Below are 1,153,433 nucleotides of genomic sequence, written 5' to 3' on the forward strand. Positions count from 1 at the left end.
CACAGTGGGTTCAGGAGACAACTTGGCAAGGGTGAGCCTCTAGCCCATCTCTGATCCAGGTATGGAAGTTGCAATCCTTTGAGGGTTGGTCATCTGCCATGGGTTGGGACGGTGGGCTGTGGGAAGGGGGATTGACTTCCTGGCTGGGGCGGGGACGCTGCACAGGGGCCCAGTGGCTGGTGGGAGGGGGAACCTGGCAGCTAGCAGACCACGTGCACCTCATCACAGAATGGGATCCTCAGGTGCCTGGGAGGATTCAGTGTGACCTAAAATAGGAACTGAGAGAGAGGAAGGGGAAGTGGGAGGGGAAGGAGAGGGGGAGAAAAGAGAGAGAGAGAGCAGAGGCAAGGAAATATTTTATATCTTAGGACCTTAACGGCACTCTTTTCCTGCTTTTTGAACGAGTGGCCCTGCATTTTTATTTTGCACTAGGCCTGACAAATTACGTAGCCACCCTAGCCTACAGAATATATTTTCCATAGTTACAATGAAAGGAAAGGGAGCCATGTCCACCATCTTGCCACAGACCGGCCTGGAGACGGGGGCAGCACCCGCTAGTCTACGTGTCCATAAGCGTATAAGCAGCCCCTCTCAGCCCACACTTACATATTTTGCTTCTGTTTCCTATTGGCTGTGGGACCGCATGTTGCTGCCTGCTGTAGGACCTGGGAGCAAGGATTTGGAGTTTCTCTTGTTGCTGGCCCTGATCCTAAAACTTGAAGTTCTAAATCTCGTCGTTTTGCATTTAGAACATTTTGGAGCTTGTACCAGCTCCCTCTTGCCTTCCTGCTTTCAGCGTGCATGTGCCTCGCCCGTCTTCCAAGCCAGCTGGAGCACATCGGCTAACATTCAGGCACAGGCAAAACTTTCTCGCTTTAAATGGTCTTGCCCCACAGGCGGGTGGCAGCAGAACGGAAGTGTTCACGAGACTCCCCCAAATGTTGGAGTAGCGTTTGGTGGAGGAGGAAAGGAAGGAGAAAGAGCACCACATTTGTAAAGTGATGTACAGTTGTTTTACTGTTTTGCCCCTTTAAGTGTTAAAATGGAAGTGTAGTGAGTAATCTAATAATTAACCAAGACGCACACTTCCATGGACAAGCCTGAGTGGAACCTGAAGGTGTCAGGCAGTGGGAGAAAAAAAAATACCGCCTTTCTGCTTTGAGAGAGGTAGAGGCATTTCCCATTCCAAATTAAAAAACAAAACAAAATAAAAAACTGCAAATGAACTTCAGTTTCAGGATTCATGGGTAGCTCAGGAAAGAACTGTTGGGTCGGCTGTGCTGAACGTTTTCTTCGGTTACGCCCATCAGTGGTTGAGCTCATCAATTTTGGAAGGCATCCTAGTATGTCTCATTAGGCTGTTTGAAACTATTGATGTCAGAATATAGCACTCTTATCCCTTCTCTTTTCATTGCTAATTAATGAATTAAAAGTCCACTATAAGAGTGTTAGAATCTATAGCCTAGGAAGAAGGTGGTCCTGGACTGTTGCCTAGTTGCATCTGATCACATCCAGTGCTGCCAGTGCCTGGCCATCAGTGTGTATTCTGAGACAACAAAAACCCACCGGTGAGACATCTGGAACGCTTGCTAAGTTTAGAGGCATCATTAACAGACTCTTGCTTTTAGCAAAATGGAAGTTTGTTATTTAGAAATTTTGTTTTGAATTATTAATTTATGTAGAAATAAGAAATGCTTGAATTTTCAGCCAGGTCAGCTTGGGTCCACAACATCATTCTGCCTATTTTAAGGTGAGGAAAGGCCATCTGTTTGTCCGGAAGAGAACTGACCAGCTCTTGAGTACCTTGTAAAGTAGCAAATGATGAACCATTTTAAGTGGGTTGGTTTAGTTAAGTCTACAGCCTATTCAGTATTTTAACTCTCTATTTATAGATAGGCCGTAAGGTGAAGTGAGAATAAACCCTAGTTCTGGTGACATCTGGCTGTTCATAGCTCTTGCTTAGGACCTTTAATTCTAACCATAATAGCTTCTACTTAGTGCTTACTATAACCCAGGAATCACATTCAATGCTTTCAATATGCTGGGCTTTTTGTTGTTGTTGTTTTGGTTTTTTTTTTGTTTTTTGGCCACGTTGTGCTGCTTGCAGGCTCTTAGTTTCCCAACCAGGGATTAAACCCGGGCCCTCAGCAGTGAAAGCTCTGAGTCCTAACCACTGGACCACCAGGGAATTCCCTCAATATGCTGTTTTATCTTCACAAAAATCTTAGGAGCTAAATATTATTATCCACACTTTAAAGATCAGAAAACTACCCTTTAATAGGGTTAAGAACCTGCCCAGGGTCCTACAGCCATTAAGGAACAGAGGCATGTTTGCAGACTCCTAAATCCAAGCTCTGGGGTTTGAAGAAAAAGGGAAGAGGCCATATAAAAAGTGTTGAATTCTAAACTCTCAAATGGTAAAACTTAGATGATCATCATAGGACCAGTCCTTCTGACATATTTGGAAACCTGGCAGAATCCACCTTGTTCAGGAGGAAGGACACACACACTCACACAAAGATACACTTTTATACATATGCACACACACACAACAGCCCTTGGCCATTCACACCAGGGCAATCAGCAGACACCCGTATTCTGGGATCCTTCATGCTCAGAGCCAAGTTAAAAGGCAGAACAAGTGGATAAATGCTCTGAACACCAATCTATAAGGGTAATAACATTCCCAATGGAAATTAGAAATATGGTACCATGTAACTCAGACCTCCACGTGTGACTACTTCTATAACCATCAAATTATAAATCAGTCTCGCTCGTAGAAATGAAAAAAAATTATCTTGGTGCCAGTTCCGCTCCCCCATTAAGAAAATGTTGCATTAATACTGCAAGGATATCATCAGAAGTACACCTAATTCTTAGTCTGCCTTGAGCTCCAACATATCTGGTCCAGACCTGTTTGTGCTATGGGTGGTCTACTCTACTTCTGGCACCGAAGTACCAGAGTCTCGAGCACTATGCCTAGTCTTCCATTCCGACTACACTGTTGTCTTCATCTCTCATGTGTGGTCCAATGCATGAAGTCCGGTGCTTGTTTCTGCACTTGGACTTTCCTTCTGATCCAGTACGGAATTTGGAGAACAGATCTTGGTTGCCTCGCTGGTCTTCAAGCCTCTCCCAAGTTTGACTTCACATACTAGATTTCCATTTTGGCTTGGGGTAAACTACTTTTCTCTTCTTGTTATTTGGGCAGCAGTCATGCTGCTGAGTCCATCAGCCTGGGCCTGGCCTGGCCTAGCCTTTGGCCACCTGGGGCCAGTAGCCTTCTCTTGCTTCCCAAGCATCCCAGGAATGCTCCTGGGGTGCCCCTGCTTATTGAATGTTCAATATCTGTCCTCTCCTCTGAATGTACACTCTTTATTCACCACTGTTTCCCCAGCACCTTGCATGGGGCCTGCTGTGTAGAAGGTGATAAATAAGTATTTGTTGAATAAATAAATGAATGGATGTTTATTTACTTACTTTGCAGGTACATGGCACTTACTATGTGCCTGGGAATGTTGTACACATTTTATACACATGAAACTCATTTAATTTTTTTTTTAACTTGCTGTTTACCCCACTAGACTATTTGTTTCTTGAGGACAGAATTTGTGCTGATCTCTAGTACAGTGTCTAGGACACAGTTTGTGCTGATCTCTAGTACTGGTCTCTAGTACAGTGTCTGACAATAAATATATATTAATTACATGAAGACATTTATAGTTTTAATTGTTAAAATTACATTTCTGAATCTCTTTCTACTGGAAGCAACATGAGGACTCACATATCTTTTTTTTTTTTTTTTTTTTTTTTGCGGTACGTGGGCCTCTCACTGTTGTGGCCTCTCCCGTTGCGGAGCACAGGCTCCGGACGCGCAGGCTCAGCAGCCATGGCTCACGGGCCCAGCCGCTCCACGGCATGTGGGATCTTCCCAGACTGGGGCACGAACCCGTGTCCCCTGCATCGGCAGGCGAAGTCTCAACCACTGCGCCACCAGGGAAGCCCTTGTGACCATCTTTTAAAGCTTCCACAAGGTTAGCACTGGACAGATGAATGAATGTATGTGCTGCATGGCTTGTGGGATTTTTAGTTCCCCGACCAGGATCGAACCCAGGCCCTCGGCAGTGAGAGCGTCGAGTCCTAACCACTGGACCGCCAGGGAATTCCCTGCATTTATTCTGAAATATTATTAGGTCCAAAATTAAGACTGTTTTTATCATGAGAAAGGGTCTGCTTCTACTAACTTCTGGGCATAACGTAAAAGGAAGGAAAGAAGAAAAATAAAATGAAAGTCAGAGCTGGCATCTACTCACCTGGAAGGATCTACCTCCCCAGATATCTCCTCCTTCATCTATTTCCATGCTTGAAATCCCTCCAATGAAGGCTTTTCCTTCTACTGGATCTTGAGGAATTTGTCTGTATAGAAAACACTCATTGTGATACAGACAACACTTAGAGATGAATAGCATGTTAGTCTTTTAAAAATATCACCCCTTGGGGGTTAGAGTGGGAGTGAAGTGGAAGTGGAAACTTCAGGTGGGGGAGGTAATGAAGGCGTTCGAGATTTTCCAACTGTGAAGACTGAGAACAAGAGCCTCCATACTCTGGAAGTGGAATATAAGACAGACTAGGAGTAGGAGGAGAAAAATGAATGGTGAGGTAAAAAGATTCTAAAGGTTAACCTCACATTTCAAAATGCCCAAAACTGACCCTGTATGGTAAGTTGACAGGTTGTCAAGAGAACTTATCCTGACCCACTAGGGAACGCCTAACAATACTGATCCTCCTATGTACCAGGCATATATTCACATATTAATCATTACAATAGTGCTTTACAAGAATAGTGTTGTTATATTCATCTTACAAATGAGGAGGACAGAGCCACAATGAAGAAGGAGTCTGGGCCCCTGGATAGCCATGTAGGAGGCTCTTCAAGCAGAACACTCCTGTTAGACTGTGATGAGAGTGAGAAATAAATCCACTGAGGATTCAAGGCTTATTTGTTACAAAACCATTGCTGCCTTTAATTAATACAGCCTTGGTTAATTCTGCATCTTCACTAGTCACAAAGATAACATATTCCCATTGGTAATAATACTCTAGAGGTGGGGGGAGACCTGGAGTGGAGGAGAGGTGCAGAAGAATGTCTTAGGAAAGGCGTATGTATATTTTTAAAGTCTCCCAAAATGCAATCCCCTGCCACCCCCACCCGTACTCCCCAGGTAACTTGTTTTCTACTCACCCCTAGGGTTACAAGCCATTGCATTTAAGGTTTTAGAGTAGGAACACCACGTGAGCAGAGGTGTGCAGTTAAGAAAATGAGTATGGCAGTGCGATGTTGGATGTATTGGGGTGGTGGAGTGGTGGGTGGAAGCAGAGTGACAAGTAAGGATTATCTGGGAAAAAGTTGTAGGTAGCTCTAAACTACCAGATGAGGGAAGGCCTTAAAGAGTATGGGTGCAGTAAGGATTGGGCAGTTAGAAACATACACAGGAGGACATGGATGGACTGACTGGATGGGGGGCCTAAGGAGAGAGAAGAGCTTTTGAATTTTGGGGACCGGGAAAATGGTAGTGTAATAAACAGATTACAAGAGTCAGGCTTGCTCAATATACTCATTATATCATATACGTGAATGATTTTGGACAAACATTTTACAAATCATTTGGCTAAAAAGGAAGGCAACAATCAGCCTCTACAATAGCTGAAGGAATCCGGTTAATCTCTTCCACTAAAAAGCTGGAAAAAAAAAAAAGCTCTTGGGCTTCCCTGGTGGTGCAGTGGTTGAGAGTCCGCCTGCCGATGCAGGGGACACGGGTTCGTGCCCCGGTCCGGGAAGATCCCACATGCCGCGGAGCGGCTGGGCCCATGAGCCATGGCCGCTGAGCCTGCGCGTCAGGAGCCTGTGCTCTGCAGCGGGAGAGGCCACAACAGTGAGAGGCCCGCGTACCGCAAAAAAAAAAAAAAAAAAGCTCTTTTCCCTCTAGGGGGCCCAGTAGACAGGACCCAAGATGAGCCACAAGACCCTCATCTGATCCCCGAGAGATACTCCTATATCTCTTGACAAAGTCTGGATTTTAAGCTGGTCCAACACGGTAGCCCCCTCCTTACCGGCCCCCAGAGCGGTGGACCTGCCCTTCTTGGAGGCTCTGGATGCCCGGGCCCGAGCCCTCCAGTTTGGCTTTTCATATCTCTGCAGGAAACACTTTCCAAAGCTCCCAAGCAGCCCTCCAGAAGTCTCCCTGACAAGGCTAAAAGTGAAGGAGGTTGTGGTCTTTCTGCCCTCAAAGCACAGCAAGAGTTCTCTCCAAAGAAACTTCTTCACAGATCTCCTCCCCTCTCCACACCCTGACCTCTTATGATGCCCTTGTTCTAGTTGAAGGTCCCAGAGCCTTAGAAACAAAGCTTGAACACTTCCCCTGTAGTTTCTGCTTCTGGGGTTTCGTCTCCTACTCACTTTCATATCTGATATCTGCAGTTCAGACACCTCAGCTGAAACTGCGGTGGCAAAATTCCATTCTAACCCGCTGTTATATAGATTACACTATTGTATTAAAGCTAGACAATCATTGTTTTTTTTTGAATTTTTTTTATGTAGCATGTTCTTATTATCTATTTTATACATATTAGTGTATATATGTCAATCCCAATCTCGCAATTCATCCCAATCATTGATTTTTAAAAATCATAATTCCTGCCTTCAAAAAAAAAAAAACCTCAGCCGACATTTTACAAAGTCCAATGTCATTTAAGACTCCAGCTTCTTCAACTCAGTTGTATCCATATGCCAACAGTCAGTGTAATTTTTCTCTGGTCCTCGGCAATTTCTTAGCCAGAGATCACTTTTCATCATGTAACAGTCATTTCCAAGCCATCTCTGAGATTTGTAGGGCCAAGTACAGTGACTTACATTTTTGCATTTCTTATTCCAACCAAATTAATCTAAATGGAGAAGTCCATTGGGAATCAAGTTCAGAGGAACAAGAGCAATTTCAAGTGGCCTGTCTGAATCAGCTCCAGTGCCAGTGCTACTTTGTGTAGACTCCTTTACCAGTGGAATGTTTAATATAAATTGTGGTGTGTTCATAAAAGTCATGCTTAAACAGGCATTTTAATTACAAGAAGGAAGAATGTTTATCTCGGTATTTCTTTCTTAGTGGTTTTTACATGGTCCACTTCTTTTACTTTTTGGCCGCACCGCGAGTCGTGTGGGATCTTAGTTCCCTGACCAGGGAGTGTTAACCGCTGGACCGCCAGGGAAGTCCCCTATAGTCCACTTTTTAAAAGAGACCATATCTTACTTTGATAATCAGAATATATATTTACACATGTATAGGTTTACATACAACACACAGACACATATAAAGAGAGAATGGGATAGAAAATTCAAATGGTCTTTACAGTGCTGTCCAATAGAAATATGCGAAACACATAATGTAATTTTAAGTTTTCTAGTAGCCACATTAAAAAAGTGAAAGAGGTGAGCTTAATTTCAATAATATTTTTTTAACCCAATGTATCCAAAATATTATTTTAACATGTAATCAATATAAAAATTATTAATGAGATTTTACATTTTTTTTTCATACTAAGTCTTTGAAATCTGGTGTGTATAATACACTTAGGGCACATCTCAACTTAGAGCAGCCTCATCTCAAGTGCTCAAGAGGCACGTGGGGACCTCCCTGGGGTCCTTAACAAATAACCAGTGGTTAAGACTCCGCGCTTCCACTGCAGGGGGCGTGGGTTCGATGCCTGGTCGGGGAACTAAAGAGCCACGTGTTTATATTGGCTACCAAATGGGACATCACAGCTCTATAATCTCAATGATGAGCTCCTTATCATACATGAATATTAAAGATCTTATTATGCCTTGTTGACTGAACATGGATTTGTTTTTATGTGCTTGATCAAAATTCTGGGAAAATCCAAAAATTTGCAAAAAAAAAAAAGAACTCAGTTATTTCAGTAGAACATTCTTGTATTTGTCATCCTAAGAAAGTTATATTTATGAACTGAACCTCCCATTCTCTTTAGTGATTTGGTAAATCCCAAAGCAGTGTCTAGATAAACAATAAATTGCATCTCAACCGTAAAGGAGAATGGATTCGTTCACATCATTGTCTGATGTATGGAGACCACTGCTCTCCAATATTTATTGGTACTTATCTGTTGAGGTGACAACTTCAAATCAATGGTTCTTTTCTATTTTTAATGTCCTTTTGCCATTAATCTGTTCTTATGTCCATTTTTCTTACTCAGCAAAGATTTGTGCAGAGGCTTGAGTGATTTTCTAGGTTTTTTTTTTTCCTCTGTAGGAGCAGATTGTATTTCATTTGGAGTGTGTTAAGTCAGATCAGGCATTAAAGACTGGCAGTGTACCTTCATTTTAGAAAAAAGGGAAGTAATTCTCAGGTCTGCTGTATGAAAAATAAAACTTGGGTCTTATGTCTCTTTTTATATTATTGTGGTAAAAAATACATAACATTAAGTTCACCATCTTAACTGTTTTTAAGTGTACAGTTTCAGTAGTGTTAAGTATGTTCACATTGTGATACAGCCTTTTGCATCTCTGTGTACTTTTTGTGTACATCTTGGTCAGAGAAGCAAGTAGCCTCTCACCCTCTGTAGACAGGCTGATCTGTTGTCTAAGACCTCAGACATGGTTGAATGGAGAATTTAGAATTAGGTCATGGGCCTCTAAAAAATCAGGGAGGCATTAACTCCATCTGACCCACTATGCAATGGAGGCAGACAAGCCGTCCTCTCTCGTCGTTACGAGGTTACAGGATGGGGTATTATCCTTACTACATTGCTGCTTGAGTTTCAGAGCACTCTGTACAAGGGTCAAAGTGATCACCTGTGCCCGTAATGTTTCTCCTGTGATACTCTCAGTCAGCTTGCAACCTGTAGCTTTTAGCCGTCAGTAGATTGGTGAGACTCATCTGATGGTGACAAAGTCAGAATATACACATGTAATTTCAAAAGCTCAGATCCTTCAGTTAATCCACATCTTAATACCAACTGTACAGAGGGACCCAATAAATGTATTTTTAGGTACTGATGTTCAGAAATTTGCATGTTAATAGGTTCACACGTTAAACAACGTTGGCTTTTGACTCTCCTGAAGAGTAATTTTCACTGCTAGAAATCTTACCGGCCAATGAAGTAAGAGTTGTTCCTATTTTTGACATGCCAATGATCAAATGGTAGATACGAAACTGTATGAATTTTAGATTGCAACTGGTGACCTCAATTTTGCAATATCACTACGTGATTTCTTAGTTTTCTAGAGATATTTTATTGTTATTAACTATTTCTTTTGAAAAATTTTAAACCTAATAGAAAAGTTGCTCGAATCATACAATGAATTCCTGATGGTCTGTACCTAGATCCACCAATTGTTAACATTTTGCTACATTGGTTTTTTCTCTCTCACTAGATATGTATTTTATTTATTGAGGTGAAATTTACATAACATAAAATTAACCATTTTGAAGGGAATAATTCAGTGACATTTAGTACATTCACAATGTATTAATCTCTATCTAGTTCCACCTCTATCTAGTTCTAAAACATTTTAATTACCTCAAAATAAAACCCATATCCAGTAAGCAGTTACTCCTCATTTGCCTTCCCCCCAGCCCCTGGCAACCACCAATCTGTTTTCTGTCTCTATGAATTTGCCTGTTTTGGGTATTTCATATAAATGGAGCCATATAATATGTGACCTTTTTGTGTCTGGCTTCTTAGCATAATATGCTGGAGGTTCACCCACAATGTAGCATGTAACAATACTTTCACCACAGATACTTCTCATTGAGTTGTCAATTGAGTGTGGCACAGCCTTCTGTCACCTATGTTCTCCTGGTCCCACTTCTCCCCACAAACAGACTGGATAGGATCTAGTGGTCTTGAAACTGAGCAGGATTCTTTGGGACCTTCCTGGGGACAGACCCCCCCCACACACACACACACCATGTCCTCTACCTCTTGTTTGTAAAAAATCTTTAGCCTCCCAGGCCATCCCTGCTTTCCAAAGAGCAAATTAAATCAGAGAAGTGAGAAAACGCAGAAACAAAAAAATAACAAGACAAAATAATAATGGTTTAGCCATAAAATAAAGTCAAGGACCTTTAGTTCCTCCTTAAGGGTTATAGATAATATCCGGAGCCATATCCTTGAGTTGTTTTGCAGATACTAAAACCCCACCAAGTGGAAGAACTTAACAAGCATGTAGACCCCAGACTGGTTGGAACCAGAAGGTTGATTTTTTTTTTTTTTAATGCTGTGAAGGTTGATGATGTTAACTCTGGAAATACCACCCAGTGACCTCAACCAATCAGAAGAATGTCCACGAGCTGATCATGCACCCTACAACCCTCAAACCTAATGTTGCCTGTAAAAACCCTTCCCTGAAAGCCATCAGGGAGTTCAGGTCTTTTGAGCATGAGCTGCTCATTCTCCTTGCTTGGCCCTGCAACAAATGCCGTACTTTGCTTCACCACAACCCAGTGTCAGTAGATTGAGTTTGTTGCAAGTCAGGCAAGCAGACCCAAGTTTGGTTCAGTAACAATCTCTTAAGTCCTGTAGTTCCTTTTAACTCAAGTGCCTCTTTGGGGAAAAGGTGGGTGTTTATTCAAGTATATGTGTGTCACATTCCATACACTTATTTAATAGTTTAAATGGGCATAAAGAAGAAAATACCCAAAGATAACCACACTAAATAGCTATATCACTCTGGATATGTCACTTAATCTCTCTTACCCTTAGTTTCTTCACAACCAGATCCAAGCCCTAAGAGTCATTGTAATGAAAATTGTATGATTCTATTCCCCAGACGTTCTGGCTTACCCATTCCTAAATCTGTTATTCCAGAGAGCTATTTTTCCTCTGTGGTATATCAGAGTAAAATTGGAATTGATGAACCACTGGGTGTGTGACCCTGGAGGTTACAAACTATAGCTTGGATGAGTTTACAATTCAATTGGAGCTAAGAGATAGATGAGCATGTGACAACAGGGATATTTATAATTGGAGGACAAGTCTTGTTAAGAGAGATTAAATATTCACTGTTGAACCACATACATACCCTGTAGAAAACTGGTAAAAACGACAACAAGAAATATCAGACTGCCCTTATCTTCACATGTCACTACCTCTTTGATTTGATTGGTCATCTGTGGGTCAAATGACTACAGAATGCTTCTGGAAAGCAAGTGGCATTTTAAGATTAAAGTTTACCTAGCTGGTACTCCAGACAGAACATTCTCTCTTGAGTTTTCGTGCTGGGTTTGTTTTTATTTGTTCCAAAATTTTATTATAAAACTTCAAACACACAGCAAAATTGAAAGAATTTTACAGTGAACCCCTATATACCTACCTCCTAGAGTCTACCATTAACATTTTCCTGTACTTGTTTTATGACATATTTATCCATCCTTCTATCCATTCATTGATCCATCTTATTTTTTTATTTTTTTTGTTTGCGGTACGCAGGCCTCTCACTGTTGTGGCCTCTCCCGTTGCGGAGCACATGCTCTGGACGCACAGGCTCAGCGGCCATGGCTCATGGGCCTAGCCGCTCCGCGGCATGTGGGATCTTACCGGACTGGGGCACGAACCCGTGTCCCCTGCATTGGCAGGCGGACTCTCAACCACTGTGCCACCAGGGAAGCCCGATCCTTCTTATTTTTTGAAGGATTTCAAAGTAAATTACAGACATCAGTATGCATGTCATTAATTAGAATTTTAGTATTTATCGATTTTTTCTTTTGATGTAAAATGTGTATACAATGAAATATGTAAATCTTAAAGTATACATTCATTGAGTTTTAAAAAATTAATTAATTTTTGGCTGTATTAGGTCTTCGTTGCTGCAGGTGGGCTTTCTTTAGTTGTGGCGAGCGGGGGCTACTCTTTGTTGCAGTGCACGGGCTTCTCATTGAGGTGGCTTCTCATTCTGGAGCTCGGGCTCTAGGCAAGCGGGCTTCAGTAGTTGCGCCACGCGGGCTTCAGTAGTTGCGCCACGCGGGCTCAGTAGTTGTGGCACGTGGGCTGTAGAGCACAGGCTCAGTAGTCGTGGCGCATGGACTTAGTTGCTCTGCAGCATGTGGGATCTTCGCAGACCGGGGGTCGAACCCGTATCCCCTGCATTGGCAGGAGGATTCTTAACCATTGTGCCACCAGGGAAGCCCCACATTCGTTGAGTTTTGACAAATGCACACACCTGGGTAATCCAAAATCCTATCAAGCCAAATAACGTAGCACTTATTTTTAATTTAATTTTTAATATAAATATGTTGTTTTTAAAAATATGATGGCATGACTAGTCTTAAACTGAAAGACTGCAGTCACCTGCCCCTTACTCCCAATCCCATTTTCTTCTTCTCAAAAGCAACTACTTTCAAATCTTTTACATGCTTCTTCTGGTAATTCTTTATATATTCCTGTATAGAATGTTACTACTTCTATTTCTTAAGTTTTCAAGTTTAGAATTATCTATCAGTTAGCTACTATGGAAGAATAGGATTTAGCTATCTCAGACATTTCCCTAAACATATACTTTTTCTTCCCTCCACCTCCAATATATTTATAGCATAGATTTGGTTAAGTTAATATTGAGTGTTTATATTATTTTAACTGTATAAATATTGTTCATAGTTGATAGTAGATATGATCACATTCTATATCCTATGTAACTTTGGTTTTTCCCCAGTTACTTATCACCTATTTTTTGTTTGCTTTTTATATGTCTCATCAATTCATCTCTAAACTCTCTAAGAAAACTTAAAAATTCCTTTCAGTGTGGTTTAACACATTAAATAGTGCATCAGTTCCATTTTCTCTTGGAGGCATTGCTCCAGTGTGTATTATTTGTTCCCTAGGCGCATAGCAGGGCTGCCCCCTAGGACCCTCCTTCACCTCTTCTCGCCTGTGTTGGATTCCTTATTTCTGGATCCTACATCTTCCTCATGGTTTCGTCCCTCCTCTTTTTTTTTTTTTTTAATATATATTTATTTGGCTATGCCAGGTCTTAGTTGTGGCACACGGGATCTTCGCTGCGGCACACGAACTCTTAGTTGCGGCATGTGGGATCTATTTCCCTGACTAGGGATCGAACCCAGGCCCCCTGCATTGGGTGTGCGGAGTCTTAGCCACTGGATCACCCAGAAAGTTTCCGGGTGAAGGTGATAAGGTGATTCTTATCAAGTAAGTTTGGAAAATGCTGCTTCAAGGACTGGTGGACACTGAACACCGAGCTTTTGAGCCATTTCGATGGCCTCACAGATCCATATGTAATTTTGGAGGGGAAGACGCCTTGGAGGTTGTGTGGCACAATTTCCCCCTTTTACTGATGAGAGAACAGAAGTAATTGATTTGCCAAAGTCGTGTGGTCTGCTGGAGTCAGAGCTGGAACTAGAATCCAAGTCTCCAGATGTTCTATTTTTCTTCTTTCCACTGCATTTATGTGTGTTCTTCAGACTGAATGGGTGGGAAAAAAAAAACAACGTGCAAGTGATATCTGGTGTATCTACCTCAATCCACATTTGATTTTGAGGCAATAAAAAGTACCACTTACTGAGTGCCTACTATGTACCAGGCACTGTACTGTGTGCGACTTACATGTTAAGTTTTAAACCCTCACAACGAACGTGTAAATATTATGCCCATTTTAAGGATGAGAAGGGTAGGAATATGTTCAAGTTCACAAATGGTAAGTGGCAGGGAGGGGGTTTGAAATAGGGTCTGGCTCCTAAGCCATGTCCTTCCCAGCCTGCAGTCTTCAAAGACAGAATGTCCTGCCTACACATGCTGCTGAGGCAAGGGCTGGGGGTTCTAACACTGCACCAAAACGGAGTAATGAGCTTCCACTGGCATGTGACCCAATCACTGCTGCCATGGCTCTTCCTGATGCTTGGGAGCATTTCTCCACCACAGCCCGCCTCTTCTGAAGGTTGCCAATCCCCCTCTACCCCCTGCTGTGGACATGCTCTTCTGGTTCTTACAGCCATCATAGCAAGGATGGGAAAAGTCATCCTGCCCTTTGCCTCTACCCTAGCCAAATCTCCATCCATAGCTCCAGTGTCTAAAGCTCTGCTGGTTGGACTCCCAGGTTCTCTGTTCGAACTGCAGCTGGGGAAGATTCCTCACATACAAATTTGCCATTTGTTGAATTTGGAAAGTACATCCGCTGGAGGAACATGGTGAGGTGGCCATGCCCCTGTATTTGGCTTGGCAAACATCTCGGAGACCTTTCAAGTATTTGGGGTTGGTATAATCTAGAACCTAGTCATTAGTTTGGAATTCAGTGAGTATTTTTAGGAAAATGAAATTGTCATGTTCTGATTCATATACACACACACAGCTCAGGAAAATGTGTGTGTCTGGAGGGGGTTAATGAAAGTCTTAGAATTGGTATTCTGTGTTCAGAATAAGCAAGGTTATCCTTCTTCCACTTCATAGAAGGATGGGGAGCTTAGAGCAAATACAATTTCTAACCTTGACCCACAACCGGATGTTTTATAAATGGGTAAAATCAGGTCAAAATCTATAAAAAGCGATCATGGAAATTAGCCTTATGAGAGAAAGTCAAGAACAGAATGCAGAGGGTTAAGTACCAAAAGTGGGGGCAACCACAGCTCTTTGCCTTTGGGACTGGGTAAATGGATTGACCACGGGGATAGTCTCCAGGACGGACCAGCAGCACCAGCGTCAGCATGTCTTGGGAGCTTGTTAGGAATGCACATTCTTGGGCCTCACCCCAGACCTACTGCATCAGACCCTCTGGGGTTGGAGTCTGGCAGTCTTTGATTTCACCAGTCCTCCAGGTAATTCTGATAGTGCTTTTGGACAGTAGTTCTCAACTACTGGTATATTAGCCTTGTACCATGGGGCACTTTGGGGAAAAAATGGCATTCTGATTTAATTGGTCTGGAGTGGGGCCTGGGCATGTGTGCACTTTAAAAGCTCCCCGGACATTTCTCCTGTGCAGCCATCCTCGATCCTAGGCCCAGCTCTGCCCCCACCAGCTATGTGACCTCAGACACTTCACGTATCTGCACCTCAGCTTTTTTCTCTCTCAAAAGGCACTGGGAAGCCAGTTGTTGTCATTGATCTCTAGGACATTGTCCAGCTCTAACAAGCTTGGGAGCACTAGCTGGTGGTGACCCCTAAAGCTTCCTCCTAAATCCCTGCTTAGTGCTGCTAACTGGGGAGTCATGCCCCTAATGGGTGGCATCCAGGACTGAAAGGGCTGAGGGACCGGCGGCTGAATAATGACATCCCTAAGGAGTTGATATGATCTGTCCAGCTTTCAGAAATGACCATCTAGAAAGGCCTCAGTCTCTTATCATCTGGAATGAATGATACATCAGTGGGAAGAATTTCACTTTATTTCTCTAAAATTGTTCAGAGGCCAAAGGTTTTTTCTTTTTTTTAAAATTATTATTTTGGGGGAAGGCTTTGCCTTGCTAAAGTGTACTCCATGGATGGGCAGTGTCAGCATTACCCGGAGCTTGCTAGAAATGCAGTCGCAAGCTCCACCCTAGACCTATTGAATCAAAATGTATATTTTATCAAGATCCTCAGGTCATTCGTATGCACATTGAAGTTTAAGAAGTGATACTTGGAGCAGGTAGGAGACTTTTTAGTTTGGGGCCTGTTATAGACTGAACTATGCCCCCCCCCAATTCATATGTCAATGCCCTAACCCCCAATACCTCAGAATGTGACTGCATTTGGTAATTAAGGGTAACTGAGGTCCTAAGGGTGGGCCCTAATCCAATATGACTGATATCCTTATAAGAAGAGGAAAAGACACCAAGGAAGCTAATGCACAGAGAAAGGGCCATGTGTGGACACAGCAAGAAGGTGGCTGTCTTCAAGCCAAGGAGAGAGGCCTCAGGAGAAACCAAACTGCAGGCCCCTTGATCTTGGACTTCTAACCTCCAGCACTGTGAGAAATAAATTTCTGTTGTTTAAGCCACCCAGTCTTTTGTTGTGGCAGGCCTAGCACACTAATGCAGGGCCTCTGCTAGAACATGAGCTTCAAGAGATTTTGCTCAGTGATGTATATCCCTAGTATCTGGCACATAATAGGCATTCAAAGAATATTTATTGAATATAAAATAAAATGACAAATTCCCACTCATTTGGCATAATTAATCCAGGGACATATTCATAGAGCACATCTTTGAGACGGAATGATTATAGGGTGTTCTGTTCATCTTTTCAAAGAAATAGTATAAAATGCCAAGGGATATTCTTTTTCCAGATAAGGCCTTCAAGAAATCTGGGAACTTGCACAAAATCTCCAGTACTTCTCTTCTTTTCTCTATGCTAACCTCTGCAGCACATTTTGCTGTGTGACCAGTATCTTTTTACTCTCAAAAAGGTCTCTGCATTCTCAAATTTTTTTCCAGCTTCATTGAGGTATCATTGACAAAAAAAGATTTTGTATATTTAAGGTGCACAATGTGATGACTTTATATATGTACACATTGTGAAATGATTAGCACAATCAAGCTAATTAACACATCCATCACCTCACATGGTTACAATTTTTTTGTGTCGTGAGAACACCTAAGATCTACTCTCATCAAATTTCAGGTATCTGATACAGTATTATTAACTATAGTCATGATGCTATACATTAGATCCACAGAACTTATTCATCCCATAACTGAAAATTTGTACACACTGACCAACATCTCCCATTTTCCCCACCACCCCCCAGGCCCTGGAAACCATCATTCTACTCTCTGATTGTACGAGTTTGACTTTTTTAGATTCCACATATAAGTGAGAGCGTACAGTATTTGTCTTTCTCAGTATTTGTCTGGCGTATTTCACTTAGTATAATGTCCTCCAGGTTTATCCATGTTGTCGCAAATGGCAGGATTTCCTTTTTCATAGCTGAATAATATTCCTTTGTATATGTATACCACTTTTCTTTATCCATTCATCCACCAGTAGACACTTAGGTTGTTCCCATATCTTGGTTACTGTGAATAATGCTGCAATGAACATGAGAGTGCAGATATCTCTAAAAGGTAGTGATTAAATTTGCTTTGGATGTATATGCAGATGTGAGGTTACTGGATTATATGGTAGTTCTAATTTTAATTTTTTGAGGAAACATCATATTGTTTTCCATAATGCCTGTACTAACTTACATTCCCACCAACAGAGTACAAGGGAATTGTACTCTTTTCTCTATACCCTCACCAACACTTACCTATTGTCTTTTTGATAATAGCAATCCTAGCAGATGTAAGGTGATATCTCACTGTGGTTTTGATTTGCATTTGCCTGATGATTAGTGATGTTGAGCACCTTTTCGTATACCTGAGGGCCGTTTGTATGTCTTTGCGAACATGTCTGTTCAGGTTCTATGACCATTTTAAAATCAGATTATTTGGTTTTTATGCTATTGAGTTGTATGAGTTCCTTATGTATTTTGGATATTAACCCCTTATCAGATATATGGTTTGCAAACATTTTCTCCCGTTCCATATGTTGCCTTTTCATTTTGTTTATTGCTTTCTTTGATGTAGAGAAGCTTTTTGGATTGACGTAGTCCCCACTTGTCTACTTTTCCTTCTCTTGCTTTTGCTTTTGGTGTCATATCCGAAAAAATCATTGCCAAGACCAATGTCAAGGAGTTTTCCTCTAGGAGTTTTATGGTTTCAGGTTTTATATGTAAGTCTTTAATCCATTTCAAGTTAATTTTTGTGTATGGTGTAAGATAGGGGTACAATTTCATTCTTTTGCATGTGAATGTCCAGTTTTCCCAACACCTTTTGTTGAAGAGACTATCCTTTCTCCATCGTGTATCCTTGTCTCTCTTGTCAAAGATTAGTGACTATATATGTGCAGGTTTATTTCTAACACTTCGGTGGAGTCTTTAGGGTTTTCCATATATAAGATCATGTCATCTGCTAACAGATAATTTAACTTCTTTTCTCATTTGGATGTCTTTTATTTCTTTTCCTTTCTAAATTGTTCTGACTAGGACTGCTAGCACTATTTTGAATCGTAGTAATGGAGTCAGGGCTGCTTCAGCATGCACGGACTGAGGTCAGTGGGCCTTCCTCTGAGGGCATGGACAGTCTCCCACTAGGTCCCCGAGCCAGCAGGACTGCTCCTCAACCTTGGCTGAGAGGGGTTAGGGGCTGCTTCAGGGTCCACAGCCAGGATTGAGATTGGGGGGCCTGTTATCCAAGGCATGGGCAGTATGGCTCCTTCCAGGTCCCTTAGTGGGTAGTGCTGATGGCAGGACCAAGGCCAAATAGGACTGTGGCCAAGTCCACAGGGAGATGGGGCTGTTTCTGGGTCTGTAGCTGGGGCACAGCCTGCAAGTCTGCCGTGGTGGCGTGGGCCTTCCTTCTCGAAATGGCCCTCCTCAGTCTGGGGCTCCACCAGGGTTTTGCAACCTCCTACCTGGATCCCAGAGCTGCCACGAAGGCCCTTTTGTTGGTGGATGGCTGCCAAATTATTATTGCTGTGGGGGAATATGTGTAGGGGAGATCTCCCATTCTGCCATCTTGCTGACATCACCCCCTGTTACTCAGAAATTTTTTACAAGGATGGTTAATGCCTCCCCAGGGAGAAAGGTAAGCCTTGGAACTATTTGCTCACCAAATGCTGGGTTATCTGAAATTATGGAGATAGAAAACATACACAGTACCTGGAAGCAAACAAAGACTGTTTAACTGTAGCTGAAGCCCACCCAGCTTAAATGTTCTCTTGGTGAAAGGCTGGAAAAGGAAGGAAGGTACTCCCAAACTCAAGTGTAACAAACTTGTTCAATAAATGAATCCCATTCATACAATGGAATACTACACAGCTGTGAAAAAAATTGAGGCAGCTCTAAATATCTTAGATGTTACAACTTACTAGAAATAGGAAAAAACCAAACTTTGGGGGCAAAAAGGGGACATATGAACTTATATATACTTGTATATATATAGAATATACCTAGAAGGAGAAACAGGAGTGGTTTACCTCTGAGGATAAAGTCTAGGGTTCTAAAATAGAAGGAAGAGTTACTTTTCATGACATGCCCTTGTGATCTGTCTGCACATGTTACTTTGAATTTGTATTGTTTTTAATTTAAAATTTACTTATGTGAAAAGAAATAAAAATTTGACAAGTTATTCCAGAGCTTGAAGCAAAGTACAGTTCCCAAGCCCTCCCTGGAACAGAAAGAAAAAAAAGATACTTTCTTCTACTCTGTGGCACCTGCCTTATGATACCCAATCCCCAAAGCCATAGTTAGTGCCACAATGACACCTGGCCTCTGTGTCTTGTTAGTGTTGCAGGAAGGGAGACCCCTTCCAGGGCCCACTAACATTAGTTGTACTTTTCGGTCAATCCTTTGACCAATATTTTTTAAATGTCCAATTATCCATGACTGGAATCATTAAAAAGAAATCTAAAACTAACCCTTTGTCCACCTGTATGGTCAGGCCACTCAAGATGGCTGTTCTCTTGCTCTCTGTACACCCCTGCCCGACCAGGGCCTGCTTCCCCTACACCCTGCTCACAGGACTGACCTTCCTACGTACCTGCCCCAGGCCCCAGCTAGTAATTTTTCTTATCGAAGGGGCCGTGAGGGGCGTACCCCCGGTAACTAATGAGGCCACCTGACGTCACTTCCCCTATAATTGGGAACCTCCCCTTCCCCCTGGGAGCGAAGCCTGCTGCCATGTCCTGCCCGCGTCCGCAGCACACAGTGGGGTGTCACTCTAGGACCTTGCTTCAGGCAGGTAAGCTCCCCCATCTGTTAAATCATTAATGTCTCTATTGCTTCGGTGCAGCTGAACACCACCCAAAGGCCCTCCCACCCCATCCCCACCCCTAGCTTGAGAAAATGTTATTTTTTGTTCATATTTTCCCTCTTCGTGAAATCAGTATGTTTAGGCGCTTCCTTTTCAGAAGATGCAGCTCATCCCCATGAGGGCTCTGAGGGCAGCTCCTTGGAAGCCATACCCCCTAGAACACAGGGCCCTAAACTTTGAAATAAGCAACAACTAAAAAGGCTCCAGAACACCTGAAACATCAGTTGTCACCAAACCCTATGTTAACATTCTGGACTTTGTTCCTTAAACCAGTGATTTTTAAACTTGAGTGTGTGTCAGAACCGCCTGCAGGGCTTGTTAAAGCACAAAGTGCCGGGCCCCAGCCGCAGGGTTTCTGATGCAGTAAGTCTGAGGTAGGGCCCACTTCTCATTTCTACCACGCTCCCCGGTGAGGCTGCTGGTTTTGGTCTGGGGACCACACTTAGACTCTGGAAATTGTAAGGAATTAGCCTAAGGTACTGATCTTCATTAAAATCTTTACTAACTGAAATGTATGTATACTTAACATCTTTATCATAAATATAGTACATATTCATTAGAGGAAATGTGGTTTAAAAACGAAAAGTAGAGGGCTTCCCTGGTGGCGCAGTGGTTGAGAGTCCGCCTGCCGATGCAGGGGACACGGGTTCATGCCCCGGTCCGGGAAGATCCCACATGCTGCGGAGCAGCTGGGCCCGTGAGCCATGGCCGCTGAGCCTGCGCGTCTGGAGCCTGTGCTTCGCAACGGGAGAGGCCACAACAGTGAGAGGCCCGCGTACCGCAAAAAAAAAAAAAAAAAAAAGTCCCTGGAGGAGACAGTGTCAGGCAGTAATTCCTTCCGGCTGCAGTGCATGGCAGAGGCAGGAAAGCAGCAAGAGGAGAGGCGGAAAGAGGGGCTGGGGCCTTGTTTTAGGGGGCACAGCCCTGTCCCCGCCCTGCACTCGAAGCCAGCACGCCCGCCCATGCAGCGGGAACTGAGCTGAGCTCCAGAGGGCGAGTTTCCAGGTGGGAGAGTCGGCTCTGCTGTCTCCTGGCCCGGAATCTTACAGCTCCCTCACGCTTTTGTCTCGTTGATACATGTTGCTGCTCCTGGCCCAGTCCCATCTGTGCCCTGACACTTCTCCTCCTTTAGAATTCTGGCCAAGCATGGAGAAAAGCCTCTTTCTTGGCTTCTTTTGTCAAGTAGGGGCATGCTGCCACTTTGAAGAGCTGCATGTCCCAATCCCAGGGTCCTCTGAGTTTGAGTTTCATCTCTAATCTCGGGATAATGAGTAATGACTAAATGGGTCTTGTGTATAAAGTACCTAGTACGGTACCTGGCACGTAGTAAATACTCAATACATGGTAGCAGTTATTAAGATGATTTAGGAAGATAATTCTGAGCAGCATAAGGATAGCTAGTAGGGGAAAGGGAAGCGAAAATAACACACTTATCGAGAGCTTACTGTGTGCCATGCACTGTTCTGAGGACTTTATATTTAAACTCAAATCTTACAGCAACCCTGCAAAGTAGGTACTATCATCCCATTATATAGGTGAGGAAAATTGAAGCACAGAAAGGTTAATTTTTTGAGATCACACAAGCTAGGAAGCTGTAGACGAAGAATATGAACACAGGCAATCTGGCTCCACAGCCCTTACTCCTTATTTTTTGTTGAGGTATAATTGACATATAACATTACAGTTGACTCTTTTTTAAAAAAGTTTATTTATTTTATTTATTTACTTTCGGCTGCTTTGGGTCTTCGTTGCTGCACGCGGGCTTTCTCTAGTTACAGCGAGCAGGGGCTGCTCTTCATTGCAGTTCACGGGCTTCTCATTGTGGTGGCTTCTCTTGTTGCGGAGCACGGGCTCTAGGTGCGTGGGCTTCAGTAGTTGTGGCACGAGGGTTCAGTAGTTGTGGCTTGCGGGCTCTAGAGCGCAGGCTCCGTAGTTGTGGCGCACGGGCTCAGTTGCTCTGCGGCATGTGGGATCTTCCCGGACCAGGGTTCGAACTCGTGTCCCCTGCTTTGGCAGGCGGGTTCTTAACCACTGCACCACCAGGGAGGTCCCCATTACAGTTGACTCTTGAATAGCATGAGTTTGAACTGCACGGGTCCACTTATATGCAGATTCTTTTTCAATAAATATACGCTACAGTACTACACAATCTGCAGTTGGTTGAATCCAAGGATGCAGAACCTTGGATACAGAGGGCTGACTGTAAAGTTATAGGTGATTTTCAACTGCATGGGGGTGTCGGGGCCCCTAAGCCCTGCATGGTTCAAGGGTCAACTGATTAGTTTCAGGTGTACAACATAATGATTTGATATTTGTGTATATTGCAATATGATCACCACAATAAGTCTAGTTAACATTTATCACCATAGTTACAAATTTATTTTCTTCTGATGAAGACTTTAAAGATTTACTTTCTTAGCAACTTTCAAATATGCAATACAGTATTATTAACTGTACTCACCATGCTGTACACTACATCCCCACGACTTAATTATTTCATAACTGGACGTTTGTACATTTTGACCTCCTTCACCCATTTAGCCCCTCCCCCAGCCCTTGCCCTTAATCACTAGGTGTACCACCTCTAAGCAGGGAGGCCTTTTAGAAGGGAGGATGAGGAGTTCACATGAGCCAAGAAGGAGACCTGGACTAATCTAGTGCCTAAGGGTTTGCAAAGTGGGAAACAATGAAAGACGCAATGCAGAGACTATAATCTGGCAAGCGAACTTGGTAACCAACTGCAAATAGTGAATGTTGGATGAAGAGGCAGAACTCATTTCTACCGTGTATGATTTTCACAAATCATGAAAAGATAAAAATCAGTTGTATGTTACCACGGGATTGGGGGGGGAGGGATAAATTGGGAGATTGGGACTGACATATACACCCAGTACTATATATAAAATAGATAACTGATAAGAACCTGCTGTATAGCAAAGGGAACTCTACTCAATACTCTGTAATGGCCTATGTGGGAAAAGAATCTAAAAAAAAATCAGAGTGGATATATGTATATGTATAACTGATTCACTTTGCTGTACACCTGAAACTAACACAACATTGTAAATCAACTATACTCCCAAAAAAAAAAAATCAGTTGTATGTTCTAAGAAATTACATCACGTCCTGTTAAGTTTTTAAGAGATATTTGAGAAACTTGAAACATCTTATACAGTGGATGGAGAATCAATCTGATTTTGGACTGCCATTGTTGAAATATGAGAAGACAAATGAACCTCTACTTCGTCCTTCTTCAACCTAGAGATTCTCCTTCTTCTGTGGTTATGCCAAAGCCATCCATGTCAGAAGTGTCTTCTGCGTTCAAGTCTTAAGTAAGTGAAAATTAACAATATGCACATCTGACTCCAGTATGGCATGTCTGTCTGAAAGTCAGTCACAACTCTCCACACCTTCCAAAGAATGACTCCCTCACACGCCCTCCACCAGTATCACTCACCAACAACTCTTCTCTCTTCCTTTCTTATATTATGAATTCAAAGTTATTTGCTTTAAAATTGCTATTTATTACACATAGAAACATGTTTTCACTGTCCAATTGATCTATTTTTCTATCTGCAAAAAGTTGTTTCAGTATCTCGGGTTGGGTTAGGTATATCATGATTTTTTCCATTGAAATTAATGGTAACTTTTTTTATTTAATAACTTTTCACTTAGCAGCTGGGCTTTTAGGATAAAATGAAGAATGATGTATTTTGGTCATGTAGTAGAAATTCAGTATGTGTTTGAATGAATAGAATGGGTGTATGCACCAGTGAAAGTCACAGGAGGAAGGAGTTGCAGGATGGAGAAAAGAGGGCTGCTCCTGCTCCGTGGCAAGAACACATAAATGGTACATTCTTTTCTTTCTACTCTCTTATTTCAGTCTCTTAGTAGCTATTTGCGAGACTTATTTTTTCTCATTTGGTCCTTTGAAAGCTAAGATTATGAGATCTAGAGATCAATAATCTTTGATTTTTATAAATAATCTCCTTTTGAAATGGTAAAGTTCTACTATGTTCATCTCCAGGTTCTACTAGGCTACCCTCCCTTGTGAACCAGGCCAGTCCTCAAGACTAGGGATTGTGCTGTGAAAGGCCTGTGTTACAGTGTGGACATTGCCTTGGAAAGGTAGAAAATGAATCCACTAGAAGCCATTAGTTAGTGCCCTAAGGGGTGAGCTCTCCTCTGCCACATTGTCCAGAGGTTGAAACTTGGCCCAGAGAAATGTAGATGGCTGAAAAGAGGCCCCTGAAAAAACCAGAAAGGCCGTGTGTAGGTGCTGGATTCCTGGACCTGAGAATGGGTTGATGCGGAAAGCTATAGATTGAATGTTTGTGTCCCCCCCCCAAAAAATTCATATGTTGAAATTCTAACCCCCAATGGGATGGTTTTAGGAGGTAGAGCCTTTGGGAAGTGATTAAGTCATGAGAGTTGAGCCTTCTCAAATGGGCTTAGTGCCCTTATAAGAGACATGAGAGAACTTGCTTCTTTTCTCTGCTCTCCGCTGTGTGAGGACACAGCAAGAAGGCAGCCATCTGTAAAGCAGGAAGAGGGTTCTCACTAGAACCCGACAATGCTGGCACCCTAATCTCAGACCTCCTAGCCTCCAGAACTGTGAGAAATACATTTCTGTTATAAGCCACCCAGTTTCTATGGTACTATGTTATAGCAGCCCACACTAAGATAGGAAGCCATCAAAACAGAGGACAAATATGCTAAAAATAAGCAATCAGCTTCATTAGTTTCACTAGAGTTGGCCGTACTTGTTGCATTTAATATTGTTCAGAATGTGTTATCCATTGGCTGAAGATTAGACATGTGGTCATAGAGATTTTTTCATTGCAGTGGTATTTGTTAGAGTGAGCTTTGAATTCTTTCTTTTTTTAATTTTTATTTATTTATTTTTTTGCGGTTCGCGGGCCTCTCACTGCTTTGGCCTCTCCTGCTGTGGAGCACAGGCTCCGGACGCGCAGGCTCAGTGGCCATGGCTCACGGGCCCAGCCGCTCTGTGGCACGCGGGATCCTCCTGGACCGGGGCACGAACCCGCGTCCCCTGCATCGGCAGGCGGACTCTTAACCACTGCGCCACCAGGGAAGCCCCTGAATTCTTTCTTAAAGAAAACCAAGCAGTGTCCATGTAAATTAGAAGTCCAGCCTTGGACATTGCTTGTGGCAGACACTCTTGGCTGCCTACCCAACAGCCCTGTTACCTCCTTTCTCTATAACAAATAGAACTCTGATTTTGTTCAAGCTGTGTGTTTCAAGGAAGGTCAGGACACTTCCTAGCCTCAGAGGATGAATCTTGAGTAGTCAAAGCCAATCACTGGTGATTGGTTTGGGAACAAATTTGTGACACACAATTCTGGTCAGTTGGACATAAGGGAAAGTCTTCTGGGGGTAGAGTGCAAGTCTTCTGGGAAACTCAAAGAGATACATAAGGAGAAACTGGTCTTTCTGCCTCTGTCTTTGGCTGGGTGAATAGGTGATAGTAGGTCCTGCTGCAGCCTTCTTGCAACCATTAGGGGGCAAACGTGGACTAATGCCAACATGCTGAGGATGGCAGAGGGGAAAGAAAAAACCTGGGTTCTTGATGACATCATTAAATTTCTGTATGAACTAACCCTAGAACGTCCTTCCTATGGACTTGTTGCATGAGGTAATGAAGGTTTTTTTCTGTTTAAGCCCCTGCTACTCAAGATGCAGTATGATTACCAGTAGCATCAGCATGCTTGGGAGCTTGTTAGAAATGCTCCAGACCTAGAATCAGAAGCTGCATCTTAAAAAGAGCCCCTGGTGATTCCTAGCCACATTAAAATTTGAGAAGTGCCGGTTTAAGCTGTTCCTAGTTAGATTTTCTGGTATTGGCAGGTAAAAAGCAAACTGACATGCTGTCTTACAAAGTAATAGCAAAGAGCTTGTTTTATAGCACCAAGAAGAGGATGCAAGGAAAAGACAAAAGTGTTTCTATCTATGCAAGTCTTTGAGACCTATTAGAAAAGTCCCCTTGCTCTTTAAACTGCTTTATTTCTAATATCGAGAGGAAACAACTTATCACATAGTGGTTGCACTTTTTAGCTTCAAAAGGCAGTGAAAACAGTTCTTTTTTTCCCATCTGTTTATTTTTTTAAGGGAAATTTAGTTTTTAAAAAATTTTTAAATTTATTTTATTTATTTTTGGCTGTGTTAGATCTTTGTTGCTGTGTGCAGCTTTCTCTGGTTGCAGCGAGCAGGGGCTACTCATTATTGCGGTGTGTGGGCTTCTCATTGCGGTGGCTTCTCTTGTTGCGGAGCATGGGCTCTTGGCGCACGGGCTTCAGTAGTTGTGACACGCAGGCTCAGTAGTTGTGGCTCGTGGGCTCTAGAGCGCAGGTTCAGTAGTTGTGGCGCACTGGCTTAGTTGCTCCGTGGCATGTGGGATCTTCCCGGACCAGGGCTCGAACCCGTGTCTCCTGCATTGGCAGGTGGATTCTTTTTTTTTTTTTTTTTTTTTTTTTGCGGTACGCGGGCCTCTCACTGCTGTGGCCTCTCCCGTTGCGGAACACAGGCTCTGGATGTGCAGGACCAGTGGCCATGGCTCATGGGCCCAGCCGCTCCGCGGCACGTGGGATCCTCCCAGACCGGGGCACGAACTCATGTCCCCTGTGTCGGCAGGCGGACTCTCAACCACTGTGCCACCAGGGAAGCCCTGGCAGGTGGATTCTTAACCACTGGGTCACCAGGGAAGCCCTGTTTTGTTTTCTGTTTTTTTTTTTTTTTTGAAGTATAGTTGATTTATAATGTTCTGTTAATTTCTGCTGTACAGCAAAGTGATTCAGTTATACATATATATACATTCTTTTTAATATTCTTTTCCATTATGGTTTATCACAGGATATTGACTATAGTTCCCTGTGCTATACAGTAGGACCTTGTTGTTTATCCATTCTATATATAATAGTTTGCATCTGCTAATCCCAAACTCCCAATCCATCCCTCTCCCACTGCCTGCCCCCTTGGCAACCAGAAGTCTGTTCTCTATGTCTGTGAGTCTATTTCTGTTTCGTGGATAAGTTCATTTGTGTCATATTTTAGGTTCCACATGTAAGTGATATCATATGGTATTTGTCTCATTCTGACTTACTTCACTTAATATGATAATCTCCAGGTCCATCCATTTTGCTGCAAATGACATTATTTCATTCTTTTTTTCATGGCTGAGTAGTATTCCATTCTATGTATGTACCACATCTTCTTTATCCATTCATTTGTCGATGGACATTTAGGTTGTTTCCATGTCTTGGCTCTTGTGAATAGTGCTGCTATGAACATTGGGGTGCATGTATCTTTTTGTTGTAGTTCTGTCCAGATATATGCCCAGGAGTGGGATTGCTGGATCATGTGGCAACTCTATTTTTAGTTTTTTGAGGCACTGCCATACTGTGAAAACAGTTGTTACGGTCACTAAAATTGCAGGCTGTGTGAACACCTCTTGAGTTCACATCTCCAGGTAAATGAATAGTAAAAGTGGCAAGAAATGGAAAGAGAACAAGACACCAAAAGAAAAAGAAGTTCTAAATCAATTACTGGGTTTAGATCAATAAGGCATCTCAGATTTCCTCATATATGTAGTTACTCAAGAGTAATTGCAGTGTCCATCCAGATTGCAAATATGTTAATAGCACAAAATGAAATAATTCTGAGTTGTTAAGAGAAAACAAGATATTCTCATAACATTATTATTCCTGAAAAGACTACTCAAGTTTTCTGAGGTTGTCCAAAACAGGCATTTGCACAAGTCATTCTGTGTTTATCCTGAGTTTAAACATCTGTTAAAATACAAGAGGCCACTAAATTTGATTACTTAATGGTCTATCGGTAGACTTTTAATTTCAACAACAAAATTTCAACAAACAAAAATTCTGCAGCTTTTTTTAGGGAGACTACTCTGTTGTGATTATTTTTCAACAACAAGCTATTGGGAAATCATTTAGGTTGGTGCTTATTGTGAAAACACTGTTAACAACATTATTTCATAGCCTGCATTCCTGAAATCTCATTTATTATATTTGAGAAGGAAACAGCTGAGCAAAAATTATGCTGAGGATTTAGAGGTTAAACCAATGTAATATTTAGTGATGATCTTTAAAAAATTAAGGCCCCAGGTGCACAAATTTCATTGGCATTTCACATTATAAAATCACCCTATTTATACCACAGAATCGCTGGGAGAAAAAATGGAGATGCACTATTCTACAGTGTTCCTAGAAGCTGTCTTGTGGCATGATGCAAACCAAAAGAGACTCCAAAAGAACAAGCAAGCCACTTCAAAACCTTGGTTTGATCAGTTTAAGTATCTGTGGAATATGATAGCCAAAGCCAATCAGGAATAACTTCTGAACAGGATGTTTGCACATTCCCCATTAAAGAACTGATGGAGACAACTTTTCCCCAATAAGTCACTTGGAAGTTCATGGCTCTATTTGTACTTTTGCTTCATGATCCTTTCCCTTCCGGTTGCCTGCTTTGCTTTCCTCTTGAGCATCTCCAGGGATGGAAATGTACCTGAGAAAGAAAAGGAGAAAAAGTTGAGACACATCTTTGAGTGGTTTCAAGGTTTAACTGAAAGATTTGCCTCAAGAGGAGGTGGCAAGACACGGATGGTGTTTGTGCACTGTGCATGGAGCTTACATATCTGTGTCCTCCTGGACTCTGTTCTCGTGGGAACCTGGCTCTATTTCTTCTGTCGGTTGCATTTATAATCCTCAGTATTCAGACAAGGTGAGGCTGAAGAGTTTCACGTGGAGTTATCAGATACTCGTATCTACCGTATATCTGCTGTGAGACCCTCTAGCCTGTGCGGGATGTGGGGATGCAGGTATATAGGACTTGTTTCCCTACCCTGAAAACACTTATAGTCTAGCTAAGGAATAAAAAACTAAGTCATACTGAAGTTTTCACTTTTGCTTATTTTCCTCCCAAATTTTATAGCTTAGAGGAAGGCTTTTTTTTTTTCTTTCGGTGGCCCTGGGCCCTCAGCAGTGAAAGTGCAGAGTCCTAACCAATGGACCTCCAGGGAAGTCCCTTAGAGGAAGCTTGTGGGTCATTGAGTTTAGCTGTCCCCTTACACCGATAAACTCTCTGGGCCTCAATTTCTTTTTAATGAATTAATTAATTTTGGCTGCGTTGGGTCTTCGTTGCTTCATGCGGGCTTTCTGTGGTTGCGGCAAGCGGGGACTACTCTTCGTTGCAGTGCGCAGGCTTCTCATTGCAGTGGCTTCCCTTACTGCAGAGCACGGGCTCCAGGCACATGGGCTTCAGTAGTTGTGGCACACGGGCTCAGTAGTTGTGGCTCACAGGCTCAGTAGTTGTGGCGCACGGGCTTAGTTGCTCCATGGCATGTGAGATCTTCCCGGACCAGGGCTCGAACGCGTGTCCCCAGCATTGGCAGGCGGACTCTTAACCACTGCGCCACCAGGGAAGCCCCTGGGCCTCAATTTTATTAAGAGACCTACTTAAGGTCTCATAATTGATAAATGATGGCAATAGCACCCTGGGCTTTTTGGTTCTCAGAGTTGTGCTCTCTTTCTGTCCCTCAGTGCCTTTCGGTGAATAATCTTGAAATACTTTGTTCATGAAGCTTCCAGGATGCCAGACTCTCTTGGCTTTCCTCCTACTTCACTGAGGGTTTTTTCTTGGTTACCCCTGCTGATTCCTTTTCAACTGCCCAAACTGTAAATGTTGGAAGGCTCCAGGTCTCTCTTCTTACAGCACTTCTCTGTTTACCCTCCCTCCCTTCCCCGGTGATCTCATCCAATTTATAGCTTTATATTATCTGTGTGCAGATGCATTTCTCCCTTCATTCTAGATTTACATATCCATCTGTTCCTACCTGGCATCTCTATTTGGATGTCTATGAGGCATCCTCAAACTTAATATACCCCCAAATGAACCCTTGCTCTTCCCCCAAACCTGATCTTCACAGAATCTTCCCCAATTCAATAAATGGCAACTCCGTTCTTCTCTATTCTCATTATGCTTTTATTTTTCTCCATTGCAGTTATCCCGTATGACATTATCATGTCTTACATATTTATTTGTTTATTATATTAGTTAGGGTATTGTCAAATGACTATAAGCAAGAAACCCCAGAGTACCATGGCTTGAAGAATATAGAAATGAACAGTCTACACCAGTAGAGTATCTCTGCTCCAGTCATTCAGAGATCTGGGATCCTCCCACTGTGTTGCTCTGCCACCTCCTACAGCACTTTTCTCATATGCATGACTGAAGCTGGGTTACTACCAGGTTCAGGTCCCTGCTGGCTGAAAAGGGGAAGAGAACGTGAAGGAGGCACAGCCAAAGTCTCAAAGCCCAATTTAGGAAGTAGCGTAAGTCACTGCCACTCACATTTCATCAGCGAGAACTTAGTCACATGACCACACCTAACTCTAAAGGAAACTGAGAAATATAGCTTAGCATCCCATTTTCCAAGGGATAGGTGGAAAATGGATTTTTGGTGGACAACCATCAACATATCTGTAGCCTTTCTCCTCATTAGAATAGGAGCTCAATGAAGGTGGAGATTTTTGTTGGTCTTATTCATTTCTGTATTCTGGAAACCCAGAATAGCTCCTGGCACATGAAAAGAGCTCAATAAATATTTGTTGAATAAGTGAAGGAGTTGCGGCTGTGAAGGCTTTCCTCCTGGACTTTATAGGAGAAAACATATCTCCCCTAGGACAACCTGGCATTGAATTTTTTTACTTTATCACATGAGAGCTCAGTAGAATACTTCACTCAGGGAAATGGGATCTCAGATTTCTCTTACTGCATCTCACTAGTGAAGCAGTTGCAAATTCTTCACCCACTAGTATCATACAGAAGCAGCCCCACAGACGGTCCCCCTGTGTATTGAAAGATGACCAGGGCTAAAGGAAGAGGAGTATTCTCCTTGGTTCAATAGGGAGTCCTAGAACTAAGTCCTACAGTGATTCGGGATGGCAGGAGTCAGAAGAAATTTTTGCATCAATTAAGGACTGTTGGTTGAAATCTTTGTTGCGTGTTTCCGAACTCAGTAATTTTGTATTAACAATACAGCTCCCTGCCCCTAACCATGGGTGATGTTCGTGCTGCTAATTAACCAAAATTGAAAGGATCCAAAGAGCCTGAAGAGTGGCCAGAGAAAGTCTCTGATGGTCTGTGAACTCAAGATCCTATCCCTCATACCGCCGCCCCCCTTCCCCGAGCAGACAGGACCCTTCCTCAACTCACTCCCATTCACAGACAGAGCATATTCCCGCAACACTTGTCCTTCAGATGTTCAAAATATAGCTTTTTAAAACTTACTGAGTAACCCAAAGCTCCTTACAATAACCTTTTAGGGCCAGTTGTATTTTACCAAAAGTTTCCTTGTGCAAACAGATGCCTCTGATGTAAGGGTTGGCTCTGTCGGGCTCCAACAGTGGAAGAGAGGAAATAACCATGAAGCCCAGGAACAGAAAAAAGTTTCCTTCCTTCAGGAGAAAAAAAAATCCCAACACCATTTTCAGTTTAAACTGAGTAATGCAACAAAACGTGGGACTGCAACATTTGTCTTTTTAACAGCCTTTATCTATGTTTGTACTAACATTCTCAATGGGTGTTGTTTTAGCTGTCAACTCAAACCCAAAGAATTAAGCTCTAGTGTTAAGCTGGCTAAAGTCATTTAAAACAAATAATAGTGAGGTGTTTGGGGGTGTGATTTTTGTTTTGCTCTTCACATTTCGAAATGCAAAGATTGAAACTCCAAACCCTCCAAGTGATTTTTATAAATAGAGCCAAGTTTGAGGCATCATCCCCGCCTCCTTTTCAGAGAATATGTTGCTAAGTCACAATATGTTGATGAGCTCTGGTGTGGAATCCATCTTACTAAGAAGACCAACGGCAAAGTTGTTTTTGGAAATTATTTTTCTTTTTTTGTTTGTTTGTTTTTTGCGGTACGGGCCTCTCACTGTTGTGACCTCTCCCGTTGTGGAGCACAGGCTCCGGACGCGCAGGCTCAGCGGCCATGGCTCACGGGCCCAGCCGCTCCGCGGCATGTGGGATGTTCCCGGACCGGGGCACGAACCCGTGTCCCCTGCATCGGCAGGCGGACTCTCAACAACTGCGCCACCAGGGAAGCCCTGTTTTTGGAAATTATTGAGTTATTTATCTGTGGTCCCGAAGCCTTCTTTTCTGGTCTTTTGGAAAATGGTAAATGCTTCAAAACTCTTTAAGGATACTGACAGTTTAATTTGTATGCCTCCCTTGTTGAATATTCTGGGGCACTGCACAAAAATATTAGCGAGGAAAACAGCAGTGAATGAATACAAAGATTCAAGACAGGGTTTTTTAAAGAAAGGAGAAATTAAAAGCGCACACAAGAGGGAAGAGATATGGGGATATATGTATAACTGTTTCACTTTGTTGTAAAGCAGAAACTAACACACCATTGTAAAGCAATTATACTCCAATAAAGATGTTAAAAAACAACAACAACCCACACAAGTCAGCAGACCCATTATCTGTGGTTAATGTTTGCTTCCATCCACTTCCAAATGATTTGATTATCTTTTGGTCTGTTTTTATGTTATGCTTTAATAATTTGATTATTCTTTTTAATCCATTCTTTCAAATGTTGAAAAAGATATGGTTGCATGAGAATATTGTTTCATTTGTCTTTGTGTTTGAATTCCATGAAAGTCCTGAAAAACACTACTCAATTTGGGGGAGCTGAAGGGAGAACCTGCCATGCAGACCCAGATCTACAAGAAAGAATACACTGGTTCCTTGTTTAGTTAGAAATTTGTTAGGACAATTTTGAAGGAAACAAAACCTAACAGCTTCTATTGAACATATTGTATTTCTGGAAATACAATTAGCATTACCCTTTCTGAGTTTCCTTTTCATGCTTCAGTTTAGATATTGGGTGGTAAAGGCTGTATGTTAGCCATGAAAGGAAAGTCTGTGTCCCCAATTTCCAAAGAGCACCTGAAAGTTGAACTTTAAGAAATAAAGTATCAATCATGAAATGTTCAGAATGGGCAAATCTATAGAGACAGAAAGATTAGTGGTTGCCTAGACCACGGGATGGGAGATGAAGGGAGATGGGGAGTGACCACTAATGGGTGTGTAGTTTCTTTTCTTTTTTTTTTTTTTTGTAGTTTGTTTTGGAGGAGAAGAAAATGTTCTAAAATTAGATTGTGGTGACGGTTGCACAATTCTGTGAATATACTAAAAAACATTGAACTGTACACTTTAAATGGGTGAATTGTGTGGTGTGGGAATTATATCTCAATGAAGCTGTTTTTTTTTGTTGTTTCTTTTTTTAAAAAACCATGAGCCATGATGACAGGCTTAAAGCAATGCTTTGGGCAATGCTAAACACACAGACACACATATACACCTTTCCTGCCTCCTTCCCTTACCAACTCCATCCCTGGCTCATGAAAGCAGGACAGACCTAGGCATCCACTAGGCTGGCCTGAATGGAAAGAACAGACTTTCTTCAGCAAGAGAGATTGAAAATAAAAAAAGGAAATTTGGATCATTATTGTTTCCATTTGTGAGAAAATCCATTGTTTACCTCAGTCACCACACACATTTCTTAAATGCTGAATGCAAGAGTCTGTGAGTCCCCTCAGAAACATGGGTGATAGACAAAGTCTCACCCTATACACCTTTGTTCACACCGCTGATTTAGCAAGTGACAGTGTGTCATTTACCTCCAGGGATGGACAATAAGGGATTTCAAAATGTTGGAAGTATGTTTTGAGTTTTATGAGAGAAGCTAGCATGTGAGTAGGGAGGACTTCTACAGACGCCATAGAACTACCTGGGTATGTGGAATTCCCTGGTGGTCCAGTGGTTGGGACTTCGTGCTGTCACTGCCGAGGGCACGGGTTCAATCCCTGGTCAAGGAACTAAGACCCCGTAAGCCTCACAGGGCGGCCAAAATAAATAAATAAATAAAAAGAACTACCTGGGTATGAAATGAAGAAAGTTAAGAAGGAAGCAAAAGGAATCCTCAATATTTGATCTGCCTACAGTTGGTCAGAGTTAAAGGAAGGCACAATGGCCCTGTTCCCCCCTCATCCTCTTTGCCCCCTTTGGGATCCTAATTCCAGAAATGAGGAAGGTTAGCTGCTTTGGGGTACAAGAGGGTTTGTTTGTGTGTGGGGGGTGGTGTTTATGATGGTGTGTGTGAATACATGTTAATTCTGCACTTACCACTTCTGTCACAGCCTGCCTCAGGGAGGGAATGAAAATCACAGACTGCTCAAAATGGTCAAGTTAGGATAATTTTAAAAAAAGAATTTCTTGAATATTGACTGGACATTTGATAAGGAATTAGTGTTAAACATTTTTAAGAAGTGATAATGGTATCATGATTATATTTTTGAAAGAGTCCTTGTCTTTCTGAGATATATACTGGAATATTTATGAGTAAATATTCATAAATGAAACAAATATTATAAAATATAACAATATTATATTTTGGATTTGCTTCAAAAATTTAGACGAAGAGGAAGTAGGTGGGTGTAAAGGATGAAACAAGACTGGCCAGGAACCATTAATTGTTGAAGTGAGTGCAACAAGTGAAGGGGTTCATTATAATGTTCTGTCTACTTTTATAAATGGTTGATGTTTTCCATGACAAAAAGATAAAAAATTTAGAAAAAATAGATTTTCACAAATATTCAGAACAAAAGATGCTAAAAAGGGGGCATTTAGTAGAACTGAAACACTTGCCAAAAGAATATTCTAACATTACAATAAAAGAACAGTTGCCAAACATGAATGGTAACGCTACTTTATAATCAAGTTCAAGTGGATGACAGCGTTCTAGCAGTGTCTACCTCTGTCGGCCATTTAGAAGGGAGTTGACCCAAATAGGAAGTAACCCCTCTGAGGCTAGTTGGGAGTAGCAGGCTGACGCCAGGCAGTGCAGAGAGCACTGGCCTGGCGGCCTCTTGGACTGCACATGCTGCCAATCCAAGAGGAGTTTCCCAGCTGAGAGCAGGAAGAAGGGATTTAAGAAAAGAAGAAAAACAACCTTTTTTTAGGCTGGAAATTATTCTGTTTGTTTTTTTTTTTCTTTGACAGGAAGGACAAGAATTAAGGTTAAATTCTTGCCTACCTCAACAACATGAATGTCCTCCCTCATAAAATTTTTTATTCTTTCACTTCACATTCATGCAGTTTGACCTTTCTATAGTGTGACACACATTGGGATTTCAGCTCACTTGCATGAAACTGATGAGGGCCTTGTATTAACTGGAATTTTGCTACATTTTCTGTTCAAGAGAAATTTTAGACTACTAACCAAAAAAAGGTATAGGAGGATTTGTTATTTTTCTCAAAGAAATTTTGTACATTTTTTACACCTAATTTGCGTCCACAGTTATGGTGTTTTATTTATAACTATACTGTAGATCAGGGGTCTCTTTCTATCAATAGTTTGGGCTCTGAAGGCCCAATGGTCTCAGCTGCAGCCACTCAACTCTGCCAGTATAGCAGCCTTGGACAATACGTAAACTAATGGGTATGGCTGGGTTCCAATAAAACTTGATTTACAGAAACAGGTGGCAGGCCAGATTTGACCTGCAGGCCATTATTCACTGACCCCTGATAAACTTTATCAATAATGGGCCTGTATTAGTTTCCTATCACCACTGTAACAAATTACCACAAACATAATGACTTAAAACAATACAGATTTATTATATTACAGTTCTGGAGGTCAGAAGTCTGAAATGGGTCTCTCTGGGCTAACATCGAGGTAGTAGGAGGGCTGTGTTCCTTCTGGAGTCTCTAAAGGAGTGTCCTTTTCCTTGCCTTTTCCAGTTTCTTCAGGCTGCTGGCATTCCTTGGTTCATGGCCCCTTCCTCCATCTTCAAAGCCAGCAATGGCCGTCAGTCTTTCTCACATCACGTCACTCTAAAACTTCTCTCTTCCACATTTAAGGATCCTTGTGATTACATTGAGCCCACCTGGATAATCTAAAATAATCTCATTTTAAGGTCTGCTGATTCAGCTACCTTAATTCCATCTCAATCTTAAGTCTCTTTTGCCATGTAACATAATGTATTTACAGATTCTGGGAATTCGAACATGGACATCTTTGGGGGAGTCACTATTTTCTCTATCACAGGGCCTAATAGGAAATAACCCATCGACTCATCACACTCTGGTTAGGTTTTTGCTCATTCTTGGCAGTTGGCTCACGTCATTGGCAAGGATGAGTGTACATCAGCAGAGGAAGAATAACACTTCCAGTTTTAAAAACAGGACAGCTAGTTCACTGTGATACAGAGGACTGTGTGTGCATCAGTGTGTATCAGAGCACACTGGGGAAGCAGTATGGGACACAACTGAGAGCATGGGCTCTGGGGTACAGTGATTCACAACCCTGCTCCAGCACTTATAAGACCTTGAATCAATTACTTTCCTTTTCTGTGGCATCAATTTCCCCATGGATCAAATGGGAATAACACTTACCTTGCAGGGTATTGTGCATATTAAATGAGATTAAATGGGAAGCAACCAGCACAATGCCTAGCCTATAATTTAATGCTATTTCGGCAGAACAATGGGATTCTACTTTGAGTCGAACCTTGTCCCTTTGAACACAATAAACACTTGGAGAAAGCATGCTATGGCCTAATTTCCCTGCAAGGCCAATTTTGGTTCTGCCCCCACTATAGCATTATAATTGGGTCCTAATTATGAAGTCCAAAGCAACAATCAGGACTCCCCTTGTGGCACAGTGGTTAAGAATCTGCCTGCCAATGCAGGGGATATGGGTTCAATCCCTGGTCTGGGAAGATCCCACATGCCGCGGAGCAACTAAGCCCGGGCGCCACAACTACTGAGCCTGCGCTGTAGAGCCCGTGCTCCGCAACAAAGAGAAGCCACCGCAATGAGAAGCCCATGCACTGCAACGAAGAGTAGCCCCCGCTCTCTGCAACTAGAGGAAGCCCACGTACAACAACGAAGACCCAACGCAACCAAAAATAAATAAATTTAAAAAAATAAAATAAAGCAACATTCACAGGGCCTCAAAATAGCACTATACATAAGCACCTAGTTAATTAAAACGTTCTCAGGGTGATAGTATCTCAAAATATTTGCTCTCAAATTACTCTGGCAGATCATCCGCTGGGGACACTGCTGAGGGCTTGCCAAGTACAGCATTCATCATATGTTAAAAATAGATGTCAGAAGGCCATTCAATAAATGCAGCAGCTTTTATAGTCTTATATGACATTAAATTGGTTTAGCCAGGGTATAGGATAAAGCTTGTTCAAATATAACAGCAGGATTATTCTCATTTTGAGAGTCCATCATGAGATGTTTTCAATAAACAAAGTTTCAGCTATTTTGGTGCATAATACATGGCCTCTGCCAGTAAGGTATTTGTAAAAATCTCATTGGCATCTCAATTATTTGTGTTTTAGCATTTTACAGAACCTGAAAAAAGGCAAAATTAATTGCCCAAGCCTACCAAAAAAACAAAAAAACAAACTAATGGCAAACCAGAGAAATGTTGGCTTGCAAACTGGCCCCAGACACAGAGGGCAAGGAGAGACCTAAGAGAGGCAGCCTGCTCCAGATTGGTATGTGGCAAGTTTAATAATAAGCAACGGAACTTAACCTACAAGGCTTGTCTTGGGCAGCCACAAGACAAGTAGATCTCCACAGCTGCCCACCAGAATCTTAAGTTTATAGAGGACTTAACTGGATTTAGTCACATACACAATTCAGATGGTCTCCTCACCACATGGCTATCTCAAGGCTCTATCCTTGGGGCAACTTCTGGGAGCGGGGAAGGCAAGTGGAACACACATTCCAAGGGCAGGGGAGGGAGTGAGGGACTTCCAGTTGCCCAGATCCAGCTGGAGGGTCAACCACCGGTCGCATCTTCTCAATTACTTCCCCCAGTAAGAAAGGAATCCTAAATCCCATTTTGATGCCCCGACCACTAACATACTCACTTGTAGCATTAAGTGAAAATAAATCATTCCCTCATGGAGAACTTCCATAATCTCAGGAGAAATATTGACATTGCATCTGAGTCATATTTCTGTGATCTGTCTGAATATCAAAATCTGAAGCCCTCCGAGCTGCTCCAGTTGCACACCTAGTTTGTTTTTATCCCGAACAGCAGCTGGAATGAAGAGATCATTCTCAAATGCAAACAATTTCAACATTCAGATGGTTTTCATGGCAGTTCATATAGAAAGGAATTTTTTTCCTTGAAGAAAATTATTCCAACTACTAATAGCTTTCTCCTTCCTCATCCCTAGGGCTTCCCATGTTTTTTGAATTCTCCACTTCAGAGTAAATCGTTAAACTGAAGCTGACTCATGTACCCCATGATTAACTGTAACTTCTTTTCCTTTCTTCCTTCAGATCCTTTCCACAATGTGAATATTTCCTGTGGCAGCTAGCCGAAATTCCTCAGCCAGCCAAACTAAGTGAAAGATGATGACCAATTTTTAGTAAGTGAAAGGTCTTTGAAAGTAATTTCAGGATCTCCAGTGAACTTGGAGATAGGCTACTGTCTAATTATATTTTTAAAAATCTGCTTATAATAGCACTAAAATGAGGACAGGGCACGAATGGATAAAGTGGTTGTTGATTACTTCACCTAGCTATTTAAATCAGCATCAATGGTTTTGATGATTTGTTTATCAAAATAGATTTATAAAATATAATCAAAAGCTATCTTATGTCCAAGGAATGTATGTAATTCAACCAGATTCCAAAATTTAAGCCCTTGGAAGAACTGGCCACAGGCATAAAAGGATGTCATTTCCATGCTGTGAACGTTGAATTTGTTCCTTCTTCATATTTACCACTATCATTTCATAACCATATCTTAGTCTTGTTTCTCTTAGCTGACACATGAATTTAGAAGTATGCAACTCTCAAAAGAAAAACACATTTTTTAATGATAATACCCGTTGGTAGTGAGAACACGAAATGAGCCCCAGACACTTCTGATGGAAACGAGAACAGCCTCTGCTTTTTGGCAGTCGTGTATTAAAAGCCTTAAAACTATGCATCATCTTTGATCCAGGTATTCCATTTCTTGAAATTTATTCTAATAAAACCATCAGCAAGGCATGGGAAAATGTATACTTTTGTACAAAGAGGTTCATCACAGATTGTTTATCATATCAAAAACTAAAAATAGTCCATCCCAAAACAGTTAAAGACATTATAACATGTTCATATCATGTGATACATCTACCCAATAAAAATTACATTTTAAAAGAATTTGGTAAAATGATTTAAGATATAGTATTGAGTTAAAAAATAAATTACACACAAAATGTACAGGTCCCATAACTGCAGGGAATGCGGGAGTGGGTCTTAGGCATTGGCAGAAGCCCAGTTACCAGAAACAGGACATAAAGTTGAGGCTAAACTAGCAGCCACGGTGACAGGCTGAGTCCAAGAGAGATAGGCTACATTTCCTTAAATCTCTCCTGAGGATGTCAGAATTGTTCTCATTATACTCCCGAATTCTCGTTCCATTCTTTCTTTTCCCCTCTAAACTTATTTATTTATTTATTTAGGCTGCATTGGGTCTTTGTTGCTGCACGTGGGCTTTCTCTGGTTGTGGTGAGCGGGGGCTACTCTTCGTTGCGGTGCGCAGGCTTCTCTTATTGCAGAGCGCGGGCTCTAGGTGCATGGGCTGCAGTAGTTGCAGTGCACGGGCTCAGTAGTTGTGGCTCACAGGCTCTAGAGTGCAGGCTCAGTAGTTGTGGTGCATGGGCTTAGTTGGTCCACCGCATGTGGGATCTTCCCGGACCAGGGCTCGAACGCATATCTCCTGCATTGGCAGGAGGATTCTTAACCACTGCACCATGAGGGAAGCCCTTATTCCATTCTTATGTAGGCCAATTTATCATCTCTTTAGTGCTTCCTTCCAACCTCTGGCTTCAGGGCTTCCCTGACACCTGCATAAGCTTATCAAAGGCCTTTCTCAAACAAAGACATTTCCTTCTTTTAGAGAACTTGGGTACCAGCTGGAAAACATATTTTTGCTTGCCCCACTGCACATAGATACCTTTTGTGTCAAAACCTGCTAGAAACCCCTTAGAATGGCTAAAATGAAAATGACTGACAATTCTAAGTGTTGACAAGGCTGTACAGCAATTAGAACTCTCATAAGCTGCTAGTGGGAGTATAGAATGATAAAAGTTTGGAAAACTGACAGTTTCAATAAATTTTAACACACATGTATCTTTTGACTCAGCAATTCCACTGCTAGATATTTATTCAAGAGAAATGAAAAAACATATGTTCCTGGAAAGATCTGTACAAGAATGATCATAGCAGCCTTAATCATAATGGCCAAAACTTAAAACAGCCATGTGTTTTTCAACAGGAGAATGGATAAACAAATTGAGGTACATCTATACGATAAAATACTACTCAGTATTCATAACATGGGTGAATATTACATTATGCTGAGTGGAAAATAAATGGACACAAGAGTACATATTGAACAATTCTGTTTCTATGAAATCCTAGACTAGGCAAAACTCATCTATGGTTATAGGCATAAGAAAGTGAGGTAAGATAAATTTTCTATATCTTTTGCTGGGTGGTGGCTACATGGGTGAATATAATAGGAAAAAACTCGTTTAGCTATGCACTTACAAACTATGTATTTTATTATATGTAAATTGTATCTCAATTTTTATAATCAGAAAAAGAACCACCCCAAAATGTAACCTGCTAGGACACATTTGGACCTTAAAACGAGTCTTTAACCCCCATAGGGGAAAAGGTGGGAATTAATTTTTGGGTTTTGCTGTGTACCAGGCTCTGTGTGAGACCCTTAACATAAAATAAACAGACTTCCCCCTGAAATACTAGGTAATTCCAGGAATCGAATGCAGTTCTGTGACATTTCTTATCAGGCCCTTTCAAGAGTAAGCATTTCAGGCATTTTAATGGCAGATGGAACTTTTAAGGAATTTTCATTTCTAAGTGGACTAATAGTTTTCCCAGTAGTTTATCTTGAAAATGATGGTAATACCCATCCAATTTACTACTACAGTAAAGAAAGTATTTCTACATAAATACCTGATGAATTTTATTTGTCCCAACAAGATTATATTTGTCAGTTGAAGGGTGTAAATTGGGATTGAAATGCTAAATTTACATATGACAACTGTAAGTGTTCCACCAACTTGAAAGCACACCAAACAAAATAATAAATTTTCCTTTGAACCACAACAAATCTTTTAATAAAATTTTATTTCAAGAATGTAACAATCCAGGAAAATTCCAGATGTTCATTTTAGAAAGCAAAAACGAAGAATAGAACAGGAATAATCCAGAAAACAGAAGTTGCTCTTCGGGAGACCGAAAAATGAAGTGTTCAGGCAAATAAAAATGGATTTAGGTTTTCTTAAGAGATAAACAGGGCTTCCCTGGTGGCACAGTGGATGAGAGTCCGCCTGCCGATGCAGGGGACACGGGTTCGTGCCCCGGTCCGGGAACATCCCACATGAGCCTGCACGTCTGGAGCCTGTGCTCCGCAACGGGAGAGGCCACAACAGTGAGAGGCCCGCGTACCGCAAAAAAAAAAAGATAAACAGAAGATGAAAGGCTGTTGGTGAATAGAATCTATTATCACTGTACTTGTTGACTACGCAGATATGACCCTTGGCTCTTTAAATTAGTGCAAAAAGACATTTGTGATTTCAAGGAATTTACTTTTTACTGTCATTCCATATTTATATGATATCTTTTGGAAAGAAATTAACAATTCTTTACTCTCAGCTGCCAGTACTTCTCTTTTGTCCATAAAAGGAAGTCTAAACTTTAAGCTTGCTATTTGAAGTTTTTTATAATCTGACCCAGAGTTATCTAACCTTTATCTCCTACTGCTTTTCTACGCTTGCAACCCTATTTACTTGATGACTCCAGAGTGACTTACTGATTCTCACCTCCAAATTTTGCTCATGCGATTATTCTTGGTAGGGTGGAAGCAGAAGGAGCATGAATTAAGTTATCATTCCATACTCAGTTACTAATTAGCCATGTTATCCAGTCATTAGCCATGTCTGTAATCTTGGGCAGGTCTCTCAATCTTCCCTAACATCAATTTTCTTATCTCTAATATAAGAGTACTATTATCTACCTCTATTTTGATATTTTAGTATTCTATTTTGAATATTAAATGAGATGGCTGATGTGACTGACACATCATACATAATAAACACTACTTCCCTATCAGGTTTCATCCTCACTTCTGCCTAGAATTCATCGCCATCTTGATGCTTTCCTAAATTCTATCCTTCCTTCAGAGTCCAACTGAAGTCCCACATCTGGAAAGCTTGTCAAACCACCCTTTACCACTCAATTGGCCCTTAATACCTTACTGTCCCACATTGCTGAAAACTTCCCAAATTTGATGAAATACATGAATATAAATATCCAAGAAGTTCAAGAAATTTCAAGTAAAATGAACTTAAAGAGACCCACACCAAGGCTAATTAGAACCAGACTTTTGAAAGAGAAAGGAAGAATTTTGAAAGCAGCAAGAGAGAAGTGACTTGTCACATACAAGGGATCCTCAATAAGATTATAAGCAGGTATCGCATCAGAAACTTTGGAGGCTAGAAGGCAGTAGGCCAATATATTCAAAACGCTGAAAGAAAAAACGGTCAACCAAGAATCCTATACCTGGCAAAGCTTTCCTTCAAAAGTAGGGGAGAAATTAAGACATTTCCATGTAAACAAAAGCTAAGGGAGTTTGTTACTACTAGACTTGCCCTGCAAGAAATACTCAAGGGAGTCCGGCAGGGTGAAATGAAAGGACACCGTATAGTAACTCAAAGCTGTATGAAGAAATAAAGATCTCAATAAAGAAAAATACTTGGGCGATTATAAAATCTAGTATTATTGTAACAGTGCTTTCTAACTCTACTTTTTTTTAACATGATTTAAGAGACTAATACGTTTAAGAAAAAATAACTATTGGTCTAAAAATTAGTATTATTGCACTTTGGTTTGTAACTCCAAATTTTGTTTTCTACATAATTTAAGAAAGTAATTCATTTAAAAGAATTATTAATTTATGTTTTGGGGCACACAATGTATAAAGATGTAATTTTGTGACATCAACAACAAAAAGGGGTGGAAACAGCTGTAAAGGAGCAGAGTTTTTTAATGTTATTGAAGTTAAGCTGGTATAAGTTCAAATTAGAGTGTTATAACTTTAGGATGTTACATGCTATTCCCGTAGTAAGTATGAAAAGTACCTGTAGAATATACACAAAAGAAAATGAGAAAGGAATTTCAGCATTTCACTACCCCAAAAAATCGACTAAACACAAAAGAAGACAGTAATGCAGGAAATGAGGGAGGGAAAATCTATAAGGCATATAGAAAACAAATAGCAAAATGATAGAAGTCAGTCCGTCTTTATTAGTAATTACTTAAATGTAAATAGATTAAACTCTCCAATCAAAAGATAGAGATTGGCAGAATGGATAAAAACACATGATCCAACTATACACTGTTTACAAGAGACTCACTTTAAATCCAAAACCACAACTTGAAAGTGAAAGGATGGAAAAAAATATTTCATGGAAATGGTAACCAAAGGAGAGCAAGGGTGGCTATACCAATATCAGATAAAACAGACTTTAAATCAAAGTTTACAAGAGACAAAGAAGGACATTATATATTAATAAAAGTTTCAATACAGGAAGAAGATATAATAATTATAAACACACACCTGATGACAGATCAACAAAATATATGAAGCAAAAACTGACAGAATTGAAGGGGGAAATAGACAGTTCTACAGTAATAGTTGGGGACTTCAATACCCCACTCACAATAATGGACAGAACAACCACACAGATGGTGAATAAGGGAACAGAGGACGTAAAGAACACAATAAACCAACTAGATCTAAAAGACACATACGGGGGCTTCCCTGTTGGCGCAGTGGTGAAGAATCCGCCTGCCAATGCTGGGGGCACAGGTTCTAGCCCTGGTCCGGGAAGATCCCACATGCCGCGGAGCAGCTAAGCCCGTGCACCACAACTACTGAACCTGCACTCTAGAGCCCGTGAGCCACAACTGCTGAGCCTGTGCTCTAGAGCCCGTGCGCCTAGAGCCCGTGCTCTGCAACAACAGAAGCCACTGCAATGAGAAGCCCGTGCACCACAACAAAGAGTAGCCCCCACTCGCCACGACTAGAGAAAGTCCACGTGCAGCAACGAAGACCCAATGCAGCCAAAAATAAAATAAAAATTTAAAAAAAAAGACACATATGGAACATTGTACCCAACAACAGCAGCATACACATTCTTTCCCAATGAACATGGCATATTTTCAAGGATAGACCATATGTTAGGACACAAATTACGTTTCGGACTTCCCTGGTGGTGCAGTGGTTAAGAATCTGCCTGCCAATGCAGGGGACACGGATTCGAGCCCTGGTCGGGGAAGATCCCACGTGCCGTGGAGCAACTAAGCCCGTGCACCACAGCCACTGAGCCTGCAAGCCACAACTACTGAGCCCACGTGCCGCAACTACTGAAGCCTGTGTGCCCTAGAGCCCATGCGCTGCAACAAGAGAAGCCACCGCAATGAGAAGCCTGCGCACCACAACAAAAAGCAGCCCCCGCTCATCACAACTAGAGAACACCCGCACGCAGCAACAAAGACCCAACACAGACCAAAAAAAAAAAAAACCTAAAACAACAAAAAAAACAAATTACGTTTCAATAGCTTTTTCAAAATAGATATCATATGAAGTATTTTCCCCAACTCCAATGGGATGAAGTTAGAAATCAGTTACAGAAGTAAAACTTGAAAATTCACAAGTTTGTGGATATTAAACAACACACTCTTAAACAACCAGTGGAAGACAGAAGAAATCACAAGGGAAAATAGAAAATACTTAGACAAATGAAAACAAACACACCACATACCAAAATTAATAGAATGCAGCAAAAGCACTGCTAAGGGGAAATTTAATTAGAAATGCTTACATTAAAAAGTAAGATTTTGTGCTCACTTCAGCAGCACATATACTAAAAAAATAAGAAGATATCAAATCAACAACTAGCTTTACAATTTAAAGATCTAGAAAAAGAAAAAGAACAAACTAAATCCAAAGCCAGCAGAAGGAAAGACATAATGAAGATTAGAGCAGAGAAAAATGAGATAGAGAATAGAAAAACAATAGAGAAAATCAATGAAACCAAAAGTTGGTTCTTTGTAAAGACCAACAAAATTGACAAACCTTTAGATAGACAGACTAAGAAAAAAGATTGAAATTACTGAAATTGGACATGAAAATGGGGACATGTAGTACTGATTCTACAGAAATAAAAACGATTATGATTACTGTGAACAATCAAATGCCAATACATTTGATAATGTAGAAGAAATGGATAAATTCCTAGAAACAAAAAACCTACCAAGACTAAATCACCAGGAAATAGAAAATCTCAATAGACATATAACTAGTAAGGAGATTGAATAAATAATTTAAAAATCTCCTGACAAAGAAAAGCCCTGGACCTGATGGCATCACTGGTGAATCCTACCAAACATTTAAAGAAGAACTAATACCAGTCCTTCTCAAACTTTTACAGAAAATTGAAGAGGAGCACACACTTCCTAGCTCATTCTATGAGGCGGGCATTACCCTGATACTAAAGCCAGACAAAGACACTACAGGAAAAGAAAACTATAGGCCAGTATCCCTTATGAACAGTGATGCAAAAATCCTCAACCAGGCACTAGCAAACTGAATAGAGCAGCATATTAAAAGGATTATACACCACGACCAGGTGGGATTTATTCCTGGAATGCAAGAAATGGTTTAACATACAGAAACTGATTAATGTAATACACCACGTTAATAGAATGAAGGAAGAAAACCACATGATTATTTCAATTGATGCAGAAAAAGCAATTGACAGATTTCAGCATTTTTCATGATAAACATATTCAACAAACTAGGAATAGAAGGAAACTACATAACAAAAGCCATGCATGAAAACCCCACATCAAATACCATACTCAATGATGAAAGACTCAAAGCTTTTCCTCTAAGATTAGAGACAAGACAAGGATGCCCGCTTTCACCACTTCTATTCAACATAGTACTGGAAGTTCTAGCCAGAGCAGTTAGGCGAGAAAAAGAAATCAAAGGCATCCAAGTTGGAATGGAAGAAGTAAAATTATCTCTGTTATCAGATAATATCTAATATGTAGAAAACACTAAAGATTCCACACACACACACACACACACAAACCTGTTAGAGCTAATAAATGAATTGAGCAAAGTAGCAGGATACAAAGTCAACACACAAGAATCAGTTGCATTTCTATATGACAGTTAAGGACCTGTCAACTTACTATCAGTCGAATCCACCAAGGTTTGCCGGGGGCAGGGGGAGGTGGTGAGAAGAAAAAAGAAGAGGAATAGGGCAAATTCATACCATATATTTCATGCAAAATCACATCTAATTTTAAATATAAAATTAGCTCCTGTGGTCATTATTGAAGGTTAAGGTTATGTAATCCAGAATCCTGGTATAACCCTGGACCACATGTGATTTTTCAGGACCACCATGAACTAGACCTAGCTCCACATGGGGATTTTTGTTTCCAGTCCCATTTCCCTCTCATATCCATGACAGAAATGGATGGCATGACAGATATGGCCATTCACTGCCCTGCAAGATTATTTCTATAAAGGTTTCTAGTAGGGTTAACTAACAATTGTTTTTGGAAGTCTTAGTTGGGAGATTGCTGTCACTGTGTCTACCTTGTTAGAAGGGTCAAGTACCCAGAAATGGGTCCTTTGATCCTGCAAGTAAAGGCCACAGACTCTAGCATGGTGTGTATCAGATCAGCTCAGTTCCAGTTTCTGGACCTGACAAGATCATTACTCAAGAAAATGATTTTATATCTGACTTACAGTGATCCAGTGATTGGACCAAGATGGTAGGCTGAACCCACATGCCAGTCTCCCCCCTTCCATCCTCAAAGCTGTTGAAATGACAGAAAAGATACACGCACACAGTTTTAAAAATGATTAATGCATGTCAGTGCTAGAGAATAGGACTCTCTAATCTGAAAGATTTCAAGCAAATGAGACCAAATAGAAAGCAGAACACAAGAATAAATTAGATATTTTAGAAATGAAAATTTTGGTTGTTAAAATTTTCTGCCCTGCATTTCCTGGTTACTCATAAGAAGTCTTGATAGGGGAAATAAAGGGTCCCAAGCCCTATGTTCCAAGCAACAGGTACCTCGCAGTTAAAAGCACAGAGAATAGCTCTTTATAGATGAAGATAAAGATCAAGTAGAATCATTACCAAAGTTTGGATTTGGAAACTGGCAGTTCTGAAAGAATGAGGCAGGTCTGACCAATTTGCTAGCCCAGCAGGAAACAAGATGTTACTTGTATAGTGCTTGAGTGATTAGCAAATCACACCTTCCTAGCAATGAAAAAAACATCATGAGATTCCATACAGTCCAAACAAGACTTAAATTATGACAAATGCCAAAACTATATTGGAAGCCTTGAGAGAACCACCTGACTTTTTCATACAGTTAGCAGTCCCTAGGCTTTTCAAGTCTTAGCTGGAAATACTAGAAACAGAATTTTTTCTGGTGTTTTGAAGTTTGCCTACCAAAATCACAGAGTGATTCTGGTGCTTAAAAAAAAAAAAAAAAAGTTTAAATGTGATCCTGTAAAACAAAGCAGCGTGTAATGAAATGATTTTAAATAATCTAGTAAATTCATTATCTGCCTGCAATATTTGGCATGATTACAACAAAGCTGCCTTAAAATGCAGGAGCTATAAGAGAAATATGGAATGGTCAGGATTCAGAATTATCTAATTTCTTAATGAAGAATAAAAGGGCATTTAGTTGGTTGAGAAACAACAGTTCCTTTGAATTACAAATTAACTCAATATTAGCTTATTGTGGTTTTAGTGTATTTAATATTTCATCACAGTAGGAAGTCTACCAGGCTTGAGACAGGAAATCCGAATTCTAATTTTGGATCTGTTGCTACATACCTCATGACTTTGGACAAATCAGTTAATCTCTCAGAGCCTCAGTTTCCTCATCTGTAATATGGACTGGGCTAAAATATTCTCAAAGGTTTCCACCCCTAAAATACTGTCGTCCTGTTTCTTCCCTCACCCCCAGCCCTTTTTTTTTTTTTGTGGTACGGGGGCCTCTCACTGTTGTGGCCTCTCCCGTTGCAGAGCACAGGCTCCGGACGCGCAGGCTCAGCGGCCATGGCTCACGGGCCCAGCCGCTCCGCGGCATGTGGGATCTTCCCGGACCAGGGCACGAACGCGTGTCCCCTGCATCGGCAGGCGGACTCCCAACCACTGTGCCACCAGGGAAGCCCCTACCCCAGCCCTTTTTGATCCCCATACCTCCCTCCTCTATTTCAGGCTCCCTAAGCTACTCCTGCTGCCTGTACTTTCCCAACTGCCCAGGGTTATTCTCTGTGACATCTGCCCATCCAAGACAACAGCACCTGCCCCTGGCTTCTTCCTCAGGGACACTAATCAAAAATTACTCTCATGTGTCCCAGAGCCATGCTACCTATGGATGTAAAGGAGTGAAATAATTCTGAGGATTTGAGCTACCGTGGCCAGGTCAGGGTGGGGGAAGGATCGAGCTCTGCTGCCTATTCCGCACTGCCGTAAGCCTCCTCTTTGAGAATTGAAGCTTGTGTGCTTGCTTCCAATGAGGGTCTATCTGTAAGGAGGGTCCTGGTGGTTTGAGAGACTAGGGAAGGCGGATGCTTGCCTTGCTTTGAATAAAATCAAAGGGAAAGACTTTCCCAACATGCATAAAAATCATTCTATCCAGCCGCTTCAAATTTTAATTTACATTTATGGGAATGAGACAAAGTATATGCAAATGCGTGTATGTACATAATTATCCATTATATAGAGTATTATACATAATTTATACATCTATACTTACAAAAGCAACTAAACACACAACATAAGTGGTTTCTTTTTTATTTTTGCCTATGGGGGTCTCAGCCAAAACCCTTCTGTGTTTGTCTAATTCCCTCTCTTAGCTTTCTTCTCCCCACTGGGGGCTGGGAAGGGAATTTGCTGGGCAGTGAAGACACCGAGACATTAAGAATAAAAATTACTTCATAATCCCATATATTGTCCCTCCTCCCAATTCTCATGAGTCAGTGGGCAGATTTATCCTATAACCCTGCTGCCACGACACCCACCCTGATGTGACCCTGATGCAAGGTTACAAAAGCACCACGTGTGACTTTCCCAAGCTCTCCTGAAACAAAAATCTTCTCCCTCCAAATACCGAATTACCCTGAGTATCTCTCTCCTGGCTGGATTGACATGGTGGTAGCTCTTGAAAATGTAAATGTCGGTGTGTACTTGTGCACGTGTGTGTTTATCATACAGCCTGAGTGATTGCATCTTAAATGCATTTTTTTAAAGATTTTTTTTTTTGATGTGGACCATTTTTAAAGTCTTTATTGAATTTGTTACAGTATTGCTTCTGTTTTATGTTTTGGTTTTTTGGCCGCAAGGCATGTGGGATCTTAGCTCCCCAACCAGGGATCAAACCCGCACCCCCTGCACTGAAAGGCGAAGTCTTAACCCCTGGACCGCCCGGGAGGTCCCTGCATCTTTTCTTTGAACACACTTAAGTGAGAGATGTCTCTGGCATATAGGCTAAAACTTGATTTTCCATTTTAACCAAAACCCTATCTCTCTCCTGTCAATATCTTGGCCCACGTGGTGTTCTTGCCAAGACAGAAATACTGAGTCGGAGAAAAACCAAAATCAAGGAAATTCTGCGTCGTCTCCTTTGGAACTCCGCCTCCCAACCCCCACCCCCGTGTCTAGACATTGCCGCAGGCTTCCCAGTTACCACCCTTTTTTCCCGCCACATTTCATTAATTGTACGAGTCAAACAATAGCCAATCTGGGAATTATGCACAAGTTCAAATGCTGGAACACGTTACCCTGCGTCGCCTGCCAAATCACACTAAAATTTGGATCAATGAAGGTGCTGAAAGATTTTTCAAGTTTGTCCTGCCTTTCTTCCTGCTTTTGGGGCAGACTTCTAAAAGGACCTGGAGTTAGTAGTTCTAAGAGCACGTCAACAACAGTAGCATGAAACCTGTCTCCTTGTGTCTGTTTTTCATAGCGAAACCAGAGTCTGAAACCCAGTATCTGGGGGCAGGGAAGAAAAAAGGGGAGTGAGGCACAGAGTACACACACCCCGAGATAATTGCATCAGAGTGAAAGAATGAGCACCACACCCTGGGCAGTCAGCTTTCTGGGATCATTTAATCATGCTCTGTACACCTGTGCTATGAGGGCAGCGCAGCTGCAAAGACAAACGCTGTTGGGCTGAGAGGCCAATGTTCCTGTTCCCCCCTAGATTTATCTACTTCCAAATGTCCAAGATTAGCTGCAGAATTTTTGAGGAATGAAGTAAAGCAGAAGCAGGACTGAGTCTGCTGTGTGCTCTTCCAGAGTCAGTCTCGGGGCCAAAGCTTGTCTTCCACGCTCCTCCAACCTGTGCTCGGGCTTCCAACTCCCACAGGACCTCAGCAACCCGTGGCCGTGGTGTCCTTCAGATCCTTTGTGCATTGGGTGAGCTGCATAGACAAGGGTCTCCAGTGGCCTCCAGAAGTGCCTTCAGAACTCAGATTCAGCCCCTAAAAACAGCATCAGCTCTGCCCATACCTCCTCCTCCTGGGTTTCCTTGCTTCCAGTACTCCCAGTAGATATTACTAAGAGGCGAGAACATGAACACCTGCAGGAAGCAGAACATCATTCATTTCTTCATGACTGATTTCCCTGGAAATCCTGGAGAAGAAAGAGAAAGCAAGTCGACTGAAGGATTGATTTAGGCTGAAGTCGGATTCTCATGAAAGTTCAGTCAGGGAGACCTTAGCAGACAATCTCAAAGGCCAGTTCAGACCTGAAATGCTTCAATTTCTTGTCTTCACACCTGATTGGGGTTTGGATGTGGATTGGGAGCAGGATGTAATATACCAGGGTCATGCTGGGCGCCGTATGCAGGTGATGGAGCCTGGCTGCTGAACTCCTTGGGTTCAAAGGTCATGGTTGGTTGCTCGTCTCTCCAGAGATTCGGTCTATCTCACAGCTAGAGGCAAAGGCTCAGCATTTGAGCAGGAATCCTGGGCTGGTTCTAAGATTGGCCTCGATGATCTCAAACCTACCAGAAGGACCCAGCTGTCTCTTCTCTCTAGGGCAGTTAAACAGAAGAGGGCCTGGGGCTGGCCTGGAGCCTCTGAAAGCAACTACCGGCAGTATCCCCTTCCCTCATGGGAGTCCCCTTCGATCTTCACACTCACCTGTTATATCTAATACACTCTGTCTCTTCTTTCAGTGGCTTTTTCTCTCTACAATAGGAAAAGCATGACATTAGTGGGTAAGGACACAATGAGGAAGAGAACATGAACTTTGTACCCAAAGACCTCAAAGTCCAGACAGTAACAGCCACCCTAAAGTGTGACAAGTCTATAATGGGGGTATGAACAAAGTGCTGTGGGAGCAGAGGAGGAAAATTACTGACTTGATTTGGAAAAGACATCATAGCAAGTCCCTCTCTTCCTACAAGCTCCTACTTATCCTTTGAGATTAATTCACCTGTTACCTCCTCAGTCTCTTCTCCCTTCTATCACTTTCTGAGGCTCCCTCAGCCCTATGCAGAATGAATCCAACCATGGTCCCGCAGCACACCTTTTTTTTTGAAATAATGTCTATCGAGTTATTTGAGTAGGAGGAAATTTCTGCAAGCTAGTTGAAGTGGGAGTCGGGCCCACCAGATGCCTGATGCATGCTGGCTAAGGAGCCTCCTGAGAGAGAAGCTAATCTTGGACACAAAGAACTTGAGCCAGTGGGAAACCTTGGTCCAAGAGCCAAAGGATGGGAAGCAATCCTGAGTACAACATGATGTCTGTCATTCAGATTTCCCTACCTCCAGACTCCCAGTGGAAACTCACAGCTTCAGGAGCTGGAAGGCCATAAATAGAAGCTAGAAGAGTTGCTTCAGTAAGAAGCTTTAAAGGATTCAGATATCAGCTGCATGCTTTGGAAGCCTTCTAACAGACTGAAACACAAAGGGGAGACAGGCATTCTCCCCTTCACTGGACCACAGCTCTGGAACCACAGGAGCTCTGATAAGCCTGGCTGACCAGCAGTGGCAGCTGGCAAAGACCTCAATGCCTAGAGTAGAGAGACAAGCACCCCATGAGACAAGATAGCTCCGTGGGGTAGCGTTTGCCAAATTGTGGGGCCTGATGCATTCGTGGGTCATGAAATTAATTTGGTGGGTCATGACCAGCAGTTTTTTGATAGACTAGAATAGGATGAAAAGCAGCGTAGTTCCTCACAAGTAGTAAGTTTTACCTAAGTATGTATATATGTATATGCCAGTGTGTGTGCATATGTGTATCTGCAGCTATGTCCTGGGTCATTCTGTAAAATATACCTCTTCCTGTGGGCCATGGTTTAAACCACAAGGGTTTGTCTGTAGAGCAGTAGTGGTATCTAATAGAGTAGTTATTTTCTGTTTAAGTTCTTGAAGATTCCCAGATGTAGTCAAGTAGGGCTTGCAAGGGTTCATTATGGTAGCCACTAGCACATGTGGCTATTTAAATTAATTCAAATTAAAAGTAAAAATTCTGTTCTTGAGTCATACCAGCAACATTTCAGGCACTCAGTAGATACCTGTGGCTAGTGGCTACTGTATTGGACAGTGCATATGTAGAACACTTCCAACATCTCAGAAAGTTCTCGTGGACGGCACTGGGCTTGCTCTAAACCTAGTGGATCAGAATTCTCTGGGATGGGCATGGAAACCTATATATTTTTAAAGTTCTACAGTGATTGTGAACCGCAGTCAAGGTTGATACCATTCTTGACCCCAGGCAGCAGAAAATACAAATATGGAGCTTGAGAAAGAGGTTAAGCTGGAAATTTTAGATCTGGAAGCCATCAGCCTGTCGACGGTAGTTGAAGCAAAAGGAATGGATGAGCTCACTCCTGGAGATTGGAAAGCAAGAAAAGAGGACCAAGCACAAAACCCTAAGATGGAAGGAGGAAAAACTAATGAAGGAGCCTAAGAAGTGGAGGTCAGAGAACTAAGAGGGAACATTAGGAAGCATGTTTTTAAACGCAACCAACAGAATATCCTTGCTCACATCAGCTTAAACAATAAGGAACCTAATTATGTCATGTAACAGGAACTTCGGAACTAGCATGGACTCCAAGCATAGTACATTAGGGCTCCAACTTCACTTCTCTGTAACTTGTCCAGAACAGTGTTGGCTTCCTCCTCAGGCAGGAGGGGAAAAGGCTGCAGAAGTTCTCAAAGAAAACATTCGTTGTTCAAGCGAATAGAACCACCATGATTGGCTTAGACTAATCATATTTCGGTTTGAATGAATATTGAGCTGTCCCTGTGACCGTGACAAAAGAAAAGCAATAGAAATGAGTATGAGAAAAGCCAAGGAAGAAAGTAGGGTGCCGAGTAGAGTCACAGTGCTGCCTTGAGGTCAGTGTGTACCTCGCGCGTAGTGGAACTGAATGATTTTTAATAAAGCGTATTGTTTGGTGGTTGATCATGATGAATTCACCTTATCCAAGTGGAACCAGCTCAAAATTCTAGCAGGTCACTCAAAAGCAAGAGATCAGGAAGCAAAGAGGATCATAGTAAAAGAGGACAAGGAAAAAAGAAGGGAAGGTCAACAGCAAGGAGAATCAAAAAATGCCTTGAGTTGCCGTTAACAACATAGAAGGCATCCCCCACCATAGCCAAGAAAAAAAAGTTAAAATAAGTCAGCCAGGGAACATATATTCCAAAGATACAGAATTAAGAGCAACTGTAACTTGGGACTTAACGGTAAATTTAAAGAACTTTAGTGTTTTGTTGTACTTAGTGTTGTCAAGTCAACCCCATAGCCTTGAGAACTTTGGCAAAGTGCCCCTTGGCCAACAGAGAAACCATCTCTCAGAGGCCTCAGTTGGCCGTTGCCTATTGTGCAGATCCGTTCCTTGATGCTATTCTCAGAACAAATTTTCCAGCAGATGCTAAGTCAATGAAAACACACTGAGAATTGTAAGATAATCTATTTTCTATCTCTTTTCACCTGTACTCAGTTGAGAATACCAGCTCATAGCCGAGGCAATACATTACGGAGGCCAGGGGCTCCTCCACCCGTATTTCATAAAGTACCTGTGGTGCCAGTTTTAGCATTGCAGCTGTAAATAACAAGACCCTAGAGTCATAGGAAGTGATCTCATCCTCTGACACACATCCAAAGTTTACAGAAGGCTAGTGTGTCCTTATGGATCATTATGTTACTGATGTTGCTGAGCTCACCAAAGCTCACGTGGTCCAGCTTGATTTCCTCAGGGCTCCTCTGTACATGCTCCCCGCCCTTCTCCATCTGGGAATTGCATACACTGTTTCCCAGGGACCAAAACCTGAGAACCATGCACTAGGAAATTTGGTAAGAAGAGGGGGAGCCACATCATCTCCACTGACATAATCAGGTAGTTTCGTTGTTGGGGAAATTTGACAGCAAAGCACATTGGAGGCATGAATTGAGAAAATTCTTCTTAAAATCTGTCAACAGCTTTTCATGGTCTTTGAAATAAGGATCAAATTTCTAACCTGGCTTCCAAAGCCCTCCGGGTCTGCCAGCCCTTCCAGCACATTCCATGCTGCTCCCACTTCTCACTGTCCTCTGTCCTCTGGTTCCTTTTGCCAGAAGAGGCCCAGTTCCCTCTGTTTGGAATCTTCTCTACCTCACACCCAGTCTTGTTTTTTTGTTTTGTTGTTGTCCATGCCCCACGGCAGGCGGGATCCTAGTTCCTGGACCAGGGATCCAACCCCAGCCCCTGCAGTGGAAGCGTGGAGTCTTAGCCACTGGACCGCCACGGAAGTCCCACACCCAGTCTTCATCTAGTTTATTCTTAATAATCCTCAAGGGCTTCCCTGGTGGCGCAGTGGTTGAGAGTCCGCCTGCCGATGCAGGGGACACGGGTTCGTGCCCCGGTCCAGGAGGATCCCACGTGCCGCGGAGTGGCTGGGCCCGTGGCCCATGGCCGCTGGGCCTGCGCGTCCGGAGCCTGTACTCCGCAATGGGAGAGGCCGCAGCAGTGAGAGGCCCGCGTACAGCAAAATAATAATAATAATAATCCTCAAAAGCTTAACTCAAACATCACTTCCTCAGAGTAGCCTCCCTCCCTTCCCAGATTAGACTGGGGTTCTCCACTATACCCTTTCCTACTATCTGTATTTTTCTCCTAGGGCATTTACTCAATCGTGTGATTAGTTATCTTGTGTGTTAGCGTACTCACAGTACTATGAGTGTGGTGACCATGCCTGTCTTGTTCACTATCCTCAGCTCTCAGCCCAGACCTGGTACATAGTACCTCAATAAATATCTTGCTAAGCGAATAACCGTGGGAGTGAATTGCCATTCCTTATATTGTTAGCGCTAAGGCGGGGTGATCTGTTATATATCGAAATAGAGCAAAAGTTTTTTCTTACGTTATTTTCTATCCTATTTCTCCCCTTTGTTCAAACACTTTTTTTTTTTTGCTGTACGCGGGCCTCTCACTGTTGTGGCCTCTCCCGTTGTGGAGCACAGGCTCCGGACGCGCAGGCTCAGCGGCCATGGCTCACGGGCCCAGCCGCTCCGCGGCACGTGGGATCTTCCTGGACCGGGGCACGAACCCGCGTCCCCTGCATTAGCAGGCGGACTCTCAACCACTGCGCCACCAGGGAAGCCCTGTTCAAACACTTTTAATAACAGTTTTATTGAGATACAATTCACATACCATACAATTCATCCATTTAAAGCGTACAATTCAGTGGCTTTTGGTATATTCACAGTTGTGCAACCAACACCACAATTTTAGAACATTTTCCTCACCCCAGAAGGAAACCCTGTAGCATTAGCAGTCACTCCCCATTTTCTCTCAGCCCTATGCAACCATTAATCTACTTTCTGTCTCTATAGAGTTGCCTGTTTTGGACATTTTATATAAATGAAATCCTACTACATGTGGCCTTTTGATGACTGGCTTCTTCAATTAGCATAATGTTTCAAGGTTGTAGTGCATACTGATACTTCAGTTCATTTTTATCGTCAGATAATATTCCCTTCTATGGATTTACCACACTTCATTCATCAGTTGATGGACATTTGGGTTGTTGCCACTCCTTTTTTTTTTTTCCAGTACATTTATTTATTTATTTTTGCCTGCGTTGGGTATCTGTTGCTGTTCGTGGGCTTCTCATTGCGGTGGCTTCTCTTGTTGCGGAGCATGGGCTCTAGGTTCATGGGCTTCAGTAGTTGTGGCACATGGGCTCAGTAGTTGTGGCTCACGGGATTAGTGGCTCTGTGGCATGTGGGGTCTTCCAGGACCAGGGCTCGAACCCGTGTCCCCTGCATTGGCAGGCAGATTCTTAACCACTGCGCCCCCAGGGAAGTCACAGTTGTTTCCACTCTTTAGCTATTATGAGTAATGCTCCTGTAAACATTGATATACAAGTTTCTGTGTGGACATATGTTTTTATTTCTCTTGGTGCATACGCAGGAGTAGAATTTCTGGGTCATATGGGAACACTGTGTGACCTTTTGAGGAATTGTCAAACTGATTTCTAAAGCAGCGACACCATTTTACATTCCCACCAGAAGTATATGAAAGTTCCAATTGCACCATATCCTGAAAGAACTTGTTAAGATCTGACTTTTTGGTTATAGCCATCCTCATAGGTGTGAAGTGGTATCTTATTGAGGTTTTGATTTGCATTTCCTTGAAAGATAACGATGTTGCGCATCTTTTCATGTACTTATTGGCCATTTGTGTATATTCTTTGGAGAGACGTCTGTTCAGATCCTTTACCCATTTTTTTTTTTTTTTTTTTTTTTTTTTTTCGGTACGCGGGCCTGTCACTGTTGTGGCCTCTCCCGTTGCGGAGCACAGGCTCCGGACGCGCATGCTCAGCGGCCATGGCTCACGGGCTCAGTTGCTCCGCGGCGTGTGGGATCTTCCCGGACAGGGCCACGAACCCGTGTCCCCTGCATCGGCAGGCGGACTCTAAACCACTGCACCACCAGGGAAGCCCTACCCATTTTTAATTGGGTTATTTTTTTATTGTTGAGTTGTAAGAGTTCTTTATGTATTCTAGATGCAAATCTCTTATCAGATATATGACTTGCAAAATTTTTTTCCCATTTTGTGGGTTGTCTTTTCACTGTCTTGATGCTGTTTTTTGAAAAACAAAAGTCCAACTTTGATGGGACTAAAATGATCTACCTTTCTGTTTGTTGCATGTGTCCTCACATGGTGAAAGGGACAAACTGGCTGTCTGTAGCCTGTTTTATAAGCACACTAACCCTAGGCATGAGGGCTTTGCCTTCATGACCTAATTGTCTCCCAGAAGCCCCACTTCCTAATACCATCACCTTGGGCATTAGGTTTTCAACATATGAATTTGAAGGAACACACATACTCAGACCATAGCAGCTGTCATTCTATTTAGTCCCCTCTAATACGGATCAGTTCCTCAGCATTTGTGTCTTAAGATGTTGACATTTTAAAAGAATACAGACCTTTTTCTTTTTTTTAATAGAATGTTCCTTAGATTACAGTTATACCTTCCCATCCAGGATACTATAAGTGTTGTGTCCTTCTCAGGGTATCACATCCATCTGATGTCCATCTGACCCTCATTTGTGATGTCACTTCTGATCTCATAGTTGAGGTTTTACCCAATCCTATTTAGTTACTAATATTCTAAAATTTTAACATGTATCTTTCCTCTATTCTAACTGTATATCTTCAAGATTTTTCTCTGTCAATAATTTGATATTTCATCTTGTGTCAATTCTTGTTGTTTCTAATTAATTTATTCAACTTCTAATAATATTGTTCTGGTCCTCAAATTGTTTCCTTAACTTTGACATCTCTCTTTTTAGCCACATCTGCTGTTTTAGCGTTTCATCTTGGTTTTTTGTTTTATTTTCATTTTCTCATTCTCAGTGTTGCCAGCTGTCTGGACGTTCTGTTTTCTTTGACATGTACGAGTGAATTTTTACCCTCTTCTAACTTACCTAAAAGTCATTTATCTTCCTCATATAGCTCGAGTTTGAGGTCTAAATACGGTATTCTATATACTTTTCTCTATACTGATGATAAGGTCATGGGGTAGAGGTAGATGGTTCAGCTGGAGTTAGGTGCTCCCTTTGTTGGGGGACATGAATTCTCTTTAAATAATTTCTTCTGTGTTTTGCACTAAGAGTTCAGACCTTATGCTTGGAAACATAACCAATTTTTAACATGTTGTATCCTTAGGCTTGGAATTATGCCCCCAATTTTTTAACATCTTTATTGGAGTATAATTGCTTTACAATGCTGTGTTAGTTTCTGCTGTATAACAAAGTGAATCGGCTATATATCCCCATATCCCCTCCTTCTTGCGTCTCCCTCCCACCCTCCCTATCCCACCCCTCTAGGTGGTCACAAAGCACCGAGCTGATCTCCCTGTGCAATTATGCCCCCAATTTTGTATGAATCCATAGTAAATGGCACACTCAAGATTTTGTTTTTGTTATCTCTGATGAAACACAGGTCTTTTTGTTGATTTTTCCTAGGGTTTCTTACTTTCTTCATCAATTCACTTCTGTCTAAACTGAGAGTTACTGCTGAGAGTTTGGGTTTTTGTCGATCACTGTATTCTCCCCCTGTACCACTTCAGGTGATTGTCAGTGGAGGTGGGAGTGAGGTTAAGAGCAGTGGTGTGGTGGTAAATGTTTGGCAACTGGCTATCAGAAATAAAAATCCCTGACGTATAGTGTATGCCAATTTCCATAGTATAAATACTCCCACCATAGCCAATTTCAAGCTACCAATATGACATTACTGAATGTGGAATTGGAACACATAGCATTGTATAGCATAGCACATTATACAGTATTTCCACCATATATAAAAGGTACGATAGATGCAAATACCCTCGAGCATAAGTAATAATAAAATGAAGTAAAATAATTAGGAAGTGATGTTTTTGAGTATTTGTGAACTTTGTTTTAAATATAATTTACTTAATTGTAAGTTTATATCATTATATAATTTAATTTTTTTAAAGCATTTATTTATTTATTTTTGACTGCTTTGGGTCTTCGTTGCTGCCTGTAGGCTTTCTCTAGGTGCGGCGAGTGGGTGCTACTCTTCGTTGTGGTGCGTGGGCTTCTCATTGAGGTGACTTCTCTTGTTGTGGAGCATGGGCTCTAGGCACGTGGGCTTCAGTAGTTGTGGCACATGGGTTCAGTAGTTGTGGCTCACGGGCTCTAGAGCACAGGCTCAGTAGTTATGGCACGTAGGCTTAGTTGCTCTGCAGCATGTGGAATCTTCCTGGACCAGGGCTCGAACCTGTATTCCCTGCATTAGCAGGCGGATTCTTAACCACTGTGCCACCAGGGAAGTCCCATATTATTTAATTTTTAAAATTTGCTCTGTTTAATACCTGGCTTGAAAAAAATCCCTGGAAATTGAGCTATCAGCTCTCGTAAGCCACTGTGAACTTGCTGCAATACATCACTGAGCCAGAGTAAGAGCCCCAATTATCCATTTCTTCCTCTGACCACCATTTCTTTCTTTTCCTTTTTTTTTTTCCTTTGGAAAAGAGCAGGTAATACCTCTTTTCTTCTATGATTGATTGCTGTTGGTAAATTTTTGCTATTTTGAAAAACATCCCTTTTTGTTCATATTAACGGAAAGAGATTCTATGATTGGTTTCATCCTGCCACCTTACTCTAGCTCTCTCTCACTAGAAGTTTCTTTGGGTCTTTTTAGGTTTCATGTATTATTTAGAAGAAGATAATAGCATCTTAGACAGTAGCCATAAGTCTTCCTCTAAGTACAGACACTACTAACTAGAGTTGGAAAAACAGTAAGTAAGCACTCTTTTGAGGAAAGTTAACAAAGAAACAATTGTAGAACTACACAATTTCAAATAGATAATATTTGAGGATAATAGAAATAATTCACTTTGAAGAAAGACTGATGTTCCAACACATGGCACATAGCTGGCCTCTTATGCATTCCTTTGAAAGGAGACTTCAAAGGATCAGGTTTCTTGAGAGGTGTTTCAGTGTACCGAAGAACTTAAGGGAGTTGCTCAAATATATAATGTATTTCATGTATGTGTGAGTGTGTGTGCATGTGTGTGTATATACACATATATAATTTTTTCAAAATTTCATTTCCAGGCATTAAGGGCGTTTTAAAATGATTCCTTATTAAATGATTTCTTACTGAAACAAATCGTAGAATTCTAGTCAATATTTCCAATAATGCAGTTCTTCTTAGCTCTGGCTGGACATTAAAATCACCTGGGGAGATTTTTAAAAACACAGATGCCAGGATCCTACTCCAAAAAATTCTGGTTCAGTTGGTCTAGGGTTGGGCCATGGCATTTAGTAGTTTTGAAAAGCTCCGCAGGTGATTCTAATTGGCAGCCAGGGTTGAGAATCCCTGTCATCATGTAACATTTAGTGTCATACTAATACTCTAGAGAATCTACTAAAGTAAATATATTAACCCCCTAAGATGGATGGTAATGAATAGGAAGATTTGTAAAGTTCCTGAAGATGTTTAAAGAAAAACAACTATGCAATGATTTATGGAGCAAAAGTTTATTAAATGCAATAATACCTTGAAGCTGAAGAGTAAAACATATTATGTTTTCAGTTTTTCTTTTGGGAGGTCAGGATTGTCCATGATTGGGATATCAGCATGTCCAGTTATTCGTCAGGCTGAGAAAGATATAATGAGCCTTCTATAATAAAATCCCATTGATGTGTTTTAGTTAAGATGGGAGTCATAATGTATCCTTTCTGAGGAAACTATTTCTCAGGAGCACAAATTAAAATCATAAATAAGATCTCTAAAAGATTTAAGCAAATAAACTTCCCCCAAGGGATTGGCTACAAGGGAATTAATTAGGCTTATCAGATGCCATAATTATCTAATCACTGAAACAGGGTCCCTGAGGATCTCTTCTACTTTCTAGCTTACGTTTAATTATTGCATGTATTTAAAATAATATAGATCTTGGACTACCCTGGTGGTGCAGTGGTTAAGAATCCGCCTGCCAATGCAGGGGACATGGGTTTGAGCCCTGGTCCGGGAAGATTCCCCATGCTGCAGAGCAACTAAGCCCGTGCGCCACAACTACTGGGCCTGTGCTCTAGAGCCCATGAGCCACAGCTCCTGAAGCCCATGTGCCACAACTACTGAAGCCCGCGTGCCTAGAGCTGGTGCTCTGCAGCAAGAGAAGCCACCACAATGAGAAGCCTGTGCACCGCAATGAAGAGTAGCCTCCTCTCACCACAACTAGAGAAAGCCCACGTGCAGCAACAAAGACCCAACGCAGCCAAAAATAAATAAATAAATTTATAAGAAAATAATAATATAGATCTTTTTCTCTATGAATTAGGACCTTTTCAGTTGCAAATAACAAATCCAATTAAACTAAAGTTAAGGAGAAAAGGAATTTATTGGTCAAATAACTGAAAAGTCCAGAGGCTGACTTCAGGCAGGGCGTGATTTAGGGGCTCAAACGATGTCATCAGAAATTGGCCTTGCTCTTTCCACCTCTCTCTGTTTTCCCTCTAAGTACACTCCATTCTCAAGTGACTGTCGCCTCATGGTAGCAAGATAGCTGCCAGTAGCTCTAGGCTTTCATACAACTGTTCAGCAACCCCAGCAGAACACCCCTCCATCCCAAGAACTCCAGCAAAGACCATGGAACTGAATTGTATTGGCTCAGATTGGCCAGACTTTGGTCATGTGCCTTTCCTTAAACCAGTCCCCGTATTCAATTGGGTGCATTACTCTCACTGGCCAGGCTTGTGTCACATGTCCATCCCTGGTTGGTACTGGAGTGGGGTCAGCTGTATCTGAATCACAGGGCTGAGGGTGGGGTACAGGGTGGTTACCCAAGGAGAGTCAGATTGTTATCAGAGGATTTGGGGATGGATGCTGAGCAAAGAAAAACAGGCTTGCCACAATTTAGGAAACCCATTTCAAGTTAAATTTCCCTGCCTCTCTTTCCTCCAATTTCTCATTTACCTGTAGCCAGTGAGGTTTTATGGTATCTTAGAAATTATCTCATTTTTCAAAACTCACACATATTATCGTATAGCATTTTTGTATAGTGAATAAACCATCTTCTGATAAGAGTTAGGCACTTAAGTAATAAATGCTGTAACGGTTGTGCTATTAGTAAACTTCAATATATTATTACTTTTTTTTTTTTTTTTTGCTTCAACCAGCACTATAAGTTATTTGGTATGAGAAATGCAAGTTTTTAAAGAATAAAGTGACATGGCTGAAGACACTGCTCTCTAAACACTCTGGCCACAGAGACAAAAAAGTCCTATGTCCAAGTTTCCCTTGAACCCAAAGCAGATGTCTTGAGATTATTTTCAAACTAAGAGAACCCCTTCTGAATGAAGATATGAAAATATACTCCTTCAGGAACACCATCAGCTTCCACAGTTCTGAAGTGGACTGTTAGAAGTGAGTTAGTGACCGGTATTGAAAAAGTTCAGGGTTTGTGTTTTGTTAATCCAGGTTGTCATGGCAACCAACTGGTTCTGCATAAAGCCTGAAGCCAGCGGACTTGTAATGGAATACATTCCTCCGAGTGAGTCAAAGCCTTGTTGAAAAGGAAGCAAGCACACAATTATGGAAATAAATTATAAACTCCTATGAACTGCTCAGGGTTGAAATAAGCAACTTTTTTTGGAATCACATTTCCCCCTCTTCCTACATATTTGTGATGATAAGTAACTTGGCAATGCTTCATTTCTGATGGGACTGCCCGTCACATCTTTGAGGAGAGGCATAGTAACATGTGACCTGCCTACCTCACAAGGTTTCAGTGAGGATCAGTTGAGAAAGTGTGTGTGAAGGGCTGTGAAATCTTCAATGGACTGCACTAAATGACTAGTGCAGTGGATTAAGAGTCCTTAACATTCAAAAGTGGAAGTTGCAGATATTATTTTAACCCACCCCTGAGCCGTTAGAGGTTACTTCCTATGACACACACACCAATATTTTGTTCAGTCTAAAAACCCGAATGATGAAACTTCCGCTGTTCCCCAGGCATCCTACTCCACCAGAGGGCCAGAAGTTTATGCCGATAGAATATAGTGTTTAATAGCTTGGACTTTGGAGTCAGGCAGACGTGGATTCATATCCCAGCTCTGCTGCTTTGTAGTTACGTGAACCTGGGCATTTACTTCGTCTTCGCATCTCAGATTCTCATCTACGAAATGGGGGTAATGGTATCTACTTTATAGAGCCGTGAGGAAGATTCAGTACAATAATGTTAATAAAATCCTCTAGCAATTTCTGGCCCAGAATAAGAGGTGAATAAATGTCAGATATTGTCATTAGCTTTATTCCCATTGGGGCATGACCATCTTTACTTTCTTGCTAATCCTTCGATTAGTTGCTACCATATTAAATTCATTTTCCTACTTGATCTAGTCTGTTGCTTTCAAATGCTACTTCAATACTTCCTGCTACTTTAATCCCCACCTTTTGTTATCTCTTTGATTAGGATAAACCACTGACTGGTTTATTTTCAAAAAGTAAATTCCATAATAAAGTTGTTAGCATTTGTAGATACTTATTATCCACTATTATTAGCTCTGTTGGGCCCAATTCACCACCATCTTCTTATAGGACCTCATGGGCTCAAAAGTGAGAACGTTCTTAAAGTATCAGTAGGATAGCCCGCTTCTGACGGGCTGTATAGTAGGGGTTAGCTGTGACAGCCACACCCTTCCTCGTACCCTCACCTGGCAGGGAGCTGGGCTTGGGTGGTCCACAAAGCCATGTTGCACAACTTTGGCCATGAGTTTCATCCGCTATTTATCCATCACTTGAACAACCTCGTTACATTCCTGCAGTCTGAGCCTATCTGAGCTCTTCATCATTTTAGTGTTGTCAGCCTGAGCAGACCAATTTCTGCTTCTAGGAATGTTCCTTTGAAGAGCAGAAATTTCAACATACTCTCAAGTGCTCTTCAAACTCCAGAATTGCTGAGGCCCTTGAGCTGATTCTTCTAATAGACTCAGAAGAATGGTATTTGGAGCTGCAAATTTGCATAGGTCAGTTTTTCTAAGAAACGTGGTCCTTCTTTCGGATAATTAATTTGGAGAGGTTGGCATTTCCTTCCACCTGGCCACATTTGTTTTCTCCATCTTCTTGGAGACTGACCTTAAAATAGTTTCTCTGGGGGCTACCCTGGTAGTGCAGTGGTTGAGAGTCCGCCTGCCGACGCAGGGGACACGGGTTCGTGCCCCGGTCCGGGAGGATCCCACATGCCGCGGAGCGGCTGGGCCCGTGAGCCATGGCCGCTGAGCCTGCGCATCCGGAGCCTGTGCTCCGCAAAAAAAAAAAAAAAAAAAAAAAAAAAAAAGATAGTTTCTCTGTCTCCATCCTTTCAGCATTTTTGTCTATGCTCTTCCAGCTTCTTCATTAATTTTAATACCAGGGTGATTTTTCTTTGCCATAAAAGGCTTTTAGCTTCTTTAATAGCTCTTTGACTCTTTCTGAACCTGCTTCCCCAGCACAGAGTAAGGTTTAACAAAAGGTTTTTATTTGTTTGTTTGTTTTTAAAACAAGCACACCATGTCCCTTAGTGACAAACAGTGTTAAGACACTCTTGGCCTCTTCTTTTACCAGCAAACGTCAGTAGTTGGGGGTGGCTAACAGTAGTCAATTCCCAGAACAGATTTTTTCCTCCTTACTCGAGGACACCTTGAGAACCTCATGTTCAAGCCAAAACTATTTTGGGTGGAAAGGAGATAGGACATCTGATACCTTTGTGTCTGGTAAAATCCTTCCCACCTAGCACTAGATTCTCACCTCTTCTTTGCAGTTGCTAATGGTTAAGATGCTAGTTGTACTACCCTCTCCTTGGTCTGCACTCTGAACCTCAGACCACTTTCTTTGGAGCTGGGCATCTCTTTAGTTAGAACCACAATCTGAAGAGAAAATGCTTTTGATTAGAGAAGCACTTTTAAAAAAAGACTCCATGTGCTCCAAAATGATTTTATTCCATCCGACCAACTAGCGTGGTTTCTATTTTGAAAAATGTTGGTTGTAAACATAAAAATGCAATAAACTTGCCATTTTCAAAACACCACAAACTCTAAGGCAATAATATATATATTTTAAAAATGTGATTATTTTACTATAAGCCAGGCTGCTTTTTTGTTTTGTTTTGTTTTTTAAAATTAATTAATTACTTAATTAATTTTTGGCTGTGTTGGGTCTTCCTTGCTGCGCACAGGCTTTCTCTAGTTGCAGTGAGCGGGGGCTACTCTTCATTGCTGTGCGCGGGCTTCTCATTGTGGTGGCTTCTCTTGTTGCGTAGCACGGGCTCGAGGCACACAGGCTTCAGTAGTTGTGGCACATGGGCTCAATAGTTGTGGCTCGTGGGCTCTAGAGCGCAGGTTCAGTGGTTGTGGTGCACGGGCTTAGTTGCTCTGCGGCATGTGGGATCTTCCCGGATCAGGGATTGAACCTGTGTCCCCAGCGTTGGCAGGCAGATTCTTAACCATTGCGCCACTAGGGAAGTCCCAAGGCAATAATATTTAATGAGTGGTTTATATGATATTGGTAAACTAGGGGTACCTAACTTCATTGGAGTGTGGTTTTCATTTTATTTTATTATTATTTTTTAAAATATTTACTTCTTTATTTACTTTGCTGCGCCATGTCTTAGTTGCGGCACGCGGGATCTTCAGTCTGCGTTGCGGCATGCAGGATCTTTTAGTTGTGGCATGTGGGATCTTTAGTTGCAGCATGCAGGATCTAGTTCCCTGACCAGGGATTGAACCTGAGCCTCCCGCATTGGGAGCACAGAGTCTTAGCCGCTGGACCGCCAGGGAAGTCCCTGGAGTGTGGTTTTTATTTACTTATTTAATAAATTTATTTGTCTATTTATTATATTTTTGGCTGCGTTGGGTCTTCGTTGCTGCGTGTGGGCTTTTCTCTAGTTGCGGCGAGCAGGAGCTACTCTTTGTTGTGGTGCATGGGCTTCTCATTGCAGTGGCTTCTCTTGTTGTGGAGCATGGGCTCTAGGTGCTCGGGCTTCAGTAGTTGTGGCACGTGGGCTTCAGTAGTTGTGGCTCATGGGCTCTAGAGCGCAGGCTCAGTAGTTGTGGTGCACAGGCTTAGTTGCTCCGCGGCACGTGGGATCTTCCCGGACCAGGGATCAAACCCATGTCCCCTGCATTGGCAGGTGGATTCTTAACCGCTGCGCCACCAGGGAAGTCCCTGGAGTGTGGTTTTTAAATTGCAAAGTTATGAAGATTATTTAGCGCTAATTTCCTTGCTAACAGAGCTGAAATTTTAATGCAGAGAAGGGTTTCTCAACCTTGGCACTATTGACATTTGGGGCTGGATCATTCCTTGTTGGGGAGGTTGTCCTGTGCACTGTGGGGTGTTTAGCAGTATCCCTGGTCTCTCTCCACTAGATGCCAGTAGATTCCTCACTCCAGTGGTAATAATCAAAAATGTCTTTAGACGTTGCCAAGTGTCCCCCGGGGGGGCACCGTCACCCCTGGTTGAGACCACTGATGTAGAAGACCTGGTGGAATAGTTTTTCCCTTGCTTGTTTTTCTGGACTATGAAAATCTTAGAGGCCGATGAAAGATGAGAACACATTAGGTCTTGGAATGTGCTATTTTGATTCTATTATTATAAAATCCTTAACTTTTCTCAATTGAGATTTTGAGAAAAACAATTAAATTTCCAAATATAGCTACAATATATAAACATAGGCCCCTGGCACGTCTCACCTCTCTGCTAATGGGTCAACAAGAACAACATTTTTCCTGAGGTTTTCCAAGAGTTTACAGGGCCCCTCTCTGGCCTAGTTCACTGAGGGCCCGGGTAAGACTACTCATTAGCACAGTGACTAATGCACAGGCTTATTAGTTGAAATAGTCAGCGAGGGGAAAAGGAGAGTAATGTTTCCTGTGTACTGTTTTCTTTTTTAAGGCAGAATATGCAGTAGTCTAATGAGTGGCCATATCCAAGTTGTTTTTGCAAATTAGCAAGTTGGGTCTTTGCTGTCCTGTACCTGCTTCCAGACTCATCAGGATTTCCACAGGCCCTAAAGTGAAAGGAAAATGGTGGCCTTCCAGGCATTCTCTCTGCTCTAATAACTGCTCCTCTCTTTGCTCCAGGGAAGCAAATGTGAATTAGAATCACCTGGAGAGCTCTCTACCCCACACAGACCCACAAAACATCTCACCCACTCCCCACACCAACAGGGTCCCAGCTGGAAACAGGAGGCACACTTAATTAGGAGTTGAGGAGAGTTTAAGGAAGGGACCCTTTGCAGAGATACGGTCAGGGTTTAGGGAAATCCCAAAGGAGAGCTCCATACGGCAGGGCAAGTAACAGCAGGAAGCCGGTACCACTCCTCACGCAGGAAGGGCAATGAAGAGAGCAGTAACCAGAGGTCGGCAGTGGGAGCAGCCATCTTGTGGGAGCTGTTTCTTCCACCACACAAATCAGCAAGCCAGGTTGACCTGGAGAATAAATCCCCCAACCTCACTCTCCCCCGCCCTCCAACTTCCTGCCACTACCTCCCTGTGGCTGAAGCCAACCAGAAAAGGGAGGGCGAGGGAGCCTGGTGATGTAGTCCACGCGGGCATAGAGCAGGGTCGGGGTGGATGGAGGATGGATCTGGGGAGCAGACAGAAGATATCCAGCCTGCACTGCCATCACAAGGAACATCAGAAGCCCTTAGAGTGGGCAAAGTTGTCATTTGAAAGTTCTCCCCAGTAATTCCTCTATATCCCCTGGGGTTGAGATCAGCTGCCTTAAAGCGTGATGGGCCTTTTCAAAGCTCTCTAATCTCCTCCAAAGGGTTCCATTGCTGAACCACCCGGAAGTAGACCCAACTTCTACAATCACCATTGCATTCCCTGCCTTTCCCATTGTTCTGATTTCTACACAAATCTGCAGGGAAATCATCTGCCAATCTGTTTTCTCCTCACTTTAGTGTTCGCAACCACTTAAACTCCATGTTGTAATCTTGTATAAAGCAAACATTTCATTTTGCACTGGAGGTCAAGAATAGTCCTAGGGTGCTTCCAGAACAGGATTTGGGGAGTGAGCCTTTCTGAGTGAGAAGCGGGCTGGGCAATGCTAGGAGTTGGGGCTGGGTAGACAAAGCCAAGACTAATGCTTTCACTGTCCATCTGCTTCTTAGAAAAGTGCAGGCATCATTAGCATGTGAGCAAACTTCGTGTAAGCTTCTGGGGGTTCTTTTGTTTTTGTTTTGTTTTTTTTTTTTTTTTTTTTGACAAGCACGTAAAGTCACACCGTCTTCTGGAAAAGCTGCCATTTCACATTAGTAGCACCACAAAACTGTGAAACCCTAGAGAACAGGAGAATTCCACTTCATATACCCATCTAAATTTGCAAAGTGTCTCCCAAAGCATCTTCATTATTTAGAAATATCAGTGACAATGTGGTTTCTTGCCAGCTAGTAAGACAGTTGTACGGGCCGTGATTTATTACCTAATTTAAATACATCAGTCTTTCGACATAGCAAAATAAGTAAATCTCACAGAGAAAATGGATGTGGGGAACTAGTGTTTGTATCATCAAAACACAATAGAGAAGAACCACGGGGAGGGGTGTATGAATCACCCTTTAGTTCACACTTACATTTACAAAGGTACTTACCTTGTGATGGTTATACCTAGGTGACTCGTTAGTGTCCATTCATAAGTAAAGCATTTATTTGATATGCATATTTGAACTTTACAACCATTGTATTATGTGTAAAGCAAGAAGCCAAGTTTACCCAACTTCAACACCTTCAATTTTCAAAGAATTGGAACTAACAAATATAGAGAGACCATGGAGATATTGCAGGTTCGGTTCCGGACCGCCACAGTAAAGCGAGTCACATGCAATTTTTAGTTAGTCCCAGTGCATATAAAAGTTATGTATACACTACTGTAGTCTATTAAGTGTACAATAGCATTATGTCTAAAAAAAATAATGTACATACCTTAATTAAAAACACGTAGACTAGACTCCTTCTGTTGTCCCTTCAAATGTCAGCAGATGATGACTCTTGGCCTCTGGGATCAAGTGCTATGACATTTGCAGTCATTTCAAGTTTGGGATTTTCGACATCAGCCCTAGAGACATTTTATTTCTTCTGCACCACTGCCACTGTAAGGAAACAGAAAACAGCAATGCCTGAGTTCAGAAGGTGGATTCCCTCAGGTGCAGACAATAGAAGTTGGTGGGGGTGGGGTGGGGGATCACACCCTTCAGTCAGTGGAGGATTTTCTCTAAACCTGAGTAAATCTCCAGTAATCACTATTATAAAGCTGATTATAATTTTCTTTCAATGGAAACAGCCTAAACAGCAATCAACAAGTGATTGGTGAAGTTATACATTTCTAGGCAACCATTAAATATTATTATGTTTGGACAACTTTATTGACGTGGAAAGTTGACATAATGTATCATGGAGTGAAAAAAAATGGGAGGTTACACCACAGCATGTTCGTATAGCAAAGAGTATATACACGAGTGTTGGTATTCACAAAGAAATGCCTAATTTTCTTTAAATGGAAACAGCCTAAACAACAACTAAATGCAATGCCTGACCGTAGACTGCATCCTGTGCTAGAGGGGAAAAATGCTATAAAAGACATTATTGGGTCAACTGACAAAACTGAAACGCAAATGGTAAATTAAATAAAAATATTGTATCAACATTAAATTTCCTGATGTCGATAACTGTACTATGGTTATTTAAGAGAATATTCTTTTTCTTAGGAAATATACACTGAACGTTTCTCCAAGTTTAAAATGATTTCCAAATAAAGAAAAAAAATGTAAGGCATATTTAAGAAGTTCATAGAACCTCTGTGGGGTGGGGGAACTAGGAACGTTGCCCAAACCGCCAGGGGTGTGCTGCAGCCAAGAGCGGCTACTTCTCAGATGGACCCTGCAGCTCCCACAGATGGCAGTGGGCACTGGGTGCCCCAAATTCAGCCACTGCTGCCTCCAAAGAAGGTGCCAGAAATTGGGTTCCTCATATCACCTGCTCCTACACATCACTGGCTTTCAGATCCAAGTCTTACCCAGGTGCATCTGGTCGGGGGAAAGTCACTGAACTTTGGGAAAGCAAATGTATGATTTCAATCTTTAAAGAGTCAGCATCCAGGGAGGAAGTTTTCCAAACATAAGGTGGGTGTTCAGAAGATGCCAGGTGGCCACAGATTACACAGATGTCGCCAGGAGAAAAAAGTTATCCTCTAATGAGAACGACTTTTGTGGAGTCACCTAGCCTGTGTCTGAGAAGACTTCCTTGTGCTCATCTGGTCACTTCCTTACAGAAGCAGCTGCCTAAGGCTGGCCCTGACACAGCAGCCATGACCTAGTCACTGTGCACCTCAGATCTATGCCAGAAAGGCAGAGAGAGCTCAATGAGACATCACTACATATCCACCAAAATGGCTAAAGCATAGAAGGAAGGCTGACATACTAAGTGATGCTAAAGATATGGAAGGACTCTCTCACCTCTCTCACACTGTTGGTGAGAGTGTGAACAGGTAAAACCACCATGGAAAAGCAGAATCTATGTACACTCGATGACTGAGCACTCCTAGTATCCAACCAACAGCAGTGAGTTCTTACGTCCACCAGAAGACAAGCACAAAGTATTCATGGCATCGTTATTCATAATAGCCCCAAACTGGAAACAACACAAGTGTCCATCAGTAGTAAAATGGGTAAGTATTGCAACATGTGCAAAATGGAATGCTACACAGCCATCAGGAAAAGAATGGACTACTCTTACACACAATAATATGGATGAGTCTAGCCAAGAATGTTGAGAAATAAAGGGCGGACGCGAGAAAGCCCCTCATCCATTTGCACGACGTTCAAGGACAGATAGACAAATATATGACAAGGTGTTAGAGCAGCAGCTAACGTGAGGGTGAGAGGTACTGAGAAGGGGCATGAGGGAGCCTTTCAGGGTAACAGAAGTGTTCTTTCTGTTGATCTGGGTGGAGACGTTATGGGTGTTCACCCATAAGATTCAAGCTATGGCCTAAGATCTGTGCACTTTACTGTGTGGAAGTTACATCTCAAGTTTTGAAGAAAAAAAGACTACAAAAATAGAATCACAGATTTTTAGAGCTTTAAGAGACCTTTCCTATTAAAAAAAGAGAAAGAATCATCATCTGAGGAGTATGAAGTCTGGTAAAGCTCTGACGTGACTTTGGTGTCACGCTATGATCTGTGCCGGGTTCAGCTGTCGACACCATTTTCCTGACTCTGCCTCACCCCTTTCCATCCCTTCAGGAAAGTAACTTTTTGCAATTAAGCCCTAGGAAACTAGCTGAAAATGGGTGTATGGAACAGTCCTGCATATTTGCACAGTGCTTTGCCATTCACAAAGAATAGGGAACCTCATGTGATCGTTGCAACAACCTTGGCAGGCAGGCAGGGGTGAGCGTTCATCTTCATTACCGCATGAAAGATCTGGAGCTTAGAGAGGTTGAAAGGTCATTTAGACTCAATGCTTCTGACTCCTAATCTAATGCTTTTTAGTGGTGTTCATAAGTGCTGATTACTATACGATAACTAAATACAGCAAGTCATCCTGGATTGGATCCTGGGAAGAAAAAAAATGCTATAAGGGACATTATTGAAAATTTTTTCCTGTAATTTTTATTGGCATATAGTTGATTTACAATGTTGTGTTAGTTTCAGGTGTACAGCAAAGTGAATCAGTTATACATATACATGTATCCACTCTTTTTTAGATTCTTTTCCCATATAGGTCACTACAGAGTATTGAGTAGAGTTCCCTGTGCTCTACAGTAGGTCCTTATTATCTATTTTATACATACTAGTGTGTATATGTCAATCCCCATCTCCCAATTTATCCCCCCCCCATCCCCTGGCAACCATAAGTTTGTTTTAATTTTAGTGAAATTTGAATACAGACTATATGTAGAGAATAATATTGTATCTACTACTTTTAAATTTCTTGATTTTGATAATTGTAGTTTTGTTTTGTTTTGTTTTGTTTTGTGGTACGGGGGCCTCTCACTGCTGTGGCCTCTCCCATTGCCGGACACAGGCTCCAGACGCGCAGGCTCAGCGGCCATGGCTCACGGGCCCAGCCGCTCCACGGCATGTGGGATCTTCCCGGACCGGGGCACGAACCCATGTCCCCTGCATCAGCAGGCAGACTCTCAACCACTGCGCCACCAGGGAAGCCCCTATATTGTAGTTTTATAAGAAAGTTTATAAGAAGTGCATGTGGAAGTACTCAGGGTGAAAAGTCATCAACTGGTCAACAGCATGTCTACAACTTACCCTCAGATGGTTCTTTAAAACTCGTATCTATATATCTATATCTAGAGCGAGCACAAGTGTGTCAGAGTGTTAACAAAACGTGAATATGTTATAGGGAAGAACAAAATCTGACTACATGTTGGATCTGTTTCTTTTACTTTAACCTTTGTTTCCCATTGCTTTTGTTCACTAAGAGGATACTGTCTATACATAATGGCTGCCTCAGGGAACCCTGTCCCTCTGCCTGAATGTTAAACCGAAGTGCCTTTGTTCAGGGAAGCATCCTGACCCTGTCCACCTGTGAACGGCTGCAAAAAGAAGAAATTAACACATCCCCACCCCGAGGGTGGCCATTCCAGGAGATATTGCAAGACTTATGGCCTTTTTACTTTACTTCCTCACCTCCTCCCCCTCTCTGTTCTATAAAAGAAACTGGCATCCAGTCCCTGATAAGATGGTTCTTTTGAGACACTAGTCCGCCATCTTCTCCCTCTGCCGGCTTTCTGAATAAAGTCATATTCCTTGCCTCGGCACCTCGTCTCCCGATTTATTGGCCTGTCGTGTGGCGAGCAGAGCGAGCTTGGACTCGGTAACAAATGTAGGTGAATGGTGTATAAGGATCTGTTGTACTGTTCTTGCAACTTTTCTGGAGAAATGAAAATTTTTTTCTAAATTAAAAAAATCTTTAAAAATTCAAGAAAAAATATGTCTTTCAGGTAAAATCAAGTTGTGCCTTCTGTTGTGCACACCCCATTAAACCACGGTCATCTTGGGCAGTGCAGAAGAAAATGACAAAATTGCACCCCTAACAGATTTATTCATTGCTTCATTTCATCACCACACAAGCAAAATAGCCTTTCTCTGATTAAGTTAGCATAGTCTATGGGACTTCCCTGGCGGTCCAGTGGTTAAGACTCCATGCTTCCAATATAGGGGACACGGGTTCCATCCCTGGTCCAGGAACTGGGATCCCACATGCCATGTGGTGCAGCCAAAAAAAAAAAAAAAAAGCATAGTCTAGTGAACTTAATAGAAGCACTTGCTTTGCTGGGCACAGGTGTAGTTTTCATAGAATACCTTAGAATATTCTATTATAAATCCTTGAGGGAGGGAAGAGTCTGCAGCCTCCTGATCCTTGCTGCATTTGTTGATGACTCAGGAAAATTGCAAGCCCTTGGTACACTCAGGGACACTGGATCCCAGGAACAGGGGCTCCATGACCCAAGTGTGTCTTGGCAGCTCCAGAACTGCTGAACTTGAAAGGGAGCTTGGACCCTGTCCAGTACAGGACAATGGCTGATGACCATGAAGCAACTGCACAGCCTAGAGAAGCCTCAATAATTGAGGTCGAATTTCCGTCCACCCCAGGTGTCCAAAACTGAATTTAAGTAAATAATAAAATGATGTTTTTATATTTGAATTTTTGAACTGAGAGTCATTGCGATTACATTAAGTAACATGTATTAAAATGGAAGCTATGCTAAGCACGTTATAATGACTATCTCATTTTGTCCTCACAACACCTCTATGATTTAGGTAAAATCATTCCTATTTTACAAATAGGGAAACTGAAGTTTAGAGGGGTTAATGACTACTTGCCTGAGGTTACACAGCAAGTAATCGGTGGAGCCAGCTGAACCCCCAGCAGCCTGACTCCAGGGCCTAGGCTTTTAGCCCCTCCATCATGCTTCGAGGTGGCTATTCATTACCCATAGGGCCAGTCCATTGCCGGTAGCAATTCCCACTTTTAACTCCCAGCTTGCAGAATAGGGCCTGTGATTTATTAAAGGAAGATGACACTCTGTGGTGTAACAGAAATGTAAGAAGACTATTCCAGCCCAAGAGAGCACAAGAAAATCATTAATTCCATCCCTTTCAGTAGGCAGCCCAACTCTCCACACTGCAGATGACTAAAAGAAGAGCTAATGTGCCCAGGAGGGTGAGACTCTACTGCTAAATGTCCTGGCTGGTTATGCCCTCCTCTCCTACAAAGAGTGGGGTGCTTCCAAACGACAGTGGTGTTCTCCACTTCCCCCATGGATGTGTAACTTAGGTAAGCCTGTCAAAGTCACACGTTGCACCTCATCCAGCGCCTGAAAAGAGCTGGTCCCCCACTAAAGGCAATTTGTAAAACATAATTAATTGCAGATTCCTTCTGGAGCTGCTTAAGCTCCTTGATGTCTCAGATGTGTGGTCAGGATGGAGCTCTCCTTGGCAGCGGGAGAGGAGGTCCAAAGGCAGAAACCAAGGACATCACTCAGATTGAGTTTGGCCTTCCCAAGACTTGGTGGGGTGGACTCAGATGCATGAATGGGGCTTTGGGGAGCCTACCCTTCCAGGAGACCCAAACCACACAGATCACAGCAATCCATTGAAAGTAATGTCTTCCTGTTGAGCTGACGGAGCATTAGCGATAGTCTCCATTTGACTCAATGGCACGCTGGGTGGGGAACTGATGCGAAGGGCCTTTTCTCTCAGTAAAAGGGGCAACATGATAAGCAAAGAACATGTCCAGTAACCGAATGGGAAGGTTTCCCCAAGATAACATTTGCTTTCTGTTCAGAGAATCACATAAGCTTTGATTCTGCTACTGTACTGTTTCTAATTATATTTATTATCTCTTATTATCAAATCACAAAACTAGTATGGATAACCGCTATCTATAAATTTAATTCTCCCCCAAACCCTAAGACATGGCTGTCATATATCCCATTTTGCAGATAAGTAACCAAGTTAATGTAAGCCTGAAAGGATTTTAATTTTAATCAAGGTCAAATCAAACTTAGAAGCAGAGAACATCCAACAACATGGGTGAATGTCATAGATATTGAACCGAATGAAAGAAGCCAGATAAGAAAGAACACATACTGTATGATTCCACTTATATGATGTTCAAGAACAGGCAATACTAATCTATGGTGACAGAAATCAGAACAGTGGTTACTTCTGGGAGGGTGGTATTGACCTGAAAGGAGTGTAAGGGAGCCTTCAGGGATGCTGGAAACATTCTAGATCTTGATTTCAGTGGCAGTTGTATACAAATGTACAAATTCATCTAGCTGTGCTTTTATGATTTGAGCACTTTACTATATTTAAATTATCTCCCCAGAAGCGTTCACAATTTATGACAAAGGAGTCAAGAACATACAATGGAGAAAGTATAGTCCTCCATAAACGGTGTTGGGAAACCTGGACGGCCACATGCAAAAGAATGAAACTGGACTTCTTTCTTATACCGTACACAAAAGTCAACTCACAATGGATTACAAACTTGGACGTAAGACCTGAAACCATAAAACTCCTAGAAGAGGGCTTCCCTGGTGGCGCAGTGGTTGAGAGTCCACCTGCCGATGCAGGGGACACAGGTTTGTGCCCCGGTCCGGGAAGATCCCACGTGCCACGGAGCGGCTGGGCCCATGAGCCATGGCCGCTGAGCCTGCGCGTCCGGAGCCTGTGCTCTGCAACGGGAGAGGCCACAACAGTGAGAGGCCCACGTACCACAAAAACAAAAAACTCCTAGAAGAAAACGTGGGGGGTAAGCTCCTTGACATTGGTCTTGGAAATGAGTTTTTGCATCTGACACTAAAGGCAAAGGCAATGGGCTTCCCTGGTGGTGCAGTGGTTAAGAATCCGCCTGCCAATGCAGGGGACATGGGTTCGAGCCCTGATCCGGGAAGATCCCACATGCCGTGGAGCAACTAAGCCCGTGCGCCACAGCTACTGAGCCTGCGCTCTAGAGCCCACGAGCCACAACTACTGAGCCCGAGTGCCACAACTACTGAAGCCTGCGTGCCTAGAGCCCATGCTCTGCAACAAGAGAAGCCACCCAATGAGAAGCCCACGCACCACAACGAAGAGTAGCCCCCACTCGCTGCACCTAGAGAAAGCCTGCCGGAAACAACAAAGACCCAGTGCAGGAATGGGAGAAAATATTTGCAAATCATGTATCTGATAAAGGGTTAAGCAAAGCCCTGAACTGACAATCAGCCTTTATTTAGATAGCTGCAAGCAGATAGTTTTTATACCAGTTACCATAAAAATTCAGTTAATCCATACTTGTCCTGTTTGTTGACTTCATAACATTGCCCTTAAAAAGAAAAGAACAGGGCTTCCCTGGTGGCACAGTGGTTGAGAATCTGCCTGCCGATGCAGGGGACACGGGTTCGAGCCCTGGTCTGGGAAGATCCCACATGCCGCGGAGCAACTGGGCCCATGAGCCACAATTACTGAGCCTGCGCGTGCAATGAAGAGTGGCCCCTGCTTGCCACAACTAGAGAAAGCCCTTGCACAGAAACGAAGACCCAACACAGCCATAAATAAATAAATTAATTAATTAAAAAAGAAAATTTGTATCTTAATAAATGTTAAAAAAAAAAAGAAAAGAACAACAAAATCCAAAAAGTTTTCTAAAGCCTTGAAAAGTTTGCTTTAGTGGTTCCCAAGACTGCTGACTTGTAGACTTGGAACTGTCAATGTTTATTATAGGAAGTTACATTTGTTAGAATATTTGTTCACTTAAAATTGCAGCCTCTGATTGCTATGAATGATCTTATTCAACCTCCTTTGATTACCTAGACCACCATGGCTGTGAACTAATGCTAAATAATCACTCCAAAAAAGACTGTGTATTCCATGGAATTAAGAACATAGTTAAAGGCATTTCTCCTTGAAAGGACACTTAGAAGGCAAATGAAGTGACCAAATGTATTCTCCTAAAACACACAAAAAAATCTTGAAGCTGAGGGATGAGATAATTACTCCTGGGTTGCATGATTACCAAATACAAGAAACAGGCTGGAGCTCAGGCCTTCTGGTTCCTGACCTCATCATCTTTCCATTGTCTTGTGGCTCCTTGGATTTTTTAAAAAAATTTTATTGAAATGTATTTGATTTACAGTGTTGTGTTAGTTTCAGATGTATAGCGAAGTGATTCATATATATATATATATATATATACATATATACACACACATATATATTCTTCTTTTTAATATTCTCTTCCATTATAGGTTTTTACAAGATATTGAGTTTAGTTCCCTGTGCTATACAGTAGGTCCTTGTTGATTATCTTTTTTTTATATAGTAGCATGTATATTTTAATTGCAAACTCCTAATTTATCCCTCCCCCACTTCCCCTTCAGTAACCATAAATTTGTTTTCGATGTCTGAGTGTATTTCTGTTTTTTAAATAGGTTCATTTGTATCATTTTTTTTAGATTCCACTTATCAGTGATATCATATATTTGTCTTTCTCTGTCTGGCTTACTTAGTATGATAATCTCTAGGTCTATCCATGTTGCTGCAAATGGCATTATTTCATTCTTTTTAATCGCTGAGTAATATTCCGTTGTGTATATATACCACATCTTCTTTATCCATTCATCTGTCAATGGACATTTAGGTTGCTTTTATGTCCTGGCTATTGTAAATAGTGCTGCAGTGAACGTTGGGGTGTGTGTATCTTTTCAAATTACGGTTTTCTCCCGATATATGCCCAGGAGTGGGATTGCAGGATCATAGGTTTGCTCTATTCTTAGCTTTTTAAGGAACCTCCATACTGCTCTCCATAGTGGCTGTACCAATTTACATTCCCACCAACAGTGCAAGTGGGTTCCCTTTTCTCCACACCCTCTCCAGCGTTTATTACTTGTAGACTTTTTTGATGATGGCCATTCTGACCGGTGTGAGGTGATGCCTCATTGTAGTTTCTCTAATAACTAGCAAGGTTGAGCATCTTTTCATGTGCCTTTTGGCCATCTGTATGTCTTCTTTGGAGAGATGTCTATTTAGATCTTCTGTCCATTTCTTGATTGGGTTGTTTGTTTTTTTGATATTGAGCTGCATGAGCTGCTTGTATATTTTGGAGATTAAGCCCTTGTCAATCCCATCATTTGCAAATATTTCCCCCCATTCTGTAGGTTGTCATTTCATTTTCTTTATGGTTTCCTTTGCTGTGCAAAAGCTTTTAAGTTTCATTAGGTCCCGTTTGTTTATTTTTGTTTTTATTTCCATTACTCTAGAAGATGGATGCCAAAAAACATTGCAGCGACTTCTGTCAAAGAGTGTTCTGCCTATGTTTTCCTCTAAGAGTTTTGTAGTATCTGATCTTACATTTAGGTCTTTAATCCATTTTGAGTTTGTTTTTGTGTGTGGTGGTAGAGAATGTTCTAATTTCATTCTTTTACACATAGCTGTCCAGCTTTCCCAACACCACTTGCTGAAGACAATATTTCTCTCCATTGTATACTCTTGCCTCCTTTGTCATAGATTAATTGATCGTAAGTGCGTGGGCTTATCTCTGGGCTTTCTCTCCTGTTCCTTTGATTTATATGTCTGTTTTTGTGCCAGTACCATACTGTATTGATTACTGTAGCTAAATCTATTTTATATTTAAAATGCAATTGTGCATGGAAAAAAGGTCTGCTTCAGTGTAATAAAATTAGATATTAACAGAAAAGCATGTCCCTCCCCAAAAAAGTTTCTCATGTGGAAGTTTAAAAACACATTTTTCATTATTTCTTGGGTTATCCCACTCCGCCCCTGCTCCTACCCAAGACCCCTCCTCTGCAGCTACACAGGACTGGTCTTTGAACACACCATGCTTTGTCATTCTTCAGTGTGCCTTTGCAAATGCTGGTCCCTCTTACAGGAACAGCCTTTTCACTCCTCCCTACCTGATGAATTTCTATGGCTCCTTTGATATCTAGTACAATTATCACTTCCTCAGCAAGCCTTCTCCCAAGCACCTCAGGCGGAATTCAGTCCCTCAGCTGGGTTTCCTTGTACCTCTCTGGCTAGTTATTTATTTATGCTTGTCTCTCCACTGAGCTGTGAGCAGCTTGTCAAAGGCAGGGTCTGTGTCATGTTCACTTTTCTGTCTCTAGTGTCCAGCATATTGTAAGTGATCAATAATGTTTGTTGTATGAATAAAATAACTTCTTGAGCTGCCATGTTAATGAAGGATACAATCCTAAAAACAAAACCAAAAAAACACATAATCCTAAGTATGCCCACTGTGGAGGGGCCATTATGAACTCTACACATCTGGGGGTACCAGAGCCATCTGGAGAAGCACCATCAGATCCTCAGGGTCCAAAACTCCTGCCCACTCCGTCCTGCTCTGTGATGGCAGGTTATGAAAGGAAGGCTTTCAGTTTCTTAGAGTAGAGCTTCAATGGGCCACATCAATCTTTTATTTTTCTAATATTGACCATCTCCCAAAGCCGACTTTGTATGAATTGAAATACCATGTTCCATCAAAAACTACTCTTCTTGGAGGGTGGATGATAGAAATAAGGGAGAAGGGCTAGGAGGAGAAAATCCCAGCCTTTCTTACAGAACACTTTCCCTACACCTAACATCCTTGGAGATTAACAGGCTCTCATCTGAAGGTCCTTGCTAGGTTTCTTTGGGTTTTTTTGAATAATTTTTATTGGAGTATAGTTGTTTTACAATGTTGTGTTAGTTTCTACTGTACAGCAAAGTGAATCAGTTATACATATACATATATCCCCTCTTTTTTGGATTTCTTCCCATTTATGTCACCATAGTGCATTAAGTTCCCTGAGCTATACAGTAGGTTCTCATTAGTTATATACTTTATACATAGTATCAATAGTGTATATATGTCAATCCCAATCTCCCAATTCCTTCCCACCCGCGTTGCTAGGTTTTTGAAAGTAGGAGCTACTGACATTTCACAACTGCAATTTGTCTGAAGATTTACAGTCTCCCATGCCCACCTTCCTGGCATTCAGAAAGCTCAAATGATTCCCATTCTCTGTAGCCCATAAGGCAGAGGGCGGGAAGGTGTTCTGATAGGAAACTCAATGCCAGACCCCTCTGGAGTCAGGAGCCACAATGAGGAAATCAACCCAGGTGGAGTTTTTTAAAGTTCACAAAGATGAGAAAGGGTTCAGAAAACATGACCTTCAAGAAAGGAAAAAGGAGAACCAGACAGGTGTCTTTGCATAACATCATTTCAAATGACTGTGGAAAAGCCTCTGAAATAAACAGGTGTTGAGTTAAATGTCTGAGTCTTAAATATACTAAATTATTTTATCATTCAACATCCCGGCAGAAAACAACATGCAAACTGGATAAGTCAAGACATGTTTAATAAAGGGTTTACTCATAAAGGATTGGGGACGCTGGTGGTCCAGTGGTTAAGACTCCATGCTTCCACTGCAGGGGGCATGGATTTGATCCCTGTTCTGGGAACTAAGATCCCACATGCCACGTGGTACAGCCAGAAAAAAAAAGAAGAAAAAGAAAAAAAAAAAAGATTGGGAAAGCATTACAGAATTCCACAGGGAGGAATTCCGCAGGGGGTACTTACACTGACCCCACTCAGCCCCCATCTCTTGCTAGTGTCATCCACTGGTTGGGCCCAAGAGGAAGCCAGAGAGCAAGGAGGTATATGGATGTAATGCATGCAGGTCAACCTCCTGGGCCACAGGATGGGGAAGGATGGAGAAAGCAGAGAGTGGAAACTAGATAATCAGCACCGCAATGAACACACATCTACCGGGACTCAATTCCTCATCTCCTGCCCAAACCACCTGCTCATTTCCTATACATCTTACAACCCTTTATTTGTGTTTGCTGTCCAGTCTCTGGGTGTCAGTGCCTTTCATGTGCTTTGACCATTTGATGGTACCTCCCTAAGCTTGTCGATTGTGATAACCATAGGCCAGCGTGGCTTGGATGAGGAAGTGACGTTGGAGCCGAGAGAAGAAGGTATTTGTGCAAAGATCTAGGGGAGACCGTTCTATGCAGAAGGAAACAACAAGTGCAAAGTTCAAAAGTTCTGTCCCTCTGAGACAGATGGGAGTTTGGAATGCCTGGGGGACAGAAAATGCATCCCAAGGTCCGGAGCTGAATGCTTAGTTACTTGTCAATTATTAGAATGATCAGACCCTTTATCCCGCACGTAGGCACATGGAGTCTATCATCGGATGGACCTGTTTCATTTGTGAAGTGCAAAGCTTGACTGGGATGTTTCCGGAGCTCACCTCCTACTCTAAGATGGTGTGACTCTTCACTCAGGCTAAAATTGTAACTATCACAAACTCCTTGGGGAATTTTCTTGCATTGTTGCCTCTATGTGCATATATGGAATCAGTTAATCACTAAACATTAGTGACATTAGTTTGTTTGAAAAATACTCGGTGGGCCTCTACTGTGTGTTCACTACGGGCCCAGTGTGGCTGACACTGTCAGTGCACCAACAGTAATATCTTCGGCACTCACCATCCCCTTGCACACTGACGACGGCTTTCTCCTGCAAGCGCCTGGCACTCTCCCGCAGGGGCTCTCTCCTGCCATGGGAGCACACCCAGCCTGTGTGCAAGGAAGGCCAGAGTGGCACTGAGTTGTCCCAGGAGCAGCCCCGGGCCATGATGAATGAATGAGAGTGGGAGGGTCAATTCCCCAGCTTCTTCCCCCTCAGGTGGGACAACTCTGAGGTGTGCGGCATACATTCTTCTAGAGCTTCTCAGGGGTGTGAAGGCCCAGCTGTCCACAGAGGTAGCCTACTCTTGCATTGGCTTCTCTCCATTCCCTGTCTCACCTCCTCACTGCCTGACTGGTGCTTCTCCCAAATAAATGACTTGCACTTGAATCTTATTCTCAGATCAGCTTCTGAGGCAGCCCCACCTAAGACAGCCAGTTACAGTGGGCGATACCAAGGCGTGTAAATATTTCCCCAAGCATAAAGAGCTCACCATGTAGTTACTAGTCTTTTTTTTTTTTAAACTAAGGAATTACTGGGTTTTTAAAAATAAATTTATTTATTTATGGCTGCATGAGGTCTTTGTTGCTGTGCACGGGCTTTCTTTAGTTGCGTCGAGTGAGGCCTACTCTTGGTTGTGGTGCACGGGCTTCTCATTGAGGTGGCTTCTCTTGTTGCAGAACACGGGCTCTAGGCACACGGGCTTCAACGGTTGTGACACATGGGCTCAGTAGTTGTGGCGCACGGGCTTAGTTGGTCCGCAGCATGTGGGATCTTCCCAGACCAGGGCTCAAACCTGTGTCCCCTGCATTGGCAGGCGGATTCTTAACCACTGCACCATCAGAGAAGCCCTGTAGTTACTAGTTTTTAAAAGTAGACATTGGAATTCCCTGGCGGTCCAATGGTTAGGACTCCGCCTTTCGCTGCCAGGAGCCGGGTTCCATCCCTGGCCGGGGAACTAAGATCCCAGAAGTCACGTGGCATGGCCAAAAATAAAATAAAAGTAAACGTTAAAGCCTTGAAATACAACTTTTGATCTAGCAGTCCAACTTCTAAGAATACATCTTATGAAAATTATAGTTGGACAGAAACTTGGACACCAAAATGTTCATCTCTCCTCAAAGCATTGAAAATAATAGATAAAATGAGAAGATGTAAAGGTCCTCTGGTGGGGAAGTGAATAAATAAATAATGGTATATCCATACAACACAATACTATGCAGTCATTAAAAACCACGTTGGAGGGCTTCCCTGGTGGCGCAGTGATTGAGAATCTGCCTGCCAATGCAGGGGACACGGGTTCGAGCCCTGGTCTGGGAGGATCCCCCATGCTGCGGAGCAACTAGGCCCTTGAGCCACAACTACTGAGCCTGCGCGTCTGGAGCCTGTGCTCCGCAATAAGAGAGACCGCGATAGTGAGAGGCCCGCGCACCGCGATGAAGAGTGGCCCCCGCTTGCCACAACTAGAGAAAGCCCTCGCACAGAAACGAAGACCCAACACAGCAAAAATAAATAAACAAATAAACTCCTACCCCCAACATCTTCAAAAAAAAAAAACACGTTGTAGAATAATACTTAACAACAAGGACATGGTTCATGAGGCACAATTTAAAAAGGGTTACAAAACAATATATCCAGTACATACAATTTTTATTAATATATGTGCACAGGAAACAAATCCTAGAAAGCTGAAACACCAGAGGATTAACAGTTGCCAGCAGCTTCTTGTCTCTGAGTTTATCTATATTTCCCAAAGTTTCTATAAATAACATGTGCTTTCTTACATATTCTAAGACAGCATTTTGCAGTCTCAGCACTCTTGACATTTTGGGCTGAATCACTGTTGTGGGTACTGTCCTGTGACAACCAAAAGTTATCTCCAGAAATTGCCACGTGTCTCCTGGGAGCAAAAGCGTTCCTGGTTGAGAACCACTGGTCTAAGAGAATCTCAGATCAGAAAACAATGCTAGTAGTTAATGACCACAAAGTGAAATAAGATTATTCAAAAGTTGTTTCAGATTTGCATGAGTTTTTTTTTTTCATTTTGAAGAAACCAATGTCATGTCAGCATTTAACCTAAAGTAATATTTCTTCCAGAACATGGGGCCACTTCCTCAAATGTGTAAAAGAACAGCAAATAAGAGGTTCCACGGCATCATCTGTTCAGTTTCTAAGAAGGTTAGACTCTAAAAAGTTGAAGTTTTGCCAGCCTCATGGGATGTTCGTTTCCCATCTGTCCTGACACTGGACAAAGAACGTGAGATAAACAGAGCCCCCTGAAATGTTCTGTATCAAAGACTTCCTAAGTACTATTATGTTCCGTGATTAACTGTGACTCTACGTATGGCCACAGATGCAACAATACAAGAAAGTTCCCCAAGGGGTTTATGATAGTTATGAGTTAGCCTGAGTGGAGAAGAGTCCATCAAGACATGCTCATTGAGCACCTACTGCATGCCAAGCACTGTTCTAAGGCTCTGAGGATACAGAGGGGAACACGATGCTCAAGATGCCGACCCTGGAGGGATCCCCCATTCTAGGGAGGGGGAAGATGATAAACACGGGCACACCTATGCCAACAAGCTAATTCTGGGAAGAGAACTAGATCCTGTGGAAGAGAGTCGCTGGGTGGCAGGGAGGGGAGAGGGTGCCTTTACCTGGTGCAGCCTATCTGAGCGGAGTGCAGAGGTGGTGGCATGTGTGCAGAGATCTGGGCCTAGATTGGTGAAAGCCTACCTCCAAAGCCCTGAGCTGGGAATGAGTTGGAGTATTTGAGGGACAGAAAGGGAAGCAGCTGGACCAGAGCAAACAGAAGGTGAGGGAAATGGGGGGAGTGGGAGGCCAGGTCAGGTGACTCCTTTGGAGGTCTTCACGGGAAGTTTGGGTTGCACTTTAGTTGGGAAGGTGCTGGAGGGTGGGAAGCAGGGTAGGGACAAGATCTGGTTTCTGCTTGGGGAAGATCCCCTTGAGCCCCGGCTGGGAATGAAGTGGAGCAGGACAAGACGAGCCCTGGGAGCTCTGTTGTTTGAGCTCCGCAGGAGTCCAGGTGAGCCCAACCAGGTTGGAGGGGCGGAGGTGAAGCGCTTGGATTTGGAAGTTGATTCGGGAGAAGAGTTGGCAGCCTGTGTGGGCCTGGCAGCCCCGGTGCCCTGAGCTGGCTATGGGCGAGCAGAGGCCCGAGTGTGGAGCTGGGGGCTTGGCAAAGCGCTTGGGCTGCTTGAAGCTGAAGCTCCAGGGAATGAAGCAGTGACTAATGACAGACAGCAAGCATGACAGAGCCTTGTAAACCCATTTTTATTTTCAAATAGGCTAACAGCCCGGAGGTAGGGCATTTTGTAACTTCCCTGGGACCCAGAGCCAAGTGGCTCCAGGAGCTGCTGGCTGTGGAAGCAGCACAGAGCAGAGGCCAAAACACGGCCGGCTTTGGGGGAGATCCTCATATTCTTTCTCGAAGAATCCCCATTCGACGGCTGATGCCTGAAAGTCCACCATTTGCGATGTCTTTTGGGTTTAGGTTTTTAGTTCAGGACAAAATGCAAATTCCCTTCCAAAAGGCAAAGCAGAAGGCAGTGATGGAGACTGGGCCCTAAGGAGCAGTGTGACCATGAACTTCAGCGCTGTCAGAAGTCACATGGGGGCTTCCCTGGTGGTGCAGTGGTTAAGAATCTGCCTGCCGATGCAGGGGACACGGGTTCGAGCCCTAGTCTGGGAAGATCCCACATGCCGCGGAGCAAGTGGGCCCGTGAGCCACAACTACTGAGCCTGCGCGTCTAGAGCCTGAGCTCCACAACAAGAGAGGCCGCGATAGTGAGAGGCCCACGCGCCGCGATGAAGAGTGGCCCCCGCTTGCCACAACTAAAGAAAGCCCTCACACGGATACAAAGACCCAACACAGCCAAAAATAAATAAATTTATTAAAAAAGAAAAAGAAGGGCTTCCCTGGTGGCGCAGTGGTTGAGAGTCCGCCTGCCGATGCACGGGACGCGGGTTCGTGCCCCGGTCCGGGGGGATCCCACATGCCGCGGAGCGGCTGGGCCCGTGGGCCATGGCCGCTGGGCCTGCGCGTCCGGAGCCTGTGCTCCGCAACGGGAGAGGCCGCGGCAGTAAGAGGCCCACGTACCGCAAAAAAAAAAAAAAAAAAAAAAAAAAAAAAAGAAAAAGAAGTCAGATGGGACAGAAGATTTGTTCTGGGTTAGAAATAGCCTTAGGGCTGTGGCACTGAAAGTCCTGACGGTGACGGTGACGGCTGCGTGAGCCGGTTTGGATGGGGTGAGGGGAGCTCGGAGAGGAGGAAGCCGTCATTAAGGCCTGAAAGAGTTGGCGGGAGGGCAGGAAGGCAAATATGGCCACATTTCCTGAGGCCACTCTGGATTTCTGTGTCTGATCGGCAGTTTGGAAGGCCCTTACCTCTTCCTCCCATGGCTGCTGATCCGGCACAGACTTGGGGCAAAGCAGGAAGTGCTCTCAGGAGGATGAATCCTGAGGGGACCCTAACAGGAAGCTTTCCCAAGCTCCTCTGGGTGAAAAGCGCCAACACTTAATTCAAAAACCAACTTCCAGAGCGTTTACATGACTGAAATAGTTTCGACAGCTATTGAAAACTCAATCAAAATCATTTTGATAGGCTGTTAGCCTATTTAAAAAGAAAGTTTTCTCACTGAATTTTATCCAAGTAATCTTTGCTGATTTTTCTTCTCTTTTAATTCACTAAGTTAAAAAAAACTCTCACCCTTGGAAGGCATTAAAATGAACATCATTGTCATTTCTGTCTCAATTACATTTTCTTCTACATTTCACTCTACCTGTCCAACTGCAGGATAAAGAAGCCCTGGGAATAGAGCTCAAAGAATCTAGATTTTTATTCTATTTATGTTTTCTTCCCTCCTTGTTCCCTGGCCTCTCAGTTTGATTCAGTCTTTCATTTAATAAATATTTATTGAATTCCTATTATGCACCAGCTACTGTAGGAGAGGCTGGAAAGGTAGAAAAGTTGGATATTTGGTCTCTGCCCTTGAGGACCTACTAACGGTGGGAAGAAGGTACAAACAAGTAATTAAAAAGCAAAAAACAAGCACTATAATTAAGATATGCCCAAAGCACTTGAAAAGATATGTACTAAATTTTTATTTACACTTTAATTTACTAAGTAAATAAATCCTATGTTTATTGTCACCTATGTCATAATCTTTTTTGCTTAAAAGACAAAAGAATTCCGTTCACCGGAAAGCCAATTTTATCTATTTGTTGTGTTAGAGCGCCATCGAGTGGAAAATGTCTGGAATTGCAACGCCAGCTCTTTTGCTATTTCTTATGTTAGAGTGCCATCGTGTGGAATTTTTATGTAATTGCAGAATGAATTTTTATTTTTGTGTTACAGCGCTACCCAGTGGTTTTATCATGTATTTGCAGAGGATATACTTTTCTTATTACTCAGTTAAGAGTGTCAGCACGTAGAGTTTTTATGTAATTGCACACAGATATGTTCTTCTTATTATTCTGGTTAGAATGTCACTGGGTGGAATTTTCCTGCAGTTGCAGATAAATTTTTCATATTTCTCAGGTTAGAGTGCCACCGAGTGGAATTATCGTGCAATTGCAGAACATGCTTTTCTTACTGCAGGTATCTTCCGCTTTCTGAATGTTATTCTTACACCACTTTGCTTTTATGAAAGACCTACATTAGTACATAATTTTCAGTAAGCAAAAGAAACCTGAAGAGGATTTTTGCTTTTACCCACACACACAGAAAAGGCATTACTGACTGTACTAATGTTGGTCTTTTGTTAAAGTGGCATAACTCTAACTTTTAGAAAGCGGGGATTGTCTTTGCTTTTCCCCATTTCTGCTTACAAAATGTTTCATAGGAACTTTACCTTCAGATAGCGGGGTGAACCTGTAATAGGGAAAAAAAGAAATACGTGTTCTGCACTTACATGATAATTCCACCAGGTGGCACCCCAGAACGCCATCTGGTGGAAATACCATGTAATTGCAAAACAGTGTTATTGCTGAAGTTAGGGTGCCGCCCAGTAGAATTTTCCTGCAATTGCAGAACAGATACGTTTTCAATTTCTCATGTTAAAGTGTTACCTGGAAAAAAAAGTTTTTATATTCTTGTGAAAGCGTGCCACCTAGTGGAATTTGTTCTTTGTTACAAAGTAGGGCAGTGGTCCTCCAACTTGGCATCCGAATCACCTGGAGAACTTTTTAAAACAAAAATTTCCTGTCCCCATGCTCAGAGTTTCTTATTGAGGAGGTTTGGGATAGGGTGTGGGGATTTGCATTTCTAACAAGTTTCCCAGTTTATGTTGATGCTATTTATCTGGGACTGCACTTTGAGAACCACTGAAATACCCACTCCTTAAATGTTAGTTTCACACATAACTGGGATTTTTTTTTCCTGTATAACTTCTAGAATTGTTTCCGTTCTGAAGATCTGTAGGGATTGGAAACCTTTGCTCTCCTGAGTCTTTCCAAAGAACTCAGGATACCTGTTGACTAAATCTACCAGTTGCTTTTGATACCAGTTTTTGCAAACTTATCTAAGCCACTTTACAATGTGGGATGAATTCTGTTTGTTTTCTGTATCCCCCAATCCTAATAGAATAGGCTCTCCCTACATATCTGTTGGATGAATGAATGAATTTAGGCCTTCAGCATTGCCAGGTTGTTAGGATAAATGTGGCAGCTTCCCACAAGTGAAGTAGGAAGACGGTTTGTCAATTTCCTTCTCCACAACTTCACTATTATTTTACAATGAAAGAAGCTGCAGACAGAAATGTGTCAAAATCATTTATTCATATGCAGGCACAAATCCTGCCCTACAGCCTGTTCCTAGAAGCAGGCCAGGGCCTGCTCTGGTTTTTTTTTGTTTTTTTTTTTTTTTTTTTTCTGTACGCGGGCCTCTCACTGCTGTGGCCTCTCTCATCGCGGAGCACAGGCTCTGGACGCGCAGGCTCAGTGGCCATGGCTCACGGGCCCAGCCGTTCCGCGGCATGTGGAATCCTCCCGGACCGGGGCATGAACCCGTGTCCCCTGCATTGGCAGGCGGACTCCCAACCACTGCGCCACCAGGGAAGCCCCCTGCTCTGTTTTTTAGGCACTATAACAAGCTCCTTCCTGACGTGTTGATCCATGGCAGAGCCAATGAGACAACAGAGTCTCCATAAGAGGCGAACACAAGACCGCTAGTCCAAAGGTGTTAGCCCTCTGGCTTGTCAGACGCTTATCCTCCATTCATGCAAGGGGTGGGTTCCTCATCATTTTAGCTAATCACATGTTTTGAACACCACTCATTTCACCAATTAAAAAGTATTCCTTACACTTTTTAGGTGAATTATTAAGCTCTGGTGCAGATGGAGATAGGATATTTGCAGGTCCTCTAAAACATGGAATCCTTCTCAGGGTCCTTCGAATGTTAATCACCTAACCTGCAGCGTGGCTCCCTGATTAGGGTGATTCACAGGTTAACTGACTGCCCCTCTGGTAGAGGAGACTAAAGTTAATTTACAGACACACTTATAGCACTTCATTTATGCAGAATTCTGTGAAAGTAAATTGCAGACAGTATAAATCCAGGAAACCTGAGGTTTTCTTCATGCATTTATTCACTTGCTCTTTATTAAAAGTCTAACATGTGGGATTTTAGGCTAAAAGTCAGGAATTCTGAGTTCTGGTCTCAGCTCTGCCACCAACTAGCTGTGTGATCTCAGACAATTACTTAACCTCTCTGGGCTTTAGTTTGTTCATTTGCGAACAAGAAACCTGAACTAGCCATTACTAAAGCTACCTCCAGCTCTAAAATGTCATGATTCCATTCTTTCAGAAAATGCTAGGACGCATTTGCAATTCCAGTTACCCTCCAGCCTTGCTTGGCCTCCGTGAGGATTAAACCCTGATATCCCAAAGCATCCATTGTATGTAATGAATTAACTTCTCTCTTATACTCCTAGAATAGGAGTTATGTACTCTCTCTGGCAGAATGGAGAAGATAGTCACTCCCATCATGTTCTGTGTTCTGTGGTCCAGATGAGGAACCTGGGGTGAGAATGACTTGCAAAGTCCTCTAAAGGTCATCCAGCACAGAACACCCAATGGGGTGCCACAGATGAGCTACAGGGATGCCAAGATACCAATCTGCTTGCCTTCAGTGGAGGCTGGAAGTCCCGCGGAGGCCCACGTTGGTGTAAGAGCCGCCTGGCCCATTGATTCCACCGAGCTGCATAAGCAGTACTGTTTCCTCCCTGTGGTGCGACATGAAAAGTGTGGTAATCACGCCTCTGTCGTACAGTGCTCGGAAATGTGCAGTTTAGGCCACGGGAATCATGGTCCTGACCCTTAATGATGCCCGGCGGAGATATAAAACAGAGGTTGCCAAGCTGCTGAGGGGGAGGGCGGGCAAGTCAAGGGGACCTCTCCTCGCTCACTGGGGTGCCGTGTTCCCAATCTTTTCTCACTGTAGCAGACATCCGTCCTGTTTCTGTACAAAACTTGGTGGCTCAACACAGCAAACCTTTATTACTTCCCAGTTTCTGTGGCTTAGGAATCCAGAAGCAGCTGAGCCGGGGGTTTGGGGCTCAGGGTCTCTGGTGAGACTGTGGGCTGGGCTGCAGTCATCTGAGACGGGAGGAGCCGTTCCCAGCTCCCTGGCTTGGCTGCGGGCTCCACGTGGGCCTCCCCACAGGGCTGCTCGCCTGCGGCAGCCGGCTTCTCCCAGAGCCGCTGTGACCCAACAGACGGGAAAAAGCCTAGTGCCTTTATGACCCAGTCTCAGCAGTGACAGACCACGGCTTCCACTGTGTGCTGACGGTCATACAGACCAACCCTGGGCCAGTGTGCGGGAGCAGGGCTCGAGAGTGTGGCTGCCAGGAGGCGACGCCACTGGGCCAGCCTGGGGGCCACCGCACCTGCCTCTGCAGACTCGGGTGCTGCAGCCGCCAGGGGAGCCACGTGCGCATCACGGTTGAGAAGCACGTCCTGCCCACTAGGCGTATACCATCCTCTTGCGGGGAGGGAAATCTTGTTGCCCGCTGCTTTCTCCAATTCCTCTCACTTGCCCCTCTTTCAATATTCTTCTCTCCAGAGAAGTCACCACTTTCTCCCCTTTCCAGCCAGACCTCCCAACCCAGGCGCCCCTGTCCCTCACTTCTCTCTCTTCCTTTTTTTCTTATCTTCCCTCCACTTTCTTTTTCTTTCTCTTTCTCTCTTGTTTATTCATTTTCCAGAAAGCCCAGGAGGATTTAATTTTCGAAATGATTACCAGGAACGAGCCCAAGAGAAATGATGAAAACAAAAGTACTGTGGCCCTTTGAGACTCGAGTTCTTCTCTCTGAAAATACACTCTTCTTTCAGAGCAGAGGCCTCAAAGCAGCCCAGACGCGCAAATAGCTTTTCCCAGTGAAATATTTTATTTGAGGCATGGAGGCTCATTTGAGGGAAATGCTGAGATGCGGGAAACTTGCGTCGCCGTGGCGAGTAAGCACAGCTGATTACGTTCCCCGCCCGCCTCCAGGAAAGGATTCACAGGCACCCTTCTATGAGGTAGTCCTCCACTGCGCTCTGTTGCCTTTAGAAAAGTGCAAAATTCCTTTAAATCCAGGCACTCTGGAAACTTCGCAAAGCTGAGACTGATAAATACTGCTCAGGCACAGGATTGAAAGCAGAGTTTGAGCTGCTCCCCTATCAAGCCGCATCAGCATCACCTGGAAGCTCTTGGGAGAGGCAAAGTCGGCCCGGCCCAGGAGACCCGGATGTGAAACCCGGGGGGCGGGACTACCAAGTCCATTGCAAGGAGCCCGCGAGGGAGTTTGGCGCGCGCTAAATTGGTAGGAGCACTGGTTTGAGAAAAGCATGGGACCCTGCCATTAATGGAGGGGAAAAGCGGGGAGACACCAGCAGGTAAGACATAAAAAATAATGGGATGTGACATGCTTAAATTTTCTAGGTATGAAAAGATACATGGGGCTGGTGTTCCCTTGCCTCGGACCGCCCCCCCTGCCCCCGCTTTCCGCTCCATCCCCCCTGCTCAGGCACCAGCACAGTAACGGGAACCAGTCCAGGTTGAGCCTGGGGGGTTGGGGGAGGAAGGGGTTATTTCGTTACCACATTTTGGAGCCAACAAGCTTTTAAACCAGAGAGCCACTGGCTGTGAAGCAATGCTCGAGTGCGCCACTAGGGGTCGCCAGCAAGTTGCCTATTACAGCCCAATGCCAGCTTCTTTTTTTTTTTTTAGTAGATCTTTATTGGAGTATAATTGCTTCACAATACTGTGTTTCTGTTGTACACCAAAGTGAATCAGCCATATGCATACATATGTTCCCATATCCCCTCCCTCTTGAGCCTCCCTCCCAGCCTCCCTATCCCACCCCTCTAGGTCTTCGCAAGGCACCGAGCTGATCTCCCTGTGCTATGCGGCTGCTTCCCACTGGCTATTTTACATTCCGTAGTGTATATATGTTGATGCTACTCTCACTTCGCCCCAGCTTCCCCCTTCCACCCCGTGTCCTCGAGTCCATTCTCTATGTCTGCATCTTTATTCCTGCCCTGCAACTAGGTTCATCAGTACCATTTTTTAAAATTTAGATTCCATATATATGCGTTAGCATATAGTATTTGTTTTTCTCTTTCTGACTTACTTCACTCTGTATGACAGACTCTAGGTCCATCCACCTCACTACAAATAACTCAATTTCGTTTCTTTTTATGGCTAATATTGCCTTGTATATATGTGCCACATCTTCTTTATCCATTCATCTGTTGATGGACACTTAGGTTGCTTCCGTGTCCTGACTATTGTAAATAGTGCTGCAGTGAACATTGTGGTACATGACTCTTTTTGAATTATGGTTTTCTCAGGATATATCTCAGGGGTTGCTGGGTCGTATGGTAGTTCTATTTTTAGTTTTTTAAGGAATCTCCATACTGTTCCCCATAGTGGCTGTATCAATTTACATTCCCACCAACAGTGCAAAAGGGTTCCCTTTTCTCCACACCCTCTCCAGCACTTATTGTTTGTAGATTTTTTGATGATGACCATTCTGACCGGTGTGAGGTGATGCCTCCTTGTAGTTTTGATTTGCATTTCTCTAATAATTAGTGATGCTGAGCATCTTTTCATGTGCCTCTTGGCCACCTGTACGTCTTCCTTGGTGAAATGTCTACTTAGGTCTTCCGCCCATTTTTTAACTGGATTGATTGGTTTTTTGATATTGAGCTCCGTGAGCTGTTTGTATATTTTGGAGATTAATCCTTTGTCTGTTGTTTCATTTGCAAATATTTTCTCCTATTCTGAGGGTTGTCTTTTGGTCTTGTTTATGGTTTCCTTTGCTGTGCAAAAGCAAAGGGAAGCCCTCTATGAGTTTTTTATAGTGTTTGGTCTTACATTTAAGTGTGTAATCCATTTGGAGTTTACCTTTGTGTATGATGTTAGGTAATGTTCTAATTTCATTCTTTTACAATGCCAGCTTTTTATAACAAATAGTTTTAAACACACTCTTTAAAATCCTGAAATGCAATTCATAGATAACAATAGTACCTAACTACACAAATAATTTTTAGACTTTTTAAAAGACTATAATATAACGCAGAAATAAAAGCAAAGTAATGTGTTACAAACTAAGATGTATGCTTGGACGACTACATTAGAGCCACAGTGAAGTGGTTGGATGCTTGCACCTGAACGTAGAATCACTGTGACTGTGGCAGCTGCGGGTGTAGACTGAAGTGGGGTGTTAAATCACTCACTTGAATACCAGTAGCAGCATTGCCACTGGCGATACGAGTTTTCTGTAGTTGTAAACAAGTCTTGAAAAACCTGGAACAAAACAAATTATTGACACAGTCTTTCCTCAGTTTACTTACTAAATATCTATGTATTACTGGAAGATTCATTCAAAAGCTGTTTTTTATTTCTCTGTAGAATGGAGGTAGCATCTAGGTCCAGATATTATATACAGGTTTTAGATGCAGGATTTCACCTACATAAATGTCCAGAGGAACGTTTGAAAGTCATGTGAGAAATAGAAAATGTTTCCATCGCACAGGGTGTCGGGAATCTAAGTTCAAGGGTATTCCCCCCCATCATTGTGACAACAAACCCCCAGCCGCGGAAGTGTCCATTGTAAGCCATAGGGAACAGCTCGGCTCCCATTGAGAATCACTTTGAAGGGAGGAGCAAAGGCAAGAGAGGAGAGACTAAGGAAGGCACATCTAGGCTCAGGATGGGCCAAGGACCATAGCCATGTGGCAGATGCAGCGACCTGGGGGCCCCCTTGGGCAAGGGTGCGCAGTGCTCTGTTGGCAGTGTGCCAGGGAAACGGCATTCACTTTTTGTCCAAGTCTCACTTTTTAGCCCCTCTACCACCACCCTTGGAGTCAACAAAATATTTAAACATCTGGAAATCCTTTTTAAAAATAGATATAATGTTCTCTTTGGGCCCCAGGGGGATTCCTGAAAATGGATTTAACGCTTCCTAAGGGGCAAAGAGTATTATGAATCACATCCCTGAAATGTTTGCATATTGTTGGACCCAGCAATTTCACCTCGAGAAATTTGTCCTAAAAGAAATAATAATAATTTGGATGAGGTGATAGCTACAAATATACTCAAGCATAGTTTATGATTGTAAAAATGGAAAGCCATCTAATTGTGCAACAATGACGGATTAGTGGAATAAATTATAGCTACAGTGGAGTATTAGGAATTAAACATCAGGTTGTTAAAAATATTTACTCACCCGTGGGAAGGGGTTACAAACTATTAGGTACTTTAAGAAAGAATCCCATTATAGCTATTTGGTAAAGTCCCTAATTGCCCCTCCCTTGTGTGTGGTAAATCCCGATTTTCGTTTCTTAAAGGTTGGCAAGTTTCTTAAGATTGGCAAGCTTTATCGATGGTTAAGCCAGTTGTGCAGACAGTTGGTGAGGCCTGGTGGATTTTTTTAAAATTAATTTTTATTATTGGAGTATAGTTGATTTACAATGTTGGGTTCGTTTCTGCTGTACAGCATAGTGAATCAGTTATACATATATCCACTCGTTTTTTAGATTATTTTCCCATATAGGCCATTACAGAGTATTGAGTAGTTCTGTGCTGTACAGTAGGTTCTTAATAGTTATCTATTTTATATATGGTAGCGTGTGTATGTCGATCTCAGTCTCCCAATTTATCCCCCCTTCCCCCCTTGATAACCATAAGTTTGTTTTCTACTTCTGTTTCTGTTTTGTAAATAAGTTCATTTGTACCATGGTTTTAGATTCCACATATAGGCGATATCATATGCTATTTGTCTTTCTCTGTCTGACTTACTTCACTCAGTGTGACAATCTCTAGGTCCATCCATGTGGCTGCAAATGGCATTATTTCGTTCTTTTTTTTTTTTTTTTTTGCGGTACGCAGGCCTCTCACTGCTGTGGCCTCTCCCGTTGCGGAGCACAGGCTCCAGGCGCACAGCCCCAGCGGCCATGGCTCACGGGCCCAGCCGCTCCGCAGCACGTGGGATCTTCCCGGACCGGGGCACGAACCCGTGTCCCCTGCGTCAGCAGGCGGACTCTCAACCACTGTGCCACCAGGGAAGCCTCGTGGCCTCTCCCTTTTTTATGGTTGAGAAATATTCCATTGTGTATACGTACCACATCTTCTTTATCCATTCTTCTGTCGATGGACATTTAGGTTGCTTCCGTGTCCTGGCTATTGTAAATTGTACTACAGTGAACATAGGGGTGCATGTATCTTTTCGAATTATGGTTTTCTCAGGGTATATGCCCTAGAGTGGGATTGCTGGATCATATGGTAGCGCTAGTTTTAGTTTTTTAAGGAACCTCCGTACTGTTCTCCATAGTGGCTGCACCAATTTACATTCCCACCAACAGTGTAGCAGGGTACCCTTTTCTCCACACCCTCTCCACCATTTATTGTTTGTAGATTTTTTAATGATGGCCATTCTGACCGGTGTGAGGTGATAACCTCCTTGTAGTTTTGATTTGCATTTCTCTAATAATAAGTGGTGTTGAGCATCTTTCCATGTGCCCCTTGGCCATCTGTATGTCTTCTTTGGAGAAGTGTCTATTTACATGTTCTACCCATTTTTTTTTAAAGATTTTTTTGATGAGGACCATTTTTAAAGTCTTAATTCAGTTTGTTCCAATATTGCTTCTGTTTTATGTTTTTGTTTTTTTGGCTGCAAGGCATGTGGGATCTTAGCTCCCTGACCAGGCATCAGACCCCTCACCCCCTGCATGGAAGGCGAAGTCTTAACCACTGGACCGCCAGGGAAGTCCCCCGCCCACTTTTTGTTTGGGTTGTTTGTTTTTTTTTTTAAATTTGAGGTGCATGAGCTGTTTGTATTTTGGAGATTAATCCCTTGTCAGTTGCTTCATTTGCAAATATTTTCTCCCATTCTGTGGGTTGTTTTTTCATTTTGTTTATGGTTTCCTTTGCTGTACAAAAGCTTTTAAGTTTAATTAGATCTCATTTGAGGCCTGGTGGATTTTCATGAGTGGAGAACCTGACCCAGAAAGAAGCTTTGAGCTGCAGGATGAGTTCAAAGGCCGCTGAGCACCCCGATCCCACCTGTCATTGGACATCTGCCTTTGTTTCGCCGCGTTGTTCAATTAATGACCTTTGGCTAAGTACTACACTGACAGAGGTTCTTTCTGTTTATGTAGTAGCTCTTGTTGGTGGCCCTAAACAGTAGTTAACTATTGACTATAAAGATAGCAGTCACCTCTTAAACCTGCTGAGTACCCAGCCAAATTCTAGTAATAGTGCCTGTTATGGGTCAGGCACTGTTGCGAGTGCTTGACAAATACGAATAAGCTTCATAACAGCCCAATGAGATGAATATTGTCATTCCATTCTTTTTAAAGATGAGCATGTCCAGGCACTGAGAGATTAGGCAACTTGCCCCAGGTCACACAGCTAGTAAGTGGTTGAGTCAGGATTTGAGACCAGATAGATTCCAGAGTCCAGATGCTATGCTGCCTCTCCACAAGCCTATTATTAGGTTTCCAGAGGCTGCTTCCGTTTGGAAATCAGCCACAGAAAATGACTGACAATAACTTAAGGCCACAGTAATCAGCCACGGTCTGCATGATGGGAGAACAAGGCCAGACTTAGAAGAATGTGCCCTGTGATGCAGTCTGTGGTTTAGTGAAAGCCAACCCAGGGCGACGCAACCACAGATGGAAGAAAAGGTTTGCCCTGCTCTTGTCAGGCCATGCAGAATAGATCAAAGGCAGCACCACAGTTGAACTGCAGATCTGGTGGTCCCAGCATTTCATGCTGAAATTCTCTTCACCTTGAGCACACCCACATTTCAGTAGGGAAGAGTTTAGAATCCTTTTTTTTGTTTTTAACATTTCTACATTGGCTATTAGAACGAAATGATCATACCTACCATTATTCACACATCTTACCATGTTTCAGGAAACCCATGCTTCCAAGAAAACACTCTGGCGCCTCTTTTAATGAATTTCCCTTGGGGTCCTGTCATGGGTAGGTACATCTTATCTTCCATATGTACAAAATGCAAAGCTAAAGTTAAAATCCTTCTTTGGCTTCTCACTGTTCTTAGGACAAATGTCTAAATCCTCAGTGAGCCTAAAACGAGCAGGATGATCTACTGTCAATCTTGTTTCCATTTCTCAAAAGCACCTTTGACCTGGGAGTGCGCCGGGCATGCCCTCTTCCTGCCTCAGCTCAGCTGGTTACTCAGTGCAGCTCGGTTAGCAGATCGCATCTGAAAGGCTTTTCCTCAGCCTTTCCCGATCACCCCCAGTCCTCCATAACACTCTTTATAATGCAGATGTGCACTATGTGTGTAATTTATCCATTCAATATCCATCCCCTTCTCCCCCAGACCCTAACTCCATGACAGCCATCATGTCCCTGTCACCTACAACTCCAGTGTCTGCTTTACAGGTGTTCAATATGTATTGTGAAATGAACGAGTATTCATAAATGTTTGCAATTGCCTGACATAAGCCAGCCCTTGTGTAGCTTCTATGCCCTGTAGCAAATACCAAAAGGTGAAACGTGGATTTTCTTAAAACAACTAGAGAGAATTGTTCGACATGTAATCCCTGATGTCTGGCATCTATACTGCTCTTTTTGTAAGGAGTAGAGGGAAGAGTCCAAGGAACCCCTGTTCAGGCACCACCAGGTTAAACAATTATCAGCTCATGGGCCATCTTGTTTCCGCCAGTGTGGCCACCACTGTCACTGGTTTATTTTAAAGCTACTCCCAAGCATCATATCATCTCAACTGTAAAAACTTGAGTGTGTATCTGTGACTCTTTATAAAATTACTTTAATAACATTTGCATGCCTAAGCAGTTCTTTAATATCATTACATCCAGTCAGTGTTGAAATTGTCCAAGTTGTCTGATAAACTGTTTTTTTCCAGTTGCTTTTTCTGGAATACAGCCGGGATCCACAGGTTGCATTTGGCTGATAAGTCTCTAAGTCTCGTAACATGTGACAATTCCTGCATCCACTTATTTTTTCTTTTATCTTGCCATTTAAAGACACTAGGCCATCTCTTCCGTAATACTTCTTGCCTTTTTTGATTTTACAGATTCCATCCTGTAAGCTGGTAGGAAGCCTGAAGGCTTGATGGGATTCCAGTGTGATAGGAGGCAAGAACATGCCTCAGGTGAGGAGGCACCTGAGCGTCTCTTGGGGCAGGAGCCTGGGCTCCTGGTTGACCAGATGTTCTTTTTTTTTTTTTTTTTAATTGCGGTATGCAGGCCTCTCGCTGTTGTGGCCTCTCCCCTTGAGGAGCACAGGCTCTGGACGCGCAGGCTCAGCGGCCATGGCTCACGGGCCCAGCCGCTCTGCGGCATGTGGGATCTTCCCGGATCGGGGCACGAGCCCGTGTCCCCTGCATCGGCAGGCGGACTCTCAACCACTGCGCCACCAGGGAAGCCCTGACCAGATGTTCTTAATTTGATCCTACTTTATAAAGTTCTCCAATGGCTAGATCCATCATCTCCTTGAGGGTTGCAAGATGGGGATATTAAAACTCTAGGATTCCTTGTTAATTAGTGAAAACTTTTCAATAAAGAACTTTCCGGGGGTGGGGGTGGGGGTGGGGGTGGGGAAGGATGGGGAGAAGGGATAGTCGGGGAGTTTGGGATTGACATGCACACACTGCTGTATTTAAAATGGATAACCAGTGGACCTACTATGTAGCACAGGGGACTCTGCTCAATGTTATGTGGCAGCCTGGATGGGAGGGGAGTTTGGGGGAGAATGGATACATGCATATGTATGGCCGAGTCCCTTTGCTGTGCATCTGAAACTATCACAACATTGTTAATCGGCTATACTCCAGTATAAACTAAAAAGTTAAAAAAAAAAAAACTTTCCCCTATCAGCTATTGGTTTACCTTGAAATTCAGTCTGTATAGGAGAGGGAGGATAAATCCTCAATTCTTTCCCTTTACCAGTTTTCAGAGTAATTACTATTGGGTGGCTCTTTGCTTCTAGGTCTTTCCAGTGGAGAGAGTTAGGATGTATATTCTTTAAGGGGAAAATAGTCATGAGTTTATACTGTTATTTCCAATTCAAAATCAGTACCACTAAGCTTCTTTTGCTTTCATTTTATATTTGTGTCTCTTTTGTCTCATGTTGAAAATCTTGGTTCCTAATGACGTCAACATAATTATATATTCATTTTATCTGTGTGTGTGTGTGTGTGTGTGGTCTCCAATAACAATGACACTGATAACTGAAAACAATTTAAGCCTTTTTTGGGCAGTTCTTTTTTGCTGGCTTTATTACTGTGTTGTTCAGGTCATTCCCTGGGGGGTTAGGTCCACAACTTCGTATATGGTTAAATTCATTGGTTGCATTTTCTCTCCATTTGTATTCCATTTTGTGTTATGGTTATGGAAAACATTTCTGTGGCTCGGAAGTCAGAAGAGCCCCTAGCCATAATCCTTCCAACAGGGAATTCCCTGGTGGTCTAGCGGTTAGGACTCTGCGCTTTCACTGCTGAGGGCCTGGATTCGATCCCTGTTCAGGGAACTAAGATTCCACAAGCCACGCAGCACGGTCAAAAAAATAAAAAAATAATCCTTCCCACAGCATGGAGCCTAGCACATCAAAAACACTCAAATATTCATTGACTTTTATGACCTGTATATATGATTTTTCTAAGTCATCCACTGGGGCGATGGCTCCCACCAAGAAAGCCCAAGGCATGGTAAGGACCATGGTTTGCTCTAAAGTTCAGCTTGATTGAGAGTTTTTAGGGTGCTTTGTAAAGGAAAGGTCAAAAGGCATATTTCAAGATCCCTAATCTAAATCCTCCGGCTTCACCCAGAGAAGCCGGTCATAAACTGGCCAGGCCGGAGTGCTGGAGAGAGAAGAGTCCCTCATCTCGTTTTACCCAAGCTCTGAAACCCTCCTCTCTTCTTTTCCTTCTTTTTTTTTTTTAACATTATTATAGAGACTGTCAAAGTTTATTTTCCTTTAAGAAATGAAATGGATCTTTTTTTATTGAGGTATAATTGACATACTATATTAGTTATAGGTGTACAACATAATGATTCAATATTTGTAGATATTGTGAAATTATCACAATAAGTCTAGTTAACATCCATGACTATACATAATTACACATTTTTTGTCGTGATAACAACTTTTTAAGAGATCTGTTCTCTTAGCAACTTTCACATATGCTCTATATTACATCCCCATGACATTTATTTTATAATGAGGAAAAAATTAATCAATAGTCAACCTAAGAAAGACATGGAAAATTTCATTTGAGCCAACCTGAGGATTATAATCTGGGAGACAGCCTCTCGGAGAGCTCAGAACTGTTCTGAAGAGGTTAGGGGGCAGGGAGGCCAGTTTGTCTGTGATTTTAGAGAAGGGGTACGTGCAGTCAAACACACATCTTGGTAGAAGGTTACTGATGTTCATGAGGGAAGAGAGGTCTTAGTTAATGGTTTTAGTGCTTTTCCAAGTATGGGAAGATGCAAGAAACTGGGTTCATAAAATTCTCTCCTGAAAATATCTAACTACCTGAGGGCCAGTTCTGCCAGTTTTCCCAGAGCACAAAAATGCCTCATCTTGTTCTTCACCATGAATTCCTTTTAGGGTATATTTTAGGTCAGTGACTGCAGCGGCTCACAACTTGATTCTTGTAGAACTGGATGGTGGGCAACATTCTTTATTTTACAAACCCTTCCCTTTCGGTCTTAATTTAGACCAAGGTTTGGGAGGCATTTCATGACCAATTTGGCCCACAACACTAGGAATGCTCATTCCCAGGTAAGGCCAGGATTTCATTGATAGGACTCTCCATGTGCTATTAGTGGATTAGGCCCTGTTGACAGTAGCCCAAAGCCTCTGGACCGCCTGTCTTACTGGTCTGTTATGGTTCAGGAAATGGTTCCCTCTTGTTGCTTCTTCCCATAGCTAGAGTTACGCTATTACCATCATTGATCTTAAGAGAACTATATATCAATATTTGGTGAATCATTTCAAGTCACTTAGTCATTGTTATTTTTATCACAGGCTCAGTCACACATCTGGTAATGCAAGAAACAATCATTTTGTAAAATAGGCAGGATATAAACAATATAGCTAGTGACATTAATGAGGTTATATGTAAGTATTTAAGCTAAGAACTTCCATTAGCTGTGGCCCCGTATCTCCCCAGGTCATGTGACCTGGTCTGTTCTGTACCCGTCGCTATCTTTAAGGGAAATGATACATTGGCATTGTACATAAAATTCACCAAAGATGTATGCACATCCAAGGTGAGTGGTGGGTCATCGTGATCCCTTACAGGATTGAGAAAGGAATGTTATCTTCAAAGGGGTTACATGGCTGGCGCTAGAAAAAGAACAATTCATGTTTATGGTTGAGCAGGTATTTCTGCCATTAGGGAGTTCAGGTTAATGCATAAATGCAGATGCACAATGCACACGAGAGGGGAGGCAGGAGGCCCAGACGGGCAGAGTAAAAACAGTTTGTTTAAATTTTTCTTGTCTTGCCTTAAAATATGAATTTTATTTCATCAAATCCTAGCTCACAGCAGATAGGGAAGACTTACAACTGTCACATGATCTCTAAAAGAAAAGTTAGCGGCAGAGCCATTTATAGAAACCAGGTGTTCTGTCTTTTGGCCTCCCCCAGGGATATTAATCTTCACCATCTTGTGTATTGAGCAAAGGCTTCAAAGTTGCGGCACCGGCAGGGCTGGACGCTCAGTAGGATTGGCCTTGCACGATCGTGCGTGGCTCAGCTGGGGTGCAAAATCCAAGCAGGTCCTTTTCCCGCGGGGCCTGGAGGTGTGGCCTCACTTTCCCACGCAGGCACCCTCAGGTCTCCGGCGCCTCACCTGCCGGCTGCTTGCTGACGGAAAGATCCCTCAGCCTCGCCCTCTGGCTCTGACACCCAATGGGCGGCCGCGGGCCTCAGGTGGGCGGGGCACGCCCTGGGAGCCGTTCTGGTTGGCCCGCGGCCCGGCGAGGCGCGTGACGTTTCCGTCGCGTCGTGCTGGCGTGAAGCGGTAGCGTCCGCTCCGAGAACCTGAAGGAGACTTGGAGGCACCTGGGCCGCGCTGCTTGGGCCGTTGGGAGTCGCCGCTGCCGCCACTGCCCGCACTCCATGAGGAAGATGCTCGCCGCCGTCTCCCGCGTGTTGTTGGGCGTCGCCCAGAAGCCGGTGAGGTGGCGTGAGCGACCCGGGGTGGGGCGCGAGTGGGCCCGAGGCCGGAGGACGCCAGAGGGCAGGACGAGCGGGCTGAGTGGGCCGGGCGGGCCGGGCCTTGTGGAGCCGCGGGCCTTTGTCCTGCGTCCACGTCGTGCGCTCCGCTCCTGGCCGCGAGGGGAGCGGTGGCTCGGCCGTCGGGCGCCGACTGAGGGAGGGGGAGCTTTACAAGGTCCGTGTGGAGGTCAGGCGCGGCTCCCGGTGCCGGCCTGGTCGGTGCGCTCTGGAAGGGCCCGTTCGTTTACCTCAGACAGAGAAGGGGGCTTTGGGATTCCTCGAGTCCCCAGTTGACCGCCTCTTCCCAGCCCACTCATTTTAAATCTTCCTCTTGACCGGGAACCCGGAGACAGAGTGGCTCCATTCACACTTCAGTTTCACCAGCTGCTAGCCCTGTGACCTTGAGTAAGAGGTTTTTGTTTTTTCTTCAAGATCCCCGTGCTCAGTTTCCTCATCTCTAACATGGAGATGAGAGTACTTAGCCCGTGGGGTTGTGTTTTTTTGTTTTTTTTTTTAAATGAGGATGAGGGACGGTGAGGCTTAAACGAGTGACAAATATGTAAACCTTTCCCGGTAGCGCGTGGTACATAGTAGGTGCTACCTGTGTTAAGCATGGTTATTATCATTTAGGATCTCTGTTGCCTTATTGATTCTCTGTATGGAAGTTCTGTCCATTGATGTGAGTGGGGTGTTAAAGGCTCCTACCAGTACTGTATTCCGGTCCATTTCTCCCTTTATGTCTGTTAGTATTTGTTTTATGTATTTGGGTGCTCCTATATTAGGTTCATATATGTTGACGGGTGTAAAATCATTATATAGTGTTCTTTATCTTTCTTTATGCTATTTGTTTTAAAGTCTATTTTGTCTGATATGAGTATTGCAACCCCCGCTTTCTTGTCATTTCCGTTTGCATTCCCTCACTTTCAATCTTTCTGTGTCCTTTGCCCTAAAGTGGGTGTCTTGTAGGCAGCATATTTTAGGCTCTTGGTTTTTTTTTAATCCAGTCTGCCACTCTGTGTCTTTTGATTGGAGCATTACTGACATTTAAGGTAATTATTGATACGTATGTATTCATTGCCATTTTAAACCTTGTTTTCCAGTTTATTCTATGTTTCCTCTTTGTTCCTTTCTTTTTGTGGTTTGAGGATTTCCTTTTATTTTATGCTTGTGTTTTCTTTCTGGTTTTTGTGAATCTATTGTATGTTTTTGACTTGCAGTTGCCCTGTTTTTCAAGTATGTGAACCCCTTCCTGTATCTGTTTGCTTTAGACTGGTAGTCATATAGGCTCAAATGCATTCTAAAAAAACAAATGTACATTTTGTCACTCTCCTTCCCCACATCTTATGATTTTGATGTCTTTTTTTTTTTTTTTTTTTTTTTTTGCGGTACGCGGGCCTCTCACTGCTGTGGCCTCTCCCGTTGCGGAGCACAGGCTCTGGACGCGCAGGCTCAGCGGCCATGGCCCACGGGCCCAGCCGCTCCGTGGCATGTGGGATCTTCCCGGACCGGGGCACGAACCCGTGTCCCCTGCGTCGGCAGGCGGACTCTCAACCACTGCGCCACCAGGGAAGCCCCCCCCCCTTTTTTTTTTTTTTTTTTTTGCCATACGCGGGCCTCTCACTGTTGTGGCCTCTCCCGTTGCGGAGCACAGGCTCCGGACGCGCAGGCTCAGCGGCCATGGCTCATGGGCCCAGCCGCTCCGCGGCATGTGGGATCTTCCCGGACCGGGGCACGAACCCGCGTCCCCTGCATTGGCAGGCGGACTCTCAACCACTGCGCCACCAGGGAAGCCCTTGATGTCCTTTTGATTACATCTTCATGTTTATTCTTCTGCTGTTCCTTGTGTTTATCATCACTTTCACAAATAGGTTTTTTTGTTTTTGTTTTGATCTGTATAGTGGCTAATTTAAGTGATTTACTTTCCAATTGTGACTTCCTCCTTCCTATATCTTCTTTTCTATATAGAGAAGAACTTGGAGTATTTCTTTTAGGGTAGGTTTAGTATTGCTGAATTCTTTTAGTTTTTGCGTGTCTGAGAAATTCTTTATTTCTTCTCCTATTCTAAATGATCATCTTGCTGGGTAGCGTATTCTAGGTTGCAGATGTTTCCCTTTCAAGGCTTGAATATATTTTGCCACTCCCTTCTGGCCTGCAGCATTTCTGTAGAGAAATCAGCCGATAGCCTTATGGGGATTCCCTTGTAACTAACACGTTGTTTTTCACTTGCTGCCTTTAAAATCCTCTCTTTAACTTTTGCCATTTTATTATAATAAAATGTCTTGGTGTAGGTCTGTTTGGTTCATCTTGTTGGGACCCTCTGTGCTTCCTGTATCTGGATATCTGCTTCCTTCTTTAGGCTTGGGAAGTTTTCAGTCATAATTTCTTCAAGTACATTTTCAGTCCCCTTTTCTCTTTCTTCTCCTTCTGGAATCCCTATTATGCGTAGATTGGCACACTTTATATTATCCCATAGGTCTCTTATATTGCTTTCATTTTTTTTCACTTGCCTTTCTGTCTGCTGTTTTGATTGGGTAATTTCCACTATTCTACTTTCGAGGTCACTTATTCTTTCTTCTGCATTATTCATTCTGCTATTCATTGCCTTTAGCTCAGCTTTCGTCTCAGCAAATGAAGTTTCTAATTTTTCTTGGCTCCTCTTTCTAGTTTCTAGTTTCTTCTTACAGTACTCTGCATTTCTGTCGGTAGCCTTTCTTAAGTCCTTCAGTATTTTCATTATCTCCTTTTTGAACTTGGTATCTACTAGACTGAAACCCTAGTTTCATTGTTTGTTCCTTCAGGGGAATTTTCTTGGTCTTTTAACTGAGAGTAGTTCCTCTGCTTCTTCATTTTGCTTATATTTTTTTTACTCTCTGAATTTAGGAGAAACAGTTATTTACTGTAGTCTTGGAGGGCTACTTATATGCAGGTGCCTCCCTGCGTAGTTTGTGTGGGTTGAATATTTTTTTGGCATGAGGGCTGTTTTTGGTTTGGATTCTTGCCGTCTCTTTCCTCTGCGTGTGCTGGTCGTTATCCCCTTGATAGGGGATGTGCAGGTGCGTGGCCCGCGTGTGCTCCCGGGGAGGGTGGGGGCAGTGGTGGGTGCCCAGTCACGGGACCCTTGGCAGCTGCAGTGGTCTGCATCCGCCTCTGGAGTCCGAGATGGCAGTGGCGGCTCGAGTCCGCCCCCCGGAGCTCGTGTAGGTGGTGCCCTGCTGCCTGAGAGTGCGCGCACGGAGAAAGAAGCTCCTATGGCGGTCCCACCTCTCTCTTCGTGCACCCCCCAACAATGGCCCCTTGCCTTTCTGAAGGGCCCAAGCTTCTTCCCGTATTCCCTCAGTTATAGTGCACCACACTCCAGCCCCCGCAGGCTGTCGTCTCCACGTAGCCAACTCCAGTCCTCTCCCTGGGTCTGACCTCCGAAGCCCAAACCTCAGCACCCAGCCCTTGCCCAGCCCAGTGGAGGAGCTTCTCAAGCTGGGGAGTGCAAGGTCGTGGTACCAACCGTCTGTGTAGGTCTCTCTCCGCTTTGCTTTCCGCAGACCAGTTGCTGCACGCTCCTCCGAGGTTCCGAAGGTCCACCTCTGTCCTGGGTGATATCTCCACCAGTGAGGGGACTTCTCAGGGTGTGGAAACATTTTCTTTTTCACAGCTCCCTCCCAGGGGCGCAGGTCCCGTCCTGATTGCCTTCTCTCTTTTTTTTTCTTTTTTCTTTTGTCCTGCCCAGTTATGTGGAGATTTTCTTGCCCTCTTGGGTGTCTGAGGTCTTCTGGCAGAGCTCAGTAGATGTTCTGTGAGAACCGTTCCACACGTAGATGTATTTTTGGTGTATTGATACTTGTGGGAGAAGGTGAGCTCCACGTCCTACTCCTCCACCATCTTGATCCAAATCTCCCTCACACTTCTTTTTTTTTGTTTTGTTTTATTTTTATTTATTTTATTTGTTTATTACTTTTGGCTGCGTTGGGTCTTCGTTGCTGCGCGTGGGCTTTCTCCAGTTGCGGCAAGCGGGGGCTACTCTTCGTTGTGGTGCGCGGGCTTCTCACTGCGGTGGCTTCTCTTGTTGCGGAGCACGGGCTCTAGGCGCACGGGCTTCAGTAGTTGTGGCACACGGGCTCAGTAGTTGTGGCTCGTGGGCTCTAGAGCACAGGCTCAGTAGTTGTGGCGCATGGGCTTAGTTTCTCGTGGCATGTGGGATCTTCCCGGGCCAGGGCTCGAACCCGTGTCCCCTGCACTGGCAGGCAGATTCCTAACCACTGTGCCACCGGGGAAGCCCCGAAGCTCAGGTTCTTGATGTCTCATCGCAGAAAGAAGTCAGTGAGAGACAAAGTGATAGGTAAGAAGTGGATTTATTTAGAGAGAAACAGACTCCACAGAGTGTGGGCCATCTCAGAAGGTGAGAAAGGCCCCCCCCCAACTTCTGATATGACTTTTAGCTTAACTTTCGCTTAATGTGGCTCCTTTCACCCATTGTATCAGTGAATCTTACTATTTTTGAGATTCATAGTAATGAAATGGGAGAAAGTATCTAAGTAGCTTTCTGACAGTCAAAATCTTTGACCTTACCTTCTTGCTCTTTATTATGTAGAACTGTCATTGCTTCTTGTTAGGAATTTAGGATGGAGAAAGAGAGTTTTTCCTTTTCTTGGTTACTGTTGCTTGACTGGTTTGGTCGTTAGTTTTCAGTCTCCAAAATGCAGTTTCTGTAGTTGTATCTGGAGATTTATTTTGCAAGACAAGATATATATATTTCTAGCCCCCCAAAACAATTTAACTGTCAAAAATAACATATCCATTTCATGATTGCCGAACATAACGTTTTGTTTGTCACCTCATACTTCTCAACTTTTCTTCTTCCCAAATTTCTCAATTTTTTTCACTTATTCTTAGATGTATTGGACTCTCTCAATCTCTAACTTAACTGAAGCATTTGTCTCTAACAGTTCAACTTTTTTCCTCCAGCAATGTCATGGTTTTTGTTGGCTTTATTGGATAATGGTATATTGATGGGTGAAGAGATCACTAGATAATAGCTTTCTGCCTGTTGGCTTGTACACTTAGCAGATCAACCTTACCCCTTCTCACCAAGATCAAGACCATTGCTACAGGTTGGATGGTAAGGTAACACACTGTATGAACATATCAAAAGTACTTTTTGTGGGGTCTGAAGAATGCTCTTCAAGTCTGCATGAGAAGAAGTCATATTGGTTTACGTATGCGTGGCGTGGCAGAATGTGGCTAAAGTAGTACAGTCCTCCTAACTGATTAAATGTTTGTGGTCTAACCTGGACCTTAGCCATCACACAGAGTACTATTGCTGTGAGCAGAGTGAAAAGGAAACATTTCTGGCAGCTTTTTACCCGCGCCCCTTCCCCCCACCAAACAGTGACAGCCACCTGAACATGAACAAGGGAGCACTGGGGATTTCCATGGCGGTTCAATGGTTAAGATTCTGCGCTTCCAGTGCAGGGGGCGCAGGTTTGATCCCTGGTTGGGGAACTAAGATCCCACATGCTGTGCGGCGTGGCCAAAAAAAAAAAAAAGGGAGCACTGGGATTCTTCGGCGGCCGTGCGGGTTTGAGGAGGCAGCTCGTGGGGGTGAAGTGCTTAAGGTGAGGTGACACAGACCTTGGAGCCAGATTTGCTGGGTTTGTACCCCAGCCCCAACAGTTAAGTGCTCTATGGCTTTGGGCAACTCAGGTAGCATGAATCTCATCAGCACCGAGAGAAAAGCTTCACTGAAAACTCATTGCAGGTCCCACCCCCTCAACTGAGATGGCAACAGTGCAGTCAGAGGCCTGCCCCTCTAAGCCTCAGAATAGGAATTCTGTAGCAATAGGAATTGAGGTTAAAACACAGATGCCACCAATCTGCACACCAAATGGCATGAGTCAGTGACACCAGCTCCGAGATCTGTTTTGAGCCCAAGCAATGGTCCAAGTTGCACATAGGTCACCTTGCTTGATCTAACGACAGATCAACCTCAGAGGCATTTTTATCAGAATTTCACCCACTGAAAAAACAGCTGGCTAATCTGGTTTTTTCCCAGTAATAAATGAGAAGCTTTTATTTTATTTTTTTAAAATTTTGAATTTTATTTATTTTTTTATACAGCAGGTTCTTAATTAGTCATCAGTTTTATACACATCAGTGTATACCTGTGAATCCCAATCACCCAATTCATCACACCACCATCCCCACCCCACCGCGGCTTTCCCCCCTTGGTGTCCATACGTTTGTTCTCTACATCTGTGTCTCAACTTCTGCCCTGCAAACCGGTTCATCTGTACCATTTTTCTAGGTTCCACATACATGTGTTAATATACGATACTTGTTTTTCTCTTTCTGACTTACTTCACTCTGTATGACAGTCTCTGGATCCATCCACGTCTCAACAAATGACCCAATTTCATTCCTTTTTATGGCTGAGTAATACTCCGTTGTATATATGTATCACAACTTCTTTATCCATTCGTCTGTTGATGGGCATTTAGGTTGCTTCCATGACCTGGCCATTGTAAATAGTGCTGCAATGAACACTGGGGTGCATGTGTGTTTCAGAATTATGGTTTCCTCTGGGTATACGCCCAGTACTGGGATTGCTGGATCATATGGTAATTCTATTTTGAGGTTTTTTTTTTGCGGTACGCGGGCCTCTCACTGTTGTGGCCTCTCCCGTTGCGGAGCACAGGCTCCGGACGCGCAGGCTCAGCGGCCATGGCTCACGGGCCCAGCCGCTCCGCGGCATGTGGGATCTTCCCAGACCAGGGCACGAACCTGCGTCCCCTGCATCGGCAGGCAGACGCTCAACCACTGCACCACCAGGGAAGCCCTATTTTTAGTTTTTTAAGGATCCTGCATACTGTTCTCCATAGTGGCTGTATCAATTTACATTCCCACCAACAGTGCAAGAGAGTTCCCTTTTCTCCACACCCTCTCCAGCATTTGTTGTTTGTAGATTTTCTGATGATGCCCATTCTAACTGGTGTGAGGTGATACCTCATTGTAGTTCTGATTTGCCTTTCTCTAATAATTAGTGAGGTTGAGCAGCTTTTCATGTGCTTCTTGGCCATGTGTATGTCTTCTTTGGAGAAATGTCTATTTAGGTTTTCTGTCCATTTTTGGGTTGGGTTGTTTGTTTCTTTAATGTTGAGCTGCATGAGCTTTTTATATATTTTGGAGATTAATCCTTTGTTGATTCATTTGCAAATATTTTCTCCCATTCTGCGGGTTGTCTTTTCATCTTGTTTGTGGTTTCCTTTGCTGTGCAAAAGCTTTGAAGTTTCATTAGGTCCCATTTGTTTATTTTTGTTTTTATTTCCATTACTCTAGGAGGTGGATCAAAAACGATCTTGCTGTGATTTATGTCAGAGAGTGTTCTTCCTATGTTTTCCTCTAAGAGTTTTATAGTGTCCAGTCTTACATTTAGGTCTCTAATCCATTTTGAGTTTTTTTTGTGTGTATGGTGTTAGGGAGTGTTCTGATTTCATTCTTTTACATGTAGCAGTCCAGTTTTCCCAGCACCACTTATCGAAGAGACTATCTTTTCTCCATTGTATATCCTTGCCTCCTCTGTTGTAGATTAATTGACCATAGGTGTGTGGGTTTATCTCTGGGCTTTCTATCTTGTTCCATTGATCGCTGTTTCTGTTTTTGTGCCAGTACCATATTGTCTTGATTACTGTAGCTTTGTAGTATAGTCTGAAGTCAGGGAGTCTGATTCCGCCAGCTCCGTTTTTTTCCCTCAAGACTGCTTTGGCTATTCGGGGTCTTTAGTGTCTCCATACAAATTTTAAGATTTTTTGTTCTAGCTCTTAAAAAATGCCATTGGTAATTTGATAGGGATTGCATTGAATCTGTAGATTGCTTTGGGTAGTATAGTCATTTTCACAATATTGATTCTTCCAATCCAAGAACATGGTATATCTCTCCATCTGTTGGTGTCATTTTTAATTTCTTTCATCAGTGTCTTATAATTCTCTGCATACAGGTCTTTTGTCTGCCTAGGTAGGTTTATTCTTAGGTATTTTCGTCCTTTTGTTGCAATGGTAAATGGGAGTGTTTCCTTAATTTCTCTTTCATATTTTTCATCATTAGTGTATAGGAATGCAAGAGATTGCTGTGCATTAATTTTGTATCCTGCTACTTTACCAGATTCATTGATTAGCTCTAGTAGTTTTCTGGTAGCATCTTTAGGATTCTCTATGTATAGTATCATGTCATCCGCAGACAGTGACAGTTTTACTTCTTCTTTTCCAATTTGTATTTGTTTTCTTTCTTTTTCTTTTCTGATTGCTGTGGCTAGGACTTCCAAAACTTTGTTGAATAATGGTGGTGAGAGTGGACATCCTTGTCTTGTTCCTGATCTTAGAGGAAATGCTTTCAGTTTTTCACCACTGAGAATGATGTTTGCTGTGGGTTTGTCATATATGGCCTTTATTATGTTGAGGTAGGTTCCCTCTATGCCTACTTTCTGGAGAGTTTTTTTTTTTTTTTTTTTGTTGCTGTGTATGATCCTTTTAATGTGTTGTTGGATCCTATTTGCTAGTATTTTGTTGAGGATCTTTGCATCTATATTCATCAGTGATATTGGTCAGTAATTTTCTTTTTTTGTAGTATCCCTGTCTGGTTTTGGTATCAGGGTGATGGTGGCCTCATAGAATGAGTTTGGGAGTGTTCCTTCCTCGGCAATGTTTTCGAAGAGTTTGAGAAGGATGGGTGTTAGCTCTTCTCTGAATGTTTGATAGAATTCACCTGTAAAGCCATCTGGTCCTGGACTTTTGTTTGTTGGAAGATTTTTAATCACAGTTTCAATTTCATTACTTGTGATTGGTCGGTTCATATTTTCTATTCCTTCCTGGTTCAGTCTTGGAAGGTTATACCTTTCTAAGAATTTGTCCATTTCTTCCAGGTTGTCCATTTTATTGGCATAGAGTTGCTTGTAGTAGTCTCTTAGGATGCTTTGTATTTCTGCAGTGTCTGTTGTAACTTCTCGTTTTTCATTTCTAATTTTATTGATTTGAGTCCTCTCCCTCTTTTTCTTGATGAGTCTGGCTAATGGTTTATCAGTGTTGTTTATCGTCTCAAAGAACCAGCTTTTAGTTTTATTGATCTTTGTAATTGTTTTCTTTGTTTCTATTTTATTTATTTCTGCTCTGATCTTTATGATTTCTTTCCTTCTGCTAACTTTGGGTTTTGTTTGTTCCTCTTTCTCTAGTTCCTATAGGTGTACGGTTAGATTGTTTATTTGAGATTTTTTCTTGTTTCTTGAGGTAGGCTTGTATAGCTATAAACTTCCCTTTTAGAAATGCTTTTGCTGCATCCCATAGGTTTTGGATCACCGTGTTTTTCATTGTCATTTGTCTCTAGGTATTTTTTGATTTCCTGTTTGATTTCTTCAGTGATCTCTTGGTTTTTTAGTAACGTCTTGTTTAGCCTCCATGTGTTTGTGTTTTTTACGTTTTTTTCCCTGGAATTCATTTCTAGTCTCATAGTGTTGTGGTCAGAAAAGATGCTTGATATGATTTCAGTTTTCTTAAATCTGCTGAGGCTGGACTTGTGACCCAAGATGTGATCTGTCCTGGAGAATGTTCCGTGCGCCCTTGAGAAGAAAGTGTAATCTGCTATTTTTGGATGGAATGTCCTATAAATATCAATTAAATCTATCTGGTGTATTGTGTCATTTAAAGCTTCTGTTTCCTTATTTATTTTCATTTTGGATGATCTGTCCATTGGTGTGAGGTGTTAAAGTCCCCCACTGTTGTGTTCCTGTCGATTTCCTCTTTTATAGCTGTTAGCAGTTGCCTTATGTATTGAGGTGCTCCTATGTTGGGTGCATGTATATTTATAATTGTTATATATTTTTCTTGGATTGATCCCTTGATCATTATGTAGTGTCCTTCCTTGTCTCTTGTAATATTATTTTAAAGTCTATTTTGTCTGATATGAGAATTGCTACTCCAGCTTTCTTTTGGTTTCCATTTGCATGCAATATCTTTTTCCATCCTGTCACTTTCAGTCTGTATGTGTCCCTAGGTGTGAAGTGAGTCTCTTGTAGCCAGCATATATATGGGTCTTGTTTTTGTATCCATTCAGCAAGCCTGTGTCTCTTGGTGGGAGCATTTAATCCATTCACGTTTAAGGTAATTATCGATATGTATGTTCCTATGACCATTTTCTTAATTGTTTTGGGTTTGTTTTTGTAGGTCCTTTTCTTCCCGTGTGTTTCCCACTTAGAGAAGTTCCTTTAGCATGTGTTGTAGAGCTTGTTTGGTGGTGCTGAATTCTCTTAGCTTTTGCTTGTCTGTAAAGCTTTTGATTTCTCCACCGAATCTGAATGAGATCCTTGCCGGGTAGAGTAATCTTGCTTGTAGGTTCTTCCCTTTCATCACTTTAAATATGTCATTGCACTCCTTCTGGCTTGTAGAGCTTCTGCTGAGAAATCAGCTGTTAACCTTATGGGAGTTCCCTTGTATGTTATTTGTTGTTTTTCCCTTGCTGCTTTCAGTAATTTTTCTTTGTCTTTAATTTTTGCCAATTTGATTACTATGTGTCTCGGCGTGTTTCTCCTTGGGTTTATCCTGTATGGGACTCTCTGCGATTCCTGGACTTGGGTGGCTATTTCCTTTCCCATGTTAGGGAAGTTTTCAACTATAATCTCTTCAAATATTTTCTCTGGTTTTTTGTCTCTCTTCTCCTTCTGGGACCCTTATAATGTGAATGTTGTCATGTCTCATGTTGTCCCAGAGGTCTCTTAGGCTGTCTTCATTTCTTTTCGTTCTTTTTTCTTTAGTCTGTTCCGCAGCCGTGAATTCCACCATTCTGTCTTCCAGGTCACTTATCTGTTCTTCTGCCTCAGTTATTCTGCTATTGATTCTTTCTAGTGTTGTCTTCATTTCAGTTATTGTATTGTTTATCTCTGTTTGTTTTTTCTGTAATACTTCTAGGTCTTTGTTAAACACTTCTTGCATCTTCTCTATGTTCGCCTGCATTCTTTTCCCGAGGTCCTGGATCATCTTCACTATCATTATTCTGAATTCTTTTTCTGGAAGGTTGCCTATCTCCACTTCATTTAGTTGTTTTTCTGGGGTTTTATGTTGTTTCTTCATCTGGTATATAGCCCTCTGCCTTTTCATCTTGTCTGTCTTTCTGTGGATGTGGTTTTTGTTCCACAGGCTGCAGGATTGTAGTTGTTCTTGCTTCTGCTGTCTGCCCTCTCGAGAAGCATTTATTATTTCAAAAAAAAAAAAAAAAAAGGAAGGGAGTTGTAGAGAACATCTTCCTTCTGGTGCTCTTCGAATCATAAAACATCCCTCAAATCTTTTGTTTTTTTTAAGTCAGGGAACGCTAAGTATCTTTTCTTTTGTGTTGTACATTTCTCACTAAGGTGTCTATCTCATGCTTTGTGTAGTTTACAATATTTTTCTTATAGAACCGTTTCATAGAGAAGTGATTTGCCTGAAATAGGAGTTGAATCATAGTTTTATTTGAAGAACTATTCTGGAAGTAAAGCATTAGCTTGCTCAACGTATGTGGTTATGACTAAGAATAGCATAAACATACCCCACAGATTATCTGGTCTCTTCGATTTGGCCATTAACTTCATTACATTTTCACTGTAATTTCTTTGAAAACAAAGTGACTATGTAGACGGGTTTCTGCAGTTTGCCTTTAGATGGGGGTACCATCATGTTTCTTTGGCCAAAGCATGGATTCCTTTTGGAGGACAAGATCCCAACACAGTGAACAGAATGGAAGATAAGCCCATGAATGTGTTAGGGCTCTTAGAGTTCTAGGACTGCATCCTGAGAACTGATTAATAAGAATAATAACTCAAAAATAACCGACAATAAAAAGCACTGATATACTTGTATATTTTGATCTTTCAAGGCAAGCAGAGTGCTGGTGGCATCCCGTAATTTTGCAAATGATGCTACATTTGAAATTAAGGTAAGAGGTGTTCTGCTTCGTGTTAAATTTTTTTCCACAGGTACACTTTGATATATAGTTTTACCTCTGCAGTACAGCATTTTGATATTCATGTTTTTCACCATTTTATTCCAAATGTTCTAGAATCGAAGATTCAGAGAAGTTAGCAAAAATTAGAATTTACTCCTTTTATGTAGCAGGTTTTTGGTAGTTTGGAGCAGGAGAGCAAGCTAAAAAGATTGAAGACCTACTCTAAGACTTGAAATGTGGTTTGGTAACATGTTTGAATAAGAAGATTCTTAGAATGCTTCTTTGAAAGTTTGTCTTTCAACCTGTAACTCAGTTGACTTCTAGGGGTTTTCAGTGAAAGTCATCTTAGAAAGACTTCCTTTCTCCAAAACCCCATCTCATTGCACAGTCAGTTTTATGAAGGAATCAGAAGCAATATGCAGCATTTCTGATGTGCTCGCCTGCTGGTTTTCAAGTTCAGTATTTGCTGGTTTTCGATTTAAATATTTCGAGTTAGATCTTAGAGTGGGTTGGCAGTGTTTACATTGTAGTGACTGAGAGATAACTGTCTGATTCCATTTCAGAAATGTGATCTTCACCGGCTGGAAGAGGGCCCTCCTGTCACTACGGTGCTCACCAGGGAGGATGGGCTCAAATACTACAGGATGATGCAGACTGTTCGTCGAATGGAGTTAAAAGCAGATCAGCTATATAAACAGAAAATTATTCGTGGTTTCTGTCACTTGTGTGATGGTCAGGTGGGTGGTAGTTTTGTAGTAAAACTGTGTTACTTAGGAATTGAAGTATGGTGTGTGTTTATTGGCTTTTACCCTGCTTTATCTGTCTGAAGGATTTGAGGCTGGTATTTTAGAATAAACATGAGAATGCTGAGACCTGCTAGGAAGCTTATGCTAAAGAATTGACTCATGTATCATATTGCTGACTTCCTGTGCCTTTATAGCATTATGATCACCTGTACTGAGTATACTTTTGGGGGACGGGTTTTTGTTTTGTTTTTTGTTTTGTAGGTTTAGGCCAAGGTTTATGAAATCAAATGCCTACCAGGGACCAGTTAGGTAGAATACATGAGTGAAGGCTGCCAGCTGTATGAAGTATCGAGAAAGGTGACAGGGACTAGTGGTGAAGTGGAACAGACGGGGCCCACCCGCAGGGGTAGTCATAACTGGCTGGTAGTCCAGCCAGTTGGTGCCATGTGGAAATACGGGGCTAATGCTTCCTGTTGCTGATGTCTTCGAGAGAAGACAGACGTCTCTATTTTCATGTGAAATTCCCCAATATTTTAATGTTCACATTTGATTCAGGATTTTTTCACATCACCATACAGGCTTAAAAGAAACGTATCTGTGCATTGCCAGTTTATGGCTCTGGCTTGGGCCTTACCCTCTACTCTGTTTCTGGTGTAAAGTAGAGGTACTTGCTGTTATTAATGAAGAGTTCTACTGGGCCAAATATTTCATAATAGTGTAGGAAACCTTTTAACTAGAAATGGCGTACTGTACTGACTCATTGCCACTTCTTCCTTGAATGCAGGAAGCTTGTTGTGTGGGCCTGGAGGCCGGCATAAACCCCACAGACCATCTGATCACAGCATATCGGGCTCACGGCTTTACGTTTACTCGTGGGCTTTCTGTCCGAGCAATTCTCGCAGAGCTTACAGGTTTGCTACTAATTTACAAAAAGGGGAAATTAAGTTTTCAGATCTCCTATTAAGATGCTAACCGTTTATAAGTTAACATTGAAACCTTTTTGAGGGTTAAAAAAAAAAAAGCTGAAACCAAAAAAACCTCTCCCTTTTGGTGCTCTGGTACCTCTATTGTGCTTTTGAGTAAACTGACCATTTTTTGAGGTTGTCTGGCCTCTCAGGTAAAGGTCAGCTCTATAAAATCAGAATAGTGTTTATCACTCAAGCATGCCAATAGAAATCTAGCAAAGAAAGTAAATTGAGTATAAGTATTTCATTGGGTAGAAATTCATTGGGTAGAATCTTCTCAACAGTCCCTTTGTCCCCCTTGACTCTTATGCGAGTGTAGGAGAAATCAGATGTTTGTAACTGGCCAAAAAAAAAAAAAAGTCTAGGGTACCACACTAACATCTGAAGAAAACTCAGTGATTAGAGAGCTGAAAACGTTGGAAAGGTCAAGGACATGGGACTGGTCTGATCTTCATTATAAAAGGGCCAGGAGACAAGGAGGACTTGTCTAGGTATTTGCATAGAGGGACAGGTGCTTATGTAGTTGAATTGGTTTCTGAGTTCTAATGGTTGAGCCTCTACGTAAATACTCAGGGTGTGTTTTTGTTTGTTTTATATATTTGGTTTTGATGTGTCATGTTTGTGTGGTGCCACTTCTAGGACGAAGAGGAGGTTGTGCTAAAGGAAAAGGAGGATCGATGCATATGTACGCCAAGAACTTCTACGGGGGCAATGGCATCGTGGGAGCTCAGGTAGTTGAGGACTAGGATTGTATGATTTTCTGGATTTGGCCCTGGCCCACATCTGTGCAATATTCTGTACCCCAGACAACTTCCCTCCGAAGTACTTCAGTACTTGGGGGGAACGGTGTGCTTTAAATGACCTCTTGCGTCATACCCTATCATTTAATAAATAGATTTGTACAGTGATTTAAAATGTTTCCTTTTAGGTACTTGTTATGTTTTATAAGTAAGCAAGAGCCTCTAGCAGTAGAACTATACCTTTGCCGTTTAATTGATATTTAATTGCTTTGTCACATCCTCTTGGCCACACCTCTCTCCCTGCTGTAGACAGTGCTGGCACTGGTACCAGACCAGGAGAAGCAGGTGGTCAGGATCTTAAGGGCCTAGTTTGAATCTAAAGCCAGCTTCTGTGGTTATGCCGTCCTCCTTGTTCTCATCAGTTAGTAAATAATGGACAAGGAACAGCAGAAGATCGTATCTAGATTGTTCGGTTTACTTTCTAATATATTAAGGTTCTAGCATCTGGGTTTTTTGGTTTGTTTTTGGTATTTTTTTTAATCCTTGGTTTCTTTTTCTTTTTTTGGCTCTTCAGGATTAGCAGTTGAATCTCTGAATGCATAAATGTTATTGCTAAATGGTTGACATAGAATACGATAGTAGTTATTCGTGTTACTTTGCTAGTTTGTTTATAATATTGGGGGTAGGGTAAGCAGAGACAGGGTTGGGGTAGGGACAGTGTCATTTCTATCTCACATTCTGGTCAGGAGTTAACATTCAGAGCATTAACTTCTTCCCTCACGGATTTCTGTGGTTCCTTTCTTGGTTGTCCTTAATATTAGGTGCCCCTGGGAGCTGGGATTGCTCTGGCCTGTAAGTATAACGGAAAAGATGAAATCTGTTTGACTTTGTATGGTGATGGCGCTGCTAATCAGGTGAGTTTGTGTCTCTTAACATGGCAATAATGATTACAGTGTTATGTCCAAAGTGTTGAATATTCATAGTTCAGTTTGTGGTGAAGTAGTATATTGCTTACTAGTTGAAATGGCCATTTATCTGGCAAGCTAAAATTTGGTTTTGTGGCCACATTAGAGATTTACATCCTGGCATTGTTTCACAAGCGCTTTATATAGGTGTACTCCTAAGAGTACGCTCACCTTTGCTCTACCTCAGTGCTCCACAGACTCTGTGGGGAAGGACTGATTTACATTTTAATCCTTGGCAAACCAGTTCTTAAACCAGTACCGTAATGTACAGACTCATTCCCCTGAATGCCAAGGTGCTGTCAGACTCCTCTCCTAGTTCCTGAGCCCTGACTCTTCTTGCTCTTCTGTCGTGGTCTGAGTAATCACCAGTCCGTGGCTGACACCCTGCCAGGCCCTGCTCTGGATGCCGATTCTCAGACACCGGTTCACTCTGGTCATCCAGAGGGTCTCATAGAATTTATAATGAAGCACACAACTAGGCAGCCGTAGTACATTCTTACATGTCCATCTTTTCCCGTTGTATTCTCCGCTGCTGCCTTGGCCCTACAGAAGCAAGTAGTAGTACTTGGTTTGTCACTTCCTTAGCGGCAAAAGAGGTGATGGGTTTGCTGCGCTGTGCCCCGCTCCCCGCCAAGCGCACACACTCCTTTGCTTCAGAAGCTTAGTTGTGGGTGAGGCGTTTCATCCTATGGAAGCTTTCTCTGCTGGGTAGAGCAGCAGCTGTTGTGGATGATGAAGTCTAGAGAAAAACAGCAAAATGAAACCACTTGAACTTTTATACATACTTCCAGGGTCAGATATTCGAAGCTTACAATATGGCGGCTTTGTGGAAATTGCCTTGTATTTTCATCTGTGAGAATAACCGCTATGGGATGGGAACATCTGTGGAGAGAGCAGCAGCCAGCACTGATTACTACAAGAGAGGCGACTTCATTCCTGGGCTGAGGGTAAGGACACCTGTTGTAGAGCTGGAGCTACACCCTCAGGGCCTGCGGGGCCCAGGCACTCTGTCAAGTGCCCTTGAAGATCTCAGAGAGATCAAAGAGTTCTGTTTTCTTAGTGGATGAACAGGTCATGTAAGGTGAAAATGGTTTTAGGCAGTTGGATTTATGCTCTGCCCCTTTCCTTTTTATTTTTAAAATGTTATTGAAGTATAGTTGATTTACAATGTTGTGTTTATTTAATCTTTCCCATTTATTAATAGGTAGATGGAATGGATATCCTGTGTGTCCGGGAGGCCACAAGGTTTGCAGCTGCCTATTGTAGATCTGGAAAGGTAAGATTTTTCTTGTAGGCCTCTAGGCTAGAGATTTCTAATGACATTTATCTGTCTTAAAGTTAAAAGAATGCCCCCTGTGTCTATTGTAGCAATGTAGGAGTAGCTGCTAATTGAGGTGTAAAAGATAGAAGCTGGGTCCAGTTAAGCGAATCGGGTCCCTTCATATAAATAACATGGTCTTGATAGCTCACGTCTTGGGAAACATTCCATGTTTGCCCCATTTGGGGTAAATCTTTCCTTGCAGTGCTCCCTCAGCATTCTGCCTCTGTCTTCATTGTGACAATCTGTTTTGCCTTTTGGTTTGGTTAATTATGTGCTTCTAACTCTTCCACCCCCCTGCCCCCTGCCATCAATCATAAGCCCCTTGAGTGAACAGACTGGGGACTCCTGCAGTGCCCTGCACAGAACTTTGCTTATGTAAAATAGGCATCCAGTATAAGTTTGTCTTTTGTAAATCAAATAATACGTTTAAATTATGTAGTCTTAGTCTTGCTGTTTCAGTCCTAAGAACCTTGACCCTTCCAGTTATAGCAGTGGAGGGAGAAGGGAACAGTGAGATTGGCCTAAAAAGAGGCTTACATGCCATCTGAGCTGGTGGAAAGATGTTCTTCTCCCTAAATCAGTGTTTCACAGCCCAGAAAGCAGGCCCCTGAGGTTTACCCTTCAGTGACTTCCCTCACGTACGTGTTTGGGCAGTAGTGCAAATAAGATTGGGCTGGCAGTGATGAAAATGGAAGAGAGGGTGAAGAGGGGAGGGAGCTGTAGAACGGTTGAACAAGAAAAAAATGAGATGACTGAGATGGCAGGTTGGTGGCAGTGGACTCACTGGTCTGTATCAGGACTCTGAGACTAGGGGTCCACGCCCTGGGTGGTGGGTATCATCATCCCCCCCCACCAGTTCCTGAAAGAATATGTGGCATCCAACAGTATGTGGAAACAGGATCAGTAGTTTGTAGTGTGTTGACTGTCTCAGCCTGACCAAAGCCTGATCTTGGAATTAGGGGAGGGTCTGGAAAAACCCCTTTATCACCATCCCCTTAGCCTAACCAGCCGTGCTTCCAAATGGCTACGGGATGATTAACAATCAATAGGTGACAGTTATTGAGAGATGATAGGTCAGGCAATGTGCTAAGCACTTAGGTATTACCTTTTTTAATCGGCGCACCTCTGAGCTGGGTTAATTACTGTTTTGTAGATGAAGAAACTGAGGTATGTAGCTACTATAGAGTACAGCCAGAACTGGAACCCAAGCACTTGGATTCCATCCCCCGCCCTCTTTTAACTACTACACCAAACTGCCCAAGGATCCTAGATCCACCCCATCCCCTCTGTTCAAAGTTGTTTTCTAAAAGGGGGCTGGTGTAGCATGAGCAAGCTACCTCGTGGTAGCCGGGCTCTCCCAGTCGCAGGATCAGCACCTGCCAACTTTCTGTTACACAGTAGCTAGATCTCTGTGAAGCAGGATTGGTTGCTGTCCCCTACGAAACACTGCATGAAGTGGGTGTGACGTAGAAAGTCACCTATCCAGCCTCTCTTCATGTGTGCTGGGAAGTGGAGAAGGACGAGAGGACTAGAGGTTTGCTTTTCATCTTACGTTGTTAAGGTTTATGTTAGTGTTTTTCTCTAGCCTTGATCAGAATGCTTATAGATGATTTCCCCTGTGACTGGGGGGGAGGGGGGTGGGCAGAAAGACTAGCATATTAACCGTGAAGATAAATGCCATCCCCGCTTTCTGATAGGCTTTTCTTAATTAAATCTATGCTGTGCTTAAAGAATTATATATCAAATGCAATTCTGGTGAAATAGAACCCATTGACATTACATAAAGAATTGTCTGCCTTTTTGATTCAAAATATGCTGCGGGGGGGGGGGTGGCTTTTATTAATAAGTTCCTGTTAAAAATAAGGAGGATGGGGCTTCCCTGGTGGCACAGTGGTTGAGAGTCCACCTGCTGGTGCAGGGGACGCAGGTTCGTGCCCCGGTCCGGGAGGATCCCACATGCCGCGGAGCAGCTGGGCCTGTGAGCCATGGCCGCTGAGCCTGTGCTCTGCAACGGGATGAGGCCACAGCAGTGAGAGGCCCGAGTACCGCAAAAAAAAAAAAAAAAAAAATGAGAATGAAACATGCAATAAATAGGTAATAGAAATGAGAATCAACTAAGAAGAAATTCTTAACTCAGATCTGATGAAGGTATTTGATCCTGAAAGGACGTACATTTGAGGCTGTGGCCATTGTTTCACCTTACCTCCACTGGGTTCTGTTTTAGGGGCCCATACTGATGGAGCTGCAGACTTACCGTTACCATGGGCACAGCATGAGTGATCCTGGAGTCAGGTATGGTCATGGGAAAACTGAGTGTGGTGTCCGAAGTGGATGGGCTTTGAATGGTGCTACTTAGATGAAAAAGCAAAGCGTTTCAGTGTGTGTTTGCTTTTGAAGCCAGACACCAGTTGGCTTCATGCATTGATTTAGTAGTTAGTCTGAGCCTGAAAGCCGTGCCTTCCAATAAATTGGTTCCAATATAGAAAGCATTCTGAAAATTCCTCTAGTGTGTACATGCTAGTTAGCATGAGCACCAATAAGAAAACAATTGCAGAGAGGAATTGTTGCATAAAACAGGACTGATGGTAGAGTAGTATACTTGGGGGCATTTACCTTTTGTAGGCATTACCCCAGATTCTCATGGCATATTCCTCTTCTGGCTGGAATGGAGCAAGACCAAGTAGCACGTGGGATATTCCATATGTTGAAATAAATCAGTCAAAAAAAAAGGAGTTTTGTCACCTGGCAACTCTGGCATGTAATGCTGCAGTCCCGGAGTGTGGCATAATTAAGAGTAGATTTAGTCAAAGTAAGCCGTAATAAGTCTTTGAGTATAGAATGAAGGCCTAAGGGAAAATGTTATGAAGAGCAGCTTACATGGAAGAAAGCACTTGGTGTAATTCTGTTCTTAAAAAATTGGTAGAGCCTTTCTTTGCTTTTAGTGTTATTTCAAGTGCTGTAGGACAAGGGTCAGTTGTACAATCAAGAATCGGAAAACCTCCTCTCCAAGTTCTTGCCAGCCACACTGCTCTGTGGTCTTAAGGGAGAAAAGGCAAGGCACGGCACATTTTTTTTGTGCTTAGCCTTCTGCTGCCTCAAAGGTTATAGCTATCACCACAGAAAACCATCTCCCCTGCCTCCACCACTACCTTCACGCCCGACCTCTAGATCAAGTAGCAAATAGAAACTTGGCGCCTGTTGTCAGAATGCCAGAGAAGCCAGGTGAATTGCCATTGTAGAGTTTTCTATAAAGACCGAGCAGCTCTTCCTTACAGAATATTAGGATGAGTTCTTGTATTTTGAAAGTATATAATTCTGCCCTTCTTACGGTGACGTGAGTACTGATGTGCTCCTTCGTCTCAGAAACAGACTGCTGTGTTTCCCAGACTGTCTCTGCTGTGCCGGCACTGTTCTTATCTACTTGTAACTCTGTTTCCCTCCCTCTAGTTACCGTACACGAGAAGAAATTCAGGAAGTTAGAAGTAAGAGTGACCCTATCATGCTTCTCAAGGATAGGATGGTGAACAGCAATCTGGCCAGTGTTGAAGAACTAAAGGTACAGTGACTCTTGATGGTTTAAAAGTAAGTCTGCCTTTGAAGGTTGGCTCTCCTTTTTGAGCAGTGTTTCTCTACACAAGAAGCTGCCACTCGGTAAACTAGGTAAGTACATATTGTATTCGGTTGGCCAAAAATTTTCCGAGCCATGTTGTGGGAAAACCCTGATGTAGAACTTTTTGGCGAAGGCAATATTTTTCACAGGACATTAACCTCCTCCACCATCAGTTCTTCTTTCCTAAAAATATACTGTAGATTTTTAATTCATAAATGTGCCCTCGCCAGGGTATATGTCTTAATGTTGGTATCTGTCCTCCAGAATCCCCCTTCGTGGATCGTTGTGTCATGGTTAACCTAACATTTTCAATAATAATAGGTATACTGCCAGTACTAGTAGAGAGTTAACAACTAGCAAGAGGTTCCCAGTAGAACAAGTTGGTACCTAAGCTGCTGTCTATTCAAAACATCTCTTGAACTGTAATCTGATTGATTTTTAGGAAATTGATGTTGACGTGAGAAAAGAAATTGAGGATGCTGCCCAGTTTGCTACAGCTGACCCTGAACCACCTTTGGAAGAACTCGGCTATCACATCTACTGCAGCGATCCGCCTTTTGAAGTCCGGGGTGCAAACCAGTGGATCAAGTTTAAGTCCATCAGTTAATGCAAGATGGTACCCCTTCAGTTGGGTATTCAGCAGCAACTGTAAGGAATGCTTTGGGTTCTCAACTTTGTTAAGGAGGAAAAAACCCATAGAAAGAAAGTGTAGATTTAGATAGATAGATAGGTAGTGTAATTGCATGTGGTTTGTACAGTGTTGCATTAAAAGATACAACGTCTTTTAATGTTATATCTTAAGGATAGTATGGATCTTATTATAAAGGTTATTTTAGTTATATAGGTCTAAAATAGGTAATAAGAGTTTGCTTAACCCTCCTTCAAATTACTTCTTTAAAATAGTTCTATTTGGTTTAGTTGTATACTCGTTTAACAAATACTTTTTTAGTTACTAAAAGGAGAAACAATTCCTTATATGCCTGTCCAACTCTGCCACCTTTTTGTGGGGCGATCATTGTCCTGTCCCTCCCAGTGCCCAGCAGCTTACCTGGTGTACCCTAACGTGCACACATGCCCCCATTTGTGTGCATGTCGGTGCTGAAGCCTGTTCACACTGAACCATCATTTCTCCTTAATAAAACACAGTATTTATTCTAACCAGGCAGGGGTGGAAGGACAATTCGATTTTTAAATAAGACTACTTCATTTTAAAGGCCAAATAAGTTAGTTTTCTCCATTTATACATTAAGTATAAATATGAAGCTATTTTCTTAATAGTTTTCTATTTACAGTCATATCAAACATTAAATACAAGGCATTAAATACAAGGCATATTCTTATCAATTTTATCTTTTTTGAATTTTAAGTGCAATTCCAGTTAATAGTAATGTATGGAATGTGTGATCTAAAAGAGTGATTCCCAGCCTTTTTGTTATTTTAAACACCTGTTGTTTCACCTTTCCAGCAGATATTTTTCCATTGAAGTAAATTAAAATTCATTTTTAAGGATTCCGTAATACTCTGGGATGTCAAGACCAGGTTTTACAATCACTGTTTTCACAATACATACAAGTTCTACTCACCTTGAAAACATGTTGATAAATAAAAGGTTAAAATTTTTTCCATAATTCTTTAAAACTTCAAGTTCTTAAATTGTTCATTGAACAAGCGGTGTTTTCCTTGCGTAAGTGCAGCAGAATTCGTGTGTATGTTGTCAGCTCTTTGCTCCCTGTGTCCCCTGGCTTAGCTGATTGATTAAGCCTCATCTTGGGTTGCCGGGGCCCCCTGAGCCTGTCTTCTGTACTGGGAGACTGCAGTCCAGAGCCTGCAGAGGAGACCACCACTACGAAACAAACAGGAGTCTTCTTTAGAGAGTCGTAAGAGAAGACAACTTCAAAGCAACACAGCAGAATACTTCTTTAGGAGCCCTTATGGCAAAAGCTATAGTATATCCTTCCAGACTTGTCTAGATTTGTTGTCTAGTCTTAAAAATGCAGTCCCTAACTTGAAAACTTACTTAACTAAAACAGGAATATGTTCTCTTCACATATGGAGGTGACACTTGTGCCTTAGCAGGAGTGGGACATGGCCCGAGAGGTACTGTACAGGAGTGCTGCTGCATCTGTGCAGAGCAGACTATTTAAGATGACGTGGGGATGAGAAGGCAGGGTGCAAGTTAAAGAAAGAAGGCTTTGGGTGTAGTAGCCCACTAGCATCATCTCATGTCTCGCTTCACTCCACTCCCAGCCAGGCCTGTCTCTTGACTTTTTCTACTGGGCCTTTAGCTTCTGCCCCCTCTCAGCTTTTCCCTAACTTTAACCTTGAAAAACTCCAGAGTTTGGAGTGAGGTTGGTAGTTTTTTTCCTGACTGAGCCATAGAAAAGGGAGTTAACGTTAATGAAGGGGGGAAAGTTACGTTACCAGCACTTTGTTTTCTACTGCTTTACTTAAAAGCCTAATTACAGGGGCTTCCCCGGTGGCACAGTGGTTGAGAGTCCGCCTGCCGATGCGGGGGACACGGGTTCGTGCCCCGGTCCGGGAAGATCCCACGTGCCGCGGAGCGGCTGGGTCCGTGAGCCATGGCCGCTGAGCCTGCGCGTCCGGAGCCTGTGCTCCGCAACGGGAGAGGCCACAGCAGTGAGAGGCCTGCGTACCGCAAAAAAAACCCTAATTACACCAAAAAAGTCATTTTCTGTTCCACGAAGTGTTTTGAGGCTATTCTTACCGTAGTCTAAGGTACCTTAGGTCTTCCTTAGTGATGTAATTAAGAATATCAGAAAGTGTATAACCTTCTTCAAGAATCTGAAACAAAGATCAAATACATTAAGAGCTAAGCAGCTCTGTAATGATAGCACAGGAATGGTTTGTTGGTTGTAAGTTTACCTTTTCAATTGTTTTCGTATCCGCTCCTTGCAGTTGCAACCAGTCGACAAGCTCTTTTTCTGTTCTCTGCCCATAAGACCGAGGAGGGGAGGCTGAGTTCTCTGTAATCTCTGTAAGGATTAGAAAGTTATGTTGTATACAGATGTGTAACAGCAAAATTCTTCAAGTAACAAGTTGGATCAAATAAACTGTTATTCCAGAATGTGATGTGAAAAGGAAATGGATTAAACCTGGCTCAGCTGCTCTGCTACACACTGTGCAACAGTCCATAGTCCTTGGAGTCACTTTCCAGAGATTAAAAATGTTCCTTACCTGTGATACTTCAAACTAATCATCTCCTACTTTAAATGTGTATTCCCATCTTTAAAATGCCTTTTCTAAGAAATCATATCCGTAACTGCACTGGAATTCAAATGAGGAAATAGGTTTTAATACTGAGATTTTTGGCCTCACAGCTTATCCATTCCCCACTCCATATCCATTCCCCACTCCAAGAGGCACCTGTAGCCCTTTGGGCACCAAATGCATAAGGCTGGTTGACTGAGGTATAATTTATGCCGTAAACCACCCTTTTTAGGTATGCAGTGCTAAGAACTTTGACAAGCAGAGTCATATAGCCACCACCACAATCAAGGTAGAGATATTTCTATCACGCCAGAACGTTCTCGTGGCCTTTTATCATCAATTCCACCCCCCCCCCCCACCCAGTTCTATTTTCTGTCCCTGTAGTTTTGCCTTTAATAGAATTTCCTATAAACGTTCTACATTTATGGACTCATAATACGTAGCCTTTTGAATCTGGCTTCTCTCACTTGCATAATGCATTTGCGATTCATCTGCTTTTGAATGTACTGATAGTTCCTTTTTATTATTGACCAGTATTCCGGAATCTTACTGGAGTACTTACTGGTCTGATCGAGAATAACCTCAACTGTTTCAAGGCTGACTAGAGTACTAGCCAGATTTTGAATGGTCTCACACACACATAAGTCAGAGCAAGTGGAAAATCACTCACCATTAGATTTGAATTGTAACTACAGGTGATACAATTCTTGAGTTTTCTGTTCTAGGGTTTGCCGTAGAAGATTCTGGTACACTCTCTCTTTTTGAACTAGGTGTTCCAAAAGTCTGGTTTAAAAAAAAAAAAAAAGCCATCCTCCAGAGAGAGCGTAATACCATTCAATTCAATTCAAACATTTGTTGAACAATCCCATCGGTCAGTCTAGTTTCTTCAAAGTTGTGTGATCAGGTTTCAGCCTGTACATGAGCACCTTTCTTGTGCTCCCTCCCCTTGTAAACAAAGACCAACGCTCAGGGCGTGGGTATATTTTGCCTCAGAATATGTATCATGAACCAAAAGATAACCTGATGGTGATCAGTAGAACTCAGCCAACTTGTCTCCCTAAGTCAGGTCAAGTCGCTGAAACTAGTGGTCAGGCCCTTCCCTCCTCACCGGAGAGTAAGCCAAGGAGATAGAAGCCCTGCTGCTGTTGGAACAGCTAGGGGGAAGGAGGAACTGCAGGAAAGACTCTTGCTGCTTGGAAGGTGAGAGGGACACTACTGCGAACACTTACCCAAGACTGCGCTAAACGCTTCACGGGGCTTGGTCTCACAGACACTACTCAGGACAGTTGTGTTACCCTCGTCAGCATCACTCAGGGCCAAAGGTGCCTTCCTGCTGTGCCCAACAACAGCTAAGGCATCTCCATCCTACAAGGGCAGGCGTGTCTGTAGGAGCTGTGTGTCTGTCAGCCATTCGCAGTCAGGTGCTGGCTGCTGTCTCATTACTAATTCTACTGAGATGGAAGATAACAATATTGACCCTGGAAAGGAATAACCTTTGAACCCATATATAACATTTTATGAATCTGGTGATTATAAACCTTACCAGAAACACATTTTAAAGAAGGGCTAAGTACTACTATCAACTTTCACATTTGTCATTTTTTCAAAACTTAAAAAAAAGTTTTGCCACCACTACCAGTTAATTAAAACTGGGCCTTTCTAAAAAGAAATGATTAGATCTGCCTAAAATTAAACTTCAGAGATCCCTAGGGGTGTGTACAACTTTTCTTCCGAAATAGGTATGCCTGACACTGTTTGTCCCCGTTAAATTTTAGCATTCCCAATGACCACTGGGCAACAAGGCATCATTTGGAACCAGTACCAACTAGTTTGCTAAGCCCACTGATGACGTGGTTCCCCAGCGCAAATGGGAATCTTTTTGTTCATTTAACAAATACGTTTTGAACACCTACTATGTGCCTGGAAATAAACAAAAGGGCCCAACTCTTGTGGGAACCTCACGGCAGTGCCAGGGTCCGCTGTCGGGGAAGGTGGTTCACTAATGCCTGCCTAGGGATCATGACAAAACACAAGGGAGAGATTCAAAGAGGACAGGGCAGACTTCCTTGGGGTCAGGGTTATGGGATACCTGTCCATCAACGCAGTGCTAACTGACCCCCAACTCAGCTACTTCGGCAGGGGCAGGCCGCAGATGTCCCCCCGAGTTGCTGGACCGACACACCATGTCAGGGAACCCACCTCGGTAAAGAGACAGAGAAAACTCTGAGATGCTGCTGCCTTTAGTACGGCTTGTGGCAAGGCACTCTACGTCTCTGACTCCTAGCATTAAAAAAAAAGGGGGGGCATCCTTCTAGTCCCCCAGTTGAAGCTGAGAAGATCTCCTTGCGCAGTTCCTTGGGGGGGGGGTAAAGATGCTTTTCTGAGACCTGGGTGAGGCACTTGACCACTGAGTTGACGGGCTGGTCCAGGTCATTGTCCCACCCCTGCCCACCTGTTGGTCTCCTGCCTGAGCTTGCTCAGCTGGAGGCTCAGATGCTGCTGGTGGAGCTGCTGGGGCTGGGCCTCCTGGGCAACTGCTGAAACGGGCCTGCTCCACCCACACGCCACCTGCGCCTCGCTCCCGCGTGGGTCTGCCGGGGCATAGTCCTCTTCTGCCTCATCCGTGTCCTTATCCACCCCTTTGGTCCCTGAGCCAGCCTCAAAGTGGGCTCGGAGCTCTGTGGAATCACGGAAGAAAAGGACCACGGTTCAACAAGGCCAGGGCTTGGTGTAGCTTATGTCCCGGGCCAGCAAACGTGGCTGTTCAGAGGCCGGCCAGGCCAATGCGACGCTCCATCAGGGGACTGCTGACTTTATAAAATGGAGGGGAGACTATTTCACTTAGCTCTGCAGTGAAAAGATGGTCCCCACCACTTCACAGATAAGGAAACAGACTTCAAGGTGTTTAGTTAGCCAAGGGCAGTTTTAAAAAGGGACAAGCGGGCTTCCACCCAGGCCTGTGTTTTTACTACAAACACTTTCCTGCTTGGACTGGGGAATAACGAAGTCCTGGGGTTTAACAAGCCACTCCCAGAAGCTGAGCCTGGGCAGAGTGCATTCAGGGGAGCAGGCAGAGGACAGGGAGGGAGCAAAGTAACGAGAGGAAGGGGCAGTGTTAACCGAAGCGCCACATAGCCTCCCTTCCTAGGAAGAAGGCACCGCGGAAGGAGAATCAACTTGGGTATTAAGCTGCTCTAACATTTCAAAAATAGAGCCTATAAAAAGCCAAAGATTTCTGTAGCTGCCACATGGTGATTCTGAGAGAGGAGACTGAGCCGTTAAATCGTCAACCAACTAGGAGGCGTTGCTGAGCACACAAGATGACGCACTGTAGGAGCCAGGCCGTCAGGCTCAGTGCTCCTTTGAGATCCTGAGTTTAGTCTACCTGCGGTGCGTGCTCCTCAGTTATGCCTAGGGGCATGTAAAAATACATCACCAGGAGATGTTCTCAGAATCACAGAATCTTGGCCCTAAAGGGGTCTGTGACATCATTTACTTAATTGCAGAGACGTACATAGCCAAGATGGGAAAGGGAAAGCAACAATTGGTGAGTACAGAGGACCTGTCTGACCTTTTCCATAGCCACCTGAAGTTGACCTTGACCAAAAAGAGGGCCCTTACCTGGGATGAGGATGGTGACTGCAGCCTGCACCGCTCGACGGATGATGTTGTCCATCGCAAACATCCAGTGGGGCCTAATTAAGTGGTTCCTCAAAATTTTATTTACCTACAAATCACAAAAATCCAGATTTCTGGTCCATTGTACTTTTAAGAAATAGTTCTTACTAATTCGAATTTGCTTCTACTCTGAGATAAAGGGTTAACCGTGCTGCCCTGAGTTTCTGCCTGACTTATGTTTCTTCTGGACTGAGTCTTCCTTTAAGCTGACCCCAAGTCACACGGGGGTCTAGGGGACAGGTACAGAGATCGGAGCTACTGCACGGGCCTCTTCATTGTTTATTCAACGAACATTTATGAAGCATCTATGAAACCTCAGGCTCTGTGTTGGGGACTTGAGACACAAAGCTAAGCCAGACACGACCTTGGGCCTGGAGCAACTCACACCTGTTCGGGCAGACACATAAGCTTAAACCCCACACCTACCCAGCTGGCAGATGCCACTCGTTCCCAAATCCTATACTCCTGCTCTCCGTGGCCATAATGCAATCAGACCAGTCACTTGTATACACATATTCAGTGTTTAGAAAACTGCTGACACTTGGGATTCAGGCGTAAACAGGTGAGAAGAGATGGAGACTACGGGAGATGATGGTAATCGAACTCCATGGTCTTGGCTGTGAGCCACTTCAGTGGGCTTCCTACCTTCTGGCATGTTCTCTAGGGCCAAATGGAGCACTTACAGCATCCTGAAATCCAAAGAGTACCAGATGAATCTGATTGATGGACGAGCTGTCAAAGTCCAGGTCCACCTTTAGCTTTGATATCGTGGATGCCATCACCCTGTGGTCCGGGCAGCGGATGAAGTCTCTCAGGATCGCAATTATTTGCCGACTGAGAGATGCAACTCTTCCGAGCTCTGATCACCAACCCCCCACCCAAAACAATCAGTCACTGAGTAATTCAGAGAGGGGGAGGGAAAATCCAAGAAGTACTTTGGGCAACTAGATTAACCAGACTGCCCATTTGCTAATGGAACTGGGGAGGTCCCAGGCGAGACACGGGCTCTGGTCCTGGAATTTCCTCCATATCCTTCCTGTTAGAGGGTTATGTGGCCCCCTTCTCCTCTCTGGCCCGCAAACAACAGAACTAAGCCCCTCAAGGAATGGTCTGCCATCCTGTTTAATCCCTTGTAAACCACCCTCCACCCCCAACAGGCCTTGTCACAAGGCACAGTTCATAGGGGGCAGTGGCCTCTTGCTAGAAGGACCTTTTCCCATCCAAAATGAGTTAAAACTCAAACATTTCCATCCGTAACCTTTCTTCCTAAAGCAGCTGTTCTCCCAGCTTCTGAGGGCAACTGGTGCAGCTGGGGGTTAACTGGGCTTTGTGCTGCCATTTGGCTTGTTTTCCACCAGGAGGCAGCACTGCCCCATCAGTGCCTGGTTTCACTGCAGTGTTCCGCAAATGCAAAATCAGGCTTCAATGGAGTCTTTTTTTTTTTTTTGTATTTTCTTTTGTTTTGTTGGAAAAGGGAAGGACGTTGGGAAATACTTAGGGTGGTTCTTGTAACTGTGCAAATGTTCTAGGGTAGCAGGAACACCAGTCCCGTTTGGACCTCTTCTGGGACCTGGCCTTGGGCGGAGGGCGTGGGATTGCAGCTCCCGCACTCGGCCTGTACCTGGGCCACGCACTCCTGCAGGTTGGAAGCCACCTGGTTCTGCTCCTCCCAGAGGATTCTGTAGAGGATGGCACGGCGCTCGCTGTCCTTGCGCAGCAGGAAGAGGCCCGGGTCGCTGTCCTCCCGGGACGAGGCTGCGCTCCGGTCCTCTGAGGCCGAGCTCTCATCAGGAACACTGCGGACAAACGCGGGCGACAATCCCCCGCCTCCCAGGGACACCGTGGGGGAGGGGCTGAGAGGTGGCTCTGCCGCAGCCCCACCCTCAGGAAGATGCACCAGTGTTAGGGGCGAGGGGAAAGACGGGGAAAGGAGGGAGGGGGAAGGAGGGGGTAAGAGGGAGAGAATAGGGGTGACAGGGGAGGAGGAGGAAACAGGAGGGAAGGGGAAGCGACGAGGGGGAGGGGAAGAAGAGGAGAGGGGGAGGGGAGGAAGAGGAGGGGGGAGGGGAAGGGACAGAGAGTGACCTCACTGCCCTCCTCTCTCTCACTGTCAGTGGCCGCCCCGGCTGCCCTGCTGATCGTGCAGAAAGGAAGCAAAAGCCCTTCGCGGCCATCTGGTTTACACCTGGGAGGGACTCTGTCCCCCGAGTGGGGGGTGGCCGTACCTGAGCAGGTGGCTGAGCCGATGCGTGGGCGTCTGGGACTTCTGGAAGAACACGTCGGGCTGGGCATCGGAGTGTGGGGAGACCGAGCCATGCTCACTGCTGCTGCTGCCGCCCATCAGCTCTCCCGCCAGGGGCAGGGGCAGCGTGGCGCCCCTGGGACCCTCTGTGCGGGGCAGCCGGGGATGGGGACAGTGAGCCCCAGGCAGCCCCTTGGGCCACGTGACGCACCCAGGGGCCTAAGCCCGCGCTGCTCTAACTGGGGGTGCAAGCGATCACCCAGGGATCCTGGGGAGATGGAGGTTCTGCTTCAGCAGGTCCGGGATGGGCCCGAGACTCCGCATTTCTAACCGGCCCTTCGGACACGCTGAGACAGCGAGTCGCTCTCTGGGTGCAAGATGCTGAGGCACCCTGTCCCAGCTCCCGCCCCATCCACACCGGGACCACTCGTATATCACTGCCCGGTAGGACCTACTGCCCCAGAAGGTGTTGCTTGCTTCAGTGGCCTGCAGGACAGACACCCTTTAACCAAGGTCGGGAGCAGCACAGGGTGACAGGCCAGGCTCCAAAGATGAAGCGCCAGGTTCTGCACCTGGGGAAGACACAAAACCCCAGCCAGGGTACCTCCCACCTCCCTCCCTGGCACAATCCCAAAGGAAAGGCTTTAACGGAGCATTGGGTATGTGAGGGTTCATCGCTGTCACCTATGGGGCTCCCTGTGTCTCCACGTCCCACACCTAATGCACCAGCCCCACCGCTCTTCACAAACACGGGCACCATGTGGGAAGCTCAGCGCTCGGGAGAGCCGTCACCTCTGCCATCCCAGCAGGCCTCACCTGCCGGCTTAAAAGCAATTCGGTTCTTCTGGCCCTTGTTCACCTGCCTTAAGAAACCCTCTTGGAGCAGTCCAGCAGCGGTGACACGTTTGTGGGGGTCAGGCTCAAAACAGGATAAAACGAAGGCTCTAGCTTCCGCTGAAAGGGTTTCTGGAATCTCAGGGTGAATCTTAAACACGCCCACCTGCAATGAAGGCAGAGGTGACCGATGAGACAGTGTGGTCTCGGGCAAATCCAGGTGTACATACCTTCCACACAAAGCTCCTGTATCTGCCATCCTAGGAGGGGCTGATGATGGATTCCAACAATGGCTTCCATGACTGCTATCCATGTCCTAGCCCCGGCTGGCCTCTGGGGACTTTGCTTTGCCCAGTAGATTGTGGGGGAAGTGATACTGGTGGGGGGTTCAGAGCCTAGGCCTTAAGAGGCCTTGGGGCTTCTGCTCTAGTCCTCTCGGAGCTCTGAGATCACTACGCAGGGAGGACGCCCAGGATGAAAGGCCACGTGTGAGAGGCCCTCTGAGAGCATCGCGCCCTGGCCTCTCAGTCTCTACGCCTTCACAGCCCAAACCTCCAACTTCCAGCTGTAAACCACAGGCAGAGCAAACCTGGAGGCTGGTAACTCAGGGCCCAAGCCCTCATCCCCACGGGGTGCAACTGGCTGAGGGAGGCGGCGCTGCCCTTTCCTGTTCAGGCTCCTGCTGCAATTTCTGCTTCAGCTCCACTGCTGGCCAGCTCATCATCGTCCTGCCACAGGCTCTCTGTCCCTGCGCCCTGTGGGGGAGGAGTTTGGGCTGAGTCGTCACATCTCACTGTGACACGGGAATGCTTCCACGAGTCCGGCTCATCCATCCTGCGTGACCGTTCCCATCAGGGACGGCTCTCCATTCATCTGAGGAGTTGTCATCTTTAAAGTTCACGGTCTTCTCCTCATCGTCTCCAAGCCCACCCAATGAGCCAGGAGTGGAAGCCATTCTGTCCTCCAGATGCACCCCATTCCCAGCTCCTCGGCAACCATGGGGCTGGCGCGGCCTCCCCTGCCCGCTCAGTGAGACCGGGGCGCTGCCGAGAGCAAACCGCCAGCCTCCGACTTCACAGCCTGAAGTCCCTGCACCAGGGGCGCACCAACCGCTTCTCACACGCTGCTCCTCATGGGCAGGATGGAGAGTTTGGCATTGAGGGGAGGGGGAAATGGGGCATTACTATCCACTGGGCACACATGGCACTTAAACAGATGAATAATTTCTAGCGATCTGCTGTACAGTGCTGGACCTTGACTCAAAAATACTGTTAAGAGGGTAAATCTCATGTTGTGTTCTTACCACAATAACACAACATCTTCAAAAAACGAGTTTTGGATTTTGAGAACACTAAACACTGGATAGAATTCAAACCGCAAGATGTGAAATGCAGGGCACATTCCAGCTGGCACCCCTCGCCTGAGGGGTGGGGATCTAAGGGCACTAGGGGGGTCCAGAGACAAAAACTCAGGACAAGAACTCAGAGAGGAAGGGAGTAGCTTCTCCCCAGGCTCTCAAGAAGAAAAGTGCAAACATGGGCACTACGGTTTTTTTTTTTTTTTTAAATAAATTTATTTATTTTTGGCTGTGTTGGGTCTTCGTTGCTGTGCGTGGCTTTCTCTAGTTGCAGCGAGCGGGGGCTACTCTTCGTTGCGGTGCGTGGGCTTCTCACTGCGGTGGCTTCTCTTGTTGCAGAGCATGGGTTCTAGGCACGCGGGCCTCAGTAGTTGTGGTTCGCGGGCTCTAGAGCACAGGCTCAGTAGTTGTGGCACGCGGGCTTCAGTAGTTGTGGCACGTGGGCTCTAGAGAGCAGGCTCAGTGGTTGTGGCGCACGGGCTTAGTTGCTCCGCGGCATGTGGGATCCTCCCGGACCAGGACTCGAACCCATGTCCCTTGCATTGGCAGGCAGATTCTTAACCATTGCGCCACCAGGGAAGCCCACCAGCTGCTATTTTATTCCGAGGCCTGTAACTGAAGCTGCAGGAAGATCTTTGCCAGCCCCAGGTGGCTCCATCCTGGACAGGCATGGAAAGGCTGGAAGGTCACTGCTGCCTGCCAGCCACGGTGTTCAGGGTCTTGTTGGGATTGCAGGTGCCAGGAGACACTCGTCAACTTGAGATCTTGGCTTTAGGGCTATCTCACAGCTGCTGGGAGGGTGGGAAGCTCAGAGAACCTTCTGCAGGGGCTGGGCTGAGGAGTACACCAAGGCATCAGAGCACAGGGCGTTCAGAACCCACTGAGCAGGCTGCACCCAGCTCATGGGCAGAGCCCTGTACTCGGGCCTTTGAGTTCCTTCTGCCAAAGAGACTGAGCCAGAGGGCCTGGCAAGGATGCAGGCGGGGAGGCTGTGGGGCTGACAGGCCTGGGAGGCCACCAGGCTTGGTAGAGAAGCAGGAAGAAAGGCCTCTGGAATCACGTTCCATCAGGCTGCTTCCATGTACTGTGACCTTGTCATCCGTAAGCAGTGGCCACTTAGCCTTCTGGGACCCTGCTCTCTTCCTTCTTATCTTTGGGGCAAACAAAAGTGCTCCGCGGAAGGTCAGGTAACGACCTCTGAAGGCTACAGCTGCTCTTCAACTTCTCCAAGCGTCCACGGAGCCAGAAGCCGCAGACCTGACCTCGGATACACTGGCTGTCCTCGCATCAGCTTCCCTTGGGCTCGCAAGCAACCATGTCCCTTCCCAAGGGAGCATGTCCAGTGTAAAGCCCCGTCCATAGGGCCAGTCAGTACCATGTGGGCCTCAACACACGGGTCACCCTTCCTGTCAGCTCTGGGAAGGCTTTTAGAAGGACAAAGGAGACAGCATCCGATACCCAAAGTTCCTCCTCTCCAAATCTAGACAGAAAGCTGTCCTCCAAAGACACACCCAACGCGGCCCTTGAGCCTTACCCAGTGTAAGAGCGCGTACAGATTAACTAAGAAGCTTAACTCCCTCAGTTGGAAAGAAAGAAAGAGATACCCCCCACCTTTCTTAGAGCATTCACTTTAGAAAACCAGTCATTCTAAGTTCTGTGTCTCTCTTCGAGATATATGTAAACCTTTTTAAAAGCCAAATAAGCCTCTTGCCAGAAATATCTTTCTCAAGGACCTGGGAGCCATCTCTTTGGAATGCCACCACCGAGGAAGGTAGCGCTCCGATTTCTGGGTTTCTGTGGGAAAGCAGGAGTCTAACTTCAGTGGAGCCTTTTGCTCCAGAACTACGTCCCGTCCTGAAGGTTTGAGAAGTTGATCTTTCCTTTGGGTAAAGCCAATTAGCTAACACAAGTGGTCACCCTAGTTGTCAGGGGAACCTCGGGTGAACGCCTGTGACCAGTGGTGCTGTCTAGTCCTTGCACCTGAGGACTAGTCAGCATTTCTCTTCCGAACACGGATGTAAAGGGCTGCATCTGCTTGGCTAGAGGAAAGGCTGAGTTCCGCTTTCCAGTCTCTTAGCGCTCCACTCTCTTGTGCCTGTGAGGCACATCACATTCTGTTATGCTTATTCAAAAATAAAACAGAACAAAACAACCTGTATGCTTTCTCCTCCACCTTTGTGGAGAGGTTTCTGGATTGGGAGATTTTTGATTTGAATTCTCTCTCTCCAACACCAGCAACCTAAATCATCCAACATGTCTTACTTTGAACGTGGCTGCCTGCGGTTCACCGAGCTCATGGAATGGAGGCCTGCTGGTGGCCATCTCAATGACGGAGCAGCCCAGGGCCCAGATATCAGCCGGGGCACCATACCCACGAGGTCCTCGATCAATAGTCTCGGCGCCATGTACTGCAGAGTGCCTATTGGGAAAAAATACAACAAAGATGGTGGGTACCATATTGTTTAAAAACTACGTGGACCATTAGTAAACGAGTGTGTGAACTTTAACTCTCGTATTAATGACACACGGGGGCCGGTCTCATGCGTCAATGATGTCACTGCATCTCTTCTTTGACCAGACACATGCAACATGCCTTTCTTTAACACTAGTCAACATTGACAGAGGATCACTCAGCCCCTCGAAGGATAAATGGGCCCAATCTAATTCAATCAACACATATTAGTGCATGGCAGATACAGGAGGACCAGAATGTAAGAAATGTGGTGCTTGACCTTTAGACACTGCCCAGTGGAGGAGACGTGGTGACGAGGAGGGTGGCGACAAGGAGGGTGGTGACGAGGAGGGTGGCAGTGGTGATGGTGAATGTAGGAAGTGCTCTAACAGGTATACACAGAAGGCGCTGAGAACATGGATGGAAAACTGCTTGATTCTGCCTGGTGTGAGTCAGGGGAAGCTCTAGCTGTGTCAATTTGGGTCTCTGAGAAATAATACCAAATCAGAATTAGACATACAAGAGATTTACTGGGAGAAGGGGTATGACGGATAAAGGGGGAGGGAGCAGGCTGGGCAGGGGGAGCTGTCAGACTGCAGTGCAGGTCTGACCCCTGCGAAAGGAGCGGGAAGGAAGCGTCTTGATGGCAGAGTACCTCTGAGACAGCTTTGGCCAGGCCGCCGGGGAGGCCCTGACCCAAAGCTGCCCACTGGAAGAGCGCCACACTGTTTCTAGTACCCTCACCACGCTCGGTCATTGGCCAGGAGCAGGCAGGGCAAAGCATGACCTTGCCATGAACATGGTGGCCAATCCAAACGGGTGGTGGCTGGGCCGCCAGTGAAGTAGACTCCCGCCATGAGGCTCGAAGAGGTGGACAAAGGAACAGGAGAACTTCTGGGCAAGGTGAAGAGCTCGAGCCAAAGCCCGTGGGCGTGAAGTATAGAGTGGACCCAGGAGCGCTGTGTGTTCTGAAGGCTCTGGCTTTGGACTTTCTCCTGTGGATCACGAGCCACCAGGGGCTGCCACAGGGAAGGTGGTGATCAGGGAGGGGAAGGGGTTGGAGAGATGGGGCAGGGAGGTCAATCAAGGGCGCTAAGAGTAAAATCTTTGGTTTCCCTTGAAACTAATCCTGAGGCAAGAGGCAAGGGGAATGTGGAAGCAACAGCAGCAGATGCTACGTGCTGGCAAAGAGGTTTATAATAAACAGCGAACTCAGAAATGCTATTGGCCATGGTGTGAACAGAGAACACTGAGGCACAGAGAAATTCCAGTCTCTGCCTCAAGATCACAAAACCAAAGTAGGTTTCCTGAGTCTTGATCAATGAAAATAAAGGGCTCATTGGTTAAAATAAGCTTGGAGATGCTACCTACGACATCCTCCTCCTCTTGAACATCCGATGTCTTACCAGCTTGTTTCTTTCCCATGAGCATTTTAAAGGCTCTAGGACAGCTCCGACCAATAGGATGTTCTGCAATAATGGAAATGTTCTATTCTGTGCAGTTCAGTATGGTAGCCACTGGCCACGTAGCACTGCTGGGCTCTTGAAATGTGGCCGGTGACACTGAAGAAATGAATTTAAATTAAAAAATTTTTAAATTTTATTTCATTCTTCCTAATTTAAAGTTAAATATACATTAGGTTGTGTCAGTGAGTGCAAGAAATCAGCAGGGCAAAAATGATGGCTTTGGTCTCCCGAGCTGAAAGCCTGGTGGGCAAGTGTTCAGTTGGCTGCAGGGTTGGGCGAGATGGAGGCTCGTAGCACTTGTTGCAGTGTCAGGAAATCTCAGAGCCCCAGGAAGGGAACTTTCAGTGACACCACATCCCCTACAGGCTCCTACTACAGTGAACAACAGAGAGAGAGGCCTTGGCAGGGAATGTGCCTTCTAACTAACCCATAATTCATTAACTTAGGAAAGACGTGGCGCTGTGCTGTTTATTAAGCTGTTATCTCTCAGCTCTGCTATGCTGGGTCTGGGACTGTGCAAACCACATTTCTCCCTTGTCTGCTGCTCCCTGGTGGGTTGGGCGGGGTTGGGGGGAGAGAGCATGCCTGTGCACAAGCGACAGGAAGGAGAGGTTGGTTAGCAAGCGCCACTTTGGACCCTCAGGTGGTTCCAGTAGCAGTGCTCGGCTCATTCCCAGCTGTTTTGTCCCCCCTCATACTTCCAGAACCGGCCCCCTCAGAGTTACGTGCTCCAGCCCAGTGGCATCCTCCACTGAAAGGTTTGAATCCCACCCTCCCCTTTGCTCCCTCAGGCCCTAGGGATGTAGGCTGCTTTCTGATAACTCAGTCCCAGGAAACAGTTCTTTCAACTAAATTCTCTCTGTAAAAATAACTGGGGTGATTTCAATTTTCCTGCCTGGATCCTGACTAATATAATCTCTAAAAGTTAATTCTTAAAAAAGAAAATAAACTTAGAAAGTTATGCAGCAGTAGAAAATAGCACTAAACCAAATTGCAATGGCTTACTGACCCTGACTGAATAACTGTCCTTAGTACAACTGTTTCACAATTGGAGGATTAGTCTGCTTAATGCTAAATTTGGAGATTTTCTTTATATGGAACCATAGTGAACATCACTCTTTCTAAAGGTAGGGACTTAGCAATGACATCCATATTAGTTATTTACTGCTATATAATAAATTACCCCAAAGAAAAATGGAGCTGGAGGAATCAGGCTCCCTGACTTGAGACTATACTACAAAGCTACAGTAATCAAGACAGTATGGTACTGGCACAAAAACAGAAACATAGATCAAGGGAACAGGATAGAAAGCCCAGAGATAAACCCACGCACCGACAGTCAACTAATCTATGACAAAGGAGGCGAGGAATACAATGGAGAAAAGATAGTCTCTTCAATAAGTGGTGCTGGGGAAACTGGACAGCTACATGTAAAAGAATGAAATTAGAACACTCCCTAACACCATCCACAAAAATAAACTCAAAACATATTAAAGACTTAAATGTAAGGTCAGACACAATAAAACTCTTAGAGGAAAACATAGGCAGAACACTCTTTGACATAAATCACAACAAGATCTTTTTTGACCCATATCATAATGAAAATAAAAACAAAAATAAACAAATGGGGTCTAACTAAACTTAAAAGCTTTTGCACAGCAAAGGAAACCATAAACAAAACAAAAAGACAACCCTCAGAATGGGAGAAAATATTTGCAAATGAAGCGACCAACAAGGGATTAATCTCCAAAATGTACAAACAGCTCATGCAGCTCAATATCAAAAAAACAAACAACCCAATCAAAAAATGGGCATAAGATCTAAATTGACATTTCTCCAAAGAAGACACACAAATGGCCAACAAACACATGAAAAGATGCTCAACATCACTAATCATTAGAGAAATGCAAATCAAAACTACAATGAGGTATCACCTCACACCGGTCAGAATGGCCATCATCAAGAAGTCTACAAACAATAAATGCTGGAGAGGGTGTGGAGAAAAGGGAACCCTTTTGCACTGTTGGTAGGAATGTACATTGGTATAGCCACTATAGAGAACAGTATGGAGATTCCTTAAAAAACTAAAAATAGAACTACCGTATGACCCAGCAATCCCACTCCAGGGCATATACCCAGAGAAAACCATAATTCGAAAAGATACATGCACCCCAATGTTCACTGCAGCACTATTTACAATAGTCAGGACATGGAAGTAACCTAAATGTCCATCAACAGAGGAATGGATAAAGAATATTTGGTACATATATACAATGGAATATTACTCAGCCATAAAGAAGAACAAAATAATGCCATTTGCAGCAACATGGATGGACACAGAGATTGTCATACTGAGTGAAGTTAAGTCAGACAGAGAAAGACAAATATCATATGATATTGCTTATATGCAGAGTTTAAAATAAGGGTACAAATGAACCAAAACAGAAGTAGAGTCACAGATGTAGAAAACAAACTTATGGTTGCCAGGGGATAAGGGGGAGAGGAATAAATTGGGAGATTGGGATCGACATATACATACTACTATATATAAAATGGATAACTAATAAGGACCTACTGTACAGCACAGGGAACTCTATTCAGTACTCTGTAATGGCCTATATGGGAAAAGAATCTAAAGAAAGAGTGGATATATGTATAACTGATTCACTTTGCTGTACAGGTGGAACTAACACAACATTGTAAATAAACTATACTCCAATAAAAAAAAAGTAACTTATTGCATGCTAGGAAAAAAATTAATAAATTACCCCAAACGTTAGCAGTTTAAAACAACAGTTATGATCTCACACAGTTTCTAATGATTGGAATGTAGGGCTGGTTATGTAACAGCTGGGCCGGGTAGATCTGGCCCAGGGTCTTTCATTAGACTGCAGCCAAGTTGTTGGCTGGGGCTGCAGTCATCTGAAGGCTAGACTGGGGCTGGAGGATTCACTTCCAAGCTCACAGCGGGGTTGGGAAGAGCCTTTGTTTTCTCACCACATGGGATCCTCCATAAGGCTGCTTAAAATACGGCTTCCCCCAGAGTGTGTAATCCAAGAGAAAGCAAGAGGAAAGCCACATTGCCTTTTCTGACCTAGCCTCCAGGTCACACACCACCACTCTGTCCTAATCTATTCATTAGAAGCAAGTCACTAAGTCCGGGCAGTGTTCAACAGGAAGGGAATACAAACAAGGCTGTGAATACCAGGAGGTGAGGATCACTGGGGGCCATCTTGGAGGCTTCTGGCCACAACATGTGACTTTCAATTGGCACTCAATGGCTTACCAAGCAGCTCCATGTAGCACTGTCCATCTGACTCTCACAACTCCATAAGCACGGGCAGAAGAGGTATGATGTACTGTTGCTCCCATTTTACATATGGGGAAACCAAGGCTCAGAGAAGCTAGGGAATTCATTCAAGCTAAAGCCCAGGTCTTCTGTCTTCGAAGTTGGAGCTACACACCATGACATCCCTGATCTAAGTAATGGATCCAAGAGAAGCACAACTGAAGAAAAAGCTGCCTGATTAAGAGCAGCTGATGCAAGAACTTCCAAAGCCATAATGTGACTTCCTTCCATATAACTTTCTTTCCGTATTAGGCCCAGGGCAGTAATAGCAAACTGGTGCTCCATTTTATTTACTACTGTATTCATAGGGAAACCATCCAGTCACAGCAAGCAGCCAACGATGAGAGACAGATCCCCACAACTATTTCCAAGAGTCAAGGGGCCAACCCGGGGCAGCGTGCACGTTGTGGGTGTACATCAGCTGTACCAAAGACTGGCTTCTGTGGAGAAAACCAAGTGAAGATGCCATGGAGGTGGGGGAGCAAATGAATGGAGAGATCCTGGAAATGTTGCTCGCCTTAAATCTGGCTCTCTTAGGGGTTTCCTATGGTCCCTCAGGTATCTACACGGGTGCAGTGGTGCAGAGTTCAGGACAAGGTGATCAGGAGACCCACAGGCATCAACCCAGTCCCCTTGGGACATGAAATCCATTGGGGGCTCCTGGACAATGGCCCAAGAAGGATTTTCAAATTATCAGCAAAGACAAGACATGACACGGGACGATAATTTAGGAGTTTCGACTGAGGGGCCAAGATATGATCTGGATACCAAGACAAGGGGTGAGAGAGGGACCACAGACGCATGTTTCTACGGCGGTCTCAGATAACTGGTTACACAAGCCGTGGGCCCCCAGCCCAGGGGCCTCCCACCCAGATCAAGGGTTAAAAGGGGTGAGAGAGCAGAGCCTGCGCTGGGAGGTGTACCCTCTCTCATTACAGGCGTTGGGGAGGAGCTGTCCCCAGAAGCGTGTGGGCCCATGGCGACTCAAGCAACTCAACATCCACCCAGGATAAGTGCACTTGAAAGGAGGCCACACATGTTTGCACCTTCTACAGTCCCCTTGAGACAGTGTTAGAGCCCAAAGTTTCCACATTTAATATTAATAAAGTAGCAAAAAGAGAAGTAACGTGCAGCTTTCCATGCCCCCAGGGTCACCCCAGTTGTCCTGCCCAAGGGATGGGTCTGGAGGGAGGGGCCACCACTTCCTCCCAACCCAGAGCCTGTGAGGGCTCCTCACTGGGCCCACTCAGAGCTCCATATGTATGTGTTCCCTGCAAAGAAGCTGCACAGAGGACTGGTTCCCATGGGAGCAAAAGCAGCTGACAGCAGCAGAGTGGGGACCATATGGTCTGGGAATATCACCGCACCCTCTTGACAGTGGGTAAAAAAGGGACACCAGATGCAAAACCCGTTGTAGAAATATTGCTTTAGGCTCTTGTTTGTTTTTTGGGTTTTTTTGGCCATGCGGCTTGCGGGATCTTAGTTCTCCAACCAGGGATTGAACCCGGGCCCTTGGCAGTGAAAGTGCAGAGTCCTAACCACTGGACCACCAGAGAGTTCCCCGCTTTAGGGTCAGTCTGCCTGCCTGTCTGTCTATCTATCTATTTATTTATTTTTGGCTGGGTTGGGTCTTTGTTGCTGCGTGCGGGCTTTCTCTAGTTGCGGCGAGAGGGGAATACTCTTCCTTGAGGTGTGCGGGCTTCTCACTGCGGTGGCTTCTCTTGGTGCAGAGCACAGGCTCCAGGTGCGCAGGCTTCAGTAGTTGTGGCACGCGGGCTCAGTAGTTGTGGCTCACGGGCTCTAGAGTGCAGGCTCAGTAGTTGTGGCGCACGGGCTTAGTTGCTCTGCGGCATGTAGGATCTTCCCAGACCAGGGCTCGAACCCGTGTCCCCTGCATTGGCAGGCGGATTCTTAACCACTACGCCACAGGGTCTTTTTTAAAGGGAATCCTGCCCAAAGACAGCCTTCCAGGCCTGGTTCCCTCAGTAGAAAAAGATGGAGGGGTAGTTATAATGTGCAGGGTAAGAGACCAGGGTGAGGAAGCAAGGTGTAGTCAGCCAAAGGAGAGGCCCCTGTCCCGGACACGGGAGTTATATTCAGAGGGGTCCGGCAGCAAAGAGTTAATAGCAACCATCAGCCAGACCCAGAGCACAGGAAGCCAGCTTAGAACAGTGCTAGTCAGGTGACAACTTTCTGCCCCTCTCCTCTCCTGTCCACATCTGGTGAGGAGGGAAAGAGGTGAGGGAGGGAGCAAAGACTGACACCCCGACCAGTGGGGACGGGGAGAGGAGTCCACCCTTTAAATGAGGACGAGCGTGTGGATGAGTACAGGCAGAGCCCGGAGATACTGCAGGTTCAGTTCTAGACCACCATAATAAAGCGAATATGGCAATAAAATGAGTCTGGAGTTTTCCGGTTTCCTAGTGCATGTAAAAGTTATGTTCACACTATACTGTGGTCTATTAAGTGTGCAGTAGCATTATACCTAAAAAAACAACGTACAGACCTAAATTAAATAATACTTTATTTCTAGGGACTTCCCTGGTGGCGCAGTGGATAAGCCTCTGTGTTCCCAATGCAGGGGGCCTGGGTTCGATCCCTAGTCAGGGAACTAGATCCCACGTGCATGCCGCAACTAAGAATTCACATGCCACAACTAAGGAGTCTGCGTGCCACAACGAAGGAGCTGGCAAGCCACAACTGAGCTGATGAGCTGCAACTAAGGAGCCCGTGAGCTGCAATGAGGGAGCCCGCCTGCCACAACTAAGAGCCGGTACAACTAAATAAATAATACTTTATTGCTAAAAAGATGCTCACCATCATCTAACAACGCAGGATTGCCACAAACCAATTTGTAAAAAAAAAAAAAAAAAAAAAAAATGCAGTATCTGCGAAGCACAACAAAGCAAAGCGCAATTAAACAAGGCACGCCTGTATATCTGCCGGAACCCTTTCAATGACTGGATTCAGACTTCGTTTGCTTCTCAAAGTGTCATTAAGACTTTCTCTTTGTTTCTCCAAAGACGACATACAGATGGCCAACAAACACATGAAAAGATGCTCAACATCACTAATCATTAGAGAAATGCAAATCAAAACTACAATGAGGTATCACCTCACACCGGTCAGAATGGCCATCATCAAGAAGTCTACAAACAATAAATGCTGGAGAGGGTGTGGAGAAAAGGGAACACTTTTCACTGTTGGTAGGAATGTAAATTGATACAGCCACTATGGAAAACAGTATGGAGGTTCCTTTAAAAACTAAAAATAGAACTACCATATGACCCAGCAATACCACTACTAGGCATACACCCAGAGAAAACCATAATTCAAAAGACACATGCACCCCAATGTTCACTGCAGCACTATTTACGGTAGCCAGGTCATGGAAGCAACCTAAATGTCCACTGACGGAGGAATGGATAAAGATTTGGTACATATATACAATGCAATATTACTCAGCCAGAAGAAGGAACAAAACTGTGCCATTTGCAGAGACATGGATGGAGCTAGAGACTGTCATACAGAGTGAAGTAAGTCAGAAAGAGAAAAACAAATATCGTATATTAAAGCATATATGAGGAATCTGAAAAAATTGGCATAGACGATCTTATTTACAAAGCAGAAATAGAGACACAGACATAGAGAACAAACGTAATGATACCAAGGGGGAAAGGGGCGGGGTGGGATGAATTGGGAGATTGGGATTGACATATATACACTATTGATACTATGTATAAAATAGATAACTAATGAGAATCTACTGTATAGCACAGGGGACTCTATTCAGTTCTCTGTGGTGACCTAAATGAGAAGGAAATCCAAAAAAGAGGGGATATACGTATATATATAGCTGATTCACTTTGCTGTACAGTACAAACGAATCCAACATTGTAAAGCAACTATAATCCAATAAAAATTTTAAAAAAAGAAATAGGGATTGATAAAATTAAAAAAAAATTCTCTTTGTTATCTAAGTGTGGCTGGAAGAGTCACGGGAAAGGACCATTGCCCTGAGCAGGCGTGGGAGACAAAAATAAAAATAAAAATTACACCTTTTGAGTCCGACAGGCTCAACATGTTAGTTATGCACATAAACTCGATTCTCTCAAAGGCTCCTGCCAGCTTGAATGACCAGTGCAAATTAGTATTTAGTTCACTAATGCAGACTTCAGTTGCACTTGCTATGAGCCAGGTACTGGTTAAAGCACTTCATCAATATTAACTAGTTTAATCCACATAAAAACCCTCTGAAGTGGGTATTATGAGCATCTCTGTTTTATATACTTATGAAGAAACGGAGACGCAGAGAGCTTAAGTGATATGCCCAAGGCCACACGGCTAGCAAGTGGTTGAGCCAGAATTTGAACCAAAGCTGTTCACAGCCACAGATCAGAAAAGAGTTCCTGTCCCGAGTTCCATTCCTGGGTATCTACCGGAGAGCGATGGAAACGTATCTCCACACAGAAGCTCGTATGTGAATGTTCACGGCGTCATCATCCACTATAGTCAAAAAGGGGAAACAATCCAAATGACCATTAACTGGTAGATGGATAAACAAAATGTGGTCTATCCATACAATGGAATACTATTCAGCCAGAAAAGGAATGAAGTACCGATATGCACTATATATAGCACAGGTGAACCTCGGAAAGATTATGTTAAGTGTGGGAAGCTGGATACAAGGGACCACATATTGTATCGTTCCGTTTATAAGAAATCTCCAGAGCAGGAATATCTATACAGACAGTGGGTCGGTGGTTGCCTGGGGCTGGGGGTGGGCATGGGGGTTGACTGCAAGGTGGCACCTTTTGGGGGTGACAGAAATGTTCAAAAATTGGATTGCGGCGAGAGCTGCACAACTTGGAAAATTGACCAGATACCATTGAAATGTGCACTTTAAATGGGTACATGTTACGATATGTGAGTTAAACCTCAATAAAGCTGTTGCAAAACCAAAAGCAAAGGGGGCTGACCCTGGCCGTAATGGCCCTTCCTCCTGTTCTAGCTGGTTTACACCTATGGTGAAAAGCCTTCAGAGGAACACAGGAGGGGAGGACTTCGGGCCAGGAAGTTGTCTGAAGCCTTTGTCTCTCCTTCCAGGCTCCAAAAGCCTCCGGGCATTTGCGTGGAAACGCCCCACTGTGTCCACCCGCACCCAGTCGGAGTGTGGCACCAGCAGCTGAGATTTCTTTACAGAACCGCTCTGTTTTGCAAAGAGTAATTATATGCAGGGGAATTTCCTACCCCAAATGACACCCCTTCTTTATTATCCCCCAAACACCCCTGCATTATTTTGCAATGCAAAATTCATGCCTCCTCAAGCCAATTACTTGGGAAAATGTGATACGCAATGATGAATTATACATGCGTTTTCTTTATGATTTTTTCTTCTCCTTGGGGATGGTAATTATGAGATAAATTGTTGGGGGTTTTATGTCTTGAAATAACTCCTTACCATATCAGAGCCCCTCTTGCTACATATTGCTAAGCTAATTGGTGGCTTCCAAAGAGAAGGACAGAAGTCATTTTTAATTAGGCTAGTAAAAAAATATGCCAGTCATACATACATACTCACCGATACATACATGTTGAGATATATATATTTATATCAGAAACAATGAGTGAAAATTCAATACACTCTTTGGGAGATCCCGGTGGGGTCTTTGGTGTAATAGTTCCCCATTTTGAGGTGCATGTACCTCCTTTGGTGTTACAACTGAGAAGTCATTTCTGATGCATCAAAGTTCTCTTTAGATAGAGAACGAGTCTCTACTGTGGGCGTCCAGTGGCTGACATAACAACAACTGTCTTGTTGAAGAAAAGTCTTTCAAAGCTGAGACATTATTCACCAAAAGTAAAGGCAAGTCTGTCCACTCTCTAGTTTGGTGTTATAGGGATAGAAAAAAATCATCTGTCTTTTATAACTTACATCGGAGCTATAATATGATAAGCGCTGCTTCATAATTCCATCAGGCAAGATCTTTGTGATGCTTTCATTACACCCTAGGAGGAGCACAAACCTTTACTTAATCAAAATCAGTACTTCTCTCCAAGGATCAAAGTTTCTGTTTTGCTTTTAAATGGGAATCACAAAAAGCCATAGGGGGCTTCTGAGCACCACTCTACTCGTTGGTTGTGTGCATGGAAAGCTAGCTGGCAGTTTTATTCCACTCTCTGAATCCAGTCCCTCTCAACACACAAATGATTCCATCACTGACACATGGAAGAGAAAATTCAATTGCTCAAACCCACTCAGAATACCAAACCCATCTTAGAACACCCTAAAAGAATCAGCCTCTCTTGGAAACATAATCATATTAAAGCACGAGGTACCAGAACTCCCTAAAGTAACAGGCTATTTTTATAAAAGACCAATAAAATGTTCTAATAAGTTGCCTGAGGGATACTGTTATTCAGAATTACGCACGATTCTGAATAATGTGCTACTAACTTAGAAGAGATGCTGCCACTTTGCTGACTGATTAGAAACCCTCGGAAAACCTCAAGCAGAGCACAACACCTACTCGACCTTGGAAGACAAGGAAGAAAGTAAGGCAATCTCGTTGCCACAAATAGCTAAGTGTATCATTATGACAGAGTTCAAACACTTTGAAGTTGTGGACAATACACCGTCCACTTCAACTACCAGTTGTCCAGCGTGCACACAGGTGCTTGGTGAGTAACTTCCAAAGGACTGCAGTTGCAGCAAGCCTAACCCCAGGACGGCGACCCCACGCCAAGCTCTGTCTGCTTACCGGCAAAAGTTTCTGTACATGGATTCACTCCTGCAAGACGTTTAGAGGTGCCGAAATCGGAGATTTTCACCACTCCGCTATAGGTATTCACCAGAACGTTATCACCCTTCAGAAAAGGAAGAACATCAAATGCTTAAAGAAAGATTTAAACAAATTAATGTAAAATAGACTTGGACCTTAAGAAATGGTCATGTGTCTCTAGGAAGACTAGACTCTGCTCAATCCTCTCCCCTCCGTGAGCCGGTCCACCTGCAGACACTCCAGCAGCTCATGTGATCTGAGATGCAAAGTAAAATCTCATTGGCTCAGACAAGCAAGTACCTTTATGTCTCTGTGCACAATCTGGCTTTCGCGGAGATACTTGAGGCCTTCCAGGGTTTGCTAGGTGTAGAACTTGATGGTGGGCTCCTTCATCGGCCCCCATTTTGATCGCAAAAGAGCCGAAACGCTTCCTGGAAATGGACACAGTAAAAAAAAAAAAAAAAAAAAACTCATCAGGGCGATGAAGAGTCAATTATAAGGGTTCAGGGAAATAAAGTGAAGTGACGTTTCTAACCTAATGTAAGCACTCGCGCCCACATCACTGCATCTGGGCTAAATGCAACATCCTTCCTCCCTCTCTGTTGCCTGTTTCCCAGATGCACAAGCAGCGTAGTCAGAGAAGGGACGGGGCGTGAACCAGCACATCAGCCTGACCAGAGGTGCAGGGTGGAAAGGAACCCCTTGTGACCCCCGAAACTCAGCCAGGCCACCTTCGGGCTCAGCTCTGTTCAGCTGCACAGAATCAGGAAGAGAGCGCAACAGTGCTCTCTGAACTCTGAAGGGCTGGCCTGACACTGCACGTGCTGCACAAGCGTCTCAGCCATTGGGCTTGGGTCAAAGCCACGCTTTCTACCTCACCCTGAAATCAGAGGTGGACAGGAACAGAGTGAGGGGCCCTTAAGGGAGACAGGGAGCCGAATCGGAGGAGGTTGCGGCTCTCTGTCCTCACTGTGAGAAGCTCCTAATGCCAGGTCCCAGGGTCAGGACGGTCTTAACACCCACCCCGCCCCGACCCCAATTATACTATTAAACATTGAACTTTGGGGCCAGAGAAAATCTCCCTTCACTGCCTTCTGACCCTGTGTTTCAGAGATTATTGTCCAGGCTCTCAGCATCAGCTAGTCGCCCTTACACAGGACCCTGCTATGCCTCAGTTTCCCCATCTGTAAAAGGGGAGGTGCACATCTATCTCCAGCTCCGTGGTCATCCTCAAGACCTCACGTCTGGAACACAAATCAGTATTTTCTGCTAGACTATGAGCAGTCTGAGGGAAGAAGACACTGTACGTCATCATAAATGTAACCCTCAAAATCTAGCGCACTGCCTGACTCTTAAGACATATAGTTAGGTTTTTAATGTAACGGCAGGCTCTTAGTAACTATGAGTTGAAAGAATGAATGAATACAGATTTCTAACTCAAGTTTTTATATTTGCATTCCGATTACTATTAATTTTATCATTATTTTCTTAAAATGAGCACTTACCGAGTTCTTGCTCTCTGCCTGGCACCGTTTTGAGAGCTTTACAAACATTATCTCACCCCATCCAATAAGCCACTGAGATAGTGTCATTATGACTCCAATAATTATTACTATTCCAACTATGACAGTATTTATTAATAATCTAATTTTAAAATTCATTTATTCAGTCAGAAAACTGAGGTCACACAGCTTGCAGATGGAGGGACCAGCTCAAACTAGATGGCTGGGGTCTTCCCTAGTGGCACAGTGGTTAAAGACTCTGCGCTCCCAATGCAGGGGGCCCGGGTTTGATCTCTGGTCGGGGAACTAGATCCCACATGCATGCCTCAACTAAGAGTACGCATGCCACAACTAAGGAGCCTGCCTGCCGCAACTAAGACCCAGCACAGCCAAATAAATAAATATTAAAAACAAACAAACAAACAAACAAACAAACACCAAACTAGATGGCTGGCTCCAGACCTGAGGAACTCCCACCCTCACACTCTACTGTCTGCCTTTGGGGATCTTGTGGATAAAGCACTGGTGTTCAATTTCACTGCCAACGTGTTATTTTGCAATGTCATTTAAAAACACCTCCGTTTCCTCTTCTCCAAAGCATATTTCAACTCCTAAACTGTGAAGGCCTCAAGGCCAGAGACTATGCTTTATTCATCTCTATGTCTCTAGTGCTCGGCCCAGCAGCTGGCACTCAGTAGATCCTCAATGAATATTTGATGATTGAATTACCAGACCAGGAACAGACTGTTTATGTGACACTGGAAAATCTGTATCCAACTCCTCTGGGAAACAAATAGTCTCCCACACCTCAAATGTCTGTCATTTTTTAACGGCAGGATGAATAACGATGCTCATATTATATTTTGATCAGTGATTTTCAGGGTATGAGACCAGAAGACCAGTGACTACTCACCCCCAGGCACCTGCTCCATAAATATCTTAATGTAGCCGCCCTCGAAACAGAGCCCAGCTACTGAACAATATTGCGGTGCTTGAGGTTCTTGTGCAGGGCGATCTCCTCATGCAGAGGCTGAGAGTAACTGGTGAGAAAAACAAAGCCAGTGTCACCTGCCAAATCCCTGGAGCTTGGGGTCCATATAGCGCACCTCACCAGTACCTGCCCTGCTGCTGGCCATCCCTTCTTTGTGGGAATGTTCTCTCCCCTGGCTCCCATGAGACTATTCAGCTTCCCATCTGTACAACAGGGGATAATAATACGAAGCACTCAGGGCTGCCGGGGGCCAAAGTGTGTCAAGTTTCTCAGGCACCCAGTGGCGTGCCTGGTGTGCGGCAAGTACCCAGTGAATGGCTGCTGCTGTTACTATGGTTATCGATAGGGCTTGAACTCTCCAACCATCCTTTGTCTCTCTCAACAGCCTCTCTTCCTCTGCTCCCCCATGAAGGGAGCTGTTCCAGAAGGTTCTGTCCTCAGCTGCCTTCTAGTCTCATTCCGCAGACTCATTCCAGACTACAGCAACAGCCACCTAATGGACCTCCCAGCCTCAGCCTCTGGCCTCTTCAGTCTATTCTCCTCTGGCCACCCTATTTCCCCTTCCTAAAACACACACCCCATCACATCACTTCCCATCCTAAAGTCCACATAAAGACCACATTGTTTAACATGGCACACAATGACTTTCAAACTCAGGTCAGACTACATCTTGAAAAATGTTTGCCTCATCTCAAGAGCCCCCCCCCCCCACTGCCCTACATCCTACAGTCGAGTCACAACAGACAATTTTTTCTTCTCTCAGTACACTCTGTGCTTAACAGCTCTGCTTCCCCTCAGCATAGAATGCTCTGGCCTCCTTTTCTGCCAGACGAACTCCTACTCATCCCTCAAAGGCCGGCTCAAAGATGATTTATTTTCTCAAACTTGCCACAACTCAACCAAGAAGAGCAATTCATTCCACTCCTATGCTCTACAAACACTCTGTGAACCTCTGTATTATGGCACTTGTCACTTTGCTCTACCAAACTGGGCACACCCTAACATTAGGACAGTATCCTACTCCCCTTTCAGTCTCCAGTGCCAGCCCAGAATCTGGCACAGAGAAGGTACCCAATATCCTAACTTCAGCCTGTAAATTTAGGGACTGGGACAAAACAGTCTCTAAGGTCCCTTCCAGCTCTAAAATCCCAGGAACGACCATGAGCAGTGAAGAGCTGGAACGACTAACACAACCGATTGAAGGAGGTGGTTCAAGCCAGCAATTTTCCCCCAACAAACAACTGCAACGCCTTATCCATCATGAGAATAAGACAGAATACTGGAAGGGGAATTCAAGAGGCTGGATCCCAGTCTTGTTTCTTCATGTCCTCGGAGAAGTCATTTAACCTTCTTAGCCTTGGAAGAAGTTGGATGAGTTCATTTCAGACCCTGCTTTATAACTCAAATATCATAACACACAATCCCATTAAAAATGAATAGATGAACAAGTGAACGAATGAACGAATGAATGACAAAGGGTCTTACAGCTGCTAGAAATCACTTGTAATCCATCCTTAATAATTCACTGACCACCTGGATGGAGGGCCATTTGCACACAGCCATCAGTGTCCAGCACTGAAGGCAACGCTGCAGATGTGGTCTGAGCACGCCGGTGGAGCACAGAGCTATTATTTCTTATACTGTGGCCATTACTGTATATGTAGCTTCTCTACAAAAACACTTGACAGTCAACACGTTCTTGTTTAGAATTAGGAGGGGCATGAATTCAAAAAGGAATAAACCTTTAGTTAGACTCTTAAAAAGTGTAGGAGAAATAAATTGGTAGTACTTGTGGTTTAAAAAACAATAGTCCAAAATCTATGGGTGAGGTTGAAGGGTAGGGTATTAATAAAATAGTCTGTATAGCAAAAAACTAAAATTTTTCCTTATCACATTTAATTTTCTGTAATGATACATCTGAATAAGTAATAGCCATTTCAAATTGTTACAATGTGAATTAAAACACTGAGTCATATTTTTAAATATTTGCAAACAAACACCTATGTAAAAATGTAAAACTTTATTTCCTCCTGACGGGTGGAAATAAAACTACAGTCTTCTTTTAAAACGTGACTCTGCAATCCACATGCCTCTAAGTGAAGTTGTTCCATTTTCTCCATCTATTTATAATATGCAGAGCACAAAAGCAGATCACCCTTATTAGAAGAGAATTACAAAGTTTTTTGATGACATAATGCTTTCATCATGCACCATCAGTGGCGGGCACGGGAGTTGGGGTGTGGAGGTGGCAACTGTGGAAGGTGGAAGGCCCGCCCTGACTCGCCTGCTGTCTCTCTCTGGAATTTCTTTGATGGCTCTTCGCACTTGATTGCTCAGATCTCTGCCGGCATACACGATCCCATATGTGCCCTTCCCCAGCACCACTCTCTCACCATTCGCGTCGTGGTCATACTCATACTAAGGAAAAGCAACAAGATAAAAAAGCACACAGCTTGTGGTGGAGAAACCCCATAAAAGCCCAAACATTGTCCTGCAATTTTTAAAAAATTTATGAATAACATTATTTGAGTACCAGGCAGGTCACATTTCTTGGGTTATATACTTTTCATTAAATAATTGCTTTTAAGGGGTAGAGTTGTCAGTTACTCATATATTCATAACATGATTTTATGAAATAGAATGCAAGAAATTTACAAATACGGCTCATATGTAACTTAGTGGGCTCACCTTTTGGAGAACTCCCCTCACTTTGATGCTGCAATTTAAAACTGCTTCTAAGCATGTCAAGTACCCCAACTAGGTGCCCTCTTACATGATCCCTTATCAACTCGCCAGGAAAGCAACCACCTTCTACAGCCCAGAAAAGAACTGAAGGTAAATAAAACTAAAATTGTCTTAATAGAAAGTACACATGCTGCCCCACTCCTGCTTTTAGAGGTACAGACCTAGCATTAAACACATACCGCAAAGTTCCCCCAATCTTATCATCAAAAATTGTACAGCTGCATTCCAGTTGGTTCTTCTCAATGATTAAAAGAAATGTAACTCTAGACTGAGCAATATTTATTTAAAGCAGAGGCAGCAAGGGATTCTTTCTGTTATTTTCTATGCCCCCTATACCTGCTTACAGAAGTGCACAGAACGCGTGTGCATGTGGACGTGTCCCTTCCCATCCACTTCTAGGGATGCTCACGACAATTAAGGTTACTAGTGGGTCTCATCACTGTCTGATTTAACCAGACATCCGCCTGCTTCATAACAGGCTTTTATCTCCCACCTTCAAAGTGCATCACTCAGTTCGTTTCTACAACAAACTTTGATTCTAAGCTAAGAATTCGAGTACCTGACTCAATTATTAAAATGAATCCCTTTGATATTTTCTGTAAGAAATCTCAAAGAATTAATTTCAGCCCACTTGAAAGTATAGCAAAATTTCACTAAATTACAAGGACCTGAATTAGTGGCAAGTCATAATAACTGTGCAAGATTTAAACACGTGCGTAGTGGTGTAGTCATCTGTGGACTACCACTGTGCTGTCCAAAAGAGCTTATGGTGACCCTTTCTTAATATTAAGAAATTAATATTAATTTCTTCATATTATCATATTTAATATATTAAATGCAAGTAGATATAACTAAAGTCATTTTAGGCATAAATGAAAAAGTCTGCTTCTATTTGCCCAACGCTTTCTCTTGTAGTTTCACAAACATTATTAATTAGCATAGAAAAAGCTTTTCCATCAGTTGTACACAAAAGGGAATTCTAGTCTAGTCCATGTCAAATTTTTCTTACACATTCTGGTTGATAGGATGCCAAAGTAATGAGATTTTTCTATAGAGATGCATTAAATTTAATCTCTGACAGTCATGAATAGTGATGGCTAGCTCGTTCATTAATGAGTATTTTAAAATATACACATAAAGAACTTTCACACAAAAAATGGGACATTTTCTTAAAGCATCAAAGACACAATAAATAACTTTTTCCATGTTCTAGGTCTTCTGTGACTCACCTCTAAGGTATCCCCATCGGTCTCTCCCTCCAGCTCCACTGTACTGCCCACTCCATTGGTTGTCATCTCTTTGACCAAAGAGCAAAACCTAGAACACCAAATGTCACAAAGATGCCGCTAATTATGATCACTCCTATTCCTTTCCTCTAACTTGGCCTTACTACATTAAACTGTGATTAAATAAACCAAGCTTTTACAAGTTATGGAACAATCACTCCACTCCTTGATTTGACATGGTAGTGTACTGGTTATCTAATCTAGTTCAAATACCCATATGATACTTGAATCCCCTCTATACAATATCACCACCAACTGGCTGGCTAATTGATGCGTGAACACCCCCAGTGACAGAGAACTCATTACCTCACAAGGCAGCTCATTCTTTGCCGAACTCAATGAGAAATGCTTCACTTATATTGAACTAAGACTTCTTTTATGTGGGTCTCATCCATAGACTGCTTAGAATTAGTCCCTTTCTACATAACTGTCCATTAGAAATGTACATAATTTTATTATATCCCTATAAGTCTTTCCTTCTTGTTCCCTCAATGCTTCCCCCAGGACTTGTTTGTGAGTCACTTCACTAACTTGTAATTCTTCAAAGGTGTCCCTGTATTATTCTTCAAGTCTGGTCCCGGGACCAGTGTTCCAGGGGTGATTTAATTAGTGCTAAGGATAGTGGGACCATCACCTCCCAAGTTGCCAGCACGCTAGCTCTTAGTGAGAAATAAAGTCTTGTATAAGGGGAGAGGTGAGAAGGAAATGTGTAAGACGGCCTCATCGTTCTGTTGACATAGACTAAGCTTAATATCAACTATAACCCATAAATATTTCTCACAAATGCTGCTGGGACACATCAGCCCCTCCCTAGACTTGTGTAGTTATTTATTTGCATACAAATGACTTGACTCAGATGATTTGTATTCAGTATTCTCTCTTAAGGTGGCAGGGAAGAATACTGCATACTTTAAGATAATTTCCAAAAAACACTAGGATGTTCTTTTCTCTAACCCATCCCACCTCTGCTTCTTCTAATTTTTGAAAGCTGGGACGTGCAACAGTCAAGCTTCTTAGGAGACATGTGGTATGGATGCAACAGAATAACTAAAATTTAGAAGACAGTATCAATTGTTGTTCAGAATGCGGAGCAACTGGAACTCTCATATGTTGCTGTTGGAAGTGTAAATTGATACAACTACTTTAGTATCAACCAAAGCTGAATATAAACCTATCCCACAACCTACTAACTCCATTCCTAGGTACATACAGTGCAGAAATCAATGCATACGTTCACCAAAAGGCATGCACAAGAGGGTTCATAGCAGTTTTATTCATAATGGCCCCAAACTGGAAACAATCCAAATGTTTGATACAACAGATAAATTGTCATATACATTCACACAATGGAACACTACACAGCGAAAAAAAGCATGAACTAATACAACACGGCTGAATCTCATAGATATTATTTTAAGAGAAACAAGTGAGAAATAAAAGGGTACATACTTGATGAGTCTATTTATTTGAAGTTTAAGAACAGGCAAAACTAACCACTGGTGATAGAAATCAAAATAGTTACATTAGGAGCGGGTTTAACGACTGGGAAGGAGCACAAGGCACCTTCTGGGGTGCTGATATACTTAACACACTCATCTGTATATTACACCTCAATTAAAAACTTATTTAAATGTATGGCAAGAAAAGACACTGAGGACGGAATGAGAGTCAGAAGGTAAACTCTGTAGTAAAGGGATGTTCTGCTTCATATCTGGCGGCATTTCCCAACTCTAAAATTGAAGATTGTGGCCCAACGGTGCCCTGGTCTGATATTTAGTCTGATTTCTAAATATGTTGTGATAATGATTGTCTGAGACGCACTGAATTAAACTGTTCTCAAATTACATGATACAAACTCTCTCAACAAACTACGAATAAAGGAATCTTCCTCGACCTGATAAAGGTTATCTATGAAAAACCTACCAGTAACATCATGCTTAATGGTGTAACACTAGACGCTTTCCTCCTAAGATCAGGAACAAGACAAGAATGTCTGCTCTCGCCACTTCTACTCAACATTATACTGCAGTCTAGTCAGGACAATTAGGCAAGAAAAAGAAAGACAGACATCCAGTTTGGAAAGGAAGGACTATACCTATCTCTATCTGCAGATGACATGATCTTGTATACAGAACATCCTAAGGAATTCAGTAAAACCTGTTAGAATAAATGAGTGCCAGTTTGCAGGATCAATATACAAAAATCGAGTGTATTTCTACACACCAGCAATGAACAATCTGAAAATGAAATTAAGAAAACAACTCCACTTAGAATAGCAACCAAAAGAATAAAACACATACATATTTAACAAAAAAGTATAAGACTTGTACATTGAAACTCCAAAAATTGTTGAAAGACATTAAAGAAGACCTAAACAAATACAAAGATATGTTCATGGGACGGAAGACTTAACATGGTTACGATGGCAAAGCCTCTCAAATTGATCTGCAAATACAAAGCAATCCCTGCCAAAACCCTAGCGGCCTTTTTTGAAGAAACTGACTAGCTGATCCTAAGGTTCACATGGACATGGAAGCACCTGCAATAGTCAAAACAATTATGAAAAACAAGAACCCAGTTGGAAGACTCACATTTCCTGATTTTACAGCTTAGTACAATACTACAGTTATCAAGAAAATGTGGTAATAGCATAAAGGATGGGCATATAGATCAATGGAGTAGAAGTGAAAGTCCAGAAATAAATGCTTACATTTATGGTCAACTGATTTTCTAAAAAAGTGCCAAGACCATTCAATGGGAGAAGAAATAGTCTTTTCAACAAATGGTGCTGAGACAACCACATATCCACATGCAGAAGAATGAAGTTGGACCCCCTACCTCAGACCATTAAAAAAAAAACAAAACTCAAAATGGCTCAGAGACCTAAATATAAGAGCTAAAACTATAAAACTTTGAAGAAAATAACACCAGAGAAAATCTTGGGTTAGGCAAAGCCTTCTTAGATATGACATCAAAAGCACAAGTGAGGGCTTCCCCGTTGGCGCAGTGGTTGGGAGTCCGCCTGCCGATGCAGGGGACACGGGTTCGTGCCCCGGTCTGGGAAGCTCCCACATGCCGCGGAGCGGCTGGACCCGTGAGCCATGGCCACTAAGCCTGCGCGTCTGGAGCCTGTGCTCCGCAACGGGAGAGGCCACAACAGTGAGAGGCCCGCGTACTGCAAAAAAAAAAAAAAAAAAAAAAAAAGGACGGACAGTAACAAGTATTGCGAGGACGTGGAGAAACTGGAACCCTCATACATGGCTGATGGGAATGTAAATTGGGAAAACAGTCTGGCCGTTGGCCGTTCCTCAAAGTTAAATAAAGAATTATCATAAGACCCAGTTATTAGGCTCCAAGAGAAATTAAAACATAAGTTCACACAAAAACTTGCATGTGAATGTTTACGGCAGCATTATTCACAATAGCCAGAAAGTGAAAACAAACCAAGTGCCTTTCAAATGATGGACAAATCAAATATATCCATACAATGGAATACTATTCAGCCACAAAAAGGAATGAAATTCTGATACATGTTACAACATGGATGACACTTGAAAACATTATGATAAATGGAGGAAACGAGTCACAAAAGACCATATATTGTATGATTCTATATATATGAAATGTCAAGAATAGGCAAATTCGTAAAGACAAAGTAGATTCAGTGGTTGCAGAGGACTGGGATTGGGGGGTGGGGTTAGGTTGAGAGAAAATGGGGAGTGACTGTTAACGGATACTGTGTTTCTTTTGGGAGTGACGAAAATAATCTAAAATTACATTGTGGTGATGGCTGCAAAACTGTGAATATACTAAAAACAAAAAGATTGAATTCTATACTTTAAAATGAGCAAATTGCATGGTATGTGAGTTATATCTCAATAAACCTGGAAAAATTTTCCATAAGTTAAAACTTCAGGAAACGCAGTATAGCAATTAAATATTTTTCACAACAAAGACCCTTTAAAAGTGATTCACCATAATTAGACTGAAAGTACCTGAATCAGATTAAAACTCACCTACTGCACTGGTCTTCAGTGGAAAAGTAGATTTGAAAGTCATCAGAATTATCATGGACGTAAAGAAAACAACACCGTTCATCAAACTTGGATATGCTGCAAAATTTCAAAACATAAGAATGCCTATTATATATAAATTTGGATATCAATTTAATTTTTTTGAGAAAAATCTAGGAACAGCTTTTCTTCCATCTTACAAATTTGAAAGTTTCATTAATGTTTTAACAAATACCCCCCACCCACCAAAGTGACTTCTATTTCTCTATGAAATTTAAATAGGAGGGGCATTTATCTTGCTGATGTTTGAGTTTGTATTCATCAACAGACTTTAATATGTATCAAGAACTTACTATATATTCAATGTTAAGCAAAGTGTATGGGCAGCAGGAATGGGAATAAAATATGGTTTCTGTCTTCAAGAGTTTATAAGGTCATTAAAAAGGTATTTGTGAAATAATTTATTGTGATATCAAAGGAATTTCTAGACTTGAAAAATATTAGGACACAGTATTTGTGGCCACACAAGGGAAGTGGAAATAAACATGGCATTTTAGCTCAAGAAAGGCCTTTAAATGTTATCTGATCCATCCCCACCAAAGGCCTGGATCTGACTCTACAGCTCCTTGAACAGGCAATATTCAGCTTGCCTGGAATATCCAGTGACAGAAAATCATCAGATTCCATCTCCTGATGGATTTCACTGCTACAAAGTTCTTTACCTGCACTGTGCCAAAGCCTATGCAATGGCCCTCATTTTGCCAGGTACCACTATGCAAAAGGCTAGATTCTATGATTAGCCCTTCAAACAAAGGAAGCCACTTTATCTTGCCCTTTCTAAGTCGTCTCTTCCTGAGATTACAGCTTCTTTGACCATTCCTTACATGTTATGGATTACATGACAAATTACGAGTTGAAACAGCAGAAGTACAGGGTGATTTAAAATGAATTAAAACTAGCTTATACATGAGTAACTTTTCAAAACCAATCTTTAAAGGAACTACCACAGTTAGTTGGATAGCCTTGGGAATGTTCAACACATGCTCTTCATGTCACATTGGTTCCAGGGTCTGATTCACCCCAGGCCTTTTGCACATCCCTGTTGATGGCTAAAATGGCAGCAAGAGGTACCTCTATGAGAAGGTACAAACAGAAGGTTCTTGACTACATGTTACCATACAACTTAGTTTCTGGGTAGTACATGTTTGAAAATGTTTAACACCTTTTGAATTATATTTTCTGAGCAGTATTATTCAAATATGCTACCCTGTTCTTAAATGATTTCTCTCCCTTTAAAAGTGATGTAAACATTACTCCAATTTAAACACTGATGTGTCTAGGAAAGGATCATGCTGCATCTGGGGGTAACAGGGATTCATTCATTGGCCTGTGGTCTGAGAATCAGAGAAAAGACATGGAGTTCTAGTCCAAGCCCTTAATATGATGGAAACTATGAAGATACTGAGACCTGGAGAGGTTGAATGATTTGCTCAAGGTCAAACAGCAAAAGAGGGATTAGAACTCATATCTACTCCAGAGTTCCTCCCACCCTTGGGTGTGCTGGCAGGGTCGGACTCAGAGAGCAGCCACACAATTCAGGCCCAAATGGTCAGCGCTCCTGAACCAAATAGCAAGTGGCAGACCTCTCCTGGGAATACACCACCTTACTCACCTGCCAATGCCCTTGGCTCCATTACTCTGCCCAGGAGATCCCAGCCAAGTATCATTACCAAGTAACTCCCAGCTTCAGTTCTGGGGGTCCCTGAGCACCTGAACATCATTGGCTCAAAGAAGAAACACTTTCTCTTTCTACACACATAACTTCTTGTTTTAAAAAAGTTTGACGGGGCTTCCCTGGTGGCGCAGTGGTTGAGAGTCCGCCTGCCAATGCAGGGGACACGGGTTCGTGCCCCGGTCCAGGAAGATCCCACATGCCGCGGAGCAGCTGGGCCCGTGAGCCATGGCCGCTGGGCTTGCGCGTCCGGAGCCTGTGCTCCGAAACGGGAGAGGCCACAACAGTGAGAGGCCCGCGTACAGCAAAAAAAAAAAAAAAAAAAAAAAAAAAAGTTTGAGACAAGAGAGTTTTGTCTGTTGGATACAAAAACAGCTACTCTGCTATAACAAGCCGAGAAGCCTTACTAGCAGCACATGATGAACAAGCTCGGGCAGGGCAACAAGAAAGAAAATAGTCTGTTTTGGATTCTGTTAAAAATGAGAACACCACGTATTATAAATAAGTAGAAACAAAGTGATAAAAACAACATCATTATTTGTATTAAAACAATAATTACATCTTCTCTTATGTTCTTACCTTATTCCTCTAATGGAAGAGGCTGTAAAATTCCATTCATGAATTTGTTTCTGCAGGTATCAAGGACAAAAGTCAGTGGTTTGATGTTTTCCATGCAAAGCATCATTTTTGCTTTCATTCTATGGTCAATCGCTTCTGCTATTTTTTACTTTCAATAGAATTTAGTAGTTAAAGCAAGATATTTCGCATAACTTGGAACACCAGAAACATTTTCTAACCTATTGTAAAAATTCATTTGTATCTCTTATCCAGTTTAGAACAAATGATCTAAATACGAAATAGAAACAACAGGCATACAGTACATACACAGTGAGCAGCCTTTCATCTTCTGTCAACATATCAGGAAAACTCTAAGATAAGTTTGGGAACAGCCCACCCAACTTGAATGACCCACAAAAATGTTTGGAGAGGCAAGAATGTGGCAGACACCAGTCAGTGTTCACCAATCTTCATTTCTTTTTCTCCCTGGGCACATAACTAGACTACATTTCCCAGCCTCCTGTGCAGTTAGGTGGGGTCATTTGATGGAGTTCTGACCAATGGGATGTGAACAAGAGTGATGTGCTCCACCTGTGGGCTTGGCTCATTAGAAACCTCCACAGCAATCCTCTCCTCTACATTCTCTTTCCCCATCCACTACCAGATGGAATGCGGACCCTGCCAACCTGGACATGACATGAGACATAGATGAACTTTTATCATCATAGATAAACTGATATTTGGGGGATGTTTGTTTTAGCGTCTAGCCTACCATGACTAATACAAAGACTAACTGGGATTTCAATCTGTACAAGATGCACTTAAAAAATACATATATAACTCTGTCCTCTCCCTCCACCACCATCCCTTGCCCTTAAACTATGAACAAAGCTAAGCCTCACAAGGAGTGTCTGAATTCCCAGTTTTAGAAGAGCCATAGGCTAAAATACCAATACATTACAACAACGGAGAATAATTTTAAATAAGCAAATACATTAGGTTAGCCTGAGGAATGCCATAAATGACCAGCTAAGCCTCCCAGAGAAGTGTGAGAGCCAAATAACTGAGCATATGGCTCAGAACAGCCACAAGCGATCGGGTGCCAAGTTTCCTGCCATCCTGGAGCAATGACAACAGGCACAGTTGGGAGGATCGTTCCCAATGGGAGAGGATCCATCCAGACATGTTGATGAAACACCTATTATACACTAGGCAACATACCAGCAGGGACATGACAGAGAATGACAAAACCCCTGCCCTCATGGGGCTTACAATCGAGTGAGGGAAGATAGGTAATAAATCAAATAGTAAGTGAAGAGCATGGTGGAGGGTGAAAAGTGCTATGAACACAAATAACACAGCAAAGAGCATTAAGGTGGGGCAGGAAGTCATGAGTTTTCAAGCAGAAAACTAAAGGGGGTGAGGGAGTGAGCCATGCAGATAACTGGGGGACCAGTTCCAGGCAGAGGAAACAGCAAGTGCAAAGGCCCTGAGGCAGCAGTGTGCTTTGCATGTTTGGGGACCAGCAAGGAGGGGAGTGAGATTGGAGTGCAGTGAGTGAAGGGGGAGTGGGAGAGAAGGTTAGGGAGATCATGCAGGCCTTTGGAGGCCATCATCAGGACTTTAAGCCTCCCCTCTGTGTGAGAATCACTGAGAGCTGTGAAAGATGAAAGTGGATGAAAACATGAAAGCTATCACACCAGACCCATCTTTATAGAAAGACTGAGTGTATTTCTGAGGAGGGATGTGTTCCAAGTCACTGAAAGAGGGTAGTAGTGGAGAACGGGAGTCTGCTTTGGATTCAGGTACAGAAATATCAATGAGGGCAGATTCGAGAGAGCCTGAAAGAGGCTGTATGTATATAGAAAGCTCAACCACACGAGTTTTCAAGTAGGTTTACTCTACGGTACCTTTAGGGAACTTCTCGATTTGGGAGGAAGATTTACTGGGTAAGAAGTAAACCACACGGAGGGACTTCCCTGGCAGTCCAGTGGTTAAGACACTGCACTTCCACTGCAGGGGGCACGGGTTTGATCCTTGGTCAGGGAACTAACACCCTACATGCTGTGTGGTGAGGCCAAAAAAATTAATAAAATTAAATCTAAAAAAAATTTTTAAAAAAGAAGTAAACCACACGGAGCTCCCCTCCGCTTTCCCTTTACATCATAATCAATAGGCATTGGGTGGGGGGGTTCCTGCTTCATAGGTCCTACAGATATACAAATACAGAAGTCGTGCATGGGCTTGCAAAACAGCTGGGGAGACACTTTGGAAAACGGATAAATAAGCGATAGGATGTACTTTGCACATGATGCAGACAACTGGGTAGCCAACAGACATTCAATGGAAGGACGGAAGGCGGGAAAGGGTGGTTAGAGATACCTCTGCAAAAGTTAGGACTTGGGTAATTGGAAGAACGAATTCCAGGGAGGGAGAAGGATGAGAACAGAAGTGCAGACGTGAACTCCTGCAGGGCCAGCTCAGGGGACTGTGAGATGACAGATGAAGGTCTGGCTGGGGCTGAGGGTCGGGGAGGGAGAGGAGACGGAGGGAGGAGAAGGAGGACAGGGTTATATAGGGGCTCGATACTTAATAAAACACTTTGAGTTTTACCTGCAAAGTCACAGGATCCAATAATGATTGGGGAATATCAAGAGGGCCACTACAAGTGTTTTTTAAATCATTACTAAACTTTTAAGCTGAAATACGGCATGCATTCAGAAAAGGCTACAGTGATCATCTCAGTCAATTTCCACAAAATGAAAAGCCACTGTAACCAGCATCTAAACCAAGAGACAGAACATTAGCAGCAGCCCAGAAGATTCGCTCAGATCCCCTGTTCCCAGCCACTCCTGTCGACCCAAAGGCAACTGCTATTCTGACTTGTCCCACTGTGGAGAGTGTTGCCTGTTCTGGAATATTATACAAATGGAACCGTGAAGTCTGTGCTCTCCTGTGTCTGCAAGGGGAGTTTTTCATGAGCTATCTGGTGGTGTCCGGGCGGGTCAATCAGGAAAGCTGTGACTGTTCTCCTCCTGTCCCGAGCCTCCTGGAAGGCAGCATTCTAATCTTTCCTGAGAGGGGATATTTCACCAAATCATGATGAGGAAACAGATTCAAGATTTTAGCTTTCCACAGTGCCAGAAGCCCCCAGTAACAGTGCATTGGAAGCAGAGCCGGGGTGGGCTCTGGAGAAATGGGCTGGGAAGTCAGAGGGAGGGGACTCCTTCAGGATCCCCTAGGTGCTGACTCAGCCTCTGCCCTCCTACCCCCAGGATGCAGACTTTCAGGGAGGGGGGATTTTTGTGTTAAAAACATAGACTTTTTTTTTTGGTTGTTGATAAAAGCATAGACTTTTTGTGTGAGATGTTCCAGTTGCTAATATAAGCATAAAAGGCACCTCCCAAAGAGCTTTCCAAAACCAGCAGCCCTACCCGTATGGATAGCAATGGTGGCCACAGTGCACCTGTTGGTGACTTTGGGGCCCACGAGAAGCTGAGGGAGAAACACTGCATTTGCGCCTGCTCTGTGCAGCCTCCCCGCATCGCTGTGCTGGGCGAGCTCGCACCAGCTTGGGAGGCCAGTTGTGCACATCTCTTCCTAACCCTGTGCTCGGTGACCTGATGTTGCTTGCGTGAAACTGGCCATGACGGGAGTATTTACACCACAGAAATCAGTAAACACTACATATCGGCCCGCTGCTCCCATATCCCCTGGAGAGCTGGTGGTTAAACACTGACCAGCGTACGTTTCTGAATCCCCGGCTGATGAAGCAGACCTTAATCTAATGTTACAGCGGCGCTGTCTGCAGGTGAACGTGTGCCTGTGTGATTGCTTCCCACCACCACAGCACACCGGGAAGAACTGCAAGTCTGTGCAGAGAAGTTATCATTTCACTCCAGGCTAATCTGCTTGCTTCCACAACCTGCAGAATTTTTAAAATGTAAATGAAGGCAAAAGCAAAGCCTTCCTCTCAAAGAAAAAAAGGCAATTTATATTTCTCTCAGACACTTGCTCTGACAACTACCAAGCACTGTGCAAAACATTTCCTCAGTCAAGGAAAACTAGCATTTGCTGCTTATAGAGTTCTTTCTATTTCTTATTACAGACTACATACACAAAGTAACACATTTACAACTAGTGAGATACTATATGTACCGATGGAAATTCCCATTAAAGACCTGCAACCATTATAGATTTGTAGAATTCCATGAGAACAAAACCATTTTGCTCTAAAAGTATCAAGTCACTTTAATAGGATTAGTTTTTTCCACAACTACTTGTCAAAATATGAGGTGTTCACACCAGTCAGAATGGCCATCATCAAAAAAATCTACAAACAATAAATGCTGGAGAGGGTGTGGAGAAAAGGGAACCCTCTTGCACTGTTGGTGGAATGTAAATTGATACAGCCACTATGGAGAACAGTATGGAGGTTCCTTATAAAACTAAAAACAGAACTACCATACGACCCAGGAATCCCACTACTGGGCATATACCCTGAGAAAACCATAATTCAAAAAAACACATGCACCCCAATGTTCACTGCAGCACTATTTACAATAGCCAGGACATGGAAGCAACCTAAATGTCCATCAACAGAGGAATGGATAAAGAAGATGTGGTACATATATACAATGGAATATTACTCAGCTGTAAAATGAACAAAATAATGCCATTTGCAGCAACACGGATGGACCTAGAGATTGTCATACTGAGTGAAGTAAGTCAGACACAGAAAGACAAATATATGATATCGCTTACATGTGGAATCTAAAAAAAAAAAAAGGCTACAAATGAACTTATCTACAAAACAGAAATAGAGTTACAGATGTAAAAAATAAACTTATGGTTACCGGGGGGTAAAGGGGGGAGGGATAAATTGGGAGATTGGGATTGACACATACCCACTACTATATATAAAATGGATAACTAATAAGGACCTACTATATAGCACAGGGAACTCTACTCAATACTTTATAATGGCCTATATGGGAAAAGAATCTAAAAAAGAGTGGATATATGTATAACAGATTCACTTTGCTGTACACCTGAAACTAACACAACATTGTAAATCAACTATACCCCAATAAAAATTAAAAAACGATGGGGCTTCCCTGGTGGCGCAGTGGTTGAGAGTCTGCCTGCCAATGCAGGGAACACGGGTTCGAGCCCTGGTCTGGGAGGATCCCACATGCTGCGGAGCAACTCGGCCCTTGAGCCACAACTACTGAGCCCGCGCGTCTGGAGCCTGTGCTCCGCAACAAGAGAGGCCGAGATAGTGAGAGGCCCGCGCACCGCGATGAGGAGTGGCTCCCACTCACCGCAACTAGAGAAAGCCCTCGCGCAGAAACGAAGAACCAACACAGCCAAAAAAATAAATAAATAAATTTATTAAAAAAAAAGAAATATGAAAAAATTGAGATGACATAGATCAATTTAAAAAAATTTTAAAATGAGGTGTTTTGTTACATCTATCAATGGAATAGTGAGGTTACACAATAGAATTTGGAAAATTCTCTTGCATCACAGTGGCATCAATGACACAAAAAATGTAAGCAAGGTTGGCCTCTAGTACAAGAATCCCAACACTGAGGACAGGGTGCTTCATGGCAGTGGTACCTGGAGGGGGGAACATAAGTAGGGCTTTGGGGGGTGGGGGCCTGCTAATGTTCCCTTCCCTGGGTTGCACTGGTTACTTACGTGTGTTCACTTGATAAAAAATCCATCAAACTGTACATTTATGAGTTATGCACTTTTCTGTGTGTGTTATACTTAAAAGGTTAAAAAAGAAACCAAAGAGGCAAATTTAATAGAAGATACATGCATTCTTCAAATGAGATATATCTGTATGAACACCACGTATGTATCTTATTCTAGCTTCCTCTCTTCTGCTCAAATATTTAAAGCACACAGTGCAGGAAAAATACCCCAGTACATTACGGCAGCTCATCTTCACTAATGGCTATTGACTCTCTTATCAATGAGGAGAAGGTTGCTTCGCTGTTAAATATTAGACAAGGTTATTGGCTTACATTTGTGTTATAGACTTAATGTTTGTGTCTCCACAAATTCATATGTTGGAGCCCTAACCCCCAGTGTGATGGTATTTGGAGATGGTGGCCTTTGACAGGTGATTAGGTCACCAGGGTGGAGCCCTCGTGATGGGATTAGTACCCTATGTAAGAAGAGACAGGAGAGAGTTCTCTATCTCTCTTTCCATTATGTGAGAAGAGGGCAAGAAGACCACCATCTGCAAACCAGGAAGAGGGTTCTCACCAGAACCTGACCATGCAGGCACCCTGATCCCAGACTTTCCAGCCTCCAGGACCGTGAGAAATAAATTTCTGTTGTTTGAGCCAGGGGTCCCCAAACCCTGGGCTGCAGACCAGTACCGGTCTGCGGCCTGTTAGGAATCCAGCTGCACAGCAGGAGATGAGCCGAGAGTGGGCGAGCGGGCGGGCGGGTGGGTGAGCAACCGAAGCTTCATCTGCCGCTCCCCATCGCTCACATTAACGCCTGAATCATCCCCCCCGCCCCCCAGGTCTGTGGAAAAACTGTCTTCCACAAAACCGGTCCCTGGTGCCAAAAAGGTTGGGGACCGCTGGTTTAAGCCACGCAGTCTGTGGTATTCTGTTACAGCAGCTCAAGCAGACTAAGGCAACTGGAAATATCATTCATGACTATATATTTTTCATATGTACCTTTATTGAAGTATAACTGATATAGAAAGAACTGCACCTATTTAATGTGCATAATTTGATGAGTTTGGACATATGCCAGCACTTGTGATACCATCACCACAATCAAGGTACTAGATATATCCAACACCTCCCGAAGTGTCCTTGTGTCCCTTGGGTTTTGTTTTTATTTGTGTGTGTGGTAAGAACAAATATGGTATTTACCCTCTTAACAAATGTGAAGTGCACAATCCCATATTGTTAACTATAGGCACTGTGCTGTACAGCAGCTCTCTATGACCTATTTATCTAGCATAACTGAAACTTTATACCCATTGAACAATGGAAAGTTGTTGTATCATGACTATTTCTGATAAAGATTTTCCAATATGATTCTGAGCCTCTCCTTATTCTCTGATGTTGTATTTTATTTTTGAAGATATTGCTTATTTTTACCTGATTAAGACATAATTGCTCACACCCGTTTCCAGGAGGAAAAAAATCCTTCTTTGCCAAGTTGATGGCAGAACTCTCCCCACACTCCATGAAAACACAGACATAGCAAATAGATCTAATGTACTTGTCAAAGGTGCTACCTATTTTTATTACAAAATATTTTATTAAAGAAAAAATCTGATGAAGTACTTTAGACAAATACAGATGAAAATATAGCTGTTACCACAAAACGTGCGGCCTGGCCCAGCATTTGCGTAATATCTTTAATGGGCAATGAAAATGTTTCCACTCCTATATTGCTGGTGTGAGTATAAATTAGAATGGTACGAATTTGACAGTAGCTACCGAATTTTAAACATATGTAGCCTTGAAGCCAGCAGGTCCAATTCTGGGACTCTTTGCTCCTGAAACATCTACACGCGCGTGGTATGGTGTAACCACCAGGATGTGCACTGGCGTATTTACCATCAGCTAGAATGCAAAACTGAAACCTAAATGTGCATTAGCAGGAAAGTGGTAAAATAAATGATGGCTCATCCATACCCAGAAATGCACCACCATGATATGGGAATATAGGGAACATCACATTTTAAAAATCGGGTGGATCAGTGTGTGCTATGTGAAAAACTGTCCACGATGTATGGATCGTTTAAAAAGAGTAAGTTGCAAAATAACAAATCTCACCATATGATCTCACATTAATGAAAATGCTTCTTCCCCCTATACATATGTATATTATATATACAATGGATACATGTATACACACATTATACATATATAACTGAGCTTAGAGAAAGGTATAGATGGACATCCATCAAATCACTGGTGATGGGAATACATACCAAGTTTGGGGGATTTGGAGGGACTTTCACTTTATTCCTTATCCACTTCCTTCATGGTTTAACTCATTTTTTTCCACAAGTTTATATTCATTCGTATATAAATACATATATATACACACACACACATATATATACACATATGTATATACACACATAGCTATACATATAATACAAATATATGTATTTGGAAAACCCTGCTTCCTTTCCTCCATCTGTGATTACACTCTCTCATATAGTCCTGTAACTCAGAAGTTAGGCATGGGTGCCTGTTCTTTCAAGTACTACAATATAGTTGACTCTCCTACTTCAAAACTGAATTTTTCATTAAATAATACAGAATAAAGAGAGAGCTGTTTATGATTGTTTTCTTACCATTTCCATGGGTGAGACGTGCCACAGAGAAACTGTCCTCTCCTCAGCTTCACTGTTTATAGAGACATACGAAGGCTGGAAGACATTGGTTGGTTCCATCACCAGAACCTAAAAGAACAGATTTCTGTAATGCGTGGGAACATGCCACATAGGTTATCTTGCCCAGTGAGGACGTGGGAAGCTCTGGACTCCGCAGATCCTCTACGTGTACCTACTATGCAGCAACCCTGCTCTAGGACCGGTGGATACGGTGGCCCACAATCCCTTCCCTATGGGAGGTCTATGCTCTGATGGGGCAGATAGTATAACTAACAGATAAGGATATGCAGTAAGGTAATATACAGACCTCTGAAGAAAATAAGGCAGAATAATGGTGAGGAAGGGGTGGGGGACACTTCTTTAGACAGAGGGGCCAAGAAAGGCTTGCCTGAGGACGTCACAGAGAAGAAAGAGGAAGGCTACACTTTTAGAGAGAAATTAGGAAGTAAACTTGAGGATCCACAGGTAGGTACCCAAGTCTGCAAAAAAAGCAAGAGGATGAAGAGTGAGGTGACAGTCCATCAGTCATATTTTATTTTGCTGGGGGAGAGGGAGGGAAGGAAGGAAGGAGAGAAGGACGGAGAGATGAAGAGGAACGGGGTAAAAAAGGGGGAGAGAGAGAGAGGGAGAATGAATTTCCAAAGCAAATAAAGCAACATGTTTATTGCTAAGCTGGGGTAGAGATAACATGAGGGTCTGTTCCATTATTTTTTTTTACCTTTCAGTAGGTTTGAAATATTTCATAATTCACAGAAGATTTAAAAACTTATTGCCCAGGCACAAAATCATTAGCATAATCATTTCAAACAACATAATCTTTTATTCGATGTTTCATGAAACTCTGAACACTGAATGTTCACAAAATCTTATGACATAAACACAAAACACAATTATCTGAAGTTCAGTTTCTGGGATGCTTAGATGTCTTACTCATGACTCCTTATAAGATGATCATAAAATTGAAACAAAAACTCAATGAAAAGCTAAAAGCGATTTTGCTTTTCAATGACGTTTTAAAAAGTAATTAGTGGCATTGGAGGCAAACCAAAGCTCAACGGGAAACAGCTGTGAATTCGAAAATTTTACTATTAGTGTTGCATTGTTGTGGAACCAAGTTTCTCCTCCTCAGCACTATGCACATTTTGGGCTGGATAATTTTGTGTTGGGGGCAGGAGACTGTCCTGTGCATTGTGGGAGGTTTAGTGGCATCCTTGGCCTCCACCCCACTAGATGCCAGTAGCAACAACACCCTTCCCACAGTTGTGACAACCAAAATGTCTCCAGACGTTGCCAAACAGCCTCTGGGGGACAAAAATCACTCCTAGTTGAGAACCACTATTTTAGAGGATATAGCCAGCTTTTTCTAGTGAGTTGATCTCTCACTGGCTGATTCTACGTAAGACTGATGGATCTCTTAACATTTTCAATTACTCTAAGGGTTTCTTCCTTTCAGAGTATTCAATAATTAGATAGTACCAACCCCAGTTTCTTTTTTTTAATCTTAAAAAAATGGATTTAGCATCTCTTACTGGAAATCTGAGTCCATTAGTAACTTCATTTGTTGCCTCAAAAATTATATCTAACCAGAAGTTCAGCCGTTCTTGCCTGGGTGAATGTTCAATAATGGGTTTCTTGAAGCGCTGAATTAATAACACGTTCTGAACTAATGATCGCAGGTACCTGGAAAAATCACGAGCACCAATAAATTAATTCCCAAAGAAACGGAATTCAATTCTACTTCCTTTAAAAGAAGTTTCCCAAAAGCCTTATTTCTTAAATTCATAGTGTGTAGCAAGTGCTTCTTAATAATTTGGCAGCCACATACTTAATTAAAAGAAACCCAAAGGGGGCAAAATAAGCTTGTCCAACAAACATACAACAAGGCTTTTACGAACATTGGGCTAAACCTCAGTTTTGGTACATTGTGTTCAAAGCATAGAGACTGGCAAGCATTTGCTATCTTAATTAACAAGAGCAAGTGGTTTGAAGTTCAAAGCAACTGCAAAATGAAAAAATTTCAAACTCAGTGTCTTCTTTTCTAACTACCCTTTTTATTTTTAGGTAATTATAGATTTACATAGTTATAAGAAACAATACAGAGAGATCCCACGTGCCCTTGGTTTATCGCAGTGGTAACATCGTGTAAAATTCTAGAATAATATCACAATCAGGATACTGACATTGATACAGTCAAGACAGAAAATACTTCCATCCACAAGGATCCCTCAGGTTTCCCTTCTATAGCTACACCAACTTCCTTCGCATCCCCATCCCCTCTTTGACCTCTGGCAATCACTAATATTAAACTCAATGTACTTTCTTTTTAAAAAAATTAGATCTGACCTGGTAGATTTTGAATTTATAAGGTCTTCAATCTCACCACACCTTTACTATCTTTAGGCAAACTGAACTCTTTGAAAACACAGTTGCCAGGCAGTGGTGGTCACATCCTCTCCGGTAGTGAATGGGGTTGGTGGGGAGGTGTTTCTGCTGATAGTATCAGAGTATTATTTTGCCCTTTGAGGATAAGGTCTGGAGCTATCCTGGGAAGGCAGATCAGCTAGGCTCTGACTGACTTGCTTGGGTACTGTGTAGTAAAGGATTAATTCAGCAGGACTGGGTTGTCCAAGTATACATTCCAAAGAAAGGTCTGGCCCTTGAGTGGCTTCTGAGAGATCACTTCTAAGCCCTTGGGATATCCTGCCTGATAAGAGTCTCTGTCTACCTGGGGCCTTGCGCCAGGCCAGCTAGTTTACGCTAACAGTATGATTCATGGTGGGGACCCTGGGCCATGCTGTATCAGTGTGATCTCCAGAGAGGCTGGGGACTCAGTGACTAAGGTCGGCTACATGGGTGCTTCATGCCTACATAATTGACCCCCAATAAAAACCCTGGACACCAAGGCTTGGTGAGCTTCCCTGGGTGACAATAATTTGTACATGTTGTCATATATCATTGCTGGGAGAATTAAGCACTGTCCATGACTCCACTGGGAGAGGACAACTGGAAGCTTATGCCTGGTCTCTCCTGAGTTCTGCCCTTATGTGCCTTTTGCCTTTGCTGCTTTTAATCTATATACTCTCACTACAATAAACCATAACCATGAGTAGAACAGCTTTTCTGAGTTCTGTGAGTTCTTCTAGCAAATCGTGAACCTCAGGGTGGTCTTGAACCCACAACAATAGGTACCAACACTGTAAGTCACTCCAGGTCCTGATGTAATAGGAATGTATTCAAGCCTCAGGTCTCCTCTCCAGAGTCAGCTCTGTCTGGCTCAGATGCAACAATGCACCTTAAAATTAGAATTCTGCAAACAGCAGCCACTCCAGGAGGGCTGGAAGCTCAGCCTGCCTCTGTGTTCTCTCAGCCTCAGAAAACTTTCAAGAGGTTAATAGGGTTTTGGGGTCAAATTTATGTCCTCCAGATGGGAAAGAAATACAGTCAAACTAGATAGAAACGCTGAGATTCCTACCCCTGAGAGTCCAGATTGGCCCACTGAGCTGAGAAATAGAAGGGGACAGACGAATACGGATCGTTAAAAGTAAAAAATCTTAAATTATGTAAGTAATCCAGATGCATTTTATACAAATCAGAAAATAAGAGTTAAAAAAGCAGGTTACAAACTTCTTAATCTGCTACCTCCCTGAGACAGCCACTGTCAATATGTGGGAGCAAATCCATGACTCATCATTTTCTCATTATACAAATATCTACTGAGAATCTATTATGAAACTATAGCAATCAATAATATAACCACAACTCTAATGGAGCTTAACGTCTATTGGGAAGTCAGCTATTGCCCAACCCTCCCAGACCCTCCTCTGAGTCACATATGAAACAGAGGTTTTTAATTAAAATGAGTCCATATAAAGCAGTAGCTCTCAAAGTGTGGTCCCCAGACTAAGGTCAGCTTGTAATTTCTAAATGCAAATTCTCAGGCCCCACCCTAGACCCTTTGAACCAGAAATCCGAAGGGTTAGGCCCAGCAATCTGTGTTTTAATCAACACAGGTGGTTCTGATAATGTCCAAGTCTGAGTACTGATATAGAAAAATATACCCTGCCTCTGGCTTTTCTTATTCAATGATAAACCATGAACACATTTCCATGTCTCCAAGTATTCCTTCTTGTACATTTTAATGGCTGTATAATGCGCTAACCTAGGGCCACTGCTGGGCCACCATTTTCTCGACCGTATCTATAATTGGTGTTTCAGTTCCAGTTTTCATTTGTGATGAAAATCATTTTCTTGGTGTACTTTTAGCTTTACTATCTGCTTTCTCACAAATGCACAGTATGTACTGATACCCAAGAACGTTCTGCTCTTGAGGACCTCTGTGGTCTAAAAAGATTAATAGGGCTGAGAGTTTTGTCTTGGAGACAGCATGCAGGGATACATTGTGTGTGTGGGTGTCTGTCTATCTGTCTTTCCCTCCCATCACATAAAACCAAGCAAGGCCTCAAGAGTTGCTCTTTCTGCCCTAACTTTGCTTTAATGAAGAAGTCAGAAGGAAAAACGTAGCAATTGTTATTATTTTTGGCATTCACACCTTCTCCTCCTGGGGGAAACCTTTCAGAACAAGATCAGATATTGACATGGATGATGAAAACACATAGACCTGACTCACCAGACTGGAGGTTTCAGTTTGAACAACCTCTCTGCTGCCTGGACAGCTTTCCCAACATCACTGGCCAACATGCTGACGTTGAAGAAATGACCCACATCCCAGTAATCGTTCATTTTCTCCAAGCTCCCTTTTCTTCCCAACAAACTGTTCAGCCGGACACCTTAAGAATTTGAAGTTTAGATAAAGTTATGAAAAGTCTTCCTAGTTTCCACCATATTATGGAAGCCTTTAGAGGAGAAAATGGGCATTTTATTTGGGCTACTGCCTCAGGTGTGCTATCATACAGTAACTGTTCCTTTTGAAATATAATGTTGGTCATTTGGACATAATTTTTAATGCTGAACTTGTGTTACCAAAGCATATCAACATCTGCAGTCATAAACAGCTTTACCTATTTTCCTTAGCTCCATGGAAGTTTCAAATTGCTGTCCAGCAACTATCAGCAAAACTGCAAGGTTGATTCCTGAATAAAGAGATGGCTGGAGCTCAAACCCTTTGCAATACCTGTAATTACAGAACCACCAAATTCCTATTATATCATTTTATTATGGTAGAGGGAAAAAGTGCAAATACTAGCACAAACCAACCTTCTCATGCAAAGTTTTACTACTCTAATTTATTGTTTCACAGCTCTCCTCCAGCCGCCCATGTTTACTAACAGCCACATGTAGCAGTCAGATAGCTTCTTAAAAATGTCATAATAGGGACTTCCCTGGTGGTCTAGTGGGTAAGACTCCACGCTCCCAATGCAGGGGGCCCGGGTGTGATCCCTGGTTGGGGAACTAGATCCCGCACGCTGCAACTAAGAAGCCCGCATCCCGCAACTAAAGATCTGGCATGCCGCAACGAAGATACAGCACAGCCAAAATAAATAAATACATACATAAATATTTTTTAAAATGTCATAATAGCAACACAGAAACTAACACTAGAGAGTTTTAAAATCTTTCTTCAGAGGGTTTAGAGTTTTAAAATAAAAGCCATGATCATCGTATAAAGTAAGGAAACTATATTAAAGGATACAAAAGAAATTTAAAACCTATTATAATTCTACTCCCAAAAGTAGAACACAATTTGATGTCCACACATCATTTTTAAAGTTATACTCCATTTGCGCATTGAGCATTTTTTATTTCATGGAAATCACAACAGGTATAGGCTTTTTCTCTGCAGGCAGTCTGTTTGCTTATATCATGAAATGGAATTATTTTTTTCATGTATGAAGCAGTACTGCCAAAATCCTGGATTGCAAAGAGCAGTGGCATATAAAGTGAGAGAAGGGGGCTTGCCTGGTGGCGCAATGGTTAAGAATCCACCAGCCAATACAGAGGACACAGGTTCGAGCCCTGGTCTGGGAAGATCCTACGTGCCACAAAGCAACTAAGCCCGTGCGCCACAACTACTGAGCCTGTGCTCTAGAGGCCGTGAGCCGCAACTACTGAAGCCCGTGCACCACAACTACTGAAGCCCACGTGCCTAGAACCCATTCTCTGCAACAAGAGAAGCCACCGCAATGAGAAGCCCACGCACCGCAACGAAGAGTAGCCCCCGCTTGCCACAACTAGAGAAAGCCCGTGTGCAACGAAGACCCAATGCAGCCAAAAATAAAATAAAATAAATAAGTTAAAAAAATAATAAACTGAGAGAATGGGCAGGGATCTATTACATTAGGATAAAAAACAAGATCCAAAACTGTGAATACCCTTTTTATACCAAAAGGTTAACCATGCCATTTTTAATTCTCTTATTTATTCTTTTTTCTACACATAAAAATTTTCTTTCTCTTCCATGAGTGAGTATGAACATCATGATCAGGAAAAAAAGAATTTGATCAATGAAGTAATGATGTAAAAATTTCTTTTTGTACACCAGGTCTGATTTTATCAGTCGTGTGACAATGGGAGGATCAAACACCAACAAGACATAAAATTGTGGAAGGGAGAACTTATCAGTTAAATCTGACCATAAATCATAAAATCAATTAAAATCTGATTTTATGAGCTTTGGGGCATGATACAAGTACCCTCAGAGGGACTAGAGGATATCAAGAAAGTCATTCCAACCCTAGTCAACAGAATTCCAATAAAATTGAAACCTCTCCCCCACTCCCCCGGGTATGTCTTGGGGATTTTAAATTCCATATCCTACTGTATTTGATTTTTCTTTTACTATGAAAAGGGAAGAGGGAAGAGGGCAGAGAGGGTGACTTCTTCCCCCTGGGAAGAGGGCAGAGAGGGTGACTTCTTCCCCCTGGGAAGAGGGCAGAGAGGGTGACTTCTCTGTGCTTCTTATTCACAAATGAAACAGGCCCAGCTTGGGGACAGACAAGTCTTGAACTCAGAGTCGGGACTGCAGTCCCAGGTTTGTGTCTGACCAGCCCTGCGACCTTGAACCAGCCCCTGCCTCTCTGAGCTGCATGTTGCACATCTCTGAGAGCAAGGTGACCCTCACGGTCTCACCGGAGCCATCATGCCCTGACCAGAAGACTCCGCTTTATTTGCTCCTGTATCCACTGCCACGACCTTCTCAAGTGCATGCAAAAGGCTCCTCTGACTTCCTTGAAGGAGCCACTGGCAGTAATTTCCTGACCTGGAGGTTCAATTCTTGGCCACGACGCTGGGAACACAGCTTCCTATTTTGGCTGTACCAAACTTTAATTTCCCTTCCTTTCCTTTCCCTTCAACACCCTGAGTGATTTCTCTTGAGCATACAGTGCACGGGTGCTACTGGGGATTAACTAAGAATAAAACAAGGTCCCCGCCCTCTAAGAACCTATACCATGATGGAAGTGATAATATCTACACACAATTAGTGAAAATACTAATTTTTCATGAGTGTGGTAACCTAAAACCACACAAACCCAAGTCTAGAGGGACTCACAGAAGACAGAGAGGCTTGAGATGTGGCATGAAGATGGACAGAATTGTAACAATAGTGATTTAGAAAGGGAATCCCAGGCACAGAAAATGGCAGGAGAAGACATGGGAGTTTCGGGAGCTCCTAAGGAACTTCAGTTTACTTGGACATATATCAGATAGTGGGAAACAGGGCTAGGGGCAGGTTGGAGAAAGTCTGCAAAGCGCCTAGAATGGGGATCTAAGAGTTTGAAGTTTTATTTAATAAGGAGTGGAGAGCCATTTTGGATCTTTGAGCTTTAGGAGGAGTAAGCTGTCAATCTATGAAGGACAGATTTTAGAGACACCAAGCAGAGAGCCTACTTGGGATACCGTTAGAACATTCCTGGCAAGAGACTAAAAAAAAAAAAAAAAAGAAATGGCGCCCATCTGGGGTGGTGGTGATGGGAAAGGATGGGTAGGGAGTGAGGGAAGGCTCACAGAAGGACTGGAATTGGGAACTGACTGTATGTGGAGATAAGTGAGTGAAAGTTATCAAACATTAACCAAAAGTGTATGCTTAGAAGGCTAAAGAATGGTTGTAAGAAAGCAAGACAATGGAAGCCATCCCTTGTGGAGAGGAAGAAACGACTTCAGCCTTAGACATGTTGAGTCTTAAATACCAGCACCATCTTGAGGTAGAACAGGTGGGCAAAGAGAGGGGTGATGTGGGGCCAAAGCTTAGGATAGAGGGTGGACTGGAGATCAACTAAAGGTTCCAAGGTGTGGGAGTGACTGGGATCACCAGGGGAAAGTAGAGATGGAGAGAAGAGGGAAGAGGACGAAGTCCAACGTGTATGGAAGGAAAACAAAGACGAGGCGGGAGAGGGGGAGAGGAAGCAGTTAATTAAATGAGAATTAAATGAATTAAATGCAGCAGCGATACCACGAGCTCTGGTGATGGAGAGGGATGGTGCAGGCTGTTGGCTCTACCTTTACAATATATCCAGGTTCTGACACCTCATCATTTTCATCACTACTACCCTGGTTCAAGTCCCCATCAGCTCTTCTCTGAATTTCTGCAGTAGTCTCCTAACTGTTCCCTGCTTCTGCCCTCACCCATGTGATAGATTATTTAATAACCACAAAGCCCTCCCATCCCACTATGCACACGCATTTGCCATGTCTCCCACCCACAGGTTGGAGTCTATTTCTCCACCCCTTTGAATCTGGGCTGACCATGTGATTTGCTCTGACCAAGAACATGTGGCAGAACTGACCTTGTGTGAGTTCCTGAGCCTTCAGAGGCTTTCTGGCTTCCACATCCACTCTCTGAGAATGCTGCCCACCAGGTAAGAAAGCTGGTCTACCAGGATTAGAACTACCCGTTAGAGAATGGAGGCTCACCACCAACAGCCAGCACCAGCTGTCAAGTGTGTATGAGGCCATTTTAGACCTTCCAGCCCTGCTGATTCTCCAGATGACTACAACTTTAGGAGTGAGCACAGCACTTACGGAGTGGAACCACCAGAGGAACTGCCTGGGCAATCCACAGAATCATGAGAGATCATAAATCATTGTTTTAAGCCACTAAGTTTTGGAGATGCTTGGGGTTTTTTTTTTTGGTTTGTTTTTTTTGGCCAAGCTGTGTGGCTTGCAGGATCTTAGTTACCCGACCAGGGACTGAACCCGGGGCTTCGGTAGTGAGAGTGCAGAGTCCTAACCACTGGACCGCCAGGGAATTCCCAGGAGATGCTTGTTATGCAGCAAATGATAGCTGACACACCCCCTAAAATGTATTCATAACAGTGAGAGTACTCTGGTTAAAATGCATGTCAGATCTTGTCACTCCTCTGCTCAGAATATTCCAGCACTGTATCATCTCACCCAGAGTAAAAGGGTCTTCTGCTCTCCCATTTCCTGCCACTCTCCCCCTTGCTCCTGCCTCACCATCCTTGAGCATGCTCAGCATGCTTCCTCCTCAGGGTTTTTGCCCTTGTTATCCCCTCCTTGTGGAACACAGTTATCTGCAAGGCTCCTTCCCTCATCACCTCTACATCTTTATTCACCTTCACTGACCATCCTATATAAAACTGTAGACAACTCCCAGTCCTCCTTTCCCTCGTCCCTGATTAACTTTTCCCCCTCACCATCAGCTGACATCCTATATATTTTACTGTATTTGTTTGTCTGACTTTCCTTACCAGCAATGCAAGGTCCATGAGGGCATGGATTCGTATCTCCTTTGTCTTTATCCCCACCATCTAGAAAGTTTCTGGCATGCAGTAAACCCTCAATAAACATTTGTTGAATAAATGAATGAATAAGTAATGAACGGCTCACTGAGAAGATAATGCTACGACGATGGTGGAACAAGGTTCTGGAAGGAGTAGCTGGGAAGGAGTGTGCTGAGCCTCCTCGCCCCGATAAATGAGTGAACTTGTGGAAAGAATGTCACCAGTAGAAAAGCCTGTTTCTAACGGTTTCCTTTTGGAAAAAGGAATCTGGAAATTCCCAGACCACATTTATGGCATTTTTTTCACTGCCAGCAAACAGGCAGACACACATATGTAGGGAAAAGACCTGGATCCTTAGCCTGTGCAATTCTATTCTTTGCAAAGAGGCACATGCTACTGACTAGGGCTGAGGGTTTACCACTCAATGGCGTTGTCTCGGCTGGCATCATCTTTGCAGTCCGAATCCAAGAAGATGTCCTTGTATATCCTCCCGCAGAGGCAGAACATGTCGGGGGCCGGGTGGTCACAGCTCTGCAGAACCTGGAGCATGACCTGCAGAGCCTTCTCACGATCGCCTGTGCTGTTTCTTCTGAAAGATTCATGTGATAAGATGACAAATGTCTGAATCAAGACACAGGAGTATATATGCATTCACTCTGTGAAAGGCTGGTGCTTTAGTAGGAAAAAAATCTGAATTATATTTCATTTTTCATATTTAAATGAAAGAACTGCTTAAGATCCACACCAGTAAGTCTCATTCAATCATACTCTGTCCTACCTGATCCTTCCTCTTTAAATTAGACCTAGACTGTAGATAAAAGCATATGCAGACCAATGTATTTGGAAAGACAGAAAAAAAATAATATGGCAGCCTCCTGTCATTGGATGGGAGAGTAAGGATTTCAGAAGCTAAGCCTGAATCATGAGGATGAGACAGTTTGACACAAGTTCTTTTGGAAAAGCGGCAGGTCCCCAAATTCAGAAAGACAAGATGAATTTAGAAATGTGTCCTGGCATTTCTTAACCTGAAATGCCTTGTCATCTTCAAACGGGGAAGGACTCTAGTAATTCCTGTTATACCCATCGGAATACAAAATTATTTATATATTCATAAATCACAGTCTTCTTTATTATTCCATTATATGGTAAAATTTTCATTTTATGTACAGGAAATGGATTCCTTAGACAGTTGTTAAAAGAATTTTTTGCCACAAAATAACTTGAGTTTGCGGCTATGAAATATTAAGTGTTCCTGTGAAGGTTTGGAAGCACAGGTCCATCAGAAGTGAGGACTGATTAAATCAACTATGGCTAATGATATTCATATTATAATATAAAATATTAAACATTATAAAAAGAAATGAAACAACATCTATGTAATACTGCTGTGGAGAGATCTCCAGAATATCCTGTTAAGACAAGAAAGCAAGACGTTGAAAACTGTGCACAGAATGCTACCTTTCTATTAAGAAAAGGGGGAGATGTGAATAAACATATGCATCTGCTTTCATTCTTTCAAAATGGAAGATAAAACAAAAGGTAACAAAAATGGCTACTGATAGGTGGAGGGAAAAAACATGATGAAGGGGACAGGGACAGATAGAGGTTACACTTCTTGGAATTTGAAACTATTGATACATGATATTTTTACATAATTATAAAAGAAAATGAAATAATTTTTAAAATGTTGCCTGAAGACACTGTTTGCCAATGAACATACCGTCTGAATTTGCAGCTGGGGCAAAACAAAACAAATGAACCTGTACATCCGGTTGATGGCTTTACCCACAAAAGAGAGAAATAATTTATCACATGGCTTAAAAACACAGCAATTCGACTGTATTTTCCTAAGAGGATATAACCTAAGGAAAAAAATATAAATGCAAAGAAATCTTAAAGTTTCCAGTAATCATACTGTTAGTGATAATACTAATACTGGTATTTTGAAAATGTTATATATTTACAGTATAGAATACAACAAACAATGATGTTAATTTAATATCATGAGGAACCAGATTTTTCAGCATAAGAGATACAAATACAAAATCACAGAAGTAAAAATCCTATAGTCCTCAGTTTGAATTGGGACATCAGTATGAATTCATGAGGTGGTTTCCCCAGCACTGTCTACCAAAAAGGCCCAAAGTAATGACCAACTCAGTAGCAATGACAACCTCCAAGCCCTGACTGGGGTCTGTAAACATTATCTCTCACTAAAGAAACCAGGACTCCTTGAAAGAATCATTGATTCCAGATATGTCTAAGATGATCCTGGTACATCTTAACACACAAAGAAGCAAAGAAGCTACTAAACTCATATCAAAGACTCAGGAGCCAACCGGAATCAGTTTTTGGCCAAAGACGGGAAAATTTGAGCATTAAGAAGAACAATAACTACAAAGCACTGAAACACATCAACTATCACTAAAATTATGAGTTCATAATGATCTTATAAAACCTCACTGGTCACTCTTGGAGGATGCTAACAAACGAATTCATTGTTTTTGAAAACTGATCAAGGCAAAATTAAGCATATAGCTTCCTTTTCCCATACAAACTGTACACCAGGGTAACCAAGTCACTGATGAGTGAAAATTTCTCTTTACAAAGTATTTGTGCTAATAACTCAGGAATTAATTATAAAATTCAAATATCACTATTTTACAACCCCTAATGAAATAACGGATCTAGGCAATGATCGCAAGGGCCACTAACATCACAAAAAGAGAAAAAACAGATAAAGTACACAATCAACTATTAAGTATTCTTTAAAAACAAATCAAACCAATCTAAATAGGTATTTCTCCAAAGACATATGGATGGCCAAAAAGCACAGGAAAAGATGCTCAACATCACTAATTATTAGAGAAATGCGAATCAAAACTACAACGAGGTATCACCTCACACGTGGCAGAATGGCCATCATCAAGAAGTCTACAAACAATAAATGCTGGAGAGGCTGTGGAGAAAAGGGAACCCTCTTACACTGTTGGTGGGAATGTAAATTGGTATAGCCACTATGGAGAACAGTATGGAGGTTCCTTAAAAAACTAAAAATAGAGTTATCCTATGATCCTGCAATCCCACTCCTGGGCATATATCCGGAGAAAGCCGTAATTCAAAAAGATACATGCACCCCAATGTTCATTGCAGCACTATTTACAATAGCCAAGATGTGGAAGCAACCTAAATGTCCACTGACAGAGGAATGGATAAAGAAGATGTGGTACATATATATGATGGAATATTACTCAGCCAGAAAAAGAAATAATGCCATTTGCAGCAACATGGATGGACCTAGAGATTATCATACTAAGTGAAGTAAGTCAGACAGAGAAAGACAAATATATGATATCGCTCATACGTGGAATATAATTTTAAAAAAAGATACAAACAAACTTATTTACAAAACAGAAACAGACTTACAGATCTTGAAATCAACCTTATGGTTACCAAAGGGGAAACATGGGGCAGGGAGGGATAAATAAGCATTTGGGATTAACAAACACACACTACTATATATAAGATAGATAACCAACAAGGACCTACTGTATAGCACAGGGAACTCTGCTCAATATTCTGTAGTAACCTATATGGGAAAAGAATCTGAAAAAGAATGGATATATGTATAACTGAATCACTTTGCTGTACACCTGAAACTACCACAATATTGTAAATCAACTACACTCCAATATAAGATAAAAATTAAATTAAAAAAAATCAAACCAGAATCTGAAATAAGCCTCCAGATTTAACTACCAACTTACGGGGATTGGTTGGGGGGGAGGGATTTACTAAATTACACCACAGGGATATGATCAGCAAAATTCAGAGATTTGGAAATTCTACAGGACAAATGGCTTCCCTAACAAATAAATTATAAGGAAAAGAAAAAATAAGAGAAGGAGAAAAGTTGATATGACTTAAGAGTCATATCAACCAAACGCAATGTGTAGACTTTGTCTGGATCATGTCAAACCAAGCCACTGTTAAAAAAAAAAAAAAAAGACAGACACACACACACAATTTGGAAAATTTGAACACTGATATTAAGGAATTATTGTCAATTTTTAGGTATGATAACATAATCATGATTATGTTTTTTTTTTTTTTTGCGGCACGCAGGCCTCTCACCGCTGCGGCCTCTCCCGTTGCGGAGCACAGGCTCCGGACGTGCAGGCCCAGCAGCCATGGCTCACGGGCCCAGCCGCTCCGCAGCATGTGAGATCCTCCCGGACCAGGGCACGAACCCGCGTCCCCCGCATCGGCAGGTGGACTCCCAACCACTGCGCCACCAGGGAAGCCCATGATTATGTTTTATGAAAGTCCTTAACCTTTAGGGATACATACCGAAATATCTAGAGTTGAAATGGCATGTCTTTGTTTCATAATTAACCCAGTGTTGCAGTAGAGGGAGTGGGTGCGAGTGAGCGGGAAACAAAACTGGCTTGTGATGATAATTACTGAAGTGGATATGGGATAAACGGGGGTTTGTTACATTATTCCTTACTTTTGAATGTATTTGAAATTTATATAATAAAAAAAAGGAAAAGGTACTCATCCTGACTCAACAATTCTACTTCTGGAATCTATAATATAGAAATAATTATACACACACACACACACACACACACACTCTCTCTCTCTCTCTCTCTCTCTCTAAGAATTTTTGAACAAATGTTTATCATGGCATTGTTCATAACTAAAAAACTGGAGACGATCCAAATGTCCATTAACATAAGAGTGGTAAAATATATTTTGTAACAACCGAACTATGGAATATCATGCAACCCTTGCAAAGAGGCAAATCTGTATGAAATTATATAGAAGAACGTCCATAATAGTTCATGGGAAAAATAATTGCTGAACTAAATGAAGAGCATGATCCCACTCTTTGCAGTAAACTCTATTTACATATCAGTTTATGTGCAGAGACAAAAGTCTGGAAGAATACACATTAAGTTGTTCAAAAAATCATTGTTGAGATTTGTACAAGGTGTTCTTGTGTTTATTTTACTAATAACTATTCTAATAAAGGGATTATTCTTTTTAATTTCTTGGCAATTTTACAACAGGCTCTTTTTTGCTTTCTTTCCTGAGGACCTGTACCTGAAAAGACTACTACGTCATCCAAGAAGACAGATTAGTACCTGAAACAGTCTTTCTCAACTGGGGTCCTGCTAGAGAATCAAGCCCTAGAGAAAACTGATTATTTGAGTGACTGTTTTCTCCATTCTCCCAAGGATGGTACACAGCTAGCCCCATTAAGGATGAATAGGAGAGCTCATTCAATTGATACAATGAAGGCCTTAGGGCATTAGGGCTTAATTCTCTTGCAGAACCCAACCTGGGCTGAGAAGGGCTAATCCAGACACTCGGCATCCTTCTGGAAGCCTGCAATAATTAAGCCTCTATTTCAACTCAGACTTTTTCTATTTTCTACCTTGGTCTTGTTCTAATACATTGGATCCTTCCTCTCTTTGGCCACAGAATCCAACTTTACCAGCCTACGAACAACACCTATTGATAAACAGCTCACCCATGATGTTCCTTAATTTTTAAAAGTCAACAGCTACCAACTCATCTCAAATTTACTAAAGCATTTAAATAATTTCTAGAGTCTGTGGCGAGAAAATGAAGAAGATTAAAACTTTAACGAGGTACAAAATTTCTATACCTGTTATGAGCCAACTTTTGAGGTGCGAAATATTCAGAATTCTGAAAAGATGTACTTAACTCTTTTAAATGCTTAATTATTGATCTGAGTTCAGGTTTGTTTGGTTTTCTTTAGACCAATTACATCAAGATTTCCCCTGAATTTTTTCATTAACTTGAAACTTGCCCTTGTTACTCAAAATAAAAGGTCTTTTGAGGATAAATAAAACAAAAAAAATCAAACATTTGCAGAGAGTGAAAAGCAAAGGATTTTCAGCTTAATAGCCACTTTGAGACAGGTGCTAAATAGCTAATCCCTTTAGTGGTTACTAATCAGTTTTCAGATCTGCTTATAATTTTCAGATCCCAAAGTATCCAAGAACAAGCCTATAGATAAACACTCCTGTGTGTAATTACCCCAGCCACATCCGTTTCTGATAATAAGGGCATTTCACAATTTAAGAGAGGAAGTTAACTAAGACAGTGGGGTCTCAACCTTGCCTGCATATTAGAATGACCTGGGGAGCTTTAAAAACCTTGGTGTCCAGGCTGTACCTCAGACCAATTAAATTAATCTCCGGAGATGGGATTCAGGCATCAGTGTCTAATCCTGGACATTCTGATTCAGTAGGTCTGCATCATTGCTAAAACCACTGATCAATTCTCAGCCCTTCTCTTCTCTGACCTAGCAACAGCATTCGACAGTTGAGCACTCCATCCTCCTTGGACCACCTTCTTCATTCAGCTTGCAGGATACCACACTTTCCTGGTTTTCCTTCTACTTCAGTCTAATTTCCTGGTTCCTAGTCACCCCTCTGATCATTTAACACTGGAGTGTCCCCAGACACAAGGCTTGGACTTTTCCTCTTCCTGAGAAACTACATCAGATCCCTTGGCGATATCATCCAGTATCATGATTTTTCAAACCATCTATATTCTGATGACACCCACATTTCTATCTGCAGTCTAGAGTGCTCCCCTAAACTCCAGACTTACATATCCACTGCCTTCTTGGCATCTCGCTTGCATGTCTAATACCTCGAACTTAACATGTCCAAAATGAAACTCTTGACTGTCCCGTCAAACCTATTCTTCTCACAGTCTTTTCCATCTTATTAATAATGGCCAATCCATTCTTCCTATTATTCATGCCAAAAACTTTGGAGTCATGCTTCATTCCTCTAACACCCTTTGTTCAATCAACAAAACCTGTTACCTTTTATTTTAAACCATATCCAAAACTGGCCTATTCCTCATGAAATCCACAAGGACCACCCTGGTCCAAGTCACCACCATTTTCTGCATCCACCCTTGCCCTTCTATAATCTATTTTCAACACAGCAGTCCAAGTGATCCTGCTAAACTCTAAGTCAGATCCTGTCTCTCAAAACTCTCCACACAAATCATATATCTGATAAGAGGTTAACATCCCAAATATATAAAGAACCCATACAACTCAATAGCAAGAAAAAAGAACCTCAAAATCTGATTTAAAAATGGGCGGAGGATCTAACAAACATTTTTCCAAAGAAGGCATGCAGATACCTAACAGGTACATGAAAAGATGCTCAACATCATTAGTCACCAGGGAAATGCAAAACCAATGTGATATTACCTCACACCTGTTAGAATGCCTATCATCAAAAAGACAAGAGACAACAAGTATTAATGAGGATATGGAGAAAAGGGAAATCTTGTGTACTGTTGGTGGGAATATAAATTGGTACAGTCATTATGGAAAACAGTATGGAGGTTCCCCCAAAATTAAAAATAGAACTACCCTATGATCCAACAATTCCACTTCTGGGCATTTATCCAAAGGAAACAAAAATACTAATTCAAAAAGATATCCACACCCCCATGTTCATTGCAGCATTATTTACAATAGCCAAGACATGGAAAAACCTAAATGTCCATAGATAGATAAATTGGATAAAGAAAATGCAGTGTGAGTGTGTGTGTGTGTGTGTGTGTGTGTGTGTGTGTACACACACACACACATGTTCACAATGAACTATTATTCAGCTATAAAAAAGAAAGGAATCTTGTCATTTGCAACAACATGGATGGACCTTGAGGGCATTATGCTAAGTGAAGTAAGCCGGATAGAATAGAGAAAGGAAAATACTGTATAATCTCACTTATATGTGGAAGCTAAAAACAAAAACAAAACTGAATTCACAGGTATAAAGAAAAGACTGGTGTGCCAGAGGGAGGGCGTGGGAGGTGGGCAAAATGGGTGAAGTGGGTCAAGAGTACAAACTTCCAATTATAAAATAAATAAGTCTTGGGGACGAAATGTACAGCATGATGATTATAATTAATAATACTGTATTTGTACATTTGCAAATTGTTGAGAGATCGTAAAAGTTCTCATGAGAAAAAATTTTTTCAACTATGTGAGGTGATGTATGCTAACTAGAATTACAATATATACATATACTGAATCATTATGCTGTACACCTGAAACTAATATTAAATATTATATGCCAATTACACCTCAAAAAAAAATCCCTCCAGTGGCTCCCATCTCAGAGCAAATGCCAATTCTCTTATAATGCACTACAAGGTTCAAGGTTCTATAAGATACGGTTTCCAGTTATTTCTCCAACCTCATCTCTTCTTTTTTTTTTTTTTTTTTTTTTTTTGCGGTACGTGGGCCTCTCACTGTTGTGGTCTCTCCCGTTGCGAAGCACAGGCTCCGGACGCGCAGGCTCAGCGGCCATGGCTCACGGGCCCAGCTGCTCCGCGGCGTGTGGGATCTTCCCGGACAGGGGCACGAACCCGTGTCCCCTGCATCGGCAGGCAGACCCTCAACCATTGCACCACCAGGGAAGCCCCCAACCTCATCTCTTAACATCCACCCCTCTCCCCGCACCATCAGCTACTCTGCTCCAGCTGCACAAGCCGCTCTGATGTTTCACGTGCTGATCCCTCTACCTGGAATGCTCTTCCCCCACGTTTACATGGTATGTTCCTTCATCTCTTTTTGATCTTTTCTCCAAGTTACTCTCTAGTAAGTGAGGTCATTTCTGAGCATTCAACTTATAATCGCAATCTCCCTGTCCCACTAGCCTTCCTTATCACCCTAACCCGTTTTAATAATTTTACTTATTTTTAAATTATCTCTCCGCATTTGAGAATATAAGCTCTAAGATGGAAGGATTTTGTTGTCTGGTCTGTTTTCTGCTGTGCCCCAGTGCTTAGAGCTGGATCTGCTCAAAAAAAAAAAAAAGTCTATTAAATGAATGACAAACTGAGCAGGACTAAATGTACTGACATGGAAAGATCTCCAAGCACTGACTGCTAAGTGAACAAAGAAAATAACAACACATATCCCGTATGGTCTTGTATTTGAAAAACCCTGCAGTATGACATAGTTTAATAGTATGAAAACGCATACATAATTGTCTGAAAGGACATACACCAAACTGACAAGAGAGGTTACTTCTGGAATATGAGTGGGATCAGAGATTAGAGTTACAAGGCACAACTACTTCAAATGTCTTTTTCTTCGATTTTTCACGAGAATATATAAACATATTCATATATTATTTACACAATAAAATGCACAGAGTAAAAACAGAATACTGGACTGGGAATCATATAAAGCTAGATTCTGGTTATTTTCACACAGGTACTACCCATCTGAATTTGGAGCAAGTTACTTGCCCTTTCTGTGCCCCAGTTCTTCACTTGGAAAGTATGTTTGACTTTGCTTACCTCACAAGGTTACTGTGAGCTACAGGTCTGCCAGAGCACTGATTTGTCACTAACCATCCTGTCTGCCTATCCATCTTTTCTATACTGTGTGTCTATGAGAGAAAGTTCATAGGGTGGGAGAGAGAGTTCCAAAAAAAACCTTTCTTCTAAGCCAGCCCTAAGAATTAACAAGCAAAAGGTCTCATTAGGCCAGTGTCCTTCCTAAAACAAACTGTTTCTTAGGTTGCCCATCAAAAACCTTTTAAGAGACTTCCGCTTCCAATTAGGATGAAGAAGAATGTGAAAGGCCTTCAACTCCTTTGGTAACAATAAAAATCCAGACAATACAAAAATTATACTGAATGGAAGGAAGAATTTCCTTGATTAAATGAATTCTAGAGAAAAACGAACCTTTCAGAGGTGAGCAGGGAGCCGCGATAGTTTCCATATTTGGGTGCCTTGTCTAGGTACTAATGAATGGAAGAGAGAGCCTTTCATAGAGAAACTTCACAAGGACAAGGAGAAAACCAGCCAAGCTTTGAACAGTATTATGGGTTGATGGGACGGAATGGGATCTGGAAGGGTCCTCAAGCAAACAGATCACTTAGTAGAATAATTCTCTTGCCTCACACCCACCCCCTGAATTTTTCCAAGGAAACCACAGTGAAGGAAAGGCTCAAAAGTAGAAGGATACAACACAAATCGTCACAGAACTCAGATTTGGGGCCCTGCGAAAACTGAATCTAAAGATTTCAGAAATATCAGCAAAAACCTCCTCTGCTCAAATACTGACAGGATCAAAAAGGTAGCAGAGGGGCAAGAGGTTGGGGTTTCGGCTAATCACAAGTAAACTACGTCTAACTAAAAGGAGGGCCCAGGAGGATCTTCAAGACTGCGGAGGAGTAAGACGTGGAGATCACCTTCCTCCCCACAAATACTCAGAAACACATCGACATGTGGAACAACTCCTACAGATCACCTACTGAAGGCTGGCAGAAGACCTCAGACCTCCCAAAAGGCAAGAAACTCCCCACGTACCTGGGTACGGCAAAAGAAAAACGAATAAACAGAGACAGAAGAATAGGGCCGGTACCTGCACCAGTGGGAGGGAGCTGTGAAGGAGGAAAAGTTTCCACACAGTAGGAAGCCCCTTCGCGGGCGGAGACTGCAGGTGCCGGAGGGGGGGAGCTTTGGGGCCACGGAGGAGACCGCAGCAACAGGGGTGCGGAGGGCAAAGCGGAGAGATTCCCGCACAGATGATCGGTGCTGACCAGCACTCACCAGCCCGAGAGGCTTGTCTGCTCACCCGCCGGGGCGGGCGGGGGCTGGGAGCTGAGGCTCGGGCTTCCATCAGAGCACAGGGAGAGGACTGGGGTTGGCGGCGTGAACACAGCCTGCAGGGGGTTAGTGCGCCACGGCTGGCCGGGAGGGAGTCCGGGAAAAAGTCTGGAGCTGCCGAAGAGGCAAGAGACTTTTTCTTGCCTTGTTTCCTGGTGCGTGAGGAGAGGGGATTCAGAGCGCCGCTTAAAGGAGCTCCAGAGACGGGCGCCAGCCACGGCTGCCAGCGCGGACCTCAGAGACGGGCTTGAGACGCTAAGGCTGCTGCTGCTGCCGCCACCAAGAAGCCTGTGTGCGAGCACAGGTCCTATCCACACCTCCCCTCCCGGGAGCCTGTGCAGCCCGCCACGGCCAGGGTCCCGTGATCCAGGGACAACTTCCCTGGGAGAACGCACGGCGCGCCTCAGGCTGGTGCAACGTCACGGCGGCCTGTGCCGCCGCAGACTCGCCCCGCATCCGTACCCCTCCCTCCCCCCAGCCTTAGCGAGCCAGAGCCCCCGAATCCACTGCTGCTTTAACCCCGTCCTGTCTGAGCGAAGAACAGACGCCCTCAGGCGACCTACACGCTGAGGCGGGTCCAAATCCAAAGCTGAACCCCGGGAGCTGTGCGAACAAAGACAAAGGGAAATCTCTCCCAGCAGCCTCAGGAGCAGCGGATTAAAGCTCCACAATCAACTTGATGTACCCGCATCTGTGGAATACATGAATACACAACGAATCATCCCAAACTGAGGAGGTGGACTTTGGGAGCAACGATATATATATATATTTTTCCCTTCTTCTCTTTTTGTGAGTGTGTGTGTGTATGCTTCTGTGTGTGATTTTGTCTGTATAGCTTTGCTTTTACCATCTGTCCTAGGGTTCTGTCTTTTTTTTCACTTAAAAATTTTTTTCTTAATAATTATTTTTTATTTTAATAACTTTATTTTATCTTCTTCTTTCTTCCTTTTTTTTTCTCCCTTTAATTCTGAGCCGTGTGGAGGACAGGCTCTTGGTGCTCCAGACAAGCACAAGTGTCAGGGCTGTGCCACTGAGGTGGGAGAGCCGAGTTCAGGACACTGGTCCACAAGAAACCTCCCAGCTCCATGTAATATCAAACGGTGAAAATCTCCCAGAGATTTCCATCTAAACACCAAGACCCAGCTTCACACAACGACCAGCAAGCTACAGTGCTGGACACCCTATGCCAAACAACTAGCAAGACAGGAACATAACCCCATCCATTAGCAGAGAGGCTGCCTAAAATCATAATAAGGCCACAGACACACCAAAACACACCACCAGATGTGGACGTGCCCAGCAGAAAGACAAGATCCAGCCTCATCCACCAGAACACAGGCACTAGTCCCCTCCACCAGGAAGCCTACACAACCCACTGAACCAACCTTAGCCACTGGGGACAGTCACCAAAAACAGTGGGAACTACGAACCTGCAGACTGCGAAAAGGAGACCCCAAAACACAGCAGTGAAGCAAAATGAGAAGACAGAGAAACACACAGCAGATGAAGGAGCAATGCAAAAACCCACCAGACCTAACAAATGAAGAGCAAATAGGCAGTCTACGTGAAAAAGAAATCAGAATAATGAGTGTAAAGATGATCCAAAATCTTGGAAACAGAATGGAGAAAATACAAGAAACGTTTAACAAGGATCTAGAAGAACGAAAAAGCAAACAAACAGTGATGAACAACACAATAAATGAAATTAAAAATTCTCTAGAAGGGATCAATAGCAGAATAACTGAGGCAGAAGAACGGATAAGTGACCTGGAAGATAAAATAGTGGAAATAACTACTGCAGAGCAGAATAAAGAAAAACGAATGAAACGAATTGAGGACAGTCTCAGAGACCTCTGGGACAACATTAAACGCACCAACATTCGAATTAAAGGGGTCCCAGAAGAAGAAGAGAAAAAGAAACGGACTGAGAAAATATTTGAAGAGATTATAGTTGAAAACTTCCCTAATATGGGAAAGGAAATAGTTTATCATAGTCCAGGAAGCACAGAGAGTCCCATACAGGATAAATCCAAGAAGAAACACGCCAAGACACATATTAATCAAACTATCAAAAATTAAATACAAAGAAAAAATATTAAAAGCAGCAAGGGAAAATCAACAAGTAACACGTAAGGGAATCCCCATAAGATTAACAGCTGATCTTTCAGCAGAAACTCTACAAGCCAGAAAGGAGTGGCAGGACATATTTAAAGTGATGAAGGAGAAAAACCTGCAACCAAGATTACTCTACCCAGCAAGGATCTCATTCAGATTTGATGGAGAAATTAAAACCTTTACAGACAAGCAAAAGCTGAGAGAGTTCAGCACCACCAAACCAGCTTTACAACAAATGCTAAAGGATCTTCTCTAGGCAAGAAACACAAGAGAAGGAAAAGACCTACAACAACAAACCCAAAACATTTAAGAAAATGGGAATAGGAACATACATATCAATAATTACTGTAAATGTAAATGGATTAAATGCTCCAACCAAAAGACATAGATTGGCTGAATGGATACAAAAACAAGACCCATATTTATGCTGTCTACAAGAGACCCACTTCAAACCCCAAAGTTAGCAGAAGTAAAGAAATCATAAAGATCAGATCAGAAATAAATGAAAAACAAATGAAGGAAATGATAGCAAAGATTAATAAAACTAAAAGCTGGTTCTTTGAGACGATAAACAAAATGGATAAACCATTAGCCAGACTTATTAAAAAAAAGGGAGAAGACTCAAATCAATAGAATTAGAAATGAAAAAGGAGAAGTAACAACTGACACTGCAGAAATACAAAGGATCATGAGAGATTACTACAAGCAGCTATACGCCAATAAAATGGACAACCTGGAAGAAATGGACAAATTCTTAGAAATGCGCAATGTTCCAAGACTGAACCAGGAATAAATAGAAAATATGAACAGACCAATCACAAGCACTGAAATTGAAACTGTGATTAAAAATCTTCCAACAAAGAAAAGCCCAGGACCCGACGGCTTCACAGGCGAATTCTACGAAACATTTAGAGAAGAGCTAACACCTATCCTTCTCAAACTCTTTTAAAATATAGCAGAGGGAGGAACACTCCCAAACTCATTCTACCAGGCCACCATCACTCTGATACCAAAACCAGACAAAGATGTCACAAAGAAAGAAAACTACAGGCCAATATCACTAATGAACATAGATGCAAAAATCCTCAACAAAATACTAGCAAACAGAATCCAACAGCACATTAAAAGGATCATACACTATGATCAAGTGGGGTTTATCCCAGGAATGCAAGGATTCTTCAACATATGCAAATCAAACAACGTAATACACCATATTAACAAACTGAAGGAGAAAAACCATATGATCATCTCAATAGATGCAGGGAAAGCTTTTGACAAAATTCAGCACCCATTTATGATAAAAACCCTTCAGAAAGTAGGCACAGAGGGAACTTTCCTCAACATAATAAAGGCCATATATGACAAACCCACAGCAAACATCGTCCTCAATGGTGAAAAACTGAAACCATTTCCACTAAGATCAGGAACAAGACAAGGCTACCCACTCTCACCACTATTATTCAACATAGTTTTGCAAGTTTTAGCCACAGCAATCAGAGAAGAAAAAGAAATAAAAGGAATTCAAATTGGAAAAGAAGAAGTAAAGCTGTCACTGTTTGCAGATGACACGATACTACACATAGAGAATCCTAAAAATGCTACTAGAAAACTACTAGAGCTAATCAATGAATTTGGTAAAGTAGCAGGATACAAAGTTAATGCACAGAAATCTCTGGCATTCCTACACACTAATGATGAGAAATCTGAAAGTGAAATTAAGAAAACACTCCCATTTACCACTGCAACAAAAAGAATAAAGTATCTAGGAATAAACTTACCTAAGGAGACAAAAGACCTGTATGCAGAAAATTATGACACTGATGAAAGAAATTAAAGATGATACAAATAGATGGAGAGATATACCATGTTCTTGGATTGGAAGAATCAACACTGTGAAAATGACTCTACTACCCAAAACAATCTACAGATTCAATGCAATCCCTGTCAAACTACCAATGGCATTTTTCACAGAACTAGAACAAAAAATTTCACAATTTGTATGGAAACACAAAAGACCCCGAATAGCCAAAGCAATCTTGAGAAAGAAAAAAGGAGCTGGAGGAATCAGGCTCCCTGATTTCAGGCTATACTACAGGGCTACAGTAATGAAGACAGCATGATACTGGCACAGAAACAGAAATATACATCAATGGAACAGGATAGAAAGCCCAGAGATAAACCCACGCACATATGGTCACCTTATCTTTGATAAAGGAGGCAAGAATATACAATGGAGAAAAGACAGCCTCTTCAATAAGTGGTGCTGGGAAAATTGGACAGCTACATGTAAAAGAATGAAATTAGAACACTCCCTAACACCATGCACAAAAGTAAACTCAAAATGGATTAAAGACCTAAATGTAAGGCCAGACACCATCAAACTCTTAGAGGAAAACATAGGCAGAACACTATGACATGAATCACAGCAAGATCCTTTTGACCCACCTCCTAGAGAAATGGAAATAAAAACAAAAATAAACAAATGGGTCCTAATGAAACTTGAAAGCTTTTACACAGCAAAGGAAACCATAAACAAGACCAAAAGACAACCCTCAGAACGGGAGAAAATATTTGCAAATGAAGCAACTGACAAAGGATTAATCTCCAAAATTTACAAGCAGCTCATGGAGCTCAGTATCAAAAAAACAACCCAATCCAAAAATGGGCAGAAGACCTAAACAGACATTTCTCCAAAGAAGATATACAGACTGCCTACAGACACATGAAAGAATGCTCAACATCATTAATTATTAGAGAAATGCAAATCAAAACTACAATGAGATATCCTCTCACACTGGTCAGAATGGCCATCATGAAAAAATCTACAAACAATAAATGCTGGAGAGGGTGTGGAGAAAAGGGAACCCTCTTGCACTGTTGGTGGGAATGTAAATTGATATAGTCACCATGGAGACCAGTATGGAGGTTCCTTAAGAAACTACAAATAGAACTACCATACGACCCAGCAATCCCACTACTGGGCATATACCCTGAGAAAACCATAATTCAAAAAGAGTCATGTACCACACTGTTCACTGCAGCTCTATTTACAATAGTCAGGACATGGAAGCAACCTAAATGTCCATCAACAGATGAATGGATAAAGAAGACGTGGCACATATATACAATGGAATATTACTCAGCCATAAAAAGGAATGAAACTGGGTTATTTGTAGTGAGGTGGATGGACCTAGAGTCTGTCCTACAGAGTGAAGTAAGTCAGAAAGAGAAAAACAAATACCGTATGCTAACACATATATATGGAACCTAAGGAAAAAAATGGTCATGAAGAACTTAGGGGCAAGACGGGAATAAAGATGCAGACCTACTAGAGAATGGACTTGAGCATATGGGGAGTGGGAAGGGTAAGCTGGGACAAAGTGAGAGAGTGGCATGGACATATACACGCTACCAAACGTAAAATAGCTAGCTAGTGGGAAGCAGCCGCATAGCACAGGGAGGTCAGCTTGGTGCTTTGTGACCACCTAGAGGGGTGGGATAGGGAGGGTGGGAGGGAGGGAGGCACAAGAGGGAAGAGATATGGGGACATATGATATATGTATAACTGATTCACTTTGTTATAAAGCAGAAACTAACACACCATTGTAAAGCAATTATACTCCAATAAAGATGTTTAAGAAAAAGAAAAAAGGAGGGTCCATTCCCAACCCAGCTATCCTTTAGGAGAAATATGAAAAAAATCAGTCATACATGCTCATTGCCACACCTAAGAAAGGGCTCAGATATTCAGGATAACAAACAAAACAAATTGAAATTATACTTCAGTCTCCACTGTTCTTGTAGATAAAATGTCCAGAATACAGTAAAATTTTGAGATATGCATAGAGGCAAGAAAATGTGGCCCATGATCAACATAAAACAAGCAGAAGAACCAGATTCAGAAATGACTATTACTGAATTTAGCAGACAAGAACTTTAAAACTATTGTAAATATACTGTTTCTATAAATATAATGTATGTGTATGTGTATTTTGTAAGAGAAATGGAAACTCTCAAAAAACAAATGAAGTCCTAGAACTGAAAAATTCAAAAATACAAAAAAAAAATCACTGAGTGGGCATAACATCAGATTTGGACACTACAAAAGAAAGGATCAGTGAACTGAAATACAGGACAATCGAAATTATCCAAATGGGGCTGGATGGTGAGGCAAAGTGACTAAGAAAGGGCAAAAGAGAACTTCTGGAGATAAACCATTCTATATCTTGATTGTGGTGGTGTAACTTGGGTATATCTATTTGGCCAAAGTCATAAAATTGCGCACTTCAAATGGGTGCATTTTACTGTATGCATCAATAAGTTATACCTTAATAAAGTTGACTTAAAAATACATAGAGGGGGGCTTCCCTGGTGGTGCAGTGGTTGAGAGTTCGCCTGCCAATGCAGGGGACACGGGTTCGTGCCCCGGTCCGGGAAGATCCCACAGGCCGCGGAGTGGCTGGGCCCGTGAGCCATGGCCACTGAGCCTGCGTGTCTGGAGCCTGTGCTCCGCAACGGGAGAGGCCACAGCAGTGAGAGGCCCGCGTAACGCAAAAAAAAAAAAAAAATACATAGAGGGGCTTCCCTGGTGGCACAGTGGTTGAGAGTCCACATGCCAACACAGGGGACACGGGTTCGAATACTGGGCTGGGAAGATCCCACATGCCGCGGAGCAACTAAGCCCGCATGCCACAACTACTGAGCCTGAGCTCTAGAGCCCATGAGCCACAACTACTGAAGCCCGTGTGCCTAGAGCCTGTGTTCCACAACAAGAGAAACCACTGCAATTAGAAGCCCGCAAAGTCTGCGCACTGCAGAGAAGAGTGGCCCCCCTACTCGCTGCAATTAGAGAAAGCAAAGACGCAGCAACAAAGACCCAGTGCAGCCAAAAATAAATAAATAAAATAAATTTATATAAAAAATACATAGAAACTGAGTAGTGTTTCTGAAAGTTGTGTCCTGCAGGCCAATCACTGGTCTGCTTGCCCTGAGATACACTCCTCTTTACCCTTCTCTGCTCTCCATCACAGGGGTGCTGACTCCTCTAGGCTGCTTCCCAGGCTCCCAAGTCAGCTGATTACCAGCAATGAGCAGCCAGTAGGAGGCACTGGTGGATGAGTAGCTGGAGGAGGGGAGGAAGCCGGGGCACTTTCTCCCTCTTCTTGTGTTCTGTATGGTGGCTTTAGCAACCAGCTGCATCTCTTCTTTACACCTAGCTCCCAACATGCTGACTCACAATAGTTCCAGGTGATCCTGGCCCCTGGGTTCTAGTAAAATCACCTCTCTCCTGTGTCCCTCCAGCCAAGGGACAGATGGTAGCTGCTTCCTGCTGATGCTAATTTCTGAGCCACCTCAGTTCCCTGTTTGCCTTCACAGCTCTTCCATCACTTGTGTAACCAGTTTCCTGTATTATATTTCCTCTATTTTAAATACTTAGAGTAGTTTCTGTTTCCTGATTGGATATTGACAGATACACACTTGCTGCAAGAAAGCAGATGCCCTACTCCAGCCAGATGCCTCATATTTACATAAGGAGAAGGAACAGTTAGAGGCAATCTGTGTTTTAGTGTGAGCAATGCCCAGAGCCAGAGAAACATATGAACCAGAAGGGTTGTTTTCATGCCCTACAAATAGGACCTAGTTATGTATCAGGGCAGAACCACTATTAAATCATCCCACCCTTGCTCCCACCATCCCAACCTTTCTCAGTTTCCTGGGACCACAAAATGGTATCTGTGAAGATTACTCTCCATAGTGTGGGCTGGCAGGCCCTGATGTGGAGCTGGGCATTTCTCAGGCTGGCTTTCCCATTCTCACAAAGGCAACAGGAGCCGAAGAGTGTTCCTGCCTGAACTTTGGTTCTGCTCTCTGATACGCTCCCAGGGATCTCCACACAGATGGAGCCAGTTAAACTCTATTCCTTATTTGCAAGTTGTAGTAGAGACTAGGATGTGTTCACTGAACTCCATCTACTTTTTTCCCCCCTGGGCACTCAGCCAGAGCACATTTCCCAACTTCCCTTGCAGGTAGGTTGGGCCATGAGACTGGATTTTGGTCAATGAAATGTGCTAAGGAGTAACAAACATCACTTCCTGACCAGACTCATACAAATCTCCCTGGTACAGTCAAAAAGTGGAAACAACCCAAATGTCCATCAACTGATGAATGAATAAATAAAATGTGGTCCATCGGGACAATGGAATATTAGTCAGCCATAAAAAAGGAAGAAGTACTGACACATGCTACAACATGGATGAACCTTGAAAACATTTTGCTAAGTGAAAGAAGCCAGTCACAAAAGATCACATATTATATGATTCCATTTATATGAAGTGTCCAAAATAGGCAAATTCAGAGGCAGAAAATAGACGAGTGGTTTCCTAGGGCTAGGGAGTGAGGTGGGGGAATAGGGAGCAACTGCTAATGGATTGCCAAAATAGATTAGGGGCTTTTTAGGGCTGGGGAGAGAGGTTAGTGGAAAATGGCGGGGAGGGGTGGCTGGTAATAGGTTCACGGTTTTGGGGGCAGGGATGATGGCAATGCTCTAAAATTGATTATTGTGATGCTTATACAACTTCGAGAATATATTAAAAACCACTGACTTGTACACTTTAAATGGGTGAATTGTAATGGTATGTGAATTATATCTCAATAAAGCTGTTACAAAACACACAAAACATCCCTGGCAATTCACCACGCTCTCTCTTGTCGTTTGTCTGAAAGGAGATCTCAGGAACTAAGAGAGGGAAGAACGTGAAGATGCAAAGAGACTAGATTATCAAGCAATCACCTCAAGAAGAGACTGCCCAACGAGGATACACCCACCTTGGAATGCTGCATAAGTGGAAAAAAACACAACTTTATGTTAAGTCGCTGAAACTGTGACGCCATTTGTTATAGCAGTTACCCTACCCTGACTAATACCAAGTCAACAACACTAAGAAGGCACGGGTTTCCTCAGTGAGAAAGATCAACTCCCCACTGACTCTGCATCGAAACTTGCTTGACAGACACCTGGGATCCCCCACTACGAAGACTTCCGTCACCACTGACCCTGACCTAGAGTATGCAGCCCTACAGTTTTCTGAATTCCCTGCTTTGGGCCCTGCCTTACTTCAATGGTTATCTTTGAATGGTGGTATTACCAGTAATCGTGTTTTTATATTTATCTGTATACACTGAATATGTATGATTTAGTTGTCTTTGTTTTTACGCATACAGAGAAAAAATACAGTAGATCTGCTTTCTACTACCAAACCCTTAACTGTAGCACCCAGGTACTCATTATATGGATCTCCTCCAACTATATGCCACAGCTGTGATCATTTAGCCATTTATTCTTTCATCCACTCAATAAAACTTACTGAGCACCTACTATGTGGTATGGGGTAGACAATGGCCTAGTATACCATGGCCCCTGCTCCCCTCTGGCTTACAATCTAGGGGGAGGGAATGGTAAATATTAAACATGTAAACACAGATAAGTGAGTGCTACGAAGGAACAGAGCAAGTGCTGTGAGAATGAATAATAGCATCGTTTTTAGATGTGGTATTCTTTGCAATATCAACCTCTCTCAGAAAGGGACATTTAAACTAGGCCTTGAAGTGCCATTTGGGACAACGTGGATAGACCTAGAGGGTATTATGATAAGTAAAAGAAGTCAGAGAAAGACAAATCCTGTATGATTTCACTTGTATGTGGAATCTAAGAAAACAAATCAACAAACATAACCAAACAGATAGAGACTCACAGATACAGAGAACAAACAGGTGGTTTCCAGCAGGGAGGGGATGAGTGAAATAGGTGAGGGAGATTAAGAGGTACAAACTTCCAGTTCCAAAATAAACGAGTCATGGGGATGAAATGTACAGCATGGGGAAGAGTCAATAACTCTGTAATACCTTTGTACGGTGACAGATGGTAACTAGATTTATCATGCTGACCATTTTGTAACACAGAGAAATATTGAATCACTATGTTGTGCACCTGAAACTAACAGTGTTGTAGGGTCAGTTATACTTCAATTTAAAAAACATGTAGACACTGGGTGGAAACACATCAAAATGCTAATGGAGGTTATCTCTGGGGGCTGGGGATTATGGGTGATTGCTATTCTTTATGCTTTTATGCATTTCTAGTTGTCTGCAATGCACATGTATTGCCTGTAAAATTAGAAAGAAGACAATAAATGTAAAAAATTAATAAAAGATAAAGGTCAATAAGCAAACAAACAAGACGCTGAAGAATACACAGACTCAGTTAGGTAACAATGAGCATTCCAGACCAAGGAAACAGCTTGTGCAAACACGCACAGGGAAGAACAGTGTGCTGCTCTTAAGAACGGAAGGCAGGTGAGGATGGCTCTAGGGCAGTGAACTAGGAGGTGCAGGACGGGAGGCAAGGCAGGGCCAGGCCTCCCCGTCAAGGGACTTCTACCCAGCAGAACTGAGAAGTCAGTCACTAAGTTCAACGTGTTACTCCAAACGGCTTTCCAGATCCTAGCTCTTCCCAAGAAGCCTTCCCCAAATACCATCACTGAAGATGACACAACACTGGGGGCTGGGATTCTCTGCTGGGAAATAGAAGGGAAATTAACATTTATCCAGCATCTCCTATGTCCCAGGAACTGTGATAAGTTTTTTTTTTTACTTATGATATTCTTATTTAATTCTTAAAACCATCTCATTAATTCCCATTAACCTCATTTCTTCCACAGTGGTTCAGTCCATGGTTTTGTGGGCTGTAAACAGCAGAATCGTTTTGAAATATTTCTCAAACCACTCCAAAGTTAAATGCTCTCTAGACAACCAACTCCTAGTCAGCTAAGAGCTATGGGCAACATATATACAATGGAACATTACTCAGCCAAAACAAAGAAAACAGAAACAGACTCAGATTTCGAAAACAAAATGCAGGGGGAGGGATAAATTAGGAGTTTGTGATTAACACACACACACTACTATATATAAAATAGATAACCAATAGGGGCCTACTGTATAGGACAGGGAATTCTACTCAATATTCTGTGATAACCTATATAAGAATCTGAAAAAGAATGAATATATGTATATGTATAACTGAATCACTTTGCTATACACCTGAAACTAATATGACATCGTAAATCAACTATACTCCAATACCACTTTGAAAAAAGAGCTATGGGCAACTTTTTGGCTAAATTATGAGTAGTTTTTCTTATTTACTTTAAATAGCCATAATTTCTACAGACTAAGCCAGTAAGTCACCTCACATTTGCTATGTTGACTCCTCTGCAATCTTCCCCCACTCCAGGAGTTATGATGTGATGATCTGATATATGTATGCATTGTGAAATGATTACCACAAGTTATTTAACACATCCATCATCTCACATGGTTACTTTTTTGTGTGGTGGGAACACTTAAGATCTACTCTCTTAGCAAATTTCAAGTATACAATACAGTATTACCAACTGTATAGTCACCATGCTGTACATTACTTTCCCAGAACTCATTCATCTTATAACTAAAGTTTGTACCCTTTGACCAACATCTCCCCATTTTTCCCTATCCACCAGCCCCTGGCAATCCCCATTCTACAATCTGGTTCTATAAGCTTGAAAATTTTAGATTCTGCATATAAATGAGATCATACAATATTTGTCTTCCTTTGTCTGGCTTATTTTACTTGGCATAATGTCCTCCAGGTACATCCATGTTTTTGCAAATGGCAGGATTTCCTTCTTTTTTACAGCTTAATAATATTTCATTGCGCACACACACATACACACCCCACATTTTCTTTAGCCATCTGTTGACCGACACTTTGGTTGTCTCCATACCTTGGCTATTGTGAATAATGCTGCAATGAACAGGGGAGTGCAGATATCTCTTCGAGATACTGATTTCATTTCCTTTGGATATATACCCAGAAGTGGGGTTGCTGGACCATATGGTAGTTCTATTTTTAATTTTTTGAAAAACCTCCACACTGTTTTTCATAATGGCTGAACCAATTTACATTCCCACCAACAGTGTACAAGTGTTCCCCTTTCTCCACACTCTCACCAACACTTACCTGTGAGTTCTTTATATATTTTGAATATGAACTGCTTATCAGGTACCTGATTTGCAAATATTTTCTCCCACTCAGTAGGTTCCTTTTCATTTTGTTGATGGTTCTTTTGCTGTACAGAAGCATTTGAATCTGATGTAGTCCCAACTGTTTATTTTGCTTTTATTGTTTATGTTGCTTTTGTTGCCTCTGCTTTTGATGTCACAGCCAAAAAAAATCAGTGTTGAGGACAATGTCAATGAGTTTTTCCCTATGTTTTCTTCTAGAAGTTTTATGGTTTGACGTCTTAGATATAAATCTATAATCTATTTCAAGTTAATTTTTGCATATGGTATAAGATAGGATCCAATTTTATTCTTTTGCATGTGAATATACAGTTTTGCCAACACCATTTATTGAAAAGACTATCTTTTCTCCGTTATGTATTCCTGGTGCCCTGTCAAAGATTAGTTGACTGTGTGTGTGTGGACTTATCTCTGGGCTCTCTATTCTTTCCACTGGTCTATGTGTCTGTATCATTTTGCCAGTATCATATCGTTTTGATTACTATAGCTTTGTAATACATATAGTTTGAAATCAGGAAGTATGATACAGCTTTGTTCTTCTTTCTCAAGATTACTTTGGCTCTTTGGGGGTCTTGTGAGGTTCTACACAAATTTTAGGATTTTTTTTCTATTTCTGTGGAAAATGCACAGAATTTTGATAGACATTCTGTAATCTTTTTATATCACACTAGGTAACCTCCCCATTTGAATTAAGAAGTAAAAGGAGGGGATAAATGAAGAAGGAACCAAACTTTTATTAACAGCCATCTAGCTGCCAGGGGCTGTGCAGGCCACCTGCATGTGGTGTATCTCATTTAATCCATACCATAGGGATCTCCAACCTGGTTTACAGATGAGCAAACTCAGGCTTAAGGAGTTTAATTACCTTGTCAACATCATATTGCTGGTAAGTGATTCAAACATCAAAGCATATGCTCTTTTCACAACCAGAATGACTCCCTATAAAGCAGTGCTCTCACGCAAGGCTGATTTTGTCCCTAGGGGACACCTGGCAATGTCTGTAGACACTTCTGGTTGTCACAGCTTGGGGGTCGGGTTGCTACTGGCACCTAGGGCAGAAAGACTGGGAGGTTGCTAAACTTCCTACAATACATATGATGGCCTCCCAAACAGAGAATTACGCAGCTCTAGTTGGCACTAGTGCAAAGTTGAAAAACCTGTTATAATTAACTCTGAATTTTACTAAACACTATTCTTTTTTCTACAAATATTGTTTCTACTCAAACAAACCCTGTCTCACTCAAAATCATCACCTCAGAGGACCATTACTCATCCCAGCGATGTTCTCATACTAACAGCACTTTTATCAACATTGCTTTATGAAACTTCTTCCTGTAAACTATCTTCCTTGGCGGCACATCTCTGTATTTTCCTAGTAGTTTTGATATGTGGAAATGGTCAAAAGTTTTCTCTTAAACTTGGTAAAAATACGGGTAACCAAGCTACACAGTAATAGTCACAGCCTCAGCCACAGCCAAACACCTGCTTCCTGCCAGGATTACTCCCTGGAAAGCTTACTGCAAGGTAGATGTTAGTATCCCATTTCACGTATGAGGAAGGTATGGCTTCAGGAGATTTAGTGGCTTGACCATGGCCAGAAGACTTAAGTATAGGAGCTGGAATTCAAACCCAAGTCTGTTTGCCTTCAAAGCCCACAGTAATGATACTGATTTCCTATATACCGTGTTAGCTGACTCTTAAAGCAATCCTGAAAGGAAAAAATCCCTCCCAATGATACAATGATATTCTGAATAATGGCAGCATTGTCCAAGGCAGAGCACTGCAGCATGATTAATATGAAGAGAACAAGTTCACCTGTCTGTATAACTTCAAGTATGTAATACATACACACGTGATTACATTTTGAAATCACACGGTAACTTGAGTCACCCCTAACGAGCTCTCTCCTTTAGCACAAAGCCCTTCCACTGACACACAACTAAGTCAGTAAATGAAGGAAGGACAAAAGAAAGGGAACTGAAGCAGGAATTTGACAGAAAAGGTAGATAACATAGGCTCAAAGAGGCCAGCGGGGAGGAAGGAGGACAGATGGAAGTGGTAAGTTCTTTGGATAAATATGTTTCAAAAGGAAAATATGTATTATTGGCCAGGCCACTGCTCAGAAGATAAGATGGTCCACTTCTCAAAAAAAAAGCAACTGTTCTTTTGGTATAAAAAGTGTTTATTATGAAAGTGGCTTCAATATTCAGCTTCTGTCTGATGCTCTCAACACACATGAAAAAGTAGGACATACAACAGTATGGCCCTACAATTCCAAGAGGCCCATGGCGTATTTTAGTTGCCCATCGGGCAAACAAAATATAAGCTAAAGCTTTCTGGGAAGAGTTTCACTGATTATGCCATGATATGATTAAATTAGTGTTTAAATTGGGGAGCTCTGGTCCCAGAGCTCTTATTGACCAGCTATTTTATTTTGGGCCTTTGCCTTTCTTTCTTGCCCCTCTCTAAAATAAAGGATTTAGACTACATCAGGGGTCCCCAACCCCCAGGCCGTGGACCAGTACCGGTCCTTGGCCTGGTAGGAACCGGGCCACACAGGAGGTGAGCGGTGGACGAGTGAGTGGAGCTTCATCTGCCGCTCCCCACCGCTCACATTACCGCCTGAACCGTCACCCTTCCCCACCGCCTCCCTGGTTCATTGAAAAACTGTCTTCCATGAAACCAGTCCCTGGTGCCAAAAAGAGTGGGGACCGCTGGACTACATGATTCCTTGTAAATTCACAGATTTTGTGCTTCTCCTCACTGCCAGGAAAACAATCACCACAAATATGTATCCTTCTTTTGCAACATGGTTTTAGGTAGCTGAAGGCAAATAAACTATAAAAGTAGGGCTATGTAAACCAGACAAAGTATCACATTATACTGCTTCTATGTGGAATCTAAAAAAATGATACAAATCAACTTATTTACAAAACACAAATAGACCCACAGACACAGAAAACAAATTTATGGTTACCACAGGGAAAAGGTGGGGAGGGATAAATTAGGAGTTTGGGATTAACAGATACACAGTACTATATATAAAATAGATAAACAACAAGGACCTACTGAATAGCACAGGGAACTATACTCAATATTTTATAATAACCCATAATGGAAAAGAATCTGAAAAAGAATATATATATGGATATACATATACATATATACGTGTATATATATATATATATACACGTATATATGTGTGTGTATATATACATATATATATATATATGTAAAATCACTTTGCTGTACACCTGAAACTGACACAACATTGTAAACCAACTATACTTCAATTAAAAAAATAGAAAAAAAGTAGGGTGATGTCATCATTTTCCTACTCTTTACAAACATGTAATAAAAAATGGCTATTTAGATAAATATATGGCGAGATCACACAGTGAATATAAACAAAAGAAACCAAAAAAAAGGAGGCTGGTGGCTACTGCAGAGACAACAAGCTCTCACCGTCCCTCCACCTGAGCAATGACCTGGCTGGGCACCCCAGAGGCCAAGGATGAGCTGACTGCTGTAGGTTCTGTAACAAGCCTGAAGACCCTTTGGTGTGGGCTGGATTCAGTAACTTTCATCTAATATTCCCCCCACACACACATTTCTAGGGCCCACAGAGTATCTTCCTCTCTCCATCACTCCCCTTAACTCACTTACAGAGAGACACATCATATTCCAATAAATGTGTCACACATTCAGTTTCCCTTCCATTGCTGAGTAATTCAATGAGTTCAATTTTGCCAGGGCTGGCAGTCTGGACCCAAAGATGCAGGGAGTAGAATATGAGTACACTCCTGCTTTGAGACAGGCGAGTTTTGTTATTTTTAAACCCAGGACTTTGATTCTGTTATTCTTCTTCCAGGCCATGCCTCTGCCTGCTGCCTGGATCCCTGGTCAGGATCTTCTGGCTGCATTAGCATATCTAATAAAATCCTGTCTGTAAAAGTAACAGCAACTAAAAACTGTTCATAAAGGTTCCATGCCATTGGGAGGCAAGCAATTTAACAGCTCAGTGGAAACTTGAAGTAGCTTTGAATGGGCTTCTAAGGCAGTGAAAGGGAACCTATCAGGAAAAGATGCCGACTCAAGGCAGCTTTCCTAATACAGGGAGCCCTTGCCTAATACAGGAAGGGTCAAATCATTCATCACTGTCAACTTTTAGTAACACTGATGGCCATCATTTGTTCCACTTCCTAAGAGTTAATGGTCAACTGTAATGCAGGAAAATTCATTATTTGCCCATCACTATATTCCCCTTTACAGAAACACGGTATCTCTATAAACTTTCTCAAAACTGCACCTAATGTGAAATCCTGTGACTCTGCTGACAGCTGGCCAAATTATACCTAAAGCAAAGATGTGAAATTCAGGATCAGATTCCATGTATAAATGAAGTAAATATTTCAATTCTACTGAAAATCCCTCGTTGGTTGGAGAAAATGAGGTTCTTGGCACTGAGGAGGCCAACTTCAATATACATATTTGTGGTGACTGTTCTCCTGGCAGTGAAGAGAAGGACTGTCTAATAGGGAGCCAGCAGACTAGAAGGAAAACACCCATCATCAGAAAGGTGTCTATCTGGCAAGCAATCCCAGCCATTCTGCTTCCAAATGGGAAACATGTACCCTCTAGGAATCACTTCATCCTGCCACACCCGGTTCTCTTAGATACTGATTTTCCATTTCAAAATATGTTTTATTCTTTCATTACTTTGAGTGGATGGTAATCAGATAATTTCGTTCTGCTTGACAACCATTATCTCTGCTTGGTCCGGGAAAAGACTTGGTGATGAGCACTTTAAAAAGCCCTCTTAGTTTTAATTTAATGAACCATTTTTTAAAATAGCACTTAAAGTGTGCCAGGCATTCTTCCAGAAACTTCACCACTGATAAGTCATTAATCCTTCTTAAGTCAAGGACCGACCAAGTATAACTCAAGTATAAATAAAAGCAGAACCCACTACTCTGGGGGAAGAGAGTTACAAAACTTTTTTTTTCAGGCTTAAGGAAGATGCCCTTCCCAATGTTCCCTGCCTTGAGATGTTGAGTTTAAAGACTGCTGGGGAGGGCTTCCCTGGTGGCGCAGTGGTTGAGAGTCCGCCTGCCGATGCGGGGGACGCGGGTTCGTGCCCCGGTCCGGGAGGATCCCACATGCCGCGCCATGGCCGCTGGGCCTGCGCTCCGCAGCGGGAGGGGCCGCAGCAGTGAGAGGCCCGCGTACCGCAAAAAAAAAAAAAAAAAAAAAAAAGACTGCTGGGGAGAGAGAAAGCACATTTTCATAGAGACCATGAACCCCTCCGCCAAAAAGAATCCAAATCCCGACTACCACTATTTGCCAGTATCTAGTACTGCAGGACACAAGCACGTGCTACGTACCCAACAGAAATGTGTCCGTATGTGTGCAAAAATCATGCACAAGAATGCTCACAGCAGGACTGTGCTTAGTATCCCCAAACTGGAAACAACCTAAAGGTCTATCAGCAGTAAAATGGATAAATCATTTGTGGCATATCCACACAATGAAATATTCCACAGCAAGGAGAAAGAATGAACTAGTGACACATCCAACAGCATGGACGAATCTCACAAACACAACACTGAGTGAAGGAAGCCAGACACAAAACAGTACGTACTGTGTGATTCCATTTATACAAAGTTGAAGGACAGGAAAAACTCATCTATGGAGACAGAGGTTACAATATATGAATAACGGCTGCCTATGGAGGGGTGGGGACTACCTGCAGAGGGGCACAAAGGTACTTTCTGGGGGGGTTGGAAATGTTGTATATTTTGATAGGGGTGTTGTTTACATGTGTAGATCTATTAAAACTCATCAATTTGTATAAAGATCTACGCATTTCACTGTCTGTGCATTTTACACACTTCAATATAAAAGAGAGATGTAGCCTCATATGCATTACAAGAAACCCGAAGCCATGGGCTTCTGTGTTGCTGCTGTCGGGCACGTGCTGCCAGTGGCAGGTCCACAATCTATAGCTTAACCCAGCTGCTGAAGCAAAGAAAAGCCTCTGAGAAATCAGACCCAAAAGTCCTCTAACTCGGGTTACCATCGACCCTCACTATATTCATTCCCTGAGGAAGATGTTGGCCATGGAAGGTTGATAAGAAGGTGCCGGAACTCTTTGGTTCTCAAACCATGTTTGAATATCCTCCCAGAGTTTTTTGCCATGTGATTCAAATATGACCAATTCCTAGCCCCAGCAGAGGACAGGCCCAGTGGGAAGTGTATTTGGGCGTGGTTCTCACCATGTTCCCCTAATGCCACCCCTCCTCCTGTATCTTACTGGGGAGAAAGAGTGACTGTAGGACTAAGACATTTAGGCAGCTCAGATTTTGTGAAATTGGATGTGTCAGACTCCTAGTTATCCTCCAAATCCATAGTAGCCGAGTTTGAACGGGCACATGGCCACCCAGCTAGCGACTACATTTCCCAGCTTCCCTTACAGCTAGATAGGGATCATGTGACTATGTTCTCACCAACAGAAAGTCAGTGGAAGTGGCATGTGCCAATTCTACTTGCTTTAAAGGAAACTGCTTGCCCTGGGCTTCTACTCTTTACTCCTTTCATTAGGCTGGAACACAGAGTAGCAGTGACCTAGCTTCAACTAGAAGAGGACAACACTTCTGGGAATGAAAGAGCTACAAAATGGTCAGAAGCTAGGTCCCTGAACAACTCCTGGGGCAGTACTATGCCACTAGCCTGGCCCACTCACCTCTAGACTGTTATGTAAAAGAGAAATTTCGATCTGATTTAAATCACTGCATTTGGGGGCTCTTTACTACAGCATCTTAGCTGACACCCCTAGCAATAAGCTTTTGAGGTTCATGGTCTCCAGGCAGGAATTTCCAAGTCTCACATACTCTACCTGGCCCAGTAATTTGTACTCCAAAGTTCAGATTATACTAGTACATAAAGACAGCACCCTCTTTCCCCATCATACAACGTTAATCCTGTTGTTAAACCTGCCCCCACCCACCCAGCCTACAAGCCACTCTCAGCTCCTTACTTGTGTACACAAGGTCCTTTCAAGACACGGTCCCACCCTCCACACCCTGCTCACTGCAGACATTTACTTCACCTACATCTCATGTTCTGGATGTTCCCAGAAGGCAAAATGCACATGAAGAACTATCTGCTCACACTTCTGGCCAAGTGGAATGGCCTTTTCACCACTCCCATCCCACATTCTATCCCGCCCATGAGGCAATTTTTTACTAAATCATAAAAACCCAGCCCCAGGGCTCCCCTGGTGGCACAGTGGTTAAGAGTCCTCCTGCCTATGCAGGGGACACGGGTTCGATCCCTGGCCCAGGAAGATCCCACATGCCATGGAGCAACTAAGCTCGTGCGCCACAACTACTGAGCCTGCGCGCTTAGAGCCCGCAAGCCACAACTACTGAAGCCTGTGTGCCCAGAGCCTGTGCTCTGCAACAGGAGAAGCCACCGCAATAAGAAGCCCATGCACCACAATGAAGAGTGGCCCCCGTTCACCACAACGAGAGAAGGCCCACACACAGCAACGAAGAGCCAGTACAGCCAAAAATTTTAAAAACCAAATAAATTAATTAATTAAAAAAAAAACCAACCCAGCCCCACCCAGGTGTCTGCTCCTCTGATGAGATGGGGCTGGGAGATGCTCTCCTCAGCTCCTTGCCTGGGTGGGCAAGTCAGGCTCTAGGGCCAACAGAAATCCTCGTTTGAGGGTCCCACCGAGTTCCATGGTCAGAGTGCGGCAGCTGAGCAGAGCGGCTGCTTGGGACTACTGCTCAGGCGCTGCAGAAAGCCTTCTTGGAATGTGACATGTTATCACTTTGGGACCGTTAGCTAGCTGCTCCTGACGTGGCCACAGGAAGGCTCAGACTGTCCTAGTCCCTGAACTGAAGAGAACCAACACTGTTAGCATATCTCTCATCACCATGAATGCAAGGTATTTCAATGAAGAGTATCAGGAGGACATCTACAAATCCCAGACCAGCATGTGCAAGCTCTGAGGAATGCTGGAATAACCCAATGTATGTGGGTGACCGTTGGAGACAGCTGAGACAGAGCTACAAAAGGGCAGTGGCTGACACCCAACTCATAGCCCACGTTCTCCAGCCGTGTGGCTGACAGGGTCTTGGTGCTCCGGCCGGCTGTCAGGCCTGAGCTTCTGAGGTGGGAGAGCCGAATTCAGGACATTGGTCCACCAGAGACCTCCCGGCCCCATGTAATATCAATCGGCAAGAGCTCTCACCAATTTCCCCGTCTCAACCCTAAGAACCAGCTCCACTCAATGACCAGGGAGCTACAGTGCTGGACAGCCCATGCCAAACAACTAGCAAGACAGGAACACAACCCCACTGATTAGCAGAGAGGCTGCCTAAAATCATAGTAAGTTCACAGACACCCCAAAACACACCACCGGACGTGGTCCTGCCCATCAGAAAGACAAGATCCAACCTCATCCACCAGAACACAGGCACCAGTCCCCTCCACCAGGAAGCCTACACAACCCACTGAACCAACCTTACGCACTGGGGGCAGACATCAAAAACAAGGGTAACTACGAACCTGCAGCCTGCAAAACGGAGACCCCAAACACAGTAAGTTAAGCAAAACGAGAAGACAGAGAAATACACAGCAGATGAAGGAGCAAGGCAAAAACCCACCAGACCAAACAAATGAAGAGGAAATAGGCAGTCTACCTGAAAAAGAATTCAGAATAATGATAGTAAAGATGATCCAAAATCTTGGAAATAGAATAGACAAAATGCAAGAAACGTTTAACAAGGATCTAGAAGAACTAAAGAGCAAACAAACAGTGATGAACAACACAATAAATGAAATTAAAAATTCTCTAGAAGGAATCAACAGCAGAATAAGTGAGGCAGAAGAATGGATAAGTGACCTGCAAGATAAAACAGTAGAAAAAACAACTGCAGAGCAGAATAAAGAGAAAAGAATGAAAAGAATTGAGGACAGTCTCAGAGACCTCTGGGACAACATGAAACTCACCAACATTCGAATTATAGGGGTCCCAGAAGAAGAAAAGAAAAAGAAAGGGTCTGAGAAAATATTTGAGGAGATTATACTTGAATACTTCCCTAATATGGGAAAGGACACAGTCAATCAAGTCCAGGAAGCACAGAGTCCCATACAGGATAAATCCAAGGAGAAACTCGCCAAGACACATTAATCAACTATCAAAAATTAAATACAGGACTTCCCTGGTGGTGCAGTGGTTAAGAATCTGCCTGCCAATGCAGGGGACACGGGTTCGAGCCCTGGTCCGGGAAGATCCCACATGCCGCAGAGCAACTAACCCCCACGTGCCACAACTACTGAGCCTGTGCTCTAGACCCTGCAAGCTACAACTACTGAGCCAGTGTGCTGCAACTACTGAAGCCCGCGTGCCTAGAGCCCATGCTCCACAACAATGAGAAGCCCGCGCACAGCAACGAAGTGTAGCCCCCGCTTGGCGCAAATAGAGAAAGCCTGCATGCAGCAATGAAGACCCAACGCAGCCAAAAATAAATTTTAAATAATAATAATTAAATAAAAAGAAAAAATATTAAAAAAGCAACGAAAAGCAACAAATAACATACAGGGGAATCCCCATAATGTTAACAGCTGATCTTTCAACAGAAACTCTGCAAGCCAGAAGGGAGTGACAGAACATTCTTAAAGTGATGAAAGGGAAAAACCTACAACCAAGATAACTCTACCCAGCAAGGATCTCATTCAGATTTGACAGAGAAATTAAAACCCTTACAGACAAGCAATAGTTTGGAGAATTCATCACCACTAAACCAGCTTTACAACAAATGCTAAAGGAACTTCTCTAGGCAGGAAACACAAGAGAAGGAAAAGACCTACAATAACAAACCCAAAACAATTAAGAAAATGGTCATAGGAACATATCGACAATTCCCTTAAATGTAAATGGATTAAATGCTCTAACCAAAAGACACAGACTGGCTGAATGGATACAAAAACAAGACCCGTATATGTGCTGTCTACAAGAGACCCATTTCAGACCTAGGGACACATACAGACTGAAAGTGAGGGGATGGAAAAAGATATTCCATTCAAATGGAAATCAAAAGAAAGCTGGAGTAGCAATTCTCATATCAGACAAAACAGACTTTAAAGACTATTACAAGAGACAAAGAAGGACACTACATAATGATCAAGGGATCGATCCAAGAAGAAGATATAACAATTGTAAATATTGATGCACCCAACATAGGAGAACCTCAATACATAAGGCAAATGCTAACAGCCATAAAAATGGAAATCGACAGGAACACAGTAATAGTAGGGGACTCTAAAACCCCACTTTCACCAATGGACAGATCATCCAAAATGAAAATAAATAAGGAAACACAAGCTTTAAATGATACATTAAACAAGATGGACTTAATTGATATTTATAGGACATTCCATCCAAAAACAACAGAATACACTTTCTTCTCAACTACTCATGGAACATTCTCCAGGACAGACCATATCCTGGGTCACAAATCAAGCCTTGGTAAATTTAAGAAAACTGAAATCATATCAAGTATCTTTTCCGACCACAATGCTATAAGACTAGATATCAATTACAGGAAAAAAAGTGTAAAAAACACAAACATATGGAGGCTAAAAAATATGCTATTAAATGAACAAGAGATCACTGAATAAATCAAAAAGGAAGTCAAAAAATGCCTAGAAACAAATGACAATGAAAACACGATGACCCAAAACCTATGGGAGGCAGCAAAAGCAGTTCTAAGAGGGAAGTTTATAGCTATACAAGCCTACCTTAAGAAACAAGAAACATCTCAAATAAACAAGTAACCTTACACCTAAAGAAATCAGAGAAAGAAGAACAAAAGAAACCCAAAGTTAGCAGAAGGAAAGAAATCATAAAGATCAGATCAGAAATAAATGGAAAACAAATGAAGGAAACGATGGCAAAGATCAATAAAATTAAAAGCTGGTTCTTTGAGAAGATAAACAAAATTGATAAACCATTAGCCAGACTCATCAAGAAAAAAAGGGGGAAGACTCAAATCAATAGAATTAGAAATGAAAAAGGAAAAGTAACAACTGACACTGCAGAAATACAAAGGATCATGAGAGATTACTACAAGCAACTCTATGCCAATATAATGGACAACCTGGAAGAAATGGACAAACTCTTAGAAAAGCACAACCTTCCGAGACTGAACCAGGAAGAATCAGAAAATATGAACAGACCAATCAGAAGCATTGAAATTGAAACTGTGATTAAAAACCTTCCAACAAACAAAACCCCAGGACCCGATGGCTTCACAGGCGAATTCTATGAAACATTTAGAGAAGAGGTAACACCTATCCTTCTCAAACTCTTCCAAAATATAGCAGAGGGAGGAACACTGCCAAACTCATTCTATGAGGCTACCATCACCCTCATACCAAAACCAGACAATGATGTCACAAAAAATGAAAACTACAGGCCAATATCACTGATGAACATAGATGCAAATACCCTCAACAAAATACTAGCGAACAGAATCCAACAGCACATTAAAAGGATCATACACCATGATCAAGTGGGTTTTACCCCAGGAATGCAAGGATTCTTCAATAAACGCAAATCCATCAATGTGATAAACCATGTTAACAAACTGGAGTAGAAAAACCATATGATCATCTCAATAGATGCAGGAAAAGCTTTTGACAAAATTCAACACCCACATATGATAAAACCCTCCAGAAAGTAGGCATAGAGGGAACTTACCTCAACATAATAAAGGCCATATATGACAAACCCACAGCCAACATCGTTCTCAATGGTGAAAAACTGAAAACATTTCCACTGAGATCAGGAACAAGACAAGGTTGCCCACTCTCACCACTATTATTCAGCATAGTTTTGGAAGTTTTGGCTACAGCAATCAGAGAAGAAAAAGAAATAAAAGGAATCCAAATTGGAAAAGAAGAAGTAAAACTGTCACTGTTTGCAGATGATCTGATATGATACACAGAGAATCCTAAAGATGCTACCAGAAAACGACTAGAGCTAATCAATGAATTTGGTAGACTAGCAGGATAAAAAATTAATGCACAGAAATCTCTTGCATTCTATACACTAATGATGAAAAATCTGAAAGAGAAATTAAGGCAACACTCCCATTTACCATTGCAAAAAATAAAATACCTAGGAATAAACCTACCTAAGGAGACAAAAGACCTGTGGGGAGAAAATTATAAGACACTGATGAAAGAAATTAAAGATGATACAAATAGATGGAGAGATATACCATGTTCTTGGATTGGAATTACCAACATTGTGAAAATGACTTTACTACCCAAAGCAATCTACAGATTTAATGCAATCCCTATCAAACTACCAATGGCATTTTTCACAGAACTAGAACAAAAAATTTCACAATTTGTATGGAAACACAAAAGATCCCGAATAGTCAAAGCAATCTTGAGAAGGAAAAATGGAGCTGGAGGAATCAGGCTCCTGGACTTCAGACTATACTACAAAGCTACAGTAATCAAGACAGTATGATACTGGCACAAAAACAGAAATACAGATCCATGGAACAGGACAGAAAGCCCAGAGATAAACCCACGCACATATGGTCACCTTATCTTTGACAAAGGAGGCAAGAATATACAAAGGAGAAAAGACAGCCTCTTAAATAAGTGGTGTTGGGAAAACTGGACAGCTACATGTAAAAGAATGAAATTAGAACACTTACTAACACCATCCACAAAAATAAACTCAAAACGGATTAAAGGCCTAAATGTAAGACCGGACACTATAAAACTCTTAGAGGAAAACATAGGCAGAACACTCTATGACATAAATCACAGCAAGATCCTTTTTGACCCACCTCCTAGAGAAAGGGAAATAAAAACAAAAATAAACACATGGGACCTAATGAAACTTCAAAGCTTTCTGCACAGCAAAGGAAACCATAAACAAGACGAAAAGACAACCCTCAGAATGGAAGAAAATATTTGCAAATGAAGCAACTGACAAAGGATTAATCTCCAAAATATACAAGCAGCTCATGCAGCTCAATATCAAAAAAATAAACCACCCAATCCCAAAATGGGCAGAAGACCTAAATAGACATTTCTCCAGAGAAGATATACAGATTGCCAACAAACACATGAAAGGATGCTCAACATCATTAATCATTAGAGAAATGCAAATCAAAACTACAATGAGGTATCACCTCACACGGGTCAGAATGGCCATCATCAAAAAATCTACAAACAAGAAATGCTGGAGAGAGTGTGGAGAAAAGGCAACCCTCTTGCACTGTTGGTGGGATGTAAACTGATACAGCCACTATGGAGAACAGTATGGAGGTTCGTTAAAAAACTAAAGATAGAACTACCATATGACCCAGCAATCCCACTACTGGGCCTTTACCCTGAGAAAACCATAATTCAAAAAGAGTCATGTACCACTATGTTCATTGCAGCACTATTTACAATAGGCAGGACATGGAAGCAACCTAAGTGTCCACTGACTGATGAATGGATAAAGAAGATGTGGCACATATATACAATGGAATATTACTCAGCCATAAAAGGAAACGAAATTGAGTTATTTGTAGTGAGGTGGATGGACCTAGAGTCTGTCCTACAGAGTGAAGTAAGTCAGAAAGAGAAAAACAAATACCCTATGCTAACACATATATATGGAATCTAAAAAAAATGGTTCTGAAGAACCTAGGAGCAGGACACGAATAATGACGCAGATGTGGAGACTGGACTTGAGGACACGGGGAGGGGGAAGGGTAAGCTGGGACAAGGTGAGAGAGAGGCATGAACTTATATACACTACCAAATGTAGAATGCATGGCTGGTGGGAAGCAGCTGCATAGCACAGGGAGATCAGCTAGGTGCTTTGTGACCACCTAGAGGGATGGGATAGGGTGGGTGGGAGGGAGACGCAAGAGGGAGGGGATATGGGGATATGTGTGTAACTATGGCTGATTCACTTTGTTATACAGCAGAAGCTAACGCACCACTGTAGAGCAATTATACTCCAATAAAGATGTTGGGGGAAAAAAAACCCAGCCCCAAAGACCCCAGAGAAGCTTCTTTAAAACCCCAAAGCAAAATGCCTTCCTCCCTCTATTATGCTTTGATATTCATTAAGATATTTATCATTCTGAGCTGTATGTATTTAGTTACATGTCTGATCTCAGAGCTAGAATATATGTTCCAAAGACAAAGTCCCTGAAGGTTAAGATCATGCCTTGTCCATTTTCTTAACTTTAGCATTCAGCTCATGATCTGGCTCATACTCAACGAGGGCTGAATGAAAGAAGGAGACAATTTAACAGCTGGCATATTTCAAAACTCTATACGCACATTATCACTCTTACCTATTCAGTGCAAATGCATAGTGGAACTTCATGTTATGCTGGTCAGCCAAATCACACGTTGGCAGCATTTCCAGTGTTTCTACCAGCTTCACCATTACATCATAGTCCTGTTGGCAAGAGGTCTCAAGGTGAGAAAGGCAGGAAACACAGCTCTTTGCAGGTTTTTCTGAACAGTTACGAACATGAGACCGCCTCAGCATTTAAATACAAGCCTTTCCCTACAGGCAACATTTAGTGACGTTAAAGCCCTTAAAAGAATAGCAGTGAGATTAAAAACAACAAGGTGGATGAGAGAGAAGACAGAGAAAGAATCCCTGCTATCAGAGGTCACAAAAGGACCGAGGAAAGGAAGTTAGATTCAAAGACGATAAAACAAAACAAATGAGCCCAGCAGCCAGGAAAAGCTACCACGTTTTGAGTGGAGGAGAGTTAACACCAGCAGGGCTATGGGTTAAAATGAACGGGACATAAACATGTACGAAATCTTACAGTTATTTGCCACGTAAAGGGGGGGGGAACACCCCAATCCTTCCTATTTTGTCAGAAACAATCACATTCATCTAAACCAGAATTTCTCAACCTTGGCACTACTGACATTTGGGGGCTGGGTCATTCTTTATGGTGGGGGCTCTGCTGTGTATCGTGGGATGTTAAGTGGCATCTGTGGCCTTGACCCACTAGATGCCAGGAGCACTTCCCCCTCCCTCCTCGAGTTGTGACAACCAAGAATGTCTCCAGATACTGCCACATGTCCCCCGCTTGAGAACCACAGCTCTAAACTGCAATAATTACCCAGGGAGAAATTGCTACTGTGTTTGTCTGAGCTGTGTTCCCTCCGAGCAGTGCCATCTGCTACCATTTCAGCTGGGCTCACAATCGTTCCGGGCCAACTCGCTGACAGCCAGCCACAGTTAGCAGATGAGGACTTCCCACTGAAATCTCACGTCTGTTTTGTGGCTTTACACCTCAATGCTGCTACCCAGGGATAGGGAAGGCAGAGTATTGCAAGAAGCTTCTGGCTCACCCTTGAGCCCAAGAGTCCCACCAACGGAAGGTTATAAAGAGGAGAGATGCATGAAAGCAAGGGCAGAAGGAAGCCAGCAACTCAACAGAAGAAAAACTTCAAAAAAGGTCATTCCCATTCTCTTGTTCCATGGGGCATAATTTAATCATCATAATTCCTAATAGCATCTGCTATTAAAATCAATTAGATGCATCTGTTTATCACCAGGGGCATGAGTTCCTTAAGTGGTTGACTCTGTTCTTGGTTCAGGTTGTAAACGGAAGCCTCCCTCGTTCAGATTTGAAGACCCATGGCCAACAACCTCCAATATGGCTTTGTAGAGTTCTGCAGATTATGTACATCGCGCTGTGTTCCTCCAAAGGAAAGGAAGGCAAGACATCCTTAGAAATGGCTCCACAGCATTAAACTTGGAGGGAGGAAATGACTGATTTCCTCCATGGTACCATATTCTACAAACCCTGTCTCAAGAACTCTCCAGAAGCCTCTGTCACCGTCTTAGAAAAAACCCCGGCATTCCCTGGGTCCTGGACTTGCCTCTGCTACTCCTGCTGTCCCTTCCACTAATAGGTAGTGGTAAACAAAGAATGAAGTGACAAAGGCCTAAAGGAAGTAGCAGAGGAGTTAAGAGCAAAGAGGACAGAGCCGGTTGCCTCAGTTTGAATCTTGACTTTGCCAACTGCTGTGTGACCTTAGGCAAGTTACTTAACTTCTCTGTACCTCATGTTCCTCATTTGTAAAATGGAGATAATCCAAGTGTACACCCCATAGGCTTATGAAGAGAATTAAGTGCATTAGGACTTGCAAAGGGCTTGGAACAACGCCTAACACAAAGTGCATATAAACTGTTCAGTTCTAATTCCTTTTATTAAGCAGTACTGTTTCTGAGATCTTGCTGGAGTGGCCTTCTGATATGACAAAACCTTCTTCAATATTTCCACCACAACAGATATGCGAGGTGACCTATGACCTAGCCACATCCCTATTTTGTCTGTAAAACAGTTACCTAACCATACACCTAGTGTAAGAGTACTTCATATGAGAAATTCCTCATGTCAAGGAAGAAGTGTGATAGCCTCAGACAAGCATATTTCATACCTGGATATCACAAGAGGACAGCAGTAAATTAATGACGATGTCTGAGGTCAGAACCTCGGTATTGTCCGTGCGGAGCCTGATGCGAGCCAGCTCCTTCGCCAGTGCGTCACCCCGGTATTTCTCTCTGGCTCTCCGGATGTCATTTAACAAGGTTTCTTTGTAATAAGCACTGGAGAGGAAAACAAGAAAACCTCCAGTCACATCGATGTGCATCCAGGACTGTGTTGCCCTTAGCAGCTCAAACAAACTTGGTTCTCATTGACAGGACTTAGGCTAACACATGGGGGTCTCGCCCAGACCTCAGACTCCCTGCATCCCCAAACAGGAGACACGTCCTACTTGTGAGTGACATTCTGCAAAAACTCACCACTAAACAGTAACAAAGAAATATCAGTTCATTATGACCTTGAAAATATTTTCCAACTTGACCCCATATGTATCTGGATGACCCACAGGACTTGCTACCCACCCCAGCCCATCCCCCTCTCTCTGGTATTTTCAAACACAAAGAAGACAAGAAAGTACCTTACTTGAATAGTAAGTTCCCCCACGATTAAGAGATTTTTCACAAAGCTGAACAAAACTCCAAAGCCACGAAACAGAGTAAAATGAGAACTTCTTTAAAATGTATCTATCAGGTGTCCCCAGCTAGTAATCACAAAGCTTTCTGCAGCTGGTCGAGAGCCAGAACCTGGATGTGTCCACGAGCAATCCAAGAAGCCGTGCCTGGACGCTTACGAGCAACCTCGGCCTTTTACCCCCTACTCCCCTTGTCATTTTTGACAGCCAGAGTCTTTTCTGTAAGCAAATATAAGATGTAAAACTTCCTTCATGTGGGTGTCTAGATAATAATAGGGATGTATGACAACATTTCGAGCAGTTTAATTCCACACTGGAATGTCTCACCATAGCCCCTCAAAGAACCAATGCTAGTATCTGGTATTTGGTTTAAAATCTTTAAAAATGACCGAATTTGGTATACAGAGGCCAACTTACAATGACCAGAGATTGACTTAAATATGTTGTCTACACTCCAAGTAATTTTTTTTTATGGAGACTGGGCATTGCCAAGCTGTAATACTGTCAACCCATTAAGCAGCTGAAATGTTTTAACTGGAGACAGTAAAATTAGGCTGTTTATTAAAAAGAATAGGTTCAGTAAGTAACACTCTTCAGAGAATGAAAAACAACACCTAACAAATGTCACTTTTAATAGTTATAAAACTATGTCAAAAAAAGTGTTCACCGTACACAGCCTGGTCCAATGCTTATAATAAGATCTCAATGAACATTTCAGGAATTAAGTGATGTCCCACAGAAAGTGCTCTGATAAAATTATCAGTGCATTGCTTTAATTTTTATTTCCTTATTTGTCTATTGCTTGTTACCCCAATGATGAGCAAATTAGCAGATTCTACTAATGTTTAAAATTCTATGATTAATCAAATCAGTCAGTAAGTTGGGTGACAGCCATTGTCCATTTGCTGGACTATAAAGGCATCAAAGCTGTTAAAGTATTATTAGTTCAGCCTGACAAGTAAAAATTTATACTTTAGTTTAGACTTGTTTTCAAGGGTAATTCTGAAAAATAGTTTTAATAAACTAAGAAACCTAATAAGAATGGTAACTTGTAAGTAAATGAACAAAACACTGAATTAAGTATGGCTTGGAGACATCATATATGTAATGAATTTGCAGCCATTTCTACCTCTGGTAACCAGGGAAGATGCTGCTAATCAATGTGGACTTAGAAATGGCTTCAGGGACTTCCCTGGTGGTGCAGTGGTTAATAATCCGCCTGCCAATGCAGGGGACACGGGTTCGAGCCCTGGTCTTGGAAGATCCCACATGCCGCGGATCAACTAAGCCTGCCCACCACAACTACTGAGCCCTCACACCACAACTACTGAAGCCCGCGTGCCTAGAGCCCATGCTCCACAACAAGAGAAGCCACTGCAATGAGAAGTCCGCACACTGCAATGAAAAGTAGCCCCTGCTCGCCGCGACAAGAGAAAGCCCGTGCACAGCAACAAAGACCCAATGCAGCCAAAAATAAATAACTAAATTAATTAATTTTTAAAAAGATTAAAAAAAAAGAAATAGCTTCAAACCCCTTTTCCTCACAGGGCTCTGGGTAGCCTTCATCAATCTATCAAAGTTGGCATTTGAGCTGAAAATTTATCTGCCATCCCTGCTACAGATGTTTTAAACCATAAACACCATTTACCCTCTCACTAACCCTTGCCAGGTATCTGGTAGTTCAAGGAGTGGAATCAACTAAAAGGTATTTCAAGTTCTCTGAAATTAAACCAAATCAAAAGAGTTGTTTTCCTCCTGAAACATACATGAAGTGAATGAGAAACAAACTTGAATAGACTTCTTGCAAAGACCTTGCTCATCTAGGAGACTCAAGCTAGCCTACTTCCTTGTCAGACTTGAAAAGATGATACTGAGAGAGTTCTCTCCCTGAGCTTCACTAAAATGTTCACTGTGCAGTAAGACAATAGTTACCAAGGGGGGACTGAAAGAGGCTTTCCAGGGATGTGCTGCAAAAGGTCTCCCATTTGCTTTCTATGTTGGCATGTGGTCACATATGTCTGGGTTTCCAGTCTTCTTTTCCCGTTACAATCTGTAGCAGAAACTCTGTGTCCAGAGGAGAGGTGACAGGATAGAAAAAGAGAACAGACTGTTAACAAGTGTGCACCTCACACCAACCCTACAGTAGTAACGCTCCACAGTTTGGGGAGCCACAGGGACGTGTGGTCCCTTACATTTCAAGTCAGTCCTGCCAGTGCTTCGGATTTTCATTTGTTTTGGAAGGACAAATCCTTCTTGAGACGTAACTTTCAGGAATAAATCCTTTAAATTGGCCACAGGCAAGAAAAAAAACCCCAAAAACTGGATCCTTTGGTTAAGTAGAAGAATTTTTCTGCCTTCAAGTTTTAGAACAGGGATGTTTTAAGGACTGGTTTCTTGAGCACTGAGGCTCAAAGAGGTGAGCTAACTGTTCCAAGGCTACACTGTGAAGAATCCTAGCCTGGGCTAGGATTCAAACCCAAACCCAATCCTGTCAACTCTTGAATCACTACTCCACACTTTCTCCGACATAAATCTACCAAGAACACGTCACAGGACACGCTGAGGTCAGGATGGCTTCAGCTTGACTCAGTACATCCCCACTTTTACAGCACAAGGACTTATGGTTGGAATGACGTTGCTGACGCATTTTAACAACCTTAACAGCTGATTGGTAGTAGGGAGGAAATCACGTTCAGAAATGACCTTGAAACACAGAATCTCAGAGTTGAAAGAGCATGAAAGAAAATCAGTGACTTAAGTTCCTTATTTTCTAGATGAGAAAACAGCTACAGAAAAGTTGTTTGTCAAGGTCACACCGGGAGTTGGAGCCAAACACAAGCTCAACCCTGACCTCATCTCCAGTTTTATTCTCTTTCGGTTACACCTCAACGGCCCAACTCAGTGAGATAGTAAGGAACACTGGATTCAGGGATGACTTCAAAATAATTGGTCGGGGTTCCCCACTCTCTGGGCACTAAGGTCTCTTGAAGTTACGTCACCTCCATGGACGTGAAAGGAAAATTTTGGCAAAGCTCCCAGCGTTTTGACAGTTGATGGGAATTACCATGAGGTCACATGGATGTCCTTGAGGAGGCTAGTAAACCTGTCCACCAGGGGCACACACAGCGGACCCAGGATGGTGTCCCAGTTGGGCTGCATGTACTCCGAGGCACGTCTCTGGGCGTCACTCTCGCAGCAAAAATAATCAGCACATGGTGTCATGATGTACGGGATGAAATAATAATTTCCACTAGATGCCTGGGAAAAAGAAACAAAAATGTTTCACAAAATAATTGATGCAGAAGCACAGCTGTGGACTTGGGCAGGTGGAACCTTGGTGGGACAGGAAAGGAGAAAATGTCTGACGATGAACGACTTGCACAATATGACTATGAATCTATCATACGCAAAACAGGAAACCACTCAATTTCACAAGCTCTAACACGTGGACATACGACAAAAATTTGGTTTCAAATGCTGAACTGATCTGTATATGTTTCTGAACTTCATCAGCAAAGATTTTAGGGTTTTAAGTCTCAGAAATTACATCATTTCATTACATCTCCCCCCCAAATCAGAGGGAACTTCAGCCCAATGATAACCAAGGATTACAATGTAAAGGCTTATTTTCTTTCTTTCAGCATAGGTGGAAAAGCCTTGTTATTTGATAATTTAACCACAGGTGAACTATTTATAAACTTTGTTGAGTAAAAACTGTTTTGCTGGAAGCAGATATTACTAAATATGATTAGTCTCAGAGATGTTTTGAAAAAAGAGGATCTGTTTAAAAATTTTTATATTGTCAAACAATACTCAAGTAAAACAGTATGTTTTTTCTATGGAATAATCATGCTTCATAGTCAAATTGTAATCCTTTGTAAAGCATAAACACCACCTTTAAATAGCATTAAGCCCATGCTCAGTTTTTAGCAGATTTGGAGGACTAAAATATGTTTTTATATGACATTCTTCTATCATAGTCAATCTTTTGTCTATACTTTCATAAAAAGCAACTAGGTTAAAATTTCAGACTCTCTAATTCCTTTATCTTCACTAAGTTTTAAAGAACTTACACGGTGCCAGAAATAATTCATCTGACTTCTTCCCTTTAATTTTTTCAACTAAGGGAGTTATCTAGGAATTTTGGCATAATGCAGACATAACCTTGGGAAGTACACTTTCACCAAGAATGAAAGTCAAAGAAGCAACACAGTTTCATCTAAATTAAAAAGAAATTCATTCATCACAGAGACAACTGTCAGAATGCTACAATCTCAGATCAAACAGAAGTCTTGGGAAAACTTACCACATTGGGGAACTAGCTTGGAACAAATATGTGACAGACATTTTAAAATTTTCCTTTTGAATAAGATTTGCTTACACAAGGACAGGTGGCATTCTTATTTCTATCTAAATTCAAAATACAAATAATTGTCCTGCAATTATCTCCCTCTTTTGTACCTTCTAGAGCATCTGTAGTCCTGTCACGACATGTCTTTAGGCCCTAAAATAATTCGTTAAGCAAAAATGACTAGTGATGCCCCACTCAACCATATTTGAGACGGTCAGCAAACTTTTTCTGTTAAAGGCCAGATGGTAAATATTTCTGGTTTTGTGGGCCATATAATTTCTACTGCAACTACTCGACTCTGCTGTTACAGCATGAAAGCAGCTGCAGACAACATGTAAACACGAGCATGGCTGTGTCCCAATAAAACTTTTATTTATGGGCACAAATTTGAATTTCATATTTTCATATGTCCTGAAGTATTCATCTTCTGATTTTTTCCAAGCACTTAAAACTGTAAAAGCCAATGTGAGCTCACAGGTCATCCCAAAACAGGTGGTGGGCCAACCCTTGTCTAACACTAAGCTTCCTGATGTTTCATGATTCCTGATAATAGGTTTGATGAGAGTACTTACCCTGCTACAAAACAGCAGCTGGATGCTGTCCCCGTGGACACTAGATATTGGGGTTAAACACCTCAAACTACAAATGTCAGTCTGTTACAAAGAGAAGTAGCAAAATTTTTGGTGTGTTGGTGATAACTGGGGAATGGGAGGAACAAAGACCCTTCCCCCTCTAGTAATATCTTCAAATTCTCAAAGACAGGTTCAAATTGCCCAGCAAAGTAAGGTTTTGGTAGGTTAGAGACGAATTTCTCCATCATCTATAACAAGAAAGCCATGTTGCTAAAGTTAATTAAATTAAATGCCATTTATACACTCAGAAGTTAAACTGCTTGTTCTTCTACCTGAAATTGGTCGAGTTACGGTAAAAGATTTCCTAGTTCAGACTAAGAGGGAGAAAAGAGCTGTGTGAATCAGTGAAGTCCAGAAGGTAAAAAAAAAAAAAAAAATCCTTGAAGAAATAGAGTTTGCTATTTTCAAAAAGTTAGAGCTAGGGGGCTTCCCTGGTGGCGCAGTGGTTGGGAGTCCGCCTGCTGATGCAGGGGACACGGGTTCGTGCCCCAGTCCGGGAGGATCCCACATACCGCGGAGCAGCTGGGCCCGTGGGCCATGGCCGCTGGGCCTGCGCGTCCGGAGCCTGTGCTCCGTTATGGGAGAGGCCACAGCAGTGAGAGGCCCGTGCACCGCAAAAAAAAAAAAAAAAAAAAAAAAAAAGATAAAAAAACTTAGAGCTAGCCTCAGGTGTGTTGAGCTCCTCAGATCCCCTCCCCAGAAAAACAAACATAACTGGTAACACATATTTTTAAAAAACCATTTAAAGTCTCTATAAGTTGTCTTAAGAACATACAGCAAATGGAGAAACGTTTACTCGAGAAAATCGAGTAAATCTTGATAAGAAGACTGAGACTCTAGTATTTGAGCTATAACCTGCTCTTCCCCTACCCTCGAGCCCAGAGTGACAATTCTACTCTGGATGGGTATAGCCAAGAAGATGGGACCCCCTCCGACCCTCAGCTTCAAGTCTCGGGTGGCAGTTTCTCCCTGGGAAGGCTAGGCCACCAGCATCCTCATTCACCACAGCACTGTCCTGTAGAAGCTCTATCCCAGGCAAGCATGGCCAAGAGGACCAGGGCTCCATTCCTCCACCGCGTTCCCACTTGTATGGCAGAAGCTCTGTCTTAGGTGAAATAGGCCAAGAATGCTGGGCCCTGATCATCTATGTCCCAGCTCACATAGGGTAAAGGTTCCATGCCAAGAGAGGCAAGCTGAGAAGATCAGGGACTGCTACCCTTGCCCAGCACCCCACTCATAGCAGGGTATCACTCTGAGAGGGGCAGGCTGCTACTCCCCGCTCCCCAGCTCTGGAGCAGTGGTGCAGAGGCTCTGCCTAGGGTAGAGGCATGCTGTAAGAACAGAGAGCTTTGTAGCTCTCCCTAAGGGGACTGACTTTATGTGAAACATAGCATGGAGAAGTTCAAACCTACAGGCACTGTCAAAGACAATGGAGATTTTTATGGCAAGAAATTAAGAGGAGGCTGGTAGCTCCATGATAGCAATGGGTGAAAGGTAGACAAGCTAGAAGTTTAACAAAGAGAAACAGGGGAAGAGAGAGTTATGAAAGGCTTCCTGCGGTCAGAGTGAATCTTAAAGACCAGCTTTAAAAACTACCCCTGCAAAGAAGCCCAACGTTAATGATATTAGACTGTGGAACATTTATGTCTCCGGTGATTGGCAAAAACAATAAAGCAATCAGCTAACAATTAGGGGAGACTAACAACTGGATGTAATATCAATAGAGGAAGATCAGTCAGAAACTTAACAGGGAAACTGGGGAAAGATATAGTCAAAGAGAGCCCAGCTATAACCACTGTCATCCCCAGGTGGGGATAGGAGGGTGAGGGTAGCTGTATTCATGTTCAAGGCTGCACCTCCTGAGGAGTGACATCAGAGGCTGCACACTGGAGGAAATAGGCTTCACTGAACTAGTCCAGCAAAGTCACTGAACAAATAAACCAGCAAACAGGAACAAGTTCCAGAGGCAGGAGGGAGAAAAGTCAGTATCCAGAGTTGCTACATTATCTAAAATGTCTAGTTTTCAGCAACAAGAAATACAAAACATGCAAAGAAACAGGACAGTGTGATCTGTATACAGGAGAAACAGCAGGCACCAAGTAACTGCCTTTGAAAGGACCCCTGGGTCCTTTTGGACTTTGGAGACAAAGACTTGAAAACTGCTACTATAGATATGTTCAAAGAACTAAGGGAAACCATACTTAACAAATTAAAGGTATAACTACCATGCATCATCAAATACAGAATATCAATGAAGAATCAGGAATTACCAAAGAAGAAGCAAATGGAAATTCTGGACTTAAAAAGCATAATAACCAAAATTAAAAATCCACTGAAGGGGCCCCCAACAGGAAATTTAAGTGGAAGAAAGAATCAGTAAATTTGTACACAGATCAATAGGGATTATGCAAACTGAAGAACAGAGAGAAAAAAGAATGAAGAAAAGTGAACAGAGCCTCAAAGAAATGTGGGACACCATCAAGTGCACCAACAAACACAACTCACAATGGGAGTCCTGAAAGGAGAGGAAAGAAGCAGAAAAATACTGAAGGAAATCATTGCTGAAAACTTCACAAATTTGATTAAATGAATCTACATATCCAAGAAGTTAAATAAATTCCAAGTAGGATAAACTCAAAGAGATCCACACCCAGATACACTGTAGTCAAAATTGTGAAAGACAAAGTCTTGAAAACAGCAAGAGAAACAAGTGTCTTACCGTGTACAAGGGCAACCCAATAAAAAACATCTGACTTTTCATCAGAAACAGTGAACGCCAGAAGGCAGTAGGACAACATATTCAAAGTGATGAGAGAAAAAAAAGTGAACCAAAAATCTTATATCTAGCAAAACTATCTCTTAAAAATGAAGACGAGGGACTTGCCTGGCGGTCCAGTGGTTAAGACTCCGCACTCCCACTGCAAGGGGCATGGGTTTGATCCCTGGTTGGGGAAATAAGATCCTGCACGCCGTGTGGTGCACCCTTAAAAAAAAAAAATCAATCTAAAAATAAAGGTGAATCTAATGTCACTCTAAGTATACAAAGTCTCTAGAGAAAATTTCAACACCCTAATAAAGGATGTGAAAGAAAATCTGCGGGGAAATAAAGACATTTTCAGGTAAACAAAAACTGAGATAATTTGTTCCTAGCAGACCTGTCTTACAAAAAATATTAAAGGAAGCTATTCAGGCTGAAAGCAAGTGACACCAGACAGTAATTTTAATTCACATGATAAAAACAAAGTATGCAGTATAGTTATACAGGTAATTGTAAGAGACAACATAGTTGCTAATTTCTTCTTTCTTAACTGGTTTGAAAGACAATTGCATAAGATGATGTATATAATCATATGTTGGGGCCTGTAACATATAGATATGTAATATATTTGACACTAGAAGTACAAAAGATGCAAGTGGAAACAAAGCTGTATTGGAATAAGGAAACAGCACCATTTGGTAACTTGAATCCACAGAAACGAATGAAAAGAATCAGAAATGGTAAACAAACAGGTTAGTGTAACTCTATAAGTACTTATTTTCCTTTCTTCTCTCAGCTTTGTTAAAAGATAATATTATACAGAGTAATAATTCTAACAAAAATACATACAAAGATTACAACTAAATAAACCTGAGTATCCATAAGAGGTAGGTAAGTTGAAGGTGCAGGAATCCAACCTATTTGGATAGAATTGTTACAGGTTTTAAAACTATTTCCAAAACAAATATTTCTGCTGAAATCTTGACAGTCTTCCTTTAGCAAACCTATTCTACCCAAATAGCACAAAAGTTAACTTTGCCCCAGTCCTGCTCTAATCCTCAATAATGAGGTGTGAAAAAATAAGATTTTGACAAATATATGCTCTGTGCTGTCACAGGTTATGGCTCAAGTGGGCAGAGCAGCAGTGGTGGAGGCTGGTGAAAGCCTGCCCACAGCTGGAGCGGATCTGATCCTCTGAGCAAACATTTAGTCTCAGTTTGAGAAAATAAGGAGAAAGAAAGGGAACGCATGAACTCTGAAAACAACTGAACAAGTTTAACAAACAGGACTGAGGAGACAGCAGGTATCTGGAGCCTTGGGAAAGTAAAAATACTTGCTTTGAGAAAATCTTTCATAAAGTGTATATAGAAGTTTAAGAAATTTTACAGAAGGAAATTGGGGCTCACGACTACATTTTAAAAAGCAATTCAAATGAAAGCACAGGCTCTTGAGTGCAGTACTTCTGTTCTTACAAAGAATAGGCCCAAACATCTTCAAATGATGGAACACATTCAGACTTTTGTTGGTGGGGGAGATGCAAAATTAAAAAGAAAAACACTGATTAGCATAACACATGCTCAATAGCAAACCAGGCTTGGATATTTGTAATTGTTACATTTATAAATGGAAACATCTAAGAATCCAGCTCATTAAAACAAATTTAACAAAGGCAGCTTAGTTTCCTACATAAAGGGGCATTAGAACCAGTATGCTAGGCACATAACTATGTAAACCCTTATTCCAAACACCCTTCAAGTATTTCCAAAAGGATGATTCTGATACAGTAAGCGAAGTCAGAGAGCAGAGTAAAAGCCACTGGTCTCTGACACTATGAGGGTAGGGAGTAGAGGAACCTGTCCTCTGAAGGTTTTAGTTCTAAACTTAGCAACTGAGATTTCCCAAACTACTACCATCTACAAATATCACCACAATGAACAGTTCATCCCGTAGCATCACTAGGTTAAATAATAGGTATCTTTAAAAAAGCTCTCATTACAAAAGTGTGGTTATAAAAATGCCATAATTTTTAATGCCTGCCTAATACACCAACTGGTGAATATATATAACGTACTTCATCATTCTATCATTTAACTTTGTTTTGAAATTTTTCTTACTATACACTGAGATGAACACCTTTGCATATGGCATAGATGCATATTTACACTGTGGTCTTTTCCTAAGAATAGCTTCCCAGGAGTGAGACTACTAGAGCAAGTTTAAGGTTCCTGATATGTGTGGCCAAGTTGCTGCCAAAAAGGATGGAGCAGGTTATACTCCCACTGGTACTATACGAAGGCACTTCAATTTCACCACTGTCTCAGGAGAGCTGGGTAGTGTTTTTTTTTTTTTTTTTCACATTTGCTAAGTTAGGTAAAAAAGAAATAACTTATGATTATTGAAATAGGAAGTCAGTATCATATCAGCTCAAGCGTAGCAAGATAGTGGACAATTTGTATAGCCAAAGATTGAATCCCAGTTCTGCTCCATACTAGATGATGACCTTGGAAAATGTACTTATCCACCTAAACCTCAGTTTTCTCATGTTTAAAATGAAAACAATAATACTGTCAATTTCTTTAAGTGATAGAGGCTTAAAGACAGTCATGGCACATAGTGGACATCCAATAAAAGTATTGGCTATGTTAGATAGTTCTAGACCAGACCAGACCGGGAATTCTGAACCCGGAGCCCATTAATTCTTGGGGGTCTGTGAACTTGAATGAGAAAAAATAATTCCACCTCTGTCATCATTTGCCTTTAATTGAAACGCAACACAGCCTTCGATCAGGAATGTAGGTAACCCATTCTTGTTTTAGCAGGACGTGGGACTTTGTCACTAATAGAAATCACAGAATTTTTCATGTCATATTACAGTTCCTGCAGAGATCTCAAAATAACTTTTATACTTATCACTACTCCAAAATTATGACAGTTTTTAGACTTGCTGCTTCATTTTATTATTTGAGACGTTAGTAAAGGAGGACATAGATTACAATATACAGCTTTAAAAATATTTTTGGTAACTATATTTCAGTATAAATATAGTCATACTGAAATATAGTTGGTCTCCTTTGTAATCCTTTGTATTTATTTAAGCACTTTAAGATACATTCTGAGAAGGGGTCCATAGGCTCCTCCAGACTGACAAAGGGGTCCCAGGCCCCCAAAATGTAAGAAACCCTGCTCTGGACTCCAAGCACACGTTTCACATAGAACAGCCTACCTGAAGCCCTAAAACATCAGAGATTCTTCAGTGGGCTTCATATATGAACATTTCCATGATAATAGTGTGAGTCCCATCCATGAACAACTGTCTGGATTCTCCAGGACAGCCCAGGAGAGCAGAGCATGTTGGGGTCTCAACCTAATTGCCCATCAGGTTCAACCATGGCCACTACACAAGAACACGTGGGATGCACCCCCCAGCAGGCTCCTCTGCAGGCACCCTGTGCAGGAAGGCCAGCGGCCCAGGAAGGCCAGCACACAAACACAAGTGAAGGGGCCTCATTACACCAGCACTTAAGTTTTGTTTATGGCTAGCAGCAGCTCACATAGTTGGTCAAAAACAGCACAAGTTTTATAAATTAATTCTTTAGAGCAAATAAAATGTGTAAGAATTTATCCCAACCAACTCATGATGAGACTTTCAGCTTGACCTTCCAGGGAACATTTTAAAAGTAATGATACAAACATTTAATCAGTCAACAAATGGCCTACTCAAAAGAAGGGGGGAAAATCTAAGGCAGATGGAAGGTGGTTTAATACTACCCATGAGGTAAGCCGATTTCTGAGCACTTATGGAAGAATGCATACCTTGATTGCTGGCAGATTCAAGCTTTGGAGCTTAAATCTTGTAATACAAATGGACTGCAAATCCTTAGTGAAAACTAGAATTTAAACAGCATAGAAAATTGTTCCCAAGAAAACTCAGGGAGCAAATGCGCAAACCTAAGACAATTAAAAAATTATTTAACGTAACCATGTCTGACAAAGTCAATTTATTAAGGAAGAAAATCTAGGTCAGGTATCACTCTAAAACAAAATGATTACAAGGTACAATTCTTTGTCTAGTCAGTTAAAGGAGAATTTTTAAAAATCAGCATGCTTGCATATCAGGGAAATGCATTTTTTTTAAGATCAATGCAAATAGCATTCTACATTGCTATCTTTCTATACTGGCCTGGTCATAAGAGGAACAAATGCATATACAGAAGCTGAGTAACAATTTCAATTGGATAATCAGACTACTGTGCCACTGAAAGGTGAATGAAGATACCCCTGCTGGAAACATGCCATGTAGCACCAACTGAGCTATTCCAAGAGTCCATCTGCTTTGTTCAAATAACAGAATAGCTATCATAAAGTCAGAGAATTATTTCAGAGCTGGCACAAATCACAGTAATCACCTTATTAATAATCATCTCATTTTATAAGGGAGGAAACCGATTCCCAGCAAGGTTAACCAACTGGCCCACAGATGACCCCAGAGCCAGGCAAATCTCATGTCCTGCCCCTCCCTTCCTAGACTTCTTGTCACTGTCATTCCAGCTTAATTCTGAAATATCCTTAAATAGACACGGACATGACATACAAAACAAAATGCCCAACACCAACAGATGAGTGAATGGAGAAGTTTATGGTATATGAATTACGTCTTAAAGAAAATAAATGGGTATCATGGGACACTAAAGACTTATTCAGTTAGTAGGCAGAATTAAATATTTCTATCTCAGTTCTGACATTGGCCCTGTGAAATGTGACATTACTCCTGTGATATTCAAGAGGTACAGAGAAAGTTTTATGGTTCACACCTCCAGAGTACTCCAACTTATTTATTCAGAGTACTCCAATTTAAAAGAGAACACAGACCACAGGCATGAAGGGGAAAAAAAGACAAAAAAAGACTTGAACAGAGAACTTAAGATGAGGTAGAAATAAAAAATAGCTATACAAATGAAATAAATATTCAAAGGGCAGGAATTTTTACATAAATCACATTCAGTGCGTAAAATAAAATTCTCCATCTACTATGAGAGCTAGACTTGTTTGAAATTGAGTTTTCACAATAAAAGTGGTAGAAATTCTGATTCTGAATTCAGAAAACCCAAAGGATATGAAAAGTAGAAAAGAAATTTAATTGCCTTTTTACCAAAGTGTCCCTAAGCAATCGACATCATCCTTGGTAATTCTGGATCCCAAGCCAAAAAAACCTGAAGAACTGAGGAAGGCAAGAGGGAAGGACCAGGAGAAATTCTGTTATTCTAAACTTGAGGCCTCAGTGTGCTTGTAAGCCAGGTAAAAGACTTCCAGTATTGTAGACAATACCCCCAATACTGCCAATGTCTGTTTCTCAAAGAATTTTCACTTCACTGGGATCATAGAGGTAACTATTTTTATGGGAACAATGAGCTTCTTTCAAATCTCACTGGCTTTCCAGAGGAAAAAATAATCACCTAGTCCAGAGGTCAAGAACCAGATTAGTTTTTTAATAAGGTGTTTTTTAGTAACATGATCCTAGCTTGGAAATTTAACTCTGCTTTTAAAAAAACATCTCTGATCTCTAGCTTTAGGACATGACAAATGAAAGTAAGGTCTAGTTTACTTTGAACAATTTCTTCTAGAAGTATTGGGTGGAAAACCTCATCTTCTGCTAGTAATTTTCCTGGGGAACAAGGAAGGTTTATGTCCCCATGCTTCTTCTCTGGTGAGGCTACGCACAGCTTCCAAATAATTTCCCACCAATTCAAAGGAAAAAATTATTTCTGTGCATCTCAGCTTTCGAGGTACATGCTTAGTCTTGGGGTATATATGATTTACATATTTCTCAAGTAAAATGGTTATAAGCTGGTGGACACTCAGGCATACACCCACATCCCCCCTTCAAGGAAGGACGTGCTGCCCCAGCTACCAGGAGCATTGCAGCTCTCACCCCTGCTGTCAGCCCCTTCTGGAACTGCCTCAGCTGCAGAGAGCACTTCACTCAATGTCACTCTCCTTCCAGTGAGGGATGGATACAGGAGAATAAAGTCCTGGCCATCCCATCCCAACTCAGAACTACTCCAAAAGGTCATTCCAGCTCAGAGCTCCCTAGGGGGGATCGGCCAAGGCTGCCACTGAGCCTGCATCCCAGTTGGATTTCTCTCTCTTCCCAGTCCTGCTTCCTGCTCTCCTCTCCCTCAGAGGTGATCCCAAGGGCACTCCTCAATAAATCTGTTCACTAAACTAAGTCTCAGAGTCTACTTCCTGGAGGGAATCAACCTGCAAAATATAACGTAACTTTGAAAGTATGGTTATATTTACAAAGGAAAATTAAAACAAAGAATACCTGTGGACTATGTACAATAATAACAAACTACCAGGCAGTTCCAAGGTTTAATAGATAAAGTAGTCTCTTGGGGTTGGCTACATTTTCACTCGTTTTCATAAAGGCTATATTTTCACTCTTGTTTTTGATTGTTCATCATATAAATATGTCTTCTGAAGTGATAAAATGCTGATAGGGTCTATCTTTGTTATCTCTAAAACAGTAGAAGATAGCCTAAGAATGAAAATGGATGAAAATAATATATGAAGTCATTTTTATGGATCTCTGATCAAAAACTGAATTACATTTTAACTCAAATACTGAATTACGAAGCAAAATATGATGTGTTAAAGATTTCTGTGAAAGGTATTTCTTTTTAAAGTTTTTTAAAAAATATTTACTTATTAATTTATTTATTTTGGTTGTGCTGGTCTTAGTTGCAGCAGGTGGGCTCCTTTAGTTGCAACACATGGACTCCTTAGTTGCGGTATGTGAACTCTTAGTTGCAGCATGCATGTGGGATCTAGTTCCCTGACCAGGGATCGAACCTGGGTCCCCTGAATTGGGAGCGTGGAATCTTAACCACTGCGCCACGAGGGAAGTCCCGAAAGGTATTTTTTAAAAACAAATCTTGAAAAGGAAATTAAGAAAACAGTTTCATTTACAAGAATATCCAAAAGAATAAAATATCCAGGAATAAATTTAACTGAGAAGGTAAAAGACTTGTACACAGAAAGCTATAAACATTGCTGAAAGAAAGTAAAGGGGACCTAAATAAATGGAAAGACACCCTGTGTTTTTGGATTGGAAGACTTAATATTGTTAAGTCTTAAAGTGATAAACAGATACAACGCAATCCCTATCAAAATTCCAATGGCCTGTTTTGTAGAAATGGAAAAGTTGATTCTCAAATTCATATGGAACTGCAAGTGGCCCCAGATGGCCAAAACTGTGTTGAAAAAGAAGAACAAAGTTGGGGGAAACAGATTTCCTAATTTCAAAATGTACTATAAAGGTACAGTAGTCAAAACAGCGTGGTACTGGCATAAAGGTAAACATACAAGTCAATGGAATAGAATTTCAAGTCCAGAAACAAACCCTTACATTTATGATCAGTTGGTTCTGACAAAGGTGCCAAGAAAATTCAATGGGGAAGGAATAGTCTTTTTTGTGTGTGTGTGTGTGTGTGGTATGCGGGCCTCTCACTGCTGTGGCCTCTCCCGTTGCGGAGCACAGGCTCTGGACGCGCAGGTTCAGCGGCCATGGCTCGCGGGCCCAGCCGCTCTGCGGCATGTGGGATCTTCCCAGACCGGGGCACGAATCCATGTCCCCTGCATCGGCAGGCAGACTCTCAACCACTGCACCACCAGGGAAGCCCAGGAATAGTCTTTTTAAGAAATGGTGCTGGGGCATCTGGATAGCCACATGCAAAAGAAAGAAGCTAGACCCCTACCTCACACCAGACACAAAAATTACCTCAAAATGGGTCAGAGAAATAAATGTAAGAGCCAAAACTATAAAACTTTAAAAGGAAACATAAGAGTAAATTCTTCATGACCTTGGGTTAGGCTAAGAGTTCTTAGATACAACACCAAAAGCATGAGCCATAAAAGAAGTAATTGATAAAGTCTCTTGTAAGAGCCTTGCTTCCAGAATACACAAAGAACTCTACAGCTCCACAATAAGACTAAAAAATCCAACTAAAAATAAGCAAAAGACTTGAATAGACATTTCACCAAAAAAAGACTAAGAATGGCTAATACGCACATGAGAAGATGCTCAACATCATTACCCACTAGGGAAATACAAAACGACAATAGGATACCACTCCATACTCACTAAAATTGATATAATAAAAAGACAGACAATACCAAGTATTGATGATGATGTGAAGAAGCCAGACCTCTCATTGCTGATGGAAATGTAAAACGGTACAGCCACCTTGAACATTATTTTCATAGTTTCTTACAAAGTCAAACATATATTTACTATATGATCCAGCAATTCCATTCCTAGGTATCTACCCAAGAGGAATGAAGACATATTTGCAACACAAAGACTTGTACTTGAATGTTTATAGCAACATTATGAATAATAACCGAAAAGTGGAGACAATCCAAATGTCCATCAACTGGGGAATATATAAATACAACGTGTAATATCCATACACTAGAGTACTTTTCAGCAATAAAAAAGAACTACTGATACTTGCTACATCATGGGTGAACCTCACAAACATCATGCTAAGTGAAAGAAACTAGATGCAAAAGACCACATTATTGTATCCTTCCATTTCTATGAAAAGTCCTGAAAAGGTAAATCTATAACACATAAAGCAAATTAGTGGTTTCTTGGGGCTGGGATGGGAACAGGCATTGTCTGGAAACAAGTATATTTTGGGGTGATGAAAATGCTCTAAAACTGGGTTGTAGTGATGGCTGCACAACTCTTAAAAATCACTGAATTGTGTGTACACAGGTGCATTTTACGGTATGTCAATTATACCTAAATAAAGAGTTTAAAAAACCCCCCTGGAACACGAGGCTATGAGCATCAGCTGAAAAAGAGGTGAGCACAAAAGGTGATACTGTGTTGCCGAAGAACAGAAGGGCCGAGAAGGGCTGCAGGTCTGGTCCAGCCCAAAGCCTAGAGATTGGCTTCCCATACTTTACATCCCCGCAAAGCAACTGCTCCTAGAAATGGCAGCCAATGTAGCCATCTGTGATGGCTACTTTTGTGTGTCAACTTGACCGGCCACAGGGTGCCCAGATTAAACATTATTTCTGGGTGTGTCTGTGAGGGTGCCTCTGAATGAGATTAGCATCTGGGTCAGTGGGCTCAGTCAAGTAGACCGCCCTCCCCACTGCGGGTGGGCACCATCCAATCCACCGAGGCCTGACCAGGACACAAGGCAGAAAAGGAGGAATTTGCCCTCTTTCTCTTGCCTAAGTGCTTGATCTGGGACACCTCATCTCATCTTCTCTCATCTACACCATCGGCTCCCCTGGTTCTCAGGCCTTTGGACTTAAACCGAATTACACCACTGGCTTTCCTGGGTCTGCAGCCTGCGGATGGTAGACTGTTGGGCTTCTCAGCCTCCATAATTACATGAGGTAATTCCTCATGATAAATATCTCTTATCTCCCTCTTTCTATATCTCCAATTGGCTCTGTTTCTCTAGAGCAGGGGTCCCCAACCCCTGGGCCGCGGACCGGTACCAGTCCATGGCCTGTTAGGAACCAGGCAGCCACGCAGGTGAGCGGCAGGCAAGCGAGTGAAGCTTCGTCTGCCGCTCCCCACTTCTCCCCACCGCTCCCCATCGCTCGCATTACCGCCTGAACCACCACCCCTGCCCTGGTCTGTGGAAAAACTGTCTTCCACGAAACTGGTCCCTGGTGCCAAAAAGGTTGGGGAACTGCTACTCTATAGAACCCTGGCTAATACACTATCCCTCTACCAAATGAAGCCGAGTTCCATTCATTTTACTGCCGAGGGCACTGAGGATTGGGGTGGGGGATGGAATGACTGCCTGAAGTTACTAAGAGACAGAGCCAGGACTACACCCTGTGCCTCCCAGCCTCAGGCCCAATCTCCTTTGACTGGATTCCTGTCTCCAAGAAGGAGGTAATTTAAGAAATCAAGATCTAGAAAGAACAGGAAAGAGCCCATAAGTGGGCAGTATTAGCATGTAAATGGGACAAAATGAAGCGACAAATCTTCCCATTTCTTTTCCCAAGAAAACCACCTTGATGCCTTATTTTCAGGTCAGCTTATTAAACCCACACTCCAGTGGTAATGACATAAACTGTATTTGTTTTCTTCCTAGAATTTCATCCTCGGGCTTGAGGGAGGAGAGTCAAGGCTTCCACCTCCGGCAGGGAGCCCTGCCTGGGTCCTGGGGAAGCCTGGACCCCCGCGGCTGCAGGGTGGGACCTTCTGTGGAGGGGGGGCGTCACGCCACGCTCCGGCTCCCCTGCGGAGGGCGCTTTCGGGAGACCTCTACCTCCTGGGCCCTTTTCTCCCTCTCCCTCTGGGAACTCCAACTGGAAAGAGGCAAGAGGCTCTGCCCTTCTAGAAGGGTCAGTGGCTGAGGGCCAAAGGAAAGGGAAGAAAGAACTGTCCTTAGTCTAGGTCACAATTTCTCGGAGGATGGGCAGTTTTTTTTGGGGGGGGGGGCATTCAAAGGTACAGGATAACCGTGGCACTATTTCCAAGGACATGATCTTATTTGAATGTTTTTAGGGTGGGGGAGGGTTTCATGATACAAGTCAAACCAAAACGGTGTTATCACTATGTCACTGCAGGAACTTTTAAGTCAAATCAGGAGACTCAAGAACATAAATGGAAAGAAGTGGAATTCCATCCGCTTCTTTTCAGCTCGTGGCAGGGAACTCTGGGCTAGGCTCCAAACTTAACTCCGGTATCAGTTCATGTCTCTCTGTTGTGAGGGAAACTTTGGTGGGAAGTATGGAGGCACTGGCTCCAGCAGAAAGAACCCTGGTGGTCCATAGGAACACCGACCCAGCTCAGAAGACAGCCGGGTGGTTGCAGGCTCAGAGTCCTAGTGTGTAACGAAGAAAAAGTACACCTGCCTGACCTTGCCCTCTGCCCCGCACCCTGGGCAGCTGAGTGGGGCTGATCCAGCTGGCAGCTTGAGGGGTAGGGGTTTCTAGGTGCCCCCCCTTAGAAACACAACCAACAGGTACAATTAGACATCACTTGGCTACCTGTGGGATTTTCAGGCAAGCATTTTATATGTTTACATTCACAAAGTTAAAAATCTGAAAATACAATACTTACTGTGTGTTTTTGAGTTACTATATCCTGAAAAGAAAAGATAGGATCAATATAGCTTTTTTCCAAAACAGTTAATTTCCGTAAGCACTAGTAAGCACTCTGTCCCCATGCCATCAACTGGCACCCATTTTAGAGCAAGAGTTAATCACTGGAAACCTCCCCCTGTAAAAAGCTTCAAAAAGAATGGGTCTCTAAGAAATGTAAAATTCATGTTCTAAGGAAAATTTATCATGATTGGTTAGCTTTGGAATTCCTGGGGGACATATATGGTTATAAGGATTTTCCCATAGCAATGGCAATGCTTCTGTCCAAAGATATTTTGAGATTCAAGTTCAGGGCTCTGAATGCCCTGCACCTCGCCTTCTCAGTGACAGCAGTGAAGCGCATGGGCAGCCCATGGTAACGTTGGGCCTGGAGCCATTTCTTGAGTCATCAGTGTGAAGGCTGCAGGCCACACCCCGCCCAAGTCAGTCTTCCTACAGAAGGGGTGTTGCTGATAGGATTCCTGACACCTCACTATAGGTATTATATTTATATATATTCACTATAGGAATTTTCAAACTCAAACTCAATGACAACAATTTTAGTCGGTTAACATAGCATAATGGTTATGCAGCGCTTGACTGTATCATTTATGCGCTGCAAGCCACTTGCTGAAAAAAGAAAACATAATTAAACAGCTGTCCCCGTAAAATGTGTTTTACGTGTTCTGAGATTTCTATTTTCTGACAAGTGCAGATCGCTTCTTCTGGTGTCAGATATAACTGAGTACCCGTTTCTGTTTTAGGAAGTATTCTTCCATATCATTAAAAATTAAAACTTATCTAGGTCATGGGACTTTCCAGAGGAGTTCACTAACGCACAAACGAGAAAAAAAATTTATTGAATTGGGAAAAAATACATTCTAGTTTCATGTTTCTCATCAAAATACAGCTTAATCATCTACCCTTTCACATCTTCTAATTCTAAATATTTCTAAGCATAACCACTTTAGTGAATATCAGTAAAAGAAAAAAATCTAAATATCTAAAGTAATTTAGATTGGTTTATAGCCTTTTGGGAAACTATTTTACAACGTAAAGTATAATAGCAAAACAGTTTATTCTTCCACTGTCACACGAATGACTCTTAAAATACAGCACTGTGCTAGGATGAGAGAGGACACACCTATATAAGGTGTATGTGATATATTAACACATAAAGGTTACACATCTGAGGTAGGTAGCATTTCTACCAGGAAATAATCCCCAATTGTTACAGAACCCAGAAACATCTGGTTAATATCAGACCTTAAGAAACACAAACAAAAACGTCCAACATGCCATCACAAAATTGTGTCATTTATATACTAGTGACTTTTAATGCTAAGGCAGCTGAACATTTAGAAATGACGTCCATGAAAGCTAACTCTGAACCACTGGTTCTCACCTCTGGCTGCACATTTGGGAGGTTAAAAAAAAATCCCCTAGAGATTGTGACATAATTGATCTTGGTGTGGCCTGGGTACTGGGATATTTACAAACCCCCCAAATGATTCTAAAGTGCAGTCAAGGTTGAGTAACACTGCTGTAAACAAACTAATCTTTTATTCCTGAAATGATTTAACATAGACCAGGATTTCCTGACTAATGTTAAGATATTAAGCAATATTAATATTAGCTAAATTTTGTAACAACTCACATCTGACCTTCACATTTTACAAACATGAGCATTTTAAAAAGTACTGTTATCCAAAAAAGCTTGTATCAAATTTGCAAAATACATTTAAAAATTCTCAATAATTACTGAGCTGTGTATGAACACACAAGTTTTCAGTTTTGCTTGGCTTTAAACTGGGGAGAAAAAATGACAGATTAAATACTGATTACATTTGTGCTAAACGTTTCTACCCATTTTGGTAACTGTTAAGCATCTTCCTATTATTATCCAAGTTGAGATTTTTTTTTTTAATGTGCAGGTTTGGATCAAATTGCCCAATAGAGGATTCAAAGTGCTGTGTTTGCTTCAACAGAAACTAACAGGAGTTTGTGCCTTCACCTCCCCACTGAGCTTAGAAATATTCAAGTTGCCTGCAAACGCACATCTCTAGCACATACGCTCACACAGAAGCCGGGAAGTCACCTGTGTGAGCTAGAACCTGGGGGTGGGAAGGAAGGAACTGCACGAGCAAATCTTTCTTGTTTTTCTCCAACCTCCTCTGCTACAGGTACATTTCAAATGAACACACAATACTGCTTTCCCAAAACAAAGTATTCAGGAGAAGGTGAACAATACTCTTTACCTTCAATGAAAGAGCAGTGTCAGCATCGGTGTCGTGGTACAGGATCACATTATTGGCCATGTCAAAGCTTTCACGGACTCCAAGATGGTAGAAGAGGGAAGGCTGTCTGGAGACATTGCTCATGTCCACCACGGCAACATCTGAGATGAACAAGGAGGGGACAAGGTCGGGGGAGAGAGAGGTCATCTACTTAATCTACTTTGTGATGATCGCCAACGGGGAGCTGCTGCAATTTGTATTTCTATCATCAGCCTTTCAGGTAAAGCAGAAATAAGGAATGATTTGATTAAAATTACCCCCATGAACTGCAGAAGAAAAGCTGAACAGGAATAAAAACTAAAAACCAAAAAACTCTTCCTTCTTCAAAGTGCTGAGAACATAGTCTCACTTAAAAATTGCTGGTGGATTTATTTTAAATGTTATTTTTATTAGGAAATTTATCTTACCCAAAAAATGTATTTAGCTTATATATAAAGTATTAAGTATAATGAAATAAAAGACCATGCACCCACCATGCAGCCCAAGACACAAAGCGCTATCTGTACTGTCACAGCTCCATATACCTCCTCCTAATCACATCTCTCCCTCCTGCCCAGAGAACGCCTCCATCCTGATCTCTGCATTTATCAGTTCCCTGCATATATCTGTATATGCGTATTATATATTATTATAATTATGAATTCATAAACAGCATATTGTTTAGTTTTGTATGTCTTTGAACTTTATATAAATAGTATCATACTGTATATATTCTCTGACTTGCTGGTTTTTGGTGTGAAACAACCAACTTGTATGTCTAGCTCTAAGTTCATGCATTTTCACTTCAGCACATGATTTCTTCTTTTCCTATTTCAAACTGTTGTAATGAACATTCCCGCACCACGCTCCTGGTTCATATGTCACCATCAACTGGACGGCACAGATCACATGCCCGTGGAGTTGTGTCCTAGACAGACTTTAATCAAAGAGGGGTGGGATAGGGAGGGTGGGAGGGAGGGAGACGCAAGAGGGAAGAGATATGCGAACATACGGATATGTATAACTGAGTCACTTTGTTATAAAGCAGAAACTAACACACCATTGTAAAGCAATTATACTCCAATGAAGATGTAAAAAACAAAACAAAACAGAGGGGCAACACAGAGCATCAATAAAGAACAAACTTAAATTTGCCTAGTAGCATTGGACACCATTTCAAGTCTAGTTATTTTCAAGAGAGTATCAGAGCTCCAAGTATGACTGGACTTTGTCCACGATGTACAGCAGAAATTTGGGGAAATAGTGCCCAAACTTATGCTTGTGCTGCTCTGACCTCACAGGAAGTTACTGAAAATCCCAATGAAACAGAGCAGAGGCGAGGTGAATAGGGACGTGAAGACACAAAAAGGCAGAGAGATGCTACATCAGCACCAGGCACCACTGGGAGACCTGAGACCGAGCCCTGGCAAGTCCTGGGTGGGCCTTTTTACTCCCTACTTTATGGGTTGTCTGCTCCATGCCAGGCACTGTGCTTGGTGCCAGGGACAGAAGTGTGAACAAGGCATAATCCCTTTCCTCAAAACCATGCTTGATACAACGGAGGCGACGGGAAGGAAGCAGTGGTTAGAAGGAAGGCTAAGATGAGGGGAACAGTGACAGAGGCACCCCTGGGGGGGGGCACTGAACCCACACTCGGCTGGAGGGCAGTCAGGGAAGGCTGAAAGCATGTGACCTGTCTGGAGCCTGAGGGTCCATGTGAGGCAGGAAAACTGGGGAGAGGATGGGCAGATGGAAAGGGAGGGAAAAAGCATTGTAGGAAGAGAAGGCAGCAGGTGCAAGCCAGCGGTCGGGGCGTGTACATGTTGGGGCCACTGCAAATCATTTCACAGGACCAGGACACCTAAGAAGATGAACCTGGAAGGGTTAGTAGGTGCCAGACAGGTGAAGGCGTCTGAAGGCCATGTTAGGGGGGCTGGACACTAGCTTGAGACAATGGGAAACCTATGGAAGGGTGTGGGGTTTCTTTTGGTTGTTTTATTTTCATTATGGAAAATTACAAACATATATGTAAAAGTAAACAGAATAGTATAATGGAACCCCTGTAGCCTCCACTTCCCTCAACAATTATCAACTCAGCCAGCCTTGTTTCATCTCTACTGCCAACCACACCATCCCCTTCCATATAATTTTGAGACAAATCCCCGGTATCCTATAATTTCATCTCCAAATACTTCAGTATGTTTCGTTAAAAGAACTCAAAGAAGAAAAACAACAACAAATAACCATAGCATCAATGTCTCATCATTATTTAACAAAAAATAATCATGAAGGGCTTAAACAGCAGACTATCATATCCAAATTCACCCTTTAGAGGTTATTGCTCAAGAAAGGACAAATGTATATACTGAGGAAACGCTTTTTACAACCCAGCCTGGTTAATTTATCTCAAATGGATACCTGGTCCCCAGAGACATCTGCTCAGCTTCCAAACCACACTGCAGCCGAATAAATGAGACGTTCTGCCCACATGAGTTTTCCCTGGACTCTATTACCTTCTCAAATGAAAAAGAATGTGTTTCCTACTGATGTTATTAGGAAATGGCAACACAGATGCTAATTCCAAGGCCGTGGGGACTTCTATAATTAGTTAACAAAGGACAGGAAGCAAATGGAGGAAGACAAAGGAGAGTGGTGGGAAGGGGCAGAGCAGGGATGAAGGACCGCAGCCCCCAATCATACAGACCATTTTCACAGGAAACCTGCAACTTGGTGGAGTAGCTTGTAGCCAAGTAGATTAAATTTTAATCTGGTGACATGAGTTCCTGCTTTCCTCTGCCCTCGCAATGTTCTGTGCTGAGACCTGTACGCTCGCCTCACCACGTCCGCTAAGGAGCCCCTCCGTGGCTCCACCAAGAATTGGGCTGGAGATTTTTCTTGGTGCCTCACTAAAACAGGACAGACTGAAGCAAGATGGCTACTGAGTGCCTCAGGGGGGAAATGCTGGACGCGTGCTGGATTCCAGCCCTGAGGAGGACAGCACGGGACTTTATCACGCTACCTCAGAAAGGAAATCCTATTCAAAAGGCATGGTTGGGCAAAGCTTTGGCACAGTGACCTGCTAAGGAAAAAAGGGCAGAAACAAAGACATGTTTGCTGGAAAATGGGCAAGATAGTTTCACGTCATCTTACTTAATCTTTGCAACGACACTCTGAGTACTCCCCAATCCCGGGAGCACGCAAGGGCCGCTGTGCCTGCACGCCCATACCAGGGGGATGATGGCCAGCACACGCTGAGGGAAGAGGCAGCAAGCATCCAAGCTAGTAACAGCCACTCAGTTCCGGAAAGAGGGTGGAGGAGCCCGACTTGAGCTCGTCTTCTCTCACAACAACACCAAAACCACAAGTAACTGCTGAACAACCATTGACAAAAAAGACTGGAAGCTACCAAAAAAGACTTTTTACACTCAAAGACAAAAAAGAAGCCACAGTGAGATGGTAGGAAGGGCACTTTCGGAACATAATCAAATCCCATACCCACCAGATGGACAACCCACAAACTGGAAGATAATTATATCGCAGAGGTCCTCCCATAAGAGTGAGAGTCCTGAGCCTCTGAGGTCTCAGAGACCTCTGGGACAACACTAAATGCACCAACATTTGCATCATAGGTGTCCCAGAAGGAATAGAGAGAAAGGGCCTGAGAAAATATATGAAGAGATTATAGCCGAAAACTTCCCTAACATGAGAAAGAAAACATTCAACTTAAGTCCAGGAAGTGGAGAGAGTCCCATACAAGATAAACCAAGGAGGAACACACCGACACACATATTAATCAAACTGACAAAAATTAAAGACAAAGAAAAAATATTAAAATCAAGAAGGGAAAAGTGGGCTTCCCTGGTGGCACAGTGGTTGAGAGTCCGCCTGCCAATGCAGGGGACATAGGTTCGTGCCCCGGTCTGGGAAGATCCCACATGCCATGGAGCGGCTAGGCCCATGAGCCATGGCCGCTGAGCCTGCGCGTCCGGAGCCTGTGCTCCGCAACGGGAGAGGCCACAACAGTGAGAGGCCCGCGTACAGCAAAAAAAAAAAAAAAAAAAAAAAAAAAAAAGAAGGAAAAAGTGACAAGTAACATACAAGGGAATCCCCATAAGGGTATCAGCTGATTTTTCAGCAGAAACTCTGCAGGCCAGAAGGGAGTGGCACGATATATTTAAAGTGATGAAAGGGAAAAACCTACAACCAAGAATATTCTACCCAGCAAGGCTCTCATTCAGATTCAACAGAGAAATCAAAAGTTTTACAGACAAGCAAAAGTTAAGAGAATTCAGCACCACCAAACCAGCTTTACAACAAATCCTAAAGGAACTTCTCTAGGTGGAAAAAAAAAGGCCAAAACGAGAATCAAGAAAATTACAAATGGGGCTTCCCTGGTGGCGCAGTGGTTGAGAGTTCGCCTGCTGATGCAGGGGACGCGGGTTCATGCCCTGGTCTGGGAGGATCCCGCGTGCAGCGGAGCGGCTGGGCCCATGAGCCATGGCCGCTGGGCCTGTGACTCCGGAGCCTGTGCTCCGCAACGGGAGAGGCCACGACAGTGAGAGGCCTGCATACCGCAAAAAAAAAAAAAAAAAAAAAAAAAGAAAATTACAAATGGTAAAGCTCACCAATAAAGGCAAACATAAAGTAAAGGTAGGAAATCATCCCCACACAAATATGATATCAAAACCAGCAATCATAAGGAGAGGAGAGTACAAATGCAGGATATTGGAAGTGCACTTGAAATTAAGAGACCAGCAACTTAAAACGATCTTGTACATATACACACTGCTATATCAAAACCTCACGGTAGGGACTCCCTGGTGGTCCAGTTGGTAAGACTCCGCACTCCCAATGCAGGGGGCCAGGCCTCAATCCCTGGTCGGGGAACTAGATCCCACAGGCATGATGCAACGAAGAGTCCACATACCGCAACTAAAGACCCTGCATGACACAAATAAGACCTGGTGCAGCCTAAATAAATAAATAAATATTTAAAAAAAATAAACCTCGTGGGAACCACAAACCAAAAATCTACAACAGGTACACATACAAAAAAGAAAAAGCAATCTAAACACAACACTAAAGACAGACATCAAATCACAAGAGAACAAAAGACGAAGGGAAGAAAAAAAAGACCTTGAAAAACAAATCCAAAACAATGAACAAAATGGCAGTAAGAACATTCCTATTGATAATTACCTTAACCGTAAATGGATTAAATGCTCCAACCAAAAGACACAGACTGGCTGAATAGATACAAAAACAAGACCCGTATATATGCTGTCTACAAGAGACCCACTTCAGATCTAGGGACACATACAGACTGAAATTGAGGGGATGGAAAAAGGTATTCCATGCAAATGGAAATCAAAAGAAAGCTGGAGTAGCAATACTCATATCAGATGAAAGAGACTTTAAAATAAAGAACGCTACAAGAGACAAAGAAAGACACTAAACAATGATCAAGGGGTCAATCCAGGAAGATAACAACTGTAAATATATATGCACCCAACACAGGAGTACCTCAATATGTAAGGCAAATGCTAACAGCCATAAAGGAGAAACCAACAGTAACACAATGGTGGGGGACTTTAACACCTCACTTTCATCAATGGACAGATCATCCAGACAGAAAATCAACAAGGAAACACAGGCCTTAAATGATATGTTAGACCAGATGGATTTAATTGATATTTATAGAGCATTCCATCCAAAAGCAGGAGTATACACTTTTTTCTCAAGTACACATGGTATATTCTCCAGGACAGATCACATGCTGGGCCACAAATCAAGCCTCAGTAAATTTAAGGAAACAGAAATCATATCAAGTATCTTTTCCGAGCACAATGCTTTGAAATTAGAAATCAATTACAGGACAAAAACTGTAAAAATACAACACATGGAGGCTAAACAATATGCCACTAAACAACCAAAGGATCACTGAACAAAGAGGAATTCGAAAACTACCTAGAGACAAATGACAACGAGAACACAACAGTCCAAAACCTATGGGATGCAGCAAAAGCAGTTCTAAGAGGGAAGTTTACAGCAATACAAGCCTACCTTAGGAAACAAGAAAAATCTCAAATAAACGACCTAACCTTACACATAAAGCAACTAAAGAAAGAAGAAAAAACAAAACCCAAAGTTAGTAGAAGGAAAGAAATCATAAAGATCAGAGCAGAAATAAATGAAATAGAGATGAAGAAAACAATAGAAAAGATCAATGAAACTAAAATCTGGTTCTTTGAGAAGACAAACAAAATTGACAAACCTTTAGCCAGACTCATCAAGAAAAAAAGAGAACTCAAATCAATAAAATTAGAAATGAAAAAGGAGAAGTTACAACTGACACCACAGAAATACAAAGGATCATAAGAGACTACTACAAACAACTATATGCCAATAAAATGGGTAACCTAGAAGAAACTGACAAATTCCTAGAAAGATACAACCTTCCAAGACTGAACCAGGAAGAAATAGAAAATATGAACAGACCAATCACAAGTACTGAAATTTAAACAGTGATTTAAAAGCTTCCAAAAGGGACTTCCCTGGTGGTCCAGTGGTATAGAATCCTCCTTCCAATGCAGGGCACGGGGATTTGATCCCTGGTCGGGGAACTAAGATCCCACATGCCGCAGGGCTACTAAGCCTGGGCACCACAACTACTGAGCTAGCGCGCCTCAACAACACACCCCACGTGCTGCAAACTACAACAGCCCACGCGCCCTGCAGCCCGCGTGCTGCAACTAGAGAGAGAAAACCTGCACTCCACAACTAGAGAGAAGCCCGCACGCCACAATGAAGAGCACACGCCACAACGAAAGATCCCGTACACCTCAACTAAGACCCGATGCAGCCAAAAATAATAATAATAAAGAAAATAAAACAAACAAAAAAAATAAAAGCTTCCAACAAACAAAAGTCCAAGACCAGATGGCATCACAGGTGAATTCTATCAAACATTTAGAGAAGAGTTAACAGCTATCCTTGCGAAACTCTTCCAAAAAACCGCAGAGAAAGGAACTCTGCTCATTCTATAAGGCAACCATCACCTGGATACCAAAACCAGATAAAGATACCACAAGAAAAAAAAATTACAGGCCAATATCACTGATGAACACAGATGCAGAAATACTCAACAAAATACCACCAAACCGAATCCAACAATAGATTAAAAGGATCATACACTATGACCAAGTGGGATTAATCCCAGGGATGCAAGGATTCCTCAATATCCTCAAATCAATCAGTGTGATACATCACATTAACAAACTGAAGAATATACGGCTTCAAGATGGCAAAAGAGTAAGACGCAGAGATCACTGTCCTCCCCACAAATACATCAGAAATACATCTACATGTGGAACAACTCCTACAGAACACCTACTGAACGCTGGCAGAAGACCTCAGACCTCCCAAAAGGCAAGAAACTCCCCACGTACCTGGGTAGGGAAAAAGAAAAAAGAAAAAACAGAGAAAAAAGAATAGGGATGGGACCTGCACCAGTGGGAGGCAGCTGTGAAGGAGGAAAGGTTTCCACACACTAGGAAGGCCCTTCGAGGGCGGTAACTGTGGGTGGCGGAGGGGGAAGCTTTGGAGCCACGGAGGAGAGCACAGCAACAGGGGTGCGGAGGGCAAAACAGGGAGATTCCCGCACAGAGGATCGGTGCCGACCGGCACTCACCAGCCCTGCTCACCCGCTGGGGAGGGCAGGGAGCTGAGCCTCGGGCTTCAGAGGTCGGATCCCAGGGAGAGGACTGGGGTTGGCGGCGTGAACACAGCCTGAAGGGGCTAGTGCGCCACGGCTGGCCGGGAGGGAGTCCGGGAAAAAGTCTGGAGCTGCCGAAGAGGCAAAAGACTTTTTCTTGCCTCTTTGTTTCCTGGTGCGCGAGGAGAGGGGATTCAGAGCGCCGCTTAAAGAAGCTCCAGAGACGGGCGCGAGCTGCGGCTATGAGCACCGACCCCAGAGACGGGCATGAGACGCTAAGGCTGCTACTGCAGCCACCAAGAAGCCTGTGTGTGAGCACAGGTCACTCTCTACACCTCCCCTCCTGGGAGCCTGTGCAGCCCGCCACTGCCAGGGTCCCGTGATCCAGGGACAACTCCCCCGGGAGAACGCACAACGCGCCTCAGGCTGGTGCAACGTCACGCCGGCCTCTGCCGCCGCAGGCTCGCCCCACACTCCGTGCCCCTCCCTCCAACCGGCCTGAGTGAGCCAGAGCCCCCGAAGCAGCTGCCCCGTTAACCCCATCCTGTCTGAACAAAGAACAGATGCCCTCAGGTGACCTACATGCAGAGGCGGGGCCAAACCCAAAGCTGAACCCTGGGAGCTGTGCGAACAAAGAAGAGAAAGGGAAACCTCTCCCAGCAGCCTCAGGAGCAGCGGATTAAAGCTCCACAATCAACTTGATGTACCTGCATCTGTGGAATACATGAATAGACTACGATTCATCCCAAATTGAGGAGGTGGACTTTGGGAACAACGATATATATATATTTTTCCCTTTTTCTCTTTTTGTGAGTGTGTATGTGTATGCTTCTGTGTGTGATTTTGTCTGTATAGCTTTGCTTTTACCATTTGTCCTAGGGTTCTGTCTGTCCGTTTTGTTTTGTTTTTTTCTTTTTTTTAGTACAGTTTTTAGCACTTGTTATCATTGGTGGATTTGTTTTTTGGTTTGGTTGCTCTCTTCTTTCTTTTTTTAATTACCTAAAAATTTTTTTTTTACTAATTATTTTTTATTTTAATAACTTTATTTTATTTTACTTTATTTTATTTTACTTTATTTTATTTTACTTTATTTTATTTTACATTATTTTATTTTACTTTATTTTATTTTACTTTATCTTCTTCTTTCGGTCTTTCATTTTTTTCCTCCCTTTTATTCTGAGCTGTGTGGAGAACAGGCTCTTGGTGCTCCAGCAAGGTGCCAAGGGCTGTGCCTCTGAGGTGGGAGAGCCAAGTTCAGGACACTGGTCCACAAAAGACCTCCCAGCTCTACGTAATATCAAATGGTGAAAATCTCTGAGAGATCTCCATCTCAACGCCAACACCCAGCTTCACTCAACGAACAGCAAGCTACAGTGCTGGACACCCTATGCCAAACAACTAGCAAGACAGGAACACAGCCCCATCCATTAGCAGAGAGGCTGCCTAAAATCATAATAAGGCCACAGGCACCCCAAAACACAACACCAGACGTGGACCTGCCCAGCAGAAAGACAAGATCCAGCCTCATCCACCAGAACACAGGCACTAGTCCCCTCCACCAGAAAGCCTACACAACCCACTGAACCAACCTTAGCCACTGGGGGAAGACACCAAAAACAACGGGAACTACGAACCTGCAGCCTGCGAAAAGGAGACCCCAAACACAGTAAGATAAAAAAATGAGAAGACAGAAACACACAGCAGATGAAGGAGCAATGCAAAAACCCACCAGACCTAACAAATGAAGAGGAAGTAGGCAGTCTACCTGAAGAAGAATTCAGAATAATGACCGTAAAGATGATCCAAAATCTTGGAAATAGAATGGAGAAAATACAAGAAACGTTTAACAAGGACCTAGAAGAACTAAACAGCAAACAAACAGTGATGAACAACACAATAAATGAAATGAAAAATACTCTAGATGGGATCAATAGCAGAATAACTGAGGCAGAAGAACGGATAAGTGACCTGGAAGATAAAATAGTGGAAATAACTACTGCAGAGAAGAATAAAGAAAAAAGAATGAAAAGAATTGAGGACAGTCTCAGAGACATCTGGGACAACATTAAACACACCAAAATTCGAATTATAGGGGTCCCAGAAGAAGAGAAAAAGAAAGGGACTGAGAAAATATTTGAAGAGATCATAGTTGAAAACTTCCCTAATATGGGAAAGGAAATAGTTTATCATAGTCCAGGAAGCACAGAGAGTCCCATACAGGATAAATCCAAGAAGAAACACGCCAAGACACATATTAATCAAACTATCAAAAATTTAAATACAAAGAAAAAATATTAAAAGCAGCAAGGGAAAAACAACAAATAACACACGAGGGAATCCCCATAAGATTAACAGCTGATCTTTCAGCAGAAACTCTGCAAGCCTGAAGGGAGTGGCAGGACATATTTAAAGTGATGAAGAAGAAAAACTACAACCAAGATTACTCTACCCAGCAAGGATCTCATTCACATTTGACCTTTACAGACAAGCAAAAGCTAAGAGAATTCAGCACCACCAAACCGGCTTTACAACAAATGCTAAAGGAACATCTCTAGGCAGGAAACACAAGAGAAGGAAAAGACCTACAATAACAAACCCAAAACAATTAAGAAAATGGGAATAGGAACATACATATCAATAATTACCTTAAATGTAAATGGATTAAATGCTCCAACCAAAAGACACAGATTGGCTGAATGGATACAAAAACAAGACCCATGTATATGCTATCTACAAGAGACCCACTTCAGACCTAGGGACACATACAGACTGAAAGTGAGGGGATGGAAAAAGATATTCCATGCAAATGGAAATCAAAAGAAAGCTGGAGTAGCAATTCTCATATCAGACAAAATAGACTTTAAAACAGACTATTACAAGAGACAAGGATGGACATTACATAATGATTAAGGGATCAATCCAAGAAGAAGATATAACAATTGTAAATTTTGATGCACCCAACATAGGAGCACCTCAATACATAAGGCAAATGCTAACAGCCATAAAAGGGGATACTGACAGGAACACAAACAGAGTAATGGACTTTAACACCCCACTTTCACCAACGGACAGACCATCCAAAATGGAAATAAATAAGGAAACACAAGCTTTAAATGATACATTAAACAAGATGGACTTAATTGATATTTATAGGACATTCCATCCAAAAACAACAGAATACACAGTCTTCAAAAGTGCTCATGAGACAGTCTCCACGACAGATCATATTGTGGGTCAGAAAATCAAGCCTTGGTAAATTTAAGAAAATTGAAATTGTATCAGGTATGTTTTCAGACCACAACGCTATGAGACTAGATATCAATTACAGGAAAACATCTGTAAAATATACAAACACATGGAGGCTAAACAATACACTACTTAATAACCAAGAGATCACTGAAGAAATCAAAGAGCGAATCAAAAAATACCTAGAAATGACAATGAAAACACAACGACCCAAAACCTATGGGATGCAGCAAAAGCAGTTCTAAGAGGGAAGTTTATAGCAATACAATCCTACCTTAAGAAACAAGAAACATCTCAAATAAACAACCTAACCTTACACCTAAAGCAATTAGAGAAAGAAGAAGAAAAAACCCCCAAAGTTAGCAGAAGGAAAGAAATCATAAAGATCAGATCAGAAATAAATGAAAAAGGAATGAAGGAAACGATAGCAAAGATCAGTAAAACTAAAAGCTGGTTCTTTGAGAAGATAAACAAAATTGATAAACCATTAGCTAGACTCAGCAAGAAAAAGGGAGAAGACTCACATCAATAGAATTAGAAATGAAAAAGGAGAAGTAACAACTGACACTGCGGAAATACAAAGGATCATGAGCGATTACGACAAGCAACTGTATGCCAATGAAATGGACAACATGGAAGAAATGGACAAATTCTTAGAAATGAACAAACTTCCGAGACTGAACCAGGAAGAAATAGAAAATATGAACAGATCAAACACAACCACTGAAATTGAAACTGTGATTAAAAATCTTCCAACAAACAAAAGCCTAGGACCAGATGGCTTCGCAGGCGAATTCTATCAAACATTTATAGAAGAGCTAACACCTATCCTTCTCAAACTCTTCCAAAATGTAGCAGAGGGAGGAACACGCCCAGACTCCTTCTATGAGGCCACCATCACCCTCATACCAAAACCAAAGATGTCACAAAGAAAGAAAACTACAGGCCAGTATCACCGATGAACATAGATGCAAAAATCCTCCACAAAATACTAGCAAACAGAATCCAACAGCACATTAAAAGGATCAGACACCATGATCAAGTGGGGTTTATTCCAGGAATGCAGGGATTCTTCAATATACACAAATCAATCAACGTGACACACCATATTAACAAATGGAAGGAGAAAAACCATATGATCATCTCAGAAGGTGCAGAGAAAGCTTTTGACAAAATTCAACACCCATTTATGATAAAAACCCTCCAGAAAGTAGGCATAGAGGGAACTTACCTCAATATAATAAAGGCCATATATGACAAACCCACAGCCAACATCGTCCTCAATGGTGAAAAACTGAAACCATTTCAACTACGATCAGGAACAAGACAAGGTTGCCCACTCTCACCACTATTATTCAACATAGTTTTCCAGCCACAGCAATCAGAGAAGAAGAAGAAATAAAAGGAATCCAAATCGGAAAAGAAGAAGTAAAGCTGTCACTGCAGATGACATGATACTATACATAGAGAATCCTAAAGATGCTACCAGAAAACTACTAGAGCTAATCAATGAATTTGGTAAAGTAGCAGGATACAAAATTAATGCACAGAAATCTCTGGCATTCCTATACACTAATGATGAAAAATCTGAAAGTGAAATCAAGAAAACACTCCCATTTACCACTGCAACAAAAAGAATAAAATATCTAGGTATAAACCTACCTAAGGAGACAAAAGACCTGTATGCAGAAAATTATAAGACACTGATGAAAGAAATTAAAGATGATACAAATAGATGGAGAGATATACCATGTTCTTGGATTGGAAGAATCAACATTGTGAAAATGACTCTACTACCCAAAGCAATCTACAGATTCAATGCAATCCTTAACAAACTACCAATGGCATTTTTCACAGAACTAGAACAAAAAGTTTCACAATTTGTATGGAAACACAAAAGACCTCAAATAGCCAAAGCAATCTTGAGAAAGAAAAACGGAGCTGGAGGAATCATGCTCCCTGACTTCTGACTATGAAGCTACATTTATCAAGACAGTATGGTACTGGCACAAAAACAGAAAGATAGATCAATGGAACAGGATAGAAAGCCCAGAGATAAACCCACGCACCTATGGTTAACTAATGTATGACAAACGAGGCAGGAACATACAATGGAGAAAAGACAATCTCTTCAATAAGTGGTGCTGGGAAAACTGGACAGCTACATGTAAAGGCATGAAATTAGAACATACTCTCACACCATACACAAAAATAAACAAAATGGATCAAAGACCTAAATGTACGGCTGGACACAATAAAACTCTTAGAAGAAAACAGAGGCAGAACACTCTCTGACATAAATCTAAGCAATATGTTTTTTGAACCGCCTCCTAGAGTACTGAAAATAAAAACAAAAATAAACAAATGGGACTGAATTAAACTTAAAGGCTTCTGTACAGCAAAGGAAACAATATTCAAAATGAAAAGACAACCCACAGAATGGGAGAAAATATCTGCAAACAAAGCGACAGACAAGGGATTAATCTCCACAATATACAAACAGCTCATGCAGCTCTATGTCAAAAAAAAAACCAATCAGAAAATGGGCAGAAGATCTAAAGAGACATTTCTCCAAAGAAGATATACAGATGGCCAAAAACCACGTGAAAAGATGCTCAACATCACTAATTTTCAGAGAAATGCAAATCAAAACTACAATGAGATATATCACCTCAGACTGGTCAGAGTGGCCATCATCAAAAGGTCTACAAACAAATGCTGGAGAGGGTGTGGAGAAAAGGGAACCCTCCTACATTGTTGGTAGGAATGTAAACTGGTAAAACCACTATGGAGAAGAGTATGGAGATTCCTTAAAAACCTAAAAATAGAACTACCATATGACCCAGCAATCCCACTCCTGGGCATATATCCGGAGAAAACCATAATTCAAAAAGATACACACACCCCAATGTTCACTGCAGCACTATTTACAATGGTCAAGACATGGAAGCAACCTAAATGTCCACTGACAGACGAATGGATAAAGAAGATGTGGTAGTGGGCTCCCCTGGTGGCACAATGGTTAAGAATCCACCTGCCAATGCAGGGGACACAGGTTTGAGCCTTGGTCCTGGAAGATCCCACATGCCGCAAAGCAACTAAGCCCGTGCACCACAACTACTGAGCCTGCACTCTAGAGCCCATGTGCCACAACTACTGAAGCCCTCGTGCCTAGAGTCCGTGCTCCTCAACAAGAGAAGCCACCACAATGAGAAGCCCGCGCACCTCAACAAAGAGTAGGCCCTGCTCATTGCAACTAGAGAAAGCCCTTGCACAGCAACGAAGACCCAATGCAGCCAAAAATTAAAAAGATGTGGTACATATATACAATGGAATGTTACCGCGCCATGAAAAATAATGAAATAATGCCATTTGCAGCAACATGGATGGGCCTAGAGATCATCATACTAAGTGAGGAAAGAGAAAGGCAAACAGCATATGGTATCACTCATATGTGGAATCTAATTTTTAAAAATGATACAAATGAACTTTTTTACAAAACAGAAACAGACTCACAGATCTTGAAATCAAACTTATGGTTACAAAAGGGGAAACATGGGGGAAATGATTAATTAAGAGATTGGGATTAACATATACACGCTACTATATCTATAAAACAGATAACCAACAAGGACCTACTGTATAGCACAGGAAACTCTACTCAATATTCTGTGATAACTGATGTGAGAAAAGAATCTGAAAAAGAATTGATATATGTATATGTATAACTGAATCACTTTGCTGTACACCTAAAATTAACACAACATTGTAAATCAACTATACTTCAATAAAATTTTTTAAAAAACAGGACAGATTGATATTGCCACTCAAAAAAAAATTCCAAGTAACTCATGTTCAATTGTAAAAACACCTCAAACCCAAAGTTGACCTTTTTGCCCGACATTTGTCACTCGGGCCAACTGACTGAGTTTGCTTGCAGAATTTCTACCACAACATTTGACCAGCTTACTTTTAGAACTTTTAAGACACTAAGTTAGTAGATTATAAATGATAAATATGATAAAATGCCAGATTGGAATTTTTATTATATATGCAGAATTGAGGTTTTTTTTCCCCAAAGGGACTATAAATTTCCTAAAAGCTTTAATCATCACAGCAGTCACTTGCTCTGCCATTTACAAAACACTTCCATAGACATCTTGGTTGAATTTTAGAACCACCCTGTGAGGCAGGCAGCATTGGCAACTGGCTCTACTTTGCAGGTGGGGAAATGAAGCAGAGAGAGAGTAACAGATTCGCCCAAGGTCACACAGCTAGGGCATGGCGGAGTCCTGTGCTGCCCAGGGCCCAGATGACGCTTACTGCTTATTGGACTCACTTTCTGAAATTGAGCCACCAAGGGGAGGGAGGGGCAAAACAGTTTATTTATCAATCTTAGGCAAACAGATCACAGAAAAAAAGGAAGAGGTCAAATTCAGATTTTCATTGACAAATGCACCCTGTGCTCTAATTACCTTCTAGTTCCCTCTGACGTAGGCCAGTCTCAGGGGAAAAGCCTGCGTAAACTAAACCATCCTCCTTGACCGTGGACCCCACATACACCCTCTACCTATCTTGGCTGAACAAACCTTAAGAAGCGATACGCCATCAGGGACTGCAAAAAGCCAAGGTTCAAATCTATTCTTAGCAGGAAAGTATCTGAATTTAAAAGCAAAGTGCCCTTCAAACAAACAATTTAAGAATAAATTATAATGATCTCACTACATGCTTATATAAAACAAGAAAGACGGATGATGTATAGGATTTTAGTTCATTAAAAACTTTTGAACATTATTTTATTGAAATGTCTTAAAAGGAGTAAGTAAAACTTACTAAGTTTTACTTAGTTAGTAAAGTAAACTTTTACTTAGTAAGTAAGTAAACTTTCTACTGTGGTTTAAAAGTATCTGATTTCCGGGCTTCCCTGGTGGCGCAGTGGTTGAGAGTCCGCCTGCCGATGCAGGGGACATGGGTTCATGCCCCGGTCCGGGAAGATCCCATGTGCCGCGGAGCAGCTGGGCCCGTGAGCCATGGCCGCTGAGCTTGCGCGTCCGGAGCCTGTGCTCCGCAAAGGGAGAGGCCACAGCAGTGAGAGGCCCGCGTACCGCAAAAAAAAAAAAAAAAAAAAGAAAAAAAAAAAAAAGTATCTGATTTCCAAAGCAAAGCATTCGTCAGTGAAATGATATGATGGCAAGTGACTTACCATACAGTAATCCTGAGACTGTACTGGCTCAGGCCGGTCCTTAAATATATTCCAGGTTATCTGTAAGCCTATCTTGCTCCCAGCGGAAAATAAGAAATAATGAATGTAAGTAAGGTTGGCTGTGCCTAAATGAAAACAACTAGATTTTAGAACAATTTTCCTGCTACAGACATTGTAAAAAAAAAAAAAAATCTGATTGGATTTATGGCAACACTGGCCATCTAAAAGCCACCTAAAAACAACAGAGCCCAGATTTACTGGACAGGAGGCACCTCTAGTGACTCCTACCAGAATTTAGACCTTACTTCATCCACTGCTGCTCAATTCCAACATACTTGAGGGCAGGTCAATGGAACGAATCTGTGAAGTGGAGGAGACAGCCTACGAATTCAGTGTCAGGAAGTCAACAAATCCTTACCAAGTGCCACGTGGGATGGGTACTAGTTGCTTGGAGTATTAAGTTTCAACTGGGAGTGGGGTTGGGGGAGAGTGGGGACATCAGTAAACTATATCCTGTCCCCCATATTTTGCTTTCTAGTATCTTTTTTTGGTAAGAATGACCTAAAAATAAATCATTTTTATACTTTATAAGTACGATTGAGATATGTCCATTTACCAGTTTTTTCAAAAGAAAGATGCCATATATAAGCAAACTATGTTTACTCACAGAGGTGAATGGATTCACTGGGCTTAATTTCAGACCACTCACAGTGAAATATCTGTGATATAAAGTATAGCATAATTTAAGTCACGTATATGTTGCTCTTCCAACTAACAAGAGAAAAAAAATGTGTAGCATTATACTGCAAACTAGGGTGCATTCATCACTTCAAATGGTAACAATATCGTCATCATCATCCGTGATGTCACACTTCACAGTTTCGCCTCCGGGTTCCCTGGGAGCCTCTGACTATACTACCTCATACTTTCACCTTCGGCAGCTTCCTTCAACTCTTTTATAAAGGGAGCTGCTTTGACATGACTCTCTTTGGCAAACTTTTTGCGACATATTTCTTAAAGGCTTTTCTAAGCAGCAGGTAATGACCTCCTCTTCCAAAAGTTCTGTGTCATACATCACCTTCAAGATGTGGGCAGCTTTAGAGAAGGAGAACTTGATGTACTGCTACAGCACACTGTGATGAGGGTAATGCTGAGCTTTCCTGTTTATACTGGCAAAATTGTAGGAAATTTCTTAATTTGTTCTCTTAATCGTCTCATTAAAATGACCACCAGTCAACACAAGAGGACCCTTGGCTTTTACATCTACTTCAACGATACCCTCTTTCTTTTTAACAAAATCAACTGCTCCTTCAAGGTCATCACTAGGCGCCGGGCCTTTTGCTGAGTTTTCACCCATTCTGCGCTCTAAGCTTCCCAAGTGGTGTGCATCCCCACAGCCTGTGGAGGGCAACTGAGTTCATTTGGTGGTGGTGATGGTGGTGACTCGTTGCTAGATATGGGGCCATTTTTCTTTCTCTTTAAGCCTTCTAATTTCCTTTTCCCCCCCCCATGTACTCGTTTCCTTTTTCTTAGGTGGTTCTTTGAGAATGAATATGCAGACCTTATGATCTGCATCAAGCATGCCTCACTAGCCACAGGCTTTACAAAAATTACTTAGCAAGAACAAGTATTTTGGATGCAAGGTTTTCATTCTCAGGACAGAGAACATGTTTTTTAATGAACCCACCCACCAAGTCTTGAAACTTTAGCCTTGTGAGATCCAACGACAATCCAATGGTCATTCTAAACATCAAAATGGTCTTTGCTCCCAGCTCACAACCAATTGTGAGGGATACACTGGAGGCCAATCAAGCACCTTTATCATGTCAACCATCTCCTTTTGTTCCATTTATTCTATTTCTTTTGCCCCCCAACCTTAACAGTCACACAGAGTATCAGGTATGGACAGAACTGGTCTGATACAATGCAGCTGGCATTGAGGCTATTTTTGCTTACTGGTAAGCTTGGTAAGATGCAGAGATATGTTATTATATTCTGGTTACTACTGCTGCGTGAAAAAATCACCTCAAAATTTAATGGTACAAGTTCGAGTTCTGGTTCCAAGTTAAGATGGAATAAATACATCCCACCCTGTCTTCTCCATGAATGCAGCTATAAAAACTAGACAGAGTGGATGGAATAGCTATTTTAGGAGTGTGAAAAGTAAGTGGTAGCAAGCAGCCTGGAGAAGACGACTAGATTTCAGAGAACCACCAAATCGACAGCCAGTTCCACATTTTCCCCCAGTCTCCCCCAGCCTGGCCTAAAGGCAGCCTGAAACCCAGAACTGGGCGTTAGGTGCGGACACAGAGAGCATCAGGAGAAACCCTCTAGAAAAAGGCAGGAGAGGGGCCTCCTAATGCTCAGAGAGAGTGAGGGAATTCTCTACGTCTTCCTCTTCCTTGTCCTCTTGTACCCCCAGGCCCCCTGCAATCCCGCAGTGGTGACAGTAGAGACAGTCAGTGGCAGAGCGGGCCCACAGGTGCCTGGAACTCCGAGAGGGGAATCTTTTGCTCTAGTTGAAGGAGCTGTGGTCCCAAGGGTGGTGGCGGTGAATCTCCATTGCTTTTTTTTCTCCTTCTGAATGCCTGGCCTCAGACATGGGCCCAGTTGTGGGAAGTGTGAGGCCGAATGGAATAACTGGCCACAGGACTGAAAAGGCAGCCCCAGTTAACCAGAGAAATCACAAAGCTGAACAGCACTAAAAGGGCTTTGAAGTCAGAACTGACACCACAACTGAAACGGACCTTGGCAACTTGAAAGAACTAGGCCGACTGCCTGCTAAAGCAAAAATATCAACAGACTCCATAGGATATAAACAAGGGCCAGAATCTCATAAAATAATATTCAAAATGCTCAGGATAGGCTCCTCAATTACTTGGCATTCAAAGACGCAGGAAAATGTCAACTCACATGAGAAAAGACAATGGACAGACTCCAATGACAAGATGACCCAGACATGAGAATTATCTGACAATGACTTTAAAGCAGTTATTATAAAAAGTCTCCAAGAAGTGAGGGTAAACACTCCTGAAAAGAATGGAAAAAATAGAAAGTCTTAACAACTAAAGAGCCAAATGAAACTTTTAGGAACGAAAATTTTAATAAGCAAAAGAAAAAACTCACTAGAGGGGCTCACAAGAAGAATGGAGATGATAGAGGGTCAGTGAAATTAAAGACGGTTCAATGGAAATGATCCAGTCTGAACAACAGAAAAAAGACAAAGGGTTTAGGCCCAAATGCAGAAAGATCTCCTAGGGACTTCCCTGGTGGCACAGTGGTTAGGAATCCGCCTGCCAATGCAGGGGACACGGGTTTGAGCCCAGGTCCGGGAAGATCCCACATGCCGCAGAGCAACTAAGCCCGTGCACCACAACTACTGAGCCTGTGCTCTAGAGCCCGTGCTCCGCAAATGAGAGAAGCCACCGCAATAAGAGGCCCATGTACTGCAACGAAGGGTAGCCCCCGCTCGCCGCAACTAGAGAAAGCCGGCACACAGCAATGAATACCCAATGCAGCCAAAAATAAATAAATAAATTTATTTAAATAAAAAAGAAAGATCTCCTAGAAATCAAGACCCTCTCCCAAAGACCCATAAACCAATAGGAAAAAAGGGGGGAGGGTTATAGATAGATAGCGCTCAGAAAAAAAGGGAAATATGCTCAACTTTGCTCAGAGTAAGAGAAATACAAACTAAAACTAATTGAGATATCATCCCTCAACCATCAGGTTAACAAGAGTCTAAAATATTGGCAACCTATTTTATTACTGAGGCTGTAAAGAAAGATAATGGTATAACCCACAGATAGGAATCTGACACTGTTTACCAAAATTACAGGTGCATTTATTCTTTAATTCACAAATACCACTTTGGGCTACCTAGTCACAAATACACCCATACATGTATTAAATGGCCCATGTATGAAGTTATTCATCGCAGCTTAGTAGCAAAAAACTATACATCCAGGTGTCCCGTAAAAAAGGTATTGGTAGAATAAACAATGATACATCCACCCAATGAAGTACTATTCAGCTATAAAGAAGAATAAGGAAGATTCCCATATTCTGATTTGGAAAGGTGTCCTGGCTAAACTGTATTTGGTCTGGTACCTTTTAAGTAAGAAAGGGAGAATAAGAATGCCAGACAGTACATATTTTCGGCTCTGTGGGCCACACAGTCTCCACCATTGTAGCCCCAAAGTGGCCACAGGAGAATGGATGCGTTCCAATAAAACTTTAGTTACAAAATAAAGGCAGCCAGCTTGCAGGTTGTAGATTGCTGACAACGGACATAAAGAAACACTGAAAGGATAAATAAGAAACTAAAAAAACTTAGAGGAAACAGCACAGATGGGATAAAAACAGATAAATTGGACTTCAAAATTAAAAACTCATGCGTTAAAGAACAGCATCAAGAAAGTTAAAAGATAAATCACTGAACGGGAGAAATATTTGCAAATCGTATATCTGACAAGGGATTATGTCTCCAGATTATATAAAGGATTCTTACAGCTCAACAAGATGTCAAATAGCCCAACTGAAAAAAAGGACAAAGGATTTGAATAGACATTTCTGCAAAGATATACAAATGGTCAATAAACACATGAAAAGACATTCAACATCCTTAGTCATCAAGGAAATTCAAGTCAAAACCAAAATGAGATAGCACTTCAAACCTACTAGGATGGCTATAATTTAAAAAAGAAAGACAGAAAATAAGTGTTGGTGAGGATGTGGTGAAATTGGAACGCTCACACATTGCTGATGGGAATGTAAAATGGTGCAGCTGCTTTGGAAAATTTTTCTGGAAAGGAGTTCCTCAAAAGGTTAAATATAAGGTGGATGCAACCCAAGTGTCCATCAATGGATGAATGGATAAACAAAATGTGGTCTATCCATACAGCAGAATATTATTCAGCCTTAAAAAGGAAGGAAATTCTGACACATGCTACAACATGGATGAACTTTGAGGACATTATGCTAAATGAAAAAAGCCAGCCACACACACACCCAGAACACTGTACGATTCCACTTACAAAACGTACCTAGAGTAGTCCAACTCAGAGACAAAGTAGAATGGTAGTTACTGGTAGCTGGGGGAAGGGCAGAGTGGGGAATCGCGGTTTAATGGGTACAGAGTTCTCGTTTTGTAAGATGAAAGAGTTCTGGAGACTGGTTACACAACAATATGAATGTACCACACTACTGAAAGGCACACTTAGAAACAGTTAAGATGGTAAATTTTATGATGTGTTTCTTTATCACAATAAAAAACTTTTAAGAGAACATTAGAGTTACCATATGACCCAGAAATCCCACTGCTAGGTGTATACCCAAGAGAAATGCAAACACAAGTCCACACAAAAACTTGTAGCATTATTCACAACAGCCCAAACTGAAAATAAGCCCATCAACGGAAGGATGGAAAAATACAATGTGGTGTATCCATACAACAAAATACTATTCAGCAATAAAATGTAATGAAGTACCGATACACACCACAACATGGATGAATCTTGAAAACACATTAAGTGAAAGAAGACAGTCACAACGAACCAGCATTACACGATTCCATTTATATTGAATAAACAAATCTCTAGAGACAGATAGTTGTTACTCCTGGCCAGGCTGGCAAACAGAAGCGATCATACTCTGAGGTGCTGTCGGCATTCACTTGTCTTTTTTGATCCACGTGCTGGGTTACATGGTGTGTACAGTTTGTGAAAAGTCACAGAGCCGCACACAAGGCTGTACCCTTTCCTGTATATATGCTATACCTCAATTAGAAGGAAAAATCAAGAGCTCATCACAAAGCGGGGTTTTGTGCCTTCTCACCTCCTTTCTGCAGCACAGGACCAGGAATGGAGTTGGCATGGATCTCCAACCTCAAAACTTAGGGGAAACAAATTTTTTTTAACCAACTGCAGAACTATAACACGACCCTACAACAGGATGATCGTCCAAAGGATGTGAGCCCCCAGTCTTTACTATTTCACAGAGCACATTTCCTTCCATACTGACGTTCTGGTGTGCTTATTGCTGGGAGCAAAAGGAAGGCAAAGACATGGGGGACTGACATTTACTGAGCACTTACTAAGTTCAGGGCACTTGCTTGAATCTCTACCTAGAGGTTTGTTAAATGGGGGTCAGAGATGTTAAGTAAGTTATCCAGGGTCACACAGCCTATAAATGACAGGGCAGAAATTAAAACCTGATCCGTAAAACCAATGTCCTTTCCCCTCTGCCACTCGTATTGCTGGGCGCAGTGGGATACAATGATGGAACACATGTTGGTAAAGTTTCATCACGGATCTGTTTTGTCAGTTTTTACTCCAGAAGGCAGAAAGGCAATTTGCCTAAAGGACAACCTGCATTTCATACACGTTCCTGGATGGTGAGATGAAAGAGAGGCAGCCATGGTCCTGCCAGCTAGACTCCAAGTCCTGGGAGTACTCATCCAGGGGCAAGACCCATCTCCCGGATGTTTAAAGCAAGGTGTCAGGCTTGGTTTATCCAAAGTCACCTGTGTCAAACTGAATTTGAGATGAATCACAGCCCTCAATGTAAAAGCTAAAACTATAAAGCTTTCAGAAGAACACGTAGAAGAGGAGCCTCAAAACCACAACCCGGACGTAGGCAAAGATTTCTTAGACAGGACACAGAAGGCAAACTTAACAGGAAAAGAGCCTAAATTAGATTTAATCAAAGTTAAAATTTTCTGCTCATCAAATGTCACAAGTAGATGAATAAGCAAGCCACAGTCTGGGAGCAAATGTTCACAAAATATACTTCCGACAAAGCACTTGAATCCGGAATACATAAAGAACTCTTCTAATTCAATAATAAGATGACAACCCAACTAAACGGGTAAATGGCTTGAACAGACATCTCACAAAGGAAGGTGTCTGCATGGCTAAACAGCACATGAAAAGGTGCTCAACATCACTGATCATCAGGGAAAGGTGACTTAAAACCATAATGAGAAACCACCACACCCCCCAACTAGCAGGGCCAAAATAGAAAAGCTCAGTAATACAAAGTGCTGGTGAGGGTAAGAAGCCACGGGAACTCTTGGTGCACCGGTGCTAGGAATATAAAATGGTACCACTTTGAAAAAAAGTTTGGAAGTTTCTTTAATAGTTTAACATACACCTACCCTTTGATCCAGCCATTCCACTCCGAGGTATTTACCCGAGAGGAATAAAAAACATTTGCCATTAAAAAGACCTACATACAAATGTTCACAGTAGCTTGATTTATAATAGCCCCAAACTGGGAACAACCCAACCGTCCTTCAACAGGAGAATGGCTAAACCAACTGTGATATATTCACGCAATGGAATAGTACTTGGCATTAAAAAGGAACAAGCTACTGGTAACAGCAACAGTACGGATGAATCTCAAAAAAGTCACACTGAGTGAAGGAAGCCCGACACTGAAGAGTACACACTGCCTGAGTCCATTTACACAAAACTCTAGAAAAGGCAAATCTAATCTAAGCATAAGAGTCATCGCCCGGGGCCAGGAATGGGAGTGGAAAGGGGAATGAGTGGGAGGGGACATAAGGCAACTTTCTGGGCAGATGGAAACTATATTATGATAGGATTTGTTTACCTAGGTTTAGCCGTTTCTCAAGGTTGTACAACTAAGATTTGTGCGTTTCAATGTATATACATTTTTACACTAACAATGTTAAAACGTATAATCAAGTACGGGGTGGGGAGTGGGGAGAGGTCAAGAAGAAATAAAGATGGCAGAATATTAATAATTGTTGAAGCTGCGTAATGCACATGCTTGAAATTTTCCATAATAAAAAAATTGAAGAAAAAAAATCATTTACATCGAATGCTCCCGCTCTCCCCCTGCCCCTCCGTGTCCAGTTCTGCCTGGCCGCTGGGCTGCCCTCCCGCAGCCCCAGCTCCTGAGTGAACTCTGCTTCCTGCCAAGGTCTGCCGCTTGACTCCTTTCTTCTCTACAACTCCCCACCGCCAACCAAGCCCCTATAACCGCCAGGCATTTTTGGCAAGCCCTGTCACACCCAATAGCTCAAAACCTGTTCAAGGGACTGGGAAACAACAAGCTTTCCAGCTTGCTTTTCAAGAGTTCAGTCCTCTCCCGCCTACACTGTCTGACCGGGATTTAAACAGCACCTATCTCAAAGCCTGATACTTAGAAGGCTTTAAAAGATAGTTTATGGCTTGTATTCCAAAAATACGTCTGTAAGTTGACAACTGGGAACTGAACATGCATTTTCCCGCATAACAAATAATATACAGCCAGTAATGCAGTGGTCCAGTCCACAAATATCTATCTACCCACTGTATGCACTCAAGGCTCCAACAGCAATGCCTCAATTCAATGCTACAGGTGCAATGCTTCTCTCATCAGTCAGTTCACATGACTAAAAGTTGAGGAAAGTTCCAGGCTCAATGCTGAGTCAGTAGCAGTAAAAGTGGTTCAAAAGGAAGGAGGCTCAGGGAAGGGCCTCTCTGAGCAAGCCAGAAGCCACGTGCAGCAGAGGACAGCTGAGGTCCGGCCAGGGGCTCGTGTGCACGGGTCCCTGGGTGTACAGTCATTGTTGCCTGAGCTGGCTGGTGGGGAGAGAGGAAAAGTGGGAGAAGGCTTCTGACTTACAGCCCCATCTTTAATCTCCTACTGCACTTGCTTGAAATAAAATCACATTTATATTATAGAAAATAAACATTATAGAACATGTGGACAAACAACAAGAACCAGTCTGCCCAGCACACAATCCAAACCACTGTTTCCATTCCAGTGTGGCCGGTGTGAGCTCTTCTAGTCTCTTCTATTAGATATGTACCACCCAGAAATGTGTCGTTAGGATGTATCTTATTTTTTAATAAAATCACAATCGCACTATGCCTGGCCACCATTTTCACCTTGGTTTCTATAGGAAACCACATTCTGATTTCCTTTTGAGGGTGCCCAACAAATTTTGCTTCATCTCGACAGGAGAAACCAAGTGTCATCTGTGTCCACTGAGAGTTATTCTAAAAAGGAGCTGGATACATATTCCTAGGAAACACTCAAAGTGTAGCAAAGAAAAGTGCATCTGGTTCCCTACCATTGAAGAGTTCACTGTCTGGCAGAAGATCAACCATTAAATCAATAATTATTTAATCACAATTGTGTTACTTGCTAGGAAAGAAAACCACAGTGTGTGTACAACTGACGGGGGGCGGGAGAAGTTCGTGAAGGCTTCTGTGAAGACCTGAGATGTGAAGGCTGAAGGAGCTTTGGGCAGAGGAGGACTGCCAGGTGGTGGAGGGTGCCAGGATACGGTGGCTTCTAAGCAGATGACATGGACTGGAATGCACCGAGATTGGCCCAACCTTGAAAGACCAGTTACAAAGCTGCTGACAGTAAGCTGGGTGAGAGAAGCCAAGGCTTGGACCAAGATGGTGGCAGGCATTTCTAGCAGAATGCACGGCATGCTATATTAGTCAGGATGAGCTAGGCTGTGCTGACACATCAGACAAATCCCCCAAATTTCAGGGGCTTCACTGCCATCTTGAACACACAACCTTCAAGTTTGCCATGACAGAGGCAAAGTTCCCTGGTAGAGAGAAGGGAAGCAGGTTTGAAAACCATTTGGAAGCAACAGGCTGTATTTGGCCATGAGGGACAGGGTGGAGTCAAGAATGACTCCTAGGTTTCTGACTTGAACTGCTAAATCCATGATTTCACTCATCAAAGTTTAGTTACATAAGGGAAGGCAATGTCTAATATTGCCCTTACATTCTGCTGGAAATATTGATAGATTTGGCCAGTCTCCTGACCATGTATAGGTGGCACACCAAACGTGCATTCTACGACCACCACAGCCATGTGTCCACAGGGCTGTCTTCCTTGGAACTTCGTGCATTTTCCAGAATGGTGAGGAAAGGGTATGCACCAAATTATTAGAAGTCTTAAGACACCTTTAAGTCGCTCTCGCTCTCTCTTTTCTTTTCTAATATTTATTTATTTATTTATTGGGCTGTGCCGGGTCTTAGCTGCAGCATGCAGGACCTTTTCAGTTGCAGCATGCGGGATCTAGTTCCCTGACCAGGGACTGAACCCGGTCCCCCTGCATCGGGGGTGTGGATTCTTAGCCACCGGACCACCGGGGAAGACCCTAAGTCTCTTTCTTAAGCAGGAGCCAATGCACCTGTGGATTAAGCCCATTAAAGTCAGCTGAGAGATACCTTCAGGCATTTCTAGCAGAACGCACAGCAAGCTATATTAGTCAGGATGAGCTACGCGATGCTGCCACATCAGACAAATCCCCCAAATTCCAGGGGCTTAACTGCCATCTTGAACACACAACCTTCAAGTTTGCCATGACAGAGGCAAAGAGAGATGGAGGCGGCGTATCATCTGACTCTCAGTCGCTTTCAAAGTGACACTTGTTGATGCTGCTCACATTTCATTGGCCAGCACTCATCAAAAGAACCCCAGCTAACTGCAAAGGAGATTAGGCAATGTGGAAGACTCTACGGAAGCCTGGTGGGCACGCTCTATGCCACACAGCGCATCAAGCGAACGAACAATCCATGAGTAACATCATAGAAGGTGAAGCGAGACACAACCCACATGAAGGGCAGAGAATGGAACTAGAGCTGGCCTTATGTTAAACCATTATATATCCTTTTTTGTTACAAAAATCCCAATCTTACTGTTGGATAAAAACTAACAGAATCACTCCAGGGTCATTTAATACAAAAGGAAAAAATTACCTAGCCTCCAAAACCAGTGAAACCAGGGAAGAAGCTAGAATGTCTCCTCCCATGGCTGGTATGAACCTGATGGCCCAAGCATTTCCATTCCATTTTCTTGGCCCACAGCAGCATAGTGAGGGGCCCCACGATTGGCGTATATTTTTACCAGTGACAGTCCATTACATGAGATGACACATGACCTGACTTCCTCTTGGAAAGGCATGCCCTAGGAGACAACTTTCTAGCAGTTGGGCTATATTTTCATAACCCAAGTTGCACTCTCTTACCACTATAAAAACCACCCCCAGGGCTTCCCTGGTGGTGCAGTGGTTGAGAGTCCGCCTGCCGATGCAGGGGACACAGGTTGTGCCCCGGTCCGGGAAGATCCCACATGCCGTGGAGCGGCTGGGCCCGTGAGCCATGGCCGCTGAGCCTGCGCGTCCGGAGCCTGTGCTCCGCAACGGGAGAGGCCACAACAGCGAGAGGCCCGCGTAACGCAAAAAAGAAAAAAAAAAAAAAAACCACCCCCAAGTCTTAGGAGCCTGACTAAATAAAAGCTTCTCTCTTGCTTCTGCAAAATCCAAAGTGGATGATCCTGTACTACAGCTATCCTCAAAAGAGTGGTTCAGGCATCCAGGTACCTTCCATCATGTGCTACTGCCATCTTCTACAGCCAGCCTCCAAGGGCCCCAAGGAGACCACAGAAAGGGATGAGAGAGTACGAGAAGATCTACAGATATGCCAACGCCTTGGCCCAAAGTGATAGACATGACTAATACTCACAGTTCATTGGCCAGAACTAGTTATATGGCCCACATAGACTCAAAGGGTGCTGGAAAATGTAGTCCCTGCTTCCCAGCAACAAGTAGGAGAATCAACCTCCTGACCACCTAGCTACCTCTGCCACACTTTGTATCCTCCAAATGACTCTTCCCAGAAAAGGGGAATCATCAGGACACAGCAAAGTCAAGTAACTAACCTGGAGACTGATGTCTTGGTCTTTTAATCAATGTTCAGGAAATGCAAGGATTTCCTGTTGCAGGTGGCAATACCTCCCAACGTTTAAAATCACTGTGAACACAGCTGAAGAAAAAAATCAGCAGCAGGGCCCCCGAGTCAGGAAAGTAGCAGGTATGTGAGGCTCAGAGAGGAGGGAGGGCAGGCAGAGTCAGGCACATCAGGTATGGGAAGCTCACCTGAGTCCCAGGTCCTGATCAAAGGGGCCGTTCTTGTCACTGGAGCAGTTAATAGCTAACTCAATAACCACAATAAATGTATTCAACTACAGCATCCTGGGAGAACAGTTTCTGTGGTCAAGATGTTTGGGAAAGCATGAGACAGAGTTACCCAGGTTTCCTTCCTGTAGGATGTCCGAGCTTTCCATACATTCACAAGCACTGAGAACCTCCAGGAGGGAGACACAGCACCCGAGGAAGCAGAGGAGGCTGCTCTGTGCAAACACACCCAACACACACAGTACATTAGCTAAAGTCGTGACTATGAATTCTGAATTCTGTTCAAGTAGAGAAATGGGCACCTCAACAAAAGGCGCCAAGGCATATTCAGAAAAGGCGGTTTCTTCTAAAAAAACAAAAAAAGAGAGACATGTTTTGTTCTCCAAATCCTAGAAGTAACCGAGTGATTGACCCTCACTTGCTGAATGTGATAGCTTTACTGAATTTGAGACTCTCATCTTTGAGGATGGATGCTGGATGTTAAAAACAAACAAACAAACAAAAAACCCAAAAGAAACAAACAAAAAACCAGGTCCTTCTATGGGCCAAAGGCACACAGAGATGAGCACCACCTCTGCTAAAAGTAAAAAGAACGTCCCTCAAAAAATTAAACATAGAATTACCGTTTGACACAGTAATTCCACGTCCCGGTATACACCCAAAAATGTGAAAGCAGAGACTTGAACAGAAATTTATCCACCATGGTCATTACAGCATTATTCACCATAGCCTAAGACATCACGCTAAGTGAAATAAGTCAGTCACAGAAAGACAAATACTGTATGATTCCACTCATATGAGGCATCTAGAGTAGTCAAACTCACAGAGACAGAGGGTAGGACAGTGGGTAGCAGGGGCTGGGGGAGCGAGGAGTGGCAAGTTATTAAGGAGTACAGAGTTTCTGTTTGGGATGATGAAAAAGTTCTGGAAATGGATAGTGGGGATGACTGCACAGCAGTGCGACTGTACTTAATGACTCTGAAATCCACACTCAAAAATGCTTTCAACGGCAAATTTTATATTACGTACACTTTACCATAATTTTTTTTTTTTAAAAAAAGCCAATGAGCTGCTCCTCAGCCCTCATGGCTTACCGCGGTTTTCTTTCACAACAGCGCCCACGTGCCCCCTTGCATGGGTTGATAGCTCTCCTGCAGCCCATCAAATCACCCAGGCACTGGTGACACATAACCTCCCATTCAGACCCACAAAGGACCATATAAAACTGCACAAGGAGATGGAAAACACGATCCAACCCAGCCTTGACTCATTATGACAACAGGAGATGGGAAGTGCTTAAATTTCACATCTACGATCTTCCCCCCCCCCCCACCCGCCCGAAACACACCTGGGACAGTTCAACAGTTCTTGGAGAGCAAGGTTGTAGAACTTCTACAAAAAAGCCAAAGTGACAGATTTATATCTTTTTGGTGGAGACACCAAAAAGCTGTGAATGGCAGAGATCAGGAAGCCGGGGTGGGGGCGTGGTGTCTGTTTAAATCCGTGAACCGACTTCTTGGAGTTTCGTATATTGTTTGTCAAACCTATGAAAAGAACTTACTGGTTATGATGATGTACTGAAAAACGATTTATTCAAGACCAGGCCAAGGTCAACCAAAGGAGGTACATACTGCAGCTGAAAATTCTAGGCAATGAGGACCCAGAACGAAGGCTTGTTTTACACACACACACACACACACACACACACACACACTCACACACAAGCAAAGCCACTGCACGCCAACTTTCAGAGTCGGCACCAGCAGGCAGGAGGCTACAGCTGTGCCTAATGGCCAAATGGACATTTAACCATTCAGAGAAGAGTCTGTTCAAACTCCATTTTCAGCAGAGAATGAACAGAAGTCGAGAAAACCGAGTGTTTCCAGGTGAAATGGGCTCCTGAACAACTTTTCTAAAAAAGATGTTGCGCTGAAGAGTCTACTCTGAGTGGTCAGAAACATCCAGGGAGTGTTTTCAAAGGCCCACCAGCCACTTGTTTAAACAAGCTTGTTAAACAGCTTCCAGCTGGGGAGGATTTGCTCTGCAGAAAACAGATCCCGGCAAAGAATGGATGATAATAAAGCTAGCTTACCATCTCATCAGCACGGTGTGGCCGCCGCCATTTACCTTCTCACAAGCTTTTGGGGTTAGGGCAGGCATGTTACTCCTGTTTGACCAGTGGAGAAACCAAGGCACAGGGTCTCCCAGGTGAACTACTGTCCCACAATGCTTGTGAATATCACCCAAGTGCCAGAGGCTTGTCACATAGCTTCCAAAGGTTCGGTAAGGAAAACAGCCAAGCAACAATCAGTTCCACACCTGGAGGAACTCGTGCCAATCAAAAGTACTGATTTAAGGCTGGGTTCTTCTGGCACACTTATTACAGTGAGCTGAGTGTCCCGTTCCGGCAACGGAGGAGGTCCTGAAGCCGGGAATGTTTGTGCACTACAGGATAAAATATATCTGTCACACTGGTAGTAGAGCACAGCCCCACTGTCAATCTGTGTTAAGTGTGCAAAAGAACACCGGGGCATTTCTAAGAGACGCCCCCTCCCCCCGTCCCCCATTGTAATAGACCATTACCCACCCTTGACTGCAAAATGGAATCATGTGGGAAGCATTCGACAATCCTGAGGCCTCAGATTCTGATGTCATTGGTCTGGGATACAGTCTGGGCATTACGAGTTTGAAAAGCTCCCACAGGTGATTCTAACGTGTAGCCAGGGTTGGGACCCACAGGAGTGAGAAACTAACAGATGAATAACTAGTGGAGGGCGGGGAACTCAGCCTCGACTGGGTTACAGGCTGTTTCTTGGATCATCTGATGTTTAAGAAAACTGAAGAATAAAGAACTATGAATGCCAAGGGCCTCTGTTTTCTTACCTGTAAAGGGTACAAGGCTACCTACTCTGCCCTCCCCAAAAGGTGGGGCGGTCCTGTCGAAAAGAGTCAGCTGGTGCTAGGATGGGGAGGAAGAGATGGTGCTTCGGTGGCGTGGGCGAAGATAAGGAAAACTGGGAGGAATGGGGTGGGGGCGAAAGGGGACACCGCCTCACCTGCGTCGTAGAAGGCGTCGAGCACGGCTGTCTCCCCAAAGTCGAGCTCCCCGAAGGGCACGAAGGTGAGGTGGGCGCCCTCGGCCTCGCAGGCCCGCAGCAAGCACCGCCGCGCCCCCGCCTCGGGGCCGCCGGCCGCGCCACCCTGGGGGCTCTCGCTGCGCACGTACACGGCCCGCAGAGCCCGCCGCGGCCCGCCCCCGCCCTCGGCCGCCCCCTCGGGCTCCAGCGGCCACGCCGGCCCCGCCGCGCCCTCGTCCCCCGGCGGCAGCGGGCACTGTGCGGACTCGGCCGCCACCCCGAGCTCCCCAGCCGGAGGAGCCCCGCCGCCGCTCTCCATGTGGCGTCCCTGCGCGCCCTTCCTTGTCCCACCTCCGCGCGAGTGGCCGGCGGCTGTGGCACCTGCTCCTGCGACGCGGGAAGAGAGCTGGGGAAGCCAGCGCCCGCCGGTGGCCCCGGGACGGGCAGGCGACGGCGGGGCCCCTCGGCTACACGCAGAAGCTCCAGCCCCGCAGCCCCCGAGCGCCCTTTGAAGGCTCGGGAGGGAGGGGCGGGGTCTTCGGACGTCAGGGCGAGCGGAGGGCGGGGGGAGGTCCGGGAAGGGCGGCGGGGCAGGAGCCCGCCGGGCGCCCCCTGCCGCCTCCCCCGGGCAGCGCCCTAAGAAGGGCGGATTCACGAATTTCAGGGTTTTGCTGTTGTTGCCGTCCCTCCAGCCTTAGGAGTCCCATTTTTTTCCCTCAAAACAATTTGAGGCTTTTCAAGCAGAGTAAAAGCTCTTTCAAAGCGCCAGCTGGATGTAAATCTTCAATTCCAAACTAAACACAGATGTAGTGTTAACCCAGAATCGAGATAAGATGCTTATTTAAAATACCTCTGAGTTTGTACTCCTTGTCCCCAGTTGCCAAGAGCATGGCCCTCCTGAGCTCATGCCCTGGAGACCCGCTTGTCCTGACTTTCATTGTGACCTTGACAAAAGCACCGTGATGCACCAGCATCAAATTTTGTTGGCCTGGAAAATACACTCCAAGTAGCCTGCCTGCCAGATCTAAGAAATGCTGTGAACCCAAAGGGCTCTTTACTCTGGATCTTACCCACCTCACGATTTTAGGCCCAAGTATTAAAAAGTAGTATTACCACTGCAGGTAGTACTTGTATTTATTTAAAAGGTAGGATGCACTGGACGTTGTCACAAGGTTTTGGGGTTTTGGTGGTTTTTTTTTTTTTTTTTTTTGCGGTACGCGGGCCTCTCACTGTTGTGGCCTCTCCCGTTGCGGAGCACAGGCTCCGGACGCGCAGGCTGAGCGGCCACGGCTCACGGGCCCAGCTGCTCCGCGGCATGTGGGACCTCCCCGGACCGTGGCACGAACCCGTGTCCCCTGCTTAGGCAGGCGGACTCTCAACCACTGCGCCGCCAAAGAAGCCCGTTTTCATTTTTAATGATAGTTTTATTGAGATATAACTCACAAACCATCCAATTAACCCATTTAAATAGTTGTTAGTTTATCCGTGGAGTTGAGCAGCCATCATCATACTGTTTTAGAACATTTTCATCACCCCCCAGAAAACCCCAGTACCCATCAACAACAGTCTCTCTCCACCTCCCACAACACCCCTCAGCCCCAGGCAACCACCAATCTACTTACTGTCTCTATAGATTTGGCTGTTCTGGACATTTCCTATAAATGGAATCATACAATGTGTGGATAGAGGTTTTCATTTGTTCTGGGTGTATACCTAGGAATGGGATTTCTGGGTCATGTGGCAACTTTATGTTTAAGCTTTGGAGAAGCTACCACTGCTTTCCAATGTAGCTCCACCATTTTATATTTCCACCAGCAGTGTACAAGCATGCCAGCTTCTCCACACTCTCACCAACACTTGTTATTGTCTTTTTGATTATAGCCATCCTAGTGGGAGTGAAGTGATAGCTCACTGGGATTTTGATTTGCGTTTCTCTTAAAGACTAATGATGTCGAGCATTTTGTCGTGCGCTTATCTTCTATTTGCATAATTTCTTTGGAGAAAAGTCCATTCAGACCCTTTACCCTTTTAAAAACAGGGTATTTGTCTTTTTATTATTGAATTGCAAAAGCTCTTTATATATTACAGATACAAGGCCCTTATCAGATATGTGATTTGCAAATACTTTCTCCTCTTCTGTGGGCTGTCTTTTTACTTTCTTGATGGTGTCCTTTGCAGCATATCACAAGCCATTTTGACACAAGCAGGATAGGACTTACCTTATAAAACAACAATTTGCCTTCTCTTCATGTTTCAGCAATAATATAGTCCATCCCTCTACCTCACCCCCAAAAGAAAGCAGAAACCACCAGCATAAATCTTTGGAGAAATTCTAATTCCTGTCCTGGTAGAAATTAGCAATTTCACAAGTGATATCAATGTGCAACCTCTTTTGTAGCCAATGAATGGAAAATGGGCTCTGAGGAAATCTGAAAAAACACACAGGCCAGAATTAGGAAGAGGGAATCTAGAGAAAACTTCCAACACTTCTAAGATTTTTTTTAAACGTACGATGCTATAAAAGGACACATTTTCTTTGTAACCTTGTAATGCATAATAATAGTAATTTTCCTAATATGGCTGTTCATCTGAGATTATTTCAATGACTGGCACAGCCTTCAGAAGGGCAGAGATGCCCACTTCACAATTGCTTGCCAATGTCTTGCTGTTGCCCGCACTTCAATCTTCCTATGTTTCTTCCAGCTCTCACTAGGCCCTGCTGACTAAGTGAGACTCATAGGAGGTGTGAATTCTGGCTTGAATAGTATCTTTCTTTCAACACAACCCCTGCCGAGTAAAGAACCTGGCTAGCAGGTGCCTTCCTCGCAGTTGGCATGCACAGCCTACCTTCTCATTGTTTCTAGTAATTCGCACACCTGAAACATGTCCCAGTCCCTTCTCCCAATGTCCTTCCTACCTCCCCTGCCCCAGCCCCACTGATGAGAAAATTGCAAAATGCTGGATTCGTCTTTTCCTTTTAGTTGAACAATTGTTTGTTCTTACCTCCGCCTTGCCCCTTACTAAGTGCACATCCTGGAAAACACTTTGCCCCAGTGCAGAGATGTCATTTGGACTGGCACATGGAATTGAAGAATAGAGTAGAGGCACTGTAGCTAAAGGGTAAGATTAAATCTAGGTGTTCTTCTCATTTCCTCCATTTTATTTTAGGTTGGTTATTCATACCAGTTGTGGTCCCGCTAGTTAGTTCTTTGACTCACACTGTAAACACTGTAAATATTTTAGTTACCACTTGAGTGGCAATTTCATTACTTTTTTCCTAAGAAAATACAGTGTACCCAAGGGCCAAGCAAATAGTGACAAAAGGGAAACAACCAGGTTGCACAATAGTATATGTATTTGGAAAAACTCTAACATATGTCGTAATTCAACAAGGATTTCTTGAGCATCTATTGTGTGTCAGGCACTGTCCTTGGTGCAGAGGTTATCATAGTGAACAAGACAGCCAAAGTCCCTGCCATTATGTTATAAGTAGATAGACCGATATGTCTATAGACAGATATACCTGTGTACAGATGCTATAAATATTGTATGGACATAGATTATTATAATCTGCCATAAAGTACAAGAAAAACAAACAGGGTAGATGAAACTCATAAGAAGCATTAAGCATAGATTATAGGTAAAATACTAGTTTATGAAATATAGGTGAAACTCATAGCATGTTTTTTTAAAAAAATTATTTATTTTTGGCTGCATTGGGTCTTCGTTGCCGCACGCGGGCTTTCTCTAGTTGCGTTGAGTGGGGGCTACTCTTTGTTGTGGTGCGTGGGCTTCTCAATGTGATGGCTTCTCTTGTTGCAGAGCACGGGCTCTAGGTGCGTGGGCTTCAGTAGTTGTGGTGCACGGGTTCAGCAGTTGTGGCTTGCGGGCTCTAGAGCGCAGGCTCAGTAGTTGTGGCGCACAGGCTTAGTTGCTCCGCGGCATGTGGATCTTCCCAGACCAGGGCTCAAGCCCGTGTCCCCTGCATTGGCAGGCGGATTCTTAACCACTGCGCCACCAGGGAAGTCCCCATAGCATGTTTTAATTATACACCAAGAGTGAGCAAGTAGATTGTGAGAAAAAGGTGGACTTCATAAGATTTAGTTAAAACAGTAAGTTATTTCCCTCTACGACATGTTGCAGATGGAATATATGATGGAACAAACAAGACTGTCACTTACAAATAGATAGGAATGGAAAGACCAAGTCATTAGGTATGAGCATGCAATCTCTGAACTCACAGTTATGTCACCCCTAAATCAACCACCCATTCTGGTCTCACATTTGCCCTCTATCTTCTTGAAGGTATAGAATAGAGTTACCATAACTGTTTTAATATCCTTGTTTATGAATACTATTATCTGTTTTATTACTGGATCTTTTCCTATTGGTTGATTTTTCTCCTCATTGTGGGTCATTTTTTTCCTGCTTCTTTGCATGCCTGGTAATTTTTTATTAGATGCCACACATTGTGAATTTTACCTTAATGAGTGCTGTGTATTTTTGTGTTCCTGTAAATATTCTTGAGCTTTGTTCTGGGACACAGTTATTTGGCAATAGTTTGATCCTTCTGAGGCCTCCTTTTAAGCTTTGTTTTAAATGGGATCAGAGCAGCCTTTAAGCTAGGGGTAATTAATTCCTACTACTGAGGCAATGCCTCTCTGAATATTCTACCCAATGTCTTGGGGTTTATGAAGTTTTTCCATTCTGGCCAGTGGAAACAGAAACTATCTGGGCCCTGTGGGACCTCCAAGGATTGTTCCCTCTAATCCGTTCAGGTAGTTCTTTCCCCAGCCTTGAGTATTTTCTTTACACACAGGTGCTGGTCCGTACTCTACTGAAGATTCCCGATCTACACACCTCTGGAACTCTGTGCAGCCTTCTCCTCCCCAGTACTCAAACCGTGGCCTTGTTGGCATTCCAGCTCCATAAGCTCAACTTCGAATGATAAATGGGCTCCCCTCGGCTTCTCTTTCTCTGTTCTATGGCCTGGAAACTCTCTCAGGCCCGTAAACTGGGAAATTGCAGGGCTCTATTTGTTTCTGCTTTCTCTGAGATCTCTGTCCTGTGTTGCGCTCCTTATATGATTTTTGCAACTTTTTCTGGAAAAGTCTAAAATTCTTTTAAGATGAGAAGACTTAAAAGTTTCAACATTAAAAAGAAAAGCATTTCTCCCTTCTCCACTCTAGGCCCGCTCCAGGCTGCCCACTTGCAGCAGGAAAAGGAGGAGCGGTGTTGGCTTCTCCCCTCTTCCGCCATGCCGGCCACCTCTCCAAGATGCGGGTGTGTAGGGAGAGGAGCTAAGGCAACCCCACTTATGGGCTGCTCATGCTGGGACCATACCCGGTCCAGGGGAAATGCATACCCTTCACCGCACACTTGTCTTCCATGTCCTGACAACTTCTTGGGAACATACGTAGCAGGCCATCTTTGAGTCCTTTCCCTAGGCTCATGGTGAATAGTAGGCAACTCTCCAACACCTCCATTGGCAGAGAGGAACTCACCAGCACACCAATCTCTCTCCAAAACACTCTTCTAATTTCCAACTCTCTTTTCTGGGAATGCCCAGCCTCACTGTGAAAAGGAGTATTTTGTTTCTGGTACGAGACCTTCCAGAGTGCTCTTTTCTATCTGCCATCAACTTTCTGCTGCCAGTAACATTCCAGATGATACCTGCTTCATCAGCCTAGGGCCTGGAGTGAAGATGATGATAACATGAACCAAAGCCCCCACTTGACTTAAAATGGACATTGAAGAAGAACTTGAAAGAGATTAAGGGTGTTAGCCATGCAGATATGTACAGGAAGAGCATTGCAGGCAGAGGCAAGGGCCAGTTCAAAGGCCCTAAGGCATCCTAGCATGCTCAAGCAACAGCAAGGCCAGAATCTCTAGATATTTAGAATCCCATCATCTCATTTTTTAAACATAGTTTCTAGAAAGTTCTTCCATATATTTAAATGAAATCTTCTCTTATAACTACCACCCATTTATTCTTTTTTTAAAATTTTTATTTATTTAATTAATTAATTTTATTTTTGGCTGATTTGTGTCTTCGTTGCTGCACATGGGCTTTCTCTAGTTGTGGCGAGCGGGGGCTACTCTTCGTTGTGGTGTGCAGGCTTCTCATTGCGGTGGCTTCTCTTGTTGTGGAGCACAGGCTCTAGGTGCGCGGGCTTCAGCAGTTGTGGCACGTGGGCTCAGTAGTTGTGGCTCGCAGGCTCTAGAGCGCAGGCTCAGTAGTTGTGGCGCACGGGCCTGGCCGCTCAGTGACATGTGGGATCTTCCCGGACCAGGGCTCAAACCCGTGTCCCCTGCATTGGTAGGCGGATTCTTAACCATTGCATCACCAGGCAAGCCCCCACCCATTTATTCTAATTTAATTCTCCTTCCACATGGCAGCTTTCCAAGTAGTGCCCTCAGGTTTCTCCCACCTCCCACACCCTTCGATCATTTCTCCATGACACAATATCCAGGCTACTCACCACCTTGATGATTCTCCTCAGGAAGAGTCCCTATTTGTCTCTATTGCTGTTCTGTGCGTACAAAAGACTTTTTTAAAATTAAACTTTATTTTGAGATGATTGTAGAAATCATACAGAGATCTGGTGTACCCTTTAATCAGTTTGCCCCAATGGTAACATCTTGCCAAACTGTAGTACGCTATCAAGGATACTGATATCAAGATATCAGGATGTTGACATTAAGACAGTCAACATACAGAACAGTTTCATCACCACAAGGATCCCTCCTGCTGCCCTTTGACTGCCACACCCATCTCCCTTCTCACCCCTCATCCCTAACTGCTGGCAACCACTAATCTGATCTCCATTTCTATAATTTTGTCATTTCAAGAATGTTATATAAATGGAACCATAGAATATGTAACCTTTAAGGATTGTCTTTTTTCACCCAGCACAGTTCCCCTGGGATTCATCCAAACTGTTGCATCAGTAATGCTTTCCAGTCATTGCTGAGCACTATTCCATGGCGTAGATGCACGGCAGCTTCTTTAATCATGCACCCATTGAAGGACACCTGGGTTGTTTCCAGTCCTGGGTTATTATGAATAAAGCTGCGATGAACATTCATGTACAGGTTTCTCTGTGAACGTAAGTTTTCATTTCTCTGGGATAAATGCCCAGGAGTGCAAATTCTAGGTCATATGGTAGTTGCCTGTTTAATTTTTTAAGAAACTGCCACATTGTTTTCCAGAGTGGCTGCACCGTTTTACACTCCCACCAGCAATGTACAAGTGATCCAGTTTCTCCACATCCTTACTAGTATTTGGTGTTGTCACTGTAAAAAATTTTCGCCATTTTGATAAGTGCGTAGTAATATCTCACTGTGGTTTTAATTTGCATTTTTCCAACGGATAATGATGTTTAACATCTTTCCATGTGCTTTTCTGCCATTTGTTTATCTTCTTTGGTGAACATTTGTTCATACCTTGTGCCCATTTTCTAACTGGAATGTTTGGTTTTTTACTGTTGAGTTTTGAGTGTTTTCTATATATTCTAGATAGCAATTCTTTGTCAAATATGGGGGTTGCAAATATTTCTCTCCCAGTGTGTAGCTTGTCTTGTTATCCTCTTTGATAGACAGAGCAAAAGCTTTTAATCTTTTTAAAAAATTCTTTTCCATTATGTTTTATTACAGGATACTGAGTATAATTCCCTGTGCTATACAATAGGACCTTGTTGTTTATCCACACTATATATAATAGTTTGGATCTGCTAGTCCCAAACTCCCAATCCAATCCTCTCTCTCCCCACCTCCCCCTTGGCAACCACAAGCCTGTTCTCTATGTCTGTGAGTCTGTTTCTGTTTCGTAGATAAAAGCTTTTAATCTTGATGAGGCCCAATTTATCAGTTTTTCCATTTATGGATGGTGCTTTTTTTTTTTTTTTTTTTTTGCGGTACGCGGGCCTCTCACTGTTGTGGCCTCTCCCGTCGCGGAGCACAGGCTCCGGACGCGCAGGCTCAGCGGCCATGGCTCACGGGCCCAGCCGCTCCGCGGCACGCGGGATCTTCCCGGACCAGGGCACGAACCCGCGTCCCCTGCATCGGCAGGCGGACTCTCAACCACTGCACCACCAGGGAAGCCCATGGATGGGGCTTTTGATTTCAAGTTAAAGAACTCTTCCCTAGACCTAGGGCTCAAAGATTGTCTCCTCTTTTTTTCTAAAAGTTTCATAGTTTTACATTTAAAATCCATTTTGACTCCCTCACCCTGCGTTCTTCTAAAAGGTGCTCGTCCTTCCTGTGTTTACGCCTCTCCAAACCAGACTCCCTAGAGCCCTCAAGCACTCTCCATATGACTAGGCTTCAAATTACTTATGCACAACATCCAACTCGGCGTGTATCAAGAATGATTCATCATAGCCCTGTTAAGTAGGTTGCCCCAAACCTGATCTGTATCTGCAGGTTGAATCAGACTGGAAGCAAGAATACCTTGGCATTCCCACTTGAATCACTAGAAAATATTAGAGACTGGGACTTATACCATTGGCACTCCTGAGGCCTTTGGACTCAGACTGGAACGACACCACTGGCTTCCTGAGTCTCCAGCTCCCAGGCCACAGATTGTTGGACTTCTCAGTATCCATAATCAGCCGTGTGGCTGACAGGGTCTTGGTGCTCCGGCCTGCTGTCAGGCCTGAGCCGCTGAGGTGGGAGAGCTGAGTTCAGGACACTGGACCACCAGAGACCTCCCGGCCTCACGTAATAGCAGTCAGCAAGAGCTCTCCCAGAGATCTCCGTCTCAACGCTAAGACCCAGCTCCACTCAACGGCCAGCAAGCTCCAGTGCTGGACGCCGCATGCCAAACAATTAGACAGGAACACAACCCCACCCATTAGCAAAGAGGCGGCCTAAAATCATACTAAGTTCACAGAAACCCCAAAACACACCACCGGACACGGCCCTGCCCACCAGAAAGACAAGATCCAGCCCCACCACCCATCAGAACACAGGCACCAGTGCCCTCCACCAGGAAACCTACACAAGCCACTGAACCAACCTCACCCACTGGGGGCAGACACCAAAAACAACGGGAACTACGAACCTGTAGCCTGCGAAAGGGAGACCTCAAACACAGTAAGTTAAATTAAAAAAAATGAGAAGACACAGAAATACACAGCAGATGAAGGAGCAAGGTAAAAACCCACCAGGCCAAACAAATGAAGAGGAAATAGGCAGTCTACCAGAGAAAGAATTCAGAGCAATGATAGTAAAGATGATCGAAAATCTTGGAAATAGAATGGAGAAAATACAAGAAACGTTTAACAAGGAAATAGAAGAACTAAAGACTAAGCAAACAATGATGAACAACACAATAAATGAAATGAAAAATTCTCTAGAAGGGATCAATAGCAGAACAACTGAGGCAGAAGGATGGATAAGTGACCTGGAAGATAAAATAGTGGAAATAACTACTGCAGAGCAGAATAAACAAAAAAGAATGAAAAGAACTGAGGACAGTCTCAGAGACCTCAGGGACAACATTAAATGCACCAACATTCGAATTATAGGGGTCCCAGAAGAAGAAGACAAAAAGAAAGGGTCTGAGAAAATATTTGAAGAGACAATAGTCGAAAATTTCCCTAACACGGGAAAGGAAACAGTCAATCAAGTCCAGGAAGCACAGAGAGTCCCATACCGGATAAATCCAAGGAGAAACACGCCAAAACACATACTATATAAAACTATCAATAATTAAATACAAAGAAAAAATATTAAAAGCAGAAAGGGAAAAGCAACAAATGACATACAAGGGAATCTCCATAAGGTTAAAAGCTGATCTTTCGGTGGAAACTGTGCAAGCCAGAAGGGAGTGGCAGGACATTTAAAGTGATGAAAAGGAAAAACCTACAACCAAGATTACTCTACCCAGCAAGGATGTCATTCAGATTCGATGGAGAAATTAAAACCTTTACAGACAGGAAAGTTAAGAGAATTCAGCACCACCAAACCAGCTTTACAACAAATGCTAAAGGAACTTCTCTAGGCAGGAACTACAAGAGAAGGAAAAGACCTACAGTAACAAACCCAAAACAATTAAGAAAATGGGAAGAGGAACATACATATCGACAACTACCTTAAATGTAAATGGATTAAATGCTCTAACCAAAAGACACAGACTGGCTGAATGGATACAAAAACAAGACCCGTATATATGCTGTCTACAAGAGACCCACTTCAGACCTAGGGACACATACAGACTGAAAGTGAGGGGATGGAAAAAGATATTCCATGCAAATGGCAATCAAAAGAAAGCTGGAGCAGCATTTCTCATATCAGACAAAATAGACTTTAAAACAAAGACTATTACAAGAGACAAAGAAGGACACTACATAATGATCAAGGGATCAATCCAAGAAGAAGATATAAGAATTGTAAATATTGATGCACCCAACATAGGAGCACCTCAATACATAAGGTAAATGCTAACAGCCATAAAAGGGGAAATCAACAGTAACACAATAATAGTAGGGGACTTTAAAACCCCACTTTCACCAATGGACAGATCACCCAAAAGGAAAATAAATAAGGAAACACAAGCTTTAAATCACACATTAAACAAGATGGACTTTAACTGATATTTATAGGACATTCCATCCAAAAACAACAGAATACACTTTCTTCTCAAGTGCTCATGGAACATTCTCCAGGATAGACCATATCTTGGGTCACAAATCAAGCCGTGGTAAATTTAAGAAAACTGAAATTGTATGAAGTATCTTTTCCGACCACAGTGCTATGAGACTAGATATCAGTTACGGGGAAAAAAACTGTAAAAGATACAAACACATGGAGGCTAAACAATATGCTACTAAATAACCAAGAGATCACTGAAGGAGTCAAAGAGGAAACCAAAAAATGCTTAGAAACAAATGACAATGAAAACACGATGACCCAAAACCTATGGGAGTCAGCAAAAGCAGTTCTAAGAGGGAAGTTTATAGCAATACAATCCTACCACAAGATACTAGAAACATCTCAAATAAACAACCTAAACTTACACCTAAAGCAAATAGAGAAAGAAGAACAAAATAACCCGAAAGTTAGCAGAAGGAAAGAAATCATAAAAATCAGAACAGAAATAAATGAAAAAGAAATGAAGGAAACGATAGCAAGGATCAATAAAACTAAAAGCTGGTTCTTTGAGAAGATAAACAAAGTTGATAAACCATTAGCCAGACTCATGAAGAAAAAAAGGGAGAAGACTCAAATCAACAGAATTAGAAATGAAAAAGGAGAAGTAACAACTGACACTGCAGAAATACAAAGGATCATGAGAGACTACTACAAGCAACTATATGCCAATAAAATGGACTACCTGGAAGAATAGGACAAATTCGTAGAAAAGCACAACCTTCGGAGACTGAACCAGGAAGAAATAGAAAAATATAAACAGACCAATCACAAGCACTGAAATTGAAACTGGGATTTAAAATCTTCCAACACACAAGAGCCCAGGACCCGATGGCTTCACAGGCGAATTCTATGAATCATTTACAGAAAAGCTAACACCTATCCTTCTCAAACTCTTTCAGAATATAGCAGAGGGAGGAACACTTCCAAACTCATTCTACGAGGCCACCATCACCCTGATACCAAAACCAGACAAAGATGTCACAAAGAAAGAAAACTACAGGCCAATATCACTGATGAACATAGATGCAAAAATCCTCAGCAAAATACTAGCAAACAGAATCCAAGAGCACATTAAAAGGATCACACACCATGATCAAGTGGGGTTTATCCCAGGAATGCAAGGATTCTTCAATATACGCAAATCAATCAACGTGATACACCATATTAACAAATCGAAGGAGAAAAACCATATGATCATCTGAATAGATGCAGAAAAAGCTTTTGAGAAAATTCAACACCCATTTATGAAAAACACCCTCCAGAAAGTAGGCATAGAGGGAACTTACCTCAACATAATAAAGGCCATATATGACAAATCCACAGCCAACATCATCCTCAATGGTGAAAAACTGAAACCATTTCCACTAAGATCAGGAACAAGACAAGGTTGCCCACTCTCACCACTACTATTCAACATAGTTTTGGAAGTTTTGGCCACAGCAATCAGAGAAGAAGAAGAAATAAAAGGAATCCAAATTGGAAAAGAATTAAAACTGTCACTATTTGCCGATGACATGATACTATACATAGAGAATCCTAAAGATGCTACCAGAAAACTACTAGAGCTAATCAATGAATTTGGTAATGTAGCAGGATACAAAATTAATGCACAGAAATCTCTTGCATTCCTATACATTAATGATGAAAAATATGAAAGAGAAATTAAGGAAACACTCCCCTTTATCACCGCAACAAAAAGAATAAAATATCTAGGAATAAACCTACCTAAGGAGACAAAAGACCTGTATGCAGAAAACCATAAGACACTGATGAAAGAAATTAAAGATGATACAAACAGATGGAGATATATACCATGTTCTTGGATTGGAAGAATCAACATTGTGAAAATGACTATACTACCCAAAGCAATCTACAGATTCAATGGAATCCCTATCAAACTACCAATGGCATTTTTCACAGAACTAGAACAAAAAATATCACAATTTGTATGGAAACACAAAGGACCCCAAATAGCCAAAGCAATCTTGAGAAAGGAAAAAGGAGCTGGAGGAATCAGGCTCCCTGACTTCAGGCTATACTACAAAACTACGGTAATCAAGACAGTATGGTACTGGCACAAAGACAGAAATATAGATCAATGGAATGGGATAGAAAGCCCTGAGATAAACCCACGCACATATGGTCACCTTATCTTTGATAAAGGAGGCAAGAATATACAATGGAGAAAAGACAGCCTTTTCAATAAGTGGTGCTGGGAAAACTGGACAGCTACATGTAAAAGAACGAAATTAGAACACTTCCTAACACCATCCACAAAAGTAAACTCAAAATGGATTAAAGACTTAAATGTAAGGCCAAACACCATCAAACTCTTAGAGGAAAACATAGGCAGAACACTCTATGACATAAATCACAGCAAGATCCTTTTTGACCCACCTCCTAGAGAAATGGAAATAAAAACGAAAATAAACAAATGGGACCTAATGAAACTTCAAAGCTTTTGCGCAGCAAAGGAAACCATAAACAAGATGAAAAGACAACCCTCAGAATGGGAGAAAATAGTTGCAAACGAATCAACTGACAAAGGATTAACCTGCAAAATATACAAGCAGCTCATGCAGCTCAATATCAAAAAAACAAACAGCCCAATCCAAAAATGGGCAGAAGACCTAAATAGACATTTCTCCAAAAAAGACATACAGATGGCGAAGAAGCACATGAAAAGCTGCTCAACATCACTAATTATTAGAGAAATGCAAATCAAAACTACAATGAGCTATCACCTCACACCAGTTAGATTGGGCATCATCAGAAAATCTACAAACAACAACTGCTGGAGAGCGTGTGGAGAAAGGGGAACCCTCTTGCACTGTTGGTGGGAATGTACATTGATACAGCCATTATGGAGACCAGTATGGAGGTTCCTTAAAAAAGTAAAAATAGAACTACCATACGACCCAGCAATCCCACCTCTGGGCATATACCCTGAGAAAACCATAATTCAAAAAGAGTCAAGTACCGCAATGTTCACTGCAGCACTATTTACCATAGCCAGGACATGGAAGCAACCTAAGTGTCCATCAACACATGATTGGATAAAGAAGATGTGGCACATATATACAATGGAATACTACTCAGCCATAAAAAGAAACGAAATTGAGTTATTTGTAGTGAGGTGGATGGACCTAGAGTCTGTCATACAGAGTGAAGTAAGTCAGAAAGAGAAAAACAAATACAGTATTCTAACACATATATATGGAATCTAAAACAAAAAAAGGTTCTGAAGAACCTATGGGCAGGACAGGAATAAAGACTCACATGTAGAGAATGGACTTGAGGACACGGGGAGGGGGAAGGGTAAGCTGGGGCAAAGTGAGAGAGTGGCATGGGCATATATACACTACCAAATGTAAAACAGCTAGCTAGTGGGAAGCAGCCGCATAGCACAGGGAGATCAGCTAGGTGCTTTGTGACCACCTAGAAGGGTGGGATAGGGAGGTTGGGAGGGAGACACAAGAGGGAGGGGATATGGGGATATCTGTATATGCATAGCTGATTCACTCTGTTATACAGCAGAAACTAACACACCATTGTAAAGCAATTATACTCCAATAAAGATGTTAAAAAAAAAAAAAAGATCCACAGGGGGGAAAAAAAAACTTTAAATATTTGATAGAATTCTCCAGTGAAACCATTTTGAACTGGAGATTTCTTTTTCAGAGCTTCAGAATTACAAGTTCATTTTTTCCAAAGGTTATAGGATTGTTACAATAGTCTATTTTATTTTGGTTGAGTTTTGTTTGTGTTTTTTGAGAAATTGGTCCATTTCTTCTAATATGTTGAATTTATGATCATAAACTTGTTCCTAGTATTCCCTTATTATCCTTTGAATGGCTACAGGATCTGTAATGATGTTCCCTGTTGCATTCTTGATTTGGTGATTTGTGCCTTCTCTGTCAGTCCTGCTATTTATTTAAGTAAATATAAATATTTAAGTCTGCTGATTAACCAAAGACATTCTTCATTTCTGTTATTGTGTTTCTGACTTCCAGCCACTTGAATCTTTCTTATAGTTTCTGTCTCTGCTGAAGTTACCTATCTGATCTTGCATGTTGTCTACTTTTTTCTTTAGAGCCTTTAACATAGTGATCATAATTATTCTAAATTCATTCTCTGATACTTCCAATAGCTGTGTCATATCTGTGTCTGGTCCCGATGATTGCTTTGTCTCTTCAGACTGAATTTTCTTGCCTTTTGGCATGTCTTGTAATTTTTTGTTGAAAGCCAGACATTTTGTATAAGGCAGCAGATACTGTGGTAGTGTTGAGGTTTGTTGTCCCTATGGACATCAGAGACACAGAATTCCTCTAGTGATCTTTTTTGGTCCCCTCTCTTGGTTTTGGGGCTTCCCTTTGTGCTGTTCCCAAGACTGTCTACCTCTTGCAGCTCTCCCTGCTGTAACCCACTGTTGTTATTCCTGGAGATTTGCTAGTGTGCCAGTGGGGCATGGTGGAGAGGTGTCTCTAATATGCTAAGCCTCAGTTTCATCAAAAGTGCTTCTGTCCCTCCTCCAGGGATAAAGTTTTCCTTCTCTTTCCCCAGATGCAGTGGGTATCCAGCGACATTCTCAACCAACAGCCTTGAGGCCCTTTTCCCTGAAGATTAAATCTTTTTAGGTGAGATGGGAATTGAGGCTGAGTGGAACTGATTCCTCCAGCTGCAACGGCATTTCACCGGTGTCCGTAGACCATGTCCACCCCCTGTAGGATAAAGCCTTTTTCTCCTTAAGGGATAAGGATCTGACTGGAATTCTCAGTGATTCCTGAGCCAGCACTTCCAGCCTGCACCATGAATTTTCTCTGGATTTTCCCTGATCCTCCCTGTAAGAGCCAGGAGGGGTTCTTAGAGGAAATGTCTGCAAAAAGGTTTAACCCCTCTCCCCAGGAGCATCATACTCTCAAGCTAGTCCACACTAAGCCTCAAGCAATTTGCTAATTCTTCTAGGTTTATATTCTTTTCCATTTCTATAGTATCTGATGGCTTCTGTCCCTGGTAGGCAAATGCTTAGGTCCTGTGTCTCAAAAAAAGTGCCCGTCTCTCTCCAGAATTTGAAATGGCTGTTTGCTCTGAAAACTCAGTTCTCTTTTACTTTCCGGTCTGTCCAGCTTTTTTCTTGTTGTAAGCACGGGAAGGACATCCTGCAGCTCTCTGTGTCTCTGAGCTGAAACTGGAAGCCCTAATCAACCATATTTGACCTACAAATGTCAATTCCATATGGTTTAACCTAACAGACCACGGCATAGTTTCTGGACAGTGCACCTTGTTTTGCTGCAGCCAAAGTCTAACTAGAGATTTCCGGAAAAGATTGCTATGGGTTATTCTACACACAATTCATCGAGAGTGAGATGATCCCCCCATGACAGTGGTCCTCAAACTTGAGCATGCATAAGAATCATCAGGAGGACTTCTTAAAACACAGATCGCTGGGTCCTTCTCCAGAGTTTCTAAATCAGAAGGTCTAGGTCAGGGCCCAAGAATTTCCATTTCTACCACTTCCCGGTTGGTGATGCTACTACTGCTCTTTTGGGGATCACACCCCAAGAACCCTATGGCATGTCTCAGAGGCTCAGGGCTCATCTACATGTCCTACTTATTCATCACTTTGAGGGCAAATGGTCAGCTCTGAGGGGCTCTCATCTGACTTCAGAGAAGTGTCAGGAGTAAAGGATCAGGAATATGCTCACCCTTGAATTCATTCCTTCTCCAGAGTGAAGCTAAGTAAAAAATAGTGTTTTACGTCTTAAAACAGAGGTAGCCACGGTTTTCTAATAGTCGATGAAAGGCTTAGAGTTAATGGTGTACAGACCATGTGAATTTGTTCTAAGATCCATGGTGATGTAAGCACACTCCTTTGGGTCCAGGTGTTGGCTAAGACTCAGGTACAAGTAAAGCGCCTCAAGGCTTTCTACATAACTGTTTTCTTATGTCATGAATCCCCAAGAATGCTACAGTTTTGTGCTTAGAGTTTTAGTAAAGGTAAAACTACACTGCTCAAATTTATAGAATAAATTCCATTTGGCATCAGTCACAATTACCAATTCATCTATTCAGTCAATAAACATGTATCAAGTGCTTAGTATGCACCTGGCAATGTTTTAGGCGCTGGGGACATAGCAGTGAAGAAAATAAAGTCACTATCTCATGGCGGCTTCATTCTAGGGAGAGGAGACAGAAAACAGACAGGTAAGTAGGTGGTGTGTGTGTGTGTGTGTGTGTGTGTGTGTGTGTGTGTGTGTGTAAGTGAATGAAACAGAATGAAACAGACTCTCCTATGGGACAGTCTGAGGGAAGATGGAGGCTAACGTTGCTCTTGTATTTAGTGGGTTAGGGATGGCCTCTGTGACGAGGTGACATTTGAGCAGTTGACTAGCCAGAAGGAAGAGACCCAGACTTGATACCCATGGAGGTTTAGGCAACTACAACTTCAGTGGCGGATGGGTGGTTAGTCACTTTTTTATACTAACGTTAATTCAATTATGTTTATCATCAGGCAAAAACTATTCTTGCTAAAAATCTCAGGTAACTCACACTCCATTTCTCGGAATTGTCTTGAGGATAAATTGGAAATGTGGACATAGATTTATGCCCAAAGATGCTCGTCATAGCTTTATAAAATCAAAAAAGTTGGAATTTACCAAGAATGCCCTTCTTTCCCTGACCTCCCCACACTCAAGGCTCCCTTGGGCACTTCTGCTCTGCAGTTCCAAAGCCCCTGGACTTCCCTCTGTGGTCATGCTTTCTTCCTGTGGAAGACTTGCCTGCTTACCTGTCTATTTTCTCCCATTTGAGCTCCCTGAGGACAGGGTCTACGCTGCATTCAGCACCCATCACGGGGTCCGGCACATCGTTAAGCACTCAATACGTGTTCCAGAAAAGACTGGTTAAATGCTCTCTGGCATATCTAGAGACAGAGTATTATGCAGCCATTACAAATCATGTTTTTGAAAAAAAAGCAATGCCAAAGAAATGATGATACCAAGTATAAAAACCAGACTATAAAACTATAGACACAGAATGACCTCCATTACGAGACTCCAAAATTATTAAAGGCTGCATCTGAATGACATTCGGACAATTACTGCCTTTCTATTTTTTTAAATTCAACGCATTTCACATCTCTTTTTATTCTCTAAATTAATCTCACTGCCCAGCCCATGCAGACATATTGGCCAGGAACTGCCCCCGCCCAACCACAAGAAGGCCAGAGGGTACAATCCTACCAGGTCCCTGTGGTGGACATGTGGAAATATTAATCTGCCTTTGTCTTTATCATTTTTATTTTCCACTTTGGGTATAATAGCTTCATAATCAGAAAAAAAGTAAGTTAGTTAAAAATACTCAAGGTGACTGACTGGGTTCTACATTTGAACCTACAGTCATCACTCTGGTCCTTTATTTAAACCTTAGAGGGTTCGTTGGTAGGATTCTTGTCAACAGGCCCCTCCTTGGCATGTGTTGTCCTCCATTACCTTGAAGCTTCTCGTGTTCCGCTTGGCCTCCCCGTTTTGTCTTCCTCATCACCCCCTGCCAGATTCTCAGCACTAGATGTGTCCCTTTAAAACTGGGGCATTTATCTTTCCGGGCCTGAAGTTCCCTCTGAGACTTCTCTGTCTCTCTTCATTCCAGATTCACTTCCTCCAAGGAGACTGCCCTGATTGAGAACAAATAAGAATGTTTCACGAGAGCCTCCTGGGGCCAAGGCAGGGGGGCAGGTGGGTATTTCATACAAGGGTCCCAGTTCATCTACCTCCTGTCAGCATTCAACAGCAGAGCTTCAGCCCCAGGCAAGTTCCTGGTCCTCTCAGATTAGGCCCCAAACTAAGAAACCCTCATGAAGCTTGAAGAGAATCCTCTCCCTTTCTCCTAAGACATCTCTGTTTTTCTCCTGGGGAATAACCTTGGAAATGCTATTGACTTCTTTGTGGTTTTTCTTTTTAGCTTTAAAAATTAGTTTGAAAACCCTTTAAAACTTTTAAAAAAATTAACAAATAATGAAGTTTTGCATTTCCAGGGCACATTCTCATCAAAGCACTCAAAGTTTGCCAACAAATCTTGGTTTCTTGGAGAACTGGTCATATTCTATAGGGGTGAGAGAGAAGGGAAGCATTCACGACTTAAATGACATTGTTTATCTGTATAATTTAATTAAACGTGTTGCCACTTAAAGAGAACTGCCCCATGAAGCTGGTTCTCCAGGAACTCAACTCTTCTTTTTTAGTCAGTTTTTTTTTCCCATCTATTTTTTCCTTAGAAAATTCTAGCTACAACCTACTAGGTTACCTTGTTCTATTGTATGGTTCAAATATTTTTATCCCCTAATGCTCCAACAAGAAAAAAAGAATAGCCCATTTTACTGTGAAACCTGGATTCACAAATACGATTAGCACACACTTTCATTTATGGAAAGAGGCTGCCCTCACAGGCACTCCAATTTGGGGTCACTTAAAAAGACATGAAATAAAACTACCTCTTAGGAATCTTCATCTGCTTCGTGGATTCTCCTTGGCTTCACGGGCTGCCTTCTGCTCCACGTGTTGGGAAACCCTAGGGACAGAACTAGGAATGACAGCAAAGGTTCATCGCCTTAAGAGACATGACCCCTCTCTGTCCTTACACCAGTGACAAACATTTATTTCTGGCCGGGAAAGTGTTTTCTCTGCCTAGGTCATTGTGTTTCCTCATTAGAGCCAGTTTTGGGAACGGCATCTTCTTCCCCTGGCTTGGGTCAAAAGCGCCAAGCCTTCCCTCTGTTGGACACTGCAATCAGCCACGCTGAGCACCTATCACCCACACACGCGTTGCTTTGTTAACAGTTTGTACAAAACCAAAGAGAAAAGCTTTTTACCAAACCCTCTTGGTGCTAAAACATCTTGACATTAATTTGTGCTAAAATAACTAGAGGACTAAAACCTAATCTACTACAAAAAAAGAGACCACGATGACCTCAGGTTACAATACAAAGACCTTTGTGGGACGTGGGGATTATTTTTATACAGACCATGGCAACTGTAAGCAGTAAATTATACTCCCTGTGGTTTTCCCGTCAAGGAGCTGGTTACGAAAGGAAAGAAAAGCCTGCCATTAGTAACCAAAGACACACATGTGATGATAGATACAGGCTGTCTTTATGGGAGAAACAAATCATGTGCTTGAGTATACTGTCTAGACGGTTGTGGATGAATAAAAATGGCTTTACACAATTATTTGGATAATAATTTAATGATCTTTACACTAAAAAAGAATTTAGACCTAACTAGAATTTTCTGCGTAAATATGAATGTAAAAGTGAACAACTTAAAAATGGAATTCACAGCTACAGATTTTACTGGATTATTTCTCTTCACTTGGGAAAGATGGGAAGGGGGGCACTATATTCCATTTCTTCTGAAGACATTAAGACATTTCTCTGAGAGTAACCGAATTGTGGAAAATGGAGGAAAGTGACTTTAATTCCAAGAGATCATTCCTCTTGGACCATGACAACTTTGGACAAAAATATTTCCACAAAACTTCATTTTAATCATCTTCTTTACAAAGCACAATACTTAAGACTTTTCTAAATACAACTTTAGAAAATGAAGCAAAAAAATAATCTCCACAGATGCTGGTCGAGTCCATGCTGAAAGCAAAAGAATTTTTTCAAAAGTGATACTTGCAAGCTGTTCAATATTCTTCACAGGCCCATTTTGTAAAGAGTGAAGATGGTGGCTGTTCGGGCAGTGGCTCATCCCGTTCCATGACTGTAGAATCCTCTTGCTGGTTAGCCCATAGGGCAGTAATGAAGCTGGATACGCCAACTTCTCCTTCTAGAATTGCTCCTCTCTCTCCTGATACAAAGAAAGCCAATGGCTCTATTTTTCAGGTCGCCAGTGCCCCACGAGGGCACTCCAACCTCTCAATTTAATTTATTCACAATCTTTCTCTGTATACACATTATATAAAACTATACCGTTAGGGATTTTCATGATGAGTGAATGAGAAATCCAAATGTCAAAGAATCCAATCCTCATTCTTATATTTGGTGGTGGGAAATCTCTAAAGGCTTCAAGTTTAACGTAGAAATGCCTAGAGCAGTCAAGGGGTATAGGAATGTTTTATGTTGCCCTTGGAAACTTGGCGCTCCTGGCCCCAAGCAAACTGAGGGCAAGGCTGCTGGAAAGGCAGTATGTCCAGATATGAGAGTGAAGGGTGTGAGGCTTCTTTCTTTACACACTCCCTTCCCTTAACTTTGCCATCATCCTGGAACCGTACCTGGAGGACCAGGATGTCCAGGGCTCTGGAAATACTCTGAGGGAAATAGCAGCCTCCGGCAACAAGGGCGAATAAGTAGGTAAGAGGAAGGCAGGGGAAGGGAGAGAGGCAGAGACATTCATTTGTAATACTTTCGATGATCAAGAACGTGTGACTTTTTTTTTGCATCACTCCTTCAGTGTTATCAATTCTCATTCTTTGTGGTTGTACAAACCTACTCATATTTAGTAGTTTCGCTCTAAAACTCAGGGAATGGACAAAGCAGCTTTTTGGAAACACATAAAACACCTTCAGGGGCCATGAAGGGACCATCCCCCCCGCCCCCCCAATCCCCAAACTATCTTGCAATACAGTATGCTCCCCTTATTTTCTGCTAAGGATGAGAAAACAGTTACATTAGTCTAAAGCTGAACGCTTCATTGGCTACAAAGATAAAGCAGACAAGCAAACACCAGTTTCCTTGGGTCGGAAAAAGCAATTCCATGAATGCAAGAGAGATCCAATGGCTACGCTTCACCAAGCGCCTCCCCCCTTTCTCTTGGACCTGAGGAAGGGGTTACAAGAGAGCAAGGCAAATGAGATCATGTGAGTACACCTTCAACAACAGCACACGTGGATAGCCTAGTGCAGGAAATAATACAACTCCCCCCCGCCTTTGTTTTCATTTGCATTTTACTTTTATTTATTTTTGCTTTAATAATGCATATTCCGTTCACTCAAAAGGTGCAAAGGACAGGAAGCAGGGGTTTAACTTGGCTGATGAAAAATCAAGCAGGGGTGACATTTCTAGTTCATGAACAACCTAAAACTAGGAGAACTTAAAAGTCACAGCTGGTACCAAAGAGCACGCCCAACTTCACAGCTGTCTCCTCTTAGGACCTTTGGTTAGGCGAGAGAAGCTTTGAAGACAGTGGCCTCTAGTAGACTTTGATAAGTGACTAAAAAAAATAAATGCGTGTGTGTGTTTTTTAAATCATGGTAGCTGCATCACAAAAGCTCCAATCAAGAGGGTGGTAAAAAGAAGGCACAGATCATTGCAAATACCAGATTTTCTCTTTCTCTTTTTGTAAATATACCATCATATATAAGCTAAAATCTATCTTAGGGTGGTGGGGTTTGCTGGCAGGAGGAGGGACAGGTTGGACCTAAAATTGCATATGTAATAGACTCCTTGAGGGGGACACAGAGCGAGGCAGCTTTCCGCCTAAAGCAAAAGAATGGGATGCTCGCTCTGGACTATGTGTAATACAAACACTGGGGGAATCTGTGGCAAAACACGATTAAAAAAATCATAAAATTATAAAGCTTGTAAACGAAGACTCTAAAATTACATTTTATTAATGGAAAATATCATCAAAATAGTACCACTATGGACTAAACTGCCTGAGTTTTCGTTTCACGTGAGATCTCATAGTAAAAAAGCCTTTAGCACAATTTTCTCTGTTTAAGTCACAACCAGTGCCAGACCCAGGACTATACCATGGGGAAGAGTCTCCTCTTGGATGGAATTTGTGTTGTGCTATCAAGACTTTTGTGCTAATCTTTCAAACAGGGACATGTTGAGGCAATTTTTCATCTTTTGGCACAAGGTTATTTTGGCTGGGGCGGAAAATTTGAGTCTTGGACTTGGGATGAATAATGCGACATTTCATTTATCAAGTATTCATTTTGATTGAAGAGCTTTCTTTATGTCATTAACTTCCATCTATAAAGGAAAAACAAGAGCCGAACAAAATCACAATGAATTGGCTGGTTGGATAAAAGCTGAAAGATAAGCAACCTGGTTGATTGAGAGCAAATAATCAACCTGACAATTTGAAAGGGGAAATGGGTGAAATGACATCTGAATGAAGAGTTGATCATGATGCCAGAAATTGACATAAACCTAAAGAACAGGCACACCAACTCGAAGTGCTAGGAAAGGGGGGATGTTTGAATTCCCAGGCTACCAGTATCCAAAATTTGTCAAAAGCAATGATACAACAGTAATTTCAGTTCCTTGGCCAGAGGGTGGAGCAGCGTGTCCTGACACACTGACCACTTGGCAGGTCTGGAAGGCAGCTGTGGTTGGGCCCAAGGGGGTGTCTATCAGCACCCGCAAAGTGATGACAAGCAGCTACCTATCCTTTAAGCACCATGGATCCCAGTCACCACCAAGGGCACCAACTGCATGAGAGCTGAAAGCCTACCATTCCCAACTCCTATACACCCTCTACCCTTTGGTAAAGGCTGAGTTAGACCAGAGGGAGGCTAGAGAGGGGGTGACACAGCTCTGATGCCCTGCAGGACTGACACGGCTGTCAGGGAGAAGTAAAGAGATAAGGAGCAAGTGCCACGTGTGGCCCGCTGTGGTCCTGGGGGTCCCAACAGCGGCATGACAGAAGCGCCAATGGGGTCTCCCTGGCACCATATGCCCTCTGGCAGTTACGACAATGAGGCCTCTGAAAACTGAGGGGAACTTTTCACAGAGGAGATGTTTCAGATAAAGTCCAAATGAGAAACCCAACTTGGGGCACGTTTGCTAATGCCTCCCTTCCCCAAGACTTCCTGGATCCCAGGAGAGGATGTGAAGGGGGGCTATGTAGTTCTAAGAAAATTCTCACAGGAAGCGCATCGAAATTGGTAGAGAAGTAACTATCATTTCTTTTCTTTTTTTTTTTTTAACATCTTTATTGGAGTATAATTGCTTTACAATGGTGTGTTAGTTTCTGCTTTAAAACAAAGTGAGTCAGCTATACATGTACATATAGCCCCATATCTCCTCCCTCAATTATTTTCAAAATAAAGCCCGGACTCTGCTCCCACCCCCAAATGAGCCTCTCACGGGGCAACAGGACCCCAAGGGACCCACCTGCAACCGAAGCCGGATTTTCTTCTCTTCATCCAACTCTGACAGTAACTGCTTAATCTCTCGTCTGGAAAGCAAATGACAAAGTTAAACAAAAGCCCAGACTTCCCCGACAAGAGATATGAAGTCTCTTATCATTACAAAATCCATCTGATCCTTTTACAAAGAGAGTGTGGACAGAACGTTACATTATATCTTCTTTGCAATGGCTATTGCTTAAAGCCTGTTGCAGATGGAAAGGCCTTTATTTCTGGGCTCCCCAAATATGTAGCCGTCAAATAGTAGGTCTGAAATGACCTTTGAAATCCCTTAGTGCAAGTTTCTCCTAAAAGAAGATGGGGAAACTGAGGCCCAGAGAGGTGGCCTGACTTGCCCAATGACGACACTCCAGGTATCCAGGCTCATATTCGGTCATCTTCCCTCTAACTAGTCCTTTATTATAGAATCACTGGTCTTTACATGGACTTACATAATAATATTCATTGCAGACATTTTTACCACTCCATATATATTTCTTTTATTTTCACAGAGTTTTACATTACTGAAAGGTTACTGGTACGTTTTCAGAGATTCTCACAAAATCGTGCAAATAGTAACACCCGAAAACTTGGAGGTAAAAGAACTGAACTAACGATATGGTAATCATGCCATAGAGAAAGCAGACACGAGTCAGAACACACAGCCCAGTGCCCTTCCCAACAGTGAACAGTGAAGTAGAACAAAACTAATCATCTTGCAAACTCAGGCTCTACACTTAGGACACTGCAACCATCCTAACTCTGGTCAGAGAGCTGTACTCCATTTTAGGGTACCAGACACTCCATTTCACGCACACGTTTTTATAAACTGGACTGGAAAATCAAAACACAAATACCGCAGAACCAGCACAAGAAACAAGGTAGATGTTATGTAGCATTTGCTCACTTCAGATGAGCACCACGATGGTCCCTGCACTTGGGTCAGTGTCCCAGCACTGCCGTCAACACGTTGGGTTCTCTGACATTAACCACCTGTGCTGCGTTCCTGCATTTATTCAAGCACACGCTATGCTCCAGCAGTCCAGGTTGGGGAGTTAGCTGGGGAGGGAGGTGCGAAGAAAGTCGCTAAGTCTTGAACTAGTAAAAAAGGGTACGTCTACGAGGAGGGAGGAAGATGGGGGAGTTGATGGAGAAGAGCCAGGACAGAAGCAGGGAGGTGAGAACTGCATGTTTGGGGATGACGGGAATCAGCACAGACTTGAGCCAAAGGCTGAAAGGAAAGTGACGTCAAGAGCTAAGGTGGGAGACTGGGGGGGACCCAGTGCTCCTGGGCGTGAGGGCCAAGCTGAGGAAGGCTGTGAAGGGCAGGCCTTGGAGAGGGGCCACTGTGATGTCTGATTCAAGAAGATGTTGGCTGGGGAAGGACAAGTGCAGCCATCCATGCCCGGGTTCACAGTGGAGAGAGGAACAAAGGGGTGGAGTGGCCCCAAGGCACTGGCGATTCTGCACTCAAGACTCAGGCACAGGCCATTTCAGAAAAGTTCCGGGCACTTTTCAGAGCGAGGGCCCCAAGGGACGAAGCCCTGGATCCAGGAGTGTCTGACCCATCTTGTTCGGAAGGCTGAGAACCAGTGCTCTGGGATGTACTGGTGCTGTCGGGTCACTGTCCAGGCAGGGGACACCTGTCGCCTGGACACGGGTGGGGCCTTTGGGTATGCAAAGCTATACTGTGCCGGGTCAGATACGAGCTGGGGACTTGGAAGAGTTAGGGGCAGCCTGGCTGGCCCCTCAAGACCCGCTCTAGTCCCATCCTGCGGTTCTGCATATTTATCTGATGAGCCCCTTCCAGGCAGGGGGTGAGTCCAAGAGGCCCCCAATTCATATGACACCTCCAGCCTGAGTGGAACAGAAGCGAATAGAGCCATAGTACTCAAATTGAGTTCCATGGAAGCCTTGTCCTAGAATGTTCTAGGGAAAACATGGACTCCGTGATTAAGTACGTTTGGGAAACACTGCATACGTTATCCTCCATCTTCCCATGCACAGTGAAGGCTCTGAGCAGTCCTTCGGAGAAGAAAGTAACTTTGTTTAACCCAATTATTCCCCAAAGTACACAAAACACTTCAGGGCCCTCCAGCTGCAGGCGTCCTCCCGAAGGTGTGACTGGGGGTCTGTGGCCCCATTGCCCGCCACTGCCCCGGGCACCTCCCGATCCGGGCGGCCAGGCACCAGGAGTGCACTGACCTGCCGGGCCGCTCCATGCGCCTGTGAACCTGCCCGTGCTGTGCCCTCTGCTGGGGTGCTCTGCTCTTGGCAATGCTAGGTCGGCTTTCGAAATCCTACTCAGGAAACACCTCGAGATGCCTCCCCCGTTCCCTCCAGAAAGAGCCAACGGATCCCTAACCTCTCTGCGCCTCCGTTTATTCAGATAAGTGCCTCCTGACTTCTAATCCTTTTACCATTATTTTTTAACTGAACACAGCATCCTGGGTGACATGCGTGTGATATTTATTTTGGCTTGCAGGTCCCTCTCCCCATCTAAGCGCCCCTTGAGGATCAGAGATGCGGACTGCGTGTGTGCAGGCACGCACAGAGGCCGCTCGAGTCTCCTGGTGAGAACATCTTGATGAGTGTCAAGCCTCAGGTTTAAAGAGTCCCTGCATCTTTTGCATACATTGTACCCCTAAATGCAAGCCAATTCCTTCATGGGGCAGCTAACTGAAGGAATTGCAATTTTTCTGGTGCTAGAAGAAAAGCTGGCTGTTGGGATTATTAAGAAGTGGTGTATGCACCACTTCCGTGGTGTCTTCTGGGGATTTGAAGATCTTTCTTTTTCGCAGCCTGCTGAGCACGTCCCTTGTAGCTGACTCCTCCCCCTATGCCCCGGCGCCAGCCCGTGTGCAGCTGGCCCAGTTTACACGTGGAGCTGAGCTCAGTGAAGCTCCTCGGGTTCACACCCCCACTCCCAGCCCTGCTGCCACCATCCCCAGGGAGGCGGCCCACCCTCAGGGACAGGCTGGGCCCCAAGGTGGCAGAACCAGGCCCTGAGCCGGTGGAAAGCAACCCCCGGAGGCAGTTACAGAAGGGGCCGCAGACACTCACTTCTGCTGGTCCTTCATGGTCTCGACGATGCCCCTCAGCTCCCGGACCTGTGTCCTCAGCTCCTCCACGGCCGCCTGGCTGCTGGCTGGAGGCTCCATCTTTGGTTTTCCTTCCGCGCCGAACAGAGACGGGGAGTTGGCTCTGTGTCCAACTGCTCCCAGAGAGGACGACAGGGGAGAGGATGCTGCTGAGGACAGAGGGGCCGGCCCGCCACTGCCCGCAGCCATGGTCCCCGGCTTGGGCGGCAGCGAGGCTTTGTTGTCGGACACCTGTGATGAGTGAGGACAGAGAGGATTCAGGCTAGGGATTCGTGTGCTGCACCTCCCCGTCCTGTTTACTAAAACCCGCTATCTACATCACCGTCCCTGCAGCCCTCCGTATACTCCACTCACTCACTCATTCCTTCATCCACAAGCCCCCAGGGCCTACTTGGTGCAGGCATCCCCTTATGAACTTTAAATTTGACCACCTTTCTGAACAGGTAGTTCCTGACTGGTTTAATGTACACATCCAGAGGCCCATGTACCCGCTAGGCTCTGCAAACCCTGAAGTGAGCGAAACATTTTCTTGGCCCTCAAGGAGCTTAGAGCCCAGTGAGGTGCAGACAGACAGACCAACCAACACACTGTAGATGAGGGGGGAGCGTGCACGCAGGGTGGGAAGCACACAGCGCCGCAGAAGTATATACAGAATATATATACAGAATATACACAAGGGACCAAGCATCCCAGAGGGAGGGCATCAGGCAGGAGCCGACAGCCTCATCCTGGAGGAGGAGGTCAGAGAAGAGTAAGTGGGGGGCGGGGGGGGGGGCGGGGGAAGTTCTAGAGGAGGGAGCGTGCTAGCAGAGGCCTGGAGACCCGAGAGTGAACTGCATTCACGGGAAGCCAGAATGTCAGGGGGGCAAGAGAGAGGTAGGGCGCACACAGGGGGCTTGCGGAAAGGGTTAAAAAGATCGCCTGCTGAGCTCAAGATCACTGTGGCTGCAGAAGGGCTGAAGGTCTGGTGGGTCTGGAGGTCTAGACAATTGCTAGGAGACTCATACGGTGAAAGCTAAAAATGGTGAGGGTTTGACTCAGGCGGCGGCCAAGAGGATAGAGAGAAGACAGCTTTGAGAGATGCGGCAATGGCAGGCTCATCCGACCAAGAGACACAGTCCCTGCCCTCCCAGAGCAGACACCCCAAGGCCAGGAGGATGTGGTCCTGGACAGGCCGTAGTGGGCGAGGAGGAAGTACGGATCAAGGGCCATGGGTGGGGATGGAGGAAGGAGGCGTTAGGGTTGACCCTTTCATGGGAGGAAGAACAGACTGAAGGCCCAAACAGTGATCTCAGTTTTGGACACACGGAATTTTAGGAGCCTGAGGGATGGCCAAGGGGGAAGGCCAATGGGTAGAGCCGATGACTGAAAAAGTGAGCTGGGCCAGAGAAATCACCAGAGGCAGTGCAAGCCATGGGGGTGGATGACGAAGAATGAGAAGAGGCACAATGATGGACCCTGCGGACGCCCCAAGTTGAAGAGGTGGAGGGAGAGGGGAGAGCCCTTGGGGACTGGGACAAAGTGCTGAGAGGGAGGGGATGGAGCCAGACCAGGAGGGGGCCTGGGGCATGGAAGTCTCCTGGAGGAGTTTCCAGAGGATGCTGAGATGAGAATTAGGGGGGAGTCCATTTGGTGGAGCCAAGGGAGACTGAAATCTGATCAAGGCAGGTGAGCGCCTGCATGGGACATGAGGGGCGTGGCCTGCAAGTTTAGAACTCTCTTTCCAAACACTCGGCTGAGGAAAGAAGATGGGAGAAAGGGAGAGGGTGTTCGTGGAGAAGCCTCAGGAGGAGGCAGGATCAAGGAAGGGTTTTGTTTGCTTTCAAAGATGGGGGAGACCCTGAGCTGGGAGGTATCTTGAGGGTAAGAGCCAAGGCTGAAGACGGAGGAGGCAGGCAGGGGAGGCCTGATGGAGAAGTGCCCTGAGGGGGCCTGGAGGGCACAGGGAACACGACGACGGTCATGGGTCGGGGGAACAGGGGCACAAAGCAGGCCTAGGGGAGGCGGCAGCTGCAAGGGAAGGTGAGATCACAGGTGGGGTGCGGTGGATGGGGGCAGGTAGTAGACGGGACATTGGGGGGTGAAGCGGGGGAGGGGAGGGAGCTGAGGCTGCCGGCGCCCAGGCCGGGAGCCAAGACGAGGCTGGGTTGGCACAGTGAGGAGGCAGAGTCTGGATTCAGGCTGTGCTACAGGGAGAAACTGGGCAGAGTCAGCCAGAAGCAGATGGGCCATCATTCCCAGCCTTGCTGCTCGCCTTTTCTCTGCCAACTTATCATTGAGGAAAATCACTTTCTGCTGCCAGGGAGAGCGATCCACCATCCTGTGCTTATTGTTAGCAGGAGTCATAGTCAGAGGGGTGAGGGACTGACATTTACGGAGCTCTGGTTATATGCCGGACGCTGGCTGGACTACTGAAATGAGGATTAGTTGGCACACAGCTTGACGGAGCAGGAAACTGAGGCTTAGGGATGTGGCTGAGAAATTCCCCAAGTCTCACAGCTCATAAGCAGCAGAACTGAGATTCAATTCCCTCCCCATCAGCTGGACCCTCAAGCCTGGTACCGTGACCGTGGCTGCCTGAGTCTGAAGATTCGTGCTCTCCTGACCTGATTTCCTTCGCTTCTTTTCTATTCCTGGGTTCATACTTTTCCCCATTTCCCACCTTGCATTATCACGCACCTCCCTCAGCCCACCGATGTCCTCACACTGACTGACTTCCAGGCACTTTTTCAATCAACGCTTCTTTTTGCATTTCCTACGTGACTCGCTCTCCCGTCCCATTTCAGCTAACAAGCACTCATTATAAGCCCTCACAGAGTATAGGCCACCAAATGCCCTGATCAAATTAGTTCAGGTGGAATTTCTAGAAGCAATAAACAAGACATGACAACTCCAGGCAAGTGAAATAGGCTAATGGGATAGAACAGTGCAACTCAGAAACGTGATGAGCCACTGCCCACCAGTAGATGTCACTATAGAGACACCCTAGGGACTTCGGAGAGGCTGCAACTATAGGCATTCCTATGGTCACCAGAAAAAAACGGATCTAAATCCAATTTCTGTAAATGGAAACCTTTTATAAAGGAAGACTGCTTCAGTTTTGTGAATAATTACAATCGATCTGTTTTATAGGATCATATTTTTGCTGACTATATCAGATTTTTAAGAAAAGCTATACATATAAATTCTTAAATCTATCAGAAGAAAATTCCACATCACCTTTGATTTCTTTGTGTTAATTCGTGCTTCGAGTGCTTTAAAAATGACTTCCATTTTCTGCTTTTAGACAGAAGGCAGCTGCTAATGTTTACAGAAAATAATTCCAACTGATTGGGTTCTCTTCGCATGAGAAAATGGAATTTTAAAATCTTACTTCACAATCATAGGACGAACAGAACTTGTACAGGGTACCCTTCAGAAGCCACATGCAGTTGCTAAACAATGTGTTCTTTGTTCCTCACAAGTCAGTAATAAAAGAGCTATACCATCCCCTGGGTGTGCAATGAAATTAATGTTTTTAAACATGTTAAACATTAAAATGACTATAAATTTATCCTAATAAACGAATCCAAATGAGCTTTTCTTTAAGAAATCCCATTAGTTATTCAAATTCATGAACTGCCAACCATAATTTGTGACACCACCAGTTTTGAACATAAAAGTCACAATCTGTGGGCAGAGGGCACAGCATTTAATATTTAATGTAGTCTTTCTAGACACCTCTAGGTTTTTAAAGTTGTTTTGGTTCTTGTGATGGTGATGGTGGTGGTGGTGTGCGAGGGCATTGTGTGTGTGTGTGTGTGTGTGTGTGTGTATGTATGGTTGATGGTATGAAGAGGAGATCAAACCACAAGAGAAAACATGGGTTTCTGCCCAGTTTTGGAGACTGTCACATTCCCTAGGGATTTCGATTACCAAAGTCACTGTCACCAAAGAATGACAAAAACTTGTGTTGCCTGTTGCAACGGACTGAATGTTTGTGTCCTTCCAAAATTCATATGAAAATCCTAACCCCCGCTGTGACGGTATTGGGAGATAGCACCTTTGGAAGGTGATTAGGTCATGAGGGTGGAGCGCTCATGAACGGGGTTAGTGCCCTTCTAAAAGGGACCCCAGAGAGCTCTCTCACTCTATTTCCTCCATGTGAGGACACAATGAGAAGTTGGCAGTCTACAACCCTGAAGAGACCCCTCATCAGAACCTGACCATGCTGGCACCCTGGTCTTGGGCGTCCAGCCACCAGAAATGTGAAAAATAAATTTCTATTGTTTATAAGTCACCCAATCTATGGCACTTTGTTTTAGCAGCCCCACGTGACTAAGACATCTGTTTATCCTTGTTTGGTTTATAACTCATCATCAGAGCATACACGTAAAGGCAGGGATTCCGTACTGTCAGGACACCCTCGCCATGGCTGGCCACTCACTTGGGATATGGTAACAGTCTTTGAAGTTTTCTTTGACGCGTCCACTCCTCTGTGTGCAAGCGAAACGTGTTCTTCTTTATCTTCTTCAGGACTTGGGGAGTCAAAGATATCAGGGCTTGAAAGGGAAGACTGGATAAAGCCAAAAGAAAATGCTCTTGTCAGAATTACACCTTAGCTGACATAGCTTTTGTTAACATAATGCAGTGTGCCTTTCAAAGCACTGACACTTCTATTTTGTTTGTCTCCTCATTATAACCATGGGGCAGAAAGTGTGCTATTATCTGTGTGCTAGAGAGAGTGGCAGAACTGAGACTAAGATTTCCTAGACCAGGGATCTTTCTTTCTATGGGATCTTTCCACTGATGCCCGTTGGTCATTTCATCCATGTGAGCATCTGTCATCCATCTTTTCCTGCTCAGAGCCTCTCTCTTTTTTTGTAAACATTTGCTGCCGTGTGCCAAGCACTCAGCTTGGTACTGAACTTAACAGTGACATGCCAGACATGGTCCCTGCTCTCACAGGGTTGACAGTCCAGTGGGGAAGGACACACAGGTGGAGAGGAAGCTGCCTCTAACCTGCCTCTCCTCCATTCCCTCCGGATCCTTTTCCAGAACCACCAGGTCTATTGCATATTGAAGTGTCTAAAAGGACTTGTCTGAGAGGAAACCATTTCCGGGGGCAAAGGATCACTGCCCCTGCGGATCGGTGACCAGCGTTTCTGCAGCCCCAGAGAACAGCCCTGCCTGCCAGCACAGCAAGCTCACGTCTAATTTGGTGCCTGCGGCTAAAACGCTGCCCTCATTGCTGTGGGCAATCATTATCCATTTTGGATTCCATCTTTGCTAAGGTGTACTTACAGAATGGCAGCATCTCTTGGTAAAAGATGGGGATAACACTCCTACTCTTTCTGCCTCGCTGTGAAGATCAAAAGCTGGATGAATGTAAACCAATTCACTGGAATCACTTGGTCAAAAATGATTACTGTACTAGAATTTCCCTATTTTAGGACAAAGCAGAGGAAAATAAGAGTTCCTGTGGCAAGGAATCTTTTTAAACGAAGAATCTTCCAGAGATATCTTTAGGTGAGTTCATATTCAGCCTTACCTCTATGCCTTCTATCCCTGTGGTGGGAAAATAATCATATTTAGAATCACTGCTTGGCACCATTATAGAAAAAAATCCCAGTTACAAATACTGTTTGTTTTCTTCTGTTTACTTACTAAGCAATACATGCAGGGAATTTTAAAGCGATGTTTTAAAATGAAAAGGTCTTGTTTGTTAATCTTCATTTAATCTGAAAATCCAATTACCTAGAATAACACCCGCCTCCAACCAAGCTTTCTTTTAATCTAAGCTTAATTACCTTACAATGCCTGTATCCTTTCATTTTGAGATTTTATTCCAAAGGCAGTTTCCTCCTACATAACCTATGATTCATGAGCTGCCAATCAAAGCTTGCTCTTTGAATTTGATAAACATAAACAGCTCAAGCTAGGTTGAGAGGCCCCAGGATGGGGAGTCATGACTAATGTATTTCCTCGATCATTCCCTCCAATGGCCTTTTAGGAATATGTCCACATCCACCAATCCCATTTTGCTATGAAAAACCTACAGGTGCTAACAGGAAGAAGAGTAAACATGAATTCAATGTACCTATCCATATAGGGATGGATAGGAATGAAGGGAAGCGAGTACAGTAATTACACTTCTTTAAAGCACAAATGTATCCTGCTGTTTTAAGTCCACGAGTAAAATTGTTCCATATCAAATGTCAAACTTTGAGCCACCATTGCCATAAGCTTCCTGTGGTCAAGAACCATGTACCTCTTATTCCCAGTTGCAGCCTTGGTACCTGGCACAGAGCTTAGCCTATAGGAGATGCCCATCAGTATTTGTTGAATGAGTGAATGAATCAATGTGTAATCTAAAAGTGCAGAGAAGATGAGATGCCTTTACCAGGTCTCCCCCAAATATATACAAACTCTCAGACATGGGATGTAGGGACCAAGGGTGGGATGGGGGGTGGTAATTCAAATTTCTCTGTATTTAATTCTGATGCCTCAAGGCCCTCTAGATCTTGAAAAGTTAGGAAGGATTTGGAGGGGAAACAAAAATGATGAAGGATCTATAGAGAAGATATGGGAGGTAGGATTAAAAATTTAAATACAGAGATACTAAGAAGCAATTAAATAGGCTGTGTGTTTATGAGGGTGTGGAGAGGTGAGAGGGAAAGGGGAAAGAAGGTGGTATTGACACAGTACTCTATATAAGAGTGAAAAAGTAAGCCACTGTTTCAAGTCTTTCTCCCCCAAAGATGGTAATACACAGATATGTCTCCTACAAAGAGGAAAAATAGGATGACTCAAACCACACTTCCAGACCCAGTGGATATGAGAGAAGACGTTCAAAGGAAGTGGCATTCTTTTTCTTCTAAATGATGACCCCTTAGGTAGAGTTAGTAAAAAGTGTCCTGGGAAACCTGAAAAAGGTTAATTCCCTGGCATCTGGGTGAAGGTCCAAAGGCCTTAGTCCTGCATTCCCAGCAAGGACAAGGCAATCTGATGTATAGAGATAAATAGATAGACAGACAGAGATATACACACACACATACACTGCTTGCAGAAGCACCAAGAGTTTTCTACAATGACATTCACTTCAGTGTTTATGATGAATGGAAACAACATAGATGTCCAGTGACGGCGCACTGGCTAGATAAACGCTCATATATTCCCAGGCTAGAACTCTATCTAGGCAGCCATTCACTGTGACGTGACGGAAGGATGTGTAATGACAGGGGAAAGGTGTACAGTGTAAGGGGGAAATGCAGCTTCTAAAGCCACGTGTTCTGTGTGATCCCATTTTTGAAGAAATAAAAGATATACAGCAAGAGGTTAACAGTTCTTAGCTTGGGGGAGCAGGATTACTTACTTCTATTACTTGCTTTTTTATGCATTTCTTGCTTCAAATGTGGTACAATAAATGTGTTACAGGTTTTCTAATAAGAAACAAAGTTGTTCAGAATGACCCAAACAAAAACTTCCATGGGTTATCCGGAGCGTTCTGACTGTTGTCTCCTGCACGACCAGGTGCCTCGTATGTTTAAAACCCAACTCCTAAAGGTCTGTGCGGGGTTCCGTGGAGGAATGCCAAGGACGGGGCTTTGGGAGAAAAAGCCTGGGCCACTGCCAAGTGCTGTAGAGCGGCAGATCCCTTTCTTTTGCTTTTTTTTTTTTTTTTTTAAGTAAAGTTCTCTTTTGTTCACAGACCAAACCAGCCTTGCTCTCCTTTCCCACCAGAAAACATGCCATTTTGTTCTTACCAATTTCATTTTGGGTTCAAACAAGAATCCGTCTGGAAGGAGAGAGAAGGAAAGTGGGACTAGGGGTTCCCCACCTCGCTGGCAGATACACAGAGAACAAAAAGAAAGAATCACTGCTTGATTCCAGAAGACTCTCAAATCACTTCTGGTCGGCAGCGGATCTCATGACCGCCCTCTCCCAGCGTGTCCTCGAATCAGCTGCTTGCAGAACAGTTCGTAGCTAGAGTCCCTGATCTTTCCTGCCTTCCAGCTGTCGGCAAGCGAGGAGGCACTTACGGACGTCAGGGACTGGGACGGAGGCCTCCTCCCCGTGGCTTTCGGTCTGCTTGTGGTTGGGTGACTGAGTTTCTCAGTAGATGACACCACGGAATCAAACCCTTCTAGGTCTAAAACAAAAGTAAAACAGATTTTTTAAAGAGCATCAACAGGAGTAAGGGAAGGTTCTTATGCCATAAGCACCCCTTTTCCTTAATAATCATCCTTTAGGTCAGGATTACGCTTCATCATTTATGAAGGCTGTTTACATCCTTTGGTTATCCCATCAACGTGATTCAAACGGAATGAAAGAAATCACCTCCTCCTCGGTCTAACAAGCTATTATGGAGGAAAGAGAAACGTGACTCTTCTTTCCCCCTTCAACAGCTATATTCATAAATCTCTAAAAGCTACAGAAAGATGAGTAAAGGAGGAATCCTCTTTCTTCCACAAATCCAAGTCCATTTTGGCAGATAAAACATTCTTGCAGTCACAATACTATAAGCAGTTATCTCAAGGTACAATATCCTTGCGCAAGTGAATGCTGGTCGTTGATTCCAGAAGACAAGAGAGGGCAGCCTCCTTCTCTGGCTGTACCGTAATACTCTGACCATCACCCTACCATTAGATTCTTAACCCCCTGGAGATGGAGAGCAAGCTTCTGTTTCTCCAGATGACTCACAGAGCCCCGGACCATTCTGTTTCCAGAAGCATTGCTCAATGGAGACAATGTCTTCTTCAGTCATCAGTCTGCTCACTCACTCACTCACTCCATTATGACTGAGCAACTACTCTGTGCCACGCACAGAGCTAGATACTAAGGCTACCCCAGTGAGCATGGCAGAAACAGGCCTGTCCTCAGAGAGCTCCCACCTCTGTGACTGACAGATGAATGGAGCATCGTTCAGCTCACTGCACCTGGCATGTGTCCAGGAGGAAGGCCTTTGTCTTCACTTCGCCACCTCCTTCAACAAACGATCAGGCCAAGGGAGTCACCTGGTCCTACAGAGTCCTGGGGATTTACAAACCAAGTGTAGATCTGTGTATGATGCACAGAGGGATGGCTGGCAGATAGGCGCAGACCCTGAGACTCATTACTGCTGGTGAATGGGGACACGCCATCTCTTCCTGACAGGGAGACTGCTTCATTCGCCATGCCAGGCACTGCCTTCCCAAACCATTCCCATTCTCCCTCCTAACAGAGCCCCGGTTTTCTTTCAGGACAATGTGCCCAGCAGAGGCACGTCTGGTCTAAGCCAATGATGGCAATCCTGTTCCTCTTTGCCTGTGACTGGTTTAGAGGTAGCCATGTAGCCCAATTTGGATCACTGAGAAGTAAAAGGAAGTCTACTGAGAGCCACTGGGAAAGAGATTTCCTCTCTGTCTAGAGAGAGGCAAGTGAGGCGAAGGTCATTTGTGTTGCTGCTTCCTCTTCCCTCCTGCTTGGGAAGCTGTTGTGTAAGAATAGGATGCCTGGAGCTGTGGATAGGTTTAGTGTCCTTATAAGAGGAGAAAGAGACTAGTGCCCCCTCACCTCCTCCACCATTGAGGACACAGTAAGAAGACAGTGCCTGTGAACCCGGAAGAGGGCCCTCAACAGACACAGCATCTGCTGGTGCCTTGAACTTGGCCTTCACAGCCTCCAGGACTGTAGGAAATACATGTCTGCTGTTTGAGTTCTCTTATGACAGAACTGGCAGACTAAGACAGGCATGAATTCTGAGCTAGGTTGTCTGGGTTCAACTCCCAGCTCCACCACTAGCCGCCACCTGTGTATCTGGCATGTTTCTAGTCTCTTCCTGTTACTTCTCGCGGCAGTAGTTTTCAGCCTCTTTCCTGCCATTGTGCGAATGACTAACACGTGAGATGGATGCTCTTGGAGATCTTGAGGATAGCCGAGCAAAACAAATGGAAAGAGCTTGGGTGACTGACCGCCCCAATGAGCCACTCACCCACCCTGAATGACCAAGTGTCCAGGCTTCTCACCGTGTGAAATGAATAGCCCCCTGTTATTTCAGCTAATTTTACTCAGATATTCTTTATTTGCAACTGAAAACATCTTAAACTGCCATAATTGCAAACATGCTGACTCAGGACAGAAAAGATAAAAATGATGTGTGTTTTTCTTCCCTCCTTATTTTGGGGAGAGCTCTTTTGTTGAGGGTTATCATAGACGGTCTGGCCGTGTGACAGCTTTATTCAATTAATGAACAGTCAGGTGTTGTCTGCAAACTACTTCCTTTAGTGGAAATATGCAAAACCAAGCACAAGTCACTGGTCAGGACAAACCATTACATTACACCTGGGATTATATTACATGACTTTATTTCCGCATCTGGTGAATGAATAATTACTCAACATGAACTCATTTTATCAGGGCAAAGCAACTGTAACCAAAGGTTAACTCTCTGAAGAGACAGCACAAGAAAAGTATCCGTGGTGCTCTGAGGCCAAGGAGCCAGTCAGCACCCAACGCCAGAGCGAGGCTCCTGAAAAGGGCCCCGTCTGGCCAGCCAGTTCAGAGAGGCTCGGGGCAGGCCTCTCTAGAGCCCGTTCACTGGCCTGACCCTCTCAGGAGCCTTCCCTTTAAGAGAATCTTATTTTCCTAAAAGATTCCCCTTGAGACCCCACCCCAGGACTCGCCTCCCCTCTACCAATTCCACCTTGTTTGAAATTGAAATTACCAATTACACACTTGGATTGATGCCAAAAGCCATTATCTGACATTAATGTCCCCCCAATTAATTTTTTTAAATCGACTTTTCTCTGATTACAAAAGTAATACGTGCACAATGCATACTTTTTAAAAGCCATAAAATGGTAACAACAAAACAAAGTCAACTATAATCTTGCCACCCCGAGGCGAGTACTATTACTGTTTTGGTATATTTCCCTTCAGGCTTTTTTCTATAAATAGATAGCCTAGTTCACATGCTATGTAGTATTTCATTCTGCTTATTTCACTAAACATTATATGCCATGACGCTAAAAATCCTTCATCAATATTTTGATTGTTGTAGAATCTTCTATTGCATTGCAATTCATGACTTAGTGAATCAATCCCCTATCGTTGGGTAAGTGTTTTCAAATCATTCCCCCTCTCTCTGTTGTTCTTTTTTTTATTTTAATTAAGGAAAAGTGCTGCACAAATATCCTTGCATGCACTCTGCAGCCGGTGAGTTTAGCGGGTTCCCCAGCGGGGCCCTGGAAGTAGGGAATAAGACCCAGGGCAGGGAGGTCTGCTGGTGGGGAGGTGGGTGTGAGGGGGGTGGAGGACACGAAGCACACGGGGCTGGGGAGGGGGTGTGCCAGTGCTGAGGGCCTTGGCTGGGCGCTGCCAGGGGCTGAGACCGACCACCTAGGTCATGGCTCCATCCTGGAAACAGAAGCCAGCTCAGGAGGCAAACAGAGCAGGCTGAAGTGATGAAAGAACAATTAAAAGCCTGCTGGCTCCGGTTCTCCACCTTGGCTGCAGAGTGGAGCCATCTGGACAATTTAAAAAAAAAAGGCTCCTGCCTGGACCCCACCCTGGGACTGACTGGATTAGTCTGGGGCGCCGTCTAAGGGCAGGGCAGGCTCTCCGTCTCCCCAGGTTTATTAGTTTGTTAGTAGCAGCCACATGCAGGAGCGCTGCTCCAGAAGAGGCTGTGGGTGGGGAGGGACAAGCCAGGACTTGATCACGCGGAGGAGAGGAGAGGGCGCTGGGGCCGAGGGCCATCGGGTGAGCGGCAGATGTCCCAGGGCCGGCCCGGTGAGGCATCGGCAGCAAGGCTCCTCACAGGGTGGGTCCCCTGCCGACCTGGTGTGTGAGCAACAGAGGCGATCAAGTGGCAACCAAAGGCTTGGGTGACCACTGGTGACGAGTCAGAAACACAGCGGCTGGAGAGAGAAGGAGGCACTCGAGGGGGCCGAGCATGCAGAGCGGGGTGGGGGAGGGGAGCGGCTGGGATGGCCGCAGGCCCCCCTTAAGATAGACTCAGCACATCCCCTGGTGTGCAGGGACAGACAAGGTCACAGCCAGGAGACTTCTGCTGGACTCCATCTGGGATCCCTCCCCACCCTCCTGGGCCCCCTGAAATAGTGAAGTCCCAGGGGGAGCTGAGGGTTTGCCAACGTGTGAGAGAGGGGTCTCTCCTAAATCACACTTTCGAAATGACTTAGAGGTGGCCTGGTGTCTGTGTGACGCACTTAGACTGTGAGCCCCAGGAGGGCAGGGACCCATCTCTGCGCTCTCATAGCCTAGCGCCTTCCTGGGGCAAACATGCTTGACATTCTGTGAATGTAGGAACAAATGAACACACCCACGAATGAACCAACTCTCAAGAAAGAACTCTGATTGCAGGCGTGCAGTTTACAGAGGTGGCTGCTAGCGGGCAGTGAGGCAGCAGCTTTGGGGTGGAAGGCAGCCTTCTATGCCAGGGCTGCAGAGGAAGCCTGGCCGGCCCAGTTCGTTTCACTGGCTGAGGTCTGCACTAAAAAGTCCTGCACATGCTGAAGCCTGGCCGCACTCAGCGAGCACACTCAGCCGGAGTCTCCACAACTGATGGCCCAGAGGACTGCCTCGTCTCTGTCACTCAAGAGTAAGAGGAGAGGGGACTTCCCTGGTGGCGCAGTGGTTGGGAATCCGCCTGCCAGTGCAGGGGACACGGGTTCGAGCCCTGGTCCGGGAGGATCCCACATGCCCGTGCGCTGCGGCTGCTGAGCCTGCGCTCTAGAGCCCGTGAGCCACAACTACTGAGCCCGCGTATCACAACTACTGAAGCCCGCGTGCCTAGAGCCCGTGCTCTGTGGCGGGAGAGGCCACTGCAGCGGGAGGCCTGCGCAAGGCAGCGAGGAGTGGACCCCCGGCTCGCTGCAACTAGAGAAAGCCCGCACGCAGCAACAAAGACCCAACACAGCCATAAATGAATGAATGAATGAATGAATAAGTATGTAAATAAATAAATAAAAGAGTAAGAAGAGGGCCGAGTCCTGCAGGGGAGCCGCACTCTTAACCTCCTCATGCAGACTCAGCTACACTGAACTTTCTACATTTGAGCTCATAAAAAACACTTTTGGGAGACAACAAACAAAACCAAAGTGCCAGAAAGAAAAAGACGCACCAAGGATGAGGTCACTTGATGAAACGGGAACCTCAGACCTTGAACTTCGACTCACTTCTGCTTTCTGACAGCGAAGGGGGAAACTCTTCAGCACTGTAACGCAAATTTTCAATGGCACAGAGCATGCTCTCATGACTGTGGTCGCAGTAGCTGAGATTAACAGAATTTCCATGACTAACCCGTTGTGGTGCAAAGAAAATGTCCCAATTTTCATGGTAGTTTTGAAATGAATCAGGCTGAAACTTGATATGAGCTTTCTCGCCTGGCTAGGAATTTTTCCCCTTAATAAAAAATGGTTTTAATGCCCATAAGCCAATCCAAAACTCTGAACTGGCAAATGCCGGGTATTTTTTAAAAGTTAGTTTCATACGGATGAGAAGCCCTTGGCTCTTCTGATACTTGGAAGATGAACCCTCTGCAGACATACAGGGATAATTCATGTTGGACACAGAGTCGGCTTGGAAAGGCCTTCGACTCTTCATGGCACACAGAGTTGCCCATTTTCCACGAATTTAAGTCACAGCCTATTTAGTTCAATTAGAAAATGTGGGCTCATTTTCCATCAATGGGAGGGATGGTACCAGTGACCACAGGTGACCTAAAACACATCCACTGAAAACCCGGACGAGAAACAGTCAAAAGTCTGAGACGGGCCAGCTGTCACCAAAGGAACTGCTTGTGAGCTCCTAAATGGCTCTGTTTATTTATTGTAGCTCGCTGCTCTGGGCTTGAGAACGAGTCCTAGAATGGAAGTTTCCTACATTTGAGGCCTGGCATTGTCGCTCCCTCCCAATATCTCTGGAAACCACCTCATCTCCTGCATGTCTCTGTCAAGGATCCTTAAGTCTGCTGGAACTTCGTGCTTGGAACCGCTGTAATGGATTTCTCAGTCCAAGTCCTGTACCACTCCACAGGCTGGCTACCACCAGAGAGAGATGTGTAAAGTGCCGATCTGAGTACGTCCCTTCACTGCTTCAAGTCCTTCCTGAGTGCCAACGAAATCCCAGTGCCTTAGCATGGCCAACACACCTCTGCCCCTTGGGTGACTTCCTCTTCTCCCCTCCCGCTCCTTTCCTCCCTTCCCCTGGAGACATCAAGGCTTGGCTTGGCAACTAAGACCTCTTCCAAGAATGCAGACTGCACCCTAAAACTGACCTGAGCACTCCCTAGACACTCACACCAATCTCCGCATTTAGCACCCTGAACTAACAGTCCTTGCCGACCTATCTGTCTCCCTTACCCGCCAGGGAAGAAGCCGTGGTTCTTATCTCTGTTTTTCCCAGGCCTAGCATCATACCTGGCTTGCAGTGAGTGTTCAAGAAATGATTATTGAATAAATGAACAAACAACCTTTCTGGGCTTCAGTTTTCCCACCAGAAAAAAAGGAGAGAGTTATCTGAGCTATCAGCTTTGCAGGGTTATTCTTTTGTAAATGAGAGATTATGTGAAAACCCTTTCAAATCACGCAGGTAGAATTTTGTTTTCAGACACCATTGATGCAGTTGTGGGATTTGGGAGCAGAGATTTAAGAGCAAGTCTAACTCTTAAAAAAAAAATAACCCGTGAACAAAATTTTTCTTTTAAGATTTAAGATGAGAAAACCCTAAACCCACAGGGCCACAGGTACCTCCTCTACAATGAGGAAGCATCTCAAGGTAGTCTGGAAAGGAGAAAATCTCACCCTGCATGTAAATCCATTGACTAGTGTGGAAAATCTGTGCAGACTACAAAGACGGGCCCATTATTAGGGGTCAGTGAACACCTGTGTTAGCTGAGTCACCAACTGAAAAATTCTCATTCGAGCAATGATTAGATTCTGCAGGAAAATAAGCCCTCCAAAATGTGTATGGATACAGCAGATTTGCTGCTGTGTTTTCATTTATCAACCAGGTGTGAAGTTTTCAAGACACAAGCTGCTGGGAGTAAACAAGTTTGGGCTACCGGTCAGCCACCCGACTCCTCCACCCTTCACACGTGCTTATTCAATCCTCACAAAAACCCAGGCCACGCAGGCTACTCTATGCCATAGAGGGAGAGATGGAAGGTCAGAGGTTAGACAACTTGAACAAGGTCACAATCAGAAAATGGCAGGGCCCACACCCAGATTCCTGCTGGTGGAATTCCTTCCACTACAGAGCACTGGACAGACAGCAGGAACATTTGACCTTCCTTCTTAGCCAACTGATAGTGAATTCTGAGAACTGTTTCTACATCAAGAACAAGAAAAGATGCCAGGAAATGTAGTGTGTGTGTGTGTGTGTGTGTGTGTGTGTGAAGAAACCACTCTATGTTCTGATAACAAGCTGCCTTTGTTCTATTTTACTAAAATGTGTTTTTAAAAGGACCAAAAAGGGGGCTGGCTTCCTTAAAGAAATCTCTGGCAAGAAATGCAAGGTGTTAGGCAAGTAAAGGAGGAATGTTTGGCGATTCAGTACAAAGCAATTTTTACATGGAAACTTGTAGCTCAAGAATAAGAGAGGGAGATGGAGTTTATTTACTCATTCACTTAATCAAACATTTATTAAATACTGTGTGCCAGGCATAGTGAAAGTTCTGAGAATAAAAGTACCATCACTTTATATCAGCACTATCCATTAAAACTTGCTGCGAAAGATCCTTTTTGACCCACTTCCTAGAGAAATGGAAATAAAAAAATAAATAAACAAATGGGACCTAATGAAACTTAAAAGCTTTTGAATAGCAAAGGAAGCCATAAACAAGACAAAAAGACAACCCTCAGAATGGGAGAAAATATTTGCAAATGAAGCAACTGACAAAGGATTAATCTCCAAAATTTACAAGCAGCTCATTCAGCTCAATATCAAAAAAAAAAACAAACAACCCAATCCAAAAATGGGCAGAAGACCTAAACAGACATTACTCCAAAGAAGATATACAGATTGCCAACAAACACATGAAAGGATGCTCAACATCACTAATCATTAGAGAAATGTAAATGAAAACTACAATGAGGTCTCACCTCACACCAGTCAGAATGGCCATCATCAAAAAATCTACAAACAATAAATGCTGGAGAGGGTGTGGAGAAAAGGGAGCCCTCTTGCACTGTTGGTGGGAATGTAAACTGATACAGCCACTATGGAGACCAGTATGGAGGTTCCTTAAAAAACTGAAAATAGAACTACCATATGACCCAGCAATCCCACTACTGGGCATATACCCTGAGAAAACCATAATTCAAAAAGAGTCAAGTACCACAATGTTCACTGCAGCACTATTTACAATAGCCAGGACATGGAAACAACCTAAGTGTCCATCAACAGATGAATGGATAAAGAAGATGTGGCACATATATACAATGGAATATTACTCAGCCATAAAAAGAGATGGAATTGAGTTATTTGTAGTGAGGTGGATGGACCTAGAGTCTGTCATACAGAGTGAAGTAAGTCAGAAAGAGAAAAACAAATACAGTACACTAACACATATATACGGAATCTAAAAAAAAAAAAAAGGTTCTGAAGAACCTAGGGGCAGGACAGGAATAAAGACACAGACGTAGAGAATGGACTTGAGGACACAGGGAGGGGAAAGGGTAAGTTGGGATGAAGTGAGAGAGTGGCATGGACATATATACACTACCAAATGTAAAATAGATAGCTAGTAGGAAGCAGCCACATAGCACAGGGAGATCAGCTCGGTGCTTTGTGACCACCTAGAGGGGTGGCATAGGGAGGGTGGGAGGGAGACGCAAAAGGGAGGAGATATGGGGATATATGTGTATGCATAGCTGATTCACTTTGTTATACAGTGAAAACTAATACAACCTTGTAAAGCAATTATACTCCAATAAAGATGTTAAAAAAAAAAACTTGCTGTGATGACGGAACCGGCTATATCTGTATTATCCAATATGGTACCACTGGCCCCATGTGGCTACTGAGCACACGGAATACAGCTAAGTGTGATGATTTCAATTAAATTAAATTTAAATAGCCACATGGGGCTAGTGGCAATGAAGATCTCTAACGTGATCCTACATCACACTATTTCTTCTCATATATGCTCAGTTGCTTCATTCAGTCCATATTTCCTAAGTGCGTCCTATGAGCCAGGCTCTGGGCTAGGCATGGAGGGGGATGCAGGGGTGAACAAAGCAGCCATGGTCCCCGCCTCACGGAGCTCAGAGCCCCCTGAGAGGGACCGAATTTTACAGACATAATTACAAATTCTGCTAGCTACTATGAGAGACAGGTAAAAGATGAAATTAGCAATGATAGCATGGTGACCTAATTTAGATCTGCGGAAGGGGTCTGGGAAGGGGCTGGGGCGCACCTTACTGAAGTCTAGCGCTGAGAAGTGAAGTTTCACGTGCATCCATAGCAAACAGTGTTAAGGGGGGAAAAGTAACATTTCACTTTTGCATTCTTTTTTTTTCTTCTGATATTGGCTACTAATTTTTTTTTACAACATCTTTATTGGAGTATAAAGGTTCTTCAGAACCTTTTTTTTTTTAGATTCCATATATATGTGTTAGCGTACGGTATTTTTCTCTTTCTGACTTAACTTCACTCTGTATGACAGACTCTAGGTCCATCCACCTCACTACAATTAACTCAATTTCATCTCTTTCTATGGCTGAGTAATATTCCATTGTATATATGTGCCACATCTTCTTTATCCATTTGTCTGTCGATGGACACTTAGGTTGCTTCCATGTCCTGGCTATTGTAAATAGTGCTGCAATGAACATTGTGGTCCACGACTTTTTGAATTATGGTTTTCTCAGGGTATATGCCCAGTAGTTGGATTGCTGGATCATATGGTAATTCTATTTTTAGTTTTTTGAGGAACCTCCCTACTGTTCTCCATAGTGGCTGTATCAGTTTACGTTCCCACCAACAGTGCAAGAGGGCTCCCTTTTCTCCACACCCTCTCCAGCATTCACTGCTCGTAGATTTTTTGATGTTGGCCATTCTGACTGGTGTGAGGTGATACCTCATTGTAGTTTTGATTTGCATTTCTCTAATGATTAGTGATGTTGAGCATCCTTTCATAAACATTGCTCACTACAGGCCCAAATTTGCTATTGAAAATGATTTAGTAAATAAATAATGTATTTATTAGAAATCAGACTTACGCTGTCATTCACAGGAATGTAAACAGGCACAGCCTTTTTTTAATGCCGTTTGGCAATATCTGTCACAAAATGTAAATGTGTACACCTTCAGATATTACGCTTTAGAAGTTAACCCACAGCAATGTTTGTGTACGTATAGAATGACATATTTATGAGGCCAGTGGTGTTCGAACTGTTTACCAGCGTACCTCCTAAAATAAATTTAAAAAACTATGTACTCCCCCCAACAGGTTAAGTTGACATCTAAAATTTTACATAAGTTTTAGTCACAAAGGATATAATTTCTGCTATATTCTAAATATTGATATTTTAAAATATAACTATTGCTGTCTTGAGTATATTCAATGTAAATTTGAATACCACAGCAATTTAATGACCGCCACCATCCACTTTTAAAAAATCATTAATAAGCTTTTCTCTAACAGTTGGAAATTCTGAATCATTCCTTTCCCTCTTTGAATTCATATTTCCATCATACTTCCACCACTGAATTTTATTCTAACGCAATGTTTTATGCTTTCGTTAATTTTGTCCATTGTTAATTTTTTCATCTTTTTCTGCTATAAGAACATGTATATAAATTGAGAATTATAACTTTTTCATTTCCTGAAATCGTAAGGCTCTAGGGGTAAAAATTACTTTTTTCTGGATTGAGTTATCCTTACAATTATTATTACTATGCAAATGATCAAAACATATGTATACACATACTACTCATTTTGATAAGGAATTTAATAGCATAACAAAGTAGAATTTTACTGGGCTTCTCCCACAATCACTTCATTTGTATCTGTATGACTCTTATCTCCAGAATGACACGGTTTGGTATCGATTCTATTCCTATTTTTCATTTTATAGATGTAAGTGCCAAGAAACTTTGTTAACACAAAAATAAGTAGATAGGAATGGAAAGAATTTTGTTATCACAATGTCACTTAATTCCGTGAAGTCCTTCCAAGTTACATACCAAAAATCAGACAGTGGTCTAGCATCATCAAGAACTATTTTTAACTATCTATCGATGGACAACTCAGTGGGTGCCTCCTTCAGTTTTGATGGAAGCAAATAATTAGAAACCAACCGACTTGTAAAAGGAGTTTTTGTCCAGTCAACAGAGTCTTTCAGTTTCTCAAGTCTAACACCAATCTCAGAATTGCCTCTGAGTTTGCACCAGGGGTTTTTATACCCCTGGAGCGGGCAAGAGATTGGCTGTGCCATGTGAGGTGGGAAAGGGGAGTAAGAAGGGAAAAGCAGCATGGCACCGGGGCTCTCAGGAGATGAGCTTGAAGAAAGAGCACATAAGAAGATGAGGCACTGTCCACGGCCTGAGAAGTCTCCATGGTCCCCCAAGGTTCATGTCGTCCTATTTGCAGATCACTGTCCTAGGGTGGTCTTTGCAGCATTGCTCCTAGTGAATTGGTTACAGTAGAGTCATGCAGTGGAATATCATGTAGCCTTTAAAAGTATAAGGTTGACCTACGTGACTTATGTGGAAAGATGCCAAACATACATTATTTAGTACAAAAGAACAAGTGTGGACTAGAACTGTATTGTATTAACATGATCACATTTTTAAAACATCCAACCATCCATCCATCCATCCATCCAGTCACAGCAAGACTTCTAAAGGTGTGTACGACAAATTAACAGTGATTACCTCAGGGAGAGGCTGGGATACCAGGGGACTTTCACTTTCTAACTTTCTGAGTTCTTTCATTTTTTGAAAGTGAGCACCTTTTCCCTTTGTAATTGGGGGGTGGGGAGCAGCTCTTTAATATAAAACGCCAACTGAGCAAATCATATGAAACGATATCCGATACAGCTGTCAAAATCTCAGCTGATTTATGTTATGTGTTCAAGAACTTTCCTATTTTCCAAGAACAGTAGTCACGGCAAGAATGTAGGTTGATACTTGGTTCTTCTCTCTATCTGAACTGCAGCTGTACCAACTACAACTCAGAAAGCGCCTGTTTTGTCTCAGCCACGTCACACCATGTCTATATTTTACAACAATCCTCTGAGGTAGGTGGGCATTAGTAACTAACCCTGTCATAAAGAAGAGGAAAAAGGAGCTGAGACTCACTCAACCTGGACTGCGGAGCTACGAATTCAATTCTGAAGCCACCCGAAGAACTGGTATGCATTCACGACAAAGTTATCCCCAATGCATACATAAAGTGCCAAGAAAAAGAAGGTCAACATTGCGAGTCTCTCAGTAGGTCAAATGTGTTCAATTTTTAAATTGGAGATTATATCCTTTCTACCAGGCGATGGCATTTGTTTTTTAAAAAGTGCTTCGTTAGTAAAATAAAAACCAGCAGGCCCTCAAATTAGGCTTTTTTGCGGGGGTGGGGATTGGGGGTAAGTGAGCCTGGGAAATTCCAAAGATCACGCACCACCCCGGGAGAAAGGACTCCCGCCTGGGGAGGCGGAGAGTGCTACCACAGGGCATCGGGAAGCTAAAGAAAGATTCTCTGGCTTGAAATCAGGCCTCCCTGTTCACTGACACCTCATCTTAGCTTGTCACCACCAGATCCAGTTCCCTTCTAATGGGGCCCCAACCTCACTCTGCAAGTGCTCAGCACTTTTCTCTTTTAATGAACCAAAGGCAGTGGGAAGCAGAGTGGGCTGAGGTTCCCAGACCATGCCCTAGCGAGAGTCCATGGCTACAAGGAGTCTGATAACTCAACTTTCCTCCTTAATAAAGGGGAGTTTGTCTACAACGCTTTTAGTATGACAAAGGGGTACTTGAGCATCGTTTTCTGGCAGGTTGTGTATCCCTCTGGATATTTACAAGTCAAAGAGAAGCCATAACAGGGCTCTGCCAATCCCTGAATCCACAGCCAGTGGGTGGAGGGGGCATCGCAGGCCAAGTAAATGCCACGTGCAACCTGAGAGCTGACTGTCACCTGTTCCCTTCTTGCTTCCACATTCATTCCCACCTCAGAGGCCTCAGTGGGGCCCACTGCGGATGTAACACGGGATACTACATACGCCTCTTTGCTGTGTATAGACTACTTTGAATCCACTAGGTGTCCCTCTGCATTTGTATTCTTAAAGCTGAAAATGGTCTCAGAGTGTAGCGAAAGCAGAGGTGTTTAAGCAGCTGGGCTGAACGAAGAATGCCACGGGCGCTGACCACAGAGAGGGAGGCGACCAAAGTACCAGGGGAGGGCACACCACCCCTGCACACAGGTGAGCTTCTGGGGCTGGCCACAAGTCCACACAGCTAGTGGGCACTGCGACCCTCTCCAAGCCAAGAGCCATCTGAAGGATGCTTGCTGCACACCCAAATGCCCCCCACCCCCAATCTCACCAGTCACTCACTCTCGCTCAGGGCAGGCTGATGGCTGGGGGTGGCTTGGGCAGGATGACACTGTTCGCTCTCTGTGTTTTAGAATAATTCACACCCCCAGATACATCACTTCCAGGAGGTTATGCAACACTTATGATCGTCACCCCCACTTGGATCTGCTTAACCTCCACCTGTGCTTGTACAGTTGGCATGAAACTTTTCTTACTGGCACTTTGAATGTTTATTGTTTTTGTGCTTATCGGATGTGATGGGGTAAAAGTAGTTTGTGGAACCCATGAAAAGTAAGCATGAACCTAATCCATGCGACAGACTGCCAAAGGCCAGGATTGCCCTGCCGGGGGCCAAGCAGGCAGAGGTGAGCACCTCAGTTTTGGTCTGGACCGATGTTTCTAACTATGTAGATGTGTCAGTGGAACCCTGACACAGCAGACTCTCGGAAGTGCTGAGAAGGACAAGGGCTTGCCATCAACCCATCTTCTCTAAGACGGTGAGGTGATTTGGAAACCAATGCCGGTGGCCAGAATGGCCTCATTTACTCAGCACAAACCTAGGCTGTGAGCCCTAAGAATCTTAGGCGAGAGGTCGGGAACCAGGGGAAGGGGCACTGGACGGGGAGGCCCAGGCGGAGAACCTCTTCTGAGCCAAGGCTAAGTCCTGAAGGGCGGGGAGGAAACCAAAACCGGTCAGAGGGACTGACTAGGTTCAAGACCCAGCAATCACAAGCTCAACCTGTTTCACTTCCTTGGTATAAAGCGTTTGACCCTAAGCACAATCTCTTTTGCCTTCTATCACCACGCTTGAGAAATGCATAGTGCTTCTCAAATCATCCTGATACAAACTGAAGTTTGGTCATGACTGGTGTCCCTGAATAGGAGCCAGAGCCCCACACATGCACACCCCACAGCCTCATGTGCAGAGTCGATGGTGACATAGCAGGGACCACATCTTCCTCTCCTCTGCACGGGTAATGCCAGCCACCTTCCTGATCCCAAAGACCATGTCTGAAGGTCACTGGTAAAGGGACACTGCCTGTAACAGTGAGCTGTGGCTCTCAAATGAAAGCTCTCACGTCAGAGCAACTAACCCCAAGAGAGCCGAGAGGTGTGGCTTGTTCACACACATGCTCAGCCAGCAGCCCTTCTGGAACACTCCAAATGTCACCCATGGTGTTCTTTAAGACAGGCAGGACACAGTATATGTTGTCCTATTAAACCCGAGAAATTGCTCAATGACCTGAAATGCTACAAGGCCCAATAACTGGCTCTCTAGTTCCAAAAGGGGAAAGTTAAAATATAAAAATGGGGACAGAAAAACCAACAGCCCAAAGCCTGGGATCTAACTCTTCCCCGAAATCTGTCCAAGAAATCCCAAGAAATGGTTTCTTATGGCATAAGGCAGAAATTTCAAATAAGTTAAAATTTTAATCACTTGTTTATAGAGGTTTGGTGTCATATTGACAAAACTTTTGTGTTACTGGTCACTATTAAATTGCTTTATACTATATACGGTCTTAAGCTTTACCACACAGATTTCTAATTTAGCACTGATTAAATTTCATGTTTGTTGTTGTCCTCTCACTTAACATCCACTTAAACACTGGGTATTAAATCTTGGCAGAGTATCTAATCCCAAACGTAACACCCTTTCTGTATGAAAATCAGATGCAAATTGTATCATTTTTTTCTAGGGCAAGGAGAAAGAGGATGAGCGTTCTCTCTCAAAGGTCGTGGCAACTTCCTTGGTCCGTGCTTAGGTGAATAACTTAAATATATTCACTTTTTTGTATATAAACTCACAAGTTTCCAAGAGCTCTGAAACCATTTTCACACTCCGTTTTATAGAGATTCTCAGGAAATTAGATGGGCCATCCCAGGACCATAAGGCTGCACTCAACTGAGGGGACACTGTCCCTATCCCAGCTCTTCCTAACTCACCACTGGATTCTTGGCACTGACTGGGCTTTCTCAACTTCGGTGCTATTGACAGTGGCATCGGATCAGTCTTTGCTGCAGGGGCTGCCCTGTGTACTGTAAAATGTTTAACAGCATTTCTGGTCTCCACCCACTAGATGTCAGTAGCATCCCCACTCCCACCTCCACCCCCAATTTGGGACAATCAAAAATGTCTCCAGGCATTGCCAAATGTCCCCTGGGGAGACTGGTTGAGAACCACTGATATAGACCAAGCTCAAATACTGGAAAATTTGGGCTCCACGGGTCAGGGGGAACTAGGTTCAAATCCAACTCTGTGATTTACCAGTTGGTTAACCTTGCCCAAATTACCTGACTTTCTTCATTCCCTGTCCAGTCCCTGTAAAACAAGAGACAGTACACCTCCCTCACAGGGGTGGTGATGATGAGAAATATATAAAATATACCAAACGTCTAGTAGGCACCCAGTGACTATTAGTTCCTTCTTTCCTTCTGCTTGCTCGCTCCCACTGCTATGATTTCACCACTATAACCTCAGGACAACAGTAGAGGGAGATGAAGAGAGAGAGCGTATGCTCTTCATTGCACTGGAGGAATGATTCTAACACTAGGAGGTAATACCCACAGTTATGTTACTCAGAAGAAACTATCACAAATTGTACCTCAAAGAGGAATCAAAGATTATAAAGGCCTGTTCTACCCCCAAATATTCTTAGAAAAGCACTCCTAAGTCTTCCAAACGCTTTGTGATTATTCTATCACCACAGCTGTGACGATACGTATCAATGCCCAGGTGGGCCCCAATTTAAGAAAACTGTGTAAAACAATACACTTATTTAACACCTCGAAGGAACTTACTTGTATTACAAAATGATTCCACTACAAGCTTTTAGAGAGCTTCCTTAACACACCTAAAACATAATCCTATTTATAAAAGGTTGGTTTATAGACAACTCAGAAACACTAACATAGTGGCTATTAAATAGATATACAAAGCTGTTTTATAAAGTGAGGCAAAGGTGTGTGTATCTTTTCTTGACATTGAGACCTCAAAGTGAATGCTCAGAAAATTTCAATTAGCTCTCTTTTCTTTTCAGTAGCTTTACTGAAGTATAATTTAGATACCATAAAGTTCATCCATTTTAAGAGTACAACTCGATAATTTTTAGTATTTACAGAGTGTGCAACCATCAGCACAGCCCAGCTTCAGAAGCTCTCCAGCACCCCAGCCACAAGCAATTACTCTTAATAGCATTCCCAGGGCACAGGCAGGGAAGTGCTTTTACATTTCCTGGTCTGAATGAACCACAGGCCAAGAGGCATTGGTGAGAGATCCGAGAACAAGTTGAAGTTTGCCTTCAAAGCTTCCAAACCAGTTCCACATCCTAAGACCATAGACTGTAAAGCTGGTAATACCTGGCCCCAAACTGACTGGCATGTGAAGTGTGGGTCTGTGGGGTCAGTTGAAAAGATAGAGGGGAAATCAGCTTCCTCAAGTGAACAGGGGTGGTGTCCATGTAAAGAGACGGAAGTGGGAAAGGTATGATGAGATTTGAATAGAATGGAAAACAAGAGTCAAAACAAAGAAGGCAAGCAACTTAGGAGGAATGAGAAGGGCTTTTTTTTGAAGTCAATTAGTTGAAACTAGATGGCTCAGTTCCCAGGCTGCTTCGCACCTGGAGGCCTGTTGCTATGTGCTTTAGTGTGAAAGGAACAGAAAATCTCCGCAGCATTGAAGTGTAACAGTAAATCCCACCATGCCATGGGAACTACAATGTGCACATAATAAAAGTAAATGTTACGGCACTTGACTCTGCGGCCTCTAATCTCCCATTCAATCGGAACAGAGGTTCTTCCGTCAGCAAGAGAAAACCAGACAATTTAATTTTCATTTCTATTCATGTGCAGGCCTGTGTTGGAGCTCATCCATGTTTCCTATTATGTTACTTGAAATATGGCCGCATAGTTTGATACAAACAGTATCTCAAACTGACATCAACAAGTTAGCTTTGGACCAACTGATTTCATTCTAAATTATCTCGGGCTGACAGATGCTGGTAGCTGCCCACACGAGATCTGAAAAAGCCATGCTCCCTAATTTAATATGATAATAATTTAAAATTATAGCTTCATTAAGAGGAAACACAGATTTATTTATAGCTAACAACGATGATTTCCAATGGCTTTCAAGGCTGTATTCTGTTATTCGCGGCGGCCCGCATTTGGACAGCTTCAATTGTCTGAAACACTAACAAGACATTCTGGTACAAATAATTTCCTTCTTGATTCAAAACAATGAACAAATGCTACAAAAGCAGATATACAAAAGCAGCCCTGAAGAGAGCCAGCCCCTTGGCAATGTCCTAATCTTGACCAACCCATCTGCAAAGAACATTTCTGCATCTGGACCTAAGACACTTTGCTTAAACTCCTCTCCTCCGTTGGCCCCTGTGATGTTGCAAGAGCCCACTTTTCCCTTAGATGAGGGCTTTGCACAAGGTTTAGTCTTCAGTTCTAGGTCCTTCTTTCTCTTTTTTCATGGTAAGGATTTTATTTATCTTCTTGACTTTATCACTTTTAAGCAAACAACAACGTTAATAATAAGCACCTCTGTCTTTTGGCAGCTCATCAACAGATTTTACGTAATTCTGGAAGGCAAGGTGAGGAAGCTTAGAGAGACGTTAGAACTCTTTATAGAGGACGAAGCTGAAGCTCAGAGAGCTGGTGTAAGTTACAGAAGGTCACCCAGCCAGGAAGCAGCAGAATCAACAGCACTCAAACCCAGGTCTGCAGACGCCAAGCTCTGCCCGCCGCTCTGGCCTCAGCCTCCACCTTCAAGTCCTCGTCCAGCACTGACATGGGACGTCCACCCAAATCTCAATGTCAACATGCTTAAATTTATCACGTTTCCCCCCAAACCAGTTCCTCCTCCGGATATGCTTATTTCTACCCAAGTCATTTCCCCCCACCGATCAGTCACCCAACCCTAAAACCTCAGAGCTAACAAATCATTCTCTCCTCCTCCCAAATCCCATCTGTTCCCGAGGACCAGCGATCGTTCTCTCGATTGCTGCTTGCGCAGCTACCCCTGGTTTCACAAGCCTCTTCTGAGCAGCTCCACTCTGGCTCCCTCTCACTACCTCTCAGGCGAACTATCAAATAACCTGGCTCCCTGACACCCACCTTCCCTTCATCTGATTGGTCCCACAAAGCTCCATCGCTTATTATCTGAATTTTTAGACCCGATCATGTCACTTCAGTGTCAACCATCAAGAGCTCCCACTGCCTGCAGAAAAAATTACAAATCCATCCCTCTCAAACTCAATCCAGCCCCGACTTCCATTTCCGGGTCAGCACCACCCCTCCACGTCAGCGCAAGCTCTCTGCCGCAGCCAGGCCAACCTACGCTCAGGTATCAGCCCTCTCCCTGTGATTTCCCTGCCTCTGCCTCTGCCTCTGCCTCTACCGAAGCGAATCCAACTTCCAGATCCAGGTAAGTCTGTCCCCCTTCAGGGAGCCTACCCTGACATCCTAGGCACCAAGGAGCAGCCCCAACTCTGATCAGTCTTACTTTCTACCACTCCGTCAGCATTTAGACAGACCGTCAGTGTTACACTTTCCATTTGCCGTCTTAGAGGCCGCAACAGACCCAAAGCCCCTGGAAAGCAGGGCCTGTGTATGAGTAGTATAACCTTGCACTTGAGCAGTAGGTACTCAAGGATTTAGTGGTTGCTTACAAGGCTGCCAATCATCATTTCTGGCAATGCAAATAATATATACATTAAATTATTAGCTTCAGGAATTATAGTCTTCTGGGATTAATGTCTTCTTGGCAAAATGAGGGTGAGCCACACCTCAGCATCTCTTTCTGGGCGCCCAGATACATACACAGTACGAAGAGCTTCCATAGGCTAAGCCTCCCCCATCAACGTCCCCAACGTTTCCCGACCAGCTTGTCAGTGTTTTCGTGACAGCCACCTCAGCCATCTCCAGACCCAAAGAAAACAAGGCTCAGAGGCCAACGCTCTTGACAAGCAAGGCACGGCCCTGTGCGTCCTGGCGGCGGGTGATACCTCCCTTCCTGTGGCGGGCCCCGTGTGACCCTCACTGTCACTTCGCCAACGCGCCAGCCTGCCTTAAAATGGGGCCCAAATGTTGAACCACAGCAGTAAAACCAGAACTTAATCAGGCTCATTCTGGCGCCTCCTTCTCATTCACGGCCAATCGCTGCTCTGCTCTCCTCTGCCCTTTAACCAAGTCCAAAGCTACAGCAGGCTAGTGTTTCTATTATTGCATCAGCCCAAGCCGTCAGAAGCTCCTGGTCACGCTTCTTGACTGCGCTTCCCAAAGGCTAAGCGAGGATGTAAAAGTTTCTGGAACCAGGGCAAACACTTTTGGTATTCACGGTCATGACATATCCTACTCCCAAGCTGTCATAAGATCAGACCAGACACTGCAGGTCAGCAGTTGCAAAGATGCAACTCTATTAGCAGGTTCAGAAGAAAACTGCACCCAAGAAAGAATAACCCCAGGTGATGAGAATGCTCACGTTGGGCGCCCTAGTGAGCATTCTCTTACAAGGCCTGCCAGCTGTCGGACGTTTGTTTCTAAATTGAGCGGCCAATGCAAATCATGCTGGAACCTTCCATGACAAATCAATCCTTGATAGTGGCTGCCAGAGGTTAGGGAAGAGGGAAGAGGAGTGGGGAGGGGCGTGTGGTTAGTGGTTATAAAACGGCAACATGATGGATCCTAGCAGTGAGGGAAATGTTCTGTATCTTGACTGTGGTGGTGGATACACAACCCTACACGTGACCAAACTGCAGAGAACTAAATACACATAAGTACCACTACAACTGAGGAGTCTGGTGGGGTGTATCAATGTCAATATCCTGCTTGTGACCTTGCACTATAGTTCATAAGATGCTACTGCTGGAAGAAACCGGGCAAAGGGTATGTGATTCTCTCTGCACTGTTTCTTACAACTGCATGTGAATCTCTAATTATTTCAAAATAAAAAAATGTAACTTATGAAAGGCCAAGTCCAAAATGTATCCCTCTCTGTCATGTAGAATATGAGAGTGCTAACTTCTGACCATGACAGGTACAAACAAAAGATGTAAAGCTGAAAGAAATGTGGTCCCTGAATCTGGATTTCTTAAAAGGGCTGTCACCCCGTCACACCAACAGAGGCCTCAACCAGCACGCACTTGACCACACTCCACCCACGCACATCCCCCCAAAGCCCTCTGCCTGTTTACCCACGGAGTCGAGCTACCTTCCCATCTGTCACATGGTGGTATCTTGACCTCAGGAAAACTCACTCACGTTCTGAACTAATTGGCAATTACCGCATCAAAGCTCATTTTTAACTCAAAGTCGAAACACTTAGTGCTGTGTCTACAGTGAATTCCGCCATGCTGCATGTCCACCCATTCACCTTTTTAGACTAAATACATAAATTGCTGGAAAATATGAATATAAAGTGCCAATCCCCACTTCTCCAAAAGGTCTGTTCATCATTTCTTTTTTTTTTTTTTTTGCGGTATGCGGGCCTCTCACTGTTGTGGCCTCTCCCATTGCGGAGCACAGGCTCCGGACGCACAGGCTCAGCAGCCATGGCTCCCGGGTCCAGCCGCTCTGCGGCATGTGGGATCTTCCCGGACCGGGGCACAAACCCGGGTCCCCTGCATCGGCAGGCGGACTCTCAACCACTGTGCCACCAGGGAAGCCCCAACATTTCTTTTCATTAGACCTTGCAAGGAATTTTTCCTAAGGCCGGGGAGAGTAAAAATCCCAGGCGTTCTGTTTTAACGTGGAAACCACCATTACTTCCCATCTTTACGAGACTGCAATATCTAAAACCAACTGAGGGTTGTTAGCCTTGCACTTAAATGGTTGTGTTCGTTCTCATCAGGCTGGTGGAAGGGGCAAATCAAGCTCTGTGGTTCTTTTAAAGTTTTGCAAAGAGAAGCGAGAATGCTCTCCTTACTCACCGATGTCATTGCTGCGGTCCGAGAGGTCCTTGTCTAGGATGCCGGAGATCGAACTGCCCGCCAAGTCGATCTTTGGACCGTCACCCCTACATTAAAGACACAAGTCCGGGCATTTAATAATTGGCGTGTGTCCTTGTCATTTCGTCAGCTTTCTCGCTGCACACAAGTTAAGGAGTACGCTGCATGGGGGATGGGTCACACTGTCGCCTCTGGGGCTGATCAGCGGGGGCTGACAAGCTGTCCAGCCACATGGGCCGTGGTGCAAACCGGCCGACAGACTGGAGGCCCTCCCCTCCCACACACACTTTCAGAGACGGCTATTTTAATAACGACTGTTCAGCAATGCACCTTCAACCACAAACCCTCCTGTTGGTCCACAGGGTGCGACGTAGGGCCCGCTCCTGCCCCATGGCCAAATAAGCACCAGCAAACGATACCCAGGAGCTTCCCTTTTAAGGAGCCAGGAATTTAGCCAATGTTGCTTGTCAAAGGTCGGCTACTTTTAACCTTGAGAAAAAGGGTTTCTGGCCTGGAGCGGAGGCACCACCCAGGCTGTTGACAGGCACGAGGTGTCAGGTTGAGATCTGGCAGCCTGAAAGCCGGCGCTGGGGCATGGGCCTGTAAAATCAGACAGCTGTTGGGTGGGTGGCCCTGTGCCCATCAGGACACGAGAGACTTCCCTCTCTATCTGGGCTAGGAGCAGCCCTTTGGGATGATGGGGACAGGCCTCCAACACGATGAGAGAAGCAGCCACTCATGCGTGGGCAGAAGGTTCCTCCAAATCCCTCCAAACGGGCAGCTCCGGGGACCCTTTCAGGCGGATGAGCCCTGAACAAGATTATCCAAGGTCTGTGATGGCAAGTGAAATAGGAAAAGATCCTTGCCCTTAAAATGAGAGGTTCTTGTCCATGAAATGAGAGGGAGAAGCCAAGTAGTTGTTCCCGGGAAAGCAACAGAAATAGTCCATCTCACAGCCCCCCGTGCTCACCAGGCAGCCGAACTACACAACGAGTAACAGATCTATTCCAGGTGCGTACTGTCAAATACCCACCACACTGGGGGTGATGAGTGGGCCAAGCCAGGTCGTACCTACTCCGGAGGGTCTCGTGGTCTAAATGGGAGACAGACAGACAGCCCCGAGCCCACATGGCACAGGCTGGGTAAGATACAGGCACATCCAGGTCTTAAGGGAATCAAGAACTGGGTCAAGACAGAGATCTGCGGGGCGCACTGGGAGCACACAGAGGAGGCGGCATCACAGTTGGGCCTTGGAGGAAAAGGGACAGAGGACGTATCAGTAAGAGGCATGACGGAGCAAGGACCCAAGGGTAGCTGGGAGTGCCCAGTGTGGCCGGGCTAAAGTCTGAGATCCTCAGAGAGCAGTGAGAGGAGAAAGGTTGGCAAAGGTCAGACGGTGCTGGGCTGAGTCCCTCGGGGTTCAGTTTGTCCTGGAGGCAATGGGGACAGAGGAAAGCAGAAGCTGGCGACCTGTAAACCTGGAGGTAAGGGGCAGACTTCTGGATTCCCCACCCAAGAAGGGGTGATGGGGGTGGCATTCAGCGAGACATGCGTATCCTTGTGACAGTGGAGAAGGCCCAGTAGACAGAGGTCAGCTTCCCTCAGCTCCCAAGTGAACAAGACTGGCTCTTAACCTCAAGCACCCGCGGCCAGAAGACAAGCAGAGGTGAGAACTCCAGGGAACCAGGGCTGGGCCGAATGGCTTAGTCTCCACCAAGAGAAAGTACAGCTCTAAGACTGTGCATGTGCCTTAGGAGATTGCCTCACCTCAACCTCCCAAGGCTGTGGGACCCCCGGGCCAAATTTCTGTAGCAGACCCCCTCTCCACCCCACCGGCTACCGAAGCTCAGGCCCCACGGGGCACACTCCCTTGGACAGACAGCGAGCCAACAGGAATGGCAGGATTAAGGATTAAGGATGTTTATTTCAAAACTTTATTGGCAGGGCCCGAGCATCTGCTAATTTGAATGTAAACTTCTGAATGAAATGTTTTAGAAATGTGGTACTATTAGTAAGAAAGCATTTTCTTTTTTTTTTTTTTTTATTCTTTAAATGTTTGGCTGCACTGGGTCTTCGTTGCTGCATGCGGGCTTTCTCTAATTGCGGCGAGCGGGGGCTACTCTTCGTTGCGATGCGAGGGCTTCTCTCATTGTGGAGCACGGGCTCTAGGCATGTGGGCTTCAGTAGTTGTGGCTCGCGGGCTCAGTAGTTGTGGCTCGCGGGCTCCAGAGCGCAGGCTCAGTAGTTGTGCCGCACGGGCTTAGTTGCTCCGCGGCATGTGGGATTATCCCGGACCAGGGCTTGAACCCGTGTCCCCTGCATTGCCAGGCAGATTCTTAACCACTGTGTCACCAGGGAAGCCCAGCATTTTCATTTTTAAAAGTTCTTGAGGGCTCTTAATCTTATTACTTGGCATCTACAGAGCCTGAAAGATTTGGTGCTGTCATCTTCCCAACTCACAGACTGAACTCAAGTTATACTCACAGCCAGACAGCTCTGTCCTTTTGGAAACACACCAAGGATTAAAATTTACGAAAACACATGTTCTGTCCAGGGAGAGAGGGCACTCAGGCAAGGAAAGTCCAGTTAATTCCACTGACCTTTTTTTTTGGCCAAAGGTGAGGATGGTTGGAGGTGACACCCTGGTGGGCAGCTGGGGAGAACGTCATGGGGGCGGGGGTTGGAGGTGTGGATGGGGAGACTTGCATGTCAGTGAACCATGTGTATCTCAGAACAACTCGGCTGCTTCTGAACATGTGGCTTATTCGTGCATTTTAGTAACTGTGGATCTTGGAGCTACCATTTCCCTCTTTGGTTTGATACCTGGAAGCTTCTAGTCCAATGTGAGCCTCTCTCTCGAGGGGGGCCGTAGAGAACTCTATGCCCATTGTGGTGCTCATCCGATCTTGGGCTGTATTACTTTTCTGCCCTTATTTCCCCTTTACTGTCACTCTTAACTATTTTATTCTTTTATATGCATTTTTGAAAGTTACCTCCGAGCCCTTGGGGAACAGGGCAGGGTAAAAAGAAGTAATTTTTAAGAACAGGGTGTATACCAATAGCATTTAAAACGTTCATCGGGTCTACGCTAAAGAGATAGTCTGAAATACCCAACTGGGTTTTGCGGATCAAGATGTTTATCATAGCATTATTTGTAATAAAGAAAAACTGAAAAGAACTGGAGTCTTTCATAAATAGGGGTACAGTTGAATAACCTATGATACATGATGGACTTTTATACAGCCATTAAAATGATACATATAAACGGTTAATGACAACAGGGACAGATGCTTATGTTACAATGTCAAGGCGACAAATACAAGTTAAAAATGACATACACCTCACTGCACATGCACCCACATGCCCTTCTGATATATTAGGAAGAGGGATTTTTTTATTTTTAGGCTAGAAGAACATGTTTTTATAGTGGTTATTCCTGGGGAGTCTGATGGGTGATTTCTAGCACCAGCCCAGCACCTGGTGCACGTCAGGAGCTCAAAAATACTTGTAGAATTAATGAACATTTGCCTTTTTTTCTGAAATGGGAATGCATTATGTATTTATAATAACTGCATTATTCCCTAAAGACATAAAGTTGTATGACATTCGGTATGATCACACCTATGTAAAATCAATGAAAAACAAACCAAAATATACATATACATAGGAAATATACATAGGGAAAAGATGGGCAAGAAACAGCCCAATGTTAATAGCAGCTGTCTCTGGGATAAGCCTATAGGTAAATTTTTCATTCCTTTTAAAGTTCACTCTTTTTTAAAAAAACTTCACTTTTTTTTTTTGTTTTTTGGCCGTACGCGGGCCTCTCACCGTTGTGGCCTCTCCCGTTGCGGAGCACAGGCTCCGGACGCGCAGGCTCAGCGGCCACGGCTCACGGGCCCAGCCGCTCCGCGGCACGTGGGATCTTCCCGGACCGGGGCACGAACCCGTGTCCCCTGCATCGGCAGGCGGACTCTCAACCACTGCGCCACCAGGGAAGCCCTAACAACTTCACTTTTAATAACAGAGATTTGTACAATTCAGGCAGCTTATGTTCGCTCTCCTTTCTCCCCAACAGTATCATCCAGGTAAAAGATGAGATTGCCTGGCCCCTACATACAAACTCTCCTTTAAGGATCTCCCCCACCACAGGTGCCTCTGTGATCCCCTGTGACCACACCTGGAACTCACCTGGGAACCATTTGTGGGGAGTGGAGTTACAAATCCTACACTGAGAGGTCCAGGTCATGAGGGATCCCCCCACCCGAAGAAATAGGAAATAGCAGCTGTGAGTGACCGCTCCCCAGATTCTAAAGCGCCAGCCATATTCTGAAAGGAAGGAGGTTGGGATCCTCCCGTCTCTCTGAATAAGTCCTGATCCCTCATGCCAAGAGCAGACACAGGCTTTCGGCTGAAATTATCTTCTACACAGGGCCAGAAACAAGCCTATTTTGAAAACACAGTAGGTGTAGTTTAAAAAAGGTTCTGATCCTTCCAAGTAGGGAAGCTGCAGCTGGTGTTTTGACAGTGTTCAGACGGTGGGTGTGGAAGCATTTTACAATGTCTATTTGTAAATGCCTTTCACTGTATTTATAGACGTTTACAACAAAGCTAATGAATGTCAGTTCCGAAAAATAGCAGAAGTTCTGAAATTCTTCAAAGCACACGTTTGGAGCGGGTGACACCCAATGAGGCTGCAGCCCTCGATGGTCCCTGTTCTCCTCCAGTCTGCCCAACACATGGGTACCATTTTGGCAAAAAGGATGTTACTAAATTCAACAAAAGAGGAAAAAGCTCATACTTTTGTAGTTTACTAGCTCCTGCGAGGGCTTTTTTTTTTTTATGGTGAGTTTCTATGCCCACAGCTGTTAAATAAAGATATTGTTAAATAAAGATATTGGAACATGGTTGTCCTCACTCACCTCTGATTGTTAAATCAAAATAATGGTATTTTCTTGTGTTTCTTCAGCAGGTTTGGTTATGGATATTTAAAACACGTGACTTGGATAGGCAACTAGCAACTAAGAGTCTCCTTGCTTCTCTGGCCAGGGACCCTGAATCGCAGGGAACAGGTTGACCAGCCCAGGGACACCCAGCAGCAATAAGTGGAAGCGACAATCCCACAGAAGTAACAGCAGCACCTACGCTTTACTGACTGCCTGCCACAAGCCAGGCACTAGGATAAGCTCCTTCCGTGTATGATTCAATCGCCCCAACTGCCCCTTGAAGTAGCTACTCTGCATGGCACCCAGAGCCCCCTTCTGTGAAGGGCTGGTCGCCCCCGCCGGTGGAAATGCTGTTGGCCCCTCCAGGGACTACCTCAGCTGCAGAGAGCCTCCTTGGCCTTTCCAGCGTGGCCCACACTTCACGGTATAAAAGTCTCAGCCATCTCAGCCCAACATAAGACCACTCGGAGGGGCCATTTTAGCCCCAAAGCCCCCATGGACTTGGCCGAGGCTCTGGGGAGCCGGCATCACAACTTTTCTCCCTCTGCCCAAAGCGGCTTCCTTCTCCCTCCCCACAGGCACTGAACCCTACACAGGTCTCGCACACTAAAATTTGCTTCCTGGAGAAGCCCACCTGTGCGGCCCTTCTTTTCATTATATAGATCAGGAAACTCAGGCTCAGTGAGATGAAGTCACTTGCTGACAAAAGGTCATAAAACTAGTTGAATGGTGGGATTCTGGATTTGAACCTACTAACTCTGCCTCCGGAGCCCAAGCTCTTGACCGCTTCTCAAAGCTGCTTCACTCAGCCTCTTGGTCCTGGAGATGGTGAGTCACCGAGGATGCCAGACAGCCTGTGTCACTGCAGCTCACTGCCAGCTGGGTAAATCGCCTTTGCTCCCCGAGTTAAAAAGTACTACTAATAAACAAAAATCCCATACCCGACCCACCCAGGGGGGCCTGCTCCTTCCACTCAGACCTGAGACGTGAGATGGGGCACGTGAACAGCCGGAAATGTGGAAGATGCGCCATGTGCATCCCTTGAGAACATGAGCTCAGCCAGTGGCATGCCCCAATTTAGCCCAAGTTGGGACAGTTAAGCCAAGACATGTGGCCTGGAAAAGATGCTGAAGTGCACAGGAAGCCGAGGCAAGCAAGCAAGTGAATAAATAAATGAACAGCAGCACTGACAGCAGCAACTAAAAACCACCAAAAAGACCCCACACGCTTCCGGAGGTGAGTGGGGGGGTGAAGGGAAAAAGAGTGGACGGATTCCTAGCAAGCAAAAGATCCCAAGTCCAGATGATGAATCTTTTCTGCAGTCTCCACTCCCTGCCCTCAGAAGGATCTATTACCATAATGTAAATGTCTGGGTTTTAAGTGCCTAAAAATTGTTATGGGCGCAAAAAAAAAAAAAAAAAAAAAAAAAAGGTTGGGAAAGAAAGGAAAGGAAAAAGAAATAGAAAAGCCCCATCCCCTGTACTCAGAAAACCACTGAGGTGCACCCTTTGCATCCTCCATTTTTCCCCAGCTTTCATCCCACCTGGGAGTTATCTACTCACAGGGACGATGACAGATGGCAGATGTGAAGTTTCTAGAGAAACGACTAGAGATACCCTCTCTTCTCTCTTGCTCCAACCCCTTGATCCTGGTCCAATCATGTGCCGAGGATGCGAGGTCAATGGAGATGAACGCTCCCTCCCTGCTTTCCTGGCTGCCCGCTCACAACATCTCAGACTTAGGCTCTGACTATTAAAACTGGGTATTTGTTTTTCTCTCTCTGACTTACTTCATTCTGTATAACAGACTCTAGGTCCACCCACCTCACTACAAATAACTCAATTTCATTTCTTTTTATGGCTGAGTAATATTCCATTGTATATATGTGCCACATCTTCTTTATCCATTCATCTGTCGATGGATACCATATGCTAACACATATATATGGAATCTAAAAAAAAAAGGTTCTGAAGAACCTAGGGGCAGGACAGGAATAATGACACAGATGTAGAGAATGGACTTGAGGACACGGGGAGGGGCAAGGGTAAGCTGGGACGAGGTGAGAGTGTGGCATGGACATATATACACTACCAAACGTAAAATAGATAGCTAGTGGGAAGCAGCCGCATAGCACAGGGAGATCAGCTCGGTGCTTGGTGACCACCTAGAGGGGTGGGATAGGGAGGGTGGGAGGGAGACGCAAGAGGGAGGGGATATGGGGATATCTGTATACATATAGCTGATTCACTTTGTGATACAGCAGCAACTAACACAACAATGTAAAGCAATTATACTCCAATAAAGATGTTAAAAAAAAACAACTGGGTAAAGATTACCTGGCTCAGGCCCCCATTTTATTACAGATGAGGGTCCTGGGCTCTAAGGCTGGGAGTTATGAGCCCAAGGCCACACAGCTAACTGGTAGCAAAGCTAAAACTGGATGGAAGCTTCTTGACGCCTAGCCCTGTATTTGCCCACCACACTTGGGGCGGTAATAATCAAAATGCACATGTTTGATGCTTCTAGAGATTTTTCTCTTGCAAATAAGCAACATTAGGAGGGCTCCGCCCATCTGCGGAGGGAGCAGAGATGAAGCCAGTCCTTCAGAAGCGTTCTGTGAGGGGCCATTACTGCCCGGGGAGGTTGAATCCTTCCTTCAGGAAAGGACAAAATTGCAGCAGCAATGAGCCCAGTTTCCTTTGCTCATCAGCGGGAGGGCAGGAGCAGCCTCGCTCCCCTTTCCCAGAAATGTGGATCCGAAGGCTCTGCTGCTCCCGTGGAGCCCCTACACACTCACCCCACAGCCTAAAATGTCCCAGGAATCACAGGCATTTTTTGACTACGAACTTCCCGTCGAAATGTGGGGCAGCCTGAGCGAGGCCAGGGGCGCAGGAAGCGGGAACCGGAGTGGCTTTCCTGGCAGCTCTCCCCTTGCACTGTGTCCTTGTTTGGATGAGCACAAGCAGGCTGGGCTATTTATAGTTGGTGAAGACACGTTGGAAGGTGATGGGGCATTGCCCACTCAGTTCCCCTCCAAATTTCTGTTCTCTATGCAGACTCTGCAAGTGTGGGTGGCAACAGGCCTCCGTCTAGAGCCCATCCAAGGGCACAAGCCCCAAGCCCTTAAGGCCGAAGGACGATGACACCCGCAGCTCCCATCGGCAAACCCACAGCTGGGCCTCTCAGAGGGGCAAGGGGCTTTAGATGCTTGGAGGAGGGGATCTCATCAGCGCACAACTCTGAGAAAAGTTTGTGGGGTGTCACCTGGAGGAAGAGTGTTCAAAAAAATAGCCCATGGGAAAAGCGTTATATGAACCAATTAGTACCTGTGCCCGTGCGGGGCGTTAATATCCCCTACTGATTCCTTGCCTGCCTCTGGCCGTCACTGGCAGGAAAATCAATGTGGCTCAGTCTGAGCTGAGGCTAAGCCCATCACTACTGTTGTTGGGTCTTGCTGCAGGGAATGAAATTTATTCTAGGTGAGGATGGAAAGACGTATGGAGAGAAAGTTATACATACAAATGAAATGAGGCCGGCAAATGAGGTAGACATTTCTACAATGTGACAAGGTATTTTCCCCTGTGGGATTCCTATGCTCCATAAACCACCCACCCTCCCTCAGTGCCCAGCCTTCCCTGACGCTCTTGCGGCTCTGCTTCCACTCCCTAGAGACCTCTCGATGTGCGGTCTGAGGGCGTCCGTGTTTCCTCGCTCCCTCGGGGCTGCTGAGCATGACCTGTTTGTCACCATGTGGCAACTCCTCTCCCTACAAGGTCACCCACTGAGCTCTCTCAAGGGAGGAAAAAAGATTGGTTGAGGGCCTCACAAGGGCCAGGAGAACTAGGTGCCCTGGGAGTGGCAACGGAAACTGAGACACAGAGAGGTGTGTACCTTGCCTGAAGCTACAGGGTAAGGAAGCAGAGGGGTGGGCTTTCCACACTGGTGGGCCTGGCTCCGAAGCCCAGTAAGCAGTGGCTGGGCAGGAGGCATGTCTTGCCTGGTTACTGTAGTTACTACCACCCAGAAGAGGGCCTAGCCAAATGGACGCACTTGATGAATTTCTGAAGTAACGAACGACACCACACACAGCACACACACAAACACGCACGCACACAGAGCACACACATACACACTGGATCCATATCTAGCACCCAATTTCCACCTTTCCCCCATAGCCGAGTTTATCACAAGACAAGTCTACACGTGCTTGGTAGCCCACCTGTTCTTTCTTCAACTCAACCCTGAGTCTCTCTCTTACCCCCAACTATTGTATAGAAACCACTTGACTGGGATCACCAAGGGCCAGCTAGTGACCAAAGCCCCTTCAGTCTCCCCAGCTATCACTTTGGTGGAGGTTCTCATAGTGGGCTTGGTTAACCAGCGGCAGCAGCAGCCCCGGGAGCTTGCTAGAAACGCAAATTCTCAGGCCTGAACCCAGACCTCCTGAATCAGAAACTTGGAGAGCAGCGATCTGTGTTTTAACAAGACCGCAGGTGATGCCAACGTTCACTCAAGCGTGAGACCCACTGGCCGGTAGCTGCTCCACCCTCCCTTCTCGTGGCTTCCACGGCCTTGCAGTCCACTCACCCTTTTCCACAGCTCCTCGTCCTTCCTCCGCCCTGTAAGTAATGGTTTTCCCCGCTGTTGCCTGTACTCTCTCCTCTTCTTCTCTGTAATCTCCTGGAGTGATTATAGCCATTCCATGAATGTAACTACCATCTGTGAGCCAATGACACCCACCTCTGTAATTTCTAGCCAAGGTCTCTCTCCTGAACTCTCCAAAGACATGTCTTGGTCCTGACTTGTAGAAAAGAAGGGAAACACTCAAACACCACATGCCACATCCCTAGGAATCTTTGAAAAGACATTTAGAATACTTGAGCAATCCAAACTCGAAATGATGGCCTGACCACCCAGGTACACATTCTATCTGCCTGCTTAGGGAACATTTGTGCGCACTCTAGCTATCTTTCTTTCCCTTTTTTTTTAAATTAAATGATTGATTAGCTTAGAGCTAATAAGAGCAAAGGTCTTTTTTAGTGCGTTCTTTGGGTGGGCATGGGGACCACACACCTCACAGAACCACCAGGACCTAGAAGTTTACTTTCTGCTAATTTGTATCCTGAGGGGCTTGAAGCAGCTGGGATGCCTATGTAAATCTAAAGAAAAATTAACTTCCGTGTGGGTAAGTTGGTCTCCAGAGAGACATCTGCCCTTCCCTAAGCACTTAGTTGATATTTGGCATATAAATGTTTACTTAATCTTTGCCTCAAGCTAAAATGTCTCAGGGCTCGTCACTAATCTCCCAGTGTTTCCCTGGTATCCAGGGCTCCCTCTTCATTACAAGGAAAACATGTGCAATTCCACTGTTGCTCTCCCTGGATCCGTGTTCCAGTTCTCTCCATATAGCCTTCAGCCTTTCATGGGAAATGTACCTGGTGTGTTTAAGATTTAAAGCAATAGGCCATCTGCAAGTGGCACAGGTCTGGGAAGCCACTAGGCCTCCTGCCCTCAGCCTGGTGTCCAAGACCCAATTGCCCACCTTCTCACTGAGATTCCTCCTCTGACACAGGCTTCCACATCTGAAGTCAGTGGACAGTGCCCTCTGCGATGCTTGAGCCACAGTAAGCAACTCCATCCATCTGGAACCTCTTGACTCAATGACCTGCTACCGCCCTGACTATTGAAACTTTCTTATCATTGACTGTCATCAACTCCCAGAACACCCCGACATCCACCTGGGAGGACACTGGCTTCGAGAACATCAGCCTCACCTCATTTCAGCTCTTGCCATCTTCCTGAGCCTATGAGAGCCATGTGGGCAATCCATCCCCTCCCTCCCCTGGTCCCTTCAGCCCTTACGACCTTCATTCATCCTCAGTCACCCACATTCAGGGCACCTCCCTCTGTGGATATGTCCATCTTCAGACCCACTCTGCCTCTGAAACTGTGGGCACCAACCTCCCCTTCCTGACCAGCATCTCCGGTACTTCTGGCCATCGACTTTCCCCACTTCCTGCTTCCACTCCATCCCTGCTCAGCTCACCTCTTACTTCTTTTAGCTTCACTTCCTTCCTCTCAGTCCCAGAGACCCTGACTATCACTCAAGCCCCGCCTCCACCAGCCCCGCCCCTATCACTCAGGCCCCGCCCCTATCACTCAGGCCCCGCCTCCACCAGCCCCACCCCTATCACTCAGGCCCCGCCTCCACCAGCCCCGCCCCTATCACTCAGGCCCCGCCTCCACCAGCCCCGCCCCTATCACTCAAGTCCCGCCTCCACCAGCCCCGCCCCATCACTCAGGCCCCACCTCCACCAGTCCCGCCCCTGACTACTACTCAAGCCCCGCCCCCACCAGCCCCGCCCTATCACCCAGGCCCTGCCCCACCAGCCCCACCCCATCACTCAAGCCCCGCCTCCACCAGCCCCGCCCATATCACTCAGGCCTCGCCTCCACCAGCCCCGCCCCTATCACTCAAGCCCCGTCTCCACCAGCCCCGCCCCTATCACTCAGGCCCCGCCTCCACCAGCCCCGCCCCTATCACAAGCCCCGCCTCCACCAGCCCCGCCCTATCACTCAAGCCCCGCCTCCACCAGCCCCGCCCCATCACTCAAGCCCCGCCTCCACCAGCCCCGCCCCTATCACTCAGGTCCCGCCTCCACCAGCCCCGCCCCTGACTACTACTCAAGCCCCGCCCTATCACTCAAGCCCCGCCTCCACCAGCCCCGCCCTATCACTCACGCCCCGCCTCCACCAGCCCCGCCCCTATCACTCAAGTCCCGCCTCCACCAGCCCCGCCCCTGACTACTACTCAAGCCCCGCCTCCACCAGCCCCGCCCTATCACTCACGCCCCGCCTCCACCAGCCCCGCCCCTATCACTCAGGCCCCGCCTCCACCAGCCCCGCCCCTATCACTCAAGCCCCGCCTCCACCAGCCCCGCCCCTGACTACTACTCAAGCCCCGCCCTATCACTCAAGCCCCGCCTCCACCAGCCCCGCCCCTGACTACTACTCAAGCCCCGCCCTATCACTCAAGCCCCGCCTCCACCAGCCCCGCCCCTATCACTCAAGCCCCGCCTCCACCAGCCCTGCCCCTATCACTCAAGCCCCGCCTCCACCAGCCCCGCCCCATCACTCAGGCCCCGCCTCCACCAGCCCCGCCCCATCACTCAGGCCCTGCCTCCACCAGCCCCGCCCCATCACTCAGGCCCCGCCTCCACCAGCCCCGCCCATCCCCGCCCTGCCAGTTGCCTGCCCCTCCACTCAGAGCGCTGGCTGCTCTGTACTGCAGCGGACAACAGGCACGGCTCCCTGGCAACTTGGGCCAAAGGTCCTGCTCCCACTTGCCCGCTCTTTGGGAAGAAAATGAGATTACTTACAACTTGGGTGTCCATGTTTGGGAAGATTAACAAACCTGTTCTGGTCTCTTCAGCCTGCTTCTACCTCTTTCCCCATCGGGTTTATTTTCTTTTGAAGGCACACACATGCTCTGCCCCTCAGGTTTCTGGCTCGCTGCCTCCAGCTGCATGCAAACGGCTAGGGCTCAGGACAGCCTGCTTCTTTCCAGCTTTTCCTTGGATTTGTTTTTTCTTTTGGACCCTTCTCCCAAGTTTCAGGGCCTCTTCTCATGGGGGTTTCTGACCCCATCTTTATTAAATCGATAATGCACATTATGAGATATATAACGTCACATGTCAGTGTGTGTGTATACAACACACACACACAAAAGCTTAGGTATATTCTGTCATTTGAAATATCTTTATGATCAAATATCAAAACAAGTGAGTAGGCGCTATACTTTTGAGACTCCACTTTCTCAAGTGTGAAGATAGAGGTAGACAGAATGCTCTTTGTACCACGACTACCTTAGTTATATGGTGGGCTGGACGAGACCAGCAGACACTGTCTTTATGCTGTGAGATAATGACTGATGCATCCCCAAAGCACAGACTTTCAAACAAAGGCACTTATGACCTAGGGGAATCTCCTATCATCATTCAATTTTTAAATCAACTCTGGTACTAAATCTTTTTGGAAAAAGTCTCTTTCTTTCTGTTAAATTTCTACCTACATTTACTATCTGGAAGTAAGTATGTTAACGGCATGCTGCTACTTGCTCAGATGGACACAAAATCGCGCAGGTGTCCTAGTTCCTTTCGACATGATTCCTGAAGACCAGAATCTATAATGGCCGAGCCCCACCGTTACTAAGATCCAGAACAGTGCCTGGTATACAGTAATCCCTCAATCCATTTCTGTTAAGTAAATGCATCTAAAAATGACTCCCCTTTTCCTAAACTTAGGTATTCCTTTTTCTAAAAGATGCTAGTCCCTGCTTAAATAGAAAGAAACTGATCTCTTCTGGAAGCCACATTTGGCAGCGAGCTTTCTGGCTGGTGAGAGGAAGCTTGAGCCCAGACATTGCAGCTGGAGTGGCAATGCCTCATGCCTCATTCCCAGTAAGAGCAGCAAACGGTGACCGTGTGTCCATGTGTTCAAACATCTGTCTATCCATCCGCCCATCTACCCATCCAGTCAGGTAAAATCCTGGCAAGGATTTGGGTTTGCACAGCAGACAATACCCCTTCTTGGAGGACTACCGACACAAAACTGTTTGACTGTTAACATTCCTACCTGAACTACCTTGGCGGAACAAAACAAGTTCATAAACCAGTATACAGGTTGGTTGTCCGATGTAACTGCTTAGCAAAAAATATGAAGTGCATGAGATACTGAGAAACAGCAAGCCCTTCTTCGATCTTCTTAAATTTTTTTATGTTGAAATCCATGGCACACTAGGTGACTTAGAACATAAGATGCACATGCTACAGAGCTTGCACAGGGGCTGGGAAGGATGACAGGAGAGCAAAAGTGAACAAAATGTAAGCACTGGCGCCTGCCCCCTTCTTAGGAACCACGGCATTCGGCAAGTGTATTAAATGAGCCACTACCATATGCTCAACCCCGTAAACCATGTGGAGGCGACAAAACACACTCTTGATCTGCTTTAAATCTGGTAAAGGAGTCCGGGGGTGTGAGCATCCCAAGTGGCTCAGCATGGGGCCCCGCACCAGGCTAAACACGGGGTGTCAGGCGTTTGGAGGAGAGAGCAATCGTGAGAGATAAGGGAAGGCTTCCAGAAGAGGGGCGTGCTAACTGGGCACTTAAGTCAGGGAGCACTAACGGATGCCTGAGAGGCAGCCAGGGAAGGAGGGTGGCACTGTCAAAAACCTGAGATTCTCACAGCGTGGATGTGGACCGGCAGCGTCGATTCCCAGACCCGCCGGATCAACGACCGTGGGGGTGGGACCCCGCAATGTGTTTGAACATGATCTCCAGGTGACACCGATGCACGCTCAAGTTTAAGAACCACCAAGTTAGAGCAGGCACCATCCTCCCTTCAACTGGCTGTGCAAGCGGGCAGAGAAGGTACCGGCTCCTCAAATGCTCCCAGCCTTGCCCGGGGCTGCCACTTCCAGGGATTGGCAGGAAGGAAGCGTGGGGCTTGCCTCTCACTCCCTCCTTTCTGCAAACCAGTGCCCTGGGAGCTTGGGAGGTCGGGGACTGCCCCCCCTCTCCCAGGCCGCTCAGATGCCACACACAATGTAAAGAACAGTTACGCTTCCCACTGCTTCCGTACAAACCCCTCTCACGCATCTTCCTCGGTGGCTCATTCTTCTGATCCACAGCTGGATCTTGGGAGGGCGGGAGGTGGGGAAGAGCTCAGCAGAGGCGGGAGGAAAATGGGGCTTCTGTGAGCCCAGAGGGTCGGAGGTTATCATTCATTCCCCGCTCCCGTGCAGGTCTAATCGATGGCTCGCAAGACCTGCACCTATCTCCCAACGAGACGTCTGAGAGCAGCCTTTAAAGGCGCAGAAGCCATTGGAACCGCACTTCGCTTCGGATCGGATCATTAGAGCAGCAGGAATATTCTGGAAATCGTTACTGACTTCATCGAAATGCCTGTGGTCCCTGGAAGACTATAAGAATTTGGCAGAGTGTGGCTTCTGCCCTCCTTTCACCCACCACAAAGCGATGCACGACCCCTGCTGCTCCCTCCTCCCTGTTTGTGGAGCTCGTGTTCTCTTTGGAAGCACTTAGGTTTACATAAACTTTTCCTTCTGAGGTGCGAGCTCTGGGCCGACCACGCTACTGAAGTGGCCCTTGCTAAGGTCACTGGGGCTGGCAAGCGGCCTCATCGTGCAGATGTCCGTCAGCAGAAGAGGACACAACACGTAGGGGCCTGACCCACTCAACAGTGGCCCTGGTCCCCTTAGTTTCCCCCGGGGCCATCACAGGGGAGCAGTTGCTTGATTGGATCTGGGGGGACACCTGCCGAATGACACAAGTGAGCCAGCCGCTCCTCCAATGGGCTCACATACCTGAGAAAATTCTGTGTTATGTGTATTTTACCACGATTTAAAATTTTTTCTAAAATGTACATGAGCTATTTTTGTTTCACTCCAGTATACCCAGTTTGATACACAATCATAAATAAGACAGTGAAAGTAAAGTTGATGTACAGGCCCGAGGCTACATACTCGGAAATTATATCCTTCCATCCTTTTACATGCATTCCATGATCATCCACAATGTACAGACAGGGAAGGTGAGGAGAGAGGCGCAGCGACCTGCTGGGGCTCCCACTCCTATTATGACGTGAGCCTGGAAGCCTGCCTGACTCTAGCGCGAGGACACTGAAGCCCCATAAGATTCTCACCATGCAAACTTAGCTCAGAAGAACAAAAATTTGGTGAGTGACTGTGTGTTGACAGGTCCATGTAAAGACCTCTAGGCCACCGACTTGCTCCAGTATATTACATCAACACGTATAATATGCATGTAATGGTAGAAAGTTCCAGCAATGAACTTGTGGAGAGAACGTGACACTTCCTTGTCCTTTGTGGTGGGCATCTCAGGTCTGGAAGGCACAATGTCCAACTCTGATTCCGTATCCCTAACCCAGGTGTCCGGCCAGCCAGTGAACAAAATTGAGTTTTGCCAGGCCCGTCTCAGAACTCGTGCCTGAACGAAGCATGCCCCTTGCCTTTGAGGGTCTCATAGTTCGTGGACATGGACACTAAGACAACATTTGCCAGACTGGGTCCTGGGTCTCACAACAGGGCTGCACAGGCAAGAGCAGAGGGAGCCTGGGAGTGTGGAGGGGGCCACCCCAGAGCAGGGAGAGGGCCAGGAGATGGAGCTGCCAGTGAGACGCACGCACCCAAGCCAGCAGGACGTTCGGAGTGAAGGCGGGCACGCCACCCGCACTTCCGGTTGGAAGGGCAGCTGGCCTTGCTCTAAGGAAGCACAGGGGGAAATCCCCACGCGTGAGCAGGGCCTAGATGCCAGGACCTGGATTCTCATCTCTAATCCTGAAACCCACGCTGCGGCCCCCAGCCTCGCACCCGCTTCTGCCTGAGCATGGGAGCAAGGACCCAAGTGGCTGGAGTCCAGCGTCCTGCGGCTGCCCTGCCCCCGCCCCCGCCCCAGCGTCAAGAGTGGAGCAGTACCTGGTATGGGTCAGGGGACCCGCTGGTCGCTCCGGCCTCCTCGGGGGCAGCGCACCTGGTCTGCTGAGAGAATTGGTCTTGGGTGGCCGCGGCTTTTTGGGTGGTATGGCAGGAACAGAAGGCTTCTGTAAATCCAGTTTTGGCTCTCTCTCTGGTCTTTCTTTAAGTCATTGTTTAAAGAAGCATAAAGAAGACAGATAGAACTAGTGTAAGTGACAGTACTGAAGACTGCTTGTTTTCTGCTTAAAAAAATCACTGACGCTGTTTGCCAAGGTCAGGATGGAAGGCGAAGAGCATCATCTATTCTTGGTCAAGTTAGAAAAAGACCTATGGGCCCTTCCGGCCATTGCCCACCCTTGGAAAACTCCTACTCATACTTCATGGGGCCTACTCACATTTAGCCTGGCTGAAATGTGACACGGTCATATTCCCGTCTCAATGGCTGGACCCACCCTCAGAGGCAGACTTTCCTACTCCCTCTCCTGAGCTGCGAAGGACAGCCCCTTATAAACGGGCTCCACTTGAGTACTCTCTGGGTGTCTGCATGCTTGCCATGGCCTGCAGGCAGTCAGCCCCCACGGGCAGGGCCCACGTCTGGCCATCTCTCTAGAACCCGCACGGTGCCTGGCACTGAGCAGGTGCTCGGTGAATGGCTGATGGGTTTGGTCAATGACCCGCGGGACCTGTTGGGTGTGCAGAGGAAAGAGGCCTGACGTCTCCCAGGTCAGCCTGTGTAAAGCACCAGGAGCCGGCAATTAGTTCTGGATTCTTCCTGTGCACAGTCTCACCTTGGAAGGTAGACTGGGACTTCACAGGTATTTGGTTTCTGAGGGTTTTGGGTGTCGGAGCTATTAGAAAGAAGTTAAAGCCAGATCTCGTGCCAAACTGGGCAGTGCTTGGCGGCAGCTTCATATTTTATGTCCCCATGTTTCTCTGTAAAGGTAGAGCTTCAGAGAGCTGCCCACTGGAGGACAGGCAGCATCCCTGTGCTCACTTGGAAGCTGGAACTGTGAACACGTTTTACTTGCAAACACAAACTCACGTCGTTTGGGTGACCAGGCAGATTGGCAAAGCTTTAAAAAGCCCATCAGGTATTGTACGGACATCACTGCTCATCCCCACAATACTTCAATAAGGGAACCTGCTCCATCCAGGAATGCTGGGAACGCTTTTACTGGTCCGCAGGGACCAGAGGAGGCACCAGAGGAGGAAGGGCTCCGCTAAAATACAAAGGAGGGGGGATTCCTCCTGCCTCCTGGGATGGACGGGAGCTCCAGCAGCCTGCAGAACGAATGGGAGAGAGGGTTCGTGCCCACCTACTGGGGAGGCCAAGCCTCAAGGTGGGGCTGGTTTGCTGTCTTCCCTGCTGCTTCTGACCAGGGCTTCTGTCTCCTGACCCACTGCGGCACAGAACAAGGCATCACGGGAGGGGAAGGAAGCAGAAGTGTGTGGCCACTTGGCCAACCAACTAGGGCGGTTGTTCACACGTAAGCCGAGTACATATGCTAGTCACCATGGAACAGAGCAGGCAGTGTCCTCATCACAGAGCCTGGCTATGAGCCCAAAACCAGCCATGTGTCTTCCGTGAGGACAGAGGCGGTGTTTGGTTATGTCACAACACGCACACTTTTATCAAAGAACTATTTGTATGGTACACACTCCATAGTTATTTTTTCACTGATCTGTGACGCAGACCTGGCCTTCACAATGAGCTTCCACAACTCAAGTTTTAACTGTTCACTGTGAAAGAAAGAGGTGTGACTTCCTAAGAACTCGCAATGTTGGCAAAACTTCTGGCAGGCTGATATAAGATATTAAATTTCACAATAAAATTTCATGAGGCCACCCAGGAGCATCTCCAAATAATTACATTCATTAATTCAGCATTTCTCTTGTGACTTACAAATAACTGCTTTTTAAAATGGAATTTGCTCTGCCTCCTGTTCATAATAATAACGTGACGCTTTCCCCGTAAAAATGTGTGATCAATCAAATCTTAGACACCTAATAAAATGAGTCCTTCCACAGCATGCAGATTTCTTTGGGAGGGACACGCAGACCATAGGAGTCAAACACATTCATAAAACTGTGTGATACAGGTTACGGTACTTCCCTGAAAATGACATTTTTGACCCCGTTAAGGGGACTGTGGGCACTGGGCTGCTTCTCCCAGTTTTGCCATGCCACCCCCTCCCTCAACATTCCTGACCGAGGACATGTGTCTGCAATATAGTAGCCAGCGTCCAAGGCCCAGCAGTGACTGACAGCTTTCATTGGTCTGGATGGGCATTTCTCTAAGCCACACCCACCCATCGGCAGTTAACGAGCACCTGGGGCACTAGGCTGGCTGGGAACCGTGGCCGGTACAGCGGGGCCCTCTAGGAACTTACAGTCGGCATGCGGGCTTCAGGATGCCGCTGGTGTGGGGAGGGCAGTGATGGCAGGAAGACTGGGATGGAAGAGCCCCAATGTGTTAAGTGGCTAGGCTGGTGGTTTTTCATTTGATGAGAAATGCCAGCCCAAAGAAGCACCACATAACCCTCTCTCCTATTTCTTTAGAAACAGGAAATTTAAAAGCAATCAAAACAAAACCATAATCACCATATTCCCAAGAAAAAGCAAATTCTGTGGGGAATAGGGACCTAGCCCTGTGACAGACAGCTCTGTCTCTTGCCGTTCTAGAAGTGCCAACGAAGACCTGATCTCATACCTTTTTCTTCTGTTCTATTTGGAAGCGTTTCTGGCCTTTCAGGAGGTATCTTTTTAATTTCATGTTTTCTTTCAGTGGTACCTGGCGGGGAAAGGATGGCAACGATTAGGAAATGTTTCCCCCATCCATTTATTAGATGCACTAGCGTTTTAAATATTTATCAGGTACAGCAAAGTCAATAGGTTTTTTTCTTTCCTAAGCTGAGTGCTGGTGTTATCTGGCAAACACAAGCTGCTTAGAAGCGGAGCAGAAGCCATTTCTGGCATATGTCATTAAGTTTGCCTGCCTATGCATCCTTCATTTACAAGAACACCACTAATATTTATTGATATTTAAATCTGACTTCCTTATGCATCAAAGTAGTCACAGGAGACCACTTGGTGTAGGTGGGGAATGTATATAAATAAATAAGCAAATCCACGGGCATAAGAAGATTGCTGTTTTATGCCACCAAATTTGGAGTGGTTTGTTACGCAGCAACAGTAACTAGAACGTGTATTTTTAAGTTTAGTTGACTTACAATATTATATTAGTTTCAGGTGTACAACACAGTGATTCAATATTTTTATACATTACACACCATACAAAGTTATTAAAATATTATTGACTATGGGCTTCCCTGGTGGCTCAGTGGTTGAGAGTCTGCCTGCCGATGCAGGGGACATGGGTTCGTGCCCCGGTCTGGGAAGATCCCACATGCCGTGGAGTGGCTGGGCCCGTGAGCCATGGCCGCTGAGCCTGCGCATCCGGAGCCTGTGCTCCGCAACGGGAGAGGCCACAACAGTGAGAGGCCCGTGTACCGCAAAAAAACAAACAAACAAAAAATTTATATTTTTATATATATATATATATATATATATATATATATATAAAATTGACTATATTCCCCATGCTGTACATTACATCCCTGTGACTTATTTATTTTATAACTGGTAGTTTGTTACCTCTTAAACACATTTTTAAGTGGAGGGATGTACAGAGAAGATACGGTGGTTCTCCCTAGGTCCTTTGCATCTGAATCCCTCAGGTATTACATTTGCCCAAATGTGCCAATTCACCCTTCCTCTTTACACGCCTGGACCACAGCTGCTTCCCGCACCAGGGAACTTCATCAGTGTCAGCGGCCTCAGGTCCGTAAGAGTACTCGGAAAATAGCTAAAGCATGAAACACATCACAAGTACTCCTCTGATTTATGGACTTGGTTGAGTGCTTGACAAACTCCTTATATGACCAACCCTATGGATGTGTGCTTGGTACTAAAATCTCAATTACACAGCATCAGAAGCCAAAAGAACTGAAAATAAAACCCACTGAACACACACTTTACCTTAACTCTTTAACGACTCACTACAAGTTAAACACTGTATCTGATTTCTATCAATTCCGTATCTGATTTTTTTGGTCAAATAACCAAACACAAGGAAAACAGGAATATCTACCTCCCCATTACAAAGCAGTTCCCAAAATTATACAGCAGGATAAACGAGCAGTAGTAGTAATCTAGGAAGATTAAATGCCATCATGCTTTGCCCCTAGAGATCCAGCACAACCTTTTCAAATTGTCTTAAAAGGATAAGAATTTGCCTACCATGCTACACTCTGGTCTCCTAACGCTAATGAAGAATTTCAGTACCATTCCTAGAGACACAGGAGGAACTGACGGTCCTACTACCATGAAGAATCCAACCCTAGTTACATTCTAGGCCACCTGAGCCTGGGACCACTCAACTCACCTCCTTGGTCTCTAACCTGTCACCAAGGCTTCTATGGAAAAGGATCTTCAGAAAAAAAGCAAATCAATAGTCTATTTTAATTTCAGCAAAATAAAATATTTATCCAGCCAGAACCACTAGGTGGCAAAATTAAACTACTCAACACAAACAAGGATGGGGGCTGAGCAGGAGATGTAATTAACATCTCATTTGAGGGCTTAATCTCTGTAATTCTCAACTATGCTGAAGGGAATGGGAAAGGAATGTGAGGTCAAGCTGATTTTTTCCCCCCAACTTGGTGGGCCAAAAGAACGGGAAAAAATCACTCCTAATAAATCTGTTGAATAAACCAATCTGGAAATGTATTCATACTTTAAATGCTACAGAAATATCATAACTATGCATGTGTAGAATTAAAAATACCCCTACTCTTCTTCAGTTTTAGTTGTTAATTTTTTAAAATGCCACTTAACTAGTTATTCACGGAGGAGTTTCTCCCTAAAATTTGTTTTAACAATGATAAAGAGGAGTTCTATTGGGAACTAGGAATGCTCATCTTTATGTACGAGACGCCAGTGTACAATGAGTTACCAAGTGTCCAAAGACATCAAGTCTTCCTATAGTATTCAACCTTAACATCTGAGCCACACAGAAAAAGTGAATTAATTGGATTCTTCTCTAGAATAGAAAAGCATCATGAGGGAGGGAAAGTATTGCTAGAAAAACATTTTTTTGTTGCTTGGGGCAAGTGAAGTAAGTACAAATTTTGGTTAACCACCCGGGACAGAAATTGAAAATTCAGCACTGCTATACATGCCCAGTGAAGCTGTGACCCACGGGAAGCAGCTCTCCCCGGGCTGACCCTCGATGGGCAGGCACAGGCAAAGCAGACAACCAGTTCCTCTCTCCACAAAAGGGGTTTATTAAGAAAATAAAAATAAAAACAAAGCAAACAAAACTGGTTTATTCCGAAACAAAGTCTTTCTGGTCATTCTCTTTGGGAGGCTGTATCAGGGATACATTTTAATGATATGTTTCTTTGTTAGGGAAAACAGTAAGAGAAAGACAGTGTGTTGACGGGAAGTGAAAGGTATATTACCTGCCCCTTGCTTGATGACGGGAGCCGATGGAGGAGGTGGCTTCTTGGGTCTCTGAAAAATTAATCAAAATGATACCACATGAGATTGTTGGCAGGCCTGGCCTCTCACATAAGGACCACAGACAGTGTTTTCTAGATGTAGTTTGGACAGTCCAGAGAAGCTCTCCAAAAAAATTGAGCAATTCTCTCTCCAGGGATGTCAGGTTTTGGCACCTTTAAACAGGCACTAAAATAAATTCAGTCTGCAAAACAAAGCTCTGATGGACAAATGAAATACCATTTCCCCCTTTCTAAATTTGTAACAGCCTTCTGGAAAAGCGCGGCTCAGCAAAAACGGCCTGAAACCAGCAAGCACAATGGTACTCCTACGCTGAAACCGCATTTGCAATTAAGATTTAATCTGCTGAATAACCAAGCGATTCAGAAAGAGTCACTGGGATGGCTCTAAATTAGATCCGCTCTGGATGTGGGACCTGCAACAAAATGCAGGCTGAGGGGCCCCTGTGGCTGGGTAGGGTTCTAAGCTTTCTTCCCCTTTTCACCCCAAGGCTGGTAGGCCATTTGTGAGGTTCCCCCACAGACCAGTCATACCCTGGAAACTGGAATGGAGTTTCTTTGCATATCAGCCACTATTTGTTTTTCTCTCACACCCTATCATTCTGGAGGGAATGAGGCAGCAATGCAATCAATGGCATCTCCTTGCTCACCCAGGATTCGCTGTAGGTGGGAGACAGGCTGGACTTGGCAAATGTCCTAGGGCCGAGAGTCCAGCCAGGGCACAGTTCTTGGGCACCATTCTTGCACAGGGGAAAAGGGGACCAGAGGCAAGGAGAGAAACATCTCATCATCAACGTCATTAAGGAAAGTTGGAAATGGGGAGGGTTTGAGCATATGATCCATGTTGCTGCCGACACCTGTCCTGACCCTCTCTGGGTATCGTATACTTGTGACTTTAAAAAAGCTCCATGGACTCTCTTCTGCATGCTGAAAAAGTACTGATGTGACCAGCAAAACACCCGACCATCCTCCGCCCGACCCACCAGTGCCTCCCGGTGCCTGATGCAGTACCAGGACACAGGAGGAAATGGTTTTAAGTAAAACCCACAGAATACGAGACTCATAGAGAACTGTCTCAGGGAGCATCACAGCACGTAGGCTCTGGACTTGACATTTCGACTCTGCTCTTTACTAGTTGGGTGATTTGGCCAAGTGACCCCAAGTAAGAGTATAATATGGTGGGCAAGAGGCGGGGCTTCAGAATGTGGCTGCCATTACACATCCTGGCTCAGTTTTTAGCCGTGGACCCTGGGCAAGTGACCTCACCTAGATGAAATTTCTCATCTGTAAAACAATAATATTACTTCCCTCTTAGGAGGAGGTGGTTTCACAGAGGGAGTCAGTAAGCACTGCCTTGCCCAATCCTCGTGACAACTCTATAAGGAGTGATATTATTATGCCCATTTTGCAGATGAAATAATTGAGGCTTCAAGAGATGAAGTCATTTCCCCAAGTCACCAGGCTAGTAAATGGGGCAGGGGGCCAAGAGTCCAGTCCAGGGCTATCTGCCCCACAGGAATGCTCTTAACCACTGTGAAGGGGCCATAAACCACACAGAGTTTACAAAAGCACAAGAAACTGTAGTATGTCAACATTAAGGGGAAAAAAAAGGGTATTGAATTGCAGCTACAGTATGAGCTCAACCATGTTACAATATATTCAGAAAGGGAAAAAGACTGGAAAGCAAGAAATTTATAGGGCTGATCTCTTGTAGAATTATGAGTGCATATGTGTTTCCTTCTTAATATTTTTCTGTACTGTCTATATGCATCCAAACTTCATTTAAAAAAAAAAAAGAAAGAAGGACGCTCCAAGGGCCACCTCCGCATGGGTACAGGCCCTCCACCCAGAGCTTACGACTCTTCCCCTGTTGCCAGCCCCTTCCAGCTGTCTACCCTGACTCCTTTTTCCTTCCTCTCTTCTCTGTCTTTGTAGAAATTAGACTGGGGGCAGATCTGTGTTTACCTAATGAAGTTGAAACTCTGCCAATTAACCTTCCTTTACCTCTGGATCAGAGTAATTTCTTATGCAGGAAACTGCCAACACCCCGTGGCCTAATTCTTCCCAGCTCAGCCCCAGCAATGCCCACCCCCTGGACGGCTTCCTCACTCTCAGTTGTTGGAACATTTTTCTAACCAATTTCACATGAGCCTCCTCTTACTGAGGCCGTTCCCCCAGCGACCTTGCCTCAAACCACAGGGCCTCAAATAAAAAAAGACAACTACAAGTCATCATATTTTCCAAGATTACTGTGCAAAGAAAGAAAAACCCTTAGTGTTGTGTCAGATTTGGCATGTAATACACGAAATGCAACAGGGCAGGGCGGAGGGGCACCGAGAGAGGGGACGGGAAGTATTGTGCTCCCCGACAGCGTGTGGAGAGCGTGGTCATGCCAAGTGCCTGCCCGGAGGGCGGAGGAAGCAGGCAGGGGTGTGAGGCTGTGTCGGGAGCCCTAGCAGCTGCGGAGGCAGGTGGGGCAGTTTGGAAAGGAAGCAGCAGTTTGTGAGCTGCCTGGCTAGCATTCACCAGGCCTGATCAACGCTGGCCAGGTGCCTGCTTTGCTTAGTAGCAGAGGAGGTTTACAAGTTGTCCTGCTTGTTTTTTTTTTTTTTTTTCCTTGACTGACTTTGGCCCTGATTCCATCAAACTTAGCCTTCCTGCCTCCTTAGATGAGAAATGATGCCACATTTTTCAAAGCAGATGTCTTTTAAGGTAATTTGGAACAAAAACCAGGGTCAGGGTTCCCTGTAGCTCTAGACCACTCCACAAACGATTAATAAAGTATTCACATGAGCTGACAATGATCTTTTTTCTTTTCTTTTTCTTTTTCATTTTTTTGGTCGTGCCTCGCAGCTCACGGGATCTTACTTCCCCAACCAGGAATCGAACCTGGGCCCCAGCAGTGAGAGCACCGAGTTCTAACCATTGCACCACCAGGGAATTCCCCTGATTTTTTTTTTTCTTTTAATGCCACAGGAAGACAGAGCAGTGAGAACTGAGAAGGCAGAGTGGGTAAATCGGTAGCAAAAATGTGGCAGTAGAAAATTCATTACGGGAGTTCATGATTCTCAAACAAAAAGACATAAGCACATCACGCAATTGATTTTCCAGGTTACGCAGTAGGTCAAGGCTTTCTCTGTTGAATTTACCAGCATTAACTAGCTCCTGCAGGTGCGCAGACAGAAACGTCCCTTCAACTCAGTCAAGTATTTTAAGTCATGAATTTGTTTTAACATCTTTATTGGACTATAATTGCTTTACAATGGTGTGTTAGTTTCTGCTTTATAACAAAGTGAATCAGCTATACGTATATATACGTATATCCCCATATCTCCTCCTTCTTGTGTCTCCCTCCCACCCTCCATATCCCACCCTTCTAGGCGGTCACAAAGCACCGAGCTGATGTCCCTGTGCTATGCGGCTGCTTCCCACTAGCTATCTACCTTACGTTTGGTAGTGTATATATGTCCATGCCGCTCTCTCACTTCATCCCAGCTCACCCTTCCCCCTCCCCGTATCCTCAAGTCCATTCTCTAGTAGGTCTGTGTCTTTATTCCCGTCTTACCCCTAGGTTCTTCATGACCTTTTTTTCTTTCTTTAGATTCTATATATATACGTTAGCATACGGTATTTGTTTTTCTCTTTCTGACTTACTTCGCTCTGTATGACAGACTCTAGGTCCATGCACCTCACTACAAATAACTCAATTTCGTTTCTTTTTATAAGTCATGAATTTTTTAGAGGCACTTGTTCTATTTATTCTCCTCCCTCCACAGTGAAAATAAAACACTCCAGCTCCAGGCCCAGGTGGCGTCATCCTGCTCAACTGGCAGGTCGGTGCTAAGAACAGAGGACGTCAGAGCTCTGAGTGATCAGAGGGTCCCCTTTAGCTGAGAAAACTGAGGCCTAGAGGGGCCATGTTAACAGCTAGGTGGGAGCTAAAATGGCCCCAGAACTCACATCGCTCAGTGTTCAGACTGGCAAAACATGAAAATGTTCTTAAGAAAGTCAATGGGCGAACGTTTTCTGATTTCTGGGAGAGCAGAATGCCTTCCATGGTCTTCACACGTGCAGGGCACACAGGCCTGGGTGCACGTGCGTGTGCATTTCCCTGCGTGTAGATCTGTTGGCTTGGACACAGAAGCAAACACCATCCTTCAAAGGATATATGGACTAGATTTCCTTTCTTACCGTTATTACCGGGAAGGAAATAGATCTGAATGTTCTGGAGTGAAGACAGCAGGAAGGCAAGTTTTGCTTCCTGCTAAAGGATTTCATAACTGATTCTGCCCTTTGTTTGGCAACTCTGGCCAGCCCCAAGCGAAGGAGCACGTCAGCTGGCTCAACTGTCCTCCCTGGCAGGAATTAGGATTTGCCACTTGGCCTCTCAAGCCAGTTTGCCTTCAGAGCTCTGGGCCCAGACATGTGACTTGTTGCAAATAACCAGAGGAGCAGACTCCTCATGGCTGGGTACCGTTCAGGGGGCTTTGTGAGAGGAACATGGTAAGGTTCTGGAAGCAATTTTCAGCTTGATTTTGAGTCTTGGGAAGCCCTCCTCCAGGCATCTAGCTAAGTTCTCTGGAGGTGTCTCTGTGTGAGGCCGGACAGGGGACGCAAACGGACAGTTCCTGACCAGGGTACCCCTCATGGCTCTAGAAACACATAGGGGCCTCCACTCTGCCCTTTTCTCTCCTGTCCCTGGTGGATTGGCAGCACGTTTGAAGAGTGCGTCTGGGGCTCTGCCCCTCTGCACCCTACAGAGTCCCCAGCACAGGAGATCACCGGGGGCTACCACAAAACCTGCTCTTGGCAGGGTCTCTCTCTCTTCCTCTCCTTGGCCTCCGGGCTGGTGGCCTACATGCATGGTCTCCCTCTTGGCTGGACCCATCTCATCTAGACTGCCGGCCTGTCGGGCGGTCACCCAGGCTTTGGTGTTCGGTTTCTCTCTAAGATGCTCTCTCAGTTCACTCCCTTGGCTTACCTCTTCATGCCATCTACCCCACCCTGAAAGTGGTGCCTCGGCTCCATGCCCAGACCTCACACGCGGATGGATGGATCTGGGCCCCCCTTTGTCTGGGAAGACAAATCTGACAAGGGACCTGGCTTCTTTCTGCCCCTCCCTCTACTCTTGCTCCACTTTCATACTATCACAGGAGCGAGCAGCTAGTAAGAGGGGAGGGACAGAGGGAAAGGAAGGTACACCTTGTCACCAAACGACGAAAGGACAAGGGATTCCTGAGTGCCAACCATATACCAAGCATGCTGCTAAGGACTGAATATTTGTCCACTGAATGGACACAAAATTCTTATGTTGAAACCTAACCCCCAATGTGGTGGTGTTTGGAGATGGGGCCTTTGGGAAGAGATTAGGTCATGAGGGTGGAGCTCTCATGAATGAGATTACTGCCCTTATAAAGTAGACCCCAGAGAGTTCCCTCACCGCGAGGACACAGCAAGAAGACAGCTATCGATGAACCAGGAAGTGAGCCCTCACTAGACGCCAAATCTTGGACTTCCTAGCCTCCAAAAGTGTGAGAAATTTCTGTGGTTTATAAGGCATCTGGTCTATGGTATTGTTATACCGGCCTGAACTAAGACACACACTGCTAGACCCTATGAAGGAGGAGCTTGGGACGCACGCAGGTCTGCCTTCAAAGAGATTACGGTTCACATGGCATGATGAGAGAGAATCACTTCAGGCAAGAGTATATTGAATGAGGTGCTCAGTTGGGAGAGTAAAGGCTGTAAGTACCAACAGAGAAGGGAGAAGGAGTGCCATCCAGGCCATGTCAGGGAAACTCAGCTGGGGCTCTGTCATTAGGCCATACTTGGGCAATATCAACACCTAGACAATCCCCAACTCTGCAGGTGAAATTACCCAGAAAATTAAATGTACAGACAAATAATGTCAAAGGTGAGTTTTATTCATAATGTTGCTTATTATAAGCACAAATTTGTTCCTTTTTAGAATACTAAAAACAGGAAAATAATTCATTGGGCATCTTCAAAAATGAAAAGAAGAGTGGTTCTCAAAAGGCTGAAGGACGTGACTAGGAATAAAGAAAATTTTGGCCGAGGACAGTGCTATAACTGGGTTGTCAGATGATGGGGACTAAGGTAAGGGGCCTCCTTAGAACTTAGTAAAGAGAATGTGGTCTGAGTTAAACCAGCAAAATTCACCTACAGTGGATTAGCCATTACGGGAATCAAGCACGCGACATCCTTTCCTAGGCAAAGAGGTAACTTACCTCAACGTAATAAAGGCCATATGTGACAAACCCAGAGCCAACATCATTCTCAATGGTGAAAAACTGAAACCATTTCCACTGAGATCAGGAACAAGACCAGGTTGCCCACTCTCACCCCTATTATTCAACATAGTTTTGGATGTCTTAGCCACAGCAATCAGAGAAGAAAAAGAAATGAAAGGAATCCAAATCGGAAAACAGGTAAAACTGTCACTGTTTGCAGATGACATGATACTATACATAGAGAATCCTAAAGATGCTACCAGAAAACTACTAGAGCTAATCAAGGAATTTGGTAATGTAGCAAGACACAAAATCAATGCACAGCAATCTCTTGCATTCCTATACATTAATGATGAAAAATCTGAAAGAGAAATTAAGGAAATACTCCCATTTACCACTGCAACAAAAAGAATAAAATACCTAGGAGTACCTACCTAAGGAGACAAAAGACCTGTATGCAGAAAACTATAAGACACAGATGAAAGAAATTAAAGATGATACAAACAGATGGAGAGATATACCATGTTCTTGGATTGGAAGAATCAACACTGTGAAAATGACTTTACTACCCAAAGCAATCTACAGATTCAGTGCAATCCCTATCAAACTACCAATAACATTTTCCACAGAACTAGAACAAAAAATATCACAATTTGTATGGAAACACAAAAGACCCCGAATAGCCAAAGCAATCTGGAGGAAGAAAAAAGGAGCTGGAGGAATCAGGCCCCCAGATTTCAGACTATACTGCAAAGCTTCAGTAATCAAGACAGTATGGTACTGGCACAAAAACAGAAATATAGATCAGTGGAATAGGATAGAAAGCCAGGAGATAAACCCACACACATATGGTCACCTTATCTTTGATAAAGGAGGCAAGAATATACAATGGAGAAAAGACAGCCTCTTCAATAACTGGTACTTGGAAAACTGGACAGCTACATGTAAAAGAATGAAATTAGAACACTCCCTAACACCATACACAAAAACAAACTCAAAGTGGATTAAAGACCTAAATGTAAGGCCAGGCACTGTAAAACTCTTAGAGGAAAACATGGGCAGAACACTCTATGACATATGTCACAGCAAGATCCTTTTTGACCCACCTCCTAGAGAAATGGAAATAAAAATAAACAAATGGGACCTAATGAAACGTAAAAGCTTTTGCATAGCGAAGGAAACCCTAAATAAGACGAAAAGACAACCCTCAGAATGGGAGGAAATATTTGCAAACGAAGCAAATGACAAAGGATTAATCTCCAAAATTTACAAGCAGCTCATGCAGCTCAATATCAAAAAAACAAACAACCCAATCCAAAAATGGGCGGAAGACCTAAACAGACATTTCTCCAAAGAAGATATACAGATTGCCAACAAACACATGAAAGGATGCTCAACATCACTAATCATTAGAGAAATGCAAATCAAAACTACAATGAGGTCTCACCTCACACCGGTCAGAATGGCCATCATCAAAAAATCTACAAACAATAAATGCTGGAGAGGGTGTGGAGAAAAGGGAGCCCTCTTGCACTGTTGGTGGGAATGTAAATTGATACAGCCACTATGGAGAACACTATGGAGGTTCCTTAAAAAACTAAAAATAGAACTACCATACAACGCAGCAATCCCACTACTGGGCATATACCCTGAGAAAACCATAATTCAAAAAGAGTCATGTACCACAATGCAGCTCTATTTACAATAGCCAGGACGTGGAAGCAACCTAAGTGTCCATCGACAGATGAATGGATAAAGAAGATGTGGCACACATATACAATGGAATATTACTCAGCCATAAAAAGAGATGGAATTGAGTTATTTGTAGTGAGGTGGATGGACCTAGAGTCTGTCATACAGAGTGAAGTAAGTCAGAAAGAGAAAAACAAATACAGTATTCTAACACATATATATGTAATGTAAAAAAAAAAAGGTTCTGAAGAGCCTAGGGGCAGGACAGGAATAAAGACTCACATATAGAGAATGGACTTGAGGACACGGGGAGGGGGAAGGGTAAGCTGGGACGAAGTGAGAGAGTGGCATGGACATATATACACTACCAAATGTAAAACAGAGAGCTAGTGGGAAGCAGCCGCATAGCACAGGGAGATCAGCTCGGTGCTTTGTGACCACCTAGAGGGGTGGGATAGGGAGGGAGGGAGGGAGACGCAAGAGGGAGGAGATATGGGGATATATGTATAATATAGCTGATTCACTTTGTGATACAGCAGAAACTAACATACCATTGTAAAGCAATTACACTCCAATAAAGATGTTAAAAAAAGCAAACATGTATTAAAAAAATAAAATAAACCATGATAAATGTCAAAAAAAAAAAGATACATCCTTTCCTATAAAAGTTTGGAACGTACAAAACTCCCGCCGAACGATCTTAAGGTTGGCACTCAACTGTAATGGAGAATGTGGGAAATCTATTTGATTGAACCGTGATATGTCTGGAGATGGACAATGGATGGCAAGGGGCTGATCAGCCATGAAAAGAGAGAAAAATGGAGAGTTGCCGAGGTCACAGGTGCGGGGCTCTTGCCAGCATCCTCTGCGCTTAGTGAACTCAAGATACAGTTCCCTTGGCTCACTCTTCCCCCTGCTGCCTGACGGGGCCTCAAGTTGGACATGCAAGACCCTTCGTGAAAATAACTAGCTCCTCTTCTTTTCATTCCTTGCTCTCCCGGAAATCACCAAGTAAATGTGGTTTCCTATAGAATCTGGCTTTTAAGGAATCAGGCTGAGAGGGAGCAAATGCCCAGGGCAGGCAGACCTATGTGCTTCCGATGGGCTGACATTTCAGTTCCTGTTGCGATTAGTAAGCTGCCAGTCTGCTCCCCGGGTAAGTCTCTGTGAGTTTGCAAATGTGAGCCTGCATCACAGTTACAGGCATCCTTAGAAGTCTTTGAGGGCAGGGTTCTGTATCCCTGAGGCCGAGAGGCAGACCCTCCACTGTAGAGCATTCACTGGGGAAACGCCTCTGGGAATCTCAGCAATGCCCTGGTTTTCAACATGGCACAAGCTCACAAGAGCCCCTCAAATCAGTGCATGCAAGAACAGTACCATTTTCTGGTGATTTGAACACTTCCTTTTAAAAGAACTGGATCCTGAGACTTTCTTAAAACACTATCTTTCAGAAACATCATCTTTCAGGATACCTGTTCCATTTTTTTTTTTTTTTTAATGACAGGAAGATGTTTCTGCAGTTCAGAGAGTCCAACTTCCCTGCTTTCCTTCAGTCCTGCCAACAGAGCACGCAGGTCGCTTCATCAGAGCTCTCAGAGTATTTAATCTTTCCATTCTCATATTCAATTTTACTGTCGAGGCTCAAAATAAGCAGGCAGCCACTGAATCTAGGTTCTCACGTAAATAGCTTATATAATCGCTCTAAAATCTGCACCAAGAGATCGACTGGTGCTCTCTGGGAATACCTTGGGGAAAAGCCCCAAAGTCTTTACTACCCCGGTGAGAGAGAATGTGCTGAGCACCCTCTGAAAGAAAGACCTCGAGGAGTTCCAAAAGGCCCCGTAGTAACCACCTGAATCTGCGCCGGAGCAGAGAATACACCTGCTTCGTCAGAATGCTTCGGTGATGCCTACTGATTCAAGAGGTCTGCCGTTGAATAATGCTGTTTGCTCCTGTCTACCCTAATCATCACACATCGTCCTCTTTTCTGGATGAATGACTGCAACCCCAGCTACTGGCAAGACAAGATGACATCTGCTGACACTGATGGCAGAATAATGTTTCAGACTCTGTCATTCACATAGTGCATTTGTGTTAATGATTCTAATCATCTTTACACAGTCAACTCAGCACACAACAGCCCTGTCTCCAGTCATGGTGTCACGAACTCACCAACACTCCAGGTGCAGTTCTAAAGGCTGGTGTAACAACCAATGCAAAGCTGGTTGGCGGGTTTTATAGGCCAGAGGGGACGAAAAGGATATAATACTTTGAATCTGCTAAAAGCTAAACGTCACATTATACAATTGCTTCTCAGCTGTAGGTATTACTTTGTCTGACAGGTATAACTACTGTTTCCCTAAAACTGAGTTTTCTGCTTCTTAGGAACAAGGTTAAAAGACCTATCAAAGAGATGGTGGTTGCTTGTCTGGGGTGGGAAAGATGCCCACGGGCCCCAAAGAGCATGCATGCCTCTGAGCAAACCAAGACGAGTCCGCTCATCACTGACAACGTCACTCTCTTAGCAGGAGTCCTCCTGTAATACCTTATGTAACAGAGCAGAGCTTCTAGAAAAGTATGCCATGGAGTCTCTCTCACTTGAGTGAATTTATTGCCCCCCTGAAATATGGCTGGGGACTAGAAGGCAGGGTGCTACAACGTAGGCAACTACAGGCTTTGCCCATTTGTGAAAAGAATTATCCAGATTTACCTCAGCCTTCAAAATCATACTACTTCCATCAGGACCAAGGAGGCGGCAAATGTCTGGCAGGAGGGCGAGCTTGTTAAGATGCCTTGGCTGAAGGGAGAGGCATCACCATGAAGGTCTTGGTATCCAAATGCTTTGGATGTGAACACCTTTTACCAGGCTCGCAAAGATGAGGGAGAAGGGTGAAGCGGGTAGTCTGGGTGGCCCCCTGCTGCCCAACACTAAGCCCACAAGGACAGCGACCATGTGTGTCCTCTTCACTTCCCATCAACCAGCACAGCAGCCAGCCCAAAGAAGGGACCCAACAGATACAAAGTGAATGAATGAATAAACATAAAACATCACTGTCAGGCAGCAGATCTTCCCCCTCCCAAATATGCAAAATGACATGAAGGTTATGCCATCCTGGACTTGCTTGTCTCTGCAAATATATATTATAAGGCACTAGATTTCTTTTTAAAGGCTATTCATCAAAGTTCTTAGATGCATCTGGATCCCCAGGGAAGCTCACCAAGGTAACTCCGTGCTGATCTGATGAACTACAGTCAGATTTCTATCATTACTGAATGTTTTAGCTGGAGCCTTCCAGCTAAAACTTGTGCTAATAGTCATTATTACAAAGACCAGAATAGTTAACACGTATGGGGCGTTTGCAAAGGACCAGGCGCTGTGCTAAGGAATTCATATGCATCATCTCAGTCAATCTTCTCAACAGTTTAACAAGGTGGGTATGATTATTCTTGCAATTTTACAGATGAGGACACAGTCGTTACTCAGTATTTGTGGGCGATTGCTTCCAGTACCCCCCGCAGACAGCAAATTCCGCAGAAGTTCAAGTCCCTCATATAAAATGGGCAAGTATTTGCATATAACCTATGCACATCCTCCCCTATACTTCAAGTCATCTCTAGATTACTTATAATATCTAATACAAGGTCAATGCTATATAAATGGTTGCAAATACAACGTAAATGCTATGTTAATAGTTGTCATTGCACAGCAAATTCAAGAAATTCAAGTTTTACTTTCAGGAACTTCCTGAAATATATTTTTTAGTATTTTTGACTCAAGGTTGATTGAATCCACAGATGCAGAACCCGCAGATACCGAGGGCTGAGTGTACCGAGGAAACATTCAATGAGTTGACCTTGAACAGAACAGCTAAGTGACAGGGCCAGGATTCAAGTCCAAGTCTATTCAATGCCGCAGGCTAGAGTCACAACCACCGCACTCCATAAATGTTTGCCAAACCTCATTCCTGTGTCTTACTGTTTTAAACATTTACTATATAGTCATTACTAAGTGCTAGCGTCTGTTTTTCTCGAGGATGAATTCTGTCAGCTGATAACCCACCACGGCAATCATTATCAACAAAAATGGGTCAAATGATTTTGCTTGGTGGAAAATGTCTTTACTGAATGGTGAGCCCTTCTCTGTTCTGTGGATTTATTCTCCTCCGAAAATATGGCTGGAAACCAGAAGGTGGGGTTGTCATCACTTAGACAGATACCTGTATCTACACTAGAGCTTCCCAAACTGTAATGTGTAAACAGATCACCTGAGGATCTTGATAAAATGCAGGTTCTGAGGCACCAGGTCTAGGGTGGGGTCAGAGCATTTCTAACAAGCTTCAGGTGATGCTGATAAAGTGTGGTCCACGGACCAGCAGTAAGTCTCAGTGATCTAGAAAACACTGGGAAGCAGAATATAGATTCTCTGAACCTCAAACTTAATTCCTAGAGAGAATAACAGATGTGGAACAGAGCATCCTTCAGCTAAACAATACAAGAAAGAAAGCTATCAAAAAGCCTAAAAGGTGTGGCCCTTGGCTTCAAACCAACCTACAGGCCATAATCTTGGTGGGAACCTACACCATCTGGCTCCTTGAACATTCATATGCATTCATCTAAGCAGTGCATACACCATCAATGCTGTTTAGTATCCTTGGCAACCAATCCACCAGTACTGTAGTTACCTTTCCCGAACCTCAGCTCCATGGGAATGGTGATGGGTCAAGGTTCATGGTCCAGTAATAGAGCCCCCATGGGCAGGAACAGAATGCAGGCTGGGAAAGGTGGGCAGAAGTCACATGAAAGCCTGACCAAAGAGCCCTGAGGTGTAGAACTGGCTGGAAAAGACCAAACTGCTGCCCCCTTAGAATGTAAAAACTGCTGCCCCCTTAGAATGTAAAAAGTTAGAATGCTTCTAACTTTTCAACATTTTTTGTTACATCGTCATCAGAGAAACAACACGCCTGGAGTGAGGCGAACAAAGATGGACTGGCTCATTTAAACCACAGCATTGTAAAATGGGTTCCCACAAAGAAAGAAAGCACAGATCAGAGGTGTGTATACATACACACACACACACACACACACACACACACACACACGGGCATGCATGTGTATTCATGTGTATTCATGTCCACATACACACACACACACACACACACACACACACACACACCACACAGAGTTAGGAAGCTTAGTAGGCCTCACCCTGTATCCTCAGCTTAACAACGTGCTTTTCAGCCACTTCCACAATATTGGCCACTTTACCCCCAAGGACATGCTATGCAGGATGCAGGCCATCCACTTACTAATGGAGCACCTAATGGTTCTTGCTGTCTATTTGGGTGCTTAGACGTTCCAGGTACTGCACCAAGTGCTTTACCCACATTACCTTGTTTAGTCACACGACAACCCTTAGAATAAGGCGCACTGATGAGGAAACTGGGGCTTGTGGAAGTTAACGGACTTGTTCACACATATCAGGTATGGAGCAGCCGAGGGCTCAGAACCCGGGTCCATCAAACTAAAATGCTGGGGTTTCCCTGGGGGTGCAGTGGTTAAGAATCCACCTGCCAAGGCAGGGGACACGGATTCGAGCCCTGGTCCGGGAAGATCCCACATGCTGTGGAGCAACTAAGCCCGTGCGCCACAACTACTGAGCCTGCGCTCTAGAGCCCACGAGCCACAACTACTGAGCCCACATGCCTAGAGCCTGAGCTCCGCAACAAGAGAAGCCACCTCAGGGAGAAGCCCGCGCACCGCAACGAAGAGTAGCCCCCGCTCACCGCAACTAGAGAAAGCCCGCGTGCAGCAACAAAGACTCAATGCAGCCAAAAATAAATAAAATAAAATAAATTGATTAAGAAAAAAAAAACAAAGAAACTAAAATGCCAGGGCTCTTCAACAATAAACTTCCCCACCCCACATCCCCAGCCCCGTCATGGAAGCCACAATTCTGACAGCAGGCAGAGCACTGAGATCCAAGCCACAGAGACTTACATTCCCCTCCTTTTCAAAGTCCGGAGGAAGTAACTTCACGAAGTTGTCGGGGAACACTCCGCGTCTGCCATTCAGCTCTCCTTCCCACCAGCCTACGTCGATGCAGTCCTAGGAAACAGGAGAGCAGAGTGAGAAATGGGGTAAGCACCCTACAGGGAGCTCTGATACCCTTTCTAGAGAGATCGAGGAGCTTTCCTTGAGGCTGCTATCAACGGTTACTAAGACTAAACCAGCACAAACCCCAAAGTCGGATGGGAGAACAAAAGCTTAAGTGCGCTAGAGCTGTCCGCTGGGATTCAAAACCCAGTGTTGCCTGTAGATGCCTTAAGGTCAATAAGATCTTCTGTCTTTCCCTTAAGGATGGGAGGATATGTATTTTCTTCATTTTAATTTTCCTGAAATAAAATTATTTCATTAACTGAAAACGTGGGTTAGAAAACATCACACGCACAAATGTTCTCTCTGATTAGCCTGTCACAAAGCTTGTCGAAATTAAGGAGGGCTTTGCGACAGGCAGGCAAGCGCAAGAAAACTCAGTGTATGCAAGCTCATTAATGTACCCTCTCCTTTCCGTGCTGATGGGGCACAGCTGTCATCATGAAGAGCCCTTCCCCCCCACCTTACAGAACTTACTGTTTGCTCACTAAATGAATGAATCAATCTCTTCATTCTTCCAGATCAAAACTGCTTCCCTTTGAATAATCCCTATTCTGTTCACTCACTTGTCAAACGTTTATTGAGCACCTACTCCGTGCCAAGTGCTAGGGAGAGAGTGAGAGCTCAGCCTTTGCAAGCTTCCATGCTGAGCCTAATGGCCTCGTGGCTCTCCCAGGCATTCACCCTCATGCCACAGAACCACCTCTATTTTTCCCCATCCCCAACTGCTTGGAAGTTTGATTTGCTCTAGTCTGATAATATATCTCGCATTTGTCCTCTGGGTCCAACTCCACTTCTCCCACCCCAATCCAAGACCCATCTGTCCTGCTGTAAACCTCCTCACTTGGGCATTTCTTCCTTCCCAGTGTATGTACAGCACACACACCACTGTCAAGTACAGGTCCTTGAGTAAAAACCCAATTCTCAGACTGTGGTCAACAATTTCCAGCTAAAGCCTGAAATGAGCGAAGGCTTTCCAAAAAATGCTAGTAACACAGAGGACTTTGAAAATAAATGCTCAGGAAAGTGAGGAATTCCTGCTCAGGGCCCACGGAGACGCACTCATGGCCCTCCACAATACCAGTGGGGCTGGGGAAGGGGTGACGAGGCCTCAAGCGGCAGATGTGCAGCTGGCCTAGGCCCTGGGGATAAGCCTCTGGAGGCCCTGGCTTACGTGACTCACTATGTGCCCTGCTAGAGCATCCATTCCAGCAAAAAGAGAAACGCATCTGGATTGTTCACCATTATACCCCCAGCCCAATGCACAATATAATAAATATTTCTGGAATCAAAGAAGACTCTTTCTAACCCTGAGCTCTGTGATCTCCCACAGCCCAAGACTAGGATTACTGCAGGACAAGGTAGCCTCCATCTACCCCAGCCTGTGAGGATTCCATGGAAGTTAACACAGGGCCACCTCAGGTGAGAAGTAAATGCTCAGCATCATCTTCTACCCCAGTGGTATCTGTTATAAGGATAGACTGACCTGAGTCCTTAATCACACTATAAATTCTCGTCGCCACCAACACCAAAAGACAAAGACACCTGCAGCATCAAGTTCAGATCTACTCAGAAGAAACCAAGGTTCAGGAGACTTACAATATGAAAGAATGCTTATCTTTCCTGGAAAGTGCCAATGAGGAGCCCAGGCAAGTATTCTGTTCCTGCCCACGTCACGCCACGCCCTAAACAATCTAGCGGTAGTCCCTAAGAAGGGACTCATGAACATGGGTGGTGGTGGCAGAATCTGATGACTTCCGACGTTCCTCCACCCCTGAGAAACTGTTACGGCATCAACGATATCAGAAAAACTTATGAAGGAGGAGGGGGTGGAATTTCTTTACTCCTAATCCTTGGAAATGAAGTCTTTCAATCCAGAGCCTCTGTTTCTGAGGAAATTCCTGGCATAATTTTTTTTCCTCTTCTTTTTCTGGACAAGTCCCTCTCATCTTCAAAGCCCAACCTGAAACTCATCTTTAGGAAAGTGACTATAATGGAAGCTTTACCTTTTCTCTGACACTCAGAACTGTGTTAATTTGCATTTCACGATATCCCATTCAACAAACAACTATTATATGTAAAGTATATTTAAATTCATTCTGTAGGCACCAAACATTAAACATGCAAAAGAACACGATCCCTAATTCCAGGGAGCTTAGAGATTTGTCTGAAACACACACACGCACACTTGCACACACATAACATACAAGGTCCTTTTTTTAATAACAGGTATCAACCATGAGATCTAGTACCAAAGAGGAGAGAATCACTACCAGCTTTGCAAATAATCTTAAATCTTTTCATGTGTGAAGGTTTGTTTATGTGAGGAGTGGACTTTTCTCCACATTCATTTCAGATCATCTGATACAGAATTATGTCCATAAAAGGCACTCAAATATTGTTTAGTGCTATATTTCTTTTGAAGGCTTTCTTTCAAACTTTCTAAATGGTTCAAGGCTACGCTTCCCATTAGCCTTACGCAATCAGTAACCCAAGAACCACTGTAATGAAGCCTCCTGCTTCATATGTGAGAAAAACAGCAAAGAAAATTTTAATAAACAAAACAAAACAAAAAAAGCATATGCAGAATAACTTCAGAACTTACGCACGCCTACAGGGGAAAACAGTGCGTGTGACATTACATTTATTATACCTCCCATCAGTGGTGAGTAGCTCGAATGGTTCATCTATGTTCTGCTTTTTAAGGAAAACATGAACAGTGCTAATCATTGTGTAATTCAAGGTAAGAGAGGGAAAGCATGAAGATAGAACACAGTATGTCTAACTGTTCTGACCGGTATAAGAACAAATACAAAGCTCACGGATGAGATAAGTATGTTGAAGAAAGAAAACTGACAGCGTGACAGAATACTAAGAAAAGTGAAAGGGAGTCTGCTGCAGGACAGAAAATGGCCACAGGGTCAAGATGCCTGGAGTGGGACAGAGATTTAGAGAACTGAGACTTCTTTTCCCCTAGCAATAGAAGCTAATTTAAGGGAAGCAGGAAGAATTCTGACAGCAAAATGCGAAATGAAAATAAGTCATCTTCAACAAACCAGACAAAAGAACTAGGCTTTTGGCGGCAGAGATGAAGAGAGAATTATTGGTATGAGGGCTCTGCTTCGAGAAGTGTGAAAGAACAGCAAATGCAATTTATTTAATGAGGACCTAAAACATGCAGGATAGGAGAGGAATTCAGGAGGAAAAAGAAAATCATCATGTCCTTATGGGGCTCCCAAGCTCAGAGCCTAATGGGAGAGGCAGACACAATGAATCAACATGGCACCGAAACACCGGCAGGAGTCCTAGGCTGGATTAACAGCAAGTGGGACCAAGAGAAACCAGGCAGCCTGAAAGGAGAGAACGAGGGCAAGAATCAAGGTAATGAGAAAGGTCAAGGGGGGGATCACCAAGTGTGAAGGAAGGGAAGAGGGAGAGTGGGAAGCTGGGGTCATAGAAGAGAACATTCAAGAACTGGCACTTAGAGTGAAGGCAATGTTTGGCTCCCAGGAGATTCCAACCAACCTCTACTGAAGAGTGATGTGAGGGGTGAGGCAAGATGGCAACCATGAGTGACGGTGGGCGGGGGGAGAATGGACAGTCAATGATTTGTGAGGCCAGAACATCATCAGGATGGAGTTAATGTCCCCAAGGAGGATGGCAGGAGGTGGGTGAAGGCAGGAGAATGAGGCAGTAGGTGACCACTAAGGAGAGACGCAGTGTTGGCAAAATACTGGAAGATTTTAGGGTGACCATATAACTTATTTCCAAACCTGGGACACTACTAATAATGATACCACAGGCACAACCCACGATGGTTATGCCAAGATCTACCCTAGTGGATTTTGAGATTCCAATAAGGATGAGGAAAGGGCAGCGTTTGCAGGTGAGGGGATGGCCTTTAAATGAGGCAGGAGTTTGCAGTGGGAAAGAGTTAAAGATCAGCATGTAGATGGAAGTTTCCAGAACAATGATGATTAGAAATAAGATCTATTCACATGTAAGCAGAGGAGAGTAGACCTCGGCCCTTATCAAGAGTCAAAGAGTACGGAAAGAATTATATTTCTGACATAGAATGTTCACTCTTCTATGATTAAGCCCTCAAAATGGTTTCTCTATGCCTCATCGCCAGGCAGATATTAGCGTAAAATATATTTTTCCTTGTAAAATACAAATAATGTTTTTCCTTTTAAGGAATGAATACACAGAGCCTTAGGTGTGCTGTACTCCAGCCTCAATGTTCTGCACTATCTTGGGTTAGCCAAGATATCTCAGAGAGAGGAGAAGGAGAGCGAACTTGGGCCATCTGATACTTAAGTGGTCCACTAGTGATAAAAACTCTGGGTCTCAGTTCCTTGATACACAGGAGATGTTTGAGGTGTAAAGAGTAACACAACTGCTGCTGGTTTGTCGCCATTACTGTGATTCTCGGGGCTGGTCCCAGAGACCCTGAGGGATAATGAGGCCAGGAAAGTGTCTTAATTAAGCACACATACATCTGTCATGCGACTCAGCACCATATTCCGGTGAAACCCCCTGGCAGCAGCTCACACACTTGGAGGGCTCAGGGGAGGGATGTGAAGCCCCCAGGGTGTGTCTGAGGAGGGAAGCCCGACCCAGACCACAGTGTCAGGCCTTAGTCTGCTCCATCCTGCCACAGGGGCCCTGGGGAACGTGGTGGAAGCACTCCACCACTGCACACAGCTCTCGCACTGGGGGTCAGCTGAGAGCCGCTCCCTGTCATCCAACCTGGCGGCAGGGAGTCACCTGTGAGCTCTGCTGTGTCTGCTCGTCTAGGCACTTTAAATCTTTAGAAAAGACAAACTTGCCACTTGCCTTGTAAATTGCAAACCCAGCTGCAACCTCATTTGGGGCTCCATTTCGTCAAGAGTGCAAAGCAACATCTTAGACCAGTGCTTCTCAAAGCTGGCTGCACATTTAGAATCACTTCTGGCTTTTTTTTTTTTTTTTTAACTGAAATCAAGATGCTCCCTTTTTAAGGTGGGGTAAATCATGTAAATTAAAGAGAAATTTAGGAAAAATTTTTAAGGAATAATAATTTCAGGTAGGCAACTGTAAGGAAGGTAACAATCATGCGTGCCAAGGCTACGTGATTCCTCCACAGGCCCCAAGGTGAGAAAGTGACGCCCTCGTTTTCCAGAAATTCTTTGCCAGTACATATTGCATAGCTATAGGTACTGTTTGTTGTTACACTGAGTCCTGGGCAGAAGTTTTGTCCCAGAAATTCATTATGCTGCAAAGCCGCAAAGCCATATCGAGGAATGCTAAAGTACTGAAGCCACGAGAGCCAAGGCACAATGGTTCTGAGATTTACCAACAGCCCTGAAAATATCATCATAAACACAAAAGAGATGGTCATGAGAAGCATTGCTATGGATACCACGCTCTGACTTGCTGCTATGGCCAGCGCCATTGAACGGGCTGAATAAGCCACCATCATCACAGTAAACATCATGATGAAGAAGGCCTCCACCTGTGGTTTCAATACTAACAGGGAGTATGTTATACTAGTAAATATAATACTTGGTAACATCCTCATGGGGAGTAAATCAGATAACAGTTTTCCAAAGAAGTAAGATGACACTCTGTAGTATCCACTGATATATTCATGTATGAAGAGCTTCTTCTCGACCACCAGGAGCTCCACGGCCGACACACTGCTGAAACACTGGTTGGTGGTCAGGAAGAAGCGCACCCCGGCTCTGTTCTGCATTCCTGTAGGATCATTTTTTAGATCGTAGAAAATGGCACCTATAACCAGTCCCAGGATGACTGTTACAATTATCTGAACTATAGAAGCCTGGAGATCACCCAGTAAGTTTTTGAATGAACGCCTGGAAATCCATCTGAGCTGATGACAGAAGGAGGTGGCATAGGTGATCTCCTTGTAGACTGAAATATCCTTCTTCTGACCCCCTGAGAGTTGATCTAACTCAACTTTTGTCTCCTTGAAGAAGGAGGAGTTGGCATAAAACTCAGTTAATTTTCCTATGAGCGGAGTATCTTTCTTGGAAGGCTCTTCAGTCTCCCTGGCTTCACCATCTGTGTCTTCTCTGTTTAACACCACAGCACAGGAGTCTCCATTAATGACGTCCAGGAAGAAGTCTGCAGGGGGATTATAGAGCTCACAGTGGTAACCAGTGGATGGAAAGTAACCCAAGGCCTCCTGAGCAGGCCCGTGGAACATTAATCTTTCTGAGGCCAACAAGGTAAGGCTGTCAAAGAACTTGAAGATGGAATAACGAGGCTGATGAATGGAGAAGATGATTGTCCGTCCTTATTTAGATATTCTCTTCAGAAGCAAAAGGACAGCATTTGCTGTGCTTGAATCTAAGCCAGTTGTGGGCTCATCCAGGAACAAGATGGATGAATCACTAATAAGCTCCATTGCAATACTAGTCCTGTTTCTTTCTCCTGCAGACACACCACGGGAGATCAGGTGAAAATGACAATTCGGATTCACTAGGTCTGGGGCTGGTCAGAGATTCAGCAGTTCTAACAGGTTCCCAGGTGATGTCAATGCTACTGGACCACACTTTGAGTAGAAAGGTTCTCAAAAATGGTAAGCTCCTTGAAAACAAAGGATCTTTTATTTATATCTCTGTATCCACCAAATACCTAGCACAGTGCCTGGAAAATACTGATTATGAATACACGTTGGCTGAATGGATGAATCGATGGATGGCCCAATCTGCCCCCACAATACTAACCTACTTCCCACAATTTCCAAACATCCGAAGTGACGTCAAGTTGAACGAGGAAGAGGCAGGTCTAGATTATCTATATAAGAAAGCTTCATCTATTCAATCAGGCTTACCGGTTGGTCTGTACCGAATATTTGTTCATAATTGTGGTAACAACTTAAAAAGTACCTTGAAAAGGTACGTCACATTTTCTAAGACATCATAAGTGCCCTGTTCGAGTTTGGACAGGAACGTATAGCTCAGAAATCGCCATAGCAAACCCCCAAATGATGGGTTCACCACCTGGTCCTCTTGAAAAAGAAAAGCACTCTGCTTGGTCACTTCCCCTGGTGGTCAGCTGTCCCCACACTCCCTAGTACCGATTTCCCAGAAATCATCCAGCATGGCTGTTTTCGCGACCTTCTCTGATGACTGAAAATATCACTAGAGGAGAAAGTGAGTGTTATTTGACCTCGGTATGGCTGTCAAGTGAGCCTCTGAGTGCCCCGAGGCGGGTCTCACACCCTCAACATCCCACGAACAGTACGAAAAGTGCTGTTTAATATTTACTAATAAACACCTTCTGCATGGAGCTTCAGGGGGACTGTTGAGAGGAAGCTCCATGGAAGCCGAAGCCCATGAGCACTCAGTTCTACCGCTGCTTGTTAACACCTCCCGAAGAGATGCAATCATTCTGCATGGCTGGGATTTCTGCTCAGAATTTCCAGCATCCCATAAGGCAGTTACTCTAGCAGGCTCGTCAACATCACAGTTTATGAGGTAACAGGAGAAAAAGAGAACCACGGTCTATCTCAGCGTCAGAACAAATGCCTGGCAGACCACGGTTAATGAGGGTAAGCCGAGGAGACCGTCCCAGGGACAAGCCCACTCAAGAAGAGGTCACATTCCAAATATCAACATCTGGGATAGGTGAGGTTTAGGCAGTCATTCACTGTTTTGTGATACTGGGAAGTCATGACCTCAAAGAGATTGTCTACTTGTAAAAAAAATCCTGACTTTTTACTGGGCAACAACTTACAGGCTTTGCTATACTGACTGCTGACTTTTTCATTTTACATATTGTATAACTGGTAACAAAAAAATTGGATGAGTAACACACAAAAAGCCGTAATCAAGCTTCCTTTTAGTTATGTCAATATTGATTAAAGCATGTCGTGATGCCTGAACACTGTATTCAGAAATGACCACATGCCTTTTACAAGCTACCCATACCATACCTCACAGTTTCCTGCTTCTTCGTACATCTGGTAACGTGTGACTGCATGTTCTCAACAGCCGTGCACTGCACGCTACATTGTTGAAGGACTGAATTTTGTTGTTTTCCTTGCAAGAGTGTGGAGTTTCCTTACGGTGGGCATGTTACTTGCAGGTCAGCTTGACCTGTCAAGGCTTGGTTTTGCGCTTCATTTAGGGTGGGTCTAGGGTAGCGCTATTCCTATGGCCAACTTTTCTGAGTTGTCAACTGGATGCCAAGTGTGTTCAACAAAGTTTTTCCATTCTGCTTGGCCAGAACTCCAACATCTCCTATCACTGGTGACCTCTGGGATATCCACTCAGCTCACAGCCCACCCACACACCCTCCTCCCCCAACTTATTTTCGGCCGGGTCTTGTGGAGCCTTGCCTTACTGATGCACAGCCTAGTACTTGGCCAAAGACTCAAGGGACCCTTATAGATAGACTTTTGGAGCTCTTTCTTTGCACAGCTCGTGCTCCTCTGCAATTCTCTGCCCTGAAAATTCCATCCACCTCGGCAGCCGTGAGTTACAGTCCCCGTTGATTCAATCCAATGAGTCTTCTGCTCTCTGTTTAGGCTCCAGTGCCCTGTGCTGCAATGTAGAAAGTGCCCCCAGGCAAAAAGCCAGGGTTGACAGGGAACTCACTTTATGCTTCCCTTCTCTCAAGGATCACATCCCTGTGCTGTGCATTGTCCAATGCCTCATAACAGCTGGTTCATGTATTTTGGCCAATTTTAAAGTTGTCTATGGCAGGAGGTTAAATCTAATGCTCTTTACTCCATCATGGCCGCAACCAGAAGTTATATTCTCACCTTAAAAGACTGTTTCTTTAATTAGAGTGAATTTATTTTATTCTCGATAGAATAGAACTTTAAGCTCTATCTTTAAAAGTCTGAGCTATTTCAAGGTCTAATTCCCAAAAGAGGTCCTAGAGAAAGAATTTCTGAAATGAAGACACATACAAGGGATTTTAATTATCCTGGAGTTTCCTTTGCTAGTCATATACACTCTTCTCTAACAAGGAAGGCGGAATGTTCCCTAAGGAAAGTAGAGTTACTGTTAAACATCTTTATATGGAAAAGTTAAATACAATGCAGTAAGGTAGTGCCACCCAACCTTTTCCAGATAATGGCACCCCTATAAAATGATAATATTTTGATGACATGCTGCTGGAGGCCTGATGTTGTTGGACATCATCAACTGGGAGGCGGTGGGGGTTCTTCCACCCACCTAAGGCCCTTCCCACCCACCCAGGAGAGCTGAGGGGATCACTGTCCTATGCTCCTAGAACCCACTCAGAGCACAGGGGTTAGGAAATGCTACAGAAGTAACGTTTGAGTCCAGATGTCACTAAGAAATGAGAAAAAAGTTGAAACCCAATCTCAGTCCCCCGAAAGAGAACAGAGCTTTCACAGGCATCTTGAGAGGCAGGCAGACAGGAATCAGGGAGGCCTGAGGGGACTTTAATAGGAGACAACCCAGAGCGGAAGCCCCAAAGGCCTCCGGGCTCATAGACTGTTTCCCTCTTAGAAAAAGATGTTTCTATCTGGAGCCTCTTCAGAGAACAGCACCCAACAGATGCTGCCATATTGGCCCAACTCCAGGGTCATCATTCACACTGGGCATGTCCTGGAGTTGTGGGACATGGCCGTACGGTTTGTCACAATGTGTATATAAGAACTGCTTACTGATTTCGTTATTTCATTTGCAGCTTATACAGTCCTAAGTCTTAGGAAATGTTTATGCTTTTAGCCTTTTTTTTTTCTAATAGTAGAATGAAAGCCTTTCTACCCCCTTAAATTCTACTTCAAAAATCAGTAATCATGTGAAAAGGAGATGTTTGCAGGGAGGGCCTTTCCTGGGTACTTATAATCTGGCTTTAAGAATGACCAGAGACATTAGGGCAGGTGGACAAGTCATACACCAAATGCAAATCATCAAGGTGGCACTTCTGCACTTTTTTGTCCATTTAAATATAATCAAGCACATGAAATTATGTAACAATATGTTTTCATAGAAACTTCTCATTTTCTACTTGTTACGTCATTTACACTGCAAGGACCACTTAATGCTAAATATTAGAAGCTGTTTCTAATGGCGCCTTCAGCTCATCCAAAGCTTATGGCTAATGGCATAATTTACCTCTCAAGGCTGTCCATCCTACAGCTGAGATTTCATTTTCATTTATGTTTAGGGAAATATATTGATTCTGCATCCAAATACATGCCTTTCTTCCATTAAAAGGATAGTAGATATAATACAAAATCATTTTGCTTCATTACAAACACAGTAGCATTGATAAAGCATCTTTCATTATGTTTTAAGAGCTGTTCTTAGCTCCTGCACCACCTCTAAGAGATACAAAGAAGGCTGTTAGGGTGAGGGCGGAGGAATCTTCATTTCCCAAATAAGCATCAGGAAGGAATAAAAAGTGAAGGGCATAGCCATGATCATTATGAAGGTCAAGAACATCCAAGCCAGCTGCAGCAGCTATTGGTGAATTCTTGCCTTCCATCTCCCTTTCTTACGAGACAAATCTACATTTCTTTTAAGTCTTTCTTTTAGGAAAGCTTATTCCTTGGCATGAAAATTTGTTTGGAGTCTTTTTCTCTATACACAGCAAATTTAGCTTCTAGGCCTGTGCAGTGAGTGAAAAAATATAATTCCCAGGTCAAATCTCAGTTCTCAGGCAGCTCATCTAAGTCCAGGCCTGACTAGTGGAATATGGCTGCACTTGTTCGCCACCCTGGGGAGAAACTGGCACAGGGGTACAGAGGTGGGGTGCAGGGGACGGCTCTGCTATGGGAGATTCATGGTCTTGTCTTACAAAGTATATTCCCAGGAAGACTCAGAAGAAAACCAAGGTCCTTGAAATTCATGCAATTACGTATCAAGCAATTATTTACTAAACACTGGGGCTCAGATGACCTTGTAAGAAAAAGAGACCAACCAACAAACAACATTCTCTCAATAGTATCTTTGCAGAGCAAAGTTTTTAATTTTGCCAGAGTCCACTGCAGCAGTTCTCTCTTTCATGGATTGTATAACAACTCTCTTCTCCTATGTTTTCATAATAACTTTTTTTTTTTTTTTTTTGCGGTACGTGGGCCTCTCACTGTTGTGGCCTCTCCCGTTGCGGAGCACCGGCTCCGGATGCGCAGGCTCAGTGGCCATGTGGGATCTTCCCGGACCGGGGCACGAACCCATGTCCCCTGTATCGGCAGGCAGACTCTCAACCACTGCGCCACCAGGGAAGCCCTGTTTTCATAAATAACTTTTTAATGTCTTATGTTCTCTATGCAGATCTGTGGTCCATTTTGAGTTAATTTTTGCATAATGTGTTAGATTAGGTTAGGGCTTTTTTTTTTTTTTGTCTAGGTATGTTCAATTGTACCAGCACCATTTCTTGAAAAGATTATCCTTTCTTTCTTAAATTTTCTTTGCACCTCTGTTGAAAATTAATTGCCTATATTTTCATGGGTCTGTTTCTAGACGTTCTATTTCAAGGGCTAGCAAACTACATCCCATGGGTTAAATCTGGCCTGCTACCTATTTTTGTACAGACCTCAAGCTAAGAACAGTTTTTACATTTTCAAATGGTTTTTAAAAATCAAAAGAATAGTATTTCAAAGAATATGAAAATTACAGGAAATTCAAATTTAAGTGTCCATAAATAAAGCTTTATTGGAACTCAGCCACACCCATTCATTTACACCTATGACTGCTTTTGTATAGTTGAGATAGATACTACATAGCCCCTAAAATATAAAATATTTTCTCTCTGACCCTTTCCAGAGAAAGTTTGTGAAGCCCTGGTCTAGGATATGAGGATCCTTATCCACGCCAAATCTCGGGGGTTCTCCGAATGCCGCTATAAAGAAAATACTGTAAGGACAGAAGCTTTAAATAGAACCTCTGAAAGCCCTGAGGAAGGCAGAAAAGGAATGCATTTAATAGCCAGCTACCCTTTCGAACTAGGACTAAAATATAAAAGCCTTAAGTAAAACTATTCTTAAAAGGATGAATTTTACTGCACCATGTAGTTAACTATAAAATGGGGAAATTTTAAGTCTAAAAGGTATTTACTTTTAATGATATTTTCTTAAATAGCTCTATGAGTCATAAACTGAGAAAAAACATTTGTAATGTGAAAGATGACAGGTTAATGTCATGAATATAAAGTATTTTTATAAAAATCAATTGGAAAATGACACATAACATTTTCAACTTGAGTAATCATTTAAAAAAATGCAAATGCCTATCAGATTAGCAGAGATTAGAAAGAATGATAATATCCGGGCATGACAAGGATAGGGAAACATTCTCATAGACTCCTGGGGGGAGACTAAATTGGCACAATCTTTCAGAACATCACTTAAATGCCTTTAAAAGGCACTGAGGCATCAATACATTTAGCAATTGATCATCAGGAAATAATAACAACTGCTAACATTTATACAGAACTTACTAGGAGCCAGGCATTCCAAGTGCTTTACCTCCTTTAACTCACTCAATCTTTACAACACCAGGAGGTAGGTACTGTTATCATCCCCATTTCACAGATGTGGAAACAAACTAAGGCACAGAGAGACTGAGCAGCCCGCCCAAGGTTACACAAGTAGCAGAAAGTGGCAGAAATAATTACGTTCATGAAGATCTACAAACAAGGTGATGACTACATGCAACATGGTGTAAAATAGGGAAAAACCAGAAACAAGCCAAATATAACAGAGGATCGTGGTACTCCATACATTGGGATGCTAAGGCACCATTTAACCGTGCTGCCAAAGATAGGCAAGATATATTGGGGGCAAAGGGGGTAAACAGAAGAGTGTATATGATATGACCTTATTTTTATTTTTAACTGTAACTGTGTGTGTGTGTCTCTGTGTGTGTATAAAGTCTGGGAGAACACAGCTCAAATATTGAGAGGTATGTGACGGTGACGCAGTCACAGGTGATTCTGACTTTCCTTCGTATTATCTGTTTTGTTCTCATTCTCTAAGTCTTACTTACTTAATTTTAAAGTATTACTTAAAAGTGCATCCCATGCCATCTCAGAAAAGTATATTTTAATAAAATGCAAATGTGAATGTAAGACCTTTGAGATACTTTAAGAAGATAGGGGCTACACAACTACTGAATATAATAAATTACTTTCATCCTAAGAAAAGTTAAAATAAATAATACAGGGGCATTTCAGGGAAACTACTGACCTTAATTTCAGGAGAGTTCAATATACCAAGAGAGAACTCCCAGTCAATGGGCATTTGTCTTTTCTTCTTCCGATCATAACTTATCACAGCAATAGCTGTAATTTTTAATTTCTAAAGCACTTTCAGCCACAACATCTCACTTAATCCTCACAACAGCCCTCTCAGAGTAATAGAAATAGAAAGAGTGGAGAGAGAAAACAGAAAGTGTTTCTCTAAATCCTTAAGACACCTGCAGAGTTTTCTGTGTGTTGCAGGAGAAAAACATCCCAGGATGCTGTAGCAAGGATTACTAATGTCCTGCCACTAAAGCACAGCACTTGGGAGAGAGATTACAATTAGGCTGAACGAACACAGGGTCCCTTTAGACAGTTTTATATAATTTGAGGAGGCATGTGAAGTTGAGAATCTGCGTCAACTGCGAACTCATCTGTCTATGAGAAATCTGCAATCATCAAAATTTCTGGGTGGCACTGTTTTGACTGTCTACTGGTAAACTAAAGCGAAGTGCTCTCCCACCGCCGAGTCCTACTTTCACCAACCTCATCTAATTTAAAAACTGTGTCTCTGTGATGGTAAACACGCTCAGGAGGAAGAGTTTGGGTTTTTTGTGTTTTTTAAAAAGATTTTTTGATGTGGACCATTTTTAAAGTCTTTACTGAATTTGTTACAATAGTGCTTCTGTTTTCTGTTTTGGTTTTTTGGCCCCGAAGGCATGTGGGATCTTAGCTCCCTGACCAGGGATGGAACCCACAACCCCTGCATTGGAAGGTGGAGTCTTAACCACTGGACCACCAGGGAAGTCCCAGGAGAAAGAGTTTTGATCAAATGTGTTTCTGGTGCCAGGAATCTTCCCATCGGTCCTGGTGTCCAGGTTACTTTAAAGAGGCAGACAAAACAGCAACAAACTGTATTCCTTGGGATTTCTAATGCTCTGAGGAGGAGATATATTGTGACTGCTGTCCCCAGTAGGGACATATGCAGTCTAACAAGACAGGCTATACTGCAAGAAATACATCCTATGACATAAATGACTCATCTGCTGAACGCTGACATTTTTCAAATGTGTGTAAACCCAGATGATCCCAGACCTACACTTAACTTCTTCATTCACTCAGAAAACATGTCCTTCTAATGGCTCTGTCAGTGTGTCATCACTTTCAGGGTGACACCTGCTAATTTACTCCTCATCCCTGAAACCACATTTAATCCTACACTTTAGCTCTGCTAAAAGCTTCAGCAGTTGAGAGAGAAAGGGTCAAGGCCAGCAATCTACATAGCTGATCGGCTCTCTTATACCAAGCTGAGAACCCTTCATGAGATTTCTAAAGCCACTTTCCTGTGGGGAGAGAAGCAAGGAAGTCTGGAAACATTTTTCTCATGAATAAATGTTTCAATTAATAAATTAATGGGAGGGAGGCAGGACGGGAAAATAAACATTAGGACAAACAAAAGAACATATCATCACAGAATGACTTAGGAAGGAGCTAGGGATGCCTTTTCTTTCTTTCTGTCCTTTCCCCCCTCCCCCTCCCCCGCCTCTCTCCCTCTCCCCACACCCCTCTTTCAATGGTGACAGCAAGCAGAAAACTAACCTGGGTCCGGAAGAACAGAGGAAAGCAAAGTAGCCTGTGGGCATGGGAAGAAAGAAGTGGGAGAGGAGGGCTTTAGGCCCAAAAAGAAGCAACGTTAGCCCTGAGCTGAGCTCGTCATGTCCTCTACACTACCAATCCATTTCTGTAGATGTGACAATGGAATCAGAAGGTCCTGCATGCTCCTGACCCTACGAGGTCAGAGACATGGACACAAAAATGTCGGAAACAGATGGATGGGGGAATGGCGTGGTAATACTGTTTTCCTAAGAAAATAATGATAATGTCATTAATTTAAAAAGAAAATTGCACAGGCACCTGCCCTAGATATACCCGGTAACAGAGCGTGAGTCAATAAGTAGACAAGAGTCACCTCGGGGAGTGACTGAGCCGCACCTACCGCAAACATCCACAGCCCCACAGGAAACAGAGCAATCCCGCCCTGCCAGCTCCCACGTTCAGGGTCAGGAGACCCTGCCCTGGCTCGGCCACTGATTACTGTGAGGCCCTTGGGAAAGTCACTTCTGCGCTCTGGGCCTCTTCCTCCTTTGCCATCTGGACAGAACACCATGGTCCCGCCTAGCTCCCAGGGCTGCTGTGAGCATGCGTGAAAAGGCGGGGTGCTGAGGGGTCCCAGACTCTTGCTGCCAGTGGCCCAGAAGGGCCCTGCGCTGGGAAGCTCTGGTCCTGCAGGAGCTATTACTATTTTTTGTTCATGATTCAGATATTTTTAAAGTTTATTTAATTTAATTTATTTATTTTTGGCTGCGTTGGGTCTTTGTTGTGGTGCGCGGGCTTCTCATTGCAGTAGCTTCTCTTGTTGCAGAGCACGGGCTCTAGGCGCGCGGGCTCAGTAGTTGTGGCTCGTGGGCTCAGTAGTTGTGGCTTGCGGGCTCTAGAGCACAGGCTCAGTAGTTGTGGCGCATGGGCTTAGTTGCTCCGCGGCATGTGGGATCTTCCGGCACCAGGGCTCGAACCCGTGTCCCCTCCACTGGCAGGCGGATTCTTAACCACTACGCCACCAGGGAAGCCCGGAGCTATTACTATTAAGTTAAATGCTCAACCACTGTCTGGGAAAGGAGGGAGGAAAACATGTTGAGGGAGAGCTGGAGGAAGTTGGTGAGTTAGAATCAGTCCTAACTCTGCCCTCACAGCAGCAGGTCTAGCTCAGACATTTGGGGTCCCTGGTTAGATACATCCCTAAGAAAAGGCGAAATTCCTAGTTGGTATTTTTTCGTAGTGGTGACCGTCTACCTTTAGCTACTCCACTGGGTTCCCTCTTTCTTGAGAGGCGCATATATCGGTTTTCTCCCCCGAACATCAATGCTGTCCCCTTCTCCTTCCTTCCGACTCCACCACACCGTGACTTCAGTCAATAACATTACCTTTCTCTGTGTTTACCTTGATGTTGTCAAATAGACTTTATAACCATGAAGAAAGGGGGTTTCTGTTTGCTTTGTAACCGGTCAAAGACACAGCCACTCAGGGGAGCCTTCTGATAAGAAATACCCGAAGATCTTTGTTTACAGAGTGGTCACGTGAGAAGCCCTTCCTCCTAGGTTACCGGGGGCTGGGAGGAAAGGGCCATTGCTCTGAGGCCAGGAGGCTGTTGGCCAAGGGCAGGGACATCGTCCCTCTGCACAGCTGGGCTCGCTCTGCCCCAAGCGGCAGTGGTCAGGGCAAGGCGCATGCTTCACAGTAGAGCCTCGCCTGACCCCTTCTCCAGGGAGCTTCTCAGGTTGGAAACGAGACCCAGAGGCTTCTGAACCCTTTCAGCCACGCTCTGAGCACAAATCAGGAAGGCAGGGATGGGGGTGGCAGGAACACAGACGAAGGAGCTATTTTTATTTTTTTAAGGAGCTATTTTTGAGTGACTGGAAATAAAAGCTAAACACAGGTGTGTTCTGCACCCGTGGACATGTTCCCAAATCCACAAGAATTCTATTTTATAAATAAACTAAAAAAGAAACCATTTGGGTTGCCACATTTCATCCTAGTTTCCAGGGACACACACAAATAGTTCGGGCCTTTGTGCATTATTTCAGGAACCGAGGAGGGCGTATAGGCACCCACTAAAGGTGTATGACTCATTTTCTAGAAAGCTATATGAAGTGACAATCTAGGGCTAAAAATGAGGGCAACGTCTGCCCTATGACTCCTGCCACAGCTCATAGAAGCAGGGCAAAGGGAAACCACCTTAAATGATTATAAAATGAAACCACCACCAGAATTTGGGGGTAAATCAAGAACGTCTACAGCAAAAGCCATCAAATTTAGAGAAGAGCTATTTCATCTCAACTCATAATACAATAAAGAGGCATATCAAAGTGCATATTAAACAAATTGTGGCGAAACTATTCACTCTGCAATAGGAAAAGCACACAGTCATCTAAATGAACTTCTGGGCGATACCTAAACTCAGAGCAAGAGTAAGACTTTTCTATAAAGCAGGGTTTGACAGACTCAGATTCCATCCTTCCCACCCTCAGCAGGCAAAATATTTATGGCATGTTTTCTTTCCAAATTCTTGCTGAAATCTCACCCATTGTGAATTCTTACCCACTGCAAATTCTTACCTATTTTAGGTATATATATTTTTTACCACTGTTACCTACTTGATATCACAGCATTCCAGCCCCAGCTATAAACTGGGCCCAGCCACAAGAGCCCCTGCATTCCCATTTCTGAGGTCAGAGAAAGAGCGGAGATGAACTGACAATTCCTAGGATTACAGGTACCAGTGATGGACCCCTCCCTGCGAGAGGCACTTATACACAGCATCTTAGTACATCCTCACGGCTGCCCTGTGAGGTCGGCTTTAGGGTCTGTGGCCAGACCACGTGGCCGGATATCTAGCCCAATCTTACAATGAAGGAGAGAAAGTTACCAAAGCCCTTCGCTGGAACAGAGAGGTTACACGAGCAGAGGCTGTTATGGGATGATAAAAGGCAGGGGCTAGGGCGACAGGGATGCAGCAGGTGGAAACTGGAGCTGGGGAAAGCAGCCCTCCATTGGTCAGCCCAGGGCTCTCCTGTGGAGCATGCTCTGTGGAAGGTGCTGGAGAAAGGAGGAGGGATGAGGCCCTGGAGGTGCAGACCAGGGCCTGGCTCTGCCAGGGACAGAAGTGGCAGGGAGGCAGGAAGGCAGGATCCTCGGGGGCTGGTGCTGCTGGGCTTGGGGGTGGGGGCAGGGTGAGACCAGGAGGAGCAGGTGCCAAGATGAGCCCCCCGGGCGCTCTGGCCTGAGCAGCACAAGGGACCAAGGGGACAGGGAGGGTGCCAAGCGCTCGCTTTGCAAGTGTAATTGTGATATCTGTAAGCTGCTTCACAGGTCCAGACTGCTTCTAAACACATTCAGCTGTGGAACTGGGGAAATCAGCTGCAACCCTCAGGACACTCCTGAAAGCAGCCTTCCACCTCCGCCCCGTTCCTTTCTCCCTACTGTGTAGATAGGACCGGGAGAGAGTCCCTCTCTGCCTAAATAAGCTCTTCAAGAAACTTCAATTCCTTTTATTGGCCTGGATGTCAGCCTGGCAGGGAGGAATGACATCATCAGAATGAACGTGTTCTCATCGTATATAATCAAATGACAAGGACTGGAATATAAGATGTTAAGGTAGAAATACATGTGTTCAGACAAGAGACCATCCGTGGTGGGCTTTTCTTTCCCCCAAACCTTAGTAAATGTTATTGTACATCCGGTTTTCAACTGAAAAGAGGGTGCTCCCCCAAACAAAAACAGGAAAATGAGCCCCCCCCATGACAAAGAGTGGCAGCTGTTTAATCCTCTGGTCACTATATCATCACGGGGAAAAGTGCTCTACCCCTTCCCCTGTGGTAGTAGAACCAAGTCTCTGTGCCAGTTATCAGAGTATTTTTATCATGCTTCACAGCCATTTCATGTATTTGGTTAAGGGTCTGATTTAAAATAGGAAATGCACCGTGCCTAGGAAAGCATCCCGGAGGAGGCCCGCCCGCAGGACAAGGGGAAGGGTGGCAAAGAAAGAACCACTTTGCATCCTCAGCTGAAAAGCACGAGAAGGGCAGCGTTTCCCCTCCTCTGATTTCCTCCGGCCACATTCAACACCTACAGAGATGTACTGAAATAAGTTCATGGGAGAATATTTTACAGGTGAGAAGATGGATGAGTTCTGGGGCCATCAGCAAAGCAGGGAATAGTGTACTAGTCCAGAAAGTCACCCTAGCATTGTCCAGCACACCACTTTCGATGGAGAGGGTGAGAGCGCCAAGCTTTCTCCCTAAAATAATCTGACCTTTGGCAATCTCCTTAACCTCTGGGGTCACGCATTCCCTGGCATCTATGGCTCAGGCTCTGAAAACACACAACCTCCATAGCCATTTCTTAAAGGTAATTGTCCTTGATTATAAGGTCATAAAGGGAAATCCTACCAATCACTTATGGACACACTCGGGGCCGGGGAATGGGGGATGGGCAACACCATGGTCCCTTGCCTCTCAGTAATGGCCAGAGACAACAGGACCCAGGGCCTGCTTCCCACCCTAAGCCCCTGTTCTCTCTCCCCTTTCCCTGCACCCTCCACCCTGTCAATGCTGTCCAGCCCCACATGAACACAGACAGCCACGTGATCCTCCAGTCACGCCCGTGCTAAGGGAATTCCACATTGCTTGCCATTTACCTGGATACAAGACTAAAAGCACCTTATACATCCTAAAGACTGCTCAGCTTTTTGTCGTAGTCAACCATCACAAAAACCCTATACTTCAGAGAAAAGGCCATATATTCCAGGAATTACTTAAACCATGGATCTTTCAACCACCCACTTGGTGAGTACCATTGCATGCAAGCATACACAGCACATGGTCCAGGCCCTGTTAAGCTGCGTCACTTCATACAGATGTAGCCTAAAATCACTGCCTGTAGTGATAATAAAATCATCCGAGCTTCTCAGCCCCAGCAAGACGGGCAAGTTTCTCTCAGGCATGCTACCTGTCTTTGATCTGTGCAGTAAACATTCTTTAAGCCTTTTCTGCCTGTGATGTACGACCTCGCCTTTTGGAAGCCCCTCCTTGGATACCTCATGGCACAGAGCTTTGCAGCCAGGGCTGCTGTGGAGGGCGGGCTCTCTGACCAAGCAGGCCGCCTTCCGCCTTCCGGGTTAGCCCCTCTGGGACAGGGCCATGCAAATCTGCAGCTGGCTCCAAGGCAAACGGAATCTACTGGAGTTCCAAGTTCATTCATTCGCCTGGCTACATTTGCCTTAGCCTGATTGAGAGGAAAGATGTAAGATTCTTCCTTGGGAATGCAGGATCATGAAAATTAACTGCTTCAAGGGTTAAAATATAAGCGCGTACTATCCAGTCAACACCTCAAAGCGGTTCATAGTTTAGAAGGCAGGAGGGAACCTTTGTTTACCTTATTGATGAGAGTGACTATATCTCCTTCTTTGATTGTCAATTCATCGTCGTTCTGTGCCTCATATGGAAATATTACTTTGCAGTAATCCTTGGCTGTAAGAAGAAAAGAAAACACAACCCTTAAAATGCTTTATCTAATGAGCTGGCCCAGGAGGAGATGTTACATTAACTTCAGAGAAAGGCACGCTTAACAGAAAGAACACAACTACTGCGTAAAGAAAGAAGGGTCACCCTCGGAAAACTACCCAAGATTGCTCATTTTTGGTTCATGCATATTTATTCTCATTTTTCCCTCAAAAATCACATGACATCATGAAAGCAAATGACTGCTTTGCTTCTCTCAGGCAGAACAGCAAAATAGGTTTCCTTGGTCTCAGAAAATAAATGTGTATTTTTGAATACTCTTTACTTTACATACCATTTTTTTAAAAGATATTTGCCATGTATTTCTTCTTTAGGTCTTTTTTTAAAAAATTAATTAATTTATTTTTATATTTATTTTTGGCTGTGTTGGGTCTTCGTTTCTGCGTGAGGGCTTTCTCTAGTTGTGGCAAGTGGGGGCCCCTCTTCATTGCGGTGCACGGGCCTCTCACTATCGCGGCCTCTCTTGTTGCGGAGCACGGGCTCAAGACGCGCAGGCTCCGTAGTTGTGGCTCATGGGCCCAGCCGCTCCGTGGCATTTACATACCATTTTATATATTCTTCAGGTGAATGCATAAGTAGACATAATCTACAAAGAGCAAAAAGCTTAAGTTTTGCCCTGTCTTCTTCCACACATCACTGAATCAGAACCAGCGTATCTGTATGTTACAAAGCTGACACGGCACTCAAAACAATGAGAAAGGCTCCATTACAGTCCATCTTAAGAGACAGATGTCAATGGAGTTGTATGTGAACATGTGTCAACCACAAATGGCCAACAAATACTGACCAAATGCTCTTCGTACGCGTGTCAGGGGGGGCGAACTTTTCAAATATGTCCCATGGTCTCTCCGTGGGAACCTGCCTACTCAGGAACCTACGACTGTTCATCATCAGCAAGGAAATGCACCAGCTTTCACCAAAGAGAGAAAAACACTAAGGCCACTCAAAATCCATTCAAATGCCCTGAATTATATGCTTTTGAAAGGCTACCTGATATTAAAACCTTCTCTATGTACACAAAAGCACCTGTTTAGAAGACACTGAAAACATTTGTAAGGTATTTGGGAAACTAAGACTTAGAGAACAGGTTTAATGACACAGGACAGAAGGTGGAAAGAAAAATTCAAGAGAATTAGTATCTACCTGGACAGGTATTTATTAGTCTGCATCAAAGTCAACAACCCTAATGGCTTTGAATGGCGTTAAATATTGCCCAACGAGTAGGCCGTTCCTGCAGACAGATTACAGCCTAGAGCTATATACATAAGTATCAATTACAGTGTTCCTAGAATAATTTTTATCACTAAAATGTGGGATTCTTTTTATTATGGTTAATGTCACATCAATCAAAGAGAGTGATATATAAAATCAATGCAATACAAAGTCTATAATACAGACACACTGTGGTCTAGCGTTGGGATATGACAGAGAATAGGGAGGGGAGGGGAGACGAAAGGGGAGAGGGAAAGAGAGGGACTTACTTTGTTTACAGATGCTTTTGCTTTCTGTCCAATGGCTTGAAGATATCAGTTACACCCCCTATCCTAGTGCTGGAAACCTTCTGTCTTAGGTACTCTGGGAAGCTGATGCCTTTTGCTCCTTAACTCATGCTAAGAGGCACTAGTTCTAAATCCCATCAATACCAATCTGCCCATATATTCCTAAGCCCACATAGTTCCATCCCTCTTAAATTCGTTACAGCAAACCTCCCAAACTCTGAATTGGCCCAAATGTTCTAAAGGGAGGGAAGAAGTTAAGCATCTTTAAATTGGATAATGACAGCTCCTTACCAATTTTCCTACTGACTGTGCTAGTGAAATATGACTACCCAACCTCAAAACGTACAGCAACACTGAAATAAATACAGTATTATTGAAGAACTGCCCTGCAGAGTCCTGGCTTTAAGAATAATTTGTTGGATCAAAATCATGGAAACGTTTTACACAGAAGATAAGACATCCATGGCCAACAAAGAAGAGGAACAAGTCATGTTTTTATTCCTTTCCATCAAAAAAAGTCAATTACATAGAGAATGGACTTGAGGACACGGGGAGGGGGAAGGGTAAGCTGGGACGAAGTCAGAGAGTGGCATGGACATATATACACTACCAAATGTAAAACCGATAGCTAGTGGGAAGCAGCCGCACAGCACAGGGAGATCAGCTCGGTGCTTTGTGACCACCTAGAGGGGTGGGATAGGGAGGGTGGGAGGGAGGGAGATGCAAGAGGGAAGAGATATGGGGACATATGTATATGTATAACTGATTCATTTTGTTATGAAGCAGAAACTAACACACCATTGTAAAGCAAAATTATACTCCAATAAAGATGTTTAAAAAAAAAGTCAATTAAGTGTGGTAGACATTGTTGGTTAACTTCCCGGCCACCATTCCCCATTCCCCTCCCAGTTCATAGAATCCTAATTTGCTCAGGCATTATACTCAGGAATAGGGAACACTCCCACAGCCCTAGGGATGAGTCAAGTACATCTAGGCAAATAATATTTTTTATAATCATTTAAAAAATTGAAGTATAGTTAATTTACAATGTTGTGGTAGTTTCAGGTAGACAGCAAAGTGATTCAGGTACACACACACACACACACACATACACACACACACACACACACACACACACCCATTCTTTTTCAGATTCTTTTCCCATATAGGTTATTACAAGATATTGAACATAGTTCCCTGTGCTATACAGTAGGCCCTTGTTGGTTATCTATGTTATATGTAGTAGGGTGTATATGTTAATCCCAAACTCCCAATTTATCTCCCCCACCCCCACCATCCCCTTTCAGAACCGTAAGTTTGTTTTCTATGTCTGTGAGTCTATTTCTGTTTTGTAAATAAGTTCATTTGTACCATTTTTTTAGATTCCACATATAAGTGATATCATATGATATTTGTCTTTGTCTCACTTACTTCACTTAATATGACAATCTCCAGGTCCATCCATGTTGCTGCAAATGGCATTATTTCATTTCTTTTATGGCTGAGTAATATACCCTTGTATGTATGTGTCACATCTTCTTTATCCACTCCTCTGTCGATGGACATTTAGGTTGCTTCCATGTCTTGGCTATTGTAAATAGTGCTGCTATGAACATTGGGGCACACGTATCTTTTCGAATTAAGAGTCTTCTTCTGATATATGCCCAAGAGTGAGATTGCAAGATCATACGGTAACTCTATTTTTAGTGTTTTAAGGAACCCCCACACTGTTTTCCATAGTGGCTGCACCAATTTACATTCCCACCAACAGTGTAGGAGGGTTCCCCTTTCTGCATACCCTCTCCAGCATTTGTTATTTGTAGGCTTTTTAATGATGGCCATTCTGACTGGTGTGAGGTGATACCTCATTGTAGTTTTGATTTGCATTTCTCTAATAATTAGTGATATTGAGCATCTTTTCACGTGCCTGTTGGCCATCTGTATGGCTTCTTTGGAGAAATGGCAAATTTACGTCTTCTTAGGCAAATAATATTAATTTCTCTCCCCTTTGTTGGTGATTGGTTGAGGCGTGAGCATGTGATCCACTTCCAGCCAATGAGACGCGAGAGGAAATGTGCGGGGGGGGGGGGGCACTTAGATTTTGTTCCCAGATAAAAAAAGATACATGAGGAAAATAGTTGCCCCTGCCTTTTTGCTTTTAACACTGTTTCATCCTTGTTGGAAGATAGTACACAGTTTGGTGCTGTTGCAGCCACATTTCACCCATGAAAGGAAAGCCAAAAAAAAATCAAAGAGGAGGTGACCCTAAGCCCTGACATTGTTGAGATGTCTGTTGAATTAACCAACTTCAGGGCACCTGTCTCTGGATCTCCTGTTATCTGACTTAATGTAACTCTATTGCTTACCATTACTTTGTGGTCAGGTAGGTATTTATCACTCAAAGCCGGCCCTGACATGAAGGTTCCCTGACATGAAGGGACTCAGTAGAAGAAAGAGGACACTTCCAGTAACCTCCTCTGAAACGCTTCACTATAATCTGCCTCCCCCACCAAATCTTCTTGCCATGTATCTTTGTCATTCCCTTTTCCCCCAACTCTTCCCTTGCTACCTTAAGACCTGGCCTCCTAGTAGGAGGTTCGTAAATGACTATGGAATTGACTTGTAACCGACATAGAAAACATTTACAAGAAAGTACTAACATGCCTTTAAAATGTTTCACAGGGCCATTTTGTTTTATGCCCACAGTTTTCCTATAAGCTAAAGGAGGGTAGGTGTCCCTCTGTCTTTTTAAAAAAACAGCTTTAATGATGTATGATTTATATACTATAAAATTCACATATTTTAGTTGTACAGTTTGAAGAGTTTTAATACATTTATATAGTTGTGTGGCCATCACCATAACCCAGTGTTAGAACACTTCCACCATGTAGCTCTGCTGTTTTATATGTGAGGCCTTAGACACAAAACTACCAATTTTAGATAAAAGGAGGAGATAAAGGTGCCAGTGGCTACCATCAACTACCTCTCTCTGCAAAGCAGGTTCCCATGCCATACCTCGCCCCTCTTTGTTTCCCCAGAACCTGACATAGCTCCCACTCAATGTTTCTTGATCATCCTCTAGCAACACCTAAAAAGTAGAGGAAAATCTGTGGGAGAGCAAAGTAGGAAGAGAAGATTCTGGGCTAGAAGTCAGGAGAGTCAAGACTGGGTTTGGTCCCCCCGATCTTTCCCAAGCACACAACCTGAGGCAATCACACCATAGCTCTGGACCTCATGTCCTCACGTGCAAAAGTGAGGCCGGCCAAGGAGCGCCAAGAGGAGAGTTTGGTTAACTTTAGCAGGACACTTTCAGCAAATTTAAACTTATTCCAGAGCTCCAGTATAAAACAACTAAAAACAGAGCTGTCTGGTTAAATTAGAGAGTGGGGCTGGTCCATCTCCCACCCAGGTCCCCAGAAACATCCCAGTGAAATGCTGGAGGCGTCAAGGAGCACACTGGGCTATACCTTCGTCCTCGCCGGCTCTGACAGTTCAGAGCTCTAGTCATGAGCACCGTAACTCAGAACACTCCTGACCAAATATGGCAACCCTTCGCCTCACATGTTAAGTTATTGTGATATATTTGAAAATAAGAATTTGTTTTTACTTCTGAGGCATTCGGGCCCTAATTCAGCAGTATTGGAAAATAAGAACATTATGTTGGTTTGGATGTTCCAATGGTTTTAAGATACTCAAAAAAAATTCAAATGCAAAAAACTTTATGAACTCTGAAAATACGATTTTAACTTTATAGTATACGGAACGAAGATGTTCCCCACTTTAATTCAAGTATTTATTGAGTCACCACCATGAAAAAGATATTGTCAGTTCCTGGGCCTGTGATATACAGGTCAGTCCAACCACGCCCTCCCACCCTCGCACGGAAGTGACAACCTAATGCCTGGAGAAAGGCGAGGGGAGAAGAACGACAGTAAGAAAAGACAAGTACACGAATAAGCATCAACTCACTATGACTGAATATTGTCATGGTGTTTCAGAGAATGGCAAGACTGCATGCAGGAGCGAGATCACAAAAGAGGAGGCATTTGATATGTCTTGAAAGAAGAGTATAATTCCAAATCCTTTTTGAACGTGCGAAGATTATAAATTTTAAATGAATAGCAGACAGAGGTAGAGAGGAAAGGACTGAAGCTAATTTTTGGAGGCAGTCATTTTCCATCTATTCATCAATTAGATGGATTTAATTAGTCCAAGATCAAACAGGAATGAATACACACAGACACATAAAGAAATAAAGGCACAATTTATCCAGTAATTAAGATGATTTTGCCTCTATTTTTTCTTTAGAAAGATTTAAAAATACTAATAAATTAGCGTAAGACTGAAACCTTAAGTCAGTTCTTAAGCTTTTTTGTCTTAGAGTCCCTTAAGAATCTGATAAAAAAGCAATGACTCTGTCTTTCCAGAAAAAGGAAAACAAAAACATAGACACGTTCAAAGGTGCAGAGAAAATGTGGTGTACAAAATCAGATTCAGAACCCTGAATCTCTTGCCCAGTTCCCAATCAAGAGACCCTTACTAAGTGATGATTGGCATTCAAATTTTAAGATACACCAAGAAGTCCAGTCATAATTCACACCACCTCCAAAAAAAAACACAAAAAACCAAAAAACCCATTATGTCAATCTCTAAATTTCTAGAAATTTACATGAGATTAAAAACAGATTGTTCACAGAATTGAAATCACATGACCACATCCGATGACACCCTTCAGCTGACTCTATAATCTACTCATACAACAAACAAACAAACTTAAGAAAATACCCTCACCTTAAAAAAAAAAAAAAGCAGGAGAAACAGAATAAACATATCAGCAAAGAGAACATATAAACACACACCAAGAAAATAACATTAAATTTAGAACAATTCTCTGGGCTCAATTTAGGACATGAAGATCAAAACCCCATGTGTCACAAAGTCTGGTAGGAAGCCTTCCAGAGCTTTCAGCAGGGATGGAAAGTACCAGGTCATGCCTGGAATTGACAATTTTCTTCTCCTTTGGGACACCAGAACAAACACATCAAGCTCAGTGGTGTCTACTTTCACCAACATCAAAATCTGAAAATTCTTTCATGAAACTGACAAATATTATCAGAGACACTACTGGTTCATAAGCCCTTATCCAGAAGCCCTGGGGACAGAATTTTTCAGATTTTAGAAAGGAAATACATTGCACATGCCATATAATATGTAACATCCCCAGCTGGAGTCTGGGGCTGCACCCAACCATCAAATACATTAAAATTTTGCAGCAAATGGATGATTCGTCACCCCGAGTGGGATAAATAAAGACTATACCTAAATGCGCATTAGTCCAGGACAAGTTTTCTCACCCAAGGAGTGATAAAACCTTTTGGTTTTCGGGAGCTTTTTGTATTTTGGAATTGCAGTAAGGGTGTTGACATCTATCATGTTCTGGGGAAAAGAGAATAAGTTAAATAAGACTAGTTATCTGGTTCCCAGGGAGCTTATAATCAAGGAGAGGAAATAAGGCATATATACACAGAGCTCTGGACAAGGCAGCAGTGAGGAGAGAATGAGAGTGATGTGTTTGCCTTAAAGCCTCAGAGATTCCGAAATGGGGAAACTACTTCCCAAAGGAGAGACTCAGGGTCCCTTCTGGGAAGAGCAAAACGGCACTGGCCCCTGCCTGGACAATGTTCTAGGACTTTGACCAGAGGAGGAAGAGGAGGGGTGTTTCTCAACCATTCCCGATGACAAGAATGATGTAGGGCACCTGTTTCTTCTATGCCTTCCCAGATCCCTTCCCTAGGGATTCTGAGGTGGGACCAGGAATCCAGCAGCTCAACCAGCACCACGTCCCCCAACCCCGGGTGATTCTCATCAGCAGGGATGCTTAAGAAACACGAGTCTAGGTTAGTGGTCCTCATGCTTGAGTGGGCATTGGCATCAGGTGGAGGACGTGTACAAACAGAAACCCCAGGGTTTCCGATTCCATAGGGCTGGAGCAGGGCCTGGGGATTTGCATCTCTAACAAGTCCCCAGGGGATGCTGACGCTGCTGGTCTGGGGACCACACTGATCTAGCCATGGGTATTAGCAAAATGTCAATGCCAGGAAGGAACAAAACAACCGTGGGGACCTGGAGGGTGGGCCAGCGTGGCTGCAGTGCCGAGGCTGTCTGTGCTGTATGAGAGATTTAAGTGAGAAATGCAGTTCTGCGTCAGTCTGAGGATCCAGGGCTCGTGGGGAGGGGTGAGATGAATACATTTGTTCAATAAATATTAACTAAGTGTCCAGTGTGCGCCCGGCAGCAGAGATATAGGAGTGCCCTCCTGGGGCGTACGACAGTCTACACCAGTGGTTCGCAGCTGCTGTGACTTGGCTTCCCAGGAGACACTGGCAATGCCTGGAGACATTTATGGTTGTCACAACCAGGGGGGAGGCAGTAATAAGTATAATTGACATCTAGTGGGTAGAGGCCAGGGAGCTGCTAAACATCCTACAATGGACACAGGACAGCACCCCAACAAAGAATGATCTGGTCCAAATGTTAACAGGGCCAATGTGGAGAAAGCCTGGTCTCTACCTAAACTCGGACAGGGAAACAAAACACAATGCATTCGTCACTACATTGTCAAGTCCGGTCTTCACGAAACGCCTTCCTCCACAAGAAAGCTGACTGTGACCCCTCTGGTCTTGGATGTTGCTGGGAATATGACTTTCAAATTACTTCACAGCTACGAGTTATGCCACTTTCTATTCTCTCACTTTAAAAAGAGAAGCCAATCTTTTTTTTAAAGAAATCAAAATCTGAGAAGCAAGGGAAGCTTTCCTGTTCTCTAGTATGGAGTAGATCATGGCTCGTCTCAATGGCACCTTCTCCTGCTCAGAGGGGGAGAAGCGCTGAGTCTTTGGAAGGAAGGAAATCCACCAGGATAGCAGAAAGGGAGCTCACTTTTTTCCTGCAAGCGGGCTGTATTTGAAATCCAGGTCATCTGCAGCATGGGTAGGCTGGGCACCCTCGCAGAAGGACCCCTCACTCTGAATCCAGACAGCAAGGTCTGTGCTGGGGGCACTCGATGAAAGGTGCATCCTAGGGACAGTGGGGACCTGAGACACCGAGCCTGGGGCTTTAGTACATAACAGGTGCGGGAGGCGCTAAAGGGCTGGGTAGGAAACATGTTTCATATTGGATGTGCCCAAATTCCCAGGTCTGAGGGTGAGTGAGCTTTGGAGAAGATAAGTGAGCAAAAAACACCTATCCTGGCAAAATAGATTAAAAGAGATCCCAGGTAAGGCTGATAAAAATCCCAACATAAGGGAGTTGACCCTTTTTTCTCCTATTCAAAATTAGCTCAGACTGAGAAAGTAAAAATCTGCAAATGCGGATACAAACGCAGATAGAGCCAGCTGCAAAATGAACCGGAAATAGCATTCCTCCCAAGCACACACACTACAGCTGGAAAGGGTCCTAACAACCCTTCTCTGAGCGACGACTGCTTTCTTACTCTCTGAGAAAGTCTGTCCTCTAAGACCACAGACTATCAGAAACTTTGCTTTTTTATACTGTATTAGTAAGAATGAAATGTTTCACCCTTGGCTGAAAGAAACCAGTCACTGTGACACAGAGAAGCCTTGAATCCCCACACAAGTGCAGGGCCTCATGTAAGGGGTTCTGGACACAGCCCTGCATGTCTATCTTAACTTGGTGGTGGTCCAGCTCACAGAGAGACCTGATGTGGCCCGACTCACACAGCCTGTTTTGCTTGGGGCCTATCAAAACACTGCTGCTTCGTTTACATTTCACTCACTTCCATTTCTCCTCCAAATCTGTAACTGCTCAGTTTTCTTTTGTTTGGTGCGATGCTCCACAGGTCCTCCTGGGCAGTCTCCTCGTTGCAATGAGCCCATAAACTTGACTTTGTCAGACTAGCCTAGTTTGTCCCTGGCGCTCTTGGGCTGACTGGCCTGGGACAGTGGCTACAAAGAACAAGGGTCTGTCAAGCCCCACAGAGCAACCACTGGCGACCCTCCAGAAATCCGAAATAAGCTCGAGGGTCAACAAATGTGTTCTTTTCTTCCCGGTGACTGTGAACTTGGGAAAGGAGACCCGTGGCTTCTACACTGCTTTTACAAGACTCTGTTAGATAGACAGCCTGGTAAATTGAAACCATTTCTAATTCTCCATCTGCCCAACCACCACTGTTGCCAGCGCCCACTGAGTCCATGGCACTTTTCCGGACTGGATGGTGGGGATGTCAGGTAGAAGACACAGCCCCCTCCACGAGGGATCAATGATAGCCACAAGGCACTATGTGTCACCATCACAGGGGACAACTCCTAAGAAGCAAGTCAAGGGACAAAGTGATCAGAAAGGTGGTACAAGTGTCTGGTGATAATGTGAGGGGAGGTTAAACAGAGAAAGTTTAGCCTTTGTCCCCCAGCCATCATTTATTCAGAAGCCTGACCTGCCTTTGTACACATTCTGTCAAGGACTATTTTTTCCCCAACCCACCTGCTCAACTGGTCCTCTGAATCTCTAAGACTGAACTGTTTGTTCAAGAAGATGCTAAATAATCATTTCTCTGGGCTATTTCTCTATCCCACCGAGGCCACAAATCATCTGCATCAACTGTAGTAAGAAAGAGGGGAACTCCAGATGTGGGGAGCTGGAAATACCTCAGAGCACTTCATTTATGAATATTTAAACAGTTTTCCTCTTGTTATGAAAATTACAGCAATCTGCTCCTCAGCCCACATTTCCGATGAATTTCAGTATCATAAAAGCTTCATTGGGGGAGGGGAGATGATGTTAGTTGTTTAAATAAATCCCGATCAGCTGAGTTTCACTTTCCCTCAGAAGATATCAATCCACATGAACATTTTTTGAATCATCATAACTTACTCATGACGTGAGCTTGTATTTGAGCGCACTAAGGAGACAGCTATGTGGGAAGGGGCTTCTCTCCTCTGTACCGCTGGGCAAGTTTCGTTACAGGGGTGACTTCCATCCAGAAGGAAGGAGGCTGTGTTGTTCCCAAGCTCCGAGTCATTTCTAAAAGTGGGTCAGCACTCTCTGTCCTTCCACCTGAACTTGGGTGTTGCATCAAAATCCAGAAGCAGCGAAAGGTTCCAAATGGAAGGGGCTTTCTAGTGAACTAGGGTGCCTCGTGGAAATCGTGGGAGAACCATTACCCCAGAATTTGCTCTTTACAATGGAAGCCAGAGAGTGTGTGAGGCGTGAGATTAAACTGCAGTAATTCTTACTCTGGGTCCACGAAAACACATCTGTCAATAAATATCTCTCAAGTCTTCACTGACAGTGATAATTCTTCCTGACCTACCACCCGCTTACACACATATTTATATCCATGGCATCTTTGCCAAATGACATCTTCTCATATTCCTAACTCAGTCGTTCGCATCTTCCTTTTGTCTCTCCCATCGGCTGTTCAATTCTTTGAATGCAGAAAGCTTTCACTCTGAATTGTAAAGCTTTCGGAATTAAATCAGAGAGTGAAGATGCTGGGAGAAACCTGAGGGCTTCACTCTAGTACAACCCTCTGACTTCACAGACAAGGCAGACCACGAAGAGCACAAGGCCAGAGAAATAAAATTATTTGCCCAAGGTCACACAGCTAGCTAATAAGAGAGCTAGTCCTGGAATCTGTGCTTCCTAACTCTGAGCCAAAACACACCACCCAGCCCTGTAAAACCACTCTTTATTAACAACTCATCCCCACTCTGTGATGCATCTAGAGATGGACGTAGTTAATAGATACTTGTAGGAGTGAAAAAGGCTTGGGCTAGACTCAGGATCCTCCCACATGCTCAAGGGAGCTGAGCATGAGGAACTGTGTTAAAATCCAGGCCCAGGAAGCCCATCTTAGATCCCAGAATTACTTTCAAACTATGCTGTCCAATATGGTGGCCCCCTAGGCACATGTGGCTATTGGGCACTCAAAATGTGGCTAGGCCAAGTTGAGATGTGGCATATGTGGAAAATACACGCTGGGTTGTGAAGACTCATATGAAAAGAGAATGAAAATATCTCATTTAATAATTTTATATGGGTTACATGTTGAAGGGATAATATTTTCGATATACTGAGTTAAATAAAATATATTTAAATTAAGTTCACCTGTTTCCTTTTTTTTTTTTTAAACCTGTTTCTTTTCTGGCTACCAGAAAGTGTAAAATCTTGTATGTGGTTCACATAGTATTTCTACTGGCCAGCTCTGCTCTAAAACACTTTCCATCCACACCACCTAATCCTGCCAAAAAAGACTTTTGAGTCTCCTGCCTGCAGACATTACAGAGGGTAAAAAAAATATATCACGGATGTGCGCTTATCCTAAGGTCAGTTCTTGAGGCCAGAGGATTGATTAGTCACCTAAGCATGCCCTGCAGACTGTCCTGTTTTGTGCCACAACCTTAAAAGTGACACTCAGGTGCCCCCTGCTCAGTCTCCCCCAAAAGCAACTCACCGGTCACCCAAGGTACTATTTACTCTGCAGAGAGAGGAACAATCTATAGGGAATTTCTCTTTCACTTCTCTTGACACTCTTTTCCATTAAAAAAATTTCTCTGTTTCTCAGATTATTATTTCCGCAAACAAGAGTGAGGTTGGTGAAGGCCACTGGTTGTCACATGTCACGAGGACAGCCTGCCCCAGGGACTCCATTCCAGTTACCTTGGAGGTTTGATGTGTCTTTCCCTTCTCCTGCCCACCCCCCACTCCACCCATCCCAGCAAACTTGCCTAATAACCTGGATCATTTATAAACCTGTCAACAGCCAGAACTACAAAATGAGTAGTTCAATGGAAGGAAGGATAGGCTACTGTCCAACAACAGGAAATGTTATCAGAAGTGGTTTAACTGTGAATTCTTGAAAAAAAAATTTCAGGCCGCTTCAAGAATCTTGAAGGTTTTACTGTCTAAAGGTAGGTTTAAGCATGCAAAACCTACAACCCCCGTGAATAACTGTGGGGCCAGTTTGGCTTTGGGAACATCTAGAAGCTCAGAACCCTTCCTGAAGGGTGGGCCCTCGACCAGGAGCACCAAAGCACCTGGGAATTTGTTAGCAAAGCAAAATTTCAGGCCCCACCCCAGACCTGCTGACTCCGAAATTCTGGAGGTGAGGCCCAGCTCCCCAGGTGATTCTGGGACACACTCGAGTTTGAGAACTGCTGGATCAGAGCCTTAGACTAGTGCGCTTCCCCCCGTTAGCCACAGTCTGACTGTACCATTAACAGACTGAAGGCATGCAAACCTCATCCGAACCTTAAACATTAAGACAGAGCTCTAGCGGCTGCATCTATAACATCCATGAACGTATTTATCTAAACCGCCATTTTGGGCTTGGCAAGTCCCATATATTCATTTTTTAATGCCTAAGGCAGTATTCCTTATTTGCTCTCAAAACTACCTGTTTTGCACTGCAAAAGGAGTTCCTGGTATATTTTTCTGCAACAAAAAGAATAAATTATGCTTGCTCTTATATTAGTCATAATTACATATGTACGATATATCTTCTCTCAATCTTTGGCTTTCCAAACTAGATTAGTAGTCTGTCCACATTATCCTCACAAGGAAATCTGAAGCTGGAAAAAAAAAGGTTAAAATCCCTAGAAGGAACTGAAGCACTTATTTATGACTAGAGCATGTTCAGAACGTTCCAATTATTGGAAGAATGACTAAAGGAATTGGAGAGTTGCCAGATTTAGCAAATACAAACACAGGATGCCCAGTTACACCTGAATTTCAGATAAACAGCCAGTATTGCATGGGACATACTAAAAACAAAAAAAAAAATTATTCATTGTTTATCTGAAATTCAAATGTAAGTGGGCATTCTGTATTATCTGGCTACTCTCGAATGGGGAATACTGACCTGTGGGAAGCTTTGGGGGAGACAACTGTCCTCAAATACTTAAAGGACTGTTAGGAGAACAATGGGCTAATATCAATATAGACCCAGAGACTAGAACCCATGGGTAAAAATTACAGGAAGAGCATATCCGGCTCAACAGAAGAAAGACATTTGTAACTATAGGAATTCAAGTAGAGATGTGCTGAGGAGAGTAGCAGGAAAGTCATCATTTGGGAGTGTCTGTTGAGTGGTTAGGCTAAAAGATAAAGCCTCTTTGATTTGAAGGCCTATGAATCCCTAAATTGCTTGAGTTGCCATCGTCTAGAATCTTCCTGCCTCGTGAACTATGCAAACTGCCCTGGGTATACACAGATAAGCCCTGGCTCTGCAACGTGGGTGAGAAACAAATGGCAAGAAAGCATCCTGGACCTCCTTGGTGGCGCAGTGGTTAAGAACCCGCCTGCCAATGTAGGAGACACGGGTTCGAGCCCTGGACCGGGAAAATCCCACATGCCATGGAGCAACGAAGCCCATGCGCCACAACTACTGAGCCTGCGCTCTAGAGCCCGTGAGCCACAACTACTGAAGCCTGTGCACACAGAGCCCGTGCTCCACAACAAGAGAAGCCACTGCAATGAGAAGCCCGTGCACCGCAATGAAGAGTAGTCCCCGCTCGCTGCAACTAAAGAAAGCCCACGCACAGCAACGCAGCCACAAATAAATAAATAAACAAACAAATAAATTTATTTTTTAAAAAAAGCATCTTGTTCCATCGAGGAACTTGTGCCCATCCTACTGGTAGAGCCTAATGAAACACATTTGTGTGCACTTTTTCCCCATGTGCTTTAAAAAAGCCATTAAGATTATGTAAGGACTTTTCAAAAGCGTTTCAATGATTATAAAATCCTTCACTGCTTTCAAACATAAAACAGATACACAAGGAAACTCACCCTTTGTCCTGCTGTCCATTTCTGTTTTTGATGAGTCTGGAGTTGCTGCAGTCGGAGGTAACTTCTTGCCAATAGTCTGAGGGGAAAAAAGATGATCTTTACTCATCAATATGATTCTCTCCATCAAGCAAAGGAATAAAAAAGATCAAGATCATGATGACGAAATGCTCCCAACTGGTCCTAAAAGCCTCATACTTAAGTTTTGGTATTGCTGTCTGTATTGGCTGCCATTCTTCCATTAGGCCTGGACCTCAGTGACAGATAGGTGGGAAAACCAAGTTAAAAAGGCTTTATCCTTGTAGGCACTCCATATCTCTTATTCCCATTCTTCCTTGGTTCTTTTTTTTTTTTTTTTTTGCAGTACGTGGGCCTCTCACCGTAGTGGCCTCTCCCGTCGCGGAGCACAGGCTCCGGACGCGCAGGCTCAGCGGCCATAGCTTACGGGCCCAGCAGCTCCGCGGCATGTGGGATCTTCCCGGACCGCGGCACGAACCCGTGTCCCCTGCATCAGCAGGCGGACTCTCAACCACTGCACCACCAGGGAAGCCCTCTTCCTTGGTTCTTATTAGAAGGCTGATTACTTTCAGCAGAGAAAACAGGGACATTTCCCCTCAGTTTATGAGAAGCTGACTCAATCTATGACCCAGAGGAGGTGTTCAAAGTGTCTGCAGCTTGGAAGGAAGGGCAGGAAGAGGGAAGGCACAAAAAGACAGAAAGAAGGAAGGGATGGAAGGATAGAAGGCCACGACAGACAGATGATGGGCAGGTTGAAGGACAGGCAGAAGTCAGAGTGTCCAGGGCAACTGTGCCTTGTCATGTCTCCTTCTAGCCATCTAAAAGCCAACTAGCTCCAAAGGTGGAACAAGCAGGGCCAGCAGCTCCCTTCCTTCCCACCAGCCTTTCAACCCTCCAGGGCTTTGAAAAAGGCCAATGCTGCAGACCCGAGGCAGCTATTTAGTAGTTAAAAACAAAAAAAGAGTCTGTTTTGAGTTCATTTTCTTCCTTTCATTCATAACTAATTCTATTATCATCCATTATTTATGAACCATCCACAGAAAAGACTGGATATTGTCTCTAACTAAAGATATTCCCCCAAACACAGGCAACTCAGCGGCTCAAAGCAACAAAAATGAAAAACGAGACGAGCAGCAAAATGATGGTTCCAAAGGTGAGGTCTGTCCCCCCTCCTGTCCTTGGACATCACGTTTGTGTGATGGTGATTAACGCCCGAGGAAAACGTCGACTGATACCAGGGAAACAGCTCTCAGAACCAAGCAGCTGCGTGAATCTCCCCAACAATGAGGAGTTTCCCCAGTGAGAATTTCGGCCACTGGGAAAACCAAACATATCTCCTCCTTGAACACATGAAGGGGAATGAACTGCATAATTGACATACTGGCACGGTGGAATTTTTCTTCAATTACGACTGATTCACCACAGTTTTTAACTTGAAAAAGTTCTTCATGCTTCAAACGTTGAAACTAACATTAAATATGAATAAATCACAGAAAGAGTGTAAGATAAATCTAATCCTCAGCCCTTAGTGAATTTTTAAAAACATTTGTGACGGAAAGCCTTTACATTTTCCACGGTGACATTTTTATTTAGTGCTGCAGGGCTTTCTATATTGGATAAAAAATGAAACCCAAGATACTATGCCGTTCCTCAACCGCCACTAAATACTCAAGCTAATAACACTGTGATTCCGAGGAAACATCAAGGAGGAAAAAAGCTTGTTGTTATTTGGCCATAAGGTCACATTTGATGAAAAACTGTTCTTAGAATCATCTTGAAAAATCAGGAATTGACAGTAAAAACAGAGGCACTCAGTGTCATTCGCATTCCTGCTCACACTTCCAACAGCATCTCCATCACTCTCTTTGTTTTCCCCTTTTGTGGACCAGAATAAACCATCGCTGCTGTTAACACATTAGGAAGAAGAAAACAAAAACGATTCATCCTTTAGTTATTGCTGACAGTAGAGAGAGGAAAATACAGCGGTAAGAACTATGTCCAATCCTGACTTTGCTTCCATTCCTGAAAAAAAAAATCAGACATCCGATGGTTTGGGCCTTAAGCCAGATGCCTTCCTTTAGAGAAACTTTCACAGGTTGTATATTGTTACGACACCCCCTTACTTGGTAACAAAAGGAAGTGTTGCCCTCCATCTCTGATGTCCTGGTTTACCAGTGCGTCCAAGCTAACAGACATCAAGAAAGGCCACCAGCTAAATATACTTACTTCTGAGCCGAAAGACATAAGAAAGCAAAGCTTACTCTATTATTTTTTTTCTTGCTATTTGAGAAAACACAGCGCACTGGTGTCTGCGTGGATCCCAGCATCGGGGGGTGGGGGTGAAGCTGATATTGCACTCTTCTTCTGGGGATGCTAGACCTTAACTCCTTCCTTCTTCCTCATGGGCCTTGAGGAAGGTCTAGAGTAAGGCCAGTTCCTCCCTTCTCAGCCTGGTCTTCCAGGCGTCCCAGAGATGAGAGCTGTTCAGGTGTCTCTCTCTTCTCTAGGACCCAGACCTAGAGAAGTATGGTTCCCAGACCTAGAGAAGTATGGTTCCCAGACCTGCGGCACTAGCCTCACCTGGGAACTTAGTTAGGAAGTCAAATTCCCAGGCCCTGCCCCAGCCTTTCTCAATCGGAAAGTCTGGGGACGGTGCCCAGCAGCTTCTGTCTGAACACACCCTCCAGGGGATTCTGGTGTACGTTCAAGTTTGAGAACCACCAACCTAGATGTAGGAGGGATTCCATTAGCATTAACCAAATCCCTTTTCTGGGATTAACAACTCGGGCGCCTATTCTCACACCTGGACAAATTATAAAACATCTTTTTCACTCTTCTTCCTCTCTTCTCTACCTCCTTCCACTAAATGCCTTCCCCCTCCTCTATTCTCACTGGCATAAGAACTTGTCATTGCTACTGAATGAGTCGCTTCAGAGAGGCAATGAAGTTTAGTAGAGCAGACAATGTGACAATATCACTGAGGGAGAAGGAGGGGGGCAGAGGTGGCCATGAGACCCTTCACCAAAGGAGTACTGAAAGGATGAATGCATGGATGGATGGACGGACAGATGGATGAATGGATGGTAAGACCGCTTTGAACCAAAAGTGGAAGGCTGTATCTAGCCTCTCTGGGCTCAGACTACCGTGAAGGCCAAGTGGGCAGATCCCCATGACAGGGTCGACCTTCAGGGACAGCCAAGCCCTGCGGCTCCTCTGTGGCGCTCCCCTTTACTGGCATTTGGGGCGGGACATTTCTTCACTGGAGAAGACTCTCACACACTAAAGGACAGTTAGCAACACTTTCTCCTGCTCACTAACAGCCTGTAGTGCTCCTTGCTCACTGCATCCACCCCAGACACCCCACCCCTTTCCAAACACCCCATTTGAGAAGCTCTATCCCTTGCCCTTCCTCTAAATATAAGAACAAAGACAAAGGTAGTGAATTACTGCGTTCTCACCAGGCTTCCAGCTTCCTGTACCTCTGAAAACATGTTTGATCCATTGGGCTAAATGTGAACAGAAACCCCAGCTTTTAAAGGGCATGCATCATGAGAGCAATGCCAAGTTCCAGTACACACACAGGTCCCACATAGCTGAAGGTCAGCCACAGTGCAGGCCTGCGTGGACGGACAAATTGGGGAATCACATCCATGCATCTCTCATCCACCTTGCAGGCAGTAAAGAAGGACGCTAGGCTTGCAGAGGCTATGGAAGAGCGTTCGGGATCTCCACTTGTGGCTTCCTTGGCAGAGCTCAGAGTTCCTGCCTTCCTGGGTGTCACAAAGAAGGTGTTATCCAGGACAAGCACGAGCCACACACTTAGGGGCTGTGTTGATCCTGCTCAGGACACAGCTCTTTCAGCTCCTAAGAGATCTGCAAACAGGCCCATTTTACCACATGCCTTCGATGGAGGGACCCTTGGGCTCTGCTCCATAGCTCAGCCCAGCATGTCCTCTTCTACTCCATGCTGTGGCTAAAGACGTCCTAGGACCCACATCCGCGATACTCTGCTCTGATTGCCCCCCAACTCAGAGGCTGCTACTTGATCTGGGAGTGCATGTACATATGGACCTGAAATGTATGAAATGTATGTATGAAATCTATGGAGCTGAAAGCTCTACAGACTATTACTATCAACCCACTTCAACACACAGTAATCACCAAGTTGGTGTCAATTTTTGTCTCTCCTGTCACACCCTAATCTCCATTTAAAACCTGATTTTTAAAAATTAATAATTCAAAAAGTTCTTCCCTTTGAATATGTAATACCAGAAGTCCCTCTGCTGTTAGCTCTCTTGACAAAAGTACTAAGTAAAGTTTTGGGGGGTTTTGTGTACAGTAGGGGCATCATATATACCCCTAGCTCTGTAAGATCTGATAACACAGCCTCAGGACAGATAACACACATATGATTTCAGTTAGTAGAGCTAGTAATTTCTTTTCTTTTCTGTGCCAAAATGAAGAAACTAATGCTTGTAGGAAAGACAATCACTGGATTGGACTCCAGTGGAATCCAGTTCCCTAATGACTAATATATCTGTTTCTCTTCGCAACTGCTGGAGTGTGAGACCAGGATCCTGCTCAAACCAAGTGCAAAATCACTCCTCTGACTTTATTCTAATTCAGATGCAAGCTCCTTTGAGTGTAAAAAAGTTTCCAGTCATAGGACAATGCTAAGGAGAACAAAGTTTACGTCCTATCTCTGAAAGTCTCTTCTCCAATAATACTACAGAAAACTCTGAAATCACAAAGGCAACCAGGTTCGCTGCGTAGGGGGAGGAGTGAGAGAGCTCCTTGCATCCTAGCAGTTGGTGAAGCCCCCCTGTTGGTAGACCAGGCTTTCTGATGCCTATTCTAGAAGAGGGTGATCTTCTGAGAAGCTATACGGAAACATCACTCGAGTGCTTACACAAAGCCAAACACAAGACATGACTTTTCAAAAAGCTGGTAAAATACAAGATAAAGGACGGCTCTTTGAAGGCACGAGGCACGACTTTGACTACATTTGGTATCTGACAGTACCTTCCTTTTCTGTTCAGTACAGCTTTGTTAAATACCCGTTCGATGTGAGACAGCGAAGCAGATGGAAAGGCAAGAGGATGCTGAACATCACTGCACACACTGAAACAGCAATTTGCTGGGTTCTCCAGAGTGGTGTTTTTTTTTTTTTTTTGCGGTACGCGGGCCTCTCACTGTGTGGCCTCTCCCGTTGCGGAGCACAGGCTCCGGACACGCAGGCTCAGCGGCCATGGCTCACGGGCCCAGCCGCTCCACGGCATGTGGGATCCTCCCAGACCGGGGTATGAACCCGTGTCCCCTACATCGGCAGGCGGACTCTCAACCACTGCACCACCAGGGAAGCCCCAGAGTGGTGTTTTGAGGGGTGCCCAGCCATTCAGCATGGTTATCCCAAATCCCAGTCAATATACAGGAAACAGAGAGATACAGGCTATGGGAGAGAGCGATGAGAAGAGAAACAAAACAGTAACTGTATATGACCATATCCACAACCTTTCAGCTTTCCTTTTCCACCACAAATCAGAGAGCTATACAAACTGCTATTAAAACTCACTGTCAACTTTTTATATTTATTCTTACATGCTCCTTTCATGAACATCTATGACTGATGGTATTAGGAGAAGTCTGCTTGGTGCTCAGCAGGGAGCGGTACGAGCAGGGAGCAGGGCAGAAGCTCCTTATGTAGCCAGCTCCTGTCTGAGCCAGAAGAGAACTAGTACAAAAGAGTGTCCATACAATGGAGTGCCTGCGCACTTCTAATGGAAGGCTTTTCTACTCGCTGGGAAATTTACATTAGCAATTGTCAATTCACCCGCCTTTGGTTGGCCCAGCCTAAACGACTTGCTATCGACAGAAAATATGTCAGAGTAAAATACTACTCCAAATTCTAAAAATCAAATGCATGGTTCAGTGAAAGAAAAAATATATTTGGAGCTCCATTCTACGGACAGAGGTATTACCTCTGCAATACCTCACATACCACTGTGTTAATTCTGACGTCTCCAAAGGGGCAGGCTTCATATAAGTAAGTCTCCTCTAAACTTGGCTATAAGAAAAGATAAAATGTAAAAAGCTGTCTTCTGATTATTAAGTTGGGCTTAAGACTTACAGTTATTCATATAATGTTTATTTCCCTGGTTGTCTTGAAATGTTAGTGATAATTCAAGTTACATTACACCTCCTTGCCCAACCAGGGTTAAAGACCTTGTCAGATTCACGGCTGCTTTAGAAGTATTTGTTAGCTGTATTCCACTTAGAAGTTTAACGGCTTTTCTCCTCCTTTCTCTTCAGAAACAGTGCACTCCTTGAGGGAAGGACCTAGATGTTAATTATTCTCTTATCTCCACAAAGTGAAGGGTTAGGAAGTGTTTGTTGAGTGGAGCCAGGAATTTGGGGGCACCATCCCTTCACCCTTTGCCCTACCATGAGCATCCTACCACATCACAACAGGTAAATGAAGGGAGCTGTCCTCCTTGACAAACCAGACTCCTCTTGGAGCCCCACTGTTTGTCACTGTCATGTATCAGCTCTTCCAGCCTGATCTCTGGTGACAGCACATTGTCCAGGATGTCTTCCTAGACCTCTATGGCCCCTGCCTTACTCCCCTGTTCTCATGCACATGACCCCGACCTCCGATTAATTATTGGTTGCCATAAAGAAGAATCCAATCTCAGCCATGTTTCTGGTGGACTTTTGTCTGCCTATGATGTCCAAATACTCTTCGTAGCCTGCTCCCTCACATTTTCTCAGGTTCCTATTATGGTCAAAGGGCCCTCACTTGGAGGGTATATTATCATCCAGGTATGTGTGTACATACACACACACACACACACACACACACACACTCCCAAGATGTTCCACCAACCGACCAACTAAATACCAAAACACCTAATGCCACAATCTGGTAAATTTGGGAAACACAGGATGCTTGGTCTAATCCTTGCATAATAGCATATTAAAGGCTCTGAGAAGTCCTGCAGTTACAGATTAATTTTATCCTTAACATTTTCTCATTGTTTTCTAAACTTATCCGCACACAGAAGTCCTACTTCTTATGATACCTATCGACACATCACGAGAACGAGCAGTCCTCAGAAGAGGTGGGTGAAGGTCACCACTTCTGCTTCCTAAATTCTCTTGGCTCGTCCTCTCTGGCTCCTAGACTCACAACGTGGAACCCACCCTTGACTACTCTCTTACTGCACCTTCCCATATCAAACCCACCACCCAGTCCCTGCTCTCAGTTTCATCCCCTCCTCTTTGACCCCAGCCTGTGGGCTTTGTAACTAACACAGGAACTATTTCCACAGTTTTCTAGACGAGGATCCTATGCTCCAATTCAAGCCACTTCATTAGCTCTCCTGTAGACTCAACTTTTAATCACCCTCCACCATCACCCCTTACCATATCTATTTCAAAACACTCAGAATATATACTGCTTCTCAATGGCTATTCATGTAATTCCCAAAGCCCTGAAGACATTCGAGGGTTTACTTCTGATAGCTGCAACTTGGCAGCTCTCTCAATGGCTGGCATCTTTCTCTTGTGCTCTTAAGATGAGTAGCCAACTTTGACTATAAGACACCTATTTCCATCTTAGATGCTTCCATTAGATCTTCTAGGGTTTACTCTTTCTATCTGTCCAATAGATACTTCAGTATCTATCATTTTACTGAACATGTATATATGAAGTCTGTTTTATATTTGTATATTAAACACACATGCACACTCTCTCTCTCTGACACGTGTGCCTCAGTAGAAAGATGTACCTAAGAATTTGAGCCAATTTCTAGAATTTACCATGCACTTTAACTTCTGCCAGGATCTGATCATTTGGTTTATTTGTTTGCTTTTTGAATACCTCAGGAGACCATGTCCTAGAAAGCTGGAAAGAACCATCCAACACATGCACTCACAGGAGGAATAGGATTTTCTCTGTCAAAGCAAAATAACTTTTTGAAGGTGTAGTAGGGGCTTCCGCTTGTGCTGGGGAAATGCAGTGCTGAAGGAGGAGTCAAAACCTACTTAAGTGCTCAATGAGGTGGAGGATGTACATTCAGACAACATTAAAATCATAGGAGGCAGCTCTCCAAACGTCTGACAGTATATGAAAATGCTGTTTCTATTTTCCCCCACTGTTCCCAAGAGAGGAGCCTGCATGCTATTTTGTTGTCGGATCATCTTATTCACAGAGGATAAACAAGCCAGAGTAAATTTCCATTTCATATAGTACTTCGGCAAAACACAGTTCGCCAGTACGCTTTCAAAAGGCTATTTTCTGCTATTACGACAGATAAAAGGAAATCTCAAGCCTTTCTTCTACCAGAGGATTAGTTTTATCTTTTGATTAATAATGCTTTCCTTTTAGATGCATTTGGAGAATTTAAGAAGAGCGTGGGCAAGGAAGAGAGAAGGATGGTATGGGAGCAGGGAATATCACGGGGCCAGTTTGAGTTCTGTTCATCCAGTGCTTTAACATGAAACTGGCTGTACATACACGGACCAAGTCCTAATTTTCTAATAAAGTAGTGGTATGAATTCAATTAACATACAAAGATCCTTTCCAGCTCTACAATATTTTGACTTACTCAGTCCCAACACAGTCCAGGCTATCCCCCTTACCTGGGATGGTACCTTCTCCTGCAGTATATTTGAATCCCGTCTCACCTTTAAGGTGCAACTAAAGTCCAGCTAGCTAAATGGTTTCTACTGACATGCAGCCCACATTTGATCATGACATTTTTCTGTGTATGAGATACTTGAGGGCAAAGCCACGTTTATTCAGTTTTCCTTTCTGCATTTAAAGTGAAGGCTTGCCTCAACCACTCTTCCTCCGTCCCTCCCTCCCTTCCTTCTTCCCTTCCCTTCCTTCCTTCCTTCCTTCCTTCCTTTCTTTCACTCACTCACTCACTCACTCATTCATTTATTCAGCATTCTTTTCTAGAACTACCATGAGCCATGATCTATGCTGGAAGCTGCATATACAAAGATGAGATGGGCGGAGTCCTGGATCTCAAATAAGTTCAAAATTTAGCTGTGGAGACAGATTAATTAACAAAGCATCACAGTCCAAGGGATAAACACTACAATAAAGTGTGCATAGAAAAGAGAAAAGGAGCCATTAACAAGTCTACATGGGGAAATAGGCCTCACAGCAATGATGCAGCTTGAGTTAAATTCTGAAGAATTAGTAGGAATTTGCCAGGTAGAAAATGGTAGAGAGAGTATTCGAGCTAAAGAAAAGCAGGAGTGAAGGTGAGAATGTAAGCAAGGAATGGGGGCTTCGTAGCACAGAACGGGGACAATGGAAGGGGGGATCCTGTAGGTGGGGTGAAAGGAGGAAGAGCTGCTCGGGCCAGGAGGCCAGCAAGGTAAATGGAAGCCAATGTTACTGTTTGTGCTTTATCTTAAACGCAACTGGTAGTTAGCAGAGGTGTGGCATGATCACATGTGACTTTAAGACCAATGATCCGGTGGCATTGGGAGGAATGAAGAAGAAAGGAAAGGGCATGTGAAAGTCAAGGAGATAATTAATTAGGAGGTTGATGCAATGATCCAACTGAGGCAGTGAAACTAAGGATGCGGAAGAGAGGCTGGAGAAACACGCAGACTGCCAACCTGTCCATATTCCACAATCACGACAGGGATAAATCAGTGACTGTGAATTGGTGTGAATATAGATGGAAAAATACCCAAACTCTGTTATGTTCTTGAGTCAACATATACGTATTCTACGGAGGTATTGACTGCCAATGGTGTACAAAGAACATTAAGTTCAGACCCTGACCAGAGAGGCAAAAGAGCTCAACAGGCTCAGGGAAGCATCGTGGAAAATCTATCCTAATGACAAGAATCACAGTGGATGTGTTTCTCAGGTCGCTGATGCTGGTGTGGTGACATTAGTGAAAAAATAGTAGGCCTGTGATAGTGTCGAACAGTTAGCTTACTGTTAAAACACTAATCAATCTACCATTTGAAAACAAAAACATTTTTTTAAAACAGAGGCACATAAGAAGCTCTGGACATGTACGAAAAAGCATCTTTCTAATCTGACAAATTTCAAGTAAACAGTTTAGTCAAATATGTCTCCAAAAATGTCTTAAGCTAGAGACAAAAATGCGAAATTTCTTTTCCCCAAAAGAAATTTCCAGAGAAGCTTTTCTCTCCTTCAGAGTAAGGAAAGGAAATGAAACAGTTTCAAACTGTTTGAAAAGAGGTGATACTTGGGGCAATGCTTTGTTGCTTGGTTTTCAAGTAAAATTGCTACTTAAAAGGCTAGGGCATACAATGGACTATTATCCAGCCTTAAAAAAGAAGGAAATTCGGACACATGGTATATAGCATGGATGAACCCTGAGGACATTACACTAAGTGAAATAAGTCAGTCACAAAAGGGCAATACTATATGACTCCTCCCATATGAGACACCCAGAGTAGTAGAAATCACAGAGACACAAAGGAGAATAGTGACTGTCAGGGGCTGGGGCAGGAGGAATGGGAAGTTGTTGGGTACAGAGTTCCCGTTTTACAAGATGAGAGGAGTTCTAGAGACAGATGGTGGTGATGGTTGCATAACAACGTGAGCGTATTTAATGTCACTGAATTGTACACTGAACAATGGTTAAAATGGTAAATTTTATGTTATGTGTATCTTACCACAATTTTTAAAAAGGCTTAGGGTATACTCCTCTTTCCCTACAAGCCTCTCTTTATGTAGGAATATTGACTAAAATGGCAAAAAATTGCTCACGAGGCTCTGATATCCTGCCATTTAATATTCAACACAAAATAATCAGGGGGTGCAGACAGCATGTAATGAGGTGAGTTAGAGAACAAACCCATCTTTGTCCAGAAACTCACCTCAGTCTTACTGGGAAACACTCCTTACACTTCTAGGAAAGATAACCTACTGATCCCATAAAGACAATCTCTAAATCTGGCTGATGCTAAAGAGCTCTGGCTTTAATCCTGTATGACTCATTCTTTACTTTCATCAACTGTTCCACAGACTCCCAAAGAATAACACTTATTCCTTTTTTGAATCATCCGGACTCCCCAGCTTTATAGAAGAACGGAAGAGAAAACAGCATCAAAGGTTAAAGACTCAATGATATTATCTTTATATTTTATTTTTATTAGAAAGAACAAGTTCACATCACGCACTTATGCAAAACAGGGACTTCCAAAGTACACTCAGAGGTCAGGTACACATTACTTACATCTTCTAGACCTCCAGAGGAATACTTAGAAAGATGACCCCAAGGTGCTCCAACAATGGAGATTCTCAAGAAGAGATCAAATTGAACTCAGGGTACTTCAATGACTAGTTACTAAGACATTTAACAATGAGGGGTGAACCCAAATTGTGTGCCTTCCATAAAAATATCCTAGATGCCAACTGCTGGAATTACCTCTCACCTCCCCACCCCCCCCACCCCCCCCCCCCACTCCGAACTTGCTTTGAATCTCGAGAACAGCACTCACCACCCTCTGCCTTGTGATTATGGCTACTTACGTATGTGTCTGTTTCACTGACGGGGACTTTAAACGCTGCAGGAGGGCAAGGGCAGTGTCTTGGTAATCTCTGTATTCTTTGATGTGCCTTGCACACTAGAGTTACTAAATATTCATAATTTACTGCAGTCAACAATAAGTTCAACATTCAACCAAAACATTTAGATTTATGGGGAACGTACTGTGTGCAATGCATTTTCTAGGCATGAGTGATATAACAATGGAACAAATCAACCTGTTTCCTCTTTCACGACAGCATCTGGTGGTAAGAGGGAATTAGTATTGAGTAGGAATTCCCCTCTAAGATCAGACTTAGCAGCTATGTGATCCTGGGCAAGTTACTTAACCTCTCTAGACCTCAGTTTCCTTGCCTGAAATGGAGATAATAGGTACCTCATAGATTTTGCTTGGAAGATTAAATGGAAAAAATGTATATAAAGTGCTTAACCATTACTACTGTTATTGAATTTTACCGAATAAAAACAATCATCATAATGCCTCTTTATGAATCTAGTTACAAAGAATGACTGTTTCATCTTTTAAAAACAAAGAATGACTGTTTCATCTTTTAAAAACAGCAGGTTAACTGTCACTCCTTTGCTTGGGGACTGGAGAGCATGAAGCAACTTTTACAAGACAGTCGCACAGCAGAGACGGGCTCAGAGGAAGGTGATAATTCCGAAAAAAGATCAAGGAAGAAAAGCAAGAGCCATCGCCATATAGTCGCTGCTCAGGAGGCAAGGCAGACAAAACAAAGTAAAGAGGAGAAACGACAAGGCCCAGAGCCGACAACCCACAGAGCTTTCAGGTCAATAAAGCTTCGGTTAAGGTGGCGCCCAACAGTGAGTGGCCGGAAGACCGTTCCAGAAGCCCCTCAAGTACGAGCCCATGCCGACTGCTTCTGGCCGCGTCCAAACTGTTATCTACTGTTAACGATGGAAAAACAACAAGGCGTGTGTCTGGGGAAAACGGCCCGTTGTCAGAGAACAGAAAGCCTTTTACTGAGCATTTTGATACTCAGGAGCAAACGCACCACCACAGAAAATCACCCCACGCCATCTCTTACAAAGCTCGGCATCCATTCAACAATGGATGAAAAAATCCTAAATTGCTCGGCCAAACAGATACTCCTCCCAGGCAGTTCAGGAATCGGGGCCAAATGAGACCATAAACTCACGTGATACAGATTTCCAAAGCCACTAGTGGAAATTACTGACAGACACTTAGACGTGAAAAGCTGGATTCACAGGCCTCTACCTGGAACGGGCCAAGACTTCCTGCCAAAGGCTGCTCTTAAAGGCTTCTTTCAACACCAGCAAGGAAGGGACAACTGGAATTCTGTTCGGATCCTATAGGTAGTACATTAACTTCAACAAACCTTGAGGAATGCTTACTGCTACACAGCCCACAAGGCGAAACGGTTTTCCCACGTTATTTTTACCTTTACGTTTTCAAGAAAGTGCTGTGTTCTCGGCTATAATATTGGAGATTTAAACGTAGTGCTGACAGGAGTCAATGCAACCACCAGATTCCAGATCTCCCAGATCCTCTAGGTATCTAGAGCCTCAAAACGGAACATTCCACAGCCTTCTAAAGAAATGTCTACTGAAAGTTTGTAATGACATGGGAAATTATATATAATGCTGAGTGGAAAAAAATACACAATTATGTGTGCGAAAAAAAATTATGCATGTGGTATGATCTCAACCGGTTAAAAATGTATGGCAAAAGGAGTGAAAGTAAATATGAAACAATGTCAACAGTGTAGGCCCCGGGGTGATTCAATTATAGTGCTTTTTACTTTCTTTTATATTTTTCAACTTTCCAGTGTTTCTACAAACCAGTGATTACTTTTACAATCTAAGTTTTAAGAAAATAGCACACACTAACATAGGTGGAAAGGATGGCCCACCTCTTCACATTATTAATGCCTTTCTTCAGGTCTGACTTGATTTGCAACACCTCCTAACTAGAAATCACATGCAGCTTCCATTAGCGTGTCATTATATTTCCTTTTCCAAGTCATTAGTAAGGATGTTAAGAACATCAGATGTAAAATGAGTCATGATGGTAACTCACAAGATACCACCCATATATATAGAGCATCCCCGGTCATTTATCATCACACTTTACTTACAGTTATTCATCAGTTCACATCCTCAGTGATTAAGTGGATGATATAAAGTCATTTTCAATTAATGTTGTTCCAAAGAAAGTATTGAGTCATTTTATCAAATGTTTTCAAAGTCAAAAATATATATTTCCTGCTCTTCTAATTAAACCCATGAATTCCTATTCATACATGTGAAGGGGACTGAAAAAAGAGTTGAATTTACTTTGTAACTGTTTTTATGTGAGCCCTCATTTCCCAGTATTTGAAGAAGTACTGGTTTAAGAGGTGTGACCTATCTGTGCAGGGTCCACAGCTTAACTGTTCTCAGTTTTCTACCAGTTCTCTAGTTCTTCACAAGCAAAAACTCGTTTAAACACAAACCAAAGGAATTTATTACAGTTTCTCAAATGTGAGAAAAACCAAGTGTGATGAGAACCAGGCCCCCCAAATTGTGAGCCCACTTAATGTGAACATACTTTCAAAAATCAAGCCTGACATTTTTTTTTCTCATCCCCTTTGTGATGTGGGTTTTTTTCCTAACATCTTATTGGAGTATAATTGCTTTGCAATGGTGTGTTAGTTTCTGCTTTATAACAAAGTGAATCAGTTATACATATACATATGTTCCCATATCTCTTCCCTCTTGCGTTTCCTTTTTTTTAAATGGGATTCAAAGGCTTCCCTGGTGGCACAGTGGTTAAGGATCCGCCTGCCAATGTAGGGGACATGGGTTTGAGCCCAGGTCCGGGAATATCCCACGTGCCGCAGAGCAACTAAGCCTGCTCTCCACAACTACTGAGCCTGCACTCTAGAGCCCACTCACCACAACTACTGAGCCCGTGTGTCACAACTACTGAAGCCCACGCACCTAGAGCCCGTGTTCTGCAACAAGAGAAGCCACCACAGTGAGAAGCCGGTGCACCGCAACGAGGAGTGGCCCTCGCTTACCGCAACTAAGAGAAAGCCCGCAACAGCAACAAAAACCCAACACAGATATAAATAAATAAATAAATAAATAAAATTAAAAAAATTTTTTTTAATGGGATTCAAGTTTGGGGTGTGGACAGATTGAATAAGTGCACTTTTAAGAGGAACCTTTTTGTAGAATAACTTCTGGTCCGTTGGAGCAAAAATTCAGTTCAGTCTGTGCTTGGCTGCCAGTTATATTCATTCATTCATTTATTCTAACTTTAGTTTCATAGCAAGTGTCTGGAGGAAAAAGAGTTCTCTTAAGGCTATAAATTCTCTTTAGGATGCCTGATGAGTTTTAGGCAAAGCACATCTTCACCATATGAACAAATGGTATGTCTTTCACTACTCACTTGGCATGGTCTCTCTTTCCTGTACTGAAATATTCCCCCATTCTCTTTGTCTTCCTCTGTAACATATACAAAGACTCCAAACCACACAAAATAGAGGGGAAGAAAACCCTCATTTAAAAAACAAAACACGGGCTTCCCTGGTGGTGCAGTGGTTGAGAGTCCGCCTGCCGATGCAGCGGACACGAGTTCGTGCCCCGGTCCGGGAAGATCCCACATGCCGCTGAGCGGCTGGGCCCGTGAGCCATGGCCACTGAGCCTGCACGTCCGGAGCCTGTGCTCTGCAACAGGGGAGGCCACAACAGTGAGAGGCCCGCGTACCACAAAAAAAACAAAACAAAACAACAACAACAAAAAGCACGAAATCACCTATTTTAATCATGTGCTTCCTTAAATGGCACTTTTTGTGGTTATATGCTGTTTTCTAAAGGCATATTTTGGTTTTTTATGGGGGCGTGGGGAAGACAATATGCACAGAAAATATCCCAATTGATGCATTTTCTGGTCTTGAGAAATTCCTTGCCCTTTTCTATTACAATGGAGAACGTTCATTTCAGTGCTCTCCACGTTTGAGTTCCTGAGAGCAGCAATTCCTCTTCGTGCCTTCCACAAAGATGCGCTATAGACTCAGCACAGGGAAAACAATACAGATTCACGGAAGATGGTAACAAAGGAGGACAGAGACCAGTGATGGTACTTCTGGAGTTTATAACCCATTCCCTACTCCTGAGTTATTATACTTAATCTATTTCAGACAGGTGGGTTTCAGATGGCCATCTACAGGGGCTTTCAGGGAAAGATTTCCACACCCTTCCCATCACAGGACAAGGAAGAATTTATCAGTGCTCACTATTGGCTACTTCTCCCTTATTCTCAGGCTGGCACCATGTCTCAAATTAAAGGGGGCTCCCCTTTTTTCAGCCATCAATGGGACCAGAGAACGGTCAGCCATCACCCCCAACATAATTCTTCATCTCCTCCTCAACTCTGTTTAGCCTTCTCTCTTTGCCACGGTGACCATCACTGTTCCACACTCCCGACCAATTACCTGAGTTCTAGTTTCTTGACCATCTTCATTCATTGCCTCTGTCATCGCCTCTTAGAGTACCCCTGCCTCTTTCTAGTCATTCAGTTTCATGACAAGACGATCAACCCATGTTAGATCTTCGTTTCACATAGAATTTCTAGACTAATGTCAGGGTTGGGCTACCCACGAACATACTGCTCTCTGGCCCCATAAAACCACTTTTAGTACTTGGAAACTGTGATGCCTTCCTGACCTGGCTATATCTCTTTTGGTTTCTCAAGACCTTTTGTCATCTCTTATCTGGACTGCTTTTCTCCTCTCCTGCCTAACGACCTATGACTGAAGGCTCTAGCCAGAAAAACCTGGAGCTGTTTGAGCTCTTGGGCAATGAATACAAAAATTACACCAAAATGTCAGAGATGCTATAACCCTTGACTGTAAGCACAGTAAGGTCACCCATCAATTACACTCTGCTCACCGCTATACTGCAAATCGACAATGTGACATGCATCGCTTAGGCAGATTACTTCCATGCATGGGCATAGAGTTACCAGCTTTGTAATGTTTCAGCCTCTTCTGAGTCAAAAATAGCAGTATCTGCATTCACGTCACTTGAAAAAACAGGATTCTAAATTATGAACAAGTCTACTTTCTCTGCTTCTAACAACACCTGAATGCAGAGGGGATACTGGGGTTTGAAGCAAAAGAAAGTAAATCTAAAATTGAGACATATAAGACAGAAAACGTGTCCAGCTCTCCCAATGCACTAACTGCTAAGCACTGTACCAAGAGGACGAATCTGGACTACTCTAGGATCTTAAAGTCTTGACATTTTACATCACTACTTCTCTTATTATCAGTTTTGTTAATTGTCAAGAAAAGGTACCCAAGAAGTTTCAGAAAAGCTGCCTCTAGTGAAGGAAAAAATGAGAAACGCAACTAAGAAATCAAAATAAAAAGAACAGACTGAGCAGATGCTACCAAAACAAATGAAGCAAAACATATTAAAATCACTGGTAGGTGAAAATGCTTAGCAAGTGAAAGAAGAAAAAGAAAATGAGGCAGTAAATCCATCTTTACCACTTCTAACTTCTTCATCTTAAATGAGCAAAACAGAGATATAGCTTCTGAATGATAGAGACTCCAAGTATCTGCCTTCAATTTTCCAAACATTGCCTATTTTATTCCTAAAAGTTCAAGGATGAGTTTAATTGGGGTGACACTCCTGAGTCACAGGCCATCTGTGAAGTGGCTTAACGATAGCCTTTTGATGAAGAAGTGGCTTGTAAGGCAATTCTGGAAAACTCTTAATTTGTAAACTGTTCATTTTATAGCCCAAGTTGAGAGAGAGAGAAATCTCTATTAGAGGTGTCGGTAGGGGTTATTGTACTTATGCTTCCAGGTGTTTCTAGAGCATTTATGGGTATACATTTATTTAGGATCTGGCCTCCAACATCAAGAGCCTGAGCTGAGAATAAGGCTGTCATGTCATAATTTTTAAATGGCCTCAGATGCCACAGAAAAATACAAAACAGGTTGCTGACTAACTGAACGATCTCTGTGATCTAAATTCTTTCAACGGAAGCAAAGACAGATCACCATGCAAAGTAAGCTGGATAGCTTGTTTTAAAGTTGCCAGCTTTCATAGAGCATTAAACTTAATCCATCCCATTGTTCTAGTTGCATAGAACATCATTTTACAACCAGTGAGAATCTCTGAGAGAAAAAGACAAGCTAGGTGCTGAAGCATGATGATTTTAACGGCCACACAGAAAATTTTAAACCCTTAAATTTCAGGAGTCAAAAGCATCTGCAAACTCTAGGATTATAAATATTTTGAAATAATTGTTAATACATGAACAAAAGAGGGCCACAATGAAATACGTACAGATACCTCAGCCCACCCCACTGAAGAACGTCAACTGAAGCAAATGAACATGTCGGCAAACAATGTACAAAAAGAAGGACTTTCATTTCCTGTCCCCAAGGAATTCCAGAGCAGAAGTGAGGAGAGCAAATCAATCATAAAACTGGCTTCCCCCACAACGTAAGATGAAACGAGTACTATCATTTAGAATTAAAATAGCGCAAAAGAGAAATTCACCTTTTCTCAAAACAATGGTTTTGAATCCGCTCTCCATAAACCTGTGAGGGGCTAAGTGAGACGCCGCAGTCCTGTCACCCTTAAACCTCTGAAGCCAAGCAACACCAAGGCTCTCCGCTCATCTTTTCTCCAGGAGCTGCAGGAACAGGGGGAACTAGTCCTTCCTTGAAACAATTTGCAATCTCTTGGGATCGTGTAACTGATCTGCTAGCTCATGGGGGTTCTCAGACAGAAGACCTCTTCCTCAACTCCTCATTCTAAGATGGGAAGAATAATATCCTTTCCTATTAGTGATAGGCAACACGAACACACGTTAAACACCAATTCCAACCACAATGAGACACCACTTCACACCCATTAGGATGGCTATTATTAAAAAAAGAAAAAAGGGACTTCCCTGGTGGCCCAGTGGCTAAGACTCCATGCTCCCAATGCAGCGGTCCCGGGTTTGATCCCTGGTCAGGGAACTAGATCCCACATGCCACAACTAAGAGTTCGCATGCCACAGCTAAAGAACCCACACACGGCAATGAAGAGCCCACGTGCCGCAACTAAGACCTGGCTCAGGCAAATAAATAAATAAATAAATAATTAAACCCCCCCCCCCCCAAAAAAAAACAGAAAATCTCAAGTGTTGGCAAGCATGTGGAGAAGTTGGAACTCTTGTGCATTGCTGGGGGGAATGTAAAATGGTGCAGCCACTGTGGAAAACAGTATGGCGGTTCCCCCCAAAATTAAAGAGAATTACCAGATGACCCAGTGATTCCACTCCTGGGGGTATACCCCAAAAAACTGAAAGCAGGTGTTGGTATGCCAGTGTTCATTGTAGCATTATTCACAGTAGTCAAAAGGTGGAAACAACCTAAATGTCTATCAATGGAGGGACGATTTTAAAAATTGTGATATACCCATACAATGGAGTGCTATTCAGCCTTTAAAAGGAAGGAAATTGTGACACATGCTACAACATGGATGAACCTTGAAGACATTATGCTAAATGAAATAAACCACAAAAGGACAGATATTTTATGACCCTACTCTCATGAGTAGTCAAATTTGGAGAGACAGAAAGTACAATGGTAATTGCTAACTGGGAGTTAGTATTTAATGAGTACAAAGTTTCAGTTTGGGAAGATGGAAAAGTTTTGGAGATGGATGGTGATGATGGCTGTATAACGATGAGAATGTATTTAATGCCACTGAACTGTACATTGAAAAAGGAATAAAATGGTATCATATTATATATATTTTACCACAATAAAAAGATTCTATATTTCTACAAGAGTAGACAGAAAGCTTTTATGGGGATTTCCACTGGGAAGTAAAGCTGAGTGTGGGACTGAGAAAGCCTTAGTTTTGTTCTGCTGGAATCTTTTATCATATACTTGGGTTAGTTTCATTAAAAACAAAACCAACCAGAATTAAGTCAGCTTATAACCTGGAAGCTCCTAATTTGAAAATTCAGCCAGAGGAAATAATCAGGGAAGGTACAATAATGTATATATAAGAATTTATTTATTTTTGCGGTACGCGGTCCTCTCACTGTCGTGACCTCTCCCGTTGCGGAGCACAGGCTCTGGACGTGCAGGCTCAGTGGCCATGGCTCACGGGCCCAGCTGCTCCGCGGCATATGGGATCTTCCCAGACCGGGGCACGAACCCGCGTCCCCTGCAACGGCAGGCGGACTCTCAACCACTGCGCCACCAGGGAAGCCCCAAGAATGTTGTTTTTAATAGTAAAATTGTGGAAGCAACATAAATAGTTACCACACAGGGATTGGTTCAATAAATGGTGGTGCATCTTGACAATGAATGATCATACACCTCTCTGACAGAAAAGGGGGACCCATAATATGTTAAGTTTTAAAAACAGGTGACATTTAACATGACCTCATTATTGTATGAAGAGTGAGGTGTGTACTGCATGCACATTCAGGCTCAGATAAAAGTCTGGAAGGATACACAGAAAATGTTGACTACGATTATTCCTGGATCAGGACAGGAATAAAGACGCAGATGCAGAGAATGGACTTGAGGACACAGGGAGGGGGAAAGGTAAGCTGGGACAAAGTGAGAGAGTGGCATGGACATATATACACCACCAAATGTAAAATAGCTAGCTAGTGGGAAGCAGCCGCATAGCACAGGGAGATCAGCTCGGTGCTTTGTGACCGCCTAGAGGGGTGGGATAGGGAGGGTGGGAGGGAGGGAGACGCAAGAGGGAGGGGATATGGGGATATATGTATACATATGGCTGATTCACTTTGTTATACAGCAGAAACTGACACACCACTGTAAAGCAATTATACTCCAATAAAGATGTTAAAAAAAGGGCAATTTCTATTTATTTCTTCATATTCTTTAACTTTGAGTTTTTATTATTATAATAAGTTTTGCAAAGAGCTCCTGTAGTCAGAAGTAACAAAGTTATTTCCACTTTGAGAAACAAACAAGCAAAGGGTTTGGGGGGCACTCAGCAGTACAACGTGTAGTTTACAGGTCACTAACTTTAAGGGTCGCAGGGGCCACCCTTCCTGCCCCATTTCCAGGCCCTAGTCTGATGGAGCCAGAGAGGCCGTTACCAAGACTCCCACGTTTCACAAGCTACACTCCATCAAGCTTTCACTCATTTCCCAAATGAAGAGTCACCATCTGAATTTTGCATATAAGTACCTAATTCTGTGTTTTACTTTTCAGAACTCAGGTCAGTGACACCCAGCAATAATAACAATCAGCAAGTTTCAGATATCTTTCAATAGGAAAATTCTCTCAAGCCACTTCAGAGGAATATATTTTTATTTTAGCCAACTGCTCCCTTCTAGGCAAGCAACAGACACCATTCAAAAAACCTTCAAGAAGTCCTCCTACTCTTAAAATCATGTGTTAAAACAATGTGTTTCCTTTCTGTCATGCTATTTTCCTTTTTTTTGAAAATTTGAAAATATTATAAGTTAAAGGCAACAGAAAAAGACATAGATATATTTTACAGATACCATCAACTCTCCCCTTAAAATTTTTTTTTGCAACAAGAAACAGGAATGTGGAAGACATATGACGCATTGTAAGCTTTACTTACCCTGTGGTTTATTTAGGGAATTTTATTTTGTGTTTGGAAAATGACAGACTTCTGCTTTTAGGTAGACAAATATGAACAACTCACAGAGAGAAAGCAGAGCACCTATTACTAGCAAGCTTTTAGAGAATCAAATAATTTAGTGTCTCTATTTTACTCTGTATATGAGCAAACGAATATAAATGTCCAGGACTGCAAAATTAGCCAAATATCTTTAACTCAATAAAAAAGCACTTCAACAGCACCCAGAAATCACTACTCACAGCTTCTCCATTCGCCAGGAAAACTCCAATGTCCATGCCCCCCAAGAGTGAAATGCCCCACAGCTGGCGCGCTCTGCATGGACGTGTTCTTCTCTCCTAAGCTAACCTGAAGAGCAAGCTGGATTTGTTTACTGCACAAACATCTGTAATTGCTAAACATCTCGGTGACATGGGGTAACAGTTACTGCTTGTGCAAACTGCCCATCCAAATTACTCTCTGCAGTATGAGCACATGAAAACCCAAGACACAGAGAAATTGGAAACATCTGTAAAAATTAATGGCCGAATTAACCGAAGTGGGGGGCTGGTTAAAACAGCTAAATAGTTCCAGCGCAACATTTGACTTGAGAAAATAATCCTCCACGTTATAGGTTGCTCCTTAGCCTATCCACAGCCCCCCTCTGTGGGGGGTCCCCGCTGGTAACCCCTTCATTGTAGCCTACCAATGCAAACCCATCACAAATCTTGTTAACAGAACAGTATAGATAAGATACAAGTTAAGAGAATTTATTCCATCTCTAAAAGAAAAAAAAAAAGAAGAAAAAAGAAAAAGAAATACCTCTTCTCCCATCATGCAGGCAGCCTCCTCTCTTCAGTTTGAAAAGGTCCCAGAACTACTCTGGAAGCCTCCCACTTCCTTCCAACAGCCAAAGGCATGGAGCCTGAAGGACCCAGCCTAACCCTGAGTCATACTTGGGACCAAATGAGCAACGGGCAGAACAAAGCTCGCATTTGTTTATGGCTCAGGAAGCCAGGGCCGATTCATGGCTTGGGTGGCTTCGAGAAAAGTCTTCCTTCCTCGCCTACGTCGCCACAGGAATCTAGGCTGCCTCCTCGGACCCACAGGTGTGACCGCTCGCACAAGGAACACACTCAAGGAGCGTTTATTTGGCAGGACCCAGCAAGCACTTCTGGTTAAAAACGTCAGAGAGAAAATAAAAAGCCCCCTATCTTTCAATAGATACTGTGATGGGAAGCAAGAGAGGTCTAAAATATGGTTTGTATACGAAAAGCCCATCGTGAAAGTGCCTGTATTTTAAAGAAATAAAATTAGCTGTACCACACAAAAATTACTCACTAAAAAGAGAAAAAAACTGAAGAAGGAAAAGCAGCCATGCCTTTATAGAAACACTTCCCCTAGGAAAAAAAAACAGCAAGATTGCTGCCAGCCATGTCATCGGTAGTAACCTAACAGATCGGAATAAAGTGTTTGAATAGCAATCTTGCTTTTCGCCCACATGAGATACCATTTTAATTACCATTGTAATGAATTCAGAGCCCAGTGGTTAAGAGTTCAAAACTCTATACGCAGGGTGTCTGAGACCAAAATCCCAGCTGGCCCACTTCCTAGTTGAGTGATCTTAAGCAACTTATTTGGACTCTGTTCACCTCAGTTTCCTTATCTAGAAAATGGGGATAATAGCACCAAGATACAGGGTTGTCTGGAAGATTAAATAAGTAATATATGTAAAGTGTTTATAAAAGTGCTTGGCACACAGGAAGCAGCCTGTGAGCTACTATTACAAATTCAGGACCACTTCACAAAGCAGGATGCCACGTCAACAGTATCCTCACCTTACCACAGTTCTCATGTACAGAGACTCTGATAACCGGTTTTAGTTATTAACTATGGTTAGCTTTTAAATTAAGCTAATTTAAAAACCATTTATTCAATATTTATTAGCCACCTGCAGCGTGTAAGGGGCTTTGAATAAGATGCTGTCCCAGTCCTCAAGAAACTTGCAATCTGCTTGGATAAATAACACATAGATCTGTTTATGTGTCACACAAGAAAACAAATGTGGGAAATGTCACTTGGCTGAAAATGGCAAGTGTGATCCAAGTGCCAGAGAATTAGCATTTTGAATTTGGAGGACAGATAAGAAATCACCTTATCAAAACCTAATTAGGATGGGAGGGATGAGACAATCATCTGTGCAGAAGAATTCCAAACAACGAACATAGATACTCTGCCCTAAAGGAGGTGAGCTTAACTCCCCACTCCTTAAGAGTGAGGCGTGTATAGTGACTTCTTCCCAAAGAGTTGATGTAGAAGAGGGGAAAAAACAGACCAGCTTTACAGTGGAGAGACCTCAGCCAGGTGACCAAGGTCAACATCAACAGTGAGAAGTCATGTTCAGACCATGTACCCTTGATCTGATGGGACGAGAACGGCACTTTACCTCAGTGGTTCCCCCCCAAACCCATCACTTCAGTCTTAATCATAAAAAAAAAACATCAGACCAATGTCAACTTAAGGACATCCTACAAAACTCCTCAAAATCGCCAAGGTTATCAAAAACATGGCAAGTCTGAGAAACTGTCACAGCCAAGAGAAGCCTAGGGAGACAGGGCGAGCAAATGTACTGTGGTCTCCTGGATGGGATCCTGGATAAGAAAAAGGACTTTAGGTTAAAACTAAGGACATCTGAGTAAAGGATGGATCTTGGTTAATAATCGTGTAGCAATATTGGCTAATTGTGACAAATGTACCATATTCATGTAAGATATTAACAACAGAGGAGACTGGCTGTGGGGTATGTGGGAACTCTGTATTATTTTCACAACTTTTCTATAAATCTAAAACTGTTCTAAAATTGAAAGTTTATTAGAAAACAAATTAGGAAGATGAGCCTGCTGAATGTATATATACATAAATAAATATATCTTATGTGATTTATAGACACACATGATGATGTTCATGAGTGTGTATAAATATATATGTATTTAACAATGCCCTCCCAGCTTAATTTTTTTAATCTCTTTATCCTTAGCCTAGCTATGAACACAGATAGTTGAATGCTGACTCCTGGCTTTTTGCTTTCCATAATACACAAAAGAGTTTTCTTTGAAAGGAAACTTGGCTCTTCTGTCAGTTCTGCTGCCAACCCAGGCTACGGCGGCCCAACTCAAAGAGTGTGCATGAGGTGGGCCCATCTGCCCCTTTCCAAGAGCTACTAGCTACAAGAGCTCCAAGCCAATTAGTCATCAACCACAGAGCCCCGGGACTGGCAACTCTCCCAGCTACTTCCTCTCCCATCTCTAGTCCACACTGCCTGGCACCTCCCCAGTTCTCTCTCTAAAGTGCCAATCTGATCATGACACTGCCCGTTGGAACCCCTCCACCAACGTGCCAGCCCACCCAGAAGTGCAGCTAGTGAGTGGGCTGGCAGAGACCTAAGGGAAGAGGGTCAGGCTCCCCTCCAACTCCCTGCCCCCAAGTCCCCTGCAGCCCAGCCAAACCCAGCCCTCGTCCATCACCACACTCTCCCCTTGCCCATGTGCATACTGCCAGTACCATGAATCCCCAGTTATCTTTTAACACTTTGCTCAAATAACACTTGCCTTGAAAAGTTCTCCCTGATACGCCATCCCCTCCTTCTAGACCCCCAGGAAAAGTGAGCAGCTCCTTCCTCCCTATCCTCCTTGATGCTTTGGACAGAGCTCTGCTGGTCCTTTCCCCCTGCATCATAATCACTTTTAATACGTACCCACTTCTCTCCCATGCAGGGACAATCTGAAGCGCTAAATGAGAGGTCTGTATGTGACAGCTGATCCAAGGTGTGATGTGGGAGTGGAGGTGTTAACTCCATTCCAATTAACTACACCAGACCCCCGCAAACAAATAACCTGCCAGGCGAAAAATGTGCACACATTATGCTAATACAGCCTCCAAACATGCTACCTAGCTAATCCCTTTCCAAATGGATTGCCATTCCTTAGCTCATTTATCTAGAAATTCCAGAGCTGCCACTGCTGGTCCATAAAACACATTCAATAAAGCTTCAGTGAATGAAGGAATGAGCCAATTAATGAACAAATGGAAGAGGAAATCTATAGCCAGACTACAAGCAGACCCCAAACAGAATGAGTCTTCCTTTATGATTGTGATTGGATTAGGACAAAACATATTTATGCATCCAGTCACAAAATATTTATTGAAGGCCAACTATAGTTTTTAATGATTTCCAAGGAACTGTAAATACAATGGTGACTAACAAAGACAAGCTCAAAAATCATGGCACTTACTTTCTTTTTTTTTCTTTAAGACTTTATTTTTAGAGCAGTCTTAGGTTCACAGAAAAAGAAAAAGAAGGTACAGAGATTTCCCAGATACCCTGTGCCTCCTTGCATGCTCAGCCTCCCCCGCTGTCAACATAAGAGTGGCACGGGGCTTCCCTGGTGGTGCAGTGGTTGAGAGTCCGCCCGCCGATGCAGGGGACACGGGTTCGTGCCCCGGTCCGGGAGGATCCCACATGCCGTGGAGCGGCTGGGCCCGTGAGCCGTGGCCGCTGAGCCTGCGCTCCGCAACGGGAGAGGCCACAGCAGTGAGAGGCCCGCGTACCGCCAAAAAAAAAAAAAAAAAAAAAAAAAAAAAGAATGGTACGTTTGCTACAGCGGATGAACCTACATTGACTCCTTATCACCCACGGTCTGTAGTTTACTTTAGGGTTCACTCTTACGTTGTACATTGTATGAGTTTGGATAAATGTATAATGATATGTATCTATCATTATGGTATCACACAGAATACACACAGAGTATTTTCACTGCCCTAAAATCCTCTGCATGGCACTTGCTCCCCAATGGCCAATACTGAAGACTTGGTGATGTCAAACAAACAGCCACCACAGACGGAGCAAAATTCATTTCTCCTTCTCTGAGTTTTAAAATTTCCATAATAAAAAGTTAAAGAAATGATCCCGGAGACTGCACTGCTATTTATAGGCACTCCTTCTGTTCTCATAACCAGAAGGGCAACAGTAATAACTACTAACGTTAATCTAGTGATTATTCTACACGAGGCACTTTTACCCATTTTTTGAGTTACTTAATCCTCCTAACAACCATATGGGCCAGGTTCTCTTGTTATTCTGATTCTACAGATGGGAAATCTAAAGCATTGAGTGCTTAAGTAATTTGTCCCAGGAAGAGGCAGAGTTGGGATGTGAACCTGGGCAGTCTATCCAGCATGCTTAATAACTATATTCCTAAAAACACAATTTTAAGGCCTCCTGGGAATGTGATTCTTGGTGACCAGCTGGCTGCAATTAAACATTTCATAGAATATACACTATGCTGCTGGGACTTCCCTGGTGGCGCAGTGGTTAAGAATCTGCCTGCCAATGCAGGGGACACGGGTTTGAGCCCTGGTCCGGGAAGATCCCACATGCCGTGGAGCAACTAAGCCCGTGTGCCATAACTACTGAGCCTGTGCCCTAGAGCCCACGAGCCACAACTACTGAGCCCGTGTGCAGCAACTACTGAAGCCCACGCACCTAGAGCCCGTGCTCTGCAACAAGAGAAGCCACCGCAGTGAGAAGCCCGCGCACCGCAACGAAGAGTAGCCCCCGCTCGCTGCAGCTAGAGGAAGCCCCCACGCAGCAACGAAGACCCAATGCAGCCAAAAATAAATAAATAAATAAATTGATTTTAAAAAGAAAAAGAAAACAGGGCTTCCCTAGTGGCGCAGTGGTTGAGAGTCTGCCTGCCGATGCAGGGGACATGGGTTCGTGCCCTGGTCCGGGAAGATCCCACATGCCGCGGAGCGGCTGGGCCCGTGAGCCATGGCCGCTGGGCCTGCGCGTCCGGAGCCAGTACTCCGCAACGGGAGAGGCCACAACAGTGAGAGGCCCGCATACCACAAAAAAAAAAAAAATAATAAAATAAAATAAAATACACTATTCTGATTGTTTTAGAAGGTATAGATCAAACATACATAAAACAGTAAACAGTACCTAATAGGTCAGACAGTAACCCTGTATACTATTTCTGGTTCCCTTTTCCTACCACCGGCCCTCTCCTCACTTCTCCTAGATAAGGAAAGATAACACATAAACCCAAGTCTGAAAATCCCAGACACTTCATTCAGCCCAGGAGACCAGTGGGCATCTCAACACCACCTGCTCTTTAAAAATCACGGGTCTTTCAACTGCTCAAGAGATGTCACAAAATCTTATCTTTCAACCACTATGAGAGACATCCAATACTATAGGTCTCAGATAATCATGTCAAGGTTCGATCCAGTTGTGTTTCATTAGTCAAAGTATGTATCATTAGCTTCTGGGATTCCCCAGAGCTTATTTCTAGTCTTCAAAGGATTAGAGACATAAATCTCTCATTTTTAAGGAACTAAGATCATCACTTTCAATGTTTACATGTTTTAATTTTACATCAGTATACAGCTTGACGAATTTTTACTAGTATGGATAAAAAGACTGCCTGAGGTACATATGAAGATATTAGAATTCCTCTTGCTGCAATTTGGCTGATTAAAAAATTGATTAGTAGCTCATTTATATATGATTTTAATTTGAATTCTCTGTTACAAGTAAAAGCTACAATGTTGATATCATAAAGGCATTAATTTGGATGACTGTGGTTCTATAACTGAGATTCAAGATGATGAGAGCTGAAAAAGCAACTGTCACAAACACAATGTCTAGTTGTGGAACATAGTAGAAAACAGAGAAAGAAAACAGAATCATTTCAAGAGACAGATCAGAAGTCACTAATGGAAATCAACTAAGACAGGAAGACCATGGAACTTCTTGAAGGATTTCTTTGTAGGGACTCCAATAGAGCAAACAACCAACCTGGAAAAATATCTTTTCCAATATGGCTGTTTGAAGAGCCCAGGCCAAAAAGACTGCTTTTCTCAATAATTAAGGGGGCCAAGATTAGCTGTGCCTAGGGCACTTAAGCACGGAATAAGCTGGCGCCCGAAAGCCAGGATTATTCTACATAAAGACATATTAGCTTAGGTAGGTCCTGGGACTCACCTGAGCATCTGGAATTTACCCACCCACGTGTAATACCTGACACTCCTTTCCCGGAGTATTTGGCCAGGAGTGACCATCTGAGTGACTCATGAAAAGGGAAGGAGTTCAGAAAAAGGGTGAGGCCAGGCTGGGATTGCAGGGAAGCAACCTGATGAGGAAGTTCTCTCTCAGGTCCACAGCTGGGAGATAAGGTATAAGCCATATTCATGAGAATAAGGTCCTGTCTGGGTTGCCTTCTTACAGTCTCCCAACCCAATCTCTAGGTGGATGATTCCAATACCTACATCTACAGTTCTCTCCGCATCACCAGACTTATTTATCCAACTGCTTGCTGGATGCCCCCACCTGATGGTTCCACAAGGACCTCAAAATCCAGCTAGTCTAAGACTGAACCCATGACCTTCCTCCCCAGATATCTTTCTCCTCCAGTGTTCTCTAACCGATAAGGACCCAAGGCATCCTCTTCAGGTCTTTCCTCTCCTTTATCTCCCACATACTATCAAACTTCTCGATTCTATCTCCAAAATATTTTCCCCAAACATTTATGATAATAATTCAAAGCTGTTAGAAAAGCTGTTTGTCTTATCTTGATATCGCCTTCCATATAAAAAAAGGGAGACCAAATGGACACTCTCTGGACACACTTGGCCTCTGGGCAGAATTGAACACTCTTGGAACTCTCTATCTCCCTATTCACTTTCTCCTGGGAGAGTGAAATGACTTCTCTGATACGTGAATTTAGGAAAAATAAACTGGGCATGCTTAGCTCAGCTCTTCTCTTTCCTCCTCTTGGAAGTTGGCCTTCTCTGCTGTTCCCCAAGGAGCTGGCCCTTCCACCTCACTTGGGTCTGCCCGAGTCCAGCATTGCTGAGACTGGGTTGGGTGAGTCTGTCTAATTCTGGAGATCAACTGCTAAGCCCATTTGGCTCTCACACTAATCTATATCTTCCAACTTCGCCTTCATCAATAACAACACTGTAATATAACATAGGTAGAGAAAGGTGTACAAATCATAAATATGTAACTTGAGAAATTTTTACAAAGTAAAATAAGACTTACATAAATAGATATACCATGCTCATAGATCGGAAAGGTGTCATTTCTCCCCCAAAAGTATCTATAGTTAACGTATTCCCATTCGAAATCCAGGAGGTTTTTTTGCGGGGGTGGGGGGAAGAAAGTAGGGATTGACAAGCTGATTCTAAAATTTATATGAAAATACAACAACGCAGGAAATCTTGAAGAAGAGGAATAAAGACTGTGGACTTACACTACCAGCTGTCAAGACCGACTACAAAGCTACAGTAATTAAGGTAGTACAGAATGACCACAGGGACAAACAAACCAACAGAACAGAGAGTCTGGAAATGGACCCACACATACACAACCACTTAAATTATGACAAAGGTGACCTTTTTGATAAACAGGTGATCTGCAGAAAGGATGATCCTTTTGATAAACAGTGCTGAGTCAACTGGATATCCATACTGAAAAAGTGAACAAAAATAATATTTTGATTCTCCATCCACTGACTTATTAACTGGTTTAGAATCTACATTGAGGAGGGGGATTTACTGGTAGAGCCAATACAAGTTTCTGTTAACTTCTCCCCTGAATTCTAGTTATCCTGTCTTCTGTAATCCACTCCTCCCACTGCAGCTAGGAATACTTTCTCTAAACCACCTATGTGATCATGTCACTCTCTCACTGAGCATTGCTCCCCATTGATGGCCCCCCATTGCCCTCAAAGTCAAGTCCAAACTCCTTAACAAGTCTCACCAGGCCCTTCCTGATGTGGGCCCTGCTTTCTTCTCCATTCTCATCTTTCCCCACTTCCTGCTGGAGCCCCGACACATGCTCTGTGCTATTTCCTTTTCCCTTCGAGGCATTTATACATGTTGCTCTTCCCACCTTGACAACTCTATGCTCCTTTGCTTGATGAATGTGTACTGGACCCATGGTTCTCAGCCTAAACATCACTTCCTGTAGGTCTAAAAACATCACTTCCTACAGGTCTAAACACCACTTCCTGTAGGAAGTAGGTACACACACATGAATACACACTCTCCAGCCTCCCTAACAACTCGCTACTTCCTGCCATGCCCAAGGGCTCCTACGGCACAGTACTGTGTTCTCAGCCTGGTCACAGCATTCCCCACACTGTATTATTATTGCTTGTTTACTTTTCTGCAGCTCCCTGAGGGGCAGTGACCTGGTCTTGTTTACCACTGTATCCTCAGTGCTGAGCATATAGTGAGTACTGAACAAATACTAGCTGAAATGAGTTACATTTACAATTTCCAAGTATTTTCAGCTATGTAGCATTTTTAAAAAGTCCTATGAGGTAGGATAGGCATAAAGAGTATTCCCATTTTACAGATGGTTCAATTGAGGCTAAGTGACTTTGTCAAGGTCAATCAGCTAGGACAATGGCACCATGCCCTTCTAAAATCTTATGATATTTAACTTGGTTCATCTTTAGCCACAACGTATTTTCCACTGTTTTGATATAGCACATACGTACCTCTGGGCTTAGTTTAAATGGTACATTTTTCTCCAAGGTTCTTTTCTTTTTTCTTTAACCTTTGTCAAGGGAAGTTTCCAACATATACAAAAATAGAGTACAGTGTACTGAACCCCATGTATGCACCACATAGTTTCAACAATTATCAACTCATGACCAACCTGGTTTCCTCTGTGCCCCACCCACTCTTCCACCTTCCAAATTACTGGAAGCAAAATCCCAGACGTTAAATCATTTCACCTATAAATCTTTCAGTTAAATGGTACATTAAACACATCAGTCACAGGCATATCAGGTTGGTAGTATTAAAAAGACTCATAAATGGGGTCCTTTCTTAGAGCTCAGTAAGAGAAGCAAGAATACTAATTATTTCCTTGTTCGTCGGGGGAGTGTTACAGATACACCAGTATCTCTCCTGGTGTATAATCATCAGCATTCAACCACTCTGAGTAGGGCGATATGGATTAAAGCACAGGGAAAGTAAGCACAAAAGTTTCAACTGACTCAGAAAAGTGGATCTCAAAACTTCGCAAACTTGAACGGAAAGTATACTAGGATGCTTGCAGCTGTTAATAACGATCACAGACCTTTTTTCCCTCATGCGAGTTATCAAACCAGTCATGTGAACAGGTCAACTGCCCCAGCCTGAGTGGAAGACCTGCTTGGGCTTCACCTAACACAGATGCCGCCACATGAGATCCAGTTTGTGCTTCTGCAAAATCGAAACAGCGAGCTCAACTCTCATAGGAAACTTCCTTCCTTAAACATAAATCTTAGACACAAAACCATCTCAAAAGCGATGAGAACCAGGTTGTACACAAGTAAAACATTATCACACTCATCAGCTCCCATGCCAGGTTGTGCAATAACATAATGGATCCATAAATCTATGTAACTATCCATGGCGCCAACAACAGGGGGTGGAGAGAGTTTTGAATCCTCTTAGATGCTATAAAAATTGTCCGCAGCCAGTAAAGCAGGCTGGGACGTTTAAGTTTTCCCCAGAGGCTTCACAATGAGAAGCAGGTTAAGGGAGCTGCCAGCACATGGTTTCATTCTGCAAACAAATCATGAATCAAGATGCATACACACGCCGGACATAAATATATTACTCTGATGAAGTTAACATTTCTTGTCTCTAAGACCAATGCAATAAATCTTCTGTTTCACAGAGGTGCAGTGAACCATACAACTACTATATTTCCAACCTATATAACTGTTATCCCACCCGGTTCCCTCATTTTATAGATGTCTGTAATCTCTAAAGTGTTATATTAATATAGTTTGAATATCATTCCTTTAACTAACACTTACTGAGCACCTACTATATGCCACACACTGTTCTAAGCACATAGCATACATCAGTGAACAAAACAAAGAATAAGCATAATAAAAAATAAACATGTTAGAAGGGGGCACATGCTAGGGCAAACAAAAAATGCAGTGCAAGTAAGCAGGATGGGCCAAGGGGGCAGGTTTCAGAATGAGCAGGCGTCAGGGAGGAGAGGCAGGCAGCCACAGCGGGCAGGTGGAAACAGAGTGTCCAGGCAGAGGACACCGCCGTGGCAAAGGCCCCCAAGTGGGAGCGTGCGTGGCATGTTTGAGGAGGAGCGAGGGGGCCAGGATGGAGCAAGCAGGGAGAGAACAGTGAGGCAGGAGGTCCAAGCGGCAATGGGAGTCAGGTCATCCCAGCTCCTGGGACTCAGGGAGGATTTTCACTTTGGTTCACAGGGAAGCCTCTACAGGTATGCGAGCGGAGGAGTGGCATGACCTGACTTCGGGTTTCAAAGGATCACCCTCCTGGCTTTGGTACTGACACTAGACCATAGGAGGAAGGGGAGAAGCAAGAAGACCAATTAGGAGGCCACTGCAGCGATGGCGAGAGCAGGGGGAGAGCAGAGGTGATGAGCCATGGCAGGTGCCGGGCACACTTAGGAGGCTGCGCTGATGGGGTTGCCTGATGGATCAGCCATGGGATGTAAGAGAAAGAGGGGAGTCAGGGACAACCCCAGGGCTTTTCTTCTGAGTCACGGGAGGGGGAGTGGTACTGCCTTCACCTGAGATGGGGAAGGCTGTGGGCAGAGTGGTTTCTGGGGGACGAGGATGAGTTCAGGTCTGGACAAGCTGCTAAGAATTTAGGACCTCCGAGTGGAGATGTTCAAGACGGCAGCTGGACACGTGGCTGTGGAGCTCAGAGGAGAAGTGTGCTGAGGTACAAACTTGGGAGTATTATATTTGTCGCTGATATTTCTATTAGTAACAACCCAATTTATTATTAGCGGTTAAGACAATTATTAATAGCAATAATGAAACTTATACACACACAACGTCCTTTTACACAGAGAAGAATAAGACTGAGAATCATAAAACGAACAAAAGGAATAAACTGTTTGCTGACTGAGTCAATGGTCATGTTCATTTCAACCACTTGAATAAAATGAAGAAAAACTGTATTCATCGTTCCTTTCTAAGATGGGAACTTGCTCTTTTGTAAACATTTATGGGAATCTGAAAGTGACCATGTGAAGCAGAAATGAACTCACAAGCTGGGACACTAACTAGATAGTTTTCAGATCCTGAGAAATAGCAAATCGACTAGAGAAGCTTCCACAAAAGAAGAGTTTAAGTGAAACAGTCCTTCCTTTTTAAGTATCTGCCCTTTCTGCCTTATTCATCTCTAAGGGTATTAAGGGTCCAAAAAGTTTCCTTTCCCGATTCTGTTTCTAATGCATGATGACACTGGGCAAGGTTGCTGGTGGATGGCGGGAGGGAGGTGGGTGGAAGTTCTACAGCTGCAGAAGATGATGCAACTTTTAAAAATTCATCTGACAGAGAAATGAAAAACATTTAAAAGCCGTCGATAAACCTGCAGTAGAGATTTTGCCCATGCCCCATCCCCCAAGCCTGCTGGCACAAACGTCAAAGCAAAAATTTCAGCACTAAATCAAATTAACAAACATTCTTTAAGCACAGCACGAGTGCAGCTTATTACAATCTGGAAAACTCCACAGTATTTATCAAATCCTAAGCAAGGCTATGATGCTTAAAAGTGTACCACAGTAGACGTCACTGACAGCCACAAGCACAATGGCTCTGGGTGTGTTGCTCTGGCAACCGTGTACTCAGCAGCAACACGCTGTCCGCCTCTCGCCAACCCAGAACCAGGGGCAGGAGAAAGCAGCCAGCTTCCTGATGGTAACAACTCAGGGATTCCCAGCGAGGGCCATCTCTGTCACTCACACACGCAGGAGACTTCCTTTCAGTAGTATGAAATCATTTCCACCAAATACCTTGAGAAAAAAAAATACACAACCCCTCTCTCTACTGCAGAACCAGTCAACACACCCAAGCACAAATCACAAGAGAAACCTACCAGGAGAGAAGAGAGGTTGAAAAGTACCAAGGTTATGTGTTTAGCTGGGTCCAGGCAGGAGTGGCTCTTCTGAGGAGGAAATACAGAAGGGTCGGTCTATTTGAAAAGTCATCCTGAGAAACGTTCCATCGAGAGATCAGTAAGAAAAGCAACAGCAAACTAGAGCATGAGCCTTTCGAGGAAAGCTGTTCCTATATAGAAGGAGAGCTGCACACGAGGACAATGAAACCTCAGAAGAGGCATAGGAAGCCGTAGACGCCAAGCCCTACAAGGTACTTTTGGATACACCACATCACGTTGAAATAAAACAGAAACTGTCGAACATACCTTTTCCACAGGCAGAAAGTCATTTTCTACTTCAATCGACCTTGGTCTTAGCTTTATTGGCTTGTCTTTGAAAATATCTCCAAAGCCCACTCCCTTAACTTTCTTCGGCTGGATTGCGGCCGTTGCGACTGTCCCGTTGGCACCCTCGGATTTGGTACTGCTCGAGTCACCCCCATCACTCTCGGAGCCTGTGGTTTCCCTTAAACCTGTCAAGAGCGGGGACGGGGAAAGAAAGAGCTCAGAAATCAGCCATAGCCGTGAAGCACTTCATAGCCAGCCAGGAACCACTGCTACAAGTGTCACTGGGTATGGGATAACTTGCACTGCGGTTTTTCGTTTAGCGTGTGAATATGTTGCATGGGGGCGGCTCTGAGTTTTGTTCCATCTCCCCACCCCCAGCTTTTTTTTTTTAACATCTTTATTGGAGTATAATTGCTTTACAATGGTGTGTTAGTTTCTGCTGTATAACAAAGTGAATCTGCTATACATATATATAGATCCCCATATCTCCTCCCTCTTGTGTCTCCCTCCCACCCTCTGTGCCCAGCTTTTAATTTTAAGAAGTGAATCAAAACTTTTCAGGAAATCTAATTTCAAAGCAGATCTCTTCGTAAATGTGACATTTCACCTCTTTTCAGCCAGAGCCTGGTTCTCAGCCAAATTTGTTTTGCTGCAGTCTGTGCAATAACAACTCTTCCCGCCCCCTCCTCGCCTCCCCACCTAGTCAGTACCACATACTGTACCTCCCATTTCTATGACTCACTGTCAGTTAGCAATTAGCAATGAAAGTAACATTTCCTAAAGGGAAACTGTAAAGCTAAAAGCCATTTAAACAAATTAGCAATTAAAGAAACCACACAAAATTATGACTGCCAAAGAATTAAATCTCTTTGGATGGCTTCACAAGGAATAAATGCACGCAGACATGTTTCTCGAGGAAAGCATTAAACCAAACTTGACATTGAAACACTTTCACTGGCAAGATGATTATATTTGTTAAAGAGGGAAAGGAAGCTGCCCTCCAGGAGGCCAGAATCCCCCAAGCCTATAGTTCTTCCTCCCTCCTCTGACACCAACGTCTCCCCAGAGCTGAACTCCTTTCCAAAGAAGAACACTGGGGACATGACACCTTTCCTTTGACCTCTGGTGGCATGAGTTGGAAGTCATCAAATAGATATCAGCAAGACAACATGGACACTTACCTCCCCAGATTCTTTTTTTCCCCAGGCTCTGCCCACAATCATGTTCCTAAAAGGAAGAGCCTGTTTCTAGTTAATTTCTGGGTGTACATTCTTACTTTGATGGTCAGTACATTAGTCATGCCATCAAAGGGCAGGATTAAAAGGATATCTTATGGAAAGTGCCATTAAGCCTGTCTCTAAAAGCCTCTAGATGTGTAGAATAGCTCCTGAACGTTGACTATGTGTCTCCTGGTGACAATGATGCCCTTGGGATGAAAGTATACCATCAAATTTTGTTCTCTATTAGCCACACTGTGCATTATCTTCCTACATGTAAGGTGGCCTCTTAGTACATAAGAATGATACATCAAATAATTGCTCACATAAAATGTCACAAAATGTTGAAGTCATTCAAATAAAGAAGTCTCAGTGCAGGAAGAAACTGTTAAATGAAAACAGAAAAATATAGAAAGGTCATTATAAATTGCTAACAAGTTTCAAAATCAAATCCTTTAAACAATGGCTGTGTTTGTCGTTGCTGCTGTTTTCAATAAAATGGTATTTGTAAGCCAAAAAGGAGGGGGTGGGGAGGAAGATCCCTGGTGTACATTTTAATTAACTAAAGAACAGCATTTATGAGCAAGAACAGAGGGCAGAACAATGAGGAACAGCCCACAACAAGGGGGTCGGCTCCAGTTTACAGGACTGGATGCGAGTGTGCAAACATGGAGAACCTCCCTGGATTAGCTATCCATTCGTGTGTTTATCTGTTCATTGTTTTTGGAAATACCCCTGCTGGAGATATAATTTTGGAGTCTAAATATTGTGTCATTTCCCCTTTAACATGTTCTCATTTTGCCGTATGGATTTTTTCTGTGTGATAAATGGCTTGTATATTCTTTTCTGGTTTGGAAAGAAGCATTTGAGGGCGGAATGAAGAAATGGTTAGTGAAGAGAAAACATCACTGCTCCCCTTTCCCGCCACCACCACCACCAGCACCACAAGCAGAAGGCAGCAGGGCAAATGGATTTGGGCAAGTCTGTTTTAGTTCTTCAAAGAGAAGAATTTGAAGGATTCTTTTATCATACCTCATTAGCTAGAAACACAGTATTTTCAACCACTGCCATCCTGATTTCACTGAGCTTCTGGTTTTAGGGATTTGCCACCTTCCGGGCTCATCTTAATAATATCATATTAATCACTGTGAGAAATACTCTTTATGTTACACAGAGAAAGGTTGCACGGTCATTCAACCACACAAGCATGGGCTGGGAAGGAAACACATGGCAGGTTTTTCTTCCGGATATTTTGGTAGGTTGCTTCTATCCCTCTTAAGTACTATGAAATTAAATGTCTGAATATCTGGGTTGACGAAATAACTCAAAATCTAGTTCCTTCCCTTCAGAGGAAAAGAAAGGTGGCTTTTCATTTTTTGGTGCTGTATCTTTTAGCCACTGGTGCTCATAACACACACTATTATGTAAACTATCCCTGTGTCATGCTCGGAATGCCAGGTGACACTCGAGGGCAGTGCAACCCAAAGTGAGGTCTGTGGACTGGAGCCAAGATCATGCAGGGCTTGTTCCCGGTACACAGAGAGACAAGCACAGAAAGTGTCCGTGTCTGGAAATGCTTATAGCAGTGTGCGCTGGTGCTACTTCCGGACGTGCGGCCAACAGACGCGTCTGGGTGAACAGGGCACAGACCAACATCTGTCTGCCTGCTCCTGCTGGGAGGGGCGGGTGGTGCAGCGCATGCGCAGTGAAGGCAAGCCAGCAGTACCCGATGTCTGTCCGCAGGGGAATGGAAATAAAAATACACTTCACTGCAGACAGTTTGAGAAGTGTGGCTCCGGTGTTCACGCGTGAACCTTCTCCTTCATCACTGTGTGTACGTCTCTATGTACACATGTGTGTACGTGCACACTAAGGTGGATGCTTTTCCTTCGCAGTGAAAAAAGAACAAAGCTTCCTCAAGTTTGCTTTGGCCGCTCATATAACTGGCCAAATTACACAAAAGTCATTGCCAGTAATTTCCTTAATATTCCAGGCCGTGAGCCATTTTTGTTTATTTTCAAGTTTACACTCACACGTGTAGTGCTTACTGTGTGGCAGGACTGTTCTACGAACTTCACGAGATTCATTCATTAACTTCATTCATCTCCTTCCCCTCAACTTTTGGCAGCTTTCTTTCACAGCACAAAAGGCTACACACTGGTCCTGCCAAAAGAAGTCTGCCGTGTGGTGATTGGCTGAATGCGCAAAGCAAAATACCATTTCTGGCACGGACTTTTCTTACCAAAATCTTACTTCTTTGAACCCCGCAATGAGGAAATGACTTATTGGTTTCCAATGACCCACTCAGTAAAAGCAATAACCACGAGAGGCTGACATCTCCACAGGAAGCCACCTTACACCACCCCAGAGGCGCAGAGATACTGGTACAAACACATATGCCATGACCAATGTTACTGATCCTTTCTCTGCACGCATGGTTCATGCACGCATGTCACACACATGACAGAGGCACAAAGCAAACAAGACAGCGCCAGGGGCTGGTGATGGGAATGCTCCCGCAGCACACACCAAGGAGACGGCACTTATCTCAGGCAAATAAGTCCATGTCCTTGGATCAGAAATTCACAGACACTTGGCAGAAGCATGAGCAGCTCAGGAAAGTGCAGCTGCATCAAAAAACACAAGAACCCAGATCTTATCTTTACAATTGCCTCCTGCTGTTAAGGTCACTCACTGTAATAGCGTCTGTGGCCCTCCGTCTTTCCCGGTGCAGCTCGGTACAGAATTGTCCCTTCAAAGGTAGTCTTTCCTGACAGTGAATGAGAGAAGAGAAGGGGAGAGAAAAACAAGAGAGAGGGAAGGGGAGCAAATGATGGCAAAAGAAGGAAGAGGGAGAGTCTTTAACTGAACTTGTCTTCAATGAATCCACTGCAAGAGCTTCATCCACAAAATTAATTAGAAACCATTAGGCAGAATTTAAGAATGTTACAGAATGAGCCCAAAGTCCCCATGCAACCATGATGGCAATGAGCACTGGCATTAGGGCTCACCTCTGCAAATGCCTGGCATGTGGGTTATGCCCAATTTAAACCTGGAAGCCACTTCAACATTACACCTCAAGAGTAGGAAAACCTCAACCAGAGGAAATCCAATCAATCGGATTCCTTAGTTAACTCATTCTTCTCTTTGGAGAGTGTGACCCGAACATACTATAGATTTTGGTCCATTATCCTTTATCTTCTACCCCTAGAGCCCAGTATGATACAAACTGATATTCATGACCCCAAGAGTCTAAACAAGGCACAAAATCCCTTTTAAAAGATTTTTCGTTCTTAGTATCTTGAAGCAAGAAAATGTGCAAGTATTCTAGAGGGGGGTTTTCACCAATGAGGTTTGAAACCAATCGTGGCTTCCGTGTCAATGTAAGGGGTTTTCTGCTTAGCAGCAAAGACACCAGAAAACCCTATTTCCTGAAACATCTTAATTGAGGTTTTGCCATATCAGTCATGAGACTGTACTTAAGCATGAGGACATAGGACTCACCCAGTGTCAAATGCAAATTATCTTCTTTTTTGTTGTTACAAGTAGAGGTTATCAATAGCATAAGACTGGACACATGGCTAAAGCCCAAATCTCTCTGGAACCACGAGTAAGTACATAGACTACACACACTCTGCCCCAGTTTGAGGGTGAACACACACACACACACACACACACACACACACACACACACACACACCCTACAGAGAGTACCATCAGCAGGTAAAATGGTTTGGTAAAGACAAGCTCAATTAATATATGCATTACTCTAAGTTATGCAAAAAATAGGTCCTATTACGGCTGCGAGCTGAGTATCGAACTGGAGGCCAGTTACATAGCTCCCTCATAATAAGTCTGAGGGATGAAAAGGTAGGCTACATTTACAGAGAGACAGAGAGTGGAACTGAGTGAGAGAGAGCAACTTGTCTAACTTTTTAGAAACATTCTTCAGGAAAATGGGAAATTCCATTAGGGACCATCGTGTAAACTTCTGGGCCATGTCACTCCTAATAACATGAAAGGGATTGTAAATGATCAGACCAACAAATTAAATGGAATCAGGTATTGCCAATTTCTGTGTCCTGCAGACATGGTGGTACACCACTGCTTTGAAATCTGCCCTTTTTGACAGATGTGCTCTGTCCAGTTAAAGCAAAAACTTAGATATTCAAATCACTGGCTACATAAGGATAATCCAAAGAAACAAGTGTTTCACATGTTCTCCTTAGACTTGTAGCTCTTGAGGACTTTGATGGCAAAGTGGAGCAAGTAACAGTGGCTAGTTTTTATTTGGGTGAATTTTTATTCTGCCTAACTTCCATCACTAAGGTAACATTACTCCCAAGGAATACAGCTGTTTTGTGAGCCAGGCCCCCCAGAACTGAATGGCAGCAGTCCTTTTCATGTCAGAAAAAAGTAAGAAAAAGGAATCAGTATTTCAGTAAAGTTCCTCCAAGTACAAGAGAACCTCCCTTTCTTCTTCCCCAGGATCAAGTCTGAGCATCACTGAGGTAGACATGGCCCTGCTGTCTCTGAAAGGCCAAGCATTTCTGCAAAATACCCACCCCCCGCCCCGTCCACTGGCAGCAAGAGGACTGGAAATGGAGCCTGGGCTGGGGGTGAGTGAGGACACACACGTTCCATCTAGAGAACAGAAGAGATGGGCAACTGGAAAGTCCATGAATATGAGTGCTGTTTATTTTTTTGGGGGGGAGGAATATTCTACTGTCACTATTAAATATTAGTACTTGAAGGCAGCAAACACTGTAAAAGGGAAGCATTTTAAAATTTCAACACAAAATCATATGCTTATGCTAGCATCTAATTTTGCCTGAAACTCTATTTCATCAATTTGCTAATTGCTTTTCACTGCCAACAGAACCTCATACACAAAACAAATAACATTTAATATTAAAAAGTATAGAGACACCAAAGCGTGCGTGGGGGGTGCCAGCCTGGCTGTAGCTCTTATAGGCAAGGGGCACAAGCAATCCATTTCTTACAGCTAATGAAATAAAATGTTTCTATATCATGGGAGTGGTTTGCCCTAAGTTTTAAAAGGCCATCTCCATCTTTGCCTTCACTTGACGAGTCACTAAAGTATCTGAACCTAAAATTCAAACATAAGGAATTAGGAAAATAAAGTCAATTCAAACTTAAATATCATGGTTATTAATGGTTATAGAAAGAAAATGCAAACCTTCTCCCTCTGAAAACTATGGGAAATAGCTTAAAATGTTTCTGCAGCTAAAAGATGTTTTTCTTTAAAACAAGAAAACAGGAATACTTTTTAGTTTTACAAGAATTATTTTATAATCTAAGAAATTAAATAATATAAAAAAGATGTTGGAAACAGGAAAGTCACATTTATATCTTAAATGTGAAGCAAAGTATGTATGAAATTGAAACTGGGCAGTAGTCATATCTGGATTTCTTTGCCTCTACATCCAAATAAATCTTACAGATCAAGATATTTTCTGATTATAATTTAATGCAATAATATCAATATAATTTGTAATTAGTTCTATTTCACACCATTTAGTCAATACGCGCATGTGCAAAACTGTAACTGAAAAAGTAATTAATTCATCATAATCTGTGATCATAAGAAGAAATAAGTTAAACTGTACTCAGATTTGAAATTTGTCAGATGCTCCGTGAAAGGGTAAACTACAAGCCGTAATGGGAGCAATACCAAAGTATGTGCAAATTATATGCAGGAAGGCCTGCATGTAATGTTGGCTTCATCACTCAGAAGCGAGGCCACACCCAGGATTTCATCTCACTGGGCTTTAGTGTTCTCATCTGACACCAGGCTAGATGAGCTCTCAATTCCTTTCCATCCCTAACATAAGATCCTGCCCGCACAATTATTGCAAACCCTTGGATGTTTTGTTTTTTAAAAACCTAATTTACTCAACATTTTTTTTCACTATTGATCTGCTACATGGGAGCCCATTTCACTCTTTTTTAAAAAAAATTCCCTGTTTGGGTACCATTTTGCAAGCCCTAATGAGTGCATAGATCTGGGTGATAATCATCAGTGGCTGCTAATATTCAAAAACAAAGATAGCCAGACATTATGAGCCTCCAGATAGACTATCCATCACCACCTGTGAAGCAGTTCTGTCCCCCCACCCCAAAAAATCTCTCTCTCAAACCTGAATTTAACCAAGGCCCTGGATCCAATTATCAATTTATAGGAATATAGAGTAAACGACACAGCAGAGATGAAATCAGCAAAAGGCAGGCTGTGGGAAACTAACGCACAAAGGACCTCAGTTTCTTCAGCAAAAAGTAGCAACGAAAAAAGGCAACATGGAAGAAGAATCTAGAGATTCAGAGAGACTTGAGACATATCAACCAATCACAGGGTATGTACCGTCTTTGGGTGCAGATTCAAACTAACAAATTGCATTAAAAAATAGAAGACTATTAGGGGAAAGTGAACACTGACCATATAGGTAATTACTTTGAGGAATTGCAATTATTATTATTATTATTATTACAATTCGGAGTGATAACAGTATTTAAGATACTCTTTTATTGACACATATTGAAATATTTATGGATGAAATTATAGGATATCTGGGGTTTGCTTCAAAATAATATAGGGGAGGATTGTGCAGTGGTATAATTACAATGAATTGGCCACAGGTTGCTAACTGCTGAAGCTGGGTAACAGGTACACAGGGGTTCATCATACTATTCTCTCGATTTGCGTACGTTAGAAAATTTCTATAATAAAAAGTTGACAAAAATCTTTTTGAAAAAGCACCTTTAAAGTTCCATAAATGCTATGAAAGGTAAAGATGCTTTCAAATTTAAATATACAGCAAAAAGTTTCTGCCACTACCTGACAATGAATTTTCTTGTTTGAGATAAAATGTCTAAATCAACATATCAACCAACAGAACTGCTGTAACTCTTTCCTTGATAGATTAGATTACCCTGAACAAAGATCTAAAGTTTAGAGATTTTCATAACCAACTACCGTATATAAAAATACATCAGGGTAAAAGAAAAGCAAGTTCAAGCAATTTATACCTTTCATTCAAAGCTAAAAATGCCTCCTCAGAGTAAGAAGGATTCAGCAAGCATTTACTGAACACCTACCATGTGTCAAGTTGTCGTGGCACACTTCCTTATAAATAAAATGCAGTGTTTCTTCAATTGCATTCATCCATTGGTTAACAAAACTCAAATGAATAAGTATCCTCAAAAACCTTCTGGAAGTAGCAATGTGAAGACTACAAATATCAAAGAAGTGTGTGCACATACAGAGGTAGGTGTGTGTGTGTATAACAAAGAGATGTATGAGGATACACTGTACACAAAGTTTTCTTCATATGTACCAGGATATGGATTTTATCTGTCTTAAAAAAAAACCTCCCCCAATGTCTACTAGCATTTAAATTGAGAGGATTTTTATATGATGTCACTAGGATCTCTAAAAATTACCAAAATGGTGTAAACATTAGGAGTTTGACTTACTCCCAGATCCATGTATTTTTTAAACATTAATTAATTAATTTAATTTATTTATTTTTGGCTGCAGCGGGTCTTCGTTGCTGCGCGTGGGCATTCTCTAGTTGCGGCGAGCAGGGACTACTCTTCGTTGTGGTGCGCGGGCTTCTCATTGCGGTGGCTTCTCTTGTTGCAGAGCACGGGCTCTAGGCACATGGGCTTCAGTAGTTGTGGCACGCGGGGTGTGTAGTTGTGGCTCGCAGGCTCTAGAGCGCAGGCTCAGTAGTTGTGGTGCACAAGCTTAGTTTCTCCACGGCATGTGGGATCAGGGCTCGAACCCGTGTCCCCTGCATTGGCAGGCGGATTCTTAACCACTGTGCCACCAAGGAAGCCCCAGAGCCATGTATTAATTAAGCACCCTCTGTGAAAACTGTAATTTATGAAGGGTATTAAGTGGGCTGGTCTAACAAAGACCTTTATTAACTATAGTTCGGCTCATACCAGAGTAAAAACCTAGATATCTTTTGTGTACTAACTACACTTGTCTTTCTCAGTTCTATGATAAAAGTAAATACGCATTTACTATAGTTATACTAGATGTTATCCCTGGGGGAAACTGCACGAAGGGTCCATGGGACCGCCCTGTACATTGTTTTTTTTTTTTTTTTTTGGTTTTGTTTTGTTTTTTGGCAACTTTCTGTGACCCTATAATTATTTCAAAACAAAAACGTGTTTCTTTTGTAAAGTAAAGTACACTGAAACTACTAACACCATTCTCTGGGGATAGGGAACGAGCAGATTCACTCTAAAACCAAAGGTTCCTCGTAGACAAATCCTAACAGTATACATAATTTCTGCATGTGATCTGATCTAATTATATATATTTTACCATCAGAGTGTAAACAGTTACTGAACAGCCTGTGAGAACACTGAGAGATGGTATTTCTCTTTCAGGGGATTATTTCAATTTAGCAAGCCCTAGGGACATTATAATCACATCTGCTTTCCTATAAAGCCCTTTGTGACCACCGCTGTCCCTACAACCCCATGGGACCGGCCTCTCTCTGCCTGTGTATCCCACTTTTCCTCAGATACCCGGCTAGCAGAGCACGTGTGGTGCTTTCCTGAACTGTCGCTGACTTGTGCACCCCCTTTCCACAGTGCGAGCTGACTGAAGACAGGGACCCTATCTGATTTGTCTCTGTATATCTCCAGTACCTTGTACAGCATCTTAGTAACAACAGGGGCCAAGTAAAAGCTGAATGAATGAAGAATAGAAAAAAGAAGGAAAGCAGGGAGGATGGATGGATATGGACAGACAGGTAGAAAGATCAATAGATGGGCCCTCTTCTCCTTAATTGCACATACAGGAAGATTACAAAAGCCATGTACTTATTTCACAAGCATCCATCCTTGTTAGGAGAACATGCCTCTCCAGAGACCTCAGAAACCCCCTTGACAAGGGACAGTTCCTGTGGTAACTAAACATGGCTGCCGGAATTACTAGGCTCTCCTAGCTCTGAAATGGCAGGTTTTAATTGAATGAGCGTTGGGGACAGCAGTCTCCATGAGAGAAACAGCCCCTTCAGAGCATGTGACAGAAGGCGAAGTGATTGGGAAGACCATTCCACTCCGCCTCCTAACCTCCTGCCCCAGGAATTCCAGCACTGTGTGCTTTGAGCTAAGGGGTCAAGCAGGGTCAAATGTCCACATTATTGACTTGGAGTAAGAGGAGACAGTTTATTTCAACAGTTCCAAAAACACAAGAGGCATGACTTCTCTGAGCTCCAGCTCTGAAAGCATACCTAACATGGCAGGATAACAAGAGGTCAAGGTTCTCCCAAAGATGTGGTCCAATACCTCTCCAGATCTCCTTTTCTGCCTGAGTACAGGAATCCCAAAGTAATTTCCAAATGCAGAGACAATGCTTCAGTGAGCACAGTACTAACCAGTGTGCAAGCAGCCTCAACCTACTAGCTGGCTGTGTCCCAAGAATTCATCATGATTAACAATGAAAGTGACCACTTAATAGAGGGTCTTCTATAGGTGAGGTGGTTTATATACATTATTGCTATTGGAACTCATAACACACTTCCACAGAAATAATGGTAAAATGACCCGATCTGGTCCTCCCTCCAAGAAAGCCCATTTAATCCACCATATCCCTAAGATATAGTATTCTTATTATGGGACCCAATTACCAGGTACAATACTACTCCAGTGTATGAAAGGAGACACTATGGCAGTTAGAATTCTAATGTGCAATTTGGAAGCCATAGAAGTCCCACTATCATGGGGTCAAGGACACCTTCTCCCCTCCCGGCCACACTCATCAGTTGGCCCATGTTAGCAGAGAACCTCCTTGCCCCATACCAGAGAAGGCAGCAGGAGCTTCAAGATGCTTCCTCTGCCCCCAAATCACCTCCTGTCTTTCCTATCACAGACCCCAGGATGGAATGAGGTTCAGGGATGGGGAGCCCCAGACTTTGGAAACCACTGAGCCAATTGGCCAGCGCCACTGAACACCAAGTGAGGGAGGTGGCCTGAGCACGACTCCAGAAATGGCTTTACCTCCAAATTGGGGATTTGCCCAATCATGCTACTGGTTAAAGAGACACAACTAACTTGAAAATACCACTCAAGTCAGATTTTTCCAAATGGAAAAGAAAGCTGTTTAAGAATTATTTTGACAGGACTGAGCTGTCTTCTTCTTGTTAGATAGGAAAGTCTGCAGCCCCAGGTAGTGCCGAACCGCTAAGACACAGTCGAGCCTCTACGACATTCACACCCATGACCTTGGCTCAAGACGGCACAAGAGATACACAGACGCCCACGTAGGAAGTTGGGTTAGCGACTGGGAGAACAAAGTTTCCCGGTCCTGACCTTTTGCTCCATGAGCTGGAAAAGGCAGCAGAGAAGCTGGAGGGAGGAGAGCTTCAGGCCCTGGAGAGAGAAAGACCTGGAGTTCGTTCTCACCATCACAGACGGACACGCATGCTCACCCGAGGTGGGGCTGGGCCCTCAGCTGGCTTGGCAGACTTTCAAGGGAGCTGGCACACACGCGTCCTGAACATTGCCTTTCTCCCCACCAATGATTTGTGTGTGGGGTGTGTGTGTGTGTGGGGGTGTGTGTGTGTGCCATTTTCTCCAAGTTCCTCAAGAGATGCTGAGAAGTATTAACAATCTCATTTGGTACATTTAAAAAATAATTATCAACTTGCAGTGAGTGACATTTTAGAAGTATATGGAACCACAGCAACATGGGCCATCCATGGGGGACTATGAAGGCCGACAGTCACCTATCCAGAGATGTTCACAGTGTGCATCTGCGCACTGGGGGGAAAGGTATGCACGTCACACCTTTACAATGATAAACCTACTAAACCACGGTGGGTTAAGGCAGCATAACCAAGAAAATATTCATGAGCTTCTGTCACAATCGCTTAGCACAGGCAGTGGAACCAAGGGGAGGCTGGAGCAGCACCCGTGGGTGCCCCCACCCCTGTCCTGCATGGTGGGAGGACTTCCTTCCTTACTTGACTTGGAGAGCTGCTCATCCTGGGAAATGCCGAGGTCGTCCGACTCCCCTGACAGCTCCTTGATGAAGTTGGAAGGAAACATTCCAGTCTTTCCATTGAGAACACCTTCCCACCATCCTTCTTCTACCTGCACAGATGTGAACAGAAGAACAGAGGCAGGGTTCAGGTTAGGTGTGGTACTTGCCAGTTTTCTCTCCCATCTGTACAGTGCCGAGTGCACAGCCCACACAGGGAGAGCTGCAGGACCCAAAGCTTACAGGTTAACAGGGAATGAGAAAGCAGACTTCACAGGGTCTCGAGATTCAGACTCAGGAAGTGGGGTTTAACCTAGGGACCATAAACGCAAGTGGAAAAGAATTAACACTTCATTTCCACTAACATCCAACTGAAATTTGGCATTTCCTTTGATTAGGAATATACGTAACACACCAGAGTAATAGAAGGACCTGTGACGTGACACCAACCAAATCGTATTTTCATATCACATCGTAGATACTGTGGGTATTTCAAGATATCGTTTGCACTCTTTGCTACTTTGAAGTGGTGGTAGTTATCACACCTGCTGGGAGACCCTGTTATTTAATGTATTAATAAGGAATTATTTATTATTTATAATAAAGAAGTACACATAGATTAGTATACCAAAATTTGTTTTTAAAATAGCTTGATAGCTACTTTAATATAAATGGTTCCTTTTGTAACCTTATGTGTTTTATTTTATGCATATAAAACCATTATTTAAAAACTGAGAATGGCTTTCCCAGATTACCAAACCTAACTTGATAGCCTAACAAAAACAGTTAAGAATCTGTGGAATAAAAACTCAACCAGAAGGTAGAAGGACTCCCTGCAGCTTTCTTGAAGGTTCTAGATTACCCTGAGATGAACTGATATGGGATGAAGGGAGGTAGGGAGGGCAGCCAGACTGCAGTCATCTGGGTGGGGGAGTTGAAGGCGGCATCTGGGGAGGGGTGAGAATGAACAAGGCAGGTGCGGATTTGAGAATCTGTGAGGGATAAGCTGGTCTTCAGCAACCAATTAGCTGAGATGAGGGAAGTGTAAAAAAAAAAAAGTCATCCCCAAATTTTGTGATGGAGCCACTAACAGAACAGCAGAAGTGAGAATAGTGAACTGGCTTCTCGGAGGAAAATAACAGGGCATTTTGAGAACAAGGAAGCACTTAGTTACCAGTATGGTGTAGTATAATAGAAAGAAACCTAGAAACTTTTTGGAATTTTTTTTGGCCATGTACATGTATTACTTCTTCAAATCAACAAATACAATTTAAAAGCTTAAATAATTAAAATGAAAAGAAAATTAGAGTCAAGAGCCCAGTTCAAATCGTATCTTGTGACTCGTCGAATGTCCTACTAACTCAACCCTGGCTTTCCCATCTGTACAGTGGGATAATTAGTACACTTGATCAGTGTTAGAAATAGATGTATTATGATTCTACACTAGGGGCTAGGGACACAGGACTGTACAGGACATACCCTTTTTTTCCCCCTCAAGAAGTGGACAATCTACCAAGGTAGAAAGGACACATGGTTTAAAGATGGTGGAGGGTGGGCATGACCAAAACCTAGCAATGCAAGGTAAATAGAAAAGAAAACACCATGCCTTAGCACAAACCAAATGTGTTACACAAAGTTGAGCTCGCCAAGATCTGGGATGCTAAGGGAAGGCTTGGAGAAAAAAAGGAATCAAAGTTAAGGTTGGCCTTGAAGAGCAGAAATGCCAGATATAAGTAGGGGAGGGCGTGTGAGAGACATTCAGGAGGTGCTGACACAGCCTCAGAATGGAGACAACCAGAATGGCATTTTAGAGCACGATTTAGGGAGCTCATGGGGGTACAGACTCACAGAGTGGCCATCATATCTGTGTGATCACAGAATCTTCGGGAAAGAATCCAGACAATGGCACCCGTGCATGACTATCCTTATTCAATACCAAATCACGGCATTTCACAACATTTCTGTTGAAATCATTCCATGTGTCTATGTCAACTCAACCGTTATGTATTATCCTTTCAAGGAGCTTTTTATAGGATTAGAATGGTTAGGAAGATTCACCATAAGCCTGAATATAAACAGTCACAGGATTTGTAGCGTGGGGTCCTTTGTGCTTGTCTTGAATAAGGAACCATAAAATGACCTTCTTTCTCCCAGAAATCACAAGTCAGGAGGGAAAGACCAAGGGCTCGCACCACAAATGAGCAGTCCCTGGCGTAATCCCTGACAGCGCAGGGCAGCTGGGCCGATTCCATTTGATTCAGTTTGACAGTATCTAAAACGCTCCTGTTCCCAGTAATGAGTGGCTCCAGCCCGAGATCCCCGAAGGAAGTGCTCCTGATGTGTGGGATCGGCAGGTTGCCTGCTGGGAAAACAGGGGTGTCTTCACCTCGCCACGTCCCCACATGCCCGCATCCCTGTCACAGCACAGTCTGAGAGGAATGGCCAACAGGGAACCAGCAGACGTCTATCCTTAGCCTCACGGGGCGCAGAGGAGCAGACAATCAAACCACTGCTCATCGCCTGGGGGGTACACTTCCCATTACAGGCACCACGGAGCGGGCGGGCGTCTGTCCCCAGTAGCAGAGAGAGCTGTTCGGTGCTATTTCTTCCTAAAGACTGCTGCTCTGGTTGCAAGATTCAGGCTGGTGATATGAGACAAATGATCCCCAGCCCCACACTATCCCTCTTCAGCGAAATTCTAGTTCAACTTCCTGCATAAAGATGATGACACTGCAGCCCATAGTGATTACATTCACTCATGAATAGATGGATGGATGAATGAATGCATGGCAGGGAAATCAATTGGGGGAAATCCTCCATAGGGGCCTATGAAGCCCTGATTCCCCCACAAAAGGAATTTTCCTTCCTGTGAGGAGCAAAAGGGACCAGGAGACCCTGACTACATTGCACACTGTTCTTAATTAGGTAACACCACACTCAGGTCTGTGTGACCCTCCCGATTCCACCAATATTTAATGAGCACATATTCCACACTGCCCTAGGACTTCGGGACAGATTCACTGGTGAACAAAACAGATAAAGACCCCATCCTTGAAAAGCTTCTACAAGAGTGGAACATACAGAGTCTGCACACTACCTGCTTAGAAATCAAGTTGCTTATGTTTATGTTTCTATATTTAAAGAGAGAAATGCATCCCTTTGTAATAAAGTGAGGATTATGGATGTTACCAAGGGCTTATGATTTCTTTCCCAAGGAAAGCATTAAAAGGGGACAGACACCTACCTTCTCCCCACCAACACATACTCATCAACAGGCTTCTGCAGGCCTTGGCTCTAGGTTGAGAACAAACCCCTGTGTTCCTCAGAGAGCAACCCAGCCAGCTCTGGAGCCCATGGCTGTGTTCCAGGAGAGAACCCCACCTTCAGCCCAGAGCTGGGAGCACGGCAGCTTTACATGGTAGTGTTTGAGAAAGAAAGATGCAGTAAAACCATTTAAACAGTTTGTGTCTGTGTGCCCTGCAATTCTTAAGTCTTCACAATCACCAGCCTCTAAGTGGTTCAGGGCCCAAGGAAGTAGTTTCTAGTTCTTAGCCCTGTTGCAAGTTGGGGAAGAGGCTGGGTGAATTTCAACATCTCCACCTCCACCCAATCTTACAAACATTATCTACATCTGTAAGACACTGAACAGGATGCCTGTGAATACAAAGATGACCTTGCTGTCTGGGGTACCTAACTACCCAGAATACAGGCACACCTATTTTATTGCACTTTGCTTCACAGTGCCTCACAGATGTTGCTTTTTTTTTTTTTTTTTTTAACAAATGGAAGGTGTGTGGCCGCCCTGCATCGATCAAGTCTATCGACGCCACTTTCCCAACAGCATTTGCTCACTTTGTGTCTCTGTGTGACATTTTGGTAATTCTCAAATATTTCAAACTTTTCCATTATTATTATATTTGTTACGCTGATCTGTGATCAATGATCTTTGATGTTTCTACAATGACTTGAAAGCTCAGATGACAGTGAGCATTTTTTAGCAATTAAGTAATTTTTAGTGAAGATATGTACATTATTTTAGACATAATGCTATTGCACACTTAATAGACTACAGGATAGTGTAAATATAGCTTTTATACACACTAGGAGACCAAAAACTTTGTGTGACTCACTTTATGGCAATATTTGCTTTATTTCAGTGGTCTAGAACCCAGCCCGCAATATCTCTGAGATATGCCTGTAGTTCCTACTTTCCACTGTTGAAGTTTTTTACCTGTCAACTGTACCAGGAAGGGGAACAAGATTCATCAAGTCTAAAGTCTAAAGGGTACAAGCAGCAAGACAGAAAAATCCATTTAAGGGTTGCTATAGCTTTTTACATCCAATTGCCCTTTGTTACCCAAACCTCAGTCAGAAGCACACTGGAGAGGCGGGTGTGAGGGAGGAGGGAACATGGGGGAGGGAGAGGCACACAGGCAAATGGAGTCAGCTTCATTGTTTCAAGAGCTGTTTTACCATTCTTTCCAAAAAGAACAATGGACAAATCAAGCTCTAAGGAGAGGCCCACACCTCAACATCACTAAAATTTTCCTCAAAATTTATTCATACTTGGTAAGTTTTATGTTTCTGGGAATGTATCCATTTATTCTAGGTTGGCCAATTTGTTGGCATATAATTGTTCATAATAGTCCCTTATGATCATCTATATTTCTGTGATATCAGTTGTAACCTCTCCTCTTTCATTTCTGATTTATTTATTTGAGTTCTCTCTCTCTTTTTTTCTGAGTGAGTCTAGCTAAAGAGTTGTCTGTTTTATTTATCTTTCCAAAAAACCAGCTCTTGGTTTCACTGATCTTTTCTATTGTCTTTTTAGTCTCTATTTCATTTATTTCTGCTGATCTTTGTTATTTCCTTCCTTCTACTAACTTTGGGCTTGGTTTATGCTTTTTCTAGTTCCTTGAAGGCATTATGCTAAGTGAAATAAGTCAGACAGAGAAAGACAAATACTGTATGATCTCACTTATATGTGAAATCTTAAAAAAAAACAAAAACAAACACATAAGACACAGACTCATAGATATAGAGAACAGATTGGTGGTTGGCAGAAGCAGGGGGTGGGGAAGGTGAGCAAAATGGGTGAAGGGGGTCAAAACAAATTTCCAGTTATAAAATAAATAAATCCAGAGGATGTAATGTAAATAATTACCAATACTATACTGTATATTTGAAAGTTGCTAGGAGAGTAGATCTTAAACATTTTCATCACAAGAAAAAAAATTGTAACTATGTGCGGTAATGGATGTTAACTAAACTCACTGTAGTGATCATTTTGCAATGTATACATATATCAAATCATTTTGTTGTACACCTAAAAGGAATACAATGTTATATGTTAATTATCTCTCAATTTGAAAAATGTATTCAGAAATAGTTAAATGAGAATTTCAATACCAGTCCTTTTTCCTACCTGTGAGAGGTAGGGGAAAGCACTTTGGAAAATGTTTTAAACTAGAAAAATATCAAGATAGTTTTTTAAAGTTTTTAAAATTGAGATATAATTCATTTAAAGGTACAGATCTTAATGGTACAAGTCGAACAGTTTTGACAAATACATACACTCGTGTAACTCATAGTTCTACCAGCATACAGAGCATTTCCATCATTCCAGAAAATTTCCTAGTGTTCCTCCCCCGTCAATCTACCTCCAAGCAACCGCTAATCTGATTTCTATCACCTATGATTGGTTTTGCCTCTTTTAGAACTTCATGTAAATGTGTTAAGACATAGTTTTACCTTTTGAATATTGCTGAAAAAAATACAATTTGTTTTCAGAAAACATCCTTTTCTACTTGTGGAATTAGTGGGAGAAAATATTTTTGAGGGAACCACCTCCTGAAGTCATAAATACCTACATTATTTTCTATTTTTATTGCTTTAAATAACCATCCCTGTTGATCTGGAGACATGGAAAGCTAGTCATGCCAACTATAGACAAGTGTTACCTTGCTTCTAAATGCCTGAGCCAATATTTTCCCCCAATTCCTATGTCCTTCATTGTCTAATTACCTCTTCCAGGCAGGGCCAGAACATTCCATACACACAGGAAGTTGATTTTTATCCCCTCCCCTTATTCTTTTGAGAATAAGCCTATTCCACATGAGGGGGGTCCCTCAAAAGAGAAATCTGTAGGGTCATCCAGAGAGAAATGACTTAAGAAAATACATATACGATTTCTATTTAGGACCTAAGCAAGCTCTGTCCAATGAGACAGAGCAACATCCGTGATTTTCCTGACAGTGGCAAGGGTTTCTGGTAGGGCTCTTACAGACATCCTTCAGCAATGCTTGAAAGTCCTGTCCTTCAATACAGCTATGGGCTAGTCTACAGGTCCCCAGATTCCTAATGACTCTAGGCTATCCTTACTACCATTCCAGCTTGAAAATATGAGCAAATAATACATCAAGCCAGAAGGATAACCTTTCTGATGAATCAAGATCCTGAAGCTTTATCCTGTAACTATTCCCTGGTGAGTGAATTGTCTATGGGGACGCGTTCACCTTAGAACAGCCACACGTAAGGAAACTTTGAAGGGGGTGTTCCTTTAAAAGTTCAGTGTGCAGACGTAGAGAATGGACTTGAGGACACGGGGAGGGGGAAGGGGAAACTGGGATGAAGTGAGAGAGTAACATTAACATATATACACGACCAAATGTAAAACAGATGCTAGTGGGAAGCTGCTGCATAGCACAGGGAGATCAGCTCAGGGCTTTGTGACCACCTAGAGGGGTGGGATAGGGAGGGTGGGATGGAGACGCAAGAGGGAGGGGATATGGGGATATATGTATATGTATAGCTGATTCACTTCGTTATACAGCAGAAACTAACACAACATTGCAAAGCAATTATACTCCAATAAAGATGTTAAAAAATAAAAGTTCAGTGTGGGCAGCAGTGTCATTTTTCCCTCCACCCCATCTGATTGCATCTGCCAGCTCCTGCTTCCTGTACTCCACACCTGCGCCCAAAGCTTCACAGGTCATCCCCAACCTCAGAGCAAAGCTGTACTAACGTCCTGCCCTCCTTCCTCGGGACTAGCCCAGCGCCTTACACAATACAGCTGTGCTTGCTGAATGAATCCAAATACTCCTCACCTTCCACATGTCCAGTTGAAATGTCACCTATTCTAGGAAGCATCTTCTTCCCTCTCACTGAGTACCTTTGTTTTCAAATTCCTCTCTCATTTGTCAACGCCATTATTTGCCACTCTAACAGTATCTCGGGTTATTAGTCACCTTCTTAGTTGAGTATATCTTACCCTCCCCGACTATACCAAGCATGTTTCAAAGCAGAGTTCTGTTCAATAAATCTTTGGATCTCTATAAGCACAGTTTCTCTTACCAAGTAAGCACTCAAATATTTGATAATTCCCATAGCTATGCCAATCTATTATAAATACATTTAAACTTGCAAAGATGTTACTTTTATGTGGTTGTCGCCTGTTTTGTATGCCAATGATTCTAATCTAATCATCGTTGCTTCTAAACGTGGCTTCCCCCTCCTTAATATGAACGTTCTACCATCTCTGTGCATTAGGGAATCAGAGATGTACACCCCAAAGTTATTTGGAAAAATAATTGTAGAGCAGCCTGGGCTCTTTAGATTATCAAATTACAATTTAAAAAAATCTTACATTAATGTTATCTTTTTTTGAAAAAGGATACAAACCCTTCTAAAGCAAAGGGTGCCTTAATGGGTAAGAATTTAGGTATGCTTTGATCACCTATTAATTAATCAGCTTTTAAAGGAACTTGACTTCCCCGTCAAGTTTTGGGCAAGCACAAAACAAAAAGGCCTCCTTTTGCACATGCGAGTTCTCAGAGTTCTTACACCAAAAATGAAATGAGGATAAATTGCCCATCCACACACACAGAGGTTGTCTGATTGAGTTAAAAGTTTTGAAGAATTTCAAGGGCCTCTTTAACTCCTGCTGAGAGAACCAAATCTCTCTCCATGGCACAAGAAGTAAGATGCCTAAGTTTCTAGGAAATGCAAGTGACCTTTCTTTGCAAACGACAAGGCCAAGTTAAGCTCTAAGTCAGAAAGTGAAGCCTTCAGTATCTAGCCAGCCTGACTGGGGACCACTGGGAAATACCTCAAAACTAACCACAAAGAACAAATAACAGCCAGAATCTCTGAACACCCCTTGGGCCACCACGAGGAGAGACTGGATGAGACCAAGCTCATCTAGCACAAGAGGAAATGCAGCGCCTTTCCCAGGCTCTAGACAACATAGATAGGAAAACGAAGAGGTTTCAAAGCACTTTAAAACAAAAACCAAACCCCAAAAATAGGCCAGCAAGCCAGTTTCAAAACTTCAGCGGCCCTCAAATGCCACTTCTCCTCGTAACCCTGTCCGTGTGCCATCTCTGTTCTTATCATTAGAACTTCGCCTGCATTGATCAATCCTCCCCACGCTGGACAAAAATGTCACAAGTGTGTATTTACAATGATTTCCTTAAAAATGCCTACTGGAGATTTAGCCTGTTAGCTTTCCTTTTGGATTGGCAGCCCAGTCCCATTAAGTGCACAGTGACTTTTTTTTTCTCCCTGCAGACCAGCCAGGAGGCAGAAGTGTGGTGAGCACTTCCTGAGCGACCTTCACTTTGCTCACCCCACTCATCCCTGGACCGCCCCACACTCTCCATTTCTCCTCTAGCCACGCTGCAGAGACCCATGCAAGCTGAGCTGTTGACTTCTGCCAGAAGGGCTGTTCACCCTACCAAGGGTCAGGGCCGTGTGCACCCAAACCTGTTTCCGTCCATTGCTCGTCCTGCTAGCACACCATTTGGTTAAAGAGTACAAAATATGTAGGTTTGAAGAGAAAAAGCTAGTGGTGAGAAGGAACAGGATAATAATTTGAAGGTTTAAAAAAAAACGGTGCCAAAACAGGTGTAGAAAAAGACAACTAAAAGAGATTAGGAGTGAGGGAGTGTAGAATTTTAGAAGAATTATTAACCCTGATTGTTTCACTTATGTTGTCCTCAATCCACTTTAAAGAAACCAGTGGGAATAGCAGAGGATGCATCACGGCTGCAGAGAGGATAGAACTCAAACCAGCAAACCCATAGTTAAGGGAGATGCCCTGGCTCTACGAGGCTGTGTTGACAAATGGCAGACAAATACACATTTTTATATTTTAAGCTAAGATTACATGTTAAGATATATGTATATCATTTTTTAGGATTCTCTACTTCATTCAACTGTTCTAAAAAACCGGTCCATACATTCAAAACCTTCCTAGGAATTGTCTCTTGGGGTGGGAGGGAGTATGGGCATTGGTGTGTATAGCTTTGGAATACTGCAGAATTAATCTATTAATTAATCAATAAAAATATATATACACACCTACACAATACAATACGTTATATTTTTATTGACCAATAGATTGATTCTATAGTATTGCAAAGCTATTACTATGGTCTTATCTCAACCTGCTCCTGTGATTTAAGGGTTTTTGTTTATTTGGGATTTTCGTTTATTTTGTTTTTAGTCTTCTGTGGAATTAGACAATAGCTACTCAATGGCATTTATATAACACCCATTATAAGAGAAAAGGGCAGATTTTATATTATACAGTGACAATGGCCCAGGATCTGCAATATGACAAGTAAATTTCAACAATAGGGAAATTAATTTTTGATGATATAATTTAAAAAATATGGATTAAAAGGTAAACCTTTATGTTTTGTTTTACACAAATAGCATAGGCTACACAGTTAATTTTCCTTTTTCCTGCTTGAAGCAAGCCCAAATGAAGCCTGGCACAGAGCTGGCAGGGATGGAAAGGAGGCGGGGACCGTAGATGGTGGTGAAGGTCTTCTCCCAGGCAAGGAGAATAACAGCCCTGCAATCATTTCTCTCCTTTAGCGACCCTCATTCGGTTTCCCTGGAGCCAACAGGCAGTTGAGAATGGGCAATATTTCCCAGAAATTTATTAATAATTTTCCTCACCTTAATTTGTATTTCTTAAAATATTATTACAACATTAAAGGAAAAATCATCTCTATGACAGAACCATTTTCAATTCTGGGTCCCTTTCCATTTTTGATCACATGCACAAAGATAGATTTTAGATGACTGTATCCTACTGTATGCAAATCTGTGGCTGATATATTCATTTATTTTGGAAAAAAAACTTTTCATACTTCCATTTATTCATTTACTTATTCAATAAGCATTTATTAAAGTATATGTTAGGTTTCAGGCACTATTCCAGGTACTATGAATATAAAGATAGATAAAAACCAGATCCCTACTGTTGAAAAGCTCTCAGGTTAGTGGAATGTAACAATTACAACGCACAGTATTGTAATAAATACAGATTTAAAGGCCTCTTTACCAGATTAATGGCTTCACGTCTTCTAGCTGGATAATATGACTTAATTCACACAACTATTCCCTTTCTTGATGACTTTTCATTATCACAAGCATTGCTGAAATTAACATGTTTCACATATTTTTTTCTGTTGACCATTTCCATGGATAAATTCCTAGGAGTAAGATTACTGAGTCAAAGGGTATTAATTCAGATTTTTATAGTTATTGATGTGCTTGTTAAGTAGCTTCATACAAGGATCATAAAGATATACAAAGTCACCAGTTCTTCTAAGCATTGCCAAGTCTTACCACTAAATCTGTTTTAGGATTTTCAAAAGGAGGTACCCATTATTGTCTTAATTTGATTAATTAATAGCAGGGCAGAACATTTTCTCATGGTTAAGATTTTTATTTCCCCTTGTGGGATGTGTGTTTATAGCAGATCTATCTATACTTTATCATTATTATAGTAGCTTTCTAAAATATTTTCATATGTTACATATATAATAACTTTTCATCTTTATTTATTGCAAATTTTTTTCCTGTTTGTTGTCCTCTTTGTTTAGCTAAACTTTCTTCAAATCATACCAAAATTTTAACTCTCTTTTATTTTTAGTCACAACTGTTTATTTTTTCCTCTGGAATTTCTTCCATGGTGTCAGTCTCATGAACTGTGCCCTTCTACCATTGGCACAAATGTTCTACTCTGCTGTGCATTCATTTTTAACTCATTCAGCTTTCAACAAATGTCTCCTATGTGCCCTGCTTGGCACCAGGAATAAAAAAATGGTGAATGAATGACATACTAATACAAATTATCCAAAGCTGGGAAATAGGCAAAAGGGGCCACTGCATGTCCTCCCAGTATCACGCTGGGAGCCCCATTAACTGATCCTCTAGGGACAGGTATCTGCTTGACACACTATTTACTATTTATGAGATAGTTTACAACTCTGTTAGTGTAGATGTTAACCGGTAGAAAACCAAAAGCAAAACAAATGAGTCTTGTCAGATAACCATGAAAATAAACTTTGACCAGCAGAGATGCAAGAGATTCATCCCCTAGAAAAGATAACCTCAGAGGTTACAGTTTCACTGCCCTGCAGGACGCTGTGTAGTTGTGCATCTAACTTAGCAATCTTAATCAAGTTTTCTTCTCTTTCAGTCATTATGAATACTTTGCTCTTTCGCCGTTCTCTTTGAGCCAGCCTTACCAAGAATCTTGCAGGTGCCCTCATTAGTGAGTTAAGTAAAGCTTTGATGCATGTTCACTTCATGTTTATATGAGAGTCAAGAAACCTGGCTGCCAGCATCAGCCCTGCCACTTCTACCCACATCATAGTTCACTTAACCCTTAACCTCCTCCTTGACTTCTGGCTTCCCTTTTTTTTGGGGGGGGGGGAATTGTGGGTTTCTGTAAGGTTGAATGGTATTCAGGAAACCAAAGCAATTGGAAAACTGTACTTCTATATACAGATACATGTGTCGAATCAGAATGAATGATCAGATGCTAAGTTCGAAGCCCAGGATCCCCCAGGCCTGAGGCAGTGGAGCCTGAAAAGCCCGTGCCAGTGTCTGGTGGGACACTTCACCAGCAGGGCTGGCTCTGAGAAGCCAGGACCACACAGGAACAAGGTTATGTAGTGCAGTGGAAAGAACAAGGGCCTCTAGCCAGGTGGACCTGGCTTCAACCCTCAGCCCTGCCTCTTCTAGGGTCTCTTGAGCCTCTTTCTTTTTCTACAAAATAAAGTGGTTACGATGAGTCAATGGGCCCATGCGTAAAGAACCTCGTCACTCCTGTCACATACTAGGTCTTCAATAAATGCCACTTCTTTTTCCTTCCCTGCTGGGTGGCAGGCCTCTCTGGAGGAATTTCCTCTGGAAGAGACTCAACCAGGTGATGTCCAAGGTCTCTTGAGTTCTAACGCCCCCCACAGCAAGGCCAACCAGCCAGGGGTGGGTTCTGACAGCCCATGTGAGCCCATCGCACCCACCCGCCTGGCACACGTACCTCTCCTACCACCTCTATGATGTCGCCAACTTTCAGCTCAAGCTCATCATCGTTCTGGGGCAGGTAGCTGAACGCCACCTGGCACCGGCGCCTCCGTCGCTCGCCTGCATGGGAAAAGCAAAATATTCAGACACAGCTCTTGTCTCAAAATTAGATTTTAAAGAGAGGCGTCCTAGGCATGCAGGCAAATTAAGCTGACTTGTTTCACATATGCTCTCTGGGACATGGCTAGAGGCATGGCAGCTCTGGTCTCTGAGAGAGGCAGGAGAAAGCAGAGCAATGCTTCTTGGTCTTTTAAAAGCTGCTGGGTCCGAAAGGCATGGATATGAGAAACCGATCCATTGTGCAGAAGGCAAAACCCCACCCCTGAAGCGCTGGGGCACAGTGTTGCCTTAAACGGTTTTCCGTGGATAGGGCTTTGTATTTGCTGCTGGTGACTTTTAATGAAAGCTGATGTGATATGGTAGAGGAAAAAGAATGGTCTGCTTCTAATGCTAGCAGGGCAGAGGAAATTTTTCCCAAACGTGCAAAGGAAAAGATAAAGTATCCTGGCCTTCTTCTTACTAATCATCACCCTTTTAACATGCTGGAACTCAGGCTGATAAGCAAGGGCTGATTTACATTTCAGCTTCCTCTTGGTACCATTTCAAATGTCCCACAGGAGTTCAGCAAATCCACTTTTGTCCTCTTCCCTCTGTCCCAGGGGATCCATTAACAGGATCGCTGGCTGCTTACACAGAACCAACCCAGGCACATCAAGATAAAAACCAGGGCCACACTTCACTTGACTGAAGGACCCTCAAGGTCACAGCATCTCACTCACCCAGTGTGGCCCAACAGGGAGGTCCTGGCTTAGAGCAGTTCAAGTACAGATGCAACTGTCCACGCCACAGACATGCACTGTGGGGGGAAAGAACACGCATATGGTGTGCGTGTGACGGGGCTCGGGGAGCGGCGGGGCAGAGACAGACAGACGGCAGTGGAGGCCCAAGCTGGGAAGAGGTGGATAAGAGAGAGGAACCGAGACGAGCGGTGCTCAGAAGTCTGTCATTCAAGGCTGACCACTTCACCTCATCCCTTCCTGCCACCGCATGGCCTTGAAAACCAAAGGGATCAGCGACTTCAAGGAAACACATTTAGAAATGCTTACATTATTTTTGGATACTGCCTACAGGGATTCTTTTCCTCTTCTAACCTTTCCCTGAGAAAGCAAGTCCCCGCAGGAGTGATCACAGGCCACACTGAGACCCCCATGCAGGGTGACATCATACAAAGGGGCAGGCCTTTGCTACCTCTGATGTGCTCACTGATCAATATTTATCAAAAGCCAGTGGCCTAGTTCTCTCTGTTCCATCTTTTTTCTGCCTGAACCTCACTAAGGAAGAACAGAGTTGAACAGAGGGAAGAGGGCAGAAGTTCAGAATCAATATCTCGTCTAATCACATCTTTGGCGACAACGTGAATACGCTCTACCTCTTTGTGCGAAATCACGAGCTGGCTGGTCTCGATGAGAACAAATGCAGAGCTCTCAGGCCAGTTCCCAGGCGCTAACTGCAGCGGGCAGAGTAGGGCAGCCCAGGGCTCTTCCAGGGACAGAGGGCTCACCCCAAATAGCTCTTCCCAGGCGGGAAGTCAGGAAGAACGGTCTCCAGGGTAAAGAACTCCACCGCTATTCCCTGGCTTCCAACACAAAGGAAGGGAAATCAAGCCCTCTGTCATAAAGGATACAGATTGCTCATTCTAGCCAAGAAAGCCTCGATGACGAGGTGATCTCCGCACCTGTCTCCTACCCCTTGTGACTCCCCTGCCCTCATACACACCTCTTAAGATGAAGCTGTATAAATCTTTAAGAGCTTTACTTGTTATATGTTACGTTCAAAACAAACTCTGCAGATACAATCTGAACACAAAACAAGTAAACATGACAAATGTCTGAAACTCGACACTCATAACCACAGAGGTCACCAAAGTCCTGACCAAAGTGACTTAAAAATAACATCTAAAGACCTACTGTTAGCTGAAGTCATAAAACTTAGTTAAATGTAAGTTCGTATCTTCACAGAACCCTCTGTAAAAAGTAGCATCTAACCCAACAGTACACAAAGGGTGAAGGAGAGGTGATATAGCCTTCGAGAAAAGACTAACCCAGCAGAGTCAGGACCTAGAACAGAATAATATTTCTCTCGAACCAAATCTTTCCATCAGAATTCTATAACGCCCTGTCTGGAATCAGAAAGAACAGCACACTTACTAATCTCTCTCTGCCAGGCTAGTCAGTATCTCCCCTTTTATTTTTTTATTATTATTATTTTCTTGCGGTACGCGGGCCTCTCACTGTTGTGGCCTCTCCCATTGCGGAGCACAGGCTCCGGACGCGCAGGCTCAGCGGCCATGGCTCACGGGCCCAGCCACTCCGCGGCACGTGGGATCTTCCCGGACCGGGGCACAAACAAGTCAGTATTTCTTAACTACCTCTAAGGTTATTCAACTGGTGGCACAAAGACCTATAAAACACACTGTCAACGTACAAGACCAAGAAAAGTGAGCCCGACAGGGAGGTATCCAGAGGTCACTGGTGGGAAAGGTCACCTGACATGACCCCAAGCTGAAACAATTATTCCCTCCGACACTGGGATAGTTTGTGATCTTTTCTGAAGCACACCTGATACCCATCACCCTAACTTATCTTGCCAACCACATGAGTTAAAAAGAAAAGAGCCAGAATGAGCAAACATTTTACAAATGAGGCAAGTAGGGCTCAGTGACTTACCCGAGGTCACCAAGCTAGTAAGTGGCAGTATGTCCTTGGCCTGAGTTCAGAGCTCTCACTCCAATGCTGGATGAACCAATTTAGTTCACACCTCATCCCAAGTTCTCTGCAATCTGTACTTAGCTGCTTCCCACAACACTGCATAACACAGCCTTAGGGCTTCTCCACGGCTTTCACATTACAGATAACTTCCAAACTCCTGCACTGCTGCTTTCCAGTCCTCGACTTCTGCAAATTACTGTTTCAATCTTGTTTGCCAGTTCCACCCAATGTAAAACCCAGTTCGGGGGGGGGATATTTGATGTTAGGAGACACTGCATTTCAGTGGCTTCTGTCCATCTTAAATTTAAGGGAATTTAAGGATGTCATTTGCCATTTTTTCCTTTCTTGGTATTTCACTGATGTTTACTAGTTGGTCTTGACCTTCCTTGAAGAGGTATGTAGACAACAATGTCATCTCCTTTCAGTAGCTGGTATAAACTGCAGGAAAAAAATGCATGACTTGTCCAAGGCTGTGGTTCAGAATCCTTTCGTTTAAGCTACCACCCTCACGCCCAGAGTCCCGTCCACGTGAACTCAAGTTTTAATACATTTCATCGGGCTTTTTTCTTTTTGCCACTGTGTGTGTTTTTTAGGCAGGACCACTTAACTCCTTACACATAACTGAAAGAAGTAACGGACACGAATTTTATGGACATACAAGCAAATGTATATGGGCACATGCACATGGCTTACCAAAAAAAAGTATGACTGAGGCAGACTTCATAAGGCATACTTGACACGTCTCTCTACTGCCATATTGTATGACGGCCACAAAATACACATGCATGAACATGCATTCATAAAGAGGAACACAGGCAAACACAGGTGACAAGGCAGGCACCCTCAACTCCCTCATTAGATCTCATAACCACCTTCCATTCATGACCAGCTTTGTTTAATAAAACAGTAACAGCTAACATTTACTGAGCACCTACTGTGTGCCAGAGACTACTAAGGACTTTATATGTATTAGTGCATTTAATTCTCACATTGAACGTCGAGGGTAGATCTTGGACCCTCCCTTTTACAGACAAGGAGACGGAGGAGGCACAAAGAGACTGAGTATTTTACCAGAGGTCTTACAGCTAGAAAGTGCTAGAAGGGTCAGGGATTTCAAGTCAGGAGATGCAACTCCAGAGACTGCCTCCCCTGTCTGACTGTTCTTAAGAAGAATCCTCGGCTATGAGTCTTGAGACTACAGAAGGGACTAGCTGGGCTAACATGGGACATGGTTAAGTTGTGAAACCAGGAAGTGACAAATCACAAATTAGGAGCGTTTCCTTACAGCTGCTGGCAACTGGGGCCCATATTTTAATGAAATAAAGCTGGTTGGATGGGGAGGAAATGTCGTATATTCACATTCTCTAAAAATGAAATAGCAGAAACTGCAAAGGATGCCATGACCCAGCCTCAGAAACAGCACACACATCTATATTTTAGAGCCTTCCGGGTCTTACAACATGTGAAAACTTTACTAGGTCAATTCATTCAATGACCACAAAAATATAACAACAAATAGTGCAGTGCTTGAGAAAAACCTTTGGGTACACTGAAAAGTTTCAACACTCATACAGACTATTTTTTTTTCATCCCACATCCTCCTTGACAGAACAAGAGTATAACTAAGAGGGTTGATATTTCCAAGAAACTCACTAAATTAATCAAATGGAGCCTCACCACATGCCTAGGAAACACAGCAGTATCCTGATGTCATTTTACAAAAGAGAAAACATTTATAAAATCAAAGAGGAACATCAGAAGAAGCCCCTAATTCTCAGGGTTACTTCTGGCATTTTCTCCAGACATGGCCTGGGGTCCACCTAGGTCAGAATGCTGACCTGCAAGGCAGACCTACGGAACTGCACTCTCTGAGGTTGAGGCCAGGGGCCTGCATTTAAACCTGACTCTGCAAGTGACACTGCCCACAAAAATCTAAACCTCAACAATGAATCAGAGCCACTAATTACAGGTGAGAACAGGAAAATACCTTGTTGGGAACAAGTGGTCTCCCTTTGGAGGACACTAACCAGTGGTTCTCAATCTTGGCTGTACCCTGAAAGCACCTGGGGAGCTTTCATAAAACTCCCCATAATGTCCGAACAGCAGCCCCTAAGGGGCTCCATAGAAAAATGGCTTCTTCCAGGGCTGGGGCAAAGAAAATACAAAGTGAGACTGGAATATGTGGTTATGACAAAATTAACGAAGCACTCTAAGGCTTGAGGGGTAATTTGTAAAGGACGAAAGGCTCAGCTTGGTAGGGCTTCCACTGGCCAAACCTGGGACAACAAGAGCATGTACTAAAGGATTTATTCATTTCAAAAAAAATTCATGAGCCCATAATGATACATTCACTAGGTAGCTAGGTTGAGAGCTAGCTAGATGGATGGATAAGATTAGATAGGTTTATGGGCCAAGACGGGAAAGCTCTTCTTTTCAAAAGAATGTCAACTAATGCATGTAGAAATGATAGAAACACATAATCACCATTTTATAAACATCATGGCAACAAGAGTTTCTGGCAAGAATCAATGGTTGCTAAAACCACTGGGTGAAATCCAGTTGGGGATTAGGATATTTAGAGAGTCTCAAAGTATCTCCCCACAGATTATTCATTGATTACAAAAGGAAATGGTCCCCTGAGTATGGAGAAACCTGGCAGACACAGCCTCAAAGTTCATGTCATCAATGATGGGACAAATTAATATCGGGTGCCTCCTTATGTGATGCACTGAGAAGGGCTTAACATCACCTACAGAATGCTCCCGCCCAAAATGTTTAACTGAAATCTGACTGTGAAGAAACATGCAAATCCAGATCACGCAAATCCAAAATGAGGGACAGTTGAGAAAAACTGACCTGGTTTAAAAAAAATCTTTTTAAAATCAATATCGCATAAGATTTTTTAAAGGTTAGGCGACTGTTCTAGATCTTAAACCAGTAAAGAGATTTAACAACTAAATATAATGCAATCCTTAACTGGATTCAGGGTTTCTTGTAAAGGTTATAAAGGACATTATTGGAAGAAATGGGGGAATTTGGATATGGACTAATACTAGATAATAGCATTATATTAATGTTACATTTCCTGAGTATGTTAATTCTATTGCAAAAAAAATTCTATTGCAGTTACATAGGAGAATGTCCTTGTTCTGAAGTATTTAGCGATGAAGTGTCTTGATATCTTTAATGTACTTTCAAGTTGTTTAAGGAAAAAACAAAAGGAATGTGTGTGTGTGTGTGTGTGTGTGTGTGTGTGTGTGTACACATACATACAGACACATATGTATACACATATACATACAGCGAGAGAAAGAGAGAGAGAGAAAGCAAATGTGGCAAAATGTTAACAACGGGTGAATCTAGATGGGTGTCCATTGTACTATTGTTACAACTTTCCTGTACATTTGAAATTTTTCTAAATAAAATATTTAGGGGGAAAAGGAAAAAAGATGCCTGGGCCCCACCCTAGATTCTCTGAAGTCACCGATCTGGGGTGCAGCCTGGGCATCTGAATTTTAGGAACTCCCCAGGTGATTCTAGCATAGAGCCAGGGTTGAGAGACATCTAGACAGGTCAGTTGCCAAAAAATAAATGGGACTCTTCCAGACCATGCTATACAGGCCCTATATTTGGCTTCTCCCCAAAGGGGGGAAAAAATCATACTTATTTGTCCGTGTTATCCTAATACATAACCCAGGTGAATGTTGCTGTGCTGGGATTTTTATTTCACAGGCCTTTGGGACAGTTGTACTAAGCAGTCTCTAGCTCTGGAAATGTGTTCCTGGGGCCGGGGGATGGAAAAGATGGTAGTCTCTGCTATCATTAATTAGCAAACACTGCCAGGGGTGCAGCAACCCCCCAAGTTACTGAGCAGCATTCCGGATTCTTGAAGAAGCTGTTTTTTGAGTCGGAAACATCAATTTATGCAAGGGGCCAGGTTTCCTATTTCAGGATGGAAAAACAATACAAAGCGAACTAAATAAAAGTGGAGAATCACCCATTTTACTCAGGATATCCAGTACATTCTGGGTGCACGGGAAGAGAAAGCTGAATCACTGACTCTGTGGACCCAGCATCATACCTTTTCCTGGAAAAATTCCCTTGCATCACCCTGTTTCCAATGTAAGGTAACTCAGACGAAGAGGAGGCCACTTCAGAGGAGCTCATGGGCTTTCCTTACAGACCTCTCTTGGCTGTGGCTGGACTGTTGCAGTGGAAATGTACAGTATTTAATTAACCAGCACTGTCTGGTCCCTGGAGACGCGCCTGCTCGATTCTCCAAGGGATGTGTATCATCAACATCTTTGCATGGCAGAAAACAGTAAATCCATTTGCCTTCTCCTTCAAAGGCAAAGTTCATCTGAAAAGAGGTTACAGCTATGCCAGTGCTCATTTGCTCCCAAGTCCCACCAGAATACAGGAGGAAAATGTAGACCCAAGAGGGAACCATTTAGTAGGGCCTCTGAGTCACAGGGGACAGGGAGGGAGGTGGGTGAAGTCAAAAGTCACATAAGGAAAATCAACTGAATCTTGGAGATGAAGGAAATGAACATTGACTAGGTGTCTGCTATGTGCCAAGAACCGTGCTAGGCATGTCGTGTGCGTCCCCTCAAGTCCTCACACCAGCACTGTGAGGTTAGGGGTGCTGGCCCCATCTTGATGGATGGGCCCAGAAAGCCTGGATAACTTGTACGAGGCCCATGAGTAAAATAAGTTGTGGTCTGCAGCCCTCTTCTTCCACCAACCCAAGATAATATCAGGAAGACAGAGCGGGAGTGTTATTTCCGGGGGACTTTGGATACCAAGCGAAGGATGAGGACTTAATTTTATGAGATCCTGCCCAGAGGAGGTTTCTGGGCAGAGAAGTGACAGGAAGATGTGAGGAGGACAGTGACCTAGGGAGAAGTGGCTGATGCGAAGGGGTATGCAGAACAGCTCGGGGGCGGGAGCCTAGAAGCAGGCAGAGGGCCCAACAGAGGACAGTGAAAGAGAAAGCCTGAAAAACATGGTGGGAGGAATGAGATATGCAGGGAAGGAAAGGCAGATACACAGTATCATCATCAGGTGATACTGGGGGCCAATGACCCTTCCTTACTTGTCTTTGATCCCAGTACCTAGCTCAGTGTCTGTTAGAGCAGACATGTGATCCATTCTTGCTAAATGGATGGATGAATGAACTAATGAGCACCTAGTCCACATTCTGTGGACTGTGAATCCCTGATTTTGTGAACACAAATTCCCAAAGGAGCACTGAAGAAGGACCAGAAGGGTGGAGGAAAAGAGTTAAAGCCTCAACTCGATGTTAAGCAGGGTGCCCATTAAAGGCCAATGCCAAAATGGTTAAGATGCTATATTTTATGTTATGTGCATTTCACCAATTTAAAAAAAAGACAATGCCACCCTGACCTATTGCAGGGATGGGAAGATGGTGGCCCCTGTAGTCTTGCCACTGTGCTGAAGGTGTCTCGTTCTCCACTAACACTGTAGCCCGATGCATCGGTGATACTAAACAGTGCCTGAGATACTCCTAACTGCTCTCTTCTTCCAAATTTATGGTCCACTGTCAATTTTACGTAACAGTAGAGCAGGGCTAGATCCCAACAAGAAATGATGTATATTTGATTTTAAATTTAGTCCTCTTTAAGACAGAAAATACTTGTTTCAAGTAGGAAGAAATATATGTGTAAGCATGTTCAGGGCAGCATTTCTTCTAATAGCAAATGCATACACAAACAGAGACCCACACAGGAAACATCCTGAAGGTCCACTGCGAAGGAATGGCTCCATTAATCATGGTTTATCCAGGCCATGGGAAACTCAGCAGCCAATGAAACCGGGCAAGCAGCTCTGTGTGTACTGATGTGTAAAAGGTGCCCATCGTACATTAAAAGACCAAATCACATAATATGTATATGATCCCCACATTGCAAACGCATGCACGCTTGCGCGTGCGCGCGCGCACGCACACACACACACACACACACACACACACACACACACACACACACACACCACCTCCCTCCCTCCTTAGCTCCCACCAGGGACTCTTTTATTTACTCCTATTATCCAGAACCTATCAAGAGTATGCATTCAACAAATGCTTATTAATGAATAAATGGATTCATTCGACATTCAAGTGATATGTTAGGACCTAATACAATTAAATGAATGAGAGAAGGAGAGTGTGTGTGCACGAACACACTTGTGTAGGCACAGAAGATGGTATGGAAGGGCACACACACACATAACACTCTCTGCCGTTGGGGCCCCTTCTCTGGGTTCCTCTAACAACCATTGCTTTTCTCTAGCACCGCCTGCATCCCACTGTATTTGAAATATCTCTGAGTGTCAGTGTATGTTTTTCTCCACTCCTTCAGCTCTGACACCTCTCAGTGCTTTCATGCACACCTTTTTCAACAAATGCAACTCATTTACCAACACCCACATGTGCCTCACGAGGGTTCTGAGGATGCCGTCTCATCACGAATGCCCACTCGCCATCAATCTGTGAGCCCAGGTGCCAGGTATCTAGAAACTGAGAGAGGGACGCAAACCCCTGATCTTCCCTCAGTCCTAGAAACTTCAGAGTCTAATGCCTTGTTTAAAGAAGCCACTGAAAGCAGTCTTAAAATCAGCCAATTAACACACGACCAAAAAAAAAAAATCAAGTTTCTATTGCAAGTGAAATACAGAAAGGGGCCATCCATTTAACAAGCCGAGTTTCTGCTAAGAGGAGCTACACATGGATATTTTCAATGTTAACGTTGTCACCTGATATTTCCATAGAAGCCACATAATATAATATGGGCGCCAGGGGCACAAAGAACTCCTTCAAACACAATGGCCTCCACCTCAAACTGACTCATAAAACTGGTGTGAATTAGCTGTCTGAAAGGAAACACGAACTCTGATTTTCCGGCTCATGGACACGTGGTTCATAACAATAGCATTAAGGCACATAAAGAGAATCCTGGGCCTCACAACACCGAAAAGACAGATAACCCAGTGGCCCCAGCACTGCGACCACACCGTGCAGCCCACTTGAGCTCTCAACCTCAGTTTTTCTCATGTATAAGATTAGAATGATGAGGGCAGACCTACTTTACAGAAGGGCTTGCTGCCACCTGACTCCTGCCCTTTTTTCCACTTGTCTTTACATGAACGAATATGCTAAAAGGCAGCCTTGTTCATTATTTATACCAGTTCAACCAATTTTCTTTTTGCCAACCTTCCCTTCCCAATAGAGTGAGGTAAAGGAATCACACTCAGTGGCACCTCTAAACATCCTCCTGGTTTTCCCCTCTCCTTAGGCTGGTCCCAGGGTTTGGTTTGCTCTTTCAGCACAGTCCTTAATCCAAATGACCAGGCCCACAGCAGACCACACTGGGGGACACTTCTCCAAAGCATCCCTGGCTCGATTCCCCCAGCCCAGGCCGCCATCTCTCTGGGGGAGGGAGTCTGCATGTTCAGAGGAGAAAATCTGATACAAAAGCACACTGCTTTTCTCTGCTCTAGCAAGGCTGATTTGGGCAAAATGCCCAAAAGAATTCAACATTATTTATAGAGTTTTGTTTGATCTCCTTTTAAATGCTCCATGCAGAGTCATTCAAGTGAAATAAGAATACAGAATTTCAAAGGCAAAACTGAAGGAAAATTCTAAATATAAGTGATTTGTTGAGCATAAACAAGATTTCTCCTTTCTGTCCAACACACTCCTTCTACCATCTCTATTTTTAAAGGCCTTCTCAAACTTTGTTGCTGACAAATGGACCTATGAGATCCCTAACTTTTACAGTGAAGCGGGAGGCAGAGGGAACAAGATGAGGGGAGAGTGAGTGATGGGTAGCACTCACGTGCACGTGCACATTAAGAACAGAAACAAAGGTCTAGGAAATCCCAGAAACCCTCATCTGGGGTCCACCTCTCTTGCCTAGAGAATTCTCAGGGGAAAATACCCACCATAAACAAATCTGGAGTATCCCAGTTCTCAAAATCAGTACCAAAAAATGGCCCTGGGAGATTTAGAGAATGACAGAAAATTCCACGTATCTTTCTCTTTCGGAAGTAGGGGAAAGATCTTTATTGCAGGTAATCAAAATGTTTGCTAAATTCTGACTCATTTTTTTTTAACATCTTTATTGGGGTATGACTCATTTTTAATATAGTTTCCTTTCTCATCCCTATCAGAATAAAGAGGGGGGAAGTGTAAGTTTTTATAAATTTTCTTGATGCAAATGGGGGTTTGCATCCCAATTCCTTCTTCTGTATCTAAAAGCAGAGATTCTTAACTGAGGTTTGTGGATAGATTTCAGTGGGTCTCAACACAGATGGGAAGAAAATTACATCTTTATTGTCACCACCCTCTATGCGAAACCTGGTCTTTCTTTCCACTCTGCATATAGACAACAAGCCACACTGGGATTAGCAGCACCTGTGGATTTCATTTATTCCCTATTATGTGGAGAGATATTTTCAGTTCACATCATGGTCATTGCAGCTACCTTGAAATATCATTTACCCTCATCCCGACTTCAAAATTATGATCGCTTCTAGACTTACTGCTGGATCTTGCTATTTAATGCATGAGTAAAGGAATATGTATTGCTTAAGTTTTTGCAATATTTTTTTTTTTTTTCCCGGTACGCAGGCGTCTCACTGTTGTGGCCTCTCCCGTTGCGGAGCACAGGCTCTGGACGCGCAGGCTCAGCGGCCATGGCTCACGGGCCCAGCCGCTCAGCGGCACGTGGGATCTTCCCGGACCGGGGCACGAACCCGTGTCCCCTGCATCGGCAGGCGGACTCTCAACCACTGCGCCACCAGGGAAGCCCGAGCTCTTGCAATATTTTGATACCTGTACTTCAGTATAACTGTATTCATTTGTAATCCTATGTATTTTATTTTATTCATTTACAAACTTTATTCTGAGAAGGGGTCCACAGGCTTCACCAGACTGGCAAACAGGTTCCCAAGCAATTTTTTAAAAAGTTAAGAACTTCTAATCCCTGCTCTCAAGATTATGGTTTGCAAGGAAACTCAAAGGTGCAAGGGGGAATTATACACACACACACACACACACACACACATAAAATAAAGCAGTAAACATGACATTTGGACCCTGTCTGCCATAATGTTTCACAGGCTTTGGAGCAGCACATCATGACAGAAGAACCACATTGGGTGGGCTTCCCTGGTGGCACAGTGGTTAAGAATCCGCCTGCCAATGCAGGGGACACAGGTTCGAGCCCTGGTCTAGGAAGATCCCACATGCCGTGGAACAGCTAAGCCCATGTGCCACAACTACTGAGCCTGAGCTCTAGAGCCCACGAGCCACAACTACTGGAGCCCACGCGCCTAGAGCCTGTGCTCCGCAACAAGAGAAGCCACCGCAATGAGAAGCCCGTGCACTGCAACGAAGAGTAGCCCCCGCTCACCGCAACTAGAGAAAGCCCGCGCGCAGCAACAAAGACCCAACGCGACCAAAAATAAAATAAATAATAAAAATAAATACATTAAAAAAAAAAGAGGAACCACATTGGGCAACTTGACAGGTCCTGATCCACGAACAGCCGTGCGGCACAGTGTTCAGGAGGCTGCTGGCCAAGTGCCCTCTTATTACCCGGGTCAGTGGCTGGCGAGAGCCCTGCTCTGTCATCTGGCACCTTGGCTCAGCTGAGCTCAACGCCCATTGCTCCCTTCCACGAAGGCCAGCACAGCTAATTTGCAGACTGCCACCTGCCACCGCCTCAATGTCCCCCCTCCAACCAAGCCCTGCGTTTCTCTCCTTTTTCAAACCAGTAAAGTTATGGAAAGCATCACAAGGTCCCCCTGCCACCCCAGGATAAAGAGGTCACTTGGGCTTCCGTGCACCCACAGAGCTCCAGATACACCTCTTCCTCCCAGCCCGAGTCAGCTGCACTGTCTTCTCTGCGTGCATGTACCCAGTGCCGGCTGGGCAGTCAGTGCACGAATGTTCCATGAAGGGAGGGAAGTTTGTGCCAATGTTTATAACTGCACAGGATTTGCTTGGATGCGTTGCCTGGCTTCCACCGAGGTCCCATCTTTGTGGTATCACTGGAGGATGAAGGACCCTAAGGTCAGCAAGTCCAACTGAGACCAGAGGCATCTGACCAGTTCTTAAAAAAAAAAAAAATTAAAATCCAGAAAAGAGCAATTCCACTTTTATAAAGCTATGCTCCAGATAACTTACATGAAATGTACAAAGATATATGCATAATGCTCAGTGCTACATTGTTCAGAAGAGTGAAAAACCAGAATCATCCTAAACGTCCTTCAATTAGGGGACTAGTTAGTTAAGTCACGGTGTATCTACAGGTGGACTATTAAACAGTGGCACTGCTCTAAACGACCGTTATGCCAAGAGTTCCAAGATTCTCTTCAACCTAACATCACGAATTGCAATACACTATAAACAGCACGATGCTATCTGTATTTTTTTTAAAACACCAATATGCCTGTATCACTATGTGCTTAGATTAGGTCGTACCATGTGAAATTGACACTTCCGTGGTCAAATCTCTGCAATTTCTTATGGTTCATCGCAAAAGACATGGGTGGAGATCTTCTGAGGAGTTGACCACGAGCCAGGTCTCCTCTGGGGAATATGAATGAGGAAAGGGATTTTAAGTTACTTTTTGACTTTTGTTACCATGACATTCCTTTACTAACTTTTCACACTGAGCATGTATTATTTTTATAATAAGTCTAACAAAGAAAACTTAGGGTGAATTTAAAATAAAATGTACAACTTAAATTTTAAGAAAAGAGCAGTGAGGTCTATACAACACTATAGCACAAAAGCTGCCTTACAGAGCAGGCAATTTTTTTTTTAACATCTTTATTGGAGTATAATTGCTTTACATTGTTGTGTTAGTTGCTGCTGTATCACAAAGTGAATCAGCTATATGTATACAGATATCCCCATATCCCCTCCCTCTTGCGTCTCCCTCCCTCCCACCCTCCCTATCCCACCCCTCTAGGTGGACACAAAGCACCGAGCTGATCTCCCTGTGCTATGTGGCTGCTTCCCACTAGCTATCTATTTTACATTTGGTAGTGTATATATGTCCATGCCACTCTCTCACTTCATCCCAGCTTACCCTTCCCACTCCCTGTGTCCTCAAGTCCATTCTCTACGTCAGAGCAGGCGATTTTGTTGCGATCAGAACAAAACCCGTTACTGTGGGCTTCCTCTAGGGGCTACAAAGAGTTTTGTTGCCAAGGACCCTCTGGAGGAGTGTCATTCAGAAAAGGATGGGTTTCTAGGCAAATGAGCAGTGCAGATAAAGGGACTGGGCTACCTGTAAGCAAAGGTTTTTAAAGATAATTTTTTCCCCTAAACAAACAGTTTACTGATACACATAGTTATCTCTTTGTTCAAGGCAAATAAAGGTTTTTCTCCTTTATTGAAGCAAGTCCTACTTTCCTTGGAAATGCGGGAGAGTAGCAAAGGTACATTTTAAAAAATGGTATCTCACACTCGGACTTTTCATTTTCCACACCGATCTGCACCTTTCCTCTCCCCCTGGAGGGAACTGAGTGTCATGAAAAGTGTAAATTTTGAAACTGTAAATCTAGAAGGTGTTAATCTAGAAATTTGGAGGCAATAAAATGAATGTAGATTCATTCGTAGAATAGAGAAAGGAAGAGCAGAGGGAGAGAAGTAGAGAGAAATAAGTGCACATGGATTCCTCCAACAACGCTGATTTTTGCCTGCACCGCTTGCCTCAGCACTTAAACATCTTTTTTTAAATAAATTTAATTATTTACTTATTTTTGGCTCTGTTGGGTCTCTGTTGCTGTGCGCGGGCTTTCTCTAGTGTGACGAGCAGGGGCTACTCTTCATTGCGGTGCGCAGGCTTCTCCTTGCGGTGGCTTCTCTTGCTGTGGAGCACGGGCTCTAGGCGCACGGGCTTCAGTAGTTGTGGCTCGCGGGCTCCAGAGCGCGGGCTCAGTAGTTGTGGCGCACGGGCTTAGTTGCTCCGCGGCATGTGGGATCTTCCTAGACCAGGGCTCGAACCCGTGTCCCCTGCATTGGCAGGCGGATTCCTAACCACTGTGCCACCAGGGAAGCCCAGCACTTAAATATCTTTACGTCAACAGGCTTCATGATCAAGTTTTCTATATACTATACCTAAGTAAGTCTCCTTTTGCAAGACGAAACTTCCTGGAGGGCAGGAATTGAGTTTTCCTATCTGTCTACAGCAGGGCTTGGCAAACTTGTTCTGTAAAGGGCCAGAGGAAATATTTTCCGCTTTGCAGGCCACACAGTCTCTGTGGCAACCAATTAACTCTGTGGCTATAGCACAAAAGCAGCCACAGACCGTATGTAAATGAAGGGGCATGGCCATGTGCCGATAAAACTTTATTTCCCAAAATAGGTAGCACCAGATGTGGCCCATGGACTGGGATTTGCCAACCTCTGGTCTACAGAAAGGCGAGGTCAGGGTCCAAATCAGGGACCAGGGATGATTTTTCTTTTAAGGAAGAGCAAGAAACATTGCTAAGTTTGCATTGTCAGCTTAGAAGCAAGCCCCTCTCAGACGCCTTCCCTGACGATCTCTGAGGCAGGGCTAAGCGCCTCCATCACCACCATCATGGGACAGCACGGCACCCAGAGCACAATGCTCTCTTCACCCTGATCCCACTGCCCCCACTGCCCCTGCTGCCCGGGACTCTTGGATTCTCAAATCCTAGACTCCTGTGAGCAGCAGCTGAGCTGGCCGCCTTGTAGATTATGAGAGGTTAGCCCAGAGCCCAGCCCTGAACAAGCCTTTAGTAATAATCTCAAAAACAAAATGAAGTGTTGATGGGAAGAACTGAAGGCTGGCATGATGCTGCCAATGAAAATACAGAAGCAAGCAGAAGTGGGAGTCTGACAGGCAGGAGAATCTGAGGCTCGGCCACGTGGGGACAGCTGGGGATTCCACGGCAGACAACCGAACCCCGGGCTAGGTCCAGCCAGGGATGGGTGCAGGGATGGGTGGGCAGTCCTAAGCCAGGGTGGCACAGTGAGAGACAGAGATGGGTCTGCCCTGGGCATCTCAAAGAAGAGAAGCCCCTGTCCTCCCCCCACTAGGTATAACCAGGGACGCCCAGTGCCCTACTTGCTGGCCACAACACGAAGCCAACTCAACGGGAAGCAGGGTGGAGGGACAAGAAACCTGGGCCCCAAGGAGTCTGCTCTGCCTCTGGACTTCCTGTTGTACAAGATAGACATTTCCTTACAATCTATGCCAGGTGAAACCAGGGTGTCTGTCACTTGCAGCCACGAGACCACTAACCAGCACAGGGTGGCTGAGAGTGGAGGTGAGGGTGAGGGAAGCAAGGAGGGAGGTCCGGCCCAGAGGTGAGGTTTGGGGGCTCATGTGCTTTGTGGCAGTGGCTGAGCCCAGGAATTAGACAGAATCGAAGATGCCGAAGACAGAACCATAAAAATAGCTTACACTTGAGGAGTTGGCAAAATATAACAGAGAAAGAGGTAGAGCAGGGGTGAGAGGGGTAAAGACAAAGAAGGCAAAACAAGTGTTTTCAGAAAGAGGCAGTAATCTAAAGTGCTGTGGAGTCAGGCAGGGCAGCATGGAGGAAGGAGTCTTAAAGACAGAGTAGATTTCCCCACCCGATGTGACTTGTTTTAGAAAGCAAAGTGAACTGGAGGTAGCAATGTGCCAGTTTGGAGCCCAGGCCTCAAGGGAACTTGCTCTGTTGCACCCCCACCACTGCCATATTAATGTGCTCAAGCTAGCCTGCTGGAGCATGCAAGACACACAGAGCAGGGCTGAGGTGCCGAAGGCCTGCAGCTGAAGCCGAACCAAACGCTAGCGGCCCTCCAGACACATGAGGAAGCCCAGTCAAAACCGTAAAGACTACCCAGCTAGCTCCCAGTTGACCCCAGATTCAGAAGCCATAAACGCTTACTGTTGTTTGCCACTGAGGTTTTATGGTTATTTGTTATGCAGAATTACTGTGGCAAGAAATAACTGATACAACAATGCCTGGCACAGAACAGGTCCTCAAAAAATGTTTAAAATGCACACACTCAGAAGCCCTCCTGCAAGGCCATGAAGATGAGCCGGCTCTGCCTCTCTGCATCCCTTCTTGTCCTCCTGGGCACCCTGGCGGCTGGCACCCAGAGGGATGAAACCAGCACCCCTGCCCAAGCCCCGCAGCCTACCTTCTGCCTGGAGCCTCCCTACATGGGTCCCTGCAAGGCCCTGTTGTTCAGGTACTTCTACAACGCCAGCTCCAGACTCTGCAAGACCTTTGCTTACGGCAGATGCAGAAGGAAGCAGAACAACTTCCTGGATAAGGAGGACTGCATCAGCACCTGCAATGGCTGCAACAGGCCCCAGGAGAGCTGGGCAACTGTGCTCCCCTGAGATGCTGAAGTCCTAGGAGGGCCCCCACAGGGCTGGGCTGTGGCTGCTTCTGAAAGATTTGAGCCTCCTCCTCTGCTCCCTTCTCAAACCTACCCTCCTCAGCAGAACCCTGCCTCTTTCCTCACTGCATCCTCACCTTCATCTCCCATGCCACCATCACTGCATTCCTCGGAGGGAGCAGGAATGGAATTTCTGACATCCAGTTCTGAGCGTCAGTGGTGGCAGAGGTCTTTTCACTAAAGAAGCCCCTTTCCCCACAGTGATGTTGCATATTATCTGTCAGTGGCTTCAACCTCTGGCCTTATATTTAATAAATTCATTTTCTAATTAAAAAAACACCACACACACACACACACACACACACACACACACACACACACACTCAGGAAAGATAAAGGCTGCAAATACACTATCATTCTTCTATCCTGGTAAGTTAAGTGTCATTTCCCTTGACTGTTTCTCCATATTCATCCAGCCCCAAAGGGTAAAAGAAGTTTCTAGAAAGATTTCTTTTTAGAAGTTTCTAGAAACACTAATTTTAAAGGCCAGGAAAAGGTCACTAATTTCCTACTTGTTTAGTATGTTTGTCTTTAGCTAACAAATGCAAGCGGAAAACAAAGCAGAAGGAAAGTTTTCCTGTCCCAGAATTCTATCACCCAAGTCATCCTTTACTCCTCAAAAAACACACAATTCAATTGAGGTAGGGTAACATATACGACATTTCAATGGTAATTATTAATTTTAAAAATTTCTTAGCTGATGGTAGGTAGAAGGGTGTTGAGTATTTGCCATATCATTCTTGATTCTTTTTTAAAACTGTGGTAAAACATACATAACATAAAATTTACCACTCTAATCACTGTTAAGGGTACAGTTCACTGGCATTCAGCACATTCACATTATTGTCCAACCATCACCACTAGTCATCTCCAGAGCTTCTTTCATCTTCCCAAACTAAAATTCCATATCCATTAAACAGAACTGCCCATCTCCCCACTCCCTCCAGCCACTGGTAACCACCACTCTACTTTCTGTCTCTATGAATTTGACTACTCTAGGGACCTCATTCAAGTGGGATCATACAGTATTTGTCCTTTTATGACTGGCTTCTTTTACTTAGCATAATGTTCTCAAGATTCATCCATGTTGTAGCACATATCAGAATTTCTTCCTTTTTAGGGCTGAATAATATTCCATTGCATGGATAGAGCACTTTTGTTTATCCATTCATCCATTGATAGACACTTGGGTTGCTCCTACCTTTTGCCTATAGTGAATAATGCTGCTACGAACATAGGTGTATAAATACCTGTTCAAGTCCCTTCTTGAGCTGATTTTACATATCTTTATTAAAACCTTATTTTGAAATATGAAACAGGCTAAAAGACCTACATCACTTAGCTAGCAGTCTTCACGCATCATCTAACCAAGTTGGGGGAATGGAATTGGTACCCACAGTTTGCAAGTTAACCCAATTTGCCATGAATGATTTTATCCCACACCTACTGATATAAAAATGGAGATAATAGGGAAAAGCCTTTTGGGGGAGGTAGGATTCTGAAACATGCTAATGTGAACGCAAAATGAATACACATCTCCCCACCCATTCAACCCTGCACAATCAAGCTGAGTAAAGAGCCCGCACTGCCGTACAGTGGGCAAGAACAAGTGGCTTACCAAAGGCAGAAACGCTGTTTTAAATTCATTACCCAATAAAACCACCATGGGGCTCTCTCAGCAAAGAACCAAAATCCTCTAAAGCTCTCCAGAAATTTCTGACAGGGCATGTGGGAACCTGATTCATCCAACAAACATTTGTTGGCCACAGGAGCTCGAATGGGCTGTGGAGAATATGTAGAATGGATCCCAATATTCCTTCCTCGGGACCCTGGATAGCGTTTGCAAAGAGAAGAGTGGGATCCTTTAGCTTTTTAACATTCCAAAGGGCTTAACAGCCAAAATGAGGGCACACAGGTTAAAATGTTTCACAGGACTATATATAAACAGTACCATGACCCTAATCTGAAGACCTAGTTATGTGCTAACACAGATAAGGAAATTTGTCATCCAAAGAGTCAAAAACTTTTATAAAGGATCCCCAGATTTAAAAAATACTGAAAACTTCTCAATCAACCTTCCAATCTGCAGAGGAAGAAACTGATGCTTCAAAGGTGAAATGACCTTCCCAAGATTGCTAATGGCTGTGAGAGCTGTGAACTATCTGAATGTCTCGTAAGTCCTCGAATGAAGGTCTCTGACTCATCCTGGGCAGAAGTATAAGGGAGAAAAAGGCACACAAATGGTTTTCCAGCCTCAGTGAACTCACAGTCAAGTTCTAAGCCCCCGAAAATGGATAGGATATTTGTCAACTGTTATCAAGTCTTGCTGGTTACCCAGGCCCCACCTGCCTCTGGCAATATGCAATCTAAAAGTTGAAAGGGAGGCCGTCCGAGAGTCGGTCTGGTTTGGTTTGGTTTCAATACAAAGCTGACACTCCTCAGCTCTAATAAATGATCACTTTCCATTTTCCACTTCAACTTGGGCTTTTGATAGAATGAGTCCATACGTCAATATGAACAGATCGATACAGTTCATAATTTATGAAGATGTAGGCAGAGGGAGAGATTGATCCTGCAGAACCACCCAACTGAGGCTTGCCTCTCTTCCTCTCTTCCTTCTTGCTGCTTAGGTTGGTGATTTTTAAATTTATTAACACCTCCACCTGAGATGATCAGCAAGGAATGAGAAAAGTGAAATAGCATCCTACATAAGCCTTTCTAATAAACTGCAAAAGGGTGTCTGCGGGTCTAACGTGGATTTCAATGATCCATGTTATTCCAGTCAAGCCTCCACAAATGTAAATAAGAGCTGGTGACACACATTTAATATACGCAGATATATGCACACCCCAGGACCTAGTTCCAGAATGAGATGGAGCTTAAAGAGTAAGACATCACAGAGGGAGGATGGAGAGGGAGCCAGGGGGACACGGAAGGAAGAAAGGAAAGAGAGAAGGTGGGAAGGAGGCTCTTAAGCACAACTGTGAATTGCACACAAATTCTGTGCAAGAAGGTCAGGGCTACAGAGCCCAAGCTTAGGAGGCAAGTGTGAAGTATGTTTTGTTTTTTTTGTTTGTTTGTTTGTTCGTTTTTTGTGGTACGCGGGCCTCTCACTGCTGTGGCCTCTCCCGTTGCGGAGCACAGGCTCCGGACGCGCAGGCTCAGCGGCCATGGCCCACGGGCCCAGCCGCTCAGCGGCATGTGGGATCTTCCCGGACCGGGGCACGAACCCGTGTCCCCGGCATCGGCAGGCGGACTCTCAACCACTGCACCACCAGGGAAGCCGGTGAAGTATGTTTTGAAGTGTACATATAAGTACAAAATAGAATCAGAATTTCCATTCCTGGCTCATCTGGGTTTGCTAGTGTCAGACACATTGGCAACTTAGTTACTTAGTAACAACTAAGTTACTTAGCAACTTAGTTACTTTTTCTCTTCCTATATAACTTCAAGTGTCTTACTTTTTATCTTAATGATTTAGACAAAAGTAAATTACAAAGGAAGCTAATTTCTTCAAAAGAAACAAACTACTCCCAATGATATTATCAAAGAGCTGCTTTAAAGCTTTTTAAAAGTTAAACTTAAAACAACTGGTATCATTTTTTTCCCTAAACAACATTTTTTTAAAAAGAGAACTATTCACAACAGTTCTTGTGTGTGTGTGTGTGTGTGTGTGCGCGTGTGTGTGTGTGTGTGTGCGCGCGCGTGCGCGTGCACTTTACTCTGTCAAATACCAGGATCTAGAAAAAAGGGTTAAAGGAAATAAGGGGAAAACTCAATAACAAAACCTTGGGAAATCTGATTTTCCTTTGCAAGCAATGACAATACTGAAGAACCCATCCAAGGGGGAGTGGGGAAGAGGGCTCCCTGCTCCAAAGTTCCGGCATCTTCAGCGAGTCAACAAGAGGTGGTTACACAGACAGATTTTACTTAAACTGAAATCTGAAAACATGATACTAATCACTGGTAATGCATAATAAATATGGGATTCCACACAAGCAAAATTAACACATAATCCAACCATCTCTTTTGATGAGTATCTTCACTTTCTCTCCCTAGCTCTGTCGATGGTGATGCTGAACACTCAAATATCAGAGAGGAAGGAGTCCAGAAAGGAGGGAAGAGTGGATACACTGTTGGACATAAAATAAACTGAACGCTATAGTCGCATTTAGAAAACCTTGGGGAAGGGTGTAAAATCAAACACAGATTAAAAGGATGACATAAAATCTAAACCTTCCCATACCCTGGATATATTTCATCTCATGTTATACTAGGAAACATGAAACATTTAGGAGCCTTCACACAAACACACTTACCCTTATAACTTAATTCTACTTTCAATCTTGTTACTCAAGATCTGGTTCAAATTTCCTACTCTGGAAATGTATTTTGCTGTCTCACTCTCTACTAATGGCCCATTATCAGGCCCAGAGCTAAATGTAGTCCTTATTCTCATAATCCACTTTCCAAACCAGATACTTAGTAAGTCTCCTCTCTCCTCAGTACTCAGTCACCAAAGACAATTTCTCTGAATCACAGAATTTCAACAGTTTCTCCCTAAATATATAACTTAATAAGCATGTTCTCCCTCTGATAGTTTTCCTTCTGGTATTTCATTTTGCAAAAAGGTTGGGGTGTTTGCGAACTACATACAGTTGACCCTTGAACGACGTGTGGGTTAATCTGAGTATAATTTATAGTCGGTCCTCTGTATCCGCGGCACCTCCACATCCACGGATTTAACCAACCATGGGCCATGTGGTACTGCAGTATTTACTGTTGAAAGATATCTGTATATTATGTGGACCGCACAGTTCAAACCCACGTTGTTCAAGGGTCAAGTGTGCTTTCATCCAATAATTAAAGTTGGTTCCAAGATGAACACAATGTGGCTTCTTCCTTCAAGGAGTTTACAATCTAGGAAAGAAAATCAAAATCTACACACACACACACACACACACACGGAAAAAGAAGACTATAAGTGTACTATAGAATGAAATGCAGTCAACAGTCACAAGTGCCCAAAAATAATCATTAAAGATCAGCCACTCACTAAGGCTTTTCTGACACTATTGCTTGTATTACTGCATATATTTCTGTGAGATGAAGGCAGCAAGAGACCTTCGGTGTCTGCCTCTGTTGGTGCCTTGGGAAAATCAGTTCTCACCTCTCCCCACCTCAGTTTCTTTATATTTAAAATGGACTGATAATGATGCTTCTCTCACCACCCTTCACAGGGTAATTCTCAGAAGTGAATGAGTCATTCAGTCTCTCTCTCTATGTAAACTGTAAAGCTCTATGAAAGCCAAGGAATTTTTAAATCAACTATACTCCAATAAAATTTTAAAAAATAAAATAAAATAAATAAAACTAATGAGAGGAAATCAAATAAATTAATCTTACTGAAAAAAAGAAGTCAAGGAATTTTTGTTTATAAAATGTCATTTCTGCGGGCTTCCCTGGTGGAGCAGTGGTTGAGAGTCCGCCTGCCGATGCAGGGGACATGGGTTTGTGCCCCGGTCCGGGAAGATCCCACATGCCGCGGAGCGGCTGGGCCCGTGAGCCATGGCCGCTGAGCCTGCGCATCTGGAGCCTGTGCTCCGCAACGGGAGAGGCCACAACAGTGACAGGCCCACGTACAGTAAAAAAAAAAAAAAAAAAAAAGTCATTTGTTCTGTCCATCGACAGACGAATGGATAAAGAAGATGTGGTACATATATGCAATGGAATATTACTCAGTCATAAAAAGGAACGAAATCAGGTCATTCGTAGAGACGGGGATGGACCTAGACTGTCATACAGAGTGAATTAAGCCAGAAAGAGAAAAACAAATATCGTATATTAACGCATATATGTGGAACCCAGAAAAATGGTACAGATGAACCAGTTCGCAAGGCAGAGATAGAGACAGGGATGTAGAGAACAAACGTATGGACACCAAGGGGGGGAAAGCGGGGGTGGTGGTGGGATAAATTGGGAGATTGGGATTGACATATATATACTAATATGTATAAAATGGATAACTAATAAGAGCCTGCTGTATAGCACTGGGAACTCCACTTCGCTGTACAGTAGAAACTAACACAACTTTGTAAAACAGCTATACCCCAATAGAAAAAAAAAAAGAAAGAGAAAAATGTCATTTGTTCAAATGTAGAATTTTTGTAATTTCTACTCACCCACCTTCTAATAAGTACTAGCAATTCTCCTATATCAAAAGGGAATATTTTTTTAATTAACAAGAGTATTCCACAAATGGCTATTATGACAGAAATATTCCAAAGTTAAATTCTTCTGTGGATTGGCAATAAGAAAAAAGTATGAAGGGGAGACGATCCTATTTACAAAAGCCAACAATAACCACAATCTATATAGGAAAAGGATTATAAGGAGTAAGCAAGGCAGCACAAATTAAACCATAACGTGATTAAACAGTAATATCCTATATGTCAGTGAATCACTAGAATCAGCTGTTTAGAATTCAGAAGTAGATATATGTTTTAATGTGGTGATATATTTGCAAGAATTGGACCCCTGTGACATTTGGGGTAAAGGGGTGAGGGGAGAAAAGAGTTTCACTTATGCACCCGTACATAAAGACAATTTATATGACACAATACAAAACTTTTAAACAAAAAAAGTCAGGAAAATGTCAGTTCTTTCTAAAGTGACATACTTTTATGCAATTCAAAACAAAATACCAATGGAATTTTTAACTTGATAACATGATTTCAGAATAAACAAGTGAGAGCAGCTAAAATATTTTTGAAAATGAAGAGTGATAACAGGAAGGACAAAAGCCATACCACAGAGAAGGAACCAAGATGGTGTAGTAGAAGGACTTGCACTCATTCCCTCTTGCGAGAACACCAGAATCACAACTAGCTGCTGGACAACCATTGACAGGAAGACACTGGAACTCACCAAAAAAGATACCCCACATCCAAAGACAAAGGAGAAGCCACAATGAGACGGTAGGAGGGGTGCTATCACAATAAAATCAAATCCCATAACTGCTGGGTGGGTGACTCACAGACTGGCGAACACTTATACCACAGAAGTCCACCTACTGGAGTGAAGGTTCTGAGCCCCACGTCAGGCTTCCCAACCTGGGGGTCCGGCAACGGGAGGAGGACTTCCTAGAGAATCAGACTTTCAAGCCTAGTGGGAATTTATTGCAGGACTTTGACAGGACTGGGGGAAACAGAGACTCCGCTCGTGGAGGGCACACACAAAGCAGTGTGCACATCGGGACCCAGAGAAAGAAGCAGTGACCCCGGGGGAGACTGAACCAGACCTACCTGCTAGTGTTGGACGGTCTCCTGCAGAGGCGGGGGGTGGCTCTATTTCACAGTGGGGACAAGGACACTGGCAGCAGAAGTTCTGGGAAGTACTCCTTGGCGTGAGCCCTCCCAGAGTCAGTCATTAGCCCCACCAAAGAGCCCAGGTAGGCTACAGGCCAAACAACCAACAGGGAGGGAACCCAGCCCCACCCATCAACAGGGAAGCAGATTAGTTTTACTGAGCTCTGCCCACCAGAGCAACAGTCAGCTCTACCCACCACCAGTCCCGCCAATAGGAAACTTACACAAGCCTCTTAGATAGCCTCATCCACCAGAGGGCAGACAGAAGAAGCAAGAAGAACTACAATCCTGCAGCCTTTGGAACAAAAACCACATTCACAGAAAGACAGACAAGATGAAAAGGCAGAGGGCTATGTACCAGATGAAGGAACAAGACAAAACCCCAGAAAAACAACTAAATGAAGTGGAGATAGGCAACCTTCCAAAAAAGAATTCAGAATAATGATAGTGAAGATGATCCAGGACCTCGGAAAAAGAATGGAGGCAAAGATCGAGAAGATGCAAGAAATGTTTAACAAAGACCTAGAAGAATTAAAGAACAAACAAACAGAGATGAACAATACAATAACTGAAATGAAAACTACACTAGAAGGAATCAATAGCAGAAAAACTGAGGCAGAAGAACAGATAAGTGACCTGGAAGACAGAATGGTGGAATTCACTGCTGCAGAACAGAATAAAGAAAAAAGAATGAAAAGAAATGAAGACAGCCTAAGAGTCCTCTGGGACAACATTAAATGCAACAACATTCGCATTATAGGGATCCCAGAAGGAGAAGAGAGAGAGAGAGGACCCGAGAAAATACTTGAAGAGATTATAGTCGAAAACTTCCCTAACATGGGAAAGGAAATAGCCACCCAAGTCCAGGAATCGCAGAGAGTCCCATACAGGATAAACCCAAGGAGAAACATGCTGAGACACATAGTAATCAAATTGGCAAAAATTAAAGACAAAGAAAAATTATTGAAAGCAGCAAGGGAAAAACGACAAATAACATACAAGGGAACTCCCGTAAGGTTAACAAGCCAGAAGGGAGTGGCATGATATACATAAGTGATGAAAGGGAAGAACCTACAACCAAGATTACTCTAGCCTGCAAGGATCTCACTCAGATTCGGTGGAGAAATCAAAAGCTTTACAGACAAGCAAAAGCTAAGAGAATTCAGCACCACCAAACCAGCTCTACAACAAATGCTAAAGGAACTTCTCTAAGTGGCAAACACAAGAGAAGAAAAGGACCTACAAAAACAAACCCAAAACAATTAAGAAAATGGTCATAGGAACATACATATCCATAATTACCTTAAACATGAATGGATTAAATGCTCCAACCAAAAGACACAAGCTTGCTGAATGGATACAAAAACAAGATCCATATATATGCTGTCTACAAGAGACCCACTTCAGACCTAGGGACACATACAGACTAAAAGTGAGGGGATGGAAAAAGACATTCCATGCAAATGGAAATCAAAAGAAAGCTGGAGTAGCAATACTCATATCAGATAAAATAGGCTTTAAAATAAAGAATGTTACAAGAGACAAGGACGGACACTACATAATGATCAAGGGATCAATCCAAGAAGAAGATATAACAATTATAAATATATATGCACCCAACATAGGGGCACCTCAATACATAAGGCAACTGCTAACAGCTATAAAAGAGGAAATCGAGAGTAACACAATGACAGTGGGGACTTTAACACCTCACTTTCACCAATGGACAGACCATCCAAAATGAAAACAAATAAGGAAACAGAAGCTTTAAGTGACACAATGCACCAGATAGATTTAATTGATATTTATAGGACATTCCATCCAAAAACAGCAGATTACATTTTCTTCTCAAGTGCGCATGGAACATTCTCCAGGATAGATCACATCTTGGGTCACAAGCCAAGCCTCAGTAAATTTAGGAAAAATCATATCAAGTATCTTTTCTGACCACAATGCTATGAGATTAGGAATCAAGTACAGGGGAAAATATGTAAAAAACACAAACACATGGAGGTGAAACAATACGTTACTAAATAACCAAGAGATCACTGAAGAAATCAAAGAGGAAATTAAAAAATACCTAGAGACAAATGACAATGAAAACACGACGATCCAAAACCTATGGGATGCAGCAAAAGCAGTTCTAAGATGGAACTTTATAGCTCTACAGGCCTACCTCACGAAACAAGAAAAATCTCAAGTAAACAATCTAACCTTACACCTAAAGGAACTAGAGAAAGAACAAACAAAACCCAAAGTTAGCAGAAGGAAAGAAATCATAAAGATCAGAGCATAAATAAATGAAATAGAAAAACAGAAAACAACAGCAAAGATCAATAAAACTAAAAGCTGGTTCTTTCAGAAGATAAACAAAATTGATAAACCATTAGCCAGACTCATCAAGAAAAAGAGGGAGAGGACTCAAATCAATAAAATTAGAAATGAAAAAGAAGTTACAACAGACACCACAGAAATACAAAGCATCCTAAGAGACTACTACAAGCAACTCTGTGCCAATAAAATGGACAACCTGGAAGAAATGGACAAATTCTTAGAAAGGTATAACCTTCCAAGACTGAACCAGGAAGAAACAGAAAATATGTACAGACCAATCAGAAGGAATTAAATGGAAACTGTGATTAAAAATCTTCCAACAGGGGCTTCCCTGGTGGCCCAGTGGTCGAGAGTCCGCCTGCCGATGCAGGGGACACGGGTTTGTGCCCCGGTCTGGGAAGATCCCACATGCCGTGGAGCGGCTGGGCCCGTGAGCCATGGCCGCTGAGCCTGCGTGTCCGGAGCCTGTGCTCCGCAACGGGAGAGGCCACAACACTGAGAGGCCCGCGTACCACAAAAAAAAAAAAAAAAAATCTTCCAACAAACAAAAGTCCAGGACCAGATGGCTTCACAGGTGAATTCTATCAAACATTTAGAGAAGAGCTAACACCTATCCTTCTCAAACTCTTCCAAAAAACTGCAGAGGAAGGAACACTCCCAAACTCATTCTATGAGGCCACCAACACCCTGATACCAAAACCAGACAAAGATACTACAAAAAAAGAAAATTACAGACCAATATCACTGATGAATATAGATGCAAAAATCCTCAATAAAATACTAGCAAACAGAATCCAACAATACATTAAAAGGATCATACACCACGATCAAGTGGGATTTATCCCAGGGATGCAAGGATTCTTCAATATACGCGAATCAATCAATGTGATACACCATATTAACAAATTGAAGGAGAAAAACCATATGATCATCTCAATAGATGCAGAAAAAGTCTGTGACAAAATTCAACACCCATTTATGATATAAACTCTCCAGAAAGTGGGCAGAGAGGAAACCTACCTCAACATAATAAAGGCCATATACGACAATCCCACAGCAAACATCATTCTCAATGGTGAAAAACTGAAAGCATTTCCTCTAAGATCAGGAACAAGACAAGGATGTCCACTCTCACCACTATTATTCAACATAGTTTTGGAAGTCCTAGCCACGGCAATCAGAGAAGGAAAAGAAATAAAAGGAATACAAATTGGAAAAGAAGAAGTAAAACAGTCACTGTCTGCAGATGACATGATACTATACATAGAGAATCCTAAAGATGCCACCAGAAAACTACTCGAGCTAAGCAATGAATTTGGTAAAGTTGCAGGATACAAAATTAATGCACAGAAATCTCTTGCATTCCTATACACTAATGATGAAAAATCTGAAAGAGAAATGATGGAAACACTCTCATTTACCATTGCAACAAACAGAATAAAATACCTAGGAATAAACCTACCTAGGGAGACAAAAGACCTGTATGCAGAAAACTGTAAGACACTGATGAAAGAAATTAAAGATGATACCAACAGATGGAGAGATATACCATGTTCTTGGATTGGAAGAATCAATATTGTGAAAATGACTATACTACCCAAAGCAATCTACAGATTCAATGCAATCCCTATCAAATTACCAATGGCATTTTTTACAGTACTAGAACAAATCATCTTAAACTTTGTATGGAGACACAAAAGACTCCAAATAGCCAAAGCAGTCTTGAGGGAAAAAAGCGGAGCTGGAGGAATCAGACTCCCTGACTTCAGACTATACTACAAAGCTACAGTAATCAAGACAATATGGTACTGGCACAAAAACAGAACCATAGATCAATGGAACAAGATAGAAAGCCCAGAGATAAACCCACGCACCTATGGTCAACTCACCTACGACAAAGGAGGCAAGGATATACAATGGAGAAAAGACAGTCTCTTCAATTAGTGGTGCTGGGAAAACTGGACAGCTACATGTAAAAGAATGAAATTAGAACACTCCCTAACACCATACACAAAAATAAACTCAAAATGGCTTAGAGACCTAAATGTAAAACCAGACACTATAAAACTCTTAGAGGAAAACATAGGAAGAACACTCTTTGACATAAATCACAGCAAGATGTTTTTTGATCCACCTCCTAGAGTAATGGAAATAAAAACAAAAATAAACAAATGGGACCTAATGAAACTTCAAAGCTTTTGCACAGCAAAGGAAACCATAAACAGGATGAAAAGACAACCCTCCGAATGGGAGAAAATATTTGCAAACGAGTCAACGGACAAAGGATTAATCTCCAAAATATATAAACAGCTCACGCAGCTCAATATTAAAGAAACAAACAACCCAATCCAAAACTGGGCAGAAGACCTAAATAGACACTTCTCCAAAGAAGACATACAGATGGCCAAGAAGCAGATGAAAGGCTGCTCAACATCACTAATTATTAGAGAAATGCAAATCAAAACTACAATGAGCTATCACCTCACACCAGTTAGAATGGGCATCATCAGAAAATCTACAAACAACAAATGCTGGAGAGGGTGTGGAGAAAAGGGAACCCTCTTGCACTGTTGGTGGGAATGTACATTGATACAGCCACTATGGAGAAAAGTATGGAGGTTCCTTAAAAAACTAAAAATAGAATTACCATATTATCCAGCAATCCCACTACTGGGCATATACCCAGAGAAAACCATAATTCAAAAAGACACATGCACCCTAATGTTCATTGCAGCACTATTTACAATAGCCAGGTCATGGAAGCAACCTAAATGCCCATTGACAGACAAATGGATAAAGAAGTTGTGGTACATATATACAATGGAATATTACTCAGCCATAAAAAGGAACGAAATTGAGTCATTTGTTGAGACATGGATGAATCTAGAGACTGTCATACAGAGTGAAGTAAGTCAGAAAGAGGAAAACAAATATGGTATATTAACGCATGTATGTGGAACCTAGAAAAATGGTACAGATGAACCGGTTTGCAGGGCAGAAGTTGAGACACAGATGTAGAGAACAAACGTATGGACACCAAGGGGGGAAAACCGTGGTGGGGTGGGGATGGTGGTGTGCTGAATTGGGTGATTGGGATTGACATGTATACACTGATGTGTATAAAACTGATGACTATTAAGAACCTGCAGTATAAAAACAAACAAACAAACAGAAAAAACAACTAATACTAAAATTTCTTTGGGTTATTTGTATGGAAATATGTTAATATAAATGTTTCAGGGGCTTCCCTGGTGGCGCAGTGGTTGGGAGTCCGCCTGCCGATGCAGGGGACACGGGTTCGTGCCCTGGTCCGGGAGGATCCCACATGCCACGGAGCGGCTGGGCCTGTGAGCCATCGCCGCTGAGCCTGCGCATCTGGAGCCTGTGCTCCGCAACGGGAGAGGCCACAACAGTGAGAGGCCTGCGTACCGCAAAAAAAAAATATGTTTCAGACATTATATGAAATTTCTAAAAATCTTATATGTTCTGGTATAATGTTATAAGTCATGATTCTAGTTATTACTTTAAAATGTATATCTCAGAAATAACTAAATTTCCTTGTCAATTGCATTATTATGAACTTTCATCAAATCTTTAACCGTGGTCATTTTTAGTCTTTTGTCATTTACAGAGAGTTCTGGGTGTACTCTGATGCTTTTGCAAAAATGTTCCTATAAAAGGGTTTCATCTTCAAGGAATTCACGGAAAAGACTCTGACAAGTACAGGTTTCTGGTAACTGACTATACTGCTGAACTGAATGAATAAGCATTTTCAGAACTCTAATGGAAAACTGATGAATTCATAAAAGTGCTAACAAAAGATCAAGATGAAAAAGAAAATTAATTACATGGTACTGAGTGAACTGATGAGGATGATTATAATTTTTGCGACTTTCTGTTTGAATAAATAAAAAAAATCCCACAAGGACTCAGAGGCAAAAAGTATACAAATCAATTTTCACTGCAAAGTAAAGGAGCTGTACAGTGGAGGATTACTGGACTGAATGTCAATATTATGACATAGTATGAATGTGTTTCGTGTCTGGTAATTGCAATCATTGTTGCTTTTGTTGTGGTCTTCCAAAAAAAAAAAAAGAACTGAAGGAGGGGAGGGAGGGTGTCTACTATTGCTCTACTCACCACTGTATCACACCACTTAACATAATGGTTAGCACAAACCGGTACTCAATAATATTTTTGAATTAATGAACAAATAAATAGATGAAGTTCGGTTATCTAAAAAAAAAGCCATACCATATATTAAAACATATTATAAAGCCACCATAGTTAACTATATTGATACAAGAATGGTTAGACAAATTAATGGTATAGAATTGAAAGTCCAAAAGAGTTTATATGATAAACGATGTATCAAAAATTAATGGGGGGCTGTATATTTAATAAATGGTCCTGGAAAAGTAGCTACTGCAAAATAAAAATCAATTTGCACACTAACCTCATACTATATATCAAAATTCCATATCAATTAAACATTGGAAGTAAAAAATGAAGCCAGTATAAAGGAGACAAAAAATTAGGTGAGAATTTATTCAGAGAAAATCTCCAAAGAAAACATCAATATATGAATCTGCATAACAATGTACTATTTCTGTACATCAAAAGCAACTGTAAATAAAATGAAAAGCCCACAAACTGGGAAGCACAATCTGCCGTGAATGACAAAGGAATAACACACTAATCAGTAAGAAAAATACCCAGACCTCAATGTAAGAGCCAAGAATACCAACGAACAACAGAGGAAAAAAAATGTTCAAGCACCCTATTAATCAAAGAAATTCCAGCTAAAAACACTAATAAGCACTCTCCCCACTTCTGGTGGTGCGGTAAGCCTTCAAGAAATCGATTTGATAACAACTTAAAGTCCCAGAAAATATATACATGCTTTTGTCCAGTGATTCCACATCTAAGAATCTTTGCTAAAGAAATCATCAGAGCTGCAGATAAAGATTTAGGAGCAAAAATGGCCAACGCAGAGTTACTGACAACGGCAAGAAAAACTGGAACCATAAATGGATTCTTTCCTTTCCAGCAAAGGCTGTCTATGAAGCACAGAACTTATAATATAAGAAGTTTGGCTTTTGATTTACAGGAAACTCTTTTTCTGTTTTTTCCTTGAGAAATGAATAACAGAATGCCACTGTCAGTTCTCTACCCTTCTCAAATTGATTACCTAATATTTAGGTCATCTCTAGCAAAACAGTGTCTTTTTGATCCTTCAGACTCACCATCTCCTAGGCAACTGATTGGATGAGGAAAAAATAAAGCTTCACTGAGAAATATATAATTTGTAGAGACTTGAATAAATGGAATGACACATCTTGTCCCTCAGCTGGGAGGGGGTAATCGCAGAGGATGGAAAAGAGAAAGAGATGGACAGACAGATAGGCACAACCAGATGCTGCATTTTAGCACTAATTTGTGCGGTAATCTTTTTTCTTTTAAACTGCTTTACTGAGATATAATTTATGTACCATAAAATTCACCCATTTTAAGTGTACAATTCAATGGTTTTTATGTTCTTACAGAATTGTACGACCACGACAACAATCTAACTTTAGAACATTTCTGTCACCCCAAAAAGAAACCTCACGCCCATTAGCAGTCACTTTCCATCCCCACACCCAGCTCTGGGCAAACATTAATCTACTTTCCATCTCTAGGGATTTGTCTATTCTGGACATTCATATAAATGGAATCATATAATATGAGATCTTTTGTATCTTCCTTCATTTAGCATAGTGTTTTCAAGGCCCGTCCATGTTGTAATATGTATCAGTACTTCATTCTTTTTTATCACCAAATAATATTCCATTGTATGGATTAAACCACATTTTGTTCATCCATTCATCAGTTGATGGGCATCTGGGTAGTTTCCATTTTTTGGCTATTAGGGATAATGTTGCTATGAACATTTGTGTGCACGTTTGTGTGTGGACATATGTTTTCATTCTTCTTGGGTGTGATATGCTGGGTCATATGGTAACTATACTTAAAACTTTGAGGAAATGCTACACTGTTTTCCAAAGCAGAGGTACCATTTTGCATTCCCACCAGCAGTGTATAAGTTATTCACAGTATTCCCTTATATTTCTTTTAATTTCTCTAAGATAAATAGTGATGTCCCTTTTTTAGTTCCTCGTATTAGTAGTTTAAGTCTTCTCTCCTTTTTTCTTGATCAGTGTAGCTAAACTTTATCAGTTTCATTGACCATTTCAAAGAGCCAATTGAAACTTCTGGTTTCAGTGATTTTTTACACTGTTTTTCTATTCTCTATTTCATTTATTTCCACGCTGATCTTTATTATTTCCTTCTTTCTGCTTGCTTTGAGTTTAGTTTGCCCTTCTTTTTTCTAATTTCTTAAGGTAAAAAGTTAGGCTATTGACAATCCCACTTCTAGTATATATCCAAAGGAAATTAAATCACTGTTTCAAAGAGATACCTGCACCCTGATGTTCACTGCAGCATTATTCACGACAGAAACAACCAAAGTGTATACTGATGGAAGAATGGATTTTAAAAATGATACAAACACACGCACGCACATGCACATACGTGCACACACACAGAGGAATAGTATTCAGCCGTAAAAAATAAGGACAACATGAATCAACCTTGAGGGCATTAGGCTAAGTGAAATAAATCACAGAAAGACAAATCTTACACGTTCTCACCACCACCACAACCAAAAAAAAAAAAAAAAGTAATGATGTGAGGTAAAGGATGTGTTAAGTAACCTTATTATGATAATCATTTCACAATATATATGTATATCAAACCATTATGTTGTACACTTTAAAATTACACAGTGTTATATGTCAATTATATCTCAATAAAGCTGGAAAAATAAGTTAGGCTATTGATCTGAGATCTGTTTTCTTTGTGAATATAGGCATTTGCAGCTATAAACGTCACTCAAAGCATTGCTTTAGCTGCATTCAATAAATTTTCATATGTTGTGTTTTCATTTTCACTCATTTCAAAGTATTTTATTTTTTTCTTTTCCTTTTTTTAAAAAGATTTACTTATTATTTATTTATTTTAGGCTGCGTCAGGTCTTAGCTGCGGCACGCAGGATCTTCGTTGAGGCATGCAGGATCTTTCACTGAGGCACGTGGGCTTCTCTCTAGTTGTGGCGTGCAGGTTTTCTCTTCTCTAGTTGTGGCGCGTGGGTTCCAGAGCGCGAGGGCTCTGTAGTTTTGCGGCACGCAGGCTCTAGCTGAGGCAGGTGAGCTCAGTAGTTGTGGCACGCGGGCTTAGCTGCCACATGGCATGTGGGATCTTAGTTCCCTCACCAGGGATTGAACCCGCGTCCCCTGCATTGTAAGGCGGATTCTTTACTACTGGACCACCAGGGAAGTCCCTCGAAGTATTTTAAAATTTCCCTTGTGGACTCTTCTTTGACCCACTGGTTATTTACGAGTATGTTGTTTAATTTCTCACAAATATATTTGTGAATTTTCCAAATGTCCTTCTGTTGTTGATTTCTAATTTCATTCCACTGTGGCCGGAGAACATACTTTGCATGATTTTAATCCTTTTAAAATTACTGAGACTTCTTTTATAGCCTAGCATATAGTCTATCCCGGAGAATGCTCCGTGCACATCTGATCACTGGTTGCTTCATGGAAACAACACTTTATTCGTTTCCAGATATCAATAATTTCTTCCCAACACTCTAGGGCCTTACTAGCAGTTTATCATCTTTAATAACAACTATTACTATATTCAGGGAGTGACTCCCCACCCTACTTCAATCTATTACCACCATCTGTCCCTAAATTTATTCTCTTTCCTAATTTTTATCCTCACAATTTCCCTAAGGAAATTAACAAGAGTAATCTCCTTATTTTACAGATTAGAAAACAGAGTATGAGAGTTGCCCAAAGTCCTACAGAAACTTCGGGGGTGTAGCAGAAGGGGGGTCTGGACTCTGCCTACAGCCATTTTTCCTGCAACAAGGCCCTGCTGCCACTGAGCTTATTCAGGTCTCCAGAGAAACACTAATGGAACAAGCAGTTTAGTCCTCTTCTAATGTGCTTCCCCCGCCACATGCACACACACAAACACACCCAGGGGAAGCTTTAAGCTGTTCTTTCTTTCCCTTTCTCGGTGGGGACAAAAGGGTGGCCCACCTAGCACTGTAACTGGGCCTGCTGTCAGCTTGACAGTGGGTTAGGAAGATGGGCCATGAAATGTCCTCATTGTTCAGGGCGTAACAGTCCCAGAGCTTCACAAGCACCAAAAGCCGCAAGTCCAAAGACTAAGCTGAGCCTGCAGGTGACATGGGGGGACCAGGCTGTGATGACAGACCAGGAGGACCAATCTGTGTAATTAAAAGAGAATAAGGAAACTTCAGAAGAAAAGGCCCCCTTTCCAGGGCTTTCTCCACAAGTGAGGACAGCTACTGTCCCAGTACAATACCTCTAATTAACTATTTTCAATTAACCTACCAGCTCTCTTCTGAGAACACTCCCCCCTCCTTGGAAAAGGAGAAGCTCATGTGGGCCTTAGCAAAGGTCAGTCCCCCAGACCAGAGGCGTGTCCTTTCAGGTCCCCTGGGCAGAGACTCCATGGGTCCCTGTATCAGGCCAAAGGCTGGGTCACTATCAGGGACCTCAGCCACATCAGGAATTCTATGATTCCAGAACTCTGAAACATCAGGCTACATGGCTTGTCCTCATAGTCCCACAGGTGGGTTCATCACCTGAACTCAAAATGGCCGCCTCTTTCATGAGGAAGGGGAGAGAATGAACAGAGCTCTTCTCCATGTCGAATCAGGCTTTAATGGTATCAGGAAAAGCTAAGATTCCCTGCATTTCTATCAAAGCAGATAGAGAAGGAAATGGGAATGTTTTGACTACGGGGGACTACCATTCTGTCATCATTATAAAATCGGCCCCTGGGTTCCCAGGTTCTGTCCTGACTCAAGTCCCAGGTGGACCTGGCCTCGCAGTTCACTGGGTCCGCCCACTCAGCCCACTTTCCTTGCCAAAGCCCAGACCAGGGGGACACTCCTAGATACAAGGACCCCAAAAACGATCAAGGTAAAAAATCTCTTTCAGCTTGTCACTTGAAAAACTACCAAAAAAGACTGGCTCTCAAGGTTTAGATTTGGGGAATATTCTCGTAGCATCATCTAACTTGTTTTTTCACGGCCATGGGCTTGAGAAGCATCATCAGTCATTTCTTGCAGTGCCAGCACCACCACCTATGCTCACTCACTCTAACATTACCTGTGCAAGGTAGACTCTGAAGATGATTTTGGACATGCTTAGACAGCTCCTTGCTCTGCATTTTAAAGCCCAGCATACCCCAAAGCAGAGTCCTAACTAGTCTTCAGTGAAACGTGGTTCGGTGGTCAAAGTGAAGCAGGTTTCCTTACATAGGACATCTGAGAGCCTGCGAGACGCTAGTTCATTTGTTAGTCTCTAAGAGGGTGCTTGTGCGTGCAGCTGTACCCAAAAGTTATTTGTCCAGACAGCCAACTTTCTCTCTCTCTTTATGTCCTTATCTCTCTCTTTCTCCCCCTTTTGTGGAATATTTTCTAGGGCTACAATTCTGCACAACATGCGCTGGGAAATACTGGCCAACATCCATTTGAGCTTGTTGCATCGTCTCCTCTCCAATAGATGGAAATATACAACAGCACCCTCTTTTATTACAACATGCCTTATACATGCAAACTTGGGCACACCAAGGTCCAACTCAGAACTTGTGAAAATAAGCACTGCGTACAATGGTGCAATGTGGCTGAACCCAGAGCTATCCTTGGAGCCTGGTGTATTGCACAGAGCTTGTACAATTCCAGCATTCTGCGTCATGTGAATCGTAAACTCCTCTACGACATGAGAAAACTTCAGTTATCCCCACTTATATGGACTCTCTGACTTTTAAAAGGTACCTAAGGCTTTATGCCAGCAATATAAAAACAAAATAAAAAATCAAGTCAGATTTACAAGTGGGTTATGCACTATGCACAGTGTTTAGAACTCCAAATCTTTTTCCCATAGAAACAAAGTCATAAGTGGTGATTACGTTCCCAGACTAACCCATAATGCAGCTAAAACAAGGCACATCTGTAATGTCATCAAGTAAAAAAAATTTTAAACAATGAAATTAAAGAAGAAACAAATTTATTTATCAAGAACACTTATGCTCGGTGGTATACCCAGAGGGGGGCAGGGGGGCAGCCCGTGCCTAAGCAGAAAGGGGCATCCTCTAGAGAAGTGACAAACGATAATGAAGCCAGCAAGGCCAGTTGGCTCTTTATTTCACCACCTGCTGACAACTGAAAACAACATCAGTAATAAAACACTGCTCCTTTGAGGAAAACTGGGTTCAACAAGAAGTGAAGAAGTAGTTAGGGGTACTTGGAGCTATTAAGGAGGAGACCATGGCTTACCAACGTGGATTTTAGTGTAATTCTTTATTGTGTCCAAATTAATATCTATAACTAGAGTCGTGCCTGTAGGAGTCTTTTTTTTTTTATGCTTATCAACAATGATCCTGGTCAGTTGGGGTAAAACAGATGGAACAAGGATGGAGAAACAGATTCCACGAGTTCAAGGAGCAAACATTAGAAGAGAAAGGAAAGGAGCTAAAGAGAACATGTGTATAATGTGAGAGGCCGTAGGTCTGAGATGGGATTGCGTGGACTGAGAACACTAAATCAGAGGAACCAAAGGCATCCTGCTCAAGATTCTCCCCGGGAGAAAGAAAAGGTGGGGAGGAGGAGGAGTTTCCTAGGAGAGCCACCAGGTGGAGCCACCATCACAAAACCACTTCAAGGATGGTCCTCTGGGTGGACTTGGGTGGAAGTCTAAATCATTATTCCACGCAACACTCATGACTCCACTGTTAATGCCTTATCACTAAGACACAGAGATTAAAAGGAGATAAATATAATAGAAGAAAAATTCTAAAAACAATTTTGTCAATGACCCACACACTAAAAATTATAGAAAAAATATGAAAGCAACATCCCTCTAGAATGGCTTCTTTCCACCCATTTCACACCCACCCCTAAGCCCAACAGGCAGTACTACTCAGATAAGAAAATGGACAAGGGCAACATACTCTAACATCAATTACTGGTCCTAACACAGGCTCCTAATAAAACAGAAATGCAGCCAAGGATCATTTACTGTACAAGATCTTTATGGCCCCTTTACTCTCAAACTTTCAAGAATGAAGGCTCATGGGTGTAAAAAAAAAAACCCCAAAAACCATAAATGCACGTACAGATACATTCACACAGGCATATATATTATTGAATGACTATATATGATATTCATCCACGTTCACTGCCAGATGGCAGGCTTTATTTTTATCTTCCCATGCGAAAGAATAGCACAGGTGATAGCCAAGAGCTTCCACAGAATAGTAATGCCTTCTCTTAACTCTTACTCTTCTATCTGTCCATAAAAGCCAGCAATCTAGGTGAAAATGACAGATGATTTGGAAACTTGAAGAAAAATCTGACCCAACACACCACATTTTCCGATTCCTAGTTAACTCGAGGTAACTCACATTTGCTTCTCCAAAAAGAAATTTGGAAGGAAAAAAGTCTTGTTTCTAGAAACAAATCCCCAGATCTCACATCTACCTTAAACAACAAAGCACTAGAAAACCAAAGTGGTTGACATTTTCCATCCTTCACAGCCTATCAAGATCCATGCCACTGTCTCTGAGCCAATACAAGAGTGCCATGGCAGCACGTGCACATTTATGGACACACGCACACACACACTCACTCACGTTCTGATGAGCAGGCCAATGGATACCTCAAGGATATTATTCCAAGTTGCTAAGTAAATGCTAAAGACAAGAAAGCTCGAACAAACGTTTCCCCTTCAGTACAGTCAAGGGAGGGAGGTCACTATGGCCGGATGTGTTTAGGGATTGAATGACAAGTGCTGAAACTATGAGAGAAAGAAAGATAAACAGTAGGTAAAATTCTTCTGACAGCTACAGGCAGCAGACCAAAATGGAGAGCCCTTCTGTGCGCAAACACTAGGCCCATATTATGTTGAGGGGCATGTATGTATCACCCATCAACACACAAAATGAATTCTGGAGAGTTTCTGCACTAACTTTTAAAGCAACAATGTGTCACCAGAGGCAGAGCAGCTGTTGGTCTCTCTGTCAAGGAAAACTTTTGAATTAAACCCGTCTGAAGGACTAAACACACGAGAAATGAGCCTCAAAGAGTCATGTTCTACAATCACAGTCATATCCACATACCAACTTAGAGAGCAACTCTCCCCCATCTCAGCTTGAATCTTATCTCGTAGCGTCAGTGCTGTACCTGTTACAAATAATATCCTTTAAGCCATCAGATCTTTCAGCACTAATCTCTGGAAGGGGCAGTAAAATGCAAATGCATAACAAACCTTAAATAAAGATGGCGAAAGCAGATTATCTTTCGGAAGGCAGATGCCAGAGTAGCAGAGCGACTTAAAAAGATGATTATAAAATACACTGTATATCAGGAGAGCATAACAACAACAACAACAATAATAATAGTAGCAAAGAATAATAAATGTGCAAAATACAATAGAGACTTACCAAACACTGAATTCATGATAAACTGGAAATAGAAACAAGGACATATAAAGCCAACCAGAAACACGCAGAGTGGCTTCACGTTCAGAATGACAGAAGTAAATAAGAGACATATCCCCACCTTGCCAGGAAAAAGATACAAGGAATGTGCAGCACTTTCTCAACATTTCCCAAGTGATACAATAGATTGGAACTGCTTAGAGGCAGGACCAGCTGGTGTTTTCTAGTTTTTCTATCTGCCCCAGCACCTAGCACAGGGCCAGGGCCATAGTAGGCACACAGTAAACATGTGTAATTGAATGTCTGTTAGTACCCACCCCAAAGTGAGTAAGGAACAATGTCCAAAATTATAGGCAGCAGGAGGGGTTCAGAGAGAGGCAGCTTCCCCATGAGGTCTGCTAACAGTGCAAAAACTGGGAAACTACAGCCCTGAAATAGAAGCTGATCCTCACACAGGCCAGCAGGGTATTGATTCCAGCCTGGACACTTAAACTATCACATGGATAAAGTTGATTGGGAAACCCTTATAAGGATGAAACCAAAAGATTTTTTTATTCCATTTTACTTCAAGTAGAAAAGAGTCCATATTCAAATGAACAAAATCCTCCTTGCTCATTTTTAAGGATATATTTATTGTATTTGCTGTTAACTGCTAAAGTACCTATTCTGTTCAATTTTGGTTTGAAACTCGAGGTATGAATATCTTTAAAAAAATTCTGCCATATAGCAAAGTTCCAATTTAGAAGGGCCCATCACTCTCTTATATGGGTTCAATGATAAAAGAAACAAAAGAATAAATCATTCTCAGAAGGAAACAGACAACCTTTTTCTTTCTGGTTCATGAGAATGACTTCTGGCTCTAAGAAAAAATTTTAGATTTTCTGGCTGCAATTTGTCAACATTCTGGAGTCTGGGATAACTTTAGGATATACAACATCCATGCTGCAAGTTTAAATTTAAAAATGACCTCTTAAGCCTTGCGGAAAGCTTGTCTTAACCAGGAAGCTCCTTCACTGTGACTTGGGTAAAGCCCAGAGAAGTGGCCATGGGTGAGAGCAGACATAACTGTCCTCAACAGTGCTAATGTCTGGAATATATAGCTGATGGCTGCCAAGCCAACTGGATGATCTTCTCCCCCCCCCCCCTTTCTCTCAATTTCAGTCACATCTTTTTTCTCAAATAAAAAGCCTGTGGAGTCATTCCAGTACCTCCCTAAATCAACTCTGTAGAGATCTGCAAAGGTTAAAGCTGAAAACTGAAACTAATCGGTCCCCAAACTAATGTTTCCATGGTCCTGGCCTTTTCTCAAGGCTATGAATAGCCTCCTTCAAATGTAGAATATCTTTTGACCTTATGCAGGTGCCTGGGGAGGGCGAGCTCATCCCACACTGTGAGCTACTACAACCCATTCACCCCTGCTGCAAAGTGAGGCACGTCTCCAATGCAAAAATCGCTGGACACAATTGGGCAAACTTCTTCAGCTCAGTGTATCTCAGGTTCAGGACACAATGAAATGGTTCAATTTCAGACTTTTCATAGAAATAGACTTCAATCTTTCTTTATTAAACCATTGCTAAGCCTGCATCAAATGATATGGCCCATATAAAGTGAACAGTCATCTCATCTTTGATAAAGATGAAGAGAAAGAACCTGTGTTAATTCTACCAAATTCACACAGGGTCCAAGGCTGAATCACAAGGTGGACTCGTATACTATAAGAAAATCCCATGTTAGTGAATCAAATTAGCCTGTTACTAAACTCTGAAAGCAACTTCCCTCCATAACAACAGCAACAGACAAAAACATCCAAGAGATTTCTAGGGACAAAGCCTGATGGAAACAAAGGGAAGGAGGAGGCTTCGGTCATTTATGATAACTCATAAAACTTGAAAAATTAGTTGGACGGAAGTGTTTACAAGTGACTAGAATCGTCCCACAGATTTAGCCTCTGATCCTTGTTTTAAGGGGGAGAAAAAGTGGTTTTTCACTGATTTGGGGTGGGAAAAAAATGTAGCTTTTGAGCTCAGCACAATGAACTATTTATGTGGCCTGACAAGGCCAATCAATCCAGCCTGCTGTTTATTATAAGGAGCAGTAGGATATTGTTAGCTCTGGTGGGTGGGGGCGGGGCCAAAGACGGCACTGGCCCTGGTACACAATTCTTCCCTTCAACTGGAAATTTATGTGTGGCCCAGGTGACCCGGGGGTCAGTATGAAGCCTGGGCCAGAATGAAGATGGTTTGTTATGTGTTTCATATTTACAGGACGCCCCCATGTGCTATGGTCTCAGAGCCACTGGCAGATTAGGACCTAAGAGTAAAAAGCTGGTCATAATCAGGCTGTAGGCCTAAGGTGGAGGCTTAGAAAGAAAACATTAAGTCAGTAAGCCGGTCCCTTTAATGCCATTTTCCGGTTACTGAAAAATTCTGTAGGGGACCTCAAAGGTCAGATTTTTCGTTGTAAAGAGACAATTATCTAAAAAGTTCGATTCCTTCATTGATTTAAAGCTCTCAGGTAATTTTGTCGAACCTACCTGGATAATCACCTTTATTCCTTAACTTAATTAATCCCTTATCTTGTTAAATTAATGAATTACCTTAATTCTCTTATTTGCTTTACAAAAACAAGGCTGGCCAGAGAGGCCTTGCCGCTGGTCTACGTGTATGCCATTCCTCGGCCCACTGACCCAAGGAGCATCAGGAGAAACGGGAGAGGCTCAGATCAGCAAGGGAACTCTAGCTCTCCAAGTCCAACGAGGGCAGGCCTCAGGAGTTCTGGAACCTATTTGCAAGAATGCAGGAGGTGCTCTGGGGGATGACTATAGTTTTAGAGCTAGGTAGGCCTAAAAAATTCTTAAAATGGGAAATCCCCTCCATTGGCAGGATGGGGTTTAAAAAAAAAAAACAAGAAAGAAAATCCTATAGCTGCTAAACAGCGTGGGCCTCCAGCCAATATTTCATCTGAATAATTCAAAAAAGGAAATGTAACCCAGGGCAGCTGGAGGGGGTAGAGGAAGAAGCAGGAAGGAAGACAGACACAAAGCTGAAGTCTCAAGCACTATGATCAATGGACAGTTTATTGGACAAATTCTTCTGCAGCCTAAATTTGATGAAAGATTAGCTGTTCTTCCCCATGGTTATGTAAACTTGCCTTTTTTTTCCTTTTAATGGAACTCTTTGCTAATACATTTCCGGCTCCTGCTTTTGAACAGCTCTATGTTTCTCTTTAAGGAAGTAATAAGCCCCTGAAAAGCCTGCAGCTGAAAGCTAATCTACCTCGGGCGTGCTCAGTGTGCACCCGGCCTGGTCCATGGGGAGGATGGGCTCGGGAGAAACTGAGGCAATCCAGTTTCCATTTCAGTATAGAATTGAGTCGGGTTGTCTCTGCCATCTTATAGAATCTCTCCTACCATTTCACACAACAATGTCACAAAGGGCAGATAGGGGAGAAAACAAAACTCCAACAAGCTGATACCTGAAAAATCTGACTTGAGGCCTCAGAAGGGGGAAACAAGATGGTGAAAGGTTTCCTGGTTAGACACATGGATGGATGAGCTATATCTCTGTAAATACTGCCTCCTAAACCGAGAGAGACAAGGCGGAGCCCAGCAGTTAGAGAGAGAAAGACCCTGCTAAAGCCTGCCCTTACATTAAAAAGAGAGCATGGCCAGACGTGCCCGGCTCAGCTGGCATCACAGTGTTCTCTGAAGTCACCCTTCAGCCAAAAAAAATAGATACGAAAGCGAAAGCTGAAGTCCTAGAAAAATCATCGTTTACAAATTTAGTCTACTTTCCCACTGTCAAGAAAATTTTTTTATTAGTTCCCTTTAGTATAGTTATTGGATCGTTACTTGCCGTGTGTGTGAGTGTGTATGCACCCCAAATTTATACAAAAATCAAAACCAAAAGGGCAAACGCCATTCAATTTTCCAGCAATGCAAAATGTGATACAGTTCACCCAGAAGTTTCCAGTTTGGGTTTGTGTGTGGGGAGGGGCTCTTTCTTCTTTGCCATACCTCTCCTGTTGGTTCTTAGAATTGTTTCAGAAGACAGCAACGCATTTCCACTGGACACTTCGTGCATGGGCTTTTCTGGAGCTTTGCTGGAGAGAGGGTCTTTCTTCATCTCTTTCTTTATTTCCTGTGAGGACAGAGAAAAGGAAAACAAGATTGTAGTTTAACATTTTAGAATGTCTCTGACTATGTTAAGCTTCAGCTTTCTGGAAATGAACTATAGTGACCTCAACTCAGCATAACATTTTATTCTATTTTATTTTATTTTAACATCTTTATTGGAGTATAATTGCTTTACAATGGTGTGTTAGTTTCTGCTGTATAACAAAGTGAATCAGCTATACCTATACATATATCCCCATATCCCCTCCTTCTTGCGTCTCCCTCCCACCCTCCCTATCCCACCCCTCTAGGTGGTCACAAAGCACTGAGCCGATCTCCCTGTCAGCAAAACGTTTTTAAAACACCATTTCCTGTATGTTGTAGTTTGTTTTCCTTACATTTATTAGACAAGCACCTGGTCCTATAAAATGTAATAATGTCCAATACAATGCAACCTTCTGTGACTATGGTCATTCCAAGGGATCAAAAAGGCCACCATACAGCTCCAAATGATAGCCTGTTCTATTTTTTGAACAATGACAATCTTTGGCCAAGCAGAATCGCCCCTCAAAGGTCTTCTGGTTTCTATTCTTCCCAACAGGGGTTTAAAGAAGTATATTCCCAAATCACCATTGTGCTCACAATTATGCTAAACCCAAAAGAAGATGATTTCAGTTCATTTACAGTTACCAAGTTCCTCTGGCTTTTTAATCCCTCAGAGAGAAAAATATAAAAGATAATAAAATAAAATAAAGACGATCATTCTAAGCCAGGGGTCGGCAAACTAAGCCCACCACATGTTTTTGTAAATAAAGTTTCATTATAACAGAATCCCCTTCATTTCGTTTAGGTATTTCCTATGGCTGCTTTGATGCTACAACGGCAGAGTTGAGTAGTTGGAACAGACATCCAAGCGAAAACTACCTGGCCCTTTACAGAAAAAGTTTACACCAGGTGGTCTCTTATCAAAGCTCCATTAAGATCTGGATTTTTAAAACCTGATGCCTGATACAATTATTTCAAATTATTGATATTCGAATAATTTACATAATTTTTTCCAAAAGCATTAATAGCCGGAAATGATAGTAACTCACAAAGTGCAGATCTGGGCAGGGTGGGTTCTGGGCTTGTCTGCATCCATGATCACACTGACTTGGGAAAAAGAGAAAGCTAAGGGGCTAGAGCCAAAGCACGGCTGGGTGGCAGGAAGGACTCAAAGATGAGAGATGTGTTCTCTAGAAAGAGCCTGGGACAAGAATTGGACATGGGTCCTTCTATGAATGAACATGAAGATGGAAAATTTGGTGGGAGGCTACAATTTGGCCTGGGCAGAGGTGGAAAAAACAGAACAAAAGCTTGTCAAAACATAGCCACCGCCTGGCAGCTTCCTACACACCCGAGCGTTAGTTACCGTATCCAATTCCCCGATTGCTGGCTCTGTTCACAACAGCCTCGCCCTCTCTCCCTCATGAGGGCCTCACCGGAAACCAGCAACTGCGGTTGGTGCTCTGCTGGGTTGAGAGTTTCAGCTGGCGGCTCAGGCCAACCCAGCACAAAGCGGTGTGCATGCGTGTGTGTGTACACGCGCTCCCACCTCAGCAGCCCCGGCACCTGCTAGAACAGCAGTTGCTGGGGGTTTCTGCAGCCTCACAGGCAGATGGCATCAGGGGACAATCTGCAAACATTGCCAGCCTGAGCCGCATGAAAGGATGCTTTCTTAGTGATGGCTGCCAGCCTGCTATGGCTCTAGAAGTAAACAAGGCACCACAGGGCCTCATTCCCCAATCGTTGCTTCTTTGGGGGTAGAGAAGTTGCTCAAACATCACTCTCCACTGTAGGGCGGGTATGACTGTGCAAACACAAATTTCCCACCTAGACACAACATAACGCAGTGATACAACATCCAATTTTGCCAAGGAGTAATTCAGAGAAATTCAGTGGGTTGCAGGTGACATGGTAAGCACTTGCTTAGCACTAACCACGATGCAGTTAGGCAGGGGTGAGGCGGTGCAGATGTTTGACAGACTACGGTAGTCACTGGAGAAGGCCTGAGAAGCTATGGTTGCCAAGAATGTTCACACCCAAGGCTTCAGAGCAGCAACCCGTGAGCTTTGAAGGACTGATCTCATCATGCAGGTGCTTAAGGGCTGAGAAATGAGCAACAGGAGAGAGGTTGCTTCCTAAGCTTCAGATTCTGTTGTCCCTCCAACGATTGTTCCCATTTGCCGGATACGTAAGCCTCATGATGACCTAATTTCTTAAGTTGCTTGTTAGATTCAAGCAGGGAGGAGAAAACTTAAAATATGCCCTGCATTTTTCCAAAGAAACCAATCAGACATGTAGGCATGGCGGTGCATCCTGGACTCTCCATCTGCCCAACACCCAGGTACACCAGGCTCAACGCAGTCCCACCCAAACCCAACATCGTCCCTCCAACCGGCCCCTTCTCTGGGAGAGACGGGAGCTATCTTGCTTGACAGCCCATCATCAACCCACTTACCCAGGCTGGAAAACTCAGCGTTAACCTTCGTATCTAACCAGCCACCCAGTTGGGCTCTATCTACTTCCTCAATCTGTTTCTCTCCTTCCTCCCAAGCTGCCTTAAAAACATGAATACCAGGCAAGGAACCTGAATAGATATTTTTTCTCCAAAGAAAATAGACAAATGGCCAGTAAGCACACGCCAAGATGCTCAAATCATAATTCACTAGGGAAATGCAAATCAAAACCGCAACGATATACCCCTTCATTCCCACTAAGATGGCTAGGTTTTTGGGGTTTTTTTTCTAAAGGAAAACAAGTGTTGATGAGGACGTGGGGAAACTGGAACCCTTGTACATTGCTGGTGGGAATGTAAAATGGTGCAGTCACTGTGGAAAACAGTATGATGGTTCCTCAAAAAGTTAAACACAGAATTACTATATGGCCCAGCAATTGCACTCCCAGGTATATACCCCAAAGAGTTGAAAGCAGGACCTAAACAGACACTTGTATGCCAACATTTACTGCAGCATTATTCACAGTAGCCAAAAAGTAGAAACAACCCAAGTGTCCATCAACAGACGAACAGATAAACAAGATGTGGTATATACATACAATAGAATATTGTTCAGCCTTAAAAAGGAATAAAATTTTGATAATGCTACAACATGAATGAACCTAGAAAACATCATGCTAAGTGAAATAAACCAGACACAAAAGGACAAATATTGTCTTATTCCACGTATATGAGGCACCTAGAATAGGCAAAATCATAGAAGCAGAAATTGACTAGAGGTTACCAGGGAGTAAGGGGATGGGGGGATGAGAGTTAATGTTTAATGGTTATGGAGTTTCTGTTTGGGGTGATGAAAAGTTTTGGAAACAGACAGTGGTGACGGTTGCACAACATTGTGAATGTAATTAATGCCACTGAACTGTACTTTTAAATGGTTAAAATGGCAAATTTTATGTTATAGATATATTTTTACCACAGTAAAAAATACACATGAATACCAGCTTACATTTGAGAGCTTGCCATGTGCCAAAGCTTCCTCTAAGAGCTGCACCTGGATTGCAACTTTTAACCTGCATAACAGCCCTATTCACAGATGCACACGCCAAATCACAGAGAGCTAAGGAAATCTGTCCGAGGTCAAACAAGTAGGTGCCAGAATTGGAACTCAACCTGTCTAGCTTCAGAGCTCATCTCTTAACCACTCTTCCCCCCAAGTCCTGCCTGCCTCCAGTCCCTCCCCTCCCCTCTCAACCTCCACACTGCCTCAAGGGACACTTTCCTAAAACAATTGTCTGCTCTTGTCACTTTCCTACTGAAACCCTCCAGTTACTTCCAAAAGACCACAGGGCAAGCTCTTTCCTTCAAAAAGTTTTCAAATTGCACAGCAAGCCACATGTCCCTGTGTACTCACTTCTGGCTCAAACTATCTGACATACATGCTGACCCCAGGGTACCAATTACCATGCAAATGCAAGGTAGGAGTGCATTTTTTGAACACCCTGATGTTCACAGACATCTGATGTCATGGACTCCTATTGGTAGGCTCCAAAAATAGGTGACGATGCCGGTAATGACACAACCTTACACTCGCAAGGCCTTATATAAATTAAAGTGCTTTAACAGATCTTTTTTCGCCTGCTCCTCACGATAACATTTTCATTTTGTTACTGAAAGAAATCCTGTTTTTTCTAGACTGATATATTTTTTCAGACAAGAATCATGAGACTCAGTCAGAGAGGATGCAAGACCATCAAAAGGCTACAAGGCTAGTAGGGGGCAGGGCAGGCCGTGGGATCCAGCTGCAGGCCTTCTAGGCAGAGCTCTCTTGCTTACACCTCACCTCCCAGGAAGAACTAGTGTCATGGCTATAGCAGGGACAGTCAAAATCACCCCACTGGTGGCTCCAGTGGAAAATTTCATTTTCCTCCACATCTAAAGAATCTGATTTATTGCTTTATCCATAAGCCCACAAGTACAAAGGCTGAAATCCTTGAAGACCCTTATCATCCACACAAAAAAGCTCTTTGCTGCAAAAGAGGGTGGACTTGGCAGTGCACTAACTCCTGCCTGCCTACAGCTGCCAGCATCCCTGTACCTGGAGCTATCCGAGGTTCTGATCCAGGTCATGGGACTCTATAGACTTCCTGGGTATGAGCATTCCTTGCCCCCAACCCTCAGTCTCAGCTTTCTAACCACAAGGCCTAGACTTTTAACCATTTGTTAAGAACATGGATCCTACTATCTCACTGGTAGAGACTACACCCTGGACCAGAGCTGTGGGCCAAGGGGGCTTACAGAAATTCATACCTGCCCACATATATAAATCAGCAATGATTCTACTTGCTTTAAAACACAACAGAATAGTCGGGGTATCAGCAAACCTCTTTAGGAGGTAAAGGAAACCCAGTTTATCTCAAAGCTAATGTCTTAACAATGGAAACTCGGCTTGTACAGTAAAACTGAGGCCATCAATAAACTATCGATGCTCCAATGACACTCAAGCTGTTGTTGCAAGGACCCCCCGAGGGAAAGGAGAGGAGAATTCACACCATTTCTGCTTCCCAAAGCAGAATGCTGATCAGAGTCTGAGATGGCTTACCCACATCTGGAGGCCAAGAAGCCCCAATAATGCCACTCTAGCAAAAATTCTCTGTGACACATTTAGCAGCCTGCAAACAGCAGCCTCACTGGGCAAAGGCATAATTTGTACACAACTGGAGCTCAACTAGCATCGTCTGTTTTCTGATAAGTGGAATTGCCTGGATGTGGCTGGTAGACAAGCCCAGTCAACTACCTCTTTGCCTCTCCCTCCCCCATCCATTACATACTATACAGGTGCTAGAGGGTTGGCTCAGTTGAACCTTAACTTCTTTCAATTAACCAAAATACTACACAGTAAAACATCAGTGAAGGTCTGGTCGGGGGGCCCCTCCCTCCTCTCATCCTTTATGTTTTCTACCAACCTTGACACAAGTTAAGACAGAGGTATCACAGTGGATGGAAAGAACGCTGCTGTGAGTCAAAAAACCAGAACCAGTCCTGGCATCATCATTTATCAGGTGGGTGACCTTGCGGGCAATAGTGAAAGCCTCTAAGCAGCTCTTTTGTCATCCCTAAAAGAAGCCTAATGCTAAATGGTTTGGCAGCATCATAGAGGTGTCTTCAGGATTAAAGAGTGAATTGGAGAGTAGTATACAAATTGATTACTTATTATCATTATTAATGTCATCATTAAATAGTAAGTGCTACAAAAAAAAAAGAGAGATCTACACCTAATAGCACAGATGAATGTTCACAGTCAGAATGCTGAGTGAAAGAAGCCACACCCAAGAGATCACATACTGTACAATTCCATTTATGTGAAGTTTAACAACAGGCAGAACTAATCAATGGTGAGCGATCTCAGAATAGCAGTTACCCTCGGGAAGGTACTGACTGGGAGGGGTACAAGACAACCTGCTGGGAGGATGGAAATGTTCTACAGTTTGGTCTGGGTGATGGTTTGCACAGGTGTACAAACACCTAAAAATTCATTGAGCTGTATTTCTAAGATCTCTGCGCTTCACTGTATGCTATTTCAATGTAAAAAGAACAACATAAATGCGTAAACCAGAAGAATACAGACTCTTTTCAATCAAAATGTGCTAATATTTCATCCTAGGAGGTCAAAAACCAGAAAAGCTAGTGCTTGGGTGTTTTAATATTCATCTCAGGGGGTGGAAAGCCTTCTGGGATCAATATTAAGGGGATAAATGGTCAGAACATGCCAGATGCACCCTACCAAGTAGGTGAACCAAGGGGCATCTCATCTAATTGACACAATCAGCTGAGTGGCTCAGCTCCCTCCAAGGCGCCCCTCCTCTCCACCTCAGCTGCTTTCCTCACATCTCACAATAATTCCTTGTCTCCTGCCACCAAGAATACAGGCACACAGAGCAGGCTGGTGCCACTAATACCAGGGGAGCTCGGTGATGCCCTGACCAGCAAGAAATGCTGGTCCCGGGCTTCCCTTGGCATTAGAGTGAGGCTGGGCAGGGTCCCCTAAAGCTCAGGGCTGATGCAGGGCAGGGAGAAGAGGCATCGTTTGTCAGCCTGCCCTCGCCTGCCCTCAAGCATGGTCTGTTTCTTTCTGAAGGGTAAGGTTTCCTTTAGAGCTAGATGTGGGTATGGGATCACTAGTACTAGTGCCCCCTACACTAGTTCATGGAAAATCTTTCTGCAAAATTACCACTGGCAGGAAATAAAAGGAAGTCACTAAAAACAAACCCTTACCCCAAATCTACTGATCAAGAGAGTTTTGAATAGATACAGAATCCTGGAAGAGCACAGCGCCAGCCCGCCCCCGTCACACACATGCATGATATCTTTCTGCCCGCTCTGCACACAAAGGGCAAGTTTAAGAAGCAGCCACCCCATGAACATTCCCTGCTCGCAGAGACTGTGCTTTCCCAGAATTTGGCTCCCTTCACAATAGGCTAGTCAGTCTCAAAACACCTGGGAAGACACGGCAAGTATCCAGAAAGTAATAGTAGACACCAAGGGAGCTTCAGCTCTACCTGTAAGACTCCATTTCTTTAAAAAAATACATCTCATTATCACAATTTTTTTTTGTGTGTGTGGTACGCGGGCCTCTCACTGTTGTGGCCTCTCCCGTTGCGGAGCACAGGCTCCGGACGCGCAGGCTCAGCAGCCATGGCTCACGGGCCCAGTCGCTCCGCGGCATGTGGGATCTTCCCGGACCGGGGCATGAACCCGTGTCCCCTGCATCGGCAAGCGGACTCTCAACCCCTGCGCCACCAGGGAAGCCCCACAATATTTTTTGAAATACCCATGCCGCTGAACCACAAAATGCGCCAAGTTCATTAGAAACAACTGCAAAGAAAATGTATATAAAATATCTGAAGTAAATATGGCAAAATATGAGGATATGATAAAGCAGAGTGGTGAGCACACTGGTATTTGTTATTCATTTTCTTTTTCCAATGCTTGAAATATTTCATAACTTCCCCTGAAAAGTACATAGTGAAACCACATTGATGTCTCATATCACAATGGCTTTCTTACATTTCCAAATTTCATTGCCACTTAGAAAAGTGCTCTGAAATATCATCATAAAGACACCTAAGATATTTTCAGCTCAAAACTAATTTTTTTAAAGTAACAGGATACCTATTGTTATGTCTCTATGTAAATCTTCAACTGCATTATCTACACTATTATATATTTGTAGTATTATCTCCCAAGAATCACCAATAGCACAAGCCCAGGCAAGAGGCTCTCGACCTGCAGGATGGGAATGAATGCTGCAAAGAGCTCAGCCAGTGCTAGATTCCGGACAAATATAAGACCGGCTACCTTCACGTTCCGAAGAGATGACATAGCTTCCTGATGTAAGACACAATTACCTGCATGACAGTCAATGCCTTTATATATGCCCATGCCCTGCTAAACAGCTAGATTACCACCATTGGATCAAAGGGTATCAATACTAACCAACTGTTTGTACATGCTTTAGTGAGCACTTAATAAATATTTGTCAAATGAATGGCCAATTTCACAGAGTGTTATGGGCAAGATAGCTATCTAGAGGCAAGGAGGAGTATTTTCAATGCAGCCCAAAGCTATGACAACATGGAAATCTGTATCATCCCTACAATGATAACAACTGGTGCTCACTGGATCACAATCAACTTCTCACCTAAGAGGATACAGATCTGGCTTAAGAGTGGTAGGAAGAAGATAGAGTAAGAAAATTCAGGGCTTCCCTGGTGGCACAGTGGTTGAGAGTCCACCTGCTAATGCAGGGGACACGGGTTCGTGCCCCGGTCCGGGAAGATCCTACATGTTGCAGGGCGGCTAGGCCTGTGAGCCATGGCCACTGAGCCTTCGCGTCCGGAGCCTGTGCTCCGCAATGGGAGAGGCCACAACAGTGAGAGTCCCGCGTACAGCAAAAAAAAAAAGAAAAGAAAAGAAAAGAAAAGAAAATTCACAGAGTGCCTCATTTATTTAAACAAGCAATACCATTTCTTTTTAGACTATGAATATTAGATATTCAAAATAAATTTACTCATTTAAAAAGTAAACCTTAATAACACTAGAAGAAAACATGAGAGAAAGATTTTTACAATCTCAGAGTGGGAAAGACTCTTTGACACTGACACAGAATCCAGAAGCCACAGAAGAAAGGGTTGATGAATTACAGAAAACTATAAATACAACACAGAAAAAAAGGTTTATCAAGAAAGACAAAAGTCAAAGCGCGAGAATATTGCCTGTTATAAAGACAGACCTCTTTCCACAAAGTATCAGCAAAGAGATCAATAACCCAACAAAAAATAGCAAAGGACAATTCATAGAAAAAAATGACTCAAACACATGAAAAGATGCTTAACCATGCTCATAAGAGAAATGCAAATTACAGTGGGATTCATCTGACCATATCTGAGAAGTACTCACTACACAGAACAACCCTGAATCCTTTTGGCTATTTTCTTAAATGAAAATTGTAGCATTTATACCTTCTGTGTTAGAATGTTTACACAGCACGTAGCACAATGCCTGGCATACAACTGGTACTCACACAGAGAATAAGTATGAGAGATACAGAGAACAGCAAGCACAAAACTCTCCAGAAGCTGACAGTCTACATAAGGAGGGATGTAAATAACTTGTTAATTACGAGATACCTTTTCTTCTTGATATTAAATATCATAAAGTTTCTCAATGGACCTCTCTGATACCCAGTGGATTTCTTAGCCCTACTGATATGCAAGATATAGTTTTTATCTGTCATATCGGCAACAATCAAAAAAATTGGTAATATAATGTTGGCAATGATGTAGAGAAAGATACCCACTTGTACTTTCCACTGAGAGTATAAACTGATGTATAAATTGGTACAACCTCTGTGGGAAGCAATGTGGCAATTATCTATCAAAATTTTAAATGCCTACACCTTTTGACTCAGTATTTCCACTTCTAGGAATTCAAACTGCAAATACACTTGCACATGTGCAAAGTGGCATATGTACAAGATTAATGGTTACAGCATTGCTTAACTTAGCAAAAGACTGAAAGAATGTAAACGTGTGTCAGTTAGAGAACTGGTTCCATGAATCCACACCATGCAACTCTCTCCAAGAATGAGGCTGGTCCATAAGTGCCAATAAGAATATACACTGAGGGCTTCCCTGGTGGCGCAGTGGTTGAGAGTCTGCCTGCCGATTCAGGGGACACGGGTTCGTGCCCTGGTCCGGGAAGATCCCACATGCAGCGGAGCGGCTGGGCCCGTGAGCCATGGCCGCTGAGCCTGCGCGTCCGGAGCCTGTGCTCCGCAACGGGAGAGGCCCCAACAGTGAGAGGCCCACGTACCGCAAAAAAACAAAAACAAAAACAAAAAAACAAACAAAAAAAAACAAACAAAAAAAGAATATACATTGAGACATGTTACTAGGTAAAAAGCTTAATAATGTATGCAAGCATTTGTGTGAGTTTGTATGCATGCCTCACTGTGTAATACAGAATAACAAACTGATAACTGAGGCCTTCAGAGGGGGAAACAGGGTGGCTGAGAGACAGGGAAAACATATTTTGTCCCTTTTAATTGGTACCATGTGCCTTTGTTAGCTAGACAAAATTTTAACTGACTTAAAAATTAATAATTAAAATGTGTTTAGTATTTCCCAATCATTAGACTATTGACTGCTACTTTTTCTGCAAACAAGAGATAAATTGACACTGCCCCCTAATATAATTTGATTATATCATTTCCACTGCTTATTTGAAAGATCCCAACATAACCAGTCACAGTGAGAGCAGTATATATGAACAGATACAAAGCTTTAAAGAAAGCTCTTCAGTCCACATATTTCATCAAGAAGGGGACACAGGAAAGTTAAGATGTGAGAGAAATCATGCCAGGCCCAATAATCAATTGTTTTTTCAATTATTTCATACAAAATTCAACATTATGGAAATATAATTATAATTAATGGCATGACAATAACCGATAAAGACAAATAAAATGCATATAAAGAGGCGATATTAAATCTTTCTTGTAGTTTTATCATGGGAAGAATACATTCTGCTTTGGTGCCCAGAGTTCAAGTTACAAGAGTTAAACAGTTTGGGATTGGTTAATTATACTCAAAAAGGTTAATTAAACAATGTCAAATTGAGCTCCCCAAGGAGTAGGCACTTTCTCCATCAATCTCTTCCAGAAAAAATTTTAAATGTTTCTGATAGCATCATACCTACTCCATGAAGCAGTACTATCTGAAACACATAAATTATTGGGTGTTTTGCTAGGTAAACAGCTCGCTCTTGAAGAAAAAAAGAAGAAGGGACATCCAAGGTCCAACAGCCATTTCTTCCATCTTTTTTTCCTGTCATCTTTTTAACAGCTTTGATGATGATTAAGAGCCTGTGCGTCTGTGGCCCTTTGCTGGATTCCCGGCCACAGCACTGACCACTGTATGAGTCCAAAAGTTTCTCTCTCAGCTACTCTGTAAGTGCCTCAGGGGTAAGAAATAGGTCTCACTCATCTTTCATCCCCAGACACTCAATAAATCTTGGCCAGCAGGCACTCAATAAATGTTAGCCATTATCATTAGCTTTATATTCTTTTAACCATTATTTGAGTACCTACTGTGTGTCAGATATAAGTGAAAACAGTACATGCATCTAGCTGAATGTTAATTTTTACAGTCACAACCACTTCTAAGACTAATAATTTAATGGAAAAATACAAGGCAATCTACCTGAGAAAGACTTCAGAGTAATATCGTAAAGATGATCAAAGAACTCGGGAGGAGAATGGATGCACAGAGCAAGAAATTAGAAGTTTTTAACAAAGAATTACAAAATATAAAGAAAAACCAAACAGAATTAAAGAATACAAAAACTAAAATGAAAAATACACTAGAAGGAATCAATAGTAGATTAAATGAGGCAGAAGAACAGATCAGTGAGCTAGAAGAAAGAGTGGTGGAAATCACTGCTGGTGAACAGGAAATAGAAAAAAAGAATGAAAAGAATGAGGACAGTTTAAGAGACCTCTGAGACAATATCAAGTGCACTAATATTCACATTATAGGGGTCCCAGAAGGATAAGAGACAGAGAAAGGGCCTGAGAAAATATTTGAAGAGATAATAGCTGAAAACGACCATAACCTGGAGAAGGAAACAGTCACCCAAGGCCAGGAAGCACAGAGTCCCATACAGGATTAACCCACCAAGGAATACACCACAACACATTGTAATCAAAATAACAAACATTAAAGATAAAGAGAGAATATTAAAAGCAACAAGGGAAAGCAACAAATAACATACAAGGTAACTCCCACAAGGCTATCAGCTGATTTTTCAGCAGAAATTCTGCAGACCAGAAGGAAGTGGCACAATATACTTAAAGTGATGAAAGAGAAAAACCTACAACCAAGAATACTCTACCCAGCAAGGCTCTCATTCAGATTCGACGGAGAAATCAAAAGCTTTACAGACAAGCAAAATCTAAAAGAATCCAGCACCACCAAACCAGCTTTACAACAAATGCTAAAGGAACTTCTCTAGGCAGAAAAGAAAAGGGTACAACTAGAAACAAGAAAATTACAAAATGGAAAAGTTCACTGGTAAAGGCAAACAAACAATAAAGGTAGGATATTATGCACACACAAAGCTAGTAGGCAGGTTAAAAGACAAAAGTAGTAAAATCATGTGTATCCACAATAAGCAGTTAAGGGATACACAGAACAATTACATGTAAAATATAACATCAAAAATAGTAATCGTGAGGGGAGGAGAGTACAAATGCAGGGTATCTAAAAGGTCTCAGAAATTAAGAGATCAACAACTTAAAACTAGTGCATAAAAATATAGACTCCTATACAAAAACCTCATGGTAACTGCAAAACAAAAATCTATAATAGATGTGCACACAAAAAAGAAAGAGGAATCCAAATATAACAGTAAAGATAGTCATCAAGTCACAAGGGAAGAGAACAAAAAAAAAAGAGGGGGGAAAAAGACCTACAAAAACAAATCCAAAACAATTAACAAAATGGCAATAGGAACATACATATCGATAATTACCTTAAAAGTAAATGGCCTAATTGCTCCAACCCAAAGACACAGACTGGCTGAATGGATACAAAAACAAGACCCATATATTTGCTGCCTACAAGAGACTCACTTCAGATCTAGAGACACATACAGACTGAAGTGACGGAATGGAAAAAGATATTGCATGCAAATAGAAGTCAAAAGAAAGCTGGAGTAGGAATACTTATATCAGACAAAACAGACTTTAAAATAAAGACTGTTACAAGAGACAAAGAAGGATGGTAGATAATGGTCCAGAGAGAAAATCAATAAGGAAACACAGGCCTTAAATGACACATTAGACCATATGGACTTAATTCATATTTATAGAGTATTTCATCCTAAAGCAGCAGAATACACCTTATTTTCAAGTGCACATGGAACATTCTCCAGGATAGATCACATGCTGGGCCACAAAGCAAGCCTTGGTAAATTTAAGAAAACTGAAATCATATCAGCAAAAAAAGCATGCTTTTATCAGCAAAACAGCACCTTTTCAGACCACAATGCTATGAGGCTAGAAATCAACTACAAGAAAAAAAACTGCAAAAAACACAAACATGTGGAGGCTAAACAGTATGCTACTAAACAACCAATGGATCACTGAAGAAATCAAAGAGGGATTCAAAAAAATACGTAGAGACAAATGAAAATGAAAACACAATGATCCAAACTCTATGGGACACAGCAAAAGCAGTTCTAAGAGGGAAGTTTATAGCAAAACAAGCTTACCTCATAAACAACAAAAATCTCCAATAAACAACCTAACCTTATACCTAAAGCAACTAGAGAAAGAAGAACGAACAAAACCCAAAGTTAGTGGAAGGAAAGAAATCATAAAGATCAGAACAGAAATAAATGAAATAGAGAGTTTAAAAACAATAGAAAAGATCAATGAAACTAAAAGCTGGTTCTCTGAAAAGATAAACAAAATTGATAACCTTTAGCCAGACTCATCAAGAAAAAAAGAGGGAAAGGGCACAAATAAATAAAATAAGAAATGAAAAAGAAATTACAACCAACGTCACAGAAATTCAAAGGATCATAAGAGACTACTTCGAGCAACTATATGCCAATAAAATGGATAACCTAGAAGAAATGGTCAAATTCTTGGAAAGGTATGATCTCCCAAGACTGAACCAGGAAGAAATAGAAAATATGAACAGACCAATTACCAGTACTGAAATTGAATCAGTAATTTTAAAACTCCCAACAAGCAAAAGTCCAGGACCAGATGGCTTCACCGGTGAATTCTACCAAACATTTAGAGAAGAGTTAAAATCTATCCTTCCTAAACTATTGCAAAAAATTGCAGAGGAAGGAACACTTCTCAACTTATTCTATGAAGCCACCATCACAGTGATACCAAAACCAGACAAAGATATCACACACACAAAAAAAGAAAATTACAGGCCAATATCACTGATGAACACAGATGCAAAAATCCTCAACAAAGTACTAGCAAACTGACTCCAACAATACACGTAAAGGATCATACACCATGATCAAGTGGGATTTATTCCAGGGATGCAAGAATTTTTCAGTATCCACAAATCAATCTATGTGATATACCACATTAACAAACTGAAGAGCAAAAACCATATCATCTCAATAGATGCAGAAAAAGCTCTTGATAAAATTCAACATCCGCTTATGATTAAAAACTCTTCAGAAAGTGGGCATAGAGGGAACATACCTCAACATAATAAAGGCCATAAATGACAAACCTACAGCTAACATCATACTCAATGGTGAAAAGCTGAAAGCATTTCCTCTAAGATCAGAAACAAGATGCCCACTCTCACCACTTTTATGCAACATGGTTTTGGAAGTCCTAGCCACAGCAATCAGAGAAAAAGAAAGAAAAGGAATCCAAATTGGAAAAGAAGTAAAACTGTCACTGTTTGCAGATAACATGATGCTGTACATAGGAAATCCTAAAGACAGTACCAGAAAACTACTAGAGCTCATCAATGAATTCAGTGAAGTTTCCTAGAGTAATGGAAATAAAAACAAAAATAAACAAACGGGACTGAATTAAACTTAAAAGCTTTTGCACAGCAAAGGAAACTATAAACAAAACGAAAAGACAACCTATGGACAGTGAGAAAATATTTGCAGACAATGTTACCGACAAGGGATTAATTTCCAACATATACAAACAGATCATACACCTTAATATCAAAAAAGTAAATAACCCAATCTAAAAATGGGCAGAAGACCTAAATAGACATTTCTCCAAAGAAGACATACAGATGATCAACAGGCACATGAAAAGATTCTCAATAGGGACTTCCCTGGTGGCACAGTGGTTAAGAATCCGCCTGCCAATGCAGGGGACATAGGTTTGAGCCCTGGTCCGGGAAGATCCCACATTCCACGGAGCAACTAAGCCCGCGCGCCACAACTACTGAGCCTGTGCTCTAGAGCCCGTGAACCACAACTACTGAAGCCCACGTGCCTAGAGCCCGTGCTCTGCAACAAGAGGAGCCACCGCAATGAGAAGCCTGCGCACCACAAGGAAGAGTAGCCCCCGCTCGCTGCAACTAGAGAAAGTCTGCACAGCAATGAAGACCCAACGCAGCCAAAAATTAATTAATTAATTTAAAAAAAGATTCTCAATATCGCTAATTATTTGAGAAATGCAGATCAAAACTACAATGAGGTATCACCTCGCACCAGTCAGAATGGTCATCAGTAAAAAGTCTACAAATAACAAATGCCTGGAGAGGGTGTGGAGAAAAAGGAATCCTCCTATGCTCTTGGCGGTAATGTAAATTGGTGCAGCCACTATGGAGAACAGTATGGAGGTTCCTTAAAAAACTAAAAATAGAGTTACCATATGATTCTGCAATCCCACTCCTGGGCATATATCCAAAGAAAACTCTAATTCAAAAAGATACATGCACCCCAATGTTCGTAGCAGCACTGTTTACAATAGCCAAGACATGGAAGCAACCTAAATGTCCATCAACAGATGAATGGGTAAAGAAGATATGGTATATACGGTGTAAGATATACACCATCTCTTCTCTACCATATCCACAATATTCCATTGTGTGTGTGTGTGTGTGTGTGTGTGTATACACACACACACACACACACAATGGAATATTACTTACTCATAAAAAAGAATGAAATAATGCCATTAGCAGCAACATGGATGGACCTAGAGATTATCATATTAGTGAAGTGAGTCTTAAACATAAGACCTGATACCATAAAACTCCTAGAAGAAAATGTAGGGAAGAAAATCATCAATACTGGTCTTGGCAATAATTTGGGTACAAACAACTAAAGAAAAAAAATGAGACTACCGCTCAAAAGTTTCTGCAATGCAAAAGGAACAATTAACAAAATCAAAAGACAATCTACATAATGGGAGAAAAATTCTGCAAACCATATATCAGATAAGGGGTTAATCTCCAAAATATATAGAGAACTCAGTCAACTCAAAAAAAGAATCTGATTTTAAAATGGACAGAAGAACTAAACAGACATATCTCCAAAGAGGACAACAAAATGGCCAACAGACACATGAAAAGATGCTTAACATAGGGGAAATGCAAATCAAAACCACAATGAGATACCACCTCACACCTGTCAAAATGGCTATCATCAAGAAGACAAGGGACAACAGGTGCTGGCGAGGATGTGGTAAAAAGGGAACTCTCATACACTGTTGGTGAGAATCTAAAGTTGGTCCAACCACTATGGAAAACAATATGGAGGTTCCTCAAAAAATTAAAAGTAGATCTACCATATGATTCAGCAATTCTACTTCTGGGCATATACCCAAAAGAAATGAAAACAGGATTTCAAGAGATATATTCACTCCCATGTTTATCACAGCATTATTCACAATAGCCAAGATTACAGACACAACCAAAACGCCCATTAGTAGATGAATGGATAAAAACTATGTGGTGCATATACACAATGGAATATTATTCTGCCACGAGAAAGGAAGCCATCCTGCCATTTGCAACAAGATGGATAGACCTTGAGCACGTGATGCTAAGCGAGATAAGTCAGACAAAGACAAATACTGTATGATATCACTTATATGTGGAATCTAAAAATTCAACAAGGTCCTAAAGCACAGGGAACTATATTCACTCTCCTGGGATAAACCATAACAGAAAAGAACATATAAAGAATGTACATATGCGTATAACTGAGTCATTTTGCTATACAGCAGGAATTAACATTATATTGTAAATTAACTATACTTCAATAAAAAATAAATTAAAAAAATAAAAAAGTTAAACTTATAAAAAACAGAGAGTAAAATGATGCTTGCCAGGGGATAGTGATAAGAGTGACAGTGTTTAAGGGTACAAATTTGTAATGAGAAGTAAATAAGCCATAGAGACCTAATCCATAGTATAATGAATACAGACAATAATACTGTACTATAATTATGTAATGTGAAAAATATCGCTACACTGGCCGCCATATTACAATACACAAATGTATCAAAGTAACATGTTGTACACCTTAAACTTACAGAATGTTACACACCAAATTTATTCAGTTTTTAAAAGGGGAAGTGCTGGGTGAGGACTGATTACCGGGCACTCCTCTAGCCAAGCCTGACAGTTACAGCACGCTCCGCCCACAAACCGTGTACATTCCTAATGCTTCCCTTCCCTTGCTCCAAAAGGTCAACTTCCATAAACTGCCATTTAAAAGAGAAGAGACAAGGAAAATGACCATAGAGTAAACTTCCAGAAGGGACTAGTGTGAGAGCCAACGATTTGAAAGCCACTCCCAAGTAAAGAAATCCTTGAATTTTTACCAACAAAAAAGCACCTGTTTACTGGTTGTTGAAAGATTGTTTACACACATTTCCATCCAGGATCACTCGATTGTCAAGAATACATTATTCCAAGCCTGTGACAAGACAATGTCATTTCTTGCTCATTTCCTGATTAAAGCTTTTAGACAGCTGGGCATTCTCATTTCTCAGAGCTGTAGGGAGCTATGCAAATTTCCATGCAGCAACTCCAAGATCATTAATCTAAGGAAAGCATGTGCCAACAGAATACCAGATTTTATGTTGTTTCAGTAAAGAGGAGGAGGGGCAGGTTAATCTAATTACCCTGTGTGTGGTCACCTGACTGTGGTTAACAAAAAGATCAAATGCTAAACTGTACAATCAGCAGAAAACTGCTAAGTAATGAGGCATTTCATATTACAAAAGGAGTGGGAAGAGGGGGGTGAAATTCTTACATTTCTTGGAAACAGATACTGTAGCAATAAAAATAATCATACCAAGCTTACAGGAATGATAGGTGGAGCATTTTAATTATCACAAGGAGTTAGAAGCATAACTATAAATCAGTCTCTCTCTCTCTCTCTCTCTCCCCCACCCCCCCCACACACGCACGCACACACGCACATGCACGCGCACATGTGCACATGGCACACACAGTCAGTAAGACTGGAAGATACTTCTAGCAAAGGATGGCTAACTAGGGCCGAAGTCATCAGCAATGAGAAACAGGCGGGCACTCATAATTAGACTCACTGTACAGCCATGACCACGCATTTGGCACTCAGGCCCCACTACTGATACTTCTCTTTCCATTAAGGAGCAGCTGGGCTTGGAAAGGTAGCGGCACTGGCTCAGGAAGCTGACACTTCAGCTCAAGTTCTGGCTCTGACACTGCCGAGGGCATACTTTTGGTGCCTCACTTCTGTTAGCTGTCAAATGGGAGATTAAAATATTCTGAAGATCAAATAAGATCTTGTGGATAAAGGCACAGCCTCTGGGTCCCAAGGCTGCAGGCTCTGATTATCAGCAGGAGAGGGAACCCCACCCACCAACCTGTACAGGGCCAGGTACTGAGGGGTGATGAGTATTAAAAGGGGAAAACTTCCTAGTATAACAACTCCTAAGTGCGGCTGGTCTGGCAGAACTCTCAAAAATGTATTTCCGGGCTTCCCTGGTGGCGCAGTGGTTGAGAGTTCGCCTGCCGATGCAGGGGACATGGGTTCGTGCCCCGGTCCGGGAAGATCCCACGTGCCGCGGAGCGGCTGGGCCCGTGAGCCATGGCCGCTGAGCCTGCGTGTCCGGAGCCTGTGCTCCGCAATGGGAGAGGCCACAACAGTGAGAGGCCCGCGTACCGGAAAAAAAAAAAAAGTATTTCCAGGACTTCCCTGGTGGCGCAGTGGTTAAGAATCTGCCTGCCAATGCAGGGGACAGCGGTTTGATTCCTGGTCCAGGAAGATCCCACATGCCACGGAGCAACTAAGCCCATGTGCCACAGCTACTAAGCCTGTGCACCACAACTACTGAGCCTGTGCCCTAGAGCCTGCACGCTGCAACTACTGAGCCCACGTGCCACAACTACTGAAGCCCGCGTGCCTAAGCCCATGCTCCTCAACAAGAGAAGCCAATGCAGTGAGAAGCCCATGCACCGCAACGAAGAGTAGCCCCCGCTGGCAGCAATTAGAGAAAAGCCCACGCACAGCAACGAAGACCCAACACAGCCAAAAATAAATAAAATTTAAAAAAATTTTTTTTAATGTACTTCCATGTGCTCTCTCTCAGAAAGCTATTAGGAAGTGTGTTCTACCAAACCAAGCAAGTAAAATGAGAGAGAGAAGGATCCAGGACCCAGGGTAGGCAGTAATGAGGGAGAGGTGATGGGGACTTCCTGGCTGACCACCAGGCAGCAGCTTCAAGAGCAAGCAGTTCAGCTGGAAGGCACTGGTACTTTTCCAGGCAGGGGAGGGGAGGAGGGGGGAGTAGAGGGATGGAGTGAGGCGGTGAGGGAGAGAGGAGAGACAGAGGGCGAGAGGGACTAAGAGGCATTTCATAGAACTGTTCCGTTCAAGGTATGAGAAGATTTGGATATCCTAGGACAACTCAACAAACAAACAAACAAAATTATTATCTCTAGGGAAAATGAAAAGTTATGTAGGGAAATTAATTACAGTATATTCATGCTTCAATAAATGTCACCATCGCTATAGTAATGAAAACATTAAATAGAGATTAAACCAAAATCTACGATATGAGCACATACAAGGAGGATGGCATATGGGGGTGGTGGTGAAAGAGCTAAATTCTTCAACTACCATCATACGTAACAGATAATGTCCTATAACTGACAAAGCAAGAGATAGCAGCACTTGCCTATAATTTAGAAGTAGAGCAGCAAATACTAGAAACAACAGCTCGAACTGAAAAGTGATTGTCTGTTAAAAGTAAGACAAGGACATGAGAAGGGACAAGGAGCTGCTGTTTACTCAAATAGGAGTTTTAAAGCATATACACACACACATACACACACACGTATATATTATACACAAAGATTATACATATACATTATATATACCATATAACTTTGATTAAAAAGTTAACAATTTTAGAGGCATACATGCTTGTCTCCCCAAAATAAATCAAACAGTAAAAGAGGGTATAAAGCAAAAGGTAAAGGTATACCCATTCCCTCGAAAAATCTCATTCCTCCTCCCCTAGTTACCATTAATGAGTAGTGTGTGTGTGTGTGTGTGTGTGTGTGTGTGTGTGTGTGTGTGTCCCCAGGTGCATCCATACTTGTTTTTAACACAAATGGACTCATACAATATGCAGTGTTTCCTTTGTTGAAGCACCACAGAATCCAACTCTAGAGTATACCAGTATCAGAGCGGACGATCTGGCTGTGAGGGAAAGGAGATTACAGAACATGGAAGTCTGACCAATCAGAAACACCCAGATTAAAGGGCGCTAAATCAGAGCTGGGAGCAAGGGGAACCTGGGGAAATGAGAGGGTGGGAAATCAGAGGGCAGACACCTCCTTGGGGACATGCGGACACTGCCTCTGCCTTCCACTCCCCCAGATGGACGCATGGGGAGCCACGTGTTTGTCACCATACCATAAACAGAAGTACACCCACTGTCACCACTGGCTCTCTGGCACACTGATGGAGAAAAAGACTTGTGGCACATCAAACTTCGGCTGTTTCTGAGGTCTGGCAGAATCTCCACTGCCACGTATGCCATGGGGACTCAGGGGGTAAGAGACTGGAGCATAAAATATACACCTCACGTCAATATATACCTCATCTGCTCCTGCCCTGAGGCCATCCCCCTTCTGCTAAGTTTCTGTATCTTTGGCTGGTTAAATGGATAACTTAGTTGAACCTGGGGCTGAAGACAGTCCTCTTTCCTCCAGGATATAACCCACATAAAACCATGCAGTTGTCTCCAGTCTTCAGCAATTACAAACAACACTACGTCAAGCATCACTGTGTCTGTAACTTTGCACACGTACACAAGTGTAATTAGGGACAAATTCCCAAAAAGTGAAAGCTCTGGGTCAAACATTTGGTGCATCCTTACTTTTAACAGATAAATTAAAACTGGCCTCCAAACAGTTTGTCTCAATTACACTCCCAACAATAGCATGAAAGAGTGCTGGTTTCTCCATATTGGGTATCTTTAAACTTCTTAATGTTTGCCAGTGTGTTAAGAGAAAATGATATTTAATTTACATTTCTTTAATTAGTAAAAATAAGGTTGATCAGCTCTTCATATGCTTACCATCCATTTGACTTTCTTTTCCTGTGATCTCCTAGATTTAACTCTATGGCATCCAGGACACAGTAACAAGAATAGAAGGGCATGCAACATCACTTTTAAATCCTTTTGCCAAGGTTATTAAGTCCCAACTATGTGCCAGGCCCTTCATCATGCAGTGGGGTTCAAGATGGCCCCTGATCTCCAGGGCCTTACCACCTAGCAAGGCTGGAACCCCAAATGGAGTGGGCATGCACACCAGCTCTTAATCACCGGGTGACCTCAAACGAGGTACTAACCTCCCTGAACTGAATAGTCCTTGTACTATTTTCTTACCAACAAAGTGAATTTATTCTCTTAAAGTTCTGGAGGTCAAAAGTCGAGAAATTGTCTCACTGGGCTAAAATCGAAGTGCTGGCAGGGCCGAGTTCCTTCTGGAAGCTCTAGGGGAGATGGTTGCCGTGCCTTTCCTTTCCCAGCTTCTAGGGGTGGCCTGCATCCCTTGCCTTATAGCCCCTTCCTCCACCTTCAAGGCCAGCAGTGTAGAACTGTCAAAGCTCTTTCTTTCTGATCTCTGCTTCCATCGTCACAGACACTGATCCTCCCACTTCCCTCTGTTTTTTGAAATTTTAGTTGTGGTCAATTACACATAACAAAATTTACCACCTTAACCATTTCTAAGCGTACAGTTCAGTAGAGCTAAGTACGTTCACATGGTGTGCAACCAGTCTCCAGAATTTTTTCATCTTGCAAAACTGAAACTCTGTACCCACTAAACAACAACTCCCCACTCTACCCTCCCCCAGCTCCTGGTAACCACTGTTCTACTTTCTGTCTTTAGGAGTTTGACTACTTTAGATACCTCATATAAATAAAATCATACAGTATTTATCTTTTTGTGACGGGTTTACTTCACTTAGCATAATGTCCTCAGGGTTCAACCACATTGTAGCACGTGTCTTCTTCTGAATAGTATTCTATTGTATGGATATACCACATTTTGTTTATTCATGTATCCATTGATGGACATTTGAGTTGCTTTCACCTTTTGGCTATTGTGAATAATGTTACTACGAACATGGGTATACAATATGTTTTTGAGACCCTGCTTTCGATAATTTTGGATGTATACCCAGAAGCAGAATTGCTGGATCATACGGTAATTCTATTTTTAATTTTTTGAGGAACCGCCATACTGTTTTCCATATTTACTGCACCATTTTACATTCCCACCGACAGTTCACAAGGGTTCCAATTTTTCCACATCCTCACTGGTTCTTGTTACTTTTTTGTATAGCAGTCATTCTAATGGGTGAGGTTTTGATATGCATTTCCCTAATGATTAGTGGTGTCAAGCATCTTTTCATATGCTTATTGACCAACTGTAAATCCTCTTTGGAAAAATGTCCATTTAGGCCCTTTGTCCATTTTTAATCAGCCTATTTGGGGGGGAGGGGGTTGCGGTTGCTGAGTTATAAGAGTTCTTTATTATTCTGGATATTAACCCCTTACCAGACATATGATTTGCAAATCTTTTCTCCCATTTCATTTTATTTTCACTCTGTTGATTGTGTTCTTTGATGCACAGATGTTTTTAATTTTTATATAGTCCAATTTATCTATTTTTATTTTTGGTGCCTTTATGCCTCCCTCTATAAGAACCCTGGTGATTTTAATCTCCCTATCTTAAGAGCCTTCACTTAATCATAGTTGCAAAGTCCCTTTCGCCACATAAGTTAACATATTCACAGGTTCTGGGGATTAGAATGTAAATGTCTTCAGGGAGCCATTATTCAGCCTATCTCATCTTTTAAATGAGAATAATGGCAGTATATAACTCAAGGGTTGTTACAACAACTAAATAAAATAATACATGAACTGAGCTTAGAACAATGCCCAGTAAATGTTAGAGGTTATTATAAAACAATACAAAGTGCTACAGGCGAGTAAGGGTAGGGTAAGAATAGAAGCTGGGGCCATTCATTCTGCCTGGGGAGAATGAAATGCCTTCCCAAAAGGGATAACATACCAATTTGGTGATAAGAAATGAGTAGGATTTGGAGGGTCTGAAAAGGGAGGCCAAAAGGGAACATTCTGAACTTTCTTCCACATTCTTACACTGGCATTAACATCTCAGAAATCTTGTTTCTTTCCCAAGAAGCCACATCTGCTTTCAGACAGGAGCTACACGGTGATGATATACATATATATGTATATATACTTTTTAATTTACTTATTTATTAGGAAACACAGCTGAATTTCTGAGTCTCTCTTTAATAAACAACTCACAAACTTTTTCCCAGCAAACTATTTTTAGAGTAGAAAGGGATTTTTTTTAAAGGATCGGCAGCAGCTCATATTTATAAAATTTGTCCTTAAAGCTTAAAAATTGATCTAAAAATTTGGTGACAGCCCTGCCCCACCCTCATCCCTCAACACCCGAAAGGCAGGCATAGCATGCTTGAGACTCTGGGTTTTTAGAGCTAGCCTCTGCTTGGCAGCTCTTCTCCCTGGAATGTTCACAGTAAATAGCAGGTGGATGCAACAATGAAGGAAAATAATCTCTATTGCAGTTATTCTCGTTTCTCCTTTCATACATGCTGGGAAGCTGCAATAATTAACTGGCTGAGGTGTTGAACAATTTCTCAACTTGCCCTTGTCCTCTCATGATCAACCTTCTCCCTGCCCCCACCACTGATAAGAGAAACTTAGCTTCGGTTCCAGCAGAGCTTCGGTATTTCTTCCGCGGAGGTTAATTTGCTCTGAACCCAGGGCACACTGGGGAGCCCGACAAATGAGCCGTGTGGATTTTGGTCACACGTAGGAGACGTGTTGATAACAATGCATCGCACTTTTATCAATTTTCCAATTGACTGCAATCAAACACGAAACACATAGACACATAAAACACACATGCCACATGGTTGCAATTTATGAGATTTTTACCCAGCCACAAACACAGATGCAGAGAACTGCAGGATTTATTATCCTCCCGAGCCATCTTGTTGTTCTCCGTCCACTTGGGCCAATCAGCTATAACCATGCCAGCTCAACAATAAAAGGCACCGCCAAAAGGTTCAATACATAAAGGGCATGCTGGTGACTCTGTTTTAAGGCTCCATGATATGTTGGAGGGGAAAAAGTGCACGGTAATACGTAGGGTTCAACCAAAATTAACAGCATCATTTTATAATTCATACCCCCACCTTATAAGTGAGAGATCTGAACTCAATACATGTTGTCCATGACCCCAGTAATCACTCAGGGTGAGGCTAAAATCCATCCAACGTAACTGACTCAGCCCCATAACCAAATAGCATGTATCATGGGCATTCCCAGACGCACGGAACAATTTTGGCTAGCATCTGTCTTAGAGCTCAGACAATATGAGCAAAGAACTGTGTTCTCCTTGAAGGCAAAGAAACATACACAGTACTTATTTGTGGTGTCTATGTTCGGAAGAAACAGAATATGCTGAATTTTCAACATGAAATAGATGTTCACAATAGGAAGATTAAAATGAAGCCAAAGTGTTCCAAGACTGATACCCAATTCTGCATTTTCTGATGAGTAATCCCATGGCCTGATTTATGAGTCAACACAGGAGTACAACATTAATTATTTCAGACACTTCCAACATCCACAAAAGCCTAGATGTGACTGCTGAAGCATTCGGGTTGAAATGTCAGAGAGAACTCAGCATTTTACATCTTGTTTTCCTGTCGGCCCAAGTTCAGTACAGAGTTTGTTAATTAGTAAGATCCATGTAAAGTTTCCTATCTCGAAAATAGATAAACCTCTTGGTAAGTAAAAAGAGGCTCTCCACTCTATTTATCATTTATTTTCATTGCAAATAATCACTGCATGTTTTTGCTCTCTTTCAAATCAATATTATTGATTTAGCATCACTTGGCAAACAAACAGAAGGAAACAAAAGTCTTAACTACTTTCTAGGCAAAAACACCCAAAGCCACGGTGCTATTTGTAAGGCTGACGTTACTCATGACATAAATGCCAAAATGCACATGGGGCACTTCATGTCTTTCTCAAGTAGAAGATGTTTAATACAGTGTATGCTTGTAATAAGTCAAAAGATTGAACTCTCACATTCCAGCGTGAGCATGGAGTAATAAAGATAAACGAAACCCCTAGGAAAGTCTCCAAACAAGGCAGCCATTGGCTTTAATCTTGTCTCTAATCGATATTATGAAGCATTTCTAAATGGCAGATAAGACATACAGTATCATATAATCAGAGATCAAAATCCAGAATGTTATCCTTTCCAAGTTCTTAGTTGAAGTCCAACTATGATAATAATCACAGCCCACAATCCTCCTCGCCCACTTAAAATGTAAACATACAGTATAGACCAAGGGTTATGACCCTGGGATTCATGGACAAACATCTAAATGTTAAAATGGGCAAAAGTTATGAGTAACAGTTCACCAGAGAAGAACTACATATGGTCAACAGACATATGAAAATATCAACTTAGTAGTAGCCAGAGATGCAAATATCAAACAATGAGATACACTGCAGGAGACACTGAATTTGTAAGGGAGATTTTAACCAGGGAATGGGGAATGGAGCCTTCTCCTATGCTACTGGTGGCAGTCCAAGTTGGCACACTTTGGTGAAGACCAGTTGGCAACAGGGATCGTATGTCTTGGGGAAAAAAACGAAGCAAAAACCACTCATGCTCTAAACCCAGTAACTCGACTTACAGGCACTCATCCAAGGGAAGTATTTGCAGATGTGCTCAAAGGTGGATTTAAAAGGATCACAATTTGCTCTTTATGAAAAAATTAGAGCAATCTAAGATATTAACAATTGGGACACAATGAGGTAGGGCTTTGTGTTTTCAAAGTCGACTACTGAGAGTAGCCGGGATGCCTAGGACCCCTCAAAGGCTATGGGGAGGGTAACCATGGACCGTGACCTTCAGAGGATCGGCCTGGGTTCCCCACCCCTGCCTCAATGGTACGGCTCTGCTTCCATCTGACTTGCCTTTGAAGAGAGGGTTCTGCAACTTCAAAAAGCTTGCAAAACATTACCAGTGTTGTAGAAAATGAAGTGATACTATGTTAAACTGAAAAATTGGTTATAGTGAAGACTTGGTATCCAGGTAAAATGACGTTATTTCTTTTAAGAGTGTATCTTTTTAGTGCACTATTTTTTATTTTTTTCCTTTGCTAAGCATTTGTTTTACTTTAGTTGTTTTATTTATTCTAAAAATATTAATAGTTTTGAAGACTTTTAAAAATTGGTTACAATTTTGTTATGTGTATTTTACCACAGTTAAAACCTTTTTAAAAAAATTGGCTACAAAACACCACCTACAGTATGATCCCATTTTTGTAGAAAAATAATACTTATCCATGTTTAAGACAAATGACTGGAAAGTGAGAAAGTGAACTCTCAACCATGGCTATCTCTAGAAGGAGGGATGAAGATTATTTTCATCTCACGTTCCTTTCTTCATTTTATAAATTTTAAATATGTACATTAAGGAAGAAAATACCTGTGTCGGTGGTAAAAAAAAAAAAATTAAAGAAATTCGAAACACTGATTAAAGTGGAAGAGAAAAAGAGGGAAAAGTAGCTCAGGAAAGTTACTCAAATTATTTTTGATGACAGTGTCCTTTTTAACACTCAAGGTTATTACCGACAATAAGAGAGTCCCTTCTGCTTCCGAGAGCGATGTGAGGAGAAATCCATTGCTAGTGGTGAACTCAAATAGCTGAAGAGCAATCGTTCAATAAAGCGAGTTCCCAGTCACCTCTAACAGCTTTGGGAAGCTTTGGCACCATCAAGGCAGAAGCAAGGGGAAGAAAATGGAAGGAGAGAGGTCAAAGGAAAGATAGCAATCAGAAAACTCAGGCCAGAACAGCTCGGGGCCAGTTTTTAAATTTTCAAGGGGAAAATTCTAGACATAATAAGGGATATTTTCTCAGCTTCCTGAGTCACCACCCACACTCCCTCATTTCCTCTCCTTTGCAACACTGAACACTGAACATGAAAATTAATGGGAGCTGTAATAATGACTCCCAGGAGGAATAGTTTCTGCACAAGAGAAAGTCAAAGAAAGCATTCAGAATTCTGGGAATATCCCATGGAGATGGGTGAGGGTGAAAGCAATGCAAAATGAGAAGTGCGGGGTGGTTTGTCAGGGAAAGGGTGGGGCAGGGGGTGTGAGCTCCAAATTACACACAATCCCAAAACTTCCAGCTCTCGCCTCCTCCTCACCTTCCCCCCACCCCCATGACAGGTGCCACGTGACCATGAGGAAACCTGCTCACCGGGTGGGGCTTTGAGGCGCACCTATTTTTGTCTGCTTGTAGCATTTTTTGCACTGGTCAGAAACCAGATATGGCTTCGACTCAGCCCAGCTCACTCTGCCTGACAAGAGTTCCTGGAGCAGCCTATTTACTCCAGGAGAGAGAGAGACCCACACACAGACACACAGAGGCACAGACATACAGACAGACACAGACGCACAGACAGTCACACACAGACATACAGAGAGATGGACACAGACACGTACAGATGGACACACACAGACACACATGGATAGACAGAGACAAACAGGCATAGACATACAGACACAGATGTGTACATAGAGAAATACAGACAGACAGACAGACAGACAGACACACACACACACACACACACACACACACACACACACACAGAGATACACAGAGAGCAGAGACACCCAGAAGAAGACATCCTTCAGGCCCCAGAGGCGATCCATCATGAAGGTAACCTTAATAGCTGTGTTTCCTTCCTCTCTCCACCTCTAGCTTACCAAGCTGTCGCTCATTCTAGGGGCTCCTTTGTCCTAGATCACAACTCGCTCCTTGGAACTCTACCTCATTTCCAATTATTCAAATTGAGCAGAAAATGTATTTTTCTTTTCTCTAACTGTAAAGCCACAGGGTCAGGTGCATATCTGAGTCATCCACATTCACTCGTCTTCTTTTGCCTGCTGCTTTCACAGATGTCAGCTCCTATCTCTGAACTCAAATGCAAATTTCACCAAGCAATTTGCAGTTCTGTGTGCGCGCACACACACATCTATGCGAACCATCATCTTCAGAACAGCTAAGTGAACATCCAGGGAGGGTCTGGACCGGCGTTTCCTCCCCAGGCCCCAGCTGATAGCACTGCCATGTGAAAGGCATGTGGCTTTGGGGAGCGGCTTATGTCCTGAGAACACCCTGTCACCCACTGCTACTCTTCTGTACAAAACAGAGTTAGCAGCTGTTCGTCAGCATTCGCAAAGGCTACACGACTTGAAGAGGCAGAATCCTCGGAAATCAGTCACTGTCGCCTAAGTCAAATGGGCCTCATGGATCAAAAAACATATGCCCATAGTCCTGACTGTAGGGTCTTTTTTTATTGTCTTTTTAACGGGTTTGACCCTGATGTTACCTTTTTCCCATTTTCTGCTATAAATAAAACTGCTTGATTTCCTAGTCTGTAGTGTGTGGTTTGGTTTTTATATCCTAACTTTTATAAACAACCATTTGAGCAAAGTGAAAAAAATTTTCAGCTTATATCCTTTTGGTAATCTTCAGAGACGCTAACTTGGTTAACTCTTAAACCTGAGGAAATTCTAGTTCATACTGTTTTCCCCAATAAACTGAGAAAATGTGTTAAAACCTCCAAAAACGAATCTTCAACTTTACATTTTAAAAGCTATCTTCTCAAATTCTAGAGAAATCCAGCAAGGTCCTGGCTAGAAAAAAGTAATAATTGCAGGGGCCATCCTACTTTGCAAAGCTAGACCTCAAAACACACCAGACCTGCCAAGAGGCCATCTGAGCGGTGCTCCAAGCCGGGCTTCTGAAGGAGGGGGCGGTGAGTAAAGCCGACAGCTGAACAGCTCTTCCCCCACTCCCCTCCCTGAAAGGCTGAAGCCAGTGCCCAGCCAGGCTCCCTCCGTTCCTGTCAGCCTTTACCTCCACGCCACTGGCAGAAGCTCCGCCGTATACCAGGAAAGGGGCAACATCACGGAACCAGAGAAGGGTTTCTTTTCCTTCACATTCGCTTGGCTTCTCAACGATTGAAATATTGGGTAGGCTTGATTTTCTTCCAATTCACTGCTTTTATTCAGCCTATAAGTCTTTTGGGGAAAGTTTCACCTCACATTTTCAACTACTGATTTAAACATCATGCCTCATTCAATGTTGCTCATGAAATATTAGCGCTGTATCTTAAACCGACATGCCTGCTTACTCGAAATCCTCATTACTGGGGGAAATTTAGTGTAATTAACTCCAAATAGAAGAATTAGCTGTATTAGTCAAGTGTTGGTTCTGGTCCATTAATAAATCACACAACAAATTAGTCCTTGGTCTGTTCAGAATACCTGGGCCCTTGATGGTGCCATTCTGTGTTTTAGGCACCTCTGCTCCACATTTATTCACCTTTTTCAGAGACTCACTCACCCCTATCTGTGCGTCTTAATGACCCAAAGGCACTGAAGATCCGGCTTAAATGGCCTTAAAGAAAATTACCTTCTCGGTTATAGCTAGGAAAGTATCTTAGCAGCTGTGTTTTCACTGAAACGGTTATAATATCAAAAGATTTGCAAGCTACCTCACATTTATTATCCCCCATCGATATTTAATAATTTCACTCTCAAGCACCGCAGCCTAATTTACCCCTTGCACACTGGCAACAGTAAGACGGTGTCCTCCTCCCACAGTGTCCTCACGGGGCTCAGCTGATATTTAGCAGCAACATGATTAACCCAAAGGATGAGACAGAGCGGGCCAAGAATTCACCCCCCCGAAAAGGACTGATTTAGCTGCTTCCATTCAGTTTAGAGAAAATGAAGACCTCAGAAGACACTTTCTTCAAAATGATCTAAAGTCAGAACTCTCAAAATACCACACACTTATAACCGGTCACACTTCCTCGGGGTGGGAGCTGGAATCCCCCTGCTGTTGGAGGGAGTCTGATACAGAAATGTTTTCTGACCTGGGCCTGCAGATCCCTGCTCAGGTGGTCTAGCAAGAAGATGCTGAGGGGCTTCCCTGGTAGCGCAGTGGTTAAGAATCCACCTGCCAATTGAGGGGACACAGGTTCGATCCCTGGCCCAGGAAGATCCCACATGCCACGGAGCAACTAAGCCTGAACATCACAACTACTGAGCCTGCGCTCTAGAGCCCGTGAGCCACAACTACTGAGCCCATGAGCCACAACTACTGAAGTCCGCGCACCTAGAGCCCGTGTTCCGCAACAAGAGAAGCCACCACAATGAGAGGCCCACACACGGCAACGAAGAGTAGCCCCAGCTCACCGCAACTAGAAAAAGCCCACGCACGGAAACGAAGACCCAACACAGCCAAAAATCTAAAAAAAATTAAAAAAAAGAAGAGGATGCTGGGGGAGTAGGGAAAACACCACCTCACAGACGCCACTCTGTGGAGCACACACTCCCAGAAAGAATAAGGGTAGGCGGGGGCGGGGGGGGGGGCGGCTGACGTGGCCACGAGGCAGTGAGGGCCCTGGGGTGACGGACAATAGAGTTAAGTGTAAATCTAGCTTAACAGCCGGGCCCTTTGAGCCAATCCCTCTATTAGTTGTCACAGGAGCCCTTGCCATCCTAACTATTTTAATGTACCCCTGATTTATACCAAACTGCCAACCACCTGCCACCCAAACCTGTACTGAAACAGCACACGGCCACCACCAAGGCTGCAAAGGCCCATCAAGAGATGACTGATGCCCTCCATCTCCCCTAAGCCAGTAATTGTCCTCAAGTCGTTTGGGGTAAATGGAAAAGCTAAGCCTTCGAGGCCCCACAGCCCATTCCCTCCCCATTTGGCTAAGGGCCGTAGCTTCCACCACCAGCGGGCTGGGGCTGTGTGGGGAAAGAGCCTGCTGCCACCGGGGCCCTTCCAGGAGAAGCCGCCCTGCCCTAGCTGAGGCGAAAATCCTATGCTGGGGAGAGGAAGTCAAGAGAAAGAGCTGGGGCTCAAAGGTTGTAATGTTCAGCTCAGCCCCGCATGAAGGGAAATGCAAGGGTCCCGCGCCTGCTGGCTTTCTGGATCAAGTTCCCTCAAGGCCCTAAGGACCTGTGGCTCCTGTTCATATACCCCGAGTGCCCTATTTCCCTAAATGACTCAGCAACCCCAGTCCAGCTACGTGAAGCAACTTGAATGAGCTGATGCTCCTTATACTCAGAAAGGCCTATCTAAAGCCTCACTCATTAGCCAAATTTCACCAACCCAGCGAGCAAGCACTCCCACAGCAAGGCGCTGCGTCTGGACGTCTGGACGTGATCCTCGGCTGCAGGAGGCTTAAAAACCCAGGTCCTCCAGCGTCTTGTTTCACCAACTTGGAAGTGATCGCCGGGGAAGGAGGGAGGCCCCAAGCAGTGGCTCTAGAAGGGGAGTTCCAAACCAGCGGCATCCCCCGGGAACCTGTCAGAAATGCAGATTCTCTGGCCTCACCCCGGACCTCCTAAATCAGAAGTCACAGGGGTGGGGCCTATAGCAGTCTACGTTCCACCAAGCCGTCCCGGAGGTGCTGACACCCACGCTGGCGTGAGAACCACTGTCCAGAGGAATAAGAAGGTTGCCCGCACCGCAAGGTTACAGGAGGTCCAAGACCCTCCGAAGTGGTGAGCTGGATCTGAACTTGCAGGAATGAGCACTTTCATAGCGTGCTCCTCTCTACTCCCTACCTGCCAGGAAAAAAACTGGTTCTTGCCAGGAAATATTATAGCCACGGAAAGCTCAAAGCACATGGCAGTACAGAAAAGGAAACGGCAAAATTCTGACTCCCCCTCTTAGAAGCATCCAATTCCTCCTCGGTCTAATGACCCTGGCAAGAGGGCAGATAAGAGGCAGATATGCGAGGCCTAATCTCCTCACTTACTTCCCAAGGACCCAGGAACGAGGGAGAGCAGTAAATATTTAAGAGACTACGATCCTTGTGACAAGTGGGAAAACTGAATTGAAAGCCTAGTACATTCTGAGGAAGAGACCGTCACTCCCATGACCATGACCTTCCATCCTGGAGGAGTAGTGAGCTATAGACTATACAGGCAGCAGGGGCTTCCAGGAGTGACATGTTGGCTCCTTGCAAGGGAAGAACTAACGAATGGAGGTTGTAAGATTACGGAGGATAGGATTCTAACAAAAGAGAAAGTTAGTACACACAGGTCCAGTTTGTTGCCACTTTCTATTTCACCGCTGCTTAGTAACAACCTGTACTTCACCTTTCGGTGACATTTTCATTCACCCATCTCATTCAACAGTGAAGCTGAATTCAAGAAGATGGAGGTGAGAGTTAGCAAGATGCTCTAACATCAGACACTGGGGTCCAGATTTCCCATTATCTGCTTGGCTTGAGGTCCAGTTTCCAGCAAAATGGTGCATTAAATGACCAACTACACCGATCAGCATTTATACACACTTTCTAAATTTTAGCAGTATATCTATAATGATTGCCTTAGGACAAATTCCGAGAAATGGAATTACTGGCACAGTGGATGTGAAACTATACACAAAGATTTACATACAAAGATGACCACCATAGTTTTATTTTCAGTGGCAAAAAAGATGGGAAACCTGATGTCTGCCCTGAAGTGGCTGGTTAAACAACTGTGGTATATTCTTACAATGGGACTAAAATGTTCTCAGAAGAGATTTAATGATTTTTGGGAAATTCTCCTAATACACTAAGGGAACAAAGGATCAATATAGTAAATACCATGTTTCAGGGCTTCTATAAATCTAAATGGCATAACAATCCCCTGGAGATCCTGTTAAAATGCAGATTCTGATTTAATAGGTCTAGGGTGGAGCCTGAGATTCTGCATTTCTAATGAGCTCCCAGGTGACGGGACTGTATTTCTCCACATTTTACAATCAGAAAAAATTGGGGCTTCCCTGGTGGCACAGTGGTTGAGAGTCCGCCTGCCGATGCAGGGGACACGGGTTCGTGCCCCGGTCCGGGAAGATCCCACATGCCGCGGAGCGGCTGGGCCCGTGAGCCATGGCCGCTGAGCCTGCGCGTCCGGAGCCAGTGCTCCGCAACGGGAGAGGCCACAGCAGTGAGAGGCCCGCGTACCGCAAAAAAAAAAAAAAAAAAAAAAAAAAAAAGTATTTTTTTAAGTTTTCAATGAAACATCCAGAAAAGGCTGATCTATAGAGACCGACAGTAGGCAGTGGGCCTGGGGGGTGGGAAAGAGCTATAAATGGGCATGAACGGTCTCGTTGGGGTGGTGAAAATATTCTAAAGCATTTTATGGTGATGGTTGTACAGCTGTGTACATTTACTAAAAATCATTGAAATGTATATTTTAAATGAGCGAATTATATATGTAAAATATGCCTCAAAAAATCATTTTTAAGTGTTGTTTTAAATGACCAGGCAGATTTTTTTAAATGATCACATAGCACTTCTAAAAAAACTGAAATTATTTATTATTTTAAAATAATAATAATTTGAGAGGAGAGTAAGTGGGGTGTTCATGTTTAATGGGTACAGAGTTTCAGTTTGGGAAGATGAAAAAGGTTTAGAGATGAATCATGGTGATGGCTGCATAACAATGTTAATATATTTAATGCTACGGAACTGTACACCTAAAGTGACTGAAATGGTAAACTTTGTATTATATACTATTTACCACAATAAAAATGATAATAATAATTAAATACCTAAACATGAACAGGAGCTGCTTTAAAGTATTGCCAAAGAAGTGTTTCTTTCTCTGCTTCCTTCTTGAGGCCCACAGTATGATTCCTGCAAGGGCCCCATCCTGGCTTGGTGCTCCCACTATAGTGGGTTGAATGGTGACTGCCCCCCAAAAGATATGTCTACATCCTCATTCCCAGAACCTGAAGATGTAAGTAAGTTAAGCATCTTGACTCACGACCCTTTTTCTCACTGCAAACCCCACTATTTTTTAAAGAATTTTTCTTTGAAAAGCATTCATTAGGATGATAGAATAACAGACCCCAGAACTCTGAACAACTCTCTGAAAATGGGGCATAAAATCAGATGAGTGTATTTTAGATGTCTATTCATATTCATTAACTCAAGTTTTGGGAAATAAATGGGCAAAAACTGTAAACTCTAAAAAAAAAAATTCTCATCTAATTTTACAAATTTTACCACTTTTAAAGCTGGACATTTGTAACTAAAATAACTATATCCATATCCTTAACTTTCTATCCCAAGTACATCATGCAATCAATTCATTGGTTCCAATTTTCCATGGGTTACTTCCAAGACATTAGAGAACTCAACTTCCAAAAAAACCCTGCTGGCATTCAAAGACCAAAAGAATTACTAAATCTTCCTACTGGAAAATCCAGGCCACTGTTCCCCCAAATGGGCTTAAAATGAACATATATCAATTATCTGACGACCATCTGGTTGCCAGCAAGAGACTTTTGGAAACCAGGCTTAAAACAAAAATGCAGAAACCAGCACATAGTTCAGAAAATCAACAAGATTCAATACTCAAATCACATCTCCCTTCGTAGTTTTTTACCAGCTTTTTTTTTTTTGGCGGTACAAGGGCCTCTCACTGTTGTGGCCTCTCCCGTCGCGGAGCACAGGCTCCGGATGCGCAGGCTCAGCGGCCATGGCTCACAGGTCCAGCCGCTCCGTGGCATGTGGGATCCTCCCGGACCGGGGCACGAACCCGTGTCCCCTGCATCGGCAGGCGGACTCTCAACCACTGCGCCACCAGGGAAGCCATTTACCAGCTTTTTGATCTCTCATTCTGGAAGCTTCATTTTCCTTAGTCGCTATTCCCTTGACTTCTTCTCATGGTAAAATTATAACTACAACTTACTCTGAGATTCTTTGAAAAGATGATGATGTGAAGAGTAGGTTTGTTTTCTATTCGTGTACGTCTAAGAAACGTGGTACACAATTAAGCTAAACTCAAAATAACTGTTTAGCTGGTGGCTTTTTGTTATTCGAAGAATGTTATCACCACACAAAGAAGAAATCTCAAATCCAAAATGTTATTTTAAGAAACACTCTATCCTGGGGTGGTTCTATTTGGAGGCGACTGCCTCTGGGGTATAATTCAAGGGGCACTGAAAACGTATCTACCCAAATATCCCTGCCCCCCATCCCCACTCTCCAGTCTTCCAGAGTCTGAAGTTTTCAGCATGAGATTTAATAATGGACTCAAACAGTGCTAGAACCAAAAGGAGCCTTAGAATTCATCTGGTTCAACTCCCTAAATACATAGATATGGTTATGTGACTTGTCCAAAGTATGGTTCATTCTGTAACAAACATTTCGTGAGCACCCAACCAGCACCAAGCACAGCGCCAGGTACCAGGCAAAGGGAGATACCTCCCCACCCTCTGTCCCGCTCTCTCTAAATTCATAAGCTAGTCTAATGAGAGACAAAATTCAATACCAGAGCTTTAAGAAAAAAAGGTGCCCTCAGTCACAAGAGCAGAAGCGAAGGATTGCTGGTCTTTGCAGGTCAAGTTTTTGGCATAAAAATTCTCAAACTGCTCAGGATTATTCTCTTAACTGGAAGATCATGGTGCTGTGGCATGAAATTATTATGAGCCACAAAACACTCTATTCTAAATGGGGGCATAAAGTAAACCCCAGAGTCCGTTGACAGATGAATGAATACACAAAAATGTGGTCTATCCCTACAATGAAATATTCTTCACTGTTAAAAACGAAGGAAATTCTGACACATGCTCCAGTACAGATCAACCCTGAGGACATTCTGCTAAGTGAAATAAGCCAGTTACAATAGTACAAATACAGCATGATTCTACTTATATGAGGTACCTAGTGTAGTTAGATTCAGAGAGACAGAAGGTAGAATGGTGGTTGCCAGGGGCTGGGGGGAGGAGGAACGGGGAGTTGTTTGTTCTTTAATGGCTAGAGTTTCAGTTCTGCCAGATGAAAGAGTTCTGGAGATCAGATGCACAGCAATGTGAATACACTTGACACTACGGAACCATACCTTTAAAAATGATTAAGATGATAACTTTTATGTTATGTGTATTTTACCATAATTTTTAAAAACTGCACCTAAGGAGATGAGCCAAATTCAGTCAAAGACAATTTTTTCCACCTCAAGCATCCAATTTTCTCTGCATGTCTGGGGCCATGGTGGGATCCATGAGGTCTGAGTCATAATTCTAAATAAAACAATGAGAAAGGTGCTGCCTTCAAAAGAATCAAGGTCGGGGTGGAGGGGGAGAGTAAGGAGGAGGGAGAACCAATGAAATGAGATTGGCCAGCCACTGGTAATTGCTGGAACTGGACGATGGGTACAAAGAGGGTCATTATACTATTCCCTCTACTCTAGTGCACATGTGAAACATTTCTAGTGATAACCCATAAAAGTGAAAACCTGGTTAAGAGAATTTCCTTGTCTGAGCAAATGCAAGAGCTTATCCCTTAGATGTCTAGTGTAGCTGGTAATCTTCATTCATTCTGTCCCAGCAAGGCAAAGCCCCCGAGACATTGCAATCAATTTCAGAGTAGCAACAGTGTGAGCTAACACTGCTGCCAGCATGCGTAGCTTTCTTTTTACCCTTTTGAATAGGATACACTTATATCATTCAAATCTCCAAAATAAAACACACACACACATACACACACACACGCACAGACACACACAATCTAGCTCCCACTACCCCAGTTACCACTACTGCTCCTAATTGTAATTAGTTTCTTGCATATCTTCCAGTTTCTTTAAGCAAATGTCATAGGTTAGTGTATGATTCATGCTCTCCCGAACCTTGCTTTTCTCACTTAACAATATATTTGGGAGGTCTTTCCATGTCAGTAAAAAGTGTTCTCATTCTTTTTTCTGGCTGTGGAGTATCCCATATAGTATGGAGATGTACTGTAATTTATTCTTCCCAAGTTGATGGGAAGCTTAGTTGTTCCCAATATTTTCCTATTATAAACCAGATCATACCTATGCTATGAACAAAATTAATCTTATTAGAACAAGGTCACTCAATATACACTGGGACTATTATATACCTCCACGGTGCATTACTATTATTCTGGACTAGTAATTTTCCTCTTCTCCTCGGATCTTTACCTGTTCCAGATGTAGCCTAAGCTTAAGCTAAGCTTGTCCACAAGGCCCTTCCTGACCCTCTGGCCCACGGTGAGCACTCTTTCCTTCTTAATTTCTACACTACACATCCTCGTTCAACTTTGCGTGGATTGTTGTTTATTTTTTGAATGTTTGATGCAAATGAATTGTGTGGCGCTGGAGGCCGTAACTATTATCTATACTACCTACTGTCTGCACAGCACCTAGCAAGGTTTTAGCAAATAGAGCATACTCAATAAACACAAACCGATTCACTGGAATCAGTAAATGCTTCCCTTACTCGTAATTTGTAGGTTTTCTAGACCTGAGAGGTCTTTCAGAGAAGGGTTCTAGCCAGTTTTGCTCTGTGAATTACTGTAAAATCATAATTAAGTTGTAATTCACTGCAAAAAAAAAATTAAAATCCAACAGATTGAGTCCTCCTGGCATGCTCTGCACACAGAACAGGAAACATCATGACATTCGGGAGGTGCCCGACATCTCAATTCACAGGCACAAAATGATACTTAAATAGCATCTGTAGTGGTGACACAGCCAAGATATACAAGAAAGCTACAAGTAACATTTATGGGGGGTAGAGAGAAGCTCCCTCACACTTTTAGGGCAAAATATCGGCATAATTCTCAGTCACATTTCAATTTTACTCCACAATCTATTTCATTCATTCAATCAATCTATACTGAGAGTAGCTGCAGAAGAGCTCTTTGAGGAGGTGACTTCTGAGCTAAAACCTGCAAGACGAATGGAAGCTGTAGACCAGGCGAGGACACTTCTCCTGGGAAGCTGCCAGCTGCAGGCAGAGGGACACAGACGGCAAATTGGGTTCCAGTATCATTGCTGCTATGGCTTGAATTGTATCCTCCAGAAGACGTTTAAGGTCCTACTCTCCAATACCTGTGAATGTGACCTTATGTGGAAATAGGGTCTTTGCAGACAATCAAGTTAAGATGAGGTCATCTGAGTGGGCCTTGATCCACATGACTGACATCTTTACAAAAAGGAGAAATTTGGAAATGGAGATGCGCACGCAGAGAGAACGCCGTGCGAGGATGAGGGCAGAGATCAAGGTGACGCATCTACAAGCCAAGGAACATCAAAGCTCACCAGCAAACCCCCCAGGAGCTAGGAGAGAGACCTGGAACAGAGTCTCCCTCAGAACTTCAGAAGAAATCAACCCTGCCCACTCCACAATCTTGGACTTCCAGGCTCCAGAACTGTGAGACAATACATTTCTGTTGTTTAAGTACCCCTAGTTGGTGGTACTTTGTGACGGCAGCCTTAGCAAACTAATACGGTGGATATTAGGTACAGGAAATATTTATACCACACCCAAAGGTGCTTTCAATTAATTTTAGCAGCAGAATCCTTGTCCTAAATAAAATTGTACCTGGAACACCAGTATGTTAGGAGATTAAAAGGATGAAAAGGATTAATCAGAAGAAAATATTTCATTGCGTGTTATAAACCCATGAAGTACCCACTTCCTCTGATCCCAGGAGTTCTTTGCAACCCTGTTTGAAAAGCACTTAAAAGGAAAGTAAAAAAAAAAAAGAAAGAAAGAAAGGAAAAAACCCCTCAAATCAGGCTGAAGCCAGAAAACCTAGGTGGGGGACAGGGCGGTGGTTTCTATCATTATACTATTAAATCACCGGCACCATTTATGAGTACCTGCTCTAAGCCAGGATTATGTCTGTCCCTCACATAGACTCTGAAAGGCAGGTGTTGTGGTCTTCTCTTTAGTGATGGGGGAAGCAAAATTGGAGGAGCTGACTTGCTAAAAGCACCTATATTAATTTGCCAGGGCTGTCATAAAAAATACCACAGACTGGGGGGCTTAAACAACAGAATTGATTTCTCACAGTTCTGGAGACTAGAAGTCCAAAATCAAGGTGTCAGCAGGTTTGGTTTCATCAGAGGCCTCTCTCCTGGCTTGCAGGCTGCCACCGTCTCACTGCGTCCTCACATGGTCTTTGCTTGGTGTACGCATCCCTGGTGTCTCTCCGTATCCTAGGCCCCTTCTCTTACAAGGACACCAGTTAGACTAGCCTCATATGAATTTGGGGGGGTGTACAATTCAGCTCATAACAGCTCCTTAAGGAAAAAGTCACAGAGCCCACATTCCATCCCAGAACCATTTGGCTCCAAAGGCCATTTTCCTTGGATCACACTGTCTGCCTCTAAAAGGTTCTCTTTATTTGCTATAAAAGAAAATCTATTACTTGAACAATAAGAAAAATAAAGTTCTCTGGCTTGTTTCTTTTTTAAGGCTCCCTGCTGAGGTGTTGGCCATGCCTCTGGAAGCTCCCCGGAGAACAGTGTCAGCAGGGCCCCGGGTGTAAGCCCCGGAGGGATGAGGAGAAGGCAGAGGAGAGCCCAAGGAGCCCCGCTGGAGGCCAAACCTAAAAAGCCGTCAGCTTCCGCCTTCAGGGCAGGGGCCCCTGCCCCGAGTTCCTAGGTCATCTCCTAGCATTAGCTACAGCACTGGACAACGGGGTGCATACCAAGAGTTGCCCCAATTTCAGGCTCACTGACAGGAAAAGTCAGTTTCCTCAGCCCTGCTTTCCTCTCTGTATCTCAGCCTCGGGGTGGCTCACCCCAGGCTGACTCAAAAAATTCTGGCCAAGACTGCAGTGAGTGAACATTTGAAGTGCCCATCAGAAAGCCCCCCGACTTCTCAGAAAATACAGGCCCCTCACTGTTATCCAGGGCTGTGGCAGCTGCTGCGCCCGCCAGGGGTCATGGAACCACCTTCAAACACTGGCCAGCCTCCGTGGCTTCAAATACAAAACCAATAAAATATGGCACCTTGCTGTGCCCTCCCTTGGGCAGGAAAGCAAGGCCCTTAAGAGTGAGGCAACAGAGACCTTAATGATCACCGTCCTGGGGCCCAAAGGGGGGCCGTCCAGGGATGGTCCTCTTTTACCAGAGACCCCATAAAATGAGGATTCTGAAGTGAGCACCCAACCCAAATACGTATATGCCAAACACTGTGCTAGGGCGATGAGGACTAGAAACCAAAGGGTGGTGAACATTTGATTAGGGAGACAAAGCTGGTCACAAATAAGATAATAAAACAACAAAAGGTCCAAAATGCAGCACTGACCGTAATTATCAGTTTTTTAAAAGGACAGTACAGGGCTTCCCTGGTGGCGCAGTGGTTGAGAGTCCACCTGCCGATGCAGGGGACACGGGTTTGTGCCCCGGTCTGGGAAGATCCCACATGCCGCGGAGCGGCTGGGCCCATGAGCCATGGCCACTGAGCCTGCGCGTCCGGAGCCTGTGCTCCGCAACGGGAGAGGCCACAACAGTGAGAGGCCCGCGTACCACACAAAAAAAGGACAGTACAAAAAATTATCAATATGGAGTAGACAAAGACGGAGAAGGGAGAAACATCAGAAAAGACTTTACAGAAAACGTAAGGGGAGTGAAAATGGTTATGAAATGACTGTATCACATTAGAGTTACATTTATTATATTGACATGTTACATTTAGTACATTGTACCAAATGCTAAATGACATGCTCTTCTATTTCAGAGACTCACTGAGAAGTAAATATTGCAACCTCTTTAGTAACAAAGGTCCATTTCTAACCACCTCAATTCTAATTGAGACACTCTGTCAAACATCACCAGAAAGTCACCTACCTGGGTATCGTCTCCCAGCTTTACACATGTACTTCTTACTCCACGGTTGACAAAAGTAAAAGCCAGTTCCAGACCAATTCCAGGAGAAAGTCAGTAAATAAATCTCCCCCTTGGTTCCCCCAAGGCCAGGAGTCAATCCCTAGAATGGTCACTAGGGAGACTGTGGGCTCCTCCTAACCAATTATGGCCCTTCCCATAGATGAGGTTCAACCACAGGGTTTATTAATCCATAGGTTATGCCAGGCAGAAAAAAAAATGCCTGCTGGAAGCAAGCCAGGATATGTATGTATGTATGTATGTATGTATGTATGTATGTATGTATGTATGTATGTGTGTGTGTGTGTGTGTGTGTGTGTGTGTATATATATATATATATATATATACGATTGGTAGAAGGGCAACTAGCAGTATCTATGAAAATTCTAAGGACAGACTCTTAACCCAACAACTCCACTGCTAGACATTTATCCTTCAGGTGCACTCACATAAATAGGGTGCTTTGTTGCTGATGAAAAAGAAAGGCCTGAAAGAACCCCAAATAGGGCACCAACTGCACAGAATAAGGTGCAGACATAGAAGGAAACTTTAACTGAAAAAAGCCATTCGGATCAGACCTTGCATACTGTCTAGTTTGTGGGGTTTAAAAAAATTTTTTGTATGTTTTTATTGTTTGTAGTTGCATTAAAAATATCTAGGGAATTAAAAAAACAAGAGGGGAGTAAAGTAGGGAATATTTAAGCTCTTCTGTACTGCTTCAATGTTTTTACCACGAGGTTTTTTTTTTCCATTTTAAACACGTATAAGAAAAATACTTGAGCAATGAGAATTCATGAGAACATAGCCCTAAATTACTCTCAGAAGTGAACAGTATTAAAGGAAGACTCACTGATTGTCAATGGGCTGTAATTCCTACTCAGGAAGTAGCCTGAGTTAAGAGTGGTTTTCATGAGCAAGGCCTGAAACCTAAATGGTTTCTCATTAATCATCATTTAATCAGAAAACCAAAGAACTTTCCACACTCCATTCTGCAAGCTGAGTGCATAAACAAAATGTTATCAATGCACTTTCCAAAATTTTAAGGGGCAAAAGTACGTAATATAATCAAAATACAATCCAGCACATTATGACCTGGATACTTGTTCATTAGATGCTAAAATGTCCTTATTTCTATAAGGAAAAAAAGCCGTGAAAGGCTTAGATGCACACCATGAATCCTCAACAGAGCTCTGCATGTAAAAGCAAAAGCAAAAGTAGATACAAAACAAATGTACACAACAGGAGGCTGAGTGAATAAATTATACTGTAGCCATACAATGAAACGCTCTGCAGCTCTATATCATAGACATAGAAATATATCTGCAGTGATTATAACAGCATTTGTGGCACAGCCCTATTTGAAAAATGATACACATATTTATACACTTGTGTTCAAAAAGGTTAGAAGGAGCGAAAGCATAATGTGAATTGTATCAATAGTTATCTCTGGGCAGTTGGATCACAGGAGATTTTGTATGTGCATATTTCAGCTGATCTCTATTCTAACTTTTCTATTACAAAACATTTTTAATTGTGTGATTTTTGACTTTAAAAAATGGTGGCTATCTTATCCTTCCTTGGGATAAGAACCCAATGTTCTTTTGTGGAAGCCAATTTCACGTGAAATGTGTTGCTTGTCCTCTTTTCTGCCCCTTTGTGGGGCTTTCAGTAGTTTTTCTGATGCTTTAGAAACTAGAGAGAGAGGGAAATGACAGGTGTAACCAGGGGCAATTGTGTTGCAGGGGACATTTGACACTGCCTGAAGACGTTTTTCACTGTCACAACTGGGGGAGGAAAGGAGGTGTGTGTATTGGCATCTAGTGGGTAGAGGTCAGAGATGCTGCTAAACATCCTAGAGTGCATGGGACAGCCCCACAATAGGCTTAAATAGCCGAAAATGTCAACAGTGTCGAGGTTGTGGAATCCTGTGTTGGGGTTAATGAATCTCCAGGTGACGTCCTAATGCTCCATAAGCAGCACCCTCGAGGTGTAAACTAGTATATGTAGGATGGATAAACAACAAGGTCCTACTGTACAGCACAGGGAACTATACTCAATATCCTGTGATAAACCATAATGGAAAAGAATATGAAAAGAAGAATGTCTATATGTGTATAAATGAGTCACTTTGCTGTACAGCAGAGATTGGCACACCATTGTAAATCAACTAAACTTCAATTTTAAAAAAATAAAATTAAAAAAACCCCACAGCACCGTCGAATAGCTGCATAAGGCATGTCTGGCAGGGTAGAAAATGCTGATGGAGGCAGAATATCTGCGTCGAATCTGGGATCAGCTCCTTTTCTGGCTGTAAAACCTCAGGCAGGTGACCACGTCGGCCTGCTGACCTTGCATCCTCCTTCCGAAAATGGAAATACCACCACCCACGCCACAGGGCCAAGAAGTTTCAACGCAATACAGTAGGAGAAAGGGTTTTGTAAATAATAAAGCACCAGGCATTTGTGAACAGTATTATCACTCCGGGCTACTCATCGTCTAGATTCAGCAATGAGCTCACACAGAGGATTTCAATGGGTCTTCGCCTAGCACATTCCTACTGCCCTTAGTCACACATCACGGCAGTGATTTTCACTAAAGACGGGGACTGGAAAACATCAAGAACGCTGTTTTAATACTACATGTTCCTTGACCTAAATTGTGAAGCAGTAGAACTTAGTGGTCAAATGACAAGACCTGAAGTTTCAGAGTGAAAGAATTTATCGGGACTTCCCCGGTGGCACAGTAGTTAAGAATCCACCTGCCAACGCAGGGGACACAGGTTCAAGCCCTGGTCCGGGAAGATCCCACATGCCGCGGAGCAACTAAGCCCGTGCGCCACAACTACTGAGCCTGCGCTCTAGAGCCCGCGAGCCACAACTACTGAGCCCGCGAGCCACAACTACTGAAGCCCGCGCACCTAGAGCCCGTGCTCCGCAACGAGAGAAGCCACCGCAATGAGAATCCCGCGCACCGCAACAAAGAGTAGCCCCTGCTCGCCTCAACTAGAGAAAGCCCGCATGCAGCAACGAAGACCCAATGCAGCCAAAAATAAATAATGTATATAAATAAAATAAATTTTTTTAAAAAGAATTTATCATCTGAACCAGGACATTTTGGAATGAAAAGGAGGTTATCGATGTCAATGCTAGGACAATAGGCAAACACCAGGACAGTCCCCTGGCAAACAGGGACATAAGCTCACTCTAAAGGTAAGGATATTCACAGTGTCTACGTCAAAGGCTTGTTCTGATGACTAGATCAGATCAAAGAGGCAAAGCACATAGTACACACTAGTAAATGCTAGCTATGATTTTTTTTTTCTTTCTCCCTCCATTCATCCAGCAAGTACTTACTGCCCTGGCATGACGCTCAGCTCCAAGAAAGGAACAGTAACTCATTCTTTTGTTTTTTTTTTAATAAATTTATTTATTTATTTATTTTTGGCTGCATTGGGTGTCCGTTGTTGTGCGCGGGCTTTCTCTAGTTGCGGCGAGCGGGGGCTACTCTTCATTGTGGTGCGCGGACTTCTCATTGTGGTGGCTTCTCTTGTTGCAGAGCACAGGCTCTAGGCACGCGGGCTTCAGTAGTTGTGGCTCGCAGGCTCAGTAGTTGTGGTGCACAGGCTTAGCTGCTCCGCGGCATGTGGGATCTTCCTGGACCAGGGCTCAATCCCGTGTCCCCTGCATTGGCAGACAGGTTCTTAACCACTGCTCCACCAGGGAAGTCCCAATACAGCCGCTCCCTATCCCCAGCGGGGTGCCTCCTCTTGGGCCACAGTGTGTGTGTGTTACAGTCCCAGGACTTTTCTTGCACAAGCACAGTCACAACACATGCAGAATTAAGCACCAACCCACAGTGAGCACCACAGGTCAAGAGCTTATCTAGTCCACAATGACTAAAGGATTTTATTATTATCCCAAAGTCCCTGATTCAAGGAAGCTGCTGCAGTTTGACAAAATTTGCTATCACTGCATTTCACCAAGGGCGTTGATTACCCAAATTTTGTAACAGCATGTAATGTTTAAAACCCCAGTAAATGCTCTCTTTCATTTCTGCGGACATCCCATTACAACGAACTATGGACAATTTGTCCACCTAGACAGCCTTGCAGACACACATATTACGAAAGGTGAGTTACTCTAGCTTGCATTTGTATTGAGATGCATTTATGTCTTTCGCCAAGAAATAAGCAGTTTGCTTCAGTGTGCTAAAACAATTTTCTCTAAAAGTCAATACCGGGGCTTCCCTGGTGGCGCAGTGGTTGAGAGTCCGCCCGCCGATGCAGGGGACACGGGTTCGTGCCCCTGTCCGGGAAGATCCCACATGCTGTGGAGCGGCTAGGCCCGTGAGCCATGGCCACTGAGCCTGCGCGTCCGGAGCCAGTGCTCCGCAACGGGAGAGGCCACAGCAGTGAGAGGCCCGCGTACCGCAAAAAAAAAAAAAAAAAAAAAAAAGTCAATACCCACCATGAGAGGTAGAAGTTCCTTATTTCACACAAAAGTTCATTGGCTTCTAGGGGCCTGGGACTCTAATCACAAGTTCCCTTCCCTCCTTCCCATTCACACCCCTCCCCCAAATTTCAGTAAAATTGGTCTCAATTACTATCACCATAAATCCTCACACTTGAATGTTTCCATATCCAACCTCGGGGCCTGGCCCTTTCCCCCTCCTCCTCGTTGTTCATATTTTGCCAGGCCCATGCTCAGCCAGCCTCCTTTTCTGCCCATTTCTGACAGCCCTTACGGAAGCCTTGTTCCATTCCTTGGGTGGTTGTTAGATCTAAAGTACCAGTCAGGCCCCATCACTGGAAACACAAAATATCGATCTAAAAAGAGAAATTCTATCAAGTAAGCTAGATGTGCATAATTCAGAACAAATCGTGGGCATATCTGTTTCTGTTGTACTCCATGCCTGCCTGTCTTGATTCAAAGAAGCTTAATTAGCGGTATGTGTTTTGATTTGATGGTTACACAGATATGTTCAGTTTGCAAAACTTCAACAAGCTTACTCTCATGTGCATTTTATATATGTATGTTATACTTCCACAGACATTTTAGAAAGTAGCTTACATCATGTAAAGCTCTATGTAAAGTAAGCATATATTACATCTCACCTACACTAGTGTTTGTCAAGCTGTTTCCAAAAGAGTTCCGGTTGCCATCAATTAGTGGGTCATGCAATCAATTTAGAAGGTCCATGTTATATTTAGTGTCATATCTCTTTAGGATACTTCTCTCTGTGATCGTTTTTCAGACCTTCCTTGTTTTTGATGACCCTGAAAGTTTTAAGGGGTAATGGTTATATATTTTGTATCACTTCCTCTTTTGGGATTTGTCTGATGTTTTCCCAGTGGTTAGATTGAGTTATGTATTTTGCGTAGAAGACTGCAGAGGTAAAGTGCCACAGTCAACACATCATGTCAAGGGTACATATTATCAACGTGGCATTGATATTGACTTCCATCACCTGACTGAGATAGTGGTTGCCAGGTTTCTCCACTATGAAGTTATTCTTGTCTCCTTTCTTCCATAATTTAAAAGGAAGTCATTATGCATAACCTAGACTTAAGGAATGGGGATTTAGGCTCTCTCTCCTTGAGGTCAAAGTATCTACTTAAATTATTTGGAATTCTTTGGCAAGGGGTATTTGTTTATGTGCCCCATTTATTTACTTATTCAATCTTCTTTACATCAATATGGACTCATGGAAATTTACTTTATACTTTAGGCTTTAATCCAATACTAATTTATTTCGTTATTCAAACTATTTCAGATTTGGCCACTGGGACCTCTTCAGGTGGCTAATTTGTCCCTTTGACATACCTCCATCAACGTAGATTTTTTAAAAATCACTTTCTGGCACTACAAGATGCTCTGTCTCATCTTGTATATTTCCTGCTTCAGCCCTGGAATCATTTTTCCAAGGAACCTTGGTTACTTTGCTAGAGAATGCTTTTAGAAACCTAAATCTGACTGCTAGGTGTGTTTTTTGCTACTGGATATTCACTTCTTCTAGGTCCTGTCAGCTGCTAGAACATGAAGCATGTTAGTACATGTGTGTACTAAGCTGTATATATACATATATCTATAAATATTTCATACAGAAATCATCTGAATCTATTTTCAGCTAAACATGAGTTCAAATTAATGCCTTCAACTATAAATCATAACCACAAGAATCATTCTAGCCTATTCACTTCTATAACCTCCCGTCCAATCAGTGAGAAACTTGGCTCTCCCATCTGCCATTCATTTACTTAACTGTTAAATTCCAGTACACATGTATAACAGTATCAGAATTTCTAACCTGTACCCCCAGGGGAAACAGCGTCATCAACTAAAGTACAGCACTTACGTGCAATTTCTTTTGCCTTTACTCTTACAGATTCTACTCATTTCCAAAGTCATTTAGGGCCACGCCTTATCCCCCATCCGCTTCACTAAGATTGTTTTATGCAATTATAAAACAACTAGACTATCTTGTCACAGTATGCATTCCTTCCTAGGATCACCCAACTACTTAAATGATTTTTAAAATTTGCATACATTAATATTTACTCTTTGTTCTGCAAACTTCTCTGGGCTTTCACAAATGCATGTCATGTATCTAGCATCCAAGTATTATACAGAATATTTTGACCACCCTAAAAATTACAGCTAGTCAACTCTCCTTCTATTCCCTAAACCCCTAGCAACCACTGATCTTTTTACTGCCTCTATAGTTTTGCCTTTTCCAGAATTTCCTATAATGTGGGGTCATACATTATTGTGTCTTTTCATACTGGCGTTTTCCACTTAGCAATATGTATGAAACATACATCCAGGCCTTTTCATAGCTCAGTAGCTAATTTCTTTTTATAGCTAAATAATATTACAATGAATGTAATATAGTTTGTTCATCTATTCACCTACTGAGGGGCATCTTGGATTTTTCCAGTTTCTGGCTATTATGAATAAAGTTACTGTACATTCATGTACATGTTTTTGTGTCAACATAAGTTTTCAAATCATTTGGGGAAATATCTAGGGGCAGAAGTGCTAAGTCATATATATTTAGCTTTGTAAGAGTATGTTAACTTTTTGGGAAGCTGCCGAACTGCCTTCCAAAGTGGCTGTACCATTTTGCACTCCCATAAGCAATGAATGAAAATTATGGTTGCTCTGTAACCTCATAAGCAGAGGTGAAGTGTTGTTCAGCTATTTTATTTTTAATTGGGATATATGTATTCTTATATCTAAGTTTTAAGTGTTCTTTTTAATATTTTAGACATGAGTCCTTTATCAATGTGTTTTTGAAAATATTTTCTCCCGGCCTGTGGCTTGTATTATGTAGAGAACAAACATACGGATACCAAGGGGGAAAGGGGGTGGGATGAATTGGGAGATTGGGATTGACATCTATACACTATTGACTCTATGTATAAAATAGAAAATTAATGAGGACCTACTGTATAGCACAGGGAACTCTACTCAGTGCTCTGTGGTGACCTAAATGGGAAGGAAATCCAAAAATGAGGGGATATATGTATATGTATGGCTGATTCACTTTGCTGTACAGTAGAAACTAACACAGTAAACTAACACAGTAAAGCAACTATACGCCAAAAAAATTTTTTAAAAAAGGAGTGAAATAAAAACAGCTGAGCTCCAAAAAAAAAATTTATAAGGTCCTCACCAGCATTCTGTGTGTGTGTGAGGGGGCGGGTAAGGACACTTCACTTGAGCCTACCTTCTTAAAACTTAAGTGCACAACACAGTACTGCTGCACAGCAGAACTTTACAGCATATTCATCTTGCATAAATGGAACTTTATACCCACTGAATGGCAACTTCCCATTTCCCTCTCCCCCCCAGCCCCTGGCAACCAAGGTATGGAAACAACATCCATCCATTGATGGATGAATGGATAAAGAAACCATGGCATATATATACAATGAAATATTATTCAGCCTTTAAAAAGAAGGGAATCCTGCTATATGCTGACCAGCATTCTTTGAAAAGAACAGAGAATGAAAGAGTGCATCACACACAGTGAAGGCAACTACTGCTTCAGGAAGTGTTTTGCAGCTACATGTATGTGTACATATATGCACATGTGTACTGTATGTGTACATGTATGCTAAGTTGCCAGATTGTTTTTTAACTGCAAGACATAGTCAAAAAAAAGGCTTGGGGCTTCCCTGGTGGCGCAGTAGTTAAGAATCCGCCTGCCGGGGCTTCCCTGATGGCGCAATGGTTGAGAGTCTGCCTGCCAATGCAGGGGACATGGGTTCGAGCCCTGGTCTGGGAAGATCCCACATGCCGCGGAGCAGCTAGGCCCGTGAGCCACAACTACTGAGCCTGCGCGTCTGGAGCCTGTGCTCCATAACAAGAGAGGCCGCGACAGTGAGAGGCCCGCGCACCGTGATGAACAGTGGCCCCCGCTCGCTGCAACTGGAGAAAGCCCTCACACAGAAACGAAGAACCAACACAGAAAAAATAAATAAATAAATTTAAAAGTCATCTTCTTAAAAAAAAAAAGAATCCGCCTGCCAATGCAGGAGACACGGGTTCGAGCCCTGGTCCAGGAAGATCCCACATGCTGCGGAGCAACTCAGCCCATGCGCCACAACTACTGAGCCTGCGCTCTAGAGCCCACAAGCCACAACTGCTGAGCCCGCGTGCCACAACTACTGAAGCCCACGCACCTAGAGCCCGTGCTCTGCAATAAGCCACCACAACGAGCAGCCCAAGCACCGCAATGAAGAGTAGCCCCAGCTCGCTGCAACTAGAGAAAAGCCCACGGCACAGCAACGAAGACCCAATGTAGCCAAAAATAAATAAATAAATTTATATTAAAAAAAAAAAAAGCCTAAGAGGGAATTCCTTGGTGGTCCAGTGGTTAGGACTCCACGCTTCCATCGTCAAGGGCCCGGGTTCAATTCCTGGCCGAGTCACTAAGATCCCGCAAGCCGCGTAGTGAGGGAAAAAAAAAAACAGCCTAAGGAACACTGAGTACACCAACAAATAATACGTGGATTTGGAAGCCAGAAAGACCTGGGTTCTGATTCTGGCTGCTTATGACCTATCTAACCTCTGTGAGCCTCCATCTCACCACCTCTAAAATGGGGGTAATACTATTTACCCCCCCAAGTTGGTGTTAAGGAATCAATGAGCTGGCAAACAGTCCACCAGAAAGCACTTAGACACCATCCCCACCCCTGCCGCCATTTACATGGTGCCCTGGGCTAGGTTCCGTACCTGTAGGAAGGACGTTTAAAGGAAATATACAAAGATGGGCAGTGTCAACGCCGAGCCCCCATCACAGGACTCCCTTCAAGCCTCTCAGGAGAACAAATCATCACCGTTTGAGAGCCGCAGGGTGGGGAAGCTATTGCCCAGCACACTGGCTGATAAATCATCCAGCTGTGGGTTGTGACCAGAGGGAAAAATCACTTTCCAAGATAAGAGTGTTTTCCCATTCTTCTTGGCAGGAGGTGGGGAAAGGCAGAAGGGGAGGAAGGCCTTGTTAAAGAAATACGCATTTGTTTTAAGCAAATCACTTTGAAGACAGGTGGTTTTCATTTTGAGAACAAAAGTGATGCTTGAAACAGTTAGAGGGTGACTCCTGATACCAGCCATGGGCTTGCCAGGAGAGGGAAACGGGGCCCTGGGGTCTGGAGTGCTCCCAAAGTGCCAGAGCAGTGACGGAGGCACATGGGGTGGGGAGGGTCTGGCATAGAAAAGAGGGAACTAACTTTATCAGCTTGCAGTCGCACACTACTTAAAAGGCATCCACTGTATCAGTCATCCAAAGCCTCTATTCGTTCAACAAATATTTGCTGAGCATCTACTATGTGTCTAGAACTGAGTTAGGCGCCGGGGATACAGTGGAATAAGACAGACAAGGCCTCTGCCCGCACCAGGGCTGAAATTCCAGTGAAGGAGACAGCAAGTGCCAAGTAAATCAATGAGGCAACAAGGGATTTACAGGCTGTGATGTAAGCGCCCTGCAAGAAATAGATGTGGTGATGTGACGGGAAGGGAGAAGGAAACTTAAGATGGAGGAAGTCCCTTTAGATAAGATGGCTCAGGAGGGCTTCTCTGAGTAACACTTGAAAGCAGAACAAGAGCCAGCCAAGCAAGAGCCAAAGAAAGGGTGCTCCCAGGAGAAAGCACCTCAAGTGCCTGGGCCCAGCAGCAGGAAGGGGCTCAGCAGGTGCTAGGGTGGCCAGGGCGGTGGTATGGTAGGAGGAAGTGGCCAAGTGGGAGGGTGACCGCGATGAGGCTGCAAAGATAGGCACGTGCCAGATCATACAAGGCACAGCCGGTGGTGGGCAAGAAGGTGGGTTCCAATGAAGAGCAACAGACAGCTACTGAAGGTTGGTACATTGTGATACATGACTTTGATGTTGGTTAAGGAAAAAAAGGCACTCTTAAATCATTGCACACAAAACAAAATGTACAGATGATACAATGTCTCCAAAATCAAGGGTAAAAATTACCATTGTGTTACAGCTCATGAGTACAGTTATTAAGGAGTCTTGCCAGCTAGAGACAAACTGTTTTAGCCTAAATATGAGATGAAATACATGGAATTCAATGGGGGCAAAGGGGTGGGAGAACTTGTAACTGACAAGGGAACACTATTATTAGCAATTAACTCACAGGCAGCAAATATAAAGCACCGGGTAAAACTAATTAACAAGACAGGCTCTAGAAAATCCCCCTGAACAAGCAAACACACCTAACGGTGGGAAGGCAATTAGGAATTGACCCATGTGCATGGAGGTTGGCTGAATCCATGAACAGGATGACTGAAACAACTGGATGTAAAGTCACGGCGAAGTAGCTCTACACCTACTTCTGAATCAGAAATCAGATAAATTGCTGAGCAGTGTTCTTCGAGGTTTATCATTCCTTTTTCTTCTCCCTTGCGCCGGCTGAACATAGGTATTGATAACTTGGAAATTCAAAGCTGAAGCAGAAATGGCTCTTCTGAATGATCACTCTCCATCTAGGGCTCTTAGCACAGCCTCCCCAGTCCCCATGATCTCTAAGACAAACAGATCTGTGAGACATGAGTGCGACACACTCACACCTTCTCCCCGAGACCTCCTTGTTCTGGGGAGTCATGTACCCATGAATAAAAGGGCAACCAGGCCAACTGGCCGACCTCAAGATAAACCTATGACACCAACCAAGGGAACTCGACGGCCACAAAGGCTGCCCGCAAACAAGCTGGGGACAGCAACATGGGTGGCATTTCAGAGCCCAGCACACTGCTTGCACTGATGGTCTAATATCCCACTGAGGAAGGAGAAGGGGTAAAGGAGGGCAAAATACATGGCTTAGGGAGTGCTGACCAAGTGCCAGGTGCTTTCACGCTCATCACTCCAAATAATACAGCAATCCCATGAAGTGCAGTGATCACAATTTTCAAGTGAGAAAAGTAAGACCAGGAGAGATTTTTGTTAGTGGCCCCAGGCTACAGTTAGCTGAGTGAGGATTTGAGCCTTGCCTGCCACCTGGGCTGGCATCGAGCAACAGGACAGTGACATGAAAAGCCCCCGATCTAACTTTCTGTCCTGCCTCCCTGTCATTCTCCTCTCCTGCCCCCTTATTCCTTCCCACCACAGGAAAGCTGGATTCCACACCTGGCTTCATCCCAGCCTCCCAACTCTGTCAGCTGCCTCAGAAATGTTACCTACTCCCAACCCTTGACAGGGACACTTCACCCGTGAAAGGGCCATCTGCAGGCGTGGGGACTCGGGGGTGGGCTTGGCTGACTGGGGTTGTCTCGTGTGCCGTGTCCCCTGGAAAAAACTCATTGACAGAGGTCAGGAGAAGGAAAGAGCCATCCCGCCAGATGACAGGCCTGTTCCAAATCTTTATAGGTGCCGCTACCAAAGGGGCTCAGCCAAAAGCCACTTCTGTCACTGAGGAGGGCTTGGGGAAAGAAATTCCCTTCCTCCGCAAACAAGAAAACTGAAACACCTGGGTCCAAATGGAAAACGGTGTTGCTCACCATCTCGGAGGGACTGAGCCAGGACCAAATTCCCTATCGTGCCTCCCTCCCGGCCTACGAAGCAGTCGGGCAACAGGCTACAAAAGATGCAGACATAATAACAATCGAAACAGATGTATGGCCTACTTACAATCTCAGACGCATCGGCAGCACTCGGGGCTTTGGCTGCCGAAAGCTCCATACCGCGGAGCATGAAATGGTGAGAGCGGGCTGACTGTGTCTGAACTCTGGGCAGGAGTGTGTTCCGTGCTCGCCGAGAACTGCAAGTCTCTGTGATTCACTTGGCAGCAGAATTATTCTAAGCATCCTGTCCCGTACCCAGCCCACCCGCCCCTCCCGCTACATATTCACACTGGGTGGGTTTTTTTTTCTCTCTCTGTGCTTATTTCTCTCACAAATCGAGTGAAATGCGTTTTTTTCAAAATGAATCCAGTCTCTGGCACTTGAGAGTGTGGAACCTTTATGACCCCGGGGAGAAAGAGGAAAAAGAGCCACCTAATTAGGAAGAAGTTGTAACTAACATCAGAGAGGAGAGCTGGAGAACCACAAAGTCTGCAGTCACAGCAAAATGGAGATTATTCGAGACAGCTGAAACACTCCACCCAGCCTCCAGGAGGGGACATGCACGGGAAACAAAGGGCATATGGTGTTTGCTTTCTTCAACATCCGTTCTCACCATTAAGAGCTGCACCAGCAAACGCTCAGTACTTACATGAGGACAAACCTCACTCCAAAATAGACTTGAAAATACAGCTCATAATCAAATAAATGACTGTGCAAAGCAGAGGCCTACCTTGATTTTTCTACTACATATAAAGCAAAGTTTAATAAAGTCCAGATAACTGGCAGAATGTCTATTTGGCTTAGTGAAGTGTGAATTACACTTGAAAGAAAGTCAATTTTTGTTAATTCCAAGTTCATATAGTAACTCGAAAACTGACATATTCAGGACAGCATTTTATTTTTTTTCCTCCAGGAGAGATTCCAACGGGCTAACTTAATAACTAGATAAGAATGATGTTCTATTATTTACTACTAGTGACATTTAAATATTTCTATCCTAAAGCAAACAGGTTTTTCTAAAGAGACTTAAATCATTAATATCCCACATAAGTTAATGTTACCACCATTCCCACTACTGCCCACACTATTACATCACCCAAAGGTAAACTTCAGAGCACTCCCTAACCAGACTGTGAGGAACTCCTGAACTGGTGAGATCTGAATTGATGACACTTTTCACAGAGACGTAAGGCTAGGGTCAGCTTCAAAAATGCTCAGTTACCATTACTCACAAGCCTACCCAGCAGAGTCCACTCTTGGTCACAGGTGCCCACCTATCCCCCATAGAGCCCATTCCCAGCTCCGGAGTGGCAGCCTAATTAATTGCAAACCAATTATTGGTTCAGGGTGGGCAACAGGAACTCAGCTCACCCAATCAGACTGCAGGAAAGGCCTCCTCCTACATACCAGCTATGAACAAGGAAGCAGAGGGCCCCGCTTCCCCGCCAAAGGATGCCATCCTACAACCAGAGAAACCAGCCCTTGGGTGAAACTACTGCCAGACTGATACCATGGTGGAGAGACAGCAAGAACACAGGTCTATGATATCACATTAAGCAGCTGATCACACTGCCCTCAGGGTCCACCCTACCTGTAGCCTCCCGATTACTGAGATAACAAATATCCATGTTTAATCCAGTCCCAGAGAGGTTTCTGTTACATGTGATCTAAAGCACCGCTAACAGGAACGGTCTGCGGAGCCAAGAGCAAGAGTTTGTAATTTGGCAAAAGAGACTCCTCTAAAGTTAATGAAACACTCACAGAAAACATTCCGCTTAATGTTAAAGAAAAGGGAGAAATTACAAAGATGAGTGGTTGCCTAGGGCTGGGCGTGGAAATGGGAGTGACTGCAAATGGGCACAAGGTTTCCTTTGGGGGTGATGGACAAGTTCAAAAATTAGATTGTGGTGATGGTTACACAACTCTGTAAATATACTAAAAATCACTGAATGGGACACTTCTAATGGGTAAATTTTACAGTATATAAATTAGATCTCAATAGAGCTGTTTAAAAAAAAAGGGGGGGGGGACTTCGCTGGTGGCGCAGTGGTTAAGAATCCGCCTGCCAACGCAGGGGACACGGGTTCGAGCCCTGGTCCGGGAAGATCCCACATGCTGCGGAGCAACTCAGCCCGTGCGCCACAACTACTGAGCCTGCGCTCTAGAGCCCACGAGCCACAACTACTGAGCCCGCGCGCCTAGAGCCCGTGCTCGGCAACAAGAGAAGCCACCGCAATGAGAGGCCCACGCACCACAACGAAGAGTGGCCCCCGCTCGCCGCAACTAGAGAGAGCCCGCGCGCAGCAAAGAAGACCCAGCGCAGCCAAAAATAAATATAATGAATAAATAAATTTATTTTAAAAAAAAGCTACATGGGAGCAGATGCTCATTCAGGAGAAGTCACAGGTTGAGGAGACTTTTCCTCCATCCACACCTGATGGCAGCACGCCCCTGCTTAAAATCCTTCCTTCAGTGCTTCCTGGTAGAATCCAAGTTCCTTACAAAGGGACGCAAGGTCCCTGTCACCTCCCGACCTCACTTTCCCCAGTTCCCATTTTACTCGCAGGCGAGGCTCACTTCCAGAAACTCATCAAATTGTTTCCCCTCTGCCTCTGCTCACACTGCACCTGCTTCCTAGCTCGCTCTAGCTGTCCTCTTCACTGATCTAGTCCTTCCTATCGTACCCCAGCTCTTAGGTCCTCTCCCTTTGGGTTCCCTGAGCAGACTGACTGCTTGTCACAATGGGTTGAAAAAGTATGTTTCTGGGTCTATCTCTCCCACCAGGCTAGACTCCAGGGCCTAGAACAGCACTCCAGACATGACAGACACTTGATGGACACCCACTGAACTGGTCTGAGCTTTCTCTTTGGGGAAGGACACCAGCTTCTCCTATAGGTCCCTTGTGTCATTGACATTGGGGGTGGGAGAGCCAGAGGTAGGTCCCGCATGTCCTGGCTCCCGCCCACACCCACTTTCTTAGAGCGACTTCAGGCTCAGCAAGGGACACAGGTGCCCACAACATGTACAAGCCACCCTGTAAGAAATCCCTGTCTCCGACCATGCTGAGCACTTCTGCTTCTTGGCTCAAACGCTCCCTGATGCAGAAGGTAATGGTGACAGTGCACAGCATCTCTCTCACTGTGTACAAGCTTTCAAGCAAAGGAAGGGCAGGGATGTCTGACTATTTTTTCTGATTATGAGGTGTCCTTATTTATTTTTAACCCTTAGACAAGGTAAGGAGCTGGGGTACCAAAAGTCACAAATGCAACAAGAATGGGAAACACTTGGTTTTAAAGCAAGACTACACATTTTAAAAGGGACCCAATAGATGCAGGAATGTTGGCAAGATCGTCTCCACCTGGTGTCTGAGCTTCCTGCAGATCTCAGGGGAAAAGATTATTAGCAAAATTTAAGAAATGTTAAAAAGCCAGTTCCTGGAGAGTCTCAGTGTTCAAAAAAAAGAAAAAGTCACTCTGTGAAAGGAACAACCTGCAGAAACCCACCGTGGAGTTGGCGCTCCATCACAACAAAGATACGGCCCAGCCCTCCTGCTTGTCCCGGCTCTCGCTCTCGGAACACCACCACAAATGAAACTCCAACACAGGAGCGAGGAAAGAGCTGAAACAACACTTCAAATATTCACAACGGTGATTTCAACTCCTACCTCATAATCATGACTCCTCTTTCCCATATTTGGGTCCCAGCTTCCCTGGACACACTCCGGGAGCCTTCACAGACATTATCTAATGCTGAGCAGGTCAGCAAACCAACCGTTAAGTACTCTCCTTTTTCTCTATGCTCCCTGATTTAAGCCAGCCTGGGCACAATCAAGAACTGGTCAATTCCCTTGGCGGGCCGGGGTGGGCGGGCTTTCTCAGGGAGTTTAGGTCAAACAGGAAGCCCTTGGGATGTCAGATAGTTTGTCTTTAAACATCTCAATCTGATTCCAACAGTGAAGTTTTCAAAGCTGTCATTATCCCCCTTCTCCCCTACCAAAAGAAAAACAAAGGTGACAGATTTATTACCAAATCACTTCAGTAGCTTTTTTTTTCTCCCTAAATACCTGCCTAGCCTCAGCCCCTGTGACTCTAATCCAATCAGTTTGGTGTGTGGACTGGGAATCCATGGTGTTCAAACTCCCCCAGGTGATTCAGGGGATCAAGACAGCCCCAAAATAGAGGGCTGGGTGAAAAGGGTCAGTTACACCCTTGTTACTAAAAGAAGCATCAATCTCGGCCTTCCCCCATTCACCCAGCCTAGACCCCCTGAATCCGAATCTGCATTTTAACAAGATGGGAAAGGACGGACCTGGAAAGCTGGAAGGCACGATAGAGCTTGAGAAGCTCGGGCTATACCATCACCTGGCTTCACAGTCTCCTAGGCTGTGTTTTATTTGTTTCCCCTTCACAAGTGAGAGACGCAGCAGTGGGAGATCACCATCAGAATTCACATCCCACAGTTTGTCAGGATCTTACTGATGAACGACAAAAGGGCCAAATCCCGCTCCCTCCCTCCCACCCTCCCAGAAACTATTAGATTAAATGTAAAGGGAGTCAAAAGACTAGACACAGCCTGTTTTTTCAATAAAAGCAATACATTTTTCCATTTGTGCTGGCAGCGTCAACACTTACATTACTGCGCATGTTTAAAGCTACCAGCCACATTCGACTCCTACATGGGCACAGCAGCAGGACCTGCAAAGTCTTTGAATATTAAAGAGCTCTACGTGGACCCAAAGCACGCCAAGGTGAATAATTCTTAGGACTCATGAGAACTATCAATTGCATCCATTCTTAAAAATCAATATACTTCAAGAAACTTTTTAAAAATTCATAAGCTTATTTCTCTTGTTCAAATAACATCATAAGGCATTCACAGGAAGTCGTGGTTCCAAGTGAATGTAGCTGCATATTAAAAAAAAAAAAAATCTCTCAGTAGCCTAACACCCAGCTCAGCAAAGATTTCTAGCAGGTTCTTAGAACCTGACAGATTATGGTACCCGGTACCCCTCATGCTAATTAAGCTCTGCATTGTTGTTGTTGTTGTTTTAAAATTTATTTATTTATTTTTGGCTGTGTTAGGTCTTCACTGCTGCGCGCGGGCTTCCTCTAGTTGTGGCGAGCGGAGGCTACTCTTCGTTGCGGTGCGTGGGCTTCTTATTGCCGTGGCTTCTCTTTGTTTCACAGCACGGGCTCGAGGCACATGGGCTTCAGTAGTTGTAGCACGCGGGCTCAGTAGTTGTGGCTCGCGGGCTCTAGAGTGCAGGCTCAGTAGTTGTGGCACACGGGCTTAGTTGCTCCGCAGCTCATGGGATCTTCCCAGACCAGGGCTTGAACGCGTGTCCCCTGCATTGGCAGGCGGATTCTTAACCACTGCGCCACCAGGGATGTCCAGTTGTTGTTGTTTTAATGTAGCCAAGGCCACCCAGACAATCCTGTACCCCTGTACCATAGTACAATCAGGAGTGAGAGAGCATGGACTCGAATTAAACCACCAACAGGTTCAAATTCAGCTCTGGCATTGAGTATTTGTTCTCCCCTGGGCAAGTTACTTAAACTCTCTGGTCCATGGGAAATGCTGTATAAGAGCAGACCTACTAGAGAAGGGACTTGAGGATATGGGGAGGGGGAAGGGTAAGCCGGGACGAAGCGAGAGTGGCATGGACATATATACACTACTAAATGTAAAAATAGATAGCTAGTGGGAAGCAGCCGCATAGCACAGGGAGATCAGCTCGGTGCTTTGTGACCACCTAGAGGGGTGGGATAGGGAGGGTGGGAGGGAGGGAGACGCAAGAGGGAAGAGATATGGGAACATATGTATAACTGTCTCACTTTGTTATAAAGCAGAAACTAACACACCATTGTAAAGCAATTATACTCTAATAAAGATGTTAAAAAAAAAAAAGAAATGTTGTATAGGAGTTTGCTGTTTTTCCCTCCCAGTATGTAGTACCATAAATGATACAGATAAGAGAACTATGTACACAGGAGGTGCTCAATTATTACTACTGGTTAGAGAACACTCCACCCAGATTGCATTTCCTTCAACGAATGTTTCATTACCCAACACGAGCAACCTTCTGGTTGTATCAAGAGAGGTGCTTGCGGGAAAGTTCTTTTTTCTTTCCTCTAATGGCAAAAAAAAAAAGAAAAGAAAAGAAAGGAAGAAATCAATGAATATGTAAAGTTCTCCCCCTCAAATCGTGTACTTAATATGGTTTATTTATATTATGACATTTATTCTCAGTGGATAAGCATTATTATAGAAAAAATTATGAAAAGTATTTGAGCAGGTGAAAAATACATTCTACAAAACAGCAGACTGGTACCAATGACATAACACTTATTGAGATCACAAATGCTGCTTTCCAGAACGTTCTGGGTAGGCAAATGCCAGACAATTGCCTTCGCAGTATTAATACTACATAGTAATATATGTAGTAGTAAGAGAGCAGAGGGAATTGGGATGTTGAAACTGTTTAAACTACCCATTTTCATCTGTTTTTAAGCACTCATAACAAATGAACAAATGATAGATCATTCAGTGTATTTATTAAATCCACTTCCCTGGGCAGTTTCACTAGCCAACACTTTAACGTAAACTGAGTTGCCCTAAGAATTAAACAGTAATGTTCCTTTATTTTTCCCCCCACCAGAGGCTCATTTTCAGAACACCCATCCTTCCAGTTAGTTCTTACGAGGCAATCATGAGAAGTCGGGCTACTGGTGTTCAGATACCAAGCCTGACCTATAATACAGCTGCAATCTCCATCAAGTCAGGTAACTGCTGTGGGCTTCAGTTTTCTGTCTGTAATACAGGAATAATCACTACCTGGGGTGGGGTTGGGGTGAGGATTAGCTGAGTTAATGCACATTCCCTACAATTAGGAGAGGAGTAAGTAATACACCGTTACTGGATAAATAATAAGGCCTCTACTCACAACAGCAAATTCACATTCCTTTTCACTCTGTGCCAGGTCCTGAAGTGGTTATAAAAAAGGTAAAATAGGCTCTCCCCGTCCCTCAAAATGGGGGGGGGGGGTGGTAGGGGAGAGGAGTAATTACTGTCTGTGTTTAAAAAAGAGAAGAAGAATGAGAGCAGGAGGGAACCCACCCACTACTTCCTCCCTGGGTTTAGCCTTGACAGTGACTCAGCTGCAAGGGTCGCTCTCATCAGCAATATCTCCCTAGCGCTGTGACCTTCTAAAGCTGAGGGGAGCCAAGATTGTTCATGCCTCAGGGCCTTTGCACTGGCTGTTCTCGACTTAGATGGCCCGAGTAATGACAGGAACCTCCTCATCACTCAGGTGTGAACTACAATGTCACCTCCCCCAAGAGGCCTTCTCTGATGACTCTGGCTGAAACAGCTCACACTCCACCGGTCAGTCACTCTATCCTTTCCCCCTCCTGTATTTCTTTGTTGCATGTTTCATGGTTTACGGTTTGTTTGAGTTTTTTTTTTTTTTTTTGCTTGTCTGCAGTTAGGCTCTCTTTCCTCTGTTACAATGTACGCTCTCTAAGGGCACAGACCTTGTGAAGCACATTCCTAAAATGGCACCTGGCACACGAAGGGCATTCAGTGTACAGAGCTAGGTAATATATGTGTTTGATAGTTTCAACAGCTGTGTCATATCTGCGTCTGGTTCCGATGATTGCTTTGTCTCTTCAGACTGCATTTTCTTGCCTTCTGGCATGGCTTGTAATTTTTTGGTTGAAAGCCAGACATTTTGTATAGAGCAGTAACTACTGAGGTCAATGAGCCCTTAGTATGGGGATTTATGTTAATCTAGTCAACAGTTCGGCTATGTTGACGTGGGTTGTTCCTATGGACATCAGAAACTTCAAATTCCTCTAGTGATCTTTTTTTTGGTCCCCCTCTTGGCTTTGGGGTTTCCCTTTGTACTGCTCCCCAGAGAGAGCCTGTCTCTAGCAGCTCTCCCTGCTATGATCCATTGTTGTTACTCCTGAAGGCTTGTTAGCATGCTGGGGGGGAGAATAGGTTCTCCTCAGTCTTTGGAGTGCACATGGGGCCGGGGCCTGTGTCTGGGAGGTGAGGGTTCCCCTTCACAACAGCTTCTGCCCCTCTTCCGGGGACAGAGCTCCGCCACCCCTTTTCCCCAGCTGCAGGGGGTGCTCTCCAGCGTTTTTAGTCCACAGCCTTGATGCCCTTCTCCATGCAGATTAAGACTTTTTTTAGGTGAGGTGGGGGGCTGGGGCTGAGTGGAATTCCTTCCCCCAGCTGCAATGGCATTTCACCAGTGCCCTCAGACCATGTCCTTCCCCCTGCAGAATAAGCCTTTTGTTCCTTAAGGGACAAGGGTCTGAGTGGATTTCTCAGTGGCTCCTGAGCCAGTACCCCCAGCCCACACCGTGAGTTTTCTCTGGATTTTCCTCAGTCTCCCCTGTGAGAGCCAGGTGGGGCTCCTGGAGGGAAAGCCTGCAAAAGGGTGGGACCCCCTTCTACCCCAGTGCTGCCTCCAGGAGCTTCACACTCAGGTTAGCCCACACTCAGCCTCCGGCAATCTGTCAAAACTTCAGCTTCATCTTTCTACCTACTGCTATGGTGTCTGGTGGCTTCTGTCTCTAGTAAACAAAAGTCTTGTGTCTCAGAAAGTGCCCCCCTCTCTCTCCAGATTTTGAACTGGCCGTCTGCTCTGCGAACTCAGTTCTCTATTAATTTCTAGTCTGTCCAGATTTTTTCTTATAAGCGTGGGAGGGACGTTTTTGAAGCTCTCTACATCTCTGAGCTGAAACCAGAAGTCTCTTCACTGGTTTTTAAAGAATCAAAAGTAAGTATGACAAAATGGTAACATTTGATAAAACTAGGTGGTGGGTAGGTAGATGTTGTTTATATTCTTGTGCCCTTCTATTATTTTAATAGTTCAGGGACATTTCAAGATCAAGGTGTGGGTGGCCACGGTGGAAAACAGCACTATTGTACAAATAGACTGAGATATGTATACAACATTTGGTTCTTGTTCAACAATATATAGAAATCACCTGAATTTTAAAAAACAACCATCATTTTTGGCAACACTTCAGAAACTGTCATGAAAATACATAAATCACCCCAATACCATTAAAATTTAGTGTTACAGAACTAAAAGAAGAAACTAAAATAGAAAAATTAATGTCCTGAAAGAGAACAATTTGTGCATGTTTATAAATCAAAGTATATGACAATATTACATGTTAATTGGTTCACTGTCCTTTAAACTGATAGCCAACCATTATTATTCATATTCATGGGAATTTGAAGTTACTAATGCATGTGCCTGTGGAGCATAGGTCATTCCGCAAGTGCTGGATCCCAGGCTGCAGTATATCAGGCAACACGTGGGAAGCTAACATCGCAAATCTCGGACTGCCACACCTCCCCTTACCTGCATTCCTAATTTAATATAACCGTTAATCGCATATGAATGAAAGCAGCAATGGCTTGGTAAGATCCATCTCATGCAAAGAACTTTCCCTTTTACTTAAATAATTCACTACCTTAGATAATAGCAAGTAAATTATACGCTATGAAAAAGAATGAACCATTAATGACTCCAAAACTTCAGATTAATCTTAAGGATTGTACATTAAATTCAATTAAACTAGATGAATATTTAACACACTTCTTCTCTATACTTACGACCATTCTAGCCACTCTGGGGGAAAAGCGGGTAGACATGAATAACCTACCAATCTCTGCCATCACAACAGACCCCATGGTGGGTTACAGGGCTGAGAGGAGCCTGCGTGACCACGCAGTCTGGGAATGGCAAATGCCTGGCACAGGCCAAGAAGGGCCCTACGGTACGTTGCATTAGCAAAGAGGTTGATTTTAATTAATTTTATGCTTTAGTATTCACTTGCACATGCCAATTAAAAGGAAAAAAAGGAAATACCATTTTAAGTAAGGTGGATGCATTTGGCTTTTATTGTAATGAATGAAGACAGGCCTAAGTTTGGCTGTAATGAGCCTTAAATGGGATGACTCCACCAATGATGAATCTATAGCTTTAATTACCATGTGTGGCTCTGTTAGATGTACCCCAGGTAGAACTGGAATCAGAGTGACCAGTTAGACAGCTAAATAACACACTTTCCCCTGCCTGAGAACCATCGCTTGTCAACTGTGCTATGTCGTTACCAGAGCTGTTTACAAAACAGCTACATCCCTGCATTGCAACAGGCTCGAAATTAAATTGCACCTCCAGCTCGAGGGCTGGGGATGATGTTAGGCTGACAGTTGGCAGCACCCCAGACTGATGGTCACCTTAAAATACCTGTTAATGGGGCTTCCCTGGTGGCACAGTGGTTAAGAATCTGCCTGCCAATGCAGGGGACACGGGTTTGAGCCCTGCTCCGGGAAGATCCCACAGGCCCCGGAGCAACTAAGCTCGTGTGAGACAACTACTGAGCCTGTGCTCTAGAGCCCGCAAGCCACAACTACTGAGCCCGAGGGCCACAACTACTGAAGCCTGCGCGCCTAGAGCCTGTGCTCCACAACAAGAGAAGCCCCCGCTCGCTGCAACTAGAGAAAAGCCCACAAGCAGCAACAAAGACCCAACGCAGCCAAAAATAAAGATAAATATTTTTTAAAAATACCTGTTAATGGAACCCATTCAAATTCAAGCTTTAATAAAGGGATGAGTTAAATTGAATTAAAAATATCAGAGGTCGGGGCTTCCCTGGTGCCGCAGAGGTTGAGAGTCCGCCTGCCGATGCAGGGGACACGGGTTCGTGCCCCGGTCAGGGAAGATCCCACATGCCTCGGAGCGGCTGGGCCCGTGAGCCACGGCCGCTGAGCCTGCGCGTCCGGAGCCTGTGCTCCGCAACGGGAGAGGCCACAACAGTGAGAGGCCACAACAGTGAGAGGCCCGCGTACAGCAAAATATATATATATATATATATATATATCAGAGGTAAGAGAAAGGTATATGGATTTTTAACCACCACTGACAGGAGAAGCTCACACTATAATTGCACAGATTATATGTACCAAAGAGATCATCTGTCATGTGACATTTTGAACCAAATAACAGAGTGTTCCCTGAAAAAAAAAATCAATAAGCACAAAGAAGCAATTTCTCAACAGTTGAAACCACACAAACCTGACATGCTCCAGTTTCAAATGTGTTTCAAAATTCATATTATGTGCCACCAGAGCCTAGTGTCATAATTATTCATTTAACACAGAATAGCCGAAGCTACTTTCATATGGCAGATGTACTTTTTTTGTAGTCAGGTTGGCAATTATTCCAGTTTCAAGATTTGGAGAGAAAAAAGTTGTGCACACACTCACGATTTTGCGACTGAGAGGAATAGTTAAAGATTGAATACAAGCCAAGCTGTGAGCAGTTACAGAACGACAGCAATAAACCTGATTCCTTTTCTATTTGTGCCCATGAAGGCCTCAATAGTACTGTGTGACTACAGGTCTAGCAGTTATAACTTGATAATGATTATGGTGTTAAACACTCATGGTGAATCTTTTGCCCATAATCTGCCAACCTATTGATTTGAATGCCGTTTCTTTACTATGAATCGTATGTGGTCAGAAAACAAATCCTGAGTAACCTAAGCCTTCAGCAGCTGGCATCATGTTGCAGACAATGAGATGCTGTCCGAACACGCACGGCCTTGCTAAGAACATATTCACGTTTTAACACATCAATGCCAATTATAGTTATTATAGTCATGACTAAAATGCACATCTATGGTAAATCTTTTAAATACAATTTGAATTTATTTTTTTCTTCCATGATGTGCAAAAACCGGTCCTTTTTCATTGTAACCTGGCCCCCCACTGTACTGAAACTAGTTATCTCAGATCTTGACCATGGCCTTGTTTTACAGCCAGGAAAATTACAGCCCTGAGAGCTTCAGCACGGCCACCAATGAGCTGTCCTGCCTCCTTCGAAGAAAGGCTGGGTGTAAGAGGAGACCGCGGTCACAGTGTCCCCACACCACCTGGGAACGGAGCGGCGTCCCAGGTCTCTCGGGGGAGCGAGGTCCACGGCTCCTCGCTCTAGGCCTCCATCTGGGACCACCTGCCTCAAGAAAGCCGGGGCAGGATGTGGTTTGGCTCGGACAACCTCCTGGCTCACAAACGCAGGCCAGCCCGCTTTGTTTTTCCACCCGGACACCCAGACACAGGATATCATCTCTTTGTCGGTTTTCTTGAGACAAACGTGGTGGTCCCAGAGGGAGGATGACAACAAATGAAACACTCCTTCCTTCATGACGAGCAAAACAGGCAGCGAAGGGCGAAAAGGGGCCAACGTCATGCACCTCATTCCACAAGGAGCTAAATACATCTGTGTGTGGCTTTCGTGTTAACGTATGCGGTGACCACATATTAAAGAGACATTCACATTTTCACCTTTACTCTCCCTGAAGCTCCCTCGAGAACTTCTTGTCTCATGTTCCTCAGTGGCAGAAAGATGATGGAATTTACCCCTGAGCCTGGGGGCAGGGGGAAACACATTATTTCAAAGCCCCTTGGGAGTTAAGAAACTAAAGTGAAATGAAACATCTCCTGGGCAGCCCTTGAGGTGTGCTGCCCCCATGCCCCTTCAGGACAGACCTCCTGTCTTCAGCATCTGCCCCAGATCCTAGGCTGCTTTCAAGCTGAGGTTGCGCTCCCCTCGGCAGCCCCTGCCAATCACTGCCCTGGGGGGCAGGCAGGGAGTGTCAGCGCCTGGCCACTTCTGCCTGTTTCCGCCCATTTCTGGTCCTCCGTTGGGCAGCCTTGGCTCAGAAGCTCCCTGCCAGGCTGACTGGGACGAAGGGCATCGCAGACTGTGGCCCTCCCTGCACAGCTCCCCCACCCTTCCATCTTCCAGGGCTGCTACTTCCCCCACCACAAAGAAAACCTGCACCCCTACCTCCAGCTCAGCACCGCCGCCCACAGCATCCAACTGACAAACACCATCTCTGTATTTTTCCAGTCTCTCAGAGTGGTTGAATACTTCTATTAATAGCTAATATTTGTTAACTGATTAATAAGTATCAAACACTCCTGTGAGTTGCCCTACACATGTGATCTCATGCATCCTTCCAAGGACACTAACAAAGAGGTATACCATTGTGGCCTTCCCATTTTTCACAGGAGGAAATAAATGGATACCTGGGCATAGGGATTAAATAGGTTCCCCAAGGTCTTGGGGCTAATAAATGCAGACTCCGGCTTCTAGATCACTGGGCACAAACTGCTCCAGGTCAAAGCCCGCTGAGTCCTGGGCACAGACCGCAGTAAGGACGTGCTGAATGTGGCTGACCTCACCAGGCTCACAGATCACAGCAGAAGAGGCTGAATGAAATGACTTAGTAGAAAGACAAGGGCACAACAACAGGCTCTCTTCCAGCACACAATGTATTGTGGGGAAGGGGGAAGATCAGCTTTTCAATATTACCCATGCTACAGACGTTTTTACATATATAAAGAAACCTTAAATGAAAATATGATTTTTAAAAGGTCATCATCGGGACTTCCCTGGTGGCGCAGTGGTTAAGAATCCGCCTGCCAATGCGGGGGACACGGGTTCAAGCCCTGGTCCAGGAAGATCCCTACATGCCGCGGAGCAACCAAGTCTGTGTGCTACAACTACTGAGCCTGTGCTCTATCTAGAGCCTGCGAGCCACAACTACTGAGCCCGCGTGCCAGAACTACTGAAGCCCGTGCGCCTAGAGCCCGTGCTCCGCAACAAGCGAAGCCACCGCAATGAGAGGCCCACACACCACAACAAAGAGTAGCCCCCACTCGCTGAAACTAGAGAAAGCCCGCGCACAGCAAAAAAGACCCAATGCAGCCAAAATAAATAAATAATTTTTTTAAAAAGGTCATCATCAAATAAAAGTCGAATGGATGAGTTGAAAATCTAAAACGGAGAAGTTTAGTTATCATGCAACTTGTTCACATATGAAAACTTTTATTCTAAAAATTACCATTTTTATTTTAAACAACTACCAATGATTCCATTTCATGTTCTTCAATAAACTTTGGAAGATGGTATACATTCCTTAAGGGCTCCTTAAATAAAGATTTTATACAATGCATCAAATTTACTTTGTGCTATAAACTTGGAATGTTCTGCTCCCTGTTTTTGGAGACGCCAACTTTTTTTTCACCTCGAAATTTATCAGCCTGAAGAATTCGTACATTTGGCGGGCATGTGAACCTAACTTTTTTTTTCAATTCTAACTCTTACAATATGGTTTCAGAGCTCCAGTACTACCGATCACATTTTTTAAAACCTTAGAGACATTCTGTACTTAAATGCATGAACATAATAGGAGAGTGTTATATTTTGCGGTTAAGCATAGTAGCAATTTTCATTTATATGCCCAAACCTGGACTCATTCTGGAAGGGTGGGGGGGAAAGCCCCTATCCTGAGCTCCCCTTATGCCAGGTGCTCATCATTATTAATAACAATATTCATAATGTGTAGCTGGACTTAACATACATTATTATTTATTCATCCTTGTGTTCCCAGAGCTCCCCAGTACCTGGCACGTGAGAAAATAACTGCAGCCCTTACAAAAACTCTACCAGGATCTGAGTACTGTCTCCTTTCACAGATGACGAAGCTGCTTCAGGAACTGCCCTGGCCGTCTAGTGGTTAAGACTCCTTGCTTCCACTGCAGGGGGCGTGGGTTCGATCCCTGGTTGGGAAACTAAGATCCTGCATGCCGTGCAGCACGGCCAAAAGAAAAATTATAAAAAAAAAGAAGCAGCAGCTGCGTCAGAGGCAGAGGAACCATCCGAGGCTGCTCCACTGCTCGCCATGGGCAGCGATCTGGGCCCAGCCACCTCCCCCCACCCAGAACCCCCCTTGCCGTTCATGCCCCACGCTGGGAGCCACCTGCGGAGAGGGCCCGGGCCCAAGTGACCACTCTCTCCCCCTGACCTGAAGCACCTTCTCCTCCTACCTTCCAGAACATTCACTTGCCTGGCTCTTCTCCTCCCCTTCTGACCACTCCCTGTCAGTCTCAATGCTGGTTTCACTTTCAACACTGGAGGACCCAAGACTCCTCTCGCCTCTGACCACACTCTCGCCCCTGGTGATCTTGTCCAGTCTGGGCTTTGAAGGACCCCAAATTCCTATCTCTAGCCTGGCCCTGCCCCTTGAAATCCAGACTCACCTCCTCAAACTGCTTGCCAGGGCTCAGTACAAAAACCTTAGGGTCACCCTTCTCTCCTCTCTCCCTCTCTCACAATACACATCCAGCCTTCTCAGCAAATCCTGGGGACTCTAACTTCAGAAGTATCCAGAATCTGACCACTTCTCCACTGGTCTCCCCTGGATTCCTGCATTGGCCTCCAAACTGCCCTCCCTGATTCCACCCTTGCCCCTTGCAGTCTGTTCTCAACACTGCAGCCAGAAGGAACCAGTGAGAGCATCCCCGGCCAAATCACTCCACTGCTGCCGTGAAAACTTCCCATCTCACTCAGAGTCCCAGGGCTTACAGTGGCCCCGTGACCTCTAAGCCCATCCCCTGCTGCTCTTCCCTGGTTGTCTCCTCTCCAGCACAGTGGTCTCTGTTGTTTCTCCAATGCACCAGGGACTTTCCCTCCTCAGGGCCTTTGCATGTGCTATTTATTGCCTCTGCCTGAAAGGCTCTCCCACAGATCCCCACAGGGCTCCCCTGCTCACTTCCTCAACTCCTGACTTAAAGGTTACCTTTTCAGTGAGGCCTTTGCTGGCCTCCCTATCACAAACTGCAATCCCATTCCCAACATTCATATTACCCCTCCCCTGCTTTTTTTCCCTCCAAATACTATATAACTTATTCATTATATGTAAGTCACACAAGAGCAAGGATTTTTGTCTGATTTGTTCAGTGTCTTCCCTGGTGCCTATAACACAGCAAACACACAATAAACATTTGATAAATGAATGAAAGAAACTCAGAAAGCTTAAATAACTTGCCCAAGGTGGGAGAGCTCAGCTCTCAGCTCTCTGACCCCAAAACCAGCGCTCTGAGTCACCATCTGTGATAGAATAAAGATGCTTTCTTTTTTTTCTTTAAGTGAACGGTCTTTTTATTGCCTGTGGAAATGTCAGGGTGGCCTTTGGTTAATCCCCCCCAATGAGGTGAATGAATAGGAGGCATGCAATGATGACACCCATGTTCTTCTCTCCAGGAGAAGGCTCTTGCCCTCCTAGGCCCTAAGGGTCAGAGGCAAGTAGGGCCAGGAGGCTCCAGAGGAACACCTGTCCAGGCCCACCATGCTGCAGAGGCCCAGGCCTGCTGCCTCCCTGACAGCACAAGGCCGGGGAAGGCAGTGTTTGCTACACTGCCCCTGTCCCAGTACCCCCAAGCTATAACATGCATAATAAGCCCCAATCCCGCTCCCCCAGAAAACACTGCTAAGGCACTCATGTAGGACTTCAAATATCAGCTGGCCCCAAGCCACAAAGCCAGAGCATTAGGGCTCCGCCCGGAAGGGGTCGCTATCCTAGGCCAGCAAGCAGCGATAGAGAAGATACAATATTAGAGTAAATATCAGAACTTGAAGCAGGTCGCTCCAAAGTGGGAGCTCGTGATCCTCGCCCAGATCAGCCTCAGGGACCCACTCTTCTGCAGCCTCAGGGGCCCACTCTTCTGGCCGGATGGCACGGCGGTCGAGCCACGAAGGAGGAGATGAAGGCGAGGACACGGCAGAGGTGGAGGAGTAGCTGGGGTAACGGGACAGGCCCAGGGAGCTTCTGGAGATGTTGGAAGCTGGGCGGTAGTGTGCGATGCTCTGGTAGGCACTGTCCCGGCCATACACGGGGCGTTCCCTATCGTTGCCCTCCTCTTCAGAAGAGAAAAGACCATCATCGCGACCCTGGTGCTGAAAGCTGTCAGCACCACGGAGCGAAGCCGAGGGCTGGCGGAAGCCCTCGGATGTGCCCGCAGACTCAGGCTCCCCGTAAGTCCTGGTGGTCAAGTAATTCTCCTCACAGTAGTCACGATTATAGCTCTTGCTCTGGTAAAGTAAGGCGTCCTCTCTCTTGGGCAGATCGTACACATCCGAGTCCACGGACGCTGAATCTAAGTCCGAGGACCGACGGGACAAAGAGGAGGACGATGAGCTAGAGGGCGAGAGCCTCCACCTCTGGGTCTCATACTCGAAGATTTTCTTTTCGTAGAACTTCCGATTGGAACCGACGACGGGCCCGTGTGGGATGTTGTACTGGCGCAGCAAGGCAGCCAGCTCGGTGTCCGACAGGGCCGCGTAGTCGTCCATGGCGGGCAGCGGGCGGCAGAGGCCTGGGGGTGGCCCGGGCCTGGTGTTACGGGCGGAGCTACGACTGCCTCAGAGCGCGACAGGAGCAGCGCGAGCGCCTCGGGAGCGGCTACGCCCGCCCGCGTCACGCCTGCGTCACAATCGCCCGCGTCACGCCTGCGTCACAATCGCGTCCAACCGCGGCCCCTGCGGGCCCCGCGCCCTGTCAGTAAAGATGCTTTATCACTGCACACTCAGATACCTACAGACCTGATAAAAACTCAAACCAAGTTACATAGCGAGGGGTCCATTAACCCAGCTCATTTGCTGCTTTCATTAACCTGATATTCTCTTGGAAGACTAGGGGGATTTAAAAAACAACAATTTAGAAAAAGTAACATACACCTGGGAGCTACCCCAACCACAAGAAGCTGAAGGATGAATGCACCTCAATCCCTGAGGAGAAGTAAACAAATCAGATCAAAATACATACTTTTCCATTTTAAATAAACTTTAAAAAATCTGAGAAATAAAGAAACCAAAACCCCTACTATTAACATTTTAGCATTTTTCCCCCTATACACACTGTTTGGTAGTTTGTGTAACATGCTACATATACAATGATGTACCCTGCATTTTCACTCACAGCATACGTATTTTCTATATTACTGCGTACATCCTTATAGCCCCCAAATTTAAGGCTATGTGGTATCTTGTCAGCAGGCAATGAACTCTAAGCTGGTAAAAAAACAAAGAACATAAGCATCAATTCAACATGGAAGCCTGAGACCGCTGCTCATCATGCCATCTTCAAATCGACTGCTAGCTCCACCACTGAACTTGACCCAGCTGCATTTCCCAGGGGCCAGGAGGATCAGTTCCTTTGGCAATCCTCGGGCCATATCGCTTCTGGAAGTCACAGCTTAAGACCACGGGTTATTTAAGTGGCCACTGCCACTACCGTGCAAAGAGTAAGGGCTAAGTTTCCAACGGTGCCAATAACCACAAGTGTGGGGAAACAAGCAACAAAGATAGTCACCCATTCAACAAATATGGAAAAGCACTGCTGTGCGCCAGGCACCGAGGACACAATGCTGCACAGAGGCCATAGGGAAGAGGGACATCGTCAAATAGCCACAAAAACAGATTTTAAATCCCAAGAGTGACAAGTGCTACTGAGGAGAGAAATATCGCACCACAAAGACTCACAGAAAACGGGTGTTTATAAGAGTCAGGAGGTTGAGGATGGTTTCCCAGGCAGAGAAGGCATTAATGGGGTGCAGGGAGGGGAGGTGGGAGACAAGGCCAGAAAGAAAGGTGGGGGTCGGCAGCCCATGGGCTGACCACGTTCAAGAGTTTAGTCTCCAGCTTAAACCAAGGGAAAGGCCAAGGAAGGATCTTTAAAGTCTGTGCAGTGCCTGGGGAAAGGAATGTGATCAGATTTGTATTTCAGGATCATCACTGGAGCCTCAATGTGAGGCAAAAGCAGGACGGCCGTCAGAGCAGCCCCAGGATGAGCCTGCCCCAGGAGACGCGCCAGGCGGCGTCCTACACCCAGGCCCTTTCATCAACACTGTCTCCGAGGCCCTCCACCTCCTCTCGCCTGCATCCACTTCTTTCCTCCTCCACTCTTCTCTCCTCCCGTTCTGCTTCTCTCATTGGCTCTGCCGCTCTCCAGGCCAACCACAGACAGGTCAAATGGTGACACCTCCCTGTACCTGCACAGTGGGCGGGGCTCCCCTAAATCCCAGCCATGCCCAACACAACACAATGCAGATGACAGAATCTGACCACGGGAGAGATGACTGGAACACCCAGGACAGGCTGGAGAACTATGGCGTAAGGAAAAGAGGATGGGAAAGTGGTTGGTTGTTTGCTTTTATTTAAAGGTTTTTTTTAATGTGGACCATTTTTAAAGTCTTTATTGAATTTGTTACAATATTGCTTCCATTTTATGTTTTTTGGTGTTTTGGCCGCGAGGCATGTGGGATCTTAGCTCCCCAACCAGGGATGGAACCCTCACCCCCTGCATAGGAAGGCGAAGCCTTAACCACTGGACCACCAGGGAAGTCCCTGTTTGTTTGTTTTTAATTTAATGGAAAACAAGAACAAGAGTTAGGAATCCTAAAACATACCAATGCTGGGACTCATGAGCAGAGATACAGGTGGGTCTGGGGTACAGCCCGGATGTCGGGATTTTATAAAGCTCCTCAGTGGATGCTTAGGTACAACCAAAGGTGAAACCCAGTGGCATTATTTTTTTAACTTTTTATTTTGAAATAATTATTTACTCACAGGAACTTACAAAAATAGTGCACAGAGTCCCATGAACCCTTCACCCAGCTTCCTCCAGTGATGGTATCTTATATGATTAGAGTACAATAGCAAAAGGAAGAAACTGACATGGGTATAATACTGATAACTACACTATGCCTCTTACTCAGCTCTCATCAGTTTTTGCATGCCCTGATGCAAAAACTGTGTGTGTGTGTGTGTGTGTGTGTGTGTGTGTAACTCTATGCAATTTGATCCAACGTATAGATTTGCGTAACCACCATCACAATCAAGATACAGAACTGTTCCATCTCCACAAAGTAACTCCCTTGTGCTACCCTTTTATAGTTCCACCAGTCCTCTCCCCGCCCTGTCACTGTCCCACAGCAACCAGTAATCTGTTCTCCAACTCTGTAATTTTGTCATTTAGAAAATGTAATATAAATGGAATCATATAGTATATAACATTTGAGATTGGCTTTATTCCCAAAGCACAATGCCCTTGTGATTCATCCAAGTTGGTGCCTGTATTCATTCCTTTTTATTGCTGAGTAGTATTCCATTGAACGGATGGACTGGAGTGTGTTTTTTGTTTTTAACATCTTTATTGGAGTATAATTGCTTTACAATGTTGTGTTAGTTTCTGCTGTATAACAATGGAGTGTGTTTAACCATTCACCCACTGAAGGACATTCAAATTGCTTCCAATTCGGGGCTATTATAAATAAAGCTGCCACGAACATTCCGGTACAGGTTTTTGTGCAGACATAAATTTTTATTTCTCTGGGATGCATGTCCAAGAATACAACTGCTGGGTCACGTGGCAAGTGCAAAGTTAGTTTTATAAGAAGCTGCTAGACTATCTTCCAGACTGGGTGAACCCTTTTACATTCCCACCAGCAGCGTCTGAGAGAACCAGTTTCTCTATACCCTTGCCAGCGTTTGGCATTACTACTATTTTTTTGTTTCAGCCATTCTAGTGCTCATTCTAATAGATATTAGAATACATAGTACTATCTCATTGTGATTTTAATTTTCATTTCTCTAATGGCTAATGATGTTGAACATCTTTCCACGTGCTTATTTGCCATCTGTATATCCTCTTCAGTGAAATGGCTGTTCACATCTTTTAACCATTTTTAATCGGATTTTTTGACTGCTTACTATTGCATTTTGAGAGTCCTTGATTCATTCTGAATACAAGTCCTTTGTCAGACATGTGGTTAGCAAATATTTTCTCTGAGTCTGTAACCTGTCTTCTCATCCTCTTCACAGGGTTTTTCACAGAAGTTTTTAATTTCTTCTGACAGAAGAAATCTGACTGATTTTTTTTTCTTTAATGTCCTTTTGGTGTGATGTCTAAGAACTCTTCACCTAGGCCTAGGTCCTAAAGATTTTCTCTTGTGTTTAATTCTCAAACTTTTATAGTTTTATGTTTTACAATTAAATCTATGATCCATTTTGAGATAATTTTTATAAGGTATAAGGTTTAGGTAGAGGTTCAGTTTTGCCTCTGGCTGTTCAACTGACCCAGTACCATTAGATGAAAAGACTCTTTGTTTTATTGGATTGCTCTTGTACCTTTGTCAAAGATCAGCTGGACCTATTTGTGTGGGTCTATTTCTGGGTTCTCTATTCTGTTCCATTGACCTCGGTGTCTATCCCTCCACCAATACCACACTGTCTTAATTACTTTAGCTATTAAAGTAAGTCATAAAATCGAATAGACGCCTTCTACTTTGTTCTTCTTTTTCAAACTTGTTTTACCTATTCTAATTCCTTTGATTTTCCATATAAATTGAAAAATAAGCTAGTCTACAAAAAAACACTTTACTGGGACTTTGACAGGAACTACAGTAAACCTATAGATTTGGGGAGAACGAACATCTTTACCTTGTTGACTTTTCCAATTCACGAACATGGTATCTGCCTATCCATTTATCTCGATCGCCTGTGAATACCTTCATCAACATTCTGTAGCTTCAGCACACACATCATGTCCATGTTTTGTTAGATTTATACCTAAGTATTTCAATTGTTTTAGGATTGATTATAAATGGTATTGTGCTTTTAATTTGTGTTTCCATGTGTTCATTTCTAGGACAGAGAAATAATTTTTGTGTGTGGACCTTGTATCCTGTGATCTTGCTGAATTTACTTATTAGTTCCAGGAGTTATTTTGTAGATTTTTGGGATTTCCTACATAGAGAATCATGTCATCTGCAAACAGGGACAGTTTTATTCTTCCTTTCCAATTCGTATGCCTTATATTTCTTTTCTCAGCATTGTGCTGACTAGGACCTCCAGTACTGTGCTGAATAAGACTAGTGAGAACAGACATCCTTGCCTTGTTCCTGTTCCGGGGGCGGGGGAAGCATTCAGTCTTTCACCACTTTTAGCATGATGTTAACTGTAGATGCTCTTTATCGAGCTGGGGAAATTCCCCTATATTCCTACTTTGCTAAGAGTTTTTATCATGAATCAGTGTTGAATTTTGTCAAATGATTTTTTTGCATCAATTGATAGGATTATGTGATTATTTTTTCCTCCTGTAGTCTGGTGATATGGTGGATTACATTCATTGATTTTCAAACAATGAAGCAGCCTTCCATACCTAGAATAAACCTCACTTGGTCATAGTACATAATTCTTCTTATATGTTGCTGGATTTGTCTTCCTAGTACTTTGCTGAGGATTTTTGTGTCTATGCTCTTGAGGGATATTGGTTTGTTGGGTTTTCATACTGTCTGTCTGGTTTTGGTATCAAGTTGTAATGGCCTCATAAAATGAACAAGAAGGCATTCTCTCCTCTTGTATTTTCTGGAAGAGATTATGTAGAATTGGTGCCTGTTCTTTAAATGTTTAGTGGAAATCTCCAAAGAAACCTTCTAGTCTTGGAGATTTCTTTTTTGGAAGCTTTTAAATTATGAATTCAATTTCTTTAACAGTTATAGGACTACTGAGATTACCTATTTCATCTTGGATGAGTTTTGGTAGTTTGTGATATTCAAGAAATTGGTCCATTTCATCTAAATTGTCAAATGTATGTGTATAGAATTCTTTGTGGTATTCTCTTACTGTCTTTTTAATAGCTGCAGGATCTGTAGTGATAACCCCTGTTTTATTCTTAATATTGCAATTTATATCTTCTTTTTTATCTTTTTCAGTCATCTTAAAGATTTAACCATTTTACTGATCTTTTTAAAGAACCAGCTTTTTCACTGATTTTCTCTGTTGATTTTCTGTGTTCAACTTCAATGATTCCTGCTCTTATCTTCATTATTTCCTTTCTTCTGCTTGCTTTGGTGGGGGCAGGGGATCTTTTCTCTTTCTAGTTTCTTGAGGTAGGAACTTAGATTACTGATTTCAGATCTTTCCTCCATGCTGACTTAAATATTTAGTGCTATAAAATTTCCTCTCAGCACTACCTTAGCTGTGTCCCATAAACTTTAATATGCTGTGTTTTCATTTTCATTCACCTTGATGTATTTTTAAAAATTTGCTTTGAGACTTCCCCTTTGACTTATGAATTATTCAGAAGTGTGTTATTTGATTTCCAAGTGTTTGGAGATCTTCCTGTTATCTTTCTGTTGTCGGCTTCTAGTTTGATTACGTTATGGTCAGAGAACATACTCTGTATTATTTCCACTCCTTTAAATAAATTGAGGTCAGTTTTATGACCCAGGGTATGGTCTAACTTGGTAAATGTTTCATGAGTACTTGAAAAAGATGTGTTTTAGGCTCTTTTTTGAGTGGAGTGTTCTATAAATATTAATTAGAACTGCTTGGTTGATAATGCTGTTCAGTTCTTCTATATCCTTGCTGATACCTTATTTAGTAGTTCTTTCAAATGCTGAGAGAGAGATGCTGAAATTCCCAACTATTATTATTGTGGATGTGTCTGTCTTTCAGGTCTATCCGTTTTTGCTTCATGTACTTTGCAGCTCTGTTGTTTGGTTCATACATATTTAGGATTGTTGTGTTTTCTTAGTGTAATGACATTTTCATCATTGTGTAATGTCCCTCTTTGTCTCAGGTAATTTTCTTTGCTCTCTAGTCTACTTCATCTGATATTATACATAGCCATTCCTGCTTTTTTTAAAATTAATTTTTACATGGTATACCTTTTTCCACCCTTTTACTTTTAATGCACCTATAGCAATATATTTAAAGTGAGTTTCTTGTAAACAGCACATGGTTAAGTCACATTTTTTATCCATTCTGTTATCTCTATCAATTGGTATATTTAGACCATTTACACTTAAAGTAATTATTGATGTTAGGGCTTAGGTGTGCCATTGTATTATTTGTTTTCTCTTTGTTTCCTGTTTATCATTCCTCTTTCCCCTTTTTCTTGCCTTCCTGTGAGTTACTTGTACATTTATCTATAGACGTTTTGAGTATATCTCATTGTATAGTTTTTTATTGGTTTTTAGTTTTTTAGTGGTTTGGGTTTTTTTTTTCGGTTATTACAATATACATATGGAACTTACCAGAGACTACTGGTATCAATGCTTTCCCATTTCAAGTGAAGTGTAGAAACCTTACTTCCATTTGGGTCTTTGTTGCTGCACGCAGGCTTTCTCTAGCTGTGGCAAGCGGGGGCTACTCTTTGTTGCGGTGCATGGGCTGCTCACCGCGGTGGCTTCTCTTGTTGCGGAGCACAGGCTCTAGGCACGTGGGCTTCAGTAGCTGCAGCAGGCAGGCTCAGTAGTTGTGGTACACGGGCTTAGTTGCTCCGCAGCATGTGGGATCTTCCCAGACCAGGGCTTGAACCCGTGTCCCCTGCATTGGCAGGTGGTTTCTTAACCACTGTGTGACCAGGGAAGTCCCTCTCTCCTCACATTTTAATATTCTTTTAAAAAAAATTTATTTATTTGGCTGCGCCAGGTCTTAATTATTTATTTGGCTGCGCCAGGCCTTAGCTGCAGCAGGCTCCCAGTTGCGCCATCTAGTTCCCTGACCAGGGATCAAACCCGGGCCCTCTGCATTGGGAGCACAGAGTCTTAACCACTGGACCACCAGGGAAGTCCCCTCTCCCCACTTTTTAAACATAATTTTCTCATATAGTATCTCTACATATATTGACATCACACCAGATATTATAACTTATGCTTCAACCATTAAACATAATTTTAAAAGCTAATGAGGATAAAAACAGCCTATTAAACGTACTTCTATTTTTACCCATCCACTGTTTTTGTTTTGTTTTGTTTTGTTTTGTTTTCTTTCTGGAGTTCCAGGCCTCCTCCTGTTATCATTTACTTTTCTGTTTAGAGAACTTTCTTTAGCCATTATTTAAGGGTGGGTCTGCTGTTGACAAATTTTCTTTGTTTTCCTTCGTCTGAGAGTGTTTTTATTTTCTCTTTATTCCTGAAGGATATTTTCACCAGATGTAGAACTCAGAGTGGAACATTCTTTTTGTTCAGCACTTGAAAATGCTGTGTGCTTCCTTCTAGACTCCATGATTTCATATTAGAAATCCACTGTCATTCAAATCATTCTGCTGCTATGGGTAAAACATTGTTTCTCACTCTCTGTTTTTTCTTTGTCTAAAGACAAAGAAGTTTTGAGAAGTTTGATTATTATGTGTCTTGGCATAGATTTCTTTGGGTTTCTCCTGTTTGGTTTTTGCTCAGCTTCTTGATTCTGATGGTTTATCCCTTTTGCCCAATTTGGAGAGTTTTCACCCATAATTTCTTCGAATACTTTTTATTTCTATAGTCTTCTCTTCTCCTTCTGGGACTCCAGTGACACAAATGTTAGACCTAATGTTATTGTACCAAAGGTCTCTGAGGCTCTGTTCATTTTTTTTTTTTAGACTAGTTTCCATCTGTTGTCTGGACAACAGATAGACAGGGTAAATTTTATTGATCTGTCTTCAACTTCATTGATTCTTTCCTCTGTCATCTCTATTATTAAGCTCATCCAGTGAACTTAATATGGTGATTTATTTTTCAGTTCTATAATTTCCATTTTTTTGATACCTCTAATTTTTGCTGAGATTTTCTAATTATTTGTTTGTTTCAATAGTGTTTGTAATTGCTCATTAAAGCATTTTTCTGATGGCTGCTTTTGTCAGACAGTTCCAACATCTGAGTCTTCCCAGTGTTGGTATCTGTTGATTGCCTTCTCATTTAAGTTCCAATTTTCCTGGTTCTTGGTATGACAGGTGATTTTTTTTTTTTACTGTATCCTGGGCATTTGAGCTATTATGTTATAAGACTCTGGATCCTATTTAAATTTAGCAGGCACTGACCCTACTTAGATTAAGCATATAGATCCTGGGCTACTTTTGTGGGCTGTGATGCCATGACAGTTTAGTTTCTAGAGCCCTTGCAAGGCTATTCTGGTCTTCTTCATTTGTGTTACCTAGAGGTCACTCTGAAAACTTGGGTGGCATTTCACACTGTAGTTTATTTTCTCAAACTTTTTGGCACATTAATTTTGGTCAGATTCATGTACGTGTTGGTCAGGATTTTGCTCAAGATTTCCTACATGGGTTTAATGAATCCCTTTCTCCAGCTCCCTCCTCCGCAACATCTTCCCCACTATCTAGTGGAGAGGATGAGGGGGGCCACTTACTACTGCTGAGCCCAGGGCAGAGGGTGAGAGTCCAGACTTCCCATTTGGTCTCCACTGACAATATGCCAGTAGGGAAGGAGCAAACTGCCCCAGATACAGTTTGCTATCTGTATTTTAAGCCACACACAACCAGGCTGGACTCTTATCTAGAGGCTTGGGAGGACAATCCACTTCCAAGCTCACTCAGGTTGTTGGCAGAATCCAATTTTTGAAGCAGGAGGTCTGAGGTCTCCATTTCCTTGCTGGCTGCTAGCCAAGGTTTGCTCTCTGCTCCAATAAAGTTGCCTGTATGCCTTCTCACATGACCACTCCATCTTCAAAGCCACAAGTCCTCCTCACAGTTTCAATCTCTCTGACTTCCTCTTCTGCCACTAGGCAGAGAAATTTCTCTTCTTTTAATGGCTCACGTGCTATGATTAAGCCCCCCTGGATATCTCTCTTTTGTAAAGTCAACTGCACCATATAACATAACACAATTACTGGAATGATAGCTCATCACATTCACAGGTTCTGGGGATTCAAGGAGTGGAATCTTGGGGACCATTGCTAGAAATTCTGCCCACCTCACTACCACTGGGTAGAAGGCAGCGTTTAGTCCAGTGTTTAGTTAATCCAGAGTATCTGCAATCAGCATGTATTAATTCTAATGGACTCACATAGAGCATTGTTTACATATTGGTACGTTGTTTTTGTATTTGTGGTACACATTTGTTTTTACAATTTCTAGCATGATTATGTTTCCTTATATATTCATAAACATAGTTTAGAAATAACATAATATTTTCAAATGTAGAACTACAGGTCACAGGCTACCAAGCCATGTGCTTGAGAAAAGATATTAAAGAGGATGACACTGCCCATCAGTCCCATTGTACAAAAGGAGTGCCCAAGCTTCATCAAGCAGCAAGTCACATGAATTTTTAAAAATATTCCAAGGCCCCTACACCAACTCCTGCCCGTACTCCAAACTTCTGACGATGCAGTGTGCCTGGAGCAGGGCCAGACTGGAGACTCACTGGTTTAGGGTCCCCTGTGGGACAGCCACACTATACAAGTTTAAGTGTCCAGTAATGATCACAGCAACATCTTACATGGTTTAGATTTTGACCTGTTAGAAAGCTGGGGGTTGAAACACATGATTCCCAAGTCCCTTTCTAAGCTCAGATTCGATAATCCGGTCACTAAGAAAATAAAACTCCATTATGCATAATCAGCAAGATCAACTCGGTCAGGGGACCACTCTCCCTGAGTCACAAGACACCCCTCCACACAGACACACACACACACACACACACACACACACACACACACACACACTTCCTGCATTGCAAGTGACAAAGCCTGAGGAATCAGCCAACTGGTGTGGCTTTTATTGGCAACACACTTGTCTTTAATTACTCCGGACCCTTCCTGGAGTACCTTTTTTTTTTTTTTTCGGTACGCAGCCCTCTCACTGCTGTGGCCTCTCCCGTTGCGGAGCACAGGCTCCAGAAGCGCAGGCTCAGCAGCCATGGCTCACCGGCCTAGCCACTCCGCGGCATGTGGGATCTTCCCAGACCGGGGCACGAACCCGTGTCCACTGCATCAGCAGGTGGACTCTCAACCACTGCGCCACCAGGGAAGCCCGAGTACCATTTTTTATAACAGCATCTAACAGGCTCCAGTTGTTAATTTTAAGATTTTGTTCCCTAAAAGAAAACTATATATTGAAAGTTTAAAGAATAATTCGAGTTGGAATTGGTTGTTTGCAAGGGCCCCATGGATGGGGAACAACTAGATAGTCACACAACTGGATTATTTACCACTCTAAGAAAAGACAACCAAGATCCTTCTGAAAAGCATACCCTAAACACCACAAAATAACAAGCCTCCTTACAAATGAGTAAAATGAAATATTTTCCCGAACTGACTTGCTTTCAGAATTCATAGGAAAAACAGCACCAGCCCATAAATCCAGGCAAAGATTGCTCTTTTGAGTTGAAATACCTGATTTCTGAAGAGAATCCTTTAAAATGCAGAAAACAAGTTCACAACCATGATTCTGAATATAGAATAGCAACCTGGAAATCTCTACTTGATGCCACTTGTAAAGTAACTTCGTAATTTTTTATTAACTCAAGACTAGCAGGGGCTTCCCTGGTGGCGCAGTAGTTAAGAATCCGCCTGCCAATGCAGGGGACACGAGTTTGAGCCCTGGTCCGGGAAGATCCTACATGCTACGGAGCAACTAAGCCCGCGTGCCACAAGTACCGAGTCTGCACTCTAGAGCTGGCGTGCTACAACTGCTGAACCCATGCTCCACAAGAGAAGCCACCGCAATGAGAAGCCTGCGCACTGCAACGAAGAGTAGCCCCCGCTCGCCGCAACTAGAGAAAGCCCGTGTGCAGTAATGAAGACCCAACGCAGCCAAAAGTAAAAGTAAATAAAAGTTAAAAAAAAAAAAAGACTAGCAGAGTAACTGAGAGACTTCTCTCCAAGTGGTACAAATGTGCAAAATATTGACAGGACACTTGGGGAAGGCAGGATGCAGCGGGTAATAATGGTGAGGGGCTTAACCCCATCAGGACAATTTGGACACCCAGATAATGCTGCCTGCTTGAGCTCAGGGTCTGGCGCCAGTCTGCTCAAGTTCCAAAGTTCTCTGCTCCTCATAACTTGTAAGTCTTTTAACCTTAAGATGCCTCAGTTATCTCTTCTAAAAAATGGGCGTGATAAAAAAAATGGTATCTATGCCATAGACGGGTGTAAAGGATTTAATGAGATAAAGCATGTGAAGGGCTTAGGCTCATTCCTGCCTGGCGTTAAGTGTTCAACAAATTTTAGTCCTTGTACACAGACAGACACGAGCAGATTATACATAATGCATACAAAGCCAGGCAGCCAGAATGTTGTCATTATTATTCCATAAAGTAACACAACAATCAGGGCCAAAAGATAACTGTAGGTTCACTTAGCGTGTTCCAACAGAGCTGCCTGATGAATCCAGTCAAAACCCTCACAAGTGGCATTTTAATCAGGACCATATTTGCAGAACAATGTCTAACATGTGCGCCCCAGAGTAAAGTGTGACCAAAGGCCAGGTCACAGGAGCTAACACTGTCCTCCTGTGGAAGAAGTTACATTCGTAATGATACCTTGTTCCTTTTCAGGCGTCTCATTTGTGCTCACAGCCTCTGGTGCCAGCACGTCGCAGCCCGGTAAACGCTCCCTGAGGAGTTCGGCTTGACCCCCACCCCCGAGCACATCACCACGAGAGTCGTGCGCAAGACGAGGCTGCGCACACTATGAAACACGCCTGGAAAACTCGCGCCGCCTTTCCAAGAGACACAAGTACCTTGAAGACAATATCCCATACACTTCACAAAATCAGTGGCCCTTGGGGTGAAAAAGCAAAGTGAAATGGGATCCAAGAGATCTACTTCAGGGTCTCTGAGTATAGAGTAGCAACTTGGAAATCTCTCTGTTATGCCACTTGCTGAAGTAAATTTGTGATTCTTTCTGAAATCAAGACAAGCAAAGTAAGCGTGAGCTTTGTCTCAGACTGGTGCAAATAGGCAAAAGCCTCACCTTCCACCTCATCGATGAAAAATATGACCATTTTCACCAGCCACTTTACACAAATACAAAAAAGGCTCTGGATACGCCAGAGAGAGATCTAAAACACCTAGCAGATGAAAGCTGAGGCAATAGGAAACAGCTGAAAACTGTTACACTCAGCAGAAGACCTGCAACTACAAGTAAACACACCTCGGCCTTCGACAAAGGGGCCTGTGGCTGCGGCGCGTGCTAGTGCTATGCGCACAGAGCGACTTAAAGATCAACAAGCACATTCTTTTAACCCCTGCTGCAGTTTCCTGCTTTCTACTCAAGAGCCTGGGTCCCGCTGCCCCTCACCAAAGGTCGCCCCCCAAAGCAGGCAGACCCGTGCATGGCGGCCCAAGCCATGGGTTCAAGGCCTCTGCCTTTTGAAATTCCTTTGTCTGTCTGTGGATACATGTCAGGAGAACTCAGGAAAAGGCTGCTAATAAATCCTTTGCTGGACTCATGGCCACTGTTGTCTGCCTCTGAGGTAAGGTTCTGAAAGGGGGACACTGGTCAGTGAATCCAACATGGGGAAAATGAACCCCTGTGAAAGAGCCCACATCTGCCTCTCATTGGTGGCTGTCCTTCTGTTCTAGGTGGTAGTTTCAGGTCTCAGGAGGGCAGCCATTTTTTTTTTAAATGAATGACTTTGAGGATTTCATCCTAGTGACTCCTACTATTATATCCCATATTATGCTCTCTTGTGGTCTATACAGAAAAAAAATACCCAAAACTTGGAAATGAAGCCAAAAATGATCATCGTGTGAACTTTTAACGTCATGCTGATCCATTTTCTAATAAGTGTGCCCCCTGCACCACGAAGGGTCATCTGATTCCCTCTGAAAACATAACCTGACTTAACCAACACTTTATTAGGACATTTTACAACTCTATAAAAGTCCGAGGATAACATGTAGAAAAACAATAAGGTACGCCATAGCCTCTTTTTCTTTTCTGGTAGAGATGATAACCCCAGAGGTTAAGACTTTACTGTCCTCTAAGACATGAACCCATTTTGATCTTCTTTGTCCTTTTTTAAAAAATTTTATTGAAGTATAGTTGAATTTACAATGTTGTTTTCATTTTGATCTTCTTTGAACATTCCTCTTACCATGGACTTTTTAATCAGTTCCTCACATCCTCACTGAATCAGTTTTGTTATTATGCTAGTTCTCTCATTAGATGAGTTCAATAAAACTTTGACACATGCTCTCTACTGGCATGTTTTTAACAATCTAAGAATGAGCCTTTGATAGTTCATGGGCCCAACAATCAAATGATCCCTGGGACATTGAGTTCTGTGCTTAAGGACCCCTCAGCGGTCATACTCAAAAGGTCAACCATGCAAAGACCAGCACATTCAGGCACAAATGAGGCCCCAGCACAGGTGGGACACCCCTCCTCCACAGAGGCCACATATTTAAACAGAGAAAAACATATATGTTGAAAGTGAGGGAGGGCAGTAATTCCACTCCTACACGTATATACACAAGAGAAATGAGTGCCTGTCTCCATAAAATACCCAAACTGGAAACAACCCAAATGTCCTTCCACAGGAGAGTGGATAAACAAATTACAGTTTATTCATAAAATGGGATACTATACAGCAAGAACAAAGTACTGCTATACACAACAACATTCTGTTATGCAAAAGTAGCCATATATAAAAGAGCACATATTGTATGATTCCATTTACATGAAGCTCCAGTACAGGCAAAACTAACCTATGATGACAGATTACCTATGAGAGGGGGAATGACTGGGAAAAGGCATGATGGAACTTTCTAGAGGGATAGAAATAAAATTGATCTGGATGATGCTTACAGAGGCACGCACTTACATTAAAAAATTATCAAGCCATACAATTATGACTTCAACATTTTACTCTATGTAAATCGCACCTGAAAATGAATAAATTTTTTAAAGGAGGAGGGATAAAGAAAAATGTATTCTAAAAGAAGTGGATGAGAGAGAGGTATAGAGAAGAAAGGGAAGAGGGATTTTAAAAGATTCTTCTTCTACATGTACAGTAAATAAATTAAATAATAACTAACTAAATAAAAGAAAAAGAGGAACAAACCCAAAAAGCCACGGGGCCTGGTTAGGTACATTTACGGATGCCAACAAATTTCAGCCCCAGAGCTGGCAAAGCCCAGGCATCTTCTTAACGATGGGATGGCCGGACTGCCTGGTATTTTTCCTTTGAGAAATTGAGACAATACAGAGTTGCGGGTGGGTACTGAATCCCCAAACTTTAGGGGATCAGGTTCATTTGGGACACTGTTTAAGGATCCGATAAATGAATCAAGAAAATGCTTAAGGTAAGCTCTCTGACAGTGGTAACACTGGCATAAAGGTACACAAATAAACAACGGGATGCCACAAGATTACCCAATTCAGTCTGGGGACAGATGATTCTTAAGCCAAATAAGGCATGTGTAAACCCACTTCCAAAACTGTGAACTTATGCCAATATGATTATTATTACCTAAAGATGTATTTTCAGCTTCTAGAACTCTCTATGGCAGTGTTCTTTATTGTTAAACTCTACGGCCTCCACCTACTGGATTTTCAATAATAGGCCTAAAACATTCCCAGTGGGTGAAGACTTGAAGATAGACTCAGCCATCCGAAAGAAGAGAAGTTTCTTTTTCTGCCAAGTCTAACAGCCACAAGTGGTACAGCCCCAGCCGGTCCTGCCACATCCTTTCTGGCCCAAGTGGAACAAGCACCTCCCAAGCATGAGACTTCCCCGCTCTGGAGGTGCTCTAGCCGAGGTGAGACAAGTGTTAGGCAAGGGCAGGGGCTTCCAGGCCAGGGGAGAGGGTCCCTTCCTTCACCACAGGGACAGCGGCACACTCGGAAGGTGGCCGGCCACATGCTAAGTGATTTCCACGCACTGTCTCCTCTAATCCTCAGACTAGCCTGATGAGGCAGTCGGGCTCGGGAGGGGGAGAAACCCAGATGGCACACTCGAGTTAGGTAATCTGAGGTGGGATTAATAAAGAGGCTTTTACAAAGTAGGTGAGGTAGAGAGACGCTCCGGGGAGGCAGCTGAGGGCTAGAGACAAGGGAGCCCCAGGCTTGCCGGGATGAGGGGAAAGGAACGTATAGAAGAAAGGGACTTGATGGGAGCAGCCACCATCTGGCAGAGGGACACAGCCAGACCCAGGTAAGCCTAGAGCGGGGAGCCGGCGGGATAACCCCTGACCTTGCTGGCCTCCCTCCCTCCCGCCATCTCCCACCAGCCTCCCCTTGAGACAAAGCGCGTGGGCCACCGTGGGGCAGGATCCGCTGCCGTGGCCCACGCTGGCCCAGCCCAAGGCCGAGCGAATGGAGCGGGCTGGATAGAGGTCCTGGCGGTGAAGCACATCACCCCGCCCTGGTCACAGTGACGAGCTCCTGTTCCCCGGTGCTCCTGGGGCTCTTCCCGCGTTGCCCTCCCTGCCCTGGCCTCCACAAACGCTTATGGTGCCCCGGCCCTGAGCAAAGGCCAACCTCGAGGTTTCAGAGGCTGTGGATTTGTGGTTTGGAATAAGCCAACAGGACACATTAAAGGCTTCCAAAGCGGGGCCCACCTTCTAAACTGGAGTTGGAGTCCCTTCTCCTTCCCACGGTCCTCCCCTCTCACTCCTTCCTCCTTCATCTTCACTGAAAGCTTTGCCTCTTTAATCCAGAAAAGTCCCCCTTCCAACCCAGAATTTGGCTGAACTTCAAGGATGGTCCTTGTCCCCAAATTGGGGATTTTGTTTGGAAGGGCAAAAGGATTCACCCTCATTTACACATCAGTAGACTCAACCCAAGGGGACCCAGATGTGAGACTTTCCTCCTCTTAAAATGGGAGAGAGAGGGCTGCCAGGTTCAACTGTAGTCCAAGAAAAAATGTCTATCCTCCCACGACTGTTCACAGAAAGCAAGGTTTATCAGCATGTAACCCACAAAACTCTCCCCAGCTTTCTGCACACCAAGAAGAAAGGACAAGGAAAAAGTTAGCAGGATCCTCTGAGGCAAGATCCTGAAGAAAGATGAAACTGGCTTTCTATTTGTTCTAGACTGGGGGCGGGGTACCGGTAGCGGGCCCAGGGGGTGAAGCCTGGAGCATATCACTGTTCTTCCTCAACAACCCCCTTCCATAAAACCCTCCCACGTAGCCCACACGGCTCTTTAAGGGGGGCACCTGCTTCTCTGGGCCCAGCGTCCCCTACACCACCTGCCCCCTATGGCCCCAGGTCTCAGGCATGGTCTGGTGCCACCGGAACTACAGCAGGGGCCCCGGGGATTCCTGCACACAGCTCTCCCCACCAAGAACAGGCCCATCTGGCCCAGCGCTGGGCAGGAAGGATACAGTCCAGGGACTTTTTAGACCCACTTGGTATTTCCCTCTGGGATCAGCCTGCAGGTGATTTCCCGCCCCCCCCCTTTTTTTTAACCTAATTCCCACTATTATTTACAACTGTGTGGTATGAAATTTCTTAACACGACTGAGTTACATTTTTTGTAATTAACCCTTCTGCAAAGAGCATAATTTTCAAAACCTTACTGAAAAAACAGATTTTACTCAATGCTTCATGGCCATGAAGGGGAAAAAGAAAATAATACTGCTCCTATCAAGAAAGCAATATGATACAAAGCTAGAAACATGGCATAATTGGAATTCTGCATTTAGTTTGACTGCTACTTGATTTAAGTGGTCAAAACTGAGTTTCACCTCCATTTTGAATGGAATGGTAAAGGGCAAGAGTCTTTGAAACTATCAAAGCATAAAAAAAGTCCACAAATAAAACAATTTGACAAGCTTGACATTTTTCCAGCATTTTCTAAGTGATACACAGTTTGGAAAGAGAACATTCCGGGCCTTAAGAAAGTGATTTCAAAACAAGTATCCCCCGATATGAAGGGCAAAGCTATACGTGCTCCTCTTGACAGCATACAAGAGGTCAAGCTCTTAAAGAGTCCCATGAAATTCCTCCTCAAGTGCCGCCACAGCTTTGGGCAGTAGAACCCACACAGGAGACAGGAAAAGGGTTTCGCTTTGTACTCACTCTTACAAAGTTGTCAGGGAACAAACCTCTCCTGCCATTGATCTGTCCCTCCCACCAGCCTCCATCCTCCTTCCTGATGTTGGTGATGATCTCACCCACGGTGATCGTCAGCTCATCGTCGTGCTGGGCCTGGTAGTCAAACTCCACTATGGCCTCCACTGGAAGGAACAGGGACCAAACAAAAACAAGAACAAAACAAAACAGCACTTTAGATCAGATGTTGGAGAAGTCCAAAGCCCAGCAGCCCTGGAAGGCCAGGAAAGTCATATTCAAGGGGCTTCCCCTCTACCAATACTTAAAATAACAGGGCCACACACGGTTGCCCGACTTCGGTTAACCTGAGGCCTGTAGCACAGAAACCACAAAGTGCTGGTCTGCGGTCAGGCACAGGCAGAGTGGCCTACAGGTCTCAGGGCCAGCAGGGGCTTCAGAGGGGAAACCACACAATGACAGAAGGCCAACAACACTTGTGCACCACCCCGCCCCCAGACGGAGTCCAGCAACATTTCCCCAAGTGCAGAGGTGGCAGATAACTACAGGTGCAGGTTCGGCTCTCAGATGCCCTCTCCTTCACCAAGACTAGGTGATACTAACCTCTCTGGGCCTCAGTTGTGCAAAATGTGGGTGATGATCATTCCCACCCTACAGAGATAATGCCCGCCTCTCAGCAACAACTCGTGTGAACACAGCCGATAACAGAGGGCCCTGCCAGCCCAACCAACAACTCAGACCGCTCACATTTGCGGGCACAACTGCCTTCACAACAGATGGCTTCTTAGGCAGCAATACCATTTTAAACTGTTCTCCCAATCCACGGTGATTTTGTGTACTTGGTAATAGGTGGAGGCAACAGATGAGGCAGACGGGTCTTCTGGTACCGATGCAAATTAGCAGAGCCAACCAATCCAGAGGCTGGTTAGTTTATCTATACATGGATTAAACAACTCATGTGTCTTTGGGCCTCGCCTCATGCCCACCTCAGTCAATCTCCTGTCCTTTTCCTTTTGTATTTGCAGCTTAATATGAATGAATGGATGGACAGACGGACGGATGGACAAAGGGAGAATGAATAAATACAAGGGTAGTGAAAATTAGGTGTAACCCCAAGCAGCGAATTAGCAACTTAGAAATTACAGTAAAAGAATGGAAGTGGAAAAGTTAAGTGAGCTCTATAAAGAACACATACGCAAAAATGAACTCAAAATGGATCATACGCCTGAATGTAAGAGCTAAACCTGCAACATTTTTGTAAGAAAGCATACGAGAAACTCTTAGTGATCTTGGGTTTGGCAAAGATTTCTCCAATGGGGCTTTGGTGGCACAGTGGTTAAGAATCTGCCTGCCAATGCAGGCGACACGGGTTTGAGCCCTGGTCTGGGAAGATCCCACATGCCACGGAGCAACTAAGCCCGTGCGCCACAACTACTGGGTCTGCACTCTAGAGCTTGCATACCACAACTACTGAGCCCACGTGCTGCAACTATTGAAGCCTGCGTGCCTAGAGCCCACGCTCCGCAACAAGAGAAGCCACCACAATGAGAAGCCCACGCACCGCAATGAAGAGTAGCCCCGGCTCGCCGCAACCAGAGAAAGCCCGCATGCAGCAACGAAGACCCAACACAGCCAAACATAAAAAATAAATAAATGTATATATAAAAAAAGATTTCTCCAACAGGAGACAAAGAAAGCACAAGTGACTTTTACAAATTCAATATATTGGGGTAGGTTTTCCAGGAAGAAGGTTGGTAGGTGAGGGGCTCCTTGTCAAATGCACTTTGCATATCCATTAGGGATACACTCTCAAAGTGTTTCCAGATCAAATGACCCCGTCCACCCAGACTGGTGTGCTCACCTTGTCCACTTACAATGTCAGCTAACCCAGACAGTTCATAAGCAACTCAAAGCAGAATTTGCTTTCCGAGATTAGTTTTGCATTCCAAAATTAGCTGGCTGACTCTGCTGTCAGAAATCTGCCCAGGCTGCAGTTGAGTTGTGAACCATTTTCATCACTTATCAACAGAAAGGAGAAGCATAAGAGCATAAACAAGGCAACCTTTTCAGATTTCTCCTGGTTCCTGACAAGTACAAAGGCAGAAACACTCCAATTTTCTTGTATCATATTCTCACCCCAGCAGGTAAAATGAGTCATCATAACAATCAGAACCAGGTCGATTAAAAAGCAGCTTTCTTCAAATTACCTAGACATGGATCTATTGAAGCTTTGCTATCAGAATGGAGATTACAGTAACCACTGTTTATGTGCCAGACACTTTTCCTGCATTATCTCACTTAATCCTCACAGTATTATGATGCCCATCTTCCCAATTAAAGAACCTGAAGCTTAGCAAAGCAGTTAAGCTTATTTTCTGAGCCAGTGCCCTCCAAACTGGGATGCACTCACTTCAGGAATTAGTGAACAAGATGAAAAAAAAAAAAAGAAAACATCTATTCATTTTGTTTTCATTTTAAAAAGAGAAACATTCAACTTCTCTAACGTTCCAGTTGCAGAATGACACCAGCTCCTTCATCCAGCCTCTAGGTCAGGCAGTCAGGGGTGCTCGGAGGGCATGGAGCGGCCTGAGGGACAGCTGTGCCCCTAGACAAGGGCGGCTGCCAGGGCCAGCTTTCAGCTCCATGGGGCACCCTGCAGTTCTGGGAGGCCTCTTGGTAGAGCCTCTTTATGACTATTACCCCTTTTAACTAAAATCACCCTCACTAAATGGATGAGAGACTTGAGAAGATTTGGGTAAAGAAAGTAGGGGTTGTAGATAATACTCAACACACGACCAAGTCAACAAGAAAATGGTGGAGCTGCCACTTCAGCCCCTGGGTGGGAACTCTTTGTCAGCCATGTTGGGGGGTGAACACGAGGACAAGCCAATCAGCACAAAACACTCTGAGTTATCAAGATAATTTGTAATATGGGTTTTCTCCCACCCTTGATATAGGTGTTTAAGTTATCTAATTATAATATGGAACTATTGGGTTTAGCAAGATATTCAAAACTATGCACCTGAGCCATGAAGACAAATGTCCATTTTTCACCAATGTCTAAAACCACATAATAGTCAATCTTATGTTTTCCATAAGTTCATTAAACCTAATAATAAATATTTAGAAGCTTCTTTTGGGTTTTCTTAATCAACTAGTACAGCAATATATTACATGATCTATAAATAAATATATGTATGGAGATAGTCATTTTTTTAAATAACAGGTATTATTATTTTTTTAACAAGAAAAGGCTTGGAATACTGACCTAGGCTCCCCAAGGCTGCTCCTATCTTAATACTTAGAGATGAAAGCTCATAGCTTTTCTGATGGGGACAGAAAATCGCCCTAAGTGGAGCTGGGGGGAAGCAGCACATGGGGCCTGCCTGAAGGAGCCGGGGGAGAAATCTGGTCAAGGGTCCATCTCGGCGCTGAACTTAAACCCTGTGTACTTTGGGGAACTCAGAACCCCATCCACTTCCAGCACACAACCTTGCTTCTCCTTTCCTCAACAGCAAGTCTCATTTTCTGCATTCTACACGTGGGCTCTATCAAGGTAAAGCTGGACGAGGGCAAAGGAATCTGCTTCAAGAAGATAGGTCCTAAGAAATAAACAGCTGCTGCCTGTTGTTGAAAACTGGAGAGAAGCACATCCTGGGTTTGCTTCCGTCTCCCTCTTATGAGGAGTCCAAGAACACAGCTTAACTGATGGCTGCTAGAAGTAAGGCTGGGGATTAGGGACTGGGGACTCAGGGATATATAAAGCATAACTGCATACTTTTCGAGTCTTCCCAATATACTATTGAGCTGGTCTTTCCTGATCTACCCTTCCTTTAAACTCCTGGACACTTCATCACATGCACGCAGCCTGGCTCCTTCCTGGCTCATCCAGCCCCCAAGCCTCCCTGGGCCCTGGTATCGAGGCAATTCCACACTGTGGTGGCTGCATGTGTGTCTCGCCCTCCCAGTGACCCTCTAAATGGCTTCTGGGTACAGATCTCCCTTAGTTCTGTCAGGGATGCCCTACGAGCATCCCTGACATACAGTAGGTACTCAACAAAGCCTTGAGAAGCTGACGGTTCAGCTTGCATTTGCATTTTATAATGGCAGATAGTTCTCTCTGCCCAACAAAGATGCTACTAAAATGCCAAGTGTCAATCACATTTTTGCAAATTGAGTCAGATCTTCAGTGCACTAAGGGAGCTTGCTATTTAAAGGATCCTGCAGTTAATTCTTCTGTAACATGAATAATCACTTCCTGCTTTACCTTTCCTGTCAAGAAGAATTTTTACATATCAGGTTTCTCTAAGAGAAGGAAACCTATGTATGGCTTTATTAAGAGCTCACAAAACATGAGACTATGTCTCTCCTACCCCTTCTAAGGGCTCTTCCTGTGTCCCTTGTAAGCCTTTGAAAGGTTTAGAACTTTGCTGTCCACTAAAGTGTCACCTGCCACACGTGGCTGTTGAATACTTGAAGTCTGGCTCGTCCAAATTGAGACATACTGTAAAATACACAGCAAGTTGCAAAGACTTATGAGGGAAACAAAAGAATGTAAAATATCTCATTAATTTTTAGATTGATTGTATGTTGAAATGATCCTATTTTAGATATGCTGGGTGAAATTCCTCAATTTCATTTCAAGCATTATTCAAATTAATTTCACTTGTTTCTTCTCCCTTTCTGAATGTGGCTACTAAAACATTTAAAATCACTTCTGCAGCCCGTATTACGTTTCTATTTTACAGAGATGCTTGAGGAGAATACTTGGCAGACAGGAGCTCTAGACCTCACACGGCACCAACACAGTCAAAATATTCACAAGGGCCCATGAGAAAGTGTGTGGCCCCAAAACCCATCTCCTTGCCTTCAGGAAGCTGCCGGTAGCTGCAGCAAGGATAAAACCCGACCTACAATTTTTTTAACAGTACCCTTTGGGAAACTACCTCTGGGCATGAGCACAAAATTAAAACATTAAGCTAAATAAAATATAACAGAGGTGTAATTAGGCCAACAGTAAACAAAATCCCATATTTAAAGACACCATAAATTACAAAACTTAAGGAAGTCTCCCTGTCAGAAAATACCACCCTCCAGCTGCCTGCCTCCACAAGTCGGCTCCAGCTACCATGGCTGCAAAAGCCAAAGCTACAGTTAACCCGAGGGCACAGAGAGATAGAGGCAGAGCCAGAGGAGATAAGAGATCTGCCTCGAAATGCAAAATGCTTCAACCTCCCCATCTCCGCCTTCAAACCTGCTGGGATGTCTCCTCCCCACAAAGATGAAATGGGTGGTTTTAACCGTGGTTGGCTAAGCCAGCTGCCAAGCAGCTTCTCACGGGGGCAAACTTCTCACAGTGGCGGTGGCGTTTCAGAGGCCCCGCTCTGTCTCTGTGACCGGCCCCTCCCCACCTCTGTGCACTGAACTTGATCTCTCCCGGGAGCTCACCACAATGCGTGAGCGTTCACTGCGGCTCATTCCAATCAGACTATGAGCTCTTGCTGGGAAAAGCCCTTCTCTTTTTCAGGATTCCACCTCCCTTGGCCAGCATCAAGTTTTATTCCAGCCCTCTGATTGAAGAGAGCAGATACAATCAAGAAGTAATTTTTCTTTTTTTCTTTCAGGGTAGATTTTTTTTTAAATTGGAGTATAGTTGCTTTACAATGTGGTGTTATTTTCTGCTGTACAGCAAAAAGTGAATCAGCTATACGGATACATGTAATTTTTCACCAAGAAAGATTTCACCAAAAAAGATCACAACTGCTGGTCATTAGAGATAGAAAGCACATGAGTTATCATCTTGTCAAACCCTTTTCTTAACTATACAGATGAGGAACTGAGGCCTGGAAGGTTCCATGACTGAGGCTCACAGAGCTAAATAATGGCAGCATCAAGACTAGGAATAAGCTCTCCCATCTTACAGTCCAGGTGAGAAAAGGGAAAATCTAAAGCAAAAAGGAAGGAAAACTGACACCATGAGGTCCAGACTTCCACACCGTTGGCCTTTTTTCCTTCTTTCTTTCACCCATAGCATAGTTTGCAGGATACCCGGAAAAAATTACACCAGTCAGGAGCCTATGTTCAAATCTACAGAAACAGAAAACAGATGAGTGGTTGCCTAGGGCTGGCGTGGGAACAGGGCCTGACTGCAAATGGCTACGAGATGTCTTTGGGGGCGACGGAAACGTTCTAAAATTAAATTCTGGTGAGAGTTTCACAATGCTAAAAATTTATTAAAATCATTGAACTGTACACTTAAAACGGGCAGAATTTTATACCTCAATATAGCTTTTAAAAATACAGAGTTTGTGTAATGCATATTTTGGAATTTATGATTGTAAAGATTCACGCATCGAGGTGGCTGCCTGTGTCTGTGTCCCAGGGAGAAACCATTCCCCACTCGGGGAGGGGAAGCCGTTTGGGGGACTTACCCCTCCCTGATGAGATACCATCTGATGGGACTGTCCATCAACATGCCCTGCCCTCTACCAGCACAGGACTCAACTATGTCGCACAGCAGCAGCTGTGACAAAGACTGGAACCGGCTGTGGCAAATCCCCCAGCAGGGCCCCCAGATGAGGCAGTGATCCCCGGGGCTGCCTGGGTGCCATCTTTCCCAGACCTGATCCTCCAGCTTTTCCTTCCACCCTGTAAACCAGCCCGTAGCCTTCCAGTAAATCCTCTTCCCTATTTTAGTTAAAGGGGAGTTGGTTTCTGTTGCTTACGGCCAGAGAACCCTAATGGATACACTCAAGCATCAACTTTTTTTTTTTTTTTTTAATTTTTTGGCCTTGCTGGCAGCATGTGGGATCTTAGTTCCCCGACCAGGGATCGAACCCAATCCCCCTGCAGTGGAAGCACGGCATCTTAACCACTGGACCACCAGCGAAGTCCAAGCATCGACTTTTTAAAAAACCAGACTCTTCCCAACACGAGTCTGCACGAAGGCCAGTTCTCACCACCTCATGCTTTCTCGGTAGTGTCAGGGCTAAGGGTTTGGGGACCTGAACTTCCCAGGTGAGGACCACAGGCGCTGCAGGGCTTTCAAGTCCAACAAAGCTGACCTTGACACCAGCCATGTTTTCCTTTGGTGTCTTCACAAACACACCACTAAGGGGCACCAGGCCGACAAGGGGTCATTCCTAAGGCCTGAAACTTAAAAACTGAGTGTTAGCTCCCCCGAGGAAGCCAGGCTCAGAACGCAGACCTCAGTGAACAAAGAGCCACTGGGCCTGAACTCTCTCCCTGGGTAGGAGGCAGCAAACCGTTGTCTATAGTGGGCCAGGAGCAGCTCCCAGAACTGGGCATCAGCAGGGAAGTGGGAAAGAGAGAAATCAAGACGAGAAAGGAGAAACCCAGCTGTGAGAGACAAACGAAGGCCCACCACCGGCTGCCACAGCCAGCACTAAGGCCACTCCTGTCACACTGCTTTCTAGAACAGCCCAAGGAACCCGGGCCTCCCAGCCCATCTCCCCCCCTCTTGTCATCTCTAAGTGTCTTTACAGAGGATGTGAGATGGAAGAGAAAGAGCACAGGCTTTGGAGCCTGGGAGGCCCGGGACTGAATTCCAGCTGAGACATTCACTAGCTGTGTGACATGAACCTGGATGCCTTGCTTGAGTTCACTTCCTTTGTGCTTAAAATTGGGAGATGATCTATCCACTGGGTAGCTGCAAGGAGAAGGGACGAGGCCTGTAACCTCCTGTACACAGAAGCTGCTCCATGAACGACAGCCACTAGTCCCACCGGCCCTTATCATGCTGTGCTGTGACGGTTTCCCTGTGCCCGTCCTCCCTGTCTGCCCCCTGGAATGGGAGCCCTTAAAGGGCATATCTGAGTGTCCCCATCCCTTGCCTGGCACAAAGTAGGTGCTCGGTAAATGTTGGTGACTGAGTACATGTCCGGAGAAAGTGTGACCCCCCAAAACAGAGCTTATCACTCAGCACAATGAAATGCAGTTGCCACTGGGAGCCTAGTTGTTTGGCTGGAAGGCTAGACAAGGTCCAAGATCGGGATGACCAGACAGCCACAGAACAAGTATGGCACACTGGGCCAAGCCTATTGAGTGCTACTGGGATCAGCCTCAACTCCATCCCCACCTCTGCCATGACCGGACCACTGCCCCTGACAGCAGAAGGGCACTGGATGAAAGCTGAGAACGGGATGCAGGGCCAGGGCTGGGCCGGGCTGCCCGGCTCCCTCAATGGGGAAGCGTTTCACAAAGCCGGGGGTTAAGTCCCTCACAGCCTGCTCTAGGAAGCCTACACTCACCAGGGCCTCACCCAAGGAGCTAAGAACAATGAGTTATTAAACACTTCCCGACTAAAATTAACCCTTGCACACCTCATGCACAGCTCTCTTAAGAGCATGCATTAGACAGACTGGATGAGGATAAGTTAGCCAGAAAAAGACTCTTCAAATGAAAAAGGAAACAGAGAAAGCGTGCAGATGGTTGTGCAGGTTAAAAAACAAAAGTGAAGGTCTTCCCTGGTGGCGCAGTGGCTGAGAGTCCGCCTGCCGATGCAGGGGACACGGGTTCGTGCCCCGGTCCGGGAAGATCCCACATGCCACGGAGTGGCTGGGCCCGTGAGCCATGGCTGCTGAGCCTGCAGTTCCGGAGCCTGTGCTCCGCAACGGGAGAGGCCACAACAGTGAGAAGCCCGCGTACCGCAAAAAAAAAAAAAAAGTGAAGACTAAAGACAATTGATTAGAGTTAGATAACCCTGTACAAAGAAGGACTCTGCATAACAGTCATGGAGGGGAAAATAAACTGCCTCTTAGAAAACCAATTTTGTAAAAAGTCAGTTAAATCAAAATGGTTTAGCCACTTAAAGAAAACAGAACCTTTTTTTAAGCAAAAGAGAGAAAGCACATGAATGTTGCTTTCTATAAATATTTAACAGTTTTAAGTAATAAAATGGCTTGTGGATAAGTAGAGATGCTATTTTTTTTCCCTGACTTTATGATGATAGCCTGGTTCTCAGACTCAAAGGATATCCAAAGATAGGTGCCTGATTCCAGAGTGATCTCCTATTTTCCCCAGTGAGAAGATCCAAAAGATTTGGGGCCAACCAAACTTTAAAAGAGAAGATGAAACAGTCAAATGTCTGCTTGTACTATGTATTAATTTAATTAGAGATTATGTAAAATATAATACTCAGAAAGTATTGCTTTTGGGACTTCCCTGGTGGCGCAGTGGTTAAGAATCTGCCTGCCAATGCAGGGGACACAGGTTCAATCCCTGGTCCGGGAAGATCCCACATGCTGCAGAGCAACTAAGCCCGTGCGCCACAACTACTGAGTCTGTGCTCTAGAGCCTGCGAGCCACAACTACTGAGCCCAAGTGCCATAACTACTGAGCCTGTGCGCTACAACTACTGAAGCCAGGGGCCCTAGAGCCCACGTGCCACAACTATTGAGACCACATGCCACAACTACTGAAGCCGGAGCACTCTAGGGCCCCTGTACTGCAACTACTGAAGCCCGCGCACCTAGAGCCCGTGCTCCGCAACAAGAGAAGCCACGACAATGAGAAACCCATGCGCCGCAACTAGAGAAAGCCCGTGCGCAGCAACAAAGACCCAATGTAGCCCCCCCCAAAAAAAACAGAAAATACTGCTTTTCCCCCAACCTCCCCTCTTTTCAGGAACCAATTTTATTCAACAGACACTACATGGATTGTTGAAACACGATTATGGATAAGGTATCTAAAAGGTTTGCTTGAACTTCTTTATTAAAAATTAATTTATATTAATTTATAGAGCCCTATAGTGCAAGATCCTTTGTAAGAACTGTAAAAGAATACATGATGGGGGCAGATGGGAAACCGGCTTCAGAGTTGGACACGTGTGAAAGAAAAAAGGCAAAAGCCTTTCCGTTGATTTCAGTGTAGCTAAGCTGAATCAGCTTTAAGAGGCAAGAATGTTTAGAAGAGTGGAGAACAAGGTCAAAAGGAGGGAAGTGAAGAGGATTCCAGAGAAAAACATGGTCAGTCTGCCCGGGGGTGGGGGGCGCGGGTTGGGGGCGAGGGCTGAGTCACCGCCTGGCCTTCTGTTAACAAGAAATGTACTGTCTGGTAAGGGAGAAAGTAGACAGAGAGGTGACAGGAAACCACAGCGAACCTTTGCTGCCGAGTTAGTGCCCCTCTTCAGGCTTCGTTTATACCCCAGGTATAATAATCCTGCTAAACTGTGAGCCCCTGGAAGGCAGAAGGGAAGTGTAAAGCTGAAGCAGTGGGTCTCCTAAAAGAAAAGTCGCACTGCCCAACATATCTTCCTCCTTCAGGTGCTGAGCTGACTGGCCCCATCACTCACTCAAGAAATGTTTGTTGTTGGGTGGGGAGAAATTTACCAGGGTATTTTGACAAGAAGCTGAGAATCCAAGAAGATGGGATCTGAGACAAAGGCACAGGGCTGAGAGCAGAACATAACGGCAAAACAGCAGCTCTTCAAAGCAGTCTAGACTTCCAAACTGTCAGAAGCATAACTACTTTGAACTCCCCAACAGCCAAGTGGGAGATAACACCTAGAGCATTTGCAACACCATAATGTGTAGGTTATTTGGGCTGGCACATTTCATGGTTTCATACATGATGTTATACAGTAATTGTGAATCTTTCCACACTATAACCACCAACAGTTTCCAAGTCTTTTTGATTGGCATGTTTAATAGTAGGACAACAATTTGAATTGAAAGTTTTCAGTCAAGTATCCACTTCAAGAACATTCGTAATCAACTAAATTATACTTTGTCACGATACCAGAAAACCACTTAGTAAGTATGCATCGTAGATTAACAAAAAATGGAAGTAAAGTTAAAACCCAACATTTTTCTTTCCTTTGAAGGTTATAATTTAAAGTTGGACAAACAGAAAAAAATACCTAAATAAACTGGACTGAGGCTTAAAACTTTGGAAACCTTTTCCAAAACTGAAACATGAGGTTAATAAAAATAAAGAAAACTAAAAGGATCAACATCCCCACATCAATAGACCTCTAGGATGATCTGAGTAGATCAATGTGTATTTTTTTCAGAAATAATTACATTGTCTCTAAATATTATTTTTCATTTTTTAAAAAAAGCCAGGTAGCCTTGGAGAAATGGCTGATTCCAGGTCTGGGCAGGAAAGGTGACAAGCCTGAAATGTTTTGGCATACAAACACCTTGTCAAAAACAAGAAACATCTTGTCAAAGCAAGGAAGCCATCAAAGACTAACAGAGTCATGTCAAAAGGATTCAGAACTGAATGAGAAAAGGCTCCCACTTGCCGCAAATGGGACAATATGACTATCAGTAAGAATAACTGCAGTGGATTGAAACACATCAAATAGGTTCCATGTCTCAAACTGATACATGTTAATGTGAATCTATGTTGCAGAGTGATTTTTTTTTTTTTTAAATCAAGGCTAGGGAATTGACTCCCTGTTCTGAAAAGTGGTAAATTCAGGGAAAGAACCAAACGTTTATCCTGCTTTTTCCATATGAATTCAGGATAAACCGAATTGTTGATGAGAAGAAACTTCTCTTTACAGGAGTATTCTGGCCAGTAAGTGAAGAACGAATGAGAGAATTAGACAATCGACATTTCACAACATCTAATGTAATCAAGGACATGGGCAATGGTCACTAACGGCTGCTAACATTACAAAAAGGGAGACAGCCAGGCTTCGAGAGCCTCATTAGGGAAGTACGCACCATTCCCATACCGCGCACTTGCCAACGAACCGAACCTAAGTCAGATCAACCTCTGGATTTACTGCCAGTTTATAGGGAGGACAGGGGTCCAGGAAGATGTTCAATGGCTCCTGAAAGTACAGTCAACCAAATCCAGACTGTAGGAGACTCCACAAGCAAACACGACTTAGTTTCTTCAACAACAACAACAACAAAATTGCAAAGGAAAAAGAAAAGAAACGGGAGAACCTAGATTAAAAGAGACTCAGAGACGAGCAACCAATTAGAAAGTTCAGACCTTCCAAATCCAGATTCAAATAAATGCCTTTTGAAATATTTTAACTATGTGTAATAATTGGACATTTGAACTGGCTGCTTGATGATAAGGAAACATTGTTAGTTGCTGTAAGTATAAAAATGATACTGTGATTCTGGTTTTGAAAAGAGTCCTTATCTTTAAGAAATACATGCTGAGGCTTCACTGGTGGTGCACTGGTTGAGATTCCGCCTGCCGATGCAGAGGACACGGGTTCATGCCCCGGTCCGGGAAGATCCCACATGCCGTGGAGCGGCTGGGTCTGTGAGCCATGGCTGCTGAGCCTGCGCATCTGGAGCCTGTGCTCCGCAACGGGAGAGGCCATAACAGTGAGAGGCCCGCGTACCGCAAAAAAAAAAAAAAAAAAAAAAAGAAATACATGCTGAAACACTTCTGCATTGTTAAAATGCTCTAAATGTGCAAGGAGAAGAATAACGTTCTACACTGAACCTAAGAGATGAAGAGAAAAATCTTAATGCTGGTGTAACCTGAGCTGGTGCAATCAGTAGTTTCACAAGTGATTCAGCTAACCATGTTATACACAGCAATGCACCTGAAAAGGAAGATGGGGTTTATAAAGGCAACAAGACATTAAAAGTGTGTGTGTGTGTGCGTGTGTGCGTGTGCGTGTACCTGAATTTGTTATTAAGGGCACTAAGTATCTACAGATATTTTTAAATAAACAAGTAACCCAAAAGTATTTTTCCTTTTTAGTGCTACAGTTTATTCTCTGTGAATAATTATAAAATATACCTCCAGTAACCAAAACTGTGATTCTCTCCCTGCAAGGCATGCTTTGTAAGAGAAATCCTGAGGCACCTGGGATGTAAACTGTTTACTTTGGAGGGTGTACAATGCTTAATCCTAATTCCTTTGTTACGATATACTTTCAACTACTTAATACAATAAGCAACAAGCACCATCAAAAGTGTGTTTTAAGACTTGTGGTTGCCAAGGGGGAGGGGGTGAGGGAGAGGGATGCACTGGGAGTTTGGGGTTGGTAGATGCAAACTATTACATTTAGCATGGATAAGCAACAAGGTCCTACTGTGTAGCACAGGAAACTATATTCAATATCTTGTGATAAACCATAATGGAAAAGAATATTAAAAAAAGAATGTATATATGTGTATAACTGAGTCACTTTGCTATACAGCAGAGATTGGTACAACACTGTAAATCAACTATACTTCAATAAAAAAAATAATAAAATAAATTTTTTTAAAAGTGTGTTCACAGAAAACTGTAAGACACTGATGAAAGAAATTAAAGATGATACAAACAGATGGAGAGATATACCATGTTCTTGGATTGGAAGAATCAATATTGTGAAAATGACTCTACTAGCCAAAGCAATCTACAGATTCAATGCAATCCCTATCAAACTACCAATGGCATTTTTCACAGAACTAGAACAAAAATTTCACAATTTGTATGGAAACACAAAAGACCCCAAATAGCCAAAGCAATCTTGAGAAAGAAAAACAGAGCTGAAGGAATCAGGCTCCCTGACTTCAGACTATACTACAAAGCTACAGTAATCAAGACAGTATGGTACTGGTCACCTTATTTTTTGATAAAGGAGGCAAGAATATACAATGGAGAATACAGTCTCTTCAATAAGTGGTGCTGGGAAAACTGGACAGCTACATGTAAGAGAATGAAATTAGAACACTCCCTAATGCCAGACACAAAAATAAACTTAAAATGGATTAAAGACCTAAATGTAAGGTCAGACACTATAAAACTCTTACAGGAAAACACAGGCAGAACACTCTATGGCATACATCACAGCAAGATCCTTTTTGACCCACCTCCTAGAGAAATGGAAATAAAAACAAAAATAAACAAATGGGACCTAATGAAACTTAAAAGCTTTTGCACAGCAAAGGAAAACATAAACAAGACGAAAAGACACCCCTCAGAATGGGAGAAAATATTTGCAAATGCAGCAACTGACAAAGGATTAATCTCCAAAATATACAGGCAGCTCATGCAGCTCAATATCAAAAAAAAAAAAAACCCAATCCAAAAATGGGCAGATCTAAATAGACATTTCTCCAAAGAAGATATAGATTGCCAACAAACATGTGAAAGAATGCTCAACATCACTAATCGTCAGAGAAATGCAAATCAAAACTACAATGAGGTATCACCTCACACCAGTCAGAATGGCCATCATCAAAAAATCTACAAACAATAAATGCTGGAGAGGGTATGGAGAAAAGGGAACCTTCCTACACTGTTGGTGGGAATGTAAATTGATACAGACACTATGGAGAACAGTATGGAGGTTCCTTAAAAATAGAACTACCATATGACCCAGCAATCCCACTACTGGGCATATACCCTGAGAAAACCATGATTCAAAAAGAATCATGTACCACAATGGTCATTGCAGCACTATTTACAATAGCTGTAAGTATTAAATAACACTATTTCCAATAGGACATGGAAGCAACCTAAGTGTCCATCGACAGATGAATGGATAAAGATGTGTCACATATATACAATGGAATATTACTCAGCCATAAAAAGAAACGAAACTGAGTTATTTGTAGTGAGGGGGATGGACCTAGAGTCTGTCCTACAGAGTGAAGTAAGTCAGAAAGAGAAAAACAAATACCGTATGCTAACACATATATATGGAATCTAAGAAAAAAAAATGGTCATGAAGAACCTAGGGGCAACATGGGAATAAAGACACAGACCTACTAGAGAATGGACTTGAGGATATGGGGAGGGGGAAGGGTAAGCTATGACAAAGTGAGAGAGTGGCATGGACATATATACACTACCAAATGTAAAATAGCTAGCTAGTGGGAAGCAGCCACATAGCACAGGGAGATCAGCTCAGTGCTTGGTGACCACCTAGTGGGGTGGGATAGGGAGGGTGGGAGGGAGGGCGACGCAAGAGGGAAGAGATATGGAAACATATGTATATGTATAACTGATTCACTTTGTTATAAAGCAGAAACTAACACACCATTGTAGAGCAATTATACTCTAATAAAGATGTTTTAAAAATAAAATAAATAAATTTTAAAAAATTTTTAATAAAATAAAATGGCTACACAAAAAGTCACAAATTTTGATGTCTTTTTTTAAATGCACGCTGACATGACAGCTGTCACATACAACCTAAAAAACTGTTTCGAATGAAGTTAAAGACAACTAAGTGCTACTAGAGCCATGTTATGGAAAAAACTGAACAAACCTTTTGGCCAGCCCAATACGTACCACATTTTCTTTACCCATTCATCCATCGATGGACATGTAAGTCGTTTCCTTGGCTATTGTGAATAATGATGCAATGAACATTGGGGTGCAAATACCTCTTTGAGATAATGATTTCATTTCTTTCTGATACCTACCCAGCAGTAGGATCGCTGGATTATATGATAATTCTATTTTTCATCTTTTGAGGAACCCCCCCCATACTGTTTTCCATAGTGGTTATACCAATTTACATTCTGATTTTGGGTTTCTTGAGTTGGTTTTGTATAAGGAAGGCTGTGGTTTTGGTTGTTTAGGTGTAAAAGTGATATCATGATTATGGTTTTTGACAGAGTCCTCATCTTTAAGAAATGTGCTGAAACATGGCAGAAATGTGGTAGGTCACCTGCCTAGCCCTCGACGACTCACTCTCTCTGCGAGCTGGCCCTCGTCTGGCGGGGGCAGGCCTCAATAGGCATCTCTGCCTGTCCCTTGCTGGTACTACCCACGCCCCTGCTGGCCCTGGCCTCACCCAGCCCTACTGAATCAGAAGCTGCAGTGTAACGAGATCCCCAGGGGACTGACACACACAGTGTCATTTGAGAAGTGCTGGTCTATACCACATGAACTCCTTACCCAGGGGTCAGAATCACCTGTGCAGCCTCCCCCACCTCTGCTCTCAGCCTGCCTGGGCCACATCAGAATTGGGCGGGGCGGGGGGAGCACATCTAGTTTGAAGATGGTCCCTCAGGTGACTCCACACCTCCACCACTCTCTTAAACCCCTTTTTAGGAAGGAGGAACATAAGTCTACATTGAATGGCAGGGTCAGGGGATGCTGGCAGACCCTGGGCCTGATGATTTCTGAGGCATCTTTCATGGCTACGAGACTACAGGTCCGCAGAAAACCAATAACAACACAGCAGCGAGCAGGATCATTAATGCCGGGCAGACCACCCTTCTTCAGCATTCATGGGGGGAAATTCACTTCATTCTCACTTCAAATGAAACAAACAAATCCAGACGCTCAACCAGTCCCTCTCCCTGAAAGAAATGGAATCCCAAGTCCTTATCACAGATCTAATCACACTGGATTGCCACCTGTGCCACCTCAGTGAAAGCTACAGGAGGGCAGAGAGCACAACTGCTGTGTTTGCCCCTACAGACCCAGTGCTGCCCTAACACCTGGCATATAGTAGGAATATAATAAATAATTGCTGAATGAAAATATATTCTTAATTTCGTGGTGCCAGTTGCCTTTATCCTCATCACATCATTTAACTATAACAACCACTCTGTGGCAGATTATATTTTCCAAGATGGCTGCAGCAGACTTTCCCATCCCTCATGCTCTTCTAGGATGTGACTCCAGCCATCAACAAGGGAAATCTCATCTCGCTCCCTGGGCCTATGAATTTGGGCAGGCTTGTGAGCACTTTGACCAGGAGAGTGCAGGGAAGTGATGCTGTGTGACTTCTGAGGCTGGGTGAAAGAAGGCTAATATGCAATTTCCAACCCACTTGCTGGAATACCCCAAAGACAGCCATGTTGTAAGAAAGCCCACTCACACTGAGGGTCTACACGTAGGCATTCACCACTGACTTGCTGAATCATCCCAGCCCAGGCCAACATGGAAGTGTCAGAGGCTTCAGATGATTCCAGCTTTCCCGCTATCAAGTCACCCCCTGTCTTCAAGTCTTTCCAGCTGAGGCCTCAGACGCTGTGGAGCTAAGACAAGCCATCCCCACCATGCCTTGTCCAAATTCTTTTTTTTTAAATTTATTTATTTTAATTTTGGCTGCGTTGGGTCTTTGTTGCTATGCGTGGGCTTTTTTCTAGTTGCAGTGAGTGGGGGCTACTCTTCGTTGCAGTGCGCGGGCTTCTCATTGCGGTGGCTTCTCTTGTTGTGGAACACGGGCTCTAGGCACGTGGGCTTCAGTAGCTGTGGCTCGCGGGCTCTAGAAGTGCAGGCTCGGTAGTTGTGGCGCACGGGCTTAGTTGCTCCGCGGCATGTGGGATCTTCCCGGACCAGGACTCAAACCCATGTCCCCTGCACTGGCAGGTGGATTCTTAACCACTGCGCCACCAGGGAAGTCCTGTCCAAATTCTTGACCCACAAAATCCATGAGCATAATAAAATGGCTGTTTGAAGGTGCTGAGTTTGGAATAATTTGTCACACAGCAGTAGTAACTGACACACACTCTATGACGTGTCTATTGTGGTTCCAAATTTATGAAGAATCTGGTTCCCAGAGAGATCAGATAACCTGTTCAAGGGTAGGGAGCTGATATCCAAGCTACAGCCAGTCTGAATTCAAAGCCTGTCTTCTTGCCCCTGTTCCTGCTCATATTTCTTGAGTCAGTGAAGATTTTCTGAGACGTAAGCTCCAGACACTGTGGCTGCACAGATAATAACATGAAGACACCAAAGGGCACACATGAATGCAGGCAGTACGCCCAAATGTGAAACCAGGCCAGATTAGGCCAGCCTGCCCACATAAATCCTTAGCCGACATTTTCCTGGACAGAACAGCTCTTTGATCCAGTACGTATTTATTGAGAGTCTGGGGGGAAAGGGGCACTGGGCTGGACAACATGAATATGAGTCAGGGACCCAACACAGGAAAGAAGTGAGGAAAGAAGGATGAAAAAAGAAGGAAGGCTATTTCCTTCTCTGACATTAGATAAAAGAGGATAAAGGGGGATACGTGTTCCAACAGCAATAATAAAGACATAAAGATGAAGGTACATGAGGGAGCTGACACCTTCCCTCACATAGGAATCAAGGTCATCTGTTGGTGACAGTCAGGTGTGAGAAGAGAATCTGAGGAGCTTGAGAAAACAGTCTGTAGAATAAGCTCAGTGCAAAATGCACATGGAATTTTCTTTTGCATAGTGTGTGTGTGTGTGTGTGTGTGTGTGTGTGTGTGTGTGTGTGTGTGTGTTAATTTACAGAAGAAAACAAAGGAGTGGACGAGAGGTCAATGGAAGCATTGGTGGGTGGCTGTGAGGACCCAGCAGAATGGGCAACAGCCCCTTGCCCCACCCCTGCCACCTCTCCAGAGCCCACGACAGGGCCAGAGACAAGCATGGCATGGGCGCCCTGGGGCTTGCCCAGGGAGGAGAGAAAGGATTCAGGGTTGAGCTTAGTGGTCTCCAGTTACTGATCTAGGGGGAGTGGGGGAGCTCGATGCCGACCAGCTGCCAAGATGGCAGGATACAGGCTGGGAGGGGGTGGTCACGGAGTAGGGGAGATGGTGGCAGCTGGAAAGGTTATGATAACCCACCAGCTGCATAGGGCTGGGGATCCAGAGGCTGAAAGCACACACCCTGTGAGGACGTGTGCAGGGAGTTTTACAGACCCAGACAAAATGGCAGACAGTACTGAAGCTCTAAAGGAAAGCAAGAGACAAGGAAGTAGCCAAGGATGGGTGCGTCCTCCTTCTTCCTTCTCCCCTCCCAACCTCTTCCATCTACACAACATTCCTTTCCAGAATTCCCGTCTCAAAAGACTCTCCAGAACATTGTCACCATGGAATGGGAGACGCCTGTCCATACAAGTCTCCTAGTGTTAGCGGCCTTTGGGGGATCTCAAGGTTAAACCTCTCTTAGAAATGACAGCTATTTCTCCAACACACCTAGAAGTAGCACTACATGAAACAAATAAGCCTCCATGAATGCTAACATCCCCTTGGGGTCAACCACATCACAGATCTGAAATCAGTATCTATTGTGTAAGTGAATGTTGTCTTTGAAAGAAAGTACACGTTTGGGGAAACTCAAAGGCCACCACCACGTGGTACAGGTGTGACGCAGACAAGCCTCCAAGCCCAACCCCAACTGGACAGTACTGCTCCCTGTCACCCCACCCACTCTTCTCCAGAGGGCATGGTGTATATTCTCACCCACGAACCTTGCTTCTTATTCCTCGCATCCCAAAGCGCCCTCCATTTTCATGGCTTGAGGTCAACTTCAAGCCCCATCTTGGGACACCCACCACTATATTCTCAGACTTACTAACTACAGCTTTAACTACCTAAATCACTTCTAACTATCAGACACTGCCTTGAACATCTTTTGAAATACTATCTTAACTGGGGGGTTGGTAAGCTTTCTCTTGAAGAGTGAGATAGTAAATATTTTAGGCTTTGTGGGCCATATATGGTGTTCCAACTACTCAGCTGTGTCATTACAGCAAGAAAGCAGCCTTGAACAACACGGAAATGAACTGGCATGGCTGTGTTCCAATAAAACCCTATTTACAAAAATAATCAGCAGGCCAGACTTCACCTGTAGGTCATAGTTTGCCGACCCCTGTCTTAGACTGTTATTTTAATTCATCTCATAAATTGTATGTCGTGCCACCCCAAAACAGATTTAAGTTCCTATAAAGGAAGGGAGCCGGTATTAAATATTTTCATTTACACTTACCCCTACCTGGCAATAGTGCTACACACAGAAGGAACAGACACATTTTCTGAAATAGCCTTTGAGTATATGTTGAATGATGGGCCACATATCACAACTGGACTCCTCATTTGGCATTTAAGTGTGTACACTGATGGCACAAGTATTCATTTCTAAGTACTAATTTAAACTGTGTGCCATAAAGTATTTTTTCTAACGGTCAGCTCTTATGCCCGATTTGTTTTTTCTAGTCGTTCCTACAGATGGCTTAATACCCTCATTCTACCAGTGACTTATCAAACTGGCACATTCCACGAGTTATTTGACATCAGAGGCAGGACTTCAGCAGGCTCTCCGCAGATGTCCACTTCGGCACTCAGAGTTTCCCCCATCATTCCATGGGAACATGGAGAGAGAAAGATTTGCACAGGTAAAAGGGAAGCTTTCAGGGAGGGGAGGAAAGGAGATGAAATCTATTGCCGCTGTTCCCCACAGAAGCAAACATGAAATAATTACGTGTAACCAAAATAAAATTAACTTCACAGTGGGTTAGTGACAGTTCCTGTCAGATGCTTCCAGCTTACTTCTAAATCAATAACTGAGAACAGAGAGAAAAGAAAGTAAACATCTTATGAAGAATTTCAAATACACAATCAACTACATTGCCCCACTCAAAAAATCCTGCTTTTGAATATGTTAAGGTAGATCCCAGAGCTAAAAAATAATTATGCTCTTTCAGAATGAAACGATAAACAGGTCCCAGAAAGCCCGAGACTTCGCTTCTTGGCGAGAGTGACTTCACACCCATACAGTCCTCACTTCCTTTTATCACCTCAAACGAAGGCCAGAGCAGCACAGGCAACGCTCATCAGCTTAGTGAAAAGTTCATCCAATAACTGACTCAACTCCAAACTCTACCTCCCTAGCCTTCACTGCCTCTTGAGAAGTCCAGGTGCATCGATGGCTGCTCGTTTCACCCTCCTTCCAAAGCCTTCTGACCTGGGGCATGGGGGTGTGTGTGTGGGGGGGGTGGAGCACGGTGAAAGTGACAGTGCTACCCACGGGGCAAGGTGGGTTCTGGCCTCGATACAAGCTCAAGAGACCGCAGGATCCGCAAGCCCAGGAAGGGACCAGAGGTTTGGGAGCAGAGGGGAGATACAACCATACACACGGGTTCTCGGAAGATACCTGTGGCAGGAGCGGGACCCACGGGCAGAGGCTGCAGGTGGCAGAGAAAGCAGTTAGACGGCCAAGCAAGAAGGGGGATGAGGACCAGAGCTGAGGCTGGGGAATCTCTACAGACACAGGGTGCTTGATTAAGAGGCATTCCTGGGATTAAAAAAAAAAAAAACTCCACAAACAAGGACCTACTGTAGAGCACAGGGAACTATACTCAATTACTCAGTATTTTATAATAACCTATAAGGGAAAAGAATCTGAAAAAGAATATGAATATACACACACACACACACACACATATGTATATATACATACATATATCTGAATCACTGTGCTGTATACCTGAAACTAACACCACATTGTAAATCAACTATACTTCATTTTTTTAAAAAAGGGAAAGGAAATGTTCATAATACTTTATTGCATTCAAGAGGAGGTTAAAAATCTATTTTAAAAAAAAGTCTACAGGGACTTCCACAGTGGCACAGTGGTTAAGAATCCGCCTGCCAATGCAGGGGACAAGGGTTCGAGCCCTGGTCCAGGAAGATCCCACATGCTGCGGAGCAACTAAGCCCGTGCGCCACAACTACTGAGCCTGTGCTCTAGAGCCCGCGAGCCACAACTACTGAAGCCCACGCACCTAGAACCCATGCTCTGCAACAAGGGAAGCCACCACAATCAGAAGCTCACACACCACAATGAAGAGTAGCCCCCGCTCACCGCAACTAGAGAAAGCCCATGTGCAGCAATGAAGACCCAACGCAGCCAAAAATAAATAAATAAATATTTTTAAAAAGTCTACAGAAACAAATGGCATTCTAAGAAATGTGAGTGAAAGTTAAAACAGTCCTATTTAAAGATAAAATGACATCTTTCCTACACACCAATACCAAACTTCCCGAATTCTACCTTTGCAACTGTAATAAATTCCTTTTAAAAAAGGGGTGGGGGAGGGAAGATGCTTCCTAGATAATCTGAAACAAAGAATCAAAGGCCAGAAAAATAAATCAGAGTCACAGAGCTAAAGGAAAATTATAAAGTTCAGACCTCGCTTCAAAAAAAAAAAGTCTCTAAAGAGGCAGACTTCACTCCAAAGCTTTTCTCATTCAAGATCAAAAGTTCTCAGTGATTTCTTAGGTATTCCATCATCACATCCTAACACATTCCACATAGGTTGTGGCAGGTCCCAAGAATTCATGCAATAAAGCAAAAATATATTGAATAATTATGATCGGAATAAATACAGTTAAAATGTGAAGAGCCAGGAAAAGTTAAGGTATCAGTAGGTATGATATATGACAACGTATAGAGACCTACCGCTTGGTCAAGCCAATTTGGCTTTGAGTTTCCTAAGAGCCAAATCAAAAAGGGAAACATGATCAATTACATGGTTTACAGTGTTCATGGGGTGGGGGTGGCAGACCCATAGAAAAAGGAAAACAAACTGGCACAAAGAACTTCACATGTGGGCCTTCATATAGCACTGTGTTTTCAAGCCAAGGGCAATCACAATAGGCTTTTTTTTTTAATGGAACAGTACTGAATCAAAAATATCAGAGTACATTTCACGTAGCAGAAGTAAATGTTTTCTGTGAGATGAGTATTTCAATCGTAACTAAGGATGAGTGTGTGCACCAGGTTGCAATGTAAAATACATTTCTTACTGGGAGACATGGTCACAAAAATCTGAAAAAGAGCAAGAGGAGATAGTAAGTGGACTTAATTTCCAGCCCGGCCCACGCCTGTTCCCTCCTGCCTGGCTCCGGGTGGTAAGGAATGAACCGCCCCTACTGCACCGCATCATGGTCCTGACCCATCCTCCACCGGTCCTTCCCCTCAGCCTTTGACTCTGTCCAGTGGTCCTGCTTGGAACCTTCTAGACCTTCCCCCAGTGGCGGCACCTTTGGGCAAGTAGGACAGTCTGGCTCCCTCTCTCCTGCTGGCCCCTCAGCCTTCTGGCATCCATCTCTGAATACCCCTCCCTCTCACTGCCCCGCCCCACCCCAATCTCTCTTTCTTCTGTGGAAGCCTTCATCCCACAGGGCATGATGGGAGAAACAGAAGAGTAACTTTTCCTGCCAGCTCCAGCCTGTATCTTTCTCAGTTTCTCCACATTCCTTTTGAAAATGTGAACCAATTACTTATACACCCATGTTTATAGCAGCAGTATTCACAACACCCAAAGGTGGAAGCAAGTGTCCATGAACAGATGAATGGATGAGCAAAATGTAGTCTCTCCACACAAAGGAATGAAGTTCTGACACGTGCTACAACATGAATGACCCTTGAGGACATTAGGTAAGTGAAAGAAGCCAATGACAAATGGACAAATACTATATGATTCCACTTATATGAGGTACCTAGAACAGGCAAAATCACAGAGACAGAAAGTAGGAGAGAGGTTATCAGGGGCTGGGGGGAGGGGTAATGGAGAATAACTGCTTAATTAGTTTGTGTTTGGGATGATGAAAAAGTTCTGGAAATAGAGAATGGTGATGGTGTCACAACATCACGGATGTACTTGATGCCACTGGAGTGTATGGTTGAAATGGTAACCATTATGTCATAGATATTTTGCCACCATAAAAAAATACATGACCTCAGTCCAATCATGAGAAAATCCAATGTGAGGGACATTCAACCAAAGTGTCAAGGTCATGAGAGACAAGGGAAGACTGAGGGACTGTCAACAGATCACAGGACACGAAGGAGAAACAACAACTGAGTGCAAGATGGGACCCTGAGTAGGATCCTAGAACCAAAAAAGGACATTAGTGGAAAACTGGTGAAATTAAATAAAATCCTTAGTAGGGAGTATTACACCAATGTTGATTTCCTGGTTCTGATACCAGTACTATGATCATGTTAAGAGGTTAACATTAGGGGAAGCTGAGTGAGGGATCTATGGAAACTCTCTATACTATTTTTGTATCTTTTCCTTAAGTCTAAAGGGAAATTAAAAGTAAAAAACAATTTTTTAAATCAATCTATCCTTTAAAAGAAATAAATAGTGTAACATACAGATGTACAGTCATTAATCCTTACCCTGGAGGTGGTCAGTTCCTATGTGAAGAACCCAAATCAGAAAAGAACACTCCAAGGATGGGGGGATGGGTGGGCAGCATTTGAAAGATTAAGCAGAGTCCATCTGCATGGGAGTTGGTCAATTAGCATAATGGAACCGAGCAATTATCTCCCTGTTCTCTGGATGGAGTGAAACATTGTGCTGGCATCTCCACCTTAGCAAGAACCACGTAGAATATTCTAAGAAGACCAGCAGTCCACCCAATTCACGGGGGAGGGGGCCAGGACTCCGTCAGGGCGCATGGTCGGCCATGAAAGGAGGGCCCTGTCCCCCCCCCAGGGGGCTGATGGAATCCTCCCACTGGAGCACCATCACATCTGCCTTGACTGTCTCTCGCTTGGCCAGAGAGCTCGAGCCTAAGGAACAGGAGGAAGGCTCTCCCCGTGCCTGCCAGTGGCTGCAAGTGGCTGCGTGAGTGGCCCAAACTGGTCTGAGACTTGCTCTCCCTGTCACATACCTCCCAGTCGTGGGACTGTGGGAAAGAACGCACAAAGCTCCCATCAACTGTTTCCCAAAATAATCTGACAATTCTTCAAACGTCAAACCAGTTTAGGTCAGTTCACAACAGATCATTTCTTAGGATTCCTGAGAACACATTTGCCGCTCTGTGAGCATGCGCCAGGCCGGGTCTACACTCTCCAAAGCGGAGCCCTCCTGGGACGGGGTCTCGAGCTGGGCTGCTGCTCCCTCCAGAGAGCACCGTTTGGGCAATGACAAGCCTCCCCTGGGCCACCAAGTGTCCACACCGAACCCCTCGGGCTTGCTGGGGCTGGAGTGTACTGGATGCCCAAAACGTGACCCAGGTCTCCAAGTTGACTCAACAGTGAAATCAATCGCAAAGCACACGACAAAAAAGCCTAAGCTTTTGTTTTCTTTGGGGCCAGATGTAATCAACCCCATCTTCTATTTTCTTCCTCCCAAGGGGCAAATTTGTCTGTCATTTCCTGTCCCCGTCCCCCTGCTTCCTCATTCCTCTCTTGCCGCTCTGCCCATGCTGTTCCTAGCCATCCCGAATCCCTGCTCTCCTTCAACGCCACCCCAGACCCCAGCAGCCCTGGGAGGGGAGCCCTCGGTGACAGACCCAGCTGGGATCATCAAAACTCCAGGAGGGGCCTACAAAGAAACAAGGTATCTGACAAACTTCACAGTCTGCCAGGCTGAGGGAAACCTTCTCAACTTCCTCAAATTCTGCAAAGATGGAAGCTGTCTCCCACGCAGACTGCCACCTAAACGACTGCCCCTTTGGCCCTACCTGACATGGAGATCAAGAAAAACAATGTCCCCAGTGTGGTCGGCAGAGCAGTGCCCACCCTCCCACAGATGCTCACATCGTTATCCCCAGAACCTGTGAATACATGGCAAAGGGACATTAAAGTTGCAGATGGAATTAAGGTTGCCAATCAGCTGACCTTAAAATAGAGTCATTAGCCTGGATTAACCAGGTAGACCTAACGTAATCCTGAAGCTCCTTAGAAATCTAAGTTGGGGGCAAAGAAAGGGTGAGAGTGATGCAGTGTGAGAGGGACAGGACCCACTGCTGCAGGCTTTGAAGATGGAGGAAGGGGGCCATGAGCCAAGGAAGACGAGCAGCCTCTAGATGCTAGAAAAGGCAAGGGAATGACATTTTCCCTAGAGTTCCCAGAAAGGAGCTGGAAACACATTGATTTTAGTCCAGGGAGAGCCACATCAGACTCCTGACCTACAGAACAGTAAGACAATAAATTTGGGTAGTTTTAAGCCAGTGATTTTGTGGAAATTTATTATGGCAGCAATAGGAAATGAAGACAACTGGTTATCAAATGTCATAATAGTAGCTTGTTTCAGACCTAATGAATATGTGATTCTTACCTAAGTAAACCTGTCTATGCAAAGTCCACAGCACTTCTAGTTGCCTCTCTTGAAGGTCTGGCTCCATGCCACTGGCTGCCATTGGCCTCCATTCTCTTAGGCCTTCCCTCCAAAGAAACCAGTGCCCGGGGACGGCAAGCACACGTGGTTTCGTGTCACAGGGCAATTCTAAATAGAACAGTTTGCCTGTGCCATTTTTATGAGGTATCTACTTGACACAGATCTTTAAAAAGAAAACCCACTCAGAGTTATTTCTGTAACTGAAGGTGGGCAAGAATGGGGATAGTAAAATGAGATTATTACTTATGAAATGAGCAATGGAAGTTAAGCCTATTCTTACCTAACTTTGAATTCATCAATTCGCAACTAAGTATAGTGATGACAATTTCCATTTGAGACCACCCCAATCCCACAGTGTGTGGGTGTGAGTCTCACTGTGGTTCTCCGATGGCCTCGAAACTGGTGCATTCCAATCTGTTCCGGTTTTGGGTTTGACCAGTGCTATAAACTGAGCCAGATTTCACTCTTTTCGACCTATTTTTCCTGCAGCAAGTACCCTAAACGCAAGCGGAATTCTCCCAAATAGAGGATGGGGGTAAAGAAGGGGAGCCACATGGCGGTCAGCCTCTATCTTTCCATGGATTTGGATCCTCTTTCCAACTGGCTGGGAATGAAGGTTCAAACTCTAACAGCATCCAACTGACTACGGTCTTGCTCAGTGATTCTTCTTCCCCAGGCTTGAAAATAATTGGGGCTAACAAAGGCTGGCCTAAAAATAAAAAGGCGTGCCTTCCAGTGCCAGAATAGTGAGGCCATTTAAGCTCTGTGTTTAGCAAGTCTCAGTTACCTGGGCAGCAGCATATGGCTCCTATAATTCTCCAAAGCATGAAAGCATTAAGAGATTAAAGTGCCTGCCCAAAGTGGGCTGGGGCCCCAATGAGTGTTCACATGCTCGACCCCATCGGCTTCCACAGGGACTGGCCACCATGCTGCCATCTCGTCCCCATTAACCACGGTTAAACGATGAAGCCAAATGACAGGCATTTCCACTACCAAATTATGATACTGGAGACTTTATGTTTTTGACAGGAGGGCATTTTCTAAGCAATTACTCCGTAGAGAGGAAGAAAAGCATCCTGAAGCAAAACGCCGGGGACTGGGGTCGGGCTAACGAAAAAGTCCAGCAAGAGGAACAGCAAAGAAAAACATCCCGCGGCTCAGGGCGCACAGGGGACTGGCGACACTTCCCTAAAACGCAGGATGAGAGCCCTGCAGAAACGAGCCCGCAGGCTCCCTTATCGCAGCTCTACTCTGCACAGCCCAGGGCACAGGCATGCGCTTCATCATGTCCCCGGGCGGAAGTGTGGCAAGCCTGAATGCGGACCACAACTGAGAAAGATCAAGGAGAAGATTTCTTCTGTGGTGGGCCCAGGGCAAGGAACCTTGGAGGAGTCGTAAAGCAAGCCAGCCTGCCAGCTGCCCTAATGACAGAGCGCGCCCCGCACCAGGAGCCACCACTGGTCTTCTCTTGACAAGTTCAGTGTGACACAAATGTCGCTCATGGCTGATCAAGAGCCACAGGAAGATTCCTGTGTGTGCAGTCGAAGGGGTCTGGGCACAAGTGCTGCTGTGCTGGCAAAATTCTACGGAGACCACGTCACGGATCATTTTGATCCATTTCTTGAGGTCTTTCAAAAGACATATGCTTTCAAACGTGAATACACCTTACAAAACGACAGGCCAATGGCAGGGAAGACTCTGAGAGGCGTTGACTCTCTCCCTGGCTCCTGCCGACGTGCAGTGTGTGCAGGAGATGTGAATAAGCGATACCATTAAAGATGAATTTCCGGCCCAGTTTGGGGAAACGAGACTCTGGCTTGAGAGTCATACATCATCCGTTGTTTATACTCATTCAACAAATATTTTTTCTTTTGCTGCTCATTCTGGCTGAGACACCAGGCCAGGTGCAGGGGTGCCAGCGTGGAGGAGACGGCCATGGTCTTTACCTTGGCGCCGAAGGAACTGCAGTCTACGGAGCATGATTTCTGGGGTCCTTGTGGTCCCTGGTGGGGCTTCCTGAGCCAGCACGTACCCTGTGCCCTCTCCTCAAGCGGTGACCCTTCTTCTCCTGCACACCCGGAAGCATTCACATCCGAGTTAGGAGTGGGGAGGGAGGGAGGAAAGGGAAGGGGGATGATGTCTGGCTACAACAAATCGGATTTCCTTGTGTCTTCCAGCAGACCAAGTAACGCGAAGATAAATAAGATGTCTCATGATCTCTCCTCAAGAATAAATTACTCATCCCCAACTGGCGGTTTCTTCCCGTTCATAACTACAAACTCTGGGAAGTGAACTTATGACGGCAGCGTGCATGAATTATTCCAGCCCAGCGTGCTCTTCCCTTCCACCTCCTAAGCAAGAACTTGTCAGCTCCAGGCTGAGAGCCATGATTTCCCAGGACAGGGCCTGGGACAACATGGACAGAAGGGACCACATAAAGACCTAGCAGAGCCCAAGGAGGGCAGGGAAGTGATGGGAAGGCGCCCAGGATGGCACTGTTGGAGCCAGCAGACTAAGTATCACGGGGCCATGAGACTTGAAGACTTCGAAGTCATCACCACAGAAAGTTTTCCCTACCTTACATACCAAAATCGGCGCACAGAAATTTGGCAAATTATCGACTTAGCACACACACCCCACCCCACCCCCCGTTATCAGAAGGAAGCAATCGATGGCAGAAAGAAAAACAAAGAAGATTCCTAAACCAAGCTGCCAGCTGAGGGGGGCTGAGCTAACACAGAAATCAGATGAGGCCCTGCTCCGCCCCCGCCCCTCCCCCCTACACCCCGACCTGCCCCCCACCTCCTCAACAAGCATGGGAACTTGCTTTCCCACAGCACTCCCCAAACTGGCCCTGGTTTTACTTCTCTATATCCCACCCTAAATGGATTGATTCAGAACTCTCCAGTCATGCTGTGCCTTTAAATATCTTTTCCTACCACAGAAGGTCCACCACCTCGGTGCTCTTGACAGGACAATCTATTTTAAAACAGCGGCTCCCAAGGCACATTCAGCCAAGAGCCAACACACACGGGTCAGCAGCCAATGCCAACAATGGTCTAAAGAAACTGCAGCAGACACTGGTGGTGTTTGGTGCTCAAATTAAATCTCAGGTGAGTGGGGAGAGCCTGGGATATTGGCAACTACTGGTATTTCTTACTCGTGGGCCAGGCACACACATGGTGGGCCCAAGGGTATCAGATGAAAACCAACATATCAACACTGCTGGGTGTGATGGGACATTCAAAGGAGAGTGACCTGGGGTCCATCATTAAAGAGCACTTCCACCTAGAGGCTCACATAGTCCTGGTGACCTGCAAATTTTCAGCAACTCCCTCTGTAAGAATGATTCAGCCCCACCAAGTAGAGACAATCTGGTTGTAATTTCACGAAAGAATTCAAACTCTTGAGGTTAGGGGTGTTTGAAGGCCCACTCAATGGTCTCCTGAGGGCACCCAAGAGGGTAAGGAGATCTGGAAACAACGGCACGAGCCTGATTATCTCTACCAACTGACTGTCAGTCCTCGCTTATGTCTGGGAGGCAAAAGGGCATGGTAGAGAACATGGCAAAGTGAACCCACATGCTCGCCATGTGAACAGAGCTGCCACCACTGCAGCCAAGCAGGAACGGCAACCCAAGCTTTCCACAAGACACGGCATTTCAGAGCAGCCAGGGATCTAAAATGTTATGTGAGGACTTCCCTGGTGGCGCAGTGGTTAAGAATCTGCCTGCCAATGCAGGGGACACAGGATCGAGCCCTGGTCCAGGAAGATCCCACATGCCGTGGAGCAGCTAAACCCATGCGCCACAACTACAGAGCCTGCGCTCTAGAGCCCGCGAGCCACAACTACTGAAGCCTGCGTACCACAACTACTGAAACCCGCGAGCCTAGAACCCATGCTCTGCAACAAGAGAAGCCACTGCAGTGAGAAGCACGCGCACCACAATGAAGAGTAGCCCCCGCTCACCGCAACTAGAGAAAGCCCGCGTGCAGCACCAAAGACCCAAGGCAGCCAAAAATAAATAAATAAATAAAATATTATGTGAAAGCTCAATCTGATTCTCAAACATGAGTGGTTCCAGATCTGTAAAACACCTCGGGCCACTTTGAGACAGCTGGTGTGGCTCTCACAGCCCCTAATGATCCTAAGATTATTTTCTACACTGAATTTCCACGACATTCCCCACAGCAAACACCCTTCCCACAACCTTGTTACTCACAAGCCCAGTGTTCTCAGCCCCCACTCTCAGTCCACACAACTGAGTCCAGCACACCATTTTTAGATGCTCTGAATTCACTGGAGAGATAAGTATTGATTTGTTTTTATGTTATTTCTACATTCTGACAGAAGAAGACTTTTATCATTTCAGATGATTCAAACTGGGCTATTTTCCGAAACTTCTGTGTATCTCTTAACAGTGATATAAAAATTTGCAGCCTTCCACCAAAGAGATAAATTCAGGGACTGGCAAATAGATCCCACCATAGTTCTCCTGGTTCCCCCTTCTCTCCATGCTGTCTTAGTCAGTTTGGGGTGCTAGAACAAGAATACCATAGACTAGGTGACTTAAACAAACATGTATTCCTTACAGTTCTGGAGGGTTACGCTTCAAGATCAGGGTGCCAGCATGTCAGGTTCTGATGAGAACCATCTTCCTGGTTCCCTCATATGGTGGGATGAGTAGGGGGAAGGAGGGGTGGGAGAGAGGTGGGTGGGGGAGGGAGAGGGAGAGAGGAAGCAAGCTCTCTCCTGTCTCTTCTTGAAAGGGCACTAATCCATTATGAGGGTTCCAGCCCCATGACCTAATAACCTTCCAAAAGCCCTGCCTCCAAATACCATCATATTTGGGATTTAGGGTTTCAACATATGAATTTTATAGGAACAAAAACATTCAACATTCAGTTCATAGCACATGCCAAGAAAATCTGTGAGTGTATGTGTGTGTATGTTTTTGTCTCTGTCTGCTTCTCTCTGTATCTCTCTCTCTCTCTCTCTCTCTCTCTCTCTCTCTCTCACACACACACACACACACACACACACACACACACAGACAGACACACACACAGAAAGCAGATGAACACACAAGATGGTGGGTCAAAAGGTACCGGGAAGGTATTTGATCAGTGCACCTACTGTGTGCATAAAATGTATGATGAGGGGGTCTTTATACATGAGGGGGTTCTGGCAGTGTGCCAGTGTGGCCTTTTGTTGTTATATATGTGTAACTCATTTGAGCCCCTACTCTGTGCCAATAAATACACTCACCATTTATTTAATCCTAGTGATGCTTCTGGCTCTGTTAGCTTCTCCGAGGAAACTACAAGCAGAACAGCACTTGGAAATGGCCTTCAGGAAAGGAATGCGGCCAACGGAAGATGCACAGAGGACACTCACTCGTGACAAAGGATGTAGGCCTCAAAAATAGTTTGCGTCGGACTTCCCTGGTGGCAGAATGGTTAAGAATCCACCTGCCAATGCAGGGGACACAGGTTTGAGCCCTGGTCCGGGAAGATCCCACATGTCGCAGAGCAACCAAGCCCGTGCGCCACAACCACTGAGCCTGTGCTCTAGAGCCCATGAGTCATAACTACTGAGCCCACATGCTGCAACTACTGAAACCCACGCACTTAGAGCTCGTGCTCCACAACAAGAGAAGCCACCGCAATGAGAAGCCCGCGCACCGCAATGAAGACCCAACAGAGCAGTAAATAAATAAATAAATGTATTTTTTTTAAAACAGTTTGCTTTTGTGATTATTTAGACATGTGAACCCCAAGAACCACAAAGTATGAGAAAACAAAGTCCCATCTTCAGCAAGTTCGCCAGCTCTGACAATTTAATACTTTTAAAATCTATCCACAGGCATGAGATGGGCAAAAACAGTCATATAATACAGCAGAGACTAATCATTATCTCCCAGTATCACCCTCCTCCTTTTAGAAATGGAACGCTTCCCTCCCTCCATGGTAGATGTAATAATGCCTCCTCCCCCCGCCCCGCAATATGCCCACATTTTAATTCCCAGAACCTGTGAGTATGTGACCTAACCTGGCAAAAGGGACTATGCAGATGCGATTAAGTTGAGGATCTTGAGATGAGGAGATTATCCTGGATTACCTGGGTGAGCCCAGTGTAATCACAAGGGTCTTTAAAAGATGGAAGAGGGAGGCTGAAGAGCCAGAAAAGGAGACATGACGACAGAGGCAGGGACACCAAATGCTGGGCAGAATGGGAGCAGCAGAAATGTTTACACTCTGGGAACACACATTGTGAAAACCAATTAGGCATTCTCTTCTAAAGCTCACATCCTCTCTCCTTCAATGAATACAGCGTTCTCTCCTTCATTCATTAGTTTATTCGTCCACTCCTTTGTTGGGAACATGCTGGTACAACCACTTTGGAAATCCAGCAACTTGCAACCCAGCAAAATCACTCCTTGTCATACACCTTTCAAAAACGTATTTCACACGGGCACCTGGAGACATTGACCAGCATGGTGATAGGAAGGACGTCCATTCATAGTAGCAAAAATGGGAAACAATGCAAAAGTCCATCACCAGGAGAAAGGAAAACGATACAATGGCACATTCAAACAACGGAAGATCAGACAGGGAAAAGAAATGAAGTACAAAATGAGAGACAGCAAGTCACAAGTCTCTGTGTGGTGTGGATGCCAGTTATATAAAACTAAAACCAAGCAAAACCAGACAATATGTTTTTAGGAGATACATATGGAAATGATCAAACTATTTCTTAAAAAGAAGGAAAAGATGATTTTTTAAAAGGCTCCTGATACTTGTGTCCTCCAGAGAAGGCAGGAGGAGAGGACGGAGCCAGAGCACATGTTGAGGGATGGGTGCCTGAGTACGTATTTTATACTGATGCTACACGCTGTCCACAGGACATGTGGTCTGTGTGTATCAAATATCCTATCAGCTTTCAAAACCGGTTCTAATGCACAGCACCCCCGTGAAAAGGTCTCAGAGAGCACTGTGTGAAGGAAGGATTCTCACATTGGTTCGAATAGAGAAGAGACGAGACAACCAAGTGAACTCAAAAGACTGCACCACAGCATGTGTGCCTTGCCGCCTCGTCAGCAACAATGGCATCACTGAAGCATGTCATTGTGTCTCTTATTAGTGTTGATTTGAGCTTTATTGGGTTAATTTATCCTTAATTTGTGAATCTGTTACAGGTTTATACTTCCAAATGAGCTAAAAGCAAAAGGAGTCTGTATCTAGTTAAGTGCCTATTTTTCAAGAAGCATCATTATTGAAAAGTTTAAGGTAATTAAAAAAGAATGAAATTCTGGCACACGCTTCAACATGAATGAACCTTGAAGACACCACGCTAGGTGAAATAAGCCAGACACAAAAGCACAAACACTGTATGAGTCCACTTAAATGAGGTCCCTGGAGTCAAGCTCATAGAGACAGAAAGGAGAATGCTGGTTGCCAAGGGCTGGGGGGGAGAGGCAAACGGGGAGTTGCTGTTTAAGGGATACGGAGTCTCTGCTTTGCCAGATGGAAAGAGTTCTGTGGATGGATGGTGGAGATGGCTGTACAACAATGTGAATGTACTTTATGCCACTGAACTGTCCACTTAAAAATGGTTAAGATGGTAAATTTTAGGTTCCATATATGTTACCACAATAAAAAAAAAAAGACTTCAGTGGTAAATTTTCTGTTATGTATATTTTACTGCAATTAAGTAAATAAATAAATAAAAGCTAATAAACATTTTTTAAAGTTCAAGGCAAAAGAGGGTTTCTTGGTAAATACTTCCCTGGTGAAGGGAACTTCAGCCTCACTCATTTGAGAAAGACTGTTCTCTTTGGTTTCTCTAGACCTGCAGTGAGGAGGGAGTTTCAGAGACACTGACTAACAACTGTTATCTCAGAGAGCTGTCTTCTAACTGGATGTGTGTTCCTCAAATGGATATCTTTCCTTCTTTGGGGAGAAACAAAACTTGTTCAAACGAACACCCTTTGGTTTAACTGCTTACTTCACCGTGTGGTTCATGAAATGATCACATCACAATCTCCCACGCGACTAGGGAAATGAAAGTTAGCGAAAATGTGTCATTGAGGGGAGCTTTAGATATCTCCAAGTCCCTCAGGTTATCGGATCTCACACCTAACAGGCGCTCAATAAAGACTTGTAGAATCTAACTGAATTCCAATATACGGCAGTACTGAATCAAGTGTCTTGTTTGTCCTGCCAGTGCAGGCCAGTTATGTTCATAATTTGAAACTGAAACAAAGGGAGAAAGGATACGGTACCCTTTAGCTACCAAGGTTTCCTAACACGTGTTATTATAAAGTTTAAAACTTTCACAGACACTTGGCCTTGAAAGGGCATCATGAATATTCAGCTCCTTTTTGGCCAGGTACACGAGCAGGCATTTGACATGCACATGGTGGTTGAGGAACGAATGCTTTACACAGTGCTGTGCATTAACAAAACTGATGCGTCAAGAAGGCAGGCTTAGAGATGGTTCTCCCAGCCTGGATCCTGGGGTTCTAGCCACCCTTATCTGATGCCCTTTGAAGCCAAAAGCCCAATTTTTTCAGGGGAGTGTATCACAATGACACAAAGCTAAGCTAGGAAATCACAGGACGGTTATCACAGCCACGACCTTTCCCTCGTCAGCATGGGAGTTGGACCCATATCCCAGCCAAACGTGAAGTCCCATTGAGGACACAGGGCCTTTGGGACGCAATTCTCCCTGTGGTTCTGGAAAACAAAATCCCTTTAAAATGCCAGTCTGGGTGTGAAGTGGAAGGAGGGAGGGAGGGAAGGGGGAAAGAAAGAGAAGAGAAGGAACCAAGTCCTTGAGGGTTTTACCTTTCACTGTGTATTCCCTATTCTCATGCCTGAGCACTGAACCAGGATTAATCATCTCAGAATGGCGTGATGAATACGAACGCATTGTGGAATAGGAAAGCCCCACCAGCAGTCTCCTTCAGCGATGTCTCCCTCTCTCCCCTCTCTCTGTGTCTCTGTCACTCACACACACACGCGCGCGCGCGCGCGCACACACACACACACACACACACACACAGCACAGAAGGGATGATAAGCCATATGAGCAGAGTTTCTTGAACTAAAACTGAAAGCAAACACAGGAATGGCAAGTACCCTGCCAATGCACATGTAATGACTCTCATGGACTTACCATCATATTCATCAGCATGGGCCATTCCAGTCATTTGGAGGCTACGGAAACAAAGAATGGATGTGGAATGTCACCCTGTGTACAACCTGATTTCCTTAAAGGATAAAAAGGAAAATAGTGTCCACGCCATCCTTACTTATAATATCAAGATTATGGAAGCAACGTAAATACTCAAATGGTAGGGAAATGGTTACATAAGTTAAGATTCAGGAACTCACCTATTCAGCTACTACAAACACTAGCTTTGGAGATGACTATGAAGTAAAAACAAACAAACAAACAAAAAAAACCAGGATGTACAATTATATATACTACATATATTAATATTATCCATATATTACATTATCTTCAAGTATATAGTAATAAGTCTAAAATAAAATGAAAGTGGTTGTACTGGGGGACTGTATGAGGGCTTGATTTAAATTCTCTTGCTTCCAGACTCCTTTGACTTTGTAGGGCTCTTAAGCATCAACATGGCCACCACCATGACCTCCCCTTAATACTCTGCCGTGTGGCTGGGACCAGAAGACATTATTTAAAGAGGATTTTACTGAGTCTAGAGGGTAACAGGAAGGGAAGAACTAGGCATACAGCAAAAAATAATAAATTTTCCCACTTCCTATTTTCTAAACTCTATTATAGAGTCACTATATATTTATAACAAAAATTTTGTTCAAGGTTAGAGAATATTGGAACTAGAATAAGACACACCCATCCTAGAATCTGCCCCTCCCCTCGGTCAGGGATGGAGCCCTCTATACCATCGTAGGAGAAGAGGTTATCCTTTAAGACAACCGCCCTCAATGGCAGGGGAGCTGGTCACCCGGCCCCTGAGGGGTGGGCAGAAGCCCTTCCCCACATCCTCATGTGGCCATCTTGACCTTAGACTGCACTGAATACACGAGCTTCACCCAGCTCCAGCAGCGCAAAGGAGGCGGTGCTATCAGCTGAAGATGCTGAGGCAGGGGCAGTACCATGTGGGCAGGGCTTAGAGGGAGAAATGGGAGGGCTGTGAGACAGGGGGGATTTCAGGAGAGAAAGGGTCTTGAGGGAGAGAGTGTAGGCAGAGGGGGGCAAGAGACCACAGAGAGGGAAGGGGGGTGTTCAAGGGAGAGAGCTGGGGGAGGGAGAGATGGGAGAGAGGAGAGAAGAGAGAGGGTTTGAGGGAAAGAAAGAGGGGGAGAGAGGGGGAGTTTGGGGACAGAGGGGGATGGGGAGGTGGAGGGGTGGGAAGACAGGGAGGAGAAAGAGGAGGAAGAGGAGGGACTTAGTAGGAGGGGGAGGAGCAAGTGGGGGGAGGAGCAAGTGGGGGGAGGAGCAAGTGGGGGGAGGAGGAGGGACTTAGTAGGAAGTGGGAAGAGCAAGCAGGGGGTGAGGAGGGGAGAAGATGTGGACAGAGGGACCTGGAAGAGAAGGGGGACAGACACGGGGATGGGAGAGGAGGGGTGGGGAGGAGGGGGGAGGGTGTGAGAAAGAGAGAGTGAAGGAGAGGGGGGAGGGGCAAAAACGGGGGGCCGAAGGGAAGTGGAGAGAGAAAGAGCAGGAGGGAGGGTCAGGCATGGGTGGGTGGGCAGTGAGGGGAGAGAGAAGGCTGGAGGGAAGAGAAAGTTGGGGAGAGATGGAAAGTGGGGGTACAGAGGTGTGGGGAGGGGTGGGGGAGGGGAGGGGACAGAGCAGAAAGAGAGAAGAGAGAAGGCGGGAGGGTGGAGAGAGGCGGACAGCGGACACAGCAGCCACAGTCCCCTGCCCCCTTCACCAACATCACCGGCTCCAGCGGTTAACTCACAGGCCAGGCGGTGGCTGTTTTTCACGTCTTCATCTTTTCCTCCATTTAAAAACCCACAGGCTCCCTAAAAGAGCCAGACAATGTCACAAATGCACCCTGCCCCCTGTCACAAATGCATCGACCCCTCCAAGTGCCCCCAAAGTCACATCCACACTTTTTTAAGTGCTGCCAACTCAAAAGGAAAAACCAAGATCAGTCACACGACTCAGGGTCTCAAAGGGTAAAAACAGCCGTGATTTGCTCGGAAGCATATCGGTGCCCAGCAAGGCCAGGAGCCGCCCCTCAGGGGAGCCTTGTGAGGGGGACTCCAAAGGTGGCCGGATCACCCTTGAAGGCACCACCTCACACCAACCGCCCCTTTGTCAAGAGAAAGCCAAGAAAAGTGGGCACAGGGCACCTTCAGGTATGCCGGCTTATGGCTTTCAAGCATCCGCATGTATAGCACCTGCCCCAGGAGTGGCCCCCAGACATCCCCATCCCCGAGGGACAGGGCTGCGTTCTGGTCAGGACTGTCCCAGCACCTAGCATTCACCTGGCACCGAGGAGGCCCTCCTTAAACACTGACACAGGACTGGAACCGGGCAGTCCCTTGCCTCACAGATGTGGGAGAACAGCAGCCGCTTGTGTGTCTCCAGGGGGCGACACCCTCCATGGGGCTCGGAGTCACCCTAATGGGAATCTGGAACTGGGATCGAATCAAGTAACTCTGAACAAGAGGTTGGAACTGTGGCACGTGCCCCGTGAGTGACTGCACAAAGAAAGGGGACAGTGGGCTTCCCTGGTGGTGCAGTGGTTGAGAGTCTGCCTGCCGATGCAGGGGACACGGGTTCGTGCCCCGGTCCGGGAAGATCCCACACGCCGTGGAGCGGCTGGGCCCGTGAGCCATGGCCGTTGAGCCTGCGCGTCCGGAGCCTGTGCTCCGCAACGGGAGAGACCACAACAGTGAGGGGCCCGTGTACCGCAAAAAAATAAAAAGAAAAAAAAAAAGAAAGGGGACAGGGGCAGGGAGGAGAGATGGCAGAAGGGCACACCGGGCAGCTGGCCCATCCCTGGTTCTGGGACTCCTTGGGGCCTTTGGGCTGCATGAGAGGCCCCTGTGGCCCCAGAATAAGCCCCTTTTTCAGGTTAGCAGGCTCTGCTTGGCTTCCTCACTTGAAGAAAGTCCTTACTACACACACGACATCAAAGTGGGAAGACATCTCCTAACTCAGTTCAGAAGTGAGGTCGAGATCGTGTAAGATCCAGGATCAAGTTTCTACCGGTTCAGCACCCAGCTCAGTTGAGATCAGGAGTGCACGGCAGAATTTCCTGGAGAACGCTTCCACAATCCACCTGTCTCCCCACCAAAGTCGGATGGGGAGAACCCAGGCACAGGGTTCCCATGCACATCCCCAGGGGAAAAGATCACCAGCTAGAAAGTCCTCCCATCGTCAATTAATCAAGAAGTGAAGTGGAGGGGGCGGGAGGATAACAGAAATACCTATCTGCTGGTATAGGCACCAAGTCTCCCTGGAAGAATTCACAGGAAATATCAACAGTATATGGGGAGAGTCACTGGATAGCCAGAGGACTGGGATGGGAAGGAGACTTTTTAGTGACCACTGTTCACCTTGTGAATTTTGAGTCATGTGGATGTATAACCTATTCTAAAAACTAACTCTAAAAAACAATTTAAACACTTCTCCGGCAAGCAGCTGCAGTGTCTCTGCCCAGCAAACATGAAACAGGGCAAACTGCAGCCCCTTTCAAATTGTTTCTTCAACTGGTGACACACCTACCTGCCTTCTCCCGTCTCGACCCCCCACCCACCCAAAGCTAATTACTTTCATTTCATTTCTTTCCCGACAAAGGTAGCAATTACGCCAAAAAAAAAAAAAAAAAAAAAAGTCACTGTCAATTAACAAACACGTTGCCCAACCTGCCTTAGGTACCACTGATGAGCTAATTGACAGACGTCTTTGGGTTTGCACCTCTGTGCTCCATCTAATATTTTATTGAGAACAAAGGGCCACTGAGAAATCACTGGTTAAATGGTGAAAACTGTCCCATTTTGTTCAAGTTGTCAAGAGGTTTTTGTGTGTGTGTGTGTGTGTGTTTTTAATGATCAAAATAGAAGAAAGGCAAAGCCCGTTTACAAAGTTATTCATGACCAGTGAATTTCGCCAAGTGAGCACGGAAACTACTCAAGCAGAAGGTAGCCAAAGGTAGCATCCAGAAGGGTCTGGCGCAGAAGATGCGGATCCACGGAGAAGCTGGCTGCGGGGCGGGGAAAAGCGAAGCCAGGGCAGACCTTCCCAGCTCTCATCCCAAACAAGGTTCAAGCACCTCCTTCTAGCCCCAGGCACAAAAATGAGAACTAGCTGGAATAATTAGAGAGGACACTAAACTAATTAAAGACTTTTCACACAGGGAGTGGGCGAGCGATGGATAAAACTGGTGCAGCCCCACAGGACCAGACCTAGAACTGGGCCCCAAGTCCTCCAAGTCCAGAAGAGTCCAGAAAAATCCGGCAAAAACACAAGGGCTGATGTTTGAACACTGACTGGTAGGAAGTTGAAGTTTAAAGAGCTGGTATTTTCAACTGTTTATACATGCTGCACTTGGGTGCTTAAGGACTTAGATTTGTTATGCAAAATGAGTAATTAATCAGTACTAAAATATTTATAGTATTTAATCCAAGACACTGAGGAAGAACCAGCAGCATGAATTGGATAGCACTTCATCTTGCCGCTCTGTCCCCTGAGTCTGGGGACAGACCAGACTCCTGCAGTGGCCCCACCACTTCCCAGGCCACTGGAAGGAAATAAGCTGAGGCCTTTACTGGGCTTTTCTTGCCAACTGAATACCATTCAGGAAGGACAAATATCCCAGGATTTTTTGTTGTTGTTGTTATCAGTGTTTTTTCCTGCTGAGCCTAACTGTAAGCATAGTTCACTAGTGAGGTAAGGTCCACGAGCTCCATTTGGCTTTGTTTAAGTGTCCCCTAATGTACAGGACTGCCTGTAAGATATTTACCCATAAAAGAATCATCAAGTTGAAAACCAAGCGCTCATCACCAACCAGTTGCCGGTGTACCTTTGCCAACTGAAGGAACAGAAGCAAAGAAACGTGGCACCCCATCAAGTCTCCACGTGTGGATTCCAGAGACCAGTTTGGCACCGCAGTCTTTTCTCCCACATTTGAAATATTCTTAATGGAGCCCAGTAACTGCCAAGGAAGTTGCCCAAGCAACTAACTCACAAGTGCTTCAGGATGTAGAAAGAAAATCAGAATTCCCCCACAGGATGAAAGGGATGGAACCAACGGAGCTGTGTGGAGGGACAGAGCAAAAATGAAGTACCGCCCCAGAGGAAACATCAGCGAAAACCATTAAAAAACAACAAAACCATACTTTCTCTTTTCCTGTATTCCTTTGAAATCTTAACTGGGATCCTTGGGCTTCTACCATGTGTTCCCCAAAATGGCTGAGTGGTCCAGGAACCCCTCCAGGGGACACGGATCCTAACCTTCCAGTTAGAAACTCACAGGGAGGGGTGATGAAAAAGTTTTTGAAATAGATAGTGGCGCTGGTTGCACAACACTGGGAATGTACGTCATGCCACTAAGCTGTGCACTTAAAAATGGTTAGAATGGAAAATTCTGTTATGTATGTTTTACCATAATTTTAAAAATGAATGTGGGGAAGATCCCACATGCAGCAGAGCAACTAAGCCCGTGCACCACAACTACTGAGCCTGCGCTCTAGAGCCCGCGAGCCACAACTGCTGAGCCCACATGCTGCAACTACTGAAGCCCGCCTAGAGCCCGTGCTCTGCAACAAAAGAAGCCACTGCAATGAGAAGCCCACACACCGCAATGAAGAGTAGCCCCCGCTCGCCACAACTAGAGAAAAGCCCGCGCGCAGCAACGAAGACCCAACGCAGCCAAAAATAAATAAATAAATATTTAAAAATAAAAATGAATGTGATATACAAAAAAAACATTGAATTGCACACTTTAGATGGGTGAACTGTATGATATCTGAGTAATATCTCAATAAAGCTGTTTAAAAAAACTTACCAGGGAAACAGGCTGCAGAAAGCACCTCACTGGGGGGAAGCGGGAGCCTGATAATTATTGAGCACCTATACAGGTGGCTGGTTCTCTCATATTGAAAGGGAGCTGGGTTCTGCAGCTGGGGGCTCATGTCACTTTACCTCTCTGAGTCTCAGTTCCATCATCTGATGGTGTGGGCCATGACTGCCAAGGGCCCTACCAGCATTTCGGTTCCAGGGACCCATGCGTGGGTGGCAAAAAGGACTCATCATCTGTCACCCAGCATATAAGCACATCCCACTAGGAAGGCAAAACATCAGGGGAACCACACATGGAAGAAGCAAGTTCAACAACTTCACGACCCAGGTATGGACAGAAGGGGGTCAAGAGCTGTATTAAGACACTTTCTACTCAAAGGACAAAACGGTGATGGTGAAGAAGTGCCAAAGAGTCCTGCTCTCCAGCGACTTCTTGGTTCATTCATAAAACAAAGGCTGTGGCCACAGGGGAAAACCTTATGTTCCAGAGCAGCTGAGGATGAAGGAAGGAAACGATGCTTTGACCATCTGTGTAACGCCCAGAGCAGGCTTCCCCAGCACTCGGGGCCGGATAACCGTGGTGGGGCTACCTGTGCCTTGCAGGACGTGGAGCAGCGTCCCTGGCCTCTGCCCACCAGCTGCCAGTAGGCTGCCCCTTCCCCACCAGCTGCCACCTCCAGACACTGCCAAATGTCCCCCTGGGAGGGGGGAGCAGAACTGCCCCTGGTTCAGAATCACTTCCAGAGAGAATTTGCTATCTTAAACTTCTAGCTCTTTGTTGAAGCCATGTGACACATGTGGCACTACCCTTCTCACCCACTGAAGTGCAGGCCACCGTGAACTGTCAGCAAACAGACCTTGTCATCACGCTCTGCCTGGGGGATTTTACAGAAGTGCACACACACTCCTGGCAGCCAATAGCCTCAGAGAATTTCAAATAGCAACTGTACTTGGGTGAAAGGGTTATTCATTTATTCATTCATTCATTAACATATGGCACTTACCGTATGCCAGGCAATGAGCCAGGGCAGTGTAGTTGGGGACACCCAATCAGAGATGAACAGACTTAATACAAGACGAAGTGTTGTACAGAAACCTTTGGAACAGGCCTCAAAAGATGAATAAGGGGTGTGGTAGGCTGAATAATACTCACCCGCAAAATGTCCACATACTAGTCCCCAGAACCTGTGAATATGCTACCCTCCATGGCAAAAGGGACCTTGCAGATGTGACTAAGGGTCTTCAGATGGGGAGGGTGTCCTGGATTATCCGGGTGGGCCCAGTATAATACAACAGTCCTTATAAAATGAAGGCAAGAGGGTCAGAGTAAGAGAGAAGGAGATGTGAGGACAGAAGCAGAGGCTAGAGTGATGAGGCCACAAGCCAAGGAACGCAGGCTGCCTTTAGAAGCTGGAAAAGGCAAGGAAATGATTTCTCCCCTGGAGCCTCCAGAAGGAAACTCATCCCTGCCAACACTTTGATACCATCCCAGTAAAACACACTTTAGATCTCTGACTCCCAGAAGTGTAAGATTATAAATTTATGTTGTTTTAAGCCACTGGGTTTGTAGTCATTTGTTAAAGCAGAAAGAGGAAACTAATACACGGACACTACAAGGCAGAGAAGAGAGTGAAATCTATTCCCCATCAAGAGAATGACATGGGAGAGGCTCAGAGGCCTGAACAAGCATGGAACAGAAGAAGGCAAGGGTGACTACTCAGCTTCATGAAACCTTTGCTAAGGCATTCAGGATGGAAAGCATCTGCAGAACAGTCAAGGCATGGGGTCAATTCCAGAAACATTTGGGACTTGACTGCCCTTTGGAAGGGGCTGAGATAGGGGCAGGGGGAAGGAAGAAGAGGCAAGGCAATGAGCAGAATACCGATGGAAATGACAGGAAAGGTGGTAATACCCGCAACGACATGGGGAATGAATGAGTCAGGATGGGTGTTATGGAGGAGAAATGCTGAGCTCAGTTTGCAGCAGGCTCTGTTTGAGATGTCTAGGACACACCTGGGGGAAGTTAGCTAGGTGGTCAAGAATAATAATGAACTCAACCAATCTTAATTTTAGGCTTACCATGAGCCAGGCACAGGGACACAATGACCAAACAAATGCAGCTCATGCCTTCCTTAAACGTGGAAGAGAGAGGCAGAAGAATCAGTATCAGAGTGATACACTGAGAGAGACGTGACTGGCCCATTGCTGGCCTGGGAGGTGGAAGGAAGCCATGAGCCAAGCAATGTGGGCAGACTCTAGAAACTGGAAAAAAAAAAAAACAGAAAAGGGGCTCTCCCCTAGGCCTCCAGAAGGAAGGCAGTCCTGCCAACATCTAGATTTTAGCCTGATGAAACCTTGCTGGACTCCGAACTCCAGAACTTCAAGATAATAAACCTGTGGTGTTTTAGGCACCAAGTTTGTGGTAATTTGTTACAGCAGCAATTGGAAGCTAATACAGGCAACCAGGTATAGAAAATCACAAACAAATATCAAAAACCCTCATAATGCTAATAATATATTTTTAATGCCCCTTGTAAAGATGACGGAGGGGAAAAAAGGGATGATGGGAAACACCTGTGTGATACTCCAAGTGACTAACACTGAGATGGGCCAGCTAGCGTCACTAATGCCCAGGTGCTGGAGGTGGTTTGGCTTGGAATGGATTCATGGATGAATCAACACTGAACTGTTCTAGTAACTCCAGGAGAGGCTTGTTCTGAACTAGGAGCACATTTTTCTCCTTCTCTGAGGTCTTATGTCACTTATAACAGCATCTTATTTTATGACCAGAGTGCCCGTGTACCTGCGCCCTCTGGACCTCAGCTTTCTCATCTGCAAGGCAATGAGGTTCTACACTTGACCTTGACCACGCATCAGAACCCTCTGGAGGGCTCATGAATACACAGATTTCTGGGCTCCACCCTCAGAGTTGCCCACTCAGTGGGTAGAATTGGGGCCAGAGAACTGGTATCTCTAACAGGATCTGGGGAGGCTGAAGCAGCTGACCAGGGGACCACATTCTGAGAACCACAGCATTAGAGACCCTCCTTCTCTCACACTGAAAGGATTCCAGTACTTTGCTGCCCTGCACCTTTCCCATTAAGGGCCGTGCTGCTTCTTGGTTCTCAGCAGCTTGTTCTGTTCCTCTGGATCTATCCCGGGTAGAGCATGTGAGTTGTCCATTCTCTGAATGCTGAACAACAGTCCCCAGACTGGAGGTGGCCGATGTTTTGGAAGTCACCCCCGAATATACCTAGATGGCCACTCTCCCCACCCTACCACCTCCTACTCGCTGCCCCCACTCATCACGTACTTGACAAGACCACTCCGTAATCATGTCAAAACACGGACAAAGCAGGAACTTGTCCAAACCACCAAAGTCACCCCAACGTCCCTGGGTCCCGGCTCCTAGAAGAGACTGCTGCTTCTTCACCAATCCCAGCCTTTGTCTGGTCTTCCCCGCTTCTCGGGTAAGAAGATTAAGACGCCTGATCAGGACTCACCCCTGCTTCCTGACAGCATCCAATCCAGAGCGACACCCGGCTTCCTTAAATGCTCCCCAAAGCACCAGACACAGGCCCCACTGCTACGTGTGGTCCTTCCTGACCCCCTCTCGCTGTGATGCCCCACGGGTCCCCATGGTACACGGCTGTTCCACTGCAGGTGCTCCTGAGGGGGGGGGGGCGGGGAGATGAGGGCAGTGATGGCTCCTAGCCAACTTGCACATTTCAACTCAAACACAGTCTCCTCAAAGACACTGTCCTTACCCCTCTGCAGCCTAAGTCAGATCCCCCCTCTCTAATCTCCTTTCAGGAGACCCACCTGGGCTTACACACATCGTTGTAAGTACTGCACTCAAGCCTACCTCTCCCACTAGACTGAGAAGCCCAAGCCGGCAGGTCTGTGTGTGCTGTGTGCCTGCCGCTGGCACAACACTGGGCACAAAGCAGGAGGTCAATAAATATTGGACGGATAGATGGATAAATGGATGAATACTGACCACTGTGTGCAACCGACTTCAAAACAATTACAGGGACTTCCCTGGTGGTGTAGTGGTTAAGAATCCGCCTGCCAATGCAGGGGACATGGGTTCGAGCCCTGGTCCAGGAAGATCCCACATGCCACGGAGCAACTAAGCCTGTGCACCACAACTACTGAGCCTGCGCTCTAGAGCCCGCAAGCCACAACTACTGAGCCCGTGTGCCACAACTACTGAAGCCCACGCGCCTAGAGCCCATGCTCTGCAACAAGAGAAGCCACCACAATGAGAAGCCTGAGCACTGCAACGAAGAGTAGCCCCCGCTCGCTGCAACTAGAGAAAGCCCGCGTGCAGCAACGAAGACCCAACGCAGCCAAAAATAAATAAATAAATATATTTTTTTAAAAAAACCAACAATTACAAATACGAAGGTTAATCAGAGAATGTCAGTAACACAAGAAGAACTGAAGCCGTCTGAGAAGAAATAAGCAAGGTCTGTGCAACCAGGAGGGTAGCAAGGCTTTGCCCCAGCCATGATGGATGGAAGGTAGTAAAGTAAAGGTCATGATTGATAAAGGTGGAGTCTTTTCTTCCATTTCTAACTGGAGCCTGTTTGTGGAGGCAAACGTTATACTCATTTTAGCTTTAGCTGATTTAGCATAAAGCAGTCTAGCACCACCAATACGATACAGTGCTAACGACAGTCCAAACTTTGTTGTTACTCTGGAATTCTTTCAATGGAAATCCTTCGCTAGGTTTGCACATCCTCCACGACTCACAAATTTCACTGGTAATAATATTTGTGCAGCTGTAATTACAAGACCCTTTCCCTGCATCTGGCACTGAAGGCATCTCCCCACAAACTCAGATGGCACATTCTGACTGGGCTTTTGTAAGAGGCCATTTCACAGCTAACTGGCTTCATTTCAGTGTTAGAGATTTGATACTTTGCAGTTGTTTTTCAGATCAAAGACTATGTAATACAGCTTTACTGTGTTATCCATCAAGGGAAAAATCCTTATCAGACCCGGTAAGAATGGAAGTATATCAAATTGATAAACTGGACAAATCTTCTGAAAACCAAAGAGATACGGGAGACTGGGGAAGGGGGGTGTGCCTGTGTGTACACACACACCTGCTTCAGAAACAGCACTGTTAGGTGTCTCCACTGGAAGACATACAGAATAAATTGTTAAATACCTGTACTTCATCACAAATACACTGCTGAAGATGCTTAAGAAAACAGCACGTGATCTTTAGCCCCCAAACTACTACCAGCATCTCAAATCCCACTCTAAACATTTTAATGAACTAAATGACGGCATCCATTTTATTCTTAGCGCCTCAAAGTATTAACACCTGAAATAAATGAAAATCACTTTCGGCGCCCCCCCCCCCCACACTTTGTAATGGTTACAGTAAAAAAAGACTTAAGCCGCGCTTCCCTGGTGGCACAGTGGTTGAGGGTCCGCCTGCCGGCGCAGGTGACGCGGGTTCGTGCCCCGGTCTGGGAGGATCCCACGTGCCGCGGAGCGGCTGGGCCCGTGAGCCATGGCCGCTGAGCCTGCGCGTCCAGAGCCTGTGCTCCGCAACGGGAGAGGCCACAACAGTGAGAGGCCCGCGTACCGCAAAAACAAAAAAAGATTAAGCCTGAAACGGCTATAAACTGCAGAAGCACTTTCTAATTTTCCTAGGAGGTTCTTGATAATGAAAACAGTTCAGACTTGAATGATAAACAGGTCTGTTTCTTCTTAAACAGAACTCCGTCCTCTCCCCCACTGAGATACAGAAAACAGAGTCCAGCCACGGGAGAAGACATTTGGATCTAACAGCTTTTTTTGTGTGCAACCCTTTAGGTGACCCACCCAAAACGAAAGGTGATCAAAACAGCATTTTTGGTTACCTCAGGAGAAACCAATCTGTTGTGAAAGTAACGGGTGATGTTTAAAGTATATACTTCGTTAATGAACTAAATCATCTTATTAGGTGCCAAAGCAAAACAAGAGCGCCAAGCTAAGTGTTCTGCCTTCCATAGAGTAGGAGGGTTTCCTACCTCCTCATTCATTCATTCACTCATTCATTCATTGAGTCAATAAATATCTATTTAGGGCCTGCTCTGTGCCAGGTACCAAAGAAAACAGTGCTGAGCAAAACAGTGCAACACAGCAATGTCCCCATGGTCATGGAGCTTACAGGAGACAGAAATGTTAAACTCAAATAAATATGTAATACTGCCAATTTTTTTTAAGGAGAAAGGGTAACAGAAAGGAACTGATTTAGACTGGGAGTGGTGCAGGGATCAGAGAAGGGCACTGAGAAAAAAGTGACATTGAAGTTGAGAGGCCGTCAGATCGTCACCACTTTGGAAAAGGAAAACGATTTATGGCAAATGACCACAAATGGGATTTGAACTTTGCCTGTCAACAACTGACAGGGTTAAACCTCCCCACTTCCAGTGCATCTGTCTTCACGAGCCTCTCAAGACTGCTGGCTGATCACTGTCTGACTCGCCTACCTAAAATCCTATGACCTGAACACAGAAAGGTCTCACTTCATTATGATTTATTATAATCTACAGTCTTCCTATGCTTGGCCTAGAAACACCCTAAAGTAATCTGCCAGAGGTATGAAAACAGATTGGCTGCCAGCAAGAATATTACCTGGGTGAGCCAAACATTAGCCCTGGCACTCTCAAGCCCATTGCCCAATAAAGTGCCAGGTCCTCTGGGCAACGTGGCTCCAATACTCCTGGGTCTATACCAGATGGGACCCAGGGGGCCTCACAGTTAGTTGCCTACTTGGAACCGATCTTCGACCAGTAAATCAAGGACTAAATCACCGTTTCCAGTTCCCCAAGCCTGCAGACTTAGAGGATGTGGAAAGTGGCCTTTGAGCATCACCGAGCGGAGAGCCTGCCAGGCTGGAGGAATGCAGGCTGGCAGAGAGAAGGTCAGGGCTGGGAGGAAGAGGGACGCTAAGGGAGGCGGGTCAGGCGCTCCGGACCCGAGGACCGCACGCCAGGCCGGGTACTGGGGCGTTTCCCGCCCCCCACCACGTCATCCCCCCGCAAAGGCACCCGGCCCCCGGCCGCCCCGAGACCCCGCGATTCCGGCTTCCCCTGCGGCGAGGCCAGGCGGACACATCAAGCCCTGCGCAGGGCCGGAGCCCACCAGCTCCTGGTACCTGCGTCCCCAACGCAGAGAAAGGCGCGCCGGGGGCGAAAAAATGGCCAAAACTCTCCCCGCCCACCCGAAAAGCCAACCACACCCCCCGCATCCCTCAGCCCCAGCCGCCCCGGGCCGGCCCCCGCGATCCTCCGCCCAAGCCCCCGCGGGGTTCCCGTCGGCGCCGCTCGGGCTCGGCAGGGACGCGGGCGCGAGTGGGAGTGAATGGGGGGTGCGCGACGCAGGCAGGGTGCCCACCGCGGTGTCACCCGCTGGGGCCCTGCTTTCGGGGCGCCCTCCTCGGCTCCGCGGTCCCGGGACAGGCGCGCCGCCCCCAGGCTGAGGTGGGCACCCGGGCGCCCCCCACTCACCCATTGGCGTCGAGCCGGGCCTGGCCGCCGAGGCAGCGTGAAAGTTAGCGGAGGCGGACGCGGGGGTCGGGGCGCCGGGACCCGGGCGCGGGAATCGGGGAACCGGGATGTGGGCGCAGGGATAGGGACGCGGCGGCGTCTGGGCCGGCTTCTTCCTTAGTAGCGGCGGCCGCGGCGGCTCAGCGCCGCCCGCTGCTGCCTCTGCTGCTGCTGCCGCTGCTGGCCCGGGGCGACTCCTGCTGCTGCTGCATCGCGGCCCGCTGCGCCCGGCTGCGCCGGGTTTCCTGCTCCCCGCCAGTGGAAATTGCGAAAAAAAAAAAAAAAAGCGCCGCCCAGCCCAGCGCCCGGCAGCCGCGGCCGCGCCGCCCGCTCTCCCCTCCTCCTCACCGCCGCCGCCGCCGCGATGCTCCTGCGGCTCCGCCTGCCGGGGACGCGCGACCGCCGGGGCGGGGGCGGGGCCTTCGGGGGGCGGGGCCCTCAAGGGGCGGGGCCTTCAAGGGCGGGGCTGGCGCCCGGGGCGTCCCTGTGACTGCTGCGCTCCGGCGCCCCCCTTGCCGCCCAGTGGGGAGGGACCCAGCTCCGCGAGGCCGCCCCCCACCCTCGGCGGCTCGTCTAACGCCCCGGGAAATGCCGCGAGACTCCTCGAGACCAGAGGAAGGGAGGGAGAGGAGCGAGGGGAGCGAGCGGGGGAGGGCGCGTCCGAGTGTAGTGGCACGTGGGAAAGGAGGTGGAAGGAGCCGACCCCGAAGGTGCGATGTGAGGTGGAGGACAGGCTGGGGGAGGAGAAACCATGGGAAGGTGAGGGGTCGAACACCTGCTGAGTGTGCTAACAGGTAACCCCGGGGTGTCGAGGCAACCCAGAAGAAGGCTTCACAGAGGGGGCTGTTGGGAAGGAGAAGGGGTTCATCCCATGGAGGGAGAGAAACGCTATTTCCCTTCAGTGCAGCGTGGGTACGGCCGGCCAGGTGCGAGTTCGGCTTGTAGGAGGTGGTGGGATGGAGATGCAGAAAGAGAAATGAAGCCGGTGGGCTGCATCGCCCCACACCGACCTTCATAGGGACCCCTAACCCTGCACCCGAATGCCTGGGTCAGGTGGGGTTCATTGCTCAGCGATGTTCCCAGGCTCTCATGTTCCGAGGAATCCACTGAGGCAGTTCCTCCCCAACAGGCATCACTGTGCCATATTGACCCCCAGACCTGGGCTGGCTACCCTTGAGTGGGCACTAAAATGAAAACGGAATTCGTGGTAATTCACGGGTAACTCACAAGCTCCTTTTGGGGTCCATTCACTACCACACTTTTCACCATACTCTGACAGCCATCACATTCATTTACCGTCTCGTTATTTCCTTTTCCCTTTCCACCATCTGGTGGTAGGAAGAGATAGTGAAATAGATGGGAGACATTCAGGAAGAGAGAAAATAAAGACAATAAAGAAATTAAATTTTTTAAAGAAATTAAATTATTCGCCCCTGAAAAATGGAGGAGGCTGAAGGTTAGTGGATCCACAAGTGACAAATAAAAGCTGACCCCTTACCCAATATACGCTGTCTCCATGCCTCACCTATAATGTTGGGGCAACTCTTGTAAATTGGTTACATCCTGGGATTTCTGCAGAAAGGTGTACTTATAATTGTTTCATTAGCTTAAAAAAATACTCAAAGTCAGGGTCTTTACCAACAAGAGATCAGTAGCATCATCTTTCTAAATACTTTGTGTGTGTGTCAGAGCAATCTAAACAAGAGACTAATCAACGGGCAGAAGACCCATCCAACACAGCTCCTGAGAAAGTGGTAGTGACATCACTGACAGACTCCTATGGAAGGGATCAAAGAACATGGAAATTAAGAATCTGAAGCGTTGAAGGCACAGATGAATACTCAGCTAGACTTGCTCCAGGCGCCATGGCACCTCGCTCATTACATGCCTTGCATATCAGGGCGATGAGACCTTGTGATATGATCTTAGAGCTGACAAACACTGAAACTCATAGAGCCTGGCTAAGGCCCACTGTTACTGGGACTTTTGTTCCTTGAACCCCACCCTAAAACAGCAAACTGGTGGCTGAACTCTGTAGGGCAAAAAAACAAAAACACATCAGTAGCGTGTCTTATGTCCTGTCTTAATCTGATTCACCTCTGTCCTACTTGGAGAAGACAATCTTCTTTACTTGTTCTCCCAGCTTCAGACCGGCAAAGACAGACGACCTGAACTTTTGTGTCTTGTTTTGGCTCTGGTCTATTTCAGAACATATGTTTTCCTTCTTGACCCAGAGTCCTGTGTCCCTACTCCTTGATCTGGGTATGCTTCCTACACGGACAAATTTGTCATTTTATCACAGAAGAAAAACTGACAGCGACAATATTTTTGAAAATTCCTGAGCTGTGCTCTCATTTTAATGCCTTAAGTAAACTAAGTTGTATCAGTTCTATCCATAACACTATAGACTTTTTTCATTTTGAATTGCTCTAAATTATAAAGATGGACATTCCTTCCCCTCCACCTCCCCCCACTTATTGTTTGGTTCTTCTGAATTATTCCTATTGTCCTTTCATTTCTCCTTCGAGAAACTTTTGCTGACTAGCACAGGAAAGTTAAAATCAAGATTCAAATCCAGCTGCTGATAAGAGTAGATGTATAATTCCTCATCCAGCCTCCCTCTTACAAAAGTATCTTTTAACAGAATAATTAGTGCACTATTTCAAATTATGTGAATTCATCTCATGAATATGACTAGAGAAACACAATCGTATTTAATACCACATCTTTGTCCCACTGAACTCCCATTTCTACCAGAGTAAATGAGGCATTTGGGGGAATGGAGAGTAGCTGAACTGTCACACTTAAAAATGCCGTCACATGAAAAGGCCCCACTGTGTCACTCAGTGGGGATAACATTTTGGGTGCAGTGGAAGGCATTGAGCCTCTGCCTGTGTAGCGCTCACAGCCTGTCACGCTCTCGCTCTTGGACTTGACATCTGTAATTTGCATGTGATGAATGATAATTTGCTTTGATAACCTTTAATATCATCTTTACATTAATATAAATTACATGCAGAGTGCTTTACAAAAGACAGTCATTATCTGGTGCTTCTGACGAGCTTTATGGAGAAATGTAGAAACCTCATGGTGCCAGAAAATAGGAAGTGATCAATAAAAATGACGGGGCAAGTCAAAAGGGCATCAAAAGAGCTCCCAAAGGCCAAAGCTGGAACAACCCAAGGAACAAAATAAATAACGATTTTATTGGATTATAACCCAAAGAATAAAAGTCCTGTCCCTATGGATATAAATAAATAATTGACTAAATAAGTAAATATGTCAGGGAGAGGGACCAAGTCTTCCTTACTGAGGAATTCCAATTAATAAATAGAAAGAAATGAGGGAAAGAGAAAATCACCATTGAGAACACCACAGTAATGTTTAATGTGGACATGACGCCCCTCAAATTCTCAAATGGGTGGGTGCAAGTTTAAGGAGAAACCCTGCAGACAGCATGTTGAGCAAGCGGTCAAGGCTCCGTGCTCACAGTTTTGAGGCAGGCTTTTCCTGCCTTCCTTTGCATCATGCATACTGGGTTAAAGGTCACCTGCCCAGATCAAGCCACAGAGATAACTTCTCGCTCTATCCGGTTGACTCCGCTTGATAACCACTCATAGAATGACCCACTCATCGCCCATTTTATCTTTTTCATTGAATCCTTCACAATACATCTAAGAAAGCTGGTTTTACCAGCTCTACGGAGATAAAAACTAATCAACTCAGAGAAGCAGATTGTTTAAAAAACTAAACTATGATTATTTTTACAAAGTTTGTAGGAAAGGCTTGCTTTGTAAAGGAAAACACAAAGGAAGTAAGTAGGAGACGAAATGTGCTCTCCCACCAGACCATAAAACAGGAATAGGTGTTCTTGTTAACAAATCCAAAGAATGCCTGAGTAACTGACTTCAAAGTTGATCAGTCAGAGGAACTTGCATCTAAAACACACAACAAGAGCCCCAGTGTACAGACTAACTTGCCAAGAACATTTTCCATCCTTTTCACAACACTGCTTTGTCTAAGAAAATAGGAAATTGGGAGAACAGTCCTAGGAGATTAACAAACAGTATGGTTTCTACTATTTTCTACCTACTCTACCTGGCCTCCTTGCCCCCAAGATTACAAGGGGTCCTGTGCAAAGAAGGGCATTTTCACAATTAAAAAGTGAATCAAGTGATATTCCCAAAAAACTTCCAAAAGCATTGGACATTAATTTAAGATCATGTGTGTGAAATATGCATTGTAATAAATATACACAACTTTAAATAGAGTAATTGGCGTTTAACATCAGAATAAACCATCCCGACAGGCCAATTTTTTAAAATAGGAGCTAATCAACAATAGGGGGCTTTATGCCATCTGCAGCAACATGCATGGACCTAGATATTGTCATACTGAGTGACGTAAGTCTGACAGAGAAAAACAAATATATGCAGATTCTAAACAACAAATGATAACAAATGAACTTATTTACAAAACAGAAACAGACTCACAGACTTACAGAACGGACTTATGGTTACCAGAGGGGAAGGGTGGGGGGCAGGGAGGGAGGGATAAACTGGGAGTTTGGGATTGACATGTACACACTGCTATATTTAAAATAGATAACCAACAAGGACCTACTGTATAGCACAGGGAACTCTGCTCAATATTATGTAACAACCTAAATGGGAAAAGAATTTGAAAAAGAATAGATACATGTATATGTATAACTGAATCACTTTGCTGTACACCTGAAGCTAACACAACATGGTTAATCAACTATACTCCAATATAAAATAAAAAGTTAAAAAAAAAACCAATAGGGAGCTTTTGATCTTACCAGTAACGAAGATTTAAAAGTAGGGATTGCTCAGAGGCCCCATCACAGACTGGTGTTCTATTGGAGCCCCGGCACTCCAGACAGAGGGAAGGACACGTGAGAATGCTCAGAGTCTGGGGAACAGATGATCTTGCAAGGCAGCTTGTGTGGAAAGGGCGGGAGTGTGGCCAAAAGTCTGATTGGAGGAGGTCTCTGCACCAGGCCCAGTGTGAACAAGACCCTGCCGGCCATGGGAGGAGCACAGGTTTCCAAGCAGACTGATTTCAGGAAGGTAACTGATCACCCCACAGAAGCGGGACTGGAGGAAGGAGAGCCTGAAAACAGGAGGCCATGGACAAGCCAGAGATATTAAAGGCAAGAAACGTGATGGCGTTGACATTGACTGCAAGGAGAGGTCACATTCTAGAGTTGTTTGTGAACCACATTTGACAGATCCGGTGAGGCAGTGGATTTGGAGAGAGGGTAGGGAACACAGATGGAGGATTTGAAAGAAAGATTTTGTAAGCTGGTTTGGAAGCTGAGTAGATGGAGAGATCAATCAAGTGGAAGAGGAAGCCATTGCGGGTGGGGAGGAGATACTGAGTTCAAATCTGAATCTTCTTAAGAGTGAATACAAAAGAGAATGAAGCAGTGATCCATGCTACAGCATGGATAATCCTTGAAAACCTGATGCTAATTGAAAGAAGCCAGATATAAAAGGACACATAATCATGTGATTCTGTTAACATGAAATGTCTAGAACAGGCAAATCTAAAGAGACAGAAAGATGATGAGGGGCTGGGGGAGACGATTGGGGGAATTGGGGAGTGACTGCTAATGGGTACAGGGTTTCCTTTGGGAGTAACAAAAACGTTTTAAAATTGATTGTGGTCATAGTTGTACAACTCTAGGAAGATACTAGAAAACTGTTAGATTATATACCTTAAAATAGGTGAATTGATAGTATGTGAACTATATCTCAACAAAGACTGTTATATATTTGAAAAGAGTGGGACCTCCCTGGCGGTCCAGTGGTTAAGACTCTGCTTCCACTGCAGGGGGCTCAGGTTTGATCCCTGGTCTGGGAACTAAGATCCCCGCATGTCACTTGGTGCGGCCTATAAGTAAATAAATAAATAAAATAAAAGAGTGATAATGGGGGCAGAGTTTCAGTTTGGGAAGATGAGAAAGTTCCAGAGATGGATGGAACAATGTGAATGTACACTACATTCACATTGTTCCACCTGAACTATGCACTTAAAGATGGTTGCAATGTTAAATTCTATGTTTATCTTACCACAATAAAAAAAAGAGAGAGTTACTGCATTTGTGGGGCCTGGTGGGGATGGTTTTCCCTGTGTTTTGCCCCCTCCATTAACAGCCCCACATTACTTCCCAAACAGGACATCAGTATTGCAATAACTGCTACCCCATCACCCTCAGTGTCACCTCTTCAGGATTCAAGAGAAACCACAGCCAGTGACCTGAGCTGAGGGTGATGAGCCACGGCCACACCCCAGCTTGTGAACACAGCCAACCCAGATGGGTCCTCAAGCCCCAGACATCACAGGACTTAATTGAAAAGCCTCTGAACCAGGCGCCCAGTTACAGGTGTACCTCGTTTTACTGCACTTTGCTTTATTGCACTTCACAGATACTGCATTTCTTACAAATTGAAGGTCTGTGGCAACCCTGCCTCGAGCAAGTCCATTTACCCCCTATTCCCAACAGCATTTGCTCACTTCATGTCTCTGTGTCATGTCTGTGTAATTCTCACAATATGTGAAACTTTTCCATTATTATTATATTTATTATGGTGATCCTTGATGTTACTAGGATTTGCTGGAGGCTGATGGTTAGCATTTTTTAGCAATAATGCGATAGCACACTTAATAGACTACAGTATAGTGTAAACGTAAGTCTTATATGCACTAGGAAACCAAAAAATGTCTGTGACTCATTTGATTGAGATATTTGCCTTATTGCTGTGGTCTGGAACCCAACCAGCAATATCTCTGAGGTCTGCCTGTAATAAGGTAGCGTGAAACCCTTTTCTGGCACAACTTCTTGTTATATAGAGCCAGTCAAATCAAGTTCCTCTCCTCAAAAATAATTACAGGCTAGCCGGAGGCAAAAGTGGGAAGTAAATCAAGTTCATCTTTGTTTGGCTTTTTGTCTGTTTGTTTGTTTCTACTTTTTTCACTTTTTTATTGAAGTATAGTTGGTTTACAATGTTGGGTTACTTTCAGGTATACAGCAAAGTGATTCAGTTATATATACATATTTTTTCAGATTATTTTCCATTATAGATTATTACAAGGTACTGAATATAGTTCTCTGTGCTATACAGTAGACCCTTGTCGTTTATCTATTTTATGTATAGTAGTTTGTATCTGTTAACCCCATACTCCTAATTTATCCCTCCCCCCCTCCCCTTCCCCTTTGGTTACCATAAGTTTGTTTTCTATATCTTTGAGTCTGTTTCTGTAAGTGGTGTTGGGAAGGCTGGACAGCCTCATGTAAATCAATGATATTAGAACACTCCCTCACACCATATACAAAAATAAACTCAAAATGGTTTAAAAACCTAAATTTAAGACATGACACCATAAAACTCCCAGAAGAGAACACAGGCAAAACATTCTCCGATGTAAATCGCAGCAATATTTTCTTAGATCAGTCTCCCAAGGCAAAAGAAATAAAAGCAAACATAAACAAATGGGACCTAATCAAACTTAAAAGCTTTCGCACAGCAAAGGAAACCATCAAGAAAACAAAAAGCCAACCAATGGAACGGGTGAAAATATTTGCAAATGATGCAAATTTCCAAAATATACAAACAGCTCACACAACTCAATATTGAAAAACACAACCCAATCAAAAAATGGGCAGAAGGGCTTCCCTGGTGGCGCAGTGGTTGAGAGTCCGCCTGCTGATGCAGGGGACACGGGTTTGTGCCCCGGTCCGGGAAGATCCCACATGCCATGGAGCGGCTGGATCTGTGAGCCATGGCCACTGAGCCTGCGCGTCCGGAGCCTGTGCTCCGCAACGGGAGAGGTCACAGCAGGGAGAGGCCCGCGTACCGCAAAAAAAAAAAAAAAAAAAAGGGCAGAAGACCTAAACAGACATTTCTCCAAAGAAGACATACAGACGGCACATGAAAAAAATAATCGCTAATTATTAGAGAAATGCAAATTAAAACCACAATGAGGTACCACCTCACATGGGTCAAATGGCCATCATCAACAAGTCCACAAATAATACATGCTGGAGAGGGTGTGGAGGGACTGCACTGTTAGTTGGAATGTAAATTGGTGCAGCCACTATGGAGAACAGCATGGAGGTTCCTCAAAACACTAAAGATAGAGCTACTGTATGATTCAGCAATCCCACTCCTGGGCATATATCCGGAAATGAAAACTCTAATTTGAAAAGACACATGCAGGACTTCCCTGGTGGCACAGTGGTTAAGAATCCGCCTGCCAATGCAGGGGACATGGGTTCGAGCCCTGATCCAGGAAGATCCCACATGCTGCAGAGCAACTAAGCCCGTGCGCCACAACTACAGAGCCTGTGCTCTAGAGCCCACGAGCCACAACTACTGAGCCCGTGTGCCACAACCACTGAAGCCTTCACACTTAGAGCCCGTGCTCCGCAACAAGAGAAGCCCCTGCTTACTGCAGCAACGAAGACCCAACGCAGCCTAAATAAATAAATAAATTTATATAAATATAAATAAATAAATTTATTTTAAAAAAAGATACATGCACCCTAATGTTCACAGCAGCACTAGTTACAATAGCCAAGACATGGAAACAACCCAAGTGCCCATCAACAGACAACTGGTTTAAGATGTGAAGAAAAAAATATATATATGTATTTATATATATATATAAATAAAATGGAATGGAATACTACTCAGCCATAAAAAATGAAATAACGCCATTTGCAGCAACATGAATGGACCTAGAAATTATCATACCAAGTGAAGTAAGTCAGACAAAGACAAATATTATATCACTTATATGTAGAATCTAAAAAATAAGACAAATGAGTCTATGTACGTGTTTGTTTGGCTTTGAGTCCCCTGTTGAAGTTTTTTTCCCTGGGCTACAGGGGTTCTTAAAGTGTGGTCCCCAGAGCAGCAGCTGCTACAGCGGCACATGGGAACTTAGCAATGCACACTGTGGACCCCTCCCCAGGCCTTTTGAATCTGGAACTCTGTGGGGGACCCAGTGATCCAAGTTTGAACCAGCCCTCTAGGGAATTATGATCCAGCTCAAGTGTGAGAACCTCGCTGGACCTCAGCTCCCTGGAGCCCAGATGACCTGTGTGGTCATCTGACAAACTGCTTGATCCTTGAAAAGGGTCTCAAGGGAGCTACCAGCGATACACACCTCTGAGCCGGGAAAACAGATTTGGTGTTTATTACCATTACAAAAGTAATAACTGTTCATTATTTTTTTAATTTTTTAAAATAAAACAAAGATATAGTGTAGAAGGTGAAAATCTTCCATAAGTTCACAATTATTGGTTATTACAGAGATAATTGATAATCACTATTAACTTCTGATGGAATATTCCTTCAGGCATTTTCTAAATGTGTAATGATACTAAGATATATGAAGATTTCCACACACTATAATTGTATTTTTTTTTTAACATCTTTATTGGGGTATAATTGCTTTACAATGGTGTGTTAGTTTCTGCTTTATAACAAAGTGAATCAGTCATACATAAACATATGTTCCCATATGTCTTCCCTCTTGCGTCTCCCTCCCTCCCACCCTCCCTATCCCACCCCTCCAGGCTGTCACAAAGCACCGAGCCAATATCCCTGTGCCATGCGGCTGCTTCCCACTAGCTATCTACCTTACTACGTTTGTTAGTGTGTATATGCCCATGACTCTCTCTCGCCCTGTCACAGCTCACCCTTCCCCCTCCCCATAACCTCAAGTCCGTTCTCTAGGAGGTCTGCGTCTTTATTCCTGCTTTACCCCTAGGTTCTTCATGACATTTTTTTTCTTAAATTCCATATATATGTGTTAGCATACGGTATTTGTCTTTTTCTTTCTGACTTACTTCACTCTGTATGACAGACTCTAGGTCTATCCACCTCATTACAAATAGCTCAATTTCGTTTCTTTTTATGGCTGAGTAATATTCCATTGTATATAGCCCGGAGATGGAAACAACCTAAGTGCCCGTCATCGGATGAATGGATAAAGAAGATGTGGCACATATAATTGTATTTTTTTTTTTTTAGTTTGTGACTCTCTTTGGTGCTCTAATGATAGAAAATGAGAACCTTGGGGAGGAAGGACTTTTGTCTTGGAGGATTCCCAAAACACCTTTTCCTTTTCTCATAAATTCGACTGTGAAATATTAAACCTGTCTGGAACAGAACTTTTTGAGAACATATTTCATAACCTTCTGGGAATAAATTAGAATTCCTGATAAAAATGCTTAAGGAATTCTCTGACGCTCTTTAATGAGGCAAAGCTCTTTTCGGGAAACTAGCTACCTCCCCAGCCGCCCACTCTCTCAGCTGACCTCAGGTCGTAAGTGTAGTGATCTTTAGCCTGACATTCTTCTCCCCCCTCACCCCCGCATGATCTAAGGACGATCATCTATCTAACCAGTCGCTTCCCAGAAAATGTCCTGAACAAAAGGGAATCTTTAAAGGAACATTGCCATGTGTTCATAATTAAATTTTTGGAGAAGTTTTATATATGCCTCAGTCTTTCCTAACTGTAAACAACACCAGTAGCCTATCAAGTAGAGACCAGACCTTTTCTCAGCGGCCAAATAAAGGAGTAAAAATGTTGAACCTTACACAAAAACACAGCGTGTTACCTATCTTTTGAAAATCTACCTTAAGATAATCACTACCGTTTATGGAGAAGCAGGGAGCTCTGATACTCTTCTATCCTCGTTTACATTCTCATGACAACAGTGTAAGATGTTACTATCCCCATTTTACAAGTGAGGAGACTCAAGTTCAGAGAAGCTAAATGCCCCATGTCCCTCAGCAGGGAGGTCTGGCAATGTAAAGACAGCTGTGTCTGATCCCATTAGAAACTACACAGTTGTCTGAAGTTGAACAAAGCAATCCAATTTTTTTTCATGGTTTAAAATTCCTATTCAGTGGCCTTAATATAAAATGTAAATGGATCCTTAAGAGTGTTTTGCTTGGTATGAAATTTGTATATATACAAAATGTTTATGACATAACACCAAGTGATAAAACACAGAATACATATCTTCACATACCCTATACTTAAAATTGCCTTTTAACTTAGAAAATACATTAAAAACTATGGCAGCAAATACTCCAAAATGTTAAAAGGCCATCTTGGAGTCACGTGGCTGTATCTGGTCATTTTTCCTTCTATTTTCTGAACCAGCAGAGGATGTGGGTGCAGCCACTGGCCTGGGAATGAACGATTCAGGCTTTACCCGGGACTAACTGGCTCACGGTCTTGGGAGCTTTCTGAACCTTTCTGTGCCTCAGGTTCCTCACCTGGAAAATCGATTGGCCTGAGGCTATAATGGACTAATGCTTGCAAAGTGCTTAGCTAGTGTCTGGCACTATTCCAGATTTTCTTTAATGAGCATCATTTTAGTAACAAAAAATGTTGTTTTTAAAGGTTGTTATACGATTTCATAGTTTTATTTATTTGAATATCTTAGAATAAATAATGACTATAATTGAACAAATAAACGTTCCAAGATTATTATTACAGGACCTTAAAGTGAGCATCTAATTTGACAATTTGTAGCAGTCTTAAGAAATACGCGCTTCTGGTTCATCCAAGCACACTGGCTACATGTGTCACCATCTTTCCCTCTCAAATCCCAGGAAAATGATGATAAAGGAATAAAAAGGGACTCCACCCACAAGGACAAGGAGAACAGGAGAGGAAACAGCACAGGACTAGACATTTCAAGGCGCTGGTGGGGTTCAAACAGCAGCCTGGGAGGGGTATCAGGCTTAGCAGGAAGCTGCCAAATAGAGGTCTTCAGCGGACCCCGGGAAGCGAGCACTTTGGATGAGCAGAATTCAGGCGAGAGTGTCGCCGTCTGCACACTGAGTGGCTGGACGCTCGGTCCTCTCCTGACCCTGCCCCGCCAGACAGTAACCCCGACAGGATTCAGTTCCTGGAACCCTAGTGACCAAGCCTGGTGCTCCTCCCTGCCACGGGTGGGGAATGGGAGGCTCCTTCTCCAGAAAACCAAGGGGGCCGAGAGGAAAGATCCCCGGATGCAGACGTGCAAGAAAATGAAACCAAACACTAGTTCCCTGGAGGTTGTGGAAACCAGACACGTGGGCGGATGGGATTCACAGCGGCTTCCCGTTAAGCTTTTGAGAACACTTTGCCACTGTAAACTGGGGCGATTGGTGGGAGAATCTTCTCAGAGATTCTTGAGAATTGCCGCAGCATGCAATTCTGGAGCTTTGGGCCAAGGCATTCAAGTGTCAGCTCTTCTGACCTTTTGGGCAGCAACTCTGACCTCTATGCTCACCACCCACTCCAGCTCTTCCAACCCCCAAGCAAGCCCCTAATACTACATTCGACTTTTTATACCTGAAACATGCAGAGTGGCTTCTGTTCTCCTGACAGACCCAGACTGATACAGGCTGTGAAGGAGGCCTTCCTCTTCCATCCTTGGTCCACCTCCAGCCCACTCTGGGCACTGGAAGTATGGATGGCTTTGTGTCAAGTTCATCCAGTGGACGGCACTGGCAGGGATGAACGGCAGGAGGAGAGAGAAGTCAGGGCATATAGTCCCTTCACGCCCTCCCTTCTGTGTCACCGACCGGCTGTGTTCTTGTGCTGAAGACCACAGCTCCTGACCCCCGCCCTTCCGTGTGGAGACCCTCAGGGAGTTCCAAACATGACTCCCTCCTTCTGCCCTTTGGGCCACAGCATACTGATCTAATCTTTGCTCTTCCCCCTGAACCCTGCCCACATCTTCATAAATGATCCCTTATTAAACCTTTCTCCATGGCCCAGTTTAAGTGCAGCATCTGTTTCCTGCCAGGCCACAACTGACACACTGCTCCATCACCCCTCACCAGAGTCCCTGCCAGCCTCACAGGATGGCCAAAAGGTTTGTAGGTGTCTTGGTGTTCAATACCAACGGTCAAAGGTCACCAGACATTTGAGAAACATTTCCATGTGAAGGAAAGCGACAAATACATACCAAAAAAAGGAACTAAGGGAAAAAAAACAAGTATACAGGGAACAAAAGAAGACTTCATCAAAAACCAAACACTAAAAGGTTGAAACAACCTAAGTGCCCATCAACAGATGAATGGATAAAGAAGATGCAGTATGTGTGTGTGTATACACACACACACACACACACACACACAAAATGGAATACTATTCAGCCAGAATAAAGAATGAAATCTTGCCATTTCTGACAACATGGATGAGACCTTGAGGGTATTATGCTAAGTGAAATAAGTCAGACAGAGAAAGACAAATACAGTATGATTTAACTGATATGTGGAATCTAAAAAAAGAAAAGAAAAACAAAATAAGTGAACTAAACCTAAACCAAAACAAACACTCAGATACAGAAAACAGAGTAGTGGTTACCAGAGTGGGAGAGGGGGAGGGTGAAATGGGTAAAGGGGGTCAACTGTATGGTGATCCATGGAGCACGTTGTAGGGTATACACGAGTCGAAATACAATGTTGTACACAGGAAACTTATATAATGTTATAAACTAATGTTACCTCAATTAAAATGTTTTTAATAAAATAAAATAAATACTATATAAGGAGGAAAAAAACACTAAAAGATTCTCAAAATGTGAAGAGACGATATTGTATCCATGAAACAAGGACAGGACACAAATAAAAAATAGAGAGACAGAGAAAGAGGGAGATAAAGAGAGAAAGGGAGGGGGGAGGAGGGGGAAGAGGAGGCAAAGTTGTTGCAATCAAGAGGATGAGAAAGATCTTGGAATACAAAATATTATAGCCAAAATTTAAAAAGCTGAATAAAAGAGTTGTTATATAAAGTCAAGGAAATCTCCCAGGAGGTAAAATAAAAGACAGTGAAATAGAAAATAGAACAGAAGGGATAGGAAATATAGAGGATCATTCCAGAAGGTCAAATATCCAACTTATATGTAGTCCAGGAAACAAGTAAATAAATGGAAGGACTGAAATTATCAAATTAATAATACAAAAAAAAGTCCCTAAATTGAAGGCCAATTGTCTCCACATGGAACGGGCCCATCAGGTGTCCAAGACAATGAATAAAAAAAGATTCACACCAGGACATAGTCTCATGAAATTCAGCATACCAGGGATAAATCCTAAAATCTTCCGGAGAGAACAAGCAAGTTGCTTAACAAAGGGATTGGGGATCAGAATAGTATGAGACGTCTCAATCAGGTCTCTAGAAGTTGGGAGATAACAGAGCAATACCTTCCACATTCTGAGAGTTAATGACCCTCAACCTAGAATTCTACACTCAACCAAACCATCAATCAAATATGAAAGTGGAAGAATGACATTTCCAGACATATGAGGACTCCAAATGCATGCCTCCCATGTACTCTTCCTTCAGAAACGTCAGAAGGATGTGCCCCAGCAGAGAAAGGAGTACACTAAGAATACGGAAGATACGAGACCCAGGAAACTAAGGGTGCCACCCAAGAGAGCAGTGACAGGACGACCCCTGGATGACGCTGTGTAGCAAGACCAGAGGGCAATCGGTTCAGCTGAAACAACATGGAGAACTCGAGGAGGGAGTTCTGATTTCATTGACTATGCGGAACATGTTATTCATTACCTTTGGCAGATCTGGTGGATGACGTGGTAGGGAGAATAATGCCCCCCGCAGCCAAAGATGCCCACATCCTAATTCCTGGAACCTGTAAATATGTTAAGTTAGATGGAAAAGAGAAATTAAGGTTGCAGATGGAATTAACGTTGCTCATCAGCCAACCTTGGGAAGGGGCGAGGAGGCTGGATTATCCAGGTGGGCCCAATGTAATCACAAAGGTCCTTAAATATGCAACAGGGAGGCAGAAAAAGAGTCAGAGTGGTGCAGCGTGAGAAAGACGGGACCAGCTGTAACCAACTTGGAAGATGGAAGGGGCCAAGGAATGCAGGCAACCTTTGAAAGCTGGAAAAACAAGGGAATGGCTTTTCCCCTAGAGCTTCCAGAAGGAATGCAGCCCTGCCAACACCTTGATTTTAGCCCAGTGAGACCCATTTTAGACTTCTGGCCTTATTATAGCAGCAATAGGAAACTAATACAGAGGATTGGAATGAGGCCTAAAAACTCAGCAAATAAGAAAGTCAAGACAGTTATTAACATCAGGAGAAACAAGTTGTAAAAAAAAAAAAAAAGGAAAACAATCTATAGTATAAACTATGTGGTTCATTTAACAAACAATATGTGGTCATAAAATGTAAAGCAATTAATATATTGATTAACCAAAAAATATGATAATAATATAGTGGGTGACTTTGGGGTGAGAAGTTGGGAAGGGTAATGGAGGTGATTCTAAGAGGAGCTCAATAGATAGTGCCTAAAATTAATGTCAAGAAATAGCGGTATAGGCATGTTATTTATTTATTTAGTTTTGGCTGCACTGGGTCTTAATTGCTGTGTGCGGGCTTTCTCTAGTTGTGAGCGGGGGCTACTCTTCATTGCGGAGCATGGGCTCTAGGTGGGCGGGCTTCAGTAGTTGTGGCACACAGGCTCAGTAGTTGTGGCTCGTGGGCTCTAGAGCACAGGCTCAGTAGTTGTGGCACACGGGCTTAGTTGCTCCGCGGCATGTGGGTTCTTCCTGGACCAGGGCTTGAACCCGTGTCCCCTGCATTGTCAGGTGGATTCTTAACCACTGTCCCACCAGGGAAGCCCAGGTTATGTTATTTAGATATAAGGAGGTAAATCCAGAAGACAGAGGTATAAGATTTGAAAGTGGATCCCCCTGGGGAATGGAACTGAGGAATACAAGGGAGGAAAGCAGGGGTCCACGCATAGCGAGAGAAGCCTTATTTAGGACAATTGTTTACAATGTGTGTAGAGTACTTTCCCGTCCCCGCTGTAACAAATTATTACGAACGGAGTGGCTTAAAGCAACACAAATTTATCTTACCATTCCAGAAGTCAGAAGTCCAAAATGGGGGTCACTGGGCTGAAATGAAGGTGTTGGCCTGGCTGAACTACCTCCAGAGGCTCTACGGGAGAACCCATTTCCTTGCCTATTCCAGTTCTAGAGACTCGAGGCTGCTGGCGTTCCGGAGTTCGTGGCCCTTTTCCCGGCAGCAATTACATCTCTCTGAACTCTGCTTCCATCATCACAGCTCCTTCTGTAACTACCTTGTCTCTCTGTTTTGCTAATAAAACCCCTTGTGATTATATTGGCCCACATGGATAATCCAGAACAATCTCCCCAGTGCAAGATCATTAACTTAATCACACCTGCAAATTTCCTTTTGCCAGGTAACATAGTCACACTTTCCAGGGATGAGGACGTGGACATCTTTGGTGGAGTGGCGTTATTATGCTTACCCCAAGGCGTCTATGTTTAATTTAATTAAAAAAAATTTTTTTTGGCCACGTGGCTGGCGGGATCTTAGTTCTCCAACCAGGGATGGAATCCGTGGCCCCTGCAGTGGAAGCGCCAAGTCCTAACCACAGGACCACCTGGGAATTCCCTAAAAATATTTTTTAAAACATGCACTCTTTGACCCAACAATTCTCCTTCTAGGAATTAATGCTAGTGAAATAATTAGTCATATGTACAGAAATTTATGTTCATGGACACTGTTCATGATGCTGAAAAATTATAAACAAATACATGTTCATGATAAAAAGGTTTAAGGTACAGCTATAAAGACTACTATGTAGCAATTAACTACCATGCTATAGAGCTTTATGATGAATAGCAAAAGATGTTCACTGTATGTTGTGAAAAAAGAAAAAGACAAAATAGTAAGTTCACTACTATCTAATTTTTATTTTTTAAAAGTGTGGGTGTATTATGTGCAGAAAAATGTGTTTTTGTTATGCACGTATGTATGTACATATGTGTGTGTGAGTTTATGTAGGGAGACAGAGACAGATACAGAGAGAGTAGGAAAATGTGAGTGTGTGTGAGTGTGTGTGTGTGCATGCACAGTGAGTGCATGTGCCAAAGGCCCACAGGACTGACACCAAACTGGTAACTCTGGTTACCACTGAGTGGTAGGAATACATACAATAAATTTTCATTTTCTTCTTTATGCCTTCTCCTACTTTCTAGGATATTGTCCCCCATCAAGCATGCGTTACTCTTATAACCAGAAAAAAAGTTATTTTCATTTTGCATAAATAAATAACTTTTAAAATGAGCATCTGAGGGCCTAGAGACTAACTATAGCAACAGCTGTGACCAAAGATTACACATGTAGCAATTAGCACAGCTAAGAAAAGATGTTAACAACCTTTATTAACACTCTCCAAACATGGTTAAGCTATCCATGCTCTAGGAGTATGTTGAAGCCATGACTATAAATCTCCATATCTTGTTCTCTTTCAAATCTTGTTCTGTGCTAAGGTCTGCTAGGCTATAACATCTTAGTGGGCACTGAGTCTCAACTGGTTTCCAGGCAGCAGTCGAAAAAACAGCTCGATTCCCTTCCTTGCCCATTAGGTGGGGCAAGAAAGCTTTAGAAGAGTCCCTACCAGCTAATACATGAACAGGAAGAGACCAAACTGAAAAAAAAAAACTGGTACAAGGGCTCAGAAGTCACCTCTGTCCATTTGGGAGGCATGTGTGCTGAAATTTTTCAAGGATGAAAACTATTTCCAGAGTTTTCTAGAGAATGCCAAGTTGGGAGTCTGTAAAATGTGTTTCAGTACCTGAAGATCATACCAGCTACCAAAACAAAACAGAAACAGACTCACAGACATAGAGAACAAACTAGTGGGGTTACCAGTGGAGAGAGGAAGTATGGAGATAGGGGTAGAGTATTAAGAGACACAAACTACTATGTATAAAATAAATAAGCAACAAGGATATATTGTACAACACAGGGAAATAGAGCCATTATTCTGTAGTAACTTTAAATGGAGTACAATCTATAAAAATGTTGAATCACCACGTTATACACCTGAAACTATTATAGTAAATCAACTGTACTTCTAATTAATTAGTTAATTAAAATACCTCTGGTTGAAATGCAAATTAAAACAACACTGAGATAGCACTTTTATGGATCAGACTGGCAAAAATTCAAAGCTTGTCAACACACTCCACTGGCCAGGCTATGGGAAATTCCAACTGGTACAACTCCTGTGGAGTAGAGCGGGCAGTATCTAAGAATATTCCGTATATAGTTTACCGTTCCATCCAACAATCTCACTTCTTGCAATTTACCCTGAAGATTCACCTCCAACAAGATGAAAATAAATATGCACAAGGTTATTGATTACAGCATTATTTGTAACTGCAAAATATCAGAGACTACCGAAATGTCTGAACATGAGTGTGGTTGAATAATGGCATAGGGACAAGTGGAGGACTGCAACTGTAAAGGAGAGGGAGGACAACCTCACTAAGTGACAGGGAGTGACTTCCAGGATTTCTTAAGTGAAAAGGGCCAAGTGCAAAAGAGGATATAAAAGATGCTTCCTTCTGCGTAAGGAAAAAGGGGAAGTAAGAAAACATACATGTATCTGCTTGTCGTTCCCCAAAACACAGGCAGGAGAAGCTGGAAGTTGGTCACCTACAAGGAGAGGGAGGGAACGTTGTTGAAGGAATACGGGACGGAGTGACACTTCTCTTAGTGTATCCTTCTGTATAGCTTTGATTTGTGGGAGTATGTTAATATTCTATATATTCAAAAAATCAAATGAACAAGGATGAAAAGGGAAAAAGCCAAAACTGAAAGCAAATTGAAAAAAAAAATCCCAACTGTATTTCAAATGATGTTCCTTGTATTATCCTTGCAACTTTTCTGTAAGTGTATTTCCAACTAAAAAAGTTTTAGATAGATGGAGAGACAACTGGTTGAAATGTGTGACAATGCCATTTCACACCTACTAGAATGGCTAAAAACACAAAATGACAGGCTGGCAAGGACGTGGAGCCACTGGAACTCTCATACTTTGCTGGCAAGAGTGTAAAATGATACAGCTACTTAGAAAAACAGTTTGGTCATTTCTTATCAAGTTAAACATATACTTACCATTTGACCCGACAATCTCACTTCTAGGCATTTACCCAATTGAAATAAAAAGATATGCTTACGTAAAGACCTGTACTTAATCTGTAATTGCCAAAAGGTAGAAGGAACAAATGCTTATCAAGTAGCGAATGGATAAGTAAATTATGGTACATCCAGACAATGTAATACTACTTAGCAATAAAAAGGAATGAATTAGTGAGATATATACAACAACAAGGATGAATCATAAAAGCATTATGTTAACTGAAATAAGTCAGACACAACAGGCCACATACTGCATGATTCCATTGATATGGCATTCCGGAAAAGGTAGAATTATAGGGATAGAAAACACATCCATGTTTGCTTGGGGTGGGAGAGGAGACTGCCCACAAAGGGGCACAGAGGAACTTCGGGTGGCAATAAAAGTATTTTATATTTTGACTGCGGTGGTGATTAAATGACTGTATACGTTTGTCAAAACTATTGAACTGTATGCCTTAAAAGGGTGAATTTTAGGGACTTCCCTGGCTGTCCAGTGGTTAAGACTCCGTGCTTCCAATGCGGGGGCGGTGGGGCGGGGGGTTGATCACTGGTTGGGGAACTAGGATCCCACATTCCATGTGGCATGGCCAAAAATTTTTTTTAAAAAAGGTGAATTTTACTGTATATAAGTCATACCTTAGTACACCTGACTTTAAGAAAGAAACTCTGTCTGGGTCTGAATCCCAGCTCTGGCACTTATTAGCTGGTGACCTTGGGCAAATTACTTACCTCCTCTCTGCCTCAGTTTCCTAATGGAGACAATAATAGTACCTACCTCATAGTCTTTCTGTGAAGATGAAATGAGTTAATACATGGAGAGTGCTAGGACATTGCTTGACACAGAATAAGTGCTTAGTACTTGGGAGCTCTTGTTTTTTGGTTGCGTTGTGTCTTCGTTGCTATGCGCAGGCTTTCTCTAGTTGCGGCGAGCGGGGGCTACTCTTTGTTGCGGTGCGTGGGCTTCTCATCGCGGTGACTTCTCTTGTTGTGGAACACGGGCTCTAGGCACGTGGGCTTCAGTAGTTGTGGCACGGGGGCTCAGCAGTTGTGGCGCACGGGCTTAGCTGTTCTGCAGCATGTGGGATCTTCCCGGACCAGGGCTCGAACCCATGTCCCCTGCATTGGCAGGCGGATTCTTAACCACTGTGCCACCAGAGAAGCCCGTGAGCTCTTATTCTTAGGGTCAGAACAGACGAGTCTGAGTCTGAAAGCTTGGCTGCCAGTTCCACCACTCAGTAACTACGTAAGCTTGGCAAAGTCGTTTAACCTCTGGTAATCTCAAAGTTGTGGCAGTGTTACCCCCCACCTGCCTTGCACACCACACTGGGTATTTACAAAGATCAGATGGGATAAAGGTGAGATCAAGTAATGCCTTGGTCATTCAAGGATAGGTTTTTTTTCCCCAAAAATTGGAGAAAGCAGCATCTGAGAGGACTGCCTGGATTCTGAGTCTCTCTGTGAATCCAGGGGCTATTAACCGAGATCATGAACAGAGGAAAAACACTTTTGGGGTTCATTTCAGTTTCAGACAGGATGAGTTTGAGATAGCTGTAGGACATTCAGGTGGAAATTTCTATGTGACAAATAGAAGTAAGTGTGTAGAGCTTGGGGAGAGAGGTCAGGGGTAGAGATAACTTTTTTAAAAAAAATTAATGAACACATGATATCAAAAGACATGCATATAAATTAAATCATCCAAGAAAAATGTGGAGGGAGAGAAGAGAGCCAGGGAATGGGCCCTCAGGATCACCAGCACAAGGGGGCAGACAGAGGGTGAGAGGCCTCAGAGGAGACAGAGAAGAGAGGTCCAAGGGAGAAGGCCAGGAAGGGAAGAGAGAAGAATTGAATTCAACAAACACCAAAACAGCTGGGGGCTCTGGAAGACAGACAAAAATGAATGAAAACAAAGCAAAGGTGATGAAAAGAGTAAACAATTGAAAAAAGAGCCCAGATAGCCAGGTGCTGCCCTGAGGGTTGGGAGGTTTGGACAGAGCTTCAGAAAATAGAGACGGTGGAAGGGGAAAATTATCATAGAATGGAAGGATCTAAGTCTCCAGGCAGAAGGGGCCCAACAGGAGCTCAGCTAAACAAAGGACCCATTCAAAAGACCCATCGTTGATAACTTTCAGAAGATCAGAGAAAAAGAGAAAGTTCTAAATCTCTCCGAGGTTAAAAAACAGTTCACATATACGGGAGTAGGAGCCAAAGCAATGGAGAAATGTTTTTAAAATAGAAAGAAAATTATTTCTAATCTATTCTAGATATTTCATATAAGTAGAATCATATAATATTTGTCCTTTTGTGACTGGCTTATTCACTTAGCATAATGTCTCCAAGGCTCATGCACGATGTAGCATATATCAGCACTTTATTACTTTTCATGGCTGAATAAGATTCCATTGTATGGAGAGACCACATTTTGTTTATCTATTCATCTGTTGATGGACACTTGGGTTGTTTCCACCTTTCGGCTTTTGTGAATAATGCTGCAACTACAAGTTTATAAGTCCCTGCTTTTAATTCTTGTGGGTATATACATACCTAAGAGTGGAATTGCTGCATCATATGGTAATTCCATGTTTAGCTTTTTGAGGAACTTCTAAGGCAACATTTTTTCACCATAGTTGTTAAGAGACCATTAAATTAGTCGCACTGTGTCCCCTACAATCCCTTGCAGAATATTGTCATCAGCAAGAACTTCACAACATTGGAGTCAATTTCTTCTTTACTAAATGTTATTTTAAATGTCATTACAAGGGATTAAAATTTGAGGTAAGAATTTACTTTACAAAATTACCTGTAAAGTTTAATCTAGTTTTTAATAGCTTAAATGATACGTACAGCAAAAACAAGCTTTCTTAACGTTAATAAGTCAGGGTTTTAGAAGACATTTTTAGGGGACTGCCCTGGTGGCACAGTGGTTAAGAATCCGCCTGCCAATGCAGGGAACATGGGTTCGAGCCCTGGTCCGGGAAGATCCCACATCCCGTGGAGCAACTAAGCCCACGAGCCACAACTACTGAGCCCGTGTGCCACAACTACTGAAGCCCACGCGCCTGGAGCCCATGCTCTGCAGCAAGAGAAGCCACTGCAATGAGAAGCCTGCACACTACAATGAAGAGTAGCCCCTGCTCGCCACAACTAGAGAAAGCCCACACGCAGCAACGAAGACCCAGTGCCGCCAAAAATAAATAAATAAATAAATAGATAGATAGAAGACATTTTTAGCTTCCTGAGAATAGGATTCTATCCCATGCCCTCTAAAATACGTAAACTTGAATGTCATACAAACTGCAAACACATTTTAAACATGTATGTGACTATCTGCAAAGGTTGAATATACATAAATAAAATATTATCTCAGCTACCAAAAAGATAAAGCTCAGAAAAAAAGACTAATAAAAAATAGCAAAAGTTAGCTGACACTAAATATATATGAGCAGTGTTATTATGAATGAATTTTTCTTACTTTTACATACTATTCTAAGTGAATTTAAATTATATGTAATTATAAATTATTAGAAATCAATAATTTTTATTAAAAAGTTAACACAACACATAAATAAGCTTATCCACATTGATGATGTGGGAGGGACACAGGCAGTAAAATCCCTCTGGACTAAGGAGAAGTAAGTAGCCCTTGGAGGTAAAGCTTGTTTACATGAATTTTTAGTAACAGATACACAATGGATAGGATATTCTTACCACTTTTTTAAAAAAATGGCTTTATTTTATAAAAATGATACAATGTTCATTATATTCAACCAGAATACAGAAAAGCACAAAGAGTCACTCATAATCCCACCACTTAAAAAACCATCTGTGTTAACAGTGGGTGGGCATATGTCCAGACCTCTCTATTCATGTACAGACACTACTGATGGTGAAAACTGATATACTTTTTATCTTTAAAAGTTTTAGTTAAATTTATTTGAATGCTACAGAAAAAAATTAGAAATGAAACTGAAGGTGCTGCTCAACTTCAGATTAATATTTTTTCATCATAAGGTCTACTGGTTCCTAAAAGACCTAAGTAAGCCAGTGATTCTCAAACTCTTGAGCGAGCATCTGAATTCCCTGGAGGGCTTGTTAAAACAGACTTCTGGGGACTTCCCTGGTGGCGCAGTAGTTAAGAATCCGCCTGCCAATGCAGGGGACATGGGTTCGAGCCCTGGTCCGGGAAGATCCCACATGCCGCAGAACAGCTAAGCCCGTGCGCTACAACTGCTGAGTCTGCGCTCTAGAGCCCGTGAGCTACAACTACGGAGCCCACATGCCACAACTACTGAAGCCCGCGTGCCTGGAGCCTGTGCTCCACAACAAGAGAAGCCACCGCAATGACAGGCCTGAGCACCACAATGAAGAGTGGCCCCCACTCACTGCAACCAGGAAAAACCCACGCACAGCAACAAAAGACCAAACACAGCCATCCATCCATCCATCCATCCATCCATCCATCCATCCATCCATACATACATACATAATATCCGTTTTTAAAAAAAACAGACTGTGCTGGGCCCCACCCCCCGAGCTTCTGATTCAGTAGGTCAGGGGTGGGGCCAAGAATCTGCATTTCTAACAAGTTCACGGGTGATGCTGATGGTTGGGGAACCATACTTTGAGAACCACTGCATTAAGGTCAAGAAAAAGACTGAAAAACTTAAGGTTGGACACTACGTTTTTTTCTATTTTATATAATACAATCTTAGACACCATAACTTGACATGACACCTGCCCATGAAAGATGAGGTGGTTAGTTCTTAGAATTCATCCCATTTTCCCCTACCCCACCTCACCCCACCTCCACCATGTCCCGACTGATTAACGTACTTCCATTTTTGTCACGATTTATAACATTTACATTCTATTCTACATCTCTGATTCCTCAGTTTTAAAACCTTAGTTGTATATTTTAACGGATTCAGAGCTAATAACCATTCCTTTTGGTGGGACTTCGTTGGGGAACCTGGTATCCTCTCTCGTCTGGGTTCCCATTAAGTGTCCAGAACTGGTGCTCACTGGACCAAAAGGTGTATCTTATCCTGTGAGCTTTGGCTTCCCCAGGCTGCTCTGCAACCCAGAGAACGCCTTGTCCTGGTGAATCTTTCCCCTTTCCCTGAAGTCCTGAGACAGAAGCAAAGCCCTCACCTTCCCAAGGATTTTCCTTGACTCTCCTCTGTATGACCTGGTCACCGCACCAGTCCCTTTGTACATACCAGGGCTCCACATCACTCCAGTTTCTTCGCTCAGTGCTACTTAAGGGGTGGAGGGGGGCTGCGAGTCACACCTCACCTTGCTGCATTGGCATCTTCTCCGTGCTTCCTTGTTCGGTTGCTGCTGGTGAATCTGTGGCTGCCGGTTACTGAGTTTGCCAGATAATGGAAAAGGAGAGTTTCTGATCCAGCTTTACTCTTCCTGCTTCCTTCCACCTGAAAGTATCCCCATCCTTTTTCTAAAAACTACTGAAAAATGTAGGATTTATTGGGTAAAAGATGGTCCACATGATGCATCTACATAAATTATTATAATGTAAATATAATAGTTTTTTCCAACAGAAAAAAATGTATCCTCCAAAATATTTATAGTAGTTTTATCTGTGATAAGATTATGGCTGATTTTTTAAAAACTGAAATTTACATTGACATAATCGTAGATTTACATGTAGCTATAAGAAATAATCCGGAGATCCCATGTATGCTTTACCCAATTTCCCCCAACCCATCAAATTTTAAAACCAGCAAAACCACCAATGGAATAGTGCCTCTTGAGGTCTGTGAAACCAATAAGAAAGAAATGTGACCAGGGGATGCTCAACCAGGAATGCCAATTTCTCTCTCAAGCTTTAGTATATTATGTTTGGTATAGCACTTCACACTATAGGTTGCAGTTCTTTGTTTCTGTGAATGTCTTCCCCAACCGTCGATTAGGTGTCTCAGAGCAGGAACTGTGTCTTATTACCTTTGTCTTCCAGGGCCAGAGGAGGGCCTACCACACAGAGGAGGAAGGTGAGAAGGCAATGATATGTGACTTATCAAAATAACTTTTCTTCTGAAGTCTTACACATTCAAGAATTCAAATTATTTCCAGTCAATAAAAAGTGCTATGGATAACCTTTTGTTCAACCTCCACACAAAAATTAGATATTTAATTCCTAATAGACATAGTCTATTTGTTACTCATTCATGCAACTAATATTTAATGAGTTCCTACCATTTGTCAAGTAGGATGCTGGCAGCTGGGAATGCTATGGTGAACAAGACAGACATGGTCCCTCTCCTTATTTTATACTTTAAATTATAAAGCAAGCCCTTCTTTTTAGCCATTAGATTTTATGCACTCAATATTTTCTAAATACATCCATGCTACAAATAGGTATTTTGCAAATAACATGCTTTTTGCATTTTGAGACAGTACCAAAAGTATATTCAAATATGCCTAAATAGGAAACCGGTTGTGGAATGATTAATATTGAATCAACCATTTTACCCTTAAGTGCTACAATAAGTAAAAATAGAGCTAGAGAGCCAACTTTGTTTAGTCAGTTACATTTTTTTTTCTTTTTTTGGCCGTGCCGCACCGTGCCGCGCCCAGCACCATGTGGGATCTTAGTTCCCTTACCAGGGATCAAACCTGCGTCCCCTGCGTTGGGAGTGCAGAGTCTTAACCACTGGACCACCAGGGAAGTCCCCAAGTTACATTTCTATGTTTAATGTCCATTTTCCCTATCAGGCTGTACGTACCATAAAGGCGGGCTCTATGTGTCTTGCTCTCTTGTTCATTGCTATAATTTTAGCACAGAATCTGTGCAATAAATATGCATTAACCTAATGATGAACTATTCGAGGTTTATAACTGTTCCTCAGAGTATGGGAATAAATGAAATAAATTATTTTAAAATTTAAGGCAGATGTTTTGGGTACTTAACACAATACAAAGTTGTCATACTGCTGTGTGCATGCATTTTTTTTCTTGCCATAAGTGGAATGTAAAAAAAAAAACCTGACCTATAGAGACAGTACACAGCATAAGACAGGCCATCCATCTAAATTTATTACCCAATTTTAATGCATCAAGCACTCTTGCCCCCTTACTGCTGACCCACTAAGGAAATGGCTACTCTATCTTTTAAAGGCATGTTTAAAAAATTAAACGTTTGCAATAAGATTTTTCATAATCCAGTCATGAAAAAGTTAAGTTCTTACCAGATTTTGATGCAGAAAGTTCTGTCTTTGTAAGTGCAAAACAGTGGTTTAAATATCAACAGTTCCTACCAAGGGCTGTAATTCTCACACGAAATTAAAATAATGTTCTCACAAACTGGCAAGTAACTGCTTCAAGCAGAAGGAGCAACAGTATTTTATTTAATTACAATTAAACATTTCACAAAAGTTTAATTGGGAATGTATATGTACTATTAAGCAGAACACAGAAAACATAAAGAAATAAGGTATTGAGACCTAAAATATCATTTAAAATCCTACCAATGTTATCTTACACATAGTAGGTACTCAATACAACTGAACTGAAAATAAACACTTTATAATATGTGCTTGCAAAATGTGTAATGCTGTAGTAGTAAAGTACAATTTCTGAATATGAGATTTTGTCTGTCAGTTTTTTTAAAAGCCTTTAAAAATATGATATGCATGAGCTTACCCTGAGGGAAAGGAAGATGGAATACAGATTATAAAATCTTTATGTATTTTCCACAATAGCATTTTGAAGTTGGAAAAGAGCAAATAGTTGTGGAAAAAAACTGAACGAACCAATTACTCAAAATTCAGTACACTCATAACTACCTGATGGAAAATTTGAAGCACCTTTTCTTATGTCTTCTTATGTCATAATATGAAATGTATGAATTATATAGACCTTGATCTTCAGAAGCTTAAGAAAACTTCAAGTTGTAAGCCAAAATGTCATCAGAAAAAGAAAAATCTGGTATAAAAATTGCTACGTAAGGCCACTGTTTAAAGTTCTTTCATGTACAGACACTATACAATTCAGGTACTTTTGTTTTTGTTTTTATTACATAAGCAAAACTTTCAACATAGAAACGTCTGGATATAACTCAGTTCTCTATGAAACCATGCTCAGAGAAAAATGCATCAACAAATAATGCCCTTTTGAGACTTTTTGCAAAAGAAGCTGTAGTTAATACAACTTTTAAATTGAATACTGTAATTTAAAAGCAATTGTTAAGGGTAAAAAAGTTGCAGCATTCCACTACGGAAAAATAAAGTTATTTTATCAAGATAGTTACAGTATTAGTGCTTTAGTGCCAATTCTAACTCTTGACAAAAAGATGCTCCCAAATATCATCCTGTAGTGTCATTTCCACTTGTAACAATTCCAGATTAGATTGCTGGGGCAATGTTTGTATATTCCTATTGAGAGAAAACAAAAGAAATACAGACTTCAAAAGAAGCATTGGTTAAAACATCTGAGCTAGAGTTTTGTTTACATTGCAATTTTCAAAATATTTTAATTAATTTATTACCGCTTGCACTCAAGATCCCCAAAAAGCTATCTGGATTCCCAAAGACACAAAGTAACAACAAAACACATCAACGCGGATATCAAATGATAAGTCAGTAGGACAAAAAATATATATGGCACTTGATAGGCTGGTATTAGGAAGCTAATGAAAACAGCATTCTGCTATTTGGGCGAGTTTCACTGGGGACATCACTGACAAAAACTCAAGACTCTTAAACCGTAGTCCCTCAAGAACAGAGCCTGATGTGACACACGCACAACCTCAAATGGGTACTTTATCTTTGTCATCATAATGTATCTAATTCTAAAACTATATGGACTCTTCTAGCATGACTGGTAACAGCAGAGAAAGCAATTGGGGGGGGGAAAGCTTTCCTGCTTTTGGATGGTTACCTACAATGTACGAAGATGTATGGCTTCAATAAACACAGGAAAAGGAATTCACAATAACAATAAGACTATGATTAAAGGATAACAAATGTGAATTCTATACTGTGATGCTATGCAAAATGTTAAATTACCAACCACAAACTGGACATAGGACCATGCAACTAATAAAAGAGCAAAAATGGTAGAATGACATGTTTTTCTGGGACATTAAAAAACTTATTAATACATATATCCTTACCTTTTACTAGGATCTTACATTATTAAAACTGAAAGAAATTTAAAAGTTGATTTATTTTTTGGCACTTATATTAGTATGGAAACGTTTAATTCCAAACAAAAACAGTACTGAAGAAAATTCTTCTATTTTGGTTAATGAAATGTTCAAAATACATGCATATATATTTTTGTCAACATCATTCCTTTAAACAGAGCCAGAATACATTGTATCCTATTTCTTTACTCATTATATAATATAAACATCATTTACATTGATCTTCAAATAAAATATCTGTTGCCTACTAACAAATGTAAAAGGAAACGCTAACTATAATAATTCTGAAAAACTTTTTCAACTGAAATATCTTGTTTATAAAAATGTGGAATTATTCTGAATCACATTCACCCTTGACATGGCTTCTTCTACACTATCTCTCGGATTGATCCCTGCATTCTTCCAATTATTTGAAAACCTATTATAAGCAGAATGCTGAACTAGACATACGAGCATCACCCTCCTCTAGGTTTTCATAACTTGACACTTGAGTCAACTGTTTCCTTGTTGATCTTCCTGCACCTCGCCTCCTCCCAGAACCTGCTCACCCAGCCATCAGCCTCAAACACCACTTTCTCCTTCTCAGTCTAGGAAGATGTCCTACTGTCACCACATCACATCCTCTATATTCTACCCAGATTTTGAGGTCCTCTATAATTTGCATACCCCTGTCTCTACCCAACTCCACATTCTACTCCCAAAAATGGATCTTTGGCTGTAGCCCATTCTAAGTCCTACTCTCCATGACTCAGCTTACAACCTACCTCTTTGGTGAAGAGAGTAGAAATCACAGTACTTAGCGTACATTCCCTGACCATTTCTAACACACTGATCCTTTCCACCTCTCTGTAGGCACTTACCATCTGTGAAAATAAGCTCTTCAAAAATATGGCTGTGCAGAAAAGAGTTAATATAGCATACCTGACCGCTATTTTTGAAAAGTCTGATTATAAGGTTGGCCCTTGGCTGGCATCTAAGAACTTAGATTTCAGGACGGTTTCCACCACTGATGAGTGCATAAATTGTGCAAACAACATGGTCCATGCTGAACATCTGCTTTCTTGCTCTGAGTCTGGAATGTGGTATGTGCCTGGCAGGGGGTGCCTATGTGACCAGTGCTGGGCGCTGAGTCTCTAACGAGCCTCCCTGGTTGGCAACATTTCACGCATGTTGTCACAGCTCGTTGCTGGGGGACTCAGGCACATCCTGTGTGACTCCACTGGGAGGGGACTCTTGGAAAGCTGCACCTGGTGTCCTCTGGACTCGCCCGTGCACCAATTCCCCATGCTGATCGTGCTGTGCGGCCTTCCGCTGGAACATCTCATCTATGAGCGCCACCACATGCTGAGGCCTCTGAATCCTCCTAGCGAATAACTGAACCCCGGGTGGTCTTGGGGACCCCTGACACAATTGCTGCTGTTCACTAACTTTTTAGAGCTATGGATGGGTGTGTGTGTGTATGTGTCCGTGTGTGTATGATTAGATTAGATTCCATTCAACAAGCATTTTTAAAGACAGACCATATGAAAGGTAATGGGGGAGACGTGACGCTAATGAGGTACCCTCTGTGAAGGAGTTGATCAACTATTTGGGGAAATAGGAAGGTAAACAGCAACAGTTAGAGACCAAATGAAACAAGAGCTAAAGAGGGGGCTTTGGTAAGGCTTTACAGTGGATCATAAAAGGAAAGCAGGGTTTAATAAGAAAAGGATGGGGATCAGGAGGCTATTTCTAGCCAAGAGAACGTCAGGAACAAAGATAGAAATACATGAAAACGGGCTTCCGTGGTGGCGCAGTGGTTAAGAATCCGCCTGCCAATGCAGGGGACACGGGTTCGAGCCCTGGTCTGGGAAGGTCCCACATGCCGTGGAGCAACTAAGCCCGTGCGCCACAACTACTGAGCCTGCGCTCTAGAACCTGCGAGCCACAGCTACTGAGACCGTGTGCCACAACTACTGAAGCCTGTGCACCTAGAGCCCGTGCTCCGCAACAAGAGAAGCCACCGCAATGAGAAGCCTGTGCACCGCAATGAAGAGTAGCCCCCGCTCACCACAACTAGAGAAAACCTGCGGGCAGCAACGGAGACCCAATGCAGCCAAAAATAAAAGAAATAAATTTTTTAAAAATACATGAAAACATATATTATGCTCCAAAAAACAGAGGGTGCATGGAAAAATGTGGTTAGAAAGGCAGCTTAGGGCTGGACCTGGCTAACAAGTCTGGTCTCTTTTTTTATAGGCAACAGATTCCTTGGAAGGTGTCTGCACAAGAGTGATATGACTCCGACTGTGTTTTGGGACAATAACTGTGTTACTAGTGAAGGGACAGAATAAGCAAATCACAGGAGGCAAGGGAGCAAGTTAGAGGCTGCTAAGATTCCCCAAGCAGACCAGGAATACCTACGAATGTAGCATACAGTAAAGGTGGCATTTTCAATCAGTGGGGAAAGGACAAATTACTCAATAAGTAAGCAGTGTTAGAAAAACTGACTATCTCCTGGGAAAAAAATCAGATCCTGCCCTTATATTGTATCGTTAAAACAAATTCTAAAAGGAACAAGTATTTATATGTTGAAAAAAGTAACCATAAAACCACTTAAAGGAAACACACTAAGGAATTTTAATAAGCACAAACATGATATGAAATCTAAAAGCCATACAGGATTAACTTGACAGGTTCATGAAAATTAACAAGTTCTGTAATGTAAAAGCCACCATAAACAGCCAACTAACATGAAATAAATAGGAGCAAAATATATGATAGGTTAATACCCTCAGTAAATCAAGAGCTCTTAAAAATCAGTAAGAAAAAGTACCAACCCTCAACAGAAACATTGGTAAAACATAGAACTAAGGAAATTGAGGGAAGAAATACAAATGACAGATAACATATAAAAAATATGTTTGCATCATTAATAACTGAAGAAAGGCAAATGTGAACTATCTCCTGCTATTAAACTGACAACAGAAAATAAAGATTAATAATGTGGAGTGCTGGCTAGGGTGCAGGTAAACAGGAACTTTCATGTACTTCTGGTAAGAACAAAAATGAGTAAAAAGGGAGCTATGGCAAGGTACCAAAATGTCAATGTGCACAGTGGTTTAAAGGAAATAATGAAAACCTGTAAACTATCCTGAAGTCATCAACAGACGCTTGGTTAAGTAAGTCAGTAATCATCAAACTGGTTTACACATACCCTTAGGAGTATATGAAGACTTTCCGGTGAGTATGTGGGTACAGACAGTTTGGAGGGAATCAATTTCCAGATCTTCAAATTCTCAATGTTTGCTTTCCTGTACAATCGGTTAAGGCTGATTCCCTACCTCCCACTTTTATACTAGGAAGATACACCTTCTCATCCTGAATCTTAGTACTTTGCATTACCTGGGGACCCCCCCAAAAGAGGGGGAAATTGGAAATACTGGTGACGGTGCCAAGAAAGTGAACCAACCTTAGCAGCTAGTAATAAATAGCATACTTCTGCAAGTCGGATGCTTTCCATTTCTTTGCTTTCGTTTAATTGTAGGAGGACAAAATCAAGCTGTCAGTAAAAGAACATTCAAAATACTTTTTGAGGATAGATCACTAAGTGATTTTTTGGCCTATAATTCAGAGTGAGTTCAAAGAACGGAGTGGCATTGCTATAATAAAAGTTCTTTCATTCCCATCTATACAATCATATAAACAAGGTTTCTCAGGACTTACATTTATAAAAAGAAAAAATGGAATTGATAATTGAACACTATTATTCTACTACTAATAAGTAATATTTATCTATGAATACCCAAACTAATTGAAAAGAGAAATGCATTTCCAATAAAACTTTTATCTGATCAATACTTAACAAAATCTGTAATACATTTACGTTATTTTGATCAACTGTAATGGTCATTCAGTCCAGAGAAATATTGAACACCTAAGAGTCACAGAAATCTATTAATATTATGTGTCAAATTTGATTTGGTGAGCAATAAAAGACTTTCAAAGATAAAAGTCTATGGGGCAAACAGAATGGAATCCAAATTCAAGGCCAAAAAAAGGAATGATGTAAAGTTTCCCACTTGTTAAAAGAGCTCGTCTGCGTACTTTAAAAAATGGATGTTACCAAATTCCTGTGGTGTGCAGGTTCACTGAAGAGATTTAAAACAATGATGTAACAGTTTTATTTAAGACTCTATTTATAATATGCCAGAAATTCTATCCTTTATAACAAGTTAAACTTATGATTAAAAAGTATTAGATACCAACCTAAAAATGTACAAGGAGGTAGATAATTTTTCATAATTTTAGGGTATGTAAGCAAAAGAGGTTTGAAAAGCACTGAAATAAATAAGACATCCATAGAGTGGAATGATATGCGGCTATTAAGATGAATGAATTGGATGGAGCAATGGATGAGTGATACAGATAAGAACACCTGGGACAATCGCAGTCAGAAGGAAAACTGGGAGGGTTAGTACGACAAGTTTCTAGCTTGCCTGGCTAGCTGTGAGAGCTACAGACCCTGAGGAGATATCAGTGGTCTGGGGAAGAGAGCAAGTGCGATTTTATTTTTAACAGCTTTACTGAGATATAACTCACATACCATACAGTTCTCCCATTTAAAGTGTACAACTCAATGGTTTTTAGTGTATTCACAGAGTTGTGCAACCATCACAATAATCACTTCTTTTGTGCGCCACCATCCTTCAGCTCGAGGGACACAGCAGCAGTATAACAGGTTCTTGCTGATTCATCTGATCTTGGTTCCTGTTCTATCTTTGTACCCCATGACTTCCATGGTTTTTTCCAACCCCAAAAGCCATGAATCCTGGTCTCTAACTTCCTTCTCACAGTGTCCTTCTGCTCTCTCCTTCCCCCCTTTCTATCCAGGGGCAGAGCTCTGGTAGGCACCGAGCTGACAGGTACCTGGGGACTACTGGAGAGTCTAGGATGCTGAGGAACTCCATGTTTTCCTGACCAAACACACAATTGCTAAAAGTTTTTCAGAGGCAATGTTCCCAGCGGGGACTTCATGAATTCTGAATAGGTTCTCCATCCTAGTCTGGTCCATAGTCAGACCCTCAAGAGTTTCTGAAAACGTTCTATGATGAGCATAGAATATTTCATGGGGGTGCTTGTGAATGACAGTGGATAAAAGACAAGCTTCTTTCCAGGGGGTAATAGACATTTCTCCCATCTCCTCATCTTCCACCCCAAGCACAGAATCCAAGAGAAAGGAAACATAATAAAATGGAATTTGGGTGCCAGAATGGGGTTAATATGACAAGTGCATGATGAATGAGGAGGAAGCATTTTAGTTCTGTACTTTACTAATACTGCTTGGGAATCTTACTACCTTGTAGGCAGCTGGGGAGCTAATTCAGTTTTAGGGAGGCCACGATTATTCTGGTAAGTGGACAATAGGACATATCAGGAGCACATCTAGGATCTCCCCAACTCTTCCCGGAACCTGTTTGGCACTGGACACAAGAAGCACATGTCTGATGGCACAGTAAACAGACTGTACTACAGAGGAACATTATAAGAAATTCAAGCCATGACTGATCAGCCCAGACATTTCAATATGGTGGGGGAGTGAGGAATCCAGACAAGACCAGTCTAAACTTTCCTGGTGGACTTTGAGGCATGTGGAAATACAAAGGTTCATATCTAATTTCAGGTTCAAGAAGTTCCAGGACACCTAGATTAATTAATTAACCATGCATCCTTAATCTAGTTGGTGGTCTAATAATGAAAACAATGAACTCCTTAGTAGGACAAAAAGCCAAAGCAGGGTACAGATGCTGCCTGGACTAAGACTTCTCTCCAGGGCAGGACCTTCAAAGTTCCCCCCCCGCCCCAATGCTAAAGCTTGGGATAAAGCAACCCTGGAAGAAACCAAAGATTCCAGGCCTTCACCTCTTTTCTTTAGGGCATGAAAGCCAAGGTAAAATGGAGTAATAGGTCTAAACTGTCAGTCTGTACATATGGAATGGGATTCCAGGGTAGCACAATACTACTAGGACAGCTCTAAGGCCAAGTAAGCCGTAAGCACCTTAGTTCACGATTTGCAGGGCAGAAATAGAGACACAGATGTAGACATCAAACGTATGGACACCAAGGGGGGAAAGTGCTGGTGGGGGGGTGGTGGGATGAATTGGGAGACTGGGATTGACATGGATACACTAATATGTATAAAATAGATAACTAATAAGAAAAAAAAAAGTACCTTAGTTCAGACCTTGGCAGAAACAGAGCAGATGTGATGCCTCATTCCTTTCCCTAAAGGTTAGGAGAGTGTGGAGCCCAACTGTTCAGAAGGGTGCTAACAGTAGGGTGCCTGATTTCACGCCATGCTCATAGAGGTGGGCCTAGTTCAAACACAAATCTATACAAAGCCTGGCTATGCCTTGCTTGCAGGTACTGACAGTAGCCAGGGTGGAAAAGCTCATGTCAAAGTAGCTACAACACGAACATCTATGAAGCAGCATCCAGAATGGTAGGCCCAAGAAAGAGTAGTAGACACTGGTTCCCTAAAAATCTAGTGTGTGGCGACGACTTCTAAAGCTCTCAGTTGGCAGCAAAAGGCAAGAGGAAGGCGAGACTGTGATCTGCCCAGGACCCTAACTGCAACTGCTACATTCTAGATGATACAAAAAGCTTAGGCCCTAGGGGCTTCCCTGGTGGCGCAGTGGTTGAGAGTCCACTTGCCGATGCAGGGGACACGGGTTCGTGCCCCGGTCCGGGAGGATCCCACATGCCGCGGAGCGGCTGGGCCTGTGAGCCATGGCCACTGAGCCTGCGCGTCCGGAGCCTGTGCTCCGCAAGGGGAGAGGCCACAGCAGTGAGAGGCCCACGTACCGCAAAAAAAAAAAAAAAAAAAAAAAAAAAAAAAAAAAGAAGCCTAGGCCCTAAAGCCTGGAGACCCATAGCAGGTTGTGGCTCTTTCTAGGACACACTTGTTATGTCCTAAGATGAAGGCTTGATGTCTGGTTTCTACTGGTTGTTAAGTGAGGCTGGCGGGCAATGTGGTCTGGAAGAACTGGGCAGCCAGCAGGAATGGGGCAAGCTGAGGAGAAGAAAAGGATGAGGAAATGGAGCAAGTTCAATGAGAATATAGAAACTGCAGGCTGAGGCAAGCACTCAGGAGCCCCCAATCATCTAAAAAACAGAGGTAAAAATGGAGCTAAATGAAACTAACAATCAGAGTTCAGCACAGAGCTAACAGAAGAAAAACACACAATAGGTACCTGAAACCCAACCTTGCAATTGAGGAAAAGGCTTGCCTCACCCTTCCTCCTCGAGTGGGGATCAATGACCAGCTTCCTTGAGAACAGCCAGGCTGTCACCTGTGACTGGGGATGAATGCCTAGAAGACCTGCTGCAAAGAAACTTGCCACATGAGACAGGAAGAGAAGCAGCACCTTGGTCCAACATAGGGAGGTGTATGAGAGGGGAAAATGACTCCAGTTACATTCATGTTTTTAAACAAGAGATAGCTTTCCTAACACCAAGAGTGATATACACAGTGAAATTAAAAACCTCTTTTAAGGCACTCAGTTAAAATTGAGGGGTGGGAGAAGTTACAGAAGATATTCTATTCAACGCTAAAACTTCAAAAAAAAATCAGTTGTCAACTCCATTCTACTGGTCCATCTTTTGAAAAATAAGTTTTACTAAAATCACCAAGTAAGCTCAGTGTAAAGTCTTCACAAGCATGAATACTTATGGGAACACTGAAGGTTAGAAAATGTATAAAACCACAATTAGATTATTTGATAGCAACACTAGATATACATCATCTACTCAGAAGAAAATATTAGCCCCAAATTATTAACAAAAATGAGTCAAACATTGACAAACATGCCTCAACAGATGTAATGCTATTGTTCTCATTTAAAATATAATTTGCAGACGTTACTTTTATATGATATTTATGCTGCATTTTCAAATACCAACATGGTGAATTTAAATAAAATCAATCCACAACTCAAAGAGTACGCAATCCAAATTATCAAGTAATGAAACTTTTTATTAATAGTTAGAGTTAGCATATAGTAGTGACGGTTGCACAGCACTATGAATGTAATTAATGCCACTGAATTGTACAGAGATGGTTAAAATGGCAAATTTTATGGTATATATATTTTATCACAATTAAAAAACATAAATGAATGGGAAAAAAAGATAAGTTAGTGTATTTTGTAATTATGTACCCTTTTTATGTACTCAGTTCAATATTTTTTGGTACCTAGAAAATTCACATTGTATCAGGCTAAAATATATCAGCTAAAAGACTTTACCTGATTTTCCATTTCAAAGATTAACCATACAACAGAAATTCTAAAGTAAAAAGTTCAAACAGCTAGCATATTCAAAGTATTTGAGGTATAATAGCTAAGGCATTCTTCAATTATCATGCAATAAGAACATTGATATCTAGGTTGTTTCTTAAGTCAAAATTACATTACAAACTGAATTTATCTATTAAACATAGATACTTTAGGAGTTCAAAAGTCAGTCAACATTTTTAAATGATCATAATCCAACTAACCTTTTTTTTCCTCAGTAATCTTTCTCTGAATTTATTAGTGATAAATCCGCTTGGACCAGCAAACCGTAAACGCTGATATTTAGCCTGAATGCACAAGCTCTTCTGTAGTAGGCCTGATTTATACTGGGGCTGAAATGTGCCACCTCTAAAGTTGGTCTGTAAAGGAAAAAAAAATTAAATGTTAAAACTATAGCTTCCAAGTCTATTTTATTAGTATAAGAAAGGGGAGGGCTTCCCTGGTGGCGAAGTGGTTGAGAGTCCGCCTGTCAATGCAGGGGACACGGGTTAGTGCCCCGGTCCGGGAAGATCCCACATGCCATGGAGCGGCTGGGCCCATGAGCCGTGGCCGCTGAGCCTGCACTCCGCAACGGGAGAGGCCACAACAGTGAGAGGCCCGCGTACCGCAAAAAAAAAAAAAAAAAAAAAAAAAAAAAAAAAAAAAAAAAAAAGAAAGGGGAAAAGGTCTGGAACGTAGAGCTTCCCTTAATTCTAGGTACTACAGATATTTAAAGGGAAAAGGTTAATGATGGTAATAAAGCATGTTTTCCTCAAACTAGCTTCCTAGTTTATTTTGTATAATAATAATTTAAAAACTATTTTATATAAATGAATTTTTAAAACTATTAAGTTAAATTTTGAAATTCTTGAAATTTATCATACTAAGAAAAAGATAACTTTAAAAACCTCAGAATTATCCTTCTGATTCATAGTGAAGTATATCAAATCCCAACTGGGTGGGGGAAGATATTAAGTATCAACATTTATTTAAGAATCAAAAACTCTCTTGGGACTTCCCTGGTGGTCCAGTGGTTAAGAATCCACCTTCCAATGCAGGGGACGAGGGTTTGATCCCTGGTTGGGGAACTAGGATCCCACATGCCGTGGGGCAACCAAGCCCACGTGCCACAACTACTGAGCCTGAACTCTACAGCCCACGCTCCACAACTAGAGAGAAGCCCGTGCACCACAATGAAGAGCCTGTGTGCTGCAATGAAAGATCCCGCATGCTGCAACTAAGACCCGACACAGCCAAATAAATTTTAAAAATTGAAAAAAAGAATCAAAAACTCTCTTAACTTTACTCTTGTTAGTACCTTTTTTTAAAAAAAAAAATTTATTTATTTGGCTGTGCCAGTTCTTAGCTGTGGCATGTAGGATCTAGTTCCCTGACCAAGGATCGAACCTGGCCCCCTGCACTGGAAGCACGGAGTCTTAGCCACTGGAACACCAGGGAAGTTCCTCTTGTCAGTACCTTTGAGTCAATCTTTCTTTACCATAAAAATCCCACTACAGCACATATTTTCAAGAAAAGAACTATACTTAACAAGACATTTCCTGACCTGCATACTGCCCAATATTACAACAGACATAGAGAACAATGAATATGTGTGTCCCATGTGGGACATGTACAAATGGTATCTTACAAAGGAGTAATTATAAAAATTAAGTAGATTCTTCTTTCCACAATGATTTAACAAATGGGTATGTTATGCATAATGATACACAAAAGTTTATTAAAAAGTATTTATGCCAGGCCTATTTTCCAATTATTTTCTTAAGGCTACAAACAATTTCAGGTAAAACAGAATTATAATGAGACACTATAATTTTGTTAAAACTATCTGCACCAACTTGATACATCAGGGCTAATCTTGAGATTTACATTGCCCATTTTTACATATCTAATAAGGTGATTACTACCTTGCTTTGAATTAATCCAATTTATGTAAAAAGTAAATTTTAATGAAAGAGCTCCCTTTCTTAGGAATGATTATTTCTTCCCCCTACTTTACTATAAAGAATTGTGAATTTCTAAACAACCATATAACATTACACAGCTTTAAATGATTGGTCAAAAGGAAAGATGAATGCACATATTTTGAAAAACATTTTTTAAGTAAGTTAATGTTAAAGACCTTTCCCTTAAGGAGAATGGGTAACAGGAAATAGATCTCATAACAGTCTTAGAAAAATTACTACAACTGACTATATCTGACCAATGAGAAGTGCAACATATAGGAAACACTTAAATCTGAATGCCCACCTACACCATCTCTAAATTATATAGATGTTACATTTTTAGTTGACTTTATGCCTCATTACTTAAGAGATTAAAAGATGGTACAAAACATGTTTTTTTAAAAAAAATATTTATTTATTTGGGTGCACCGGGTCTTAGTTGCAACACGTGGGATCTTTGTTGTGGCATGTTTTAGTTGCGGCATGTAGACTTCTTAGTTGCGGCATGCATGTGGGATCTAGTTCCCAGACCAGGGATCGAACCCGGGCCCTGTGCATTGGGAGCGCAAAGTCTTACCCACTGGACCACCAGGGAAGTCCCAAAACATGTTTATACAGCCTATGGCCCTAGCTATTTTTGAAAACCTAATGTCACACATGCTTTTAGGTACATGAACCACTGGCTAAAAATATTATCTATGCAATGGCTACAAATTGTGTTACTCCCACTGAAAAAAAAATCTTTTTTTTTTTTTGGCCCCACCGCGCAGCTTGTGGGATCTTAGTTCCCTGACCAGGGATTGAACCTGGGGCCGTCACAGTGAAAGGGTGGAGTCCTAACCACTAGACGGCCAGGGAATTCCCTGAAAAAAATCTTTTGACATCAAGAATTTTGACTCAGGAAGCCAAGGTATTAACAGAAGATCACTCAAGTACACTCCTAGTCTATGGATTGGAGATCATTTATACTACCTTTCTGCTCATACTAACTTCCTACTAATGAGCTAACCACTCTAGCCAGACTGCCTGCTACTTTCACCAAAAAAACCCTCAGGTTCTTGGGCTTCCCTGGTGGCACAATGGTTAAGAGTCCACCTGCCAATGCAGGGGACACGCGTTTGAGCCCTGATCCAGGAGGATCCCACATGCCGCGGAGCAACTAAGCCCGTGCGCCACAACTACTGAGCCTGCACTCTAGAGGCCGTGAGCCACAACTACTGAAGCCACAACTACTGAGCCTGTGCGCCTAGGGCCCGTGCTTCTCAAGAGAAGCCACCGCAGTGAGAAGCCCACACACCCTGTGCACCGCAGTGAAGGATAGCCCCCGCTCGCCGCAACCAGAGAAAGCCTGCGCGCAGCAACAAAGACCCAAGGCAGCCAAAAAAAAAAAAAATAAATAATAGTAATAAATAGAAAGGTTTAACGATAAATAAATAGTACAAAAAAAAACCCCAAACAGGTTCTTTTCTTTTCTTTTTGGGAGGAGGGGAAAGAGACACTGTAGAGTGGAAAAATATGAAAAAAGGACCTATCATAAGCACGAAATTCAGTCAAAATGGATTTAAAAAGCACCTCAATTTATGAGAGCAAGGAGAGAGGAACATAATACTTTGCACTATAATTCTTATTCCATATGTTTGGGGGATGAAGTGTTCTGGAAAAACAAACATGTTCACTGATTAAAAGTATCACTGACATCAGACATAGCTGTACAAATAATTAGAACGTGATGAAATGTGCTTTAACAAAGCATGTTGGACCAGTCTTTCTCTGATGATCCAGAAGGCCTCTGAGGGTTGTGTGTCTATGGGCAGGGTTTTTCAATCACTGAATCCTGGAGAAGGCTCTATAGCTATGCACTTACATCTTAAGAGGTAAAGAGGCAGGCTTAAAGGGAAGGTCTGGGACCTTGCCCACCTCTCCACCTAGAGCCACTCCATCTGGATCTGTTTTATGTATTTGAGTTTCCATGTAATATTTGAAACAGGATTCCACTGGTAAAAAATATATTTGAAAATCAAATCCTGAGGAAAGGGGTCATCATTAACCTGATTACAGTTAACTATAATCCAGAAATATTAATTTAAAGCTACTATTTGAAATATAACAAAAAGAGCTTTTAATTTACTAACACTTAGAACATTATGTTCAAAGCAAAAACCCAAAGCTAGAATTGGATGGAGAATAACACTCTACCTTAAAAGTTCTTCTAAAGCCTCTTGTATTTTGATGGTTTCCCTCAATTCCAAATGGTTTGTGAGTAATGACGTCTTTTCTCTGCATAGTATGATAATTCTGCATGAAAAAAGTATTAGTATGGTTAATATACTTTAAATTTTATTTTTAAAAGTTCATTTTACCATTCAAAAAATACATGTTCTTGTTTGTTCGTTTTTGGCCACACTGTGCAGCACATGGGATCTTAGTTCTCCGACCAGGGATCAAACCCACTCCCCCTACATTGGAAGCACAGAGTCTTAACCACTGGACCACCAGGGAAGTCCCACAAAAATACACGTTTTAAATGCATGGGATTAAGAACACAAAGCATGTAGCATGTAGCTTAGCTGTATGAACATACACACATCTTCCTTCATGTAACCCATGCTAGTTTGTGAGGGGTTGGTTTAATTCATGAATGTGAGAAGTGTAACAAAATACATACTCCTGTATAACACAATGGGTGACTTTTAGAAAATGGACTGTAAATCTAGCATTTATTCAGGCATCCAGAAGAGAAACAAACCCATTATTACTAGGAGTTGCTAAAGAGTTGCCACTGTCTGAGAACACAAATTCTCAATGCTATAGGAGGCAGGTGCTGCTGAATCAGGTACCTGCTTTGAGTAGATGCTCCTGCCATGACTAGGTAAGTATCAGAAGGCAGAGTATTAAGACTGTAACTACAAAGAACCTGAAACCTCTGATGGGAGCAGAAAAGATGGGGCCCATTTTTTTTTTTTTTTTTAAGAATGCCTATGGAGAACTTCCGGGAAGATGGCGGAAGAGTAAGACGCGGAGATCACCTTCCTCCCCACAGATACACCAGAAATACATCTACACGTGGAACAACTCCTACAGAACACCTACTGAACGCTGGCAGAAGACCTCAGATCACCCAAAAGGCAAGAAACCCCCACGTACCTGGGTAGGGCAAAAGAAAAGAGAATAAACAGAGACAAAACGATAGGGACAGGGCCTGCACCAGTGGGAAGGAGCTGTGAAGGAGGAAAGGTTTCCACACACTAGGAAGCCCCTTCGCGGGCGGAGACTGTGGGTGGCGGAGAGGGAAAGCTTTGGAGCTGCGGAGGAGAGCACAGCAACAGGGGTGCGGGGGGCAAAGCGGAGAGATTCCCGCACAGAGGATCGGTGCCGACCGGCACTCACCAGCCAGAGAGGCTTGTCTGCTCCCCCGCCGGGGCGGGCGGGGCAGGGAGTTGAGGCTTGGGCTTCGGTCAGAGCGCAGGGAGAGGCCTGGGGTTGGCGGCGTGAACACAGCCTGCAGGGGCTTAGTGTGCCACGGCTGGCCGGGAGGGAGGACGGGGAAAAGTCTGGAGCTGCCGAAGAGGCAAGAGACTTTTCCTTCCCTCTTTGTTTCCTGGTGCGGGAGGAGAGGGGATGAAGAACGCTGCTTAAAGGAGCTCCAGGGACGGGCGCGAGCCGCGGCTAAAAGCGCGGACCCCAGAGACGGGCATGAGACGCTAAGGCTGCTGCTGCTGCCGCCAAGAAGCCTGTGTGCGAGCCTCAGTGTCACTATCCACCCCCCCTTCTGGGGAGCCTGTGCAGCCCGTCACTGCCAGGGTCCCGGGATCCAGGGACAACTCCCCCGGGAGAACGAACGGCACGCCTCAGGCTGGTGCACCGTCCCGCCGGCCTCTGCCGCCGCAGGCTCACCCCGCACTCCGTGCCCCTCCCTCTCCCAGGCCTGAGTGAGCCAGAGCCCCCGAATCAGCTGCTCCGTTAACCCCGTCCCTTCTGAGTGAAGAACCGACGCCCTCCTGCGAACTACACGCAGAGGGGGGCCAAATCCAAAGCTGAGCACCTGGGAGCTGTGAGAACCAAGAAGAGAAAGGGAAATCTCTCCCAGCAGCCTCAGAAGCAGCGGATTAAAGCTCCACAATCAACTTGATGTACCTGCATCTGTGGAATATATGAATAGACAACGAATCATCCCAAATTAAGGAGGTGGACTTTGAGAGCAAGATTTATGATTTTTTCCCCTTTTCCTCTTTTTGTGAGTGTGTATGTGTATGCTTCTGTGTGAGATTTTGTCTGTATAGCTTTGCTTCCACCATTTGTCCTAGGGTTCTATCCATCCGTTTTTTTTTCTCTTAATAATTATTTTTTATTTTAATAACTTTATATTTTATCTTACTTTATTTTATTTTACTTTACCTTCTTTCTTTCTTCCTTCCTTCCCTCCTTCCTCCCTCCCTCCCTCTCTTTCTTTCTTTCTTTCTACTTCTACTAATTCTTTCTTTCTACTTTTTCTCCCTTTTATTCTGAGCCGTGTGGATGAAAGGCACTTGGTGCTGCAGCCAGGAGTCAGTGCTGTGCCTCTGAGGTGGGAGAGACAAGTTCAGAACACTGGTCCACAAGACACCTCCCAGCTCCACATAATATCAAACGGCGAAAATCTCCCAGAGATCTCCATCTCAACACCAGCACCCAGCTTCACTCAACGACCAGCAAGCTACAGTGCTGGACATCCTATGCCAAACAACTAACAAGACAGGAACACAACCCCACCCATTAGCAGACAGGCTGCCTAACATCATAATAAGTCCACAGACACCGCAAAACACACCACCAGAGGTGGACCTGCTTATCAGAAAGACAAGATCAGGCCTCATCCACCAGAACACAGGAACTAATCCCCTCCACCAGGAAGCCTACACAACCCACTGAACCAACCTTAGCCACTGGGGACAGACACCAAAAACAACGGGAACTACGAACCTGCAGCCTGCAAAAAGGAGACCCCAGACACAGTAAGATAAGCAAAATGAGAAGACAGAAAAACACACAGCAGATGGAAGGAGCAAGATAAAAACCCACCAGACCTAACAAATGAAGAGGAAATAGGCAGTCTACCTGAGAAAGAATTCAGAATAATGATAGTAAAGATGATCCAAAATCTTGGAAACAGAATAGACAAAATGCAAGAAACATTTAACAAGGACCTAGAAGAGCTAAAGATGAAACAAACAATGATGAACAACACAATAAATGAAATTAAAAATACTCTAGATGGGATCAATAGCAGAATAACTGAGGCAGAAGAACGGAAAAGTGACCTGGAAGATAAAATAGTGGAAATAACTACTGTAGAGCAGAATAAAGAAAAAAGAATGAAAAGAACTGAGGACAGTCTCAGAGACCTCTGGGACAACATTAAACGCACCAACATTCAAATTATAGGGGTTCCAGAAGAAGAAGAGAAAAAGAAAGGGACTGAGAAGATATGTGAAGAGATTATAGTTGAAAACGTCCCTAATATGGGAAAGGAAATAGTTAATCAAGTCCAGGAAGCACAGAGAGTCCCATACAGGATAAATCCAAGGAGAAATACACCAAGACACATATTAATCAAACTGTCAAAAATTAAATACAAAGAAAACATATTAAAAGCAGCAAGGGAAAAACAACAAATAACACACAAGGGAATCCTCATAAGGTTAACAGGTGATCTCTCAGCAGAAACTCTGCAAGGCAGAAGGGACTGGCAGGACATATTTAAAGTGATGAAGGAGAAAAACCTGCAACCAAGATTACTCTACCCAGCAAGGATCTCATTCAGATTTGATGGAGAAATTAAAACCTTTACAGACAAGCAAAAGCTGAGTGAGAGAGTTCAGCACCACCAAACAAGCTTTACTACAACTGCTAAATGAACTTCTCTAGGCAAGAAACACAAGAGAAGGAAAAGACCTACAATAATGAACCCAAAACAATTAAGAAAATGGGAATAGGAACATACATATCGAGAATTACCTTAAATGTAAATGGACTAAATGCTTCCACCAAAAGACACAGATTGGCTGAATGGATACAAAAACAAGACCCATATATTTGCTATCTACAAGAGACCCACTTCAGACCTAGAGACACATACAGACTGAAAGTAAGGGGATGGAAAAAGATATTTCATGCAAATGGAAACCAAAAGAAAGCTGGAGTAGCAATTCTCATATCAGACAAAATAGACTTTAAAATAAAGCCTATTAGAAGAGACAAAGAAGGACACTACATAATGATCAAGGGATCGATCCAAGAAGAAGATATAACAATTGTAAATATGTATGCACCCAACATAGGAGCACCTCAATACATAAGGCAAATACTAACAGCCATAAAAGGGGAAATCGACAGTAACAAATTCATAGTAGGGGACTTTAACACCCCACTTTCACCAATGGACAGATCATCTAAAATGAAAATAAACAAGGAAAAACAAGCTTTAAATGATACATTAAACAAGATGGACTTAATTGATATTTATAGGACATTCCATCCAAAAACAAGAGAATACACAGTTTTCTCAAGTGCTCATGGAACACTCTCCAGGATAGATCATATCTTGGGTCACAAATCAAGCCTTGGTAAATTTAAGAAAACTGAAATTGTATCAAGTACCTTTTCCGACCACAACGCTATGAGACTAGATATCAATTACAGGAAAAGATGTGTAAAAAATACAAACACATGGAGGCTAAACAATACACTACTTAATAACGAAGTGATCACTGAAGAAATCAAAGAGGAAATAAAGAAATACCTAGAAACAAATTACAATGGAGACACGACGACCCAAAATCTATGGGATGCAGGAAAAGCAGTTCTAAGAGGGAAGTTTATAGCAATACAATCCCACCTTAAGAAACAGGAAACATCTCGAATAAACAACCTAACCTTGCACCTAAAGCAGTTAGAGAAAGAAGAACAAAAAAACCCAAAGTTAGCAGAAGGAAAGAAATCATAAAAATCAGATCAGAAATAAATGAAAAAGAAATGAAGGAAACGATAGCAAAGATCAATAAAACTAAAAGCTGGTTCTTGGAGAAGATAAACAAAATTGATAAACCATTAGCCAGACTCATCAAGAAAAAAAACGAGAAGACTCAAAGCAATAGAATTAGAAATGAAAAAGGAGAAGTAACAACTGACACTGCAGAAATACAAAAGATCATAAGAGATTACTACAAGCAAATCTATGCCAATAAAATGGACAACCTGGAAGAAATGGACAAATTCTTAGAAATGCACAACCTGCCAAGACGCAATCGGAAGAAATAGAAAATATGAACAGACCAATCACAAGCACTGAAATTGAAACTGTGATTAAAAATCTTCCAACGAACAAAAGCCCAGGACCAGATGGCTTCACAGGCGAATTCTATCAAACATTTAGAGAAGAGCTAACACCTATCCTTCTCAAAATCTTCCAAAATATAGCAGAGGGACGAACACTCCCAAACTCATTCTACGAGGCCACCATCACCCTGATACCAAAACCAAACGAAGATTTCACAAAGAAAGAAAACTACAGGCCAATATCACTGATGAACATAGATGCAAAAATCCTCAACAAAATACTAGCAAACAGAATCCAACAGCACATTAAACGGATCATACACCATGATCAAGCGGGGTTTATTCCAGGAATGCAGGGATTCTTCAATATACGCAAATCAATCAACGTGATACACCATAGTAACAAACTGAAGGAGAAAAACCATATGATCATCTCAATAGATGCAGAGAAAGCTTTCGACAAAATTCAACACCCATTTATGATAAAAACCCTGCAGAAAGTAGGCACAGAGGGAACTTTCCTCAACATAATAAAGGCCATATGTGACAAACCCACAGCCAACATCGTCCTCAATGGTGAAAAACTGAAAGCATTTCCACGAAGATCAGGAACAAGACAAGGTTGCCCACTCTCACCACTCTTATTCAACATAGTTTTGGAAGTCTTAGCCACAGCAATCAGAGAAGAAAAGGAAATAAAAGGAATCCAAATCAGAAAAGAAGAAGTAAAGCTGTCACTGTTTTCAGATGACATGATACTATACATAGAGAATCCTAAAGATGCTACCAGAAAACTATGAGAGCTAATCAATGAATTTGGTAAAGTAGCAGGATACAAAATTAATGCACAGAAATCTCTGGCATTCCTATACACTAAGGATGAAAAATCTGAAAGTGAAATCAAGAAAACACTCCCATTTACCACTGCAATGAAAAGAATAAAATATCTAGGAATAAACCTACCTAAGGAGACAAAAGACCAGTATGCAGAAAATTATAAGACACTGATGAAAGAAATTAAAGATGATACAAATAGATGGAGAGATATACCATGTTCTTGGATTGGAAGAATCAACATTGTGAAAATGACTCTACTACCCAAAGCAATCTACAGATTCAATGCAATCCCTATCCAACTACCACTGGCATTTTTCACACAACTAGAACAAAAAATTTCACAATTTGTATGGAAACACAACAGACCCCGAATAGCCAAAGCAATCTTGAGAACGAAAAACAGAGCTGGAGGAATCAGGCTCCCTGACTTCAGACTATACTACAAAGCTACAGTAATCAAGACATTATGGTACTGGCACAAAAACAGAAAGGTAGATCAGTTGAACAGGACAGAAAGCCCAGAGATAAACCCACACACATATGGTCACCTTATCTTTGATAAAGGAGGCAGGAATGTACAGTGGAGAAGGGACAGCCTCTTCAATAAGTGGTGCTGGGGAAACTGGACAGGTACATGCAAAAGTATGAGATTAGATCACTCCCTAACACCATACACAAAAATAAGCTCAAAATGGATTAAAGACCCAAATGTAAGGCCAGAAACTATCAAACTCTTAGAGGAAAACATAGGCAGAACACTCTATGACATAAATCACAGCAAGATCCTTTCTGACCCACCTCCTAGAGATATGGAAATGAAAACAAAACTAAACAAATGGGACCTAATGAAACTGAAAAGCTTTTGCACAGCAAAGGAAACCATAAACAAGACCAAAAGACAACCCTCAGAATGGGAGAAAATATTTGCAAATGAAGCAACTGACAAAGGATTAATCTCCAAAATTTACAAGCAGCTCATGCAGCTCAATAACAAAAAAACAAACAGCCCAATCCAAAAATGGGCAGAAGACCTAAATAGACATTTCTCCAAGGAAGATATACAGACTGCCAACAAACACATGAAAGGATGCTCAACATCACTAATCATTAGAGAAATGCAAATCAAAACTACAATGAGATATCATCTCACACCAGTCAGAATGGCCATCATCAAAAAATCTAGAAACAATAAATGCTGGAGAGGGTGTGGAGAAAAGGGAACCCTCTTGCACTGTTGGTGGGAATGTAAATTGATACAGCCACTGTGGAGAACAGTATGGAGGTTCCTTAAAAAACTACAAATAGAACTACCATACGACCCAGCAATCCCACTACTGGGCATATACCCCGAGAAACCCATAATTCAAAAAGAGTCATGTACCAAAATGTTCATTGCAGCTCTATTTACAATAGCCCAGAGATGGAAACAACCTAAGTGTCCATCATCGGATGAAAGGATAAAGAAGATGTGGCACATATATACAATGGAATAGTACTCAGCCATAAAAAGAAACGAAATTGAGCTATTTGTAATGAGGTGGATAGACCTAGAGTCTGTCATACAGAGTGAAGTCAGAAAGAGAAACACAAATACCTTATGCTAACACATATATATGGAATTTAAGAAAAAAAAAGGTCATGAAGAACCTAGGGGTAAGACAGGAATAAAGACACAGACCTACTGGAGAATGGTCTTGAGGATATGCGGAAGGGGAAGGGTAAGCTGTGACAAAGCGAGAGAGAGACATGTACTTATATACACTACCAAACGTAAGGTAAATAGCTAGTGGGAAGCAGTCACATAGCACAGGGAGATCAGCTCGGTGCTTTGTGACCACCTGGAGGGGTGGAATAGGGAGGGTGGGAGGGAGGGAGACGCAAGAGGGAAGAGATATGGGAACATATATATATATATATATAACTGCTTCACTTCGTTATAAAGCAGAAACTAACACACCATTGTAAAGCAATTATACTCCAATAAAGATGTAAGAAAAAAAAACCAAAAAAAAAAAAAGGAATGCCTATGTTGCGTTGTAGCAGAACTGACTATTCTGTAAAGATTAAATGTTAGGATGCATATGATAACATTCTTGGTACAATATTTACACGTTGTGGGCATCCACGCAGGCTGATTTTCCTCCATTCAGGAAGCCATTCAATCAAATAGGAAGTATCTTTTCAGTCAGCATTAATATGGGTCACACTTCATCATCAGGTGAGGGGACGGGATCATTGGTTGTGGGCTCCTGGGGGCTGCTGTCTATTCCATTTACCAGTGCACCCCGATGGGATGTGTGCTGCTTAGTACCTAAGCTTTGTCTCAGACTCCCAACTCACACTCTATACTCGACTTGGGGTTTGGACTGGGAGTCAGTCCTTGAAGCCAGCTCCCACTTAGATCCCACCCACAGGGACACTGGAGGGAGACTAGAAGGCTGGAAGAGAGGAGGCGGGGTTGCTCCTTCCTGTATGTTTGTTGTTCTGCTTTTCATCCTGGCAGTGGTCCTTTGGTTCAGCCTCCAGTTTGTTTGTTAGTTTTTTGACACAGCCAGCTCCAGCTGGGCAGCCCCCACTCCTCGGAGGTCCACACCCAGCTCACACCGGCCTTTCTCTAAGCTTCTAGAGCTCTACGCTTTCTTCCCTAAAGGTCGTGGTTGCTTCCTTTGGTTTTTTGATTATTTTTATTTTTATTTATTTTGGGCTGCGTTGGGCATTCATTGCTGCATCCGGGCTTTCTGTAGTTGCGGCAAGCGGGGGCTACTCTTCGTTGAGGTGCGCGGGCTTCTCATTGCGGGGGCTTCTCTCGTTGCGGAGCATGGGCTCTAGGCACGTGGGCTTCAGTAGTTGTGGCACGCAGGCTCAGTAGTTGTGCCGCATGGGCTCTAGAGCGCAGGCTCAGTAGCTGTGGCGCACGGGCTTAGTTGCTCCGCGGCATGTGGGATCTTCCCGGACCAGGGCTTGAACCCGTGTACCCTGCATCAGCAGGTGGATTCTTAACCACTGCGCTGCCAGGGAAGCCCGATGGGGCCCAGTTTGAAGATGGTTTCTTTCTCCAAAATCAACAGTCTTATAACCTTCTATTTATTCCATTTGCTATGGAGTCTGTACTTCTCACAAATCTTCCTCTTTCACACCTTTCTCTCCCCAGTTAAGAAAAGTCATATAAAACCCTTTTCCTAGTAGTCATCTTGAGTTTATGCTAAGCCTATACATTTGAGTAAGTGCATAAAGACACATGTAATGAAATGAGATTTTGGGGGACCTTGAGAGGGAGGGGGTGTATTTTGCACATGAAGGGATGTCAGTCACTGGGGGCCAGTGGGAAGACTGTACCAGGCAGCTTCTGACCAGGCTCCCAATCATCCCCACCTTCCAGTAGCCAGGCCCTTATGCTATTCACTTCCCTTGAGTGTGGTCTGTATCTAGTGACTTGCTTCTTACAAATGGAGTATGGTCGAAGTATGGATGTCACTTCTGAGATTAGGTTACAAATCGACTCTGGCTTCCATCTTTCTAGCTGTCACTTGCTCGCTCTTATGGAAGCCAGCTGCCACTCTGTGAACTGCCCTATGAAAAGGCAAATCTTTAGAAACAGAAAGTAGATTAGTTGTTAGCTGCGGGTGGGAACACGGAATAAATAAATAGCCCTGAGGGTTCTAATAGGGGTCACGAAAATGTCCTAATACTGGATTATGGTGATGGTTACACATCTTGGTAAATTTACAAAAAATCATTCAATTTTACACCCTTACATGGGTGAATTTTATGGTATGTAAAATATACCTTAATAAAGTTGTTTAAAAAAAATTAAGAAAGCTAGTACTATAATAAGTGCAATAAAATCCTGATAAATCAAATGAGATGATCATTTATTTGGTCATAATAACTATAAGCCTCAACAGAATCTTAACACTGAACAACAGAATCATAACACTTACTTAATGAACCGTTACAAACGTTATGAAAAATATTGGTGATCCCTGTACCTATAGATACATGTGAGAAGGAAAATGGAACATACAAAAATAAAAAAGTTGGAACTGCAATCTTACCAAGTAAGGTTTCTGAATAAATTTTCTAAAATTTGATTTTACCAAACATGTAGATTTTTGGAATCCATCAACATGAGTATTCTTCAACCTTGTAAAACTGGAATGCTGATCACTCCTAATAAAATGAAAGAGAGAAAATAAGAATCTTTTATTAGTTTACATTTATCCGACAAATAAACAAGAGAAATCAAATTACACCCTTTGGAAACAATTAAAGCAGCGCAACAGTAAAAAAAAAAAAAATCTCAATGATCTATCACTACTAAAATTACAAATAATATTTACCAGGGCTAAAACTCTCATTTTTCAAAAAACATTATTTAGCCAAGTTGGCAGTTAGCGAGAGGGGGAAAACCATATTCCTAGGACCAGGGTTCTTAATCTGGAGTCCAAGGACAGGCTTCCTAGGGCTGTAACCCCCGAAACCATACATATGTAGAACACATGTTTCCTGAGGGAAGATAGTCACGGCTCTTGAACCTTTGGCAGCACGGGACAGCCCCCCTTGCCAAGAGACTCAGTGGTGAAAGCTCCAGGGAAGAGGCCAGTGAGTGGCTCAGGCCTGCTCACTGGCAGAGCTGGGGCCTCTGATACTGCTGGCTCCCCTCTTCTGTTGTAGTGAGGCCCAAAGGCCGCCAAGGGCTATTCCTGGCCAGCCCTACCTGGGAGGGAGCTCCTTCCTTGGACTTCTTTCTCCTCTAACCCCGGGGCCTCATTCCCACAGCCCTTGGGGGGTCCTCTCCCTGTCACATCCCACCTCTCCCACAGTGGTCCTCAGACCGTTCCTGCTCTGTGGCGAACAAACGGCTCACGGCTTCGGCCCTGCTACACTCCTCCCACAGGACCCCAGTGACATGGGGACAAAATCCACACTCCTCCTCACTGACCCCCAAGACTCTTCCGGCGCACGCCCTTGCAGCCTTGCCGGCTGCTCCATCCCAATCTCTGCAACACCCACACCGAGCTGCGGGAACATCACCTCCATGCGGCTCTCGGCACACACCACAACCTCGCCTGCCTCTACGCACTGGCCCATTGGGTGCCTTCTGCTGTAATTTCCTTCCAACTCAGATCAACCTCAAGATTTAGCCCCACTTGCACCTGTTCCAAGGCTTTCCCAGACCCCTCTGAGGTGGACTAGGTGTCCCTGCTATGTGCACATGTGGCACTTTGGGGTCTTCACAAGTGTTTGTAACTAATGGTGCACCTTCTCACCAAGCAAGGTGCGATCCCTTCACAGGAGGCACTGCGGATGGTTCGTTCTGTGGTCCCAGCTCTGACCCTAGAATCTGACATGGAATAGCCACTCGGGATTTTTTGAAATGTTAAAAAACCCCATATTCTGTCAAAATGTTCATGATATGGTAGTAAGTCAAAAGAGTAGGGGGCGAAGTCAAATACTGAGAATAATTTCACTTGTTTAAAATATACACATATAGGGCTTCCCTGGTGGCGCAGTGGTTGAGAGTCCACCTGCCGATGCAGGGGTCACGGGTTCGTGCCCCGGTCTCGGAAGATCCCACATGCCGCAGAGCGGCTGGGCCCATGAACCATGGCCGCTGAGGCTGCGCGTCCGGAGACTGTGCTCCGCAACGGGAGAGGCCACAACAGTGAGAGGCCCGCGTACCCCCGCCCAAAAAAAAAAACACAAAAAAACCCACATATATGGCCAGGAAAAAAAAATGATATGAAATGTACTAAATATTAACAGTAATCATCCCTGACTGGTGAAATTAAGAATGCCTTATATTTTTGTTTTTATACTTTACTATATTTTTCCAAATGTTCACCATTAGCATGTACTACTTCTATAAACAAAACAATAGACTCTAAAAAGTCCTCTTTGCAAAGCATATATCTGATGAACGGGTAGTACCCAGAATATATAAAGAACCCTTACACCTCAATAATAAAAATATGATAATCCAATTTAAAAATTGGCAAAGGATTTGAATAGATATTTCTCCAAAGAAGACACACAAAAAGCACATGAAAAAATGCTCAATATCATTAGTCATCAGGGAAATGCAAATCAAAACTACAAGAAACTACTTAAAACCCACTAGGATGGCTATAATCAAAAAAATGACAACACCGGTGTTCATAACAGCATTATTCATAATAGCCAAAAGATGGAAACAACCCACATGTCCACCAACACAAAAATGGATAAACGAAATGTGGTGTATCCATACAATGGAATATTATTCAGCCTTATAAAGGAATAAATTATTTTAATGAAATACTGACACATGATACAACATGGATGAAAACATTATGCCACGTGAAATAAGTCAGACTGAAAAGGACAATTATTGCATGATTCTACTTATATATGTATGAGGTATTCAGAATAGGCAAATTCATAGCGATGGAAACAATAGAGGCATCAGGGGCTGGGGGTTGGGAGTTACTGTTTAACTGGTACTGAATTTCTGTTTGAGCAGATGAAAAATTCTGGACGTGGGTAGTGGTGATGGTTGCACAACACTGTGAGTGTATTTAATGCCAATGAATTGTATGCTTAAAATGGTGCAAATTCAGTGTTCTAAGTCAGTGCTTAGAACACTGACTAGAACATAGACATTAATATATAAATATTTGTTGAATAGATGAATAAATGATCTTTATAAAGTTAACTCTAGTTCAGTAGATTACAGATTGTTACAACAGCAAAAATAAAAACTGATGTTTTCTATAACTTGCCTAGCTAAGAAGAAAATCTAGGCAGTTTGATGCCCTCTTGAAGTCTACTGATACTATTTTGAAGCTGCTTTATCCCACACATACCACGCCCGTGTAACACAGCACCTCAATGACAGTGTAGGGAACTTAGTAATGCTGGTGACAAGAGGGAGAAACAGTGTGTCAGGAGGAGACACGGAGACTTTAGGGTAAGAGGCTGGTCGGAAGTAGGAAAAAATAGAGAACAACAGGGTCTTAGAGACAAGACAGAATGCCCCGGTGTGAGACTTGCTTGGGAAAGGTTTTAAGGTATCAGGGAATAAAAAGTGATCAAGATCTAAATGCATTACAATTTCAGTATCTTCTGTCCTGTCTACACCTTTGGGAAGTCTTCATTCATTCAACAAAGATGAATTGAGCCCAAGGCAGTAGGAATACAATGGTGAGCCAACCTAGACACAGAGTCTGCATACAACTTTTAAGGGGGAAAAAAAAAAAATCACACAGAAGGGAAAGAGCTACATCCTATGATTTATAATTTCCTTGTATTTCACTTCTTCTGTATTTCTATGGAAATCTATACACTGACTTGATTTAAAAGGTTTATGCAAAAATATTAATGAGGTCAATTTTGATAAATTGAATTTTTAAGATAAAAGGATAAAATATTTTTCTTATGTTAACAAGGAAACTGAATTAGGATAAAGTGAGAGATTAAAGCTTCCATATTATTTTTTTAAAAGGATAAACAATAACAACTTCTGGTGAGGATGTGTTAAAAATGGAACCTTCATACACTGCTGGTGGGAATGTAAAATGGTGCACCCACTGTGGAAATAGCCTGGCAGCTCATCAAAAAGTTAAACATAGTTATCATATGAACCAGCAATTCCAATCCTAGGTATATACAGAAGAAAAGTGAAAAATATATCCACACAAAAAATTGCATACAAATATTCACAGCAGCATTATTCACAATAGCCAAAGAGTGGAAATAGCCCAAATATCCATCAACCGGTGAATGGATAAACAAAATGTGGTGTATCCACACAGTGGAAAGTTATTCAGCCATAAAAGGAATATTCATGCTACAACATGGGGCAACGTAAAAAACATACTACATGAAAGAAGCCCGTCACAAAAGGCCACCTGTTATATGATTGCAATTATATGTCAAGAATAGGCAAATCCATACAGACAGAAAGTAGATTAGTGGCTGTCAGGGGCTGGAAGGACGGAGAAATAGGGAGTGACAACTAATTGTACAGGGTTTCTTTTGGGGGTGATGAAAATGTTTCGAAATTAGATAGTGGTGATAGTTGCACAACTTTGTGATTATACTAAAAACTACTGAATTCGTCACTTTCAAAAGGTGAATTTTATGGTCAGTAATATCTGAATTAAAGAAAAACACTTCATGGCTCCACCATGCCACACCAGCCATCCAATACGAATAAAACAGTTCAACAGATCCAGAAAAAGACACCTTGCAGGAAGACATTTTTGCACCCTACAACGCCACCCTCAAAGCTAACATTAATAATACTTAATGCTGACCAACTTCTCTGTAGCTTACATGCATCACTTTACTTAATTTTCACCACTACCGTGAGGTAAGTATAATTCTTATCTCTATTTTACGCTGAGGAAACAGAGATTAAGTAACTTGCCCAAGGTCAGTCACATAGCTAGGTATCTACAGAGCCAGGAGTTGAACTCAGGTGTTAACTCCATTGCTCAAGCTCTTCATCACCTCAAAGGGTAAAGATATATTCTGAGGCCATACATGGTCTTTATAATTTGTTGATTATCTTAAATCTGTTTTAAAAAACCTTTTTCTTGGTACACTGAGTTTCTCACACTTGCTGAGTAGTCAAGAAAAGCATGACTGAGAGCTTGTGTCACTAAAGAGCACAGTCATGCCGTGTCATATTAGGAAACTGGAGACTCACCCACCAAGGGACAAGATTTTAACTATTTTCAATTGTTTCATATGCCTCAGCACACAGTTTTGCTATCTTTTAATTAGTCCCAAACTTATTGTCAGTATCAAGTCCAGTTTTAAACAAGCTCCACGTATCTTGACCTAGTTAGCCATAGACATGACTTATAAGTCTAGTCAAGTATTTTAATTTTTGAAACTAAGGACTATGGAAAGAGAATTAGCACTGGTCCTTTCTATTCATACATTCCCACCTTCTGGGAGATCCAAATAGTTTGAGGACCCTTGAGTGAACTGGAAATTTTTTCCCATTAAATTATATCTCATAATCATATGAGGTCCCAGAGTTGCCATGAGTTCTACATAGTTCTCAGGACTAGGGATAAACTGGGACCAATCTAGAATACTCAGAGCCCCTAAAAAGAGGTACAGCGTTGGGAAAGAAAAACAAGGATCTACTGACAATCAATTTGCCACTCATGGCATAAGTACTTCACATGTGCCAGTTCATTTAATATTTATAACCTGTCCAACATAAATTGGTTATTCTCATTTTATAGAGGAAAAGGCTCCAGAAACTAGGCAAGTTTGCCCAAGAGCAAACAGCTTGTAAACTGGCAGAAGTAGGATTCAAACTCATTTTCTACTACATTTTCTACTACATCTACTACATTCTACTGCATTTTCTACTACACCTGCCTCTGTTTCACGGACAGACATCCACAAAGAGTTCTGAAAGAGGACGGCACTGACCTCAGGAAATTTTGCAACATTCAAAGACTACCAGAATCTAAAGGGCAGAATGTGTCAGAGTTTCAATCAGCTCGAGCCAAATAGTCCATAAATTTGCTGGTCTTGGCTCCTGCTAATATTAAAAAAGCTACTACACTTCTCTCTAGATTACAAAGACGTCAAATACTCACCTACCCCATAATTTTTATTGTTTCAATGAAATAGCATATGATGACCACTGAATAACTTTGAAACATTTTAACAGATTTCACTTAAACATGTAAAATGGATTTGAGGAATTAAATTCCTACACTAAAGTGAAAATTACCATCACACACAGAAAATTGGAAAATATGCTAAAACCAAAAGCTGTCTGATAACAGGATGTTTTTCATCTACTGATTACCTCTCTGCAGCACTAGCTATGTGAAAAATGTGCTCATCTTCATTCTGTAACCGTTCTTTTCTCCTTCTTTCAATGTCATGTCGTAGGTCATTTGGATCTATTATTTTGACCAGAGTCTGAGGAATTTTGACAGAAGACAAACCATTCACATTACTGTTAGTTGCACAAAGACCATATCGAACAAGAACCTTAAGTAAAAGTCCTAAATAAGTTACCTTGTACTCATCCTGCTCATGCTAGTGTAAACTGATAAAAATATTTTGAGACACAATTGACAATACAGAGTCAGAAAAGTTCATAACACTGAACCAAGAATCCCACTTCTGGGATTCTATACCAAAGAAACGTCTATCTACCCAAGTATATTCAAAATATTATATTTTAAAAATAACCATAAAATGAAAGTAACTTAAGTGTGAAAAAAATTTAAAGGAGAAGGGAAGAATAATTTTATGGTAAATTTAAGTCATAGGAGTAATGTACAAGCATTTAAATTATGATAATGTAGACTATGTGGAAGTAACCATGGAAAAACACTTACTGAATAGTTAATTAAAACTTACAAAGCCTCAATTATAAAAAGGTCATTGGGAGTTCAGAGATTTTACATAAAAGGAATGTTACTATAGTTTAAGTAAAAAGATAAAGCATCCAAAACTACATGTACTGTGGTAGTGTATGTTAAAGCGCTAGACATAAGACTGCAAGGAAAGATGATCAAATAAGATTTTGTCTTAAGTGGTTGAATTAGGGGTGATTTTTTTAAAATCCTCAAATTTCCTATAAGTTTATTATAGTACTTTGATGAGCAGAAATTTTCTGAAAGTATCATTTATTCAATAAACTAACCTATCTCCATAAGTACAATAAAACTGTAACCATTCACAAGTGAAAATATTATTTATATATTCTATCACAAATGTATTAAAATCTCTCCTCTATAAAAACTCTTCACTCGCAATGAATAAATTAGCAGTTCTTTTAGAACTTGATATATTTCTTCTAAAACAAGAGCCAGTTTTCTTCCCCCTGGGCTAGTTAAGATAGTTTTTCTAATTAGCAAAGAAATGGCGGGGAGGGAGGTGTTATGGGTGGGAACAATTAAAAAAATTCAGGGGCTTCCCTGGTGGCGCAGTGGTTGAGAGTCCGCCTGCCAGTGCAGGGGACGCGGGTTCGTGCCCCGGTCCGGGAAGATCCCATGTGCCGCGGAGCGGCTAGGCCCGTGAGCCATGCCCGCTGAGCCTGCGTGTCCGGAGCCTGTGCTCCGCAATGGGAGAGGCCACAACAGTGAGAGGCCCGCGTAAAAATTCAGTATTATTTCCATTATTTTTCTAGTTCATATTCCATAGAATGTTTCACACAATCTTCAGTAAACAGAAGAGCAGTGTCAAATGAAACTAAGTTCCTTTGCATTCATTCTACATACAACTTAAAAATATATCCCACATGACTGCTTTGGAAAAAACAGGTATCAAACATACTTTCTGCAAGCTTTACAGTGTGAAGTTTTGGAATGAACATTAAACACTACAATTTTATGTCAATTTTACAAAGCTGTTACCCTTAGGGATTGTCTCTCTTAGGGCATATTTTTGTCTTTTGCCAGTGTTCTCTCTGCAATCTTTTGATAACTAGAGTCACTTGGAGAGCTTTGTAAATTTCAGATTCCTGGGTCTCCATCATTCTTCCTCACCCACTTTAACTACCTTTTTTACTCCCAATGACCAGTTCCGTTTCCCACTAGTATACCAACAATAAGATAATCTCTCATCAAAAATTATATTCACTTACCTGTTCTGAATCATATACCATAGTTTGTTTACTCTGAAGCTCGGCCAAAGACATATCTATTCTCCTAAAATAATAAAGGCATATTACAATTAAATAATTATGTTATACACTGAAATCTTGACTCCATTATTACAGAATGGATTTTGAAATAACGCTGGTGTGTCTTGGAGGAAGAAAAAGAAATCTGCTACCAGGTAGTTTTTCACCTATATGGCAGTCTCCCAGGACATACATATCCTGTAAACAACATCACAGTGACGCCTCAGTGGTTCTCAAATCACTAGTCTGTGTAACCTTAAACTTGGCTCCGGTGATCTACCGCATTCTAACATTGATTCGACTCAGCTCACAAGACAGGGCGCACCACCTGTTTGGACAGGTGCCAGCAGAAGAAGACATAGGTTTTCATCCGGCTGCCCTCAGAACAGCCATTTCTGACCACATGAAGCAACCCATGATTTCAATGGCTCGACAACTGTCTTTCATCTTCCAGTGATAACTTCAGTAGGCAATTACTACAGACACAGCAGAATCAAAGTTAGGTAGGTAAATATTTTCAAAGTCCTACACATTTGAACAATGCTAGTCATGGCTTCAATATAACCTAGTCTATCAAAGTGCACTGGCCCAGTACCTGCTTGGGTTAGTCCTGTTTTTAGGCAGGAAATGCAGTTCTAGAGTCTACAACAAGCCCAGGAGGCAGGCAGCACCTTCCCACAATCTGTTCTGAGGCTCATTCCCATGAGTTAAATGGGCATACAATAATCACTCATTACCTGTGAATTTCTGGATCTGAGTTCAATTTAAATTCATTTACATCTGCAGCTTGTGTAACTTGCATTTTTGAGAAACGCTCATGTAGAGTAATTCCAAGTGATGGAAAATAATCTGCTGCAAAAGGGAAAAAAAAGTTTTATCTCAATGTAAAACTGATTCCACTTAAAAGATTATATATAATAAGCACAGGAAGAAGGGACTATTAAAAAACATCCAACCTGTTTTCTCTTGAAAACATATGGGACCTAAGCTTATTCCACAGACTAATTTGTAGTGCTCACACACTTTCCCAAGCCCAAGCAACAGTAAACGGATTTATGAACCCAAAGATTCTGTTCCTATTTAACATGTCTGCTTACTTGCCAGGGGGAAAAGACAGTGGCTCTCTCAAAGAGAGGACAGGACCTTTCTTCTCCTAGGTAAGATCTTCCTACATCTGGGAAGTAAAGCTGGTATACAGCTCTACTCTTCACCTAGAGTAAAAAATAACTCCAAAAACAACCCTGAAACATCAAAACAATTCTGAACAAATGTTAAATGTTATGTTTACATATCACAGAAGGCCTCCTAATGCCATTTTACTTTAACATTAACTGAAGTTCATGAAGACATTCTGAAAGCGGCTATGCTACAAGCTTTTAACAGAATAAAGAGAAAGATAATACACTTGACCCATGAGAATGCTAAAGCAATCCTTTTCCCTAACTTACTGTTCCTGTTCCGGGACGATCTCCTGAATTTTTCTACAATACCAGCTCCCTGTCTGCCAAGAATCACACTTCTTTTGGGTAAGAGGGGCTGGAATTGAGAAGGTGAACTGTTTCAAACTGCATGCTTTAAAGTAAATATGTGCCTTAGTTTGAGGGCTGCAAAGAAAATAATTCATTTGCAAAATATGTTTTATGAAGGTAAAAAAGATTAACACAGTTATCTAGTAAGAAATATAAAATTATAAATTTTGAAATTCTCGAAAGACCCCAGTTTATAATACCCACAACTGCCTTATTTATGCAGCATCAATAAGGAAAGTTATTTTACATGACTAAATTATCCAATTAATGGAAACTGGCCAGAAGCAAAAGCAAAACACAACAGCTCAATGTAAACCTTTGAAGTATTTATTATGCAATGTCCTGATGTCATCATGTATAACAAATCAAACTGGAATCTTCTATTGATCGCTTAGCATCACCCTTGTGGCACAAAGTCCCAGTAATGCCCTCAGGGGCTTTGAGAATACGACCAAATGACCTATACTTCCAAATTTCTTGAGTTTCTTGAGTTTCATATCTGGTTTTTGTTATTTCCTCCTTCCTATTCAGTTATCAGTTATTGTTTCTTTCTGCTCTCAGTACACCTGTCTTTTGCAGTAGCCAACCTCTTCCTTTATAACTTTCAATTTGTAATCTACTATGAGTTGAAGCATCAAGTTATTGGAACTACATATAAAGAACAACTAGGCTTGAATTAATACGTGCTACTCTCTTCACCAGATTTCCTAATTAATGATCTAACTTATAATGAAATATTAATTACTACTACAATATCACAGATATTTACCTATGTCTCGTGAAAAGTCAGTACATTATTTTTGTGTTATCCCTAATGTATGTGTGAAATATACCAACCTTTAACTTGATGGATTATAGTTATGATTTCCTGAGCAAATTCTCCTGTAGGTTTGTTTTCAGTATTCTGAGTTGAGTCAAGATGTTCAAACACTGGATGAAAGTTTTCACTTTTCCTGCCAACAGCAACCAAATCATGTGACATCTGTCTCTCTGTGGAATAGCTAGAAGCAACCCTAGAATAATTTGTAAATGTTTAACTAAATTTGAGACTATTTTACTGAGAAAATAACTTTAAAAGTTAATCAAGATAGCTATAAAACTAAAAAGATGTTTATCTCTTCTTATAATTAAGGCACTAAATTGTATGCCATAAAACATGTACAATAATGAGTAGGAGAAAATAGCTATAGGTACACGGTTTTGAGCTCTCCTTTTCAAATCAGAGATCATTAAATATTTGCCACTTTAATAATAAAATCCTCAAAGTTCTAAGCTAAACAATTTTTACTTCAAAAAATACAGCAAGGCATTGAAGACACTCAATATGCAAAAAGTAATCATTATTTTCTACTCCCAAATGTCCATAAAATTGTAAAGCCAGCAAGCTTACACTATCTTGAAATACTACCATACTTTAAAAGCTGATATCAAACATAATAACGTCTCTGACTTCATAAAAGTCCTTAAAACTCCATGTCAGTAATGAGAAGCTGAGAATAGTATTTTGAAATCAAATTCTGTTGAGATTAATTTAATCACTTACAAAGTCTCACTGAACTCTCAGAAAACAGTCTTAGTTGTTATCACAGTTATGATCATTAGGAGCAATGACAGTGTTTACCCTAAATATATCCTTAAAGAAATACTACCATTTATTATGTAACCCCAACCATCTTACCATTTTAATGCTTTCTGAATCTTTACAACTTTCATTAAGAGCTTTCCTGACCTTTAAGTACCATTATAAAGCCATGATTATGACATATAACTAACAATTATTCATGCCAAACAAAGGGGCTCAGAGCTTACAAACATTATCTCATTTAATCTTTGCAATAGCTCTATGGGGAGGTGTCATGATATCGAGACAATGGATGTCTTCGTTGTTTTGCTTTTCATCCCAGAGGTTAAGCATTCCTATGAACATAATCCTTCCAAATGTCTTAGTGGGAAAGTTTACTTTATTCCAATAATGCTACTCCTGCTTAAAACTACTCATATTCTTCATCTGGAGGCAGTTTATGCGTCACAGAAGAAAATGCCTCATTATTTATATTTATTCCTCATTTTGGACCCAAAATGGCACTAACCAGCTTATACCCACCTTACTCCTCTGCATTTAACTCTGAATAGCTTTTGGCTCTTCCCGAAACACAAGTTTCAGGAGTTGACGTGTGAGCTAGGCTTTGAAGGTTGGTGTGTTTTAGACATGTGGAGATGAGATGAAAGACGTTTTACGTTTATAGGTTAACAAAGGCAGAAAACACACCTAGGAACTTTGAGCTGTGTGATCTGAGCAGTCTGGGGAAAGGTAGGAGGGCAGGAGGTGTGAAGGTAAGACGCCACACTGCCAGCCTGATGTGACAGGATTAGCTGATGGGAGAGGGTGGGAGGCTCAGTTCTGGCCGCCAGAGGACTGCCTTCTATCAGGTGTCTTGGAAGGGTGTTGCGGTTGACAAGGCCAGTTAGGGGACTTTTGTGAAAAAAGTAATGAGATGCTGAATTAAGGGAGTGTCAGTCTCCCTAATCCTTTTACCTCAACTCCAAAAATTCTACATGTGTTCTTAGGAAGACATGAGCAAACTAATGACTCGGAAAGTGCTTTGTGATAGTTATTAGCTGGAAGAAAACCGAGAAAGGAAAACTTTACATGTGTCATACAGATTTTGTTATCTATTATAAGCTTCCAGAGGGCAGGGGATTATCCATTAGTTTTGGTGGTTGGGTTTTTGTTACTGTTGTTTTGCCAAGCAGTTGGTTTTGTGGATGGATCTTAATGTGTAGAAGAGGAAATTAAGGTTTAATGTACCTTTTTAATGTTTTCTTAGTTATTATGCACAACACTCAAGTGAATGTCAGGGGAAATATCCTTAAACAGAGAAGGAAAACTGGGGTGGAGTGGTGGGAGGGAACAGAGAACCTGGAAGAGTTAATCAGACCGGAAGTAGATGTAGTATTAGAATACAGGTGTTGGCTATATTTTAATTTTTAAAACTGTCTAAAATGCATCTCAAATGAGAACATTTGATCTTTTCAGCTTAACTATTGTATTGGGGGTATTTTGTGAAATTGTTAACTTGTTGATCAGTAATGTCATGGGAAATATAAAAAGGAAAATATGAACAAAGAGGTGATTAAATTTATAAATGGAAATACCTAGAACATTTTGCATTCTAAAGTTTCTAGAAACTTTTCCTTATAGCAAAAGTATAATTATTTTTAAAAGACTAAATTTCAGGTTATACTATTTTCATGTGTATTTTCTCGAAGGATGATCACTGATATTTTTTTATTAAAAATATTGTTGTGGGGTGTCTCTAGAGCACATTTTTAAACTGATAACAAGTTTAAACACTAAAATTTCAGGAATTAAGTGTAGCTTCAGAGTATACCACAGCACTCCTATGAACTGAGAGTTGGACTTGGAGTGGGGATGAGAGGTAGGCCAGTAATAAAAAATTAGAAGTAAATTTTACTAATTATCTGGTGAAAAATTAGAAGCCTTTATCAGCTGGTTTCGTCTTGGGAGAAACTGAGACTGCAATAAAAACCATTATCAACTGATTTCCCCTTATAGATAGATCATTTTTATAGTTCCATTTAAACATCTTATTTTTCTCCTGTAAAAAAAATTTTAAAGCTGTTTTTTGGGTATGGAACACGCTTTTTGTACCATTAAACCCCTTTAAACAGAGAGCATTTGTAATTCTTTTGTTAGTGGAGGTTGTTACAGGGCCATTCTAGCTTCTAGCATTCTAGCTTCTAGACATTTCACTAAATGTCTCTTACTAGTTATTAGATACACAGTGAGAAGCTTGGAGCAAATTAGGAGGAGAGAAAGGATATGGGCCTTCTAATGAAAGTCTTTCTGATGAGTCAAGGAAACCTCATCAGTGGCATCAACCTGTGGCATAATCACTCCTCCATGTTTCTGCCTTGGCAGGGAGTCGTCTCGACAGGTCTGGTTTGAGAGCAGGGAGCGTGAAAAGTCAGATGGAAGCTTTTCCTCTGAGAAGTTAAAAATAGGCACTCAAAACCATCTTGTTAGAGGAGTTTAATTTTTTAAAGAATATCTGTAAGCCCCTCATAACCGTGGAGCAGTTTTGGATATATGGCTGTTAGTGACGTAAATAAAGAAGTAAATACATACACGTGTACACCCACACCCCAAAATGTATCCATCTGATTGATTTTTGTTATATGAAGAGGTATTATTTTTTTCTTGTGGTGCTGCTATTATTTAAGACATATCTCAGGGCTCTCTTCTGGATTTATCTTCAGAGCCTGAAACATCATCATGAAGAACCCTAGCAGCTGTAAATCTCAATTCTTTGGATGGTGGAGTCGCACACCACCTCACACATTCACTCCACTGTGCCGTGGTATTACCAACGTCATCCCATGGTCTATCAGACCAGAGGAGAAGAAACCTAATCCTATGTGGATCCATAGTCCCAGGGCACCCTAACAGATTGTCTCACAGGGTAGGTCCTCAAAAAATACCCGCTGAAGGAATACATGATAAAATGGAAAATGACTTGGACAATATGAAGTGGTGAGTTTCAGCTAAAAAGATGACAGACTTAAAATTGTGAGGCCAATTTAATTTTGTTTTTTAACTTTCTTAGCTTACTTTAAAATTTTTTACTTAGTTTAGACCAATTTAAAATTTTTCATTTTTTATAATAGAAAATCTCAAATATATACAAAATACAAAAGTTCAGAGGATCCTATGATGAACCTGTCAAGCCAGCTTCAACAGTTATCAACATATGACCAATTGAAGCAGACTCGCAGAGCCAGGAAGAACTACCGGTTAATTTGGGCCCCAAAGTCATTGCCAGGTGACCTGCCCAATGTCACAGAGCTGCTCAGTGAGCCACTGGAAGACAAAAACCTATGCATCCCAACATCAAACAGAATGTTTATCTCCCTATACTAGGACCCCTAAGAGACACTAAGAGAAGCTAGGGTGAAACATAGGAATGAAAGGGAACCTTCTTTCAATTTTTGATTTTAGAAAATGTATATGAGAAATATTAGGGGGAAAAAACCCTTAGTTTTTTTGTGATACATAACAGCAAGGTAGCAGGTATGTGTATCACAAAAATATCTCCACCCACAGCTTATTTTGCCTCCAGCCAAATGCCCATCAAAGGTAAACTTGTGTGATTAGGCTACCTTCCTTCAATGCTCGCTGTGGTTTTTCACTCTTCTGCAGCCTAGGCAGCAGCTGTTTCCTCAGAGCATGTGGGCTCCAGTGTCTTCTGGGGCTCATCACCCGCCTCATCCCCCTTTCAGTATGGGCAAAGACCGGGTCGGGGGTAGGGAGGCCCTCTCTATATCTCTTCAGTGAGAAATAAAGGATTAAATGCAAATGTGGCTGAGGCACTCAGTCTAACATCAACTTCACTAGCCAACCTTCTCATCCTAGATGCCTAGTCCCAGCACCTGAGAAGTCCAAGGAGCCTCGGTCCAGGTCCACCTGCCCCAGCTTACTCTTCTCCGGAGACTGGCAGGCTCTCCTCCTCCCTCTCACCTCCTTCCTAGCCTGACCAAGGTTCAGTCTCTCACCTACTCCACCCAACATTAAACCAAAACTCCCTTCACGTGCCCCAAGACTTCCAGATGTATACAACAGTGAGTGTTCATAACAACCTTAGTACAGATTTTCATATTGTGACTCCCTAATTTCATTCTGAAATATATAATTATGACTCTTGTGTAACTTCTACCTCTGATAACGCAGTTTCTGACAAAGTAGGTCACTAGAATATCGGCTTTGTGTCTACCTACTGCTATTCTAGATACAAATTAGAATCTAGAAAAATCACTAGGTGATAAACGTACGTTTTCAACTGCATTAATAACTGGAAGAACATATATCAATACTTGACCAAAGCTAAGAAAGTAAACAAATGCATAAAATGAACCATCTTAGTGTTTCCAAAAAAGTGCATAAACCTCTCTAGATTTTAACCAACAAATAACCTCTCTGCACTCTATGATTATTTTAATCTTGTTAAGCAGAGGAAAACCTAATTTATGTTAGCAGTTGAGAACATGGCTCTATTGAGGGTATTAACTACTTTTGTTTTATGGACACTTCATCAGTCCACATATAACTAAATCCAACCCCACAAAATTCTTCCACAACTCATTCATCAATTAATGATTATAATCAGAGAGAAAGATTTTTGTTGACTATGATGCATTGCCATACTGAAAAGGTGCATATATTTATTAAATTATTTATTCTTCAAGTCTTTGAATAGAAAGGACTTACAGTGAAGCTCTTTATTACACAAGCCGTTCTACAGGTCCTTGACAGGTAATTCAAACACGTACTGACAGGCCCCACTAATGGGTCATGAAATTCATAAAAGGACAGTTTATAAATTTATTTATTTATTTATTTATTTATTTTGTGGTACGCGGGCCTCTCACTGCTGTGGCCTCTCCCGTTGCGGAGCACAGGCTCCGGACGCGCAGGCTCAGCGGCCATGGCTCATGGGCCCAGCCGCTCCGTGGCATGTGGGATCTTCCCGGACCGGGGCACAGACCCATGTCCCCTGCATCGGCAGGCAGACTCTCAACCACTGTGCCACCAGGGAAGCCCCAGTTTATAAATTTAAAACAAAAGTTACAGCAGCCTCAATTTTAGGAAGCTCATTTTGGTGACACATGATGAAGATCAAGCTTCTATTTCTCAATATCAAATTATAAAATTAACAGTGTTTAGCATCTCTAATGAGGTCTACTAAAATAAAATCCTTCAAAATTGGTACTTCTAGCATTCTTTAAAAATGTTACAGCCAATTTATTAATTCTAAGTTAAGTATAAAACACTTTATTAAATATTGAAAAATTCAAGATTTTTAAATTTTTTTACTTTTGTTTAAAAATTCAAGATTTTTGTGATTTGATTGTATGTAATTTTACCTCAAAAGGAAAAAAACTGTAAACAAATATTAAATACTGAAATATTTAAAGGGGAATGTACTCATATCTGCATTTCACTTTGAAATGCAGCAAAAAAATAAGATGGAATGATAGATGAACAGATATGTGATTACAGAAGTAAAATGTTAACTGTAGACTCTAGGTGGTGGGTATATAGGTATTGACTGTACAATTCTTTCAACTTTTCTGTATGTTTGAACATTTTCATAATATAATGTTGGAAAGAAAAAAAGCTTAAGGTAACATCCTTAAACTTGATGCTTACAGCAGCTTTTGTGCTCTTAAGACTAAGAACTAATAGGAAATATAATAGCACAAAATGACTTAAGACATATTATATGAAATAGAATACAAAATTATTAATACAACATTATGACAACCAGGTATACATAGAAAAACAACAAAAGGAGCTGTAGGGCTTTCCTGGTGGCGCAGTGGTTGAGAGTCCGCCTGCCGATGCAGGGGACACGGGTACGTGCCCCAGTCTGGGAAGATCCCACACGCCGCGGAGCAGCTGGGCCCGTGAGCCATGGCCGCTGAGCCTGCGCGTCCGGAGACTGTGCTCCGCAACAGGAGAGGCCACAACAGTGAGAGGCCCACGTACCGCAAAAAAAAAAAGGAGCTGTACTAAAATATTAATAAAATTGTCCTAGGATAGTAGGATTATGGGTGATTTCCCCCGCCCTTCTATTTGTCCGACTTTCTGTAATATAATCATATTTATAAATTCTTTCTGTGTACATATAAATATACATATGTATATTTTAAAATATTTGTTGCAAGTACAATGAATGTAAGAAAAATATCAGGGAGGGGGACTGCCATATCTAACTTTAAGGAAAGAAGCAAAATATATTCTGTTTAAAAAAAAAGACTGTGGGTTTACCTCCCTCACCATCATATTTTGTTCCCTCTAGTTTTTGATTCAAATACAGATATGAGTCAATGGTGAACATAAATACACCAAATCAACATGGTCCTTCACTTTTTAATTCACATACTGGTAGTGTATTAAGGTAACAAAAAGACTTAGCTGACACATCCAAGTGTCAGTGCCTTATTATTCTCAGAATCCATAAAGAGGTAATATTCATAATAGAAAAAAGCATGCAATCCACTGCAGGAGAATATAACTTATTACAAAAGTAGTCATTTTTGTTAAACAATCAAGAGCTAAACCAAATGTCTTATAAATAGGCCTCTTTCTAGACTCTAGCCTAATTGCCTCTACCTAGGAGAAGCTAGTCAGTTGAGCACCACTCCTTTTGAGACGGCAGCAAGAACCACATTAAGTCATCCACCTCCTTGAGTCACAAGGGGACATGTGAATTTGAGCCCCAGGCACGGACTTAGATAAGTCACTTCATCTCTCACTGCCTCAATCTCTTCCTCTATAAAATCAGGGTCTGCTAACGTCCCTTCCAGGTCAAAAATTCTCTGAATTTCAGGCAACAGGCTCTGAGAAACTAAGCAAGGAACGGGTCTCCTTGAGCACCACCCAGCCTATCCGTGGATATAGAAAATCTGGCAGCATAAAAACATGTAAATTCATGAAGAGGAACAACTCCATAGAATGCCCTTCACCCAAAAAGCATCTTGAGATACAAACGTGGAAACGAACAGACATGACGTCACCCCATGTTACTAATCATGGGATTCATCCCCATTAGAGGGCTTTTTTGAAAAATCCAAGCAATCCCCGCCCCCCAGCTCGAACTCTAAACACATCATTAATTCTATTTTCAAAGGTTCAAATAAAGGTGGCAGAAACAGTTATAGAAAAAAACAAAGATAATACCTGGATGTTTTCTTCACATCTACTTTAACTGTAAGTGATTTCTTCCGAAGAACGGAAGATGAAGGTTTCGAGTCAGAAAGTTTTTTACTCTTATCAAGTCGGTTATGGGAAGAGTTGCTCTCTTTTCTGCCAGCCCCTTCTTTCTTTATTTTGTCCTTCCGTTTGTCATTACAGGGTCTCAAACCAACGTCGCTTTTATCTGAATGAGTGCAGGTAGTGCAGTCTTTCTTAGATGGCTTAAAAGGCTCTTTGACTTGCCCACCTTCAGTCTCTCTCCCTCTTCCAGCATTAAAGCAATCGGACTCTCTATTTACAGGGCCTTTTTGAGAACCGAATTTTCTATCTTCCTCCTTAGAGTACTTCTGAGTTCTTCCATCATAAAAGTCCTGGTCCCCATCTGAGGTCTTACGATGTTTGTGGCGATAGTCACAGGATACCTTGGCTGCTGAACTGGTCTCTGGGAATTCCCTCGGAGCATATCGAAGAGTTTGGGGTCCAAGGTTCCATTGATCTTTCTTCTCTTGGTAAGAAGGGAGAAAATGCCTGGACTTCCACTGCGGGCTCCTGGGAGGCTCTCTGTTTTCATACCTCTCCACGTCTTGAGGTCTTTTTGATGTGTGTCCATATTTTCTGAAATCACGATCCTCAGGATACCTGTGTTGACATAAAGCAGTTTACACTTGCACTAGAGAGAAGTGAGAATTTATGTGTGTGGAATGTTGGGCAACATGGCTTTAAATGCACAGCACAGTGGCAAGTTAACCTATAATCCCTGAAGCCAACTCATAGATGCACAAGGCACTTAGGAAAATAGCATCATTTTTTTTTAATATTCTAGCCATCAACATGATTCACTCTAAAAATAAACACTTCACTACTACCAGTGGACCAAAACTACATTACAATGCTTTTAATCTTTTTAGACAAAAGCTTTTCAAGGTGGTTTTCTTCAACCACAAAGTAAAGAGACTTTTTTTACTTGAGTCTTTATACCAAATTACCCAGGTTTAATGTTATCCTATACCTCGTCTGAAAAGAGCTCCTTTTCTCAAAATCTTCAGAGCCTCTTCTAAGTGACTGAGAATATTTTTCGTCTTGTATCCTCTGGTGCCTCAATTCATCTTCATGCCACTGTCCTTCGAATCTAAAAGAATCTGCTATTGACCTCAGAGGTGGTTTCCCTCCTTTTCCACTTCCTCTAACTCTGTGGTCATCAGGAAAATACCTTCCTTGCACTTTCTGGGGATAACAATTCCTCTGGTGCTCCTTGTAGAGTACACCTTCTGAGTATTTGGGCATATACTGAGATCTTCTGTTACTATCATCCCCTCTTCCTGGTAAATATACTTGGGGAGGCTTATAAGTATAAAAATTTTCTAAAGAGTTTCTTCTTATGTTTGGGGAAGATGATCTATGTTCATAAGATCGGTAATGTAGAGTTTCACGAGAAGGAATCCTTGGTTTACTCTGTCCATGTTTCTCATTGTCCATTCTCCAAGTGACAGGTCTTTTTGGATCCTTCCTATATTCATAGCCATAATGCTCAGGTCTTTGCTTGTAGTGTTCAGAATTTCTAGGTACTGGTGATAAAGACCTATGTAAACAAATACAGAAAAGTTTAGTCCATTCAAAGACAATAGACTAAGTTTGTCTTAACATGACTTACCCAAATAAAACATTTGCTTTTCCCTGCTTCTTCCACTCAAATTAAATTCATCAATTTGTGATATTTGCATTCTAAATTGTTCACTTGGGAGTCTGATTATGCTTCCGCCCGATTCAACAAGCATACTCTTTTCATCTTAACTAATGTACCCCATGTGCATATCAAAATGAGCTGAGCACACCCATCCTGTTGGAGGAGGACCAGCTTAGGTATGCAGCAGCATCTATTTTGGAAGATTGCTGACAGCAAAGTTCTGGCAAAAGGGCCAGTCAACAAAAGCTTACATCAGGTTCAATGGTCAAGTAAGAAATAAGCAGAAGGAGGGCTAGATTCACACAAGTAAATATGTAGGAGTCTCTGGAAAACTGAACATAACCTCTGAAATTAAATTAGATTCCAAGAGTTTATGATGCACAATAAATCCAAACTCACACCCAAAACTGACCCCACAGTTTCCCCAATTGATTGTCTACTCTCTCTACTAAGTTTATATCAAGAAGCAAAAACTACATCCTTAAACAGTAAGTGGAGAGGGTGGGAGGAAGAGGGCCTTTGCCAATGAAGCAACTGACAAAGGATTAATCTCCAAAATTTATAAGCAGCTCATGCAGCTCAATAACAAAAAAACAAACAACCCAATCCAAAAATGGGCAGAAGACCTAAATACACATTTCTCCAAAGAAGATATACAGACTGCCAACAAACACATGAAAGAATGCTCAACATCACTAATCATTAGAGAAATGCAAATCAAAACTACAATGAGATATCATCTCACACCAGTCAGAATGGCCATCATCAAAAAATCTAGAAACAATAAATGCTGGAGAGGGTGTGGAGAAAAGGGAACACTCTTGCACTGCTGGTGGGAATGTGAATTGGTTCAGCCACTATGGAGAACAGTATGGAGGTTCCTTAAAAAACTACAAATAGAACTACCATATGACCCAGCAATCCCACTACTGGGCATATACCCCGAGAAAACCAAAATTCAAAAAGACTCATGTACCAAAATGTTCATTGCAGCTCTATTTACAATAGCCAGGACATGGAAACAACCTAAGTGCCCATCATCAGATGAATGGATAAAGAAGATGTGGCACATGTGTACAATGGAATAGTACTCAGCCATAAAAAGAAACGAAATTGAGCTATTCGTAATGAGGTGGATAGACCTAGAGTCTGTCATACAGAGTGAAGTAAGTCAGAAAGAGAAACACAAATACCGTATGCTAACACATATATATGGAATTTAAGAAAAAAATGTCATGAAGAACCTAGGGGTAAGACAGGAATAAAGACACAGACCTACTAGAGAATGGACTTGAGGATATGGGGAGGGGGAAGGGTGAGCTGTGACAAAGCGAGAGAGAGGCATGGACATATATACACTACCAAACGTAAGGTAAATAGCTAGTGGGAAGCAGCCACATAGCACAGGGAGATCAGCTCGGTGCTTTGTGACCTGGAGGGGTGGGATAGGGAGGGTGGGAGGGAGGGAGATGCAAGAGGGAGGAGATATGGGAACATATGTATATGTATGACTGATTCACTTTGTTGTAAAGCAGAAACTAACACACCATTGTAAAGCAATTATACTCCAATAAAGATGTAAAAAAAAAAAAAAAGACATGGACCTCATGCTTAGTCCCTCCGTAAATACTACTAACATAAATAAGTTTTCTTTCCCAGACCTGTCCCCTTACATATAAAATGAAAGGTGTGCTGTTGAACCAGAGATTGTAACTTTGGTGAATGTGTGCTTTAATGCAGCTATAATGCTCTCCAGGGACAGCACATCCTTTCTGTAACTACCTTCTCCAATACCTCAGCATTGCCAACATGGAGCCTTTCATTCCAACTGAGGAGGAAGGCTCCTAGGAGTATCTGGGGAAACAGCCTGAGTTACCCAGACTTCAGGTTAAGAGAGAGGAGTGACACTATCTGGAACACAACAAAGTTCAAATTGGCACCTGGGGACCTTTCCTCCCATCTGACCTGTCCAATCTTCCAATTTCCTCCCTGAGGGTTTAATGTCTTCTAACCAATGAGGCAGCTACCCTTGCAGCTTTTGTTATCGCCCCCTCTGCAGCAGCTGCCACGGAGTTGGAGTAACCAGGAGCAAAAGCCTTTCCTTTTGGTGACATGTCTGGGTCCTTCCTACGAGAAACGAGGCTGATTTATCTTCCTCACGTACATACTGGGATTTATACACTGGACTTGCCAATATCTCCCTTTAGAGTCACCAAGCTAGATGTACTGGCAAGTGCATTATTTAGCTGAAGTAGAAACTCCGTCATCCAGCTGGCTGCACCTCTTCACAGGAAGAAGCAACTGGAGCCTCCGAGGACTTCCTGGAAGACTTCATCTCTTCCACTGCTAAGGAGAAAAGCTGGCAGCCAGAGGCTGAGGTCTTCCAGACTGATGAAAAACTCAATCTCTTACTTTAATCCTTACCTCACATGGAATAGTGCTTTGATATTATATTTCATCTCAGGGTTCTATTGTACAGAGCCCCTTTATTCTGAAGGAGATTGCTGGAATGGTGGCTATTATTTTTAGTTCTCCTAAAGAGACAAAAGAGACCCAAAGAGTCTGTTGGGAGACAATTCTCCTTGGATGTCTTGTGCTCTGCATGCCTCCTGAGCTTTTGTTCCAAGGCAAACTGCCTGGGAAGATGGGGATAGGGCTTCCCTAAGGGGCAGAGGGCCAATGTGCTTGCTGTCCAGGATAACAAGATAATGTCTCCTCCAAGGCAAAGGCTGGGCAGGGTTGCTTGCTGTCCCTAATGGGGCTCGGGTTCCTCAGCTATGTCAGCATCGCCCACCCTCAGGGGACTAGAGGTAAGGGGAGCACAGGAACATGAAGCTCAAGTCGCCTGCTGCATATGAGTAATAAAGGCCTTTGTCTCTGATCCAAAAGTGCCTTGTGACACACTGATGTGCTAGCTTGCAAGTCGGGTAAGATATCAGACCCTTTACAGTTGGTGACAAAGAGTCCTGAGAAGGCATCCAGAAATCAGGCACTAAGCTTGGCAGGGTCTTTTGCGCCCCTTCACCAGAGCCTACCAAAAAGGGTGAAACAAAATGACCTCTGTGAGGCCCTCCATGTTCAAGCCATTTGCTTCTTTGCATTCCCTTTTCTTTCTGAAGTTCCTCCCCATTACAATTTGGTCTTGTGAACTACAAAATGAAAACTGTTGAAGAAATGATTGATTAGTCATTGGAGAACCATAATGAACAAGCATCATGACCAAGCCGTATTAACATGAAAAATCTTGATCTGTCTTTTGCGTATGTAATTGTGGTCCTCTTTAAAGTTGTAAAATGTACTAGTCACTTTCACAGCTCTGCACCTTTGCTCTTGTCATCCCCTTAACTGGAATACTTTTCTTCTCTCTTTCTGCATTTAAAAATTCTACCCATCATTGAGAATTCCCTGGCAGTCCAGTGGTTAGGACTCCGCACTCTCACTGCCAAGGGCCCAGGTTCAGTTCCTGGTCGGGGAACTAAGAGTGCACAAGCTACATGATGAGGCCAAAAAAAAGAAAAAAAATTCTACCCATCCTTAAATCTCATCTCTTCTTTGAAGATTTTCTTGGTATCCCTCCTTCCCCTCCACAAAAGCAGAACTATTCCCTCCCCGTGGATCCAGAATACCTTGTCCCAGTCAGTAGTAGCACAACACTTTTCCTACAGTATCATAGTTGCCTATGGTGTCAATCTGCCCAGTCAGGCTGCGTGCTTGCTGAGGCCCTGTACACAAATTTGCCTTTGTAGCCCCAGAACCTGCCTATAGCAGGTATACAGTAAAAACTGGTTAAATTGTTCCAATCTAATTATATATACTATTGATACTACCAACAAGCAAAGAGGAGAGTTGATTTATAATTGAGTTGTTCAAAATTCTATTACTCTACCATGAAGAAGAAGACATAGGAAACTCCCAATTTCTTCAAACATATTGATTATGAAAATAATTAAACTGAATATACACTGAAGAGTTCTAAACCACTTACTGATGCAAAATATATAACACTCTCAAAGGTGTTTCTCAGTCTTCCTTTCTGTGGCCATTGCATTTCTTTTATTATGGATTAATTCTAGCTGCCAGCCATAATTAAAGAAAGCTGTCAGGTCCTAGAATCTAGAAATATAAGGTCGATCACTATAAAGCAGCTACTGTGAATAACCAAGTCCACGAGCTTATTAAAATAGGTTCTTAACAACACTGGTGAATTTGAAAGTCGAAGCACATCCCAAACCCATGCTTACGCTGCTAAACTAAGGACTGCTCACCTGTGCCTCCACCTGGGGGATCTAGAGCGTGACCGTGCCATCCTTTGACATGTGAGCCACTATCCACTTTTTACACTGCAAAGAAACACAATATTAGCAAGTTTGTAGAAATGGCCTGCAACCCGCTCTAAAAACAGTGAACGCCACTGACAAAAAGTAATTTAAGCCCTCTGTGCCTCAGTTTCCTCATAGGACCCACCTTATTGGAATCTTATAAGGATAAAATGAATTAGATCAAGGGTCAGCAAGCTTCTTCTGTAAAGGGCCAGAGAGTAACTATTTTTGGTTTTGCAGGCCATATAAGGTCTCTATCACATTATCTTCTTCTTTTTAAAAAAATGCTTAAAAAATATAAAAACCATTTGGGCCACAAAAAACAGGCCCCAAAGGGCTCCAAATGCGTTGTAGTTTCATGATCCCTGAGTTAAGGCATGAAAAGAGCTTAGAATATTGCCTGGCACACAGCAACTGATAAATAAGTGTTTCAAAAAGAGGAAAAACTTCCCCAGAATTCCTCTATCTGAGCACAACCACTACTACCCCTTCCCAACTTCCGCTGTTGGTTATGTACATATAATCGCAGTTACGTTCATATAATCACAGTCAACATCTTTAGGAATACTTGATGATATATCCTACTTTTAAAACTGTCAGATAATAAGAATTACAATGCCTAATAATCATACTCAATTGCCACCTAACTTCTATCAGATAAACATACCAAAACTTAATTAAGCATGATTAGACATTTAGTTTGCTTCTGATTTTTTGCTAAAACAAATAATGTCAAATAAGTAAATTTTAAAAGACATATAGACTTGATTTTTAAAATATTTTTCAGTCTTTAAAAGAAACTGATAGGGCTTCCCTGGTGGCGCAGTGGTTGAGAGTCTGCCTGCCGATGCAGGGGACACGGGTTCGTGCCCCGGTCCGGGAAGATCCCACATGCTGCGGAGCGGCTGGGCCCGTGAGCCATGGCCACTGAGCCTGCGCGTCCGGAGCCTGTGCTCCACAACGGGAGAGGCCACAACAGTGAGAGGCCCGCGTACTGCAAAAAAAAAAAAAAAAAAAAAAAAAAAAAAAAGAAACTGATAGGTTTAGGAGCTGAATTAAAAAAATATGATTTGGGTATAAACTTTCATACTATTATTTACATTTCAGTAGTCTTCCTCGGTTTTGATACTATAATTACATAGTGCCCAACTTACTGTCTCCAAACCCCTGATGGCTTTCAAAATTACTGCCATGGGCCCATGAATAATACATACAGCCACCATACACAGACTATAGAATGAATAAGTATATGTCTCATATATTAGAACCTCTATTTTGCAAATTTCTGAAGATACTATGGCCACTGTTAAAATATAAATGGCTTCTTGTCACTATGTAGTTTTTCCACTGACTGATACAAAAAGTACAACTATAACTATGTGGGCATTGGTTTGAAAAGGGAGTCCTCATAGTCAAACATTTGAAAACTACTATTATAATAAATTTCAGAAGGAAGTAATAGCATATAAGATCAAAGGACTTGAACTAGATCACTCACCAGAAGTACATTCAATTCAATTCATTTAGTTACACACTGCTTCTTTCCAAAAAGAGTGTGAGGCTAGGAAGAACAATTAGTTCAGATGTACTATGAAATTAAGACAGTAAAGGGGAAAGTGTTTTCTTAGTAACTAAAAATAAAAAAATGTTCATTGCAGCTCTATTTACAATAGCCAGGACATGGAAGCAACCTAAGTGTCCATCGACAGATGAATGGATAAAGAAGATGTGGCACATATATACAATGGAATATTACTCAGCAATAAAAAGGAACGAAATTGAGTTATTTGTAGTGAGGTGGATGGACCTAGAGTCTGTCCTACAGAGCGAAGCAAGTCAGAAAGAGAAAAACAAATACCGTATGTTAACACATATATATGAAATCTAAAAAAAAAAAAAAAAAAAGGTAATGAAGAACCTAGGGGCAAGACAGGAATAAAGACACAGACCTACTAGAAAATGGACTTGAGGACACGGGGAGGACACATGGACATATATGCACTACCAAATGTAAAACAGATAGCTAGTGGGAAGCATCTGCATAGCACAGGGAGATCAGCTTGGTGCTTTGTGACCAGCTAGAAGGGTGGGATAGGGAGGGTGGGAGGGAGGGAGACGCAAGAGGGAAGAGATATGGGGATATATGTATATGTATAACTGATTCACTTCATTATAAAGCAGAAACTAACACACCATTGTAAAGCAATTATACTCCAATAAAAATGTTAAAAAAAAAAAGTATTCATTTAACAAATGCTACTGAGTACCTATTATTTGCCTGGCACTGTTCTGGGGAGACAGCAGTGAAGAGAAACAGGCAAAAATTCTTGCCCTCCTGGAGCTTACATTCTACTGAGGGAACTTATAATTTAATTAAAGAAGCTTTGGGTATATACCTATTAAATTGAACAAATATAATAACCCCAAAGGTTGTGCGAGAGACACCAAATACTGTTGGTGATGATGAAAAAGTATATCTTTCCCAGAGGGTAATTTTTTTATCCATTTTATTTTTTGAAGAACACTTACTGAAATATAGTTCACATTACCGTACAACTCACCTATTTAAGTGTACAGTTCAATGTTTTTAGTATATTCACAGGGATGCATAACCATCACCACAATCTAATTTTGGAATATTTTCATCCCCACTAAAAGAAACCCCATTAGCAGTCACTCCCCATTCCTCTCCTCCTTAGATTAGCCTCTGAGAACCACTAATCTACTTTCGGTTCCTATGTATTTACCTACTCTGTACCTTTCATATAAACGGAATCATACAAATATGTGATCCTTTGTGACTGGCTTCTTTCCCTTAGCATAATGTTTTCAAGGGTTTTACCATGTATCACTAGTTCATCCTTTTTACGGCTGAATAATACTCCATTGTATGGGTACACCACATTTTGAGATTCATTGATCTCTCAATGGACATTTGGGTTGTTTCTATTTTTTTGGTTACTATGAATAATGCTGCTATGAACATTTGTGTACAAGTTTTTGTGTAGACACAGTTTTTCGTCTCTCTTGGGTATAAACCTAGGAGTAGAAATGCTGGGTCATACAATAACTCTACGTTTAACTTCTTGGGAGACTGCCAAACTTTTCCAAAGCAGCTACATCATTTTACATTCCCATCAGCAATGTATGAAGGTTCCAATTTTTCCACATCCCCAATATCATTTGTTATTGTCTGTCTCTTCAATTATAGCTATCCTAGTGGGGGTGAAGTGGTTCCTCACCACAGTTTTGATTTGCATTTCCCTAATGATAGGTAACCTTGAAATATGTAAGAAATTATGAAACTAATCATGCCTACTTTCCTTTAAACTAATAATTTCAGTTTAAATGTATTATTCTAAGGTAATAATTTAAAAGAAAAAAGCAGCTATATATACTAAGATGTTTATATAAGCTTCATTTATAATAGGAAAGAAAAAAATCCACCCAAACTAGTTATAACCCAAATGCCCAACAATCAGTAAAAGATTAAACAAATTTAAAATACATACGTCTAGTCACTCCCTACCTTTCTCCTAGCCTTACATATGTCTTTTCCTCCATATATCCTATTCGTCCACCACAGCAAACTACTTGCTTTTCCCTGATCAGGCTGTTCTGTTCATATTACATAGATGGCTTTCCCTCACTCTGCCTGACAAATCCCTATGCTTTCAGGACTGTTTGACCATAATCTCCCCTGAAATTCTTTCTTTAACTTTCTTTCTTTCCCCCTGAGTTTCTTTCTTCTTGGGAATTCTGAGTTTATTCTGCAATTATTTCAATACATTGTGATTATTTGTTTACATAATTGTATTTATTCAACAGGCAAAAGACACCAAACAGCACATTACAGAACAGAAAACTCAAATGACCTATGGACATCTGAGACGTTCAACCTCAGTAGTAATTGAGGAAATACCAATTCAGATCATAACCATGCCACACCTGTCAGAATGACAAAAAACAAACAAACCAAAAAGCCCTGAAGTTGCATATTCCAGAGTATTGGTGAGGCTGTGGAAAGATGGGAACAAGATGGGGACTCTCGTATACTGCTAAGCAGGTGAGTATACACATGTATAACCACTTTGGAAGGGGTTGGCAGTACCCGTTAAACTTGAACACGCTCATATCCTATGACCCAGCAGTTCCACTCAGGGATAGACCTTAGAGTGGTGGTTCTCCAACTTTAGTGCACGGCAGAATTACCTGAGAGGCTGGTTACAACACACAATGCTGGGTTCTCTTCTGGGGTGGCCCCACTTCTAGCAAGTTCCCAGGTGATGCGGATTCTGCTGGCCCCAGGACTATAAAACTACTGATTTAAAGAGAAAGGTGTAGGTCACTTGGGAGAAAATGTTTACAAGTGAGATTTACTGGTTATGTGAGAAAAAAAGTATTACTTAGAATATTTTCCTCTGCTAATATTAAAATTATCTTTATTAAAATTCAAACTAGTAGATAGCCTCATCAACCAGAGGGAAGACAGCAGAAGCGAGAAGAATTACAATCCTGCAGCCTGTAGAATAAAAACCACATTCGGGGCTTCCCTGGTGGCGCAGTGGTTGAGAGTCCGCCTGCTGATGCAGGGGACACGGGTTCGTGCCCTGGTCTGGGAAGATCTGACATGCCGCGGAACAGCTGGGCCTGGGAGCCATGGCTGCTGGGCCGGCGCATCCGGAGCCTGTGCTCTGCAACAGGAGAGGCCACAGCGGTGAGAGGCCCGCGTACCGCAAAGGAAAAAAGAAAAAACAACACATTCACAGAAAGGTAGACGAGATGAAAAGGCAGAGGGCTATGTACCAGATGAAGGAACAAGATAAAACCCCAGAAAAACAACTAAACGAAGTGGAGATAGGCAACCTTCCAGAAAAAGAATTCAGAATAATGATAGTGAAGATGATCCAGGACCTCGGAAAAGGAATGGAGGCAAAGATCGAGAAGACGTGAGAAATGTTTAACAAAGATCTAGAAGAATTAAAGAACAAACAGAGATGAACAATACAATAACTGAAATGAAAACTACACTAGAAGGAATCAATAGCAGAATAACTGAGGCAGAAGAATGGATAAGTGACCTGGAAGACAGAATGGTGGAATTCACTGCTGCAGAACAGAATAAAGAAAAAAGAACGAAAAGAAATGAAGACAGCCTAAGACACCTATGGGACAACATTAAACAAAACAACATTCACATTTTAGGGGTCCCAGAAAGAGAAGAGAGAGAGAAAGGACCCAAGAAAATATCTGAAGAGATTACAGTTGGAAAAATCCCTAACATGGGAAAGGAAATAGCCACCCAAGTCCAGGAAGCGCAGAGAGTCCCATACAGTATAAACCCAAGGAGAAACACGCCAAGACACATAGTAATCAAACTGACAAAAATCAAAGACAAAGAAAAATTATTGAAAGCAGCAAGGGAAAAACGACAAATAACATACAAGGGAACTCCCATAAGGTTAACAGCTGATTTCTCAGCAGAAACTCTACAAGCCAGAAGGGAGTGGCATGATATACATAAAGTGATGAAAGGGAAGAACCTACAACCAAGATTACTCTACCTGGCAAGGAACTCATTCAGATTCGATGGAGAAATCAAAAGCTTTACAGACAAGCAAAACCTAAGAGAATTCAGCACCACCAAACCAGTTCTACAACAAATGCTAAAGGAACTTCTCTAAGGAAACACAAGAAAAGAAAAACACTTACAAAAACAAACCCAAAACAATTAAGAAAATGGTCATAGGAACATACATATTGATAACTACCTTAAACGTGAATGGATTAAATGCTCCAACCAAAAGACACAGGCTTGCGGAATGGATGCAAAAACAAGACCCATATATATGCTGTCTACAAGAGACCCACTTCAGACCTAGGGACACATACAGACTGAAAGTGAGGGGATGGAAAAAGATATTCCATGCAAATGGAAATCAGAAGAAAGCTGGAGTAGCAGTACTCCTATCAGATGAAATAGACTTTAAAATAAAGAATGTTACAAGAGACAAGGAAGGACACTACGTAATGATGAAGGGATCAATCCAAGAAGATATAACAATTATAAATATATATGCACCCAACATAGGAGCGCCTCAATACATAAGGCAACTGCTAAGAATTGTAACAGAGGACATTGAAAGTAACACCATAATAGTGGGGGACTTTAACACCTCACTTACACCAATGGACAGATCATCCAAACAGAAAATCAATAAGGAAACACAAGCTTTAAATGACACAATAGACCAGATAGATTTAATTGATATTTATAGGACATTCCAACCAAAAACAGCAAATTACACTTTCTTCTCAAGTGCGCACAGAACATTCTCCAGAATAGATCACATCTTGGGTCACAAATCAAGCCTCAGTAAATTTAAGAAAATTGAAATCATATCAAGCATCTTTTCTGACCACAGCACTATGAGATTAGAAAACAACTTCAGGGAAAAAAACGTAAAAAACACAAAACACATGGAGGCTAAACACATGGAGGCTATTTATTACTAAATAACCAAGAGATCACTGAAGAAATCAAAGAGGAAATCAAAAAATACCTAGAAACAAAAGACAATGAAAACACGACGATCCAAAACCTATGGGAGGCAGCAAAAGCAGTTCTAAGAGGGAAGTTTATAGCTATACAAGTCTACCTTAAGAAACAAGAAAAATCTCAAATAAACAATCTAACCTTACACCTAAAGGAACTAGAGAAAGAAGAACAAACAAAACCCAAAGTTAGCAGAAGGAAAGAAATCATAAAGATCAGAGCAGAAAAAAATAAAATAGAAACAAAGAAAACAATAGTAAAGATCAATAAAACTAAAAGCTGGTTCTTTGAAAAGATAAACAAAATTGATAAACCATTAGCCAGACTCATCAAGAAAAAGAGGGAGAGGACTCAAATCAATAAAATTAGAAACAAAAATGGAGAAGTTACAGCAGACACCGCAGAAATACAAAGCATCCGAAGAGACTACTACAAGCAACTCTATGCCAATAGAATGGATAACCTGGAAGAAATGGACAAATTCTTAGAAAGGTATAACCTTCCAAGACTGAACCAGGAAGAAAGAGAAAATATGAACAGACCAATCACAAGTAATGAAATTGAAACTGTGATTAAAAATCTTCCAACAAACAAAAATCCAGGACCAGATGGCTTCACAGGTGAATTCTATCAAACATTTAGAGAAGAGCTAACACCCATCCTTCTCAAACTCTTCCAAAAAATTTCAGAGGAAGGAACACTCCCAAACTCATTCTATGAGGCCACCATCACCCTGATACCAAAACCAGACAAAGATACTACAAAAAAAGAAAATTACACACCAATATCACTGATGAATATAGATGCGAAAATCCTCAACAAAATACTGGCAAACAGGATCCAACAACACATTAAAAGGATCATACACCATGATCAAGTGGGATTTATCCCAGGGATGCAAGGATTCTTCAATATACGCAAATCAATGTGATACACCATATTAACAAATTGAAGGAGAAAAACCATATGATCATCTCAATAGATGCAGAAAAAGCTTTTGACAAAATTCAACACCATTTATGATAAAAACTCTCCAGAAAGTGGGCATAGAGGGAACCTACTTCAACATAATAAAGGCCACATACGCCAAACCCACAGCAAACATAATTCTCAATGGTGAAAAACTGAAAGCATTTCCTCTAAGATCAGGAACAGGACAAGGATGTCCATTCTCACCACTATTATTCAACATAGTTTTGGAAGTCCTAGCCATGTCAATCAGAGAAGAAAGAGAAATAAAAGGAATACAAATTGGAAAAGAAGAAGTAAAACTGTCACTGTTTGCAGATGACATGTTACTATACATAGAGAATCCTAAAGATGCTACCAGAAAACTACTAGAGCTAATCAATGAATTTGGTACAGTAGCAGGATACAAAATTAATGCACAGCAATCTCTTGCATTCCTATACACTAATGATGAAAAATCTGAAATAGAAATTAAGGAAACACTCCCATTTACCACTGCAACAAAAAGAATAAAATACCTAGGAAAAAACCTACCTAGGGAGACAAAAGACCTGTAGGCAGAAAACTATAAGACACCGATGAAAAAAATTAAAGATGATACCAACAGATGGAGAGATATACCATGTTCTTGGATTGGAAGACTCAATATTGTGAAAATGACTATACTACCCAAAGCCATTTACAGATTCAATGCAATCCCTATCAAATTACCAGTGGCATTTTTTTAAAGAACTACAACAAAAAATCTTAAAATTTGTATGGAGATACAAAAGATCCCGAATAGCCAAAGCAGTCTTGAGGGAAAAAAACGGAGCTGGAGGAATCAGACTCCCTGACTTCAGACTATACTACAAAGCTACAGTAATCAACACAATATGGTACTGGCACAGAAACAGAGATCAATGGAACAGGATAGAAAGCCCAGAGATAAACACACACACCTGTGGTCAACTAATCTATGACAAAGGAGGCAAGGATATACAATGGAGAAAAGACAGTCTCTTCAATAAGTGGTGCTGGGAAAACTGGACAGCTACATGTAAAAGAATGAAATTAGAACACTCCCTAACACCATACACAAAAATAAACTCAAAATGGATTAGAGACCTAAATGTAAGACCGCACACTATAAAACTCTTAGAGGAAAACATAGGAAGAACGCTCTTTGACATAAATCACAGCAAGATCTGTTTTGATACACCTCCCAGAGTAATGGAAATAAAAACAAAAATAAACAAATGGGACCTAATGAAACTTCAAAGCTTTTGCACAGCAAAGGAAACCATAAACAAGACGAATAGACAACCCTCAGAATGGGTTGTCTCCTTGCAAATGAATCAACGGACAAAGGATTAATCTCCAAAATATATAAACAGCTCACACAGCTCAATATTAAAAAAACAAACAACCCAATCCAAAAATGGGCAGAAGACCTAAATAGACATTTCTCCAAAGAAGACATACAGATGGCCAAGAAGCACATGAAAAGCTGCTCAACATCACTAATTACTAGAGAAATGCAAATCAAAACTACAATGAGGTATCACCTCACACCAGTTAGAATGGGCATCATCAGAAAATCTACAAACAACAAATGCTGGAGAGGGTGTGGAGAAAAGGGAACCCTCTTGCACCGTTGGTGGGAACGTAAATTGATACAGCCACTATGGAGAACAGTACGGAGGTTCCTTAAAGAAGTAGAAACAGAATTACTATATGACCCAGCAATCCCACTACTGGGCATATACCCAGAGAAAACCATAATTCAAAAAGACACATGCACCCCAATGTTCATTGCAGCAGTATTTATAATAGCCAGGTCATGGAAACAACCTAAATGCCCATCCACAGACGAATGGATAAAGAAGTTGTGGTACATATATACAATGGACTATTACTCAGCCATAAAAAGGAATGAAATTGGTTCATTTGTAGAGATGTGGATCCATCTAGAGACTGTCATACAGAGTGAAGTCAGAAAGAGAAAAACAAATATCATATATTAACACATATATGTGGAATCTAGAAAATGGTATAGATGAACCGGTTTGCAGAGCAGAAATTGAGACACCGAAGTAGAGAAAAAAACGAATGGACACCAAGGGTGGAAAGCGGTGGAGGGTGGGGGTTGTGGTGGGATGAACTGGGAGATTGGGATTGACATGTATACACTGATGTGCATAAAATGGATGACTAACAAGAAAAAAAAATTCAAACTATTCACTCAAAAATGGGTGCATTTTTTTGCATATAAATTACACCTCAAAGCTGTAAAAACATTACCTTTGGGGTGATGCAAGTGCTGTAAGATTAGAGCAGATATTATGGAGATGGTTGCACAACTCTGCAAACATACCAAAAATCACTGAATTGTACATTTTAAACCTGTAAAATATATCTCAATAAAGCTTTTGTTTTAAAGTTAACTTTATTTGCATTTGCTTTTTTGGGTGCATCAGCTAGTAATGAACAGTAGTAGCTCAGGGGCTTAATGCATAAGACAGGAGAGTTAATTTAAATCCTAGAGTCTGAGCTAAGATGGTTTTTACATTTTTTTTTCTTTCTTTCTTTCTTTTTTTTTTTGCGGTATGTGGGCCTCTCACTGTTGTGGCCTCTCCCATTGCGGAGCACAGGCTCCAGACGTGCAGGCTCAGCGGCCATGGCTCACGGGCCCAGCCGCTCCGAGGCATGTGGGATCCTCCCAGACCGGGGCACGAACCCGTGTCCCCTGCATCGGCAGGCGGACTCTCAACCACTGCGCCACCAGGGAAGCCCGGTTTTTACATTTTTTAAGTGTTGTTTAAAAAGAAGAATATGCAACAGAGACTGTATGTGGTCCACAAAGTCTAAAATATTTACTATCTGGTCCTTTACAAAAAAGATTGCTGATCCCTGATTTAAACTAACTTACTTGTGACTAGCAAAGTTAATCAAAGGATGCTTTAAGACAGAGAGGGCGAGAAAAAAAAAAAGAAAAGGCAGAAACACCAGCAGCGTTTGTGACTGGGGCGAAGGAGATGCCAATTACAAAAGAGAAATTCATTTATACTGCTCCTTTGGAGTGAACTGTGTAGGGGCAGTGAGTGAATTTGTGTGCCCTTGGACATGGAAAGATGAATGGACAGCAGGGGCATCCACTCCCAGGAGGATGCTGAAGGGGATGCTGGTGTCAAAAAAGGCCACCCAACCAGGACTGCACTGGACACATACGCTTACCCAGCTGAAAGCAATTCTCCTCCTCCATGACATCACTTCCCCCTCTCCATTAGGTCCCTCCCATCACCCTACTACCTCTCTCTCCATTTACAACCAAATTCCTCAAAGGGCTGACTGTTTACCACAGTCATTCTCTCCCATTCTTCTCCCCCCATTCTACTTGGCCCCTCACCAATCTAGCTTTCCACTCCACCAAACTGCTCCAGTCAAGATCACTAACGAAATCCATGTTACTAAATTCAATGGCTATTTTCCCTCCTTCTCCTGGATCTACCAGCAGCACTTGATGGTCAATCACACCTTCCTCCCAGAAACATTTTCTTCACTTGGATTCCAGAATACTACACTTTCCTGGTTTTCCTCCTACCCCTAACAATGCTTTCTGTCTCCTTTGCTGGTTTTTCCTCACCTCCCCCCTCAGCAGCCTGACCCCTAAATAGTGAACACAGTCTTCCTCTAAATAGTGACTTCAGTCTTTGACTTCTCATTGTCTACACTCTCTTCCCAGTCTGCACTTTCCTTCAGTCTCATGGCTTTAAATACTCTCTATATACTAACAACCCCCAAATTGACATCTCCAGCCCTCACCCTCTCTGTTGCACTCTTCCACATCCAAAAGCCTATTGGATGCTGTAAACATGTCCAAGAGCAAACTCCTGACCTTCCTCCAAAATCTGCTCCTCCCAAGGTCTGTTCCACCTCAATAAATGGCAACTCTATCCTTAGAGTTTTCAACAAAGAGGAAACATAACTGTCCAATAAACATACAAAAAGATATTCAACACTACCTACTAGGAAGATAAAATTAAAACAAAGAGATACCATTTCATACTCATTAGATTTGCAAAAATTTTAGTCTGATGATCCCCATGTGTTTACAAGAAAGTGGAAAAAGAGAATTTCTCAACTGAGGAAAATTCCTCCCCCCAAAAAAACATGAAGCAGAAGAAAACTCTAACTGTATACTCTAAACAGAATTAAATATATCCAAAAGCATTTAGGAATATATATTTTAAAAAACTCACCTTGAATCAGAAATTTAAAAACTAAGAACAGAAACATACCAAAAAAACATAGTGATATGACAGAAAAAAAAATAATCAAACTAAGGGGAAAGAATGGGAGAAAAAGACTAAATTTTCTCAGAAGTGAAGAATAAATTACAAGGTGCCCAGGGGAAAATAAACTCAAAAGAAATGATGCAGCCACTTTGGAAAACAGTCTGGCAGTTCCTTAAAAAATTAAACAGAGTTACCATATGACCCAGCAATTCAAATCCTAGGTATATACCCAAAAGAAATAAAAATATATGCCTGCATAAAAACTTGTACACAAATGCTCATAACAGCATTATTCACAAGAGCCAAAATGTAGAAACAACTCAAATGTTCATTGAGAGATGAATGAATAAACAAAATGTAGTATCCCTGTACAATGGAATATTATCTGGCCATAAAAAGGAATGAAGTACTGACACACAGTCAAACAGGGATGAACCTTGAAATCATTATGCTAAGGGAAAGAAGCTAGTTGCAAAAGACCACATATTGTATGACTGCTTTATATGAAACGTCCAGAATAGGCAAATCCATAGAGACAGAAAGTAGATTGGTGGTTGCCTAGGTGCGGTGGGGGGAGGGGGGCATTGGGAGGAGTGGGCACAGGGTTTCTTTTTGGTGGGATGAATATGTTCTAAAACTAGACTGTGATGATGGTTACACAACTCTGTGAATATACTAAAAAAACACTGAATTGTAGACTTTTAAATGGGTAAATTGTGTGGTATGTTAATTATATCTCAGTAAAGCTGTTACCAAAAAAAAGAAAAATCAACTGACAGAGATCCCATACTAAATGTGAGTTCAGCATTTACAAATGCAAAGAATTGCCCAGGAAAGCCCTTACAACAAAGACGCCACACTGGCAGCACAGTACGGGACCAAGTTAGAGCCCACAGAACAAGAGGGCGATCAGCAGTTCAGAGGAAGCCAGACCTCAGGAGAGCAGGGCATGGCTTATTCTCCCAGCCACAGTGGCTGGATGCTGTCACAGTTCCTCAGTAGTGAGGAGCTGGAAGTGGATACAGAACCCCACTGTTGCCTACCATTAGTCTACTTTGATTTCATGGATGAAATGTATTTCTCTCACACACAGAACAGGCTAAATAAACAGGGGAGTAAGGGCATTTTAAAAGGTGTAAGTACAAAGGTTAACCATTAGAACAAAAATAAAAACCTTCCTCTTTTTAAAATAAAAGAGCAAAAACTACACCTCATAGCAAAAAGAAATAGCAAATATAACAAAATACACATGATTATAAAATATTACGATAGACCAAATATATCAGTCCTAACAATAAATGTGGTGGGCTTATTAACTCATCTACTAAAATAAACAGGTACAATTTGGCTCACAAAACAAGGAGTTGTATAAAAAAACATATCTAAAACAAAGTGATTGTGAAAAGTTAAAAATAAAAGGATGGCCAAATTATACAAGGCAAATGGAAACAGAGAGCAGGGGTGGCAAACCTAGAATCAGGCAAAAGCACAATTCAAGCCCCAAAGCATTCATCATGCCAAAGAAAGACACTTTTTAATGCTAAAAGCCACAATCCTCGAAGAAGAGAGAACAAATAAAAATACACATATTTACATGAATATAACAGTGCAACCACCTTTATGAAGCAAAAACTACAACAGATGCAAGGAGACACAGATAGAAACACTAATAATAGGAGACTTTCATATACCACTTTCAGTGGTATATTAGACAGATTAGGTAAGCCAAAAATGAGATAGAAGATCTAAACAGCATAATCAACAGGGTAAATCTTAAGGATATTTATCAAACTCTACACTCTGATACTAGAGAATACTCTTCTGAAGTGCCCACACCACATCACCAAAAATAATCATATATTAGGTCACAAAGAAAAAAACATCAGTAACCTCCACATAATAGAACTATTACAAGCAATACTCTCTGATCATAATGCAATAAAACTAGAATCTACTAATAAAAACAAAAAAGAGAAATTCCACCTAGAAATTTTAAAACCTCTTATTAAACAACTCCTGGGTACTCTAAGGTAAATTTTTAAAGAAATAATGACAATAAAAGCACTACATATCAGATTCTATGGGATGCATTTAAAGCAGTGATCAAAGGAAAATTCATTGCACTAAACATATTTATCAATAAAAATGAAAGAATAAAAGTAAATAAATTTATTTCCAAGGTAAAAAAAAAAGAAACTAAAAAATAACAAAGCACAAGGAAGGAAACAATAAAAACAAAAGTAGAGGAAGAGAATAGAAAACTGCATCTAAGTAATAATTCAAAATTCTGTAGTTTTTGGAAAAATTAAAATGGATAAACCACTAAATAACTTATATAACTTGCCTAGGAAAAAAGAGAGAAAGCACAAGTACACAAAATAAGAAAGAGCAAAGGGGAAATAACCACTGAAATAGAAGAAAAATTTTGAATCGTAAGAGATTATATCCAATAAATTTAAAAGCCCAGATGTAAGGGATAATTTGTTAGAAAAATAGAGATTACTAAAACTGACTGCATTAAAAAGCTTAAACGGACCAACTTCCATAAAAGAAACAGAGAAAGTTATTAAGGAAATATCCCATAAAAAAGCATCAGGCCCAGATCGTTTCACAGGGGAATTCTACCAAACCTTCAAACATCAGATTGCCTCAATGCTCTATAAATTATTCCAGAGCTGGTATATCACTAGAAGGATCAAGCCTACAGAAACATCAACCTTTCAAGGAGATGAACCAGCCAAGAAGACTGAGAAAGAACATCCTCTGAGGAAGGAGGGAACCCCAGAGCATAGAAGGATGTTTCAAGAAAGGAGACTTTTGGGCTTCCCTGGTGGCGCAGTGGTTGAGAGTCCGCCTGCCGATGCAGGGGACATGGGTTCGTGCCCTGGTCCAGGAAGATCCCACATGCCGCGGAGCGGCTGGGCCCCTGAGCCATGGCCACTGAGCCTGCGCGTCCGGAGCCTGCGCTCCGCAACGGGAGAGGCCACGACAGTGAGAGGCCCGCGTACCGCAAAAAAAAAAAAAAAAAATAGAAGACTTTTATGGCAACAGCTGCATAGAGACCCAATAAAAGAAATGAAAAGTGTTAATACATGGCTTGAGGACTAAGTGGAAGGTAAGGAAACTGAGAAAGCCAATTAATACCAACGCCTTCTAACAAGTTTGTCTGGCATGGGAGGAGAGAAACTGGGTTGCAGCTGGGTGACAGGGGTCTAGGGAAGAGGTTTTGAAATGGGAGCAACTTGAGCAGGTTTAATGTTGTTAAGGAGAGACTATGTGCATGGCATTGGGGACATAATGTAGAATGACAGTCATAGTAGGAATGAGTCTAGGTCCAATTAGTTCAATGTTTCCTTTGATTCCTAATATCAACTCCAAATAATGTAGTCAACCTCTCCCAATATTCCACATTTACATATTACCTTCTTCAAAGGTCCAGACTGAATTTTTATCAGCGGTCACATTTTATGTTAATTTGGCAAACATTGCTGAGTGCCAGTGACTGCTAGAGGCAAGCCACACAAAGTTGGAAGAGTCCTAGTTTCTTCACTAGAGAAGCTCAGTCTTCACTAGCTAAGAAGGATCACATGAGTATCAGTACTTCCTAGTTCACTAAGTGTTTTGCAAACACTATCTCAAGCCTTTAATCCTCAGAAGCCTTTGAGGAAGCTGGAATTACCTCCATTTCACAGGTGAAGAGACCAATCCTCATAAAAGTTAACCAACCTGCCCCAAGAGAAAGACGTAAAATCAGCATCCAGGTTCTCAGACTCCAATACTAACACTTCCCCACCTTGCAACTCCTACCTTCATAAAGATGACTCTGAAGAGACTGCCTGGTCATTTGCGTAGATGCTCGGTCAGCAGAATTGGACTTTAGCACACTTGAGAATAGTTGACATCCTGCAACACATCTAAAATTGCCATCTAAATTTGGAAAGCAGCTTTTATGCTCCCTAGCTGCCTGGATATTCTGTAGCCTGTAGGGCACAAAGACTATGTTTTATTTATCATGATCCCAAGGATTGTGTTTTATTTAGCTTTTTATCTGTCCCCCTCAGCTTTATATATAGTGCCTTTAAATATTTTCTCCTTCAACATGTGTGGATTCATTCATTCACCTAATTTCATAGCTCTGATATCATTTTCAATATAATCTAGGGCAGCATTATAATACTTCAAATTTAAGGGGTGAAAGAGTGGGGGCAAAGGGTATCACAGAACAGCTTTTTTTGTGTGTGTGGTACGCGGGACTCTCACTGTTGTGGCCTCTCCCGTTGCGGAGCACAGGCTCCGGACGCGCAGGCTCAGCGGCCATGGCTCACGGGCCCAGCCGCTCCGCGGCACGTGGGATCTTCCCGGACCGGGGCACGAACCCGTGTCCCCTGCATCGGCAGGCGGACTCTCAACCACTGCGCCACCAGGGAAGCCCAGAACAGCTTTCTGAATTCAGAAATTTACATTAAAAAATCAAGATGCTTATGTGCTCTGAAATTTTTACAAGATGGCAATAATTAGCAATGAGACAAAGTATGTTTAAATATACTCTCCATAAATGTCTCATTTGACCCTTAAAATCACCCTGTAAGAAAGGTAAGGCAAAGGCACTATAATCTCTAATTCAGAGTTGAGGAAATAGTCCCTTAGAAAAGGTAAGTGACATGTTCAAGGTAATCAGATATACTGGAATTCAAGGAAGCCCTGACTTCAAATCTGTTCACTTTATAATGCCTTTGCCCCACTTAGATAACCCTTCTTTACTAAACTGGTAAAGGTGAAATAGAAGATGAGAAACCAAATTGCCATCAACAAATAAGAAGGAAAAAAAGAAAAAGAGGTGATAGCCAGAGAAGGATACCTGTACTTGGTTGGAGAAGAATATAAGTGGCCCCAAAGTGTTCTTATAGAAATCCTTTAAATGTTGCCTTTTGCTAGGGTGGGGAAAAGGACACTCACAGATTGTTGGTGGGAGTGCAAAATAGCACATCCTTTCCAGAGGGAAATTCACATTAAAAAACCCAACAATTCTATCATCTAGGAATGTACACTAAGGAAGTAATCACGGACGTGCAGGTTTTACAATTCACCAACAATGTGTTTAAGTAGTGAAAAACTGAGAATAAAAAAACCGACTAAATAAATTACTGCAGCCAAATAATGGCATGCTACGTAGCCAGGAAAAGAAAAACAGTTACCAAAAAGAATCCACTTTAGAAAAATTCATGCATTCGTCTCTGCATGGAAAAAGACTGGAGGAGCATCCTCAGTGTACCTATATTCACAATGGATACTTGAATGGTTAAAGAGTGCACCTTCTTCACCGTGGTTTTGCATATTTTAGAAATTTTGTATATAAATATGACTAAATGTTTCTAATCAGACATTTTAAAGGCTTCTGGGGAGGGTGTGCAAGGGCAGGGCTTTCAAATGAACATTTTAGCAGCCATTTTAAAAAATACCACATGAAAAAATAAAGCATTCTATACCGTTACCATTAAAACACCATTGAAAAATAAAGCACTCACCATGAATCCACATCAAAACCTTTTCTTTTCAAATTCCAGTCTTTCATTCGTACCAGTTCGCATACAGAAAAACGTTAAAAAGGTTGCCTGGCCAGAAGTATGAGAGACTTTCTTGATTTCTACCTGTAGTTTTTACTTTATTCCAGAAAAGAAAAGCAGTCACCTAAGAGGCAGCTCGAAAAGCACCTCGGCAGGAAAATATTTGGGAGGATAAGTTTCTCTCACGTTTCTTTCCCTCCCGACCTACCGACAGGACAGTCCTGACAGTGGCCGGCCCAGTTTCCTAATACACCCTAAAGAAGCACAGGAGATGCGCCAATTTTCAGTATACGTTTCTAAAAAGACAAGTTTTACTTTACAATGCAGGATAAAGAGCAGCCTTCACTACTCATTCTGGACGTTACCGGAGAAGATGCCGCTGAGCGGCAGGAGAACCTCCGGAGAAGGACAAAGCGGGGGCTCCTCGGCTCGGGTCCCGCAGGCGATGCGTCCGGAGCCGCCTCTGGGAAAAGGGCACCGTCCCTGGACACCGCCCCGCCCTCCCCCCCGGCTCCATGACAGACACTCCAAATCGCCGGGGACAGAAGCCTGCGGACAATGGGCGAGGATCGGGAGCCTCGGCAGCAGGTGCCCGGGTCGCCACGTCTAAAATAAGGCACCGGTCCGGTGGCCAGAGGCAGGGGCAGGGGAGCAGTCCCCCGAGATCCCGAGCTGGGCCTCCGCATCCTCCCCGCCGCCCCACCCGCCACCCAAGAACCGCCCCTCCCATGCGACGGACACGCCCTCCCCGCAGGCCGGGACCTCCTCGCGCCGCCCGCCCCCCAGGGCCGCTCACCCGACCGAGAAGTTCCCGCCGCCGCCGCCGCCGCCGCCGCCGCCGCCGCCGCCGCCGAACCCTCAGGCCTCGCCCCTCACACGGCCGCCGCCTCACACAGGAGCCGCACCACAGCTCCCGCAGCTGGGCCGCGGGACCCGGAACCACTTCCTTCCGGAACCGCCTCGCCCCGCCCCCGTCCTAGCCACGCCCACTGCCCGCTGCCCAGCGCGGAGCCCGCTTTCCCACCGACCTCTGCTCTCAACTCTTTCCCAGCGAGGGTTGCCCCGCCCGGGAGGCTCCGGCCAAGAGCGCCTGCGCCCTCTGCCGGCCGTTCCCACCTCTGCCTCTCTGTCCAGGGCGCATGCGCCGTCTGCCGCCCGCCCGCCGGGAAGGAAAGAACACACTGGGCGTACTGGTCCATGGATCCTCGGGGTTAAGGGTCAGAGATCGGAGTTCACCCCTCAGTCAGAGGCAGGAGCTTGGTGCCGTGGGCCTTCCAGCGTTGTGCAGATGAGCGGAGCAGATAAGCCACAGCCTTCCAGCCCCTGGCTTGTCCCTCAAAGCCCTTCCAGAGCCAGCCTATCTGAACCTGCAAGGCTGTGGTCTCTCTCCTGCCTACTCAATCTCTAACTATTCCCCATGGCCTCAAATCAAGCTTGTACCCAGAAAACAAAACCTCCCCTCTGTACCTCCCAAATAGGTTAATGGTACCAACATCCCTCCACCGTGCAATTCAAAATACTCATTTTTACCTGCTCTTTTGATTTCTCTCCTCCCACACTCCATCCATCACCCCAAAGGTAGCATATCCTCACTCTTGGAGCTTTCTCACTTGACACTTTGATGTTCTTTTTACCCCTTGCAAGATTTCTCTTTCAGGGTCCACCCCATCTGGTGGACCTTCTACCCTCCCTTGTCACTGTCGTCTACTGACTGCATTAGTTTTCCTCTCCATCTGAATTACTGCCATCATCCTGATGAAACCAACACCCATGACTAAGCCATGTTTCCTTAACTTCCTCGGTCCAAATGACTTTACCTCTACTTAATCCACACATTCCCAGGTACCCATTCTATAAAATCTAGACATCCATCACTTTATACTGCTTCATGGCTAAAACCTTAAGTTTACCAACCCCATTTATTTGGACTCAATCCTCATCCTCGTAGTCCTATCTCTCCCTTAGTCCCAATATACTTGTTCTTCAAAAACCACAGAGCTCTCACATCCCCTGAACCTTCTACCTTCTACCTGACTGAAGCCCATGACTTCAACCACTCTTGTAGGCAGAGCCCCTTGAATTGCCCTTTGATACGTCCCAACATCAAACCACCACCTTGAAACATTCCAGTTATCTGCATTTTCCATACCCACGTCTATGTTTCCAAGCACTACTTGGGAGGAAAAAGCCACACAACTATAATAGAATGATACCACTACAAATTTATGGAGACTCACCGCAGTGGACAGCCTTGGTGCCTCTTAGGAATCCTTTTATGTGACCACTCTCATTTCCAGTAATTGCTGTTACTAACCCTTACCACTCTCTTTAAGCCCCATACCAGTGATCATTTCCCTCTCTTCATACATGATTTTTGCTTCCTGTTTTGCAGAGAGAAATTCCCCAGCATAGTATATGAGGCCTTTGATTATCTGGTTCATACTTACCTCTCCAACTTCTCTCCTCTTTGCGCTCAATGCCCTGGCTATGCTGAAATGTTTGCTGTTTAAGATGAATACTCCATTGCACATATTATCCCTTTTGTCTGGTTAAAAGGTGTGGGACCTCTTAATCTGCTTCAGTTCAGGAAGGTTTTCTTCCATTCTACTTTCAAGAATTGTTTTTGCTCCATTTGTTCTGGTCTCTCTTTTAGGAAGAGCAATTATTTGTGGTAAACATCTGTTTTATCGTTTTCATCTGTTTACCGTTTTTCAGCATTCTGGTAGACCTCCAATCTGCTTTCAATGTTACCGATAAGATTTCCAAAAGCATTTTTCTGCCTCTGTTTTTACTCAATTTCTATTATTGATAATTTTGTTTCCTTCCGTCATTTCCTTCTCTCCCCCCCACCCCATCCTTCTCTTTCACCTCATCCTATTGACTTTCCATCTCATCGTTTCATTTCCTTATGAATTTCTGTTCTGGTTTTATAGAAAGCCTACCTTCTTGCAAAAGGATGGTAAACCGGTCATAAAATTCCTCTTTTGGATTCCGTAGTCATTCATTTTCATAAGTATGCTCTTCTTTCTCTTCCACGATTAGGTTTTATATTTCACAAATATATATATACACATACATACACACACATATATAATGAAGTATACAAAATATATATATATATATCTCTCAATACATTCTCTTGATTCATCTTTGAACAAGGTGATTTTTGTTCAGACTTATTACTGGTTAATAATAAGCACAAGGAGATGGCCCTCGCCCTACATGCTGCTTCTGTGGACAGAGAGGTTAAGTAGTTTGCATAAGGTTTCATAGCTCCTGATTATGTATATGAATAGCACACACACATACAGAGGCAGAACAAGCCTAAGAGAAATGAAATATTATCTGCCTTTCCATTTATTTTTTCTTTGATTTTCATGCAAAGCCAAACCTGCTCTAGAATGCCAAGTATGCTTAATACAAGGGCTCTATATTAGTAAGAATAAATTACGCTATGATAACAAACCCCAAATCTCAGTGGCTTATAGCAACGAATGCTTATTTTTCACTTATATTTCAAGTCCATCATGGGTCAGCTTTGGTTCTTCTGTCTGGGACCCAGGGTGAAGAAATTGATGCTATCTGAGACATTACTGGTGTCATACCAGAAGAAAAGGAGCAACAGTGGGACCATACATTGGATCTTAAAGCTTCTGCTTTAAAGCTGAATCAGAAATTCTGGGGGTGGGGCCCGGCATAGTTTCAACAAGCCCTCCAGGAGATTCTGAAGCATGCTCAAGTTTGAGAACCACTTCTCTATGGCTTGTATTTCCTGTAAACCAGAAGATGGACATAGAGACTTGATAAAATTGAGTAGTTTTTAAACTACTAATTCTTAAACCAGAAAAAAAAGTCAGATTAAAAGAGCAAGAGAGAGAGAGAATGAATATCATGCTTTGATACAGACTTAGATCAAGTGCCTATTGTCATTTTTTGGAGGGACACTGTTTTCTGGGGAAACCTGCCAGCTGCCCTGATATGTATCTCCAGCTATCCTTCTGTATAGCCTTCTTTTTTAAATGCCGATGTGAGAATAAGATAATTAGGAAGAAGTAGGACGAATAGCTTTCTCATCCCCTGACAATGCTGTTGGCCCAGATTTTTCTCATAGTTTTTCTCTAGATGGTTTGTATTGTGTTGGTCATGGCTTCAGCATCTACATTAGTGTTTATAAGTCAGGACTGACAGACCAGGTGAATTTTCTCTTTCCTTAAGTATCTGACTTTGGCTATGTTGCTTAATACTGTCAGTGAAATTTGATGTATAATGCTTAGCTGGCCCTGATTCCTCCTCTTTTTCTTCCATCCCATGATACAAGCACTTTTTTGTGGTCACTGTCCTTTCCTTACCTTTACTTTTTAAAGGGCTTTGTCAACAGTGGAGCACAGACAGAAATGATTTATATTATTTGGAAGAAAATGTTTTTAGACAGGCTTATGCTGCAGATTCCTTTTTGCTCATTCTAGTCATTGCCTTTATGTCTGTTTTCCTACGGAGACGGAGGACAAATTCCTAAGCAAGATTTGGTAGCTGCTACCAGCCCTCTGGTTCCATAAATTATTTCTGATGAACTCTTTTGTAATGCAATATGTGAAGCAGCTTGGCCCTGGTTCTGAAAGCAATACAATATTTGTGGTTTTAAAACAAGGTGTCACAAGTCAGCAATTATTTTGAAAAAAACTTTTTTTGATTGATGTGAACTACCTACATTGATGCAAGGCAAAAAAGGAATGGTGAGGTTAGGTTTAAAACTTAATCTTACTGCAAAATAAGATTAATTGTTTAAAAGTTCATTACTCACCTTATTTAAATCTTTAGTGTTCCCCCGGAAGCTCTTGCCCAGATCCTTGATGGATTCAGTTCACATATCTTTTCTACCATAAGCAGGTCTGGTTTTGTGTCCCCAGCACAACCCAGACACCAGTTCAAAAGTCACTGAGCTCTCAAACCTTTCATCTGCCTGATAAATTTGCTTTGTTTAACGCCATATTTGTTAGGTACTCCACAACTTCTTCTTAAATGTTCACACCAATTTTCACTCTCCCTTAGACTGGTAGGGAAAGAGAACATAATGGACCCTGTGGTAGATTTCATAATAATACAGTCAAAATATTTATTGCTCCTCTCTTCCCAGGCCCTCTACTTGAAAATTGAAAATGACAAATGTGGATCCCACTATATTTCCATTGGACGGCTCTGGTCTCAGCCAGTCATGGCATAGCAGAGACAACTAACTAGCCACCAAAATATTGGGTTGGCCAAAAAGTTTCTTCTGCTTTTTCCATAAGAGCTTATGGAAAAACCCAAACGAACTTTTTGGCCAACCCAGTACTGGTGCTCTCCCTTACACAGAATAGTACTATCCCTGGTAAGAAACAAAGCAGCCAGGGACTATACTTCCCAGCATCCCTTGCATCTAAGTGGGGCCACGTGACTAGTTCTTATCAATGAAATGTGAGTGGAAATGATACGTGTCCCTTAGAGGCCAAGGTGGTTGGAAAGCAGTGTGTCTTCTCCATTCTCTTTCCCTATTCTGTCAGCTTAATGCAGAAAAACATGACAAAATTGGAAGATGAGGGAGCTACAGGATGGAAGGGGCCTAGTCCCTGAATTACCACTCAAAAGAGAGTTGTAATAAAGGATATCTGGGGCTTCCCTGATGGCACAGTGGTTGTCCCCGGCCGATGCAGGGGACACGGGTACGTGCCCCGGTCCGGGAAGATCCCACGTGCCGCGGAGCGGCTGGGCCCATGAGCCATGGCCGATGAGCCTGTGCGTCCAGAGCCTGTGCTCCGCAACGGGAGAGGCCACAACAGTGAGAGACCCACGTACCGCAAAAAAAAGAATTTTTTTTTAAATAAATAAAATAAATAAAGGATATCTGTTTTGGACTTCCCAGGAGGGAGAAAAAAGTTCTATTGTATTTGGGACATTGTGCATCTTGCGGGGAGGGTGGGGTTGTTATAGAAGCCAGCATTACCTTCACTAATACGCGCGGTCATCTCCTTCCCTTCGGCCAGTGATTAGCTTAGGGGTCGATGTAAGACCTAGTACTGGCCAAAGGGAAGCAGAAATCTTCTGGGAGCTTCCGGGAAAGAGTTTCCTCCCTGATAGAAGGAGGAAGCGGTAGAAAGGGCAGCCTGCCACTAACTTTTTCACAACTTTGACACAGTGGCATTGAGGATGGGATGCTGGTGCCATAGCAGCCTTCCTAAGAGGCAAGAAACTCAAAAAAAAAAAGTGCTGCCCCAGAATCCTGATGTCATTTAGCTGTCTTTGGAGCTTCTTACATATTACGTGTGATTCCTAAATAACCTTAATATTGAAGCTACTTTGCGTCGTGTGTAGTGGAATGATCAAAACTAGTACACTTATTCTCAATTTTAAAAAATTCATTCAGCAAAGATTTATCGTGGGGCTCGTCTGTGGCAGGTGCCATTCTACGTGCTGAGGATCCAATGCAGAGACAAAAACCAGGATCCTTGAGACTGTCATCTCATGATAGAATGTGGGTCTGGCAGAAGGATATGTAGATCAGAGGCCATGGATTTGAATCCAAAACTTTTCTCAGTAACAACTGTGTTTACTCACTCACAAATATTTACTGAATACCTGTGTTAGGTAGTAGGAATATGGCAGCCCTGCTATCAGGAGGCTTACAGTGAGGGAGATAGACAAGACATTACTCCAAGAATCACACAAATAAATGTCTCATCGCAAACTGTAACAATATGAAAATGTATAACAGCAAACCTGACCTCATCACCCATCACAACTGCAAATAAGAACTTGTTAAAATTTGTCTACTGTCTCTCTTCCCTGCTAGACTATGGGCTCCAGGAAGGTGGGGACAATATCTGGTCTCGTTCTCTGCTCTATCCTCATCCTTAGCAAACTGCTTGGCACAGAGTAGGGAGTAGGTATTCACACATACGTGCTTAATAAGTGAGCATTTATGACATGGCTTTCCTCCTGGATGAGGAAAAAAAAACTATCCTACCAACTGTCCATGTTCCCAGATGGAGGGTGCAGGTATTCTGCTGGAACTGAGCAAAAGACAGACCAAATCCCCTCAGCAGAAGATGCCCAGGGATTTGCAAAATCAGCAACAACTGCTGGCGAGGGAAGCTGGTTGAGCTCAATTGGGAAACCTGCAAATATAACTAGGAGATGTGTCGACTGGCAAGAGCCTCTAGGGGATAAGCCTGTGTGATTTCCCAGGCAGGAACTTGGAAGCATGGTGGGCCAGGGCAAGCACAGGCTCCAAAGGAAACCTTGGGTTTGGAGCCCAGCTGCGTACTTCCTGGCTGTACATGACGGGACTTCACCTGTCTTGGCCCTCATGGTAAAGTGAACATGGCAACAGCAGTGCTTATCTCAGAAAGCCCTTCTGAAGGCTAAGGGAGAGAATGCGTGGAAAGCTCTTAGCACACTGCCTAGCTGGCTCGGGTCCGGTTCTCCAGGAACAGGCTCTGAGACCAGTTGCACACAGGAAGGGCATGGGGAGTGCTGGGGGAGGGGGGCAGGGGAGTGAAGGAAGCAGCAGCCAGAACTTGGGCTGCAATACGTTCTCAAGAAAGGCCTCGGGTGAACCCACAGGGAGCTCTGAAGCTGGGACAACCCTTCTGAGTTGTCCTACCTTGAGGCAAGGGTCTTTATATACCTGAGCAATCCAGTCAGGATCCAGCCTATCCATTGGCTGTCCAAGTGAGGGGATTTAACCTTGGTGAGGCAGCCTCCTTCAGTCAAGGGCAATTCTTAGAAAGGAACTCCACCAACAAACCTCAGCAAACTGTACCTCCAGCATCCGGAAGGAGACATCCAGAAAGACAAATACCTCAGTCCTAAAAGGGAGGGCCGTGTAGGTGGCACACCATGACATCCGTGACACTAGCATTCAATAGGAACCTTTAAAGCCATTAGAGCAGCTGCTTAAACTTTCCCAAAGCTTGCTGAGGACTTAAGGCATCCTCACTGTCAAAGTACAACTTCGCAAAGGTTAAAAGCATACTTGCGACGTAAATGTACAGTGAGCAGGTGGCAAAAATGTGTTGTTGAGGTTCAGAGCGAGCCTCCCCCAAATGTGCCACATTCGCATGAGGATTATTTTCAGCTAAAGGTCACTGAGACCCTGCGGATTCAAGAGAAACTACTGCCCTCCTTTGACTACCTAGAATTCAAATTGTTGCTGTTTTCTCTTGACCAGAAAAGAGTTATTAGCAGAAATAAATTTTATCTAAGTACCTCCATCTATATGGCAGGACAAACATCTAATTATTGATACCAAACAGCTGCTCTTCTTATCATTCTTTGGGCGACGCTCCTGTCCTGGGAAGCCCCCAGCCGCTATCCCACTCCTCAGCTCGGATGGCACAGGGACCTCAGTTTACCTTTCTGTCTTCAAACCTTTCATAAATGTGGGGTCTCTGACCCTCTCATGTATGTGGAGTTCCCATATAGATGAAATTAAAGTCGACTTTCTCCTGTTAGTCTGTCTCACGTCGATTTAATTCTTAGATCAGCCAGAAGAAGCTGTTAAGGGTAGAGGTAAATTTTCTTCCTCCCCGACTGTGTTTAACTCATTAACGAGCAGGATGACAAAGCCGGATCAAGGGAGGATACAGAACCGATTGTGACACACACTTGGATGTAAGTATACACACAGCAACACACACATATACTTAGTGGAGCAAAGAATGCTGGAGAAGACTGCAAAGTTAGATACAAAATTGCTTAGTGCTCTACAGGGACAAACAGGAATAACCTGTGGAGGTAGCTTTTCTATAGGACAAAAGTCATCTGCAACTTTCTGTCTACAGGTGAATAACTCTGGAGACTGGGTTCTAGGTCACAGCACACAGGCAGTCATAGGAAGTCACATCCCCTGAGACTCAGTGGCCCCTTGGGCTGCTTTGTTGAGACCATGCTGTCACAGGGCTTTGTAAGGGCACACTGTTATCTTTCGGCCTTATTTCCATGTTCTGGATAATTTCTTACCATTGGTGAACATTGAACACCTCATACCAGCCATCGGAGCTGTCACCATACAGGGGTGGCCCCTGAGAAGCTTCCAGAAGGCCAGTTCCACTGAGCAAATGGGAGTCGCTTCTTTCCTCCCAGTGATGCCAGCAAGATTCAGTTTGTTCTAAAACAACCATGAAGACCCACCGCGGGGGCTGCATTCAACCCCACAAGCTCTTCGAACATCTACTGTGCAGGACCTAGTGCCTTCCTAGCTATCACCTCTGTAGTGACAACTTTCTGATTGTCTCAAAGATAAGCCTGCAGGCGCTACTAGGAAAATGCGGTTCAAAGACAAGTACAACCAACAGAGAGCTGTGGGCTCTGATTCGAAAACAAAGTTCCTTTAAGCAAAAGTTTAATTCCTTGGGACTCTATTCCTTACATTTTGCATTTCGTGAGATGGGGAAAGCTTGCCTTAATGCTTTCTTGGAAGTCCAGAAGGCTGGCTGCTTTAGACCTTGCCCCTAGCACTCAACCATCCCTCAGGGCCAACCAGAAGAATGAAACTTGGCATTTCCTAACTACTGCACAGAAACTTCTCACTTACTTACCACGGAGCTGAAGGCGCTCACCACTCCATGTCTCTCATCGGCCTAAAAGGCCCACGTTGGGCATCTGATAGAAAGCCCATGTTTGGCATCTGATCCAGTATTTATGCACACAGAATGTGAAACAACACAAAACAGCCGGCATGGACTGAGTTAGATAAACACCACCCTAATCTGGCCTGTTGGAGACTAGGGGGAAAAGGGGAGCAACTGGTTTAGGGGATACTATTTTCAAATCCCATGGTCTTGCTTCCAGGTATGATGGGAACTTGAACCAACAGTAAAGCCAAGCTCTGCTGCTGTGAGTAGACATATGGATAATAACCCTTGCAAAAGCGAGCTCAGATGAAAAGGTTCTAGAATTAGATAGTGGTGATGGTTGCATGACTGTGAAGAAATCAAAGACAGAGTTGTATACTTTAAAAGGAAGGAATTTTTATGGTATGTGAATGATATCTCAATAGTTTTTTTAAATAAAAAGAAGCAGAACTACAATTCTCCATGGGGCTTCTGGCCCTTCTCCACTATAAGCACCTGCTCTAGCAAAACACTTCTGCTCTCAGGGGCAGGAGAGCCTGTCAGCTCCCCTGGGGGCACCAAAGCTGTGGCCCCAGGGTCAACCCCAGCTCTGCCAAGTTCCAGCTGTGTGTCCTTGGGAAAGTAACCCTCTCCTACCTACCTCACATCCTGGACAAGTCTTAGGACCACCTCGCGTACATCAGGATCTCAGGACGTGCTGACTGTTAAGGTTCATTCCTGCAGGAGAAGCTTAAACCATGGCGAGTAGAGGCCACTGCTTCCCACCTCCTGAGATCACAGCATATCCCGAGGAGGGGGAGGCATCAGTTGGAGGTCTTTGCAGGCTCGTGTCTAAATTTCCCCGACTTAAACCCTGAACCATAATTGGCACCCACACCTTGGACCCCGCTCCTGACTTTATCATTTCCTCACTAACTTCTGGGTCCTTATCCCCAGCCCATCAGAGACACTGAACTTGGCTGACCCTCAGGAGACACTAAACCACGTGCTCTCTCTCTCCAGGAACAAATGATCAACCCACCCCGGTCCCATCATGCACTAAATTCTCACCTCTCTTGGATGTGTCACTGATCTCTATTTCTATTCCAAATTCTATTTCTCTATCAGACTACACTGTTTTAGGGAGTTCCCTCGTGGCCTAGTGGTTAGGATTCCGTGCTTTCACTGCCGTGGCCTGGGTTCAATCCCTGGTCGGGGGAACTGAGATCCCACAAGCTGCAGGGCAAGGCCAAAAAAAAAACCACTATACTGTTTTAATTATGGAAGTTTTACCATACATTTGACTGTTTGTTGGGGGAAGCCTCCCTTTTAAAAAACTCACTCTAGAAGTTTCTTAGCTTTGTATTCATTTTCTTACATGAACTGTACAATTACATCTTTTTTTTTTTTTTTTTTTTTTTGGTCACGCAGCACAGCTTGTGGGATCTTAGTTCCCTGACCAGGGATCAAACTTGGGCCCTCAGCAGTGAAAGCACTGAGTCTAACCACTGGACTGCCAGGGAATTCCCTGTACAGTTATATTTTCAAGTTGCAAAACAGAAATCCCATGGAGTGGAACTTCATTTAATTTACACAAATGTGAGGGTGGGTCACCTACTCTTCTTCGGGTGTGTAGGTTTTCCCATTCAGGGGGCATGGCATGTCTTTCCATTTACATTTATTCTAACGTCCCCTGGTCAAGTTTTAGACGAAGCTCGTTCTTTCTAGGAATTTTATGAGTTTTTTAGGATCCATTTTTCATGTGTAAGAAAACTATTGTGTAAGAAAATTATTTTAATGTGTAAGAAAACTATTGATTTTCCTTCACTTAGTGGTTAGCGCCCCTGTGGAACTATTCTGAGTTCCCCAGTTGTTTCTCATGGATTCCCCACAAAAAGACTATCTGTAAAGTTTTCTCTTTTCTAATGTTCCTAAGAGCTCTCGCTCCATTTTCTTATATAATTGTGCTTCCTGAGTGATGCTCAAGAGTGGGGATGGGTATAACAACTCTAGAAACAAGCTAGTTCTTTACACTTGCTTTCCAAATGAAAAAAAATTACAAAAGCATTTGACTAATAGGAAACCCGTATATATTAAGAAAAATTTAGAATGTTCACAAAGTAGAAATTGCTCTTAGGAGTGACTAGACGTCACTACGACCCTCTGGCCAGAGCTCATGATGACAGAAGCTACTTATAATGCTGCTGTCAAAGGCCAGCACATGGAAAAAAATGAGGATGTCCACTCGTGTGCCCTCACCAGAGGCTTTGTCATCAGAGCTGGGGAGAGCTGCGTTAACTGGGCCCTCGGCTTTGGAGGTGGCAGCCCAGCAGTTACCACAAGGATCCGACATCCCCATTCCAGTCCTGGCCCTCCTGTCTCCTGGTCTTGGCTGGTATTGTCTCCCAGGCAGTAGACAAGCCATGATTTAGATACAAAAAAAAAGTTGGTGTGGGTTTCAGCTTACTGGAAAACAGGGGTCACCATTCCCATTATAATTTTGTTGAAATGCCAGATTGCTCTATGGAATGTTTTTGGAGATTACATTAAGGTTAACTGCATCTTAGCTAGCTAGCAATCCCTCGTATCAGTGGTATGAAAGTACAGCAACTTTACTATACTTACAAGTTCATCATGTCCTGGGACAGCTCATCACTGAAGCTTATTTCCACAGTTGGTTTCACTTGGAACTGGCAATAGAGGAATTTTAATGAGTTAGACAGGGAAAGGACACCCACACAGGATTTTTCATTTTTTTTTTCCAAATAGGTTTTCAAAAATCTGGTATCTGGTTTGGTTTCAGCACATTTTTTTTTATCGAGCCTACAGAAGCAAACAAAGCACTAGCACACCATCAGACGCTTCAATGAAAATGTATTTCACGGTAACACAAGGTACACATCGTGCAAATGAGGCATCACCAGGATCACAATGGTGCTGTGAGGTACAACAGATTGCAAGAAAACAGACATTTAGCAAAACAGGGCTATAAGAAAGATGGCAAGGCGTTTTTTGGAAAGTCAGACCATGCTATCATTTTCTATGTGCTTGTCATAAAAGGGATTTTCCCCCGATATTCATCAAGATCTATGGCACTGTATTATTGGAGGCATGTATTTTATTTAGTATATACACATACACAAACGTACACAGTTTCCATACCTAATACAGTCTTACACTGTAGCTGGTTTTAAGAGCACATAACAAGATTACTTTGGAGACTTTTTGTATCTCCTGGTTGCAAACCTCAGTCAGAATTATGGATCTTTCCAAACTCTTTATTGTACAAGACAAAAAAAAAGGTTTCAAAGAAGAAAAGGTTATTTTAATCTGAAAGTCACATTTCACCACAAGAAATGAAGAAAACACATTATTATATGGCACAAAACGTGTAAAGTATACATTCTACCGTCATTTGTCCCCCGCCCAGATGTTTTTATGTTCAAGCCTGTTAAAGTGACATATTAGGTCCAGTTCAGGGGCCCCTGTCTCAGAGCACTATGCTTTTCATTTGTACCTCGTTTTATTAGAGTTGAGTAAACAAACACACAAAAGCCCCAAGACCCAAGAGAAAAACAACAGCTACAACATGACAAGCAACCACCTGGGCAGGAGGTGCACGATTCATTCAGTCCAGAAGCCACTTGAGGGTCTGGAGTGACTACAGCTTGGAGGATTTCAGGTACAACATGAAAAGGTCCTTGGAGATTCAGATGCCCAAGTCTGGAGGAATATGCCTAAGGGAGCAGACGGCCTTCCACGCTGTTCAATGGCTCCCTTACTCAGCCAGACTCACTCCACTAGCCGCCCAAGGAGCAATGGGGGGCAACACATTTTGCAGGTAGCTAAGTTTAATAATAAAACACGGCTTCTTGATAGTAACTTCCAACAAGGAAACCCCAGAGATGGGGGAAATGTTCCAGAATTTCTTCTCCTTCTAAACACAGACAGGGAGATATGCAACCCAAGTTTTCAGTATATGTTTAAGTAGAGTCTGGGTAAATGTCTAGAATATTTACAAGAAAAGACATCTAAATGTTTATATGCTCCAAGTCTGGGGATAAGAATGGTTCTAAGGTGACTTTCCAAGCCGAAATCACACGGGTTATTCAGAGGATCACTATGCTAATAAGAGTACAGGAAGTGCTTTATCAGCAGCTGAAGCTCATAAATAGAAATGTAACATGGAACTCTGCTAAAGCCCGACAAGGCCAACGTCTCAAGGATCTACTGAGAGTGGCCAGCGTTTGACATACTAAGTAGGAATACAGTTACATTTTGATTTAATAGTTTGGAATCCAGCGGTTAAGGACGACAGAAGCTTCTTCAGAGGGCCGGCAGCTCAGATTTGACTACCAGCAGCTTCATGGGTTCTCCAAACGCCACCTGTGGCAATTCAAAACCAAAATCAGGTGAAACCAATGGAGAGACAGTATTCTGCAAGTTGTAGCATCTATTCTCTCTCACTGAAATGATCGCAGTGTGGGACTTTCTACCTTCTTGGTAATTGCATTTTCCTTGGCTTATAGAGTCTCTCAACGGAAGTGCTGCAGCATTTTGTGTAGGACTATTCTTTTAGCGGGTCAAATTTTCTTTCGCGGGACTGTCCTAAAACCTGCAGGACGTTTAATGTCACAAATCCCAGTGCTGCCTCCAGCCACTGTGACAGCCACCCCCAACACCTTTCCAAACACATTTCCAGCAGGGGCGTTGCCACCTCTGGCTGAGAAGAATTTGATAACTAGAATTATATGACAGATGAAAACGTACAAGCAGTATGAATACAATTATTTAACCAAGACTTTTTTGGACAAGGATTTTGCACTTCTTTTAGTTAGAAATGTAGGAAATAGATTTGAGAAGCCATGAACACTCTTCTAAGTTTTGTGGATTTTCTGGTCCTTAACTGATAGTGAGGTCAGTGAACCGAAGGGTGCAAGGTATGCTAATAACAAGAGAAATCTCTTACTAAATATTAATCCATGTAACTGTCAGGGAAAGAGAATGCTCAGGTGAATTTTTTAAAGTGTCCAAGAAGGCAGCTGCTCTTCCAAACCAGGGATATGGTTTATTCTAAAAACTGCCTGTCATGCATTCCCTCTCATGTGTGAAAGGACCACAACCGCTTCCCCAAGGGCCAAGAGAAGCAAACTCCAAAATGCACTGTCTACAGCCAACAGCTGAGGTCAGGTAGAAATAAGTATGCGAGACACTGTGACCTCAGCCGTGTGGCCTCCCCAACCTGTTTCCTCATTTAAGAAACAGAAAGGTTGGACTAAATCATATCAGTTATTGAAGTTCTGTTATAGGAGTGGAATATCATAAAAAATAAGGTGACTGAGATAATGCTGAGAATAGAAAAATTTCAGTCTAAAATGGGAGGAGCAATTGGAATTAAGTTATGAAAGTATTTGATGACACATTCTAATTATGTTTTTCATCATTCAAAAATAAGCCCCGGGCTTCCCTGGTGGCACAGTGGTTGAGAGTCCGCCTGCCGATGCAGGGGACACGGGTTCGTGCCCCGGTCCGGGAGGATCCCACATGCCGCGGAGCGGCTGGGCCCGTGAGTCATGGCCGCTGAGCCTGCACGTCCAGAGCCTGTGCTCTGCGACGGGAGAGGCCACAGCAGTGAGAGGCCCGCGTACCGCCAAAAAAAAAAAAAAAAAAGCCCCAAACTGAAGTAAATCCAATGTAAGGTGAGTATAACTAAGTACACACAAATCCAGTGTTTCTAGAAGCACTTCGGCAAGAAAAAAAGGCCAAAGGCGGGGAATGCTTCAGGGCACAAACTTCAGTTCTTTCCCCCCTTACTCCTTCAGGTATGATCCAAGAACAGAGGAGTCAACAGGACAGCAAACCATTTAGCCCAACACTCACCAATGTATGCAAGTGATTCTAGATAGGATGTGGGATGTCACTGAATAAAACCAGGGGGGAAATTCATTTTATTAACACTACTTTGCACCACTATTACAGCATTCTCTCAGTGTCTGTAAAAAGTTGCTACCTGAGACAGATGGCTGGCCAAACTTTTAGCCAGTGCTTCTACACGCACCCCACCCCCCGGCCCCGAACAGCAGGGGTGGGCATGCTGGGGTGGCGCAGAAAGCTCTCAGATGAGGATTCACTTGAAATCCATCTCAGTTCTTGTACATACCATGAGTTCACATTTGTTTGCTTTTTGTAAAAATAAAACTGACTAGGAGGCTGAGTGACGTTTATCTCATCTTCACAAACCCCAGCTGGAGAGTTACAGATTTAGACTATCATCAAAAGACTGTACCTTTCATTAAAGAGATGTTGTATTTGTCAACAGAAGGTGTTCAGAGTATTTTCTTGGCCAGGACTGTTAAATCCTTCGATCAGGTTTTTGTTACAGTCATCCAGGCTGAGATTTTCACTGGATCTCTTGGGGAAAATGGGGGGGCCAGTGAAATCTAAGAGATCTTGAAGTGCTCGGGCATTACCAGTTCCATTTTGGTCCAGAGATACCCCAGGAATCATTTCACTCACTGGTGAAAATTCTGGGATAGAGATAAGCTCTTCTTTTGAAACAGGACTGGAGGGGGAGAGGGAGAGAGGGAGGGAGAGAGAGAGATGGAGAGATAGACAAACTATTAATTCTATTTGTCATATTTTGTTATACTACTCTTCTTTTCTAGAGAAGACGGATTTAGAGCCAGAGCTTGTGTGTAACACATTATAAAAGATACAAGTTAGTTTAAGTCTGAGACACTGACAGAAGGGAAACGGATTTGAGACGGGAGGGAAGGGGGCAGGGCACAACCTTTAAAACAATGACATAGCCTTTGAGGATACAAAAACTGGTTAGAACCGATCAGACCCAAGATGGTGGAAGATTCGACTTCCCTTAGACCCTGAGCCTCATTATACCCTCATTATAATGCATTAGCATATGCTGAAGGACAACCCACAGGCGCCATGAGAGTTCCGAGGCTGACCATAAAAGGCCAAAAAGTAGGCAGTGGCCCAATTCCTGGAAATCCCCGGCCCCCTCTCCAAAAGAGTTGGAATAATCCTCACACTTGTTAGCGAATGAAATTACCCAGCCCATAAAAACCAACCACGCCATATTTCAGGGTCACTCTCGCCTTTTGAGACTGACCGTATTCTGTCTATGGAACGTGCATCTCCCAGGGCCTCTCACCTTCTGAGATGGCCTGCGCTCTGTCTCTGGAGTGTGTATCTCCCTAAATAAACTGGCTTTCCCACTTACTTCTTGGGGCAGAGCCCCCTTGTCTGCACACTTGTATCCCTCACAAGCATTCTATATTAATAAATCTACTTCTTGCCTATCACTTTGCCTCTCGCTGAATTCCTCCTGCGCTGAGACATAAAGAACCTGAGCTTCATTAAGTCCTGAGACCAGGTGTGCGATTTCAATTAAAAGACAGTGGGTTTGAGTCCCAGCCCGTGGGTTCAAGTCCCATCTGAGGTGTGTGGTTTCAGATTGAGCAGGGCTGTGAAGGCCAAGGTCACGCTGCCCATGGGAAGAACGTAAAAACCCGCAGGCACCAGCGCACTACTACAGAGAAGCCAAGCACTTCCGAAACCCTTAAAATGGGAAACGCAAACAGAGCCAATGCCAGAAGCTGAAAGTGAGCTGAACGGCGGTGGGGGGGGGGGGGGGGCGGGGGGGGGGCTGTCTAATCACCACGGGGTGCCTTGGTGCAGCCTCTCTCTAGTAGCACCGCCTCTGGGGAGCAGCTTTCCCTCCCCAGACCTCACTTTCCTCCGCTGCAAAATGCAATCAACAAGCGTTTCTCCCCCCAGGCGACCACGTGGGGAAGACTTTGCCGGAGCCACCTGGAGGCCGTGCTCAGGCCCGGAACGTCGTTAGCAAGGACCCCCCGCCACCCACCCGGCCACCTGCAGAGCCGATCTCTCCCACAGCACCCTCGCTAAAGTGAGACTTCCACTCCCCCGCCCCCCCTCCCCACCGCGGGCCTTGTCTCTCTCTCTCTCTCCTCTCCCTAGAGGTGGAAGGAGGAAGTTTCGTAGCGTGTCAACCAGAGGCCTAGCTCAGATAAGTGGTGGGCCGGGATCTGAGGTCCCCTCACCAGGAGTCTCTCTGAACAGCCAGAGTAGGGCTGCTGTCAGGTTTGTCTGTTTTTTTTTCTTCCTCCGTAAGAGCTTAGAGAAGAATCTAGAAAAACAAGTTGAACTGCAGAAGCTCAGATGATCTGTCTCCCTCACACTGAGCCTAGTTAAGGGGCAGCAGCTTACCTGACGCCACTTCTGGTGGCCCGGAGCCTGGGCAAACTGCTTCATTAGTGGGAACACCCGCCCCATCTCCGCCTTGCCCACCTCCATTCCCAGGGTTTGAACAGCTGGTCAGAGCAGGCGGAGGACAGAATGGCGCCACAAGCTTAGGCGCTGCCCCCAGGAGTCACCATTCTCCAGTGCAGAGGTGGCCACACCAAGAACGCAGTGCACACACAAAGCTCCTTCACTTCCTTGAACCATGGCCAGTGCCAGGTCTCGTCCCGCCCCCCCACCCAGAGGCAGAAAGAATAAGCACAACTGCCTCGACACGGCGGCGGGAGGTATTGTGTTATCCTTTAAGATGCCCCAGCAGTTCCCTGCCCCCCCCGGGGGCAGAGTGGCACCACTTACAGGAAGTCTGCCATGATGGTGGCGGGTGGTGGCAAGGCCTGACGAGGCCGTACTCTCAGGCTGCGCAGCACTCGCTCTCCTGGTGACAGGGCGGCTGGACCCTGGGTTTTCCCATATCTGGCTCAAGGCCAGGGTGCACGAGCTGGTATATTTACAGTCAGCGTGCCCTGGGAAAGGCTCTGCTCCCCACCTGCCTCCCCCCAGACTGAGGCTGAGTATTCACAGGCAAGGAGATAAGTGTAAGCTCCGGCAGGCTGGAGCTCTGGCAGAGCTTGTACAAAATACTGGCATTCCCTCCTGTCACAGAGAGGACCCCCAGCCCCACTGCCCTGCACTGCATTGTTCCAGCGCCTCTGCCCCAACCCCGGGCTAACTGAGCCCTCCTCTGGTCCAGGATTAAGTTGCCAGGCAATGTTATCCACAAACATATACCAGTTAAGAATTCCTTAAGTTGTTAGGATCTGAAAGCAAATTAGTTCCTTTATCAAGTTTCCAGTGACAAGTTTACTTAAACATGAGACACTGGACACAGTGAGTGTGCCCTTTTGGTGCCCCACCCAGATCCCCTTTGCCTGTGGTTGCACCCACCCCCCAGCTGCTATGGGCTCACAGCTGCTGCCCTTCCTCTGGACAACTGCCTTTGGCTGATGGGAGCATCCCCACCCTGGGTGCTCCACAGTCGATGGCTGACAAACACAGTGCCATGAAGGCCGCCTCCCTTACCGCAGTCAGAGCGCTCTCTGGTGGAAATCCATCCTCCAGAGTTCCACTGGGACCAGCTGAGACCAGATCCTTGCTTAGTGACTCCCCCTGCCCAATCCTGCTTCCCTCCCCTTCCCTTTCTCCTGAGAACTCTCTTCTGATAAATCCCATGCCCTAGAATCCCTGTCCCAGGCTCTGTTTCTAGGGAACTCAACCCAAAACATGGATATTAATTTACCACTGTTAGCTTTCCTCAATGGCAACCGTATCTACTATAGGTGTGTAGAAAGATTTGGGTGTGGAAAAGATGAAGAAATCAACTAAGAGGTGGTAGAGGTATCTGGGGAAGAGATGAGGCTCCAATGCAAAAGCAGTGGACCTACCTCACATCCATAGACTGAACTTCTTCGGTTGAATCATCCAGACTGTTTGATTTCCCATCAAGGGCGTCCAGGTGAACAAGTCCCCCAACTGGTTTAAGTCCATTAGTGAAAACATCTTGGGGGAAAGTCTCTGGGGCAGCACGTTCCACACCATTAACTTCCTGGCAGGTGTTCAAGCCATTGATTTCTGATGGAGAACACAAAGTCATTCTGTCAGTCATAAAATATCCCAAACGATGAAATAACAGGGGAAATATCTATAGAGGCAATGAATCCTCTACTTTACCAACAATGCAATATCTTTTGTAAAAAGAACCCCTTCCCACTGGGAAGAGATGACAAATGACATCATCAGTGTCTGTGCAGGGCTCATGACCCACCCGGGAGGCTTGGTGTCATATGCTGTACAGGTCCCCGGGCTCGAGCCACAAGGCTAAAGAGAAATGTGAAGAGTGACTCTGAGATGGGTATGCGTTTTCTGACTTTGGCTGCCACGAAATAGTCCAACCTGAGGAGCTTTAAGTACATGATAGAAAAGAGCTGGACTATCTAGAACTCTGGAAGGCAGAAGAAACTGCCGTAGAACAACAGAGTCAGTTCTTAATAGAACCTGACCAGCAATCAAGCTTCCCGGAAAGCAGCCCGGCCAGCAGATGGCCTGGCTCCGGCACTGGGATTATTAGAGTAACTGAGGAACCCGCCGGTTTCCAAGTGGACCTGACAGACCTGTGCTGGAGATGGAAACTCCACAAGGGAGGGGAAAGTGCACAGGCCCCTTCCACTAATAAAGCTCTTAGGACCCGTGGGTGCTAGTCTCCCACAGGAAGCGCCATGAGCCCTCACCTCCTGAAAGGAAGAACCTAAGAACCAGACCTCACGCTCACCTATTTTGTTGGGGACAACTGGTTTTGTCTTATTTTCCACACACACAGCAGGCTGAAGCTCCACTTTCGGGTCTTCTTTCTGAAAACAAACAGAGGGAAGGTTGGCTTTATGTAGAAAGGTAAGTGCTTTTGAAAAGTTATCAGAGGATATTTGGAACCATGCTGGGCCAACTGTCTGCTCCACGGTAATTCTTTGAATTTTCTGAGGTTATTACAAATCAGCTATGTTTCCCTTATCAATATGCCACCATTCTCTTTTTTGATCTGTGGACTATAATGCTTCTCCCTGCATCCCTACCCCCATTTCCCTGAGGACATCTTTTGTTATCACCCCATCTCTGAAATCCCTCTCTTAGACTCCTCTTTCCTTTCAGGGACCTACAGCCTCCTTAATCTAGCCAGGAACAAAGCAAGGAAGAGCCTATTTTTTTCTGGTTAATCCTCTCTGAGACCTACAATGTCACTGAATATATTCCACCATTCTGTTCTTCTCAGAACATGAATTATGAAAATGGTACTCTGAATGCCTACCTTCACTTCCAGAGACACATCACTCTTCCTTGTTCTCTTCATAATTTCATCTATTCTCTGGGAACCAAAAAGAAGCAGGTACATATACAAGTAAGCCGGGTCTATACGCAATTTCACATTCCTCACAAAATTTGTAAAAAAGAAACATCAGCAGAGGATAATGTGTATAGAAAGGTTTTTCCACTGATTTTGCAGACATACACCTCTGCCATACGAACACGGTCAAATGCTTAAGGAGTGAACCAGTTAGGTATCTAGAATCAACAATTTATATCCCATCTTTCTCCTTCCTCTCCTTAAGTTACCTAGAAAGCAACACATCACTACCTGCCATTCGAGAGGACCACCCTAAAGAAAGCCAAGCTGAGGTGCAGAAGGGGAGGCCACAGATTGGACACCATGAGAACGGACCTTTATAATCAGCCTCCTTAAACCCTTTACCCGTAATTAAATGGCCTAAAAACCCCAATTAAAAGACAAAAACTGTCAAACTGGATTAAAATAACAAATCCTGACCATGCCTATAAGACGCACATTTATAAGGACACATAGGTTCAAAGTGAAAAAATTTATCATGCAGGTGCTAATCACAAAAAGGCTGACAAAGTAGACTTTAAGAAATATTACTAGAGATAAAGAAGGCCGTTTCAGGGCTTCCCTGGTGGCGCAGTGGTTGAGAGTCCGCCTGCCGATGCAGGGGACATGGGTTCGTGCCCCGGTCCGGGAAGATCCCACGTGCCGCGGAGCGGCTGGGCCCGTGAGCCATGGCCGCTGAGCCTGCGCGTCCGGAGCCTGTGCTCCGCAACGGGAGAGGCCACAACAGTGAGAGGCCCGCGTACCGCAAAAAAAAAAAAAAAAAAAAAAAAAAAAGAAGGACGTTTCATAATGATAAAAGGGTAATTCAATGGGAAAATTTAATAATTTGAAATATAAATCCACCTAAGAGTAGAGCTTCAAATTATGTATATAAAAACAAAAATGTATAGAACTGGAAGGAGTAGTGGAGAAATCCATAATCACAGATGGAGCTTTCAATACCCCTCTCTCAGTAAGTGAAAGAACAAGATGACAGAAAACTAATAAAGACACAACAGTATGATCAACGAAATCAACCTAAATAACAATTCTAAGAGCACCGTACCCAACAACTGCAGAACATAACTGGACTCACTTCCTGTCCCTGCCTCACCCTAAGTACTCCTGATCCCTTAGCCCTTACCTTCTTCCTCTCCAGTCGCTCCTGTTCAATCTGCAGCATGATCTGCTCTCTTTCTAGACGCATCTGTTTAGCTGCCTCCTGGGCCTTTGCTTCTGCTGCTTCCTTCTGGTAGAAACATGTAAAAGAAGGGATAGGCTTTACTAAGCTGAAGAAAACGCTAGTTAATTCCCTGGGGTTTGCACCTATATTCCTCCACCTCATCATCTACCGAAAAGTGGGTGCCGCTCGAATATTCAATGTGGATTTACACAGCCCGCTCTACGACACAGCAGACATGGTTGGGTCTCACTCATGTGACCTCGGTCCACCATGCAAATCACCTGCAGACATTCTGCGTACAAGGTCAAGGTCTTTCTGTGTCTGAGGGTAGTCTCTGGCCATAAGTATGCATGTGGCTAGAAATTTCAGGAAGTTAATTTCCCCTCAGTGACCTGCAACCATAAGGGGCAGGACTTGGCAGACAAATAACCTAGTTTCCTCACCACTCAGGGGGATAATCCTAAGGCATGGTCCACAGTCTCTCAGAGAGTTCCATAGTGAGCAAGTCCCAGCTGCCCACAGTAACCCACTCACCAACGTGCTTTCCTCTCACTCCCCTACCAGCTTCCTGCGATCATCTCCCAATAAACTACTGGCACCCAAGTTCTCATCCAGGGTCTGCCTGCGGGGGAACCCAAACGGACATACAGCAAATACTACCAACTTCACTTCTGTTGCCCAAAGTCACTCATATTTATCAACTAGCCCAGTTAAAGAAAAACTTCAAGTAAACATTATGAGCCATCCAAATTTAACTAATTTTACCTAATACTAACTAAGGTCCTTAAGGAAAGTCTCTATAAAGATTTGCACAGCACCTGCTTTTCAATCATGGCCTTTTCCTGCTTTTCTTTTTCTTGCTTCTCCGTTTCTTGCTCTTCTTTCAACAGCAGCTCCTCCTTGGCCCTCCGCTTGGCCTCCTCTGCCGCCTTCCTTTTCTCTTCTTCCTCCTGCCGCTTCTTTTCCTCTTCCTGCTTACGGGCTGCTTCTTCTAGGCGAAGTCTTTCCCCCTCTGCCTTTCTTTGCAATTCCTCTCTCTCCAGCCTTTTGAGAACATAAATGATGTTAGAAGACAACGACGACGTGCCCACAAGGTAAACTACCAAGAGCTGTGTGCCAACAGTAGAGCATAACACTTGACACTGTCACAGACACACGCATATGAGTTAGCATCCACTTAAGAAAATGACTCACATCCTTCTCAGAAAGCCACTCCAGTCCATACCGTTACCAAAAAAAAAAATAAGCAAAGTGGACTTCAAATTCTGTGATACCCAGAGTAATAATGTATCGATTTGTGAATAGACTGTAATGAAGACACAGATGTTCCCTAGCCAATTTACAAATGACCACAGGCCCATCATTCTTTTTTTTTTTTTTTGGCTGTACGCGGGCCTCTCACTGTTGTGGCCTCCCCGTTGCGGAGCACAGGCTCCGGACGCGCAGGCTCAGTGGCCATGGCTCACGGGCCCAGCCGCCCCGCGGCATGGGGGATCCTCCCGGACCGGGTCACGAACCCGTGTCCCCTGCATCGGCAGGCGGACTCTCAACCACTGCGCCAACAGGGAAGCCCCCATCATTCTTATTGAACGAGAATTCCTTAAAAACTGAGTAGGATAAATATTTAAAACCAACTTAAATGCACTACCAAATGTAAAATAGGTAGTTAGTGGGAAGCAGCTGCATAGCACAGGGAGATCAGCTTGGTGCTTTGTGACCACCTAGAGGGGTGGGATAGGGAGGGTGGGAGGGAGGGAGACGCAAGAGGGAGGGGATAAGGGGATCTATGTATACGGTATAGCTGATTCACTTTGTTATACAGCAGAAACTAACACACCATTGTAAAACAATTATACTCCAATAAAGATGTTTAAAAAAAAAACAACTTAAGCTAGAAAAAAAAAAGAAAAAAAACCTCGAAGTGTCTCAGTGACTCTCACATCTGTGCCAGTCAGCAATTTGAGAGCAGTGACTAGGAGCTCAAAAAGTTCACTTTGGTTTTAATTAGTATGTGACTTCTGGAGCAGCAAATGGAAGAAAATGCTCAACAGAAATTTGACATTTAAGGAATTAAAGCATCTATTTTCCATTTATCTTGGCATTCTTTAAAAAAAAAATTTAGCTTTTATTCTTTGCTAAATGAAAATTAAATGGCATTTAGACATTTTTCATCCACAGATGAATGGTCAGCGATGTAACGATAAAGAGCTTAAGCAGTGAGGGAAAACTCTGTAAAGTCTAAGTGCTTGTTTTTACATTTCTAACGTTCTTCCTGCTCATGTGTGTCACTTTCCTCTTCTATGAAAAAATGTGGATAAGTATACTCATTTTGCAGTGAGTTACTGACTGGCAATGTGCCACATGGGCAAGACCAAGACTGCATTCTGATTGTGCCACTTGCTGTGTGACCCTTCCTTGGAAAGTCACTCAACATTTCTGATGCCCATTTTTAAAAAATGGGAATAGCTATATTACTGGCTCCTCAACATCACTGTGGGAATTAAATGAGATAATGGGAAGCACTTAGCACAATGCCTGGTCCTGGGCAGATTCTCAAATGCTAGTGTGTTTTACAATTTAAAATGAACACTCTCTTCAATTCCCAGTGTCCTTTTAAGCGCATCTGTAAATGTGTATGTTTTTCAGAAATTACCTTTATTGGGAAGCATGTACCACTGACTTACTGGGGCGCTGGTATATTGTTATAAATGATCAAGACTTAAAAAGAACATCCTTCCACCCTAACGGTTGGCTTTAGGAATCACGGAGGCAATTAGCCTATGTGCTACCAAAGAAATATTTTAAAAGGTAAAAAAATACACAAAGACATTAGCCTAAAACTACAATGGGACATGACAATGTATTCTATGTTCACAGAGGGTGCAGTGCCTAAAAGCTGGAACAACTGAAATCACTAACAAATATTCTGGAGAACTTTGGAGAACAGCATTATGGGGCCTAGTCAGAAAGAAACTCACCAGTTCTTAGATTCCTCAATGAAAGACTAGGATGCCCAACACAGGATTGTAAAAACCGGATGTGTCAATAACAAAACTTCTCCCAAGGTTAATCAGAGCACTGTTTTAGTATTTCTCTCTCTTTTAAGGAGCCAGTTGTGACTGTCTCAGAGAAGTTAATACACAAAGGATACGTATATAAATTAACCCACAAGCTACTTCATCCTTAGGATCTGAAAAGCCACTCGGTTTCTTCCGTTTTACCATGAGGACTTCAGAGGTGCCCGATGCATAGCTATGCAGTAACACATCCTCTTAGCCCCTAGGTCTCCATAATCCAAGTCATCAGCCACAACATAAATTCCTCCCCACAGGCCCATAAGCCCCTACAGACAAAATTCCCTCCATTTAACCACACTCTGCTTCCCCCAAAGTAGCTAAAAACTGGCTTTCCCTGTGTGAAACCAAGTCTCTCAAAATCCTCTCCAAGAATAAACATTCTTTCTCTCCCTGCTTAACGAACCAGAGAGGACATGGCAGTGTCATTTCCCCAGCACCCCTCTGCTGCAGGCAGCCCGACCCCACTGCCCTTGCCGTCATTACCGGCTCCCTCCGGAGCTCACCAGACCCACGTGTACTTCTGTCACCCCCGCCCGTCCTTGCTCCTGCCACCCACCCCAAACCTACCCCCCTTCCTCACCAGATAGAAAGTACCAGAAAACTGTGCACTGTAGTCATCATTCAGTGGATACATCCCTCATCCCCGTTCCCGGCCACCGGTGAGGGTCTTCTGTGTAACGACCCCCATCTCTCAAGCTCCAGACGCCGGCCCCCTCTCGTCCCACCCTCTCACATTTGCACCATGTCCCTGACACATGTTCAGTCTCGACTCATTCAATCTCCGGATGAGTATGTGGGTTTCACTTTCTCCCTTCCTTATGTGCTTAAAAGTTTTCATTTAAAAAAGCTTAACCTTCAATGTTCTAACCTTCCCCTTCTTTGATCTGCCCTCGCCCGTCCCTCGCCGCCTTCTCTCCTGACCGGCCCCGGGCAGCTCTGTGCCGTCCCTGCATCCGCTCCCTCTTCTCTCAGGGCGCCCAGGCTGCCCAGCCACTGAGCATCTGCGGGATGGCATGGGGGCCACTCTGGGCCCTCCTGGGCTGTCAACAGTGGTTGAAGTAAGGCCCAGACAAGGCCGACTGGTCATCTTTCCCTGGACCTCAGCCGCCACGCCAGCCATCCATCCTCATCTCCCAGACCCCCAGGGGAACAGTCCAAACCTCCACTTTTCCACCGTCTTCCACATCCTCTTTAGTCGATGGCATCATCAACCACTTTCCAGAGAAGACCGGGGCCACCTGATCTGGGCTTCCTAAACTTCACTCCTCTACAGCATTCCTGCTCAGAAAATGCCCCCTTTTTTCTGCTTAGATGCAAAGGATTATAAATGCCACCAACCACACTATTAACTCCACACACAGCCCCACACCCGAGTTCCTTCCACCGTCCCCCTCTCTTCCTTCCATCGCTTTGTCCTTCTACACGGACCTTCCCACGGCCTGCAAAACACTCAGGCCTCAGGGATCCCAAACAACTCTCCTCTGTCCCCTCTCCCCTGCATTCTGCTGATGCTCAGGGCCTCTGCCATCTCACCTCTGTCAAGCTGCTTCTGTCTCCACCCCTCTCCATGATCTCCCCCCAAACCTCCATTCGTGTCCTAAACCCCAAGACCAACGGCCTTTCCTCAGCCTCGACACGTCTCGCAGGTGCAAGCGGCATTCGACTTCCCTCCTGTGAGGGCCTGGCTCTCCCTTCCTGACTCGGTCGCCACCCCCCGCGCCAGACGGGCCCTGCCTGCCCAGCTCTTACCCCGACAGTCCACCACCCAGAGGCTCAACCGACGAGCTGCCAGGGCTGAGCGGCACCAGGACCTCTGCCGGAAGGGCCGGGCCCAGGCCAACTCTCGCACAGACACTGAGCTGCAGCCTGGCTATGTGACCCTGCTGATGGAGGGTGCCTACCTCAACTATCTTTCCACTTGGGCCCACAGCAGCTATCTTAACTTCTTAACATGACTCATTTTGGAATCCCAGTAAGATCTCTTTGCTTCTAGTTTCTGCCAGTGCCTTCCCTGGGGCGGACCCAGGGTCTAGGGTTTCTTGCTCCAAGAATCCTGATTTCTATCTTGGGCCATCCACGAGCCCAGGCACTGTGCCCTGTTCTGCATGCTTCCAGGAGAGCCCCAGGGTCACTGCTAGCGGGGACTGGACGAGCGTTTGCTCTTCTTCCGGGCCCAGCTGTCTGGGCACCTTGTCAGCCCTTCTGCTCTGAGCAGTCTCATCCCTGACTCGGATGGCGTTTTCCTCACCAGTTTGTCACAGTGATTGGCTTTCCACGGTTTGGCTCAAGTATCTTTATTTTCTCTATATTCTCTCATCTGGCAACTACATTTGTGTGGCTTCAACCACTGACTCTTAAGCACAAAACAGGAGCGAGGATGATCTTATCCCAAGAGGTGTCCGCTGTGTTCCAGGCCCTGGTTGTGTGGCACTGTACTTTCTCACCTCCCACGTGGTGCTAGCAAAGCTTCATATTCTGGCAAGAGAGAGGAAAACTGATTTTGGGTCAAGGGTATTGCTCTCATTTTTACCTAGGCCCCAGGCTTCAATTCCATTTCTAATCACCTGGATATCTTGCAGGCACCTTAAACTTAGTTTATCTACAATCAAATGGCTTGTTTTTACCCTCTAAAATCAATTCCTCCTGTCCTTCCTTTATCTGTCATTGGGTGTACCATTCTCCTATGCTTAGAATCAAACCTTGGCGTCGACTTTGAATGGGCCCATTTCTGTTGAACCCGCCTTCACTCCTCCAGCTCGAGCTCCACCACACTGCGCTGCCTTCTCTTAACCCACAATTGCAATGGCTTCTCATTTGGGCCTCTTCCTACTTCTCTACCTTTCCTGTATGTTCACTGAGCGCCAGCACCAGTGATCCAAAGACTGTACCCCGGCCAAGGTGCTTAGTTGGGGGAAGTAGGCCTGTGAACAAATGAGGAGGTTCTGTGATCAGCCGACCAGCCGGGCTGGGCGGGCGAAGAGGGGGAGAGGTCTGTTCTCTCCCAGGGGCAGGGCTGGAAAGGCTTGCAGACAGGGAGCAGTGCTTGACCCGAGTCGGACAATGGAAAATGTGTCTGCTGACAAGGAGCTCGAGGCCACGGGAGGCAGCGTGAAAGCAGATGAGGAGGTGTGGACCTGCAGGACACAGGGGTGCTCAGGCCGTGGCAGGCCTCCTGTGGGCAGGGGAGTCACCGGCTTGTTAAAGGACAGGAGCAGGACAATGACACTTATTTGAGAACAGGCACTGGGGACACAGCGTGGACAGTGGATGAGCTCCGCGAGACCTAGAGCGGGGAGCTCAGTGCGGATGCCACAGACACAGTCCAGGTCAGAGACCACAGGGGCCAGAGCTCAGGAGGGGAGAAGGGGCTGGAGGGGAAGGGAGACGAGAGAGATGCTAGAGGCGGCCGAGACAGACCTGACAGGGGACGGGACACTGACGAGGAAGGAGAGGGGAAGTTGAGAGCTGGCTTGGACACATCTGATCTGGTTGCCTGGAGACATGGAGGACTGAGCTTGTGAAAGGAAAAGCAAGTCTGCGAGAAAGACAGTAAGGTCTGCTTTGGAAATGCTCAATTTGAGATGTGTGTGGGACACACTTAAAGGAAAGCATAAAGCAGTTGGTAATACTGCCTGCAGGTTCTAAGACCAGTGCTAGCCAACAGACCTTTCTGTGATGAGGGAAACGTTCTAGAGATTTGTGTAGTCCGATATGGTAGCCACTAGCCATGTAGCTACTGAGCACTTGAAATGTGGCCATACGGCTGGGGAACTGAATTGGACTTGATCTTAGTGTATTTCCATTTCGGTGGCCACCTGGGACTAGAGGCGGTGGTACTGGACAGCACAGGCTCAGGAGGCATCAGTACCCATGTGTGATTTAATGCCTCCCTTGTACCAGAAAGTATTGAAGGTTTACAGAGCAAGATGAAATTGGCTTCAGAAATAGATGGTAAAACAAGGCAAAGAAAAGATGAGGGTAGAAAGGGAGATGAGAGCAGAGTTGGGTTAGCACCCCAAATGCTGAGCATGAGGACGCTGTGTGAAATGCGAGCCCCAAACTTTTGAAGCCAGAGGAAGCTGGCAGCGCATTGGGGGCGCGGGCCAGGCAAGAGGGCGCAGCGCTGCTCGGGAAGGGCTTGTCAGGTGAAGCTGGCCAAGGACTGAGGGCTGGGAGCCCAGGTGATGCGTGAGGGGCTGAGCGGGAGACAGAGGAGACTGAGAAGGAGAGGCAAGAGAAGCAAGGGCAAGCGCGACACGGTCAAAGCCAACCAAGAAATGGATTAGGAGTCCAGCAATTAGGAGGAATGGTGAGTGTGAGGTCTGCAGACTGAGTGTGAGTAGAGGAAATAGAGACAGGCAGTACAGTCAATTCTTTGAGGAGCTGCGCTGTGAAGGAAACGGGAGAGGGTGCTGGCTGGAAGGCAGAGAGCTGCACCTTCCTTAGCACAAGCTACAGGCACGCGACTCACCTGCTCAGGGCCCGCACATCCCAAGCCCTGTCACTGAGGTCCTGCGACTCATCCTCTCCTGGGACCTCCCTTCACACATCCTGCGGCCCACCCAACCCAGCCCAAGCACACCACTCAGTAAAAAGACCTGCTGCTGTTAACCAAAAGGTTGGAGGTGGGAAAATCATCAGAGAAGCCCAGAGTTCGAGGAAGGAACCAGCCAGACCTCCCCCCCTCCTCCTTCAAAGAAATAAATCAGCAGAAGTGTAATGACAGACCACAACAGACTTGCCAAGGTCACTTAAGGATGAAGAATATTCTATTACTGATTAAACTCAGCGCCATAGCTGAGTGAAACACGGCAACGTGGCTGGCTCCCTGTCACGTTAAATCCTCTCAACAGTACTGGACTGTACTCTGTGATTATCCTAAGAGCTTCCTTTATCAATTTAATGATAAAATCTTCCTTGCCCTTCAACATGCATTTCTCTCTGAATACTAAGACCAGAATAGGCAGAACCGTCTGTATTTTGACCAAGTGCCCCAGGGGTCAATGCAGTGGTTCTCAAAGTCTGGTGAGCTACTGAAGCGGGACACGGCCTGGGCCTGTGTATTTTCACCACAACCCCTGACTGACTCTGACACCCTCCAAAGTTTAGGGACCACTGCCATGACATCTTCTTTCGTGCTCCAGGATGGGAGTCCCCGTACCTCGTGTCTCATGGCCTATGAGGTCGGCTTCGGCCCCAGCTAGGAGCCTCTGCTCAACCCTCCTTTCTCTTACCTGGGGGTGAAAGTTAGAATACTTTGGGGGAAAAAAAACACGATTCAGGAAGCAGAATCAAGATGTCTACATCCGGAACCTCCTGTCTTTTCAGGGAGAACCTCACTCTATAAACAAAACTCAAACTCCTTTGATAGCTCTACGAGGTCTGGCTGGTCCTAGAGTGTATGCCGAGAACAGGGGCTGTCGGTAACACCGACATCCAGGAGCTGGGAGTTTCCGCGGTCTCAGAAGGCCTGAGCACCCCCATACCTGTCTTGCTCTTCCTTCTCCAGACGTTCTTGCTGCTCCTGTTCCTTCTGCAGCCGGGCCTGTCGTCTCTTTTCGGCCAGCATCTTTGTGGCCTCTCCTGCATCAGTGGTGCCCGCTGTGGGCTTCCACGAGGCTGCATTGGAGGAAAAGATCAAGGGAAATGAAACAGTGACTGCACTCACACGGCAGCTACCACTTGGGATTGAAAAATCCAACCCAGTGGGTGATGGGAAATGCTGCCAGGACCAGCACAATCGGCCACCAAGCAGAGAGGCTGCAACAGGCTGGCTGTGACCCTGGATGCATTCCACCATGGAGGGCAGTGGAGAGGCGACAAGGAGAGACAGGGCCACCAGCAAGCCCCAAGGCAGCCACCACCGCTGCGCCTATCATCTGGATGAACTCACCGCAGCTGTCACGGAAGCTTCAAGGACTAAAGGAAGACCCTCTCTGTGGGAAAGGCAGATGCTGGCTGGATGCAGCTGACCACCCCCGTGGGCTTCCACAGCTAGGAGCAGCGTCAGCCCCTCAGCCTCCTCTGCCACGAGACCCTCAGGAGAGCGAGGGGAAGGACTCGGGGCAACATGCAAGCCTGAGAAAGTGGCACGAGGGCATGGAGTTGTCTCCGGGAAAAATCCCCGTCTCTCCCCCATACCCGAGACTCCCGCGTGCATGGAGTCAGAGGGAGAACTGGCTGGGCGAGGAGGGCCTACCTCCACCGCCCTCGGCCTTCCCTGCTGCGGCCTCATGCTTCTCGGTGGTGTGCCTGTCTGCCACGTGCTTCTCTGGGGCCTCCTCCCCAGGTGGGCCGGCTGCCTGCTGAGCCAGGGACCCCTCCCTTTCCTTGTTGCTCTTCTCTTTCTCTGCTTTCTTCTTGGGTGTTTCCTGGCCGGAAAAGGCGGGGAGGCGGTACTTCACCGGAGACCCTGGGTATGGCGGCTTCACGTTCTTTGGAGACTGCGGATATGCTTTTGAAGTTGCCCTGGAAAACCAAAACCACGCCAGAAGATGATTACCGGGCCTGACCACAGAACCCTCTGTTCCAAAGACACCTGGTTCCAAAAAGTTGAACAATTTCATCCTTCAAGGCAAACAAATGTAAGGCGGAGCACACACTCAGAAGTCCCTGAAGTAGGACTTCCCTGGTGGTGCGGTGGATAAGAATCCGCCTGCCAATGCAGGGGACACAGGTTCAAGCCCCGGTCCGGGAAGATCCCACATGCTGCGGAGCAACTAAGCCCGCACGCCACAACTACTGAAGCCCACGCACCTAGAGCCCGTGCTCTGCAACAAGAGAAGCCACCGCAACGAGAAGCCCGCGCACCACAACGAAGAGTAGCCCCCGCTCGCCGCCAACTAGAAAAAGCCTGCGCGCAGCAACGAAGACCCAACACAGCCAAACATAAATAAATAAATAAATAAGAAGTCCCTGAAGTATTATCACCCTAACAGGAACATATGGTATCTAGAACATGTCCCTGGTGGAAGGGACAATGTTTTAGGAAGCCCAGCCAATGACGCCATGTCTGAATTTCACTTAAGTTTGACGACAACATAAGAATAAAGTGTTAGGCATTTTCCTACCTCCTCTTTTTAGAGGAGCACCAGGGTTGCATCTGGCTTCAGCATATGGCAACGAACGACCCTGCTCCCATTTTTTTCTATTATGGCAAAATACAAACAACATGAACTTTACCATCTTAACCACTTTGAAGTGTACAGTTCAGTGGCATTAAGTACATTCACACTGTGGTACAACCATCCCCATCGTCCATCTCCAGAACTCTGTACTCTTTAAACGCTAACTCCATACTCCCGCCTCTCCCCAGCCCCTGGCAACCACCTTTCCACTTTCTGTCTCCAGGAATTTGACAATTCCGCATACCTCACAGAAGTGGAATCATACAGTATTTGCCCTTTTGTGTCCGGCTTATTTCCCTCTGCATCTGTTGGAAGAAGGTCCATTACAGGTGTGCTGGCCTAGGCCTGGCTCCTGGTGACCACTGGCTGCTGGTGATGTAGATAACAGCCTAGCTTTAGTTGCCGAGTGCACCCAAAGTTCGCACAGGGGTGTGACATTTGTACAGAGTACTTTTAGAAGAGCATAAAGTAATCTGTTCGTGCATTACACACTGTCACTCTCAACCCTGTAGCAGGCTGAACCATATGAAAGTGCTAATGTTCAACCATTTTTGATCTATAAAAACAGCAATAAAAATGGCAACTCAACATAATATTAAAGGCCAATTTCTCACCAGAGACCTAAAGAGTTTCCTAATCAGATCCTGGTGGTAAGGAAAAAATATAATCAGATCAACATTAAACTTGGTCTTGAGCTGGAAAATAATCCTCAAGGGGTGCGTGGACTGGAAAAGATGCAGACCAGTTTTCCAATGCTCTCATGGTAAAAGCCCAGCTCCGGGTGCCAAGGAGCACCGTGTTCTCGGTTAATGCCAGGCTGAGCGCCACACAATGACCCCATGAATACGACTTGAACGCGATCTGAAGTTTTAAAATTCAGTTATTTCAGCATCAACCATTTTACTGATAATGGAATCAGTCCAGATCCCACTTCCATGGTGGTCTGTCCACCCCTCTCTGGCAGTCTGCTCCGTAGCTGGACCACTGTGACCCCAGAAAGAATCACTTCATACTCGCCACACCGACTTCCCTTGTGCCACCATTCTGTTAGGCCTGGAGCCACACAGAAGCCCCGTGACACCTCGTCCACGTGGACGGTGCCTCCTCTTTGCAGACCATTCTCCCTCTGCCCTGGGGCTCAGCCAACTCAGGCCCCACCATTCCCGAGGGACCTCTTGACAAGCAGGCATTTCTATATAACCTTGGTTTCCTACTTTTGTTCCTAGACCCGAACCACATAAAAGCCAGGCACAGAATCCTCTTGCTTCTTCAATATACGTATGCATATGTACCAGGGTTTCTCAATCCTGCCATGACATTTGGTGCTGAATCATTCCTTGCTGTGGAGCTATTCTGTGCACTGTTTCGCAGCATCCCTGGCCTCAACCCGCTAGATGCCAGTAGCAATCTCCACTCCCCGCAACCCACCCCAGGTTATGACAATCAGAAATGTCTGCAGACATTGTCAAATGTCCCTGCAGGGGCAAGATCACCCCCAGCTGAGAACCACTGAGGTGAGACATACATATAGCGCCCCCCCACGCCCCTTCTATCTGTATAAAGCAGGTAAAAGTGGTGCTGCTCTGGTTGAGGGGCAGTGTCCTAATCCCCACGCCCCCCGAGGCCCGCCTATGAGTCTCCTGAGAGCCCTGGCTTGAGAGGGAATCATCAGAGCCTTCTGTGTTCAGACAGCCAGGGTCACACCTGGATCCCTCCCCCAGTGATCTGGAGCTCACACTCCCTCTAGCACCCTCCAAAACTGTGTCCACGCTTCCTGAGGGCTGTCTGCACACCAGCCCCTGTGCTGCTAAGTGTAGTTGTGTATGTATGTGTGTATACGTGTACGTCTCTTTTAGTTGTCAAAAACTGGTATGACACAGGTACTATTATTAGGGTCACTTTATGGAGGAGGAAGCGGGCTTAGAGAGGTTAAGTAAGCCGCGGAACTGCAGTCTGTGCCCACGACTCCCTGACTCCACTTCTTCCAACTTGGCCCTACTCCCTGTGTCGCAATGGTGGCTAAGCCAGAGCCTGGGGTCACCACGATCCCCAGATGTTCATTTTAGACCTGGCACAGAGTAAGCACACAACAGATGTTAGATATCGGGTGTTAGTGAAACATATAAAATAAAAATCCGAATTATCCTCACAGACAAGAACGAACCAAAAGCAGGAGGAAGAAATAAAACGGGGGAAACCACAAGCCCTGCTACCTCATGATGACAGCGCTCCATTAAGCATCGTTTTCCAATCAGCTGCAAAAACCTGCATTTAGGTTCAAACAGCCTGTACTACCGTACAGCAGGGGATCTTCTGCTTGGCAACGCTCTCCTTCCACGCTGTCGTCTAGGGCCATACTGCTGCTATAACCACCAGGAGCGTGTCTTAAAGGACCTGGTCTAATGCGCCGAGGTGATCAAAACACGTCACTTACTCCCTAGAATGTCAAGTGCATGCTCTGTGCAGCTCCGGTCCAACCACTGTGCAGGGACAGGCAATGGCAAACAATTACTCCTGGATGTGGGATTTGGAAAGAGAGGCAATAGGAAAGACTGCTATTTCACGGCAGATGACGCAGACAGAAACACCTTCTCCTTCCGTAAGCATTCCTATCTTGACTCATTAAATAGGAACTTCTGCTATTGTAAGGACTGGCAAAAAGCCATTTGCTCTTCTTCCTTGCCCTCAACCTCCTCCCCAAGGAGTGAGACATGACTTCTCTGCTTGGTGAGACAGAGCAGAGGTGCTGGGCGCCCACCGCCCAGTCCATTTGAGTTCTCTCGGGCACCTGCCTGCAGCGAGCGCACATCTGAGCTTCCCTCAGTGGTGCCTGAGAGGTGGGTTCCCCCCGGGGTCCTGGTGCAGGCGCCTCTGCTGCGCATGGGCAGACATGCGAGGACCTCTTCTGCAGACCCCACTCCCACCAGGAGGGTCCCCGGGGCTGGACTATGGGGAGTGGGTAAGAGGCCTGCACTGGCTGCAGGCCCACTTCATTCTATAGTCTTGCCTTAGTAGCAGAATGCCAGCACCTGGATCCCAACACGAACCCAGGGTCTGGTCTAAATGGCTCACTCACGGAAGGGAATGAGCCCAATGACAGTCACACCCTCAGTCAGTGTGCCCGGAGCCTGTAAGAGGGACATGCAGGGCAGGACTACAATCCCACGGGGAAAAAGCTGGTCTGCCCTGGGTGTGAGAGGTTCTGACAGCCTCAGACCTACTCAGCCCTGCTCAGCCTTGCTTCAACTTGCTTTAAGAGAACAGTCACGCGTAGGTTCTGTTCACACCACAGACTGTAAGGTTCTGTTCTAAATAATACTGGGCCAATTATCCACGAGCACACATCTAAAAATAATTGCTACCTGATAAGTAAGGGTGAATTATTTGGGATAAAACTCAACATACTAAGGAGTCTATCTACATTCCCCTACCCCAGCTCTTGCCCAATAAACAAAATAAATGAGAACGCACACACACACACTCCTCGTACGCACAATACAAACACGACCTTCAAATTAGAGAAGTGTAGGTAAATCATTGATTTTTTTAACAGCGAATGACCAAACTACAGAATACAGTCTTAGAAGTTCCCTATTTTATCTCCAGATCCATAGAGTTTCCTGCTCAGCCCGCCTCACTACTTCCCTACGTGGATGTAGACCTTGCCCGCAAGAGCTGCTGAGCGTGGGAAGCGTGAACCGGGCAATGCTGGTCTGTCTGGCAGACCCCGAGGCTCTCTGGTCTCCTGCTCACACCACTTACTGCAAGCCAAACGAAGTCCGGCAAAGCTACTGTTTCCCCAATTTCCTAGAAATAGATATCTTGGCTGATGAAAGAAATTAAACACAAATTAATCAGGGAACTCACTGTGCTTTCATAGAGTTTTGTTTTTAAGTACCGTCTCATCTATCTAATAAGGGTCTATTTGGTCACCACAATAACCCAGTGAGGTAGGTAGGAAATTACTATTAACCATATTTTAGATAAGAAAGCCCAAATCCTAAGTGCTTAAATGACCTTTCCCAAGAGGTGTAAACAGATGAGAGAGCCACGTCACTTGATTTTTCATCTTGCTTTTTTATAGGTTTTCCACTCCAAGTTTTAAAAGTTCAATACTTCCAATGATTCGACATCTAACAAAGGGAATTCACAAATTTTGTTGGGGTGGTAGAGATAGGCCTTCCTGACGCACAAGGCAGGATTATATAACCTTTTGAGGTTCCATGACTGGTAGGAGATATGAACAAACACCTCTGTAAGTAGAGCGGCAAGAGAAACTCTCCGGAGAGGGTTGTCATGCTTCTGAACGTGAGTTTACTGCAAAGCAGATCCCCAAAGGACTTTTTTCACTCCACATCTTGCAATCTAGTTCTATTTTTTCCAAAGCCACTTGACTCCAGGCACAGTGAACACAGCCCACCCACAGGATGGGAGGGGTCTGTGGCCTCGTCAGCACAGCTTGGCCAACATTCTGAGAAGTCTATTTGTCAATGGTCCCATTTTACTATTTACTTTCCAGAGAGAAAAAGAGCAATTTTATACCACAGAGACCTGTGGATACCACCTTAACCCAGTGATCAAAGTTACCATCACCAGTAATGAAACAGCTTGACATCATGGCCTCCTGATAAGATGCGCCGAGAAGGAACCAACATCCCTTCCATGGGATTCCTGCCCCAAATGTATAACCTGAGTCTAATCATGAGGAAACAGCAGACTGACTCAAACTGAAGGACAGTCCTCAAAAAAACACAAAACAAAACAGAAAACCGGTCTGTGCTCTTTAAAAATGTCAGGGTCATAAAGAAAGGCTGAAGAACTGTTGCAAGTTAACGCAGACTAAGGAGGCAAGACAACTGATTGCAATGTGGGACGCTGGGTTGGATTCCGGACCAGGAAAAAAACTGTTCCAGAGGATCTCACTGGGACAACAGGCAGAAGTTGCACACAGTCTGTAAATTAAGTAAATTAAGTCTATAAATTAAGTAACAACATCATGTCAAATGTTAACTTTTCTGATTTTTCACACTTGTACTGTGTTATACAAAAGAATGTCTTCATTCTTAGGTATAAAGGGTCATGATGTCTGCAACTGATTCTCAAATGGTTCTTGGAAAATGTGTGTGTGTGTGTGTGTGTGTGTGTGTGTGTGTGTGTGTGTGTGTGTCTATGGAGACTATATGAGAGTGAGTAGGGGATGGGAATGATGAAGCAAGTGTGGCTAAATGCTAACAGGATGAGTCGAGTTCTAGTCTTGCAACTCTTCTGTAGGGTTGAAATGATTTCAAGATAAAAAGGTTCTTAAAAATCGGTCTAAACTCAAATTATCCTCTACTAAGACAGACAAATACAGGACAAGGACTGGGTGAGCAGCTAAGTATGGCTGTGAGGAGGGGGTATAACTTAACATTTTCAATTATCCTTTTCAAGAAAATTTTCAGGTAAGAATGTAAAAGCCTATTTGAGAAGGATGGTGGTAACACAAACAATAGTTAAATTGTCACTGCAGGGAGCCCTGATCCACCGTAGATGCTCATCTGTGGGCAGGGAATACCATGCCACCCATCTACCAGAGAAGCCTATGAGAATGGTGCTCGGCAAGGATTGATTGAATGTCCTCAACCATCAGAGAAATAGGCTGGCTCCAGGAGCCTGTGATTCTGAGAGGGAGGTGCTTATTTGGGGCCATCCATACAACTTTGCCTTCATTTTTTCCCTCATGTGGACTACCTGTTTTGTTTCTAACGCATGATAAAATGAAATTAACCTAGATTCCTGACACAAAATTGATCTCAGGTAAGCTATCTCTGAAAGTCATTATCTTTGGCAGATTATATTTTCCACAGATGGCCACAATAATATCTCCTCCCATCCCACATGATCTTCTTGAGTTTATTTTTCCATCCCATCGAATCTGAGGTGGTCCCACTGCTTTGACCAAGAAAATACAGCAGAGGAGGAACACTGTGCCAACTCGGGGCATAGTCCTTAACTGGGGTTAATGGGCCATCATCCTTAATGGGCCGTCTTGGACCTTAAGCTTAGTCGAGCCCTAGGTTGTAATTTAGCTGTAGCACCAGATGACATTGAACCGTAATTGCACGGAGGCCCCAGACGTGAGAACTTCCCAGTGAGCCCATGTCAAGCCACAGAACCACCACACAAAAGACCCTAAGAGAGACCCTTCCGGTAAGCCCAAGTCACAGAGCTGTGAGAATTAATAACAAATTGTTGTTTTATCCTAGTAAATTTTAGACAGTCTATTACAGCACCAAGGGATAATGGACACATTCCCCATCATAATGATCAAACTAACTTAGAATACATTTCTAAGAACCTGAAACCATGAGAGAACATTTCACATTGAAGAACTAGGGGTACAGGCAGCACCTACACACAGAGGGCAGAGACAGGCTGGGTAAATGCACTTGACCACACTTGATTTCCTTTCTCTAGGTTACAAGAAGAAAGATATGCTCCATCCACATCTTTGAGAGTCTAGCTGAAGCTAGTTTTTTAAAACCCATACAAGTACCGGACAATGCCAACCAACAATGAAAATAAACTTGAACATTTAAAAGAGCAAAGCCATTAATATGCACAGCCGCCTACAGTGACTTAATTGATCTGAGATCCGGGAGGGGAACAATGCGCTGTCAGAGCCATTCATCACATGGCCCGGCTGGATTTCTGGATGGGAGTTCAAAGTGGCTAGCCCCCCGCCCCAGGCCATTCAAAGCCACGTCACTTCCAGTGTGCTTTAAAGATCACAAGCTTGGTCTGCACAGAGGGAAAGTTGAAAATGCCACTTTGCTTGGGGCTTATTTTGTGTGACACCACTTTAAAAACCAAGTGTTTCTTTTTCATCTTTCTTTAATATTGAGTACACAAAAGAATTTTTATAAAATAGGAAAGGTATGAAGAATGATAAAACAAATGTTCACACATGCACCAACCAGCTCAAGGGAAAGACATACTATGCCAGGATCTCCCATGTGCCCCTCCCTGAGCCTGTCCCCAACTTCCCACTCAGAGGCCATCATCACTCTGCATTTTATGTTTTCCATTTTCTTAAAATCATTTTACCACATTTATATTCTTAAAAACACACTGGTTTTGCAACATCTAGGAACTCAGTATACATGCAATCAAACTGCTGACATTCTTCTACAACTTCCTTCTCGACACTACGTTCCTGAGATCCACCCACTGGTTGCGGGCAGCTGCAAGCCACTCTTTTTCACTGCTGTATAGTTTGGTTGGATTTTCAGAATATACTTACAGTCTACTTGACTTTTCACATTTCTCAGACCTGGCCCATACCCAGTGTGGTTCAGCCGCTAATTTTCACCCCAGGGAGAAACGAAATTTCTTTCTGAACATTTTAAAAATCAAGAAACGTTTGCTATTCCTTAGACCTGTCAACTTGGTAATTCTGATTTAGAGGTGCCTGAGCAACTTCTATTCCCAGGGCACCTCAAAAAGAGAGAAGGATTCTGGAGGTTGACAGTACACAGGCAGTCCAGCTGTGTTAGTGCTATTTTTCCTGCCTGTGTTAGAGACAACATGTATGGGGCTCTAAAAATAAAAGCCAGTCCATTAATTTCTCTTCGTTGAAAGTGGCAGGAATACCGTGCAGCACGGTACAGAAACCAGCATCCCTCATCCTCAAAAAATTCCCCAAGTGAAATATACAGCACAGAAAAGAGAATGTTTAAGAAACTGATCAGTGGGAGAATAAACTGTTGAATGTCCCGGAAGGAACGAGGAGGCAAAGGGCCTCAGTCCTCAGGTAGGTTTGGCCCCAGCATTGCCCAGACCTGCCCAGACCACTCTGCTCTCCAGGCCCGCCTTTCCCCCCTGGCTAGCGTCCCACAGACTCATGCTGCGCGCAGACTGTGCAACAATAAACTGAGTCAGCCCCCCGCCCTTGCGGCAGCCTAGCAGGAGATAATCAAGTACAATGAGGCACAGATCAATTCGGCCTGCTCCCTCACCTCATGCAGGGCGCTCTGCTCAAATGTCACCTCCTCAGAGAAGCCTTTTCTGACCACCCGATCTAGCTCCGCCCCTCCACCATCCTCCGCCATCTGACCCGGACTCATTTTTCTTCACAGCACTTATCACCACCTGATATTATATTTGTTGTTCACTGTCAGGCAAGCTCCACGAAGGCTGAGAAGAGCACTGGACACAGAGTAGGTGCTCTATGGGTGTTGGATAAACGAATGACTGACACAGCTATGTTCTGTCAGCACAGTGAAGGGGGCGAATTCAGCTTTGGCTAGCTCTGGACAGGAGGACAGCTGAGCTGAGTCCTGAGGGATGAGCAGTACAAGGTGGGCAGCTCTCTCCTTGGAGCAGGCCTGGAACTGTCCTCATCTGGGTCCACATCTCCCTCCCACCTCTCCTGGGGCCCGTCCAAGTGGAGACTATTTTCATTCGTTTGGGGATTCTCTGGAGCACCTGGCACAGTGACTTGCATTCATTCATTCCATGAATACTTATAAAACTTCTACTAGGTGCCCATTACTGTTCTAGATAGAGTAGAAATTTTAAATATTTCTCTAAATTGAACTGCATTTTTAAAAGTCTGGGATTGTGTTTGAGTATCTTTGGTCAGAGAGAGCGTTTTAAAACTCGGATGATATGTCCTTAAAAACATAAAATAGTTCTTGAATCACAACCTTCAAGATTTTCAACTTCAAAGAAATAGCACAGAGCCCACTGCAAGCTTGCTTCCAAAAACTGAATTGTCATCTCTATAGAGGGCAACAACCCTCTTGGTTCACAAAGATGAAATTTACAATGATGATGCAAGGACCATGAGTCAAGACCCAGGAAAGAGAGGGTAGAATCTGGAAAAAACCCAGGACAAATAGGCTTTTCTCTCTGCTAATGTCAACGTCCCAAACTGACAGGAGAGTACTGACATGCAAATGGAAGACTCAGAAATAAGACAAAGACAAACAGAGACCTCACAGCTCACCTAATGGATCTGGAGTTTGCGAGAAAGCAATACAATAACCAAAGACAGGCAATACAGGCACAGAAAGAATGCAATGGACTTAAGAAAAAAAAAAACCCAAGATGCTATTAATTCAGTAATGCGCTACAGAAAGATTTTCTTTATGGAAAGCACATACATCGATAACCAGTAGTAGTAGTTTATAAAAACCATAGCAATCTCTGAGCAAAACCATATTAGCGAAAAAGTCTCTGTTAGGAAGCAAAAAATCAGATATAAGTGCTTCTCTCATCTCGAAACATTTTTTAAAAATTCCCAAGTGTTAGAGGGCAGACAGCAGAAGCAAGAAGAACTACAATCCTGCAGCCTGTGGAACAAAAAACCACATTCACAGAAAGACAGACAAGATGAAAAGGCAGAGGGCTATGTACCAGATGAAGGAACAAGATAAAACCCCAGAAAAACAACTAAATGAAGTGGAGATAGGCAACCTTCCAGAAAAAGAATTCAGAATAATGATAGTGAAGATGATCCAGGACCTCGGAAAAAGAATGGAGGCAAAGATGGAGAAGATGCAAGAAATGTTTAACAAAGACCTAGAAGAATTAAAGAACAAACAAACAGAGATGAACAGTACAATAACTGAAATGAAAACTACACTAGAAGGAAGCAATAGCAGAATAACTGAGGCAGAAGAACGGATAAGTGACCTGGAAGACAGAATGGTGGAATTCACTGCCACAGAACAGAATAAAGGAAAAAGAATGAAAAGAAATGAAGACCTCTGGGACAACATTTAATGCAACAACATTCGCATTATAGGGGTCCCAGAAGGAGAAGAGAGAGAGAAAGGACCCGAGAAAATATTTGAAGAGATTATAGTCGAAAACTTCCCTAACATGGGAAAGGAAATAGCCACCCAAGTCCAGGAAGCGCAGAGAGTCCCATACAGGATAAACCCAAGGAGAAACACACCGAGACACATAGTAATCAAACTGGCAAAAATTAAAGACAAAGAAAAATTATTGAAAGCAGCAAGGGAAAAATGACAAATAACATACAAGGGAACTCCCATAAGGTTAACAGCTGATTTCTCAGCAGAAACTCTACAATCCAGAAGGGAGTGGCATGATATACTTAAAGTGATGAAAGGGAAGAACCTACAACCAAGATTACTCTGCCCGGCAAGGATCTCATTCAGAATCAATGGAGAAATCAAAAGCTTTACAGGCAAGCAAAAGCTAAGAGAATTCAGCACCACCAAACCAGCTCTACAACAAGTGCTAAAGGAACTTCTCTAAGTGGGAAACACAAGAGAAGAAAAGGACCTACAAAACAAACCTGAAACAATTAAGAAAATGGTCATAGGAACATACATATCGATAATTACCTTAAACATGAATGGATTACATGCTCCAACCAAAAGACACAGGCTTGCTGAATGGATACAAAAACAAGACCCATATATATGCTGTCTACAAGAGACCCACTTCAGACCTAGGGACACATACAGACTGAAAGTGAGGGGATGGAAAAAGATATTCCATGCAAATGGAAATCAGAAGAAAGCTGGAGTAGCAATACTCATATCACATAAAACAGACTTTAAAATAAAGAATGTTACAAGAGACAACGAAGGACACTACATAATGAGCAAGGGATCAATCCAAGAAGATATAACAATTATAAATATATATGTACCAACATAGGAGCACCTCAATACATAAGGCAACTGCTAACAGCTATAAAACAGGAAATCGACAGTAACACAGTAATAGTGGGGAACTTTTAACACCTCACTTACACCAATAGACAGATCATCCAGACAGAAAATTAATAAGGAAACACAAGCTTTAAATGACACAATAGACCAGATAAATTTCATTGTTATTTATAGGACATTCCATCCAAAAACAGAAGATTACATTTTCTTCTCAAGTGCGCATGGAATATTCTCCAGGATAGATCACATCTTGGGTCACAAGTCAAGCCTCAGTAAATTTAAGAAAATTGAAATCATATCAAGCATCTTTTCTGACCACAGCACTATGAGATTAGAAATCAATTACAGGGAAAAAAACGTAAAAAGCACAAACACATGGAGGCTAAACAATACGTTACTAAATAACCAAGAGATCACTGAAGAAATCAGAGGAAATCAAAAAATACCTAGAGACAAATGTCAATGAAAACACGACGATCCAAAACCTATGGGATGCGGAAAAGCAGTTCTAATAGGGAAGTTTATAGCTATACAAGCCTACCTCAAGAAACAAGAAGAATCTCAAATAAACAATCTAACCTTACACCTAAAGGAAGCAGAGAAAGAAGAACAAACAAAACCCAAGTTAGCAGAAGGAAAGAAATCATAAAGATCAGAGCAGAAATAAATGAAATAGAAACAAAGAAAACAATAGCAAAGATCAATAAAACTAAAAGCTGGTTCTTTGAAAAGATAAACTAAATTGATAAACCATTAGCCAGACTCATCAAGAAAAAGAGGGAGAGAACTCAAATCAATAAAATTAGAAACAAAAACGGAGAAGTTACAGCAGACACCGCAGAAATACAAAGCATCCTAAGAGACTACTACAAGCAACTCTATGCCAATAAAATGGACAACCTGGAAGAAATGGACAAATTCTTAGAAAGGTATAACCTTCCAAGACTGAACCAGGAAGAAAAGGAAAATATGAACAGACCAATCACAAGTAATGAAATTGAAACTGTGATTAAAAATCTTCCAACAAACAAAAATCCAGGACCAGATGGCTTCACAGGTGAATTCTATCAAACATTTAGAGAAGAGCTAACACCCATCCTTCTCAAACTCTTCCAAAAAATTTCAGAGGAAGGAACACTCCCAAACTCATTCTATGAGACCACCATCACCCTGATACCAAAACCAGACAAAGATACTACAAAAAAAGAAAATTACACACCAATATCACTGATGAATATAGATGCGAAAATCCTCAACAAAATACTAGCAAACAGGATCCAACAACACATTAAAAGGATCATACACCATGATCAAGTGGGATTTATCCCAGGGATGCAAGGATTCTTCAATATACGCAAATCAATGTGATACACCATATTAACAAATTGAAGGAGAAAAACCATATGATCATCTCAATAGATGCAGAAAAAGCTTTTGACAAAATTCAACACCATTTATGATAAAAACTCTCCAGAAAGTGGGCATAGAGGGAACCTACCTCAACATAATAAAGGCCACATACGCCAAACCCACAGCAAACATCATTCTCAATGGTGAAAAACTGAAAGCATTTCCACGAAGATCAGGAACAAGACAAGGATGTCCACTCTCACCACTATTATTCAACACAGTTTTGGAAGTCTTAGCCACGGCAATCAGAGAAGAAAAAGAAATAAAAGGAATACAAATTGGAAAAGAAGAAGTAAAACTGTCACTGTTTGCAGATGACATGATACTATATATAGAGAATCCTAAAGATGCCACCAAAAAACTACTAGAGCTAATCAATGAATTTGGTAAAGTAGCAGGATACACAATCAATGCACAGAAATCTCTTGCATTCCTATACACTAATGATGAAAAATCTGAAAGAGAAATTAAGGAAACGCTCCCATTTACCACTGCAACAAAAAGAATAAAATACCTAGGAATAAACCTACCTAGGGAGACAAAAGACCTGTAGGCAGAAAACTATAAGACACTGATGAAAGAAATTAAAGATGATACCAACAGATGGAGAGATATACCATGTTCTTGGACTGGAAGAATCAACATTGTGAAAATGACTATACTACCCAAAGCCATTTACAGATTCAATGCAATCCCTATCAAATTACCAGTGGCACTTTTTACGGAACTAGAACAAAAAATCTTAAAATTTATACGGAGACACAAAAGACCCCGAATAGCCAAAGCAGTCTTGAGGGAAAAAAACGGAGCTGGAGGAATCAGACTCCCTGACTTCAGACTATACTACAAAGCTACAGTAATCAACACAATATGGTACTGGCACAAAAACAGAAACAGAGATCAATGGAACAAGATAGAAAGCCCAGAGATAAACCCACGCACCTATGGTCAACTAATCTATGACAAAGGAGGCAAGGATACACAATGGAGAAAGGACAGTCTCTTCAATAAGTGGTGCTGGGAAAACTGGACAGCTACATGTAAAAGAATGAAATTAGAACACTCCCTAACACCATATACAAAAAAAACCTCAAAATGGATTAGAGACCTAAATGTAAGACCAGACACTATAAAACTCTTAGAGGAAAACATAAGAAGAACATTCTAACATAAATCACAGCAAGATCTTTTTTGATCCACCTCCTAGAGTAATGGAAATAACAACAAAAATAAACAAATGGGACCTAATGAAACGTCAAAGCTTTTTGCACAGCCAAGGAAACCATAAACAAGAAGAAAAGACAACCTTCAGAATGGGAGAAAATATTTGCAAATGAATCAACGGACAAAGGATTAATCTCCAAAATATATAAACAGCTCACACAGCTCAATATTAAAAAAAAACAAACAACCCAATCCAAAAATGGGCAGAAGACCTAAATAGACATTTCTCCAAAGAAGACATACATATGGCCAAGAAGCACATGAAAGGCTGCTCAACATCACTAATTATTAGAGAAATGCAAATCAAAACTACAATGAGGTATCACCTCACACCAGTTAGAATGGGCATCATCAGAAAATGTACAAACAGCAAATGCTGGAGAGGGTGTGGAGAAAAGGGAACCCTCTTGCACTGTTGGTGGGAATGTACATTGATACAGCCGCTATGGAGAACAATATGAAGGTTCCTTAGAAAACTAAAAATAGAATTACCATATGATCCAGCAATCCCACTACTGGGCATATACCCAGAGAAAGGCATAATTCAGAAAGACACATGCACCCCAATGTTCATTGCAGCAGTATTTACAATAGCCAGGTAATGAAAGCAACCTAAATGCCCATTGACAGACGAATGGATAAAGAAGTTGTGGTACATATATACAATGGAATATTACTCAGCCATAAAAAAAGGAACGAAATTGGGTCATTTGTTGAGACGTGGATGGATCTAGAGACTGTCATACAGAGTGAAGTAAGTCAGAAAGAGAAAAACAAATATCATATATTAATGCACATATGTGGAACCTAGAAAAATGGTACAGATGAACCACTTTGCAGGGCAAAAATAGAGACACACATGTAGAGAACAAATATATGGACACCAAGGGGGAAGGGGGGGGCGGGGAGATGAATGGGCAGTTTGGGATTGAGATATATACACTGATGTGTATAAAATTGATGACTAATAAGAACCTGCTGTATAAAAAAATAAATAAAATAAAATTCAAAAATTAAAAGAAAGGTTAAAGAAAAGAAAAAAAATTCCCAAGTGTTCATTAAATCTGTGTATTATCCTATGTTCTCTGAACCAAACTGATGCACCAAACAAGTTTTATATGATTCTCTCTATATAAAGAGTTTCCTTTTTTCCAAATTAAAATCATATTTCTCTTTCTCTCTCAGTACTACTGAACATGTTTCCATTCTACTGCTGGAATGAGTTATTTACTGAGTCATTCTTGTCAGTTACTAGCAGTAAAATGTTTTAAAGACTTAAGTCAGTGGTCACACAGTGTAAATTCGTTTTCCAGTTACACAGTTTTTCACTGGCTTCATTAGGAAAACATACAGCTGATGGTGACTGAGAAGTTATTATTGTCTCTCTGTTAAAGAGACAAAATGAGAGAGGGGGGCTTCCCTGGTGGCGCAGCGGTTGAGAGTCTGCCTGCCGAGGCGGGTTCGTGCCCCGGTCCGGGAAGATCCCGCATGCCGTGCAGCGGCTGGGCCCGTGAACCATGGCCTCTGAGCCTGCGCGTCCGGAGCCTGTGCTCCGCAACAGGAGAGGCCACAGCAGTGAGAGGCCCGCGTACCGAAAAAAAAAAAAAAAAAATGAGAGAGGGCCTGAGAGCGAGTGTGGAGCACAGGGGCTCCAGAGCCCAAGCGCAGTGCAGTCACTTCACTCCAGGTGCAGCTGAAGGAGAAAGAAGGGGAATGCCAGAAAAGTAGAATGGGACTAATGGACCTGAAGAAAACACGCCGAATGGGTTCATCTTGGTAAATCAGAATCCAGTATTTACCAGGCAGCAAAGCCCTCAAGAGCACAACATTTATCTAGAAGATACACAGCGCACCTCGGCGGGCTGGCCACACCTCGTGGGGGAGCTAGAGGCACACGGCACAGAGCCCCCCAAACTGCTTTAACCATCCGACTATGGAGAAGGGGAAAGATGCTTACTTGGGTGTCACAGGAGAAGACGACCTCTTAGAAACGCCTGCTGGAAAATCGCATCTTCTCAGAGGGGACATGAGGCCCACGCTGGGAACGGAAGTTGTTGTTTTTGGCCCCCTCTTCATCTTCTCCGTCTGTAGGGGACACAGAATAGGACGTCCATGGCCCATGACTGCCATTACTTCTACAATTTCTAAAAATACCCCAGATAGAAGCAATGCACAGCTTTCTTTCAGAAGGAACCATACGGAGCTATACTGCTTCTCACAATGGGAATCTTTGCAGAGAAGCACCAGGGGGTCATCATATTTAGGTCATTCAGTTAAAAAAAAAAAACAAAAAACCCCTCAGCCTTAAAACACAAAGACCGCCTTCTCCTTGTTATCTTACAAAAAGCTAACAATGGAACCAGATTATGGTCCCGGACATATAGAAGCTGGAACGAGTACCAAGATATACAATCACTATTAAAAAAAAAAAAAAGCTATAGGTGGGTGCAAGACAGGGAGCTGGGGACCCTAACAGTGTACGCAGTTTAACGGGGACTGCAACCCCTCCATCCCTCTATGTCTTCCCCATGGCCTGCCTCACATGGGCCTCTGTGACTGGCCCGCGGCAGGCAGTCTGCAACGGTGGTCCCCTTCTCTCCCTATTGTGATTTTCCGCAGCAAATCCTCACGCAGCCCCCATGCCTACATACATTAGCCCCTTCCACAGGAATCCACCCAGCAGTAAAACCCTAGGGTCTGAAACATTCACTTCTCCTGTGAGAACCTTGGGATCACACTGGATTAAAAAAATAAATATGGTGTTATAAAATAAATGCCCAATGGTAATGTGGTGTTTAAAATGAGTCCGGATGTCATTTGATGCTCCTTGCTTTAACAGGTGGAGCTCAGTTCCCTTCTCCTCAAGCGTGGGTTTGGTCTCTCTCTCTCTCTCTGATCTCTTGCTCTAGGGGAAGCCAGCTGCCATGTTATCTGGACACTCAAGCAGCTGTCTGGAGAGGTCCATGCAGTAAGGAACTGGGGCCTCCTGCCAACGGCCACGTGAGTGAGCTGTCCTGGAAGAGCCCCAGCCAAGCTTTCTGACGACTGCAGCCCTGGCTGCCATCCTGACCACACCCTCATGAGAGACCCTGAACCAGAAGCACTAAGCAGCTAAGCCATCCTCAATTTCTGACCCAAAGAACCAGTGAGGTAATAAACATTGGCTTTAAGCTGCTAAGGTTTGGGGTAATTTGTTACATAGCAAGTGTAACTAACGGAAGTAGTATGGCATGTATAACTTCTAAACAAATCTACACAATCGGGGGTACCTGCTCAACATCTGCCTTACTGATAGTGTTACCATGACGACAAAAATGTTTAAAGCCCACTGCTGTGGATGAAGGTTGACCTAGAACTTCAGTTCTAGTTGCCTGTAGAGGCAAGACTGGCCCAGAATCAGACATCCTTAAAGAAGCAGAGAAAGGGCACTCGGAACATTCCTTCTGACGCCCGTCCTCTGGAGGACAGGCTATAACGAGGACAAGGGCTTTAGGAATCTGTTCCAAGGCACTAAGATTTAGGAGGGTGCAAAAAGTTAAATGATTTTCAAAGGTTGGGTGCAGTTTTAAACCAAATCTGCCCCTTGAGCAGTCCCTGGAGATAGATGGAAATAGACCCCAGGTCAAGTGCAGGGAGTAATCACACTGTCAGATAAACCAGTCCTGAGGGGCGAGTGGGTATAAACCTACCGGAGAGGCCTCCGCTCCTGCAGGGGCTCCTTTCCCAGCATCTCCTACGCCAGATGTAGATGTCGTCTTCTTCTTCTCGGCATTTCGAGTGGGAGAAGACTTGTAGGAAGATTTAAGGGGGCCAGCAGGAGCTACACGAGGACAGGCATGGGATACTAGAGAGTTACAGTATAAAACCCAGAGACACAGGGAGCATAGACGGAAAAAGTAGGGGGAACAGAGGGTTGGGAAGAACACCACATTTCTGTTAAAATGTGACACGGGCAATCCACATTCTCAAAATACCACCACACTTTTTCTAGTGTACACAGAATAGACCGTATCTTAAAAGACCCCCATACGCAATGCTCAAGAGTCCAGTTCATTTCAGGAGTTCAAAGTCTGGGCTTTGGAGCCAGATGAACCTAGCACCATCACCTAATAGCTGGATCACCTTGGGTAGGTGACTTAACCTCTCTAAATGTCAATTTCCTTGTACAGGAGACAGTTAACATAGCAGACCTGACTGCTGTCCTTGGAAGGGCATGTTCACAAGGTTGACCCTTGTAAGCATCTGGAAACTTGGATTTCAGGAGGGTTCTCACCATTAACTGATGAGTAGCTCACTGCGCCTAAGCTGTCTATACAAACAACATGACTGATCTTGCTTTCTTGTTCTGAGTCTGAGTGTGGTATGTGCCTGGCAGGGGCTGCCTACGTGACCAGCTGATTGTGCTGTGCGGCCTTCCGCTGGAACATCTCAGCTACGAGCGCCACCACATGCTGAGTCCTCTGAATCCTCCTAGAGAATCACTGAACCCGGGGTGGTCTTGGGGACCCCTGACACAATTGGCGTCAGAAGCAGGAATCCTGAGAAAGACCCTGATTCCCTGATGTTTGGTAAAAGGAAGGAGAAAGGGGTGGAGGATGACGACCCACTGATGCCTGCTGGCTACGGAGCCCCCACCAGAGGAAACCGCAGCCATCTGAAGATGACCCGTGGAACTCCAAGTGCTGGCTTGCTCCATCCTCCGGCTGCTTTTGGCCATGCTGGCTTAAGTGAGGGGAAGAGTGCAGCCCAGGTGATGCCTTTAGTTTTCACTTTCTCCTCCAAGTGGAAGTGGGACACAACCTCCTTGTTTTTTTACCACCAGTGGCTTGGCTGGAATTTAAATTCTGACTAGTGGAACCAGAACAAGCCTCCATACCTGGTGATTTTTGCATAATGGAGTCTCTGGGGAAAGGGAGTTGTAAAAAGAGAGGCAATCTCCAGACAGAAACACACTTTTGAAGTTTTAAAAATCAACCCGGAACCACTGTAGATACAGAACACCCCTCCGTGGGGCCCTAACCTGAGAAAACATCACAGATGCTGGCTGGACCATCCGGGTCACAGACAAATGCACACAGGAAAGGGCTCGTTCTCTGATGGGACCATCCGACACGGAACTGCTGGTGGGCTCTCGACTTCTGATGTGGAGCCTGACTGCATTTCTAACTTGTAATTCCTGCCAGAGCTGCAAGCTGGGAAAGGGCACTCAAGGGAGTGTGACCCCTCCGTCCACCTCGACGAGCAGGCTCAACCCACTCTGGGGGATGCACCACTGCTGACGAGACAAGACGTCTGGTGTTTGACTTTCCAGATTGGCTACGGTTTGTTAACAACGGACCGAGAGCCTGACTCTACTTCCCTTGCCCTTCTCCTGCTACGCACACCTCAGAAAGGCAACTTGTTCAATGCACCTGTCCCTGAAAAGGGACCGATCTTTTCTAGGCTGCTCACTGGATAAATGAAGAGGATGGAAGAGACGGGGGGGGGTGATGCAAACCTAGTTTGAAATTTTTTGAAAGTTCAGGATTTTGTCCCAGTTTCTGAGCATGATGTGTCATTCTGCTTAAGTTGGACACATTCTTTTAAAATAAAAATGCTCTTGTCCTTCTTGCATTCAACCCTTCCAGATGAAAGGTCCATGTTAGAGGAAGACTGAGAAAATGTAAAGTTGTGATTATGGAAAGGGGCATGCTGATAACCATGGAGAAAAACAACAAAACCCAGCCCCACTGGAGTGGTGCAGGGGAGGGCCAGGGGAGGGGCATTCACAATCTTTCTCTTCCAGAACTGTTTCTGGGAACTCTCCCTTCTTGCTGAAGGAAAACCACACTGCCTTTGCAAGCTGCTGCCAGCGCTTCAGATTCACACAGATTGCAGGTGACAGCGTGACCTGAGACGGCAGGGGCAGGCCAGCTCCTGCGCAGTCCCCGCTCAACACCTCCACACACAGTCCACGCTCGGCCGGAGATGAAGCCAGTGTCGCTTGCAGAACTGTTTAGAATGGACTGCATCAGGCAGTGCCTCTGAAAGCAAGGACTGAGAGCTGGGGGCCCTGTGAGCCTGGACTGCCTGCCCAATGCACATCCTGCGTGGGGTGCCCGAACATCATAAACTCTGTTTCCAGGGGACATGTGTGCTCTCGGGGACTGTACTTGTACCATCACGACACTGCCTCAGCCCTGGATGGCTTTGGGCCAGCTTCATCTTACTGCCCAGCGCTGGCTGGGCCTGAATTGATGCCTCAGGCCAGGTAGAAGAGGTTCATATGGAAACTTACAGAGGAAGCCAGCTGGCTTTCTAAGACAGACCTTGATGGTGACTGGTCTGTGTCTTAACTGTCTAAGTCCAGCACCCCTACATGGCATAAGTGAGATCCACACGGTAGGTTGGCCTCAGCCTGCTATACGAGCTCCTATTGGTAATAATTCTGCTGTAAAGACACCGTGGCCAAGGACCAAGGGGGTGAACTGTGCAGAGAATAACAGAAAAAACACAGCAGGCCTAACTGCTTTCCCTGGAAAGGCCTGCTTACCACGCTGGCCCCGGCATCGGGGAACTTGGATTTGGGCAGAGTTCCCACCGTTAACTGGTAAGAGTGGCTCACGGTGCCTAAGCTGTTTGTACAAACAACATGACTTACGCTGAACACCTGCTTTCCTTCTGAGTTTGGAATTTGGGTACGTACCTGGCAGGGGGTGCGCACGTGACCAGCCCCCACTACAAACTCTGGGCACTGTGTCTCTAATGGGCTTCTGTGGTTGGCAACACTTCATACATGTGCTAATTCATTGCTGGGGGAACGTGTCCTGTGTGACTCCACTGGGAGAGGACGCCGGGAGCCTGTGCCCGGTCTTCTCTGGACTTTGTTCCATGTACCCTTTCCCTTCGCTGATTTTGCTCTGCAGCTTTTTGCTGTAATAAATCATAGCTCTGAGCTCTCCTGGAGAATCATCGAGCCTGGGAGAGCTCCTCCTGCCACATTTCTCATTCTCAAAATGGGGGTACTTCCTACTTGCCAGGAATTTTGTATTTGTTTGAGATAGAATTCATACACCATAAAGGTGTACAATTTAGTGGTTTTTAGCATATTTACAAGGTTGTGCAACCATAACTACAGTCTAATTCCAGAACATTTTCAACACCCCCAAAAGAAACCCTGTTCCCATTAAGCACTCACTCCTCTTCCCCCTCCCCTAGTGCCTAGTAACCACTTATTTACTGTCTCTCTGGATTTGTCTATTCCAGACATTTCATAAAAATGGAATCATAAAACTTGTGGCATTTTCTGCCTGGCTTCTTTCACTGAACGTAATGTTTTCAAGGTTCATCATGTAGCATGTATCAGTAATTCATTCCTTTTTATAGCTGAATAATATTCCACTTTATGGATAAACACATTTTGTTTATCCATTCATCTGTTGTTGGATATCTGGGCTGTTTCCACATTGTGGCTAATCTGAATAATGCTGCTGAGAATACTTGTATACTTCATTGTGTATGTTTTCAATTTCCCTGACTCTATACCAAAGAGCAGAATTGCTGGTTCATGTGGTAACTCTAACATTTTGAAAAACTTGTCAGACTGTTTTCCAAGGCAGCTGCCCATTTTACGTTCCCACCAGCAGTGTATAAAGGTTACAATTTCTCCCACATCCTCGCCAATACATATTACAGTTGACTCTTGAACAACACAGGTTTGAACCGCATGGGTCCACTTACACGCAGATTTTATTCAATAGTAAATACTACGGTACTATTTGTGGCTGGTTGAATCTGCGGATAGGGAACCAAGTATACAGAGGGCTGATTATAAAGTTAAATGCAGATTTTTGACTGAGGCGGGCTGGTACCCCCAACCCCTAAATTGTTCAAGAGTCAACTGTATTATCCTTTTTTTCTTTGAATTTTAGCCATCCTAGTAGTGGGAAGTAGTATCTCATTATGGTTTTGATTTGCGTTTCTCTAATGACTAAGGATGTTCAGCATCTTGTCATGCGCTTATTGGCCATTTGTATATATTCTCTGCAGAAACAGCACAACTACTTGGAAACAGATATAACTAGGTAGAGGACAATATGTCATCTATATGTTATCTCACTGAATACACTATATCTTGGGAACTGACACGGAGACCAGACATGCCCTAATGTGGACACGGCATTACTCCCTTGCAAAACTCACAGGGAAAACTAGTGCCCATTAATTTTTTTTTTTTTTTTGGTCCCCATTAAACTTGCCATGATGGTCTGATCTGCTTTCGTCAAGGAAGGGTTTTGACGGTGTGGCCCACTGTTTCTTGGACTTCAGTGTGTAGGTCTGGCGGGGCCTGAGAGCCCACCCTCCTACAAGCTCCCAGGTAATACCAACGCTGTTGGTCCATGGACCACCCCTTGAGTAGTGAGGCTCTAGATACCTGTTCTGTGTCCATCATTGTGCTATCTCATTTAATCCTCATGACAATTTAAAATAAGTCCACTTTAGAGATGAGGAAACTGAGGCTTAGAGAGGTTAATTAACTCACCCAAAGTGGTAAGAGCTAGTAAGTGGTAGAGCTGGTTATGGGACTTCTGAGATTGCAGTTTATAGGCTATTTTACCAAACCGTCTTTTTAAAAAAGTCTACTAACCGCCATAGCTCATGAGATGGATTTTTTTCCCCTAATCCACAGGCCCTCACTCATAAAATAATTTACTCACCTCCGTGACACTTGAGAGAAAAGAAATACAGCAACAGTAAAACAGTGGTGGGTAGGAAACGTTATTAACCACAGAAGACATTTCATGAAGCCAACAAATGTGAAGCAAGATACAACAGTTCAGGAATAACTCAAAGGCCAACCAATACCATTTGGGGCATTTTCCTCAGTGTCACCAGCTTGGCCTCTTTTACCTGAGTGACTGGCCTGCTCAGAGAGCATGAGTGCACTTCTGCTTCTGGCTAAAGAAGCCTGTGTGGGTGTCAACAGTCGCATAACAAGAAAGGTTTCCATGGGACTAAGGTGCGTGCGATGAGCTGAGGGACGGAATCAAATGAAAATTTTAAAAAGCGAAATTAAAACAAAACAAAATAAAATGCCTAAAACAACACAGTGCATGATGCAAATCAACTTTTGGGTGGCAGAACGAATGTGGAAAGAAAAAAATATTGTAGCAAAGGATGGCTTTGGAGCTTGTCATAGTAAAAGAAAACAGACGCTGTGTCATTTAGAGCTTGGGAGAGTGTGTTACTTCTCTTGGGGTGCCAGAATTCATTCAACATGCTATTACAGAATTAGCGTATCACCTGTATCACCCGAAGAGAATTAGCCCGTATTCCAAGATGTCATATGGACTCAAGAAACCATTTACTCACCAAGTAGATCTAACATTGGAAAAAAAGATTACTCCTACAAAACACTTGTTTTAGGCCCTCTGTCAGGAAATATTTCATAACACACTGATTTTGTTAATGTAGAGATATGCATCCTTTCATACTTTTCCCAAGCAAGTAAGGGCAAAAATTAAATCAGAAACATTAAAAAAAAAATAGCCAACTAATTATCAGCTTTAATGGAAGTAGCAGTATCCATAATCTAAAATTCAGTGACTGAAATGTTATTTTGATGGTTTCGGAACATATTATATGATAATGGATTAACTTTTCAATGACTTCGTCTTCTTTGGGTATCCACTAGCCAGTAAATGGCTTGGGAATTTCAAATTTTCAACTACTAATCCACAAGCAGATAATTCAGTTGCCAACAATATATAATAACATACTGATTATCTTTACACATTAATCAATGCAAATATGAATTTAACATCAACTTGTAACCATATGAATTAATGAAAACCTATGGGATATACTCACAGATGGAACAGCTATACAGAATTAAAAGCATGCAGATGTTTTCTCATTCAGCTCCTAGTTAATTCAAGGTTTCCAGCGCTTACCCATGAACTGCATCAGCGAGCTTCAACACTGACCCTTACGGGGTCTCTGACACACATGACAGACCTCTGTGCTGGAGGTGCAAGGTCAAAGCCAGTGGCAAAAGACCAGGAATGCACACTGGCCTCTTCAGAGTCACAAACATCCTCCTGCTCACCCCCGGTGATGACTCGATGTTTTAAATACTCCACTGGCACCTGACACTTCTTCAGGGATGCTTTAAGATACGCATTTAATGCATGGAGAGCTTCCCTCCCTTCCTTAACCTACAGACTCTGAAAGGTAGCAATTCAGACTTTTAGTGCCTTCTCTGAGCCTCCATTAGAACACGGCTGGTTTTATATCTATTCAGTTTCTGGAACTGGCACCCGTCCTATACATACCATCTCTCACCTCAAAACAGAGCGCCAGAAAAGGCCACCCATCCTTTTGCCCTTTTAAAGATTTCATATTAGTTCTGAACTTCTGTTTTCAAAAGAGAAACAGGCAGGCTTACAAACCACAGACAAGAGCAGAGCCCCATTTTTTTCACATATCTAAGTCTCCCACGTACCTCTGCCTCATCAATCCCGCTGTTTCTGGCTAATCAACAATATCGCACCAATAACTGGGCAGCTACTTTTTTAACAGTCACATCTGCCCACTGGTCAATTAACCCCAGGCCTGGATAACGTCTACATGCACTGTGGAAAATGGAAATCTCTTTCAGACTGGGAGCATAGCATGAACTCCTGTCCCTATTCAACAATGACCTGGTTGTGAAGAGCGCGTTGCCACTTTCCAAAGTCCCATTAGTGAGGCCCTGGGGCTCCCACACACAGATCGCAAGGCTAGGAGAATGGGGCTATTTGCAGAAGGCTCAAGAGGGGCTCTCCCAAAGACCGACGTTAACACGCTCACACTAGAAAGAAGAAAACTGGAGAGACCAGGTCTACACGTTCACTTGCCTCGGTCTGGGGAATAGGACATTGTCGCGGTGGATGAAGACAGGCGCTTACTCATGGGAGGCTCCGTCTGCTTTGGCAAATTCATGGTTGATGTTGAAAGTTTGTCACATGCTGCAGAGAAATGCATTAAAGACATTGGTATTCACACCACTCTAGACTAAGAAACACATTTCCCAAAGTGTTCTTCCTGTCCTCATCCACACGCCTCCAAAACCACTGTGGCACAGCACACTGCTTCCAGCTCCCTGCCCTCCACTTGGCACGTCTGGGAACGCCCGGGCCACAGCAGCCATCCATCTGAAGCAAGTTCTTCTCTTCTATTGCTCAACTTTGTGTTTCTCTTTGATTCCAAATGTTCAACCTCACTCAGCTGTTCAACTAAAGCCATGCTAATCCCACCAGCCAACCCTTTCCTTGTGTCCAGGGACTTTTAAGTCAATTCAGACCACACAAAAACAAAACCAACCTGGACCCAGAGACAAAGCACCACTGCAAAATGTTCTACGATCTGACTGAGACTGGGGGAGCTGAAACCGGACTTTTTCTGAGGTTATCTAGAGCTCAGGTTGCAGAGGGAAGTAATTTGTAAAGCAAGGAGCTGTATTTAAAGCAGAACAACCTTTAGCAGTTGGTTTCTTCCTTTTATCAAGAGATGGGGTCACAATGGCCCTTTCTCAAAGGCTATGACTGTTTATGGTTAGGATTTTAAAATGTGGTCCTGGGTTTGGTACTCTTAATTTCCCACCGTTATCTCAGACGGGCTTCTAAATGAAACGACTGCAGCAACCCGAGAGGTGCTGACGGTGCCAGCCAAGCCACAACCGAGCTTGAGGCAAAAGGAAGGATGTGTGGCCCCAGCTCTAAAGGCAGCAAACTCATCAACAATATTTTCAAAATCTACTCTTCTACTCACCTTGTTTTCAAATGAGAGAAGTGTCATGTTTGACAATTTCTCCTGACCAAGTGATGACCCTAAATAACTTTTAAATAACTTAGACTGAAGTAAAATTATCATACAGTCTGTTTGGGTATAAATAAAATATTTAAACTTAAAATGGTATGAGTTTTCATACACCTACTTTTCAATGTTTCAGTTTGAGTATTTTAATGTTCTGGGAAAAATAACCATTAGAAATTACATAAAACCATGTCTCTAGGGGTACACATTTCCCCCTTTGCCTCAGGCTCCGATATGGCTCAGCATGGTACTGGTCTTTGCAAATTCAATATTTTGTTCATCACAGATTGTTCTTCATTAGTTTTGATTAAAATATGCTTTTATCTTGATTACTGAGATTTCTGCCACTCCCTTAAACTAAGTGCTCCAGTCGAGTACCACACTCACCTCACCCTGTCCCAGGGCCCTGGGTACGATTCCCAAGGTGTCATTATCAACTCTACCTGCCCCTCTCTGTTGGGGGAAGGCCAGTGCCCATATGACAGTGAACGCGGCCCAGGCGGCAAAGTCTCTGCTACTCAGCAACGCCAATAAAAATTACTCTTTGTCAAAGAAATGCTGGAGACCAAGGATATTTATTCCTAATGCTATAATTTGACCCTCTGGGTGGCTGGGAAATATTGTATCCCTTTTACATCTTGTTTTTTCTTTACCAGTCAAAGATGGGTTGAATTTCTAAAGTCACTATTAAATGGGAACAAGGTTTTGCTAGTTCTATTCTTGACCTAGACCCTAAGAATTTCCCAGGCCTGTATACGAAACAGAGAGCCTATTAGAGAGAGGAAGTCAAGAACAAAGCCAATTTATCTCCTTGTTTGGATTCACAGTGTTAGTACTGGTAAACTCAAACACCTCTCCAGGAATCCATCACATTAATACCCAGAACTCCGTGTAATTATAGGTTCTGGTAACCAGAAGTGATTGAAATACCCTACTACTTAAGGCCTAAAAACCAATGATACATGAGAGCGTTGAAGATCTAAATGCACAGAAGCCAAACACTGACAAGATTTTCAAGGCAGAAGTTAGTGAGCTAAAGATGACATGTCTCCAGGGTACTAGGATGTAAGGCATGCACGCTCCACGATGACGAACAAAGAAATATGGGCATGTCATTCACTTTCTAGAAAAAAGTTCTAAGGGGTCAGACTAAGAAATCAATTGTAAAAGTGCTTGAGACAGACACAGTGATGGAGGAGGGTGACCGGGACAGTCATCACAAAATGCCATGGCACAGTGATGCTCGGATGTACCGTTGGTGGACTCAGCGGCGGCGGCAGTGGTCCCTGGGTCCGGAGGGAGGGTGCTGGCTGCTAAACCTAGAGGAGGGGGTGGGGTATTTCCTGATTCACCTACACGGCAAAAAAAAAAAATCAGAGCAAAGACAGGTAAAAGAAAAAAGTCCCAATTTCTGGTTGACTCTAGTTTCTATTAGGAAATTAGAAAAAGTAACTGAGATGGGTTGTTGACGTCTCAAAAAAAAAAGAAAAGAAAAGTATATTCACTGACAAAAGGTTAAAAGCACAATACAGCAAAGCCAAGAAACCGTACCACTCATGTAAACGCATTTGCTCTCAGAAAGAGCTGGTATACAGCTCCTGCATAACAGAATGGCAGACACAGAAAAGACACTAAAAAGAGGGCAAAAGCACCCAGGGACTAGTAACAATCCATACATTAAACATTTGAAAATTTAAAGATGAGTATGAACTGGATAATGAAATAAATCAGTCACCTTAAAACAAAACTGAAAGAGCAACAAAAATAAATAATGTGGAGGGAAGAACCCCAGCTCCTTTTAGGGGGGTTACTGCTGCTCAGCCTTTCCCCGTCATGCTGCAGCCATGACTGAGCCTACTGTCATTGACCTTCCCTGAAATTAGGTTACCTCTGGGCTTGCTAGGTGGATCCGGTTAACCAGGCTCTACATTCATTTTCTTTGTTTTTCTTTTGTTTTACCTCAAAGCCCAGTTACTGTATCAACTGCTGTTTGTGAGCAAGAATAATGAACAGATCCCCTTCGCAAGAAATGCATACACAGGAAGCTTGGCAGCTTTAAACATCACATCCGAAAAAGGTACCTGCAGATCGCTGCAAAGCATCCCCCAGATCCTGCGGGTGCCAGTCTGCCCGTGATCTCCCTCCTGCCCCAAGATCTCCCCACCGGGCCCTGCGATGCAGGGACAGCCCTTCACTCACCATCGCGTCCTCCGGGCCCCGCGGCCAGTGATGCTCCCCACGAGCACTTCTTCTTCAGCTCCAGCTGCTGTGTGCGCTCCAGGGACCTGCGCATCATCGCCTCCAGCCGCTCCTGCCCGGTTCACGCAAGAGAGAGCGAGATTAACCACCCAGCCCCGCGGCACTGCTGCACCTCCGCGCCGGGTGGGGGTGGGGGGGGTGAGTCACCAGACGGGTCTCTCTGCTCAGCATCCAAAACCCAGGCACTCGTGCTCTCCCCACCACGCCAGCGCCTTCTTAGTGGGCGGAGAGTAAACAAGGCGGCTAGTGCTGGCTCCCAGCCCCAGCACCTCTTCCCTCTCCGCAGCCAGGCCTTGATTTGTTTAAGAATAATGCCAGACAAGCATTAACTCCTTGAGGCCTGTCCCATCCAGTAGAACTGGAATTGTGCTCTAGAACCAACTGCATCCTCTCTTGTTGACAAGCATCGAGGACTATGATTTGAGTAAACCGAAATATAATTTGAATTTTAATAGCCTTAAGCATAACTTTTTGGGGGGATACACCATGACTTTGAAGTCCATTTTGCAAAGTCCCATTTTCCTCTTAGAACGTCTTAAAGGGGAATTAATTGTTTTCTACATTATAACACTTTTCTGCTACGTAGTATCTGGGGATAATACTGCATATTTCAAAATTCAAGAGAGAAAAGTAGAGAAACTTCTGTCCACAAAATCAAGCATCTATGCATTCTCAGAGCTAGACGCGGGGGGGGGGGGGGGGGGCGGGGGGGAGGGAGGAAGAACTAAACAGTTTTTAGCCAGAAGAGAAAAACCACCAGGCTTCTCTCCTAACAGAGCATTTATCAAAAGCACTCCCCTGTATTCACCAAATTGTTCTTTTCATAAAGTTGGGCCTGATGGCTGGCAAGTCTTTCCCTGGCACTGCAATGACACTGCAAATACCAAATCCGCTCCCTGCCTCCACTGGAGAAGGCCCACAGGGTAAGCGGTTACACAGACACCTTTTCACCCTCATAAAACCCCACCCTGAGGTGCTGCAGGAACTGGGCTAATCCTAGCCCAACTTCAAAACAAAAAGATGCTATTTTCTCATGGCTTAAATAAACAAGCAAGCAAAATTAATTTAGGGCAGCACCAACTGAGTGACCGTGACTTAAGGATCGGGGAAAGGCTCCTTTATTTCACTCACTAGAAACACAAAAAGGTCACTTAGGAGGTGCCTGGATCTATCCCTTTTGTCCACACCAGAGGGATGAGATGAGCATTCTCCACATCTCAGCCTCCTCTGCATAATTTTTCCTCCGAATAGCGCTTTGCTAAAAGACAGCTTCTCCAGGGACCTGTGAGCAGAAAGGGGATTTCTTTCCTCCTGTAAGTCTCAGGTTTGTATTTGCTATTAACTGCGCTCTAGTTTTTGGCTGAGACTCTACAATCATGAGTGTGCATGTCCTGGCAGAATCCTGTTCTCAAGACCCTGGCCCATTAAATTCTGACAGCCAGCCCCAGTGGTTTGTCTGAGAAAAGATGAGGGCTTGGAGGAACTAGAACTTCTTGACTATTTGAGGACTGAAGTCTGATCACTCTAGACTGGGGCTCGATAGTATTCCTTTATATGGATTTAACATCAATTATTTAACCAATGACCTGATTTTTTTTATATCTTCATTGGAGTATAATTGCTTTACAATGTTGTATTAGCTTCTGCTGTACAACAAACTGAATCAGCTATACATATACATATATCCCCATATCCCCTCCCTCCCACCAATGACCTAATTTAAGTGTTGAAATCTTTCACCTCAGAGTGAATTTAGTATTGAGTGGGTTATGGGAGATTGCCTACATGTCAGAAAGACCTCACAAGACAGTCCTTGGGCTTCCCTGGTGGCGCAGTGGTTAAGAATCCGCCTGCCAATGCGGGGGACATGGGTTCGAGCCCTGGTCCGGGAAGATCCCACATGCCACAGAGCAACTAAGCCTGTGCGCCACAACTACTGAGCCTGTGCTCTAGAGCCTGCGGGCCACAACTACTGAGCCCGCGTGTCACAGCTACTGAAGCCCGTGTGCCTAGAGCCCGTGCTCTGCATGCAACAAGAGAAGCCACTGCAATGAGAAGCCCACGCACCGCAATGAAGAGTAGCCCCGGCTCGCTGCAACTAGAGAAAGCCCGCTCACAGCAACGAAGACCCAATGCAGCCAAAAATAAATAAATAAAAAATAAATTTATTAAAAAAAAAAAAGTCCTTCATCTACTAGGAGACAATGAGAACAAAGAACACCAAGACTCACGGCCAACCGAATCACTGAATAGCTATCTAGGGGCATAGTTTTAAGGGAATGTTCATCCAAAGCCAGACCTACTCCTGAGCCTTTCGGTTACCTTTAGAAAAAATACCTCTGTCATCTACCCCTAACCCACTGAGCTGCTCCAAATTCTACCATTAGAGATTTATTCCTTTGAACTGTACGTAGACTTACGAAAATGATGCTATCCCTGAGAGAAGACACAGTCACTCTGTGTCACCCACTTTTGGAGAGATGATTAAAAATAGGCGGTAACCAAGCTCTACGGTAAGGGAACTTATAAAACCCAAGCTGTCAGAATGGGATGTTTCAAACATGTCAAAACCAAAACTGGTTCACTTCACTCTTATTAGAGGTTAGTCCCATATAGTCCCGTATTACCTAGCATGTGTGTGTATCTTTCTGTTCCTTCATGTGATGGAATGCAAAGAATCCTAGTTTGGAATCAGCAGATGTGAATTCAAATCCCACTTCTGCCTGCTACTTAGTCCCATGACCCTGAGTTAATCGTTTAATGTCATCCTTGGGCATCGGTTCCCCTGTCTATAAAATGGGTATGATATTACCTATATTATAGATCATTCAAGTCGACAAGATAACAACTAGCATAGTAAGTCCTTAACCAGTGCTAACTGAATCTAGGTTTGAAGAGGAGGATTGCTAACATGGCAGTTTAGAGCACTAGTTCTCAAATGGGAGTGAGTCTGCATCAGAATCACCTGGAGGGTTTGTTAAATCACCAGTTGCTGAGCCCCGCCCCCAAAGTTTCTGAGTCAGCGGGTCTGAGGTGAACGTGCTGACAATGCATTCCTCGTAAGTTCCCAGGAGATGCGGGTGCTGCTGGTGCTGGGATGCTGCTGAGAACCACTGGTTAGAGGAAAGGCTGAGCGTGAGAGAGCGTGTGCGAGAAAGTTCAATCACATCAGAAGAACGGTGTTAATAAATATCACAGCTGCATACTGCATACTGCAATTCCTGCCAAGTTCTGGCTCTCCTCAGGATCATCTGATGATCAACAGAGGAGGGGGAAAGGGCAACGCAGATTATTGTCCCTAGAATATCCTCTATTGGGTGGGGCTTAGTGGAAGGAAGGAATGAGGGCAACTCACCCTTGACCCCTTGAGCTCTGGCCCTAGACCTGCCTGGATGAACTTAGAGGAGATCCACGACCAAGGGCATGCACTGAGCTGGCCGAGCAGTATGAAAGGCCTCCAGCAGGGCTTGGCCTGGCCACTGTTACCCAGACAACTGTCTCAGGCAGGAGTGGAGGGCTGACTGTGCCTTTCCCACTGCCCTTACTACATGTGTTCTGGGGATGACAGCATGGGGACAAGCCCCCAAATGGTCCTAAGCAGGGCTCCGTGGAGGGCCCTTCTCCCTGCAAACAGACGTCCACATCTGGCCAGAAAGCCACGTAATCACCATGCCCCATGCCAGCCAGTGCCCTCTGAGAGCAGTCAGCTCTCGGCTTAGTGAAGGTTTCGCTTAGTTGAGTTCAGAAAGTTCTCATTTTTACACCCAGCCTGGTGGGTTTTGTTAGGTATCAAGCAAGAAGAATATGAGAAGTTGTGATGTGTTCAAGTAACTTACAGAGATGAAAGTGCTCTTTGAAAGAGGTCTTTCCTGGTCTTCTGTTTCGCGTGAGGAACATGGAGGTGGCTTCACCAAATACCATTTTCCAGGGCCCCTAGTCACGAAGCTATACTTCCCTGAGTGGAGAAGGGGTGAGCGCATTGTGCTGTCAGCCTTAACCCAGGCGGATGACAAAAGCTTGTTCCAGAAGCTTGATTCTTGGGAGCTGTGTGGCATGTGAAGATTGGAAGAACCCACCTGTAGGAGAAGGCGGGCCTCCAGCGAGAATGAGCTCAAGGTCAGAGTGTCAAGTGGACACTGGACTCCTCCTTCGCAAGGACAGGCCTGACCAGCTTCCAGCCCTCGACACCTCTGGGAGCTAGGCCAGCTGTGATGCCCACTTCTGTGTTGGTGGAGAGGAGGCCTCCAGGCCGAGTCTGGGGCTCACCCACACAGATGTGGGGCGTTACCAAGAGCGACATCATGGAAACAGTCCTAGGCACATGGAGCCAGGGCAGGGCTGGTGGGGGGTTGAGGGGTCAACACGCCTCTTATGAGCTCCTAATATCAGACCCACAGAGGCAGGAGTTTGTGGGCAATGCAAACACTTTCCAACAAGCTACAGAAGCAAAATGGAACGAACCATCTTCCTGCGGAGGCTTCTCCCTGGTTGACAGAGACAGGCCCTGACAAAAAGGACTTAAATCTGGCGCTGAGAAGAGGATGGAGAGTCTCCACAGCCATGTGCCAAGCAGGCAGCAGCCCTCCCAAAGATCTCCAGCGAACCACGGGGGCAAATGCAAAGGCTTTCCTTTGGAAAGGGCTCCCGCAGCAGAGACCTATCTGTCCTCTCCAAAGATCACCCATGAGAATGCCAATCGGACCTCTGCACTAGCAGAGCACTGATGATGAGGTGATTAACAGGCCAGCCTGCATGGCGAGAGTCCCTAAGCTCCACCTGGGTCTCCGGGGGCTCAGAGGGCAGGAGCAGGTGGTGGAGGGAGCCCACTGCTTCCTCCGGTTGCTCTACACCCATGGGAGGCCCAGCTCTCAGCCCTGCCCTGCCGTGTGTGGGGAGAAGAGGGGCGCAAGCTCGATCTGTGTTCGTGCTGACCACGGGCAGGCAGCCTGCCCCACTCCCCACCATCACCACACCAGGGGTGAAAGAGAGCACACAAAGCAAACAGGAAATTGTCCGAAGCACAGCCACTAACGAGTCAGCTGCATCAGGACTAATCACCTGGCATGACATCCCCTCATCTGTCACACGGGTCCCTCAAAGGTGGACCCGTGTGACACTGTCAGGTGTGGCAGAGGCTCAGGAAGCGTCTCCCGTGACTTCACAGCACCCCTTCCTGGAAAAGGCAGTGACACACATTCCCTGCAATCAGCAATCCCGCAGGAGGTCAGGAGTGGAAATGGAGAGAGCAGGGAGAAAAGAGAGAAGGTGTGAGTCAAGGAAGGGAGGATGGGAAGTTAAGGGGCAAGTCCAGCACTCACGACAAATACCCAGGCTGAGAAAGGAGAGATCCGCCCCGTCACTGAAACAGCCCCAACGCACTGTGGCTTCTCTCTTGGTCTCTACACTCTGTGCCGTAATCTTTCCTGGGTAGCTCTCTCTTGACCTTGCTTCAGCCAGGGTCAGCTGAAGACACTGAAGGGAAGCTAACATTTCTGAGCGACTACTCTGTGCTAGGTGCTTTGCTGGCACTTTCAGAAGTCACCTCTTTTAACTCCTATAACCACCTCTGTTTTGGGCTGAGGAGACCGAGCTAGAGGGGTCTGAGACTTGGCCCTGGCTGCCAGCTGCTTAGTGGGAGGGCTAGGATTTGCACCAGGAGCTGACAAAGGCAGACAGTGATCGGGCTGCGAGAGCAACAGCGACTGTGGCTAAGACCCTGGCTCAGGCCTCCATTCACTAAGAGGAACAAAGAAGCCGCCATTTAAGCCTGTGCTCTGTGGGCAAAGATGGGTCTAATTCTGTGTATGTGAGCATTTTTGTGTTTTTTTTCAATTAAAAAAAGACAAAAGGGTAAAGACAGTGATAACAATTCATAGATTTAAAAAATACTGAATTTATACCAACATCTCTGTATCTTATAGTGTTGGCGATTAACAAACCTCTATATTGTTCATACTAAATGATGAGTCACAGTCTGTTATACAGCAGAAACTAACACAACATTGTAAAGCAATTATACTCCAATAAAGATGTTAAAAAAAATAAAATTTAAAAATTTAGTAAGATTTTAAAAAAGAAAAAAAAATCTAAAAAAGAATGAATATATGTATACCTGAATCACTTTGTTGTATACCTGAAACTAACACAGCATTGTAAATCAACTGTACTCCAATTTTAAAAAAGAATTTAAAAATATACAGTTAAAGGGGCTTCCCTGGTGGCGCAGTGGTTGGGAGTCCGCCTGCCGATGCAGGGGACGCAGGTTCGTGCCCCGGTCCGGGAGGATCCCACGTGCCGCGGAGCGGCTGGGCCCGTGGGCCATGGCCGCTGAGCCTGCGCGTCCGGAGCCTGTGCTCCGCAATGGGAGAGGCCACAGCAGTGGGAGGCCCGTGTACCGCAAAAAAAAAAAAAAAAAAAAAAAATTAGAAAATTAAAAAAAATTAAACAAATCCTTCATTCAAGGGTAATTCATTCAAATATCTTTCCCATCTGTTATTACTTACAATAAATATTTACCTTTTTGCTTACTAATCATGTATTAAAATTTGTAATACATTTATGCTTTTACAAGTGGTAAAAAAATAAAAATAAACGACGAGTCACTATACTTTATGAATAAAAAATGATCATCACCTGATACAAGGCTATGATTACACCCTTAAAATACACTTGTTAAGAAAATCTGTACCCCAAATATGCTTTCTAAATATATTTTCAGAGTTTAGTAATAAAGGACTCTGTCGGGATAATTACATTCCATTTCTTTTTTAAAAGATAACTGGAGAGAAAGGATGATTAAAGCAAGAATATGCATTAAAATATAAACAGACTAGCATGTCTGTATCGGAAGGTAGACTATTCGATTTTCCAGCAGTGAACACAAGGTCATGTTATCCTCCACCCTCACAGCCCGTCCTCCAGCCTCGTGTCTGTCCCGGAAGCACAGACTCCCCAGCTAAGTTGAATGGATCTGTCTCTTTGTTCCTGTTCTAGCGTGAACTGCGGAGCCGGCTGGGGCCCAGCCCTCACCTCCTCCTCCCGGAGCTTCTGCTTCCTCTTCTCCTCCACGGCGGCCCTCTTCTGCGCCTCGCGCTGCCGCTGCTCTTCCAGCTTCCGCCACCTCTCCTCAATTTGCTTTTCGTACTGGAGCTTGGCTCTCTTCTGTTTCTCCAGGATCTGCTGCTCCCGGGCAGCTGGGGGAAGGAAGGCAGAAGAGAGGTGTCATTACCAGAGCACCCCACACCATTTGGATTAATACCAAAAACGCAGAAGAGTGACCCCCAAAAAAGAGCCCGGTGGGATCATAGGCTGAAGTGACTGAGATGAAGCGTTCTGGCGCTTCCGCCACTAGCTGGGTGACCCTGGACATATTAACCACGTCATCTCTCTGCCTCAGTTTCCTCCTCTGTGAAGTGGAGATGTCGCATGTGCAACATCACAGTGTTGTGGAGACCGAATGAGACAATGCACGGAAAGTGGCCACTCACTGCCCCTGCACGCGGGAGCTCTGCCTGTCATTGCCATCAAGTCAGACTCATCCCAATGGCTAGGCCACACGCAGGATTGAGAAATGAGAGCTATCAGGGTATCTTCACTCGGGACACGTTAGCTGTACACACACCACGCACCAGACGCTGAGCTGGGTGAGGGTAAACAGAAGACGATGAACAGGATCGGCCGGCCTCCTTCCTGAGACATTTACTAAGGGCCTTAACTCCACCTGGCCAGGCAGGCAAGGGTTCCCTGGAGGATGCAATGTCTGGGCCGACCAGCAGGAGGCACTCAAGGAGTAGGATTCGAAAGCTCCTCATCTGTCTCAGTGCCCTGGGGAAGCCACTCCACCTTCCTCGTGGCACCCTGTGGGGAACAGGTTGGACGAATCTGTCCATAGCCTGCAAGAGGTATGACAGCCTTTCTCAATGGGTTCCCTGTCCAAATACAGAAATGGCCTTCGGTGCCGATTTCCTCCATTTCCCCGAGCATGGCCCTTCTAGCTGCCCTGGGAAGAGGCCGCCTGAGCAGGCGGGGGCGGTGACTGTCTCGTTCTCCAGCATCCTACCCACAGCTCTAGCGCAGTGCCAGTAACAGAGGTTCAACGCATGCTCAGGGAGTAAATCAACTGTCCTGAGAATTATATAACAACTGTGAACGGGCCAGTGGCAGTGCGGGTTTGCTCCCAGTTTTCCACGTTCACCTAGCAACTGTCCCAGTTCTCTGCCCATTCAGTCACAAATTTCTAAGGGTCTTGAGAAAAGACATCATCAAATCTCCACTCCCTTAGACCTAAACAGCCAAAGTGCACAACTTACCAAGACATTTTTCTCTTTCTTCTCGTCTTTCTTTAGCTAGTCGTTGTCTCTCATCAGATTTTAAAAATCCATCCATGCCTACAAGAGAGAAAACACGATGAAAGACTTCACTCTCCCCGTCCGCTGAGTGCCAGGGACCCCCTTGGCCTGCACCCTGGGTCTGGCCGCACGCACACATCATCCAACAGCAGTGCTCCGTACCACACACACGGCCCGATCCTGAGAGCCGAGGGGCAGTGGCTCCCCCACCAAGCTGGGCTGGTAGTGGCCCAATGCCAGCCCCAGAGAACCAACCCTCTCCCTAGTCCTCCGTCCCCAGGCCTGGCCTCACAGGGGTCAGAAGGTGCAATAAGTGACAGGTCTGGCAACGTGCAGAGAGCCCACTGGGCCTCCCCCCGTCCGGCTCCCAGGGGAAGGCAGAAGCACAAAAGTAGACACGATTATTACACAGACAGTGAACATCTGACTTTCTGGAAGGAGCCAACTGCTGAGGGACATGTATGAGCTCCTCGGGTGAACACTGAGAAAATACAACACTCAAGTTTGATTTCGTTTCCGCTAAGTTTGCTCCCATATCAATCTTAGCATTTTAGAATCACAAAGAAGGAATATAACGTACTCCTGTTTACAGTAAGTCCCCTACATACGAACGAGTTCTGTTCCAAGAGCACGTTCGTAAGTCCAATTTGTTCATAAATCCAACAAAGTTAGCCTAGGTACCCAACTAACACAATCGGCTATATAGTACCATACTGTAACAGATTTATAATACTTTTCACACAAATAATACATAAAAAACAAACACAAGAAGTAAAGAAAACATTTTTAATCTTACAGTACAGTACCTTGAAAAGTACAGTAGTACAGTACAACAGCTGGCATACAGGGGCTGGCATCGAGTGAAGACGCAGGAAGAGTTACTGACTGGAGGAGGGAGAGGAGGTGGGAGGTGGTAGAGCTGAAGGATCACCAGTAATAGGAGACGGAGGGCCAGCTGCAATTTCACTCACGCCTGACATTGATGGAACGCACGTTCACAACTTTGAAAGTTCATAACTTGAAGGTTCGTATGTAGGGGACTTACTGTACTTGTTACTTAAATATCCACAGCAAATAAAATGGAACAAATGGCAACTCCCCCCAAGTCCGGGAAACATCCCAGGAGCTCCGCATCTCCACCCATCTTCTACAGGACCCTAAAGTGCTTTCTGAATCAAAGATTAAATGATCTTCATGGCAGTTTTAGGATTAAAAATAGTTTATTGCACTTGGTCACAACTGGTCATTCATGAGTATTACTTATATAATGGTCAAGGACCACATTCTGGAGAAATCGGCTTTAGTGTTACTACAACTGGATTCACCTTCCCAGCGTCTGGGCCCTCCTCCGTGGTAGTGTCACAGCTGACTTCATAGTGTGCCTCGCTGCCACAGTGAGCTGTGCCCTTGTTAGGGATGTTCCTGCCACTGCCCAGGAGAGGGACCTGGAGGCTTGGACCGCAATGCAGGCAGCAGGAATGCAGATGAGGATGCACGTGATAAACAATGGCTTGTCACAATTCTCCACGAGCATCTAATTTTGCAGCCTGGATTATGCAGCAGGTATATTAAAGCTCAAGAGAGAAGTCCTGGAAAATAAACCTGACTACAAGTGCCACTCCCCATGTTTGTTTTTAGTCAACTCTTTTTTGTTTAAACTGAAGTATAGTTAATTTACAATGTTGTGTTAGTTTCAGGTGTACAGCAAAGTGATTCAGTTTTTATATATATATATATATATATATATATATATATATATATATTCTGTTCCATATTCTTTTCCATTATAGTTATTACAAGATACTGAATATAGTTCCCTGTGCTATACAGTAGGTCCTTGTTGTTTATCTATTTTATGTATAGTAGTGTGTATCTGTTAATCCCAAACTCCTAATTTATCCCTCCCTCCATCACTTTTGGTTATCATAAGTTTGTTTTCTATGTCTGTGAGTCTATTTCTGTTTTGTAAATAAGTTCATTTGGGTTTTGTCAACTCTTAATCATTACAATGCTACCGACGACATGAACAGCATCAAGAATTTAAAGGCCCAATTTCTCAACTCATCAATGCTGGCCTCCCCAATCTGACCCCTTTTCCCCACATCCCTTGCACCTTTTTATTTTTTAAAGATAGTAAGGAAGACTTTATTCAAGGGGGCTACTACAATGAGGCTTTTTTTTATACATCTTTATTGGAGTATAATTGCTTTACAATGGTGTGTTAGTTTCTGCTTTATAACAACGTGAATCAGTTATATATATACATATGTTCCCATATCTCTTCCCTCTTGCGTCTCCCTCCCTCCCACCCTCCCTATCCCACCCCTCCAGGCAGTCACAAAGCACAGAGCTGATCTCCCTGCCTCGCACCTTTTTAAACCCCACTCACCTTCAAGACCCCACGGTTTCTGGCTGGCGGAACCCTAAGTTCATTCTGCTTGGCTGCAGAGGGCTCTCAGTCTCCCTGCAGGGAGGGAAGGGCTCCCGAACCAAGGGCGGGTGTGCATCTCTGGGTCGCCCGCTCGGGCCACACCCCACCCCCACAGGCCTCAAGGTGCGCACACAAAGCCCAAAGGCAGTCACGTGGGCAGCGGAAGGGGAGCAGGGAGACAAAACCAGGTTTCTCTTCAATGATCCTCTAAACATTTTCAAGCTCTAGTCTCTACCTTAAGCGTTTGATTAATAAGGATTTGTTCTGTGTGAAAAGCTACAAAGAGAAGCCTAGGCCACCTGGACAGATGCTGACATCAGCACCCACATCAACTCCTCGGCTCAAGCATGACCTGTCACCCTCTAGATCTAAGATACTGCCTGAGAACCACCGAAAGTGTTGTTCAAACAGAAGAAAGAAAGAAAAACTGAGGGAAAAGGGCCAAGCACATTTGAAACTGGCCATGTTGCCTTGAGGCTTTACTAACAGAAGGCTGTTTGTTCCAGGGACATGCATGATTTTAGGCTGCCCCCTTGTGGGCACTTGTAAGAGTCATACCTTCAAATCATTTCCTTTCCAGAAAATCTTCATTATCAGGCTCCTTAGTCATCACGGGCTTCGTCATAACGGGAGGCTACAATCTACGAACCAAGTCCATTGCTTGAATTTACTCGGCCCCATCACCCCATGATGACGGAGATACTATTATGATCCTCATCTTATAGGTACAGAAAGGGAGGCACAGAGGTTAACTTGTTCAAGGCCACACCATCAGAAAGTGGAGACGCCGGATTCCAACCTAACAACCTGACTCCAGGACCCACACACACTCTTAATTACTGCTTTCCCATGTGGCTCTCTGGCAAAGGAGGAAACTAACAGCTCTACCTTAGCACCCATGAATGAAACCTTCATGGCTTTCTGAGACCCAGTATTGTACGCCGGGAACAAGTCCCATCCTTGTCCCAGGAATGTGCATGCAAATTTGGAGAGAAGTGCAAGTCCAACTCATTAGAGAAGTACCAAGTAGGCACTACTGTGAGCCAGGCACTGGCCAGCTGGGCACAGATGTGCTAATTATTTGCTTCCCCTTCAAACTGATGGTTTGGAAATGTTTGGGCGCTGGGTAGGGAAAGGGGGTAGCCAGATGGCCCTGGGGGCAACAGGGCCAAGCCATTCTTTTTTAGCCCCACTGAGTGGGGTGGAGTGACCCAAACAGCCCAAGGTGGGTAACCTGGAGTCTATGCCGTCATATGGCAGCCACAAGCCATGTGTGTCTGTTTAAATTTAAGATAATCAAAATTAAATGCAATGAACAGTTCAGTTCCTCCATCACACTGGGCCCATTTCAAGCACTCACTAGCCACATGAGGCTGGTGGCTACCATACTGAACAGTACTGGACCAGGAGCCTCCAGGCTCACTCTTGTGATTCTCACCCTTCACACGTAACTGCTCTGGGACACAGATGAATAAGGAAACTCTCAGAGTCCAAACAGGGTTGAGTTTTGCTGGGTGAGTAAGGCTGGGGTAAGGCCTCCTTCCCCCACACAGCATCTGCCTCTCCTGATTAAAAGAGAACTATCAAGCAATCATTTCCAGAACATCCATTTGAAGAGAAGCCAAATAATTAACTTACATCTCCAACTTCCACCCTGTGATCCCTGATGACCCTCCAGGGACCCCTGCCAAGAGGCCCTGGGCTTATCCCGAAGGAAGAAAGGGTAGAGCACAAACCAGACATTCCCTATGTGTTAGAGGGCGTGGACCTGACCTGTTATTACCACTACAACAACACAGCCAGAGAAATCAAGGTAGACTATGATTAACAGACGCAGGGCAACTGACCTTAATACACAAATGCTAACAATACCAGGAGAGCTCCTCTAAAGACATGGTAGAGTCAAGAGTTAATGCTGAATTCGACTCACAAGGCAGTCTTTTCTGTATGGCCCGAAATCCTAGCCAGTCGTCCTTTGTCCCTTGTACCTTGTATTACATGTGCACATGTATTGTCTCTCTGTTATTAAACCAGAGATCCATTTTATCCTTGAACCCCATGAGAACAGATGGAGAAGAGATCAGTGCTTGCCAGGGGTTAGGGAAGAGGGGCAGAAGGGAAGTGGTGGCTACAAAAGGGCATCACGAAGGGGCCTTGCAGTGACGACTGTGCCGGCGTCTGCAACCCTAGCTGTGAGAGTGGACTACAGTGCTGCACGTTAGTACCACCGGGGGAAACTGGGTAAAGGGTACACGGGGTCTCTCTGCAATGACCTCAAAGTAGAAAGTTTAATGTTTAAAACTCTGGCCCAAGTGTAAAGCCCTGGGAGGGACCCAAAGACAAAGGGGGAACGGGGCACATGTTCCCAGAGGTGTCCTACCTACCAGAAGCACAAGGGGAACCCATGTCAGAGCCACCCCTGGCCCAGTCTTGACGTAGTAATGCTTCCCAGGGCAACAGCACTCAGGTAGTGTGCACCCCGGAAACGGAGGCCTTTTCCTGGGCAATTCACCGCTACAGGAAATGAGAATCAAACAGGATACCGAGCAGCCAAACAACTATTTTATGTGAACAGAACAGCATAAAATTTCATACTTCACTGAACTGCTCTGGCTTGGAGTAACTTCCCGTTATCCTTGGGCTGTGGCAACACATTTTTTAAAAACTAATTTAAAAATGAATTTTATTAGCCTGGGGTACTCTCCCACTAGAATATTAATGAGCTGATATTAGTCAATTATTCATGGTATGTAATAACCATTATCGAAATACAAGGTTTTTAGGGGAAGCCAGCTGTTTTCAACTTTTAAAAATTGATTGCATTAAATGAATTTTAAAGTAACGTCCCCAATCACAACTCACATCCATGCAACTGCAACGTCCAGACAAAAGAAAGGGAACCGGGAATGAAGAGCTCATCAAATAGGAAGTCCAATGCCTGCCAGCCCCCTCCTCTGGGGGTGCCTGTCCTTCTATGGGCCAGCAGGCAGGGATGCATTCACACCTCCACGGTGACTCGTTTGTGCTGTGATGATCTGTCTAAGGGCATGGAGACCACTGCTTCTCAACTGTGGCTCACAATGCAATCACCTGGGGAGCTTTAACAATTACAGGTGCCTGTGCCTCCCTCCCAGAGACTGGCCTTGTCGTCTCAGGTGTGGCCAGGGTGCTGGTGCTCTGAAAGCTCCCGTGTGATGCTCATGTGCAGCAGCAGGACTGAGAACGCCCCTAGCCTGATGCTCCTCCCACTGGGACGTGGGTCAGAACCACCCAGAAGGCTTGTGAACCCAGACTGCTGGACGGCACCCCCAGAGTGTTTCATGGAGCGGGCCTGGGGCCGGCCAGAGAATGTTGTCCAGGGCCCACACCTTGAGAGCCGCTGTTCTAGACTATGCTGATTCTGCAGGGCAAGGCCCTGCCTCTGGCTCCTCTCTGGATATCCAGAGCTCTGCTAAGTGTTGGCTCAAAGAGTGGGCCCCAAAACATGTCTGCAGAAGGAAAGATCGGCCACCTGCCTGCACCCCACACACACACAGCGTTTGCCATGGTTGTTACTGCTCCACATGCTACTATCTGAGCCTGTTCATCTGCTCCTTGCCCTCGAATCCTCAGCACCTTGCACAGGGTATTCAAATGTTTGCTGAATGAACGGCCATGAATATTACGTCCCATTGATGGAAACCTCCCCATTTGTGGAGCATTTAACCATGTATCAGAAGTGTCCTTAAAAACAAGGAGGACTTCCCTGGTGGCGCAGTGGTTAAGAACCCACCTGCCAATGCAGGGGACACGGGTTCGACTCCTAGTCCAGGAAGATCCCACATGCGGCAGAGTAACTAAGCCCGTGAGCCACAACTACTGAGCCTGTGCTCTAGAGCCCGCGAGCCACAACTACTGAGCCCACGAGCCACAACTACTGAGCCCGTGTGCCTAGAGCCCATGCTCTGCAACAAGAGAAGCCACCGCAATGAGAAGCCCGCACAACGCAACAAAGAGTAGCCCCTGCTCGCCGCAACTAGAGAAAGCCTGCACGCAGGATTGAAGACCCAATGCAGCCAAAAAATAAATAAATAATAAATAAATTTATTTTTAAAAAAACAAGGAATATTTTAAAACATCTTTGCAGACATTATCTTGCTGAATCTGTGCAGGAAATTGAAAGGTAAAGAAAGGAAGGCAGCTCCCCACACGCCCCGCCCCCACTGAAGCTGAAGTGAATCTTTCCTTTAAATTCCATCACTGCTCTGGGGTCCTTCCCTCTCTAGTTCATGGTCCTCAAGCACAGGAAGCTCCACCCTTATAGGCCCCCTCTCATGGCCCCCTTTCCAGTCCAATTAGGATATTAGCCTCTCGACAGCAGGGCCCATGAATGTCCCATTTCTTCTTGTAGCCCTCAAAGAGCCTAGCACATGGAAAAGAAGAAGTAAAACTGTCACTGTTTGCAGATGACGCGATACTATACATAGAGAATCCTAAAGATGCCACCAGAAAACTACTAGAGCTAATCAATGAATTTGGTAAAGTAGCAGGATGCACAATTAATGCACAGAAATCTCTTGCATTCCTATACACTAACGATGAAAAATCTGAAAGCGAAATTATGGAAACACTCCCATTTACCATTGCAACAAAAAGAAGAAAATACCTAGGAATAAACCCACCTAGGGAGACAAAAGACCTGTAGGCAGAAAACTATAAGACACTGATGAAAGAAATTAAAGATGACACAAACAGATGGAGAGATATACCATGTTCCTGGACTGGAAGAATCAATACTGTGAAAATGACTATACTACCCAAAGCAATCTACAGATTCAATGCAATCCCTATCAAATTACCAATGGCATTTTTTAAAAGTAATTAATTTATTTATGGCTGTGTTGGGTCTTCGTTTCTGTGCGAGGGCTTTCTCTAGTTGCAGCAAGCAGGGGCCACTCTTCATCGTGGTGCGCGGGCCTCTCACTATCGTGGCCTCTCTTGTTGCGGAGCACAGGCTCCAGACATGCAGGCTCAGTAATTGTGCCTCACGGGCCTAGCTGCTCCGCGGCATGTGGGATCCTCCCAGACCAGGGCCTGAACCCGTGTCCCCTGCATTGGCAGGCAGACTCTCAACCACTGTGCCACCAGGGAAGCCCACCAATGGCATTTTTTACAGAACTAGAACAAATCATCTTAAAATTTGTATGGAGACACAAAAGACCCCGAATAGTCAAAGCAGTCTTGAGGGAAAGAAACGGAGCTGGAGGAATCAGACTCCCTGACTTCAGACTATACTACAAATCTACAGTAAGCAAGACAATATGGTACTGGCACAAAAACAGGAACACAGATCAATGGAACAAGATAGAAAGTCCAGAGATAAACCCACGCACCTATGGTCAGCTAATCTATGACAAAGGAGGCAAAGATATACAATGGAGAAAAGACAGTCTCTTCAATAGTGGTGCTGGGAAAACTGGACAGCTACATGTAAAAAAATGAAATTAGAACACTCCCTAACACCATACACGAAACTAAACTCAAAATGGATTAGAGACCTAAATGTAAGACCGGACACTATAAAAGTCTTAGAGGAAAACATAGGAAGAACACTCTTTGACATAAATCACAGCAAGATCTTTTTTGATCCACCTCCTAGAGTAATGGAAATAAAAACAAAAATAAACAAATGGGACCTAATGAAACTTCAAAGTGTTTGCACAGCCAAGGAAATCATAAACAAGACGAGAAGACAACCCTCAGAATGGGATAAAATATTTGCAAACGAATCAACGGACAAAGGATTAATGTCCAAAATATATAAACAGTTCATGCAGCTCAATGTTAAAGAAACAAACAACCCAACCCAAAAATGGGCAGAAGACCTAAACAGACATTTCTCCAGAGAAGACATACAGATGGCCCAGAAGCACATGAAAAGCTACTCAATATCACTAATTATTAGAGAAATGCAAATCAAAACTACAATGAGGTATCACCTCACACCAGTTAGAATGGGCATCATCAGAAAATCTACAAACAACAAATGCTGGAGAGGGTGTGGAGAAAAGGGAACCCTCTTGCACTGTTGGTGGGAATGTAAATTGATAGAGCCACTATGGAGAACAGTATGGAGGTTCCTTAAAAAAGTAAAAATAGAATTACCGTATGACCCAGCAATCCCACTACTGAGCATATACCCAGAGAAAGCCATAATTTAAAAAGACACATGCACCCCAATGTTCATTGCAGCAATATTTACAATAGCCAGGTCATGGAAGCAACCTAAATGCCCATGGACAGACGAATGGACAAAGAAGATGTGGTACATATATACAATGGAATATTACTCAGCCATAAAAAGGAATGAAATTGAGTCATTTGTTGAGACGTGGATGGATGTAGAGACTGTCATACAGAGTGAAGTAAGTCAGAAAGAGGAAAACAAATATCGTATATTAACGCATGTATGTGGAACCTAGAAAAATGGTACAGATGAACCGGTTTGCAGGGCAGAAGTTGAGACACAGATGTAGAGAACAAACGTATGGACACTAAGGGGGGAAAACTGCGGTGGGGTGGGGATGGTGGTGTGCTGAATTGGGCGATTGGGATTGACATGTATACACTGATGTGTATAAAATTGATGACTAATAAGAACCTGCAGTATAAACAAACAAACAAACAAAAAACAACTAATACTAAACTTTCTTTGGGTTATTTGTATGGAAATACGTTAATATAAATGTTTCAGACACTACATGAAATTTCTAAAAATCTTATATGTTCTGGTATAATGTTATAAGTCATAATTCTAGTTATTACTTTAAAATGTATATCTCAGAAATAACTAAATTTCCTTGTCAATTGCATTATTATGAACTTTCATCAAAACTTTAACTGTGGTCAGTTTTAAGTCTTTTGTCATTTACAGACAGTTCTGGGTGTACTCTGACGCTTTTGCAAAAATGTTATTAGCATGAAAGGGTTTCATCCTCAAGGAATTCATGGAAAAGACTCTGACAAGTACAGGTTTCGGTAACTGACTATACTGCTGAACTGAATGAATAAGCATTTTCAGAACTCTAATGGAAAACTGATGAATTCATAAAAGTGCTAACAAAAGATCAAGATAAAAAAAATTAATTACATGGGACTGAGTGAACTGATGAGGATGATTATAATTTTTGTGACTTTCTGTTTGAATAAAAAAAAAATCCCACAAGGACTCAGAGGCAAAAAATATACAAATCAATTTTCACTGCAGAGTAAAGGAGCTGTTACAGTGGAGGATTACTGGACTGAATGTCAATATTATGACATCATGTTTCGTGTTTGGTAATTGCAATCATTGTTGCTTTTGTTGTGGTCATCCATTTACAATGCTTGGTGTCAGTTTATCTCTTGTAAAAATAAAATACAGTGTGTGTGTGTGAAAAAAAAAAGAGCTTAGCACAGTATTCTGTACACATTAAGTACTCAATAAACGTGGAGGTCACGAGCACCTACTGTGTGCCAGGCCTGAGTGTTAAGACACATATTTGCTTATTTCCCACAATCCTATGACAGCATCAGGTCAGGGACAATCACTCCCACAGCCTCTGTATCACCTGACCCACTATTTAAACTTCAGAAGCCTTGGTTTCCTACACTTCCAAGGGACACAGGACTCTAGCTTGGGGGAATCACCCTCTCGGAACACATCACCACGCTGTGAGAATGCCAAGTCCCACAGCGGGTCCTGGGGAACGGCTCCCATCAATCAGGTGCAGCAGAGTTCCAAGCCAACATCAGCATCAAGGGCCAGCCTCGGAGTGCGCACTGTGGCCCTCCAGCTGCCCTCTCAGGAGAGATCTCAGGCGAGGACCACCCAGCCAAGCCCAGGCAGCACACAGATCCCTGAGAGAGAAGGCGGCATTCGAGACCGCTGAGTGTTGGTGTGGTTAGTTACACAGCGATGGAGCCGGAAAACCAGTCCACTGATGAACCACAAGCCAACAAGCAGCACTTTCTGATCTCTCAGCATGTGGGACCCAGATGACGCCCCAGACTAGTTGGCTCAGTCTCTCCTGCTCACGACCCTGGCCCTCAGCCAGCCACCCGAGCCTCAGCCACAAGTGTCCCAGTGATGGCCTGTGTGCTTCCCTCGGTCACCACACCCCAGAGTGGCTTCCGCCACTGCCCCAACAGCAGCGGGCGACAAGGAGCGACCCCAGCACCTGGACGGTAACCAGGCCAGACCTGCAGAGGCTGCCCATCAAGGCCAGGAAACATGATCCAGAGGACAAAGGGGCGAGTCCCGAGGCGCTCGCTCTGACTGAGACAGGAAGGCGACAACAGAGGAACTGTCCGCCCTTCTCTCTGCCAGTGACATACTCCGAGCCACAGGGAGCCACGCGCCCTCTCTGGACACGGCCCGTGGGTCCGAGCACCCAACTGTGTTTGGCTGCACAGCCACAGACAGCTTGACGATGTGGCACCTTTCATTTCCCCCCGTTTCTCCCACGGCTCACCCCCTTCCCTCGCCCCAGCTCAGTGGAGGCATTCCCCTCAGGAAAGCATCGGTACACGTAGAAATGGAGGGAAACTGAACACGAACGTTCATGGCAGCATTATTCACAGTAATGACCGCAGTGTTCTGGTATTAAACAGTGGCGACAGTTACACCACATGTACTAAGACCCAACCCACTGAAGTTCACACTTCAAAATGGTGAATGTTATGCTATGCTATGTGAATTATACTGCAATAAGAAATTTTCAAAGAGAAAAAGACAAAACCACCTCAGCGTTCAGCAACAGGGTTTAAAATCCATAGCCTAGTTAATCTCATCTGTGGCCTTCTTCCAAGTCTCCCAGGTTACTGGTTTTACTTTTTCCTCTCAAATATTCAGATGATATATCTGGTTCCAAGAAAGCAGCTTTTTTCAAATAAATTTATTTCTTTATTTATTTTTTGGCTGCGTTGGGTCTTCGTTGCTGCACGCGGGCTTTCTCTAGTTGCAGTGCGCGGGGCCTACTCTTCGTCGTGGTGCGCGGGCTTCTCATTGCGGTGGCTTCTCTCGTTGTGGAGCACGGGCTCCAGGCACACGGGCTTCAGTAGTTGTGGCAAGTGGGCTCAGTAGTTGTGGCTCGCGGGCTCTAGAGCTCAGGCTCAGCAGCTGTGGTGCACGGGCTTAGCTGCTCTGCGGCATGTGGGATCTTCCGGGACCAGGGCTCGAACCCGGGTTCCCTGCATTGGCGGGCAGATTCTTTTAACCACTGCACCACCAGGAAGCCCCAGCAGTTTTAATGTAACATAAATACAAGTGGTTCATTTGACTATGTAAAAATCATCTATATCCCCATAAAGTGTCTTTGCCACACCATCTCAAGAGCTTTGTTATATTGTGTAAAACTGGGAAGCAAAAATGAATGTTGACAAGTCTGCTGTTTGTGAAGAAAAAGGGGGGGGGAGGGGATGAAAAAAATTTGTCAATAAATAATGTGTTGTGATAAACTGTTATTGTGATTACATGAAATAATGTATGTGAAGAACTTTCCATTGTAATAAATGCTCATTAAATATTCCCGGCCATTATTTTTAGGAGGGGGGTTATACTTCGAGATTAAAGAAACGGAGACTCAAAAACGTCAAGTGACCCAGTCACTGTCATATTCAGTGGGCAGATTCTCCTTATCTCTCTGACCCTTAATCTACTGTGATTTCTCCTAGACTCTGCTCTTCTCCTGGGGGAGGGGAGGCAGGATCAGATTGAGATCAACGAAGGGCAGGAAGGTAGAAACTCCAGGCAGAGGTAATGGTATATGCAAAAATATGTTAGAAAAATAAGAGGTAAAGTCTGAAATCTCATTGAAGTGCAATCCTACAAATGGGAACTGAAAATCAGTTGACAGAACCTAGAACCTTTTTCATCTTTGCATAAGGGTATATTGTTTTTGTTCAGAAAGTGTCACATATTCCTGCCTCATATTTTCCAATTAAAATCTCAAAACCAGTTACAATCCCATAGGGTCACTAAACTTTCCATTTAAATTTCTTTCACTGTGGAGCTAAATCTCCATTCCTAGTAGGTCCTGTTGGCATCCATCCGTACTTCAGGATGACTGCTGTAATGCAGTGAACTGTGATGAAAAGCCACAGCACTAACAGGTCAAGAACATTCTTATCTGGAAACGTGATTTTTCTCCAAAATGAAGTTCAAAACCATTAAAGGCACTCTCTGAGAATATTAATAAATCAATCCTCAATACTGTTAAAACCAGGGCTTAATCATACCAGTGTACGATGCTCAAAAAGCCCTAAAAAGTAAGTTTAATGCATGATTGGCACTTTCAAAATCCCAAATCATGGAATTTCGGGTGGAAGAGCTCCCAGGGGTCCAATTCAACCCTCTACTTGCTTCAAGACAGAGAGATGGGTTTGCTTTTTCTCCTCCACCGGAAAGAGAATCATCTTTATCCTCTCAGCTTCCTCCATTCTGCCATCCAACATGGTGGATCAGTTCTTGGGCTTTTGTTATACAGATGAAGAATGTAGGCAGAAAGGGTTTCAGGACTTCAAGAAGTGAATCAGCTTTGATACGTCGACATTGGAAAGGGGAGCAAAAGCTGCACGAGGGGGCAAATGAGAGAAGGAACTGAGAGATGGGGGACAAGGGAGTCTGGAGCCATGTTAGGCTGCGTCTGGGGAGAATTCTGCCTGGGAGGTGAGCACAGGAAGGGTTTCAGAGACTCTCAGAAGGGTGTGTGTGTGTGTGTGCGCGCGCGCGCGCGCATGTGCATGTGGGAATAGGCAAAGAGCTGTAGGTTAGAATTCAATCCTCTGACACTTTTCTAATCTCCCGTAAAGATCTGAATTGCTTTTGTTCTTTTTTGACTACTGACTTCTTTTTCTTTGGCTACCACATGGCGTTCTAGTATTTATTTGGGATATTTATTTTAGAAACAAATACCTAGGCAGGAACTAACCCCAAGATAATTGCAAGGTTACAGAGACCCTTCAGTGGCCATTTATTCCATTTTCTGTCTCTGATGAGAGCAGAACTAGGTGGCTTCAACTGCAACTTGTGGTTTGGGAAGATGTCATTTCTCCCAGTAGCTTACCTGAGAATTTTTGGTGGGGGGCAGAGTAGGGAGCATGAATTCAGTGATGCTCAAGCTTTAGCACATATCCAAAGAATTCCCTGGAGGGCTTATTTAAAAAAGGTTGCTGGGGGCTTCCCTGGTGGCGCAGCGGTTACGAGTCCACCTGCCGATGCAGGGGACGCGGGTTCGTGCCCCAGTCCGGGAAGATCCCACATGCCGCAGAGCGGCTGGGCCCGTGAGCCATGGCCGCTGAGCCTGCGCGTCCGGAGCCTGCGCTCCGCGACGGAAGAGGCCGCAACAGTGAGAGGCCCGCATACCGCAAAAAATAAATTAAAAAAAAAGTTGCTGGGTCCCACCCCAAGAGCTTCTGATTCAGTGGGTCTGGGTGGGGCCTGAAAATCTGTATTTCTAATAAGTTCCCAGGTGATGCTGATGCTACTTTTCCGGGGACCATCCTTTGAGAACCACTGATCTAATCCATTTCTCACCTACTATAATCTTCTGAATTGGCTTAAGTTCTCTTTTCATTGGAGAGAAAAAGTCACTATTACCCTATCACCATCAAATCCATTACTTCCAATGTGCCTCTTTCAAGGATGATGTCATAATTTATACTTCGTAAAGAGGCAGGCCTGGAACTAGCATTTATGTTCAAGAGCCATTGACTATTATACGATAAAGGTGTAGATACCCAGGTATCAAAATACATGTAAAAAAATGTATACAGGGCTTCCCTGGTGGCGCAGTGGTTGAGAATCTGCCTGCTAATGCAGGGGACATGGGTTCGAGCCCCGGTCTGGGAGGATCCCACATGCCGCGGAGCAACTAGGCCCGTGAGCCACAACTACTGAGCCTGCGCGTCTGGAGCCTGTGCTCCACAACAAGAGAGGCTGCGATAGTGAGAGGCCCACGCACTGCGATGAAGACTGGCCCCCGCTTGCCGCAACTAGAGAAAGTCCTCGCACAGAAACGAAGACCCAACACAGCAAAAATAAATAAATTAATTAATAAACTCCTACCCCCAACATCTTCTTAAAAAAAAAAATGTATACAGATACCAAAAAGTCCTTGAAAAGAAAAGTGGAGAAGTAGGGAACTACATAAGAATATACACAAATCTAAGCTGCTGTTATGTTTTTATAAAATACGCTAAATTCCTAGAAGTTTCCTTTAAAACAGCTAACTGAATTAAATTTCCCAGAAAAATGTAGATGTGATAAGAGTATTACTAAATGATTTAAATGCTTCCTGAATGATTTTCTTAAATCACAATTGCACAGCTAAGAGAATAGCCAGTTGTTTTTCTTAAAATATTTATTTATTTATTTGGTTGCATGGGGTCTTAGTTGCGGCAGGCAGGCTCCTTAGTTGCGGCTCGAGGACTCCTTAGTTGCGGCTCACTGGCTCCTTAGTTGTGGCATGCAAACTCTTAGTAGTAGCATGCATGTGGGATCTAGTTCCTGGACCAGGGGTCAAACCCAGGCGTCCTGCATTGGGAGCGCAGTCTTAACCACCGAACCACCAGGGAAGTCCCAGAGAATGGCCAGTTTTTTGTTTTTGTTTTTTAAAGTGCAGAATTGGGTGAAGTGCAAACAATCACGAAGAGTATAGCACTTTGACACTGGGTCAAACAATAATGGATCTCGGATCGCATCCTCCTCGCCCTGGAACCTGGAACCTGGCACATAATCGTCACCAATCCACACGAATTTCATAGGGTTACTGGAAGAAGGAAAGCACAACAGCGAAGTCCTATAGCAACTGCTCTAAGACTCCTCCTCTGCAGGATGGAGAAACAGTAGTGCCTTTCTTACAGTGACGATGCAATAAAAGCTCACAGGCAGGCACTGCTGAACCGTATCTAGCACACAGCAGGAGCACAGCAAATCAAGCTAGTCTAGCCTGCCTGTCCCTAGTTACTGCTCTCCCTCTTCTGCTAATGAGGTCTCCTGCACACAGGCCTGAAAACCAACCACACTACCTTTCCTAACGTGGGTGATGAGACAGAGTGCATGCAACGCCTCCAGGCTAAAACCACGGTCAGCATTCCTTTTCTATAAAAATTACACTAGAAACAGGTATACATGCCGTTGATTTCTCATCTTCTGCAAAGGTTATAAGTTACCAACCATTATTTATGTCTACACATGCAGACATGCCCCTTCCGGTAATTCAGTAGAAATGAGATCCTGTCTTTAGTAGGACAAGTAACTTCTTACTAAAAAAAGAATACAGAGATGACATTTCACAAACACTAATTGTGAAGGCGGCATATGATGACGCTGTTCTTCACCACTTCAACAGTAAACTGCCTAGTTATATTCATATACACGTAATCAGCCAACCCAGGAACTCCTGCCACAGCAACTCAAACTCCCAGAAGCAAATGAAAACACACCAAGTTATAAAATTCAAGTGCACCCAGTTTGGGGAACTGTACAAATGTTCATAGGCTAGCCTGTTTTCTTCTAAAGGTACCATTTATTAAGCACCTATCTCCTGCCTGGCATTACACTCTCCAAATGTTATTTAATGTTCACAATAATCCTAGGAGGTGAGACATACCCCCATTTTGCAGATGAAGAAAGTAAGACCCACAGAGGTTAAGACCTCTGTCCAAAGTCACAGCTGCTGAGTAGCAGTGCTTGGATTTGAGGCCAGTCTGGCTGACTCCCAAGCTGACACTCATCAACTCAATACTGAGAGGGAAGGCCACCTGAAGGAAAGAGCACTGACCTAGGGATCTAGGTGACCAGAAACTGGGAGCTGTTCTTACCGGGATGCACAAAGGAGCGTGGTAAGAAAAGGAGCTCTGCCTGGATTCTGTCAAATCCCTGCCTAGCAGGCACTTAATAGTGTGACCACTGGGGAAGCGTCCAAGCCTCAGTTTTCTCACAGATTAAATAGGGATAATAATAGTACATGTGTCATAGAGTAATGTGAAGCTTAAAGGAGAATATCTGTAAAGCTCTTCGCACATACTAAATGCCTAATAAATATTAGCTAACGGTATCACCATCGTCGTCATCATTGGTCTAGATATGGCCCTTAGGTGAAACTGTAAATACAAGTGCTTAGGGCATATTAAGCTCTCAGAAAGCATTAGTGTTCATCAGTATCATTGTCACCATCCCCCCATCCACCAGCACGGCTACTACTACAGTCCAGAACTAGCCCCGATCTCCCTGATCTTTAAATCCTGCTTTCAAATCAGCAGAGTCTGCAGCTTACCCCGATCCCTCCCAGGCAGGCTGGGCCCCTGACTGTTGGAGGACTACCGTGCTAATGAGGGGGAGCCTGGGCCAAGACAACGTATGCATTTGTTAACCTTACCTGATGGCACACCTGAAAGGTGTGCTTTTTAGTGTATGATACCTGTTTTTAACGCTACAACCATGGCAACAACACACAGAAAAGGCAAAAATTCAGTGCTGGCTGACCTGCCATATTTCATTAGTGCCCAAGGCTGCAAAGAACAACCCTGGATCTCCCAGGCAACCGCATCCTCACTGCAGCTCCGTGAAGGGGTGAGAGGACTTGGACTCCAAGGGCAGCATGGGATGGGAGACAGGAGGTACACCTCAGCAGGGCTGGCGTGGGAACGGAAGTCACCTGCAAAGGCCCAGGGACCGGCTCGAGCTGCAGGGCTCTTCGAGAGCACCTGGTGATTTCGGAGAGAAGGGGTCTAACAAGCCAGCTCCTTGGTTCTAGACCCTGCCGTGACAGCCGTTCTCTTCCAGGGTCACCTTACCTGCCGTTCTCATGCCTTTAACTGTCTCCACCCTACACCAGATCCCAGCTACCACTGTGCAAAAAGGCCTGCCTCTTTCTTCAGTCACCAGAAGAACTGTCTCCATTTGGATCACTTCCCCATTCACATGTAAAGCTCCGTCCTGGAGGCTTCTCGGAGGCTCCATCTGTGTGGCCTGTCCAATAGTGCCGCAGTCAAGGGAACTGGAGTAATCGCTTCGCATCTCAGAGCTTCGGGCTCCTCCTCTACAAATAGGAGCATCACCACCTACTTCCCAGGGTTGCGGTTGCAGCGGGCAGGGGGGCGCTGTGAAAACACTCAGCAGCGGGAGTCACAGTTGGCTCCCTTCTCCTGATGATACATGAGGACACAGACCAAACAAGCTGTGGCAGCCACGCACTGGGCCCCGGGCCCCAGGCCACGGAATCTGAAGCTCCACCCTTCAGTCTCCCCAAGAACCCCACAAAATTCCCCCAGGAACCCCCCTACAGCTTCCTAAGAGGTCCCAGTTTCCATTCTAAGACTTGCTCTGCTGGGCTGCCAATTCACTCAGAAGGTGAGGTGAACAAAGCCAAAGGCAGCTTAAAGAAGGCAACCGACAGCTAGAAAACTTCAACTCGACTGATTATCTACTGAGCACCGAGATGCAGAACTTCCCTCCCACCCTGTCTCCTCATCCGGGAAGCCGGAGTTACCGGGACTCCTGTGTTTCTACAATAAACGTAATACACATATGTATCATTTCAAAAGGACCCAATATGCACAGCACACTCTGTTCACAACATGACTTGTTAGTTAAATGAAACCTACATAATTTCTCCTCTACCCTTCTGAGTTCTTGGCTGGGACCCCCTGTAATACAGACAGAAGTTTATTAAATATATACGTCATGTACACATAGGAGATTCTCAGGAAAACAATAACACCCTGCAAGATGGCCCGAACCACCACCTTAAATACCATCTGCAGCTAAAGACAAAGGGAAGATGTGTGTGTGGGGTGGAATTCATGGAAGGTGAGAGGAGGAAGTGTTCGGTAAACACAGGTTGCCCTGCAATGCAGATAATTCTCTCAGATAGCTGTCTTCCTAGTACAGGCCCCCACTTGCTAATGCAGATTTCCTTTACAAAAACGGTAACTTTTACTGTTTTCAGAGCTTCTCTGGTGTCTGTAGTTTCTCAGAATAACCCTATGCCAAAGAGGATATTTTGGGTGGCGTATTCTGCGCCCCTTCACCAGCCAAGAGCGGGGCTCGCCGAGGTAGCTGGGTGGCTCCATGCTAAGGGCCAAACTCCCAACCTCCTCTCCTCCACCTCCAGGCTCCCCTGCTCTGTGTGCCTCTCATCATCCCAGAACCACCTGTAGCCACAGGCATGTGGACTCAACCCATCCAGTCCAGGGTGATGACCCAGAAAGAGGGAAGTGGGGACTGGCAGCGGAAAAGGGTGCGAACACGGGCAGCAGAGCAAGCGTAGAGGTTTCTCCCATGGACGGGGCACGCAGGACCAGGCGTCTGAGGTTGGCCTCAGGGTCCTTTAGAGATTGAGAAGCTCTGACACAGGGAGCTTTGGCATGAGCATCCAGAGGCTAACCTGCTCCAATCAAGGGGTAAGGCTCCAATCTGCAGATAGAATGACCTTTGAAAAGCCCTCCTATCCCCCAGCAAGTATGGAGAAGAAGCTGGGTTCAGTGCCTGAGCGAGCGTGAGTGCTCTGGAACCAGGCGGGCTCAGGTTCCACTCCCACAGACATCCTGGAGCACCATGGAGAGGGAGATGGAGGGGGAAAGGAGGGAAACGGGGGAGGAGGGAGGAGGGCGGGAGAGACAGAGACAGAGATGGAGACAGAGGGTGTGTGCGCACGCACTGCGCTCAGAACGCCGCCTGCTGTGCTCAGTAAAGGTCAGGCATCACTCTTCCTAAGCCTAACCCAGGACTGTCCTTCAGTGGTGGGCAGAGGTGGGTTCCGGGGTTGCACACCACAGGGGAAGTGGTTGTTTACATTGGGGACTCAGAAAGGCCTTGGACATCTGCAAAGAGCGCCAGACACGGGGGAAAAAAGATCACTCTTCTTATCTGCTTTTTTCAGCAACAAAGTACAAGAAACTTAAAAACTTCTCTGAAACTGTGGACTGAATCCAGCAGGTAAAAGCTGGTAAAGGGAAATTAACTAACTGTAGCATTCCCATTATTAGTACTGCCATTTGATGTTCTCTTCAGGGTGGCGTGTATGCTTAATGAAGATGAAAGTAAAACATGTGTAAAGGATCTCAAAGGGTCACTGGAGACCCTTCTGGCCAATCTTCATGCCACTCCTGGCCCAGGTGCCCATCAGATCCCGAGTCCCTACTGTGAGAAGAGCTCCGCCCTTGTGCATGAGCGAGGCAGGCCAGAAAACCCCTTATTCTGTCCTTGTTTCCAGAGTGTTTCCCACACTGATATGCGCCAGGTGTTGGGGGTCTCTCCACCCTCCCTGTTACAGGGTTGGCAGGAGTCTTCACGCCCCCCCAAGAGGACAGCATCTTGTCCCCCGGCTGCCTGCTTCTCCTCGGTCACCTCACTAGGGTCCAGACCTGAACTTTACCACTCCTGAGCAACGCAAGCATCCCAAGTGAACCCTCCTCCCGCTGCAGACCCCTCTATTCGCAGTCTCAGCTCTGGGCGGCTCAGCCCCACGTCGGAGATGGCCCCAGTTATGCCAGCACAAGGGGCCACTGACAGGGCTACCGGAACTGAACCAGAGGCATCAGTGCGGTGCTCGAGGCTGTGGCTCCGAAAAGATCCCTCAGTTTTACAACAAAATACAAAGGGGAAATAAAGAGGCTAGAAAAAAACCATCACTCTTTGTAGTGCAAACAATTTGAAGGCATATTAAGAATTTTGAAAGTTGAATTTTGAAAGGAACCTCCTGTTCCTTTTCTCCCAGAAAAGCACGCCTAGCAGGGTTGCTTGGCTCCGTCCCAACCTACAGGCCCTGCATCTGGCGTCCTTACACAAGGACCATCTTCAAGGGCACTTTGAGGCCTTGAGGCAGAAACAGCTTCCTGGCTCAACTAGATTCTTTTTAAGTCGCAAGGGCAGAGCGAAATGTGTGCCCTCACTCAATGTCGTCGTGCAGTGCAGTCTGGCATGCCTTTCTAACGGCCTTGCAGCGACTTCCAGCTTGCTAATTAAATCTACCCCACTCCACCCCATCTAAATACCTCTTCAGAAAACCAAAAGGCCCATAAATCTTAAAGTTCTACTTATTGCTGCTGGCGGACAAGTTTATTTTGAAAACAGTAAGACTGCAGATTGTGATGCTCACAAGAGAAAAGGCAAAACGTGAATCTTGCTGTTTGTTTCTGGGAATGATTTCTGCAGAGTAAAACAACAAGGCCTGCAGAGGTGAAGTCCCAAGGTTTGCGGCTATGTGCAGGCTTCTCTTTGGGTTGTTCACGGAAGAGGCCCCTGCCATTCAAGAAAACGCCCGACAAATGCCCTTTTGTGCTCTACAGCTGTGTCTGAGCGTGGCTGCCTTGCCTGCTGTGGCTGTCACTGTTTCTCTCCTTTCTCACGGCGGGAAGATAGAAACATACATGTATTTTCAAATCCTATTTAAGCATGGTAGCCCATCACAGCAACCCAGTTTTGGATTCACATTATTTTAAAGCTTTTTTAAAAAAATTATTGTATTTTATTTTTGTTTTCGGCTCTCTTGGGTCTTTGTTGCTGCGTGCGGGCTTTCTCTAGTTGCGGCGAGCGGGGGCTACTCTTCATTGCGGTGCACAGGCTTCTTCTCGTTGCGGTGGCTTCTCTTGCTGTGGAGCACAGGCTCTAGAGTGCAGGCTCAGTAGTTGTGGCGCACGGGCTGAGTTGCTCCACGGCATGTGGGATCTTCCCGGACCAGGGCACGAACCTGTGTTCCCTGCACTGGCAGGTGGATTCTTAACCACTGCGCCACCAGGAAAGCCCCTCACATTATTTAAAATTAGCCAGATTGTCACACTTTAAAGGTCACTACACACATTTCTATTACCGCTGACTCCAAACCAGTGCTTACGTGACCATTGCCTTTAAAAACAGCTTGCTATATGATCCTTACACTCTAGTACAGGGGTTCTCAACCAGGGGTGATCATGTCTTCTAGGAAACACTTGGAGATGTCCAGAGACATTCTGGGTTGTCACGAATTGGGGGGAGGCATGCTACTGGCATCTAGTACATTGAGGCCAGGGATGCTGCCCTGACATACACACTAAAGAGTTACCCAGCCCAAAATGTCAGTCGTGCCGAGTTTGAGAAACCCTGCTCTGGTAAGCTGCGCTGCCTGTAAGAAGTAGAAAAACCTCCTCTACACTGAATACAGCTTGGTTCCTGCCACATCAATATGAAAAAAACTAGAAAATGATATATACAGAATAAACATGATTCTCACTTGGGCAAGTTTGTTAAAAACCATAGCAATTTATAGTAATATCCACTGTATTTTTTAAATTCTTCTCCAAAAATAGAGCATAAATATCTTACAGGTGTTTGACAGCAGCAACAGGCACAACTTGTTCCCCTAGGTAGGCTAAAGGCATTAATAGCAGTGGTAAGGGTTTTGTAACAGTCATCATGGAACAAAGTGTCCCAGTGCCTCTCTCCCGGATGGCAGCACAGTGAAACCACGGTGCTAATCCACAAGGGAGGCAAAGGCAATATAATTACAACAAATATCCTGCCCTTATGGGGGGGATCAGGGAAGAGGGGGGGAAGAGAGATGGATGAAGCAGCTCTGATTCCTGTTAAATCCCATAAGCATTTGAAAAGTGGGTTTGCTTGATTTGATCAGCACTAAAAGGAAATCTTACGTATTTCATCAAAGTTATTTTAAAAATACAGCATTTCACTTTGGGCACTTTTTTACCATAAAGAATCAGTAAAATGTAGGTTGCCTCACGACTGCAGCCACTGTGTCCCTTTTTATAGTAACAGGAAGGACGTCTCTGTTCCCAAGGCAACCCAAGGTTTCACTCATCAATACGGCACCGAGCACTTTCATGGAGCACAGTATCAATCTTCTGACGTTTCAAAATTGGAGTTCTCTGCCTAGGACAGGGTATGAAGGTCCCCCCCACACCACAGCTGAGATAGGTACCAAACATAAGAAACAAGGTCAAAGAGCAGGTATCGGGTAAAACACTTTCTGAAGTTTTCGTCCAGGTGATCATTCAAGCTGATGACAAGGCATTCGGTCCATCTGGCTCTCAGGCCTTCACTCTTTGCAGAGAGGCGTCCACTGGGAACATGTAAAAGCTAAAGGCAGTTCAAGTACAGGGGAGCCCTGTGGTGAAGCCTGGTCCTTGGAGCCCTCTCCACACTGCCCTTTTGCCCTGACCTTCACACCGCTGAGGCCATCCCTGTACCCAGTCCTGTCCTCCCAGCCCACCCAGGTGGGTCCAGGGCCTGATGCACAGAAACCCTGTCCCCCCATGTGAGCTACACCGTGAATGAATAATCCAGATGAGGGTTCATGGGGATATGAACAGGAGCGGAACGGAAAGGGGAGAATGCGTTCTAGCCCAAAGAGGTAGATGCTACACAAACAGGCATCGGTGATAGAAATAGCAAGTGGTAAGTTTGGTCGTAAAGGAATCTGGGCAGCTTAGAAAATAGCTAAAGAGACTAACGATGGTGATGACAATGACGACGACGATGATGATAAACGACATCAGTGGTGCTAGGCCCAGTCCTAAATACGTTACATTCTAAGCTCATTTAACTTTCCCAACAAATCTATGAGGTGAGTACTATTATTGACCCAGTTTTCCAGGTGGAGTAATTGAGAGGTTAAACACCATCCTGGGGTCACACAACTGGTAAATGGCAGAGGTGAGATGCAAACTCAAGCTGTCTGACTCTAGAAGTACAGACAGGGGGCTTGATAGCTGCCTAGAGGTGAAAGGCAAGGCACTGCCTTAAAGGCACTGAACGCAGAGGAAAATATATTCCACATTCACAACAGAAACCTACAATGCGTACTCAACTCTGAGCTTCTAACTCACCTAAGGAAAGGACCTTTAGAACCTGCCTCAGACAAGAAAACCAGAAAGCTAGCCCTCTGTATTTTCAGAAATTACAATATTTCAGACACATATGACTAACCACTGCTGAGCAAAATATTTGAGGAATCTTTTCACCTCTCTGCAAACCGTCACGGTTTAACCCACAACCAGCTAGTCCAGGCTCAGACATACATAGAATACATCAACTCAAGGGTTTAAGAAGGTCAAGGTTCTTTAAACTTATGGATCCAGCAACTAATTTCTACACATTAAAGCTAGTGTACATATACGATGCATTATTATGTGACAGAAATATACTAAAAATAACGTCCCGTGTCAAAGTAGCTCTGCGTTTGGAAGCCCACTAAGAAGACACTTCTAGCCAAGTCCGAGCAACGCTGCTGCACGGCTGGTCCAACTCAAGTCTGGGACTCTTTGCAAACTGTAGGTAGCTACCAGTATTTCAAATAGCGTAGAATTGACTGTAAAGAGGCAAAAGGGAATCTTTGGGGATGATGAAAGTATTCTAAAACTTGATTGTGGAAAGAGCTGCACAACCATATAAAGGCAAACTGTTCAGTGAGAATGGGGGACGTTTACAGTACATAAATTACACCTCAAGAAAGCTATAACAGGAAGAAAGGGAGGGAGGGAGGAACAGGGCCGGAGAGGAAAGGAACAGAAAAGCAACCGCCAGGGAGGAAGAGTAAGCATTCTTTTGTAAAGACCTGTTTCAGCTACATTGACACGTACGTTGTTATATGTGTTTCTAACTGTGGAGTCATTCGTGATCTAAAAATCTGTAAAGCCCTGCTTCAGGGTAGTGACACCTGGAAAAGTGCTGTGTAACCTTGATGGGAACCCCAGGGATCTCGTTACAATGCAAGTTCTACTCAGTAGGTCTGGGACAAGGCCACAGTCCGCATCTTGAACAGGCTCCTGGGTGTTGCTGACGCTGCTTGTCTGCAGACCCCACTCTGAGTAGCAAGGAGTTGGGATACAAATTGAGGCTGTGCTGGCAGGAATACACAGACTTAAGACTGTCATCACCAGAAGGATCCTTAGAAAAATCTAATACATGTTTCCCGAATGGACATGATCATGAGAACCGTCTAGAGATTCTTTTTAAAAATACAGATTCCTGTAATCAAGACAGTGCGGTATTGGCATTGGCATAAGGACAGACACATAGATCAACAGGATACAACAGAGAGTCCATAAATAGACCAACACATACACGAACAGCTGAATAGTTGACAAAGGTGTCAAGGTAATGCAATGAGAAAAGAACAGTCTTTTCAACAAATGGTGCTGGAACCAGTGGACAACCATATGCAAAACAATGAACCTTGATCCATACCTTGCGTCATATATAAAAACTCAAAATGGACCCATAAAACTTCTAGAAGAAAACATAGGAGAAAATCTTCATGACCTTAGGGTAGGCAAAGATTTCTTAGAACACACAAAAAGCTCAACCTATAAAAGAAAAAATTGATAAATCAAACTTCATCAAAATTTAAGTCTTCTGCTCTTCAAAAGACACCATTAAGAAAATGCAAAGGCAGACCAGACAAAGAGAAAATATTCACAGTACAGATGTGTGACAAGAACTTATACCCAGAATATAATGAAAAATTATTTTTAAGAACACCCGAATTTAACATAAAAAAGAAAACTACTGACCAATCTTACTTGTGAATAAACATGTATAATTCTGAAATAAAATATAAGCAAACAAAAATTTCTTACAGCTAAATAAGCAAACAATTTTAAAAAATGGGCAAAAGATGTGAACAGACATTTCACATGCCAAGAAGCACATGAAAAGCTGCTCAATCTTCAATCAGCAGGAAAATGCAAAGTAAAACCACAGTGACAAATCACTATACAACCACTGGGATGGCAAAAAAAAAATTTAATCCAGCAAAAAATTGACCATACCAAGTGGCTGCAAGGATGCAAAGCAACTAGCCCTCTCCTACACCGTAGGTGAGAATGTCAATTGGTACAAGCACCTAGGAAACGTTTGGCAGCTCCTTTCCCAGTTAGAGCATTCATGTATCACATGGCCCAGCAAGCCCACTCCTGGGGATTTACCCAAGACAAACGCAAACATGTGTCCACAAAGCAGTCTGTACCTGAATGTTCACAGTATCTCTGTCCATAATGACCCCGAAACTGGAAACAAAACAACTGTGCGTCAGCAAGAGAATGGCTGAAGTGGCAATGCAGCAAAAACACCGGTACATTCTCAGTGAGAGAACTACTCTTCAGCAATAAAAGGAATGAATTACTTATATATACACACAACATGGACGAATCTCAAAAACATACTAAGTGTAAGAAGCCAGAGAGAAAAGAGTACACTGTACATGACTCCATTGATATGAAATGTTAAAAGCGGCAAAACGAATCTACAGTCACAGAAAGCAGATCAGAGGCTGCCTGGGGCTGAGGGTGAAGCGTGTCTGCAAGGGGCTGTGATAGTGAGAAGTGTATACATTCGTTAAAGCACAGCTATCAGTACACTTAAAACAGGTGCATTTCCTTTGTATGTCAATTATACACACAAATCTATGTATAATAAATATATATCTACTCAATAAAACTAACTTAAAACATACAGGTTCCCAAACTCCTCTTCAGACCTGGCGAACTGGCATCTCCCAGGAGGAGGCAGAGAACCTGAATTTGTAACAAGCTGCCCAGATGGTTCCTAGGGTCGGACAACAGAGGGAAATACTACTTTAGTCCGCTTCATGGGGGCAGGAAAGGGAGGCCTAGTGACATGAAGGTCCCAAATAAATAGTTAGTGAGTGCCTCTGCTCCCAGGAATGAGTATATATCAATAAAACGAAGAGGGAACAGGGCAGGACAGGGTGGGGAGGTGAGAGCAGGGGTCGACATGGCCTGCTTCCTCCAAGCAGCATTTAATGGGCCATAATAAAAAGCAGTAAGTAAATTATTTCCATTTAAGACAGTAAGAGGCCAGTTCACTTTAGTAAATCATTTAAATATCATTCCGTCTACATCTCAACCTGCTTCTCAGATGCGTCCCTGGGTCTGAGAGCTTGAACAGGACTGTTTCCCAGGTGACTCTGCCTTCCTGCCACACCGATCTCCTGGTCTCTCTCACCTCCAGGTCTTCGCACAAGCCCTGCCCCCAGCCTGGAACGCTCTCTCCCCGACCCCAGCACACACACAGTATTGTCAGATGAGTAGCTACTTCCTGCAGGAAGCCTTCCCTGATCTACCCGGGTATCCCAGGAGGGACAATTCTACATGCCTTCACAGCCCCATCCCTCTTCATCTTTGCAGCTGTGGTACTCCAGCTCCACGCACCCTTTTATTTTCTCTACCACTGTCTTCCCAGCACTCAGCCCAGAGCAGGCTCCCAGGAGGTATCTGTTGTCTGAACACCTCAGACATCATTCCATTCACACATGTGTGAGCCCCTTAAGTCTGGTGTCTTCTCCATCATCCTCTACTCAGTGAATAAAAGAATTCTTTTACTCAGGGAGAACAATAAAATACCTATATTTGTCACATTTGGTTCTGAGGGCAAAATACTTCCGGGGCTCTTCAGGGAGTAGCAGATCCGGACACTGACACCCCAGAACCAGGCAGGTCTGACTGGGCCCCACCTAGAAAAAGCATCATTGAAGCCACTGAGCCAACAGATCTGTGTCACAGCCACTGGCTGCCAGTGGAGACAAACTTGGACCTCATCATCGGGACACGGAGAACTGACTGGTAATGGCAGCCCTTCCCTTATCGACCCCGCCGGGATCAGTTTTAGGAAAGCTACAAGGGCTTAAACCAGTGGCTCTCAAACTTGAGTTGGCATCAGAATCACCTGGAGGGCGTGTAAAAACAAAAATGCTAGACCCCACACCCAGAGATCCTGATTCAGTAGGGCTGGGGTCCAGCCCAGGAATCTGCACTTCAGACAAGCCCCCAGGTGATGATGACGTCACCCTCCATGCACCACACTCTTGAGAAGCCCAGCCTTAAAACGCTTTAACCACAAAGACATTTGTGATCTCGTTTATCAAGAGGTATTTAGGAAAAGTCTTGGTCGGAAGACTTCAGTGCTTGGAATATGAAGGATCCGAGATCCTTTTGCTTTTCCATTCAGCCATCTGCAGTGTGTCTCCCCTCCTGATCACAAGATGCCGCCACGGCACCAGCATTATCTTCTCGCAGGAGACCGGGCAAGGCGGAATGGAGAGCGGAAGAATCAAAACAGAGAGGAAGAGGCTCCCTCCTCATGCTCATTTCTCTTGGATGCCAGGAAGATCTCCAGCGGTCTTCCCTTTAAGTCTCCTTGGCTGGTACTGGGTTCCATGGCTGCAAGGGAGGCCAGGAGAGTGAATACATGGCAAAGGGGAATGGAACCACCAAGAACGACTCAGGCTTGAGGTGACTCAAGGCCTGGCCCTGGGGCTGACTACCCCAACACCCCAGCTCTGAAGAAAGAAAGTATAGCTGTTGGGAAGGCAGTCAACAGCCTGGCCCGCTGTTCATCCTCCTGTGTGGATGCCCCGCCGCCAGCCAGTGGTGTCCCCAAACAAAGCCTGGACCAGCATGCTGCTGAGAGCGAACCTGGTCCCGGGCACCAGCTGCTGAATAAACTGAAATAGCTCTCGGCCTCCTTTTTCCTTGTAAATTGAGACTAGTCCTGCCTTTGCCACAGGGTGGAGGGAAGAACTACATAAAAAAATGGTCTGTCCACTTTTTTCTTTTTCAGACTGAGCTCTGGAAAACTAGGGCTGTGTCGGCTCTCTGTCACACATCACAGGCCGGCACACGTCAGGCACGCATAAATGTCTGTGGAGTGGGCCAAGAGCTGCTTTTAAGTGCTGTCCTTAGATTCTGTAAAGGCTGTTTGTAGAGATACCTTCTGGGGATTCTTACACTAAAAGAGATGCTGCTGAAATAGAAGCTAGAAGGAAACGAGGACTAACGTAGATGACAAGCAGAAAAGACTAGCTGCTATAAAAATAGAGCAAAGAGTGTTACCAGGTTGTGATTCAGCTGGGCTTGGGTTTAGACAGGACATTCAAAAGGCACTGCCATGGAGGAGGGGGGTGCAGGTCAGCAGCCTCGCCCACACGACACGCTGCAGGGGTGACAACCCGACTGTGTCTCTCCTACTGACCTTGACCGACTGGCAGCTGTCTGCCTGGAGCGTGGGATCAGGTGGTGACTTGAGTGTGGCATGGGGCAGACGGGATACAGGAGTGTCAGCATACGTGTCACACGTTTCTTCTCTCCCTGGATGAAATAACTGAGGGATGCTATTTTGGCCAAAAGAAATTGCCTGGGACCTCCCTAGTGGTCCAGTGGTTAAGACTCCATGCTTCCATTGCAGGGGGCACAGGTGTGATCCCTGCTCAGGGAGCTAAGAGCCCACATGTCACACGATACGGCCAAAAAAACAAAAACAAAAAGGAAAGAAAAAGAAATTGACTGGCCTGGTCTTTGTGGTCATTTGAAGGGGCCACAAACCAAACTCACCAGTCTTTTCCCGGCATAGAATGGCTACGCAACAGCTCTGACCCATGGAAGGCAGCGTGCTATGTGCTTCAGATGTATTTTTTTAAATATATATTTAAAAATTTTTATTCATTTATTCATTTTTTGGCTGTGTTGGGTCTTTGTTGCTGCGTGCGGGCTTTCTCTAGTTGCGGTGAGCAGGGGCTACTCTTCGTTGAGGTGCACAGGCTTCTCATCGCAGTGGCTTCTCTCGTGGAGCACGGGCTCTAGGTGCACGGGCTTCAGTCGTTGTGGCATGCAGGCTCAGTAGTTGTGGCTCACGGGCTTCAGTAGTTGTGGCACACAGGCTCAGTAGTTGTGGCTCACGGGCTGTAGAGCACAGGCTCAGTAGTTGTGGCTCACGGGCTTAGTTGCTCCAGGGCCTGTGGGACCTTCCCGGACCAGGGCTTGAACCCGTGTCCCCTGCATTGGCAGGCGGATTCTTAACCACTGCGCCACCAGGGAAGTCCCAGATGTATTTTTATAATCCTTAATACAACCCTAACAAGCAGGTGTCATTCATCCCATTTTACTGACAGGAAAGTGAGGGCCTGAAAGATTTTTTTCCAAGACAACACAAGGGGCTGAGGTTATGTGTAAAGATGCCTCTGGGAGGTGCTCTAACGCCTGGCTCCTGGCCCCTGTCCTCCTGGGGGTCTGAAGGATGAGCCTGCAGTCTCCAGCTGAGTCTGACATGTAGAGCCAGGTGAAAAGTGGTCTCCCAGGCTAAAACTGATACAAAACCTCTGCCATCAGAATGATCACCACTTTCTGTTTTAAAAACTAAGCAACCCCCCAAACAGGAGCTTATACTATTTCTCTCAACCAAAGTGCACAGGAAAGGCAGGACAGGTCTTGTTCTAAGGGTACACCACACTCTCTCTCACGTGGCTCAGAAATTCCACAGAGAGGGCCTGCTAGTACTCGCTCCGTCGCAGCAGTAGGAGATGGGACGGAACGGGAGACAGATAACAGCAAGCCTGAGGACGGACACTGCTGCTGGTACTAAGCACCAAACACCACTAGCAGATTCATTAAGTAGGACCCTGACTACCCTCTTCTGTCGAGGTTATTTGTTCTGAGCAAGACGGCTTGCCCTGACTGCCCATCTGGGCATGACTGTAACCTCAACAGGGCTCAGATTCCATTCACAAGGCTTTGGCTTATTTCTTGCAAAACCTAACCTGGTACCTTGTATACAGCAGGCACACAATACAGGATGCCCCCTTAATACCAGCTAACATTTACAGAGCTCTCACTCTCGGCCAGGCATCGTGTTAAATGCTGTGCACACATTCTCTTGTTTAAATCTCACAACAAGCTATGCAGTTGGATTTATTATTCTCCCCTTCCACAGAGGAGGAGAGGAGGCTTCCAGGAAGGTGAACGGACTTGCTCAAGGTCACCTAGGTAATAAAGGGAGCAGAACCAGGATTCAAACCCAGGGCATCTGGCTAAAAAAGCGAGCAAAAAGCTATGCTGAATGCAGACTACTTATGTCCAAGTGCAACCAATATATTCTCACCAGCAGCAACAGTGATTAGCATGTTACACACTAATACAGTTGACCCTGGACAACACGAGTTTGAACTGTGCAGATCCACTTACACACGGATTTTCTTTTTCACTATTAAATACTATGGTACTATGATACCACGTTGGTTGAATCTGCGGATGCGGAACTGCGTGTACGGAAGAACTGCCTAAAAGGAGGAACCATGTATACAGAGCGTCGACTACAAGTTATACTCGGATTTTCGACTGTGGGGAGGTGAGCGCCTCTAACCCCTGCCTTGTTCAAGGGTCAGTGGTATTTGCAGATATTGAGACTGCTCTACCATTAGTGACTATTAAATACTGTTTCTGTTAGAGAAGAAGCAAGTGACGGAATTTACACATCTAGAAACTGCGCATTTGATTTCAGTCTCAGCACTTGTTCACACAGCAAGGCCGATCCAACCCAGAGCAGCTTCTGGCCCTGTGGCTCTGACTGGCCTGGCTCTCAAGGTCCTTGCAGCCCAGCCAGAGAAAAGCAAGCCAACCTGGGAGGGGGAATTGGAGGAAGGGGGTCAAAAGGTACAAACTTCCAGTTACAAGATAAAGAAGTACGAGGGATGTAACATACAACACGATGGCTGTAGCTAACACCGCTGCACAATACACAGGAAAGTTGCTATGAGAGTAATAAGTCCTATAAGTTGTCATTACAAGGATTACATTTCTTTCCTTTTTCCCTTTTTTATTTGTTTTTATTGTATCTACATGAGAAGATGGATGTTAGATGAAACTACTGTGGTAATCATTTCATTATGTATGTACATCAAACCACCATGCTATATGCCTTAAACTTATAGAGTGATGTACGTCAACTATTTCTCAATAAAACTGGGGGAAAAAAAAGAAATCCAGCCTCACAGTGACAGAATGAAGGCAGGTGACTTAGAAGGGCATTCCAAGGCTTAACAATGGCTGTTTGTCCATCTGTCGGATGAATTCCTGTAGCTGTGCCCCATCTACCAACTCATCCACTTTGAGAGCTACTTAAGAAGGATTTACAGCTAACCTGCTAATATAAGAAGAGGAAAGGAAGGAAGGAAGCAAGGAAGGAAGGAAGGAAGGAAGGGAGGGAGGGAGGGAGGGAGGCCAAAGAAAAGCAAGGGGAGGGGGGTGGAGGGGAGGAGAAGGGAAGGGAAGGGAAGGGAAGGGAAGGGAAGGGAAGGGAGATGACAAGAATGCAACAGGGAAGGAAAGCAGAATGGGTGGCTTATACTATAATTTCAGGGGGAAAATCACTGTTAAACAAGGATCTAAGAAAGCTGGCCCCAAATCTGTAGAGACAGAGTACATTAGTGGCTTGGTTCCCTAGGGCTGGGGGTTGGAACAAAATGGGGAGTGACTGCCAATAGGTGTGCGATTTCTTTTGGGGTGATAAAACTATTCTGGAATTGATTGTGGTATATTGGTTGTACATTGCACAACTCTCTGAATACGCTAAAAAAACCCCCACTGAATTGTACACTTTGAATGGGCGAACTGTAGGGTATACGCCCCCCCCCAAAAAGAAAGAAAGCTGTCAAACTACCAGAAAATCACAATAAAACCATCCCTAAAGCATAAAATGTTAAAAACCACAAGTACACAACCAGAACGAGTGAAAATCAGAGCACCCTGGTGTGTATGAATGGTGTGTAATAACAAAAGTGCATGAGTTGTATTGTTTGCTTCAAAGCACAGCAAATCTGAAATCTAAAAATCAAACATTTAAGGCATTTATTGTAAACAATCTGTTTCATGTTTGGAAACACAAGTAGTTGCAGAATATGGGATCAGGACCAGAGAAGGAAGAGAACCAGTTCCAAGCCAGGGAAGGACATCTGACAAAGCAAACATGGGAGGTGCAACAAAGCAGCAAGAAGCCGCGTAAAAGCCTGCCTCATTCTACGCAACCAGGCTTCCAGAGCATTCCTGATGAGGGTGACCCATTTGTGAGGTTATTCAACATCCTGTTCCATAAAACGAGGCCTCATCAGTAGCTGAAAATATGTCAGGTAGCAGGGGAGCCTTTCTGAATTTCGGTCCTAAAGCCTTGCAGTGGGTAGAGTATTCTTGCTAAAGCCTGAGTGGCATTTCAAGGATTTGGTACAACGATCCTTCTTTTTTAAAGAGTCTCATACTAATCCTGAAAGCTCCCTTCCTTACTCCCAAGCCACCTTCAAGGTACTCTCTTTCCCTCTCTGGTTCCTAAGAGGTCATAAAAATCAGTGACTAGTGGGGATGATTGCACAACCTTGTGAATATTCTAAAACCCACTGAACTGTACACTTCACAAGGCTGAAATTTATGTAATATGACTAATACCTCAAAATAATTTTTAAGCTGTTTAAAAAATCAGGGCAAAACACAGAATTACCGTATGACCCAGCAATTCCACTTCTGGGTATATAGCCCAAAGAATTAAAAGCAGGGTCTCAAAAAGATACCTGTACACCCATGTTCACAGCAGTGCTATTCACAACAGCCAAACAGTGGCAGCAACCCAAGTGTCCATCAACAGATGAACAGATAAACAGAATGTGGTTTATACATACAAGGAAATATTATTCTGCCCTAAAAAGGAATGAAATTCAGATACATGTTATGACAATGGATGAACCTTGAGGACATGATGCTAAGTGAAATAAGCTAATCATGAAAGGATAAATACTGTATGATTCTACTTATGGGAGGAGGTATCTAGGATAGGCAAATGTATAGAGACAGAAAATAAAATATTGGTTACCAGGGACTAGGGGGACGGGGTAATGGGGAGTTATTATTTAATGGTTACCGAGTTTCTGTCTAAAATGATGAAAAAGTTCTAGAGATAGATAATGGCAATGGTTAGACAACATTGTAAATGCACTTAACGTCACTGAATTGTACACTTAAAAATGGTTAAAATGTCAAAGTTTATGTGATGTATATTTTACTACAATAAAAAACATAATTTTAAAAAGTCAGAGCCCTTGGGGCTTCCCTGGTGGTACAGTGGTTAAGAATCCGCCTGCCAGTGCAGGGTACACGGGTTCGATCCCTGGCCCGGGAAGATCCCACGTGCCGCAGAGCAACTAAGTCCGTGCGCCACAACTAATGAGCCTACACTCTAGAGCCCACGTGCCACAACTACTGAGCCTGCATGCCACAACTACTGAAGCCCACAGGCCTAGAGCCCGTGCTCCGCAACGAGAGAAGCCACTGCAATGAGAAGTCCGCGCGCCGCAACGAAGAGTGGCCCCCACTCGCCACAACTAGAGAAAGCCAGAAAGCCTGCGTGCAGCAACAAAGACCCAACGCAGCCAAAAAAACCCACAAAAAACAAAACACCCCACAAAAGTCAGAGCCCTCACATCTAAGAATCCATACTTGATATCTGCTTCAAGGTAATAAGGTAGTACAAAAAAGACTTCAGAAAGTGAACACCCTTTTGGGACTTCCCTGGTGGCGCAGTGGTTAAGAATCCGCCTGTCAATGCAGGGGACACGGGTCCGGGAAGATCCCACATGCCGCGGAGCAAATAAGCCCGCGCGCCACATCTAATGAGCCCGGGCACCTAAAGCCCGTGCTCCGCAACAAGAGAAGCCACCGCGATGAGAAGCACACGCACCACAATGAAGAGAAGCCTGCGCACCGCAAATGGAGAGTAGCCCCTGCTCGCCACAACTAGAGAAAAGCCTGCGCGCAGCAACAAAGACCCAATGCAGCCAAAAATTAAATAAATAAATAAATAAATTCAATATGTAAATTAAGCTCTGAGTGGGAGAAAAAGCAGCACCATTCCTGTGCAGAAGCTCGAGAGCATGGCCGAAACGGGCCCCAAGTAATTATTTGCTGAGTACCTGGCAGTGCTTTCCTGCTAACCCTGGGGCACCTAAGTGTAAGTGACCATGGTGACTCCCATGTGCACGAAGATTGTCTCCAGTCCTCCAGCCAGATTTAACTGTTTGCTCATCTATGACTTCATGGTCCATTTTCATACTTCCATTTACGGTACTTTTCAGTGTTAGACTTGGATTATAGGTAAGTTAGAAAATGCATAGCTCAGTAGGTCACTAGGTCCTTGAAAGGCAACACCAGTGTATATCAATATAAGTACATTATATACAAAAATATATTTTTATGCTCATAGTCGTCTTGTACTCAATACACAGATGATGACAGTGACGCCCCTGACCTCGTGGAGCACAGCTATGTATGTGCAAGACACCGTGCTCAGCACTTTCCATGCACTACCTCATATAGTCCTCCTGTTGACCCTGCGACGAATCTGTTACTATCCTCTTCTTATAAGAAGCTGAGACTGGAACAGACAAGAAACTAACTCACGGCTCCACAGCTAGTTAGTGGCCACACCAGTACCTGATCAGATGAAGGTCTTAAGTGGTAAATTCTTAAAAATTTTTTAAAATTTTACTTTATTGTAGTAGGAACACTTAACATGATATTTACACTCTTAAAGTTTTACATGTACAATATGGTACTGACTCTCAGTACCATGTTGTACAGCAGATATCTAGAACTTATTAATCTTGTTTAACTGAAACTTTATGCCCATTGATGAGTAACTCTCCATTTCCCCTCAGCCCCTGGCAACCACCATTACACTCTTTGATGCTATGAATCTGACTCTTTTGGGTACCCTCATGTAAGTGGAGTCATGCAGTATTTGTCTTTCTGTGGCTGGCTTATTTCACTTATCATAATGTCCTCAAGGCTCATCCATGTCACATATTGCAGAATTTCCTTGTTTTATAAGGCGGAATAATACTCCACTGCATGTGCATACCACAGTTTCTTTATCCCTTCATTTGTCCGTGGACATTTAGGTTGTTTCCACAGTTTAGCTACTGTGAAGAGTGTTAATATCTCTTTGAGATCCTGATTTCAATTCTTTTGGATAAATGCCCAAAAGTAGGACTGCTGGATCATATGATAGTTTTATTTTAGTTTTTTGAGGAACCTCCACACTGTTTTCCATAGTGGCTGCCCCATTTTGCAGTCCCATCAACAGTGCACAGAGGTTTCAATTTCTCCACATCTTCACCAGCATTTGTTGTCTTCTGTTTTTTTGATAACAGCCATCCTGACAGGTGTGAGGTGATATCTCAATGGTGAATTCTTAGCTGAAGAAAGAGGTGAAGAGGCTACTCTATGGGCGACTGGTGCAGAAAGTTAGAGAAGGGAGACACCAACACCCAGGAGTAAGCGCCAGACAAAGAGTCACATTAGGAGGGTAGATGGAACTGAGTCCCGTAGAAGGTCCCAGGTCTCTTTATGGAGACCAGGAGGTTTTGTGGAAAGGGTGCCGGGTGGGTGTTCTGCCTGTCCACAGAGGCCACAGCAAGAGGAGAGGCATTTAGAGGAGAGGTGTTTGTATGAACAGAAAGGACTTCTTGCCCGGGGGAGAGGGTGCCCCTCCAGCCTCAGAGGACATGGAGTGAAGATCCACTCTCTGTCCTGACAAAAGTTAACGCGCACCTGCTGACAGGGGCAGCTCAGCCCACGTGCTCTCTGCAGGTCCCCCCGACCTGGAGTCTGTACAGGGCAACTCCAAGAGGCCAGGCTCTCGGCCTCCTTGGTCCAGGATGACGAAGAGCCAAGAGGGATCAGGGTCCGAGTCCTAGAAGGACAGGTCTCAGCAGGAACGCAGGCACCCGAGTTTCTCCACCACCTGAGTACAGTAGGCAGAGCGGCAGACATCCAGGAAGTCACCGGCACCACAAACGCCCAGCCCCAGCCCTGCTCGGCCCATCCCAGGAGCTCCTACCCTGAGATAATATTTTTCTCAGAAGACCGACTCCTTCAGTGACACACAGGTCTTCCCACAAGGGCTGGAAAAGTCCTCTGCCATGTGGACGGCAAGGTTCCTCACACACACGCCACACCCCAGAGGGTCAAAGTAACGCCAAGCCACAGGCCCACTGCCAACAGCCCAGCACCTGGAAAGATAAGCCTGAGGCCTCGGAACGTGAGCGCCCTCCTGAAACCAGGTGCGCGCCCAGCCAAGGGGAGCAGGCACGACCTGAGCACAGGACGCGATGCTTGCGTCCGCACGCTCCCAAGGGAGCCACAACCCTGGCTGCCTTTGTCTAACACTCGCCTTGGTCTAACTGCCCTGCCTTCCAGACCCAGCCCCCGGCGCAGGACCTCTGCACCCACCCCGCCGTGTCCAGGGGCATCACAACATCGTTCCTACTCAGCCGTCGCCTTCCTCGGAAATCCCGGCCTCCAGTTTCCAAGGCGGGTTTCGGCCTACACACGCGACATTTCCTGAGATCAAGGACGCCTGACTTACCTTGGAAGGTCTTCCTTCTGCAGGCGAGAAGCTGCAGCGTGCTGCTACATGAACAGAGTCCAGGGAGAAGGAAAACCCGAGTCTGTGCGAAAGGTCCAAGTTCATACTCCCCAGAAGGCGGCCTGTGGAACTGCATTGCCCTCTCTCATTTACATACACGGTGAAGTCATTTCCAACCAACGCCCTCATGAGTTGAGGCCCACATCCCCTTCCAGGGCATTACTCACTTATAGATTAACTACCATGGGAAAGAACAGTGTGTAGAAGCTAGAAACCAGGTTCTTCGCTCTGGTCCTGTTTTCACTTGGGAGAAAACCTACCTGGAGCCTGAGATGGGACTGTAAGCACAGGCTTTCATTTACATCTTTAGCTCTGCTTTAGCTCTGCTTGCTTCTCTGCTGAAAACTGCCCTCAGCCATTTCTTTCTGTTTTTTTTTTTTTTTTAAGATTTGGTTAATTTTTTTTCTTTTTATCTTTTTGGCTGCATTGGGTCTTCGTTGCTGTGCACGGGCTTTCTCTAGTTGCAGCTAGCGGGGGCTACTCTTCGTTGCAGTGCGAGGGCTTCTCATGGTAGTGGCTTCTCTTGTTGCGGAGCACGGTCTCTAGAGGTGCGAGCTTCATTAGTTGTAGCACACAGGCTCAGTAGTTGTGGTGCATGGGCTTAGTTGCTCTGCAGCATGTGGGATCTTCCTGGACCAGGGCTCGAACCCGTGTCCCCTGTATTGGCAGGCGGATTCTTAACCACTGTGCCACCAGGGAAGCCTTGCCCTCAGCCATTTCTTACCATCCAAGGAGCACTTATTGAACCTGCTACTCTACAACTTGTCTCATGAAAAAGTGTACAGTTTGACCAAGACACAGGCATGTAAAAAAATATTTACAATACTGATAAGTTGCAATAAATCTGTATCAGAGCAAAGGAGGACACACTGCCTGGGGGTGGGAGCTGTGGATGTGCCCCCCATATCCCCTCCAGAATGACTACAATTAAAAAGACTGACAAGATCGGGTACTGACAAAGATGTGGAAGAACTGGAACTTTCATTCCTTCCTGGTGGGAATACAAAATGGTAGGCAGAGTAACAGGCCCCCAGAGATGTCCAGGTTCTAAGCCCTGGACCCGTGAAAATGTTACCTTTTATGACAAAAGGCCTTTGCAGATTAAGTTAAGGCTCTTAAGATGGGGAGATTACCCAGGATTTTTCAGGTGGCCCCCATGTAATCACAAGGGACGTAGGAAAGCTAGAGTGAGAGAGAGGAGATGTGACAATGGAAGCAGAAGTTGGACAGAAAAAGACTGGAAGATGCTATGCTGCTAGCCTTGGTGATGGAGGAAGGGGCCACGACTCAAGGGATGCGGGCAGCCTCTAGCAGCTAGAAAGGGTAAGGGAACAGATTCTCCCGTAGAGCCTCCAGTAAGGCTTTGCTGACACCTTCACTTTAGCACTTCTGATGTCCAGAATTGTAAGATAATGAATTCATGTTGCTATAAGCCATTAAATTTGCAGTAATTGGTTATAACAGCAATAGGGAACTACTTCCAACTGTTTGGAAAACAGTTTGGCACTATATGCAAAAGCTGAACATATGCCTACCTTCTGACCCAGTAATTCAACTCCTAGGTATGCACACAACAGAAATGCATGTATACAGGCACCAAGAGATGTGTGCAAGCATGTTCACAGCAGTTTTAGTCAAAAGAATAGAAAACTGAAAATAACCCAATTGTCTATCAGCAAGAGAATGGATAAACCAAACTGTAGTATGTCTAGTCACACAATGTAATACTACTCAAAAATAAAAAGAAATGAACCACTGGGATTTCCCTGGTGGTCCAGTGGGTTAAGAATCTACACTCCCAATGCAGGGGGCCTGGGTTCGATCCCTGGTCGGGGAACTAGATCCCACATGCATGCCGCAACTAAGACCTGGCATAGCCAAAATAAGTAAATAATAATTTTTTAAAAAAGAAAAGAAATGAACCACTGATGTCTGCAACATCACGGATGAATCTTACACACACAATTTGGAGTGGAAAAAACCAGACACAACAAAAGTATGTACTTGAAGAAAAAGTTCTGGAGATGGATGGTGGTGATGATTGGACAACAGTATGAATGCACTTAATGCCACTGAACTGTATGTTAAAAATGGCTAAAATGGTAAATTTTATGTTATGTATATTTTGCTACAATAAAAATGTACATACTACGAGTCTATTTTTATAAAGCTCAAAAACAAGCAAAACTAATCTCTAGTGAAAAGAGGTAAGAACAATGGTCACCTTTAGGGGATACTGTCTAGAAGGAGGCACAGGGTACTGGAAATATTTAGTTTCTTGATCTGGGTGTTGGTTACATGGGTGTATATGTAAACGTTCATCAGACTGTATGCTTAAGATCTGTGCACTTTAGTTTCCAAATGCCAACCCCAAGTTTATTTGCACATGATTTGATTTACCTGAATTCGTGTTATCAACACTGTAATGGAAATGGAAGAGAAAAGAAAAACCCACCAGAAGTGTGCGTAGTCAGGGAAGGCTTCAGGGAAGAGGGGAGATGTGAGCCAAGTACTGAAGGGTGAACATGGTAGACACAGCCAGGAAGGCATTCTGGACAGAGGGAAGAGCATGTGCATGGGCGGCGAGGTGCATGCAGAGTGTGCCAGACACTACCAGCTGGGGGTGATCACTGGCCAGAGAAGGGGGGCTGGAGGGGTAAGAGGGAGCCCCATCCCAACACACCCAACCTGGGAAACCCCAGCAGCAGTCTGGACTGTGCTTATGCCAGGCTGATGTCAGAGGAGATCAAACAAGACTGCGATGTGATGAATCCATGACAGGGAGGGGGACCTGGACAGATACCCCTAAGGCTCTTGTGATTACAGTCGGGACCTAGATGACAGGGTCTGACCCAGGCACTGGCAATGGGGACAGGGTCGTGAGAGATGGAGGCAGAGCCCCCTGCCTTGGTTGTAATGGGAGTGGGAGAGGGGAAGGCTGGGAAGTCTGCTGGTTAAGCCCACGTGGCTGGTGATCCCGCTAACCAGAGGGGAGAAGACCAGACTACCCTTTCCCCTGCCTCCTGGGCTGGCAGTGGAGGATCACAGTATGTCAGAGTTGGAAAGCATTAGTCAGATGACCTAGTGTGCCAGTGCACTCACAAGCGACCAAGTTCTTCACCCAGGCCAGCACAAGGCCACAGTGTGCGGAGCAAGCTGGACGAGAGCTAAGGCTCATCTACTTCAGTGAACAGTCCTGGAGAAGAAGGAACTGATTCCTTCAGCTGTGCTGCTCATGGCTCCCCAATGCCCTCGCCAGCCTCGCCTCGGTCTCAGTCCCTGCCAACATCCCCCTGTAAAAGTTCTCCCCACAGCCCATCCACATCCTGCATAGCTCAGGGCTTCATCTCATGATCTGATAATGCCTTATAAGTCAACCTGGTTTCTCCTCCAGCCATGCTGTGTAACCCAAACTGAGGCAGGGACGGAGAGGGCACCCCAGGGCCCCCAGGAGCCAGAGATATGTCTTGGCTAGTACGTTCTATCACGGCCCTACAGACCTGATGTGAACCACAGGAGCTAAGTACCAGTTCTGTTCTTGGTGGCCTGTGCACATCCGAGAGGGTCTGAACGACAAGTACCAAATACCAGAGCTTGTAGAGGAGAAACCAAAAATAGATGGGATAAATGAGGAGCTTGGGATGAACACACACAGACACTACTATATATAAAATAGGTAATCAACAAGGACCCACTGTATAGCACAGGGAACTCTATTCAATATTCCGTAATAACCTATATGGGAAAAGAATCTGAAAAAGAATGCATATATGTATAACTTATTCACTTTGCTGTACACTTGAAACTAACACAACACTGTAAACCAACTATACTCCAAAATAAAATAAAAATAAAAATAAATAGATGGGTATGAAGGAACTTGTTTGAGGCCCGAAACACACTACTTATTTCTTTTTTAAATAAATTTATTTATTTTACTTATTTATTATTTTTGGCTGCACTGGGTCTTCGCTGCTGCGTGCGGCCTTTCTCTAGTTGCAGCGAGCGGGGGCTACTCTTTGTTGCCGTGTGCGGGCTTCTCATTGCGGTGGCTTCTCTTGTTGTGGAGCACGGGCTCTAGGCTTGTGGGCTTCAGTAGCTGTGGCTCATCAGCTTCAGTAGTTACGGCTCGCGGGCTCTAGAACACAGGCTCAGCAGTTGTGGCGCACGGGCTTAGCTGCTCCATGGCATGTGGGATCGTCCTGGATCAGGGCTCGAACCCGTGTCCCCTGCATTGGCAGGCGGATTCTTAACCACTGCTCCACCAGGGAAGCCCAACACACTATTTCTAACCTGGCAAGGTCAGTGAACATCTAGTTAACTGCACAATCCAATTCAGGAGCCACTACCACATGTGGCTATTTAAATTATTTAAAATCAGACACAATTAAAAAGTCAGTTCCTCAGGGCTCAATCGCCACATGTGGCGAGCGGCTACCATTTGGAACAGACGTAGAACAGAAAAGAAAGTTCTATTGGACAGTGCTGCGTAGAGTATCTCCTGCTTGAATTGGCCTGATCATAAGAGGCACTCATTCTGAAGCCACCTTCACACACCTTTACATGTCATCTTTACACACCTTTAAAAAAGGGGGTAAGAATCCTTTTAATTTTTAACTAATAAAGATAAAATTATGTACCACAAAGGACAGTCTACATTCCTTAGTAGAAAGGCACCATGTCTTCTTGGGTCGTTCAGTCGAAACAGAGAGAAAGTAAAAGACAAGTAAGAGAAATGAAAGCTGAACAGGGTAGAGTGAAACAGTCCATTTCACGCCCTTGACTGTTCTGCTATAAAAAGAGTTAATCTCACCCCAGAAGATCAGGGATATGTAGAAATTAATGGACCACTAATAAGCAGCAATTATTCTTTAGAAATAATTCGTGACTGACAAAAACAAAGTCAAGTGAAGTGGAAACTTAGGTGGGTGAGGAGGGGAAAAAAGGAGAGCAGGAACATGTTTTGCAGTAAGAAAAAAATTACTTACTGTAATTGCAGTTAAGTGCAATTTCATTCCTTACACCTTTTTTTGAAAGATTTTATTTATTTATTTATTTATTTATTTTTGGCTGCGTTGGGTCTTCGTTGCTTCGCACGGGCTTTCTCTAGTTGCGGCGAGCGGGGGCTACTCTTCGTTGTGGTGCACGGGCTTCTCGTTGCGGTGGCTTCTCTTGTTGCGGAGCACGGTCTCTAGGCGTGCTGGCTTCAGTAGCTGTGGCTCGCGGGCTCTAGAGCACAGGATCAGTAGTTGTGGCACGCAGGCTTCAGTAGTTGTGGCTCACAGGCTCTAGAGCGCTTTATAATTGTGGAGAACGGGCTTAGTTGCTCCACGGCATGTGGGATCTTCCCAGACCAGAGCTCGAACTCGTGTCCCCTGCATTGGTAGGTGGATTTTTAACCACTGCACCACCAGGGAAACCCCACAATCAGTAATTTTTTAGAGGGCTTTTCATCTGAAGATGTAACTAAATCTGCTTCAATAATACTGGTTACCTAGCTGATGAAAATGAACGAAATTTTGTTCATAACACATATCTACACTGGGGGAAAATTTACCCACGTGCAAGGAAAGCTTCCACTGAAGGCTGTCATAATATTTCACCACCATTTGTCACCCCTGACTGGTGCTCAAGAGAACCGAACACACACAGTTAATAAGGTAGAGAAGAGGAAATTCTCCTAAGAGGAGACCCGGCCCCCATGCACAGGGACGTTTGCCTCTCTAGTCAGTGGAATGCTGAAAATGCATGCCTAGGTGCTAAGGGAGGAGAACATAGGGGAATCTTGTGTGTGTGTGTGTGTGGTGTGGGGTCTTTTTAAAAATAAGCACAGCAGGAGAATCCTGTTTTGCCCAGTTTATGATTCAGATGGTTATTTCAAGTTAAGGGCAAATATTAAGGTGTTGTTCTGAAACAAAGACACAGAGCACTACTTAATAAAGGACTTTTGGTGCCTGGTGAAAAATTCAAGCTGCAGGGGCATTTCCTGCTCTGTATTTATTAATTTCAGGTATTCATTTATGCACTCCTCTCTCCCTCCTTCTGCTTATATAAAATACAGCAGAAATGAATGTGAAAAGTGTGAGAAAGAGAAAAACAAGAGTGGGATAGAAAAATGGAGCTAAGAAGGAAGTTAATCCAATAGCTCGACCATAGCAATTGGGGTTGCACACTGGTTGACCTGCTAAACCAACAGTTAATTCTTTTTTTTTTTAATTTTTTTTTTTTTTTCGGTATGCGGGCCTCTCACTGTTGTGGCCTCTCCCGTTGCAGAGCACAGGCTCCGGACGCGCAGGCTCAGCGGCCATGGCTCACGGGCCCAGCCGCTCCGCAGCATGTGGGATCTCCCTGGACCGGGGCACGAACCCATGTCCCCTGCATCGGCAGGCGGACCCTCAACCACTGCGCCACCAGGGAAGCCCTTTTTTTTTTTAATTATTAAAAAAATTTATTTATTTTTATTTTTGGCTGTATTGGGTCTTCGTTGCTGTGTGCAGGCTTTCTCTAGTTGCGGCGAGAGGGGGCTACTCTTCGTGGCGGTGCGCGGGCTTCTCATGGCAGTGGCTTCTCTTGTTGCGGAGCATGGGCTCTAGGTGTGTGGGCTTCAGCAGCTGTGGCACGCGGGCTTCAGTAGTTGTGGCTCGCGGGCTCTAGAGCGCAGGCTCAGTAGTTGTGGCGCACGGGCTTAGTTGCTCCGCGGCATGTGGGATCTTCCCGGACCAGGGCTCGAACCCGTGTCCCCTGCACTGGCAGGAGGATTCTTAACCACTGCGCCACCAGGGAAGCCCCACCAACCGTTAACTCTTAAAGACTCGGTGTCAAAGGCAAAGACAGACCAACTGCTCAGGAGGGGGACAACTTGGTCTGGGCAGGGACTTGTCCTTCAGGCCCTGAAAGCGAATTCGGGTTAAGTGGCCCTGCCCAGTAAGTCCCCCTATAGCCAGTGCCAGCTCTGCCACATCATCAAACCTAGGACGCGGGAGGCGGGACAAGCCCCTGAATTCACTGGAACTGTCCAATTATGGGGTCTCCAGAGTTAGGGGGTCTGTCCTGTCAGCCAACCAGAACTTGTTGATCATAATCAGAGTGTGGCTTCTGTGAACAGGAACTAGGAAAGCACAACACTAGCCCTGGGGCGAAATGACCAGACCTGCCCTCACAGAGCCCATCCTGACCCAGCCCAGCAGACCCCATCCCACAGACGGGGTTCCCCACCAGACCCGACACTGAACCTGGGAGAGCCTGCGCTGGCTAATACCGTTCTCTTCCCACTGTTCCATCAGTATCATACCATGCTTTCCCTCCGTAACAGCCCAACATTTACCACAAAGCCGAGCCCACTCCCTTTCCACAGCCTGCCAGGTCCCCGAGACAATCCATGCCAGGGCCTCGGCACTTGCCCACCCTGGGGAAAGCAAAAGCAGCTTCTCTCCTCGAGAGCCTGAGGGTCCAGGGAGGTTTTGCCTTATTGTAGGGGAGACTGTTTTATCAAAGCATCTTTTGAGTTCCACACAAGAGCTCTAAGATAGACTGAATACCGCAGCATACATCCTGTTCTTCATGCCACACTCAATACCATGGTGCCCTATGTGACCAACAGAACTTTCTGCCATGAGGAAAATGTTCTAGATCACCGTGTCCAATATGCGAGCCACTAGCCACAGCTGGCTACTGGGCAGCTGAACTGTGACTAGTCCACGTAGAGATGTGCTGAAGCATAAAGTCTTCCACTGGTTTTGGAAGACTTGGTGCAAAGAACAGAATGTCAGATATCTCATTAATAATTCTTTACACTGATTACATGTTGAAATGACAATATTTTAGATATACTGAATTAAATAAATTGTATTATTATATTAATTTCCCGTTTCTTTTTGCTTTTTCAATGCAGTTATTAGAAAATTTAGGAGTACATATGTGACTAACATTCTATTGGTATTAGCCAGCACCAACCTATACCATTATTTAGTAGTTTTCTTTAAACTGAATTTTTTTCATTTTTTAATCATTCTGAAAATATTCGTGAAATTACAGTTTGAAAATATTCATGAAATTACGGTTTGATGTATTAGTTGTATTTTTACAACACAATTAAAGAATCCACAGGACCATTAATCTAAAATTGAGAAGATAAGTTTGTCCACGTGTAACCTAAACCCTCTTAGGTACCACACCCTTTGGGAAATGCTGGCCCAGGACAGAGCTACTCAGAGTGTGGCCTGTGGACAGATGCCAGCCTCCTTATTGTTCATTATCGTCCACAATAAGGACATAAATTGAGAGCACGTATTTAGAAACATTCATAGCAATTTGACAAAGTAATGTGATACCCATTGATATCTTGGAATCTGGTATCTAATCTGATATTTTAAAATTGGGACCTGTATTTTACATGTGCTTTATATTTTCTTTCTAGTAAGTCCTTTAAATTGTATTTAAGAGTTAGAGACACACTGGGCTAGAGTATAAGAGAATCTTCCATGGGCCTTCCAGAGTGATGACCTAAGAGCCACAGTCCTCAGTCACAGCCAATGCAGTGCTCTAAGACAGGAAAGCATACTAAGGATATCTTCCAGACCCCAACATAAAGGCTGGCACAGAGGGGATGGGGGCTTAATTCCTGGCAAATAAGAAATTCTGTTAAATGAAACTTCTCTTCCTCTAAGCATTTTTGTTGATAAAACTTTTGCTGTAATTCTAAGAAATGAAGGTCCTCATCACCTCTGTAGAGAAAAACAACTGTATACTATAAAAAAAGGTACACAAAATCCTTATAAAATGTATATCAATAGTACTGAGCTAGAGCTTGAGAGGGGTACAGAAAATGCGGGAGGCATGCCCCATGTGCAAAAGGAATTTGTTATAATCTATCTGGAATGGCACAGAGGCATGGAGATTAAAAATACTTAACTCTAGAGTCAAACACACTTACTGTGTGACCTTGACCAACTTATTGAACCTCTCTCTTTTTTTTTTTTTTTTTTTTTTGCCGTGCCACACGGCATGCAGGATCTTAGTTTCCTGACCAGGGATCAAACCTGGGCCCTGGCAGTGAAAGGGCTGAGTCAGGGAATTCCCTTACTTAACTTCTCTTAATGTCAATGTACTTAGCTGTTACAGTAGAGAATCTCCGAAAAGGGAGATTCCTCCTCTCCTAGTAGGCACTTACCATGCCTCACCTCAAGAGGTGGAGTCTATTTCCCCGCCCCTTGAATCTGGGCTGGCTTTGTGACTTGCTTTGACCACCAAATGCAGCAGAAGGGACATTCTGGGACTTTCAAGTCTGGGCCATAAGAGAACTGGCAACCTGCACTTCCTGGCTCTTGAAGAACAGCTGCCACACTGTGAGGAAGGCCAGGACAGACTCCTTGTGTAATTTGAGACACCCGGACCATGAGAGGCCATCTTGAACATTTCAACCCCACTGAGCTCCCAGCTGACAGCACAGGCAGCAGGAGAACCACTCAACTGAGCCCAACCAACCCCCTGAATGGTGAGAAATAGTAAGTTTGGAGTGTTTTGCTACACAGGAATAGAAAATTACAAATCTCTAAAATGAGAATAAAAACAGTATAAAGGATGGCTATGAGGAATAAAGTAAATAACGTATGACAAGTGCTAATAATGGTGCTTGGGACATAAGTGCTCAACAATTAGCAGCTGTTACTATTTGAGGAGCTAAAATGAACACATGTGCAATATATGACTGCAGACTACTTGGGAGGCTCCATTCAGGTTCTCAGGGCCCTGCAGGCCCCGAGCAGAGGAATGCCCAGGAGGTGAAGACAAGGCTTTGCGGTGAACGCAAGTATTGGACCTGAAGAATGCGGCGTGCAGAACGATGGTTTTTAAATCCCTGATGCATGGAGAGCCACCCGAGAACTTCCGGGCAACCACAATATGTGCGCACATCAAGGGCTGAAGCCTAGAGGTCTCCATGGAGACAGTGTAGATGGGTGGCTGCCAGGACCTGGGGAGTGGATGACGGGTGAGGGGGAATGGGGAATGACAGCTAATGGTTATGGGGTTTCTCTGCGGGGTGACGAACATGTTCTAAAATTGACTGTGGTGATAGCTGTACAATTCTGTGAATATACTGACAACCACTGAATTGGGCATTTTAAATGGCAAGAGGAAAGCTACCGCTCCCCAAGAGAGAAGCAGACCGAGGCCTACATTCAGACAGAGCTCAGAGGCGGATGAAGGGGATCCCGAGGCCCAGCGTGCCCCGGAGCCTCAGGTGCCTAGCCGGCAGACTCCTCATTGGAAAGCGGTCACCTCAGACATGAGCCGGGCGGTGAGCAATCCCTCCTGGGCCACGGCGCCCCAAGGGCAGCCACCCTGGACCACTGCCTCTTCCTTCTTCTGGTGTAATTCGTTCAAAAGAGCCTAGAGGGCAGGGCCACGGAAAGTTTTCAAATTATCAGACTGCTGCCAGAGTCAGCTCTGCCTGCGAACCCTCCCTCCCCCACCCCCCGGAACTGGGCAATACCATCATAAGCATCATCAGACTACCTGCCCCGTGAGCACCTACTATGCTGAGCCATTATGAGTTCTACCTTGTTAAATCCTCCCAACAAAGCCCACTAGACTATTGACCAGCATCCCCCAGAAAACCACATCTCTCGTCTGCCCAAAGCAACCCTGCAAATCCTACTGTGTTATAAGTCAATCAGTGTAACTACTACAGAAGGCAAGATGTTCTTTTAAAAAGTGAACCATGGCAGAAGATGGGGCATCTGAATGATAGGAAAACATCCTTTAATTGTGGAGAGGGAGAAGGGATAGAGATAGAAATGACAGAATTTGACCAGTCGGGTCACTAGGGTCAGTACATCAGAAAAGAAACAGTTGATGGTCAGACTTTCAGGAATTTGCCCTGAAGGTCCTGCCAAGTCCGAGTCCTTCAGTGCCATAACTCCACAAAGCCAGAAGCCCCAGATCAAATACAACTTTCTTTCGCTCCTGACCTTGGCCCTTCTCACTGCCGAAGGGACTTGCAACGTTAGGACACACGCACAAGCTCAAGTTGCTCCTCTTGGTCCAAACAGCTCTACGATGACAGTGGTCAATAATGGTTTTAGGGACTTCCCTGGTGGTCCAGTGGTTAGGACGCCGCGCTTTCATTGCTGAGGGCCCGGGTTCAGTCCCTGGTCGGGGAACTAAGATCCCACAAGGCGTGCAGTGTGGCAAAAAAAAAAAAAAAAAAAAGAATGGTTTTAAATGTAGCAACTTTGAGAAAGGATGAAGAACTCTAATTTCTTGGGGCCCTACTCTCAGCCTTTCCTTTTCCCTACTGTGGCCCCTGGGGGGAGGCTCTCCTGAACTTCTAGTCTGCACTCCTCCATTCTCCTGATCCAGGACGGGGGATGGAAGACAGGCAGATGGAAGGACAGCAGGGAACCTCGTCTCAACTCAAAGCAATTCCCTCCTTACCAGGGAACCATGGGCAAATGGATTGAACTCAGTAAACAGTATTTACCTGCAGAAAGCACTGGAAAGTTCAACAAGCCTCAGGAAACATGCTTTGTAATTCCACTATCTCAAGCTCCTCCACCGACACACTTCTTTAATCCAACTCACGAGTATTTCCTCAACCCAGCGGAGCTGCTCCCAGCATAATGCAATTGTCAAACATCAGTTACACACCTGTTGCGTGAAAAAACTGTGAGGAGGGGGCTTCCCTGGTGGCGCAGTGGTCGAGAGTCCGCCTGCCGATGCAGGGGACACGGGTTCGTGCCCCGGTCCGGGAAGATCCCACATGCCGCGGAGCGGCTGGGCCCGTGAGCCGTGGCCGCTGAGCCTGCGCGTCCGGAGCCTGTGCTCCACAGCGGGAGAGGCCACAACAGTGAGAGGCCCGCGTACCGCAAAAACAAAGACAAAAACCTCTGAGGGGGAGTAGGATGACCATCTAGTCACCCTCTGCACCAGGCCTTGCCCTCAAGCCAATCATCTAACAGAAGGGACAATGGCTAACCAGCTTCAGCATTTATTGTGTGTCAAGCACTGCTTTACAGATATCAATTCCTTCATCTTCAAGGCAGTGTTTCTATCCCCCCCCCCACGGTGTTCTTAAGCCCATTTTAAAGGTGAGAAAACTAAAGCTCAGCAGTGTCTCCCTGAGGTGAGACATCAGGAAGGGGAGAGGCGGCATTCACACCCAGGCAGTCTGGATCTCGATCGCCCGAGCTCCAATGACAGCAGGAGCCACCAGCACAGGGCCCTGCTCACAGTGGGCACACAATGAACACCTGCCGAGAGGAACTGGAAGGTTAATGTCGTCACACGCGCAGAAGAAGAGTGCTTTCCTGCAGGTGCTGCAGGCACAGGCAAGACGAGTTCCTTAATTCAGACTGAGAGGAGCCTAGAGGAAGTGAACGCCCGAAGGGAAAAGGGGAGAAGGGGGCATTTCAGACTGAGCGGTGCCCAGGACCTGTGTAACAGCGAGGCGGCCTGACAACGGTGACCTGGTGACTCTGCTTGCCCTCTAAAGGTATTGAGGCAGAACCAAGCAACAGGCGCTTGCCCCGCATTCCTGATACTGTGATATAACACAAGCACTAAAGAGAACAGCACATCTGGTAATTTCTCTTCTGGGAGTAACTGAAAGGAAAGAAAGCAAGCATCACTGGTGGGTAATGGGGAAAAAATGCACAGGATTTCAGTATTGGAAGAACCTGTTGCTAGAAGAAACAACCAGAGAGGTATTCCCCTGCGACCTTCTAAAACAGCTCCCAGGAAAACCACTTGCTGGCCCATATCGCCCAGCTGTGCTGCCGTGAAATTGTCCGAGAGTCTAAACACCTCAGGCCTCTTAAGTCTTTTCTGCCCCTCACAGCACTCAGCACAAGCTTAGGATCAATGGTTGACTCTCAAGAAACGCAGGTTCACTCTCATCAAGAATGGGTCCCAAATGATAAGGCCTTGGGCACCCAAGAGTAATCAGTACCAAGATGTATTATAATAAAACCTCAAAGGGCTTCCCTGGTGGTGCAGAGGTTAAGAATCCGCCTGCCAAGGCAGGGGACACAGGCTTGAGCCCAGGTCCAGGAAGATCCCACATGCTGCGGAGCAGCTGCGCCTGTGCGCCACAACTACTGAGCCTGCGCTCTAGAGCCCACGAGCCGCAACCACTGAAGCCTGTGCACCTAGAGCCCGTGCTCTGCAACAAGAGAAGCCACTGCAATGGGAAGCCCGAGCACCTCAACAAAGAGTAGCCCCCGCTCGCCGCAACTAGAGAAAGCCCGCGCGCAGCAACGAAGACCCAACGCGGACAAAAGTAAATAAATAAATAAATATTAAAAAACACAAAAAACTCAAAAATCAAGACTTCTCTGAGGATGACATTATTTTTCTAAGTACCTAGCCTCACAAAACCCACTTTGAAAGAACAAACCATGGTACTACCTGGCACCTAAATTGAACACTCCAATTATTCCACATCAACCCTTATGCACATAGAAGTTTATGAAATATATATATATGTGTGTATATACATATATGTGTGTGTATGTGTGTGTGTGTATATATATATATATATATATATATATATATATATATATATATATATACATTTTGGCCGCATCGCGCGGCTTGTGGAATCTTAGTTCCCGGACCAGGGATTGAACCCATGCCCCCTACGGTGGAAGCTCGGAGTCTTAACCACTGGACCACCAGGGAACTCCCTGAAATATTTTAAACCTTCACACAACATGTCTTTCCATATTTCTAATTTCAAATGAAGGAAAAGAGCTTTAAGCTATTTTTCTACAATAAAGTTTCCAACTAGAACTTAATAAGGATGTCCCCTTATTGAGTGCCTTCAAATAAATTAAAATATCACAGATATTTCAGGCTCAACCATACAGCTCCGCCCTGCCTCTAAAACATCGAAACGACCTAATTGTTTAAACTCGACCAAATAAAAATGTGAACTTTAACAACCTCCCTTTTCCAATGTTATATTCTACTAGGTCCCCCTCCCCCAAGGCTGGTTCTGATGGATGGGTGGGTTTTGGGTTTCTCCCTAGCACATGCAGCCGAGTTTCCCAAACAAAAAGGACGAAAACAGAAGTACATCTTTTTAGTATTTATATCACTATCCTGTGATATTTGTTAAATTCTGCCTTCAAAACAAATGCGTGATGAAAAACGCAAACTGGGAAAGATTTAAGCCACCTCCTCCTTCTCGAAATGATGCAAATGAAGGCCCAATCAGAACATACCCCTCCCCCATGAAAACCATGTTTTAAGTGACTAAAGAACATTGCCCTTGATTTCCTTCCCTTCCTTGGTACACCTTACATAAAACACGCAGATCTTCACTATGTGATAATTCTCCAAATCCTATACTTAAGATCTGTGCGCTTTTGTGGGATGCACGTTATACTGCGGTAAAACACGCCTTAAAAATACCTCACACTAACTTAAAAAAAAAAGAAAAAAAAAGGTGTTGCCAGGAAAAACATGAAATCGGTTTCCAAGTTGCTTACACACCCGCACTACCTGCAACCACTTTACAGAACGTTAGAAGATGCGAGACCAGCTTATCTAAAATTCTGCCAAATGTCCTCAAAATCTCTCCCTGCTTCGCTCGTTTCCAGGCAGCCAATCCGGGGACCATCCCTCCTTAGCTCCCAGCAGCTGCAGCCTCTAGGGCCGGGGGACTCATCCGTCGCGCTGCCACGCGAGGGAGCCGCGACCCCGCCAGACCCCTGGGCAGCGCACCCGCGGCCGCCGGGAGCGCAAGCGGGCGGCAGGGGAACCCGGCCCGGGGCTCGCAGCTGGCCACCCCTGCCAGTGGGTGACGCGCCGGTTCTGCCCCCCGGGGACGCCGCGAAGCATGAAGCTGGGCTGCCCCTCGCGCGCGACGCCCGAGACGCAGATTGGGCAGGCGCGCAGGCCCCGGCCACCCCCCGCGCCCGCTCGGTCGGCCCCAGTGCCCCCCACGCCTGCTGCTCCGCGATGCGGGGCCAGCCCCCCGGGCCCCTGGGGCATCAAGCGTGGCCCCGGTCCCCGCACGCCAAACACACCTGCCACCCACCCTAAGCCACCCCCAATCCCACCCACTCTGGCCACTCGAGAGCGTACTCTGCCACCGGCACCGTGAGGGGCGCCGGCCCCGGGATCCCGCGCCCAGGCGACCCCGGGCTGAGGAAAGGACATTAGCTCAGTTCCGCGCCCCGCCCCCCACAGCCTCGCGCTCCAGAACCTCTACCTCTTGCGGCCCGCCCGGGGGGCCTGAGGCTCCCACGCGCCCGCCGCATCCCGGGAGCCCTACCTGAAGGCCGGTGGTTGGGCGGCGAGGTCCGCACCGCGCCCGGTTCGGCCATCTTCCCGGGGAGCGGGGGGGCCCGCGTAGCCCCCTCCGTCCCGGCTGCCGCCCCGCAGTCGACGCCGTGCTCCATCGGGATGCCGGGGCCGCACAGGCGCACTGCCCCCGCCGCCGCGCCGTATCGGACCTGCGCGCGTCCGTACGCGCACGCGTCCCCCCCACGGCGTGCACGTGCGATGTGCGCACCGGTTCTCAAGCCGCGCACGAGCACCGCGTGCACACGCGAGCTGCACACGGGTCCTCAAGCAGCAGGCGCCTACCTCGTGCACTTGGCAATATGCACACCAGCCCTCACACAGCACGAGTACACGGCGTGCACGTGCAATGTGAGCACTAGTTCTCATAGCGCTCCCGCACACCGCGTGCACGTTCGATGTGCACACCAGTCCTCACAGCGCGCACGCACACACGGCATGCACACGGTTCCTCATACAGTGCGCACACGCAGCATGCACACACCGGTGTGAACACACGTCCCCACACAGTGCATACTCAGCATTATATATACATGGGATGTAGTTTCTCACACAGGGTGCACACACATCCTCACGCAGTGTGAACACACCTGCCCACCCAGCACGCACATGTTCTCACACGGCTCGCAGAAGTTCACACACACTAGGCATCCACATACGTAGAGCTGCAGCTCTGGAAACAGGTCCTCTTAGGGCCTCGGGCAGGCGCCGCTTGGGCCAGTGCCACATGTGCAGATGCCTCCCTCCAAGCACAAAGGTGCACGGGTGGCAGGCGCTAGGTCTTCCCTCACCGCAGCGAGGGGCTCCAGGAAGCCAGACTGGTGGACCTTCAAGGAAGAGGAGGGGCACGCAGTCAGCCTTCCAACCATGCCCCCACTCCCAGGCTGATTCCACCCGAGCGCTACTCAATGGCTTCTTCCTGGTGTGCAAATAATGCACTAGAGAAATCTCTGTGAGAACATCTCTGGGAAGACAAATGAGAGTGCACTGAACGTGTAGCCTTGGGAGTAGGCGTCTGGACAGGGTGTGGGGGCCTGTGGAGGTGTGTTTCCTCTGGATGTCCTTTTACCCCTGCCAGAGCACTTAACTTCTTTTCAAAAATATACATATTGAAAAAGACATCTTCGCAGAGCCAGCTCAAGCCTCCAGGTGTTTACCCAGATATAGCCTGCCGAGTGATAACCCACCCCAGGGGAGCCCCAGGCTGCACGTTTCTCTGGTGGGCAGTGACCAGCCCCCGGGTTTTAACTTCCACCCCTGGGGGAGAAAGAAATGCAAGGTTAAAAAGCCGAATAAAGCTGAATCAGGGTACAAGGTTTCTTTGGGGAGGGTGATGGTAACATTCTAGAATTACATTATAGGGATGGTTGACTCTATACTAAAAGCCACTGTACATTTTAAACGGGTGAACTTTATGGTGTGTAAATTATACAAAAAAAAAAAAAACACACAAGTTGAAACCCTCAGTAACTGACAACCAGATTCTTAGTGAAAAGCTTGGGAAGAGTCCCTTTGTTGGCACAAAAATGTGATGAACGTGTTCATGACACTCCCAAAGGTGTGCTAGGAGTAGGGCGCAGCTATGGTGAGAAAGCCAGAAGGGGAGTTTAGACACAAACGAGCAGAAAAGCAGGCAAGTTGGGGCTGGCCCCTTCTTTGTAATGAAAACTGCTTCCAACTCAATAAGATTGAGACAAGTTAATTAGGGCTTGGGAGCTGTTTTCACTTTTTCTTTTTTTCTTCTTTTAGTCTTACAGACCTTGGGTACGAGCTTATAACTCATCCACCTCCTGAGCTCAAGGCTTGCTGACTTGTCAGAATACCCCTGTCTAGTTTGATTCTATTTTTTTCTCTTTTGATTCTATTTTTTTCTGTTTATTTTCTATTCCCACTTGCATTCCTCTCTTCAATCATATACACCTCCTGTTTAATATATTTTTGTAGTTCTACTTTCAAACATATAGTGAAGATATGCGTGGTTTAAATTTATATAAATGATAAGGCACACCAGCTATCATTCTGTTTTTCCTTGCGTGGAATTGTTTTCAACATCTATCCATTGCAACTGTATACAAATCTATCAGAAACAGATTAACTGGGACTTCGCCTTCCAATGCAGGGGCTGTGGCAGCTAAGATCCCACATGCCTGGAGGCCAAAAAACCAAAAAAACATAAAACAGAATATTGTAACAAATTCAGTGAAGACTTTAAAAATGGTCCACATCAAAAGAAAGAGATTAACCATTTATTCTGGTTTACTCTTCTGTAAATTACCTGTTCAATCCGTCTATTGGGCTACTTGTCTTTCTCTTGTTGATTTCCAGGTTTTTTGTATTCTAGATAATCCTTGTGGGCTTAAATATTTCACGCTAGTCAACTAACGTTTTCTAAGATAGCAAAACGTCAATTTTTATGCCAAAATCAATCCATTTAAAAAAGCTTCTTATATGGAAATAACCACAAACTTAAGAAAAGTTGCACAAATAAGAATTTACAAATAAGTCATATGCCCTTTACTCAAACTCACCTATCATTGACATTTTACCCCATTTATCATTTGTAATCCTAGCTGTACCTCTTTTTTTTTTTTATACTTGGTTGTTTTGCTAGCAAGCTGCATACATATACACGGCCTTCCCCTTAAATACTTCAGTGCGTATTTCCTAAGGATATTGTCTTTTTATTTTTGGCTGTGTTGGGTCTTCGTTGCTTTGCGCGGGCTTTCGCCAGTTGCGGCAAGCGGGGGCTACTCTTCGTTGAGGTGCTCGGGCTTCTCATTGGGGTGGCTTCTCTTGTTGCAGAGCACGGGCTCTAGGCGCGCGGGCTTCAGTAGTTGCGGTGCACGGGCCCTAGAGCGCAGGCTCAGTAGTTGTGGCACACAGGCTTAGTTGCTCCGCAGCATGTGGGATCTTCCAGGACCAGGGCTCGAACCCGTGTCCCCTGCACTGACAGGTGGATTCTTAACCACTGCGCCACCAGGGAAGTCCTCTAAGGATAGTCTTAAACCCCCACATTAGTTATCAACTTCAGTAAATATAACATGGATACAATAATTTTACCTAATTGGCTGCCAGTTTCTCCAGTATAGAGGTGCTATTTTTCTCTTGCAACTAATCGGCAATCTGTGGGGAGCCACTTTAAGGCCAAGCAAATATTCTACTCCTTGCCAAAACTTCTTCCTAAGGTTTAACATCCATTGATAGTTCTTGATTCAATCTTTCCCATGGTTTCAAAATAAAACCTATCAATTTTCACCTTATGCTTATGGTTTGTGCTTTAAGAGGTCTTGGTTTTGTTCTGGATACAGATGTAAAAGGTCAAATTGTAGGACGTTTATTGTAGTCCCTCAACTCCGGTGGAGATGAACCTCAAGGGGGAAAGAGAACTCAAATTGTAGTTAGAAGGAATTAACGAGGGCCATAGGTCTTAATTATATACTTGCCTACTCACAATATAGTCTACATTTTCATTAGTTTACAGATTTACCTTTAAAGCAATTTATTTTCTGTATACGGTGACAGAGATCCATATTTACTTTTCTCTGTAAAATGTAGGTTTGTCCAGCACCAACTTTTAAGTACTCTATCCTTTCCCCAATGATTTTGAAACCACTTTTATCATGTATCAGATTCCCATATGTACATGGGCTTGATTCTGAGCTCTTTACTCTGATCTTTTTGTCTGTTACTGCATCTATTATTTATTACTATGGATTATGGTGTGACAGTATCTGATGAAGTTCTTTGCTCTGCTTTTAAAATTGCCTTAGAAATTCATAATTTCCATATGAACTTATTCTAGAATCAATTTTTCTATCCCCCTCAAATCCTGTTGGAATATTAATCAGAACTGGCATTTTTATGACATCATACCATCTATGAACAGTGTCTTTCTATTTAAGCCATCTGTTTAACAAAATGACATTAGTTTGCTGGGCTTTTGCCATTAGGCTAACTTCCTAAAAATCTAGTTAGAGCTGAACGACATTTTTTTTCTTTTTAGCATCACCGCGCAGCATGCAGGATCTTTGTTCCCTCGAACCCGTGCCCCCTGCAGTGGAAACACGGAGTCCTAACCACTGGATCACCAGAGAATTCCCTGAACATCTTAAAATCTGTTATACCATCTAGTTGTTAAGTCTAGTGCAGCAATTCCCAATTTTTTTGCCTCAGAGTCCCTTTACAGCAAGGGTTGGTAACCTACGGCCTGTAGGCCAAATGTAGCCCACCACCTACTTCTGTTAATGAACTTTTCCTGCAATGCAGTCTCATTCATTTGTTTACGTGTTGTCTCAGGCTATTGTGCAACACAACACTGACAGAACTGAATAGCTGTAAGAGAGATCATATGGCCTACAAAGCTTAAAATATTTACTATCTGGTCCTTCAGTAAAAGTTCACCAACTCCTATTTTACACCTAAAATTGAGACTCCCAAAGAACTTCTGTAATCTGCTAATGGCGGTGAATGTTTAGTTTTCCAAAACTCAATTTTTACTTGAAAGCGCATGTGTGATATTGCAACAAACACTCAGTTTTCCTTGAAATGACAAGTTCACCTGTGGGAGTATTGATGTGCTAGAAAATTTTTAAAAGATTTGTTACTTTAACAGTAAGCCTAAATAACATACTTTTAATGAAAAGTAACAACCCCCTCCCAATTTGAGAAGAGTGGCGTTGTTTCACATTTTTGCAAATCTCTTTACTGTCTGGCTTAAATGAAAATTGAGTCTCGGGACTTCCCTGGTGGTCCAGTGGTTAAGAATCCGCCTTCCAATGCAAGGGACTCGGGCTCGATCCCTGTTCGGGGAACTTAGATTCCACATGCTGTGGGGCAACTAAGCCCACGCACCGCAGCTAGAGAAGCCCGCATCCTGCAATGAAGATCCCGCATGCTGCAACTAAGACCCGAGGCAGCCAAATAAATAAATATTTTTAAAAAAGTAAAACTGAGCTGCATATCTGCTTTTGTATTCAGTGTGTTACAGTATGTTTTCGTTAAAGCACATGAAGAAAATCTGGCCACTATGTAGTTGGAAAAGGGAGAACTATTTTAACGGCTTTTCAGGTAACCGTGTATGCTCTTGACACTATACCCAATCCTGACAAATGGTAACTTCTTAAAGTTAGTTGCATTGTGGAATCTAATACTGAATCAGTGATCTTCTCATACTAGTACGTTAAAACCCACTCATCATTTAGAAAATACTGCTTGACTCCGCTACGATCTTCCAAATGTCAACACACTTCATTCTACAGTATTAAAAAGTCACATTCATTATTACCACCTCTGATCTCTTCACTGCGAAGCCGTCAAGCTAATGGTGGCAACATCGGTTTCCCCAAACTCTTATCACCTCCAACAAATGCTGTCAGTTGTTTTCCTTAAAGTGACAGGGTTATTTTGAGAAAACCTGACCACAAACGCACGTTTGCATAACCAGTTTGTCTGTTGTTCTTTCAAGTAAAAATGGTATTCCAAGAAAAACGATGGCCAGTTCAGTTTGCAACTCAATAATCGCACGAGTGTTTTTCCGTGAGGCAACTATGGTACTTCACAGCACGCAGATGTGTTTCATGGAGCACGTTTTAACCTTGTCACACGAACTATTAAAACATGTGTACTCAAAGGTTGAATTTAATAAGATTAATCATTTTACTGCTTGTCAGGGACATTCTTAAGTAAAATTCGCTCTTTAAAAGAAATTGTGAGTTTCTATGTTTGCTTTCGGTAGATAAACTATCAAGTTAGGAAAATCCCGATTATTCTTAGATTTACAAGATATATTTAAAAGCATAAATATGCATTGAACTTTATCAAACGTGCAAAACTCCAACTAATTCTATGCCTGACAGTCCAGTGGATCAAATCAGCAATGAGACTTTACTCAGGTTTTGTCCCCACTTTTTGATCTGCCATTATCAGATTGTGAACCGAACAAAGCCTGGATTGGAACAGAAAAGCCTGGCTTTTTAAAAGAGAGCAAGTTAAAAAAGAAAAACAAAAGTGAGCAAGTTGACCAGAGGATAAATATCTACTTCACCTATGTCTTTGCACAGTATAAAATAAGGTCCAGTGAATGGGATTCTGGAAATTTGAGATCATTCTGGACAACTGATTTACCATCAGAAAATGTCTTCAGCACAGGTTTGTAACAAATGCACTTGCCCAGAAAACGCAACCCTGTAACTGCAGTCTGACCAAACGGATTCATTCAAATCAAACAACCAAAAACACAAAAATAAAAAACAGATTAAGTATACATTTCCCTCATACATCAAAATTTTCAGAAAAGAATGATCATGAATAAAAGTTTAGTTAAAAATGTCATAAACAGTTTGAAAAGAATCAACTGCATACACTGTTGAAAGTTATTTCATATTTTATTTCTAATTGCAATAGTTTGCATCTGATTACATAATTCCAAATGATGGGAAAGGAAACCTCCAAATCAGTACCAATTAGCTGTCATGAATCTATGGTAAAAGGACTCATTAAAGACTTCAGAATGAAAGATGACCAGAGCTACCAATATTACTAATTATAAGCTTTCTCTAAAGAAATATAGAGCAAGTTGGTACTTTGCAAAATACCTTTCTTTAAGCAATTTAGAGACTTCCATCTGTTAGTCTTATGCTGAATTAAATGAGGGTGGTAGCAATTATTTTAAATATTGTGTCGACATGAATATACAAATATATATTCTACACACTCCTTTTGTTATAGGAACCAAAGACTGCAAGTAAAAGAAATGGTAAATAGAGAATAAAAAAGACGTGCATATTCTATGTTACACAGTCCTGGATATCAAGTGAATAGTGGCGGACACTGCTCTAGGTGGATCACACATACGAACACACATTATTAATCCTCCCAACATTTCTGTGATTCTGCAGGTACTCTTCTCATCATCTCCATCTTACAGGTGAGGAGCCTGAAGCTCAGACAAGCTGGAGAAGGTGCCCGTGGTCACCTGCAGGTAAAGGGCAGAGTGGGGGTTGTGGCACAGGCTGCCTGACCTCAGAGCCCATGTTCTTCACTCTCTACCACATGCCTCCTAAGCACTAGGCGGCTGTGGAAGGAAGAGAAGACACAGTCCAACACACCCTCCGAATTCCTCGCTTCACTCCATACCTGAGAGGCTAGTGTCTTATCACACTTATAGTAAGACTTAATTCAGATTTTGTTCTTTTCTAAAATAGGAAGAAAAAAGCAATGATGGTAGTTGAAGGTAAATAAAAACCACAAAGTGGTATGTAAAAGCTGTATAAATGAAACTTCCCCTTACTAAGCAGGACAGAGATCTAAACATCTCACACCAATACAAATCTTTTTAATCTTTATGACAGGTAACATAAAGAACTTACTTTCATTTCACTGCCAAGCCATAGTTAATACTGGATGTTGTTAAATCTGTACACAATACAAATGAAGTATAAATCCAGCTAGGTATTTTATTTGAAACGTGCTTTTACCTATCAGATTACTCACTTGCTCTGAAGTCAATACTGACAGCAGTTTGTATCTATTCAAGATGTTATGCAATGTCCTATAATTTAATATTTACACAAGATAGATGAGAGTAAGTTAAACTACAAGTCACCAGGAGTTCTGTAAGCAACTATACTTACAGCCATGATTCCACAGATGTGGTGAGTAAACCAATGGCCACTCCTTAATAAAATACAAGAATTTTCATCATGCATAGTTTACAGGCTCCTTAAGAGGTGGTCTCTTTGAGAGGCGGGATTTTCAAGAAAGATTCAACAGTCAAACAATTAAATCTTGGCAAGTCTTTTTTTACACAAACACTTGGTTTGGTTATTTAGCCACCTTAGTAATACAACTTATTTATATACTCTAATTGGAAGTGGAATAAACACTGCATGAAAAATGCATGCCTATCGAACTCATTAGTAATAACTATTACATTCTCTTAGCAGTAAGAATCATTATTCTTGGATTTCAAAGACTTTATTTTCTTTCAGGGCATACTTTCTAGCATTGTATTATAGGAATCAAACAGTATAACAACAAAAAAGGTTTTTTTTCTTGAGGACCACTTCCATTCCACCTTTGAAATATAATCAAATCAATGAAACTAATTTCCACACTAAAGACAAGTTAGTAAAATAATTCCTCCAAGTAGTGTTGCATATGAACTACAAGTTTACCCCAACTATTTTAATCATTATAATTTGAGATTTTCTAGGGTACAACAGCACTAGATTGGGCTGTTACTACGTAGACAAGAAAAAAAATGTCACCTGCAAACACGTGAATTGGGGTAAGAATCTTTAGACAAACCATATTATTAGAGGAGGTTAAGTAGAAAAACTAATGTTTGAGTGGCACCACCCGTACCATGAACTGTAGCACAGATGCAGAGTCAAAACATTCTTGGTAAAACAATGTGGAGGAAAGATCTGCATATACCACAAATTTACCAAAACACTTTTATGTACAGAAGCCTAAATATCTTAGGAGGTTTACATTACCGATGAAGATGATCACTCAGTCAACTCTTCAAGGCTGGTTCCTTATGAGTACTAAAAACCAGTCCATGGTCTCAGACACATTCCACCTAGGTTAAGTGTTCAGGGACTCCACAGAGTAAGAAACATCAACTGCAATTGTCCACTCTTAGTTTCTGGTTTTTGATTTAATATTTTATAGTACCTCAGATTTTTATTCCAGAGTTTGCACACTTAGGAAAGGAAATTATACTAAGCATGGGATCAAAGATGTGCTTACGAAAAAAAAAAAAAAAAAAAGATGTGCTTATTTTCTGAAGCCATGTGAAGGTTTAATCCTCTGTGTATTACTTTTCAACACTGAAGAGTTCTCTGGAGACCAGTAGAATAAAAGTTTCACAAGCTACATGAAGGATTTCTTTTACAGTTGCATACCACTTCAATGTGGCTAGTTAGGTCTAACTAGCCCTGCCCTTAATTTCATCTTACTAGAGTTGATGATGAAAAACTAACAAAGGGTAAATCTAAATTCCCAATAAAATACAAGCAAAAAACACCTGTACACACAATAAAATACATCCTAAACGCAAAGTAAGGGTATAATATACTCTGCAGCATGATACTGTCTTTATTATATTTCTCCACTGTATGTAGTTCTTCCATTCAGAAATAAGAGACCATCTTTTCATTAAGTTGTTATTCCCTCCTCTTTCCCCAGCTTAGGGATACTTTCCCAAAGGCTTAATTTGTACAAACTGTTATGAAATTAAATTTTCATTTACACATAGTTTAAGTGTTTATAAAGCACTCAAAATTGTAGCTCACAAGTATATGACTTCTGAAAATAAAACGACACTTTGAACATAATCCTTTTGTTCTGCAAAAATATTCTACATACATGCATATGTTCAAAACAATCTTTTGTTGTTTGGGAATTTTCTATGCACAGTAAGTTAAAAAAAAAAAGTTGACAACTATATCAGTATCTCCAATGTTAAGATAACTGGGTGCCACCTAGTGTTTGATTTCTGCAACTACCAACTTTACAAATTCAAAACTGCTATTAAAACTCAGGTTCTAAAAACCGCCTTTTTTGTTGATGTTTATAGTGGCAAAATAAGATCATGAAAAGAATGTATACAATATCAAAATCAGTATAAAAATAGCCACATGCTACTTAAATATGAAAAACAGACCAATCATTTTTCACTTTAAATGCAGATTTCTGCCTCCATTAAACTGTACCAAAATCTCAAGGGAAAATTCATGTAAGTAACTGGAATATACAAAAATTCATTGTACAGTAAACAGGCTAGTCAAAACTAGGGCTTAATTATGATTCATAATGCGTGTACGGGGCTTCCCTGGTGGCGCAGTGGTTGAGAGTCCGCCTACCGATGCAGGGGACACGGCTTCGTGTCCCGGTCCGGGAAGATCCCACATGCCGCGGAGCGGCTAGGCCCGTGAGCCATGGCCGCTGAGCCTGCGCTCCGCAACGGGAGAGGCTCACAGCAGTGAGAGGCCCGCGTACCACAAAAAAAAAAAAAAAGAAAAAGAAGTACATAATGCGTGTACGGCAAATGGTTTTACTCAAAACATCCATTTACTTACTGGAAGTGGTCAAAGTGGGAAAGGCAGTTAACGCATTTTTTTTCTTTTAGAAGAGCAGATGTGGTCTTTTACCCACAAGCTCCATCACATCAAAAGAACAAAGTGGGTTTAACATTTAAGAGAATTCAGCATTACTAGTTTTTAAAGAAATACCTTAGAAACAAATCAGTCTGCTTTAACAAACTGCACTCATGCTAATGAAATTTTAATCTTCTTTAATGGGTCACAGCCCAAATCCAAATTGTTGAATAATCCTCAAAGAAAGTGGAATGTGAAAGGTTGAGTTCGACTTAGATCTGGAAGGAAAAAGAACATCAGATCAACCCAAAGAAGAATTTTTATATTCCAACAGTCTACCACGTGTAAGGGACACATGCACCCCCTTAGGCTATCTGGGAAACAAATCCAGTTTGAAGAGGAAATTCTGAACACTAGGTTTTTCTCAATTCTGGTCTGCTGTCATTGAATCTTTACAGCAGCCTTCAGAATGCTATACGTTACGCAGAATATTCTCAATAAAGTTTACTATTTTACTATCTCCTTCCTTTTGTGCTACTGATTAGAAATTTATTTTGGGGGTAGGAACAGACACAGGGAGTGTTACTTCCTTGAGAAACGGAAAAGTGAGATACCAAATTCTCCTCCCAGTCAACCTGGTTATAGGAGTGAAGGCTAGAACACACAGAAACCATTTGGAGAAACACCTTAGGGAAGAAGTCGGGTTCTCAGGTGACAGACAAAGCGACCCTTACGAAATGGCCAAGATAACTCAAATTCCTTTAATAACCACTACCTTTACTATCCCTTACTGCCAGCCTCAGTTCTGAAGAAGCATTGGCACAAACTGAGAAATACTTTTCTTAGAAAAGCTTAACCCTATCTAGATCCTCACCCTATCACCTCTGTGTATGTGGCTTCATATTGAGGTATGTACTCTGACTAGGTTCTTTATTTCCTAAAAAAGGTCTTCTACCCCAGCTAAGCTGTCAAAATGTTGGGATCGCTCCTTAACCTATAACACAGTAGTAGCTCCATGTCAGGTTCTTGTCACAGAGTATCATCGATAAATCTACTGTCCAAGTGTCATTCACAGCTTAGTCACAAGAATCCTCTGGCTCAGGGGTTTCCAAAGGGAGATAACATAAAAAATAGAATGATATGGTTCATAAGAACCTAGGGGCAGGACAGGAATAAAGACGCAGATGTAGAGAACGGACTTGAGGACACGGGGAGGGGGAAGGGTAAGCTGGGACGAAGTGAGAGAGTGGTATGCACATATATACACTACCAAATGTAAAATCGGTAGCTAGTAGGAAGCAGCCACATAGCACAGGGAGATCAAGATCAGCTCGGTGCTTTGTGACCACCTAGAGGGGTGGGATAGGGAGGGTGGGAGGGAGGCGCAGGAGGGAGGAGATATGGGGATGTATGTATATGTATAGCTGATTCACTTTGTTATACAGAAGAAACACACCACTGTAAAGCAATTATATTCCAATAAAGATGTTAAAAAAAATAGAATGATGGATTTATTTCTTATCCCTTTTCATTTTTCTATTTTAGGGTATGCTCTGAAATACAGTATTGTATGTTTAAAAATTCATAAATGCAAATACACACTGGAGATATGTACTCAAATTTTCTTTAATTCATCATGTATTCTAAAATGGTTTGGAGATGCATCAAAATGTAAGATGGACTGAAGGATGAATAAAGGTATAGGCAGATATGTGATAAACCAAGTATAGAGATGTTAATTATAGAATCTCAGTGGTAGGTATCACTTAATTCAGACTTCCCCGAGACCAGCCTTTGTTTTTGTTCGGTTGGGTTTTTTGTTTTTTTGGGGTTTTTTGGCCGCGCCGTGTGGCTTGTGGGATCTTAGTTCCCTGACCAGGGATCGAACCCAGGCCCTTGGCAGTAAAAACACAGAGTCCTAACCACTGGACCGCCAGGTAATTCCCAGCCTTTGTATTTCTGAAAAGCTCCGGTAATTCTGTTGCACAAACAATCCCGGTCAGGAGCAACTACTCTAGGTATACTAAAATTTCACCTTTGAATAAAATCAAACATTACTACTATTATTTTTAGATTTATATACACAGGTGTTCCTGAACTACATTTTTATTTAAAAGGGTTTAAAGAGCCCAACCCAGATTTAAGAGTAACTTATAATACCACCCCAGTTATTAAATAGATTTATATTGCCAGAAACTAAGTTTGAATTTCATTGAAATATTTTAACAGCAGAAGGGCAATGAGGCACTTATTCTTGTGAGCATTACTGCTTTATAGTGAGAAAAAACAACGCATTTTCCTCAAAATTAACACACCAACTCCAAACCAAGAGTTTGCCAATAATGCATATCCAACAGATAAAAAAACTGGCAAAAGGCCTCAATTTTAAGAGGGCGCTTTATTTTTTTGGTGGCTGCGCAGCACAGCTTGTGGGATCTTATTTCCCTGACCAGGAATTGAACCCAGGCCACCACAGTAAAAGCGCCGAGTTCTAACCACTGGACCGTCAGGGAATTCCCTTTAACAGGGCTTTTAATGTTATGCTGTAATTCCAACACTTCATATGAAACTGGTTCAAACAAGATTATTCTTCTAACATACTAGTGTTTCAATTAAGAGAAGGCACGTTTGTATAACACAGGGAATATAGCCAATCATAGTAACTATAAATAGAGTATAACCTTTAAGAATTGTGAATCACTGTGAACTTCCATGGTGGTCCAGTGGTAAAATTCCATGCTCCAAATGCAGGGGGCCCGGGTTCGACCCCTGGTCGGGGAACTAGATCCCAGATGCATGCCACAACTAAGAAGTCCGCATGTCACAACTAAAAAAAAAAAATCCCACATGCTTCAACTAAAGATCCCATGGGCCACAACTAAGACCTGGCACAGCCAAAATAAAATAAATAAATAAATATTAAAAAAAAAATTGTGAATCACCTTACAGTACACTTGTAACTTATATAATATTGTACAACTATATCTCAATAAAAAAGGCCTGTTTCTTTGATAAAATCTTGTATTTCTCATAACTGTCTGCTAAATTTCTTAATAGCTATCTCTCTAGACACCCTTAACTTAAACAAGTTGAGATTCCAATGCCTAGCATTCATATTGCCAAAGCAAATATTGACCTTTTTAGGAAGAAATACTGAAAAAGATGATAAAATTCTCAAAGCATAAACAGTTTGACTAGCACAAACAAAAGTTGAAAAACTCAAGGTGAAAAATGCTACTTACATCATCAATGTCTTCATCATCATCTCCAATGTCATCAAACTGGATTTCATCATCATCTCCAGGACCAAATGTATCAGTTTCATTGATTTTAGCTAAAGAAACAATAACAAATATACTCATATAATATAACCAAGATGTTAGTAAAATGAATAAATTGCCCACTAAAAGAAGTGGTTGGATATCAAATGTTGCAGTATAAAAGGAGACTCTTACAAGTCAAACTTTTAAGTTTCATTACCAAAAAGACCCTCTTAACTTCTACCTAACAACCCTAGTATATAGAACAGTATTTTAAACAACAAAATCTCTAAGTCAAAATGCAAACAAGTTTCTTTTGCTCACAAAGGTATTTTTAGTGAGGCAGGCTCTAATTACACAAATTCTAAAGCTATTACACCTTCCAGCTACACTTCAAAAAACGTCTGAGCACACGCTAACAAGCCACAAATCATCAGATAAACTCATCAATCAGAAAAATTTGGTCAAATCATGCTTATCCCTAAATAACAAAAATGAACCAGGAAGTGCTAGTCCTATTCCCAGATATATTAGCATTTCCTAGATTGGAAATGCCAAGTAAATAATTTCAGCAGGGTTTTCATGCTCAAGTAAAATTATAGTTTCCTTGATAATATGCAACAGAACCAAAAAATAACTTCCAAGCAAAAAATGTAGGCTTACAAAATAGTATGTAAAGTCACTTCCCCTTTGATGAGGTCATGAGAAACTTATTTTTATTTAAGTTTTATGCGTTAAGAACGCCTAACTTTTGTACTGCAGGGGAGAAACAAAAAACGTTGATTTAACAAAATCCTATGGATACTATGACACTAGAATAAGATGAACTGAAAACTGACTTTTTAATAAAAATCGACAACAGTACCTAATTGCTATCCTTGCTTCACATTTAAAGATGAATAATGACAGTCTCTTTAGAAAGGAACTTTCAAATAAATACTATAATCAATTTATTCCGTTGACTGGCATTACACAGAAGTTGAGGGCTTATAAAGGATAATTCCTCACCAAAAGTATATTTATTAGGAACAGAATCCCAGTTACTTTTTTCTTAAGGTGTCTAGTATTATGAAGTACAGGCAGGCATACTTGGAATGAATCACGTAAACTCAAAACTAAACATGCAAAATCCACAAAATTCTACCAAAATTCCTTCATCTAAATACCACCAGGTAATAACACCATATAACAGGTTAATGTAATATCTCAGACATTACCATGTTCTGGAAGTTCGCCATATGCCTTCAGACTTCTAGCCTCATCTGCATTGTATTTTAAAATTACATCAGCTTTATTATCCTTAAAAAAGAGACAAATAAGATTTACAAATGATTATGCCAAAATATTATCCGTTATTTCATAAATTAGTTTCAAACTGGATAGAAAATTAAATTTTACTGTTGTGTTATAAACTCCTGTCCTTTTTCTAAAAATTTAAAGTTTTCTCCTACCCTCTGAAAAACATCCTTGGGTTTAACCCAGTATAAAGAAGCTTGCATGCATAAATGAATAATGATCAACAAGCTTAGGGAAGACAGTTATAGATTTCACTTCAATGCAGAACTGTATAGACCCAATCTTTTGGATTATTTATAGTTACCCTTTGATTAGAAGTCTTTTGAAGTACAAAAATTCCCTGGGACCATAATTTACAGGTGATTAAATACTCTAATTCAAAAATTGAGACCGGTATAATGACCCAAGGAAATTATTCTACCTTTCCACGTATCAGTGGTTCTTAGGGTACAAATCCATCAGAATCTCCTATGGAGCTTTTACACCTCCTAAAGACAGATAAATTAGGAGATGTGGAGTGAAGCCCATGAGTGTGTATTTGTAAAAGATATGGGTATTTCTGATGCAAGTGTCCCACTGAAAACTAATGCTTCAGAATGTTCACACTTCCCCATCCGAAAGGAATCTGACTCAGTTAAGGAAGAAAAAAAGGGTTGAAGCTGATTGTTTCAACTTCAAAAATTCTCAAAGGCAACGTAAGTGATCACTATGATCCAAGAATGGTGTGATTCACACCAGCACTTCTTAAAACGGTAATGTGTACAGAAGCCCAAGGGGATTCTAGTTAAAACGCACATTCTGATTTAGGAGGCCTGGGGTGAGGTCCAAGAATCTGCGTTTCTAACAAGTTGCCAAAAGCTAGTGATGCTACTGGTCCCTGTACCACCCTTTAAGTGGCAGGGACATAAATGAAGGATCATGGGAGATTACGAATTGGAAAACTTAATGTGGCTATCATTTTATAGTATGAATGTTACACCTTTCAGAACCTTGATTTCCTTATCTGTCAAACAGGGAACTAACTAATTGCTCCTACTTCTGGGGTTATCTTTAGGATCAAAAGAAGAAAACGGACATTAAAATGGTACGAGTTTCAAGCAGGCTATCTCAACCTCAGCACAGTTGATATATTGGACCACATAATTCATTGTTGTAGGGACTGTCCTGTGCAGACTGTCCTGTGCATTGTAGGATGTTTAGCATCACCCCGGTCTCTATCAACTAGATGACCAGCACTGACCCCTACCCCCAGGTGTGAAAACCTGAAATGTCTCCAGACACTGCCAAATGTACTCTGGAGGAAAATAATCACCCACGGTTGAGAACCATTGATTTAAGGTAAAGATTTTAATTCTTTATTCTAGAACATATATTTAAAAAAATCAAAGTACGATCAAAGTTATAAAAATAGAAACAAGATCACTCAAAATGTAAATACATGGTGATGAGTTCCAATAGGTGGAAACCAAATGGATTTCATAGCCCTAGCATGAGTAGAGTCTCCAGGTTGACATCATGAAGGACAACTACCATTTTCTTCCTAAGTGCTCCTCTAAATTTAGAGCACATACTTTTATCATGGCTTGTACTGCAATTACTTGTGTGCCTGTCTTACCCTCTCCACTACCAGGCCATAAGCATTTTGTGAGATGACAGCTTGACTCATTCAGTTGTATCCCCTAGAGTAATGGTTTCCAGATTTTGATTTCAAGACGTATAAGTTAAAAAAAAAAAAAAAAAAAAAAAAATGGAGGCAGGCAGTCCAACATAAAATTATTTTTATCTTGCCAACTAAGAACACCAACAAAACCACCACAATACAGTATCCCTCATTCCAAAAAAGGGAACTTTTTAAACATCAAAAAGGGAAAAAGGACTATTAAGCTTCATGAAAAATTCACACTGTCTGTGATTCTTCTATAGTGAAAATGCAGACTCCACAGACTGGCATTTGGGAACCATGATCCCTGGGGTACCTAGCACAATGCCTAAGACAGAACTGGCCCTTAAGAAATGTTTGTTGACACAACGGTGAATAGCATACTGGCCTGGAACTGGTCAAATATGGTTATGACTTATGTTCTAAACATTAATTGCTCATAAAATTCAAGCAAGTAAACAATGAAAATTTTATTTTTACCTGGTAATCCCGTAGACCAACCAATATAATGTCTGAGGTATTTATCCAGACCTATAAAAGTCACAGGAGGTTACATTTAAAATAAAAATAATCAATCAAGAGCAATGTTGAGTCAGTCTTCCCATAAAATACACATACTATTCACCCAACTGTGGGTAAAGTACCTGTATTTAGAATTAGGAAAAAAAACTACAGTAAGCAGCTGAGCCACTTTCAAATTTTCTATAATTTTGGAGATTAGAAAAATAACAATCTTATTTAACTACTTGACAGTTTAATAATTCCAGAGGACCAATGATTAGTTCAGAAATTAAGGGATTCTTAATACTGAACTCCTCTAAGTGGTCAGTTATCCATTACAACATATGAGAATAGTAAATTAGGAATGTGGTTTTATCTCCCTCCCTCCCACGCACCCAAATACACACAGGAAACAGAACTCCTTTAGTTTGGTAACATGAGCATTAACAAGACAAATTTTTAAAAAATCATAAAGCCAGGGATGGAGCGACTTTTAACCAACCTGATCAATAAATCTGCCTGAACACCTACCCTGATGAGAAATTAATCACTCCTTTCCAAGGCAGCCCATTCATGATCTCAGTTCAGGAAATTTAACATTAATACAACACTTATTTACTGTAATTCATATTCAAATTTTCTTAACACTCCTTACAGCTATTTCCCCCACCCTCAAACCGGAACCCAAACAAGGGCCACCTACTGCATTTAACCATTGCATCTCTTTAATCTCCTTTACATTGAAATAGCCCGCCCTGCTGTTTTTTTTCCATTCATGACATTAACATTATATATACTAGCAGTCAGGCCATTTGTTTTGCAGTGTGTCCCTCAATTTGGACTTGTTAATTGTTTCCTCATGATTTGATTCAGGTTAATCATTTTGGGGCAGGAATAAAACACAGGTGATATAAATGAGTCTTCAGACAGATACCTGTATAAAATTACCATCAAAGATCTTGCTGTTTTGACTTAGAGGTAAATCACTGTTCTACTGAAATCTTTTGGGAACTTAGAAAAATGAGGTCCTTGGCCCATAAAAACCTTAGAGCCATTTTTTCCCCTTAACCATAATTTTATATTAAAGTAAAACAAGTCTCCACACTTACCTTTTTTCTCAGTTTCCCTCTGATGTGACATAACCTCTTTACACCATCAAAACACATCGCTTCTAATCGTCCATTTCCCAACATTTTGATTACCTGAGCATACTCTGGAGGAGGGAAAAGTAAAGGGTATAGGATATTGCTGAATTTTTGATAAAAGCAACTTAAAAGTCCACATACAACTGATTAGAACATACAGGTGTGTTGGTTAGGAATAAGTATATGCAGTAAAATAAGTACAAGGGAGTGATAAAACACCAAGCTAGTTAACGGCAGAGCCAGAACCAAGACTGTGTAATGCCATTTCTATGACAAGCTGTCCCTGCTATCAGAAATATTTTAATTATCTACTCATTTTGAGTTAAGTGGACTGTCCACTGTCTTCATGACCGTATGCTCTACTTCTGGAGATCAAGGTGGCCTGGCCCAAAATGTACACTAAAATGTATCTCATCAATCTCTCACTTTGGATCCTCGCCCAATTTTCGTCTCCTTTCCCTCAGAGGGTTAGTCTTTAGAGGCTAACTGCAACACAATTTTTGGTACACTGGCAAATAAAAATCAGCTTATATGTTATTAGTGTCTGTTAAATTAGAATATCTTAGTGATTATTCTGAAGTTTTTGTAAAGCTGGAAAGATGCTCCCAGACAAAATGCCAAACTTTTAATCAAAATCTTTCCAAAAGGGTACCCAGGAAGCCACCCTACTTCACTGCCACTTGAAAAACTGAGATGATGAGCAGTGGCTTGCACACGGGTCGTCTCTTCTGTCATTAAATGACAGAAGACCGGAGGGGGGGGGGTCACTTCAGAACCTTTAGTTTACTCAAGTTGTATGCAAGACTGATTCCCAAAGAGGACATCCACCAATTTGTAAATACACTGAAACAAAACTTTCAAAGGCTCCACTGTGGTGTTGACAAGTGGAAGTGAGTTACTCAGACTACAGTGAACCTAGCACCCACCTAGGGCCTCAACACGGTTGGTCGATTTAAAGGCAGGCTCTCTTCCAAAGTGGGGGGAAAACGTGAAAAAGAAAAAGTAATGGCAGTCAAAATAAAGTCAACTGCTAAAAGAGGGCAAGAATCAAGGGTAAGAAATAAAAGGGTCTTTTAGCCAAATAACATGTTTCATCTTTAGTGGCTTATATATTCATGGCATGAACAAATCTACCAAGTTCTATAAAAAGATAATTAGAAAAAGTTCTTTGTTAAAAACTGCTGAAAATTACTGGGATAACTAGAAAAATTTAAATATGGACTATATATTAGATAAATAATATATTCACGAGTGTGATAATCCTACTGCAGTTACGTGAGAGAATATACTTGTTCTTAGGAGAAACATGATAAAGTAAGTAGTAAGGGAAAAGTATCATGATGTCTTCAACTAACTTCCAAATGGTTCAGGAAAAACACACACACGCACACAAAGATGAAGGGGTTAAAGGAATTCATGATACTTAGAGTGCAACTTTTCTGAAAGTTTGAAATTACTCAAAATAAAAACATGGGAAATGGGGATATATGTATGCGTATAGCTGATTCACTTTGTTATATGGTAGAAACTAACACACCATTGTAAAGCAATTATACTCCAATAAAGATGTTAACCACCCCCCACCCCGAAAAAAACCCCAAAAACATAACTCTCAAAAACCAAAACCAAACAAAACATGGGAAACTACTGTTATGTATCTGGCACTTAACAAAAATCTTAATCAGTTTGAAAAGGTCAATTGTTCGGTTTCATTTTATTATGTTATGAAATTACATGTAATTTACATGCCTCAGATGCATTCCTCAAATACCCATGGTCTACTGAACATACTATGTAGCACCATTCGCTATCAAAAAAAGTCTACCAAGTCATGGAATTGTTAACCATAGCTTTTGAGGCTTAATTCCCTCTGAACTGCTCAATTCATTCTCAGTTGTAACATGAGTGTTCACATAAAACAGTGAAACATACACATTTACAGAAATGCCATCAATCCTCAGCGCATGCTGAGTATACCAAGAAATAACTACCAGAAGAAAGGCTCTGGAGAAGTGTGGGGGATGAGAAACGGAGAAGAGCAAAAGGGGACATGTGGTTTTTTGCTCAGGATTATGAACAGTATCTCTTTTATGTTGAGAAATTGAAAACCTTACTTAAGAAAGAAAACTATTACTGAAAGAAACCTAACTTATGAAAATGCTTACCTTGCCCATCTTCTTTGAACACCAGCTCTCTCTTTTCAGATTCATTCTCATTCTTACCTCTGCGTCTATTTTTACCTCCTTTACCTAATGGTTTTAAAGAAAAAGACATTAATTATCTGCAAAACAGAAAAAGAAACCAAACTAGGGCTTACAGAATGTTCTTTAAAAGCCACTTAAATTATAAGAAGTACAATCTACTATGTGTAATATAAATAAGCTACATGAATATATTATACAGCACAGGGAATATGGTATTTTACAATAACTTTAAATAGAGTCTAATCTACAAAAATACTGAATCACTATGATGTACACCTGAAACTAGTATAATGTTGTAAACCATACTTCAAACAAACAACAAAAACCTGAAAAAAATGAAAAATTAAAAAATTCACCTAATTTGGTCATGTATCTCCAATCATATTAAACATATACATGTCATCACTTCCCTACCCTTCCTGGAAATCCCTTTTGGGATACTGCTGACATAAAATACAAACAAACCAAAAGGAGATATCACAAACATCACGACTACTTGGTTGAATACACTGCCCAGTGAACTCCTCCTACAGTGGCCCACAAGGACCAAGGAGGGATATATAACGGATCATGATAAATTTTATAAAATGGGGTCTCTCTTGTACCTGCTGCCCCAAATGAAAGGTCTGTGTGCAAAAAGAAGATAATTGGGCCGGGGCGGGGGGTGGGTAAAGTTTTATCAACTGGAAAGGGACACTGATTTTGTGGCAGTAGAGGGAGAGCAACAAGTCTGGCAACCCTGAGAGTTTACATTTTGTCCTGTAGCTGTAGGATACATCAAGCAAGTTAAAAAGCAAGGTACTTAAAAACAAAAGACAATGGAGACACGATGCCCCAAAACCTATGGGATGCAGCAAAATAAGTTCTAAGAGGGAAGTTTATAGCAATACAATCCTACCTTAAGAAACAGGAAGCATCTCAAATAAACAACCTAACCTTGCACCTAAAGCAATTAGAGAAAGAGGAAGGAAAAAATCCCAAAATTAGCAGAAGGAAAAAATCATAAAGATCAGATCAGAAATAAATGAAAAAGAAATGAAGGAAACGATAGCAAATATCAATAAAACTAAAAGCTGATTCTTGGAGAAGATAAACAAAATTGACAAACCATTAGCCAGACTCATCAAGAAAAAAAGGGAGAAGACTCAAATCAATAGAATTAGAAATGAAAAAGGAGAAGTAACAACTGACACTGCAGAAATATAAAAGATCATGAGAGATTACTACAAGCAACTCTATGCCAATAAAATGGACAACCTGGAAGAAATGGACAAATTCTTAGGAATGCACAACCTGCCAAGACTGAATCAGGAAGAAATAGAAAATATGAACAGACCAATCACAAGCACTGAAATTGAAACTGTGATTAAAAATCTTCCAACAAACAAAAACCCAGGACCAGATGGCTTCACAGGCGAATTCTATCAAACATTTAAAGAGATAACACCTATCCTTCTCAAACTCTTCCAAAATACAGCAGAGGGAGGAACGCTCCCAAACTCATTCTACGAGGTCACCATCATGATACCAAAACCAGACAAAGATGTCACAAAGAAAGAAAACTATAGGCCAATATCACTGATGAACATAGATGCAAAAATCCTCAACAAAACACTAGCAAACAGAATCCAAGAGCACATTAAAAGGATCATACACCATGATCCAGTGGGGTTTATTCCAGGAATGCAAGGATTCTTCAATATATGCAAATCAATCAACGTGATACACCATATTAACAAATTGAAGGAGAAAAACCATATGATCATCTCAACAGATGCAGAGAAAGCTTTTGACAAAATTCAACACCCATTTATGATAAAAACCCTGCAGAAAGCAGGCACAGAGGGAACTTTCCTCAACATAATAAAGGCCATATATGACAAACCCACAGCCAACATCGTCCTCAATGGTGAAAAACTGAAAGCATTTCCACGAAGATCAAGAACAAGGTTGCCCACTCTCACCACTCTTATTCAACATAGTTTTGGAAGTTTTAGCCACAGCAATCAGAGAAGAAAAGGAAATAAAAGGAATCCAAATCGGAAAAGAGGAAGTAAAGCTGTCACTCTTTGCAGATGACATGATACTATACATAGAGAATCCTAAAGATGCCACCAGAAAACTACTAGAGCTAATCAATGAATTTGGTAAAGTAGCAGGATACAAAATTAATGCACAGAAATCTCTGGCATTCCTATACACTAAGGATGAAAAATCTGAAAGTGAAATCAAGAAAACACTCCCATTTACCACTGCAACAAAAAGAATAAAATGTCTAGGAATAAACCTACCTAAGGAGACAAAAGACCTGTCTGCAGAAAATTATAAGACACTGATGAAAGAAATTAAAGATGATACAAATAGATGGAGAGATATACCATGTTCTTGGATTGGAAGAATCAACATTGTGAAAATGACGCTACTACCCAAAGCAATCTACGGATTCAATGCAATCCCTACCAAACTACCACTGGCATTTTTCACAGAACTAGAACAAAGAATTTCACAATGTGTATGGGAACACAAAAGACCCCGAATAGCCAAAGCAATCTGGAGAAAGAAAAACGGAGCTGGAGGAATCAGGCTCCCTGACTTCAGACTATATTACAAAGCTACAGTAATCAAGACAGTATGGTACTGGCAGAAAAACAGAAATATAGATCAATGGAACAGGATAGAAAGCCCAGAGATAAACCCATGCATGTACGGTCACCTTATCTTTGATAAAGGAGGCAAGAATATACAGTGGAGAAAAGACAGCCTCTTCAATAAGTGGTGCTGGGAAAACTGGACGGGTACATGTAAAAGTATGAAATTAGAACACTCCCTAACACCATACACAAAAAGAAACTCAAAATGGATTAAAGACCTAAATGTAAGGCCAGACACTATCAAACTCTTAGAGGAAAACATAGGCAGAACACTCTATGACATAAATCACAGCAAGATCCTTTTTGACCCACCTTCTAGAGAAATGGAAATAAAAACAAAAATAAACACATGGGACCTAATGAAACTTCAAAGCTTTTGCACAGCAAAGGAAACCATAAACAAGACCAAAAGACAACCCTCAGAGTGGGATAAAATATTTGCAACTGAAGCAACTGACAAAGGATTAATCTCCAAAATTTACAAGCAGCTCATTGCAGGTCAATAACAAAAAAACAAACAACCCAATCCAAAAATGGGCAGAAGACCTAAACAGACATTTCTGCAAAGAAGATATACAGATTGCCAACAAACACATGAAAGGCTGCTCAACATCATTAATCATTAGAGAAATACAAATCAAAACTACAATGAGATATCATCTCACACCTGTCAGAATTGCCATCATCAAAAAATCTATAAACAATAAATGCTGGAGAGGGAGTGAAGAAAAGGAACACTCTTGCACTGCTGGTGGGAATGTGAATTGGTACAGCCACTATGGAGAACAGTATGGAGGTTCCTTAAAAAACTAGAAATAGAACTACCATACAACCCAGCAATCCCACTACTGGGCATATACCCTGAGAAAACCATAATTCAAAGAGTCATGTACCAAAATGTTCATTGCAGCTCTATTTACAATAGCCAGGAGATGGAAGCAACCTAAGTGTTCATCATCGGATGAACAGATAAAGATGTGGCACATATATACAATGGAATATCACTCAGCCATAAAAAGGAACGAAACTGAGTTATTTGTAGTGAGGTGGATGGACCTAGAGACTGTCATACAGAGTGAAGTAAGTCAGAAAGAGAAAAACAAATACCGTATGCTAACATATATACATGGAGTCTAAGAAAAAAAAAAGGTCACGAGGAACCTAGGGGTAAGACGGGAAAAACGACACATACCTACTAGAGAATGGACTTGAGGATATGGGGAGGGGGACGGGTAATCTGTGACAAAGTGAGAGAGTGGCATGTACTACATACTACCAAATGTAAAATAGATAGTGGGAAGCAGCCGCATAGCACAGGGAGATCAGCTAGGTGGTTTGTGACCACCTAGAGGGGTGGGATAGGGAGGGTGGCAGGGAGGGAGACGCAGGAGGGAAGAGATATGGGAACATATGTATATGTATAACTGATTCACTTTGTTATAAAGCAGAAACTAGCACACCATTGTAAAGCAATTATACTCCAATAAAGATGTTAAAAAAAAAAAAAAGCAAGGTAGTAACTGCCTGATCTTGGAAGTAACCAAGATGTCCTTCAGTAGGTGAAAGCATAAACTGTGGTACTTGCATACAATGGAATACTATTCAGCAATAAAAGGAAATGAGCTATCAACCCCCCCAAAGCCATGGAGAAACCTTAAATGTATATTACTAAGGGAAGGAAGCCAATCTGTAAAGGCTGAATAGTATGATTCCAACCATATAACATTTTTGAAAAGGCAAAACTATAGAGAGAGTAAAAAGATCAGTAGTTGCCAGATGGGGAGCGGGGAAGGAAGGACAGGTGAATAGGTGAACAACAGGATTTTTAACACAGTATGGTACTGTAATGGTGGATACACGTCACTATATATTTGTCAAAAATCCATAAAACGTACAACACAAAGAATGAACCTTAATGTAAACTATGGACTATCTATAGTGGCTCATGTAAGATATTAATAATAGAGGAAACTGGAAGGGTGGGAGTTGGAACTCTGCAATTTCTGCTCATTTTTTTATCAACATAAAACTGCTCTAAAAGACAGTCTGGTAAAAAACAGTAAAAATCAAGGTACACTAGGGATGCAATCAGCAAAATCTAGCTGGGGGTTGGGGGATGACGGGGACGATGACAATATGGGGACGAATCCACAAGACAATCTGTTTTCTTCAACAGATACATTATGAAGAAAAAAACCCCCACAGATGGATGAAGAACCTACCAGTTAGAAAAGACTTAAAAGATATCAACCAATGACAATGTATAGCCCATATGTGGACCCTGATTTGGTGTGGACGGTGCAAGTTTAGCTGTGAATTAATGATGTCTGAGGCCAGGAGTTGAGTACATGGGGGCTCATTATACTAGTCTACTTTTGTATATGTTCAAAATTCTTCATAATGTAAGTTTAACAACAAATAGAGCAAGCTGAAGAGGAGTATAAAGCTACCATTGTGTAAAAAAGGGATATTCATACTTGCTTACATATAAAATATCTCTGGAAGGGCACGTACAAGAAAGTTAATGACTGCCTGTGAGAAGAACTCATTGGCAAGAGGACACACTTAGGAAAGACATTTCATTCTACACTTTTTGAAACCTGAATCGTGAATTTTACTATTCAAAAATCTTAAATAGGGCTTCCCTGGTGGCGCAGTGGTTGAGAGTCCGCCTGCCGATGCAGGGGACACGGGTTCGTGCCCCGGTCCGGGAGGATCCCACATGCTGCGGAGCGGCTGGGCCTATGAGCCATGGCCGCTGAGCCTGCGCGTCCGGAGCCTGTGCTCCACAACGGGAGAAGCCACAACAGTTAGAGGCCCACGTACCGCAAAACAAAACAAAAAAATCTTAAATAGTTCAACAAAAAATAGAGGTGTGACATGATCCTCTGGGTGGGAAAACTGGTAAGAAGGTCACTGTCCTTATTACACATAGAATGAAGCACACCTAGCCTGACCGTGAAGAGGAAGACACAAATAAGAGGAATATTTCTGAGATGGAAACAACATGGGAATTGTGACCATATGTGAAGGGAGGAATAAAGGATACATGGAGCTTTCACAAAACTTCTCAGGATCTCAATTCCAGCCTCTATAAAATGAGGGAGTTAGAACAGAAGATTCAAGTGCCTCTATATTCTTTCTACCATGTAGGGTTCTAGAATTCTTCTATCTACCTTAAAAATCTGTACCCTCCCTCCCATTTTCCATACTTTAAATAATGACACTGCTGATCATTTCTCAACTCTTTTTCTGACTTTTAAAGGGCCACTTGCACTATTCTTGACCTTTCATCACCCCTACCCCTTCACTATGCCTATCCCTTTTGAGCTTCATTAAGTCCAAATTCTCAGCTTCTGCTTACATACTTTCTAAGGAAAAATTTCTCTCACCTACCACTTCTATGCTAAGAATTTTACATCTCATCCTACTATTTCAACTAAGCTTTGGCCTCTTATTTCTAATGTGAGGCTCAGCACATTTCCAGTGAATGGGCTACTGTCATTCAAATTTTACTCAAAACTCAAATTACTTTCTTTTACAAAGTTGGTCCTTAATAAACATCCTTATTTCTGTTAGTGGTAACATAACTACCTTAAAGAATATAAGTCTTTCAACCTATAAGCATGACAGCAATCTACCTCTCATTACTCCTCTTCAATTTCCCTATGCTTCAATCCAAGCAGACTTCTCGCTGTCCCAGTAACTCGCCCTTAACAAGCTTATGCCTATGAGATAGGCATTATTTTGTCTTTATCTCACAAGAGAGAATGAAGTGAGAGCTGGTATTTGCATCAGGCAGTATCACCCCAGTGATTATACTCTGAACCAGTATGCAGTAATGCCACCCAATGACTTGTCACTATCACTCTATGAGATAATAAGTCATTTATGCCCAGTTTACCAGTGAGTTTACTGAAGCTCAGAGAAGCAACACTATTAGTGAGTGGGGGTGACCAGATCCAACCTAATCCTTTTTTGTTCCTGGCCCCCACATTAGGGTATCTCTCCACAGCGTTCTGTTCCCATTCTAGAACCTAAACCACATTGACAGCCATTCCAAAAGACAGAAGAAAGGTGTTAAGTGGTAGCGACACTAAGGGACTCACGGGACGAGCCTGGAAGCAGCAAAAACAGGTTCACAGCCCAAACAGAATAAAAAACGTGTACCTGGCCACTGCAAAGACAGATTCTTAACTTCTTGAGTCATGTGCACTTACTCTGTCCCAGGGGCAGTCTCACAATGCTCTGTGCTATGTTCGGCAGGCCTCTACAATGTCTGACCCACCCAGAGTCCTCAGAGCTCATTTCCTAGAAAGAGAAAAGTATCCTCTGCTTCAAGCCACCAACCATGCCAAATCTTCAAAGCAGAGTGGGCATCAGTGCAAGTATCACACCTACTTTGTTTACTGAGTCACATATTTAGTTGGAAAATTCTTTGAATCACTCACTCAAGAGTAGCCCATACATTCCTAAAGGACTGGTGATTTTAAAACTAAAAGTAGTAACGTCTTTAAAGTGTGGGAGCACCTTACCCCAACTGCTCTTCATAAGTGGGCCCAAGGCTACCTTTTTTCCCTGAGGTAATAAACTGACAGAGTCTAGAGGATTCTAGAGGAAATAAGCTGGTAAGAATCAATCCAAATCAAGTCATTCAACACACAGTTAGTGGCAACACAGTTAGTGGCAACACACAGTGACAATACATGTGTAAACATCACAAAGATTATGTTCACAGGCTCTGGCTTTTCCAATGAATAAAAACAGAAAAATAATCATGAATTTATTTCACATTAGTAAACTGCATCTCATAAAACTCGGGAGTCTTGAAAAGTACTGTTCCTCTAAGATAACAAGTAAAGATAACAGATGGGTTTTACAACTATAGGAATGCTTAAACACCAAATTCAGAATGGTGGCTACCTCCTGGAAGAGATGAAGAGAGGGAGCGGAAGGGGATTGGGGAGGGGAACACAGAGGGCTTTAACTGAATATGTGTTGTAATTCTCAAGTTCAGAGTAATGGGTTGATTCCCCAGGCATTCACTGCATTATTTATAATTTTTGTATGCCTCATGTGTTATTTATAAAAGAATGATTCATTGCTTGTCAATTTACCAGAATTAACCATACCCTGATCATCCCCTTCCCTATTTTATTGCCATGTAATGAAATGAACTTTAAAGGAGGTTTGTGAACTAGATGTGTTTTAATGTAGTTCAGTCCCTTTGGAACCAAGGGAGAGCCTATTATTCACCTAAGGGTGGAGTCAACAGAAGGGAGGTGACTTAATCCAACAATTATTTACTGAGCATCTACTAAGTGTCAAGTGCTAGCAACCCAACGTGGCGTCTCATTGCAGTGGCTTCTCTTGTTGTGGAGCATGGGCTCTAGGCACGCAGGTTTCAGCAGTTGTGGCATGTGGACCCAGTAGTTGTGGCTCGCGGGCTGAGCTGCTCCATGGCATGTGGGATCTTCCCGGACCAGGGCTCGAACCCATGTCCCCTGCATTGGCAGGCGGATTCTTAACCACTACACCACCAAGGAAGTCCGAATCGCTCGCTCACTTTAAAGTGGCTAACTTTATGTGATGTGACTTTCACCTCAATAAATTAAAAAATATAGTATACGACATTAGGTATATTATATACTTACACTCTAGACACCCTTGAGACAATAGGGGAAATTTGAAAATGGACTGGATGTTGGATGATGTTAAGAAATTACTGTTAGAAATTTAGCATTGATAATGCAACTGTAAATATGTCCCTCTGCCATTTGGGCCACTGACACCACAAAAGCCCGCCCTGAGCTGTGGGCCTCCGGGAACCCCACCCGGACAGAAGTTGAGCACCAGTGCTGGTCCTGCAGCTTTCCTCTCGGAGCTTCCCCACCCCCGCCCTTCTCCTTGGCCCGCTGCTGCCAGTTAGGCCCTGCCGCTGGGACGCTGCAGAGGGCAGGCTGGAGCAGAAAGGGGATTTGCTTCTCGGTTTTACTGGCATAAACTCAGCAGCAGTCTTCTGGCTGTAACTGCTTTCAGTGGTTGCAGATGATTCCCTTTTGCTTTGCCCCAGAACCAACCTCACAGGGTCCTCAAAGACCCTGCTATCGACAGCGCCCCCTCTTTAGAGGTCTGGGCCCCTCCTCCAAGTTTTGTCAGGTTGTTTGTTTTTCTTTAATTGGAGTATAGTTGATTTACAATACTGTGTTAGTTTCAGGTGTACAGCAAAGTGATTCAGTTATACATATATATGTATATATCTAAATTCTTTTTTTCTGATTCTTTTCCATTATGGTTTATTACCATAAATTCAAAATACTGAATATAGTTCCCTGTGCTCTGCAGTAAATCCCTGTTGTTTTTGTCAGTCTTAATAATAACAACCTCTCTCCTTTTTTCCCTCCAGTTCTAGGAGCCATAGCTGTTTCTAGCAATTGCTACCTTAGGGTGGTTCCCTTTTTGCCTTTTCAGCTCTCCAATACATGGGTTAACCAACCTTTATATTATAATGATTTTTTTTTTGATGTGGACCATTTTTAAAGTCTTTATTGAATTTGTTACAATACTGCTTGTTTTATGTTTTGGTGTTTTGGCCGTGAGGCATGTGGGATCTCAGCTCCCCAACCAAGGATCGAACCTGCACGCCCCGCATTGGAAGGCGAAGTCTTAACCACTGGACCACCAGGGAAGTCCCCTATTCTTTATATTAAATTTTGTCTGTGAAAATAACTTCTATTGCTATCTTTTGACAGGATATGACTGATGCATCAACTGCAGACAGTTATTCATTATATTTGCTTTATAGCTTATTGTAGGTCTGAAATCTTTCATTCTAATATTTTCATTTTACCATTTTAATTAGCAACCAAAAAATATAAGGTAGCTAGGAATAAACCGGACAAAAGATGCACATGAAATGTAAGGAGATATTAAACAACACCTAAATAAAGGAAAGATATACTACATTCAGGCATGGGAAGACAAATATCCCTAAAGATGCCAATCTTCTCCAAACTAGATACTACTTCTCCAATAGTAGTATCTAGTTTGTGTCTTCTCCAATAGATACAACCTTCTCCAATAGATACTACTATTGCCCTTCAGAACTTACAGTCTAGTGAGGAAATCGGAAATCTCATCGCCAGAAATAAAGGTGAAAAATAAGATATCTATTGAATGGATCCAGTTACCATCTCAGAGGGGATAAAAGATGATGTAGGTTACAAGAAAACCATGACTTTGAAAACCCTATTTTGTCACCCCGTCTTTACCAGAATAATTAGCAGTATAATACTTGCTACAAAAAGGAACGGCAAGTAAGAGGGCAGTGAGGTGGAGTGCCCTGAGGAGAGCTGCACCAAATCTCGCACAGAACTGCAACCAAATACATCAAGGAATAAAAAGAGTAGTGACAGCTACAAAGAGGAAATGAGGTAGAATTCCTGGAGCCAGCTGTGAAGTAAAAAAGAGAACAGAGTAGGCCTGGGTCAGGGCAGGGGTCTCAAAGATGACTAATCAAAGGGAACTTGTGGGTTGTGAAATACATGCCTCTCCTGTAGGAAAATACCTTTTCCCTGTTTCGACTTCCACAATTTCCTTTGAGAAATTGTAAGAATACTGAAGACAGAAACACCATTAAGTCTTAAAAAAAGAATTTCTTTAGGACTGTTCTGCTTTTACCTAGATTAGGCCTTCCATTTTGCAAATTCCAAATAAAATTATCCTCAAATCTGACAGTTTGTGAATGTTTGGCCTAAGAATGGTAGGAACTGAAAGGTCTTTACTCCCACCACAATATATACCGATCTGGAGCAAAAGTAGAAAACTTGGCTAAATATGGAACAGGTGTTCTGGGAAAAAGAAAGCCCCGTAAAAGGATGGGTAAGAGTAAGTCTCTAGAGAGGAACCTTAATGCATCAAGGTTTCGTCCACTATTTACAAAAGAGAGAGGGAGTAGTCTCAACAATACCCAACAACTGCCCATACAGAATTCCATGCAGGAGTACCTGATGGCCACTTAAAACAGGCATCACCCTTTGAAAGTTAAGAACTGCCGGGAAGGCCAAAGACGCCCATTTGCGAAGCCCAGGCGGCCACGGCGGAGGTCTCCCCACAGGTCCCTATAGTGCCGGGGTCAGTCTGGCGCGAATCTGGAGCAGAAGCACACGTCCTCCCGCAGGAGGCCCTACAAAAATGGCGTCGGCTCCACCCCAATGTGACCAAACTGGAAGACAGGAGTAACTTCCCAGCTCCTCTCCCGAGCCCAGGATCGCGTCCGGATCTCCCAGCTGCGTGCAGGCAGGGCGGAGAGGCAGGTTACTGCCGCCTAGGAGATCCGGAGGCCGCGTGCACAGCCGGGGAGACCGGGCCGAGCGGAGTCGTGGTCCCGGGGTCCAGGCGGCATTACCTTTATTCTTAGGCATGGCGGTGACGACGGCCTCGCTGCGTCTCCGACTCCTATCTGGGTGGCGGCGGCGACTCCTCCGAGGGGCGACGCGTGGGACAGCGTGACACGAAGCAGGCGGGGGAGAGCGGATCGCGCGCGCGCGCGAGAATCTAACAACCGAGCTCTTCCGAGATCCGCTTGCACCCACGCTGGGCCGCGACAAATGGCGTCGCGGCTGCTTGCGTCGCTTTTCCCCGCCTCCCAGCGCCCTCAGGGCCCGCCCCCACTCCCGGCCCTACGGCGTAGGCGGGGCCGACTGACGCCTATTGTCAGAGCGGAGGGTGACGCGGTCCCGGAGCATTTACCGCAGTTTGCCAAACCCCTTGGGGGACTGGGCCGTGAGCAGGCAGAAGGCGGAATCCGGGAGGGAGTGGGCGGGGCCCACCACAATAAAGGCGGGTTCTGGTAGCGCCCGCTGCTGGCTGCTTTGTGGCAGACTGGCGTCTCAAGGTTTGAGCTGCGGGCTCATTAACTCTAATCTCAACAGCTCAGTCTTAACTTGACCCAAAGCGTAATATTTGCATGACACTTGTTATTACTTTATAAATATCTGTGTTTCCTACCTCACTGTAAACCTTATTTGGCAGAGATCACATCTCTCGCTTACTATTACCAGCATTTAGCAGAATGTCTGGCACATAGTAAGTGCTCAACACACAGGAAGGGAGGGGAGAAGACAAACTGAGTGTTAGGGGCTGCATTGTATCCTCCCAAAATTCGTATGTTGAATTCACAACCCCCAATACCTCAGGATGTGACTTTGGAGATAGGGTCTTTAAAGAGGTAATTAAATTGAAATGAGATCATTAAGGTGGGCCCTGATCCAATATGACTGGTGTCTTTATAAGTAAGCAGAGATTAGCACACAGCACAGAGGGGAGCATCGCATGAGTAAGAAGGCGGCCATCCTAGAAGCCCAGGAGAGACCCTTAAAAGAGACTAACACTGCGGACACCTTGATCTCAGATTGGTAGCCTTCAGAACTGTGAGAAAATAAATTTTTGTTGTTTAAGCCACCCAGTCTGTGGTACTTTGTTTATGGTAACTTCAGCAAGCTAATACAGCTGACTATGCAGGATGAATAGCTTTATTTTTAAGTAAGCTTATTTTAAATAAATCACCTTTCTGAAAACATTAGCATTTCAACATTTTCTAAGGAGGTGGACATACCTAAGTGACAGAGAAATAAAGTACAATTGTCAAACAAAGTGGTTCTCTACCAGGGACATTTGACAGTGTCTGGAGACACTTCTGGTTGTCACATCTGGGGAAGGAAGGCCGTGTTGCTGGCATCTCGTGGGCAGAGGCCAGGGGTGCTGCTAAACATCCTACAGTGCACAGTACAGGCCTGTCACCCCTAAACAAAGCAGTATCCAGCCCAAAACATATTAAGAGTTGAGGATGACAAACCAGTGACAGATGCACTTCTTAGAGGAAATGGAAAGATCCGGGTTTCTCTTTCCATCTGTAGTATTTTGCAGTTTACACGATTGAGGATGAAAGGATAGCTATAAAATTTATTTAAATTTTACTTCCAGGCCAAATAATTGTGAACTTGGGCTTTGGAGTTAGAGAGACCCGGTTCAAATTCAGCTCTGCAGCAACTTATTACTATATGATCTTGGACAAGTTACTTAACCTATTTATAAGGCTCAGTTTTTTTCATCTTTAAATTGGGTGTAGGAATAGAACTTACCATTTTGGGTTGTCGTGGGAATTAAATTGATATAATGCATTCAAGTGTTCAGTAATTATGCCTAGCACGTGGCAAGTAATCAGATTCCAAATATTTTAAGTTTAAATATTTAAAAATCAAAAGTCTCTGTCAATTACCCAATATAAAACACCAAAGGAGAAAAAAAATCAGGCTTCATTTCTGTTACAGGATGGCTCCCAAACATGACTGATCATCAGAATCATTTTGAAGGAGGTGAGTCATGGGGACATCTGGGGGAAATGTGTTCTAGGCAGAGGGAACAGCAAGGACAAAGACCCTGAGTGGGAGCGTACTTGGCATATTCAAGAAACAGCAAGAAGGCCCATGTGGCTAGGGGAGCTTGGGGAGATGAGATCAGAGAGGTAGGGAGACCAGATCACTTGTTATAATCCTTAGTAGGTTTTGAACAGATCATTTTTGCTTCTGTGTTAAGAACAGACTGTAGAGGGGCAAGGGAGGAAACAGACACCATGCAGGAGGCTACCCCAAATAGTCCAAGCAAAAGACAATGGTGGCTCTGACTAGGGTACAAAGTTTCTTTATGGGATGATGAGAATGTTCTAAAATTAGATTATGATAATAGTCACACAACTCTGTAAATATACTAAAAAACTTTAAATGGGTAAACTTTATGGTATGTAAATTATATCTCAATAAAGCTGTTTAAAAAAAAGAAATGGGAAAATGGGTCTGTCCAAGGAAAAAACAAAATAATTGACAAACGATACTGAGAGCTTAGCTGAGATCGGATAACATAAATCTGCAGTGGTATCCTTTTGCATAATTGTATGGTTTCTTCCAACATAGTTACTGCTCAGTGGATGCAGTATAAAGGCAAGGATGTAAGGAAATTCAGGGTGTTCCTGAGATAGAAGTTCAGGTGATCAACCAACGAGAGGCCTCAGAAGAACACAATCTGGCCAGCACCTTGATCTTGGACTTTTAGACTCCAGAACAGTGAGAAAATAAGTTTCTGTTTTTTAAGCCACCCAGTCTGTGGTATTTTGCTGTGGCAGTCCTAACAGACTAATGCACCATCATAGTATAAAACTACTAAAAATGTCAACTGTGAAGAAAAGGGCTAGCTGCAGGCCTACAACCCATTCCCTCTCTACCAGGAATCAAGACCTCAATCAAATTTTCATTTTATTTATTTTGGCTGTGCCACGCAGCTTGCGGGGATCTTAGTTCCCTGACCAGGGATCAAAAACGGGTCCCCTGCAGTGGAAGCTTGGAGTCCTAACCACTGGACCTCCAGGGAATTCCCCAAATTTCCATTTTAAAAGTGCTAATAATATTTACTAGCGGAAAGAAAATGAAAAATTCTTCTCTCTCAAAAGCTTGTAGCAAGACGCACTTGGTCTATAGAGATGGCTTATTGTAAAACCTGGAATTTATGAATTTATGAGGCATGGTTGGCTGGAGAATGAGGCTCATCATTTAAATTGTGTAATTAATGAGGTATAAAAAGAGGACGATGCAAAACCAAATGACTCCCTTTGTTTATACAATGTCTCTGAAAACACTGCCCAGAAGGAAACTGTCCTTTAATTTGGAATTCAAAATGCACCGTAATGAGGGAGAAAAAGGGCATTGTGGAGCTAAGCGTGGTAATGTTGGACTTCTCCAAGAGAAGACTGTTTCACCTGTGCCTAGTGATCGCCCTGTATCCTTTAAATCATTAATCAAATTTGGTATTGGCTACGATCTATGACTGATGAGTCTGATTTGACAAACTCTTTGGGTTAACCAAGACTTTGCATAGAAAAATTATTTTGCACTTCTTATTAACTCAGAAACATTCCTGTTTTAAGGTCTATCAATCCAATTTGATAAATGTATACTTCAGATAGAATAATTTGATAATATGAAGGATTAACAGTCATATAATTGAAATAATCTCATAAAGGGACATACATGAATTTATTTGAAACTTTATTATATAAATTTTCATTTCTTTTAAAGATTACAAAACCTGTTCTGTGACAGGAATACAAGCAATATTGTTCCAGGATTATTCATGGATACATCTGAAAGAGCTTTGATTACACATTAACAGTATGATTTGAAAACTTCCCAGATTAGACTCTTAAGTAAAACAATTTAAAGTATTCAGTGATATTTAATCCTTTACAAGCATTTCGTAATTATGGCAGCAGGGCCAAGCATCTGATGCGATTTAACCACCAATAAAAGGTACAATACATATGAACTCATGATATGGTGCCTTGGGCTTCTGGCATGCCTTACTAGAGAGAAACTAGTATAAAGTAAAATCATATATAATAGTAGAAAAATATTTGTGATTTTTTTCTTTTTTAAAAACTGTTTAAGTAGATACCCATCCCTTTCCCACCCATGGCCAAAAATGCAAAATAATTACATCCCTTAGGTGTATACCTTCCCTTTTGCTTAGGGTAAGAGTTAAGATAAACATAATACAGGTATGTAATTTTAAGAGTTAAAAACTCATCACCCATAATCATTAAGGATGCTAAGGAATGGCAATACCTTGAAGCTTTTTTTAAAAATTAAAAAACAAAGCCTTAGATGGTAAACTACACTTAGAGAAACGCAAACCAAAACCTTTATCCTTATGCCCTTGCTTTGTATTTAAGTTCTATTTTAAGTACTTGTTTGAAAAACTCAGTATACAGTTCACTCAGTACTATAGTGATAATAGGAGTAAAGATTTTCACTTCCATTAGATATTGAACTAATCTACTCAGAGAGGACTATTATAGCGACTCTCTTCTCACATACGTTTACATACATTGTACTCAAATGGTATGTGCTCTAAAGAGGTTTTCTTGAGGTTTGCACCTCTGAACTTAGTCTCTAAATTTTCCTTTCCACTAATCTCTATTCAATGTCATATACTTTGCTAGTTGCTCTGGGAGAAGTCATGGACATTTAAACAGCTTATCATGCACTTCAAGGTTATATGGCAAAATAATGAGGAAAGTGCCTTAAGAGGTAGGAAGTAGGCTCTCATCCCAACCCTTGGTATGCCCTGGTATGAACAGTTAAAAGACTGGAATCAAAGTGGTAAATGTGAGACTGATAGTAATACAAGGCTTAAGAAAATTAAGTCGACTTAGTTACTAGAATTCTTTGCAAACAGTCACATTGGAACCAGTTACAAGTCACTCGATCACACAGAATACAGCAGTGTCAAAAATACATAAAGCGCACTGTAGATACAAATTCTTCTTGGCCATCCATATTTAGTTATTATCATTCTGTAGATTCTTCACTAGAAAAAGTGGTTAAGCGTGGCTCTGCAGAATACCACACTCCCAAGAAAGCGAGTTTCATTCCTTCATTAACTGGTCTCCACCAATGGTCACTTGGGGAGACCAGCAAAATGTAAGCAATCTGGAGGTGAAAAGAGGACTATTTTCATTAATTGAAATAAAAATGCTGAGTTAAGTCAACTTATCTGTGAATTAAATAAGGCTCAAAGTATACATCCAGTTTGTTAGTCACATGGAGTTGGACCTTTCGGAGGGACAGAACTCTAGGACTGGATTGAAACCTCCTGGTTTAAGCACCAAGGTCAGCCATGGAACCCATCATATCTGTTCGTCACAGAAAGCAGACCTTTTCTGACCATTTACATTCCTGAGATATCTGTCCTAATGCCTTCATAAATCTCAAATGCTGGATACCACCATAAGAGAGAATCCTCAATAGTAAAGAAGACTGAAAAATTTTAGGTCATTTATAAAGGCCAGGAAGTAGAGAAAATCAAAGCCATGTTGAAATGTGTATTGCTGACTTTCATGGTGATGCACATCTATACCAAGCCCCCAAATCTTGAACGCTTTTCTGCTCTCACCTGAGGCTGGACGTACCCCAGCCTCTTTCTTACCCAACCCATGCTGCCCATTCATGAAATCTTTCCTGGGCTGAGGGTACAGGGCACAGCTAACAGGCTAGCCCCACCTCCCAAGATGTCCCCTGGTCCCAACAGCAACCACTTCTTAAAAATAGTTGGGAAATGGTTGGCCCAAACCTGCTCTTTGCAGCCCACTGTGTGTGAAATGTAGAATCTCTACTGCATACACACCACACCCTCTCCAGATACTCACTAAGTGACTTTTCCCACACGTCAGTCTCCAGCCTCACAGCATCTTGATTCTGTGCCCTGTCAAAAGTATTATATTTTTGGACTTTTGGGGTTGCTTGTGAATAAATGAATCCATATCAGATCTGTTAAAGTGAAGGGTCTATTGTACTTAGAAGACATATCTATAAATTAGGAGCTGAAATGACTTACTTATACGACAGCTTAAAAGGACAAAAAACTTACCTTAATTTAGCATCATCACTTGAAAGGGAAGCTAGAAAACACATGGTAGTGTGATCCATATTTTCCAGTACGTGCTTGGTAATGTTAAGTCTACCATTCTGGATATTATTGTGGATTATAAGCTAAGAGGAGGTTTGTAAAAGTGGCCTGATAGTTTAGTTCCTTCTTTCATATTGAAATATCTTTCAGATTGAAATAAAACCTCCTGGGAGAAGCCCTGGTAACCAGCAGGACTAACTGGGAAAGGGCCTCACTACCACAACTATAGGGGCCAGGAGGAACTGGACTTGGAGAAATTAATGGAAAGGTTATCCCAGCACAAGCATTACATTTAGAGCACTTTGTTGGCCAAGTTTGTCTGCTCTGTCAAAGGCAATAGGAACACCAGAATCACAGATGAAATAAATTATACTCGTGAACTGCTTTCTAGGCAGAAAGCCTTCAGTTTTGTGAACATATAACTTGCTTTTCTCCAATAAAACTGGCAGCTGTACTAGGCAAAGAAGGCATTCATATACTAGTAGAGGACTGCCCCAGGAAATATATAGTTTTTGAACAGCTCAGTTTGTGGTCGAGTGATAATACGAGGGGAAGGCAGCACGGTGTTATGAGGGAAAAAAACTGAAAGGGAAGTTAAGGATTCTAGTCTTTGCTTTGGGTCTCAGGTTCTTTACCTGCAATATGAGAAAGTTGGACTAGATAATTTAAAAGCATTTACACATTTACTTCTGGTTCTAAAAGACGATGATGGGCAATACACCTAAGCACTTATGGAATAGTGTTAGTGTCAAAAATCTGAAAATGCTATCTTTTTTCTGCCTAGAGTTACATTAACATTTTAAAAGTGACAAAAATTTGGGATGACCATGGTTGGGAACACTTAATAGAGGAGAAAGAAAAACAAAGCTTTCTTTCCAGGCATTGGAAAGCAGCTGTTAATAGTTAGCATCCATATACTCAAGAATATTTAAAAACTTTCTCCATCTAGATCTTCTGAAATCCCTCCTCCTATACATTTTTTATTTAGAAGATAAACTTACATTTGCTTTCTATGCAATAATCATTTTGTGTCACTTGGGCAAAAGGCATGATAGATTTCCTCTTTCCCTTTAATTGCACAGAGGAGAAATTAAGGAATAATGAGCGGCTTCCAAGATATTTAGATAAACCATGCTTTCCTGGCTTTGTACTCTCAGGGGAAGATTTAAAGCTTCTGGCAGGAAAAAAAGAGTTCTGATGTAAATGACTTAGTACATGACTAGGAAAGATCTGTTCAGGCACATTCTTGATGAGATAAGTTAAATCACCTTTTCCTTGCTCATATGTTTTTCATATTACATATTGATGTATGCTAGGTAGCTTGGCAAAGATACAGGTAATAATGGATGCAGAAGTTTCTTTAATGATATTGTGGAAACTAACAAATTAGATGTAGATAATGAATACTCTAATCTAAGCAGATCCAGTGACCATTATGAAAAGTGATCATTTCTGAAGTTAAAGAAAGCATTATATGAAACTAACACAACACTGTAAATCAACTATACTCCAATAAAAATTTTAAAAAAAAGAAAAGAAAGCATTATATGGCTATAAATCATCAGGAGGAATTCAGAAAACACTCAATGCTGAACATTCACTTAGCCTACCTCAGCTATGATTGTTTGATCAAGAATGTTTTATTCCCTAGAATAAGAAAGTTTAAGTCCAATTTCATAGAGAGGCCTGTGGCCTTTATTACATTCAAATTAGTGTTTAATATAGAGCATCTTAATGGGATAGAATTATGATTTACTTTTTTTCCCCAAAAAAGCATACTTTTCCTGCAGGTATACAAGAACAGGTATCCTGTTATTCATATGCTAAATTCTGCAATTTGATCTATTTAAACATGAAATATTCAATGGGACTTCAATGACCTGTTGCTAAATTTTCCTTCACCAGTCTCTTCACCATGCCTCTTAAAGGCCTTTGATGTATATTGGGAAAAATCCCAAATTTATGTCAACTACTAAGAATGGATACTATTTAAGATTAAAAGTGCAAGGACTACTTCCTTAATAAAGGAAAAAAGACCCTAAGGAGTTGCAAAGTATATGGACTAACTTCACAGGTGTACTCTTGATGTCATACCACACACATATGATAACTTTCTTTACCATAACAGCTCTCTAGGTTAGCCTGACAGAGCACCTGACTTTAAGAAACAAACGAACGAACCAGTGAAACAGACATGGGGAAAGATATGTACATTTTGGAAGTATTACATTCAACAGCTGTTCTACAATCTGGCCATTTTTAGGGCTGTCCAACAATACCGTTAATCCAGGTGAACTATTTAACCAGAATTCATAGTCAATTGATTAATAATAGATTCCAAGTTAAACAAGGCATGTATACATTAAAGAAAGCAGTACAGAAATGTACTGTATATGAACTGTTTACAAAAACATACAAAATGTTGGATGGCACAAGGGATACAGTGCTAATATAAACGGATTGTTTAAGCTAAGTGCTTAACATAAACTGTCCATCCCTATAACTAACAAAGAATATTTAAGGGACATGAAATATCTCCTATAAAAATAATGCTATGTGGTGTAGAGTACTTTATTCAGTGTATTTTTAGGTGGTATTCATATGTTCATTATTCTTCTTGTTGATTCAGTGAATATATCTTCATCATGTTTCCATTTTCAATTCAGCCGAAGCTCCAGGAAAATCTAACCTGCTAACAATCATTTAAAGCGAGAAGAGACGAAAGCGGGAGAGCAGCAGGAGCAGCAGCATTATGGGTACCAGCTGGGACAGTGTGTGCCTGCAGGTGTCTCTCAGATATGTGCTACCTGTCGCCAGAACTTGTGCTATCAGCTTACACCATGGTACCAAATATCTCACTGAGGTCACTTCACAGGGCTGTAGAGGTGATTTTTTTAATACCTCTCCGCTGAGCAAGAGTAGAGCGGCCTACTGGTTCCAAAACTGGTGACTGATTACGGTTTAAAGCAGAGTATGTAGCTGCCATGGCACCCTGAAAACAGGAAAGAAAGGTCACAAATAATGACAATGGGTAGTCACCTGTACACAGAATATGAAATGATTTTTTCCCAGATATTTTCTTCATATGCAAATTTATATAGATTTTATTAGGCTCATAATGAAAATAACCACACAGGTCAAATCCTCTGATTTAACTAAAACTGAAGAGGCCAATGTGGGAGGTTGAAATTATCGATGAGAGAGGACACAGGTGGGCTCATAACAAGCAGTCCTTACTTTTCTCAGGACTATTAAATTTGTTTTTCCTTTGCAATCCTTTACCATGAGAGTCAGCAAGGCATGCTGTTTTAGAATTTGTATTTTGCCACTGCTGACAACCTCCAAGAGTCTGCTTTGGGTTGTGCGTAAGAAAGACAGGTACAAAGAAAAGTTAGGAAATCCATAAAGTTTATCTGATTGATAAATTCAGAAATCATTCCTAAACTGGTTTTATTATGCTATTTTGGCATGCCTTGACTTTTTCTTTTCTAAATCACCCACTGTAAGAGATTCCCACGCAAGAACTGGATGCAGGTTGAGAGGCAAAGTGAAAGGGCAAGGTGCTGTGGTACGGAGAGGGCGTCTCATAGTCTCTCCTGGAGGACATGTGGCACACAGTGCCCAAATGGGCTGCTCACCTTGACTAGATGCGGTGCGTCCTGTCTGTTTAGTTGGTATTGCGGCAGTTGGTCCCAGTGGACGATCCAAGGATGTCTGAGCACAAGGGCAGCAGTCAGTCTCTGATGAGGGTCCACATGAAGCATCTTTGACACCAGGTCCTACAATGGGAAAAAGAATAATAAAATAAACTTAAACCTTTGTTTTTCCATAGCACCTGATACTGTTGAGTATTCGTCCTTGGCTTCTATGACACTATTTTTTCCCACTAGCAGACCTTTGGGTGCAAAGCAATTTAGTCAATATGACAATTTGTTTAAAAAAAAGCAAAAACTTAGGTCTTTGTTTTCTCCTCCCTGAGTAACAGTAATTTTGGTGTATTACAAAGGGTAAATTTACCACATTTTATGTATCTTTAAGGACTTTGGCTCTTTTTTTCCCTCAGATATTCTGAGTTTTCTACATTTTTGTGGATTTATTTATAAGTAATTTTCAGCTACTTAAGACGTTTTTGTGCTATTGGTAATGCTGAAAAGCAGTACATAACTGTCCAATAACAGGAATTAACTTGAGGGCTCTAAATGCTCCCCTCAAAGATTACAGAGTTATTTTTATTTTTTTTCTACTTCCCAATTTTGTGGGTATTCACCGTATTACATTATACTTGTAATCACAGGTCTTAACTGGACAAATTAGCAAACGTTATTAGTAATCACATGGCATTCATAAGATAGGCTGTGAGTTGGATGCAATTTTTTGTGCTCTATTTGTATCTCATCCTCACCTGCCTTGCACTCAAAAAAGCATAATAAAATGCAAGTGAATGAGATCCAAATTATAAAAATTATAGAGATAACCTCGACTTGCTTTAACTTATTTAAAAAAGCAGGCAGTATGTAAACTCTGATACTTTCTACGGTAACATTACTTGATATGCTTGACAACCGATCGTGACAAAGTTTGTGGTGGACTCCAATGGATAAAAACTACTACTTCACAGAGTGACCTTGAAAAAGGAAAATCTGATCATTACAATGCTTAGTATTTTTTAACAGTTCCCCAATACTTAGAGTAAACTCCAAATCTTGAGCATGATCAACAAAGTCTTCCATAATTGGGGTTCATCGGCTACCCTCTCACGTGTACCTGGTACTAGTCATACCAAACTCCTTGCACTGCCCTGGAGGCATTCTGCCATTCCCATTCCATCAGGACCACGCATGGGCTGATCCCTCAGCCTGGGATGGACTACGTCCTTCTGCTTCCCAAAGCTGCGTGGCGAATCCCTTCATTGCTTCTGGAAAGCTTTCCCTGAAATTTTTCTGATCAAGCATCATCTGTGAACTTCTTTAGCATACAAAACAGAGCATTGTAACAGCACATGTGACACTGTACTGTATATTTTTGGCTGTCTCCCAACTAGACTGTGAGCTCTCTGAGATCAGGAATTCCATCTGAGTCACATCCTTTATCCCTGGAGCCTTCACTTATTAAGCACATTGTAGGTGCTCAATACATGAATTAAAAAGTAAACAAGGGGCTTCCCTGGTGGCGCAGTGGTTGAGAGTCCGCCTGCCGATGCAGGGGACACGGGTTCGTGTCCCGGTCCGGGAAGATCCCACATGCCGCGGAGCGGCTGGGCCCGTGAGCCATGGCGACTGAACCTGCGCATCCGGAGCCTGTGCTCCGTAACGGGAGAGGCCACAACAGTGAGAGGCCTGCGTACCGCAAAAAAAAAAAAAAGTAAACAAGTACCCAGAAAAATGAATTATCTGGTTTAAAAAATTTTATTGTTAAACAAGGGGAAAGGCTAACCTATCACTTTAAATACAGTTACAAAACTAAGTATTATCTACACAGGCATTAAGCTGGTCAACTGAGGCTTCATGTCTATGCCAAAAGTATCTATAAAAATTTCTGACATACCCTATTTACTAATGCAATCACCTCAACTCAAGCATCCACCTCTAAGCAAAATGAGCCAGCACTTTTTACCAATATGTATCTTCCTCATCTCCTCTATGTTTTCCTTATTTTGAAATGAAAAACTTTGCTCTTCTTTTTAAAAAAGAATTTTCTCTAAATAAAGTGAAACTAAAAAAAAAAAAAAAAGTGAAACTAGAGCAGGGTTAGAAAGCAAATCAGCGTTATTCAGGGGATGGCAGGTCTTCCAGCGAGAAAGGCTTTCCAAATAGATTTCAAGCAGACATATAAAACTAAATTACTGTCTACTGTGAAGAAGATTGACCCTTTTCTTCATAATATGGACCAAAAATAGAAAATGGTGTAGTTATTCTAGGGAACAAGGGCTTTGGAATCAGCTATTTATTTTTGAGCATCCACATGTGCCTGGTGTATAACTGAGGATAAGTTCACACTAAAATTCTGGGCCTTGGTTTCCTACTGTGAAATGGTGATACTACCACCTATTTTACAGGGTTGTTAAGAGGATTAAATGGGATAATTTAGGTAAAGTGCAGTGTGAGGCACAGAGGAGACACACAAATCATGAAGACCACCACCATTATTATTCATCATGTTCATCAGTAAGAAGTAGTTTGAGATATATAGATAATAAAGCCAAACCAATATATTCTGGGAAAGAAACAAAATTAGTTGTCAATTTTTGAGTTCGAGTTATTTGGTAACATCATTTCAATACAACTTTATAAACAAGTTTCTAACTGATATTATTTTTTCTCACTAGGGATTATGAAAAATTATTTTCTCAAAAGCTTTTAATAGGAAGCCATACTTACCTTTGCTGTGTCTGAAACAGAATTCCAGTAGCCACCACTGAGTGAGAATTTTCCACTTCCTATCCGTGCCAATATTTCCTCTGGTGTATCATCAGGGCCATTTGCAAATGGAGTGTAACTAATTTATAATAGAATTAAAATGCTAATGAATAAAACTTTTTTGGTTGGTAATTTTTATATTTATTTGCAGTAACCAAAAGTACTCTAAGTAGTTCATTTAATGTAATACTTTATTAAAACCTACTAAAGTAAAAAAATAACAACATGAAGCTTCATAAAGCACCAGGTCAAGATATAAGTTATGAAATATTAATTTAGATTTAATACACAATAATATAAATAAGATATGACACATATAGAATAAAATATTTAAAAGAGTATATGGGGCTTCCCTGGTGGCGCAGTGGTTGGGGGTCCGCCTGCTGATGCAGGGGACGCGGGTTCGTGCCCTGGCCCGGGAGGATCTCACATGCCACGGAGCGGCTGGGCCCGTAAGCCATGGCCGCTGAGCCTGCCTATCCGGAGCCTGTGCTCCGCAACGGGGGAGGCCACGGCAGTGAGAGGCCCGCGTACCGCAAAAAAACCCAAAAAAACAGTAGATGTTTATGACATAACTAGACTACAAAAAAGATATGGAAAAAAATCAACTTATGACCTCAAGACATTAATAACACTACACTACAGAAAACAGTAATGATATAGCTATAAATATGAGAGAGAGAGAGGGAGATAGGATTTTATTATTAAACAAGATGAGAAAATATGGAAGGAAAGATATTACAACATAGAGATTGAAAAAATAAACCTAGATAATTTAAACAAAATATTGATAAATAAATGCTTACAACATATGGTACATACTCACCCAGTGAGCATTGTATAGAGGAGGACACCAAGACTCCATATATCACAAGCCGCATCATAGCCTTGTCGTTTTAAAACCTAGAAAAAGTAAAAATTAGTATTAACACACTGCTGTTTATTATATAGATTTGGATAGGCTGTAAACTGAATTATATCTCCTAAATCAATGCACACAAGAAAAACAGAACATGATTAACAAACAAGGCAATATAGTAATCCTATTCTAGAACCTTCTACTACTAATAATTCATATATATAAATTTAAATTTTTTTTGGCATTTTAAATCTTTTTTTTAAAAGTTATTTGATTTTATTTATTTTATTTTTGGCTGCATTGGGTCTTCGTTGCTGCAAGCGGGCTTTTCTCTGGTTGCGGCGAGCGGGGGCTACTCTTTGTTGTGGTGTGCAGGCTTCTCATTGTGGTGGTTTCTCTTGTTGGGAGCACGGGCTCTAGGCGCGTGGGCTTCAGTAGTTGTGGCACACGGGCTCAGTAGTTGTGGCTCGCGGGCTCTAGAGCTCAGGCTCGGTAGTTGTGGCGCACAGGCTTAGTTGCTCCGCGGCATGTGGGATCTTCCCGGACCAGGGCTCGAACCCATGTCCCCTGCATTGGCAGGCGAATTCCTAACCATGTGCCACCAGGGAAGCCCCCGGCATTTTAAAGCTTAAAACTTTATTTCCTTCTCGGTGAACTAACAACTGCTTGGGACTCTGGCCATGGACCTATGTCAGACACGTTCATAGGTGAGAATTGTATAAATTTAAATTTTGATATTCAAATTAATTTACTGAATGCTGCTGTGGCACACAGTGGACTATAAAAGTAAATTGAAGGTAAATTTCTTATTTAAATGTATTTATATTTTGTATGGGGCTGCAGAAATGATTAACATAAAACAATTAAGAAAACATATAACTAAGTATAAATGGTATAGTGCAAAACTGTTCTTTTATATATATATATAATTTGATTTACTCAAGCATTTAATAATCACCAACTATTATCAGGCATAAACTGTGACAAATACATTGTGACCACCTAGAGGGGTGGGACAGGGAGGGTGGGAGGGAGACGCAAGAGGGAGGAGATATGGGGATATATGTATATGTATAGCTGATTCACTTTGTTATAAAGCAGAAACTAACAAACCATGGTAAAGCAATTATACTTCAATAAGGAAAAAAAACTGTGACAAATACAAAACAATGGTTTTCCTTAAGAAAATCAGAATCTGGCAAAGGAAATAAACATATACATAGTTAACAATTCAACATGATAAGTATTCTAACAAAACTATATGTGTAAAGGATATGAGTACAAAGATGAGGAAGCAATTCATTCTTGATATGGGGAGAGAGGGAAAGCTAGGAGCAGCCTGCTTGTATTGGGCCCATAAGTAAGAATTCAGGAGGCAAAGTGAAGAGATGGGGGAGGGCAGAGGACACTCAAAGGGCAGAGGCAAGAGAGCAGAGCCTGCTTAGTGCCAGGCAAGTTCATCGTGGCCAGATTTCCAGACAGGGGATACTAGAGAGACTGAAGGGCTTTTTAAATTATTTATTTATTTGGCTGCGCCACACAGCTTGCGGGATCTTAGTTCCCCGACTAGGGATCAAACCTGGGCCCCAGCAGTGAAAGTGCTGAGTCCTAACCACTGGACCGCTAGGGAGTTCACTGAAGAGCTTTTTATAAAAAACTTGTTAAGTAATCTAGATTTTTTTCCCTGTAGGCAATCAGATGTTATTGAAGCATTAAAGAGGAAAATAAAATAAGTGGATGTGTATACCAGAAAGATAACTCAAGGCATAGAGGAAATGCTGGCAAGAAGAGAGAATGGAGACAGGCCACCTCATAGGAGGCAATATGTAAGGCAGGACATGAAGGGGAAGACATAAGATAAAATGGGAAGGACTTAGTAAAGATTGGATGTATAGGGCTTCCCTGGTGGTGCAGTGGTTAAGAATCTGCCTGCCAATGCAGGGGACACGGGTTTGAGCCCTGGTCCAGGAAGATCCCACATGCCACGGAGCAACTAAGCCCATGTGCCACACCACAACTACCGAGCCTATGCTCTAGAGCCCGCGAGCCACAACTACTGAGCCCATGTGCCACAACTACTAAGCCTGCACTCTAGAGCCCATGCTCCGAAACAAGAGGAGCCACTGCAATGAGAAGCTCGTGCACCGCAACGAAGAGTAGCCCCCGCTCTCCACAACTAGAGAAAGCCCGCTTGCAGCAACGAAGGCCCAATGCAGCCAAAAATAAGTAAATAAAATAAATTTTTTTAAAAAGAAAAGCATTAAAAAATATATCTTACTGTATGTTATACGGCAAGATAAAATTTAAAAAAAAAGATTGGCTGTATGGGGTAAGGGAAAAGGGGTCTACAATATTTAGGAATCAGAATGGAAAGGATTTGGCAACAGACTAAATGTGGAGAAATAACAGAGAAGGAAGATTTCAGGAGGACTTTAAAGTTTTAACCCAGATGACTAAATGGTAAAGAGGAGACAAAGAGTTAAGAGGTCTAAGGACAGTATGATCACTGAAGACTTCCTGAAGGAGAATTTAGAGGCAGGGTCTAAAGCAAAAAACATTCCAAAAACCATTCCAGTGTGCCAAGGCATAAAAGCTACATGGTGATTTCAAGAAGCAGACTGCTTATATGAAGCAGGAAACAATCATGAGGAAAAATTAGATGGCTGGATTAGGGGGCCACGCTTGGACACCAATGTGTGTCAGAGGCTGTGGATATGTGGACAAAGAAGAAAAGAATCTGTCCCTCTTCAGTTCTAGTATCTCTGGGAGAACAGACTCAAATAATCTTTAAAAAATATTTTTCTATCTAAAAAGTAACAAAATTACAAAAAGTTTGGAAAACAGAGGGGGGATCCAACTATCTTAACATTATCAACTATTACAATTTTTGTGAAATATCTAGCACATGGTAAAAGCATAGACTTTGCAGCCAGGTTGCCTGGGCTCAGATCTAGATCTGACCACAGGCAAATGACATCACCCCCTCACTGTGCACCTGGTTTCCTATAAAATGCAAATAAAAGTACTCACCTCACATAAGTTATAATGAGAATGAATTATTATATATAAATTATATCTCTGAGGATGAAATCCGTTAATACATGTGACTGGCACATAAGCCCTATATTAGGATTAACTATTGTAGTTACAATTTTTTACACAGTGATAATCAAAAGGCAAGAAATTTTGAGGGCAAAGCAGTGGATTTTAGAGTTGCTACAGTGGGGAACTGCAATTTCTTAGGAAAAGAAGCAACCTGATCAAAGCAGTGCTTGAAGAAGACTTCAGCAGCTTTGTAGCTTCTTTGTGGACTGATCACAGAACGACAAAAGGAAGCAACGCGCACCTAGGCTGCGGCAGTCATCTGGGGGTGTGGTGAGGGAAGCAGGGGCTAGGATGGCAGTTCTGTGAACAGAAGAGCCCCGAACCGGTTGCAGGGGATAAAAGAGATGGTACCTGGTTATACAGCTAAAGACAAGAAGAGCCCATGGTGTTTTAGCCTTAGAAATACAAGGAAGATGGTGACAAAACCAGGAAATTCGAAGGGTGTTAGGAAAGGGGAAGAATAAGCTAGTTTCCATTTAACTCCATGCACTGACAAGAACGGAAGTGTCAGTGATAGTAGTTAGCTATAGATGTGTGATTATGCAGAAAGACAGAAGTCAGAGCGGGAAAAGCATTATAGGTAGTACTGGATTGATGACAGGATGAACTACCAACAGAAGAAAAAGGGCTGACATTTTATTCTAATTATTTGCTCAGTAACTAACTCTTCAATTAAACAACTATTAACTATTCTATATTAAACACAGTAAATGAGTTTTTAAATATACTGAAATATTGCAAGCAAACTCTTTCGCAATTACCTCTGGTGCAACAAAATTTGCAGTATAACAAGGAGTCATGAGAAGACCATTTTCTGCTCTTAGCTGTTTGGCAAAGCCAAAATCACAAATTCGAATAGATTCTGGATTGCCAGATTCATCCACATAAAGAATGTTGCTAGGTTTCAAGTCTCTGTGAACCACCTAATTGAAATACAAATTAAAGAGGTGCATTAACAATACATTTCCATTATGGAAAATTATTTATTCACAAACTGTCAAGCAATGCACTTAACAAGATGATGGGTACCAACCTTTACATTATCCCAACATTATAAAATGCTGACAGTGTAATATAACTGCAACACAGAACTGGGGCAAGGAGAGGAGGAAGAAAGAACAGTACTTACCTTCCCCCTCTTTGTCCAATTAAGTAAGCGGATTAAGGAAAAATGCAAATAGCAGTAATATCTGTCTCCAGGTTATTCATCGTTCAACAAATATTTATGGAATGTGTATCATGTACCAGGGTATTATACAAGGAGCTGCAGATACTTTGGTGAACAAGACCTGTAAGATCCTTGCCTTTATACGCTAGGAACTTAGTAGTAAGGGAGGCAGAGAATAAATAGGTGAGAGATGGGGCATAACTCGGGCGGGTCAGGAAGGGTCTCTAGAGGAGGTAACAACTGATCCAACATCTGAAGAACAGAATGAACAAGCCAGAAGAGTGGGGGTAGTCATTCTAAGTAGAGGGAATGGCGTGTACAAGGGATGAATACAACAAACATATACAGACAGGCTCAATGGAACAGGCATGGATTTTAGGAGTAAAAAGGAAAAAAAACTCCCAGATTTACGTAAGTACTGCCTACTTGATATCCAAGTAACAAAGTCACAAACACAAAAAGATACCATTCCTTTAGAGTTTGTATTACTTTCCCCCTTTAATCACCTACTTGAATACTTCTTTTATCATAAGCCTCTCTGACACTCCTTATTAGACTTATGTGTTTCCTCCATCACCAAATTCTGAGTCTATGTTCTAATCAATAACCTCAGTTTTAGGTCCTAACATCCGGAACACTATTTCTCCAGAACATTTTAATAACTAATTACTGCTGAGGCACTGAGAAAAGAACATAGAAGAGTTAGATGACTGCAAACTCACAAATTCTTCAGTGAAAACTGAGTTCTACCAATTTCCAATCCTAGTACTAGGCAAATCTTGAGCAGCTACAAGTCAAGAAGCTCTAGAATTAAATTAACACATTTCATTTGTTAGCTTCTAGGGGCAAAGAAAACGAGAATAACGTACTGAAAATAAACTCCTTAAGAAGAGATCTCTTATTCTTTTCTTGCTTCCCATTCCTCTTCACTCCTCTGCTGTCCTCCTTTCCTTCCGCCCCTCATCTCTCCTTTGTTCCCCTTCCCTCCCAGACTTCTCTTCTTTTAAAAATATGATTTTTTTTTTTGCCACTTACTAAAAGTCTATATGCAGGAAGAAAGGAGGAAAGCATCCACCATCCAGAAACCAGGTGGCTATTTGGCCTCGTCTGTTTGAAGGATTTCCTTTTATAAGTGAATACAACCCATGACTCTCTGGTTCACTTCTAAACTCGAAATGGGCCCAGTTCTCAAAAGTACACAGTGGCCTAGCAAAAACGGTGCTACATCTTCCAGGTCACAAAATCTCACTCACTTCTTGGGAAGCATAAAAATTTAATGTTTATAAACAAGCTAAAATTTCAAAGTAGAACTTCAAGCTCATGACATGTACACACTGCTATATTTAAAATGGATAACCAACAAGGACCTACTATATAACACAGGGAACTCTGCTCAATATTATATAACAACCTAAATGGGAAAAAAATTTGAAAAAGAACAGATACATTTATATGTATAACTGAATCACTTTGCTGTACACCTGAAACTCTCACAACATTGTTAATCAACTATACACCAATATAAAATAAAAAGTTAAAAAATTAAATTAAATTAAATTAAAAAAAGAAGGAAACAAAAAAGAATTTCAAGCTCAATGGGAGAAGTCTACATAGAGGAAGAACAGTAGGATAATTAAGCTAATATATTTTTCATTACAGGCATAAACTAACTTCTACCTTTGTAATTTCAGCTCAAACATTAAGAAAGAAAAGGTAAGAAAAAGAGTATTTGGTATTTTATACCAAATTTTATAAGATATTATACATATATGTGTGTGTGTGTGTGTGTATATATGTAAAACGTTAAAAAGACTTACCCCTTGTGCGTGAAGATATTCAACAGTTTTGGTTATAGTAAACAGGACAGCACTGGCCTCTCGTTCAGAGAAAAATTTCTGTCTAAGAATTTTATCCAGCAATTCACCCCCTTTCATAAGTTCTGTCACTACATACACATATTTTCCATCATCATATACCTGTAACATTTAACAGCAAAATGTAAAAAATTATGTGACGCTTTACATGTGCTCAGCACACAGTTTGGCATAGTAAAAGAGAAATTAAAACTCACTTTATATACAAGGAAAATTTTACTTATCACAACCAATGAAGGATATAAAATGTGCAAACAATTTTATACACATAAAGATATTAAAATAGGAATTGATGAGACTGAATGTCAGAAAAATAACCTTTAGTTTCCTTCCGTGAACCTTAACTCATGGCAATCAAAATAAGTATGGGTATGGTATCCGAAGGGGCACTGAACTTCTGCTCTTAGGGTGTGTTCCTCTTGATCTTTCTACCTACTAATGATGAGAGGGACTGGTAGAAAGACATGCTGCTGTGATTTTCCTGGAACTTCTGCAACTGCAGAACTTCTGTATTTATACATACAGTACAAAGAATTATTCTGGTTTTGATTAAATCGAAAGACAAGCTGTGGCAAGAACTAAGTAGGAAGATTAAGTAGCAAAGAGAAATTCCATTCAACCACGCAGAAGCATACCAATTTACTCCTAATGTCGAAAAAGAAAGCTCACTGTAACTTTGGATTTGTACTCTAGGCACTCCCAAACGGAAATAACCCTCTCCTTAAACTTCAGGCCCTTTTATTCCCCTCTTCTCATAGAGTTACTGCACACCTTTGCTTAGCTCCCTAACAGGTACCATGTATTAGGGCCCCAAATATGGAGAAAACAAGGTACCTGCCCTCAAAGTTTTTATTCTAGTAGGGAGAAACAGACATAGAAATAAGAGTTTAAAAAAATGTTGGAGATGCTGTAACAAAAGTGGGGATAATTTTAGAGACTTTGGAATCTGAAATGAAGGAAGGAGCAAAGATGTAAAAAATAGCAACAGCTTAGGGAGTTCCCCACGCAAGGCTGAGAGAAAGTGTTTTCTACATTTCCTTTTTAATTTACTTGGCTGGATTCTTGGAGGTTATATTAATTAAAGAGTCACTTAAGTGAAATATTTAATGAGACTAAGTTAACATTCTCCTCTAACAATGAACAGTGATAAATTATTCTGAGGAAATTAGAGTTTCAGTTAGGAAGGAGAAGGGAGGATAAACGTTGGTATTCACAGAACCTCAGAGGTGAAAGCTACCTTAGGAGTCCTCTGGCTTAGCTGGCTACATGACACTTCTGGTCTACAATACCCAGACACGGCCTTTCAGCCTATGTGGGCACCATGAGCAAGAGAGGACTTAATGCTGCCTGAGGAGTTCGCACCCTTTGCCAACACCTCTGTTATGATGAAAGCTATCAAGTAGCAGGGAAAGGAAACTTCACTTGTCTGGGGGGTGGTGATGGGCAGGGCAGGATTCCTGAAGGAAGTAACGCCTTAGCCAAGTCTTAGTTGTGTGGTAGTTAGCCAGGCAAAAAAGGGAAATGGCATTCTCAATTGAGTGAATCATAAATTCAAAGACAGAGCAGCAGAAGAAAACGAGGCATGTTAAGAAAAATTTGTACATACTTGAGCATGGCTGGAGCATAGGGTGTGTGAGGAAGTGTGAAAACTACTACAGATGGAGGAATGCAGAGACCAGAGGTGATGGGGCACATGAACTGTAGGCAGGGAAGTAACATGGTCAGATAGAAGGGACAGCTCTCTCTGGCAGTACTGTGGAAGACAGTTTGGGGAGCCTATGGAGCCTGAGACTTGTCAATCCTGAACATAATTAATACCCAAGTGTTCCAGTAAATACTGATATTAAAAGCAATAATGTAATACTTTTTTTTCTTAAAGGCAGAAAAATTAACTAAACATTTTTCTCTATAACTGGAATTATGCTATATATGTTGGCCTCTAATTTATTTTTTTTACTCACTATATCGAATTCTTTGTCTACCACATGATATGTGAAAACATTCCAAATATGAGTTAGACAACTGAGTCAAATGATCTACATTGAAGAATCTACTTACATCCTTTAGAGTAATAATGTTTGGATGTTGTCCATAACGAAGAAGAATTTCAATTTCTTCTGTAGGGTCTCTCTTGCTTTTATCAATAATCTAAAAGGCAAATATTTATCATAAAATCTCATGAACTATACAGTATAAACGTTAAGTATTTACAGCTACAGGCTTAGGTGTTATTTTGTGTAAACACTGTATTTATAAGCCATTTATCAACCATTTTTATTCAAGTACCTGGCCAGACTGTCTAATCAAAATTTGAAAGCCAGTCTTGATATAGATGGCAAGGCTGTAAAGTAAACTCTAAGCCATGAGTCACATTCAAACCAGGTCTGTCTAGTTTAAGTTTTTAGCAAGTTTAGGATTTAATAAAAACTCAAAAGCCTCAAGAAAAGGTACCAAGAACACAGTTAACATATCTTTCTTCCAGCCTTCAATGTCTTACACCTTTGGGAACGCAGTTAACTTTAAAAAAAAACAAGATTTATTTATTAGTTTATGTTTGGCTGTGTTGGGTCTTCGTTGCTGTGCGTGGGCTTTCTCTAGGTGCGGCAAGTGGGGGCTACTCTTCATTGTGGTGCGTGGGCTTCTCATTGCGGTGGCCTCTCGTTGCGGAGCACGGGCTTCAGTAGTTGTGGCACGTGGGCTTCAGTAGTTGCGGCTAACAGGATCTAGAGCGCAGGCTCAGTAGTTGTGGCACACGGGCTTAGTTGCTCTGCAGCACGTGGGATCTTCCTGGACCCGGGCTCAAACCCGTGTCCCCTGCATTGGCAGGCGGATTCTTAACCACTGCACCACCAGGGAAGCCCTCAGTTAACTTCTAACCCCTATCAATACAGATAATTAAGAGCAAGATGTATTTATAATATCACCGTTAGCATTTGTTTATTGAATTTACTTTCTTTAATAAAATGCTTCAATGGAATATCCCATCAGTTGTAAGCTACTTATAAAAAATTAATAGTTATGTAGAACAAACTTTATTTTTGAAGCTAGGCAGAAAGCTAAGCAGAATACCATACCTAGAATTCTACTTGGCTAGAATGAAGTTTAATTATTACAATAAAGCCCTTTAAAATACTAATTTAGCTTTCCAACTCTTTTATGTCACCTGCTTCTTAAAAATACTTCTCTTAACGTTTTCATCTGTTAAAGTAACATTATATTTTTAAAAAGGCAACAAGGACTTCCCTGGTGGCACAGTGGTTAAGAATCTGCCTGCCAGTGCAGGGGACACGGGTTCGATCCCTGGTCCAGGAAGATCCCACAAGCCGCAGAGCAACTAAGACCGTGCGCTACAACTACTGAGACTGCACTCTAGAGCCTGCGAGCCACAACTACTGAAGCCTGCGTGCTCTGGGGCCCATATGCCGCAACTGCTGAAGCTCGCACGCCTAGAGCCCATGCTTCGCAACAAGAGAAGCCACTGCATTGAGAAGCCCACACACCGCAACGAAGAGTAGCCCCCGCTCACTGCAACTAGAGAAAGCCTGTGCAGCAACGAAGACCCAATGCAGCCACAAAAAAAAAAAAAAAACTGAAAAGAAAAAAGAAAAGGCAACAAGTTTTCCTTTCATTTCATCCAAAATGTAGTCTGAAATAAATTTTGTGACCTTCATACTTTCAGTTTTAAAACAGCTTAGTAATTATGTATGCAATAAATACCCAAACGCTTCAGCATCCTAGGAAAGAGCTTGCAACTCTCAATATGAGCCAAATCTGCTATCTGAAATGGATTTAGTTGTGAAAACAGTTCTTTATTTGGAGAACAGGTAAGTCAAACATACAGGCGTCCACTGTGATCAACTGCAAATGATAGTGTAGAATCAGGCAAATGGATGATTAAGAAGAAAGGTCCATGGAATAGACATGCTGACTCAAGGGAGATGATTTGGGGTTAGTCTTTCGAAAACCAGAACACATTGGGAGGTTTTATTTTATTTTTAAAAATTTATTATTTACTTATTTTTTGGCTGCATCACATGGCTTGTGGGATCTTAGTTCCTGGACCAGGGATTGAACCCGTGCTCCCTGCAGTGGAAGCGTGGCATCCTAACCACTGGACCACCAGAGAATTGGGGAGGTTTTATTTTGGGCAACATTCTCTCTGATCTGCTAATCTTGAGCCCAGCTTACATTATATCCATAACTCTGCTTGTGAATCTTAGATATGTAGTAATTTCAGTAGAATCAAGTGCTGGGATTGGTTTTAGGGATCTAATTTAAGTCACAAGAATCCACATATAGCTGGAGGATGTTCTCAAGGTTTTGGTATACTGCTCCTGGTTTCTATAATTTGAAGGGGGCCTCAGGACACTTCTGCTTTTTTCTGATGTGTTTATGGAGGCAAGATACATTCTTAGATTGCCTGCCAAGTACATTATTCACATTCTCTCCTTTCATGTGTGCAGTTTGAAAATTTCTATGTACCCCACATTTCACTGAGTAGAAGAGCAAATTAAAATGTATTTCTATGGTTCATCCTTATAACTGACAGAATGCCTTACAGACACTGATGACTTTTTAGAACAATTACATCCAAGTTTAAGATAGCAGCAACCATTTTTGGGTGTGTCCTCCCAGATATTTGCTATGCATAAATAAAGCACATTTATTTTTACTTTTACACAGTAAAATCATATTAGATCTAGATAAATGGACAGACTGGTGGAAGGATAGAAGTAATAATAATTAATGCCACTTTCCCCACTAACTAAACACGAGCTACCCATAGTTATAGACTAGTTCTAAGGCTCAAATTAAGTTGAAAGCTTTAGACATTACTTGAATTGTTTGTGATGGGAGAGCAGAGGCATCCAACTCAAGAAGTGAAAAGGCAGAAACTTGAATATAGTATTTGTTCACTTATAACTAAAGGTTTGGACTCGAACTTTATTATAGAGGTATGTGCCTTGGTTTTTGGCTTAGAAAATCTTTACTGTCTTAGGATGCTTGACGAACTTAAAACAGCTAATGATAATATATTTTATGACAGTGGTTCTTATTCTTTTATTGGTTCACAGATCCTTCTAAATGTGAAAGGTGGTATGAACATTTTTGCCATAAAAATGTAAACATACAAAATTTGGCATATAATTCCGAGGAACTCCCTGACATCTTGACCATAAACGGGGGACTTCTGAGAGTACACGGGGTGCTACTAAAAACCAGGTCAGGTGTAAAGTGGTACTGCCCTCCGCAAACTGGATGTATGCTGCCTTACCTTTTGAGCTCATAGGAGGATCTATGGTTCCAGATTAAGATCCCTGAAGATCACTAGCCAGACATTTAAATCACCTTACCTTTTTATAATAAAAGGCACACTTACCAAAGAAGACTGTAATTTTTAACTGGTACTAGCATGCATGAATAAGAACTGTTAGAGGTGCATTTGAAATCTAAAAACACTTACCTTCACTGCAAACTCCATGTTTGTGGCTTTATGTATACATCTCTTGCAAACGGAGTAGGAGCCAACCCCAATATCTTCTTTTACTTCATATCCATCAGTAAACTGAATACTGTTCCTGTGTAACTGCTACAAACACAATTATAAATTGATGAAGAGCCCTGTAATGACTTTGGTACATTACATAATAGGGAAACATGTTACTCAGCATGCACTGTTGGCCTTAACTATAAATATAAATGAATTTAGTAAAAATAAAAATGAATTTTTCTGCATATATTCTTCTACAACTGTGCATTTCTGAAGTGTCTACGATACAATGCACAGCAAGAAATATGCCTTTAAAAAAAGCTTATGTTGAAAAGAAAAAACTGAATATGTACAACAAGAAACACAGAGCTACGTGATAAGGGGCCGACAGCCTTGCCAGTGGTTATGCCCCATTCTACTCCCCAAACGGCTATAGGTCTTTGAAATACCTTTGCAAACGGGGAGACATTTGAAACCTCTGGTATAGAAGAAAAGATTTAGGAGGATTCAGAATTAGAACATCTGGATTCGTCTCTCCGATGCACCGCACAGAAATCATAAACATACATTCTATAGAATTCATCACATGCTTGTCATAGTAAAAGGGACAGACTATTACAACATGAACTTTGTTCAAAAAACAGTGCTTAAATTGGTTTTCTAGAAAGTGGAAAGCAAGATAACTGACTTGTGAAAAAAACTTTAGCGCAAAAGCAACTTAATCATCAAGCAAATTCAAGCACTAAGTATACCCTAAAAACAATTCAGTGCTTCAAAAGATATATCTAGTTCCCTCTATGATTAAGAAGATGAATTAAATTTATCTTTCCATGATACTACGATGGGAAGAAATAAATCTAATGGTTTGTACTATTTGTGTTCCTCTAATAACATTTAATTTAGCAGTGCAGTCGCCTGCTACAAACACACACACTCAGAAACCTGCTTCTGTAGCTCCTTTTTCTCCCACTCTGATCAACAGATGGGATAAGGAGGGAGGTACCCTAAGGCAGTATCCATAACCATTTCTTCCTAATGACAATGGGGCTCCAAAAGAACAAGGACACAAAACTTGGAAAACTTAAAATTTAAGTTTATCTTTATTTTTTATATATTTCTATGGCAGAGGTTGGCAAACTATGGCCTGTGGGCCAAATCTGGTTCACTACCAGTTTTTGCTAAACAAAGTTTTATTGGCACACAGCCATGTTCATTCATTTTACATACAATCTGTGACTGCTTTTGTGCTACAATGGCAGAGTTGAGTAGTCGCAACAGAGATCCATATAGCCTACGAAGCCTCAAATATTTATTATCTGGTCCTTAGAGAAAAAGTCCGCTGACCCCTGTTCGAAAGTATCAGTGAACTAGGAGACCTCAGCTCACCACAGCTGATCTAACAGAGACAGAGGATGAAACAAATTAGGCCCAATAAACATTCTAAGGCACAGGAGACGAGAGACAACAAGATGGTGATACTTATCTCAACTCTCTTAGAATTCTACTTTCAAGTCAGATAGGTATCCAGGATTCTGGCGCATGCAACCTTTTCAAAGGTATATGAAAGGAGTTTCTAAGAGTAATGTCAATGATATAAAATGTATTTTAACCTGCTCACTTAAGGTCAGCAGATCAAATCTAACATAATTATCCACACGATGAACTGTATCTTACAACACTTCAAATTTAAAATTACTTAGACATTCACTCACCTGAACAATTGAGTGCACACCAACTGTCTGCATAGCTTGGCTTTCATCATCTGAGGTAATAGCAACAAAACTAAACCCCCGAAAAAGCTGATGTGCATTAGCACTAGGTGGAATGCCAGGTGAATCTGAAAAGAATAATAAATTACTAAGAAAGTAATTGCTTTGAAAGGTAATTAAGGGAAGAATTGTCAACATTATGAGCATTCTCAGTTATTCTGGAATTCCACTTCTCAGGTATCCAGTGTTTCCAGGATAACTAAGTAAGGCACTGTATCAGATCTGTCCTGATGGCTTATTGCCATCAAACTCTAACATCCTAGTCCCTCAGAGCCCAGAAAATTGCTAATTCATTTGAAGAATATACTAAATTAATGAATTACTGGGTTAATATATTCTAAATTAGCACTGTCCCAAAGAATTTCCTGCAGTGATGGAAATTTTCTTTATCTGTGCTGCCCAATACAGTAGCCCCTAGCCACATGTAGCTACTGAGAATTTGAGATGTGGTTAGTGTGACTAAGAAACAAAATTTTTAATTTTAATTAATTTAAATTTAAACAGCCACATATGGCTACTGGCTACCACATTGGACAGTGCAGCCCTAAATAATAACCTAACAATGCTATGGCTCCCGGTTAGGGGGAGATATAAGGTTGATCTGCAGATAATTTAGGAGAAAGGGATTTAGTCCAGTGGTCTCAATACATAATGTCAGAATCTAGAAATCTAAACTGAAGATAAAATTATTATACATGTAAAAGATCAAATTTATATATATATATATATATATATATACACACACTAGGACAATCACAGTACGTAGTCCTTAAAATGTTTTATGACATGACATGTATTGTTATTCAAATTATTTATGTGGAATCTACTGGAATTAACAAAAACAGAAAAATACTTTCACAATACAGTTAATGCTCACTAAAAAAGAAATAATACAAGTATAATAAATATGTTATTCATAAATATAAACATACAATTAGGCATACTAATATTTATAAACATACTATAAAGGCTAAAGGCAAGCAAAAAACAGGTAAATCTACTTAAACATCAACTCCACATAAAGTTCTCTTTTAATATCAGCTTGATATTCTCAGCAATATATATTGTTTAGTGAATTCTACATCAATGTGACAGTATTATACTGAAGACTTCTGCTAAGAGAACCTATCTGGGCAGAATATAATATAGAACTGCTCTATTCTAAGATTTTTCCTCTATCAGGACAAATTGTATTGAGAAAGCAAAGTAAAACATTACCATATATCATCAGTTCTATGCATATCACTGTCTATACATTTGATAAAATTCTGTTCATGTGTTAATCCAAATTGCTAAGGCTGCCTTACAAAAATAAACACCCATCAATGCTTAATATAGATTGTTAGACTTTTGGCTGTAAAGCTTTATAGCAAGGTTTGAATGATACACTCTATGGGAAATACACGCAAGTACATTTTCTATTTATTTGCTTGTCAATGATAAACCTGGGATCTGATACACCTAAATGAGAGAACATTAGAGTGAAAAACACCATTATGTATAATACACACACTAATGAATGAAATACAACTTACCATTTCAAAGATCACTTCTCTAATAGTCACTGTTTGTGCAATTTTAGGATAAAGCCTGATACAGGATATGAATCATTTTGAAGTTATCACACCTCACATGAAGTTTAAGTTATGTTTGGGATTTGAACTTTGTAAGTACTTCCAGAATACCATATAATATTAGAATTTTAAAGGGCACTACTTATGCTGTAGTATTTCATGTGAACATAGCTACAGGTAAATAAACGCACAACCAAATAATTTTTTCACACAAATTGTATGGAAGTTTAAGGTACAACATAATTTGCTAAAAGATTTAACAAGGATCTTAACTTCTATAAAATGCTATAAAGGATTTACTAATGATCTAGTTATTACAGCAGGGGTAGTGTATGAAGGGAAAAAATGAGGACAGTATATAGAGTTATACTAGATAAGATTTTCTGATTGAACAAGAAAAAAATATATATTGTCTTATATTTGGGTTTTCACGTTTTCTCCTTACCTTTGGGAGTTTTCGCAGTAAACTCAGGATCAAAATAGAAAGTATCTTCAGGCCTGCCAGTTGCAGGTTTAAAAGGTGGATGAATTTCTCTTCTATACAGTTTCTGGAGGAAAAATAAGAGACTTAGACATGTGTTAATTATAAAAAAAATTTCAAGCAAGTTTTCATTCTATACTTACATTCCAGTCTATTGTTGAGAAAAATGAATGTCTTTTAATTTCTTCAACTCCATCTGGTCCTGCGCCTATCAAAAATTGACTAGTTTTGATTAAATGGTAATTTTATTTCAAGGATAAATATATATATTGTTTATTCAGTCTTCACTTTTAACATTTGTCCTACTATTTCATAATCCCACAACAAACACAAATATCCATCTCCCCCCTAGAAAACAAACACCAACAAACACACAAAAGAAACAAATTAATTAAAAATTTTACCTAATCTGTTTGCAGGATTTCGTTTGAAAAGCATTCGTAAAAGACTCTGGGCTTCAGGACTCAAAAACTGTGGCATCCCAAGTTTGGCTCTAAATAATAAATCCATATATTTTATGTTTTGGAGGTATCTGTATTTTATTTTTAAAATAAACTTTTAATTTTAAGATAATTATGGATTCAAAATCAGAAATAATACAGAGAGAGCCTACGTACCCTTTACCCAGTTTCCCCCAGTGGTAACACCTTACAAAACTATAGTGTGATATCACAACCAGGATATTGACATTGACACAATCCACTGATCTCATTCAGATATCTCCAATTTTCATTGCACTTATTTGTGTGTGTGTTTAGTTCTATGCCATCTTTTAAATTGAAGTATAGTTGATTTACAGTATTACATTAGTTTCAGGTGTACAGCATAGTGATTCAGTATTTTTGCAGATTATATTCCATTTTAGGTTATTATAAGATAACGGCTATAATTCCCTGTGTTATATTGTATATCCTGTTGCTTACTGATTTTATACATAGTGGTTTGTATCTGTTAATCCCACACCCCTAATTTGTCCCTCGCCCCCCCTTCCATCTCCCCTTCGGTAACCATACGTTTGTCCTCTGTATCTGTGAATGTTTCTGTTTTGCATATACATTCATTTGCATTATTTTTTGACTCCACATGTAAATGATATCATACAGTATTTGTCTTTCTCTGTCTCAGTTATCTCACTTAGCATAATGCCCTCAAGGTCCATCCACATTGCTGTAAATGGCAGAATTTCATTCTGTTTTATGGCTGAGTAATATTCCATTTTGTGTGTGTGTGTGTGTGTGTGTGTGTGTGTGTGTGTGTGCGCGCGTGTGCGTGCGTATGCCAAATCTCCTTAATCCAATCATCTGTTAATGGGCACTTGGGGTGCTTCCATGTGCTGGCTATTGTAAATTGTGCTGCTATGAACACTGGGGTGCATGTATCTTTCTGAATTAGAGTTTTCCCATCAACAGTGTACAAGGGTTCCCCTTTCTCCACATACTCTCCAACATGTGTGCTTTTTTTTTTGGCCACACCGCGCACCTTGCGGGATCTTAGTTCCCCAACCAGGGATTGAACCTGGGCCCTCGCAGTGAAAGTACGGAGCCCTAACCACTGGACCGCCAGGGAATTCCCATCCAACATGTGTTATCTGTAGACTTTTTTTTTTAAAACATCTTTATTGGAGCATAATTGCTTTACAATGTTGTGTTAGTTTCTGCTGTATAACAAAGTAAAAATATGGAATGCTTCACGAATTTGCATGTCATCCTTGTGCAGGGGCCATGCTAATCTTCTCTGTATCATTCCAATTTTAGTATATGCGCTGCCAAAGCGACCACTATTTGTAGACTTTTTGATGATAGCCATCCTGACAGCTGTGAGATGAAGTTCTATGCCATTTTATTACATTTCTAAGTCCCTGTATCCACCACCACAGTAAAGGTACTGAACAGTTCAACACCACCAGAATCCCTCAAGTGGCTCCTTTATAACCACACCCACCTCCCTCCCTCCCCAATTCCTAACCTCTGGCAACCACTAATGTATTCTCCATTTCTATAATTTTGTCATTTTAAGAATGCCATGTAAATGGAACCATACAGTATGTAACTTTTTTCATGCAGCATAATTCCCTTGAGATTCATCCAAGTTGTTGTATTAATAGTTCATTCCATTTATTTATTTATTTATCTATCTATCTACTATATTATTTATTTGGTTGCACCGGGTCTTAATTGCAGCACGTGGGCTCCTTAGTTGCTGCTCCAGGGCTCCTTAGTTGCAGCAGGTGAGGTCCTTAGTTGCGGCTCATGGGCTCCTTAGTTGTGGCTTGCTGGCTCCTTAGTTGCAGCACATGAACTCTTAGTTGTGGCATGCATGTGAGATCTAGTTCCCTGACCAGCGACTGAACCCGGGCCCCCTAAATTGGGAGCATGGAGTCCTATCCACCGCACCACCAAGGAAGTCCCAATAGTTCATTCATGTTTATTGCTAAGTAGTATTCCATGACAAGGATATTCCACAGATTATCCATTTATCTGTTGAGGGACATTTGGATTGTGTCCAGTTTGGGGCTATTATGAATAAAACTGCTATGAGTATTTGGGTCTAGGTTTTTGTGTGAACACAGAATGTTAGCCCCAAATCTTCTAATGAACTTCTTCATTTTTCAGAATTTGGTAAAAAGCACTACTGTAAAAGTAAGATCATCTGAGTCTTAGTTCTGGGTCTGTTACTAAGAACTTTGTGACCTTGGGAAAGCCAATCCCCTTGAGCCTGTTACCGGTTCTTCATGAGCAAGGGGATTGGATGTTAGATTAATGGCTGCTGAACTGTAGACTTGGAACCCTTTCTCAATAGGAATTTAAGAAATCCAGCATTTAAAACATTTAAAAGAACATGTGCTTCACACACCTATTTTTTCCCTCCCGTTCCCTTTAATAGCCCTCCAGGGAAGGGGAGCTGGTGGGAAAGGGGTCTGTGGAACATCTAAGATGTCTGTGGCACACAGTCTGAAAACCACTGGCCTGGATGAGCTTGAAGGTCTGTTTCACTTCTAATATATAATTTTACTCTTTTTCTCAACCTACAAATCAAGGAAACCAATGATCCTGTAAGTATGAAAATAATAACAGAGCTGGAGAAAATGGCTAGCAGAGAAATTTCTATTTCAGAAATAGATCCATTTATTATTCAGTGAGTTGTTATTGAAGCTACTATGTGCTAGACACTGCTTAGGATACGGAGATAAAGACAGCCCCCCCCCCCCACAATCAGTGGGGAAGACAGATATAGATAATGCTAGTACATTAAGAGACAAATTCAGAAGGACACATGTAAAGAGTGCTAAGGGAACAGTAGGGAATATCTATTTTAACATAGGAGATTGAAAAAGGCCTTAAATGCAATTTAAAGGTTGAGAATCTATTCATTTGGCCAGTGTCCCCCAATATTTTACTAAATAATATTAATTTCCCTAGACACTTAGCAACAACAAAAAAATATTTCATGATCCAGTGAGTTTGTGGAATGCTATCTATTATACCCCTTGTTAGAGACATAAAATACGTTGCATATAAAAGGCCGATAAATTTAGAGTAATGAAATCAGTATTTTTCTAAACATTTGTTTTTAGCACCTCTTCTTCAGAGAATACCTATTAACATCTTGTAGAATTAGCATTCTGTTGAACGACAGAAACGAGGGGAAACACTGCCGTATTTGGTAACAGGAATATAGCAGAGGTCTTTAAACAGTGGACTAACGGACCAGATTTATTTTCAAGAGGGAACTCCAAGGGAAGTATAGAATGATCTGGAGTGGGAAGCGGTGGTAGGCAGTGAGCAATCTACTTAGAAGCTCGGCTCTATAGTGTGGGTAGGAGATCACCATGGGTAGGAGATCTGAGAACTGTAAGCAGTGCAATGCAGAAGGAAGGCTGGGACAGTGAAATATTTCTGAGAGTGAATTTGGTGAATACCTTTGTATGCAAGAGAGGAAGAAGTCAAGAATGATTTCTAGGTTTCTGGCTTAGGAGATAGGGTACATGGAAAAGCTGTTAATTGGGAATACAAGAAGAGGAACAGAACAGCGAACAAAGATAAATTTAGTTTAAAAATGTTAAGTCATGCAGGTGAGTAAATGGAAATAAAGGTCTGGTGCCTGGTAAATTAAGGTAAGAGTGATTTGGGAGTAATTAAAATGTTCAATAGTTATTGGAAAGACTGATGTCAGTCAGGAAAGTGAGTCCAGGCAGGGAGAAAAGCATATCAGAGATGGAACACTGGGTAACGAGAACATTTAAAATGTGGTCAGAAAAAGAACAATTTGAGCATTAAAAATAATGAATGCAATTGGCTGAATCACACTGATTATTAAATCCCATGACTTCGTTATAGTGAAAAAGGAAAAGGAAAAAGTCAAAACTAACATAAACATCCAACTCATCGGACATCACCCCCACCGGGGCTCATCTTGTTTGAGCCTTATTTCAAGGTAACTAAATAGCCCTAGTTGATGAGGAAAAGCTCATTGTTTTGGAAAGTACCAGCTAATAAGTGAAGGAATAACAGTAATAGAAAATACACAATTTAAAATCCCTAATAAAATAACTGTTTCAAGTAATGATTATCAGTGGATGAAACTATTAGATGAAAACCTGACAGGGAACTTTACAATGGAGGGATCAGCTGTAACCATGGGAATTCATCACTTAAAGTGGGGCAACATGGTGCTGTAAGCCTCCTGATGTGATGCAATAGGGTGCAAAAGCACGAGCTATGAAATAATGTTGCCAAAAAAGTTTAACCAAAAACCGGATAAAGTAACAAGTGAAAAAACATCACAAGGAGAATAAAAAAACTTCACACTCCTGGGAAAAGACTAATTATTATGTAACCATGGTAACAAGAGAGGCGCCAGAACCATTCAATTGATCAAAGACAACTTGCCTAGGTGAAGAGAGTTTTTTGTTTTTGCAAACCAACGAATCAGTAACTGCTCTTCACCTGTGAAAATTAGCCAAATAAGAATGAACTGACACCAATAACCACACCTGAGTGCCAAGAGTCCCACCCAAGTAACCATACTTACAGATGATGTCGATTCATTTTAGGCCCTGAAAACCTGCCAATTCTTGAACTCCACCCTTCCCCAAAACCCTATATAAGAACAATGGTCTACTCTGCTTGGAGAGATTCTACTGGACCAGCACCGCTTTCCCTACTATAGTAAGCAATACAATCACCTTTATGCTTTTTGTTTCAGATATTAAGAAGTGGTCTCATCTTTTAACAAGATAAATTCAGAAAGTGAAATTCTATAAAAGTGACATGGTTTCTACAAGTAAATGGCAGGGGAACAACAGGGGTACACTGTTCTAGATGAACAGAAGCTGAAGAAATACAACGAAAGGATATGTGCAGACTTGATTTGGGATACAGTTTTGGAGAAAACCTGAAAAATCTGGTTAAGGATTGGTATTAGATGACTATTACCAGTTTACATAAGAAAATATCCATACATTTTAGCAATGCAAACTGCAGTAGGTGAGAAATGACATGTCTGGAATGCTTAAACTATTTCAGTAAAGAAGAAAAAAAGAAAGGAGGAATAGACAAAGCAAATGTGGCAAAATCTTTATGACTGCTGAATGTGGGTGATTGGTATACGTATGTTCACTGTATTATTCTATTTTAGCGAATTTACCCTTGAAATTTTTCATAATTAAAAAGAGAAAAGCAGGCAGAGAAGGAATGGTCAAGCAAAAGAGACCAAAAGAGGAATGGTTAGAGAGGTGGGAGAAGCAGATGAAAGTAGGAAAAACGAAGGGGGGAGGGGGTGGCCAGCAGTGTCAAATACTCCTCAGAGAGACCTTCCTTAAATGTCTCATCTAAAATGATTCCTGCCCCTGCCCCTTCCCTCAGACTTCAAGAGTACCCTGGTTTATTATCCCCACTGCTCCTATTACTACGGGAAATTATTATATTTATTTGTTTAAATATTAATTCCTTGTCTCCCCCACTAGAATGCAAGCTCAGTGAGACCACAGAAGATCTTGTCACTCTTGTTCACATTGCATCCTAAGTACATATAGAAAGACCTCAATCATCTGTTGAATGAATTGCGTGAACAAATCATACAAAGAGTCACCTTTCTGACAATCTGCCACTAGTTTAAGCAACCAGGAAATTACTGATGACCATAGTGAGAGAATGGAGCCGCTCAATGGAGCGGTAGAAATGAACGACAAACAGGCTATAGGATAAAAGCAGCCAAAAAAAAAAAGTAAGAGAAAGCACAGACCACTCTTTAAAGAGGCTTTTTGTTGAAAGAATGCAGGAAGATGCTGCAGAAACTTGAAAGATAGGCCAAGTCAAAGAAATGGTTTGTTTTTCTCAACACTAAAGTGTGTCTATTAGCTGAAAGGAAGGGGCCAGAGTAGATGCGCGAGTGATGAAGGTTCACTGAACATTCATTTGTATAGCAAATATTTTTCAATGTTTTTTACTGTGAAGAATAACATAAAGTGCAAAAAACAAAACCAAACCTCCCAAACCCAAAACCAAAGTACACAGCTCCATGATTGACCACAAAGTGAACAGTCATCTGGCCAAGAAATATAACATTGCCAGAACCCCTCATCCAATGTAACTACTTTCCTGATTTTGCCACAGGCTTCTGCCATCTAAATAGGGACCCTAAAAACTATGCTTTAGTTTGTCTGCTTTTAAAACTTTATAAATAGGATCATCTGTGTAGTATTCATTCTTTTGTGTCTGAATTGCTTTTGCTCAACATTCTTGTGAGATTTACCCAAGTCATTGTATGTAACTGTGGTTTGTTCATTTTCTTTGCTGTATAGCACACTACACCCACGGGCAAAAGGCTTCAGCCTATTTTTGTATGGCTTTTGAGCTACAAATGGTTTTTACATTTTAAAAGTGCTAGAAGCAAATAATAAAAAATACAAATATGTGACAGAGACTGTGTGTGGCCTACAAAATCTAAAATATTTATAGTCAACCCCTGCTGTATTCCATTGTGTGAATATACCACAATTTATTAGTCCATTCTTCTGTTAACAATCTAGTTTCTACCTTTTGGCTATTATAAATAATGCTGCTATAAATATCTGGGTACTTGTTTCTTGATGTGCAAGTACCTTGATGCATAAAAACTGGGTGCATGCCTAGGAACAGGATTACTGGATGAGGTTATACGTGTATTTGACTTTAGAAGAAATGCCAAAAACTGCTTTCCAAAGAGGTTATATGAGTATTTACATTCCTTCCAGCTATGTATGAAAGCTGCCACTGCTCCACAGCCCGTCAGCACTTTGTATTGTCAGTCTTTGTACCCTTAGCTACTCTGGCGGGTATGTAGTTGTAGCTCACTGTGGTTTTAATTTGCATTTTCTGATTAATGAGGGCAAGCATCTTTTAATAAGCTTATTGGCCATAGGATATCCTCTTTTGTGAAGTCCCTACGTCTCTTCATGTTTCTACTGGGCTGTCTTTTTCTTATTGATTGACTGGAGTCCTTGACATCTTCTGGAAACAAGTCCTTTGTTGGTTATATGTTATAAATTTCTTCTATTTTTTCAATGGAATATTTTGATGAGAAGTTATTAATTTTAATGTAGTAATAATTTATCAATCTTTTCCTTTATGGCTCATGCTTTTTGTGTTGAAAGACTACTTTTTCTACACCAAGGTCATGAAGATTCCTCCTATATTCTCTTCTAGAATCTTTCTTCCCTTTTCCCATATATATGTTAAAAAAATATATATATATATATGTAATATACTTGGAAATGATTTGTGTATGGTGTGAGGTAGTTTTATCTTTTTCTGTTTGAATATCATTTTTTCCAGCATGATTTACTAAAAAAGGGTGCTATTTCCCTACTGCTCTGCAATTTCCAATGGTTGTAAATCGAGTGTCCATATATGTATAGGTCTGCTACTGGCCTCTCGAGTCCATTGCACAATTCTATTTTCTATACTTGTTTTAATGCCATATTGTCCTAATTATAGTTATAGCAAGGCTTGATACTTGGTAAAGCAAGTCCTCCTATCTTGATATTCTTCAGGAGTGTTTTAGCTATTCTTGGTCCTTTGTATTATCATATAAGAACCAGTTTATTAAGTTCCACACAAAAAAATTGTTAGGATTTAAATATGATTTGCATTGAAACTACAGTTATGCTGTCCAATATGGTAGCCACTAGTCACAAACAGCCACTGAGTACTTGAAATGTGGCTAGCTCAAACTGTAAGTGTAAAACCTGCAGTGAGTTTCAAATAAAAAAAATAATGTATCATGTCTCGATCATTTTTTAATGCTGATCACATGTTGAAATGATAATATCTTGGATATACTGGGTTAAATAAAATATATTACAGTTAATTTTAGTTGTTTCTTTTTACTTTTTTAATGTTGCTACTAGAAAATTTAAAATTATGTATGGGGTTCACATTATATATTTTTATTGGATAACACACATCCTTTATAACACTTGGGTCTGTCATAATGTGAATATTGGAAGGTACAACCTTCCAAGTTACTTTGGTCTTTTAAAATTTCCTAGCATTTTCTAAGTTCTCTGCATAAAGTTCTTGCATAACTTCTGCTAGATTTATCCCTAGGTTTGATTTATTTTTACTATTGTAAACAGTATCTTTTTAAAAAAATTCCATTTTCTGTTGCTAGTATACAGACATGAAATAGATTTTATTTATTGACCCTTTATCAAGCAACTTTGCCAAGCTCTCATTAATTCCAAGGATTTATATGAAGATTTGGATTTTCTATGGACACAATCATGTTAACTAAATAATGACAATTTTTTTTTGGCCGCGCCGTGGGGCTTGCGGGATCTTAGTTCCCTGACCAAGGATCGAACCCAGGCCCCTGGCAGTGGAAGCGTGGAGTCCTAACCACTGGACCACCAGGGAATTCCCAATAATGACAATTTTATTTCTGCTTTTTAAACCTTAAGCTGCACTTCTTTTGGATGCCTTACTTTACTTGCTAGTACCTCCAGGACAACGTAAACAGAAGTAGAATAATGGGCATCTTTTTCATATTCCAAATCTCAAAGGTAAAGCTTTTAATAGTAACAAGAAGATAATTATGAGTATTCTAGATCTATGGGGTTTGCTCATATTTAAACCACGTAATATTGATGTCATAATATCAATGAATTTCTTAGTTATTTCTTATACTATAGCTAACACTCTAAAAATCTCATTTTTTAGTTTGAAGCATTTATTTTTAAATCTCATCGAAACACATCCACTAGGGAGTACTTACTTAAGAATCATAGTCATTGTTTCTTTTCGATCTTTTCCTTGGAAAGGTAGTGTACCAGTGAGCATCTCAAACTATAAAAAGGTGAAATAATCAGAGGTATTAGTCAGTAGGTATAAAATCTGAAGGCTAGAAGATAAAAAAGCATCATCTTAATTGCAACCACATCTTCTAAAATTGCTATACAATAAAACAAGTGATTTATATTTCTACTATATTCACTAGTGAACTTCAAAAAAAAAAAAACAAACACAAAAACACCCCAAACCTTACCATTAACACACCGAAAGACCACCAGTCCGCACTCTGAGTATGACCTCGACGATTAACTACTTCTGGAGCCATGTATTCCACAGTTCCACAAAAAGAATACGCTTTCTTTTCATGGTCAATAGACTCTTTACTTAGGCCAAAATCTGCCAAAATAAATATCAAGTTCATAAATATCCTACAATAATTTGCACACGTAAAGTTTAAACTTTGAGTTCCAAAGTTTACATTAATAGTTCCAATATTTACATTAATTATTTAAAAATTCTAATTCAAGTTTTTAACACAATGTGTTACTTAATATTTATACCATGATCAACCTTAAAGGAAATTAATTATAAAGAGTAGGAGAGACTATTTTAACAAAATGAGGATTTTTACCTGTTAACTTGATGTGACCTTCTTCATCAAGAAGTATGCTGAAAGAAAACAAAGTTAGAAAATCTTTTCAAACCATTAAAGAGAGAGTTTTCGAAGCTAAAACTGAAATTACTCTGTTAAGTATCAGATCATCACATTCATTCCAAAATATTGCTTTAGACTCTGAATAAGAAGGTGAAAGTAAAGGAGGAGAAAAATTATTTTTTTGGACACACATAACGAATCCCAAAGGCAAAGCCTTATAACTTGTATTAATGAGCCAGGGACACTTGAGAACTATGAGGAAAGGAACCAAGACCTATATTCTAAGTTGCTCTTAGTGCCTTTCTGCAGAGGTGGCCTAACTAAACTCCCTAGTGCTTGCACAATAGACAGAGGTCTGGATAGTTAAGTCAAAAGTGTTAGAGCTGTCATTTTAAAGGTATCTGACTCAATCATTCTTTACTAGCTTTTTTTCTTTTTCTTTCTTTTTTTTTTGGCTGTGCTGCACAGTTTGCAGGATCTTAGTTCCCCAACCAGGGACTGAACCCAGACCCCGGCAGTGAAAGCGATGAGTCCTAACCACTGGACCGCCAGGGAATGCCTTCCTAGCTTTTTTTCTGACACAACTTACACAATCCTCTTCTCCTCAACCCACCTTCCTCATACTCCTTGTTCTTCTTTGACCCATCACTACATTGTATATATTATCCAGTGTTTTCTCTCTTTTTCAGTAAACTGAGAGCTCCTTGAGACTTTGACCTTATTCATCTTGTAGCTCACTGTTTGGTAGAGCACAGATAAAGAAGAAATGTATATTGCATGAATGGGGCCAGTCTACAAAGAGCTGATAGAGCATTCCAAAGAGTTGGGATTTCTTCTTAAGGGCAATGAAGATCATAAAAGGTTTACATGCATGGAAGGTAAAGATAATCAGATCTGCAATTTTAGAAAACAATTTAGAAGGAAAAATAAAGAATAGTGTGCTCTTAGGTATGACTTATGATAAAGAACAACTGGAGAAGACACTCAAGTTTCTGGCTTTAGCAGATACTTGAGTGGAGAGTAAGGTCGTTAATTAAGGAGCTATAGAAAGGAGTAAGTACTAAGCTGTTAAGCCAGTTACTGCATTTCTGGATGGGTATTTGAGTATACTGACTTGAAAGGTCAAGTAATAAGGTCAACTATTTCACTCATATTCAAAACTATTCCATAATATAGGCATTTCCTTACTTTTAATACATTTAATTCCTTTTAATTCCTTACTTTATTTCCTTACTTTTAATTCTTTTAATTAACTAAAAAAATGTGCAAGCCAAATTTTGTTATAATAAAATTTTACTATGTCAAAAATACTACCAACCTTCCTATATCATCAGTTCAACTATGATTACAATAACGTTTACCAGTGAGGGTAATTCAGTAGGGACACAGTGTTCAAGTCTCTTTCACTACAAAGGACTTGTTATGAAAAAAATACTGATCTTGATTATGCTTGACTAGAAAGCAGACCAACACGTTTAGGGAATATAAAGGGAATTATTAGGTATGGTGGGAATCATCCTCCCTTCTGTCTAATCAATACCTGGAAGACAGTTCTAAAAACAAAACAAAACAAACCTCAAATCATTCTTGGTAATTTTGAAAAAATTAAAAAAGAAAACATGGCTAAAAGGGAATTACTTATACTTCCTATAGCAAGTGCATTCTAAGATAACCATGCCCGTCCTTTATCTTTGAAAGAAAAAGTCAACTGTATTACTCTCAATAAGCAAAGTTCCCTTTCAATTATTAATAATTATTTTTAGCCATATTTATTGTAACAGAGTTCTAGTTTAAAAGGATCTGGAAAACCCCTTACAGTGCGTAAAACAATTGGTCTAAAAATTTAAATTTCTCCTAAGCTCTACATGATGATATCACTTGGATCATTTAACAATTAAATGTTATTTCAGTTTAATAGTGTAGTCTAGACATTTACGTGAAAAATCTCACTATAAGCAATCTTACCCACATTAGATCTTATTTGATCTTTGAGACAGGATCCATGCTTTATATATAATTTTAAAACCAACATTGATACAATGGTCTACAATAAATACATTCAATTAAATGATATAAAACACGAACACATTTTTATTATGAATGTTTAATCTTATGTTCACAGTAAATTTTTCTTCTAAGGGCTATATGCTTGAATATTCATTCTCACTAGGAATTATATTTTATGTTGTGATAGTTAGAAATTGGGAAAATGATGAGAAAAACTCAGTCATTAGCTGGGAATAAAATCAGAACCATATGAAACTTATCCGAAAACAAAATACCTGAAAAAAACCGTAAAATATGAAAGTACAACAATTTCTAAATGATCACTTAACAGGATTCCAAAGGAGTATTTCCTTTGTTTCCTATTGTAATATATAATTTAAATTTTGCATGTAACATTTTAAGGTAAGTAATATCCAAATTCTTGATAAAGATGATAGTTACACAACTCTGTGAATATACTAAAAAACATCGACTTGTTTACTTTAGTTTTAATAGCTGGATATTAATATATCATATAGGTCCAAAGATCAGGACACAAAGATTTATGTACAGTATTTATTTAATAAAGTTTAAAACAAATGAAACCTATATTGTTTAAGAATGCATACTTAGGTGGTAGAACTATTTTTTTTAATTAAAAAAAATTTTTTTAGTATAATTAAAGGTTACTTTCCATTTACAGCTCTTCCCCAATATTGGCTATATTCCCTGTGTTGTACAATACATCCTTGAGCTTAACTTACACCCAATACTTTGTACCTTACCGCTTCCCCACCTCTATATTCCTGCCCCACCCCCCAGCAGCCACTTATTTTGTTCTTTTTTATGGCTGAGAAATATTCCATTGTATATTTATAACACATCTTTATCCATTCATCTGTTGGTGGACAGCTGGGTTGCTTCCACATCTTGGCAATTGTAAATAATGCTGCTATGAACATTGGGGTATGTGGACTATATCTCAAAAAAGCTATTTTTAAAAATTCTTGATAGAACAAGGCTCTTGTTTATATCCTTAAAAAAGGAGAAAAGAAAACCTTTCTTTCTCAAAGTGGTAGATAGTAAACACTAACAAATTAAAACACAGAAGTGTGTACAATTTAAATAATATTAGCTTCTTGATAACCACTACTATAAAAGTAAAGGGAAATTTGCTTAACTCTCATTAAAAATTTGAAATCATGTGGAGAAGAAAATTTTCAATAAATGGTATTTGGAGGAAACAATTAGCTCCATGCCATCCCTCACACCAAAAAATTTCTAGATGGAGTTAAAAGTAAAAAAAAAAAAGAAAGAAACCATAAAATTAGAAGAAAAAAATCTTATCATGAGAATTGGAAAAGCCCTTCGAAGAATAAAAGTCACAGAAGAAACCACAAAAGGAAAGACTGGTAGATCTGAGGGAAAAATACTTGTGTAGGTTAAAATAACACAAAATTAAAAAATAGGGACTTCCCTGGTGGCGCAGTGGTTAAGAATCCGCCTGCCAATGCAGGGGACATGGGTTCAATCCCTGGTCCAGGAAGATCCCACATGCCGCGAAGCAACTAAGTCTGTGTGCCACAACTATTGAGCCTGCGCTGTAGAGCCTGTGAGCCACAACTACTGAGCCCGAGTGCCACAACTACTGAAGCCCACACGTCTAGAGCCTGTGCTCCACAACAAAGACAAGCCACTGCGATGAGAAGCCCGCACACCGCAACGAAGAGTAGCTCCCACTTGCCACAACTAGGGAAGGCCTGCGTGCAGCAACAAAGACCCAACACAGCCATACATATATACATACATACATACATACATACATAATAAAATAATAAAATTAAAAGATAAACTAGAAAAGTGTATTTGCAACATATGTCAAATGGTTAAATTCTTAATTTGTATAGAAAGGTCTCTTACAAAACAATGGGAAAAAAACAACACTCCAAAAGAAAAATGAGCGAAGGCCATGAACAGAAAAATCACACAAAAATACAACTGCCAATAAAGCTATGAGCATAGATTTCCACTTCATTAAAAATCAAAGAATGCAAATGAAAACAAGGGTAACGTTAACAGGTATTTTGATTAACAGATATTTAAAAGTATGAACACATAAAGAGTTAGCAGAAATGTGAAGCATAGGCATTCTAATCCAATGTTTGTGGTAGTTCTGTGAAATAATATTATTTTATATTACCCCCTAAATAATTATATTACACTGTATTCAACTTAGCAGCATGATTCCTTACTTTTCTGGTTTTAAGTCTCTATAGATTATTCCCAGGCTATGTAGATGGTCTAAAGCAAGCGCAAGTTCAGCCAAGTAGAATTTGACATCTTCTTCTGTGAACATGACCTAAAATAAAATAATAATTTTTCTGTCTTTATTTTCTTTTTGCATTTGCTATTTTTTTAAAGTTCCATCCTACAGTTTAAATATCAAAAAATTATAAATATGCTAATTACACAATTCACTTATGAAAGGAAATTTCAAAAATGACTGAGTTAGTCAACTAATGACTTACTAAATGCTAAATATGCACTGTGGGGAAAATAATTTTACATTTTGTTAAGTAACAACTATATTCAGATTGTGCCATTGTTGCTCCATCACAGTAACGTCTTAGAAATGAAAAATGATCTTTACAATGCAGGTTGAATTTCCACTACTGATTGTTTAAGGATATCTTGTTGTTATATTATTGCTTCTGAAAAAACTATAACTAAAAGAAGCAGGGCAAAAGACAGTTTATCAATTTAAAATCTACTTTCCGAATAAATTCAGGAGTTAGGAAAATAACTCTTTTTGGCTCTGATTCGTCAATGTAAGAATCTTGTGCCACTTGACAAAATACGACAAGCATAATACTGAAATATAACAAAGCTTTAGTTGAAAAAGGATGTGTATAAATAGATTTAAAACAGAGATTAATTATATACCTCTTTGGATAAGCGTGTAAACAAATCTCCTCCCCTGAGAAAGTCCAATATAAGATACAACTTCCCTTCAGTTTGAAAAGCTGAGTGAAGAAACGAAAATTTCCATTTAATTCATAGTTTAATTTGGGGGGCTTACATTTGGTCAACTCATTCACAAATGAATACTATTTTAGCAAATTAATGACTACATTATAGATCTAAACTGATTTTTATTTAGAAGTTAACCAATGATTCCTCTTAATTTCCACGCAGAAATGTTAAATGCAGTGTTTCTTATTATGGAACCACTAAAACATTTGTTAGATTTTATTCAGGCAACAGTCTCTCAGGAATACAACAGTTCTAGAACATGCGGTCAATAAGAAAAATTCCCAACAGAAAGGACTTACTTAACCATGAAACAAAATACAAAATACCATGTCACTTAACTACAAAAAAAGGTGGATTGGTTAGCTTTAATTACACAGAATAAGAACATCAGGACGTCGATATTAGGGATCTTTCTTGCTTGTAAGTTAGGCTAACACATATAGACTATAAAATACTGGTACATTATTATTATTATAATTTAAAAATGATTATTATTACCTATTCCTATGGCTATCACTCAGAAACTATAATGTTTAAAAGAAACACGAAGCTAAATGCAATAAAAGCTTCTAAAATTTATCTAAGAAGTAATGGTTTAATTTCCATGACTTTACTATATGTATCTACTAGACACACACAAATATACACAAATAAATATTTATATACATTAGTATATCTGAATGCACTCAGGGAGTGGGAGAATGAGGTAAAGGGATGAGATGGCAGGTTGTTCATAACTTACCATAATGCAACTTGACAATAAAAGGATGGTTAACTTCTACCAAGATATCACGCTCCATTTTTGTCCGAACACGGTCTCGAACTATGAAATATTACACATATGGCTATACTGTAATAGCTTCCAGAGACAATCTTTAAAACAAAATCTCTTTGGTGACTATTTTAAATAAAATTTTGCTTATATGTATAAAAACGTGAATTCACATATAAATAAAATTACTTATATGTATAAATAAAACTATTCATTACTCTTGAATTTTCAAAATTAATAACTATTTTTTTAATAAATTATGTTACCAGAAGAAATTGTATATATTTATAAAATCTGTGCTTTACATTAAAAAAGTACAGAGAACATATTAGATGTTGGCTTTAACATCAGATTTCCAAGTATTTTGATCAAAGTTATGAAAAATAGCCAAAAAAGGAGCAACTTTTTAAAAACAAGGCATTCCAATGAAATGTTAAAACACACACAAAAAATGAAATAGGTTTTAACACTTCTCCCGACCAACCTTATCAACTCAATTCAACAAACATTCATTAAGCATCTTAAATATGGGGCAGACATGGTGAAGGACAGATATACTCCAAAAGGTGTATTTTGAGGGAGGCAGGAGAGGAGAGATACTGAGAGGAAGTACTGTGGTGCAGCTGAAAGAGCAAAGGCTTTTTGGAGTTAGAAAAATCTGGATTCGGATCTGTGTCATCTTGAGCAAGTTACTTATTTAAACTCTCTGTGCCTCTATTACACCTCTCATCTATAAAATGGGGATAACACCACTGTATCTTTGGGGGCTATGTGACCATTTGAGATAAGGTTTGTACATCGAGAGCCTCACATATAAGAGATATTCAATTAAATAGTAGTTATAGCACCATGAATATGATAAAGGGATAAAATGATGTATTACCACCAATAAGCAGTACAAGAATTCAGAAGAGGGAAAGATCAGTTTTACTTGCATAGGAAGGCTAGAGCAAAGAGGTGGGGTTAGGGACTTTTAGAGTGGAATTTATATGGGCAAGAAGGATTGGACTGAGAGAAGAAAAGTCCAGGTATCGAGTACCAGTGCAAGCAAGGACATGGAGGCATGCATGATGAGCAAGAAGGAAGCTAATCAGTGTGGAAACTGGGGGGCTGGGGGTGGGTGGGGGTGGGAGGGGTGGTGAAGTAGGGAGGATCCAGATTCCTGACAATTTGGAATGCCAGGATGAATTTACATTTGACCCAGTAGGCAAAGATCTCTTTTACCAACCAAATATTTCCTGAGCAAACTCTACATGCCAGGCACTGTGAGATACAAATAAAATAATCTTCAAGAAGCTAATAATCTGGTGGGAATGACAGACAAGTAAACTGATGATTAATCATCTGATAAGTACTCTGTTGGTAGCTCAATGGATTTAAGAGGTGAGAATGATCATTCATTAAAGTTTTTTTTTCTGTTGCATAATAAGGATAAATCACACATAACTTCTATTTTTCAGGCCAGAGAGACTGAATAGTTCTGCCAAAGATTAAATAGAAAGAATGGAAAGAGCGTCTTTTTTGGCAGTGGGGGCGGGAACAGACAGAATGATGAGTTTTCTTGTCAATTTAAGGTGATCAGTGATATCTAAAACTCACAACTAAGCCCTCTGGGAAAAATAAACAAATAAACTTAAAAATTTCCTATGTTTCCCATTCTACCAGTTTTCCACTCCAACTGGGAGATTTTGGTGCCAGTGACTGAAAATAGGCAAAACAGGAAAAGGACTCAATTGCTCTTGATATCAACGCAGCTCTGTCTTTTTATTGACTTGTTTTGTGGATGTATCAAATTCAGGATCAATCTCTGATTTTGTTATCTTGTCCTATCACTACAACTCTGATGCCTTATGTCCAACAGGCCCTTTCTATTATTTGTGTGAATGAGGTTCATCACCTTGGCCTGCTGACAATTCTAGTCTAGTCTAGCCCCAAACTGCCCTTTTTTCCATCGCTACCCAGACAATCTTGGATTATGTTCCTATTACCTTAAAGCTAGATTCCAAGTTTCTACCTCTTTCAATACTTATACAAAGCTTATTTAATAAGCAGCAAAAATATCCATCAGTATATTTACTGTATATCCCTCTTCTATTATTGTACCACTATGGAAAGAACAATTACTTGGGAGTCAAGAGCTATAGTTTAGTGGCCATGCTAATAACTAGATGAGTTACCTTGGTCAAATCCTTTCATTGCTCAGGGGCTTCCTGCTTCCTTCTCTATAAAATGAGAGGCTAGAACCAGATGCTTTTCTTTCTATTATGATTACCTTGTGAGATAGTTTCCTTATATGCAACACTGATGAGACCTTGTTTAGTTCAAAACGAACAGTAAGATTCACTCACTAAAGAATTCCTTCCTTCTGTCTGAGATAGGACTGTGTAATAGTTCTAATCTGGTTTCTTTTATGTATATAAAGACCTAGTGACAAATATAAATCATCCTACAATCAGGAATTTTGATTAGGATATTAGTGGTTCAGAAGAAGGCATGCTTTACATTGGTTAAACTCTAAACCCCCAAAACTGAATTTGTTAATACTGACTCATGTTGGCAAAGCAACTACATTCCGCTGAAATAATTTTTATCACATACTAGTTATTACATTTTAAATTCTACTTGACTTGAACATGAGAGTGAATAAGAAGAAATGCTGTTTATGTTTCTAGAATTATGTATTAAGAAAATGCTTTAAGCAATAGTTTACAAAACCTTTTAGGCCCACAGACTACTTTATTAGGACAAAAGTCCCCATAAACTCAACCTAACACTTTTGACTTCTTTTTGTCCCCATTTATTATATTAATAGAAACTTTAAAATGGAAAGAGACTTCTGGTTAAACATGGATGTTTTACTTTCTACTTTCTTCTAAAACCCTATTGAAATTACAATAATGGAAAAATTATGCATAAACTCACAAGGACAAAAAAGAGAAGCAGTAGCAGAAGGTGACTAAGTGGTAACTCACACAGCAAATCAGAGAAAGCTAAAATCTAAGCTTAAAGAAAGGAGGTCAATGAGAAATAAGCAAATTCTTGCCATAGAACCCCTTCTAATCAGCTTTTTGGTACCGCACTTTTTTTCTTTAAAAAAAATTTATTTTATTGAAGTATAGTTGATTTATAATGTTGTCTTAATTTCTGCTGTACAGCAAAGTGATTCACATATATATATATATGAATATAGGTACCTCACTCTTAAATGAGGAAAAGACAGCAAAGAATTCCCAGGAATTTAAGGAAAGACTCTAAACATGAAAAATAGTTATCAAAATAAGTAGAAAAATATAGACCTTATATAGATCCCGATTCAAACAAATTACAAAAAGAAAAATGAATTATAACAATAGGGACAACTGGAAACTTGAGCACTGATCAGATATCTGTATATTAATTTTTCAGGTATAATCATAGAATTGTATTATTTCAAGAGTCTTTATCTTTTAGAGATACATACTAAAATATCTATGGAAGAAATTATACAATGTCTGGGATTTGCTTCAAAATATCAAAAGAGGGGAAGGGAGAGAACACAGATAAAAAAAGATTGATTATGAGTTGATAAATGTTGAAGGAAAAAGAAGGGTATATGGGGCTTCTCTATATTTTCTGTTTCTTTCTGTAGATGTTTGACACTTTCCATAATAAAAAGTTTTTAAAAATGTAATAATTAGGGCTTCCCTGGTGGCGCAGTGGTTGAGAGTCCGCCTGCCGATGCAGGGGACACGGGTTCGTGCCCCAGTCCGGCTGGGCCCATGAGCCATGGCTGCTGGGCCTGCGCGTCCGGAGCCTGTGCTCCGCGGCGGGAGGGGCCACAACGGTGAGAGGCCCGCGTACCGCAAAAAAAAAAAAAAAAAAAAAAAAAAAAGGAATAATTAGAGAACAAGGAAAATCTAGGAAATTAAAAATAATGGTAGAAACATGAAGTTAATAGAAGGGTTGGAAGATAGATGATAAAATTTCCTAGGAAACAGGAAAAAAAGACAAAAATGGAAAATAGGATGGAAAAAAAATAAAAATTAGGCAACGACCCAGGAGGTTCAAAATATCCAAAGAGTAGCAGTTATAAAATGGAGAAGAAATGACAAACTACTTTCCCAGAACTGAAGAAATGAGTTTCTAGATTGAAAGAGACCACCCCATATCTGGTATGATGAATTTTAAAAATCCACACTAAAGAAATACCATTATACAAATTTCAGAACACCAGGGATAAAGAGTAGCTTGATTCTAAAGACTTCCAAGGAGGAAAAGCAGCTTATACACAAAGGACTGGGAACCATAATGGTAATAAATTTCATAATTGCAACACAGGAAGCTGGAAGACAATGGAAACAATGCCTTCAAATATCTGAGGGAAAATTATTTCTGATCTAGAATTTTACATCCAGTCAAATTATAAATTAAGTGAGGGGCAGAATAAAGGCATTTTCAGACATGTAGTTACAAAAAATTTACCATCCATTCAGCCTTTCTAAAGTAGCTACTAGAAGATGTGTTTCAGCAAAACTAGAAAGTAAACTGAGAAAAAGGTAGGTACAGAATTTAGGAAAGGAGATCTAATACAGCAAAGATGTGAAGGATATGTGACTTCAGTACAGGAACAATTTGTATAAAGCATTATGAAAACATTACTAGGAGGACATGAAAAGGGAAACTGTGTGTAAGAGAACTAAATCCTAATCTCCCATGGTAGGAAGTCAAAAGATTATGTCTCCAAAATGAAAACAATCAAAGAATTACAATATAAGAATATTGAATGTGGAGGTAAAAGGCAGAAGCAGCAGCTAAAGAGACGGAAGTCATTGTCTCTGGGGGTCAAGAACTGGGATAGGGAGAAGGGTAGGAAAAGCACTGCTATTTTATAAGACTCTATACACATATTACTTTGATAAAAATAAAAATAAAATTTAAGAACACACCAGCAGTCTATAATTCCAATATGTCAAGTAGCTTCACTTTTCTATGGTCTCTTATATCGCTAACATCTATATAATTTTACATACTTGTGGTAGCCAAATTCGTTATAATGTTCACTTACAAATTTTTGTTACATTCATTTTTATGATTATATTTGAAATATTTCATTTAAATAATATTCTATTAAGTGGTATACCATACTTTTCTAAACATTCAATATTTATAAGATTTCTAAATTCTCGATATTCTAAATAATGTTGCAATGAAAATTTTCAAGTACACAAAATCCTTCTTTGAGATTATTTCCTTAGGTTACTTTAGCAGCAATAATGGTTCGTTCTACTTATTGCAAAACCGCTTTCTAACTTATGTTGCCATTATATGAAATAACTCATTATTTTATATGCATTTATCAGAAAACTGGGACATTTCCCCAAATGTTATTTATTTTATCCCCTTGCATAAAAATGTATTCTAAAACCCTTTAGGTGGAGGTTGTAAAGTTATTTCTTAGGAACTCCTAACTCAATCATTCCTTTTACATTTATTAGTTGGAATTCCATTGTAAGGAAGAGCTTTCCCTTGTTCTCCATTAATTTATGGATTAATGCATGGATTCTTTATTCAGTGGGTTGTAATCGATCACCGTCATTAATTATTGCAATGTTTAAACTGTCCTAGATTTGGCCAGTAGGAGCCTTTTAATAAATTCCTTATATATTAATATTTTGTAATATTTGAGGCAAATAATTTCCTGATTTCCTATTTATACTATTTTTCACTGTATAAAAGGCCAAAAGTTTTTGTACTGTCAATTTGTTTGTAATTTGTGCTTTGCTCAATATCTCTTCACAAGTTTCCTAGGATGTGTTAAGTTGTAAAATTCAGTTAGATTGTTTATTATGGTATATGGTTTAAGAGAAGACTCTAGTTTTTTTGCAGGTTGTTCATAAGTATTTCAAACAAAATTTAAAAAATCAGTATTTAATTTCCCATTGTTCTGGCCACCTGCTTTGTCATACAGCACAGCACTTACTCAATATTTTTGTAACAAATACATGAAACTTTAATATATAATACTTTTGTACTGTTTTGTTCCACTGGTTTATATGCCTGTATTGTTCTCCCCCAAAACACAATGAATTATTACTGCTTTTAATAAGCCTTAAACCTGATAAAACTTGTTCCTTTCTCATTCTTCTTTTTTAGAATACTCTTTGAGGCGTATGTTTTCAAGTGAAATTTTCAATATTTCAAGGAAAATGCAACAGGAATCTTGAGGATATGGAGCTAACTGGATGATTAGAGGAATACTAAGAGTCTTAACAGCCTTCTCTAAAAGGAATTGGGCATGTATTTCCTTTCCCAATATCTTTTAGGTTTCTCAGAGTTCATAGTTTCCTTTACATATACTATGCACAACACAAATCCTGTTATATACATGAAAAAAACTACTTTTGTTGCTTTTGTAAATGAACTCTCAAATAAGTTCCATCTATGCAGCTTTATAACATGGAATTCATGAGTATAAAATTATAAAAGTAGTGATGTAGAGTAGGGCACTGAGGATATAATTTAATTTCCTGGCCCTAGCAAGAATCAAGTAAGTAGTATGCCCAGGGGTGGAGACTGGATAGGAAAGAAAATACATTCAGGAAGGGAGCAAGAGAACAGAGGCAAAGGATGGTGTTTATAGAGGAAGGTGAAATTTCTTGAAACGATGATAATATCCAGTGTGAGTTACTAATTGGGAAAAATAACATCAGAAATAATAAGTGATCATCACAGATATTCCTTCCAGAATATTTCAAAACCTTTAGAAAATACAGGTACGTTGAAGAGGAAAAAAAGAGATGTCAGGAATCAACACACAAAATAATTAGAGGTTATGTGGTAAAATAACTGATACTACTTTAAAAAAGGAAGATCTAAGTATTTAAAAATCCAAGTACAATTTTTTCTAAGTGACTGTTTACCTATAAGAGCCAAATCTGACATTAGATTTTTCAAAATCAGAGGCTTAGAATAAAAACTTATTTGGAGACCAGAAGTCAAAATGATAAAGTCCTTAGAATAAAAGCTATTTTGCATCATAAATCAGTAAGTTTTCAAAACATTAAAATAATAATATGAACTGGAAGATGCATCAAACCTAGTTTTAAAATTCTAAACTTCTACTTGCCTAAAGCCCAAGAAGAATTTATAATACTTCTTTTAAAGCATGGCAACTCCCATTCTCACTAGTCATATGATTCCTAGCCTTGTAGGAAAAATCCACTAAAAGAAAGTCTAAATTTAAAGACAGTAACGGGAACAGATTCTGAATTTAAGTAACTGGCCTAGGAGTCACATGAGACCTATTCAGATTTTTCAGTTTGTTCATACTACGCGAACACTACAAATAGCAGTAGCACTTACCTTTCAATGTGGCCTTCTTCAATACTTTCATGGCGTAAAGCTGTCTAGCATCAGAGCCTGAGATTTTTTTGACTAAGAAAACCTGTATTTAAATAAGAGAAAATAAGTCTTACAAAGTATCATAAACTATACTATTGCTAAAATAAGACCCCCTACTGTAATATAGCTTATTATTAGAAAGATTCTGATACATTAACTATTTTCCTTAAAATATTACCAATTATAAATATAGTGAGTTGTAAACACTGGTTATAACTTTGGGTGTCAATATAAGTGAATACATTTTTTGTTGTTGTTTGCCAATTCCCAAAGACCATGTAACATGTAAGACAGAAACAAAAATCTTTAAACTATGAAGCAATTAGAGAAAAGTCTAACATGTTTAAAGTATAACACAGGTGGTGATTGCTCTGCTTCTAACAAAACAAAAATTCTGATTCCATAAAAACTTTAATACAGAAGTTCCCCTTGACCACAATTTTCTGTTGATTCAATTCTGTTGATAGTCTTTTCTATGTATGAAAACTCCACAATTTCTCATTGCTGGGCAGAACAATTTATTTTTATTTTTTAATTTTAGTATAGATGATTTACAATGCTGTGTTAGTTTCTGGTGTACAGCAAAGTGATTCAGTTATATATATAAATATATATATATATATATTCTTTTTCATTATGGTTTATTACAGGATACTGAATATAGTTCCCTATACAGTAGGACCTTGTTGTTTACCTATTTTATATACAGCAGTTTGTATCTGCTAATCCCAAACTCCTAATCTATCCCTCCTTTATCCTCTTTCCCCTTTCGTAACAAGTCTGTTCTCTATATCTGTGAGTCTGTTTTTGTTTCGTAGATATGTTGATTTGTGTCATATTTTAGATTCCACATACAAGTGATATAATAAGGTATTTGTCTTTCTGACTTCACTCAGTGTGACAGTCTCTAGGTCCATCCATGTTGCTGCAAATGGCATTATTTTATTCTTTTTTTTGGCTGAGTAGTATTCCATTGTATATGTGCACCACACCTTCTTTATCAATTCATCTCTTAATGGACATTTAGGTTGCTTCCATGTCTTGGCTATTGTAAATAGTGTTATGAACACTGGGGTGCATGCATCTTTTCAAATTAGAGTTTTCTCCAGATATATGCCCAGGAGTGAGATTGCTGGATCATATGGCAACTCTATTTTTAGTTTTTTAAGGAACCTCCATACTGTTTTCCATAGTGGCTACACCAATTTACATTCCCATCAATAGTGTAGGAGGGTTCCCTTTTCTGCACATCCTCTCCTGCATTTGTTATTTGTAGGCTTTTTAATGATGGCCATTCTGACTGGTGAGAGGTGATACCTCACTGTAGTTTTGATTTGGGCAAAACAATTTAAAACACTTATACTGAAGAAATTTACTCACAACTATTTAATGTAAATTAAGTCAGAACCCTGCCTCCCCATCTTTTAAAAATCAAATACACACATATACCTAAATATTAAGAATACAATTCCCAGGGGAATTCCCTGGCGGTCCAGTGATGAGACGCTATTGCACTTCCACTGCAGGAGGGGTGCGGGTTCGATCCCTGGTTGGGGAACTAAGACCCCGCAGGCCGTGTGGTGTGGCAAAAAAAAAAAAAAAAAAAAGCAAGCAATCCCCAGGTATGTTACTGAGTATCTTGATTTTCCAAATATTTTTGGCTGTTTTCAAAATATAGTGTGGGATTTATACAAAATGAATAAAGTCTGCTCTAAATAACTCACGGTCATGCTATAACTTGTCTAATACAATACCAAACTATCAATAAATCCCCTCTACTCATTTTGACCATTAGTTTCATTATCTTTTCCAGCAAACCTTTACACAGACTTGCTAAATGGACCTGAATTTCAACTTTTTTTCTCCTACCCATTCTTTCCTAGCAGTGCTACTGAGCTGCCACAGATGGTAAGAAGAGACTCAATTACAATCAAGAATTAACTCTAGGGTCAGCTCTCTATTACCTGCATTAGCACACTAGGCTATTAGCACAAAATAAAAAAATGATTCATTCAACTGATTCTAGAGCAAGGCAGAGTTCCTCACTTCGAGAAATTGTGCCAAAGACAATGGTCAGTGACCTCACGTCCAGTGAAAAGTGCCACAATGTGCACAGAAACCCTGATGCAGGGTGTGGTTTCTCTCCCCAAATTACACCCATTGTCCCCCTTCACCGTGGCCCATGGTGAAACTTCCTTTTAGCCAGTTAGCAGTGAGCCAACCTAGGGAGCGAAAAGTGTATTCTCAATCAGGGTTGTTCCTAAGATGGAATGATGTTTAAAAATTAAAGGCAATCAGAGATTATGAATATTTTTGAACTGAAATAAATTCTAACTAGGTGGGGATAATTAGGATTTACCTGATATTTATTATTCATTCATTCTTAAGATTCCCTAATCAAGCTTCTTCATACTATTCTACAAGAAAAATTCTCCTCATGGGTTCAAACTTTCTTCACCCTACTTTGAAAGCACCCTCTTGATACTTTTCAGCACATCTTAGTTTTTGCAAAGGACCTTCACAAGCATTTGTAATGCACCATCATGATAATTTTGGGAGGCAGGCCTACTAAGCAATGCCTATTTTATAGCTAGGGCTTTGAGATGTTAAATAATTAACGCAGTGTCACAGTGGAGGTATTGGGATAAGAATCGGGCCAGCCACCCAGTTCTGTGCTTCTGCTCAGGGCACTCAATCTGTTGCCTCTGGCTGGTCACCAGTCAAGTGCAGCAGGAGCAGCAGCAGTCCCAGATGCCATCAGATCTTCCCCCACCAGCACTTCTGACTTTTCGAATCCCTCATGAAGCTATTCTAGGCTGTGACAGGTCATCCCTGTTTCCTTGGCTGAGACTGGCTTTTGAGGATGAGTAAGAAAGGAGACGCCCTATTTTTAATGTTTGCTATTTATAGTAAGGTATTTAAGTTACTTTTAAAGAAATAAAGGGAGAAGCATGCTAACTCCTGGAAACTTCAATATTATGTTCCCTGAAAATATAATGTGTAGAAATAAACCCATCTATTTTGGTTTATCCATAATAAATTGCATGATAATACAATCTCATAGCAGATATTATGTGCTTGGCCTTATATCATTTAATTCTTACTACTACCCTATGAGGGCAGGACTATTATTTACTCATTAATTCTTTCCAGAACTATATGTTAGGTACCATGCTACTGGTTCCATGCTGAGACATGGTTCAAGGCATACATGGCCCCTGCACTCATGGAACATATAGTCTAGTGGGGGAGACAGCCAATAAACAAATAATTACACAAACAAAAACCTCAACTGAGGTTAGTGCTGTGAAGATGAGGTATGTAATGTTCTGAGACGGTAAAAATAGACAAATGTGACCTAGGTCAGGATGGCTGGGAAGACTTCTTTGAGATCCTAAGCTTAAGAGGAGCCAACCAGAGGAGGAAGGGATGGGGGTGGGGCAGTGTTTTTCAGGCAGAGGGAACAGCATGTGCAAAAGGCTTTTGCTTATGGATTAAAAAAGAAGGCCAATGTGGCCAGAACACAGGCAGTGAAAAGTATATAAACTGATGTTGATGAGGTAGCTAGGGGGCAGACTGAGGGGCTCCTCAGCCATCTTAAGAATTTGTCTTTCTCCTAAAAGCAAAGGGAGGCCTCTAAAGGGTTAAGTGGATGGAGTATAAGACTAGCTCTTGTTGGCTGTCATGTATTGATAAATAAAGGCTTGAGGCAAAAATAAATTTGGGAAGCCCAAGGTAGGAGCCTCCTTCAATAGGCCAGGGAGAAATGGTGGTGGCACAGACTGGAGAAGTGGCAGGGAGAAGGAGAGAACAGGCATGATTTGAGAAATCTTCACTAAATCAGCAGAACTTGTCAATGGATCAGATTGGTGGGGGTGGGGGGAGAGGGAAGGGCGGGGACTAGAAGGATATGTCAAGAATGCCTCTCAAGTTTCTGGCTTGCTTAACCAGAAGTCATTCATAGTAATAGAGAAAAATGAAATAGAGGTTTGGGGGTTAGGGGAAAATCATGAGTTTGGTCTTAGATATGTTGAGTTTAAACTGACTTTGGGGCATGCAAAGAGAAAAAAATAAATAGCTGTACATACAGTTCAGAGCTTAGAGTCACAATCTAGATTGGAGATATAAATCTGGTACATCAGCTGTATGTGGGTTTTATTAAGATAGTGGGCATAAAGAAATTAATTAGTAGGGAGTATAGAGTGAGAAGGGAGCCTAGAATGGAACCTTGAGAACTTCAATACCTAATGACTGCCTAGAAGAGGAAAATGGGGCTCCAAGAGGTTAAGTAACTTGCTCAAGTGCACATAGCAATTAAGCAGAAAAAACGAAACAAAACTAGAATCCACGTCTGGCTGACCTAGAGCTCAAACTTGCAACCATTATCTTCTTTTGGCTACTTAATCTATATCTGGATTAAAAATATCACTTTGGGCTTGAAAGAGGTTAACAGCTGTAACAGATTACCTATGTTAGCCAAGAATTGCTAAACAGTCCCGTTAAAATACACGAGAGCAAAACGGGTGTTGTTTTGAAGCTTGCAAAGCCTATCTTCAAATGCTTCCTCACAGAGAGGTGGCAAGGAAGCACTGCACTGTGAAAGCTGAATGCAATCTCAGAACGTTCCTCTTGCTGAGAAATGGACTAGATAGATCAAGTAGTAGTGATTGTAATGCTGTACTTCTCAAAATGGAGTACAGGAAGCGCTCCTGAGGTATGCAGCAGGGGGACAAGGAATACTTGAAAAATGATAAAGATGTTGCAATTTTAGTTGGTGGATTTGGGAAATAGTTGAGAAATATTTTTGGATATTAAAAACAGACACAGAGGGGCTTCCCTGGTGGTGCAGTGGTTGAGAATCTGTCTGCCAATGCAGGGGACACGGGTTCGAGCCCTGGTCTGGGAGGATCCCACACACCAGGGAGCAATTGGGCCCGTGAGCCACAACTACTGAGCCTGAGCATCTGGAGCCTGTGCTCCGCAACAAGAGAGGCCGCGACAGTGAGAGGCCCGCACACCGCGATGAAGAGTGGCCCCCGCTCGCCGCAACTAGAGAAAGTCCTCGCACAGAAACGAAGACCCAACACAGCCATAAATAAATAAATTAATTAATTTTAAAAAAACAAAAACCAGACACAGATATCACTGAATAGAATGCAGCCTTTGAGTTCATTTTAAAGACAAGCTATAAGTCCCCCAAATTTCGTACATGTAGTGGTAACCCCCCACCCTATTTCCTTGGGAGTACCTATTCGCTTTCTGCTGGTATTAGGGGTACTCTGGAGGAAAGATTGAGATGCACTGTTATAATGTATTGTAAGATCACCTTCCGATTCTACATGAAGACTCAAAAAGAGGCCCGTGTGTCACGGGAACACTTTGTGATTTTTTAATCATTCAGGAAGTGCAATTAGGGCTTCCCTGGTGGCGCAGTGGTTGAGAGTCCACCTGCCAATGCAGGGGACACGGGTTCGTGCCCCAGTCCGGGAAGATCCCACATGCCGCGGAGCGGCTGGGCCCGTGAGCCATGGCCGCTGAGCCTGCGTGTCCGGAGCCTGTGCTCCGCAACGGGAGAGGCCAAAACAGTGAGAGGCACGCGTACCGCAAAAAAAAAAAAAAAAAAAAAGAAGTGCCATTAGAGACGTCATATAGTCTTGAAGATAAAATGAATATGAAGTGAACACTGCCAAGTTATGAAAGTTCCCACTGTACTTCTGAATGACTTTATTCACTTTGTCACACTTTTTGATAGTGAGAATTGTAAAAACACAGAAAATACTGCATTGTAGGGAGATCAGTAGTATTTCATAAAATATTTCTGTTCCCCAGTTGTATGAAATATACATGAATTCCAAAAAGCAACTTTTTAAAAAGCACATATTCATGGCTTACCTTTCCAAATGATCCCTGCCCTAGTACTTTTAGAAGTTCAAACTGGGAAGGATCTGCCTTTTCATGTCCTTCCTTTACATGATGTGTGATTGCAATTTCTTTGATACTGCCTTCTTCCTGTTGATGCAAATATAAGGGGATAAAACAGAGTTAGAGCTACTTCCTCTGGCTATAAATCAAGCAATGTAAATTTACTGTATCATATTAGAAATCCTCAAATTAACATACACAAACCACCTTTACTGACCCACCAAGTAAAAAGAGAACACATGCCAAGCAAATATACTTTCAAGTTAAATGCCAGAGAAAGTATAATACCAGCCAACCACATAGGCCAGTTTAACCTCTACATAACATTAGTTCTGAATACTTTCAAGTCTTCACTCTTCCTATTGGAGATAATCAGAATGATTAGTTTCATGGGGTGAGGGCAGAGTGTGTAAAGAAGTCTGAAAACAGATCAGAGTAATCTGGTGTGCTCTGATATGTGATTGTATTAGGTAGAACCAACACTATACACAACAAAACCTGATTATTGGGGAGAGGGGTTGAAAAATATTCCAGGGTCAACGTGGAGATTTCTACCCTCAGCAAGGCCGTTTGAATTAGCCTGCTGAAGTTTACTGTGTTTGAAATATCTAAGTTACTTTCTGTTTCTAGGACTACCTGAGATCTGAGATGGGAGAAAGGAATAACTCTAAAACACAAAATCAAAAAAGATTTAACATTTGGATGGAGGATTAGACAGAAAAAAACATGTTCAGCATGATGGAAAAGTAGAAGGTCTTCGAGTTAAGAGAAGGATACTTAAAGAATGTGGATACTTTACTATACCTGAGAGAAGGTGTCAGAAGAGAAAGGTTGAAAATACATGTAAGTAAACATAGAATTTCAATTACTTTATTACCCTGAGATCAGCAGATTAAGTACACCTTATTTATTCATTAATCAAGACATGTACTTTATCAGCCCAAAACTACGACAATAAAACAAAACCCAACAAAACAAGAAACATAAGCCTGTCAAAGACTATCGTTTCTTTTCTTTGCCTATAATGTTTTTTCTAGTGCATACATACTGAGTAGAATCTAAATGTGTTATACAAACATAAATAATTCATTATTTTTATTACCATTGTATTCCATATAAATGCTTGAACTCAAATAACATTCTCTGAGACACAGAAGGCTGGCAATATAAGGAATTACAAAGATTTCTCAAAAAGATATACCAAGGATATCCTAATGTGGTAGCTTTTGAAAATGAGTAGTAAAAGGAAAAAAAGCTCCTATAAGAGAACAGAAAAGAAATCCAGGCCCACCAATTTACTCTGTAAAACAGAAGCTGTAGTTTGTAGAATGTTCTACTAAGGCAGCTTAATCATTTTGGACTTTCCTGGAACTTTGACAACAATAATAAAACAATCCCCTAATATGGTTTAGTCTTTTATTTTGTAATTCCATATGCATTATCTCATTTAATTCTCACAATGATCCTATGCAATAGGCATTAGGGTAGAATCAAACATTAGCTGACTCCTTCCTGGGCACCCCTTCTCTCCAAATGAGACCAATGTGTACAAGGTCTTGAGAGTGATAGCTGTTCCTAGGCGCATTAGGAAAGAAAGGAAGCAAATTACCAAATTCTTTAAAAAAAAAAAAATTTCAAAGAACAATGTATATGTGGGATTGATTAAGAAAGATTCAGATTAAAATCCAGCAAATATTTATTAAACACCTAACATGTATCAAGCCCGGGTTAGGTGTTTTTTCACCTTTTCTATTTATGCTTCATGCAAATCTTTGACTACATATCAGTATTAGAGAGGGCTAATGATAACACAGAGTATACCCCAAAGCAAGCAAAAACATTTCAGAACTCTCTACAGACTCCCCCATTCACCATTAGAAATTTTAAAGGTAAAATGGTCTGAATATTCTACAGTCTGAAGTTTAAAGAGATCAAGTAAAGATCACAAACTAGTAACTGGCAGACTTAGGGCCCAATTCCAGGTTTTCTGACTTCTAACAACTTCTAAAACAAGGATCTTAGCATTACACCACATTGAGACTGTCATGAGGCTCTTGGTGGTTCCCCATCCAAGATCAATGACAGGAACATACAGACTTATTCCCCTGGCCTTTGTAACTGGTCTGTATCTCTTCGGTCAGTTAGCTAAACTGATTAGTGAAGTGGTCTCTGAACTTTTGGTAGTACACCATTATTAATTAAAAAAAATAGCATATACCCAATATTTGTATACTTATTGGCTTATATATACTTTTTGTATTACTAAATTATATATATACTTATAAATTATATACTTTTTGTATTACTAAATTATATACATTATACATGGAAATGAAACTATAAAGAAGTTCTCCTCTTTCTTTTCTGTACCCTAAAGTGCTGTCACATCAAACTTTGAAGACTAATGGATAACAGACTTGAACTCATGAGGCTAAGTTCATGGGTTGGATTCCAGCATGTGCCAGTGTGCCTCCTGTGGGAAAAACGAACTGTTCAAGAGCCTAACTGAAATCTAATGGCTATTTACGCCCTTATATCATGACGCTGTGAAGAACTATACCCTGTAATGTTCTATATATTTTACCACTTTTCTTTCTTGGGTTAAGTGGCATGTAATTCATTAGGCTGCAACATTATTTCATCTTATATTTCATAGCAAATACCTACTACAATTGTCTGTCACAAATAAAGATGCAACATAGGCAAGGAAGGACTACTGAATTATAACCGTTCTGCATTTTGTCACAGGCATACAGCATCAAGCCTTACTCTCACAGTGTGAGCTACAATCAGGCCATGGATCTCAAAATAAACAGCAGTTACTATTCAAGAAAGATTTCATCTTTGATGACTATCCTTCCTTTCATGTCAAAAAATTACTAAAAAATGTAGTCTCCCTTTGATCCCTTCATTCAATAAACACACTTAAGCACCTATTATGTATCAAGCTTGGTTCTAGGAATACCTTTCATTCTATTTCCAGTAACATCGTCCTGCTGTAATCCTTCGTTACCTTTCCTGTAGGAAATTGAAACTAGCTTGGTCACTCCTAATGCCCCTTTCTGCCACTGCCACTCCAATCCATCCTCCTGACAAATTCATTTTCTGAAAGTAGACAGCTCCAGTTACATGCCCAGACTGCTCAAAAACTCCTCCAAGTTTTTCCAAATTAAATGCACTGCTTTACCTTGGCATTGGAGGCCTTCTACAATATGGTCTCAACCTGCTTTTCTGGTATTATTTCCCAACATTCCCTTACACGTAGCCTTCTGTCAACTTGGGTTATTTCCTGTTCCCTAAATTTTTTGTTTTTAAAGTCAAAGTAATATATGCACATGGGTAACAAATCAAATAGTGGTAGAATAGCTTATGGTGAAAAGCAAGTCTCTTCTCACCCCCCATACCTAAGCTTTAAAAAAATTTTAATTCTTTCTGCACTTACTTTGATCATTTCTTAGTTTATTAACTTTAAGACAATACCTATTGATTTAAAAATAAGAAAGATGAGGGACTTACTTACATTATGCCCCTTCCATCCATCACCTTCCTCCCCACTGTTTGATAATTATATTAATTTCACATAAACTTCTTGTTTTTTCTATAAGTTTTAGACAGAATCCTAATTCTTCACTTTGTAAAAGGAGGGTAATAGTGCCCATACATTCTTTCCCTCAAACTTCCCCCCACCTGCTAATAGCTTATTTTTATTAATATTTAAGGTTATTAATATTAAGAAAATTAACATTCTCTCCTGTAACCACAACCAAATCCTTCATGCTCTCACTACAGCTTGATTCTCAAAGCTGAAAGCCTATATAAGCAGCAGCATTTTCATGACAATATATTGCTCAAACGCAGGCTAGGAAGTGTATTAAATTTCCTTTCATATGGGCCCCTAACAGTGACTTGTGGGACAATCCAAGGGGACTTTAAGTCTTAGATTTTTACCACACTTTCCATTCTTCTGAGAGCCCTCTCTTACCCTCCCATCAGGATGGGTTGTTCTCTAGGCCTTGCTGCGTAGATATTATCTCGGGATATATCTTCAGTGCTTTCCTGGTTGAATCCACTATTTTCAGTTTCCCATGTCTCTCTCTTTCTTAGACTACTCCCTTGTAACTTCCAAAGAAAGGTGATGTGGAAGAAAACTTTCTGGATCTTGCACATCTGAAAATGTGTCTATTTTGTCTTCACATTTGTATAATTTGGCTTGCTACCAAATTCTAGAATAAAAATAATCTTGCTCAAGAATGTTGGCGCCATTCGTCCACTGTCTTCTAGCAGTCAGCACTGCTGATGAGCTGGATGATGCTAGCCTGATATACACTTTTTGGTACGTGACCTGGTTTTTCTTTCTGGAAACTTTAAGGATTTTCTGTCCTTGTATTTCTAAAATTCCACACTAAGTGAGATAAATATGGTCTCCTTTCCTTCAGAATGCTAGATGCTTGGTGAACCTTTATAATCTAAAGACGTGAATTCTTTACCTCTGGGGGAATTCTGACATTTCTTTGATAATTTCCTTCCATCCACTCTTCAGGGTTTCTCTTTTTGCAACAACTCTATTAGCTGGATACTGTATGCCTGGAATTTAATTTTCATCTTTTTTCCTCCTATTTTCTGTCTCTTTTCTGAGAGACATCCTTGACTTTATTTTCCCACCCCCATACTGAATTTTTTATCCTGGCAAATCTTATTTTAAAATAAATCTTCAAGTGCTTCTTTTCTCAATATTTCTTTCTTTTTTTAAATAGCACCTTCCTCCACTCCCTACCTCTTCCTCCCCAAAATGGATGCAATCATTCCAAACCTCCTTGAGGATAGTAACTAGACTTTTAAAAATGTTTTTTCTAAATTGGGATGCAGAGGATACAAAAAATGTTCTTGGGGGTGGAGAGAAAAGATCAATGCCTATGGCCCAAGTTGCAAAAACTTGCAAAAACTATCCCCAACACATTTTTCTGCTCCTTCCCAGTTGAAATTTTTACTAATCATATCAGCAAGCCATTTTCTATCTACTTTTATGTATATGTGACGTCACAGTAGCATAATAGGCACAATATCCTTGGTTGGTATCTTGACCCCCAAATTGTGCTTTATGTCACCAGTCTTTCCAAGTTATGGGACCATGAATATTTTTGAAATGAATTTGAGGTTCAATTAGGACATAATACTAATGCTTGGGCAATCTTGGACAACAGAAAGGAAAGCAACAATGTGCCCTTCTAGCTCATACCTGGAATCCAATGAGATGGATGCAGAGAGGGATATCAAATTTCTGAAGACATTGATAACCAAGGACAGACTGATATTTGCATGTGACAAACCTACCTTAGGTCACTAAATCACCTGTTACTGAAATAAATCTGTCACATGACAACACAGAACTACAGTTTGATAGTTTGTAAAGTTGTGTTTTTGACTGTAAGTATACAGTGAAGCAACTGTAATTTTATGGAAAAAGAATTTTATCAATGAAGTAGAGCAGAGATGTAAGTTATATCCATTATAATTACTCTGTGAAGCTAACATTTTTACATTTTCTGGCACAACTGTACTTGAACTGATACATGGATATCTGCCCAGTCATTACCACAAAAACTTACTTTGTGTATTTTTAAAAGTTATAAAAAATTCCATGTTTTTATTTTTACAAAGTCTACGTTTATTTGCTAGATAAAGGTCTACCTGTAGGCAAAATTGTGAAGCTGCCAGCTGGTCTACATCACAACCCTGTATCCTTCATCTACACTCCCAGCACTTTCAGACATTTGGTACTCACAGTTGCCAAACTCAGAGGTGTTCAATACTCTCAAGCTATGAATGGGAATTCATTCGTTCATCTATTTAAACATTTATTTATTGAACACCTAATACATGCCAGGCACTCTTCTAGCTGTCTGAGATATACAATAAATGAAACAGACCAAAATCTTTGCTGTTTTGGGGAGAGACCTAATAATAATAATAATAATAATAATAATAATAATAATAATAATAAGGCTCTTGTACTTTTGCTTCTTCCTGACTGCCTGGTCCTGACGGAAGTGTTTCTGATCTATGACATATTCTCTTAGGCTCTTTCCTTTTTGTTAGAAGGCAATTCAGATTATGGGCCAGGTACTGCACTAGGTATTAGCAAAACTACGATACAGAAGAGTATCTGCTCTCTAGGAATTTACCTAGGGCTTCAAAGATGTACTATTGGGAAAATACTTGTTGAGATATGACCCTGATAGATAAAACAAAGTCAGTTCAGTTAAAAAATATCTATGGGACTTCCCTGGTGGTGCAGTGATTAAGAATCTGCCTGCCAATGCAGGGGACACGGGTTCAATCCCTGCTCCGGGAAGATCCCACATGCCGCGGAGCAACTAAGCCCATGCACCACAACTACTGAGCCTGCGCTCTAGAGCCCGCGAGCCACAACTACTGAGCCCGTGTGCCACAACTACTGAAGCCCGCGCACCTAGAGCCCATGCTCTGCAACAAAAGAAGCCACCGCAATGAGAAGCCCGTGCACCGCAACGAAGAGTAGCCCCCGCTCGCCGCAACTACAGAAAGCCCGTGTGCAGCAACGAAGACCCAACATAGCCAAAAATTAAAAAACAGAAAAACAAAAAACCCCTATAATTTTAGGAATTTGTAAAGAGTATCATTTTAAACATCACAGAAAAATGGCAGAAGAAAATTCATGGACAGGTGGATCTTTTGTTGTTCCTCCAGTCACAGAGAAAGCCACCTCATTTGTTTCCCAGGACCAACAAAAGGTTGATAGGTTCCATCTTAAATGGTCTTTGAGGTTCACCCCTTACTGGGAAAAAATTAACGGGAAAAAATTAACTCAATGTTTCCTTTTCAAGTTGAAAGGGAAAATATAAAATTTTGTTCTTAAAATGTTTTTAAAAAGGATTAAAGAAAAGGGACTGAAACAGACACTGCTTACCTGAGTTATATAAAACCTAATACTGTAACATGCAAATATCAAGAAAACAAACTGGGTGACATTAACTGATTTTAAAGAATGATTCAACATTTGGCATTATGCCCTGCCTTGTATACATAATTTCCTTTTTCCTCCCCTCCCTTGAGTCAGGAAGTGTGTTCTTAAGGCATTTGTATTTTTTAAATTGTTTTTAATGTCAGAAAATATTGTTGAAGCTCAAAATAAAATATTTAAATATTCCTTAGTAAAAGCCAATAAATAAGTATTTTCTACTCATAGATACGTAACCATTTTTTGGCCTATCATAAAAAAAAGACCCGACAAATGAAATTATAAGATTTTATTTACCTCTTAAATATAATCCAAAAGTAAAATGAATAAAGCATCGCTTTCTATATAGATAATTATAGTTCAATAATATACTTTTTTTAATTTGAAAAAGATACGTTAATTTTTTTTTGATGATCAAGATACATAAAAATTATTTGGCTGTGACACAAAATTAGTCTTGTCATTCAAGCTATGGTGAGAAACCACATTTTAATTTATTCTAGATTACAATTTGACCAAATCCGATTTACTTGATTTGCTAATGAATAATACATTCAGAATTTTTCATTTAGCCAAATTCTTTAAGAGAGTATTCTAGGCCAGCTTCTTGAATCTGTGTTTGAGAAAACAGCATTGCTGGTTCTCCAGACTAATATTTTCAATAACTGCTGGAAAGAGCACTGAGTTTTCTCCCAATTGGGCATCCCGATCAACAAATTTAATTCTCTTTAAAGAGCAGCAGGATAGCACAATTCTCATGGCAAAATATCAAGTTGATTTTGGCAGGATTTTAGATTAAATACAATACAAATTATCATTCACTAAGCACATTTTAACAAAGTTATGCTTTGAAAAGTGTGCCTACTGTTAAGATAAAATTACTTGCTTAAAGCTAAATATAATTGATTAAAACCGTCAAAGTTTTTAAAGAACCAATTCCAACAAAAATCTGTTTTTAAGTTCTTGACTGTTTAAAATAACACATTCTCCTACTCATCAAAATGTTACTTACATTATTATTACATAGTAATCTCCTAAATATTAGCAGGTTCACAATTTTGTTCACGCCTAGTTCAATACTGAGAGTTACAGTCATCTGTTTTATTATACAAAATTACAAACACTAACAAGATTAAAAATTACTTTAGCACTAAAAAGGCAATGTAAAATAAGTTTACAAAATATACAGAGTTGAAATATATAATACAAATAGCTGGCTTAATTTTAGTAAATAGAAATATTATTCTTTAAATGTTCTATAAGAACTGGTTTTGAATTTTGAAAAGCTTCTTAAAAGAACATTAAAGTGAAATAATTGTTTAATTAGTATAATTATACTTAGCTCTAACCGAAACATTTTAGTCTCTAAAGAAGTTGAACAAAGCTTACCTGTATAGAGCGAACACGAAAAGACAGAAATTTAAACATGGCTATGAAACCATGATGGTGATAAAGAATTTCTAACGGTAAAACTTAAGTTAGAAAGGGAAGGCCAAGCCCCTGCAAAGTTTTCCCCTACCAGCTGTTCCGGCAATTAGAAAATTTCCTGTCAGGCGGGTCCTGAAATGCTAGAGAAAGAGGCCTGACAATTTTCCTGTGGTAAAAGAAAGGAGAAACGTAATGGCGAGGGCACTAATGTAGCTGATAGGTAGAGAGGCCAGAACAGGAAACCAAAACAGATTTGCTGATAGCAAAATCCTGTTGAAATGTTCGTACTCCTGGTTCCCAGAAATCCAGACAATTTTCACAACCCGTGAAACGAACATTATTTTATTTCAGAATCCTGAGATATGCTGGTATTTCTTAACTATACGACACTTTAAAAGCAACTGAAACTAGTCAGCACAATTAAAATAACAAGTCATCAATTCTCATGTGAAATTTTACCCTTCGTAATGTTTATACACACACTCCAAAGGACAGTTTCAAGACTATTTTAAGGTTATATATAGACATGTCATGGGTGTTCCCTGTCAATGAGGAAGAGTTTCCGAACTATGGGAAGAAAATGACTACAAGAAGCTTTTTGATTGTGATGTAAGGACAAATTCTTCCTGTCTTCAATGAAAGTGAATTACATATAAATTCACAATGGTTATAAACATCAATTATCAACCAGGTTAAAGACGTCAAGGCCCACAGTTAAAACTCACATTCCTAGCTAATAAAATCTAAATTAAAAAAAAAGTCCACTCCCTGGGCTATTAGTGAGCAAAAGGAACATTTACTGAAGAAGTCAACCTGGAAAAGAAGGAGGGGTCAAGCTACCAGACAATCCCTTACTCCATTTCATCCTCTAATAGCTTCCAGAAGTTATTCTAAGGTATTTTTGCTTTGGGAAATATTTTTGAAAGTATGCCAGTATTCAGAACATGATCACCGAGATAGCGGCATTTAAACAAAACCAAAGGACAGAAGCATCGAGAGCTGTGGGAAAATACTTTACTTAATGTACACAATCTATGTGGAACCAATAAAAACCTCAAATGTTAATCTACATACCCTATACAAATTTAATAAAATCACTGAATTTTCAAAACCTGAAGATCCTCTAAAAATCACCAAGCTTGCCGCAAGCTTGAAGGAACTATGATCAAGGCAGGGACATATTTGATGACAGAGCTATCTATCATGGAAGCTCAGTGCTGCTGTCCTGTATTGAGCAAACATTAGAGGGTCCATTAGGTGCTACAGGTACCATGTGAAAGGCTAGGGCTCTTCCTCCTAGATCAAATTTTTATGGCAATGTTCTATAAATGACCTAATGCAAGTTGAAGAATAAAAAAAAAAAACCTGCTTGGGACTTCCCTGGTGGCACAGTGGTTAAGAATCCACTTGCCAATGCAGGGGACACAGGTTTGACCCCTGGGCCGGGAAGATCACACATGCCGTGGAGCAACTAAGCCCATGCACCACAACTACTGAGCCTACACTCTAGAGCCCGTGAGCCACAAATGCTGAGCCGATGTGCCACAACTATGGAAGCCCGTGCGCCTACAGCCCATGCTCCGCAACAAGGGAAGCCACCGCAATGAGAAGCCCGCACACCGCCAGGAAGAGTAGCCCCCGCTCGCCGCAACTAGTGAAAGCCTGCACACAGCTACGAAGACCCAATGCAGCCAATAAATAAATAAATAAACAAATAAATAAATTTATTTAAAAAAAAGACTGTCAAGAAGAGGCAAACATCATGGTTACTATAGAACCAATTAAGGGGTACAAAATAAAACAGGAGTGTCTCTGTACAGAGCAGTCATCAATTTTACTCAAGTAATACTTAAGAACAGAAGCAACTAAATAACCTTTTCTGAATTTGAAGGATCAGTCTAAATTGGCTTTAATGACTAGTGATGCTCAGGTTAACAATTCACATTTTGCTGTGAGTTATGCTTTTTAATACTACCCCTAAAAAATGAAGCAATATTTCAGATAGCAAAATCTGAACTAAGTCTCCCTCAGTTGAAATGATACCTTAATTAAAACAGCATGGTACTGCTGTATAAAAGCAGAGTGACAGAAAAGAATGTGACACTTTACATCTGAGGGAGATGTTAGGATATTTGGCTACCTGTTTAGAAAATGCAAGCCATAAAGGAAAACATTGATATAGATTTGATTATAAAATTCAAAAACTCCTCTATGTCAAAAAGCACCATAAAGTTAAAAGACTAGCTCACACGATTAGAATCCCTTATATACAAGATATCACTGAGCAACTGCTTTACTTGGGCGTTAGCTGTCTCCGAACCAGAACGAACCCATATCTCATTATAAGCAGTTGAAACACTGAAAAATGCCTCAGTGCTCCTTTTGTGTGTGCTCAAATATCCATACCATGTCTAAGTATCAGAGGTATTCCAGGAGTCTTGTCAGGCTTAGAAATATTTTGGCAGTAAACCCCAGTGTCTACGAGAAATGTTTGGATATTTTGTCAATTTTGTATGAGTACAGAAGGGACACTGCTTATGGCATTTATTAGTATTTAAGCACAACCCATTGTCCCTATCAGATTAAGCTTCAGAACAGGCAAACAGCACATAGGAGGAACTCAAATAATGGCTGCCCAATTAAGTATCATACACTGAAATCTGAAATGGACACTACTTGTGTGGTTGTGCACATGAAACCAGATATTATTGTTGATATTTTCCTGCCTCTAACTTTAACTATCTTGAAATTTCTCGTATTAAATTTTCAGCTAGTTTTTCATTTTTGTGTTTTATTGGTTTTATCATTTGCCTTACTACTTGAAAAGTAATTTTATTATAAAAACTATGCATGTCCAGTATAGAAAACTTAAATAATAAAAAGAAGAAAAACAAAAGAGGGAAAAAATCCTCTATGTTGGTGCTTTCTAGTCTCTGTCTGTATATACGCACATATACACATGGACCACAGTCCACATATTATCACTTTTTTTTTCTGTAGAGGGCCAGAAAGTAAATGTTTTTGACTTTGCAGGACATATTGGTCTCTGTCAACACTGCCACTGCAACGTGAAGAGGAATGGGTGAGGTTGTGTTCTAATAAAACTTCATTTACAAAAATAGGGGGCAGGTCTCAGGTATAGTTTGCTGACCCCTATTTTCTATTATTAAATCATCCTCAATGCATTATTTATTTTTATTTTTATTTTTTGCAATACGCGGGCCTCTCACTGCTGCGGCCCCTCCTGCCGCGGAGCACAGGCCCCGGACGCGCAGGCCCAGTGGCCACGGCTCACGGGCCCAGCCGCTCTGCGGCATGTGGGACCCTCCCGGACCGGGACACGAACCCGCGTCCCCTGCATCGGCAGGCGGACCCCCAACCACTGCGCCACCAGGGAAGCCCCATCCTCAATGCATTATTAATGACTGCAGAGCATTCTACTATATAAATCCCCTATTGTTGGGTATTTGATCTTCTATATCACTGGGATGTCCCCATCTTTTGTGCACATTCACAATTTATTAGAAATAATTTCTGGAAGTGGCACTGTATTTCTAGAGGTAGAGTATGCAGCATTTTAAAGTTTCTTGATCGTAACATATTTGCCAAGTTGTCCTCTGGGAAGAACCTAAAAAACAATGAGAGAACCACACCAAGACCTCAGGCAGGGGTAAACTACAACCAGGCAGGGCCAGTCAAGGGCTAAATCTGGTCATGCCCATGTCTATTTACATAAGCGCTCCTGCTGTTTTTTTCCCTACATAATGGCTACAGCTGACTTGAGTAGTTGCCACAGAGCCTAAAATATTTACTACCCAGCCCTTTATAAACAAAGTTCGCTGACTCATGGTCTTGAGTCCTCCAACAGAATGAGCAGCAAATGCGAACGCCCTGAGATTAGGAATCGGCTTAATGAATTCAAAGCACAAAGGAAAGACCTTGGTGGCTAGAATGTGGTGAACACCAAGGAAAGAGAAGGAAATGGGGAAGTAGGTTCGGGCCACATTAAGCAGGGCCTTACAGACTATCAAGAAGTTTGGATTTGGATTTGAAGCTAACCTTACTCGTTTTAGGCAGCGGCATCAATACCAATCTCCCAAACCTGTAAGTCCTTTTGGGCTTTTTCCTTTCTAATCTAACTTCCTTCCCTTCATATTTAATCCATCAATAAATTCTACTGATTTTATCTCTGAAATAAATCTCAAATCTGTCTATTTCTATTTTCTCTGACACTGTCAGTACAAACCATTATCATCTAGTGCCATCTAACTGGTTTTCCTCCTTCCAAATATTTCCTGTGCAATCCTTTCTCTTCATGGCAGCCAGAATAATTTTAAAACAGAAATCAGGCTTGGTCGTACACCCACCTCACATTCTTCAATGGCTTCCCATCCCAGAATAAAACTCAAATTTCTCACAGTCTATGGAACATAAAGCAAACACTAATAAATGCTACCTTGATTCTGACTTGGGAATATATTCAGTAAGTTATTCAAATATGATATCAATATTTGGTTTTAGACATATTTTAATCATGTTAATATCAGACTATTTCCTCTTTACTAAAAGAAGAATGAATATTCAATTTAAAAAAATGTCTTTTTATTATCTATTAATACACTTAGTTTCTCTCCTTTGACCTACTGATTTGATAACTCATATCAACAGATGTCCTAATATGCCTGTATTCCTAGGAAAATTCCATTGTTTTAATATAAGTCTGTATTTGATTTGTAAATTTTTAAAAGGATTTTTCTGTCTGTATTCATAAAGTGTGACAGTTTCCTTTTCTGCGTTAACTTTCATTTTCAGGGCTATGCTAACTTTATAAAACGGACTAGAAGGTGATACAATTTTTTCCTATGCTTTAGGACAATCTATTTCTTGAAAGTTTCCAAGATTTCTCCTACTGGAGCCTGGGGCCTGGCACTGTAGTGGTGGGGGGACCACTGTAGTGGTGGGGGGACCACTGTAGTGGTGGGATGTGTGTGGCGGTACGCATTCTTTAATAACTTAAATTTCTCCCTTGCTATTGGTAAAGTCATAGTTTTTCTATTCCTTCCTAAATATCGTTTAGATTTTCTTAGAAAACCACATATTTCAGCAAGACTTCCATATCAGTACAGAGATATATTGAGTATACTATTATGTTTTTTAAATAAAATTTAAGGAAAATTTCAAGTGTATCTAAAAGTAGACTGAATAGTATAACAAACCCTCATGAACCCACCACTCAACTATAACAATTATCAACTCATGGCCAATCTTGCTTCATATACTCACTTCCCCCCACTCTCACAATTATTTTGAAGCAAATCCTAGACATTATATCATTTCATCTGTGAATATTTCAGTTATTATGATGTTTTAATCTCCTTCCTATCTGTGGTTATATACTGTTTTGCTTTCCTAATGTTGTGCATTTGCTTTTTTTTATTTTTCCTGTTTTCTAATTCACTGATTTTGGAATTTAAATTTAAATCCTTTCTCTTGCTTTTTTTGTTTGTTTTTTTTTTTTTTTGCGGTACACGGGCCTCTCACTGCTGTGGCCTCTCCCGTTGCGGAGCACAGGCTCCGGACGCGCAGGCTCAGCGGCCATGGCTCACGGGCCCAGCCACCTCCGCGGCATGTGGGATCTTCCCGGACCGGGGCACGAACCCGTGTCCCCTGCATCGGCAGGCGGACTCTCAACCACTGCGCCACCAGGGAAGCCCTCTCTTGCTTTTTATGGGTTTACTTTGTAGTTCTTTTTCTAGCTTCTTTCACTGAATCCTTAGTTCCTTTATTTGAATTCTCATTTATTAATAATTTTTTCTTTCAAGTATAATTCTGACAATATCATATAAGGTACTACTATATGCTAAGAACCATGCTTTACATGAAATTACTTCAGTTAACTCTCACCACAATGAGATAAGTAAATACTATTATCTACACTACAGATGAAGAAACTAAGGCTTAGAGAGAAGTTAAGGAACCTGCTGCCCAAGTTCCCACAGTTTGGAAGTGGAAATGGCTGTGATGTTGGTGGGAGCATAGATAGGCAATTCTATCTGGGGAAGGAGCATGTATATGTATGGTCAGTGGCTGACTTAGGTCAGAAGCCAGGAGGTGCTAAACCTTTTGATAAGACCCTGAAGGAAGACAGCTCGATAGAGGGTCCATAGCAGAGTTTCTGAACACTTTTTCTACACCATACGTTATATTTGTCTGGCGAAACCCAAACCTTGGTCAAACCCAATTATCAACCATCTTCATGACTCCATGATGGCTGAACCCTGCTGGAGAAAAATAAACTGCTATAATAAAAGCTTAAAATTAACATGTTCTTAACCAATTCCTTCAGATACAGTTTTTTTGTATGAATCAATTTTTCAGATACTAAAGGATTTAATATCTAAGGATTTCCATTTAAGTACAGGAGAATTATTCTGTAGCACACATCCATCAGTAGATAATGTTATAAAGTGCTATGGTTCTAAGGTTTTAAATCAGAGATGGGAAATAAGTTTTATGATCATCAACCTGAACCAAATGGTAGTGGCTTCCTAGAGCGCTGAGAGGGGTTGCTTCTAAGGCCCTGTGTCAATGGAAAGCATGCTATATTCCACTCACAATATCTCCCCTGAGCATGACGAGAGGGCGAGGGGGCAGCACCACCGATGTCCCAGCTGGAATCTTGCAGTAAGCAGCAATACACCCTAGGTGGTATTGCTGGTCACTGTATTCACGCATTTTTTTTCCTGCTTAGCCTGAACTTTTTTTTTAATAATTTTTTTTCTCTCTTTCTATTTATTTATATTTTTGGTTGTCCTGGGTCTTCGTTGCTGCATGCAGGCTTTCTCTGGTTGCAGCGAGTGGGGGCTACTCTTCATTACAGTGTCTGGACTTCTCATTGTGGTGGCATCTCTTGTTGCGGACCATGGGCTCTAGGCACGCAGGCTTCAGTAGTTGTGGCACGTGGGCTTCAGTAGTTGTGGCTCATGGGCTCTAGAGTGCAGGCTCAGTAGTTGTGGCGCATGGGCTTAGTTGCTCCGCAGCATGTGGGATCTTCCCGGCCCAGGGCTCGAACCCGTGTCCCCTGCACTGGTAGGTAGATTCTTAACCACTGCGCCACCAGGGAAGCCCTGGAGTTCTTTTTACTTAGTCATTTTTGTCTAAGATGGTTAAATTAAGAGACTCATTTAAGTACAGGAGTTACAACGTTCAATACACCAGTATTTCAGGTTGACTCAATAAACCATTCATACTTCAAGAGAACTTACATGAATTTTCTTTCTTTCCAATTATGGTTTAGATCAGTCAAATTGAACAAATGGGTATTGTGATAAGTAGACTACAGCAGAGGAGAAGCAAATTTGGATCAGAGGGATCATATGAGTTAGGCAAGCCACGATTTTTTTAAAAAAGGGGGTATTTTTTTTTTAAAGCTCTTAGGGGTGGAGAAAAGGGACACTAGAAATAAAAAATAGCCCTGAAAGAGGGCCAAAAATGTAGTAAAGGAAAACTTACATGCTTGGAAATTTTGCCTATTATACACACACTCTATTTAATGTGACCATGCAGTGCTAATTATAATGCTATTTATTCTCGGAAATATTTTCCTAAGTGGTATATACTTAAATCTACTAGAGCATATCTTCTCTAGTAGATTTAAGTATATGCTCTAAGTGCTAAAATATACTCTCAGCTAATGAGAGTTAGATAAACAGACAATACTCTAAACAATTAGTCAGTGTCATTAATGTAACACTCCACAAATGTTCCCTGCCAACGAGCAAGCACTCTACCGTACTTTACTGTTTTGAGTGGGTTCTTCGCTGTCTATTGTCTACTCCTCTAGGGTTTCTCTTTTTTAAAAAAATTTATTTATTAATTTTATTTATTTTTGGCTGCCTTGGGTCTTTGCTGCTGCACACGGGCTTTCTCTAGTTGTGGCGAGCGGGGGCTACTCTTCGTTGTGGTGAGCGGGCTTCTCGTTGCGGTGGCTTCTCTTGTTGTGGAGCACAGGCTGTAGGTGCGCGGGCTTCAGTAGTTGGAGCACACAGGCTCAGTAGTTGTGGCACACAGGCCTTAGAGCATGCGGGCTTCAGGAGTTGCAGCGCGTGGGCTCAGTAGTTGCAGCACGCGGGCTCTAGAGCGCAGGCTCAGTAGTTGTGACGCACGGGCTTAGCTGCTCCACGGCATGTGGGATCTTCCCAGACCAGGGATCGAACCCATGCCCCCTGCATTGGCAGGCGGATTCTTAACCAGTGTGCTACCAGGGAAGTCCAGGGCTTCTCTTTCTGTAGTTTATTTTGTGTTTAACCCATGATGACTGAAAGAGTTATGCAAGTGTATGCTGGACTCACAGCTATGAGTATCATTTTGGATGTTCAAATGCAAGTTTTAAGGGAGCTTGAGGGAACCTTCAAAGAAATGGAGGAAACCAGCAGAGAACAGGGAACTGGTGAAATTCCCTGGATACTGTGAAGGCCGTCATACAAATCACTGCTGCCTTAGGGTTACTATATGAACAGTAGCTACGGCATGCATAGAAGTTGGAAGAAACTACCGCTAAAGGCCCATGAGGAGATTTGAAAAGAATGGGGCACTGCTGGTGTACTCCTGCCTGTGACCTTTACAGGGGTGCTGCTCTTTAACTTGGCATCCAAAGTCATCTACAGTCATCTCCATTTTATCTTTTTAAACCATTTTTACCACTACTACTTTTAACACGCTTTCTCCAATTCTTTTTTTTAATTAATTAATTTATTGTTTATTTTTTGGCTGCACTGTGTCTTTGTTGCTGCGTGCAGCTGTCTCTAGTTGCAGCGAGCAGGGGCTACTCTTTATTGCGGTGCGCGGGCTTCTCATTGTGGTGGCTTCTCTTGTTGCGGAGCTCAGGCTCTAGGCGCGTGGGCTTCACTAGTTGTGGCTCACGGGCTCTAGAGCACAGGCTCAGTAGTTGTGGTGCACGGGCTTAGTTGCTCCGTGGCATGTGGGATCTTCCCGGACCAGGGCTTGAACCCGTGTCCCCTGCATTGGCAGGTGGATTCTAAACCACTGTGCCACCAGGGAAGCCCATGTTTTCTCCAATTCTTAACAATCATGCATGTGACTCTGATATAAGAGCTACAAAGACTGCGTTGATAAATATAGTGTTTAGGACTGTAGTAATATAATATTCACAAAGTTAATGTTATGAGTGATTAATGTATGCATGGTTATTAGAAATAAACAATAAGGGGAACAGAAGGGTCAAAGGACCAAATTAAGAGAAAGTCAGTTCACAGTTTTGTCTGAGGCCAGGCCTACTGTCAGCCAGAAAATTACTGGATACCACCCTAGTTCCTAAGAGGAACTAGGTGAATAGTCTGAGAGAGCAAGATCAGCATCTGGGAGGAAGAGGACAGGAAAATTAACACTTACTGGGCTCTTCCTTTGTGCTAGGTACTTATTTATCTCCTTTAATTCTCAAGCCTCAGAAGAACCTTTGCCTGCTACTGTAAGAACCATTAAGAGAATTATTTCCCCACTAAGCAAGAAACTGCTTTAATGATTCTTGGATGATTATGGAGACCTAAACAGCCCAGACTCCCTATTTCCTCTGCATGGATCATCAGAGCATGGAGTCCTCTGGCCAGCTGAGAAAGGATAGAAAATTCTGGAGTCCAGGAAGGTATCTTGGCTTAAGGGGCTATACAGCACCCTACCTTCTGCTATGAAGGCAGTCTCTCTCCCAGCCCTACTGGAATAACGGATAAAAATAATCAAGTCTCTCCAGCAGGGAAGGGAGAAAACAAAATACACTGGCTGGAGCAAGTTAACTGGTGAGAAATTCAACTAACTGTACATAAATATGAATTAACACGCAACCATTCCTGGGGAGGGAGATGGTGGAAGGTGATGACTACCTGTTATATTCTGGTATGGATCAATTTAATTAGATAAATTTCGTATACTTCATGAGTGGAAGAAATAAAAATTTTACTTCAGGTGCATAAAGACAAGAAAGGATTGAGCCATCAGAAAGCCACAAGAAAGGAAAACAGCATTAAATTCTAGAAGATGAAAGAAAAGTAGATCTAGGATATAGGAAGGAGGCAGATCGGAGGGCAAAGAACAAAGGGAAGAGAGGAAAACATGAGGTGTGAAGAAGGGAGAAAAATCCAGACAGAATGAAATGGCTCTACCACAAATAGAAACCAGGAGACATGCTCAAGAGAAATCACAGGGGCAGCTCCATATGTCAAGAAGGTCTGAGTGAAGATTAAAGGGTCAAGTAATGATGCAAGGCTTGTATAACAAAAAAGTAGCAGTACCCAGTGTTCTCGATACCCTTTCAGCTCTATTCATTGTTCCCTCTGGTATTTATATGATAGCTAATAACCTTATACTATTTTCTCCTGACTCAACAATTTCAGATATTACCTTTAGACATCCTATTACAGCTGACGTGACACTCATATCACACATTTTGGTTAAATCAATATTGAGTCTTTACAAATATTATGACTATGTAAACACTGTTCACTGCTTGAAGTAATATACTCTAGTTACATTTCTTGTATGCAACGTTTCTATTTTTGTTAAATTTATAGTTGCTTTGTTTTAAAACTTGCTTTCTTTTCTTTGCACCTATCTCAAATTCTTCTCACTTTGCCTCTCAAGTGGATTTTCAATACTCAAACCTACTGGACAATTCATAACTTCTTTTTTTCCCCTGAAGACAGCCCTCCTGGAAACATCTGTCTGCTTCAATCTGGACTGAGTACTCTCTAAGCCTACTGAATGAACTAGTCTTCTGAAGCATCCTTTATTCATCATAACGGGAAGGAACTTTCTTCACTGTGCTTGTACATGTTGGGTCTTTTGCTGCCTGAATCTCATGTCTTTCCTTTAGTTAATAACCTTCTACTGTTGGCAGAAGAAGGTATTCTTCTTCCAAAGAATAGGTACATGTCTGAAAATACCTTCATTGAAAATCATTTTCACTAAGCATTTCAAAGGCACTGCTCCTTGACTTTTAACTTTCAATGTTGAAATATCGTATATTATTCTTATACCCAGGCCATTATTTTATAAATTTCTTTATTTTTCATTTTTGGCTGCGTTGGGTTTTTGTTGCTGTGCTTGGGCTCTCTAGTTGCGGTGAGTGGGGGCTACTCTTTGTTGCAGTGCACGGGCTTCTCACTGCGGTGGCTTCTCTTGATGCGGAGCATAGGCTCTAGGCACGTGGGCTTCAGTAGTTGTGGTACAAGGGCTCAGTAGTTGCAGCGCGTGGGCTCTAGAGCGCAGGCTCGGTAGTTGGGGCGCACGGGCTTAGTTGCTCCGTGGCATATGGTATCTTCCCGGACCAGGGATCAAACCTGTGTGCCCTGCATTGGCAGGCGGAGTCTTAACCACTGCGCCACCAGGGAAGTCCCCCAGGCCTTTATATATGGTATGAAAAAAATTTCTAAAAGCTTGTCTTAGTCTGTTTGGGCTGCTATAACAGAATACCATAGACTGAGTTGCTTACAACAAACAGAAATTTATTTCTCACAATTCTATAGCCTGGGAAGTGCAAGTCCAAGTCGCCAGCAGATTCTGTGTCTGGCGAGGATCTGTTTCCTTGTTCGTAGATAGCCATCTTCTTGCTGTGTCTTCACAGGGCAGAAGGGGTGAGGGAGCTCTCTGGGGTCCATTTTATAAGGGCACTAATCCCATTTATGAGGGCTCTGCCCTTCTGACCCAACCACCTCCCAAAGGCCCCACTTTTAAACTTCATCACATTGGAGCTTGGGCTTCAACATACAAATTTTGAGGGAACACATCCAGCCCACAGCAAAACTTTTAGGATCTTCTCTTTATCCCTGGTGTTTTGATATTTCATAATAACGATCCTTCTTGAGTAGGGTGGTTCTTCTTCTTTTTATTTTATTTTATTTTTTTGGTCATTATTAACAGGCTTTCAGTAGGCTGTTTTAATCCGGAGACTCGTGGTCCTCATGTTGGGGGAAAAAAATTTTTTTTTTTGGCATTTTAGTATTCTGCCTAATCGAAGAGCACGATTAGCACTGTACCATTAAGAAAGAGAAAGTGCTGCCAATTAAAATGTGTCACACCTTTGATTATAACAAACATTCTGATTTCAGAGATATTAAGATGTTGGGGGGGAAAACATGTATCTTATGGTATTTCTTTCCTAATTTCTTCCCCTCCATTTCCCCACTGTCTCTTTCTGGAATTCCTATTAGGTAAATGTTAAATTGCTTCTCTTTCTTTTTCTCTCCTACTTTCTATTTGTCTTGTTCTATTTTGGGGAAAGTTTCCTCCATTTTAGCTTCTAAATATTCTACTAAAATATAAAATATTACTATCACATTTTTAATTTCTAACAGTTTCTTCTTTTTCTGTTTTTAAAAAAATAGCATACTCGGCTTCCCTGGTGGCACAGAGGTTAAGAATCCGCCTGCCAATTCAGGGGATACGGGTTCGGGCCCTGGTCCGGGAAGATCCCATGTGCCGCGGAGCAACTAAGCCCATGCGCCACAACTACTGAGCCTGCGCTCTAGAGCCCGCGAGTCACAACAGCTGAGCCCACGTGCCACAACTACTGAAGCCTGCATGCCTAGGGCCCGTGCTCCACAACAAGAGAAGCCATCGCAATGAGAAGCCCGTGCACTGCAACAAGGAGTAGCCCCTGCTTGCCGCAACTAGAGAAAGCCTGCACGCATCAATGAAGACCCAATGCAGCCAAAAATAAATAAATAAATAAAAGTAGATTTAAAAAATAGCATTCTACTCTTGTTTTAGGAAATCAATTTCACCTCTTAGCACTCAAAGGATATTAATTTATTTTTTCTTTTTCCTTTTTCCTGCATTGTCCGTTTCCCCCAAGATCTTATTCTTTCATGTTGGAATCCTTTCTCAAGTGTCTGGTGATATTTGGCTTTTAACTCATTTTAAGAGTGATGCACTAAGAAGTGGACCAGATGTTCTGGAGCTTGTCAACTGGTAGGCTTTCTTGTAGGTTAAATGGTCAAGTAGCCAGCCTTTACACTGAAGATCTCCCAAATGTCAGTATCTGAAGGTCTTTTATCAGGTATCATTCAGTTTCTTCAGGAAAGACGACTCTACTCTCCTGTCTGGAGGATATGGTCTCGGTTGGTGAAATGGGGAGGGGAAGGGGATCATAACACCATTGAGGAGTAGGCTTTCCCTTGATCTCCCTGTTTCCAGCCCAGTGTCTCACCCCACTTCCTACTATGCCTGGGGTTCCCCATGTATGGAGCCTCTCTGGTTCATTTTTCTCTATAAAATACTTTGTCCCTTCCAGGGGTAGGAGAGGGGTTAGAGTAAAGGCTTTTTATATCGACATTCAACCAATCTCTATTTTCAGCCTGGGCCATACCTCCACTTTCCACAATACTTAGTGACCTCATTCTTGAGCTCTTCTGGGGCTTTGGGGCCCTGAATAAGGCTTGCTTCTTGATGATATACTCCTCACCAGCACTTAGGTCCTATAACTTCATCTTGTTATGACTCTTTTATCTGCTTTTCATATTTATATATTGTGGTTCAAATAACAGAAGTGTTCTAATTACAAAGACCCTGTTTCCGTTTCTTATTGTCCTTGTTGTTTTCGGTGATAATTTCCCAGAGGACAAGAGGACAAAAACAGCTTTATTTTGCCATTTTAAAACTGCAAGTTTCCCTTATGTGTTTCTGTGTCATTAACTACTTCGTTAATGAATGATTAGATGTAGTCAGAGTACAGACTAAGCTGCTCTAACAAAAAGGCCCCAAAATGCAAAGTCTCGAGCAAGGTAAGTGCCTATTTTTCTCTCTTGGAGCAGTCCATAGGCACGAGGCTAGGTTAGAGTGAAGAGGTGTCGCTAGATCCTTAGGTCACTAAGGATCCAGGTTTCTTCTCTCTTGTTATTCTCTATCTGCCCTATAGTCTTGTTGAGGCCAAAACTGGCTAATCATCACACTCTGCATTCTAGCCCATAGAAAAGGAGTCAATCAACCTACAAGAAAGCCTACCAGTCGACGACCTCCATACATACAGTTAGCATCTCACAGTTCCTATGGGCCAGGAATCTGGGCCAACAAACATGTGAGCTTGGAAGCAGATCCTTCTCCAGTCAAGGTACAGATGAGACTCTAGCCCTGGCAAACTCCTTGACTGTAGTCTGTGAGAGACTCTGAACCAAAGAAAGCCGTGCCCAGATTCCTGGCCCACAGAACCGGTGAGATAATAAATGTATGTTGTTTTAAGCTACTAAGCTTGGGGTAATTTGTTATGCATAAAATAACTACTGTGACATCTCAACTTTCACTATTTAAATGATCAGTAATTGACAAAAACTTTTAACTGTACATTAGAGGCAAATACAATTTAAAAGTATAAGGCTAATACATATTTGACCATCTTTTGGATTTAATACCATTAAAGAAATATTAGGTTTTCATCTTATACTCAATTCCTATAATGTGGAATGATCTCAACAACTTTACCCACGTAGTATCTTAGTCCTGCACCTTTTCAACCTACCTCTAGAATGCAGTTCACTTCCAGATGTAAATGTTGCTAATGCTGTGAGTACTCAGAGGCAAAGTATGAGCCATGTACGCAGAATACCACAATGGAAAATTATTTGATTTTAGACTTCAGAGAATAAAAAATTTAGAGGTTTTCCTTCCAAAGGAATTGTTGCAAAAATAAAAAAGGTGGCTGATGGCAAAAAAAATCAATATTAATACTTACTGATTGTTTTTACATTTGCTTAAATGCTAATAAACATATACTATAGACCAATGAAGTAAAATAACCCAAATGGTTTGGGAGATGCAGAAATCTAGACCAAATCTGAAGGCAGCCTTGGGCACTGGGCCCCATGACAGCCAAGACTTAATTCACATGTTCCTTTAATTAACAAGCACTGATGGAATACCTACTGGGTACTGGGAGCCCGATACGTGGGTGTAAAAACAAGGAGTAAGTCAGACATGGTCACTGCCTCATGTAGCTCACAGTTTAGTAGGAAATACAGACAAGTAAATAAGCAATGGAATCTAGTGTGGTGTTGTCATGTAGCGTACACATAGGCTGCTAGGGCAGCACAAAGGAAAAATACTCAATTCAAGGTGGAAATGAAAGTGGTAGCTGTGTCAGGAAGACACCTCAGTTGAAGTGATAGCAAAACTTGGACCTAAAGGATGACCAGGACTTCATTGGAGGGGAGTGGTAATGGAAAATAATTCTGGGAGAGGGACTATCACCTATGAAGGCTCAGGAGTAAAAGAGAACCGGAAACATACGACTGATTAGACTTTCAGTAGAGGGTAGAAGTGTGCAAAGGTTTTATTACGCAGGGTCTGTCACACTGCATGCAGAGTTTGGACTTTATTTAAAGGAAGCATAAAACTTATGAAGGGTTTTGAGAAGAAGAGTACAATGATCCCACTCTTTCATAACTGATGTTAAAAAGCACATAGAGGGCTTCCCTGGTGGCACAGTGGTTGAGAGTCTGCCTGCCGATGCAGGGGACACGGGTTCGTGCCCTGGTCTGGGAAGATCCCACATGCCACGGAGCAGCTGGGCCCGTGAGCCATGGCCGCTGAGCCTGCGCGTCAGGAGCCTGTGCTCCGCAACGGGAGAGGCCACAGCAGTGAGAGGCCCGCGTACCACAAAAAAAAAAAAAAAAAAGCACATAGAAACATCTAATTTTTTTTACATACTAGCAATAACTAAATGGAAGACACAACAGAAAAGAATTCCCACTTACAATAGAACAAAAACTATAAAATGTCTATGAATTATCTTAATAAGAAATGTACAAAACCATATTAAGAAACCATAAAATTTTGATAAAGGATATAAAAGAATATCAGAATAAATGAATGTTCTTGGAAGTGAAGACCCAATTTTTATTAAAATAATTTTCCTCATGTTAATTTATAAATTTAATGCTATTTGCATAAAAGTCTCAATAAAATTTTCAGGAGTGTTTGATAAACTGATTCTAAAGTTCATCTAGTAGATGTATAAGACTACAATTTTGAAAGGTAAAAAAGACAGGAAGGCTTGCCTTGCCACATATAAAAAACATATAATAAAAGTACAGTAATTGAAAAGGTACGTAAAGTCAAAACATTCATGGATGTTGTGGGTTGAACTGTGCCCTCCAAAAAGGTATGTTCAAGTTCTAATCCCCGGTACCTGTGAATGTGATCTTACTTGAAAATAGGGTCTTTGCAGGTGTGATAAGGTTAAGATGAAGCCATACTGGAATAAGGTGGGCCCTAATCCAATGACTGGTGTCCTTATAAGAAGAGGGAAATTTGGACACAGACCCACAGGGAGAATGCCATGTGACAATGGAGGCAGAGATTGGAGTGATGTCTACAAGCCAAGGAATGCCAAGGACTGCCAGCAGACAACAGAAGCTGGAACAGGCAAGGAAGGATCCTCCCCCAGAACTTTCAGAGAGAACATGGATCTGTCGACACCTTGATTTCAAACTTCTAGTCTTACAAACTGAGAGAATAAATTTCTGTTATTTAAGCCACCCACTTGTGGTACTTCATTAGGGCAGTCCTAGGAAACTAATACTAGGGGTATATGGCTAATTTACATCTGGTAAAAGAGGGATCTCAAATGAGTGGGAATGAATGGGTTTTATTTATTCAGTAAGTAGAGATTAGGACAACCCATTTGGAAAGAAAAGTTATATTTCTGCATCGTAACAGGTACTAAAATTCCAAGTAGACCACAAATCTAAATGCAAAAAACAAAACCATAAAAGTGGTAGATGAAAATGTGAGAGGATATTTTTATAAACTTGATTCAGGGAAGGATTTTCTAACTAAAACATGAAACCCAGAAGCCAGAACTGACCATTTAAAAATGAAAACTTCTGTACACATACAGTGAAAGACGACATAATCACTGTTAAAAAAAAGTAGGGGGAAAACATTTGCAAGATATATTATAGACATGGAGTTAACATCCAGAATATATACAGAGATCATATAGACCATAATGAGACAGTAAGTAACCCAAAAGAAAATTGGGCAAATACAAAGGCCAATAATGCATGGACACTTCACTAATAATCAAATGAGATGCAAACTGAAAAGAGAAAGTATGATTTATTTAGTGTGGCTCAAATTAAAAATAATTTCTGATAATATCTAGTGTTGAATAGGGTATGGTCAAACAAACACTCACATATAGTGAAGTTTTTACAACTTTTTGGCTTGGAGGGCAATCTGGCAATGCTTATTGAGATTTAAATGTTCATATCCTTTGTTCCAGCACATCCTTTTCTAAGACTATGTCCTACTGAAATACAAGTTCACAAAAATAAATGGGGGAAAATTACATTAAGTACAGGACATGCACAAAACAGAATACTATGAAACCATTTAAAATAAGGCAGATCTACATGTATTGGCATAAAAAGATGTTCAAGACATATTAAGTGAAAAAAGCAAGTGGCAGAGTATATATATTTTGTAAATATCAATAATAATTGTCTTATATACAGAAGAAAATGATGATAATAACTGAGCTGCTAACAATGGTTTTCTTGCAAGAGGAGACAATTTATTAATTCATTTATTTAATATTTAATGAGTGTCTATTACGTGCCAGGCACTGGTCTAGGTGCTGGGGATTCAGGACTGAACCAAAAACACAAGATGAGGAAATGGTGAACAATCATTTTCAACATTAAGTATCTCCAAAAAATAATGACCTTTATACTTATTTCACTAATAAATCTATGGTTAGTTTGCTTTTTTTTTTAAGTTTTTTTTTTAAATGAAAAACCTTCAACAATGTAAAGTAGTTTGTCTTGTCCTTCTCTTAAAATCAGTCTCATCAAACAGTTTTTAAAAATGTCACTGGCACATTCAAGAATGTATTTTGGTAAAATTAATGTGAAAGCATCAACAAGTTTCTAACACTGTAAAATCATTACTTTGTTCAGTTTAAAAATAAGAATACTTAAATTTTATGGTATCTGATTTATCTGTATCCCTTATGATACAATATTTTACTTACAGTTTGTGGATTAATCTCCTCCTCTCCCATAGGTTCATCCATAATTTGCTGTCCATTCTGTGAAAAGTATAGCAAGTAGAAAGTTACCAAAACAGATCTCACATCAGTTTAAGTCAAATGAAGACAGGTAAAACAAAACCGTATAGGAATATTTTCACCCCTAAAGGGTTCTAATGAAGTACAGAACCACCATTTAAGTATGCAGTTGCCAATTTGCAACAGGTTGTGCTTCAAAAGTTAATGTGTAAATTGATTATTTAAAACTATAAAAATATTTTTTCCATGGAAATGATATAATAAATGATGGTTACCTTTCCAGGTAAGCTCTTGAGTTTAATAGTTAAATGCACTACAGTGGTCTTATTTAAACCTCACCAAACATTGTTTACAATACATTCTGTGTCAAAACACATTCTAAATTCCAACTCCATTGAAAATCAGGGCAAATGATTAATTATTTGGGGGAAAATTAAGCTAGGTCTCTACATCAAAGAGGTTCCAGATGGATTAAACGTTTAAATGTCAAAAAGTAAAATTATACAAGTATTAGAAGAAAATATAGGTGAGTGCTACTTATGAGGTAAGGAGGCAGAAATCATAAAGGAAAAAAAAATGACATTTGAATCCATAAAAGTTTAAAACGTCTTCTGCCGGACATTAAAAAGATAAAGACAAATTGATTACAAAAAAATAAAAGCAACATATGACAAAGGGTTGGTATCCTCAATACATAAAGCACTTCATTTTACAAACCTGTAAGAAAAAACAATGAACCTCAACAGAAATGAGCAATAAGGGAAAAAAAGAGTTCAGCCTTAATACTAATCAAAGAAATGCATTTAACCAAAAGATACCTTTGCCTTTCAAATTGCTAACGATTTACAGAAAAAATAATACCCAGTGCTAATACGGATATGGGGAAAAGAGCACTCTGGATATACTGCTGGAGAAAGTGTAAATCAGCACAACCCTTCAAGAAGGCAATCTAAGTCTGTATTTAAAAAACAAAAAGAGACACATAAAACTTTGAAATGTCCCATCATTTCAACTTTAAAAAAAAAAAAGACAAGTGTGCAAAGATGTACATATAAGAATGCTCACCATAACTTTTTCCAAAAAGAACTCCAAATTGTAAACCTAAATTCCTAACAATAGAGAACTAGTTAAATATATCATGGTACATCCATATAATGGAATACTATGCAGTCACTAAAAATGATGATAAAGATGTAAATTTACTGACATGGAAAGACAGTCACATGTAATAAGTGAAAAAAGCAGTTTACAAAACAATATGAATTGTAATGATCCCATTTTAAATAAATATATACATGTTTTAATGTATATATTTGTATGGGAAAAACTCTGGAAGGATATACACCAAAATGTTAACAGTGGCTATCTCTGAGTGGTAGAATTTTAGACAATTTAAATTGTTTGTTTTGCTTATTTGGATTTTCTAATGTGTCTACAATGTCTATGATGAATATGTATTATTTGTGTAATTAAAAACAAAACAAAACCAAAAGTCAGGTATACGTAATGTCTTCTCTAGTTCCCTCACTGGGAAAAGGAGTAAATGCCCCTGACCACTTGTTAATTCAACAAATGTACAAGGATCTAAGCTAACCATCTTTGGAGAATCATCAACTGGGAAATAAAAGGTAGCCCACCCATTACCCCACATCGCACATGAGACAGCTGCTCTGAACTTGAACTCCTCTCTCTACTCTCCCTATCTCTATTTATTCACCCAACCATTCATCCATCCATTTCATTTCATTCATGCTATGTTCTAGGCACCAAGCTGGAGATGAAAGGTTAATGAAACATGCCCCTATCCTAAAGATCCATCTTACAGGACCTCACAGGTCTACTGACCCTTAAAAAGGGTAACTTTCATTTTCAAACACTCAGAGTATGTTCCTAGGTTAGGGAATGCCCACACAATATTACAAAGCACAGAAATGGTGCCAAAATGCAGAAAAGGGGGAGGCAGGTATAAAATCTTTATTTTCCAAAGACACTTTCAGAGGCTATGTATTGCCCACTTCTTTGGTAAGGACTCAAATAACTCCAGGATACATCCTCTTAAAAGCCACAACCATTTATTCAACTGAACACTGATGATTTTTATCCAAACATTCCAGACAAACCTTAAACTAGCTCTTAAGAACATTGGTTTTGGAGTCAGACACCTAGATTCAAATTTCTGCTCTTACACTAATTATGAAGCCTTGAACAAGTTATTTAAACTATCTAAGCTCTACTTTCTTCATATGGAAAGTGGAGATTGAAAAGTCTTCAGAGAGTTGTGAAGACTAAATGAGATAATGACATAAGACCTGTCACATAGTAAACAATCAAAGTTAGCTATTTTAATTATAGCCAAAATTCAATCACTCCCTCTGTGGCCCACCAATCTGCTACTTCTCCTGCATTTGCTCTTAGTAAATGGTATCATCATTAATCTAGTAGCCCAAAGTAGATTTTCTCATTAATTATACACAGTGTTCTCTTCCGACTGACACAGATCTACTCAATGGCTCCCCATTATTTGGCTTTTAGAACCCTTGGTTTAACTTGAGCTACATTTATATTTTCCATGGGAATATAATTTGAGAATCATCTGCTCCTTGTAATTTTCAATGCAAAGTAACAATCACAGCTTATAACTTACTTTGTGGTGTGGTAGAAACAGCACTAAAATCAGAATTGGTAGACCAGGGGTAGAGTCCTAGGTCTGCCACTTAAAAGCTTTATGATTTGGGGCAATTCAGACTTTCTCCTAACCTATTACTTGATCTGTTCAAAATGGGGATACCTGCCCTGTCTACTCAAAGGGTTGCTGTTAAGCTCAAAACTGAGATAACTCATAAGAAAATACATTATAAACTGTAAGAAGCTGTACCAACGCAAATTACTATTATTAAGGTAAGGTAGCTTCATGAGGATAAAATAATACTGCATAAAGACCTTTTGATCTTAGAATCAGAAAAAGTTTAGAATTGGTAAGGGATCCTGAAAGTTTTCTGTTCCAAATATACTCATATCATATGCTTAAGTTCTTTCTATCCCATTCTCACCTATATTTGAACACTATCAGGACAAGAAAGAAGTATCTCACCAGGCAGCTTACTATACTAACTCAGAAAAAGCACTGGCTGCTCGATAATGCTCTTCTTCATACAGTAACTTTCCTCAAATGCAAATTTCCTTTAAGAGGATTACTAATACATGATGACTAACTTGCCTGTACTCTATCTACAAAGTCACAGAAGTAAATCTACAGCTATGACTATAAACTACCCCAAGTCTGTTCTTTCCTAGATAACTCGAGGTCCTTCAAACACTCCTTTTAGAAGATGAGACCACTTTCTTCTCTGAGCATGCATCCAATTCATCTGAAAGGGTAGTAAAGAGAATTGTGTGCAATTAACATTGCAACCTTGATATGACCAATGCAGAGTAAAGTAAAGGGCATATCACCTCCCTTGCCCTACATAATAAACTTATATTAATGCAGTTCACATATGCATTATTTTTGGAAGGTCCACAACACATTGCTCGGTCATATTTTTTTCCCTGTTTTCTGTCTGTTACTTCCTTGTTTTCTTCACTTACACTGCAACTAAGCCTTCTATCCTCTATTCCGTACTTAGTCTCATGAATAAAGCCTTACTTTAAATTTTTGATTCATCTTTTTCCAGTTCTGATTCATTGCTACAACCTCTACAGATTAGATTCCAAATCTGCCAATCAGCTACTTCACTATTTTCAGCTTCATGTAATCCATAAATTGTACAACGTATTTTCTTTTCTGAACTTTTCACCCAGCTAATTAATAGCGATATACTAACAAAACAATCTAAGAAAAAAATTAAGTGAAACATCTAAAGGTATTTTATGCTCTACTTTTTGCAAAAACAACTACTTCCTTTCTGAGTTTACCAAAGATTTAAAATTTTGAACAATTTAATTTTTAAAGCAGGAAAATATAAAAGCTAATGTTATCCTACATACCAGTGAAGCTTTACCAAAACCGACCCAAGAAAGCACCTTTATTTCAACAAACCTTTTGTATCACTTTGCCAAAACAAGGATTCAAATGCTATCTAATAGAAATGAGTATAAAGTTACCTATGCAGCTAAGAATTTTCACTTTTGAAAAAGGACTCTCGACTTCACTAGAGATTAGGTTACATGGACCACCAGTCTGACTCAATATTGTAATACTTATAGTTCCAAAAGTTCAAGGAATAATACCAATTAAACAAGAAAATTTATTTCTCTAATTTTAAGAAACAAATAGAAAAAAACATGTGGTCTGAATCTGGCTAGTACCAGGTTTAAACCCCAGTTCTGTCACTTACTGCTGTAGTTACCTGACCTTGGGTAAGTTACTTAACAATTTGAGCCTCAGTTTCTTCATTTGTAAGATGCATATAATATCTACTTCACAGGGATGCTGTAATTAAAAGGACCCACCAAGGGACAGTAGATGCTCAGTAAATGCTACCTCCTGTCCCCTCTTTGGCCTCAATTGACTGTGTAACATTTACATTTCTACAGTTAGCTTCCAAAGTGTAATGCAATAAAGAAGTACAAGAGAGTGTTGAGATACCTGTTTCACCACTTACTACAGCCAATTTCCTGTCAAGCAGGGTAGAAGAGATCATTCATATGTGTGATATATTTTTATACAATGTGGCTATAGAGTACAAATGCAAAAGAATAGTTTAAACGTGAGGCAAATGTATTTATCCTCTCTCATCCCACCATAATGCCTTCCAGCCAAAAAATCGCAGATCTTGGCAGACTGTACATATGCAAATATTATGTGAAATACTAGAAAAGGTTAGGAAATGCTAATCAAGCTTTACTCTGGTAGCCTGAAATGTGTAAAAGTCAAAAATTAGAATAACGTACAATATGGGCCTTATCAGAACAAATCAGAAAAAGGAGACTGTTAGCTTGAGTTTCAGCAGGTATTGTTTTCAACATTAACTTCTAATGTTGTGGTATAAAATTATCACTTAAGATAATTTTCCTGCTCTTAAGGCAATAAACAATTCAAGTCAGTAATTCTGAACGAACGTTTCAGGACTTCTAGAATATCCCAAAGTATTTTAAGGAAAATTTTGAAGTGTTAAAAATAAGAGTATTTTTCTAATTAAAAAAAATTTATTTTAAGCAACCCTATTAAACAGATTGTTTTGCTGTAATGGCATGTTACAACCACACACATTTCCAGGCCGTCTGGCTGTTTGATACCTCTGAAAAAATGCACTGAGTCCAGCAGGAGATCATCTTGTATAAGTACACTAGGACTAAAAAAATGATCTGTGATTCAAAAATGCTACCTTGAACTTAGTAGGACATATCATCTACTGACATCCTACTACCTGGAAATGAAATGTATATATGAACACTAGGAGAAAAGAATTCCTCACAGAAAACAGCCTAAAGTAACAGGAAGGGAGGAGGAAAAGAATGGGGCCAGAGCCCTAGTGTACTAATTTGGAGACCCAGGTTGTAGATATGAGCAAGAATCATGCCTTTTTTTTTTTCTTTACTGTCCTCAAGTTTCCACAAGTGTATCTGCCTTCCGAACTCCCTGATATCAGCAGTGGTTTTCCTGTCCAAAGCGTATGCCATAGGACTTCCGTGAAGGTGCTGAGGATGAGGCATGAGAAACCTCTCTGAAACTTCAGTTAAGATACCATCAAATTGTTCAGAATCCAAAGAATCTTCTATGCAATCACATTGAAACAATAAGAAACAAGCATTTTATATTCTTAATAAGGAATGTATATAATCCTTACCAATGTGACAGGATTAAGAATCAGCTCCTCATTTATCCTAAGGAAATATCAGAGATGTGCATAAAGACTTATGTACAGTGATATTCATCATACTCATTATACTGAAAAATAGAAAACAATCTAAATGACCAACAGGGGACTGGTTAAATAAATCATAATACATCTATTCATATGTAGGAATACTATGCAATGGTTAAAATCAGGGCCTCAAAGAAAAATTAATGATGCAAAAATATGATTGCAATATATTAAGTTAAAAAGGATACAAAACTAAATAGTATGATCCCAATTTTGCATACCCCCCCTCCCAACATGTGTGCATGTAACTGGCAAAACATATATAAAATCTTATCAGTAGTTACCTGGGTCATAGGATTTTCTTCTTTGTACTGTATTTTCAAAATTATATGCATTTATTATATATTTTTTATAAAGAGAAAAACAATCAATGTAACTAGAAAAATCCATTTATTTCTAGTTAAGGTGCCCTTACATGTGCTTTGCTATTCCTCTAGCAACTAAAGGTCTGCTAGTACTCAAGACTATTCTATTTTCTAGACTAGGGTAGGAATGACCACTGGTTATATTTACATTATTAAGTTTTAGAGGAAACTTTCAGAAGCTTTTTTTTTTTCCTCTCTGATGGTTTCCTGTGGTTGTGGCCTCAGAAAATAGATACGGCTTTAGGCCTGAATCCATCTCACTTTTTTGGAGTGTACCCCTAAGGGGAATTCTGCTTATGAAACAAGAGTATGTTGAGGTAAGAATAAAGAAACGAAAACACGGTAGCCAAAATTAAATCTGCATTGTGAATAGCAAGTATTGGAACTGACACTGCAGAAAACAGAATCCATGCCAAGGAGGACAAACTTGAGTAAATGAAAAAAAAATGAAAGAAAAGATTAAAAAACGATGGAGGACAGACGTAGAAATAATCTATGAATAACAGATGCTCCTAAAGAAAAAACCCCAGCAGTTTAATCAATCAAAAGTATAAGAAAACTTTCCAGTTCCGGAAAAAAATACCTGAGACTGGAGACTGAGAAGGTTCAACAGAGATCATCAACACCAAGACATGTCCTGGCAAATGTTTTTAAATTTCAAGGATAAAGATATAATCCTACAAGCATACAAGCAGAAAAAAATAGGTTATTTTCAAAGAAACTAAAATCAGATTGACCTCAGATTTCTCCTCTGCAACAATAAAATGCCAGAAGACAATGAAGTAATGACTTACAGAGAGTTAAAAGGGAAAAGTTATGATCTAAGAATTTTATACCTTGTCCTACTTGTTCATGTACAAAGATCACAGGAAATTCTTCTTAGTTCTGCAGTCTTATAAAATTTCACCATCCTGGTAGTACCTTTTTTCATAAACTGTTCAAAGGTATGTCTTAGACCATTGAAAGAGAAACAAAATAAGAACTCAAGAATACTGAGGTAGGAAAGAATTGGTGAAGTATATTGATACCAACTTAATATCTAGAAATAACTGAATAAAATAATTAACCCCAATAAAGGAGAAAGGGTCAATAATGAAGAATAAATAACTGATATAAGTATATAAACAATATAAACCTTTAGAAAGTTAAAGGTAAGATTTGTAACCTCAGGATAAATTAATGTGGACTCAAATTAAAAGAGGTAGTGGAAGAAGGGAGAAACTAAGATTCTAAATTCTCTGTCTTTCCTAAAAAGATATTTTAAAACCACTACTTTTAGTAACTACCAAATAAATATAAATTTTGGCATGCTTTGAAAAAGCATACAACAACCGAGAATTATACTTATTCATTGCAGTCCAAATCAGTGGAGAATATAATAACTGGCAAAGACTGTGAATAGTACTTTATGCAGGCATCACATTCAACCCCAAGCACGGAGGTAGGTATAATTACCCCTATTTTACAGATGAGGAAACCAAGGCTCAGCAAAGTTAATTTGTGAATGGCAGAAGCAAGGTTCAAAGCCAAGTCTTTCTAGCTCCATAATTCTTTCTTCAATATTTCATAACCTCTTCAAACAAACAAATCCATAAGGCAGAAGAAAAAAAACAAACCATAAGGAAAAGAATAAAAAACTTAAAACAGGATGACAGAAATAATTCCAAAAGTAATAATGTAAGAAATGTAAAGTATCTAATTAAAGCAAAGTGTCTTACTGGATATTGGATGCTATTACAGAATTATTGATGTTTTTATGAGTGATGATGGTATGTTTGATGTTTATAAAAGTCTTTATCTTTTAAGAAATATAAACGTAAATATTTATGTCTGAATTGATGTATCTAGGAGTAGCTTCAAAATAATCCACTGGAGCCAGGGAGGGGAAGAGAGAAAGTAGTGTGTATGATGGGGAGTACAGATGAAACAAGACTGGCCATGAGTTGATAATCTTTGAGGCTGGGCTATGGAAATATGGTGGTTCATTATACTATTCTCTCTACTCTGGTATGTGTTTGAAATGCTTGATAATAAAAATTTTAATAGTCTTAGGTTATATTTTTAAGAAGCTTAAAAAATCCACACCAGTATTTACCGCTTTAAAGAGAAAGCCAAGCAAAAACAGATAAGCATAGAAAAGCATAAAGAAAAAGAAGAAAGCAAGTGTATGTATTATTAAGGCCAAAAATAAAATGTGACGCAAAAACCTTAAGCTGATTAAATACAAAGGTGATTTGATTTGGACTAAAAATATAATTAGTACTTAATACATACAGTAATAATAATTGTTATCATTTACTGAGCAATTACCGCACACCAGGCAAGTACATCTTTGATGCTTCTAAGAACTCTGTGAGGCATTATCACTAATTTACAAATGAGGACATTAAGCTAAGATGGGTATGTCAATCTTTTAAAGCGCTGTATCCTCAGCCCCTAGCAAAATGCCTGGCTGGCATACAATAAGTGCTCAATAAATATTTGTTGAATAAATGAAAAAGTCTAATATCCTGCCTAAAGCAAATAAGTAGAGCTTAAATTCAAACCTAACTCTGATTCTAAAACCCCTACACTTAATCACATTTAAATCTTTTCATAATATTTCATAGTAAGAGTGAAGATGTTTATTTCCTTCTGTGTATGTTTCTGTTTGTCAGATTTTCTATAATCAGCCTGTGTAACTTTTTTCAGACGAGTCATTAAAAATAATAAATGCAAAATAGTACTGAACACTTAATCACCGACTAACCTAACCACAAAACACAAAAGGAGATGTTCTGGGGACTATAACATGAAATAAATGGACACAAGTGGAAGGGGAAATTTTAGCACACTAACATCAACTAGCATAATGAATAAAACAGGACAAAGCATTTGATGTAACTTACATTAGAATAGGTAGATATTGAATTTTATAATGTAAAAAGAATATGGGTTCAAGTTATCTATGAAAAGTTATAAAAGACTGACCATGTTCTAGGCCATGAAGTAAGTCCAAAATTCTTAAAAGCAGGAACTCTACAGATATTTTCTGATTATGACAAAAAACTGAATAAGGAAATAAAGCACTCATTCAGAAATCAATATTATTCTAAATAACTACTGGCTCAAGGAAATAAATAATAACAGCTATCATTTATGCAATGCTTATTTTGTTCAAAGTACAGTGTTGGCTATGTTGCATATATTCTCTCATTTAATCCCAATTAATCATTAATCAACTATGAGGGATGTTATTATATAGAGAAGAAAAAACTTAGGTTGAGAATTAGTAACTTGTCCAAGATCACAGGGGTATTAAGTTTGCGGATAAGACAACTGAACCCAAGTCTGAAGCCAAAGCTCACACTACTACACAGAAATGATGTCATATTACTGTTAGAATTCAAGTATAGGCATCTAGCTGTGCTCATTTTTCTCTATTTATAAAATAAAATTTTGTAATAAAAAGTGGAGAAAACTACAACTCTTAACACATGTTCTGAAAATGTCCGTTTGTTAAACACACTACACTAAGAAGGTAATGGTTCGTTTTTCTAACGTATCATTGATCCGACGTAATATTTAAAATTGCATAATCTCCTAAAAGAGACTCCTTTGAATATATTCATATTCTCGAGAGGGCAATTAAAAAGGAAGAAACCATAAAATCAGATAAAGTAGGGAATATAAGGTAAACATGATTGTCACTAAATTTATTTCTAAAAAGTCACTATTTTCTGGTACTTATCTGCAATCCATAAGAGTTCAATGGAATCTTAGCCAGCATGGATTTGAATCCACCACTAACTGTGGGCAAGCCCTTAAAGCCTCTCTGATTTGTGGTTTCTTCATGCATAAAATATGTGGATATCTAAGGGCTTTTCCAGCTTGAAAATGTTATAATCCTGTGACTTTAAGGATTAAAAGTATTTAAAATTTTGTGGGGTTTTTACACCTGAGGAAATTACTAATTCTGTATTTAAAGCTGTTTTGTACGTTATTTCTAACTGTAATTCCTTCTTTCTTTTCTGCATCTAAAATACAGTTTTATCTATATCCTTCATTGGTACCTTTGTATCCAAGTGTAAACAAGGATAATACCAAAGAATGGATTGTAACAAATGCTGTCACCTGAAAGAGAAGTACTAACAAAGAGAAAATAAATGAAACATTGTTTTTCTGTGCAGATTAAGGAACCTAAAGCAATTTTATAATTTCCACAATCCAATCTTACCAGTCTTATTTTACTAGTAAAGTGTCAACTTATTTTTTAAGCTACTCTGTGTACGCCCACTGCTATTTATGCCTTCCTAACACCTTCAAACTCCACCTCTTAGTACCACATGGAGTTGGCAGTGTTTCCCAAACCTGTGTGATGATCAGAATCACCTAAGATTCCTGTTAATAATACACTACCTGGCCTTACCTCAAACTGAAACTGAATCAGAAGTTCCAGAAGCCCCGTGGCTCGGTATTTCATTTTTTAAACAGGCACCTTAGATGACTCCTGTGATTAGGTTAAGTCTGGGAAATCACAGTGTAGAGAAAAGATCATGGGCTTTGGAGCCTGACATACCAAGTTTCAGAACCTGGCTTTGTCCTTTATTATAGGTGTGACTTTGGGCAAGCTACTTAACATGAGTCTCAGTTTTCTAATCTACAAGATTTGAATACCAGTTATGCCGGAGGTTGTAATAAAGTTTAGTACGCTTAGCCATGCTGGGTGCCCAGTAAGTGTTAGCTTCTCTTTCCTCCTGCTCATCTTGCCAGAGGAATTGACAAATGCAAATACTTGAGGGTATTCTGGTGAGTCCCTTACCCTAATGGGTCCACTTCCATTTCTAGGGCTAAAAGTCTGAGTACTAGATAATTCATTAATGCATTACTTGGTTTGGCTAATTTAAGTCTTAGGAAAAAGTCTAATAATTTCTTCTGGTTTCCAGAGGCTTAGTGAAGTCCTTCTATCTAAAACAGATACACCATGATGCCGAGCCGAGCTTCAAAGCCCAAGCTTTATTTGTTATGTGACTGTGGCAAAATTACCTGAACCTGTTTCCTCATCGGCAAAACAAGTGGTGCTTAAATGTTTGATGAACTGAACCCAACATGTGTTACTGATAACATAACTGTTAACTAAAAGTCACTTTAATTAAACTTACACACAGTCTTACAAACATTCTTATGAACAAAACGACAGCAATAATAGCTTGCCAGTAAGTGAAACAAGACAGAATAGGACTTGCTCAAATACACAATAAAAAAGAGCTTAACAGCCAAGCAATATCAACTGTACCTTAACACAAAGTGTATTAGACAAGTTTGGAACTGAACTTACTTAGGAAAAAACAATCCAAAGTACTCACTCATTAAATATATATACATATATATATATTTAAAAGTACCATAGGTATAAACACAACCAGGCAGCAAGGTTTATTTTTGGAAAAATGAGAAATATAGTTTATAATTACAGCTCCATAATGAATTCTAGCTGTATATGTATTAAGCATAAACACTGTTAATAAGAGGACTCTACTAAAAATTGTTAGTATTAACTGTCCAGATAAGCTACAAAATAAAAGAAACCTAAAGAAATAAGAAAAAAACTAAAAATCTGGGAACATTCATTCAAGACAGAGGAAAAATTTTTAAAAAAATAAACAAGAAAATAACAAACCTCAAATCCTACTGAAAGTAATTTAAAGAACCATAGCTTTTCTCTCAACTTATTTATTCTTTAATACAACTATTTTCTTTCATTTAGTTCCTGCCCTTTGCTTATGTTTATTTCCAGACATTTAATATTTTTACTGCTATTTTGAATGAGCTCTTTTTTCCCATTATCATTTCTAACAAGGAAAACTATTTATTAATTTTTAAATATATATTCTGTTTAATACCACCTTATTAGACCATCATTAGTTTTCACAAAGCTTTTTAGTGGTCTCCATAGATTACCTAAGAAGATGATTATATCATCTATGAATAGTTACCTTTTATCCTTCTTTTGAATACCTTTTGATTTTCTTGTCTAACTTCATTAGCAAACTCTTGTAGAATGTGAAATAGAGGTGAAAACAGCAGGCACAATTTTAATGAGATTGCCCATAATATGTCTCCATCAAGCATGATGCTGGCTACTGGTCTGAGACTATTTTTTAATAATGTTAAGGACACACCCTCTTATTCCTATTTTACTGTTTTTTTTTTTGCGGTACACGGGCCTCTCACTGTTGTGGCCTCTCCCACTGCGGAGCACAGGCTCCGGACACGCAGGCTCAGCGGCCATGGCTCAGGGGCCCAGCCGCTCCGCGGCATGTGGGATCTTCCCAGACCGGGGCACGAACCCATGTCCCCTGCATCGGCAGGCAGACTCTCAACCACCGCGCCACCAGAGAAGCCCTATTTTACTGTTTTTAATTGAGAATAGACACTGAATTTTATCTAATGCTTTCTCAACTTTTTTCCTAACTTTTAAATTAGAAATGATTATATATTCACAGGAAATTGCAAAAATAATAGAGAGGTCCCATATACCTTTAACCCAGTGGTTACATCTTACACAACTTCCTGTCAAGACCAGGAAAATTATACTGGTACAATGCCCAGACCTTACTCAGATATCACTGGTTTTACAGGTTCTCGCGTGTGTGTGCGTGTGCGTGCTCATTATTACACATTTTATCACATGTATAGGCTCCTGTATCTACCACCAGAGTAAAGATACCAGTTCTTCGCCATCAGGATCCTGCGTGTTGCCCCTTTACATCCACCTCTCTCCCACCCTTCTTCCTAACCCTGGCAACCACTAATCTAGTCTCCAATTTTGTCATTTCAAGAATGTTATATAAACGGAATCATATGGTATGTAACTTTTTTCCACTCAGCACGAATTCCCTGAAGATTCGTCCAAGTTGTTGTATCAATAACTCATTCCTTTTAGTTTAGTAGTATTCCAGTATTCCATGGTGTGAACATACCACAGCTTGTTTAACTATTCACCCATTGAAGGACATTTGGTGTCTAACTTTTGGATATTACAAATAAAGCTGCTATGAACATTTGTGAACAGACTTCTATGTGGACATACATTTTCATTTCTCTGGGATAAATGCCCAGGAGTGCAACTGCTGGGTTATATAATAAGTGTATGTTTAGTTTTTAAAGAGATGACCAAACTATTTTCCAGAAAGGCTGTATAATTTCACTTTCCCATCAGCAATGTATGAAAGATCCAGTTTGTCCATATCCTCACCAACACTAGGTACTGTCACTATTTTTCATTTTGGGTATCCTAAAAGGTATGTAGAGATATCTCTTTGTGGTTTTAATTTTCATTTTCATTTCTCTGATAGCTAACCATGTTGACGTCTTCTCATATGCTTATGTGCTATCCATATATCCCCTTTGATGAAATGTCTGTTTATCTCTTTTGTCCAATTTCTAACTGGACTATTTGCCTTTGTTACTGTTAAGTTTTGAGAGTTCTTTATATATATTCTAGATACAAGTCCTGTCTCAGATACAGGTGTGCAAATACTTTCACCCAATCTGTGGCTTGTCTTTTCATCCCCTTAACAGGATCTTTTTCACAGAGCGAACATTTTGAATTTTGATCAAGTCCAATTTATTATGTTTTTCTTTTATGGATTGTGCTTTTGGTGTCTGGTCTATGAACCCTTCACTTAGCCCACAGGCCCAAAGATTTTCTCTTATATCTAAGTTCTAAATGTTTTAGTTTCCACGATCCATTTTGGATTAATTTTTGTATAAGGTGTGAGGTTTAGGTTGAGGTTCACTGTTTTACCTATGGGTGTGTAATTGCTCCAAGCACCACTGTTGAAAATGCTATCTATTTTTCCTTCATTGAATTGCATTTGCATCTTTGAAAAAAATCAGTTGGCCGTACTTGTTTGGGTCTATTTCTGGGCTCTCCATTCTGTTCCACTGATCTATGTATTTATCCCTTCACCAATACCACAGGATTTTGATTACTGAAACTATTTAGTAAGTCTAGAAGTTGGGTAAAGTGATTCCTCCCACTTTATTTTTATCCTGTTTTGGATATTTTAGTTCCTCTACCGTTGCATATAACTTTTAGAATACGGTTGTGTTAAACCTATAGAAGAATTTGGGGAGAACTGGCATCTTTACTATGTTGTGTCTTCTAATGTATGAACATGGTAGACCTCTCCATTTATTTAGACCTTTGATTTCATTTAACATTTTTTAGATTTCAGCACACAAGCCCTATACATGTTTTGTTAGATTTATACCTGAGATTTTTTTTAAGCAATTACAAATGGAACTATGTTTTTCCTTTTGGTTTCCACACATTCATTGCTAGTATATAGAAACACTATTTTTGTATGCTGATCTTGTATCTTACAACTTTGCTGAACTCACTTATTGGTTCTAGATTTACGTAGATTCCTTGGGATTTCCATTGGAGACCTCATGTCACTTGCAAATAGAGACATTTTTATTTCTTCCTTTCCAATCTGTATGTCTTTAATCATGTGTTTTGCACATTATTAATATTTTTATTCAACTTTAATATGGTGGACTACATCAATTGATTTTTTGAATACTGAACCAGTCTTACACCCCTGGAATACAACCCACTTGGTCATGCTGTATACTTCTTTTTATATGTTGCTGGATTTGTTTTGCTAATATTTTGTTGAGCATTCTGTGTCTATATTCTTAAGGGATACTGATGTGGAGTTTTCTTTTCTGTACTGTCTTTAGGTTTTGGTATCAGGGTGATACTGGCCTCAAAAAATGAGTAGTGATATGCTTCCTCTTCTATTTTCTGGAAGAGAATGTGTAGAATTCATGTTATCCTTGATGTTCCAGATCCTTCTTTTATCATTTCCTTTCTGCTTGAAGAACGACCTGTAGTCATTCCTTCACGGTCTGTTACAGACACATTCTCTTAGCTTCCCTTCACCAGAGACTGCTTTGATTGCACCTTCACGCTAGAAGGATATTTTCACTGGGTATAGAATTCTGGGTTGCAGATCTTTTCTTTCAGCACTTAAAAGACAGTGTGCCATTTCCCTCTGGCTTCGATGGTTTTTAATGTGGGATCTACTGTCATTTGAATTATTATTCCCCTATAGGTAATAGTTCAGTTCTAACTGCTTTTAAGATTTTTTGTCTTTTACTTTGATTTAGAAACAAATTTTAACTGTGGTAAGATACACCTAGCATGAAATTTACTGTCTTAACTGTTTTTTAGTATGAAGTTCAGTATGTTAAGTATATTCACATTGGGTTTCCCTGGTGGCGCAGTGGTTGAGAGTCCGCCTGCCGATGCAGGGGACACGGGTTCGTGCCCTGGTCCAGGAAGATCCCGCATGCCGCGGAGCGGCTGGGCCCGTGAACCATGGCCTCTGAGCCTTCGCGTCCGGAGCCTGCGCATCCGGAGCCTGTGCTCCGCAACGGGAGAGGCCACAACAGTGAGAGGGCCGCATACAGAAAAAAAAAAAAAAAAGTATATTCACATTCTTGTGCAACCAATCTCCAGAATTTTTCATCTTGCAAAATTGAAATTCTATACCCATTAAACAATTTCACATTTCCGAAGGTTTGATTTTGATGTGCCTAGGTGTGGATTACTTTAGTTTACCTTATTTGGAGTTCAATCAGCTTCTTGAATCTGTAGGCTTACATCTTTTGCCAAACTGGGGAAATTTCAGGCATTATTTCTTCAAGTCCACCTTTTTTCTCTGCTTCTGAAACTGTGGTGACATGAATATTAAATCTTCTGTTAATGTTCCCAGGCCCCTGAGACACTCCATTTGTTTTTCAGTTTATTTTTACTCTGCTATTCAGATTGAGTAATTTCTATTGCTCTATCTTCAATTTTATTGACTCTTTCCAGTCACCTCCATTTTTTTTTTTTTTTTTTTTTTTTGGCTGCACCACATGTGGGATCTTAGTTCCCTGACCAGGGATCGAACTCGCACCCCCTGCAGTGGAAGCACAGAGTCTTAACCACTGGACTGCCAGGGAAGTCCCTCCATTCTTCTATTGAGCCCATGTAGTAAGTTTATTTCAGTTATTGCATTTTTCGGTTCTAAAGTGTCCATTTTCTACTTTATTTCTTTTCTGAGACTAATTTTTCATTTGTTTCAAATGTGTTTGTGGTTGCTCACTGAAGTATTTTTATGATGGCTGTTTTAAAATCCTTGTCAGACAATTCCAATATATGAAGCATCTCCGTGCTGGTATCTGGTGCCTTTTTTCTCATTCATGATGCAATTTTCTTGGGTCTTAGTGTAAGTGAACTTCAGCTGTATAATGGACATTTTGGAGATTTTAAGACTCTGGATCCTATTTAATCTTTTTTAGCAGGCAGTCTACCAGTTGAGGTGTAGTGTGAGGGCAGGGTGAGTGTGTATGTTCAGCTTCCTGCTGGGCTCCGCCAACACCACCCTGGCAAAAGTGGAGCAATGACTCACATTGCTTTTTTGCAGATGGGTGGGATGGAAGTTCAGCTTCACTCTTGTTCCCAGTGAAAGTGGGGCACCAACCCATACCACCTCATTGCCTCTGAGCAGGGGTGCAAGCTCAGCTCCCTGACAGACCCTACTGACAATAGGAAGAGGGGAAGTGGAGGGCTGACTCACACTGCTTCATTGCTGCAGGGTAGAGTGGAGTTCAGCAGAGTTCAGCGGAGTTCAAGGTAGACTTCAGCTCCCTGAAAGGCCCAGCTGACAACAGGAGAGGGGAGAGGGAGAAGTGGGGTGCCAATCAGCCCTGCCATCTACCACTCTGTTCCACCTTGTAGATGCCAGATGGAGGTGGCATCTGGGCCCTACTGCATCAGCAGAGGGGGGAAGCAGCGTTGACCAGGCCACCTCCAACCATCTTGTTCTGCCTTGTTGATGCTGGGTGAGGGTGGACCTCACTGACACAGGGCGGGGGGGAGGCTTAGTGGGGACTAGTCCTATCTCACACCACCTTGTTATGCCTCATTGCTTCCAGGTTGGAGTGGAGGCTCAACTGGCTGCTGGACCCCACTGACACTACCCTAGTGAGAACACCACCTCCTTCTGTAGGGAGTGGGACAGGGGTGGTGGTGAGGGAATATCAGGTCCCTGCACAACCTGCCAAAGCCACCGAGCAGGGGGAATCAAAGTGCTGTTTGTTTTTGCTAGGCAGCGAAGGGGAGAAGGGGCGATTAGGTCCCTGATCTGCCCAGCCACAAGCACTGCCACTTGCTTCTTAGAAGCAGGGTGGGGTTTTTCTGTTGGTGTTTGGTTACAGTAGGGTGGGTATTGTCAAAAAGGTTTACTGTTGTTAGCCCACCCTTTCTTTAGTCATCTGGCTAAAGAGAACAGGCTTTTCTTGGAACCCTTTTTGTCTGCGCCTGTTGGTGGTTCCAGGTTGGAGGCTTTTAAAACACCCTGTCCAGGATATATGGGAGGCAATAAGAACACCCAGGGAACTCACTACTTGTGTCATTCCTTTAATCCCAAAGTCTGTAGGCAGTCTGCTTTCTAATTTCCACCTTTCAGAGTGTTCCTGTACTTGTTTGCTGTGATGTCTTAGGTGTTTTAGTTGTAAAGGAAGACCTAGGAGGAAAAGGACTCCTCCACCTTGGCAGAACCAGAAGTCTCCACCAAGTGATTAATTTTTATGTTGAAAATAACATTTTCTGTGTGTGTGTGTGTGTGTGTGTGTGTGTGTGTGTGTGTGTGTGTTAAAAGAAACTTTACTGGGTGTTTGGGGTAATGACATTTATTTTCTAGGTTTCCACATTATGGTTAAAAATGCACTATGGAAAACTGCTATATAACATCATAGATCAGAACTTTCCCCTAAAGTTCCGATTATGTTTATATCATTCCTGGCTAATTTAGCTTGCTTCATGTTATTCAACTGCCTGTCCACCTCAGTACTTTCACACTATAATATTCCAAAGGAAAGAATTCTACCTCATTCATTATCACCTAGTACTATACCACACAAATTCAGAATAGCCAGGGGGAAAAGATCCCTTTAAAACTCATTTTGAGCTCCTCTTTTTAATAATCCAAGGCAAATCTTATTTTTAACTTGCCTGTGACATTTCTCTCTTTAAGTAACCCCCCTTACTGCTATCAACATCCATTGTGATAGTTACTTTTCTTGAATTATACCAAGAGCCAGGAGGAACTTGAAGGAAAGAAGGCCAACAGGGGTTTTGCTTTGCATTTTCACTACTTTAAATGAAACGTCTGTATATCTCACTTTAAGAGATGGATCCTTGAAAATTCATTTATTTGTTGACTTATATTTAATTTCAGAGATTCTAGACTTTTTGTTTTGACTGACCTTCAATTAATTCCTGTACTCTTGCTTTAAATAAGAAACTATAGAATAGTATAACAAGACTGAGGAGACTGTAAGGAAAAATATCACTGCCTCAATTTTTGCTTTCTTTGTATAATTTGTTTTATAATTAATCTTTTAACTCTTTGTTGTGTTCCTCTAGAAACTCTGTTCTGGCTGGGAGAAGGTGTGGCCCAGGTGAAGCAGGGCTCTATTCACCCAACTGGAAAGCCATTGTTCTAGAAAAAGCTTTTTATTTATCACATCTAAAAATAAAGGAAATCTTTTAAAAGTGCAAACTGAAACTAAGTTTTCTGAGAACTATGTATATAACATGACACAGATAAGGATCTTCTATATCAGCATTAGAGCGAAACTCCATTTAAGTCCCTAAATCAGCAGCAAAATAAGCACGAGAACTATGGATACAAGTAGACAATAAGCACATGAAAACATCCTTCACATTCCCAGTCATTAGAGAAATGTAAATCAAAACCACAATGAGATACCACTTTCAAACACACTAGGGTGGTTATAATGAAAAAAACAATAACAAGTGTTGGTGAGGATGTGGAGAAACTGAAACCCTCGTGCATTGCTGGTGCGAATGTAAAATGATACAAACAAGTTGGAAAACTATTTGGCAGTTCCTCAAAATATTAAATATAGACTTACCATATGACACAGCAATTCCACTCCTAGGCAAACACCCAAGAGAACTGAAAACATGTTCACATAAAAGCTTGTATACAAATGTTCATAGCAGCATTATTTATAATACCCCCAAAATGGAAACAATCCAAATGTCCACCAACAGATACACTGATAAACAAAACTGCTATAACCACACAATAGATTACTCAGCCATAAAAATGAAGCACTGACACATGCTACAACACTGATGAACCCTGAAAACATTATGTTAAGTGCATGATGTCGACACAAAGGCCACATATCATATGATTCCATTAACATGAAATGTCCAGAATAGGCTAATCTACAGAGACAGAAATTAGATTATTAGTTGCCAGGGGCTGGGGGAAGGAGGGAATAGGGAGTGACTGCTAATGAGTATGGGATTTTGGAGGTCATGAAAATCTTCTGGCACTAGATAGTGGCGATGGTTGCACAACTTTGTGAATACACTAAAGACCACTGAATTGTATACTTTACAAGGGTACAATTTTGTGGTATATAAATCATATCTCAATTTTTAAAAAGATTAACTAGGGCTATTTAACCTAAGAATTAAAAAACCCAAAGGGGGGGAAAGTCACCAATGATCAACGTTTCTTTAAATTTCCTTTTCTTTTACTGTAGCAAGATAATTGGCAACTTTTTCAGGTTGTGCCACATCCTGTTTTCTGGCACTCTGAGGGAAAGTCAAATACATTTTTCTGAAAAGAAGATGCAAATATAAAGAGGTAATGATTTAATAAGCTGCAATTAAAAAACAGAGCACAGTTACTCAAGCACACACCTAGGGGCTTCTGTATGGAGAGGTGTTAAGTTACATCTGGACAAACCCCCTTTTTCAAGTACAGTAGTTTTTGTTTCAAATTCTCACTTGTAAGATAGTTGTTTAGAAATCTCAAAAAAGTTTCCCATACGATGTCACATACGATGCTGTTTCTCAGGCCAGCTCACAAAAGCTTATTTTACCCATGCTGTATTTGGAGAGTAATATCAATTTCGCTTTTCTAAGTCTCCCTGTACGTTCCCATGAAAACATCTGCTCAATACAAACCACCTGGACCCTTTTGCCCTTAGGAGGAGATGTCATCTAGACCGAGTCACTCACCTCTACGCTGTTTTCAACCAAAGCAGGGCAGTCTAGTGGAAAATCAGTGGGATTGCAATCTGCGAGACCTGGTGTTTGAACCCTGCCTCCTCCACTTAATAGCTATGCAACCATGAACAAGTTACTTAACCTCTCTAGGCTTCAGTTTCCTCACCTGTAAGTTGAGGTTAATTACATCTACCTTATTCAAGTTGATATACACAAAGCGTCTAGTCAGAGAGGGCATTCAGTATATGTTAATCTCCAAGATGAACCAATCTACTTTCCCAGTATTAATTAGCATAGTATAGTGAACAAAATGCACCAATTCTGATAGCTAAATTTCCCCAATGCTTCGATGTTATCACTTGAATGAGAAATGTCACTGTAAAGTTAGTAAAGTTGTAGAAAGTGCAGAATGGTTATTTGAGGGGCATGTACCACTTAGGAGGGCTTATCAAAATCTTCAGGGTAGAAGAGAGACAAGACGAAGCTGATTAAACATAATTTGAAACAGCATATTAAATATATTTTTCATTTAGAAAAAGCTTTAGCCTATTAATTTCAAACTACAAGTAAGAAAAGGTAGAGTTGAAAAACACTGGTGTAGAAAAAAGGGTTCAGTTTGTGCTAATTCTATAATCTAGAACTGTGCTGTTCAATGTGGTAGCCAATAGCCACAGATGACTATTAAAATTTAAATTAATTAAAGTTAACTTAAAAATTCAGTTTCTCAGCCATACTGGCCACATTTCAAGTGCTCAGTAGCCACACATGTGGCTGGCTAGTGGCTACTGAATGGTACCCATCTAGAAGCTGGGTTTTTTTTTAAGTGAATCTTTCCTATTATTTTATATTCTTTTCAGGTAGACTCCTCTGCTCCTAAATGTGAAAAAGTGAAATAACATCCTGGGTAACTGAGGTTTTTAGTAGAGATTCTACAAGATTTCTGGAGTGAAGATTTCTCCCGAAACATTGCACTTGAGGTGCACTTCAATCTATTAATGTCAAAATGAACTTTTGTTTCAGGCTATCATTTGCCATCTGCTTCTAACACATATCAAATGGCTGAACCAAGTTTCCTATAACAAGTTTTGTGGGCCAAAGGATTAGACGCAAGCTCACAGAAATCTAGATGACCAGGTCAGACATGAAGATGAGATCATCATCATATGTAAGATTATAAAAATCAATTAACATGGTGGATAAAACAATTAATTTTTAAGGTATGTAAGAAACCATGGATAGAGTATTAGTTAAGATGGGAAAATCTGATTTAAGTTATGCTACTGCTGTAATTCTATTTATACTAATAGAGGGGAAGACTGATAGGAAGTATAAAAGTGTTTTTGGATTTACACATAAATGTAGGATTATCTAATATTCAGGCAACTAGCACTATTTCATGAAAAAACAAAACAAAACACAAAAATACCCTCCAAAAGACAATGTGGATATATATGGAATTTAAGAAAAAAAATGTCATGAAGAACCTAGGGGTAAAGCAGGAATAAAGATGCAGACCTCCTAGAGAACGGACTTGAGGTTATGGGAAGGGGGAAGGGTGAGCTGTGACAGAGCGAGAGAGAGTCATGGGCATATACACACTAACAAACGTAGTAAGGTAGATAGCTAGTGGGAAGCAGCCGCATGGCACAGGGATATTGGCTCGGTGCTTTGTGACAGCCTGGAGGGGTGGGATAGGGAGGGTGGGAGGGAGGGAGACGCAACAGGGAAGACATATGGGAACATATGTTTATGTATGACTGATTCACTTTGTTATAAAGCAGAAACTAACACACCATTGTAAAGCAATTATACCCCAATAAAGATGTTAAAAAAAAAAAAAAAAAGACAATGTGGAGAGCTGACTCCAGGTGGGGCAGTAGGCTAGCCTCCTGATCTTTCGTTCATTCACATTCCTTTCTAGCTGATACCTTCAAGAGAAAAAGGTACATATTCAGAGTAGGTAATGCCAGTAATTGAGCTATTCCGTTATGGTACGCTGAAGCATAAAATCACTGTTTGTTAGTAGGTAATACGCCCCTCGAATACCCCTGACTCCAGAGGTATGTGTAAATAATGGGCAGAGATCAGAAAAAGGGTGAGGAAGTCATTTTACATCATTGGTAAGCTGTAAGTAAACTTTTTTTTAAAGATGAAGTAACAATGTTCCCAAGTTAAAAACAGCTGCATCAAAATGTCATTAATCCTAGCTGTTTTCTAGTAACTTCAAGTTTGAAGCAATTAATTAAAAAAGAATGGGAGAAGTAGACAGATTGACAGCAGCATAAAATAGCAAATGATAAGAGTTTTTAAAAACTATGAATATTAAAAGTAAATTACAGAGTAAGTCCATGAGGGAGCCATTTACTAGGGGCAATTAGCTTGATATTAAGGTAGAATATGACCATTACCTTTCAAAACACTGAATTTTAAAAGTTTAAATTATTTCAAACTTTTATTTAAACTACTGCATTTAAATTTTTAGTCCACTATTAAGATGGAAAATTGTTACACAAATTAATTTAGAAAGACTCCAATTCAAAATGAAACAAAAACTCGTTTGACAGTTACAGAGAAAAAGATTTGATACAGTCAATTAAACATTAACAGCTTGTTTCCAGGCAATACTGGATCATGTTACTGTAGTTATCAGACTTTCCAAAACTGTGTTCTGCAAAGCACTTGTGTCCTCTGAGACTTCAATAGATGGTTCATGAAAAAGGGGTGCTGACATCAAGTCTCAAATGCTGTGAGCTATTTCCTTTTTGCAGATTCAGCATGTACATTATCATCTTAAAAGTTCTAAGATGTTATGCAGTAAAGACATTGGTCAGATCTCATTTAATTCCACAATCCCCAAATTTATTTGATTATGTCACGCTCCTTTGGTTTTTCTGGAGGGAGAAGATGGTTGTTGGGGCACAGACACACTTTGAAAATTTTCAGAGACTTCTCAGTTGAAAATACCATGTGGACTATTGAAAGTTCCTTAAGTACCAGTATCACATAACAGAACAAAAACCAAAGGATTGTATTTCTAGACAGGAAAAGCCAGTCACTCATGGCATATTCAAATAACCAAAATAAATGTGTTTATAGTAATGGGGAGGGAAGTGTGCCATATTAATTTCTGTCCCTAAAAAATGAAATTAACAGAACTGATCCTAAAATATAAAAAGGTATGCACATTTTGTTTTGGTACTTTTTAGAAAGTAAGTTAAAATTCTACCTATTGATGCTATATATTGACTTTATTTCTTCAGAGACACACTTCCTTCAAGAGGTTGACATATAGGGTATACCATATTTCAACAATTATAAGACACCATCGTGTGTGAGATATACTATTATCTTATATATCACTAAGAGAAAAAAGCCACTGCTGATTAAACAATGACATGCCGTGGACTGTGAGAGGGCTTCCAATTTGAGCAACGTTGAAATATGAACATACTTTCTTTTCTTCCTTCTTCCGCACATATTCTTCAAAATGTTTTTTATGTGTTTCCCCCCTCTAAAGACAATATTGAAGAGGGGAACAATATAAAAAAGGATAAGATTCAAGAGATTTCTGTTCACCTTACCCTTACAGTTATATTCAGATATTATAAAGGTTCCCTTTAAACAGATCAATCAAACAAACCATTTTGTTTGTTTGTTTTTCTTTTTGTTTTTTTTTGTTTTGTTTTGTTTTGCGGTATGCGGGCCTCTCCCGTTGCGGAGCGCAGGCTCCTGACGCGCAGGCTCACAGGCCCAGCCGCTCCGCGGCATGTGGGATCTTCCCGGACCGGGGCACGAACCCCATGTCCCCTGCATCGGCAGGCGGACTCTCAACCACTGCGCCACCAGGGAAGCCCCAAACAAACCATTTTTAATTGTTCTGTTTGATTCTGGAAAAATTACCCCAGAGGAAAAACACAGAACTTCCTAAGACAGTGCTGTTTGAGAGATGATTCATTATAACTATTATTTATTAAATACAAACCATGTACTGACCCAAGTGCTTTACATATATTATCATTCGATTCTCACCACAACCCCATGAGGTAGATATTATTTTCATGCCTATTTTACAGATTAGGACGTTGAAGCATAGAGACATTAAATAACTTGCATAAGATTACAAAGATATTAAGTGGCAGAGACAGGGCTCAAACCCAGGTCTTCATGGCTCCAAAATTTATGTACTTTAACACTTTGCCATACATCCAAATTATCCCACAAAGTAGAATAAGTAAAATTGAAATATTTAATTGCTAGTAACTAATGTATTTGCTTAAAATAGCCAAATGTATTAAATGATAGTTATGTTCTACACAGATACATTTTATCCTGTTTTATACAACGAATATAGTATATTTGTGTTTGTTTTGTTAACTTGACACATTTTACTTAACAATTAAAATTTACAGTTGTTTTATCTTTGCTTCTATGCTATTTGGTATTAAATTGAAAAACCAGAGTATCTGAGATTTGGTAACTGTCCCAGATTAACGAAAGGCACAGGAAACTGTATCAACTCCTAAAGATGTGGGGGGGGGAGTGCGATAAATCTAATGCCAAGTATTAAAATGCAACTGCTTGCTTTTTCTTTCTATTACATGAAATGGGGAACGGGATGTGTAAAATATACATTTGCTCGATTGCATTCCAATGCTTTAAAACTTGTCATTCACCAAAACACATAAACAACTGAGCACTATCACACTCATGCATTACCAAGAGACCACCAAGATGTCACTGTTGTACACTGTAATCTGAACCACTGGGTCTAAAGCATCCAGTCTGCACTGGACAAACTGGGCCACTTGACGTCATCCATCATTCACAGCCTGGAAGATCACATGTCCCTGAACACGGAACTCTAGAGCAAATCTTCTCAACGATCACAATGGTATAAATTTTTTAGTGGATGATAAATTAAAAAAAATCTTTAGAACAACTCTTCTGCAATTCAGACTTCTGAGAAATGATCTGCTATTTATTTATTTATTTATTTATTTATTTATTTTATTTTTTTGCGGTACGCGGGCCTCTCACTATTGTGGCCTCTCCCGTTGCGGAGCACAGGCTCCGGACGCGCAGGCTCAGCGGCCATGGCTCACAGGCCCAGCCGCTCTGCGGCATGTGGGATCTTCCCGGACCAGGGCACGAACCCGTGTCCCCTGCATCGGCAGGCGGACTCTCAACCACTGCGCCACCAGGGAAGCCCGATCTGCTATATTTTTGATCATTCTATAATTTACTGAATGTCATGTCCTTGGTCAAGAGTGCACATCCCAATTATGCCACTCTTCTTATATAAAAATAAGACATACTCATTGTGATTTCCAGAAACATACTAATGAAAAGGCAAAGTCTGCCTATACTTGTTTCTTTAATTGGATAAGTTTCCGTCTTTATCTTAAAATTTAAATGTATCAAAGAAGTTTCTCGTTTTGGATTAACCCCATCAGTATAGGATCAAGCTTCCAAAATAACGCAAACCTTCCTAAATTCTAGTTTAACAAAAACTGATATTATAATCACTGAAAACAACAAAGTGTTCAATAATGTGTCACAGTTACTCGACAGTTGACATGTAACAATACCTGTCCTCTCCTCAGATCTTCACTTGGGGGAAAGAAAAAAACCTGAAAGATGGTAAAAATGAAACAGGAAAAGGAAAAGAAACTTAATAAAACATTATTTTTTCAAAATCAAAGATCACACTTTAATAGAATGTTTTTCCCTACAGATGAAACATAAGAAACCTAATATTGATACAGTGGAAATATTACAGAATCCAATAAAATCTTTGAGGTTAAAAATGGTTGCACACCCACTGAAGATGGTTTCCAAAACAAGGGTCTCATTTTTTATAAATAAAATATTTATACAGTTAATATTTTTCAATGCACTATGGAACTTGTCATTTAAAGGAATTCGAGGTAACTATTTTTACATAACACATTTCTATAAAGCAAAAAGAACCTCCTTAATTTTATTATTTTTGAAAATTGTTCATATTTACATTTACTATAATATATCTTTACTAAAAATGAGAAAAAGGTGTCACTTTAGGTCAGGTTTATGATCCAGTAAATGTCCCTAATAGCAGTGGCAAGAGTTTGTAGAAAAGAATAGCCACAATCCCTGGATATCCATCTCCTAAAGTCAAATATTCAAAAACACACTAGCGTCTTTAACTCATTAAAGAGTTCTGAATTCACCTGGACTATTTAGGAAGCTATTTTGTTTTTAATCTTGTACCAACCTTGACTTTGCTCACATAGTACTTCCTTTATTATTCTAAATTTGCTTCTTTAAACATTTGGCATAGTTCTAGCCTATCATGTTTTGACCCATGTTTGAGTTCAACCACAAGGGTTTTTTTGTTTTGAGCACCATGAGACCCATGTGAGGTCAAGAAGACATGTAAAGGAATGAAGAAACTGCCTGTACTTTTAGTGAGGTACTCAGTTCTTTTAAGATTGCTCATATTTCAATGTAAGATTAAAATGATAAGAACAGAGATAAAATTGATAATTACCCTATTCCTGACCTTCATAATTAATTCGTCGGTCATCTAGGGGGCCTATACTATGTATGCGCCAGGCACTGTGTTAAGAGCTGAGGATACAGAGGAAAAAAAGAAGTCTCAGCTTTGAAGAATTCACAGTCTCCTAGGGAAGAGACCATAAATGTAAATTTCTATAGAGATCAACCCTGAAATCTTTTAGCCTGAAGAGAAACAATCTGGTGTTTTTACTCAAATGACTATTTTTTAAAAATCGTAAAATACAACTATTCACTGATAAGAACTTACTGAGGAGGAGATGGCATAATGCTAAGCATAATACTAAGTTCAATATCAGACTTCCAAATGAAAATTTTCAACCTTTTCCTTACTGGTTTCAGTATTTCCAAATTTGCATCAGAAGTAATTTACTTGAAACAGCTGAACAACCAAAGGCAATAAATATCTAAAGGCAATTTGTTAAAATCTAATTTTAATAAATCTAGGCAACACTGGCTCTGACTGACATACCTTATGCCAGAATATCAAGAAAATTACTTGAAAATGGCAAATTGTGGGAACCTATCTGCCAGGTTCTGGAAACCATGACAGTAACTGAAATAACCAGGCTTTAACAAATGAGATATCTTATAATACCATAATTGTTTTTGAAAAATACTTGACCTCTAACTACCGGTTTACTTATTTATACTGATTTTTTTCCACAAAAGATTTGAAACAGCTACCCTAGCATAAAGCAAAGCACATGAATTATATCCATCTGGCTCTGAATTATGGCTCTGCCATTTACTATTTATAATCTTTGTGCCCTTAACTTTTGAGATCAGTTTCTTAATCTGTAACAATGGGGACCATAATCCTACTCTGTTGGGTCATAGGAAGGATAAAATGAAATAGCATGAGCACAGTATCTGGCATATAGTAAGTGCTAAATAAACATTAGCTTTGTGCTTTCTTTATCCAATTGTATGCTATATAGAAAAAGGATCAGGTGGAATTTTAAATGACTTTTTTTTTTAACACACTGATGCGTGCCAAGCAGAAGTGTGGACTGATTACGAGTTGCAAATGTTAACGTTTGCATTTAAAAATCAGGCTCAAAGCAAATTCAATTTCTTTCCACAAGGTCGGCACTCTGAGAACACATTTTAGCTATATTACTTAATATAACCTTTTAGCTATATTACTTAATGCAACAATTTTTCTGAAGGAAAAAAATGAATGAAAAGAGCCCCGGGAGCACTATGTTTCAGACTATCCAATTCCAAAGATGATTAAACATTCTAAATTTGATTTTCTTACAAAAAATTCACAGTATTAGACTGGCTAACAATTTTAAATGAAATTCTCGTAGATTTCCTTTAAAAAATTTTTTTTCAGGAAACATCTATTAATGTGTTTTCTATTGAAGAGCAGCGTTTCGTTTAGGTTTTAAAAATATGATCCAAGTCGCAAAATACTAAGCACCAACCGTAAGCACTATTACAATTCTGCATGCGATAAAGAGAGAGCAAGTAAACATTTTATACAGCAGCGGAGGTGACTAGGGAAAAAGTGCAAAGTGATTTGAACTGATCCCCGTCCGCCTCCCCCTCCATTCTACCCGAGAATGCAAGTGTCCCGCATCTCAGATCAAACTGAGCCTCGGTCTTACTGACGTAACCAGTAACCCTATCCACCTCTCACACTGCGGAGGCCGGCAGGGCAGCGGCTGCCGCCAAGTACACCACTCATCAGAGCCTGCCCCATTCCACCCCCGCGCTTCAGTCATGCTTTCCAGAAATGGGGTCACTCGCTCAGTAACTATTACACACACGCAGCCTATCATCCTGTAATCCCCCAAAGTCCGCTGTGGGGAATAGAAGACAGCAAAAAGTCAAGAAGGAAGAATCACAGACGCGCCACCATCAGGAATTGATTTTCCGCTCCGGAGAGGAGCGCTGATGCCCTGGAATGGGTCTTGTCTGGATTATTTTCGCAGACCCCGAGTTGGTTCTGGGACAGGGGCGGCTGCGAAGAGTCGGGCGAATTCTGTTTTGCCCTGTTTAGGTATAGTGTTTGGGTCACTCGGGTGGGTATCTCAGGGACGGTCACCAGATCGCGGACAAGGAAAACCAGAAACCCCTTTACTGCGGCCGCTGATCTCCTTGAATACCACCCTCTCACCTCCATGGACAGGAAACTCAAGTTAAACTCGCAGGGACGGGGTCCTCGAGCTCAGGGACCTCAGAAACGGGGCGGAGGGGGGGGTGGAGGACCTCAGGCTTCCACTCTCTCCCTTACAGCAGCAGAAACCGCTGCGGCAGATGGGGGGGGCAGAAACCCTTGGCTGTCCCGCACCCCTTACCCGAAACCCTCACAGGTCGCCACCCCTGCCCTGGGCCGTTCCTGCCCCCGCGCGCCCGGCTCCCCGGGGCAACCCCCTCCCCCGGCCGGGCTCGAGAGTCCCCTCTCCCCAGCGAACCCAATCCACACCCCTCCCGCATCCCCCAAAGTCACCGGGGTCCAGGGAAGCCCCCGACCAGGCAGGGCCAAACTTCCCAACTCCTCGCCAGCCCCCGCTGCGCCTCCCGCTCCCCCCACGCAAAGTTGATGAAAATCGGCTTCTTGCAGAGCCCCGGCACCCACTCCAAACCCCACGCGCCGCCACACCACAGCCCCCCGAGGGAGGAAAGGGAGGGGAGAGTGCGGGTGGGAGGAACAGAAGGGCAAATAGATCAACCCCAACTATCCAAACCGGAATCCCGAACCAAGGGGAGACGCGAGCGGCAGAGGAAGGGGCCGAGTGGTCGGCTCCCGGGAGGGGAGCGAACTGGCGGGGGCGCGGGGAGGGGGCGCGCCGGCCCCGGCCGCCCGGCTGCACTCACCTCAGCGCTGTCGGACGGGCTCTCCACAGCCATCTTCTGCCACGGGTCCGCCAGCTGCGCCAGCGGCATCTTCCCCCCCGGCCCGCCGCCTTCACCGCCTCCTCCCTCCCCGCCCGCCCCGCGGCCGGCCCCGCTCCGTCGCCGCCCGAGCCACACGGCAGCAGTGGCGGCAGCAGCTGCAGCAGTAGCGGCGGCTGCCCGGGAGAGGGCTCGGCGCCGACACCGACCCTCGAACGCCGCGCGCCCGGCTGGAGACGCCCGCGCGCCGAGCGAGAGCCTCGCGCCGCTGCCGGGCACCGGGTCTCGCCCCTTTCTTCCTCTCCTCCTTCCGCCGCCGGGACTACAGCTCCGCCCCCCCGCCGGTTCCCGCGCCCGCTCCCAGCAGAACAGCAGCCCCCGCGCGCTCCGCTACTTCCGCTCACAACATGGCGCCTAAGCGATACCTGTCTCTCAGAGCGAGGCTCGGCCGCCGCCGCCACCGCCGCGCGCACCCGGGGGCGGGGCCTGGGAAGACACGCCCCTGGCCGCGGCGCTCCGCTAGTCCCTCCTTCCTCGCCCCAGCCACTGCTTCTGGGCCTCGCCTTCTTTCTGGAAGGGCGAGCGGGAGAGATCTGGGGGCGTCGGCTGGAGGTGGGGGAAAGAGGGAAAAGGGAAGAGGTGCGAAAGGCTGGGAGTTTCTAAGTGCCGCGAGTCCGAGCAGGTTGAAGGCTCCTCGGGGATGCAGAGGAGTGGTCCCCGCCCAGCTGGGGAGAGAGATGGGCGAGGCGCAGGGGGCGCAGTACAGTGCCGAGGACCCGGGGAGGGGGCGTCGGGTGTCTTTTCGGCGCGATTCTTCCATGGGTGCACGTGGGCGCGCCGAGTCTATGGGCACATCCCGTAGTGGCCCAGGACCCGCCCTCTCCCAGGGTCCCACGATGGGCATTCACCTGCCCCTCCACCCCCCACGACGGGGACACGGAAGGGTATGTGTCCCGGAGCCGCCTGGGGGTTCGGCTCTCGGTTTGAGTCAAGGCTCTCCAAATTGACGCTCTTGTGTTATATTTTTAATATTTGGAATTAGTTTGTCTTGCATGACTCGACCCCCCGCCCCAAGTCCGCAGAGCCCTGGGGCTTCAGGCCCGACCCTCCAAGCGCGCCCCCTCCCCGGGTCTCCGCTGCCTAAATCCCTCACGAAGGAGAAAACAAGGAGGTTCTTTAAGGCTGCCCCTCTCTGCAGAGGTTGGGGAATTATTTATAAATATCTTGTTGGCAGGAGCCCGGGGTTCCTGCTCTTCTGTTGACTTTAAATAAAAGATTAGATTAAGAATCAGGCTGGCGGTGGGTGGAGGAGGGGGGAGAGGGAGAGCTTCTAACTCCTCCCGCCCGAGATAGGGAAGCCCTAGGTTAAGGAAACCCAACCCCCAGAAGGCAACGGAGGGCCGAGGACGGGGAGAACTTGAGGAGAGAAGCCTGGGCGTCTGGAGTGGGTTGGGGGGAGGGGGCGGAGGGTTCGACCCCCTGTTCCCCGCGCCAGGTGCCGCGGCGAGCTCAGTGCGTCCGGGCAGAATTGTGTAAAAGTCCCCAGGCTGAGTGGAAAGCTACCGCAGCGATCGGCTAACCGCCCTACAAGGAGAAGGAAAAAAGTAAAGGGAAATCTCCAGGCCGGCCAGTGCCTCTATCCCCTCAGGCCTCGGCCCAGGCGTCCCGGTCCTCCCACGCCGGGCGACCACAGCGCGACCCCCGCTGCGCTCCTGGTGCACGCCTTTTAACAGCTTCCTTTCATCCTCGCGGGACCCGCACACCTGGAGAGCCCTGGCCTCCCTCCCTAACGCAGGCGTGAGGATGAGATTAGAGCCCCACACCTAGCCGGCCAGGTCTGCGCGGGCGGTGCAAGGTTTCTCTCTGGGCCGGGAGAGGCAGGTGTTAGGCTCTTTCTGCTGCCTTCGCCTGCGCGCCCCTGGGCACAGGCTCGAGGCCCGGGAGCCTCGCGGCCACCTGAACAGGCTCCATCTGTTCAGGGAGCCTGAGGAGGCGGCCGGAAATACTCGCTGCGCGCCCTCTCCCGCAGCCTTGGACTCAGGGGGACAGCTCAGGGTTGAGCAACATCTGGGCAGGCTCAGCGTGGTCTGTTGGGTGGGGGTGGGGAGGACTGAGCTCGTGATTTTGTCACCTCCCCCAACATGCTGATTCAAGTGCTGCAAATCCAATCTGGACCCAAAACTCAGCTAATTTGGCAGCCACCGTCTCTGTAACTCCTGACGGTAAAACCAGCTTGCAGAAGTTTGAAGATAAGGAGTTGTGTATTGTTTTTCATTTATGTACAAAGTGCCTAATTTATCTTTCATTTATATTGCAAAGCCACGTTACCATTCCTTACAGCGAAAAGAAGTTGGTCAATTTGGTTACTTTAAGGTAAATTAGCCCCCCAACGGTGATCAATTATTCCAATTAACATTCTTTCTTTAGTAAAAACATACATAGTTGAAAAGAGTTACTGTGTCTAACACTGTCCAGCGCTAAATACGCCGCTCAAAGGGTGAACTAACCTTTTTAAAAATAAATCAAACTGTATACTGAAACGTTGATTTCGGTATCAATTTTTATTCATTTCCTTTTACCTTGAGAACTAGAGGAATAACTTTTAAAACAGCGAATTGATCTGTAAAAGTAGTGTGAACAGTGGTCACATTGCAGGAGTTAAGCATTAAATGAACTTAATAATGGGCTAAAGTACCACTAGCACAGCTGTCTCGCACATAGGATCAACTTGTTAAGTATGTGAATTGATTCGGGAAAACACTATTCTCCTTTCTTTTGCCCAAAAAGAAAAGAAAGCAATTTTTTTTTCCTTTTGGTTAACAATAAACTTTTTTCGTTTTTTCATTTATTAAATCCAAGAGTGGTGCAACCACTCACTCAGGCTGGGAGAATTTGGGAAAATCAAATGAGGCTGGGGGATTTTTCTTGCAGGTGGCAACAAAAAGAGTTATTTGAACATAGAAGGTGATATTGCCCTGAGCAGGATTACTTTTTTTTTCCCCCGTGTTTAAGAAAGGAAAACTCTTAGGTATTCAAAGAATAGCTGCCTCTAGAGAGCACCTGTGCAGGGTAATATGGGAGCCTCTTGAGCATTTAAAATACGTTGGCTGGTCGCTACCGAGATGTGCTATAAGTGTAAAGTTCACACCAGATTTCAAAGGCTTAGTACCAAAAAAAGAATGTAAAGTATCTCATTAATAATTTTATAATGACTATGAGTTGAAATGATACTTTCAATATATTGAGTTAAATGAAATATTTTGTTAAAATTAATTTCCTGTTTCTTTTCACTTTTTTTTTAAATGTGGCTACTATAAAATGTATACTTCCATACGTGGCTTACTTGTCAAGATTGGCATTATAGTTCTACAGGACAGTGCTGCGTTAGCATTGAGCCTTTTATATATTCCTACAAGTCCTGTAATGTTAAGTGATATCCTCACATTCCACTGTCTTTTTGGGCTCCTCTGTGCAAAATCAGCAGAAAGGGTGGATTCAGTTACCTACTGATTCTATACCCCTCCCCCCAACACACACATAAGTCTCTCAGTCAGAACCAAAATATTGGAAAGTTATTACTTGAAACTACAGCAAAGGGAAACAGCAAACCTCAGTCGAAAATCTGGACTAGATTTCCAAGAAATGATTCCTGCTGTATGACAGGACAACCAGATTTAACCTCCTCTGTCCCCAACAATTTCCTGCTATAATTATAACCTTTGTATACAAGTTCAAATGGGCATTTACTTAACAAAATAACATTTGTTCAAAAAATGGAGTTACATCAGTCTGGAAAAGTTACAAGATGACTAAACTATGGCTCATGGCACAATCTCTACCTCATATTCAACCAATACTCACAGCTATAGGTTTGTCCCTATAGAAAACAAAGTGTAATCATCAGTGCCCCTCTGAAACAAGTGTTTTCCCTCTACATTATCTGAGCATTTTTACTTTTCATACAAAAAAGAAAAAGTAATCACTAGAGACTATTTAACTATTTCTTTCCAGTGAGAAAGAAAGATAAAACTTAGGCTCAAATTTTATCTTGCATAAGACAATAATTAAACAAAATACGTGGTGACATCTTTTTTCGTGTGTATGAGTTTCATCTTTTCTTTGAAATTTCCCAAGTAAAAATTATTAACAATATCTTCCTGAATGACACACATCTTAAGAGACAACAAATTCTTCTACACCTATTCGAACATGTTTTTTACGAGAATTCAAATTTTGGAAAACGTAAGATCTTCTCTAGATTCTCCTGCAGATACAAAGTTCAATGATTCTGGAGTTGCATGTGATGAAAGATGCTAATAAAATCTGTAAGGAACTAAGGGGAAGACAATCTATGATACAAATACTTGAAACGTTTAACATTCTTCAGGGTAAGGCGGTATGGGATCATGATAAGAGCAGAGCTAGGCCTATGTCCAAACTCCAGTTTCCTTTACATCTCTAAGCTTCAACTTAAAGGCCTAAAAGAGGGTCTGGTACATAATAGTTGCTCAGTAGATACTGGCAAAATCAGCTTTGTTTTCCTCATCTGAAAATAGGATAGGGACTTCCCTGGTGGTGCAGTGGTTAAGAATCCGCCTGCCAATGCAGGGGACACGGGTTCGAGCTCTGGCCCGGAAAGATCCTACAGGCCGCGGAGCAACTAAGCCCGTGCGCCACAACTACTGAGCCTGCGCTCTAGAGCCCGCGAGCCACAACCACTGAGCCCGCGTGCCACAACTACTGAAGCCAGCACACCTAGAGCCCATGCTCTGCAACAAGAGAAGCCACCGCAATGAGAAGCCCGTGCACCCCAACGAAGAGTAGTCCCCGTTCGCCGCAACTAGAGAAAGCCCGCGCACAGCAATGAAGACCCAACGCAGCCAAAAATAAGAAATAAAATTTAAAAATAAATTAAAAAAAAAGAAAATATGATAATAACACCTACCTTGTAGAATTTTGAGGAAGATTGAATGGAAATAATGTCTGGGAAGCATAAAGCACAGTGCCTGCCACATAGGAAGAGCACTCAGTAAATGGAGCTATTGTTATGAGCTTCAGAAAGGGAGTATTCCTGCATATATAATGCAGTTCAAGTACTTCACTCCTAAAAGTTATTTCTTTCCATTTGTTGTGTGAGCATTTCATTATGGTATAATCTATTTCTTTAGGGCACTCTTGTATCACACACACACACAAAAGAAACCGTGAGTAACTTCCTGTGGAATTCAAATAAAAGAGCATGTAGGGTAACGTCCTGTTCTGTTTTTCAAGCCACATATGTTGAAATGCAAATGATTACAGGTCAGTTGCCTCATAGGCTATGATCAAAACTTTGTTTACGTAATGCTCAAAGGAAACTAACTAATGTATGATTCAAAGTTAACATTACCTGACTCATACTTATGTAGGGAGGACTGGAGGAACAGGGAAGTATGGAGGAAAGGTCTGTGTCAGACATGCTTTAATGTTTTCTTTTATTGATTTCCAAAATGTTTAATCCTTAGAGGTGTCAGTTTGTTTCAGAGTTGTTAGAAGAGAAAGAATTATGGGGCTTTGAGACTTGACAAGGAACTAAGAACCCATTCTTGGAGCTTTAATAAGCTACTGTTTTCCTCCAGCTTTCATTCTACTAGAACAGAAAAGACCCACTAAATGTTCTTGTTTATAAACACTAATTCATAAGAGGGAGATAATACATTAAAATTTCATTTTCAAACTGATATTAAAAACGACTGCTTTTAACATTAACCAAAAATCGCAGTATAAAGTACTCCTTCAGAGGATAAACATTCCCATTTTATAACTATCAATTTAGTCTGGTTGGTTAGAGCAGTGGTTCTCAATTTTTTTTTCAGTCCACAAACCACTGTGAAACAAAAACCCAAGAACCACCAGTTCCTACTCACCACTATGGAAAAAAACCAAAAACCAAAAAACAAAAACCCAAACTTTATGGAACTGTTGCTTTAGAACGTGGCTGTTATTGTGGTTACGTTTCTTATTTTTAAAGTTTATATTTGTGCTTTTGAATGTAGATTTGCGTCTGCAGCTAGAAAAGATTCTTTTAAAAATATGCTAACTTTTTTAGCGACTTGCATTTAAGATCAGTCTATGACCAGACCTCAACTGGGGAAGTGACTTTGGGGAAAGCTATGGCATCACATGGAACTTGATTCCTTGACCACCGAATGAACCTCAGATCTCTATGTTTGGGAAATCTGAAGCTTTAATCACAAAGATGTGTGAAAAATTATGTGAATGGGGCAGTGTCAAATCAGGTCTGGTGCTGGAAAAACTGGTTGTGGATAATAATGCCATATTTGTAAATGAAGTACATTTTCATCAAACAACACTTCACTTATGATTTCAGTAGCTTGTTTTCAAGTCATGTTCCTGGTGACTAGTAAATAAAATAAATACTTAGGGGAGATATAAATATTAAGGAATTCCTTTATTTTAAAAAATCAAATTTAAATAACTTACAATTGCCTACTAAATAAGGAATGAATCCTATAGATTACACAAAATTTAAAGAAACCCCACCGAATGAAACTATATGCAAATGTTGAGTGTATGTGTAAGCCAATTAATAAACCAATTAGAAGTTGCATTGGCAGTTTTGGACACTTTACCATCTTATCTAATGATTGTGATCTTGACAATAATAGATAGATATTTATTTCATACATACTATGTGTCAGGCACTATTATAAGTGTTTCACGTATATTAATTTTTTTTTTTTTTTTTTGGCCGTGCCGTGTGGCACGTGGGATCTTAGTTCCCAGACCAGGGATTGAACCCATGCCCCCTGCATTGGAAGCGTGGAGTTTTAACCACTGGACCGCCAGGGAAGTCCTATATTAACCTCTTTAATCATCATTGCAATCCTAAAAATACTAAATACATATTAATAGTAGCTAACAGCTATTGGGTACTTAAAAACTAAATGGTTAAATGGTTTGCATACATTGTTTCTTTCTAACAATAGGTATTTGTTAGCAAAAGTGTTTTATTGGGATAAAGAATGAATGTTTTTCACTATAATTAATTCCTTCAAAAAATTCAGGAAAATGCTTGGGGAAAATGTACCATAAGATATAGTCAAATAAGTACTTAAAGCATCCTTATTAAATATATCTGCATGTCATGTTGCTTTCTTATTCTTTATTTCACCTTGGTGGAGACAGCAAGATTCTGTGAATATCATTTTGAAAAAAAGAAAATAAGTTTTAGTTTCTCCAAAGAATAATGTAAGGCTTTTGAAAGGATGCTAAAGGAGATAATTTTCAAATGAAAACTTTCCCTTCCATAGTTCATCATGAGTCTTTAGACCACTGTTTCAGGCTGAATTCTGCCCACCCTACACCCCACTCTCACAATGATATATTGAAGTCCTAACACCCAGTACCTCAGAGAGTGACCTTATTTGGAAACGAGGTCATTGCAGATATAATCAGTTAAGATAAGGTCATACTTGAGTAGAGTGTGCCCCTAATCCAATGTGACTGTTCACCTTATAAGAAGAAGGCCATGTAAAGGCAGAGGATTGGAATAATGCATCAACAAGCCAAAGGTTGCTGGCAAACCATCAGAATCTAGGAAGGGGCAAGGATTCTCCCACAGGTTTCAGATGGAACATGGCCCTGCTGCCACTTTTATTTTGGACTCCTAGTCCCTAGAATTGTGAGCAATAACTTTCTGTTGTTTTAAGCCACCCAGTTTGTCGTGCTTCATATGGCAGTCCTAGCAAACTGATACAACACAGAGAAGATTTTTGCTTATACACTTGCATAGCATTTTTACTTCTGAAAACACGACATCTTCTACTAAGGAATTTCTAAAATAGTAGGTGCATCTCTGTAAGTAATAGGGCAAAAAATAATGATAGAGAAGAATTTGAAATATGTTTTAAAATGGACTAGGAATAGAATTTAGAACTTAATTTCTTCAGGTTAAACACTTACTGCTAACAAAAATAATCCCTGATTCTTATTTATAGATCTCTGGAATCCAGACAACTCTATATGAGCAATCCCCCCCTCCCCGACAAGTACAGTATGCACTCGCTGTTATTTACTAAACTGAAGTGGAAAAAAAAATGCTGTAGCATCCTAAGTCTGTCCTTCTGTCTGGGAGGTCTGTATTTGAGCCATATAGTTTTTCCTTTAGAAAGTAACTTGCCTCTACTTCTCTTCCTGTATTTCTCAAGGTAGTTTTTGGCATTATCATCTACTTAGTTCACCAGATTAGAAATCAAGGGTTTATCCCGTCATCCTACCACACTTCCTCTCGCCTCCATCCCCTATGTTATTTGACAGCTAGATTTTGTTGATTCTCCTTTCTAATCTATCTGGATTCTGTCAAACTTTCCTATTCCACCACCCCAGAGTTTGCCATATCCGGCCTGTATTATGACAGCTCCCTTTAGAACCTTCCAGACTTTCACCAGTTCTCCACACTATGGCCAGCAGTTGCTTCCTAAAATGAAAATCTCATCTTATTTATCCCTTGCTTAAAACCCACAGCGGCTTTTCTTACCTCAGGATAAAATCCCAGCACCTTTGCATAGATGCAAGACACCTGCCTTTTTCTCCAGTCATTAATGACAATTAAAGAGAAATAATTAAGGATTTATCATGCCTTTTCTTGTATAAACAGTATTTCAGGCCAACCATGTAATATTAGTTGATGAAAGTTCTTTACAGAATTATATCGAAGGAATGGCAGACTTAGAAAAGTGCCATTTTGAAAACCATAATGAAGGAGCTGATTCAGGCAAAAATTGTAAATGAATGAAGCCATTAGATGAAAGGTGGATGGAGAACTTGAAATTGGAAGGATCAGGCTATCACCACCTGAACACAATGACCAATCTTAGCATCAAAAAATATGGCACAACCAAGCACTGTAAGCCTCCTCTGTCGTGCGATAGGAAGCATATAAGACCACCTATGAAGTATTCTTTCCAAAAACCTGAAATGGAATTCAATTAAGCCTCTACAGCTGTGCTGTCCAATATGGCAGCCACTTGTCACAGGTGGCCATTTAAGTTTAAATTAAATGATAAAATTTTAAAATTCAGTTTTTAAGTCCCACTAACCACATTTCAAGTGTCAATTTTCACATGTGGTTAGTGGCTATGGTATCGGTACACATTACAGAACATTTCCACTGTGGCAGAGAGTTCTATTGAACAGTACTGCTCCAGAGCTAACTTCTGTCTTTGAGAAAAAGGGGGTTAGAGAAATTAAACGACACCAGAGGCAAACAAGTAGACAAATATAAAGAATGTGATATATTCTGCAGGTTTAGTTGATTCGGTTTCTACAATAAATCAATGGAATGAATAAAAAGGGGGAGGGGGTTTCCCTGGTGGCACAGTGGTTGAGAGTCTGCCTGCCGATGCAGGGGACACGGGTTCGTGCCCCGGTCCGGGAGGATCCCACATGCCGCAGAGCGGCTGGGCCCGTGGGCCATGGCCGCTGAGCCTGCGCGTCCGGAGCCTGTGCTCTGCAATGGGAGAGGCCACAACAGTGAGAGGCCCGCGTACTGCCAAAAAAAAAAAAGGGGGAGGGAGTGATGCTTTATACTGAAAGAGACAACCAAATGTAATGTGTGGACCTTGTCTGGATCCCGATTTGAACAAACCAACTGTAAAAATATTTTTGACATAATCATCAAAATGGGATTATGGATGGAATTTGGTGATTTTAAAATTTTACTGAACTTTGGTATCCCATTCAGCTCTTGAAATGCCCATTTCCCTGACTTTAACATCTTCAGCAGCTTTAAGTGAGAAGAAGGACTCCAGGTCTGGCCACAAGACATCCTGAGTGTAATGAGTGAGGAAGCGGGGCGCAAGGCAGAAGCAGGCAAATGTGAACATCTGGAATGGCAGAAGGGTTGTCTTTTCTCTGACAGCAAAAGGACAGCAAAACAAATCCCTGAGTGCAACAGAACTTTAGAACTACTCTAAGTTTGGAGCACTCTCCTAGGGATGTGTGCTGTCTGGGAGCCAGGCAGGGCAGTGGTTCTGAGAAGGATTGGAGGCAGATTGTGTTATTAATGGGGAATAACCAATTTGAGGTGAAACCAAGAGACCAGAATTGAGGTCCAGGATCAGGAGATACGGCTGGTATGAATGAGAAAAGAAGGTGAGAGTGGGGTTGGAACTTCCACCATGCTATTCTAAGCCGGGATAATTGGAAAAATCATGCGAACTCCAGAATCCTGGAGACAAGAGGGTCAGATGAGCAGATTGGTCTCCTCTTCCCTCCACTGAGGAAAGGCTAAATTCTAAAACGCTTTCTCTGACAGTGGTCCTTATAAACAGAAGAGTAGAGAACCATTTTCAAACCCCACTTGCTAGACTGGTTTCCGTTAGTTCTGGACCGGGCAAAATTGGTTTTCTTTGGTTCTCTTTTTCCTTCTCTCCCCAAAATATGGGTTGTGTCTGAGGTCCTATCTTCTACAAAATATTTTAATTGTGATAACAAACAAATAAAATGTACTATCTTATCCATTTTACAGTGTATAGTTCAGTAGTGTTACGTATATTCACATTATTATGCAACCAACCGATCTCCAGAACTTTTTCATCTTGCAAAACTGAAACTCTGTACCTCTTAAACAACTACTCCCAATCGCCCCTCTCCTCTATGGCCACTGCCATTCTACTTTCTGCTTCTGGGAATTTCACTACTTTAGATCCTCATATAAGTGGAATCATATAATATGCCTTTTTTTGTGGCTGGCTTATTTCACGTAGCATAATGTCCTCAAGGTTCATCCATATGTAGCATGTGTAAATTTCCTTCCTTTTTAAGGCCAAATAATATTCCACTGCTTGTACATACAACAGTTTGTTTATCCATTCTTCTGTCAACGGACACTTAGGGCTGTTTCCACTTCTTGGCTATTGTGAATAATGCTACTATGCACGTGGGTGTGCAAATCCAAAGTTCTTTGATGACGTGGTAGATTGCAAAGTGGCCATAAATTATTCCCTCTTTTGTATCCATGCCCCTTTGTGATGTGACTTTGCAGTTTCTCCCATCAAAGCGCAGAGTTTATTTCCCTATTACTTGAATCTGGAACAGCCTGATGACTAGCTTTGGCCAATAGCATGAGATGGAAGCAATGTGGTACTTGTTCCAAGTCTGAGCCTTAAGAGGTCTTACACACATCTGTTTGCTCTCTTGGAACCCATGTGAACAAGCCTAGGTTAAACTATTAGAGGATGAGAGAGCATATGGAGCAGAGGTGAGCCATCTCAGATGAGGCCTGAAACACGTACATTCTATATAATGCATATGTAGCAATTATGGAGTCATACAGTTTGAATGGTGAGTTTTATCAAAATCCATTTCGACATAATTCCAACAACTGTCAGCAAAGTTGACTTGGCAGCTCTACTGGCAGATACTGAGTGAGCCCACAAGAGACCAATATAAATGTCCAGCTGAACCCAGACCAAATTGCTAGCCTGCAGAACTATGAGCTAGATAAACGGTTGTTGTCTTAAGCATTTTTGATTGGCTGTGCAGCAATAGATAACTAATAAATATTACTTCTCTTTCAACTATATTCATTCTTCCTTGGAGATCTAATCCAATTTTATAGGGACTTCAGTGATCACTTCCGTATTGAATGACTCCAACTCACTCTCCCCAGCTTTGACTCTGATCTTTTGCACAGCTCTACCTTGAATTTGGAACTCCATATTGGATACTCCATCTGGATATCAAGTTAACACTCCAAACTGAATATTTCGAAACCTGGGTTTGTCATCCAATATTCAAGCCTTATATCCTCTATTGATGTTTCTATTTCTGTTGGTGGTACTACCATTCTTTCAGTCAACCATACTTGAAACCTCAGTGCCATCTCTGATTCCTCTCACTTTTTCCCTTAGTCAGATGATAGTTTTCAGTTATTTTTTGCCATATTCCCTCACTTTATATCTGTAGAACTACGCACTCATCAAAACTTCCTCACTGTTCTCACATCTCTGGCCTCTGCACCCTCCAATTAATCTCATACAGTGATTTTAGATTCATTCTTCTAAGATACAGAATGATGAGTTCACTTCTCAGGTTTATTCATTACCAGCATATTTTCCTTATGTCTACTGATCTTAACATCTGGGTCATCTCCACTGATTCTCTCCACTGATCGTTTTTTTTTTTTTTTCTCTCTTGAGTATGGGTCATGTGTTCCTATTTCTTCCTATGTCTAATAATTTGGGATTGTATCCTGGATACTGTAAATGACATGTTTTAGAGATTTTGGATTCTGTTCTGTTCTTCCAAAGGATCTTCTGGTTTGTTTTTGCAGGCAGTTAACTTGGCGGAGCTCGAATTCCAAACTGTCTCCCCCATGGTGGGCAGCAGCTGAAATCAAAGTTCAGTTTTGTTTTTTTTTAAACCTTACCTGGGCTTCTTGGAGTCTGCCCTGTACTTGTGTACTTCCAAGATCACCCAGAGATTTAGGCAAAGTTTAAATACAGAACTTAAATTACTCCCTTTCTGTCTTTCTCCATTCGCAGATTCCTGCCTCCACCCCTCCTCACTCCAAACTGTCCTCTGGTTCTTCAATCCAATAAGAATGCAGGTTTAGCCGCCCTCCTTGGTGAAGACTGGGACTTGCCTTCACGCAAAAAGCTGTAAAATGAATATGGGAAACTCACAAATATTTGATGTTGTCCTTCAAGTGTTGACCCCTACCCCCCAATACCTTCCTGCTTGTTTGCTCTCCAGTGTCTTCAGGTAAGATTTAAAAAAAAATCTTGTCCAGCATTTAGAGTTGTTATCTAGAGAAGGGTGGTCACAAAGGAGCTACTCTCACATTATCAGGAGCAGAATCATTCCACAGATTTAAAGCCTTCCATGATTCTCCACTGAAATCTGTGGACCAAATCTAGGACTTGGTATCTATTATAGGTTCTTCTTAAATGGATCACCCGTGCTTCCCCACTCCTGCTAAGCACTTTCCTGTCTCTGAGCTTTTGTTCACTTTGTTCCTTCCTGTTAAATGCCCTTCTCATCTCCGCCTATCAAAATGTTATCCATCTTTAAAGTGCCCCAGGACTTGGTCCTAGGTCTCTGTTCTACTCGATCAACACTTTCTCCCTATTGATCTTATCTAGGTCCATGGCTTTAAATACCATCTATATGCTGATGATTCACAAATCTATAGCCTCAGCCCTTATGCCTCCACTGAGCTCCAGATCTGTGTGTGTAACTGTCTACTAGATATTTCCACTTGAATGTCCAACGGGCATCTCAGACTTAACGTGGTCAAATTAGAATTCTTGTTAATCTTCCTCCTCAGCCCCATTCCCTCTGCAGGCCTTCTCAATAAATGTCAACACTATTCATAAGCCAAAAGTCTAGGAATCATCTCTAATTGCTCTAGTCCCCTTACACTCCACGTGCAATCCATCAGGAAATCTTTTGGCTCTATCTTCACAGTAGATCTTGAATCTATCCACTTCTCTCTAGCCCTCTGGCTACCACTGAAATTTAAGACAACATGATCTCTCACCTGGACTCTTCCAGTTGCCTCCTGAGAGGCAACTGCTCCTACTCGTATCTCCTTACAATCCCTTTTCCACCTTACAGCCACAGCGAACTTTTACAAATGCAAACCAGATCACGTTACCCTCTTGCTCAACCATTTAATGCCTTCCCAAAGCACTTAAAGTCCAAAATCCTTCCTATGGCCTAAATGGTCTTACACAATTTGAACCCTATCTACCCCTTTGACTTCATCCCCTATCACTCTCCCCGTTTCTCATTACACTCTGCCTCCATTGGCCCTATTCCTATATCTTGATTTCACCACTCTCAAATCTTTATTTCCTCATTGTCTGTCTTCCCTGTTGGATTGTACCTTCTGTGAGGGCTGGGACTTTTCCAATAAAATTTTTTTGGAAGAAGGAATGAATTCAGCATCAATGCACTTTCTCCACAACTCTCACTCTCCTTGAATTTTATGTCCACATCTCTTTTAGCATGTACCACTTCCTGTCTCATGTTGTAGTCATTTGTGTATGTGTTCTATTGTCCCAAATTAACTGTGATATCAGAATGGGCAGAATCCCTGCCTGATTCATCTGAATATTCCCCACATGGCCTACTATAAGGCTTTGCACAGAGCGATGCTGATAAATGTTGAGCAAAATGAATAAATAACCATGTCATTATTTATTTCTATCGAAGGGGAGTATCATTAACACTAAAAACAGTGCCAACAGCTGTCTTTGGTTAGGCTACTGCTAAATTCCTTTGGAATTAAGAAAACATATTTCACTAACATCTATTTTATGAAATGTTTTAAGTGGTTTGTAATGTTTTAGAGCTTCATTAGAAATGGTGGAAACTACTGAAGTATTCTGCCTGAGAGACATTTGAACAAAACTGCCTGAAATGTTCATGCAACCAATATATCTAAATGTTCTAAAAACATACCAATGAGTCATGACTAATTCAGCCAGCAGAATTTCGTGGGTACATTCTATATAATGGATAGGTAGCAATTCTGGAGTCATGCTCGTAAAGTTTGAATGTGAGTTTTATCAAAATCCATTTCAACATAATTCCAGTCCCTGAAATGGAAAAGTTTTCACTTTAATTATACAAATCTCAGACCTGAACCTTAAATAGACTGCTTTTTATGATCTCATCTTTCTCCTTGGCTCCCTTTTACCTATTCTTTCTAGTTTCCCAGCCCTTGCTGCTGAACTATGCTTTTCCCGGTACTATTTCAAGCTTCTACTCAGCATCTAAACTCATTCACAAAGCTCATTAATGCCATAACAGCTTCACCTCAGAGAGAAATACTTTTTAATGTATTTTTTCATCCCATAGAATGATTCACAAGTTTTACTGCTATAGTTTGCTCGTCATTTTTAGCTCTTTTTACTTGCTTTATTAACTTTTTGTACAGTAAGACCAATGTTTTCGATTGTGGATTATTTATTTGGTGGGGGGTGACTGTTTCCTTATTTCCATTTTCTCTACTTTTGTATTCTGCATGTATTCTGTTGTATTTTGCTCAGGTTCAACAAAGAAGAGTTTTAATAAATTGAAAAGAGGAATTGAAGCAAAGCCAACATGGAAAAATATATGACTGAAAACTATGTGACCAAGGTAAATGAAATGCAAAGTTAAGATGCTGCTAATCTTGAACTGCAAAAGACATTGCTCATAAATGACACCGTGGAACAAAGTATTAAATAATTCAAGACCACTGATGTCATTGTTATCCACATAAAAACATTGTGCAGATGCTGAATAATCTTTTCTCTTTTCAAGTTACTTCGTGTAAGAGATTTTCCGTGTTCTACTCATCTTTTTATCCCAGTGGTTAAGCTTTTAGAGTAATGCACAAAAGTCTAGGTAACATGCAGTGAAGCCAAAGTATTGCTCTTTTGTATTTATACCAGGGGAGACTTATCAGTTAGGATGTTTTTTTACTGCAAAGAGCTGAAGACCTAACTAAAGGAAGCCTAAGGAATAAGGAAATTTGTTATTTTATATAAGGAGAGAACTAAGGGTAGAGTGATTGCAAGGTTAATTAATTCAGTGACTGACAATGTTATTAAAAGCCCAGGCTCCTTCCATATTTTTGCTCTGCCATTCTTAGAGAATTGGTTTGCTCCTCAGGCTTGTCCCATCGTGGCTGCAAGACGTCCACAACAGTTCCAGCTGTCATACGGAGACAACATAAATTTATGTTCTCATAGTTCTGTTGCCTAGAAGTCCAAAATCAGTTGTTGGCAGGGTTGGTTCCTTCTGAAGGTTCTGAGGGAGAATCTATTTCGTGCTTTTCTCCTAGCTTTTGCTGGATGCCAGCAATTCTTGGCGTTCCTTGGCTTACAGATGCGTCCCTCCAATATATGCTTCTGTCTTAACATGGAGTTCTCACTTGTGTGTCTATGTGTCCTTAAATGGCCTGCTTATACGGATACCGGTTATTGGATTTATGGCCTTCCTAATCCAGTATGACCTCATCTTAACTAATTACGTCTGCAAAGACCCTATTTCCAAGTAAAGTCACATTCTGAGGGTCTGGATGGACATGAATTTTGGGACACCATTCAATCCAGTACAGTGGTTAAATGCTTTCTAGACCCATATGACCCTTGACAACTTAATGGGAAAGAAAGAATTTTTCTAAGGGAAAGTCAGTAGCCTGTCTGAAGGCAAGTGATATGAAGAACATTATAATGAACTTCTTTCATTATTAAAATAATTACACTTCCATACATAAGTGTTTAACACATTCCTGTACATACAACTCCGTTAAACCTGCTATTTTATTTTTGAAGGGCTCCTTTTCTATTCTCTGAATACTTTATAGGTATTGAGCAACTCTCTGTATAATGTCCATCCCTATACATGTGTACATGTGTGAGACTACATGAATACTGTAGGTAGCAGATAGCTTGCTTTGCAGTGAATGATTAATGACAAATATATATTTGATGAGGTTTCAAAGAAATTATATTAAAAGAAAGAAAAACAGAAACAGAAAATCAGCAAACCCGGATTTGATAATATTTAACAATACAATTTCCCCAAGTATGTCCAATCAGTTGTAAAGGTCTTGATGCAATCTTCCCCAAGTCTTCTTCCCTCCATAAATATAAACTCAAGGAAACCCATTCTTAAATATCTCTGGTACTGTTATTGCTCTACCCTTAGATATTAAGATGAACACAGATTTTAGCATGCTGGACTCTCAGGGTAAAAACTGGCCAGTAATTTATTATGGTTCCGTGGAAAATTGGTGAACTCAGACCACTTCCCAGCATTGCTAGAAGGGGCAGGAAAGAAGATAGGTGAGTAAGGAACTAGTTAATGTCATAGAAAACTCCATTTTGGTCTTTGTGACAAATATGGATAATATCATGTTCTTCCCCTGTCCAGAGAGTCTTAGAGGAGTTGGTGGATAAATTGCCACAAATATAAAAGCACCCTGTTCTCTTATGCAACAGTCATCACACTTATAATTACATATTTATGATCTTCCCCATTCTAATGTAAAGCCCATGAGACTGGGGACTAAGCCTGTCTTATTTATTTTTGTGTCCCCAGAGCCTGGCACAGTGGCTGGCAAAGAGAAACAATGAAATATTTGTTGAAGTGAATTGAAATAGAAAAGGTCTTAACTCCTTATGGGTATGGATAACTTTACTACTAAATATTGAATGAGATTTCCTGGTACCCGCTGACTGTTTAGATGATGTATGGGGCTGACACTGCAAGGTATTCCCAAGTAACCATTCTTCCCATCTTTAGTTGGAAACATGGCCATCCAAAATGAAGACTATACTTGCTGGTTTCCCTTGCAACTCGCTGTGGCCAAAGGGATATTAGCAGAAATGATGTGTGGCAGTTTCCAAGGATCTTCCTTAAAAGATGGCCAGTGTGTGATCTTTGCTTCTTATCTTATTTTCCCTTTCTTTCTCTTGCTGCCTAAAGCACAGGTATGGAGCTCTAGCCACTATTTCAGACCATGGGGATGAGGGTCACATCCCAGAGTTATATGGAGCTTGGGTTCCTGAGGACTTTGTGAAGCAGGGCTGCTGTAGCAGCCCTGGATTGATTACTTCTTCTTTTTAAAAACTTTATTTATTTATTTATATTTTTGGCTGCCTTGGGTCTCTGTTGCTGTGTGCGGGCTTTTCTCTAGTTGTGGCGAGCGGGGGCTACTCTTCGTTGCAGTGCACGGGCTTCTCATTGGGTGGCTTCTCTTGTTGCAGGGCACAGGCTCTAGGCGTGCGGGCTTCAGCAGTTGTGGCACTTGGGCTCAGTAGTTGTGGCGTGCGGGCTCTAGAGCGCAGGCTCAGTCGTTGTGGCGCACGGGCTTAGCTGCTCCGTGGCATGTGGGATCTTCCCGGACCAGGGCTCAAACCCATGTCCCCTGCATTGGCAGGCGGATTCTTGACCACTGCGCCACCAGGGAAGCCCTTGGATTGACTACTTCTTAATTTTTATGTGAGAGAGAAAAAAAATTTAACCTTGTTTAAACCACAGGTATTTTGAGTCTTTGTTATTTGCTAGATAATATAAGGTAATCCTTCACAACTGGTGTACTCATATACAATATGATCTACCCTAACTTGAAAATCTTTAGACATAATTTTAGGATGATACCGAAAAAATAACCTACTTATTTTATCAAGTCCGTATGCCACATTTATCAATAAGACATACTTTTTTGTGGACGGTATTCTAAAAGCTGAACAAGGAGGTCATGATGGAGTTTCCAGAAATTATTACCTTACAAACAAGCTCAGGTTTTATGAGAAATCATTAACTATAAAATATATAAAGAGTAATCAAGAACAGAGGCATGGACTTCTCTAGCTGAGTTCTGGTTATCTGTCTGAAATAGTTCATGCCTCATTTCTTACTTACTATAAATCTTTCGACTGTCATTGTCAGGCATTAATCAAAGATCACACACATAACAATAATTCTTCTGTAACCAAAGACATGATTGGTACCTCCAATTACAGTAAACTTAATAATAATATATAACTAGAAAAACAGTCAAACATTGCCAAGAGATTGACTATGGAATCTGTCTGTCTGGCATGATAAAGTTGTTTGATTCCAATAGTTTAGACTTTGTGGGAATTTCATTGTATTTACCTTGTACAATCCTTAAGAAAGTTTAAGTAATAATGTAGTATAGAAATATTGAGGGGAGCACATATGTCTTTATCTGCCCTGATGTGGGAGAATGCTAAAGGACATAAGTTGCGCTAGGGTAGTAATTCATCAACATTTTGAGGTCAGGATCCCTTGAGAATTTGATGAAATTTATGGATCTGTCCCAAGGAAATACCTATATTCAAGGTGGCGATATATATTGGAATTATCTCCTTAGCACCTTTCTTCTGGAAACTGCCTTTCCATCTACTTGGTTATCATAGGAGCCCCAATGCTGGTACAACATAAGCTCATCCCTGGCTGCATCTTATTGGTCAATGGACGATCACGTGACCCAAATCAAGCCAATCAGAGTCTGAGCCCAGGACTTTTTAGAACAGGAAAGGAGAAAGAGGGCCAGTCTCTCTTCAGATACTCGAAAAAGTAAAATGTAAAGCTCTGAAGTAGTTATTAGCCATGTTTTCCAACACATAGAGAAAGTCAGTTCGCAGCAAAGGAGAAGAATAAAGCCAATGAGCAGAGAGAAGTATGACAGAATTCACCAAATGTATATTTTATTTTAGTAATTTCTAAGGCACAGCCAATCACATTGCTGACTTTGAATTCTGTGAGAAATCTTTATTCTACCTTCCTCTTTCTGCTTGAACAACTTTAGTTTGAGTATTTTTAACCTGCAATAGAGAGAGTACTATCTAGGACACACAGGTACATGTGAAACTGTTCCTTCAGTATCAGGGCATTAACCAGGGCTTAAGGACTCCGCGTATTAGTGTAATTACTCGGGATCAAATGGATTTTGCTAATTAGACATGAATCAGCTATTAAATGAAGTAAATTCAACATGTCTCATATTTACAATAGTCTGAGAGCAGGTTATGTTATCGTATATATGTATGAAACAAAACTTTGTTTCATTAGCAGTATCCTACAATTCACCTTTCCCCTATTTCATACTTTTCCATCCATATTTATCAAGATTTTTAAAACGTTTTAAGTGCTTTTAACATTAGCCTATTGATTTTCCTTTTGAATATAAAATGAGAGAGAAAAGAAACAACAGCATGCCAGTTTATTTCCTGCTGCTCTAGGAAGCAATCAGGTCCCAGAAAACTATAAAATAAAATTTATAGGAGTCCGTTTTGTGAACCAGAATGAAAATTTTATTAATTTAGAGAGAGGTGTCGACTTTTCTAGTGACTTGAACCACAGAGTCTTTTCTCCAAGGTACTCCCTTCCTGGTATAGCTAGAAACTATCTTATGTATCAGCAGGCCATACTGATGAGGATGGAATTACAGAGAAGAAATCAAATGATGATAAGAGATAGACTATCCAGGCTTTGCTATATCCAAATGAACTACTCTTCTCAAAAACAGAATAGTAGTCTATGGGAAAGTTCTAGATATCCTTCTCATTGCATTGAAAAGTTTTTTTCTTGCCATCTATTCTGCTGGATGGATCCCGGCTATCTTCTTGAATTTTATTAATTTTCATCCAAGACATTGCCTTCTTTCTGATTTTTGACTGATTCACTGTTCATGTAGTTCCTGGATTTCACCTCTACCTTCTGGGCCTGGAACTCTTTATTACTCGCCAGGTCCAGCAGGCTTGACCAGGAGAAGGTCCACAGAAAGCTGAATATTGAACGCAACTCCAATTCCCATAATAAGAATTTAATGAAACTAAAAGAAAAATATGGAATGACTTATGCAAATTCTAGGGTCACAGCCTGAGAATAAACTTGTAACCTAATTCTGAAAGGAGAGACTAAGCTCTTGGAGGATGGAATAATTCTCTCCAGCCAAGTCTGTTCCCATTTCATTTACACGAGGCCTCCCCTTCTATAAATAGGTAGATGTGAGAGAGTTTCCACACTAGGAGATACTGCCTTTTATTACGTTTGCAATAGAGTAGGAGCTACACATAGTAGTTCATCAAAGAGATTCTGTCAAAATCTGGAGGCCCCCATATTTTCTGCTTTAAAATATTCATGCTTCCTTTCTTACTATCCTCTTGCTTGCATAAATGCTATTGTGTTTCCAAAAGAGAGCATTTATAGGCTTTAGAAATGTACATGGGTTGTGACATTTGTAGCCAGGGTCTGACATTTAGATGGGTTCATATTCAAAACATGTCATTCAAAATTAGCACAGGAGCCAAGGAAAAATAGTCAGAGAAAAGTGACGATACACACACTTCAGGGTTTTACTTCAGGCATTAAGTAGGAATTGAATTGATTGAAATAAAAAATGCCTGCAACAGGGTTCTTGTGAGTAAACCATCTTAGAAGTAGATCTTTCAGCCCCAGTCAAGCCTTCAGATGACTGCAGCCCTGACTGATATCCTGAATGCAATCTCAAGAGAAAACAGGAGCTAGAACCTCCTACCTAAATGACTGACAAATCCCTGGCCAACAGAGACTGAGATAATAAATGTTTATTGTTGCTTTAAATTGCTAATTTTGAGGTAATTTGTTATGTAGCAACAGAAATTGATACAGCCTATAAGGTACATAATCTTGCCCAAGGCTACTTCTCTGACTGCATCTTGTACCACTGTTCCCATTGCCCACTGCCTCTAGCCACGGTGATCTTTTTAGTATTTATTGACTCATTAAGCATGTCCCCTCCTCGGAGTCTGTACTCTTACTGTTTCTTCTACCTGGAGTGCTATTTCCCCAGCTTTCTACATTATTTACTGCTTCAATTCACTCATGTACAAATAAGAAGATATATTTTAAAAATCAATAGTTTTTCCTCTTTTCTAGCAATAAGTACCTAGAACAGGAAATTGAAAAAATCTATTCCATTCATAATATTGAAAAAAACCCACATGAGATTCATAACAGAAAGCTAATAAGAAAGGTTCAGAACTACCATGAAAAGGTGAATAAATTCAAATTGAAGGTCATAAAACAAGATCTGACCAAACGGAAAGACACTTTAAATCTTGTAGGAGACAAGATAAAAAACTCGATTTTCTCCAATTAATATATTAATTCGATTAATTCTAGTTAGAATGCCAGTAGCTGAATTTTTATAAGTTTTTTAAAACTGAATAAAATATCCTTTTTCTCTTAGGTGGAAGAATAAATGTCTGAATGTCTGAGAAGAGTCAAGGCGTTTTTTTTGGAAATATCACAATACAAAGGGCAACATTTTGCCAGATGAGCGAACATATTATAAGGCCCAAGCAATACGGTAATTGAATAAGAATAAACAAATATTTCAATGGAAAAAAACAGTCCATAAAAAATTCCAAAACATGTAAGAATTTAGTAATGACAAGTAATTGTGGGAGAGAATGGAGAGTTGTGGGAGACAACAGAGAATTGTACGAGAAACATGGAATTATGTGAGAGGGAATTTTGAGGACTGAGAATTATGAGAGAGGGAATTGTGGGAGAGACAAGGAATTGTGGGAGTGAGAAAAACTGTGACAGATGTAAGGAATTTTGGAAGAGACAAAGAATTGTGGGAGAAACCAAAGAATCACGGGAGAAAATGGAAAAATGTGGGAAAGACAGGGATTTGTGGTAGAGAATGGGGAATTATAGGACAGAATGGGGAAATGTGGAAGAGATAGACTTCTGGAAGTAAATGGAAAAATGTGGGAGGAATAGGGAATTGTGGGAGAGAATGGAGAACTGAGGGAGACATTCGGAATTGTGGGAGAATTGTGGAGAGACAAAGAATTGTGGGAGACAAAAGGAATTGTGGGCGAAACCAGAGAATCCCAGGGGAAGATGGAGAAACATGGAAGAGACAGGAAATTGTGGGAGAGAGTGAAGAGTATTGGGAGATACAAGGAATTGTGGGAGAGGCAAGAAACTGTGGGAGAAATCAGAGAATTTAGGGAGAAACTAAAGAATTTGGGGAGAGACAGGAAATGTGGGAGAGAACGGAGAATTTTAAGAAGAGAAGGGTGACGTGTGGGAGAAGGATGGACTATTTAATGCATGGGGTAGGCATAACTGGCCTGTACATCTAGAAGAAAATAAAGCGAGACCTTATACACTGTACACACAAATAAATTTAAGATGTATTAAACACTTAAGTGATAAAAATAAAATAATAAACATCTTGTTAGAAAATCTAGGAAACTACACATAGCAAGTGATTTTCTTAACCAAAACTGAGGTCAGGTATATTTGACTTTATAAAATTGTAAAAATGTCCTTAACTTTAATGGACTAACAGTATATTTGGAAAAACATTAGCAACATCAGACAGACATAATAATACATTTAATAAAAAGAACTTTTAAAATCAATGTAAGAATGGGTAAAAGATTTAAAGAGGCAAGTATTTCAAAACATTCTTGAAAATAATTGACCTAAGTTCTTGAAGGAACACACCTTTTTTTTTTTTTTTTTTTTCCCATCACGCGGGCCTCTCACTGTTGTGGCCTCTCCCGTTGCGGAGCACAGGCTCCGGATGCGCAGGCTCAGCGGCCATGGCTCGCGGGCCCAGCTGCTCCGCGGCATGTGGGATCTTCCCGGACCCAGGCACGAACCCGTGTCCCCTGCACCGGCAGGTGGACTCTCAACCACTGCGCCAACGGGGAAGCCCAGAAACACACGTTTTTTATTGAACGACTGAAGAACATTTAAAAAGTCTAGGGACTTCCCTGGTGGCGCAGTGGTTAAGAATCCACCTGCCAATGCAGGGGACACGGGTTCGATCCCTGGTCCGGGAAGATCCCACATGCCGCGGAGCAACTAAGCCCATGTGCCACTCAACTACTGAGCCTGCGCTCTAGAGCCCACGAGTCACAACTACTGAGCCCGCATGCCATAATTAATGAAGCTCACGTGCCAAGAGCCCTTGCTCCGCAGTGAAGAGTAGCCCACGCTCACCGCAGCTAGAGAAAGCCTGCACGCGGTAACGAAGACCCAACGCAGCTAAAAATAAATGAATTAATTTAAAAAAATAAATAGAAAGTCTAGATCAGCTAACACTTTAGATGCTTCAACAAGGTTTTTTTGTAGAAGAGCCAATTTGAAGATAAGTATCCAAAACACTTGCAGTTATAGGTCCTAAGCTTTCTGCGTTTCTATTTTATACATATAATTTCTCTGCCTATAGAAAAAGAGGCCAAAGTGCAGATCCAGATGGTCAACATCAGATGAAAAGATACTCTTAGCAAAGGGAAATGCAAGTTAAGGTAACAATGAGACATTGCCCAAGGAACAGGTACAAAATTTTAAAGTATCTATAACTTATTGCTGGTTGGATCAGGGGAAAGGACACTCTCATTCACTGCTGGATGAAATCTGACCTGCTACAGCTTTTTGCAAGATAATCTGGCAGCATCTATCAAGACTAAAAATATCCAAGCCATTTGATCTAGTCATCCCTTTTCAGGGTATCCAGCTCTTAGGAATTAAAAGCAATAATTGTGAATACACACACACACACACACACACACACACACACACACACACACACAGCTTGTACTAGCAGAAGATTATCAAAGAAAATGCCCATCAATAGGGAATGGTTGAATAAATTATGGTATACCCACCCAATGGAATATTGTGCAGTCAGTCATTTTAAAAATGAATGAGAGGTATACCATTTTACTTGGTAATTTCCAAATGGTGTTTTTGAATGAGAAAAGCAAGATGAAGAAAAGCAGTATAATATAAATCCTTCTTTCTAAAACAATGACCAAAAAAACCCCTTAAATGTTGTATGTGCAGGTGTGTGTGTGTGTAAGATATGAACTCGGAGAAAATATGTATCGATAGAGACTAAGTTGCTATCACGGATTACTTGAAAGGGGGATATAGGTCGGGGAGGCAGGCGAGAAATGGGGAGAAGGAAGCCAAGTTGAATGGGAAAAGAAGAAGAAAAGACTGCACCAAAAATCCAAATGTGTATGATATGATCAGATTTATGCATTTTTGTAAAATTATATTTGTGAGTAGAAACATAAAAAAGCAAATTTTTTCAATGTGAATACTGGATTTAAAAAAAAAAGTAAATGTTCTAAGCTCAGGGCATTATTTGAAAACATTTTTATAAGGTGAATTCTTGCCATGAAATTCTTTTCATTTTTGTCCTTTCCTTTTCCTCTTTCACTACAAGCTGAAGGCCAGAAAAAAGTGGTAATGCAAAAGTTCTAATTGAGTTCTGGTTCTCATAAATTTTCTCTAAGGAAAGAGAATTATATTTGCCAGTGTGTCCTGAAATTTTCCACAGAGATGCCCTTTAGCAGACGACAATAAATTCATACTTTGCATTTTTTGCTTTAATATTTGCATGCTTGATAACATAAAAATATTGAAATTACTTAAGTCAAATTATTTAATGTCCTGTTTGATATCAGTTAGGGTCTTGCCTGGAAACAGATGGCACATTCAAACTGGGTAACTGAAGAGGGTGTGACAGAGGGACTATTTACAAAAGCATTGGCGGGGAAACCAGGAAGGGATAGTGCATCACCCTGCAAATAGTAATATTGAGAAGCTGTTACTACCTCTAGGTCTGGAGAAGCAAGGGGAGAGAGTGGCTGTGGGGACTCAGCTGTACGAAGTGGGCTGTCTGACAGTAGCCAGCCTTCAGCCGAGGGATGGAGCCGACCTATGGAGATCCTGTGGAGACAGAGCTGAGGGAATCGATACCCTCTAATCTTCTGCTGATGCTCCCCATTCTTCAAGCTCAATCAGAAACCAAAAGACAAAAGGGCCCATTGATACAGTCTATACAGGTCAGCCTCTAGGAGCACAGAGTTGGGTAGAGAGGGATAGAGAGTGGATGTGAAGGGGCAAAGATTTCATCACTCTTTTCCACAATCAATTTCTTCAGATAATTTGATGGTTGGTAAAGACAAATTATAATATTTAATCTATGGCTTCAATTATCCCGTGAACTTGGCCTTATACTTATGGGTATCCAGCAGTATATTTGAACAGCTTAGCGTGAAGCCATATGATACTGTCATGTGACTTAGATGCCACTCAACACACAGAAGAGAAGCTCCTGAGTTTAAGACTCAAGGCAAGTAAGCTCTGGTAGGAGTTGGGAAGGAGAAAAGGGAAAGAAAAATTTAAGTTTTCTCAAGGAGGAAGGAAAAGCTTGGGGCATAGGGCATGAGGTTCAGAAGATGTATCTCACCAATATAGCTATTTTGCCTAAAGTTGGTTATATTCAGATGTATGTATGTAGACCAAAGATTATAAGTCTAGGAGTTAGAATACCTGGGTTCTGGATCCCTGCTACTCCCTATTTCTGGCATTTTGGGTACATCATTTATTCTCTCTGAGCCTGCTTCATTCTCCATATAAGTAGAGGGTAGGACTAAAGATTGAAGCTTCCATTCGGTTCTGCAATGTGTGATACTATTATTTCACCCAAACTGACACCTTAAGATGACTTGATAAAAACCTTAAAGCTGAGTTGGAAAAGAAGTTCAGAACATTCAGAACAACAGTCTAATTAAAATTATGATTTCAAGCAACTTCTAATTTTCCCCTTAGGATACCTCACCATAGAATTCAGCAGGCCGCTAAGATACAATAAGCCTCCTTATTCAATGAGCACTAAGTTCAAAGCATTATATCCTTAGGGAACACTTTCATTAGGTAATGACAATAGAGTATTTTAGGAAGAGGCAGTCAAAAGCAGGGGATAAGGTGGTTTTACTGTATTATAGCTGAAAACCATTGAATAATCCCCATCCTACTTCTTGTAGTATCACATAGAAATCTTAAAAGAAAAATACTAGTAAGAATGAAAAAAATACAAAGATGGAACCATGTACACGATGGTCAATTGCACCCCTTCCTATTTAGCAGAGGGAGTGACTATCTCAAGGTCACCCCTAAGTTTTATGAATGGGTATAAAAACCGTAATAATATCGCAGTGGTATGCTGAGACAGTGGCAATGGAATTCGCAGTTTGACTTTTTCTTTCTTATTTTCTTACGCATTAAATGTTCTTGGAACATTTTTATCAATCCATTCTCTCTCTCTCATAACTGGAGGAAAAAACTAGTATCTACAAAGATTTTTTGGTGATGGTACTTGCTACCCAGAGCGTCTCTTAATTTTAGAGCAACATTGATTTAGGTCTACTAGATCACTTCATACCAACAATAAAAAAGGAGAGAGTCCCCCCCATATAGGGGAAAAGTAGAAGCATCTTATACTTTATGAAGATATGAAATGAATAACTTTATTTTAGAGATACAAAGCCCCGAGAGTTGGCAATAATATCTAGAATCCTAGAAAGCCAATATTCTATGACAGTTATTCAATGCTCCATGGAGGAGGATGTTCTGTGATAGAATATGGCATAGCCTGTTAGTCAATGTTATATGGGAGATTAAGAGAGGTTAGGACCTGTGATTTGGTCCATCTGCTGGGGGCAGAGAAATCGAGAAAAGAGAAATTGTTGGGAAAACAGAAATCGAGTTTAGCAGATAAAGTACAACATCCAAAGGGAGTGGTCAAATCATGTTGTAATTTCAGGCAAGCAACCAGCACTAGGAGTTTGAGGAGAGATACCTGGGAGTCCTGATGAATAGGCTGAATGCATTTAGAAGGAACCTGGGGAGGAGAGAAATGGATGAATCCAGGTAGACAGGCAGCTAAGGTAAACAGGCAGCAGGGCCACCTGCTGGAGTTTAGGAACAGGATTGTATTGGTTTGCCATGGCTACCATAACAAAGCACCACAGACTGGGTGGCTTAAACAACAGAAACTTATTGTCTCACAGCTCTGGAGTCTAGAAGTCCACAGTCAAGGTGTTGGCAGAGTTCCTTCTGAGGGCTATGGGGGAAAGGGTCTGTTCCAGGCCTCTGTCCCGGGCTTGTAGATGGATGTCATCTCCCTGTGTTTCTTTACATTATTTTCCCTGTATGCATGTCTCTGTGTCCAAATTTCTCCTTTTCATAAGGACACCAGTCATATTGGATTAGGGCCTTCCCCAATGACCTCATTTTAATTTGATTATCTCTGTAAAGACCCTATGTCCCAAATAAGGTCACATTCTGAGGTACCAAGGGTCAGGACCTCAACATGATTTTGATGGGGAGGAGGGGACACAATTTAACCCATAACAAAGACTGAAGACCATAAGATGAAGCCCTAGTGCTAGCAGGGACGGGGGATTACCAAGATAGCAATTCAGACACAGTCCAAGACAGAACTTGGATGTTAAAGCGGGGGCACATGGTAGGCAGACTCTTGGAAATGAGACAATTGTCAGAACTAGAGTCTGGTCCAAGCCTGATGCATTCTCAGGTACCTGAATTGAGGTACAAGAACTACTGAAGGGCGGGATAGGATTGGCTGTCCAAGCCTGCATGCAGTTAAGAGGAGGTCTCAACTTCTGGGAGAGGGAGGCCAGCAAAACTTGAGGTTCCATGGGGCTCCAGGAAGAACTGGGAAATTCCATGGGAAATGGAAAATCAAAGTGGAAGGCATTGACTTTTTATACTCCCTAGTGAAGCCTGTGTAGAGACGTTTTGCCAAGACTACTTGTTCCCCCTTCTTGCCCCAGTGGGTGTAGTCAGAACCTGATTATCTCTGCTCCTGATTTCCTCAAAACTGGAGTGCGCTAACCCTAGGTTCTCACAGGCATTTTATGGACAGGTACTTGAAGTCACAGGATAACTAGGGTTCATACTCCTAGAGCATCACTTTAACATGGAGATTATAATGGAATCAGATGCAAAGTTAGTGTGAATTTTTATAATAAATTATGAGATGAGAGAAATTTCATGCTTGCAGAGAGTACAGCTGACTATTTGGGTCACACCCATGTCTCCTTGACACTCATCGTTCCTGTACAAGCCAATCGGTGTCTTATGTTACTACAAACACCTGCGACTCTGCCTGCGGGCTTTCTCTTGGTCAGAGCAGCAGTTAACAAACCTGGGATCCATCCTAAGCCAATGATGAATGGGAGTTGAAATTTCAATACCTCTGCTTCCTTGACTTTGGGTGGGGGTGGGAAGGGAAACTTTGATTTACGTTCCGTACTGTTTCCCAAAGGTCCCCTGTGGGACTGAGCCCTCGGCCCACAGAGGTAACCTGCTCATTAGTGTACCCTGGATTGGCTTCCTTCCCTGTTTAGCACACTTCCGCCACTCTCCCAGTGGTGCTTCTTGGGTTTACTTCCCAAATAACCACTCAAATCCTACTCTCCAGGTCTGCTTCTGGGGCCACCTGCCCAAGATGCTGAATCTGGTTTGAACCAAGTCCCCAGACTCTAGGGTGGGTAGGGTGATGGTGAAGTTTTAAGAGTTTATATCCATCTGCCTTTAAAGGAACTTTGCTGGTAAATTAAGAAATACTGGCTTAAAAGACAATCGTATTGCACTTGAAACTGTTAAACCAGTGGTCCTCAACCTTTTTTCTTCCCCTAACTCATCCGTGAGGTTGCACATATTATCTTCAACAATTCAGGTGAACTCTGACAAAAACACTTTAGGTTATTCTCCTTTCTTTACCCTCCAAACACGGAAACATGAAAGTAGCAAGAACCCCAAAGCAACACACCAGCCCACACCGAACCCCAGTGCCCTAGGAACTCACCACGGATCATCGAGGACTTACCATCATGATTCCCCCAGAACTAGCTTCGTTCCCCCGAGTGTGATTTACCTTTTATTTGAAAGATATGTATATAAAAATGTGCTAGTGGTTTTCTGTGTTGCTAGAAATGGGTGGTTTTTTTTGGCTCTTATTTAAAAATGAGAATTACAAAAGAATCTCCCAGGACTCTTTATTGCTGCTTAATAAAACACACTTCGTAGCAGAGATGTCCCTTGCCTTGAGCTCAAACAGTACAAACTGCTAAGTGGGAATTATTCCATTATCCTTCACCCTGCTCATGCTTTATTACTTAATAACACTGCTTTACACGGCTGTAAGTGAGATTACAGTATCAGGCTAAAGAGGTGGCACATTCAGTTGCTGCTGCTGCTTCTACGAATATCGCTCCATGATCTATGCGCTTTTTATTTCCATCTCCCTTCACTATTTCTGTAAACAAATTTTGGTAGCATATAAAGGAATACAATAAATAAGTGAAACAATAAACAACCTGCTCTTGGAGTAAATTGAATGCTAGTAGAGGCATTTCTATCGATAACTTCAAATGTTTATAGTTTACATCATTCTTTATTAAAAAGTGCAGTGATATTAAACTGTACCAATTTAGTCTTCCTGCCTCTCAAAGGAGTCCTTAAGATAAACAAGCAGGTATGTTTGAAAAAAAATTTTAAATAACAGTAGTAGAATTGCTAAGAAAGACATATCCAAAGTGAACCTACTGGGATGCTGGAATGGTTCCTATTTAATTTTCTATGTTTTTACTCATATCTCTACACAAGAATGTTGAATAATAATTAAGGTACTCCTAAGGAAATGAACATAATTTTTGATTTGCAATGTTACTTATGGAGAAGCCACTAGCAAAATTCATTTATATCTAGGGTTTACTTTCGTCATGTTTGTAAAGTAACCTCATGAAATTAGTGCTATCATAAGTGGATTATTCACCTCATTTGTTTACTGAAACGCTGATTTTTTTTTGGATGAACCTGAACCTGAAGGGAATGGTAGGGCCCTTTCCTCATTTTTCATTAGGTTTAGAGAGTAATCCAGCTTTAAAGATATTTCTCCCCCTCCTCCTGCAAGAATTGAGTCTCCGGGCTCTAAGTTTTCACTTTTGGCCTTGGAAAAGGTTTATGTATATATTATGAGGTAATTTTAGTAATACATTTATTATTTATAATCTTTAAAATATAGTTGTCTTTTCATGAGGCTTTATAGTGATTTTCTCTTGGAACTTGATCCAGACTCTGGGATCATGCAAAAAAGCTCTCTGTATTCTGGGATTTAAAGAAAAGGCTGGTAAGACATTTGTAGTAAGTAGGACGCATGTGACCTTAAAACTACGGGATTCTAATTGTCCTACTGTGACACTTTGATTTGTTTAGGACGTTTATTAAAGGTCAGAGAGATGCCCACTTCTAGGTGTCAATGGAACCAGTGCTGGTTTGAAATTCAAAAGAAATTTGAATATTGTAATGACATCACACCCTCTCTTCAGTAAAATTGGCTTCCTCTCCCTCCTCCCTACCCTATCCTCACTTTTGATTGTAAAAACAGTATTATAACACCTAAGAGCATTAAGAAACAAAATTCCTAATACTACTATTATCATCTCTATTTGTTGCCTTCTACTCTTTGCCCACACACATTTATATTTTTAAACATAGTAGCAATCACAGTATATATACAGAATATCGTATTCTGCTTTTTTATCGCCAATTCTTTTTTGAAAAGAGAGCTGGAATTTCTATAAAGAGATTATAAAATAGGACTAAGGAAGCTACATCACTCTAGCAGAAAAAAAAAAAAAAAGGGAACATGTGTTGATTGCGTGAATTTCAAGCTTTTCAAAAGTGATGTAACATTTACCTTAGATTCTTTAACCATAGATTTGAACCCAACCATCTTGGGTTGGAAAAGGGTATGGAATGTAATTAAACTAAAATTTGTGAATGAAAGTAGAGCAGCATTTGCTTTCTGACAGATTGCTAATTAAATGCCACGGAAGACTTGCATATTTAATTTTAGCCATGTAAAGAATGTGCAATAGTTCGTAGGCAAGAGTTTGGGCCAGGAAAGAAACAACTATATTTTTAGATCATTTCGCTATCCTTGTTAATTTATTATCCTCTGATGTAGCTGAAGTGTAGAAATGGAAAAGTTCCTTGACTTGATCCAGAGTTAGGGTTTTGCCAGGCAAAAGGGCAAGATACTTGAGGATAACGGCAAAAGAATGGTTGAAGTGATGTGCCATGAGTTCTAGACAGATGAAAACAAAGTAGAAGATGTCAAGGGGCTGGAGGTCTCTGTAATAAGAACAGACGTAATGGTAAAAATAGAGCAAGATAACTGGAAGAACGGAGGGTTGTGTTCAGCAGGTTTATTAAAACTGAAATAAATCTGAAATGCAAGTGAGTTGGCCTATTTAAAAGTTGTTTTGGTTTTGTTTTGGTTTTGGTGTTGTAAAATATCAATGCTCGAATAGAGAATAAGGCATGGGAATTGAAATCCATTCATTAACTCACTCCTGCATTAATTCAACAAATACCTTGCTAAGACCCACCCTAGGTGCCAGGTGCTATTCTAGGGACTGTAAATATAGTAGTGAAGAAGGCAGAAAATTTTTTTTTGATGGTTTGGAATTTATACTCTAATGGAGGAGCTAGGCACTTAGCAAATAAATAAGACATCAACTTGTAACAAGAAAAAGAAATTATAGCAAGGGCATAGAGTCATGAGGGCGGGGGAGCTATTTTAAACATGATGGTCAGAACAGTCAAGCGGGCGGGGGTGGGGGGAGGAATGCGAGGAAGAACACAAAGGAAATGAGGGAAGAAGCCAAGCAGATACCTGGGGAAAGGACGTTCCAGGCATAAGAATAGCAAGCGCGCAGGCCCGGAGAGGGGAAAAAACTTGGCAGGCCTGTCCCTAACATTTGTGAAGCCCAGGGCGAGAGTGCAAATGGAGGCTCATGAAATTTATGTCTAGACATTGAAAGTTATGAAACATATCCTATCATCCAAACTTGACCAGTATACCTCCATACTGGCCAGGAAGGACAGGTCTAGATTTAGAATTCTCGGACTCCTCAGGGTTCTACACAAGCACCTGGTGGTACCCGGTGAGCCAGCCTCTGGCATCTGGTCCCAGCCAGAGGCCAATCCCCCTTTCTCTTCCCATCCCAGGATCCTCCCATCACCATGAGGGGTCTTGCACCATGTGAGTGGACATCCCTGCCTACAGGTCCAAGTTCTGTTCACATACCCCCAAACAGCTGCCCTCTGATGGCTCCTTGGAACTAGGGATGTGCACACGCATGACACAGTCTGCTCTCTGGGAAGATGAACCAGGGCAGAGGCCCATGCTGTTCCTGGAAGCCAGCTCTTGGCCATTTGGGCAGCCTATCCTGGGGTACTGGGTACCCAGAATGTGGTCTAGATGGGGCACAGCCCCTTGACCCCACTGACTCTGCCCTGTAGGGAAGGGTGTGGCTGGGGGAGGATCAGAGCAACAGCCTTGAAATCACAGAGGCCAGGGCAGTGGCCCCTTTTCCAGGACCTAAGGGTGGCGCTTTTGCTTGTCATGCTTGACGAGGAACAAAGAGACGAGTCCCTATATCCTCAGGATTTGAACTGTGATGATGGAGGAGATATGAAACTTCCGTTCTGTGGAGGGTCTATAAAAAGTAAAGGAAGGAAGAAAAGAAAATCAGAATGTATGGAGCATCTGTGCCGAGCCTGGCTGTGTGAAATACACTTTGGCTCGTGTGATCTAATGTAATCTTCCAAATAACCCTGGGAAGTAGGCTTCGTACTCTCCTGCATACAGTTAAGAAAAGAAAACAAGGGAGGTCACTTCCTTGCCCAGAGTCACACAGCCAGTGAGTCATGGAGCAGAGGCACAAACCCAGGGCTCCGACTCTTTCTAAAGCCCGTATTCTTTCCACAACAGCACGTCACCTTTGAAAGACATCCTCAGAGAGAGACTTCATTTGGAAGGAGAGTGAACAGCAGTAAACAAAGAAAATCCTATACTTTTCAGAGAGGAAAATGGCTGCAGGGGTCCCTCATCCAGGGCTGGCTCCTCTCCCAAGGTCTCTAGAGCTCCTGGGAGTCCATGAGGATAGTATGTTAGTTTATGGTCTTGAGGTATTTTTTTTAAACTGAGGTAAAATTTATATACAGTAAAATGCACAGGTCTTATATGTATAATTTGAAGAGTTTTGTTTCGCAAATGCAAACACCCGTGTAACCACCAACCCAATCAAGACATTTTCTCAATCCCAGATATTTCCTCAACATATGTCCCTCATCCCAGAAATTTCCCTGTGCCTCTTTCCAGGCACTCTCCTCCCATGATAGGCAACCACCGTTCTGATTTCTATCACTGGGGATTCGTTTTGCCTGGTTTAGAACTTCATGTAAATAGAATCATGCAGTCTGTATTCTTTTTATCTGGCTTCTTTTGCTCAGCATGTTTTTTGTTTGTTTGTTTTGTTTTTGTTTTAGATTTATCCACATTATGGGATAAAAGGAGTTCTCTCCTTTTTACTGTTAAGCATTCCATTGTATGACTATACCACCATTTGTTTATCCATTCATTTACTGATGGGCATTTGGGCTGCTTCCTATTTTGGGCCATGATGAATAAAGCTGTTGTAAATATTCCTGCACATGCCTTTTTGTGAATGTGTGTATTCATTTATCTTGGGTCTAGACACAGGAGGGGAATTGCTGGGTCACGTGGTAAGTATAGATTTCACTTTTTAAGAAACTGCCAAGCTTTTCCAAGGTGGTTACGTCAGTTTACACTCCCACCAGTAATGTATGAGTTTCCATTAATAAACTTATTTTTAATTTAATGTATTCAATTTTGAAATGTTCCAAACATAAAAAAGAATAATACTAGCTGACAGCCTTGTATCTATCATTCAGATTTAATACATTAAAATTTCCTGTATTTGCTTCCCATCTTAATAAAGGAAATATTACAGATGCACTTGAAGACTCTCTTCCCATCTCCTTCCCCTTCCTCCTCCCTGGAAATTAGCATCATCCTGAAGTTGGTGTGTATCTTCCCACATCTGTCTATTTTTAAGTATATGACAGAATATATGAACTATTTTCAATATCTCACCAAGTCTAACAAAGATGGCATATTTTCCTGTGATAAGTCTGGCCACGGTATTTGAAACAGCAGCCATCTTAATAAGCTCAATTTAATTCTTATTTCCTATTTATTGTTGTTTATCGATTCTAATATCTATAACTTAGGCTGTTTATGCCTGCAATTAATAGAAAATGGGGAATATTAATTTTATTTTAACAGGCAATTTACAAGGCAGATGGAAATCCTTCAAAGCTTGGAATCCTTGAAGGAAAAAATAATGAGGAAGTTTTTGGTGACTGCGCTGGTGGGAACTGTAGAGCTGATGTAACCCTCCCATATTACAGATAAGGAAACCGAGTCTCATACCGATCATGACTTGCTAGGTTTTTATGGCTACAGAATGCCAGTACCAGAACCAGGCCTTCAGATGTCCATTCTAGAATTCTCTTGACCACAGCATGCAGCTTCCATGTCGCTGAAGGCGATCAAAGATGGAGAAGGAAGAAAGAAGAAAATGTGATGTGCAGCGGGGAGGAAGGAAAAACTTCATAAAAACAAGACGGCAGAAATGTGGTATTTTAAGGAAGAGGTTTGCCCTTCATATGAATGATTCTTGGATTTTGGTGTATATTTTTGGTAGCAGTATGTGGTGAGTCACTAACAAAGAGCTTAAGACAGATGAGTTAACATAAATGGACCAAAATAAGCTGTGGTCTCTAGGCTGAGCAGCTGTTGGCCAAACCTGCCAACAGTTTATTTCCCAGAGACACTTGCAGCAGGTTAAAGTGAGCAGGCGGTGAGTGCCACATTAGAAAATTCCATACCGTTCAGAGCTTCCTGTGCCTGAGATGTAGCTATCCAGGGGGGAGAGGAAAACTCGCAGGTATTTATTGAAGCCCCACTTTGTGGAAGAGGGTCAGCAGGGCTGCAGGCCCCAGGGGGGTGTGTTAGTGGAGGATAAGGTGGGGCACAGGAGTCAGAACGTCCTGGGTTTTCAGCCCTGATGCGCCACTAGCTGTGTGACCGAGGAAGATTCCTTTAGCTTCTCTGTGGCTCTGTTTTTCATCTTCTGAATGAGGGGCTTTGATTGGATGACCTCCTAAGTCCCTTCCAGTTAAAACATGTATAGTTCACATTTATTGAGCGCTTACTTTGTGCCAGGCACTTCATGAAGTACTTTACCTATGGATCTTTCCCCTCCATTAAACCTTTGAGGCTGTTTCAACAGTAGTCCCATTTTGCAGAGAAAGAAACTGAGGCTTCAAGAGGCTAAGAGACTTGCCTGAAGTCACGTAGTGATGTCATGAGCAATGGCAGAGCCTGGACTCAAATCTGAGACTGTCTCGGAAACCTGGCTTCTTAATCACCATTCTGCATCGTCCCTTCTCTCTGGGCAGGAAATTAGGAATGAGTTAGCGTCACATCCTTCTCCCTCTCCACAGCTTTCATCTGCTTCTAATTGTTATGCTTTCATTGCACTGCAGTGGATTTCCCGATCCTAGCTGGAGTCCTGTACTGCATCCACACACTACACTGTGGGTGAATGGCTTTAAAGATAGTAAATCACATTCAAGACACACACCTCACACAGGACAGAAATAGTGTTGAGCAGGGCACAGCAGGGCTGATTCACAGCATCATTGTCGTCTTGAATATTTTGTACATACTCTCTACTGGACACGCTGTACTTGGTGTTCCTGCTGATGTCACTGGCAGAGATGTCTCCTGAGGAGACACCCTGTTTGAAAAGCCAATTCAGTATCCTCCTCTATCCTGATTTAATATGATAAGGCCATGGCAATGGCTGTGATAGTGGCAGCTCCTTTGTTCCCTTTCATAAATAACACGTAATTTAAGCAGCTTCCTGCACTGCCTCTCTTCCAACGAGAACATCAGACATAGGAAAAGCACCCCTCTTTCTAATAGAAAATAAAACGAACTCTAAGATTGTGGGTGATTTTATCTAACCTCTGTTCAAGATCAGTCTTTAGTTGCTGACTAGAAATCCTGTTAAAATCTGTCAGGATAGTTATAACTGAAGTCACACTTTCCATAGTTCTTTCTTTGATGTCTACATATATAAAAATGGAGAACTGGAGCATATCTAATAATTCAAACCAAAACAGAACTGCTGGTTATATTTATTGTGATGTTTTAAGACACAGAAAGTTTGAGCTGAAAAGGGAAGGGAATATACACTCAACCTTCTAAGTCAAAAGGCAAGCAGTAAAATACAGCAGATTGCATTAATGACCTTGATTCTTCACCTCTTCTTTTAGTCACATCCATTACCACGTGACCTTGGAATTTCTTTCACTAAAGAGTCAATTTTCCCTCCCCTTGAATATAGGTTGGCCTTGTAGCTTTTGGCCAATAGAATGTGGTGGAAGTGATGCTATGTCAGTTCCAAGTCTAGGTCTCAGGAGACCTGAGTGTTTTCATTTGCTTGCTCTTCTTCTGTTTGCCATGAGAGTATGCCCCGATTATCCTGCTGGAAAATGTGACATGAGGAACAGAGCTGAGTTGCCCGTCGTTGCAGCTGAGGTTATCCCAGATCAGCTGAGCTGCAGCTGACTGCAAGACCTCTGAGCTCAGTTGAGATCAGAAGCACTGCCAAGTCTAAACTGCCAACCTACATATTTATGAACTAAATAAATGCTTATTGTTTAAAGACCTTGAGTCTTGGAGTGTTTTGTTACACAGCATTATGCAGTAACTGATGATTGACACAGAAAGTGGGACTTTAGTTATCAGAGAAATATCCAGGAAGTACTTAAGGGTTGGGAGGATTACAGGGAGCAGCAAGAATCAAACTGAGATTTGACACAAATTTGAAGTTTTTCCAAATCAGCACAGTTATGTATACCACTCCAACAGTCATTCCGCATGCATATACCGAGTCTATGATTGGTAAGACACTATGCTAGGAGGAATACCTAAGGAATGGCAGCCCAAGAAAAGCAGAAGTATAATGACAGACACGATTCATAGAGGTTGGCCATGGGAATGAGGTTGGTCAAATGGCTGAGGATGGAGAAGGCTGATGGAGAAGGGTGAAATCAAGGAGCTGGCTCTGGGGCCAAGGGTCAGGGAGAACAGTGACAACGGGATAAAGTTAAAAGCCTCCATAAAGAGGAAGGCATTGAATCTGTTATGGAAGGAAATACCGATATCAGATGTGTGTCTGTGTGACTAAGTATTAAAATAGAAAATAGGTAAGATTAACATAAGAAAACATAGCAAAGCTGTCAGTACACCCCTGCCCTGAAACTGTCCAGTTGAATGGGCTCTGGACAGTTTCTAGCTGCCAGTTTCTGCATCCCTGTACCTGAGGGCTTTTTTTCCAGAATTATGGAAGGTCACTTTACAGGTCAGAAGTGCTGGGAAATTAACATCTACCTCCCCCCTCAACATCCCAGCAGCAATCCTCAACCAATGACTATGGCAGCTGGTACATAAACAGCCCAGCTGTCTCAGCTCTTGGGTGGGATGATTTTGAAGCATGTATTTTATACCTTTCCCATAGCTTGCCCACAGAATGAAGCTCTGGTCACCTATTGCGGCAGCTGGCTTAACATACCCTTCATCTGTTGCCTTCCCTTCTCTTCCCTGTCTCACTTCCCTACTCACTCCAAGGCCACTAGCCTCCTTTCCGCTCCTCTTCCTGCCCAAGAGTCTTTGCAGTTGCTGCTCTCTCTCTGCCTGAACTGCTCTTCCCCTGACATATGCACGACAGACTTCTTGTCACTTACGTCTCAGGCTAAATTTCACCTTGTCAGAGAAGCCTTGCCTGGCTACCAAATCTAACATAGTTTCATCATCTGATCTTAATTCTCAATGTCAGTCACTGTTTTCACTCAGATGTGTTTCTCGCTTGTTGGTTTTCAAATGCTTTTGGCGAGAGTGCCAGTTGGCACGACCCTTTTGGGAAGGCTGTTGGGTAGTAATGTCCATCAATAGGAGAATGCATAAATAAATTGTGAACTATTCTACAATGGAATACTACACAGAAATATAAAGAATGAACTGCTGCTACACACAGCACATGGATGAATTTCATAGAAATTAGGATGAAAAAAAGGGAGCCAGGCACAAAAGAGAACACATTATATGATTCCATTTCTATGACATTCACGAACAGGCACAACTAATCTATGCTGGGAGGAGTGGGAATAGTGGTTACCTCTGGGTGGGAGGATATTGCCTGGGAGGGAGACTGAGGTCCTGGAAATATTCTATATCTTGATGCGAGTGGTGATGACATGGATATGTACTTATGTAAAAGGTCATTTAGGTGTATACTTAAGATCCACGCACACTCTATATATGTCATACATTAAAAAAGAAAAAAGTAAGCTCCGTGGGAGCAAGGGTATTTTGTGACTTGGGCACTACTGTCTGACACGTAGTATGCCATCAGTAAGTACTTCTTACTTACTAAGTGAATAGATATGGATTTGTATTAAAAAATTTTAACCCCCAAATTAAGTAGAGTTTTACTGAGTACCTATTCCACTTGCTGTATAGAGGAGAGGAATCAAAGGTAAATCAGCTTAATGAAAAATACACGATTATATAAAATGGCAGCCTGTGATAAATGCTGTAAAAACAGATGCCAAACAAAGTGGTAGCAGAGCTAGGAAGAGAGAGCCATTTCAACTTTAGCTTTGGGGGAAGTGAGATTTGATCTGGCCCTGGAAATATTTCTGCAGGTAGGGCTGGGTGGGAAAAGAGACAAAGAAGGGGGTGGGTGGTGAGTGGCAGGGAACAAAGACTCTGGAAGAGGAAGCCCAGGGCACGTTTGGGAAATGGAGAACCTTGAAGCAGTTGAAGTCAGGGGTGGAGAGTCCTGGGGGAGGGAAAGATGGGCATCTGTCCAAGCAGGCTGGGGCCTGCTCTAAAAGGGCCTGGACTACTTTGCAAGGAGTGTGGCCTTCACCTGTAGGGATGGAGTTTCAAGTGTCTTAAGGCAGTAGAGTAACTTTGAAGAGAGAATTGTTATCCTCCCTAAATTAATCTTAAAAAAGATGTTCACTTACAGAAAAATCTGAAAAGCCATCCAACACAAAGGACACACACCTGATATAATCACTGCGATCGCCTTCATATGTCAACTCTGAAATACTTTTTAAAAAATGAGATATAATTCACATGCTGTAAAACTGGCCATTTTAAAGTGCACAATTCAATGCATTTTAGGACATTCACAAGGTTGTGCAACCATCACCACTGTCTAATTCCAGAACACTTTCATCACCCCCCCTCCCCAAACTCATGAGCAATCACTCTCCATTCCTCCTTCCCAACCCCCGACAATCGCTAACCTACCTTCTGTCTCTGTTTTTCCTAGATACTTTTCTATGTATACATATGCAAAACATACACACACACACACACACACACACACACACACACACACACACATACTTCTCTCCCACCCACAAAAATGGATTTGTTAATACTGCGAAGTTAGCCGTGTTGACTCTTGAATATATATATCTTGATTTTTGAAGATATCAGATTGGCTTGTGAAAAATTAGCCTGGGTGGCAGGGCAACAACGGATTGGAAAAAGAGGTTGGGGCAGTGACACTGCTAGGCAACACCTGCAGTAGTGGGGCAAGAAGGTCATGCAGGTACGAATGAGGACGCCGGCAGTCTAGTGAATGGTGTGGTGCGCCTCCAAGATCCCCACTTCAGGACTCGGGCATGCGGTAGCTCAGCTGCAGGAAGGGCTGGTGGCTGGTGGCTCTCAGCTGAGTCTCCTTTGGGGCCTTGTACTCACCAGAGGAGAGCTCCCAGCCCCAAATCACATTCGTTCTCTGTGACAGCTTACATCCAATAATTCATCAGTGGTGTGGGGGAGGCAGTGGGGGCAGTTTATAAAGGCCATCCCAGCTCTAAAGCTCCCTAAACGCTGAGGCTTTTCTTGTGACTGTATTTCAGCCCAACTCCACTCCTTCTTCCCAGCCCTGCTAACCTCGCTCCTCCCCAGGTGCTGTTCCTAATAAACTTCCTGCACTGATCTCTCTTCCTCAAAGTCTGTTTTCCAGGGGACCACAGTCGTGGCAAATATTTAGGCTAGAAATGGGGCTGGCATAGGTAGATGTCTTTGTGGAGCAATTGAGTGGACAGAGCTTGGTGACTGATTAGAGATATGGGGTGGGAAGGGTGGAAGAGTTAAAGAGAAGGAGCAAAACACATACACATATATAATTTATAATATATATAAATACACACACACACACACACTTTATATATATGTAAATGCACAATACATTCTCAGGCACTTACTCAGGGTCTACTTTGTACAAGAAACACTTTTGGAAGCTGAAGGTGCAAATCTTTTTTTTTTTTTTTTTTTCCCGCACCTCACAGCTCGTGGGATCTTAGTTCCCTGACCAGGGATTGAACCTGGGGTCCCACAGTGAAAGTGCCGAGTCCTAACCACTGGATCGCCAGGGAATTCCCATAGATCTGGTTCTTTTTATTTACTTGTTTGTTTATTTATGGCTGCGTTGGGTCTTCGTTGCTGCACGTGGGCTTTCTCTAGTTGTGGCGAGCGGGGGCTACTCTTGTGGAGCACGGGCTCTAGGCGCGCTTCAGTAGTTGTGGCTCGCGGGCTCAGTAGTTGTGGCTCATGGGCTCTATAGCACAGGCTCAGTAGTTGTGGTGCACTGGCTTAGTTGCTCTGCGGCATGTGAGATCTTCCCGGACCAGAGCTCGAACCCGTGCCCCCTGCATTGGCAGGTGGATTCTTAACCACTGCGCCACCAGGGAAGTCCTAGATCTGGTTCTTTTGTTCAATTAATCCACAGTATGTTGGGGCAGACAGAGAGTAAACAACTAATTCTAACACAATTTGTTGCACACCCTGGTAAATGATAGGGGAAAGTGATGAGGAAATATTAAAAGATGCCGCCAATGTTTTAAGCCGAGGTGTCTTGAAAGATGGTAAAGCCATCACGTGACATGGAGAAGGCAGAAGAAAGACGTTGTCATTAGAAAATAAATATCAAGGTTAATATGTCCTCCAAAGAGTTGGAAATATGGGTTTGGAACTCCTGAGAGAGGTCATGAATAGAAATACATATTTAGGTGGTATCTATATAGAAATGACAGTTAACGCCTTGGGAGTAGATGAGATTGTCAAGGGAGATCATGTAAAATGGAAACCTGAGAAAGATCTACAGCAGAGCTGAACTCAGGCTGCCAGTCCCTATGTTAACACCCATGGCAGACATAGGTAATTGAACATAGGGCCTCAGAATCCTTCTCAACACATGGCTTCAGGGAGTCACTGCCAGCAAATCCATTTACCCTTTCTGGTTTCTTCTCAAAGTCTAGGTGTGGTAATCAGGAACAACTGTGGGCATCCAGGGAAGGTGAGCTGCTCTGGTTATTAGGGGCAGAGAAAGCACCCAGGAAAGCAGGGGAAGTACTAGAAGAGTGGGGAGGGGGGGTCCCAGAAGAAGAGTGTTTCAAGAAGGAAATAATAAATATTTATCAAATGACTAAGTTGAGGACTTGAGGAGACAATGAGATTTGAAGGGGGAGGCCAGTGGTGACCAAGGAAAGTGGTTTCACTAGTGGTTTGCCAGAGAAGAGAGATGAAGGAAGTTGGAGTAGAGAATGGGAGGAGTTCCAAATGCTCAACTATAAATGCACTGCCTTGAACCTCCCTGCGGAGCATATTAAATATGCATTTCTAGGACTCACCCCAGAGCCCTGGCCTCAGGGTGTACTCTGGCCTCCCAGGAGCTCTTCTATCAGGATTATCTGTGTGGCAGCGAGAGGCTAGAAGCCACAGGTGGGTGTTAACTGTAGCAGATGCTGTTGATATCCCTTTCACATGCATTCAGCGCTCACCGTTCAGTACACACTGCTGGCGTGATACACAGGCACATGTACTCTCTGCCTGAGCTGAGGACTTTCTCTGGAAACCGGAGCATGCTGGCCTGCTTGCCAGAAATGCCAGAGAGGTAATTTCCTAGGGAGCAGCCTTCAACCAAGAAGGACAGAAGTTGGTGGATAAATAGCTCAACTTGCTCACCTCTCAGGTGGAATAACTCAGGGCTAATTTTATATCATCTCCCAGTACTCCCCAGTAGGTTTGAGCCAGAGGATGCTCATTAACATACTCTGTATTGGCTTCTTTCCCTCTGTCTCACTTCCCTACCCTCCTGTTGGTGTTCCAAGATCACGTCTTGCCTAAACTATGAGTACCCATGTCCCGGTCGGTCTCGGAGATGGCTCTTGGGGAAACCCCAAACTCACCATCTCATTTCCTCTTCCTGGGCACATAGAACAACTACATATTCCGGTGGCTCCTGCAGTATGGTTGAGCCCAGGTGACTAGGCTCTGACACATGGGCAAAAGTGATATACGTCACCTCTGGGCCTGGCCACAAAACTCCTGGTGTGATCCTCCCTCTCAATCTTTCCTCTCCATGGTGACTCCAGAGGCCATGTGTTTAAGACGGCAGCATCACAAGATAGAAGTTGCCTGGATTCCTGAGTCAGTGATTGGAGGGGACCTACTAAGGAGAGCTGTCCCACTTGTACCAGATTGTGACATGAATGAATGAGAAACAGAACTTTACTACGTTAATCACTGAGTTTTTTTTTTTGTTGTTGTTGTTACAGCAGCTAGCATTAACCGCCCTGATTAATATACCTGCCCTCTCAGTCTTCCCTCACTCAATTCTCAAAAATTACTGCTCTCCATCCTTCTTTAAAAATTTCCATTCCCTCAGCATGGCTAATAACATAGCTGAAAACGGCCATGTGTTAAATGCAAGACACAATTATCTGATGAAGTACACTCAGTTGTGAACAACAAGTACCAAATTATCTCCCCAAAGATAGTTCTCTTTTCAAATGGATTCCTTGTTGGTACAATCTATGAAGGAGATGTTCCTTAAGTATGCTGAGCCTTCTCATTGTCTTTGCATAATCACTGGCCCAGCCTGTTCCCAGCTTTACCTGTACTGTCCACAAGAAAGAGGCGTCAGCCACTTCTAAGAGATTGCTGAACTCTGGCCTCTGTAATAAAGCCCAAACTCCTCAACCTGGCATTTCCAGCCATCCCTGGTTGGCCCCAACCTGTATTTCTACCCTGATCTTTGCCCCGCTCCCCCTCCTCCATGAAACCTCTCGAGAATCGTACTTTTGACAGGGTGTGCTTTCCCAACTCCACACCTCGGCTCCGCTCTACTCTCCACTTGGAGTGTCCTTTCCTCACTTCTGCTCCTTTCTAGATCCAGCCCCCACTCACAGGCCTGATTCCAACTCTATCTCCTCTCTAAGGCCCTGAAATCCCATTTTGCCTTCCCTTTTGTTGCTATGACGCAACTGAATTTCAGCATTTGCTGCTTATTATTATGTACATCTTTTTATGTGTTTATGTCCTCTCTTCTGAACTAGAAATGAACTATTTAAAGAAAATATTATGCCTTTTTCTCTTTTTAATCCCTTTAGCTTTTAATATATAGTCAGGGACATGATTACTGAAGATAGATAGAGATACAGCAAATTGAACTTCTTAAAGATCCCAAACGCAAAGTCTCGTTAACACATGATTTAAAAAATATATTATTTGGAAATAATTGTAAATTAACAGAAAAGCTGCAGGAATAAAAATAGTATAAATAACATCTGTAAATACCTTACCTAGATTCACTTATTCACTTACTGTAAATATTTTACTTCATTTCCTTTATATTTCCATATCTCTATCATCTATCTATCTTTCTGTCATATTCTCTTCATACACACACACACACACACACACACACACACACACACACACACACACACTCACACAGTGTTTTCTGAAGCATTTGAGGGTAAATTACATGCATGATGAGGCTTTACCCTTAAATACTTCAGTGCGTATTTCCTAAGAATAGGGCTAATCTCTTACCTAATCACAAGAGAGTGATCAACTTCCATCAATTTAATACTGACATAACACATTTGTATCAATAATTTGTTCCCATTCCAATTTTGTCAAGTAACCCAATAATGTCCTTCACGGCATCTTGTCCCTCCAATACTGGACCCACTATAGGGTCAGATATAGCACTTAGTTGTGTCTCTTTAGCCTCCTTTAATCTGGAACATTTCCACAGCCTTTTTTTGTCCTTTATGACATGATTAGTTTTCAAGTTAACACACCTCCCCCTTTTAAAGAATGTCAAAATTTTGAAAAAAACTCCTAGGTTGGCAGGCTATTTTATATACATACATCTGGATGGATGTGGAGTTTCTGAGTAGTGTCATAACCAATCCCAGTGCGAGACTCCAAACTTGAACCTCCTTTTATTCTCATTCTGAACTTATAACCAATGGCAATAGTTTTAATGCTGCCATACAGGAACCTTTGCCTTATTTTATTTACAATGCCTTTCTCCTTATTCAAGCGGAGTTGGAGTGGAAGAGGAAATCACAAATCTCTTTCTCCTCCAGCTTCTGCTGGGCTGCAGGCTGCATGGGAGGAAAAGTCAATATAGGAAGTGAGAGAGTAAACTGAGAAGTTGAAATCAAAGTGGTAGGCCGCTAAGTCTTGGCTGTGGTGTATCTCAAAGCATTTTTACAGACAGCATTCAGCCATCATTAAATAAAATCCCTATGCTGTGGAAAGCGAAGGCATTAGTAATTTCCGTTGTCTATGAGTGGAAACAGAGACACTGACAGGCGTAATGGCTTTTCTACTTTGAGTCTGAGAGGCAATGAGGAATCATGGAAAGAGAGCCGATAAAGGAGTGAATCTGTTCAGGAGATTTGAATCTATTTATTACCATCGCTGCCAAGGAGTTATATAGCTCAGCAAGTCATATCCTCTCTGAACCTTGATATCATTATCTGTAAAATGAGGGTTTGGAGTGACTAGACTCGCCCCAAGTTTCCTTCAGTGATTCTAAAATTCCACGATCATGAATTCCAGCACACATTCAATGCACACCTATGGGGTGTCTACTGTGTGCTGGGCACTGCGGGGCAGTAGCAGTGGAGGGAAGGCATGTCAACAAAGAATTGGGAGAAGGGCCACAAAAGGGGCAAGTTCAAGATACAGGAGTGTTACAAAGAAGACAGTAAGCAGCTTTCCCCGGGGAGTTGCACGCTTCATAGAGGAAGCGTCTGACAGTGGTTGTTGAACCAAGTCTCGAAGATGGAGATAGGGCGTTCCAGGCAGAAGACGCGTGGCTCTTTGTGGACTGCACTTTGGATTTGAACACAGTGTGCTCGAGGTTAAGTGAGGGTGGTGAGGCTGGAAAGGTAGCCCGGCAGGGCCAGATCTAGGAGAGCCACTTTTCCAGGTAGAGAGGAGTTTGAGGGGTGGGGTGAGACTTGAGGCCAGGAGGTCTATTGCAGAAGATAAAGGATAACGGATTGAGAGACGCAGGGGAGATGAAGCAGCAGAGTGGTCGGAGACATGTTTAGGAGAAAGAATTGAGAAGGCTCACCAATTGAGGGCAGGGGGAGGGAGAGAAAGGGCTGTCACAGGACTTCCACGTTTCGGATTTGTGCAGGGGACTGGACTGTGGTCCTATTAACTGCAGTCGGAAGTCCCCAAGGAGGAGCAGGTTTGGGAGATGTACGAGTTCACTGTAGGATGTGTTGGCTTGGCCTAGAGATGTGTATGGGACACCCAAGCGGAGATGGCTAGCAGGCCGTTGTGTAAATGCACCTGGAGCTCAGAAGTCTGGGCCGGAGACACATCTGACTGTTAACATGTTACAGGTGTGAAGGATGTCACTCAGGGACGCTGTAACTTTAGGAAAGGACTGTGCCTGAGAGGGAAGGACAGGAGTTCTGTTGTCTTATTAGGTCTGGATTCATACTGCTGAGACCTTCCTAGCAGGTAACTTTGGGCGGGTAACTTTGAACCTGTTTCTTCATTTTTAACAATCAGCCCAATTTGTAGACTTATGAGAGTTTGAGATTAAAAGAAATCCAATCGATGGCACTTGTAAGAAGAGCAGAAAGGGCACCCCAGGAAACACCATTAAGCTGATATCTAACACACATAAGACGGCTCCTGACTGTAGGTTTCAGGAGGAGCCATTTGCTAAGCTGCCACATTAGTTTGTTACCAGTTGCTTAATTTCTCTGAGCCCTGGCTTCCTTTTCTTCAAAATGGAGATAATAACTACTCTTCCGGTTATCTCAGAGAACTCTTTTGAAAAGTAAGCAAGATAAGGTTTGTGTGAACACTGCAAACTGAGATATAATGTTAGTTATTATCAAAATGAATGGAACAAAAAGATGTGGCCAATTCCTCAGCATATTTTGTGCTGTTACCACCACGGAGTGTCTGTCAGCATCAATACTGAGCAATGTTCTAACTAGTCAGTGGCAGAACGGGAATAAAACCCAGGGTCTCTGACTCTGGGCCATAGTTATGCTAATCCCTGTATGAGGTCATCTTACTACCTGGGAAAGAAGAAGTAGAACTGTGGACTGCAAACCTTGTGAGACCACCAGGGGCTTGGGGTCTCCTGTGATGACGACTTCATCTATTCTGCTTTTCCTCCGATCAGGAAGTGTAAAAATGTGATCACAGCTCCTCCTAAAACTTCAAGTTCTCGTTTCCAGGTGGGGAAAGATAACCCCCTCTGCATAAATAGTAGCATTATTGCAACAACATGGAAAGCCTGCCAGCACCCAGAAAGCCCTCAATAGATGTTAGTTCACTGGGCAGGCCAGATACAGTATTCAGAACGGAAGAAGTCAGCAGTATCCACTGGGTGAGGCAACCTCAGGTCCAAACTAGTCCACGATTACACAGGGACTAGGCCAGATTCTGGTCTGGGGGCAACAATGGGCGAGATTGACAACCGGAGCTCACCTCCAGGTTGCTTTTACTTCCATTTTCTCCCAAAGCGGCTAACAAACCATGCGAATGATATAGATGAGATAAGAATGCAACAATGGAGACGCAGCTCCCCTTCACTTCTCTTGCTTTTCTTAGTGATCTTGGCAGCCTGAAAACAGTAAGACGTTTCCTAGGTCAGAGGAACCCAGAGTTGTGGGCCCGCAGCCTTTAAAACTCCATCCATGTCAGCATCCAGAAACAACTTGTACAATCATGTAAGGCAGTAGCCTGGCACTTAGCAAGCCCCTCACTCAGGCCTGAATTCCTGCTGGAGCATCACAGGGGCACCTGCCTCTTATCTGTGCCTACACTGTGGGCCCTAGGAGCTTTCCATTTATGGTTACTTACAGGTTTTCTGTAGCAGGCCTGGTGATGGCCTATAGCACAGAGCTAAACCCTCCATCTCCTTCTTTCTCTTCCACTCCTTCCCTTCCTCCCTTCTTTCCTTCTTACCTTCTCTCTCTCTTTTTAAAAATAGACTTTATTTTTTAGAACAGTTTTATGTTGGGCTTTGTCTGATGCTTTTCTTATGGTTGAACTGGGGTTATGGGTTTGGGGGAGGAAGATCACAGTGGTAAAGTGTCATTTTCATCGCATCACATCGGGGTACATACTAGCTACCTGACTGATGACTTTCGACATTAATACTGGTCATCCGGCTGACACGGTGTTTGCCAGGTCTCTCCACTGCAAGGTTACTCCTCATTTTCCTTCTTTCCATGCAGTCCCCTTTGGAGGGGAGTCACTCTGCACAGCCTACATTTAAGGAGTAGGAAGTCAGGGTCCACTTCCTACAGGGTGGGGTAGCTACAAAATTTATTTTCAATTCTTCTGCATGGAAGATTTGTTTCTTCTCCCCATTTATTAATTTATTCAATCATTTATTTATATCAGTATGGACTCATGGATATTTATTTTATACTTTCAGTTATAATCCAATACTACTTTCTTTCTTTTGCTATTCAAACTGTTCCAGCTTTGACCACTGGGAGGTCTTTAATTATTTTTCATTTATTCACTCAACCAAAATGCAGTGTGAGCTTACTGGATACTAGTCAGAGAAGATTCAAGAATGAACAGGGCTTGGATTAGCACAAGGTGGTGGGGTAGAAGGACGTGAGCTTACCCGCTGCTTAGGAAAACACCCAAATCGCAACTAACTGCTGAACGACCGTTGACCAAAAAACGCTGGAACCTACCAAGAATGAACAGGGCTTAGCTCTCCCTTCAAGGAACTCTCAGTAGGGGTGGCAGGAGGGAGGAGAGACAGGCAAGAAAAGATACAAAGACATGATACCATGGTGAGTGCCTTGGCAGACGACGGAAGTTCAGAATGTTGGGCTCGGTTACATGGATTCACTTCCCTGCCTCTCTCCTGAGCATTTCTGACTGATCGTCTTAGGAGAACCTTCCGCTCCACACCCTGGGTTAGTTTCTCTTTCTTCCCTTGGTATCCAATCGCTGCACTTTCCTAGGCAGGGCAGTATTACAGAAAGAGCATGGCACCCACCACAGATAATCTAGATTGACACTTAACAGATATATAAGGTGGCTCCTGACTATAGCAAAGAAGGACTGTGATAGCCCTTTGTTAGCCCTTTGCAGTTCCTGTGGGCATGGAGTAGCTTATGATTATGCAGAACAGGAAGGGAAAGTCAGTGAGACCTGCAATAGCAGGAATTTGATTTTAGTTCCTCCCAACCTGCAGCCTTATGGGGGTCCCAGGAACCTGCTCTCTCAGCCTCCAGCTTCACATTTCCAAAGTCCGGCTCCTGGCCAACCCTTGGTTAATCGACATCTGAGCAGTAATTATTTTTAGATTGCCCACTATACGTTCTGCCACTCAGTGTTATGCGATCATGTAATGAAATCCATGCCCTAGTGCATTAACTAACCTTTTGAAAAAAACCTTTCAATAGCATCTCCCCCGCCTCCCCCTTCACAAAGAGCTGGCAAAAAGCTCCTGGACTTGAGTGCTAAATGTCGAACCATTAAAAACGCTGGTGAAAGCTATGAAGTCATCAAGTATTGACCTGAGAGAACATTTAGCACCATCTGATTTCTCCATCCTGACATCAACATGAAACGGACCTTACATGCCAATGAATCACTTTCCCTATTTAAGTTCACAGGGTTTGTCTAAAATAGCTCCCCTGGTACAAAAGGAAATTTCAGCCTAGGGATTATAATGGTGAGTGGTAGACTCAAGTTCTATTGCTTTCTCTATAAGAAAAGGAGGGCTTACTAAAACTGGATTCTTTTGGGGGGGCGGGGGAGGGATGATAGAGTAGAAGTGTCTTCTTCTTCACAGAAGCCATTAGGGAATCAGAAATCCAATCTCACGTGTACTACATTTTCTTAATACTCTATGTTCTCCAACTATAGTGTGAGGAACTTGTTCAAAATGTAGGTTCCAGCCCCTCACACAGGTACGCTGATTTAGCTGGTATAGCAGATGATGTGGGGTCCCTGCCTATATTTCCTCAACCCAATGCACCCAACCTGACCACCAGTTCCTAGCACCTTCATCTTTTTGCCAGAGGGCTATGATTTTGCAGGCCAGAAGTACCAGGGAATTAACACCAGCCAAGTGCAGCTTCAATCTATGACTGAGGAGAGTTGGTGTCCAAACACCTCGACTCCCTCTCTTCTTCACTGGCAGGATGCTGAGACGAGTGTACTATGTTGTTTCCAAAGTTCCCAGTGGGATGAAACTCCAGTTACCCATAGTAGTAACTGGCATGACAGGACACCTTTTATTGGTTGCCTTCCCTTACTAGTGTTTCCTGGGACCACCTCCCCAAATCAGCTTTCTGCAATTGAATCCTTGTCTCAGGGTCTATTTCTGAGGGAGCTCAGACTAAGACAGTTGGTCTGGAGTTGAGCCCAGTAATCTGCATTTTTAACAAGCACCCTAGGATGATTTGATGCACATGGCACAACATAAGACATTTTGAGAAGCTCTGTCTTGTGACTTTTATGATAATTAAATGTAAGGACACTAGCATTCTTTACTGGTCTACCATCTTCTAGAGCCTTTGCAATTCCCTTGAGTCTTATGACTATTGCTTGCGGGGAGAGAGATGGAGAGGGAGAGGGAAGGATTATCTGCTTGATCTCTTTCCTCCAGGATCCAGGCTGGGGTTGGGAGGGGGAAGCCGGATGGTGTCCAGTTAAGTTTCATCAGGAAGTCAGGGGGGTATGAAGGGCACTTGGAGAGGAATTGAAGGGGACCATTCCTGAAAGAGCTGTTTCAAGGAAGCACCACGAGCGGACAATGAAAAGTTGAGGAATGAAATAGGACTGCTGAGTGTTGGAGCAGTAGAATGGCTGGGTCATGACCTAGAAGTGCTGAGTAAAGATAAAGTCAGAGGTGAAGGGACAGGCCAAGGGCATAAAGAGAGGCCTGCTCAGGGCTGATCACATGAATGCTGGTGGTTCACTCTGGAATTTCCCATCATATGTCCTTGATGTTCCCTGTTGGGCTGGGGACAGACCAGTATAGATGACCCCTGAGACAGACTAAACATGAGATCATGGTACACACACATGCCACAATGCGTGCCCCACCCCCACCCCCACAAACACCCATTTGAAGGAAATGGTACTGAGACAACTTTGAAGACGACATCATGCAAAGAAGCAGAACTTTGTTGGATTTCCTTATACTTATTTTCTGGTTTAGGGTTGTTTTCATTTGACATTACATGTCTTTTCACAGTGTGGTGCCTTTAATGATCTTAAACTGGATCTGGAACACACCCTTCAAAGAGCTCAGCAGGAAGCAGCCACATACCCGCTGAACTGCTCTTTGTTCTGAATCCAATCCGGAGTGTCCATTCCAGCCTGTGAGCTGGTTTCTGTTCCTGCTACTAAAGCTCCCAGGTGAACACCAGCTCATCTGACAAAGACCCTTCCCCTGCCAAGCCTTCACCAGGTCCCCTTCTTTGAAGGAGATGTACCCTGTCCCTTGTGCCTCCAGACATTGGCTGGGATTGGGTTCCTCCTACATCCCACTGAAATCAAGATGCTGCCACTCTTATTGATCTTGCCCAGAGCCTTTTGCTGTTGGGCTCCTGCCCACCAGATTATCAGATAACCTTGACTGTTGGAGCCAGCAGGCGCTGGAACATTGTGATATAGATTGCTGGCCATGTTCCTTGGGACCGGCTTTATGGACCACTCAGAATATTTTGCCAAGCTCTTTTGAACCCTGCTATGTTGCTCCAAAATTCCAGCACGTTTTGCAGCTGAGCCTGCATGGCTAATTGGAAAAAAATACTTTAAAAAGTAACAACTACAAATGTAAGCTCTACCAACAATATCCATCTGTTTTTTCATTGGTGTTTCCCAAGCCCTTTGAACAGTGCCTGGCACAGTAGGCATTCAATCGAACTTTGTTGAATAGATGAATGATATGATGTTGACAAGGAAGAAAAGGAATATGGCATGTTACATAGGGAGCTTTTCAATTAGCTCAAATATGTATGTGTTATAAATGGAAGGGGGACTAGACATAACTTTTTAATGAAGAGTTTCAACTCAGTGGGGATAGAGACATGAAAGTGTTTTATTTAGCTTTAATCTCTGTTTCCAACTGTGCTCTGTCTTATTGCCCTTCCCGTTTTCTTAATAACATCTTGGGCAGGTTCCATAACTTTCTGGTCACTTTTGATTATTAGAAGTCCAGTCCAGCTTAAAATTTCAATTTCAACTTTGATCTCAATCGCTCATTTCCTCTCCTTGCCCAAACCTAAGGTTGAGCTGCGTTGGAGTGGCCTGATCTAGCTCTAAAATATATCCTTCACTTAATACAAAAATATGTCTTTTACTTAATGGGATGCTATTGTTACTCTCTCTTGGTTGTTACGGCTTTTTGGGTGCACACTGCCAGGCCTCTGTACCCTCTTGGTGGCAGCTTTCCAAATGCTGACTTTCTTATGGGGCACATGGTGAATTCCTTAGGGAAGTGGTCTGTGAGATCAGAACTATTTGCTTATTAACACTGAGATGTCATTTGTCTTTTTCACTGTGTTGGCATCTCCAATGATAATGCAAAAGCAATGGGGGATAAAACTGCCTGTCCCTTAGCGTGAAGCAAAGCGGTGACACTAAGTTCTACCAGTAGTCATGGTATTCTTCATTGCTGTCACTCTTGGTAACAAAACAAAACAAAACAGAATCCAATTGCAATTAAGAATCCAATTGCAATTAAGAATGTCCTTGACGAAGCAGTAAAAATTACTGTGTTGAATATTGACCTTTGAGTACACACCTTCTTAATACTCTGCATGATAAAATGGGAAGTGTGCAGAAAGCACTTTTGCTGTATACCGAAGCACGATGGTTATCTTGAGAAAAATTATGTGTATGGTTGGTTGAGTTGCGAGCTGAACTAGCAACTTATTTTCCTGGAAAATCATTTTGACGGGAAAGAATTCCTGACAGACAAACTCTGGTTATTTAGACTCAGGTATGTGGCAGCCATTTTCTTGTAAGTGATTGAAGTAAACCTGCCACTTCAAGGAAAACAACTGACACCATTTGTTGTCAGTGGTAAAATTTTAGGTCTCAAGCAAAAATTAAAATTTTGTAAAACTTGTATTCATCATTTTTGAGCATGAAAGCTTCCCAGTTCTTAAAAAAATTTCTGGTGAGCTGACTGGTGAGATCACTGGTGATATTAACAAATGTGACTTTTTGAAATTATATAATGAAATATGTAAACATTTGGAACATCTATATAACTCAGTGAACCAATATTTTCAAATTATCAATGCATGATTTTACAAAATACGTATGGGCAAAAGATTCATTCAAAGTACAAGATAGATGGATTTTAATGTAAGAGTATGAAAAGTTCATCGTTGTGGTTTCAGATTTCACACTGTAACTAACGTTTAAGAAAATATCTCTTATAGACTTTTACTATGGCATCAAAGAAGAGTACTTATAATTACCTGAAAAGGCCATTAAAATATTCCTTTCTTGGGGACTTCCCTGGTGGTCCAGTGGGTAAGACTCCGTGCTGCCAATGCAGGGGCCCCAGGTTCGATCCCTGTTCGGGGAACTAGAGCCCACATGCATGGCTACGAAGAAGAAGTCCGCATGCTGCAGCTAAAGATCCCACATGCTGCAACTAAGACCCAGCACAGTCAAAATAATAAATAAATAAAAACAAATAAATATTTTTTAAAAATTCCTTTCTTTTCCAACTACAAAGCTGCATGAGGCAACAGACTGAATGCAGATGCAGATGTGTGAGAATACAGCTATCTTCTAAGTCAGAGGTTTGCAAAAATGTAAAACAATGCCACTCACTAATTTTTTTTTTCCCTTGGAAACTATAGTTATCTTTCCATAAAGATAGGTTCTTTATGGTAACCTGTAGTGGGCTTTAACGTTATTTTTAAGCGAATCAATTAATAAATATTAAACATTCTCAGTTTTAAGTTTGAATTCAGTAAATATCAGTACTTATAATGCACATAAACAAAAGCTCCTTGGGACCTCAGTAATTTTTAAGACTGCAAACGGATCCCGAAACCAAAGAGCGTGAGAACTAGTGATTTAGGGCTTTGACACTTCAAGTCAGTTCACGGACCAGCAGAATCTGGATCACCTGGGATCTTGTTAGAAAAGCAGAGCCCCATCCCAGACTCACTGAATCAGAACCTGCATTTTAATAACATGCCCAGATGATCCACGGGGGCCACATGTACTATTTTAGAAGATGCTGGAAGGCCTCCCCACTATACAGGTCCCTGATGGAGGAGGTCTGGCTCAGTCTCTTTTTCCTCCCTCTCTGTCAGCTACCACCACTGGGTGTCTGCCCCAAGCCCCTTGCCACTGGGGGGTCCCTTGATTTAGTGGGCAGCCCTCTTGAGTGGGATGAGGTATGATTGCTTAATCCCAGATATCTTCTTCCTCAATGTCTCCTTGGCCTGCAGGAAATGTACTCATTCTTGCCTTGCCAGATTGTGCCGTGCAAGCACATCCACTGCCGGCCTTCCTCACCATCCTTCCAGGGTGGGCTGTTCCAGCATCCACCTTGTTCTACCCTGTTCTACACCTCCAGGCTAGAAGCAGGCTCCAGTATCCACGCTCACATAAACCTCCAAACTCCCAACACTCTCTCATCTTTAGCATGTGGAGCTACTCACTACTTCTCTGTCCTCAACTTTAGGTCCAAAGTCCCATCCAACATGCTCTAATTTATGAAAGAACAAACACAAGCCTGTAAAACTATTATCAGAACAATTTTAACCCCAAATGAATCACAGCTAACTCTTTTGGGGCTAGGATTTTCAATTTATCTTGGCTCACAGAGAATAAAATGGGATTAGCCTGACTGCTTGGGTCTGATGGGGTCATGTCAGTGGGCAGTAGAGAGAATGCAGAAAGGTCAGAACACATCTGGTTAAGAGGGATTGAAGGCAGAGATAAGTGAGGGGATCAGCAGAGAGCCACAAGCTGCTATAAATGGATTTATGTCTTCTGACACAGAAAAATGACAATCCAAGAGAATTTAGACAAATGCAGATGAAATTTCTGAGCCACAGCTGGTAATTCTGAGGAACTGTGGGGAAGAGGAGAGCTCAAAGACTGGAAAAGGGAAGATGTCCGAATTTCCCCAGACTTCTCACCTCAAAATGGAAATTGAGTTTGCTCAAAACTCTAGAATGAATTATTAAATTGAGTGGCTTATGGGTACTCAAACAGGGAAAAGGAGGTGGCCAGCAAACAGCCCGGAGTCACGAACTCATGCCCGGTGAGTCCCCAGATCGTAAGTGCTCTGGGCAGATTAGGGGCGTGTTCCGGTGTCAAGACTCCATGACCGGATTTTAGTCCTGTTTGTCACAGTGATTTATAAAAATCCATTTCCTGATAAGATGGAGAATTATGGACTGGATGAAAAACAGTTGGGGGCGGTGTGCCTATGGAACTGGTTGAACAAGTCTACCCAGAGAGTGCTCATTAATGTTCAATCTGAAGTGGATCTCCAGTGATAACAGTAATAATAGCAATTATAATAATGATGACAGTAACAGTAGCTGTCACTTGCTGAGTTCTTACTATGTGTCAGGCAGTGCTAAAAATGCTTTATTTGTATTAACCTATTGAACCTTCACAATTAGTCCAGGAGATGGGAGCTATTATTAAGGCTGGGTATACAGATATGGAAAGTGAAGCTCAGAGCAATTAAAGCATTTGTCTAAGGCCACACAGTAAGTGATGGGGCTGGTACCCAAACCCAGAGGCTGGCTGCTCAGCAAGTATGCTCCATCCTGTTGAAGATGCGTGTAGATGTTGGAGGATAGATTCAGGATTTGTCAATAGAAATCCTGGCTCCGGGAAGTAGTATTTTATTTTTTCTGTACTAGGTCGCTGTTTGGGGGCATATGATTCAAAATGGATTGGGGGGGCTTCCCTGGTGGTGCAGTGGTTAAGGATCCGCCTGCCAGTGCAGGGGACACGGGTTCAAGCCCTGGGCCGGGAAGATCCCACATGCCGCGGAGCATCTAAGCCCGTGCACCACAACTACTGAGCCTGCGCTCTAGAGCCCGTGAGTCACAACTGCTGAGCCCATGTACCACAACTACTGAACCCCGCAGGCCTAGAGCCTGTGCTCTGGAATAAGAGAAGCCACTGCCACTCTTGATGAGAAGCCCGCGCACTGCAACGAAGAGTAGCCCCCGCTCGCCGCAACTACAGAAAGCCCGCGCACAGCAACAAAGACCCAATGCAGCCAAAAATAAATAAATACACAAATTTATAAAAAAAAAAAACCCAAAAAACCAAAACCAAAACAAAAGGAATTGGGATGTGAATGGGGTGTGAGTGCAGCCACCTCAGGCCTAACCCCTGGGACCTAATGCTCAGGCACTGCAGTTGGTCCCTATTTGCCCAGCACAGGTTTTTCTCACTTTCCGTGAGCAGACAAGCCAAGGTGGTGGGAAAAACCGGAGCTGTGGCGTCAGTACAAGCAGGTATGTGTGAGGATGCAGTCAGTATCCTCCCAGGAGCTATCTTTTCTTAAAACTTATCTCTGATTGTGGTGTGAAATGCTATGACCTCTATTTAAGATATCTATCTGCAAACAGGTGGATTGGGATGCCTCTTTCTGAATATCCCCCTCCTCCCTGAATTTCCTCCAGAAAGGTCCCATCACATTGGTGCCTGTGTAGGAACTATTTTTTCCTCAGTCTTTTATATCAGAGCTTCTCAGACATGAATGTGCATGGGACTCTCCTGGGGATCTTGTCAAAATGCAAATTCTGATTCCTGAAGTCTGAGGAGAGGCCCCAAACTCTGCATTTCTAACAAGCTCCCAGAGGATGCTGGTACCTCTGGTCAGTGGACCCACTTGGAGTAGCGAGATTCCACATGACCCTTCAGAGCTCGGAGCCTATTAGTAGCTCAAAAATGCTTAGTAACCTGTTAATTGACCTGGAAATGTCTCCTATTTAAGAACATTAGTTGTTAGTTACCAGGCTATAGAAAACACTGTAGACTATAAGAGGGGGTGGTTTATAGAAAAGGATACTTTATTTGTAATTCAGAGCAAGATTTGACTGACCTTCTGACTTTAGTCATTTGAGGGTTCAAAGATGACTGGGCTCTTATGGAGAATCAAACATCGCTGTTACATAGATGGCCAACACAAGGCTTAATTCCCATGACAAAGATGGAAAGACAAGCATGATAGAGATTCACTACTCACATGATGAGTCAGTGGTGAAGGAAACCCGCTTGGATGACGACATCAAGTCATCTCAATCTAGTATATTTATTTAAAAAATTCATGTATAGGTGGACCCGTGCAGTACAAACCCATGTTGTCCAAGGGTCAACTGTATATTTATTACACAATCTATATAGTTCCTTTCTTCCCACTATCTTCAAAAAGGAGAACTTTTAATCAAGACAGTCCTTTCCTCTTTGTCACTCTGGAGCTTATGGAAAATATTATGGTTTTTAGCTAAAAAAATTTAAAATATGAGATCTAAATTTGGTTTTTCAGATATTTTTTCTTCATAAAAGTTATAAATATTCTCATTTTCTACATCTTGCACAACACTCTTCTTATCCTTTCTAAAATGAGCCAGGCTCCCTCTCTGCTGCCCCATAGCAAGAAAAATGGAATGGGTCATGTAAACATTCTAAAGCCTGGTCAAACATACCGGAAATGAAGGCTTGCAAAGACTGACAAAGAAGAAAGATGCAGAGACACACCCAGCACAAGTCCATTGTCCATTTCTAGATTATTCTGAAAGCAAACCCATTTTAGGGTGAGGGTAGGAGGGGGAATTAAGAATGAGAAGCCAAAGATTAAGTTAGAAGCTCTCTTGTTGACAACTTTTTTTTGGACACAACTTTTGAGTAGTGTGCCAAGATGATTACTGATATATGTCTAGGTTTCTGTAGCCCTCGCTGACTTGTGTTTCCTCTCTGTGGCCTTAATGAGTTCACCCATGAATGTTAATTATAACTTTAGGAAGGTAGCAACATCCACAAGCAGCAAAACGCTAGACAAGGGTACGATAATACATCCCTGCAAAGCTCTGTTATTTAATATCCCTTTGCCTTATGAGATCAATTTCTGCCCTGGTGCAGAGATTTCTGTAAAAGGTCAGTTCCGATATTGGGAGGGAACATTTAATCAAAAATAGTATGTGAAAAGATAATGAGAGATTATATCAAATAAGAACCTTCATTCCCTCTGACATAAACCAACCACTACCAAAAATATTGAAACGCAAAACTATTGTGTGCTGAGTCATATTTAGAGAGTTAATATTAGCTGTAAACTGGCTACTATACAGAATATTATAATGTAAAACCATTGTGTTACATTTAGGGAATTAACATCATCCATGGAAAACAAGAACTTATTTTTTATATGATCAAAGTTAGCATATGCTCTTGTTTCATTCAAGGCAATGCACCATTTAGTTTTTTTTAAAACATTTTTATTTATCTATTTTTAAAATTTATTTGTTTATTTTTGGCTGCGCTGGGTCTTCACTGCTGCGCGCAGGCTTTCTCTAGTTGCGGAGAGGGGGGGCTACTCTTCGTTGCGGTGCGCGGCCTTCTCATTGTGGTGGCTTCTCTTGTTGTGGAGCACGGGCTCTAGGCGTGTGGGCTTCAGTAGCTGTGGCACACGGGCTCAGTAGTTGTGGCTTGCAGGCTCTAGAGCGCAGGCTCAGTAGTTGTGGTGCACAGGCTTAGTTGCTCTGCGGCATGTGGGATCTTCCCGGCCCAGGGCTCGAACCCGTGTCCGCTTCATTGGCAGGCGGATTCTTAACCACTGCTCCACCAGAGAAGTCCCCATCATTTAGTTGTACTTTTTTTTTTTTTAACATCCTTATTAGAGTATAATTGCTTTACAATGGTGTGTTAGTTTCTGCTTTATAACAAAGTGAATCAGTTATACATATACATATGTTCCCATATCTCTTCCTTCTTGCGTCTCCCTCTCTCCCACCCTCCCTATCCCACCCCTCTAGGTGGTCACAAAGCACTGAGCTGATCTCCCTGTGCTATGCGGCTGCTTCCAACTAGCTATCTATTTTACGTTTGGTAGTGTATATATGACCATGCCACTCTCTCACTTTGTCCCAGCTTACCCTTCCCCCTCTCGGTATCCTCAAATCCATTCTCTAGTAGGTCTGCATCTTTATTCCCGTCTTGCCCCTAGGTTCTTCATGACCTTTTCTTTGTTTTAGATTCCATATATATGTGTTAGCATACGGTATTTTTTTTTTCTCTTTCTGACTTACTTCACTCTGTATGACAGTCTCTAGGTCCATCCACCTCACTACAAATAACTCAGTTTCATTCCCTTTAATGGCTGAGTAATATTCCATTGTATATATGTGCCACGTCTTCTTTATCCATTCATCTGTTGATGGACACTTAGGTTGCTTCCATGTCCTGGCTATTGTAAATAGAGCTGCAATGAACATTTTGGTACATGACTCTTTTTGAATTATGGTTTTCTCAGGGTATATACCCAGTAGTGGGATTGCTGGGTCGTATGGTAGTTCTATTTGTAGTTTCTTAAGGAACCTCCATACTGTTCTCCATAGTGGCTGTAGCAACGTACATTCCCCCCAGCAGTGCAAGAGGGTTCCCTTTTCTCCACACCCTCTCCAGCATTTATTGTTTCTAGAGTTTTTGATGATGGCCATTCTGACCAGTGTGAGGTGATACCTCACTGTAGTTTTGATTTGCATTTCTCTAATGATTAGTGATGTTGAGCATCCTTTCATGTGTTTGTTGGCAATCTGTATATCTTCTTTGGAGAAATGTCTGTTTAGGTCTTCTGCCCATTTTTGGATTGGGTTGTTTCTTTTTTTGATATTGAGCTGCATGAGCTGCTTGTAAATTTTGGAGATGAATCCTTTGTGAGTTGCTTCATTTGCAAATATTTTCTCCCATTCTGAGGGTTGTCTTTTGGCCTTGTTTATGGTTTCCTTTGCTGTGCAAAAGCTTTGAAGTTTCATTAGGTCCCATTTGCTTATTTTTGTTTTTATTTCCATTTCTCTAGGAGGTGGGTCAAAAAGGATCTTGCTCTGATTTATGTCATAGAGTGTTCTGCCTATGTTTTCCTCTAAGAGTTTTATAGTGTCTGGCCTGACATTTAGGTCTTTAATCCATTTTGAGTTTATTTTTGTGTATGGTGTTAGGGAGTGTTCTAATTTCATTCTTTTACATGTACCTGTCCAGTTTTCCCAGCACCACTTATTGAAGAGGCTGTCTTTTCTCCACTGTATATTCTTGCCTCTTTTATCACAGGTAAGGTGACCATCTGTGTGTGGGTTTATCTCTGGGCTTTCTATTCTGTTCCATTGATGTATATTTGTGTTTTTGTGCCAGTACCATACTGCCTTGATTACTGTAGCTTTGTCATATAGTCTGAAGTCAGGGAGCCTGATTCCTCCAGCTCTGTTTTTCTTTCTCAAGATTGCTTTGGCTATTCGGGGTCTTTTGTGTTTCCATACAAATTGTGAAATTTTTTGTTCTAGTTCTGTGAAAAATGCCACTGGTAGTTTGATAGGGATTGCAATGAACCCGTAGATTGCTTTGGGTAGTAGAGTCATTTTCACAATGTTGATTCTTCCAATCCAAGGACATCCACCATTTAGATTTCATTCATACTGTTGGTAAAATGTCATTGAATTTTTAAATATATCTCATTTAGGTTCAGCTGCATTATGTTTTCTTTTAGCAGAAAAGGAGAGACACAAGTGCAGCAAACATTTCATTTTTAAATGTATAATCCTCAAGTGTTCCTAATGTAAAACCATGTCAAAATTATTTGTATATGTCCACTTTTCAACAATTTATTAGGAAACATGTATATTCTCCCCACCTAGTACTAGTCCCATCTTCTGCCCCCTTAGTCTCACACCAGTTTCCATCACTGGGTGCAGCATAATCAGAGCCTTGTAATGGCTACTACAGAATCCTGCAATTAGGCCTGCAGAGGGACAGGTGGGTGTCTCCAGGGGCTGCGAGTTCTGGAAGCTACACAGTGAATTCTGCCAAGGAAAGGGCTGCACATGATGCATCCCCAACACAAGCCCAATGCCTGGAACATAGTGGGTACTGAATAATGTTGATGGCATAAATCCACGGTTGCCTCCTGCCACCAGGGGTCCCAGACTGGACTGGAGGAGAGAATAGAGGCGAGCACTACATTGTGTAAGTAAGGACTCCTAGGGTAATTTACCTCAGGACTCCAAATATTTCACCTGGAGTCATCTTCCCAGTTTACATTGTGCTTTCACATTTCTTATCTGATTTCAGATAATAGTTTACTCCAAACTACCCTCCATAGAGCCTTCAGAGTAATTTTTTTTTTTTTTTTTTTTTTTTTTTTTGCCGCAGCGCACGCCTGTGGGATCTTAGTTTCCTGACCAGGGATTGAACCTGTGCCCTTGGCAGTGAAAGTGCAGAGTCGTAACCACTGGACCCCCGGGGAATTCCTGTAATTTTTCTTAATATGAACCTAAACTTGGCGCTCTCCTGCTTGAAATCTTTGAGAGCTGACTGGCTGACCTCAGGATAAAATGTAAACTTCTTCACAGGCATGCTCATGTAATCGTTGCTCCCCCGATGGTGGTTGCCCACCCTCTCTTCTCCTTAGACATACAGAACTCTCCAGACACAGAGAACCCCCTACTAGTCCCACATTCACACATGCATTCTGCCTTCTCTTCCTGCTGTTCCCTCTAGAATATACCGTCATGTATCTGGGCTGTAACATCCATCCATCCATCCAGTTGAACTCCAAGAACTGATGGGGGTATGGTATTGGTGATGGAGGTATGTGGCACGATTGGCTGAGGGTGCAGGGACAGGAGACATGTTTAGAAAGTCTGCACACAGGATATGAGGAAGGCGATGGAATGCGGACTTAGGACCAGTCTGGAAGTTGGTAGTCAAAGCGGAAGTATTATAGTTGCTTAAGGCCAAGGGAATATTTTTGAGTAGAACTGCTTCTTCATACTGAAGTCTGGAAATCCCAACCAGGAAGTCAGGTTGGGATGAGGGGGCATACATGTTGTCTTAGTTGGGGTTCCCTCAGAAGCAGACCTTGAGACAGAATTTGAGTGCAAGTAGTTTGTGTGCCAGGTGATCCCAGGAAGCACTGGTAAGAAAGTACTGAGATAGTGAAGGAAAAGAAGCTGGTAGAAGGAGTATTACTGAGCAGCATACTGATCGATGCACCTGAGAAACAATGGGAGATAATGGAGAATACGCTTCCTATTCTACCAGTGAGGTAAGGGAGCTGGGGAATTTATCTACCAACTTCCATTAGCCACTGGTTGAGGGCTGTTTCTGAGTGTGTTGCAGGGAGAAGGGTATTAGCTACCTACACACAGGCTGAGAGGGTTCCAGCAGCCTGAGAAAGCCCCTAAGCAGAGTCACAGGTGCTTGTATTTGGGACTCATTGGGTCAGCATGTAAAGCAATGGTAAATTCCAAGGCTCTTAATACCATCTGCTACACACTAGTACATGGTGGTCAGAGATGAGACAGGGAGAAACAAGGGGACACCAATCTCAAAGACAGCAGTCCCAAGAAAGTTCAGGCAAATGATCGGGATGCCTAAGGGTGGCTCCTGGAAGATCACGGCCAAGCAAGAAGGGGAATGATTATCAGAGCCCTGGGTTAGGTAACAGGAGTTCTGGGTCTGAGTTCCTTCTCTATCACCTTCCACCTGGGAGCCCCCGGCCAAACTACTGGACGCCTATATATCTCTGTTTCCTCACAAGTAAAATGTGCCATACCTGCTTACAGATTATAGAGAAGAACGAGTGAAATAACTTACAGGAAGCTCTCAGAAACCTGTGCAGGACCATGAAACCGTCAAGAGGAATGAGATGGTGGGGAACAAATTAGGAAGCAGTTTAATTCTAAAATGACTTTTTTTGTTTGTTTGCAACTAGGGAGTTTCAAAGATGTCTTCTATGAAGGCAAATGCCAATGGCAGGTGAGCAAACAAGCTTGAACACTGAGTTGTAAACATCTGGCTTGGGTAGGGAGTATGTGGACAGGATGCAGAAGTTGCTTCTGGCAGCAAGGAACCGACTAAGTACTGCCACTGAGACCAGCAAAGGCCACTGAGTACAACACTGACAGGTGACACCTGGAGGAAAGGTGCTGGCGTGAAGAGGGAGATGAGGATTTCAGATTTTTTTTTTTTTTTTTTTTTTTTTTTTGTGGTACGTGGGCCTCTCACTGTTGTGGCCTCTCCCGTTGCGGAGCACAGGCTCCGGACGCGCAGGCTCAGCGGCCATGGCTCACGGGCCCAGCTGCTTCGCGGCATGTGGGATCCTCCCGGACCGGGGCACGAACCTGTGTCCCCTGCATCGGCAGGCGGCCTCTCAACCACTGCGCCACCAGGGAAGCCCGGATTTCAGATTTTTAAAAATGGGGACCTGAACCTTAAAAGGAGTGAATTGTAATTCAAACACTAATACTTTTCACTTCTCCAAATCAGTCATCCCAATTAGACTTGTTAAACAAGGCATCAACTAGATATGAACTTTCTCCTGAAGTAAAGGTCAGAATTTTTGTTGTCAGAGGGTAGTCACAATTCTACATAAAATGCAAGTGTGCTGAGATAATCCTTGTACTGGCTCTTGCTGAGTATAATTGCTCCTGGTGCAAGTGTGAACTGTCACAAAGGGAAAATAAGAGGGTTGTCACAGCATCTTGGAGGTGGCTGTGATTTTCACCAGGATGTCTAATGTCTTTTTCTCAAGGGATCTTGATAATGGTATAATTTTCAGTGAACACTGTTTAATGGAAAGAATTTTGTGAAGGTTTCACAAGATCTAAAGGCTCGACTTGCTGGTGCAGCCCATACACTGGGATTTTCCAAGTGTGGTGTAATAGTGCTCTGAAGAAAACCAGTGAATGAACTAATGAGGGAGGATGGTGCCTGTGATAACAGAGAGAATGCACGACCGCAGTTTTATTAGAGTCAAGTAATATAAAAATACCGTAGTGGGTCTATCTGGGAAGTCCCTAATTCCGAGAATAGGAAGGACGTCACTAGTATTTTACAAATAATCTCTTCAAATAGAATTTCCCCCACTTTATCAGATTCCTCTCCCGTCTTATGCAAAAAGACTTTGATACCTCACTTTCTACTTGCCCGTTATTTCCCCGTCATTTACTAGTTTCCCCCACTTCATTTCTGACCGGTAAACTGCCAGTGACATTTGGCTTATTTTCAAACAGGCAAAAGAAGATACTGGAGTTTGCCGAACGATGATGCACTGTAACTCACTGCAGTCCAAAGTCGGAACTCCAGGCAATTACTGCTGGGCTATGAGAGGTAAGAGCTTCCAAACAACATGACTTTATTTCACTGAACAGTAGCCTTTTCAGTTCTTTAGCACTGCCTCTACACCTCCTGGAGCACAGAGAAATAAGTCGGTGTTGATTTACACAGATTTCCTAAGTTCCCGTCGGCCAATTCTAGCTTAAGTCCTTTCCTCCTCTACTCTCCCATTTGGGTACCTATAGGGATGCCTGGGTTTAGCAAACCCACCTAGAGTCTCTCCTCGTGGCCCCTCCATAAATATGTGGAAGGACCCCTATGACATCCCTTTGTGTCTGTTAGCTTAGTCATTGCCTCACAAGAGACAGAAGTTCCCTTCAAGTTTTCATTTGCTTCACATGAAATAATGTATCTTTACTCCAAAGATGTTAGTCACCCAACTCGTTATTTCTTTCTGGAGCTTCTCTCTGAAGTTACATCTATTTCTCCAAGACTCTCTTATTCATCTATTTGGCCCAGAAGTATAATGAGTAGTTTAGGAGAAAACGATCACTAAGGATACAATGAGTGTATCACGTGTCTTTCCTACCTCACTCTCTGGAGGTTGACCTTGTTGGAGCTTGCAGTTGCTAAAGCAAACACTGTGAGGTTTTGTCCCTTGACCTGACCTCTGCCTTCCCCTCCAGTCTGATCCATTGCTACACTTTCCTTTGCTCTCTATCTTCCAGTTTACTGAACTATCTTCAGTGTCCTGAATTTGTCATAGCCTCTGTTTCAGTTCTGTCCCATCTGCATCTTTAGGGTAATGCTAGTTGTTCAAAAGATGCTAGGAAGAACATATGTCTGCTGTCTTAGTTTGGGTTCCCTTGAAAGCAGACCCTGAAAACAGACTTGGGTGCAGGTAGCTTATTTGGGAGATGGTCACAGGAAGCACGAAGAACATGTGCCTCATTGACCTGGTTACCCTGTGGGCAACTGAGCTCAGCGCCTCTGGGGGCCCTTTGAAGAACCGTGCAGAATGCACCTCAGAAATGTCTTCCCAGCGTTGGACACTGGAGCATTTATCCACCCTCGTTCGCCATCGCTTGAGGGTTTTCTCTGGGACAGTAACTGCATCCTCCCACCCTAACTGTGCTTCTGGACTGCCCTGGAAGAAACAGCCTTGGGAAAAGCTTTGGGAAAAGTCCTGAGGCAAAAAAGCAGAGAGATGTGGAGAACTATGAGGTGGGGTTCTTGCAGCATGCACGGTACTGTCCACACAGCTGCAGTGGAATCAGCAGTGGGCTGAGGCACATGGTGCAGAGCACAAAAAGGGCTTTACCTTTTATTGGCCTCTTGATGGTTGCATCTTGTCGCCTGCTATGGACTGGACTCTGTGACAGGCACAAGATACAGAATGAGGAACAAAAGTGCATGGTCCTACCTCTCATGAAACTTAGAGCCGGTGGGGGAGAGAGACGTTAAACAACTAGGTAACACATTTAGTTATGAGGTATGATATCACCACAAGGAAACTGATGTGATCGGGAGTGCAGGCAAGGTGATGAGGATGGTGCAAACCGTGTAGGGCTTTGTAGAGAATATTAAAAATTTGGTTTTTTCCCCTGAGCAGTATCAGTAGCTACTAAAGAGTTTTAATCAAGGGAGTGACATAAAATCAATCGTCATTATTCATAGGTTCTGTACTTGTGAATACTGATAAGGTCCAAAATTTATTTGTAACCTCCAAATCAAGACTCTCGGTGCTTTACTGGTCATTTGTGGACATGGGCAGAGAGGTGAAAAGTTGGAGTTGCACGACATGCATGTCCCCAGCTGAGGTTAGATAAGGCAACACCTTGCCTTCTTCTGTTCCAGCTCTCAAACTGTAAACAAGTGTCCTTTTTCCGATATATTTATTCAGTGCCACATTTTTCATATTTTTGAGGGTTTTTTTTTGTTGTTTAAAAGAGTTCCCAAGCTAATGCTGAAGTGCTGCCGTGTGTCTCTAAGCACAAAAAGTTGCAATGTGGTTTGTGGGGAAAATACATGTGTCAAAGAAGCTTAGTTCGGCGTGAGTTACAGTGCTACTGGCTGGGAATTTAATGCTAATGATTCAACAATATATATTAAATAAGGTGTCTTTCAACATAAAGACATATTAAATAAAGTTGTGTGTTGACTGGTTGATGAAAATGTGACCAGAGGCCCACAGGAGCCTAAGTCTGTATTTCCCCTAGGAGCAGTGCTTCAGTTTTTGCGAATTCAGCGCTAACGGCAACTTCTAGAACATAACTACTGCAAATAACAAGTAAGGGCTCTAAAACAGAAATATAGATCAGTGGAACAGGACAGGAAGTGCAGCGATAAACCCACACACGTATGGTCATCTGATCTTTGATAAAGGAGGCAAGAATATACAATGGAGAAAAGACAGCCTCTTCAATAAGTGGTGCTGGGAAAACTGGACAGCTCCATGTAAAAGAATGAAATTAGAACACTCCCTAACACCATACACAAAAATAAACTCAAAATGGATTAAAGACCTAAATGTAAGGCCAGACACTATCAAACTCTTACAGGAAAACATAGGCAGAACACTCTATGACATAAGTCACAGCAAGATCCTTTTTGACCCACCTCCTAGAGAAATGGAAATAAAAACAAAAATAAACACATGGGACCTAATGAAACTTCAAAGCTTTTGCACAGCAAAGGACCATAAACAAGACCAAAAGACAACCCTCAGAATGGGAGAAAATATTTGCTTGCAAACGAAGCAACTGACAAATGATTAATCTCCAAAATATACAAGCAGCTCATGCAGCTCAATATCAAAAAAAGAAACAACCCAATCCAAAAATGGGCAGAAGCCCTAAATAGACATTTCTCCAAAGAAGATATACAGACGTCCAACAAACACATGAAAGAATGCTCAACATCATTAATCATTAGAGAAATGCAGATCAAAACTACAATGAGATATCACCTCACACCAGTCAGAATGGCCATCATCAAAAAATGTAGAAACAATAAATGCTGGAGAGGGTGTGGAGAAAAGGGAACCCTCTTGCACTGCTGGGGGGAATGTGAATTGGTACAGCCACTATGGAGAACAGTATGGAGGTTCCTTAAGAAACTACAAATAGAACTACCATATGACCCAGCAATCCCGCTACTGGGCATATACCCTGAGAAAACCATAATTCAAAAAGAGTCGTGTACCACAGTGTTTACTGCAGCTCCATTTACAATAGCAAGGACATGGAAGCAACCTAAGTGTCCATCAACAGATGAACAGATAAAAAAGATGTGGCATATACAATGGAATATTACTCAGCCATAAAAAGCAACAAAATTGAGTTATTTGTAGTGAGGTGTATGGACCTAGAGTCTGTCATACAGAGTGAAGTAAGTCAGAAAGAGAAAAAACAAATACCATATGCTAATGCATATACATGGAATCTAAAAAAAACCAAAGAAGTTCTGAAGAACCTAAGTGCAGGACAGGAATAAAGATGCAGATGTAGAGAATGGACTTGAGGACACGGGGAGTGGGAAGGGTAAGCTGGGACGAAGTGAGAGAGTGGCATGGACATATATACACTATCAAATGTAAAACAGATAGGTAGTGGGAAGCAGCCACATAGCATAGGGAGATCAGCTCGGTGCTTTGTGACCACCTAGAGGGGTGGGATAGGGAGGGTGGGAGGGAGGGAGATGCAAGAGTGAAGAGATATGGGGACGTATGTATATGTATAACTGATTCACTTTGTTATAAAGCAGAAACTAACACACCATTGTAAAGCAATTATACTCCAATAAAGATATATATATATATATAAACCTCCAACAAATAACGGATACCCAGAATAAATAAAGAATTCCTACAACTCAATAAGAAAGAGAAAGACAACTCAATAGAAAAATGAGCAAAAGACTTTAACACAGACTTCACATTAAAAGGTATCCAAATGGCCAATAAACTTAAGGAAAGGAGCTCAACTTCATTAGCCGCTAGGGAAAGGTAAATTAAAACCACAAGAAGATAACCTTCCTTTTCAATCCGTATGGCTGAAATTTAAAAGAAGGAGGCTAACACCAAATGGAGCAACTGGCATTCTCGTATGCCTGCTGGCAGGTCAGTTGGTACAAATACTTTGTAAACCTGTTTGGCAGTATCTGCTAAGCAAAGGTTCTCAAAGTGTGGTCCCCCCAGACCTATGGAATGAGAAACTCCAGGTGAGTCCCAGAGATCTGTGGTTGAACAAGCCCTCCTGGTAATCTGATTCATGTGAATTTTTGAGAACCACTGTACTAAAGATAAACATATGCATACCCTGTAACCCAGAAATTGTACTCTTAGACAGAGGTAACACAAATGTGTACAAATATTCCTCAAAAAATATGTACAAGAATGTTCACAGCAGCACGACTTATAATAACCCTAAACTGGAAACAAGCTAAATGCCCATCATTGGTACAATGGATAAATAAACTGTGATATGTTTACTTCATAGAAATCCATATAGCAATGAGGATGAGAAGTCTACAGTTTCATGCAACAATTCAGATGAATAAAAGAAACCAACACAAAGCAATACATCCTGTATGATTCCATTTATATAAAGTACAAAAGTAAGTCAGGATAATGGTTATACTTGGGAGAGACCAGTGGGTAGAAACTAGACAGGGGCTGGAGGAGGATTTCTGGATGCAATTAAGGTTCTGTTTCTTGATCAAGGATTGGTTACACTGGTGTTCAATTGACGAAAATTCATTCAGCTTGTAATATTCATTGTAGACTTGTAACATGGGTACATTACTGTGTCTATACACAAAGGTTTTTTTTCACTTGACTAAAATAATTACTTTCAAGTTGAAAAAACAAAACAAAACACAAGTGAGGGCTCTGTTAAGCGTTGGCTGCCTCCACCTTTCAGGCACTCTTAGAATACGGTATGCCGCAATGTAAACAGATCAAGAGCATTTATTCAATTAAATTCAACATGTATTATGACGAAACTTACCAAATTAGACAACTGAAGTATGTGCATTTTATCATATCCCAATCCATACTCATTAACACTGTGAATTTTAAAAGTTCCAAATGAAAAAGCACGAGTGTAAAAGGAGAGGTTAGGAGTTTGTTGCAAACATCCAGGTGACAGATGACAGTCAGGTGGGTCAAAATGGTGGCAGTGGAAAAAGAGAAGAGTGAATTCTTTCCAGGTACATCTTGAATGTAGACCAGGCATGACGTGGTGATGGACTGGATTGGGAGGGGGACTGGAGGCAGTTGGTGGCAAGGAGAGAGATGTGTCAGCCATGGATGGCTCAGCAGGTTTTCTGCTTGAGCCAAGGAGCCATCTGCCAAAATGGGAAATTCTGGAATTCGATCAGATTTGGGAGGGAAGATTTGCGTGTCCTTTCTGGCCATGTCATGAGCTTCTAGGTGCTTAGAATGCAAAGAGAAACAGTAAGGTTTTTGAAAGAGACTGTCACGTAAATTGATACTTTCAAGATAATGTGTTGAGAGCTGTTGTAGAGGAATGCACCCAAATGTCTGACGGTAGAGAGAACAGGCTGGCCTGGCTGGGTGTTCAGACATGGCTTCCTTGGTGATTTGGCATCTGAGCTGAGACTTGGAGGATAAAGTCTAGTTGTTCAGCTGAGTGTGGGAAGAATAATCCAGTAGTCGCATGTTTAGATCTCCAGCACTTTACATGTATTGTTGTGATGGCCTCCCAACTGGCCTTTTTGGATTCCTCTTCTCAATTAATTCTATACATAACTGGATGATAAACGTGCAGCTATAGTCATACTATCCCTCTGCTCAGAAACTTTAAAATCCATGCCTGACATTCACAGCCCTCTAAGGCTTGGTCCCAAAGACCTTGCTAGCCTTCTCTCCTACGGTCAGTATATGAAGATGCATCATGGCGCTCCTAGGACTGGGTGATATTTGTACAGCAAACAAGAAAGACAGGGCTGGGCTGAAATCTTATCAGAAGGCTGGTATCAAGAAGAGATGCCTGCCATGTATACATCAGGCTAGCACACCTCGATAAGACCACCTAAAAAGCCATCTCCCAGACTCCCTTTCTCTGGAAGAATAAACTGAACTCTGGATGACTTAAATGGGAAAAGGTTTAATGAAAAGATTTTGGGTAGCTCACAAAGTATCTTCAGGACAGGGCTTCCCTGGTGGTGCAGTGGTTGAGAGTCCGCCTGCCGATGCAGGGGACACGGGTTTGTGCCCCGGTCCGGGAAGATCCCACATGCCGCGGAGCGGCTGGGCCCGTGAGCCATGGCCGCTGAGCCTGCGCGTCCGGAGCCTGTGCTCCGCGACGGGAGAGGCCACAACAGTGAGAGGCCCGCGTACCGCAAAAAAAAAAAAAAAATCTTCAGGACAGCTGGACCCTAGCTCAGACCTTGGCCGATGCAGCCCAAACTACCAAAAGTCACACCTCAGTGTGACATTCTTCTTGCTTCCAGTCAACACTGGATGTCACAGCTTGTGTCACTGCACCAGTGGCATTGGATGCTGCCACCTCTGCCCTGGAATCCAGATGTGACTACCACTGCTGCCAGTGCTGTTGCCACCACCATCAAAATGGATTCTCCACTGTCCCTGTTGCTTTCTTTTATTAGCTCCCAACTCCAAGTCTGGGAAGAGTGTGTGCAATTGGAGCGGTCTCACATGGGAAAGTAATGTGAAACAATAAGTGTAATAAGACATTATCCACCTTGAGGCATCTTTTTCCCATCGCCCTACCTACTGCTTCCAAAAACTAAATTGCACAACTTGGTCTACATAATACCAGATGATCTCTAAGGTCCTTTTGGCCTCTGAGAGTCTATGATTTGCTCATTTTCTACAGCAAACTACTTTTTCAGTGGGGGATTTATTCTCCAGGGCAAGGCTATTACAAAAAATATGGATATCTTTCCTGGTTCATTTACTTATCAGTTTTATGCTACCAACTTTTGTTTCAAACTAGAATGGAAGAGCAGCTTCCACATTTCTTCAGAGCAACAGACTGCATTAATGTCTCAGTATTACAAGACAGCCAAAGGGCTGTGTCAAAGATATTTAGTTGTTTTCACTCTCATAACTACACTGGTTTTAGCAAGATGGGTGTGATTTCTCAGACACTCTATTACAGTTGGGAATATGAAACTGCCTTTCAAAATCGCTAAACGCAACTCAGTGTATCTACAACACGATAATACTAATCCTAGCTTGACAATAATGTTAGTTTTATGGTTGTACACTCTGTAAAAAGTATATTTTAGCCTGAAGAAAATGCTAGTGTTCAGATAGTTTTGACTTTATTTTGTCTCTCTTGGTCTGTAATAATCATGTTTAATTTTGACACAGATAAATCCCAAATGCTCTGTTACTGTAAAAGAACTTGGAGCTGAACTAAAAGTTCAGTAATTTGTTGAAAAACTGCATAATCTACCGGGGAAATTTTAGCCCTGTTGACACTGTCACTTAATTATATCAAAATGTAAAAATCGCTGGTCACATTTCTATTGGGTCTTCAGTGGAGGATAAAGTAACAGAATTATAAAATCTCTGATTTGGTAAGGATTGTTAATGTTCATCGTTTACAGTGTTTCACTGAATTATTATTAGGTTTTCTATGAAAAAAACTTGTTCTGAGATCAAAGAAGTATGGGTAATTCTGCACTCTCTATCTCTCTTGTGGAGATTCACAGTGCATGTTACTACTTTAAAGGCACTGAGAAATCCTGCAAGACAGAAACCTGTTCACCTTTGTAGCATGCTTCTTAAATTTGGTCATGGAATTTGGTTTTTTTTCGGTTGTTTTTTTCTTTTTACAAAAACATGTTGACATAATGAGATAATCAAAGGTTCCATGCAGTTTGGGAAACACATCTATCATAGCCTCCTGCCCCATTCATAACATTCTTGTCAGACATATGGCCATCCAGGCTTTGTTTGATGGTTACCTTGGCAAATTCAAAGAGAGCATTAAACAAGTAGACATGGGTATTCCGGTGAGCGACATGTGGCTCACATTACTACATTGGGACCTTCAAAGAGAGAACACATGTAAACAATTAAGTTGCAAAAGAATAATTTGATGAGCTAAAACATAAAGCCAGCCATTTATCAGTGTAACTTTGATCAAACTATCTCACATTTTCTTAGGAAGACTGTCTTGAGAAATTAAGTACCGCCCTCAACGTGTCACCTCATAGTATTTGGTTTTAAATTGACTTTCTTTTGACATAACTACTGTACTACATTTAGTTATAGTTGATGGACATCAGTAACGTGCTACAGTATTGTGGTGCTAGTGCCAAAATAGAAAATTTCTACATGAGTCAAGAGGCATTTTCACACATTTGTAGCCATAGAGTGATCGTTGCCACCACCTGTCACATTTGGAAATGGAAGGTGTGGAGCTACCGGATGTTTCTTGCTTTGGGGCCACGCCCTCTCCCCAGTTCTGCGATATGGCTCAGGCCTGGCCAGTCGATGCAGTCCTTCCCCCTGACTGAAGTGACTGGTTCAGCAATGAGGCTATGACCCAAGGCAAACCAATGAAACTCAATTCTGGAATTCTCTTTTGGGAGACAATTCTCCACGGGTATCTCACATTTTTGCACATGTTGTGAGTGAGGCACTGAATGTCCTTTGCTCCAGACTATCTTTTCCAGGAGGTTTATGTAGCCAACAATCTTGGAAGATAAAGATACTGTCTTCTTCCAAGACTCAAATCAATAGAATTAGAAATGAAAAAGGAGAAGTAACAACTGACACTGCAGAAATACAAAGGATCATGAGAGATTACTACAAGCAAATCTATGCCAATAAAATGGACAACCTGGAGGAAATGGACAAATTCTTAGAAATGCACAACCTGCCAAGACTGAATCAGGAAGAAATAGAAAATATGAACAGACCAATCACAAGCACTGAAATTGAAACTGTGATTAAAAATCTTCCAAAACAAAAGCCCAGGACCAGATGGCTTCACAGGCGAATTCTATCAAACATTTAGAGAAGAGATAACACATATCCTTCTCAAACTCTTCCAAAATATAGCAGAGGGAGGAACACTCCCAAACTCATTCTACGAGGCCACCATCACCCTGATACCAAAACCAGACAAAGATGTCACAAAGAAAGAAAACTACAGGCCAATATCACTGATGAACACAGATGCAAAACTCCTCCACAAAATACCAGCAAACAGAATCCAACAGCACATTAAAAGGATCATACACCATGATCAAGTGGGGTTTATTCCAGGAATGCAAGGATTCTTCAATATACGCAAATCAATCAACGTGATACACCATATTAACAAACTGAAGGAGAAAAACCATATGATCATCTCAATAGATGCAGAGAAAGCTTTTGACAAAATTCAACACCCATTTATGATAAAAACCCTGCAGAAAGTAGGCACAGAGGGAACTTTCCTCAACATAATAAAGGCCATATATGACAAACCCACAGCCAACATCGTCCTCAATGTGAAAAACTGAAAGCATTTCCACTAAGATCAGGAACAAGACAAGGTTGCCCACTCTCACCACTATTATTCAACATAGTTTTGGAAGTTTTAGCCACAGCAATAAGAGAAAAAAGGAAATAAAAGGAATCCAAATCGGAAAAGAAGAAGTAAAGCTGTCACTGTTTGCAGATGACATGATACTATGCATAGAGAATCCTAAAGATGCTACCAGAAAACTACTAGAGCTAATCAATGTATTTGGTAAAGTAGCAGGATACAAAATTAATGCACAGAAATCTCTGGCATTCCTATACACTAATGATGAAAAACCTGAAAGTGAAATCAAGAAAACACTCCCATTTACCATTGCAACAAAAAGAATAAAATATCTAGGAATAAACCTACCTAAGGAGACAAAAGACCTGTATGTAGAAAATTATAAGACACTGATGAAAGAAATTAAAGATGACACAAATAGATGGAGAGATATACCATGTTCTTGGATTGGAAGAATCAACATTGTGAAAATGACTCTACTACCCAAAGCAATCTATAGATTCAATGCAATCCGTATCAAACTACCACTGGCAGTTTTCACAGAAGTAGAACAAAAAATTTCACAATTTGTATGGAAACACAAAAGACCCCGAATAGCCAAAGCAATCTTGAGAACGAAAATGGAGCTGGAGGAATCAGGCTGACTTCAGACTATACTACAAAGCTACAGTAATCAAGACAGTATGGTACTGGCACAAAAACACAAATATACATCAATGGAACAGGATAGAAAGCCCAGAGATAAACCCACGCACATATGGTCACCTTATCTTTGATGAAGGAGGCAGGAATGTACAGTGGAGAAAGGACAGCCTCTTCAATAAGTGGTGCTGGGAAAACTGGACAGGTACATGTAAAAATATGAGATTAGATCACTCCTTAACACCATACACAAAAATAAGCTCAAAATGGAGTAAAGACCTAAATGTAAGGCCAGAAACTATAAAACTCTTAGAGGAAAACATAAGCAGAACACTCTGACATAAATCAGAGCAAGATCCTTTTTGACCCACCTCCTAGAGAAATGGAAATAAAAACAAAAATAAACACATGGGACCTAATGAAACTTCAAAGCTTTTGCACAGCAAATGAAACCATAAACAGGACCAAAAGACAACCCTCAGAATGGGAGAAAATATTTGCAAATGAAGCAACTGACAAAGGATTAATCTCCAAAATTTACAAGCAGCTCATGCAGCTCAATATCAAAAAAACAAACAACCCAATCCAAAAATGGGCAGAAGACCTAAATAGACATTTCTCCAAAGAAGATATACAGACTGCCAACAAACACATGAAAGAATGCTCAACATCATTAATCATTAGAGAAATGCAAATCAAAACTACAATGAGATATCATCTCACACCAGTCAGAATGGCCATCATCAAAAAATCTAGAAACAATAAATGCTGGAGAGGGTGTGGAGAAAAGGGAACCCTCTTGCACTACTGGTGGGAATGTGAATTGGTACAGCCACTATGGAGAACAGTATGGAGGTTCCTTAAAAAACTACAAATAGAACTACCATATGACCCAGCAATCCCACTACTGGGCATATACCCTGAGAAAACCATAATTCAAAAAGAGTCATGTACCAAAATGTTCATTGCAGCTCTATTTACAATAGCCAGGAGATGGAAGCAACCTAAGTGTCCATCATTGGATGAATGGATAAAGAAGACGTGGCACATATATACAATGGAATATTACTCAGCCATAAAAAGAAACGAAATTGAGGTGGATAGACCTAGAGTCTGTCATATAGAGTGAAGTAAGTCAGAAAGAGATAGACAAATACCGTATGCTAACACATATATACGGAATTTAAGAAAAAAAAATGTCATGAAGAACCTAGGGGTAAGACAGGAATAAAGACACAGACCTACTAGAGAATAGACTTGAGGATATAGGGAGGGGGAAGGGTGAGCTGTGACAAAGCGAGAGAGAGGCATGGACATATATACACTACCAAACGTAAGGTAGATAGCTAGTGGGAAGCAGCCGCATAGCACAGGGAGATCAGCTCGGTGCTTTGTGACCACCTGGAGGGGTGGGATAGGGAGGGTGGGAGGGAGGCAGACGCAAGAGGGAAGAGATATGGGAACATATGTATCTGTATAGCTGATGCACTTTGTTATGGAGCAGAAACCAACACAACATTGTAAAGCAATTATACTCCAATAAAGATGTAAAAAAAAAAAAAAAAAGGGCTAGAAGGATACCAAACTCACAATGTAGCTTACAAGTGTGGAGGGCAAGTTTGGGGGTTGGGGAGTGGGGAACTTGTGATTTCAATAGTTTATTTCTTGAAAACAACTACCAAAAAAAAGAAAAAGGGAAACAAATATGACCAAATGTTAAAAGTTTTAATTCTGCATGATAGGAATATAGGTATTTATTGTGTTATCCTTTGTGTTTTTCTGTATTTTAAACCGTTCTAGAAATGTAAATAAAAGTAAAATACAAACATCCAGAAAGAAGAAAAGATACTGTCTTCCTCCCGAGCAAAGGACAGGCAGGCTTCCTGTCCTGCGTAGTACAGATAATAGTTCTCTCCAGACAGTTATAAAAGAGTAGGTTCGTCAAGCTCAAGGCTCCCCTCCTATAATACAATCCCCTGTGTACAGGTGTCACTGGGCCTTCTTTGTATTGCCCTGTGGGAATTGGGTCTGGGGAACCAACACAAAAATGCTGATACTCTAGTTACTGCTATTGCTGTGAGTAATAAACTATCCGTCATCTCTGACCTAGGAGTTTTGTGTCTTCTCCCAGCATCCATGAAACTGTGGCAGGATAAATTGTTAGTTTGCAAAGAGGGTAAAAGCTCAGACCCTTCACAGTCCCTGGCACTTCGGTCGCATCCCTTGTTTTCCTGCTGAAGTTGCTGGGGGGAGGGGGTATATATAATACTTGAACCTGCTGGCAGCCATCCTGCCACCACAAGATGTGAGCTTGTCTGACTTGGAATGAAATCAACACAGAGGAGAAAGTAAAGCATAGAAATGGGGACAGAGGGTGAAGGAACCATTATTACAGCTGCCACTTATTCATCACCTACTGCGTACCAGGAGGCATTAGGCACTGTTTGTACTTTTGTTATCAAATCCTTCTAGCAATCTTAAGAAGTTGGTATTTTACCCGCATTTTACAGAAGCAGCAGCTGAGCATCAGCAATTAGGCTCTTCTTAAATGTGGACAGTAAAGAGAAATACAAATATCATTCTCTTTCCTTTTTATGTAGGTCTTTTCTATTAAAACATTAAATAGGGACTTCCCTGGTGGTGCAGTGGTTAAGAATCTACCTGCTGATGCAGGGGACGCGGCTTCGAGCCCTGGTCCGGGAAGATCCCACATGCCGTGGAGCAACTAAGCCCCTGCGCCACAACTACTGAGCCCGCGCTTTAAAGCCTGCGAGCCACAACTACTGAGGCCCGTGTGCCTAGAGCCCGTGCTCCGCAACAAGAGAAGCCACCGCAATGAGAAGCCCGCGCACCGCAACCAAGAGTAGCCCCCGCTCACCGCAACTAGAGAAAGCCCGCATGTGGCAATGAAGACCCGATGCAGCCATAAAAAAATAAATTTATTAAAAAAAATTAAATAGTATAAACATTAAATGATTTTCCAATAATTATTTTTAAAAATATGTTAAAGAGTAATATTCAAAGGAGGACAAAGTCTTGGGTTTAAATGGCACATTTCTCTTATCGTAAACTGAAACCATTATCCGCTCCACCAAAACCGATGCTTTTTTTTTCCCTCTTAGAACTCTTAGGCTCAGAAGCGCAAAACCCTTGGACAGTTACTGTACCTTTGTGTGCCTCAGGTGTCTCACCTGTAAAGTGCGGCTTGGCAAGAGTACCCACCTCATAGGCTTGTGGGACTAAACGAGTTGCTACCTGCAAGTGTTCAGAACAGTATCTGGTACATTCAAGGTCTCAATGCATGGGAGCTACTTTTGTTACTGTTGTTATCATTTGAGGGGGTGAGAGTGGGTGAGGGGAGCAAGGAGGAAGAGGCACAGCAGAGGCCTTCAGAGAGCCTTGTTTATTGGGAGAATATCCCTCCCACCTCCCTGCTGCCTGTGTTCCTTTGCTTACTCCCACTTGAAAGAGAAAAACAAGCAGAAAAGAATATAACTATCCAACATTTTGATAACTTCCCTCAGATCAGCATCTTAGGGTCCAGGCTCTAGGTTTCTCTTTTCTATGTCATTAATATTCAAAACTTTGCTATGCTCTTCAGTTTTATTATTTGTTCAGATACTTTTTTCTTTTAACATCTTTATTGGGGTATAATTGCTTTACAATGGTGTGTTAGTTTCTGCTTTATAACAAAGTGGATCAGTTATACATATACATATGCTCCCATATCTCTTCCCTCTTGCATCTCCTTCCCACCCTCCCTATCCCACCCCTCTAGGTGGTCACAAAGCACCGAGCTGATCTCCCTGTGCTATGCGGCTGCTTCCCACTAGCTATCTGTTTTACGTTTGGTAGTGTATATATGTCCATGCCACTCTCTCACTTTGTCCCAGCTTACCCTTCCCCCCCCCGTGTCCTCAAGTCCATTCTCTACGTCTGCGTCTTTATTCCTGTCCTGCCCCTAGGTTCTTCAGAGCCATTTTTTTTCTTTTTAGATTCCACATATATGTGTTAGCATACAGTATTTGTTTTTCTCTTTCTGACTCACTTCACTCTGTATGACAGACTCTAGGTCCATCCACCTCACTGCAAATAACTCAATTTCGTTTCTATTTATGGCTGAGTAATATTCCATTGTATATATGTGAATATTGTTAATACTACTGGACTATACACTTAAACCTAGTTAAAATTTTGTCATATTTTAGATTCCACATATAAGTGATATCATAAGGTATTTGTCTTTGTCTTTCTGACTTACTTCACTCACTATGATAATCTCTAGGTCCAGCCATGTTGCTGCAAATGGCATTTTTCATTCTTTTTTATGGCTGAGTAATATTCCGTTGTATATATATTATGCCACACCTTCTTTATCCATTCATCTGTTGATGGACACTTAGGTTGCTTCCATGTCCTGGCTATTGTAAGTAGAGCTGCAGTGAACATCTTGGTACATGACTCTTTTTGAATTATGGTTTTCTCAGGGTATATGCCCAGGAGTGGGATTGCTGGGTCGTATGGTAGTTCTAGTTTTAGTTTTTTGAGGAACCTCCATACTGTTCTCCATAGTGGCTGTACCAATTTACATTATCATTAAAATTTATAATCATTTCATACAGGTAGGAAGCATTGGTGAGTCTATAGTTAAGAGACTTGATTATTTCCCCAAAGAAAGTGAGTGTTGAATATCCCTTCATCTGTTTAAGGAGCCCTTCCTCTCCTCCGTTCCTGACTCCCTTCGCCCACAGGGACAGAGCAGTTTAGATATATTTGCACATGGCTTCCTCCTGTATGATTCTGACACTTTAGCAAAAAAAAAAAAAAAAAAAAAAAAAATTCTCACGAAGCTTTAACAATGTGAAATAGACACTTCTTTAGAATTTCTTAAAAAAAGAATCGACTCCTAAAATACACAAGTGCATATTTCCCCACTCCTTAGTTCATTTCTTAATAGTTTAATACCAACCTTATTAACAGCCATTGATTCGAAAGCCAACCTTGTTCAGCTCAGTGTTCCTGGGGCATTGCATTCTTTGAGTTTGGCTTTCTCTGTTCTCAAGTTCTGGACTTTTCTCCAGCTCCTCTCTTAGGTCAAGAGGGAAAAAGGGCTAGGGGGTGGGAAGGACATTTCTGCAGTGCATTCTCATCGCCTGCTGCTCCACTTCCTGGAAAGATGTTCATTTTGCTAAACTACAAGTGAGACAACAGAGCCCTTGTTCTCCTATTCGCATCGGTTTCATTCTATAAGGGATTGGAGATGATTGCCTCCTTAATGCTGCGGCAAACAAGCTGGGAATAATGGGAGAATCCGGGATGGGACCAGTCTTTCTTATCTAGTGATGGGTATATGTCAAAAACCAGAACGAAAACAAAAATGAGCAACGATATCACTAATAACATAGTTTGGCAGTGCTCAAACTTTTTTGTCTCTAGTCTAGTGTAAAAGCACTCTTAAAAATAATTGAAGCCCCCAGAATGTGAATTGGTACAGCCACTATGGAGAACAGTATGGAGGTTCCTTAAAAAACTAAAAATAGAACTACCATACGACCCAGCAATCCCACTGCTGGGCATATACCCTGAGAAAACCACAATTCAAAAAGAGTCATGCATATATACACTACCAAACGTAAAACAGATAGCTAGTGGGAAGCAGCCGCATAGCACAAGGAGATCAGCTCGGTGGTTTGCGACCACCTAGGGGGGTGGGATAGGGAGGGTGGGAGGGAAACACAAGAGGGAAGAGATATGGGAACATATGTATATGTATAACTGATTCACTTTGTTATAAAACAGAAACTAACACATCATTGTAAAGCAATTATACTCCAATAAGGATCTTAAAAAAGAAATAATAATAATTGAAGCCCCCATAGAGCTACTGTCTACATGCATTATAAATATCAATATTTACCATATAAGATACTAAAACAGATATTTAAAATTATCAATTCATTTAAGATAACATTAATAAGCCATTACATGTTAACATAAATAACATTAAAAAAATAACTCCTTTCCAAAACAAAAGACATTTAGTGAGAAAGTAGTATTTTTTTTCTGATATAATGTAATCTTTTTTTAGCTTGAAGTATAGTTGATTTACAGTGTTGTGTTAGTTTCACCTGAAACTAACTACAGCAAAGTGATTCAGTTATACATACATATATATATCTATTCTTTTTCAGATTCTTTCCCATTATAGGTTATTATAAGATATTGAATTTAGTTCCCTGTGCTATACAGTAGGTCCTTGCTGTTTATCTATTTTATATATAGTAGTATGTATATGTTAACCCCAAATTCCTAATTCATCGCCCTCCTCAGTAGCACTGTTTTCACATTTTTGCAAATCTTTTAATGTCTGGCTTAATAGAAGATTCATGGATTATCTTATCTGCTTCTGTGATATCACACATCATGTAGCTTTTGGAAAACTCCACTCTACATTTGAAAGGAATGAAAATGAAAAAGATAATGTCTTAGCATTACTATGAAAATAGTTTTGACCTTGCAGACCCCCTGAAAGGGTCTTGGGGACCTTCAGGGGTCTCTGGGCTCTACTTTGAGAACGGCCGACACAGATGAACTTATTTTTAAAGTGAACTCGGTCAGTTAAGAGTCACAGAGGAACTAAAGGATGACACTAAAGGCAAAATCAGATTCTGTATAATTAAGGAGAAAATGATTTTTTTCTTTCTAGGTGACTTCGAGAAATAAGCTTTTGAATAAATCGAGGATAGAGAAAGCCACTATACCAGCACTGTCCAACAGAACTTTCTGCAGTGATAGAGATGTTTATATCTGTGCTGTCAAGTACTGCAGCCACTAGGCACAAGCGGCTACTGAGCCCTTGAAATGTGGCTGGTGGAACTGAAAATGGAATTTCTAATTTTACTGTTCAACTGATTTAAATTTGATCTGACATAGCCGCATGTGGCTAATGGCTACCATACTGGATGGCACAGTCCTACAAAGAGGAACTGCCTGGAGGAAGCCACTCCATCTAAGGCATGAGAAATCTTCCCAATGTAAAGAGACATCACATGTCGAAAGAAGCCTCCACTCCCAAATGACCTTTAAGGACACGGTTGATGACATGAAAATGAGTCTACAGTTGGCTTTTCTGGGTGGCTGCCACCACTCTCCTTTTTATAAAGGAGTTCATGATTCTTAGAACCTAAGGGTAACTTCTCATTGACTAATATTGCACGACACCATCACTTCCCAGGGTGCACTGTTCTGCCATAATCCCAAATACAATGTCACTTGAGATGACGTGACTCTGTCAGGGATGCCAGGATCAGGGCATCCCCGGAGGGTGGCTGTTCCCGCCCTGAAGGTGGTGGTTCTGGTCAGGGTTGGGATTAGGTACTCCTCTTGCCTCGCCCTAGTCCTGCCGTTGGTCTTGGTGAGATGTGTAAGGGGATAAAGAGGTGGTATACGTGATAACCCCGGTACATTGTTTCAAACACACCAGGGCCTCAGTAAGTGTTAGCTTCATTGTTTCCTGGGGATGAGGAGCCTGGAAAGCAGGAGGTGGAGCCGGAGCTGGTGAACTAACTGTCGCTGAAGTTCTTGGGCTGTGACAGGCCCAAACCTGGGGTCCTCATCCTGGATCCCAGGCTGGGATGCTCCCAGGACAAGGGGTTGTGCGTCACTCTAAGGCACATGCCTACAAGAGCGGGGCCTCAGGTTCCTTATCTCTAAAATGTAAGGTTCGGATATCAGCGACCTACCCCCACCCAGTTCTGAGAGCTGTTCCTTTGCACACAGTGCCACCACCCCCACGAAAACGATTGAACTTGATGATCTGTATACGTTTTTCTAGAAAAGAATAGTTAGCACACGGATCGCTGGCAAGGAACTGCAGCAGTGCTTCTGCTGTTTGAACCCATGTCAAGCCCTCCCTGTGGCACTTGCAGACAATTAAAGTGAGATAATTACCTTGTGGTTTTAATCAGGGTAGCCAATAAAGGTAATTTGCAATAGGTCCCGCCCTTTTCTGTCTATGTAATAATTACCCTTAATCTAGGTCTTGATAAAATAAGAAGCTGCCCTGGAATGTCAGCCACAAGAATGGAGAGGAAGTACCTTGGAGAAGATTCAAAGGGAGATAAGACGGTCCTGAGATTGGCTATATAGGAAAAGGAGAGGCAAGAGGCAAAGATACTGTAGGGCAGTGGTTCTCAAAATGTGGTTTCTGGACCAGCAGCAAAGCATCACCTGGGAACTTGCTAGAAATTTCCTGCCCTTACTGAATCAGAAACTCCGGGGCTGGGACCTAGTCATTTGTTTTGAGAGCTCTCCATGGGACTCTGATGAACAATGAAGGTGGAGAATCCCCAGTGCAGGGGATGCTGCTGGTGCCCCACCTCCACCCCCTTCCCAGGCTGTGCACCTACCCGCCAGCTGCCAGGAATATTGGTTGCTGGCCGCTCCCAGCTGGCCCCATCTCCATCTCTGGAGACTTGCCTTTGGCCGAACAGGAGCCCCATGGCCTGAGAGGTTACAGCCTCCTGCCCCTGACCCCAAGGCCCAGAGTGTGATATTGGGGTATGAAAGCTGGCCCTTTGGTCTCGAGGAATGACAATGTGTGGTGCAATTTATGCTCTGGACTTTACCTGAGACCTCATCCTTGCCTGCCTCTTTCCCCACCTTCTTCTGCCTCCCCTTCTCCAAAACAGGCTTTTCAGAGAGCAGTCCTTCACTCCATCATGAGCGTCTGAATCCCTGTCTCAGGCTCTGCTTCCAGGCAAAGCAGGTGGGGGGCTGGAAAAAGGGCTCCCAAGATGGAAATGAATATGTAGAGAATACACGACTTAGAATCACTCAATCTGACCTTGAATTTAAAAAAAACATTTTTTCAATGAGTAATACATTTATACGCTTCAAAAATCGAAAAGTATAAAATATGTGGTGAAAGATCTCTCTCCTAACCCATTTCCTGTCTGCCCATTCACCTCCTTTCAAAGGTCACCACAACTGTTAATTGCTTCTGAATGATTCCCGGGATTTAAAAAGTGCATATACGAGTAGATACAGATTTCTATTGTCTTCCTCATCCCTTTTACACAAAGGATAAACTTCTATACTCAGTGCCTGTATCTTGCTATCTTAAAGGTTGAGGGTTGTATTGTGGGAGAATCTCCCCTTTACAAAAACCTGATGTGTGGAATGACACATTAAAAGAGCACATAAATTAGGAGGGGATGGTCTTCTTTTAAAAATGCTTCATTTAATACAAGGTTTGTCAGAGTTCTCCCTTAGATAGAGAATTGTTAGGTCTCAAAAATATGATTTAATCTAACAAAACTTAAGTTACCTTTATCTTTGCAGGAACACATCTAGTGTTTTATATAAAGCAAGCCACTCCTATATTGTTTTGTATTTATCACACACTGTATTGGAATTCGTAAGGACCATTTAAACATTAACAGTACTGCACTGAAATTTTGTTATAGTGAATGGGTGTTGGTTAGGGTTTGGCGATCCTATCGTTGAATAAACATTTTTTTGCCAAAATGGTACTTATTTTTTATGAAATTCAATCTGGAATGATCCTTGGGGATCTTGAAAGATGTAGTTCACTTTTTAGAACCTGGCTTTGGAAAATATTTTGGCTTGGCATTCTAGATATTCGGTTTTTCATCTGAACAATCTTTTCAACTCTTTTTACCAGTTCTTCTCTTTCATTTGTTATAATCCTATAACTAAAAGAATAATTAAGGTTTTCTCCCAGAAGGAAGGAGGTGTTCTAAATATTTTAAAAATCGATTTCTTAGAAACAAAAAAATTTGTTTTTCCAATTGCTGAAGAAAGCCTAATTTAGAGCTATTCTTGGGATATTCTGAGTAGTTTTCTGAGCGTTTTCTCCCTTTTTTGACATATCAGATTTATATGGCATAAATTACAATTTCAGGTTCAAAATTTGTCGTCCAAGTTCACTTAAAGTAACACTTTACTGTTAATTTCCACCAGTGTTACACCTAAACAGATTGCAAATATAGAGCAGTGTTACCAACACTGTTTCCACAGAGCAGGGAAGTTGTGAGGTGTTAACTGAATGGAAGAATTTGGTCTTTATAACAGATTAGTGGGTCTTCACTATCTCAGTTATCTTGGAAATTGGGATTTAAAAATCCTCAGTCCTATATATCACCCCTTGAAAGTGCAAAATAAAAATAGGAGTTGTTGCCGCTTCAGCATATGCAGGTGAACGTGAGTTCAGGTAAGAAAGGAATGTGTTACCTAAGGCGAGAGAGAAGACTCTCATTACACTGGGGAGGAGTTTTAACTGAAAGGGCACTTTCTAAATTTCCGGATGAGCCCGCAGAAGTGACAGACAGGGGAGAGTCACAGACTTTTCTCAACAGAATTTTGTGGCAAAACATGGAAAACAGGGAAAGCATTTCATGTTTTACCCATGTGCTCAGTTGTGCCAATATTGGCTGAATGTTGCATAACAACACAGTAGCTGTACTTACCGCAGCTGTCGTTTAAGGAATGTGGCAGATTTGCTTGACTTAAAAATTCTTCCAGCAAAAATTCCATTTTTACTTTAGGAATTTTCCTTAGGAATTGGGGCAAAGGCTCAGAGAAACGCAGAGTTGAATGCCCACTGCTCTTTACCTGTCCCATCCTGTCTCCCCTGCTATTTGGGGAGGGCACAGCTGGGGCGGGATCCCAAGGGCCTGGACGGGGTGGGAGGTGGGGAAACTACGTGCTTCACCCAGGGTTGCAGTCTGTGAAGCTGGTGGGCAAACAGAATCAACTCTGTTGAAGTTGGGGATGGAGGTGCTCACCCCCAAACAAGACGAATTGCAGAAACAAGGCCATCTGCGTAATCAGGACCTAGGACGCCAGTGGCGGGAAAGTGAGCCTGCAGGAATCGTGGAGCCCAAGTGCACTTTTTGTGCAGTTTCCTTGCAGGCTCTCCTGGGCAGCGTGTGCCTCTAACTCTCCCTTCTCTCCCTTTCTTCAGAGCTCCCTTTCACCAGTTGACCTGGTGTGGAACTCTGAAAATCTAAGAGCTCACCCATCTGGAATGTTAAGTGGCAGCATCTAGATAAGAGGGTTTGGGTTACAGGAGAGAAACGAGGCTGCTTTTTCCTTTTTCCTTTTTTTTTTAACCTTCCATCGACTTGGTTTATTAAAGAATGTTGTAAATTATACATCACATACATTTACCATTTTAACCATTTTTAAGTGCACAGTTCTGTGGCATGAACTACATTCACATTACTGTGCAACCGTCCCCACCATCCATCTCCGGAACTTTTTCATCTTCTCAAACTGAAACTCTGTCCTCCCTTAAACCTTAACCCCCAACTCCCGCTGCCGCCAGCCCCTGGCAACCACCATTCTCCTTTCTGCCTCTAGGTGCCTCACCTAAGTAGCCTCATCGTTTGGGGGAGCATAAAAATCCTTCATTTGGCTCTGTACTTGCTGGCTGAGGGGCTTGCATTTGAATGTAGACACTACTGATGCGGGCAGACATCAGGACAGACGTGAGTCTGTCCAGTTGGGCAAATGCTGAGCGAGGACACACAGCACATCAACAGCGTGCCTGCATGCCCATGCGGACCCGGGCAAGGGCCAAGAGGAGGGTGCCATTTTAGACTGGAGCTTGGGATGGAGAGCCTCTGTATTTCAGTTACTCACTGGTAGACAGAGGAAGCTGAATTTTAAAAGCTGTTTAATGAGGGAATGGTGAGGGCTGGGCAAACACGATTAGTCACCGAGCTCCCAGCCTAGGTTATTTATTCTCTGGAGAAGCCCAGCGTTTGTGAGTGGGATGGATTGCCGACTGGGAAGCTGAGTAAATTTGACCAAGAGGCCTAAACCGAGGGGGAAACTGGTCTCTTTATGAGCTCTATTGACACTGAATAGAAACGTGGGCTTAATTCCAGTTTGTTTCCTAGCAAAATAAATACACAAATATCAAGGGAACTTCCTTGTTTTCAGAAAGAGGAAAGAGTCGAAGTTATTATGAGTATAAAAGGCAAATGCAAAGGAGATGAGTGGTTTTGAGGATACGATAAAAATATCTTGGGAGGCAGTTCCACGTAAGTGTAAAAGGATACTCTGAAATCTTTCCTGGCTGCAAGGGCGAGGAGGAGTGAATTACATTCCCCAGAAAGGTTGTGTGTGGGATTATATTTGCGGATATGCTGGGCTTGGACACCGGACCAAGTCACAACATAAACCTTAGAAAAAACTCGTTTGTTTTTTTGCTAAAATCACAACAAACTCATCTCTCTTAATATGCCAACATTACATTAAAGTCTAGAACCAAATATGCATGAAAATATTTATCGAGTGGATGAGTGAACAATACGTATACTTTAGAACTATAGAGTTCCTGGTTTAAAGAAATCCTATGCATTTTAAGATACACTGACAAAGCCCCTATTCTTGACACTATGTGGCTCTCAGATCTCACTGCTGCGTTAACTCTGATTAAGGATCTTAAGACTACGAAGTAGACCCCTCCTCATTAGGAGCTAAATTGTTAAAACCAGCTTTTTGTTAAATTGTTAAAACGAGCTTTTTGCCCTTCCAAGCAGAGACTAGTCTGTCCACGGGCAGTGTCTGTTATTACATATAATAAACCGAACATTTAAAAGTGAACTGAGAATTCAAGGTGGGTCCTTTCACACTTCCAGTTTCTTATAGCAGTTTTGAGACTTTGTTATTTACTTAACATTTTCATGTCCTGCTTCTAAAAAACAACACATGCACATTGTAGAAAGTTTAGGAAACAGAAATAGTTGTAACAAAAAATAAAAATCACTGGTAATCCACTATAAAGAGAGAAATTCTGTTCTATTCTGGTGTATTTTCTCTAGTCTCATATATACTAAAAACAGAGATTACAGCTTTATATCTCCCTTTTTCATTTAATATTTCATCAGGAGCATTTTTCTCAGCCATTAAAGATCTTTCAAACATGCTTATGATAATGGCTGCACCATTTAATCATGAGGCTGTAACATCCTTTATTTAACTATTCTGCTGGTGTCAGAGATTTAGGTTCTCTCAGGTTCTTGTTATCAGAAATGGCTCTTTGATGAGCATTTTTTCCCCAATAATCTTTGACTTTTCCCTCAGGTCAGAATCCCTAGGATTGGGAATGCACAGTTTTTAAAATTCTTGAAATCTTGTGCTACATTCTTTTTCCTCAATCACACTCTCACCAGCAGAGTATAAGAGTGCCTGTTAGTATTACCCTCGAAACAGAGTAAGCACAGGAATGTGAAAACAAACTTTTCCACTTTGGCAGGTGTAAAATGATTATCTCAGGGTTGTTTGAATTTGCCTTTGTTTGATTGCTACTTAGGCTGAATAGCTTCACTGTGTTAATTGGTTATTTGTGTTTCTCCTGAGAATTGCCTGTTCATGTCCTTTGCCCACCTTTTTTTGGTATTTGCTTGTCTGCCTTTTGTATGCTTGATTAGAGTTTTTATTGACCCTAAAAATAAAGTTCTTTGTCACCAGGAGTAACCAATAGAAAACTCAATAGGAAAACAGAAGTTCATAACAAATTATAAAGTTTTGGGAGGATTCTATGGAGAAAAATTTTAAACTTTATTGAAGGGGGACTTCCCTGGTGGTGCAGTGGTTAAGAATCCGCTTGCCAATGCAGGGGACACGGGTTCGAGCCCTGGTCCGGGAAGTTCCCACATGCTGTGGAGCAACTAAGCCCGTACGCCACAACTACTGAGCCTGTGCTCTAGAGCCCGTGAGCCACAACTACTGAGCCCACATGCCACAACTACTGAAGCCCGTGTGCCACAACGACTGAGCCCATGGGCCACAACTACCGAGCCCGCGTGCCTAGAGCCCGCGCACCTCAATGAAGAGCAGCCCCTGCTCACCGCAACTAAAAAAAGGCTGTGGGCAGCAACGATGATCCAATGCAGCCCAAAATTAAGAAAATAAAATAAATAAATTTACAAAAAAAACTTTTTGAAGGACTGAATATATGGAAAGCTTGCTACATTTACACTTAGGAAGACTTAATACTCTATAGATGTAAATTCTCCCTAGGTTAAGCTATATATTTAGTGTAATTAAAAGCAAAAACCTTTACAGGATTTTTTGGGGTGGGGGACTCAACAACAACTGATTCTAAATTTAATATGAAACAATGAAAGTGCACAAAATCTTAAATAATTTTGAAAAAGAACAAAAGATGGCAGTGGGGAGAAAGAAGAAACCCATCCTTGTAGATATCAAGACATAATTCAAAATTACGACAATTTGAATAGAATGGTATTGGCACAGGAATAGACAAACTAATCCATGAAACAGAATAGAGACCTTGCCCCCAAAGAGCCACTGATATGTAAAACGGCTTGTTTCACAAATCAATTGGGAAAAAGACCAACTATATTCAATAAACAGTGTTGGGACAATTGGCTCTCCATATGGAGAAAAGTTAAAATTAGATCCCTAACACGGGGAGGGGGAAGGGTAAGCTGGGACACAGTGAGAGAGTGGCATGGACATATATACACTACCAAACGTAAAATAGATAGCTAGTGGGAAGCAGCCACATAGCACAGGGAGATCAGCTCAGTGCTTTGTGACCACCTAGAGGGGTGGGATCGGGAGGGTGGGAGGGAGACGCAAGAGGGAAGAGATATGGGGACATATGTATATGTATAGCTGATTCACTTTGTTATAAAGCAGAAACTAACACACCATTGTAAAGCAATTATACTCCAATAAAGATGTTAAAAAAAATTAGATTCCTACAACATGGCCCCAAGTAAATTCTGCTACATTAAAGTCCTAAAGGTTAAAACAACAGCAAAACAATGTTTCAAAAGAGAAGAAAATGGGGCTTACCTGGTGGCGCAGTGGTTGAGAGTCCGCCTGCCGGTGCAGGGGACACGGGTTCGTGCCCGGGTCCGGGAAGATCCCACATGCCGCAGAGCAGCTGGGCCCGTGGGCCATGGCAGCTGAGCCTGCGCATCCGGAGCCTGTGCTCCGCAACGGGAGAGACCACAACAGCGAGAGGCCTGCGTACCGCAAACACACACACACACACACACACACACAAAAAGAGAAGAAAATGTAAGAAGAAGATCTTGATGACCTAGTTCATGCAGTTATTATCTCTTGCCTGGATACTGTGGTCCCTTCCAACTAATCTCTCTGGTTTCTCGCATGCCTCCCCCGCAACCTGTCCTCGGTACTGGAGAACACAGTGACTCTTTTAAATTGTGAGTCAGATAAGGTCTCTTTCTTGCCTCTCCACAGTGGCCCCCAGGAGGCCCCTGCCCTGCCTACCTCTCTCGCTTCATTTCCTACCACCTGCCCCTGCTCGCTGGACTCCAGCCCCACTGGCTTCCTTGCCAATTGCTCCTGCAACACCGCAAATGTCTGTGCCCTCTCAGGGCTTCTTCTCCACTTTTCCCTCTGTCTGGAAAGCTTCTGCCCCTGATACGTGCATTGCTTACTCCCTCATTCCTTCCAGGTCTCTGCTCAGAGTGGCATCCCCCCCCCACCCTAGGTGAAGTAGCTCCCTTGTCCCTGTCTATCCACTTACACTTGTTTACTTTCCTTCACAGCACCTTCATTCCCCACAGTCAATTCTATATTTACGTAAACTCCACAAGGGCAGGCCTTGTCTGTCTTATTTATTGCTGTAAGTAACAGCAGAAGAAAGAACAACACAGACACTCAATAAACATTCATTCAGTGAATGAATGAGTGGATGATCTTGGGTTAGATTGCTTCATTCCCTTCTTCTTTCTCTCCCTCCCTCCCTCCGTCTTCCCTCCGTCTCTGCCTTCTTCTCTCTTTCTTTCAACAAGACATAAAAAGCACAAAGCAAAAGGGAAAAGATGAATAAATTTGTGCATCAAAATACAAAATGTCTGTTTGGCACATGCTATCACAAAAATGTTAAAAGCCATATGATGAACAACAGAAGACACTCAAAAATGATGAGTACCCAGAATATACAAAGCAGCCTTACAAATCAATAAGGAAAAGACAAATAACACAATAGTAATGAACATAAAATATGGCTCGGCAATTCACCGAAGAGGAGACACTAAGGACCACCACCCCCAGGAATGAAAGAGCAGAGGGAGAAGGTTAGAATGTTTAAACCTTAGAGGCTTGGAGCAGGGGCCCCACGGGGCTTGGACTTGGACCTGTGAGGAAGTGGGGCTGACTGGCTGGTCCTGGTGTCCTTGAGCTCAAAGGATTCATGAGGACCTTGTTCTGGGAGCCTTGGAAAAACTGCAGTCTGGAATCTACTACTACTACTACTACTACTGGCGTGAATCACCACTGCTGGGGCGAAGAAGCATTAATAGATTAATGCTGACAGGCACAGGAAGTAAACAGGAAGAAGCCTTCACTTTTCTTTCTTCCCCAGACTTCTAGTTTTCTTCTAGAATCCTCTATTGGCAGTCAATATAGAGAGCAGCTGGCAAAGGAGAAATGCGGTTTACAGAATCTCAGCCTCAGCATCACAAAGTGGTATACAGGAGACAGGGTTTGAAGCCGAGGGAAAAAAATAGCTTAGTAACTGACACTCTCCATTATTTGTGAGTCAGTTGGGGAGACAGGGTCCTGTCTCTGCAAAGGGGGTTAGATATACCCTCTCCCCAACCTTGACAGCTAGAGCGTCATGACCCAGGACATTTGAATGGACTTTGAATCTTGAGAGAGTGATGCCAAGATTGAGGAAGAGTTGAAAAATTACTCAGGGTCGAAAGAGCCATATTGAGAGTCCAGAGGTGGGGATGTGTAGTGTGCAGGTGTGGTAGGACCAGCGGTGGCTCCAAATAAGACTGTTCTTGTGCCATAACTTGGCTGTGCTACCTACAGTCTAGTTGCCCTTGTACTTGCCTGTCTTATGAGGCCATCTCCAGACTTTCCTTCTCTACTTTAATGGCCCAATAACCAGTGTATCCTTTTTCTGCTTATTTGAATTCAAGTACTCAAACTAATAAAAAATACCATGCATGTGAATTTTAAACAAATGACCAGAAGCAAACATTAGAAAATATCAACAGCTATTAATTTGGGGTGATGGGGCTATAGGAGTTTGTTACATTTTTCTTTGTATTTTTATAACTTTTAAGTTCTCAAAAATAGAGAAAATTAAACAATCATGTGAAAATTACTTTAAAATGCATAAAAGACAGAAATCAGCCAAATATTCAATCACATATTTTCTTATATTTTTAAAAGATGCATTTAACTCTCAAATAGATCTGAAAATGAATTGGTAGATATAGGAAGTGCAGCCTATAGCTGGAAATGTTTGCCCAAAGAGTCAATTATCCCAGTGGCTAATTTTCTGGTCCCATTTGCCAAGTAATACTAACTTGAGTTAGCTTTTGAAAGTCATAATACATTTTAGGGGTATTTTTCTGGTGCTTTATAAATCTTTTGGTAATAGGTTTGCACAAGCTGTATTAGTACCAGCCAGAGCTACACACCATTTTAAACCCTGAATTCCATACTCTCCTATTGCAGGTTGGGTTGCCCGGGAAGCAGGCCCTGAGACAGAGTTTAGTGGGCAGGATGTTTACTATGGGTGCCCTGCGAGTCAACACCTGTGGAAGGGCGCAGGGGGAAGCAGGAGTGGACAGAGGGAGAAGCTGACTTGCAAAGCAGGCCTGGCGACAGATTAGGCCAACCCCACTGGGAGCGGTGTGACTAAACGGCCCATCCAAGTTGTCCTATGTTGGGCCCAAATGGTCAGGCCTTTATACCCCTGCCAGCACTCCCAGCAGCGGGGGCGACCAGCCCTTCACAGAAGGGGGCTCTGTGTCCACCACATGCTCTAACATTCAAGGAGCACGTTCTCTGGGTCAGGCCTGTGCTGGGGCACATTTACATTTGTTATATCACACCATTCTCATAGCGCTCTGAGGTACAGGTTGTGTTTTACATTTTACACATGAGGAAACTTGACGTGTGTTTGTTTTTCCTGATGAAAACCCAGCACGGGGCAATATTTCACAGGTGGCCAACTGCTTGGAGCAGCCTGCCGGCTTCCAGAAAAGGAGAGCCAGCTCTTTACAGGGGAGGGACAAAAATTTGGACTTGCTGTTCTGCTTTGAACTTCCTCTTGTCCCCTAGGGTAAGGGTAATCACTCTCTCTCCTCGCTCTCATTCCCTTTCATTTCAGTTTCTCATTTTTCCAAGATGTGTAAGTTAAAACAAGACTCACGAGAGCTAGAAGGAATTCTCATTTCTCTTTTCCCGTTAAGGTTTTTTTGCAAGGGGGCGGTTCGCCTTCACCTAACAAGCACGACTGTACCAAAGAATCGATCTCTGCTCCTCTGACTTGCTGCCCCAGAATCGTTTCCCTGCCCTTCATTGAATTTCTCATTAGTCAGCAAGTGGATGGCCTAGCCGCTGGGAACACAGAGGTGACTCAATTCGTTATCTGATGATCTGGAAAGTTAACACCAGCAGGGTGGTGCTTTAGTATCATCAAGGGAAGCAAATCGGTACCTATTATAACTTCAGAAGCCGTTTCTGCTAGGGAAGCGCAGACACAGCTTTCTCTGTGAGCAGTTTGACAGGGAGCCTGAAGATAACCAGGTACCAGGAGAAAACCAGTGGGAATGAGGCAACCCTGTGGCAGAGCGGGAGAGAGGGGCCTGGGGTGTCTCTCCCGACTGGCTCTCACATCAACGTGTGAGGCCAAAAAACAGCTCTCTGGGCCTTCACTTCTTTCTCTGTAAAGGTTCCTCAAAGCTCTGTGTTTCTACAGAGAGTCACTTGGAAACAGAGGCATAGCACTGGTAAAGACACAAAATTAAAAAAAAAATCATGTAAAAGCATAAAAGATGAACCAAAGGGGTTGTATTAGATATTCCTATTCCTTTGCTTTTTAAAAATCCTCTGAAACTGTTAAAACGGTCCAGTTCTTTTCTTCTTAAGATTTGATGATCACGTGAACTGATGTGGGAAGAGAGGACTTCTCAGCATTTCAGAAAAGGAAGATTCAGTCAATTTTCTTCTGGTGAGGGTTATAAAGCTGAGTCTTGAGGTGGCCAGCTTCATACTTGGAAAGGTTTTAAAATGGACGTTTTCACAATGAAAGGAGGATTCTGAAGAGCTTGGCACATAATAGAGACAATGAAAAATTCCTGGATATAGCAGATAGTGGCTCACGTTGATGAAAAATACTTTGTTGGCCCAAATAAAATGATGAAAGAATAATAATTCAGATGAGCGGAGGCACCAGAGGTGAATTAATTTTTTTTCTTTATACATTTATGTATGTATTTATTTTTGGCTGCGTTGAGTCTACGTTGCTGCATGCGGGCTTTCTCTAGTTGCAGCGAGCGGGGGCTACTCTTCGTTGCGGTGTGTGGGCTTCTCATTGCGGTGGCTTCTCTTGTTGCCGGAGCACGGGCTCTAGGCATGCGGGCTTCAGTAGCTGTGGCACACGGGCTTAGCTGCTCCGCGGCATGTGGGATCTTCCCGGACCAAGGCTCGAACCCGTGTTCCCTGCATTGGCAAGCGGATTCTTAACCACTGTACCACCAGGGAAGTCCCAAAATTAATTTTTAAAATACACAAAGATAAAGACTCAGTAGAGACTCTCTGCTACGACAACTTAAAGGAAATGAGGCTTCTACCTTTTATTTAGTAAAAGTGACGTCAATGAGTTCAAGGACATTAGCACAGCGCCCTGCTTCAGACTCTAGCTCCCAGCTTACTAGCTTTGTGTGTCTGGGAAATCTACTGAAACCTCTTTGAGCCTTAGTTTGTCCAGCTATAAAATGGAGAAAATGTCAGTACCTATGCTTTGAGGATTAAAAACACCTGCACAGTGCCTGAAACAAAAGAGAAGCTCAAAAATATTAGGAGAATATAAATCTGAAATGAACGCCTCCATTTTTACAGGCTATTCTGAAATTGGTAGCAATTACAGAACAGATAGAGAAGCAAACTGAGGACGTCTGACTCATGAAACTAAAGTCATCTACAAATTCAATTGTGGAGATTTTAGCACAGGGAAGAGAAGCCAAGAATTGAAATTCTATATTCTAGTCATTATGCCTTTTTACAGCAGAACTCCAAAGCTTCATTACTATTTCCTGTCCCTTTAAATATTGCACTAATTACTATGTCCTCTGAGAGTGAATTAACAAAATTCCATCTAGACTCCTGAGTGTAGAAATCACCTTATTTTTATAAAGATTTTAAACGGTTCCGTTGTGAGTAGATACACGTGCAGCAGGCTATGCATGTCATTGATTCTCTTATCTTAGAAAAAAGGTTAATCAAATGCCCTGTTTGAGAAAGAGATAGAAAACAGCCCCTACTGTTTGTGCTTCTTTAAAATGCTTTCCTGACGTTATCAGTTGGTTGACTCAAAATGTGACCTTAGCCTCCTGTGGGCAGTGAACCACATCTTTTCTGTCTAACTCAAGAAACATAGATATATATATATGTATGTGTGTATGTATATATATGTATGCATGTATATATGTATATATTATATCTATAATATATATTATAGTTTATATATAATATATGTGTATATGTATATAATATATGTGTAACTGTCCCCCTTTTGACTCTATTCCATGCTGTACCTGTTCTGAATTACCCAGAATGGAATGTTTCTTCTGGCTCCTTCCTTTCTCCTTGCTGTTTCAGTAGTTTGTTGCATGTAAATATGTATGTATGAGTGTGTGTACGAGTAAAATACTGTGATAACACTTCACCTCAAATGAATGCAGGGATGTAGCAACCTGACCTTTCAGGAACTTGGGCGAGAACTAATAAATAAGTAAAACGGGCCTCTGAGTGGCTAAAGTAGATTGATCACTCAATCCGTGCACAAAAGCTGCTGCATTTTATTGTAGGGAACCCTCCTAGACCCTTATTCAGCACGTACTTATTTGTACTGAACACACAATCCTTTTTTTTTTTTTTTTTGCTGCGGTACGCGGGACTCTCACCGCTACGGCCTCTCCCACCGCGGAGCACAGGCTCTGGACGCGCAGGCTCAGCGGCCATGGCTCACGGGCCCAGCCGCTCCGCGGCATGTGGGATCTTCCCGGACCGGGGCACGAACCCGTGTCCCCTGCATCGGCAGGCGGACTCTCAACCACTGCGCCACCAGGGAAGCCCCTGAACACACAATTCTTATCCACACGATTATCTGCCTTCACTCCTACCCACCACAGTTCACAACAGATTAGAAGCAGCAACTCGAATCGCTGTTTTGGGAAAGTACACTCCAGGGTAGGGGTGGGAGTGGAGTGGGGCTGGGGTGTGTGTCACCGCTGATGACTTATAGGAAGGGGGGGGGAGAAAGAAAAATTATAAAGCAGTCACACGGACTGAAAAAGCGCAGCAATCTGGGACCATTTAGTCTTGGGCAAAATTGACTCTGAGGGCATCAGTTTTACACAGAGGAGAACAATCGTTGGAATTCCTAATTCTTTTCAAATCCCAAAGCAACAAAGAATGGTCAGGTTATGTTTAGAGGTAGAAAATGTAAGACAGTAGGTAATAAGATTTCAAAATATTTCAGTCTGAATTGATGAAAACATTTTAAACAGGTTTGCTGAGGCATAATTTACATACCGTTAAATTCATCCTGTTTAGGTGTGTATAGTGCTATGAATTCTAAGAAATGTATATAGTTGTGTAATTACTGTACATAGCCCTTCAAGTCTGGCTTCTTTCCCTTGGCATAATGCTTGAGATTCATCTATGTGAACTGATTAAAATTTTAAAAATGTTTTGCACCTTAAACTAGAAGAACTTGCTTATCACGTAAGATTTTCTGATAACTGAGATTTGCTCTACAGATAATATAAAAATAGCGAGTTGTCTTAAAATAAATCCACACTGTGGGAAAACAGGCAGCGGCATTTACCAGTGGTGGGGAGAGTATATTTTCAAACTTTCCTACTCTTTCCTAAGTTCTTCCTTCTCTCCTCTACGCCTTGTCAAACGAACACACCAGAAAACCTGTGGGAAGTGCCCATAATATTGTATGGCACACAACAGGTGTTCAGTAAACAGTCCTTCCTTTCCCTTTCCCCTTTCTATTCTCCGTTTATATCCCACTTTCTCTTTTTTCCTCACACCCTTTAATACTCTCCCTTCAAGCTGCTTTATAGGTCAGTTAAGGTGAGTAATTATGATAAGAGTTGCTTATTATTGCCCCAATTTCCTTGACTTCTAAGAGGTGCTGTACAAATGTTAATCTTTTTCCAAGCCTCTGGGACTTAGTCACCTGTTGAAAAGTTATCCAAAGAGAAACAGGGCTCACAGCTTTGGCCTTTCATACTGTATTTATTTACACATGTGTGTCAGGCCCATTTTAGGATGCCCGTGGAACTCACCCCTCTTTGAAATTGTCCTTGAGGAAGGGGAGAGCTTAGGCTGCCATGTTTGTACTGTGTAACCTTCGGCCTCAGCTGATTAGGCTGGGAGTGGACACCTGATTTGGGGCAACCAATCACAAGCTGGCTGGTGTAATCAGGTCACCAACTGAGACAAAAGAATTGAGAGAGAGAGACTCTGTAGTGGATGGAGTCTTGAATTGAAAAGTTATAAGACTTTTCTCTGGGGGCATGAGAGGCCCCAGAATTAGCCTCTGTCCCCAGCATGCCAGTTGCTGCCTCTTAGTGGCCTGACAAGACTGTATGTCCTCCTTGGATGTCTGTCTGAGGGCTTGCCTGTTGTATTCTTACAGTTACCACTTTCCCTTATTCATGCAAAAGGGAATGGCTCCAGTTCACTGCAACCAAACAAGGTCTATTAGGACAACTGCCTTGCAGTTAGGATATTTATGTTTTTGGTCTTCTGATGGAAATGTGCTTATATATAATAGAATCTTCATGGAATATTTCAAAATTGCGATGTAATCTGTATTCATTTCTTAATACTGTTGTAACAAGTTACCACGAATTTAGTGGCTTAAAGCAACATAAATTCATTTTCTTACAGTTCTAGAGATTAGACGTCAGAGGTCCAGAGTCAGTTTCACTGGGCTAAATCAAGGTGTTGGCAGGACCGTATTCATGCTTCAGGAGAGAATCTGTTTCCTTGCCTTTTTCACAACTTCTAGAGGTCATCTGCATTCCTTGGCTGTGGGCCCCTTCCTCATATCACTCCAACCTCTAGCCTCTCTCTAACCTCTTGTTTCTCTCATCATATCTCCTACTGTCCCCCTTAACCTTCTTGCCTTTCTCTTATAAGGACCCTTGTAATTTTACTTAGGGTCCACTCACATAATCCAGGATAATCTCACCATCTCAAAATCTTCAGCTTAATCACATCTGCAACGTTCCTTTTGCCATATTAGATAACATTCACAGGTTCCAGGGATTAGGATGTGGCTATCTTTGTGGGCCATTATTCAGCCTACCACACTGAGGATTTTTTTTTAGTCTCATAAGGTCACAGTATATCAGAAGGAAGATTGTATTACTGGAATGTGTGAAGCTGAGTGAAAGTGGAAGAGGAATTAACGGACAAGAGACACAGAATCTTGTAGATTCTGAGTCCCGAAGGCCAGGAGTGGGGAAGTAGAAGTATGTCATTGCAAGGTTCTTATACTATACATGAAGTGGTATATTACTTGAAGGTAGACGGTGATAAGTTAAAGACATGTACTGTAAATCCTAAAACAAACACTAAAATAACAAAGCAAAGAGTTTTAGCTATGAGCACATGAAAAAGATAGAATGTAATCATAAGAAAACTCAATCCAAAAGAAGGCAGAAAAAGAGGAACAAAGAACAGATGGGACAAATAGAAAACACATAGCAAGATGGTAGATTTAAACCCAACTGTATCAACAGTAAGATTAAACGTAAATGATCTAAATACCCCAGTTGAAAGGAAGAGGTGATCAGATTAGATAAAAAAGCAAGACCAAACTATATCATGAAGAAGACATGTTAGTTATATTAATTTGATTTTGATTATTTACTTGGTTATTTTCTTTTAAAAATAGTTAAGCATACTAAATATAACTTGAAGTGAACACCTTAGGTGTGTTCTGTATTGAAATTTTACTCATCAGGTGAAGTTTAGATGTATATTTATTATTGTAAGACTGTAAGATCTGTTAATTTTAACTACAAAAATGATTAAGAACTCTCAGCTAAATAAATAAATGTACAGAAAATAGGAATATTAAGAGAGTGCGCTAGCTTAGTAACTTTAGGGACTTCATTATATCCTTTTCGAGTCAACAGATGTTTATAAAAGTGTAATAATAATGGAAGAAGAAATTCTAAAATCACACATAACAACATTCATGAGATATCATCCTCAGTCCCTGCATAATGAAGAACATAAAGAACATGAAGATAAGAGGAAATTACGTTTAAAAAATGAGCTACATGAAAATATCTCGTTTCTCCACCCACCTCAGGTGAAAGTGAGCATTTATTGAATACCCTAAATTATTGTTTTGATACTGTAACGGCAACTTCAAATTTTTTGACTACTAAAAATTTTATAATGAAATTGCACTTTTAAATAAATTTTGGATAAAAGTTCTAATTTATTCTTGTATCTCAGAAGTTCATTCTGTGATGGTGAGATTTGGTTTCAGCCAAATATCAATTTTAACGGTCAGTCACACGATATTCAGCCGAAACATGCATTCAGTGTGACTCTGTGTGTAGATATTCATATCCTGTTTTCTAAACTAAACATTATAATATAAACATGAAATGCCCTAAGTATCTAATATTCTTTTATAATATGATTTTAAATAACTGTATAAAATAGAATCATTAGACTATCATAATTTAATTATTCCCTTACTGTTGGCCATTCAGTTCTTTGCAAATTTCTGAGTGAATATAAATGTTCTGAATGTCTAGTATAATATATCTTTAACTTCATCTCTGAAATTTTTTCCTTCCCAGAAACCTAACTTCCACTCCTAACGTATAAGAGTGCCATTTTCCTAAAGCCTTGCCTATGCTATTATACGTTTTATAATTTCTGACAATTTGATAGGAAAATTGGCATCTCATTATTAATTTAGTTTGCAGTCTCTTTGCTTACTTGGCCCAATTTCTTCTTTTGTGACATTCCTATTTATGTCCTTTCTCTGTGGTCCAATTGATGTTGGTATTTTTCATGTTTATTTACGAGTTCCTGCTTTATACAGTAAGGATATTAACATTTACTCACTAAAAATGAAAAATGTTGACTTAGAAACGCCTTCCATATTCTCATGTGTTAGTTACTTTGATAGGCTCAGATGGAGTGGGCGGAGAGGGAATGCGAGGGTGCTTACTGGGAACATTACTGGTGGGGAGCATGTGAGAGCGGAAATTCGATTCATCCTCCAGACACCTCCAGACTGAGTCTCTTAAAATAATACTGTCAACATGCCTTCTTCTGCTCAAAATCTCCCCATTTATCTTTATCAGCCATCTAGCAAAGCATAATTTCATCAGCCAGGCATTAACATTTCTCCATATTTTGGCTCTAAATATTTATTTTCAAGTTGTGTTCAACCCAACCCAACTCCATGTATACTAGTGCAATGTTTCAGTGCTGAGGATACAGAAGTGACAGGTCCCTATCTTCAAGGTGCTCACAGAGGAGGTGGAAGTGATAAACAGAAGATTGCATTCGTGATACAGACCTTGTGTGGGAAACATTCAAAATGCACCATGGGGGGAAGAGGGGATGGACAGGCTGACTAGAAGAGAGAGGCCATGGAATCTTACCAGGAAAGAGGATGGCTAAAATATCTGGATGGATGGATAACTGTCAGTCAGCCGAAGAAAGGTCACAGGCGAGGAGGGATATCATTAGAAGAGGAAAAATCAGGTGAGATTCAGCTCAGGTCCGGTAGAGGAATGTAGGGGGAAGGGGTCAAAGCTGAGCTGGGCAGAGTCCAGATAGCCTGTTTCGTCAAGGGGGTTGCATTTTAACCTTACGGTAGTGGAAAGTAATCGAAGAGTTTGTAAACAGAGGATTGACCCGATCAGGGTCACGCTTTAGAAAGGCCACCTTGGCTGTATCCTGGAGAATCAATCAGGGGGGAATATTCAGAGTGAATGTAAGTGCCAGTTGGCTTGAGACAGTTTCGATTTACACCTGTTGTCCTGGGATTCTGCCCAGTTTAGCATCTGTCCTAGGTTTTTCATTTATAAATTAAGTATTGTAATTACAAAGCATTAACTTAAGCCTAGGTGAGTTTGGTAGACTTCCATTTTGTGCTTCCAGCTTCTGCCATGGTCTTGTCTAGTAGTGAGAGGCATATTCACTGAGCAGAGGTCTCACTTCATCATGTGGTTAAATCTGGAACAAGACCAGTGATAGCTTACCTCTCTTTTCCTGACCCTTTTTAGATGCAAGGTAGCTAATACCTGCCTTTTAACGAAGGGGAACTTGCAGGTGGCTCCCTGATAAAACCAAGTGGGTTCAGACTTTAGCCGGTAGAGGAATCGAAGCCCTTCCCGTCTCGGGTGGTGGTTGGAGAGATATTTGAAGCTACTGTCCTTGCCAGCCTCTTTGTGTGCCAGGCAGTTGCTGTGATTCATGCTCAGAGGCCACCTCTTGGCAGTATCAGTGGGAAATGTAGAGTAGTCTACACTGCTACACTGTCTACACTGCTGCGGAGTGTAGACCGAGTAGTCTCAATGCTTTTTTAAAAAATACATTTATTTATTTAATTGCCTTCATTTTTGGTTGCATTGGGTCTTCCTTGCTGTGTGCGGGCTTTCTCTAGTTGCAGCGAGTGGGGGCTACTCTGCATTGTGGTGCGAGGGCTTCTCATTGCGGTGGCTTCTCTTGTTGCGGAGCATGGGCTCTAGGCACGCAGGCTTCAGCAGTTGTGGCTCGCGGGCTCTAGAGTGCAGGCTCAGTAGTTGTGGCGCACGGGCTTACTTGCTCCACAGCATGTGGGATCTTCCCGGCCCAGGGCTCCAACCCGTGTCCCCTGAATTGGCAGGCGGATTCTTAACCAGTGCACCACCAGGCAAGCCCAGTCTCAGTGCTTTTGCTACAGCGGTGTTGTTGTTTATTGTACAGTGCTAACCTATGTCTATTTCCTCATTTACTGTATTATTTGCTAATGCTTCTTTTTTGTTGTTTTTGCAATAAAACATTTTGACATCAAACTTAAAGGGAATGTTAAATGAAAAATTAAGTACTGAGTTTTCACCTCTCAAGTAGGTTGATGTTGAGTATATGACCTGCACAAAGTTGTTGGTGCACATTTTTCACCTGCCATGGAGGCCACAGAGACACCACTAACCACGTGGGAAACAGAAAAGCCAAAGCCGCTGAAGAAGCACTATCATGTGCTTCAGGAGGTAACTGCCACTGTGGGGAGACTGCCTGGAGATGGTGATTTACCACATGCAGCTGCAGACGTGGGTTCTGGTTCTTCCTGACACTTGTGGGCCCCGGGCAAGAGGACAAATGAAGGCCCACATTCCATTAGGTTTAAATATTTACGAGAGATAAATCAAACTAGCAAACTGTTAAATAAAATATGTTCTATGCTCCCACCTTGACAAAATACCTTCATAATGACCGCCCCCCCCCCCCCGCCAAATGTGTGAAGCTACGGTATTTATATGGAGTTGGCAAAAACTCACAGATGACTGAACTTAAATACTGAGCACATCTGAATGTTGCCTTGATGGGCTGTCAAAGTTTAGATGAGTAATACAAGTAAAGTAATATGTAACACATGATTTATTATATATATTTGTTCTATAAAATTGTTTTTTTCCCTTCACTTCAGCAAAACCACTAATTACATACTTATATTTGCGATCTTCACATAACTTTTTTTCTATTGACAGTTAAGATCTGAAAGATTAAAAACTAAAATCTAATTATATGAAATGTATAAAACTTGAATATATGTTCATCTAAATATGTAAATTAAAGTGAATTTAAAATATAAAAAATTAAGTTATTTTTCATGTTTTCAAAAATGGTGTTTTTCTTCTAAAATAGTCAGAATTATCAATTAAAATTAAAAGGGAAATACAAAGTATAATTCATGAATATCATCAAATTTTATGATCAAAATTAAGAAACGTGAATATCTCAATTTAAGTCTGAAATTGAAATTGAAAGTCCAACTGTATTAAGGAATTTTATAAAGATATAAAATTCACAATTCTAAGGTTCACTGTCTAACCAGTTACAAATTTAAAGAATCTGCAGCATGCTTCACCCATGTTATAGCCAGATTTATATATACTTACACATAATTACATAAAACTAAATATATTTATGTGTATGGATATAGGTAGACACATACCAATTTAAGAATATTATGAATTGTTGAACATTGAAAACATTACTAATACATAGTAACTCATTAGTACCTTTGGAACCAAGAAGTGGAACAAAAAGAAAAGCAAGGCAATGGATGCTCAGGACTAATTGGAAATAATATGGTTATGCATAAACCTCCTGCATTCTTGCTATCTGCAGGGAAACATTTGAAAAATTAATTTGCCTTTTCTCTCACATAAGTCCCTGTACCACTCAGCTCCTCCTTGCAGTCTAAAACTGTTTCTGTCTTTGATTTCAGCAACAGCATTTGCATGCAGTTGCTTTTTGTTTCTAGAACACTGGGGAAGAGTTGTGGAAAAGAGATTCCTGAGCTTTGAAAGGTGTTAGCCTTGAGTGTGGACGTTTAGGGTTGCGGTTCATAGTCTACCGGTACTGAGTTTTGGATCACGAGTGACAGGGCTGTCCACGAGTTTTTATTTATTTATTTTTAATTAATTAATTAATGGCTGCATTGGGTCTTCGTTGCTGCGCGCGGGCTTTCTCTAGTTGCGGCGAGCGGGGGCTACTCTTCGTTGCGGTGGCTTCTCTTGTTGTAGAACACGGGCTCTAGGCATGCAGGCTTCAGTAGTTGTGGCTTACGGGCTCTAGGAGCGTGGGTTTCAGTAGTTGTGACACATGGGCTTATTTGCTCTGCGGCATGTGGGATCTTCCCGGGCCAGGGCTTGAACCTGTGTCCCCTGCATTGCCAGGTGGATTCTTAACCACTGCGCCACCAGAGAAGTCCCCCACGAGTTTTTAAATGTAGTTATTTTTCATGTGTTTGTGATGGGCCAGGCCCCCTAAAGTTCATGGCCCAGGGCAGGGATCCTTCTTGTCTACATCTAGGGGTATTTACATATCACTTCATGGAGCATATATTTTCATATAGATCAAACGGCTGAACTGCATTCCAAGTTTTCTTGTGCACATAGAAAAAGTGAAACGAGAGCTGTCAATGTGTTGGTTCCATCAGAAGATGAAGAAGTTCACGAAGAGTTAAATGATACATTTTGTATTAGTGTCCTTTGAATAAAAAATTAGTTCATTCCAATTATAATTTGATATTTTCATCCAATTCATGGAATCAAATGAAGCTTTTGGAGATTCATTCTGTCAAAGGTGAAACGTCTGCCATTATTTTTAGTAAATTCATTTGAGAAGTTTAACATTTGAAGATAAAATTGTTTTGAGGGTAATGGTTAAAATACAAATATTGGTGCAGTACAGCATGACGGTAAAAACAACGTTCTTACTAAAGTTGAGAAATCTTTAGTATACTTGGAACTTAACAAGGTTGCATACATGATTTATAATTAACTGTGTACAAACAGGCTGCAATATTCTACCAATCAAAATAGAAGACGCAGTTTTCAGAATTGACAAATGTTTCTATGTATACAACGTCAGAGCAATGGAAATACAACATTTTTATGACAAAGCTGATGCGGCATTAAAAGTACTTAACATGACAGTTTGTGCTTTCTCTTTTTCCTGGCAGTCATCAAGTAGATTTTAGAAATCTCTGAGGCTTCGAAGAATTACTTTGTAAATCAAACTAAGTGTTCTACATTGCCTTTGAACATTGCTGTGATTCCTCTAAATTTTATTTCATTGTTTTCTCAAAACCATTTGGAAATCCTTAATCAAAGCATTCAAAGAATGTTCACATTTGAAGATTTCAGAAAAAGAAAATCGTTGCAAACAGAAAACCAGAGATTTATTTCTTTGAAACAAGAGGGGAACTAAACAAACACGTGGCATTTAAGATGCTCGCTTAAAACGCTTCAGTGATTTCCCAGTGGCTTTCCACCAGCCTTAGAATTAAACTGAAATCCTTCAAATCCCAAACAACTGACTTATGAACAGACTTGGAAGAAACTCATTCTCAAGCTCGGGAAAGGAGGTGGGAAGAAGGCAGTATGTGCTTAGTTTTTTAGGAGATGGTGATACAAGACTGAGACGTGGTCACCGAGGAGGCATAAGATAGAAATGTGGGTGCTGGGATTGGCTAGGAATGCAGGACTGGCAGCAATGTTGCTTCAAGGTTGACAAGCAAGTGACCTGGTGTTAAATTGGGGTAGTTTGGAGAGCAACCTTGGGAGTGAGGTGAGACGGGGAATCAGGCAGAGCAGGAACTCCTGCTTACTTGCACTTTTTCTGAATGCTGAAAACCAGGACTAGGGTCAGGCAAGAAAGCTGCCAGAGGCACAAAATGTAAGGTGGCATTCACTCACAGATGTGTGCAAGTGTACACCTGAAACCTTGAGAGTGAGTTCCTCCTTAGACGTTGCACCCTAGTTGCTTCTCTTTCTTGGCTCTAATCCAGGCTTTGTAGAAAGCACTTTCTCTCTACACCCAAACAAGAGTTATCAAATCTAGCTGAACATCATAGTTACCTACGGAGTTATTCTTGGTTTATTTATTTTTTTAATGCAGATCCCTACACCTACACTTCAAATATACTGAAGTAGAGTCTCTGAGGAATCTGTATTTAAAAACAAAACTACTTCAGTGATTCTGATGTATGGTGTCTATAGGATCAACTGGCTTTCTACACCTAGGTGCTATTCCCTTATGCCTGACCTCACAGCTTGATCCTGGTAGGTAAATGGGTACAGGATATTAATAAAACACACTCTTTGTCATATGCATTCTGAATCAACTGAAAGATAGATGCACGATCCATATATGAATTAAAGAATAGCATCCTTGTGTTAAAGAAGAAACCACCAAGGAAATTAGAAAATACTTGGAACTGAACGTATCAAGAACTGTGGGATGCAGATAACACAGTGCTTAGATGAAAATTTATAGCATTAAATGGTTGTGTTGGAAATAAAGACAACTTTCAAATCAATGGGCCATGCTTCTACTGTAAGAAGCTAGTAAGAGAAGAGCAAATTAAATCCAAAGCAAGTAGAAGGAAGGAAGTAATAAAAATAAGAGCAGAAATCAGCAAAACAGAAAACAGAAAAAACAGAGAAAATCAAAGCATAAGTTGGTTCTTTGAAAAGATCAATAAAATTTATAAGCCTCTGCCCAGACTCATCAGGAAGAAAAGAAAAGATGCAAATTACCAATACCAGGAATGAAAGAGGAGACACCACTAAAGATCATACAGACATTAAAAGGACAATAAGGAAATACTGTGGACAGCTTTATGCCAATAAATTTGATAAAGTAGATGAAAATTTTTGAAAGGCATCAATTACCAAAAGCTCAATCAAGGCACAAATTTCCAAAAGCTCCAAAGTTATACTCAGGATAAGTTTATAGCTATTAAAAAATTTCTTTCATAGTGAACCTTCTTCCCCCACAAAAAAACTTTACTAGAGAATTCTACCAAGCACTTAGGGAAATAATACCACTGCTATACAAACTCTTCAATCAAATAGAAGAGCAGCAAAATTTTCTCAACTCATTTTATGAGGCTTGTGTTATCCTGATACCAAAGTCACATAAAGACATAATAAGAAGACTATAAGGGAACTTTCCTGGTGGCACAGTGGTTAAGAATCGCCTGCCAATGCCAGGGACACATGTCCGAGCCCTGGTCCAGGAAGATCCCACATGCCGAGGAGCAACTAAGCCCGTGCACGGCAACTACTGAGCCTGCACTCTAGAGCCCGCGTGCCACAACTACTGAAGCACGCGCGCCTAAAGCCCGTGCTCCGCAACAAGAGAAGCCACCGCAATGAGAAGCCCACGCACCGCAGCGAGAAGCCCGCGCACCGCAACGAAGAGTAGCCCCCACTCGCCGCAACTAGAGAAAGTCCGCGTGCATCAACGAAGACCCAACGCAGCCATAAATAAATTAATTAATTTTTTTATTTTTTTTTTATTTTTTATTTTTTGTTATTTTTTTTTGTTGTTATTTTTTTTAAACATCTTTATTGGGGCACAATTGCTCTACAATGGTGTGCTAGCCTCTGCCCCACAACAAAGTGAACCATAAATTAATTAATTAATTAAAAAAAAAAGAAAACTATAGGGTCTTCCCTGGTGGTCCAGTGGTTAAGACTCGGCGCTTCCACTGCAGGGGGCACAGGTTCAATCCCTGGTTGGGGATCTATCCCGCATACAGCAAACAAGATATTATTAGCACACCAAATCCAGCAAGGTATGAAAATGATATTGCACAATGAAGAAGTGGGGTTTATCTCAGGAATGCAAGGCTGTATCCTTCAATGCAATCAATGTAATTTACCATATTAACATATTTAAAAAGAAAAATGATCATTTCAATAAATGCAGAGATTTTCTGATAAAATTCAACGCTCATTTTTTACAATAAAAACTCTCAGAAAACTAGCAATAGAAGGGAAGTTCCTTTATCGCTAAACTTAACGGTGAAAGACTGAATACCTTCTTCCTCAGAACAAGAATAATGCAAGTATATTTTCTCTGATCATTTCTATTCAACACTGTACTGGAGGTCCTGGCTAGTGCAAGAGGGCAAGAAAAAAAAGGCATAAAGATTGAACAGGAAGAAATAAAACTGTATTTATGAACAGATGAAATGTTCATCCACATAGAAAATCCAAAAGAATCTACCAGAAAGCTACTAAAACTAAAAGTGAGTTTAGCAAGTTTGCATGATACAGAATGCAGTATAGTAGCAACGAATAACTGGAAATTGAAGAAAAATATCATTCAAAATATAAAAATCGGAAATACTTAGGTGTAAATCGAACAGTTATAAGACTTTACTGCTGAAAATTATAAAACATTGCTGAGAGAAATTAAAGAAGACCTAATAAATGGAGAGATATGTCATGTTTATGGATTGGAAAACTCAATACTTAGATGCCAGCTCTCTCTGACTTGCTCTATAGATTCAACGCAATACTAATCAAAATCCCTGCAGGATTTTTTGATAGAAGTTTTGCAAGTTGACTGTAACATTTGTATTCATGTGCAAGAATATAACATCAGCTTTACCGTTAGATAAAATGCTGGAGAACATTTACTGCACGCTTACTGCTGCAGAGATTGCTTCACGTACTTTGAGTGCATTAAGAAACCGAATTTTCACAACAACCTTCTAAGGAATATGAAATAGTGTTATCCCCGTGTGATGGATATGCAGACACAAAGAGGGCAAGTAACTGGTCTGAGCTTATCAGCTTTTGGATTGTGAGTTTACCACTGACTCAACTGGAACCAGACTCTAGCTGTTCAATTACTTGGAACCACCAGTTTCTGTGTCAATTAGCTACTGCTGCAAAAGAAATCCACAAATCTCAGTGGCAAATAATAATCAGCATTTAGTTTCCACACGTCTGCAGGTTGGCTGGCATGGCTTTGCCGACTTCGGCTGGGCTCAGCTGGGCAGCTCCAACTGTAGGTTGAGTTCATGTCTGCTCTACATGTATCTCACCGTCCTTGAATTACTGGCTTAGTCATGGCCTGTTCTTCACACGGTGAGAGCAGAAGCAGGAAAGGGGGCCTCCCACTAGAACTAAGGCCCACATCAATCTTTCTACTATTTTCACCTTTAATTGCCTAAGCAAAGAGGGAGCAAGCAGAAAACTGCAGGTCTCTCCTGCAGGGCAAGGAAGACCCACTCTGGTATGCTTATAACAGGGAAGAGACAGCAAGGCCTAGGAATTCCCCCCGTGGGCAGGATATCTCCAGAAAGTCACATGCGAGAGGAGGGGTCATTTCTATCAGTGACACTCCTACCACCTGATGGAAGATCAACAGATGTTAGATTTTTGTCTCTATGCGTGTCTCACCAGGAGAGGAGTGAAGGGTGAAAGCTTCTGTCCACCACTTTCCTGAGGACACAAAAGTGTAAAGGAGGACGTTCTATTTAAGGGCCAAGGAGAAACAAAGAGAAGAGCTTTTTCTCTCCCAGAAGGTGAGAACTGGGCTCTGTACTTCGTGTCATCCCTCTTCCAGTATCGATGAGAACTATCAACATAGAAGGGTCTCAAGAAGTATTTGCAGTTGAACAGTAAGAGAAAGTGTTGTGTTTTTCACCCTTGAAGAAGAACCTCCCAAATCTCCCTTTCGCACTCACTTCCTGGGGGTTCTTCTTGGCTGGGCAACAGAAACACTAGTCTGTATTCTGCACAGTATTTTGGCCATTTGTTTTAGTTGTCCCAAGTTCCTCAAATGTGGCGCAGAGACGCTTGTCCTGCTGGGGTTTAGAACTGATTGCAAAACTAACCCTGGCTAGTGAAACTGGCAAATTTTGCTCTGTGTGTGTGTGTGTGTGTGTGTGTGTGTGTGTGTGTGTGTGTTTTGTCGCATTTGTGCTTGTGATTTGTGTGTGCTTTGAACAGAGTTTCCATAGGAAAAAGAAAGGCAAGATGTTGCCCAGCTGTATTGTTCGGGCAGGACTTTTTCACATAATTCTCTATAGAAGTTTCTGCAGTGCTCCTATCCCTTCCTGGCTTCCTGTTTATATAGAATGGCAAAGGTTTACTGAGTCTTTCCAGCTGTAGCCAAAGTCATCACTGAGGTAGTTTCAGACGTCCATTCTGAGGTGGGAGGGTGGAGGACGGGAAGTAAGGAGGCCTGTGCCCTTATTATATAAACCACTCATTAGTGGAAGGAATTTGGGGTAGGCAAGTAATAGTGTCTGCTCCAGAGGTTTTGTTACTAGCAATAGCTTCCAGCGTGAGTTTTCTAAGCAATCATGACAGAAATGCTAATGTCTTAAGGATGGAAATGCGGTTCCCACTCCCGTCTGGGTTTTTGTCAATGGACTCTACAAGCTCATTGTGCATTAGACCTACCTCCGTCTCCTCTTCACACTCTCTCAACCTCACTTGTCTCCTGGACTCTCTGCCACTTGTGCTGCTATGGCAATCATCTCTGTGTGGGCCCAAGTGGTCCCCTTCCTGGAGGCTGAGGCCTAGACTCTTTGCTTTTTCTCACTGTTCCTCAACTCAAATACAACCAATGGGTGTGGGATCTGGTTTTCCCAGCGAGGTAATGCAACAGGGAAATACAGGTGACTTAACTCCACATGGAGTGAACTCTGACCTATGGGAAATGGGAGACTGAGGTGAGCCAGCAGGTAAATTCTGTCTCCGTGCCTCCCTTCCATGGACTGTTCTGAGACATGACTGAACTGTGTATAGCCTGTCTGGAGGCATCTACCATGGCTCAGTGATTGGCTGTGTCTCTTTGAGAAGCAGTGTCAGCTCAGGAAAGCATCACTTTACTTGGCTGTTAACCTTTCCCTGCCCTACTTCCTTTGTCTCCCTCTCTCGCTGTCCTAGGATTGCACCTTCTAATAAAGTACTAACCCTTAAGCTTTGACTCAGGTTCTCTTTTATAGAGGATACAGGCTAAGACAGTATGGTCCACGGTTTCTGCAATCTCCTAAAAGCAAGGCTTTTGCTAAACTGTGTGGCTAATGTGGCCTGGACTGGAGGCTTCTTACCTTCTACCCCAAATGTATACACTTTGGGGTCCACATTCAGGTATGCTCAAGGGGATACGACTGAGCTTGCAGAACAGATTCAGTAACCAACCAGTCACGAAGACCAGAGGCCTGCCCCCCACCTGGTCACAGGTTGGACAGAGGGTAACAGGCAACACAGGTATCCCACCATGGGGATACCCTGCTCGGTGTTCCTTCTGCACAGAGACAGGGAGTGACGAGGTGGGCAAGAGTTGGAGGTTCTCATGCCCCTGAGTACCAGTAAGTGAGAGGAAAAGAAAAATGGGAATGCCCTGTTGTTGGGTGGGCTTACATCATGGGAGCTAGAAGCAGAGGCGAATCCAGGACCCCATACCCAATGCATGAGGCAGGCCCTAAGAGAGGAAGCGTGGGGCTGTGTTCTTACATTAGAGGCATGGCCATCCTGCCCAATGGTAAATATGGCCAGATTAACATTTCCTATTTTTTTTTTGAAAGGAACAAGAGACTAAAATTGACAGGGGAGTAGAAAGCCCATTCTCTGGGGAAATCTGAGGAGAAAAGGATAAGTCGTGCCCCTCTAGGAAGAAAGAATCTCATTTCCTCCTTTCAAAGGAGGTAACTAGAATTTTCAAAGTAAAATCAGGGATATATGCTAGAAAAAGTATGTCTGGACTTCAACAAGACATGTAACAAAGTCTCTCAGGCTACCCTTGGGCTAGGGTTTGTCATCCTTGGCACTACTGACATTTTTGGGCAGGATAATTCTTTGTAGCGGGGACGGTCTTGTACATTGCAGAATGTTTAGCAGCACCCATGGCCTCAACGCAACTCACTAGTTGCTAGAAGTACCCAGCTGTGACAACCAAAAATGTCTCCAGACAGTGTCAATTGCCCAGGTGCGTAAAATTGGCCCTGGTTGAGAATCAATGCTTTAGATGTTGATGTGCCCCAAAGTTTTACCTCTGATCATCCTATTTTCTCTCTCTGTACACTCTTGGTGATTTGTTCACCCCCTTTATCCCTTTTCAGTGCAGGCTATTACCATGTTATCAAGTTGCCCAAGTGAGCAAAAGAGTCATCTCTGACCATTCCTCTCTCTATCACCACCACGCTGAACTAGTCACCACACTTTCAATCCTGCTTCCTTAATAGCTCTTTAAGCATCCACTGTCCTCCAGCCCCAAGACTCCAGATAAGGCCTTATAATTTTTTTGTCTGGATCTCCCTGCCTCCAGTCTTACCTTCTTCCAATCAATTCTCTACATAATGGGAAAAATTATGTTTCAAAAACCCGAATCCTTTATTTAGTTTCTTTCAAAGCTTCCCCATAGCCATCAGGATGTAATCTAAGCTTCATGCTTTGAAAGCAAGGCCCTTGGTGCACAGCTGGAAGTAGGATGAGGCAAGCGAGGCACCTAGGGTGCAAAATTTAAGGAGGCACTCACCCTCAAGGTTCATAGGGTTAGCGCTTGAGAGTGAATATCACCTTAAATTTTACTCCTTAGGTAGCTTGCTTGCCCCAGCCTTGTTGCTTTGTCTTTGCACATGCCCCTGTTACTCTCTCTGGTCTCATCTCTTATCACATTGCCACTCAGGTCCTCATTTCTAACACATTGGGCTGTTTGTACACCTCTGAACTCACCTTATTCTTACCATTGCTACAATAACACCTGTCTGAGCAGTGGATTATTCCTGAGGCTTCAGGGTAATGATAGAGGGACAGGAACCCAGAAAGTATTTGTCTCTTGATGAGTCCAAACATCAAGAGAGCAGGAAATGTGATTTAAGAAAAATTTATAGTGATAAAATACACCTAATATAAAATTTACCATTAAGTGTACAGTTCAGTGATATTAAATATATTCATACTGTTGTGTCATCATCACCACCATCCAGCTCCAGAACTCTTTTCATCTTGCAAAACTAAGACTATAAACCTACCTAAGGAGGCAAAAGACCTGTACTCTGAAAACTGTAAGACAGTGATGAAAGAAATCAAAGATGACACAAACAGATGGAAAGAGATACCGTGCTCTTGGATTGGAAGATTCAATATTGTCAAAACGATTATACTACCCAAGGGAATCCACAGATTCAATGCAATTCCTATCAAATTACCAATGGCATTTTTCATAGAACTAGAACAAAAAAAATTTTAATTTGTATGGAAACACAAAAGATCCCAAATAGTGAAGGTAATCTTGAGAAAGAAAAACAGAACTGGAGGAATCAGGCTCCCTGACTTCAGACTATACAACAAAGCTACAGTAATCAAGACAGTATGGTACTGGCACAAAAACAGAAACACAGATCAATGGAACATGATAGAAAGCCCAGAAATAAACCCACGTACCTATGGCCAATTAATCTACAACAAAGGAGGTAAGAATATACAATGGAGAAAAGACAGTCTCTTCAGTAAGTAGTGCTGAGAAAACCGGACAGCTACGTGTAAAGGAATGAAATTAGAACATTCTCTAACCCCATACCCAAAAATAAACTCAAAATGGATTAAAGACCTAAATGTAAAACCGGATACTATAAACCTCCTAGAGGAAAACATAGGCAGGACACTCTTTGACATAAATCGCAGCAATATCTTTTTTGATCCGTCTCCTGGAGTAATGGAAATAAAAGCAAAAATAAACAAATGAGACCTAATGAAACTTAAAAGCTTTTGCACAGCAAAGGAAACCATAAACGAAACAAAAAGACAGCCTACAGAATGGGAGAAAATATTTGCAAAAGATGCAACTGACAAGGGATTGATCTCCAAAATATACAAACAGCTCATACAGCTCAAAATCAAAAAAAACAACAACCCAATCAAAAAATGGGCAGAAGACCTACATATACATTTCTCCAAAGAAGACATTCAGATGGCCAGCAGGCACATGAAAAAATGCTGAAGATTGCTAATTATTAGAGAAATGTAAATCAAAACTACAATGAGGTACCACCTCACACCAGTCAGAAAGGCCATCATCAAAAACTAAAATAATAAATGCTGGAGAGGGTGTGGAGAAAAGGGAACCCTCTTGCACTGTTGGTGGGAATGTAAATTGGTAACAGTCACTATGGAGAACAGTATGGAGGTTCCTTAAAAAACTAAAAATAGAACTACCTTATGATCCTGCAATCCCGTTCCTGGGCATATATCCAGAAAAAATCATAATTCGAAAATATACATGCACCCCAATGTTCATAGCTGCACTACTTACAGTAGCCAAGACGTGGAAGCAACCTAAGTGTCCACTGACAGAAGAATGGATAAAGAAGAATGGATAAAGAAGAATGGATAAAAAGAATATTACTCAGCCATAAAAAAGAATGAAATAATGCCATTTGCAGCAACATGGAAGGGCCCAGAGATTATCATACTAAGTGAAGTAAGCCAGACAAAGACAAATATCATATGATATCAGTTATGTGTGGAATCTAAAAAATAACTGATACAAATGAACTTATTTACAAAACAGAAACAGACCCACAGACATAGAAAACAAACTTATTGTTACCAAAGGGGAAAGTGGGGGAGCGATAAATTAGGAGTTTGGGATTAACATATACACACTACTATATATAAAATAGATAATGAACAAGGACCTATTGTATAGCACAGAGAACTATACTCAATATTTTATAATAACCTATATGGGAAAAGAATCTGAAAAAGAATATATATATATATATATATATATATATATATCTGAATATATAACTGATATTCAGTGATATAACTGAATCACTTTGCTGTACACCTGAAACTAACACAACATTGTAAATCAACTATACTTCAATTAAATAAAACCCGAAAAGCAAAAAACACCAATGCCGCTTTCCCCAATCCCCCAGCCCCTGGCAGCCACCATTCTACTTTCTGTCTTTATGATTTTGACTACTTTAGGTACCTCATATAAGTGGAACCATACAGTATTTGTCTTTTTGTGATTGGCTTATTCCACATAGCATAATGTCCTCAAGATTCATCCACGTTATAGCACATGTCAGAATTCCCTTCTTTTTTTAAAGTCTGAATAATACTTCACTGTATGTATATACCATATTTTCTTTACCCATTCATCTGTCCATGGACACTTGGGTTGCTTCCATGTTTTAGCTATTGTAAATAAAGCTGCTATGAAATGGGTAAACAAGTATCTCTTTGGGACCCTGCTTTCCACTCTTTTGAGTATATACCTTGAAGCAGAACTGCCAGATCATATGGCAATTCTAACAAATGTGATGTTTGAAGCCTAGCTCAAAGGCTTTCATTCTGACAAAAGCTTATACGTGTAAAACGAATAAAAATACTAAAATCCATCTTTTATTGTAATCATTGCCATAACAACATCATATCTCATAGCATATGGTTGCTGTGGTGTAATTTACTTTAAAATACTTCAGCAAAGATAGTATGACAGATATTTATGCCTCTTAATTTTAATCTATACCCTAGGGGCAGGTGTTAACATTTGAGTTCCTCTAATTGAGGATATTCATTCCAGGGATTCTCTTCTCTTGAAAGACTCTATCAGAAATCAACATTCCCTAAGCAACTACTATAAGCCTTCAAGTATCTTTATCTCAGATCAGTATCACAGGCTTTGTTAATTAGCCTAATGGATGTTAGAAATAATTTCACATTGATGAAATGAATTGTATTTAAACAGTGTGGAGGAGCTAGAAATATTGTTCAGGAAGTCCTACCTTGCATGATAGGGGTATAAGAATCTGGTGAGGCTGACACCCCACAGCCCTTTAGAATGGCACTCAAGGCTTAGGATCCAGACTGGTACCTTGTTTCATTATTTTGTGGGGACCTGGTTACCTGATTCTGGCTAGAGGTTTTGGTAAATTCAACAGTCCCAGTATTGCACATGTAACTCATGTGAACCTTGTATACAAGGTGCAGTAGGAGTAGCCAAAGGGTCACAAAGACGGGACTTCTTTGAACTTCCAGGACAGACTGTATGGCTGTCTAGGTGTCTCCTTGCTATGAACGTTTGCGTAAGTGTCAGAATTTGGTCTGACACTTGCTTTTATTGTAACATACCACCTGATAGTGAGATTGTTGGAGAGAAGAACTATTGCCCTCAGCTACTTCTAATTATTGAAGGCTCCTCCTATCCAGCCAAAAAACCCAAAAACTTGTGACTCAACAATTTTCTCAGGTCAGTTTGCAGTGGGTACCTTAGCAGAAACAAATGGGAGGGTAAATCTGCCTACGCAACCTTTGTCCCAATTTGGATGTGCTTGCCTGCTTGTCAAGGAGATCTCACCCAGTAACCCTATCATCCTTTGGCCCTTAGCATCTTGTAGCATGTATCCCCTGCCCAGTAGAACTGAGAAAAAATACCATCACTGTGGAGCTGGTACTCCAACACCTTGATAACTTGTTCCCAAATACTGCCTCCTCAACATCCATCAGCAAAGCTCAGATAGATTAAAAGATTACATATACGACATTGTAGAGCAACTATACTCCGAAAAATTTAAAAATATTACATATAGATGAAAAGTGAAGGTAGAATATTCTACTTCGTTTTCCTTTTATGGTCCTGGTCTAGGAAATACAAGATGCTAGATGCACTAAGCATAACTGAATAGAAACACTGCTTATTAAATGTCTGAAAGAAAGAACAGACATTCCATAGTGCCACAGCCAAGCATCATTGACTTCTTTAAACGGAAAATCATAGAATTTTTATAAACAATTAAATGGAGAAAAAGCCATATATGATTTGAGTAATAGTTAACATTTTCTTTAGTTGTTTCAGCTGTGGCCGTATTTTACGAGCAGCAAATTACAAAGATGGCAAGTTCATGATATAAAGAAGATTAATTTTCATATATTGCTCACAGAGTAAGTCTCATGGATTATTGCCATAATCAAATATAACTTGAAACCATAACAACAGAACAGATTTTAATGATATGCACATAATTGCTATTGTGCTGAGTAGTGATTTAGCTTAAACAGTAAATAGATCGCTTAAAGGATATAATGAGTGTTACATTTATAGAGTTGAATCAATTTTTGTGTTTTTCTCTTCTCACTCTGATGCAGATTATACATCTTGGAGCATTAAGGCTGACAGTTTCCTCCCATCTTCAAACTGTCTCACGTGTACACACAAAACGGCACCCACTTAATGCTGAGGCTGGGCTCAGACATACCAACCTTTGGGGTTTCATTGTCCCTCATTCATCAACCCTCTAGGGCCCAAGGGGGAGGCTCCTATGCTGCCACTCCCCACTTTGGGTCCCTGTATCAGCGTGAGTTCTAGCATCAACCCAGTGAGTGGGGTGCTGTCATAAGGAGAAGAAGAATCTCCTGGGGTACAGGGGAGATTATTAAAAGACGGGAGAACCTGAAATGTGAGTAACAGTGGGCCCAAGAATGACTCAAGCAGGCCCTCTCTTCTCCTTCTCACTCTTGGTTCAGTCTCTTCTCCAAACCACCTTGGAGCCCAGTGCTGGGAAAACACGAAATGAAATTGGATATTCAGCGCACTTGCTTGGCACCAGACTGCTATGAAAAGCTGTCAACGTCAAATTTTCATGTCAATACGTTTTAACAGTTATGTGTCGATAGATTAAGTCTCTGCATAAACTTTTTGGAATATCAATTAATACTAATACTAATAAAGCCCTTCCCTGGTGGCTCTCTTGGCACTCCTACTCATGGGTCCCTGACTATACCCTGAGATACCCTCTCCTCCTTCTGAGACTGCCAATCTAGGCTTATCAAGCTCAGCTCAATGGCCCACAGTCTACAGCCTTAAGAACTCATTGATGATACCACCTTGGCTGAAGGCTTTTACAAGGACCCCAAGGTGGAGGGTGGCAGGCAGAGCAGTACCTTTGAGCAGCATGGAGAGCCTTCACCTTGGGCTTTGGAGGGTTGGGGAATCAGGCACAAGCGAAGCTCGAGTGCAGGTGTATTTGAGCTGAGCCTTAGCTGTTCAGTGGGTGCTGTTTTGTGTGTGGCAGCAAGTGATTAATTTTGTGCCTGGAGAAAAGCAGATAAAAGAATGAGCTCTGGAATCTGAGTTGCTGCAAGTCCTGGAGTAGGGGATGATAATGTTGGGGTTGAGGCTAAACGGGAGAGAATGGAAGATGAAAGGGTGTCTTTGTTTTGCAATCTACCAGGAAACACCCGATGGAAACACCCAATAAATACATTTCCAGGAAATGAACTTAATTGCATATTCCAAAGCTAGTATGACATCCTATGGTTAGTGGATTGAGCACTGTCTTTGAAGTAAAATCTAACTGGGTAACTTTGGGATAGTTTCTTTTCTTTTTTTTTTTTTTTTTGCGGTATGCAGGCCCCTCACTGTTGTGGCCTCTCCCGTTGCGAAGCACAGGCTCCGGACGCGCAGGTTCAGCGGCCATGGCTCACGGGCCCAGCTGCTCTGCGGCATGTGGGATATTCCCGGACCGAGGCACGAACTCGTGTCCCCTGCATCGGCAGGCGGACTCTCAACCACTGCGCCACGAGGGAGACCCTGCGATAGTTTCTTAACCTCTATAAGCCTCACTTTCATTATATACAAAATAAGGATGCATCTGGATTTATTCAGCAAAAGACCAGACTAAAGCACCTAGGACTGTAGTACAGGGAGGTTGTGCTGGTCTCCTACATCCAGACCCCCATGAACCATATCTCCCCAAATTCCTGCCCTTGTGTAGTTCCTGTCCCTTGAATCTGGGCTGGCGCTGTGACTCCCTTTAATTAACGGAGTGTGTTCAGCTCCTAAGCCTTAGGAACACCTGGTAATTTCTGCATTTGTACTCTTGGGAGCTCTGAGACACCATACAGGAAGTCTGCCTGCCATGAGGGAAGTTCTCTGAAGTGAAGGGAACACGTGGAGACAGAGAGAGGCCTTGAGAATCCATGGAGAGAGGGAGATCCAAGCATCGTAGTTTCCCAGCTGAGTCCAGCCCTCAACCAAACTGCCAGTTGAATCCAGCCACCTGAGTGATTGCTGGTAAGACCAGCAGAAGAACCACCTAGCTGAGTCCAGCCCAGATTGTGGAACTGTGAGCAAATAAAATGTTTGTTGCTTTGAGACACTGGGGTAGTTTTTAACCTAAGAATAGATAACTGAAAGGGTTCATGAATACTATGCAGATATTATTTTGTACAGTAAATCCACATCATTCATATGGTAGGTGTCCCAGGCCCTTCTTGAAGACATTCTGGCATTTAAACTCACAGTATGCAGTCAGGCAAGATGAAAATATCTGAGCAGCCCCTTCAGGCTTATGATGATTTTTGAATATAGTGTTTTTCTAGTTTTTATAAAAGACCCTGTCACTTCTTCACTTCAGAGCCAACGTTGATAGTTGCTGTCACCTGAGGGAAGCTTTCCTTAAGGAACAAGGTTTGCCTCTTATTAGAGCTGTGTAGATGCAGGAGAGAAGAACAAAACCACTCTGAGATGCTTGACAGGTGGTTGGCTAGGCTCATCCAATAGCTAAGCACTTTTCCCTGCTCTCTGGTTTTGCAGCACGGGCAATGCAATTTTTAAGAGTGGCATGGATATTCGAGGTGACTCAGGAATAGCTGGAACCATGAATGTTAAATCCACAAATGGAAAGTGTAGTAAGCTGGGGCAGGTATAGTTATTGTCAACCTAATAAACTGTCTTTCCCTCCCCAACCTTCTTCTTGTAGTGAGAATTTATTTTGCTTACGGAAAATCCATTCTGGATGAACTTTGTGGAAGTGACCCCTGCTTCTTGCCACAGGGTTGGGCATGTGAGCCAGCCTTGATGTTCAGCAAATGTTGGGCTCCCTTGGTAAGTGTTGGGAGCCTCTGGTGGTTAGCAGTTAGTGAAAGTCATGTGTCCTTTCCTGTTAACCTGACTATCCTACAATGAAAGCAAGTCTTAGATAAATACTACAAAAGGTATAATTATTAGCAAGCAGCCCCAAATATACCATTCAGTCTGCTCTGTTGAAGTTCCATACTTTTTTTTTTTTTAATATTTATTTGGCTGTGCCGGGTCTTAGTTGTGGCATGCGGAATCTTTGTTGCAGCATGCAGGATCTTTAGTTGCGGCATGTGGATCTTTAGTTGCGGCATGTGGGATCTAGTTCCCTGACCAGGGATTGAACCCGGGCCCCCTGCACTGGGAGTGCGGAGTCGTAGACACTGGACCACCAAGGCAGTCCCGTTCCATTCTTTTTAGACACTCAAAACAGCACCTTGCATGAAGTCCTTTGTAGATGCGACAATATTCTGACAATAGGACAGGTCAGCCCTGTAAGTAGGCCTGGTGACAGGGTTCTTCTGTTTTTTTTTTTTGCGGTACGCGGGCCTCTCACTGTTGGGGCCTCTCTCGTTGCGGAGCACAGGCTCTGGACGCGCAGGCTCAGCGGCCATGGCTCACGGGCCCAGCCGCTCCGTGGCATGTGGGATCTTCCTGGACCGGGGCATGAACCTGTGTCCCCTGCATCGGCAGGCGGACTCTCAACCACTGCACCACCAGGGAAGCCCAACAGGGTTCTTCGTGAAGGGAGCGACGCAGGGCAGTGGGGTTCCATCCCCAAGTGCTGCCTATGGCATTAGGCTGCTGGGTCTTGCCAGCTTCTCATGCAACAGTGGTACAACTTGTATAGCTTTACTAACAATTTACTACTTGGATTATTATTCATCAATAATATTTTTCTAACATTCTTTAAGTTAACTAAGAAACATCCCATGTTTAGATTTTTTTTTACATCTTCATTGGAGTATAATTGCTTTACAATGGTGTGTTAGTATCTGCTTTATAACAAAGTAAATCAGTTATACATGTACGTATGTTCCCATATCTCTTCCCTCTTGTGTCTCCCTCCCTCCCACCCTCCCTATTCCACCCCTCTAGGTGGTCACAAAGCACCGAGCTGATCTCCCTGTGCTATGCGGCTGCTTCCCACTAGCTATCTACCTTACGTTTGGTAGTGTATATATGTCCATGCCACTCTCTCGCTTTGTCACAGCTCACCCTTCCCCCTCCCCATATCCTCAAGTCCATTCTCTAGTAGGTCTGTGTCTTTATTCCTGTCTTACCCCTAGGTTCTTCATGACATTCTTTTTTCTTAAATTCCATATATATGTGTTAGCATACGGTATCTGTCTTTCTCTTTCTGACTTATTTCACTCTGTATGACAGACTCTAGGTCTATCCACCTCATTACAAATAGCTCAATTTCGTTTCTTTTTATGGCTGAGTGATATTCCATTGTATATATGTGCCACATCTTCTTTATCCATTCATCCGATGATGGACACTTAGGTTGTTTCCACCTCAGGGCTATTGTAAATAGTGCTGCAATGAACATCTTGGTACATGACTCTTTTTGAATTATGGTTTTCTCAGGGTATATGCCCAATAGTGGGATTGCTGGGTCATATGGTAGTTCTATTTGTAGTTTTTTAAGGAACCTCCATACTGTTCTCCATACTGGCTGTACCAATTCACATTCCCACCAGCAGTGCAAGAGGGTTCCCTTTTCTCCACACCCTCTCCAGCATTTACTGTTTCTAGATTTTTTGATGATGGCCATTCTGACTGGTGTGAGATGATATCTCATTGTAGTTTTGATTTGCATTTCTCTAATGATTAATGATGTTGAGCATTCTTTCATGTATTTCTTGGCAGTCTGTATATCTTCTTTGGAGAAATGTCTGTTTAGGTCTTCTGCCCATTTTTGGACTGGGTTGTTTGTTTTTTTGTTATTGAGCTGCATGAGCTGCTTATAAATTTTGGAGATTAATCCTTTGTCAGTTGCTTCATTTGCAAACATTTTCTCCCATTCTGAGGGTTGTCTTTTGGTCTTGTTTATGGTTTCCTTTGCTGTGCAAGTTTGCTATGCAAACTTCCTTTGAAGTTGCATTACGTCCCATGTGTTTATTTTTGTTTTTATTTCCATTTCTCTAGGAGGTGGGTCAAAAAGGATCTTGCTCTGATTTATGTCATAGACTGTTTTGCCTATGTTTTCCTCTAAGAGTTTGATAGTTTCTGGACTTACATTTAGGTCTTTATTCCATTTTGAGCTTATTTTTGTGTATGGTATTAGGGAGTGATCTGATCTCATACTTTTACATGTACCCATCCAGTTTTCCCAGCACCACTTATTGAAGAGGCTGTCCTTTCTCCACTGTACATTCCTGCCTCCTTCATCAAAGATAAGGTGACCATATGTGTGTGGGTTTATCTCTGGGCTTTCTATCCTGTTCCATTGATCTATATTTCTGTCTTTGTGCCAGTACCATACTGCCTTGATTACTGTAGCTTTGTAGTATAGTCTGAAGTCAGGGAGCCTGACTCCTCCAGCTCCGTTTTTCGTTCTCAAGATTACTTTGGCTATTCGGGGTCTTTTGTGTTTCCATACAAATTCTGAAATTTTTTGTTCTAGTTCCGTGAAAAATGCCAGTGGTAGTTTGATACGGATTGCATTGAATCTGTAGATTGCTTTGGGTAGTAGAATCATTTTCACAATGTCGACTCTTCCAATCCAAGAACATGGTATATCTCTCCATCTAGTTGTATCATCTTTAATTTCTTTCATCAGTGTCTCATAATTTTCTGCATACAGGTCTTTTGCCTCCTTAGGTAGGTTTATTCTTAGATATTTTATTCTATTTGTTGCAGTGGTAAATGGGAGTGTTTTCTTGATTTCACTTTCAGATTTTTCATCATTAGTGTATAGGAATTCCAGAGATTTCTGTGCATTAATTTTGTATCCTGCTACTTAACCAAATTCATTGATTAGCTCTAGTAGTTTTCTGGTGGCATCTTTAGGATACTCTATGCATAGTATCATGTCATCTGCAAACAGTGACAGCTTTACTTCTTCTTTTCCAATTTGGATTCCTTTTATTTCCTTTTTTTCTCTTATTGCTGTGGCTAAAACTTCCAAAACTATGTTGAATAAGAGTGGTGAGAGTGGGCAACCTTGTCTTGTTACTGATCTGCGTGGAAATGCTTTCAGTTTTTCACCATTGAGGACGATGTTGGCTGTGGGTTTGTCATATATGGTCTTCATTATGTTGAGGAAAGTTCCCTCTATGCCTACTTTCTGCAGGGTTTTTATCATAAATGGGTGTTGAATTTTGTCGAAAGCTTTCTCTGCATCTATTGAGATGATCATATGGTTTTTCTCCTTCAATTTGTTAATGTGGTGTATCATGTTGATTGATTTGCGTATATTGAAGAATCCTTGCATTCCTGGAATAAACCCCACTTGATCATGGTGTATGATCCTTTTAATGTGCTGTTGGATTCTGTTTGCTGGTATTTTGTGGAGGAGTTTTGCATCTATGTTCATCAGTGTTATTGGCCTGTAGTTTTCTTTCTTTGTGACATCCTTGTCTGTTTTTGGTATCAGGGTGATGGTGGCCTCATTGAATGAGTTTGGGAGTGTTCCTCCCTCTGCTATATTTTGGAAGAGTTTGAGAAGGATAGGTGTTAGCTCTTCTCTAAATGTTTGATAGAATTCGCCTGTGAAGCCATCTGGTCCTGGGCTTTTGTTTGTTGGAAGATTTTTAATCACAGTTTCAATTTCAGTGCTTGTGATTGGTCTGTTCATATTTTCTATTTCTTCCTGATTCAGTCTTGGCAGGTTGTGCATTCCTAAGGATTTGTCCATTTCTTCCAGGTTGTCCATTATATTGGCATAGAGTTGCTTGTAGTAATCTCTCATGATCTTTTGTATTTCTGCAGTGTCAGTTGTTACTTCTCCTTTTTCATTTCTAATTCTATTGATTTGAGTCTTCTCCCTTTTTTTTTTGATGAGTCTGGCTAATGGTTTATCAATTTTGTTTATCTTCTCAAAGAACCAGCTTTTAGTTTTATTGATCTTTGCTATCATTTCCTTCATTTCTTTTTCATTTATTTCTGATCTGATTTTTATGATTTCTTTCCTTCTGCTAACTTTGGGGTTTTTTTCCCTTCTTCCTCTAATTGCTTTAGGTGCAAGGTTAGGTTGTTTATTCGAGATGTTTCCTGTTTCTTAAGGTAGGATTGTATTGCTATAAACTTCCCTCTTGCAACTGCTTTTGCTGCCTCCCATAGGTTTTGGGTCGTCGTGTCTCCATTGTCATTTGTTTCTAGGTATCTTTTGATTTCCTCTTTGATTTCGTCAGTGATCACTTCGTTATTAAGTAGTGTATTGTTTAGCCTCCATGTGTTTGTATTTTTTACAGATCTTTTCCTGTAATTGATATCTAGTCTCATAGCACTGTGGTCGGAAAAGATACTTGATACAGTTTCAATTTTCTTAAAATTACCAAGGCTTGATTTGTGACCCAAGATATGATCTATCCTGCAGAATGTTCCATAAGCAATTGAAAAGAAAGTGTATTCTGTTGTTTTTGGATGGAATGTCCTATATCAATTAAGTCCATCTTGTCTAATGTGTGATTTAAAGCTTGTGTTTCCTTATTTTCATTTTGGATGATCTGTCCATTGGTAAAAGTGGGGGGTTAAAGTCCCCTACTATGATTGTGTTACTGTCGATTTCCCCTTTTATGGCTGTTAGCATTTGCCTTATGTATTGAAGTGCTCGTATGTTGGGTGCATAAATAGTTACAATTGTTATATCTTCTTGGATTGATCCCTTGATCATTATGTAGTGTCCTTCTTTGTTTCTTGTAATAGTCTTTGTTTTAAAGTCTATTTTGTCTGATATGAGAATTGCTACTCCGGCTTTCTTTTGACTTTCATTTGCATGGAATATCTTTTTCCATTCCCCGCGCCCGTCTCTGGAGCTCCTTTAAGCAGCGCTCTTAATCCCCCTCCCTGCGCACCAGAAAACAAAGAGGGAAGAAAAAGTCTCTTGCCTCTTCGTCAGGTCCAGACTTTTCCCGGGACTCCCTCCCCGGCTAGCCGTGGTGTGCTAACCCCCTGCAGGCTGTGTTCACGCCGCCAACCCCAGTCCTCTTCCTGCGCTCTGACCCGAAGGCCGAGCCTCAGCTCCCAGCCCCGCCCGCCCTGGCGGGTGAGCAGACAAGCCTCTCGGGCTGGTAAGTGCCAGTCGGCACCAATCCTCTGTGCGGGAATCTCTCCACTTTGCCCTCCGCACCCCTGTGGCTGTGCTCTCCTCCACGTCTCCAAAGCTTTCCCCCTCCGCCACCCGCAGTCTCCACCCGTGAAGGGGCTCCTAGTGTGTGGAATCCTTTCCTCCTTCACAGCTCCTTCCCACTGGTGCAGGTCCCGTCCCTATTCTTCTGTCTCTGTTTTTTCTTTTTTCTTTTGCCCTACCCAGGTACGTGGGGACTTTCTTGCCTTTTGGGAAGTCTGAAGTCTTCTGCCAGCGTTCAGTAGGTGTTCTGTAGGAGTTGTTCCACATGTAGATGTATTTCTGGTGTATCTGTGGGGAGGAAGGTGATCTCCGCATGTTACTCTTCCGCCATCTTCCTGTCCAGCTCCCCATGTTTAGATTTTGAGTGCTACATCATCACATCTTTTGCTGAATATTTTCTGCTGGTCTGTCCAGCTCATACTCTCCACCCTTTCTCTCTCTGCTCTCTGGTGTGGGAGGCTGACCTGTATGGACTGTGTCAATAGGCTCCCATACATGCCCTCTGGCTTCCAACTGATTTTGGCCAATGGTGAGGCCAGCAGGTGATTGGGAAGAGAGAAGTGAGTGGGGTTAGTGTATTTATTCCCCCAATTCTATCCCTGCAGGGCCTCCTTAAGCTGGCTGTGACCCATCTTGAAGGTCACAGTTCCTGTCAAGGTGGTACCTTCTACATGACTGTCTCCTTCCAGGTTCTGGTAACTGCTGCTTTCTCTCATCTCTTTGGGCCTAGGATGGTAACAGTCTTGTTGTTACTAGCTCCTAAGTACTGTGCTATCCTTTGAGATTTCTCGACACCCTATCCAAACCTTTGTAAACCATACTTTTATTACACCGTCCTTGAATTATCCAAATTTGAGTGGGCTCTCTTTTTCCTGCTGGAATTTTGGGAAGGTACTGATTCCTGATTAGCATACTTCTAGCTAATCACTCCTGGGGTGTTGATTCCTGATTGTAGGCTTTCAAATGCTAACCACCCCTGGGGTGGAGATTCGACTTGATTTATATACATATTTCACACCGGTCACACCGAAACATTTAACAAATAAATTGTCACAATGACAATTAAACACACAGCTTCCTGGCAACAGTGGTTGGTTCAAAGAAGGATCTGTAACTCTAGATGGACCAGGTGGAGCTTCCCCAGGATTTTTTGCTAAGACAAATTGTAAAGAGGCAACTGCTTTTTGCTGTGATGGCTAGAAAGAAGGGTAGGTAAGTCTTGAACTTCTAATGGATAAATATGCCACCCAGAGAGGAAAGCTTACCAGAGACTGAAAGTCAACAACAGGAAGACAGAACTGAGAGACAGATAGAAAGGGATGAATTCCTGGTTACGTTATTGGATTCCTGGATCCAGGTATGCCTGAAGCTGAAGCTTTCCTTCTGAACTTCTCAGTTATGAGAGGAAATAAATTTCTTTTTGGTTTGTGTATATAAGCTAATTTTTTATTGAAGTATAGTTGATTTACAATATTGTGTTAGTTTTAGGTGTAAAGCAAAGTTCAGATTCTGTTCCATTATAGGTTATTACAAGATATTGAACATACTTCCCTGTGCTATATGGTAGGTCCTTATTGTTTATCTATTTTATATATAGTAGTGTGTATCTGTTAATCCCAAACTCCTAATTTATCCCTTCCCCCCTGCCCCTTTGATAACCATAAGTTTGTTTACTATGTCTGTGAGTCTGTTTTGTAAATAAGTTCATTTATATCATTTATTTTTTTAGATTCCACACATAACTGATATCATATAATATTTGTCTTTCTCTGTCTGACTTATTGCACTTAGTATGATAATCTCTAGGTCCATCCATGTTGCTGCAAATGGCATTATTTTATTCTTTTTAATGGCTGAGGAGTATTCCATTGTATATATGTATCACATGTTCTTTATCCATTCCTCTGTTGATGGACATTTAGGCTGCTTCTATGTCTTGGCTATTGTAAATAGGGCTGCAGTGAACATTGGGGTGCATTTATCTTTTTGAATTATGGTTTTCTCAGGGTATATACCCAGTAGTGGGATTGCTGGGTCATATGGTAGCTCTATTTTTAGTTTTTTAAGGAACCTCCATACTGTTCTCCATAGTGGCTGTATCAATTTACATTCCCACCAACAGTGCAAGAGGGCTCCCTTTCCTCCACACCCTCTCCAGCACTTGTTATCTGTAGACTTTTTAATGATGGCCATTCTGACTGGTGTGAGGTGATACCTCATCGTGGTTTTGATTTGCATTTCTCTAATAATTAGCAATGTTGAACATCATTTCATGTGCCTGTTGGCCATCTGTATGTCTTTTTTGGAGAAATGTCTATGTAGGTCTCCGGCCCATTCTTTGATTGGTTGGTTTGTTTGTTGGTTGTTTTCTTATATTGAGCTGTATGAGTTATTTGTATATTTTGGAAATCAAGCTCTCATCATTTGCACATTGTTTGCAAATATTTTCTCCCATTCTGTAGGTTGTCTTTTCATTTTGTCTATCGTTTCCTTTGCTGTGCAAAAGCTTATAAATTTGATTAGGTCCCATTTAAAAATATTTTTGCTTGTATTTCTTTTGCCTTGGGAGACTGATGTAAGAAAGCATTGTTGTGGGCTTCCCTGGTGGCGCAGTGGTTGAGAGGCCGCCTGCCGATGCAGGGGACACAGGTTCGTGCCCCGGTCCGGGAAGATCCCACATGCCGCGGAGCGGCTGGGCCCGTGAGCCATGGCTGCTGGGCCTGCGTGTCCGGGGCCTGTGCTCCGCAACGGGAGAGACCACAACAGTGAGAGGCCCGTGTACCGCAAAAGAAAAAAAAGAAAAAAGAAAGAAAGTACTGTTATGATTTATGTCAGAGATGTTTTGCCTATGCTCTCTTCTATGAGTTTTATGGTGTCATGTCTCATACTTAAGTCTTTAAGTCATTTTGGGTTTATTTTTGCCATCTAAGCTCATTTGAGTTGGGGTTATTTCACTTGCAACTGAGGCTTGACAAGTACATCAAGGGTCTATTTTCATGATATTCTTATATCTTTTAGAGAAAGGCTGCACCTTTTCACAGGTACCTGAAATGAGTTCACCCAATGCACGCCACTGCTAGCTACATTTTGACAGAGGAGATGGAGATGCCATCAAAGAAAGAGAGTTGGCCACCCAGGCTGGGATTCAGTAGGCTGGCAAGATCATCAGGAACTTGCACACTGCGACTTCAACATTGCAGGTCCAGAAAATTGACTGTGTTGGTATGACTGAAGCTAACCAGCTTTGGGGGTGTTGGCTTCTGCTAGTCAGTCTCACAGAGACTAATGCATAAATCTAAAGTGAATTCACAGGGACTTCCCTGGTGGCACAGTGGTTAAGAATCCACCTGCCAATGCAGGGGACACGGGTTCGAGCCCTGGTCCAGGAAGATCCCACATGCTGCAGAGCAACTAAGCCCGTGCGCCACAACTACTGAGCCTGCACTCTAGAGCCTGTGAGCCATAACTACTGAGCTCGCGAGCCACGACTACTGAAGCCCGCATGCCTAGAGCCCATGCTCCACAACAAGAGAAGCCATCCAATGAGAAGCCCGTGCACCGCAACGAAGCGTAGCCCCTGCTCGCCGCAACTAGAGAAAGCCCGCGGGCAGCAATGAAGACCCAACGCAGGCAAAAATAAATAAATTAATTTAAAAAAATAAAAATAAAAAAAAAATAAAGTGGATTCACAATAGAAAACCTAACTGCTGAGCTGACCAAAAAGTTTATGTCTCTGGCTGGTGTTGTCTCTCTCTTTTGGTGAATCTATAAAAAAAAATGCCAAATTATTATCCAGAAGGTTAATTGGAGAGCAAGGAATCAGAGCTGGGACAGCAGGGAGTGAAGGCCCAGGGGGGCAGGGAAGTGAGGGTGAATTGCACGGATATAATGGGAGTGTCCCTAAGCTCTAACTGCCTGAGGCACTCATCCTGAGCTAGGAGTTGTATTCCTTCCCTGTGGCCTCGGTAACAAATCATCACAAAATCGGTGGCTGAAAATGAGAGATTTATTCTCTCATGGTTCTGGAGGCCAGAAAATCATTATCCATGGGCCAAAATCAAGGTGCTGGAAAGCCCACACTCCCTCTGGAGGCTCTAGGGGAGAACCCGTTCCTTGCCTCTTCCGGCTCCTGGTGGCTGCCTGGCGTTCCTTGGCTTGTGGCTGCATCGCTCTAATCTCTGCCTCCACCTTCACATGGACTCTTCCTCTGTGTCAAATCTCCCTCTGCTTCCCTCTTATAAAGATACAAGTAATGGCATTTAGGGTCCACCTGGACAGTCCAGGATAATCTCCCCATCTCGAGATCCTTAATGTCTGCAAAGTGATTACTTTAATCACTTAATATAAAGTAACCTTCACGAGTTCCAGGCATTAGGATGTGGATATCTTTGGGGGAGGGGTGTTTTTCAGCCAACCATAGGGGTAGATCTGTTGAGTAGAGTGGATGCCCATTTTGGGTGTTCAGAGCCCCTTACTCTAGGATGCCTGTAGAGACACTGACTAATTTTTGCTTTCTGATTCTTCTTTTTCTAGCCTCCAATCTGAGCATCCTTTTTTTGGCTATTAAAACATTTTTTAAGAACAGAAGATAATCGAAGTTCCAGTCATATTAAAGTTCCAGTCATATTCTTTGAGATCCTTCTCAAAATCTTTTTGATGGGATCGGGGTATCCTCAAATATTTTCAGCCCCAAGTTTATAGGGTCTGTATAGGTTATTTTTGTGAACGCTAGTCACATCTGTTACTTAACTTCATCCCTTTCTGGATGTGACTAGATGTCACCCCTCCACATATTGACTGCAACAGAGACTATGGAATATCTAAATACCAAAATCTCTTCCTATCCACACGCACACACACACACACGCGCGTGCACACACACGAAGTTTCTTACATTTCTGGAAACTTCTGGGCAATTCTCCCACTTCTGTAATCCTTTTGGCTTGTCTAGATTTGGGCAGAATTGCATTTTCACCTCTTATTAAATGTCAATACAAATAAGATTTAGCTTGTTTAATGCTCCCAGCCAGCTTCGAATTAGTTAGGACTACAAGTGTATGAAGCAGGCACACTTGATATGTTTTGAGTTTCTCCTACTTAGTATAGAACACTTAAGGTACCTATGGTACTGGAGAGCTTTCAAAAAAATACAAGCCATTCCTTCAACTCTGGCAGGCATGATAGCCATGAGGAAACCGCCAGCATCTGCTTGACAACTTAAAGGGTAGAAAATGGAACGCCTAAATTTGACAAGCCCTTTATATTCCATGCATGAGGGTTGATGATAAACAAATCTTGATTAAATGCTTATTTGTACTGTTACTGGCTTTCAGAAGAGGAAAATATTTAATTCCACTTTGATTGTAGACTACTCTTCTTGGGACTCCTGCCTTCCTCTAGCAACACAGGGCAGATGTGATTCAATATTTAATATGTAAACACATGGCTCAGCCTCATGGGTGACCACTTCTGGTCACCAGGCCCCCATTGAGTGCAACATCTCCATTCAACAGAGGTCTCTGTATTAGTTTACAAAGGTTGAGGGACTTGTGCCAAAATAAATTTTTTTTTCTCTTTTGCTACATACTGTTTTCTCTATTAAGTAAATGATTTAAATCATATTCCGGCTACCTGGGAATACATGGTGTAAGAGTGTTACCTGCTGGCAAAAAGCAATGTCCGGAGAAAGCTTATCTGATGCTACCTTCTTGCTTATTAATCGGTGGCATCTCATGACTTACAGGATAAAGACTGAACTCATTTACTTATATTCATGTCTCTCCACCACCTGCCCCCAGGAAACCTCTCCAGTCTTATCATCACTAACCATTTGCTATTACGAAATGATCCCTGAATATTAATTTCTACCTCCTTCTCTCCCTCTCTTTCTCCCTCCCTCCCTCTTTCCCGTCCTTCAATCCCTCTTTCCTTTCTCCCTCTCCTTCTCCGTCCTTCTCCCCCTTGCTTCTTCCCAGCACATACTCTTTAGGCACCTACAGTGCGAGGGACTCTGTGCTTGGTGTCAGCCGTGCAGCTCCCAGCACTGTGGGGGAGATGGACATAGCGGCGGTACTTAAGCATTTATAATGATGGATGAATCACCCAACTTTACTTGAGGACGTCAGAGAAGTCTTCAGGGAAGCGAGGACTTGCACCCTGAGCTCTGAAACACAGTCCGGGCTCACCAGGTAGACAAAGGCAGAGGCACAGCACGAATGGAAGAGCAGCGGTAAGAAAGCCCACAGCTTCCCTCCCTCCCTCCCTCCCTCCCTCCATCTCTATCTACTGAGTGACCATGACCTGGCAAGCACTGCTCGAGTCCCCGGAGCTATGGCACTAAAAAGAAAGATAATATCCCTGCCCTAGCACAATTTTTCTGCTAGTGATGGAACGGCACGTCATTTGCTGAGTCCCAAAATGTGTTCAGGGGCAACCTTGTCCCATGAGACATTTCACCCAATGTTCAAGAAATGTTGCATTCTGAGCACTCCCTCCTGCTGGAGGTTCACAATGTACAATTTCACAATCAAGGCCCTGGGAAGTCCTACATCAAGAAACCTGTTATCCTCAGTTACTCAGCATTTCCCAAATGTGTTTAACCAGGGGAGCCTTGTTCTAAGTTGTAGTTTTCTAAAGGAGTCTTTGCAGGCCTGGCTCGAGTGTTCCACTCTTCCAACCTCTACCTAGTATATCAATTACCTATTTTCATAATAATGCTGCATAAAAACAGTCACAGAGCCTCAGTGCCAGGAAACAATAAACGCTTAGCGCTCGCACAGCTGTGGTGGTTGGCTCAGCGGGCTCCTGTGTCTGGGGCCTGCCTGCTTCTTGGCTGGGACAACTGGGGTGAACTGGCTTTGCCCTGCTGGTCTCTCAGTCTCCAGCAGACTAGCCTGGACAGCTCTTCCTGGTGGTGCCTGCAGTGTAAAAGGCAAGCGGAACTATGCGAGCCAATTGTCAGGCCCCTGCTGTGTCGAGTCTTCTAACACCCCAATGTCCAGAGCAAGCCACGTGGCTGAGTGCAGAATCAAAATGGTCAGGGAAGGGCTTCCCTGATGGCGCACTGGTTGAGAGTCTGCCTGCCGATGCAGGGGACGCGGGTTCGTGCCCCAGTCTGGGAAGATCCCACACGCCGCGGAGCGGCTGGGCCCGTGAGCCATGGCCGCTGAGCCTGCGCGTCCAGAGCCTGTGCTCCGCAACGGGAGAGGCCACAACAGTGAGAGGCCCGCGTACCGCAAAAAAAAAAAAAAGGTCAGGGAAGCGGCAGGGCCTACAAAGTTACATGACGAAGGGTGAGCATACAGGGAGGGGGTTAGAACTGGGGCCACTCTAGTAATAGGTCACATCTCCCTAAGGCCTCAGCTCAGGTATCACCTCTTCAGGTGATTTTTTTTTCCTTCTGAGATTCGCCACTGCACACCCAGTCTTCACTGCAAAGTTTAGCATTCTCTGGAACTCTCTTGAATTTTCAGCTTGCTTCCCATTGGCTCCCCCCATTAAATGCCAAATCCCTTGAGTGTAGAGACCATACTGTATACTTCATTTCATCTGCCAGATCACCTAGCACAGCGCTAGGCACACAGGGGACATTTACTAAAGACTAATTAATTGAGGTCAGAAGTCTCATAGATGCATGGGACCCAGGGCCCCAGGTCAGGCTGTTGCCTGGGGGCTACCCCTGAACACCCCACACCAGCCTGGTGCTACCACCCAGGTCTGTGCCCAACTACAGGCCCGGACCAGCTCCAGGGGGTTGGCTCTTGTGTCAGACAAACACCAGGAAAGCCGTGCTGCAGAGCCGGAAGTGGCTCTGCTCTTGCTGTGTTCTCAGCCCTCGCTGGGACTCTAACCGCTTCCCCTGAACTTCAGGCCCTCCCCGAACCTCACCCCTCCTGTGGTGGTGGTCCTCCTGAACTCGGGTCACTCGGCTCATCCCTTCCTGCCTCACTGTGCTCTTCCTGTCTCTTGTGACTATGCGGACCCGGAGGCCTGGTCTCGGTTTCCCTCCCCAGCCGAGCTGTCTTTCTGCGCCCGCGTCGTGTGGTTGGAGAGCAGCATGATGCTGTGAGAAACGCACCCTGGATCCCTGCCCCCAGGACCAGCCCTGTGGGACTCACCTGAGAGCTGGGTAGCAATGCACAAGCTCTGAAACCAGACTCTGCGTTGTACCCAGCTCCCCGGAGGTACAGCCAAGTCTGAGAAGCAGCAGCGTGGGGTCACAGCTCCCCAGCGCCCAGCTCTGTGACCTGAGAAGTCATTTCACTTCTCTGTTTTCTCACTTGCCAGGTGAGGGGGTTGGACAAGTTGATCTTCTCCCTGATATCAAATTAGAGGTGTTTAATTATGCTTGTGGTAATTTGGATTACTTTCTTTGTCAGATAAGTACAAAAGTGTGGGGAGTGGCAGAAAATTATATTCTGCACAGAATCGAGAACTTTGAGAACCCGGAAGGGACTTCATTGAACATCTCCTCTAGCTCCCTCCTGTTTTACAGAAAAGGAAACAGGTAGCACAGCCACTTAGGGTCAAGCCCCGCTAAGGAGAAAGTCCATCTCCTGCTGTCTGGACACTCACTGCATGAAGCATGGTCCCCAGACCAGCAGCATCACTGTCATCTGTGCATGTGTGAGAAATGCAGACTCTTGGGCCCCAGGCCAGGACTTCTGAGTCAGAATCTGCACTACCCAAGCCTCCCAGGTGACCTGAATGCACAGCCAAGTTTGGGGAGTGCAGGATTCAATGAGGCGGTCACTGGGAATCCTTGAAGACAAGCTAGGCCCAGAACAGAAGTGTCATTTCACAAGCAGTAACCTGGATTTGAATCTCAACTTGCCAGTTTCACAACTTGCCTTGTGGTTTTCAGCAAGTTACTTAACCCTCCCTGAGCTTCAGTTTCCTCTCCTGTGAAATGTGTAAAGCACTTAGTATGATGGCCAGCACTTGGGAAGTACTTAGGAAATGTTAGCACAACACAACAGGGCTTAGCGATTAAAAGCACAGATTCTGCAGCCAGACCGCCTGGGTTTATAATCCTCACTAGCTGTGTGACCTTCAGCAAATCAGTTCACCTCTCTGTGCCCCAGATTTCCCCATCTGCAAAATGGGACTATCAATAGGGTTGTGATGTCAATTTCATGGGTTAATATTTGTAAAGTGTTTAGACAGCGTCTGGCATATAGTAAGAGCTAAATGTCTGTTAAAATTGTAATATTTTTACTTTATAGACTTGGTGAAAGGAGGAAAGGCAGGCATACATAAATATTTTTAAGCTTCAATAAGACAGCAGTCTGTTTCTCCCTCATATAAAAGAAGTCGGGAAGTATGCAGCCCATTGTTGGTCTTCTGGTATCATCAGGACCCAGACACCTGTCTTTTTGCTTTCCCATCCTCATCATATAGACTCTATCCTCGTGGGCAACGAGGGCTTCTGTGGCTCTAGCTCTTGTATCCAGGTATCAGGGCAGGAGAAGGAAGAAGGGGTTCTGGGTTAGTTACGTATCGCTGCTTAACAAGTCATCCTAAAAATTAGGGGTTGGAAATAATACTATCTCAGTTTCCGTATTATCTCATAGATATTATTATTTCATAGTTCTATTATCTCATAGTTTCTCACCATTGGGAGCAGCTTAGCCATGTGTTTTTGGCTCAGTGCCTCACAGGCTGCAAGGAAGGCAGCGGCTAGGCTGTAGTCACCTCAAGGCTCCGCTCAGGAAGATGTGCTTCTGAGCCCACTCACGTGGTGCTGGCAGAGTTCAGAGTCCCCCTCCACACTCACTTACCTGGACCTCTCCGCAGGGCTGCCTCATGACTCGGCAGCTGGTTTCTCCCATTAGAAGTCCAGCCTGTGCTCAAGCGGAGGGACTCGTACAAGGGCCTGAATACCAGGAGGTGGGCGTCACTGGGGCCATTTTAGAGGCTGCCTCTGTGCAGGCTCTTCCCAGTGACCCAGCTTCCTGCAAGCAGCCTTCCTGGAGTTCCCACCCGACACTTCTCCTTATAGCTCACAGGCTATAATTTAGTCACCTGGCCACATCAATTGCAAGAGAGGCTAAGAAATATAATCTTTCAGCTAGATGCATTTCCACCCTGATTTAAAACCAGTTTCATAGAACGTATTTACAAAACAGAAACAGACTCACAGACTTAGAGAAGGAACTTATGGTTACAGGGGGGAAGTGTCAGGGGGAGGAACAGATTGGGAGTTTGGGATTGACATGTACACACTACTATATGTAAAATAGACAACCAACAAGGACCTACTGTATAGCACAGGGAACTCTGCTCAATACTCTGTAATAACCTAAATGGGAAAAGAATTTGAAATGGATACATGTCTACGTATAACTGAATTACTTTGCTGTACACCTGAAACTAACACAACATTGTTACTCAACTATACTCCGATATAAAATAAAACTTAAAGAAAAATAAAGGCTCTCAAAATGAAAATAAAATAAAATCATTTCATTACTAAAGAAGAAAGAGGGAACGGCCACTTCATCTTCTATAGCCTTTCTTTAGAGTGATGGGTCTCAGGTCTGGACTCTAGACCGTCAGCATTGGCATCATCTGGGAACTGGTGACAAATGCAAATGCTTGAGTCCCAGCCCAGACCTACTGACTCAGAAACTCTGTGGTAGAGCCCAGTGATCTGTTTGAACAGGCTCCCCAAGGGATTCTGGGGAGTGTGCGAACTACTGCGATAGAGGACAAATTAGCTGCCATTCATACGGATGTTTTAATAAAACATGTAGTTTGTTTACAAGAACCCACAACTTGGGGTTATCTTTAGTCAGCTGTTGCTCATGAACTAGGAGGCTTTTAAAGATGAGCTGGGGATTATCTAATGATTTCAGTACAATCCACTTCATTGGTTCCATCTTGAGGCAACAGAGAACTTTATCAGATGGTAAGCTCCATTGTACAGAAAAAGCAAAGCAATGCTGAATGACGTTTCCTGTATGGCGAGCAAAGAACTGTAGGTTCTCAGTGGCTGGAAATTCCTTACCGAAGTATTGATACTAGAACCATAACAGGGTGATGTAACGGACTACTTAAAGAATCAAATCCCGCAAAGCTGAATGTTTTACTCAAAACTCAGGAAATCATAAATGAGGGCAGGCTACAAAAAATGGGTGTTATGGTCTGAATTTTTGTGTCCGTCCCAAATTTATATGTTGAAATCTAACCCCCAAGGTGATGGTATTAGGAGGTGGGGCCTTTGGAAGGTGATTAGGTCATGAGGGCAGAGCCCTCGTGAATGGGATTAGAGCCCCCATAAAAGAGACCAGAGAAAACTCCCTTGCCCTTTCCGCCAAGTGACGTTACAGCTAGAAGGCACCATCTATGGTCTATTGAACCAGGAAGTGGGCTCTCACCAGACACCAAGTCTGCTGATACCTTGATCTTGGACTTCCCAGCATCCAGAACTGTGAGAAATACATTTCTGTTATTCATAAGCCACCCGGTCTGTGGTATTTTGTTATAGCAGTCCAAATGGTCAGAGACAATGCAAGATGTCAATAATCCACAAGTAGACTGCTGGGAGGCAGCTGCATGGGACGGAAAACAGGACATGGAGTCTGCGGCCTAATTCCATTTGAACATGTGGCCAAATTTCAGTAAGATTCAGGACTTCTGAGCTCCAGTTTTCTCCTAAAATGGGGATAGTAATAGCTACAGGTTTATTTGGTAGAGGAGAGAAAATTCTCTGATGTATTTCATGTGGAGCACGGAACTCAATCCCTGGCACACGGTGGGGCAACGATATGATGTGGTCTGTCTTCTTTCCCTTTATCTGAATCATGTGCGGAGAGATGATATGTAGTCACAATACTTTTAAGCAGTTTCAAAACTTAACAAGGAAATAAAGTATTCTAAATCAGGTTCTGATTTCCTTGAAAATCTGTAGTTTCTTCTGTTTTATTCCATTTCTCCTCTTTAGGCCAGTTTACATCAAGTTACACAATTCTTGCTCCATTTGGTGTTTATCGTGAATCTTTATTTTTTCTGTATTGCTGTTGCACCCTTTTTTTGCAAATGGATTTTGCCACTTAAACATGCTGGTTCTTTTTTGTTTTTGTTTGGCTTGGGTTTTTTTTTTTGACTTTCCTTTTAATTAAATATTCCTGACAACTTCTTGCTTTGGAAGAGCTGACGCGATCAATCAGAATCCATCGTTGCAGGTGTGCCTCTACCATAGGAAGGAATATGACCTCATGCTGAGGTGACACGCTGCTGAAAACAATGCTATCTTTCTACTTCTTGTGCGTGTGTGCGGGGCGGGGGGCAGAATTCTAGGTGCCACTCTCCTCCCCACCCACGTCTGCTCTAGCAAGATGGACAGCCCACTCCTCCGCTCCTCGGTTGAAATGCCCGCTGCTGTGGGGAGACTCCCTGCACCCCAACTGCAACCCAAGAGGGGAGCTGCTCTTTTTGCTGAACACAAGGCCCCGTCTCTCAGAGTGGGACTAGACAGTGGTGCGGAGGTGCTGGGGGAAGAAGTTCAACAGTGAACACTAGGCAGGCCTTCTGAGGGCACTGGCCCCTCATGAGCCAACAACCCAGAAGCTTCTTTCTTTGGCCCTCTTCTCTGCCCTGACTTCTTGGGGTCTAGGGTCAGGCAGGGTCTAGTCAGGGGACAGAAGCCACACCAGTATTTGAACAGTAAGGTTCTCCAATGAAGACATCGTTAACTAAGTATAAAATTGTGAACTAGGGAACCAAAAGGGTGAAAGGAGAATTCTAAGATGTCACTGACGCAGGAAGCAGCTCCGACCCGCGAGGGAGGCCGAGGGAACAAAGGAAGAAGCTGGAAGGAGGAAAAGCTAGAGACTTGGGGGAGGAGCCCATGTTGTTCAAACTCAGGCCGCTGAGGCGGGCACTGCCCACTGGTGCTGACATCTCCGAGAGGAGGGGCTCGGGGGGGCCAGGCACAGATCCCTCCCGAGGAGGGGATGTCTTGCTGGCAGAGCCAAAGCGTGAGCACCCGGCAAAACAGAAATGTAGTTTGCGGAGTCCCAGCACCAGTGTCACAGAGCGGCGCATGGACGGGCGGGCGTGGGGCTGAGAGAACACGTGAATAACTGGACAACTACTTAACAACTGGCACAAGTCCTTTTTGACAACTGAGCACATCCCAGGACAGCGTCTCAACTTTAAGGTGCATACGAGTTCCCCGGGCCTAAGCTTCCGCATCTCTGACAAGCTCCCAGGGATGCTCTCATTTGAGCGGCGAGATCCTAGGAGGCCTTGAAGAAACTGGCGCTTGCGCCTTCCTGTTAAGTGTGGAGAGCAGCCCTTTGCAGCACTCCTCTCTGGTCAGCTGTGTCCTTGCGCCACCCTTGGGGCAGGCATGTGGCGTGCCTTCCTTTCCCACCTTCCTTACTCTGGGGCTTTCTCATTTCTTTCCTCTGCATCAAATTTGCCAGGACTTCGCTGGCCGATGGGGATTCAGAGAGTTCCCAGGGGATTCAGAGGGTTCGCCTGGCCTCTCCCAAAAGATATTAACATTTTAACTTGAGCCATTTCATGCCTTCAGTCAAATAGGAATACAGGAAGGGGCTCATCTGGGCTAATCTCAGGTGATCCGTCCCACGTAACTGAAGATGACGGGTGTCTACTCTCCAATTTTCTGTTTAAGAGGCGAGGAAGAATCCCAAACTCACGCATGATCTCCACACAGGCTCTCCGTGCCAGAGCCATCTTTTCCTAAGGGGATCATGTTACCCAATGAGTTTGAGGAGAAAGTAGATTGTCCCCAAACAGTCTGAATGATAAGACCACGCTTCATAAACTGAAGATATAACAAACAGGGTGGCGGCCACAGCCCAGAAGTGGAAATCTGGGAACATCTTGAGGAAACACCAGCCAAGGAATGAACTCGAAGCAGCCATGGCCAATATCAGCTCTTGGAAGCCTGCTATGGGATCTCAGTAGCTCCATAGCTGGACCTAGCTCCCCAATTCTCTCCGCAGCGGGTATTTGAAGCTGGCCTTACACTTCCTTATCACAAGAGAGCTCTCACAAGACAGTGATTACAAAGGTGAGCAGGCAGTGAAAAACAAATTCTGCGATTCAGATACGCCAAGGTGTATGCTTCTCATGATGCTATCCATAGAAAAACTTTCCTCCTGGCATCTGAAACTACAGTGTTCCGATACCTTTCCCCATTCATGTATTAGGAACATTATTTTATGTTTGATCACCATGGCCTTCTGAAACAGGAGCAAGAATGGCTTTTTGTGGACTGATTTTACAAATGACAGAACTGGGCAAAGACACGTTCAATGACTTTCCAGAGTCCCATGGTGGCAAAATAGTGATCTAGTCCCCTGGCTAGAGAGACAAGTGCTCCAAAGACCCTGGAAATACGGCTGCTTAATTCTGGAGCCCATTGTTTTATACCAGGGGTCAGCAAACTTGTTCTATAAAGTGTTCAGTAGTAAATATTTTTGGCTCTGTGGGCCATATGGTCTCAGAAGCAACTACTCACCTCTGCCGCTGTGGCATGAAAGCAGCCGTAGATGGTATGTAAACAAATACATTTGGCTGTCTTCCAACAAAACTTGATTTATGAAAACAGACAGAGGGCTGGATTTGGCCAGAAGGTTGTAGTTTGCTGACTCCTGCTTTATACCAATGGCAAAAGTAGAAAATGTGATCATGCACTTGATTTAATTCTTATAGGGACAGAAAAGAATCTGAGATAGAAAGGAAGATGGGAGGTGCAGGGGAGACACCGGGGGCAATAGGAGAGTTGGGTGAGAAGGGGGAATAGAAGATAGACACGGGGTGTCGATGGAAGGAGACAAGAGATGAAAAGAAAACGAGAAAAAGAAGGAATACCTGTTAAAACAACTTCAAATTTTTCTGAGACCAGTAAGATAAAAGATAAGTGAGTTTTGAGGCTTATCCAGGGCTGTGTGAAAGCCCTGGAAATTTTATCATAGTTTTTCCATGTGAGATGAATTCACTTTCCTCATTTTCTCTTCAAATTGCACACTTAATCAGGGCACGCACAACGAAGTTTGTTGATATCAAATCACTGTCAAGTTATGCCTCTGTAAAAAGAATTGTCCAGCTGACTCTGTCAGCTGGCTGACAACAATTTAGAAATACCTAATTTATGACCAGGAATGATGAAATCTAGAAAATATTTCCTAAGAAAGAAACATGTTTTAGCTGCCCGATAGCAAAACAAGTCCTTTGTTATTAATGCACTGATGCTATGACGTCTTTACTCTTTCAAAGATTAAAGAGTTCTTTTGGTAGATATCAAGTACCTGGTATTGCTAAAGATTTCAGAAGGTTTTGGAGACAGTTCTTATTGTTTTGCAAACATATCCTGCTTCTATGTACTTTGAAAGATGATTTCAGATCTCTTTAAAGAAGCTTTCTTCTTCGTAGTTTCCTAATTGGCTTTATTGCTTTCCAATGCCAGCAAGAATACTACCTGAGCCAGCAGCACAAAGGCTTCAAAACATTTGAAGAAGCAATTCGAGTTGCTACTTAAAAGAATATGTTTTCTAAAAAACACAGGAACCTAGGTGCTGGGAAATTGCATGACTATGGAGAGCGAGCTGAATCAAATAGGACATGAATCATGGCTGCACTGTTTTGTACTCCTCCACTTTCGAGTTCTGGAATATGCTGTGTGTCCAGAGCCCTGTGGGTGGTGATGGCTCCTTTTTCTGGGGGCGGTGATGTGCAATAGTTATGGGCACAGACACCCTTGGCTTGACTCCCAGCTCTGCCAATTGCTGGGTGGGCAATATTAGAAGAGTTAGTCTGCCTGCGGCTCACCTTTTCCATCTGTAAAATGGACATGGTGACATCAGTATCTACCTTAAAGAATCTTTTCAAAGATTGAGTGAATTAAAATACATATGAGCACTTAGGAGAATGCCTATAGAAAGCATTCAGTATGTTATTATTATTATTAATGAGGAATAGAGAAAAACCATAATGAATCAGATTTTCTTTTGAAAGGTTGTCACCTATGGAATAGTGTGTGTGTGTGTGTGTGTGTGTGTGTGTGTGTGTGTGTCCGCCAGGCTGTTAAATGTTAGCATTGTAAAACTTTATAATGTATACATGTATGCAAAATTGCCATGACAGTTTTTGGGCAGAGGTGATAGCGTAGCTAATGAGGTTCTCATCAAAGCACAGTTATTGCTGATTGAAAGCTGCCATGACTATCAATGTATTGATAGGTGAGATTGATTGGATTTAAGTGTTAAACTTTAGCCCACATATTTCCTCCGAGCTCTAGACCCCTTTCGGATATTAAAGGTACCGCAAACTCAATGTATCCCAAACTCATCTCAAACTTCGTTCAATTCCAGCATAACTTAACTTAGTGAATGCACCATTGTCTGTCCAGTTTTGCAAACCAGAAACGTGGAGTCCTATTTTGACCCTTCTCTATTTCTCACTGCATCTAACCCACCATCTTGCCAATTTTACCTCCTGCATATCTCTCAAATGTGGGCCTATCTTTCCATTACCATTATGGAGAACCATCGTAATCCAAGCTACAAATATCTCACATAGACTATGTTAGCCTCCTAATTGGCTTGCAACCATACATTCTTTTCCCCAGGAAATCCATTCTTCTCAAAACCCAGATTCAGTTCTATTCTTGTAACTGACATCCACTTAAGCAACCTGCTGGATTTACCAGTGCTCTCCAGTGATACCCTCTGTAAAACACACTGTCCATGCCCACAGCACACTGCTCGCTCATTGCTAGCAGGCTACTCTCCAGGACGCGCAGGTATTTCTCCTCCTACCAATTGAGCTGTATGTTTACTAAGAGTCTCTAACCTGTTTTTGTCAGTTTTTGAAACAATTACCAAATTTAATGAAGTATTATATAAGCTGATGAAATATGAACACATTCCTATTTCAGAAGGTTTTTTTCCTCTGAAAACTAGGTTGGATGCTTTGGGAAGACTCAATAGAGATAGATTGCTATAAAGAAAATTGTTCAATTAAGTATAAGTGAGAAATATGCAAAAAATTTCATAAAACTCTAGAGTAATTCTGCCCTCAAAATTCTTTGCAAGTGTATTTCAGGTCTTTATTTAAGGAAACTGAATTGGAAAATTGCAGTCAACACATTATGGATAAGAAAGAGGCCAAGGAAAGACATTCATGTAACCCATACTTAAAGACAAAGTTTGGATCTTCATGGAGAGACTGATGAATGAATGCATATTTCAAATAAAATGTGAAAGGTATGCATGTGTCATTTTAAATGATTCTTATTTTATGGAGCTTTTTCAACCAACTGCTTAATTTTTCTGTATGGATTACATAGTATGCCTTGAACTTCATATATCTGAATTCTTCTCTTCTCTTAGATTATACACCAAAAATCCTTAAAATGGCCGATAAGGTCTGGTCTAGATGAACTGGAACCTCAAGGTCATCTTGAGCCTTGCCTCCCCCTCCCCTGACCTGGTACTAGCCAGTGCCGCCTTCTTTCACAGGGACTTTCCATGTGCCTTTCCCTCTGCCCAGAGCACTCACCCCTTCCCTCTTCATCCCTCAGATCATTCCCTGAGGTGGTCAGATCCTTGTGGTGTTTGCTTTCGTTACATCACTTAACTCTTCATCATCACTTTTAGCACAGCGGCAATTTTACATTTATTTTGTGGTTACTTGACTAGTATCTGCTGTATTAGTTTCCTAGGGCTGCCGGGACAAACTGCCACAAGCTTGGTGGCTTAAAAACCCAGAAATCTGTTCTCTCACAGTTCTGGAGGCCAGAAGACTCAAAGCAAGGTGTGAACGGGGCCACGATAACTCTGAAGGCTCTAGGGGAGAATCCTTCCTTGCCTCTTCCAGTTCTGGTGGCTCCTGACTTGTGGCTGCACCATTCCAATCTCCGCCTTCCTCTTCACATGACCTACCCTGGGTCTCAGAGTGTTCCTGTTCTGCCTCTTAGGACACTGATTGGATTTCGGGCCCACCCCAACCCAGGGCGATCTCACCTTAATTATATCTGCAAAGACTTTTTTTCCAAGTAAGGTCATACTCACAAGTTCAGGCAGACATATCTTTGGGGGGTCACTACTCAACCCACTAGATCTACCTACCCCACTAGACTCTAAGTTTCACAATGGCAGAAATTATTTGTCTTTGCCTATTGCAACGCCCGACACATAGTAGGTACTTAGTAAATATTTGTTCTTTGAATAAATAAATGGATCTGTGTAGTCTCTAAACTGATGATTAAAATTATTAATCCGTCAAATGGAAGTGTTCGACTCCTGACACGCTAATATAAATACGCTGATCACATTTTAAAGTACTGTAAACTCATTCATTTCTAGAAAACATTCTATTGCTCCACAAAGTCAGTACCTGCTATTTTGTAAGTGTACCAAACCCTCCTTTCAAATCAACTGACCACCTATTTCACAATCTTGGAAAATAAAGCTTTAAAATCTAAGATCTAATTCCTTCTGGTTTATTATTATTCATTTAAAATTTTTAATAGGGTCTATTTACACTGGCCCAGCTAGCACTGAGTGACAAAGAGATCTATGGGGATAATAGGAGAAAAGGAGTGACACGAGGCAACACTAACAGCTAGAAACCACATTATAAATACCCCAAAGCCAATGTCCTTTCAATAGAGTATCGTAGAGTTATACATTTCTGGATGGTGTTATTATTTATTATGATTGTTACAGCTTCTAGTAATACATGGAAGTTTTACTTAGGGACAAAGGGAAAAAACCCTCAACAACCCCAAAATACACCCCCGTCCCAAAAGTTAGAAGCCCAGGCTGCCCATTTTATTAAAGTTTTTGCCTTGAGTTAAATGCGGCACAGCCAGGGTGGTTTCAGCATTGAATTTATACATCCTACAATTAAAGAAAAGTGTATTTATACTCTAAGCTGTGCCTAGATTTCCAGACATTACTTGACACTCTGGAATTTAAGAGAACAACAAGAGAGGCAGCATAAGTAATAGAGGTGTCATTATTATTATTATTATTACTATTTGCCTCACTACATGGCATGCGAGATCTTAGTTCCCCGACCAGGGATCGAACCCATGCCCCCTGCAGTGGAAGCATGGAGTCTTAACCACTGGACCACCAGGGAAGCCCCTAGAGGTGTCATTATCGATCCCTTTCATAAAGCAGGTCCCTGTCAGGTGAGGTTACAGCTGACTAAAAGTCAAAGTCACTGGATCATGGAGTCCTATCTTCTTCCTGATGAGAACCAACTATCAATTTCTATGACATCTTTTGGCTGATAGATATGGGAGTGGGCTGTTAGCCTCGTTTTCATTCCCAAGAGCTACAGGGAGGAGGAGCTGGGAAACCAACCAGGAAAGGCTGTAGTGTCCATTAGCAGATAATGACAATAGCAATTTACCATTTATTAAGCATCTAGGAGTTCCCAAGCATCTATATGATAGCAAATTTTCCTAACAACCTGATATGGTAGAGATTCCTAGGCTCAATTTATAAACAGGGAAACCAAGGCTCAGAGAGGTTAAGAAACTGGCCCTAAGTCACACAACTAGCAAACATCTCTTAGGACTGGGACACAGCCTGTCTTGCCTCCAAAGTCCCATGTTTTCTTTTTTTTTAATTAATTAAATTATTGGCTGTGTTGGGTCTTCGCTGAGGTGCGTGGGCTTTCTCTAGTTGCGGAGAGTGGGGCTACCCTTTGCTGCGGTGCGCGGGCTTCTCATTGTGGTGGCTTCTCTTGTTGCGGAGCACGAGCTCTAGAGCGCACAGGCTTCAGTAGTTGCGGCACAAGGGCTCAGTAGTTGTGGCTCGCAGGCTCTAGAGCGTAGGCTCAGTAGTTGTTGTGCACAGGCTTAGTTGCTCCGCGGCACGTGGGATCTTCCCAGACCAGGGCTCAAACCCGTGTCCCCTGCATTGGCAGACGGATTCTTAACCACTGCGCCACCAGGGAAGTGCCCAAAGCCACACGTTTTCTACTTTGCCAAGCTACCTTCCAGAGTTCGCTCTCTAAGGAAAAGGGCTAGTTCGTTGGTGATTAATTGCTAAAATAGCCTCAGATAGCACCTGGGTTTCTTACTTTTCAAACTGAGATATCTGCACCACAAGACCTACGAGGTGACATGCCAGGGTAAGCAGAACCACGTAATAAACTTGATGCATCTGTAATGTCAAGTCATTCATGATGCATATTTGTGTAAAAATAAAAAGTTTAATATGAAACAAGATTAAAAATATATTTCCTGCTTTTGGAAACTGCTTTGGGTTAAACCATCAGATATCAGGTACGGGGAACAAAGCAATCACATTCATCCTTCTCTACCTTTAGAAGGACTTCTATAGGAAAGTTTGAGAACTACTGCAGTAGTATGGGAAAACTTAGTGGTGTGGGTGTATCAGTCAGTGATCGGTCAGGAAGACAGTGTCCATTCTAGGTCTTTCAGAGGGAATTTAGTACAGGAAATGGTTTACAAAAGTGTTGGCAAGGCACAAAGAGCACAAGGGAAAGGTGAAGAATCCCTGAGAGTAGTAACTGCAGGAAGCTACCCCAAAGACTGGAGGAACCATTGCTAGGACTGGAGGAGCAAAAGGAAAGAGGTGGTGTTACCAGAGCTGAAGGGCACATTAGTCAGTGAAATCGTTCAAACACTGCTGATGCTTTTGGAATCCTGGTCACTCCTGAGAACACCAAAGGCCACTGGAGCCTGTAGCTGCCCCTGATGTCAGATCTGCTACTTTCACTGTAGCCCTCAGTTGCTGGCAGCCACCAGCAATTGTCCATGACCACAGCTGCTGGAAAGACAGAAGGCCACCTGCTGTGCCAATGATACCACCAGAAGCGGGAGAAAAATAACTTCTCCCTTTCTTCCACCTTGCAATCTTCTGTCATTCTCTCCCATTGGCAGAACGCAACCAGAGGCCAACAGGCAAGGGAGTCTGGGAAATGTAGTTTGCAGGTTTCCAGTCTCCTCCAATAAAGAGATGAGTGAAGAAGAGTGGGAATGATCCAATCAGGCAATTGAAGAGCCATGGCCTATTACGTTGTTATTAATCTAATGTATTTCCATGAAGGCTTACCTTCTGTTTCTTCTCCAAGGATGGTAATGAATATGTATGTCATCTGAGAGGGGTAAATATAAGTATTCCTTGCTTTCCCAAATCCATTTGGCTTCTGCTTTCAGACAGTGAGAGTTTAGATAAGTTCAGATAGTGAGGGACACCTCTTTCTTTTTTTAAAAGCGACCAGCCTTTATTAAAAGTTCCAGTGTCGAGCCTCACACACAGAGTCAGGGAAGGGCCAAAGCCATCCAATGGTTTCACTTCTAGGTCCAGCAAGTAGTAACATGATGGTCCCAATGAGAATAATTTCCTTAGGGAAGGGTTTCACACTCTCTACCGTACAGTTAATATGTATTCTGCAAAAAACAAACTTTCCATGGGCCAATATTTTCTTTTTGGTAAATGATGTACATTACAGCCTCCTCTCCGTTTTTTTGTGTTTTTTGCATTTGCATCAATTCTTTCCCCCTCAGCTTTACCGAGATATAACTGACATATAACACTGTGTAAATATAAGGTGTACAATGTGATGATTTGATATACATATCTTCAGTTGACCCTTGAACAACCAAGGTTAATCCACGTATAATTCAGTTGGCCCTCTGTATTCGTGGTTCCACTTCTGCGGATTCAACCAACCATGGACCGTGCAGTATTGTAGCATTTACTATTTTTTATTTTTTTGGACTTCGGTACAATCATTCTTTTTTTTTTTTTTTAACGTTTCTACTGGAGTATATCTGCATATATGTAGACCTGAGCAGTTCAAACCTGCACTGTTCAAGGGTCAACTCTACTGTGAGATGGTTAGCACATAATGTTAATTAACACATCCATATCTATCACCTCACACAGTTACCTTTCTTTTTGTGGTGAGAAATTTTAAGACTGATTCTCTTAGCAACTTTCAAGCATACAACACAGTATTATTAACTGTATCACCATGTTCTACAGCCCTCTTTGTATAGCTTTGCAATACACACATACATTTGAGGCTTTGAGAAGTTCTACAGGAGACAACCCAGTTTAACCTGATCTTATTTGATCCTGGAAACCTCTTTTCACTACCAGCTGGCAGGGCCGTATGACCTGCTGCCATGGGGAATCACCACCAGGGAGGGCTGTCTCAGCCAAATTGTGATGTGTCCAAATTTTCTTGCAGGGAAGCATAATGTTAGCTCTGAACTTCATTCCTTGGCTCCAGATCTCCTTGCTTTGTAACTTTGGCAAATTATTTTTCACCCTCTGAGCCTTCATCTCTTCATCTACAGAAGGGGGGAAATAATATCTACTTCACAGGCTTATTCTAAAGACTAAGTGAGATTACATGAAAACTCTATGGTAGGGGCTTCCCTGGATTAAGAATCCGCCTGCCAATGCAGGGGACACAGGTTTGAGCCCTGGTCCAGGAAGATCCCACATGCCGCGGAGCAACTAAGCCTGTGCGCCACGACTACTGAGCCTGTGCTCTAGAGCCCGCGAGCCACAACTACTGAGCCCATGTGCCACAGCTACTGAATCTCGCGCGCCTAGAGCCCGTGCTGTGCAAGAAGAGAAGCCCGCGCACCTCAACGAAGAGTAGCCCCCGTTCTCCGCAACTAGAGAAAGCCTGTGCACAGCAACAAAGACCCAACGCAGCCAGAAGTAAATAAATAAATAAATAAAGACAAAGTTCCATTAAAGGAAAAAACTCTATGGTAAAGTATAAAGTACCACACAAACATAAGGACTCCAGGCTTCTCTAAGGTCTCTTGGAGGTCCCCAACTCATAAGGCTGCTCAGGATGCCTCTCCGCAGCAGCCCCTCTTGGGCAGAGTCTCCATCCTGCAGCCCTTTCTTCACCTTCCTGTGATTCAATGCTTACCTGGGGCTTATCACCCTCTTCCAGCTGCAGCTCTCAGGTGAATCCTGACAGACGTAACTGATTCACCTGTCCCTCTTCTCTGTCTCCCTCCGAACCATCCTTGACACTGTTGCTACAGACATCATTCTAAAATCAGATTTCTGATCTTTCCATTCCCATTCTTAAAATAAAACTTTCATTGACTTCCCTCTGACATCAAATCCATTGACATCAAGTCCAACTGTTCTTAGGTAGACAATTAAGACACTTTTCTAACCTCAAATGCCCCTCACCTCCAGCACCAAAATTCTAGGCATACAGTCCATCCCTTGTTCTCTATTAAAACTCTAAGATACCTGGGTTCAAATTCTGACAGAGCCATTTATTAGCTATGTGAACTTGGACATGTTACTCAACCTCTCTGTGCCTCAGATTTTCTCCTGTGGAAAAGGTGATAATCATAATACTTATTTTATGGGATTGCTTTTTAGGATTACATGATGTAATGTATATTAAGTTCTTAGGACTATGCCTGGCATTGTTAAGTGGTCAAGAAATGTCAGCTATTTACTATTACTATTTTTGTTACTATTAGAAACTTATAATTTTCTTTCTCTCCTTCTGCTGCTTCTTCATCTGGGTATGCCCTTCATCTTAGCTCCACCATTTAAAATCTGACTCATTTGTTTTAAATGTAACTTTAGCAAATTATTTCAGCTCTCAGCCTTCATTTGCTTATTTATAAAATAGAGAAAGTCATATATACTTTATGTCACATATACTCATTTATAGTATTCATCTCCATTTTGATACGCCCTGAATGCTATAATCTCATAAGACTTGGTATTTCATTTTTGGTATTTGTCATATCATGGTATCATTATAATTTACCTTGTTATTTCTGTACATGTGTAGATTGGAATCTTCTTAAATGTAAACTGGGGTTTCCCTGGTGGCGCAGTAGTTAAGAGTCCACCTGCCAATGCAGGGGACGCGGGTTTGGGCCCTGGTCCGGGAAGATCCCACATGCTGCAGAGCATGAGCCCGTGCGATACAACTACTGAGCCTGCACTCTAGAGCCCGTGAGCCACAACTACTGAACCCACGCGCCTAGAGCCCGTGCTCCGCAACAAGAGTAGCCACCGCAATGAGAAGCCCGCACACCGCAACGAAGAGTAGCCCCAGCTCGCCGCAACTAGAGAAAGCCAGCGCATAGCAATGAAGACCCAACACAGCCAAAAATAAAATAAATAAATTAAAACAAACAAACAAAAACAAAATAGGGTAAAAATCACACTTAAAATGTAAACTGATGTGTTCAGCTGGCACAGTGCAAGGTAGCAGAGTGAGTTTGCTGAATTGAGCTGAAACCCTGATTCATAACACAGGTTTAGTTGATAACATGGGCTAGTGTATTCTATCTGCACATTTCTTTACCCCAGGAAAGGAATCTCCAAAGGTGGAATTTCAGCCTTCACTGAATAGGCTACTGGTGTAGACCAGTGTTACTCAAAGGGTGGTCCCCACACCAGCAGCATCAGCATTAACTGAGGGCTTTGTTAGAGCTGCCGCATCTTGAGCTCCAGCCCAGACCTGCTGAATCAGATTCTCTGAGGGTGGGTAGGAATCTGCATTTTGACAAGTTGCTAAAGTCTCATGTGTGCTAAAGTCTGAGAAGCACTGTTACAGAAAGTTTGAAGGAAGAAATCTTAATTTTCTACATTTGACATTTTATAGAGGAGTGTCTATTTGTAACACCTATTTAATCAAGGGCAACTTAAGCAAATTTCTTGGAATCTGAGAGCATTTTCTCTAGTTCCCCAAGGTGTGAGGAGCAGTAAATTTTATTAGTTTATTTTATCTGTGGCAAATTTTAATTTAAACAAGAAAAAGAGGGACTTCCCTGGCGGTCCAGTGGTAAAGAATCCACCTTACAATGCAGGGGAGGCGGGTTTGATCCCTGGTCGGGGAACTAAGATCCCACGTGCCGTGGGGCAACTAAGCCCGCGTGCCACAACTACTGAGCTCGCGTGCCTCAATGAGAGAGCCCACGTGCCTCAAACTACTGAGCCCAAGCGCCCTGGAGCCCGTGCACCACAACTAGAGAAGAGAAAACCTGCACGCCACAACTCGAGAGAAGCCTGCGGGCCACAACAAAGAGCCTGTGCGCCACAACTAAGACTCAATGCAGCCATAAATAAATAAATAAAAATATTTAAAAAAAAAGAAAGAAAAAGAAAAAAGTGTAAGAGAAAAACAAAAAGACCCACCACCCCTGGTACTTTGTTAATCAAGTCTATAAAACCGTGACTTGTTTTTGCAAGAATGTGAGGCTGTTGACCGTATCCTCCATAAAAGGGTTCTCCCAAACTGTTAAATGAGAGAAAATATCTTAGGCTGTCTCTTTTTGTACTTTAAAGGCTTTATCCTTCCATATTGAAAATGGGGATTATATATTGCAAACAGTAATGGTCTGCGGCTGGAACCTGTTATAAACGTTGTGTTCTTGGCTGCAGGGAGACATATTGTGACTTCTCGGGCTGTCAGAAAGCCCTTCTTCTTGCAAATGGCAGCACTTCACAGAGACTTTTACATGGTACAGTTTATAATTTCCATGGGTGATCTGTTATTTTAAAATACCAAGAGGAAGATTGAGAATGTGTTGACACAAAAACGGCACCAACCAATGCCCTTTGGCCCTCCTAAACTTGAACCAGAAAGCTCCCTCGCCTTTTAAGGAAGATTATAATCTGCCAAAATAGAAAAAAGGGTTACAAAAGGATTATGTGCTATAATAAGTTTAGGACAATCCAGAATTTTCCTCAAGCAATTACAGACTGCCGCATGATTTGTTTACATGTGTTTGCCCTGACTGGGTAATTTGGGCATAGGTTGTTTCTAATAAAAGAGTAGGACAAAGGATGGCTAGCTCTGGAAACACTTGTGCCCCAAAGTTTGATCTGTTCCTGAATTTTGGACCATTTTGGGGTCTCATCCTTTGGTGGATTTCCAGTGGAATAAATTATACAAGGCTTTGTGAAACACGTGTGACCTAAGGATGCTGGACTTCGCTAAGCAGATAGAACTAAGTGGGATTAATTGAATTAATATTTGTAAAGCACATTGCATAATGCCTGGCACACAGCAAGTGCTATATAAATGTTTGACAAATAAATGAGAAGCTCTACTTTGAACTAAGGAAAGTTTTATTTGGGCTTCGAGGAAGATTTTGGATTCGAAAATGGATGGATCTCAAAAGAACAGATATAATGGGGTCCGGACTGTAGACTCCACAGTTCAGTTGGCACCGATAGCGTTTTCCGCTCATGGCTGCCATATACACCAAATGTTGACCTGAAATTCGTTGTGGCAATGCAGAGGGGCAGAAAGCACATTGCATTTGTGGTCTCTTTCTAGACAGCATCACCACTTATTAGTTTGGGACTTTGGGTAAGTCGCTTCACCTCTCCCTGTTCCTCATATTTCTTAGATGTAGAGGCTCACATGAGATAACAGGGCTGAAGAGCTTTGCAAACTTGAAAGCACTATCCATGTGGATGGTTTTATCCTAAGATATTCATTTCCAGCACAACCCCAAGGGGCAGCCCACATAGTTGGTGAGTCACTGGGGTTGAACAGCTAAGAGCTAACACATTTCCCACAGAGGTAGGGAAAGGCCATAGCAGGAATCTCAGGAAACTCCCTTTGGGTGAAACGGCAGCGCGGAGGGAGGGAAGGGAATTCATCAATGACTACCATTGAAACCTTATCAGAAGGGTTATCTAAGGTACTTCAGAAGTGTCTTCTTCACCCACAATAAAAGAAGTTCATGGAAATCATCTATTGTAATTGTCCCTGCTTCTTGTCTGTCCAGCATCCATTCTGCCCTCTTTTCTACCAGAACCTTACACTTTTTCAGCCATGTGTCCCAGGGGAAGCTAATCCCATCCACATCTTCAGGGATAGCCTGGTTGGTTTAAGATTATTCCCATTCCCCTTAGACGGACATGAAACCTAATCTGGCCAGTGAGATACAGGAAAGCCTACTGGGAGTCTTCTGGAAAAAGTTTCCTCACTCCCAAGAGAGAGCCACAAAAGAGATCATCTCTCTTCTTCTCTGGAGTTGCTGTGCCTGGAGGGGATGTGTGGAACTGCCACAGTCATCTCGCTGCTTGCCTGAGGCTGAAGCCAACACCTAGGACGTTGGAAGAGAAAGATGCTAAGGGGTGGAAGTGGATGGGGTGTGTCTGTGGGGGTGAAGCTGAAGACACCGTGAGCTGAAATCACCCCAATTGACACACAACTTCCCATATGTTCTCTCATCAATCATCACAGCCATCTTTGAGGTAGGTGGCCTTAGCCTTGCTGCATGGGACGAGGAAAACAAGAGGTTAAATCGCTCAGGGTCACCCAACACGTAGGTGAAGATTTATAACTCAAACGGAGATCTGTTCAACTTCAAAGGCTGTGCTCAAGTTGTTGTTGTGGTCTCCTAAACCTTGCCTCGGATGAAAAATGGTCAAGAGGCCGTCTATTTACTGTGGCCATGAAACTAGCAGAGCCTGGGAGTTGGACAGCCTGAGTTTTTTTTTTTTTTTTCAGTGTTGGCTTTGCTGCCCAACATCTGACCTTTCTGGACCTCTATTTCATCATGTGTAAGACAGTTGGACCAGATGTTTACTGAGGTTCTTTTTGGCTCTAAGATCTTTTGAAATGCTTGGTAAACCACAGGGAGGGATAAGAGAAAATAAATAACATACATTCGGTATCTTGAGAAAGGGTGCTGGGCAGGATTTCCCCTCTCAGCCTGAGGTTCAGGGTTACAATGCATCAGTGATGTTGCCAAAGAGCAACAGAAGGTTCCATGTGGCATTGAACAGGACAAGCCGAAACCAGATAAGAGTCCTTGCTATGGCAAGAGGGACAGAGCTGAGACCAGAAGAGGGCTGTTTTCTGTATGGTCGTCCTGAGCAATCTAGCCAGTTTGATTGCTAAGTCCCTGACGAGGAAGTTAGATTCTGAAGGGCATTCGTGCTTTCATTTTCTTCTTATTCCTACAGTGGGTAAAACAGGGCAGGGCATGGTGTGCCAGGCACTTTTAAATACTTCTGCTCCCTTCTTATTGCTAGAAAAGTTGTTTCTGCGATACCATCACCAGAGATAGAACCCATCAAGGCCAAGTCCTACCCCTAATTGAGTTCCTGCTATTTGAGGTAGTGTGTCTGCCTATTTGGCCTGCTTTTCTTCTTCAAAGCCACTTTTCATTCTGTCTGTAAGAAATTCTGGGGGCTGGGGGAGGAGCTGGATGTCCCTGGAGCAGTGGTCCCCCCAGACCAGCACTTCCCGAACGGTAGTAGGCACGCAAGTCCCCTGAGGAGCTTGTTCAAAAGCAAATTCTGATGCAGCAGATCTGGAGTGGGGCCTGAGATTCTGCAAGTCTAAGTTCCCAGGTGATGCCGATGTTGCTGGTCCCCAGAGTAGCAAGGCTCCAGATCTACACTAGATGGTGGTCACATCTATTTATGCCATACAACTAAAAATTACCATTCTTGAGAGGTTTCAGAACTTCAACTGTAAAACATCAATGTCCCTAGAAGCGTTATTTACAATTGCCAAGTTATGGAAGCAACCTACGTGTCCATCGACAGATGAATGGATAAAGAAGCTGTAATATATATATATATATATATATATATATATATATATATATATATACACACACACATATATATCATGGAATACAACTCAGCCATAAAAATGAAATTTTGCCATTTGCAGTAACGTGGATGGACTCGGAGGCCATTATGCTAAGTGAAATAAGTCAGAGAAAGACAAATTCGGTATATCACTTATATGGGGAATCGACAAAATACAACAAACTAGTGTATAAAACAAAAAAGCAGCAGACTCACAGATACAGAGAACGAAGTAGCGGTTACCAGTGGGGCGGGGGGTGGAGGTGGGAAATAGAGGGGTAGGTGGAAAAAAAGGGTTATTACGGGATTACATGAAATCATGTGTGTGAAACTTTTGAAAATTGTTAAGCACTAGAGAATTTTAAAAATCATTCAATAAAAAAAATAAAAATTAAAAAACCCTCAGGAAAAAAACACTTCAATTGTATATTAGCCAGAAAAAGTCCCAGTAAACTAAGTCAGAGTATTCCAGAATGAGAGAGCAATTCAGTGACTTTTTTTTCACATGAGAGTGAAGTCAGAAACATCTGTGCACATTCATCTGGATGGATGCGATGCAGTGTTTTCTAGTTCCTGAACTGTGGCAAATACTGATGTGCATATCAGAAGCCATGATTCTGAGGGACAGACTGACTTCAAGGTTTAGGGAAACCAAGCAGCTTCCCAAGCTCAAGAAAAACTGCATTCGGAGAAGCTTCAGGCCAAGTTTGACAGGGACTGCCCACTTCCTGCTTCCAGAACTCAAATGGCCAGATTTTCTTGGGTCTCAATCCTGTTGGAGGCTCAGTCTCAGGGCCCATCCGGATGATCTCCAAAGGCCACATCTGTGGCTTTGCTCCCACCCACATCTGTGATCTTTCTCACTTGCCGCTTCCCTTAGACGCTCAATAACTCCCAGGCGCTCCCCGTGCATGCTGCTCAGGGCCTAGCCCGGCATGTAGAAGGACCAGGTGGACGAGCCTGTGTATATCCCTTGGAGGGTCCAGCCCCTGGATGAACTTGTGCAGAGCAGGTTCCAGAGAAGAGCAATCCTTTTGTGATGTCAGGGGCTGGCAAATTGGTTTTCCAAGTTCAATAATGACCTGATTATTTCCAGCTCGAAAACACCCATGCATTATTGGCTTCCTGACAATACTTTTTAGTTGGAAGTTTCTAGGAAGATAGCTTTCTGAGTGTTTGGCATGGTGCATCTTTTTGGTCAGAATGTTACTTTACATGGTCAGTATCGTGACTACAGGATTTGTAATAAATGCCAACTGTGTCAGACTATAAATTCCTGTAATGTCTTCTTATAGTTGAGAGAAGGGGAGAAAAAGTACAGCACAGAGAATTTTGGTCACCGATTGCTGAGTAACGAACTACCCTACAACTTAGTGGTTTCAAGCAATAGCTATTTTACTTGCTTATGATTTTGTGGGTCAGGAATCTGGAAAGGCACCGTGGGGCTGGCTTGTCTCTGCTCTACAATGTCTGGGTCCTCAGCTCGGTGGCTTGAACGACTGGGAACTGGATGAGATGGCTCAGTTGGGGTCATAATCCTGGGCTCTCAGTTCTTTGCCACGTGACTGCTCCACATGGCTAGCTAGGCCATCCCACAGTGGTCTCAGAATAGTCACACTTTTGAACTGAGAGCTGGCTTCCCCCTAGACAGTGGAAGCTGCCAGGCCTCTCAAAGGCTTGGCCCAGAACAAGCATATTGTCATTTCCACCACATTCTACTGGTTCGAAGCAAGTCACAGCGCATGCCTAGATTCAAGGGGAATGGAAATAGAGTTCATCTCTTGATGAGGGGGGGCAAAGAATTTGTGGCCCTCTTTAACCTACCACAGAGAGAAAAGTGGAAAGAAAAATTTTTATTCACGTTCTATCTAGGTTCTTATCAGATTAAGTCAAGCCCAAGCAGCCAACAGAATTAATTCTGTGTGATTCCTCACCTCTTCCTCCCAGGGGCCAATCTTTAACTTTGGGGTAGAATCAGCAAGTGGTCTTTGAACCTTCAGCTACGCAGAGTCACTCAGTCTTAGTTTTCAAAACTTCCATTTCGCTTTTCTGCCTTTTAATAGCAAGACTTTTTCTAGATGAAGGCTTTAAAAAATCATTATATATTTTCTGTTGTTTTCTAAAAATAATTTAAGCAATACAGAAATACATTTTCACTTGCAAAATTATGACACTATTGTAGTATACATAGTAAAATGTAAAAATGCCTCTTCACTTTGACTCTCCATCTACTCACTTTCCCAAAAGTAACAACTACAAATAGTTTATTGTGGCTCCCTTTATACTTTTTCTATACACATGTATTCAAGGATATGTACATATACTCATAATAGAGTTTTTTTCCCTTCAATGAGATCCTACAGTATGTATCATTCTGCAAGTTGCTTTTTCCATCTACCAATATATCATGATGATAGTTCCATATTCATATGTTTACCCACTGCTTTCTTTTAAACTGCTGTGTATTATTCCAGTGAATTGACATGGCATAATTTATGTAATGACTCCCTTGGTAATGGATCTTTAGTTGTGATTGTTTTTCAATGACAACAAATGGCAACTGAAATAAGTATTCTTGCATGTATACCTTTTTGTAAATGTGCAGATATTTTTAAGATAGCTGGGTCAGAGAGTATGGGCATTTGCAATTTCAATAGTATAGACAGTTGACTCTCAAAATGTGGAGAACCAAATGATATTCCTTCAACATATTTCTCCATGCCCTTGACAACACTGGCTGTTACTAATGTTTGTAATTCTTCCAGGCTGACTGATGGATGAAAATGACACCTCACCATTGTACTTCTTTCCTATAATAATTGGTTATTTATGTTTCTTTCTCTGAAACATCTTCTATTAAAATCATTTGCCAAGTGAAAAGTATGTTCTTTATAATTTTGCTAAGTATTAGTGGGAGCTCCTCATATATTAATCCTTTATTTCCTAAGGTTAAATTCCCAGATGCGGAATTGCTAGGGCAAAGGATTTATCTGTTACAAAGACTTTTAACATTTCCTAGTTGAGTTGCAGTCAGCTTTCTCAAGTCTTCCTTCAGACTGTACTCTTGGAAGGGAATCATCTCCTCCCACTGATGAGCTGAGTCTCATTTCTGGCCAGTACACAAGCTCTCTACATAAAGGAAATAAAGCTGTGAACTGTACACTAACACATTCTAAGGTTGTTGGTACCCAGCTGTGCTGACTTACTTCACAAATAATTAGCAAACTTCTCCCTGAATGTAGCTGAGCTGAGAGGTGGCTCATTGGTCAGGACAAGAGCTGAGAAAGAACTTTCATTCAATGATTATACACTCTTTCTTGTTCCTGATGATTTAGGAGGCAAATATAGACTCTGGTTAGTGACTGAGCCAGTTGCTGAGTACCTACTACGAACCAGGCACTATTTCAGGCACTGCGGCTTATGATTATGATCTGGAATCTCTAAGGATGTGTTAGATTTCTGAATATGGCAGTCCAGTTGAGGAGGCGCTCTCTGATTTTGTGTGTGCATGACTTGAATTTTATGCCTTATGAGGCTGGGTTACAGAACTGTATCATTTAACTGCTAAGTTTAGCCGACTATTTAGCCTCTGAACCTCAACATGGCTCTTGCGTTCTCACATCAGGTACAAAGACAGTTAAAAGTGTTTCTTGGTTAGACCTAGTTGTAAGTGAAAGAGAAAACATTAGTAAAAGTTGAAAAAGCAGATAACTTGTGGTATGTGGACACGCACAGGAAATAAGCTACTCTGTCGCTTGAGAATTTAGAAATTATCTTCTGCATATAATACATTTTAGACACATTTTAGTAAAAACTGTTTCTACAGAAACAATTGTGGTTAAATGATTTGTTTCAGCTATCTGCAGCCTTTAAAAAATCTAGAACGCTAAGTTTTGTACCATGAGTGACTGAAGAGTTCTTGCTATCGGAGGTGGTTCTTGCTGGCATTTATTGAGTAGACTAGTGACTTGTTCAGTTGAAATCTCTGAAACAAATGTGGGTACCCTGCACAGACCTAGCCTGAGTGTGTTTGCTGTCAATGCTCATTAATTGAAGGGACATCGCTGATCCCAGTATGATGCAGGCACATGGGGTTTAAAATATGAAAATGTTATTTGAGTCCTGACTCTCTTCCTAACTGTCACCTTTAGGAAGGCACCTAAATCTCTGAGCCTCATTTTCTTACCTATAAAGTTGCAGAAGCTGGCCACAGAATTTTGTAAAAACCAAACAACTTTTGGATGGGAAGGTACTTTCTAAACAGGAAAGTGCTCTTCCAATGTGTTTATTACTTTTCCATGATAGTAAAAAGAGGGAAATTGCCTTCATTCATGCAGCCATTAACAGTTTCTGATTACCTGCCATGAGCTAGGCATTGGGCTAAGCATGGAATAATGAAATAAACAAGACCTGGTTTCTGCATTGTAGAAGTTGACAGGCCAGTGGAGATGGTGGTCAAGATAACGTCTAGTCCAGTCAATGCTGTGCTGGAGCTGGCTCACTCAGGCTCACAAGAGCTATTAAATTTTCAGGAATTCTGCAAGTGGGCTGTTAAATACAGCCATTATTAAAAATTAAGGTAGAGTTGACACCCATTATTCACGGATTCCATATTTGTGAATTCACTTACTTCCTAAAATTTATTTGTAAGCCCCAAATCAATACTTGGGTCACTTTTGTGGTCATTTGCAGAGCTGTGAAAAACTTGAGTTGCCCGATGTGCACGTTCCCAGCTGAGGTCAAACAAGGCTTTCTTGTTTCAGCTTTCATTCTGTAAACAAGTGTCCTTTTCGTGGTATACTGAGTGCCAGGTTTTCCCACATTTTTATTCTTTTTGTGAGTGATTTCACTGTTTAAAATGGTTTAGGGTAGTGCTGAAGTGCTGTCTAATGTTCCCAAGCACAGAAAGGCTGTGATGTGCTTTACAGAGAAAATACATGCGTTAGATAAGCTTTGTTCAGGCCTGAATTACTGCTGCTGGCCATGAGTCCATTGTTCATGAATCAGTAAGATATATTAAATAAGGTGTCTTTAAACAGAAACACATAAAACAAGGCTACGCATCAATCAGTTCACAAAATGTTTTGACCAGAGGCTTGGAGGAACCTAACCCTGTACTTCCTCTAGAAGCAATGATTTCACATTTGCTAATTCAGTGTTTGCATCGACTTTATAGGACATAACTATCATGAATAATGGGAACTGACTGTATAAACTTATACTATATATTACACAAAAGGTAACAAATACTCAAAATTCCTCATTTCTTAATGATTTTGCTACATACTGCTATCGTCTATGTTCTTGAGGTTATTTATGTGTGCTGTATCCATGGAGTAGAAATATTACACAACGGAGGGTGCCGCTGTGCATCTCTCTCCAAGTCCCCATGTTCAGTGATAGCAAGTTGGTAGTCTGACATTGGCCACAGTGGGAGTATTTACACCACAGAAATTGGCAAATACTACGAATCAAGGCTCTTTCTCCCTAGCCCCGGCCAGTTGTTAAATATTTACCAGTACACAACGGCCTTCATCTTTCTTTAGGGGCCTGTCCTTGGGCTACTGGAGCCCACTTTCAGACACTAGGAGAGAGCCCAAAGTTATTGGGAGTTTCTCTCTTCCTACCTCCACCCCAGGTCCTCTAGGCCATGACTGAATGATGTTCTCTTGCCTCAAGGTACGATTTACATTCCAGGGCTCCCTCATGGGATCCACATGAGCTGAGAGCCCCAGATGCCTGAGATAATACCCTTGTCAGACTTGCTCCCCTTCCCCATCCTGCTTCCCTCTTATCCTTACTGGTTTCTTCTGGGAGCTCTTCCTTGATAAATCACGTACATATACACCTGAGCCTCAGGCTCTACTCTTAGAGCACTCCATGTAAGAACAATACTTCAACAAACCCAAGAAGAAAGTCCTGGGGTCAGCAATGGGTGTGTAGGTATCTCAGATTGACCCTGAAGATCTACTGGCAGATCTTGATTTTCTGGTTCTAACTCCTTCTGAAGAAAGCATTGCTTTCCAATTTTATCCTTCAATTTATACGTTCTAATGACCTGTAAAGAGGTGTGAATTGAAAGTTCTTCAGGGTTTGCAGTGGCAACTTATGGGCTCAATGCATTCACGTTTTGATAAAATATAAAGGATTACTGGAGTGTCCTTTACTGAGCCTAGGTTGTTGGTGGGTTTGCCTCTGCTGAGCTCAGCTAGTGGCCTTGAACTCTGACATGAAATAATAAATCAAGCTTTCATCAAGTTCTTATCCTGTTGAGAAACAAAAACCCTGTAAGCAATGCTGCAATAACTTCCTTTGAAATTCTAATTTGTTTTACTTGATTAAAAAGAAATGTGATAAGCAGGCAAGAAGCGCACTGTGCTGCTGTACACAACTGGAAGATGATTTTCTAATTATTCTTGCTATAGAGTTAGGGAGTGCCAGTTCAGATGCAGGGTCTAGGTAATTGTGCAGTAATTAAATGCT

The 1,153,433-nt window shown here is 42.7% G+C and overlaps 8 protein-coding genes and 1 pseudogene across 25 annotated transcripts; 1 reads left to right on the top strand and 8 right to left on the bottom strand.

Moving 5' to 3' along the window:
• Positions 1 to 102,120: 102,120 nt before the first annotated feature.
• Positions 102,121 to 124,297, top strand: PDHA1 (pyruvate dehydrogenase E1 subunit alpha 1). The gene is made up of 11 exons (XM_082864189.1): positions 102,121 to 102,270; positions 114,199 to 114,258; positions 114,831 to 115,004; positions 115,798 to 115,924; positions 116,618 to 116,709; positions 117,540 to 117,632; positions 118,475 to 118,630; positions 118,888 to 118,959; positions 121,229 to 121,296; positions 122,452 to 122,560; positions 123,057 to 124,297. The coding sequence occupies exons 1-11, from the start codon at positions 102,214 to 102,216 to the stop codon at positions 123,219 to 123,221; spliced, it is 1,173 nt and encodes a 390-aa protein (XP_082720315.1). The 5' UTR covers positions 102,121 to 102,213; the 3' UTR covers positions 123,222 to 124,297.
• Positions 124,298 to 124,350: 53 nt separating this feature from the next.
• MAP3K15 (mitogen-activated protein kinase kinase kinase 15) lies at positions 124,351 to 271,595 on the bottom strand (the record flags this gene model as incomplete). Its single annotated transcript, XM_082864190.1, is given in 34 exon segments — positions 124,351 to 124,457; positions 125,340 to 125,416; positions 125,498 to 125,607; positions 126,513 to 126,531; positions 126,535 to 126,625; positions 128,295 to 128,520; positions 129,464 to 129,569; positions 130,204 to 130,349; positions 130,352 to 130,379; positions 131,142 to 131,316; positions 131,746 to 131,908; positions 132,579 to 132,762; positions 136,216 to 136,346; positions 136,349 to 136,372; positions 147,982 to 148,087; positions 148,303 to 148,362; positions 148,366 to 148,433; positions 150,418 to 150,462; positions 150,465 to 150,474; positions 150,478 to 150,544; positions 152,780 to 152,913; positions 154,470 to 154,557; positions 158,543 to 158,638; positions 160,851 to 160,900; positions 169,180 to 169,287; positions 170,748 to 170,898; positions 173,846 to 174,005; positions 174,237 to 174,349; positions 179,335 to 179,505; positions 216,242 to 216,348; positions 218,361 to 218,529; positions 222,004 to 222,197; positions 240,063 to 240,202; positions 271,256 to 271,595. Coding segments are annotated over 34 exon segments (3,945 nt in total). The 3' UTR covers positions 124,351 to 124,369.
• A 21,724-nt stretch (positions 271,596 to 293,319) lies between these two features.
• On the bottom strand, positions 293,320 to 637,570 carry SH3KBP1 (SH3 domain containing kinase binding protein 1). Its single transcript, XM_082864220.1, has 18 exons — positions 637,088 to 637,570; positions 588,762 to 588,919; positions 501,004 to 501,127; positions 457,436 to 457,539; positions 445,073 to 445,202; positions 432,832 to 433,037; positions 398,381 to 398,456; positions 383,929 to 384,023; positions 363,613 to 363,720; positions 349,616 to 349,667; positions 346,804 to 346,884; positions 344,094 to 344,253; positions 327,617 to 327,702; positions 306,192 to 306,301; positions 302,597 to 302,725; positions 298,133 to 298,401; positions 295,056 to 295,119; positions 293,320 to 293,909 (listed from the first exon to the last, which is right to left on the bottom strand). Exons 1-18 carry the CDS (start codon positions 637,089 to 637,091, stop codon positions 293,868 to 293,870), a joined length of 1,998 nt encoding a protein of 665 aa, XP_082720346.1. The 5' UTR covers positions 637,092 to 637,570; the 3' UTR covers positions 293,320 to 293,867.
• Positions 368,563 to 370,877, bottom strand: LOC309977976 (broad substrate specificity ATP-binding cassette transporter ABCG2-like; annotated as a pseudogene). The gene is made up of 2 exons: positions 370,853 to 370,877; positions 368,563 to 370,257 (listed from the first exon to the last, which is right to left on the bottom strand). The product of its transcript is annotated as a broad substrate specificity ATP-binding cassette transporter ABCG2-like (transcript).
• EIF1AX (eukaryotic translation initiation factor 1A X-linked) lies at positions 484,053 to 880,459 on the bottom strand. 2 transcript variants are annotated; one of them, XR_014327101.1, is made up of 8 exons: positions 880,274 to 880,459; positions 869,177 to 869,260; positions 866,976 to 867,079; positions 865,846 to 865,896; positions 863,627 to 863,708; positions 862,392 to 862,483; positions 859,083 to 859,427; positions 484,053 to 484,937 (listed from the first exon to the last, which is right to left on the bottom strand). XR_014327101.1 is itself a non-coding variant. In XM_082864223.1 (7 exons), exons 1-7 carry the CDS (start codon positions 880,287 to 880,289, stop codon positions 859,422 to 859,424), a joined length of 435 nt encoding a protein of 144 aa, XP_082720349.1. In that variant the 5' UTR covers positions 880,290 to 880,459; the 3' UTR covers positions 858,113 to 859,421. The 2 variants fall into 2 exon arrangements, 1 of the variants encoding a protein (XP_082720349.1); XM_082864223.1 differs by lacking the exon at positions 484,053 to 484,937 and having other exon boundaries at positions 858,113 to 859,427.
• LOC309977796 (emerin-like) lies at positions 570,526 to 571,299 on the bottom strand (the record flags this gene model as incomplete). Its single annotated transcript, XM_082864112.1, has 1 exon — positions 570,526 to 571,299. The coding sequence occupies one exon, from the start codon at positions 571,297 to 571,299 to the stop codon at positions 570,526 to 570,528; it is 774 nt and encodes a 257-aa protein (XP_082720238.1).
• On the bottom strand, positions 663,505 to 729,919 carry BCLAF3 (BCLAF1 and THRAP3 family member 3). The gene is given in 15 exon segments (XM_082864206.1): positions 663,505 to 664,540; positions 664,542 to 664,547; positions 673,857 to 674,012; positions 677,793 to 677,891; positions 687,845 to 687,917; positions 693,568 to 693,683; positions 695,359 to 695,422; positions 696,135 to 696,249; positions 697,764 to 697,879; positions 705,688 to 706,341; positions 706,712 to 707,281; positions 711,652 to 711,726; positions 727,187 to 727,233; positions 727,315 to 727,487; positions 729,868 to 729,919. Coding segments are annotated over 12 exon segments (2,103 nt in total). The 5' UTR covers positions 711,693 to 711,726; positions 727,187 to 727,233; positions 727,315 to 727,487; positions 729,868 to 729,919; the 3' UTR covers positions 663,505 to 664,447.
• MAP7D2 (MAP7 domain containing 2) lies at positions 744,974 to 797,069 on the bottom strand (the record flags this gene model as incomplete). 12 transcript variants are annotated; one of them, XM_082864207.1, is made up of 15 exons in its annotated part: positions 744,974 to 745,223; positions 748,387 to 748,573; positions 749,271 to 749,349; positions 749,802 to 749,858; positions 751,021 to 751,125; positions 751,878 to 752,103; positions 759,623 to 759,755; positions 760,336 to 760,604; positions 776,546 to 776,673; positions 778,278 to 778,432; positions 783,478 to 783,600; positions 785,466 to 785,576; positions 788,623 to 788,734; positions 795,712 to 795,875; positions 796,992 to 797,069. In XM_082864207.1, 15 exons carry the CDS (start codon positions 797,065 to 797,067, stop codon positions 744,974 to 744,976), a joined length of 2,175 nt encoding a protein of 724 aa, XP_082720333.1. The 12 variants fall into 12 exon arrangements, with proteins under 12 accessions (XP_082720333.1, XP_082720337.1, XP_082720335.1 ...); XM_082864211.1 differs by lacking the exon at positions 783,478 to 783,600 and adding an exon at positions 787,677 to 787,775 and having other exon boundaries at positions 760,342 to 760,604; positions 778,278 to 778,408; positions 796,992 to 797,067; XM_082864209.1 differs by lacking the exon at positions 783,478 to 783,600.
• Positions 880,460 to 885,277: 4,818 nt separating the features above from the next.
• Positions 885,278 to 994,848, bottom strand: RPS6KA3 (ribosomal protein S6 kinase A3). 5 transcript variants are annotated; one of them, XM_082864201.1, is made up of 23 exons: positions 994,353 to 994,424; positions 964,606 to 964,662; positions 938,111 to 938,227; positions 932,180 to 932,261; positions 924,809 to 924,889; positions 923,977 to 924,056; positions 923,286 to 923,392; positions 919,024 to 919,061; positions 918,646 to 918,788; positions 918,376 to 918,446; positions 909,525 to 909,613; positions 909,264 to 909,328; positions 909,085 to 909,187; positions 907,009 to 907,133; positions 905,270 to 905,395; positions 901,864 to 901,953; positions 899,749 to 899,907; positions 897,525 to 897,686; positions 893,626 to 893,702; positions 892,761 to 892,878; positions 890,022 to 890,162; positions 889,285 to 889,375; positions 885,278 to 885,407 (listed from the first exon to the last, which is right to left on the bottom strand). In XM_082864201.1, exons 1-23 carry the CDS (start codon positions 994,419 to 994,421, stop codon positions 885,376 to 885,378), a joined length of 2,223 nt encoding a protein of 740 aa, XP_082720327.1. In that variant the 5' UTR covers positions 994,422 to 994,424; the 3' UTR covers positions 885,278 to 885,375. The 5 variants fall into 5 exon arrangements, with proteins under 5 accessions (XP_082720327.1, XP_082720329.1, XP_082720328.1 ...); XM_082864203.1 differs by lacking the exon at positions 994,353 to 994,424 and adding exons at positions 970,431 to 971,550; positions 994,796 to 994,848 and having other exon boundaries at positions 885,289 to 889,375; XM_082864202.1 differs by having other exon boundaries at positions 885,289 to 889,375; positions 905,270 to 905,392.
• Positions 994,849 to 1,153,433: the final 158,585 nt, after the last annotated feature.

The sequence above is a fragment of the Leucopleurus acutus genome (genome assembly GCF_964270905.1).
Source record: "Leucopleurus acutus genome assembly, chromosome: X".
Classification (NCBI taxonomy): domain Eukaryota; kingdom Metazoa; phylum Chordata; class Mammalia; order Artiodactyla; family Delphinidae; genus Leucopleurus; species Leucopleurus acutus.

Bases quoted from the DNA above. Each gene is read 5' to 3' on its own strand.
- RPS6KA3 (XM_082864201.1), bottom strand. From the start codon at position 994,421: ATGCCGCTGGCGCAGCTGGCGGACCCGTGGCAGAAGATGGCTGTGGAG. The intron at 924,890-932,179 runs GTAAGTGCTACT...AATATTTCATAG, and splicing joins GAAGAAGGCCACATTGAAAG to TTCGAGACCGTGTTCGGACA. The intron at 892,879-893,625 runs GTGAGTATGTAC...ATTATAAATTAG, and splicing joins CTCTATACAATGCTCACTGG to TTACACTCCATTTGCAAATG.
- SH3KBP1 (XM_082864220.1), bottom strand. The intron at 398,457-432,831 runs GTATGTTCGACA...TTTTCCCCTCAG, and splicing joins ACTTTCTGCCTGTGGAAAAG to ACTATTGGCAAGAAGTTACC. The intron at 306,302-327,616 runs GTGAGTAAGGAG...CTTTTGTTTTAG, and splicing joins GGACCGCAGCAATGACATCG to ACCTAGAAGGGTTTGATTCC.
- EIF1AX (XM_082864223.1), bottom strand. The intron at 867,080-869,176 runs GTAAGCATTTTC...TCCCTCCTCCAG, and splicing joins GTTCAAAGAAGATGGGCAAG to AGTATGCTCAGGTAATCAAA. The intron at 862,484-863,626 runs GTAATGTCTGAG...TTGTTTCTTTAG, and splicing joins TGGCGAACTTCCAGAACATG to CTAAAATCAATGAAACTGAT.
- PDHA1 (XM_082864189.1), top strand. From the start codon at position 102,214: ATGAGGAAGATGCTCGCCGCCGTCTCCCGCGTGTTGTTGGGCGTCGCC. The intron at 116,710-117,539 runs GTAGTTGAGGAC...CCTTAATATTAG, and splicing joins ATGGCATCGTGGGAGCTCAG to GTGCCCCTGGGAGCTGGGAT. The intron at 118,960-121,228 runs GTAAGATTTTTC...GTTCTGTTTTAG, and splicing joins CCTATTGTAGATCTGGAAAG to GGGCCCATACTGATGGAGCT.